Source organism: Calliopsis andreniformis, unplaced genomic scaffold (assembly GCF_051401765.1).
Source record: "Calliopsis andreniformis isolate RMS-2024a unplaced genomic scaffold, iyCalAndr_principal scaffold0014, whole genome shotgun sequence".
NCBI classification, from domain to species: domain Eukaryota; kingdom Metazoa; phylum Arthropoda; class Insecta; order Hymenoptera; family Andrenidae; genus Calliopsis; species Calliopsis andreniformis.
The window spans coordinates 11,247,502-12,400,934 of record NW_027480427.1 but is presented as its reverse complement, the minus strand read 5'-3'; positions in this window follow the sequence as shown (position 1 = coordinate 12,400,934).

Below are 1,153,433 nucleotides of genomic sequence, written 5' to 3'. Positions count from 1 at the left end.
AACTAGGCCCTTAGAAGTCAAAGCCAGAAGCATAAAATACAATATAAATGCAACAGTTTTTCCATCGTATAAAACGAACAATTGCAACCAGTATGAAACTTATGGTGTTTTCTACGTTCCGGGCAACATAGGCTTCACTCTATGGCGTTCATCCACCACATCGAATAGCTGCGGCCTCAGAAGTCAACGCCTGAAGCATAAAATACAATAAAAATACAACAGTCTTTCCATCCTATAACAGGAATAATTGCAACCCGTGTCAAAGTGATGGTCATTTGTACGTTCCAGGCAACCTAGGCGTCACTCTAGGTAGTTGTTCCACCAGATCGAATTGTTAGGGCCCAAGAAGTCAGCGCCAGAAGCATAAGATACATAATAAATATAACAGTTTTTCCATCGTATAGAACGAATAATAGCATCCAGTGTGAAAGTTATGGTCATTTCTACGTTCCGGGCAACCTAGGCTTCACTCTAGGGCGTTGCTCCACCAGATCAAACAGTTAGGGCCTTAGAATTCAACGCCCGAAGCATAAAATACAAAATAAACAGAACAGTTTTTCCATTGTATAAAACGAATAATTGCTACCAGTGTAAAAGTTATGGTCATTTCTACGTTCCGGGCAACCTAGGCTTCACTCTAGGGCGTTGTTCCACCAGATCGAACAGTTAGGGCCTAAGAAGGCAACTCCAGAAGCATAAAATACAATATAAGTATAACAGTTTTTCCATCGTATAAAAGGATTAATTGCAACCAGTTTGAAAGTGATGGTCATTTCTACGTTCCGGGCAACCTAGGCTTCACCCTAGGGCGTTGTTCCACCAGATGGAATAGTTAGGGCATAAGAAGTCAACGCCAGAAGCATAAAATACGGTATAAATACAACAGCTTTTCCATCGCATAAAACAAATAATAGCAACCAGTGTGAAAGTTGTGGGCATTTCTACGTTCCGGGCAACCTAGGCTTCACTCTACGGCGTTGTTCCACCAGATCGAATAGTTAGGGCCTAAGAAGTCAGCGCCAGAAGCATAAAATACGATATAAGTACAACGGTTTTTCCATCTTATAAAATGTATAATTGCAAACATTGCGAAAGTAATGGTCGTTTCTACATTCCGGGCAACCTAGGCGTCACTCTAGTGCGTTGCTCCACCACATCTAATAGCTACGGCCTTAGACGTCAACGACAGAAGCATAAAATACAATATAAATACAACAGCTTTTCCATCGCATAAAACGAATAATAGCAACCAGTGTGAACGTTATGGGCATTTCTACGTTCCGGGCAACCTAGGCTTCACCACAGGGCGTCGTTCCACCAGATCGAATAGTTAGGGCCTAAGAAGTGAACGCCAGCAGCATAAAATACAATATAAATACAACAGTTTTTCCATCATATAAAACGAATAATTGCAACCAGTATGAAAGTTATGGTCATTTCTACTTTCCGGGCAACCTAGGCTTCACCCTAGGGCATTGTTCCACCAGATGGAATAGTTAGGGCATAAGAAGTCAACGCCAGAAGCATAGAATACGGTATAAATACAACAGCTTTTCCATCGCATAAAACGAATAATTGCAACCAGTGTGAAAGTTATGGGCATTTCTACGTTCCGGGCAACCTAGGCTTCACTCTACGGCGTCGTTCCACCAGATCGAATAGTTAGGGCCTAAGAAGTCAGCGCCAGAAGCATAAAATACAATATAAATATAACAGTTTTTCCATCGTATAAAACGAATAATTGCAACCAGTGTGAAAGTTATGGTCATTCCTACGTTCCGGCAACCTAGGCTTCACCCTAGTTCGTTGCTCCAACAGATCGAATAGTTAGTGCCTTAGAAGTGAACGCCAGCAGCATAAAATACAATATAAATACAACAGTTTTTCCATCGTATAAAACGATTAATTGCAACCAGTTTGAAAGTGATGTTCATTTCTACGTTCCGGGCAACCTAGGCATCACTCTAGGGCGTTGCTCCACCAGATCGAATAACTAGGCCCTTAGAAGTCAAAGCCAGAAGCATAAAATACAATATAAATGCAACAGTTTTTCCATCGTATAAAACGAATAATTGCAACCAGTATGAAAGTTAACGTCATTTCTACTTTCCGGGCAACCTAGGCTTCACCCTAGGGCGTTGCTCCAACAGATTGAATAGTTAGGGCCTTAGAAGTCAACACCCGAAGCATAAAATACAAAATAAATAGAACAGTTTTTCCATCGTATAAAACGAGTAATTGCTACCGGTGTGAAAGTTATGGTCATTTTTACGTTCCGGGCAACCTAGGCTTCACCATAGGGCGTTGTTCCACCAGATGGAATAGCTAGGGCATAAGAAGTCAACGCCAGAAGCATAAAATACAATATAAATACAACAGTTTTTCAATCGTATAAAACGAGTAATTGCAACCAGTATGAAAGTTAACGTCATTTCTACCTTCCGGGCAACCTAGGCTTCACCCTAGGGCGTTGCTCCAACAGATTGAATAGGTAGGGCCTTAGAAGTCAACGCCCGAAGCATAAAATACAAAATAAATAGTACAGTTTTTCCATTGTATAAAACGTATAATTGCTACCGGTGTGAAAGTTATGGTCATTTCTACGTTCCGGGCAACCTAGGCTTCACTCTACGGCGTTGCTCCACCACATCGAATAGCTACGGCCTTAGAAGTCAACGCCAGAAGCATAAAATACAGTATAAATACAACAGATTTTCCATTGTATAGCATGACCAATTGCAACCAGTGCGAAAGTAACGATCATTTCGACGTTTCGGGCATCCTAGACTTAACTCTGAGGCGTTGCTCCGCCAGATCGAAGAGTTAGGGTCTAAGAAGTCAACACCGGAAGCTTAAAATACAATATAAAGACAACTGCTTTGCCATCGTAGATATCGAATAATTGCAACCTGTGTGAAGGTTATGGTCATATCTACGTTCCGGGCAACCTTGGCTTCACTGTAGGGTGTTGCTCCACCAGATCGAATAGGTAGGGCCTAAGAAGGCAACGCCAGATGCATAAAATACAATATAAATACAACAGTTTTTCCATCGTATAAAACGAATAATAGCAATGAGTGTGAAAGTTATGGTCATTTCTAAGTTCCGGGCAACCTAGGCTTCACCCTAGGGCGTCGCTCCAACAGATTGAATAGATAGGGCCTTAGAAGTCAACGCCCGACGCATAGAATGCAATAAAAATGCAACAGTTTTTCCATCGTATAAAAGGATTAATTGGAACCAGTTTGAAAGTGATGGTCATTTCTACGTTCCGGGCAACCTAGGCTTCACCCTAGGGCGTGGTTCCACGAGATGGAATAGTTAGGGCATAAGAAGTCAACGCCAGAAGCATAAAATACGGTATAAATACAACAGCTTTTCCATCGCATAAAACGAATAATAGCAACCAGTGTGAACGTTATGGGCATTTCTACGTTCCGGGCAACCTAGGCTTCACCACAGGGCGTTGTTCCACCAGATCGAATAGTTAGGGCCTAAGAAGTGAACGCCAGCAGCATAAAATACAATATAAATACAACAGTTTTTCCATCATATAAAACGAATAATTGCAACCAGTATGAAAGCTATGGTCATTTCTACTTTGCGGGCAACCTAGGCTACACCCTAGGCCGTTGCTGCTACAGATTGAATAGTTAGGGCCTTAGAAGTCAATGCCCGAAGCATAAAATGCAATAAAAATACAACAGTTTTTCCATCATATAACAGGAATATTTGCAACCAGTTTGAAAGTGATGGTCATTTCTACGTTCCGGGCAACCTAGGCATCACTCTAGGGCGTTGCTCCACCAGATCGAATAACTAGGCCCTTAGAAGTCAACGCCAGAAGCATAAAATACAATATAAATACAACAGTTTTTCCATCGTATAAAACGAATAATTGCAACCAGTATGAAGGTTATGGTCATTTCTACTTTCCGGGCAACCTAGGCTACGCCCCAGGGCGTTGCTTCAACAGATTGAATATTTAGGGCCTTAGAAGTCAACGCCCGAAGCATAAAATACAAAATAAATAGAACAGTTTTTCCATCGTATAACAGGAGTATTAGCAACCAGTTTGAAAGTGATGGTCACTTCTACGTTCCGGTCAACATAGGCATCACTCTAGGGCGGTGCTCCACCAGATCGAATAGCTATGGCCTTAGATGTCAACGCCCGAAGCATAAAATACAAAATAAATAGTACAGTTTTTCCATTGTATAAAACGTATAATTGCTACCGGTGTGAAAGTTATGGTCATTTCTACGTTCCGGGCAACCTAGGCTTCACCCTAGGTCGTTGTTCCACCAGATGGAATAGTTAGGGCCTTAGAAGTCAACGCCCGAAGTATAAAATACAAAATAAATGGAACAGTTTTTCCATCGTATAAAACTAATAATTTCACCCAGTGTGAAAGTAATGGGCATTTCTACGTTCCGGACAACCTAGGCTTCACTCTAGGGCGTTGCTCCAGCACATCGAATAGCTACGGCCTTAGAAGTCAACGCCAGAAGCATAAAATACAATAAATATACAAGAGTTTTTCCATCGTATATCAGGAATAATTGCAACCAGTGTGAAAGTGATGGTCATTTATACGTTCCGGGCAACGTATGCTTCACTCTAGGGCGTTGTTCCAACAGATCGAACACTTAGGGCCTAAGAAGGCACCGCCAGAAGCATAAAATACAATATAAATATAACAGTTTTTCCATCGTATAAAGCGAATAATAGCAATCAGTGTGAAAGTTATGGTCATGTCTAAGTTCCGGGCAACCTAGGCTTCACCCTAGGGCGCCGCTCCAACAGATTGAATAGTGAGGGCCTTAGAAGTCAACGCCCGACGCAAAAAATGCAATAAAAATGCAACTGTTTTTCCATCGTATAAAAGGATTAATTGCAACCAGTTTGAAAGTGATGGTAATTGCTACGTTCCGGGCAACTTAGGCTTCACTCTAGGGCGTTGCTCCACCAGATCGAATAGTTAGTGCCTTAGAAGTCAATGCCAGAAGCATAAAATACAATATAAATACAACAGTTTTTCCATCGTATAAAACGAATAAATGCAACCAGTATGAAAGATAACGTCATTTCTACTTTCCGGGCAACCTAGGCATCACCCTAGGTCGTTGCTCCAACAGATTGAATAGTTAGGGCCTTAGAAGTCAACGCCGGAAGCATAAAATGCAATAAAAATACAACAGTTTTTCCATTGTATAAAAGGATTAATTGCAACCAGTTTGAAAGTGATGGCCATTTCTACGTTCCGGGCAACCTAGGCTTCACTCTATGCTGTTCTTCCACCACATCGAATAGCTACGGCCTCAGAAGTCAATGCATGAAGCTTAAAATACAATAAAAATACAACAGTCTTTCCATCCTCTAACAGGAATAATTGCAACCCGTGTGGAAGTGATTGTCATTTGTACGTTCCAGGCAACCTAGGCTTCACTCTAGGGCGTTGCTCCACCAGATCGAAGAGTTAGGGTCTAAGAAGTCAACACCGGAAGCATAAAATACAATATAAAAACAACAGCTTTTCCATCGTAGAAAACGAATAATTGCAACCTGTGTGAAGGATATGGTCATATCTACGTTCCGGGCAACCTTGGCTTCACTGTAGGGTGTTGCTCCACCAGATCGAATAGGTAGGGCCATAGAAGTCTACGCCCGAAGCATAAAATACAATAAATATACAAGAGTTTTTCCATCGTATATCAGGAATAATTGCAACCAGTGTGAAAGTGATGGTCATTTCTACGTTCCGGGCAACGTAGGCTTCACTCTAGGGCGTTGTTCCACCAGATCGAACACTTAGGGCTTAAGAAGGCACCGCCAGAAGCATAAAATACAATATAAATATAACAGTTTTTCCATCGTATAAAACGAATAATTGCAACCCGTGTGAAAGTTATGGTCATTCCTACGTTCCGGCAACCTAGGCTTCACCCTAGGGCGTTGCTCCAACAGATCGAATAGTTAGTGCCTTAGAAGTGAACGCCAGCAGCATAAAATACAATATAAATACAACAGTTTTTCCGTCGTATAAAACGATTAATTGCAACCAGTTTGAAAGTGATGGTCATTTCTACGTTCCGGGCAACCTAGGCATCACTCTAGGGCGTTGCTCCACCAGATCGAATAACTAGGCCCTTAGAAGTCAAAGCCAGAAGCATAAAATACAATATAAATGCAACAGTTTTTCCATCGTATAAAACGAACAATTGCAACCAGTATGAAACTTATGGTGTTTTCTACGTTCCGGGCAACATAGGCTTCACTCTATGGCGTTCTTCCACCACATCGAATAGCTGCGGCCTCAGAAGTCAACGCCTGAAGCATAAAATACAATAAAAATACAACAGTCTTTCCATCCTATAACAGGAATAATTGCAACCCGTGTCAAAGTGATGGTCATTTGTACGTTCCAGGCAACCTAGGCGTCACTCTAGGTAGTTGTTCCACCAGATCGAATTGTTAGGGCCCAAGAAGTCAGCGCCAGAAGCATAAGATACATAATAAATATAACAGTTTTTCCATCGTATAGAACGAATAATAGCATCCAGTGTGAAAGTTATGGTCATTTCTACGTTCCGGGCAACCTAGGCTTCACTCTAGGGCGTTGCTCCACCAGATCAAACAGTTAGGGCCTTAGAATTCAACGCCCGAAGCATAAAATACAAAATAAACAGAACAGTTTTTCCATTGTATAAAACGAATAATTGCTACCAGTGTAAAAGTTATGGTCATTTCTACGTTCCGGGCAACCTAGGCTTCACTCTAGGGCGTTGTTCCACCAGATCGAACAGTTAGGGCCTAAGAAGGCAACTCCAGAAGCATAAAATACAATATAAGTATAACAGTTTTTCCATCGTATAAAAGGATTAATTGCAACCAGTTTGAAAGTGATGGTCATTTCTACGTTCCGGGCAACCTAGGCTTCACCCCAGGGCGTGGTTCCACGAGATGGAATAGTTAGGGCATAAGAAGTCAACGCCAGAAGCATAAAATACGGTATAAATACAACAGCTTTTCCATCGTATAGAACGAATAATAGCATCCAGTGTGAAAGTTGTGGTCATTTCTACGTTCCGGGCAGCCTAGGCTTCACTCTAGGGCGTTGCTCCACCAGATCAAACAGTTAGTTCCTTAGAAGTCAACGCCCGAAGCATAAAATACAAAATAAATAGAACAGTTTTTCCATCGTATAACAGGAGTATTAGCAACCAGTTTGAAAGTGATGGTCACTTCTACGTTCCGGTCAACATAGGCATCACTCTAGGGCGGTGCTCCACCAGATCGAATAGCTATGGCCTTAGAAGTCAACGCCCGAAGCATAAAATACAAAATAAATAGTACAGTTTTTCCATTGTATAAAACGTATAATTGCTACCGGTGTGAAAGTTATGGTCATTTCTACGTTCCGGGCAACCTAGGCTTCACCCTAGGTCGTTGTTCCACCAGATGGAATAGTTAGGGCCTTAGAAGTCAACGCCCGAAGTATAAAATACAAAATAAATGGAACAGTTTTTCCATCGTATAAAACTAATAATTTCACCCAGTGTGAAAGTAATGGGCATTTCTACGTTCCGGACAACCTAGGCTTCACTCTAGGGCGTTGCTCCAGCACATCGAATAGCTACGGCCTTAGAAGTCAACGCCAGAAGCATAAAATACAATAAATATACAAGAGTTTTTCCATCGTATATCAGGAATAATTGCAACCAGTGTGAAAGTGATGGTCATTTATACGTTCCGGGCAACGTATGCTTCACTCTAGGGCGTTGTTCCAACAGATCGAACACTTAGGGCCTAAGAAGGCACCGCCAGAAGCATAAAATACAATATAAATATAACAGTTTTTCCATCGTATAAAGCGAATAATAGCAATCAGTGTGAAAGTTATGGTCATGTCTAAGTTCCGGGCAACCTAGGCTTCACCCTAGGGCGCCGCTCCAACAGATTGAATAGTGAGGGCCTTAGAAGTCAACGCCCGACGCAAAAAATGCAATAAAAATGCAACTGTTTTTCCATCGTATAAAAGGATTAATTGCAACCAGTTTGAAAGTGATGGTAATTGCTACGTTCCGGGCAACTTAGGCTTCACTCTAGGGCGTTGCTCCACCAGATCGAATAGTTAGTGCCTTAGAAGTCAATGCCAGAAGCATAAAATACAATATAAATACAACAGTTTTTCCATCGTATAAAACGAATAATTGCAACCAGTATGAAAGATAACGTCATTTCTACTTTCCGGGCAACCTAGGCATCACCCTAGGTCGTTGCTCCAACAGATTGAATAGTTAGGGCCTTAGAAGTCAACGCCGGAAGCATAAAATGCAATAAAAATACAACAGTTTTTCCATTGTATAAAAGGATTAATTGCAACCAGTTTGAAAGTGATGGCCATTTCTACGTTCCGGGCAACCTAGGCTTCACTCTATGCTGTTCTTCCACCACATCGAATAGCTACGGCCTCAGAAGTCAATGCATGAAGCTTAAAATACAATAAAAATACAACAGTCTTTCCATCCTCTAACAGGAATAATTGCAACCCGTGTGGAAGTGATTGTCATTTGTACGTTCCAGGCAACCTAGGCTTCACTCTAGGGCGTTGCTCCACCAGATCGAAGAGTTAGGGTCTAAGAAGTCAACACCGGAAGCATAAAATACAATATAAAAACAACAGCTTTTCCATCGTAGAAAACGAATAATTGCAACCTGTGTGAAGGATATGGTCATATCTACGTTCCGGGCAACCTTGGCTTCACTGTAGGGTGTTGCTCCACGAGATCGAATAGGTAGGGCCATAGAAGTCTACGCCCGAAGCATAAAATACAATAAATATACAAGAGTTTTTCCATCGTATATCAGGAATAATTGCAACCAGTGTGAAAGTGATGGTCATTTCTACGTTCCGGGCAACGTAGGCTTCACTCTAGGGCGTTGTTCCACCAGATCGAACACTTAGGGCTTAAGAAGGCACCGCCAGAAGCATAAAATACAATATAAATATAACAGTTTTTCCATCGTATAAAACGAATAATAGCAACCAGTGTGAAAGTTATGGGCATTTCTACGTTCCGGGCAACCTAGGCTTCACTCTACGGCGTTGTTCCACCACATCGAATAGTTGGGGCCTAAGAAGTCAGCGCCAGAAGCATAAAATACAATATAAATATAACAGGTTTTCCATCGTATAAAACGAATAATAGCAACCAGTGTGAAAGTTATGGTCATTTCTACGTTTCGGGCAACCTAGGCTTCACCCTAGGGCGTTGCACCAACAGATCAAATAGTTAGGGCCTTAGAAGTCAATGCCCGAAGCATAAAATGCAATAAAAATACTACAGATTTTCCATCGTATATAATGTATATTTGCAAACCGTGTGAAAGTAATGGTCATTTCCACGTTCCGGGCAACCTAGACTTCACTCTAGGTTGTTGCTCCACCAGATCGAATAGTTAGGGCCTTAGAAGTCAACGCCCGAAGCATAAAATACAAAATAAATAAAACACTTTTTCCATCGTATAAAACGAATAATTGCTACCAGTGTGGAAGCTATGGTCATTTCTACGTTCCAGGCAACCTAGGCTTCACTCTAGGGCGTTGCACCAACAGATTGAATAGTTAGGGCCTTTGAAGTCAACGCGCGAAGCATAAAATACAAAATAAATAGAACAGTTTTTCCATCGTATAAAGCGAATAGTTGCTACCGGTGTGAAAGTTATGGTCATTTCTACGTTCTGGGCAACCTAGGCTTCACTCTAGGGCGTTGCTCCACCAGATCGAATAGTTGCGGCCTTAGAAGTCAATTCCAGGAGCATAAAATACAATAAAGAAGCAACAGTTTTTCCATCGTATAACAGGAACAATTGCAACCAGTGTGAAGGTAATGGTATGTTCTACGTCCCGGGCAAACTATGCTTCTCTCTAGGGCGATGCTCTACCAGATTAAATAGTTAGGGCGTAAGAAGTCAACGCCAGAACCATAAAATCCAATATAAATACAACAGCTTTTCCATCGTATATAATGTATATTTGCAAACAGTGTGAAAGTAATGGTCATTTCCATGTTCCGGGCAACCTAGGCTTCACCCTAGGGCGTTGTTCCACCAGTTCGAATACTTAGGGCCTAAGAAGTCAACGGCAGATGAATAAAATACAATATAAGTACAACAGTTTTTCCATCGTATAAAATGAATAATTGCAAACATTGTTAAAGTAATGGTCATTTCTACGTTCCGGGCAACCTAGGCGTCAGTGTAGGTCGCTGCTCCACCACATCTAATAGCTACGGCCTTAGAAGTCAACCCCAAATGAATAAAACACAATAAAGATGCAACAGCTTTTCCATCGTATAAAACGAATAATTGCAACCAGTGTGAAAGTTATGGTCATTTCTACTTTCCAGGCAACCTAGGCTTCACGATAGGGCGTTGCTCCAACAGATTGAATAGTTAGGGCCTTAGAAGTCAACGCCCGAAGCATAAAATGCAATAAAAATACAACAGTTTTTCCACCATATAACAGGAATAATTGCAAGCAGTTTGAAAGTGATGGTCATTTCTACGTTCCGGGCAACCTAGGCTTCACCCTAGGGCGTTGTTCCACTAGATCCAACAGTTAGGGCCTAAGACGTCAACGCCAGAAGCATAAAATACAATATAAATATAACAGTTCTTCTATCGTATAAAACGAATGATAGCAACCAGTGTAAAAGTTATGGTCATTTCTACGTTCCGGGCAACATAGGCTTCACTCTAGGGCGGTGCTCCACCAGATCAAATAGTTAGGGCCTAAGAAGTCAACGCCAGAAGCATAAAATACAACATAAATACAACAGATTTTCCATCGTATATAATGTATATTTGCAAACAGTGTGAAAGTACTGGTCATTTCTACGTTCCGGGTAACCTAGGCTTCACTCTAGGGCGTTGTTCCACCAGATCGAACAGTTAGGGTATAAGAAGGCAACGCCAGAAGCATAAAATACATTATAAATATAACAGTTTTTCCATCGTATGAAACGAATAATAGCAACCAGTGTGAAAGTTATGGACATTTCTACGTTCCGGGCAACCTAGGCATCACCCCAGGTCGTTGTTCCACCAGATCGAATAGTTAGGGCCTAAGACGTGAACGCCAGCAGCATAAAGTACAATATAAATACAATAGTTCTTCCATCATATAAAACGAATAATTGCAACCAGTATGAAAGTTATGGTCATTTCTACGTTCCGGGCTACCTAGGCTTCACGATAGGACGTTGCTCCAACAGATTGAATAGTTAGGGCCTTAGAAGTCAACGCCCGAAGCATAAAATGCAATAAAAATACAACAGTTTTTCCATCATATAACAGGAATAATTGCAAGCAGTTTGAAAGTGATGGTCATTTCTACGTACCGGGCACCCTAGGCTTCACTCTAGGTCCTTGCTCCACCAGATCTTATAGTTCGAGCCTTACAAGTCAACGCCAGAAGCATAAAATACAATATAAATGTAACAGTTTTTCCATCGTATAAAACGAATAATAGCAATCAGTGTGAAAGTTATGTTCATTTCTACGTTCCAGGCAACCTAGGCTTCACTCTAGGGCGTTGCACCAACAGATTGAATAGTTAGGGCCTTTGAAGTCAACGCGCGAAGCATAAAATACAAAATAAATACAACAGTTTTTCCATCGTATAAAGCGAATAGTTGCTACCGGTGTGAAAGTTATGGTCATTTCTACGTTCTGGGCAACCTAGGCTTCACTCTAGGGCGTTGCTCCACCAGATCGAATAGTTGGGGCCTTAGAAGTCTATGCCAGGAGCATAAAATACAATAAAGAAGCAACAGTTTTTCCATCGTATAACAGGAATAATTGCAACCAGTGTGAAGGTAATGGTATGTTCTACGTCCCGGGCAAACTATGCTTCTCTCTAGGGCGGTGCTCTACCAGATTAAATAGTTAGGGCGTAAGAAGTCAACGCCAGAAGCATAAAATACAATATAAATACAACAGCTTTTCCATCGTATATAATGTATATTTGCAAACAGTGTGAAAGTAATGGTCATTTCCATGTTCCGGGCAACCTAGGCTTCACCCTAGGGCGTTGTTCCACCAGTTCGAATACTTAGGGCCTAAGAAGTCAACGCCAGATGAATAAAATACAATATAAGTACAACAGCTTTTCCATCGTCTAAAACGAATAATAGCAACCAGTGTAAAAGTTATGGTCATTTCTACGTTCCGGGCAACATAGGCTTCACTCTAGGGCGGTGCTCCACCTGATCAAATAGTTAGGGCCTAAGAAGTCAACGCCAGAAGCATAAAATACAACATAAATACAACAGATTTTCCATCGTATATAATGTATATTTGCACACAGTGTGAAAGTAATGGTCATTTCCATGTTCGGGCAACCTAGACTTCACTCTAGGTTGTTGCCCACCAGATCGAATAGTTAGGGCCTCAGAACTCAATGCCCGAAGCATAAAATGCAATAAAAATACTACAGTTTTTCCACCGTATAGCAGGAATAATTTGTAACCAGTGTGATAGTAGTGGTCATTTCTACGTTCCGGGTAACATAGGTTTCACTCTAGCGCGTTGCTCCACCAGATCGAATAGCTAGGGACTTAGAATTCAACGCCATAAGAATAAAATACAATATAAGTTCAACAGTTTTTCCATCGTATAACACGAGTAATTGCAACCAGTGTGAAGGTTATGGTCATTTCAACGTTCCGGGCAATCTAGGCTTCACTCTAGGGCGTTGCTCCACCAGATCAATCAGTTACGGCCTTAGAAGTCAACGCCCGAAGCATAAAATGCAAACTAAATACAACAGTTTTTCCATTGTATAAAACGAATAATTGCTACCAGTGTAAAAGTTATTGTCATTTCTACGTTCCGGGCAACCTAGGCTTCACCCTAGGCCGTTGTTCTACCAGATCGAATAGTTAGGGCCTAAGAAGTGAACGCCAGAAGCATAAAATACAATATAAATACAACAGTTTTTCCATCATATAAAACGAATAATTGCAACCAGTATGAAAGTTATGGTCATTTCTACTTTCCAGGCAACCTAGGCTTCACGATAGGGCGTTGCTCCAACAGATTGAATAGTTAGGGCCTTAGAAGTCAACGCCCGAAGCATAAAATGCAATAAAAATACAACAGTTTTTCCATCATATAACAGGAATAATTGCAAGCAGTTTGAAAGTGATGGTCATTTCTACGTTCCGGGCAACCTAGGCTTCACCCTAGGGCGTTGTTCCACCAGATCCAACAGTTAGGGCCTAAGACGTCAACGCCAGAAGCATAAAATACAATATAAATATAACAGTTTTTCTATCGTATAAAACGAATGATAGCAACCAGTGTAAAAGTTATGGTCATTTCTACGTTCCGGGCAACATAGGCTTCACTCTAGGGCGGTGCTCCACCAGATCAAATAGTTAGGGCCTAAGAAGTCAACGCCAGAAGCATAAAATACAACATAAATACAACAGATTTTCCATCGTATATAATGTATATTTGCAAACAGTGTGAAAGTACTGGTCATTTCTACGTTCCGGGTAACCTAGGCTTCACTCTAGGGCGTTGTTCCACCAGATCGAACAGCTAGGGTATAAGAAGGCAACGCCAGAAGCATAAAATACATTATAAATATAACAGTTTTTCCATCGTATGAAACGAATAATAGCAACCAGTGTGAAAATTATGGTCATTTCTACGTTCCGGTCAACCTAGGCTTCACCATAGGGAGTTACTCCACCAGATCGAATAGTTAGGGCCTTAGATGTGAACCCCAGAAGCATAAAATACAATATAAATACAACAGTTTTTCCATCATACAAAACGAATAATTGCAACCAGTATGAAAGCTAGGGTCATTTCTACTTTACGGGCAACCTAGGCTACACCCTAGGGCGTTGCTCTTACAGATTGAATAGTTAGGGCCTTAGAAGTTAATGCCCGAAGCATAAAATGCAATAAAAATCCAACAGTTTTTCCATCGTATAAAAGGATTAATTGCAACCAGTTTGAAAGTGAAGGTCATTTCTACGTTCCGGGCAACCTAGCCTTCACTCTAGGGCGTTGCTCCACCAGATCGAATAGCTAGGGCCTTAGAAGTCAACGCCAGAAGCATAAAATACAATATAAATGTAACAGTTTTTCCATCGTATCAAACGAATAATAGCAATCAGTGTGAAAGTTATGTTCATTTCTACGTTCCAGGCAACCTAGGCTTCACTCTAGGGCGTTGCACCAACAGATTGAATAGTTAGGGCCTTTGAAGTCAACGCGCGAAGCATAAAATACAAAATAAATAGAACAGTTTTTCCATCGTATAAAGCGAATAGTTGCTACCGGTGTGAAAGTTATGGTCATTTCTACGTTCTGGGCAACCTAGGCTTCACTCTAGGGCGTTGCTCCACCAGATCGAATAGTTGGGGCCTTAGAAGTCAATGCCAGGAGCATAAAATACAATAAAGAAGCAACAGTTTTTCCATCGTATAACAGGAATAATTGCAACCAGTGTGAAGGTAATGGTATGTTCTACGTCCCGGGCAAACTATGCTTCTCTCTAGGGCGGTGCTCTACCAGATTAAATAGTTAGGGCGTAAGAAGTCAACGCCAGAAGCATAAAATACAATATAAATACAACAGCTTTTCCATCGTATATAATGTATATTTGCAAACAGTGTGAAAGTAATGGTCATTTCCATGTTCCGGGCAACCTAGGCTTCACCCTAGGGCGTTGTTCCACCAGTTCGAATACTTAGGGCCTAAGAAGTCAACGCCAGATGAATAAAATACAATATAAGTACAACAGCTTTTCCATCGTCTAAAACGAATAATAGCAACCAGTGTAAAAGTTATGGTCATTTCTACGTTCCGGGCAACATAGGCTTCACTCTAGGGCGGTGCTCCACCTGATCAAATAGTTAGGGCCTAAGAAGTCAACGCCAGAAGCATAAAATACAACATAAATACAACAGATTTTCCATCGTATATAATGTATATTTGCACACAGTGTGAAAGTAATGGTCATTTCCATGTTCGGGCAACCTAGACTTCACTCTAGGTTGTTGCCCACCAGATCGAATAGTTAGGGCCTTAGAACTCAATGCCCGAAGCATAAAATGCAATAAAAATACTACAGTTTTTCCACCGTATAGCAGGAATAATTTGTAACCAGTGTGATAGTAGTGGTCATTTCTACGTTCCGGGTAACATAGGTTTCACTCTAGCGCGTTGCTCCACCAGATCGAATAGCTAGGGACTTAGAATTCAACGCCATAAGAATAAAATACAATATAAGTACAACAGTTTTTCCATCGTATAACACGAGTAATTGCAACCAGTGTGAAGGTTATGGTCATTTCAACGTTCCGGGCAATCTAGGCTTCACTCTAGGGCGTTGCTCCACCAGATCAATCAGTTACGGCCTTAGAAGTCAACGCCCGAAGCATAAAATGCAAACTAAATACAACAGTTTTTCCATTGTATAAAACGAATAATTGCTACCAGTGTAAAAGTTATTGTCATTTCTACGTTCCGGGCAACCTAGGCTTCACCCTAGGCCGTTGTTCTACCAGATCGAATAGTTAGGGCCTAAGAAGTGAACGCCAGAAGCATAAAATACAATATAAATACAACAGTTTTTCCATCATATAAAACGAATAATTGCAACCAGTATGAAAGTTATGGTCATTTCTACTTTCCAGGCAACCTAGGCTTCACGATAGGGCGTTGCTCCAACAGATTGAATAGTTAGGGCCTTAGAAGTCAACGCCCGAAGCATAAAATGCAATAAAAATACAACAGTTTTTCCATCATATAACAGGAATAATTGCAAGCAGTTTGAAAGTGATGGTCATTTCTACGTTCCGGGCAACCTAGGCTTCACCCTAGGGCGTTGTTCCACCAGATCCAACAGTTAGGGCCTAAGACGTCAACGCCAGAAGCATAAAATACAATATAAATATAACAGTTTTTCTATCGTATAAAACGAATGATAGCAACCAGTGTAAAAGTTATGGTCATTTCTACGTTCCGGGCAACATAGGCTTCACTCTAGGGCGGTGCTCCACCAGATCAAATAGTTAGGGCCTAAGAAGTCAACGCCAGAAGCATAAAATACAACATAAATACAACAGATTTTCCATCGTATATAATGTATATTTGCAAACAGTGTGAAAGTACTGGTCATTTCTACGTTCCGGGTAACCTAGGCTTCACTCTAGGGCGTTGTTCCACCAGATCGAACAGTTAGGGTATAAGAAGGCAACGCCAGAAGCATAAAATACATTATAAATATAACAGTTTTTCCATCGTATGAAACGAATAATAGCAACCAGTGTGAAAATTATGGTCATTTCTACGTTCCGGTCAACCTAGGCTTCACCATAGGGAGTTACTCCACCAGATCGAATAGTTAGGGCCTTAGATGTGAACCCCAGAAGCATAAAATACAATATAAATACAACAGTTTTTCCATCATACAAAACGAATAATTGCAACCAGTATGAAAGCTAGGGTCATTTCTACTTTACGGGCAACCTAGGCTACACCCTAGGGCGTTGCTCTTACAGATTGAATAGTTAGGGCCTTAGAAGTTAATGCCCGAAGCATAGAATGCAATAAAAATCCAACAGTTTTTCCATCGTATAAAAGGATTAATTGCAACCAGTTTGAAAGTGAAGGTCATTTCTACGTTCCGGGCAACCTAGCCTTCACTCTAGGGCGTTGCTCCACCAGATCGAATAGCTAGGGCCTTAGAAGTCAACGCCCGAAGCATAAAATACAAAATAAATAGTACAGTTTTTCCATTGTATAGAACGTATAATTGCTACCGGTGTGAAAGTTATGGTCATTTCTACGTTCCGGGCAACCTAGGCTTCACCCTAGGTCGTTGTTCCACCAGATGGAATAGTAAGGGCCTTAGAAGTCAACGCCCGAAGTATAAAATACAAAATAAATAGAACAGTTTTTCCATCGTATAAAACTAATAATTTCAACCAGTGTGAAAGTAATGGGCATTTCTACGTTCCGGACAACCTAGGCTTCACTCTAGGGCGTTGCTCCACCACATCGAATAGCTACGGCCTTAGAAGTCAACGCCAAAAGCATAAAATATAATAAATATACAAGAGTTTTTCCATCGTATATCAGGAATAATTGCAACCAGTGTGAAAGTGATGGTCATTTCTACGTTCCGGGCAACGTAGGCTTCACTCTAGGGCGTTGTTCCAACAGATCGAACACTTAGGGCCTAAGAAGGCACCGCCAGAAGCATAAAATACAATATAAATATAACAGTTTTTCCATCGTATAAAACGAATAATAGCAATCAGTGTGAAAGTTATGGTCATTTCTAAGTTCCGGGCAACCTAGGCTTCACCCTAGGGCGTCGCTCCGACAGATTGAATAGTTATGGCCTTAGAAGTCAACGCCCGACGCATAAAATGCAATAAAAATGCAACAGTTTATCCATCGTATAAAAGGATTAATTGCAACCAGTTTGAAAGTGATGGTCATTTTTACGTTCCGGGCAACCTAGGCTTCACCCTAGGGCGTTGTTCCGCCAGATGGAGTAGTTAGGGCATAAGAAGTCAACCCCCGACGCATAAAATGCAATAAAAATGCAACAGTCTTTCCATCGTATAAAAGGATTAATTGCAACCAGTTTGAAAGTGATGGTCATTTCTACGTTCCGGGCCACCTAGGCTTCACCCTAGGGCGTTGTTCCACCAGATGGAATAGTTAGGGCATAAGAAGTCAGCGCCTGAAGCATAAAATACAATATAAATGTAACAGTTTTTCCATCGTATAAAACGAATAAAGCAGCCAGTGTGAAAGTTATGGTCATTTCTACGTTCCGGGCAACCTAGGCTTCCCCTAGAGCGTTGCTCCAACAGATCGAATAGTTAGTGCCTCAGAAGTCAACGACCGAAGCATAAAATACAAAATAAATAGAACAGTTTTTCCATTGTATAAAACGAATAATAGCAACCAGTGTGAAAGTTATGGTCATTTCTACGTTCGGGCAACCTGGGCTTCACTCTAGGGCATTGCTCCACCAGATCAAACAGCTGGGGCCTTAGAAGTCAACGCCCGAAGCATAAAATACAATATAAATATAACAGTTTTTCCATCGTATAGAACGAATAATAGCAACCAGTGTGAAAGTTAACGTCATTTCTACTTTCCGGGCAACCTAGGCTTCACCCTAGGGCGTTGATCCAACAGGTTGAATAGTTAGGGCCTTAGAAGTCAACGCCCGATGCATAAAATACAAAATAAATAGAACAGCTTTTCCATCGTGTAAAACGAATAATTGCTACCGGTGTGGAAACTATGGTCATTTCTACGTTCCGGTCAACCTAGGCTTCACCATAGGGCGTTACCCCACCAGATCGAATAGTTAGGGCCTAAGATGTGAACCCCAGAAGCATAAAATACAATATAAATACAACAGTTTTTCCATCATACAAAACGAATAATTGCAACCAGTATGAAAGCTAGGGTCATTTCTACTTTACGGGCAACCTAGGCTACACCCTAGGGCGTTGCTCTTACAGATTGAATAGTTAGGGCCTTAGAAGTTAATGCCCGAAGCATAAAATGCAATAAAAATACAACAGTTTTTCCATCGTATAAAAGGATTAATTGCAACCAGTTTGAAAGTGATGGTCATTTCTACGTTCCGGGCAACCTAGCCTTCACCCTAGGGCGTTGCTCCACCAGATCGAATAGCTAGGGCCTTAGAAATCAACGCCCGAAGCATAAAATACAAAATAAATAGTACAGTTTTTCCATCGTATAAAACGAATAATTGCTAGCGGTGTGAAAGTTATTTCTATTTCTACGTTCCGGGCAACCTAGGCTTCACGCTAGGGCGTTGCTTCAACAGATCGAATAGTTAGTGCCTTAGAAGTCAACGGCCGAAGCATAAAATACAAAATAAATAGAACTGTTTTTCCATCGTATAAAACGAATAATTGCTACCGGTGTGAAAGTTATTTCTATTTCTACGTTCCGGGTAACCTAGGCTTCACCCTAGGGCGTTGTTCCACCAGATGGAATAGTTAGGGCATAAGAAGTCAGCGCCTGAAGCATAAAATACAATATAAATGTAACAGTTTTTCCATCGTATAAAACGAATAATAGCAGCCAGTGTGAAAGTTATGGTCATTTCTACGTTCCGGGCAACCTAGGCTTCACCCTAGGGCGTTCCTCCAACAGATCGAATAGTTAGTGCCTCAGAAGTCAACGACCGAAGCATAAAATACAAAATAAATAGAACAGTTTTTCCATTGTATAAAACGAATAATAGCAACCAGTGTGAAAGTTATGGTCATTTCTACGTTCGGGCAACCTGGGCTTCACTCTAGGGCGTTGCTCCACCAGATCAAACAGCTGGGGCCTTAGAAGTCAACGCCCGAAGCATAAAATACAATTTAAATATAACAGTTTTTCCATCGTATAGAACGAATAATAGCAACCAGTGTGAAAGTTAACGTCATTTCTACTTTCCGGGCAACCTAGGCTTCACCCTAGGGCGTTGATCCAACAGATTGAAGAGTCAGGGCCTTAGAAGTCAACGCCCGATGCATAAAATACAAAATAAATAGTACAGTTTTTCCATTGTATAGAACGTATAATTGCTACCAGTTTGAAAGTGATGGTCATTTCTACGTTCCGGGCAACCTAGTCTTCACCCAAGGGCGTTGCTCCACCAGATCGAATAGCTAGGGCCTTAGAAGTCAACGCCCGAAGCATAAAATACAAAATAAATGGTACAGTTTTTCCATCGTATAAAACGAATAATTGCTACCGGTGTGAAAGTTATTTCTATTTCTACGTTCCGGGCAACCTAGGCTTCACCCTAGGGCGTTGCTCCACAAGATCGAATAGTTAGTGCCTCAGAAGTCAACGACCGAAGCATAAAATACAATATAAATATAACAGTTATTCCATCGTATAGAACGAATAATAGCAACCAGTGTGAAAGTTAACGTCATTTCTACGTTCCGGGCAACCTAGCCTTCACTCTAGGGCGTTGCTCCACCAGATCGAATAGCTAGGGCCTTAGAAGTCAACGCCCGAAGCATAAAATACAAAATAAATAGTACAGTTTTTCCATTGTATAGAACGTATAATTGCTACCAGTTTGAAAGTGATGGTCATTTCTACGTTCCGGGCAACCTAGGCTTCACTCTAGGGCGTTGCTCCACCAGATCGAATAGCTAGGGCCTTAGAAGTCAACGCCCGAAGCATAAGATACAAAATAAATAGTACAGTTTTTCCATTGTATAAAACGTATAATTGCTACCGGTGTGAAAGTTATGGTCATTACTACGTTCCGGGCAACCTAGGCTTCACCCTAGGTCGTTGTTCCACCAGATGGAATAGTTAGGGCCTTAGAAGTCAACGCCCGAAGTATAAAATACAAAATAAATAGAACAGTTTTTCCAGCGTATAGAACTAATAATTTCAACCAGTGTGAAAGTAATGGGCATTTCTACGTTCCGGACAACCTAGGCTTCACTCTATGGCGTTGCTCCACCACAACGAATAGCTACGGCCTTAGAAGTCAACGCCAGAAGCATAAAATACAATAAATATACAAGAGTTTTTCCATCGTATATCAGGAATAATTGCAACCAGTGTGAAAGTGATGGTCATTTCTACGTTCCGGGCAACGTAGGCTTCACTCTAGGGCGTTGTTCGAACAGATCGAACACTTAGGGCCTAAGAAGGCACCGCCAGAAGCATAAAATACAATATAAATATAACAGTTTTTCCTTCGTATAAAACGAATAATAGCAATCAGTGTGAAAGTTATGGTCATTTCTAAGTTCCGGGCAACCTAGGCTTCACCCTAGGGCGTCACTCCAACAGATTGAATAGTTAGGGCCTTAGAAGTCAACGCCCGACGCATAAAATGCAATAAAAATGCAACAGTTTTTCCATCGTATAAAAGGATTAATTGCAACCAGTTTGAAAGTGATGGTCATTTCTACGTTCCGGGCAACCTAGGCTTCACCCTAGGGCGTTGTTCCGCCAGATGGAGTAGTTAGGGCATAAGAAGTCAACCCCCGACGCATAAAATGCAATAAAAATGCAACCGTTTTTCCATCGTATGAAAGGATTAATTGCAACCAGTTTGAAAGTGATGGTCATTTCTACGTTCCGGGCAACCTAGGCTTCACCCTAGGGCGTTGTTCCACCAGATGGAATAGTTAGGGCATAAGAAGTCAACGCCAGAAGCATAAAATACGGTATAAATACAACAGCTTTTCCATCGTATAAAACGTATAATAGCAACCAGTGTGAAAGTTATGGGCATTTCTACGTTCCGAGCAACCTAGGCTTCACTCTACGGCGTTGTTCCACCGGATCGAATAGTTAGGGCCTAAGAAGTCAGCGCCAGAAGCATAAAATACAGTATAAATATAACAGTTTTTCCATCGTATAAAACGAATAATAGCAACCAGTGTGAAAGTTATGGTCATTTCTACGTTCCGGGCAACCTAGGCTTCACCCTAGGGCGTTGCTCCAACAGATCGAACAGTTAGTGCCTTAGAAGTCAACGGCCGAAGCATAAAATACAAAATAAATAGAACTGTTTTTCCATCGTATAAAACGAATAATTGCTACCGGTGTGAAAGTTATTTCCATTTCTACGTTCCGGACAACCTAGGCTTCACTTTAGGGCGTTGCTCCACCACATCGAATAGCTACGGCCTTAGAAGTCAACGCCAGAAGCATAAAATACAATAAATATACAAGAGTTTTTCCATCGTATATCAGGAATAATTGCAACCAGTGTGAAAGTGATGGTCATTTCTACGTTCCGGGAAACCTCGGCTTCACTCTACGGCGTTGCTCCGCCAGATCGAATAGTTAGTGCATTAGAAGTCAACGCCAGAAGCATAAAATACAATTTAAATACAACAGTTTTTCCATCGTATAAAACGAATAATTGCAACCAGTATGAAAGTTAACGTCATTTCTACTTTCCGGGCAACCTATTCTTCACCCTTGCGCGTTGCTCCAACAGATTGAATAGTTAGGGCCTTAGAAGTCAACGCCGGAAGCATAAAATGCAATAAAAATACAACAGCTTTTCCATCGTATAAAAGGATTAATTGCAACCAGTTTGAAAGTGATGGTCATTTCTACGTTCCGGGCAACCTAGGCTTCACTCTAGGGCGTTGATCCAACAGATTGAATAGTTAGGGCCTTAGGAGTCAACGCCCGAAGCATAAAATACAATATAAATATAACAGTTTTTCCATCATATAACAGGAATAATTGCAACCAGTTTGAAAGTGATGGTCATTTCTACGTTCCGGGCAACCTAGGCTTCACTCTAGGGCGTTGCTCCACGAGATCGAATAGTTAGTGCCTTAGAAGTCAACGCCAGAAGCATAAAATACAATATAAATACAACAGTTTTTCCATCGTATAAAACGAATAATTGCTACCAGTATGGAAGTGATGGTCATTTCTACGTTCCGGGCAACCTAGGCCTCACTCTAGGGCGTTGTTCCTCCAGATTGAATAGTTAGGGCCTAAGAAATCAACGGCAGAAGCATAAAATACAATATAAATATAACTGTTTTTCCATCGGGTAAAACGAATAATTTCAACCAGTGTGAATGTTATGGTCATTTCTACATTCCGAACAACCTAGGCTTCAATCTAGGTCGTTGATCCACCAGATAGAATAGTGAGGGCCTTAGAAGTCAACGCCAGAAGCATAAAATTCAATAAAGATGCAACAGTTTTTCCATGATATAAAACGAATAATTGCAACCAGTATGAAAGCTATGGTCATTTCTACTTTACGGGCAACCTAGGCTACACCCTAGGGCGTTGCTCCAACAGATTGAATAGTTAGGGCCTTAGAAGTCAACGCCGCAAGCATAAAATGCAATAATAATACATCAGTTTTTCCATCGTATAAAAGGATTAATTGCAAACAGTTTGAAAGTGATGGTCACTTCTACGTTCCGGGCAACCTAGGCTTCACCCTAGGGCGTTGCTCCAACAGATCGAATAGTTAGTGCCTCAGAAGTCAACGACCGAAGCATAAAATACAATATAAATATAACAGTTTTTCCATCGTATAGAACGAATAATAGCAACCAGTGTGAAAGTTAACGTCATTTCTACGTTCCGGGCAACCTAGCCTTCACTCTAGGGCGTTGCTCCACCAGATCGAATAGCTAGGGCCTTAGAAGTCAACGCCCGAAGCATAAAATACAAAATAAATAGTACAGTTTTTCCATTGTATAGAACGTATAATTGCTACCAGTTTGAAAGTGATGGTCATTTCTACGTTCCGGGCAACCTAGGCTTCACTCTAGGGCGCTGCTCCACCAGATCGAATAGCTAGGGCCTTAGAAGTCAACGCCCGAAGCATAAGATACAAAATAAATAGTACAGTTTTTCCATTGTATAAAACGTATAATTGCTACCGGTGTGAAAGTTATGGTCATTACTACGTTCCGGGCAACCTAGGCTTCACCCTAGGTCGTTGTTCCACCAGATGGAATAGTTAGGGCCTTAGAAGTCAACGCCCGAAGTATAAAATACAAAATAAATAGAACAGTTTTTCCAGCGTATAGAACTAATAATTTCAACCAGTGTGAAAGTAATGGGCATTTCTACGTTCCGGACAACCTAGGCTTCACTCTATGGCGTTGCTCCACCACAACGAATAGCTACGGCCTTAGAAGTCAACGCCAGAAGCATAAAATACAATAAATATACAAGAGTTTTTCCATCGTATATCAGGAATAATTGCAACCAGTGTGAAAGTGATGGTCATTTCTACGTTCCGGGCAACGTAGGCTTCACTCTAGGGCGTTGTTCGAACAGATCGAACACTTAGGGCCTAAGAAGGCACCGCCAGAAGCATAAAATACAATATAAATATAACAGTCTTTCCTTCGTATAAAACGAATAATAGCAATCAGTGTGAAAGTTATGGTCATTTCTAAGTTCCGGGCAACCTAGGCTTCACCCTAGGGCGTCACTCCAACAGATTGAATAGTTAGGGCCTTAGAAGTCAACGCCCGACGCATAAAATGCAATAAAAATGCAACAGTTTTTCCATCGTATAAAAGGATTAATTGCAACCAGTTTGAAAGTGATGGTCATTTCTACGTTCCGGGCAACCTAGGCTTCACCCTAGGGCGTTGTTCCGCCAGATGGAGTAGTTAGGGCATAAGAAGTCAACCCCCGACGCATAAAATGCAATATAAATGCAACCGTTTTTCCATCGTATGAAAGGATTAATTGCAACCAGTTTGAAAGTGATGGTCATTTCTACGTTCCGGGCAACCTAGGCTTCACCCTAGGGCGTTGTTCCACCAGATGGAATAGTTAGGGCATAAGAAGTCAACGCCAGAAGCATAAAATACGGTATAAATACAACAGCTTTTCCATCGTATAAAACGTATAATAGCAACCAGTGTGAAAGTTATGGGCATTTCTACGTTCCGAGCAACCTAGGCTTCACTCTACGGCGTTGTTCCACCGGATCGAATAGTTAGGGCCTAAGAAGTCAGCGCCAGAAGCATAAAATACAGTATAAATATAACAGTTTTTCCATCGTATAAAACGAATAATAGCAACCAGTGTGAAAGCTATGGTCATTTCTACGTTCCGGGCAACCTAGGCTTCACCCTAGGGCGTTGCTCCAACAGATCGAACAGTTAGTGCCTTAGAAGTCAACGGCCGAAGCATAAAATACAAAATAAATAGAACTGTTTTTCTATCGTATAAAACGAATAATTGCTACCGGTGTGAAAGTTATTTCCATTTCTACGTTCCGGACAACCTAGGCTTCACTTTATGGCGTTGCTCCACCACATCGAATAGCTACGGCCTTAGAAGTCAACGCCAGAAGCATAAAATACAATAAATATACAAGAGTTTTTCCATCGTATATCAGGAATAATTGCAACCAGTGTGAAAGTGATGGTCATTTCTACGTTCCGGGAAACCTCGGCTTCACTCTAGGGCGTTGCTCCGCCAGATCGAATAGTTAGTGCATTAGAAGTCAACGCCAGAAGCATAAAATACAATATAAATACAACAGTTTTTCCATCGTATAAAACGAATAATTGCAACCAGTATGAAAGTTAACGTCATTTGTACTTTCCGGGCAACCTATTCTTCACCCTTGCGCGTTGTTCCAACAGATTGAATAGTTAGGGCCTTAGAAGTCAACGCCGGAAGCATAAAATGCAATAAAAATACAACAGTTTTTCCATCGTATAAAAGGATTAATTGCAACCAGTTTGAAAGTGATGGTCATTTCTACGTTCCGGGCAACCTAGGCTTCACTCTAGGGCGTTGATCCAACAGATTGAATAGTTAGGGCCTTAGGAGTCAACGCCCGAAGCATAAAATACAATATAAATATAACAGTTTTTCCATCATATAACAGGAATAATTGCAACCAGTTTGAAAGTGATGGTCATTTCTACGTTCCGGGCAACCTAGGCTTCACTCTAGGGCGTTGCTCCACGAGATCGAATAGTTAGTGCCTTAGAAGTCAACGCCAGAAGCATAAAATACAATATAAATACAACAGTTTTTCCATCGTATAAAACGAATAATTGCTACCAGTTGGAAGTGATGGTCATTTCTACGTTCCGGGCAACCTAGGCCTCACTCTAGGGCGTTGTTCCTCCAGATTGAATAGTTAGGGCCTAAGAAATCAACGGCAGAAGCATAAAATACAATATAAATATAACTGCTTTTCCATCGGGTAAAACGAATAATTTCAACCAGTGTGAATGTTATGGTCATTTCTACATTCCGAACAACCTAGGCTTCAATCTAGGTCGTTGATCCACCAGATAGAATAGTGAGGGCCTTAGAAGTCAACGCCAGAAGCATAAAATTCAATAAAGATGCAACAGTTTTTCCATGATATAAAACGAATAATTGCAACCAGTATGAAAGCTATGGTCATTTCTACTTTACGGGCAACCTAGGCTACACCCTAGGGCGTTGCTCCAACAGATTGAATAGTTAGGGCCTTAGAAGTCAACGCCGGAAGCATAAAATGCAATAATAATACATCAGTTTTTCCATCGTATAAAAGGATTAATTGCAAACAGTTTGAAAGTGATGGTCACTTCTACGTTCCGGGCAACCTAGGCTTTACTCTAGGGCGTTGCTCCACCAGATCGAATAGTTAGTGCCTTAGAAGTCAACGCCAGAAGCATAAAATACAATATAAACACAACAGTTTTTCCATCGTATAAAACGAATAATTGCTACCAGTATGGAAGTGATGGTCATTTCTACGTTCCGGGCAACCTAGGACTCACTCTAGGGCGTTGTTCCGCCAGATTGAATAGTTAGGGCCTAAGAAATCAACGCCAGAAGCATAAAATACAATATAAATATAATAGTTTTTCCATCGTATAAAACGAATAATTTCAACCAGTGTGAATGTTATGGTCATTTCTACATTCCGAGCAACCTAGGCTACACTCTAGGGCGTTGGTCCACCAGAGACAATAGTTAGGGCCTTAGAAGTCAACGCCAGAAGCATAAAATTCAATAAAGATGCAACAGTTTTTCCATCGTATAGCAGGCATAATTGCAAACAGTGTGAAAGCACTGGTCATTTCTACGTTCCGGGTAACCTAGGCTTCACTCTAGGGCGTTGTTCCACCAGATCGAACAGTTAGGGCATAAGAAGGCAACGCCAGATGCATAAAATACAATATAAACACAACAGATTTTCCATCGTATAAAACGAATAATTGCTACCAGTATGGAAGTGATGGTCATTTCTTCGTTCCGGGCAACCTAGGCCTCACTCTAGGGCGTTGTTCCACCAGATTGAATAGTTAGGGCCTAAGAAATCAACGCCAGAAGCATAAAATACAATATAAATATAACAGTTTTTTCATCGTATAAAACGAATAATTTCAACCAGTGTGAATGTTATGGTCATTTCTACATTCCGAGCAACCTAGGCTACACTCTAGGGCGTTGGTCCACCAGAGAGAATAGTTAGGGCCTTAGAAATCAACGCCAGAAGCATAAAATTCAATAAAGATGCAACAGTTTTTCCATCGTATAGCAGGAATAATTGCAAACAGTGTGAAAGTACTGGTCATTTCTACGTTCCGGGTAAGCTAGGGTTCACTCTAGGGCGTTGTTCCACCAGATCGAACAGTTAGGGCATAAGAAGGCAACGCCAGAAGCATAAAATACAATATAAACACAACAGTTTTTCCATCGTATAAAACGAATAATTGCTACCAGTATGGAAGCGATGGTCATTTCTACGTTCCGGGCAACCTATGCCTCACTCTAGGGCGTTGTTCCACCAGATTGAATAGTTAGGGCCTAAGAAATCAACACCAGAAACATAAAATACAATATAAATATAACAGTTTTTCCATCGTATGAAACGTATAATTTCAACCAGTGTGAATGTTATGGTCATTTCTATATTCCGAGCAACCTAGGCTACACTCTAGGGCGTTGATCCACCAGAGAGAATAGTTAGGGCCTTAGAAGTCAACGCCAGAAGCATAAAATTCAATAAAGATGCAACAGTTTTTCCATCTTATAGCAGGAATAATAGCAACCAGTGTGAAAGTTATGGTCATTTCTACGTTCCGGCAACCTAGGCTTCACCCCAGGGCGTTGTTCCACCATATCGAATAGTTAGGGCGTAAGAAGTGAACGCCAGAAGCATAAAATAAAATATAAATACAACAGTTTTTCTATCATATAAAACGAGTAATTGCAACCAGTATGAAAGTTGTGGTCATTTCTACTTTCCGGGCAACCTAGGCTACACCCTAGGGCGTTGCACCAACAGATTGAATAGTTAGGGCCTTAGAAGTCAATGCCCGAAGCATAAAATGCAATAAAAATACAACAGTTTTTCCATCGTATAAAAGGATTAATTGCAACCAGTTTGAAAGTGATGGTCATTTCTACGTTCCGGGCAACCTAGACTTCACTCTAGGGCGTAGCTCCACCAGATCGAATAGTTAGGGCCTTAGAAGTCAACGCCAGAATCATAAAATACAATGAAGATGCAACAGCTTTTCCATCGTATAAAACGAATAATTGCAACCAGTATGAAAGTTATGGTCATTTCTACGTTCGGGGCAACCTAGGCTTCACTCTATGGCGTTCTTCCACTACATCGAATAGCAACGGCCTCAGAAGTCAACGCCTGAAGCATAAAATACAACAAAAATACAACAGTCTTTCCGTCCTATAACAGGAATAATTGCAACCCGTGTGAAAGTGATGGTCATTTGGACGTTCCAGGCAACCTAATCTTCACTCTAGGGCGTTGTTCCACCAGATCGAATTGTCAGGGCCTAAGAAGTCAACGCCAGAAGCATAAGATACAATATAAAGGTAACAGTTTTTCCATCGTATAGAACGAATAATAGCAACCAGTGTGAAAGTTATGGTCACTTCTACGTTCCGGGCAACCTAGGCTTCACTCTAGGGCGTTGCTCCACCAGATCAAACTGTTAGGGCCTTAGCAGTCAACGACCGAAGCATAAAATACAAAATAAATAGAACAGTTTTTCCATTGTATAAAACGAATAATAGCAACCACTGTGAAAGTTATGGTCATTTCTACGTTCGGGCAACCTGGGCTTCACTCTAGGGCGTTGCTCCAACAGATTGAATAGTTAGGGCCTTAGAAGTCAACGCCCGATGCATAAAATACAAAATAAATAGAACAGTTTTTCCATTGTATAAAACGTATAATTGCTACCGGTGTGAAAGTTATGGTCATTTCTACGTTCCGGGCAACCTAGGGTTCACCCTAGGTCGTTGATCCACCAGATGGAATAGTTAGGGCCTTAGAAGTCAACGCCCGAAGTATAAAATACAAAATAAATAGAACAGTTTTTCCATCGTATAAAACTAATAATTTCAACAAGTGTGAAAGTAATGGGCATTTCTAGGTTCCGGACAACCTAGGCTTCACGCTAGGACGTTGCTCCACCACATCGAATAGCTACGGCCTTAGAAGTCAACGCCAGAAGCATAAAATACAATAAATATACAAGAGTTTTTCCATCGTATATCAGGAGTAATTGCAACCAGTGTGAAAGTGATAGTCATTTCTACGTTCCTGGCAACGTAAGCTTCACTCTAGGGCATTGTTCCAACAGATCGAACACTTAGGGCCTAAGAAGGCACCGCCACAAGCATAAAATACAATATAAATATAACAGTTTTTCCATCGTATAAAACGAATAATAGCAATCAGTGTGAAAGTTATGGTCATTTCTAAGTTCCGGGCAACCTAGGCTTCACCCTAGGGCGTCGCTCCAACAGATTGAATAGTTAGGGGCTTAGAAGTCAACGCCGGAAGCATAAAATGCAATAAAAATACAACAGTTTTTCCATCGTATAAAAGGATTAATTGCAACCAGTTTGAAAGTGATGGTCATTTCTACGTTCCGGGCAGCCTAGGCTTCAGTCTAGGGCGTTGCTGCACCAGATCGAATAGTTGGGGCCTTAGAAGTCAATGCCAGAAGCATAAAATACAATAAAGATGCAACAGCTTTTCCATCGTATTAAACGAATAATTTCAACCAGTGTGAATGTTATTGTCATTTCTACATTCCGAGCAACCTAGGCTTCACTCTAGGGCGTTGCTCCACGAGATCGAATAGTTAGTGCCTTAGAAGTCAACGCCAGAAGCATAAAATACAATATAAATACAACAGTTTTTCCATCGTATAAAACGAATAATTGCGACCAGTATGGAAGTGATGCTCATTTCTACGTTCCGGGCAACCTAGGCCTCACTCTAGGGCGTTGTTCCTCCAGATTGAATAGTTAGGGCCTAAGAAATCAACGGCAGAAGCATAAAATACAATATAAATATACCTGTTTTTCCATCGTGTAAAACGAATAATTTCAACCAGTGTGAATGTTATGGTCATTTCTACATTCCGAGCAACCTAGGCTTCAATCTAGGTCGTTGATCCACCAGATAGAATAGTGAGGGCCTTAGAAGTCAACGCCAGAAGCATAAAATTCAATAAAGATGCAACAGTTTTTCCATCATATAAAACGAATAATTGCAACCAGTATGAAAGATATGGTCATTTCTACTTTACGGGCAACCTAGGCTACACCCTAGGGCGTTGCTCCTACAGATAGAATAGTTAGGGCCTTAGAAGTCAATTCCCGGAGCATCAAATGCAATAAAAATACAACAGTTTTTCCATCATATAACAGGAATATTTGCAACCAGTTTGAAAGTGATGGTCACTTGTACGTTCCGGGCAACCTAGGCTTCACTCTAGGGCGTTGCTCCACCAGATCGAATAGCTAGGGCCTTAGAAGTCAAAGCCCGAAGCATAAAATACAATATAAATATAACAGTTCTTCCATCATATAAAACGAATAATTGCAACCAGTATGAAAGTTATGGTCATTTCTACGTTCCGGGCAACCTAGGCTTCACTCTAGGGCGTTGATCCAACAGATTGAACAGTTAGGGCCTTAGGAGTGAACGCCCGAAGCATAAAATACAATATAAATATAACAGTTCTCCATCATATAACAGGAATAATTGCAACCAGTTTGAAAGTGATGGTCCTTTCTACGTTCCGGGCAACCTAGGCTTCACTCTAGGGCGTTGCTCCACGAGATCGAATAGTTAGTGCCTTAGAAGTCAACGCCAGAAGCATAAAATACAATATAAACACAACAGTTTTTCCATCGTATAAAACGAATAATTGCTACCAGTATGGAAGTGATGCTCATTTCTACGTTCCGGGCAACCTAGGCTTCACTCTAGGGCGTTGCTCCACCAGATCGAATAGATGGGGCCTTAGAAGTCAACGCCAGAAGCATAAAATACAATAAAGATGCAACAGCTTTTCCATCGTATTAAACGAATAATTTCAACCAGTGTGAATGTTATTGTCATTTCTACATTCCGAGCAACCTAGGCTTCACTCTAGGGCGTTGATCCAACAGATTGAACAGTTAGGGCCTTAGGAGTCAACGCCCGAAGCATAAAATACAATATAAATATAACAGTTCTCCATCATATAATAGGAATAATTGCAACCAGTTTGAAAGTGATGGTCATTTCTACGTTCCGGGCAACCTAGGCTTCACTCTAGGGCGTTGCTCCACCAGATCAAACAGTTAGTTCCTTAGAAGTCAACGCCCGAAGTATAAAATACAAAATAAATAGAACAGTTTTTCCATCGTATAAAACGAATAATAGCAACCAGTGTGATAGTTATGGTCATTTCTACGTTCCGGGCAACCTAGGCCTCACTCTAGGGCGTTGTGCCACCAGATCGAATAGTTAGGGCCTAAGAAGTGAACGCCAGTAGCATAAAATGCAATATAAATACAACAGTTTTTCCATCATATAAAAGGAATAACTGCAACCAGTATGAAAGTTATGGTCATTTCTACTTTCCGGGCAACCTAGGCTACACAATAGGACGTTACTCCAGCAGCTTGAATAGTTAGGGCCTTAGAAGTCAATGCCCGAAGCATAAAATGCAATAAAAATACAACAGTTTTTCCATCATATAACAGGAATAATTGCAACCAGTTTGAAAGTGATGGTCATTTCTACGTTCCGGGAAACCTCGGCTTCACTCTAGGGCGTTGCTCCGCCAGGTCGAATAGTTAGTGCATTAGAAGTCAACGCCAGAAGCATAAAATACAATAAAGGTGCAACAGCTTTTCCATCGTATTAAACGAATAATTTCAACCAGTGTGAATGTTATTGTCATTTCTACATTCCGAGCAACCTAGGCTTCACTCTAGGGCGTTGATCCAACAGATTGAACAGTTAGGGCCTTAGGAGTCAACGCCCGAAGCATAAAATACAATATAAATATAACAGTTCTCCATCATATAATAGGAATAATTGCAACCAGTATGAAAGTGATGGTCATTTCTACGTTCCGGGCAACCTAGGCTTCACTCTAGGGCGTTGCTCCACGAGATCGAATAGTTAGTGCCTTAGAAGTCAACGCCAGAAGCATAAAATACAATATAAATTCAACAGTTTTTCCATCGTATAAAACGAATAATTGCTACCAGTATGGAAGTGATGCTCATTTCTACGTTCCGGGCAACCTAGGCCTCACTCTAGGGCGTTGTTCCTCCAGATTGAATGGTTAGGGCCTAAGAAATCAACGGCAGAAGCATAAAATACAATATAAATATACCTGTTTTTCCATCGTGTAAAACGAATAATTTCAACCAGTGTGAATGTTATGGTCATTTCTACATTCCGAGCAACCTAGGCTTCACTCTAGGTCGTTGATCCACCAGATAGAATAGTGAGGGCCTTAGAAGTCAAGGCCAGAAGCATAAAATTCAATAAAGATGCAACAGTTTTTCCATAGTATAAAACGAATAATAGCAATCAGTGTGAAAGTTATGGTCATTTCTACGTTCCGGGCAACCTAGGCTTCACCCTAGGGCGTTGTTCCGCCAGATGGAGTAGTTAGGGCATAAGAAGTCAACCCCGACGCATAAAATGCAATAAAAATGCAACAGTTTTTCCATCGTATAAAAGGATTAATTGCAACCAGTTTGAAAGTGATGGTCATTTCTACGTTCCGGGCAGCCTAGGCTTCAGTCTAGGGCGTTGCTCCACCAGATCAAATAGTTGGGGCCTTAGAAGTCAATGCCAGAAGCATAAAATACAATAAAGATGCAACAGCTTTTCCATCGTATTAAACGAATAATTTCAACCAGTGTGAATGTTATTGTCATTTCTACATTCCGAGCAACCTAGGCTTCACTCTAGGGCGTTGATCCAACAGATTGAATAGTTAGGGCCTTAGGAGTCAACGCCCGAAGCATAAAATACAATATAAATATAACAGTCTTTCCATCATATAACAGAAATAATTGCAACCAGTTTGAAAGTGATGGTCATTTCTACGTTCCGGGCAACCTAGGCTTCACTCTAGGGCGTTGCTCCACGAAATCGAATAGTTAGTGCCTTAGAAGTCAACGCCAGAAGCATAAAATACAATATAAATATAACAGTTTTTCCATCGTATAAAACGAATAATTGCTACCAGTATGGAAGTGATGCTCATTTCTACGTTCCGGGCAACCTAGGCCTCACTCTAGGGCGTTGCTCCTCCAGATTGAATAGTTAGGGCCTAAGAAATCAACGGCAGAAGCATAAAATACAATATAAATATACCTGTTTTTCCATCGTGTAAAACGAATAATTTCAACCAGTGTGAATGTTATGGTCATTTCTACATTCCGAACAACCTAGGCTTCAATCTAGGTCGTTGATCCACCAGATAGAATAGTGCGGGCCTTAGAAGTCAACGCCAGAAGCATAAAATTCAATAAAGATGCAACAGTTTTTCCATCATATAAAACGAATAATTGCAACCAGTATGAAAGCTATGGTCATTTCTACTTTACGGGCAACCTAGGCTACACCCTAGGGCGTTGCTCCTACAGATAGAATAGTTAGGGCCTTAGAAGTCAATGCCCGAAGCATCAAATGCAATAAAAATACAACAGTTTTTCCATCATATAACAGGAATATTTGCAACGAGTTTGAAAGTGATGGTCACTTGTACGTTCCGGGCAACCTAGGCTTCACTCTAGGGCGTTGCTCCACCAGATCGAATAGCTAGGGCCTTAGAAGTCAAAGCCCGAAGCATAAAATACAAAATAAATAGTACAGTTTTTCCATTGTATAAAACGTATAATTGCTACCGGTGTGAAAGTTATGGTCATTTCTACGTCCCGGGCAACCTAGGTTTCACCCTAGGTCGTTGTTCCACCAGATGGAATAGTTAGGGCCTTAGAAGTGAACGCCAGCAGCATAAAATACAATATAAATACAACAGTTCTTCCATCATATAAAACGAATAATTGCAACCAGTATGAAAGTTATGGTCATTTCTACGTTCCGGGCAACCGAGGCTTCACTCTATGGCGTTCTTCCACCACATCGAATAGCTACGGCCTCAGAAGTCAACGCCTGAAGCATAAAATACGATAAAAATACAACAGTCTTTCCATCCTATAACAGGAATAATTGCAACCCGTGTGGAAGTGATGGTCATTTGTACGTTCCAGGCAACCTAGGCTTCACTCTAGGGCGTTGTTCCACCAGATCGGATTGTTAGGGCCTAAGAAGTCAACGCCAGAAGCATAAGATACAATATAAATATAACAGTTTTTCCATCGTATAGAACGAATAATAGCATCCAGTGTGAAAGTTGTGGTCATTTCTACGTTCCGGGCAGCCTAGGCTTCACTCTAGGGCGTTGCTCCACCAGATCAAACAGTTAGTTCCTTAGAAGTCAACGTCCGAAGCATAAAATACAAAATAAATAGAACAGTTTTTCCATCGTATAAAACGAATAATAGCAACCAGTGTGATAGTTATGGTCATTTCTACGTTCCGGGCATCCTAGGGTTCACCACAGGGCGTTGTGCCACCAGATCGAATAGTTAGGGCCTAAGAAGTGAACGCCAGCAGCATAAAATGCAATATAAATACAACAGTTTTTCCATCATATAAAAGGAATAATTGCATCCAGTATGAAAGTTATGGTCATTTCTACTTTCCGGGCAACCTAGGCTACACAATAGGGCGTTACTCCAGCAGCTTGAATAGTTAGGGCCTTAGAAGTCAATGCCCGAAGCATAAAATGCAATAAAAATACAACAGTTTTTCCATCATATAACAGGAATAATTGCAACCAGTTTGAAAGTGATGGTCATTTCTACGTTCCGGGAAACCTCGGCTTCACTCTAGGGCGTTGCTCCGCCAGGTCGAATAGTTAGTGCATTAGAAGTCAACGCCAGAAGCATAAAATACAGTATAAATACAACAGTTCTTCCATCGTATAAAACGAATAATTGCAACCAGTATGAAAGTTAACGTCATTTCTACTTTCCGGGCAACCTAGGCTTCACTCTAGGGCGTTGATCCAACAGATTGAACAGTTAGGGCCTTAGGAGTGAACGCCCGAAGCATAAAATACAATATAAATATAACAGTTCTCCATCATATAACAGGAATAATTGCAACCAGTTTGAAAGTGATGGTCCTTTCTACGTTCCGGGCAACCTAGGCTTCACTCTAGGGCGTTGCTCCACGAGATCGAATAGTTAGTGCCTTAGAAGTCAACGCCAGAAGCATAAAATACAATATAAATACAACAGTTTTTCCATCGTATAAAACGAATAATTGCTACCAGTATGGAAGTGATGCTCATTTCTACGTTCCGGGCAACCTAGGCCTCACTCTAGGGCGTTGTTCCTCCAGATTGAATAGTTAGGGCCTAAGAAATCAACGGCAGAAGCATAAAATACAATATAAATATACCTGTTTTTCCATCGTGTAAAACGAATAATTTCAACCAGTGTGAATGTTATGGTCATTTCTACATTCCGAGCAACCTAGGCTACACAATAGGACGTTACTCCAGCAGCTTGAATAGTTAGGGCCTTAGAAGTCAATGCCCGAAGCATAAAATGCAACAAAAATACAACAGTTTTTCCATCATATAAAAGGAATAACTGCAACCAGTATGAAAGTTATGGTCATTTCTACTTTCCGGGCAACCTATGCTACACAATAGGACGTTACTCCAGCAGCTTGAATAGTTAGGGCCTTAGAAGTCAATGCCCGAAGCATAAAATGCAATAAAAATACAACAGTTTTTCCATCATATAACAGGAATAATTGCAACCAGTTTGAAAGTGATGGTCATTTCTACGTTCCGGGAAACCTCGGCTTCACTCTAGGGCGTTGCTCCGCCAGGTCGAATAGTTAGTGCATTAGAAGTCAACGCCAGAAGCATAAAATACAATAAAGATGCAACAGCTTTTCCATCGTATTAAACGAATAATTTCAACCAGTGTGAATGTTATTGTCATTTCTACATTCCGAGCAACCTAGGCTTCACTCTAGGGCGTTGATCCAACAGATTGAACAGTTAGGGCCTTAGGAGTCAACGCCCGAAGCATAAAATACAATATAAATATAACAGTTCTCCATCATATAATAGGAATAATTGCAACCAGTATGAAAGTGATGGTCATTTCTACGTTCCGGGCAACCTAGGCTTCACTCTAGGGCGTTGCTCCACGAGATCGAATAGTTAGTGCCTTAGAAGTCAACGCCAGAAGCATAAAATACAATATAAATTCAACAGTTTTTCCATCGTATAAAACGAATAATTGCTACCAGTATGGAAGTGATGCTCATTTCTACGTTCCGGGCAACCTAGGCCTCACTCTAGGGCGTTGTTCCTCCAGATTGAATGGTTAGGGCCTAAGAAATCAACGGCAGAAGCATAAAATACAATATAAATATACCTGTTTTTCCATCGTGTAAAACGAATAATTTCAACCAGTGTGAATGTTATGGTCATTTCTACATTCCGAGCAACCTAGGCTTCACTCTAGGTCGCTGATCCACCAGATAGAATAGTGAGGGCCTTAGAAGTCAACGCCAGAAGCATAAAATTCAATAAAGATGCAACAGTTTTTCCATCGTATAAAACGAATAATAGCAATCAGTGTGAAAGTTATGGTCATTTCTACGTTCCGGGCAACCTAGGCTTCACCCTAGGGCGTTGTTCCGCCAGATGGAGTAGTTAGGGCATAAGAAGTCAACCCCGACGCATAAAATGCAATAAAAATGCAACAGTTTTTCCATCGTATAAAAGGATTAATTGCAACCAGTTTGAAAGTGATGGTCATTTCTACGTTCCGGGCAACCTAGGCTTCACCCTAGGGCGTTGCTCCAACAGATCGAATAGTTACTGCCTTAGAAGTCAACGGCCGAAGCATAAAATACAAAATAAATAGAACTGTTTTTCCATCGTATAAAACGAATAATTGCTACCGGTGTGAAAGTTATTTCCATTTCTACGTTCCGGGCAACCTAGGCTTCACCGTAGGGCGTTCTTCCACCAGATGGAATAGTTAGGGCATAAGAAGTCAACGCCAGAAGCATAAAAGACGATATAAGTACAACAGTTTTTCCATTGTCTAAAATGTATAATTGCATACATTGCGAAAGTAATGGTCATTTCTACGTTCCGGGCAACGTAGGCGTCACTCTAGTGCGTTGCTCCACCACATCTAATAGCTACTGCCTTAGACGTCAACGACAGAAGCATAAAATACAATATAAATACAACAGTTTTTCCATCATATAAAACGAATAATTGCAACCAGTATGAAAGTTAACGTCATTTCTGCTTTCCGGGCAACCTAGGCTTCACCCTTGCGCGTTGCTCCAACAGATTGAATAGTTAGGGCCTTAGAAGTCAACGCCGGAAGCATAAAATGCAATAAAAATACAACAGTTTTTCCATCGTATAAAAGGATTAATTGCAACCAGTTTGAAAGTGATGGCCATTTCTACGTTCCGGGCAGCCTAGGCTTCAGTCTAGGGCGTTGCTCCACCAGATCGAATAGTTGGGGCCTTAGAAGTCAATGCCAGAAGCATAAAATACAATAAAGATGCAACAGCTTTTCCATCGTATTAAACGAATAATTTCAACCAGTGTGAATGTTATTGTCATTTCTACATTCCGAGCAACCTAGGCTTCACTCTAGGGCGTTGATCCAACAGATTGAATAGTTAGGGCCTTAGGAGTCAACGCCCGAAGCATAAAATACAATATAAATATAACAGTCTTTCCATCATATAACAGAAATAATTGCAACCAGTTTGAAAGTGATGGTCATTTCTACGTTCCGGGCAACCTAGGCTTCACTCTAGGGCGTTGCTCCACGAGATCGAATAGTTAGTGCCTTAGAAGTCAACGCCAGAAGCATAAAATACAATATAAATATAACAGTTTTTCCATCGTATAAAACGAATAATTGCTACCAGTATGGAAGTGATGCTCATTTCTACGTTCCGGGCAACCTAGGCCTCACTCTAGGGCGTTGCTCCTCCAAATTGAATAGTTAGGGCCTAAGAAATCAACGGCAGAAGCATAAAATACAATATAAATATACCTGTTTTTCCATCGTGTAAAACGAATAATTTCAACCAGTGTGAATGTTATGGTCATTTCTACATTCCGAACAACCTAGGCTTCAATCTAGGTCGTTGATCCACCAGATAGAATAGTGAGGGCCTTAGAAGTCAACGCCAGAAGCATAAAATTCAATAAAGATGCAACAGTTTTTCCATCATATAAAACGAATAATTGCAACCAGTATGAAAGCTATGGTCATTTCTACTTTACGGGCAACCTAGGCTACACCCTAGGGCGTTGCTCCTACAGATAGAATAGTTAGGGCCTTAGAAGTCAATGCCCGAAGCATCAAATGCAATAAAAATACAACAGTTTTTCCATCATATAACAGGAATATTTGCAACGAGTTTGAAAGTGATGGTCACTTGTACGTTCCGGGCAACCTAGGCTTCACTCTAGGGCGTTGCTCCACCAGATCGAATAGCTAGGGCCTTAGAAGTCAAAGCCCGAAGCATAAAATACAAAATAAATAGTACAGTTTTTCCATTGTATAAAACGTATAATTGCTACCGGTGTGAAAGTTATGGTCATTTCTACGTCCCGGGCAACCTAGGTTTCACCCTAGGTCGTTGTTCCACCAGATGGATTAGTTAGGGCCTTAGAAGTGAACGCCAGCAGCATAAAATACAATATAAATACAACAGTTCTTCCATCATATAAAACGAATAATTGCAACCAGTATGAAAGTTATGGTCATTTCTACGTTCCGGGCAACCTAGGCTTCACTCTATGGCGTTCTTCCACCACATCGAATAGCTACGGCCTCAGAAGTCAACGCCTGAAGCATAAAATACGATAAAAATACAACAGTCTTTCCATCCTATAACAGGAATAATTGCAACCCGTGTGGAAGTGATGGTCATTTGTACGTTCCAGGCAACCTAGGCTTCACTCTAGGGCGTTGTTCCACCAGATCGGATTGTTAGGGCCTAAGAAGTCAACGCCAGAAGCATAAGATACAATATAAATATAACAGTTTTTCCATCGTATAGAACGAATAATAGCATCCAGTGTGAAAGTTGTGGTCATTTCTACGTTCCGGGCAGCCTAGGCTTCACTCTAGGGCGTTGCTCCACCAGATCAAACAGTTAGTTCCTGAGAAGTCAACGCCCGAAGCATAAAATACAAAATAAATAGAACAGTTTTTCCATCGTATAAAACGAATAATAGCAACCAGTGTGATAGTTATGGTCATTTCTACGTTCCGGGCATCCTAGGGTTCACCACAGGGCGTTGTGCCACCAGATCGAATAGTTAGGGCCTAAGAAGTGAACGCCAGCAGCATAAAATGCAATATAAATACAACAGTTTTTCCATCATATAAAAGGAATAATTGCATCCAGTATGAAAGTTATGGTCATTTCTACTTTCCGGGCAACCTAGGCTACACAATAGGGCGTTACTCCAGCAGCTTGAATAGTTAGGGCCTTAGAAGTCAATGCCCGAAGCATAAAATGCAATAAAAATACAACAGTTTTTCCATCATATAACAGGAATAATTGCAACCAGTTTGAAAGTGATGGTCATTTCTACGTTCCGGGAAACCTCGGCTTCACTCTAGGGCGTTGCTCCGCCAGGTCGAATAGTTAGTGCATTAGAAGTCAACGCCAGAAGCATAAAATACAGTATAAATACAACAGTTCTTCCATCGTATAAAACGAATAATTGCAACCAGTATGAAAGTTAACGTCATTTCTACTTTCCGGGCAACCTAGGCTTCACTCTAGGGCGTTGATCCAACAGATTGAACAGTTAGGGCCTTAGGAGTGAACGCCCGAAGCATAAAATACAATATAAATATAACAGTTCTCCATCATATAACAGGAATAATTGCAACCAGTTTGAAAGTGATGGTCCTTTCTACGTTCCGGGCAACCTAGGCTTCACTCTAGGGCGTTGCTCCACGAGATCGAATAGTTAGTGCCTTAGAAGTCAACGCCAGAAGCATAAAATACAATATAAATACAACAGTTTTTCCATCGTATAAAACGAATAATTGCGACCAGTATGGAAGTGATGCTCATTTCTACGTTCCGGGCAACCTAGGCCTCACTCTAGGGCGTTGTTCCTCCAGATTGAATAGTTAGGGCCTAAGAAATCAACGGCAGAAGCATAAAATACAATATAAATATACCTGTTTTTCCATCGTGTAAAACGAATAATTTCAACCAGTGTGAATGTTATGGTCATTTCTACATTCCGAGCAACCTAGGCTTCAATCTAGGTCGTTGATCCACCAGATAGAATAGTGAGGGCCTTAGAAGTCAACGCCAGAAGCATAAAATTCAATAAAGATGCAACAGTTTTTCCATCATATAAAACGAATAATTGCAACCAGTATGAAAGCTATGGTCATTTCTACTTTACGGGCAACCTAGGCTACACCCTAGGGCGTTGCTCCTACAGATAGAATAGTTAGGGCCTTAGAAGTCAATTCCCGGAGCATCAAATGCAATAAAAATACAACAGTTTTTCCATCATATAACAGGAATATTTGCAACCAGTTTGAAAGTGATGGTCACTTGTACGTTCCGGGCAACCTAGGCTTCACTCTAGGGCGTTGCTCCACCAGATCGAATAGCTAGGGCCTTAGAAGTCAAAGCCCGAAGCATAAAATACAAAATAAATAGTACAGTTTTTCCATTGTATAAAACGTATAATTGCTACCGGTGTGAAAGTTATGGTCATTTCTACGTCCCGGGCAACCTAGGTTTCACCCTAGGTCGTTGTTCCACCAGATGGAATAGTTAGGGCCTTAGAAGTGAACGCTAGCAGCATAAAATACAATATAAATATAACAGTTCTTCCATCATATAAAACGAATAATTGCAACCAGTATGAAAGTTATGGTCATTTCTACGTTCCGGGCAACCTAGGCTTCACTCTATGGCGTTCTTCCACCACAACGAATAGCTACGGCCTCAGAAGTCAACGCCTGAAGCATAAAATACGATAAAAATACAACAGTCTTTCCATCCTATAACAGGTATAATTGCAACCCGTGTGGAAGTGATGGTCATTTGTACGTTCCAGGCAACCTAGGCTTCACTCTAGGGCGTTGTTCCACCAGATCGGATTGTTAGGGCCTAAGAAGTCAACGCCAGAAGCATAAGATACAATATAAATATAACAGTTTTTCCATCGTATAGAACGAATAATAGCATCCAGTGTGAAAGTTGTGGTCATTTCTACGTTCCGGGCAGCCTAGGCTTCACTCTAGGGCGTTGCTCCACCAGATCAAACAGTTAGTTCCTTAGAAGTCAACGCCCGAAGCATAAAATACAAAATAAATAGAACAGTTTTTCCATCGTATAAAACGAATAATAGCAACCAGTGTGATAGTTATGGTCATTTCTACGTTCAGGGCATCCTAGGGTTCACCACAGGGCGTTGTGCCACCAGATCGAATAGTTAGGGCCTAAGAAGTGAACGCCAGCAGCATAAAATGCAATATAAATACAACAGTTTTTCCATCATATAAAAGGAATAATTGCAACCAGTATGAAAGTTATGGTCATTTCTACTTTCCGGGCAACCTAGGCTACACAATAGGACGTTACTCCAGCAGCTTGAATAGTTAGGGCCTTAGAAGTCAATGCCCGAAGCATAAAATGCAATAAAAATACAACAGTTTTTCCATCATATAACAGGAATAATTGCAACCAGTTTGAAAGTGATGGTCATTTCTACGTTCCGGGAAACCTCGGCTTCACTCTAGGGCGTTGCTCCGCCAGGTCGAATAGTTAGTGCATTAGAAGTCAACGCCAGAAGCATAAAATACAGTATAAATACAACAGTTCTTCCATCGTATAAAACGAATAATTGCAACCAGTATGAAAGTTAACGTCATTTCTACTTTCCGGGCAACCTAGGCTTCACTCTAGGGCGTTGATCCAACAGATTGAACAGTTAGGGCCTTAGGAGGCAACGCCCGAAGCATAAAATACAATATAAATATAACAGTTCTTCCATCATATAACAGGAATAATTGCAACCAGTTTGAAAGTGATGGTCATTTCTACGTTCCGGGCAACCTAGGCTTCACTCTAGGGCGTTGCTCCACGAGATCGAATAGTTAGTGCCTTAGGAGTCAACGCCAGAAGCATAAAATACAATATAAACACAACAGTTTTTCCATCGTATAAAACGAATAATTGCTACCAGTATGGAAGTGATGCTCATTTCTACGTTCCGGGCAACCTAGGCCTCACTCTAGGGCGTTGTTCCTCCAGATTGAATAGTTAGGGCCTAAGAAATCAACGGCAGAAGCATAAAATACAATATAAATATACCTGTTTTTCCATCGTGTAAAAGGAATAATTTCAACCAGTGTGAATGTTTTGGTCATTTCTGCATTCCGAGCAACCTAGGCTTCACTCTAGGTCGTTGATCCACCATATTGAATAGTTAGGGCCTTAGAAGTCAACGCCGGAAGCATAAAATGCATTAAAAATACAACAGTTTTTCCATCGTATAAAAGGATTAATTGCAACCAGTTTGAAAGTGATGGTCATTTCTACGTTCCGGGCAACCTAGGCTTCACTCTAGGGCGTTGCTCCACCAGATCGAATAGATGGGGCCTTAGAAGTCAACGCCAGAAGCATAAAATACAATAAAGATGCAACAGCTTTTCCATCGTATTAAACGAATAATTTCAACCAGTGTGAATGTTATTGTCATTTCTACATTCCGAGCAACCTAGGCTTCACTCTAGGGCGTTGATCCAACAGATTGAACAGTTAGGGCCTTAGGAGTCAACGCCCGAAGCATAAAATACAATATAAATATAACAGTTCTCCATCATATAATAGGAATAATTGCAACCAGTTTGAAAGTGATGGTCATTTCTACGTTCCGGGCAACCTAGGCTTCACTCTAGGGCCTTGCTCCACCAGATCAAACAGTTAGTTCCTTAGAAGTCAACGCCCGAAGCATAAAATACAAAATAAATAGAACAGTTTTTCCATCGTATAAAACGAATAATAGCAACCAGTGTGATAGTTATGGTCATTTCTACGTTCCGGGCAACCTAGGCCTCACTCTAGGGCGTTGTGCCACCAGATCGAATAGTTAGGGCCTAAGAAGTGAACGCCAGTAGCATAAAATGCAATATAAATACAACAGTTTTTCCATCATATAAAAGGAATAACTGCAACCAGTATGAAAGTTATGGTCATTTCTACTTTCCGGGCAACCTAGGCTACACAATAGGACGTTACTCCAGCAGCTTGAATAGTTAGGGCCTTAGAAGTCAATGCCCGAAGCATAAAATGCAATAAAAATACAACAGTTTTTCCATCATATAACAGGAATAATTGCAACCAGTTTGAAAGTGATGGTCATTTCTACGTTCCGGGAAACCTCGGCTTCACTCTAGGGCGTTGCTCCGCCAGGTCGAATAGTTAGTGCATTAGAAGTCAACGCCAGAAGCATAAAATACAATAAAGATGCAACAGCTTTTCCATCGTATTAAACGAATAATTTCAACCAGTGTGAATGTTATTGTCATTTCTACATTCCGAGCAACCTAGGCTTCACTCTAGGGCGTTGATCCAACAGATTGAACAGTTAGGGCCTTAGGAGTCATCGCCCGAAGCATAAAATACAATATAAATATAACAGTTCTCCATCATATAATAGGAATAATTGCAACCAGTATGAAAGTGATGGTCATTTCTACGTTCCGGGCAACCTAGGCTTCACTCTAGGGCGTTGCTCCACGAGATCGAATAGTTAGTGCCTTAGAAGTCAACGCCAGAAGCATAAAATACAATATAAATTCAACAGTTTTTCCATCGTATAAAACGAATAATTGCTACCAGTATGGAAGTGATGCTCATTTCTACGTTCCGGGCAACCTAGGCCTCACTCTAGGGCGTAGTTCCTCCAGATTGAATGGTTAGGGCCTAAGAAATCAACGGCAGAAGCATAAAATACAATATAAATATACCTGTTTTTCCATCGTGTAAAACGAATAATTTCAACCAGTGTGAATGTTATGGTCATTTCTACATTCCGAGCAACCTAGGCTTCACTCTAGGTCGTTGATCCACCAGATAGAATAGTGAGGGCCTTAGAAGTCAAGGCCAGAAGCATAAAATTCAATAAAGATGCAACAGTTTTTCCATGGTATAAAACGAATAATAGCAATCAGTGTGAAAGTTATGGTCATTTCTACGTTCCGGGCAACCTAGGCTTCACCCTAGGGCGTTGTTCCGCCAGATGGAGTAGTTAGGGCATAAGAAGTCAACCCCGACGCATAAAATGCAATAAAAATGCAACAGTTTTTCCATCGTATAAAAGGATTAATTGCAACCAGTTTGAAAGTGATGGTCATTTCTACGTTCCGGGCAACCTAGGCTTCACCCTAGGGCGTTGCTCCAACAGATCGAATAGTTACTGCCTTAGAAGTCAACGGCCGAAGCATAAAATACAAAATAAATAGAACTGTTTTTCCATCGTATAAAACGAATAATTGCTACCGGTGTGAAAGTTATTTCCATTTCTACGTTCCGGGCAACCTAGGCTTCACCGTAGGGCGTTCTTCCACCAGATGGAATAGTTAGGGCATAAGAAGTCAACGCCAGAAGCATAAAAGACGATATAAGTACAACAGTTTTTCCATTGTCTAAAATGTATAATTGCATACATTGCGAAAGTAATGGTCATTTCTACGTTCCGGGCAACGTAGGCGTCACTCTAGTGCGTTGCTCCACCACATCTAATAGCTACTGCCTTAGACGTCAACGACAGAAGCATAAAATACAATATAAATACAACAGTTTTTCCATCATATAAAACGAATAATTGCAACCAGTATGAAAGTTAACGTCATTTCTGCTTTCCGGGCAACCTAGGCTTCACCCTTGCGCGTTGCTCCAACAGATTGAATAGTTAGGGCCTTAGAAGTCAACGCCGGAAGCATAAAATGCAATAAAAATACAACAGTTTTTCCATCGTATAAAAGGATTAATTGCAACCAGTTTGAAAGTGATGGTCATTTCTACGTTCCGGGCAGCCTAGGCTTCAGTCTAGGGCGTTGCTCCACCAGATCAAATAGTTGGGGCCTTAGAAGTCAATGCCAGAAGCATAAAATACAATAAAGATGCAACAGCTTTTCCATCGTATTAAACGAATAATTTCAACCAGTGTGAATGTTATTGTCATTTCTACATTCCGAGCAACCTAGGCTTCACTCTAGGGCGTTGATCCAACAGATTGAATAGTTAGGGCCTTAGGAGTCAACGCCCGAAGCATAAAATACAATATAAATATAACAGTCTTTCCATCATATAACAGAAATAATTGCAACCAGTTTGAAAGTGATGGTCATTTCTACGTTCCGGGCAACCTAGGCTTCACTCTAGGGCGTTGCTCCACGAGATCGAATAGTTAGTGCCTTAGAAGTCAACGCCAGAAGCATAAAATACAATATAAATATAACAGTTTTTCCATCGTATAAAACGAATAATTGCTACCAGTATGGAAGTGATGCTCATTTCTACGTTCCGGGCAACCTAGGCCTCACTCTAGGGCGTTGCTCCTCCAGATTGAATAGTTAGGGCCTAAGAAATCAACGGCAGAAGCATAAAATACAATATAAATATACCTGTTTTTCCATCGTGTAAAACGAATAATTTCAACCAGTGTGAATGTTATGCTCATTTCTACATTCCGAACAACCTAGGCTTCAATCTAGGTCGTTGATCCACCAGATAGAATAGTGCGGGCCTTAGAAGTCAACGCCAGAAGCATAAAATTCAATAAAGATGCAACAGTTTTTCCATCATATAAAACGAATAATTGCAACCAGTATGAAAGCTATGGTCATTTCTACTTTACGGGCAACCTAGGCTACACCCTAGGGCGTTGCTCCTACAGATAGAATAGTTAGGGCCTTAGAAGTCAATGCCCGAAGCATCAAATGCAATAAAAATACAACAGTTTTTCCATCATATAACAGGAATATTTGCAACGAGTTTGAAAGTGATGGTCACTTGTACGTTCCGGGCAACCTAGGATTCACTCTAGGGCGTTGCTCCACCAGATCGAATAGCTAGGGCCTTAGAAGTCAAAGCCCGAAGCATAAAATACAAAATAAATAGTACAGTTTTTCCATTGTATAAAACGTATAATTGCTACCGGTGTGAAAGTTATGGTCATTTCTACGTCCCGGGCAACCTAGGTTTCACCCTAGGTCGTTGTTCCACCAGATGGAATAGTTAGGGCCTTAGAAGTGAACGCCAGCAGCATAAAATACAATATAAATACAACAGTTCTTCCATCATATAAAACGAATAATTGCAACCAGTATGAAAGTTATGGTCATTTCTACGTTCCGGGCAACCTAGGCTTCACTCTATGGCGTTCTTCCACCACATCGAATAGCTACGGCCTCAGAAGTCAACGCCTGAAGCATAAAATACGATAAAAATACAACAGTCTTTCCATCCTATAACAGGAATAATTGCAACCCGTGTGGAAGTGATGGTCATTTGTACGTTCCAGGCAACCTAGGCTTCACTCTAGGGCGTTGTTCCACCAGATCGAATTGTTAGGGCCTAAGAAGTCAACGCCAGAAGCATAAGATACAATATAAATATAACAGTTTTTCCATCGTATAGAACGAATAATAGCATCCAGTGTGAAAGTTGTGGTCATTTCTACGTTCCGGGCAGCCTAGGCTTCACTCTAGGGCGTTGTGCCACCAGATCGAATAGTTAGGGCCTAAGAAGTGAACGCCAGCAGCATAAAATGCAATATAAATACAACAGTTTTTCCATCATATAAAAGGAATAATTGCATCCAGTATGAAAGTTATGGTCATTTCTACTTTCCGGGCAACCTAGGCTACACAATAGGGCGTTACTCCAGCAGCTTGAATAGTTAGGGCCTTAGAAGTCAATGCCCGAAGCATAAAATGCAATAAAAATACAACAGTTTTTCCATCATATAACAGGAATAATTGCAACCAGTTTGAAAGTGATGGTCATTTCTACGTTCCGGGAAACCTCGGCTTCACTCTAGGGCGTTGCTCCGCCAGGTCGAATAGTTAGTGCATTAGAAGTCAACGCCAGAAGCATAAAATACAGTACAAATACAACAGTTCTTCCATCGTATAAAACGAATAATTGCAACCAGTATGAAAGTTAACGTCATTTCTACTTTCCGGGCAACCTAGGCTTCACTCTAGGGCGTTGATCCAACAGATTGAACAGTTAGGGCCTTAGGAGTGAACGCCCGAAGCATAAAATACAATATAAATATAACAGTTCTCCATCATATAACAGGAATAATTGCAACCAGTTTGAAAGTGATGGTCCTTTCTACGTTCCGGGCAACCAAGGCTTCACTCTAGGGCGTTGCTCCACGAGATCGAATAGTTAGTGCCTTAGAAGTCAACGCCAGAAGCATAAAATACAATATAAATACAACAGTTTTTCCATCGTATAAAACGAATAATTGCTACCAGTATGGAAGTGATGCTCATTTCTACGTTCCGGGCAACCTAGGCCTCACTCTAGGGCGTTGTTCCTCCAGATTGAATAGTTAGGGCCTAAGAAATCAACGGCAGAAGCATAAAATACAATATAAATATACCTGTTTTTCCATCGTGTAAAACGAATAATTTCAACCAGTGTGAATGTTATGGTCATTTCTACATTCCGAGCAACCTAGGCTACACAATAGGACGTTACTCCAGCAGCTTGAATAGTTAGGGCCTTAGAAGTCAATGCCCGAAGCATAAAATGCAACAAAAATACAACAGTTTTTCCATCATATAAAAGGAATAACTGCAACCAGTATGAAAGTTATGGTCATTTCTACTTTCCGGGCAACCTATGCTACACAATAGGACGTTACTCCAGCAGCTTGAATAGTTAGGGCCTTAGAAGTCAATGCCCGAAGCATAAAATGCAATAAAAATACAACAGTTTTTCCATCATATAACAGGAATAATTGCAACCAGTTTGAAAGTGATGGTCATTTCTACGTTCCGGGAAACCTCGGCTTCACTCTAGGGCGTTGCTCCGCCAGGTCGAATAGTTAGTGCATTAGAAGTCAACGCCAGAAGCATAAAATACAATAAAGATGCAACAGCTTTTCCATCGTATTAAACGAATAATTTCAACCAGTGTGAATGTTATTGTCATTTCTACATTCCGAGCAACCTAGGCTTCACTCTAGGGCGTTGATCCAACAGATTGAACAGTTAGGGCCTTAGGAGTCAACGCCCGAAGCATAAAATACAATATAAATATAACAGTTCTCCATCATATAATAGGAATAATTGCAACCAGTATGAAAGTGATGGTCATTTCTACGTTCCGGGCAACCTAGGCTTCACTCTAGGGCGTTGCTCCACGAGATCGAATAGTTAGTGCCTTAGAAGTCAACGCCAGAAGCATAAAATACAATATAAATTCAACAGTTTTTCCATCGTATAAAACGAATAATTGCTACCAGTATGGAAGTGATGCTCATTTCTACGTTCCGGGCAACCTAGGCCTCACTCTAGGGCGTTGTTCCTCCAGATTGAGTGGTTAGGGCCTAAGAAATCAACGGCAGAAGCATAAAATACAATATAAATATACCTGTTTTTCCATCGTGTAAAACGAATAATTTCAACCAGTGTGAATGTTATGGTCATTTCTACATTCCGAGCAACCTAGGCTTCACTCTAGGTCGTTGATCCACCAGATAGAATAGTGAGGGCCTTAGAAGTCAACGCCAGAAGCATAAAATTCAATAAAGATGCAACAGTTTTTCCATCGTATAAAACGAATAATAGCAATCAGTGTGAAAGTTATGGTCATTTCTACGTTCCGGGCAACCTAGGCTTCACCCTAGGGCGTTGTTCCGCCAGATGGAGTAGTTAGGGCATAAGAAGTCAACCCCGACGCATAAAATGCAATAAAAATGCAACAGTTTTTCCATCGTATAAAAGGATTAATTGCAACCAGTTTGAAAGTGATGGTCATTTCTACGTTCCGGGCAACCTAGGCTTCACCCTAGGGCGTTGCTCCAACAGATCGAATAGTTACTGCCTTAGAAGTCAACGGCCGAAGCATAAAATACAAAATAAATAGAACTGTTTTTCCATCGTATAAAACGAATAATTGCTACCGGTGTGAAAGTTATTTCCATTTCTACGTTCCGGGCAACCTAGGCTTCACCGTAGGGCGTTCTTCCACCAGATGGAATAGTTAGGGCATAAGAAGTCAACGCCAGAAGCATAAAAGACGATATAAGTACAACAGTTTTTCCATTGTCTAAAATGTATAATTGCATACATTGCGAAAGTAATGGTCATTTCTACGTTCCGGGCAACGTAGGCGTCACTCTAGTGCGTTGCTCCACCACATCTAATAGCTACTGCCTTAGACGTCAACGACAGAAGCATAAAATACAATATAAATACAACAGTTTTTCCATCATATAAAACGAATAATTGCAACCAGTATGAAAGTTAACGTCATTTCTGCTTTCCGGGCAACCTAGGCTTCACCCTTGCGCGTTGCTCCAACAGATTGAATAGTTAGGGCCTTAGAAGTCAACGCCGGAAGCATAAAATGCAATAAAAATACAACAGTTTTTCCATCGTATAAAAGGATTAATTGCAACCAGTTTGAAAGTGATGGTCCTTTCTACGTTCCGGGCAACCTAGGCTTCACTCTAGGGCGTTGCTCCACGAGATCGGATTGTTAGGGCCTAAGAAGTCAACGCCAGAAGCATAAGATACAATATAAATACAACAGTTTTTCCATCGTGTAAAACGAATAATTTCAACCAGTGTGAATGTTATGGTCATTTCTACATTCCGAGCAACCTAGGCTACACAATAGGACGTTACTCCAGCAGCTTGAATAGCTAGGGCCTTAGAAGTCAATGCCCGAAGCATAAAATGCAACAAAAATACAACAGTTTTTCCATCATATAAAAGGAATAACTGCAACCAGTATGAAAGTTATGGTCATTTCTACTTTCCGGGCAACCTATGCTACACAATAGGACGTTACTCCAGCAGCTTGAATAGTTAGGGCCTTAGAAGTCAATGCCCGAAGCATAAAATGCAATAAAAATACAACAGTTTTTCCATCATATAACAGGAATAATTGCAACCAGTTTGAAAGTGATGGTCATTTCTACGTTCCGGGAAACCTCGGCTTCACTCTAGGGCGTTGCTCCGCCAGGTCGAATAGTTAGTGCATTAGAAGTCAACGCCAGAAGCATAAAATACAATAAAGATGCAACAGCTTTTCCATCGTATTAAACGAATAATTTCAACCAGTGTGAATGTTATTGTCATTTCTACATTCCGAGCAACCTAGGCTTCACTCTAGGGCGTTGATCCAACAGATTGAACAGTTAGGGCCTTAGGAGTCAACGCCCGAAGCATAAAATACAATATAAATATAACAGTTCTCCATCATATAATAGGAATAATTGCAACCAGTATGAAAGTGATGGTCATTTCTACGTTCCGGGCAACCTAGGCTTCACTCTAGGGCGTTGCTCCACGAGATCGAATAGTTAGTGCCTTAGAAGTCAACGCCAGAAGCATAAAATACAATATAAATTCAACAGTTTTTCCATCGTATAAAACGAATAATTGCTACCAGTATGGAAGTGATGCTCATTTCTACGTTCCGGGCAACCTAGGCCTCACTCTAGGGCGTTGTTCCTCCAGATTGAGTGGTTAGGGCCTAAGAAATCAACGGCAGAAGCATAAAATACAATATAAATATACCTGTTTTTCCATCGTGTAAAACGAATAATTTCAACCAGTGTGAATGTTATGGTCATTTCTACATTCCGAGCAACCTAGGCTTCACTCTAGGTCGTTGATCCACCAGATAGAATAGTGAGGGCCTTAGAAGTCAACGCCAGAAGCATAAAATTCAATAAAGATGCAACAGTTTTTCCATCGTATAAAACGAATAATAGCAATCAGTGTGAAAGTTATGGTCATTTCTACGTTCCGGGCAACCTAGGCTTCACCCTAGGGCGTTGTTCCGCCAGATGGAGTAGTTAGGGCATAAGAAGTCAACCCCGACGCATAAAATGCAATAAAAATGCAACAGTTTTTCCATCGTATAAAAGGATTAATTGCAACCAGTTTGAAAGTGATGGTCATTTCTACGTTCCGGGCAACCTAGGCTTCACCCTAGGGCGTTGCTCCAACAGATCGAATAGTTACTGCCTTAGAAGTCAACGGCCGAAGCATAAAATACAAAATAAATAGAACTGTTTTTCCATCGTATAAAACGAATAATTGCTACCGGTGTGAAAGTTATTTCCATTTCTACGTTCCGGGCAACCTAGGCTTCACCGTAGGGCGTTCTTCCACCAGATGGAATAGTTAGGGCATAAGAAGTCAACGCCAGAAGCATAAAAGACGATATAAGTACAACAGTTTTTCCATTGTCTAAAATGTATAATTGCATACATTGCGAAAGTAATGGTCATTTCTACGTTCCGGGCAACGTAGGCGTCACTCTAGTGCGTTGCTCCACCACATCTAATAGCTACTGCCTTAGACGTCAACGACAGAAGCATAAAATACAATATAAATACAACAGTTTTTCCATCATATAAAACGAATAATTGCAACCAGTATGAAAGTTAACGTCATTTCTGCTTTCCGGGCAACCTAGGCTTCACCCTTGCGCGTTGCTCCAACAGATTGAATAGTTAGGGCCTTAGAAGTCAACGCCCGAAGCATAAAATACAATATAAATATAACAGTCTTTCCATCATATAACAGAAATAATTGCAACCAGTTTGAAAGTGATGGTCATTTCTACGTTCCGGGCAACCTAGGCTTCACTCTAGGGCGTTGCTCCACGAGATCGAATAGTTAGTGCCTTAGAAGTCAACGCCAGAAGCATAAAATACAATATAAATATAACAGTTTTTCCATCGTATAAAACGAATAATTGCTACCAGTATGGAAGTGATGCTCATTTCTACGTTCCGGGCAACCTAGGCCTCACTCTAGGGCGTTGCTCCTCCAAATTGAATAGTTAGGGCCTAAGAAATCAACGGCAGAAGCATAAAATACAATATAAATATACCTGTTTTTCCATCGTGTAAAACGAATAATTTCAACCAGTGTGAATGTTATGGTCATTTCTACATTCCGAACAACCTAGGCTTCAATCTAGGTCGTTGATCCACCAGATAGAATAGTGAGGGCCTTAGAAGTCAACGCCAGAAGCATAAAATTCAATAAAGATGCAACAGTTTTTCCATCATATAAAACGAATAATTGCAACCAGTATGAAAGCTATGGTCATTTCTACTTTACGGGCAACCTAGGCTACACCCTAGGGCGTTGCTCCTACAGATAGAATAGTTAGGGCCTTAGAAGTCAACGCCCGACGCATAAAATGCAATAAAAATGCAACAGTTTTTCCATCGTATAAAAGGATTAATTGCAACCAGTTTGAAAGTGATGGTCATTTCTACGTTCCGGGCAACCTAGGCTTCACCCTAGGGCGTTGTTCCGCCAGATGGAGTAGTTAGGGCATAAGAAGTCAACCCCGACGCGTAAAATGCAATAAAAATGCAACAGTTTTTCCATCGTATAAAAGGATTAATTGCAACCAGTTTGAAAGTGATGGTCATTTCTACGTTCCGGGCAACCTAGGCTTCACCCTAGGGCGTTGCTCCAACAGATCGAATAGTTACTGCCTTAGAAGTCAACGGCCGAAGCATAAAATACAAAATAAATAGAACTGTTTTTCCATCGTATAAAACGAATAATTGCTACCGGTGTGAAAGTTATTTCCATTTCTACGTTCCGGGCAACCTAGGCTTCACCGTAGGGCGTTCTTCCACCAGATGGAATAGTTAGGGCATAAGAAGTCAACGCCAGAAGCATAAAAGACGATATAAGTACAACAGTTTTTCCATCGTATAAAATGTATAATTGCAAACATTGCGAAAGTAATGGTCATTTCTACGTTCCGGGCAACGTAGGCGTCACTCTAGTGCGTTGCTCCACCACATCTAATAGCTACTGCCTTAGACGTCAACGACAGAAGCATAAAGTACAATATAAATACAACTGTTTTTCCATCATATAAAACGAATAATTGCAACCAGTATGAAAGATAACGTCATTTCTACTTTCCGGGCTAGCTAGGCATCACCTAGGGCGTTGCTCCAACAGATTGAATAGTTAGGGCCTTAGAAGTCAACGCCAGAAGCATAAAATACAATATAAATACAACAGTTTTTCAATCGTATAAAACGAGTAATTGCATCCAGTACGAAAGTTATGGTCATTTCTACTTTCCGGGCAACCTAGGCTACACCATAGGGCGTTGCTCCAGCAGTTTGAATAGTTAGGGCCTTAGAAGCCAATGCCTGAAGCATAAAATGCAATAAAAATACAACAGTTTTTCCATCATATAACAGGAATAATTGCAACCAGTTTGAAAGTGATGGTCATTTCTACGTTCCGGGCAACCTAGGCTTCACCGTAGGGCGTTCTTCCACCAGATGGAATAGTTAGAGCATAAGAAGTCAACGCCAGAAGCATAAAAGACGATATAAGTACAACAGTTTTTCCATCGTATAAAATGTATAATTGCAAACATTGCGAAAGTAATGGTCATTTCTACGTTCCGGGCAACGTAGGCGTCACTCTAGTGCGTTGCTCCACCACATCTAATAGCTACTGCCTTAGACGTCAACGACAGAAGCATAAAGTACAATATAAATACAACTGTTTTTCCATCATATAAAACGAATAATTGCAACCAGTATGAAAGATAACGTCATTTCTACTTTCCGGGCAAGCTAGGCATCACCTAGGGCGTTGCTCCAACAGATTGAATAGTTAGGGCCTTAGAAGTCAACGCCAGAAGCATAAAATACAATATAAATACAACAGTTTTTCAATCGTATAAAACGAGTAATTGCATCCAGTACGAAAGTTATGGTCATTTCTACTTTCCGGGCAACCTAGGCTACACCATAGGGCGTTGCTCCAGCAGTTTGAATAGTTAGGGCCTTAGAAGCCAATGCCTGAAGCATAAAATGCAATAAAAATACAACAGTTTTTCCATCATATAACAGGAATAATTGCAACCAGTTTGAAAGTGATGGTCATTTCTACGTTCCGGGAAACCTCGGCTTCACACTAGGGCGTTGCTCCGCCAGATCGAATAGTTAGTGCATTAGAAGTCAACGCCAGAAGCATAAAATACAATATAAATACAACAGTCTTTCCATCGTATAAAACGAATAATTGCAACCAGTATGAAAGTTAACGTCATTTCTACTTTCCGGGCAACCTAGGCTTCACCCTTGCTCCTTGCTCCAACAGATTGAATAGTTAGGGCCTTAGAAGTCAACGACGGAAGCATAAAATGCAATAAAAATACAACAGTTTTTCCATCGTATAAAAGGATTAATTGCAACCAGTTTGAAAGTGATGGTCATTTCTACGTTCCGGGCAACCTAGGCTTCACTCTAGGGCGTTGCTCCACCAGATCGAATAGTTGGGGCCTTAGAAGTCAACGCCAGAAGCATAAAATACAATATAAATACAACAGTTTTTCCATCGTATAAAATGTATAATTGCAAACATTGCGAAAGTAATGGTCATTTCTACGTTCCGGGCAACGTAGGCGTCACTCTAGTGCGTTGCTCCACCACATCTAATAGCTACTGCCTTAGACGTCAACGACAGAAGCATAAAGTACAATATAAATACAACTGTTTTTCCATCATATAAAACGAATAATTGCAACCAGTATGAAAGATAACGTCATTTCTACTTTCCGGGCAAGCTAGGCATCACCTAGGGCGTTGCTCCAACAGATTGAATAGTTAGGGCCTTAGAAGTCAACGCCAGAAGGATAAAATACAATATAAATACAACAGTTTTTCAATCGCATAAAACGAGTAATTGCATCCAGTACGAAAGTTATGGTCATTTCTACTTTCCGGGCAACCTAGGCTACACCATAGGGCGTTACTCCAGCAGTTTGAATAGTTAGGGCCTTAGAAGCCAATGCCTGAAGCATAAAATGCAATAAAAATACAACAGTTTTTCCATCATATAACAGGAATAATTGCAACCAGTTTGAAAGTGATGGTCATTTCTACGTTCCGGGAAACCTCGGCTTCACACTAGGGCGTTGCTCCGCCAGATCGAATAGTTAGTGCATTAGAAGTCAACGCCAGAAGCATAAAATACAATATAAATACAACAGTCTTTCCATCGTATAAAACGAATAATTGCAACCAGTATGAAAGTTAACGTCATTTCTACTTTCCGGGCAACATAGGCTTCACCCTTGCTCCTTGCTCCAACAGATTGAATAGTTAGGGCCTTAGAAGTCAACGACGGAAGCATAAAATGCAATAAAAATACAACAGTTTTTCCATCGTATAAAAGGATTAATTGCAACCAGTTTGAAAGTGATGGTCATTTCTACGTTCCGGGCAACCTAGGCTTCACTCTAGGGCGTTGCTCCACCAGATCGAATAGTTGGGGCCTTAGAAGTCAACGCCAGAAGCATAAAATACAATAAAGATGCAACAGCTTTTCCATCGTATTAAACGAATAATTTCAACCAGTGTGAATGTTATTGTCATTTCTACATTCCGAGCAACCTAGGCTTCACTCTAGGGCGTTGATCCCACAGATTGAATAGTTAGGGCCTTAGGAGGCAACGCCCTAAGCATAAAATACAAGATAAGTATAACAGTTTTTCCATCATATAACAGGAATAATTGCAACCAGTTTGAAAGTGATGGTCATTTCTACGTTCCGGGCAACCTAGGCTTCACTCTAGGGCGTTGCTCCACGAGATCGAATAGTTAGTGCCTTAGGAGTCAACGCCAGAAGCATAAAATACAATATAAATACAACAGTTTTTCCATCGTATAAAACGAATAATTGCTACCAGTATGGAAGTGATGGTCATTTCTACGTTCCGGGCAACCTAGGCCTCACTCTAGGGCGTTGTTCCTCCAGATTGAATAGTTAGGGCCTAAGAAATCAACGGCAGAAGCATAAAATACAATATAAATATGCCTGTTTTTCCATCGTGTAAAACGAATAATTTCAACCAGTGTGAAAGTTATGGTCATTTCTACATTCCGAACAACCTAGGCTTCAATCTAGGTCGTTGATCCACCAGATAGAATAGTGAGGGCCTTAGAAGTCAACGCCAGAAGCATAAAATTCAATAAAGATGCAACAGTTATTCCATCATATAAAACGAATAATTGCAACCAGTATGAAAGCTATGGTCATTTCTACTTTACGGGCAACCTAGGCTACACCCTAGGGCGTTGCTCCTACAGATAGAATAGTTAGGGCCTAAGATGTGAACCCCAGAAGCATAAAATACAATATAAATCCAACAGTTTTTCCATCATACAAAACGAATAATTGCAACCAGTATGAATGATAACGTCATTTCTACTTTCCGGGCAACCTAGGCATCACCCTAGGGCGTTGCTTCAACAGATTGAATATTTAGGGCCTTAGAAGTCAACGCCCGAAGCTTAAAATACAAAATAAATAGAACAGTTTTTCCAACGTATAAAACGAATAATTGCAACCAGTATGAAAGTTATGGTCATTTCTACGTTCGGGGCAACCTAGGCTTCACTCTATGGCGTTCTTCCACTACATCGAATAGCAACGGCCTCAGAAGTCAACGCCTGAAGCATAAAATACAATAAAAATACAACAGTCTTTCCGTCCTATAACAGGAATAATTGCAACCCGTGTGATAGTGATGGTCATTTGGACGTTCCAGGCAACCTAATCTTCACTCTAGGGCGTTGTTCCACCAGATCGAATTTTTAGGGCCTAAGAAGCCAACGCCAGAAGCATAAGATACAATATAAAGGTAACAGTTTTTCCATCGTATAGAACGAATAATAGCAACCAGTGTGAAAGTTATGGTCACTTCTACGTTCCGGGCAACCTAGGCTTCACTCTAGGGCGTTGCTGCACCAGATCAAACAGTTAGGGCCTTAGAAGTCAACGCCCGAAGCATAAAATACAATATAAATATAACAGTTTTTCCATCGTATAGATCGAATAATAGCAACCAGTGTGAAAGTTAACGTCATTTCTACTTTCCGGGCAACCTAGGCTTCACCCTAGGGCGTTGCTCCAACAGATTGAATAGTTAAGGCCTTAGAAGTCAACGCCCGATGCATAAAATACAAAATAAATAGAACAGTTTTTCCATCGTGTAAAACGAATAATTGCTACCGGTGTGAAAATTATGGTCATTTCTACGTTCCGGTCAACCTAGGCTTCACCATAGGGCGTTACTCCACCAGATCGAATAGTTAGGGCCTAAGATGTGAACCCCAGAAGCATAAAATACAATATAAATACAACAGTTTTTCCATCATACAAAACGAATAATTGCAACCAGTATGAATGCTAGGGTCATTTCTACTTTACGGGCAACCTAGGCTACACCCTAGGTCGTTGCTCTTACAGATTGAATAGTTAGGGCCTTAGAAGTTAATGCCCGAAGCATAAAATGCAATAAAAATACAACAGTTTTTCCATCGTATAAAAGGATTAATTGCAACCAGTTTGAAAGTGATGGTCATTTCTACGTTCCGGGCAACCTAGCCTTCACTCTAGGGCGTTGCTCCATCAGATCGAATAGCTAGGGCCTTAGAAGTCAACGGCCGAAGCATAAAATACAAAATAAATAGAACAGTTTTTCCATCGTATAAAACTAATAATTTCAACCAGTGTGAAAGTTATGGTCATTTCAACGATCCGGGCAACCTAGGCTTCACCCTAGGGCGTTGCTCCACCACATCGAATAGCTACGGCCTTAGAAGTCAACGCCAGAAGCATAAAATACAATAAATATACAACAGTTTTTCCATCGTATATCAGGAATAATTGCAACCAGTGTGAAGGTGATGGTCATTTCTACGTTCCGGGCAACGTAGGCTTCACTCTAGCGCGTTGTTCCAACAGATCGAACACTTAGGGCCTAAGAAGGCACCGCCAGAAGCATAAAATACAATATAAATATAACAGTTTTTCCATCGTATAAAACGAATAATAGCAATCAGTGTGAAAGTTATGGTCACTTCTAAGTTCCGGGCAACCTAGGCTTCACCCTAGGACGTCGCTCCAACAGATTGAATAGTTAGGGCCTTAGAAGTCAACGCCCGACGCATAAAATGCAATAAAAATGCAACAGTTTTTCCATCGTATAAAAGGATTAATTGCAACCAGTTTGAAAGTGATGGTCATTTCTACGTTCCGGGCAACCTAGGCTTCACCCTAGGGCGTTGTTCCGCCAGATGGAGTAGTTAGGGCATAAGAAGTCAACCCCCGACGCATAAAATGCAATAAAAATGCAACAGTTTTTCCATCGTATAAAAGGATTAATTGCAACCAGTTTGAAAGTGATGGTCATTTCTACGTTCCGGGCAACCTAGGCTTCACCTTAGGGCGTTGTACAACCAGATGGAATAGTTAGGGCCTTAGAAGTCAACGCCAGAAGCATAAAATACAATATAAATACAACAGTTTTTCAATCGTATAAAACGAGTAATTGCATCCAGTACGAAAGTTATGGTCATTTCTACTTTCCGGGCAACCTAGGCTACACCATAGGGCGTTGTTCCACCAGATCGAATAGTTAGGGCCTAAGAAGTCAGCGCCAGAAGCATAAAATACAATATAAATATAACAGATTTTCCATCGTATAAAACGAATAATAGCAGCCAGTGTGAAAGTTGTGGTCATTTCTACGTTCCGGGCAACCTAGGCTTAACCCTAGGGCGTTGCTCCAACAGATCGAATAGTTAGGGCCTTAGAAGTCAACGCCCGACGCATAAAATGCAATAAAAATGCAACAGTTTTTCCATCGTATAAAAGGATTAATTGCAACTTTTTGAAAGTGATGGTCATTTCTACGTTCCGGGCAACCTAGGCTTCACCCTAGGGCGTTGTTCCGCCAGATGGAGTAGTTAGGGCATAAGAAGTCAACCCCCGACGCATAAAATGCAATAAAAATGCAACAGTTTTTCCATCGTATAAAAGGATTAATTGCAACCAGTTTGAAAGTGATGGTCATTTCTACGTTCCGGGCAACCTAGGCTTCACCCTAGGGCGTTGTTCCACCAGATGGAATAGTTAGGGCATAAGAAGTCAACGCCCGAAGCATAAAATACAGTATAAATACAACAGCTTTTCCATCGTATAAAACGTATAATAGCAACCAGTGTGAAAGTTATGGGCATTTCTCCGTTCCGGGCAACCTAGGCTACACTCTATGGCGTTGTTCCACCAGATCGAATAGTTAGGGCCTAAGAAGTGAGCGCCAGAAGCATAAAATACAAGATAAATATAACAGTTTTTCCATCGTATAAAACGAATAATAGCAGCCAGTGTTAAAGTTAAGGTCATTCCTACGTTCCGGGCAACCTAGGCTTCACCCTAGGGCGTTGCTGCAACAGATCGAATAGTTAGTGCCTTAGAAGTCAACGGCCGAAGCATAAAATACAAAATAAATAGAACTGTTTTTCCATCGTATAAAACGAATAATTGCTACCGGTGTGAAAGTTATTTCCATTTCTACGTTACGGGCAGCCTAGACTTCACCCTAGGGCGTTGTTCCACTAGATGGAATAGTTAGGGCATAAGAAGTCAGCGCCAGAAGCATAAAATACAATATAAATATAACAGTTTTTCCATCGTATAAAACGAATAATAGCAGCCAGTGTGAAAGTTATGGTCATTTCTACGTTCCGGGCAACCTAGGCTTCACCCTAGGGCGTTGCTCCAACAGATCGAATAGTTAGTGCCTCAGAAGTCAACGACCGAAGCATAAAATACAAAATAAATAGAACAGTTTTTCCATTGTATAAAACGAATAATAGCAACCAGTGTGAAAGTTATGGTCATTTCTACGTTCGGGCAAGCTGGGCTTCACTCTAGGGCGTTGCTCCACCAGATCAAACAGCTAGGGTCTTAGAAGTCAACGCCCGAAGCATAAAATACAATATAAATTTAACAGTTTTTCCATCGTATAGAACGAATAATAGCAACCAGTGTGAAAGTTAACGTCATTTCTACTTTCCGGGCAACCTAGGCTTCACCCTAGGGCGTTGCTCCAACAGATTGAATAGTTAGGGCCTTAGAAGTCAACGCCCGATGCATAAAATACAAAATAAATAGAACAGCTTTTCCATCGTGTAAAACGAATAATTGCTACCGGTGTGAAAATTATGGTCATTTCTACGTTCCGGTCAACCTAGGCTTCACCATAGGGCGTTACTCCACCAGGTCAAACAGTTAGTTCCTTAGAAGTCAACGCCCGAAGCATAAAATACAAAATAAATAGAACAGTTTTTCCATCGTATAAAACGAATAGTAGCAACCAGTGTGAAAGTTATGGTCATTTCTACGTTCCGGCAACCTAGGCTTCACCCCAGGGCGTTGTACCACCAGATCGAATAGTTAGGGCGTAAGAAGTGAACGCCAGAAGCATAAAATAAAATATAAATACAACAGTTTTTCTATCATATAAAACGAGTAACTGCAACCAGTATGAAAGTTGTGGTCATTTCTACTTTCCGGGCAACCTATGTTACACCCTAGGGCGTTGCTCCAACAGATTGAATAGTTAGGGCCTTAGAAGTCAATGCCCGAAGCATAAAATGCAATAAAAATACAACAGTTTTTCCATCGTATAAAAGGATTAATTGCAACCAGTTTGAAAGTGATGGTCATTTCTACGTTCCGGGCAACCTAGGCTCACTCTAGGGCGTTGCTCCACCAGATCGAATAGTTAGGGCCTTAGAAGTCAACGCCAGAATCATAAAATACAATGAAGATGCAACAGCTTTTCCATCGTATTAAACGAATAATTTCAACAAGTGTGAATGTTATGGTCATTTCTACATTCCGAGCAACCTAGGCTTCACTGTAGGGCGTTGATCCAACAGATTGAATAGTTAGGGCCTTAGCAGTCAACGCCCGAAGCATAAAATACGGTATAAATACAACAGCTTTTCCATCGTATAAAACGTATAATAGCAACCAGTGTGAAAGTTATGGACATTTCTACATTCCGAGCAACCTGTGCTTCACTCTAGAGCGTTGCTCCACCAGATCGAATATTTAGGGACTTAGAAGTCAACGCCAGAAGCATAAAATACAATAAAGGTGCAACAGTTTTTCCATCGTATAACAGGAATAATTGCAACCAGTGTGAAAGTGATGGTCATTTCTACGTTCTGGGCAACCTAGGCTTCACCCTAGGGCGTTGCTCCAACAGATTGAATAGTTAAGGCCTTAGAAGTCAATGCCCGAAGCATAAAATGCAATAAAAATACAACAGTTTTTCCATCGTATAAAAGGATTAATTGCAACCAGTTTGAAAGTGATGGTCATTTCTACGTTCCGGGCAACCTAGCCTTCACTCTAGGGCGTTGCTCCACCAGATCGAATAGCTAGGGCCTTAGAAGTCAACGCCCGAAGCATAAAATACAAAATAAAGAGTACAGTTTTTCCATTGTATAAAACGTATAATTGCTACCGGTGTGAAAGTTATGGTCATTTCAACGTTCCGGGCAACCTAGGCTTCACCCTAGGTCGTTGTTCCACCAGATGGAATAGTTAGGGCCTTAGAAGTCAACGCCCGAAGAATAAAATACAAAATAAATAGAACAGTTTTTCCATCGTATAAAACTAATAATTTCAACCAGTGTGAAAGTAATGGGCATTTCTACGTTCCGGACAGCCTAGGCTTCACCCTAGGGCGTTGCTCCACCACATCGAATAGCTACGGCCTTAGAAGTCAACGCCAGAAGCATAAAATACAATAAATATACAAGAGTTTTTCCATCGTATATCAGGAATAATTGCAACCAGTGTGAAAGTGATGGTCATTTCTACGTTCCGGGCAACGTAGGCTTCACTCTAGGGCGTTGTTCCAACAGATCGAACACTTAGGGCCTAAGAAGGCACCGCCAGAAGCATAAAATACAATATAAATATAACAGTTTTTCCATCGTATAAAACGAATAATAGCAATCAGTGTGAAAGTTATGGTCACTTCTAAGTTCCGGGCAACCTAGGCTTCACCCTAGGGCGTCGCTCCAACAGATTCAATAGTTAGGGCCTTAGAAGTCAACGCCCGACGCATAAAATGCAATAAAAATGCAACAGTTTTTCCATCGTATAAAAGGATTAATTGCAACCAGTTTGAAAGTGATGGTCATTTCTACGTTCCGGGCAACCTAGGCTTCACCCTAGGGCGTTGTTCCGCCAGATGGAGTAGTTAGGGCATAAGAAGTCAACCCCCGACGCATAAAATGCAATAAAAATGCAACAGTTTTTCCATCGTATAAAAGGATTAATTGCAACCAGTTTGAAAGTGATGGTCATTTCTACGTTCCGGGCAACCTAGGCTTCACTCTAGGGCGTTGCTCCACGAGATCGAATAGTTAGTGCCTTAGGAGTCAACGCCAGAAGCATAAAATACAATATAAATACAACAGTTTTTCCATCGTATAAAACGAATAATTGCTACCAGTATGGAAGTGATGGTCATTTCTACGTTCCGGGCAACCTAGGCCTCACTCTAGGGCGTTGTTCCTCCAGATTGAATAGTTAGGGCCTAAGAAATCAACGGCAGAAGCATAAAATACAATATAAATATACCTGTTTTTCCATCGTGTAAAACGAATAATTTCAACCAGTGTGAATGTTATGGTCATTTCTACATTCCGAACAACCTAGGCTTCAATCTAGGTCGTTGATCCACCAGATAGAATAGTGAGGGCCTTAGAAGTCAACGCCAGAAGCATAAAATTCAATAAAGATGCAACAGTTTTTCCATCATATAAAACGAATAATTGCAACCAGTATGAAAGCTATGGTCATTTCTACTTTACGGGCAACCTAGGCTACACCCTAGGGCGTTGCTCCTACAGATAGAATAGTTAGGGCCTAAGATGTGAACCCCAGAAGCATAAAATACAATATAAATACAACAGTTTTTCCATCATACAAAACGAATAATTGCAACCAGTATGAAAGCTAGGGTCATTTCTACTTTACGGGCAACCTAGGCTACACCCTAGGTCATTGCTCTTACAGATTAAATAGTTAGGGCCTTAGAAGTCAACGCCCGAAGCATAAAATACAAAATAAATAGTACAGTTTTTCCATTGTATAAAACGAATAATAGCAATCAGTGTGAAAGTTATGGTCATTTCTAAGTTCCGGGCAACCTAGGCTTCACCCTAGGGCGTCGCTCCACCAGATCGAATAGTTAGTGCCTTAGAAGTCAACGCCAGAAGCATAAAATACAATATAAATACAACAGTTTTTCCAACGTATAAAACGAATAATTGCAACCAGTATGAAAGTTATGGTCATTTCTACGTTCGGGGCAACCTAGGCTTCACTCTATGGCGTTCTTCCACTACATCGAATAGCAACGGCCTCAGAAGTCAACGCCTGAAGCATAAAATACAATAAAAATACAACAGTCTTTCCGTCCTATAACAGGAATAATTGCAACCCGTGTGAAAGTGATGGTCATTTGGACGTTCCAGGCAACCTAATCTTCACTCTAGGGCGTTGTTCCACCAGATCGAATTTTTAGGGCCTAAGAAGTCAACGCCAGAAGCATAAGATACAATATAAAGGTAACAGTTTTTCCATCGTATAGAACGAATAATAGCAACCAGTGTGAAAGTTAACGTCATTTCTACTTTCCGGGCAACCTAGGCTTCACCCTAGGGCGTTGCTCCAACAGATTGAATAGTTAAGGCCTTAGAAGTCAACGCCCGATGCATAAAATACAAAATAAATAGAACAGTTTTTCCATCGTGTAAAACGAATAATTGCTACCGGTGTGAAAATTATGGTCATTTCTACGTTCCGGTCAACCTAGGCTTCACCATAGGGCGTTACTCCACCAGATCGAATAGCTAGGGCCTAAGATATGAACCCCAGAAGCATAAAATACAATACAAATACAACAGTTTTTCCATCATACAAAACGAATAATTGCAACCAGTATGAATGCTAGGGTCATTTCTACTTTACGGGCAACCTAGGCTACACCCTAGGTCGTTGCTCTTACAGATTGAATAGTTAGGGCCTTAGAAGTTAATGCCCGAAGCATAAAATACAATAAAAATACAACAGTCTTTCCGTTCTATAACAGGAATAATTGCAACCCGTGTGAAAGTGATGGTCATTTGGACGTTCCAGGCAACCTAATCTTCACTCTAGGGCGTTGTTCCACCAGATCGAATTTTTAGGGCCTAAGAAGTCAACGCCAGAAGCATAAGATACAATATAAAGGTAACAGTTTTTCCATCGTATAGAACGAATAATAGCAACCAGTGTGAAAGTTAACGTCATTTCTACTTTCCGGGCAACCTAGGCTTCACCCTAGGGCGTTGCTCCAACAGATTGAATAGTTAAGGCCTTAGAAGTCAACGCCCGATGCATAAAATACAAAATAAATAGAACAGTTTTTCCATCGTGTAAAACGAATAATTGCTACCGGTGTGAAAATTATGGTCATTTCTACGTTCCGGTCAACCTAGGCTTCACCATAGGGCGTTACTCCACCAGATCGAATAGCTAGGGCCTAAGATATGAACCCCAGAAGCATAAAATACAATACAAATACAACAGTTTTTCCATCATACAAAACGAATAATTGCAACCAGTATGAATGCTAGGGTCATTTCTACTTTACGGGCAACCTAGGCTACACCCTAGGTCGTTGCTCTTACAGATTGAATAGTTAGGGCCTTAGAAGTTAATGCCCGAAGCATAAAATGCAATAAAAATACAACAGTTTTTCCATCGTATAAAAGGATTAATTGCAACCAGTTTGAAAGTGATGGTCATTTCTACGTTCCGGGCAACCTAGCCTTCACTCTAGGGCGTTGCTCCATCAGATCGAATAGCTAGGGCCTTAGAAGTCAACGGCCGAAGCATAAAATACAAAATAAATAGAACAGTTTTTCCATCGTATAAAACTAATAATTTCAACCAGTGTGAAAGTTATGGTCATTTCAACGTTCCGGGCAACCTAGGCTTCACCCTAGGGCGTTGCTCCACCACATCGAATAGCTACGGCCTTAGAAGTCAACGCCAGAAGCATAAAATACAATAAATATACAACAGTTTTTCCATCGTATATCAGGAATAATTGCAACCAGTGTGAAAGTGATGGTCATTTCTACGTTCCGGGCAACCTAGGCTTCACCCTAGGGCGTTGTTCCGCCAGATGGAGTAGTTAGGGCATAAGAAGTCAACCCCCGACGCATAAAATGCAATAAAAATGCAACAGTTTTTCCATCGTATAAAAGGATTAATTGCAACCAGTTTGAAAGTGATGGTCATTTCTACGTTCCGGGCAACCTAGGCTTCACCCTAGGGCGTTGTACAACCAGATGGAATAGTTAGGGCATAAGAAGTCAACGCCAGAAGCATAAAATACGGTATAAATACAACAGCTTTTCCATCGTATAAAACGTATAATAGCAACCAGTGTGAAAGTGATGGTCATTTCTACGTTCCGGGCAACCTAGGCTACACTCTGCAGCGTTGTTCCACCAGATCGAATAGTTAGGGCCTAAGAAGTCAGCGCCAGAAGCATAAAATACAATATAAATATAACAGATTTTCCATCGTATAAAACGAATAATAGCAGCCAGTGTGAAAGTTGTGGTCATTTCTACGTTCCGGGCAACCTAGGCTTAACCCTAGGGCGTTGCTCCAACAGATCGAATAGTTAGGGCCTTAGAAGTCAACGCCCGACGCATAAAATGCAATAAAAATGCAACAGTTTTTCCATCGTATAAAAGGATTAATTGCAACTTTTTGAAAGTGATGGTCATTTCTACGTTCCGGGCAACCTAGGCTTCACCCTAGGGCGTTGTTCCGCCAGATGGAGTAGTTAGGGCATAAGAAGTCAACCCCCGACGCATAAAATGCAATAAAAATGCAACAGTTTTTCCATCGTATAAAAGGATTAATTGCAACCAGTTTGAAAGTGATGGTCATTTCTACGTTCCGGGCAACCTAGGCTTCACCCTAGGGCGTTGTTCCACCAGATGGAATAGTTAGGGCATAAGAAGTCAACGCCCGAAGCATAAAATACAGTATAAATACAACAGCTTTTCCATCGTATAAAACGTATAATAGCAACCAGTGTGAAAGTTATGGGCATTTCTCCGTTCCGGGCAACCTAGGCTACACTCTATGGCGTTGTTCCACCAGATCGAATAGTTAGGGCCTAAGAAGTCAGCGCCAGAAGCATAAAATACAAGATAAATATAACAGTTTTTCCATCGTATAAAACGAATAATAGCAGCCAGTGTTAAAGTTAAGGTCATTTCTACGTTCCGGGCAACCTAGGCTTCACCCTAGGGCGTTGCTGCAACAGATCGAATAGTTAGTGCCTTAGAAGTCAACGGCCGAAGCATAAAATACAAAATAAATAGAACTGTTTTTCCATCGTATAAAACGAATAATTGCTACCGGTGTGAAAGTTATTTCCATTTCTACGTTACGGGCAGCCTAGACTTCACCCTAGGGCGTTGTTCCACTAGATGGAATAGTTAGGGCATAAGAAGTCAGCGCCAGAAGCATAAAATACAATATAAATATAACAGTTTTTCCATCGTATAAAACGAATAATAGCAGCCAGTGTGAAAGTTATGGTCATTTCTACGTTCCGGGCAACCTAGGCTTCACCCTAGGGCGTTGCTCCAACAGATCGAATAGTTAGTGCCTCAGAAGTCAACGACCGAAGCATAAAATACAAAATAAATAGAACAGTTTTTCCATTGTATAAAACGAATAATAGCAACCAGTGTGAAAGTTATGGTCATTTCTACGTTCGGGCAAGCTGGGCTTCACTCTAGGGCGTTGCTCCACCAGATCAAACAGCTAGGGTCTTAGAAGTCAACGCCCGAAGCATAAAATACAATATAAATTTAACAGTTTTTCCATCGTATAGAACGAATAATAGCAACCAGTGTGAAAGTTAACGTCATTTCTACTTTCCGGGCAACCTAGGCTTCACCCTAGGGCGTTGCTCCAACAGATTGAATAGTTAGGGCCTTAGAAGTCAACGCCCGATGCATAAAATACAAAATAAATAGAACAGCTTTTCCATCGTGTAAAACGAATAATTGCTACCGGTGTGAAAATTATGGTCATTTCTACGTTCCGGTCAACCTAGGCTTCACCATAGGGCGTTACTCCACCAGGTCAAACAGTTAGTTCCTTAGAAGTCAACGCCCGAAGCATAAAATACAAAATAAATAGAACAGTTTTTCCATCGTATAAAACGAATAGTAGCAACCAGTGTGAAAGTTATGGTCATTTCTACGTTCCGGCAACCTAGGCTTCACCCCAGGGCGTTGTACCACCAGATCGAATAGTTAGGGCGTAAGAAGTGAACGCCAGAAGCATAAAATAAAATATAAATACAACAGTTTTTCTATCATATAAAACGAGTAACTGCAACCAGTATGAAAGTTGTGGTCATTTCTACTTTCCGGGCAACCTATGTTACACCCTAGGGCGTTGCTCCAACAGATTGAATAGTTAGGGCCTTAGAAGTCAATGCCCGAAGCATAAAATGCAATAAAAATACAACAGTTTTTCCATCGTATAAAAGGATTAATTGCAACCAGTTTGAAAGTGATGGTCATTTCTACGTTCCGGGCAACCTAGGCTCACTCTAGGGCGTTGCTCCACCAGATCGAATAGTTAGGGCCTTAGAAGTCAACGCCAGAATCATAAAATACAATGAAGATGCAACAGCTTTTCCATCGTATTAAACGAATAATTTCAACAAGTGTGAATGTTATGGTCATTTCTACATTCCGAGCAACCTAGGCTTCACTGTAGGGCGTTGATCCAACAGATTGAATAGTTAGGGCCTTAGCAGTCAACGCCCGAAGCATAAAATACGGTATAAATACAACAGCTTTTCCATCGTATAAAACGTATAATAGCAACCAGTGTGAAAGTTATGGACATTTCTACATTCCGAGCAACCTGTGCTTCACTCTAGAGCGTTGCTCCACCAGATCGAATATTTAGGGACTTAGAAGTCAACGCCAGAAGCATAAAATACAATAAAGGTGCAACAGTTTTTCCATCGTATAACAGGAATAATTGCAACCAGTGTGAAAGTGATGGTCATTTCTACGTTCTGGGCAACCTAGGCTTCACCCTAGGGCGTTGCTCCAACAGATTGAATAGTTAAGGCCTTAGAAGTCAATGCCCGAAGCATAAAATGCAATAAAAATACAACAGTTTTTCCATCGTATAAAAGGATTAATTGCAACCAGTTTGAAAGTGATGGTCATTTCTACGTTCCGGGCAACCTAGCCTTCACTCTAGGGCGTTGCTCCACCAGATCGAATAGCTAGGGCCTTAGAAGTCAACGCCCGAAGCATAAAATACAAAATAAAGAGTACAGTTTTTCCATTGTATAAAACGTATAATTGCTACCGGTGTGAAAGTTATGGTCATTTCAACGTTCCGGGCAACCTAGGCTTCACCCTAGGTCGTTGTTCCACCAGATGGAATAGTTTGGGCCTTAGAAGTCAACGCCCGAAGAATAAAATACAAAATAAATAGAACAGTTTTTCCATCGTATAAAACTAATAATTTCAACCAGTGTGAAAGTAATGGGCATTTCTACGTTCCGGACAGCCTAGGCTTCACCCTAGGGCGTTGCTCCACCACATCGAATAGCTACGGCCTTAGAAGTCAACGCCAGAAGCATAAAATACAATAAATATACAAGAGTTTTTCCATCGTATATCAGGAATAATTGCAACCAGTGTGAAAGTGATGGTCATTTCTACGTTCCGGGCAACGTAGGCTTCACTCTAGGGCGTTGTTCCAACAGATCGAACACTTAGGGCCTAAGAAGGCACCGCCAGAAGCATAAAATACAATATAAATATAACAGTTTTTCCATCGTATAAAACGAATAATAGCAATCAGTGTGAAAGTTATGGTCACTTCTAAGTTCCGGGCAACCTAGGCTTCACCCTAGGGCGTCGCTCCAACAGATTGAATAGTTAGGGCCTTAGAAGTCAACGCCCGAAGCATAAAATGCAATAAAAATGCAACAGTTTTTCCATCGTATAAAAGGATTAATTGCAACCAGTTTGAAAGTGATGGTCATTTCTACGTTCCGGGCAACCTAGGCTTCACCCTAGGGCGTTGTTCCGCCAGATGGAGTAGTTAGGGCATAAGAAGTCAACCCCCGACGCATAAAATGCAATAAAAATGCAACAGTTTTTCCATCGTATAAAAGGATTAATTGCAACCAGTTTGAAAGTGATGGTCATTTCTACGTTCCGGGCAACCTAGGCTTCACCCTAGGGCGTTGTTCCACCAGATGGAATAGTTAGGGCATAAGAAGTCAACGCCCGAAGCATAAAATACAGTATAAATACAACAGCTTTTCCATCGTATAAAACGTATAATAGCAACCAGTGTGAAAGTTATGGGCATTTCTCCGTTCCGGGCAACCTAGGCTACACTCTATGGCGTTGTTCCACCAGATCGAATAGTTAGGGCCTAAGAAGTCAGCGCCAGAAGCATAAAATACAAGATAAATATAACAGTTTTTCCATCGTATAAAACGAATAATAGCAGCCAGTGTTAAAGTTATGGTCATTTCTACGTTCCGGGCAACCTAGGCTTCACCCTAGGGCGTTGCTGCAACAGATCGAATAGTTAGTGCCTTAGAAGTCAACGGCAGAAGCATAAAATACAAAATAAATAGAACTGTTTTTCCATCGTATAAAACGAATAATTGCTACCGGTGTGAAAGTTATTTCCATTTCTACGTTACGGGCAGCCTAGACTTCACCCTAGGGCGTTGTTCCACTAGATGGAATAGTTAGGGCATAAGAAGTCAGCGCCAGAAGCATAAAATACAATATAAATATAACAGTTTTTCCATCGTATAAAACGAATAATAGCAGCCAGTGTGAAAGTTATGGTCATTTCTACGTTCCGGGCAACCTAGGCTTCACCCTAGGGCGTTGCTCCAACAGATCGAATAGTTAGTGCCTCAGAAGTCAACGACCGAAGCATAAAATACAAAATAAATAGAACAGTTTTTCCATTGTATAAAACGAATAATAGCAACCAGTGTGAAAGTTATGGTCATTTCTACGTTCGGGCAAGCTGGGCTTCACTCTAGGGCGTTGCTCCACCAGATCAAACAGCTAGGGTCTTAGAAGTCAACGCCCGAAGCATAAAATACAATATAAATTTAACAGTTTTTCCATCGTATAGAACGAATAATAGCAACCAGTGTGAAAGTTAACGTCATTTCTACTTTCCGGGCAACCTAGGCTTCACCCTAGGGCGTTGCTCCAACAGATTGAATAGTTAGGGCCTTAGAAGTCAACGCCCGATGCATAAAATACAAAATAAATAGAACAGCTTTTCCATCGTGTAAAACGAATAATTGCTACCGGTGTGAAAATTATGGTCATTTCTACGTTCCGGTCAACCTAGGCTTCACCATAGGGCGTTACTCCACCAGGTCAAACAGTTAGTTCCTTAGAAGTCAACGCCCGAAGCATAAAATACAAAATAAATAGAACAGTTTTTCCATCGTATAAAACGAATAGTAGCAACCAGTGTGAAAGTTATGGTCATTTCTACGTTCCGGCAACCTAGGCTTCACCCCAGGGCGTTGTACCACCAGATCGAATAGTTAGGGCGTAAGAAGTGAACGCCAGAAGCATAAAATAAAATATAAATACAACAGTTTTTCTATCATATAAAACGAGTAACTGCAACCAGTATGAAAGTTGTGGTCATTTCTACTTTCCGGGCAACCTATGTTACACCCTAGGGCGTTGCTCCAACAGATTGAATAGTTAGGGCCTTAGAAGTCAATGCCCGAAGCATAAAATGCAATAAAAATACAACAGTTTTTCCATCGTATAAAAGGATTAATTGCAACCAGTTTGAAAGTGATGGTCATTTCTACGTTCCGGGCAACCTAGGCTCACTCTAGGGCGTTGCTCCACCAGATCGAATAGTTAGGGCCTTAGAAGTCAACGCCAGAATCATAAAATACAATGAAGATGCAACAGCTTTTCCATCGTATTAAACGAATAATTTCAACAAGTGTGAATGTTATGGTCATTTCTACATTCCGAGCAACCTAGGCTTCACTGTAGGGCGTTGATCCAACAGATTGAATAGTTAGGGCCTTAGCAGTCAACGCCCGAAGCATAAAATACTGTATAAATACAACAGCTTTTCCATCGTATAAAACGTATAATAGCAACCAGTGTGAAAGTTATGGACATTTCTACATTCCGAGCAACCTGTGCTTCACTCTAGAGCGTTGCTCCACCAGATCGAATATTTAGGGACTTAGAAGTCAACGCCAGAAGCATAAAATACAATAAAGGTGCAACAGTTTTTCCATCGTATAACAGGAATAATTGCAACCAGTGTGAAAGTGATGGTCATTTCTACGTTCTGGGCAACCTAGGCTTCACCCTAGGGCGTTGCTCCAACAGATTGAATAGTTAAGGCCTTAGAAGTCAATGCCCGAAGCATAAAATGCAATAAAAATACAACAGTTTTTCCATCGTATAAAAGGATTAATTGCAACCAGTTTGAAAGTGATGGTCATTTCTACGTTCCGGGCAACCTAGCCTTCACTCTAGGGCGTTGCTCCACCAGATCGAATAGCTAGGGCCTTAGAAGTCAACGCCCGAAGCATAAAATACAAAATAAAGAGTACAGTTTTTCCATTGTATAAAACGTATAATTGCTACCGGTGTGAAAGTTATGGTCATTTCAACGTTCCGGGCAACCTAGGCTTCACCCTAGGTCGTTGTTCCACCAGATGGAATAGTTAGGGCCTTAGAAGTCAACGCCCGAAGCATAAAATACAAAATAAATAGAACAGTTTTTCCATCGTATAAAACTAATAATTTCAACCAGTCTGAAAGTAATGGGCATTTCTACGTTCCGGACAACCTAGGCTTCACCCTAGGGCGTTGCTCCACCACATCGAATAGCTACGGCCTTAGAAGTCAACGCCAGAAGCATAAAATACAATAAATATACAAGAGTTTTTCCATCGTATATCAGGAATAATTGCAACCAGTGTGAAAGTGATGGTCATTTCTACGTTCCGGGCAACGTAGGCTTCACTCTAGGGCGTTGTTCCAACAGATCGAACACTTAGGGCCTAAGAAGGCACCGCCAGAAGCATAAAATACAATATAAATATAACAGTTTTTCCATCGTATAAAACGAATAATAGCAATCAGTGTGAAAGTTATGGTCACTTCTAAGTTCCGGGCAACCTAGGCTTCACCCTAGGGCGTCGCTCCAACAGATGGAATAGTTAGGGCCTTAGAATTCAACGCCCGACGCATAAAATGCAATAAAAATGCAACAGTTTTTCCATCGTATAAAAGGATTAATTGCAACCAGTTTGAAAGTGATGGTCATTTCTACGTTCCGGGCAACCTAGGCTTCACCCTAGGGCGTTGTTCCGCCAGATGGAGTAGTTAGGGCATAAGAAGTCAACCCCCGACGCATAAAATGCAATAAAAATGCAACAGTTTTTCCATCGTATAAAAGGATTAATTGCAACCAGTTTGAAGGTGATGGTCATTTCTACGTTCCGGGCAACCTAGGCTTCACCCTAGGGCGTTGTACAACCAGATGGAATAGTTAGGGCCTAAGAAGTCAGCGCCAGAAGCATAAAATACAATATAAATATAACAGTTTTTCCATCGTATAAAACGAATAATAGCAGCCAGTGTGAAAGTTATGGTCATTTCGACGTTCCGGGCAACCTAGGCTTAACCCTAGGGCGTTGCACCAACAGATCGAATAGTTAGGGCCTTAGAAGTCAACGCCCGACGCATAAAATGCAATAAAAATGCAACAGTTTTTCCATCGTATAAAAGGATTAATTGCAACATTTTGAAAGTGATGGTCATTTCTACGTTCCGGGCAACCTAGGCTTCACCCTAGGGCGTTGTTCCGCCAGATGGAGTAGTTAGGGCATAAGAAGTCAACCCCCGACGCATAAAATGCAATAAAAATGCAACAGTTTTTCCATCGTATAAAAGGATTAATTGCAACCAGTTTGAAAGTGATGGTCATTTCTACGTTCCGGGCAACCTAGGCTTCACCCTAGGGCGTTGTTCCACCAGATGGAATAGTTAGGGCATAAGAAGTCAACGCCCGAAGCATAAAATACAGTATAAATACAACAGCTTTTCCATCGTATAAAACGTATAATAGCAACCAGTGTGAAAGTTATGGGCATTTCTCCGTTCCGGGCAACCTAGGCTTCACCCTAGGGCGTTGCTGCAACAGATCGAATAGTTAGTGCCTTAGAAGTCAACGGCCGAAGCATAAAATACAAAATAAATAGAACTGTTTTTCCATCGTATAAAACGAATAATTGCTACCGGTGTGAAAGTTATTTCCATTTCTACGTTACGGGCAGCCTAGACTTCACCCTAGGGCGTTGTTCCACTAGATGGAATAGTTAGGGCATAAGAAGTCAGCGCCAGAAGCATAAAATACAATATAAATATAACAGTTTCTCCATCGTATAAGACGAATAATAGCAACCAGTGTGAAAGTTAACGTCATTTCTACTTTCCGGGCAACCTAGGCTTCACCCTAGGGCGTTGCTCCAACAGATTGAATAGTTAGGGCCTTAGAAGTCAACGCCCGATGCATAAAATACAAAATAAATAGAACAGCTTTTCCATCGTGTAAAACGAATAATTGCTACCGGTGTGAAAATTATGGTCATTTCAACGTTCCGGTCAACCTAGGCTTCACCATAGGGCGTTACTCCACCAGGTCAAACAGTTAGTTCCTTAGAAGTCAACGCCCGAAGCATAAAATACAAAGTAAATAGAACAGTTTTTCCATCGTATAAAACGAATAGTAGCAACCAGTGTGAAAGTTATGGTCATTTCTACGTTCCGGCAACCTAGGCTTCACCCCAGGGCGTTGTACCACCAGATCGAATAGTTAGGGCGTAAGAAGTGAACGCCAGAAGCATAAAATAAAATATAAATACAACAGTTTTTCTATCATATAAAACGAGTAACTGCAACCAATATGAAAGTTGTGGTCATTTCTACTTTCCGGGCAACCTATGTTACACCCTAGGGCGTTGCTCCAACAGATTGAATAGTTAGGGCCTTAGAAGTCAATGCCCGAAGCATAAAATGCAATAAAAATACAACAGTTTTTCCATCGTATAAAAGGATTAATTGCAACCAGTTTGAAAGTGATGGTCATTTCTACGTTCCGGGCAACCTAGGCTCACTCTAGGGCGTTGCTCCACCAGATCGAATAGTTAGGGCCTTAGAAGTCAACGCCAGAATCATAAAATACAATGAAGATGCGACAGCTTTTCCATCGTATTAAACGAATAATTTCAACAAGTGTGAATGTTATGGTCATTTCTACATTCCGAGCAACCTAGGCTTCACTGTAGGGCGTTGATCCAACAGATTGAATAGTTAGGGCCTTAGCAGTCAACGCCCGAAGCATAAAATACGGTATAAATACAACAGCTTTTCCATCGTATAAAACGTATAATAGCAACCAGTGTGAAAGTTATGGACATTTCTACATTCCGAGCAACCTGTGCTTCACTCTAGAGCGTTGCTCCACCAGATCGAATATTTAGGGACTTAGAAGTCAACGCCAGAAGCATAAAATACAATAAAGGTGCAACAGTTTTTCCATCGTATAACAGGAATAATTGCAACCAGTGTGAAAGTGATGGTCATTTCTACGTTCTGGGCAACCTAGGCTTCACCCTAGGGCGTTGCTCCAACAGATTGAATAGTTAAGGCCTTAGAAGTCAATGCCCGAAGCATAAAATGCAATAAAAATACAACAGTTTTTCCATCGTATAAAAGGATTAATTGCAACCAGTTTGAAAGTGATGGTCATTTCTACGTTCCGGGCAACCTAGGCTCACTCTAGGGCGTTGCTCCTCTAGATCGAATAGTTAGGGCCTTATAAGTAAACGCCAGAATCATAAAATACAATGAAGATGCAACAGCTTTTCCATCGTATTAAACGAATAATTTCAACCAGTGTGAACGTTATGGTCATTTCTACATTCCGAGCAACCTAGGCTTCACTCTAGGGCGTTGATCCAACAGATTGAATAGTTAGGGCCTTAGCAGTCAACGCCCGAAGCATAAAATACAATATAAATACAACAGCTTTTCCATCGTATAACAGGAATAATTGCAACCAGTTTGAAAGTGATGGTCATTTCTACGTTCCGGGCTACCTAGGCTTCACTCTATGGCGTTGCTCCACCAGATCGAATAGTTAGTGCCTTAGAAGTCAACGCCAGAAGCATAAAATACAATATAAATACAACAGTTTTTCCAACGTATAAAACGAATAATTGCAACCAGTATGAAAGTTATGGTCATTTCTACGTTCGGGGCAACCTAGGCTTCACTCTATGGCGTTCTTCCACTACATCGAATAGCAACGGCCTCAGAAGTCAACGCCTGAAGCATAAAATACAATAAAAATACAACAGTCTTTCCGTCCTATAACAGGAATAATTGCAACCCGTGTGAAAGTGATGGTCATTTGGACGTTCCAGGCAACCTAATCTTCACTCTAGGGCGTTGTTCCACCAGATCGAATTTTTAGGGCCTAAGAAGTCAACGCCAGAAGCATAAGATACAATATAAAGGTAACAGTTTTTCCATCGTATAGAACGAATAATAGCAACCAGTGTGAAAGTTATGGTCACTTCTACGTTCCGGGCAACCTAGGCTTCACTCTAGGGCGTTGCTGCACCAGATCAAACAGTTAGGGCCTTAGCAGTCAACGACCGAAGCATAAAATACAAAATAAATAGAACAGTTTTTCCATTGTATATAACGAATAATAGCAACCAGTGTGAAAGTTATGGTCATTTCTACGTTCGGGCAACCTGGGCTTCACTCTAGGGCGTTGCTCCACCAGATCAAACAGCTAGGGCCTTAGAAGTCAACGCCCGAAGCATAAATTACAATATAAATATAACAGTTTTTCCATCGTATAGAACGAATAATAGCAACCAGTGTGAAAGTTAACGTCATTTCTACTTTCCGGGCAACCTAGGCTTCACCCTAGGGCGTTGCTCCAACAGATTGAATAGTTAAGGCCTTAGAAGTCAACGCCCGATGCATAAAATACAAAATAAATAGAACAGTTTTTCCATCGTGTAAAACGAATAATTGCTACCGGTGTGAAAATTATGGTCATTTCTACGTTCCGGTCAACCTAGGCTTCACCATAGGGCGTTACTCCACCAGATCGAATAGTTAGGGCCTAAGATATGAACCCCAGAAGCATAAAATACAATACAAATACAACAGTTTTTCCATCATACAAAACGAATAATTGCAACCAGTATGAATGATAACGTCATTTCTACTTTCCGGGCAACCTAGGCATCACCCTAGGGCGTTGCTTCAACAGATTGAATATTTAGGGCCTTAGAAGTCAACGCCCGAAGCTTAAAATACAAAATAAATAGAACAGTTTTTCCATCGTATAAAACGAATAATTGCTACCGGTGCGAAAGTTATGGTCATTTATACGTTCCGGGCAACCTAGGCTTTACAATAGGGCGTTGTTCCACCAGATGGAATAGTTAGGGCATAAGAAGTCAACGCCCGAAGCATAAAATACAATATAAATACAACAGCTTTTCATCGTATAACAGGAATAATTGCAACCAGTTTGAAAGTGATGGTCATTTCTACGTTCCGGGCTACCTAGGCTTCACTCTATGGCGTTGCTCCACCAGATCGAATAGTTAGTGTCTTAGAAGTCAACGCCAGAAGCATAAAATACAATATAAATACAACAGTTTTTCCAACGTATAAAACGAATAATTGCAAACAGTATGAAAGTTATGGTCATTTCTACGTTCGGGGCAACCTAGGCTTCACTCTATGGCGTTCTTCCACTACATCGAATAGCAACGGCCTCAGAAGTCAACGCCTGAAGCATAAAATACAATAAAAATACAACAGTCTTTCCGTCCTATAACAGGAATAATTGCAACCCGTGTGAAAGTGATGGTCATTTGGACGTTCCTGGCAACCTAATCTTCACTCTAGGGCGTTGTTCCACCAGATCGAATTTTTAGGGCCTAAGAAGTCAACGCCAGAAGCATAAGATACAATATAAAGGTAACAGTTTTTCCATCGTATAGAACGAATAATAGCAACCAGTGTGAAAGTTAACGTCATTTCTACTTTCCGGGCAACCTAGGCTTCACCCTAGGGCGTTGCTCCAACAGATTGAATAGTTAAGGCCTTAGAAGTGAACGCCCGATGCATAAAATACAAAATAAATAGAACAGTTTTTCCATCGTGTAAAACGAATAATTGCTACCGGTGTGAAAATTATGGTCATTTCTACGTTCCGGTCAACCTAGGCTTCACCATAGGGCGTTACTCCACCAGATCGAATAGTTAGGGCCTAAGATATGAACCCCAGAAGCATAAAATACAATACAAATACAACAGTTTTTCCATCATACAAAACGAATAATTGCAACCAGTATGAATGCTAGGGTCATTTCTACTTTACGGGCAACCTAGGCTACACCCTAGGTCGTTGCTCTTACAGATTGAATAGTTAGGGCCTTAGAAGTTAATGCCCGAAGAATAAAATGCAATAAAAATACAACAGTTTTTCCATCGTATAAAAGGATTAATTGCAACCAGTTTGAAAGTGATGGTCATTTCTACGTTCCGGGCAACCTAGCCTTCACTCTAGGGCGTTGCTCCATCAGATCGAATAGCTAGGGCCTTAGAAGTCAACGGCCGAAGCATAAAATACAAAATAAATAGAACAGTTTTTCCATCGTATAAAACTAATAATTTCAACCAGTGTGAAAGTTATGGTCATTTCAACGTTCCGGGCAACCTAGGCTTCACCCTAGGGCGTTGCTCCACCACATCGAATAGCTACGGCCTTAGAAGTCAACGCCAGAAGCATAAAATACAATAAATATACAACAGTTTTTCCATCGTATATCAGGAATAATTGCAACCAGTGTGAAAGTGATGGTCATTTCTACGTTCCGGGCAACGTAGGCTTCACTCTAGGGCGTTGTTCCAACAGATCGAACACTTAGGGCCTAAGAAGGCACCGCCAGAAGCATAAAATACAATATAAATATAACAGTTTTTCCATCGTATAAAACGAATAATAGCAATCAGTGTGAAAGTTATGGTCACTTCTAAGTTCCGGGCAACCTAGGCTTCACCCTAGGGCGTCGCTCCAACAGATTGAATAGTTAGGGCCTTAGAAGTCAACGCCCGACGCATAAAATGCAATAAAAATGCAACAGTTTTTCCATCGTATAAAAGGATTAATTGCAACCAGTTTGAAAGTGATGGTCATTTCTACGTTCCGGGCAACCTAGGCTTCACCCTAGGGCGTTGTTCCGCCAGATGGAGTAGTTAGGGCATAAGAAGTCAACCCCCGACGCATAAAATGCAATAAAAATGCAACAGTTTTTCCATCGTATAAAAGGATTAATTGCAACCAGTTTGAAAGTGATGGTCATTTCTACGTTCCGGGCAACCTAGGCTTCACCCTAGGGCGTTGTACAACCAGATGGAATAGTTAGGGCATAAGAAGTCAACGCCAGAAGCATAAAATACGGTATAAATACAACAGCTTTTCCATCGTATAAAACGTATAATAGCAACCAGTGTGAAAGTGATGGTCATTTCTACGTTCCGGGCAACCTAGGCTACACTCTGCGGCGTTGTTCCACCAGATCGAATAGTTAGGGCCTAAGAAGTCAGCGCCAGAAGCATAAAATACAATATAAATATAACAGTTTTTCCATCGTATAAAACGAATAATAGCAGCCAGTGTGAAAGTTATGGTCATTTCTACGTTCCGGGCAACCTAGGCTTAACCCTAGGGCGTTGCTCCAACAGATCGAATAGTTAGGGCCTTAGAAGTCAACGCCCGACGCATAAAATGCAATAAAAATGCAACAGTTTTTCCATCGTATAAAAGGATTAATTGCAACTTTTTGAAAGTGATGGTCATTTCTACGTTCCGGGCAACCTAGGCTTCACCCTAGGGCGTTGTTCCGCCAGATGGAGTAGTTAGGGCATAAGAAGTCAACCCCCGACGCATAAAATGCAATAAAAATGCAACAGTTTTTCCATCGTATAAAAGGATTAATTGCAACCAGTTTGAAAGTGATGGTCATTTCTACGTTCCGGGCAACCTAGGCTTCACCCTAGGGCGTTGTTCCACCAGATGGAATAGTTAGGGCATAAGAAGTCAACGCCAGAAGCATAAAATACTGTATAAAGACAACAGCTTTTCCATCGTATAAAACGTATAATAGCAACCAGTGTGAAAGTTATGGGCATTTCTCCGTTCCGGGCAACCTAGGCTACACTCTACGGCGTTGTTCCACCAGATCGAATAGTTAGGGCCTAAGAAGTCAGCGCCAGAAGCATAAAACACAAGATAAATACAACATTTTTTCCATCATATAAAACGAATAATTGCAACCAGTATGAAAGCTATGGTCATTTCTACTTTACGGGCAACCTAGGCTACACCCTAGGGCGTTGCCCCTACAGATTGAATAGTTAGGGCCTTAGAAGTCAATGCCCGAAGGATAAAATGCAATAAAAATACAACAGTTTTTCCATCATATAACAGGAGTATTTGCTACCAGTTTGAAAGTGATGGTACTTGCTACGTTCCGTGCAACTTAGGCTTCACTCTAGGGCGTTGCTCCACCAGATCGAATAGTTAGTGCCTTAGAAGTCAATTCCAGAAGCATAAAATACAATATAAATACAACAGTTTTTCCATCGTATAAAACGAATAATAGCAATCAGTGTGAAAGTTATGGTCACTTCTAAGTTCCGGGCAACCTAGGCTTCACCCTAGGGCGTCGCTCCAACAGATTGAATAGTTAGGGCCTTAGAAGTCAACGCCCGACGCATAAAATGCAATAAAAATGCAACAGTTTTTCCATCGTATAAAAGGACTAATTGCAACTTTTTGAAAGTGATGGTCATTTCTACGTTCCGGGCAACCTAGGCTTCACCCTAGGGCGTTCTTCCGCCAGATGGAGTAGTTAGGGCATAAGAAGTCAACCCCCGACGCATAAAACGGAATAAAAATGCAACAGTTTTTCCATCGTATAAAAGGATTAATTGCAACCAGTTTGAAAGTGATGGTCATTTCTACGTTCCGGGCAACCTAGGCTTCACCCTAGGGCGTTGTTCCACCAGATGGAATAGTTAGGCCATAAGAAGTCAACGCCAGAAGCATAAAATACGGTATAAATACAACACCTTTTCCATCGTATAAAACGTATAATAGCAACCAGTGTGAAAGTTATGGGCATTTCTCCGTTCCGGGCAACCTGGGCTACAATCTACGGCGTTGTTCCACCAGATCGAATAGTTAGGGCCTAAGAAGTCAGCGCCAGAAGCATAAAATACAAGAAAAATATAACAGTTTTTCCATCGTATAAAAGGACTAATTGCAACTTTTTGAAAGTGATGGTCATTTCTACGTTCCGGGCAACCTAGGCTTCACCCTAGGGCGTTCTTCCGCCAGATGGAGTAGTTAGGGCATAAGAAGTCAACCCCCGACGCATAAAACGGAATAAAAATGCAACAGTTTTTCCATCGTATAAAAGGATTAATTGCAACCAGTTTGAAAGTGATGGTCATTTCTACGTTCCGGGCAACCTAGGCTTCACCCTAGGGCGTTGTTCCACCAGATGGAATAGTTAGGCCATAAGAAGTCAACGCCAGAAGCATAAAATACGGTATAAATACAACACCTTTTCCATCGTATAAAACGTATAATAGCAACCAGTGTGAAAGTTATGGGCATTTCTCCGTTCCGGGCAACCTGGGCTACAATCTACGGCGTTGTTCCACCAGATCGAATAGTTAGGGCCTAAGAAGTCAGCGCCAGAAGCATAAAATACAAGAAAAATATAACAGTTTTTCCATCGTATAAAACGAATAATAGCAGCCAGTGTGAATGTTATGGTCATTTCTACGTTCCGGGCAACCTAGGCGTCACCCTAGGGCGTTGCTCCAACAGATCGAATAGTTAGTGCCTTAGAAGTCAACGGCCGAAGCATAAAATACAAAATAAATAGAACTGTTTTTCCATCGTATAAAACGAATAATTGCTACCGGTGTGAAAGTTATTTCCATTTCTACGTTCCGGGCAACCTAGGCTTCACCCTAGGGCGTCGTTCCACCAGATGGAATAGTTAGGGCATAAGAAGTCAGCGCCAGGAGCATAAAATACAATATAAATATAACAGTTTTTCCATCGTATAAAACGAATAATAGCAGCCAGTGTGAAAGTTATGGTCATTTGTACCTTCCGGGCTACCTAGGCTTCACCCTAGGGCGTTGCTCCAACAGATCGAATAGTTAGTGCCTCAGAAGTCAACGACCGAAGCATAAAATACAAAATAAATAGAACAGTTTTTCCATTGTATAAAACGAATAATAGCAACCAGTGTGAAAGTTATGGTCATTTCTACGTTCCGGGCAACCTAGCCTTCACTCTAGGGCGTTGCTCCACCAGATCGAATAGCTAGGGCCTTAGAAGTCAACGCCCGAAGCATAAAATACAAAATAAAGAGTACAGTTTTTCCATTGTATAAAACGTATAATTGCTACCGGTGTGAAAGTTATGGTCATTTCTACGTTCCCGGCAACCTAGGCTTAACCCTAGGGCGTTGCTCCAACAGATCGAATAGTTAGGGCCTTAGAAGTCAACGCCCGACGCATAAAATGCAATAAAAATGCAACAGTTTTTCCATCGTATAAAAGGATTAATTGCAACTTTTTGAAAGTGATGGTCATTTCTACGTTCCGGGCAACCTAGGCATCACCCTAGGGCGTTGTTCCGCCAGATGGAGTAGTTAGGGCATAAGAAGTCAACCCCCGACGCATAAAACGCAATAAAAATGCAACAGTTTTTCCATCTTATAAAAGGATTAATTGCGACCAGTTTGAAAGTGATGGTCATTTCTACGTTCCGGGCAACCTAGGCTTCACCCTAGGGCGTTGTTCCACCAGATGGAATAGTTAGGGCATAAGAAGTCAACGCCAGAAGCATAAAATACGGTATAAATACAACAGCTTTTCCATCGTATAAAACGTATAATAGCAACCAGTGTGAAAGTTATGGGCATTTCTCCGTTCCGGGCAACCTAGGCTACACTCTACGGCGTTGTTCCACCAGATCGAATAGTTAGGTCCTAAGAAGTCAGCGCCAGAAGCATAAAATACAAGATAAATATAACAGTTTTTCCATCGTATAAAACGAATAATAGCAGCCAGTGTGAAAGTTATGGTCATTTCTACGTTCCGGGCAACCTAGGCTTCACCTTAGGGCGTTGCTGCAACAGATCGAATAGTTAGTGCCTTAGAAGTCAACGGCCGAAGCATAAAATACAAAATAAATAGAACTGTTTTTCCATCGTATAAAACGAATAATTGCTACCGGTGTGAAAGTTATTTCCATTTCTACGTTCCGGGCAGCCTAGACTTCAACCTAGGGCGTTGTTCCACCAGATGGAATAGTTAGGGCATAAGAAGTCAGCGCCAGAAGCATAAAATACAATATAAATATAACAGTTTTTCCATCGTATAAAACGAATAATAGCAGCCAGTGTGAAAGTTATGGTCATTTCTACGTTCCGGGAAACCTAGGCTTCACCCTAGGGCGTTGCTCCAACAGATCGAATAGTTAGTGCCTCAGAAGTCAACGACCGAAGCATAAAATACAAAATAAATAGAACAGTTTTTCCATTGTATAAAACGAATAATAGCAACCAGTGTGAAAGTTATGGTCATTTCTACGTTCGGGCAAGCTGGGCTTCACTCTAGGGCGTTGCTCCACCAGATCAAACAGCTAGGGTCTTAGAAGTCAACGCCCGAAGCATAAAATACAATATAAATATAACAGTTTTTCCATCGTATAGAACGAATAATAGCAACCAGTGTGAAAGTTAACGTCATTTCTACTTTCCGGGCAACCTAGGCTTCACCCTAGGGCGTTGCTCCAACAGATTGAATAGTTAGGGCCTTAGAAGTCAACGCCCGATGCATAAAATACAAAATAAATAGAACAGCTTTTCCATCGTGTAAAACGAATAATTGCTAACGGTGTGAAAATTATGGTCATTCCTACGTTCCGGTCAACCTAGGCTTCACCATAGGGCGTTACTCCACCAGGTCAAACAGTTAGTTCCTTAGAAGTCAACGCCCGAAGCATAAAATACAAAATAAATAGAACAGTTTTTCCATCGTAAAAACGAATAGTAGCAAGCAGTGTGAAAGTTATGGTCATTTCTACGTTCCGGCAACCTAGGCTTCACCCCAGGCCGTTGTTCCACCAGATCGAATAGTTAGGGCGTAAGAAGTGAACGCCAGAAGCATAAAATAAAATATAAATACAACAGTTTTTCTATCATATAAAACGAGTAATTGCAACCAGTATGAAAGTTGTGGTCATTTCGACTTTCCGGGCAACCTAGGTTACACCCTAGGGCGTTGCTCCAACAGATTGAATAGTTAGGGCCTTAGAAGTCAATGCCCGAAGCAGAAAATGCAATAAAAATACAACAGTTTTTCCATCGTATAAAAGGATTAATTGCAACCAGTTTGAAAGTGACGGTCATTTCTACGTTCCGGGCAACCTAGGTTCACTCTAGGGCGTTGCTCCACCAGATCGAATAGTTAGGGCCTTAGAAGTCAACGCCAGAATCATAAAATACAATGAAGATGCAACAGCTTTTCCATCGTATTAAACGAATAATTTCAACCAGTGTGAATGTTATGGTCATTTCTACATTCCGAGCAACCTAGGCTTCACCCTAGGGCGTTGCTCCAACAGATTGAATAGTTAGGGCCTTAGAAGTCAACGCCGGAAGCATAAAATGCAATAAAAATACATCAGTTTTTATATCATATAAAAGGATTAATTGCAAACAGTTTGAAAGTGATGGTCACTTCTACGTTCCGGGCAACCTAGGCTTCACCATAGGGCGTTACTCCACCAGATCGAATAGTTAGGGCCTAAGATGTGAACCCCAGAAGCATAAAATACAATATAAATACAACAGTTTTTCCATCATACAAAACGAATAATTGCAACCAGTATGAAAGCTAGGGTCATTTCTACGTTCCGGGCAACCTAGCCTTCACTCTAGGGCGTTGCTCCACCAGATCGAATAGCTAGGGCCTTAGAAGTCAACGCCCGAAGCATAAAATACAAAATAAATAGTACAGTTTTTCCATTGTATAAAACGTATAATTGCTACCGGTGTGAAAGTTATGGTCATTTCTACGTTCCGGGCAACCTAGGCTTCACCCTAGGTCGTTGTTCCAACAGATGGAATAGTTAGGGCCTTAGAAGTCAACGCCCGAAGTATAAAATACAAAATAAATAGAACAGTTTTTCCATCGTATAAAACTAATAATTTCAACCAGTGTGAAAGTAATGGGCATTTCTACGTTCCGGACAACCTAGGCTTCACTCTAGGGCGTTGCTCCACCACATCGAATAGCTACGGCCTTAGAAGTCAACGCCAGAAGCATAAAATACAATAAATATACAAGAGTTTTTCCATCGTATATCAGGAATAATTGCAACCAGTGTGAAAGTGATGGTCATTTCTACGTTCCGGGCAACGTAGGCTTCACTCTAGGGCGTTGTTCCAACAGATCGAACACTTAGGGCCTAAGAAGGCACCGCCAGAAGCATAAAATACAATATAAATATAACAGTTTTTCCATCGTATAAAACGAATAATAGCAATCAGTGTGAAAGTTATGGTCATTTCTAATTTCCGGGCAACCTAGGCTTCACCCTAGGGCGTCGCTCCAACAGATTGAATAGTTAGGGCCTTAGAAGTCAACGCCCGACGCATAAAATGCAATAAAAATGCAACAGATTATCCATCGTATAAAAGGATTAATTGCAACCAGTTTGAAAGTGATGGTCATTTCTACGTTCCGGGCAACCTAGGCTTCACGCTAGGGCGTTGTTCCGCCAGATGGAGTAGTTAGGGCAGAAGAAGTCAACCCCCGACGCATAAAATACAATATAAATATAACAGTTTTTCCATCGTGTAAAACGAATAATTTCAACCAGTGTGAATGTTATGGTCATTTCTACATTCCGAGCAACCTAGGCTTCACTCTAGGTCGTTGATCCACCAGATAGAATGGTGAGGGCCTTAGAAGTCAACGCCCGAAGCATAAAATACAAAATAAATAGAACAGTTTTTCCATCGTATAAAACGAATAATTTCAACCAGTGTGAATGTTATGGTCATTTCTACATTCCGAGCAACCTAGGCTTCACTCTAGGGCGTTGATCCAACAGATTGAATAGTTAGGGCCTTAGCAGTCAACGCCCGAAGCATAAAATACAATATAAATACAACAGCTTTTCCATCGTATAACAGGAATAATTGCAACCAGTTTGAAAGTGATGGTCATTTCTACGTTCCGGGCTACCTAGGCTTCACTCTAGGGCGTTGCTCCACCAGATCGAATAGTTAGTGCCTTAGAAGTCAACGCCAGAAGCATAAAATACAATATAAATACAACAGTTTTTCCAACGTATAAAACGAATCATTGCAACCAGTATGAAAGTTATGGTCATTTCTACGTTCGGGGCAACCTAGGCTTCACTCTATGGCGTTCTTCCACTACATCGAATAGCAACGGCCTCAGAAGTCAACGCCTGAAGCATAAAATACAATAAAAATACAACAGTCTTTCCGTCCTATAACAGGAATAATTGCAACCCGTGTGAAAGTGATGGTCATTTGGACGTTCCAGGCAACCTAATCTTCACTCTAGGGCGTTGTTCCGCCAGATGGAGTAGTTAGGGCATAAGAAGTCAACCCCCGACGCATAAAATGCAATAAAAATGCAACAGTTTTTCCATCGTATAAAAGGATTAATTGCAACCAGTTTGAAAGTGATGGTCATTTCTATGTTCCGGGCAACCTAGGCTTCACCCTAGGGCGTTGTTCCACCAGATGGAATAGTTAGGCCATAAGAAGTCAACGCCAGAAGCATAAAATACGGTATAAATACAACAGCTTTTCCATCGTATAAAACGTATAATAGCAACCAGTGTGAAAGTTATGGGCATTTCTCCGTTCCGGGCAACCTGGGCTACACTCTACGGCGTTGTTCCACCAGATCGAATAGTTAGGGCCTAAGAAGTCAGCGCCTGAAGCATAAAATACAAGAAAAATATAACAGTTTTTCCATCGTATAAAACGAATAATAGCAGCCAGTGTGAAAGTTATGGTCATTTCTACGTTCCGGGCAACCTAGGCTTCACCCTAGGGCGTTGCTCCAACAGATCGAATAGTTAGTGCCTTAGAAGTCAACGGCCGAAGCATAAAATACAAAATAAATAGAACTGTTTTTCCATCGTATAAAACGAATAATTGCTACCGGTGTGACAGTTATTTCCATTTCTACGTTCCGGGCAACCTAGGCTTCACCCTAGGGCGTCGTTCCACCAGATGGAATAGTTAGGGCATAAGAAGTCAGCGCCAGAAGCATAAAATACAATATAAATATAACAGTTTTTCCATCGTATAAAACGAATAATAGCAGCCAGTGTGAAAGTTATGGTCATTTCTACGTTCCGGGCAACCTAGGCTTCACCCTAGGGCGTTGCTCCAACAGATCGAATAGTTAGTGCCTCAGAAGTCAACGACCGAAGCATAAAATACAAAATAAATAGAACAGTTTTTCCATTGTATAAAACGAATAATAGCAACCAGTGTGAAAGTTATGGTCATTTCTACGTTCCGGGCAACCTAGCCTTCACTCTAGGGCGTTGCTCCACCAGATCGAATAGCTACGGCCTTAGAAGTCAACGCCAGAAGCATAAAATACAATAAATATACAGGAGTTTTTCCATCGTATATCAGGAATAATTGCAACCAGTGTGAAAGTGATGGTCATTTCTACGTTCCGGGCAACGTAGGCTTCACTCTAGGGCGTTGTTCCAACAGATCGAACACTTAGGGCCTAAGAAGGCACCGCCAGAAGCATAAAATACAATATAGATATAACAGTTTTTCCATCGTATAAAACGAATAATAGCAATCAGTGTGAAAGTTATGGTCATTTCTAAGTTCCGGGCATCCTAGGCTTCACCCTAGGGCGTCGCTCCAACAGATTGAATAGTTAGGGTCTTAGAAGTCAACGCCCGACGCATAAAATGCAATAAAAATGCAACAGTTTTTCCATCGTATAAAAGGATTAATTGCAACCAGTTTGAAAGTGATGGTCATTTCTACGTTCCGGGCAACCTAGGCTTCACCCTAGGGCGTTGTTCCACCAGATGGAATAGTTAGGGCATAAGAAGTCAACGCCAGAAGCATAAAACACGGTATAAATACAACAGCTTTTCCATCGTATAAAACGTATAATAGAACCAGTGTGAAAGTTATGGGCATTTCTACGTTCCGGGCAACCTAGGCTACACTCTACGGCGTTGTTCCACCAGATCGAATAGTTAGGGCCTAAGAAGTCAGCGCCAGAAGCATAAAATACGATATAAATATAACAGTTTTTCCATCGTGTAAAACGAATAATTTCAACCAGTGTGAATGTTATGGTCATTTCTACATTCCGAGCAACCTAGGCTTCACTCTAGGTCGTTGATCCACCAGATAGAATAGTGAGGGCCTTAGAAATCAACGCCAGAAGCATAAAATTCAATAAAGATGCAACAGTTTTTCCATCATATAAAACGAATAATTGCAACCAGTATGAAAGCTATGGTCATTTCTAGTTTACGGGCAACCTAGGCTACACCCTAGGGCGTTGCTCCTACAGATTGAATAGTTAGGGCCTTAGAAGTCAATGCCCGAAGCATTAAATGCAATAAAAATACAACAGTTTTTCCATCATATAACAGGAATATTTGCAACCAGTTTGAAAGTGATGGTCACTTGTACGTTCCGGGCAACCTAGGCTTCACTCTAGGGCGTTGCTCCACCAGATCGAATAGCTAGGGCCTTAGAAGTCAACGCCCGAAGCATAAAATACAAAATAGATAGTACAGTTTTTCCATTGTATAAAACGTATAATTGCTACCGGTGTGAAAGATAACGTCATTTCTACTTTCCGGGCAACCTAGGTATCACCCCAGGTCGTTGTTCCACCAGATCGAATAGTTAGGGCCTAAGAGGTGAACGCCAGAAGCATAAAATACAATATAAATACAACAGTTTTTCCATCCTATGAAACGAATAATTGCGACCAGTACGAATGTTATGGTCATTTCAACTTTCCGGGCCACCTAGGCTTCTCGCAGGGCGTTGGCCCAACAGGTTGAATAGTTAGGGCCTTAGAAGTCGACGCCCGAAGCATAAAATACAAAACAAATAGAACAGTTTTTCCATCGTATAAAACGAATAATTGCTGCCGGTGTGAAAGTTATGGTCATTTCTACATTCCGGGCAACCCAGGCTTCACCCTAGGTCGTTGTTCCACCAGATGGAATAGTTAGGGCATAAGAAGTCAACGCCAGAGGCATAAAATACGGTATAAATACAACACCTTGTCTATCGTATAAAACAAATAATTGCAACCAGTATGAAAGGTATGGTCATTTCTACTTTCCGGGCAACCTAGGCTTCACCAGAGGGCGTTGCTCCAACAGATTGAATAGTTAGGGCCTTAGAAGTCAACGCCCGAAGCATAAAATACAAAATAAATAGAACAGTTTTTCCATCGTATAAAACGAATAATTGAAACCAGTGTAAAAGTAATGGTCATTTCTACGTTCCGGGCAACCTAGGCTTCACCCCAGGGCGCTGCTCCACCAGATCGTATAGTTAGTGCCCTAGAAGTCAGCGCCAGAAGCATTAAATACAATATAAATACAACAGTTTTTCCATCGTATAAAACGAATAATTGCAACCAGTATGAAAGTTGTGGTCATTTCTACGTTCGGGGCGACCTAGGCTTCACTCTATGGCGTTCTTCCACTACATCGAATAGCAACGGCCTCAGAAGTCAACGCCTGAAGCATAAAATACAATAAAAATACAAAAGTCTTTCCGTCCTACAACAGGAATAGTTGCAACCCGTGTGAAAGTGATGGTCATTTGGACGTTCCAGGCAACCTAATCTTCACTCTAGGGCGTTGTTCCACCAGATCGAATTTTTAGGGCCTAAGAAGTCAACGCCAGAAGCATAAGATACAATATAAAGGTAACAGTTTTTCCATCGTATAGAACGAATAATAGCAACCAGTGTGAAATTTATGGTCACTTCTACGTTCCGGGCAACCTGGGCTTCACTCTAGGGCGTTGCTCCACCAGATCAAACAGTTAGGGCCTTAGCAGTCAACGACCGAAGCATAAAATACAAAATAAATAGAACAGTTTTTCCATCGTATAAAACGAATAATAGCAACCAGTGTGAAAGTTATGGGCATTTCTACGTTCCGGGCAACCTAGGCTACACTCTACGGCGTTGTTCCACCAGATCGAATAGTTAGTGCCTCAGAAGTCAACGACCGAAGCATAAAATACAAAATAAATAGAACAGTTTTTCCATCGTATAGAACGAATAATAGCAACCAGTGTGAAAGTTAACGTCATTTCTACTTTCCGGGCAACCTAGGCTTCACCCTAGGGCGTTGCTCCAATAGATTGAATAGTTAGGGTCTTAGAAGTCAACGCCCGATGCATAGAATACAAAATAAATAGAACAGCTTTTCCATCGTGTAAAACGAATAATTGCTACCGGTGTGAAAATTATGGTCATTTCTACGTTCCGGTCAACCGAGGCTTCAGCATAGGGCGTTACTCCACCAGGTCAAACAGTTAGTTCCTTAGAAGTCAACGCCCGAAGCATAAAATACAAAATAAATAGAACAGTTTTTCCATCGTATAGAACGAGTAATAGCAACCAGTGTGAAAGTTAACGTCATTTCTACTTTCCGGGCAACCTAGGCTTCACCCTAGGGCGTTGCTCCAACAGATTGAATAGTTAGGGCCTTAGAAGTCAATGCCCGAAGCATAAAATACAATATAAATACAACAGCTTTTCCATCGTATAACAGGAATAATTGCAACCAGTTTGAAAGTGATGGTCATTTCTACGTTCCGGGCTACCTAGGCTTCACTCTAGGGCGTTGCTCCACCAGATCGAATAGTTAGTGCCTTAGAAGTCAACGCCAGAAGCATAAAATACAATATAAATACAACAGTTTTTCCAACGTATAAAACGAATAATTGCAACCAGTATGAAAGTTATGGTCATTTCTACGTTCGGGGCAACCTAGGCTTCACTCTATGGCGTTCTTCCACTACATCGAATAGCAACGGCCTCCGAAGTCAACGCCTGAAGCATAAAATACAATAAAAATACAACAGTCTTTCCGTCCTATAACAGGAATAATTGCAACCCGTGTGAAAGTGATGGTCATTTGGACGTTCCAGGCAACCTAATCTTCACTCTAGGGCGTTGTTCCCCCAGATGGAATAGTTAGGGCATAAGAAGTCAACGCCAGAGGCATAAAATACGGTATAAATACAACACCTTGTCTATCGTATAAAACAAATAATTGCAACCAGTATGAAAGGTATGGTCATTTCTACTTTCCGGGCAACCTAGGCTTCACCAGAGGGCGTTGCTCCAACAGATTGAATAGTTAGGGCCTTAGAAGTCAACGCCCGAAGCGTAAAATACAAAATAAATAGAACAGTTTTTCCATCGTATAAAACGAATAATTGAAACCAGTGTAAAAGTAATGGTCATTTCTACGTTCCGGGCAACCTAGGCTTCACCCCAGGGCGCTGCTCCACCAGATCGTATAGTTAGTGCCCTAGAAGTCAGCGCCAGAAGCATTAAATACAATATAAATACAACAGTTTTTCCATCGTATAAAACGAATAATTGCAACCAGTTTGAAAGTGATGGTCATTTCTACGTTCCGGGCAACCTAGGCTTCGCTCTAGGGCGTTGCTCCACCAGATCGAATAGTTAGTGCCTTAGAAGTCAACGCCAGTAGCATAAAATACAATATAAATACAACAGTTTTTCCAACGTATAAAACGAATAATTGCAACCAGTATGAAAGTTGTGGTCATTTCTACGTTCGGGGCGACCTAGGCTTCACTCTATGGCGTTCTTCCACTACATCGAATAGCAACGGCCTCAGAAGTCAACGCCTGAAGCATAAAATACAATAAAAATACAAAAGTCTTTCCGTCCTACAACAGGAATAGTTGCAACCCGTGTGAAAGTGATGGTCATTTGGACGTTCCAGGCAACCTAATCTTCACTCTAGGGCGTTGTTCCACCAGATCGAATTTTTAGGGCCTAAGAAGTCAACGCCAGAAGCATAAGATACAATATAAAGGTAACAGTTTTTCCATCGTATAGAACGAATAATAGCAACCAGTGTGAAATTTATGGTCACTTCTACGTTCCGGGCAACCTGGGCTTCACTCTAGGGCGTTGCTCCACCAGATCAAACAGTTAGGGCCTTAGCAGTCAACGACCGAAGCATAAAATACAAAATAAATAGAACAGTTTTTCCATCGTATAAAACGAATAATAGCAACCAGTGTGAAAGTTATGGGCATTTCTACGTTCCGGGCAACCTAGGCTACACTCTACGGCGTTGTTCCACCAGATCGAATAGTTAGTGCCTCAGAAGTCAACGACCGAAGCATAAAATACAAAATAAATAGAACAGTTTTTCCATCGTATAGAACGAATAATAGCAACCAGTGTGAAAGTTAACGTCATTTCTACTTTCCGGGCAACCTAGGCTTCACCCTAGGGCGTTGCTCCAATAGATTGAATAGTTAGGGTCTTAGAAGTCAACGCCCGATGCATAGAATACAAAATAAATAGAACAGCTTTTCCATCGTGTAAAACGAATAATTGCTACCGGTGTGAAAATTATGGTCATTTCTACGTTCCGGTCAACCGAGGCTTCAGCATAGGGCGTTACTCCACCAGGTCAAACAGTTAGTTCCTTAGAAGTCAACGCCCGAAGCATAAAATACAAAATAAATAGAACAGTTTTTCCATCGTATAGAACGAATAATAGCAACAAGTGTGAAAGTTAACGTCATTTCTACTTTCCGGGCAACCTAGGCTTCACCCTAGGGCGTTGCTCCAACAGATTGAATAGTTAGGGCCTTAGAAGTCAATGCCCGAAGCATAAAATGCAATAAAAATACAACAGTTTTTCCATCGTATAAAAGGATTAATTGCAACCAGTTTGAAAGTGATGGTCATTTCTACGTTCCGGGCAACCTAGGCTCACTCTAGGGCGTTGCTCCACCAGATCGAATAGTTAGGGCCTTAGAAGTAAACGCCAGAATCATAAAATACAATGAAGATGCAACAGCTTTTCCATCGTATTAAACGAATAATTTCAACCAGTGTGAATGTTATGGTCATTTCTACATTCCGAGCAACCTAGGCTTCACTCTAGGGCGTTGATCCAACAGATTGAATAGTTAGGGCCTTAGCAGTCAACGCCCGAAGCATAAAATACAATATAAATACAACAGCTTTTCCATCGTATAACAGGAATAATTGCAACCAGTTTGAAAGTGATGGTCATTTCTATGTTCCGGGCTACCTAGGCTTCACTCTAGGGCGTTGCTCCACCAGATCGAATAGTTAGTGCCTTAGAAGTCAACGCCAGAAGCATAAAATACAATATAAATACAACAGTTTTTCCAACGTATAAAACGAATAATTGCAACCAGTATGAAAGTTATGGTCATTTCTACGTTCGGGGAAACCTAGGCTTCACTCTATGGCGTTCTTCCACTACATCGAATAGCAACGGCCTCCGAAGTCAACGCCTGAAGCATAAAATACAATAAAAATACAACAGTCTTTCCGTCCTATAACAGGAATAATTGCAACCCGTGTGAAAGTGATGGTCATTTGGACGTTCCAGGCAACCTAATCTTCACTCTAGGGCGTTGTTCCGCCAGATGGAGTAGTTAGGGCATAAGAAGTCAACGCCAGAAGCATAAAATACGGTATAAATACAACAGCTTTTCCATCGTATAAAACGTATAATAGCAACCAGTGTGAAAGTTATGGGCATTTCTCCGTTCCGGGCAACCTGGGCTACACTCTACGGCGTTGTTCCACCAGATCGAATAGTTAGGGCCTAAGAAGTCAGCGCCTGAAGCGTAAAATACAAGAAAAATATAACAGTTTTTCCATCGTATAAAACGAATAATAGCAGCCAGTGTGAAAGTTATGGTCATTTCTACGTTCCGGCAACCTAGGCTTCACCCTAGGGCGTTGCTCCAACAGATCGAATAGTTAGTGCCTTAGAAGTCAACGGCCGAAGCATAAAATACAATAAAAATGCAACAGTTTTTCCATCGTATAAAAGGATTAATTGCAACCAGTTTGAAAGTGATGGTCATTTCTACGTTCCGGGCAACCTAGGCTTCACCCTAGGGCGTCGTTCCACCAGATGGAATAGTTAGGGCATAAGAAGTCAGCGCCAGAAGCATAAAATACAATATAAATATAACAGTTTTTCCATCGTATAAAACGAATAATAGCAGCCAGTGTGAAAGTTATGGACATTTCTACGTTCCGGGCAACCTAGGCTTCACCCTAGGGCGTTGCTCCAACAGATCGAATAGTTAGTGCCTCAGAAGTCAACGACCGAAGCATAAAATACAAAATAAATAGAACAGTTTTTCCATTGTATAAAACGAATAATAGCAACCAGTGTGAAAGTTATGGTCATTTCTACGTTCCGGGCAACCTAGCCTTCACTCTAGGGCGTTGCTCCACCAGATCGAATAGCTAGGGCCTTAGAAGTCAACGCCCGAAGCATAAAATACAAAATAAAGAGTACAGTTTTTCCATTGTATAAAACGTATAATTGCTACCGGTGTGAAAGTTATGGTCATTTCTACGTTCCCGGCAACCTAGGCTTCACCGTAGGTCCTTGTTCCACCAGATGGAATAGTTAGGGCCATAGAAGTCAACGCCCGAAGTATAAAATACAAAATAAATAGAACAGTTTTTCCATCGTATAAAACCAATAATTTCAACCAGTGTGAAAGTAATGGGCATTTCTACGTTCCGGACAACCTAGGCTTCACTCTAGGGCGTTGCTCCACCACATCGAATAGCTACGGCCTTAGAAGTCAACGCCAGAAGCATAAAATACAATAAATATACAAGAGTTTTTCCATCGTATATCAGGAATAATTGCAACCAGTGTGAAAGTGATGGTCATTTCTACGTTCCGGGCAACGTAGGCTTCACTCTAGGGCGTTGTTCCAACAGATCGAACACTTAGGGCCTAAGAAGGCACCGCCAGAAGCATAAAATACAATATAGATATAACAGTTTTTCCATCGCATAAAACGAATAATAGCAATCAGTGTGAAAGTTATGGTCATTTCTAAGTTCCGGGCATCCTAGGCTTCACCCTAGGGCGTTGCTCCAACAGATTGAATAGTTAGGGCCTATGAAGTCAACGCCCGAAGCATAAAATACGATATAAATACAACAGCTTTTCCATCATATTAAATGAATAATTGCAACCAGTGTGGAAGTTATGGTCACTTCTACGTTCCGGGCACCCTAGGCTTCACTTTAGGGCGTTGCTCCACCAGATCAAATAGTTAGGGCCAAAGAAGTCAACGCCAGAAGAATAAAATACAACATAAATACAACAGTTTTTCCATAGTATAAAAGGAATAATTGCAAACAGTGTGAAAGTAATGGTCATTTCTACGTTCCGGGCAACCTAGGCTTCACTCTACGGCGTTGTTCCACCAGATCGAATAGTTAGGGCCTAAGAAGTCAACACCAGAAGAATAAAATACAAAATAAACACAACAGCCTTTACACCGTATAAAACGAATAATTGCAACCTGTGTGAAGGTTATGGTCATATCTACGTTCCGGGCAACATAGGCTTCACTGTAGGGCGTTGCTCCACCAGGTCGAAATGTTAGGGCCTAAGAAGTCAACGCCCGAAACATAAAATACGATATAAATACAACAGCTTTTCCATCATATTAAATGTATAATTGCAGACAGTGTGAAAGAAGTGGGCATTTCTACGTTCCGAGCAACCTAGGCTTCACTCTAGGGCGGTTCTCCACCATATCGAATAGCTACGGCCTTAGAAGCCTACGCCTGAAGCACAAAATACAATAGAAGTACAACAGTTTTTTCATGGTATAACAGGAATAATTGCAACAAGCGTGAAAGTAATGATCATTTCTACGTTCCGGGCTACCTAGGCTTGACTGTAGGGTGTTGCTCCACCAGATCGAATAGCTATGGCCATAGAAGTCAACGCCCGAAGCATAAAATACAAAATAAATAGAACAGTTTTTCCATTGTATGAAACGAATAATTGCTACCAGTGTGAAAGTTATGTTCATTTTTACGTTCCGGGCAGCCTAGGCTTGACTGTAGGGCGTTGCTCCACCAGATCGAATAGGTAGGGCCATAGAAGTCAACGCCCGAAGCATAAAATACATTAAATATACAAGAGCTTTTCCATCGTATAACAGGAATAATTGCAACCAGTGTGAAAGTGATGGTCATTTCTACGTTCCGGGCAACCTAGGCTTCACTGTAGGGCGTTGCTCCACCAGATCGAACACTTAGGGCCTAAGAAGGCACCGCCCGAAGCATAAAATACGGTATAAATACAACAGCTTTTCCATCGTATAAAACGAATAATTGCTACCAGTATGAAAGCTATGGTCATTTCTAGTTTACGGGCAACCTAGGCTACACCCTAGGGCGTTGCTCCTACAGATTGAATAGTTAGGGCCTTAGAAGTCAATGCCCGAAGCATTAAATGCAATAAAAATACAACAGTTTTTCCATCATATAACAGGAATATTTGCAACCAGTTTGAAAGTGATGGTCACTTGTACGTTCCCAGCAACCTAGGCTTCACTCTAGGGCGTTGCTCCACCAGATCGAATAGCTAGGGCCTTAGAAGTCAACGCCCGAAGCATAAAATACAAAATAGATAGTACAGTTTTTCCATTGTATAAAACGTATAATTGCTACTGGTGTGAAAGATAACGTCATTTCTACTTTCCGGGCAACCTAGGCATCACCCCAGGTCGTTGTTCCACCAGATCGAATAGTTAGGGCCTAAGAAGTGAACGCCAGAAGCATAAAATACAATATAAATACAACAGTTTTTCCATCCTATGAAACGAATAATTGCGACCAGTACGAAAGTTATGGTCATTTCAACTTTCCGGGCCACCTAGGCTTCTCGCTAGGGCGTTGGCCCAACAGGTTGAATAGTTAGGGCCTTAGAAGTCAACGCCCAAAGCATAAAATGCAATAAAAATACAACAGCTTTTCCATCGTATAAAACGTATAATTGCAACCAGTGTGAAAGTTATGGACATTTCTACATTCCGAGCAACCTGTGCTTCACTCTAGAGCGTTGCTCCACCAGATCGAATATTTAGGGACTTAGAAGTCAACGCCAGAAGCATAAAATACAATAAAGGTGCAACAGTTTTTCCATCGTATAGCAGGAATAATTGCAACCAGTGTGAAAGTGATGGTCATTTCTACGTTCTGGGCAACCTAGGCTTCACTCTAGGGCGTCGCTCCACCAGATCGAATAGCTAGGGCCTAAGAAGTCAACGCCAGAAGCATAAAATACAATATAAATATAACACCTTTTCCATCGTATAAAACGAATAATTGCAACAAGTATGAAAGTTGTGGTTATTACTACTTTCCGGGCAACCTAGGCTTCACCCTAGGGCGTTGCTCCAACAGATTGAATAGTTAGGGCCTTAGAAGTCGACGCCCGAAGCATAAAATACAAAACAAATAGAACAGTTTTTCCATCGTATAAAACGAATAATTGCTGCCGGTGTGAAAGTTATGGTCATTTCTACGTTCCGGGCAACCCAGGCTTCACCCTAGGTCGTTGTTCCAGCAGATGGAATAGTTAGGGCATAAGAAGTCAACGCCAGAGGCATAAAATACGGTATAAATACAACACCTTGTCTATCGTATAAAACAAATAATTGCAACCAGTATGAAAGGTATGGTCATTTCTACTTTCCGGGCAACCTAGGCTTCACCAGAGGGCGTTGCTCCAACAGATTGAATAGTTAGGGCCTATGAAGTCAACGCCCGAAGCATAAAATACGATATAAATACAACAGCTTTTCCATCATATTAAATGAATAATTGCAACCAGTGTGGAAGTTATGGTCACTTCTACGTTCCGGGCACCCTAGGCTTCACTTTAGGGCGTTGCTCCACCAGATCAAATAGTTAGGGCCTAAGAAGTCAACGCCAGAAGAATAAAATACAACATAAATACAACAGTTTTTCCATAGTATAAAAGGAATAATTGCAAACAGTGTGAAAGTAATGGTCATTTCTACGTTCCGGGCAACCTAGGCTTCACTCTACGGCGTTGTTCCAGCAGATCGAATAGTTAGGGCCTAAGAAGTCAACACCAGAAGAATAAAATACAAAATAAACACAACAGCCTTTACACCGTATAAAACGAATAATTGCAACCTGTGTGAAGGTTATGGTCATATCTACGTTTCGGGCAACATAGGCTTCACTGTAGGGCGTTGCTCCACCAGATCGAAATGTTAGGGCCTAAGAAGTCAACGCCCGAAACATAAAATACGATATAAATACAACAGCTTTTCCATCATATTAAATGTATAATTGCAGACAGTGTGAAAGAAGTGGGCATTTCTACGTTCCGAGCAACCTAGGCTTCACTCTAGGGCGGTTCTCCACCATATCGAATAGCTACGGCCTTAGAAGCCTACGCCTGAAGCACAAAATACAATAGAAGTACAACAGTTTTTTCATGGTATAACAGGAATAATTGCAACAAGCGTGAAAGTAATGATCATTTCTACGTTCCGGGCTACCTAGGCTTGACTGTAGGGTGTTGCTCCACCAGATCGAATAGCTATGGCCATAGAAGTCAACGCCCGAAGCATAAAATACAAAATAAATAGAACAGTTTTTCCATTGTATGAAACGAATAATTGCTACCAGTGTGAAAGTTATGGTCATTTCTACTTTCCGGGCAACCTAGGCTTCACCCTAGGGCGTTGCTCCACCACATCGAATAGCTACGGCCTTAAAAGTCAACGCTAGAAGCATAGAATACAAAAAAATACAACAGTCTTTCCATCCTATAACTGGAATAATTGCAACCCGTGTGAAAGTGATGGTCATTTGTACGTTCCAGCAACCTAGGCTTCACTCTAGGGCGTTGTTCCACCAGATCGAATTGTTAGGGCCTAAGAAGTCAAGGCCAGAAGCATAAGATACAATATAAATATAACAGTTTTTCCATCGTATAGAACGAATAATAGCAACCAGTGTGAAAGTTATGGTCATTTCTACGTTCCGGGCAACCTAGGCTTCACTCTAGGGCGATGCTCCACCAGATCAAACAGTTAGGGCCTTAGATGTCAACGCCAGAAGCATAAAATACAATAAAGGTGCAACAGTTTTTCCATCGTATAACAGGAATAACTGCAACCAGTGTGAAAGTACTGGTCATTTCTACGTTCCGGGCAACCTAGGCTTCACTCTAGGGCGTTGCTCCACCACAACTAATTGCTACGGCCTTAGAAGTCAACGACAGAAGCATAAAATACAATACAAATACAACAGCTTTTCCATCGTATAACAGGAATAATTGCAAGCAGTGTGAAAGTAAAGGTCATTTCTACGTTCCCGGCAACCTAGGCTTGACTGTAGGGTGTTGCTCCACCAGATCGAATAGCTATGGACATAGAAGTCAACGCCCGAAGCATAAAATACAAAATAAATAGAACAGTTTTTCCATTGTATGAAACGAATAATTGCAACCTGTGTGAAGTTTATGGTCATATCTACGTTCCGGGCAACCTAGGCTTCACTGTAGGGTGTTGCTCCACCAGATCGAATAGGTAAGGCCATAGAAGTCTACGAACGAAGCATAAAATGCAATATAAATACAACAGTTTTTCCATCGTATAAAAGGATTAATTGCAACCAGTTTGAAAGTGATGATCATTTCTACGTTCCGGGCAACCTAGGCTTTACTCTAGGGCGTTGCTCCACCAGATCGAACACTTAGGGCCAAAGAAGGCACCGCCCGAAGCATAAAATGCAATATAAATACAACAGTTTTTCCATCGTCTAAAACGAATAATTGCTACCGGTGTGAAAGTTATGGTCATTTCTACGTTCCGGGCAACCTAGGCTTCTCTCTAGGGCGTTGCTCCACCAGATGGAATAGTTAGGGCCTTAGAAGTCAACGCCCGAAGCATAAAATACAATAAAGATGCAACAGTTTTTCCATCGTATAAAACGAATAATTGAAACCAGTGTAAAAGTAATGGTCATTTCTACGTTCCGGGCAACCTAGGCTTCACCCCAGGGCGCTGCTCCACGAGATCGTATAGTTAGTGCCCTAGAAGTCAGCGCCAGAAGCATAAAAGACAATATAAATACAACAGTTTCTCCATCGTATAAAACGAATAATTGCAACCAGTATGAAAGTTATGGTCATTTCTACGTTCGGGGCAACCTTGGCTTCACTCTAGGGCGTTGTTCCACCAGATAGAATAGTTAGGGCTTAAGAAGTCAACGTCAGAAGCATAAAATACAAAATAAATATAACAGGTTTTCCATCGTATAAAACGAATAATAGCAACCAGTGTGAAAGTTATGGTTGTTTCTCCGTTCCAGGCAACCTAGACTTCACTCTAGTGCGTTGCACCACCAGATCGAATAGCTAGGGGCTTAGAAGTCAACGCCCGAAGCATAAAATACAAAATAAATAGACCAGCTTTTCCATCGTATAAAATGAATAATTGCAAACAGTGTGAAAGTAATGGTCATTTCTACTTTCCGAGCACCCTAGGCGTCACTCTAGGGCGATGGTCCACCACACCTAATAGCTACGGCCTTAGAAGTCAACGCCAGATGGATAAAATACAATATAAGTACAACAGTTTTTCCATCGTATAAAACGAATAATTGCTACCAGTGTGAAAGTTATAGTCATTTCTACTTTCGGGGCAACCTAGGCTTCACTCTAGGGCGTTGCTCCCCCTGATCGAACAGTTAGGGCCTATGAAGTCAACGCCAGAAGCATAAAATACAATAAAGATGCAACAGTTTTTCCATCGTATATCAGGAATTATTGCAACCAGTGTGAATGTAATGGCATATCATTGTTCCGGGCAACCTAGGCTTCTCTCTAGGGCGTTGCTCCACCAGATGGAATAGTTAGGGCCTTAGAAGTCAACGCCCGAAGCATAAAATACAATAAAGATGCAACAGTTTTTCCATCGTATAAAACGTATAAGTGAAACCAGTGTAAAAGTAATGGTCATTTCTACGTTCCGGGCAACCTAGGCTTCACCCCAGGGCGCTGCTCCACCAGATCGTATAGCTAGTGCCCTAGAAGTCAGCGCCAGAAGCATAAAATACAATATAAATACAACAGTTTTTCCATCGTATAAAACGAATAATTGCAACCAGTATGAAAGTTATGGTCATTTCTACTTTCCGGGCAACCTAGGCTTCACCCTAGGGCGTTGCTCCACCACATCGAATAGCTACGGCCTTAAAAGTCAACGCTAGAAGCATAGAATACAAAAAAATACAACAGTCTTTCCATCCTATAACTGGAATAATTGCAACCCGTGTGAAAGTGATGGTCATTTGTACGTTCCAGCAACCTAGGCTTCACTCTAGGGCGTTGATCCACCAGATCGAATAGTTAGGGCCTTAGAAGTCAACGCCCGAAGCATAAAATACAATAAAAATACAACAGTCCTTCCATCCTATAACAGGAATAATTGCAACCCGTGTGAATGTGATGGTCATTTGTACGTTCCAGGCCACCTAGGCTTCACTCTATGGCGTTGTTCCACCAGATCGCATTGTTAGGTCCTAAGAAGTCAACGCCAGAAGCATAAGATACAATATAAATATAACAGTTTTTCCATCGTATAGAAGGAATAATAGCAACCAGTGTGAAAGTTATGGTCATTTCTACGTTCCGGGCAACCTAGGCTTGACTGTAGGGTGTTGCTCCACCAGATCGAATAGGTAGGGCCATAGAAGTCAACGCCCGAAGCATAAAATACAAAATAAATAGCACAGTTTTTCCATTGTATAAAACGAATAATTGCTACCAGTGTGAAAGTTATGTTCATTTCTACGTTCCGGGCAACCTAGGCTTGACTGTAGGGCGTTGCTCCACCAGATCGAATAGGTAGGGCCATAGAAGTCAACGCCCGAAGCATAAAATACATTAAATATACAAGAGCTTTTCCATCGTATAACAGGAATAATTGCAACCAGTGTGAAAGTGATGGTCATTTCTACGTTCCGGGCAACCTAGGCATCACTCTAGGGCGTTGTTGCACCAGATCGAACAGTTACGGCCTAAGAAGGCAACGCCAGAAGCATAAAGTACAATATAAATATAACAGTTTTTCCATCGTATAAAACGAATAATAGCAACCAGTGTGAAAGTTCTGGTCATTTCTACGTTCCCGGCAACCTATACTTCACCCCAGGGCGTTGTTCCACCAGATCGAATAGTTAGGGCCTAAGAAGTGAACGCCAGCAGCATAAAATACAATAAAAATGCAACAGTCTTTCCATCCTATAACAGGAATAATTGCAACCCGTGTGAAAGCGATGGTCATTTCTACGTTCCGTGCAACCTATGCTTCACTCTAGGGCGTTGCTCCACCAGATCGAGTAGTTAGGGCCTTAGAAGTCCACGGCCGAAGCATAAAATACAAAATAAATAGAACAGTTTTTCCATTGTATCAAGCGAATAATTGCTGCTAGTGTGAAAGTTATGTTTATTTCTACGTTCCGGGCAACCTAGGCTTAACTGTAGGGTGTTGCTCCAACAGATCGAATAGGTAGGGCCATAGAAGTCAACGCCCGGAGCATAAAATACAATAAATATACAAGAGTTTTTCCATCGTATAACAGGAATAATTGCAACCAGTGTGAAAGTGATGATCATTTCTACGTTCCGGGCAACCTAGGCTTCACTCTAGGGCGTTGCTCCACCAGATCGTATAGTTAGGGCCTTAGAAGTCAACGCCAGAAGCATAAAATGCAATAAATATACAAGAGTTTTTCCATCGTATAACAGGAATAATTGCAACCAGTGTGAATGTGGTGATCATTTCTACGTTCCGGGCAACCTAGGCTTCACTCTAGGGCGTTGTTCCACCAGATAGAATAGTTAGGGCTTAAGAAGTCATCGCCAGAAGCATCAAATACAATATAAATATAACAGGTTTTCCATCGTATAAAACGAATAATAGCAACCAGTGTGAAAGTTATGGTTATTTCTCCGTTCCAGGCAACCTAGGCTTCACTCTAGTGCGTTGCACCACCAGATCGAATAGTTAGGGGCTTAGAAGTCAACGCCCGAAGCATAAAATACAAAATAAATAGAACAGCTTTTCAATCGTATAAAATGATTAGTTGCAAACAGTGTGAAAGTAATGGTCATTTCTACGTTCCGAGCACCCTAGGCGTCACTCTAGGGCGATGCTCCACCACATCTAATAGCTACGGCCTTAGAAGTCAACGCCAGATGGATAAAATACAATATAAGTACAACAGTTTTTCCATCGTATAAAATGAATAATTGCAAACATTGTGAAAGTAATGGTCATTTCTACGTTTCCGGCAACCTAGGCTTCACTCTGGGGCGTTGCTCCACCAGATCGAATAGTTAGGGCCTAAGAAGTCAACACCAGAAGATTAAAATACAAAATAAACACAACAGCCTTTACACCGTATAAAACGACTAATTGCAACCTGTGTGAAGGTTATGGTCATATCCACGTTCCGGGCAACCTAGGCTTCACTCTAGGGCGTTGCTCCACCAGATCGAAATGTTAGGGCCTATGAAGTCAACGCCCGAAGCATAAAATACAATAAAAATACAACAGTCTTTCCATCCTATAACAGGAATAATTGCAACCCGTGTGAAAGTGATGGTCATTTGTACGTTCCAGGCAACCTAGGCTTCACTCTAGGGCGTTGTTCCACCAGATCGAATTGTTAGGGCCTAAGAAGTCAACGCCAGAAGCATAAAATACAGTATAAATACAACAATTTTTCCATTGTACAGCAAGACTAATTGCAACCAGTGCGAAAGTAACGATCATTTCGACGTTTCGGGCATCCTAGACTTAACTCTGAGGCGTTGCTCCACCAGATCGAAGAGATAGGGTCTAAGAAGTCAGCAACGGAAGCATAAAATACAAAATAAATAGAACAGTTTTTCCACTGTATAAAACGAATAATTGCTACCAGTGTGAAAGTTATATTCATTTCTACGTTTCTGACAACCTAGGCTTCACTGCAGGGTGTTGGTCCACCAAATCGAATAGGTAGGGCCATAGAAGTCAACGCCAGAAGCATAAAACACAATATAAATATAACAGCTTTTCCATCGTGAAAAACGAATAATTGCAACCAGTATGAAAGTTATGGTCATTTCTACGTTCCGGGCAAACTAGGTTTCACTCTAGGGCGCTGCTCCACCAGATCGCATAGCTAGGGACTTAGAATGCAACGCCATAAGAATAAAATACAATATAAGTACAACAGTTTTTCCATCGTATAAAATGAATAATTGGAAACATTGTGATAGTAATGGTCATTTCTACGTTCCAGGCAACGTAGATGTCACTCTAGGGCGTTACTCCACCACATCTAATAGCTACGGCCTTAGCAGTCAACGCTAGAAGCATAAAATACAATATAGATACAACACCTTTTCCATCGTATAAAATGAATAATAGCAAACAGTGTGAAAGTAATGATCATTTCTACGTTCCGGACAACCTAGGCTTCACTCTAGGGCGTCGCTCCACCACATCGAATAGCTACGGCCTTAGAAGTCAACGCTAGAAGCATAAATTACAATAAAAATGCAACAGTTTTTCCAACGTATAGCATGAGTAATTGCAACCGGTGTGAATGTTATGGTCATTTCTACGTTCCGGGCTACCTAGGCTTGACTGTAGGGTGTTGCTCCACCAGATCGAATAGGTCGGGCCATAGAAGTCAACGCCTGAAGCATAAGATACAAAATAAATAGAACAGTTTTTCCATTGTATAAAACGAATAATAGCAACCAGTGTGAAAGTTCTGGTTATTTCTCCGTTCCAGGCAACCTAGGCTTCACTCTAGTGCGTTGCACCACCAGATCGAATAGTTAGGGGCTTAGAAGTCAACGCCCGAAGCATAAAATACAAAATAAATAGAACAGCTTTTCAATCGTATAAAATGAATAATTGGAAACAGTGTGAAAGTAATGGTCATTTCTACGTTCCGAGCACCCTAGGCGTCACTCTAGGGCGATGCTCCACCACATCTAATAGCTACTGCCTTAGAAGTCAACGCCAGATGGATAAAATACAATATAAGTACAACAGTTTTTCCATCGTATAAAATGAATAATTGCAAACATTGTGAAAGTAATGGTCATTTCTACGTTTCCGGCAACCTAGCCTTCACTCTAGGGCGTTGCTCCACCAGATCGAATAGTTAGGGCCTAAGAAGTCAACACCAGAAGAATAAAATACAAAATAAACACAACAGCCTTTACACCGTATAAAACGAGTAATTGCAACCTGTGTGAAGGTTATGGTCATATCCACGTTCCGGGCAACCTAGGCTTCACAGTAGGGCGTTGCTCCACCAGATCGAAATGTTAGGGCCTATGAAGTCAACGCCCGAAGCATAAAATACGATATAAATACAACAGCTTTTCCATCATATTAAATGAATAATGGCAACCAGTGTGGAAGTTATGGTCACTTCTACGTTCCGGGCACCCTAGGCTTCACTTTAGGGCGTTGCTCCACCAGGCCAAATAGTTAGGGCCTAAGAAGTCAACGCCAGAAGAATAAAATACAACATAAATACAAGAGTTTTTCCATAGTATAAAAGGAATAATTGCAAACAGTGTGAAAGTAATGGTCATTTCTACGTTCCGGGCAACCTAGGCTTCACTCTACGGCGTTGTTCCACCAGATCGAATAGTTAGTGCCTAAGAAGTCAACACCAGAAGAATAAAATACAAAATAAACACAACAGCCTTTACACCGTATAAAACGAATAATTGCATCCTGTGTGAAGGTTATGGTCATATCTACGTTCCGAGCAACCTAGGCTTCACTCTAGGGCGGTTCTCCACCATATCGAATAGCTACGGCCTTAGAAGCCTACGCCTGAAGCACAAAATACAATAGAAGTACAACAGTTTTTTCATGGTATAACAGGAATAATTGCAACAAGCGTGAAGGTAATGATCATTTCGGCGTTTAGGGCATCCTAGACTTAACTCTGAGGCATTGCTCCACCAGATCGAATAGTTAGGGCCTAAGAAGTCAACGCCAGAAGCATAAAATACAATATAAATATAACAGTTTTTCCATCGTATAAGACGAATAATAGCAACCAGTGTGAAAGTTATGGTCATTTCTACGTTCCCGGCAACCTAGGCTTCACTCTAGGGCGATGCTCCACCAGATCAAACAGTTGGGGCCTTAGATGTCAACGCCAGAAGCATAAAATACAATAAAGGTGCAACAGTTTTTCCATCGTATAACAGGAATAACTGCAACCAGTGTGAAAGTACTGGTCATTTCTACGTCCCGGGCAACCTAGGCTTCACTCTAGGGCGTTGCTCCACCACAACTAATTGCTACGGCCTTAGAAGTCAACGACAGAAGCATAAAATACAATATAAATACAACAGCTTTTCCATCGTATAACAGGAATAATTGCAACCAGTGTGAAAGTAAAGGTCATTTCTACGTTCCGGGCAACCTAGGCTTGACTGTAAGGTGTTGCTCCACCAGATCGAATAGCTATGGCCATAGAAGTCAACACCCGAAGCATAAAATACAAAATAAATAGAACAGTTTTTCCATTGTATGAAACGAATAATTGCTACCAGTGTGAAAGTTATGTTCATTTCTACGTTCCGGGCAACCTAGGCTTCACAGTAGGGCGGTGCTCCACCAGATCGAAATGTTAGGGCCTATGAAGTCAACGCCCGAAGCATAAAATACGATATAAATACAACAGCTTTTCCATCATATTAAATGAATAATTGCAACCAGTGTGGAAGTTATGGTCACTTCTACGTTCCGGGCACCCTAGGCTTCACTTTAGGGCGTTGCTCCACCAGACCAAATAGTTAGGGCCTAAGAAGTCAACGCCAGAAGAATAAAATACAACATAAATACAATAGTTTTTCCATAGTATAAAAGGAATAATTGCAAACAGTGTGAAAGTAATGGTCATTTCTACGTTCCGGGCAACCTAGGCTTCACTCTACGGCGTTGTTCCACCAGATCGAATAGTTAGTGCCTAAGAAGTCAACACCAGAAGAATAAAATACAAAATAAACACAACAGCCTTTACACCGTATAAAACGAATAATTGCATTCTGTGTGAAGGTTATGGTCATATCTACGTTCCGGGCAACATAGGCTTCACTGTAGGGCGTTGCTCCACCAGATCGAAATGTTAGGGTCTAAGAAGTCAACGCCCGAAACATAAAATACGATATAAATACAACAGCTTTTCCATCATATTAAATGAATAATTGCAGACAGTGTGAAAGAAGTGGGCATTTCTACGTTCCGAGCAACCTAGGCTTCACTCTAGGGCGGTTCTCCACCATATCGAATAGCTACGGCCTTAGAAGCCTACGCCAGAAGCATAAAATACAATAAAGGTGCAACAGTTTTTCCATCGTATAACAGGAATAACTGCAACCAGTGTGAAAGTACTGGTCATTTCTACGTTCCGGGCAACCTGGGCTTCACTCTAGGGCGTTGCTCCACCACAACTAATTGCTACGGCCTTAGAAGTCAACGACAGAAGCATAAAATACAATATAAATACAACAGCTTTTCCATCGTATAACAGGAATAATTGCAACCAGTGTGAAAGTAAAGGTCATTTCTACGTTCCGGGCAACCTAGGCTTGACTGTAGGGTGTTGCTCCACCAGATCGAATAGCTATGGCCATAGAAGTCAACGCCCGAAGCATAAAATGCAAAATAAATAGAACAGTTTTTCCATTGTATAAAACGAATAATTGCTACCAGTGTAGAAGTTATGGCCATTTCTACGTTCCGGGCAACCTAGGCTTCACCCTAGGGCGTTGCTCCACCACATCGAATAGCTACGGCCTTAAAAGTCAACGCTAGAAGCATAAATTACAATAAAAATGCAACTGATTTTCCAACGTATAGCATTAATAATTGCAACCGGTGTGAAAGTTATGGTCATTTCTACGTTCCGGGCAACCTAGGCTTCACCCCAGGGCGCTGCTCCACCAGATCGTATAGTTAGTGCCCTAGAAGTCAGCGCCAGAAGCATAAAATACAATATAAATACAACAGTTTTTCCATCGTATAAAACGAATAATTGCAACCAGTATGAAAGTTATGGTCATTTCTACTTTCCGGGCAACCTAGGCTTCACCCTAGGGCGTTGCTCCACCACGTCGAAGAGATAGGGTCTAAGAAGTCAACACCGGAAGCATAAAATACAAAATAATTAGAACAGTTTTTCCATTGTATAAAACGAATAATTGCTACCAGTGTGAAAGTCATGTTCATTTCTACGTTTCTGACAACCTAGGCTTCACTGCAGTGTGTTGGTCCACCAAATCGAATAGGTAGGGCCATAGAAGTCAACGCCAGAAGCATAAAATACAATATAAATATAACAGCTTTTCCATCGTGAAAAACGAATAATTGCAACCAGTATGAAAGTTATGGTCATTTCTACGTTCCGGGCAACCTAGGTTTCACTCTAGGGCATTGATCCACCAGATCGAATAGTTAGGGCCTTAGAAGTCAACGCCCGAAGCATAAAATACAATAAAAATACAACAGTCTTTCCATCCTATAACAGGAATAATTGCAACCCGTGTGAATGTGATGGTCATTTGTACGTTCCAGGCCACCTAGGCTTCACTCTATGGCGTTGTTCCACCAGATCGAATTGTTAGGGCCTAAGAAGTCAACGCCAGAAGCATAAGATACAATATAAATATAACAGTTTTTCCATCGTATAGAACGAATAATAGCAACCAGTGTGAAAGTTATGGTCATTTCTACGTTCCGGGCAACCTAAGCTTGACTGTAGGGTGTTGCTCCACCAGATCGAATAGGTAGGGCCACAGAAGTCTACGGCCGAAGCATAATATGCAATATAAATACAACAGTTTTACCATCGTATAAAAGGATTAATTGCAACCAGTTTGAAAGTGATGATCATTTCTACGTTCCGGGCAACCTAGGCTTCACTCTAGGGCGTTGCTCCACCAGATCGAACACTTAGGGCCTAAGAAGTCAACACCAGAAGCATAAAATACAATATAAATATAACAGTTTTTCCATCGTATAAAACGAATAATAGCATCCAGTGTGAAAGTTCTGGTCATTTCTACGTTCCGGGTAACCTAGGCTTCACTCTAGGGCGTTGATCCACCAGATCGAATAGTTAGGGCCTATGAAGTCAACGCCCGACGCATAAAATACAATAAAAATACAACAGTCTTTCCATCCTATAACAGGAATAATTGCAACCCGTGTGAAAGTGATGGTCATTTGTACGTTCCAGGCAACCTAGGCTTCACTCTAGGGCGTTGTTCCACCAGATCGAATTGTTAGGGCCTAAGAAGTCAACGCCAGAAGCATAAAATACAGTATAAATACAACAATTTTTCCATTGTACAGCATGACTAATTGCAACCAGTGCGAAAGTAACGATCATTTCGACGTTTCGGGCATCCTAGACTTAACTCTGAGGCGTTGCTCCACCAGATCGAAGAGATAGGGTCTAAGAAGTCAACAACGGAAGCATAAAATACAAAATAAATAGAACAGTTTTTCCACTGTATAAAACGAATAATTGCTACCAGTGTGAAAGTTAAATTCATTTCTACGTTTCTGACAACCTAGGCTTCACTGCAGCGTGTTGGTCCACCAAATCGAATAGGCAGGGCCATAGAAGTCAACGCCAGAAGCATAAAATACAATATAAATATAACAGCTTTTCCATCGTGAAAAACGAATAATTGCAACCAGTATGAAAGTTATGGTCATTTCTACTTTCCGGGCAACCTAGGCTTCACCCTAGGGCGTTGTTCCAACAGATGGAATAGTTAGGGCCGTAGAAGTCAACGCCCGAAGCATGAAATACAAAATAAATAGAACAGTTGTTCCATCGTATAAAACGAATAATTCCTACCAGTGTGAAAGTTATGGTAATTTCTACGTTCCGGGCAACCTAGGTTTCACTCTAGGGCGTTGCTCCTCCAGATCGCATAGCTAGGGACTTAGAATTCAACGCCATAAGAATAAAATACAATATAAGTACAACAGTTTTTCCATCGTATAAAATGAATAATAGCAACCAGTGTGAAAGTTATGGTCATTTCTACGTTCCGGGCAACCTCGGCTTCACTCTAGGGCGTTGCTCCACCAGATCGAATAGTTAGCGCCTAAGAAGTGAACGCCAGAAGCATAAAATACAATAAAGGTGCAACAGTTTTTCCATCGTATAACAGGAATAACTGCAACCAGTGTGAAAGTACTGGTCATTTCTACGTTACGGGTAACCTAGGTTTCACTCTAGGGCGTTCCTCCACGAGGTCGAAAAGCTAGGGACTTAGAATTCAACGCCAGAAGAATAAAATACAATATAAATATAACAGTTTTTCCATCGTGTAAAACGAGTATTAGCAACTAGAGTGAAAGTTATGGTCATTTGAACGTTCCGGGCAATCTAGGCTTCACACTAGGGCGTTGTTCCACCAGATCGAATAGTTAGGACCTAAGAAGTGAACGCCAGAAGCATAAAATACAATATAAATACAACAGTTTATCCATCATATAAAACGAATAATTGCAACCAGTATGAACGTTATGGTCAATTCTACTTTCCGGGCAACCTAGGCTTCACTCTAGAGCGGTGCACCACCAGATTAAATAGTTAGGGTCTAAGAAGTCAACGCCCGAAGCGTAAAATACAACATAAATAGAACAGTTTTTCCATCGTAAAAACGAATAATTGCTGCCAGTGTGAAAGTTATGGTCATTTCTACTTTCCGGGCAACCTAGGCTCCACTCTAGGGCGTTGCTCCACCAAATGGAATAGTTAGGGCCTTAGAAGTCAACGCCAGAAGCATAAAACACAATAAAGATGCAAAAGTTTTTCCATCGTATAACAGGGATTACTGCAAACAGTATGAAAGTACTGGTCATTTCTACGTTCCGGGTAACCTAGGTTTCACTCTAGGCCGTTGCTCCACCAGATTGAATAGCTAGGGACTTAGAATTCAACGCCATAAGAATAAAATACAAAATAAACACAACAGCCTTTACACCGTATAAAACGAATAATTGCAACCTGTGTGAAGGTTATGGTCATATCTACGTTCCGGGCAACATAGGCTTCACTGTATGGCGTTGCTCCACCAGATCGAAATGTTAGGGCCTAAGAAGTCAACGCCCGAAACATAAAATACGATATAAATACAACAGCTTTTCCATCATATTAAATGAATAATTGCAGACAGTGTGAAAGAAGTGGGCATTTCTACGTTCCGAGCAACCTAGGCTTCACAGTAGGGCGTTGCTCCACCAGATCGAAATGTTAGGGCCTATGAAGTCAACGCCCGAAGCATAAAATACAATAAAAATACAACAGTCTTTCCATCCTATAACAGGAATAATTGCAACCCGTGTGAAAGTGATGGTCATTTCTACGTTCCGGGCAACCTAGGCTTCACAGTAGGGCGGTGCTCCACCAGATCGAAATGTTAGGGCCTATGAAGTCAACGCCCGAAGCATAAAATACGATATAAATACAACAGCTTTTCCATCATATTAAATGAATAATTGCAACCAGTGTGGAAGTTATGGTCACTTCTACGTTCCGGGCACCCTAGGCTTCACTTTAGGGCGTTGCTCCACCAGACCAAATAGTTAGGGCCTAAGAAGTCAACGCCAGAAGAATAAAATACAACATAAATACAATAGTTTTTCCATAGTATAAAAGGAATAATTGCAAACAGTGTGAAAGTAATGGTCATTTCTACGTTCCGGGCAACCTAGGCTTCACTCTACGGCGTTGTTCCACCAGATCGAATAGTTAGTGCCTAAGAAGTCAACACCAGAAGAATAAAATACAAAATAAACACAACAGCCTTTACACCGTATAAAACGAATAATTGCATTCTGTGTGAAGGTTATGGTCATATCTACGTTCCGGGCAACATAGGCTTCACTGTAGGGCGTTGCTCCACCAGATCGAAATGTTAGGGTCTAAGAAGTCAACGCCCGAAACATAAAATACGATATAAATACAACAGCTTTTCCATCATATTAAATGAATAATTGCAGACAGTGTGAAAGAAGTGGGCATTTCTACGTTCCGAGCAACCTAGGCTTCACTCTAGGGCGGTTCTCCACCATATCGAATAGCTACGGCCTTAGAAGCCTACGCCAGAAGCATAAAATACAATAAAGGTGCAACAGTTTTTCCATCGTATAACAGGAATAACTGCAACCAGTGTGAAAGTACTGGTCATTTCTACGTTCCGGGCAACCTGGGCTTCACTCTAGGGCGTTGCTCCACCACAACTAATTGCTACGGCCTTAGAAGTCAACGACAGAAGCATAAAATACAATATAAATACAACAGCTTTTCCATCGTATAACAGGAATAATTGCAACCAGTGTGAAAGTAAAGGTCATTTCTACGTTCCGGGCAACCTAGGCTTGACTGTAGGGTGTTGCTCCACCAGATCGAATAGCTATGGCCATAGAAGTCAACGCCAGAAGCATAAAATGCAAAATAAATAGAACAGTTTTTCCATTGTATAAAACGAATAATTGCTACCAGTGTAGAAGTTATGGCCATTTCTACGTTCCGGGCAACCTAGGCTTCACCCTAGGGCGTTGCTCCACCACATCGAATAGCTACGGCCTTAAAAGTCAACGCTAGAAGCATAAATTACAATAAAAATGCAACTGATTTTCCAACGTATAGCATTAATAATTGCAACCGGTGTGAAAGTTATGGTCATTTCTACGTTCCGGGCAACCTAGGCTTCACCCCAGGGCGCTGCTCCACCAGATCGTATAGTTAGTGCCCTAGAAGTCAGCGCCAGAAGCATAAAATACAATATAAATACAACAGTTTTTCCATCGTATAAAACGAATAATTGCAACCAGTATGAAAGTTATGGTCATTTCTACTTTCCGGGCAACCTAGGCTTCACCCTAGGGCGTTGCTCCACCACGTCGAAGAGATAGGGTCTAAGAAGTCAACACCGGAAGCATAAAATACAAAATAATTAGAACAGTTTTTCCATTGTATAAAACGAATAATTGCTACCAGTGTGAAAGTCATGTTCATTTCTACGTTTCTGACAACCTAGGCTTCACTGCAGTGTGTTGGTCCACCAAATCGAATAGGTAGGGCCATAGAAGTCAACGCCAGAAGCATAAAATACAATATAAATATAACAGCTTTTCCATCGTGAAAAACGAATAATTGCAACCAGTATGAAAGTTATGGTCATTTCTACGTTCCGGGCAACCTAGGTTTCACTCTAGGGCATTGATCCACCAGATCGAATAGTTAGGGCCTTAGAAGTCAACGCCCGAAGCATAAAATACAATAAAAATACAACAGTCTTTCCATCCTATAACAGGAATAATTGCAACCCGTGTGAATGTGATGGTCATTTGTACGTTCCAGGCCACCTAGGCTTCACTCTATGGCGTTGTTCCACCAGATCGAATTGTTAGGGCCTAAGAAGTCAACGCCAGAAGCATAAGATACAATATAAATATAACAGTTTTTCCATCGTATAGAACGAATAATAGCAACCAGTGTGAAAGTTATGGTCATTTCTACGTTCCGGGCAACCTAAGCTTGACTGTAGGGTGTTGCTCCACCAGATCGAATAGGTAGGGCCACAGAAGTCTACGGCCGAAGCATAATATGCAATATAAATACAACAGTTTTACCATCGTATAAAAGGATTAATTGCAACCAGTTTGAAAGTGATGATCATTTCTACGTTCCGGGCAACCTAGGCTTCACTCTAGGGCGTTGCTCCACCAGATCGAACACTTAGGGCCTAAGAAGTCAACACCAGAAGCATAAAATACAATATAAATATAACAGTTTTTCCATCGTATAAAACGAATAATAGCATCCAGTGTGAAAGTTCTGGTCATTTCTACGTTCCGGGTAACCTAGGCTTCACTCTAGGGCGTTGATCCACCAGATCGAATAGTTAGGGCCTATGAAGTCAACGCCCGACGCATAAAATACAATAAAAATACAACAGTCTTTCCATCCTATAACAGGAATAATTGCAACCCGTGTGAAAGTGATGGTCATTTGTACGTTCCAGGCAACCTAGGCTTCACTCTAGGGCGTTGTTCCACCAGATCGAATTGTTAGGGCCTAAGAAGTCAACGCCAGAAGCATAAAATACAGTATAAATACAACAATTTTTCCATTGTACAGCATGACTAATTGCAACCAGTGCGAAAGTAACGATCATTTCGACGTTTCGGGCATCCTAGACTTAACTCTGAGGCGTTGCTCCACCAGATCGAAGAGATAGGGTCTAAGAAGTCAACAACGGAAGCATAAAATACAAAATAAATAGAACAGTTTTTCCACTGTATAAAACGAATAATTGCTACCAGTGTGAAAGTTAAATTCATTTCTACGTTTCTGACAACCTAGGCTTCACTGCAGCGTGTTGGTCCACCAAATCGAATAGGCAGGGCCATAGAAGTCAACGCCAGAAGCATAAAATACAATATAAATATAACAGCTTTTCCATCGTGAAAAACGAATAATTGCAACCAGTATGAAAGTTATGGTCATTTCTACTTTCCGGGCAACCTAGGCTTCACCCTAGGGCGTTGTTCCAACAGATGGAATAGTTAGGGCCGTAGAAGTCAACGCCCGAAGCATGAAATACAAAATAAATAGAACAGTTGTTCCATCGTATAAAACGAATAATTCCTACCAGTGTGAAAGTTATGGTAATTTCTACGTTCCGGGCAACCTAGGTTTCACTCTAGGGCGTTGCTCCTCCAGATCGCATAGCTAGGGACTTAGAATTCAACGCCATAAGAATAAAATACAATATAAGTACAACAGTTTTTCCATCGTATAAAATGAATAATAGCAACCAGTGTGAAAGTTATGGTCATTTCTACGTTCCGGGCAACCTCGGCTTCACTCTAGGGCGTTGCTCCACCAGATCGAATAGTTAGCGCCTAAGAAGTGAACGCCAGAAGCATAAAATACAATAAAGGTGCAACAGTTTTTCCATCGTATAACAGGAATAACTGCAACCAGTGTGAAAGTACTGGTCATTTCTACGTTACGGGTAACCTAGGTTTCACTCTAGGGCGTTCCTCCACGTGGTCGAAAAGCTAGGGACTTAGAATTCAACGCCAGAAGAATAAAATACAATATAAATATAACAGTTTTTCCATCGTGTAAAACGAGTATTAGCAACTAGAGTGAAAGTTATGGTCATTTGAACGTTCCGGGCAATCTAGGCTTCACACTAGGGCGTTGTTCCACCAGATCGAATAGTTAGGACCTAAGAAGTGAACGCCAGAAGCATAAAATACAATATAAATACAACAGTTTATCCATCATATAAAACGAATAATTGCAACCAGTATGAACGTTATGGTCAATTCTACTTTCCGGGCAACCTAGGCTTCACTCTAGAGCGGTGCACCACCAGATTAAATAGTTAGGGTCTAAGAAGTCAACGCCCGAAGCGTAAAATACAACATAAATAGAACAGTTTTTCCATCGTAAAAACGAATAATTGCTGCCAGTGTGAAAGTTATGGTCATTTCTACTTTCCGGGCAACCTAGGCTCCACTCTAGGGCGTTGCTCCACCAAATGGAATAGTTAGGGCCTTAGAAGTCAACGCCAGAAGCATAAAACACAATAAAGATGCAAAAGTTTTTCCATCGTATAACAGGGATTACTGCAAACAGTATGAAAGTACTGGTCATTTCTACGTTCCGGGTAACCTAGGTTTCACTCTAGGCCGTTGCTCCACCAGATTGAATAGCTAGGGACTTAGAATTCAACGCCATAAGAATAAAATACAAAATAAACACAACAGCCTTTACACCGTATAAAACGAATAATTGCAACCTGTGTGAAGGTTATGGTCATATCTACGTTCCGGGCAACATAGGCTTCACTGTATGGCGTTGCTCCACCAGATCGAAATGTTAGGGCCTAAGAAGTCAACGCCCGAAACATAAAATACGATATAAATACAACAGCTTTTCCATCATATTAAATGAATAATTGCAGACAGTGTGAAAGAAGTGGGCATTTCTACGTTCCGAGCAACCTAGGCTTCACAGTAGGGCGTTGCTCCACCAGATCGAAATGTTAGGGCCTATGAAGTCAACGCCCGAAGCATAAAATACAATAAAAATACAACAGTCTTTCCATCCTATAACAGGAATAATTGCAACCCGTGTGAAAGTGATGGTCATTTGTACGTTCCAGGCAACCTAGGCTTCACTCTAGGGCGTTGTTCCACCAGATCGAACACTTAGGGCCTAAGAAGGCACCGCCCGAAGCATAAAATGCAATATAAATACAACAGTTTTTCCATCGTATAAAACGAATAATTGCTACCGGTGTGAAAGTTATGGTCATTTCTACGTTCCGGGCAACCTAGGCATCACCCTAGGGTGTTGTTCCACCAGATGGAATAGTTAGGGCATAAGAAGTCAACGCCAGAAGCATAAAATACGGTATAAATACAACAGCTTTTCCATCATATAAAACGAATAATTGCTACCAGTGTGAAAGTTATAGTCATTTCTACTTTCCGGGCATCGTAGGCTTCACTCTAGGGCGTTGCTCCACCAGATCGAATAGTTAGGGCCATAGAAGTCAACGCCAGAAGCATAAAATACAATATAAATATAACAGCTTTTCCATCGTGAAAAACGAATAATTGCAACCAGTATGAAAGTTATGGTCATTTCTACGTTCCGGGCAACCTAGGTTTCACTCTAGGGCGTTGCTCCACCGGATCGAATAGTTAGGGCCTTAGAAGTCAACGCCCGAAGCATAAAATACAATAAAAATACAACAGTCTTTCCATCCTATAACAGGAATAATTGCAACCCGTGTGAAAGTGATGGACATTTGTACGTTCCAGGCAACCTAGGCTTCACTCTAGGGCGTTGTTCCACCAGATCGAATTGTTAGGACCTAAGAAGTCAACGCCAGAAGCATAAAATACAGTATAAATACAACAATTTTTCCATTGTACAGCATGACTAATTGCAACCAGTGCGAAAGTAACGATCATTTCGACGTTTCGGGCATTCTAGACTTAACTCTGAGGCGTTGCTCCACCAGATCGAAGAGATAGGGTCTAAGAAGTCAACAACGGAAGCATAAAATACAAAATAAATAGAACAGTTTTTCCACTGTATAAAACGAATAATTGCTACCAGTGTGAAAGTTATATTCATTTCTACGTTTCTGACAACCTAGGCTTCACTGCAGGGTGTTGGTCCACCAAATCGAATAGGTAGGGCCATAGAAGTCAACGCCAGAAGCATAAAATACAATATAAATATAACAGCTTTTCCATCGTGAAGAACGAATAATTGCAACCAGTATGAAAGTTATGGTCATTTCTACTTTCCGGGCAACCTAGGCTTCACCCTAGGGCGTTGTTCCAACAGATGGAATAGTTAGGGCCGTAGAAGTCAACGCCCGAAGCATGAAATACAAAATAAATAGAACAGTTGTTCCATCGTATAAAACGAATAATTCCTACCAGTGTGAAAGTAATGGGCGTTTCTACGTTCCGGGAAACCTAGGCTTCACTCTAGGGCGTTGCTCCACCACATCGAATAGCTACGGCCTTAGAAGTCAACGCCAGAAGCATAAAATACAGTATAAATACAACAATTTTTCCATTGTATAGCATGACTAATTGCAACCAGTGCGAAAGTAACGATCGTTTCGACGTTTCGGGCATCCTAGACTTAACTCTGAGGCGTTGCTCCACCAGATCGAAGAGTTAGGGTCTAAGAAGTCAACACCGGAAGCAAAAAATACAATTTAAATACAACAGCTTTTCCATCGTAGAAAACGAATAATTGCAACCTGTGTGAAGGTTATGGTCATATCTACGTTCCGGGCAACCTAGGCTTCACTGTAGGGTGTTGCTCCACCAGATTGAATAGGTAGGGCCACAGAAGTCTACGCCCGAAGCAGAATATGCAATATAAATACAACAGTTTTTCCATCGTATAAAAGGATTAATTGCAACCAGATTGAAAGTGATGATCATTTCTACGTTCCGGGCAACCTAGGCTTCACTCTAGGGCGTTGCTCCACCAGATCGAACACTTAGGGCCTATGAAGTCAACACCAGAAGCATAAAATACAATAAAAATACAACAGTCTTTCCATCCTATAACAGGAATAATTGCAACCCGTGTGAATGTGATGGTCATTTGTACGTTCCAGGCCACCTAGGCTTCACTCTATGGCGTTGTTCCACCAGATCGAATTGTTAGGGCCTAAGAAGTCAACGCCAGAAGCATAAGATACAATATAAATATAACAGTTTTTCCATCGTATAGAACGAATAATAGCAACCAGTGTGAAAGTTATGGTCATTTCTACGTTCCGGGCAACCTAGGCTTGACTGTAGGGTGTTGCTCCACCAGATCGAATAGGTAGGGCCATAGAAGTCAACGCCCGAAGCATAAAATACAAAATAAATAGAACAGTTTTTCCATTGTATAAAACGAATAATTGCTACCAGTGTGAAAGTTATGTTCATTTCTACGTTCCGGGCAACCTAGGCTTTTCTGTAGGGCGTTGCTCCACCAGATCGAATAGGTAGGGCCATCGAAGTCAACGCCCGAAGCACAAAATACATTAAATATACAAGAGCTTTTCCATCGTATAACAGGAATAATTGCAACCAGTGTGAAAGTGATGGTCATTTCTACGTTTCGGGCAACCTAGGCTTCACTCTAGGGCGTTGTTCCACCAGATCGAATAGTTAGGGCCTAAGAAGTCGACATCAGAAGAATAAAATACAAAATAAACACAACAGCCTTTACACCGTATAAAACGAATAATTGCAACCAGTATGAAACTTATGGTCAATTCTACTTTCCGAGCAACCTAGGCTTCACCCTAGGGCGTTGCTCCAACAGATCGAATAGTTAGGGCCTTAGAAGTCAATGCCCGAAGCATAAAATGAAATAAAAATACAACAGCTTTTCCATTGTATAACAGGAGTAATTGCAACCAGTGTGAAAGTGATGGTCATTTCTACGATCCGGGTAACCCAGGTTTCACTCTAGGGCATTACTCCACCACATCGAATAACTACGGCCGTAGAAGACAACGACTGAAGCATAAAATGCAATAAAAGTACAACAGTTTTTTCATCGTAAAACAGGAATAATTGCAGCAAGCGTGAAGGTAATGGTCATTTCTACGTTCCGGGCACCCTAGGCATCACTCTTCGGCGTTGTTCCACCAGATAGGATAGTTGGGGCCTAAGAAGTCAACGCCAGAAGCATAAAATACGATATAAATACAACAGCTTTTCCATCGTATAAAACAAATAATTGCAACAAGTGTGAAAGTTATGGTCATTTCTATGTTCCGGGCAACCTAGGCTTCACCCTAGGGCGTTGCTCCAACAGATTGAATAGTTAGGGCCTTAGAAGTCAATGCCCGCAGCATAAAATGCAATAAAAATACAACAGTTTTTCCATCGTATAGCAGGAATAAGTTGCAGCCAGTGTGATAGTAGTGGTCATTTCTACATTCCGAGCAGCCAAGGCTTCACTCCAGGGCGTTGCTCCACCAGATCGAATAGTTAGGGCCTTAGAAGTCAATGCCCGAAGCATAAAATGCAATAAAAGTGCAACAGTTTTTCCATCGTATAGCAGGAATAATTTGCAACCAGTGTGATAGTAATGGTCATTCCTACGTTCCGGGCAACCCAGGCTTCACTCTACGCCGTTGTTCCACGAGATCGAATAGTTAGGGCCTAAGAAGTCAACGCCCGAAGCATAAAATACGATATAAATACAACAGCTTTTCCATCATATTAAATGAATAATTGCAACCAGTGTGGAAGTTATGGTCACTTCTACGTTCCGGGCACCCTAGGCTTCACTTTAGGGCGTTGCTCCACCAGATCAAATAGTTAGGGCCTAAGAAGTCAACGCCAGAAGAATAAAATACAACATAAATCCAACAGTTTTTCCATTGGATAAAAGGAATAATTGCAAACAGTGTGATAGTAATGGTCATTTCTACGTTCCGGGCAACCTAGGCTTCACTCTACGGCGCTGTTCCACGAGATCGAATAGTTAGGGCCTGAGAAGTCAACACCAGAAGAATAAAATACAAAATAAACACAACAGCCTTTACACCGTATAAAACGAGTAATTGCAACCTGTGTGAAGGTTATGGTCATATCTACGTTCCGGGCAACATAGGCTTCACTGTAGGGCGTTGCTCCACCAGATCGAAATGTTAGGGCCTAAGAAGTCTACGCCCGAAACATAAAATACGATATAAATACAACAGCTTTTCCATCATATTAAATGAATAATTGCAGACAGTGTGAAAGAAGTGGGCATTTCTACGTTCCGAGCAACCTAGGCTTCACTCTAGGGCGGTGCTCCACCATATCGAATAGCTACGGCCTTAGAAGCCTACGCCTGAAGCACAAAATACAATAGAAGTACAACAGTTTTTTCATGGTATAACAGGAATAATTGCAACAAGCGTGAAAGTAATGATCATTTCGGCGTTTCGGGCATCCTAGACTTAACTCTGAGGCATTGCTCCACCAGATCGAATAGTTAGGGCCTAAGAAGTCAACGCCAGAAGCATAAAATACAATATAAATATAACAGTTTTTCCATCGTATAAGACGAATAATAGCAACCAGTGTGAAAGTTATGGTCATTTCTAGGTTCCCGGCAACCTAGGCTTCACTCTAGAGCGATGCTCCACCAGATCAAACAGTTAGGGCCTTAGATGTCAACGCCAGAAGCATAAAATACAATAAAGGTGCAACAGTTTTTCCATCGTATAACAGGAATAACTACAACCAGTGTGAAAGTACTGGTCATTTCTACGTTCCGGGCAACCTAGGCTTCACTCTAGGGCGTTGCTCCACCACAACTAATTGCTACGGCCTTAGAAGTCAACGACAGAAGCATAAAATACAATATAAATACAACAGCTTTTCCATCGTATAACAGGAATAATTGCAACCAGTGTGAAAGTAAATGTCATTTCTACGTTCCGGGCAACCTATGCTTCACTCTAGGGCGTTGCTCCACCAGATCGAGTAGTTAGGGCCTTAGAAATTTCTACGTTCCGGGCAACCTAGGCTTAACTGTAGGGTGTTGTTCCAACAGATCGAATAGGTAGGGCCATAGAAGTCAACGCCCGGAGCATAAAATACAATAAATATACAAGAGTTTTTCCATCGTATAACAGGAATAATTGCAACCAGTGTCAAAGTGACGATCATTTCTACGTTCCGGGCAACCTAGGCTTCACTCTAGGGCATTGCTCCACCAGATCGTATAGTTAGGGCCTTAGAAGTCAACGCCAGAAGCATAAAATGCAATAAATATACAAGAGTTTTTCCATCGTATAACAGGAATAATTGCAACCAGTGTGAATGTGGTGGTCATTTCTACGTTCCGGGCAACCTAGGCTTCACTCTAGGGCGTTGTTCCACCAGATAGAATAGTTAGGGCTTAAGAAGTCAACGCCAGAAGCATAAAATACAATATGAATATAACAGGTTTTCCATCGTATAAAACGAATAATAGCAACCAGTGTGAAAGTTATGGTTGTTTGTCCGTTCCAGGCAACCTAGGCTTCACTCTAGTGCGTTGCACCACCAGATCGAATAGTTAGGCGCTTAGAAGTCAACGCCCGAAGCATAAAATACAAAATAAATAGACCAGCTTTTCCATTGTATAAAATGAATAATTGCAAACAGTGTGAAAGTAATGGTCATTTCTACGTTTCCGGCAACCTAGGCTTCACTCTAGGGCGTTGCTCCACCAGATCGAATAGTTAGGTCCTTAGAAGTCAACGCCTGGAGCATAAAATACGATATAAATAGAACAGTTTTTCCATCGTATAGAACGAATAATAGCAACCAGTGTGAAAGTTATGGTCATTTCTACGTTCCGGGCAACCTAGGCTTGACTGTAGGGTGTTGCACCTCCAGATCAAATAGTTAGGGCCTTAGAAGTCAACGCCCGAAGCATAAAATACAATAAAAATACAACAGTCTTTCCATCCTATAACAGGAATAATTGCAACCCGTGTGAATGTGATGGTCATTTGTACGTTCCAGGCCACCTAGGCTTCACTCTATGGCGTTGTTCCACCAGATCGAATTGTTAGGGCCTAAGAAGTCAACGCCAGAAGCATAAGATACAATATAAATATAACAGTTTTTCCATCGTATAGAACGAATAATAGCAACCAGTGTGAAAGTTATGGTCATTTCTACGTTCCGGGCAACCTAGGCTTGACTGTAGGGTGTTGCTCCACCAGATCGAATAGGTAGGGCCATAGAAGTCAACGCCCGAAGCATAAAATACAAAATAAATAGAACAGTTTTTCCATTGTGTAAAACGAATAATTGCTACCAGTGTGAAAGTTATGTTCATTTCTACGTTCCGGGCAACCTAGGCTTGACTCTAGGGCGTTGCTCCACCAGATCGAATAGGTAGGGCCATAGAAGTCAACGCCCGAAGCATAAAATACAAAATAAATAGAACAGTTTTTCCATTGTGTAAAACGAATAATTGCTACCAGTGTGAAAGTTATGTTCATTTCTACGTTCCGGGCAACCTAGGCTTGACTGTAGGGCGTTGCTCCACCAGATCGAATAGGTAGGGCCATAGAAGTCAACGCCCGAAGCATAAAATACAATATAAATATAACACCTTTTCCATCGTATAAAATGAATAATAGCAAACAGTGTGAAAGTAATGGTCATTTCTACGTTCCGGACAACCTAGGCTTCACTCTAGGGCGTCGCTCCACCAGATCGAATAGTTAGGGCCTTAGAAGTCAACGCCAGAAGCATAAAATACAATAAAGATGCAAAAGTTTTTCCATCGTATAACAGGGATAACTGCAAACAGTATGAAAGTACTGGTCATTTCTACGTTCCGGCTAACATAGGTTTCACTCTAGGGCGTTGCTCCACCAGATTGAATAGCTACGGCCTTAAAAGTCAACGCCAGAAGAATAAAATGCACTATAAATACAAGAGCTTTTACATCGTATAAAATGAATAATTGCAAACAGTGTGAAAGCAATGGTCTTTTGTACGTTCCGGGCAACCTAGGCATCACTCCAGGGCGTTGCTCCACCAGATCGAATAGTTCAGGGCCTTAGAAGTCAACGCCAGAAGCATAAAATACAATAAAGATGCAACAGTTTTTCCATCGTATAACAGGAATAACTGCAAACAGTGTGAAAGTACTGTTCATTTCTACGTTCCGGGTAACCTAGGTTTCGCTCTAGGGCGTTGCTCCACCAGATCGAATAGCTAGGGACTTAGTATTCAACGCCATAAGAATAAAATACAATATAAATATAACAGTTTTTCCATCGTATAAAACGAATATTAGCAACTAGAGTGAAAGTTATGGTCATTTGAACGTTCCGGGCAATCTAGGCTTCACACTAGGGCGTTGCTCCTCTAGATCAATCAGTTAGGGCCTTAGAAGTCAACGCCCGAAGCATAAAATGCAAAATAAATAGAACAGTTTTTCCATTGTATAAAACGAATAATTGCTACCAGTGTAAAAGTTATGGCCATTTCTACGTTCCGGGCAACATAGGCTTCACTGTATGGCGTTGCTCCACCAGATCGAAATGTTAGGGCCTAAGAAGTCAACGCCCGAAACATAAAATACGATATAAATACAACAGCTTTTCCATCATATTAAATGAATAATTGCAGACAGTGTGAAAGAAGTGGGCATTTCTACGTTCCGAGCAACCTAGGCTTCACAGTAGGGCGTTGCTCCACCAGATCGAAATGTTAGGGCCTATGAAGTCAACGCCCGAAGCATAAAATACAATAAAAATACAACAGTCTTTCCATCCTATAACAGGAATAATTGCAACCCGTGTGAAAGTGATGGTCATTTGTACGTTCCAGGCAACCTAGGCTTCACTCTAGGGCGTTGTTCCACCAGATCGAACACTTAGGGCCTAAGAAGGCACCGCCCGAAGCATAAAATGCAATATAAATACAACAGTTTTTCCATCGTATAAAACGAATAATTGCTACCGGTGTGAAAGTTATGGTCATTTCTACGTTCCGGGCAACCTAGGCATCACCCTAGGGTGTTGTTCCACCAGATGGAATAGTTAGGGCATAAGAAGTCAACGCCAGAAGCATAAAATACGGTATAAATACAACAGCTTTTCCATCATATAAAACGAATAATTGCTACCAGTGTGAAAGTTATAGTCATTTCTACTTTCCGGGCAACCTAGGCTTCACTCTAGGGCGTTGCTCCACCAGATCGAATAGTTAGGGCCATAGAAGTCAACGCCAGAAGCATAAAATACAATATAAATATAACAGCTTTTCCATCGTGAAAAACGAATAATTGCAACCAGTATGAAAGTTATGGTCATTTCTACGTTCCGGGCAACCTAGGTTTCACTCTAGGGCGTTGCTCCACCGGATCGAATAGTTAGGGCCTTAGAAGTCAACGCCCGAAGCATAAAATACAATAAAAATACAACAGTCTTTCCATCCTATAACAGGAATAATTGCAACCCGTGTGAAAGTGATGGACATTTGTACGTTCCAGGCAACCTAGGCTTCACTCTAGGGCGTTGTTCCACCAGATCGAATTGTTAGGACCTAAGAAGTCAACGCCAGAAGCATAAAATACAGTATAAATACAACAATTTTTCCATTGTACAGCATGACTAATTGCAACCAGTGCGAAAGTAACGATCATTTCGACGTTTCGGGCATTCTAGACTTAACTCTGAGGCGTTGCTCCACCAGATCGAAGAGATAGGGTCTAAGAAGTCAACAACGGAAGCATAAAATACAAAATAAATAGAACAGTTTTTCCACTGTATAAAACGAATAATTGCTACCAGTGTGAAAGTTATATTCATTTCTACGTTTCTGACAACCTAGGCTTCACTGCAGGGTGTTGGTCCACCAAATCGAATAGGTAGGGCCATAGAAGTCAACGCCAGAAGCATAAAATACAATATAAATATAACAGCTTTTCCATCGTGAAGAACGAATAATTGCAACCAGTATGAAAGTTATGGTCATTTCTACTTTCCGGGCAACCTAGGCTTCACCCTAGGGCGTTGTTCCAACAGATGGAATAGTTAGGGCCGTAGAAGTCAACGCCCGAAGCATGAAATACAAAATAAATAGAACAGTTTTTCCATTGTATAAAACGAATAATTGCTACCAGTGTGAAAGTTATGTTCATTTCTACGTTCCGGGCAACCTAGGCTTTTCTGTAGGGCGTTGCTCCACCAGATCGAATAGGTAGGGCCATCGAAGTCAACGCCCGAAGCATAAAATACATTAAATATACAAGAGCTTTTCCATCGTATAACAGGAATAATTGCAACCAGTGTGAAAGTGATGGTCATTTCTACGTTTCGGGCAACCTAGGCTTCACTCTAGGGCGTTGTTCCACCAGATCGAATAGTTAGGGCCTAAGAAGTCGACATCAGAAGAATAAAATACAAAATAAACACAACAGCCTTTACACCGTATAAAACGAATAATTGCAACCAGTATGAAACTTATGGTCATTTCTACTTTCCGAGCAACCTAGGCTTCACCCTAGGGCGTTGCTCCAACAGATCGAATAGTTAGGGCCTTAGAAGTCAATGCCCGAAGCATAAAATGAAATAAAAATACAACAGCTTTTCCATTGTATAACAGGAGTAATTGCAACCAGTGTGAAAGTGATGGTCATTTCTACGATCCGGGTAACCCAGGTTTCACTCTAGGGCATTACTCCACCACATCGAATAACTACGGCCGTAGAAGTCAACGACTGAAGCATAAAATGCAATAAAAGTACAACAGTTTTTTCATCGTAAAACAGGAATAATTGCAGCAAGCGTGAAGGTAATGGTCATTTCTACGTTCCGGGCACCCTAGGCATCACTCTTCGGCGTTGTTCCACCAGATAGGATAGTTGGGGCCTAAGAAGTCAACGCCAGAAGCATAAAATACGATATAAATACAACAGCTTTTCCATCGTATAAAACAAATAATTGCAACAAGTGTGAAAGTTATGGTCATTTCTATGTTCCGGGCAACCTATGCTTCACCCTAGGGCGTTGCTCCAACAGATTGAATAGTTAGGGCCTTAGAAGTCAATGCCCGAAGCATAAAATGCAATAAAAATACAACAGTTTTTCCATCGTATAGCAGGAATAAGTTGCAGCCAGTGTGATAGTAGTGGTCATTTCTACATTCCGAGCAGCCAAGGCTTCACTCCAGGGCGTTGCTCCACCAGATCGAATAGTTAGGGCCTTAGAAGTCAATGCCCGAAGCATAAAATGCAATAAAAGTGCAACAGTTTTTCCATCGTATAGCAGGAATAATTTGCAACCAGTGTGATAGTAATGGTCATTCCTACGTTCCGGGCAACCTAGGCTTCACTCTACGCCGTTGTTCCACGAGATCGAATAGTTAGGGCCTAAGAAGTCAACGCCCGAAGCATAAAATACGATATAAATACAACAGCTTTTCCATCATATTAAATGAATAATTGCAACCAGTGTGGAAGTTATGGTCACTTCTACGTTCCGGGCACCCTAGGCTTCACTTTAGGGCGTTGCTCCACCAGATCAAATAGTTAGGGCCTAAGAAGTCAACGCCAGAAGAATAAAATACAACATAAATCCAACAGTTTTTCCATTGGATAAAAGGAATAATTGCAAACAGTGTGATAGTAATGGTCATTTCTACGTTCCGGGCAACCTAGGCTTCACTCTACGGCGCTGTTCCACGAGATCGAATAGTTAGGGCCTGAGAAGTCAACACCAGAAGAATAAAATACAAAATAAACACAACAGCCTTTACACCGTATAAAACGAGTAATTGCAACCTGTGTGAAGGTTATGGTCATATCTACGTTCCGGGCAACATAGGCTTCACTGTAGGGCGTTGCTCCACCAGATCGAAATGTTAGGGCCTAAGAAGTCTACGCCCGAAACATAAAATACGATATAAATACAACAGCTTTTCCATCATATTAAATGAATAATTGCAGACAGTGTGAAAGAAGTGGGCATTTCTACGTTCCGAGCAACCTAGGCTTCACTCTAGGGCGGTGCTCCACCATATCGAATAGCTACGGCCTTAGAAGCCTACGCCTGAAGCACAAAATACAATAGAAGTACAACAGTTTTTTCATGGTATAACAGGAATAATTGCAACAAGCGTGAAAGTAATGATCATTTCGGCGTTTCGGGCATCCTAGACTTAACTCTGAGGCATTGCTCCACCAGATCGAATAGTTAGGGCCTAAGAAGTCAACGCCAGAAGCATAAAATACAATATAAATATAACAGTTTTTCCATCGTATAAGACGAATAATAGCAACCAGTGTGAAAGTTATGGTCATTTCTAGGTTCCCGGCAACCTAGGCTTCACTCTAGAGCGATGCTCCACCAGATCAAACAGTTAGGGCCTTAGATGTCAACGCCAGAAGCATAAAATACAATAAAGGTGCAACAGTTTTTCCATCGTATAACAGGAATAACTACAACCAGTGTGAAAGTACTGGTCATTTCTACGTTCCGGGCAACCTAGGCTTCACTCTAGGGCGTTGCTCCACCACAACTAATTGCTACGGCCTTAGAAGTCAACGACAGAAGCATAAAATACAATATAAATACAACAGCTTTTCCATCGTATAACAGGAATAATTGCAACCAGTGTGAAAGTAAAGGTCATTTCTACGTTCCGGGCAACCTATGCTTCACTCTAGGGCGTTGCTCCACCAGATCGAGTAGTTAGGGCCTTAGAAATTTCTACGTTCCGGGCAACCTAGGCTTAACTGTAGGGTGTTGTTCCAACAGATCGAATAGGTAGGGCCATAGAAGTCAACGCCCGGAGCATAAAATACAATAAATATACAAGAGTTTTTCCATCGTATAACAGGAATAATTGCAACCAGTGTCAAAGTGACGATCATTTCTACGTTCCGGGCAACCTAGGCTTCACTCTAGGGCATTGCTCCACCAGATCGTATAGTTAGGGCCTTAGAAGTCAACGCCAGAAGCATAAAATGCAATAAATATACAAGAGTTTTTCCATCGTATAACAGGAATAATTGCAACCAGTGTGAATGTGGTGGTCATTTCTACGTTCCGGGCAACCTAGGCTTCACTCTAGGGCGTTGTTCCACCAGATAGAATAGTTAGGGCTTAAGAAGTCAACGCCAGAAGCATAAAATACAATATGAATATAACAGGTTTTCCATCGTATAAAACGAATAATAGCAACCAGTGTGAAAGTTATGGTTGTTTGTCCGTTCCAGGCAACCTAGGCTTCACTCTAGTGCGTTGCACCACCAGATCGAATAGTTAGGGGCTTAGAAGTCAACGCCCGAAGCATAAAATACAAAATAAATAGACCAGCTTTTCCATTGTATAAAATGAATAATTGCAAACAGTGTGAAAGTAATGGTCATTTCTACGTTTCCGGCAACCTAGGCTTCACTCTAGGGCGTTGCTCCACCAGATCGAATAGTTAGGTCCTTAGAAGTCAACGCCTGGAGCATAAAATACGATATAAATAGAACAGTTTTTCCATCGTATAGAACGAATAATAGCAACCAGTGTGAAAGTTATGGTCATTTCTACGTTCCGGGCAACCTAGGCTTGACTGTAGGGTGTTGCACCTCCAGATCAAATAGTTAGGGCCTTAGAAGTCAACGCCCGAAGCATAAAATACAATAAAAATACAACAGTCTTTCCATCCTATAACAGGAATAATTGCAACCCGTGTGAATGTGATGGTCATTTGTACGTTCCAGGCCACCTAGGCTTCACTCTATGGCGTTGTTCCACCAGATCGAATTGTTAGGGCCTAAGAAGTCAACGCCAGAAGCATAAGATACAATATAAATATAACAGTTTTTCCATCGTATAGAACGAATAATAGCAACCAGTGTGAAAGTTATGGTCATTTCTACGTTCCGGGCAACCTAGGCTTGACTGTAGGGTGTTGCTCCACCAGATCGAATAGGTAGGGCCATAGAAGTCAACGCCCGAAGCATAAAATACAAAATAAATAGAACAGTTTTTCCATTGTGTAAAACGAATAATTGCTACCAGTGTGAAAGTTATGTTCATTTCTACGTTCCGGGCAACCTAGGCTTGACTCTAGGGCGTTGCTCCACCAGATCGAATAGGTAGGGCCATAGAAGTCAACGCCCGAAGCATAAAATACAAAATAAATAGAACAGTTTTTCCATTGTGTAAAACGAATAATTGCTACCAGTGTGAAAGTTACGTTCATTTCTACGTTCCGGGCAACCTAGGCTTGACTGTAGGGCGTTGCTCCACCAGATCGAATAGGTAGGGCCATAGAAGTCAACGCCCGAAGCATAAAATACAATATAAATATAACACCTTTTCCATCGTATAAAATGAATAATAGCAAACAGTGTGAAAGTAATGGTCATTTCTACGTTCCGGACAACCTAGGCTTCACTCTAGGGCGTCGCTCCACCAGATCGAATAGTTAGGGCCTTAGAAGTCAACGCCAGAAGCATAAAATACAATAAAGATGCAAAAGTTTTTCCATCGTATAACAGGGATAACTGCAAACAGTATGAAAGTACTGGTCATTTCTACGTTCCGGCTAACCTAGGTTTCACTCTAGGGCGTTGCTCCACCAGATTGAATAGCTACGGCCTTAAAAGTCAACGCCAGAAGAATAAAATGCACTAGAAATACAAGAGCTTTTACATCGTATAAAATGAATAATTGCAAACAGTGTGAAAGCAATGGTCTTTTGTACGTTCCGGGCAACCTAGGCATCACTCCAGGGCGTTGCTCCACCAGATCGAATAGTTCAGGGCCTTAGAAGTCAACGCCAGAAGCATAAAATACAATAAAGATGCAACAGTTTTTCCATCGTATAACAGGAATAACTGCAAACAGTGTGAAAGTACTGTTCATTTCTACGTTCCGGGTAACCTAGGTTTCGCATTAGGGCGTTGCTCCACCAGATCGAATAGCTAGGGACTTAGTATTCAACGCCATAAGAATAAAATACAATATAAATATAACAGCTTTTCCATCGTATAAAACGAATATTAGCAACTAGAGTGAAAGTTATGGTCATTTGAACGTTCCGGGCAATCTAGGCTTCACACTAGGGCGTTGCTCCTCTAGATCAATCAGTTAGGGCCTTAGAAGTCAACGCCCGAAGCATAAAATGCAAAATAAATAGAACAGTTTTTCCATTGTATAAAACGAATAATTGCTACCAGTGTAAAAGTTATGGCCATTTCTACGTTCCGGGCAACATAGGCTTCACTGTAGGGCGTTGCTCCACCAGATCGAAATGTTAGGGCCTAAGAAGTCAACGCCCGAAGCATAAAATACGATATAATTACAACAGCTTTTCCATCATATTAAATGAATAATTGCAGACAGTGTGAAAGAAATGGTCATTTCTACGTTCCGAGCAACCTAGGCTTCACTCTAGGGCGGTGCTCCACCATATCGAATAGCTACGGCCTTTGAAGCCTACGCCTGAAGCACAAAATACAATAGAAATACAACAGTCTTTTCATGGTATAACAGGAGTAATTGCAACAAATGTGAATGTAATGATCATTTCGGCGTTTCGGGCATCCTAGACTTAACTCTGAGGCATTGCTCCACCAGATCGAAGAGTTAGGGTCTAAGAAGTCAACACCGGAAGCAAAAAATGCAATTTAAATACAACAGCTTTTCCATCGTAGAAAACGAATAATTGCAACCTGTGTGAAGGTTATGGTCATATCTACGTTCCGGGCAACCTAGGCTTCACTGTAGGGTGTTGCTCCACCAGATCGAATAGGTAGGGCCACAGAAGTCTACGCCCGAAGCATAATATGCAATATAAATACAACAGTTTTTCCATCGTATAAAAGGATTAATTGCAACCAGTATGAAAGTGATGATCATTTCTACGTTCCGGGCAACCTAGGCTTCACTCTAGGGCGTTGCTCCACCAGATCGAACACTTAGGGCCTATGAAGTCAACACCAGAAGCATAAAATGCAATATAAATATAACAGTTTTTCCATCGTATAAAACGAATAATAGCAACCAGTGTGAAAGTTCTGGTCATTTCTACGTTCCGGGTAACCTAGGCTTCACTCTATGGCGTTGTTCCACCAGATCGAATTGTTAGGGCCTAAGAAGTCAACGCCAGAAGCATAAGATACAATATAAATATAACAGTTTTTCCATCGTATAGAACGAATAATAGCAACCAGTGTGAAAGTTATGGTCATTTCTACGTTCCGGACAACCTAGGCTTGACTGTAGGGTGTTGCTCCACCAGATCGAATAGGTAGGGCCATAGAAGTCAACGCCCGAAGCATAAAATACAAAATAAATAGAACAGCTTTTCCATTGTGTAAAACGAATAATTGCTACCAGTGTGAAAGTTATGTTCATTTCTACGTTCCGGGCAACCTAGGCTTGACTGTAGGGCGTTGCTCCACCAGATCGAATAGGTAGGGCCATAGAAGTCAACGCCCGAAGCATAAAATACAATATAAATATAACACCTTTTCCATCGTATAAAATGAATAATAGCAAACAGTGTGAAAGTAATGGTCATTTCTACGTTCCGGACAACCTAGGCTTCACTCTAGGGCGTCGCTCCACCAGATCGAATAGGTAGGGCCATAGAAGTCAACGCCCGAAGCATAAAATACATTAAATATACAAGAGCTTTTCCATCGTATAACAGGAATAATTGCAACCAGTGTGAAAGTGATGGTCATTTCTACGTTCCGGGCAACCTAGGCTTCACTCTAGGGCGTTGCTCCACCAGATCGAACACTTAGGGCCTAAGAAGGCACCGCCCGAAGCATAAAATGCAATATAAATACAACAGTTTTTCCATCGTATAAAACGAATAATTGCTACCTGTGTGAAAGTTATGGTCATTTCTACGTTCCGGGCAACCTAGGCATCACCCTAGTGTGTTGTTCCACCAGATGGAATAGTTAGGGCATAAGAAGTCAACGCTAGAAGCATAAAATACGGTATAAATACAACAGCTTTTCCATCGTATAAAACGAATAATTGCTACCAGTGTGAAAGTTATAGTCATTTCTACTTTCCGGGCAACCTAGGCTTCACTCTAGGGCGTTGCTCCACCAGATCGAATAGTTAGGGCCTATGAAGTCAACGCCAGAAGCATAAAATACAATGACGATGCAACAGTTTTTCCATCGTATAACAGGAATAACTGCAAACAGTGTGAAAGTACTGTTCATTTCTACGTTCCGGGAAACCTAGGTTTCGCTTTAGGGCGTTGCTCCACCAGATCGAATAGCTAGGGACTTAGTATTCAACGCCATAAGAATAAAATACAATATAAATATAACAGTTTTTCCATCGTATAAAACGAATATTAGCAACTAGAGTGAAAGTTATGGTCATTTGAACGTTCAGGGCAATCTAGGCTTCACACTAGGGCGTTGCTCCTCTAGATCAATCAGTTAGGGCCTTAGAAGTCAACGCCCGAAGTATAAAATGCAAAATAAATAGAACAGTTTTTCCATCGTAAAAACGAATAATTGCTACAAGTGTGAAAGTTATGGTCATTTCTTCTTTCCGGGCAACCTACGCTTCACCCTAGGGCGTTGTTCCACCAGATGGAATAGTTAGGGCCTAAGAAGTCAACGCCAGAAGCATAAAATACGATATAAATACAACAGCTTTTCCATCGTATATAATGTATATTTGCAAACAGTGTGAAAGTAATGGTCATTTCTACGTACCGGGCAACCTAGGCTCCACTCCAGGGCGTTGCTCCACCAAATGGAATAGTTAGGGCCTTAGAAGTCAACGGCAGAAGCATAAAATACAATAAAGATGCAAAAGTTTTTCCATCGTATAACAGGGATAACTGCAAACAGTATGAAAGTACTGGTCTTTTCTACGTTCCGGGTAACCTAGGTTTCACTCTAGGGCGTTGCTCCACCAGATTGAATAGCTAAGGACTTAGAATTCAACGCCATAAGAATAAAATACAGTATAAGTACAACAGTTTTTCCATCGTATATAATGTATATTTGCAAACAGTGTGAAAGTAATGGTCATTTCTACGTACCGGGCAAACCTAGGATCCACTCTAGGGCGTTGCTCCTCCAAATGGAATAGTTAGGGCCTTAGAAGTCAACGCCAGAAGCATAAAATACAATAAAGATGCAAAAGTTTTTCCATCGTATAACAGGGATAACTGCAAACAGTATGAAAGTACTGGTCATTTCTACGTTCCGGCTAACCTAGGTTTCACTCTAGGGCGTTGCTCCACCAGATTGAATAGCTACGGCCTTAAAAGTCAACGCCAGAAGAATAAAATGCACTATAAATACAAGAGCTTTTACATCGTATAAAATGAATAATTGCAAACAGTGTGAAAGCAATGGTCATTTGTACGTTCCGGGCAACCTAGGCATCACTCCAGGGCGTTGCTCCACCAGATCGAATAGTTCAGGGCCTTAGAAGTCAACGCCAGAAGCATAAAATACAATAAAGATGCAACAGTTTTTCCATCGTATAACAGGAATAACTGCAAACAGTGTGAAAGTACTGTTCATTTCTACGTTCCGGGTAACCTAGGTTTCGCTCTAGGGCGTTGCTCCACCAGATCGAATAGCTAGGGACTTAGTATTCAACGCCATAAGAATAAAATACAATATAAATATAACAGTTTTTCCATCGTATAAAACGAATATTAGCAACTAGAGTGAAAGTTATGGTCATTTGAACGTTCCGGGCAATCTAGGCTTCACACTAGGGCGTTGCTCCTCTAGATCAATCAGTTAGGGCCTTAGAAGTCAACGCCCGAAGCATAAAATGCAAAATAAATAGAACAGTTTTTCCATTGTATAAAACGAATAATTGCTACCAGTGTAAAAGTTATGGCCATTTCTACGTTCCGGGCAACATAGGCTTCTCTGTAGGGCGTTGCTCCACCAGATCGAAATGTTAGGGCCTAAGAAGTCAACGCCCGAAGCATAAAATACGATATAATTACAACAGCTTTTCCATCATATTAAATGAATAATTGCAGACAGTGTGAAAGAAATGGTCATTTCTACGTTCCGAGCAACCTAGGCTTCACTCTAGGGCGGTGCTCCACCATATCGAATAGCTACGGCCTTTGAAGCCTACGCCTGAAGCACAAAATACAATAGAAATACAACAGTCTTTTCATGGTATAACAGGAGTAATTGCAACAAATGTGAATGTAATGATCATTTCGGCGTTTCGGGCATCCTAGACTTAACTCTGAGGCATTGCTCCACCAGATCGAAGAGTTAGGGTCTAAGAAGTCAACACCGGAAGCAAAAAATGCAATTTAAATACAACAGCTTTTCCATCGTAGAAAACGAATAATTGCAACCTGTGTGAAGGTTATGGTCATATCTACGTTCCGGGCAACCTAGGCTTCACTGTAGGGTGTTGCTCCACCAGATCGAATAGGTAGGGCCACAGAAGTCTACGCCCGAAGCATAATATGCAATATAAATACAACAGTTTTTCCATCGTATAAAAGGATTAATTGCAACCAGTTTGAAAGTGATGATCATTTCTACGTTCCGGGCAACCTAGGCTTCACTCTAGGGCGTTGCTCCACCAGATCGAACACTTAGGGCCTATGAAGTCAACACCAGAAGCATAAAATGCAATATAAATATAACAGTTTTTCCATCGTATAAAACGAATAATAGCAACCAGTGTGAAAGTTATGGTCATTTCTACGTTCCGGGCAACCTTGGCTTGACTGTAGGGTGTTGCTCCACCAGATCGAATAGGTAGGGCCATAGAAGTCAACGCCCGAAGCATAAAATACAATATAAATATAACACCTTTTCCATCGTATAAAATGAATAATAGCAAACAGTGTGAAAGTAATGGTCATTTCTACGTTCCGGGCAACCTAGGCTTCACTCTAGGGCGTTGCTCCACCAGATCGAACACTTAGGGCCTAAGAAGGCACCGCCCGAAGCATAAAATGCAATATAAATACAACAGTTTTTCCATCGTATAAAACGAATAATTGCTACCGGTGTGAAAGTTATGGTCATTTCTACGTTCCGGGCAACCTAGGCATCACCCTAGGGTGTTGTTCCACCAGATGGAATAGTTAGGGCATAAGAAGTCAACGCCAGAAGCATAAAATACAATAAAGATGCAACAGTTTTTCCATCGAATATCAGGAATTATTGCAACCAGTGTGAAAGTAATGGCATATCATTGTTCCGGGCAACCTAATCTTCTCTCTAGGGCGTTGCTCCACCAGATGGAATAGTTAGGGCCTTAGAAGTCAACGCCCGAAACATAAAATACAATAAAAATACAACAGTCTTTTCATCGCATAACAGGAATAATTGCAACAAGCGTGAAAGTCATGATCATTTCGGCGTTTCGGGCATCCTAGACTTAACTCTGAGGCATTGCTCCACCAGATCGAATAATTAGGGCCTTAGAAGTCAACGCCAGAAGCATAAAATACAATATAAATACAACAGTTTTTCCATCGTATAAAACGAATAATTGCAACCAGTATGAAAGTTATGGTCATTTCTACTTTCCGGGCAACCTAGGCTTCACCCTAGGGCGTTGCTCCACCACATCGAAGAGATAGGGTCTAAGAAGTCAACACCGGAAGCATAAAATACAAAATAAATAGAACAGTTTTTCCATTGTATAAAACGAATAATTGCTACCAGTGTGAAGGTTATGTTCATTTCTACGTTTCTGACAACCTAGGCTTCACTGCAGGGTGTTGGTCCACCAAATCGAATAGGTAGGGCCATAGAAGTCAACGCCAGAAGCATAAAATACAATATAAAAATAACAGCTTTTCCACCGTGAAAAACGAATAATTGCAACCAGTAAGAAAGTTATGGTCATTTCTACGTTCCGGGCAACCTAGGTTTCACTCTAGGGCGTTGCTCCCCCGGATCGAATAGTTAGGGCCTTAGAAGTCAACGCCCGAAGCATAAAATACAATAAAAATACAACAGTCTTTCCATCCTATAACAGGAATAATTGCAACCCGTGTGAAAGTGATGGTCATTTGTACGTTCCAGGCAACCTAGGCTTCACTCTAGGGCGTTGTTCCACCAGATCGAATTGTTAGAGCCTAAGAAGTCAACGCCAGAAGCATAAAATACAGTATAAATACAACAATTTTTCCATTGTACAGCATGACTAATTGCAACCAGTGCGAAAGTAACGATCATTTCGACGTTTCGGGCATCCTAGACTTAACTCTGAGGCGTTGCTCCACCAGATCGAAGAGATAGGGTCTAAGAAGTCAACAACGGAAGCATAAAATACAAAATAAATAGAACAGTTTTTCCACTGTATAAAACGAATAATTGCTACCAGTGTGAAAGTTATATTCATTTCTACGTTTCTGACAACCTAGGCTTCACTGCAGGGTGTTGGTCCTCCAAATCGAATAGGTAGGGCCATAGAAGTCAACGCCAGAAGCATAAAATACAATATAAATATAACAGCTTTTCCATCGTGAAAAACGAATAATTGCCACCAGTATGAAAGTTATGGTCATTTCTACTTTCCGGGCAACCTAGGCTTCACCCTAGGGCGTTGTTCCAACAGATGGAATAGTTAGGGCCGTAGAAGTCAACGCCCGAAGCATGAAATACAAAATAAATAGAACAGTTGTTCCATTGTATAAAACGAATAATTCCTACCAGTGTGAAAGTTATGGTAATTTCTACGTTCCGGGCAACCTAGGTTTCACTCTAGGGCGTTGCTCCACCAGATCGCATAGCTAGGAACTTAGAATTCAACGCCATAAGAATAAAATACAATATAAGTACAACAGTTTTTCCATCGTATAAAATGAATAATTGGAAACATTGTGATAAGTAATGGTCATTTCTACGTTCCAGGCAACGTAGACGTCACTCTAGGGCGTTACTCCACCACATCGAATAGCTACGGCCTTAGAAGTCAACGCTAGGAGCATAAAATACAATATAGATACAACACCATTTCCATCGTATAAAACGAATAATTGCAACCAGTATGAAAGTTATGGTCATTTCTACGTTCCGGGCAACCTAGGCTTCACTCTAGGGCGTTGCTCCACCAGATCGAACACTTAGGGCCTATGAAGTCAACACCAGAAGCATAAAATACAATATAAATATAACAGTTTTTCCATCGTATAAAACGAATAATAGCAACCAGTGTGAAAGTTATGGTCATTTCTACGTTCCGGGTAACCTAGGCTTCACTCTAGGGCGTTGATCCACCAGATCGAATAGTTAGGGCCTTAGAAGTCAACGCCCGAAGCATAAAATACAATAAAAATACAACAGTCTTTCCATCCTATAACAGGAATAATTGCAACCCGTGTGAATGTGATGGTCATTTGTACGTTCCAGGCCACCTAGGCTTCACTCTATGGCGTTGTTCCACCAGATCGAATTGTTAGGGCCTAAGAAGTCAACGCCAGAAGCATAAGATACAATATAAATATAACAGTTTTTCCATCGTATAGGACGAATAATAGCAACCAGTGTGAAAGTTATGGTCATTTCTACGTTCCGGGCAACCTAGACTTGACTGTAGGGTGTTGCTCCACCAGATCGAATAGGTAGGGCCATAGAAGTCAACGCCCGAAGCATAAAATACAAAATAAATAGAACAGTTTTTCCATTGTATAAAACGAATAATTGCTACCAGTGTGAAAGTTATGGTCATTTCTATGTTCCGAGCAACCTAGGCTTCACCCTAGGGCGTTGCTCCAACAGATTGAATAGTTAGGGCCTTAGAAGTCAATGCCCGAAGCATAAAATGCAATAAAAATACAACAGTTTTTCCATCGTATTGCAGGAATAATTTGCAACGAGTGTGATAGTAGTGGTCATTTCTACATTCCGAGCAACCAAGGCTTCACTCCAGGGCGTTGCTCCACCAGATCGAATAGTTAGGGCCTTAGAAGTCAATGCCCGAAGCATAAAATGCAATAAAAGTGCAACAGTTTTTCCATCGTATAGCAGGAATAATTTGCAACCAGTGTGATAGTAATGGTCATTCCTACGTTCCGGGCAACCTAGGCTTCACTCTACGCCGTTGTTCCACGAGATCGAATAGTTAGGGCCTAAGAAGTCAACACCAGAAGAATAAAATACAAAATAAACACAACAGCCTTTACACCGTATAAAACGAGTAATTGCAACCTGTGTGAAGGTTATGGTCATATCCACGTTCCGGGCAACCTAGGCTTCACAGTAGGGCGTTGCTCCACCAGATCGAAATGTTAGGGCCTAAGAAGTCAACGCCCGAAGCATAAAATACGATATAAATACAACAGCTTTTCCATCATATTAAATGAATAATTGCAACCAGTGTGGAAGTTATGGTCACTTCTACGTTCCGGGCACCCTAGGCTTCACTTTAGGGCGTTGCTCCACCAGATCAAATAGTTAGGGCCTAAGAAGTCAACGCCAGAAGAATAAAATACAACATAAATGCAACAGTTTTTCCATTGGATAAAAGGAATAATTGCAAACAGTGTGATAGTAATAGTCATTTCTACGTTCCGGGCAACCTAGGCTTCACTCTACGGCGTTGTTCCACGAGATCGAATAGTTAGGGCCTGAGAAGTCAACACCAGAAGAATAAAATACAAAATAAACACAACAGCCTTTACACCGTATAAAACGAGTAATTGCAACCTGTGTGAAGGTTATGGTCATATCCACGTCCCGGGCAACCTAGGCTTCACAGTAGGGCGATGCTCCACCAGATCGAAATGTTAGGGCCTATGAAGTCAACGCCTGAAGCATAAAATACGATATAAATACAACAGCTTTTCCATCATATTAAATGAATAATTGCAACCAGTGTGGAAGTTATGGTCACTTCTACGTTCCGGGCACCCTAGGCTTCACTTTAGGGCGTTGCTCCACCAGATCAAATAGTTAGGGCCTAAGAAGTCAACGCCAGAAGAATAAAATACAACATAAATACAACAGTTTTTCCATAGTATAAAAGGAATAATTGCAAACAGTGTGAAAGTAATGGTCATTTCTACGTTCCGGTCAACCTAGGCTTCACTGTAGGGCGTTGCTCCACCAGATCGAAATGTTAGGGCCTAAGAAGTCAACGCCCGAAACATAAAATACGATATAAATACAACAGCTTTTCCATCATATTAAATGAATAATTGCAGACAGTGTGAAAGAAGTGGGCATTTCTACGTTCCGAGCAACCTAGGCTTCACTCTAGGGCGGTGCTCCACCATATCGAATAGCTACGGCCTTAGAAGCCTACGCCTGAAGCACAAAATACAATAGAAGTACAACAGTTTTTTCATGGTATAACAGGAATAATTGCAACAAGCGTGAAAGTAATGATCATTTCGGCGTTTCGGGCATCCTAGACTTAACTCTGAGGCATTGCTCCACCAGATCGAATAGTTAGGGCCTATGAAGTCAACGCCAGAGGCATAAAACACAATAAAGGTGCAACAGTCTTTCCATCGTGTAACAGGAATAATTGCAACCAGTGCGAAAGTTATGGTCATTTCTACTTCCCGGGCAACCTAGGCTTCACTCTAGGGCGTTGCTCCACCAGATCGAATAGTTAGGGCCTTAGAAGTCAGCGCCCGAAGCATAAAATGCAAAATAAATAGAACAGTTTTTCATTGTATAAAACGAATAACTGCAACCAGTGTGAAAGTACTGGTCATTACTACGTTCCGGGCAACGTAGGCTTCACTCTAGGGCGTTGCCCCACCAGATCGAATAGTTAGGGCCTTAGGAGTCAACGCCCGAAGCATAAAATGCAAAATAAATAGAACAGTTTTGCACTGTGTAAAACGAATAACTGCAACCAGTGTGAAAGTACTGGTCATTTGTACGTTCCGGGTAACCTAGGCTTCACTCTAGTGCGTTGCTCCACCAGATCGAATAGCTAGGGACTTAGAATTCAACGCCAGAAGGATAAAATACAATATAAGTACAACAGTTTTTCCATCGTATAAAATGAATAATTGCAGACATTGTGAAAGTAATGGTCATTTCTACGTTCCGGTCAACCTAGGCGTCACTCTAGGGCGTTGCTCCACCAGATCGAATAGTTACGGCCTTAGAAGTCAACGCCAGGAGCATAAAATACAATATAAATACAACAGCTTTTCCATCGTATAAAACGAATAATAGCAACCAGTGCGAAAGTTATGTTCACTTCTACGTTCCGGGCAACCTAGGCTTCACCATAGGGCGTTGCACCAACAGATTGAATAGTTAGGGCCTCAGAAGTCAACGCCCGAAGCATAAAATACAAAATAAATAGAACAGTTTTTCCATTGTATAAAACGAATAGTTGCTACCGGTATGAAAGTTATGGTCATTTCTACGTTCCGGGCAACCTATGCTTCACTCTGGGGCGGTGCTCCACCAGACCGAATAGCTAGGGACTTAGAAGTCAACGCCAGAAGCATAAAATACAATAAAGATGCAAAAGTTTTTCCATCGTATAACAGGAATAACTGCAGACAGTATGAAAGTACTGGTCATTTCTACGTTCCGGGTAACCTAGGTTTCACTCTAGGGCGTTGCTCCACCAGATCGAATAGCTAGGGACTTAGAATTCAACGCCATAAGAATAAAATACAATATGAGTACAACAGTATTTCCATCGTATAAAATGAATAATTGCAACCAGTGTGGAAGTTATGGTCATTTCTACGTTCCGGGCAACCTAGGCTTCACTCTAGAGCGGTGCTCCGCCAAATCGAATAGCTAGGGCCTTAGAAGTCAACGCCAGAAGCATAAAATACGATATAAATACAACAGCTTTTCCATCGTATAAAAGGAATAACTGCAAACAGTGTGAAAGTAATGGTCATTTCTACGTTCCGGGCAACCTAGGCTTTACTCTACGGCGTTGTTCCACCAGATCGAATAGCTAGGGACTTAGAAGTCAACGCCAGAAGCATAAAATACATTAAAGAAGCAGCAGTTTTTCCATCTATCTACGTTCGGGATAACCTAGGTTTCACTGTCGGGCGTTGCTCCACCAGATCGAAATGTTAGGGCCTAAGAAGTCAACGCACGAAGCGTAAAATGCAATAAAAATACAACAGTTTTTCCATCGTACAGCAGGAATAATTTGCAACCAGTGTGATAGTAGTGGTCATTTCTACGTTCCGTGCAAACCAGGTTTCACTCCAGGGCGTTGCTCCACCAGATCGAATAGTTACGGCCTAAGAAGTCAGCGCCAGAAGCATAAAATACGATAAAGATGCAACAGTTTTTCCTTCGTATAAAACGAATAATTGCAACCAGTGTGAAAGTTATGGTCATTTCTACGTTCCGCGCAATCTGGGCTTTACCCTAGGGCGCTGTTCCACCAGATGGAATAGTTAGGGCCTAAGAAGTCAACGCCAGAAGCATAAAGAACGATATAAATACAACAGCTTTTCCATCGTATAAAACGAATAATTGCAACCAGTGTGGAAGTTATGGTCATTTCTACGTTCCGGGCAACCTAGGCTTCACTCTAGGGCGGTGCTCCGCCAAATCGAATAGCTAGGGCCTTAGAAGTCAACGCCAGAAGCATAAAATACGATATAAATACAACAGCTTTTCCATCGTATAAAAGGAATAATTGCAAACAGTGTGAAAGTAATGGTCATTTCTACGTTCCGGGCAACCTCGGCTTCACTCTACGGCGTTGTTCCACCAGATCGAATAGTTAGGGCCTAAGAAGTCAACACCAGAAGAATAAAATACAAAATAAGTACAACAGCTTTTACACCGTATAAAACGAATAATTGCAACCTGTGTGAAGGTTATGGTCATATCTACGATCCGGGCAACCTATGCTTCATTGTCGGGCGTTGCTCCACCAGATCGAAATGTTAGGGCCTAAGAAGTCAACGCCCGAAGCATAAAATACGATATAAATACAACAGCATTTCCATCGTATTAAATGAATAATTGCAAACTGTGTGAAAGTAGTGGTCATTTCTACGTTCCGGGCAACCTAGGCTTCACTGTATGGCGTTCTTCCACCACATCCAATAGCTAGGGACTTAGAAGTCCACGCCTGAAGCATAAAATACGATAAAGATGCAACAGTTTTTCCTTCGTATAAAACGAATAATTGCAACCAGTGTGAAAGTTATGGTCATTTCTACGTTCCGCGCAATCTGGGCTTTACCCTAGGGCGCTGTTCCACCAGATGGAATAGTTAGGGCCTAAGAAGTCAACGCCAGAAGCATAAAGAACGATATAAATACAACAGCTTTTCCATCGTATAAAACGAATAATTGCAACCAGTGTGGAAGTTATGGTCATTTCTACGTTCCGGGCAACCTAGGCTTCACTCTAGGGCGGTGCTCCGCCAAATCGAATAGCTAGGGCCTTAGAAGTCAACGCCAGAAGCATAAAATACGATATAAATACAACAGCTTTTCCATCGTATAAAAGGAATAATTGCAAACAGTGTGAAAGTAATGGTCATTTCTACGTTCCGGGCAACCTCGGCTTCACTCTACGGCGTTGTTCCACCAGATCGAATAGTTAGGGCCTAAGAAGTCAACACCAGAAGAATAAAATACAAAATAAGTACAACAGCTTTTACACCGTATAAAACGAATAATTGCAACCTGTGTGAAGGTTATGGTCATATCTACGATCCGGGCAACCTAGGCTTCATTGTCGGGCGTTGCTCCACCAGATCGAAATGTTAGGGCCTAAGAAGTCAACGCCCGAAGCATAAAATACGATATAAATACAACAGCATTTCCATCGTATTAAATGAATAATTGCAAACTGTGTGAAAGTAGTGGTCATTTCTACGTTCCGGGCAACCTAGGCTTCACTGTATGGCGTTCTTCCACCACATCGTATATCTACGGCCTCAGAAGTCCACGCCTGAAGCATAAAATACAATAAAAATACAACAGTCTTTTCATCGCATAACAGGAATAATTGCAACAAGCGTGAAAGTCATCATCTTTTCGCCGTTTCGGGCATCCTAGACTTAACTCTGAGGCATTGCTCCACCAGATCGGCTAATTAGGGCCTAAGAAGTTAACGCCAGAAGCATAAAATGCAATAAAAATACAACAGTTTTTCCATCGTATAGCAGGAATAATTTGCAACCATTGTGATACTAGTGGTCATTTCTACGTTCCGTGCAAACCAGGTTTCACTCCAGGGCGTTGCTCCACCAGATCGAATAGTTAGGTCCTTAGAAGTCAACGCCAGAAGCATAAAATACGATATAAATGCAACAGCTTTTCCTTCGTATAAAAGGAATAATTGCAAACAGTGTGAAAGTAATGGTCATTTCTACGTTCCGGGCAACCTAGGCTTCACTCTACGGCGTTGTTCCACCATATCGAATAGTTAGGGCCTAAGAAGTCAACGCCAGAAGCATAAAATACAATATAAATACAACAGTTTTTCCATAGTATAAAACGAATAATTGCTACCAGTGTGAAAGTTATGGTCATTTCTACGTTCCACGCAACCTGGGCTTTACTCTAGGGCGTTGTTCCACCAGATGGAATAGTTAGGGCCTAAGAAGTCAACGCCAGAAGCATAAAATACGATATAAATACAACAGCTTTTCCATCGTATAAAACTAATAATTGCAACCAGTGTGAAAGTTATGGTCATTTCTACGTTCCGGGCTACCTAGGCTTCACCCTAGGCCGTTGTTCCACCAGATCGAATAGTTAGGGCCTAAGAAGTGAACGCCAGAAGCATAAAATGCAATAAAAATACAACAGCTTTTCCATCGTATAGCAGGAATAATTTGCAACCAGTGTGATAATAGTCGTCATTTCTACATTCCGGGCAACCCAGATATCACTCCAGGGCGTTGCTCCACCAGATCTAATAGATACGGCCTAAGAAGTCAACGCCAGAAGCATAAAATACGATAAAGATGCAACAGTTTTTCCATCGTATTGCAGGAATAATTTGCAACGAGTGTGATAGTAGTGGTCATTTCTACATTCCGAGCAACCAAGGCTTCACTCCAGGGCGTTGCTCCACCAGATCGAATAGGTAGGGCCATAGAAGTCAACGCCCGAAGCATAAAATACAAAATAAATAGAACAGTTTTTCCATTGTATAAAACGAATAATTGCTACCAGTGTGAAAGTTATGGTCATTTCTATGTTCCGAGCAACCTAGGCTTCACCCTAGGGCGTTGCTCCAACAGATTGAATAGTTAGGGCCTTAGAAGTCAATGCCCGAAGCATAAAATGCAATAAAAATACAACAGTTTTTCCATCGTATTGCAGGAATAATTTGCAACGAGTGTGATAGTAGTGGTCATTTCTACATTCCGAGCAACCAAGGCTTCACTCCAGGGCGTTGCTCCACCAGATCGAATAGTTAGGGCCTTAGAAGTCAATGCCCGAAGCATAAAATGCAATAAAAGTGCAACAGTTTTTCCATCGTATAGCAGGAATAATTTGCAACCAGTGTGATAGTAATGGTCATTCCTACGTTCCGGGCAACCTAGGCTTCACTCTACGCCGTTGTTCCACGAGATCGAATAGTTAGGGCCTAAGAAGTCAACACCAGAAGAATAAAATACAAAATAAACACAACAGCCTTTACACCGTATAAAACGAGTAATTGCAACCTGTGTGAAGGTTATGGTCATATCCACGTTCCGGGCAACCTAGGCTTCACAGTAGGGCGTTGCTCCACCAGATCGAAATGTTAGGGCCTAAGAAGTCAACGCCCGAAGCATAAAATACGATATAAATACAACAGCTTTTCCATCATATTAAATGAATAATTGCAACCAGTGTGGAAGTTATGGTCACTTCTACGTTCCGGGCACCCTAGGCTTCACTTTAGGGCGTTGCTCCACCAGATCAAATAGTTAGGGCCTAAGAAGTCAACGCCAGAAGAATAAAATACAACATAAATGCAACAGTTTTTCCATTGGATAAAAGGAATAATTGCAAACAGTGTGATAGTAATAGTCATTTCTACGTTCCGGGCAACCTAGGCTTCACTCTACGGCGTTGTTCCACGAGATCGAATAGTTAGGGCCTGAGAAGTCAACACCAGAAGAATAAAATACAAAATAAACACAACAGCCTTTACACCGTATAAAACGAGTAATTGCAACCTGTGTGAAGGTTATGGTCATATCCACGTCCCGGGCAACCTAGGCTTCACAGTAGGGCGATGCTCCACCAGATCGAAATGTTAGGGCCTATGAAGTCAACGCCTGAAGCATAAAATACGATATAAATACAACAGCTTTTCCATCATATTAAATGAATAATTGCAACCAGTGTGGAAGTTATGGTCACTTCTACGTTCCGGGCACCCTAGGCTTCACTTTAGGGCGTTGCTCCACCAGATCAAATAGTTAGGGCCTAAGAAGTCAACGCCAGAAGAATAAAATACAACATAAATACAACAGTTTTTCCATAGTATAAAAGGAATAATTGCAAACAGTGTGAAAGTAATGGTCATTTCTACGTTCCGGTCAACCTAGGCTTCACTCTACGGCGTTGTTCCACCAGATCGAATAGTTGGGGCCTAAGAAGTCAACACCAGAAGAATAAAATACAAAATAAACACAACAGCCTTTACACCGTATAAAACGAATAGTTGCAACCTGTGTGAAGGTTATGGTCATATCTACGTTCCGGGCAACATAGGCTTCACTGTAGGGCGTTGCTCCACCAGATCGAAATGTTAGGGCCTAAGAAGTCAACGCCCGAAACATAAAATACGATATAAATACAACAGCTTTTCCATCATATTAAATGAATAATTGCAGACAGTGTGAAAGAAGTGGGCATTTCTACGTTCCGAGCAACCTAGGCTTCACTCTAGGGCGGTGCTCCACCATATCGAATAGCTACGGCCTTAGAAGCCTACGCCTGAAGCACAAAATACAATAGAAGTACAACAGTTTTTTCATGGTATAAGAGGAATAATTGCAACAAGCGTGAAAGTAATGATCATTTCGGCGTTTCGGGCATCCTAGACTTAACTCTGAGGCATTGCTCCACCAGATCGAATAGTTAGGGCCTATGAAGTCAACGCCAGAGGCATAAAACACAATAAAGGTGCAACAGTCTTTCCATCGTGTAACAGGAATAATTGCAACCAGTGCGAAAGTTATGGTCATTTCTACTTCCCGGGCAACCTAGGCTTCACTCTAGGGCGTTGCTCCACCAGATCGAATAGTTAGGGCCTTAGAAGTCAGCGCCCGAAGCATAAAATGCAAAATAAATAGAACAGTTTTTCATTGTATAAAACGAATAACTGCAACCAGTGTGAAAGTACTGGTCATTACTACGTTCCGGGCAACGTAGGCTTCACTCTAGGGCGTTGCCCCACCAGATCGAATAGTTAGGGCCTTAGGAGTCAACGCCCGAAGCATAAAATGCAAAATAAATAGAACAGTTTTGCACTGTGTAAAACGAATAACTGCAACCAGTGTGAAAGTACTGGTCATTTGTACGTTCCGGGTAACCTAGGCTTCACTCTAGTGCGTTGCTCCACCAGATCGAATAGCTAGGGACTTAGAATTCAACGCCAGAAGGATAAAATACAATATAAGTACAACAGTTTTTCCATCGTATAAAATGAATAATTGCAGACATTGTGAAAGTAATGGTCATTTCTACGTTCCGGTCAACCTAGGCGTCACTCTAGGGCGTTGCTCCACCAGATCGAATAGTTAGGGCCTTAGAAGTCAGCGCCCGAAGCATAAAATGCAAAATAAATAGAACAGTTTTTCATTGTATAAAACGAATAACTGCAACCAGTGTGAAAGTACTGGTCATTACTACGTTCCGGGCAACGTAGGCTTCACTCTAGGGCGTTGCCCCACCAGATCGAATAGTTAGGGCCTTAGGAGTCAACGCCCGAAGCATAAAATGCAAAATAAATAGAACAGTTTTGCACTGTGTAAAACGAATAACTGCAACCAGTGTGAAAGTACTGGTCATTTGTACGTTCCGGGTAACCTAGGCTTCACTCTAGTGCGTTGCTCCACCAGATCGAATAGCTAGGGACTTAGAATTCAACGCCAGAAGGATAAAATACAATATAAGTACAACAGTTTTTCCATCGTATAAAATGAATAATTGCAGACATTGTGAAAGTAATGGTCATTTCTACGTTCCGGTCAACCTAGGCGTCACTCTAGGGCGTTGCTCCACCACATCTAATAGCTACGGCCTTAGAAGTCAACGCCAGGAGCATAAAATACAATATAAATACAACAGCTTTTCCATCGTATAAAACGAATAATAGCAACCAGTGCGAAAGTTATGTTCACTTCTACGTTCCGGGCAACCTAGGCTTCACCATAGGGCGTTGCACCAACAGATTGAATAGTTAGGGCCTCAGAAGTCAACGCCCGAAGCATAAAATACAAAATAAATAGAACAGTTTTTCCATTGTATAAAACGAATAGTTGCTACCGGTATGAAAGTTATGGTCATTTCTACGTTCCGGGCAACCTATGCTTCACTCTGGGGCGGTGCTCCACCAGACCGAACAGCTAGGGACTTAGAAGTCAACGCCAGAAGCATAAAATACAATAAAGATGCAAAAGTTTTTCCATCGTATAACAGGAATAACTGCAGACAGTATGAAAGTACTGGTCATTTCTACGTTCCGGGTAACCTAGGTTTCACTCTAGGGCGTTGCTCCACCAGATCGAATAGCTAGGGACTTAGAATTCAACGCCATAAGAATAAAATACAATATGAGTACAACAGTATTTCCATCGTATAAAATGAATAATTGCAACCAGTGTGGAAGTTATGGTCATTTCTACGTTCCGGGCAACCTAGGCTTCACTCTAGGGCGGTGCTCCGCCAAATCGAATAGCTAGGGCCTTAGAAGTCAACGCCAGAAGCATAAAATACGATATAAATACAACAGCTTTTCCATCGTATAAAAGGAATAACTGCAAACAGTGTGAAAGTAATGGTCATTTCTACGTTCCGGGCAACCTAGGCTTCACTCTACGGCGTTGTTCCACCAGATCGAATAGCTAGGGACTTAGAAGTCAACGCCAGAAGCATAAAATACAATAAAGAAGCAGCAGTTTTTCCATCTATCTACGTTCGGGATAACCTAGGTTTCACTGTCGGGCGTTGCTCCACCAGATCGAAATGTTAGGGCCTAAGAAGTCAACGCACGAAGCGTAAAATGCAATAAAAATACAACAGTTTTTCCATCGTACAGCAGGAATAATTTGCAACCAGCGTGATAGTAGTGGTCATTTCTACGTTCCGTGCAAACCAGGTTTCACTCCAGGGCGTTGCTCCACCAGATCGAATAGTTACGGCCTAAGAAGTCAACGCCAGAAGCATAAAATACGATAAAGATGCAACAGTTTTTCCTTCGTATAAAACGAATAATTGCAACCAGTGTGAAAGTTATGGTCATTTCTACGTTCCGCGCAATCTGGGCTTTACCCTAGGGCGCTGTTCCACCAGATGGAATAGTTAGGGCCTTAGAAGTCAACGCCAGAAGCATAAAATACGATATAAATACAACAGCTTTTCCATCGTATAAAAGGAATAATTGCAAACAGTGTGAAAGTAATGGTCATTTCTACGTTCCGGGCAACCTCGGCTTCACTCTACGGCGTTGTTCCACCAGATCGAATAGTTAGGGCCTAAGAAGTCAACACCAGAAGAATAAAATACAAAATAAGTACAACAGCTTTTACACCGTATAAAACGAATAATTGCAACCTGTGTGAAGGTTATGGTCATATCTACGATCCGGGCAACCTAGGCTTCATTGTCGGGCGTTGGTCCACCAGATCGAAATGTTAGGGCCTAAGAAGTCAACGCCCGAAGCATAAAATACGATATAAATACAACAGCATTTCCATCGTATTAAATGAATAATTGCAAACTGTGTGAAAGTAGTGGTCATTTCTACGTTCCGGGCAACCTAGGCTTCACTGTATGGCGTTCTTCCACCACATCCAATAGCTAGGGACTTAGAAGTAAACGCCAGAAGCATAACATACAATAAAGAAGCAGCAGTTTTTCCATCTATCAACGTTCGGGATAACCTAGGTTTCACTGTCGGGCGTTGCTCCAACAGATCGAATAGTTACGGCCTAAGAAGTCAACGCCAGAAGCATAAAATACGATAAAGATGCAACAGTTTTTCCTTCGTATAAAACGAATAATTGCAACCAGTGTGAAAGTTATGGTCATTTCTACGTTCCGCGCAATCTGGGCTTTACCCTAGGGCGCTGCTCCACCAGATGGAATAGTTAGGGCCTAAGAAGTCAACGCCAGAAGCATAAAGAACGATATAAATACAACAGCTTTTCCATCGTATAAAACGAATAATTGCAACCAGTGTGGAAGTTATGGTCATTTCTACGTTCCGGGCAACCTAGGCTTCACTCTAGGGCGGTGCTCCGCCAAATCGAATAGCTAGGGCCTTAGAAGTCAACGCCAGAAGCATAAAATACGATATAAATACTACAGCTTTTCCATCGTATAAAAGGAATAATTGCAAACAGTGTGAAAGTAATGGTCATTTCTACGTTCCGGGCAACCTCGGCTTCACTCTACGGCGTTGTTCCACCAGATCGAATAGTTAGGGCCTAAGAAGTCAACACCAGAAGAATAAAATACAAAATAAGTACAACAGCTTTTACACCGTATAAAACGAATAATTGCAACCTGTGTGAAGGTTATGGTCATATCTACGATCCGGGCAACCTAGGCTTCATTGTCGGGCGTTGCTCCACCAGATCGAAATGTTAGGGCCTAAGAAGTCAACGCCCGAAGCATAAAATACGATATAAATACAACAGCATTTCCATCGTATTAAATGAATAATTGCAAACTGTGTGAAAGTAGTGGTCATTTCTACGTTCCGGGCAACCTAGGCTTCACTGTATGGCGTTCTTCCACCACATCGAATATCTACGGCCTCAGAAGTCCACGCCTGAAGCATAAAATACAATAAAAATACAACAGTCTTTTCATCGCATAACAGGAATAATTGCAACAAGCGTGAAAGTCATCATCATTTCGCCGTTTCGGGCATCCTAGACTTAACTCTGAGGCATTGCTCCACCAGATCGACTAATTAGGGCCTAAGAAGTTAACGCCAGAAGCATAAAATGCAATAAAAATACAACAGTTTTTCCATCGTATAGCAGGAATAATTTGCAACCATTGTGATACTAGTGGTCATTTCTACGTTCCGTGCAAACCAGGTTTCACTCCAGGGCGTTGCTCCACCAGATCGAATAGTTAGGTCCTTAGAAGTCAACGCCAGAAGCATAAAATACGATATAAATGCAACAGCTTTTCCATCGTATAAAAGGAATAATTGCAAACAGTGTGAAAGTAATGGTCATTTCTACGTTCCGGGCAACCTAGGCTTCACTCTACGGCGTTGTTCCACCAAATCGAATAGTTAGGGCCTATGAAGTCAACGCCAGAAGCATAAAATACAATATAAATACAACAGTTTTTCCATAGTATAAAACGAATAATTGCTACCAGTGTGAAAGTTATGGTCATTTCTACGTTCCGGGCTACCTAGGCTTCACCCTAGGCCGTTGTTCCACCAGATCGAATAGTTAGGGCCTAAGAAGTGAACGCCAGAAGCATAAAATGCAATAAAAATACAACAGCTTTTCCATCGTATAGCAGGAATAATTTGCAACCAGTGTGATAATAGTCGTCATTTCTACGTTCCGGGCAACCCAGATATCACTCCAGGGCGTTGCTCCACCAGATCTAATAGATACGGCCTAAGAAGTCAACGCCAGAAGCATAAAATACGATAAAGATGCAACAGTTTTTCCATCGTATAAAACGAATAATTGCAACCCGTGTGAAAGTGATGGTCATTTCTACTTTCCGAGAAACCTAGGCTTCACCCTAGGGCGTTGCTCCAACAGATTCAATAGTTAGGGCCTTAGAAGTCAACGCCCGAAGCATAAAATACAAAATAAATAGAACGGTTTTACCATTGTATAAAACGAATAATTGCTACGAGTGTAAAAGCTATGGTCATTTCTACGTTCCGGGCAACCTAGGCTTCACCCTAGGGTTGATCCACCAGATCGAATAGTTACGGCCTAAGAAGTCAACGCCAGAAGCATAAAATACGATAAAGATGCAACAGTTTTTCCTTCGTATAAAACGAATAATTGCAACCAGTGTGAAAGTTATGGTCATTTCTACGTTCTGCGCAATCTGGGCTTTACCCTAGGGCGTTGTTCCACCAGATGGAATAGTTAGGGCCTAAGAAGTCAACGCCAGAAGCATAAAGAACGATATAAATACAACAGCTTTTCCATCGTATAAAACGAATAATTGCAACCAGTGTGGAAGTTATGGTCATTTCTACGTTCCGGGCAACCTAGGCTTCACTCTAGGGCGGTGCTCCGCCAAATCGAATAGCTAGGGCCTTAGAAGTCAACGCCAGAAGCATAAAATACGATATAAATACAACAGCTTTTCCATCGTATAAAAGGAATAATTGCAAACAGTGTGAACGTAATGGTCATTTCTACGTTCCGGGCAACCTAGGCTTCACTCTACGGCGTTGTTCCACCAGATCGAATAGTTAGGGCCTAAGAAGTCAACACCAGAAGAATAAAATACAAAATAAATACAACAGCCATTACACCGTATAAAACGCATAATTGCAACCTGTGTGAAGGTTATCGTCATATCTACGTTCCGGGCAACCTAGGCTTCACTGTCGGGCGTTGCTCCTCCAGATCGAAATGTTAGGGCCTAAGAAGTCAACGCCCGAAGCATAAAATACGATATCAATACAACAGCATTTCCATCGTATTAAATGAATAATTGCAAACAGTGTGAAAGTAGTGGTCATTTCTACGTTCCGGGCAACCTAGGCTTCACTCTATGGCGTTCTTCCACCACATCGAATAGCTACGGCCTCAGAAGTCAACGCCAGAAGCATAAAATACGATAAAGATGCAACAGGTTTTCCATCGTATAAAACGAATAATTGCAATCAGTGTGAAAGTTATGGTCATTTCTACATTCCGAGCAATCTAGGCTTCACTCTAGGGCGTTGCTCCACCAGATCGAATAGTTAGGTCCTTAGAAATCAACGCCAGAAGCATAAAATACGATATAAATACAACAGCTTTTCCATCGTATAAAACAAATAATTGCAACCAGTGTGAAACTTATGGTCATTTTATGTTCCGGGCAACCTAGGCTTCACTGTATGGCGTTCTTCCACCACATCGAATAGCTACGGCCTCAGAAGTCAACGCCTGAAGTATAAAATACAATAAAAATACAACAGTCTTTCCATCCTATAACAGGAATAATTGCAACCCTTGTGAAAGTGATGGTCATCTCTACGATCCGGGCAACCTACGCTTCACTGTATGGCGTTCTTCCACCACATCGAATATCTACGGCCTCAGAAGTCCACGCCTGAAGCATAAAATACAATAAAAATACAACAGCCTTTTCATCGCATAACAGGAATAATTGCAACAAGCGTGAAAGTCATGATCATTTCGGCGTTTCGGGCATCCTAGACTTAACTCTGAGGCATTGCTCCACCAGATCGAATAATTAGGGCCTTAGAAGTCAACGCCAGAAGCATAAAATACAATATAAATACAACAGTTTTTCCAACGTATAAAACGAATAATTGCAACCAGTATGAAACTTACGGTCATTTCTACTTTCCGAGCAACCTAGGCTTCACTCTAGGGCGTTGTTCCACCAGATGGAACAGTTAGGGCCTAAGAAGTCAACGCCAGAAGCATAAAATACGATATAAATACAACAGCTTTTCCATCCTATAAAACAAATAATTGCAACCAGTGTGAAAGTTATGGTCATTTCTACGTTCCGGGCTACCTAGGCTTCACCCTAGGCCGTTGTTCCACCAGATCGAATAGTTAGGGCCTAAGAAGTGAACGCCAGAAGCATAAAATGCAATAAAAATACAACAGCTTTTCCATCGTATAGCAGAAATAATTTGCAACCAGTGTGATAGTAGTCGTCATTTCTACGTTCCGGGCAACCCAGATATCACCCCAGGGCGTTGCTCCACCAGATCTAATAGTTACGGCCTAAGAAGTCAACGCCAGAAGCTTAAAATACGATAAAGATGCAACAGCTTTTCCATCCTATAAAACTAATAATTGCAACCAGTGTGAAAGTTATGGTCATTTCTACGTTCCGGGCTACCTAGGCTTCACCCTAGGCCGTTGTTCCACCAGATCGAATAGTTAGGGCCTAAGAAGTGAACGCCAGAAGCATAAAATGCAATAAAAATACAACAGCTTTTCCATCGTATAGCAGAAATAATTTGCAAACAGTGTGATAGTAGTCGTCATTTCTACGTTCCGGGCAACCCAGATATCACCCCAGGGCGTTGCTCCACCAGATCTAATAGTTACGGCCTAAGAAGTCAACGCCAGAAGCATAAAATACGATAAAGATGCAACAGTTTTTCCATCGTATAAAACGAATAATTGCAACCCGTGTGAAAGTGATGGTCATTTCTACGTTCCATGCAACCTAGGCTTCACTCGAGGGCGTTGTTCCAAAAGATCGAATAGTTAGGGCCTTAGTAGTCAACGCCAGAAGCATAAAATACAATATAAATAGAACAGTTTTTCGATTGTATAAAACGAATAATTGCTACCAGTGTGAAAGTTATGGTCATTTCTACGTTCCGCGCAACCTGTGCTTTACTCTAGGGCGTCGTTCCACCAGATGGAATAGTTAGGGCCTAAGAAGTCAACACCAGAAGCATAAAATACGATATAAATACAACAGCTTTTCCATCGTATAAAAGGAATAATTGCAAACAGTGTGAAAGTAATGGTCATTTCTACGTTCCGGGCAACCTCGGCTACACTCTACGGCGTTGTTCCACCAGATCGAATAGTTAGGGCCTAAGAAGTGAACGCCAGAAGCATAAAATGCAATAAAAATACAACAGCTTTTCCATCGTATAGCAGGAATAATTTGCAACCAGTGTGATAATAGTCGTCATTTCTACGTTCCGGGCAACCCAGATATCACTCCAGGGCGTTGCTCCACCAGATCTAATAGATACGGCCTAAGAAGTCAACGCCAGAAGCATAAAATACGATAAAGATGCAACAGTTTTTCCATCGTATAAAACGAATAATTGCAACCCGTGTGAAAGTGATGGTCATTTCTACTTTCCGAGCAACCTAGGCTTCACCCTAGGGCGTTGCTCCAACAGATTCAATAGTTAGGGCCTTAGAACTCAACGCCCGAAGCATAAAATACAAAATAAATAGAACGGTTTTACCATTGTATAAAACGAATAATTGTTACGAGTGTAAAAGCTATGGTCATTTCTACGTTCCGGGCAACCTAGGCTTCACCCTAGGGTTGATCCACCAGATCGAATAGTTAGGACCTAAGAAGTTAACCCCAGAAGCATAAAATGCAATAAAAATGCAACAGATTTTCCATCGTATAGCAGGAATAATTTGCAACCAGTGTGATAGTAGTGGACATTTCTACGTTCCGTGCAAACCAGGTTTCACTCCAGGGCGTTGCTCCACCAGATCGAATAGTTACGGCCTAAGAAGTCAACGCCAGAAGCATAAAATACGATAAAGATGCAACAGTTTTTCCTTCGTATAAAACGAATAATTGCAACCAGTGTGAAAGTTATGGTCATTTCTACGTTCTGCGCAATCTGGGCTTTACCCTAGGGCGTTGTTCCACCAGATGGAATAGTTAGGGCCTACGAAGTCAACGCCAGAAGCATAAAGAACGATATAAATACAACAGCTTTTCCATCGTATAAAACGAATAACTGCAACCAGTGTGGAAGTTATGGTCATTTCTACGTTCCGGGCAACCTAGGCTTCACTCTAGGGCGGTGCTCCGCCAAATCGAATAGCTAGGGCCTTAGAAGTCAACGCCAGAAGCATAAAATACGATATAAATACAACAGCTTTTCCATCGTATAAAAGGAATAATTGCAAACAGTGTGAACGTAATGGTCATTTCTACGTTCCGGGCAACCTAGGCTTCACTCTACGGCGTTGTTCCACCAGATCGAATAGTTAGGGCCTAAGAAGTCAACACCAGAAGAATAAAATACAAAATAAATACAACAGCCATTACACCGTATAAAACGCATAATTGCAACCTGTGTGAAGGTTATCGTCATATCTACGTTCCGGGCAACCTAGGCTTCACTGTCGGGCGTTGCTCCTCCAGATCGAAATGTTAGGGCCTAAGAAGTCAACGCCCGAAGCATAAAATACGATATAAATACAACAGCATTTCCATCGTATTAAATGAATAATTGCAAACAGTGTGAAAGTAGTGGTCATTTCTACGTTCCGGGCAACCTAGGCTTCACTCTATGGCGTTCTTCCACCACATCGAATAGCTACGGCCTCAGAAGTCAACGCCAGAAGCATAAAATACGATAAAGATGCAACAGGTTTTCCATCGTATAAAACGAATAATTGCAATCAGTGTGAAAGTTATGGTCATTTCTACATTCCGAGCAATCTAGGCTTCACTCTAGAGCGTTGCTCCACCAGATCGAATAGTTAGGTCCTTAGAAATCAACGCCAGAAGCATAAAATACGATATAAATACAACAGCTTTTCCATCGTATAAAACAAATAATTGCAACCAGTGTGAAACTTATGGTCATTTTATGTTCCGGGCAACCTAGGCTTCACTGTATGGCGTTCTTCCACCACATCGAATAGCTACGGCCTCAGAAGTCAACGCCTGAAGTATAAAATACAATAAAAATACAACAGTCTTTCCATCCTATAACAGGAATAATTGCAACCCTTGTGAAAGTGATGGTCATCTCTACGATCCGGGCAACCTACGCTTCACTGTATGGCGTTCTTCCACCACATCGAATATCTACGGCCTCAGAAGTCCACGCCTGAAGCATAAAATACAATAAAAATACAACAGCCTTTTCATCGCATAACAGGAATAATTGCAACAAGCGTGAAAGTCATGATCATTTCGGCGTTTCGGGCATCCTAGACTTAACTCTGAGGCATTGCTCCACCAGATCGAATAATTAGGGCCTTAGAAGTCAACGCCAGAAGCATAAAATACAATATAAATACAACAGTTTTTCCAACGTATAAAACGAATAATTGCGACCAGTATGAAACTTACGGTCATTTCTACTTTCCGAGCAACCTAGGCTTCACTCTAGGGCGTTGTTCCACCAGATGGAATAGTTAGGGCCTAAGAAGTCAACGCCAGAAGCATAAAATACGATATAAATACAACAGCTTTTCCATCCTATAAAACAAATAATTGCAACCAGTGTGAAAGTTATGGTCATTTCTACGTTCCGGGCTACCTAGGCTTCACCCTAGGCCGTTGTTCCACCAGATCGAATAGTTAGGGCCTAAGAAGTGAACGCCAGAAGCATAAAATGCAATAAAAATACAACAGCTTTTCCATCGTATAGCAGGAATAATTTGCAACCAGTGTGATAGTAGTCGTCATTTCTACGTTCCGGGCAACCCAGATATCACCCCAGGGCGTTGCTCCACCAGATCTAATAGTTACGGCCTAAGAAGTCAACGCCAGAAGCATAAAATACGATAAAGATGCAACAGTTTTTCCATCGTATAAAACGAATAATTGCAACCCGTGTGAAAGTGATGGTCATTTCTACGTTCCATGCAACCTAGGCTTCACTCGAGGGCGTTGTTCCAAAAGATCGAATAGTTAGGGCCTTAGTAGTCAACGCCAGAAGCATAAAATACAATATAAATAGAACAGTTTTTCGATTGTATAAAACGAATAATTGCTACCAGTGTGAAAGTTATGGTCATTTCTACGTTCCGCGCAACCTGTGCTTTACTCTAGGGCGTCGTTCCACCAGATGGAATAGTTAGGGCCTAAGAAGTCAACACCAGAAGCATAAAATACGATATAAATACAACAGCTTTTCCATCGTATAAAACAAATAATTGCAACCAGTGTGAAAGTTATGGTCATTTCTACGTTCCGGACAACCTAGGCTTCACCCTAGGCCGTTGTTCCACCGGATCCAATAGTTAGGGCCTAAGAAGTGTACGCCAGAAGCATAAAATTCAATAAAAATACAACAGTTTTTCCATCGTATAGCAGGAATAATTTGCAACCAGTGTGATAGTAGTGGTCATTTCTACGTTCCGGGCAGACCAGGTTTCACTCCAGGGCGTTGCTCCACCAGATCGAATAGTTACGGCCTAAGAAGTCATCGCCGGAAGCATAAAATACGATAAAGATGCAACAGTTTTTCCATCGTATAAAACGAATAATTGCAATCAGTGTGAAAGTTATGGTCATTTCTACATTCCGAGCAACCTAGGCTTCACTCTAGGGCGTTGCTCCACCAGATGGAATAGTTAGGTCCTTAGAAGTCAACGCCAGAAGCATAAAATACGATATAAATACAACAGCTTTTCCATTGTATAAAATGAATAATTGCAAACAGTGTGAAAGATATGGACATTTCTACATTCCGAGCAACCTAGGCTTCACTCTGGGGCGTTACTCCACCAGATCGAATAGTTAGGTCCTTAGAAATCAACGCCAGAAGCATAAAATACGATATAAATACAACAGCTGTTCCATCGTATAAAAGGAATAATTGCAAACAGTGTGAAAGTAATGGTCATTTCTACGTTCCGGGCAACCTAGGCTTCACTCTACGGCGTTGTTCCACCAGATCGAATAGTTAGGACCTAAGAAGTTAACGCCAGAAGAATAAAATACAATAAAAATACAACAGTCTTTCCATCCTATAAGAGGAATAATTGCAACCCGTGTGAAAGTGATGGTCATTTCTACGTTCCAGGCAACCTAGGCTTCACTCTAGGGCGTTGCTCCACCAGATCGAATAGCTAGCGACTTAGAATTCAACGCCATAAGACTAAAATACAATACAAGTACCACAGTTTTTCCATCGTATAAAATGAATAATTGCAACGAGTGTGAAAGTTATGGTCATTTCTGCATTTCGAGCAACCTAGGCTTCACTCTAGGGCGTTGCTCCACCTGATCGAATAGTTAGGGCCTTAGAAGTCAACGCCCGAAGCATTAAATACAATAAAAATACAACAGTCTAACCATCCTATAACAGGAATAATTGCAACCCGTGTGAAAGTGATGGTCATTTCTACGTACCAGGCAACCTAGGCTTCACTCTAGGGCGTTGCTCCACCAGATCAAACAGGTAGGGCCATAGAAGTCAACGCCAGAAGCATTAAATACAAAATAAATAGAACAGTTTTTCCATTTTCTAAAACGAATAATTGCGACCAGTGTGAAAGTTATGGTCATTTCTACGTTCCGCGCAACCTGGGCTTTACTCTAGGGCGTTGTTCCACCAGATGGAATAGTTAGGGCCTAAGAAGTCAACGCCAGAAGCATAAAATACGATATAAATACAACAGCTTTTCCATTGTATAAAATGAATAATTGCAAACAGTGTGAAAGATATGGACATTTCTACGTTCCGGGCTACCTAGGCTTCACTCTATGGCGTTCTTCCACCACATCGAATAGCTACGGCCTCAGAAGTCAACGCCTGAAGTATAAAGTACAATAAAAATACAACAGTCTTTCCATCCTATAACAGGAATAATTGCAACCCGTGTGAACGTGATGGTCATTTCTACGTTCCAGGCAACCTAGGCTTCACTCTAGGGCGTTGCTCCACCAGATCGAATAGTTATGGCCTAAGAAGTCAACGCCAGAAGCATAAAATACGATAAAGATGCAACAGTTCTTCCATCGTATAAAACGAATAATTGCAATCAGTGTGAAAGTTATGGTCATTTCTACATTCCGAGCAACCTAGGCTTCACTCTGGGGCGTTGCTCCACCAGATCGAATAGTTAGGTCCTTAGAAATCAACGCCAGAAGCATAAAATACGATATAAATACAACAGCTGTTCCATCGTATAAAAGGAATAATTGCAAACAGTGTGAAAGTAATGGTCATTTCTACGTTCCGGGCAACCTAGGCTTCACTCTACGGCGTTGTTCCACCAGATCGAATAGTTAGGACCTAAGAAGTTAACGCCAGAAGAATAAAATACAATAAAAATACAACAGTCTTTCCATCCTATAAGAGGAATAATTGCAACCCGTGTGAAAGTGATGGTCATTTCTACGTTCCAGGCAACCTAGGCTTCACTCTAGGGCGTTGCTCCACCAGATCGAATAGCTAGCGACTTAGAATTCAACGCCATAAGACTAAAATACAATACAAGTACCACAGTTTTTCCATCGTATAAAATGAATAATTGCAACGAGTGTGAAAGTTATGGTCATTTCTGCATTTCGAGCAACCTAGGCTTCACTCTAGGGCGTTGCTCCACCTGATCGAATAGTTAGGGCCTTAGAAGTCAACGCCCGAAGCATTAAATACAATAAAAATACAACAGTCTAACCATCCTATAACAGGAATAATTGCAACCCGTGTGAAAGTGATGGTCATTTCTACGTACCAGGCAACCTAGGCTTCACTCTAGGGCGTTGCTCCACCAGATCAAACAGGTAGGGCCATAGAAGTCAACGCCAGAAGCATTAAATACAAAATAAATAGAACAGTTTTTCCATTTTCTAAAACGAATAATTGCGACCAGTGTGAAAGTTATGGTCATTTCTACGTTCCGCGCAACCTGGGCTTTACTCTAGGGCGTTGTTCCACCAGATGGAATAGTTAGGGCCTAAGAAGTCAACGCCAGAAGCATAAAATACGATATAAATACAACACCTTTTCCATTGTATAAAATGAATAATTGCAAACAGTGTGAAAGATATGGACATTTCTACGTTCCGGGCTACCTAGGCTTCACTCTATGGCGTTCTTCCACCACATCGAATAGCTACGGCCTCAGAAGTCAACGCCTGAAGTATAAAGTACAATAAAAATACAACAGTCTTTCCATCCTATAACAGGAATAATTGCAACCCGTGTGAACGTGATGGTCATTTCTACGTTCCAGGCAACCTAGGCTTCACTCTAGGGCGTTGCTCCACCAGATCGAATAGTTATGGCCTAAGAAGTCAACGCCAGAAGCATAAAATACGATAAAGATGCAACAGTTCTTCCATCGTATAAAACGAATAATTGCAATCAGTGTGAAAGTTATGGTCATTTCTACATTCCGAGCAACCTAGGCTTCACTCTGGGGCGTTGCTCCACCAGATCGAATAGTTAGGTCCTTAGAAATCAACGCCAGAAGCATAAAATACGATATAAATACAACAGCTGTTCCATCGTATAAAAGGAATAATTGCAAACAGTGTGAAAGTAATGGTCATTTCTACGTTCCGGGCAACCTAGGCTTCACTCTACGGCGTTGTTCCACCAGATCGAATAGTTAGGACCTAAGAAGTTAACGCCAGAAGAATAAAATACAATAAAAATACAACAGTCTTTCCATCCTATAAGAGGAATAATTGCAACCCGTGTGAAAGTGATGGTCATTTCTACGTTCCAGGCAACCTAGGCTTCACTCTAGGGCATTGCTCCACCAGATCGAATAGCTAGCGACTTAGAATTCAACGCCATAAGAATAAAATACAATATAAGTAGCACAGTTTTTCAATCGTATAAAATGAATAATTGCAACGAGTGTGAAAGTTATGGTCATTTCTGCATTTCGAGCAACCTAGGCTTCACTCTAGGGCGTTGCTCCACCTGATCGAATAGTTAGGGCCTTAGAAGTCAACGCCCGAAGCATTAAATACAATAAAAATACAACAGTCTAACCATCCTATAACAGGAATAATTGCAACCCGTGTGAAAGTGATGGTCATTTCTACGTACCAGGCAACCTAGGCTTCACTCTAGGGCGTTGCTCCACCAGATCAAACAGGTAGGGCCATAGAAGTCAACGCCAGAAGCATTAAATACAAAATAAATAGAACAGTTTTTCCATTTTCTAAAACGAATAATTGCGACCAGTGTGAAAGTTATGGTCATTTCTACGTTCCGCGCAACCTGGGCTTTACTCTAGGGCGTTGTTCCACCAGATGGAATAGTTAGGGCCTAAGAAGTCAACGCCAGAAGCATAAAATACGATATAAATACAACACCTTTTCCATTGTATAAAATGAATAATTGCAAACAGTGTGAAAGATATGGACATTTCTACGTTCCGGGCTACCTAGGCTTCACTCTATGGCGTTCTTCCACCACATCGAATAGCTACGGCCTCAGAAGTCAACGCCTGAAGTATAAAGTACAATAAAAATACAACAGTCTTTCCATCCTATAACAGGAATAATTGCAACCCGTGTGAACGTGATGGTCATTTCTACGTTCCAGGCAACCTAGGCTTCACTCTAGGGCGTTGCTCCACCAGATCGAATAGTTATGGCCTAAGAAGTCAACGCCAGAAGCATAAAATACGATAAAGATGCAACAGTTCTTCCATCGTATAAAACGAATAATTGCAATCAGTGTGAAAGTTATGGTCATTTCTACATTCCGAGCAACCTAGGCTTCACTCTGGGGCGTTGCTCCACCAGATCGAATAGTTAGGTCCTTAGAAATCAACGCCAGAAGCATAAAATACGATATAAATACAACAGCTGTTCCATCGTATAAAAGGAATAATTGCAAACAGTGTGAAAGTAATGGTCATTTCTACGTTCCGGGCAACCTAGGCTTCACTCTACGGCGTTGTTCCACCAGATCGAATAGTTAGGACATAAGAAGTTAACGCCAGAAGAATAAAATACAATAAAAATACAACAGTCTTTCCATCCTATAAGAGGAATAATTGCAACCCGTGTGAAAGTGATGGTCATTTCTACGTTCCAGGCAACCTAGGCTTCACTCTAGGGCGTTGCTCCACCAGATCGAATAGCTAGCGACTTAGAATTCAACGCCATAAGAATAAAATACAATATAAGTAGCACAATTTTTCAATCGTATAAAATGAATAATTGCAACGAGTGTGAAAGTTATGGTCATTTCTGCATTTCGAGCAACCTAGGCTTCACTCTAGGGCGTTGCTCCACCTGATCGAATAGTTAGGGCCTTAGAAGTCAACGCCCGAAGCATTAAATACAATAAAAATACAACAGACTTTCCATCCTATAACAGGAATAATTGCAACCCGTGTGAAAGTGATGGTCATTTCTACGTTCCAGGCAACCTAGGCTTCACTCTAGGGCGTTGCACCACCAGATCAAACAGTTAGGGCCTTAGAAGTCAACGACAGAAGCATTAAATACAAAATAAATAGAACAGTTTTTCCATTGTATAAAACGAATAATTGCGACCAGTGTGAAAGTCATGATCATTTCTACGTTCCGCGCAACCTGGGCTTTACTCTAGGGCGTTGTTCCACCAGATGGAATAGTTAGGGCCTAAGAAGTCAACGCCAGAAGCATAAATTCGATATAAATACAACAGCTTTTCCATTGTATAAAACAAATAATTGCAACCAGTGTGAACGTTATGGTCATTTCTACGTTGCGGGCAACCTAGGCTTCACCCTAGGCCGTTGTTCCACCAGATCGAATAGTTAGGGCCTAAGAAGTGAACGAGAGAAGCATAAAATGCAATAAAAATGCAGCAGTTTTTCCATCGAATAGCAGGAATAACTTGCAAACAGTGTGATAGTAGTGGTCATTTCTACGTTCCGTGCAACCCAGGTTTCACTCCAGGGCGTTGCTCCACCAGATCGAATAGTTACGGCCTAAGAAGTCAACGCCAGAAGCATAAAATACGATAAAGATGCAACAGTTTTTCCATCGTGTAAAACGAATAATTGCAACCAGTGTGAAAGTTACGGTCATTTCTACATTCCGAGCAAACTAGGCCTCACTCTAGGGCGTTGCTCCACCAGATCGAATAGTTGGGTCCTTAGAAGTCAACGCCAGAAGCATAAAATACGATATAAATACAACAGCTTTTCCATCGTATAAAAGGAATAATAGCAACCAGTGTGAAAGTTATGGTCATTTCTACGTTCCGGAAAACCTAGGCTTCACTGTCGGGCGTTGCTCCACCAGATCGAGTAGTTACGGCCTGAGAAGTCAACGCCAGAAGCATAAAATACGATAAAGATGCAACAGTTCTTCCATCGTATAAAACGAATAATTGCAATCAGTGCGAAAGTTATGGTCATTTCTACATTCCGAGCAACCTACGCTTCACTCTAGGGCGTTGCTCCACCAGATCGAATAGTTAGGTCCTTAGAAATCAACGCCAGAAGCATAAAATACGATATAAATGCAACAGCTGTTCCATCGTATAAAAGGAATAATTGCAACCAGTGTGAAAGTAATGGTCATTTCTACGTTCCGGGCAACCTAGCCTTCACTCTACGGCGTTGTTCCACCAGATCGAATAGTTAGGGCCTAAGAAGTCAACACCAGAAGAATAAAATACAATAAAAATACAACAGTCTTTCCATCCTATAAGAGGAATAATTGCAACCCGTGTGAAAGTGATGGTCATTTCTACGTTCCGGGCAACCTAGGCTTCACCCTAGGGCGTTGCTCCAACAGATTGTATAGTTAGGGCCTTAAATGTCAATGCCAGAAGCATAAAATGCATTAAAATACAACAGTTTTCCATCGTATAACTGGAATAATTGCAACCAGTGTGAAAGTTATGGTCATTTCTACTTTCCCGGCAACCTAGGCTTCACCCTAGGGCGTTGTTCCACCAGATCGTATAGTTAGGGCCTAAGAAGTGAACGCCAGAAGCATAAAATACGATATAAATATAACAGCTTTTCCATCGTATAAAAGGAATAATTGACACCAGTACGAAACTTATGGCCATTTCTACGTTCCGGGCAATCTAGGCTTCACTGTATGGCGTTCTTCCACCACATCGAATAGCTAGGGCCTCAGAAGTCCACGCCTGAAGCATAAAATACAATATAAATATAACATTCTTTCCATCGTATAAAACGAAAGATAGCAACCAGTGTGAAAGTTATGGTCATTTCTACGTTCCGGGCAACCTAGGCTTCACTCTAGTGCGTTGCTCCACCAGATCGAATAGTTAGGGCCTCAGAAGTCAACGCCCGAAGCATAAAATACAAAATAAATAGAACAGTTTTTCCATCGTATAAAACGAATAATTGCTAACAGTGTGAAAGTTATGGTCATTTCTACGTTCCGCGCAACCTGCGCTTCACAGTAGGGCGTTGTTCCACCAGATGGAATAGCTAGGGACTTAGAATTCAACGCCATAAGAATAAAATACAATATAAGTACAACAGTTTTTCCATCGTATAAAATGAATAATTGCAACCAGTGTGAAAGTTATGGTCATTTCTACATTCCGCGGAACCTGGGCTTCACTCTAGGGCGTTGCTCCACCTGATCGAATAGTTAGGGCCTTAGAAGTCAACGCCAGAAGCAAAAAATGCAATAATGATGCAACAGTTTTTCCATCGTATAACAGGAATAACTGCAAACAGTGGGAAAGTACTGGCCATACCTACGTTCCGGGTAACCTAGCTTTCACACTAGGTCGTTGCTCCACCAGATCGAATAGCTAGGGACTTAAAATTCAACGCCATAAGAATAAAATACAATATAAATATAACAGTTTTTCCATCGTATAAAACGAATAATAGCAACCAGTGTGAAAGTTATGGTCATTTCAACGTTCCGGGCAATCTAGGCTTCACTCTAGGGCGTTGCTCCACCAGATCAATCAGTTAGGGCCTTAGAAGTCAACGCCCGAAGCATAAAATGCATAATAAATAGAACAGTTTTTCCATTGTATAAAACGAATAATTGCTACCAGTGTGAAAGTTATGGTCATTTCTACGTTCCGGGCAACCTAGGCTTCACCCTAGGGCGTTGTTCCACCAGATCGAATAGTTAGGGCCACAGAAGTCAACGCCAGAAGCATAAAATACGATATAAATACAGCAGCTTTTCCATCGTATAAAACGTATAATTGCAACCAGTGTGATAGTTATGCTCATTTCTACGTTCCGGGCAACCTAGGCTTCACCCTAGGGCGTCGCTCCAACAGATTGAATAGTTAGGGCCTTAAATGTCAATGCCAGAAGCATAAAATGCATTAAAATACAACAGTTTTTCCATCGTATAACAGGAATAATTGCAACCAGCGTGAAAGTAATGGTCATTTCTATGTTCCGGGCTACCTAGGTTTCACTGTATGGCGTTCTTCCACCACATCGAATAGCTACGGCCTCAGAAGTCAACGCCTGAAGTATAAAATACAATAAAAATACAACAGTCTCTCCATCCTATAACAGGAATAATTGCAACCCGTGTGAAAGTGATGGTCATTTCTACGTTCCAGGCAACCTAGGCTTCACTCTAGGGCGTTGTTCCACAAGATCGAATAGTTATGGCCTAAGAAGTCAACGCCAGAAGCATAAAATACAATATATATATAATAGTTTTTCCATCGTATAAAACGAATAATAGCAACCAGTGTGAAGGTTATGGTCATTTCTACGTTCCGGGCAACCCAGGCTTCACTCTAGGGCGTTGCTCCTCCAGATCAAACAGTTAGGGGCTTAGAAGTCGACGCCCGAAGCATTAAATACAAAATAAATACTACAGTTTTTCCATTGTATAAAACGAATAATTGCTACCAGTGGAATAGTTAGGGCCTAAGAAGTCAACGCCAGAAGCATAAAATACGATATAATTACAACAGCTTTTCCATCGTATAAAACGAATAATTGCAACCAGTGTGAAAGTTATGGTCATTTCTACATTTCGAGCAACCCAGGCTTCACTCTAGGGCGTTGCTCCACCTGATCGAATAGTTAGGGCCTTAGAAGTCAACGCCAGAAGCATAAAGAACGATATAAATACAACAGCTTTTCCATCGTATAATACGAATAATTGCAACCAGTGTGGAAGTTATGGTCATTTCTACGTTCCGGGCAACCTAGGCTTCACTCTAGGGCGGTGCTCCGCCAAATCGAATAGCTAGGGCCTTAGAAGTCAACGCCAGAAGCATAAAATACGATATAAATACAACAGCTTTTCCATCGTAGAAAAGGAATAATTGCAGGCAGTGTGAAAGTAATGGTCATTTCTACGTTCCGGGCAACCTAGATTTCACTCTACGGCGTTGTTCCACCAGATCGAATAGTTATGGCCTAAGAAGTCAACACCAGAAGAATAAAATACAAAATAGATACAACAGCCTTTACACCGTATAAAACGAATAATTGCAACCTGTGTGAAGGTTATCGTTATATCTACGTTCCGGGAAACCTAGACTTAACTCTGAGGCATTGCTCCACCAGATCGAATAGTTAGGGCCTAAGAAGTCAACGCCAGAAGCATAAAATAAAATATAAATACAACAGCTTTGCCATCGTATAAAATGAATAATTGCAAACAGTGTGAAAGATATGGACATTTCTACGTTCCGGGCTACCTAGGCTTCACTCTATGGCGTTCTTCCACCACATCGAATAGCTACGGCCTCAGAAGTCAACGCCTGAAGTATAAAGTACAATAAAAATACAACAGTCTTTCCATCCTATAACAGGAATAATTGCAACCCGTGTGAACGTGAAGGTCATTTCTACGTTCCAGGCAACCTAGGCTTCACTCTAGGGCGTTGCTCCACCAGATCGAATAGTTACGGCCTAAGAAGTCAACGCCAGAAGCATAAAATACGATAAAGATACAACAGTTCTTCCATCGTATAAAACGAATAATTGCAATCAGTGCGAAAGTTATGGTCATTTCTACATTCCGAGCAACCTAGGCTTCACTCTAGGGCGTTGCTCCACCAGATCGAATAGTTAGGTCCTTAGAAATCAACGCCAGAAGCATAAAATACGATATAAATACAACAGCTGTTCCATCGTATAAAAGGAATAATTGCAAACAGTGTGAAAGTAATGGTCATTTCTACGTTCCGGGCAACCTAGCCTTCACTCTACGGCGTTGTTCCACCAGATCGAATAGTTAGGGCCTAAGAAGTCAACACCAGAAGAATAAAATACAATAAAAATACAACAGTCTTTGCATCCTATAAGAGGAATAATTGCAACCCGTGTGAAAGTGATGGTCATTTCTACGTTCCAGGCAACCTAGGCTTCAGTCTAGGGCGTTGGTCCACCAGATCGAATAGCTAGCGACTTAGAATTCAACGCCATAAGAATAAAATACAATATAAGTACCACAGTTTTTCCATCGTATAAAATGAATAATTGCAACGAGTGTGAAAGTTATGGTCATTTCTGCATTTCGAGCAACCTAGGCTTCACTCTAGGGCGTTGCTCCACCAGATCGAATAGTTAGGTCCTTAGAAGTCAACGCCAGGAGCATAAAATACGATATAAATAAACAGCTTTTCCATCGTATAAAAGGAATAATTGCAAACATTGTGAAAGTAATGGTCATCTCTACGTTCCGCGCAATCTGGGCTTTACCCTAGGGCGTTGTTCCACCAGATGGAATAGTTAGGGCCTAAGAAGTCAACGCCAGAAGCATAAAAAACGATATAAATACAACAGCTTTTCCATCGTATAATACGGATAATTGCAACCAGTGTGGAAGTTATTGTCATTTCTACGTTCCGGGCTACCTAGGCTTCACTCCAGGGCGTTGCTCCACCAGATCAAACAGGTAGGGCCATAGAAGTCAACGCCAGAAGCATTAAATACAAAATAAATAGAACAGTTTTTCCATTTTCTAAAACGAATAATTGCGACCAGTGTGAAAGTTATGGTCATTTCTACGTTCCGCGCAACCTGGGCTTTACTCTAGGGCGTTGTTCCACCAGATGGAATAGTTAGGGCCTAAGAAGTCAACGCCAGAAGCATAAAATACGATATAAATACAACAGCTTTTCCATTGTATAAAATGAATAATTGCAAACAGTGTGAAAGATATGGACATTTCTACGTTCCGGGCTACCTAGGCTTCACTCTATGGCGTTCTTCCACCACATCGAATAGCTACGGCCTCAGAAGTCAACGCCTGAAGTATAAAGTACAATAAAAATACAACAGTCTTTCCATCCTATAACAGGAATAATTGCAACCCGTGTGAACGTGATGGTCATTTCTACGTTCCAGGCAACCTAGGCTTCACTCTAGGGCGTTGCTCCACCAGATCGAATAGTTATGGCCTAAGAAGTCAACGCCAGAAGCATAAAATACGATAAAGATGCAACAGTTCTTCCATCGTATAAAACGAATAATTGCAATCAGTGTGAAAGTTATGGTCATTTCTACATTCCGAGCAACCTAGGCTTCACTCTGGGGCGTTGCTCCACCAGATCGAATAGTTAGGTCCTTAGAAATCAACGCCAGAAGCATAAAATACGATATAAATACAACAGCTGTTCCATCGTATAAAAGGAATAATTGCAAACAGTGTGAAAGTAATGGTCATTTCTACGTTCCGGGCAACCTAGGCTTCACTCTACGGCGTTGTTCCACCAGATCGAATAGTTAGGACCTAAGAAGTTAACGCCAGAAGAATAAAATACAATAAAAATACAACAGTCTTTCCATCCTATAAGAGGAATAATTGCAACCCGTGTGAAAGTGATGGTCATTTCTACGTTCCAGGCAACCTAGGCTTCACTCTAGGGCGTTGCTCCACCAGATCGAATAGCTAGCGACTTAGAATTCAACGCCATAAGACTAAAATACAATACAAGTACCACAGTTTTTCCATCGTATAAAATGAATAATTGCAACGAGTGTGAAAGTTATGGTCATTTCTGCATTTCGAGCAACCTAGGCTTCACTCTAGGGCGTTGCTCCACCTGATCGAATAGTTAGGGCCTTAGAAGTCAACGCCCGAAGCATTAAATACAATAAAAATACAACAGTCTAACCATCCTATAACAGGAATAATTGCAACCCGTGTGAAAGTGATGGTCATTTCTACGTACCAGGCAACCTAGGCTTCACTCTAGGGCGTTGCTCCACCAGATCAAACAGGTAGGGCCATAGAAGTCAACGCCAGAAGCATTAAATACAAAATAAATAGAACAGTTTTTCCATTTTCTAAAACGAATAATTGCGACCAGTGTGAAAGTTATGGTCATTTCTACGTTCCGCGCAACCTGGGCTTTACTCTAGGGCGTTGTTCCACCAGATGGAATAGTTAGGGCCTAAGAAGTCAACGCCAGAAGCATAAAATACGATATAAATACAACACCTTTTCCATTGTATAAAATGAATAATTGCAAACAGTGTGAAAGATATGGACATTTCTACGTTCCGGGCTACCTAGGCTTCACTCTATGGCGTTCTTCCACCACATCGAATAGCTACGGCCTCAGAAGTCAACGCCTGAAGTATAAAGTACAATAAAAATACAACAGTCTTTCCATCCTATAACAGGAATAATTGCAACCCGTGTGAACGTGATGGTCATTTCTACGTTCCAGGCAACCTAGGCTTCACTCTAGGGCGTTGCTCCACCAGATCGAATAGTTATGGCCTAAGAAGTCAACGCCAGAAGCATAAAATACGATAAAGATGCAACAGTTCTTCCATCGTATAAAACGAATAATTGCAATCAGTGTGAAAGTTATGGTCATTTCTACATTCCGAGCAACCTAGGCTTCACTCTGGGGCGTTGCTCCACCAGATCGAATAGTTAGGTCCTTAGAAATCAACGCCAGAAGCATAAAATACGATATAAATACAACAGCTGTTCCATCGTATAAAAGGAATAATTGCAAACAGTGTGAAAGTAATGGTCATTTCTACGTTCCGGGCAACCTAGGCTTCACTCTACGGCGTTGTTCCACCAGATCGAATAGTTAGGACCTAAGAAGTTAACGCCAGAAGAATAAAATACAATAAAAATACAACAGTCTTTCCATCCTATAAGAGGAATAATTGCAACCCGTGTGAAAGTGATGGTCATTTCTACGTTCCAGGCAACCTAGGCTTCACTCTAGGGCATTGCTCCACCAGATCGAATAGCTAGCGACTTAGAATTCAACGCCATAAGAATAAAATACAATATAAGTAGCACAGTTTTTCAATCGTATAAAATGAATAATTGCAACGAGTGTGAAAGTTATGGTCATTTCTGCATTTCGAGCAACCTAGGCTTCACTCTAGGGCGTTGCTCCACCTGATCGAATAGTTAGGGCCTTAGAAGTCAACGCCCGAAGCATTAAATACAATAAAAATACAACAGTCTAACCATCCTATAACAGGAATAATTGCAACCCGTGTGAAAGTGATGGTCATTTCTACGTACCAGGCAACCTAGGCTTCACTCTAGGGCGTTGCTCCACCAGATCAAACAGGTAGGGCCATAGAAGTCAACGCCAGAAGCATTAAATACAAAATAAATAGAACAGTTTTTCCATTTTCTAAAACGAATAATTGCGACCAGTGTGAAAGTTATGGTCATTTCTACGTTCCGCGCAACCTGGGCTTTACTCTAGGGCGTTGTTCCACCAGATGGAATAGTTAGGGCCTAAGAAGTCAACGCCAGAAGCATAAAATACGATATAAATACAACACCTTTTCCATTGTATAAAATGAATAATTGCAAACAGTGTGAAAGATATGGACATTTCTACGTTCCGGGCTACCTAGGCTTCACTCTATGGCGTTCTTCCACCACATCGAATAGCTACGGCCTCAGAAGTCAACGCCTGAAGTATAAAGTACAATAAAAATACAACAGTCTTTCCATCCTATAACAGGAATAATTGCAACCCGTGTGAACGTGATGGTCATTTCTACGTTCCAGGCAACCTAGGCTTCACTCTAGGGCGTTGCTCCACCAGATCGAATAGTTATGGCCTAAGAAGTCAACGCCAGAAGCATAAAATACGATAAAGATGCAACAGTTCTTCCATCGTATAAAACGAATAATTGCAATCAGTGTGAAAGTTATGGTCATTTCTACATTCCGAGCAACCTAGGCTTCACTCTGGGGCGTTGCTCCACCAGATCGAATAGTTAGGTCCTTAGAAATCAACGCCAGAAGCATAAAATACGATATAAATACAACAGCCGTTCCATCGTATAAAAGGAATAATTGCAAACAGTGTGAAAGTAATGGTCATTTCTACGTTCCGGGCAACCTAGGCTTCACTCTACGGCGTTGTTCCACCAGATCGAATAGTTAGGACCTAAGAAGTTAACGCCAGAAGAATAAAATACAATAAAAATACAACAGTCTTTCCATCCTATAGGAGGAATAATTGCAACCCGTGTGAAAGTGATGGTCATTTCTACGTTCCAGGCAACCTAGGCTTCACTCTAGGGCGTTGCTCCACCAGATCGAATAGCTAGCGACTTAGAATTCAACGCCATAAGAATAAAATACAATATAAGTAGCACAATTTTTCAATCGTATAAAATGAATAATTGCAACGAGTGTGAAAGTTATGGTCATTTCTGCATTTCGAGCAACCTAGGCTTCACTCTAGGGCGTTGCTCCACCTGATCGAATAGTTAGGGCCTTAGAAGTCAACGCCCGAAGCATTAAATACAATAAAAATACAACAGACTTTCCATCCTATAACAGGAATAATTGCAACCCGTGTGAAAGTGATGGTCATTTCTACGTTCCAGGCAACCTAGGCTTCACTCTAGGGCGTTGCACCACCAGATCAAACAGTTAGGGCCTTAGAAGTCAACGACAGAAGCATTAAATACAAAATAAATAGAACAGTTTTTCCATTGTATAAAACGAATAATTGCGACCAGTGTGAAAGTCATGATCATTTCTACGTTCCGCGCAACCTGGGCTTTACTCTAGGGCGTTGTTCCACCAGATGGAATAGTTAGGGCCTAAGAAGTCAACGCCAGAAGCATAAATTCGATATAAATACAACAGCTTTTCCATTGTATAAAACAAATAATTGCAACCAGTGTGAACGTTATGGTCATTTCTACGTTGCGGGCAACCTAGGCTTCACCCTAGGCCGTTGTTCCACCAGATCGAATAGTTAGGGCCTAAGAAGTGAACGAGAGAAGCATAAAATGCAATAAAAATGCAGCAGTTTTTCCATCGAATAGCAGGAATAACTTGCAAACAGTGTGATAGTAGTGGTCATTTCTACGTTCCGTGCAACCCAGGTTTCACTCCAGGGCGTTGCTCCACCAGATCGAATAGTTACGGCCTAAGAAGTCAACGCCAGAAGCATAAAATACGATAAAGATGCAACAGTTTTTCCATCGTGTAAAACGAATAATTGCACCCAGTGTGAAAGTTACGGTCATTTCTACATTCCGAGCAAACTAGGCCTCACTCTAGGGCGTTGCTCCACCAGATCGAATAGTTGGGTCCTTAGAAGTCAACGCCAGAAGCATAAAATACGATATAAATACAACAGCTTTTCCATCGTATAAAAGGAATAATAGCAACCAGTGTGAAAGTTATGGTCATTTCTACGTTCCGGAAAACCTAGGCTTCACTGTCGGGCGTTGCTCCACCAGATCGAGTAGTTACGGCCTGAGAAGTCAACGCCAGAAGCATAAAATACGATAAAGATGCAACAGTTCTTCCATCGTATAAAACGAATAATTGCAATCAGTGCGAAAGTTATGGTCATTTCTACATTCCGAGCAACCTACGCTTCACTCTAGGGCGTTGCTCCACCAGATCGAATAGTTAGGTCCTTAGAAATCAACGCCAGAAGCATAAAATACGATATAAATGCAACAGCTGTTCCATCGTATAAAAGGAATAATTGCAACCAGTGTGAAAGTAATGGTCATTTCTACGTTCCGGGCAACCTAGCCTTCAGTCTACGGCGTTGTTCCACCAGATCGAATAGTTAGGGCCTAAGAAGTCAACACCAGAAGAATAAAATACAATAAAAATACAACAGTCTTTCCATCCTATAAGAGGAATAATTGCAACCCGTGTGAAAGTGATGGTCATTTCTACGTTCCGGGCAACCTAGGCTTCACCCTAGGGCGTTGCTCCAACAGATTGTATAGTTAGGGCCTTAAATGTCAATGCCAGAAGCATAAAATGCATTAAAATACAACAGTTTTCCATCGTATAACTGGAATAATTGCAACCAGTGTGAAAGTTATGGTCATTTCTACTTTCCCGGCAACCTAGGCTTCACCCTAGGGCGTTGTTCCACCAGATCGTATAGTTAGGGCCTAAGAAGTGAACGCCAGAAGCATAAAATACGATATAAATATAACAGCTTTTCCATCGTATAAAAGGAATAATTGACACCAGTACGAAACTTATGGCCATTTCTACGTTCCGGGCAATCTAGGCTTCACTGTATGGCGTTCTTCCACCACATCGAATAGCTAGGGCCTCAGAAGTCCACGCCTGAAGCATAAAATACAATATAAATATAACATTCTTTCCATCGTATAAAACGAAAGATAGCAACCAGTGTGAAAGTTATGGTCATTTCTACGTTCCGGGCAACCTAGGCTTCACTCTAGTGCGTTGCTCCACCAGATCGAATAGTTAGGGCCTCAGAAGTCAACGCCCGAAGCATAAAATACAAAATAAATAGAACAGTTTTTCCATCGTATAAAACGAATAATTGCTAACAGTGTGAAAGTTATGGTCATTTCTACGTTCCGCGCAACCTGCGCTTTACAGTAGGGCGTTGTTCCACCAGATGGAATAGCTAGGGACTTAGAATTCAACGCCATAAGAATAAAATACAATATAAGTACAACAGTTTTTCCATCGTATAAAATGAATAATTGCAACCAGTGTGAAAGTTATGGTCATTTCTACATTCCGCGGAACCTGGGCTTCACTCTAGGGCGTTGCTCCACCTGATCGAATAGTTAGGGCCTTAGAAGTCAACGCCAGAAGCAAAAAATGCAATAATGATGCAACAGTTTTTCCATCGTATAACAGGAATAACTGCAAACAGTGGGAAAGTACTGGCCATACCTACGTTCCGGGTAACCTAGCTTTCACTCTAGGTCGTTGCTCCACCAGATCGAATAGCTAGGGACTTAAAATTCAACGCCATAAGAATAAAATACAATATAAATATAACAGTTTTTCCATCGTATAAAACGAATAATAGCAACCAGTGTGAAAGTTATGGTCATTTCAACGTTCCGGGCAATCTAGGCTTCACTCTAGGGCGTTGCTCCACCAGATCAATCAGTTAGGGCCTTAGAAGTCAACGCCCGAAGCATAAAATGCATAATAAATAGAACAGTTTTTCCATTGTATAAAACGAATAATTGCTACCAGTGTGAAAGTTATGGTCATTTCTACGTTCCGGGCAACCTAGGCTTCACCCTAGGGCGTTGTTCCACCAGATCGAATAGTTAGGGCCACAGAAGTCAACGCCAGAAGCATAAAATACGATATAAATACAGCAGCTTTTCCATCGTATAAAACGTATAATTGCAACCAGTGTGATAGTTATGCTCATTTCTACGTTCCGGGCAACCTAGGCTTCACCCTAGGGCGTCGCTCCAACAGATTGAATAGTTAGGGCCTTAAATGTCAATGCCAGAAGCATAAAATGCATTAAAATACAACAGTTTTTCCATCGTATAACAGGAATAATTGCAACCAGCGTGAAAGTAATGGTCATTTCTATGTTCCGGGCTACCTAGGTTTCACTCCAGGGCGTGGCTCCACAAGATCGAATAGTTAGGTCATAAGAAGTCAACGCCAGAAGCATAAAATGCAATAAAAATGCAGCAGCTTTTCCATCGAATAGCAGGAATAACTTGCAAACAGTGTGATAGTAGTGGTCATTTCTACGTTCCGTGCAATCCAGGTTTCACTCCAGGGCGTTGCTCCACCAGATCGAATAGTTACGGCCTAAGAAGTCAACGCCAGAAGCATAAAATACGATAAAGATGCAACAGTTTTTCCATCGTGTAAAACGAATAATTGCAACCAGTGTGAAAGTTACGGTCATTTCTACATTCCGAGCAACCTAGGCCTCACTCTAGGGCGTTGCTCCACCAGACCTAATAGTTAGGTCCTTAGAAGTCAACGCCAGAAGCATAAAATACGATATAAATACAACAGGTTTTCCATCGTATAAAAGGAATAATTGCAAACAGTGTGAAAGTAATGGTCATTTCTACGTTCCGGGCAACCTAGGCTTCACTGTATGGCGTTCTTCCACCACATCGAATAGCTACGGCCTCAGAAGTCAACGCCTGAAGTATAAAATACAATAAAAATACAACAGTCTCTCCATCCTATAACAGGAATAATTGCAACCCGTGTGAAAGTGATGGTCATTTCTACGTTCCAGGCAACCTAGGCTTCACTCTAGGGCGTTGTTCCACAAGATCGAATAGTTATGGCCTAAGAAGTCAACGCCAGAAGCATAAAATACAATATATATATAATAGTTTTTCCATCGTATAAAACGAATAATAGCAACCAGTGTGAAGGTTATGGTCATTTCTACGTTCCGGGCAACCCAGGCTTCACTCTAGGGCGTTGCTCCTCCAGATCAAACAGTTAGGGGCTTAGAAGTCGACGCCCGAAGCATTAAATACAAAATAAATACTACAGTTTTTCCATTGTATAAAACGAATAATTGCTACCAGTGGAATAGTTAGGGCCTAAGAAGTCAACGCCAGAAGCATAAAATACGATATAATTACAACAGCTTTTCCATCGTATAAAACGAATAATTGCAACCAGTGTGAAAGTTATGGTCATTTCTACATTTCGAGCAACCCAGGCTTCACTCTAGGGCGTTGCTCCACCTGATCGAATAGTTAGGGCCTTAGAAGTCAACGCCAGAAGCATAAAGAACGATATAAATACAACAGCTTTTCCATCGTATAATACGAATAATTGCAACCAGTGTGGAAGTTATGGTCATTTCTACGTTCCGGGCAACCTAGGCTTCACTCTAGGGCGGTGCTCCGCCAAATCGAATAGCTAGGGCCTTAGAAGTCAACGCCAGAAGCATAAAATACGATATAAATACAACAGCTTTTCCATCGTAGAAAAGGAATAATTGCAGGCAGTGTGAAAGTAATGGTCATTTCTACGTTCCGGGCAACCTAGATTTCACTCTACGGCGTTGTTCCACCAGATCGAATAGTTATGGCCTAAGAAGTCAACACCAGAAGAATAAAATACAAAATAGATACAACAGCCTTTACACCGTATAAAACGAATAATTGCAACCTGTGTGAAGGTTATCGTTATATCTACGTTCCGGGAAACCTAGACTTAACTCTGAGGCATTGCTCCACCAGATCGAATAGTTAGGGCCTAAGAAGTCAACGCCAGAAGCATAAAATAAAATATAAATACAACAGCTTTGCCATCGTATAAAATGAATAATTGCAAACAGTGTGAAAGATATGGACATTTCTACGTTCCGGGCTACCTAGGCTTCACTCTATGGCGTTCTTCCACCACATCGAATAGCTACGGCCTCAGAAGTCAACGCCTGAAGTATAAAGTACAATAAAAATACAACAGTCTTTCCATCCTATAACAGGAATAATTGCAACCCGTGTGAACGTGAAGGTCATTTCTACGTTCCAGGCAACCTAGGCTTCACTCTAGGGCGTTGCTCCACCAGATCGAATAGTTACGGCCTAAGAAGTCAACGCCAGAAGCATAAAATACGATAAAGATACAACAGTTCTTCCATCGTATAAAACGAATAATTGCAATCAGTGCGAAAGTTATGGTCATTTCTACATTCCGAGCAACCTAGGCTTCACTCTAGGGCGTTGCTCCACCAGATCGAATAGTTAGGTCCTTAGAAATCAACGCCAGAAGCATAAAATACGATATAAATACAACAGCTGTTCCATCGTATAAAAGGAATAATTGCAAACAGTGTGAAAGTAATGGTCATTTCTACGTTCCGGGCAACCTAGCCTTCACTCTACGGCGTTGTTCCACCAGATCGAATAGTTAGGGCCTAAGAAGTCAACACCAGAAGAATAAAATACAATAAAAATACAACAGTCTTTGCATCCTATAAGAGGAATAATTGCAACCCGTGTGAAAGTGATGGTCATTTCTACGTTCCAGGCAACCTAGGCTTCAGTCTAGGGCGTTGGTCCACCAGATCGAATAGCTAGCGACTTAGAATTCAACGCCATAAGAATAAAATACAATATAAGTACCACAGTTTTTCCATCGTATAAAATGAATAATTGCAACGAGTGTGAAAGTTATGGTCATTTCTGCATTTCGAGCAACCTAGGCTTCACTCTAGGGCGTTGCTCCACCAGATCGAATAGTTAGGTCCTTAGAAGTCAACGCCAGGAGCATAAAATACGATATAAATAAACAGCTTTTCCATCGTATAAAAGGAATAATTGCAAACATTGTGAAAGTAATGGTCATCTCTACGTTCCGCGCAATCTGGGCTTTACCCTAGGGCGTTGTTCCACCAGATGGAATAGTTAGGGCCTAAGAAGTCAACGCCAGAAGCATAAAAAACGATATAAATACAACAGCTTTTCCATCGTATAATACGGATAATTGCAACCAGTGTGGAAGTTATTGTCATTTCTACGTTCCGGGCTACCTAGGCTTCACTCCAGGGCGGTGCTCCGCCAAATCGAATAGCTAGGGCCTTAGAGGTCAACGCCAGAAGCATAAAATACGATATAAATACAACAGCTTTTCCATCGTATAATAGGAATAATTGCAGACAGTGTGAAAGTAATGGTCATTTCTACGTTCCGCGCAACCTAGGCTTCACTCTACATCGTTGTTCCACCAGATCGAATAGTTAGGGCCTAAGAAGTCAACACCAGAAGAATAAAATACAAAATAAATACAACAGACTTTACACCGTATAAAACGAATAATTGCAACCTGTGTGAAGGTTATCGTCATATCTACGTTCCGGGCAACCTAGGCTTCACTGTCGGGCGTTGCTCCACCAGATCGAAATGTTAGGGCCTAAGAAGTCAACGCCCGAAGCATAAAATGCAATAAAAATACAACAGTTTTTCCATCGTAAAACAGGATTAATTGCAACCAGTTTGAAAGTGATGGTCATTTCTACGTTCCGGGCAACCTAGGCTTCACTCTAGGTCGTTGCTCCACTAGATCGAATAGCTAGGGACTTAGAATTCAACGCCATAAGAATAAAATACAATATAAATATAACAGTTTTTCCATCGTATAAAACGAATAATAGCAACCGGTGTGAAAGTTATGGTCATTTCAACGTTCCGGGGAATCTAGGATTCACTCTAGGGCGCTGCTCCACCAGATCAATCAGTTAGGGCCTTAGATGTCAACGCCCGAAGCATAAAATGCATAATAAATAGAACAGTTTTTCCATTGTATAAAACGAATAATTGCTACCAGTGTGAAAGTTATGGTCATTTCCACGTTCCGGGCAACCTAGGCTTCATCCTAGGGCGTTGTTCCACCAGATCGAATAGTTAGGGCCACAGAAGCCAACGCCAGAAGCATAAATTACGATATAAATACAGCAGCTTTTCCATCGTATAAAACGAATAATTGCAACCAGTGTGATAGTTATGCTCACTTCTACGTTCCGGGCAACCTAGGCTTCACCCTAGGGCGTTGCTCCAACAGATTGAATAGTTAGGGCCTTTAATGTCAATGCCAGAAGCATAAAATGCATTAAAATACAACAGTTTTCCATCGTATAACAGGAATAATTGCAACCAGTATGAAAGTTATGGTCATTTCTACTTTCCCGGCAACCTAGGCTTCACCCTAGGGCGTTGTTCCACCAGATCGAATAGTTAGGGCCTAAGAAGTGAACGCCAGAAGCATAAAATACGATATAAATACAACAGCTTTTCCATCGTATAAAACGAATAATTGCAACCAGTGTGAAAGTAATGGTCATTTCTACGTTCCGAGCAAGCTAGGCCTCACCCTAGGGCGTTGCTCCACCAGATCGAATAGCTAGGGACTTAGAATTCATCGCTAAAAGCATAAAATACAATTAAAATACAACAGTTTTTCCATCGCATAACAGGAATAATTGCAACCAGTGTGAAAGGAATGGTCATTTCTACGTTCCGGGCAACGTAGGTTTCACTCTAGGGCGTTGCTCCACCTGATCGAATAGTTAGGGCCTTAGAAGTCAACGCCAGAGGCATAAAATACAATATAAATACAACAGTTTTTCCATCGTATAACAGGAATAATTGCAACCAGTGTGAAAGTAATGGTCATTTCTACGTTCCGGGCTACCTAGGTTTCACTCCAGGGCGTTGCTCCACAAGATCGAATAGTTAGGTCATAAGAAGTCAACGCCAGAAGCATAAAATACGATATAAATACAACAGCTTTTCCATTGTATAAAATGAATAATTGCAAACAGTGTGAAAGATATGGACATTTCTACGTTCCGGGCTACCTAGGCTTCACTCTATGGCGTTCTTCCACCACGTCGAATAGCTACGGCCTCAGAAGTCAACGCCTGAAGTATAAAGTACAATAAAAATACAACAGTCTTTCCATCCTATAACAGGAGTAATTGCAACCCGTGTGAACGTGATGGTCATTTCTACGTTCCAGGCAACCTATGCTTCACTCTAGGGCGTTGCTACACGAGATCGAATAGCTAGCGACTTAGAATTCAACGCCATAAGAATAAAATACAATATAAGTACCACAGTTTTTCCATCGTATAAAATGAATAATTGCAACGAGTGTGAAAGTTATGGTCATTTCTGCATTTCGAGCAACCTAGGCTTCACTCTATGGCGTTGCTCCACCTGATCGAATAGTTAGGGCCTTAGAAGTCAACGCCCGAAGCATTAAATACAATAAAAATACAACAGTCTTTCCATCCTATAACAGGAATAATTGCAACCCGTGTGAAAGTGATGGTGATTTCTACGTTCCAGGCAACCTAGGCTCCACTCTAGGGCGTTGCTCCTCCAGATCAAACAGTTAGGGCCTAAGAAGTCAACGCCAGAAGCATAAAGAACGATATAAATACAACAGCTTTTCCATCGTATAATACGAATAATTGCAACCAGTGTGGAAGTTATGGTCATTTCTACGTTCCGGGCAACCTAGGCTTCACTCTAGGGCGGTGCTCCGCCAAATCGTATAGCTAGGGCCTTAGAAGTCAACGCCAGAAGCATAAAATACGATATAAATACAACAGCTTTTCCATCGTAGAAAAGGAATAATTGCAAGCAGTGTGAAAGTAATGGTCATTTCTACGTTCCGGGCAACCTAGATTTCACTCTACGGCGTTGTTCCACCAGATCGAATAGTTATGGCCTAAGAAGTCAACACCAGAAGAATAAAATACAAAATAGATACAACAGCCTTTACACCGTATAAAACGAATAATTGCAACCTGTGTGAAGGTTATCGTTATATCTACGTTCCGGGAAACCTAGGCTTCACTGTCGGGCGTTGCTCCACCAGATCGAAATGTTAGGGCCTAAGAAGTCAACGCCCGAAGCATAAAATACGATATAAATACAACAGCATTTCCAACGTATTAAATGAATAATTGCAAACAGTGTGAAAGTAGTGGTCATTTCTACGTTCCGGGCAACCTAGCCTTCACTCTACGGCGTTGTTCCACCAGATCGAATAGTTAGGGCCTAAGAAGTCAACACCAGAAGTATAAAATACAATAAAAATACAACAGTCTTTCCATCCTATAAGAGGAATAATTGCAACCCGTGTGAAAGTGATGGTCATTTCTACGTTCCAGGCAACCTAGGCTTCAGTCTAGGGCGTTGGTCCACCAGATCGAATAGCTAGCGACTTTGAATTCAACGCCATAAGAATAAAATACAATATAAGTACCAAGAGTTTTTCCATCGTATAAAATGAATAATTGCAACGAGTGTGAAAGTTATGGTCATTTCTGCATTTCGAGCAACCTAGGCTTCACTCTAGGGCGTTGCTCCACCAGATCGAATAGTTAGGTCCTTAGAAGTCAACGCCAGGAGCATAAAATACGATATAAATAAACAGCTTTTCCATCGTATAAAAGGAATAATTGCAAACAGTGTGAAAGTAATGGTCATTTCTACGTTCCGCGCAATCTGGGCTTTACCATAGGGCGTTGTTCCACCAGATGGAATAGTTAGGGCCTAAGAAGTCAACGCCAGAAGCATAAAGAACGATATAAATACAACAGCTTTTCCATCGTATAATACGGATAATTGCAACCAGTGTGGAAGTTATGGTCATTTCTACGTTCCGGGCTACCTAGGCTTCACTCTACGGCGATGCTCCACCAGATCAAACAGTTAGGGCCTTAGAAGTCATCGCCCGAAGCATAAAATACAAAATAAATAGAACGGTTTTTCCATAGTATAAAACGAATAATTGCTGCCAGTGTAAAAGTTATGGTCATTTCTACGTTCCGGGCAACCTAGGCTTCACCCTAGCGCGTTGTACCAGCAGATCGAATAGTTAGGGCCTAAGAAGTGAACGCCAGAAACATAAAATACAATATAAATACAACAGTTTTTCCATCGTATAAAACGAATAATTGCAACCAGTGTGAAAGTTGTGGTCATTTCTACATTTCGAGCAACCTAGGCTTCACTCTAGGGCGTTGCTCCACCTGATCGAATAGTTAGGGCCTTAGAAGTCAACGCCAGAAGCATAAAATACAATATAAATACAACAGTTTTTCCACCATATAAAACGAATAATTGCAACCAGTATGAAAGTTATGGTCATTTCTACGTTCCGCGCAATCTTGGCTTTACCCTAGGGCGTTGTTCCACCAGATGGAATAGTTAGGGCCTAAGAAGTCAACGCCAGAAGCATAAAATACGATAAAAATACAACAGCTTTTCCATCGTATAAAACGAATAATTGCAACCAATGTGAAAGTTATGGTCATTTCTACACTTCGAGCAACCTAGGCTGCACTCTAGGGCGTTGCTCCACCTGATCGAATAGTTAGGGCCTTAGAAGTCAACGCCCGAAGCATAAAATACAAAATAAATAGAACAGTTTTTCCATCGTATAAAACGAATAATTGCTACCAGTGTGAAAGTTATGGTCATTTCTACTTTCCGGGCAACCTACGCTTCCCCCTACGGCGTCGATCCACCAGATTGAATAGTCAGGGCCTAAGAAGTCAACGCCAGAAGCATAAAATACGATATAAATACAACAGTTTTTCCATCGTATAAAACGAATGATTGCAACCAGTGTGGAAGTTATGGTCATTTCTACATTTCGAGCAACCTAGGCTTCACTCTAGGGCGGTGCTCCGCCAAATCGTATAGCTAGGGCCTTAGAAGTCAACGCCAGAAGCATAAAATACGATATAAATACAACAGCTTTTCCATCGTAGAAAAGGAATAATTGCAAGCAGTGTGAAAGTAATGGTCATTTCTACGTTCCGGGCAACCTAGATTTCACTCTACGGCGTTGTTCCACCAGATCGAATAGTTATGGCCTAAGAAGTCAACACCAGAAGAATAAAATACAAAATAGATACAACAGCCTTTACACCGTATAAAACGAATAATTGCAACCTGTGTGAAGGTTATCGTTATATCTACGTTCCGGGAAACCTAGGCTTCACTGTCGGGCGTTGCTCCACCAGATCGAAATGTTAGGGCCTAAGAAGTCAACGCCCGAAGCATAAAATACGATATAAATACAACAGCATTTCCAACGTATTAAATGAATAATTGCAAACAGTGTGAAAGTAGTGGTCATTTCTACGTTCCGGGCAACCTAGCCTTCACTCTACGGCGTTGTTCCACCAGATCGAATAGTTAGGGCCTAAGAAGTCAACACCAGAAGTATAAAATACAATAAAAATACAACAGTCTTTCCATCCTATAAGAGGAATAATTGCAACCCGTGTGAAAGTGATGGTCATTTCTACGTTCCAGGCAACCTAGGCTTCAGTCTAGGGCGTTGGTCCACCAGATCGAATAGCTAGCGACTTTGAATTCAACGCCATAAGAATAAAATACAATATAAGTACCAAGAGTTTTTCCATCGTATAAAATGAATAATTGCAACGAGTGTGAAAGTTATGGTCATTTCTGCATTTCGAGCAACCTAGGCTTCACTCTAGGGCGTTGCTCCACCAGATCGAATAGTTAGGTCCTTAGAAGTCAACGCCAGGAGCATAAAATACGATATAAATAAACAGCTTTTCCATCGTATAAAAGGAATAATTGCAAACAGTGTGAAAGTAATGGTCATTTCTACGTTCCGCGCAATCTGGGCTTTACCATAGGGCGTTGTTCCACCAGATGGAATAGTTAGGGCCTAAGAAGTCAACGCCAGAAGCATAAAGAACGATATAAATACAACAGCTTTTCCATCGTATAATACGGATAATTGCAACCAGTGTGGAAGTTATGGTCATTTCTACGTTCCGGGCTACCTAGGCTTCACTCTACGGCGATGCTCCACCAGATCAAACAGTTAGGGCCTTAGAAGTCATCGCCCGAAGCATAAAATACAAAATAAATAGAACGGTTTTTCCATAGTATAAAACGAATAATTGCTGCCAGTGTAAAAGTTATGGTCATTTCTACGTTCCGGGCAACCTAGGCTTCACCCTAGCGCGTTGTACCAGCAGATCGAATAGTTAGGGCCTAAGAAGTGAACGCCAGAAACATAAAATACAATATAAATACAACAGTTTTTCCATCGTATAAAACGAATAATTGCAACCAGTGTGAAAGTTGTGGTCATTTCTACATTTCGAGCAACCTAGGCTTCACTCTAGGGCGTTGCTCCACCTGATCGAATAGTTAGGGCCTTAGAAGTCAACGCCAGAAGCATAAAATACAATATAAATACAACAGTTTTTCCACCATATAAAACGAATAATTGCAACCAGTATGAAAGTTATGGTCATTTCTACGTTCCGCGCAATCTTGGCTTTACCCTAGGGCGTTGTTCCACCAGATGGAATAGTTAGGGCCTAAGAAGTCAACGCCAGAAGCATAAAATACGATAAAAATACAACAGCTTTTCCATCGTATAAAACGAATAATTGCAACCAATGTGAAAGTTATGGTCATTTCTACACTTCGAGCAACCTAGGCTGCACTCTAGGGCGTTGCTCCACCTGATCGAATAGTTAGGGCCTTAGAAGTCAACGCCCGAAGCATAAAATACAAAATAAATAGAACAGTTTTTCCATCGTATAAAACGAATAATTGCTACCAGTGTGAAAGTTATGGTCATTTCTACTTTCCGGGCAACCTACGCTTCCCCCTACGGCGTCGATCCACCAGATTGAATAGTCAGGGCCTAAGAAGTCAACGCCAGAAGCATAAAATACGATATAAATACAACAGTTTTTCCATCGTATAAAACGAATGATTGCAACCAGTGTGGAAGTTATGGTCATTTCTACATTTCGAGCAACCTAGGCTTCACTCTAGGGCGTTGCTCCACTAGATCGAATAGCTAGAGCCTTAGAAGTCAACGCCAGAAGCATAAAATACGATATAAATACAACAGCTTTTCCATCGTATAAAAGGAATAATTGCAAACAGTGTGAAAGTAGTGGTCATTTCTACGTTCCGGGCAACCTAGGTTTCACTCCAGGGCGTTGCTCCACCACGTCGGATAGTTACGGCCTAAGAAGTCAACGCCAGAAGCATAAAATACGATAAAGATGCAACAGTTTTTCCATCGTATAAAACGAATAATTGCAACCAGTGTGAAAGTGATGGTCATTTCTACATTCCGAGCAACCTAGTCTTCACTCTAGGGCGTTGTTCCACCGGATCGAATAGTTAGGGCCTAAGAAGTGAACGCCAGAAGCATAAAATATGATATAAATACAACAGATTTTCCATCGTATAAAAGGAATAATTGCAAACAGTGTGAAAGTAGTGGTCATTTCTACGTGCCGGGCAACCTAGGCTTCACTCTAGGGCGTTGCTCCAGCAGATCAAACAGTTAGGGCCTTAGAAGTCAACGCCCGAAGCATAAAATACAAAATAAAAAGAACAGTTTTTCGATTGTATAAAACGAATAATTGCTACCAGTGTAAAAGTTATGGTCATTTCTACGTTCCGGGCAACCCAGGCTTCACCCTAGGGCGTTGTTCCACCAGATCGAATACTTAGGGCCTAAGAAGTGAACGCCAGAAGCATAAAATACAATATAAATACAACAGTTTTTCCATCGTATAAAACGAATAATTGCAACCAGTGTGAAAGTTATGGTCATTTCTACATTCCGAGCAACCTAGGCTTCACTCTAGGGCGTTGCTCCACCAGACCGAATAGTTAGGTCCTTAGAAGTCAACGCCCGAAGCATAAAATGCAATAAAAATACAACAGTTTTTCCATCGTATATCAGGATTAATTGCAACCAGTTTGAAAGTGATGGTCATTTCTACGTTCCGGGCAACCTAGGCTTCACTATAGGGCGTTGCTCCACTAGATCGAATAGCTAGAGCCTTAGAAGTCAACGCCAGAAGCATAAAATACGATATAAATACAACAGCTTTTCCATCGTATAAAAGGAATAATTGCAAACAATGTGAAAGTAGTGGTCATTTCTACGTTCCGGGCAACCTAGGTTTCACTCCAGGGCGTTGCTCCACCACGTCGGATAGTTACGGCCTAAGAAGTCAACGCCAGAAGCATAAAATACGATAAAGATGCAACAGTTTTTCCATCGTATAAAACGAATAATTGCAACCAGTGTGAAAGTGATGGTCATTTCTACATTCCGAGCAACCTAGTCTTCACTCTAGGGCGTTGTTCCACCGGATCGAATAGTTAGGGCCTAAGAAGTGAACGCCAGAAGCATAAAATACGATATAAATACAACAGATTTTCCATCGTATAAAAGGAATAATTGCAAACAGTGTGAAAGTAGTGGTCATTTCTACATTTCGAGCAACCTAGGCTTCACTCTAGGGCGTTGCTCCACTAAATCGAATAGCTAGAGCCTTAGAAGTCAACGCCAGCAGCATAAAATACGATATAAATACAACAGCTTTTCCATCGTATAAAAGGAATAATTGCAAGCAGTGTGAAAGTAGTGGTCATTTCTACGTTCCGGGCAACCTAGGTTTCACTCCAGGGCGTTGCTCCACCACGTCGGATAGTTACGGCCTAAGAAGTCAACGCCAGAAGCATAAAATACGATAAAGATGCAACAGTTTTTCCATCGTATAAAACGAATAATTGCAACCAGTGTGAAAGTGATGGTCATTTCTACATTCCGAGCAACCTAGTCTTCACTCTAGGGCGTTGTTCCACCGGATCGAATAGTTAGGGCCTAAGAAGTGAACGCCAGAAGCATAAAATACGATATAAATACAACAGATTTTCCATCGTATAAAAGGAATAATTGCAAACAGTGTGAAAGTAGTGGTCATTTCTACGTGCCGGGCAACCTAGGCTTCACTCTAGGGCGTTGCTCCAGCAGATCAAACAGTTAGGGCCTTAGAAGTCAACGCCCGAAGCATAAAATACAAAATAAAAAGAACAGTTTTTCGATTGTATAAAACGAATAATTGCTACCAGTGTAAAAGTTATGGTCATTTCTACGTTCCGGGCAACCCAGGCTTCACCCTAGGGCGTTGATCCACCAGATCGAATACTTAGGGCCTAAGAAGTGAACGCCAGAAGCATAAAATACAATATAAATACAACAGTTTTTCCATCGTATAAAACGAATAATTGCAACCAGTGTGAAAGTTATGGTCATTTCTACATTCCGAGCAACCTAGGCTTCACTCTAGGGCGTTGCTCCACCAGACCGAATAGTTAGGTCCTTAGAAGTCAACGCCAGAAGCATAAAATACGATATAAATACAGCAGCTTTTCCATCGTATAAAAGGAATAATTGCAAACAGTGTGAAAGTAATGGTCATTTCTACGTTCCGGGCAACCTAGGCTTCACTCTACGGCGTTGTTCCACCAGATCGAATAGTTAGGGCCTAAGAAATCAACACCAGAAGAATAAAATACAAAATAAGTATAACAGCCTTTACACCGTATAAAACGAATAATTGCAACCAGTATGAAAGTTATCGTCATTTCTACGTTCCGCGCAATCTTGGCTTTACCCTAGGGCGTTGTTCCACTAGATGGAATAGTTAGGGCCTAAGAAGTCAACGCCAGAAGCATAAAATACGATATAAATACAACAGTTTTTCCACCATATAAAACGAATAATTGCATCCAGTATGATAGTTACGGTCATTTCTACTTTCCGGGCAACCTAGGCTTCACCCTAGGGCGTTGCTCCAACAGAGTGAATAGTTAGGGCCTTAGAAGTCAATGCCCGAAGCATAAAATGCAATAAAAATACAACAGTTTTTCCATCATATAACAGGAATAATTGCAACCAGTTTGAAAGTGATGGTCATTTCTACGTACAGGGCAACCTAGGCTTCACTCTAGGGCGTTGCTCCAGCAGATCGAATAGTTAGGTCGTTAGAAGTCAACGCCCGAAGCATAAAATACAAAATAAATAGAACAGTTTTTCCATCGTATAAAACGAATAATTGCTACGAGTGTGAAAGTTATGGTCATTTCTACTTTCCGGGCAACCTACGCTTCCCCCTAGGGCATTGATCCACCAGATGGAATAGTTAGGGCCTAAGAAGTCAACGCCAGAAGCATAAAATACAATATAAATACAACAGTTTTTCCATCGTATAAAAGAATAATTGCAACCAGTGTGAAAGTTGTGGTCATTTCTACATTTCGAGCAACCTAGGCTTCACTCTAGGGCGTTGCTCCACCTGATCGAATAGTTAGGGCCTTAGAAGTCAACGCCAGAAGCATAAAATACAATATATATACAACAGTTTTTCCACCATATAAAACGAATAATTGCAACCAATGTGAAAGTTATGGTCATTTCTACACTTCGAGCAACCTAGGCTGCACTCTAGGGCGTTGCTCCACCTGATCGAATAGTTAGGGCCTTAGAAGTCAACGCCAGAATAATAAAATACAATATAAATACAACAGTTTTTCCACCATATAAAACGAATAATTGCAACCAGTATGAAAGTTACGGTCATTTCTACTTTCCGGGCAACCTTGGCTTTACTCTAGGGCGTTGCTCCAACAGGTTGAATAGTTAGGGCCTTAGAAGTCAACGCCCGAAGCATAAAATGCAATAAAAATACAACAGTTTTTCCATCGTATATCAGGATTAATTGCAACCAGTGTGAAAGTGATGGTCATTTCTACGTTCCGGGCAACCTAGGCTTCACTCTAGGGCGTTGCTCCACTAGATCGAATAGCTAGGGCCTTAGAAGTCAACGCCAGAAGCATAAAATACGATATAAATACAACAGCTTTTCCATCGTATAAAAGGAGTAATTGCAAACAGTGTGAAAGTAATGGTCATTTCTACGTTCCGGGCAACCTAGGCTTCACTCTAGGGCGTTGCTCCACTAGATCGAATAGCTAGGGCCTTAGAAGTCAACGCCAGAGGCATAAAATACAATATAAATACAACAGCTTTTCCATCGTAAAAAACGAATAATTGCAACCAGTGTGAAAGTTATGGTTATTTCTACAATCCGAGCAACCTAGGCTTCACTCTAGGGCATTGCTCCACCAGATCGAATAGTTAGGGCCTTAGAAGTCAACGCCAGAAGCATAAAATACGATATAAATACAACAGCTTTTGCATCGTATAAAAGGAATAATTGCAAACAGTGTGAAAGTAATTGTTATTTCTACGTTCCGGGCAACCTAGGCCTCACTCTAGGGCGTTGCTCCAACAGATCAAACAGTTAGGGCCTTAGAAGTCAACGCCCGAAGCATAAAATACAAAATAAAAAGAACAGTTTTTCGATTGTATAAAACGAATAATTGCTACCAGTGTAGAAGTTATGGTCATTTCTACGTTCCGGGCAACCCAGGCTTCACCCTAGGGCGTTGATCCACCAGATCGAATACTTAGGGCCTAAGAAGTGAACGCCAGAAGCATAAAATACAATATAAATACAACAGTTTTTCCATCGTATAAAACGAATAATTGCAACCAGTGTGAAAGTTATGGTCATTTCTACATTCCGAGCAACCTAGGCTTCACTCTAGGGCGTTGCTCCACCAGACCGAATAGTTAGGTCCTTAGAAGTCAACGCCAGAAGCATAAAATACGATATAAATACAGCAGCTTTTCCATCGTATAAAAGGAATAATTGCAAACAGTGTGAAAGTAATGGTCATTTCTACGTTCCGGGCAACCTAGGCTTCACTCTACGGCGTTGTTCCACCAGATCGAATAGTTAGGGCCTAAGAAATCAACACCAGAAGAATAAAATACAAATTAAGTACAACAGCCTTTACACCGTATAAAACGAATAATTGCAACCAGTATGAAAGTTATCGTCATTTCTACGTTCCGCGCAATCTTGGCTTTACCCTAGGGCGTTGTTCCACTAGATGGAATAGTTAGGGCCTAAGAAGTCAACGCCAGAAGCATAAAATACGATATAAATACAACAGTTTTTCCACCATATAAAACGAATAATTGCATCCAGTATGATAGTTACGGTCATTTCTACTTTCCGGGCAACCTAGGCTTCACCCTAGGGCGTTGCTCCAACAGAGTGAATAGTTAGGGCCTTAGAAGTCAATGCCCGAAGCATAAAATGCAATAAAAATACAACAGTTTTTCCATCATATAACAGGAATAATTGCAACCAGTTTGAAAGTGATGGTCATTTCTACGTACAGGGCAACCTAGGCTTCACTCTAGGGCGTTGCTCCAGCAGATCGAATAGTTAGGTCGTTAGAAGTCAACGCCCGAAGCATAAAATACAAAATAAATAGAACAGTTTTTCCATCGTATAAAACGAATAATTGCTACGAGTGTGAAAGTTATGGTCATTTCTACTTTCCGGGCAACCTACGCTTCCCCCTAGGGCATTGATCCACCAGATGGAATAGTTAGGGCCTAAGAAGTCAACGCCAGAAGCATAAAATACGATATAAATTCAACAGCTTTTCCATCGTATAAAACGAATAATTGCAACCAGTGTGAAAGTTATGGTCATATCTACGTTCCGGGCAACCTAGGCTTCCCCCTAGGGCGTTGCTCCAACAGATTGCATAGTCAGGGCCTTAGAAGTCAATGCCCGAAGCATAAAATGCAGTAAAAATACAACAGTTTTTCCATCGTATAACAGGAATAATTTGCAACCAGTGTGAAGGTTATGGTCGTATCTACGTTCCGGGTAACCTAGGCATCACTGTAGTGCGTTGCTCCACCAGATCGAATAGTTAGGTCCTTAGAAGTCAACGCCAGAAGCATAAAATACGATATAAATACAACAGCTTTTCCATCGTATAAAACGAATAATTGCTACCAGTGTGAAAGTTATGGTCATTTCTACTTTCCGGGCAACCTACGCTTCCCCCTAGGGCGTTGATCCACCAGATTGAATAGCTAGGGCCTAAGAAGTCAACGCCAGAAGCATAAAATACGATATAAATACAACACCTTTTCCATCGTATAAACCGAATAATTGCAACCAGTGTGAAAGTTATGGTCATTTCTACGTTCCGGGCAACCTAGGCTTCCCCCTAGGGCGTTGCTCCAACAGATTGCATAGTTAGGGCCTTAGAAGTCAATGCCCGAAGCATAACATGCAGTAAAAATACAACAGCTTTTCCATCGTATAGCAGGAATAATTTGCAACCAGTGTGAAGGTTATGGTCGTATCTACGTTCCGGGCAACCTAGGCATCACTCTAGGGCGTTGCTCCACCAGATCGAATAGTTTGGTCCTTAGAAGTCAACGCCAGAAGCATAAAATACGATATAAATACAACAGCTTTTCAATCGTATAAAAGGAATAATTGCAAACAGTGTGAAAGTAATGGTCATTCCTAAGTTCCGGGCAACATAGGCTTCTCTCTACGACGTTGTTCACCCTGATCGAATAGTTAGGGCCTAAGAAATCAACACCAGAGGAATAAAATACAAAATAAGTACAACAGCCTTTACACCGTATAAAACGAATAATTGCAACCTGTGTGAAGGTTATGGTCATATCTACGTTCCGGGCAACCTAGGCTTCACTGTAGGGCGTTGCCCTACCAGATCGAAATGTTAGGGCCTAAGAAGTCAACGCCCGAAGCATAAAATACGATATAAATACAACAGCTTTTCCATCGTATAAAATGAATAATTGCAAACAGTGTGAAAGTTATGGTCATTTCTACGTTCCGGGCAACCTAGGCTTCACCCTAGGGCGTTGTTCCACCAGATCGGATAGTTAGGGCCTAAGAAGTGAACGCCAGAAGCATAAAATACCATATAAATACAACAGTTTTTCCATCGTATAAAACGAATAATTGCAACCAGTGTGAAAGCAATGGTCATTTCTACATTCCGATCAACCTAGGCTTTACTCTAGGGCGTTGCTCCAACAGGTTGAATAGTTAGGGCCTTAGAAGTCAACGCCCGAAGCATAAAATGCAATAAAAATACAACAGTTCTTCCATCGTATATCAGGATTAATTGCAACCAGTTTGAAAGTGATGGTCATTTCTACGTTCCGAGCAACCTAGGCTTCACTGTAGGGCGTTGCTCCACTAGATCGAATAGCTAGGGCCTTTGAAGTCAACGCCAGAGGCATAAAATACAAAATAAATAGAACAGTTTTTCCATTGTATAAAACGAATAATTGCTACCAGTGTGAAAGTTATGGTCATTTCTACTTTCCGTGCAACCTACGGTTCCCCCTAGGGCGTTGATCCACCAGATCGAATAGTTTGTTCCTTAGAAGTCAATGCCAGAAGCATAAAATACGATATAAATACAACAGCTTTTCAATCGTATAAAAGGAATAATTGCAAACAGTGTGAAAGTAATGGTCATTCCTACGGTCCGGGCAACCTAGGCTTCTCTCTACGGCGTTGTTCACCCAGATCGAGTAGTTAGGGCCTAAGAAATCAACACCAGAAGAATAAAATACAAAATAAGTACAACAGCCATTACACCGTATAAAACGAATAATTGCAACCTGTGTGAAGGTTATGGTCATATCTACGTTCCGGGCAACCTAGGCTTCACTGTAGGGCGTTGCTCCACCAGATCGAAATGTTAGGGCCTAAGAAGTCAACGCCCGAAGCATAAAATACGATATAAATACAACAGCTTTTCCATCGTATAAAATGAATAATTGCAAACAGCGTGAAATTTATGGTCATTTCTTCGTTCCGGGCAACCTAGGCTTCACCATAGGGCGTTGTTCCACCAGATCGAATAGTTAGGGCCTAAGAAGTGAAGGCCAGAAGCATTAAATACCATATAAATGCAACAGTTTTTCCATCGTATAAAACGAATAATTGCAACCAGTGTGAAAGTTATGGTCATTTCTACATTCCGATCAACCTAGGCTTTACTCTAGGGCGTTGCTCCAACAGGTTGAATAGTTAGGGCCTTAGAAGTCAACGCCCGAAGCATAAAATGCAATAAAAATACAACAGTTTTTCCATCGTATATCAGGATTAATTGCAACCAGTGTGAAAGTGATGGTCATTTCTACGTTCCGGGCTACCTAGGCTTCACTCTAGGGCGTTGCTCCACTAGATCGAATAGCTAGGGCCTTAGAAGTCAACGCCAGAAGCATAAAATACGATATAAATACAACAGCTTTTCCATCGTATAAAAGGAATAATTGCAAACAGTGTGAAAGTAATGGTCATTTCTACGTTCCGGGCAACCTAGGCTTCACTCTAGGGCGTTGCTCCACTACATCGAATAGCTAGGGCCTTAGAAGTCAACGCCAGAGGCATAAAATACAATATAAATACAACAGCTTTTCCATCGTAAAAAACGAATAATTGCAACCAGTGTGAAAGTTATGGTTATTTCTACATTCCGAGCAACCTAGGCTTCACTCTAGGGCGTTGCTCCACCAGATCGAATAGTTAGGGCCTTAGAAGTCAACGCCAGAAGCATAAAATACGATATAAATACAACAGCATTTGCATCGTATAAAAGGAATAATTGCAAACAGTGTGAAAGTAATTGTTATTTCTACGTTCCGGGCAACCTAGGCCTCACTCTAGGGCGTTGCTCCAACAGATCAAACAGTTAGGGCCTTAGAAGTCAACGCCCGAAGCATAAAATACAAAATAAAAAGACCAGTTTTTCGATTGTATAAAACGAATAATTGCTACCAGTGTAAAAGTTATGGTCATTTCTACGTTCCGGGCAACCCAGGCTTCACCCTAGGGCGTTGTTCCACCAGATCGAATAGTTAGGGCCTAAGAAGTGAACTCCAGAAGCATAAAATACAATATAAATACAACAGTTTTTCCATCGTATAAAACGAATAATTGCAACCAGTGTGAAAGTTATGGTCATTTCTACATTCCGAGCAACCTAGGCTTCACTCTAGGGCGTTGCTCCACCAGACCGAATAGTTAGGTCCTTAGAAGTCAACGCCAGAAGCATAAAATGCAATAAAAATACAACAGTTTTTCCATCATATAACAGGAATAATTGCAACCAGTTTGAAAGTGATGGTCATTTCTACGTACCGGGCAACCTAGGCTTCACTCTAGGGCGTTGCTCCACCAGATCGAATAGTTAGGTCCTTAGAAGTCAACGCCCGAAGCATAAAATACAAAATAAATAGAACAGTTTTTCCATCGTATAAAACGAATAATTGCTACCAGTGTGAAAGTTATGGTCATTTCTACTTTCCGGGCAACCTACGCTTCCCCCTAGGGCATTGATCCACCAGATGGAATAGTTAGGGCCTAAGAAGTCAACGCCAGAAGCATAAAATACGATATAAATTCAACAGCTTTTCCATCGTATAAAACGAATAATTGCAACCAGTGTGAAAGTTATGGTCATTTCTACGTTCCGGGCAACCTAGGCTTCCCCCTAGGGCGTTGCTCCAACAGATTGCATAGTCAGGGCCTTAGAAGTCAATGCCCAAAGCATAAAATGCAGTAAAAATACAACAGTTTTTCCATCGTATAGCAGGAATAATTTGCAACCAGTGTGAAGGTTATGGTCGTATCTACGTTCCGGGCAACCTAGGCATCACTGTAGTGCGTTGCTCCACCAGATCGAATAGTTAGGTCCTTAGAAGTCAACTCCAGAAGCATAAAATACGATATAAATACAACAGCTTTTCCATCGTATAAAACGAATAATTGCTACCAGTGTGAAAGCTATGGTCATTTCTACTTTCCGGGCAACCTACGCTTCCCCATAGGGCGTTGATCCACCAGATTGAATAGCTAGGGCCTAAGAAGTCAACGCCAGAAGCATAAAATACGATATAAATACAACAGCTTTTCCATCGTATAAACCGAATAATTGCAACCAGTGTGAAAGTTATGGTCATTTCTACGTTCCGGGCAACCTAGGCTTCACTCTAGGGCGTTGCTCCACTAGATCGAATAGCTAGGGCCTTAGAAGTCAACGCCAGAAGCATAAAATACGATATAAATACAACAGCTTTTCCAACGTATAAAATGAATAATTGCAAACAGTGTGAAAGTTATGGTCATTTCTACGTTCCGGGCAACCTAGGCTTCACCCTAGGGCATTGTTCCACCAGATCGAATAGTTAGGGCCTAAGAAGTGAACTCCAGAAGCATAAAATACAATATAAATACAACAGTTTTTCCATCGTATAAAACGAATAATTGCAACCAGTGTGAAAGTTATGGTCATTTCTACATTCCGAGCAACCTAGGCTTCACTCTAGGGCGTTGCTCCACCAGACCGAATAGTTAGGTCCTTAGAAGTCAACGCCAGAAGCATAAAATGCAATAAAAATACAACAGTTTTTCCATCATATAACAGGAATAATTGCAACCAGTTTGAAAGTGATGGTCATTTCTACGTACCGGGCAACCTAGGCTTCACTCTAGGGCGTTGCTCCACCTGATCGAGTAGTTAGGGCCTTAGAAGTCAACGCCAGAAGCATAAAATACAATATAAATACAACAGTTTTTCCACCATATAAAACGAATAATTGCAACCAGTATGAAAGTTATGGTCATTTCTACGTTCCGCGCAATCTTGGCTTTACCCTAGGGCGTTGTTCCACCAGATGGAATAGTTAGGGCCTAAGAAGTCAACGCCAGAAGCATAAAATACGATATAAATACAACAGTTTTTCCACCATATAAAACGAATAATTGCATCCAGTATGATAGTAACGGTCATTTCTACTTTCCGCGCAACCTAGGCTTCACCCTAGGGCGTTGCTCCAACAGAGTGAATAGTTAGGGCCTTAGAAGTCAATGCCCGAAGCATAAAATGCAATAAAAATACAACAGTTTTTCCATCATATAACAGGAATAATTGCAACCAGTTTGAAAGTGATGGTCATTTCTACGTACAGGGCAACCTAGGCTTCACTCTAGGGCGTTGCTCCACCAGATCGAATAGTTAGGTCGTTAGAAGTCAACGCCCGAAGCATAAAATACAAAATAAATAGAACAGTTTTTCCATCGTATAAAACGAATAATTGCTACGAGTGTGAAAGTTATGGTCATTTCTACTTTCCGGGCAACCTACGCTTCCCCCTAGGGCATTGATCCACCAGATGGAATAGTTAGGGCCTAAGAAGTCAACGCCAGAAGCATAAAATACGATATAAATACAACAGCTTTTCCATCGTATAAACCGAATAATTGCAACCAGTGTGAAAGTTATGGTCATTTCTACGTTCCGGGCAACCTAGGCTTCACTCTAGGGCGTTGCTCCACTAGATCGAATAGCTAGGGCCTTAGAAGTCAACGCCAGAAGCATAAAATACGATATAAATACAACAGCTTTTCAATCGTATAAAAGGAATAATTGCAAACAGTGTGAAAGTAATGGTCATTCCTACGTTCCGGGCAACATAGGCTTCTCTCTACGGCGTTGTTCACCCAGATCGAATAGTTAGGGCCTAAGAAATCAACACCAGAAGAATAAAATACAAAATAAGTACAACAGCCTTTACACCGTATAAAACGAATAATTGCAACCTGTGTGAAGGTTATGGTCATATCTACGTTCCGGGCAACCTAGGCTTCACTGTAGGGCGTTGCTCCACCAGATCGAAATGTTAGGGCCTAAGAAGTCAACGCCCGAAGCATAAAATACGATATAAATACAACAGCTTTTCCATCGTATAAAATGAATAATTGCAAACAGTGTGAAAGTTATGGTCATTTCTACGTTCCGGGCAACCTAGGCTTCACCCTAGGGCGTTGTTCCACCAGATCGAATAGTTAGGGCCTAAGAAGTGCACGCCAGAAGCATAAAATACCATATAAATACAACAGTTTTTCCATCGTATAAAACGAATAATTGCAACCAGTGTGAAAGCAACGGTCATTTCTACATTCCGATCAACCTAGGCTTTACTCTAGGGCGTTGCTCCAACAGGTTGAATAGTTAGGGCCTTAGAAGTCAACGCCCGGAGCATAAAATGCAATAAAAATACAACAGTTTTTCCATCGTATATCAGGATTAATTGCAACCAGTTTGAAAGTGGTGGTCATTTCTACGTTCCGGGCAACCTAGGCTTCACTCTAGGGCGTTGCTCCACTAGATCGAATAGCTAGAGCCTTAGAAGTCAACGCCAGAAGCATAAAATACGATATAAATACAACAGCTTTTCCATCGTATAAAAGGAGTAATTGCAAACAGTGTGAAAGTAATGATCATTTCTACGTTCCGGGCAACCTAGGCTTCACTCTAGGGCGTTGCTCCACTAGTTCGAATAGCTAGGGCCTTAGAAGTCAACACCAGAAGCATAAAATACGATATAAATACAACAGCTTTTCCATCGTATCAAACGAATAATTGCAACCAGTGTGAAAGTTATGGTCATTTCTACATTCCGAGCAACCTAGGCTTCACTCTAGGGCGTTGCTCCAACAGATTGAATAGTTAGGGCCTTAGAAGTCACCGCCCGAAGCATAAAATGCAATAAAAATACAACAGTTTTTCCATCGTATAACAGGATTAATTGCAAACAGTTTGAAAGTGATGGTCATTTCTACGTTCCGAGCAACCTAGGCTTCACTCTAGGGCGTTGCTCCACTAGATCGAATAGCTAGGGCCTTAGAAGTCAACGCCAGAGGCATAAAATACAATATAAATACAACAGCTTTTCCATCGTAAAAAACGAATAATTGCAACCAGTGTGAAAGTTATGGTTATTTCTACATTTCGAGCAACCTAGGCTTCACTCTAGGGCGTTGCTCCACCAGATCGAATAGTTAGGGCCTTAGAAGTCAACGCCAGAAGCATAAAATACGATATAAATACAACAGCTTTTGCATCGTATAAAAGGAATAATTGCAAACAGTGTGAAAGTAATTGTTATTTCTACGTTCCGGGCAACCTAGGCCTCACTCTAGGGCGTTGCTCCAACAGATCAAACAGTTAGGGCCTTAGAAGTCAACGCCCGAAGCATAAAATACAAAATAAAAAGAACAGTTTTTCGATTGTATAAAACGAATAATTGCTACCAGTGTAAAAGTTATGGTCATTTCTACGTTCCGGGCAACCCAGGCTTCACCCTAGGGCGTTGTTCCACCAGACCGAATAGTTAGGGCCTAAGAAGTGAACGCCAGAAGCATAAAATACAATATAAATACAACAGTTTTTCCATCGTATAAAACGAATAATTGCAACCAGTGTGAAAGTTATGGTCATTTCTACATTCCGAGCAACCTAGGCTTCACTCTAGGGCGTTGCTCCACCAGACCGAATAGTTAGGCCCTTAGAAGTCAACGCCAGAAGCATAAAATACGATATAAATACAGCAGCTTTTCCACCGTATAAAAGGAATAATTGTAAACAGTGTGAAAGAAATGGTCATTTCTACGTTCCGGGCAACCTAGGCTTCACTCTACGGCGTTGTTCCACCAGATCGAATAGTTAGGGCCTAAGAAATCAACACCAGAAGAATAAAATACAAAATAAGTACAACAGCCTTTACACCGTATAAAACGAATAATTGCAACCTGTGTGAAGGTTATGGTCATATCTACGTTCCGGGCAACCTAGGCTTCACCCTAGGGCGTTGTACCACCAGATCGAATAGTTAGGGCCTAAGAAGTGAACGCCAGAAGCATAAAATACAATATAAATACAGCAGTTTTTCCATCGTATAAAACGAATAATTGCAACCAGTGTGAAAGATATGGTCATTTCTACATTTCGAGCAACCTAGGCTTCACTCTAGGGCGTTGCTCCACCTGATCGAATAGTTAGGGCCTTAGAAGTCAACGCCAGAAGCATAAAATACAATATAAATACAACAGTTTTTCCTCCATATAAAACGAATAATTGCAACCAGTATGAAAGTTATCGTCATTTCTACGTTCCGCGCAATCTTGGCTTTACCCTAGGGCGTTGTTCCACCAGATGGAATAGTTAGGGCCTAAGAAGTCAACGCCAGAAGCATAAAATACGATATAAATACAACAGTTTTTCCACCATATAAAACGAATAATTGCAACCACTATGAAAGTTACGGTCATTTCTACTTTCCGGGCAACCTAGGGTTCACCCTAGGGCGTTGCTCCAACAGAGTGAATAGTTAGGGCCTTAGAAGTCAATGCCCGAAGCATAAAATGCAATAAAAATACAACAGTTTTTCCATCATATAACAGGAATAATTGCAACCAGTTTGAAAGTGATGGTCATTTCTACGTACAGGGCAACCTAGGCTTCACTCTAGGGCGTTGCTCCACCAGATCGAATAGTTAGGGCGTTAGAAGTCAACGCCCGAAGCATAAAATACAAAATAAATAGAACAGTTTTTCCATCGTATAAAACGATTAATTGCTACGAGTGTGAAAGTTATGGTCATTTCTACTTTCCGGGCAACCTACGCTTCCCCCTAGGGCGTTGATCCACCAGATGGAATAGTTAGGGCCTAAGAAGTCAACGCCAGAAGCATAAAATACGATATAAATACATCAGCTTTTCCATCATGTAAAACGAATAATGGTAACCAGTGTGAAAGATATGGTCATTTCTACGTTCCGGGCAACCTAGGCTTCCCCCTAGGGCGTTGCTCCAACAGATTGCATAGTTAGGGCCTTAGAAGTCAATGCCCGAAGCATAAAATGCAGTAAAAATACCACAGTTTTTCCATCGTATAGCAGGAATAATTTGCAACCAGTGTGAAGGTTATGGTCGTATCTACGTTCCGGGCAACCTGGACATCACTGTAGGGCGTTGCTCCACCAGATCGAATAGTTAGGTCCTTAGAAGTCAACGCCAGAAGCATAAAATACGATATAAATACAACAGCTTTTCAATCGTATAAAAGGAATAATTGCAAACAGTGTGAAAGTAGTGGTCATTCCTACGTTCCGGGCAACATAGGTTTCTCTCTACGGCGTTGTTCACCCAGATCGAATAGTTAGGGCCTAAGAAATCAACACCAGAAGAATAAAATACAAAATAAGTACAACAGCCTTTACACCGTATAAAACGAATAATTGCAACCTGTGTGAAGGTTATGGTCATATCTACGTTCCGGGCAACCTAGGCTTCACTGTAGGGCGTTGCTCCACCAGATGGAATAGTTAGGGCCTAAGAAGTGAACGCCAGAAGCATAAAATACCATATAAATACAACAGTTTTTCCATCGTATAAAACGAATAATTGCAACCAGTGTGAAAGTTATGGTCATTTCTACATTCCGATCAACCTAGGCTTCACTCTAGGGCGTTGCTCCACCAGACCGAATAGTTAGGGCCTTAGAAGTCAACGCCCGAAGCATAAAATGCGATATAAATACAGCAGCTTTTCCACCGTATAAAAGGAATAATTGCAAACAGTGTGAAAGTAATGGTCATTTCTACGTTCCCGGCAACCTAGGCTTCACTCTACGGCGTTGTTCCACCAGATCGAATAGTTAGGGCCTAAGAAATCAACACCAGAAGAATAAAATACAAAATAAGTACAACAGCCTTTACACCGTATAAAACGAATAATTGCTACCTGTGTGAAGGTTATGGTCATATCTACGTTCCGGGCAACCTGGGCATCACTGTAGGGCGTTGCTCCACCAGATCGAATAGTTAGGTCCTTAGAAGTCAACGCCAGAAGCATAAAATACGATATAAATACAACAGCTTTTCAATCGTATAAAAGGAATAATTGCAAACAGTGTGAAAGTAGTGGTCATTCCTACGTTCCGGGCAACATAGGTTTCTCTCGACGGCGTTGTTCACCCAGATCGAATAGTTAGGGCCTAAGAAATCAACACCAGAAGAATAAAATACAAAATAAGTACAACAACCTTTACACCGTATAAATCGAATAATTGCAACCTGTGTGAAGGTTATGGTCATATCTACGTTCCGAGCAACCTAGGCTTCACTGTAGGGCGTTGCTCCACCAGATCGAAATTTTAGGGCCTAAGAAGTCAACGCCCGAAGCATAAAATACGATATAAATACAACAGCTTTTCCATCGTATAAAATGAATAATTGCAAACAGTGTGAAAGTTATGGTCATTTCTACGTTCCGGGCAACCTAGGCTTCACCCTAGGGCGTTGTTCCACCAGATCGAATAGTTAGGGCCTAAGAAGTGAACGCCAGAAGCATAAAATACCATATAAATACAACAGTTTTTCCATCGTATAAAACGAATAATTGCAACCAGTGTGAAAGTTATGGTCATTTCTACATTCCGATCAACCTAGGCTTTACTCTGGGGCGTTGCTCCAACAGGTTGAATAGTTAGGGCCTTAGAAGTCAACGCCCGAAGCATAAAATGCAATAAAAATACAACAGTTTTTCCATCGTATATCAGGATTAATTGCAACCAGTTTGAAAGTGATGGTCATTTCTACGTTCCGGGCAACCTAGGCTTCACTCTAGGGCGTTGCTCCACTAGATCGAATAGCTAGGGCCTTAGAAGTCAACGCCAGAAGCATAAAATACGATATAAATACAACAGCTTTTTCATCGTATAAAAGGAATAATTGCAAACAGTATGAAAGTAATGGCCATTTCTACGTTCCGGGCAACCTAGGCTTCACTCTTGGGCGTTGCTCCACTACATCGAATAGCTAGGGCCTTAGAAGTCAACGCCAGAAGCATAAAATACGATATTAATACAACAGCTTTTCCATCGTATCAAACGAATAATTGCAACCAGTGTGAAAGTTATGGTCATTTCTACATTCCGAGCAACCTAGGCTTCACTCTAGGGCGTTGCTCCAACAGATTGAATAGTTAGGGCCTTAGAAGTCAACGCCCGAAGCATAAAATGCAATAAAAATACAACAGTTTTTCCATCGTATAACAGGATTAATTGCAAACAGTTTGAAAGTGATGGTCATTTCTACGTTCCGAGCCACCTAGGCTTTACTCTATGGCGTTGCTCCAACAGGTTGAATAGTTAGGGCCTTAGAAGTCAATGCCAGAAGCATAAAATGCAATAAAAATACAACAGTTTATCCATCATATAACAGGAATAATTGCAACCAGTTTGAAAGTGATGGTCATTTCTACGTACAGGGCAACCTAGGCTTCACCCTAGGGCGTTGTTCCACCAGATGGAATAGTTAGGGCCTAAGAAGTGAACGCCAGAAGCATAAAATACCATATAAATACAACAGTTTTTCCATCGTATAAAACGAATAATTGCAACCTGTGTGAAGGTTATGGTCATATCTACGTTCCGGGCAACCTAGGCTTCACCCTAGGGCGTTGTACCACCAGATCGAATAGTTAGGGCCTAAGAAGTCAACGCCAGAAGCATAAAATACGATATAAATACATCAGCTTTTCCATCATATAAAACGAATAATGGTAACCAGTGTGAAAGTTGTGGTCATTTCTACGTTCCGGGCAACCTAGGCTTCCCCCTAGGGCGTTGCTCCAACAGATTGCATAGTTAGGGCCTTAGAAGTCAATGCCCGAAGCATAAAATGCAGTAAAAATACAACAGTTTTTCCATCGTATAGCAGGAATAATTTGCAACCAGTGTGAAGGTTATGGTCGTATCTACGTTCCGGGCAACCTGGGCATCACTGTAGGGCGTTGCTCCACCAGATCGAATAGTTAGGTCCTTAGAAGTCAACGCCAGAAGCATAAAATACGATATAAATACAACAGCTTTTCAATCGTGTAAAAGGAATAATTGCAAACAGTGTGAAAGTAGTGGTCATTCCTACGTTCCGGGCAACATAGGTTTCTCTCTACGGCGTTGTTCACCCAGATCGAATAGTTAGGGCCTAAGAAATCAACACCAGAAGAATAAAATACAAAATAAGTACAACAGCCTTTACACCGTATAAAACGAATAACTGCAACCTGTGTGAAGGTTATGGTCATATCTACGTTCCGGGCAACCTAGGCTTCACTGTAGGGCGTTGCTCCACCAGATCGAAATTTTAGGGCCTAAGAAGTCAACGCCCGAAGCATAAAATACGATATAAATACAACAGCTTTTCCATCGTATAAAATGAATAATTGCAAACAGTGTGAAAGTTATGGTCATTTCTACGTTCCGGGCAACCTAGGCTTCACCCTAGGGCGTTGTTCCACCAGATCGAATAGTTAGGGCCTAAGAAGTGAACGCCAGAAGCATAAAATACCATATAAATACAACAGTTTTTCCATCGTATAAAACGAATAATTGCAACCAGTGTGAAAGTTATGGTCATTTCTACATTCCGATCAACCTAGGCTTTACTCTAGGGCGTTGCTCCAACAGGTTGAATAGTTAGGGCCCTAGAAGTCAACGCCCGAAGCATAAAATGCAATAAAAATACAACAGTTTTTCCATCGTATATCAGGATTAATTGCAACCAGATTGAAAGTGATGGTCATTTCTACGTTCCGGGCAACCTAGGCTTCACTCTAGGGCGTTGCTCCACTAGATCGAACAGCTAGGGCCTTAGAAGTCAACGCCAGAAGCATAAAATACGATATAAATACAACAGCTTTTTCATCGTAAAAAAGGAATAATTGCAAACAGTATGAAAGTAATGGTCATTTCTACGTTCCGGGCAACCTAGGCTTCACTCTTGGGCGTTGCTCCACTAGATCGAATAGCTAGGGCCTTAGAAGTCAACGCCAGAAGCATAAAATACGATATTAATACAACAGCTTTTCCATCGTATCAAACGAATAATTGCAACCAGTGTGAAAGTTATGGTCATTTCTACATTCCGAGCAATCTAGGCTTCACTCTAGGGCGTTGCTCCAACAGATTGAATAGTTAGGGCCTTACAAGTCAACGCCCGAAGCATAAAATGCAATAAAAAGACAACAGTTTTTCCATCGTATAACAGGATTAATTGCAAACAGTTTGAAAGTGATGGTCATTTCTACGTTCCGAGCCACCTAGGCTTCGCTCTAGGGCGTTGCTCCACTAGATCGAATAGCTAGGGCCTTAGAAGTCAACGCCAGAGGCATAAAATACAATATAAATACAACAGCTTATCCATCGTAAAAAACGAATAATTGCAACCAGTGTGAAAGTTATGGTTATTTCTACATTCCGAGCAACCTAGGCTTCACTCTAGGGCGTTGCTCCACCAGATCGAATAGTTAGGGCCTTAGAAGTCAACGCCAGAAGCATAAAATACAATATAAATACAACAGTTTTTCCACCATATAAAACGAATAATTGCAACCAGTATGAAAGTTATCGTCATTTCTACGTTCCGCGCAATCTTGGCTTTACCCTAGGGCGTTGTTCCACCAGATGGAATAGTTAGGGCCTAAGAAGTCAACGCCAGAAGCATAAAATACGATATAAATACAACAGCTTTTCCACCATATAAAACGAATAATTGCAACCAGTATGAAAGTTTCGGTCATTTCTACTTTCCGGGCAACCTAGGCTTCACCCTAGGGCGCTGCTCCAACAGAGTGAATAGTTAGGGCCTTAGATGTCAATGCCAGAAGCATAAAATGCAATAAAAATACAACAGTTTTTCCATCATATAACAGGAATAATTGCAACCAGTTTGAAAGTGATGGTCATTTCTACGTACAGGGCAACCTAGGCTTCACTCTAGGGCGTTGCTCCACCAGATCGAATAGTTAGGGCGTTAGAAGTCAACGCCCGAAGCATAAAATACAATATAAGTACAACAGTTATTCCATCGTATAAAACGAATAGTTGCAAACATTTTAAAAGTAATGGTCACTTCTACGTTCCGGGCAACCTAGGCGTCACTATAGGGCGTTGCTCCACCACATCTAAGAGCTACGGCCTTAGAAGTCAACGCCAGAGGCATAAAATACAATATAAATACAACAGCTTTTCCATCGTACAAAATGAATAATAGCAAACAGTGTGAAAGTAATTGTCATTTCTACGTTCCGGGCAACCTAGGTTTCACTCTACGTCGTTGCTCCACCAGATGGAATAGTTAGGGCCTAAGAAGTCAACACCAGAAGCATAAAATAAAATATAAATACAACAGTTTTTCCATCGTATAAAACGAATAATTGCTACCAGTGTGAAAGTTATGGTCATTTCTACTTTCCGGGCAACCTACGCTTCCCCGTACGGCGTCGATCCACCAGATTGAATAGTCCGGGCCTAAGAAGTCAACGCCAGAAGCATAAAATACGATATAAATACAACAGTTTTTCCATCGTATAAAAGAATAATTGCAACCAGTGTTAAAGTTGTGGTCATTTCTACATTTCGAGCAACCTAGGCTTCACTCTAGGGCGTTGCTCCACCTGATCGAATAGTTAGGGCATTAGAAGTCAACGCCAGAAGCATAAAATACAATATAAATACAACAGTTTTTCCACCATATAAAACGAATAATTGCAAACAGTGTGAAAGTAGTGGTCATTCCTACGTTCCGGGCAACATAGGTTTCTCTCTACGGCGTTGTTCACCCAGATCGAATAGTTAGGGCCTAAGAAATCAACACCAGAAGAATAAAATACAAAATAAGTACAACAGCCTTTACACCGTATAAAACGAATAACTGCAACCTGTGTGAAGGTTATGGTCATATCTACGTTCCGGGCAACCTAGGCTTCACTGTAGGGCGTTGCTCCACCAGATCGAAATTTTAGGGCCTAAGAAGTCAACGCCCGAAGCATAAAATACGATATAAATACAACAGCTTTTCCATCGTATAAAATGAATAATTGCAAACAGTGTGAAAGTTATGGTCATTTCTACGTTCCGGGCAACCTAGGCTTCACCCTAGGGCGTTGTTCCACCAGATCGAATAGTTAGGGCCTAAGAAGTGAACGCCAGAAGCATAAAATACCATATAAATACAACAGTTTTTCCATCGTATAAAACGAATAATTGCAACCAGTGTGAAAGTTATGGTCATTTCTACATTCCGATCAACCTAGGCTTTACTCTAGGGCGTTGCTGCAACAGGTTGAATAGTTAGGGCCTTAGAAGTCAACGCCCGAAGCATAAAATGCAATAAAAATACAACAGTTTTTCCATCGTATATCAGGATTAATTGCAACCAGTTTGAAAGTGATGGTCATTTCTACGTTCCGGGCAACCTAGGCTTCACTCTAGGGCGTTGCTCCACTAGATCGAATAGCTAGGGCCTTAGAAGTCAACGCCAGAAGCATAAAATACGATATAAATACAACAGCTTTTCCATCGTATCAAACGAATAATTGCAACCAGTGTGAAAGTTATGGTCATTTCTACATTCCGAGCAACCTAGGCTTCACTCTAGGGCGTTGCTCCAACAAATTGAATAGTTAGGGCCTTAGAAGTCAACGCCCGAAGCATAAAATGCAATAAAAATACAACAGTTTTTCCATCATATAACAGGAATAATTGCCACCAGTGTGAAGGTTATGGTCGTATCTACGTTCCGGGCAACCTAGGCTTCACTCTACGGCGTTGTTCCACCAGATGGAATAGTTAGGGCCTAAGAAATCAACACCAGAAGAATAAAATACAAAATAAGTACAACAGCCTTTACACCGTATAAAACGAATAATTGCAACCAGTATGAAAGTTATCGTCATTTCTACGTTCCGCGCAATCTTGGCTTTACCCTAGGGCGTTGTTCCACCAGATGGAATAGTTAGGGCCTACGAAGTCAACGCCAGAAGCATAAAATACGATATAAATACAACAGTTTTTCCACCATATAAAACGAATAATTGCAACCAGTATGATAGTTACGGTCATTTCTACTTTCCGGGCAACCTAGGCTTCACCCTAGGGCGTTGCTCCAACAGAGTGAATAGTTAGGGCCTTAGAAGTCAATGCCCGAAGCATAAAATGCAATAAAAATAAAACAGTTTTTCCATCATATAACAGGAATAATTGCTACCAGTGTGAAAGTTATGGTCATTTCTACTTTCCGTGCAACCTACGCTTCCCCCTAGGGCGTTGCTCCAACAGAGTGAATAGTTAGGGCCTTAGAAGTCAATGCCAGAAGCATAAAATACGATATAAGTACAACAGTTTTTCCATCGTATAAAAGAATAATTGCAACCAGTGTGAAAGTTGTGGTCATTTCTACATTTCGAGCAACCTAGGCTTCACTCTAGGGCGTTGCTCCACCTGATCGAATAGCTAGGGCCTGAGAAGTCAACGCCAGAAGCATAAAATACGATATAAATACAACAGCTTTTCCATCGTATAAACCGAATAATTGCAACCAGTGTGAAAGTTATGGTCATTTCTACGTTCCGGGCAACCTAGGCTTCCCCCTAGGGCGTTGCTCCAACAGATTGCATAGTTAGGGCCTTAGAAGTCAATTCCCGAAGCATAAAATGCAGTAAAAATACAACAGTTTTTCCATCGTATAGCAGGAATAATTTGCAACCAGTGTGAAGGTTATGGTCGTATCTACGTTCCGGGCAACCTGGGCATCACTGTAGGGCGTTGCTCCACCAGATCGAATAGTTAGGTCCTTAGAAGTCAACGCCAGAAGCATAAAATAAGATATAAATACAACAGCTTTTCAATCGTATAAAAGGAATAATTGCAAACAGTGTGAAAGTAGTGGTCATTCCTACGTTCCGGGCAACATAGGTTTCTCTCTACGGCGTTGTTCACCCAGATCGAATAGTTAGGGCCTAAGAAATCAACACCAGAAGAATAAAATACAAAATAAGTACAACAGCCTTTACACCGTATAAAACGAATAATTGCAACCTGTGTGAAGGTTATGGTCATATCTACGTTCCGGGCAACCTAGGCTTCACTGTAGGGCGTTGCTCGACCAGATCGAAATTTTAGGGCCTAAGAAGTCAACGCCCGAAGCATAAAATACGATATAAATACAACAGCTTTTCCATCGTATAAAATGAATAATTGCAAATAGTGTGAAAGTTATGGTCATTTCTACGTTCCGGGCAACCTACGCTTCACCCTAGGGCGTTGTTCCACCAGATCGAATAGTTAGGGCCTAAGAAGTGAACGCCAGAAGCATAAAATACCATATATATACAACAGTTTTTCCATCGTATAAAGCGAATAATTGCAACCAGTGTGAAAGCAATGGTCATTTCTACATTCCGATCAACCTAGGCTTTACTCTAGGGCGTTGCTCCAACAGGTTGAATAGTTAGGGCCTTAGAAGTCAACGCCCGAAGCATAAAATGCAATAAAAATACAACAGTTTTTCCATCGTATATCAGGATTAATTGCAACCAGTTTGAAAGTGATGGTCATTTCTACGTTCCGGGCATCCTAGGCTTCACTCTAGGGCGTTGCTCCACTAGATCGAATAGCTAGAGCCTTAGAAGTCAACGCCAGAAGCATAAAATACGATATAAATACAACAGCTTTTCCATCGTATAAAAGGAATAATTGCAAACAGTGTGCAAGTAATGGTCATTTCTACGTTCCGGGCAACCTAGGCTTCACTCTAGGGCGTTGCTCCACTAGATCGAATAGCTAGGGCCTTAGAAGTCAACACCAGAAGCATAAAATACGATATAAATACAACAGCTTTTCCATCGTATCAAACGAATAATTGCAACCAGTGTGAAAGTTATGGTCATTTCTACATTCCGAGGAACCTAGGCTTCACTCTAGGGCGTTGCTCCAACAGATCGAATAGTTAGGGCCTTAGAAGTCAACGCCAGAAGCATAAAATACGATATAAATACAACAGCTTTTGCATCGTATAAAAGGAATAATTGCAAACAGTGTGAAAGTAATTGTTATTTCTACGTTCCGGGCAACCTAGGCCTCACTCTAGGGCGTTGCTCCAACAGATCAAACAGTTAGGGCCTTAGAAGTCAACGCCCGAAGCATAAAATACAAAATAAAAAGAACAGTTTTTCGATTGTATAAAACGAATAATTGCTACCAGTGTAAAAGTTATGGTCATTTCTACATTTCGAGCAACCTAGGCTTCACTCTAGGGCGTTGCTCCAACAGATCAAACAGTTAGGGCCTTAGAAGTCAACGCCCGAAGCATAAAATACAAAATAAGTACAACAGCCTTTACACTGTATAAAACGAATAATTGCAACCAGTATGAAAGTTATCGTCATTTCTACGTTCCGCGCAATCTTGGCTTTACCCTAGGGCGTTGTTCCACCAGATGGAATAGTTAGGGCCTTAGAAGTCAACGCCCGAAGCATAAAATACAAAATAAATAGAACAGTTTTTCCATCGTATAAAACGAATAATTGCTACCAGTGTGAAAGTTATGGTCATTTCTACTTTCCGGGCAACCTATGCTTCCCCCTAGGGCATTGATCCACCAGATTGAATAGTCCGGGCCTAAGAAGTCAACGCCAGAAGCATAAAATACGATATAAATACAACAGTTTTTCCATCGTATAAAAGAATAATTGCAACCAGTGTTAAAGTTGTGGTCATTTCTACATTTCGAGCAACCTAGGCTTCACTCTAGGGCGTTGCTCCACCTGATCGAATAGTTAGGGCATTAGAAGTCAACGCCAGAAGCATAAAATACAATATAAATACAACAGTTTTTCCACCATATAAAACGAATAATTGCAAACAGTGTGAAAGTAGTGGTCATTCCTACGTTCCGGGCAACATAGGTTTCTCTCTACGGCGTTGTTCACCCAGATCGAATAGTTAGGGCCTAAGAAATCAACACCAGAAGAATAAAATACAAAATAAGTACAACAGCCTTTACACCGTATAAAACGAATAACTGCAACCTGTGTGAAGGTTATGGTCATATCTACGTTCCGGGCAACCTAGGCTTCACTGTAGGGCGTTGCTCCACCAGATCGAAATTTTAGGGCCTAAGAAGTCAACGCCCGAAGCATAAAATACGATATAAATACAACAGCTTTTCCATCGTATAAAATGAATAATTGCAAACAGTGTGAAAGTTATGGCCATTTCTACGTTCCGGGCAACCTAGGCTTCACCCTAGGGCGTTGTTCCACCAGATCGAATAGTTAGGGCCTAAGAAGTGAACGCCAGAAGCATAAAATACCATATAAATACAACAGTTTTTCCATCGTATAAAACGAATAATTGCAACCAGTGTGAAAGTTATGGTCATTTCTACATTCCGATCAACCTAGGCTTTACTCTAGGGCGTTGCTGCAACAGGTTGAATAGTTAGGGCCTTAGAAGTCAACGCCCGAAGCATAAAATGCAATAAAAATACAACAGTTTTTCCATCGTATATCAGGATTAATTGCAACCAGTTTGAAAGTGATGGTCATTTCTACGTTCCGGGCAACCTAGGCTTCACTCTAGGGCGTTGCTCCACTAGATCGAATAGCTAGGGCCTTAGAAGTCAACGCCAGAAGCATAAAATACGATATAAATACAACAGCTTTTCCATCGTATCAAACGAATAATTGCAACCAGTGTGAAAGTTATGGTCATTTCTACATTCCGAGCAACCTAGGCTTCACTCTAGGGCGTTGCTCCAACAAATTGAATAGTTAGGGCCTTAGAAGTCAACGCCCGAAGCATAAAATGCAATAAAAATACAACAGTTTTTCCATCATATAACAGGAATAATTGCCACCAGTGTGAAGGTTATGGTCGTATCTACGTTCCGGGCAACCTAGGCTTCACTCTACGGCGTTGTTCCACCAGATGGAATAGTTAGGGCCTAAGAAATCAACACCAGAAGAATAAAATACAAAATAAGTACAACAGCCTTTACACCGTATAAAACGAATAATTGCAACCAGTATGAAAGTTATCGTCATTTCTACGTTCCGCGCAATCTTGGCTTTACCCTAGGGCGTTGTTCCACCAGATGGAATAGTTAGGGCCTACGAAGTCAACGCCAGAAGCATAAAATACGATATAAATACAACAGTTTTTCCACCATATAAAACGAATAATTGCAACCAGTATGATAGTTACGGTCATTTCTACTTTCCGGGCAACCTAGGCTTCACCCTAGGGCGTTGCTCCAACAGAGTGAATAGTTAGGGCCTTAGAAGTCAATGCCCGAAGCATAAAATGCAATAAAAATAAAACAGTTTTTCCATCATATAACAGGAATAATTGCTACCAGTGTGAAAGTTATGGTCATTTCTACTTTCCGTGCAACCTACGCTTCCCCCTAGGGCGTTGCTCCAACAGAGTGAATAGTTAGGGCCTTAGAAGTCAATGCCAGAAGCATAAAATACGATATAAGTACAACAGTTTTTCCATCGTATAAAAGAATAATTGCAACCAGTGTGAAAGTTGTGGTCATTTCTACATTTCGAGCAACCTAGGCTTCACTCTAGGGCGTTGCTCCACCTGATCGAATAGCTAGGGCCTGAGAAGTCAACGCCAGAAGCATAAAATACGATATAAATACAACAGCTTTTCCATCGTATAAACCGAATAATTGCAACCAGTGTGAAAGTTATGGTCATTTCTACGTTCCGGGCAACCTAGGCTTCCCCCTAGGGCGTTGCTCCAACAGATTGCATAGTTAGGGCCTTAGAAGTCAATTCCCGAAGCATAAAATGCAGTAAAAATACAACAGTTTTTCCATCGTATAGCAGGAATAATTTGCAACCAGTGTGAAGGTTATGGTCGTATCTACGTTCCGGGCAACCTGGGCATCACTGTAGGGCGTTGCTCCACCAGATCGAATAGTTAGGTCCTTAGAAGTCAACGCCAGAAGCATAAAATAAGATATAAATACAACAGCTTTTCAATCGTATAAAAGGAATAATTGCAAACAGTGTGAAAGTAGTGGTCATTCCTACGTTCCGGGCAACATAGGTTTCTCTCTACGGCGTTGTTCACCCAGATCGAATAGTTAGGGCCTAAGAAATCAACACCAGAAGAATAAAATACAAAATAAGTACAACAGCCTTTACACCGTATAAAACGAATAATTGCAACCTGTGTGAAGGTTATGGTCATATCTACGTTCCGGGCAACCTAGGCTTCACTGTAGGGCGTTGCTCGACCAGATCGAAATTTTAGGGCCTAAGAAGTCAACGCCCGAAGCATAAAATACGATATAAATACAACAGCTTTTCCATCGTATAAAATGAATAATTGCAAATAGTGTGAAAGTTATGGTCATTTCTACGTTCCGGGCAACCTACGCTTCACCCTAGGGCGTTGTTCCACCAGATCGAATAGTTAGGGCCTAAGAAGTGAACGCCAGAAGCATAAAATACCATATATATACAACAGTTTTTCCATCGTATAAAGCGAATAATTGCAACCAGTGTGAAAGCAATGGTCATTTCTACATTCCGATCAACCTAGGCTTTACTCTAGGGCGTTGCTCCAACAGGTTGAATAGTTAGGGCCTTAGAAGTCAACGCCCGAAGCATAAAATGCAATAAAAATACAACAGTTTTTCCATCGTATATCAGGATTAATTGCAACCAGTTTGAAAGTGATGGTCATTTCTACGTTCCGGGCATCCTAGGCTTCACTCTAGGGCGTTGCTCCACTAGATCGAATAGCTAGAGCCTTAGAAGTCAACGCCAGAAGCATAAAATACGATATAAATACAACAGCTTTTCCATCGTATAAAAGGAATAATTGCAAACAGTGTGCAAGTAATGGTCATTTCTACGTTCCGGGCAACCTAGGCTTCACTCTAGGGCGTTGCTCCACTAGATCGAATAGCTAGGGCCTTAGAAGTCAACACCAGAAGCATAAAATACGATATAAATACAACAGCTTTTCCATCGTATCAAACGAATAATTGCAACCAGTGTGAAAGTTATGGTCATTTCTACATTCCGAGGAACCTAGGCTTCACTCTAGGGCGTTGCTCCAACAGATCGAATAGTTAGGGCCTTAGAAGTCAACGCCAGAAGCATAAAATACGATATAAATACAACAGCTTTTGCATCGTATAAAAGGAATAATTGCAAACAGTGTGAAAGTAATTGTTATTTCTACGTTCCGGGCAACCTAGGCCTCACTCTAGGGCGTTGCTCCAACAGATCAAACAGTTAGGGCCTTAGAAGTCAACGCCCGAAGCATAAAATACAAAATAAAAAGAACAGTTTTTCGATTGTATAAAACGAATAATTGCTACCAGTGTAAAAGTTATGGTCATTTCTACATTTCGAGCAACCTAGGCTTCACTCTAGGGCGTTGCTCCAACAGATCAAACAGTTAGGGCCTTAGAAGTCAACGCCCGAAGCATAAAATACAAAATAAGTACAACAGCCTTTACACTGTATAAAACGAATAATTGCAACCAGTATGAAAGTTATCGTCATTTCTACGTTCCGCGCAATCTTGGCTTTACCCTAGGGCGTTGTTCCACCAGATGGAATAGTTAGGGCCTTAGAAGTCAACGCCCGAAGCATAAAATACAAAATAAATAGAACAGTTTTTCCATCGTATAAAACGAATAATTGCTACCAGTGTGAAAGTTATGGTCATTTCTACTTTCCGGGCAACCTATGCTTCCCCCTAGGGCATTGATCCACCAGATGGAATAGTTAGGGCCTAACAAGTCAACGCCAGAAGCATAAAATACGATATAAATTCAACAGCTTTTCCATCGTATAAAACGAATAATTGCAACCAGTGTGAAAGTTATGGTCATTTCTACGTTCCGGGCAACCTAGGCTTCCCCCTAGGGCGTTGCTCCAACAGATTGCATAGTCAGGGCCTTAGAAGTCAATGCCCGAAGCATAAAATGCAGTAAAAATACAACAGTTTTTCCATCGTATAGCAGGAATAATTTGCAACCAGTGTGAAGGTTATGGACGTATCTACGTTCCGGGCAACCTAGGCATCACTGTAGTGCGTTGCTCCACCAGATCGAATAGTTAGGTCCTTAGAAGTCAACGCCAGAAGCATAAAATACGATATAAATACAACAGCTTTTCCATCGTATAAAACGAATAATTGCAACCAGTGTGAAAGTTACGGTCATTTCTACATTCCGAGCAACCTAGGCTTCACTCTAGGGCGTTGCTCGAACAGATTGAATAGTTAGGGCCTTAGTAGTCAACGCCCGAAGCATAAAATGCAATAAAAATACAACAGTTTTTCCATCGTAAAAAACGAATAATTGCAACCAGTGTGAAAGTTATGGTTATTTCTACATTCCGGGCAACCTAGGCTTCACTCAAGGGCGTTGCTCCACTAGATCGAATAGCTAGGGCCTTAGAAGTCAACGCCAGAAGCATAAAATACGATATAAATACAACAGCTTTTTCATCGTATAAAAGGAATAATTGCAAACAGTATGAAAGTAATGGCCATTTCTACGTTCCGGGCAACCTAGGCTTCACTCTAGGGCGTTGCTCCACTAGATCGAATAGCTAGGGCCTTAGAAGTCAACGCCAGAAGCATAAAATACGATATAAATACAACAGCTTTTCCATCGTATCAAACGAATAATTGCAACCAGTGTGAAAGTTATGGTCATTTCTACATTCCGAGCAACCTAGGCTTCACTCTAGGGCGTTGCTCCAACAGATTGAATAGTTAGGGCCTTAGAAGTCAACGCCCGAAGCATAAAATGCAATAAAAATACAACAGTTTTTCCATCGTAAAAAACGAATAATTGCAACCAGTGTGAAAGTTATGGTTATTTCTACATTCCGAGCAACCTAGGCTTCACTCTAGGGCGCTGCTCCACCAGATCGAATAGTTAGGTCCTCAGAAGTCAACGCCAGAAGCATAAAATACGATATAAATACAACAGCTTTTGCATCGTATAAAAGGAATAATTGCAAACAGTGTGAAAGTAATTGTCATTTCTACGTTCCGGGCAACCTAGACTTCACTCTAGGGCGTTGCTCCACCAGATCAAACGGTTAGGGCCTTAGAAGTCAACGCCCAAAGCTTAAAATGCAAAATAAATACAACAGTTTTTCCATTGTATAAAACGAATAACTGCAACCAGTGTGAAAGTACTGGTCATTTCTACGTTCCGGGCAACCTAGGCTTCACCCTAGGGCGTCGTTCCACCAGATGGAATAGTTAGGGCCTAAGAAGTCAACGCCAGAAGCATAAAATACGATATAAATTCAACACCTTTTCCATCGTATAAAAGGAATAATTGCAAACAGTGTGAAAGTAATGGTCATTACTACGTTCCGGGCAACCTAGGCTTTACTCTACGGCGTTGTTCCACCAGATCGAATAGTTAGGGCCTAAGAAATCAACACCAGAAGAATAAAATACAAAATAAGTACAACAGCCTTTACACCGTATAAAACGAATAATTGCAACCTGTGTGAAGGTTATGGTCATATCTACGTTCCGGGCAACCTAGGCTTCACCCTATGGCGTTGTACCACCAGATCGAATAGTTAGGGCCTAAGAAGTGAACGCCAGAAGCATAAAATACAATATAAATACAACAGTTTTTCCATCGTATAAAACGAATAATTGCTACGAGTGTGAAAGTTATGGTCATTTCTACTTTCCGGGCTACCTACGCTTCCCCCTAGGGCGTTGCTCCACCAGATGGAATAGCTAGGGCCTAAGAAGTCAACGCCAGAGGCATAAAATACGATATAAATTCAACAGCTTTTCCATCGTATAAAACGAATAATTGCAACCAGTGTGAAAGTTATGGTCATTTCTACGTTCCGGGCAACCTAGGCTTCCCCCTAGGGCGTTGCTCCAACAGATTGCATAGTTAGGGCCTTAGGAGTCAATGCCCGAAGCATAAAATGCCGTAAATATACAACAGTTTTTCCATCGTATAGCAGCAATAATTTGCAACCAGTGTGAAGGTTATGGTCGTATCTATGTTCCGGGCAACCTAGGCATCACTGTAGAGCGTTGCTCCACCAGATCGAATAGTTAGGTCCTTAGAAGTCAACGCCAGAAGCATAAAATATGATATAAATACAACAACTTTTCCATCGTATAAAAGGAATAATTGCAAACAGTGTGAAAGTAATGGTCATTTCTACGTTCCGGGCAGCCTAGGCTTCACTCTACGGCGTTGTTCCACCAGATCGAATAGTTAGGGCCTAAGAAATCAACACCAGAAGAATAAAATACAAAATAAGTACAACAGCCTTTACACCGTATAAAACGAATAATTGCAACCTGTGTGAAGGTTATGGTCATATCTACGTTCCGGGCAACCTAGGCTTCACCCTATGGCGTTGTACCACCAGATCGAATAGCTAGGGCCTAAGAAGTGAACGCCAGAAGCATAAAATACGATATAAATACAACAGCTTTTCCATCGTATAAAACGAATAATTGCAACCAATGTGAATGTTATGGTCATTTCTACACGTCGAGCAACCTAGGCTTCACTCTAGGGCGTTGCTCCACCTGATCGAATAGTTGGGGCCTTAGAAGTCAACGCCAGAATAATAAAATACAATATAAATACAACTGTTTTTCCACCATATAAAACGAATAATAGCAACCAGTATGAAAGTTACGGTCATTTCTACTTTCCGGACAACCTAGGCTTCACCCTAGGGCGTTGCTCCAACAGAGTGAATAGTTAGGGCCTTAGAAGTCAATGCCCGAAGCATAAAATGCAATAAAAATACAACGGTTTTTCCATCATATAACAGGAATAATTGCAACCAGTTTGAAAGTGATGGTCATTTCTACGTACCGGGCAACCTAGGCTTCACTCTAGGGCGTTGCTCCACCAGATCGAATAGTTAGGGCCTTAGAAGTCAACGCCCGAAGCATAAAATACAAAATAAATAGAACAGTTTTTCTATTGTATAAAACGAATAATTGCTACCAGTGTAAAAGTTATGGTCATTTCTACGTTCCGGGCAACCTAGGCTTCACCCTAGGGCGTTGTTCCACCAGATCGAATAGTTAGGGCCTAAGAAGTGAACGCCAGAAGCATAAAATACGATATAAATACAACAGCTATTCCATCGTATAAAAGGAATAATTGCAAACAGTGTGAAAGTAATGGTCATTTCTACGTTCCGGGCAACCTAGGCTTCACTCTAGGGCGTTGCTCCACTAGATCGAATAGCTAGGGCCTTAGAAGTCAACACCAGAAGCATAAAATACGATATAAATACAACAGCTTTTCCATCGTATCAAACGAATAATTGCAACCAGTGTGAAAGTTATGGTCATTTCTACATTCCGAGGAACCTAGGCTTCACTCTAGGGCGTTGCTCCAACAGATCGAATAGTTAGGGCCTTAGAAGTCAACGCCAGAAGCATAAAATACGATATAAATACAACAGCTTTTGCATCGTATAAAAGGAATAATTGCAAACAGTGTGAAAGTAATTGTTATTTCTACGTTCCGGGCAACCTAGGCCTCACTCTAGGGCGTTGCTCCAACAGATCAAACAGTTAGGGCCTTAGAAGTCAACGCCCGAAGCATAAAATACAAAATAAAAAGAACAGTTTTTCGATTGTATAAAACGAATAATTGCTACCAGTGTACAAGTTATGGTCATTTCTACTTTCCGGGCAACCTATGCTTCCCCCTAGGGCATTGATCCACCAGATGGAATAGTTAGGGCCTAACAAGTCAACGCCAGAAGCATAAAATACGATATAAATTCAACAGCTTTTCCATCGTATAAAACGAATAATTGCAACCAGTGTGAAAGTTATGGTCATTTCTACGTTCCGGGCAACCTAGGCTTCCCCCTAGGGCGTTGCTCCAACAGATTGCATAGTCAGGGCCTTAGAAGTCAATGCCCGAAGCATAAAATGCAGTAAAAATACAACAGTTTTTCCATCGTATAGCAGGAATAATTTGCAACCAGTGTGAAGGTTATGGACGTATCTACGTTCCGGGCAACCTAGGCATCACTGTAGTGCGTTGCTCCACCAGATCGAATAGTTAGGTCCTTAGAAGTCAACGCCAGAAGCATAAAATACGATATAAATACAACAGCTTTTCCATCGTATAAAACGAATAATTGCAACCAGTGTGAAAGTTATGGTCATTTCTACATTCCGAGCAACCTAGGCTTCACTCTAGGGCGTTGCTCGAACAGATTGAATAGTTAGGGCCTTAGTAGTCAACGCCCGAAGCATAAAATGCAATAAAAATACAACAGTTTTTCCATCGTAAAAAACGAATAATTGCAACCAGTGTGAAAGTTATGGTTATTTCTACATTCCGGGCAACCTAGGCTTCACTCAAGGGCGTTGCTCCACTAGATCAAATAGCTAGGGCCTTAGAAGTCAACGCCAGAAGCATAAAATACGATATAAATACAACAGCTTTTTCATCGTATAAAAGGAATAATTGCAAACAGTATGAAAGTAATGGCCATTTCTACGTTCCGGGCAACCTAGGCTTCACTCTAGGGCGTTGCTCCACTAGATCGAATAGCTAGGGCCTTAGAAGTCAACGCCAGAAGCATAAAATACGATATAAATACAACAGCTTTTCCATCGTATCAAACGAATAATTGCAACCAGTGCGAAAGTTATGGTCATTTCTACATTCCGAGCAACCTAGGCTTCACTCTAGGGCGTTGCTCCAACAGATTGAATAGTTAGGGCCTTAGAAGTCAACGCCCGAAGCATAAAATGCAATAAAAATACAACAGTTTTTCCATCGTAAAAAACGAATAATTGCAACCAGTGTGAAAGTTATGGTTATTTCTACATTCCGAGCAACCTAGGCTTCACTCTAGGGCGCTGCTCCACCAGATCGAATAGTTAGGTCCTCAGAAGTCAACGCCAGAAGCATAAAATACGATATAAATACAACAGCTTTTGCATCGTATAAAAGGAATAATTGCAAACAGTGTGAAAGTAATTGTCATTTCTACGTTCCGGGCAACCTAGACTTCACTCTAGGGCGTTGCTCCACCAGATCAAACGGTTAGGGCCTTAGAAGTCAACGCCCAAAGCTTAAAATGCAAAATAAATAGAACAGCTTTTCCATTGTATAAAACGAATAACTGCAACCAGTGTGAAAGTACTGGTCATTTCTACGTTCCGGGCAACCTAGGCTTCACCCTAGGGCGTCGTTCCACCAGATGGAATAGTTAGGGCCTAAGAAGTCAACGCCAGAAGCATAAAATACGATATAAATTCAACACCTCTTCCATCGTATAAAAGGAATAATTGCAAACAGTGTGAAAGTAATGGTCATTACTACGTTCCGGGCAACCTAGGCTTTACTCTACGGCGTTGTTCCACCAGATCGAATAGTTAGGGCCTAAGAAATCAACACCAGAAGAATAAAATACAAAATAAGTACAACAGCCTTTACACCGTATAAAACGAATAATTGCAACCTGTGTGAAGGTTATGGTCATATCTACGTTCCGGGCAACCTAGGCTTCACCCTATGGCGTTGTACCACCAGATCGAATAGTTAGGGCCTAAGAAGTGAACGCCAGAAGCATAAAATACAATATAAATACAACAGTTTTTCCATCGTATAAAACGAATAATTGCTACGAGTGTGAAAGTTATGGTCATTTCTACTTTCCGGGCTACCTACGCTTCCCCCTAGGGCGTTGCTCCACCAGATGGAATAGCTAGGGCCTAAGAAGTCAACGCCAGAGGCATAAAATACGATATAAATTCAACAGCTTTTCCATCGTATAAAACGAATAATTGCAACCAGTGTGAAAGTTATGGTCATTTCTACGTTCCGGGCAACCTAGGCTTCCCCCTAGGGCGTTGCTCCAACAGATTGCATAGTTAGGGCCTTAGGAGTCAATGCCCGAAGCATAAAATGCCGTAAATATACAACAGTTTTTCCATCGTATAGCAGCAATAATTTGCAACCAGTGTGAAGGTTATGGTCGTATCTATGTTCCGGGCAACCTAGGCATCACTGTAGAGCGTTGCTCCACCAGATCGAATAGTTAGGTCCTTAGAAGTCAACGCCAGAAGCATAAAATATGATATAAATACAACAACTTTTCCATCGTATAAAAGGAATAATTGCAAACAGTGTGAAAGTAATGGTCATTTCTACGTTCCGGGCAGCCTAGGCTTCACTCTACGGCGTTGTTCCACCAGATCGAATAGTTAGGGCCTAAGAAATCAACACCAGAAGAATAAAATACAAAATAAGTACAACAGCCTTTACACCGTATAAAACGAATAATTGCAACCTGTGTGAAGGTTATGGTCATATCTACGTTCCGGGCAACCTAGGCTTCACCCTATGGCGTTGTACCACCAGATCGAATAGCTAGGGCCTAAGAAGTGAACGCCAGAAGCATAAAATACAATATAAATACAACAGTTTTTCCATCGTATAAAACGAATAATTGCAGCCAGTGTGAAAGTTATGGTCATTTCTACGTTCCGCGCAATCTTGGCTTTACCCTAGGGCGTTGTTCCACCAGATGGAATAGTTAGGGCCTAAGAAGTCAACGCCAGAAGCATAAAATACGATATAAATACAACAGCTTTTCCATCGTATAAAACGAATAATTGCAACCAATGTGAATGTTATGGTCATTTCTACACGTCGAGCAACCTAGGCTTCACTCTAGGGCGTTGCTCCACCTGATCGAATAGTTGGGGCCTTAGAAGTCAACGCCAGAATAATAAAATACAATATAAATACAACTGTTTTTCCACCATATAAAACGAATAATAGCAACCAGTATGAAAGTTACGGTCATTTCTACTTTCCGGACAACCTAGGCTTCACCCTAGGGCGTTGCTCCAACAGAGTGAATAGTTAGGGCCTTAGAAGTCAATGCCCGAAGCATAAAATGCAATAAAAATACAACGGTTTTTCCATCATATAACAGGAATAATTGCAACCAGTTTGAAAGTGATGGTCATTTCTACGTACCGGGCAACCTAGGCTTCACTCTAGGGCGTTGCTCCACCAGATCGAATAGTTAGGGCCTTAGAAGTCAACGCCCGAAGCATAAAATACAAAATAAATAGAACAGTTTTTCTATTGTATAAAACGAATAATTGCTACCAGTGTAAAAGTTATGGTCATTTCTACGTTCCGGGCAACCTAGGCTTCACCCTAGGGCGTTGTTCCACCAGATCGAATAGTTAGGGCCTAAGAAGTGAACGCCAGAAGCATAAAATACAATAAAAATACAACAGTTTTTCCATCGTATAAAACGAATAATTGCAACCAGTGTGAAAGTTATGGTCATTTCTACATTCCGAGCAACCTAGGCTTCACTCTAGGGCGTTGCTCCAACAGATTGAATAGTTAGGGCCTTAGAAGTCAACGCCCGAAGCATAAAATGCAATAAAAATACAACAGTTTTTCCATCGTAAAAAACGAATAATTGCAACCAGTGTGAAAGTTATGGTTATTTCTACATTCCGAGCAACCTAGGCTTCACTCTAGGGCGCTGCTCCACCAGATCGAATAGTTAGGTCCTCAGAAGTCAACGCCAGAAGCATAAAATACGATATAAATACAACAGCTTTTGCATCGTATAAAAGGAATAATTGCAAACAGTGTGAAAGTAATTGTCATTTCTACGTTCCGGGCAACCTAGACTTCACTCTAGGGCGTTGCTCCACCAGATCAAACGGTTAGGGCCTTAGAAGTCAACGCCCGAAGCATAAAATACAAAATAAAAAGAACAGTTTTTCCATTGTATAAAACGAATAATTGCTACCAGTGTAACAGTTATGGTCATTTCTACGTTCCGGGCAACCGAGGCTTCACCCTAGGGCGTTGTTCCACCAGATCGAATAGTTAGGGCCTAAGAAGTGAAGGCCAGAAGCATAAATTACAATATAAGTGCAACAGCTTTTCCATCGCATATAATGTATATTTGCAAACAGTGTGGAAGTAATGGTCATTTCTACGTTCCGGGCAACGTAGGCTTCACGCTATGGTGTTGCTCCACCAGATGGAACGGCTAGGGCCTTAGAAGTCAACGCCCAAAGCTTAAAATGCAAAATAAATAGAACTGTTTTTCCATTGTATAAAACGAATAACTGCAACCAGTGTGAAAGTACTGGTCATTTCTACGTTCCGGGCAACCTAGGCTTCACCCTAGGGCGTCGTTCCACCAGATGGAATAGTTAGGGCCTTAGAAGTCAACGCCAGAAGCATAAACTACAATATAAATACAACAGTCTTTCCATCGTATAAAACGAATAATTGCAACCTGTGTGATGGTTATGCACATATCTACGTTCCGGGCAATCTAGGCTTCACTGTAGGGCGTTGCTCCACCAAATCGAATAGTTAGGGCCTTAGAAGTCAACGCCCGAAGCATAAAATACAATATAAGTACAACAGTTTTTCCATCGTATAAAATGAATAATTGCAGACATTGTGAAAGTAATGGTCATTTCTACGTACAGGGCAACCTAGGCTTCACTCTAGGGCGTTGATCCACCAGATCGAATAGTTAGGGCGTTAGAAGTCAACGCCCGAAGCATAAAATACAAAATAAATAGAACAGTTTTTCCATTGTATAAAACGAATAATTGCTACGAGTGTGAAAGTTATGGTCATTTCTACTTTCCGGGCAACCTACGCTTCCCCCTAGGGCGTTGATCCACCAGATGGAATAGTTAGGGCCTAAGAAGTCAACGCCAGAAGCATAAAATAGGATATAAATTCAACAGCTTTTCCATCGTATAAAACGAATAATTGCAACCAGTGTGAAAGTTATGATCATTTCTACGTTCCGGGCAACCTAGGCTTCCCCCTAGGGCGTTGCTCCAACAGATTGCATAGTTAGGGCCTTAGAAGTCAATGCCCGAAGCATAAAATGCAGTAAAAATACAACAGTTTTTCCATCGCATAGCAGGAATAATTTGCAACCAGTGTGAAGGTTATGGTCGTATCTACGTTCCGGGCAAGCTAGGCATCACTGTAGGGCGTTGCTCCACCAGATCGAATAGTTAGGTCCTTAGAAGTCAACGCCAGAAGCATAAAATACGATATAAATACAACAGCTTTTCCATCGTATAAAAGGAATAATAGCAACCAGTGTGAAAGTTATGTTCATTTCAACGTTCCGGGCAACCTAGGCTTCACTCTAGGGCGTTGCTCCACCAGATCAAATAGTTAGGGCCTAAGAAGTCGACGCCAGAAGCATAAATTAAAATATAAGTACAACAGCTTTTCCATCGTATGTAATGTATATTTGCAAACAGTGTGGAAGTCATGGTCATTTCTACGTTCCGGGCAACCTAGGCTTCACGCTAGGGTGTTGCTCCACCAGATGGACTAGCTAGGGACTTAGAATTCAATGCCAGAAATATAATATGCAATATAAATATAACAGCTTTTCCATCGTATAAAAGGACTAATAGCAACCAGTGTGCAAGGTATGGTCATTTCAACGTTCCGGGCAACCTAGGCTTCACTCTAGGACGTTGCTCCACCAGATCAAATAGTTAGGGCATAAGAAGTCAACGCCAGAAGCATAAATTACAATATAAGTACAACAGCTTTCCCATCGTATGTTATGTATATTTGCAAACAGTGTGGAACTAATGGTCATTTCTACGTTCCGGTCAACCTAGGCTTCAGTCTAGGTCGTTGCACCACCAGATCGAATAGTTAGGGCCTTAGAAGTCAACGCCAGAAGCATAAACTACAAAATAAATACAACAGTCTTTCCATCGTATAAAACGAATAATTGCAACCTGTGTGATGGTTATGGACATATCTACGTTCCGGGCAATCTAGGCTTCACTGTAGTGCGTTGCTCCACCAAATCGAATAGTTAGGGCCTTAGAAGTCAACGCCCGAAGCATAAAATACAATATAAATACAACAGTTTTTCCATCGTATAAAACGAATAATTGCAGCCAGTGTGAAAATTATGGTCATTTCTACATTTCGAGCAACCTAGGCTTCACTCTAGGGCGCTGCTCCACCTGATCGAATAGTTAGGGCCTTAGAAGTCGACGCCAGAAGCATAAAATGCAATATAAATACAACAGTTTTTCCACCATATAAAACGAATAATTGCAACCTGTATGAAAGTTATGGTCATTTCTACGTTCCGCGCAATCTTGGCTTTACCCTAGGGCGTTGTTCCACCAGATGGAATAGTTAGGGCCTAAGAAGTCAACGCCAGAAGCATAAAATACGATATAAATACAACAGCTTTTCCATCGTATAAAACGAATAATTGCAACCAACGTGAATCTTATGGTCATTTCTACACGTCGAGCAACCTAGGCTTCACTCTATGTCGTTTCTCCACCTGATCGAATAGTTGGGGCCTTAGAAGTCAACGCCAGAATAATAAAATACAATATAAATACAACAGTTTTTCCACCATATAAGACGAATAATAGCAACCAGTATGAAAGTTACGGCCATTTCTACTTTCCGCACAACCTAGGCTTCACCCTAGGGCGTTGCTCCAACAGAGTGAATAGTTAGGGCCTTAAAAGTCAATGTCCGAAGCATAAAATGCAATAAAAATACAACGGTTTTTCCATCATATAACAGGAATAATTGCAACCAGTTTGAAAGTAATGGTCATTTCTACGTTCCGGGCAACCTAGGCTTCACTCTACGGCGTTGTTCCACCAGATCGAATAGTTAGGGCCTAAGAAATCAACGCCAGAAGCATAAAATACAATATAAATACAACAGTTTTTCCACCATATAAAACGAATATTTGCAACCAGTATGAAAGTTATGGTCATTTCTACGTTCCGCGCAATCTTGGCTTTACCCTAGTGCGTTGTTCCACCAGATGGAATAGTTAGGGCCTAAGAAGTCAACGCCAGAAGCATAAAATACGATATAAATACAACAGCTTTTCCATCGTATAAAACGAATAATTGCAACCAATGTGAAAGTTATGGTCATTTCTACACTTCGAGCAACCTAGGCTTCACTCTAGGGCGTTGCTCCACCTGATCGAATAGTTAGGGCCTTAGAAGTCAACGCCAGAAGCATAAAATACGATATAAATACAACAGCTTTTCCATCGTATACAAGGAATAATTGCAAACAGTGTGAAAGTAATGGTCATTTCTACGTTCCGGGCAACCTAGGCTTCACTCTACGGCGTTGTTCCACCAGATCGAATAGTTATGGCCTAAGAAATCAACACCAGAAGAATAAAATACAAAATAAGTACAACAGCCTTTACACCGTATGAAACGAATAATTGCAACCTGTGTGAAGGTTATGGTCATATCTACGTTCCGGGCAACCTAGGCTTCACCCTATGGCGTTGTACCACCAGATCGAATAGTTAGGGCCTAAGAAGTGAACGCCAGAAGCATAAAATACAATATAAATACAACAGTTTTACCATCGTATAAAACGAATAATTGCAACCAGTGTGAAAGTTATGATCATTTCTACATTTCGAGCAAGCTAGGCTTCACTCTAGGGCGGTGCTCCAGCAGATCAAATAGTTAGGGCCTAAGAAGTCAACGCCAGAAGCATAAATTACAATATAAGTACAACAGCTTTTCCATCGTATATAATGTATATTTGCAAACAGTGTGGAAGTAATGGTCACTTCTACGTTCCGGGCAACCTAGGCTTCACTCCAGGGTGTTGCTCCACCAGGTGGAATTGCTAGGGACTTAGAATTCAATGCCAGAAGCATAAAATGCAATATAAATTTAACAGCTTTTCCATCGTATAAAAGGAATAATAGCAACCAGTGTGAAAGTTATGTTCATTTCAACGTTCCGGGCAACCTAGGCTTCACTCTAGGGCGTTGCTCCACCAGATCAAATAGTTAGGGCCTGAGAAGTCAACGCCAGAAGCATAAATTAAAATATAAGTACAACAGCTTTTCCATCGTATGTAATGTATATTTGCAAACAGTGTGGAAGTCATGGTCATTTCTACGTTCCGGTCAACCTAGGCTTCAGTCTAGGACGTTGCACCACCAGATGGAATAGTTAGGGCCTTAGAAGTCAACGCCAGAAGCATAAACTACAAAATAAATACAACAGTCTTTCCATCGTATAAAACGAATAATTGCAACCTGTGTGATGGTTATGGACATATCTACGTTCCGGGCAATCTAGGCTTCACTGTAGGGCGTTGCTCCACCAAATCGAATAGTTAGGGCCTTAGAAGTCAACGCCCGAAGCATAAAATACAATATAAATACAACAGTTTTTCCATCGTATAAAACGAATAATTGCAGCCAGTGTGAAAATTATGGTCATTTCTACATTTCGAGCAACCTAGGCTTCACTCTAGGGCGCTGCTCCACCTGATCGAATAGTTAGGGCCTTAGAAGTCGACGCCAGAAGCATAAAATACAATATAAATACAACAGTTTTTCCACCATATAAAACGAATAATTGCAACCAGTATGAAAGTTATGGTCATTTCTACGTTCCGCGCAATCTTGGCTTTACCCTAGGGCGTTGTTCCACCAGATGGAATAGTTAGGGCCTAAGAAGTCAACGCCAGAAGCATAAAATACGATATAAATACAACAGCTTTTCCATCGTATAAAACGAATAATTGCAACCAACGTGAATGTTATGGTCATTTCTACACGTCGAGCAACCTAGGCTTCACTCTATGTCGTTGCTCCACCTGATCGAATAGTTGGGGCCTTAGAAGTCAACGCCAGAATAATAAAATACAATATAAATACAACAGTTTTTCCACCATATAAGACGAATAATAGCAACCAGTATGAAAGTTACGGCCATTTCTACTTTCCGCACAACCTAGGCTTCACCCTAGGGCGTTGCTCCAACAGAGTGAATAGTTAGGGCCTTAGAAGTCAATGTCCGAAGCATAAAATGCAATAAAAATACAACGGTTTTTCCATCATATAACAGGAATAATTGCAACCAGTTTGAAAGTGATGGTCATTTCTACGTACCGGGCAACCTAGGCTTCACTCTAGGGCGTTGCTCCACCAGATCGAATAGTTAGGGCCTTAGAAGTCAACGCCCGAAGCATAAAATGCAATAAAAATACAACAGTTTTTCCATCGCAAAAAACGAATAATTGCAACCAGTGTGAAAGTTATGGTTATTTCTACATTCCGAGCAACCTAGGCTTCACTCTAGGGCGCTGCTCCACCAGATCGAATAGTTAGGTCCTCAGAAGTCAACGCCAGAAGCATAAAATACAATATAAGTACAACAGCTTTTGCATCGTATAAAATGAATAATTGCAGACATTGTGAAAGTAATGGTCATTTCTACGTACAGGGCAACCTAGGCTTCACTCTAGGGCGTTGATCCACCAGATCGAATAGTTAGGGCGTTAGAAGTCAACGCCCGAAGCATAAAATACAAAATAAATAGAACAGTTTTTCCATCGTATAAAACGAATAATTGCTACGAGTGTGAAAGTTATGGTCATTTCTACTTTCCGGGCAACCTACGCTTCCCCCTAGGGCGTTGATCCACCAGATGGAATAGTTAGGGCCTAAGAAGTCAACGCCAGAAGCATAAAATAGGATATAAATTCAACAGCTTTTCCATCGTATAAAACGAATAATTGCTACGAGTGTGAAAGTTATGGTCATTTCTACTTTCCGGGCAACCTACGCTTCCCCCTAGGGCGTTGATCCACCAGATCGAATAGTTAGGTCCTTAGAAGTCAACGCCCGAAGCATAAAATACAAAATAAATAGAACAGTTTTTCCATCGTATAAAACGAATAATTGCTACGAGTGTGAAAGTTATGGTCATTTCTACTTTCCGGGCAACCTACGCTTCCCCCTAGGGCGTTGATCCACCAGATGGAATAGTTAGGGCCTAAGAAGTCAACGCCAGAAGCATAAAATAGGATATAAATTCAACAGCTTTTCCATCGTATAAAACGAATAATTGCTACGAGTGTGAAAGTTATGGTCATTTCTACTTTCCGGGCAACCTACGCTTCCCCCTAGGGCGTTGATCCACCAGATCGAATAGTTAGGTCCTTAGAAGTCATCGCCAGAAGCATAAAATACGATATAAATACAACAGCATTTCCATCGTATAAAAGGAATAATTGCAAACAGTGTGAAAGTAATGGGCATTTCTACGTTCCGGGCAACCTAGGCTTCACTCTACGGCGTTGTTCCACCAGATCGAATAGTTAGGGCCTAAGAAATCAACGCCAGAAGCATAAAATACAATATAAATACAACAGTTTTTCCACCATACAAAACGAATATTTGCAACCAGTATGAAAGTTATGGTCATTTCTACGTTCCGCGCAATCTTGGCTTTACCCTAGTGTGTTGTTCCACCAGATGGAATAGTTAGGGCCTAAGAAGTCAACGCCAGAAGCATAAAATACGATATAAATACAACAGCTTTTCCATCGTATAAAACGAATAATTGCAACCAATGTGAAAGTTATGGTCATTTCTACACTTCGAGCAACCTAGGCTTCACTCTAGGGCGTTGCTCCACCTGATCGAATAGTTAGGGCCTTAGAAGTCAACGCCAGAAGCATAAAATACGATATAAATACAACAGCTTTTCCATCGTATACAAGGAATAATTGCAAACAGTGTGAAAGTAATGGTCATTTCTACGTTCCGGGCAACCTAGGCTTCACTCTACGGCGTTGTTCCACCAGATCGAATAGTTAGGGCCTAAGAAATCAACACCAGAAGAATAAAATACAAAATAAGTACAACAGCCTTTACACCGTATGAAACGAATAATTGCAACCTGTGTGAAGGTTATGGTCATATCTACGTTCCGGGCAACCTAGGCTTCACCCTATGGCGTTGTACCACCAGATCGAATAGTTAGGGCCTAAGAAGTGAACGCCAGAAGCATAAAATACAATATAAATACAACAGTTTTACCATCGTATAAAACGAATAATTGCAACCAGTGTGAAAGTTATGGTCATTTCTACATTTCGAGCAAGCTAGGCTTCACTCTAGGGCGGTGCTCCAGCAGATCAAATAGTTAGGGCCTAAGAAGTCAACGCCAGAAGCATAAATTACAATATAAGTACAACAGCTTTTCCATCGTATATAATGTATATTTGCAAACAGTGTGGAAGTAATGGTCACTTCTACGTTCCGGGCAACCTAGGCTTCACTCCAGGGTGTTGCTCCACCAGGTGGAATTGCTAGGGACTTAGAATTCAATGCCAGAAGCATAAAATGCAATATAAATTTAACAGCTTTTCCATCGTATAAAAGGACTAATAGCAACCAGTGTGAAAGTTATGGTCATTTCAACGTTCCGGGCAACCTAGGCTTCACTCTAGTACGTTGCTCCACCAGATCAAATAGTTAGGGCATAAGAAGTCAACGCCAGAAGCAAAAATTACAATATAAGTACAACAGCTTTCCCATCGTATGTTATGTATATTTGCAAACAGTGTGGAACTAATGGTGATTTCTACGTTCCGGTCAACCTAGGCTTCAGTCTAGGACGTTGCACCACCAGATGGAATAGTTAGGGCCTTAGAAGTCAACGCCAGAAGCATAAACTACAAAATAAATACAACAGTCTTTCCATCGTATAAAACGAATAATTGCAACCTGTGTGATGGTTATGGACATATCTACGTTCCGGGCAATCTAGGCTTCACTGTAGGGCGTTGCTCCACCAAATCGAATAGTTAGGGCCTTAGAAGTCAACGCCCGAAGCATAAAATACAATATAAATACAACAGTTTTTCCATCGTATAAAACGAATAATTGCAGCCAGTGTGAAAATTATGGTCATTTCTACATTTCGAGCAACCTAGGCTTCACTCTAGGGCGCTGCTCCACCTGATCGAATAGTTAGGGCCTTAGAAGTCAACGCCAGAAGCATAAAACGCAATAAATGTACAACAGTTTTTCCATCGTATAGCAGGAATAATTTGCAACCAGTGTGATAGTAGTGGTCATTTCTGCGTTCCGGGCAACCTAGGGTTCTCTCCAGGGCGTTGCTCCCCCAGATCGAATAGTTACGGCCTAACAAGTCAACGCCAGAAGCATAAAATACGATAAAGATGCAACAGCTTTTCCATCGTATAAAACGAATAATTGCAACAAGTGTGAAAGTTATGGTCATTTCTACATTCCGGGCAACCTAGGCTTCACTCTAGGGCGTTGCTCCACCAGACCGAATAGTTAGGTCCTTAGAAGTCAACGCCCGAACCATAAAATACGATATAAATACAACAGCTTTTCCATCATATTAAATGAATAATTGTAAACAGTGTGAAAGAAGTGGTCATTTCTACGTTCCGAGCAACCTAGGCTTCACTCTAGGTCGGTGCTCCACCACATCGAATAGCTACGGCCTTAGAAGCCTACGCCTGAAGCACAAAATACAATAAAAATACAACAGTCTCTCCATCCTATAACAGGAATAATTGCAACCCGTGTGAAAGTGATGGTCATTTCTACGTTCCAGGCAACCTAGGCTTCACTCTAGGGTGTTGTTCCACCAGATCGAATAGTTAGGGCATAAGAAGTCAACGCCAGAAGCATAAAATACAATATAAATATAACAGTTTTTCCATTGTATAAAACGAATAAATGCTACCAGTGTAAAAGTTATGGTCTTTTCTACGTTCCGGGCAACCTAGGCTTCCCCCTAGGGCGTTGCTCCAACAGAGTGAATAGTTAGGGCCTTAGAAGTCAATGCCCGAAGCATAAAATGCAATAAAAATACAACGGTTTTTGCATCATATAACAGGAATAATTGCAACCAGTTTGAAAGTGATGGTCATTTCTACGTACCGGGCAACCTAGGCTTCACTCTAGGGCGTTGCTCCACCAGACCGAATAGTTAGGGCCTTAGAAGTCAACGCCCGATGCATAAAATAAAAATAAATAGAACAGTTTTTCTATTGTATAAAATGAATAATTGCTACCAGTGTAAAAGTTATGGTCATTTCTACGTTCCGGGCAACCTAGGCTTCACCCTAGGGGGTTGTTCCACCAGATCGAATAGTTAGGGCCTATGAAGTGAACGCCAGAAGCATAAAATACAATAAAAATACAACAGTTTTTCCATCGTATAAAACGAATAATTGCAACCAGTGTGAAAGTTATGGTCATTTCTACATTCCGAGCAACCTAGGCTTCACTCTAGGGCGTTGCTCCAACAGATTGAATAGTTAGGGCCTTAGAAGTCAACGCCCGAAGCATAAAATGCAATAAAAATACAACAGTTTTTCCATCGCAAAAAACGAATAATTGCAACCAGTGTGAAAGTTATGGTTATTTCTACATTCCGAGCAACCTAGGCTTCACTCTAGGGCGCTGCTCCACCAGATCGAATAGTTAGGTCCTCAGAAGTCAACGCCAGAAGCATAAAATACAATATAAGTACAACAGCTTTTGCATCGTATAAAATGAATAATTGCAGACATTGTGAAAGTAATGGTCATTTCTACGTACAGGGCAACCTAGGCTTCACTCTAGGGCGTTGATCCACCAGATCGAATAGTTAGGGCGTTAGAAGTCAACGCCCGAAGCATAAAATACAAATTAAATAGAACAGTTTTTCCATCGTATAAAACGAATAATTGCTACGAGTGTGAAAGTTATGGTCATTTCTACTTTCCGGGCAACCTACGCTTCCCCCTAGGGCGTTGATCCACCAGATGGAATAGTTAGGGCCTAAGAAGTCAACGCCAGAAGCATAAAATAGGATATAAATTCAACAGCTTTTCCATCGTATAAAACGAATAATTGCTACGAGTGTGAAAGTTATGGTCATTTCTACTTTCCGGGCAACCTACGCTTCCCCCTAGGGCGTTGATCCACCAGATCGAATAGTTAGGTCCTTAGAAGTCATCGCCAGAAGCATAAAATACGATATAAATACAACAGCTTTTCCATCGTATAAAAGGAATAATTGCAAACAGTGTGAAAGTAATGGTCATTTCTACGTTCCGGGCAACCTAGGCTTCACTCTACGGCGTTGTTCCACCAGATCGAATAGTTATGGCCTAAGAAATCAACACCAGAAGAATAAAATACAAAATAAGTACAACAGCCTTTACACCGTATGAAACGAATAATTGCAACCTGTGTGAAGGTTATGGTCATATCTACGTTCCGGGCAACCTAGGCTTCACCCTATGGCGTTGTACCACCAGATCGAATAGTTAGGGCCTAAGAAGTGAACGCCAGAAGCATAAAATACAATATAAATACAACAGTTTTACCATCGTATAAAACGAATAATTGCAACCAGTGTGAAAGTTATGATCATTTCTACATTTCGAGCAAGCTAGGCTTCACTCTAGGGCGGTGCTCCAGCAGATCAAATAGTTAGGGCCTAAGAAGTCAACGCCAGAAGCATAAATTACAATATAAGTACAACAGCTTTTCCATCGTATATAATGTATATTTGCAAACAGTGTGGAAGTAATGGTCACTTCTACGTTCCGGGCAACCTAGGCTTCACTCCAGGGTGTTGCTCCACCAGGTGGAATTGCTAGGGACTTAGAATTCAATGCCAGAAGCATAAAATGCAATATAAATTTAACAGCTTTTCCATCGTATAAAAGGAATAATAGCAACCAGTGTGAAAGTTATGTTCATTTCAACGTTCCGGGCAACCTAGGCTTCACTCTAGGGCGTTGCTCCACCAGATCAAATAGTTAGGGCCTGAGAAGTCAACGCCAGAAGCATAAATTAAAATATAAGTACAACAGCTTTTCCATCGTATGTAATGTATATTTGCAAACAGTGTGGAAGTCATGGTCATTTCTACGTTCCGGTCAACCTAGGCTTCAGTCTAGGACGTTGCACCACCAGATGGAATAGTTAGGGCCTTAGAAGTCAACGCCAGAAGCATAAACTACAAAATAAATACAACAGTCTTTCCATCGTATAAAACGAATAATTGCAACCTGTGTGATGGTTATGGACATATCTACGTTCCGGGCAATCTAGGCTTCACTGTAGGGCGTTGCTCCACCAAATCGAATAGTTAGGGCCTTAGAAGTCAACGCCCGAAGCATAAAATACAATATAAATACAACAGTTTTTCCATCGTATAAAACGAATAATTGCAGCCAGTGTGAAAATTATGGTCATTTCTACATTTCGAGCAACCTAGGCTTCACTCTAGGGCGCTGCTCCACCTGATCGAATAGTTAGGGCCTTAGAAGTCGACGCCAGAAGCATAAAATACAATATAAATACAACAGTTTTTCCACCATATAAAACGAATAATTGCAACCAGTATGAAAGTTATGGTCATTTCTACGTTCCGCGCAATCTTGGCTTTACCCTAGGGCGTTGTTCCACCAGATGGAATAGCTAGGGCCTAAGAAGTCAACGCCAGAAGCATAAAATACGATATAAATACAACAGCTTTTCCATCGTATAAAACGAATAATTGCAACCAACGTGAATGTTATGGTCATTTCTACACGTCGAGCAACCTAGGCTTCACTCTATGTCGTTGCTCCACCTGATCGAATAGTTGGGGCCTTAGAAGTCAACGCCAGAATAATAAAATACAATATAAATACAACAGTTTTTCCACCATATAAGACGAATAATAGCAACCAGTATGAAAGTTACGGCCATTTCTACTTTCCGCACAACCTAGGCTTCACCCTAGGGCGTTGCTCCAACAGAGTGAATAGTTAGGGCCTTAGAAGTCAATGTCCGAAGCATAAAATGCAATAAAAATACAACGGTTTTTCCATCATATAACAGGAATAATTGCAACCAGTTTGAAAGTGATGGTCATTTCTACGTACCGGGCAACCTAGGCTTCACTCTAGGGCGTTGCTCCACCAGATCGAATAGTTAGGGCCTTAGAAGTCAACGCCCGAAGCATAAAATGCAATAAAAATACAACAGTTTTTCCATCGCAAAAAACGAATAATTGCAACCAGTGTGAAAGTTATGGTTATTTCTACATTCCGAGCAACCTAGGCTTCACTCTAGGGCGCTGCTCCACCAGATCGAATAGTTAGGTCCTCAGAAGTCAACGCCAGAAGCATAAAATACAATATAAGTACAACAGCTTTTGCATCGTATAAAATGAATAATTGCAGACATTGTGAAAGTAATGGTCATTTCTACGTACTGGGCAACCTAGGCTTCACTCTAGGGCGTTGATCCACCAGATCGAATAGTTAGGGCGTTAGAAGTCAACGCCCGAAGCATAAAATACAAAATAAATAGAACAGTTTTTCCATCGTATAAAACGAATAATTGCTACGAGTGTGAAAGTTATGGACATTTCTACTTTCCGGGCAACCTACGCTTCCCCCTAGGGCGTTGATCCACCAGATGGAATAGTTAGGGCCTAAGAAGTCAACGCCAGAAGCATAAAATAGGATATAAATTCAACAGCTTTTCCATCGTATAAAACGAATAATTGCTACGAGTGTGAAAGTTATGGTCATTTCTACTTTCCGGGCAACCTACGCTTCCCCCTAGGGCGTTGATCCACCAGATCGAATAGTTAGGTCCTTAGAAGTCATCGCCAGAAGCATAAAATACGATATAAATACAACAGCTTTTCCATCGTATAAAAGGAATAATTGCAAACAGTGTGAAAGTAATGGGCATTTCTACGTTCCGGGCAACCTAGGCTTCACTCTACGGCGTTGTTCCACCAGATCGAATAGTTAGGGCCTAAGAAATCAACGCCAGAAGCATAAAATACAACATAAATACAACAGTTTTTCCACCATACAAAACGAATATTTGCAACCAGTATGAAAGTTATGGTCATTTCTACGTTCCGCGCAATCTTGGCTTTACCCTAGTGCGTTGTTCCACCAGATGGAATAGTTAGGGCCTAAGAAGTCAACGCCAGAAGCATAAAATACGATATAAATACAACAGCTTTTCCATCGTATAAAACGAATAATTGCAACCAATGTGAAAGTTATGGTCATTTCTACACTTCGAGCAACCTAGGCTTCACTCTAGGGCGTTGCTCCACCTGATCGAATAGTTAGGGCCTTAGAAGTCAACGCCAGAAGCATAAAATACGATATAAATACAACAGCTTTTCCATCGTATACAAGGAATAATTGCAAACAGTGTGAAAGTAATGGTCATTTCTACGTTCCGGGCAACCTAGGCTTCACTCTACGGCGTTGTTCCACCAGATCGAATAGTTAGGGCCTAAGAAATCAACACCAGAAGAATAAAATACAAAATAAGTACAACAGCCTTTACACCGTATGAAACGAATAATTGCAACCTGTGTGAAGGTTATGGTCATATCTACGTTCCGGGCAACCTAGGCTTCACCCTATGGCGTTGTACCACCAGATCGAATAGTTAGGGCCTAAGAAGTGAACGCCAGAAGCATAAAATACAATATAAATACAACAGTTTTACCATCGTATAAAACGAATAATTGCAACCAGTGTGAAAGTTATGGTCATTTCTACATTTCGAGCAAGCTAGGCTTCACTCTAGGGCGGTGCTCCAGCAGATCAAATAGTTAGGGCCTAAGAAGTCAACGCCAGAAGCATAAATTACAATATAAGTACAACAGCTTTTCCATCGTATATAATGTATATTTGCAAACAGTGTGGAAGTAATGGTCACTTCTACGTTCCGGGCAACCTAGGCTTCACTCCAGGGTGTTGCTCCACCAGGTGGAATTGCTAGGGACTTAGAATTCAATGCCAGAAGCATAAAATGCAATATAAATTTAACAGCTTTTCCATCGTATAAAAGGACTAATAGCAACCAGTGTGAAAGTTATGGTCATTTCAACGTTCCGGGCAACCTAGGCTTCACTCTAGGACGTTGCTCCACCAGATCAAATAGTTAGGGCATAAGAAGTCAACGCCAGAAGCAAAAATTACAATATAAGTACAACAGCTTTCCCATCGTATGTTATGTATATTTGCAAACAGTGTGGAACTAATGGTGATTTCTACGTTCCGGTCAACCTAGGCTTCAGTCTAGGACGTTGCACCACCAGATGGAATAGTTAGGGCCTTAGAAGTCAACGCCAGAAGCATAAACTACAAAATAAATACAACAGTCTTTCCATCGTATAAAACGAATAATTGCAACCTGTGTGATGGTTATGGACATATCTACGTTCCGGGCAATCTAGGCTTCACTGTAGGGCGTTGCTCCACCAAATCGAATAGTTAGGGCCTTAGAAGTCAACGCCCGAAGCATAAAATACAATATAAATACAACAGTTTTTCCATCGTATAAAACGAATAATTGCAGCCAGTGTGAAAATTATGGTCATTTCTACGTTCCGCGCAACCCAGGCTTCACGCTAAGGCGTTGTTCCACCAGATCGAATAGTTAGGGCCTAAGAAGTCAACACCAGAATAATAAAATACAAAATAAACACAACAGCCTTTACACTGTATAAAACGAGTAATTGCAACCTGTGTGAAGGTTATGGTCATATCTACGTTCCGGGCAACATAGGCTTCACTGTAGAGCGTTCCTCCACCAGATGGAAATGTTAGGGCCTAAGAAGTGAACGCCCGAAGCATAAAATACGATATAAATACAACAGCATTGCCATCGTATAAAATGAATAATTGCAAACAGTGTGAATGATATGGACATTTCTACGTTCCGGGCAACCTAGGCTTCACTCTATGGCGTTCATCCACCACATCGAATAGCTACGGCCTCCGAAGTCAACGCGTGAAGCATAAAATACTATAAAAATACAACAGTCTTTCCATCCTGTAACAGGAATAATTGCATCCCGTGTAAAAGTGATGGTCATTTCTACGTTCGAGGCAACCTTGGCTTCACTCTAGGGCGTTGCTCCACCAGATCGAATAGTTAGGGCCTTAGAAGTCAACGCCCGAAGCATAAAATATAAAATAAACAGAACAGTTTTTCTATCGTATAAAACGAATAATTGCTACCAGTGTGAAAGTTATGGTCATTTCTACTTTCGGGGCAACCTACGCTTCAGCCTAGGGCGTTGTTCCACCAGATGGAATAGTTAGGGCCTAAGAAGTCAACGCCAGAAGCATAAAATACGATATAAATACAACAGCTTTTCCATCGTATAAAACGAATGATTGCAATCAGTGTGAAAGTTATGGTCATTTCTCCGTTCCGGGCAACCTAGGCTTCACCCAAGGGCGTTGCTCCAACAGATTGAATAGTTAGGGCCTTAGAAGTCAATGCCCGAAGCATAAAACGCAATAAATGTACAACAGTTTTTCCATCGTATAGCAGGAATAATTTGCAACCAGTGTGATAGTAGTGGTCATTTCTGCGTTCCGGGCAACCTAGGGTTCTCTCCAGGGCGTTGCTACCCCAGATCGAATAGTTACGGCCTAAGAAGTCAACGCCAGAAGCATAAAATACGATAAAGATGCAGCAGTTTTTCCATCGTATAAAACGAATAATTGCAACAAGTGTGAAAGTTATGGTCATTTCTACATTCCGGGCAACCTAGGCTTCACTCTAGGGCGTTGCTCCACCAGACCGAATAGTTAGGTCCTTAGAAGTCAACGCCCGAACCATAAAATACGATATAAATACAACAGCTTTTCCATCATATTAAATGAATAACTGCAAACAGTGTGAAAGAAGTGGTCATTTCTACGTTCCGAGCAACCTAGGCTTCACTCTAGGTCGGTGCTCCACCACATCGAATAGCTACGGCCTTAGAAGCCTACGCCTGAAGCACAAAATACAATAAAAATACAACAGTCTTTCCATCCTATAACAGGAATAATTGCAACCCGTGTGAAAGTGATGGTCATTTCTACGTTCCAGGCAACCTAGGCTTCACTCTAGGGTGTTGTTCCACCAGATCGAATAGTTAGGGCATAAGAAGTCAACGCCAGAAGCATAAAATACAATATAAATATAACAGTTTTTCCATCGTATAAAACGAATAATAGCAACCAGTGTGAAAGTTATGGACATTTCTACGTTCCGGGCAACCTAGGCTTCACTCTAGTGCGTTGCTCCACCAGATCAAACAGTTAGGGCCTTAGATGTCAACGCCAGAAGCATAAAATACAATAAAGGTGCAACAGTTTTTCCATCCTATAACAGGAATAACTGCAACCAGTGTGAAAGTACTGGTCATTTCTACGTTCCGGGTAACCTATGTTTCACTCTAGGGCGTTGCTCCACGAGATCGAAGAGCTAGGGACTTAGAATTCAACGCCAGACGAATAAAATACAATATAAGTACAACAGTTTTTCCATCGTGTAAAATGAATATTTGCATACATTGTGAAAGTAATGGTCATTTCTACGTTCCGGGCAACCTATGCGACACTCTAGAGCGTTGCTCCACCACATCTAATAGCTACGGCCTTAAAAGTCATCGCCAGAAGAATAAAATGCAATATAAATACAACAGCTTTTCCATCGTATAAAATGAATAATTGCAAACAGTGTGAAAGTAATGGTCATTTGTACGTTCCGGGCAACCTAGGCTTCACTCTAGGGCGTTGCTCCACCAGATCGAATAGTTGAGGGCCTTAGAAGTCAACGCAAGAAGCATAAAGTACGATATAAATACAACAGCTTTTCCATCGTATAAAACGAATACTAGCAACCAGTGTGAAAGTTATGGTCATTTCTACGTTCCGGGCAACCTAGGCTTCACTCCAGGGCGTTGCTCCACCAGATCAAACAGTTAGGGCCTTAGAAGACAACGCACGAAGCATAAAATACAAAAGAAATAGAACGGTTTTTCCATTGTGTAAAACGAATAAATGCTACCAGTGTAAAAGTTATGGTCTTTTCTATGTTCCGGGCAACCTAGGCTTCACCCTAGGGCGTTGTTCCAACAGATGGAATAGTTAGGGCCTTAGAAGTCAACGCCCGAATCATAAAAGGCAATAAAAATACAACAGTTTTTCCATCGTATAACAGGATTAATTGCAACCAGTTTGAAAGTGATGGTCATTTCTACGTTCCGGGCAACCTATGTTTCACTCTAGGGCGTTGCTCCACGAGATCGAAAAGCTAGGGACTTAGCATTCAACGCCAGAAGAATAAAATACAATATAAGTACAACAGTTTTTCCATCGTATAAAATGAATATTTGCATACATTGTGAAAGTAATGGTCATTTCTACGTTCCGGGCAACCTATGCGACACTCTAGAGCGTTGCTCCACCACATCTAATAGCTACGGCCTTAAAAGTCATCGCCAGAAGAATAAAATGCAATATATATACAACAGCTTTTCCATCGTATAAAATGAATAATTGCAAACAGTGTGAAAGTAATGGTCATTTGTACGTTCCGGGCAACCTAGGATTCACTCTAGGGCGTTGCTCCACCAGATCGAATAGTTGAGGGCCTTAGAAGTCAACGCCAGAAGCATAAAGTACGATATAAATACAACAGCTTTTCCATCGTATAAAACGAATAATAGCAACCAGTGTGAAAGTTATGGTCATTTCTACGTTCCGGGCAACCTAGGCTTCACTACAGGGCGTTGCTCCACCAGATCAAACAGTTAGGGCCTTAGAAGTCAACGCCCGAAGCATAAAATACAAAAGAAATAGAACGGTTTTTCCATTGTATAAAACGAATAAATGCTACCAGTGTAAAAGTTATGGTCTTTTCTACGTTCCGGGCAACCTAGGCTTCACCCTAGGGCGTTGTTCCACCAGATCGAATAGTTAGGGCCTAAGAAGTGAACGCCAGAAGCATAAAATACAATATAAATACAACAGTTTTTCCATCGTATAAAACGAATAATTGCAACCAGTATGAAACTTATGGTCATTTCTACGTTCCGGGCAACCTAGGTTTCACTCTATGGCGTTCTGCCACCACATCGAATAGCTACGGCCGCAGAAGTCAATGCCTGAAGTATAAAATACAATAAAAATACAACATTCTTTCCATCCTATAACAGGAATAATTGCAACCCGTGTGAAAGTGATGGTCATATCTACGTGCCGGGCAACCTAGGCTTCACTCTAGGGCGTTGCTCCACCAGGTCGAATAGTTAGGGCCTTAGAAGTCAACGCCCGAAGCATAAAATACAAAATAAATAAAACAGTTTTTCCATCGTATAAAACGAATAATTGCTACCAGTGTGAAAGTTATGGTCATTTCTACGTTCCGCGCAACCTAGGCTTCACTCTAGGGCGTTGCTCCACCAGATCGAATAGTTAGGGCCTAAGAAGTCAACGCCCGAAGCATAAAATACAAAATAAATTGAACAGTTTTTCCATCGTATAAAACGAATAATTGCTACCAGTGTGAAAGTTATGGTCATTTCTACTTTCCGGGCAACCTACGCTTCACTCTAGGGCGTTGTTCCACCAGATGGAATAGTTAGGGCATAAGAAGTCAACGCCAGAAGCGTAAAATACGATATATATACAACAGCTTTTCCATCGTATAAAATGAATAATTGCAAACAGTGTGAAAGTAATGGTCATTTGTACGTTCCGGGCAACCTAGGATTCACTCTAGGGCGTTGCTCCACCAGATCGAATAGTTGAGGGCCTTAGAAGTCAACGCCAGAAGCATAAAGTACGATATAAATACAACAGCTTTTCCATCGTATAACAGGAATAACTGCAACCAGTGTGAAAGTACAGGTCATTTCTACGTTCCGGGTAACCTATGTTTCACTCTAGGGCGTTGCTCCACGAGATCGAAGAGCTAGGGACTTAGAATTCAACGCCAGAAGAATAAAATACAATATAAGTACAACAGTTTTCCCATCGTATAAAATGAATATTTGCATACATTGTGAAAGTAATGGTCATTTGTACGTTCCGGGCAACCTAGGCTTCACTCTAGGGCGTTGCTCCACCAGATCGAATAGTTGAGGGCCTTAGAAGTCAACGCCAGAAGCATAAAGTACGATATAAATACAACAGCTTTTCCATCGTATAAAACGAATACTAGCAACCAGTGTGAAGGTTATGGTCATTTTTACGTTCCGGGCAACCTAGGCTTCACTCCAGGGCGTTGCTCCACCAGATCAAACAGTTAGGGCCTTAGAAGACAACGCCCGAAGCATAAAATACAAAAGAAATAGAACGGTTTTTCCATTGTATAAAACGAATATATGCCACCAGTGTAAAAGTTATGGTCTTTTCTACGTTCCGGGCAACCTAGGCTTAACCCTAGGGCGTTGCTCCAACAGATGGATTAGTTAGGGCCTTAGAAGTCAACGCCCGAAGCATAAAAGGCAATAAAAATACAACAGTTTTTCCATCGTATAACAGGATTAATTGCAACCAGTTTGAAAGTGATGGTCATTTCTACGTTCCGGGCAACCTATGTTTCACTCTAGGGCGTTGCTCCACGAGATTGAAAAGCTAGGGACTTAGCATTCAACGCCAGAAGAATAAAATACAATATAAGTACAACAGTTTTTCCATCGTATAAAATGAATACTTGCATACATTGTGAAAGTAATGGTCATTTCTACGTTCCGGGCAACCTATGCGACACTCTAGAGCTTTGCTCCACCACATCTAATAGCTACGGCCTTAAAAGTCATCGCCAGAAGAATAAAATGCAATATAAATACAACAGCTTTTCCATCGTATAAAATGAATAATTGCAAACAGTGTGAAAGTAATGGTCATTTGTACGTTCCGGGCAACCTAGGCTTCACTCCAGGGCGTTGCTCCACCAGATCAAACAGTTAGGGCCTTGGAAGTCAACGCCCGAAGCATAAAATACAAAAGAAATAGAACGGTTTTTCCATTGTATAAAACGAATAAATGCTACCAGTGTGAAAGTTATGGTCTTTTCTACGTTCCGGGCAACCTAGGCTTCACCCTAGGGCATTGTTCCACCAGATCGAATAGTTAGGGCCTAAGAAGTGAACGCCAGAAGCATAAAATACAAATAAATACAACAGTTTTTCCATCGTATAAAACGAATAATTGCCACCAGTATGAAACTTATGGTCATTTCTACGTTCCGGGCAACCTAGGTTTCACTCTATGGCGTTCTGCGGCCACATCGAATAGCTACGGCCACAGAAGTCAATGCCTGAAGTATAAAATACAATAAAAATACAACAGTCTTTCCATCCTATAACAGGAATAATTGCAACCCGTGTGAAAGTGATGGTCATTTCTACGTTCCGGGAAACCTATGCTTCGCTCTATGGCGTTGCTCCTCCACATCGAATAGTTGAGGGCCTTAGAAGTCAACGCCAGAAGCATAAAATACGATATAAATACAACAGCTTTTGAATCGTATAAAACGAATAATAGCAACCAGTGTGAAAGTTATGGTCATTTCTGCGTTCCGGGCAACCTAGGCTTCAATCTAGGGCGTTGCTCCACCAGACCGAATAGTTAGGTCCTTAGAAGTCAACGCCCGAAGCATATAATACGATATAAATACAACAGCTTTTCCATCATATTAAATGAATAATTGCAAACAGTGTGAAAGAAGTGGTCATTTCTACTTTCCGAGCAACCTAGGCTTCACTCTAGGGCGGTGCTCCACCACATCGTATAGCTACGGCTTTAGAAGCCTACGCCTGAAGCACAAAATACAATAAAAATACAACAGTCTTTCCATCCTATAACAGGAATAATTGCAACCCGTGTGAAAGTAATGGTCATTTGTACGTTCCGGGCAACCTAGGCTTCACTCCAGGGCGTTGCTCCACCAGATCAAACAGTTAGGGCCTTAGAAGACAACGCACGAAGCATAAAATACAAAAGAAATAGAACGGTTTTTCCATTGTATAAAACGAATAAATGCTACCAGTGTAAAAGTTATGGTCTTTTCTATGTTCCGGGCAACCTAGGCTTCACCCTAGGGCGTTGTTCCAACAGATGGAATAGTTAGGGCCTTAGAAGTCAACGCCCGAATCATAAAAGGCAATAAAAATACAACAGTTTTTCCATCGTATAACAGGATTAATTGCAACCAGTTTGAAAGTGATGGTCTTTTCTACGTTCCGGGCAACCTATGTTTCACTCTAGGGCGTTGCTCCACGAGATCGAAAAGCTAGGGACTTAGCATTCAACGCCAGAAGAATAAAATACAATATAAGTACAACAGTTTTTCCATCGTATAAAATGAATATTTGCATACATTGTGAAAGTAATGGTCATTTCTACGTTCCGGGCAACCTATGCGACACTCTAGAGCGTTGCTCCACCACATCTAATAGCTACGGCCTTAAAAGTCATCGCCAGAAGCATAAAGTACGATATAAATACAACAGCTTTTCCATCGTATAAAACGAATAATAGCAACCAGTGTGAAAGTTATGGTCATTTCTACGTTCCGGGCAACCTAGGCTTCACTACAGGGCGTTGCTCCACCAGATCAAACAGTTAGGGCCTTAGAAGTCAACGCCCGAAGCATAAAATACAAAAGAAATAGAACGGTTTTTCCATTGTATAAAACGAATAAATGCTACCAGTGTAAAAGTTATGGTCTTTTCTACGTTCCGGGCAACCTAGGCTTCACCCTAGGGCGTTGTTCCACCAGATCGAATAGTTAGGGCCTAAGAAGTGAACGCCAGAAGCATAAAATACAATAAAAATACAACAGCTTTTCCATCGTATAAAACGAATAATTGCAACCAGTATGAAACTTATGGTCATTTCTACGTTCCGGGCAACCTAGGTTTCACTCTATGGCGTTCTGCCACCACATCGAATAGCTACGGCCGCAGAAGTCAATGCCTGAAGTATAAAATACAATAAAAATACAACATTCTTTCCATCCTATAACAGGAATAATTGCAACCCGTGTGAAAGTGATGGTCATATCTACGTGCCGGGCAACCTAGGCTTCACTCTAGGGCGTTGCTCCACCAGGTCGAATAGTTAGGGCCTTAGAAGTCAACGCCCGAAGCATAAAATACAAAATAAATAAAACAGTTTTTCCATCGTATAAAACGAATAATTGCTACCAGTGTGAAAGTTATGGTCATTTCTACGTTCCGCGCAACCTAGGCTTCACTCTAGGGCGTTGCTCCACCAGATCGAATAGTTAGGGCCTAAGAAGTCAACGCCCGAAGCATAAAATACAAAATAAATTGAACAGTTTTTCCATCGTATAAAACGAATAATTGCTACCAGTGTGAAAGTTATGGTCATTTCTACTTTCCGGGCAACCTACGCTTCACCCTAGGGCGTTGTTCCACCAGATGGAATAGTTAGGGCCTAAGAAGTCAACGCCAGAAGCGTAAAATACGATGTAAATACAACAGCTTTTCCATCGTATAAGACGAATAACTGCAGCCAGTGTGAAAGTTATGGTAATTTCTACGTTTCGGGCAACCTAGGCTTCACCCAAGGGCGTTGCTCCAACAGATTGAATAGTTAGGGCCTTAGAAGTCAATGCCCGAAGCATAAAATGCAATAAATATACAACAGTTTTTCCATCGTATAGCAGCAATAATTTGCAACCAGTGTGATAGTAGTGGTCATTTCTGCGTTCCGGGCAACCTAGGGTTCTCTCCAGGGCGTTGGTCCCCCAGATCGAATAGTTACGGCCTAAGAATTCAACGCCAGAAGCATAAAATACGATAAAGATGCAACAGTTTTTCCATCGTATAAAACGAATAATTGCAACAAGTGTGAAAGTTATGGTCATTTCTACATTCCGGGCAACCTAGGCTTCACTCTAGGGCGTTGCTCCACCAGACCGAATAGTTAGGTCCTTAGAAGTCAACGCCCGAAGCATAAAATACGATATAAATACAACAGCTTTTCCATCATATTAAATGAATAATTGCAAACAGTGTGAAAGAAGTGGTCATTTCTACGTTCCGAGCAACCTAGGCTTCACTCTAGGTCGGTGCTCCACCACATCGAATAGCTACGGCCTTAGAAGCCTACGCCTGAAGCACAAAATACAATAAAAATACAACAGTCTTTCCATCCTATAACTGGAATAATTGCAACCCGTGTGAAAGTGATGGTCATTTCTACGTTCCAGGCAACCTAGGCTTCACTCTAGGGTGTTGTTCCACCGGATGGAATAGTTAGGGCCTAAGAAGTCAACGCCAGAAGCATAAAATACGATACAAATACAACAGCTTTTCCATCGTAGAAAAGGAATAACTGCAACCAGTGTGAAAGTACTGGTCATTTCTACGTTCCGGGTAATCTAGGCTTCACTCAGTGCGTCGCTCCACCAGATCGAACAGTTAGGGCCTTAGATGTCAACGCCACATGCATAAAATAGAATGAAGGTGCAACAGTTTTTCCATCGTATAACAGAAATAACTGCAACCAGTGTGAAAGTACTGGTCATTTCTACGTTCCGGGTAACCTAGGTTTCACTCTAGGGCGTTGGTCCACCAGATAGAATAGCTAGGGACTTATAATTCAACGCCAGAAGAATAAAATACAATACAAGTACAACAGCTTTTCCATCGTATAAAACGAATAATGGCAACCAGTGTGAAAGTTATGGTCATTTCTACGTTCCAGTCAACCTAGGCTACACTCAAGGACGTTGCTCCACCAGATCGAATAGTTAGGGCCTATGAGGTCAACGCCAGAAGCATAAAATACAATAAAGATGCAACAGTTTTTCCATCGTACAACAGGAGTAACTGCAAACAGTGTGAAAGTACTGGTCATTTCTACGTTCCGGGTAACCTAGGTTTCACTCTAGGGCGTTGCTCTACCAGATCGAATAGCTAGGGCCTTAGAAGTCAACGCCCCAAGTATAAAATACAAAAAAATAGAACAGTTGTTCCATTGTATAAAACGAATAACTGCAACCAGTGTCAAAGTACTGGTCATTTCTACGTTCCGGGCAACCTAGGCTTCACTCTAGGGCGTTGCTCCACCAGATCGAATAGTTAGGGCCTTAGAAGTCAACGCCCGAAGCATAAAATGCAAAATAAATAGAACAGTTTTTCCACTGTATAAAACGAATAACTGCAACCTGTGTGAAAGTACTGGTCATTTCTACGTTCCGGGTAATCTAGGCTTCACTCTAGGGCGTTGCTCCACCAGATCGAATAGTTAGGGCCTTAGAAGTCAACGCCCGAAGCATAAAATGCAAAATAAATAGAACAGTTTTTCCACTGTATAAAACGAATAACTGCAACCGGCGTGAAAGTACTGGTCATTTCTACGTTCCGGGCAACCTAGGCTTCACTCAAGGTCGTTGCTCCACCAGATCGAATAGTTATGGCCTTAGAAGTCAACGCCAGAAGCATAAAATACAATAAAGATGCAACAGTTTTTCCGTCATACAACAGGAATAACTGCAAACAGTGTGAAAGTACTGGTCATTTCTACTTCCCGGGAAACCTAGGCTTCACTCTAGGGCGTTGCTCCACCAGATCGAATAGTTAGGGCCTTAGAAGTCAGCGCCCGAAGCATAAAATGCAAAATAAATAGAACAGTTTTTCATTGTATAAAACGAATAACTGCAACCGGTGTGAAAGTACTGGTCATTTCTACGTTCCGGGCAACCTAGGCTTCACTCAAGGGCGTTGCTCCACCAGATCGAATAGTTAGGGCCTTAGAAGTCAACGCCAGAAGCATAAAATACAATAAAGATGCAAGAGTTTTTCCATCGTACGACAGGAATAACTGCAAACAGTGTGAAAGTACTGGTCATTTCTACGTTCCGGGTAACCTAGGTTTCACTATTGGGCGTTGCTTCACCAGATCGAATAGCTAGGGCCTTAGAAGTTAAGGCCTGAAGCATAAAATACAGAAAAATAGAACAGTTTTTCCATGTGTAAAACGAATAATTGCTACCAGTGTGAACGTTATGGTCATTTCTACGTTCCGCGCAACCTACTCTTCACTCTAGGGCGTTGATCCACCAGATCGGATAGTTAGGGCCTTAGAAGTCAACGCCAGAAGCATAAAATACAATAAAGATGCAACAGTTTTTCCGTCATACAACAGGAATAACTGCAAACAGTGTGAAAGTACTGGTCATTTCTACTTCCCGGGAAACCTAGGCTTCACTCTAGGGCGTTGCTCCACCAGATCGAATAGTTAGGGCCTCAGAAGTCAGCGCCCGATGCATAAAATGCAAAATAAATAGAACAGTTTTTCATTGTATAAAACGATTAACTGCAACCAGTGTGAAAGTACTGGTCATTTCTACGTTCCGGGCAACCTAGGCTTCACTCTAGGGCCTTGCTCCACCAGATCGACAAGTTAGGGCCTTAGATGTCAACGCCACATGCATAAAATACAATGAAGGTGCAACAGTTTTTCCATCGTACAACAGGAATAACTGCAACCAGTGTGAAAGTACTGGACATTTCTACGTTCCGGGTAACTTAGGTTTCACTATAGGGCGTTGCTCCACCAGATTGAATAGCTAGGGCCTTAGAAGTTAACGCCCGAAGCATAAAATACAAAAAAATAGAACAGTTTTTCCATGTGTAAAACGAATAGTTGCTACCAGTGTGAACGTTATGGTCATTTCTACGTTCCGGGCAACCTAGGCTTGACCCTAGGGCGTTGTTCCACCAGATGGAATAGGTAGGGCCTAAGAAGTCAACGCCAGAAGCATAAAATACGATACAAATACAACAGCTTTTCCATCGTAGAAAACGAATAATAGTAAACAGTGTGAAAGTAATGGTCATTTCTACGTTCCGGGGAACCTAGGCGTCACTCTAGGGCGTTGCTCTACCATATCTAGTAGCTACGGCCTTAGGAGTCAACGCCAGAAGCACAAAATACAATAAAAATGCAGCAGTTTTTCCATCGTATAGCACGACTAATTGCAACCAGTGCGAAAGTAATGCTCATATCGTCATTTCGGGCATCCTAGACTTAACTCTGAGGCGTTGCTCCACCAGATCGAAGAGTTAGGCCCTTAGAAGTCAACGCCAGGAGCATAAACTACAAAATAAATACAACAGTCTTTCTATCGTATAAAACGAATAATTGCTACCTGTGTGATGGTTATGGACATATCCACGTTCCGGGCAACCTAGGCTTCACTGTAGGGCGTTGCTCCACCAAATCGAATAGTTAGGGCCTTAGAAGCCAACGCCCGAAGCATAAAATACAATATAAGTACAACAGTTTTTCCATCGTATAAAATGAATGATTGCGAACATTGTGAAAGTAATGGTCATTTCTACGTTCCGGGCAACCTAGGCTTGACCCTAGGGCGTTGTTCCACCGGATGGAATAGTTAGGGCCTAAGAAGTCAACGCCAGAAGCATAAAATACGATACAAATACAACAGCTTTTCCATCGTAGAAAAGGAATAACTGCAACCAGTGTGAAAGTACTGGTCATTTCTACGTTCCGGGTAATCTAGGCTTCACTCAGTGCGTCGCTCCACCAGATCGAACAGTTAGGGCCTTAGATGTCAACGCCACATGCATAAAATACAATGAAGGTGCAACAGTTTTTCCATCGTATAACAGAAATAACTGCAACCATGGTGAAAGTACTGGTCATTTCTACGTTCCGGGTAACCTAGGTTTCACTCTAGGGCGTTGGTCCACCAGATAGAATAGCTAGGGACTTATAATTCAACGCCAGAAGAATAAAATACAATACAAGTACAACAGCTTTTCCATCGTATAAAACGAATAATGGCAACCAGTGTGAAAGTTATGGTCATTTCTACGTTCCAGTCAACCTAGGCTACACTCAAGGACGTTGCTCCACCAGATCAAATAGTTAGGGCCTATGAGGTCAACGCCAGAAGCATAAAATACAATAAAGATGCAACAGTTTTTCCATCGTACAACAGGAGTAACTGCAAACAGTGTGAAAGTACTGGTCATTTCTACGTTCCGGGTAACCTAGGTTTCACTCTAGGGCGTTGCTCCACCAGATCGAATAGCTAGGGCCTTAGAAGTCAACGCCCCAAGTATAAAATACAAAAAAATAGAACAGTTGTTCCATTGTATAAAACGAATAACTGCAACCAGTGTCAAAGTACTGGTCATTTCTACGTTCCGGGCAACCTAGGCTTCACTCTAGGGCGTTGCTCCACCAGATCGAATAGTTAGGGCCTTAGAAGTCAGCGCCCGAAGCATAAAATGCAAAATAAATAGAACAGTTTTTCCACTGTATAAAACGAATAACTGCAACCTGTGTGAAAGTACTGGTCATTTCTACGTTCCGGGTAATCTAGGCTTCACTCTAGGGCGTTGCTCCACCAGATCGAATAGTTAGGGCCTTAGAAGTCAACGCCCGAAGCATAAAATGCAAAATAAATAGAACAGTTTTTCCACTGTATAAAACGAATAACTGCAACCGGCGTGAAAGTACTGGTCATTTCTACGTTCCGGGCAACCTAGGCTTCACTCAAGGTCGTTGCTCCACCAGATCGAATAGTTAGGGCCTTAGAAGTCAACGCCAGAAGCATAAAATACAATAAAGATGCAACAGTTTTTCCGTCATACAACAGGAATAACTGCAAACAGTGTGAAAGTACTGGTCATTTCTACTTCCCGGGAAACCTAGGCTTCACTCTAGGGCGTTGCTCCACCAGATCGAATAGTTAGGGCCTTAGAAGTCAGCGCCCGAAGCATAAAATGCAAAATAAATAGAACAGTTTTTCATTGTATAAAACGAATAACTGCAACCGGTGTGAAAGTACTGGTCATTTCTACGTTCCGGGCAACCTAGGCTTCACTCAAGGGCGTTGCTCCACCAGATCGAATAGTTAGGGCCTTAGAAGTCAACGCCAGAAGCATAAAATACAATAAAGATGCAAGAGTTTTTCCATCGTACGACAGGAATAACTGCAAACAGTGTGAAAGTACTGGTCATTTCTACGTTCCGGGTAACCTAGGTTTCACTATTGGGCGTTGCTCCACCAGATCGAATAGCTAGGGCCTTAGAAGTTAAGGCCTGAAGCATAAAATACAGAAAAATAGAACAGTTTTTCCATGTGTAAAACGAATAATTGCTACCAGTGTGAACGTTATGGTCATTTCTACGTTCCGGGCAACCTAGGCTTGACCCTAGGGCGTTGTTCCACCAGATGGAATAGTTAGGGCCTAAGAAGTCAACGCCAGAAGCATAAAATACGATACAAATACAACAGCTTTTCCATCGTAGAAAACGAATAATGGCAACCAGTGTGAAAGTTATGGTCATTTCTACGTTCCGAGCAACCTAGGCTTTACTCTAGGGCCTTGCTCCACCAGATCGGACAGTTAGGGCCTTAGATGTCAACGCCACATGCATAAAATACAATGAAGGTGCAACAGTTTTTCCATCGTATAACAGAAATAACTGCAACCAGTGTGAAAGTACTGGTCATTTCTACGTTCCGGGAAACCTAGGTTTCACTCTAGGGCGTTGGTCCACCAGATAGAATAGCTAGGGACTTATAATTCAACGCCAGAAGAATAAAATACAATACAAGTACAACAGTTTTTCCATCGTATAAAATGTATATTTGCAAAAATTGTGAAAGTAATGGTCATTTCTACGTTCCGGGCAACCTATGCGACACTCAAGGGCGTTGCTCCACCACATCTAATAGCTACGGCCCTAGGAGTCAATGCCAGATGCATAAAATACGATATAAATACAACAGCTTTTCCATCGTATAAAACGAATAAGGGCAACCAGTGTGAAAGTTATAGTCATTTCTACGTTCCAGTCAACCTAGGCTTCACTCAAGGACGTTGCTCCACCAGATCGAATAGTTAGGGCCTATGAGGTTAACGCCAGAAGCAAAAAATACAATAAAGGTGCAACAGTTTTTCCATCGTGTAACAGGAATAATTGCAACCAGTGTGATTGTTATGGTCATTTCTACTTCCCGGGCAACCTAGGCTTCACTCTAGGGCGTTGCTCCACCAGATCGAATAGTTAGGGCCTTAGAAGTCAGCGCCCGAAGCATAAAATGCAACATAAATAGAACAGTTTTTCCATTGTATAAAACGAATAACTGCAACCTGTGTGAAAGTACTGGTCATTTCTACGTTCCGGGCAATCTAGGCTTCACCCAAGGGCGTTGCTCCACCAGATCGAATAGTTAGGGCCTTAGAAGTCAGCGCCAGAAGCATAAAATACAATAAAGATGCAACAGTTTTTCCATCGTACAACAGGAATAACTGCAAACAGTGTGAAAGTACTGGACATTTCTACGTTCCGGGTAACTTAGGTTTCACTATAGGGCGTTGCTCCACCAGATCGAATAGCTAGGGCCTTAGAAGTTAATGCCCGAAGCATAAAATACAAAAAAATAGAACAGTTTTTCCTTTGTAAAACGAATAATTGCTACCAGTGTGAACGTTATGGTCATTTCTACGTTCCGGGCAACCTAGGCTTCACTCTAGGGCGTTGCTCCACCAGATCGAACAGTTAGGGCCTTAGAAGTCAACGCCAGAAGCATAAAATACAATAAAGATGCAACAGTTTTTCCGTCATACAACAGGAATAACTGCAAACAGTGTGAAAGTACTGGTCATTTCTACTTCCCGGGAAACCTAGGCTTCACTCTAGGGCGTTGCTCCACCAGATCGAATAGTTAGGGCCTTAGAAGTCAGCGCCCGAAGCATAAAATGCAAAATAAATAGAACAGTTTTTCATTGTATAAAACGAATGACTGCAACCAGTGTGAAAGTACAGGTCATTTCTACGTTCCGGGCAACCTAGGCTTCACTCTAGGGCGTTGCTCCACCAGATCGAATAGTTAGGGCTTTAGAAGTAAACGCCAGAAGCATAAAATACAATAAAGATGCAACAGTTTTTCCATCGTACAACAGGAATAACTGCAAACAGTGTGAAAGTACTGGTCATTTCTACGTTCCGGGTAACCTAGGTTTCACTCTAGGGCATTGCTCCACCAGATCGAATAGCTAGCGCCTTAGAAGTCAACGCCCCAAGTATAAAATACAAAAAAATACAACAGTTTTTCCATGTGTAAAACGAATAATTGCTACCAGTGTGAACGTTATGGTCATTTCTACGTTCCGGGCAACCTAGGCTTGACCCTAGGGCGTTGTTCCACCAGATGGAATAGTTAGGGCCTAAGAAGTCAACGCCAGAAGCATAAAATACGATACAAATACAACAGCTTTTCCATCGTAGAAAACGAATAATGGCAACCAGTGTGAAAGTTATGGTCATTTCTACGTTCCGAGCAACCTAGGCTTTACTCTAGGGCCTTGCTCCACCAGATCGAACAGTTAGGGCCTTAGATGTCAACGCCACATGCATAAAATACAATGAAGGTGCAACAGTTTTTCCATCGTATAACAGAAATAACTGCAACCAGTGTGAAAGTACTGGTCATTTCTACGTTCCGGGTAACCTAGGTTTCACTCTAGCGCGTTGGTCCACCAGATAGAATAGCTAGGGACTTATAATTCAACGCCAGAAGAATAAAATACAATACAAGTACAACAGTTTTTCCATCGTATAAAATGTATATTTGCAAAAATTGTGAAAGTAATGGTCATTTCTACGTTCCGGGCAACCTATGCGACACTCAAGGGCCTTGCTCCACCACTTCTAATAGCTACGGCCTTAGGAGTCAATGCCAGATGCATAAAATACGATATAAATACAACAGCTTTTCCATCGTATAAAACGAATAATGGCAACCAGTGTGAAAGTTATGGTCATTTCTATGTTCCAGTCAACCTAGGCTTCACTCAAGGACGTTGCTCCACCAGATCGAATAGTTAGGGCCTATGAGGTCAACGCCAGAAGCAAAAAATACAATAAAGGTGCAACAGTTTTTCCATCGCGTAACAGGAATAATGGCAACCAGTGTGATTGTTATGGTCATTTCTACTTCGCGGGCAACCTAGGCTTCACTCTAGGGCGTTGCTCCACCAGATCGAATAGTTAGGGCCTTAGAAGTCAGCGCCCGAAGCATAAAATGCAAAATAAATAGAACAGTTTTTCCATTGTATCAAACGAATAACTGCAACCAGTGTGAAAGTACTGGTCATTTCTACGTTCCGGGCAACCTAGGCTCCACTCTAGGGCGTTGCTCGACCAGATCGCATAGTTAGCGCCTTAGAAGTCAACGCCAGAAGCATAAAATACAATAAAGATGCAACAGTTTTTCCATCGTACAACAGGAATAACTGCAAACATTGTGAAAGTACTGGTCATTTCTACGTTCCGGGTAACCTAGGTTTCACTCTAGGGCATTGCTCCACCAGATCGAATAGCTAGCGCCTTAGAAGTCAACGCCCCAAGTATAAAATACAAAAAAATAGAACAGTTTTTCCATGTGTAAAACGAATAATTGCTACCAGTGTGAACGTTATGGTCATTTCTACGTTCCGGGCAACCTAGGCTTGACCCTAGGGCGTTGTTCCACCAGATGGAATAGTTAGGGCCTAAGAAGTCAACGCCAGAAGCATAAAATACGATACAAATACAACAGCTTTTCCATCGTAGAAAACGAATAATGGCAACCAGTGTGAAAGTTATGGTCATTTCTACGTTCCGAGCAACCTAGGCTTTACTCTAGGGCCTTGCTCCACCAGATCGAACAGTTAGGGCCTTAGATGTCAACGCCACATGCATAAAATACAATGAAGGTGCAACAGTTTTTCCATCGTATAACAGAAATAACTGCAACCAGTGTGAAAGTACTGGTCATTTCTACGTTCCGGGTAACCTAGGTTTCACTCTAGCGCGTTGGTCCACCAGATAGAATAGCTAGGGACTTATAATTCAACGCCAGAAGAATAAAATACAATACAAGTACAACAGTTTTTCCATCGTATAAAATGTATATTTGCAAAAATTGTGAAAGTAATGGTCATTTCTACGTTCCGGGCAACCTATGCGACACTCAAGGGCCTTGCTCCACCACTTCTAATAGCTACGGCCTTAGGAGTCAATGCCAGATGCATAAAATACGATATAAATACAACAGCTTTTCCATCGTATAAAACGAATAATGGCAACCAGTGTGAAAGTTATGGTCATTTCTATGTTCCAGTCAACCTAGGCTTCACTCAAGGACGTTGCTCCACCAGATCGAATAGTTAGGGCCTATGAGGTCAACGCCAGAAGCAAAAAATACAGTAAAGGTGCAACAGTTTTTCCATCGTGTAACAGGAATAATGGCAACCAGTGTGATTGTTATGGTCATTTCTACTTCGCGGGCAACCTAGGCTTCACTCTAGGGCGTTGCTCCACCAGATCGAATAGTTAGGGCCTTAGAAGTCAGCGCCCGAAGCATAAAATGCAAAATAAATAAAACAGTTTTTCCATTGTATCAAACGAATAACTGCAACCAGTGTGAAAGTACTGGTCATTTCTACGTTCCGGGCAACCTAGGCTCCACTCTAGGGCGTTGCTCGACCAGATCGAATAGTTAGCGCCTTAGAAGTCAACGCCAGAAGCATAAAATACAATAAAGATGCAACAGTTTTTCCATCGTACAACAGGAATAACTGCAAACAGTGTGAAAGTACTGGTCATTTCTACGTTCCGGGTAACCTAGGTTTCACTCTAGGGCATTGCTCCACCAGATCGAATAGCTAGCGCCTTAGAAGTCAACGCCCCAAGTATAAAATACAAAAAAATAGAACAGTTTTTCCATGTGTAAAACGAATAATTGCTACCAGTGTGAACGTTATTGTCATTTCTACGTTCCGGGCAACCTAGGCTTGACCCTAGGGCGTTGTTCCACCAGATGGAATAGTTAGGGCCTAAGAAGTCAACGCCAGAAGCATAAAATACGATACAAATACAACAGCTTTTCCATCGTAGAAAACGAATAATGGCAACCAGTGTGAAAGTTATGGTCATTTCTACGTTCCGAGCAACCTAGGCTTTACTCTAGGGCCTTGCTCCACCAGATCGAACAGTTAGGGCCTTAGATGTCAACGCCACATGCATAAAATACAATGAAGGTGCAACAGTTTTTCCATCGTATAACAGAAATAACTGCAACCAGTGTGAAAGTACTGGTCATTTCTACGTTCCGGGTAACCTAGGTTTCACTCTAGCGCGTTGGTCCACCAGATAGAATAGCTAGGGACTTATAATTCAACGCCAGAAGAATAAAATACAATACAAGTACAACAGTTTTTCCATCGTATAAAATGTATGTTTGCAAAAATTGTGAAAGTAATGGTCATTTCTACGTTCCGGGCAACCTATGCGACACTCAAGGGCCTTGCTCCACCACTTCTAATAGCTACGGCCTTAGGAGTCAATGCCAGATGCATAAAATACGATATAAATACAACAGCTTTTCCATCGTATAAAACGAATAATGGCAACCAGTGTGAAAGTTATGGTCATTTCTATGTTCCAGTCAACCTGGGCTTCACTCAAGGACGTTGCTCCACCAGATCGAATAGTTAGGGCCTATGAGGTCAACGCCAGAAGCAAAAAATACAATAAAGGTGCAACAGTTTTTCCATCGTGTAACAGGAATAATGGCAACCAGTGTGATTGTTATGGTCATTTCTACTTCGCGGGCAACCTAGGCTTCACTCTAGGGCGTTGCTCCACCAGATCGAATAGTTAGGGCCTTTGAAGTCAGCGCCCGAAGCATAAAATGCAAAATAAATAGAACAGTTTTTCCATTGTATCAAACGAATAACTGCAACCAGTGTGAAAGTACTGGTCATTTCTACGTTCCGGGCAACCTAGGCTCCACTCTAGGGCGTTGCTCGACCAGATCGAATAGTTAGCGCATTAGAAGTCAACGCCAGAAGCATAAAATACAATAAAGATGCAACAGTTTTTCCATCGTACAACAGGAATAACTGCAAACAGTGTGAAAGTACTGGTCATTTCTACGTTCCGGGTAACCTAGGTTTCACTCTAGGGCATTGCTCCACCAGATCGAATAGCTAGCGCCTTAGAAGTCAACGCCCCAAGTATAAAATACAAAAAAATAGAACAGTTTTTCCATGTGTAAAACGAATAATTGCTACCAGTGTGAACGTTATGGTCATCTCTACGTTCCGGGCAACCTAGGCTTGACCCTAGGGCGTTGTTCCACCAGATGGAATAGTTAGGGCCTAAGAAGTCAACGCCAGAAGCATAAAATACGATACAAATACAACAGCTTTTCCATCGTAGAAAACGAATAATGGCAACCAGTGTGAAAGTTATGGTCTTTTCTACGTTCCGAGCAACCTAGGCTTTACTCTAGGGCCTTGCTCCACCAGAACGAACAGTTAGGGCCTTAGATGTCAACGCCACATGCATAAAATACAATGAAGGTGCAACAGTTTTTCCATCGTATAACAGAAATAACTGCAACCAGTGTGAAAGTACTGGTCATTTCTACGTTCCGGGTAACCTAGGTTTCACTCTAGCGCGTTGGTCCACCAGATAGAATAGCTAGGGACTTATAATTCAACGCCAGAAGAATAAAATACAATACAAGTACAACAGTTTTTCCATCGTATAAAATGTATATTTGCAAAAATTGTGAAAGTAATGGTCATTTCTACGTTCCGGGCAACCAATGCGACACTCAAGGGCCTTGCTCCACCCCTTCTAATAGCTACGGCCTTAGGAGTCAATGCCAGATGCATAAAATACGATATAAATACAACAGCTTTTCCATCGTATAAAACGAATAATGGCAACCAGTGTGAAAGTTATGGTCATTTCTATGTTCCAGTCAACCTAGGCTTCACTCAAGGACGTTGCTCCACCAGATGGAATAGTTAGGGCCTATGAGGTCAACGCCAGAAGCAAAAAATACAGTAAAGGTGCAACAGTTTTTCCATCGTGTAACAGGAATAATGGCAACCAGTGTGATTGTTATGGTCATTTCTACTTCGCGGGCAACCTAGGCTTCACTCTAGGGCGTTGCTCCACCAGATCGAATAGTTAGGGCCTTAGAAGTCAGCGCCCGAAGCATAAAATGCAAAATAAATAGAACAGTTTTTCCATTGTATCAAACGAATAACTGCAACCAGTGTGAAAGTACTGGTCATTTCTACGTTCCGGGCAACCTAGGCTCCACTCTAGGGCGTTGCTCGACCAGATCGAATAGTTAGCGCCTTAGAAGTCAACGCCAGAAGCATAAAATACAATAAAGATGCAACAGTTTTTCCATCGTACAACAGGAATAACTGCAAACAGTGTGAAAGTACTGCTCATTTCTACGTTCCGGGTAACCTAGGTTTCACTCTAGGGCATTGCTCCACCAGATCGAATAGCTAGCGCCTTAGAAGTCAACGCCCCAAGTATAAAATACAAAAAAATAGAACAGTTTTTCCATGTGTAAAACGAATAATTGCTACCAGTGTGAACGTTATGGTCATTTCTACGTTCCGGGCAACCTAGGCTTGACCCTAGGGCGTTGTTCCACCAGATGGAATAGTTAGGGCCTAAGAAGTCAACGCCAGAAGCATAAAATACGATACAAATACAACAGCTTTTCCATCGTAGAAAACGAATAATGGCAACCAGTGTGAAAGTTATGGTCATTTCTACGTTCCGAGCACCCTAGGCTTTACTCTAGGGCCTTGCTCCACCAGATCGAACAGTTAGGGCCTTAGATGTCAACGCCACATCCATAAAATACAATGAAGGTGCAACAGTTTTTCCATCGTATAACAGAAATAACTGCAACCAGTGTGAAAGTACTGGTCATTTCTACGTTCCGGGTAACCTAGGTTTCACTCTAGCGCGTTGGTCCACCAGATAGAATAGCTAGGGACTTATAATTCAACGCCAGAAGAATAAAATACAATACAAGTACAACAGTTTTTCCATCGTATAAAATGTATATTTGCAAAAATTGTGAAAGTAATGGTCATTTCTACGTTCCGGGCAACCTATGCGACACTCAAGGGCCTTGCTCCACCACTTCTAATAGCTACGGCCTTAGGAGTCAATGCCAGATGCATAAAATACGATATAAATACAACAGCTTTTCCATCGTATAAAACGAATAATGGCAACCAGTGTGAAAGTTATGGTCATTTCTATGTTCCAGTCAACCTGGGCTTCACTCAAGGACGTTGCTCCACCAGATCGAATAGTTAGGGCCTATGAGGTCAACGCCAGAAGCAAAAAATACAATAAAGGTGCAACAGTTTTTCCATCGTGTAACAGGAATAATGGCAACCAGTGTGATTGTTATGGTCATTTCTACTTCGCGGGCAACCTAGGCTTCACTCTAGGGCGTTGCTCCACCAGATCGAATAGTTAGGGCCTTTGAAGTCAGCGCCCGAAGCATAAAATGCAAAATAAATAGAACAGTTTTTCCATTGTATCAAACGAATAACTGCAACCAGTGTGAAAGTACTGGTCATTTCTACGTTCCGGGCAACCTAGGCTCCACTCTAGGGCGTTGCTCGACCAGATCGAATAGTTAGCGCATTAGAAGTCAACGCCAGAAGCATAAAATACAATAAAGATGCAACAGTTTTTCCATCGTACAACAGGAATAACTGCAAACAGTGTGAAAGTACTGGTCATTTCTACGTTCCGGGTAACCTAGGTTTCACTCTAGGGCATTGCTCCACCAGATCGAATAGCTAGCGCCTTAGAAGTCAACGCCCCAAGTATAAAATACAAAAAAATAGAACAGTTTTTCCATGTGTAAAACGAATAATTGCTACCAGTGTGAACGTTATGGTCATTTCTACGTTCCGGGCAACCTAGGCTTGACCCTAGGGCGTTGTTCCACCAGATGGAATAGTTAGGGCCTAAGAAGTCAACGCCAGAAGCATAAAATACGATACAAATACAACAGCTTTTCCATCGTAGAAAACGAATAATGGCAACCAGTGTGAAAGTTATGGTCTTTTCTACGTTCCGAGCAACCTAGGCTTTACTCTAGGGCCTTGCTCCACCAGAACGAACAGTTAGGGCCTTAGATGTCAACGCCACATGCATAAAATACAATGAAGGTGCAACAGTTTTTCCATCGTATAACAGAAATAACTGCAACCAGTGTGAAAGTACTGGTCATTTCTACGTTCCGGGTAACCTAGGTTTCACTCTAGCGCGTTGGTCCACCAGATAGAATAGCTAGGGACTTATAATTCAACGCCAGAAGAATAAAATACAATACAAGTACAACAGTTTTTCCATCGTATAAAATGTATATTTGCAAAAATTGTGAAAGTAATGGTCATTTCTACGTTCCGGGCAACCTATGCGACACTCAAGGGCCTTGCTCCACCCCTTCTAATAGCTACGGCCTTAGGAGTCAATGCCAGATGCATAAAATACGATATAAATACAACAGCTTTTCCATCGTATAAAACGAATAATGGCAACCAGTGTGAAAGTTATGGTCATTTCTATGTTCCAGTCAACCTAGGCTTCACTCAAGGACGTTGCTCCACCAGATCGAATAGTTAGGGCCTATGAGGTCAACGCCAGAAGCAAAAAATACAATAAAGGTGCAACAGTTTTTCCATTGTGTAACAGGAATAATGGCAACCAGTGTGTTTGTTATGGTCATTTCTACTTCGCGGGCAACCTAGGCTTCACTCTAGGGCGTTGCTCCACCAGATCGAATAGTTAGGGCCTTAGAAGTCAGCGCCCGAAGCATAAAATGCAAAATAAATAGAACAGTTTTTCCATTGTATCAAACGAATAACTGCAACCAGTGTGAAAGTACTGGTCATTTCTACGTTCCGGGCAACCTAGGCTCCACTCTAGGGCGTTGCTCGACCAGATCGAATAGTTAGCGCCTTAGAAGTCAACGCCAGAAGCATAAAATACAATAAAGATGCAACAGTTTTTCCATCGTATAAAATGTATATTTGCAAAAATTGTGAAAGTAATGGTCATTTCTACGTTCCGGGCAACCTATGCGACACTCAAGGGCCTTGCTCCACCACTTCTAATAGCTACGGCCTTAGGAGTCAATGCCAGATGCATAAAATACGATATAAATACAACAGCTTTTCCATCGTATAAAACGAATAATGGCAACCAGTGTGAAAGTTATGGTCATTTCTATGTTCCAGTCAACCTAGGCTTCACTCAAGGACGTTGCTCCACCAGATCGAATAGTTAGGGCCTATGAGGTCAACGACAGAAGCAAAAAATACAATAAAGGTGCAACAGTTTTTCCATCGTGTAACAGGAATAATGGTAACCAGTGTGATTGTTATGGTCATTTCTACTTCGCGGGCAACCTAGGCTTCACTCTAGGGCATTGCTCCACCAGATCGAATAGTTAGGGCCTTAGAAGTCAGCGCCCGAAGCATAAAATGCAAAATAAATAGAACAGTTTTTCCATTGTATCAAACGAATAACTGCAACCAGTGTGAAAGTACTGGTCATTTCTACGTTCCGGGCAACCTAGGCTCCACTCTAGGGCGTTGCTCGACCAGATCGAATAGTTAGCGCCTTAGAAGTCAACGCCAGAAGCATAAAATACAATAAAGATGCAACAGTTTTTCCATCGTACAACAGGAATAACTGCAAACAGTGTGAAAGTACTGGTCATTTCTACGTTCCGGGTAACCTAGGTTTCACTCTAGGGCATTGCTCCACCAGATCGAATAGCTAGCGCCTTAGAAGTCAACGCCCCAAGTATAAAATACAAAAAAATAGAACAGTTTTTCCATGTGTAAAACGAATAATTGCTACCAGTGTGAACGTTATGGTCATTTCTACGTTCCGGGCAACCTAGGCTTGACCCTAGGGCGTTGTTCCACCAGATGGAATAGTTAGGGCCTAAGAAGTCAACGCCAGAAGCATAAAATACGATACAAATACAACAGCTTTTCCATCGTAGAAAACGAATAATGGCAACCAGTGTGAAAGTTATGGTCATTTCTTCGTTCCGAGCAACCTAGGCTTTACTCTAGGGCCTTGCTCCACCAGATCGAACAGTTAGGGCCTTAGATGTCAACGCCACATGCATAAAATACAATGAAGGTGCAACAGTTTTTCCATCGTATAACAGAAATAACTGCAACCAGTGTGAAAGTACTGGTCATTTCTACGTTCCGGGTAACCTAGGTTTCACTCTAGCGCGTTGGTCCACCAGATAGAATAGCTAGGGACTTATAATTCAACGCCAGAAGAATAAAATACAATACAAGTACAACAGTTTTTCCATCGTATAAAATGTATATTTGCAAAAATTGTGAAAGTAATGGTCATTTCTACGTTCCGGGCAACCTATGCGACACTCAAGGGCCTTGCTCCACCACTTCTAATAGCTACGGCCTTAGGAGTCAATGCCAGATGCATAAAATACGATATAAATACAACAGCTTTTCCATCGTATAAAACGAATAATGGCAACCAGTGTGAAAGTTATGGTCATTTCTATGTTCCAGTCAACCTAGGCTTCACTCAAGGACGTTGCTCCACCAGATCGAATAGTTAGGGCCTATGAGGTCAACGCCAGAAGCAAAAAATACAATAAAGGTGCAACAGTTTTTCCATCGTGTAACAGGAATAATGGCAACCAGTGTGATTGTTATGGTCATTTCTACTTCGCGGGCAACCTAGGCTTCACTCTAGGGCGTTGCTCCACCAGATCGAATAGTTAGGGCCTTAGAAGTCAGCGCCCGAAGCATAAAATGCAAAATAAATAGAACAGTTTTTCCATTGTATCAAACGAATAACTGCAACCAGTGTGAAAGTACTGGTCATTTCTACGTTCCGGGCAACCTAGGCTCCACTCTAGGGCGTTGCTCGACCAGATCGAATAGTTAGCGCCTTAGAAGTCAACGCCAGAAGCATAAAATACAATAAAGATGCAACAGTTTTTCCATCGTACAACAGGAATAACTGCAAACAGTGTGAAAGTACTGGTCATTTCTACGTTCCGGGTAACCTAGGTTTCACTCTAGGGCATTGCTCCACCAGATCGAATAGCTAGCGCCTTAGAAGTCAACGCCCCAAGTATAAAATACAAAAAAATAGAACAGTTTTTCCATGTGTAAAACGAATAATTGCTACCAGTGTGAACGTTATGGTCATTTCTACGTTCCGGGCAACCTAGGCTTGACCCTAGGGCGTTGTTCCACCAGATGGAATAGTTAGGGCCTAAGAAGTCAACGCCAGAAGCATAAAATACGATACAAATACAACAGCTTTTCCATCGTAGAAAACGAATAATGGCAACCAGTGTGAAAGTTATGGTCATTTCTACGTTCCGAGCAACCTAGGCTTTACTCTAGGGCCTTGCTCCACCAGATCGAACAGTTAGGGCCTTAGATGTCAACGCCACATGCATAAAATACAATGAAGGTGCAACAGTTTTTCCATCGTATAACAGAAATAACTGCAACCAGTGTGAAAGTACTGGTCATTTCTACGTTCCGGGTAACCTAGGTTTCACTCTAGCGCGTTGGTCCACCAGATAGAATAGCTAGGGACTTATAATTCAACGCCAGAAGAATAAAATACAATACAAGTACAACAGTTTTTCCATCGTATAAAATGTATATTTGCAAAAATTGTGAAAGTAATGGTCATTTCTACGTTCCGGGCAACCTATGCGACACTCAAGGGCCTTGCTCCACCACTTCTAATAGCTACGGCCTTAGGAGTCAATGCCAGATGCATAAAATACGATATAAATACAACAGCTTTTCCATCGTATAAAACGAATAATGGCAACCAGTGTGAAAGTTATGGTCATTTCTATGTTCCAGTCAACCTGGGCTTCACTCAAGGACGTTGCTCCACCAGATCGAATAGTTAGGGCCTATGAGGTCAACGCCAGAAGCAAAAAATACAATAAAGGTGCAACAGTTTTTCCATCGTGTAACAGGAATAATGGCAACCAGTGTGATTGTTATGGTCATTTCTACTTCGCGGGCAACCTAGGCTTCACTCTAGGGCGTTGCTCCACCAGATCGAATAGTTAGGGCCTTTGAAGTCAGCGCCCGAAGCATAAAATGCAAAATAAATAGAACAGTTTTTCCATTGTATCAAACGAATAACTGCAACCAGTGTGAAAGTACTGGTCATTTCTACGTTCCGGGCAACCTAGGCTCCACTCTAGGGCGTTGCTCGACCCGATCGAATAGTTAGCGCATTAGAAGTCAACGCCAGAAGCATAAAATACAATAAAGATGCAACAGTTTTTCCATCGTACAACAGGAATAACTGCAAACAGTGTGAAAGTACTGGTCATTTCTACGTTCCGGGTAACCTAGGTTTCACTCTAGGTCATTGCTCCACCAGATCGAATAGCTAGCGCCTTAGAAGTCAACGCCCCAAGTATAAAATACAAAAAAATAGAACAGTTTTTCCATGTGTAAAACGAATAATTGCTACCAGTGTGAACGTTATGGTCATTTCTACGTTCCGGGCAACCTAGGCTTGACCCTAGGGCGTTGTTCCACCAGATGGAATAGTTAGGGCCTAAGAAGTCAACGCCAGAAGCATAAAATACGATACAAATACAACAGCTTTTCCATCGTAGAAAACGAATAATGGCAACCAGTGTGAAAGTTATGGTCTTTTCTACGTTCCGAGCAACCTAGGCTTTACTCTAGGGCCTTGCTCCACCAGAACGAACAGTTAGGGCCTTAGATGTCAACGCCACATGCATAAAATACAATGAAGGTGCAACAGTTTTTCCATCGTATAACAGAAATAACTGCAACCAGTGTGAAAGTACTGGTCATTTCTACGTTCCGGGTAACCTAGGTTTCACTCTAGCGCGTTGGTCCACCAGATAGAATAGCTAGGGACTTATAATTCAACGCCAGAAGAATAAAATACAATACAAGTACAACAGTTTTTCCATCGTATAAAATGTATATTTGCAAAAATTGTGAAAGTAATGGTCATTTCTACGTTCCGGGCAACCTATGCGACACTCAAGGGCCTTGCTCCACCCCTTCTAATAGCTACGGCCTTAGGAGTCAATGCCAGATGCATAAAATACGATATAAATACAACAGCTTTTCCATCGTATAAATCGAATAATGGCAACCAGTGTGAAAGTTATGGTCATTTCTATGTTCCAGTCAACCTAGGCTTCACTCAAGGACGTTGCTCCACCAGATCGAATAGTTAGGGCCTATGAGGTCAACGCCAGAAGCAAAAAATACAATAAAGGTGCAACAGTTTTTCCATCGTGTAACAGGAATAATGGCAACCAGTGTGTTTGTTATGGTCATTTCTACTTCGCGGGCAACCTAGGCTTCACTCTAGGGCGTTGCTCCACCAGATCGAATAGTTAGGGCCTTAGAAGTCAGCGCCCGAAGCATAAAATGCAAAATAAATAGAACAGTTTTTCCATTGTATCAAACGAATAACTGCAACCAGTGTGAAAGTACTGGTCATTTCTACGTTCCGGGCAACCTAGGCTCCACTCTAGGGCGTTGCTCGACCAGATCGAATAGTTAGCGCCTTAGAAGTCAACGCCAGAAGCATAAAATACAATAAAGATGCAACAGTTTTTCCATCGTATAAAATGTATATTTGCAAAAATTGTGAAAGTAATGGTCATTTCTACGTTCCGGGCAACCTATGCGACACTCAAGGGCCTTGCTCCACCACTTCTAATAGCTACGGCCTTAGGAGTCAATGCCAGATGCATAAAATACGATATAAATACAACAGCTTTTCCATCGTATAAAACGAATAATGGCAACCAGTGTGAAAGTTATGGTCATTTCTATGTTCCAGTCAACCTAGGCTTCACTCAAGGACGTTGCTCCACCAGATCGAATAGTTAGGGCCTATGAGGTCAACGCCAGAAGCAAAAAATACAATAAAGGTGCAACAGTTTTTCCATCGTGTAACAGGAATAATGGCAACCAGTGTGATTGTTATGGTCATTTCTACTTCGCGGGCAACCTAGGCTTCACTCTAGGGCGTTGCTCCACCAGATCGAATAGTTAGGGCCTTAGAAGTCAGCGCCCGAAGCATAAAATGCAAAATAAATAGAACAGTTTTTCCATTGTATCAAACGAATAACTGCAACCAGTGTGAAAGTACTGGTCATTTCTACGTTCCGGGCAACCTAGGCTCCACTCTAGGGCGTTGCTCGACCAGATCGAATAGTTAGCGCCTTAGAAGTCAACGCCAGAAGCATAAAATACAATAAAGATGCAACAGTTTTTCCATCGTACAACAGGAATAACTGCAAACAGTGTGAAAGTACTGGTCATTTCTACGTTCCGGGTAACCTAGGTTTCACTCTAGGGCATTGCTCCACCAGATCGAATAGCTAGCGCCTTAGAAGTCAACGCCCCAAGTATAAAATACAAAAAAATAGAACAGTTTTTCCATGTGTAAAACGAATAATTGCTACCAGTGTGAACGTTATGGTCATTTCTACGTTCCGGGCAACCTAGGCTTGACCCTAGGGCGTTGTTCCACCAGATGGAATAGTTAGGGCCTAAGAAGTCAACGCCAGAAGCATAAAATACGATACAAATACAACAGCTTTTCCATCGTAGAAAACGAATAATGGCAACCAGTGTGAAAGTTATGGTCATTTCTACGTTCCGAGCAACCTAGGCTTGACCCTAGGGCGTTGTTCCACCAGATGGAATAGTTAGGGCCTAAGAAGTCAACGCCAGAAGCATAAAATACGATACAAATACAACAGCTTTTCCATCGTAGAAAACGAATAATGGCAACCAGTGTGAAAGTTATGGTCATTTCTATGTTCCAGTCAACCTAGGCTTCACTCAAGGACGTTGCTCCACCAGATCGAATAGTTAGGGCCTATGAGGTCAACGCCAGAAGCAAAAAATACAATAAAGGTGCAACAGTTTTTCCATCGTGTAACAGGAATAATGGCAACCAGTGTGTTTGTTATGGTCATTTCTACTTCGCGGGCAACCTAGGCTTCACTCTAGGGCGTTGCTCCACCAGATCGAATAGTTAGGGCCTTAGAAGTCAGCGCCCGAAGCATAAAATGCAAAATAAATAGAACAGTTTTTCCATTGTATCAAACGAATAACTGCAACCAGTGTGAAAGTACTGGTCATTTCTACGTTCCGGGCAACCTAGGCTCCACTCTAGGGCGTTGCTCGACCAGATCGAATAGTTAGCGCCTTAGAAGTCAACGCCAGAAGCATAAAATACAATAAAGATGCAACAGTTTTTCCATCGTATAAAATGTATATTTGCAAAAATTGTGAAAGTAATGGTCATTTCTACGTTCCGGGCAACCTATGCGACACTCAAGGGCCTTGCTCCACCACTTCTAATAGCTACGGCCTTAGGAGTCAATGCCAGATGCATAAAATACGATATAAATACAACAGCTTTTCCATCGTATAAAACGAATAATGGCAACCAGTGTGAAAGTTATGGTCATTTCTATGTTCCAGTCAACCTAGGCTTCACTCAAGGACGTTGCTCCACCAGATCGAATAGTTAGGGCCTATGAGGTCAACGCCAGAAGCAAAAAATACAATAAAGGTGCAACAGTTTTTCCATCGTGTAACAGGAATAATGGCAACCAGTGTGATTGTTATGGTCATTTCTACTTCGCGGGCAACCTAGGCTTCACTCTAGGGCGTTGCTCCACCAGATCGAATAGTTAGGGCCTTAGAAGTCAGCGCCCGAAGCATAAAATGCAAAATAAATAGAACAGTTTTTCCATTGTATCAAACGAATAACTGCAACCAGTGTGAAAGTACTGGTCATTTCTACGTTCCGGGCAACCTAGGCTCCACTCTAGGGCGTTGCTCGACCAGATCGAATAGTTAGCGCCTTAGAAGTCAACGCCAGAAGCATAAAATACAATAAAGATGCAACAGTTTTTCCATCGTACAACAGGAATAACTGCAAACAGTGTGAAAGTACTGGTCATTTCTACGTTCCGGGTAACCTAGGTTTCACTCTAGGGCATTGCTCCACCAGATCGAATAGCTAGCGCCTTAGAAGTCAACGCCCCAAGTATAAAATACAAAAAAATAGAACAGTTTTTCCATGTGTAAAACGAATAATTGCTACCAGTGTGAACGTTATGGTCATTTCTACGTTCCGGGCAACCTAGGCTTGACCCTAGGTCGTTGTTCCACCAGATGGAATAGTTAGGGCCTAAGAAGTCAACGCCAGAAGCATAAAATACGATACAAATACAACAGCTTTTCCATCGTAGAAAACGAATAATGGCAACCAGTGTGAAAGCTATGGTCATTTCTACGTTCCGAGCAACCTAGGCTTTACTCTAGGGCCTTGCTCCACCAGATCGAACAGTTAGGGCCTTAGATGTCAACGCCACATGCATAAAATACAATGAAGGTGCAACAGTTTTTCCATCGTATAACAGAAATAACTGCAACCAGTGTGAAAGTACTGGTCATTTCTACGTTCCGGGTAACCTAGGTTTCACTCTAGCGCGTTGGTCCACCAGATAGAATAGCTAGGGACTTATAATTCAACGCCAGAAGAATAAAATACAATACAAGTACAACAGTTTTTCCATCGTATAAAATGTATATTTGCAAAAATTGTGAAAGTAATGGTCATTTCTACGTTCCGGGCAACCTATGCGACACTCAAGGGCCTTGCTCCACCACTTCTAATAGCTACGGCCTTAGGAGTCAATGCCAGATGCATAAAATACGATATAAATACAACAGCTTTTCCATCGTATAAAACGAATAATGGCAACCAGTGTGAAAGTTATGGTCATTTCTATGTTCCAGTCAACCTAGGCTTCACTCAAGGACGTTGCTCCACCAGATCGAATAGTTAGGGCCTATGAGGTCAACGCCAGAAGCAAAAAATACAGTAAAGGTGCAACAGTTTTTCCATCGTGTAACAGGAATAATGGCAACCAGTGTGATTGTTATGGTCATTTCTACTTCGCGGGCAACCTAGGCTTCACTCTAGGGCGTTGCTCCACCAGATCGAATAGTTAGGGCCTTAGAAGTCAGCGCCCGAAGCATAAAATGCAAAATAAATAGAACAGTTTTTCCATTGTATCAAACGAATAACTGCAACCAGTGTGAAAGTACTGGTCATTTCTACGTTCCGGGCAACCTAGGCTCCACTCTAGGGCGTTGCTCGACCAGATCGAATAGTTAGCGCCTTAGAAGTCAACGCCAGAAGCATAAAATACAATAAAGATGCAACAGTTTTTCCATCGTACAACAGGAATAACTGCAAACAGTGTGAAAGTACTGGTCATTTCTACGTTCCGGGTAACCTAGGTTTCACTCTAGGGCATTGCTCCACCAGATCGAATAGCTAGCGCCTTAGAAGTCAACGCCCCAAGTATAAAATACAAAAAAATAGAACAGTTTTTCCATGTGTAAAACGAATAATTGCTACCAGTGTGAACGTTATGGTCATTTCTACGTTCCGGGCAACCTAGGCTTGACCCTAGGGCGTTGTTCCACCAGATGGAATAGTTAGGGCCTAAGAAGTCAACGCCAGAAGCATAAAATACGATACAAATACAACAGCTTTTCCATCGTAGAAAACGAATAATGGCAACCAGTGTGAAAGTTATGGTCATTTCTACGTTCCGAGCAACCTAGGCTTTACTCTAGGGCCTTGCTCCACCAGATCGAACAGTTAGGGCCTTAGATGTCAACGCCACATGCATAAAATACAATGAAGGTGCAACAGTTTTTCCATCGTATAACAGAAATAACTGCAACCAGTGTGAAAGTACTGGTCATTTCTACGTTCCGGGTAACCTAGGTTTCACTCTAGCGCGTTGGTCCACCAGATAGAATAGCTAGGGACTTATAATTCAACGCCAGAAGAATAAAATACAATACAAGTACAACAGTTTTTCCATCGTATAAAATGTATATTTGCAAAAATTGTGAAAGTAATGGTCATTTCTACGTTCCGGGCAACCTATGCGACACTCAAGGGCCTTGCTCCACCACTTCTAATAGCTACGGCCTTAGGAGTCAATGCCAGATGCATAAAATACGATATAAATACAACAGCTTTTCCATCGTATAAAACGAATAATGGCAACCAGTGTGAAAGTTATGGTCATTTCTATGTTCCAGTCAACCTGGGCTTCACTCAAGGACGTTGCTCCACCAGATCGAATAGTTAGGGCCTATGAGGTCAACGCCAGAAGCAAAAAATACAATAAAGGTGCAACAGTTTTTCCATCGTGTAACAGGAATAATGGCAACCAGTGTGATTGTTATGGTCATTTCTACTTCGCGGGCAACCTAGGCTTCACTCTAGGGCGTTGCTCCACCAGATCGAATAGTTAGGGCCTTTGAAGTCAGCGCCCGAAGCATAAAATGCAAAATAAATAGAACAGTTTTTCCATTGTATCAAACGAATAACTGCAACCAGTGTGAAAGTACTGGTCATTTCTACGTTCCGGGCAACCTAGGCTCCACTCTAGGGCGTTGCTCGACCCGATCGAATAGTTAGCGCATTAGAAGTCAACGCCAGAAGCATAAAATACAATAAAGATGCAACAGTTTTTCCATCGTACAACAGGAATAACTGCAAACAGTGTGAAAGTACTGGTCATTTCTACGTTCCGGGTAACCTAGGTTTCACTCTAGGTCATTGCTCCACCAGATCGAATAGCTAGCGCCTTAGAAGTCAACGCCCCAAGTATAAAATACAAAAAAATAGAACAGTTTTTCCATGTGTAAAACGAATAATTGCTACCAGTGTGAACGTTATGGTCATTTCTACGTTCCGGGCAACCTAGGCTTGACCCTAGGGCGTTGTTCCACCAGATGGAATAGTTAGGGCCTAAGAAGTCAACGCCAGAAGCATAAAATACGATACAAATACAACAGCTTTTCCATCGTAGAAAACGAATAATGGCAACCAGTGTGAAAGTTATGGTCTTTTCTACGTTCCGAGCAACCTAGGCTTTACTCTAGGGCCTTGCTCCACCAGAACGAACAGTTAGGGCCTTAGATGTCAACGCCACATGCATAAAATACAATGAAGGTGCAACAGTTTTTCCATCGTATAACAGAAATAACTGCAACCAGTGTGAAAGTACTGGTCATTTCTACGTTCCGGGTAACCTAGGTTTCACTCTAGCGCGTTGGTCCACCAGATAGAATAGCTAGGGACTTAGAAGTCAACGCCAGAAGCATAAAATACAATAAAGATGCAACAGTTTTTCCATCGTATAAAATGTATATTTGCAAAAATTGTGAAAGTAATGGTCATTTCTACGTTCCGGGCAACCTATGCGACACTCAAGGGCCTTGCTCCACCACTTCTAATAGCTACGGCCTTAGGAGTCAATGCCAGATGCATAAAATACGATATAAATACAACAGCTTTTCCATCGTATAAAACGAATAATGGCAACCAGTGTGAAAGTTATGGTCATTTCTATGTTCCAGTCAACCTAGGCTTCACTCAAGGACGTTGCTCCACCAGATCGAATAGTTAGGGCCTATGAGGTCAACGCCAGAAGCAAAAAATACAATAAAGGTGCAACAGTTTTTCCATCGTGTAACAGGAATAATGGCAACCAGTGTGATTGTTATGGTCATTTCTACTTCGCGGGCAACCTAGGCTTCACTCTAGGGCGTTGCTCCACCAGATCGAATAGCTAGGGCCTTAGAAGTCAGCGCCCGAAGCATAAAATGCAAAATAAATAGAACAGTTTTTCCATTGTATCAAACGAATAACTGCAACCAGTGTGAAAGTACTGGTCATTTCTACGTTCCGGGCAACCTAGGCTCCACTCTAGGGCGTTGCTCGACCAGATCGAATAGTTAGCGCCTTAGAAGTCAACGCCAGAAGCATAAAATACAATAAAGATGCAACAGTTTTTCCATCGTACAACAGGAATAACTGCAAACAGTGTGAAAGTACTGGTCATTTCTACGTTCCGGGTAACCTAGGTTTCACTCTAGGGCATTGCTCCACCAGATCGAATAGCTAGCGCCTTAGAAGTCAACGCCCCAAGTATAAAATACAAAAAAATAGAACAGTTTTTCCATGTGTAAAACGAATAATTGCTACCAGTGTGAACGTTATGGTCATTTCTACGTTCCGGGCAACCTAGGCTTGACCCTAGGGCGTTGTTCCACCAGATGGAATAGTTAGGGCCTAAGAAGTCAACGCCAGAAGCATAAAATACGATACAAATACAACAGCTTTTCCATCGTAGAAAACGAATAATGGCAACCAGTGTGAAAGCTATGGTCATTTCTACGTTCCGAGCAACCTAGGCTTTACTCTAGGGCCTTGCTCCACCAGATCGAACAGTTAGGGCCTTAGATGTCAACGCCACATGCATAAAATACAATGAAGGTGCAACAGTTTTTCCATCGTATAACAGAAATAACTGCAACCAGTGTGAAAGTACTGGTCATTTCTACGTTCCGGGTAACCTAGGTTTCACTCTAGCGCGTTGGTCCACCAGATAGAATAGCTAGGGACTTATAATTCAACGCCAGAAGAATAAAATACAATACAAGTACAACAGTTTTTCCATCGTATAAAATGTATATTTGCAAAAATTGTGAAAGTAATGGTCATTTCTACGTTCCGGGCAACCTATGCGACACTCAAGGGCCTTGCTCCACCACTTCTAATAGCTACGGCCTTAGGAGTCAATGCCAGATGCATAAAATACGATATAAATACAACAGCTTTTCCATCGTATAAAACGAATAATGGCAACCAGTGTGAAAGTTATGGTCATTTCTATGTTCCAGTCAACCTAGGCTTCACTCAAGGACGTTGCTCCACCAGATCGAATAGTTAGGGCCTATGAGGTCAACGCCAGAAGCAAAAAATACAGTAAAGGTGCAACAGTTTTTCCATCGTGTAACAGGAATAATGGCAACCAGTGTGATTGTTATGGTCATTTCTACTTCGCGGGCAACCTAGGCTTCACTCTAGGGCGTTGCTCCACCAGATCGAATAGTTAGGGCCTTAGAAGTCAGCGCCCGAAGCATAAAATGCAAAATAAATAGAACAGTTTTTCCATTGTATCAAACGAATAACTGCAACCAGTGTGAAAGTACTGGTCATTTCTACGTTCCGGGCAACCTAGGCTCCACTCTAGGGCGTTGCTCGACCAGATCGAATAGTTAGCGCCTTAGAAGTCAACGCCAGAAGCATAAAATACAATAAAGATGCAACAGTTTTTCCATCGTACAACAGGAATAACTGCAAACAGTGTGAAAGAACTGGTCATTTCTACGTTCCGGGTAACCTAGGTTTCACTCTAGGGCATTGCTCCACCAGATCGAATAGCTAGCGCCTTAGAAGTCAACGCCCCAAGTACAAAATACAAAAAAATAGAACAGTTTTTCCATGTGTAAAACGAATAATTGCTACCAGTGTGAACGTTATGGTCATTTCTACGTTCCGGGCAACCTAGGCTTGACCCTAGGGCGTTGTTCCACCAGATGGAATAGTTAGGGCCTAAGAAGTCAACGCCAGAAGCATAAAATACGATACAAATACAACAGCTTTTCCATCGTAGAAAACGAATAATGGCAACCAGTGTGAAAGTTATGGTCATTCCTACGTTCCGAGCAACCTAGGCTTTACTCTAGGGCCTTGCTCCACCAGATCGAACAGTTAGGGCCTTAGATGTCAACACCACATGCATAAAATACAATGAAGGTGCAACAGTTTTTCCATCGTATAACAGAAATAACTGCAACCAGTGTGAAAGTACTGGTCATTTCTACGTTCCGGGTAACCTAGGTTTCACTCTAGCGCGTTGGTCCACCAGATAGAATAGCTAGGGACTTATAATTCAACGCCAGAAGAATAAAATACAATACAAGTACAACAGTTTTTCCATCGTATAAAATGTATATTTGCAAAAATTGTGAAAGTAATGGTCATTTCTACGTTCCGGGCAACCTATGCGACACTCAAGGGCCTTGCTCCACCACTTCTAATAGCTACGGCCTTAGGAGTCAATGCCAGATGCATAAAATACGATATAAATACAACAGCTTTTCCATCGTATAAAACGAATAATGGCAACCAGTGTGAAAGTTATGGTCATTTCTATGTTCCAGTCAACCTAGGCTTCACTCAAGGACGTTGCTCCACCAGATCGAATAGTTAGGGCCTATGAGGTCAACGCCAGAAGCAAAAAATACAATAAAGGTGCAACAGTTTTTCCATCGTGTAACAGGAATAATGGCAACCAGTGTGTTTGTTATGGTCATTTCTACTTCGCGGGCAACCTAGGCTTCACTCTAGGGCGTTGCTCCACCAGATCGAATAGTTAGGGCCTTAGAAGTCAGCGCCCGAAGCATAAAATGCAAAATAAATAGAACAGTTTTCCATGTGTAAAACGAATAATTGCTACCAGTGTGAACGTTATGGTCATTTCTACGTTCCGGGCAACCTAGGCTTCACTCTAGGGCGTTGCTCCACCAGATCGAATAGTTAGGGCTTTAGAAGTCAACGCCAGAAGCATAAAATACAAAAAAATAGAACAGTTTTCCATGTGTAAAACGAATAATTGGTACCAGTGTGAACGTTATGGTCATTTCTACGTTCCGGGCAACCTAGGCTTCACTCTAGGGCGTTGCTCCACCAGATCGAACAGTTAGGGCCTTAGAAGTCAACGCCAGAAGCATAAAATACAATAAAGATGCAACAGTTTTTCCGTCATACAACAGGAATAACTGCAAACAGTGTGAGAGTACTGGTCATTTCTACTTCCCGGGAAACCTAGGCTTCACTCTAGGGCGTTGCTCCACCAGATCGAATAGTTAGGGCCTTAGAAGTCAGCGGCAGAAGCATAAAATACAATAAAGATGCAACAGTTTTTCCGTCATACAACAGGAATAACTGCAAACAGTGTGAAAGTACTGGTCATTTCTACTTCCCAGGAAACCTAGGCTTCACTCTAGGGCGTTGCTCCACCAGATCGAATAGTTAGGGCCTTAGAAGTCAGCGCCCGAAGCATAAAATGCAAAATAAATAGAACAGTTTTTCATTGTATAAAACGAATAACTGCAACCAGTGTGAAAGTAGTGGTCATTTCTACGTTCCGGGCAACCTAGGCTTCACTCTAGGGCGTTGCTCCACCAGACCGAATAGTTAGGGCTTTAGAAGTCAACGCCAGAAGCATAAAATACAATAAAGATGCAACAGTTTTTCCATCGTACAACAGGAATAACTGTAAACAGTGTGAAAGAACTGGTCATTTCTACGTTCCGGGTAACCTAGGTTTCACTCTAGGGCGTTGCTCCACCAGATCGAATAGTTAGGGCCTTAGAAGTCAGCTCCCGAAGCGTAAAATGCAAAATAAATACAACAGTTTTTCATTGTATAGAACGAATAACTGCAACCATTGTGAAAGTACTGGTCATTTCTACGTTCCGGGCAACCTAGGCTTCACCCGAGGGCGTTGCTCCACCAGATGGAATAGTTAGGGCCTTAGAAGTCAGCGGCAGAAGCATAAAATACAATAAAGATGCAACAGTTTTTCCATCGTACAACAGGAATAACTGCAAACAGTGTGAAAGTACTGGACATTTCTACGTTCCGGGTAACTTAGGTTTCACTATAGGGCGTTGCTCCACCAGATCGAATAGCTAGGGCCTTAGGAGTTAACGCCCGAAGCATAAAATACAAAAAAATAGAACAGTTTTTCCATGTGTAAAACGAATAATTGGTACCAGTGTGAACGTTATGGTCATTTCTACGTTCCGGGCAACCTAGGCTTCACTCTAGGGCGTTGCTCCACCAGATCGAACAGTTAGGGCCTTAGAAGTCAACGCCAGAAGCATAAAATACAATAAAGATGCAACAGTTTTTCCGTCATACAACAGGAATAACTGCAAACAGTGTGAGAGTACTGGTCATTTCTACTTCCCGGGAAACCTAGGCTTCACTCAAGGGCGTTGCTCCACCAGATCGAATAGCTAGCGCCTTAGAAGTCAACGCCCGAAGCATAAAATACAAAAAAATAGAACAGTTTTTCCATGTGTAAAACGAATAATTGCTACCAGTGTGAACGTTATGGTCATTTCTACGTTCTGGGCAACCTAGGCTTGACCCTAGGGCGTTGTTCCACCAGATGGAATAGTTAGGGCCTAAGAAGTCAACGCCAGAAGCATAAAATACGATACAAATACAACAGCTTTTCCATCGTAGAAAACGAATAATGGCAACCAGTGTGAAAGTTATGGTCATTGCTACGTTCCGAGCAACCTAGGCTTTACTCTAGGGCCTTGCTCCACCAGATCGAACAGTTAGGGCCTTAGATGTCAACGCCACATGCATAAAATACAATGAAGGTGCAACAGTTTTTCCATCGTATAACAGAAATAACTGCAACCAGTGTGAAAGTACTGGTCATTTCTACGTTCCGGGTAACCTAGGTTTCACTGTAGGGCGTTGGTCCACCAGATAGAATAGCTAGGGACTTATAATTCAACGCCAGAAGAATAAAATACAATACAAGTACAACATTTTTTCCATCGTATAAAATGTGTATTTGAAAAAATTGTGAAAGTAATGGTCATTTCTACGTTCCGGGCAACCTATGCGACACTCAAGGGCGTTGCTCCACCAGATCGAATAGCTAGCGCCTTAGAAGTCAACGCCCGAAGCATAAAATACAAAAAAATAGAACAGTTTTTCCATGTGTAAAACGAATAATTGCTACCAGTGTGAACGTTATGGTCACTTCTACGTTCCGGGCAACCTAGGCTTCACTCTAGGGTGTTGCTCCACCAGATGGGATTGCTAGGGACTTAGAACTCAATGCCAGAAGCATAAAATTCAATATAAATATAACAGCTTTTCCATCGTATAAAACGAATAATAGCAACCAGGTGTGAAAGTTATGGTCATTTCTTCTTCCCGGGCAACCTGGGCTTCACTCTAGGGCGTTGCTCCACCGGATCGAATAGTTAGGGAATTAGAAGTCAACGCCCGAAGCATAAAATGCAAAATAAATAGAACAGTTTTTCCATTGTATAAAACGAATAACTGCAACCAGTGTCAAAGTACTGGTCATTTCTACGTTCCGGGCAACCTAGGCTTCACTCTAGGTCGTTGCTCCACCAGATCGAATAGTTAGGGCCTTAGAAGTCAACGCCCGAAGCATAAAATGCAAAATAAATAGAACAGTTTTTCCACTGTATAAAACGAATAACTGCAACCAGTGTGAGAGTACTGGTCATTTCTACGTTCCGGGTAATCTAGGCTTCACTCTAGTGCGTTGCTCCACCAGATCGAATAGCTAGGGACTTAGAATTCAACGCCAGAAGTATAAAATACAATATAAGTACAACAGTTTTTCCATCGCATAAAATGAATAATTGCAGACATTGTGAAAGTAATGGCCATTTCTACGTTCCGGTCAACCTAGGCGTCACCCTAGGGCGTTGCTCCACCACATCTAATAGCTACGGCCTTAGAAGTCAACGCCAGGAGCATAAAATACAGTATAAATACAACATCTTTTCCATCGTATGGAATGAATAATTGCAAACAGTGTGAAAGTAATGGTCATTTCTACGTTCCGGAAAACCTAGGCGTCACTCTAGGGCGTTGCTGCACCATATCTAGTAGCTACGGCCTTAGAAGTCAACGCCAGAAGCACAAAATACAATAAAAATGCAACAGTCTTTCCATCGTATAGCATGACTAATTGCAACCAGTGCGAAAGTAATGCTCATATCGACATTTCGGGCATCCTAGACTTAACTCTGAGGCGTTGCTCCACCAGATCGAAGAGTTAGGGCCATAGAAGTCAACGCCAGGAGCATAAACTACAGAATAAATACAACTGTCTTTCCATCGTATAAAACGAATAATTGCAACCTTTGTGATGGTTATGGACATATCTACGTTCCGGGCAACCTAGGCTTCACTGTAGGGCGTTGCTCTACCAAATCTAATAGTTAGGGCCTTAGAAGTCAGCGCCCGAAGCATAAAATGCAAAATAAATAGAACAGTTGTTCCATTGTATAAAACGAATAACTGCAACCAGTGTGAAAGTACTGGTCATTTCTACGTCCCGGCAACCTAGGCTCCACCCTAGGGCGTTGTTCCACCAGATGGAATAGTTAGGGCCTAAGAAGTCAACGCCAGAAGCATAAAATACAATAAAGGTGCAACAGTTTTTCCATCGTGTAACAGGAGTAATTGCAACCAGTGTGATTGTTATGGTCATTTCTACTTCCCGGGCAACCTGGGCTTCACTCTAGGGCGTTGCTCCACCAGATCGAATGGTTAGGGCCTTAGAAGTCAACGCCCGAAGCATAAAATGCAAAATAAATAGAACAGTTGTTCCATTGTATAAAACGAATAACTGCAACCAGTGTGAAAGTACTGGTCATTTCTACGTTCCGGGCAACCTAGGCTTCACTCTAGGGCGTTGCTCGACCAGATCGAATAGTTAGGGCCTTAGAAGTCAACGCCAGAAGCATAAAATACTATAAAGATGCAACAGTTTTTCCATCGTACAACAGGAATAACTGCAAACAGTGTGAAAGTACAGGTCATTTCTACGTTCCGGGTAACCTAGGTTTCACTCTAGGGCATTGCTCCGCCAGATCGAATAGCTAGCGCCTTAGAAGTCAACGCCCCAGGTATAAAATACAAAAAAATAGAACAGTTTTTCCATGTGTAAAACGAATAATTGCTACCAGTGTGAACGTTATGGTCATTTCTACGTTCCGGGCAACCTAGGCTTGACCCTAGGGCGTTGTTCCACCAGATGGAATAGTTAGGGCCTAAGAAGTCAACGCCAGAAGCATAAAATACGATACAAATACAACAGCTTTTCCATCGTAGAAAACGAATAATGGCAACCAGTGTGAAAGTTATGGTCATTTCTACGTTCCGAGCAACCTAGGCTTCACTCTAGGGCCTTGCTCCACCAGATCGAACAGTTAGGGCCTTAGATGTCAACGCCACATGCATAAAATACAATAAAGGTGCAACAGTTTTTCCATCGTATAACAGGAATAACTGCAACCAGTGTGAAAGTACTGGTCATTTCTACGTTCCGGGTAGGCTAGGTTTCACTCTAGGACGTTGGTCCACCAGATAGAATAGCTAGGGACTTATAATTCAACGCCAGAAGAATAAAATACAATACAAGTACAACAGTTTTTCCATCGTATAAAATGTATATTTGCAAAAATTGTGAAAGTAATGGTCATTTCTACGTTCCGGGCAACCTATGCGACACTCAAGGGCGTTGCTCCACCACATCTAATAGCTACGGCCTTAGGAGTCAACGCCAGATGCATAAAATACGATATAAATACAACAGCTTTTCCATCGTATAAAACGAATAATGGTAACCAGTGTGAAAGTTATGGTCATTTCTACGTTCCAGTCAACCTAGGCTTCAGTCAAGGACGTTGATCCACCAGATCGAATAGTTAGGGCCTATGAGGTCAACGCCAGAAGCATAAAATACAATAAAGGTGCAACAGTTTTTCCATCGTGTAACAGGAGTAATTGCAACCAGTGTGATTGTTATGGTCATTTCTACTTCCCGGGCAACCTAGGCTTCACTCTAGGGCGTTGCTCCACCAGATTGAATAGTTAGGGCCTTAGAAGTCAGCGCCCGAAGCATAAAATACAAAAAAATAGAACAGTTTTTCCATCGTATAAAACGAATAACTGCAACCAGTGTGAAAGTACTGGTCATTTCTACGTTCCGGGTAACCTAGGCTTCACTCTAGGGCGTTGCTCCACCAGATCGAATAGTTAGGGCCTTAGAAGTCAGCTCCCGAAGCGTAAAATGCAAAATAAATAGAACAGTTTTTCATTGTATAGAACGAAAAACTGCAACCAGGGTGAAAGTACTGGTCATTTCTACGTTCCGGGCAACCTAGGCTTCACCCAAGGGCGTTGCTCCACCAGATCGAATAGTTAGGGCCTTAGAAGTCAGCGGCAGAAGCATAAAATACAATAAAGATGCAACAGTTTTTCCATCGTACAACAGGAATAAATGCAAACAGTGTGAAAGTACTGGACATTTCTACGTTCCGGGTAACTTAGGTTCCACTATAGGGCGTTGCTCCACCAGATCGAATAGCTAGGGCCTTAGAAGTTAACGCCCGAAGCGTAAAATACAAAAAAATAGAACAGTTTTTCCATGTGTAAAACGAATAATTGCTACCAGTGTGAACGTTATGGTCATTTCTACGTTCCGGGCAACCTAGGCTTCACTCTAGGGCGTTGCTCCACCAGATCGAACAGCTAGGGCCTTAGAAGTCAACGCCAGAAGCATAAAATACAATAAAGATGCAACAGTTTTTCCGTCATACAACAGGAATAAATGCAAACAGTGTGATAGTACTGGTCATTTCTACTTCCCGGGAAACCTAGGCTTCACTCTAGGGCGTTGCTCCACCAGATCGAATAGTTAGGGCCTTAGAAGTCAGCGCCCGAAGCATAAAATGCAAAATAAATAGAACAGTTTTTCATTGTGTAAAACGAATAACTGCAACCAGTGTGAAAGTACTGGTCATTTCTACGTTCCGGGCAACCTAGGCTTCACTCTAGGGCGTTGCTCCACCAGATCGAATAGTTAGGGCTTTAGAAGTCAACGCCAGAAGCATAAAATACAATAAAGATGCAACAGTTTTTCCATCGTACAACAGGAATAACTGTAAACAGTGTGAAAGTACTGGTCATTTCTACGTTCCGGGTAACCTAGGTTTCACTCTAGGGCGTTGCTCCACCAGATCGAATAGTTAGGGCCTTAGAAGTCAGCTCCCGAAGCGTAAAATGCAAAATAAATAGAACAGTTTTTCATTGTATAGAACGAATAACTGCAACCAGTGTGAAAGTACTGGTCATTTCTACGTTCCGGGCAACCTAGGCTTCACCCAAGGGCGTTGCTCCACCAGATCGAATAGTTAGGGCCTTAGAAGTCAGCGGCAGAAGCATAAAATACAATAAAGATGCAACAGTTTTTCCATCGTACAACAGGAATAACTGCAAACAGTGTGAAAGTACTGGACATTTCTACGTTCCGTGTAACTTAGGTTTCACTATAGGGCGTTGCTCCACCAGATCGAATAGCTAGGGCCTTAGAAGTTAACGCCCGAAGCATAAAATACAAAAAAATAGAACAGTTTTTCCATGTGTAAAACGAATAATTGCTACCAGTGTGAACGTTATGGTCGTTTCTACGTTCCGGGCAACCTAGGCTTCACTCTAGGGCGTTGCTCCACCAGATCGAACAGTTAGGGCCTTAGAAGTCAACGCCAGAAGCATAAAATACAATAAAGATGCAACAGTTTTTCCGTCATACAACAGGAATAACTGCAAACAGTGTGAGAGTACTGGTCATTTCTACTTCCCGGGAAACCTAGGCTTCACTCTAGGGCGTTGCTCCACCAGATCGAATAGCTAGCGCCTTAGAAGTCAACGCCCGAAGCATAAAATACAAAAAAATAGAACAGTTTTTCCATGTGTAAAACGAATAATTGCTACCAGTGTGAACGTTATGGTCATTTCTACGTTCCGGGCTACCTAGGCTTGACCCTAGGGCGTTGTTCCACCAGATGGAATAGTTAGGGCCTATGAAGTCAACGCCAGAAGCATAAAATACGATACAAATACAACAGCTTTTCCATCGTAGAAAACGAATAATGGCAACCAGTGTGAAAGTTATGGTCATTGCTACGTTCCGAGCAACCTAGGCTTTACTCTAGGGCCTTGCTCCACCAGATCGAACAGTTAGGGCCTTAGATGTCTACGCCACATGCATAAAATACAATGAAGGTGCAACAGTTTTTCCATCGTATAACAGAAATAACTGCAACCAGTGTGAAAGTACTGGTCATTTCTACGTTCCGGGTAACCTAGGTTTCACTCTAGGGCGTTGGTCCACCAGATAGAATAGCTAGGGACTTATAATTCAACGCCAGAAGAATAAAATACAATACAAGTACAACAGTTTTTCCATCGTATAAAATGTGTATTTGCAAAAATTGTGAAAGTAATGGTCATTTCTACGTTCCGGGCAACCTATGCGACACTCAAGGGCGTTTCTCCACCACATCTAATAGCTACGGCCTTAGGAGTCAATGCCAGATGCATAAAATACGATATAAATACAACAGCTTTTCCATCGTATAAAACGAATAATGGCAGCCAGTGTGAAAGTTATGGTCATTTCTACGTTCCAGTCAACCTAGGCTCCACTCAAGGACGTTGCTCCACCAGATCGAATAGTTAGGGCCTATGAGGTCAACGCCAGAAGCATAAAATACAATAAAGGTGCAACAGTTTTTCCATTGTGTAACAGGAATAATGGCAACCAGTGTGATTGTTATGGTCATTTCTACCTCGCGGGCAACCTAGGCTTCACTCTAGGGCGTTGCTCCACCAGATCGAATAGTTAGGGCCTTAGAAGTCAGCGCCCGAAGCATAAAATGCAAAATAAATAGAACAGTTTTTCCATTGTATCAAACGAATAACTGCAACCAGTGTGAAAGTACTGGTCATTTCTACGTTCCGGGCAACCTAGGCTTCACTCTAGGGCGTTGCTCCACCAGATCGAACAGTTAGGGCCTTAGAAGTCAACGCCAGAAGCATAAAATACAATAAAGATGCAACAGTTTTTCCGTCATACAACAGGAATAACTGCAAACAGTGTGAGAGTACTGGTCATTTCTACTTCCCGGGAAACCTAGGCTTCACTCTAGGGCGTTGCTCCACCAGATCGAATAGCTAGCGCCTTAGAAGTCAACGCCCGAAGCATAAAATACAAAAAAATAGAACAGTTTTTCCATGTGTAAAACGAATAATTGCTACCAGTGTGAACGTTATGGTCATTTCTACGTTCCGGGCTACCTAGGCTTGACCCTAGGGCGTTGTTCCACCAGATGGAATAGTTAGGGCCTATGAAGTCAACGCCAGAAGCATAAAATACGATACAAATACAACAGCTTTTCCATCGTAGAAAACGAATAATGGCAACCAGTGTGAAAGTTATGGTCATTGCTACGTTCCGAGCAACCTAGGCTTTACTCTAGGGCCTTGCTCCACCAGATCGAACAGTTAGGGCCTTAGATGTCTACGCCACATGCATAAAATACAATGAAGGTGCAACAGTTTTTCCATCGTATAACAGAAATAACTGCAACCAGTGTGAAAGTACTGGTCATTTCTACGTTCCGGGTAACCTAGGTTTCACTCTAGGGCGTTGGTCCACCAGATAGAATAGCTAGGGACTTATAATTCAACGCCAGAAGAATAAAATACAATACAAGTACAACAGTTTTTCCATCGTATAAAATGTGTATTTGCAAAAATTGTGAAAGTAATGGTCATTTCTACGTTCCGGGCAACCTATGCGACACTCAAGGGCGTTTCTCCACCACATCTAATAGCTACGGCCTTAGGAGTCAATGCCAGATGCATAAAATACGATATAAATACAACAGCTTTTCCATCGTATAAAACGAATAATGGCAGCCAGTGTGAAAGTTATGGTCATTTCTACGTTCCAGTCAACCTAGGCTCCACTCAAGGACGTTGCTCCACCAGATCGAATAGTTAGGGCCTATGAGGTCAACGCCAGAAGCATAAAATACAATAAAGGTGCAACAGTTTTTCCATTGTGTAACAGGAATAATGGCAACCAGTGTGATTGTTATGGTCATTTCTACCTCGCGGGCAACCTAGGCTTCACTCTAGGGCGTTGCTCCACCAGATCGAATAGTTAGGGCCTTAGAAGTCAGCGCCCGAAGCATAAAATGCAAAATAAATAGAACAGTTTTTCCATTGTATCAAACGAATAACTGCAACCAGTGTGAAAGTACTGGTCATTTCTACGTTCCGGGCAACCTAGGCTTCACTCTAGGGCGTTGCTCGACCAGATCGAATAGTTAGGGCCTTAGAAGTCAACGCCAGAAGCATAAAATACAATAAAGATGCAACAGTTTTTCCATCGTACAACAGGAATAACTGCAAACAGTGTGAAAGTACTGGTCGTTTCTACGTTCCGGGTAACCTAGGTTTCACTCTAGGGCATTGCTCCACCAGATCGAATAGCTAGCGCCTTAGAAGTCAACGCCCCAAGTATAAAATACAAAAAAATAGAACAGTTTTTCCATGTGTAAAACGAATAATTGCTACCAGTGTGAACGTTATGGTCATTTCTACGTTCCGGGCAACCTAGGCTTGACCCTAGGGCGTTGTTCCACCAGATGGAATAGTTAGGGCCTAAGAAGTCAACGCCAGAAGCATAAAATACGATACAAATACAACAGCTTTTCCATCGTAGAAAACGAATAATGGCAACCAGTGTGAAAGTTATGGTCATTTCTACGTTCCGAGCAACCTAGGCTTTACTCTAGGGCCTTGCTCTACCAGATCGAACAGTTAGGGCCTTAGATGTCAACGCCACATGCATAAAATACAATGAAGGTGCAACAGTTTTTCCATCGTATAACAGGAATAACTGCAACCAGTGTGAAAGTACTGGTCATTTCTACGTTCCGGGTAACCTAGGTTTCACTCCAGGGCGTTGGTCCACCAGATAGAATAGCTAGGGACTTATAATTCAACGCCAGAAGAATAAAATACAATACAAGTACAACAGTTTTTCCATCGTATAAAATGTATATTTGCAAAAATTGTGAAAGTAATGGTCATTGCAACGTTCCGGGCAACCTATGCGACACTCAAGGGCGTTGCTCCACCACATCTAATAGCTACGGCCTTAGGAGTCAACGCCAGATGCATAAAATACGATATAAATACAACAGCTTTTCCATCGTATAAAACGAATAATGGTAACCAGTGTGAAAGTTATGGTCATTTCTACGTTCCAGTCAACCTAGGCTTCAGTCAAGGACGTTGATCCACCAGATCGAATGGTTAGGACCTATGAGGTCAACGCCAGAAGCATAAAATACAATAAAGGTGCAACAGTTTTTCCATCGTGTAACAGGAATAATTGCAACCAGTGTGATTGTTATGGTCATTTCTACCTCGCGGGCAACCTAGGCTTCACTCTAGGGCGTTGCTCCACCAGATCGAATAGTTAGGGCCTTAGAAGTCAGCGCCCGAAGCATAAAATGCAACATAAATAGAACAGTTTTTCCATTGTATAAAACGAATAACTGCAACCAGTGTGAAAGTACTGGTCATTTCTACGTTCCGGGCAACCTAGGCTTCACCCAAGGGCGTTGTTCCACCAGATCGAATAGTTAGGTCCTTAGAAGTCAGCGCCAGAAGCATAAAATACATTAAAGATGCAACAGTTTTTCCATCGTACAACAGGAGTAACTGCAAACAGTGTGAAAGTACTGGACATTTCTACGTTCCGGGTAACTTAGGTTTCACTATAGGGCGTTGCTCCACCAGATCGAATAGTTAGGGCCTTAGAAGTTAACGCCCGAAGCATAAAATACAAAAAAATAGAACAGTTTTTCCTTTGTAAAACGAATAATTGCTACCAGTGTGAAAGTACTGGTCATTTCTACGTTCCGGGCAACCTAGGCTTCACTCTAGGGCGTTGCTCCACCAGATCGAACAGATAGGGCCTTAGAAGTCAACGCCAGAAGCATAAAATACAATAAAGATGCAACAGTTTTTCCGTCATACAACAGGAATAACTGCAAACAGTGTGAAAGTACTGGTCATTTCTACTTCCCGGGAAACCTAGGCTTCACTCTAGGGCGTTGCTCCACCAGATCGAATAGTTAGGGCCTTAGAAGTCAGCGCCCGAAGCATAAAATGCAAAATAAATGGAACAGTTTTTCATTGTATAAAACGAATAACTGCAACCAGTGTGAAAGTACTGGTCATTTCTACGTTCCGGGCAACCTAGGCTTCACTCTAGGGCGTTGCTCCACCAGATCGAATAGTTAGGGCTTTAGAAGTCAACGCCAGAAGCATAAAATACAATAAAGATGCAACAGTTTTTCCATCGTACAACAGGAATAACTGTAAACAGTGTGAAAGTACTGGTCATTTCTACGTTCCGGGTAACCTAGGTTTCACTCTAGGGCGTTGCTCCACCAGATCGAAGAGCTAGCGCCTTAGAAGTCAACGCCCGAAGCATAAAATACAAAAAAATAGAACAGTTTTTCCATGTGTAAAACGAATAATTGCTACCAGTGTGAACGTTATGGTCATTTCTACGTTCCGGGCTACCTAGGCTTGACCCTAGGGCGTTGTTCCACCAGATGGAATAGTTAGGGCCTATGAAGTCAACGCCAGAAGCATAAAATACGATACAAATACAACAGCTTTTCCATCGTAGAAAACGAATAATGGCAACCAGTGTGAAAGTTATGGTCATTGCTACGTTCCGAGCAACCTAGGCTTTACTCTAGGGCCTTGCTCCACCAGATCGAACAGTTAGGGCCTTAGATGTCTACGCCACATGCATAAAATACAATGAAGGTGCAACAGTTTTTCCATCGTATAACAGAAATAACTGCAACCAGTGTGAAAGTACTGGTCATTTCTACGTTCCGGGTAACCTAGGTTTCACTCTAGGGCGTTGGTCCACCAGATAGAATAGCTAGGGACTTATAATTCAACGCCAGAAGAATAAAATACAATACAAGTACAACAGTTTTTCCATCGTATAAAATGTGTATTTGCAAAAATTGTGAAAGTAATGGTCATTTCTACGTTCCGGGCAACCTATGCGACACTCAAGGGCGTTTCTCCACCACATCTAATAGCTACGGCCTTAGGAGTCAATGCCAGATGCATAAAATACGATATAAATACAACAGCTTTTCCATCGTATAAAACGAATAATGGCAGCCAGTGTGAAAGTTATGGTCATTTCTACGTTCCAGTCAACCTAGGCTCCACTCAAGGACGTTGCTCCACCAGATCGAATAGTTAGGGCCTATGAGGTCAACGCCAGAAGCATAAAATACAATAAAGGTGCAACAGTTTTTCCATTGTGTAACAGGAATAATGGCAACCAGTGTGATTGTTATGGTCATTTCTACCTCGCGGGCAACCTAGGCTTCACTCTAGGGCGTTGCTCCACCAGATCGAATAGTTAGGGCCTTAGAAGTCAGCGCCCGAAGCATAAAATGCAAAATAAATAGAACAGTTTTTCCATTGTATCAAACGAATAACTGCAACCAGTGTGAAAGTACTGGTCATTTCTACGTTCCGGGCAACCTAGGCTTCACTCTAGGGCGTTGCTCGACCAGATCGAATAGTTAGGGCCTTAGAAGTCAACGCCAGAAGCATAAAATACAATAAAGATGCAACAGTTTTTCCATCGTACAACAGGAATAACTGCAAACAGTGTGAAAGTACTGGTCGTTTCTACGTTCCGGGTAACCTAGGTTTCACTCTAGGGCATTGCTCCACCAGATCGAATAGCTAGCGCCTTAGAAGTCAACGCCCCAAGTATAAAATACAAAAAAATAGAACAGTTTTTCCATGTGTAAAACGAATAATTGCTACCAGTGTGAACGTTATGGTCATTTCTACGTTCCGGGCAACCTAGGCTTGACCCTAGGGCGTTGTTCCACCAGATGGAATAGTTAGGGCCTAAGAAGTCAACGCCAGAAGCATAAAATACGATACAAATACAACAGCTTTTCCATCGTAGAAAACGAATAATGGCAACCAGTGTGAAAGTTATGGTCATTTCTACGTTCCGAGCAACCTAGGCTTTACTCTAGGGCCTTGCTCTACCAGATCGAACAGTTAGGGCCTTAGATGTCAACGCCACATGCATAAAATACAATGAAGGTGCAACAGTTTTTCCATCGTATAACAGGAATAACTGCAACCAGTGTGAAAGTACTGGTCATTTCTACGTTCCGGGTAACCTAGGTTTCACTCCAGGGCGTTGGTCCACCAGATAGAATAGCTAGGGACTTATAATTCAACGCCAGAAGAATAAAATACAATACAAGTACAACAGTTTTTCCATCGTATAAAATGTATATTTGCAAAAATTGTGAAAGTAATGGTCATTGCAACGTTCCGGGCAACCTATGCGACACTCAAGGGCGTTGCTCCACCACATCTAATAGCTACGGCCTTAGGAGTCAACGCCAGATGCATAAAATACGATATAAATACAACAGCTTTTCCATCGTATAAAACGAATAATGGTAACCAGTGTGAAAGTTATGGTCATTTCTACGTTCCAGTCAACCTAGGCTTCAGTCAAGGACGTTGATCCACCAGATCGAATGGTTAGGACCTATGAGGTCAACGCCAGAAGCATAAAATACAATAAAGGTGCAACAGTTTTTCCATCGTGTAACAGGAATAATTGCAACCAGTGTGATTGTTATGGTCATTTCTACCTCGCGGGCAACCTAGGCTTCACTCTAGGGCGTTGCTCCACCAGATCGAATAGTTAGGGCCTTAGAAGTCAGCGCCCGAAGCATAAAATGCAACATAAATAGAACAGTTTTTCCATTGTATAAAACGAATAACTGCAACCAGTGTGAAAGTACTGGTCATTTCTACGTTCCGGGCAACCTAGGCTTCACCCAAGGGCGTTGTTCCACCAGATCGAATAGTTAGGTCCTTAGAAGTCAGCGCCAGAAGCATAAAATACATTAAAGATGCAACAGTTTTTCCATCGTACAACAGGAGTAACTGCAAACAGTGTGAAAGTACTGGACATTTCTACGTTCCGGGTAACTTAGGTTTCACTATAGGGCGTTGCTCCACCAGATCGAATAGTTAGGGCCTTAGAAGTTAACGCCCGAAGCATAAAATACAAAAAAATAGAACAGTTTTTCCTTTGTAAAACGAATAATTGCTACCAGTGTGAAAGTACTGGTCATTTCTACGTTCCGGGCAACCTAGGCTTCACTCTAGGGCGTTGCTCCACCAGATCGAACAGATAGGGCCTTAGAAGTCAACGCCAGAAGCATAAAATACAATAAAGATGCAACAGTTTTTCCGTCATACAACAGGAATAACTGCAAACAGTGTGAAAGTACTGGTCATTTCTACTTCCCGGGAAACCTAGGCTTCACTCTAGGGCGTTGCTCCACCAGATCGAATAGTTAGGGCCTTAGAAGTCAGCGCCCGAAGCATAAAATGCAAAATAAATGGAACAGTTTTTCATTGTATAAAACGAATAACTGCAACCAGTGTGAAAGTACTGGTCATTTCTACGTTCCGGGCAACCTAGGCTTCACTCTAGGGCGTTGCTCCACCAGATCGAATAGTTAGGGCTTTAGAAGTCAACGCCAGAAGCATAAAATACAATAAAGATGCAACAGTTTTTCCATCGTACAACAGGAATAACTGTAAACAGTGTGAAAGTACTGGTCATTTCTACGTTCCGGGTAACCTAGGTTTCACTCTAGGGCGTTGCTCCACCAGATCGAAGAGCTAGCGCCTTAGAAGTCAACGCCCGAAGCATAAAATACAAAAAAATAGAACAGTTTTTCCATGTGTAAAAGGAATAATTGCTACCAGTGTGAACGTTATGGTCATTTCTACGTTCCGGGCAACCTAGGCTTGACCCTAGGGCGTTGTTCCACCAGATGGAATAGTTAGGGCCTAAGAAGTCAACGCCAGAAGCATAAAATACGATACAAATACAACAGCTTTTCCATCGTAGAAAACGAATAATGGCAACCAGTGTGAAAGTTATGGTCATTTCTACGTTCCGAGCAACCTAGGCTTTACTCTAGGGCCTTGCTCCACGAGATCGAACAGTTAGGGCCTTAGATGTCAACGCCACATGCATAAAATACAATGAAGGTGCAACAGTTTTTCCATCGTATAACAGAAATAACTGCATCCAGTGTGAAAGTACTGGTCATTTCTACGTTCCGGGTAACCTAGGTTTCACTCTAGGGCGTTGGTCCACCAGATAGAATAGCTAGGGACTTATAATTCAACGCCAGAAGAATAAAATACAATACAAGTACAACAGTTTTTCCATCGTATAAAATGTATATTTGCAAGAATTGTGAAAGTAATGGTCATTTCTACGTTCCGGGCAACCTATGCGACACTCAAGGGCGTTGCTCCACCACATCTAATAGCTACGGCCTTAGGAGTCAATGCCAGATGCATAAAATACGATATAAATACAACAGCTTTTCCATCGTATAAAACGAATAATGGCAACCAGAGTGAAAGTTATGGTCATTTCTACGTTCCAGTCAACCTAGGCTTCACTCAAGGACGTTGCTCCACCAGATCGAATAGTTAGGGCCTATGAGGTCAACGCCAGAAGCAAAAAATACAATAAAGGTGCAACAGTTTTTCCATCGTGTAACAGGAATAATGGCAACCAGTGTGATTGTTATGGTCATTTCTACTTCGCGGGCAACCTAGGCTTCACACTAGGGCGTTGCTCCACCAGATCGAATAGTTAGGGCCTTAGAAGTCAGCGCCAGAAGCATAAAATGCAAAATAAATAGAACAGTTTTTCCATTGTATCAAACGAATAACTGCAACCAGTGTGAAAGTACTGGTCATTTCTACGTTCCGGGCAACCTAGGCTTCACTCTAGGGCGTTGCTCGACCAGATCGAATAGTTAGCGCCTTAGAAGTCAACGCCAGAAGCATAACATACAATAAAGATGCAACAGTTTTTCCATCGTACAACAGGAATAACTGCAAACAGTGTGAAAGTACTGGTCATTTCTACGTTCCGGGTAACCTAGGTTTCACTCTAGGGCGTTGCTCCACCAGATCGAATAGTTAGGGCCTTAGAAGTCAGCGCCCGAAGCATAAAATGCAAAATAAATAGAACAGTTTTTCCATTGTATCAAACGAATAACTGCAACCAGTGTAAAAGTACTGGTCATTTCTACGTTCCGGGCAACCTAGGCTTCACTCTAGGGCGTTGCTCGACCAGATCGAATAGTTAGGGCCTTAGAAGTCAACGCCAGAAGCATAAAATACAATAAAGATGCAACAGTTTTTCCATCGTACAACAGGAATAACTGCAAACAGTGTGAAAGTACTGGTCATTTCTACGTTCCGGGTAACCTAGGTTTCACTCTAGGGCATTGCTCCACCAGATCGAATAGCTAGCGCCTTAGAAGTCAACGCCCCAAGTATAAAATACAAAAAAATAGAACAGTTTTTCCATGTGTAAAACGAATAACTGCTACCAGTGTGAAAGTACTGGTCATTTCTACGTTCCGGGCAACCTAGGCTTCACTCTGGGGCGTTGGTCAACCAGATCGAATAGTTAGGGTCTTAGAAGTCAACGCCCGAAGCATAAAATACAAAAAAATAGAACAGTTTTTCCATCGTATAAAACGAATAATAGCAACCAGTGTGAAAGTTATGGTCATTTCTACTTCCCGGACAACCTGGGCTTCACTCTAGGGCGTTGCCCCACCAGATCGAATAGTTAGGGCCTTAGAAGTCAACGCCCGAAGCATAAAATGCAAAATAAATAGAACAGTTGTTCCATTGTATAAAACGAATAACTGCAACCAGTGTGAAAGTACTGGTCATTTCTACGTTCCGGGTAACCTAGGCTTCACTCTAGGGCGTTGCTCCACCAGATCGAATAGTTAGGGCCTTAGAAGTCAACGCACGAAGCATAAAATACAAAAAAATAGAACAGTTTTTCCATGTGTAAAAGGAATAATTGCTACCAGTGTGAACGTTATGGTCATTTCTACGTTCCGGGAAACCTAGGCTTCACTCTAGGGCGTTGCTCCACCAGATCGAATAGTTAGGGCCTTAGAAGTCAACGCCAGAAGCATAAAATACAATAAAGATGCAACAGTTTTTCCATCATACAACAGGAATAACTGCAAACAGTGTGAAAGTACTGGTCAGTTCTACTTCCAGGGAGACCTAGGCTTCACTCTAGGGCCTTGCTCCACCAGATCGAATAGTTAGGGCCTTAGAAGTCAGCGCCCGAAGCATAAAATGCAAAATAAATAGAACAGTTTTTCACTGTATAAAACGAATAACTGCAACCAGTGTGAAAGTACTGGTCATTTCTACATTCCGGGCAACCTAGGCTTCACTCTAGGGCGTTGCTCCACCAGATCGAATAGTTAGGGCCTTAGAAGTCAACGCCAGATGCATAAAATACAATAAAGATGCATAAGTTTTTCCATCGTACAACAGGACTAAGTGCAAACAGTGTGAAAGTACTGGTCATTTCTACGTTCCGGGTAACCTAGGTTTCACTCTAGGGCGTTGCTCCACCAGATAGAATAGCTAGGGACTTATAATTCAACGACAGAAGAATAAAATACAATACAAGTACAACAGTTTTTCCATCGTATAAAATGTATATTTGCAAAAATTGTGAGTGTAATGGTCATTTCTACTTTCCGGGCAACCTATGCGACACTCAAGGGCGTTGCTCCACCACATCTAATAGCTACGGCCTTAAAAGTCAACGCCAGATGCATAAAATACGATATAAATACAACAGCTTTTCCGTCGTATAAAACGAATAATGGTAACCAGTGTGAAAGTTATGTCCATTTCTACGTTCCAGTCAACCTAGGCTTCACTCTAGGACGTTGCTCCTCCAGATCGACTAGTTAGGGCCTATGAAGTCAACGCCAGAAGCATAAAATACAATAAAGGTGCAACAGTTTTTCCAGATTATAACAGGAATAATTGCAACCAGTGTGAAGGTAATGGTATGTTCTACGTTCCGGGCAACCTAGGCTTCACTCTAGGGCAGTGCTCCACCAGATCAAATAGTTAGGGCCTAAGAAGTCAACGCCAGTAGCATAAATTACAATATAAGTACAACAGATTTTCCATCGTTTATAATGTATATTTGCAAACAGTGTGGAAGTAATGGTCACTTCTACGTTCCGGGCAACCTAGGCTTCACTCTAGGGTGTTGCTCCACCAGATGGGATTGCTAGGGACTTAGAACTCAATGCCAGAAGCATAAAATTCAATATAAATATAACAGCTTCTCCATCGTATAAAACGAATAATAGCAACCAGGTGTGAAAGTTATGGTCATTTCTACTTCCCGGGCAACCTGGGCTTCACTCTAGGGCGTTGCTCCACCAGATCGAATAGTTAGGGAATTAGAAGTCAAGGCCCGAAGCATAAAATGCAAAATAAATAGAACAGTTTTTCCACTGTATAAAACGAATAACTGCAACCAGTGTGAGAGTACTGGTCATTTCTACGTTCCGGGTAATCTAGGCTTCACTCTAGGGCCTTGCTCCACCAGATCGAATAGTTAGGGCCTTAGAAGTCAGCGCCCGAAGCATAAAATGCAAAATAAATAGAACAGTTTTTCACTGTATAAAACGAATAACTGCAACCAGTGTGAAAGTACTGGTCATTTCTACATTCCGGGCAACCTAGGCTTCACTCTAGGGCGTTGCTCCACCAGATCGAATAGTTAGGGCCTTAGAAGTCAACGCCAGATGCATAAAATACAACATAAATACAACAGATTTTCCACCATATATAATGTATATTTGCAAACAGTGTGAAAGTAATGGTCATTTCTACGTACCGGGCAACCTAGGTTCCACTCTAGGGCGTTGCTCCACCAGATCGAATAGCTAGGGCCTTAGAAGTCAGCGCCCGAAGCATAAAATGCAAAATAAATAGAACAGTTGTTCCATTGTATAAAACGAATAATTGCTACCAGTGTGAACGTTATGGTCATTTCTACGTTCCGGGCAACCTAGGCTTGACCCTAGGGCGTTGCTCCACCAGATGGAATAGTTAGGGCCTAAGAAGTCAACGCCAGAAGCATAAAATACGATACAAATACAACAGCTTTTCCATCGTAGAAAACGAATAATGGCAACCAGTGTGAAAGTTATGGTCATTTCTACGTTCCGAGCAACGTAGGCTTCACTCTAGGGCCTTGCTCCACCAGATCGAACAGTTAGGGCCTTAGATGTCAACGCCACATGCATAAAATTCAATAAAGGTGCAACAGTCTTTCCATCGTATAACAGGAATAACTGCAACCAGTGTGAAAGTACTGGTCATTTCTACGTTCCGGGTAACCTAGGTTTCACTCTAGGGCGTTGCTCCACCAGATAGAATAGCTAGGGACTTATAATTCAACGCCAGAAGAATAAAATACAATACAAGTACAACAGTTTTTCCATCGTATAAAATGTATATTTGCAAAAATTGTGAGAGTAATGGTCGTTTCTACGTTCCGGGCAACCTATGCGACACTCAAGGGCGTTGCTCCATCACATCTAATAGCTACGGCCTTAAAAGTCAACGCCAGATGCATAAAATACGATATAAATACAACAGCTTTTCCATCGTATAAAACGAATAATGGCAACCAGTGTGAAAGTTGTGTCCATTTCTACGTTCCAGTCAACCTAGGCTTCACTCTAGGACGTTGCTCCTCCAGATCGACTAGTTAGGGCCTATGAAGTCAACGCCAGAAGCATAAAATACAATAAAGGTGCAACAGTTTTTCCATCGTATAACAGGAATAATTGCAACCAGTGTGAAGGTAATGGTATGTTCTACGTTCCGGGCAACCTAGGCTTCACTCTAGGGCAGTGCTCCACCAGATCAAATAGTTAGGGCCTAAGAAGTCAACGCCAGAAGCATAAAATACGATACAAATACAACAGCGTTTCCATCGTAGAAGACGGATAATGGCAACCAGTGTGAAAGTTATGGTCATTTCTACGTTCCGAGCAACCTAAGCTTTACTCTAGGCCGTTGCTCCACCAGATCGAATAGCTAGGGCCTTAGAAGTCAACGCCAGAAGCATAAAATACAATAAAGATGCAACAGTTTTTCCATCATACAACAGGAATAACTGCAAACAGTGTGAAAGTACTGGTCATTTCTACTTCCCGGGAAACCTAGGCTTCACTCTAGGGCGTTGCTCCACCAGATCGAATAGTTAGGGCCTCAGAAGTCAGCGCCCGATGCATAAAATGCAAAATAAATAGAACAGTTTTTCATTGTATAAAACGAATAACTGCAACCAGTGTGAAAGTACTGGTCATTTCTACGTTCCGGGCAACCTGGGCTTCACTCTAGGGCCTTGCTCCACCAGATCGACAAGTTAGGGCCTTAGATGTCAACGCCACATGCATAAAATACAATGAAGGTGCAACAGTTTTTCCATCGTACAACAGGAATAACTGCAACCAGTGTGAAAGTACTGGACATTTCTACGTTCCGGGTAACTTAGGTTTCACTATAGGGCGTTGCTCCACCAGATTGAATAGCTAGGGCCTTAGAAGTTAACGCCCGAAGCATAAAATACAAAAAAATAGAACAGTTTTTCCATGTGTAAAACGAATAGTTGCTACCAGTGTGAACGTTATGGTCATTTCTACGTTCCGGGCAACCTAGGCTTGACCCTAGGGCGTTGTTCCACCAGATGGAATAGTTAGGGCCTAAGAAGTCAACGCCAGAAGCATAAAATACGATACAAATACAACAGCTTTTCCATCGTAGAAAACGAATAATGGCAACCAGTGTGAAAGTTATGGTCATTTCTACGTTCCGAGCAACCTAGGCTTTACTCTAGGGCCTTGCTCCACCAGATCGAACAGTTAGGGCCTTAGATGTCAACGCCACATGCATAAAATACAATGAAGGTGCAACAGTTTTTCCATCGTATAACAGAAATAACTGCAACCAGTGTGAAAGTACTGGTCATTTCTACGTTCCGGGTAACCTAGGTTTCACTCTAGCGCGTTGGTCCACCAGATAGAATAGCTAGGGACTTATAATTCAACGCCAGAAGAATAAAATACAATACAAGTACAACAGTTTTTCCATCGTATAAAATGTATATTTGCAAAAATTGTGAAAGTAATGGTCATTTCTACGTTCCGGGCAACCTATGCGACACTCAAGGGCCTTGCTCCACCACTTCTAATAGCTACGGCCTTAGGAGTCAATGCCAGATGCATAAAATACGATATAAATACAACAGCTTTTCCATCGTATAAAACGAATAATGGCAACCAGTGTGAAAGTTATGGTCATTTCTATGTTCCAGTCAACCTAGGCTTCACTCAAGGACGTTGCTCCACCAGATCGAATAGTTAGGGCCTATGAGGTCAACGCCAGAAGCAAAAAATACAATAAAGGTGCAACAGTTTTTCCATCGTATAACAGGAATAATGGCAACCAGTGTGATTGTTATGGTCATTTCTACTTCGCGGGCAACCTAGGCTTCACTCTAGGGCGTTGCTCCACCAGATCGAATAGTTAGGGCCTTAGAAGTCAGCGCCCGAAGCATAAAATGCAACATAAATAGAACAGTTTTTCCATTGTATCAAACGAATAACTGCAACCAGTGTGAAAGTACTGGTCATTTCTACGTTCCGGGCAATCTAGGCTTCACCCAAGGGCGTTGCTCCACCAGATCGAATAGTTAGGGCCTTAGAAGTCAGCGCCAGAAGCATAAAATACAATAAAGATGCAACAGTTTTTCCATCGTACAACAGGAATAACTGCAAACAGTGTGAAAGTACTGGACATTTCTACGTTCCGGGTAACTTAGGTTTCACTATAGGGCGTTGCTCCACCAGATCGAATAGCTAGGGCCTTAGAAGTTAATGCCCGAAGCATAAAATACAAAAAAATAGAACAGTTTTTCCTTTGTAAAACGAATAATTGCTACCAGTGTGAACGTTATGGTCATTTCTACGTTCCGGGCAACCTAGGCTTCACTCTAGGGCGTTGCTCCACCAGATCGAACAGTTAGGGCCTTAGAAGTCAACGCCAGAAGCATAAAATACAATAAAGATGCAACAGTTTTTCCGTCATACAACAGGAATAACTGCAAACAGTGTGAAAGTACTGGTCATTTCTACTTCCCGGGAAACCTAGGCTTCACTCTAGGGCGTTGCTCCACCAGATCGAATAGTTAGGGCCTTAGAAGTCAGCGCCCGAAGCATAAAATGCAAAATAAATAGAACAGTTTTTCATTGTATAAAACGAATGACTGCAACCAGTGTGAAAGTACAGGTCATTTCTACGTTCCGGGCAACCTAGGCTTCACTCTAGGGCGTTGCTCCACCAGATCGAATAGTTAGGGCTTTAGAAGTAAACGCCAGAAGCATAAAATACAATAAAGATGCAACAGTTTTTCCATCGTACAACAGGAATAACTGCAAACAGTGTGAAAGTACTGGTCATTTCTACGTTCCGGGTAACCTAGGTTTCACTCTAGGGCATTGCTCCACCAGATCGAATAGCTAGCGCCTTAGAAGTCAACGCCCCAAGTATAAAATACAAAAAAATACAACAGTTTTTCCATGTGTAAAACGAATCATTGCTACCAGTGTGAACGTTATGGTCATTTCTACGTTCCGGGCAACCTAGGCTTGACCCTAGGGCGTTGTTCCACCAGATGGAATAGTTAGGGCCTAAGAAGTCAACGCCAGAAGCATAAAATACGATACAAATACAACAGCTTTTCCATCGTAGAAAACGAATAATGGCAACCAGTGTGAAAGTTATGGTCATTTCTACGTTCCGAGCAACCTAGGCTTTACTCTAGGGCCTTGCTCCACCAGATCGAACAGTTAGGGCCTTAGATGTCAACGCCACATGCATAAAATACAATGAAGGTGCAACAGTTTTTCCATCGTATAACAGAAATAACTGCAACCAGTGTGAAAGTACTGGTCATTTCTACGTTCCGGGTAACCTAGGTTTCACTCTAGCGCGTTGGTCCACCAGATAGAATAGCTAGGGACTTATAATTCAACGCCAGAAGAATAAAATACAATACAAGTACAACAGTTTTTCCATCGTATAAAATGTATATTTGCAAAAATTGTGAAAGTAATGGTCATTTCTACGTTCCGGGCAACCTATGCGACACTCAAGGGCCTTGCTCCACCACTTCTAATAGCTACGGCCTTAGGAGTCAATGCCAGATGCATAAAATACGATATAAATACAACAGCTTTTCCATCGTATAAAACGAATAATGGCAACCAGTGTGAAAGTTATGGTCATTTCTATGTTCCAGTCAACCTAGGCTTCACTCAAGGACGTTGCTCCACCAGATCGAATAGTTAGGGCCTATGAGGTCAACGCCAGAAGCAAAAAATACAATAAAGGTGCAACAGTTTTTCCATCGTGTAACAGGAATAATGGCAACCAGTGTGATTGTTATGGTCATTTCTACTTCGCGGGCAACCTAGGCTTCACTCTAGGGCGTTGCTCCACCAGATCGAATAGTTAGGGCCTTAGAAGTCAGCGCCCGAAGCATAAAATGCAAAATAAATAGAACAGTTTTTCCATTGTATCAAACGAATAACTGCAACCAGTGTGAAAGTACTGGTCATTTCTACGTTCCGGGCAACCTAGGCTCCACTCTAGGGCGTTGCTCGACCAGATCGCATAGTTAGCGCCTTAGAAGTCAACGCCAGAAGCATAAAATACAATAAAGATGCAACAGTTTTTCCATCGTACAACAGGAATAACTGCAAACAGTGTGAAAGTACTGGTCATTTCTACGTTCCGGGTAACCTAGGTTTCACTCTAGGGCATTGCTCCACCAGATCGAATAGCTAGCGCCTTAGAAGTCAACGCCCCAAGTATAAAATACAAAAAAATAGAACAGTTTTTCCATGTGTAAAACGAATAATTGCTACCAGTGTGAACGTTATGGTCATTTCTACGTTCCGGGCAACCTAGGCTTGACCCTAGGGCGTTGTTCCACCAGATGGAATAGTTAGGGCCTAAGAAGTCAACGCCAGAAGCATAAAATACGATACAAATACAACAGCTTTTCCATCGTAGAAAACGAATAATGGCAACCAGTGTGAAAGTTATGGTCATTTCTACGTTCCGAGCAACCTAGGCTTTACTCTAGGGCCTTGCTCCACCAGATCGAACAGTTAGGGCCTTAGATGTCAACGCCACATGCATAAAATACAATGAAGGTGCAACAGTTTTTCCATCGTATAACAGAAATAACTGCAACCAGTGTGAAAGTACTGGTCATTTCTACGTTCCGGGTAACCTAGGTTTCACTCTAGCGCGTTGGTCCACCAGATAGAATAGCTAGGGACTTATAATTCAACGCCAGAAGAATAAAATACAATACAAGTACAACAGTTTTTCCATCGTATAAAATGTATATTTGCAAAAATTGTGAAAGTAATGGTCATTTCTACGTTCCGGGCAACCTATGCGACACTCAAGGGCCTTGCTCCACCACTTCTAATAGCTACGGCCTTAGGAGTCAATGCCAGATGCATAAAATACGATATAAATACAACAGCTTTTCCATCGTATAAAACGAATAATGGCAACCAGTGTGAAAGTTATGGTCATTTCTATGTTCCAGTCAACCTAGGCTTCACTCAAGGACGTTGCTCCACCAGATCGAATAGTTAGGGCCTATGAGGTCAACGCCAGAAGCAAAAAATACAGTAAAGGTGCAACAGTTTTTCCATCGTGTAACAGGAATAATGGCAACCAGTGTGATTGTTATGGTCATTTCTACTTCGCGGGCAACCTAGGCTTCACTCTAGGGCGTTGCTCCACCAGATCGAATAGTTAGGGCCTTAGAAGTCAGCGCCCGAAGCATAAAATGCAAAATAAATAAAACAGTTTTTCCATTGTATCAAACGAATAACTGCAACCAGTGTGAAAGTACTGGTCATTTCTACGTTCCGGGCAACCTAGGCTCCACTCTAGGGCGTTGCTCGACCAGATCGAATAGTTAGCGCCTTAGAAGTCAACGCCAGAAGCATAAAATACAATAAAGATGCAACAGTTTTTCCATCGTACAACAGGAATAACTGCAAACAGTGTGAAAGTACTGGTCATTTCTACGTTCCGGGTAACCTAGGTTTCACTCTAGGGCATTGCTCCACCAGATCGAATAGCTAGCGCCTTAGAAGTCAACGCCCCAAGTATAAAATACAAAAAAATAGAACAGTTTTTCCATGTGTAAAACGAATAATTGCTACCAGTGTGAACGTTATGGTCATTTCTACGTTCCGGGCAACCTAGGCTTGACCCTAGGGCGTTGTTCCACCAGATGGAATAGTTAGGGCCTAAGAAGTCAACGCCAGAAGCATAAAATACGATACAAATACAACAGCTTTTCCATCGTAGAAAACGAATAATGGCAACCAGTGTGAAAGTTATGGTCATTTCTACGTTCCGAGCAACCTAGGCTTTACTCTAGGGCCTTGCTCCACCAGATCGAACAGTTAGGGCCTTAGATGTCAACGCCACATGCATAAAATACAATGAAGGTGCAACAGTTTTTCCATCGTATAACAGAAATAACTGCAACCAGTGTGAAAGTACTGGTCATTTCTACGTTCCGGGTAACCTAGGTTTCACTCTAGCGCGTTGGTCCACCAGATAGAATAGCTAGGGACTTATAATTCAACGCCAGAAGAATAAAATACAATACAAGTACAACAGTTTTTCCATCGTATAAAATGTATGTTTGCAAAAATTGTGAAAGTAATGGTCATTTCTACGTTCCGGGCAACCTATGCGACACTCAAGGGCCTTGCTCCACCACTTCTAATAGCTACGGCCTTAGGAGTCAATGCCAGATGCATAAAATACGATATAAATACAACAGCTTTTCCATCGTATAAAACGAATAATGGCAACCAGTGTGAAAGTTATGGTCATTTCTATGTTCCAGTCAACCTGGGCTTCACTCAAGGACGTTGCTCCACCAGATCGAATAGTTAGGGCCTATGAGGTCAACGCCAGAAGCAAAAAATACAATAAAGGTGCAACAGTTTTTCCATCGTGTAACAGGAATAATGGCAACCAGTGTGATTGTTATGGTCATTTCTACTTCGCGGGCAACCTAGGCTTCACTCTAGGGCGTTGCTCCACCAGATCGAATAGTTAGGGCCTTTGAAGTCAGCGCCCGAAGCATAAAATGCAAAATAAATAGAACAGTTTTTCCATTGTATCAAACGAATAACTGCAACCAGTGTGAAAGTACTGGTCATTTCTACGTTCCGGGCAACCTAGGCTCCACTCTAGGGCGTTGCTCGACCAGATCGAATAGTTAGCGCATTAGAAGTCAACGCCAGAAGCATAAAATACAATAAAGATGCAACAGTTTTTCCATCGTACAACAGGAATAACTGCAAACAGTGTGAAAGTACTGGTCATTTCTACGTTCCGGGTAACCTAGGTTTCACTCTAGGGCATTGCTCCACCAGATCAAATAGCTAGCGCCTTAGAAGTCAACGCCCCAAGTATAAAATACAAAAAAATAGAACAGTTTTTCCATGTGTAAAACGAATAATTGCTACCAGTGTGAACGTTATGGTCATTTCTACGTTCCGGGCAACCTAGGCTTGACCCTAGGGCGTTGTTCCACCAGATGGAATAGTTAGGGCCTAAGAAGTCAACGCCAGAAGCATAAAATACGATACAAATACAACAGCTTTTCCATCGTAGAAAACGAATAATGGCAACCAGTGTGAAAGTTATGGTCTTTTCTACGTTCCGAGCAACCTAGGCTTTACTCTAGGGCCTTGCTCCACCAGAACGAACAGTTAGGGCCTTAGATGTCAACGCCACATGCATAAAATACAATGAAGGTGCAACAGTTTTTCCATCGTATAACAGAAATAACTGCAACCAGTGTGAAAGTACTGGTCATTTCTACGTTCCGGGTAACCTAGGTTTCACTCTAGCGCGTTGGTCCACCAGATAGAATAGCTAGGGACTTATAATTCAACGCCAGAAGAATAAAATACAATACAAGTACAACAGTTTTTCCATCGTATAAAATGTATATTTGCAAAAATTGTGAAAGTAATGGTCATTTCTACGTTCCGGGCAACCTATGCGACACTCAAGGGCCTTGCTCCACCCCTTCTAATAGCTACGGCCTTAGGAGTCAATGCCAGATGCATAAAATACGATATAAATACAACAGCTTTTCCATCGTATAAAACGAATAATGGCAACCAGTGTGAAAGTTATGGTCATTTCTATGTTCCAGTCAACCTAGGCTTCACTCAAGGACGTTGCTCCACCAGATGGAATAGTTAGGGCCTATGAGGTCAACGCCAGAAGCAAAAAATACAGTAAAGGTGCAACAGTTTTTCCATCGTGTAACAGGAATAATGGCAACCAGTGTGATTGTTATGGTCATTTCTACTTCGCGGGCAACCTAGGCTTCACTCTAGGGCGTTGCTCCACCAGATCGAATAGTTAGGGCCTTAGAAGTCAGCGCCCGAAGCATAAAATGCAAAATAAATAGAACAGTTTTTCCATTGTATCAAACGAATAACTGCAACCAGTGTGAAAGTACTGGTCATTTCTACGTTCCGGGCAACCTAGGCTCCACTCTAGGGCGTTGCTCGACCAGATCGAATAGTTAGCGCCTTAGAAGTCAACGCCAGAAGCATAAAATACAATAAAGATGCAACAGTTTTTCCATCGTACAACAGGAATAACTGCAAACAGTGTGAAAGTACTGGTCATTTCTACGTTCCGGGTAACCTAGGTTTCACTCTAGGGCATTGCTCCACCAGATCGAATAGCTAGCGCCTTAGAAGTCAACGCCCCAAGTATAAAATACAAAAAAATAGAACAGTTTTTCCATGTGTAAAACGAATAATTGCTACCAGTGTGAACGTTATGGTCATTTCTACCTTCCGGGCAACCTAGGCTTGACCCTAGGGCGTTGTTCCACCAGATGGAATAGTTAGGGCCTAAGAAGTCAACGCCAGAAGCATAAAATACGATACAAATACAACAGCTTTTCCATCGTAGAAAACGAATAATGGCAACCAGTGTGAAAGTTATGGTCATTTCTACGTTCCGAGCAACCTAGGCTTTACTCTAGGGCCTTGCTCCACCAGATCGAACAGTTAGGGCCTTAGATGTCAACGCCACATGCATAAAATACAATGAAGGTGCAACAGTTTTTCCATCGTATAACAGAAATAACTGCAACCAGTGTGAAAGTACTGGTCATTTCTACGTTCCGGGTAACCTAGGTTTCACTCTAGCGCGTTGGTCCACCAGATAGAATAGCTAGGGACTTATAATTCAACGCCAGAAGAATAAAATACAATACAAGTACAACAGTTTTTCCATCGTATAAAATGTATATTTGCAAAAATTGTGAAAGTAATGGTCATTTCTACGTTCCGGGCAACCTATGCGACACTCAAGGGCCTTGCTCCACCACTTCTAATAGCTACGGCCTTAGGAGTCAATGCCAGATGCATAAAATACGATATAAATACAACAGCTTTTCCATCGTATAAAACGAATAATGGCAACCAGTGTGAAAGTTATGGTCATTTCTATGTTCCAGTCAACCTGGGCTTCACTCAAGGACGTTGCTCCACCAGATCGAATAGTTAGGGCCTATGAGGTCAACGCCAGAAGCAAAAAATACAATAAAGGTGCAACAGTTTTTCCATCGTGTAACAGGAATAATGGCAACCAGTGTGATTGTTATGGTCATTTCTACTTCGCGGGCAACCTAGGCTTCACTCTAGGGCGTTGCTCCACCAGATCGAATAGTTAGGGCCTTTGAAGTCAGCGCCCGAAGCATAAAATGCAAAATAAATAGAACAGTTTTTCCATTGTATCAAACGAATAACTGCAACCAGTGTGAAAGTACTGGTCATTTCTACGTTCCGGGCAACCTAGGCTCCACTCTAGGGCGTTGCTCGACCAGATCGAATAGTTAGCGCATTAGAAGTCAACGCCAGAAGCATAAAATACAATAAAGATGCAACAGTTTTTCCATCGTACAACAGGAATAACTGCAAACAGTGTGAAAGTACTGGTCATTTCTACGTTCCGGGTAACCTAGGTTTCACTCTAGGGCATTGCTCCACCAGATCGAATAGCTAGCGCCTTAGAAGTCAACGCCCCAAGTATAAAATACAAAAAAATAGAACAGTTTTTCCATGTGTAAAACGAATAATTGCTACCAGTGTGAACGTTATGGTCATTTCTACGTTCCGGGCAACCTAGGCTTGACCCTAGGGCGTTGTTCCACCAGATGGAATAGTTAGGGCCTAAGAAGTCAACGCCAGAAGCATAAAATACGATACAAATACAACAGCTTTTCCATCGTAGAAAACGAATAATGGCAACCAGTGTGAAAGTTATGGTCTTTTCTACGTTCCGAGCAACCTAGGCTTTACTCTAGGGCCTTGCTCCACCAGAACGAACAGTTAGGGCCTTAGATGTCAACGCCACATGCATCAAATACAATGAAGGTGCAACAGTTTTTCCATCGTATAACAGAAATAACTGCAACCAGTGTGAAAGTACTGGTCATTTCTACGTTCCGGGTAACCTAGGTTTCACTCTAGCGCGTTGGTCCACCAGATAGAATAGCTAGGGACTTATAATTCAACGCCAGAAGAATAAAATACAATACAAGTACAACAGTTTTTCCATCGTATAAAATGTATATTTGCAAAAATTGTGAAAGTAATGGTCATTTCTACGTTCCGGGCAACCTATGCGACACTCAAGGGCCTTGCTCCACCACTTCTAATAGCTACGGCCTTAGGAGTCAATGCCAGATGCATAAAATACGATATAAATACAACAGCTTTTCCATCGTATAAAACGAATAATGGCAACCAGTGTGAAAGTTATGGTCATTTCTATGTTCCAGTCAACCTAGGCTTCACTCAAGGACGTTGCTCCACCAGATCGAATAGTTAGGGCCTATGAGGTCAACGACAGAAGCAAAAAATACAATAAAGGTGCAACAGTTTTTCCATCGTGTAACAGGAATAATGGTAACCAGTGTGATTGTTATGGTCATTTCTACTTCGCGGGCAACCTAGGCTTCACTCTAGGGCATTGCTCCACCAGATCGAATAGTTAGGGCCTTAGAAGTCAGCGCCCGAAGCATAAAATGCAAAATAAATAGAACAGTTTTTCCATTGTATCAAACGAATAACTGCAACCAGTGTGAAAGTACTGGTCATTTCTACGTTCCGGGCAACCTAGGCTCCACTCTAGGGCGTTGCTCGACCAGATCGAATAGTTAGCGCCTTAGAAGTCAACGCCAGAAGCATAAAATACAATAAAGATGCAACAGTTTTTCCATCGTACAACAGGAATAACTGCAAACAGTGTGAAAGTACTGGTCATTTCTACGTTCCGGGTAACCTAGGTTTCACTCTAGGGCATTGCTCCACCAGATCGAATAGCTAGCGCCTTAGAAGTCAACGCCCCAAGTATAAAATACAAAAAAATAGAACAGTTTTTCCATGTGTAAAACGAATAATTGCTACCAGTGTGAACGTTATGGTCATTTCTACGTTCCGGGCAACCTAGGCTTGACCCTAGGGCGTTGTTCCACCAGATGGAATAGTTAGGGCCTAAGAAGTCAACGCCAGAAGCATAAAATACGATACAAATACAACAGCTTTTCCATCGTAGAAAACGAATAATGGCAACCAGTGTGAAAGTTATGGTCATTTCTACGTTCCGAGCAACCTAGGCTTTACTCTAGGGCCTTGCTCCACCAGATCGAACAGTTAGGGCCTTAGATGTCAACGCCACATGCATAAAATACAATGAAGGTGCAACAGTTTTTCCATCGTATAACAGAAATAACTGCAACCAGTGTGAAAGTACTGGTCATTTCTACGTTCCGGGTAACCTAGGTTTCACTCTAGCGCGTTGGTCCACCAGATAGAATAGCTAGGGACTTATAATTCAACGCCAGAAGAATAAAATACAATACAAGTACAACAGTTTTTCCATCGTATAAAATGTATATTTGCAAAAATTGTGAAAGTAATGGTCATTTCTACGTTCCGGGCAACCTATGCGACACTCAAGGGCCTTGCTCCACCACTTCTAATAGCTACGGCCTTAGGAGTCAATGCCAGATGCATAAAATACGATATAAATACAACAGCTTTTCCATCGTATAAAACGAATAATGGCAACCAGTGTGAAAGTTATGGTCATTTCTATGTTCCAGTCAACCTAGGCTTCACTCAAGGACGTTGCTCCACCAGATCGAATAGTTAGGGCCTATGAGGTCAACGCCAGAAGCAAAAAATACAATAAAGGTGCAACAGTTTTTCCATCGTGTAACAGGAATAATGGCAACCAGTGTGATTGTTATGGTCATTTCTACTTCGCGGGCAACCTAGGCTTCACTCTAGGGCGTTGCTCCACCAGATCGAATAGTTAGGGCCTTAGAAGTCAGCGCCCGAAGCATAAAATGCAAAATAAATAGAACAGTTTTTCCATTGTATCAAACGAATAACTGCAACCAGTGTGAAAGTACTGGTCATTTCTACGTTCCGGGCAACCTAGGCTCCACTCTAGGGCGTTGCTCGACCAGATCGAATAGTTAGCGCCTTAGAAGTCAACGCCAGAAGCATAAAATACAATAAAGATGCAACAGTTTTTCCATCGTACAACAGGAATAACTGCAAACAGTGTGAAAGTACTGGTCATTTCTACGTTCCGGGTAACCTAGGTTTCACTCTAGGGCATTGCTCCACCAGATCGAATAGCTAGCGCCTTAGAAGTCAACGCCCCAAGTATAAAATACAAAAAAATAGAACAGTTTTTCCATGTGTAAAACGAATAATTGCTACCAGTGTGAACGTTATGGTCATTTCTACGTTCCGGGCAACCTAGGCTTGACCCTAGGGCGTTGTTCCACCAGATGGAATAGTTAGGGCCTAAGAAGTCAACGCCAGAAGCATAAAATACGATACAAATACAACAGCTTTTCCATCGTAGAAAACGAATAATGGCAACCAGTGTGAAAGTTATGGTCATTTCTACGTTCCGAGCAACCTAGGCTTTACTCTAGGGCCTTGCTCCACCAGATCGAACAGTTAGGGCCTTAGATGTCAACGCCACATGCATAAAATACAATGAAGGTGCAACAGTTTTTCCATCGTATAACAGAAATAACTGCAACCAGTGTGAAAGTACTGGTCATTTCTACGTTCCGGGTAACCTAGGTTTCACTCTAGCGCGTTGGTCCACCAGATAGAATAGCTAGGGACTTATAATTCAACGCCAGAAGAATAAAATACAATACAAGTACAACAGTTTTTCCATCGTATAAAATGTATATTTGCAAAAATTGTGAAAGTAATGGTCATTTCTACGTTCCGGGCAACCTATGCGACACTCAAGGGCCTTGCTCCACCACTTCTAATAGCTACGGCCTTAGGAGTCAATGCCAGATGCATAAAATACGATATAAATACAACAGCTTTTCCATCGTATAAAACGAATAATGGCAACCAGTGTGAAAGTTATGGTCATTTCTATGTTCCAGTCAACCTAGGCTTCACTCAAGGACGTTGCTCCACCAGATCGAATAGTTAGGGCCTATGAGGTCAACGCCAGAAGCAAAAAATACAGTAAAGGTGCAACAGTTTTTCCATCGTGTAACAGGAATAATGGCAACCAGTGTGATTGTTATGGTCATTTCTACTTCGCGGGCAACCTAGGCTTCACTCTAGGGCGTTGCTCCACCAGATCGAATAGTTAGGGCCTTAGAAGTCAGCGCCCGAAGCATAAAATGCAAAATAAATAGAACAGTTTTTCCATTGTATCAAACGAATAACTGCAACCAGTGTGAAAGTACTGGTCATTTCTACGTTCCGGGCAACCTAGGCTCCACTCTAGGGCGTTGCTCGACCAGATCGAATAGTTAGCGCCTTAGAAGTCAACGCCAGAAGCATAAAATACAATAAAGATGCAACAGTTTTTCCATCGTACAACAGGAATAACTGCAAACAGTGTGAAAGTACTGGTCATTTCTACGTTCCGGGTAACCTAGGTTTCACTCTAGGGCATTGCTCCACCAGATCGAATAGCTAGCGCCTTAGAAGTCAACGCCCCAAGTATAAAATACAAAAAAATAGAACAGTTTTTCCATGTGTAAAACGAATAATTGCTACCAGTGTGAACGTTATGGTCATTTCTACGTTCCGGGCAACCTAGGCTTGACCCTAGGGCGTTGTTCCACCAGATGGAATAGTTAGGGCCTAAGAAGTCAACGCCAGAAGCATAAAATACGATACAAATACAACAGCTTTTCCATCGTAGAAAACGAATAATGGCAACCAGTGTGAAAGTTATGGTCATTTCTACGTTCCGAGCAACCTAGGCTTTACTCTAGGGCCTTGCTCCACCAGATCGAACAGTTAGGGCCTTAGATGTCAACGCCACATGCATAAAATACAATGAAGGTGCAACAGTTTTTCCATCGTATAACAGAAATAACTGCAACCAGTGTGAAAGTACTGGTCATTTCTACGTTCCGGGTAACCTAGGTTTCACTCTAGCGCGTTGGTCCACCAGATAGAATAGCTAGGGACTTATAATTCAACGCCAGAAGAATAAAATACAATACAAGTACAACAGTTTTTCCATCGTATAAAATGTATATTTGCAAAAATTGTGAAAGTAATGGTCATTTCTACGTTCCGGGCAACCTATGCGACACTCAAGGGCCTTGCTCCACCACTTCTAATAGCTACGGCCTTAGGAGTCAATGCCAGATGCATAAAATACGATATAAATACAACAGCTTTTCCATCGTATAAAACGAATAATGGCAACCAGTGTGAAAGTTATGGTCATTTCTATGTTCCAGTCAACCTGGGCTTCACTCAAGGACGTTGCTCCACCAGATCGAATAGTTAGGGCCTATGAGGTCAACGCCAGAAGCAAAAAATACAATAAAGGTGCAACAGTTTTTCCATCGTGTAACAGGAATAATGGCAACCAGTGTGATTGTTATGGTCATTTCTACTTCGCGGGCAACCTAGGCTTCACTCTAGGGCGTTGCTCCACCAGATCGAATAGTTAGGGCCTTTGAAGTCAGCGCCCGAAGCATAAAATGCAAAATAAATAGAACAGTTTTTCCATTGTATCAAACGAATAACTGCAACCAGTGTGAAAGTACTGGTCATTTCTACGTTCCGGGCAACCTAGGCTCCACTCTAGGGCGTTGCTCGACCCGATCGAATAGTTAGCGCATTAGAAGTCAACGCCAGAAGCATAAAATACAATAAAGATGCAACAGTTTTTCCATCGTACAACAGGAATAACTGCAAACAGTGTGAAAGTACTGGTCATTTCTACGTTCCGGGTAACCTAGGTTTCACTCTAGGTCATTGCTCCACCAGATCGAATAGCTAGCGCCTTAGAAGTCAACGCCCCAAGTATAAAATACAAAAAAATAGAACAGTTTTTCCATGTGTAAAACGAATAATTGCTACCAGTGTGAACGTTATGGTCATTTCTACGTTCCGGGCAACCTAGGCTTGACCCTAGGGCGTTGTTCCACCAGATGGAATAGTTAGGGCCTAAGAAGTCAACGCCAGAAGCATAAAATACGATACAAATACAACAGCTTTTCCATCGTAGAAAACGAATAATGGCAACCAGTGTGAAAGTTATGGTCTTTTCTACGTTCCGAGCAACCTAGGCTTTACTCTAGGGCCTTGCTCCACCAGAACGAACAGTTAGGGCCTTAGATGTCAACGCCACATGCATAAAATACAATGAAGGTGCAACAGTTTTTCCATCGTATAACAGAAATAACTGCAACCAGTGTGAAAGTACTGGTCATTTCTACGTTCCGGGTAACCTAGGTTTCACTCTAGCGCGTTGGTCCACCAGATAGAATAGCTAGGGACTTATAATTCAACGCCAGAAGAATAAAATACAATACAAGTACAACAGTTTTTCCATCGTATAAAATGTATATTTGCAAAAATTGTGAAAGTAATGGTCATTTCTACGTTCCGGGCAACCTATGCGACACTCAAGGGCCTTGCTCCACCCCTTCTAATAGCTACGGCCTTAGGAGTCAATGCCAGATGCATAAAATACGATATAAATACAACAGCTTTTCCATCGTATAAAACGAATAATGGCAACCAGTGTGAAAGTTATGGTCATTTCTATGTTCCAGTCAACCTAGGCTTCACTCAAGGACGTTGCTCCACCAGATCGAATAGTTAGGGCCTATGAGGTCAACGCCAGAAGCAAAAAATACAATAAAGGTGCAACAGTTTTTCCATCGTGTAACAGGAATAATGGCAACCAGTGTGTTTGTTATGGTCATTTCTACTTCGCGGGCAACCTAGGCTTCACTCTAGGGCGTTGCTCCACCAGATCGAATAGTTAGGGCCTTAGAAGTCAGCGCCCGAAGCATAAAATGCAAAATAAATAGAACAGTTTTTCCATTGTATCAAACGAATAACTGCAACCAGTGTGAAAGTACTGGTCATTTCTACGTTCCGGGCAACCTAGGCTCCACTCTAGGGCGTTGCTCGACCAGATCGAATAGTTAGCGCCTTAGAAGTCAACGCCAGAAGCATAAAATACAATAAAGATGCAACAGTTTTTCCATCGTATAAAATGTATATTTGCAAAAATTGTGAAAGTAATGGTCATTTCTACGTTCCGGGCAACCTATGCGACACTCAAGGGCCTTGCTCCACCACTTCTAATAGCTACGGCCTTAGGAGTCAATGCCAGATGCATAAAATACGATATAAATACAACAGCTTTTCCATCGTATAAAACGAATAATGGCAACCAGTGTGAAAGTTATGGTCATTTCTATGTTCCAGTCAACCTAGGCTTCACTCAAGGACGTTGCTCCACCAGATCGAATAGTTAGGGCCTATGAGGTCAACGCCAGAAGCAAAAAATACAATAAAGGTGCAACAGTTTTTCCATCGTGTAACAGGAATAATGGCAACCAGTGTGATTGTTATGGTCATTTCTACTTCGCGGGCAACCTAGGCTTCACTCTAGGGCGTTGCTCCACCAGATCGAATAGTTAGGGCCTTAGAAGTCAGCGCCCGAAGCATAAAATGCAAAATAAATAGAACAGTTTTTCCATTGTATCAAACGAATAACTGCAACCAGTGTGAAAGTACTGGTCATTTCTACGTTCCGGGCAACCTAGGCTCCACTCTAGGGCGTTGCTCGACCAGATCGAATAGTTAGCGCCTTAGAAGTCAACGCCAGAAGCATAAAATACAATAAAGATGCAACAGTTTTTCCATCGTACAACAGGAATAACTGCAAACAGTGTGAAAGTACTGGTCATTTCTACGTTCCGGGTAACCTAGGTTTCACTCTAGGGCATTGCTCCACCAGATCGAATAGCTAGCGCCTTAGAAGTCAACGCCCCAAGTATAAAATACAAAAAAATAGAACAGTTTTTCCATGTGTAAAACGAATAATTGCTACCAGTGTGAACGTTATGGTCATTTCTACGTTCCGGGCAACCTAGGCTTGACCCTAGGGCGTTGTTCCACCAGATGGAATAGTTAGGGCCTAAGAAGTCAACGCCAGAAGCATAAAATACGATACAAATACAACAGCTTTTCCATCGTAGAAAACGAATAATGGCAACCAGTGTGAAAGTTATGGTCATTTCTACGTTCCGAGCAACCTAGGCTTGACCCTAGGGCGTTGTTCCACCAGATGGAATAGTTAGGGCCTAAGAAGTCAACGCCAGAAGCATAAAATACGATACAAATACAACAGCTTTTCCATCGTAGAAAACGAATAATGGCAACCAGTGTGAAAGTTATGGTCATTTCTATGTTCCAGTCAACCTAGGCTTCACTCAAGGACGTTGCTCCACCAGATCGAATAGTTAGGGCCTATGAGGTCAACGCCAGAAGCAAAAAATACAATAAAGGTGCAACAGTTTTTCCATCGTGTAACAGGAATAATGGCAACCAGTGTGTTTGTTATGGTCATTTCTACTTCGCGGGCAACCTAGGCTTCACTCTAGGGCGTTGCTCCACCAGATCGAATAGTTAGGGCCTTAGAAGTCAGCGCCCGAAGCATAAAATGCAAAATAAATAGAACAGTTTTTCCATTGTATCAAACGAATAACTGCAACCAGTGTGAAAGTACTGGTCATTTCTACGTTCCGGGCAACCTAGGCTCCACTCTAGGGCGTTGCTCGACCAGATCGAATAGTTAGCGCCTTAGAAGTCAACGCCAGAAGCATAAAATACAATAAAGATGCAACAGTTTTTCCATCGTACAACAGGAATAACTGCAAACAGTGTGAAAGTACTGGTCATTTCTACGTTCCGGGTAACCTAGGTTTCACTCTAGGGCATTGCTCCACCAGATCGAATAGCTAGCGCCTTAGAAGTCAACGCCCCAAGTACAAAATACAAAAAAATAGAACAGTTTTTCCATGTGTAAAACGAATAATTGCTACCAGTGTGAACGTTATGGTCATTTCTACGTTCCGGGCAACCTAGGCTTGACCCTAGGGCGTTGTTCCACCAGATGGAATAGTTAGGGCCTAAGAAGTCAACGCCAGAAGCATAAAATACGATACAAATACAACAGCTTTTCCATCGTAGAAAACGAATACTGGCAACCAGTGTGAAAGTTATGGTCATTCCTACGTTCCGAGCAACCTAGGCTTTACTCTAGGGCCTTGCTCCACCAGATCGAACAGTTAGGGCCTTAGATGTCAACACCACATGCATAAAATACAATGAAGGTGCAACAGTTTTTCCATCGTATAACAGAAATAACTGCAACCAGTGTGAAAGTACTGGTCATTTCTACGTTCCGGGTAACCTAGGTTTCACTCTAGCGCGTTGGTCCACCAGATAGAATAGCTAGGGACTTATAATTCAACGCCAGAAGAATAAAATACAATACAAGTACAACAGTTTTTCCATCGTATAAAATGTATATTTGCAAAAATTGTGAAAGTAATGGTCATTTCTACGTTCCGGGCAACCTATGCGACACTCAAGGGCCTTGCTCCACCACTTCTAATAGCTACGGCCTTAGGAGTCAATGCCAGATGCATAAAATACGATATAAATACAACAGCTTTTCCATCGTATAAAACGAATAATGGCAACCAGTGTGAAAGTTATGGTCATTTCTATGTTCCAGTCAACCTAGGCTTCACTCAAGGACGTTGCTCCACCAGATCGAATAGTTAGGGCCTATGAGGTCAACGCCAGAAGCAAAAAATACAATAAAGGTGCAACAGTTTTTCCATCGTGTAACAGGAATAATGGCAACCAGTGTGTTTGTTATGGTCATTTCTACTTCGCGGGCAACCTAGGCTTCACTCTAGGGCGTTGCTCCACCAGATCGAATAGTTAGGGCCTTAGAAGTCAGCGCCCGAAGCATAAAATGCAAAATAAATAGAACAGTTTTCCATGTGTAAAACGAATAATTGCTACCAGTGTGAACGTTATGGTCATTTCTACGTTCCGGGCAACCTAGGCTTCACTCTAGGGCGTTGCTCCACCAGATCGAATAGTTAGGGCTTTAGAAGTCAACGCCAGAAGCATAAAATACAAAAAAATAGAACAGTTTTCCATGTGTAAAACGAATAATTGGTACCAGTGTGAACGTTATGGTCATTTCTACGTTCCGGGCAACCTAGGCTTCACTCTAGGGCGTTGCTCCACCAGATCGAACAGTTAGGGCCTTAGAAGTCAACGCCAGAAGCATAAAATACAATAAAGATGCAACAGTTTTTCCGTCATACAACAGGAATAACTGCAAACAGTGTGAGAGTACTGGTCATTTCTACTTCCCGGGAAACCTAGGCTTCACTCTAGGGCGTTGCTCCACCAGATCGAATAGTTAGGGCCTTAGAAGTCAGCGGCAGAAGCATAAAATACAATAAAGATGCAACAGTTTTTCCGTCATACAACAGGAATAACTGCAAACAGTGTGAAAGTACTGGTCATTTCTACTTCCCAGGAAACCTAGGCTTCACTCTAGGGCGTTGCTCCACCAGATCGAATAGTTAGGGCCTTAGAAGTCAGCGCCCGAAGCATAAAATGCAAAATAAATAGAACAGTTTTTCATTGTATAAAACGAATAACTGCAACCAGTGTGAAAGTAGTGGTCATTTCTACGTTCCGGGCAACCTAGGCTTCACTCTAGGGCGTTGCTCCACCAGACCGAATAGTTAGGGCTTTAGAAGTCAACGCCAGAAGCATAAAATACAATAAAGATGCAACAGTTTTTCCATCGTACAACAGGAATAACTGTAAACAGTGTGAAAGAACTGGTCATTTCTACGTTCCGGGTAACCTAGGTTTCACTCTAGGGCGTTGCTCCACCAGATCGAATAGTTAGGGCCTTAGAAGTCAGCTCCCGAAGCGTAAAATGCAAAATAAATACAACAGTTTTTCATTGTATAGAACGAATAACTGCAACCATTGTGAAAGTACTGGTCATTTCTACGTTCCGGGCAACCTAGGCTTCACCCGAGGGCGTTGCTCCACCAGATGGAATAGTTAGGGCCTTAGAAGTCAGCGGCAGAAGCATAAAATACAATAAAGATGCAACAGTTTTTCCATCGTACAACAGGAATAACTGCAAACAGTGTGAAAGTACTGGACATTTCTACGTTCCGGGTAACTTAGGTTTCACTATAGGGCGTTGCTCCACCAGATCGAATAGCTAGGGACTTATAATTCAACGCCAGAAGAATAAAATACAATACAAGTACAACAGCTTTTCCATCGTATAAAATGTGTATTTGAAAAAATTGTGAAAGTAATGGTCATTTCTACGTTCCGGGCAACCTATGCGACACTCAAGGGCGTTGCTCCACCAGATCGAATAGCTAGCGCCTTAGAAGTCAACGCCCGAAGCATAAAATACAAAAAAATAGAACAGTTTTTCCATGTGTAAAACGAATAATTGCTACCAGTGTGAACGTTATGGTCACTTCTACGTTCCGGGCAACCTAGGCTTCACTCTAGGGTGTTGCTCCACCAGATGGGATTGCTAGGGACTTAGAACTCAATGCCAGAAGCATAAAATTCAATATAAATATAACAGCTTTTCCATCGTATAAAACGAATAATAGCAACCAGGTGTGAAAGTTATGGTCATTTCTTCTTCCCGGGCAACCTGGGCTTCACTCTAGGGCGTTGCTCCACCAGATCGAATAGTTAGGGAATTAGAAGTCAACGCCCGAAGCATAAAATGCAAAATAAATAGAACAGTTTTTCCATTGTATAAAACGAATAACTGCAACCAGTGTCAAAGTACTGGTCATTTCTACGTTCCGGGCAACCTAGGCTTCACTCTAGGTCGTTGCTCCACCAGATCGAATAGTTAGGGCCTTAGAAGTCAACGCCCGAAGCATAAAATGCAAAATAAATAGAACAGTTTTTCCACTGTATAAAACGAATAACTGCAACCAGTGTGAGAGTACTGGTCATTTCTACGTTCCGGGTAATCTAGGCTTCACTCTAGTGCGTTGCTCCACCAGATCGAATAGCTAGGGACTTAGAATTCAACGCCAGAAGTATAAAATACAATATAAGTACAACAGTTTTTCCATCGCATAAAATGAATAATTGCAGACATTGTGAAAGTAATGGTCATTTCTACGTTCCGGTCAACCTAGGCGTCACCCTAGGGCGTTGCTCCACCACATCTAATAGCTACGGCCTTAGAAGTCAACGCCAGGAGCATAAAATACAGTATAAATACAACATCTTTTCCATCGTATGGAATGAATAATTGCAAACAGTGTGAAAGTAATGGTCATTTCTACGTTCCGGAAAACCTAGGCGTCACTCTAGGGCGTTGCTGCACCATATCTAGTAGCTACGGCCTTAGAAGTCAACGCCAGAAGCACAAAATACAATAAAAATGCAACAGTCTTTCCATCGTATAGCATGACTAATTGCAACCAGTGCGAAAGTAATGCTCATATCGACATTTCGGGCATCCTAGACTTAACTCTGAGGCGTTGCTCCACCAGATCGAAGAGTTAGGGCCATAGAAGTCAACGCCAGGAGCATAAACTACAGAATAAATACAACTGTCTTTCCATCGTATAAAACGAATAATTGCAACCTTTGTGATGGTTATGGACATATCTACGTTCCGGGCAACCTAGGCTTCACTGTAGGGCGTTGCTCTACCAAATCTAATAGTTAGGGCCTTAGAAGTCAGCGCCCGAAGCATAAAATGCAAAATAAATAGAACAGTTGTTCCATTGTATAAAACGAATAACTGCAACCAGTGTGAAAGTACTGGTCATTTCTACGTCCCGGCAACCTAGGCTCCACCCTAGGGCGTTGTTCCACCAGATGGAATAGTTAGGGCCTAAGAAGTCAACGCCAGAAGCATAAAATACGATACAAATACAACAGCTTTTCCATCGTAGAAAACGAATAATGGCAACCAGTGTGAAAGTTATGGTCATTTCTACGTTCCGAGCAACCTAGGCTTCACTCTAGGGCCTTGCTCCACCAGATCGAACAGTTAGGGCCTTAGATGTCAACGCCACATGCATAAAATACAATAAAGGTGCAACAGTTTTTCCATCGTATAACAGGAATAACTGCAACCAGTGTGAAAGTACTGGTCATTTCTACGTTCCGGGTAGCCTAGGTTTCACTCTAGGACGTTGGTCCACCAGATAGAATAGCTAGGGTCTTATAATTCAACGCCAGAAGAATAAAATACAATACAAGTACAACAGTTTTTCCATCGTATAAAATGTATATTTGCAAAAATTGTGAAAGTAATGGTCATTTCTACGTTCCGGGCAACCTATGCGACACTCAAGGGCGTTGCTCCACCACATCTCATAGCTACGGCCTTAGAAGTCAACGCCAGATGCATAAAATACGATATAAATACAACAGCTTTTCCATCGTATAAAACGAATAATGGTAACCAGTGTGAAAGTTATGGTCATTTCTACGTTCCAGTCAACCTAGGCTTCAGTCAAGGACGTTGATCCACCAGATCGAATAGTTAGGGCCTATGAGGTCAACGCCAGAAGCATAAAATACAATAAAGGTGCAACAGTTTTTCCATCGTGTAACAGGAGTAATTGCAACCAGTGTGATTGTTATGGTCATTTCTACTTCCCGGGCAACCTAGGCTTCACTCTAGGGCGTTGCTCCACCAGATTGAATAGTTAGGGCCTTAGAAGTCAGCGCCCGAAGCATAAAATGTAACATAAATAGAACAGTTTTTCCATTGTATAAAACGAATAACTGCAACCAGTGTGAAAGTACTGGTCATTTCTACGTTCCGGGCAACCTAGGCTTCACTCTGGGGCGTTGGTCAACCAGATCGAATAGTTAGGGCCTTAGAAGTCAACGCCCGAAGCATAAAATACAAAAAAATAGAACAGTTTTTCCATCGTATAAAACGAATAATAGCAACCAGTGTGAAAGTTATGGTCATTTCTACTTCCCGGGCAACCTGGGCTTCACTCTAGGGCGTTGCTCCACCAGATCGAATGGTTAGGGCCTTAGAAGTCAACGCCCGAAGCATAAAATGCAAAATAAATAGAACAGTTGTTCCATTGTATAAAACGAATAACTGCAACCAGTGTGAAAGTACTGGTCATTTCTACGTTCCGGGCAACCTAGGCTTCACTCTAGGGCGTTGCTCGACCAGATCGAATAGTTAGGGCCTTAGAAGTCAACGCCAGAAGCATAAAATACTATAAAGATGCAACAGTTTTTCCATCGTACAACAGGAATAACTGCAAACAGTGTGAAAGTACAGGTCATTTCTACGTTCCGGGTAACCTAGGTTTCACTCTAGGGCATTGCTCCGCCAGATCGAATAGCTAGCGCCTTAGAAGTCAACGCCCCAGGTATAAAATACAAAAAAATAGAACAGTTTTTCCATGTGTAAAACGAATAATTGCTACCAGTGTGAACGTTATGGTCATTTCTACGTTCCGGGCAACCTAGGCTTGACCCTAGGGCGTTGTTCCACCAGATGGAATAGTTAGGGCCTAAGAAGTCAACGCCAGAAGCATAAAATACGATACAAATACAACAGCTTTTCCATCGTAGATAACGAATAATGGCAACCAGTGTGAAAGTTATGGTCATTTCTACGTTCCGAGCAACCTAGGCTTCACTCTAGGGCCTTGCTCCACCAGATCGAACAGTTAGGGCCTTAGATGTCAACGCCACATGCATAAAATACAATAAAGGTGCAACAGTTTTTCCATCGTATAACAGGAATAACTGCAACCAGTGTGAAAGTACTGGTCATTTCTACGTTCCGGGTAGACTAGGTTTCACTCTAGGACGTTGGTCCACCAGATAGAATAGCTAGGGACTTATAATTCAACGCCAGAAGAATAAAATACAATACAAGTACAACAGTTTTTCCATCGTATAAAATGTATATTTGCAAAAATTGTGAAAGTAATGGTCATTTCTACGTTCCGGGCAACCTATGCGACACTCAAGGGCGTTGCTCCACCACATCTAATAGCTACGGCCTTAGGAGTCAACGCCAGATGCATAAAATACGATATAAATACAACAGCTTTTCCATCGTATAAAACGAATAATGGTAACCAGTGTGAAAGTTATGGTCATTTCTACGTTCCAGTCAACCTAGGCTTCAGTCAAGGACGTTGATCCACCAGATCGAATAGTTAGGGCCTATGAGGTCAACGCCAGAAGCATAAAATACAATAAAGGTGCAACAGTTTTTCCATCGTGTAACAGGAGTAATTGCAACCAGTGTGATTGTTATGGTCATTTCTACTTCCCGGGCAACCTAGGCTTCACTCTAGGGCGTTGCTCCACCAGATTGAATAGTTAGGGCCTTAGAAGTCAGCGCCCGAAGCATAAAATACAAAAAAATAGAACAGTTTTTCCATCGTATAAAACGAATAACTGCAACCAGTGTGAAAGTACTGGTCATTTCTACGTTCCGGGTAACCTAGGCTTCACTCTAGGGCGTTGCTCCACCAGATCGAATAGTTAGGGCCTTAGAAGTCAGCGCCCGAAGCATAAAATGCAAAATAAATAGAACAGTTTTTCACTGTATAAAACGAATAACTGCAACCAGTGTGAAAGTACTGGTCATTTCTACATTCCGGGCAACCTGGGCTTCACTCTAGGGCGTTGCTCCACCAGATCGAATAGTTAGGGCCTTAGAAGTCAACGCCAGATGCATAAAATACAATAAAGATGCAACAGTTTTTCCATCGTACAACAGGAATAACTGCAAACAGTGTGAAAGCACTGGTCATTTCTACGTTCCGGGTAACCTAGGTTTCACTCTAGGGCGTTGCTCCACCAGATCGAATAGCTAGGGCCTTACAAGTCAACGCCCGAAGCCTAAAATACAAAAAAATAGAGCAGTTTTTCCATGTGTAAAACGAATAATTGCTACCAGTGTGAACGTTATGGTCATTTCTACGTTCCGGGCAACCTAGGCTTGACCCTAGGGCGTTGTTCCACCAGATGGAATAGTTAGGGCCTAAGAAGTCAACGCCAGAAGCATAAAATACGATACAAATACAACAGCTTTTCCATCGTAGAAAACGAATAATGGCAACCAGTGTGAAAGTTATGGTCATTTCTACGTTCCGAGCAACGTAGGCTTCACTCTAGGGCCTTGCTCCACCAGATCGAACAGTTAGGGCCTTAGATGTCAACGCCAGAAGCATAAAATACAATAAAGATCCAACAGTTTTTCCATCATACAACAAGAATAACTGCAAACAGTGTGAAAGTACTGGACATTTCTACGTTCCGGGTAACTTAGGTTTCACTATAGGGCGTTGCTCCACCAGATCGAATAGCTAGGGCCTTAGAAGTTAACGCCCGTAGCATAAAATACAAAAAAATAGAACAGTTTTTCCATGTGTAAAACGAATAATTGCTACCAGTGTGAACGTTATGGTCATTTCTACGTTCCGGGCAACCTAGGCTTCACTCTAGGGCGTTGCTCCACCAGATCGAACAGTTAGGGCCTTAGAAGTCAACGCCAGAAGCATAAAATACAATAAAGATGCAACAGTTTTTCCGTCATACAACAGGAATAACTGCAAACAGTGTGAAAGTACTGGTCATTTCTACTTCCCGGGAAACCTAGGCTTCACTCTAGGGCGTTGCTCCACCAGATCGAATAGTTAGGGCCTTAGAAGTCAGCGCCCGAAGCATAAAATGCAAAATAAATAGAACAGTTTTTCATTGTATAAAACGAATAACTGCAACCAGTGTGAAAGTACTGGTCATTTCTACGTTCCGGGCAACCTAGGCTTCACTCTAGGGCGTTGCTCCACCAGATCGAATAGTTAGGGCTTTAGAAGTCAACGCCAGAAGCATAAAATACAATAAATATGCAACAGTTTTTCCATCGTACAACAGGAATAACTGTAACAGTGTGAAAGTACTGGTCATTTCTACGTTCCGGGTAACCTAGGTTTCACTCTAGGGCGTTGCTCCACCAGATCGAATAGTTAGGGCCTTAGAAGTCAGCTCCCGAAGCGTAAAATGCAAAATAAATAGAACAGTTTTTCATTGTATAGAACGAAAAACTGCAACCAGTGTGAAAGTACTGGTCATTTCTACGTTCCGGGCAACCTAGGCTTCACCCAAGGGCGTTGCTCCACCAGATCGAATAGTTAGGGCCTTAGAAGTCAGCGGCAGAAGCATAAAATACAATAAAGATGCAACAGTTTTTCCATCGTACAACAGGAATAAATGCAAACAGTGTGAAAGTACTGGACATTTCTACGTTCCGGGTAACTTAGGTTCCACTATAGGGCGTTGCTCCACCAGATCGAATAGCTAGGGCCTTAGAAGTTAACGCCCGAAGCGTAAAATACAAAAAAATAGAACAGTTTTTCCATGTGTAAAACGAATAATTGCTACCAGTGTGAACGTTATGGTCATTTCTACGTTCCGGGCAACCTAGGCTTCACTCTAGGGCGTTGCTCCACCAGATCGAACAGTTAGGGCCTTAGAAGTCAACGCCAGAAGCATAAAATACAATAAAGATGCAACAGTTTTTCCGTCATACAACAGGAATAAATGCAAACAGTGTGATAGTACTGGTCATTTCTACTTCCCGGGAAACCTAGGCTTCACTCTAGGGCGTTGCTCCACCAGATCGAATAGTTAGGGCCTTAGAAGTCAGCGCCCGAAGCATAAAATGCAAAAGAAATAGAACAGTTTTTCATTGTATAAAACGAATAACTGCAACCAGTGTGAAAGTACTGGTCATTTCTACGTTCCGGGCAACCTAGGCTTCACTCTAGGGCGTTGCTCCACCAGATCGAATAGTTAGGGCTTTAGAAGTCAACGCCAGAAGCATAAAATACAATAAAGATGCAACAGTTTTTCCATCGTACAACAGGAATAACTGTAAACAGTGTGAAAGTACTGGTCATTTCTACGTTCCGGGTAACCTAGGTTTCACTCTAGGGCGTTGCTCCACCAGATCGAATAGTTAGGGCCTTAGAAGTCAGCTCCCGAAGCGTAAAATGCAAAATAAATAGAACAGTTTTTCATTGTATAGAACGAATAACTGCAACCAGTGTGAAAGTACTGGTCATTTCTACGTTCCGGGCAACCTAGGCTTCACCCAAGGGCGTTGCTCCACCAGATCGAATAGTTAGGGCCTTAGAAGTCAGCGGCAGAAGCATAAAATACAATAAAGATGCAACAGTTTTTCCATCGTACAACAGGAATAACTGCAAACAGTGTGAAAGTACTGGACATTTCTACGTTCCGGGTAACTTAGGTTTCACTATAGGGCGTTGCTCCACCAGATCGAATAGCTAGGGCCTTAGAAGTTAACGCCCGAAGCATAAAATACAAAAAAATAGAACAGTTTTTCCATGTGTAAAACGAATAATTGCTACCAGTGTGAACGTTATGGTCGTTTCTACGTTCCGGGCAACCTAGGCTTCACTCTAGGGCGTTGCTCCACCAGATCGAACAGTTAGGGCCTTAGAAGTCAACGCCAGAAGCATAAAATACAATAAAGATGCAACAGTTTTTCCGTCATACAACAGGAATAACTGCAAACAGTGTGAGAGTACTGGTCATTTCTACTTCCCGGGAAACCTAGGCTTCACTCTAGGGCGTTGCTCCACCAGATCGAATAGCTAGCGCCTTAGAAGTCAACGCCCGAAGCATAAAATACAAAAAAATAGAACAGTTTTTCCATGTGTAAAACGAATAATTGCTACCAGTGTGAACGTTATGGTCATTTCTACGTTCCGGGCTACCTAGGCTTGACCCTAGGGCGTTGTTCCACCAGATGGAATAGTTAGGGCCTATGAAGTCAACGCCAGAAGCATAAAATACGATACAAATACAACAGCTTTTCCATCGTAGAAAACGAATAATGGCAACCAGTGTGAAAGTTATGGTCATTGCTACGTTCCGAGCAACCTAGGCTTTACTCTAGGGCCTTGCTCCACCAGATCGAACAGTTAGGGCCTTAGATGTCTACGCCACATGCATAAAATACAATGAAGGTGCAACAGTTTTTCCATCGTATAACAGAAATAACTGCAACCAGTGTGAAAGTACTGGTCATTTCTACGTTCCGGGTAACCTAGGTTTCACTCTAGGGCGTTGGTCCACCAGATAGAATAGCTAGGGACTTATAATTCAACGCCAGAAGAATAAAATACAATACAAGTACAACAGTTTTTCCATCGTATAAAATGTGTATTTGCAAAAATTGTGAAAGTAATGGTCATTTCTACGTTCCGGGCAACCTATGCGACACTCAAGGGCGTTTCTCCACCACATCTAATAGCTACGGCCTTAGGAGTCAATGCCAGATGCATAAAATACGATATAAATACAACAGCTTTTCCATCGTATAAAACGAATAATGGCAGCCAGTGTGAAAGTTATGGTCATTTCTACGTTCCAGTCAACCTAGGCTCCACTCAAGGACGTTGCTCCACCAGATCGAATAGTTAGGGCCTATGAGGTCAACGCCAGAAGCATAAAATACAATAAAGGTGCAACAGTTTTTCCATTGTGTAACAGGAATAATGGCAACCAGTGTGATTGTTATGGTCATTTCTACCTCGCGGGCAACCTAGGCTTCACTCTAGGGCGTTGCTCCACCAGATCGAATAGTTAGGGCCTTAGAAGTCAGCGCCCGAAGCATAAAATGCAAAATAAATAGAACAGTTTTTCCATTGTATCAAACGAATAACTGCAACCAGTGTGAAAGTACTGGTCATTTCTACGTTCCGGGCAACCTAGGCTTCACTCTAGGGCGTTGCTCGACCAGATCGAATAGTTAGGGCCTTAGAAGTCAACGCCAGAAGCATAAAATACAATAAAGATGCAACAGTTTTTCCATCGTACAACAGGAATAACTGCAAACAGTGTGAAAGTACTGGTCGTTTCTACGTTCCGGGTAACCTAGGTTTCACTCTAGGGCATTGCTCCACCAGATCGAATAGCTAGCGCCTTAGAAGTCAACGCCCCAAGTATAAAATACAAAAAAATAGAACAGTTTTTCCATGTGTAAAACGAATAATTGCTACCAGTGTGAACGTTATGGTCATTTCTACGTTCCGGGCAACCTAGGCTTGACCCTAGGGCGTTGTTCCACCAGATGGAATAGTTAGGGCCTAAGAAGTCAACGCCAGAAGCATAAAATACGATACAAATACAACAGCTTTTCCATCGTAGAAAACGAATAATGGCAACCAGTGTGAAAGTTATGGTCATTTCTACGTTCCGAGCAACCTAGGCTTTACTCTAGGGCCTTGCTCTACCAGATCGAACAGTTAGGGCCTTAGATGTCAACGCCACATGCATAAAATACAATGAAGGTGCAACAGTTTTTCCATCGTATAACAGGAATAACTGCAACCAGTGTGAAAGTACTGGTCATTTCTACGTTCCGGGTAACCTAGGTTTCACTCCAGGGCGTTGGTCCACCAGATAGAATAGCTAGGGACTTATAATTCAACGCCAGAAGAATAAAATACAATACAAGTACAACAGTTTTTCCATCGTATAAAATGTATATTTGCAAAAATTGTGAAAGTAATGGTCATTGCAACGTTCCGGGCAACCTATGCGACACTCAAGGGCGTTGCTCCACCACATCTAATAGCTACGGCCTTAGGAGTCAACGCCAGATGCATAAAATACGATATAAATACAACAGCTTTTCCATCGTATAAAACGAATAATGGTAACCAGTGTGAAAGTTATGGTCATTTCTACGTTCCAGTCAACCTAGGCTTCAGTCAAGGACGTTGATCCACCAGATCGAATAGTTAGGACCTATGAGGTCAACGCCAGAAGCATAAAATACAATAAAGGTGCAACAGTTTTTCCATCGTGTAACAGGAATAATTGCAACCAGTGTGATTGTTATGGTCATTTCTACCTCGCGGGCAACCTAGGCTTCACTCTAGGGCGTTGCTCCACCAGATCGAATAGTTAGGGCCTTAGAAGTCAGCGCCCGAAGCATAAAATGCAACATAAATAGAACAGTTTTTCCATTGTATAAAACGAATAACTGCAACCAGTGTGAAAGTACTGGTCATTTCTACGTTCCGGGCAACCTAGGCTTCACCCAAGGGCGTTGTTCCACCAGATCGAATAGTTAGGTCCTTAGAAGTCAGCGCCAGAAGCATAAAATACATTAAAGATGCAACAGTTTTTCCATCGTACAACAGGAGTAACTGCAAACAGTGTGAAAGTACTGGACATTTCTACGTTCCGGGTAACTTAGGTTTCACTATAGGGCGTTGCTCCACCAGATCGAATAGCTAGGGCCTTAGAAGTTAACGCCCGAAGCATAAAATACAAAAAAATAGAACAGTTTTTCCTTTGTAAAACGAATAATTGCTACCAGTGTGAAAGTACTGGTCATTTCTACGTTCCGGGCAACCTAGGCTTCACTCTAGGGCGTTGCTCCACCAGATCGAACAGTTAGGGCCTTAGAAGTCAACGCCAGAAGCATAAAATACAATAAAGATGCAACAGTTTTTCCGTCATACAACAGGAATAACTGCAAACAGTGTGAAAGTACTGGTCATTTCTACTTCCCGGGAAACCTAGGCTTCACTCTAGGGCGTTGCTCCACCAGATCGAATAGTTAGGGCCTTAGAAGTCAGCGCCCGAAGCATAAAATGCAAAATAAATGGAACAGTTTTTCATTGTATAAAACGAATAACTGCAACCAGTGTGAAAGTACTGGTCATTTCTACGTTCCGGGCAACCTAGGCTTCACTCTAGGGCGTTGCTCCACCAGATCGAATAGTTAGGGCTTTAGAAGTCAACGCCAGAAGCATAAAATACAATAAAGATGCAACAGTTTTTCCATCGTACAACAGGAATAACTGTAAACAGTGTGAAAGTACTGGTCATTTCTACGTTCCGGGTAACCTAGGTTTCACTCTAGGGCGTTGCTCCACCAGATCGAAGAGCTAGCGCCTTAGAAGTCAACGCCCGAAGCATAAAATACAAAAAAATAGAACAGTTTTTCCATGTGTAAAAGGAATAATTGCTACCAGTGTGAACGTTATGGTCATTTCTACGTTCCGGGCAACCTAGGCTTGACCCTAGGGCGTTGTTCCACCAGATGGAATAGTTAGGGCCTAAGAAGTCAACGCCAGAAGCATAAAATACGATACAAATACAACAGCTTTTCCATCGTAGAAAACGAATAATGGCAACCAGTGTGAAAGTTATGGTCATTTCTACGTTCCGAGCAACCTAGGCTTTACTCTAGGGCGTTGCTCCACCAGATCGAATAGTTAGGGCTTTAGAAGTCAACGCCAGAAGCATAAAATACAATAAAGATGCAACAGTTTTTCCATCATACAACAGGAATAACTGCAAACAGTGTGAAAGTACTGGTCAGTTCTACTTCCAGGGAGACCTAGGCTTCACTCTAGGGCCTTGCTCCACCAGATCGAATAGTTAGGGCCTTAGAAGTCAGCGCCCGAAGCATAAAATGCAAAATAAATAGAACAGTTTTTCACTGTATAAAACGAATAACTGCAACCAGTGTGAAAGTACTGGTCATTTCTACATTCCGGGCAACCTAGGCTTCACTCTAGGGCGTTGCTCCACCAGATCGAATAGTTAGGGCCTTAGAAGTCAACGCCAGATGCATAAAATACAATAAAGATGCATAAGTTTTTCCATCGTACAACAGGACTAAGTGCAAACAGTGTGAAAGTACTGGTCATTTCTACGTTCCGGGTAACCTAGGTTTCACTCTAGGGCGTTGCTCCACCAGATAGAATAGCTAGGGACTTATAATTCAACGACAGAAGAATAAAATACAATACAAGTACAACAGTTTTTCCATCGTATAAAATGTATATTTGCAAAAATTGTGAGTGTAATGGTCATTTCTACTTTCCGGGCAACCTATGCGACACTCAAGGGCGTTGCTCCACCACATCTAATAGCTACGGCCTTAAAAGTCAACGCCAGATGCATAAAATACGATATAAATACAACAGCTTTTCCATCGTATAAAACGAATAATGGCAACCAGAGTGAAAGTTATGGTCATTTCTACGTTCCAGTCAACCTAGGCTTCACTCAAGGACGTTGCTCCACCAGATCGAATAGTTAGGGCCTATGAGGTCAACGCCAGAAGCAAAAAATACAATAAAGGTGCAACAGTTTTTCCATCGTGTAACAGGAATAATGGCAACCAGTGTGATTGTTATGGTCATTTCTACTTCGCGGGCAACCTAGGCTTCACACTAGGGCGTTGCTCCACCAGATCGAATAGTTAGGGCCTTAGAAGTCAGCGCCAGAAGCATAAAATGCAAAATAAATAGAACAGTTTTTCCATTGTATCAAACGAATAACTGCAACCAGTGTGAAAGTACTGGTCATTTCTACGTTCCGGGCAACCTAGGCTTCACTCTAGGGCGTTGCTCGACCAGATCGAATAGTTAGCGCCTTAGAAGTCAACGCCAGAAGCATAAAATACAATAAAGATGCAACAGTTTTTCCATCGTACAACAGGAATAACTGCAAACAGTGTGAAAGTACTGGTCATTTCTACGTTCCGGGTAACCTAGGTTTCACTCTAGGGCGTTGCTCCACCAGATCGAATAGTTAGGGCCTTAGAAGTCAGCGCCCGAAGCATAAAATGCAAAATAAATAGAACAGTTTTTCCATTGTATCAAACGAATAACTGCAACCAGTGTAAAAGTACTGGTCATTTCTACGTTCCGGGCAACCTAGGCTTCACTCTAGGGCGTTGCTCGACCAGATCGAATAGTTAGGGCCTTAGAAGTCAACGCCAGAAGCATAAAATACAATAAAGATGCAACAGTTTTTCCATCGTACAACAGGAATAACTGCAAACAGTGTGAAAGTACTGGTCATTTCTACGTTCCGGGTAACCTAGGTTTCACTCTAGGGCATTGCTCCACCAGATCGAATAGCTAGCGCCTTAGAAGTCAACGCCCCAAGTATAAAATACAAAAAAATAGAACAGTTTTTCCATGTGTAAAACGAATAACTGCTACCAGTGTGAAAGTACTGGTCATTTCTACGTTCCGGGCAACCTAGGCTTCACTCTGGGGCGTTGGTCAACCAGATCGAATAGTTAGGGTCTTAGAAGTCAACGCCCGAAGCATAAAATACAAAAAAATAGAACAGTTTTTCCATCGTATAAAACGAATAATAGCAACCAGTGTGAAAGTTATGGTCATTTCTACTTCCCGGACAACCTGGGCTTCACTCTAGGGCGTTGCCCCACCAGATCGAATAGTTAGGGCCTTAGAAGTCAACGCCCGAAGCATAAAATGCAAAATAAATAGAACAGTTGTTCCATTGTATAAAACGAATAACTGCAACCAGTGTGAAAGTACTGGTCATTTCTACGTTCCGGGTAACCTAGGCTTCACTCTAGGGCGTTGCTCCACCAGATCGAATAGTTAGGGCCTTAGAAGTCAACGCACGAAGCATAAAATACAAAAAAATAGAACAGTTTTTCCATGTGTAAAAGGAATAATTGCTACCAGTGTGAACGTTATGGTCATTTCTACGTTCCGGGAAACCTAGGCTTCACTCTAGGGCGTTGCTCCACCAGATCGAATAGTTAGGGCCTTAGAAGTCAACGCCAGAAGCATAAAATACAATAAAGATGCAACAGTTTTTCCATCATACAACAGGAATAACTGCAAACAGTGTGAAAGTACTGGTCAGTTCTACTTCCAGGGAGACCTAGGCTTCACTCTAGGGCCTTGCTCCACCAGATCGAATAGTTAGGGCCTTAGAAGTCAGCGCCCGAAGCATAAAATGCAAAATAAATAGAACAGTTTTTCACTGTATAAAACGAATAACTGCAACCAGTGTGAAAGTACTGGTCATTTCTACATTCCGGGCAACCTAGGCTTCACTCTAGGGCGTTGCTCCACCAGATCGAATAGTTAGGGCCTTAGAAGTCAACGCCAGATGCATAAAATACAATAAAGATGCATAAGTTTTTCCATCGTACAACAGGACTAAGTGCAAACAGTGTGAAAGTACTGGTCATTTCTACGTTCCGGGTAACCTAGGTTTCACTCTAGGGCGTTGCTCCACCAGATAGAATAGCTAGGGACTTATAATTCAACGACAGAAGAATAAAATACAATACAAGTACAACAGTTTTTCCATCGTATAAAATGTATATTTGCAAAAATTGTGAGTGTAATGGTCATTTCTACTTTCCGGGCAACCTATGCGACACTCAAGGGCGTTGCTCCACCACATCTAATAGCTACGGCCTTAAAAGTCAACGCCAGATGCATAAAATACGATATAAATACAACAGCTTTTCCGTCGTATAAAACGAATAATGGTAACCAGTGTGAAAGTTATGTCCATTTCTACGTTCCAGTCAACCTAGGCTTCACTCTAGGACGTTGCTCCTCCAGATCGACTAGTTAGGGCCTATGAAGTCAACGCCAGAAGCATAAAATACAATAAAGGTGCAACAGTTTTTCCATCGTATAACAGGAATAATTGCAACCAGTGTGAAGGTAATGGTATGTTCTACGTTCCGGGCAACCTAGGCTTCACTCTAGGGCAGTGCTCCACCAGATCAAATAGTTAGGGCCTAAGAAGTCAACGCCAGAAGCATAAAATACGATACAAATACAACAGCGTTTCCATCGTAGAAGACGGATAATGGCAACCAGTGTGAAAGTTATGGTCATTTCTACGTTCCGAGCAACCTAAGCTTTACTCTAGGCCGTTGCTCCACCAGATCGAATAGCTAGGGCCTTAGAAGTCAACGCCAGAAGCATAAAATACAATAAAGATGCAACAGTTTTTCCATCATACAACAAGAATAACTGCAAACAGTGTGAAAGTACTGGACATTTCTACGTTCCGGGTAACTTAGGTTTCACTATAGGGCGTTGCTCCACTAGATCGAATAGCTAGGGCCTTAGAAGTTAACGCCCGAAGCATAAAATACAAAAAAATAGAACAGTTTTTCTATGTGTAAAACGAATAATTGCTACCAGTGTGAACGTTATGGTCATTTCTACGTTCCGGGCAACCTAGGCTTGACCCTAGGGCGTTGTTCCACCAGATGGAATAGTTAGGGCCTAAGAAGTCAATGCCAGAAGCATAAAATACGATACAAATACAACAGCTTTTCCATCGTAGAAAACGAATAATGGCAACCAGTGTGAAAGTTATGGTCATTTCTACGTTCCGAGCAACCTAGGCTTCACTCTAGGGCCTTGCTCCACCAGATCGAACAGTTAGGGCCTTAGATGTCAACGCCACATGCATAAAATACAATAAAGGTGCAACAGTTTTTCCATCGTATAACAGGAATAACTGCAACCAGTGTGAAAGTACTGGTCATTTCTACGTTCCGGGTAACCTAGGTTTCACTCCAGGGCGTTGGTCCACCAGATAGAATAGCTAGGGACTTATAATTCAACGCCAGAAGAATAAAATACAATACAAGTACAACAGTTTTTCCATCGTATAAAATGTATATTTGCAAAAATTGTGAAAGTAATGGTCATTTCTACGTTCCGGGCAACCTATGCGACACTCAAGGGCGTTGCTCCACCACATCTAATAGCTACGGCCTTAGGAGTCAACGCCAGATGCATAAAATACGATATAAATACAACAGCTTTTCCATCGTATAAAACGAATAATGGTAACCAGTGTGAAAGTTATGGTCATTTCTACGTTCCAGTCAACCTAGGCTTCAGTCAAGGACGTTGATCCACCAGATCGCATAGCTAGGGCCTATGAGGTCAACGCCAGAAGCATAAAATACAATAAAGGTGCAACAGTTTTTCCATCTTGTAACAGGAATAATTGCAACCAGTGTGATTGTTATGGTCATTTCTACTTCCCGGGCAACCTAGGCTTCACTCTAGGGCGTTGCTCCACCAGATCGAATAGTTAGGGCCTTAGAAGTCAGCGCCCGAAGCATAAAATGCAACGTAAATAGAACAGTTTTTCCATTGTATAAAACGAATAACTGCAACCAGTGTGAAAGTACTGGTCATTTCTACGTTCCGGGCAACCTAGGCTTCACCCAAGGGCGTTGCTCCACCAGATCGAATAGTTAGGGCCTTAGAAGTCAGCGCCAGAAGCATAAAATACAATAAAGATGCAACAGTTTTTCCATCGTACAACAGGAATAACTGCAAACAGTGTGAAAGTACTGGACATTTCTACGTTCCGGGTAACTTAGGTTTCACTATAGGGCGTTGCTCCACCAGATCGAATAGCTAGGGCCTTAGAAGTTAACGCCCGAAGCATAAAATACAAAAAAATAGAACAGTTTTTCCTTTGTAAAACGAATAATTGCTACCAGTGTGAAAGTACTGGTCATTTCTACGTTCCGGGCAACCTAGGCTTCACTCTGGGGCGTTGGTCAACCAGATCGAATAGTTAGGGTCTTAGAAGTCAACGCCCGAAGCATAAAATACAAAAAAATAGAACAGTTTTTCCATCGTATAAAACGAATAATAGCAACCAGTGTGAAAGTTATGGTCATTTCTACTTCCCGGGCAACCTGGGCTTCACTCTAGGGCGTTGCCCCACCAGATCGAATAGTTAGGGCCTTAGAAGTCAACGCCCGAAGCATAAAATGCAAAATAAATAGAACAGTTGTTCCATTGTATAAAACGAATAACTGCAACCAGTGTGAAAGTACTGGTCATTTCTACGTTCCGGGTAACCTAGGTTTCACTCTAGGGCGTTGCTCCACCAGATCGAATAGCTAGGGCCTTCGAAGTCAACGCCCGAAGCATAAAATGCAAAATAAATAGAACAGTTGTTCCATTGTATAAAACGAATAGCTGCAACCAGTGTGAAAGTACTGGTCATTTCTACGTTCCGGGCAACCTAGGCATCACTCTAGGGCGTTGTTCCACCAGATGGAATGGTTAGGGCCTAAGAAGTCAACGCCAGCAGCATAAAATACGATATAAATACAACAGCTTTTCCTTCGTATAAAATGAATAATTGCAAACAGTGTGAAGGTAATGGTCGTTTCTACGTTCCGAGCAACATAGGCTTCACTCTAGGGCGTTGCTCCACCAGATCGAATAGTTAGGGCCTTAGAAGTCAACGCCAGAAGCATAAAATACAATAAAGATGCAACAGTTTTTCCATCATACAACAAGAATAACTGCAAGCAGTGTGAAAGTACTGGTCATTTCTACGTTCCGGGTAACCTAGGTTTCACTCTAGGGCGTTGCTCCACCAGATCGAATAGCTAGGGCCTTAGAAGTCAACGCCCGATGCATAAAATACAAAAAAACAGAACAGTTTTTCCATGTGTAAAACGAATAATTGCTACCAGTGTGAAAGTTATGGTTATTTCTACGTTCCAGGCAACCTATGCGACACTCTAGGGCGTTGCTCCACCACATCTAATAGCTACGGCCTTAAAAGTCGACGGCAGAAGCATAAAATACGATATAAATACAACAGCTTTTCCATCGTATAAAACCAATAACTGTAACCAGTGTGAAAGTACTGGTCATTTCTACGTTCCGGTAACCTAGGTTTCACCCTAGGTCGTTGCTCCACCAGAACGAATAGCTAGGGACTTAGAATTCTACGCCAGAAGGATAAAATACAATATAAGTACAACAGTTTTTCCATCGTATAAAATGATTAATTGCAACCAGTGTGAAGGTAATGATATGTCCTACGTTCCGGGCAACCTAGGCTTCACTCTAGGGCGGTGCTCCACCAGATCAAATAGTTAGGTCCTAAGAAGTTAACGCCAGAAGCATGAATTACAATATAAGTGCAACAGCTGTTCCATTGTATGTAATGTATAATTGCAAATAGTGTGGAAGTAATGGTCATTTCTACGTTCCGGGCAACCTAGGCTTGATCCTCGGGCGTTGTTCCACCAGATGGATTAGTTAGGGCCAAAGTAGTCAACGCCAGAAGCATAAAATACGATACAAATACAACAGCTTTTCCATCGTAGAAAACGAATTATTGCAGACATTGTGAAAGTAATGGCCGTTTGTACGTTCCGAGCAACCTAGGCTTCACTGTAGGGCGTTGCTCCACCAAATCTAATAGTTAGGGACTTAGAAGTGAACGCCAGAAGCATAAAATACAATAAAGATGCAACAGTTTTTCCATCATACAACAGGAATAACTGCAAACAGTGTGACACTACTGGTCATTTCTACTTCCCGGGAAACCTAGACTTCACTCTAGGGCATTGCTCCACCAGATCGAATAGTTAGGGCCTTAGAAGTCAGCGCCCGAAGCATAAAATGCAAAATAAATAGAACAGTTTTTCATTGTATAAAACGAATAACTGCAACCAGTGTGAAAGTACTGGTCATTTCTACGTTCCGGGCAACCTAGGCGTCACTCTAGGGCGTTGCTCCACCAGATCGAATAGCTAGGGACTTAGAAGACAGCGCCAGAAGCATAAAATACAATAAAGATGCAACAGTTTTTCCATCGTTTAACAGGAATAACTGCAACCAGTGTAAATGTACTGGTCATTTCTACGTTCCGGATAACCTAGGTTTCACTCTAGGGCGTTGCTCCACCAGATCAAATAGCTAGCGACTTAGAATTAAACGGCAGAAGCATAGAATACAATAAAAATTCAACAGTTTTTCCATCGTATAACAGGAATAATTGCAACCAGTGTGAATGTAATGGTCATTTCTGCGTTCCGGGCACCCTAGGATTCACTCTAGGGCGTTGCTCCACCAGGTCGAGTAGTTAGGGCCTAAGAAGTCAACGCCAGAAGCATAAAATACGATATAAATACGGCAGCTTTTCCATCGTATAAAACGAATAATTGCAACCAGTGTGAAAGTTATGGACATTTCTCCATTCCGGCCAACCTAGGCTTCACCCTAGGGCGTTGCTCCACCAGATCGAATAGTTAGGGCCTTAGAAGTCAACGCCAGAAGCATAAAATACAATAAAGATGCAACAGTTTTTCCATTGTTTTACAGGAATAACTGCAACCAGTGTGAATGTACTGGTCATTTCTACGTTCCGGATGCCCTAGACTTCACTCCAGGGCGTTGTTCCACCAGATCGAACAGTTAGGGCCTAAGAAGTCAACGCCAGAATTATAAAATACCATGTAAATATAACAGTTTTTCCATCGTACAAATCGAATGATAGCAACCAGTGTGAAAGTTATGGTCATTTCTACGTCCCGAGCAAGCTAGGCGTCACTCTAGGGCGTTGCTCCACCAGATCGAATAGCTAGGGACTTAGTGATTTATCGCTAAAAGCATAAAATACAATTAAAATACAACAGTTTTTCCATTGTTTTACAGGAATGACTGCAACCAGTGTGAATGTACTGTTCATTTCTACGTTCCGGATAACCTAGGCTTCACTCTAGGGCGTTGTTCCACCAGATCGAACAGTTAGGGCCTATGAAGTCAACGCCAGAAGCATAAAATACAATATAAATATAACAGTTTTTCCATCGTATAAAACGAATGATAGCAACCAGTGTGAAAGTTATGGTCATTTCTACGTTCCGGGCAACCTAGGCGTCACTCTAGGGCGTTGCTCCACCGCATCTAATAGCTACGGCCTTAGAAGTCTACGCCAGAGGCATAAAAAACAATGTAAATACAACAGCTTTTCCATCGTACAAAATGAATAATACCAAACAGTGTGAAAGTAATTGTCATTTCTACGTTCCGGGCAACCTAGGCTTCACTCTAGGTCGTTGCTCCACCAGCTCGAATTGTTAGGGCCTAAGAAGTCAAAGCCAGAAGCATAAAATACGATATAAATACAACAGCTTTTCCATCGTATAAAACGAATAATTGCAACCAGTGTGAAAGTTGTGGTCATTTCTACGTTCCGGGCTACCTAGGCTTCACTCTAGGGCGTCGCTCCATCAGACCGAATAGTTAGAGCCTTAGAAGTCGACGCCAGAAGCATAAAATACGATAAAGATGCAACTGTTTTTCCATCGTATAACAGGAATAATTGCAACAAGCGTGAAGGTAATGGTCATTTCTACGTTCCGGGCAACCTAGGCTTCACCCTACGGCGTTGTTCCACCAGATCGAATAGTTAGGGCCTAAGAAGTGAACGCCAGAATCATAAAATACAATATAAATACAACAGTTTTTTCATCGTATAAAACGAATAATTGCAACCAGTATGAAAGTTATGGTCATTTCTACTTTCCGGGCAACCTAGGCTTCACCCTAGGGTGTAGCTCCCACAGAGTGAATAGTTAGGGCCTTAGAAGTCAATGCCCGAAGCATAAAATGCAATAAAAATACAACAGTTTTTCCATCGTATAACAGGAATAATTGCAACCAGTGTGAAAGTAATGGTCATTCCTACGTTCCGGGCAACCTAGGTTTCACTCCAGGGCGTTGCTGCACCAGATCGAATAGCTAGCGACTTAGAATTAAACGCCAGAAGCATAGAATACCATAAAAATACAACAGTTTTTCCATCGTATAACAGGAATAATTGCAACCAGTGTGAATGTAATGGTCATTTCTGCGTTCCGGGCAACCTAGGCTTCACCCTACGGCGTTGTTCCACCAGATCGAATAGTTAGGGCCTAAGAAGTGAACGCCAGAATCATAAAATACAATATAAATACAACAGTTTTTTCATCGTATAAAACGAATAATTGCAACCAGTATGAAAGTTATGGTCATTTCTACTTTCCGGGCAACCTAGGCTTCACCCTAGGGCGTAGCTCCCACAGATTGAATAGTTAGGGCCTTAGAAGTCAATGCCCGTAGCATAAAATGCAATAAAAATACAACAGTTTTTCCATCGTGTAACAGGAATAATTGCAACCAGTGTGAAAGTAATGGTCATTCCTACGTTCCGGGCAACCTAGGTTTCACTCCAGGGCGTTGCTCCACCAGATCGAATAGTTAGGTCATAAGAAGTCAACGCCAGAAGCATAAAATACGATATAAATACAATAGCTTTTCCATCGTATAAAACGAATAATTGCAACCAGTGTGAAAGTAATGGTCATTTCTACTTTCCGGGCAACCTAGGCTTCACCCTAGGGCGTAGCTCCCACAGATTGAATAGTTAGGGCCTTAGAAGTCAACGCCAGAAGCATAAAATGCAAAATAAATAAAACAGTTTTTCCATCGTATAAAACGAATAATTGCTACCAGTGTGAAAGTTATGGTCATTTCTACGTTCCGCGCAACCTGGGCTTTACCCTAGGGCGTTGTTCCACCAGATCGAATAGTTAGGGCCTAAGAAGTGAACGCCAGAAGCATAAAATACAATATAAATACAACAGTTTTTCCATCGTATAAAACGAATAATAGCAACCAGTGTGAAAGTTATGGTCAGTTCAACGTTCCGGGCAACCTAGGCTTCACCCTAGGGCGTTGTTCCACCAGAGCGAATAGTTAGGGCCTAAGAAGTCAACACCAGAAGAATAAAATACAATATAAGTACATCAGCTTTTCCATTGGATAAAATGGATAATTGCAAACATTGTGAAAGTAATGGTCATTTCTACGTTTAGGGCAACCTGGGCGTCACTCCAGGGCGTTGCTCCACCACATCTAACAGCTACGGCCTTAGAAGTCAACGCCAGAGGCATAAAATACAATATAAATACAACAGCTTTACCATCGTACAAAATGAATAATTGCAAACAGTGTGAAAGTAATGGCCATTTCTACGTTCCGGGCAACCTAGGTTTCACTCTAGGGCGTTCTTCCACCAGGTCGAATAGTTAGGGCCTAAGAAGTCAACGCCAGAAGCATAAAATACGAAATAAATACAACAGCTTTTACATCGTATAAAACGAATAATTGCAACCAGTGTGAGAGTTCTGGTCATTTCGACGTTCCGGGCAACCTAGGCTTCACTCCAGGGTGTTGCTCCACCAGATCGAATAGTTAGAGCCTTAGGAGTCAACGTCAGGAGCATAAGTTACAATAAAAATACAACAGGCTTTTCATCGTATTACAGGAATAATTGCAATAAGCGTGAATGTAATGATCATTTCGGCGTTTCGGGCATCCTAGACTTAACTCTGATGCATTGCTCCTCCAGATCGAATAGTTGGGGCCTAAGAAGTCAATGCCAGAAGCATAAAGTACAATATAAATACAACAGCTTTGGCATCGAATAAATTAATAATTGCAAACAGTGTGAAAGATATGGTCATTTCTACGTTCCGGGCAACCTAGGCTTCATTCTAGGGCGTTGGTCCAGCAGATCAAACAGTTAGGGCCTTAGAAGTCAACGCCCGAAACATAAAATACAAAATAAATCGAACAGGTTTTCCATTGTATAAAACGAATAATTGCTACCAGTGTGAAAGTTCTGGTCATTTCGACGTTCCGGGCAACCTAGGCTTCACTCCAGGGTGTTGCTCCACCAGATCGAATAGTTAGAGCCTCAGGAGTCAACGCCAGGAGCATAAGTTACAATAAAAATACAACAGGCTTTTCATCGTATTACAGGAATAATTGCAATAAGCGTGAATGTAATGATCATTTCGGCGTTTCGGGCATCCTAGACTTAACTCTGATGCATTGCTCCTCCAGATCGAATAGTTGGGGCCTAAGAAGTCGATGCCAGGAGCATAAAATACAATATAAATACAACAGCTTTGGCATCGAATAAATTAATAATTGCAAACAGTGTGAAAGATATGGTCATTTCTACGTTCCGGGCAACCTAGGCTTCATTCTAGGGCGTTGGTCCAGCAGATCAAACAGTTAGGGCCTTAGAAGTCAACGCCCGAAACATAAAATTCAAAATAAATCGAACAGGTTTTCCATTGTATAAAACGAATAATTGCTACCAGTGTGAAAGTTCTGGTCATTTCGACGTTCCGGGCAACCTAGGCTTCACTCCAGGGTGTTGCTCCACCAGATCGAATAGTTAGGGCCTTAGAAGTCAACGCCAGGAGCATAAGATACAATAAAAATACAACAGTCTTTTCATCGTATTACAGGAATAATTGCAATAAGCGTGAAAGTAATGATCATTTCGGCGTTTCGGGCATCCTAGACTTAACTCTGATGCATTGCTCCTCCAGATCGAATAGTTGGGGACTAAGAAGTCAATGCCAGAAGCATAAAATACAATATAAATACAACAGCTTTGGCATCGAATAAATTAATAACTGCAACCAGTCTGAATGTAATGGTCATTTCTACGTTCCGGGCAACCTAGATTTCACTCTAGGGCGTTGCTCCACCAGCTGGAATTGTTAGGGCCTAAGAAGTCAAAGCCAGAAGCATAAAATACAATAAAGATGCAACTGTTTTTCCATCGTATAACAGGAATAATTGCAACAAGCGTGACGGTAATGGTCATTTCTACGTTCCGGGCAACCTAGGCTTCACCCTACGGCGTTGTTCCACCAGATCGAATAGTTAGGGCCTAAGAAGTGAACGCCAGAATCATAAAATAGAATATAAATACAACAGTTTTTTCATCGTATAAAACGAATAATTGCAACCAGTATGAAAGTTATGGTCATTTCTACTTTCCGGGCAACCTAGGCTTCACCCTAGGGCGTAGCTCCCACAGATTGAATAGTTAGGGCCTTAGAAGTCAATGCCCGAAGCATAAAATGCAATAAAAATACAACAGTTTTTCCATCGTATAACAGGAATAATTGCAACCAGTGTGAAAGTAATGGTCATTCCTACGTTCCGGGCAACCTAGGTTTCACTCCAGGGCGTTGCTCCACCAGATCGAATAGTTAGGTCATAAGAAGTCAACGCCTGAAGCATAAAATACGATATAAATACAATAGCTTTTCCATCGTATAAAACGAATAATTGCAACCAGTGTGAAAGTAATGGTCATTTCTACGTTCCGAGCAACCTAGGCGTCACTCTAGGGCGTTGCTCCACCAGATCGAATAGCTAGGGACTTAGAATTCATCGCTAAAAGCATAAAATAGAATCAAAATACAACAGTTTTTCCATCGTATAACAGGAATAATTGCAACCAGTGTGAAAGTAATGGCCATTTCTACGTTCTGGCCAACCTAGGCTTCACTCTAGGGCGTTGCTCCACCAGATCGAATAGTTACGGCCTTAGAAGTCAGCGCCAGAAGCATAAAATACAATAAAGGTGCAACAGTTTTTCCATCGTTTAAGAGGAATAACTGCAACCAGTGTGAATGTACTGATCATTTCTACGTTCCGGATAACCTAGGTTTCACTCCAGGGCGTTGCTCTACCAGATCGAATAGCTAGGGACTTAGAATTCAACGCCAGAAGGATAAAATACAATATAAGTACAACAGTTATTCCATCGTATAAAATGTATAGTTGCAAACATTGTAAATGTAATGGTCATTTCTACGTTCCGGGCAACCTAGGCGTCACTCTAGGGCGTTGCTCCACCACATCTAATAGCTACGGCTTTAGAAGGCAACGCCAGAGGCATAAAATACAATATAAATACAACAGCTTTTCCATCGTACAACATGAATAATAGCAAACAGTGTGAAAGAAATTGTCATTTCTACGTTCCGGGCAACCTAGGCGTCACTCTAGGGCGTTGCTCCACCAGATCGAATAGCTAGGGACTTAGAATTCATCGCTAAAAGCATAAAATAGAATCAAAATACAGCAGTTTTTCCATCGTATAACAGGAATAATTGCAACCAGTGTGAAAGTAATGGCCATTTCTACGTTCCGGCCAACCTAGGCTTCACTCTAGGGCGTTGCTCCACCAGATCGAATAGTTACGGCCTTAGAAGTCAGCGCCAGAAGCATAAAATACAATAAAGGTGCAACAGTTTTTCCATCGTTTAAGAGGAATAACTGCAACCAGTGTGAATGTACTGATCATTTCTACGTTCCGGATAACCTAGGTTTCACTCTAGGGCGTTGCTCTACCAGATCGAATAGCTAGGGACTTAGAATTCAACGCCAGAAGGATAAAATACAATATAAGTACAACAGTTATTCCATCGTATAAAATGTATAGTTGCAAACATTGTAAATGTAATGGTCATTTCTACGTTCCGGGCAACCTAGGCGTCACTCTAGGGCGTTGCTCCACCACATCTAATAGCTACGGCCTTAGAAGGCAACGCCAGAGGCATAAAATACAATATAAATACAACAGCTTTTCCATCGTACAAAATGAATAATAGCAAACAGTGTGAAAGAAATTGTCATTTCTACGTTCCGGGCAACCTAGGCTTCACTCTAGGTCGTTGCTCCACCAGATCAAATAGCTAGCGACTTAGAATTAAACGCCAGAAGCATAGAATACAATAAAAGTACAACAGTTTTTACATCGTATAACAGGAATAATTGCAACCAGTGTGAATGTAATGGTCATTTCTGCGTTCCGGGCAACCTAGGCGTCACTCTATGGCGTTGCTCCACCACATCTAATAGCTACGGCCTTAGAAGGCAACGCCAGAGGCATAAAATACAATATAAATACAACAGCTTTTCCATCGTACAAAATGAATAATAGCAAACAGTGTGAAAGTAATTGTCATTTCTACGTTCCGGGCAACCTAGGCTTCTCTCTAGGTCGTTGCTCCACCAGATCAAATAGCTAGCGACTTAGAATTAAACGCCAGAAGCATAGAATACAATAAAAATACAACAGTTTTTACATCGTATAACAGGAATAATTGCAACCAGTGTGAATGTAATGGTCATTTCTGCGTTCCGGGCAACCTAGGTTTCACTCTAGGGCGTTGCTCCACCAGGTCGAGTAGTTAGGGCCTAAGAAGTCAACGCCAGAAGCATAAAATACGATATAAATACGGCAGCTTTTCCATCGTATAAAACGAATAATTGCAACCAGTGTGATAGTTATGCTCATTTCTACGTTCCGGGAAACCTAGTCTTCACCCTAGGACGTTGCTCCAACAGATTGAATAGTTAGGGCCTTAAAAGTCAATGCCCGAAGCATAAAATGCAATAAAAATACAACAGTTTTTCCATCGTATAACAGGAATAATTGCAACCAGTGTGAAAGTAATGGTCATTCCTACGTTGCGGGCAACCTAGGTTTCACTCCAGGGCGTTGCTCCACCAGATCGAATAGTTAAGTCATAAGAAGTCAACGCCAGAAGCATAAAATACGATACAAATACAACTGCTTTTCCATCGTATAAAACGAATAATTGCAACCAGTGTGAACGTAATGGTCATTTCTACGTTCCGAGCAACCTAGGCGTCACTCTAGGGCGTTGCTCCACCAGATCGAATAGCTAGGGACTTAGAACTCATCGCTAAAAGCATAAAATAGAATCAAAATACATCAGTTTTTCCATCGTATAACAGGAATAATTGCAACCAGTGTGAAAGGAATGGTCATTTCTACGTTCCGGGCAACGTAGGTTTCACTCTAGGTCGTTGATCCACCAGAGGGAATAGTTAGGGCCTATGAAGTCAACGCCAGAAGCATAAAATACAATATAAATACAACAGCTTTTCAATCGTATAAAACGAATAATTGCAACCAGTGTGAAAGGTATGGACATTTCTCCATTCCGGCCAACCTAGGCTTCACCCTAGGGCGTTGCTCCACCAGATCGAATACTTAGGGCCTTAGAAGTCAACGCCAGAAGCATAAAATACAATAAAGATGCAACAGTTTTTCCATCGTTTTACAGGAATAACTGCAACCAGTGTGAATGTACTGGTCATTTCTACGTTCCGGATGACCTAGACTTCACTCCAGGGCGTTGTTCCACCAGATCGAACAGTTAGGGCCTAAGAAGTCAACGCCAGAATTATAAAATAACATGTAAATATAACAGTTTTTCCATCGTACAAATCGAATGATAGCAACCAGTGTGAAAGTTATGGTCATTTCTACGTCCCGAGCAAGCTAGGCGTCACTCTAGGGCGTTGCTCCACCAGATCGAATAGCTAGGGACTTAGTGATTTATCGCTAAAAGCATAAAATACAATTAAAATACAACAGTTTTTCCATTGTTTTACAGGAGTAACTGCAACCAGTGTGAATGTACAGGTCATTCCTACGTTGCGGGCAACCTAGGTTTCACTCCAGGGCGTTGCTCCACCAGATCGAATAGTTAAGTCATAAGAAGTCAACGCCAGAAGCATAAAATACGATACAAATACAACAGCTTTTCCATCGTATAAAACGAATAATTGCAACCAGTGTGAACGTAATGGTCATTTCTACGTTCCGAGCAACCTAGGCGTCACTCTAGGGGTTGCTCCACCAGATCGAATAGCTAGGGACTTAGAACTCATCGCTAAAAGCATAAAATAGAATCAAAATACAACAGTTTTTCCATCGTATAACAGGAATAATTGCAACCAGTGTGAAAGGAATGGTCATTTCTACGTTCCGGGCAACGTAGGTTTCACTCTAGGTCGTTGATCCACCAGAGGGAATAGTTAGGGCCTAAGAAGTCAACGCCAGAAGCATAAAATACAATATAAATACAACAGCTTTTCAATCGTATAAAACGAATAATTGCAACCAGTGTGAAAGTTATGGACATTTCTCCATTCTGGCCAACCTAGGCTTCACCCTAGGGCGTTGCTCCACCAGATCGAATAGTTAGGGCCTTAGAAGTCAACGCCAGAAGCATAAAATACAATAAAGATGCAACAGTTTTTCCATCGTTTTACAGGAATAACTGCAACCAGTGTGAATGTACTGGTCATTTCTACGTTCCGGATGACCTAGACTTCACTCCAGGGCGTTGTTCCACCAGATCGAACAGTTAGGGCCTAAGAAGTCAACGCCAGAATTATAAAATACCATGTAAATATAACAGTTTTTCCATCGTACAAATAGAATGATAGCAACCAGTGTGAAAGTTATGGTCATTTCTACGTCCCGAGCAAGCTAGGCGTCACTCTAGGGCGTTGCTCCACCAGATCGAATAGCTAGGGACTTAGAATTCATCGCTAAAAGCATAAAATAGAATCAAAATACAACAGTTTTTCCATCGTATAACAGGAATAATTGAAACCAGTGTGAATGTAATGGTCATTTCTGCGTTCCGGGCAACCTAGGTTTCACTCTAGGGCGTTGCTCCACCAGATCGAATAGTTAGGGCCTTAGAAGTCAACGTCAGAAGCATAAAATACAATAAAGATGCAACAGTTTTTCCATCGTTTTACAGGAATAACTGCAACCAGTGTGAATGTACTGGTCGTTTCTACGTTCCGGATTACCTAGGCTTCAGTCTATTGCGTTGCTCCACCAGATAGAATAGTCAGGGCCTCAGAAGTCAACGACCGAAGCATAAAATGCAAAATAAATAAAACAGTTTTTTCATCGTATAAAACGAATAATTGCTACCAGTGTGAAAGTTATGGTCATTTCTACGTTCCGCGCAACCTGGGCTTTACCCTAGGGCGTTGTTCCACCAGATCGAATAGTTAGGGCCTAAGAAGTGAACGCCAGAAGCATAAAATACAATATAAATACAACAGTTTTTTCATCGTATAAAACGAATAATTGCAACCAGTATGAAAGTTATGGTCATTTCTACTTTCCGGGCAACCTAGGCTTCACCCTAGGGCGTAGCTCCTACAGTTTGACTAGTTAGGGCCTTAGAAGTCAATGCCCGAAGCATAACATGCAATAAAAGTACAACAGTTTTTCCATCATATAACAGGAATAATTGCAACCAGTTTGAAAGTGATGGTCATTTCTACGTTCCGGGCAACCTAGGCTTCACTCTAGGGCGTTGCCCCACCAGATCGAACAGATAGGGCCTTAGAAGTCAACGCCCGAAGCATAAAATACAAAATAAATAGTACAGTTTTTCAATCGTATAAAACGAATAATTTCTACCAGTGTGGAACTTATGGGCATTTCTACTTTCCGGGCAACCTAGGCTTCACCCTAGGGAGTTGTTCCAAAAGATGGAATAGTTAGGGCCTAAGAAGTCAACGCCAGAAGCATAAAACACGATATAAATACAACAGTTTTTCCATCGTATAAAACGAATAATTCCAACCAGTGTGAAAGTTATGGACATTTCCACATTCCGGCCAACCTAGGCTTCGCCCTAGGGCGTTGCTCCACCAGATCGAATAGTTAGGGCCTTAGAAGTCAGCGCCAGAAGCATAAAATACAATAAAGATGCAATAGTTTTTCCATCGTTTAAGAGGAATAACTGCAACCAGTGTGAATGTACTGATCATTTCTACGTTCCGGATAACCTAGGTTTCACTCTAGGGCGTTGCTCTACCAGATCGAATAGCTAGGGACTTAGAATTCAACGCCAGAAGGATAAAATACAATATAAGTACAACAGTTATTCCATCGTATAAAATGTATAGTTGCAAACATTGTAAATGTAATGGTCATTTCTACGTTCCGGGCAACCTAGGCGTCACTCTAGGGCGTTGCTCCACCACATCTAATAGCTACGGCCTTAGAAGGCAACGCCAGAGGCATAAAATACAATATAAATACAACAGCTTTTCCATCGTACAAAATGAATAATAGCAAACAGTGTGAAAGAAATTGTCATTTCTACGTTCCGGGCAACCTAGGCTTCACTCTAGGTCGTTGCTCCACCAGATCAAATAGCTAGCGACTTAGAATTAAACGCCAGAAGCATAGAATACAATAAAAGTACAACAGTTTTTACATCGTATAACAGGAATAATTGCAACCAGTGTGAATGTAATGGTCATTTCTGCGTTCCGGGCAACCTAGGTTTCACTCTAGGGCGTTGCTCCACCAGGTCGAGTAGTTAGGGCCTACGAAGTCAACGCCAGAAGCATAAAATACGATATAAATACGGCAGCTTTTCCATCGTATAAAACGAATAATTGCAACCAGTGTGATAGTTATGCTCATTTCTACGTTCCGGCAAACCTAGTCTTCACCCTAGGGCGTTGCTCCAACAGATTGAATAGTTAGGGCCTTAAAAGTCAATGCCCGAAGCATAAAATGCAATAAAAATACAACAGTTTTTCCATCGTATAACAGGAATAATTGCAACCAGTGTGAAAGTAATGGTCATTCCTACGTTGCGGGCAACCTAGGTTTCACTCCAGGGCGTTGCTCCACCAGATCGAATAGTTAAGTCATAAGAAGTCAACGCCAGAAGCATAAAATACGATATAAATACAACAGCTTTTCCATCGTATAAAACGAATAATTGCGACCAGTGTGAAAGTAATGGTCATTTCTACGTTCCGAGCAACCTAGGCGTCACTCTAGGGCCTTGCTCCACCACATCTAATAGCTACGGCCTTAGAAGGCAACGCCAGAGGCATAAAATACAATATAAATACAACAGCTTTTCCATCGTACAAAATGAATAATAGCAAACAGTGTGAAAGTAATTGTCATTTCTACGTTCCGGGCAACCTAGGCTTCTCTCTAGGTCGTTGCTCCACCAGATCAAATATCTAGCGACTTAGAATTAAACGCCAGAAGCATAGAATACAATAAAAATACAACAGTTTTTACATCGTATAACAGGAATAATTGCAACCAGTGTGAATGTAATGGTCATTTCTGCGTTCCGGGCAACCTAGGTTTCACTCTAGGGCGTTAATCCACCAGGTCGAGTAGTTAGGGCCTAAGAAGTCAACGCCAGAAGCATAAAATACGATATAAATACGGCAGCTTTTCCATCGTATAAAACGAATAATTGCAACCAGTGTGATAGTTATGCTCATTTCTACGTTCCGGGAAACCTAGTCTTCACCCTAGGGCGTTGCTCCAACAGATTGAATAGTTAGGGCCTTAAAAGTCAATGCCCGAAGCATAAAATGCAATAAAAATACAACAGTTTTTCCATCGTATAACAGGAATAATTGCAACCAGTGTGAAAGTAATGGTCATTCCTACGTTGCGGGCAACCTAGGTTTCACTCCAGGGCGTTGTTCCACCAGATCGAACAGTTAGGGCCTAAGAAGTCAACGCCAGAATTATAAAATACCATGTAAATATAACAGTTTTTCCATCGTACAAATAGAATGATAGCAACCAGTGTGAAAGTTATGGTCATTTCTACGTCCCGAGCAAGCTAGGCGTCACTCTAGGGCGTTGCTCCACCAGTTCGAATAGCTAGGGACTTAGAATTCATCGCTAAAAGCATAAAATAGAATCAAAATACAACAGTTTTTCCATCGTATAACAGGAATAATTGAAACCAGCGTGAATGTAATGGTCATTTCTGCGTTCCGGGCAACCTAGGTTTCACTCTAGGGCGTTGCTCCACCAGATCGAATAGTTAGTGCCTTAGAAGTCAACGTCAGAAGCATAAAATACAATAAAGATGCAACAGTTTTTCCATCGTTTTACAGGAATAACTGCAACCAGTGTGAATGTACTGGTCGTTTCTACGTTCCGGATTACCTAGGCTTCAGTCTATTGCGTTGCTCCACCAGATAAAATAGTCAGGGCCTCAGAAGTCAACGACCGAAGCATAAAATGCAAAATAAATAAAACAGTTTTTTCATCGTATAAAACGAATAATTGCTACCAGTGTGAAAGTTATGGTCATTTCTACGTTCCGCGCAACCTGGGCTTTACCCTAGGGCGTTGTTCCACCAGATCGAATAGTTAGGGCCTAAGAAGTGAACGCCAGAAGCATAAAATACAATATAAATACAACAGTTTTTTCATCGTATAAAACGAATAATTGCAACCAGTATGAAAGTTATGGTCATTTCTACTTTCCGGGCAACCTAGGCTTCACCCTAGGGCGTAGCTCCCACAGTTTGACTAGTTAGGGCCTTAGAAGTCAATGCCCGAAGCATAAAATGCAATAAAAGTACAACAGTTTTTCCATCATATAACAGGAATAATTGCAACCAGTTTGAAAGTGATGGTCATATCTACATTCCGGGCAACCTAGGCTTCACCCTAGGGAGTTGTTCCAAAAGATGGAATAGTTAGGGCCTAAGAAGTCAACGCCAGAAGCATAAAACACGATATAAATACAACAGTTTTTCCATCGTATAAAACGAATAATTCCAACCAGTGTGAAAGTTATGGACATTTCCACATTCCGGCCAACCTAGGCTTCGCCCTAGGGCGTTGCTCCACCAGATCGAATAGTTAGGGCCTTAGAAGTCAGCGCCAGAAGCATAAAATACAATAAAGATGCAATAGTTTTTCCATCGTTTAAGAGGAATAACTGCAACCAGTGTGAATGTACTGATCATTTCTACGTTCCGGATAACCTAGGTTTCACTCTAGGGCGTTGCTCTACCAGATCGAATAGCTAGGGACTTAGAATTCAACGCCAGAAGGATAAAATACAATATAAGTACAACAGTTATTCCATCGTATAAAATGTATAGTTGCAAACATTGTAAATGTAATGGTCATTTCTACGTTCCGGGCAACCTAGGCGTCACTCTAGGGCGTTGCTCCACCACATCTAATAGCTACGGCCTTAGAAGGCAACGCCAGAGGCATAAAATACAATATAAATACAACAGCTTTTCCATCGTACAAAATGAATAATAGCAAACAGTGTGAAAGAAATTGTCATTTCTACGTTCCGGGCAACCTAGGCTTCACTCTAGGTCGTTGCTCCACCAGATCAAATAGCTAGCGACTTAGAATTAAACGCCAGAAGCATAGAATACAATAAAAGTGCAACAGTTTTTACATCGTATAACAGGAATAATTGCAACCAGTGTGAATGTAATGGTCATTTCTGCGTTCCGGGCAACCTAGGTTTCACTCTAGGGCGTTGCTCCACCAGGTCGAGTAGTTAGGGCCTAAGAAGTCAACGCCAGAAGCATAAAATACGATATAAATACGGCAGCTTTTCCATCGTATAAAACGAATAATTGCAACCAGTGTGATAGTTATGCTCATTTCTACGTTCCGGCAAACCTAGTCTTCACCCTAGGGCGTTGCTCCAACAGATTGAATAATTAGGGCCTTAAAAGTCAATGCCCGAAGCATAAAATGCAATAAAAATACAACAGTTTTTCCATCGTATAACAGGAATAATTGCAACCAGTGTGAAAGTAATGGTCATTCCTACGTTGCGGGCAACCTAGGTTTCACTCCAGGGCGTTGCTCCACCAGATCGAATAGTTAAGTCATAAGAAGTCAACGCCAGAAGCATAAAATACGATATAAATACAACAGCTTTTCCATCGTATAAAACGAATAATTGCCACCAGTGTGAAAGTAATGGTCATTTCTACGTTCCGGGCAACCTAGGTTTCACTCTAGGGCGTTGCTCCACCAGGTCGAGTAGTTAGGGCCTAAGAAGTCAACGCCAGAAGCATAAAATACGATATAAATACGGCAGCTTTTCCATCGTATAAAACGAATAATTGCAACCAGTGTGATAGTTATGCTCATTTCTACGTTCCGGGAAACCTAGTCTTCACCCTAGGGCGTTGCTCCAACAGATTGAATAGTTAGGGCCTTAAAAGTCAATGCCCGAAGCATAAAATGCAATAAAAATACAACAGTTTTTCCATCGTATAACAGGAATAATTGCAACCAGTGTGAAAGTAATGGTCATTCCTACGTTGCGGGCAACCTAGGTTTCACTCCAGGGCGTTGCTCCACCAGATCGAATAGTTAAGTCATAAGAAGTCAACGCCAGAAGCATAAAATACGATACAAATACAACAGCTTTTCCATCGTATAAAACGAATAATTGCAACCAGTGTGAACGTAATGGTCATTTCTACGTTCCGAGCAACCTAGGCGTCACTCTAGGGCGTTGCTCCACCAGATCGAATAGCTAGGGACTTAGAACTCATCGCTAAAAGCATAAAATAGAATCAAAATACAACAGTTTTTCCATCGTATAACAGGAATAATTGCAACCAGTGTGAAAGGAATGGTCATTTCTACGTTCCGGGCAACGTAGGTTTCACTCTAGGTCGTTGATCCACCAGAGGGAATAGTTAGGGCCTAAGAAGTCAACGCCAGAAGCATAAAATACAATATAAATACAACAGCTTTTCAATCGTATAAAACGAATAATTGCAACCAGTGTGAAAGTTATGGACATTTCTCCATTCCGGCCAACCTAGGCTTCACCCTAGGGCGTTGCTCCACCAGATCGAATACTTAGGGCCTTAGAAGTCAACGCCAGAAGCATAAAATACAATAAAGATGCAACAGTTTTTCCATCGTTTTACAGGAATAACTGCAACCAGTGTGAATGTACTGGTCATTTCTACGTTCCGGATGACCTAGACTTCACTCCAGGGCGTTGTTCCACCAGATCGAACAGTTAGGGCCTAAGAAGTCAACGCCAGAATTATAAAATACCATGTAAATATAACAGTTTTTCCATCGTACAAATCGAATGATAGCAACCAGTGTGAAAGTTATGGTCATTTCTACGTCCCGAGCAAGCTAGGCGTCACTCTAGGGCGTTGCTCCACCAGATCGAATAGCTAGGGACTTAGTGATTTATCGCTAAAAGCATAAAATACAATTAAAATACAATAGTTTTTCCATTATTTTACAGGAATAACTGCAACCAATGTGAATGTACTGGTCATTCCTACGTTGCGGGCAACCTAGGTTTCACTCCAGGGCGTTGCTCCACCAGATCGAATAGTTAAGTCATAAGAAGTCAACGCCAGAAGCATAAAATACGATACAAATACAACAGCTTTTCCATCGTATAAAACGAATAATTGCAACCAGTGTGAACGTAATGGTCATTTCTACGTTCCGAGCAACCTAGGCGTCACTCTAGGGGTTGCTCCACCAGATCGAATAGCTAGGGACTTAGAACTCATCGCTAAAAGCATAAAATAGAATCAAAATACAACAGTTTTTCCATCGTATAACAGGAATAATTGCAACCAGTGTGAAAGGAATGGTCATTTCTACGTTCCGGGCAACGTAGGTTTCACTCTAGGTCGTAGATCCACCAGAGGGAATAGTTAGGGCCTAAGAAGTCAACGCCAGAAGCATAAAATACAATATAAATACAACAGCTTTTCAATCGTATAAAACGAATAATTGCAACCAGTGTGAAAGTTATGGACATTTCTCCATTCCGGCCAACCTAGGCTTCACCCTAGGGCGTTGCTCCACCAGATCGAATAGTTAGGGCCTTAGAAGTCAACGCCAGAAGCATAAAATACAATAAAGATGCAACAGTTTTTCCATCGTTTTACAGGAATAACTGCAACCAGTGTGAATGTACTGGTCATTTCTACGTTCCGGATGACCTAGACTTCACTCCAGGGCGTTGTTCCACCAGATCGAACAGTTAGGGCCTAAGAAGTCAACGCCAGAATTATAAAATACCATGTAAATATAACAGTTTTTCCATCGTACAAATCGAATGATAGGAACCAGTGTGAAAGTTATGGTCATTTCTACGTCCCGAGCAAGCTAGGCGTCACTCTAGGGCGTTGCTCCACCAGATCGAATAGCTAGGGACTTAGAATTCATCGCTAAAAGCATAAAATAGAATCAAAATACAACAGTTTTTCCATCGTATAACAGGAATAATTGAAACCAGTGTGAATGTAATGGTCATTTCTGCGTTCCGGGCAACCTAGGTTTCACTCTAGGGCGTTGCTCCACCAGATCGAATAGTTAGGGCCTTAGAAGTCTACGTCAGAAGCATAAAATACAATAAAGATGCAACAGTATTTCCATCGTTTTACAGGAATAACTGCAACCAGTGTGAATGTACTGGTCGTTTCTACGTTCCGGATTACCTAGGCTTCAGTCTATTGCGTTGCTCCACCAGATCGAATAGTCAGGGCCTCAGAAGTCAACGACCGAAGCATAAAATGCAAAATAAATAAAACAGTTTTTTCATCGTATAAAACGAATAATTGCTACCAGTGTGAAAGTTATGGTCATTTCTACGTTCCGCGCAACCTGGGCTTTACCCTAGGGCGTTGCTCCACCAGATCGAATAGTTAGGGCCTAAGAAGTGAACGCCAGAAGCATAAAATACAATATAAATACAACAGTTTTTCATCGTATAAAACGAATAATTGCAACCAGTATGAAAGTTATGGTCATTTCTAGTTTCCGGGCAACCTAGGCTTCACCCTAGGGCGTAGCTCCCACAGTTTGACTAGTTAGGGCCTTAGAAGTCAATGCCCGAAGCATAAAATGCAATAAAAGTACAACAGTTTTTCCATCATATAACAGGAATAATTGCAACCAGTTTGAAAGTGATGGTCATTTCTACGTTCCGGGCAACCTAGGCTTCACTCTAGGGCGTTGCCCCACCAGATCGAACAGATAGAGCCTTAGAAGTCAACGCCCGAAGCATAAAATACAAAATAAATAGTACAGTTTTTCAATCGTATAAAACGAATAATTTCTACCAGTGTGGAACTTATGGGCATTTCTACTATCCGGGCAACCTAGGCTTCACCCTAGGGAGTTGTTCCAAAAGATGGAATAGTTAGGGCCTAAGAAGTCAACGCCAGAAGCATAAAACACGATATAAATACAACAGTTTTTCCATCGTATAAAACGAATAATTCCAACCAGTGTGAAAGTTATGGACATTTCCACATACCGGCCAACCTAGGCTTCGCCCTAGGGCGTTGCTCCACCAGATCGAATAGTTAGGGCCTTAGAAGTCAGCGCCAGAAGCATAAAATACAATAAAGATGCAATAGTTTTTCCATCGTTTAAGAGGAATAACTGCAACCAGTGTGAATGTACTGATCATTTCTACGTTCCGGATAACCTAGGCTTCACTCTAGGTCGTTGCTCCACCATATCAAATAGCTAGCGACTTAGAATTAAACGCCAGAAGCATAGAATACAATAAAAGTACAACAGTTTTTACATCGTATAACAGGAATAATTGCAACCAGTGTGAATGTAATGGTCATTTCTGCGTTCCGGGCAACCTAGGTTTCACTCTAGGGCGTTGCTCCACCAGGTCGAGTAGTTAGGGCCTAAGAAGTCAACGCCAGAAGCATAAAATACGATATAAATACGGCAGCTTTTCCGTCGTATAAAACGAATAATTGCAACCAGTGTGATAGTTATGCTCATTTCTACGTTCCGGCAAACCTAGTCTTCACCCTAGGGCGTTGCTCCAACAGATTGAATAGTTAGGGCCTTAATAGTCAATGCCCGAAGCATAAAATGCAATAAAAATACAACAGTTTTTCCATCGTATAACAGGAATAATTGCAACCAGTGTGAAAGTAATGGTCATTCCTACGTTGCGGGCAACCTAGGTTTCACTCCAGGGCGTTGCTCCACCAGATCGAATAGTTAAGTCATAAGAAGTCAACGCCAGAAGCATAAAATACGATATAAATACAACAGCTTTTCCATCGTATAAAACGAATAATTGCAACCAGTGTGAAAGTAATGGTCATTTCTACGTTCCGAGCAACCTAGGCGTCACTCTAGGGCCTTGCTCCACCACATCTAATAGCTACGGCCTTAGAAGGCAACGCCAGAGGCATAAAATACAATATAAATACAACAGCTTTTCCATCGTACAAAATGAATAATAGCAAACAGTGTGAAAGTAATTGTCATTTCTACGTTCCGGGCAACCTAGGCTTCTCTCTAGGTCGTTGCTCCACCAGATCAAATAGCTAGCGACTTAGAATTAAACGCCAGAAACATAGAATACAATAAAAAGACAACAGTTTTTACATCGTATAACAGGAATAATTGCAACCAGTGTGAATGTAATGGTCATTTCTGCGTTCCGGGCAACCTAGGTTTCACTCTAGGGCGTTGCTCCACCAGGTCGAGTAGTTAGGGCCTAAGAAGTCAACGCCAGAAGCATAAAATACGATATAAATACGGCAGCTTTTCCATCGTATAAAACGAATAATTGCAACCAGTGTGATAGTTATGCTCATTTCTACGTTCCGGGAAACCTAGTCTTCACCCTAGGGCGTTGCTCCAACAGATTGAATAGTTAGGGCCTTAAAAGTCAATGCCCGAAGCATAAAATGCAATAAAAATACAACAGTTTTTCCATCGTATAACAGGAATAATTGCAACCAGTGTGAAAGTAATGGTCATTCCTACGTTGCGGGCAACCTAGGTTTCACTCCAGGGCGTTGCACCACCAGATCGAATAGTTAAGTCATAAGAAGGTTTCACTCTAGGTCGTTGATCCACCAGAGGGAATAGTCAGGGCCTAAGAAGTCAACGCCAGAAGCATAAAATACAATATAAATACAACAGCTTTTCAATCGTATAAAACGAATAATTGCAACCAGTGTGAAAGTTATGGACATTTCTGCATTCCGGCCGACCTAGGCTTCACCCTAGGGCGTTGCTCCACCAGATCGAATAGTTAGGGCCTTAGAAGTCAACGCCAGAAGCATAAAATACAATAAAGATGCAACAGTTTTTCCATCGTTTTACAGGAATAACTGCAACCAGTGTGAATGTACTGGTCATTTCTACGTTCCGGATGACCTAGACTTCACTCCAGGGCGTTGTTCCACCAGATCGAACAGTTAGGGCCTAAGAAGTCAACGCCAGAATTATAAAATACCATGTAAATATAACAGTTTTTCCATCGTACAAATCGAATGATAGCAACCAGTGTGAAAATTATGGTCATTTCTACGTTCCGCGCAACCTAGGCGTCACTCTAGGGCGTTGCTCCACCACATCTAATAGCTACGGCCTTAGAAGGCAACGCCAGAGGCATAAAATACAATATAAATACAACAGCTTTTCCATCGTACAAAATGAATAATAGCTAACAGTGTGAAAGAAATTGTCATTTCTACGTTCCGGGCAACCTAGGCTTCACTCTAGGTCGTTGCTCCACCAGATCAAATAGCTAGCGACTTAGAATTAAACGCCAGAAGCATAGAATACAATAAAAAGACAACAGTTTTTACATCGTATAACAGGAATAATTGCAACCAGTGTGAATGTAATGGTCATTTCTGCGTTCCGGGCAACCTAGGTTTCACTCTAGGGCGTTGCTCCACCAGGTCGAGTAGTTAGGGCCTAAGAAGTCAACGCCAGAAGCATAAAATACGATATAAATACGGCAGCTTTTCCATCGTATAAAACGAATAATTGCAACCAGTGTGATAGTTATGCTCATTTCTACGTTCCGGGAAACCTAGTCTTCACCCTAGGGCGTTGCTCCAACAGATTGAATAGTTAGGGCCTTAAAAGTCAATGCCCGAAGCATAAAATGCAATAAAAATACAACAGTTTTTCCATCGTATAACAGGAATAATTGCAACCAGTGTGAAAGTAATGGTCATTCCTACGTTGCGGGCAACCTAGGTTTCACTCCAGGGCGTTGCACCACCAGATCGAATAGTTAAGTCATAAGAAGTCAACGCCAGAAGCATAAAATACGATACAAATACAACAGCTTTTCCATCGTATAAAACGAATAATTGCAACCAGTGTGAACGTAATGGTCATTTCTACGTTCCGAGCAACCTAGGCGTCACTCTAGGGCGTTGCTCCACCAGATCGAATAGCTAGGGACTTAGAACTCATCGCTAAAAGCATAAAATAGAATCAAAATACAACAGTTTTTCCATCGTATAACAGGAATAATTGCAACCAGTGTGAAAGGAATGGTCATTTCTACGTTCCGGGCAACGTAGGTTTCACTCAAGGTTGTTGATCCACCAGAGGGAATAGTTAGGGCCTAAGAAGTCAACGCCAGAAGCATAAAATACAATATAAATACAACAGCTTTTCAATCGTATAAAACGAATAATTGCAACCAGTGTGAAAGTTATGGACATTTCTCCATTCCGGCCAACCTAGGCTTCACCCTAGGGCGTTGCTCCACCAGATCGAATACTTAGGGCCTTAGAAGTCAACGCCAGAAGCATAAAATACAATAAAGATGCAACAGTTTTTCCATCGTTTTACAGGAATAACTGCAACCAGTGTGAATGTACTGGTCATTTCTACGTTCCGGATGACCTAGACTTCACTCCAGGGCGTTGTTCCACCAGATCGAACAGTTAGGGCCTAAGAAGTCAACGCCAGAATTATAAAATACCATGTAAATATAACAGTTTTTCCATCGTACAAATCGAATGATAGCAACCAGTGTGAAAGTTATGGTCATTTCTACGTCCCGAGCAAGCTAGGCGTCACTCCAGGGCGTTGCTCCACCAGATCGAATAGCTAGGGACTTAGTGATTTATCGCTAAAAGCATAAAATACAATTAAAATACAACAGTTTTTCCATTGTTTTACAGGAATAACTGCAACCAGTGTGAATGTACTGGTCATTCCTACGTTGCGGGCAACCTAGGTTTCACTCTAGGGCGTTGCTCCACCAGATCGAATAGTTAGGGCCTTAGAAGTCAACGTCAGAAGCATAAAATACAATAAAGATGCAACAGTATTTCCATCGTTTTACAGGAATAACTGCAACCAGTGTGAATGTACTGGTCGTTTCTACGTTCCGGATTACCTAGGCTTCAGTCTATTGCGTTGCTCCACCAGATCGATTAGTCAGGGCCTCAGAAGTCAACGACCGAAGCATAAAATGCAAAATAAATAAAACAGTTTTTTCATCGTATAAAACGAATAATTGCTACCAGTGTGAAAATTATGGTCATTTCTACGTTCCGCGCAACCTGGATTTTACCCTAGGGCGTTGTTCCACCAGATCGAATAGTTAGGGCCTAAGAAGTGAACGCCAGAAGCATAAAATACAATATAAATACAACAGTTTTTTCATCGTATAAAACGAATAATTGCAACCAGTATGAAAGTTATGGTCATTTCTACTTTCCGGGCAACCTAGGCTTCACCCTAGGGCGTAGCTCCCACAGTTTGACTAGTTAGGGCCTTAGAAGTCAATGCCCGAAGCATAAAATGCAATAAAAGTACAACAGTTTTTCCATCATATAACAGGAATAATTGCAACCAGTTTGAAAGTGATGGTCATTTCTACGTTCCGGGCAACCTAGGCTTCACTCTAGGGCGTTGCCCCACCAGATCGAACAGATAGAGCCTTAGAAGTCAACGCCCGAAGCATAAAATACAAAATAAATAGTACAGTTTTTCAATCGTATAAAACGAATAATTTCTACCAGTGTGGAACTTATGGGCATTTCTACTTTCCGGGCAACCTAGGCTTCACCCTAGGGAGTTGTTCCAAAAGATGGAATAGTTAGGGCCTAAGAAGTCAACGCCAGAAGCATAAAACGCGATATAAATACAACAGTTTTTCCATCGTATAAAACGAATAATTCCAACCAGTGTGAAAGTTATGGACATTTCCACATTCCGGCCAACCTAGGCTTCGCCCTAGGGCGTTGCTCCACCAGATCGAACAGTTAGGGGCTTAGAAGTCAGCGCCAGAAGCATAAAATACAATAAAGATGCAATAGTTTTTCCATCGTTTAACAGGAATAACTGCAACCAGTGTGAATGTACTGGTCATTTCTACGTTCCGGATAACCTAGGTTTCACTCTAGGGCGTTGCTCTACCAGATCGAATAGCTAGGGACTTAGAATTCAACGCCAGAAGGATAAAATACAATAGAAGTACAACAGTTATTCCATCGTATAAAATGAATAGTTGCAAACATTGTAAAAGTAATGGTCGTTTCTACGTTCCGGGCAACCTAGGCGTCACTCTAGGGCGTTGCTCCACCACATCTAATAGCTACGGCCTTAGAAGTCAACGCCAGAGGCATAAAATACAATATAAATACAACAGCTTTTCCATCGTACAAAATGAATAATAGCAAACAGTGTGAAAGTAATTGTCATTTCTACGTCCGGGCAACCTAGGCTTCACTCTAGGTCGTTGCTCCACCAGATCAAATAGCTAGCGACGTAGAATTAAACGCCAGAAGCATAGAATACAATAAAAATACAACAGTTTTTCCATCGTATAACAGGAATAATTGCAACCAGTGTGAATGTAATGGTCATTTCTACGTTCCGGGCAACCTAGGTTTCACTCTAGGGCGTTGCTCCGCCAGGTCGTGTAGTTAGGGCCTAAGAATTCAACGCCAGAAGCATAAAATACGATATAAATACAACAGCTTTTCCATCGTATAAAAGGAATAATTACAAACAGCGTGAAAGTAATGGTCATTTCTACGTTCCGGGCCACCTAGGCTTCACTATACGGCGTTGTTCCACCAGATCGAATAGTTAGGGCCTAAGAAGTCAACAAGAGAAGAATAAAATACAAAATAAATACAACAGCCTTTACACCGTATAAAACGAATAATTGCAACCTGTGTGTAGGTTATGGTCATATCTACGTTCCGGGCAACCTAGGCTTCACTGTCGGGCGTTGCTCCACCAGATCGAAATGTTAGGGCCTAAGAAGTCTACGCCCGAAGCATAAGATACGATATAAATACAACAGCATTTCCATCGTATTAAATGAGTAATTGAAAACAGTGTGAAAGTAGTGGTCATTTCTACGTTCCGGGTAACCTAGGCTTCACAGTATGGCGTTCTTCCACCACATCGAATAGCTACGGCCTCAGAAGTCCACGCCTGAAGCATAAAATACAATAAAAATACAACAGTCTTTTCATCGCATAACAGGAATAATTGCAACAAGCGTGAAAGTATTGATCATTTCGTCGTTTCGGGCATCCTAGACATAACTCTGAGGCACTGCTCCACCAGATCGAATATTTAGGGCCTTAGAAGTCAACGCCAGAAGCATAAAATACTATATAAATACAACAGCTTTTCCATCGTATAAAACAAGTAATTGCAACCAGTGTGAAAGTTATGGTCATTTCTACGTTCCGGGCAACCTAGGCTTCACCTTAGGCCGTTGTTCCACCAGATCGAATAGTTAGGTCCTAAGAAGTGAACGCCAGAAGCATAAAATACGATATAAATACAACAGCTTTTCCATCGTATAAAAGGAATAATTTGCAACCAGTGTGATAGTAGTGGTCATTTCTACGTTCCGGGCAACCCAGGTTTCACTCCAGGGCGTCGCTCCACCAGATCGAATAGTTACGGCCTAAGAAGTCAACGCCAGAAGCATAAAATACGATGAAGATGCAACAGTTTTTCCATCGTATAAAACGAATAATTGCAATCAGTGTGAAAGTTATGGTCATTTCTACATTCCGAGGAACCTAGGCTTCACTCCAGGGCGTTGCTCCACCAGATCGAACATTTAGGTCCTTAGAAGTCAACACCAGAATTATAAAATACCATGTAAATATAACAGTTTTTCCATCGTACAAATCGAATGATAGCAACCAGTGTGAAAGTTATGGTCATTTCTACGTCCCAAGCAAGCTAGGCGTCACTCTAGGGCGTTGCTCCACCAGATCGAATAGCTAGGGACTTAGTGATTTATCGCTAAAAGCATAAAATACAATTAAAATACAACAGTTTTTCCATTGTTTTACAGGAATAACTGCAACCAGTGTGAATGTACTGGTCATTCCTACGTTGCGGGCAACCTAGGTTTCACTCCAGGGCGTTGCTCCACCAGATCGAATAGTTAAGTCATAAGAAGTCAACGCCAGAAGCATAAAATACGATACAAATACAACAGCTTTTCCATCGTATAAAACGAATAATTGCAACCAGTGTGAACGTAATGGTCATTTCTACGTTCCGAGCAACCTAGGCGTCACTCTAGGGCGTTGCTCCACCAGATCGAATAGTTAGGGCCTTAGAAGTCAACGCCAGGAGCATAAGATACAATAAAGATACAACAGTCTTTTCATCGTATTACAGGAATAATTGCAATAAGCGTGAAAGTAATGATCATTTCGGCGTTTCGGGCATCCTAGACTTAACTCTGATGCATTGCTCCTCCAGATCGAATAGTTGGGGCCTAAGAATTCAATGCCAGAAGCATAAAATACAATATAAATACAACAGTTTTTTCATCGTATAAAACGAATAATTGCAACCAGTATGAAAGTTATGGTCATTTCTACTTTCCGGGCAACCTAGGCTTCACCCTAGGGCGTAGCTCCCACAGATTGAATAGTGAGGGCCTTAGAAGTCAATGCCCGAAGCATAAAATGCAATAAAAACACAACAGTTTTTCCATCGTATAACAGGAATAATTGCAACCAGTGTGAAAGTAATGGTCATTCCTACGTTCCGGGCAACCTAGGTTTCACTCCAGGGCGTTGCTCCACCAGATCGAATAGTTAGGTCATAAGAAGTCAACGCCAGAAGCATAAAATACGATATAAATACAATAGCTTTTCCATCGTATGAAACGAATAATTGCAACCAGTGTGAAAGTAATGGCCATTTCTACGTTCCGAGCAACCTAGGCGTCACTCTAGGGCGTTGCTCCACCAGATCGAATAGCTAGGGACTTAGAATTCATCGCTAAAAGCATAAAATAGAATCAAAATGCAACAGTTTTTCCATCGTATAACAGGAATAATTGCAACCAGTGTGAAAGTAATGGCCATTTCTACGTTCCGGCCAACCTAGGCTTCACTCTAGGGCGTTGCTCCACCAGATCGAATAGTTACGGCCTTAGAAGTCAGCGCCAGAAGCATAAAATACAATAAAGGTGCAACAGTTTTTCCATCGTTTAAGAGGAATAACTGCAACCAGTGTGAATGTACTGATCATTTCTACGTTCCGGATAACCTAGGTTTCACTCTAGGGCGTTGCTCTGCCAGATCGAATAGCTAGGGACTTAGAATTCAACGCCAGAAGGATAAAATACAATATAAGTACAACAGCTTTTCCATCGTACAAAATGAATAATAGCAAACAGTGTGAAAGAAATTGTCATTTCTACGTTCCGGGCAACCTAGGCTTCACTCTAGGTCGTTGCTCCACCAGATCAAATAGCTAGCGACTTAGAATTAAACGCCAGAAGCATAGAATACAATAAAAGTACAACAGTTTTTCCATCATATAACAGGAACAATTGCAACCAGTTTGAAAGTGATGGTCATTTCTACGTTCCGGGCAACCTAGGCTTCACTCTAGGGCGTTGCCCCACCAGATCGAACAGATAGGGCCTTAGAAGTCAACGCCCGAAGCATAAAATACAAAATAAATAGTACAGTTTTTCAATCGTATAAAACGAATAATTTCTACCAGTGTGGAACTTATGGGCATTTCTACTTTCCGGGCAACCTAGGCTTCACCCTAGGGAGTTGTTCCAAAAGATGGAATAGTTAGGGCCTAAGAAGTCAACGCCAGAAGCATAAAACACGATATAAATACAACAGTTTTTCCATCGTATAAAACGAATAATTCCAACCAGTGTGAAAGTTATGGACATTTCCACATTCCGGCCAACCTAGGCTTCGCCCTAGGGCGTTGCTCCACCAGATCGAATAGTTAGGGCCTTAGAAGTCAGCGCCAGAAGCATAAAATACAATAAAGATGCAATAGTTTTTCCATCGTTTAACAGGAATAACTGCAACCAGTGTGAATGTACTGGTCATTTCTACGTTCCGGATAACCTAGGTTTCACTCTAGGGCGTTGCTCTACCAGATCGAATAGCTAGGGACTTAGAATTCAACGCCAGAAGGATAAAATACAATAGAAGTACAACAGTTATTCCATCGTATAAAATGAATAGTTGCAAACATTGTAAAAGTAATGGTCGTTTCTACGTTCCGGGCAACCTAGGCGTCACTCTAGGGCGTTGCTCCACCACATCTAATAGCTACGACCTTAGAAGTCAACGCCAGAGGCATAAAATACAATATAAATACAACAGCTTTTCCATCGTACAAAATGAATAATAGCAAACAGTGTGAAAGTAATTGTCATTTCTACGTCCGGGCAACCTAGGCTTCACTCTAGGTCGTTGCTCCACCAGATCAAATAGCTAGCGACTTAGAATTAAACGCCAGAAGCATAGAATACAATAAAAATACAACAGTTTTTCCATCGTATAACAGGAATAATTGCAACCAGTGTGAATGTAATGGTCATTTCTACGTTCCGGGCAACCTAGGCTTCACCCTAGGGCGTTGTTCCACCAGATGGAATACTTAGGGCCTAAGAAGTCAAGGCCAGAAGCATAACACACGATATAAATACAACAGCTTTGGCATCGAATAAATTAATAATTGCAAACAGTGTGAAAGATATGGTCATTTCTACGTTCCGGGCAACCTAGCCTTCATTCTAGGGCGTTGGTCCACCAGCTCAAAAGTTAGGGCCTTAGAAGTCAACGCCCGAAACATAAAATACAAAATAAATCGAACTGGTTTTCCATTGTATAAATGAATAATTGCTACCAGTGTGAAGGTTATGGTCATTTCTACGTTCCGGGCAACCTAGGCTTCACCCTAGGGCGTTGCTCCAACAGATCGAATAGCTGGGCCTTAGAAGTCAACGCCAGAAGCATAAAATACAATATAAATATAACAGCTTTTCCATCGTATAAAACGAATAATTGCAACCAGTGTGGAGGTTATGGTCATTTCTACGTTCCGGGCACCCTAGGCTTCACTCTATGGCGTTGCTCGACCAGATCGAATAGCTAGGGCCTTAGAAGTCAACGCACGAAGCATAAAATACAAAATAAATAGAACAGTTTTTCCATCGTATAAAACGAATAATTGCTACCAGTGTGAAGGTTATGGTCATTGCTACGTTCCGCGCAACCTAGGCTTCACCCTAGGGCGTTGCTCCAACAGATCGAATAGTTAGGGCCTAAGTAGTCAACGTCAGAAGCATACAATACAATATAAATAGAACAGTTTTTCCATTGTATAAAACGAATAATTGCTACCAGTGAGAAAGTTATGGTCATTTCTACGTTCCGCGCAACCTGGACTTTACCCTAGGGCGTTGTTCCACGAGATGGAATAGCTAGGGACTTAGAATTCAACGCCAAAAGAATAAAATACAATATAAACATAACAGTTTTTCCATCGTATAAAACGAATAATAGCAACCAGTGTGAAAGTTATGGTCAGTTCAACGTTCCGGGCAACCTAGGCTTCACCCTAGGGCGTTGTTCCACCAGATCGAATAGTTAGGGCCTAAGAAGTCAACACCAGAAGAATAAAATACAATATAAGTACATCAGCTTTTCCATTGGATAAAATGGATAATTGCAAACATTGTGAAAGTAATGGTCATTTCTACGTTCAGGGCAACATCGGCGTCACTCCAGGGCGTTGCTCCACCACATCTAACAGCTACGGCCTTAGAAGTCAACGCCAGAGGCATAAAATACAATATAAATACAACAGCTTTACCATCGTACAAAATGAATAATTGCAAACAGTGTGAAAGTAATGGCCATTTCTACGTTCCGGGCAACCTAGGCTTCACTCTGGGTCGTTGCTCCACCAGATCGAATAGCTAGCGACTTAGAATTTAACGCCAGAAGCATAAAATGCAATAAAGATGCAAATGTTTTTCCATCGTATAACAGGAATAATTGCAACAAGCGTGAAGGTAATGGTCATTTCTACGTTCCGGGCAACCTAGGCTTCACCCTACGGCGTTGGTCCACCAGATCGAACAGTTAGGGCCTATGAAGTCACCGCCAGAAGTATAAAATACAATGTAAATATAACAGTTTTTCCATCGTATAAATCGAATGATAGCAACCAGTGTGAAAGTTATGGTCATTTCTACGTTCCGGGCAACCTAGGCTTCACTCTAGGGCGTTGCTCCACCAGATCGAATAGTTAGGGCCTAAGAAGTCAACGCCAGAAACATAAAACACGATATAAATACAACAGTTTTTCCATCGTATAAAACGAGTAATTGCTAGCAGTGTGAAAGTTATGGTCATTTCTACGTTCCGCGCAACCTGGGCTTTACCCTAGGGCGTTGTTCCACGAGATGGAATAGCTAGGGACTTAGAATTCAACGCCATAAGAATTAAATACAATATAAACATAACAGTTTTTCCATCGTATAAAACGAATAATAGCAACCAGTGTGAAAGTTATGGTCAGTTCAACGTTCCGGGCAACCTAGGCTTCACCCTAGGGCGTTGTTCCACCAGATCGAATAGTTAGGGCCACAGAAGTGAACGCCAGAAGCATAAAATAAAATATAAATACAACAGTTTTTCCATCGTATAAAACGAATAATTGCAACCAGTATGAAACTTATGGTCATTTCTACGTTCCGGGCAACCTAGGCTTCACTCTATGGCGTTCTTCCACCACATCGAATAGCTAGGGACTTAGAATTCATCGCTAAAAGCATAAAATACAATTAAAATACAACAGTTTTTCCATTGTTTTACAGGAATAACTGCAACCAGTGTGAATGTACTGGTCATTTCTACGTTCCGGATAACCTAGGCTTCACTCTAGGGCGTTGTTCCACCAGATCGAACAGTTAGGGCCTAAGAAGTCAACGCCAGAAACATAAAACACGATATAAATACAACAGTTTTTCCATCGTATAAAACGAGTAATCGCAAGCAGTATGAAAGTTATGGTCATTTCCACTTTCCGAGCAACCTAGGCTTCACCCTAGGGAGTTGCACCACCGGATTGAATAGTTGGGGCCTTAAAAGTCAATGCCCGAAGCATAAAATGCAATAAAAATACAACAGTTGTTCCATCGTATAACAGGAGTAATTGCGACCAGTGTGAAAGTAATGGTCATTCCTACGTTCCGGGCAACCTAGGTTTCACTCCAGGGCGTTGCTCCACCAAATCGAATAGTTAGCTCATAAGAAGTCAACGCCAGAAGCATAAAATACGATATAAATACAACAGCTTTTCCATCGTATAAAACGAATAATTGCAACCAGTGTGAAAGTAATGGTCATTTCTACGTTCCGAGCAACCTAGGCGTCACTCTAGGGCGTTGCTCCACCAGATCGAATAGCTAGGGATTTAGAATTCATCGCTAAAAGCATAAAATAGAATCAAAATACAACAGTTTTTCCATCGTATAACAGGAATAATTGCAACCAGTGTGAAAGGAATGGTCATTTCCAAGTTCCGGGCAACGTAGGTTTCACTCTAGGGCGTTGATCCACCAGAGGGAATAGTTAGGGCCTAAGTAGTCAACGCCAGAAGCATAAAATACAATATAAATACAACAGCTTTTCAATCGTATAAAACGAATAATTGCAACCAGTATGAAACTTATGGTCATTTCTACGTTCCGGGCAACCTAGGCTTCACTCTATGGCGTTCTTTCACCTCATCGAATAGCTACGGCCTCAGAAGTCAACGCCTGAAGTATAAAATACAATAAAAATACAACAGTCTTTCCATCCTATAACAGGAATAATTGCAACCCGTGTGAAAGTTATGGTCATTTCTACGTTCCTGGCAACGTTGGCTTCACCCTAGGGCGTTGTTCCACCAGATGGAATAGTTAGGGCCTAAGAAGTCAACGCCAGAAGCATAAAATACAATATAAATATAACAGTTGTTCCATCCTATAAAACGAATGATAGCAACCAGTGTGAAAGTTATGGTCATTTCTACGTTCCGGGCAACCTAGGCGTCACTCCAGGGCGTTGCTCCACCGCATCTAATAGCTACGGTCTTAGAAGTCAACGCCAGAGGCATAAAAAACAATATAAATACAACAGTTTTTCCATCGTATAAAACGAATAATTGCAACCAGTATGAAACTTATGGTCATTTCTACGTTCCGGGCAGCCTAGGCTTCACCCTATGGCGTTCCTCCACCAGATCGAATAGTTAGGGCCTTAGAAGTCAACGCCCGAAGCATAAAATACAAAATAAATAAAACAGTTTTTCCATCGTATAAAACGAATAATTGCAACCAGTATGAAACTTATGGTCATTTCTACGTTCCGGGCAACCTAGGCTTCACTCTATGGCGTTCCTCCACCTCATCGAATAGCTACGGCCTCAGAAGTCAACGCCTGAAGTATAAAATACAATAAAAATACAACAGTCTTTCCATCCTATAACAGGAATAATTGCAACCCGTGTGAAGGTTATGGTCATTTCTACGTTCCTGGCAACGTTGGCTTCACCCTAGGGCGTTGTTCCACCAGATGGAATAGTTAGGGCCTAAGAAGTCAACGCCAGAAGCATAAAATACAATATAAATATAACAGTGTTTCCATCGTATGAAACGAATAATACAAACCAGTGTGAAGGTTATGGTCATTTCTACCTTCCGGGCAACCTAGGCTTCACCCTAGGGCGTTGCACCAACAGATTGAATAGTTAGGGCCTCAGAAGTCAACGCCCGAAGCATAAAATACAAAATAAATAGAACAGTTTTTCCATCGTATAAAACGAATAGTTGCTACCGGTGTGAGAGTTATGGTCATTTCTACGTTCCGGGCAACCTAGGTTTCACTCCAGGGCGTTGCTCCACCAGTTCGAATAGTTAGGTCATAAGAAGTCAAAGCCAGAAGCATAAAATACGATATAAATACAACAGCTTTTGCATCGTATAAAACGAATAATTGCAACCAGTGTGAAAGTAATGGTCATTTCTACGTTCCGAGCAAGCTAGGCGTCACTCTAGGGCGTTGCTCCACCAGATCGAATAGCTAGGGACTTAGAATTCATCGCTAAAAGCATAAAATACAATTAAAATACAACAGTTTTTCCATTGTTTTACAGGAATAACTGCAACCAGTGTGAATGTACTGGTCATTTCTACGTTCCGGATAACCTAGGCTTCACTCTAGGGCGTTGTTCCACCAGTTCGAACAGTTAGGGCCTAAGAAGTCAACGCCAGAAGCATAAAATACAATATAAATATAACAGTTTTTCCATCGTATAAAACGAACGATAGCCACCAGTGTGAAAGTAGTGGTCATTTCTACGTTCCGGGCAACCTAGGCTTCACTGTTTGGCGTTCTTCCACCACATCGAATAGCTACGGCCTCAGAAGTCCACGCTTGAAGCATAAAATACAATAAAAATACAACAGTCTTTTCATCGTATAACAGGAATAATTGCAACAAGCGTGAAAGTAATGATCATTTCGGCGTTTCGGGCATCCTAGACTTAACTCTGAGGCATTGCCCCACCAGATCGAATATTTAGGGCCTTAGAAGTCAACGCCAGCAGCATAAAATACAATATAAATACAACAGTTTTTCCATTGTATAAAACGAATAATTGCAACCAGTATGCAACTTAGGGTCATTTCTACATTCCGAGCAACCTAGGCTTCACTCTAGGGCGTTGCTCCACCAGATCGGATAGTTACGGCCTAAGAAGTCAACGCCAGAAGCATAAAATACAATATAAATACAACAGTTTTATCATCGTATAAAACGAATAATTGCAACCAGTATGAAAGTTATGGTTATTTCTACTTTCCGGGCAACCTAGGCTTCACCCTAGGGCATGGTTCCCACAGATAGAATAGTTAGGGCCTTAGAAGTCAATGCCCGAGGCATAAAATACAATATAGATACAACAGTTTTTTCATCTTATAAAACGAATAATTGCAACCAGTATGAAAGTTATGGTTATTTCTACTTTCCGGGCAACCTAGGCTTCACCCTAGGGCGTGGCTCCCACAGATTGAATAGTTAGGGCCTTAGAAGTCAATGCCAGAAGCATAAAACACGATATAAATACAATAGTTTTTCGACCGTATAAAACGAATAGTCGCAACCAGTGTGAAAGTTATGGCCATTTCTACGTTCCGGGCAACCTAGGCTTCACCCCAGGGCGTTGTTCCACCAGATTGAATAGTTAGGGCCTAAGAAGTGAACGCCAGAAGCATAAGATACAAAATAAATACAACAGTTCTTCCATCAAATAAAACGAATAATAGCATCCAGTGTGAAAGTTATGGTCATTTCTACGTTCCGGGCAACCACGGCTTCACTCTAGGGCGTTGCTCCACCAGATAAAACAGTTAGGGCCTTAGAAGTCAACGCCCGAGGCATAAAATACAAGATAAATAGAACAGTTTTTCCATCGTATGAAACGAATGATAGCATACAGTGTCAAAGTTATGGTCATTTCTACGTTCCGGGCAACCTAGGCTTCACCCCAGGGCGTTGTTCCACCAGATCGAATAGTTAGGGCCTAAGAAGTGACCGCTAGCAGCATAAAGTACAATATAAATACAACAGTTTTTCCATCATATAAAACGAGTAATTGCAACCAGTATGAAAGTTGTGGTCATTTCTACTTTCCGGGCAACCTAGGCTACACCCTAGGGCGTTGCTCCAAGAGATTGAGTAGTTAGGGCCTTAGAAGTCAATGCCCGAAGCATAAAATGCAATAAAAATACAACAGTTTTTCCATCATATAACCGGAATGATTGCAACCAGTTTGAAAGTGATGGTCATTTCTACGTTCCGGGCAACCTCGGCTTCACTCTAGGGCGTTCCTCCACCAGATCGAATAGTTAGGGCCTAAGAAGTCAACGCCAGAAGCATAAAATACAATATAAGTACAACAGCTTTTCAATCGTATAAAACGAATAATTGCAACCAGTGTGAAAGTTATGGACATTTCTACATTCCGCCCAACCTAGGCTTCACCCTAGGGCGTTGCTCCACCAGATCGAATAGTTAGGTCCTTAGAAGTCAACGCCCGAAGCATAAAATACAAAATAAATAAAACAGTTTTTCCATCGTATAAAACGAATAATTGCTACCAGTGTGAAAGTTATGGTCATTTCTACGTTCCGCGCAACCTGGGCTTTACCCTAGGGCGTTGTTCCACGAGATGGAATAGCTAGGAACTTAGAATTCATCGCTAAAAGCATAAAATACAATTAAAATACAACAGTTTTTCCATTGTTTTACAGGAATAACTGCAACCAGTGTGAATGTACTGGTCATTTCTACGTTCCGGATAACCTAGGCTTCACTCTAGGGCGTTGTTCCACCAGATCGAACAGTTAGGGCCTAAGAAGTCAACGCCAGAAGCATAAAATACAATATAAATATAACAGTTTTTCCATCGTATAAAACGAATGATAGCAACCAGTGTGAAAGTAGTGGTCATTTCTACGTTCCGGGCAACCTAGGCTTCACTGTATGGCGTTCTTCCACCACATCGAATAGCTACGGCCTCAGAAGTCCACGCTTGAAGCATAAAATACAATAAAAATACAACAGTCTTTTCATCGTATAACAGGAATAATTGCAACAAGCGTGAAAGTAATGATCATTTCGGCGTTTCGGGCATCCTAGACTTAACTCTGAGGCATTGCCCCACCAGATCGAATATTTAGGGCCTTAGAAGTCAACGCCAGCAGCATAAAATACGATATAAATACAACAGCTTTTGCATCGTATAAAACGAATAATTGCAACCAGTGTGAAAGTAATGGTCATTTCTACGTTCCGAGCAAGCTAGGCGTCACTCTAGGGCGTTGCTCCACCAGATCGAATAGCTAGGGACTTAGAATTCATCGCTAAAAGCATAAAATACAATTAAAATACAACAGTTTTTCCATTGTTTTACAGGAATAACTGCAACCAGTGTGAATGTACTGGTCATTTCTACGTTCCGGATAACCTAGGCTTCACTCTAGGGCGTTGTTCCACCAGATCGAACAGTTAGGGCCTAAGAAGTCAACGCCAGAAGCATAAAATACAATATAAATATAACAGTGTTTCCATCGTATAAAACGAATGATAGCCACCAGTGTGAAAGTAGTGGTCATTTCTACGTTCCGGGCAACCTAGGCTTCACTGTTTGGCGTTCTTCCACCACATCGAATAGCTACGGCCTCAGAAGTCCACGCTTGAAGCATAAAATACAATAAAAATACAACAGTCTTTTCATCGTATAACAGGAATAATTGCAACAAGCGTGAAAGTAATGATCATTTCGGCGTTTCGGGCATCCTAGACTTAACTCTGAGGCATTGCCCCACCAGATCGAATATTTAGGGCCTTAGAAGTCAACGCCAGCAGCATAAAATACAATATAAATACAACAGTTTTTCCATTGTATAAAACGAATAATTGCAACCAGTATGCAACTTAGGGTCATTTCTACATTCCGAGCAACCTAGGCTTCACTCTAGGGCGTTGCTCCACCAGATCGGATAGTTACGGCCTAAGAAGTCAACGCCAGAAGCATAAAATACAATATAAATACAACAGTTTTATCATCGTATAAAACGAATAATTGCAACCAGTATGAAAGTTATGGTTATTTCTACTTTCCGGGCAACCTAGGCTTCACCCTAGGGCATGGTTTCCACAGATAGAATAGTTAGGGCCTTAGAAGTCAATGCCCGAGGCATAAAATACAATATAGATACAACAGTTTTTTCATCTTATAAAACGAATAATTGCAACCAGTATGAAAGTTATGGATATTTCTACTTTCCGGGCAACCTAGGCTTCACCCTAGGGCGTGGCTGCCACAGATTGAATAGTTAGGGCCTTAGAAGTCAATGCCAGAAGCATAAAACACGATATAAATACAATAGTTTTTCGACCGTATAAAACGAATAGTCGCAACCAGTGTGAAAGTTATGGCCATTTCTACGTTCCGGACAACCTAGGCTTCACCCCAGGGCGTTGTTCCACCAGATTGAATAGTTAGGGCCTAAGAAGTGAACGCCAGAAGCATAAGATACAAAATAAATACAACAGTTCTTCCATCAAATAAAACGAATAATAGCATCCAGTGTGAAAGTTATGGTCATTTCTACGTTCCGGGCAACCACGGCTTCACTCTAGGGCGTTGCTCCACCAGATAAAACAGTTAGGGCCTTAGAAGTCAACGCCCGAGGCATAAAATACAAGATAAATAGAACAGTTTTTCCATCGTATGAAACGAATGATAGCAAACAGTGTCAAAGTTATGGTCATTTCTACGTTCCGGGCAACCTAGGCTTCACCCCAGGGCGTTGTTCCACCAGATCGAATAGTTAGGGCCTAAGAAGTGACCGCTAGCAGCATAAAATACAATATAAATACAACAGTTTTTCCATCATATAAAACGAGTAATTGCAACCAGTATGAAAGTTGTGGTCATTTCTACTTTCCGGGCAACCTAGGCTACACCCTAGGGCGTTGCTCCAGGAGATTGAGTAGTTAGGGCCTTAGAAGTCAATGCCCGAAGCATAAAATGCAATAAAAATACAACAGTTTTTCCATCATATAACCGGAATGATTGCAACCAGTTTGAAAGTGATGGTCATTTCTACGTTCCGGGCAACCTCGGCTTTACTCTAGGGCGTTCCTCCACCAGATCGAATAGTTAGGGCCTAAGAAGTCAACGCCAGAAGCATAAAATACAATATAAATACAACAGCTTTTCAATCGTATAAAACGAATAATTGCAACCAGTGTGAAAGTTATGGACATTTCTACATTCCGCCCAACCTAGGCTTCACCCTAGGGCGTTGCTCCACCAGATCGAATAGTTAGGGCCTTAGAAGTCAACGCCCGAAGCATAAAATACAAAATAAATAAAACAGTTTTTCCATCGTATAAAACGAATAATTGCTACCAGTGTGAAAGTTATGGTCATTTCTACGTTCCGCGCAACCTAGGCTTCACCCTAGGGCGTTGCTCCACCAGATCGAATAGTTAGGGCCTTAGAAGTCAATGCCCGAAGCATAAAATGCAATAAAAATACAACAGTTGTTCCATCGTATAACAGGAGTAATTGCGACCAGTGTGAAAGTAATGGTCATTCCTACGTTCCGGGCAACCTAGGTTTCACTCCAGGGCGTTGCTCCACCAAATCGAATAGTTAGCTCATAAGAAGTCAACGCCAGAAGCATAAAATACGATATAAATACAACAGCTTTTCCATCGTATAAAACGAATAATTGCAACCAGTGTGAAAGTAATGGTCATTTCTACGTTCCGAGCAACCTAGGCGTCACTCTAGGGCGTTGCTCCACCAGATCGAATAGCTAGGGATTTAGAATTCATCGCTAAAAGCATAAAATAGAATCAAAATACAACAGTTTTTCCATCGTATAACAGGAATAATTGCAACCAGTGTGAAAGGAATGGTCATTTCCAAGTTCCGGGCAACGTAGGTTTCACTCTAGGGCGTTGATCCACCAGAGGGAATAGTTAGGGCCTAAGTAGTCAACGCCAGAAGCATAAAATACAATATAAATACAACAGCTTTTCAATCGTATAAAACGAATAATTGCAACCAGTATGAAACTTATGGTCATTTCTACGTTCCGGGCAACCTAGGCTTCACTCTATGGCGTTCTTTCACCTCATCGAATAGCTACGGCCTCAGAAGTCAACGCCTGAAGTATAAAATACAATAAAAATACAACAGTCTTTCCATCCTATAACAGGAATAATTGCAACCCGTGTGAAAGTTATGGTCATTTCTACGTTCCTGGCAACGTTGGCTTCACCCTAGGGCGTTGTTCCACCAGATGGAATAGTTAGGGCCTAAGAAGTCAACGCCAGAAGCATAAAATACAATATAAATATAACAGTTGTTCCATCCTATAAAACGAATGATAGCAACCAGTGTGAAAGTTATGGTCATTTCTACGTTCCGGGCAACCTAGGCGTCACTCCAGGGCGTTGCTCCACCGCATCTAATAGCTACGGTCTTAGAAGTCAACGCCAGAGGCATAAAAAACAATATAAATACAACAGTTTTTCCATCGTATAAAACGAATAATTGCAACCAGTATGAAACTTATGGTCATTTCTACGTTCCGGGCAGCCTAGGCTTCACCCTATGGCGTTCCTCCACCAGATCGAATAGTTAGGGCCTTAGAAGTCAACGCCCGAAGCATAAAATACAAAATAAATAAAACAGTTTTTCCATCGTATAAAACGAATAATTGCAACCAGTATGAAACTTATGGTCATTTCTACGTTCCGGGCAACCTAGGCTTCACTCTATGGCGTTCCTCCACCTCATCGAATAGCTACGGCCTCAGAAGTCAACGCCTGAAGTATAAAATACAATAAAAATACAACAGTCTTTCCATCCTATAACAGGAATAATTGCAACCCGTGTGAAAGTTATGGTCATTTCTACGTTCCTGGCAACGTTGGCTTCACCCTAGGGCGTTGTTCCACCAGATGGAATAGTTAGGGCCTAAGAAGTCAACGCCAGAAGCATAAAATACAATATAAATATAACAGTGTTTCCATCGTATGAAACGAATAATACAAACCAGTGTGAAGGTTATGGTCATTTCTACCTTCCGGGCAACCTAGGCTTCACCCTAGGGCGTTGCACCAACAGATTGAATAGTTAGGTCCTCAGAAGTCAACGCCCGAAGCATAAAATACAAAATAAATAGAACAGTTTTTCCATCGTATAAAACGAATAGTTGCTACCGGTGTGAGAGTTATGGTCATTTCTACGTTCCGGGCAACCTAGGTTTCACTCCAGGGCGTTGCTCCACCAGTTCGAATAGTTAGGTCATAAGAAGTCAAAGCCAGAAGCATAAAATACGATATAAATACAACAGCTTTTGCATCGTATAAAACGAATAATTGCAACCAGTGTGAAAGTAATGGTCATTTCTACGTTCCGAGCAAGCTAGGCGTCACTCTAGGGCGTTGCTCCACCAGATCGAATACCTAGGGACTTAGAATTCATCGCTAAAAGCATAAAATACAATTAAAATACAACAGTTTTTCCATTGTTTTACAGGAATAACTGCAACCAGTGTGAATGTACTGGTCATTTCTACGTTCCGGATAACCTAGGCTTCACTCTAGGGCGTTGTTCCACCAGTTCGAACAGTTAGGGCCTAAGAAGTCAACGCCAGAAGCATAAAATACAATATAAATATAACAGTTTTTCCATCGTATAAAACGAATGATAGCCACCAGTGTGAAAGTAGTGGTCATTTCTACGTTCCGGGCAACCTAGGCTTCACTGTTTGGCGTTCTTCCACCACATCGAATAGCTACGGCCTCAGAAGTCCACGCTTGAAGCATAAAATACAATAAAAATACAACAGTCTTTTCATCGTATAACAGGAATAATTGCAACAAGCGTGAAAGTAATGATCATTTCGGCGTTTCGGGCATCCTAGACTTAACTCTGAGGCATTGCCCCACCAGATCGAATATTTAGGGCCTTAGAAGTGACCGCTAGCAGCATAAAATACAATATAAATACAACAGTTTTTCCATCATATAAAACGAGTAATTGCAACCAGTATGAAAGTTGTGGTCATTTCTACTTTCCGGGCAACCTAGGCTACACCCTAGGGCGTTGCTCCAGGAGATTGAGTAGTTAGGGCCTTAGAAGTCAATGCCCGAAGCATAAAATGCAATAAAAATACAACAGTTTTTCCATCATATAACCGGAATGATTGCAACCAGTTTGAAAGTGATGGTCATTTCTACGTTCCGGGCAACCTCGGCTTTACTCTAGGGCGTTCCTCCACCAGATCGAATAGTTAGGGCCTAAGAAGTCAACGCCAGAAGCATAAAATACAATATAAATACAACAGCTTTTCAATCGTATAAAACGAATAATTGCAACCAGTGTGAAAGTTATGGACATTTCTACATTCCGCCCAACCTAGGCTTCACCCTAGGGCGTTGCTCCACCAGATCGAATAGTTAGGGCCTTAGAAGTCAACGCCCGAAGCATAAAATACAAAATAAATAAAACAGTTTTTCCATCGTATAAAACGAATAATTGCTACCAGTGTGAAAGTTATGGTCATTTCTACGTTCCGCGCAACCTAGGCTTCACCCTAGGGCGTTGCTCCACCAGATCGAATAGTTAGGGCCTTAGAAGTCAATGCCCGAAGCATAAAATGCAATAAAAATACAACAGTTGTTCCATCGTATAACAGGAGTAATTGCGACCAGTGTGAAAGTAATGGTCATTCCTACGTTCCGGGCAACCTAGGTTTCACTCCAGGGCGTTGCTCCACCAAATCGAATAGTTAGCTCATAAGAAGTCAACGCCAGAAGCATAAAATACGATATAAATACAACAGCTTTTCCATCGTATAAAACGAATAATTGCAACCAGTGTGAAAGTAATGGTCATTTCTACGTTCCGAGCAACCTAGGCGTCACTCTAGGGCGTTGCTCCACCAGATCGAATAGCTAGGGATTTAGAATTCATCGCTAAAAGCATAAAATAGAATCAAAATACAACAGTTTTTCCATCGTATAACAGGAATAATTGCAACCAGTGTGAAAGGAATGGTCATTTCCAAGTTCCGGGCAACGTAGGTTTCACTCTAGGGCGTTGATCCACCAGAGGGAATAGTTAGGGCCTAAGTAGTCAACGCCAGAAGCATAAAATACAATATAAATACAACAGCTTTTCAATCGTATAAAACGAATAATTGCAACCAGTATGAAACTTATGGTCATTTCTACGTTCCGGGCAACCTAGGCTTCACTCTATGGCGTTCTTTCACCTCATCGAATAGCTACGGCCTCAGAAGTCAACGCCTGAAGTATAAAATACAATAAAAATACAACAGTCTTTCCATCCTATAACAGGAATAATTGCAACCCGTGTGAAAGTTATGGTCATTTCTACGTTCCTGGCAACGTTGGCTTCACCCTAGGGCGTTGTTCCACCAGATGGAATAGTTAGGGCCTAAGAAGTCAACGCCAGAAGCATAAAATACAATATAAATATAACAGTTGTTCCATCCTATAAAACGAATGATAGCAACCAGTGTGAAAGTTATGGTCATTTCTACGTTCCGGGCAACCTAGGCGTCACTCCAGGGCGTTGCTCCACCGCATCTAATAGCTACGGTCTTAGAAGTCAACGCCAGAGGCATAAAAAACAATATAAATACAACAGTTTTTCCATCGTATAAAACGAATAATTGCAACCAGTATGAAACTTATGGTCATTTCTACGTTCCGGGCAGCCTAGGCTTTACCCTATGGCGTTCCTCCACCAGATCGAATAGTTAGGGCCTTAGAAGTCAACGCCCGAAGCATAAAATACAAAATAAATAAAACAGTTTTTCCATCGTATAAAACGAATAATTGCAACCAGTATGAAACTTATGGTCATTTCTACGTTCCGGGCAACCTAGGCTTCACTCTATGGCGTTCCTCCACCTCATCGAATAGCTACGGCCTCAGAAGTCAACGCCTGAAGTATAAAATACAATAAAAATACAACAGTCTTTCCATCCTATAACAGGAATAATTGCAACCCGTGTGAAAGTTATGGTCATTTCTACGTTCCTGGCAACGTTGGCTTCACCCTAGGGCGTTGTTCCACCAGATGGAATAGTTAGGGCCTAAGAAGTCAACGCCAGAAGCATAAAATACAATATAAATATAACAGTGTTTCCATCGTATGAAACGAATAATACAAACCAGTGTGAAGGTTATGGTCATTTCTACCTTCCGGGCAACCTAGGCTTCACCCTAGGGCGTTGCACCAACAGATTGAATAGTTAGGTCCTCAGAAGTCAACGCCCGAAGCATAAAATACAAAATAAATAGAACAGTTTTTCCATCGTATAAAACGAATAGTTGCTACCGGTGTGAGAGTTATGGTCATTTCTACGTTCCGGGCAACCTAGGTTTCACTCCAGGGCGTTGCTCCACCAGTTCGAATAGTTAGGTCATAAGAAGTCAAAGCCAGAAGCATAAAATACGATATAAATACAACAGCTTTTGCATCGTATAAAACGAATAATTGCAACCAGTGTGAAAGTAATGGTCATTTCTACGTTCCGAGCAAGCTAGGCGTCACTCTAGGGCGTTGCTCCACCAGATCGAATACCTAGGGACTTAGAATTCATCGCTAAAAGCATAAAATACAATTAAAATACAACAGTTTTTCCATTGTTTTACAGGAATAACTGCAACCAGTGTGAATGTACTGGTCATTTCTACGTTCCGGATAACCTAGGCTTCACTCTAGGGCGTTGTTCCACCAGTTCGAACAGTTAGGGCCTAAGAAGTCAACGCCAGAAGCATAAAATACAATATAAATATAACAGTTTTTCCATCGTATAAAACGAATGATAGCCACCAGTGTGAAAGTAGTGGTCATTTCTACGTTCCGGGCAACCTAGGCTTCACTGTTTGGCGTTCTTCCACCACATCGAATAGCTACGGCCTCAGAAGTCCACGCTTGAAGCATAAAATACAATAAAAATACAACAGTCTTTTCATCGTATAACAGGAATAATTGCAACAAGCGTGAAAGTAATGATCATTTCGGCGTTTCGGGCATCCTAGACTTAACTCTGAGGCATTGCCCCACCAGATCGAATATTTAGGGCCTTAGAAGTCAACGCCAGCAGCATAAAATACAATATAAATACAACAGTTTTTCCATTGTATAAAACGAATAATTGCAACCAGTATGCAACTTAGGGTCATTTCTACATTCCGAGCAACCTAGGCTTCACTCTAGGGCGTTGCTCCACCAGATCGGATAGTTACGGCCTAAGAAGTCAACGCCAGAAGCATAAAATACAATATAAATACAACAGTTTTATCATCGTATAAAACGAATAATTGCAACCAGTATGAAAGTTATGGTTATTTCTACTTTCCGGGCAACCTAGGCTTCACCCTAGGGCATGGTTCCCACAGATAGAATAGTTAGGGCCTTAGAAGTCAATGCCCGAGGCATAAAATACAATATAGATACAACAGTTTTTTCATCTTATAAAACGAATAATTGCAACCAGTATGAAAGTTATGGTTATTTCTACTTTCCGGGCAACCTAGGCTTCACCCTAGGGCGTGGCTCCCACAGATTGAATAGTTAGGGCCTTAGAAGTCAATGTCAGAAGCATAAAACACGATATAAATACAATAGTTTTTCGACCGTATAAAACGAATAGTCGCAACCAGTGTGAAAGTTATGGCCATTTCTACGTTCCGGGCAACCTAGGCTTCACCCCAGGGCGTTGTTCCACCAGATTGAATAGTTAGGGCCTAAGAAGTGAACGCCAGAAGCATAAGATACAAAATAAATACAACAGTTCTTCCATCAAATAAAACGAATAATAGCATCCAGTGTGAAAGTTATGGTCATTTCTACGTTCCGGGCAACCACGGCTTCACTCTAGGGCGTTGCTCCACCAGATAAAACAGTTAGGGCCTTAGAAGTCAACGCCCGAGGCATAAAATACAAGATAAATAGAACAGTTTTTCCATCGTATGAAACGAATGATAGCATACAGTGTCAAAGTTATGGTCATTTCTACGTTCCGGGCAACCTAGGCTTCACCCCAGGGCGTTGTTCCACCAGATCGAATAGTTAGGGCCACAGAAGTGAACGCCAGAAGCATAAAATACAATATAAATACAACAGTTTTTCCATCGTATAAAACGAATAATTGCAACCAGTGTGAAAGTAATGGTCATTTCTACGTTCCGAGCAAGCTAGGCGTCACTCTAGGGCGTTGCTCCACCAGATCGAATAGCTAGGAACTCAGAATTCATCGCTAAAAGCATAAAATACAATTAAAATACAACAGTTTTTCCATTGTTTTACAGGAATAACTGCAACCAGTGTGAATGTACTGGTAATTTCTACGTTCCGGATAACCTAGGCTTCACTCTAGGGCGTTGTTCCACCAGATCGAACAGTTAGGGCCTAAGAAGTCAACGCCAGAAGCATAAAATACAATATAAATATAACAGTTTTTCCATCGTATAAAACGAATGATAGCAACCAGTGTGAAAGTAGTGGTCATTTCTACGTTCCGGGCAACCTAGGCTTCACTGTATGGCGTTCTTCCACCACATCGAATAGCTACGGCCTCAGAAGTCCACGCTTGAAGCATAAAATACAATAAAAATACAACAGTCTTTTCATCGTATAACAGGAATAATTGCAACAAGCGTGAAAGTAATGATCATTTCGGCGTTTCGGGCATCCTAGACTTAACTCTGAGGCATTGCCCCACCAGATCGAATATTTAGGGCCTTAGAAGTCAACGCCAGCAGCATAAAATACAATATAAATACAACAGTTTTTCCATTGTATAAAACGAATAATTGTAACCAGTACGCAACTTAGGGTCATTTCTACATTCCGAGCAACCTAGGCTTCACTCTAGGGCGTTGCTCCACCAGATCGGATAGTTACGGCCTAAGAAGTCAACGCCAGAAGCATAAAATACAATATAAATACAACAGTTTTTTCATCTTATAAAACGAATAATTGCAACCAGTATGAAAGTTATGGTTATTTCTACTTTCCGGGCAACCTAGGCTTCACCCTAGGGCATGGCTCCCACAGATAGAATAGTTAGGGCCTTAGAAGTCAATGCCAGAAGCATAAAACACGATATAAATACAATAGTTTTTCGACCGTATAAAACGAATAGTCGCAACCAGTGAGAAAGTTATGGCCATTTCTACGTTCCGGGCAACCTAGGCTTCACCCCAGGGCGTTGTTCCACCAGATTGAATAGTTAGGGCCTAAGAAGTGAACGCCAGAAGCATAAGATACAAAATAAATACAACAGTTCTTCAATCAAATAAAACGAATAAGAGCATCCAGTGTGAAAGTTATGGTCATTTCTACGTTCCGGGCAACCACGGCTTCACTCTAGGGCGTTGCTCCACCAGATAAAACAGTTAGGGCCTTAGAAGTCAACGCCCGAGGCATAAAATACAAGATAAATAGAACAGTTTTTCCATCGTATGAAACGAATGATAGCAAACAGTGTCAAAGTTATGGTCATTTCTACGTTCCGGGCAACCTAGGCTTCACCCCAGGGCGTTGTTCCACCAGATCGAATAGTTAGGGCCTAAGAAGTGACCGCTAGCAGCATAAAATACAATATAAATACAACAGTTTTTCCATCATATAAAACGAGTAATTGCAACCAGTATGAAAGTTGTGGTTATTTCTACTTTCCGGGCAACCTAGGCTACACCCTAGGGCGTTGCTCCAAGAGATTGAGTAGTTAGGGCCTTAGAAGTCAATGCCCGAAGCATAAAATGCAATAAAAATACAACAGTTTTTCCATCATATAACCGGAATGATTGCAACCAGTTTGAAAGTGATGGTCATTTCTACGTTCCGGGCAACCTCGGCTTCACTCTAGGGCGTTCCTCCACCAGATCGAATAGTTAGGGCCTAAGAAGTCAACGCCAGAAGCATAAAATACAATATAAATACAACAGCTTTTCAATCGTATAAAACGAATAATTGCAACCAGTGTGAAAGTTATGGACATTTCTACATTCCGCCCAACCTAGGCTTCACCCTAGGGCGTTGCTCCACCAGATCGAATAGTTAGGGCCTTAGAAGTCAACGCCCGAAGCATAAAATACAAAATAAATAAAACAGTTTTTCCATCGTATAAAACGAATAATTGCTACCAGTGTGAAAGTTATGGTCATTTCTACGTTCCGCGCAACCTGGGCTTTACCCTAGGGTGTTGTTCCACGAGATGGAATAGCTAGGGACTTAGAATTCAACGCCATAAGAATAAAATACAATATAAACATAACAGTTTTTCCATCGTATAAAACGAATAATAGCAACCAGTGTGAAAGTTATGGTCAGTTCAACGTTCCCGGCAACCTAGGCTTCACACTAGGGCGTTGTTCCACCAGATCGAATAGTTAGGGCCACAGAAGTGAACGCCAGAAGCATAAAATACAATATAAATACAACAGTTTTTCCATCGTATAAAACGAATAATTGCAACCAGTGTGAAAGTAATGTTCATTTCTACGTTCCGAGCAAGCTAGGCGTCACTCTAGGGCGTTGCTCCACCAGATCGAATAGCTAGGAACTTAGAATTCATCGCTAAAAGCATAAAATACAATTAAAATACAACAGTTTTTCCATTGTTTTACAGGAATAACTGCAACCAGTGTGAATGTACTGGTAATTTCAACGTTCCGGATAACCTAGGCTTCACTCTAGGGCGTTGTTCCACCAGATCGAACAGTTAGGGCCTAAGAAGTCAACGCCAGAAGCATAAAATACAATATAAATACAACAGTTTTTTCATCTTATAAAACGAATAATTGCAACCAGTATGAAAGTTATGGTTATTTCTACTTTCCGGGCAACATAGGCTTCACCCTAGGGCGTAGCTCCCACAGATTGAATAGTTAGGGCCTTAGAAGTCAATGCCCGAAGCATAAAAAACGATATCAATACAACAGTTTTTCCATCGTATAAAACGAATAATTGCAACAAGTATGAAAGTTGTGGTTATTTCTACGTTCCGGGCAACCTAGGTTTCACTCTAGGGCGATGCTCCACCAGATCGAATAGTGAGGGCTTTAGAAGTAAACGCCCGAGGCATAAAATACGATACAAAATACAACAGCTTTTCCATCGTATAAAACGAATAACTGGGACCAGTGTGAAAGTTAAAGTCATTTCTACATTCCGAGGAACCTAGGTTTCACTCTAGGGCGTTGCTCCACCAGATCGACTAGCTAGGGACTTGGAATTCAACGCCAGAAGAATAAAACACAATATAAGTACAACCGTTTTTCCATTGTATAAAATGAATAAGTGCAGACCTTGTGAAATTAATGGACATGTCTACGTACCGGGCAACCTAGGCGTCACTGTAGGGCGTTGCTCCACAACAGCTAATACCTACGGCCTTAGAAGTCAACGCCAGAAGCATAAAATACAATATCAATACAACAGCTTTTCCATCGTATAAAATGAATAATTGCAAACAGTGTGAAAGCACTGGTCATTTCTACGTTCCGGGTAACCTAGGCTTCACTCTAGGGCGTTGTTCCACCAGATCGAACAGTTAGGGCCTAAGAAGGCAACGCCAGAAGCATAAAATACAATATAAATATAACAGTTTTTCCGTCGTATAAAACGAATAATAGTAACCAGTGTGAAAGTTATGGTCATTTCTACGTTCCAGGCAACCTTGGCCTCACCCCAGGGCGTTTTTCCACCAGATCGAATAGTTAGGGCCTAAGAAGTGAACGCCAGCAGCATAAAATACAACATAAATACAACAGCTTTTCCATCGTATAAAACGAATAATTTCAACCAGTGTGAATGTTATGGTCATTTCTACATTCCGAGCAACCTAGGCTTCACTCTAGGGTGTTGATCCAACAGATTGAATAGTTAGGGCCTTAGAAGTCAACGCCCGAAGTATAAAATACAATATAAATACAACAGTTTTTCCATCGTATAAAACGAATAATTGCAAGCAGTATGAAAGTTATGGTCATTTCTACGTTCCGGGCAACCTAGGTTTCTCTCTAGGGCGTTGCTCCACCAGATCGAAAAGTGGGGGCCTTAGAAGTAAACGCCCGAAGCATAAAATACGATACAAAGTACAACAGCTTTTCCATCGTATAAAACGAATAATTGCTACCAGTTTGGAAGTTATGTTCATTTCTACGTTCCGTGCAACCTAGGCTTGACTGTAGGGCGTTGCTCCACCAGATCGACTAGCTAGGGACATGGAACTCAACGCCACAAGAATAAAACACAATATAAGTACAACCGTTTTTCCATTGTATAAAATGAATAATTGCAAACATTGTGAAATTAATGGTCATTTCTACGTTCCGGGCAATCTAGGCGTCACTGTAGGGCGTTGCTCCACCACAGCTAATAGCTACGGCCTTAGAAGTCAACGCCAGAAGCATAAAATACAATATCAATACAACAGCTTTTCCATCGTATAAAATGAATAATTGCAAACAGTGTGGAAGTACTGGTCACTTCTACGTTCCGGGCAACCTAGGCTTCACTCTATGGCGTTCTTCTACCACATCGAATAGATGCGGCCTCAGAAGTCAACGCCTGAAGCATAAAATACAATAAGAATACAACAGTCTTTCCATCCTATAACAGGAATAATTGCAACCCGTGTGAAAGTGATGGTCATTTGTACGTTCCAGGCAACCTAGGCTTCACTCTAGGGCGTTGTTCCACCAGATCGAATTGTTAGGGCCTAAGAAGTCAACGCCAGAAGCATAAGATACAATATAACTATAACCGTTTTTCCATCGTATAGAGCGTATAATAGCAACCAGTGTGAAAGTTATGGTCATTTCTACTTTCCGGGCAACCTAGGCTTCACTCTAGGGCGTTGCTCCACAAGATCAAACAGTTAGGGCCTTAGAAGTCAACGCCAGAAGCATAAAATACAATATAAATACAACAGTTTTTCCATCGTATAAAACGAATGATTGCTACCAGTATGGAAGTGATGGTCATTTCTACGTTCCGGGCAACCTAGGCCTCACTCTAGGGTGTTGTTCCACCAGATTGAATAGTTAGGGCCTAAGAAATCAACGTCAGAAGCATAAAATTCAATTTAAATATAACAGTTTTTCCATCGTATAAAACGAATAATTTCAACCAGTGTGAATGTTATGGTCATTTTTACATTCGGAGCAACCTAGTCTTCACTCTAGGGCGTTGATACACCAGATAGAATAGTTAGGGCCTTAGAAGTCAACGCCAGAAGCTTAAAATTCAATAAAGATGCAACAGTTTTTCCATCGTATAACAGGAGTCACTGCAAACAGTGTGAAAGTACTGGTCATTTCCACGTTCCGGGCAACATAGGCTTCACTCTAGGGCGTTGTTCCACCAGATCGAACAGCTAGGGCCTAAGAAGGCAACGCCAGAAGCATAAAATACAATATAAATATAACAGTTTCTCCATCGTATAAAACGAATAATAGCGACCAGTGTGAAAGTTATGGTCATTTCTACGTTCCCGGCAACCTAGGCTTCACCCCAGGGCGTTGTTCCACCAGATCGAATAGTTAGGGCCTAAGAAGTGAACGCCAGCAGCATAAAATACAACATAAATACAACAGCTTTTCCATCGTATAAAACGAATAATTTCAACCAGTGTGAATGTTATGGTCATTTCTACATTCCGAGCAACCTAGGCTTCACTCTAGGGTGTTGATCCAACAGATTGAATAGTTAGGGCCTTAGAAGTCAACGCCCGAAGTATAAAATACAATATAAATACAACAGTTTTTCCATCGTATAAAACGAATAATTGCAAGCAGTATGAAAGTTATGGTCATTTCTACGTTCCGGGCAACCTAGGTTTCTCTCTAGGGCGTTGCTCCACCAGATCGAATAGTGGGGGCCTTAGAAGTAAACGCCCGAAGCATAAAATACGATACAAAGTACAACAGCTTTTCCATCGTATAAAACGAATAATTGGGACCAGTGTGAAAGTTAAAGTCATTTCTACATTCCGAGGAACCTAGGTTTCACTCTAGGGCGTTGCTCCACCAGATCGACTAGCTAGGGACATGGAACTCAACGCCACAAGAATAAAACACAATATAAGTACAACCGTTTTTCCATTGTATAAAATGAATAATTGCAAACATTGTGAAATTAATGGTCATTTCTACGTTCCGGGCAATCTAGGCGTCACTGTAGGGCGTTGCTCCACCACAGCTAATAGCTACGGCCTTAGAAGTCAACGCCAGAAGCATAAAATACAATATCAATACAACAGCTTTTCCATCGTATAAAATGAATAATAGCAAACAGTGTGAAAGTAATGGTCATTTCTACGTTCCGGACAACCTAGGCTTCACTCTAGGGCGTTGCTCCACCACATCGAATAGCTACGGCCTTAGAAGTCAACGCTAGAACCAGAAAATACAATAAAAATGCAACAGTTTTTCCAACGTATAGCATGAATAATTGCAAACGGTGTGAATGTTATGGTCATTCCTACGTTCCGGGCAACCTAGGCTTGACTGTAGGGTGTTGCTCCACCAGATCGAATAGGTCGGGCCATAGAAGTCAACGCCCGAAGCATAAAATACAACATAAATAGAACAGTTTTTCCATTGTATAAAACGAATAATTGCTACCAGTTTGGAAGTTATGTTCATTTCTACGTTCCGTGCAACCTAGGCTTGACTGTAGGGCGTTGCTCCACCAGATCGAATAGGTAGGGCCATAGAAGTCAACGCCCGAAGCATAAAATACATTAAATATACAAGAGCTCTTCCATCGTATAACAGGAATAATTGCAACCAGTGTGAAAGTGATGGTCATTTCTACGTTCCGGGCAACCTAGGCATCACTCTAGGGCGGTGTTCCACCAGATCGAAAAGTTAAAGCCTAAGAAGTCAACGCCAGAAGCATAAAATACAATATCAATACAACAGCTTTTCCATCGTATAAAATGAATAATTGCAAACAGTGTGGAAGTACTGGTCACTTCTACGTTCCGGGCAACCTAGGCTTCACTCTATGGCGTTCTTCTACCACATCGAATAGATGCGGCCTCAGAAGTCAACGCCTGAAGCATAAAATACAATAAGAATACAACAGTCTTTCCATCCTATAACAGGAATAATTGCAACCCGTGTGAAAGTGATGGTCATTTGTACGTTCCAGGCAACCTAGGCTTCACTCTAGGGCGTTGTTCCACCAGATCGAATTGTTAGGGCCTAAGAAGTCAACGCCAGAAGCATAAGATACAATATAACTATAACCGTTTTTCCATCGTATAGAGCGTATAATAGCAACCAGTGTGAAAGTTATGGTCATTTCTACTTTCCGGGCAACCTAGGCTTCACTCTAGGGCGTTGCTCCACAAGATCAAACAGTTAGGGCCTTAGAAGTCAACGCCAGAAGCATAAAATACAATATAAATACAACAGTTTTTCCATCGTATAAAACGAATGATTGCTACCAGTATGGAAGTGATGGTCATTTCTACGTTCCGGGCAACCTAGGCCTCACTCTAGGGTGTTGTTCCACCAGATTGAATAGTTAGGGCCTAAGAAATCAACGTCAGAAGCATAAAATTCAATTTAAATATAACAGTTTTTCCATCGTATAAAACGAATAATTTCAACCAGTGTGAATGTTATGGTCATTTTTACATTCGGAGCAACCTAGTCTTCACTCTAGGGCGTTGATACACCAGATAGAATAGTTAGGGCCTTAGAAGTCAACGCCAGAAGCTTAAAATTCAATAAAGATGCAACAGTTTTTCCATCGTATAACAGGAGTCACTGCAAACAGTGTGAAAGTACTGGTCATTTCTACGTTCCGGGTAACCTAGGCTTCACGATAGGGCGTTGCTCCAACAGATCGAATAGTTAGGGCCTTAGAAGTCAACGGCCGAAGCATAAAATACAAAATAAATAGAACAGTTTTTCCATCGTATAAAACGAATAATTGCTACCGGTGTGAAAGTTCTTTCCATTTCTACGTTTCGGGCAACCTAGGCATCACCCTAGTGCGTTCTTCCACCAGATGGAATAGTTATGGCATAAGAAGTCAACGCCAGAAGCATAAAATACAATATAAGTACAACAGTTTTTCCATCGTATAAAATGAATAATTGCAAACATTGCGAAAGTAATGGTCATTTCTACGTTCCAGGCAACCCAGGCGTCACTCGAGTGCGTTGCTCCACCACATCTAATAGCTACGGCCTTAGACGTCAACGACAGAAGCATAAAATACAATAAAGATGCAACAGCTTTTCCATCGTATAAAACGAATAATTGCAGCCAGTGTGAAAGTTATTGTCATTTCTACTTTCCGGGCAACCTTTGCTTCACCCTAGGGCGTGGCTCCAACAGATTGAATACTTAGGACCTTAGAAGTCAATGCCCGAAGCATAAAATGCAATAAAAATACAACAGCCTTTCCATCATATAACAGGAATAATTGCAACCAGTTTGAAAGTGATGGTCATTTCCACGTTCCGGGCAACATAGGCTTCACTCTAGGGCGTTGTTCCACCAGATCGAACAGCTAGGGCCTAAGAAGGCAACGCCAGAAGCATAAAATACAATATAAATATAACAGTTTCTCCATCGTATAAAACGAATAATAGCGACCAGTGTGAAAGTTATGGTCATTTCTACGTTCCCGGCAACCTAGGCTTCACCCCAGGGCGTTGTTCCACCAGATCGAATAGTTCGGGCCTAAGAAGTGAACGCCAGCAGCATAAAATACAACATAAATACAACAGCTTTTCCATCGTATAAAACGAATAATTTCAACCAGTGTGAATGTTATGGTCATTTCTACATTCCGAGCAACCTAGGCTTCACTCTAGGGTGTTGATCCAACAGATTGAATAGTTAGGGCCTTAGAAGTCAACGCCCGAAGTATAAAATACAATATAAATACAACAGTTTTTCCATCGTATAAAACGAATAATTGCAAGCAGTATGAAAGTTATGGTCATTTCTACGTTCCGGGCAACCTAGGTTTCTCTCTAGGGCGTTGCTCCACCAGATCGAATAGTGGGGGCCTTAGAAGTAAACGCCCGAAGCATAAAATACGATACAAAGTACAACAGCTTTTCCATCGTATAAAACGAATAATTGGGACCAGTGTGAAAGTTAAAGTCATTTCTACATTCCGAGGAACCTAGGTTTCACTCTAGGGCGTTGCTCCACCAGATCGACAAGCTAGGGACATGGAACTCAACGCCACAAGAATAAAACACAATATAAGTACAACCGTTTTTCCATTGTATAAAATGAATAATTGCAAACATTGTGAAATTAATGGTCATTTCTACGTTCCGGGCAATCTAGGCGTCACTGTAGGGCGTTGCTCCACCACAGCTAATAGCTACGGCCTTAGAAGTCAACGCCAGAAGCATAAAATACAATATCAATACAACAGCTTTTCCATCGTATAAAATGAATAATAGCAAACAGTGTGAAAGTAATGGTCATTTCTACGTTCCGGACAACCTAGGCTTCACTCTAGGGCGTTGCTCCACCACATCGAATAGCTACGGCCTTAGAAGTCAACGCTAGAACCAGAAAATACAATAAAAATGCAACAGTTTTTCCAACGTATAGCATGAATAATTGCAAACGGTGTGAATGTTATGGTCATTCCTACGTTCCGGGCAACCTAGGCTTGACTGTAGGGTGTTGCTCCACCAGATCGAATAGGTCGGGCCATAGAAGTCAACGCCCGAAGCATAAAATACAACATAAATAGAACAGTTTTTCCATTGTATAAAACGAATAATTGCTACCAGTTTGGAAGTTATGTTCATTTCTACGTTCCGTGCAACCTAGGCTTGACTGTAGGGCGTTGCTCCACCAGATCGAATAGGTAGGGCCATAGAAGTCAACGCCCGAAGCATAAAATACATTAAATATACAAGAGCTCTTCCATCGTATAACAGGAATAATTGCAACCAGTGTGAAAGTGATGGTCATTTCTACGTTCCGGGCAACCTAGGCATCACTCTAGGGCGGTGTTCCACCAGATCGCAAAGTTAAAGCCTAAGAAGTCAACGCCAGAAGCATAAAATACAATATCAATACAACAGCTTTTCCATCGTATAAAATGAATAATTGCAAACAGTGTGGAAGTACTGGTCACTTCTACGTTCCGGGCAACCTAGGCTTCACTCTATGGCGTTCTTCTACCACATCGAATAGATGCGGCCTCAGAAGTCAACGCCTGAAGCATAAAATACAATAAGAATACAACAGTCTTTCCATCCTATAACAGGAATAATTGCAACCCGTGTGAAGGTGATGGTCATTTGTACGTTCCAGGCAACCTAGGCTTCACTCTAGGGCGTTGTTCCACCAGATCGAATTGTTAGGGCCTAAGAAGTCAACGCCAGAAGCATAAGATACAATATAACTATAACCGTTTTTCCATCGTATAGAGCGTATAATAGCAACCAGTGTGAAAGTTATGGTCATTTCTACTTTCCGGGCAACCTAGGCTTCACTCTAGGGCGTTGCTCCACAAGATCAAACAGTTAGGGCCTTAGAAGTCAACGCCAGAAGCATAAAATACAATATAAATACAACAGTTTTTCCATCGTATAAAACGAATGATTGCTACCAGTATGGAAGTGATGGTCATTTCTACGTTCCGGGCAACCTAGGCCTCACTCTAGGGTGTTGTTCCACCAGATTGAATAGTTAGGGCCTAAGAAATCAACGTCAGAAGCATAAAATTCAATTTAAATATAACAGTTTTTCCATCGTATAAAACGAATAATTTCAACCAGTGTGAATGTTATGGTCATTTTTACATTCGGAGCAACCTAGTCTTCACTCTAGGGCGTTGATATACCAGATAGAATAGTTAGGGCCTTAGAAGTCAACGCCAGAAGCTTAAAATTCAATAAAGATGCAACAGTTTTTCCATCGTATAACAGGAGTCACTGCAAACAGTGTGAAAGTACTGGTCATTTCTACGTTCCGGGTAACCTAGGCTTCACCATAGGGCGTTGCTCCAACAGATCGAATAGTTAGGGCCTTAGAAGTCAACGGCCGAAGCATAAAATACAAAATAAATAGAACAGTTTTTCCATCGTATAAAACGAATAATTGCTACCGGTGTGAAAGTTCTTTCCATTTCTACGTTTCGGGCAACCTAGGCATCACCCTAGTGCGTTCTTCCACCAGATGGAATAGTTATGGCATAAGAAGTCAACGCCAGAAGCATAAAATACAATATAAGTACAACAGTTTTTCCATCGCATAAAATGAATAATTGCAAACATTGCGAAAGTAATGGTCATTTCTACGTTCCAGGCAACCCAGGCGTCACTCGAGTGCGTTGCTCCACCACATCTAATAGCTACGGCCTTAGACGTCAACGACAGAAGCATAAAATACAATAAAGATGCAACAGCTTTTCCATCGTATAAAACGAATAATTGCAGCCAGTGTGAAAGTTATTGTCATTTCTACTTTCCGGGCAACCTTTGCTTCACCCTAGGGCGTGGCTCCAACAGATTGAATACTTAGGACCTTAGAAGTCAATGCCCGAAGCATAAAATGCAATAAAAATACAACAGCCTTTCCATCATATAACAGGAATAATTGCAACCAGTTTGAAAGTGATGGTCATTTCCACGTTCCGGGCAACATAGGCTTCACTCTAGGGCGTTGTTCCAAGAGATTGAGTAGTTAGGGCCTTAGAAGTCAATGCCCGAAGCATAAAATGCAATAAAAATACAACAGTTTTTCCATCATATAACCGGAATGATTGCAACCAGTTTGAAAGTGATGGTCATTTCTACGTTCCGGGCAACCTCGGCTTCACTCTAGGGCGTTCCTCCACCAGATCGAATAGTTAGGGCCTAAGAAGTCAACGCCAGAAGCATAAAATACAATATAAATACAACAGCTTTTCAATCGTATAAAACGAATAATTGCAACCAGTGTGAAAGTTATGGACATTTCTACATTCCGCCCAACCTAGGCTTCACCCTAGGGCGTTGCTCCACCAGATCGAATAGTTAGGGCCTTAGAAGTCAACGCCCGAAGCATAAAATACAAAATAAATAAAACAGTTTTTCCATCGTATAAAACGAATAATAGCAACCAGTGTGAAAGTTATGGTTATTTCTACTTTCCGGGCAACCTAGGCTTCACCCTAGGGCGTAGCTCCCACAGATTGAATAGTTAGGGCCTTAGAAGTCAATGCCCGAAGCATAAAAAACGATATCAATACAACAGTTTTTCCATCGTATAAAACGAATAATTGCAACAAGTATGAAAGTTGTGGTTATTTCTACGTTCCGGGCAACCTAGGTTTCACTCTAGGGCGATGCTCCACCAGATCGAATAGTGAGGGCCTTAGAAGTAAACGCCCGAGGCATAAAATACGATACAAAATACAACAGCTTTTCCATCGTATAAAACGAATAACTGGGACCAGTGTGAAAGTTAAAGTCATTTCTACATTCCGAGGAACCTAGGTTTCACTCTAGGGCGTTGCTCCACCAGATCGACTAGCTAGGGACTTGGAATTCAACGCCAGAAGAATAAAACACAATATAAGTACAACCGTTTTTCCATTGTATAAAATGAATAAGTGCAGACCTTGTGAAATTAATGGACATTTCTACGTACCGGGCAACCTAGGCGTCACTGTAGGGCGTTGCTCCACAACAGCTAATACCTACGGCCTTAGAAGTCAACGCCAGAAGCATAAAATACAATATCAATACAACAGCTTTTCCATCGTATAAAATGAATAATTGCAAACAGTGTGAAAGCACTGGTCATTTCTACGTTCCGGGTAACCTAGGCTTCACTCTAGGGCGTTGTTCCACCAGATCGAACAGTTAGGGCCTAAGAAGGCAACGCCAGAAGCATAAAATACAATATAAATATAACAGTTTTTCCGTCGTATAAAACGAATAATAGCAACCAGTGTGAAAGTTATGGTCATTTCTACGTTCCAGGCAACCTTGGCCTCACCCCAGGGCGTTTTTCCACCAGATCGAATAGTTAGGGCCTAAGAAGTGAACGCCAGAAGCATAAGATACAAAATAAATAGAACAGTTTTTCCATCGTATAAAACGAATAATAGCAACCAGTGTGAAAGTTATGGTCATTTCTACGTTCCGGGCAACCTAGGCTTCACCCCAGGGCGTTGGTCCACCAGATCGAATAGTTAGGGCCTAAGAAGTGTACGCCAGCAGCATAAAAGACAATATAAATACAACAGTTCTTCCATCATATAAAACGAATAATTGCAACCAGTATGAAAGTTATGGTCACTTCTACGTTCCGGGCAACCTAGGCTTCACTCTATGGCGTTCTTCTACCACATCGAATAGATGCGGCCTCAGAAGTCAACGCCTGAAGCATAAAATACAATAAGAATACAACAGTCTTTCCATCCTATAACAGGAATAATTGCAACCCGTGTGAAAGTGATGGTCATTTCCACGTTCCGGGCAAAATAGGCTTCACTCTAGGGCGTTGTTCCACCAGATCGAACAGCTAGGGCCTAAGAAGGCAACGCCAGAAGCATAAAATACAATATAAATATAACAGTTTCTCCATCGTATAAAACGAATAATAGCGACCAGTGTGAAAGTTATGGTCATTTCTACGTTCCCGGCAACCTAGGCTTCACCCCAGGGCGTTGTTCCACCAGATCGAATAGTTAGGGCCTAAGAAGTGAACGCCAGCAGCATAAAATACAACATAAATACAACAGCTTTTCCATCGTATAAAACGAATAATTTCAACCAGTGTGAATGTTATGGTCATTTCTACATTCCGAGCAACCTAGGCTTCACTCTAGGGTGTTGATCCAACAGATTGAATAGTTAGGGCCTTAGAAGTCAACGCCCGAAGTATAAAATACAATATAAATACAACAGTTTTTCCATCGTATAAAACGAATAATTGCAAGCAGTGTGAAAGTTATGGTCATTTCTACGTTCCGGGCAACCTAGGTTTCTCTCTAGGGCGTTGCTCCACCAGATCGAAAAGTGGGGGCCTTAGAAGTAAACGCCCGAAGCATAAAATACGATACAAAGTACAACAGCTTTTCCATCGTATAAAACGAATAATTGGGACCAGTGTGAAAGTTAAAGTCATTTCTACGTTCCGGGCAACCTAGGTTTCTCTCTAGGGCGTTGCTCCACCAGATCGAAAAGTGGGGGCCTTAGAAGTAAACGCCCGAAGCATAAAATACGATACAAAGTACAACAGCTTTTCCATCGTATAAAACGAATAATTGGGACCAGTGTGAAAGTTAAAGTCATCTGTACGTTCCAGGCAACCTAGGCTTCACTCTAGGGCGTTGTTCCACCAGATCGAATTGTTAGGGCCTAAGAAGTCAACTCCAGAAGCATAAGATACAATATAACTATAACCGTTTTTCCATCGTATAGAGCGTATAATAGCAACCAGTGTGAAAGTTATGGTCATTTCTACTTTCCGGGCAACCTAGGCTTCACTCTAGGGCGTTGCTCCACCAGATCAAACAGCTAGGGCCTTAGAAGTCAACGCCAGAAGCATAAAATACAATATAAATACAACAGTTTTTCCATCGTATAAAACGAATGATTGCTACCAGTATGGAAGTGATGGTCATTTCTACGTTCCGGGCAACCTAGGCCTCACTCTAGGGTGTTGTTCCACCAGATTGAATAGTTAGGGCCTAAGAAATCAACGTCAGAAGCATAAAATTCAATTTAAATATAACAGTTTTTCCATCGTATAAAACGAATAATTTCAACCAGTGTGAATGTTATGGTCATTTTTACATTCGGAGCAACCTAGTCTTCACTCTAGGGCGTTGATACACCAGATAGAATAGTTAGGGCCTTAGAAGTCAACGCCAGAAGCTTAAAATTCAATAAAGATGCAACAGTTTTTCCATCGTATAACAGGAGTCACTGCAAACAGTGTGAAAGTACTGGTCATTTCTACGTTCCGGATAACCTAGGCTTCACCATAGGGCGTTGCTCTAACAGATCGAATAGTTAGGGCCTTAGAAGTCAACGGCCGAAGCATAAAATACAAAATAAAGAGAACAGTTTTTCCATCGTATAAAACGAATAATTGCTACCGGTGTGAAAGTTCTTTCCATTTCTACGTTTCGGGCAACCTAGGCATCACCCTAGTGCGTTCTTCCACCAGATGGAATAGTTATGGCATAAGAAGTCAACGCCAGAAGCATAAAATACAATATAAGTACAACAGTTTTTCCATCGTATAAAATGAATAATTGCAAACATTGAGAAAGTAATGGTCATTTCTACGTTCCAGGCAACCCAGGCGTCACTCGAGTGCGTTGCTCCACCACATCTAATAGCTACGGCCTTAGACGTCAACGACAGAAGCATAAAATACAATAAAGATGCAACAGCTTTTCCATCGTATAAAACGAATAATTGCAGCCAGTGTGAAAGTTATTGTCATTTCTACTTTCCGGGCAACCTTTGCTTCACCCTAGGGCGTGGCTCCAACAGATTGAATACTTAGGACCTTAGAAGTCAATGCCCGAAGCATAAAATGCAATAAAAATACAACAGCCTTTCCATCATATAACAGGAATAATTGCAACCAGTTTGAAAGTGATGGTCATTTCCACGTTCCGGGCAACATAGACTTCACTCTAGGGCGTTGTTCCACCAGATCGAACAGCTAGGGCCTAAGAAGGCAACGCCAGAAGCATAAAATACAATATAAATATAACAGTTTCTCCATCGTATAAAACGAATAATAGCGACCAGTGTGAAAGTTATGGTCATTTCTACGTTCCCGGCAACCCAGGCTTCACCCCAGGGCGTTGTTCCACCAGATCGAATAGTTAGGGCCTAAGAAGTGAACGCCAGCAGCATAAAATACAACATAAATACAACAGCTTTTCCATCGTATAAAACGAATAATTTCAACCAGTGTGAATGTTATGGTCATTTCTACATTCCGAGCAACCTAGGCTTCACTCTAGGGTGTTGATCCAACAGATTGAATAGTTAGGGCCTTAGAAGTCAACGCCCGAAGTATAAAATACAATATAAATACAACAGTTTTTCCATCGTATAAAACGAATAATTGCAAGCAGTATGAAAGTTATGGTCATTTCTACGTTCCGGGAAACCTAGGTTTCTCTCTAGGGCGTTGCTCCACCAGATCGAAAAGTGGGGGCCTTAGAAGTAAACGCCCGAAGCATAAAATACGATACAAAGTACAACAGCTTTTCCATCGTATAAAACGAATAATTGGGACCAGTGTAAAAGTTAAAGTCATTTCTACATTCCGAGGAACCTAGGTTTCACTCTAGGGCGTTGCTCCACCAGATCGACTAGCTAGGGACATGGAACTCAACGCCACAAGAATAAAACACAATATAAGTACAACCGTTTTTCCATTGTATAAAATGAATAATTGCAAACATTGTGAAATTAATGGTCATTTCTACGTTCCGGGCAATCTAGGCGTCACTGTAGGGCGTTGCTCCACCACAGCTAATAGCTACGGCCTTAGAAGTCAACGCCAGAAGCATAAAATACAATATCAATACAACAGCTTTTCCATCGTATAAAATGAATAATAGCAAACAGTGTGAAAGTAATGGTCATTTCTACGTTCCGGACAACCTAGGCTTCACTCTAGGGCGTTGCTCCACCACATCGAATAGCTACGGCCTTAGAAGTCAACGCTAGAACCAGAAAATACAATAAAAATGCAACAGTTTTTCCAACGTATAGCATGAATAATTGCAAACGGTGTGAATGTTATGGTCATTCCTACGTTCCGGGCAACCTAGGCTTGACTGTAGGGTGTTGCTCCACCAGATCGAATAGGTCGGGCCATAGAAGTCAACGCCCGAAGCATAAAATACAACATAAATAGAACAGTTTTTCCATTGTATAAAACGAATAATTGCTACCAGTTTGGAAGTTATGTTCATTTCTACGTTCCGTGCAACCTAGGCTTGACTGTAGGGCGTTGCTCCACCAGATCGAATAGGTAGGGCCATAGAAGTCAACGCCCGAAGCATAAAATACATTAAATATACAAGAGCTCTTCCATCGTATAACAGGAATAATTGCAACCAGTGTGAAAGTGATGGTCATTTCTACGTTCCGGGCAACCTAGGCATCACTCTAGGGCGGTGTTCCACCAGATCGAAAAGTTAAAGCCTAAGAAGTCAACGCCAGAAGCATAAAATACAATATCAATACAACAGCTTTTCCATCGTATAAAATGAATAATTGCAAACAGTGTGGAAGTACTGGTCACTTCTACGTTCCCGGCAACCTAGGCTTCACTCTATGGCGTTCTTCTACCACATCGAATAGATGCGGCCTCAGAAGTCAACGCCTGAAGCATAAAATACAATAAGAATACAACAGTCTTTCCATCCTACAACAGGAATAATTGCAACCCGTGTGAAAGTGATGGTCATTTGTACGTTCCAGGCAACCTAGGCTTCACTCTAGGGCGTTGTTCCACCAGATCGAATTGTTAGGGCCTAAGAAGTCAACGCCTGAAGCATAAGATACAATATAACTATAACCGTTTTTCCATCGTATAGAGCGTATAATAGCAACCAGTGTGACAGTTATGGTCATTTCTACTTTCCGGGCAACCTAGGCTTCACTCTAGGGCGTTGCTCCACCAGATCAAACAGTTAGGGCCTTAGAAGTCAACGCCAGAATCATAAAATACAATATAAATACAACAGTTTTTCCATCGTATAAAACGAATGATTGCTACCAGTATGGAAGTGATGGTCATTTCTACGTTCCGGGCAACCTAGGCCTCACTCTAGGGTGTTGTTCCACCAGATTGAATAGTTAGGGCCTAAGAAATCAACGTCAGAAGCATAAGATACAATATAACTATAACCGTTTTTCCATCGTATAGAGCGTATAATAGCAACCAGTGTGAAAGTTATGGTCATTTCTACTTTCCGGGCAACCTAGGCTTCACTCTAGGGCGTTGCTCCACCAGATCAAACAGTTAGGGCCTTAGAAGTCAACGCCAGAAGCATAAAATACAATATAAATACAACAGTTTTTCCATCGTATAAAACGAATGATTGCTACCAGTATGGAAGTGATGGTCATTTCTACGTTCCGGGCAACCTAGGCCTCACTCTAGGGTGTTGTTCCACCAGATTGAATAGTTAGGGCCTAAGAAATCAACGTCAGAAGCATAAAATTCAATTTAAATATAACAGTTTTTCCATCGTATAAAACGAATAATTTCAACCAGTGTGAATGTTATGGTCATTTTTACATTCGGAGCAACCTAGTCTTCACTCTAGGGCGTTGATACACCAGATAGAATAGTTAGGGCCTTAGAAGTCAACGCCAGAAGCTTAAAATTCAATAAAGATGCAACAGTTTTTCCATCGTATAACAGGAGTCACTGCAAACAGTGTGAAAGTACTGGTCATTTCTACGTTCCGGATAACCTAGGCTTCACCATAGGGCGTTGCTCCAACAGATCGAATAGTTAGGGCCTTAGAAGTCAACGGCCGAAGCATAAAATACAAAATAAATAGAACAGTTTTTCCATCGTATAAAACGAATAATTGCTACCGGTGTGAAAGTTCTTTCCATTTCTACGTTTCGGGCAACCTAGGCATCACCCTAGTGCGTTCTTCCACCAGATGGAATAGTTATGGCATAAGAAGTCAACGCCAGAAGCATAAAATACAATATAAGTACAACAGTTTTTCCATCGTATAAAATGAATAATTGCAAACATTGAGAAAGTAATGGTCATTTCTACGTTCCAGGCAACCCAGGCGTCACTCGAGTGCGTTGCTCCACCACATCTAATAGCTACGGCCTTAGACGTCAACGACAGAAGCATAAAATACAATAAAGATGCAACAGCTTTTCCATCGTATAAAACGAATAATTGCAGCCAGTGTGAAAGTTATTGTCATTTCTACTTTCCGGGCAACCTTTGCTTCACCCTAGGGCGTGGCTCCAACAGATTGAATACTTAGGACCTTAGAAGTCAATGCCCGAAGCATAAAATGCAATAAAAATACAACAGCCTTTCCATCATATAACAGGAATAATTGCAACCAGTTTGAAAGTGATGGTCATTTCCACGTTCCGGGCAACATAGACTTCACTCTAGGGCGTTGTTCCACCAGATCGAACAGCTAGGGCCTAAGAAGGCAACGCCAGAAGCATAAAATACAATATAAATATAACAGTTTCTCCATCGTATAAAACGAATAATAGCGACCAGTGTGAAAGTTATGGTCATTTCTACGTTCCCGGCAACCCAGGCTTCACCCCAGGGCGTTGTTCCACCAGATCGAATAGTTAGGGCCTAAGAAGTGAACGCCAGCAGCATAAAATACAACATAAATACAACAGCTTTTCCATCGTATAAAACGAATAATTTCAACCAGTGTGAATGTTATGGTCATTTCTACATTCCGAGCAACCTAGGCTTCACTCTAGGGTGTTGATCCAACAGATTGAATAGTTAGGGCCTTAGAAGTCAACGCCCGAAGTATAAAATACAATATAAATACAACAGTTTTTCCATCGTATAAAACGAATAATTGCAAGCAGTATGAAAGTTATGGTCATTTCTACGTTCCGGGAAACCTAGGTTTCTCTCTAGGGCGTTGCTCCACCAGATCGAAAAGTGGGGGCCATAGAAGTAAACGCCCGAAGCATAAAATACGATACAAAGTACAACAGCTTTTCCATCGTATAAAACGAATAATTGGGACCAGTGTAAAAGTTAAAGTCATTTCTACATTCCGAGGAACCTAGGTTTCACTCTAGGGCGTTGCTCCACCAGATCGACTAGCTAGGGACATGGAACTCAACGCCACAAGAATAAAACACAATATAAGTACAACCGTTTTTCCATTGTATAAAATGAATAATTGCAAACATTGTGAAATTAATGGTCATTTCTACGTTCCGGGCAATCTAGGCGTCACTGTAGGGCGTTGCTCCACCACAGCTAATAGCTACGGCCTTAGAAGTCAACGCCAGAAGCATAAAATACAATATCAATACAACAGCTTTTCCATCGTATAAAATGAATAATAGCAAACAGTGTGAAAGTAATGGTCATTTCTACGTTCCGGACAACCTAGGCTTCACTCTAGGGCGTTGCTCCACCACATCGAATAGCTACGGCCTTAGAAGTCAACGCTAGAACCAGAAAATACAATAAAAATGCAACAGTTTTTCCAACGTATAGCATGAATAATTGCAAACGGTGTGAATGTTATGGTCATTCCTACGTTCCGGGCAACCTAGGCTTGACTGTAGGGTGTTGCTCCACCAGATCGAATAGGTCGGGCCATAGAAGTCAACGCCCGAAGCATAAAATACAACATAAATAGAACAGTTTTTCCATTGTATAAAACGAATAATTGCTACCAGTTTGGAAGTTATGTTCATTTCTACGTTCCGTGCAACCTAGGCTTGACTGTAGGGCGTTGCTCCACCAGATCGAATAGGTAGGGCCATAGAAGTCAACGCCCGAAGCATAAAATACATTAAATATACAAGAGCTCTTCCATCGTATAACAGGAATAATTGCAACCAGTGTGAAAGTGATGGTCATTTCTACGTTCCGGGCAACCTAGGCATCACTCTAGGGCGGTGTTCCACCAGATCGAAAAGTTAAAGCCTAAGAAGTCAACGCCAGAAGCATAAAATACAATACCAATACAACAGCTTTTCCATCGTATAAAATGAATAATTGCAAACAGTGTGGAAGTACTGGTCACTTCTACGTTCCCGGCAACCTAGGCTTCACTCTATGGCGTTCTTCTACCACATCGAATAGATGCGGCCTCAGAAGTCAACGCCTGAAGCATAAAATACAATAAGAATACAACAGTCTTTCCATCCTATAACAGGAATAATTGCAACCCGTGTGAAAGTGATGGTCATTTGTACGTTCCAGGCAACCTAGGCTTCACTCTAGGGCGTTGTTCCACCAGATCGAATTGTTAGGGCCTAAGAAGTCAACGCCTGAAGCATAAGATACAATATAACTATAACCGTTTTTCCATCGTATAGAGCGTATAATAGCAACCAGTGTGACAGTTATGGTCATTTCTACTTTCCGGGCAACCTAGGCTTCACTCTAGGGCGTTGCTCCACCAGATCAAACAGTTAGGGCCTTAGAAGTCAACGCCAGAATCATAAAATACAATATAAATACAACAGTTTTTCCATCGTATAAAACGAATGATTGCTACCAGTATGGAAGTGATGGTCATTTCTACGTTCCGGGCAACCTAGGCCTCACTCTAGGGTGTTGTTCCACCAGATTGAATAGTTAGGGCCTAAGAAATCAACGTCAGAAGCATAAAATTCAATTTAAATATAACAGTTTTTCCATCGTATAAAACGAATAATTTCAACCAGTGTGAATGTTATGGTCATTTTTACATTCGGAGCAACCTAGTCTTCACTCTAGGGCGTTGATACACCAGATAGAATAGTTAGGGCCTTAGAAGTCAACGCCAGAAGCTTAAAATTCAATAAAGATGCAACAGTTTTTCCATCGTATAACAGGAGTCACTGCAAACAGTGTGAAAGTACTGGTCATTTCTACGTTCCGGGTAACCTAGGCTTCACCATAGGGCGTTGCTCCAACAGATCTAATAGTTAGGGCCTTAGAAGTCAACGGCCGAAGCATAAAATACAAAATAAATAGAACAGTTTTTCCATCGTATAAAACGAATAATTGCTACCGGTGTGAAAGTTCTTTCCATTTCTACGTTTCGGGCAACCTAGGCATCACCCTAGTGCGTTCTTCCACCAGATGGAATAGTTATGGCATAAGAAGGCAACGCCAGAAGCATAAAATACAATATAAGTACAACAGTTTTTCCATCGTATAAAATGAATAATTGCAAACATTGCGAAAGTAATGGTCATTTCTACGTTCCAGGCAACCCAGGCGTCACTCGAGTGCGTTGCTCCACCACATCTAATAGCTACGGCCTTAGACGTCAACGACAGAAGCATAAAATACAATAAAGATGCAACAGCTTTTCCATCGTATAAAACGAATAATTGCAGCCAGTGTGAAAGTTATTGTCATTTCTACTTTCCGGGCAACCTTTGCTTCACCCTAGGGCGTGGCTCCAACAGATTGAATACTTAGGACCTTAGAAGTCAATGCCCGAAGCATAAAATGCAATAAAAATACAACAGCCTTTCCATCATATAACAGGAATAATTGCAACCAGTTTGAAAGTGATGGTCATTTCCACGTTCCGGGCAACATAGGCTTCACTCTAGGGCGTTGTTCCACCAGATCGAACAGCTAGGGCCTAAGAAGGCAACGCCAGAAGCATAAAATACAATATAAATATAACAGTTTCTCCATCGTATAAAACGAATAATAGCGACCAGTGTGAAAGTTATGGTCATTTCTACGTTCCCGGCAACCTAGGCTTCACCCCAGGGCGTTGTTCCACCAGATCGAATAGTTAGGGCCTAAGAAGTGAACGCCAGCAGCATAAAATACAACATAAATACAACAGCTTTTCCATCGTATAAAACGAATAATTTCAACCAGTGTGAATGTTATGGTCATTTCTACATTCCGAGCAACCTAGGCTTCACTCTAGGGTGTTGATCCAACAGATTGAATAGTTAGGGCCTTAGAAGTCAACGCCCGAAGTATAAAATACAATATAAATACAACAGTTTTTCCATCGTATAAAACGAATAATTGCAAGCAGTATGAAAGTTATGGTCATTTCTACGTTCCGGGCAACCTAGGTTTCTCTCTAGGGCGTTGCTCCACCAGATCGAAAAGTGGGGGCCTTAGAAGTAAACGCCCGAAGAATAAAATACGATACAAAGTACAACAGCTTTTCCATCGTATAAAACGAATAATTGGGACCAGTGTGAAAGTTAAAGTCATTTCTACATTCCGAGGAACCTAGGTTTCACTCTAGGGCGTTGCTCCACCAGATCGACTAGCTAGGGACATGGAACTCAACGCCACAAGAATAAAACACAATATAAGTACAACCGTTTTTCCATTGTATAAAATGAATAATTGCAAACATTGTGAAATTAATGGTCATTTCTACGTTCCGGGCAATCTAGGCGTCACTGTAGGGCGTTGCTCCACCACAGCTAATAGCTACGGCCTTAGAAGTCAACGCCAGAAGCATAAAATACAATATCAATACAACAGCTTTTCCATCGTATAAAATGAATAATAGCAAACAGTGTGAAAGTAATGGTCATTTCTACGTTCCGGACAACCTAGGCTTCACTCTAGGGCGTTGCTCCACCACATCGAATAGCTACGGCCTTAGAAGTCAACGCTAGAACCAGAAAATACAATAAAAATGCAACAGTTTTTCCAACGTATAGCATGAATAATTGCAAACGGTGTGAATGTTATGGTCATTCCTACGTTCCGGGCAACCTAGGCTTGACTGTAGGGTGTTGCTCCACCAGATCGAATAGGTCGGGCCATAGAAGTCAACGCCCGAAGCATAAAACACAACATAAATAGAACAGTTTTTCCATTGTCTAAAACGAATAATTGCTACCAGTTTGGAAGTTATGTTCATTTCTACGTTCCGTGCAACCTAGGCTTGACTGTAGGGCGTTGCTCCACCAGATCGAATAGGTAGGGCCATAGAAGTCAACGCCCGAAGCATAAAATACAATATCAATACAACAGCTTTTCCATCGTATAAAATGAATAATTGCAAACAGTGTGGAAGTACTGGTCACTTCTACGTTCCGGGCAACCTAGGCTTCACTCTATGGCGTTCTTCTACCACATCGAATAGATGCGGCCTCAGAAGCCAACGCCTGAAGCATAAAATACAATAAGAATACAACAGTCTTTCCATCCTATAACAGGAATAATTGCAACCCGTGTGAAAGTGATGGTCATTTGTACGTTCCAGGCAACCTAGGCTTCACTCTAGGGCGTTGTTCCACCAGATCGAATTGTTAGGGCCTAAGAAGTCAACGCCAGAAGCATAAGATACAATATAACTATAACCGTTTTTCCATCGTATAGAGCGTATAATAGCAACCAGTGTGAAAGTTATGGTCATTTCTACTTTCCGGGCAACCTAGGCTTCACTCTAGGGCGTTGCTCCACCAGATCAAACAGTTAGGGCCTTAGAAGTCAACGCCAGAAGCATAAAATACAATATAAATACAACAGTTTTTCCATCGTATAAAACGAATGATTGCTACCAGTATGGAAGTGATGGTCATTTCTACGTTCCGGGCAACCTAGGCCTCACTCTAGGGTGTTGTTCCACCAGATTGAATAGTTAGGGCCTAAGAAATCAACGTCAGAAGCATAAAATTCAATTTAAATATAACAGTTTTTCCATCGTATAAAACGAATAATTTCAACCAGTGTGAATGTTATGGTCATTTTTACATTCGGAGCAACCTAGTCTTCACTCTAGGGCGTTGATACACCAGATAGAATAGTTAGGGCCTTAGAAGTCAACGCCAGAAGCTTAAAATTCAATAAAGATGCAACAGTTTTTCCTTCGTATAACAGGAGTCACTGCAAACAGTGTGAAAGTACTGGTCATTTCTACGTTCCGGGTAACCTAGGCTTCACCATAGGGCGTTGCTCCAACAGATCGAATAGTTAGGGCCTTAGAAGTCAACGGCCGAAGCATAAAATACAAAATAAATAGAACAGTTTTTCCATCGTATAAAACGAATAATTGCTACCGGTGTGGAAGTTCTTTCCATTTCTACGTTTCGGGCAACCTAGGCATCACCCTAGTGCGTTCTTCCACCAGATGGAATAGTTATGGCATAAGAAGTCAACGCCAGAAGCATAAAATACAATATAAGTACAACAGTTTTTCCATCGTATAAAATGAATAATTGCAAACATTGCGAAAGTAATGGTCATTTCTACGTTCCAGGCAACCCAGGCGTCACTCGAGTGCGTTGCTCCACCACATCTAATAGCTACGGCCTTAGACGTCAACGACAGAAGCATAAAATACAATAAAGATGCAACAGCTTTTCCATCGTATAAAACGAATAATTGCAGCCAGTGTGAAAGTTATTGTCATTTCTACTTTCCGGGCAACCTTTGCTTCACCCTAGGGCGTGGCTCCAACAGATTGAATACTTAGGACCTTAGAAGTCAATGCCCGAAGCATAAAATGCAATAAAAATACAACAGCCTTTCCATCATATAACAGGAATAATTGCAACCAGTTTGAAAGTGATGGTCATTTCCACGTTCCGGGCAACATAGGCTTCACTCTAGGGCGTTGTTCCACCAGATCGAACAGCTAGGGCCTAAGAAGGCAACGCCAGAAGCATAAAATACAATATAAATATAACAGTTTCTCCATCGTATAAAACGAATAATAGCGACCAGTGTGAAAGTTATGGTCATTTCTACGTTCCCGGCAACCTAGGCTTCACCCCAGGGCGTTGTTCCACCAGATCGAATAGTTAGGGCCTAAGAAGTGAACGCCAGCAGCATAAAATACAACATAAATACAACAGCTTTTCCATCGTATAAAACGAATAATTTCAACCAGTGTGAATGTTATGGTCATTTCTACATTCCGAGCAACCTAGGCTTCACTCTAGGGTGTTGATCCAACAGATTGAATAGTTAGGGCCTTAGAAGTCAACGCCCGAAGTATAAAATACAATATAAATACAACAGTTTTTCCATCGTATAAAACGAATAATTGCAAGCAGTATGAAAGTTATGGTCATTTCTACGTTCCGGGAAACCTAGGTTTCTCTCTAGGGCGTTGCTCCACCAGATCGAAAAGTGGGGGCCTTAGAAGTAAACGCCCGAAGCATAAAATACGATACAAAGTACAACAGCTTTTCCATCGTATAAAACGAATAATTGGGACCAGTGTAAAAGTTAAAGTCATTTCTACATTCCGAGGAACCTAGGTTTCACTCTAGGGCGTTGCTCCACCAGATCGACTAGCTAGGGACATGGAACTCAACGCCACAATAATAAAACACAATATAAGTACAACCGTTTTTCCATTGTATAAAATGAATAATTGCAAACATTGTGAAATTAATGGTCATTTCTACGTTCCGGGCAATCTAGGCGTCACTGTAGGGCGTTGCTCCACCACAGCTAATAGCTACGGCCTTAGAAGTCAACGCCAGAAGCATAAAATACAATATCAATACAACAGCTTTTCCATCGTATAAAATGAATAATAGCAAACAGTGTGAAAGTAATGGTCATTTCTACGTTCCGGACAACCTAGGCTTCACTCTAGGGCGTTGCTCCACCACATCGAATAGCTACGGCCTTAGAAGTCAACGCTAGAACCAGAAAATACAATAAAAATGCAACAGTTTTTCCAACGTATAGCATGAATAATTGCAAACGGTGTGAATGTTATGGTCATTCCTACGTTCCGGGCAACCTAGGCTTGACTGTAGGGTGTTGCTCCACCAGATCGAATAGGTCGTGCCATAGAAGTCAACGCCCGAAGCATAAAATACAACATAAATAGAACAGTTTTTCCATTGTATAAAACGAATAATTGCTACCAGTTTGGAAGTTATGTTCATTTCTACGTTCCGTGCAACCTAGGCTTGACTGTGGGGCGTTGCTCCACCAGATCGAATAGGTAGGGCCATAGAAGTCAACGCCCGAAGCATAAAATACATTAAATATACAAGAGCTCTTCCATCGTATAACAGGAATAATTGCAACCAGTGTGAAAGTGATGGTCATTTCTACGTTCCGGGCAACCTAGGCATCACTCTAGGGCGGTGTTCCACCAGATCGAAAAGTTAAAGCCTAAGAAGTCAACGCCAGAAGCATAAAATACAATATCAATACAACAGCTTTTCCATCGTATAAAATGAATAATTGCAAACAGTGTGGAAGTACTGGTCACTTCTACGTTCCGGGCAACCTAGGCTTCACTCTATGGCGTTCTTCTACCACATCGAATAGATGCGGCCTCAGAAGTCAACGCCTGAAGCATAAAATACAATAAGAATACAACAGTCTTTCCATCCTATAACAGGAATAATTGCAACCCGTGTGAAAGTGATGGTCATTTGTACGTTCCAGGCAACCTAGGCTTCACTCTAGGGCGTTGTTCCACCAGATCGAATTGTTAGGGCCTAAGAAGTCAACGCCAGAAGCATAAGATACAATATAACTATAACCGTTTTTCCATCGTATAGAGCGTATAATAGCAACCAGTGTGAAAGTTATGGTCATTTCTACATTCCGAGCAACCTAGGCTTCACTCTAGGGTGTTGATCCAACAGATTGAATAGTTAGGGCCTTAGAAGTCAACGCCAGAAGCATAAAATACAATATAAATACAACAGTTTTTCCATCGTATAAAACGAATGATTGCTACCAGTATGGAAGTGATGGTCATTTCTACGTTCCGGGCAATCTAGGCGTCACTGTAGGGCGTTGCTCCACCACAGCTAATAGCTACGGCCTTAGAAGTCAACGCCAGAAGCATAAAATACAATATCAATACAACAGCTTTTCCATCGTATAAAATGAATAATAGCAAACAGTGTGAAAGTAATGGTCATTTCTACGTTCCGGACAACCTAGGCTTCACTCTAGGGCGTTGCTCCACCACATCGAATAGCTACGGCCTTAGAAGTCAACGCTAGAACCAGAAAATACAATAAAAATGCAACAGTTTTTCCAACGTATAGCATGAATAATTGCAAACGGTGTGAATGTTATGGTCATTCCTACGTTCCGGGCAACCTAGGCTTGACTGTAGGGTGTTGCTCCACCAGATCGAATAGGTCGTGCCATAGAAGTCAACGCCCGAAGCATAAAATACAACATAAATAGAACAGTTTTTCCATTGTATAAAACGAATAATTGCTACCAGTTTGGAAGTTATGTTCATTTCTACGTTCCGTGCAACCTAGGCTTGACTGTGGGGCGTTGCTCCACCAGATCGAATAGGTAGGGCCATAGAAGTCAACGCCCGAAGCATAAAATACATTAAATATACAAGAGCTCTTCCATCGTATAACAGGAATAATTGCAACCAGTGTGAAAGTGATGGTCATTTCTACGTTCCGGGCAACCTAGGCATCACTCTAGGGCGGTGTTCCACCAGATCGAAAAGTTAAAGCCTAAGAAGTCAACGCCAGAAGCATAAAATACAATATCAATACAACAGCTTTTCCATCGTATAAAATGAATAATTGCAAACAGTGTGGAAGTACTGGTCACTTCTACGTTCCGGGCAACCTAGGCTTCACTCTATGGCGTTCTTCTACCACATCGAATAGATGCGGCCTCAGAAGTCAACGCCTGAAGCATAAAATACAATAAGAATACAACAGTCTTTCCATCCTATAACAGGAATAATTGCAACCCGTGTGAAAGTGATGGTCATTTGTACGTTCCAGGCAACCTAGGCTTCACTCTAGGGCGTTGTTCCACCAGATCGAATTGTTAGGGCCTAAGAAGTCAACGCCAGAAGCATAAGATACAATATAACTATAACCGTTTTTCCATCGTATAGAGCGTATAATAGCAACCAGTGTGAAAGTTATGGTCATTTCTACATTCCGAGCAACCTAGGCTTCACTCTAGGGTGTTGATCCAACAGATTGAATAGTTAGGGCCTTAGAAGTCAACGCCAGAAGCATAAAATACAATATAAATACAACAGTTTTTCCATCGTATAAAACGAATGATTGCTACCAGTATGGAAGTGATGGTCATTTCTACGTTCCGGGCAACCTAGGCCTCACTCTAGGGTGTTGTTCCACCAGATTGAATAGTTAGGGCCTAAGAAATCAACGTCAGAAGCATAAAATTCAATTTAAATATAACAGTTTTTCCATCGTATAAAACGAATAATTTCAACCAGTGTGAATGTTATGGTCATTTTTACATTCGGAGCAACCTAGTCTTCACTCTAGGGCGTTGATACACCAGATAGAATAGTTAGGGCCTTAGAAGTCAACGCCAGAAGCTTAAAATTCAATAAAGATGCAACAGTTTTTCCATCGTATAACAGCAGTCACTGCAAACAGTGTGAAAGTACTGGTCATTTCTACGTTCCGGGTAACCTAGGCTTCACCATAGGGCGTTGCTCCAACAGATCGAATAGTTAGGGCCTTAGAAGTCAACGGCCGAAGCATAAAATACAAAATAAATAGAACAGTTTTTCCATCGTATAAAACGAATAATTGCTACCGGTGTGAAAGTTCTTTCCATTTCTACGTTTCGGGCAACCTAGGCATCACCCTAGTGCGTTCTTCCACCAGATGGAATAGTTATGGCATAAGAAGTCAACGCCAGAAGCATAAAATACAATATAAGTACAACAGTTTTTCCATCGTATAAAATGAATAATTGCAAACATTGCGAAAGTAATGGTCATTTCTACGTTCCAGGCAACCCAGGCGTCACTCGAGTGCGTTGCTCCACCACATCTAATAGCTACGGCCTTAGACGTCAACGACAGAAGCATAAAATACAATAAAGATGCAACAGCTTTTCCATCGTATAAAACGAATAATTGCAGCCAGTGTGAAAGTTATTGTCATTTCTACTTTCCGGGCAACCTTTGCTTCACCCTAGGGCGTGGCTCCAACAGATTGAATACTTAGGACCTTAGAAGTCAATGCGCGAAGCATAAAATGCAATAAAAATACAACAGCCTTTCCATCATATAACAGGAATAATTGCAACCAGTTTGAAAGTGATGGTCATTTCCACGTTCCGGGCAACATAGGCTTCACTCTAGGGCGTTGTTCCACCAGATCGAACAGCTAGGGCCTAAGAAGGCAACGCCAGAAGCATAAAATACAATATAAATATAACAGTTTCTCCATCGTATAAAACGAATAATAGCGACCAGTGTGAAAGTTATGGTCATTTCTACGTTCCCGGCAACCTAGGCTTCACCCCAGGTCGTTGTTCCACCAGATCGAATAGTTAGGGCCTAAGAAGTGAACGCCAGCAGCATAAAATACAACATAAATACAACAGCTTTTCCATCGTATAAAACGAATAATTTCAACCAGTGTGAATGTTATGGTCATTTCTACATTCCGAGCAACCTAGGCTTCACTCTAGGGTGTTGATCCAACAGATTGAATAGTTAGGGCCTTAGAAGTCAACGCCCGAAGTATAAAATACAATATAAATACAACAGTTTTTCCATCGTATAAAACGAATAATTGCAAGCAGTATGAAAGTTATGGTCATTTCTACGTTCCGGGCAACCTAGGTTTCTCTCTAGGGCGTTGCTCCACCAGATCGAAAAGTGGGGGCCTTAGAAGTAAACGCCCGAAGCATAAAATACGATACAAAGTACAACAGCTTTTCCATCGTATAAAACGAATAATTGGGACCAGTGTGAAAGTTAAAGTCATTTCTACATTCCGAGGAACCTAGGTTTCACTCTAGGGCGTTGCTCCACCAAATCGACTAGCTAGGGACATGGAACTCAACGCCACAAGAATAAAACACAATATACGTACAACCGTTTTTCCATTGTATAAAATGAATAATTGCAAACATTGTGAAATTAATGGTCATTTCTACGTTCCGGGCAATCTAGGCGTCACTGTAGGGCGTTGCTCCACCACAGCTAATAGCTACGGCCTTAGAAGTCAACGCCAGAAGTAGAAAATACAATATAAATACAACAGTTTTTCCATCGTATAAAACGAATAATTGCAAGCAGTATGAAAGTTATGGTCATTTCTACGTTCCGGGCAACCTAGGTTTCTCTCTAGGGCGTTGCTCCACCAGATCGAATAGTGGGGGCCTTAGAAGTAAACGCCCGAAGCATAAAATACGATACAAAGTACAACAGCTTTTCCATCGTATATAACGAATAATTGGGACCAGTGTGAAAGTTAAAGTCATTTCTACATTCCGAGGAACCTAGGTTTCACTCTAGGGCGTTGCTCCACCAGATCGACTAGCTAGGGACATGGAACTCAACGCCACAAGAATAAAACACAATATAAGTACAACCGTTTTTCCATTGTATAAAATGAATAATTGCAAACATTGTGAAATTAATGGTCATTTCTACGTTCCGGGCAATCTAGGCGTCACTGTAGGGCGTTGCTCCACCACAGCTAATAGCTACGGCCTTAGAAGTCAACGCCAGAAGCATAAAATACAATATCAATACAACAGCTTTTCCATCGTATAAAATGAATAATAGCAAACAGTGTGAAAGTAATGGTCATTTCTACGTTCCGGACAACCTAGGCTTCACTCTAGGGAGTTGCTCCACCACATAAAATAGCTACGGCCTTAGAAGTCAACGCTAGAACCAGAAAATACAATAAAAATGCAACAGTTTTTCCAACGTATAGCATGAATAATTGCAAACGGTGTGAATGTTATGGACCTTCCTACGTTCCGGGCAACCTAGGCTTGACTGTAGGGCGTTGCTCCACCAGATCGAATAGGTAGGGCCATAGAAGTCAACGCCCGAAGCATAAAATACATTAAATATACAAGAGCTCTTCCATCGTATAACAGGAATAATTGCAACCAGTGTGAAAGTGATGGTCATTTCTACGTTCCGGGCAACCTAGGCATCACTCTAGGGCGGTGTTCCACCAGATCGAAAAGTTAAAGCCTAAGAAGTCAACGCCAGAAGCATAAAATACAATATCAATACAACAGCTTTTCCATCGTATAAAATGAATAATTGCAAACAGTGTGGAAGTACTGGTCACTTCTACGTTCCGGGCAACCTAGGCTTCACTCTATGGCGTTCTTCTACCACATCGAATAGATGCGGCCTCAGAAGTCAACGCCTGAAGCATAAAATACAATAAGAATACAACAGTCTTTCCATCCTATAACAGGAATAATTGCAACCCGTGTGAAAGTGATGGTCATTTGTACGTTCCAGGCAACCTAGGCTTCACTCTAGGGCGTTGTTCCACCAGATCGAATTGTTAGGGCCTAAGAAGTCAACGCCAGAAGCATAAGATACAATATAACTATAACCGTTTTTCCATCGTATAGAGCGTATAATAGCAACCAGTGTGAAAGTTATGGTCATTTCTACTTTCCGGGCAACCTAGGCTTCACTCTAGGGCGTTGCTCCACCAGATCAAACAGTTAGGGCCTTAGAAGTCAACGCCAGAAGCATAAAATACAATATAAATACAACAGTTTTTCCATCGTATAAAACGAATGATTGCTACCAGTATGGAAGTGATGGTCATTTCTACGTTCCGGGCAACCTAGGCCTCACTCTAGGGTGTTGTTCCACCAGATTGAATAGTTAGGGCCTAAGAAATCAACGTCAGAAGCATAAAATTCAATTTAAATATAGCAGTTTTTCCATCGTATAAAACGAATAATTTCAACCAGTGTGAATGTTATGGTCATTTTTACATTCGGAGCAACCTAGTCTTCACTCTAGGGCGTTGATACACCAGATAGAATAGTTAGGGCCTTAGAAGTCAACGCCAGAAGCTTAAAATTCAATAAAGATGCAACAGTTTTTCCATCGTATAACAGGAGTCACTGCAAACAGTGTGAAAGTACTGGTCATTTCTACGTTCCGGGTAACCTAGGCTTCACCCTAGGGCGTTGCTCCAACAGATCGAATAGTTAGGGCCTTAGAAGTCAACGGCCGAAGCATAAAATACAAAATAAATAGAACAGTTTTTCCATCGTATAAAACGAATAATTGCTACCGGTGTGAAAGTTCTTTCCATTTCTACGTTTCGGGCAACCTAGGCTTCACCCTAGTGCGTTCTTCCACCAGATGGAATAGTTATGGCATAAGAAGTCAACGCCAGAAGCATAAAATACAATATAAGTACAACAGTTTTTCCATCGTATAAAATGAATAATTGCAAACATTGCGAAAGTAATGGTCATTTCTACGTTCCAGGCAACCCAGGCGTCACTCGAGTGCGTTGCTCCACCACATCTAATAGCTACGGCCTTAGACGTCAACGACAGAAGCATAAAATACAATAAAGATGCAACAGCTTTTCCATCGTATAAAACGAATAATTGCAGCCAGTGTGAAAGTTATTGTCATTTCTACTTTCCGGTCAACCTAGGCTTCACCCTAGGGCGTGGCTCCAACAGATTGAATACTTAGGACCTTAGAAGTCAATGCCCGAAGCATAAAATGCAATAAAAATACAACAGCCTTTCCATCATATAACAGGAATAATTGCAACCAGTTTGAAAGTGATGGTCATTTCCACGTTCCGGGCAACATAGGCTTCACTCTAGGGCGTTGTTCCACCAGATCGAACAGCTAGGGCTTAAGAAGTGAACGCCAGCAGCATAAAATACAACATAAATACAACAGCTTTTCCATCGTATAAAACGAATAATTTCAACCAGTGTGAATGTTATGGTCATTTCTACATTCCGAGCAACCTAGGCTTCACTCTAGGGTGTTGATCCTACAGATTGAATAGTTAGGGCCTTAGAAGTCAACGCCCCAAAGTATAAAATACAATATAAATACAACAGTTTTTCCATCGTATAAAACGAATAATTGCAAGCAGTATGAAAGTTATGGTCATTTCTACGTTCCGGGCAACCTAGGTTTCTCTCTAGGGCGTTGCTCCACCAGATCGAATAGTGGGGGCCTTAGAAGTAAACGCCCGAAGCATAAAATACGATACAAAGTACAACAGCTTTTCCATCGTATAAAACGAATAATTGGGACCAGTGTGAAAGTTAAAGTCATTTCTACATTCCGAGGAACCTAGGTTTCACTCTAGGGCGTTGCTCCACCAGATCGACTAGCTAGGGACATGGAACTCAACGCCACAAGAATAAAACACAATATAAGTACAACCGTTTTTCCATTGTATAAAATGAATAATTGCAAACATTGTGAAATTAATGGTCATTTCTACGTTCCGGGCAATCTAGGCGTCACTGTAGGGCGTTGCTCCACCACAGCTAATAGCTACGGCCTTAGAAGTCAACGCCAGAAGCATAAAATACAATATCAATACAACAGCTTTTCCATCGTATAAAATGAATAATAGCAAACAGTGTGAAAGTAATGGTCATTTCTACGTTCCGGACAACCTAGGCTTCACTCTAGGGCGTTGCTCCACCACATCGAATAGCTACGGCCTTAGAAGTCAACGCTAGAACCAGAAAATACAATAAAAATGCAACAGTTTTTCCAACGTATAGCATGAATAATTGCAAACGGTGTGAATGTTATGGTCATTCCTACGTTCCGGGCAACCTAGGCTTGACTGTAGGGTGTTGCTCCACCAGATCGAATAGGTCGGGCCATAGAAGTCAACGCCCGAAGCATAAAATACAACATAAATAGAACAGTTTTTCCATTGTATAAAACGAATAATTGCTACCAGTTTGGAAGTTGTGTTCATTTCTACGTTCCGTGCAACCTAGGCTTGACTGTAGGGCGTTGCTCCACCAGATCGAATAGGTAGGGCCATAGAAGTCAACGCCCGAAGCATAAAATACATTAAATATACAAGAGCTCTTCCATCGTATAACAGGAATAATTGCAACCAGTGTGAAAGTGATGGTCATTTCTACGTTCCGGGCAACCTAGGCATCACTCTAGGGCGGTGTTCCACCAGATCGAAAAGTTAAAGCCTAAGAAGTCAACGCCAGAAGCATAAAATACAATATCAATACAACAGCTTTTCCATCGTATAAAATGAATAATTGCAAACAGTGTGGAAGTACTGGTCATTTCTACGTTCCGGGTAACCTAGGCATCACTCTATGGCGTTCTTCTACCACATCGAATAGATGCGGCCTCAGAAGTCAACGCCTGAAGCATAAAATACAATAAGAATACAACAGTCTTTCCATCCTATAACAGGAATAATTGCAACCCGTGTGAAAGTGATGGTCATTTGTACGTTCCAGGCAACCTAGGCTTCACTCTAGGGCGTTGTTCCACCAGATCGAATTGTTAGGGCCTAAGAAGTCAACGCCAGAAGCATAAGATACAATATAACTATAACAGTTTTTCCATCGTATAGAGCGTATAATAGCAACCAGTGTGAAAGTTATGGTCATTTCTACTTTCCGGGCAACCTAGGCTTCACTCTAGGGCGTTGCTCCACCAGATCAAACAGTTAGGGCCTTAGAAGTCAACGCCAGAAGCATAAAATACAATATAAATACAACAGTTTTTCCATCGTATAAAACGAATGATTGCTACCAGTATGGAAGTGATGGTCATTTCTACGTTCCGGGCAACCTAGGCCTCACTCTAGGGTGTTGTTCCACCAGATTGAATAGTTAGGGCCTAAGAAATCAACGTCAGAAGCATAAAATTCAATTTAAATATAACAGTTTTTCCATCGTATAAAACGAATAATTTCAACCAGTGAGAATGTTATGGTCATTTTTACATTCGGAGCAACCTAGTCTTCACTCTAGGGCGTTGATTCACCAGATAGAATAGTTAGGGCCTTAGAAGTCAACGCCAGAAGCATAAAATTCAATAAAGATGCAACAGTTTTTCCATCGTATAACAGGAGTCACTGCAAACAGTGTGAAAGTACTGGTCATTTCTACGTTCCGGGTAACCTAGGCTTCACCCTAGGGCGTTGCTCCAACAGATCGAATAGTTAGGGCCTTAGAAGTCAACGGCCGAAGCATAAAATACAAAATAAATAGAACAGTTTTTCCATCGTATAAAACGAATAATTGCTACCGGTGTGAAAGTTCTTTCCATTTCTACGTTTCGGGCAACCTAGGCTTCACCCTAGTGCGTTCTTCCACCAGATGGAATAGTTATGGCATAAGAAGTCAACGCCAGAAGCATAAAATACAATATAAGTACAACAGTTTTTCCATCATATAACAGGAATAATTGCAACCAGTTTGAAAGTGATGGTCATTTCCACGTTCCGGGCAACATAGGCTTCACTCTAGGGCGTTGTACCACCAGATCGAACAGCTAGGGCCTAAGAAGGCAACGCCAGAAGCATAAAATACAATATAAATATAACAGTTTCTCCATCGTATAAAACGAATAATAGCGACCAGTGTGAAAGTTATGGTCATTTCTACGTTCCCGGCAACCTAGGCTTCACCCCAGGGCGTTGTTCCACCAGAACGAATAGTTAGGGCCTAAGAAGTGAACGCCAGCAGCATAAAATACAACATAAATACAACAGCTTTTCCATCGTATAAAACGGATAATTTCAACCAGTGTGAATGTTATGGTCATTTCTACATTCCGAGCAACCTAGGCTTCACTCTAGGGTGTTGATCCAACAGATTGAATAGTTAGCGCCTTAGAAGTCAACGCCCGAAGTATAAAATACAATATAAATACAACAGTTTTTCCATCGTATAAAACGAATAATTGCAAGCAGTATGAAAGTTATGGTCATTTCTACGTTCCGGGCAACCTAGGTTTCTCTCTAGGGCGTTGCTCCACCAGATCGAATAGTGGGGGCCTTAGAAGTAAACGCCCGAAGCATAAAATACGATACAAAGTACAACAGCTTTTCCATCGTATAAAACGAATAATTGGGACCAGTGTGAAAGTTAAAGTCATTTCTACATTCCGAGGAACCTAGGTTTCACTCTAGGGCGTTGCTCCACCAGATCGACTAGCTGGGGACATGGAACTCAACGCCACAAGAATAAAACACAATATAAGTACAACCGTTTTTCCATTGTATAAAATGAATAATTGCAAACATTGTGAAAGTAATGGTCATTTCTACGTTCCGGACAACCTAGGCTTCACTCTAGGGCGTTGCTCCACCACATCGAATAGCTACGGCCTTAGAAGTCAACGCTAGAACCAGAAAATACAATAAAAATGCAACAGTTTTTCCAACGTATAGCATGAATAATTGCAACCGGTGTGAATGTTATGGTCATTCCTACGTTCCGGGCAACCTAGGCTTGACTGTAGGGTGTTGCTCCACCAGATCGAATAGGTCGGGCCATAGAAGTCAACGCCCGAAGCATAAGATACAAAATAAATAGAACAGTTTTTCCATTGTATAAAACGAATAATTGCTACCAGTTTGGAAGTTATGTTCATTTCTACGTTCCGTGCAACCTAGGCTTGACTGTAGGGCGTTGCTCCACCAGATCGAATAGGTAGGGCCATAGAAGTCAACGCCCGAAGCATAAAATACATTAAATATACAAGAGCTCTTCCATCGTATAACAGGAATAATTGCAACCAGTGTGAAAGTGATGGTCATTTCTACGTTCCGGGCAACCTAGGCATCACTCTAGGGCGGTGTTCCACCAGATCGAAAAGTTAAAGCCTAAGAAGTCAACGCCAGAAGCATAAAATACAATATCAATACAACAGCTTTTCCATCGTATAAAATGAATAATTGCAAACAGTGTGGAAGTACTGGTCATTTCTACGTTCCGGGTAACCTAGGCATCACTCTAGGGCGTTGTTCCACCAGATCGAACAGTTAGGGCCTAAGAAGGCAAAGCCAGAAGCATAAAATACGATATAAATATAACAGTTTTTCCATCGTATAAAACGAATAATAGCAACCAGTGTGAAAGTTATGGTCATTTATACGTTCCGGGCAACCTAGGCTTCACCCCAGGGCGTTGCTCCACCAGATCGAATAGTTAGGGCCTAAGAAGTGAACGCCAGAAGCATAAGATACAAAATAAATACAACAATTCTCCCATCAAATAAAACGAATAATAGCATCCAGTGTGAAAGTTATGGTCATTTCTACGTTCCGGGAAACCTAGGCTTCACTCTAGGGCGATGCTCCACCAGATCAAACAGCTAGGGCCTTAGAAGTCAACGCCCGAGGCATAAAATACAAAATAAATAGAACAGTTTTTCCATCGTATAAAACGAATGATAGCAACCAGTGTCAAAGTTATGGTCATTTCTACGTTCCGGTCAACCTAGGCTTCACCCCAGGGCGTTGTTCCCTCAGATCGAATAGTTAGGGCCTAAGAAGTGACCGCTAGCAGCATAAAATACAATATAAATACAACAGTTTTTCCATCACATAAAACGCGTAATTGCAACCAGTATGAAAGATGTGGCCATTTCTACTTTCCGGGCAACCTAGGCTACACCCTAGGGCGTTGCTTAAACAGATTGAGTAGTTAGGGCCTTAGAAGTCAATGCCCGAAGCATAAAATGCAATAAAAATACAACAGTTTTTCCAACGTATAGCATGAATAATTGCAACCGGTGTGAATGTCATGGTCATTTCTACGTTCCGGGCAACCCAGGCTTGACTGTAGGGTGTTGCTCCACCAGATCGAATAGGGAGGGCCATAGAAGTCAACGCCCGAAGCATAAGATACAAAATAAATAGAACAGCTTTTCCATTGTATAAAACGAATAATTGCTACCAGTGTGAAAGTTATGTTCATTTCTACGTTCCGGGCAACCTAGGTTTGACTGTAGGGCGTTGCTCCACCAGATCGACTAGCTAGGAACGTGGAATTCAACGCCAGAAGAATAAAACACAATATAAGTACATCCGTTTTTCCATTGTATAAAATGAATAATTGCAAACATTGTGAAATTAATGGTCATTTCTACGTTCCGGGCAACCTAGGCGTCACTGTAGGGCGTTGCTCCACCACAGCTAATAGCTACGGCCTTAGAAGTCAACACCAGAAGCATAAAATACAATATCAATACAACAGCTTTTCCATCGTATAAAATGAATAATTGCAAACAGTGTGAAAGTACAGGTCATTTCTACGTTCCGGGTAACCTAGGCTCCACTCTAGGGCGTTGTTCCACCAGATCGAACAGTTAGGGCCTAAGAAGGCAAAGCCAGAAGCTTAAAATACAATATAAATATAACAGTTTTTCCATCATATAAAACGAGTAATTGCAACCAGTTTGAAAGTTGTGGTCATTTCTACTTTCCGGGCAACCTAGGCTACACCCTAGGGCGTTGCTCCAACAGATTGAATAGTTAGGGCCTTAGAAGTCAACGCCAGAAGGATAAAAAACGATATCAATACAACAGTTTTTCCATCGTATAAAACGAATAATTGCAACAAGTATGAAAGTTGTGGTTATTTCTACGTTCCGGGCAACCTAGGTTTCACTCTAGGGCGTTGCTCCACCAGATCGAATAGTGAGGGCCTTAGAAGTAAACGCCGGAGGCATAAAATACGATACAAAATACAACAGCTTTTCCATCGTATAAAACGAATAACTGGGACCAGTGTGAAAGTTAAAGTCATTTCTACATTCCGAGGAACCTAGGTTTCACTCTAGGGCGTTGCTCCACCAGATCGACTAGCTAGGGACTTGGAATTCAACGCCAGAAGAATAAAACACAATATAAGTACAACCGTTTTTCCATTGTATAAAATGAATAAGTGCAGACCTTGTGAAATTAATGGACATTTCTACGTACCGGGCAACCTAGGCGTCACTGTAGGGCGTTGCTCCACAACAGCTAATAGCTACGGCCTTAGAAGTCAACACCAGAAGCATAAAATACAATATCAATACAACAGCTTTTCCATCGTATAAAATGAATAATTGCGAATAGTGTGAAAGTACTGGTCATTTCTACGTTCCGGGTAACCTAGGCTCCACTCTAGGGCGTTGTTCCACCAGATCGAACAGTTAGGGCCTAAGAAGGCAAAGCCAGAAGCTTAAAATACAATATAAATATAACAGTTTTTCCATCGTATAGAACGAATAATAGCAACCAGTGTGAAAGTTATGGTCATTTCTACGTTCCGGGCAACCTAGGCTTCACCCCAGGGCGTTGTTCCACCAGACCGAATAGTTAGGGCATAAGAAGTGAACGACTGAAGCATAAGATACAAAATAAATAGAACAGTTTTTCCATCGTATAAAACGAATAATAGTAACCAGTGTCAAAGTTATGGTCATTTCTACGTTCCGGGCAACCTAGGCTTCACCCCAGGGCGTTGTTCCACCAGATCGAATAGTTAGGGCCTAAGAAGTGAACGCCAGCAGCATAAAATACAATATAAATACAACAGTTCTTCCATCATATAAAACGAATAATGGCATCCAGTGTGAAAGTTATGGTCATTTCTACGTTCCGGGCAACCTAGGCTTCACTCTAGGGCGTTGCTCCACCAGATCAAACAGTTAGGGCCTTAGAAGTCAACGCCCGAAGCATAAAATACAAAATAAATAGAACAGTTTTTCCATCGTATAAAGCGAATAATAGCAACCAGTGTCAAAGTTATGGTCATTTCTACGTTCCGGGCAACCTAGGCTTCACCCCAGGGCGTTGTTCCACCAGATCGTATGGTTAGGGCCTAAGAAGTGAACGCCAGGAGCATAAAATACAATATAAATGGAACAGTTTTTCCATCATATAAAACGAGTAATTGCAACCAGTATGAAAGTTGTGGTCATTTCTACTTTCCGGGCAACCTGGGCTACACCCTAGGGCGTTGCTCCAACAGATTGAATAGTTAGGGCCTTAGAAGTCAATGCCCGAAGCATAAAATGCAATAAAAGTACAACAGTTTTTCCATCATATAACCGGAATAATTGCAACCAGTTTGAAAGCGATGGTCATTTCTACGTTCGGGGCAACCTCGGCTTCACTCTAGGGCGTTGCTACACCAGATCGAATAGTTAGGGCCTAAGAAGTGAACGCCAGAAGCATAAAATACAATATAAATAAAACAGCTTTCCATCATATAAAACGAGTAATTGCAACCAGTTTGAAAGTTGTGGTCATTTCTACTTTCCGGGCAACCTAGGCTACACCCTAGGGCGTTGCTCCAACAGATTGAATAGTTAGGGCCTTAGAAGTCAACGCCAGAAGCATAAAAAACGATATCAATACAACAGTTTTTCCATCGTATAAAACGAATAATTGCAACAAGTATGAAAGTTGTGGTTATTTCTACGTTCCGGGCAACCTAGGTTTCACTCTAGGGCGTTGCTCCACCAGATCGAATAGTGAGGGCCTTAGAAGTAAACGCCCGAGGCATAAAATACGATACAAAATACAATAGCTTTTCCATCGTATAAAACGAATAACTGGGACCAGTGTGAAAGTTAAAGTCATTTCTACATTCCGAGGAACCTAGGTTTCACTCTAGGGCGTTGCTCCACCAGATCGACTAGCTAGGGACTTGGAATTCAACGGCAGAAGAATAAAACACAATATAAGTACAACCGTTTTTCCATTGTATAAAATGAATAAGTGCAGACCTTGTGAAATTAATGGACATTTCTACGTACCGGGCAACCTAGGCGTCACTGTAGGGCGTTGCTCCACAACAGCTAATAGCTATGGCCTTAGAAGTCAACGCCAGAAGCATAAAATAAAATATCAATACAACAGCTTTTCCATCGCATAGAATGAATAATTGCAAACAGTGTGAAAGCACTGGTCATTTCTACGTTCCGGGTAACCTAGGCTTCACTCTAGGGCGTTGTTCCACCAGATCGAACAGTTAGGGCCTAAGAAGGCAACCCCAGAAGCATAAAATACAATATAAATATAACAGTTTTTCCGTCGTATAAAACGAATAATAGCAACCAGTGTGAAAGTTGTGGTCATTTCTACTTTCCGGGCAACCTAGGCTACACCCTAGGGCGTTGCTCCAACAGATTGAATAGTTAGGGCCTTAGCAGTCAACGCCAGAAGCATAAAAAACGATATCAATACAACAGATTTTCCATCGTATAAAACGAATAATTGCAACAAGTATGAAAGTTGTGGTTATTTCTACGTTCCGGGCAACCTAGGTTTCACTCTAGGGCGTTGCTCCACCAGATCGAATAGTGAGGGCCTTAGAAGTAAACGCCCGAGGCATAAAATACGATACAAAATACAACAGCTTTTCCATCGTATAAAACGAATAACTGGGACCAGTGTGAAAGTTAAAGTCATTTCTACATTCCGAGGAACCTAGGTTTCACTCTAGGGCGTTGCTCCACCAGATCGACTAGCTAGGGACTTGGAATTCAACGCCAGAAGAATAAAACACAATATAAGTACAACCGTTTTTCCATTGTATAAAATGAATAAGTGCAGACCTTGTGAAATTAATGGACATTTCTACGTACCGGGCAACCTAGGCGTCACTGTAGGGCGTTGCTCCACAACAGCTAATAGCTACGGCCTTAGAAGTCAACGCCAGAAGCATAAAATACAATATCAATACAACAGCTTTTCCATCGTATAAAATGAATAATTGCAAACAGTGTGAAAGTACTGGTCATTTCTACGTTCCGGGTAACCTAGGCTCCACTCTAGGGCGTTGTTCCACCAGATCGAACAGTTAGGGCCTAAGAAGGCAAAGCCAGAAGCTTAAAATACAATATAAATATAACAGTTTTTCCATCGTATAGAACGAATAATAGCAACCAGTGTGAAAGTTATGGTCATTTCTACGTTCCGGGCAACCTAGGCTTCACCCCAGGGCGTTGTTCCACCAGACCGAATAGTTAGGGCATAAGAAGTGAACGACTGAAGCATAAGATACAAAATAAATAGAACAGTTTTTTCATCGTATAAAACGAATAATAGTAACCAGTGTCAAAGTTATGGTCATTTCTACGTTCCGGGCAACCTAGGCTTCACCCCAGGGCGTTGTTCCACCAGATCGAATAGTTAGGGCCTAAGAAGTGAACGCCAGCAGCATAAAATACAATATAAATACAACAGTTCTTCCATCATATAAAACGAATAATGGCATCCAGTGTGAAAGTTATGGTCATTTCTACGTTCCGGGCAACCTAGGCTTCACTCTAGGGCGTTGCTCCACCAGATCAAACAGTTAGGGCCTTAGAAGTCAACGCCCGAAGCATAAAATACAAAATAAATAGAACAGTTTTTCCATCGTATAAAGCGAATAATAGCAACCAGTGTCAAAGTTATGGTCATTTCTACGTTCCGGGCAACCTAGGCTTCACCCCAGGGCGTTGTTCCACCAGATCGTATGGTTAGGGCCTAAGAAGTGAACGCCAGGAGCATAAAATACAATATAAATGGAACAGTTTTTCCATCATATAAAACGAGTAATTGCAACCAGTATGAAAGTTGTGGTCATTTCTACTTTCCGGGCAACCTGGGCTACACCCTAGGGCGTTGCTCCAACAGATTGAATAGTTAGGGCCTTAGAAGTCAATGCCCGAAGCATAAAATGCAATAAAAATACAACAGTTTTTCCATCATATAACCGGAATAATTGCAACCAGTTTGAAAGCGATGGTCATTTCTACGTTCGGGGCAACCTCGGCTTCACTCTAGGGCGTTGCTACACCAGATCGAATAGTTAGGGCCTAAGAAGTGAACGCCAGAAGCATAAAATACAATATAAATAAAACAGCTTTCCATCATATAAAACGAGTAATTGCAACCAGTTTGAAAGTTGTGGTCATTTCTACTTTCCGGGCAACCTAGGCTACACCCTAGGGCGTTGCTCCAACAGATTGAATAGTTAGGGCCTTAGAAGTCAACGCCAGAAGCATAAAAAACGATATCAATACAACAGTTTTTCCATCGTATAAAACGAATAATTGCAACAAGTATGAAAGTTGTGGTTATTTCTACGTTCCGGGCAACCTAGGTTTCACTCTAGGGCGTTGCTCCACCAGATCGAATAGTGAGGGCCTTAGAAGTAAACGCCCGAGGCATAAAATACGATACAAAATACAATAGCTTTTCCATCGTATAAAACGAATAACTGGGACCAGTGTGAAAGTTAAAGTCATTTCTACATTCCGAGGAACCTAGGTTTCACTCTAGGGCGTTGCTCCACCAGATCGACTAGCTAGGGACTTGGAATTCAACGGCAGAAGAATAAAACACAATATAAGTACAACCGTTTTTCCATTGTATAAAATGAATAAGTGCAGACCTTGTGAAATTAATGGACATTTCTACGTACCGGGCAACCTAGGCGTCACTGTAGGGCGTTGCTCCACAACAGCTAATAGCTACGGCCTTAGAAGTCAACGCCAGAAGCATAAAATAAAATATCAATACAACAGCTTTTCCATCGCATAGAATGAATAATTGCAAACAGTGTGAAAGCACTGGTCATTTCTACGTTCCGGGTAACCTAGGCTTCACTCTAGGGCGTTGTTCCACCAGATCGAACAGTTAGGGCCTAAGAAGGCAACCCCAGAAGCATAAAATACAATATAAATATAACAGTTTTTCCGTCGTATAAAACGAATAATAGCAACCAGTGTGAAAGTTGTGGTCATTTCTACTTTCCGGGCAACCTAGGCTACACCCTAGGGCGTTGCTCCAACAGATTGAATAGTTAGGGCCTTAGCAGTCAACGCCAGAAGCATAAAAAACGATATCAATACAACAGATTTTCCATCGTATAAAACGAATAATTGCAACAAGTATGAAAGTTGTGGTTATTTCTACGTTCCGGGCAACCTAGGTTTCACTCTAGGGCGTTGCTCCACCAGATCGAATAGTGAGGGCCTTAGAAGTAAACGCCCGAGGCATAAAATACGATACAAAATACAACAGCTTTTCCATCGTATAAAACGAATAACTGGGACCAGTGTGAAAGTTAAAGTCATTTCTACATTCCGAGGAACCTAGGTTTCACTCTAGGGCGTTGCTCCACCAGATCGACTAGCTAGGGACTTGGAATTCAACGCCAGAAGAATAAAACACAATATAAGTACAACCGTTTTTCCATTGTATAAAATGAATAAGTGCAGACCTTGTGAAATTAATGGACATTTCTACGTACCGGGCAACCTAGGCGTCACTGTAGGGCGTTGCTCCACAACAGCTAATAGCTACGGCCTTAGAAGTCAACGCCAGAAGCATAAAATACAATATCAATACAACAGCTTTTCCATCGTATAAAATGAATAATTGCAAACAGTGTGAAAGTACTGGTCATTTCTACGTTCCGGGTAACCTAGGCTCCACTCTAGGGCGTTGTTCCACCAGATCGAACAGTTAGGGCCTAAGAAGGCAAAGCCAGAAGCTTAAAATACAATATAAATATAACAGTTTTTCCATCGTATAGAACGAATAATAGCAACCAGTGTGAAAGTTATGGTCATTTCTACGTTCCGGGCAACCTAGGCTTCACCCCAGGGCGTTGTTCCACCAGACCGAATAGTTAGGGCATAAGAAGTGAACGACTGAAGCATAAGATACAAAATAAATAGAACAGTTTTTCCATCGTATAAAACGAATAATAGTAACCAGTGTCAAAGTTATGGTCATTTCTACGTTCCGGGCAACCTAGGCTTCACCCCAGGGCGTTGTTCCACCAGATCGAATAGTTAGGGCCTAAGAAGTGAACGCCAGCAGCATAAAATACAATATAAATACAACAGTTCTTCCATCATATAAAACGAATAATGGCATCCAGTGTGAAAGTTATGGTCATTTCTACGTTCCGGGCAACCTAGGCTTCACTCTAGGGCGTTGCTCCACCAGATCAAACAGTTAGGGCCTTAGAAGTCAACGCCCGAAGCATAAAATACAAAATAAATAGAACAGTTTTTCCATCGTATAAAGCGAATAATAGCAACCAGTGTCAAAGTTATGGTCATTTCTACGTTCCGGGCAACCTAGGCTTCACCCCAGGGCGTTGTTCCACCAGATCGTATGGTTAGGGCCTAAGAAGTGAACGCCAGGAGCATAAAATACAATATAAATGGAACAGTTTTTCCATCATATAAAACGAGTAATTGCAACCAGTATGAAAGTTGTGGTCATTTCTACTTTCCGGGCAACCTAGGCTACACCCTAGGGCGTTGCTCCAACAGATTGAATAGTTAGGGCCTTAGAAGTCAATGCCCGAAGCATAAAATGCAATAAAAATACAACAGTTTTTCCATCATATAACCGGAATAATTGCAACCAGTTTGAAAGCGATGGTCATTTCTACGTTCGGGGCAACCTCGGCTTCACTCTAGGGCGTTGCTACACCAGATCGAATAGTTAGGGCCTAAGAAGTGAACGCCAGAAGCATAAAATACAATATAAATAAAACAGCTTTCCATCATATAAAACGAGTAATTGCAACCAGTTTGAAAGTTGTGGTCATTTCTACTTTCCGGGCAACCTAGGCTACACCCTAGGGCGTTGCTCCAACAGATTGAATAGTTAGGGCCTTAGAAGTCAACGCCAGAAGCATAAAAAACGATATCAATACAACAGTTTTTCCATCGTATAAAACGAATAATTGCAACAAGTATGAAAGTTGTGGTTATTTCTACGTTCCGGGCAACCTAGGTTTCACTCTAGGGCGTTGCTCCACCAGATCGAATAGTGAGGGCCTTAGAAGTAAACGCCCGAGGCATAAAATACGATACAAAATACAATAGCTTTTCCATCGTATAAAACGAATAACTGGGACCAGTGTGAAAGTTAAAGTCATTTCTACATTCCGGGGAACCTAGGTTTCACTCTAGGGCGTTGCTCCACCAGATCGACTAGCTAGGGACTTGGAATTCAACGGCAGAAGAATAAAACACAATATAAGTACAACCGTTTTTCCATTGTATAAAATGAATAAGTGCAGACCTTGTGAAATTAATGGACATTTCTACGTACCGGGCAACCTAGGCGTCACTGTAGGGCGTTGCTCCACAACAGCTAATAGCTACGGCCTTAGAAGTCAACGCCAGAAGCATAAAATACAATATCAATACAACAGCTTTTCCATAGCATAGAATGAATAATTGCAAACAGTGTGAAAGCACTGGTCATTTCTACGTTCCGGGTAACCTAGGCTTCACTCTAGGGCGTTGTTCCACCAGATCGAACAGTTAGGGCCTAAGAAGGCAACCCCAGAAGCATAAAATACAATATAAATATAACAGTTTTTCCGTCGTATAAAACGAATAATAGCAACCAGTGTGAAAGTTGTGGTCATTTCTACTTTCCGGGCAACCTAGGCTACACCCTAGGGCGTTGCTCCAACAGATTGAATAGTTAGGGCCTTAGCAGTCAACGCCAGAAGCATAAAAAACGATATCAATACAACAGATTTTCCATCGTATAAAACGAATAATTGCAACAAGTATGAAAGTTGTGGTTATTTCTACGTTCCGGGCAACCTAGGTTTCACTCTAGGGCGTTGCTCCACCAGATCGAATAGTGAGGGCCTTAGAAGTAAACGCCCGAGGCATAAAATACGATACAAAATACAACAGCTTTTCCATCGTATAAAACGAATAACTGGGACCAGTGTGAAAGTTAAAGTCATTTCTACATTCCGAGGAACCTAGGTTTCACTCTAGGGCGTTGCTCCACCAGATCGACTAGCTAGGGACTTGGAATTCAACGCCAGAAGAATAAAACACAATATAAGTACAACCGTTTTTCCATTGTATAAAATGAATAAGTGCAGACCTTGTGAAATTAATGGACATTTCTACGTACCGGGCAACCTAGGCGTCACTGTAGGGCGTTGCTCCACAACAGCTAATAGCTACGGCCTTAGAAGTCAACGCCAGAAGCATAAAATACAATATCAATACAACAGCTTTTCCATCGTATAAAATGAATAATTGCAAACAGTGTGAAAGTACTGGTCATTTCTACGTTCCGGGTAACCTAGGCTCCACTCTAGGGCGTTGTTCCACCAGATCGAACAGTTAGGGCCTAAGAAGGCAAAGCCAGAAGCTTAAAATACAATATAAATATAACAGTTTTTCCATCGTATAGAACGAATAATAGCAACCAGTGTGAAAGTTATGGTCATTTCTACGTTCCGGGCAACCTAGGCTTCACCCCAGGGCGTTGTTCCACCAGACCGAATAGTTAGGGCATAAGAAGTGAACGACTGAAGCATAAGATACAAAATAAATAGAACAGTTTTTCCATCGTATAAAAGGAATAATAGTAACCAGTGTCAAAGTTATGGTCATTTCTACGTTCCGGGCAACCTAGGCTACATCCTAGGGCGTGGCTCCAACAGATTGAATAGTTAGGGCCTTAGAAGTCAACGCCAGAAGCATAAAAAACAGTATAAATACAACAGTTTTTCCATCGTATAAAACGAATAATTGCAACAAGTATGAAAGTTGAGGTTATTTCTACGTTCCGGGCAACCTAGGTTTCACTCTAGGGCGTTGCTCCACCAGATCGAATGGTGATGGCCTTAGAAGTAAACGCCCGAAGCATAAAACACGATACAAAATACAACAGCTTTTCCATCGTATAAAACGAATAATTGGGACCTGTGTGAAAGTTAAAGTCATTTCTACATTCCGAGGAACCTAGGTTTCTCTCTAGGGCGTTGCTCCACCAGATCGACTAGCTAGGGACGTGGAATTCAACGCCAGAAGAATAAAACACAATATAAGTACAACCGTTTTTCCATTGTATAAAATGAATAATTGCAAACATTGTGAAATTAATGGTCATTTCTACGTTCCGGGCAACCTAGGCGTCACTGTAGGGCGTTGCTCCACCAGATCAAACAGTTAGGGCCTTTGAAGTCAACGCCCGAAGCATTAAATACAAAATAAATAGAACAGTTTTTCCATTGTATAAAACGTATAACTGCTACCAGTGTAAAAGTTATGGTCATTTCTACGTTCCGGGCAACCTAGGCTTCACTGTATGGCGTTCTTCCAGCACATCGAATAGCTACGGCCTCAGAAGTCAACGCCTGAAGTATAAAATACAATAAAAATACTACAGTGTTTCCATTCTATAACAGGAATCATTGCAACCCGTGTGAAAGTGATGGTCATTTCTACGTTCGAGGCAACCTAGGCTTTACCCTAGGGCGTTGTTCCACAAGATCGAATAGTTAGGGCCTAAGAAGTCAACGCCAGAAGCATAAAACACGATACAAATACAACAGCTTTTCCATCGTAGAAAACAAATAATGGCAACCAGTGTGAAAGTTATGGTCATTTCTACGTTCCGCGCAACCTAGGCTTCACTCTAGGGCGTTGCTCCACCAGATCGAATAGTTAGGGCCTAAGAAGTCAACACCAGAAGCATAAAATACAATAAAGGTGCAACAGTTTTTCCATTGTATAACAGGAATAACTGCAACCAGTGTGAAAGTACTGGTCATTTCTACGTTCCGGGTAACCTAGGTTTCACTCTAGAGCGTTGCTCCACCAGATAGAATAGCTAGGGACATATAATTCAACGCCAGAATGCTAAAATACTATATAAGTACAACAGTTTTTCCATCGTATAAAATGTATATTTGCAAAAATTGTGAAAGTACTGGTCATTTCTACGTTCCGGGCAACCTATGCGACACTTAAGGGCGTTGCTCCACCACATCTAATAGCTACGGCCTTAAAAGTCAACGCCAGAAGCATAAAATACGATATAAATACAACAGCTTTTCCATCGTATAAAACGAATAATGGTAACCAGTATGAAAGTTATGGTCATTTCTACGTTCCAGTCAACCTAGGCTTCACTCTAGGATGTTGCTCCACCAGATCGAATAGTTAGGGCCTATGAAGTCAACGCCAGAAGCATAAAATACAATAAAGGTGCAACAGTTTTTCCATCGTATGACAGGAATAATTGCAACCAGTGTGAAGGTAATGGTATGTTCTACGTTCCGGGCAACCTAGGCTTCACTCCAGGGCGTTGTTCCACCAGATGGAATAGTTAGGGCCTAAGAAGTCAACGCCAGAAGCATAAAATACGATATAAATACTACAGCTTTTCCATCGTATAAAACGAATAATTGCTACCAGTGTGAAAGTTTTGGTCATTTCTACGTTCCGCGCAACCTAGGCTTCACTCTAGGGCGTTGCTCCACCAGATCGAATAGTTAGGGCCTAAGAAGTCAACACCAGAAGCATAAAATACAATAAAGGTGCAACAGTTTTTCCATCGTATAACAGGAATAATTGCAACCAGTGTGAAGGTAATGGTCATTTCTACGTTTCGGGCAACCTAGGCTTCACTCTAGGGCGTTGTTCCACCAGATCGAATGGTTAGTGCCTAAGAAGCCAACGCCAGAAGCATAAATTACAATATAAGTACAACAGCTTTTCCATCATATGTAATGTATATATGCAATCAGTGTGGAAGTAATGGTTATTTCTACGTTCCGGGCAACCTAGGCTTCACACTAGGGTGTTGCTCCACCAGATGGAATAGCTAGGGAGTTAGAATTCAATGCCAGAAGCATAAATTGCAATATAAATACTACAGCTTTTCCATCGTATAAAACGAATAATTGCTACCAGTGTGAAAGTTTTGGTCATTTCTACGTTCCGCGCAACCTAGGCTTCACTCTAGGGCGTTGCTCCACCAGATCGAATAGCTAGGGCCTAAGAAGTCAACACCAGAAGCATAAAATACAATAAAGATGCAACAGTTTTTCCATCGTATAACAGGAATAATTGCAACCAGTGTGAAAGTAATGGTCATTTCTACGGTCCGAGCAACCTAGGCGTCACTCTAGGGCGTTGCTCCCCCACAGCTAATAGCTACGGCCTTAGAAGTCAACGCCAGAAGCATAAAATACAATAAGAATGCAACAGTTTTTCCATCGTATAGCATGACTTATTGCAACCAGTGCGAAAGTAATGATCATTTCGACGTTTCGGGCATCCTAGGCTTAACTCTGAGGCGTTGCTCCACCAGATCGAGGAGCTATGGCCTTAGTAGTCAACGCCAGAAGCATAAACTACAAAATAAATACAACAGTCTTTCCATCGTACAAAACGGATAATTGCAACCTGTGTGAAGGTTATGGTCATTTCTACGTTCCGGGCAACCTAGGCTTCACTCCAGGGCGTTGTTCCACCAGATGGAATAGTTAGGGCCTAAGAAGTCAACGCCAGAAGCATAAAATACGATATAAATACTACAGCTGTTCCATCGTATAAAAGGAATAATTGCAAACAGTGTGAAAGTAATGGTCATTTCTACGTTCCGGGCATCCTAGTCTTCACTCTACAGCGTTGTTCCACCAGATCGAATAGTTAGGGCCTAAGAAGTGAACGCCAGAAGCATAAAATGCAATAAAAATACAACAGTTTTTCCATCGTATAGCAGGAATAATTTGCAACCAGTGTGATAGTAGTGGTCATTTCTACGTTCCGGGCAACCTAGGCTTCACTGTATGGCGTTCTTCCAGCACATCGAATAGCTACGGCCTCAGAAGTCAACGCCTGAAGTATAAAATACAATAAAAATACTACAGTGTTTACATTCTATAACAGGAATAATTGCAAGCCGTGTGAAAGTGATGGTCATTTCTACGTTCGAGGCAACCTAGGCTTTACCCTAGGGCGTTGTTCCACAAGATCGAATAGTTAGGGCCTAAGAAGTCAACGCCAGAAGCATAAAATACAATATAAATATAACATTTTTTCCATCGTATAAAACGAATAATAGCTACCAGTGTGAAAGTTATGGTCTATTCTACGTTCCGGGCAACCTAGGCTTCACTCTAGGGCGTTGCTCCACCAGATCAAACAGTTAGGGCCTTTGAAGTCAACGCGCGAAGCATTAAATACAAAATAAATAGAACAGTTTTTCCATTGTATAAAACGTATAACTGCTACCAGTGTAAAAGTTATGGTCATTTCTACGTTCCGGGCAACCTAGGCTTCACTCTAGGGCGTTGCTCCACCAGATCAAACAGTTAGGGCCTTTGAAGTCAACGCGCGAAGCATTAAATACAAAATAAATAGAACAGTTTTTCCATTGTATAAAACGTATAACTGCTACCAGTGTAAAAGTTATGGTCATTTCTACGTTCCGGGCAACCTAGGCTTCACTGTATGGCGTTCTTCCAGCACATCGAATAGCTACGGCCTCAGAAGTCAACGCCTGAAGTATAAAATACAATAAAAATACTACAGTGTTTCCATTCTATAACAGGAATAATTGCAACCCGTGTGAAAGTGATGGTCATTTCTAAGTTCGAGGCAACCTAGGCTTTACCCTAGGGCGTTGTTCCACAAGATCGAATAGTTAGGGCCTAAGAAGTCAACGCCAGAAGCATAAAATACGATACAAATACAACAGCTTTTCCATCGTAGAAAACAAATAATGGCAACCAGTCTGAAAGTTATGGTCATTTCTACGTTCCGCGCAACCTAGGCTTCACTCTAGGGCGTTGCTCCACCAGATCGAATAGTTAGGGCCTAAGAAGTCAACACCAGAAGCATAAAATACAATAAAGGTGCAACAGTTTTTCCATTGTATAACAGGAATAACTGCAACCAGTGTGAAAGTTATGGTCATTTCAACGTTCCGAGCAACCTAGTCTTCACTCTAGGGCATTGCTCCACCAGATCGAATAGTTAGGGCCTTAGATGTCAACGCCAGATGCATAAAATACAATAAAGGTGCAACAGTTTTTCCATTGTATAACAGGAATAACTGCAACCAGTGTGAAAGTACTGGTCATTTCTACGTTCCGGGTAACCTAGGCTTCACTCTAGGGCGTTGCTCCACCAGATCGAATAGTTAGGGCCTTAGAAGTCAGCGCCCGAAGCATAAAATGCAAAATAAATAGAACAGGCTTTCATTCTATAAAACGAACAACTGCAACCACTGTGAATGTACTGGTCATTTCTATGTTCCGGACAAACCTAGGCTTCACTCTAGGGCCTTGCTCCACCAGATCGAATAGTTAGGGCCTTAGATGTCAACGCCAGATGCAGAAAATACAATAAAGGTGCAACTGTTTTCCCGTCGTATAAAACGAATAATTGCAAACAGTGTGAAAGTAATGGTCATTTCTACGTTCCGGGTAACCTAGGCGTCACTCTAGGGCGTTACTCCACCAGATGGAATAGTTAGGGCCTTAGAAGTCAACGCCAGAAGCATGAAATACAAAATAAATAGAACAGTTTTTCCATGTATAAAACGAATAATTGCTACCAGTGTGAAAGTTATGGTCATTTCTACGTTCCGGGCAACCTAGGCTGCACTCCAGGGCGTTGTTCCACCAGATGGAATAGTTAGGGCCTAAGAAGTCAACACCAGAAGCATAAAATACAATAAAGATGCAACAGTTTTTCCATCGTATAACAGGAATAATTGCAACCAGTGTGAAGGTAATGGTCATTTCTACGTTCCGGGCAACCTAGGCTTCACTCTAGGGCGTTGTTCCACCAGATCGAATGGTTAGTGCCTAAGAAGCCAACGCCAGAAGCATAAATTACAATATAAGTACAACAGCTTTTCCATCATATGTAATGTATATATGCAACCAGTGCGAAAGTAATGATCATTTCGACGTTTCGGGCATCCTAGGCTTAACTCTGAGGCGTTGCTCCACCAGATCGAGGAGCTATGGCCTTAGTAGTCAACGCCAGAAGCATAAACTACAAAATAAATACAACAGTCTTTCCATCGTACAAAACGGATAATTGCAACCTGTGTGAAGGTTATGGTCATATCTACGTACCGGGCAACCTAAGCTTCAGTGTAGGGTGTTGCTCCACCAGATCGAATAGGTAGTTCAGTAGAAGTCAACGCCGGAAGCATAAAATACAAGATAAATAGAACAGTTTTTCCATGTATAAAACGAATAATTGCTACCAGTGTGAAAGTTATGGTCATTTCTACGTTCCGGGCAACCTAGGCTTCACTCCAGGGCGTTGTTCCACCAGATGGAATAGTTAGGGCCTAAGAAGTCAACGCCAGAAGCATAAAATACGATATAAATACTACAGCTTTTCCATCGTATAAAACGAATAATTGCTACCAGTGAGAAAGTTTTGGTCATTTCTACGTTCCGGGCAACCTAGGCTTCACTCTTGGGCGTTGCTCCACCAGATCGAATAGTTAGGGCCTAAGAAGTCAACACCAGAAGCATAAAATACAATAAAGGTGCAACAGTTTCTCCATTGTATAACAGGAATAATTGCAACCAGTGTGATAGTAGTGGTCATTTCTACGTTCCGGGCAACCCAGGTTTCACTCCAGGTCGTTGCTCCACCAGATCGAATAGTTACGGCCTAAGAAGTCAACGCCAGAAGCATAAAATACGATAAAGATGCAACAGTTTTTCCATCGTATAAAACGAATAATTGCAATCAGTGTGAAAGTTATGGTCACTTCTACATTCCGAGCAACCTAGGCTTCACTCTAGGGCGTTGCTCCACCAGATCGAATAGTTAGGTCCTTAGAAGTCAACGCCAGAAGCATAAAATACGAAATAAATACAACAGCTGTTCCACCGTATAACAGGAATAATTGCAAACAGTGTGAAAGTAATGGTCAATTCTACGTTCCGGAAAACCTAGGCTTCACTCTACGGCGTTGTTCCACCAGATCGAATAGTTAGGGCCTAAGAAGTCAACGCCAGAAGAATAAAATACAATAAAAATACAACAGTCTTTCCATCCTATAACAGGAATAATTGCAACCCGTGTGAAAGTGATGGTCATTTCTACGTTCCAGGCAACCTAGGCTTCACTCTAGGGCGTTGTTCCACAAGATCGAATAGTTAGGGCCTAAGAAGTTAACGCCAGAAGCATAAAATACAATATAAATACAACAGTTTTTCCATTGTAAAGAACGAATAATTGCTACCAGTGTGAAGGTTATGGTCATTTCTACGTTCCGCGCAAGCTGGGCTTTACTCTAGGGCGTTGTTCCACCAGGTGGAATAGTTAGGGCCTAAGAAGTCAACGCCAGAAGCATAATATACGACATAAATACAACAGCTGTTCCACCGTATAAAAGGGATAATTGCAAACAGTGTGAAAGTGATGGTCATTTCTACGTTCCGGTCAACCTAGGCTTCACTCTACGGCGTTGTTCCACCAGATCGAATAGTTAGGGCCTAAGAAGTGAACTCCAGAAGCAAAAAATGCAATAAAAATACAACAGTTTTTCCATCGTATAGCAGGACTAATTTGCAACCAGTGTGATAGTAGTGGTCACTTCTACGTTCCGGGCAACCCAGGTTTCACTCCAGGGCGTTGCTCCACCAGATCGAATAGTTACGGCCTAAGAAGTCAACGCCAGAAGCATAAAATACGATAAAGATGCAACAGTTTTTCCATCGTATAAAACGAATAATTGCAACCCGTGTGAAAGTGATGGTCATTTCTACGTTCCAGGCAACCTAGGCTTAACTCTAGGGCGTTGTTCCACAAGATCGAATAGTTAGGGCCTAAGAAGTTAACGCCAGAAGCATAAAATACAATATAAATACAACAGTTTTTCCATTGTAAAGAACGAATAATTGCTACCAGTGTGAAGGTTATGGTCATTTCTACGTTCCGCGCAAGCTGGGCTTTACTCTAGGGCGTTGTTCCACCAGGTGGAATAGTTAGGGCCTAAGAAGTCAACGGCAGAAGCATAAAATACGATGTAAATACAACAGCTGTTCCATCGTATGAAAGGAATAATTGCAAACAGTGTGAAAGTAATGGTCATTTCTACGTTCCGGGCAACCTAGGCTTCACTCTACGGCGTTGTTCCACCAGATCGAATAGTTAGGGCCTAAGAAGTCAACGCCAGAAGCATAAAATGCAATAAAAATACAACAGTTTTTCCATCGTATAGCAGGAATAATTTGCAACCAGTGTGATAGTAGTGGTCATTTCTACGTTCCGGGCAACCCAGGTTTCACTCCAGCGCGTTGCTCCACCAGATCGAATAGTAACGGCCTAAGAAGTCAACGCCAGAAGCATAAAATACGATAAAGATTCAACAGTTTTTCCATCGTATAAAACGAATAATTGCAATCAGTGTGAAAGTTATGGTCACTTCTACATTCCGAGCAACCTAGGCTTCACTCTAGGGCGTTGCTCCACCAGATCGAATAGTTAGGTCCTTAGAAGTCAACGCCAGGAGCATAAAATACGATATATATACAACAGCTTTTCCATCGTATAAAAGGAATAATTGCAAACAGTGTGAAAGTAATGGTCATTTCTACGTTCCGGGCAACCTAGGCTTCACTCTGCGGCGTTGTTCCACCAGGTCGAATAGTTAGGGCCTAAGAAGTCGTAACCAGAAGAATAAAATACAATAAAAATATAAGTCGTTCCATCCTATAACAGGAATAATTGCAACCCGTGTGAAAGTGATGGTCATTTCAACGTTCCAGGCAACCTAGGCTACACTCTACGGCGTTGTTCCACCAGATCGAATAGTTAGGGCCTAAGAAGTCAACACAAGAAGAATAAAATACAAAATAAATACAACAGCCTTTACACCGTATAAAACGAATAATTGCAACCTGTGTGAAGGTTATGGTCATATCTACGTTCCGGGCAACCTAGGCTTCACTGTCGGGCGCTGCTCCACCAGATCGAAATGTTAGGGCCTAAGAAGTCAACGTCCGAAGCATAAAATACGATATAAATAGAACAGCATTTCCATCGTATTAAATGAATAATTGCAAACAGTGTGAAAGTAGTGGTCATTTCTACGTTCCGGGCAACCTAGGCTTCACTGTATGGCGTTTTTCCACCACATCGAATAGCTGCGGCCTCAGAAGTCCACGCCTGAAGCATAAAATACAATAAAAATACAACTGTCTTTTCATCGTATAACAGGAATAATTGCAACAAGCGTGAAAGTAATGAACATTTCGGCCTTTCGGGCATCCTAGACTTAACTCTGAGGCATTGCTCCACCAAATCGAATAATTAGGGCCTTAGAAGTCAACGCCAGAAGCATAAAATACAATATAAATACAATAGTTTTTCCATCGTATAAAACGAATAATTGCAACCAGTATGAAACTTATGGTCATTTCTACTTTCCGAGCAACGTAGGATTCACCCTAGGGCGTTGCTCCAACAGATAGAATAGTTAGGGCCTTAGAAGTCAACGCGCGAAGCATAAAATACAACATAAATAGAACGGTTTTTCCATTCTATAAAACGAATAATTGCTACCAGTGTAAAAGCTATGGTCATTTCTACGTTCCGGACAACCTAGGCTTCACCCTAGGGCGTTGTTCCACCAGATCGAATAGATAGGGCCTAAGAAGTGAACGCCAGAAGCATAAAATACAATATAAATACAACAGTTTTTCCATCGTATAAACCGAATAATTGCCACCAGTATGAAACTTATGGCCATTTCTACGTTCCGGGCAACCTAGGCTTCACTGTATGGCGTTCCTCCACCATATCGAATAGCTACGGCCTCAGAAGTCAACGCCTGAGGTATAAAATACAATAAAAATACTACAGTGTTTCCATTCTATAACAGGAATATTTGCAACCCGTGTGAAAGTGATTGTCATTTCTACTTTCCAGGCAACCTAGGCTTCACTTTATGGCGTTGCTCCACCAGATCAAACGGTTAGGGCCTTAGAAGTCAACGCCCGAAGCATTAAATACAAAATAAATAGAACAGTTTTTCCATTGTATAAAACGAGTAATTGCTACCAGTGTAAAAGTTACGGTCATTTCTACGTTCCGGGCAACCTAGGCTTCACTCTAGGGCGGTGCTCCACCTGATCGAATAGTTAGGGCCTTAGAAGTCAACCCCAGATGAATAAAATACATTAATGATGCAACAGCTTTTCCATCGTATAAAACAATTAATTGCAACCAGTGTGACAGTAGTGGTCATTTCTACGTTCCGGGCAACCCAGGTTTCACTCCACGGCGTTGCTCCACCAGATCGAATAGTTACGGCCTAAGAAGTCAACGCCAGAAGCATAAAATACGATAAAGAGGCAAGAGTTTTTCCATTGTATAAAATGAATAATTGCAAACAGTGAAAGGTATGGACATTTCTACGTTCCGGGCTACCTAGGCTTCACTCTATGGCGTTCTTCCACCACATCGAATAGCAACGGCCTCAGAAGTCAACGCTAGAAGCATAAAATACAATATAAATATAACAGCTTTTCCATCGTATAAAACGAATAATTGCTACCAGTGTAAAAGTTATGGTCATTTGTACGTTCCGGGCAACCTAGGCTTCACTGTATGGCGTTCCTCCACCACATCGAATAGCTACGGCCTCAGAAGTCAACGCCTGAGGTATAAAATACAATAAAAATACTACAGTGTTTCCATTCTATAACAGGAATATTTGCAACCCGTGTGAAAGTGACGGTCATTTCAACGTTCGAGGCAACCTAGGCTTTACCCTAGGGCGTTGTTCCACAAGATCGAATAGTTAGGGCCTAAGAAGTCAACGCCGGTCAGCAGAAAATACAATATAAATATGACAGTTTTTCCATCGTATAAAACGAATAATAGCAACCAGTGTGAAAGTTATGGTCTATTCTACGTTCCGGGCAACCTAGGCTTCACTCTATGGCGTTCTTCCACCACATCGAATAGCTACGGCCTCAGAAGTCAACGCCTGAAACATAAAATACAATAAAAATACAACAGTCTTTCCATCCTATAACAGGAATAATTGCAACCCGTGTGAAAGTGATGGTCATTTGTACGTTCACGGCAACCTAGGCTTCACCCTAGGCCGTTGTTCCGCCAGATCGAATAGTTAGGGCCTATGAAGTGAACGCCAGAAGCATAAAATGCAATAAAAATACAACAGTTTTTCCATCGTATAGCAGGAATAATTTGCAACCAGTGTGATAGTAGTGGTCATTTCTACGTTCCGGGCAACCTAGGTTTCACTCCAGGGCGTTGCTCCACCAGATCGAATAGATACGGCCTAAGAAGTCAACGCCAGAAGCATAAAATACGGTAAAGAGGCAACAGTTTTTCCATCGTATAAAATGAATAATTGCAAACAGTGGAAGATATGGACATTTCTACGATCTGGGCTACCTAGGCTTCACCCTATGGCGTTCTTCCACCACATCCAATAGCAACGGCCTCAGAAGTCAACGCTAGAAGCATAAAATACAATATAAATATAACAGCTTTTCCATCGTATAAAACGAATAATTGCTACCAGTGTAAAGGTTATGGTCATTTGTACGTTCCGGGCAACCTAGGCTTCACTGTGTGGCGTTCTTCCACTACATCGACTAGCTACGGCCTCAGAAGTCAACGCCTGAAGTATAAAATACAATAAAAATACAACAGTCTTTCCATCCTATAACAGGAATAATAGCAACCCGTGTGAAAGTGATTGTCATTTCTACTTTCCAGGCAACCTAGGCTTCACTCCAGGGCGTTGCTACACCAGATCAAACAGTTAGGGCCTTAGAAGTCAACGCCCGAAGCATTAAATATAAAATAAATAGAACAGTTTTTCCTTTGTATAAAACGAATAATTGCTACCAGTGTAAAAGTTATGGTCATTTCTACGTCCCGGGCAACCTAGGCTGCACTCTAGGGCGTTGCTCCACCAGATGGAATAGTTAGGGCCTTAGAAGTCAACGCCCGAAGCATAAAATACAAAATAAATAGAACGGTTTTTCCATTGTATAAAACGAATAATTGCTACCAGTGTGGAAGTTATGGTCATTTCTACGTTCCGCGCAACCTGGGCTTTACGCTAGCTCGTTGTTCCACCAGATGGAATAGTTAGGGCCTAAGAATTCAACGCCAGAAGCATAAAATACGATATAAATACAACAGCTCTTCCATCGTATAAAACAAATAATTGTAACCAGTGTGAAAGTTATGGTCATTTGTACGTTCCGGGCAACCTAGGCTTCACTGTATGGCGTTCCTCCACCACATCGAATAGCTACGGCCTCAGAAGTCAACGCCTGAGGTATAAAATACAATAAAAATACTACAGTGTTTCCATTCTATAACAGGAATATTTGCAACCCGTGTGAAAGTGATGGTCATTTCAACGTTCGAGGCAACCTAGGCTTTACCCTAGGGCGTTGTTCCACAAGATCGAATAGTTAGGGCCTAAGAAGTCAACGCCGGTCAGCAGAAAATACAATATAAATATGACAGTTTTTCCATCGTATAAAACGAATAATAGCAACCAGTGTGAAAGTTATGGTCTATTCTACGTTCCGGGCAACCTAGGCTTCACTCTATGGCGTTCTTCCACCACATCGAATAGCTACGGCCTCAGAAGTCAACGCCTGAAACATAAAATACAATAAAAATACAACAGTCTTTCCATCCTATAACAGGAATAATTGCAACCCGTGTGAAAGTGATGGTCATTTGTACGTTCACGGCAACCTAGGCTTCACCCTAGGCCGTTGTTCCGCCAGATCGAATAGTTAGGGCCTATGAAGTGAACGCCAGAAGCATAAAATGCAATAAAAATACAACAGTTTTTCCATCGTATAGCAGGAATAATTTGCAACCAGTGTGATAGTAGTGGTCATTTCTACGTTCCGGGCAACCTAGGTTTCACTCCAGGGCGTTGCTCCACCAGATCGAATAGATACGGCCTAAGAAGTCAACGCCAGAAGCATAAAATACGGTAAAGAGGCAACAGTTTTTCCATCGTATAAAATGAATAATTGCAAACAGTGGAAGATATGGTCATTTCTACGATCTGGGCTACCTAGGCTTCACCCTATGGCGTTCTTCCACCACATCCAATAGCAACGGCCTCAGAAGTCAACGCTAGAAGCATAAAATACAATATAAATATAACAGCTTTTCCATCGTATAAAACGAATAATTGCTACCAGTGTAAAGGTTATGGTCATTTGTACGTTCCGGGCAACCTAGGCTTCACTGTGTGGCGTTCTTCCACTACATCGACTAGCTACGGCCTCAGAAGTCAACGCCTGAAGTATAAAATACAATAAAAATACAACAGTCTTTCCATCCTATAACAGGAATAATAGCAACCCGTGTGAAAGTGATTGTCATTTCTACTTTCCAGGCAACCTAGGCTTCACTCCAGGGCGTTGCTACACCAGATCAAACAGTTAGGGCCTTAGAAGTCAACGCCCGAAGCATTAAATATAAAATAAATAGAACAGTTTTTCCTTTGTATAAAACGAATAATTGCTACCAGTGTAAAAGTTATGGTCATTTCTACGTCCCGGGCAACCTAGGCTGCACTCTAGGGCGTTGCTCCACCAGATGGAATAGTTAGGGCCTTAGAAGTCAACGCCCGAAGCATAAAATACAAAATAAATAGAACGGTTTTTCCATTGTATAAAACGAATAATTGCTACCAGTGTGGAAGTTATGGTCATTTCTACGTTCCGCGCAACCTGGGCTTTACGCTAGCTCGTTGTTCCACCAGATGGAATAGTTAGGGCCTAAGAATTCAACGCCAGAAGCATAAAATACGATATAAATACAACAGCTCTTCCATCGTATAAAACAAATAATTGTAACCAGTGTGAAAGTTATGGTCATTTCTACGTTTCGGGCAACCTAGGCTTCACCCTAGGCCGTTGTTCCACCAGATCGAATAGTTAGGGCCTAAGAAGTGAACGCCAGAAGCATAAAATGCAATAAAAATACAACAGTTTTTCCATCGTATAGCAGGAATAATTTGCAACCAGTGTGATAGTAGTGGTCATTTCTACGTTCCGGGCAACCCAGGTTTCACTCCAGGGCGTTGCTCCACCAGATCGAATAGTTACGGCATAAGAAGTCATCGCCAGAAGCATAAAATACGATAAAGATGCAACAGTCTTTCCATCGTATAAAACGAATAATTGCAATCAGTGTGAAAGTTATGGTCATTTCTACATTCCGAGCAACCTAGGCTTCACTCTAGGGCGTTGCTCCACCAAATCGAATAATTAGGGCCTTAGAAGTCAACGCCAGAAGCTTAAAATACAATATAAATACAATAGTTTTTCCATCGTATAAAACGAATAATTGCAACCAGTATGAACCTTATGGTCATTTCTACTTTCCGAGCAACCTAGGCTGCACCCTATGGCGTTGCTCCAACAGATTGAATATTTAGGGCCTTAGAAGTCAACGCCCGTAGCATAAAATACAGAATAAGTAGAACTGTTTTTCCATTCTATAAAACGAATAATTGCTACCAGTGTAAAAGCTATGGTCATTTCTACGTTCCGGGCAACCTAGGCTTCACTCCAGGGCGTTGTTCCACAAGATCGCATAGTTAGGGCCTAAGAAGTCAACGCCAGAAGCATAAAATACGATATAAATACAACAGCTTTTCCATCGTATAAAAGGAATAATTGACACCAGTACGATACTTATGGACATTTCTACGTTCCGAGCAATCTAGGCTTCACTGTATGGCGTTCTTCCACCACATCGAATAGCTAGGGCCTCAGAAGTCCACGCCAGAAGCTTAAATACAATATAAATATAACAGTTTTTCCATCGTATAAAACGAATAATAGCAACCAGTGTGAAAGTTATGGTCATTTCTACGTTCCGGGCAACCTAGGCTTCACTCTACGGCGATGCTCCACCAGATCGAATAGTTAGGGCCTAAGATGTGAACGCCAGAAGCATAAAATACGATGAAGATGCAACAGTTTTTCCATCGTATAAAACGAATAATTGCAACCAGTGTGGAAGTTATGGTCATTTCTACGTTCCGGGCAACCTAGGCTTCCCTCTAGGGCGTTGCTCCACCAGATCGAATAGTTAGGGCCTAAGATGTGAACGCCAGAAGCATAAAATACGATATAAATACAACAGCTTTTCCATCGTATAAAAGGAATAATTGACACCAGTACGAAACTTATGGTCATTTCTACGTTCCGGGCAATCTAGGCTTCACCCTATGGCGTTGCTCCATCATATCGAATAGTTAGGGCCTTAGAAGTCAACGCCCGAAGCATAAAATACAAAATAAATAAAACAGTTTTTCCATCGTATAAAATGAATAATTGCTACCAGTGTGAAAGTTATGGTCATTTCTACGTTCCGCGCAACCTGGGCTTTACCCTAGGGCGTTGTTCCACCAGATGGAATAGTTAGGGCCTAAGAAGTCAACGCCAGAAGCATAAAATACGATATAAATACAACAACTTTTCCATCGTATAAAACAAATAATTGTAACCAGTGTGAAAGTTATGGTCATTTCTACGTCCCGGGCAACCTAGGCTTCACCCTAGGCCGTTGTTCCACCAGATCGAATAGTTAGGGCCTAAGAAGTGAACGCCAGAAGCATAAAATGCACTAAAAATACAACAGTTTTTCCATCGCGTAGCAGGAATAATATGCAACCAGTGTGATAGTAGTGGTCATTTCTACGTTCCGGGCAACCTAGCATTCACTCCAGGGCGTTGCTCCACCAGTTCGAATAGTTACGTCCTAAGAAGTCAACGCCATAAGCATAAAATACGATGAAGATGCAACAGTTTTTCCATCGTATAAAACGAATAATTGCAACCAGTGTGGAAGTTATGGTCATTTCTACGTTCCGGGCAACCTAAACTTCCCTCTAGGGCGTTCCTCCACCAGATCGAATAGTTAGGGCCTAAGAAGTGAACGCCAGGAGCATAAAATACGATATAAATACAACAGCTTTTCCATCGTATAAAAGGAATAATTGACACCAGTACGAAACTTATGGTCATTTCTACGTTCCGGGCAATCTATGCTTCACTGTATGGCGTTCTCCCACCACATCGAATAGCTAGGGCCTCAGAAGTCCACGCCTGAAGCATAAAATACAATAAAAATACAACAGTCTTGCCATCCTATAACAGGAATGATTGCAACCCGTGTGAAAGTGATGGTCATTTCTACGTTCCAGGCAACCTAGGCTTCACTCCAGGGCGTTGTTCCACAAGATCGAATAGTTAGGGCCTAAGAAGTCAACGCCAGAAGCATAAAATACGATATAAATACAACAGCTTTTCCATCGTATAAAAGGAATAATTGCTACCAGTGTGAAGGTTATGGTCATTTCTACGTTCTGCGCAACCTGGGCTTTACCCTAGGCCGTTGTTCCACCAGATGGAATAGTTAGGGCCTAAGAAGTCAGCGCCAGAAGCATAAAATACGATATAAATACAACAACTTTTCCATCGTATAAAACAAATAATTGTAACCAGTGTGAAAGTTATGGTCATTTCTACGTTCCGGGAAACCTAGGCTTCACGCTAGGGCGTTGCTCCACCAGATCAAACAGATAGAGCCTTAGAAGCCAACGCCCGAAGCATTAAGTACAAAATAAATAGAACAGATTTTCCATTGTATAAAACGAATAATTGCTACCAGTGTAAAAGTTATGGTCATTTCTACGTTCCGGGCAACCTAGGCTTCACCCTAGGCCGTTGTTCCACCAGATCGAATAGTTGGGGCCTAAGAAGTCAACGCCAGAAGCATAAAATACGATATAAATACAACAGCTTTTCCATCGTATAAAAGGAATAATTGACACCAGTACGAAACTTATGGTCATTTCTACGTTCCGGGCAATCTAGGCTTCACTGTATGGCGTTCTCCCACCACATCGAATAGCTAGGGCCTCAGAAGTCCACGCCTGAAGCATAAAATACAATAAAAATACAACAGTCTTGCCATCCTATAACAGGAATGATTGCAACCCGTGTGAAAGTGATGGTCATTTCTACGTTCCAGGCAACCTAGGCTTCACTCCAGGGCGTTGTTCCACAAGATCGAATAGTTAGGGCCTAAGAAGTCAACGCCAGAAGCATAAAATACGATATAAATACAACAGCTTTTCCATCGTATAAAAGGAATAATTGCTACCAGTGTGAAGGTTATGGTCATTTCTACGTTCTGCGCAACCTGGGCTTTACCCTAGGCCGTTGTTCCACCAGATGGAATAGTTAGGGCCTAAGAAGTCAGCGCCAGAAGCATAAAATACGATATAAATACAACAACTTTTCCATCGTATAAAAGAAATAATTGTAACCAGTGTGAAAGTTATGGTCATTTCTACGTTCCGGGAAACCTAGGCTTCACGCTAGGGCGTTGCTCCACCAGATCAAACAGATAGGGCCTTAGAAGCCAACGCCCGAAGCATTAAGTACAAAATAAATAGAACAGATTTTCCATTGTATAAAACGAATAATTGCTACCAGTGTAAAAGTTATGGTCATTTCTACGTTCCGGGCAACCTAGGCTTCACCCTAGGCCGTTGTTCCACCAGATCGAATAGTTACGGCCTAAGAAGTCAACGCCAGAAGCATAAAATACGATAAAGATGCAACAGTTTTTCCATCGTATAAAATGAATAATTGCAAACAGTGAAAGATATGGACATTTCTACGTTCCGGGCTACCTAGGCAACTATATGGCGTTCTCCCACCACATCGAATAGCAACGGCCTCAGAAGTCAACGCCAGAAGCATAAAATACAATATAATTATAACAGCTTTTCCATCGTATAAAACGAATAATTGCTACCAGTGTAAAAATTATGGTCATTTGTACGTTCCGGGCAACCTAGGCTTCACTCTATGGCGTTCTTCCACCACATCGAATAGCTACGGCCTCAGAAGCCAACGCCTGAAGTATAAAGTACAATAAAAATACAACAGTCTTTCCATGCTATAACAGGAATAATTGCAACCCGTGAGAAAGCGATGGTCATTTCTACGTTCCAGGCAACCTAGGCTTCACTCCAGGGCGTTGCTCCACCAGATCAAACAGTTAGGGCCTTAGAAGTCAACGCCAGAAGCATTAAATACAAAATAAATAGAACAGATTTTCCATTGTATAAAACAAATAATTGCTACCAGTGTAAAAGTTATGGTCATTTCTACGTTCCGGGCAACCTAGGCTGCACTCTAGGGCGTTGCTCCACCATATCGAATAGCTAGGGCCTTAGAAGTCAACGCCCGAAGCATAAAATACAAAATAAATAAAACAGTTTTTCCATCGTATAAAACGAATAATTACAACCAGTATAAAAGTTAACGTCATTTCTACTTTCCGGGCAACATAGGCTTCACCCTTGGGCGTTGCACCAACAGATTGAATAGTTAGGGCCTTAGAAGTCAACTCCCGAAGCATAAAATACAAAATAAATAGAACAGTTCTTCCATCGTATAAAACGAATAATTGCTACCGGTGTGAAAGTTATGGTCATTTCTCCGTTCCGGGCAACCTAGGCTTCACTCTAGGGCGTTGCTCCACCAGATCGAATAGTTAGGGCCTTAGAAGTCAACGCCAGAAGCATAAAATACGATATAAATACAACAGCTTTTCCATCGTATAAAACGGATAATTGCAACCAGTGTGAACGTTATGGTCATTTCTACGTTCCGGGCAACCTAGGCTTCACTCTAGGGCGTTGCTCCACCAGATCGAATGGTTAGGTCCTTAGAAGTCAACGCCAGAAGCATAAAATACGATATAAATACAACAGCTTTTCCATCGTATAAAACGAATAATTGCAACCAGTGTGGAAGTTATGGTCATTTCTACGTTCCGGGCAACCTAGGCTTCGCCTCTAGGGCGCTGCTCGAACAGAACGAATAGCCAGGGCCTTAGAAGTCAACGCCAGAAGCATAAAATACGATATAAATAGAACAGCTTTTCCATCCTATAAAACGAATAATTGCAACCAGTGTGGAAGTTATGGTCATGTCTACGTTCCGGGCAACCTAGGCTTCACTCTAGGGCGTTGCTCGACCAGATCGAATAGCTAGGGCCTTAGAAGTCAACGCCTGAAGTATAAAATACAATAAAAATACAACAGCCTTTCCATCCTATAACAGGAATAATTGCAACCCGTGTGAAAGTGATGGTCATTTCTACGTTCCAGGCAACCTAGGCTTCACCCTAGGGCGTTGTTCCACCAGATGGAATAGTTAGGGCCTAAGAAGTCAACGCCAGAAGCATAAAACACTATATAAATACAACAGTTTTTCCATCATATAAAACGAATGATAGCAACCAGTGTGAAAGTTATGGTCATTTCTACGTTCCGGGCAACATAGGCTTCACTCTAGGGCGTCGCGCCACCTGATCGAATAGTTAGGGCCTTAGAAGTCAACGCCAGAAGCATAAAATACAAAATAAATAAAACAGTTTTTCCATCGTATAAAACGAATAATTGCTACCAGTGTGAAAGTTATGGTCATTTCTACGTTACGCGCAACCTAGGCTTCACCCGAGGGCGTTGTTCCACCAGATGGAATAGTTAGGGCCTAAGAGTTCAACGCCAGAATCATAAAATACGATATAAATACAACAGCTTTTCCATCGTATAAAACGAATAATTGCAACCAGTGTGGAAGTTATGGTCATTTCTACGTTCCGGGCAACCTAGGCTTCACTCTAGGGCGTTGTTCCACCAGATGCAATAGTTAGGGCCTAAGAAGTCAACGCCAGAAGCATAAAACACTATATAAATACAACAGTTTTTCCATCATATAAAACGAATAATTGCAACCAGGATGAAAGTTATTGTCATTTCTACTTTCCGGGCAACCTAGGCATCACCCTAGGGCGTTGCGCCACCAGATCGAATAGTTAGGGCCTTAGAAGTCAACGCCCGAAGCATAAAATACAAAATAAATAAAACAGTTTTTCCATCGTATAAAACGAATAATTGCAACCAGTATGATAGTTAACGTCATTTCTACTTTCCGGGCAACATAGGCTTCACCCTTGGGCGTTGCACCAACAGATTGAATAGTTAGGCCCTTAGAAGTCAACGCCAGAAGCATAAAATACGATATAAATAGAACAGCTTTTCCATCGTATAAAACGAATAATTGCAACCAGTGTGGGAGTTATGGTCATGTCTACGTTCCGGGCAACCTAGGCTTCACTCTAGGGCGTTGCTCGACCAGATCGAATAGCTAGGGCCTTAGAAGTCAACGCCTGAAGTATAAAATACAATAAAAATACAACAGCCTTTCCATCCTATAACAGGAATAATTGCAACCCGTGTGAAAGTGATGGTCATTTCTACGTTCCAGGCAACCTAGGCTTCACCCTAGGGCGTTGTTCCACCAGATGGAATAGTTAGGGCCTAAGAAGTCAACGCCAGAAGCATAAAACACTATATAAATACAACAGTTTTTCCATCATATAAAACGAATAATTGCAACCAGGATGAAAGTTAACGTCATTTCTACCTTCCGGGCAACATGGGCTTCACCCTTGGGCGTTGCACCAACAGATTGAATAGTTAGGGCCTTAGAAGTCAACGCCCGAAGCATAAAATACAAAATGAATAGAACAGTTTTTCCATCGTATAAAACGAATAATTGCAACTAGTGTGAAGGTAATAGTCATTTCTACGTTCCAGGCAACTTAGGCGTCACCCTAGGGCGTTGCTACACCACATCTAATAGCAACGGCCTTAGAAGTCAGCCCCAGATGAATAAAATACATAAAAGATGCCGCAGCTTTTCCATCGTATAAAACGAATAATTGCAACCAGTGTGAAAGTTATGGTCATTTCTACGTTCCGGGCAACATAGGCTTCACTCTAGGGCGAGGCGCCACCAGATCGAATGGTTAGGGCCTTAGAAGTCAACGCCAGAAGCATAAAGTACGATATAAATACAACAGCTTTTCCATCGTATAAAACGAATAATTGCAACCTGTGTGGAAGTTATGGTCATCTCTACGTTCCGGGCAACCTAGGCTTCACCCTAGGGCGTTGTTCCACCAGATGGAATAGCTAGGGCCTAAGAAGTCAACGCCAGAAGCATAAAACACTATATAAATACAACAGTTTTTCCATCATATAAAACGAATGATAGCAACCAGTGTGAAAGTTATGGTCATTTCTACGTTCCGGGCAACATAGGCTTCACTCTAGGGCGTCGCGCCACCAGATCGAATAGTTAGGGCCTTAGAAGTCAACGCCCGAAGCATAAAATACAAAATACATAAAACAGCTTTTCCATCGTATAAAACGAATAATTGCAACCAGTATGAAAGTTAACGTCATTTCTACTTTCCGGGCAACATAGGCTTCACCCTTGGGCGTTGCACCAACAGATTGAATAGTTAGGGCCTTAGCAATCAACGCCCGAAGCATAAAATACAAAATAAATAGATCAGTTTTTCGATCGTATAAAAAGAAGAATTGCTACCGGTGTGAAAGTTATGGTCATTTCTCCGTTCCGGGCAACCTAGGCTTCACTCTAGGGCGTTGCTCCACCGGATCGAATGGTTAGGGCCTTAGAAGTCAACGCCAGAAGCATAAAATACGATATAAATAGAACAGCTTTTCCATCCTATAAAACGAATAATTGCAACCAGTGTGGAAGTTATGGTCATGTCTACGTTCCGGGCAACCTAGGCTTCACTCTAGGGCGTTGCTCGACCAGATCGAATAGCTAGGGCCTTAGAAGTCAACGCCTGAAGTATAAAATACAATAAAAATACAACAGCCTTTCCATCCTATAACAGGAATAATTGCAACCCGTGTGAAAGTGATGGTCATTTCTACGTTCCAGGCAACCTAGGCTTCACCCTAGGGCGTTGTTCCACCAGATGGAATAGTTAGGGCCTAAGAAGTCAACGCCAGAAGCATAAAACACTATATAAATACAACAGTTTTTCCATCATATAAAACGAATGATAGCAACCAGTGTGAAAGTTATGGTCATTTCTACGTTCCGGGCAACATAGGCTTCACTCTAGGGCGTCGCGCCACCTGATCGAATAGTTAGGGCCTTAGAAGTCATCGCCAGAAGCATAAAATACAAAATAAATACAACAGCTTTTCCATCGTATAAAACGAATAATTGCAACCAGTGTGGAAGTTATGGTCATTTCTACGTTCCGGGCAACCTAGGCTTCACTCTAGGGCGTTGTTCCACCAGATGCAATAGTTAGGGCCTAAGAAGTCAACGCCAGAAGCATAAAACACTATATAAATACAACAGTTTTTCCATCATATAAAACGAATAATTGCAACCAGGATGAAAGTTATTGTCATTTCTACTTTCCGGGCAACCTAGGCATCACCCTAGGGCGTTGCGCCACCAGATCGAATAGTTAGGGCCTTAGAAGTCAACGCCCGAAGCATAAAATACAAAATAAATAAAACAGTTTTTCCATCGTATAAAACGAATAATTGCAACCAGTATGATAGTTAACGTCATTTCTACTTTCCGGGCAACATAGGCTTCACCCTTGGGCGTTGCACCAACAGATTGAATAGTTAGGCCCTTAGAAGTCAACGCCAGAAGCATAAAATACGATATAAATAGAACAGCTTTTCCATCGTATAAAACGAATAATTGCAACCAGTGTGGAAGTTATGGTCATGTCTACGTTCCGGGCAACCTAGGCTTCACTCTAGGGCGTTGCTCGACCAGATCGAATAGCTAGGGCCTTAGAAGTCAACGCCTGAAGTATAAAATACAATAAAAATACAACAGCCTTTCCATCCTATAACAGGAATAATTGCAACCCGTGTGAAAGTGATGGTCATTTCTACGTTCCAGGCAACCTAGGCTTCACCCTAGGGCGTTGTTCCACCAGATGGAATAGCTAGGCCCTAAGAAGTCAACGCCAGAAGCATAAAACACTATATAAATACAACAGTTTTTCCATCATATAAAACGAATAATTGCAACCAGGATGAAAGTTATTGTCATTTCTACTTTCCGGGCATACCTAGTCTTGACCCTAGGGCGTTGCTCCAACAGATTGAGTAGCTAGGGCCTTAGAAGTCAATGCCCGAAGCATAAAATACAATATAAATACAACAGTTTTTCCATCGTATAAAACGAATAATTGAAACCAGTATGAAAGTTAACGTCATTTCTACTTTCCGGGCTACCTAGGCTTCACCCTAGGGCGTTGCACCAACAGATTGAATAGTGAGGGCCTTAGAAGTCAACGCCAGAAGCATAAAGTACAATAAAGATGCAAAAGTTTTTCCATCGCATAACAGGAATAACTGCAAACAGTGTGAAAGTTATGGTCATTTCTACGTTCCGGGCAACCTCGGCTTCACTCTAGGGCGTTGCGGCACCAGATCGAATAGTTAGGGCCTTAGAAATCAACGCCCGAAGCATAGAATACAAAATAAATAATACAGTTTTTCCATCGTATAAAACGAATAATTACAACCAGTGTGGAAGTTATGGTCATTTCTACGTTCCGGGCAACCTAGGCTTCACTCTAGGGCGTTGCTCCACCAGATCGAATAGTTAGGGCCTTAGAAGTCAACGCCCGAAGCATATAATACAAAATAAATAAAACAGTTTATCCATCGTATAAAACGAATAATTGCAACCAGTATGAAAGTTAACGTCGTTTCTACCTTCCGGGCAACATAGGCTTCACCCTTGGGCGTTGCACCAACAGATTGAATAGTTAGGCCCTTAGAAGTCAACGCCAGAAGCATAAAATACAAAATAAATAGAACAGTTTTTCCATCGCATAAAACGAGTAATTGCAACCAGTGTGAAGGTAATGGTCATTTCTACGTTCCGGGCAACTTAGGCGTCACCCTAGGGCGTTGCTCCACCACATCTAATAGCAACGGCCTTAGAAGTCAACCCCAGATGAATAAAATACATAAAAGATGCCACAGCTTTTCCATCGTATAAAACGAATAATTGCAACCAGTGTGAAAGTTATGGTCATTTCTACGTTCCGGGCAACCTAGGCTTCACTCTAGGGCGTTGCGCCAACAGATCGAATAGTTAGGGCCTTAGAAGTCAACGCCAGAAGCATAAAATACGATATAAATACAACAGCTTTTCCATCGTATAAAACGAATAATTGCAACCAGTGTGGAAGTTATGGCCATTTCTACGTTCCGGGCAACCTAGGCTTCACTCCAGGGCGTTGTTCCACCAGATGGAATAGTTAGGGCCTATGAAGTCAACGCCGGAAGCATAAAACTCTATATAAATACAACAGTTTTTCCATCGTATAAAACGAATAATTGCAACCAGTGTGAAGGTAATGGTTTTTTCTACGTTCCGCGCAACCTAGGCTTCAATCTAGGGCGGTGCTCCACCAGATCAAATAGTTAGGTCCTAAGAAGTCAACGCCAGAAGCATAAAATACAATAAAGATGCAAAGGTGTTTCCATCGTATAACAGGAATAACTGCAAAGAGTGTTAAAGTAATGGTCATTTCCATGTTCCGGGCAACCAAGTCTTCACTCTAGGGCGTTGTTCCACCAGATCGAATAGTTAGGGCCTAAGAAGTCAACGCCAGAAGAATAAAATACAATATAAGTACAAAAGCTTTTCCATCGAATAAAATGAATAATTGCAAACACTGTGAAAGTAATGGTCATTTCTACGTTCCGGCCAACCAAGGCGTCACTCTAGGGCGTTGCTCCAGCACATCTAATAGCTACGGCCTTAGAAATCAACCGCAGATGAATAAAATACAATAAAGGTGCCACAGCTTTTCAATCGTATAAAACGAATAATTGCAACCAGTGTGAAAGTTATGGTCATTTCTACTTTCCGGGCATTCTAGGCTTCACCCTAGGGAGTTGTTCCACCAGATCGAACAGTTAGGGCCTAAGAAGCCAACGCCAGATGCATAAAATACAATATAAATATAACAGTTTTTCCATCGTATAAAACGAATGATAGCAACCAGTGTGAAAGTTATGGTCATTTCTACGTTCCGGGCAACCTAGGCTTCACTCTAGTGCGTTATGCCACCAGATCGAATAGTTAGGGCCTTAGAAGTCAACTCCCGAAGCATAAAACACAAAATAAATAAAACAGTTTTTCCATCGTATAAAACGAATAATTACAACCAGTATAAAAGTTAACGTCATTTCTACTTTCCGGGCAACATAGGCTTCACCCTTGGGCGTTGCACCAACAGATTGAATAGTTAGGGCCTTAGAAGTCAACTCCCGAAGCATAAAATACAAAATAAATAGAACAGTTCTTCCATCGTATAAAACGAATAATTGCTACCGGTGTGAAAGTTATGGTCATTTCTCCGTTCCGGGCAACCTAGGCTTCACTCTAGGGCGTTGCTCCACCAGATCGAATAGTTAGGGCCTTAGAAGTCAACGCCAGAAGCATAAAATACGATATAAATACAACAGCTTTTCCATCGTATAAAACGAATAATTGCAACCAGTGTGAACGTTATGGTCATTTCTACGTTCCGGGCAACCTAGGCTTCACTCTAGGGCGTTGCTCCACCAGATCGAATGGTTAGGTCCTTAGAAGTCAACGCCAGAAGCATAAAATACGATATAAATACAACAGCTTTTCCATCGTATAAAACGAATAATTGCAACCAGTGTGGAAGTTATGGTCATTTCTACGTTCCGGGCAACCTAGGCTTCGCCTCTAGGGCGCTGCTCGAACAGAACGAATAGCCAGGGCCTTAGAAGTCAACGCCAGAAGCATAAAATACGATATAAATAGAACAGCTTTTCCATCCTATAAAACGAATAATTGCAACCAGTGTGGAAGTTATGGTCATGTCTACGTTCCGGGCAACCTAGGCTTCACTCTAGGGCGTTGCTCGACCAGATCGAATAGCTAGGGCCTTAGAAGTCAACGCCTGAAGTATAAAATACAATAAAAATACAACAGCCTTTCCATCCTATAACAGGAATAATTGCAACCCGTGTGAAAGTGATGGTCATTTCTACGTTCCAGGCAACCTAGGCTTCACCCTAGGGCGTTGTTCCACCAGATGGAATAGTTAGGGCCTAAGAAGTCAACGCCAGAAGCATAAAACACTATATAAATACAACAGTTTTTCCATCATATAAAACGAATGATAGCAACCAGTGTGAAAGTTATGGTCATTTCTACGTTCCGGGCAACATAGGCTTCACTCTAGGGCGTCGCGCCACCTGATCGAATAGTTAGGGCCTTAGAAGTCAACGCCAGAAGCATAAAATACAAAATAAATAAAACAGTTTTTCCATCGTATAAAACGAATAATTGCTACCAGTGTGAAAGTTATGGTCATTTCTACGTTACGCGCAACCTAGGCTTCACCCGAGGGCGTTGTTCCACCAGATGGAATAGTTAGGGCCTAAGAGTTCAACGCCAGAATCATAAAATACGATATAAATACAACAGCTTTTCCATCGTATAAAACGAATAATTGCAACCAGTGTGGAAGTTATGGTCATTTCTACGTTCCGGGCAACCTAGGCTTCACTCTAGGGCGTTGTTCCACCAGATGCAATAGTTAGGGCCTAAGAAGTCAACGCCAGAAGCATAAAACACTATATAAATACAACAGTGTTTCCATCATATAAAACGAATAATTGCAACCAGGATGAAAGTTATTGTCATTTCTACTTTCCGGGCAACCTAGGCATCACCCTAGGGCGTTGCGCCACCAGATCGAATAGTTAGGGCCTTAGAAGTCAACGCCCGAAGCATAAAATACAAAATAAATAAAACAGTTTTTCCATCGTATAAAACGAATAATTGCAACCAGTATGATAGTTAACGTCATTTCTACTTTCCGGGCAACATAGGCTTCACCCTTGGGCGTTGCACCAACAGATTGAATAGTTAGGCCCTTAGAAGTCAACGCCAGAAGCATAAAATACGATATAAATAGAACAGCTTTTCCATCGTATAAAACGAATAATTGCAACCAGTGTGGGAGTTATGGTCATGTCTACGTTCCGGGCAACCTAGGCTTCACTCTAGGGCGTTGCTCGACCAGATCGAATAGCTAGGGCCTTAGAAGTCAACGCCTGAAGTATAAAATACAATAAAAATACAACAGTTTTTCCATCATATAAAACGAATGATAGCAACCAGTGTGAAAGTTATGGTCATTTCTACGTTCCGGGCAACATAGGCTTCACCCTAGGGCGTTGTTCCACCAGATGGAATAGTTAGGGCCTAAGAAGTCAACGCCAGAAGCATAAAACACTATATAAATACAACAGTTTTTCCATCATATAAAACGAATAATTGCAACCAGGATGAAAGTTAACGTCATTTCTACCTTCCGGGCAACATGGGCTTCACCCTTGGGCGTTGCACCAACAGATTGAATAGTTAGGGCCTTAGAAGTCAACGCCCGAAGCATAAAATACAAAATGAATAGAACAGTTTTTCCATCGTATAAAACGAATAATTGCAACTAGTGTGAAGGTAATAGTCATTTCTACGTTCCAGGCAACTTAGGCGTCACCCTAGGGCGTTGCTCCACCACATCTAATAGCAACGGCCTTAGAAGTCAGCCCCAGATGAATAAAATACATAAAAGATGCCGCAGCTTTTCCATCGTATAAAACGAATAATTGCAACCAGTGTGAAAGTTATGGTCATTTCTACGTTCCGGGCAACATAGGCTTCACTCTAGGGCGAGGCGCCACCAGATCGAATGGTTAGGGCCTTAGAAGTCAACGCCAGAAGCATAAAGTACGATATAAATACAACAGCTTTTCCATCGTATAAAACGAATAATTGCAACCTGTGTGGAAGTTATGGTCATCTCTACGTTCCGGGCAACCTAGGCTTCACCCTAGGGCGTTGTTCCACCAGATGGAATAGCTAGGGCCTAAGAAGTCAACGCCAGAAGCATAAAACACTATATAAATACAACAGTTTTTCCATCATATAAAACGAATGATAGCAACCAGTGTGAAAGTTATGGTCATTTCTACGTTCCGGGCAACATAGGCTTCACTCTAGGGCGTCGCGCCACCAGATCGAATAGTTAGGGCCTTAGAAGTCAACGCCCGAAGCATAAAATACAAAATACATAAAACAGCTTTTCCATCGTATAAAACGAATAATTGCAACCAGTATGAAAGTTAACGTCATTTCTACTTTCCGGGCAACATAGGCTTCACCCTTGGGCGTTGCACCAACAGATTGAATAGTTAGGGCCTTAGCAATCAACGCCCGAAGCATAAAATACAAAATAAATAGAACAGTTTTTCGATCGTATAAAAAGAAGAATTGCTACCGGTGTGAAAGTTATGGTCATTTCTCCGTTCCGGGCAACCTAGGCTTCACTCTAGGGCGTTGCTCCACCGGATCGAATGGTTAGGGCCTTAGAAGTCAACGCCAGAAGCATAAAATACGATATAAATAGAACAGCTTTTCCATCCTATAAAACGAATAATTGCAACCAGTGTGGAAGTTATGGTCATGTCTACGTTCCGGGCAACCTAGGCTTCACTCTAGGGCGTTGCTCGACCAGATCGAATAGCTAGGGCCTTAGAAGTCAACGCCTGAAGTATAAAATACAATAAAAATACAACAGCCTTTCCATCCTATAACAGGAATAATTGCAACCCGTGTGAAAGTGATGGTCATTTCTACGTTCCAGGCAACCTAGGCTTCACCCTAGGGCGTTGTTCCACCAGATGGAATAGTTAGGGCCTAAGAAGTCAACGCCAGAAGCATAAAACACTATATAAATACAACAGTTTTTCCATCATATAAAACGAATGATAGCAACCAGTGTGAAAGTTATGGTCATTTCTACGTTCCGGGCAACATAGGCTTCACTCTAGGGCGTCGCGCCACCTGATCGAATAGTTAGGGCCTTAGAAGTCATCGCCAGAAGCATAAAATACAAAATAAATAAAACAGTTTTTCCATCGTATAAAACGAATAATTGCTACCAGTGTGAAAGTTATGGTCATTTCTACGTTACGCGCAACCTAGGCTTCACCCGAGGGCGTTGTTCCACCAGATGGAATAGTTAGGGCCTAAGAGTTCAACGCCAGAATCAAAAAATACGATATAAATACAACAGCTTTTCCATCGTATAAAACGAATAATTGCAACCAGTGTGGAAGTTATGGTCATTTCTACGTTCCGGGCAACCTAGGCTTCACTCTAGGGCGTTGTTCCACCAGATGCAATAGTTAGGGCCTAAGAAGTCAACGCCAGAAGCATAAAACACTATATAAATACAACAGTTTTTCCATCATATAAAACGAATAATTGCAACCAGGATGAAAGTTATTGTCATTTCTACTTTCCGGGCAACCTAGGCATCACCCTAGGGCGTTGCGCCACCAGATCGAATAGTTAGGGCCTTAGAAGTCAACGCCCGAAGCATAAAATACAAAATAAATAAAACAGTTTTTCCATCGTATAAAACGAATAATTGCAACCAGTATGATAGTTAACGTCATTTCTACTTTCCGGGCAACATAGGCTTCACCCTTGGGCGTTGCACCAACAGATTGAATAGTTAGGCCCTTAGAAGTCAACGCCAGAAGCATAAAATACGATATAAGTAGAACAGCTTTTCCATCGTATAAAACGAATAATTGCAACCAGTGTGGAAGTTATGGTCATGTCTACGTTCCGGGCAACCTAGGCTTCACTCTAGGGCGTTGCTCGACCAGATCGAATAGCTAGGGCCTTAGAAGTCAACGCCTGAAGTATAAAATACAATAAAAATACAACAGCCTTTCCATCCTATAACAGGAATAATTGCAACCCGTGTGAAAGTGATGGTCATTTCTACGTTCCAGGCAACCTAGGCTTCACCCTAGGGCGTTGTTCCACCAGATGGAATAGTTAGGGCCTAAGAAGTCAACGCCAGAAGCATAAAACACTATATAAATACAACAGTTTTTCCATCATATAAAACGAATAATTGCAACCAGGATGAAAGTTAACGTCATTTCTACCTTCCGGGCAACATGGGCTTCACCCTTGGGCGTTGCACCAACAGATTGAATAGTTAGGGCCTTAGAAGTCAACGCCCGAAGCATAAAATACAAAATGAATAGAACAGTTTTTCCATCGTATAAAACGAATAATTGCAACTAGTGTGAAGGTAATAGTCATTTCTACGTTCCAGGCAACTTAGGCGTCACCCTAGGGCGTTGCTCCACCACATCTAATAGCAACGGCCTTAGAAGTCAGCCCCAGATGAATAAAATACAAAAAAGATGCCGCAGCTTTTCCATCGTATAAAACGAATAATTGCAACCAGTGTGAAAGTTATGGTCATTTCTACGTTCCGGGCAACATAGGCTTCACTCTAGGGCGAGGCGCCACCAGATCGAATGGTTAGGGCCTTAGAAGTCAACGCCAGAAGCATAAAGTACGATATAAATACAACAGCTTTTCCATCGTATAAAACGAATAATTGCAACCTGTGTGGAAGTTATGGTCATCTCTACGTTCCGGGCAACCTAGGCTTCACCCTAGGGCGTTGTTCCACCAGATGGAATAGCTAGGGCCTAAGAAGTCAACGCCAGAAGCATAAAACACTATATAAATACAACAGTTTTTCCATCATATAAAACGAATGATAGCAACCAGTGTGAAAGTTATGGTCATTTCTACGTTCCGGGCAACATAGGCTTCACTCTAGGGCGTCGCGCCACCAGATCGAATAGTTAGGGCCTTAGAAGTCAACGCCCGAAGCATAAAATACAAAATACATAAAACAGCTTTTCCATCGTATAAAACGAATAATTGCAACCAGTATGAAAGTTAACGTCATTTCTACTTTCCGGGCAACATAGGCTTCACCCTTGGGCGTTGCACCAACAGATTGAATAGTTAGGGCCTTAGCAATCAACGCCCGAAGCATAAAATACAAAATAAATAGAACAGTTTTTCCATCGTATAAAAAGAATAATTGCTACCGGTGTGAAAGTTATGGTCATTTCTCCGTTCCGGGCAACCTAGGCTTCACTCTAGGGCGTTGCTCCACCGGATCGAATGGTTAGGGACTTAGAAGTCAACGCCAGAAGCATAAAATACAAAATAAATAAAACAGTTTTTCCATCGTATAAAGCGAATAATTGCTGCCAGTGTGAAAGTTATGGTCATTTCTACGTTACGCGCAACCTAGGCTTCACCCGAGGGCGTTGCTCCACCAGATCGAATAGTTAGGGCCTTAGAAGTCAACGCCCGAAGCATAAAATACAAAATAAATAAAACAGTTTTTCCATCGTATAAAACGAATAATTGCAACCAGTATGAAAGTTAACGTCATTTCTACTTTCGGGACAACATAGGCTTCACCCTTGGGCGTTGCACCAACAGATTGAATAGTTAGGCCCCTAGAAGTCAACGCCAGAAGCATAAAATACGATATAAATAGAACAGCTTTTCCATCCTATAAAACGAATAATTGCAACCAGTGTGGAAGTTATGGTCATGTCTACGTTCCGGGCAACCTAGGCTTCACTCTAGGGCGTTGCTCGACCAGATCGAATAGCTAGGGCCTTAGAAGTCAACGCCTGAAGTATAAAATACAATAAAAATACAACAGTCTTTCCAGCCTATAACAGGAATAATTGCAACCCGTGTGAAAGTGATGGTCATTTCTACGTTCCAGGCAACCTAGACTTCACCCTAGGGCGTTGTTCCACCAGATGGAATAGCTAGGCCCTAAGAAGTCAACGCCAGAAGCATAAAACACTATATAAATACAACAGTTTTTCCATCATATAAAACGAATGATAGCAACCAGTGTGAAAGTTATGGTCATTTCTACGTTCCGGGCAACATAGGCTTCACTCTAGGGCGTCGCGCCACCTGATCGAATAGTTAGGGCCTTAGAAGTCAACGCCCAAAGCATAAAATACAAAATAAATAAAACAGCTTTTCCATCGTATAAAACGAATAATTGCAACCAGTATGAAAGTTAACGTCATTTCTACTTTCCGGGCAACATAGGCTTCACACTTGGGCGTTGCACCAACAGATTGAATAGTTAGGGCCTTAGCAGTCAACGCCCGAAGCATAAAATACAAAATAAATAGAACAGTTTTTCCATCGTATAAAACGAATAATTGCTACCTGTGTGAAAGTTATGGTCATTTCTACGTTACGCGCAACCTAGGGTTCACTCGAGGGCGTTGTTCCACCAGATGGAATAGTTAGGGCCTAAGAAGTCAACGCCAGAAGCATAAAACACTATATAAATACAACAGTTTTTCCATCATATAAAACGAATAATTGCAACCAGGATGAAATTTATGGTCATTTCTACTTTCCGGGCAACCTAGGCTTCACTCTAGGGCGTTGCCCCACCAGATCGAATAGCTAGGGCCTTAGAAGTCAACGCGCGAAGCATAAAACACAAAATAAATAAAACAGCTTTTCCATCGCATAAAACGAATAATTGCAACCAGTATGAAAGTTAACGTCATTTCTACCTTCCGGGCAACATAGGCTTCACCTTGGGCGTTGCACCAACAGATTTAATAGTTAGGGCCTTAGAAGTCAACGCCCGAAGCATGAAATACAAAATAAATAGAACAGTTTTTCCATCGTATAAGACGAATAATTGCAAGCAGTGTGAAGGTAGTGGTCATTTCTACGTTCCGGGGAACTTAGGCGTCACCCTAGGGCGTTGCTCCACCACATCTAATAGCAACGGCCTTAGAAGTCAACCCCAGATGAATAAAATACATAAAAGATGCCACAGCGTTTCCATCCTATAAAACTAATAATTGCAACCAGTGTGAAAGTTATGGTCATTTCTACGTTCCGGGCAACCTAGGCTTCACTCTAGGGCGTTGCACCAACAGATTGAATAGTTAGGGCCTTAGAAGTCAACGCCCGAAGCATAAATTACAAAATAAATAGAACAGTTTTTCCATCGTATAAAACGAATAATTGCTACCGGTGTGAAAGTTATGGTCATTTCTCCGTTCCGGGCAACCCAGACTTCACTCTAGGGCGTTGCTCCACCAGATCGAATAGTTAGGGCCTTAGAAGTAAACGCCAGAAGCATAAAATACAGAATAAATAAAACAGTTTTTCCATCGTACAAAACGAATAATTGCTACCAGTGTGAACGTTATGGTCATTTCTACGTTCCGCGCAACCTAGGCTTCACTCTAGGGCGTTGCTCCACCAGATCGAATGGTTAGGTCCTTAGAAGTCAACGCCAGAAGCATAAAATACGATATAAATACAACAGCTTTCCCATCGTATAAAACGAATAATTGCAACCAGTGTGGAAGTTATGGTCATTTCTACGTTCCCGGCAACCTAGGCTTCACTCTAGGGCGTTGCTCGACCAGATCGAATAGCTAGGGCCTTAGAAGTCAACGCCTGAAGTATAAAATACAATAAAAATGCAAGAGTCTTTCCATCCTATAACAGGAATAACTGCAACCCGTGTGAAAGTGATGGTCATTTCTACGTTCCAGGCAACCTAGGATTCACCCTAGGGCGTAGTTCCACCAGATAGAATTGTTAGGGCCTAAGAAGTCAACGCCAGAAGCTTAAATCGCTATATAAATACAACAGCTTTTCCAACATATAAAACGGATAATTGCAACCAGGATGAAAGTAATGGTCATTTCTACTTTCCGGGCAACCTAGGTTTCACCTTGGGGCGTTGCTCCAACAGATTGAATAGTTAGGGCCTTAGAAGTCAACGCCCGAAGCATAAAATACAAAATAAATAAAACAGTTTTTCCATCGTATAAAACGAATAATTGCAACCAGTATGAAAGTTAACGTCATTTCTACTTTCCGGGCAACATAGGCTTCACCCTTGGGCGTTGCACCAACAGATTGAATAGTTAGGGCCTTAGCAATCAACGCCCGAAGCATAAAATACAAAATAAATAGAACAGTTTTTCCATCGTATAAAAAGAATAATTGCTACCGGTGTGAAAGTTATGGTCATTTCTCCGTTCCGGGCAACCTAGGCTTCACTCTAGGGCGTTGCTCCACCGGATCGAATGGTTAGGGACTTAGAAGTCAACGCCAGAAGCATAAAATACAAAATAAATAAAACAGTTTTTCCATCGTATAAAGCGAATAATTGCTGCCAGTGTGAAAGTTATGGTCATTTCTACGTTACGCGCAACCTAGGCTTCACCCGAGGGCGTTGCTCCACCAGATCGAATAGTTAGGGCCTTAGAAGTCAACGCCCGAAGCATAAAATACAAAATAAATAAAACAGTTTTTCCATCGTATAAAACGAATAATTGCAACCAGTATGAAAGTTAACGTCATTTCTACTTTCGGGGCAACATAGGCTTCACCCTTGGGCGTTGCACCAACAGATTGAATAGTTAGGCCCCTAGAAGTCAACGCCAGAAGCATAAAATACGATATAAATAGAACAGCTTTTCCATCCTATAAAACGAATAATTGCAACCAGTGTGGAAGTTATGGTCATGTCTACGTTCCGGGCAACCTAGGCTTCACTCTAGGGCGTTGCTCGACCAGATCGAATAGCTAGGGCCTTAGAAGTCAACGCCTGAAGTATAAAATACAATAAAAATACAACAGTCTTTCCATCCTATAACAGGAATAATTGCAACCCGTGTGAAAGTGATGGTCATTTCTACGTTCCAGGCAACCTAGGCTTCACCCTAGGGCGTTGTTCCACCAGATGGAATAGTTAGGGCCTAAGAAGTCAACGCCAGAAGCATAAAACACTATATAAATACAACAGTTTTTCCATCATATAAAACGAATGATAGCAACCAGTGTGAAAGTTATGGTCATTTCTACGTTCCGGGCAACATAGGCTTCACTCTAGGGCGTCGCGCCACCTGATCGAATAGTTAGGGCCTTAGAAGTCAACGCCCAAAGCATAAAATACAAAATAAATAAAACAGCTTTTCCATCGTATAAAACGAATAATTGCAACCAGTATGAAAGTTAACGTCATTTCTACTTTCCGGGCAACATAGGCTTCACACTTGGGCGTTGCACCAACAGATTGAATAGTTAGGGCCTTAGCAGTCAACGCCCGAAGCATAAAATACAAAATAAATAGAACAGTTTTTCCATCGTATAAAACGAATAATTGCTACCTGTGTGAAAGTTATGGTCATTTCTACGTTACGCGCAACCTAGGGTTCACTCGAGGGCGTTGTTCCACCAGATGGAAAAGTTAGGGCCTAAGAAGTCAACGCCAGAAGCATAAAACACTATATAAATACAACAGTTTTTCCATCATATAAAACGAATAATTGCAACCAGGATGAAATTTATGGTCATTTCTACTTTCCGGGCAACCTAGGCTTCACTCTAGGGCGTTGCCCCACCAGATCGAATAGTTAGGGCCTTAGAAGTCAACGCGCGAAGCATAAAACACAAAATAAATAAAACAGCTTTTCCATCGCATAAAACGAATAATTGCAACCAGTATGAAAGTTAACGTCATTTCTACCTTCCGGGCAACATAGGCTTCACCTTGGGCGTTGCACCAACAGATTTAATAGTTAGGGCCTTAGAAGTCAACGCCCGAAGCATGAAATACAAAATAAATAGAACAGTTTTTCCATCGTATAAAACGAATAATTGCAAGCAGTGTGAAGGTAGTGGTCATTTCTACGTTCCGGGGAACTTAGGCGTCACCCTAGGGCGTTGCTCCACCACATCTAATAGCAACGGCCTTAGAAGTCAACCCCAGATGAATAAAATACATAAAAGATGCCACAGCTTTTCCATCCTATAAAACTAATAATTGCAACCAGTGTGAAAGTTATGGTCATTTCTACGTTCCGGGCAACCTAGGCTTCACTCTAGGGCGTTGCACCAACAGATTGAATAGTTAGGGCCTTAGAAGTCAACGCCCGAAGCATAAATTACAAAATAAATAGAACAGTTTTTCCATCGTATAAAACGAATAATTGCTACCGGTGTGAATGTTATGGTCATTTCTCCGTTCCGGGCAACCCAGACTTCACTCTAGGGCGTTGCTCCACCAGATCGAATAGTTAGGGCCTTAGAAGTTAACGCCAGAAGCATAAAATACAGAATAAATAAAACAGTTTTTCCATCGTACAAAACGAATAATTGCTACCAGTGTGAACGTTATGGTCATTTCTACGTTCCGCGCAACCTAGGCTTCACTCTAGGGCGTTGCTCCACCAGATCGAATGGTTAGGTCCTTAGAAGTCAACGCCAGAAGCATAAAATACGATATAAATACAACAGCTTTCCCATCGTATAAAACGAATAATTGCAACCAGTGTGGAAGTTATGGTCATTTCTACGTTCCCGGCAACCTAGGCTTCACTCTAGGGCGTTGCTCGATCAGATCGAATAGCTAGGGCCTTAGAAGTCAACGCCTGAAGTATAAAATTCAATAAAAATGCAACAGTCTTTCCATCCTATAACAGGAATAACTGCAACCCGTGTGAAAGTGATGGTCATTTCTACGTTCCAGGCAACCTAGGATTCACCCTAGGGCGTAGTTCCACCAGATAGAATTGTTAGGGCCTAAGAAGTCAACGCCAGAAGCTTAAATCGCTATATAAATACAACAGCTTTTCCAACATATAAAACGGATAATTGCAACCAGGATGAAAGTAATGGACATTTCTACTTTCCGGGCAACCTAGGTTTCACCTTGGGGCGTTGCTCCAACAGATTGAATAGTTAGGGCCTTAGAAGTCAACGCCCGAAGCATAAAATACAAAATAAATAGAACAGATTTTCCATCGTATAAAACGAATAATTGCTACCAGTGTGAAAGTTATGGTCATTGCTACGTTCCCCGCAACCTAGGCTTCACCCAAGGGCGTTGTTCCACCAGATGGAATAGTTAGGGCCTAAGAAGTCAACGCCAGAAGCATAAAATACGATATAAATACAACAGTTTTTCCATCGTATAAAACGAATGATTGTAACCAGTGTGAAAGTTATGGTCATTTCTACGTTCCGGGCAACCTAGGCTTCACTCTAGGGCGTTGCACCAACAGATTGAATAGTTAGGGCCTTAGAAGTCAACGCCTGAAGTATAAAATACAATAAAAATGCAACAGTCTTTCCATCCTATAACAGGAATAACTGCAACCCGTGTGAAAGTGATGGTCATTTCTACGTTCCAGGCAACCTAGGATTCACCCTAGGGCGTAGTTCCACCAGATAGGATTGTTAGGGCCTAAGAAGTCAACGCCAGAAGCTTAAATCGCTATATAAATACAACAGCCTTTCCAACATATAAAACGGATAATTGCAACCAGGATGAAAGTAATGGTCATTTCAACTTTCCGGGCAACCTAGGTTTCACCTTGGGGCGTTGCTCCAACAGATTGAATAGTTAGGGCCTTAGAAGTCAACGCCAGAAGCATAAAACACTATATAAATACAACAGTTTTTCCATCATATAAAACGAATAATTGCAACCAGGATGAAATTTATGGTCATTTCTACTTTCCGGGCAACCTAGGCTTCACTCTAGGGCGTTGCCCCACCAGATCGAATAGTTAGGGCCTTAGAAGTCAACGCGCGAAGCATAAAACACAAAATAAATAAAACAGCTTTTCCATCGCATAAAACGAATAATTGCAACCAGTATGAAAGTTAACGTCATTTCTACCTTCCGGGCAACATAGGCTTCACCTTGGGCGTTGCACCAACAGATTTAATAGTTAGGGCCTTAGAAGTCAACGCCCGAAGCATGAAATACAAAATAAATAGAACAGTTTTTCCATCGTATAAAACGAATAATTGCAAGCAGTGTGAAGGTAGTGGTCATTTCTACGTTCCGGGGAACTTAGGCGTCACCCTAGGGCGTTGCTCCACCACATCTAATAGCAACGGCCTTAGAAGTCAACCCCAGATGAATAAAATACATAAAAGATGCCACAGCTTTTCCATCCTATAAAACTAATAATTGCAACCAGTGTGAAAGTTATGGTCATTTCTACGTTCCGGGCAACCTAGGCTTCACTCTAGGGCGTTGCACCAACAGATTGAATAGTTAGGGCCTTAGAAGTCAACGCCCGAAGCATAAATTACAAAATAAATAGAACAGTTTTTCCATCGTATAAAACGAATAATTGCTACCGGTGTGAATGTTATGGTCATTTCTCCGTTCCGGGCAACCCAGACTTCACTCTAGGGCGTTGCTCCACCAGATCGAATAGTTAGGGCCTTAGAAGTTAACGCCAGAAGCATAAAATACAGAATAAATAAAACAGTTTTTCCATCGTACAAAACGAATAATTGCTACCAGTGTGAACGTTATGGTCATTTCTACGTTCCGCGCAACCTAGGCTTCACTCTAGGGCGTTGCTCCACCAGATCGAATGGTTAGGTCCTTAGAAGTCAACGCCAGAAGCATAAAATACGATATAAATACAACAGCTTTCCCATCGTATAAAACGAATAATTGCAACCAGTGTGGAAGTTATGGTCATTTCTACGTTCCCGGCAACCTAGGCTTCACTCTAGGGCGTTGCTCGATCAGATCGAATAGCTAGGGCCTTAGAAGTCAACGCCTGAAGTATAAAATTCAATAAAAATGCAACAGTCTTTCCATCCTATAACAGGAATAACTGCAACCCGTGTGAAAGTGATGGTCATTTCTACGTTCCAGGCAACCTAGGATTCACCCTAGGGCGTAGTTCCACCAGATAGAATTGTTAGGGCCTAAGAAGTCAACGCCAGAAGCTTAAATCGCTATATAAATACAACAGCTTTTCCAACATATAAAACGGATAATTGCAACCAGGATGAAAGTAATGGACATTTCTACTTTCCGGGCAACCTAGGTTTCACCTTGGGGCGTTGCTCCAACAGATTGAATAGTTAGGGCCTTAGAAGTCAACGCCCGAAGCATAAAATACAAAATAAATAGAACAGATTTTCCATCGTATAAAACGAATAATTGCTACCAGTGTGAAAGTTATGGTCATTGCTACGTTCCCCGCAACCTAGGCTTCACCCAAGGGCGTTGTTCCACCAGATGGAATAGTTAGGGCCTAAGAAGTCAACGCCAGAAGCATAAAATACGATATAAATACAACAGTTTTTCCATCGTATAAAACGAATGATTGTAACCAGTGTGAAAGTTATGGTCATTTCTACGTTCCGGGCAACCTAGGCTTCACTCTAGGGCGTTGCACCAACAGATTGAATAGTTAGGGCCTTAGAAGTCAACGCCTGAAGTATAAAATACAATAAAAATGCAACAGTCTTTCCATCCTATAACAGGAATAACTGCAACCCGTGTGAAAGTGATGGTCATTTCTACGTTCCAGGCAACCTAGGATTCACCCTAGGGCGTAGTTCCACCAGATAGGATTGTTAGGGCCTAAGAAGTCAACGCCAGAAGCTTAAATCGCTATATAAATACAACAGCCTTTCCAACATATAAAACGGATAATTGCAACCAGGATGAAAGTAATGGTCATTTCAACTTTCCGGGCAACCTAGGTTTCACCTTGGGGCGTTGCTCCAACAGATTGAATAGTTAGGGCCTTAGAAGTCAACGCCCGAAGCATAAAATACAAAATAAATAGAACAGATTTTCCATCGTATAAAACGAATAATTGCTACCAGTGTGAAAGTTATGGTCATTGCTACGTTCCCCGCAACCTAGGCTTCACCCAAGGGGGTCGTTCCACCAGATGGAATAGTTAGGGCCTAAGAAGTCAACGCCAGAAGCATAAAATACGATATAAATACAACAGTTTTTCCATCGTATAAAACGAATGATTGTAACCAGTGTGAAAGTTATGGTCATTTCTACGTTCCGGGCAACCTAGGCTTCACTCTAGGGCGTTGCACCAACAGATTGAATAGTTAGGGCCTTAGAAGTCAACGCCCGAAGCATAAAATACAAAATAAATAGAACAGTTTTTCCATCGTATAAAACGAATAATTGCTACCGGTGTGAAAGTTATGGTCATTTCTCCGTTCCGGGCAACCCAGGCTTCACTCTAGGGCGTTGCCCCACCAGATCGAATAGTTAGGGCCTTAGAAGTCAACGCCCGAAGCATAAAACACAAAATAAATAAAACAGCTTATCCATCGCATAAAACGAATAATTGCAACCAGTATGAAAGTTAACGTCATTTCTACGTTCCGGGAAACCAAGTCTTCACTCTAGGGCGTTGTTCGACCAGATCGAATAGTTAGGGCACAAGAAGTCAACGCCTGAAGTATAAAATACAATAAAAATACAACAGCCTTTCCATCCTATAACAGGAATAATTGCAACCCGTGTGAAAGTGATGGTCATTTCTACGTTCCAGGCAACCTAGGCTTCACCCTAGGGCGTTGTTCCACCAGATGGAATAGTTAGGGCCTAAGAAGTCAACGCCAGAAGCATAAAACACTATATAAATACAACAGTTTTTGCATCATATAAAACGAATGATAGCAACCAGTGTGAAAGTTATGGTCATTTCTACGTTCCGGGCAACATAGGCTTCACTCTAGGGCGTCGCGCCACCTGATCGAATAGTTAGGGCCTTAGAAGTCAACGCCAGAAGCATAAAATACAAAATAAATAAAACAGTTTTTCCATCGTATAAAACGAATAATTGCTACCAGTGTGAAAGTTATGGTCATTTCTACGTTACGCGCAACCTAGGCTTCACCCGAGGGCGTTGTTCCACCAGATGGAATAGTTAGGGCCTAAGAGTTCAACGCCAGAATCATAAAATACGATATAAATACAACAGCTTTTCCATCGTATAAAACGAATAATTGCAACCAGTGTGGAAGTTATGATCATTTCTACGTTCCGGGCAACCTAGGCTTCACTCTAGGGCGTTGTTCCACCAGATGCAATAGTTAGGGCCTAAGAAGTCAACGCCAGAAGCTTAAATCGCTATATAAATACAACAGCTTTTCCAACATATAAAACGGATAATTGCAACCAGGATGAAAGTAATGGTCATTTCAACTTTCCGGGCAACCTAGGTTTCACCTTGGGGCGTTGCTCCAACAGATTGAATAGTTAGGGCCTTAGAAGTCAACGCCCGAAGCATAAAATACAAAATAAATAGAACAGATTTTCCATCGTATAAAACGAATAATTGCTACCAGTGTGAAAGTTATGGTCATTGCTACGTTCCCCGCAACCTAGGCTTCACCCAAGGGGGTTGTTCCACCAGATGGAATAGTTAGGGCCTAAGAAGTCAACGCCAGAAGCATAAAATACGATATAAATACAACAGTTTTTCCATCGTATAAAACGAATGATTGTAACCAGTGTGAAAGTTATGGTCATTTCTACGTTCCGGGCAACCTAGGCTTCACTCTAGGGCGTTGCACCAACAGATTGAATAGTTAGGGCCTTAGAAGTCAACGCCCGAAGCATAAAATACAAAATAAATAGAACAGTTTTTCCATCGTATAAAACGAATAATTGCTACCGGTGTGAAAGTTATGGTCATTTCTCCGTTCCGGGCAACCCAGGCTTCACTCTAGGGCGTCGCGCCACCAGATCGAATAGTTAGGGCCTTAGAAGTCAACGCCCGAAGCATAAAATACAAAATACATAAAACAGCTTTTCCATCGTATAAAACGAATAATTGCAACCAGTATGAAAGTTAACGTCATTTCTACTTTCCGGGCAACATAGGCTTCACCCTTGGGCGTTGCACCAACAGATTGAATAGTTAGGGCCTTAGCAATCAACGCCCGAAGCATAAAATACAAAATAAATAGAACAGTTTTTCCATCGTATAAAGCGAATAATTGCTGCCAGTGTGAAAGTTATGGTCATTTCTACGTTACGCGCAACCTAGGCTTCACCCGAGGGCGTTGCTCCACCAGATCGAATAGTTAGGGCCTTAGAAGTCAACGCCCGAAGCATAAAATACAAAATAAATAAAACAGTTTTTCCATCGTATAAAACGAATAATTGCAACCAGTATGAAAGTTAACGTCATTTCTACGTTCCGGGAAACCAAGTCTTCACTCTAGGGCGTTGTTCGACCAGATCGAATAGTTAGGGCACAAGAAGTCAACGCCAGAAGAATAAAATACAATATAAGTACAAAAGCTTTTCCACCATATAAAACGAATAATTGCAACCAGGATGAAAGTTATTGTCATTTCTACTTTCCGGGCAACCTAGGCTTCACCCTAGGGCGTTGCTACAATAGATTGAATTGCTAGGGCCTTAGAAGTCAACGCCAGAAGCATACAATACGATATAAATAGAACAGCTTTTCCATCCTATAAAACGAATAATTGCAACCAGTGTGGAAGTTATGGTCATGTCTACGTTCCGGGCAACCTAGGCTTCACTCTAGGGCGTTGCTCGACCAGATCGAATAGCTAGGGCCTTAGAAGTCAACGCCTGAAGTATAAAATACAATAAAAATACAACAGCCTTTCCATCCTATAACAGGAATAATTGCAACCCGTGTGAAAGTGATGGTCATTTCTACGTTCCAGGCAACCTAGGCTTCACCCTAGGGCGTTGTTCCACCAGATGGAATAGTTAGGGCCTAAGAAGTCAACGCCAGAAGCATAAAACACTATATAAATACAACAGTTTTTCCATCATATAAAACGAATGATAGCAACCAGTGTGAAAGTTATGGTCATTTCTACGTTCCGGGCAACATAGGCTTCACTCTAGGGCGTCGCGCCACCTGATCGAATAGTTAGGGCCTTAGAAGTCAACGCCCAAAGCATAAAATACAAAATAAATAAAACAGCTTTTCCAACGTATAAAACGAATAATTGCAACCAGTATGAAAGTTAACGTCATTTCTACTTTCCGGGCAACATAGGCTTCACACTTGGGCGTTGCACCAACAGATTGAATAGTTAGGGCCTTAGCAGTCAACGCCCGAAGCATAAAATACAAAATAAATAGAACAGTTTTTCCATCGTATAAAACGAATAATTGCTACCTGTGTGAAAGTTATGGTCATTTGTACGTTACGCGCAACCTAGGGTTCACTCGAGGGCGTTGTTCCACCAGATGGAATAGTTAGGGCCTAAGAAGTCAACGCCAGAAGCATAAAACACTATATAAATGCAACAGTTTTTCCATCATATAAAACGAATAATTGCAACCAGGATGAAATTTATGGTCATTTCTACTTTCCGGGCAACCTAGGCTTCACTCTAGGGCGTTGCCCCACCAGATCGAATAGTTAGGGCCTTAGAAGTCAACGCGCGAAGCATAAAACACAAAATAAATAAAACAGCTTTTCCATCGCATAAAACGAATAATTGCAACCAGTATGAAAGTTAACATCATTTCTACCTTCCGGGCAACATAGGCTTCACCTTGGGCGTTGCACCAACAGATTTAATAGTTAGGGCCTTAGAACTCAACGCCCGAAGCATGAAATACAAAATAAATAGAACAGTTTTTCCATCGTATAAAACGAATAATTGCAAGCAGTGTGAAGGTAGTGGTCATTTCTACGTTCCGGGGAACTTAGGCGTCACCCTAGGGCGTTGCTCCACCACATCTAATAGCAACGGCCTTAGAAGTCAACCCCAGATGAATAAAATACATAAAAGATGCCACAGCTTTTCCATCCTATAAAACTAATAATTGCAACCAGTGTGAAAGTTATGGTCATTTCTACGTTCCGGGCAACCTAGGCTTCACTCTAGGGCGTTGCACCAACAGATTGAATAGTTAGGTCCTTAGAAGTCAACGCCCGAAGCATAAATTACAAAATAAATAAAACAGTTTTTCCATCGTATAAAACGAATAATTGCTACCGGTGTGAAAGTTATGGTCATTTCTCCGTTCCGGGCAATCCAGACTTCACTCTAGGGCGTTGCTCCACCAGATCGAATAGTTAGGGCCTTAGAAGTCAACGCCAGAAGCATAAAATACAGAATAAATAAAACAGTTTTTCCATCGTACAAAACGAATAATTGCTACCAGTGTGAACGTTATGGTCATTTCTACGTTCCGCGCAACCTAGGCTTCACTCTAGGGCGTTGCTCCACCAGATCGAATGGTTAGGTCCTTAGAAGTCAACGCCAGAAGCATAAAATACGATATAAATACAACAGCTTTCCCATCGTATAAAACGAATAATTGCAACCAGTGTGGAAGTTATGGTCATTTCTACGTTCCCGGCAACCTAGGCTTCACTCTAGGGCGTTGCTCGACCAGATCGAATAGTTAGGGCCTTAGAAGTCAACGCCCGAAGCATAAAATACAAAATAAATAGAACAGTTTTTCCATCGTATAAAACGAATAATTGCTACCGGTGTGAAAGTTATGGTCATTTCTCCGTTCCGGGCAACCCAGGCTTCACTCTAGGGCGTTGCCCCACCATATCGAATAGTTAGGGCCTTAGAAGTCAACGCCCGAAGCATAAAACACAAAATAAATAAAACAGCTTATCCATCGCATAAAACGAATAATTGCAACCAGTATGAAAGTTAACGTCATTTCTACGTTCCGGGAAACCAAGTCTTCACTCTAGGGCGTTGTTCGACCAGATCGAATAGTTAGGGCACAAGAAGTCAACGCCTGAAGTATAAAATACAATAAAAATACAACAGCCTTTCCATCCTATAACAGGAATAATTGCAACCCGTGTGAAAGTGATGGTCATTTCTACGTTCCAGGCAACCTAGGCTTCACCCTAGGGCGTTGTTCCACCAGATGGAATAGTTAGGGCCTAAGAAGTCAACGCCAGAAGCATAAAACACTATATAAATACAACAGTTTTTCCATCATATAAAACGAATGATAGCAACCAGTGTGAAAGTTATGGTCATTTCTACGTTCCGGGCAACATAGGCTTCACTCTAGGGCGTCGCGCCACCTGATCGAATAGTTAGGGCCTTAGAAGTCAACGCCAGAAGCATAAAATACAAAATAAATAAAACAGTTTTTCCATCGTATAAAACGAATAATTGCTACCAGTGTGAAAGTTATGGTCATTTCTACGTTACGCGCAACCTAGGCTTCACCCGAGGGCGTTGTTCCACCAGATGGAATAGTTAGGGCCTAAGAGTTCAACGCCAGAATCATAAAATACGATATAAATACAACAGCTTTTCCATCGTATAAAACGAATAATTGCAACCAGTGTGGAAGTTATGGTCATTTCTACGTTCCGGGCAACCTAGGCTTCACTCTAGGGCGTTGTTCCACCAGATGCAATAGTTAGGGCCTAAGAAGTCAACGCCAGAAGCATAAAACACTATATAAATACAACAGTTTTTCCATCATATAAAACGAATAATTGCAACCAGGATGAAAGTTATTGTCATTTCTACTTTCCGGGCAACCTAGGCATCACCCTAGGGCGTTGCGCCACCAGATCGAATAGTTAGGGCCTTAGAAGTCAACGCCCGAAGCATAAAATACAAAATAAATAAAACAGTTTTTCCATCGTATAAAACGAATAATTGCAACCAGTATGATAGTTAACGTCATTTCTACTTTCCGGGCAACATAGGCTTCACCCTTGGGCGTTGCACCAACAGATTGAATAGTTAGGCCCTTAGAAGTCAACGCCAGAAGCATAAAATACGATATAAATAGAACAGCTTTTCCATCGTATAAAACGAATAATTACATCCAGTGTGGAAGTTATGGTCATGTCTACGTTCCGGGCAACCTAGGCTTCACTCTAGGGCGTTGCTCGACCAGATCGAATAGCTAGGGCCTTAGAAGTCAACGCCTGAAGTATAAAATACAATAAAAATACAACAGCCTTTCCATCCTATAACAGGAATAATTGCAACCCGTGTGAAAGTGATGGTCATTTCTACGTTCCAGGCAACCTAGGCTTCACCCTAGGGCGTTGTTCCACCAGATGGAATAGTTAGGGCCTAAGAAGTCAACGCCTGAAGCATAAAACACTATATAAATACAACAGTTTTTCCATCATATAAAACGAATAATTGCAACCAGGATGAAAGTTAACGTCATTTCTACCTTCCGGGCAACATGGGCTTCACCCTTGGGCGTTGCACCAACAGATTGAATAGTTAGGGCCTTAGAAGTCAACGCCCGAAGCATAAAATACAAAATGAATAGAACAGTTTTTCCATCGTATAAAACGAATAATTGCAACTAGTGTGAAGGTAATAGTCATTTCTACGTTCCAGGCAACTTAGGCGTCACCCTAGGGCGTTGCTCCACCACATCTAATAGCAACGGCCTTAGAAGTCAGCCCCAGATGAATAAAATACATAAAAGATGCCACAGCTTTTCCATCGTATAAAACGAATAATTGCAACCAGTGTGAAAGTTATGGTCATTTCTACGTTCCGGGCAACATAGGCTTCACTCTAGGGCGAGGCGCCACCAGATCGAATAGTTAGGGCCTTAGAAGTCAACGCCAGAAGCATAAAGTACGATATAAATACAACAGCTTTTCCATCGTATAAAACGAATAATTGCAACCTGTGTGGAAGTTATGGTCATTTCTACGTTCCGGGCAACCTAGGCTTCACTCTAGGGCGTTGTTCCATCAGATGGAATAGCTAGGGCCTAAGAAGTCAACGCCAGAAGCATAAAACACTATATAAATACAACAGTTTTTCCACCATATAAAACGAATGATAGCAACCAGTGTGAAAGTTATGGTCATTTCTACGTTCCGGGCAACATAGGCTTCACTCTAGGGCGTCGCGCCACCAGATCGAATAGTTAGGGCCTTAGAAGTCAACGCCCGAAGCATAAAATACAAAATACATAAAACAGCTTTTCCATCGTATAAAACGAATAATTGCAACCAGTATGAAAGTTAACGTCATTTCTACTTTCCGGGCAACATAGGCTTCACCCTTGGGCGTTGCACCAACAGATTGAATAGTTAGGGCCGTAGCAATCAACGCCCGAAGCATAAAATACAAAATAAATAGAACAGTTTTTCCATCGTATAAAAAGAATAATTGCTACCGGTGTGAAAGTTATGGTCATTTCTCCGTTCCGGGCAACCTAGGCTTCACTCTAGGGCGTTGCTCCACCGGACCGAATGGTTAGGGACTTAGAAGTCAACGCCAGAAGCATAAAATACAAAATAAATAAAACAGTTTTTCCATCGTATAAAGCGAATAATTGCTGCCAGTGTGAAAGTTATGGTCATTTCTACGTTACGCGCAACCTAGGCTTCACCCGAGGGCGTTGCTCCACCAGATCGAATAGTTAGGGCCTTAGAAGTCAACGCCCGAAGCATAAAATACAAAATAAATAAAACAGTTTTTCCATCGTATAAAACGAATAATTGCAACCAGTATGAAAGTTAACGTCATTTCTACTTTCGGGGCAACATAGGCTTCACCCTTGGGCGTTGCACCAACAGATTGAATTGCTAGGGCGTTAGAAGTCAACGCCAGAAGCATACAATACGATATAAATACAACAGCTTTTCCATCCTATAAAACGAATAATTGCAACCAGTGTGGAAGTTATGGTCATGTCTACGTTCCGGGCAACCTAGGCTTCACTCTAGGGCGTTGCTCGACCAGATCGAATAGCTAGGGCCTTAGAAGTCAACGCCTGAAGTATAAAATACAATAAAAATACAACAGCCTTTCCATCCTATAACAGGAATAATTGCAACCCGTGTGAAAGTGATGGTCATTTCTACGTTCCAGGCAACCTAGGCTTCACCCTAGGGCGTTGTTCCACCAGATGGAATAGTTAGGGCCTAAGAAGTCAACGCCAGAAGCATAAAACACTATATAAATACAACAGTTTTTCCATCATATAAAACGAATGATAGCAACCAGTGTGAAAGTTATGATCATTTCTACGTTCCGGGCAACATAGGCTTCACTCTAGGGCGTCGCGCCACCTGATCGAATAGTTAGGGCCTTAGAAGTCAACGCCCAAAGCATAAAATACAAAATAAATAAAACAGCTTTTCCATCGTATAAAACGAATAATTGCAACCAGTATGAAAGTTAACGTCATTTCTACTTTCCGGGCAACATAGGCTTCACACTTGGGCGTTGCACCAACAGATTGAATAGTTAGGGCCTTAGCAGTCAACGCCCGAAGCATAAAATACAAAATAAATAGAACAGTTTTTCCATCGTATAAAACGAATAATTGCTACCGGTGTGAAAGCTATGGTCATTTCTCCGTTCCGGGCAACCTAGGCTTCACTCTAGGGCGTTGCTCCACCAGATCAAATAGTTAGGGCCTTAGAAGTCAACGCCAGAAGCATAAAATACAGAATAAATAAAACAGTTTTTCCATCGTATAAAACGAATAATTGCAACCAGTGTGGAAGTTATGGTCATTTCTACGTTCCGGGCAACCTAGGCTTCACTCTAAGGCGTTGCTCGACCAGATCGAATAGCTTGGGCCTTAGAAGTCAACGCCTGAAGTATAAAATACAATAAAAATACAACAGTTTTTCATAGTATAAAACAAATAATTGCAACCAGTATGAAACCTATGGTCATTTCTACTTTCCGGGCAACCTAGGCTTCACTCTAGGTCGTTGCACCAACAGATTGAATAGTTAGGGCCTTAGAAGTCAACGCCAGAAGCATAAAATACAGAATAAATAAAACAGTTTTTCCATCGTACAAAACGAATAATTGCTACCAGTGTGAACGTTATGGTCATTTCTACGTTCCGCGCAACCTAGGCTTCACTCTAGGGCGTTGCTCCACCAGATCGAATGGTTAGGTCCTTAGAAGTCAACGCCAGAAGCTTAAAACACTATATAAATACAACAGTTTTTCCATCATATAAAACGAATAATTGCAACCAGGATGAAAGTTATTGTCATTTCTACTTTCCGGGCAACCTAGGCTTCACCCTAGGGCGTTGCTCCAACAGATTGAGTAGCTAGGGCCTTAGAAGTCAATGCCCGAAGCATAAAATACAATATAAATACAACAGTTTTTCCATCGTATAAAACGAATAATTGAAACCAGTATGAAAGTTAACGTCATTTCTACTTTCCGGGCTACCTAGGCTTCACCCTAGAGCGTTGCACCAACAGATTGAATAGTTAGGGCCTTAGAAGCCAACGCCAGAAGCATAAAGTACAATAAAGATGCAAAAGTTTTTCCTTCGTATAAAACGAATAATTGCAACCAGTGTGAAGGTAATGGTCATTTCTACGTTCCGGGCAACTTAGGCGTCACCCTAGGGCGTTGCTCCACCACATCTAATAGCAACGGTCTTAGAAGTCAGCCCCAGATGAATAAAATACATAAAAGATGCCACAGCTTTTCCATCGTATAAAACGAATAATTACAACCAGTATAAAAGTTAAAGTCATTTCTACTTTCCGGGCAACATAGGCTTCACCCTTGGGCGTTGCACCAACAGATTGAATAGTTAGGGCCTTAGAAGTCAACGCCCGAAGCATAAAATACAAAATAAATAGAACAGTTTTTCCATCGTATAAAACGAATAATTGCTACCGGTGTGAAAGCTATGGTCATTTCTCCCTTCCGGGCAACCTAGGCTTCACACTAGGGCGTTGCTCCACCAGATCGAATAGTTAGGGCCTTAGAAGTCAACGCCAGAAGCATAAAATACGATATAAATACAACAGCTTTTCAATCGTATAAAACGGATAATTGCAACCAGTGTGGAAGTTATGGTCATTTCTACGTTCCGGGCAACCTAGGCTTCACCCGAGGGCGTTGTTGCACCAGATGGAATAGCTAGGGCCTTAGAAGTCAACGCCAGAAGCATAAAATACAGAATAAATAAAACAGTTTTTCCATCGTACAAAACGAATAATTGCTACCAGTGTGAACGTTATGGTCATTTCTACGTTCCGCGCAACCTAGGCTTCACTCTAGGGCGTTGCTCCACCAGATCGAAAGGTTAGGTCCTTAGAAGTCAACGACAGAAGCTTAAAACACTATATAAATACAACAGTTTTTCCATCATATAAAACGAATAATTGCAACCAGGATGAAAGTTATTGTCATTTCTACTTTCCGGGCAACCTAGGCTTCACCCTAGGGCGTTGCTCCAACAGATTGAGTATCTAGGGCCTTAGAAGTCAATGCCCGATGCATAAAATACAATATAAATACAACAGTTTTTCCATCGTATAAAACGAATAATTGAAACCAGTATGAAAGTTAACGTCATTTCTACTTTCCGGGCTACCTAGGCTTCACCCTAGAGCGTTGCACCAACAGATTGAATAGTTAGGGCCTTAGAAGCCAACGCCAGAAGCATAAAGTACAATAAAGATGCAAACGTTTTTCCTTCGTATAAAACGAATAATTGCAACCAGTGTGAAGGTAATGGTCATTTCTACGTTCCGGGCAACTTAGGCGTCACCCTAGGGCGTTGCTCCACCACATCTAATAGCAACGGTCTTAGAAGTCAGCCCCAGATGAATAAAATACATAAAAGATGCCACAGCTTTTCCATCGTATAAAACGAATAATTGCAACCAGTGTGAAAGTTATGGTCATTTCTACGTTCCGGGCAACATAGGCTTCACTCTAGGGCGTTGTGCCACCAGATCGAATAGTTAGGGCCTTAGAAGTCAACGCCAGAAGCATAAAATACGATATAAATACAACAGCTTTTCAATCGTATAAAACGGATAATTGCAACCAGTGTGGAAGTTATGGTCATTTCTACGTTCCGGGCAACCTAGGCTTCACTCTAGGGCGTTGTTCCACCAGATGGAATAGTTAGGGCCTAAGAAGTCAACGCCAGAAGCATAAAACACTATATAAATACAACAGTTTTTCCATCATATAAAAAGGAATGATAGCAACCAGTGTGGAAGTTATGGTCATTTCTATGTTCCGGGTAACCTAGGCTTCACCCGAGGGCGTTGTTGCACCAGATGGAATAGTTAGGGCCTAAGAGTTCAACGCCAGAATCATAAAATACGATATAAACACAACAGCTTTTCCATCGTATAAAACGAACAATTGCAACCAGTGTGGAAGTTATGGTCATTTCTACGTTCCGGGCAACCTAGGCTTCACTCTAGGGCGTTGTTCCACCACATGCAATAGTTAGGGCCTAAGAAGTCAACGCCAGAAGCATAAAACACTATATAAATACAACAGTTTTTCCATCATATAAAACGAATAATTGCAACCAGGATGAAAGTTATTGTCATTTCTACTTTCCGGGCAACCTAGGCTTCACCCTAGGGCGTTGCTCCAACAGATTGAATAGCTAAGGCCTTAGAAGTCAATGCCCGAAGCATAAAATACAATAAAGATGCAAAAGTTTTTCCATCGTATAACAGGAATAACTGCAAACAGTGTGAAAGTTATGGTCATTTCTACGTTCCGGGCAACCTCGGCTTCACTCTAGGGCGTTGCGGCACCAGATCGAATAGTTAGGGCCTTAGAAATCAACGCCCGAAGCATAAAATACAAAATAAATAGAACAGTTTTTCCATCGTATAAAACGAATAATTGCAACCAGTGTGGAAGTTATGGTCATTTCTACGTTCCGGGCAACCTAGTCTTCCCTCTAGGGCGTTGCTCCACCAGATCGAATAGTTAGGGCCTTAGAAGTCAACGCCCGAAGCATAAAATACAAAATAAATAAAACAGTTTTTCCATCGTATAAAACGAATAATTGCTACCAGTGTGAAAGTTATGGTCATTTCTACGTTACGCGCAACCTAGGCTTCACCCGAGGGCGTTGTTCCACCAGATGGAATAGTTAGGGCCTAAGAGTTCAACGCCAGAATCATAAAATACGATATAAATACAACAGCTTTTCCATCGTATAAAACGAATAATTGCAACCAGTGTGGAAGTTATGGTCATTTCTACGTTCCGGGCAACCTAGGCTTCACTCTAGGGCGTTGTTCCACCAGATGCAATAGTTAGGGCCTAAGAAGTCAACGCCAGAAGCATAAAACACTAAATAAATACAACAGTTTTTCCATCATATAAAACGAATAATTGCAACCAGGATGAAAGTTATTGTCATTTCTACTTTCCGGGCAACCTAGGCATCACCCTAGGGCGTTGCGCCACCAGATCGAATAGTTAGGGCCTTAGAAGTCAACGCCCGAAGCATAAAATACAAGATAAATAAAACAGTTTTTCCATCGTATAAAACGAATAATTGCAACCAGTATGATAGTTAACGTCATTTCTACTTTCCGGGCAACATAGGCTTCACCCTTGGGCGTTGCACCAACAGATTGAATAGTTAGGCCCTTAGAAGTCAACGCCAGAAGCACAAAATACGATATAAATAGAACAGCTTTTCCATCGTATAAAACGAATAATTACATCCAGTGTGGAAGTTATGGTCATGTCTACGTTCCGGGCAACCTAGGCTTCACTCTAGGGCGTTGCTCGACCAGATCGAATAGCTAGGGCCTTAGAAGTCAACGCCTGAAGTATAAAATACAATAAAAATACAACAGCCTTTCCATCCTATAACAGGAATAATTGCAACCCGTGTGAAAGTGATGGTCATTTCTACGTTCCAGGCAACCTAGGCTTCACCCTAGGGCGTTGTTCCACCAGATGGAATAGTTAGGGCCTAAGAAGTCAACGCCAGAAGCATAAAACACTATATAAATACAACAGTTTTTCCATCATATAAAACGAATAATTGCAACCAGGATGAAAGTTAACGTCACTTCTACCTTCCGGGCAACATGGGCTTCACCCTTGGGCGTTGCACCAACAGATTGAATAGTTAGGGCCTTAGAAGTCAACGCCCGAAGCATAAAATACAAAATGAATAGAACAGTTTTTCCATCGTATAAAACGAATAATTGCAACTAGTGTGAAGGTAATAGTCATTTCTACGTTCCAGGCAACTTAGGCGTCACCCTAGGGCGTTGCTCCACCACATCTAATAGCAACGGCCTTAGAAGTCAGCCCCAGATGAATAAAATACATAAAAGATGCCACAGCTTTTCCATCGTATAAAACGAATAATTGCAACCAGTGTGAAAGTTATGGTCATTTCTACGTTCCGGGCAACATAGGCTTCACTCTAGGGCGAGGCGCCACCAGATCGAATAGTTAGGGCCTTAGAAGTCAACGCCCGAAGCATAAAATACAAAATAAATAGAACAGTTTTTCCATCGTATAAAACGAATAATTGCTACCGGTGTGAAAGCTGTGGTCATTTCTCCGTTCCGGGCAACCTAGGCTTCACTCTAGGGCGTTGCTCCACCAGATCGAATAGTTAGGGCCTTAGAAGTCAACGCCAGAAGCATAAAATACGATATAAATACAACAGCTTTTCAATCGTATAAAACGGATAATTGCAACCAGTGTGGAAGTTATGGTCATTTCTACGTTCCGGGCAACCTAGGCTTCACCCGAGGGCGTTGTTGCACCAGATGGAATAGTTAGGGCCTAAGAGTTCAACGCCAGAATCATAAAATACCATATAAATACAACAGCTTTTCCATCGTATAAAACGAATAATTGCAACCAGTGTGGAAGTTATGGTCATTTCTACGTTCCGGGCAACCTAGGCTTCACTCTAGGGCGTTGTTCCACCAGATGCAATAGTTAGGGCCTAACAAGTCAACGCCAGAAGCATAAAACACTATATAAATACAACAGTTTTTCCATCATATAAAACGAATAATTGCAACCAGGATGAAAGTTATTGTCATTTCTACTTTCCGGGCAGCCTAGGCTTCACCCTAGGGCGTTGCTCCAACAGATTGAATAGCTAGGGCCTTAGAAGTCAATGCCCGAAGCATAAAATACAATAAAGATGCAAAAGTTTTTCCATCGTATAACAGGAATAACTGCAAACAGTGTGAAAGTTATGGTCATTTCTACGTTCCGGGCAACCTCGGCTTCACTCTAGGGCGTTGCGGCACCAGATCGAATAGTTAGGGCCTTAGAAATCAATGCCCGAAACATAAAATACAAAATAAATAGAACAGTTTTTCCATCGTATAAAACGAATAATTGCAACCAGTGTGGAAGTTATGGTCATTTCTACGTTCCGGGCAACCTAGTCTTCACTCTAGGGCGTTGCTCCACCAGATGGAATAGTTAGGGCCTTAGAAGTCAACGCCAGAAGCATAAAATACAATATAAATACAACAGTTTTTCATAGTATAAAACAAATAATTGCAACCAGTATGAAACCTATGGTCATTTCTACTTTCCGGGCAACCTAGGCTTCACTCTAGGGCGTTGCACCAACAGATTGAATAGTTAGGGCCTTAGAAGTCAACGCCAGAAGCATAAAATACAGAATAAATAAAACAGTTTTTCCATCGTACAAAACGAATAATTGCTACCAGTGTGAACGTTATGGTCATTTCTACGTTCCGCGCAACCTAGGCTTCACTCTAGGGCGTTGCTCCACCAGATCGAATGGTTAGGTCCTTAGAAGTCAACGACAGAAGCTTAAAACACTATATAAATACAACAGTTTTTCCATCATATAAAACGAATAATTGCAACCAGGATGACAGTTATTGTCATTTCTACTTTCCGGGCAACCTAGGCTTCACCCTAGGGCGTTGCTCCAACAGATTGAGTATCTAGGGCCTTAGAAGTCAATGCCCGAAGCATAAAATACAATATAAATACAACAGTTTTTCCATCGTATAAAACGAATAATTGAAACCAGTATGAAAGTTAACGTCATTTCTACTTTCCGGGCTACCTAGGCTTCATCCTAGAGCGTTGCACCAACAGATTGAATAGTTAGGGCCTTAGAAGCCAACGCCAGAAGCATAAAGTACAATAAAGACGCAAACGTTTTTCCTTCGTATAAAACGAATAATTGCAACCAGTGTGAAGGTAATGGTCATTTCTACGTTCCGGGCAACTTAGGCGTCACCCTAGGGCGTTGCTCCACCACATCTAATAGCAACGGTCTTAGAAGTCAGCCCCAGATGAATAAAATACATAAAAGATGCCACAGCTTTTCCATCGTATAAAACGAATAATTGCAACCAGTGTGAAAGTTATGGTCATTTCTACGTTCCGGGCAACATAGGCTTCACTCTAGGGCGTTGCGCCACCAGATCGAATAGTTAGGGCCTTAGAAGTCAACGCCAGAAGCATAAAATACGATATAAATACAACAGCTTTTCAATCGTATAAAACGGATAATTGCAACCAGTGTGGAAGTTATGGTCATTTCTACGTTCCGGGCAACCTAGGCTTCACTCTAGGGCGTTGTTCCACCAGATGGAATAGTTAGGGCCTAAGAAGTCAACGCCAGAAGCATAAAACACTATATAAATACAACAGTTTTTCCATCATATAAAGAGGAATGATAGCAACCAGTGTGGAAGTTATGGTCATTTCTATGTTCCGGGTAACCTAGGCTTCACCCGAGGGCGTTGTTGCACCAGATGGAATAGTTAGGGCCTAAGAGTTCAACGCCAGAATCATAAAATACGAAATAAATACAACAGCTTTTCCATCGTATAAAACGAATAATTGCAACCAGTGTGGAAGTTATGGTCATTTCTACGTTCCGGGCAACCTAGGCTTCACTCTAGGGCGTTGTTCCACCAGATGCAATAGTTAGGGCCTAAGAAGTCAACGCCAGAAGCATAAAACACTATATAAATACAACAGTTTTTCCATCATATAAAACGAATAATTGCAACCAGGATGAAAGTTATTGTCATTTCTACTTTCCGGGCAACCTAGGCTTCACCCTAGGGCGTTGCTCCAACAGATTGAATAGCTAGGGCCTTAGAAGTCAATGCCCGAAGCATAACATACAATAAAGATGCAAAAGTTTTTCCATCGTATAACAGGAATAACTGCAAACAGTGTGAAAGTTATGCTCATTTCTACGTTCCGGGAAACCTAGGCTTCACTCTAACGCGTTGCTCGACCAGATCGAATAGCTAGGGCCTTAGAAGTCAACGCCTGAAGTATAAAATACAATAAAAATGCAACTGTCTTTCCATCCTATAACAGGAATAACTGCAACCCGTGTGAAAGTGATGGTCATTTCTACGTTCCAGGCAACCTAGGATTCACCCTAGGGCGTTGTTCCACCAGATGGAATAGTTAGGGCCTAAGAAGTCAACGCCAGAAGCATAAAACACTATATAAATACAACAGCTTTTCCAACATATAAAACGGATAATTGCAACCAGGATGAAAGTTATGGTCATTTCTACTTTCCGGGCAACCTAGGTTTCACACTGGGGCGTTGCTCTAACAGATTGAATAGTTAGGGCCTTAGAAGTCAACGCCCGAAGCATAAAATACAAAATAAACAGAACAGTTTTTCCATCGTATAAAACGAATAATTGCTACCGCTGTGAAAGTTATGGTGATTTCTCCGTTCCGGGCAGCCTAGGCTTCACTCTAGGGCATTGCTCCACCAGATCGAATAGTTCGGGCCTTAGAAGTCAACGCCAGAAGCATAAAATACAAAATGAATAAAACAGTTTTTCCATCGTATAAAACGAATAATTGCTACCAGTGTGAAATTTATGGTCATTTCTACGTTCCGTGCTACCTAGGCTTGACTGTCGGGCGTTGCACGACCAGATCGAATAGCTAGGGCCTTAGAAGTCAACGCCAGAAGCATAAAATACGATATAAATACAACAGCTTTTCAATCGTATAAAACGGATAATTGCAACCAGTGTGGAAGTTATGGTCATTTCTACGTTCCGGGCAACCTAGGCTTCACTCTAGGGCGTTGTTCCACCAGATGGAATAGTTAGGGCCTTAGAAGTCAACGCCCGAAGCATAAAATACAAAATAAATAAAACAGTTTTTCCATCGTATAAAACGAATAATTGCAACCAGTATGAAAGCTAACGTCATTTCTACTTTCCGGGCAAGATTGGCTTCACCCTTGGGCGTTGCACCAACAGATTGAATAGTTAGGGCCTTAGAAGTCAACGCCAGAAGCATAAAATACAAAATAAATAAAACAGTTTTTCCATCGTATAAAACGAATAATTGCTACCACTGTGAAAGTTATGGTCATTTCTACGTTGCGCGCAACCTAGGCTTCACCCGAGGGCGTTGTTCCACCAGATGGAATAGTTAGGGCCTAAGAGTTCAACGCCAGAATCATAAAATACGATATAAATACAACAGCTTTTCCATCGTATAAAACGAATAATTGCAACCAGTGTGGAAGTTATGGTCATTTCTACGTTCCGGGCAACCTAGGCTTCACTCTAGGGCGTTGTTCCACCAGATGCAATAGTTAGGGCCTAAGAAGTCAACGCCAGAAGCATAAAATACAAAATAAATAAAACTGTTTTTCCATCGTATAAAACGAATAATTGCAACCAGTATGAAAGTTAACGTCATTTCTACTTTCGGGGCAACATAGGCTTCACCCTTGGGCGTTGCACCAACAGATTGAATAGTTAGGCCCTTAGAAGTCAGCGCCCGAAGCATAAAATACAAAATGAATAGAACAGTTTTTCCATCGTATAAAACGAATAATTGCAACCAGTGTGAAGGTATGGTTTTTTCTACGTTCCGGGCAACCTAGGCTTCAATCTAGGGCGGTGCTCCACCAGATCAAATAGTTAGGGCCTAAGAGGTCAACGCCAGAAGCATAAAATACAATAAAGATGCAAAGGTTTTTCCATCGTATAACAGGAATAACTGCAAACAGTGTTAAAGTAATGGTCATTTCCATGTTCCGGGCAACCAAGACATCACTCTAGGGCGTTGTTCCACCAGATCGAATAGTTAGGGCCTAAGAAGTCAACCGCAGAAGTATAAAATACAATATAAGTACAAAAGCTTTTCCATCGTATAAAATGAATAATTGCAAACATTGTGAAAGTAATGGTCATTTCTACGTTCCGGTCAACCTAGGCGTCACTCTAGGGCGTTGATCCACCACATCTAATAGCTACGGCCTTAGAAGTCAACCGCAGATGAATAAAATACAATAAAGGTGCCACAGCTTTTCCATCGTATAAAACGAATAATTGCAGCCAGTGTGAAAGTTATGGTCATTTCTACTTTCCGGGCATCCTAGGCTTCACCCTAGGGAGTTGTTCCACCAGATCGAACAGTTAGGGCCTAAGAAGTCAACGCCAGAAGCATAAAATACAATATAAATATAACAGTTTTTCCATCGTATAAAACGAATGATAGCAACCAGTGTGAAAGTTATGGTCATTTCTACGTTCCGGGCAACCTAGGCTTCACTCTAGGGCGTTATGCCACCAGATCGAATAGTTAGGGCCTTAGAAGTCAATGCCCGAAGCATAAAATACAAAATAAATAAAACAGTTTTTCCATCGTATGAAACGAATAATTACAACCAGTATAAAAGTTAAAGTCATTTCTACTTTCCGGGCAACATAGGCTTCACCCTTGGGCGTTGCACCAACAGATTGAATAGTTAGGGCCTTAGAAGTCAACGCCCGAAGCATAAAATACAAAATAAATAGAACAGTTTTTCCATCGTATAAAACGAATAATTACAACCAGTGTGGAAGTTATGGTCATTTCTACGTTACGGGAAACCTAGGCTTCACTCTAACGCGTTGCTCGACCAGATCGAATAGCTAGGGCCCTAGAAGTCAACGCCTGAGGTATAAAATACAATAAAAATGCAACTGTCTTTCCATCCTATAACAGGAATAACTGCAACCCGTGTGAAAGTGATTGTCATTTCTACGTTCCAGGCAACCTAGGATTCACCCTAGGGCGTTGTTCCACCAGATGGAATAGTTAGGGCCTAAGAAGTCAACGCCAGAAGCATAAAACACTATATAAATACAACAGCTTTTCCAACATATAAAACGGATAATTGCAACCAGGATGAAAGTTATGGTCATTTCTACTTTCCGGGCAACCTAGGTTTCACACTGGGGCGTTGCTCCAACAGATTGAATAGTTAGGGCCTTAGAAATCAATGCCCGAAGCATAAAATACAAAATAAATAAAACAGTTTTTCCATCGTATGAAACGAATAATTACAACCAGTATAAAAGTTAAAGTCATTTCTACTTTCCGGGCAACATAGGCTTCACCCTTGGGCGTTGCACCAACAGATTGAATAGTTAGGGCCTTAGAAGTCAACGCCCGAAGCATAAAATACAAAATAAATAGAACAGTTTTTCCATCGTATAAAACGAATAATTACAACCAGTGTGGAAGTTATGGTCATTTCTACGTTACGGGAAACCTAGGCTTCACTCTAACGCGTTGCTCGACCAGATCGAATAGCTAGGGCCCTAGAAGTCAACGCCTGAGGTATAAAATACAATAAAAATGCAACTGTCTTTCCATCCTATAACAGGAATAACTGCAACCCGTGTGAAAGTGATTGTCATTTCTACGTTCCAGGCAACCTAGGATTCACCCTAGGGCGTTGTTCCACCAGATGGAATAGTTAGGGCCTAAGAAGTCAACGCCAGAAGCATAAAACACTATATAAATACAACAGCTTTTCCAACATATAAAACGGATAATTGCAACCAGGATGAAAGTTATGGTCATTTCTACTTTCCGGGCAACCTAGGTTTCACACTGGGGCGTTGCTCCAACAGATTGAATAGTTAGGGCCTTAGAAATCAATGCCCGAAGCATAAAATACAATATAAATACAACAGTTTTTCCATCGTATAAAACGAATAATTGCAACCAGTATGAAAGTTAACGTCATTTCTACTTTCCGGGCAACCTAGGCTTCACCCTAGGGCGTTCCACCAACAGATTGAATAGTTAGGGCCTTAGAAGTCAACGCCCGAAGCATAAAATACAAAATAAACAGAACAGTTTTTCCATCGTATAAAACGAATAATTGCTACCGGTGTGAAAGTTATGGTGATTTCACCGTTCCGGGCAGCCTAGGCTTCACTCTAGGGCATTGCTCCACCAGATCGAATAGTTCGGGCCTTAGAAGTCAACGCCAGAAGCATAAAATACAAAATGAATAAAACAGTTTTTCCATCGTATAAAACGAATAATTGCTACCAGTGTGAAGTTTATGGTCATTTCTACGTTCCGTGCAACCTAGGCTTGACTGTAGGGCGTTGCACGACCAGATCGAATAGCTAGGGCCTTAGATGTCAACGCCCGAAGCATAAAATACAAAATAAATAGAACACATTTTCCATCGTATAAAACGAATAATTGCTACCAGTGTGAAAGTTATGGTCATTGCTACGTTCCGCACAACCTAGGCTTCACCCAAGGGCGTTGTTCCACCAGATGGAATAGTTAGGGCCTAAGAAGTCAACGCCAGAAGCATAAAATACGATATAAATACAACAGTTTTTCCATCGTATAAAACGAATGATAGTAACCAGTGTGAAAGTTATGGCCATTTCTACGTTCCGGGCATCCTAGGCTTCACTCTAGGGCGTTGCCCCACCAGATCGAATAGTTAGGGCCTTAGAAGTCAAAGCCCGAATCATAAAACACAAAATAAATAAAACAGTTTTTCCATCGCATAAAACGGATAATTGCAACCAGTATGAAAGTTAACGTCATTTCTACCTTCCGGGCAACATAGGCTTCACCCTTGGGCGTTGCACCAACAGATTGAATAGTTAGGGCCTTAGAAGTCAACGCCAGAAGCATAAAATACAAAATAAATAAAACAGTTTTTCCATCGTATAAAACGAATAATTGCTACCACTGTGAAAGTTATGGTCATTTCTACGTTGCGCGCAACCTAGGCTTCACCCGAGGGCGTTGTTCCACCAGATGGAATAGTTAGGGCCTAAGAGTTCAACGCCAGAATCATAAAATACGATATAAATACAACAGCTTTTCCATCGTATAAAACGAATAATTGCAACCAGTGTGGAAGTTATGGTCATTTCTACGTTCCGGGCAACCTAGGCTTCACTCTAGGGCGTTGTTCCACCAGATGCAATAGTTAGGGCCTAAGAAGTCAACGCCAGAAGCATAAAATACAAAATAAATAAAACTGTTTTTCCATCGTATAAAACGAATAATTGCAACCAGTATGAAAGTTAACGTCATTTCTACTTTCGGGGCAACATAGGCTTCACCCTAGGGCGTTCCACCAACAGATTGAATAGTTAGGGCCTTAGAAGTCAACGCCCGAAGCATAAAATACAAAATAAACAGAACAGTTTTTCCATCGTATAAAACGAATAATTGCTACCGGTGTGAAAGTTATGGTGATTTCACCGTTCCGGGCAGCCTAGGCTTCACTCTAGGGCATTGCTCCACCAGATCGAATAGTTCGGGCCTTAGAAGTCAACGCCAGAAACATAAAATACAAAATGAATAAAACAGTTTTTCCATCGTATAAAACGAATAATTGCTACCAGTGTGAAATTTATGGTCATTTCTACGTTCCGTGCAACCTAGGCTTGACTGTAGGGCGTTGCACGACCAGATCGAATAGCTAGGGCCTTAGAAGTCAACGCCCGAAGCATAAAATACAAAATAAATAGAACACATTTTCCATCGTATAAAACGAATAATTGCTACCAGTGTGAAAGTTATGGTCATTGCTACGTTCCGCACAACCTAGGCTTCACCCAAGGGCGTTGTTCCACCAGATGGAATAGTTAGGGCCTAAGAAGTCAACGCCAGAAGCATAAAATACGATATAAATACAACAGTTTTTCCATCGTATAAAACGAATGATAGTAACCAGTGTGAAAGTTATGGCCATTTCTACGTTCCGGGCATCCTAGGCTTCACTCTAGGGCGTTGCTCCAACGGATTGCATAGTTAGGGCCTTAGAAGTCAACGCCCGAACCATAAAATGCAAACAAAATACAACAGTGTTTCCATCATATAACAGGAATAATTGCAACCAGTTTGAAAATGATGGCCAATTCTACGTTCCGGGCAACCTAGGCTTCGCTCTAGGGCGTTGCTCCACCAGATCGAAAAGATAGTGCCTTAGAAGTCAACGCCAGAAGCATAAAATGCGATATAAATACAACAGTTTTTCCATCGTATAAAACGAATAATTGCATCCAGTATGAAACTTATGGTCATTTCTACTTTCCGAGCAAGCTAGGCTTCACCCTAGGGCGTTGCTCCAACAGATTGAATAGTTAGGGCCTTAGAAGTCAACGCCCGAAACATAAAATGCAAAAAAAATACAACAGTGTTTCCATCATATAACAGGAATAATTGCAACCAGTTTGAAAGTGATGGCCAATTCTACGTTCCGGGCAACCTAGACTTCACTCTACGGCGTTGCTCCACTAGATCGAACAGCTAGGGCCTTAGAAGTCAACGCCAGAAGTATAAAATACAATATATATACAACAGTTTTTCCATCGTATAAAACGAATAATTGCAACCAGTATGAAACCAATGTCATTTGTACTTTCCGAGCAACCTAGGCTTCACCCTAGGGCGTTGCTCCAACAGATTGAGTAGTTAGGGCCTTAGATGTCAACGCCCGAAGCATAAAATGCAATAAAAATACAACTGTGTTTCCATCATATAACAGGAATAATTGCAACCAGTTTGAAAGTGATGGCCAATTCTACGTTCCGGGCAACCTAGGTTTCACACCAGGGCGTTGCTCCTCCAGACCGAATAGTTACGGCCTAAGAAGTCAACGCCGGAAGCATAAAATACGATATAAATACAACAGCTTTTCCATCGTATAAAACGAATAATTGCAACCAGTGTGAAAGTAATGGTCATTTCTACGTTCCGAACACCCTAGGCGTCACTCTAGTGCGTTGCTCCACCACATCCAATAGCTACGGCCTTGGAAGTCAACGCCAGAAGCATAAGATACAATATAAATACAACAATTTTTCCATCGTATAAAACGAATAATTGCAACCAGTATGAAACTTATGGTCATTTCTACGTTCCGAGCAACCTAGGCTTCACCCTAGGGCGTTGCTCCAACAGACTGAATAGTTAGGGCCTTAGAAGTCAACGCCCGAAGCATAAAATGCAATAAAAATACAACAGTGTTTCCATCGTATAAAACGAATAATTGCAACCAGTATGAAACTTATGGTCATTTCAACTTTCCGAGCAAGCTAGGCTTCACCCTAGGGCGTTGCTCCAACAGATTCAATAGTTAGGACCTTAGAACTGAACGCCCGAAACATAAAATGCAAAAAAAATACAACAGTGTTTCCATCATATAACAGGAATAATTGCAACCAGTTTGAACGTGATGGTCATTTCTCCTTTCCGGGCAACCTAGGCTTCACTGTAGGGCGTTGCTCCTCTAGATCGAACAGCTAGGGCCTAGGAAGTCAACGCCAGAAGCATAAAATACGATATAAATACAACAGCTTTTCCATCGTATAAAACGAATAATTGCAACCAGTGTGAAAGTTATGGCCATTTCTACATTCCGAGCAACCTAGGATCCACTCTAGGGCGTTGCTCCACCAGATCGAATAGTTAGGTCCTTAGAAGTAAACGCCAGAAGCATAAAATACGATATAAATGCAACAGCGTTTGCATCGTATAAAACGAATAATTGCAACCAGTATGAAACTTATGGTCATTTCTACTTTCCGAGCAAGCCAGGCTTCACCCTAGGGCGTTGCTCCAACAGATTGAATAGTTAGGACCTTAGAAGTCAACGCCCGAACCATAAAATGCAAAAAAAATACAACAGTGTTTCCATCATATAACAGGAATAATTGCAACCAGTTTGAAAGTGATGGCCAATTCTACGTTCCGGGCAACCTAGGTTTCACTCCAGGGCGTTGCTCCACCAGACCGAATAGTTACGGCCCAAGAAGTCAACGCCAGAAGCATAAAATACGATATAAATACAACAGCTTTTCCATCGTATAAAACGAATAATTGCAACCAGTATGAAACTTATGGTCATTTCTACTTTCCGAGCAACCTATGCTTCACCCTAGGGCGTTGCTCCAACGGATTGAATAGTTAGGGCCTTAGAAGTCAACGCCCGAACCATAAAATGCAAAAAAAATACAACAGTGTTTCCATCATATAACAGGAATAATTGCAACCAGTTTGAAAGTGATGGCCAATTCTACGTTCCGGGCAACCTAGGTTTCACTCCAGGGCGTTGCTCCACCAGATCGAATAGTTCGTGCCTTAGAAGTCAACGCCAGAAGCATAAAATACAATATAAATACAACAGTTTTTCATAGTATAAAACAAATAATTGCAACCAGTATGAAACCTATGGTCATTTCCACTTTCCGAGCAACCTAGGCTTCACCCTAGGGCGTTGCTCCAACGGATTGAATAGTTAGAGCCTTAGAAGTCAACGCCCGAACCATAAAATGCAAAAAAAATACAACTGTGGTTCCATCATATGACAGGAATAATTGCAACCAGTTTGAAAGTGATGGCCAATTCTACGTTCCGGGCAACCTAGGTTTCACTCCAGGGCGTTGCTCCACCAGATCGAATAGTTAGTGCCTTAGAAGTCAACGCCAGAAGCATAAAATACAATATAAATACAACAGTTTTTCATAGTATAAAACAAATAATTGCAACCAGTTTGAAAGTGATGGCCAATTCTACCTTCCGGGCAACCTAGGCTTCACTCTACGGCGTTGCTCCACTAGATCGAACAGCTAGGGCCTTAGAAGTCAACGCCAGAAGTATAAAATACAATATAAATACAACAGTTTTTCCATCGTATAAAACGAATAATTGCAACCAGTATGAAACTTATGGTCATTTGTACTTTCCGAGCAACCTAGGCTTCACCCTAGGGCGTTGCTCCAACAGATTGAGTAGTTAGGGCCTTAGATGTCAACGCCCGAAGCATAAAATGCAATAAAAATACAACTGTGTTTCCATCATATAACAGGAATAATTGCAACCAGTTTGAAAGTGATGGCCAATTCTACGTTCCGGGCAACCTAGACTTCACTCTACGGCGTTGCTCCACCAGATCGAATAGTTAGTGCCTTAGAAGTCAACGCCAGAAGCATAAAATACAATATAAATACAACAGCTTCTCCATCGTATAAAACGATTAATTGCAACCAGTATGAAACTTATGGTCATTTCTACTTTCCGAGCAACCTAGGCTTCACCCTAGGGCGTTGCTCCAGCAGATTGAATAGTTAGGGCCTTAAAAGTCAACGCCCGAACCATAAAATGCAAAAAAAATACAACAGTGTTTCCATCATATAACAGGAATAATTGCAACCAGTTTGAAAGTGATGGCCAATTCTACGTTCCGGGCAACCCAGGTTTCACTCCAGGGCGTTGGACCACCAGACCGAATAGTTAGTGCCTTAGAAGTCAACGCCAGAAGCATAAAATACAATATAAATACATCAGTTTTTCCATAGTATAAAACAAATAATTGCAACCAGTTTGAAACTTATGGTCATTTCTACTTTCCGAGCAACCTAGGCTTCACCCTAGGGCGTTGCTCCAACGGATTGCATAGTTAGGGCCTTAGAAGTCAACGCCCGAACCATAAAATGCAAAAAAAATACAACAGTGTTTCCATCATATAACAGGAATAATTGCAACCAGTATGAAAATGATGGCCAATTCTACGTTCCGGGCAACCTAGGCTTCGCTCTAGGGCGTTGCTCCACAAGATCGAAAAGATAGTGCCTTAGAAGTCAACGCCAGAAGCATAAAATGCGATATAAATACAACAGTTTTTCCATCGTATAAAACGAATAATTGCATCCAGTATGAAACTTATGGTCATTTCTACTTTCCGAGCAAGCTAGGCTTCACCCTAGGGCGTTGCTCCAACACATTGAATAGTTAGGGCCTTAGAAGTCAACGCCCGAAACATAAAATGCAAAAAAAATACAACAGTGTTTCCATCATATAACAGGAATAATTGCAACCAGTTTGAAAGTGATGGCCAATTCTACGTTCCGGGCAACCTAGGCTTCACTCTAGGGCGTTGCTCCACCAGATCGAATAGTTAGTGCCTTAGAAGTCAACGCCAGAAGCATAAAATACAATATAAATACAACAGTTTTTCCATCGTATAAAACGAATAATTGCAACCAGTTTGAAAGTGATGGCCAATTCTACCTTCCGGTCAACCTAGGCTTCACTCTACGGCGTTGCTCCACTAGATCGAACAGCTAGGGCCTTAGAAGTCAACGCCAGAAGTATAAAATACAATATAAATACAACAGTTTTTCCATCGTATAAAACGAATAATTGCAACCAGTATGAAACTTATGGTCATTTGTACTTTCCGAGCAACCTTGGCTTCACCCTAGGGCGTTGCTCCAACGGATTGCATAGTTAGGGCCTTACAAGTCAACGCCCGAGCCATAAAATGCAAAAAAAATACAACAGTGTTTCCATCATATAACAGGAATAATTGCAACCAGTTTGAAAGTGATGGCCAATTCTACGTTCCGGGCAACCTAGGTTTCACTCCAGGGCGCTGCTCCACCAGACCGAATAGTTACGGCCCATGAAGTCAACGCCAGAAGCATAAAATACGATATAAATACAACAGCTTTTCCATCGTATAAAACGAATAATTGCAACCAGTATGAAACTTATGGTCATTTCTACTTTCCGAGCAAGCTAGGCTTCACCCTAGGGCGTTGCTCCAACAGATTGAATAGTTAGGGCCTTAGAAGTCAACACCCGAAGCATAAAATGCAGTTAAAATACAACAGTGTTTCCATCATATAACAGGAATAATTGCAACCAGTTTGAAAGTGATGGCCAATTCTATGTTCCGGGCAACCCAGGTTTCACTCCAGGGCGTTGGTCCACCAGACCGAATAGTTAGTGCCTTAGAAGTCAACGCCAGAAGCATAAAATACAATATAAATACAACAGTTTTTCCATAGTATAAAACAAATAATTGCAACCAGTTTGAAACTTATGGTCATTTCTACTTTCCGAGAAACCTAGGCTTCACCCTAGGGCGTTGCTCCAACGGATTGAATAGTTAGGGCCTTAGAAGTCAACGCCCGAACCATAAAATGCAAAAAAAATACAACAGTGTTTCCATCATATAACAGGAATAATTGCATCCAGTTTGAAAGTGATGGCCAATTCTACGTTCCGGGCAACCTAGGCTTCGCTCTAGGGCGTTGCTCCACCAGATCGAAAAGATAGTGCCTTAGAAGTCAACGCCAGAAGCATAAAATGCGATATAAATACAACAGTTTTTCCATCGTATAAAACGAATAATTGCATCCAGTATGAAACTTATGGTCACTTCTACTTTCCGAGCAACCTAGGCTTCACCCTAGGGCGTTGCTCCTCCAGACCGAATAGTTACGGCCTAAGAAGTCAACGCCAGAAGCATAAAATACGATATAAATACAACAGCTTTTCCATCGTATAAAACGAATAATTGCAACCAGTGTGAAAGTAATGGTCATTTGTACTTTCCGAGCAACCTAGGCTTCACCCTAGGGCGTTGCTCCAACAGATTGAGTAGTTAGGGCCTTAGATGTCAACGCCCGAAGCATAAAATGCAATAAAAATACAACTGTGTTTCCATCATATAACAGGAATAATTGCAACCAGTTTGAAAGTGATGGCCAATTCTACGTTCCGGGCAACCTAGACTTCACTCTACGGCGTTGCTCCACCAGATCGAATAGTTAGTGCCTTAGAAGTCAACGCCAGAAGCATAAAATACAATATAAATACAACAGCTTCTCCATCGTATAAAACGATTAATTGCAACCAGTATGAAACTTATGGTCATTTCTACTTTCCGAGCAACCTAGGCTTCACCCTAGGGCGTTGCTCCAGCAGATTGAATAGTTAGGGCCTTAAAAGTCAACGGCCGAACCATAAAATGCAAAAAAAATACAACAGTGTTTCCATCATATAATAGGAATAATTGCAACCAGTTTGAAAGTGATGGCCAATTCTACGTTCCGGGCAACCCAGGTTTCACTCCAGGGCGTTGGAACACCAGACCGAATAGTTAGTGCCTTAGAAGTCAACGCCAGAAGCATAAAATACAATATAAATACATCAGTTTTTCCATAGTATAAAACAAATAATTGCAACCAGTTTGAAACTTATGGTCATTTCTACTTTCCGAGCAACCTAGGCTTCACCCTAGGGCGTTGCTCCAACGGATTGCATAGTTAGGGCCTTAGAAGTCAACGCCCGAACCATAAAATGCAAAAAAAATACAACAGTGTTTCCATCATATAACAGGAATAATTGCAACCAGTTTGAAAATGATGGCCAATTCTACGTTCCGGGCAACCTAGGCTTCGCTCTAGGGCGTTGCTCCACCAGATCGAAAAGATAGTGCCTTAGAAGTCAACGCCAGAAGCATAAAATGCGATATAAATACAACAGTTTTTCCATCGTATAAAACGAATAATTGCATCCAGTATGAAACTTATGGTCATTTCTACATTCCGAGCAAGCTAGGCTTCACCCTAGGGCGTTGCTCCAACAGATTGAATAGTTAGGGCCTTAGAAGTCAACGCCCGAAACATAAAATGCAAAAAAAATACAACAGTGTTTCCATCATATAACAGGAATAATTGCAACCAGTTTGAAAGTGATGGCCAATTCTACGTTCCGGGCAACCTAGGCTTCACTCTAGGGCGTTGCTCCACCAGATCGAATAGTTAGTGCCTTAGAAGTCAACGCCAGAAGCATAAAATACAATATAAATACAACAGTTTTTCCATCGTATAAAACGAATAATTGCAACCAGTTTGAAAGTGATGGCCAATTCTACCTTCCGGTCAACCTAGGCTTCACTCTACGGCGTTGCTCCACTAGATCGAACAGCTAGGGCCTTAGAAGTCAACGCCAGAAGTATAAAATACAATATAAATACAACAGTTTTTCCATCGTATAAAACGAATAATTGCAACCAGTATGAAACTTATGGTCATTTGTACTTTCCGAGCAACCTTGGCTTCACCCTAGGGCGTTGCTCCAACAGATTGAGTAGTTAGGGCCTTAGATGTCAACGCCCGAAGCATAAAATGCAATAAAAATACAACTGTGTTTCCATCATATAACAGGAATAATTGCAACCAGTTTGAAAGTGATGGCCAATTCTACGTTCCGGGCAACCTAGACTTCACTCTACGACGTTGCTCCACCAGATCGAATAGTTAGTGCCTTAGAAGTCAACGCCAGAAGCATAAAATACAATATAAATACAACAGCTTCTCCATCGTATAAAACGATTAATTGCAACCAGTATGAAACTTATGGTCATTTCTACTTTCCGAGCAACCTAGGCTTCACCCTAGGGCGTTGCTCCAGCAGATTGAATAGTTAGGGCCTTAAAAGTCAACGCCCGAACCATAAAATGCAAAAAAAATACAACAGTGTTTCCATCATATAACAGGAATAATTGCAACCAGTTTGAAAGTGATGGCCAATTCTACGTTCCGGGCAACCCAGGTTTCACTCCAGGGCGTTGGTCCACCAGACCGAATAGTTAGTGCCTTAGAAGTCAACGCCAGAAGCGTAAAATACAATATAAATACATCAGTTTTTCCATAGTATAAAACAAATAATTGCAACCAGTTTGAAACTTATGGTCATTTCTACTTTCCGAGCAACCTAGGCTTCACCCTAGGGCGTTGCTCCAACGGATTGCATAGTTAGGGCCTTACAAGTCAACGCCCGAGCCATAAAATGCAAAAAAAATACAACAGTGTTTCCATCATATAACAGGAATAATTGCAACCAGTTTGAAAGTGATGGCCAATTCTACGTTCCGGGCAACCTAGGTTTCACTCCAGGGCGTTGCTCCACCAGACCGAATAGTTACGGCCCATGAAGTCAACGCCAGAAGCATAAAATACGATATAAATACAACAGCTTTTCCATCGTATAAAACGAATAATTGCAACCAGTATGAAACTTATGGTCATTTCTACTTTCCGAGCAAGCTAGGCTTCACCCTAGGGCGTTGCTCCAACAGATTGAATAGTTAGGGCCTTAGAAGTCAACGCCAGAAGCATAAAATACAATATAAATACAACAGCTTCTCCATCGTATAAAACGATTAATTGCAACCAGTATGAAACTTATGGTCATTTCTACTTTCCGAGCAACCTAGGCTTCACCCTAGGGCGTTGCTCCAGCAGATTGAATAGTTAGGGCCTTAAAAGTCAACGCCCGAACCATAAAATGCAAAAAAAATACAACAGTGTTTCCATCATATAACAGGAATAATTGCAAACAGTTTGAAAGTGATGGCCAATTCTACGTTCCGGGCTACCCAGGTTTCACCCCAGGGCGTTGGTCCACCAGACCGACTAGTTAGTGCCTTAGAAGTCAACGCCAGAAGCATAAAATACAATATAAATACAACAGTTTTTCATAGTATAAAACAAATAATTGCAACCAGTATGAAACCTATGGTCATTTCTACTTTCCGAGCACCCTAGGCTTCACCCTAGGGCGTTGCTCCAACGGATTGAATAGTTAGGGCCTTAGAAGTCAACGCCGGAACCATAAAATGCAAAAAAAACACAACAGAGTTTCAATCATATAACAGGAATAATTGCAACCAGTTTGAAAGTGATGGACAATTCTACGTTCCGGGCAACCTAGGTTTCACTCCAGGGCGTTGCTCCACCAGACCGAATAGTTACGGCCCATGAAGTCAACGCTAGAAGCATAAAATACGATATAAATACAACAGCTTTTCCATCGTATAAAACGAATAATTGCAACCAGTATGAAACTTATGGTCATTTCTACTTTCCGAGCAACCTTGGCTTCACCCTAGGGCGTTGCTCCAACAGATTGAGTAGTTAGGGCCTTAGATGTCAACGCCCGAAGCATAAAATGCAATAAAAATACAACTGTGTTTCCATCATATAACAGGAATAATTGCAACCAGTTTGAAAGTGATGGCCAATTCTACGTTCCGGGCAACCTAGACTTCACTCTACGGCGTTGCTCCACCAGATCGAATAGTTAGTGCCTTAGAAGTCAACGCCAGAAGCATAAAATACAATATAAATACAACAGCTTCTCCATCGTATAAAACGATTAATTGCAACCAGTATGAAACTTATGGTCATTTCTACTTTCCGAGCAACCTAGGCTTCACCCTAGGGCGTTGCTCCAGCAGATTGAATAGTTAGGGCCTTAAAAGTCAACGCCCGAACCATAAAATGCAAAAAAAATACAACAGTGTTTCCATCATATAACAGGAATAATTGCAACCAGTTTGAAAGTGATGGCCAATTCTACGTTCCGGGCAACCCAGGTTTCACTCCAGGGCGTTGGTCCACCAGACCGAATAGTTAGTGCCTTAGAAGTCAACGCCAGAAGCGTAAAATACAATATAAATACATCAGTTTTTCCATAGTATAAAACAAATAATTGCAACCAGTTTGAAACTTATGGTCATTTCTACTTTCCGAGCAACCTAGGCTTCACCCTAGGGCGTTGCTCCAACGGATTGCATAGTTAGGGCCTTACAAGTCAACGCCCGAGCCATAAAATGCAAAAAAAATACAACAGTGTTTCCATCATATAACAGGAATAATTGCAACCAGTTTGAAAGTGATGGCCAATTCTACGTTCCGGGCAACCTAGGTTTCACGCCAGGGCGTTGCTCCACCAGACCGAATAGTTACGGCCCATGAAGTCAACGCCAGAAGCATAAAATACGATATAAATACAACAGCTTTTCCATCGTATAAAACGAATAATTGCAACCAGTATGAAACTTATGGTCATTTCTACTTTCCGAGCAAGCTAGGCTTCACCCTAGGGCGTTGCTCCAACAGATTGAATAGTTAGGGCCTTAGAAGTCAACACCCGAAGCATAAAATGCAGTTAAAATACAACAGTGTTTCCATCATATAACAGGAATAATTGCAACCAGTTTGAAAGTGACGGCCAATTCAACGTTCCGGGCAACCAAGGCTTCGCTTTAGGGCGTTGCTCCACCAGATCGAAAAGATAGTGCCTTAGAAGTCAACGCCAGAAGCATAAAATGCGATATAAATACAACAGTTTTTCCGTCGTATAAAACGAATAATTGCAACCAGTGTGAACCTTATGGACATTTCTACTTTCCGAGCAACCTAGGCTTCACCCTAGGGCGTTGCTCCAACAGTTTGAATAGTTAGGGCCTTAGAAGTCAACGCCCGAACCATAAAATGCAAAAAAAATACAACAGTGTTTCCATCATACAACAGGAATAATTGCAACCAGTTTGAAAGTGATGGCCCATTCTACGTTCCGTGCAACCTAGGTTTCACTCCAGGGCGTTGCTCCACCAGACCGAATAGTTACGGCCCAAGAAGTCAACGCCAGAAGCATAAAATACAATATAAATACAACAGTTTTTCCATAGTATAAATCAAATAATTGCAACCAGTTTGAAACTTATGGTCATTTCTACTTTCCGAGCAACCTAGGCTTCACCCTAGGGCGTTGCTCCAACGGATTGAATAGTTAGAGCCTTAGAAGTCAACGCCCGAACCATAAAATACAAAAAAAATACAACTGTGGTTCCATCATATGACAGGAATAATTGCAACCAGTTTGAAAGTGATGGCCAATTCTACGTTCGGGCAACCTAGGTTTCACTCCAGGGCGTTGCTCCACCAGACCGAATAGTTACGGCCCATGAAGTCAACGCCAGAAGCATAAAATACGATATAAATACAACAGCTTTTCCATCGTATAAAACGAATAATTGCAACCAGTATGAAACTTATGGTCATTTCTACTTTCCGAGCACACTAGGCTTCACCCTAGGGCGTTGCTCCAACAGATTGAATAGTTAGGGCCTTAGAAGTCAACACCCGAAGCATAAAATGCAGTTAAAATACAACAGTGTTTCCATCATATAACAGGAATAATTGCAACCAGTTTGAAAATGATGGCCAATTCTACGTTCCGGGCGACCTAGGCTTCACTCTAGGGCGTTGCGCCACCAGATCGAATTGTTAGTGCCTTAGAAGTCAACGCCAGAAGCATAAAATACAATATAAATACAACAGTTTTTCCATAGTATAAAACAAATAATTGCAACCAGTATGAAACTTATGGTCATTTCTACTTTCCGAGCAACCTAGGCTTCACCCTAGGGCGTTGCTCCAACGGATTGAATAGTTAGGGCCTTAGAAGTCAACGCCGGAACCATAAAATGCAAAAAAAATACAACAGTGTTTCCATCATATAACAGGAATAATTGCAACCAGTTTGAAAGTGATGGCCAATTCTACGTTCCGGGCAACCCAGGTTTCACTCCAGGGCGTTGGTTCACCAGACCGAATAGTTAGTGCCTTAGAAATCAACGCCAGAAGCATAAAATACAATATAAATACAACAGTTTTTCCATAGTATAAAACAAATAATTGCAACCAGTTTGAAACTTATGGTCATTTCTACTTTCCAAGCAACCTAGGCTTCACCCTACGGCGTTGCTCCAACGGATTGAATAGTTAGCGCCTTAGAAGTCAACGCCCGAACCATAAAATGCAATATAAATACAACAGTTTTTCCATCGTATAAAACGAACAATTGCAACCAGTTTGAAAGTGATGGCCAATTCTACCTTCCGGGCAACCTAGGCTTCACTCTACGGCGTTGCTCCTCTAGATCGAACAGCTAGGGCCTTAGAAGTCAACGCCAGAAGTATAAAATACAATATAAATACAACAGTTTTTCCATCGTATAAAACGAATAATTGCAACCAGTATGAAACCTATGGTCATTTGTACTTTCCGAGCAACCTAGGCTTCACCCTAGGGCGTTGCTCCAACAGATTGAGTAGTTAGGGCCTTAGATGTCAACGCCCGAAGCATAAAATGCAATAAAAATACAACTGTGTTTCCATCATATAACAGGAATAATTGCAACCAGTTTGAAAGTGATGGCCAATTCTACGTTCCGGGCAACCTAGACTTCACTCTACGGCGTTGCTCCACCAGATCGAATAGTTAGTGCCTTAGAAGTCAACGCCAGAAGCATAAAATACAATATAAATACAACAGCTTCTCCATCGTATAAAACGATTAATTGCAACCAGTATGAAACTTATGGTCATTTCTACTTTCCGAGCAACCTAGGCTTCACCCTAGGGCGTTGCTCCAGCAGATTGAATAGTTAGGGCCTTAAAAGTCAACGCCCGAACCATAAAATGCAAAAAAAATACAACAGTGTTTCCATCATATAACAGGAATAATTGCAAACAGTTTGAAAGTGATGGCCAATTCTACGTTCCGGGCTACCCAGGTTTCACCCCAGGGCGTTGGTCCACCAGACCGACTAGTTAGTGCCTTAGAAGTCAACGCCAGAAGCATAAAATACAATATAAATACAACAGTTTTTCATAGTATAAAACAAATAATTGCAACCAGTATGAAACCTATGGTCATTTCTACTTTCCGAGCACCCTAGGCATCACCCTAGGGCGTTGCTCCAACGGATTGAATAGTTAGGGCCTTAGAAGTCAACGCCGGAACCATAAAATGCAAAAAAAACACAACAGAGTTTCAATCATATAACAGGAATAATTGCAACCAGTTTGAAAGTGATGGACAATTCTACGTTCCGGGCAACCTAGGTTTCACTCCAGGGCGTTGCTCCACCAGACCGAATAGTTACGGCCCATGAAGTCAACGCTAGAAGCATAAAATACGATATAAATACAACAGCTTTTCCATCGTATAAAACGAATAATTGCAACCAGTATGAAACTTATGGTCATTTCTACTTTCCGAGCAACCTTGGCTTCACCCTAGGGCGTTGCTCCAACAGATTGAGTAGTTAGGGCCTTAGATGTCAACGCCCGAAGCATAAAATGCAATAAAAATACAACTGTGTTTCCATCATATAACAGGAATAATTGCAACCAGTTTGAAAGTGATGGCCAATTCTACGTTCCGGGCAACCTAGACTTCACTCTACGGCGTTGCTCCACCAGATCGAATAGTTAGTGCCTTAGAAGTCAACGCCAGAAGCATAAAATACAATATAAATACAACAGCTTCTCCATCGTATAAAACGATTAATTGCAACCAGTATGAAACTTATGGTCATTTCTACTTTCCGAGCAACCTAGGCTTCACCCTAGGGCGTTGCTCCAGCAGATTGAATAGTTAGGGCCTTAAAAGTCAACGCCCGAACCATAAAATGCAAAAAAAATACAACAGTGTTTCCATCATATAACAGGAATAATTGCAACCAGTTTGAAAGTGATGGCCAATTCTACGTTCCGGGCAACCCAGGTTTCACTCCAGGGCGTTGGTCCACCAGACCGAATAGTTAGTGCCTTAGAAGTCAACGCCAGAAGCGTAAAATACAATATAAATACATCAGTTTTTCCATAGTATAAAACAAATAATTGCAACCAGTTTGAAACTTATGGTCATTTCTACTTTCCGAGCAACCTAGGCTTCACCCTAGGGCGTTGCTCCAACGGATTGCATAGTTAGGGCCTTACAAGTCAACGCCCGAGCCATAAAATGCAAAAAAAATACAACAGTGTTTCCATCATATAACAGGAATAATTGCAACCAGTTTGAAAGTGATGGCCAATTCTACGTTCCGGGCAACCTAGGTTTCACTCCAGGGCGTTGCTCCACCAGACCGAATAGTTACGGCCCATGAAGTCAACGCCAGAAGCATAAAATACGATATAAATACAACAGCTTTTCCATCGTATAAAACGAATAATTGCAACCAGTATGAAACTTATGGTCATTTCTACTTTCCGAGCAAGCTAGGCTTCACCCTAGGGCGTTGCTCCAACAGATTGAATAGTTAGGGCCTTAGAAGTCAACACCCGAAGCATAAAATGCAGTTAAAATACAACAGTGTTTCCATCATATAACAGGAATAATTGCAACCAGTTTGAAAGTGACGGCCAATTCAACGTTCCGGGCAACCAAGGCTTCGCTTTAGGGCGTTGCTCCACCAGATCGAAAAGATAGTGCCTTAGAAGTCAACGCCAGAAGCATAAAATGCGATATAAATACAACAGTTTTTCCGTCGTATAAAACGAATAATTGCAACCAGTGTGAACCTTATGGACATTTCTACTTTCCGAGCAACCTAGGCTTCACCCTAGGGCGTTGCTCCAACAGTTTGAATAGTTAGGGCCTTAGAAGTCAACGCCCGAACCATAAAATGCAAAAAAAATACAACAGTGTTTCCATCATACAACAGGAATAATTGCAACCAGTTTGAAAGTGATGGCCCATTCTACGTTCCGTGCAACCTAGGTTTCACTCCAGGGCGTTGCTCCACCAGACCGAATAGTTACGGCCCAAGAAGTCAACGCCAGAAGCATAAAATACAATATAAATACAACAGTTTTTCCATAGTATAAATCAAATAATTGCAACCAGTTTGAAACTTATGGTCATTTCTACTTTCCGAGCAACCTAGGCTTCACCCTAGGGCGTTGCTCCAACGGATTGAATAGTTAGAGCCTTAGAAGTCAACGCCCGAACCATAAAATGCAAAAAAAATACAACTGTGGTTCCATCATATGACAGGAATAATTGCAACCAGTTTGAAAGTGATGGCCAATTCTACGTTCGGGCAACCTAGGTTTCACTCCAGGGCGTTGCTCCACCAGACCGAATAGTTACGGCCCATGAAGTCAACGCCAGAAGCATAAAATACGATATAAATACAACAGCTTTTCCATCGTATAAAACGAATAATTGCAACCAGTATGAAACTTATGGTCATTTCTACTTTCCGAGCACACTAGGCTTCACCCTAGGGCGTTCCTCCAACAGATTGAATAGTTAGGGCCTTAGAAGTCAACACCCGAAGCATAAAATGCAGTTAAAATACAACAGTGTTTCCATCATATAACAGGAATAATTGCAACCAGTTTGAAAATGATGGCCAATTCTACGTTCCGGGCGACCTAGGCTTCACTCTAGGGCGTTGCGCCACCAGATCGAATTGTTAGTGCCTTAGAAGTCAACGCCAGAAGCATAAAATACAATATAAATACAACAGTTTTTCCATAGTATAAAACAAATAATTGCAACCAGTATGAAACTTATGGTCATTTCTACTTTCCGAGCAACCTAGGCTTCACCCTAGGGCGTTGCTCCAACGGATTGAATAGTTAGGGCCTTAGAAGTCAACGCCGGAACCATAAAATGCAAAAAAAATACAACAGTGTTTCCATCATATAACAGGAATAATTGCAACCAGTTTGAAAGTGATGGCCAATTCTACGTTCCGGGCAACCCAGGTTTCACTCCAGGGCGTTGGTTCACCAGACCGAATAGTTAGTGCCTTAGAAATCAACGCCAGAAGCATAAAATACAATATAAATACAACAGTTTTTCCATAGTATAAAACAAATAATTGCAACCAGTTTGAAACTTATGGTCATTTCTACTTTCCAAGCAACCTAGGCTTCACCCTACGGCGTTGCTCCAACGGATTGAATAGTTAGCGCCTTAGAAGTCAACGCCCGAACCATAAAATGCAATATAAATACAACAGTTTTTCCATCGTATAAAACGAACAATTGCAACCAGTTTGAAAGTGATGGCCAATTCTACCTTCCGGGCAACCTAGGCTTCACTCTACGGCGTTGCTCCTCTAGATCGAACAGCTAGGGCCTTAGAAGTCAACGCCAGAAGTATAAAATACAATATAAATACAACAGTTTTTCCATCGTATAAAACGAATAAATGCAACCAGTATGAAACCTATGGTCATTTGTACTTTCCGAGCAACCTAGGCTTCACCCTAGGGCGTTGCTCCAACAGATTGAGTAGTTAGGGCCTTAGATGTCAACGCCCGAAGCATAAAATGCAATAAAAATACAACTGTGTTTCCATCATATAACAGGAATAATTGCAACCAGTTTGAAAGTGATGGCCAATTCTACGTTCCGGGCAACCTAGACTTCACTCTACGGCGTTGCTCCACCAGATCGAATAGTTAGTGCCTTAGAAGTCAACGCCAGAAGCATAAAATACAATATAAATACAACAGCTTCTCCATCGTATAAAACGATTAATTGCAACCAGTATGAAACTTATGGTCATTTCTACTTTCCGAGCAACCTAGGCTTCACCCTAGGGCGTTGCTCCAGCAGATTGAATAGTTAGGGCCTTAAAAGTCAACGCCCGAACCATAAAATGCAAAAAAAATACAACAGTGTTTCCATCATATAACAGGAATAATTGCAAACAGTTTGAAAGTGATGGCCAATTCTACGTTCCGGGCTACCCAGGTTTCACCCCAGGGCGTTGGTCCACCAGACCGACTAGTTAGTGCCTTAGAAGTCAACGCCAGAAGCATAAAATACAATATAAATACAACAGTTTTTCATAGTATAAAACAAATAATTGCAACCAGTATGAAACCTATGGTCATTTCTACTTTCCGAGCACCCTAGGCTTCACCCTAGGGCGTTGCTCCAACGGATTGAATAGTTAGGGCCTTAGAAGTCAACGCCGGAACCATAAAATGCAAAAAAAACACAACAGAGTTTCAATCATATAACAGGAATAATTGCAACCAGTTTGAAAGTGATGGACAATTCTACGTTCCGGGCAACCTAGGTTTCACTCCAGGGCGTTGCTCCACCAGACCGAATAGTTACGGCCCATGAAGTCAACGCTAGAAGCATAAAATACGATATAAATACAACAGCTTTTCCATCGTATAAAACGAATAATTGCAACCAGTATGAAACTTATGGTCATTTCTACTTTCCGAGCAAGCTAGGCTTCACGCTAGGGCGTTGCTCCAACCGATTGAATAGTTAGGGCCTTAGAAGTCAACACCCGAAGCATAAAATGCAGTTAAAATACAACAGTGTTTCCATCATATAACAGGAATAATTGCAACCAGTTTGAAAGTGATGGCCAATTGTACGTTCCGGGCAACCTAGGCTTCACTCTAGGGCGTTGCTCCACCAGATCGAATTGTTAGTGCCTTAGAAGTCAACGCCAGAAGCATAAAATACAATATAAATACAACAGTTTTTCCATAGTATAAAACAAATAAATGCAACCAGTATGAAACTTATGGTCATTTCTACTTTCCGAGCAACCTAGGCTTCACCATAGGGCGTTGCTCCAACGGATTGAATAGGTAGGGCCTTAGAAGACAACGCCGGAACCATAAAATGCAAAAAAAGAAAACAGTGTTTCCATCATAGAACAGGAATAATTGCAACCAGTTTGAAAGTGATGGCCAATTCTATGTTCCGGGCAACCCAGGTTTCACTCCAGGGCGTTGGTCCACCAGACCGAATAGTTAGTGCCTTAGAAGTCAACGCCAGAAGCATAAAATACAATATAAATACAACAGTTTTTCCATAGTATAAAACAAATAATTGCAACCAGTTTGAAACTTATGGTCATTTCTACTTTCCAAGAAACCTAGGCTTCACCCTAGGGCGTTGCTCCAACGGATTGAATAGTTAGGGCCTTAGAAGTCAACGCCCGAACCATAAAATGCAAAAAAAATACAACAGTGTTTCCATCATATAACAGGAATAATTGCATCCAGTTTGAAAGTGATGGCCAATTCTACGTTCCGGGCAACCTAGGCTTCGCTCTAGGGCGTTGCTCCACCAGATCGAAAAGATAGTGCCTTAGAAGTCAACGCCAGAAGCATAAAATGCGATATAAATACAACAGTTTTTCCATCGTATAAAACGAATAGTTGCATCCAGTATGAAACTTATGGTCACTTCTACTTTCCGAGCAACCTAGGCTTCACCCTAGAGCGTTGCTCCAACAGATTGAATAGTTAGGGCCTTAGAAGTCAACGCTCGAAGCATAAAATGCAATAAAAATACAACTGTGTTTCCATCATATAACAGGAATAATTGCAACCAGTTTGAAAGTGATGGCCAATTCTACGTTCCGGGCAACCTAGGTTTCACACCAGGGCGTTGCTCCTCCAGACCGAATAGTTACGGCCTAAGAAGTCAACGCCAGAAGCATAAAATACGATATAAATACAACAGCTTTTCCATCGTATAAAACGAATAATTGCAACCAGTGTGAAAGTAATGGTCATTTCTACTTTCCCAGCAACCTAGGCTTCACCCTAGGGCGTTGCTCCAACAGATTGAATAGTTAGGGCCTTAGAAGTCAACGCCCGAAGCATATAATGCAATAAAAATACAACAGTGTTTCCATAATGTAACAGGAATAATTGCAACCAATTTGGAAGGTAATGGCCAATTCTACGTTCCGGGCAACCTAGGTTTCACTCCAGGGCGTTGCTCCACCAGACCGAATAGTTACGGCCCAAGAAGTCAACGCCAGAAGCATAAAATACGATATAAATACAACAGCTTTTCCATCGTATAAAACGAATAATTGCAACCAGTATGAAACTTATGTTCATTTCTACTTTCCGAGCAAGCTAGGCTTCACCCTAGGGCGTTGCTCCAACAGATTGAATAGTTAGGGCCTTAGAAGTCAACGCCCAAAGCATAAAATGCAATTAAAATACAACAGTGTTTCCATCATATAACAGGAATAATTGCAACCAGTTTGAAAGTGATGGCCAATTCTACGTTCCGGGCCACCTAGGCTTCACTCTAGGGCGTTGCTCCACCAGATCGAATAGTTAGTGCCTTAGAAGTCAACGCCAGAAGCATAAAATACGATATAAATACAACAGCTTTTCCATCGTATAAAAGGATTAGTTGCAACCAGTTTGAACGTGATGGTCATTTCTCCTTTCCGGGCAACCTAGGCTTCACTCTAGGGCGTTGCTCCACTAGATCGAATAGTTAGTGCCGTAGAAGTCAACGCCAGAAGCATAAAATACAATATAAATACAACAGTTTTTCCATCGTATGAAACAAATAATTGCAATTAGTATGAAACTTATGGTCATTTCTACGTTCCGAGCAACCTAGGCTTCACCCTAGGGCGTTGCTCCAACGGATTGAATAGTTAGGGGCTTAGACGTCAGTGCCCGAACCATAAAATGCAAAAAAAATACAACAGTGTTTCCATTATATAACAGGAATAATTGCAACCAGTTTGAAAGTGATGGCCAATTCTACGTTCCGGGCAACCTAGGTTTCACTCCAGGGCGTTGCTCCACCAGACCGAATAGTTACGGCCTAAGAAGTCAACGCCAGAAGCATAAAATACGATATAAATACAACAGCTTTTCCATCGTATAAAACGAATAATTGCAACCAGTGTGAAAGTAATGGTCATTTCTACGTTCCGAGCACCCTAGGCGTCACTCTAGGGCGTTGCTCCACCACATCCAATAGCTACGGCCTTAGAAGTCAACGCCAGAAGCATAAGATACAATATAAATACAACAGTTTTTCCATCGTATAAAACGAATAATTGCAACCAGTATGAAACTTATGGTCATTTCTACGTTCCGAGCAACCTAGGCTTCACCCTAGGGCGTTGCTCCAACAGACTGAATAGTTAGGGCCTTAGAAGTCAACGCCCGAAGCATAAAATGCAACAAAAATACAACAGTGTTTCCATCGTATAAAACGAATAATTGCAACCAGTATGAAACTTATGGTCATTTCTACTTTCCGAGCAAGCTAGGCTTCACCCGAGGGCGTTGCTCCAACAGATTCAATAGTTAGGACCTTAGAACTGAACGCCCGAACCATTAAATGCAAAAAAAATACAACAGTGTTTCCATCATATAACAGGAATAATTGCAACCAGTTTGAACGTGAAGGTCATTTCTCCTTTCCGGGCAACCTAGGCTTCACTCTAGGGCGTGGCTCCACTAGATCGAACAGCTAGGGCCTAAGAAGTCAACGCCAGAAGCATAAAATACGATATTAATACAACAGCTTTTCCATCGTATAAAACGAATAATTGCAGCCAGTGTGAAAGTTATGGTCATTTCTACATTCCGAGCACCCTAGGATTCTCTCTAGGGCGTTGCTCCACCAGATCGAATAGTTAGGTCCTTAGAAGTAAACGCCAGAAGCATAAAATACGATATAAATCCAACAGCTTTTCCATTGTATAAAAGGAATAATTGCAAACAGTGTGAAGGTAATGGTCATTTCTACGTTCCGGGCAAGCTAGGCTTCACCCTAGGCCGTTGTTCCACCAGAACGAATAGTTAGGGCCTAAGAAGTGAACACCAGAAGCATAAAATGTAATAAAAATACAACAGTTTTTGCAATGTATAACAGAATTAATTGCAACCAGTTTGAAAGTGATGGTCATTTCTCCATTCCGGGCAACCTAGGCTTCTCTCCATGGCGTTGCTCCACCAGACCGAATAGTTACGGCCTAAGAAGCCAACGCCAGAAGCATAAAATACGATATAAATACAACAGCTTTTCCATCGTATAAAACGAATAATTGCAACCATTATGAAACTGATGGTCATTTCTACTATCCGAGCAACCTAGGCTTATCCCTAGGGCGTTGCTCCAACAGATTGAATAGTTAGGGCCTTAGAAGTCAACGCCCGAAGCATAAAATGCAATAAAAATACAACAGTGTTTCCATCGTATAAAACGAATAATTGCAACCAGTATGAAACTTATGGTCATTTCTACTTTCCGAGCAAGCTAGGCTTCACCCTAGGGCGTTGCTCCAACAGATTCAATAGTTAGGACCTTAGAACTGAACGCCCGAAACATAAAATGCAAAAAAAATACAACAGTGTTTCCATCATATAACAGGAATAATTGCAACCAGTTTGAACGTGATGGTCATTTCTCCTTTCGGGCAACCTAGGCTTCACTGTAGGGCGTTGCTCCTCTAGATCGAACAGCTAGGGCCTAGGAAGTCAACGCCAGAAGCATAAAATACGATATAAATACAACAGCTTTTCCATCGTATAAAACGAATAATTGCAACCAGTGTGAAAGTTATGGCCATTTCTACATTCCGAGCAACCTAGGATCCACTCTAGGGCGTTGCTCCACCAGATCGAATAGTTAGGTCCTTAGAAGTAAACGCCAGAAGCATAAAATACGATATAAATGCAACAGCGTTTGCATCGTATAAAACGAATAATTGCAACCAGTATGAAACTTATGGTCATTTCTACTTTCCGAGCAAGCCAGGCTTCACCCTAGGGCGTTGCTCCAACAGATTGAATAGTTAGGACCTTAGAAGTCAACGCCCGAACCATAAAATGCAAAAAAAATACAACAGTGTTTCCATCATATAACAGGAATAATTGCAACCAGTTTGAAAGTGATGGCCAATTCTACGTTCCGGGCAACCTAGGTTTCACTCCAGGGCGTTGCTCCACCAGACCGAATAGTTACGGCACAAGAAGTCAACGCCAGAAGCATAAAATACGATATAAATACAACAGCTTTTCCATCGTATAAAACGAATAATTGCAACCAGTATGAAACTTATGGTCATTTCTACTTTCGGTGCAAGCTAGGCTTCACCCTAGGGCGTTGCTCCAACAGATTGAATAGTTAGGGCCTTAGAAGTCAACGCCCGAAGCATAAAATGCAATAAAAATACAACAGTGTTTCCATCATATATCAGGAATAATTGCAACCAGTTTGAAAGTGATGGCCAATTCTACGTTCCGGGCAACCTAGACTTCACTCTACGGCGTTGCTCCACCAGATCGAATAGTTAGTGCCTTAGAAGTCAACGCCAGAAGCATAAAATACAATATAAATACAACAGCTTCTCCATCGTATAAAACGAATAATTGCAACCAGTATGAAACTTATGGTCATTTCTACTTTCCGAGCAACCTAGGCTTCACCCTAGGGCGTTGCTCCAGCCGATTGAATAGTTAGGACCTTAAAAGTCAACGCCCGAACCATAAAATGCAAAAAAAATAGAACAGTGCTTCCATCATATAACAGGAATAATTGCAACCAGTTTCAAAGTGATGGCCAATTCTACGTTCCGGGCAACCTAGGCTTCACTCTAGGGCGTTGCTCCACCAGATCGAATAGTTAGTGCCTTAGAAGTCAACGCCTGAAGCATAATATACAATATAAATACAACAGTTTTTCCATCGTATAAAACAAATAATTGCAACCAGGAGGAAACTTATGGTCATTTCTACTTTCCGAGCAACCTAGGCTTCACCCTAGGGCGTTGCTCCAACGGATTGAATAGTTATTGCCTTAGAAGTCAACGCCCGAACCATAAAATACAAAAAAAATACAACAGTGTTTCCATCATATAACAGGAATAATTGCAACCACTTTGAAAGTGATAGCCAATTCTACGTTCCGGGCAACCTAGGTTTCACTCCAGGGCGTTGCTCCACCAGACCGAATAGTTACGGCCCAAGAAGTCAACGCCAGAAGCATAAAATACGATATAAATGCAACAGCTTTTCCATCGTATAAAACGAGTAATTGCAACCAGTATGAAACTTATGGTCATTTCTACTTTCCGAGCAACCTAGGCTTCACCCTATGGCGTTGATCCAACGGATTGAATAGTTAGGGCCTTAGAAGTCAACGCCCGAACCATAAAATGCAAAAAAAATACAACAGCGTTTCCATCATATAACAGGAATAACTGCAACCAGTTTGAAAGTGATGGCCAATTCTACGTTCCGGGCAACCTAGGCTTCACTCCAGGGCGTTGCTCCACCAGATCGAATAGTTAGTGCCTTAGAAGTCAACGCCAGAAGCATAAAATACAATATAAATACAACAGTTTTTCCATAGTATAAAACAAATAATTGCAACCAGTATGAAACCTATGGTCATTTTACTTTCCGAGCAACCTAGGCTTCACCCTAGGGCGTTGCTCCAACGGATTAAATAGTTAGGGCCTTAGAAGTCAACACCGGAACCATAAAATGCAAAAAAAATACAACAGAGTTTCCATCATATAACAGGAATAATTGCAACCAGTTTGATAGTGATGGCCAATTCTACGTTCCGGGCAACCTAGGCTTCACTCTAGTGCGTTGCTCCGCCAGATCGAATAGCTAGTGCCTTAGAAGTCAACGCCAGAAGCATAAAATACAATATAAATACAACAGTTTTTCCATCGTATAAAACGAATAATTGCAACCAGTTTGAAAGTGATGGCCAATTCTACCTTCCGGGCAACCTAGGCTTCACTCTACGGCGTTGCTCCACTAGATCGAACAGCTAGGGCCTTAGAAGTCAACGCCAGAAGTATAAAATACAGTATAAATACAACAGTTTTTCCATCGTATAAAACGAATAATTGCATCCAGTATGAAACTTATGGTCATTTCTACTTTCCGAGCAACCTAGGCTTCACCCTAGGGCGTTGCTCCAACAGATTGAATAGTTAGGGCCTTAGAAGTCAACGCCCGAAGCATAAAATGCAATAAAAATACAACTGTGTTTCCATCATATAACAGGAGTAATTGCAACCAGTTTGAAAGTGATGGCCAATTCTACGTTCCGGGCAACCTAGGTTTCACTCCAGGGCGTTGCTCCTCCAGACCGAATAGTTACGGCCTAAGAAGTCAACGCCAGAGGCATAAAATACAATATAAATACAACAGCTTTTCCATCGTATAAAACGAATAAGTGCAACCAGTATGAAACTTATGGTCATTTCTACTTTCCGAGCAACCTAGGCTTCACCCTAGGGCGTTGCTCCAGCGGATTGAATAGTTAGGGCCTTAGAAGTCAACGCCCGAACCATAAAATGCAAAAAAAATACAACAGTGTTTCCATCATATAACAGGAATAATTGCAACCAGTTTGAAAGTGATGGCCAATTCTACGTTCCGGGCAACCTAGGTTTCACTCCAGGGCGTTGCTCCACCAGATCGAATAGTTAGTGCCTTAGAAGTCAACGCCAGAAGCATAAAATACAATATAAATACAACAGTTTTTCATAGTATAAAACAAATAATTGCAACCAGTATGAAACCTATGGTCATTTCTACTTTCCGAGCAACCTAGGCTTCACCCTAGGGCGTTGCTCCAACGGATTGAATAGTTAGAGCCTTAGAAGTCAACGCCGGAACCATAAAATGCAAAAAAAATACAACAGAGTTTCCATCATATAACAGGAATAATTGCAACCAGTTTGAAAGTGATGGCCAATTCAACGTTCCGGGCAACCTAGGTTTCACTCCATGGCGTTGCTCCACCAGACCGAATAGTTACGGCACAAGAAGTCAACGCCAGAAGCATAAAATACGATATAAATTCAACAGCTTTTCCATCGTATAAAACGAATAATTGCAACCAGTATGAAACTTATGGTCATTTCTACTTTCGGTGCAAGCTAGGCTTCACCCTAGGGCGTTGCTCCAACAGATTGAATAGTTAGGGCCTTAGAAGTCAACGCCCGAAGCATAAAATGCAATAAAAATACAACAGTGTTTCCATCATATATCAGGAATAATTGCAACCAGTTTGAAAGTGATGGCCAATTCTACGTTCCGGGCAACCTAGACTTCACTCTACGGCGTTGCTCCACCAGATCGAATAGTTAGTGCCTTAGAAGTCAACGCCAGAAGCATAAAATACAATATAAATACAACAGCTTCTCCATCGTATAAAACGAATAATTGCAACCAGTATGAAACTTATGGTCATTTCTACTTTCCGAGCAACCTAGGCTTCACCCTAGGGCGTTGCTCCAGCCGATTGAATAGTTAGGACCTTAAAAGTCAACGCCCGAACCATAAAATGCAAAAAAAATAGAACAGTGCTTCCATCATATAACAGGAATAATTGCAACCAGTTTCAAAGTGATGGCCAATTCTACGTTCCGGGCAACCTAGGCTTCACTCTAGGGCGTTGCTCCACCAGATCGAATAGTTAGTGCCTTAGAAGTCAACGCCTGAAGCATAATATACAATATAAATACAACAGTTTTTCCATCGTATAAAACAAATAATTGCAACCAGGAGGAAACTTATGGTCATTTCTACTTTCCGAGCAACCTAGGCTTCACCCTAGGGCGTTGCTCCAACGGATTGAATAGTTATTGCCTTAGAAGTCAACGCCCGAACCATAAAATGCAAAAAAAATACAACAGTGTTTCCATCATATAACAGGAATAATTGCAACCACTTTGAAAGTGATAGCCAATTCTACGTTCCGGGCAACCTAGGTTTCACTCCAGGGCGTTGCTCCACCAGACCGAATAGTTACGGCCCAAGAAGTCAACGCCAGAAGCATAAAATACGATATAAATGCAACAGCTTTTCCATCGTATAAAACGAGTAATTGCAACCAGTATGAAACTTATGGTCATTTCTACTTTCCGAGCAACCTAGGCTTCACCCTATGGCGTTGATCCAACGGATTGAATAGTTAGGGCCTTAGAAGTCAACGCCCGAACCATAAAATGCAAAAAAAATACAACAGCGTTTCCATCATATAACAGGAATAACTGCAACCAGTTTGAAAGTGATGGCCAATTCTACGTTCCGGGCAACCTAGGCTTCACTCCAGGGCGTTGCTCCACCAGATCGAATAGTTAGTGCCTTAGAAGTCAACGCCAGAAGCATAAAATACAATATAAATACAACAGTTTTTCCATAGTATAAAACAAATAATTGCAACCAGTATGAAACCTATGGTCATTTTACTTTCCGAGCAACCTAGGCTTCACCCTAGGGCGTTGCTCCAACGGATTAAATAGTTAGGGCCTTAGAAGTCAACACCGGAACCATAAAATGCAAAAAAAATACAACAGAGTTTCCATCATATAACAGGAATAATTGCAACCAGTTTGATAGTGATGGCCAATTCTACGTTCCGGGCAACCTAGGCTTCACTCTAGTGCGTTGCTCCGCCAGATCGAATAGCTAGTGCCTTAGAAGTCAACGCCAGAAGCATAAAATACAATATAAATACAACAGTTTTTCCATCGTATAAAACGAATAATTGCAACCAGTTTGAAAGTGATGGCCAATTCTACCTTCCGGGCAACCTAGGCTTCACTCTACGGCGTTGCTCCACTAGATCGAACAGCTAGGGCCTTAGAAGTCAACGCCAGAAGTATAAAATACAGTATAAATACAACAGTTTTTCCATCGTATAAAACGAATAATTGCATCCAGTATGAAACTTATGGTCATTTCTACTTTCCGAGCAACCTAGGCTTCACCCTAGGGCGTTGCTCCAACAGATTGAATAGTTAGGGCCTTAGAAGTCAACGCCCGAAGCATAAAATGCAATAAAAATACAACTGTGTTTCCATCATATAACAGGAGTAATTGCAACCAGTTTGAAAGTGATGGCCAATTCTACGTTCCGGGCAACCTAGGTTTCACTCCAGGGCGTTGCTCCTCCAGACCGAATAGTTACGGCCTAAGAAGTCAACGCCAGAAGCATAAAATACAATATAAATACAACAGCTTTTCCATCGTATAAAACGAATAAGTGCAACCAGTATGAAACTTATGGTCATTTCTACTTTCCGAGCAACCTAGGCTTCACCCTAGGGCGTTGCTCCAGCGGATTGAATAGTTAGGGCCTTAGAAGTCAACGCCCGAACCATAAAATGCAAAAAAAATACAACAGTGTTTCCATCATATAACAGGAATAATTGCAACCAGTTTGAAAGTGATGGCCAATTCTACGTTCCGGGCAACCTAGGTTTCACTCCAGGGCGTTGCTCCACCAGATCGAATAGTTAGTGCCTTAGAAGTCAACGCCAGAAGCATAAAATACAATATAAATACAACAGTTTTTCATAGTATAAAACAAATAATTGCAACCAGTATGAAACCTATGGTCATTTCTACTTTCCGAGCAACCTAGGCTTCACCCTAGGGCGTTGCTCCAACGGATTGAATAGTTAGAGCCTTAGAAGTCAACGCCGGAACCATAAAATGCAAAAAAAATACAACAGAGTTTCCATCATATAACAGGAATAATTGCAACCAGTTTGAAAGTGATGGCCAATTCAACGTTCCGGGCAACCTAGGTTTCACTCCATGGCGTTGCTCCACCAGACCGAATAGTTACGGCCCATGAAGTCAACGCCAGAAGCATAAAATACGATATAAATATAACAGCTTTTCCATCGTATAAAACGAATAATTGCAACCAGTATGAAACTTATGGTCATTTCTACTTTCCGAGCACACTAGGCTTCACCCTAGGGCGTTGCTCCAGCAGATTGAATAGTTAGGGCCTTAAAAGTCAACGCCCGAACCATAAAATGCAAAAAAAATACAACAGTGTTTCCATCATATAACAGGAATAATTGCAACCAGTTTGAAAGTGATGGCCAATTCTACGTTCCGGGCAACCCAGGTTTCACTCCAGGGCGTTGGTCCACCAGACCGAATAGTTAGTGCCTTAGAAGTCAACGCCAGAAGCATAAAATACAATATAAATACATCAGTTTTTCCATAGTATAAAACAAATAATTGCAACCAGTATGAAACTTATGGTCATTTCTACTTTCCGAGCAACCTAGGCTTCACCCTAGGGCGTTGCTCCAACGGATTGCATAGTTAGGGCCTTAGAAGTCAACGCCCGAACCATAAAATGCAAAAAAAATACAACAGTGTTTCCATCATATAACAGGAATAATTGCAACCAGTTTGAAAGTGATGGCCAATTCTACGTTCCGGGCAACCTAGGTTTCACTCCAGGGCGTTGCTCCACCAGACCGAATAGTTACGGCACAAGAAGTCAACGCCAGAAGCATAAAATGCGATATAAATACAACAGTTTTTCATAGTATAAAACAAATAATTGCAACCAGTATGAAACCTATGGTCATTTCTCCTTTCCGGGCAACCTAGGCTTCACTCTATGGCGTTGCTCCACTAGATCGAATAGCTAGTGCCGTAGAAGTCAACGCCAGAAGCATAAAATACAATATAAATACAACAGTTTTTCCATCGTATGAAACAAATAATTGCAATCAGTATGAAACTTATGGTCATTTCTACGTTCCGAGCTACCTAGGCTTCTCCCTAGGGCGTTGCTCCAACGGATTGAATAGTTAGGGCCTTAGAAGTCAATGCCCGAACCATAAAATGCAAAAAAAATACAACAGTGTTTACATCATATAACAGGAATAATTGCAACCAGTTTGAAAGTGATGGCCAATTCTACGTTCCGGGCAACCTAGGTTTCACTCCAGGGCGTTGCTCCACCAGACCGAATAGTTACGGCCTAAGAAGTCAACGCCAGAAGCATAAAATACGATATAAATACAACAGCTTTTCCATCGTATAAAACGAATAATTGCAACCAGTGTGAAAGTAATGGTCATTTCTACTATCCGAGCAACCTAGGCTTCACCCTAGGGCGTTGCTCCAACAGACTGAATAGTTAGGGCCTTAGAAGTCAACGCCCGAAGCATAAAATGCAACAAAAATACAACAGTGTTTCCATCGTATAAAACGAATAATTGCAACCAGTATGAAACTTATGGTCATTTCTACTTTCCGAGCAAGCTAGGCTTCACCCGAGGGCGTTGCTTCAACAGATTCAATAGTCAGGACCTTAGAACTGAACGCCCGAACCATAAAATGCAAAAAAAATACAACAGTGTTTCCATCACATAACAGGAATAATTGCAACCAGTTTGAACCTGATGGTCATTTCTCCTTTCCGGGCAACCTAGGCTTCACTCTAGGGCGTTGCTCCACTAGATCGAACAGCTAGGGCCTAAGAAGTCAACGCCAGAAGCATAAAATACGATATAAATACAACAGATTTTCCATCGTATAAAACGAATAATTGCAACCAGTGTGAAAGTTATGGTCATTTCTACATTCCGAGCACCCTAGGATTCTCTCTAGGGCGTTGCTCCACCAGATCGAATAGTTAGGTCCTTAGAAGTAAACGCTAGAAGCATAAAATACGATATAAATCCAACAGCTTTTCCATTGTATAAAAGGAATAATTGCAAACAGTGTGAAGGTAATGGTCATTTCTACGTTCCGGGCAAGCTAGGCTCCACCCTAGGCCGTTGTTCCACCAGAACGAATAGTTAGGGCCTAAGAAGTGAACACCAGAAGCATAAAATGCAATAAAAATACAACAGTTTTTGCAATGTATAACATAATTAATTGCAACCAGTTTGAAAGTGATGGTCATTTCTCCATTCCGGGCAACCTAGGCTTCACTCTAGGGCGTTGGTCCACTAGATCGAATAGCTAGGGCCTTAGAAGTCAACGCCAGAAGCATAAAATACAATATAAATACAACAGTTTTTCCATCGTATAAAACGAATAATTGCAACCATTATGAAACTGATGGTCATTTCTACTATCCGAGCAACCTAGGCTTATCCCTAGGGCGTTGCCCCAACAGATTGAATAGTTAGGGCCTTAGAAGTCAACGCCCGAAGCATAAAATGCAATAAAAATACAACAGTGTTTCCATCGTATAAAACGAATAATTGCAACCAGTATGAAACTTATGGTCATTTCTACCTTCCGAGCAAGCTAGGCTTCACCCTAGGGCGTTGCTCCAACAGATTCAATAGTTAGGACCTTAGTACTGAACGCCCGTAACATAAAATGCAAAAAAAATACAACAGTGTTTCCGTCATATAACAGGAATAATTGCAACCACTTTGAACGTGATGGTCATTTCTCCTTTCCGGGCAAACTAGGCTTCACTCTAGGGCGTTGCTCCTCTAGATCGAACAGCTAGGGCCTAGGAAGTCAACGCCAGAAGCATAAAATACGATATAAATACAACAGCTTTTCCATCGTATAAAACGAATAATTGCAACCAGTGTGAAAGTTATGGCCATTTCTACATTCCGAGCAACCTAGGATTCACTCTAGGGCGTTGCTCCACCAGATCGAATAGTTAGGTCCTTAGAAGTAAACGCCAGAAGCATAAAATACGATATAAATACAACAGCGTTTGCATCGTATAAAACGAATAATTGCAACCAGTGTGAAAGTTATGGTCATTTCTACATTCCGAGCAACCTAGGATCCACTCTAGGGCGTTGCTCCACCAGATCGAATAGTTAGGTCCTTAGAAGTAAACGCCAGAAGCATAAAATACGATATAAATACAACAGCGTTTGCATCGTATAAAACGAATAATTGCAACCAGTGTGAAAGTCATGGTCATTTCTACATTCCGAGCAACCTAGGATTCACTCTAGGGCGATGCTCCACCAGATCGAATAGTTAGGTCCTTAGAAGTCAACGCCCGAAGCATAAAATGCAATAAAAATACAACAGTGTTTCCATCATATAACAGGAGTAATTGCAACCAGTTTGAACGTGATGGTCATTTCTCCTTTCCGGGCAAACTAGGCTTCACTCTAGGGCGTTGCTCCTCTAGATCGAACAGCTAGGGCCTAGGAAGTCAACGCCAGAAGCATAAAATACGATATAAATGCAACAGCGTTTGCATCGTATAAAACGAATAATTGCAACCAGTGTGAAAGTTATGGTCATTTCTACATTCCGAGCAACCTAGGATTCACTCTAGGGCGTTGCTCCACCAGATCGAATAGTTAGGTCCTTAGAAGTAAACGCCAGAAGCATAAAATGCAATATAAATACAACAGCGTTTCCATCGTATAAAACGAATAATTGCAACCAGTGTGAAAGTTATGGTCATTTCTACATTCCGAGCAACCTAGGATCCACTCTAGGGCGTTGCTCCACCAGATCGAATAGTTAGGTCCTTAGAAGTAAACGCCAGAAGCATAAAATACGATATAAATACAACAGCGTTTGCATCGTATAAAACGAATAATTGCAACCAGTGTGAAAGTTATGGTCATTTCTACATTCCGAGCAACCTAGGATTCACTCTAGGGCGATGCTCCACCAGATCGAATAGTTAGGTCCTTAGAAGTCAACGCCCGAAGCATAAAATGCAATAAAAATACAACAGTGGTTCCATCGTATAAAACGAATAATTGCAACCAGTATGAAACTTATGGTCATTTCTACTTTCCGAGCAAGCTAGGCTTCACCCTAGGGCGTTGCTCCAACAGATTCAATAGTTAGGACCTTAGAACTGAACGCCCGAAACATTAAATGCAAAAAAAATACAACAGTGTTTCCATCATATAACAGGAATAATTGCAACCAGTTTTAACGTGATGGTCATTTCTCCTTTCCGGGCAACCTAGGCTTCACTCTAGGGCGTTGCTCCTCTAGATCGAACAGCTAGGGCCTAGGAAGTCAAGGCCAGAAGCATAAAATACGATATAAATACAACAGCTTTTCCATCGTATAAAACGAATAATTGCAACCAGTGTGAAAGTTATGGCCACTTCTACATTCCGAGCAACCTAGGATCCACTCTAGGGCGTTGCTCCACCAGATCGAATAGTTAGGTCCTTAGAAGAAAACGCCAGAAGCATAAAATACGATATAAATGCAACAGCGTTTGCATCGTATAAAACGAATAATTGCAACCAGTGTGAAAGTTATGGTCATTTCTACATTCCGAGCAACCTAGGATTCACTCTAGGGCGTTGCTCCACCAGATCGAATAGTTAGGTCCTTAGAAGTCAACGCCCGAAGCATAAAATGCAATAAAAATACAACAGTGGTTCCATCGTATAAAACGAATAATTGCAAGCAGTATGAAACTTATGGTCATTTCTACTTTCCGAGCAAGCTAGGCTTCACCCTAGGGCGTTGCTCCAACAGATTCAATAGTTAAAACCTTAGAAGTGAACGCGCGAACCATAAAATGCAAAAGAAATACAACAGTGTTTCCATCATATAACAGGAATAATTGCAACCAGTTTGAAAGTGATGGCCAATTCTACGTTCCGGGCAACCTAGGCTTCTCTCCATGGCGTTGCACCACCAGACCGAATAGTTACGGCCTAAGAAGCCAACGCCAGAGGCATAAAATACGATATAAATACAACAGCTTTTCCATCGTATAAAACGAATAATTGCAACCAGTATGAAACTTATGGTCATTTCTACTTTCCGAGCAAGCTAGGCTTCACCCTAGGGCATTGCTCCAACAGATTGAACAGTTAGGGCCTTAGAAGTCACCGTCCGAAGCATAAAATGCAATAAATATACAACAGTGTTTCCATCATATAACAGGAATAATTGCAACCAGTTTGAAAGTGATGACCAATTCTACGTTCCGGGCAACATAGGCTTCACTCTAGGGCGTTGCTCCACCAGATCGAACAGTTAGTGCCTTAGAAGTCAACGCCAGAAGCATAAAATACAATATATATACTACAGTTTTTCCATCGTATAAAACGAATAATTGCAACCAGTTTGAAAGTGATGGCCAATTCTACCTTCCGTGCAACCTAGGCTTCACTCTAGGGCGTTGCTCCACCAGATCGAATAGTTAGTGCCTTAGAAGTCAACGCCAGAAGCATAAAATACGATATAAATACAACAGCGTTTGCATCGTATAAAACGAATAATTGCAACCAGTGTGAAAGTTATGGTCATTTCTACATTCCGAGTAACCTTGGATCCACTCTAGGGCGCTGCTCCACCAGATCGAATAGTTAGGTCCATAGAAGTATACGCCAGAAGCATAAAATACGATATAAATACAACAGCGTTTGCATCGTATAAAACGAATAATTGCAACCAGTTTGAACGTGATGGTCATTTCTCCTTTCCGGGCAACCTAGGCTTCACTCTAGGGCGTTGCTCCACTAGATCGAAAAGTTAGTGCCGTAGAAGTCAACGCCAGAAGCATAAAATACAATATAAATACAACAGTTTTTCCATCGTATGAAACAAATAATTGCAATCAGTATGAAACTTATGGTCATTTCTACGTTCCGAGCAACCTAGGCTTCACCCTAGGGCGTTGCTCCAACGGATTGAATAGTTAGGGCCTTAGAAGTCAATGCCCGAACCATAAAATGCAAAAAAAATACAACAGTCTTTCCATTATATAACAGGAATAATTGCAACCAGTTTGAAAGTGATGGCCAATTCTACGTTCCGGGCAACTTAGGTTTCACTCCAGGGCGTTGCTCCACCCGACCGAATAGTTACGGCCTAACAAGTCAACGCCAGAAGCATAAAATACGATATAAATACAACAGCTTTTCCATTGTATAAAACGAATAATTGCAACCAGTGTGAAAGTAAGGGTGATTTCTACGTTCCGAGCACCCTAGGCGTCACTCTAGGGCGTTGCTCCACCACATCTAATAGCTACGGCCTTAGAAGTAAACGCCAGAGGCATAAAGTACAATATAAATACAACAGCGTTTCCATCGTATAAAACGAATAATTGCAACCAGTGTGAAAGTTATGGTCATTTCCACATTCCGAGCAACCTAGGCTTCACTCTAGGGCGTTGCTCCACCAGATCGAATAGTTAGGTCCTCAGAAGTAAACGACAGAAGCATAAAATACGATATAAATACAACAGCCTTTCCATCGTATAAAAGGATTAATTGCAACCAGTTTGAACGTGATGGTCATTTCTCCTTTCCGGGCAACCTAGGCTTCACTCTAGGGCGTTGCTCCACTAGGTCGAACAGCTAGGGCCTTAGAAGTCAACGCCAGAAGCATAAGATACAATATAAATACAACAGTTTTTCCATCGTATAAAACGAATAATTGCAACCAGTATGAAACTTATGGTCATTTCTACTTTCCGAGCAACCTAGGCTTCACCCTAGGGCGTTGCTCCAGCAGATTGTATAGTTAGGGCCTTAGAAGTCAACGCCCGAAGCATAAAATGCAATTAAAGTACAACAGTGTTTCCATCATATAACAGGAATAATTGCAACCAGTTTGAAAGTGATGGCCAATTCTACGTTCCGGGCAACCTAGGTTTCACTCCAGGGCGTTGCTCCACCAGACCGAATAGTTACGGCCTAAGAAGTCAACGCCAGAAGCATAAAATACGATATAAATACAACAGCTTTTCCATCGTATAAAACGAATAATTGCAACCAGTGTGAAAGTAATGGTCATTTCTACTATCCGAGCAACCTAGGCTTCACCCTAGGGCGTTGCTCCAACAGACTGAATAGTTAGGGCCTTAGAAGTCAACGCCCGAAGCATAAAATGCAACAAAAATACAACAGTGTTTCCATCGTATAAAACGAATAATTGCAACCAGTATGAAACTTATGGTCATTTCTACTTTCCGAGCAAGCTAGGCTTCACCCGAGGGCGTTGCTCCAACAGATTCAATAGTTAGGACCTTAGAACTGAACGCCCGAACCATAAAATGCAAAAAAAATACAACAGTGTTTCCATCATATAACAGGAATAATTGCAACCAGTTTGAACGTGATGGTCATTTCTCCTTTCCGGGCAACCTAGGCTTCACTCTAGGGCGTTGCTCCACTAGATCGAACAGCTAGGGCCTAAGAAGTCAACGCCAGAAGCATAAAATACGATATAAATACAACAGCTTTTCCATCCCTATAAAACGAATAATTGCAACCAGTGTGAAAGTTATGGTCATTTCTACATTCCGAGCAACCTAGGATCCACTCTAGGGCGTTGCTCCACCAGATCGAATGGTTAGGTCCTTAGAAGTAAACGCCAGAAGCATAAAATACGATATAAATACAACAGCGTTTGCATCGTATAAAACGAATAATTGCAGCCAGTGTGAAAGTTATGGTCATTTCTACATTCCGAGCACCCTAGGATTCTCTCTAGGGCGTTGCTCCACCAGATCGAATAGTTAGGTCCTTAGAAGTAAACGCCAGAAGCATAAAATACGATATAAATCCAACAGCTTTTCCATTGTATAAAAGGAATAATTGCAAACAGTGTGAAGGTAATGGTCATTTCTACGTTCCGGGCAAGCTAGGCTTCACCCTAGGCCGTTGTTCCACCAGAACGAATAGTTAGGGCCTAAGAAGTGAACACCAGAAGCATAAAATGCAATAAAAATACAACAGCTTTTGCAATGTATAACAGAATTAATTGCAACCAGTTTGAAAGTGATGGTCATTTCTCCATTCCGGGCAACCTAGGCTTCACTCTAGGGCGTTGGTCCACTAGATCGAATAGCTAGGGCCTTAGAAGTCAACGCCAGAAGCATAAAATACAATATAAATACAACAGTTTTTCCATCGTATAAAACGAATAATTGCAACCATTATGAAACTGATGGTCATTTCTACTATCCGAGCAACCTAGGCTTATCCCTAGGGCGTTGCCCCAACAGATTGAATAGTTAGGGCCTTAGAAGTCAACGCCCGAAGCATAAAATGCAATAAAAATACAACAGTGTTTCCATCGTATAAAACGAATAATTGCAACCAGTATGAAACTTATGGTCATTTCTACTTTCCGAGCAAGCTAGGCTTCACCCTAGGGCGTTTCTCCAACAGATTCAATAGTTAGGACCTTAGAACTGAACGCCCGAAACATAAAATGCAAAAAAAATACAACAGTGTTTCCATCATATAACAGGAATAATTGCAACCAGTTTGAACGTGATGGTCATTTCTCCTTTCCGCGCAACCTAGGCTTCACTCTAGGGCGTTGCTCCTCTAGATCGAACAGCTAGGGCCTAGGAAGTCAACGCCAGAAGCATAAAATACGATATAAATACAACAGCTTTTCCATCGTATAAAACGAATAATTGCAACCAGTGTGAAAGTTATGGCCATTTCTACATTCCGAGCTACCTAGGATCCACTCTAGGGCGTTGCTCCACCAGATCGAATAGTTAGGTCCTTAGAAGTAAACGCCAGAAGCATAAAATACGATATAAATGCAACAGCGTTTGCATCGTATAAAACGAATAATTGCAACCAGTGTGAAAGTTATGGTCATTTCTACATTCAGAGCAACCTAGGATTCACTCTAGGGCGTTGCTCCACCAGATCGAATAGTTAGGCCCTTAGAAGTAAACGCCAGAAGCATAAAATGCAATATAAATACAACAGCGTTTCCATCGTATAAAACGAATAATTGCAACCAGTGTGAAAGTTATGGTCATTTCTACATTCCGAGCAACCTAGGATCCACTCTAGGGCGTTGCTCCACCAGATCGAATATTTAGGTCCTTAGAAGTAAACGCCAGAATCATAAAATACGATATAAATACAACAGCGTTTGCATCGTATAAAACGAGTAATTGCAACCAGTGTGAAAGTTATGGTCATTTCTACATTCCGAGTAACCTAGGATTCACTCTAGGGCGTTGCTCCACCAGATCGAATCGTTAGGTCCTTAGAAGTCAACGCCCGAAGCATAAAATGCAATAAAAATACAACAGTGGTTCCATCGTATAAAACGAATAATTGCAAGCAGTATGAAACTTATGGTCATTTCTACTTTCCGAGCAAGCTAGGCTTCACCCTAGGGCGTTGCTCCAACAGATTCAATAGTTAGAACCTTAGAAGTGAACGCCCGAACCATAAAATGCAAAAAAAATACAACAGTGTTTCCATCATATAACAGGAATAATTGCAACCAGTTTGAAAGTGATGGCCAATTCTACGTTCCGGGCAACCTAGGCTTCTCTCCATGGCGTTGCTCCACCAGACCGAATAGTTACGGCCTAAGAAGCCAACGCCAGAGGCATAAAATACGATATAAATACAACAGCTTTTCCATCGTATAAAACGAATAATTGCAACCAGTATGAAACTTATGGTCATTTCTACTTTCCGAGCAAGCTAGGCTTCACCCTAGGGCATTGCTCCAACAGATTGAACAGTTAGGGCCTTAGAAGTCAACGTCCGAAGCATAAAATGCAATAAATATACAACAGTGTTTCCATCATATAACAGGAATAATTGCAACCAATTTGAAAGTGATGACCAATTCTACGTTCCGGGCAACCTAGGCTTCACTCTAGGGCGTTGCTCCACCAGATCGAATAGTTAGTGCCTTAGAAGTCAACGCCAGAAGCATAAAATACAACATAAATACAACAGTTTTTCCATCGTATAAAACGAATAATTGCAACCAGTTTGAAAGTGATGGCCAATTCTACCTTCCGGGCAACCTAGGCTTCACTCTAGGGCGTTGCACCACCAGATCGAATAGTTAGTGCCTTAGAAGTCAACGCCAGAAGCATAAAATACAACATAAATACAACAGTTTTTCCATCGTATAAAACGAATAATTGCAACCAGTTTGAAAGTGATGGCCAATTCTACCTTCCGGGCAACCTAGGCTTCACTCTTGGGCGTTGCACCACCAGATCGAATAGTTAGTGCCTTAGAAGTCAACGCCAGAAGCATAAAGTACAATATAAATACAACAGTTTTTCCATCGTATAAAACGAATAATTGCAACCAGTATGTAACTTATGGTCATTTCTAGTTTCCAAGCAACCTAGGCTTCACCCTGGGGCGTTGCTCCAACAGATTCAATAGTTAGGGCCTTAGAAGTCAACGCCCGAACCATAAAATACAAAAAAAATACAACAGTGTTTCCGTCATATAACAGCAATATTTGCAACCAGTTTGAAAGTGATGGCCAATTCTACGTTCCGGGCAACCTAGGTTTCACTCCAGGGCGTTGCTCCACCAGACCGAATAGTTACGGCCTAAGAAGTCAACGCCAGAAGCATAAAATATGATATAAATACAACAGCTTTTCCATCGTATAAAACGAATAATTGTAACCAGTGTGAAAGTAATGGTCATTTCTACGTTCCGAGCACCCTAGGCGTCTCTCTAGGGCGTTGCTCCACCGCATCTAATAGCTACGGCCTTAGAAGTCAACGCCAGAGGCATAAAATACAATATAAATACAACAGCTTTTCCATCGTATAAAACGAATAATTACAACCAGTATGAAACTTATGGTCATTTCTGCTTTCCGAGCAACCTAGGCTTCACCCTAGGGCGTTGCTCCCACAGATTGAATAGTTAGGGCCTTAGAAGTCTACGCCCGAACCATAAAATGCAAAAAATATACAACAGTGTTTCCATCATATAACAGGAATAATTGCAACCAGTTTGAAAGTGATGACCAATTCTACGTTCCGGGCAACATAGGCTTCACTCTAGGGCGTTGCTCCACCAGATCGAATAGTTAGTGCCTTAGAAGTCAACGCCAGAAGCATAAAATACAGTATATATACTACAGTTTTTCCATCGTATAAAACGAATAATTGCAACCAGTTTGAAAGTGATGGCCAATTCTACCTTCCGGGCAACCTAGGCTTCACTCTAGGGCGTTGCTCCACCAGATCGAATAGTTAGTGCCTTAGAAGTCAACGCCAGAAGCATAAAATACAATATAAATACAACAGCTTTTCCATCGTATAAAACGAATAATTGCAACCAGTATGAAACTTATGGTCATTTCTATTTTCCGAGCAACCTAGGCTTCACCCTAGGGCGTTGCTCCCACAGATTGAATAGTTATGGCCTTAGAAGTCTACGCCCGAACCATAAAATGCCAAAAAAATACAACAGTGTTTCCATCATATAACAGGAATAATTGCGACCAGTTTGAAGGTGATGGGCAATTCTACATTCCGAGCCACCTAGGATCCACTCTAGGGCGTTGCTCCACCAGACCGAATGGTTAGGTCCTTAGAAGTAAACGCCAGAAGCATAAAATACGATATAAATACAACAGCGTTTCCATCGTATAAAACGAATAATTGCAACCACTGTGAAACTTATGGTCATTTCTACATTCCGAGCTACCTAGGATCCACTCTAGGGCGTTGCTCCACCAGATCGAATAGTTAGGTCCTTAGAAGTAAACGCCAGAAGCATAAAATACGATATAAATACAACAGCGTTTGCATCGTATAAAACGAATATTTGCAACCAGTGTGAAAGTTATGGTCATTTCTACATTCCGAGCAGCCTAGGTTTCACTCCAGGGCGTTGCTCCACCAGACCGAATAGTTACGGCCTAAGAAGTCAACGCCAGAAGCATCAAATACGATATAAATACAACAGCTTTTCCATCGTATAAAACGAATAATTGCAACCAGTATGAAACTTATGGTCATTTCTACGTTCCGGGCAAGCTAGGCTTCACCCTATGCCGTTGTTCCACCAGATCGAATAGTTAGGACCTAAGAAGTCAACGCCAGAATCATAAAATGCAATATTAATACAACAGTTTTTCCATCGTATAAAACGAATAATTGCTACCGGTGTGAAAGTTATGGTCATTTCTACGTTCCGGGCAACCTAGGCTTCACCCTAGGGCGCTGCTCCACCAGATCGAATAGTTAGTGCCCTAGAAGTCAGCGCGCGAAGCATAAAATACAAAATAAATAGAACAGTTTTTCCATCGAATAAAACGAATAATTGCTACCGGTGTGGAGGTTATGGTCATTTCTACGTTCCGGGCAGCCTAGGCTTCACCCTAGGGCGTTGTTCCACCAGATGGAATAGTTAGGGCATAAGAAGTCAACGCCAGAAGCATAAAATACGGTATAAATACAACAGCTTTTCCATCGTATAAAACGAATAATTGCAACCTGTATGAAAGGTATGGTCATTTCTACGCTCCGGGCAAGCTAGGCTTCACCCTAGGCCGTTGTTCCACCAGATCGAATAGTTAGGGCCTAAGAAGTGAACGCCAGAAGCATAAAATGCAATAAAAATGCAACAGTTTTTCCAATGTATAACAGGATTAATTGCAACCAGTTTGAAAGTGATGGTCATTTCTCCTTTCCGGGCAACCTAGGCTTCACTATAGGGCGTTGCTCCACCAGATCGAATAGTTAGGGCCTTCGAAGTCAACGCCAGAAGCACAAAATACATTAAAGATGCAACAGTTTTTCCATCGTATATCAGGAATAATTGCAACCAGTGTGAAGGTGATGGCATATCATTGTTCCGGGAAACCTAGGCTTCACTCTAGGGCGTTGCTACAACAGATTGAATAGTTAGGGCCTTATAAGTCAATGCCCGAAGCATAAAATGCAATAAAAATACAACAGCTTTTCCATCATATAACAGCAATAATTGCAACCAGTTTGAAAGTGATGGTCATTTCTACGTTCCGGGCGACCTGGGCTTCACCCTAGGGCGTTGTTAAACCAGATGGAATAGTTACGGCATAAGAAGTCAACGCCAGAAGCATAAAATACGGTATAAATACAACAGTTTTACCATCGTATAAAACGAATAATTGCAACCAGTATGAAAGTTATGGTCATTCCTACTTTCCGGGCAACCTAGGCTTCACCCTAGGGCGTTGCTCCCACAGATTGAATAGTTAGGGCCTTAGAAGTCAACGCTCGAAGCATAAAATACAAAATAAATAGAACAGTTTTTCCATCGAATAAAACGAATAATTGCTACCGGTGTGGAGGTTATGGTCATTTCTACGTTCCGGGCAGCCTAGGCTTCACCCTAGGGCGTTGCTCCACCAGATGGAATAGTTAGGGCATAAGAAGTCAACGCCAGAAGCATAAAATACGGTATAAATACAACAGCTTTTCCATCGTATAAAACGAATAATTGCAACCTGTATGAAAGGTATGGTCATTTCTACTTTCCGGGCAACCTAGGTTTCACCCTAGGGCGTTGCTCCAACAGATTGAATAGTTAGGGCCTTAGAAGTCAACGCCCGAAGCATAAAATACAAAATAAATAGAACAGTTTTTCCACCGTATAAAACTAATAATTGCAACCAGTGTGAAAGTAATGGGCATTTCTACGTTTCGGGCAACCTAGACTTCACCCTAGGGCGTTGCTCCAACAGATTGAATAGTTAGGGCCTTAGAAGACAACGCCCGAAGCTAAAAATGCAATAAAAATGCAACAGTGTTTCCATCGTATAAAACGAATAATTGCAAGCAGTATGAAACATATGATCATTTCTACTTTCCGAGCAAGCTAGGCTTCACCCTAGGACGTTGCTCCAACAGATTCAATAGTTGGGACCTTAGAAGTGAACGCCCGAACCATAAAATGCAAAAAAAATACAACAGTGTTTCCATCATAGAACAGGAGTAATTGCAACCAGTTTGAAAGTGATGGCCAATTCTACGTTCCGGGCAACCTAGGCTTCTCTCCATGGCGTTGCTCCACCAGACCGAATAGTTACGGCCTAAGAAGTCAACGCCAGAAGCATAAAATACGGTATAAATACAACAGCTTTTCCATCGTATAAAACGAATAATTGCAACCTGTATGAAAGGTATGGTCATTTCTACTTTCCGGGCAACCTAGGCTTCACCCTAGGGCGTTGCTCCAACAGATTGAATAGTTAGGGCCTTAGAAGTCAACGCCCGAAGCATAAAATACAAAATAAATAGAACAGTTTTTCCACCGTATAAAACTAATAATTGCAACCAGTGTGAAAGTAATGGGCACTTCTACGTTCCGGGCAACCTAGGCTTCACTCTAGGGCGTTGCTCCACCAAATCGAATAGCTACGGCCTTAGAAGTCAACGCGAGAAGCATAAAATACGATATAAATACAACAGCGTTTGCATCGTATAAAACGAATATTTGCAACCAGTGTGAAAGTTATGGTCATTTCTACATTCCGAGCAGCCTAGGATTCACTCTAGGTCGTTGCTCCACCAGATCGAATAGTTAGGTCTTTAGAAGTAAACGCCAGAAGCATAAAATATGATATAAATACAACAGCTTTTCCATCGTATAAAAGGAATAATTGCAAACAGTGTGAAGGTAATGGTCATTTCTACGTTCCGGGCAAGCTAGGCTTCACCCTATGCCGTTGTTCCACCAGATCGACTAGTTAGGGCCTAAGAAGTGAACGCCAGAAGCATAAAATGCAATAAAAATACAACAGTTTTTCCAATCTATAACAGGATTAATTGCAACCAGTTTGAAAGTGATGGTCATTTCTCCTTTCCGGGCAACCTAGGCTTCACCCTAGGGCGTTGCTCCAACAGATTGAATAGTTACGGCCTTAGAAGTCAACGCCCGAAGCATAAAATGCAATAAAAATACAACAGTGTTTCCATCATATAACAGGAATAATTGCAACCAGTGTGAAGGTTATGGTCATTTCTACTTTCCGGGCAACCTAGGCGTCACTCAAGGGCGTTGCTCCACCAGATCGAATAGTTAGGGCCTTCGAAGTCAACGCCAGAAGCATAAAATACATTAAAGATGCAACAGTTTTTCCATCGTATGTCAGGAATAATTGCAACCAGTGTGAAGGTAATGGCATATCATTGTTCCGGGCAACCTAGGCTTCACTCTAGGGCGTTGCTACAACAGATTGAATAGTTAGGGCCTTATAAGTCAATGCCCGAAGCATAAAATGCAATAAAAATACAACAGCTTTTCCATCATATAACAGCAATAATTGCAACCAGTTTGAAAGTGATGGTCATTTCTACGTTCCGGGCGACCTGGGCTTCACTCTAGGGCGTTGTTAAACCAGATGGAATAGTTACGGCATAAGAAGTCAACGCCAGAAGCATAAAATACGGTATTAATACAACAGTTTTACCATCGTATAAAACGAATAATTGCAACCAGTATGAAAGTTATTGTCATTCCTACTTTCCGGGCAACCTAGGCTTCACCCTAGGACGTTGCTCCCACAGATTGAATAGTTACGGCCTAAGAAGTCAACGCCAGAAGCATAAAATACGGTATAAATACAACAGCTTTTCCATCGTATAAAACGAATAATTGCAACCTGTATGAAAGGTATGGTCACTTCTACTTTCCGGGCAACCTAGGCTTCACCCTAGGGCGTTGCTCCAACAGATTGAATAGTTAGGGCCTTAGAAGTCAACGCCCGAAGCATAAAATACAAAATAAATAGAACAGTTTTTCCACCGTATAAAACTAATAATTGCAACCAGTGTGAAAGTAATGGGCACTTCTACGTTCCGGGCAACCTAGGCTTCACTCTAGGGCGTTGCTCCACCAAATCGAATAGCTACGGCCTTAGAAGTCAACGCCAGGAGCATAAAATACAGTATAAATACAACAGTTTTTCCATTGTATAGCATGACTAATTACAAGCAGTGCGAAAGTAACGATCATTTCGACGTTTCGGGCATCCTATACTTACCTCTGAGGTGTTGCTCCACCAGATCGAAGAGTTAGGGTCTAAGAAGTCAACACCGGAAGCATAAAGTACAATATAAATGCAACAGCTTTTCCATCGTAGAAGACGAATAATTGCAACCTGTGTGAAGGTTATGGTCATATCTACGTTCCGGGCAACCTTGGGTTCACTGTAGGGTGTTGCTCCACCAGATCGAATAGGTAGGGCCATAGAAGCCTACGCCCGAAGCATAAAATACAATAAATATACGAGAGTTTTTCCATCCTATATCAGGAATAATTGCAACCAGTGTGAAAGTGATGGTCATTTCTACGTTCGGGGCAACGTAGGCTTCACTCCAGGGCGTTGTTCCGCCAGATCGAACACTTAGGGCCTAAGAAGGCACCGCCAGAAGCATAAAATACAATATAAATATAACAGTTTTTCCATCGCATAAAACGAATAATAGCAATCAGTGTGAAAGTTATGGTCATTTCTAAGTTCCGGGCAACCTAGACTTCACCCTAGGGCGTGGCTCCAACAGATTGAATAGTTAGGGCCTTAGAAGACAACGCCCGAAGCATAAAATGCAACAAAAATACAACAGTGTTTCCATCGTATAAAACGAATAATTGCAACCAGTATGAAACTTATGGTCATTTCTACTTTCCGAGCAAGCTAGGCTTCACCCTAGGGCGTTGCACCAACAGATTCAATAGTTAGGACCTTAGAACTGAACGCCCGTAACATAAAATGCAAAAAAAATACAACAGTGTTTCCATCATATAACAGGAATAATTGCAACCAGTTTGAACGTGATGGTCATTTCTCCTTTCCGGGCAAACTAGGCTTCACTCTAGGGCGTTGCTCCTCTAGATCGAACAGCTAGGGCCTAGGAAGTCAACGCCAGAAGCATAAAATACGATATAAATACAACAGCTTTTCCATCGTATAAAACGAATAATTGCAACCAGTGTGAAAGTTATGGCCATTTCTACATTCCGAGCAACCTAGGATCCACTCTAGGGCGTTGCTCCAGCAGATTGAATAGTTAGGGCCTTAAAAGTCAACGCCCGAAGCATAAAATGCAATAAAAATGCAACAGTTTTTCCATCGTATAAAAGGATTAATTGCAACCAGTTTGAAAGTGATGGTCATTTCTACGTTCCGGGCAACCTAGGCTTCACTCTAGGGCGTTGCTCCACCAGATCGAATAGCTAGGCCCTTAGAAGTCAACGCCAGAAGCATGAAATACAATATAAATACAACAGTTTTTCCATCGTATAAAACGAATAATTGCTACCGTCGTGAAAGTTATGGTCATTTCTACGTTCCGGGCAACCTAGGCGTCACTCTAGTGCGTTGCTCCACCACATCTAATAGCTACTGTCTTAGACGTCAACGACAGAAGCATAAAATACAATAAAAATACAACAGTCTTTCCATCCTATAACAGGAATAATTGCAACCCGTGTGAAAGTGATGGTCATTTCTACGTTCCGGGCAACCTAGGCTACACCCTAGGGCGTTGCTCCACCAGATCGAATAGTTAGTGCCTTAGAAGTCAACGCCAGAAGCACAAAATACAATATAAATACAACAGTTTTTCCATCATATAAAACGAATAATTGCAACAAGTAGGAAAGTTATGGTCACTTCTACTTTACGGGCAACCTAGGCTACACCCTAGGGCGTTGCTACGACAGATTGAATAGTTAGGGCCTTATAAGTCAATGCCCGAAGCATAAAATGCAATAAAAATACAACAGCTTTTCCATCATATAACAGCAATAATTGCAACCAGTTTGAAAGTGATGGCCATTTCTACGTTCCGGGCAAGCTAGGCTTCACCCTATGCCGTTGTTCCACCAGATCGAATAGTTAGAGCCTAAGAAGTGAACGCCAGAAGCATAAAATGCAATAAAAATACAACAGTTTTTCCAATCTATAACAGGATTAATTGCAACCAGTTTGAAAGTGATGGTCATTTCTCCTTTCCGGGCAACCTAGGCTTCACCCTAGGGCGTTGCTCCAACAGATTGAATAGTTACGGCCTTAGAAGTCAACGCCCGAAGCATAAAATGCAATAAAAATACAACAGTGTTTCCATCATATGACAGGTATAATTGCAACCAGTGTGAAAGTTATGGTCATTTCTACTTTCCGGGCAACCTAGGCGTCACTCAAGGGCGTTGCTCCACCATATCGAATAGTTAGGGCCTTCGAAGTCAACGCCAGAAGCATAAAATGAATTAAAGATGCAACAGTTTTTCCATCGTATATCAGGAATAATTGCAACCAGTGTGAAGGTAATGGCATATCATTGTTCCGGGCAACCTAGGCTTCACTCTAGGGCGTTGCTACAACAGATTGAATAGTTAGGGCCTTATAAGTCAATGCCCGAAGCATAAAATGCAATAAAAATACAACAGCTTTTCCATCACATAACAGCAATAATTGCAACCAGTTTGAAAGTGATGGTCATTTCTACGTTCCGGGCAACCTGGTCTTCACTCTAGGGCGTTGTTAAACCAGATGGAATAGTTACGGCATAAGAAGTCAACGCCAGAAGCATAAAATACGGTATAAATACAACAGTTTTACCATCGTATAAAACGAATAATTGCAGCCAGTATGAAAGTTATGGTCATTTCTACTTTCCGGGCAACCTAGGCTTCACCGTAGGGCGTTGCTCCAACAGATTGAATAGTTAGGGCCTTAGAAGTCAACGCCCGAAGCATAAAATACAAAATAAATAGAACAGTTTTTCCATCGAATAAAACGAATAATTGCTACCGATGTGAAGGTTATGGTCATTTCTACGTTCGGGCAGCCTACGCTTCACCCTAGGGCGTTGCACCACCACATCGAATAGCTACGGCCTTAGAAGTCAACGCCAGAAGCATAAAATACAGTATAAATACAACAGTTCTTCCATTGTATAGCATGACTAATTGCAACCAGTGCGAAAGTAACGATCATTTCGACGTTTGGGGCACCCTAGACTTACCTCTGAGGTGTTGCTCCACCAGATCGAAGAGTTAGAGTCTAAGAAGTCAACACCGGAAGCATAAAGTACAATATAAATGCAACAGCTTTTCCATCGTAGAAAACGAATAATTGCAACCTGTGTGAAGGTTATGGTCATATCTACGTTCCGGGCAACCTTGGCTTCACTGTAGGGTGTTGCTCCACCAGATCGAATAGGTAGGGCCATAGAAGCCTACGCCCGAAGCATAAAATACAATAAATATACGAGAGTTTTTCCATCCTATATCAGGAATAATTGCAACCAGTGTGAAAGTGATGGTCATTTCTACGTTCCGGGCAACGTAGGCTTCACTCCAGGGCGTTGTTCCACCAGATCGAACACTTAGGGCCTAAGAAGGCACCGCCAGAAGCATAAAATACAATATAAATATAACAGTTTTTCCATCGTATAAAACGAATAATAGCAATCAGTGTAAAAGTTATGGTCATTTCTAAGTTCCGGGCAACCTAGACTTCACCCTAGGGCGTTGCTCCAACAGATTGAATAGTTAGGGCCTAAGAAGTGAACGCCAGAAGCATAAAATGCAATAAAAATACAACAGTTTTTCCAATCTATAACAGGATTAATTGCAACCAGTTTGAAAGTGATGGTCATTTCTCCTTTCCGAGCAAGCTACGCTTCGCGCTAGGGCGTTGCTCCAACAGATTGAATAGTTAGGGCCTTAGAAGTCAACTCCCGAAGCATAAAATGCAATAAAAAAAGAACAGTGTTTCCATCATATAACAGGAATAATTGCAACCAGTGTGAAAGTTATGGTCATTTCTACTTTCCGGGCAACCTAGGCCTCACTCAAGGGCGTTGCTCCACCAGATCGAATAGTTAGGGCCTTCGAAGTCAACGCCAGAAGCATAAAATACATTAAAGATGCAACAGTTTTTCCATCGTATATCAGGAATAATTGCAACCAGTGTGAAGGTAATGGCATATCATTGTTCCGGGCAACCTAGGCTTCACTCTAGTGCGTTGCTACAACAGATTGAATAGTTAGGGCCTTATAAGTCAATGCCCGAAGCATAAAATGCAATAAAGATACAATAGCTTTTCCATCATATAACAGCAATATTTGCAACCAGTTTGAAAGTGATGGTCATTTCTACGTTCCGGGCGACCTGGGCTTCACTCTAGGGCGTTGTTAAACCAGATGGAATAGTTACGGCATAAGAAGTCAACGCCAGAAGCATAAAATACGGTATAAATACAACAGTTTTACCATCGTATAAAACGAATAATTGCAACCAGTATGAAAGTTATGGTCATTCCTACTTTCCGGGCAACCTAGGCTTCACCCTAGGGCGTTGCTCCAACAGATTGAATAGTTAGGGCCTTAGAAGTCAACGCCCGAAGCATAAAATGCAAAATAAATAGAACAGTTTTTCCACCGTATAAAACTAATAATTGCAACCAGTGTGAAAGTAATGGGCACTTCTACGTTCCGGGCAACCTAGGCTTCACTCTAGGGCGTTGCTCCACCAAATCGAATAGCTACGGCCTTAGAAGTCAACGCGAGAAGCATAAAATACGATATAAATACAACAGCGTTTGCATCGTATAAAACGAATATTTGCAACCAGTGTGAAAGTTATGGTCATTTCTACATTCCGAGCAGCCTAGGATTCACTCTAGGTCGTTGCTCCACCAGATCGAATAGTTAGGTCTTTAGAAGTAAACGCCAGAAGCATAAAATATGATATAAATACAACAGCTTTTCCATCGTATAAAAGGAATAATTGCAAACAGTGTGAAGGTAATGGTCATTTCTACGTTCCGGGCAAGCTAGGCTTCACCCTATGCCGTTGTTCCACCAGATCGAATAGTTAGGGCCTAAGAAGTGAACGCCAGAAGCATAAAATGCAATAAAAATACAACAGTTTTTCCAATCTATAACAGGATTAATTGCAACCAGTTTGAAAGTGATGGTCATTTCTCCTTTCCGGGCAACCTAGGCTTCACCCTAGGGCGTTGCTCCAACAGATTGAATAGTTACGGCCTTAGAAGTCAACGCCCGAAGCATAAAATGCAATAAAAATACAACAGTGTTTCCATCATATAACAGGAATAATTGCAACCAGTGTGAAAGTTATGGTCATTTCTACTTTCCGGGCAACCTAGGCGTCACTCAAGGGCGTTGCTCCACCAGATCGAATAGTTAGGGCCTTCGAAGTCAACGCCAGAAGCATAAAATACATTAAAGATGCAACAGTTTTTCCATCGTATATCAGGAATAATTGCAACCAGTGTGAAGGTAATGGCATATCATTGTTCCGGGCAAACTAGGCTTCACTCTAGGGCGTTGCTACAACAGATTGAATAGTTAGGGCCTTATAAGTCAATGCCCGAAGCATAAAATGCAATAAAAATACAACAGCTTTTCCATCATATAACAGCAATAATTGCAACCAGTTTGAAAGTGATGGTCATTTCTACGTTCCGCGCGACCTGGGCTTCACTCTAGGGCGTTGTTAAACCAGATGGAATAGTTACGGCATAAGAAGTCAACGCCAGAAGCATAAAATACGGTATTAATACAACAGTTTTACCATCGTATAAAACGAATAATTGCAACCAGTATGAAAGTTATGGTCATTCCTACTTTCCGGGCAACCTAGGCTTCACCCTAGGACGTTGCTCCCACAGATTGAATAGTTACGGCCTAAGAAGTCAACGCCAGAAGCATAAAATACGGTATAAATACAACAGCTTTTCCATCGTATAAAACGAATAATTGCAACCTGTATGAAAGGTATGGTCACTTCTACTTTCCGGGCAACCTAGGCTTCACCCTAGGGCGTTGCTCCAACAGATTGAATAGTTAGGGCCTTAGAAGTCAACGCCCGAAGCATAAAATACAAAATAAATAGAACAGTTTTTCCACCGTATAAAACTAATAATTGCAACCAGTGTGAAAGTAATGGGCACTTCTACGTTCCGGGCAACCTAGGCTTCACTCTAGGGCGTTGCTCCACCAAATCGAATAGCTACGGCCTTAGAAGTCAACGCCAGAAGCATAAAATACAGTATAAATACAACAGTTTTTCCATTGTATAGCATGACTAATTACAAGCAGTGCGAAAGTAACGATCATTTCGACGTTTCGGGCATCCTATACTTACCTCTGAGGTGTTGCTCCACCAGATCGAAGAGTTAGGGTCTAAGAAGTCAACACCGGAAGCATAAAGTACAATATAAATGCAACAGCTTTTCCATCGTAGAAGACGAATAATTGCAACCTGTGTGAAGGTTATGGTCATATCTACGTTCCGGGCAACCTTGGCTTCACTGTAGGGTGTTGCTCCACCAGATCGAATAGGTAGGGCCATAGAAGCCTACGCCCGAAGCATAAAATACAATAAATATACGAGAGTTTTTCCATCCTATATCAGGAATAATTGCAACCAGTGTGAAAGTGATGGTCATTTCTACGTTCGGGGCAACGTAGGCTTCACTCCAGGGCGTTGTTCCGCCAGATCGAACACTTAGGGCCTAAGAAGGCACCGCCAGAAGCATAAAATACAATATAAATATAACAGTTTTTCCATCGCATAAAACGAATAATAGCAATCAGTGTGAAAGTTATGGTCATTTCTAAGTTCCGGGCAACCTAGACTTCACCCTAGGGCGTGGCTCCAACAGATTGAATAGTTAGGGCCTTAGAAGACAACGCCCGAAGCATAAAATGCAACAAAAATACAACAGTGTTTCCATCGTATAAAACGAATAATTGCAACCAGTATGAAACTTATGGTCATTTCTACTTTCCGAGCAAGCTAGGCTTCACCCTAGGGCGTTGCACCAACAGATTCAATAGTTAGGACCTTAGAACTGAACGCCCGTAACATAAAATGCAAAAAAAATACAACAGTGTTTCCATCATATAACAGGAATAATTGCAACCAGTTTGAACGTGATGGTCATTTCTCCTTTCCGGGCAAACTAGGCTTCACTCTAGGGCGTTGCTCCTCTAGATCGAACAGCTAGGGCCTAGGAAGTCAACGCCAGAAGCATAAAATACGATATAAATACAACAGCTTTTCCATCGTATAAAACGAATAATTGCAACCAGTGTGAAAGTTATGGCCATTTCTACATTCCGAGCAACCTAGGATCCACTCTAGGGCGTTGCTCCAGCAGATTGAATAGTTAGGGCCTTAAAAGTCAACGCCCGAAGCATAAAATGCAATAAAAATGCAACAGTTTTTCCATCGTATAAAAGGATTAATTGCAACCAGTTTGAAAGTGATGGTCATTTCTACGTTCCGGGCAACCTAGGCTTCACTCTAGGGCGTTGCTCCACCAGATCGAATAGCTACGCCCTTAGAAGTCAACGCCAGAAGCATGAAATACAATATAAATACAACAGTTTTTCCATCGTATAAAACGAATAATTGCTACCGTCGTGAAAGTTATGGTCATTTCTACGTTCCGGGCAACCTAGGCGTCACTCTAGTGCGTTGCTCCACCACATCTAATAGCTACGGTCTTAGACGTCAACGACAGAAGCATAAAATACAATAAAAATACAGCAGTCTTTCCATCCTATAACAGGAATAATTGCAACCCGTGTGAAAGTGATGGTCATTTCTACGTTCCGGGCAACCTAGGCTACACCCTAGGGCGTTGCTCCACCAGATCGAATAGTTAGTGCCTTAGAAGTCAACGCCAGAAGCACAAAATACAATATAAATACAACAGTTTTTCCATCATATAAAACGAATAATTGCAACAAGTAGGAAAGTTATGGTCACTTCTACTTTACGGGCAACCTAGGCTACACCCTAGGGCGTTGCTACGACAGATTGAATAGTTAGGGCCTTATAAGTCAATGCCCGAAGCATAAAATGCAATAAAAATACAACAGCTTTTCCATCATATAACAGCAATAATTGCAACCAGTTTGAAAGTGATAGCCATTTCTACGTTCCGGGCAAGCTAGGCTTCACCCTATGCCGTTGTTCCACCAGATCGAATAGTTAGGGCCTAAGAAGTGAACGCCAGAAGCATAAAATGCAATAAAAATACAACAGTTTTTCCAATCTATAACAGGATTAATTGCAACCAGTTTGAAAGTGATGGTCATTTCTCCTTTCCGGGCAACCTAGGCTTCACCCTAGGGCGTTGCTCCAACAGATTGAATAGTTACGGCCTTAGAAGTCAACGCCCGAAGCATAAAATGCAATAAAAATACAACAGTGTTTCCATCATATAACAGGAATAATTGCAACCAGTGTGAAAGTTATGGTCATTTCTACTTTCCGGGCAACCTAGGCGTCACTCAAGGGCGTTGCTCCACCAGATCGAATAGTTAGGGCCTTCGAAGTCAACGCCAGAAGCATAAAATACATTAAAGATGCAACAGTTTTTCCATCGTATATCAGGAATAATTGCAACGAGTGTGAAGGTAATGGCATATCATTGTTCCGGGCAAACTAGGCTTCACTCTAGGGCGTTGCTACAACAGATTGAATAGTTAGGGCCTTATAAGTCAATGCCCGAAGCATAAAATGCAATAAAAATACAACAGCTTTTCCATCATATAACAGCAATAATTGCAACCAGTTTGAAAGTGATGGTCATTTCTACGTTCCGGGCGACCTGGGCTTCACTCTAGGGCGTTGTTAAACCAGATGGAATAGTTACGGCATAAGAAGTCAACGCCAGAAGCATAAAATACGGTATTAATACAACAGTTTTACCATCGTATAAAACGAATAATTGCAACCAGTATGAAAGTTATGGTCATTCCTACTTTCCGGGCAACCTAGGCTTCACCCTAGGACGTTGCTCCCACAGATTGAATAGTTACGGCCTAAGAAGTCAACGCCAGAAGCATAAAATACGGTATAAATACAACAGCTTTTCCATCGTATAAAACGAATAATTGCAACCTGTATGAAAGGTATGGTCACTTCTACTTTCCGGGCAACCTAGGCTTCACCCTAGGGCGTTGCTCCAACAGATTGAATAGTTAGGGCCTTAGAAGTCAACGCCCGAAGCATAAAATACAAAATAAATAGAACAGTTTTTCCACCGTATAAAACTAATAATTGCAACCAGTGTGAAAGTAATGGGCACTTCTACGTTCCGGGCAACCTAGGCTTCACTCTAGGGCGTTGCTCCACCAAATCGAATAGCTACGGCCTTAGAAGTCAACGCCAGAAGCATAAAATACAGTATAAATACAACAGTTTTTCCATTGTATAGCATGACTAATTACAAGCAGTGCGAAAGTAACGATCATTTCGACGTTTCGGGCATCCTATACTTACCTCTGAGGTGTTGCTCCACCAGATCGAAGAGTTAGGGTCTAAGAAGTCAACACCGGAAGCATAAAGTACAATATAAATGCAACAGCTTTTCCATCGTAGAAGACGAATAATTGCAACCTGTGTGAAGGTTATGGTCATATCTACGTTCCGGGCAACCTTGGCTTCACTGTAGGGTGTTGCTCCACCAGATCGAATAGGTAGGGCCATAGAAGCCTACGCCCGAAGCATAAAATACAATAAATATACGAGAGTTTTTCCATCCTATATCAGGAATAATTGCAACCAGTGTGAAAGTGATGGTCATTTCTACGTTCCGGGCAACGTAGGCTTCACTCCAGGGCGTTGTTCCACCAGATCGAACACTTAGGGCCTAAGAAGGCACCGCCAGAAGCATAAAATACAATATAAATATAACAGTTTTTCCATCGCATAAAACGAATAATAGCAATCAGTGTGAAAGTTATGGTCATTTCTAAGTTCCGGGCAACCTAGGCTTCACCCTAGGGCGTGGCTCCAACAGATTGAATAGTTAGGGCCTTAGAAGACAACGCCCGAAGCATAAAATGCAATAAAAATGCAACAGTTTTTCCATCGTATAAAAGGATTAATTGCAACCAGTTTGAAAGTGATGGTCATTTCTACGTTCCGGGCAACCTAGGCTTCACTCTAGGGCGTTGCTCCACCAGATCGAATAGCTAGGCCCTTAGAAGTCAACGCCAGAAGCATGAAATACAATATAAATACAACAGTTTTTCCATCGTATAAAACGAATAATTGCTACCGATGTGAAGGTTATGGTCATTTCTACGTTCCGGGCAGCCTACGCTTCACCCTAGGGCGTTGCTCCACCACATCGAATAGCTACGGCCTTAGAAGTCAACGCCAGAAGCATAAAATACAGTATAAATACAACAGTTCTTCCATTGTATAGCATGACTAATTGCAACCAGTGCGAAAGTAACGATCATTTCGACGTTTGGGGCACCCTAGACTTACCTCTGAGGTGTTGCTCCACCAGATCGAAGAGTTAGGGTCTAAGAAGTCAACACCGGAAGCATAAAGTACAATATAAATGCAACAGCCTTTCCATCGTAGAAAACGAATAATTGCAACCTGTGTGAAGGTTATGGTCATATCTACGTTCCGGGCAACCTTGGCTTCACTGTAGGGTGTTGCTCCACCAGATCGAATAGGTAGGGCCATAGAAGCCTACGCCCGAAGCATAAAATACTATAAATATACGAGAGTTTTTCCATCCTATATCAGGAATAATTGCAACCAGTGTGAAAGTGATGGCATATCATTGTTCCGGGCAACCTAGGCTTCACCCTAGGGGCGTTGCTCCAACAGATTGAATAGTTAGGGCCTAAGAAGTGAACGCCAGAAGCATAAAATACAAAATAAATAGAACAGTTTTTCCATTGTATAAAACGAATAATTGCTACCAGTGTGAAAGTTATGTTCATTTCTACGTTTCTGACAACCTAGGCTTCACTGTAGGGTGTTGCTCAACGAAATCGAATAGTTAGGGCCTAAGAAGTCAACGCCAGAAGCATAAAATATCATATAAAAATAACAGTTTTTCCATCGAATAAAACGAATAATTGCAACAAGTATGAAAGTTGTGGTTATTTCTACTTTCCGGGCAACCTAGGCTTCACCCTAGGGCGTTGCTCCAACAGATTGAATAGTTAGGGCCTTAGAAGTCAACGCCCGAAGCATAAAATACAAAATACATAGAACAGTTTTTCCATCGTATAAAACGAATAATTGCAACCGGTGTGAAAGTTATGGTCATTTCTACGTTCCGGGCAACCCAGGCTTCACCCTATGGCGTTGTTCCACCAGATGGAATAGTTAGGGCATAAGAAGTCAACGCCAGAAGCATAAAATACGGTATAAATACAACAGCTTTTCCATCGTATAGAACAAATAATGGCAACCAGTATGAAAGGTATGGTCATTTCTACTTTCCGGGCAACCTAGGCTTCACCTTAGGGCGTTGCTCCAACAGATTCAATAGTTAGGGCCTTAGAAGTCAACGCCAGAAGCATAAAATACAAAATAAATAGAACAGTTTTTCCATCGTATAAAACTAATAATTGCAACCATTGTGAAAGTAATGGGCATTTCTACGTTCCGGGCAACCTAGGCTTCAGTCTAGGCCGTAGCTCCACCACATCGAATAGCTACGGCCTTAGAAGTCAACGCCAGAAGCATAAAATACAGTATAAATGCAACAGTTTTTCCATTGTATAGCATGACTAATTGCAACCAGTGCGAAAGTAACGATCATTTCGACGTTTCGGGCATCCTAGACTTAACTCTGAGGCGTTGCTCCACCAGATCGAAGAGTTAGGGTCTAAGAAGTCAACACCGGAAGCATAAAATACAATATAAATACAACAGATTTTCCATCGTATATCAGGAATTATTGCAACCAGTGTGAAAGTAATGGCATATCATTGTTCCGGGCAACCTAGGCTTCACCCTAGGTCGCTGCTCCACCAGATCGAATAGTTAGTGTCCTAGAAGTCAGCGCCAGAAGCATAAAATACTCTATAAATAAAACAGTTTTTCCATCGTATAAAACGAATAATTCCTACCAGTGTGAAAGTTATGGTAATTTCTACGTTCCGGGCAACCTAGGTTTCACTCTAGCACGTTGCTCCACCAGATCGCATAGCTAGGGACTTAGAATTCAACGCCATAAGAATAAAATACAATATAAGTACAACAGTTTTTCCATCGTATAAAATGAATAATTGGAAACATTGTGAAAGTAATGGTTATTTCTACGTTCCAGGCAATCTAGGCGTCACTCTAGGGCGTTACTCCACCACATCTAATAGCTACGGCCTTAGCAGTCAACGCTAGAAGCATAAATTACAATAAAAATGCAACAGTCTTTCCACCGTATAGCATGAATAATTGCAACCGGTGTGAATGTTATGGTCATTTCTACGTTCCGGGCAACCTAGGCTTGACTGTAGGGTGTTGCTCCACCAGATCGAATAGTTAGGGCCTTAGAAGTCAATGCCCGAAGCATAAAATGCAAAATAAATAGAACAGTTTTTCCATCGTATAAAACTAATAATTGCAACCATTATGAAAGTAATGGGCATTTCTACGTTCCGGGCAACCTAGGCTTCACTCTAGGGCGTTGCTCCACCAGATCGCATACCTAGGGACTTAGAATTCAACGCCATAAGAATAAAATACAACATAAGTACAACAGTTTTTCCATCGTATAAAACGAATAATTGCAACCAGTATGAAAGTTATGGCCATTTCTTCTTTCCGGGCAACCTAGGATCCACCCTAGGGCGTTGCTCCACCAGATCCAACAGTTAGGGCCTTAGAAGTCAACGCCCGAAGCATAAAATACAAAATAAATAGAACAGCTTTTCCATTGTATAAAACGAATAATTGCTACCAGTGTAAAAGTTATGGTCATTTCTACGTTCCGGGCAACCTAGGCTTCACCCTAGGGCGTTGTTCCACCAGATCTAATAGTTAGGGCCTAAGAAGTCAACGCCAGAAGCATATAATACAATATAAATATAACAGTTTTTCCATCGTATAAAACGAATAATAGCAACCAGTGTGAAAGATCTGGTCATTTCTACGTTCCGGGCAGCCTAGGCTTCACTCTAGTGCGTTGCTCCACCAGATCGAATAGTTAGGGCCTTAGAAGTCAACGACCGAAGCATAAAATACAAAATAAATAGAACAGTTTTTCCATTGTATAAAGCGAATAATTGCTACCAGTGTGAAAGTTATATTCATTTCTACGTTTCTGACAACCTAGGCTTCACTGTAGGGTGTTGCTCCCCCAAATCGAATAGGTAGGGCCATAGAAGTCAACGCCAGAAGCATAAAATACAATATAAATATAACAGTTTTTCCATCGTATAAAACGGATAATAGCAACCAGTGTGAAAGTTCTGGTCATTTCTACGTTCCGGGCAACCTAGGCTTCACCCTAGGGGCGTTGCTCCACCATATCGAATAGTTAGGGCATTAGAAGTCAACGCCCGAAGCATAAAATACGATATAAATACAACAGCTTTTCCATCGTATAAAAGGAATAATTGCAAACAGTGTGAAGGTAATGGTCATTTCTACGCTCCGGGCAAGCTAGGCTTCACCCTAGGCCGTTGTTCCACCAGATCGAATAGTTAGGGCCTAAGAAGTGAACGCCAGAAGCATAAAATGCAATAAAAATGTAACAGTTTTTCCAATGTATAACAGGATTAATTGCAACCAGTTTGAAAGTGATGGTCATTTCTCCTTTCCGGGCAACCTAGGCTTCACTATAGGGCGTTGCTCCAACAGATCGAATAGTTAGGGCCTTCGAAGTCAACGCCAGAAGCATAAAATACATTAAAGATGCAACAGTTTTTCCATCGTATATCAGGAATAATTGCAACCAGTGTGAAGGTAATGGCATATCATTGTTCCGGGCAACCTAGGCTTCACTCTAGGGCGTTGCTACAACAGATTGAATAGTTAGGGCCTTATAAGTCAATGCCCGAAGCATAAAATGCAATAAAAATACAACAGCTTTTCCATCATATAACAGCAATAATTGCAATCAGTTTGAAAGTGATGGTCATTTCTACGTTCCGGGCGACCTGGGCTTCACTCTAGGGCGTTGTTAAACCAGATGGAATAGTTACGGCATAAGAAGTCAACGCCAGAAGCATAAAATACGGTATAAATACAACAGCTTTTCCATCGTATAAAACGAATAATTGCAACCTGTATGAAAGGTATGGTCATTTCGACTTTCCGGGCAACCTAGGTTTCACCCTAGGGCGTTGCTCCAACAGATTGAATAGTTAGGGCCTTAGAAGTCAACGCCCGAAGCATAAAATACAAAATAAATAGAACAGTTTTTCCACCGTATAAAACTAATAATTGCAACCAGTGTGAAAGTAATGGGCATTTCTACGTTCCGGGCAACCTAGACTTCACCCTAGGGCGTTGCTCCAACAGATTGAATAGTTAGGGCCTTAGAAGACAACGCCCGAAGCTAAAAATGCAATAAAAATGCAACAGTGTTTCCATCGTATAAAACGAATAATTGCAAGCAGTATGAAACATATGATCATTTCTACTTTCCGAGCAAGCTAGGCTTCACCCTAGGGCGTTGCTCTAACAGATTCAATAGTTGGGACCTTAGAAGTGAACGCCCGAACCATAAAATGCAAAAAAAATACAACAGTGTTTCCATCATAGAACAGGAGTAATTGCAACCAGTTTGAAAGTGATGGCCAATTCTACGTTCCGGGCAACCTAGGCCTCTCCATGGCGTTGCTCCACCAGACCGAATAGTTACGGCCTAAGAAGTCAACGCCAGAAGCATAAAATACGGTATAAATACAACAGCTTTTCCATCGTATAAAACGAATAATTGCAACCTGTATGAAAGGTATGGTCATTTCTACTTTCCGAGCTACCTAGGCTTCACCCTAGGGCGTTGTTCCAACAGATTGAATAGTTAGGGCCTTAGAAGTCAACGCCCGAACCATAAAATGCAAAAAAAATACAACAGTGTTTCCATCATCTATCAGGAATAATTGCATCCAGTTTGAAAGTGATGGCCAATTCTACGTTCCGGGCAACCTAGGCTTCACCCTAAGCCGTTGTTCCACCAGATCGAATAGTTAGGGCCTAAGAAGTGAACGCCAGAAGCATAAAATGCAATAAAAATACAACAGCTTTTCCATCGCATAACTGGATTAATTGCAACCAGCTTGAAAGTGATGGTCATTTCTCCTTTCCGGGCAACCTGTTCTACACTCTAGGGCGTTGCTCCACCAGATCAAATAGCTAGGGCCTTAGAAGTTAACGCCTGAAGCATAAAATACAAAAAAATAGAACAGTTTTTCCATGTGTAAAACGAATAATTGCAACCAGTATGAAACTTATGGTCATTTCTACTTTCCGAGCAACCTAGGCTTCACCCTAGGGCGTTGCTCCAACAGATTGAATTGTTAGGGCCTTAGAAGTCAACGCCCGAAGCATAAAATGCAATAAAAATACAACAGTGTTTCCATCATATAACAGGAATAATTGCAACCAGTTTGAAAGTGATGGCCAATTCTACGCTCCGGGCAACCTAGGATTCACTTTAGGGCGTTGCTCCACCAGATCAAACAGTTAGGGCCTTAGAAGTCAACGCCCGAAGCATAAAATACAAAATAAATAGAACAGTTTTTCCATTGTATAAAACGAATAATTGCTACCAGTGTAAAAGTTATGGTCATTTCTACGTTCCGGGCAACCTAGGCTTCACTCTATGGCGTTCTTCCACCACATCGAATAGCTACTGCCTCAGAAGTCAACGCCTGAAGTATAAAATACAATAAAAATACAACAGTGTTTCCATCATATAACAGGAATAATTGCAACCAGTTTGAAAGTGATGGCCAATTCTACGTTCCGGGCAACCTAGGCTTCACTCTAGGGCGTTGCTCCACCAGATCGAATAGTTAGTGCCTTAGAAGACAACGCCAGAAGCATAAAATACAATATAAATACAACAGTTTTTCCATCGTATAAAACGAATAATTGCAACCAGTATGAAACTTATGGTCATTTCTACTTTCCGAGCTACCTAGGCTTCACCCTAGGGCGTTGCTCCAACAGATTGAATAGTTAGGGCCTTAGGTGTCAACGCCCGAACCATAAAATGCAAAAAAAATACAACAGTGTTTCCATCATCTATCAGGAATAATTGCCACCAGTTTGAAAGTGATGGCCAATTCTTCGTTCCGGGCAACCTAGGTTTCACTCCAGGGCGTTGCTCCACCAGACCGAATAGTTACGGCCTAAGAAGTCAACGCCTGAAATATAAAATACAATAAAAATACAACAGTCTTTCCATCCTATAACCGGAATAATTGCAACCCGTGTGAAAGTGATGGTCATTTCTACGTTCCAGGCAACCTAGGCTTCACTCTAGGGCGTTGCTCCACCAGATCAAACAGTTAGGGCCTTAGAAGCCAACGCCCGAAGCATTAAATACCAAATAAATAGAACAGTTTTTCCATTGTATGAAACGAATAATTGCTACCAGTGTAAAAGTTATGGCCATTTCTACGTTCCGGGCAACCTAGGCTTCACCCTAAGCCGTTGTTCCACCAGATCGAATAGTTAGAGCCTAAGAAGTGAACGCCAGAAGCATAAAATAAAATAAAAATACAACAGTTTTTCCATCGTATAACTGGATTAATTGCAACCAGTTTGAAAGTGATGGCCAATTCTACGTTCCGGGCAACCTAGGATTCACTCTAGGGCGTTGCTCCACCAGATCGAATAGTTAGTGCCTTAGAAGTCAACGCCAGAAGCATAAAATACAATATAAATACAACAGATTTTCCATCGTATAAAACGAATAATTGCAACCAGTATGAAACTTATGGTCATTTCTACTTTCCGAGCAACCTAGGCTTCACCCTAGGGCGTTGCTCCAACAGATTGAATAGTTAGTGCCTTAGAAGCCAACGCCCGAACCATAAAATGCAAAAAAAATACAACAGTGTTTCCATCATATAACAGGAATAATTGCACCCAGTTTGAAAGTGATGGCCAATTCTACGTTCCGGGCAACCTAGGTTTCACTCCAGGGCGTTGCTCCACCAGACCGAATAGTTACGGCCTAAGCAGTCAACGCCAGAAGCATAAAATACGATATAAATGCAACAGCTTTTCCATCGTATAAAACGAATAATTGCAACAAGTGTGAAAGTAATGGTCATTTCTACGTTCCGAGCACCCTAGGCGTCTCTCTAGGGCGTTGCTCCACCACATCTAATAGCTACGGCCTTAGAAGTCAACGCCAGAGGCATAAAATACAATCTAAATACAACAGTGTTTCCATCATATAACAGGAATAATTGCAACCAGTTTGAAAGTGATGGCCATTTCTACGTTCCGGGCAACCTAGACTTCACTCTATGGCGTTCTTCCACCACATCGAATAGCTACGGCCTCAGAAGTCAACGCCTGAAGTATAAAATACAATTAAAATACAACAGTCTTTCCATCCTATAACAGGAATAATTGCAACCCGTGTGAAAGTAATGGTCATTTCTACGTTCCAGGCAACCTAGGCTTCACTCTAGGGCGTTGTTCCACCAGATCGAATAGTTAGGGCCTAAGAAGTCACGACAGAAGCATAAAATACAATATAAACATATCAGTTTTTCCATCGTATAAATGAATAATAGCAGCCAGTGTGAAAGTTATGGTCATTTCTACATTCCGGGCAACCTAGGCTTCACTCTAGGGCGTTGCTCCACCAGATCAAACAGTTAGGGCCTTAGAAGCCAACGCTCGAAGCATTAAATACCAAATAAATAGAACAGTTTTTCCATTGTATAAAACGAATAATTGCTACCAGTGTAAATGTTATGGTCATTTCTACGTTCCGGGCAACCTAGGCTTGACCCTAAGCCGTTGTTCCACCACATCGAATAGTTAGGGCCTAAGAAGTGAACGCCAGAAGCATAAAATGCAATAAAAATACAACAGTTTTTCCATCGTATAACTGGATTAATTGCAACCAGTTTGAAAGTGATGGTCATTTCTCCTTTCCGGGCAACCTAGGCTACACTCTAGGGCGTTGCTCTACTAGATCGAACAGCTACGGCCTAAGAAGTCAACGCCAGAAGCATAAAGTACAATATAAATATATCAGTTTTTCCATCGTATAAAACGAATAATAGCAGCCAGTGTGAAAGTTGTGGTCATTTCTTCGTTCCGGGCAACCTAGGCTTCACTCTAGGGCGTTGCTCCACCAGATCAAACAGTTAGGGCCTTAGAAGCCAACGCCCGAAGCATTAAATACCAAATAAATAGAACAGTTTTTCCATTGTATAAAACGAATAATTGCTACCAGTGTAAAAGTTATGGTCATTTCTACGTTCCGGGCAACCTAGGCTTCACCCTAAGCCGTTGTTCCACCAGATCGAATAGTTAGGGCCTTAGAAGCCAACGCCGAACCATAAAATGCAAAAAAAATACAACAGTGTTTCCATCATACAACAGGAATAATTGCAACCAGTTTGAAAGTGATGGCCAATTCTACGTTCCGGGCAACCTAGGTTTCACCCCAGGGCGTTGTTCCGCAAGATCGCATAGTTAGTGCCATAGAAGTCAACGCCAGAAGCATAAAATACAATATTAATACAACAGATTTGCCATCGTATAAAACGAATAATTGCAACTAGTATGAAACTTATGGTCATTTCTACTTTCCGAGCAACCTAGGCTTCACACTAGGGCGTTGCTCCAACACATTGAATAGTTAGGGCCTTAGAAGCCAACGCCGAACCATAAAATGCAAAGAAAATACAACAGTGTTTCCATCATACAACAGGAATAATTGCAACCAGTTTGAAAGTGATGGCCAATTCTACGTTCCGGGCAACCTAGGTTTCACCCTAGGGCGTTGCTCCAACAGATTGAATAGTTACGGCCTTAGAAGTCAACGCCCGAACCATAAAATGCAAAAAAAATACAACAGTGTTTCCATCATCTATCAGGAATAATTGCAACCAGTTTGAAAGTCATGGCCAATTCTACGTTCCGGGCAACCTAGGTTTCACCCCAGGGCGTTGTTCCGCAAGATCGCATAGTTAGTGCCTTAGAAGTCAACGCCAGGAGCATATAATACAATATAAATACAACAGTTTTTCCAACGTATAAAACGAATAATTGCAACCAGTATGAAACTTATGGTCATTTCTACGTTCCGGGCAACCTAGGCTTCACTCCATGGCGTTCTTCCACCACATCGAATAGCTACGGCCTCAGAAGTTAACGCCTGAAGTATAAAATACAATAAAAATACAACAGTCTTTCCATCGTCTAAAACGAATAATTGCAAGCAGTATGAAACTTATGGTCATTTCTACTTTCGGGGAAACTTAGCCTTCACCCTAGGGCGTTGCTCCAACAGATTGAATAGTTAGGGCCTTAGATGTCAATGCCCGCAGCATAAAATACAAAATAAATAGAACAGTTTTTCCATTGTATAAAACGAATAATTGCTACCAGTGTAAAAGTTATGGTCATTTCTACGTTCCGGGCAACCTAGGCTTCACTCTATGGCGTTCTTCCACCACATCGAATAGCTACGGCCTTAGAAGTCAACGCCTGAAGAATAAAATACAATAAAAATACAACAGTCTTTCCATCCTATAACCGGAATAATTGCAACCCGTGTGAAAGTGATGGTCATTTCTACGTTCCGGGAAACCTAGGCTTCACTCTAGGGCGTTGCTCCACTAGATCGAGTAGCTAGGGCCTTAGAAGTCAACGCCAGAAGCATAAAATACAATATAAATACAACAGTTTTTCCATCGTATAAAACGAATAATAGCAGCCAGTGTGAAAGTTATGGTCATTTCTTCGTTCCGGGCAACCTAGGCTTCACTCTAGGGCGTTGCTCCACCAGATCAAACAGTTAGGCTCTTAGAAGCCAACGCCCGAAGCATTAAATACCAAATAAATAGAACAGTTTTTCCATTGTGTAAAACGAATAATTGCTACCAGTTTGAAAGTGATAGCCAATTCTACGTTCCGGGCAACCTAGGCTTCACTCTAGGGCGTTGCTCCACCAGATCAAACAGGTAGGGCCTTAGAAGTCAACGCCCGAAGCATAAAATACAATATAAATGGAACAGTTTTTCCATTGTATAAAACGAATAATTGCTACCAGTGTAAAAGTTATGGCCATTTCTACGTTCCGGGCAACCTAGGCTTCACTCCATGGCGTTCTTCCACCACATCGAATAGCTACGGTCTCAGAAGTCAACGCCTAAAGTATAAAATACAATAAAAATACAGCAGTCTTTCCATCCTATAACCGGAATAATTGCAACCCGTGTGAAAGTGATGGTCATTTCTACGTTCCAGGCAACCTAGGCTTCACTCTAGGGCGTTGTTCCACCAGATCGAATAGTTACGGCCTAAGAAGTCAACGACAGAAGCATAATATACTATATAAATATATCAGTTTTTCCATCGTATAAAACGAATAATAACAGCCAGTGTGAAAGTTATGGTCATTTCTTCGTTCCGGGCAACCTAGGCTTCACTCTAGGGCGTTGCTCCACCAGATCAAACAGTTAGGGCCTTAGAAGCCAACGCCGAACCATAAAATGCAAAAAAAATACAACAGTGTTTCCATCATACAACAGGAATAATTGCAACCAGTTTGAAAGTGATGGCCAATTCTACGTTCCGGGCAACCTAGGTTTCACCCCAGGGCGTTGTTCCGCAAGATCGCATAGTTAGTGCCTTAGAAGTCAACGCCAGAAGCATAAAATACAATATTAATACAACAGATTTTCCATCGTATAAAACGAATAATTGCAACCAGTATGAAACTTATGGTCATTTCTACTTTCCGAGCAACCTAGGCTTCACCCTATGGCGTTGCTCCAACAGATTGAATAGTTAGGGCCTTAGAAGCCAACGCCGAACCATAAAATGCAAAAAAAATACAACAGTGTTTCCATCATACAACAGGAATAATTGCAACCAGTTTGAAAGTGATGGCCAATTCTACGTTCCGGGCAACCTAGGTTTCACCCCAAGGCGTTGCTCCACCAGACCGAATAGTTACGGCCTAAGAAGTCAACGCCAGAAGCACAAAATACGATATAAATGCAACAGCTTTTCCACCGTATAAAACGAATAATTGCAACCAGTGTGGAAGTTATGGTCATTTCTACGTTCCGGGCAACCTAGGCTTCACTCTAGGGCGGTGCTCCATCAGATCAAATAGTTAGGGCCTAAGAAGTCAACGCCAGAAGCATAAAATACAACATAAATACAACAGATTTTCCATCGTATATAATGTATATTTGCAAAGAGTGTGAAAGTAATGGTCATTTCTGCGTACCGGGCAACCTGGGCTCCACTCTACGGCGTTGCTCCACCAAACCGAATAGCTAGGACATTAGAAGTCAACGCCAGAAGCATAAAATACAATAAAGATGCAAAAGTTTTTCCATCGTATAACAGGAATAACTGCAAACAGTATGAAAGTACTGGTCATTTCTACGTTCCGGGTAACCTTGGTTTCACTCTAGGGCGTTGCTCCACCAGATCGAATAATTAGGGCCTTAGAAGTCAGCGCCAGAAGCATAAAATACAATATAAACACAACGGCTTTTACGTCGCATAGAAGGAATAATTGCAACCAGTGTTAAAGTTGAGGTCATTTCTATGTTCCGAGCAACCTATGATTCACTCTAGGGCGTTGGTCCACCAGACCGAATAGTTAGGGCCTTAGAAAGCAACGCCAGAAGCATAAAATACAATATAAATACAACAGTTGTTCCATCGTGTAACAGGAACATTTGCAACCACTGTGAAAGTAATGGCCATTTCAACATTCCGGGAAACATAGGCTTCACTCTAGGGCGTTGGTCCACCAGATCCAATGGCTAGGGCCTAAGAAGTCAACGCTAAAAGCATGAAATACAATAAAAATACAACAGTTTTTCCATCGTATAAAACGAATAATTGCAACCACTGTGAAAGTAATGGCCATTTCAACATTCCGGGAAACCTAGGCTTCACCATAGGGCGTTGGTCCACCAGATCCAATAGCTAGGGCCTAAGAAGTTAACGCTAGAAGCATAAAATACAATGAAAATAAAACATATTTTTCATCGTATAACAGGAATAATTGTAACCAGTGTGAAAGTAATGGTCATATCCACGTTCCGAGCAACCTAGGCTTCACTCTAGGGCGTTGCTCCACCAGGTCGAATAATCAGGGCCTTAGAAGTCAGCGCCAGAAGCATAAAATACAATATGAACACAACGGCTTTTACGTCGTATAGAAGGAACAATTCCAACCAGTGTTAAAGTTGTGGTCATTTCTACGTTCCGAGCAACCTATGATTCACTCTAGGGCGTTGGTCCACCAGACCGAATAGTTAGGGCCTTAGAAAGCAACGACAGAAGCATAAAATACAATATAAATACAACAGTTGTTCCATCGTGTAACAGGAACATTTGCAACCAGTGTGAACGATATGGTCATTTCTACGGTCCGGGCAACCTAGGCTTCGCTCTAGGGCGTTGTTCCACCAGATCAAACAGTCAGGGCCTTAGAAGTCAACGCCCGAAGCATAAAACACAAAATAAAGAGAACGGTTTTTCAATTGAATAAAACGAATAATTGCTACCAGTGTTAAAGTTATGGTCATTGCTACGTTCCGCGCAACCTAGGTTTCACTCCAGGGCGTTGTTCCACCAGATCGAATAGTTACGGCCTAAGAAGTCAACGCCAGAAGCATAAAATACGATAAGGATGCAACAGTTTTTCCATCGTATAAAACGAATAATTGCAACCAGTGTGAAAGTTATGGTCATTTCTACATTCCGAGCAACCTAGGCTTCACTCTAGGGCGTTGCTCCACCAGATCGAATAGTTAGGTCCTTAGAAGTCAACGCCAGAAGCATAAAATACGATATACATACAACAGCATTTCCACCGTATTAAATGAATAATTGCAAACAGTGTGAAAGTAGTGGTCACTTCTACGTTCCGAGCAACCTAGGCTTCACTCTAGGGCGGTGCTCCAACATATCGAATAGCTACAGCCTTAGAAGTCTACGACTCAAGCATAAAATACAATAAAAATACAACAGTCTTTTCATCGTATAACAGGAATAATTGCAACAAGCGTGATAGTAATGATCATTTCGGCGTTTCGGGCATCCTAGACTTATCTCTGAGGCATTGCTCGACCAGATCGAATAGTTAGGGCCTAAGAAGTCAACGCCAGAAGCATAAAATACAATATAAATACAACAGCTTTGCCATCGTATAAAATGAATAATTGCAAACAGTGCGAAAGATATGGACATTTCTACGTTCCGGGCTACCTAGGCTTCACTCTATGGCGTTCTTCCACCACATCGAATAGCAACGGCCTCAGAAGTCAACGCCAGAAGCATAAAATACAATATAAATATAACAGTTTTTCCATCGTATAAAACGAATAATAGCAACCAGTGTGAAAGTTATGGTCATTTCTACGTTCCGGGCAACCTAGGCTTCACTCTAGGGCGTTGTTGCACCAGATCAAACTGTTAGGGCTTTAGAAGTCAACGCCCGAAGCATAAAACACAAAATAAATAGAACTGTTTTTCCATTGCATAAAACGAATAATTGCTACCAGTGTAAAAGTTATGGTCATTTCTACGTTCCGGGCAACCTAGGCTTCACTGTATGGCGTTCTTCCACCACATCGAACAGCTACGGCCTCAGAAGTCAACGCCTGAAGTATAAAATGCAATAAAAATACAACAGTCTTTCCATCCTATAACAGGAATAATTGCAACCCGTGTGAAAGTGATGGTCATTTCTACGTTCCAGGCAACCTAGGCTTCACTCTAGGGCGTTGCTACACAAGGTCGAATAGTTAGGGCCTAAGAAGGCAACGCCAGAGGCATAAAATACAATATAAATATAACAGTTTTTCCACCGTCTAAAACGAATAATGGCAACCACTGTGAAAGTTATGGTCATTTCTACGTTCCGGCCAACATAGGCTTCACTCTAGAGCTTTGCTGCACTAGATCAAACAGTTAGGGCCTTAGAAGTCAACGCCCGAAGCATTAAATACAAAATAAATAGAACAGCTTTTCCATCGTATAAGACGAATAATTGCAAGCAGTGTGAATGTAATGGTCATTTCTACGTTCCCGGCAACCTGGGCTTCACTCTAGGGCGTTGCTCCTCCAGATCGAGTAGTTAGGGCCTTAGAAGTCAACGCCAGAAGCATAAAATACAATAAAGATGCAAAAGCTTTTCCATCGTATAACAGGAATAACTGTAAACAGTGTGAAAGTAATGGTCATTATTACGTTCCAGGCAACCTATGCGTCACTCTAGGGCGGTGCTCTACCAGATTAAATAGTTAGGGCCTAAGAAGTCAACGCCAGAAGCGTAAAACACAATATAAATAAAACAGCTTTTCCATCGTATAGAATGTATATTTGCATACAGTGTGAAAGTAATGGTCATTTCCATGTTGCGGGCAACCTAGTCTTCACTCTAGGGCGTTGTTCCACCAGATCGAATAGTTAGGGCCTGAGAAGTCAACGCCAGAAGAATAAAATACAATATAAGTACAAAAGTGTTTCCATCGTATAAAATGAATAATTGCAAACATTGTGAAAGTAATGGTCATTTCTACGTTCCGGGCAACCTAGGCGTCACTCTAGGGCGTTGCTCCACCACACCTAATAGCTACCGCCTTAGAAGGCAACCCCAGATGAATAAAATACAAAAAATGCCACTGCTTTTCGATCGTATAAAACGAATAATTGCAACCAGTGTGAAAGTTATGGTCATTTCTACGTTCCGGGCAACCTAGGCGTCACTCTAGGGCGTTGCTCCACCACACCTAATAGCTACCGCCTTAGAAGTCAACCCCAGATGAATAAAATACAATAAAATGCCACAGCTTTTCGATCGTATAAAACGAATAAGTGCAACCAGTGTGAAAGTTATGGTCATTTCCATGTTCCGGGCAACCTAGTCTTCACTCCAGGGCGTTGCTCCACCAGATCGAATAGTTAGGCCCTAAGAAGTCAACGCCAGAAGAATAAAATACAATATAAGTACAAAAGTTTTTCCATCGTATAAAATGAGTAATAGCAAACATTGTGAAAGTATTGGTCATTTCTACGTTCCGGGCAACCTAGGCGTCACGCTAGGGCGTTGCCCCACCACACCTAATAGCTACGGCCTTAGAAGTCAACCCCAGATGAATAAAATACAATAAAGGTGCCACAGCTTTTCCATCGTATAAAACGAATAATTGCAACCAGTGTGAAAGTTACGGTCATTTCTACTTTCCGGGCAACCCAGGCTTCACCCTAGGGCGTTGCTCCAACAGATTGAATAGTTAGGGCCTTAGAAGTCAATGCCGGAAGCATAAATTTCAAAATAAATAGAACAGTTTTTCCATCGTATAAAACGAATAATTGCTACCAGTGTGAAAGTAATGGTCGTTTCTACGTTCCGAGCAACCTAGGCGTTACTCTAGGCCGTTGCTCCACCAGATCAAATAGCTAGCGACTTAGAATTAAACGCCAGAAGCACAGAATACAATAAAAATACAACAGTTTTGCCATCGTATAAAAGGAATAATAGCAAACAGTGTGAAAGTAATGGACATTTCTACGTACCGGGCAACCTAGGTTCCACTCTAGGGCGTTGCTCCACCAAACCGAATAGCTAGGGCCTTAGAAGTCACCGCCAGAAGCATAAAATACAATAAAGATGCAAAAGCTTTTCCATCGTATAACAGGAATAACTGCAAACAGTATGAAAGTACTGGTCATTTCTCCGTTACGGGTAACCTAGGCTTCACTCTAGGGTGTTGCTCCACCACATCGAATAGCTAGGTACTTAGAATTCAACGCCATAAGAATAAAATACAAAATAAGTACAACAGTTTTTCCATCGTATAAAATGAATAATTGCAACCAGTGTGAAAGTTATGGTCATTGCTACGTTCCGCGCAACCTAGGTTTCACTCCAGGGCGTTGCTCCACCTGATCGAATAGTTACGGCCTAAGAAGTCAACGCCAGAAGCATAAAATACAATATAAAGACAACAGCTTTGCCATCGTATAAAATGAATAATTGCAAACAGTGCGAAAGATATGGACATTTCTACGTTCCGGGCTACCCAGGCTTCACTCTATGGCGTTCTTCCACCATATCGAATAGCAACGGCCCCAGAAGTCAACGCCAGAAGCATAAAATACAATATAAATATAACAGTTTTTCCATTGTATAAAACGAATAATAGCAACCAGTGTGAAAGTTATGGTCATTTCTACGTTCCGGGCAACCTAGGCTTCGCTCTAGGGCGTTGTTCCACCAGATCAAACAGTTAGGGCCTTAGAAGTCAACGCCAGAAGCATAAAACACAAAATAAAGGGAACGGTTTTTCCATTGTATAAAACGAATAATTGCTACCAGTGTTAAAGTTATGGTCATTTCTACGTTCCAGGCAACCTAGGCTTCACTCTAGGGCGTTGCTCCACAAGATCGAATAGTTAGGGCCTAAGAAGGCAACGCCAGAAGCATAAAATGCAATATAAATGTAACAGTTTTTCCATTGTCTAAAACGAATAATAGCAACCAGTGTGAAAGTCATGGTCATTTCTACGTTACGGGCAACATAGGCTTCACCCTAGGGCGTTGCTCCACCAGATCAAACAGTTAGGGCCTTAGAAGTCAACGCCCGAACCATTAAATACAAAATAAATAGAACAGTTTTTCCTGTGTATAAAACGAATAATTGCTACCAGTGTGAAAGTTATGGTCATTTCTACTTTCCGGGCAACCTAGGCTTCACCCTAGGGCGTTGATCCACCAGATTGAATAGTTAGGACCTAAGAAGTCAACCCCAGAAGCATAAAATACGATATAAATAAAGCAGCTTTTCCATCGTATAAAACGAATAATTGCAACCAGTGTGATAGTTATGCTCATTTCTACGTTCCGGGCAACCTAGGCTTCACCCTAGGGCGTTGCTCCAACAGATTGAATAGATAGGGCCTTAAAAGTCAATGCCCGAAGCATAAAATGCAATAAAAATACAACAGTTTTTCCATCGTATAACAGGAATAATTGCAACCAGTGTGAAAGTAATGGTCATTTCTGCGTTCCGAGCAACCTAGGCTTCACCCTAGGGCGTTCTTCCACTATATCGAACAGTTAGGGCCAAAGAAGTCAACGCCAGAGGCATAAAATACAATATAAATACAACAGCTTTTCCATCGTACAAAATGAATAATAGCAACCAGTGTGGAGGTAATGGTATGTTCCACGTTCCGGGCAACCTATGCTTCACTCTAGGGCGGTGCTCTACCAGATTAAATAGTTAGCGCCTAGGAAGTCAACGCCAGAAGCATAAAACACAATATAAATACAACAGCTTTTCCATCGCATATAATGTATATTTGCAAACAGTGTGAAAGTAATGGTCATTTCCATGGTCCGGGCAACCTAGTCTTCACTCTAGGGCGTTGTTCCACCAGATCGAATAGTTAGGGCCTAAGATGTCAACGCCAGAAGAATAAAATACAATATAAGTACAATAGTTTTTCCATCGCATAAAATGAATAATTGCAAACATTGTGAAAGTAATGGTCATTTCTACGTTCCGGGCAACCTAGGCGTCACTATAGGGCGTTGCTCCACCACACCTAATATCTACGGCCTTAGAAGTCAACCCCAGACGAATAAAATACAATAAAGGTGCCACAGCATTTCCATCGTATAAAACGAATAATTGCAACCAGTTTGAAAGTGATGGTCATTTCTACGTACCGGGCAACCTAGGCTTCACCCTAGGGCGTTGTTCCACATGATGAAATAGTTAGGGCCTAAGAAGTCAACGCCAGATGCATAAAATACGATATAAATACAACAGCTTTTCCATCGTATAAAACGAATAATTGCAACCAGATTGAAAGTGATGGTCATTTCTACGTACCGGGCAACCTAGGCTTCACTATAGGGCGTTGCACCACCAGATCAAACAGTAGGTGCGTTAGAAGTCAGCGCCCGAAGCATAAAATACAAAATAAATAGAACAGTTTTTCCATTGTATAAAACGAATAATTGCTACCAGTGAAAAAGTTATGTTCATTTCTACGTTCCGGGCAACCTAGGCTTCACCCTAGGGCGCTGTTCCACCAGATCGAATAGTTCTGGCCTAAGAAGTGATCGACAGATGCATAAAATACAATATAAATACAACAGTTTTTCCATCATATAAAACGAATAATTGCCACCAGTATGAAAGCTATGGTCATTTCTACTTTCCGGGCAACCTAGGCTTCACCCTAGGGCGTTGCTCCAACAGATTGAATAGTTAGGTCCTTAGAAGTCAATGCCCGAAGCATAAAATACAATATAAATATAACAGTTTTTCCATCGTATAAAACGAATAATTGCAACCAGTATGAAGCTTATGGTCATTTCTACGTTCAGGGCAACCTAGGCTTCACTGTATGGCGTACTTCCACCACATCGAATAGCTACGGCCTCAGAAGTCAACGCCTGAAGTATAAAATGCAATAAAAATACAACAGACTTTCCATCCTATAACAGGAATAATTGCAACCCGTGTGAAAGTGATGGTCATTTCTGCGTTCCAGGCAACCTAGGCTTCACTCTAGGGCGTTGCACCACCAGATCGAATGGTTAGGGCCTAAGAAGTGAACGCCAGAAGCATAAAATACAATAGAAATACAACAGTTTTTTCATCGTATAAAACGAATAATTGCAACCAGTATGAAAGATATGGTCATTTCTACTTTCCGGGCAACCTAGACTTCACCCTAGGGCGTTGCTCCAACAGATTGAATAGTTAGGGCCTTAGAAGTCAATGCCTGAAGCATAAATTGCAAAATAAATAGAACAGTTTTTTCATCGTATAAAACGAATAATTGCTACCAGTGTGAAAGCAATGGTCATTTCTACGTTCCGACCAACCTAGGCGTCACTCTAGGGCGTTGCTCCACCAGATCGAATAGCTAGGGACTTATAACTCATCGCTAAAAGCATAAAATACAATAAAAATACAACAGTTTTTCCATCTTATAACAGGAATAATTGCAACCAGTGTGAAAGTAATGGTCATTTCTACCTTCCGGGCAACCTAGGTTTCACTCCAGGGCGTTGCTCCACTAGATCGAATAGTTATGTCCTAAGAAGTCAACGCCAGAAGCATAAAATACGATATAAATACAACAGCTTTACCATCGTATAAAACGAATAATTGCAACCAGTGTGAAAGTAATGGTCATTTCTACGTTCCGAGCAACCTAGGCGTCACTCTAGGGCGTTGCTCCACTAGATCGAAAAGCTAGGGCCGTAGAAGTCAACGCCAGAAGCATAAAATACAAAATAAGTACAACAGTTTTTCCAACGTATAAAACGAATAATTGCAACCAGTATGAAACTTATCGTCATTTCTACTTTCCGAGCAACCTAGGCTTCACCCTAGGGCGTTGCTCCAACAGATTGAATAGTTAGGGACTTGGAAGTCAACGCCCCAACCATAAAATGCAAAAAAAAATACAACAGTGTTTCCATCATATAACAGGAATAATTGCAACCAGTTTGAAAGTGATGGTCATTTCTACGTTCCGAGCACCCTAGGCGTCACTCTAGGGCGTTGCTCCTTCAGATCGAATAGTTACGGCCTTAGAAGTCAACGCCAGAAGCATAAAATACGATATAAATACAACAGCTTTTCCATCGTATAAAACGAATAATTGCTACCAGTGTGAAAGTTATGGTCATTTCTACTTTCCGGGCAACTTAGGCTTCACCCTAGGGCGTTGTTCCAACAGATTGAATAGATAGGGCCTTAAAAGTCAATGCCCGAAGCATAAAATGCAATAAAAATACAACAGTTTTTCCATCGTATAACAGGAATAATTGCAACCAGTGTGAAAGTAATGGTCATTTCTGCGTTCCGAGCAACCTAGGCGTCACTCTAGGGCGTTGCTCCACCAAATCGAATAGCTAGGGACTTATAATTCATCGCTAAAAGCATAAAATACAATTAAAATACAACAGTCCTTCCATCGTATAACAGGAATAATTGCAACCAGTGTGAAAGTAATGGTCATTTCTACGTTCCGAGCAACCTAGGCGTCACTCTAGGGCGTTGCTCCACCAAATCGAATAGCTAGGGACTTATAATTCATCGCTAAAAGCATAAAATACAATTAAAATACAACAGTCCTTCCATCGTATAACAGGAATAATTGCAACCAGTGTGAAAGTTATGGTCATTGCTACGTTCCGCGCAACCTAGGTTTCACTCCAGGGCGTTGCTCCACCTGATCGAATAGTTACGGCCTAAGAAGTCAACGCCAGAAGCATAAAATACAATATAAAGACAACAGCTTTGCCATCGTATAAAATGAATAATTGCAAACAGTGCGAAAGATATGGACATTTCTACGTTCCGGGCTACCCAGGCTTCACTCTATGGCGTTCTTCCACCATATCGAATAGCAACGGCCCCAGAAGTCAACGCCAGAAGCATAAAATACAATATAAATATAACAGTTTTTCCATTGTATAAAACGAATAATAGCAACCAGTGTGAAAGTTATGGTCATTTCTACGTTCCGGGCAACCTAGGCTTCGCTCTAGGGCGTTGTTCCACCAGATCAAACAGTTAGGGCCTTAGAAGTCAACGCCAGAAGCATAAAACACAAAATAAAGGGAACGGTTTTTCCATTGTATAAAACGAATAATTGCTACCAGTGTTAAAGTTATGGTCATTTCTACGTTCCAGGCAACCTAGGCTTCACTCTAGGGCGTTGCTCCACAAGATCGAATAGTTAGGGCCTAAGAAGGCAACGCCAGAAGCATAAAATGCAATATAAATGTAACAGTTTTTCCATTGTCTAAAACGAATAATAGCAACCAGTGTGAAAGTCATGGTCATTTCTACGTTACGGGCAACATAGGCTTCACCCTAGGGCGTTGCTCCACCAGATCAAACAGTTAGGGCCTTAGAAGTCAACGCCCGAACCATTAAATACAAAATAAATAGAACAGTTTTTCCTGTGTATAAAACGAATAATTGCTACCAGTGTGAAAGTTATGGTCATTGCTACGTTCCGCGCAACCTAGGTTTCACTCCAGGGCGTTGCTCCACCAGATTGAATAGTTAGGACCTAAGAAGTCAACGCCAGAAGCATAAAATACAATATAAAGACAACAGCTTTGCCATCGTATAAAATGAATAATTGCAAACAGTGCGAAAGATATGGACATTTCTACGTTCCGGGCTACCCAGGCTTCACTCTATGGCGTTCTTCCACCATATCGAATAGCAACGGCCCCAGAAGTCAACGCCAGAAGCATAAAATACAATATAAATATAACAGTTTTTCCATTGTATAAAACGAATAATAGCAACCAGTGTGAAAGTTATGGTCATTTCTACGTTCCGGGCAACCTAGGCTTCGCTCTAGGGCGTTGTTCCACCAGATCAAACAGTTAGGGCCTTAGAAGTCAACGCCAGAAGCATAAAACACAAAATAAAGGGAACGGTTTTTCCATTGTATAAAACGAATAATTGCTACCAGTGTTAAAGTTATGGTCATTTCTACGTTCCAGGCAACCTAGGCTTCACTCTAGGGCGTTGCTCCACAAGATCGAATAGTTAGGGCCTAAGAAGGCAACGCCAGAAGCATAAAATGCAATATAAATGTAACAGTTTTTCCATTGTCTAAAACGAATAATAGCAACCAGTGTGAAAGTCATGGTCATTTCTACGTTACGGGCAACATAGGCTTCACCCTAGGGCGTTGCTCCACCAGATCAAACAGTTAGGGCCTTAGAAGTCAACGCCCGAACCATTAAATACAAAATAAATAGAACAGTTTTTCCTGTGTATAAAACGAATAATTGCTACCAGTGTGAAAGTTATGGTCATTTCTACTTTCCGGGCAACCTAGGCTTCACCCTAGGGCGTTGATCCACCAGATTGAATAGTTAGGACCTAAGAAGTCAACCCCAGAAGCATAAAATACGATATAAATAAAGCAGCTTTTCCATCGTATAAAACGAATAATTGCAACCAGTGTGATAGTTATGCTCATTTCTACGTTCCGGGCAACCTAGGCTTCACCCTAGGGCGTTGCTCCAACAGATTGAATAGATAGGGCCTTAAAAGTCAATGCCCGAAGCATAAAATGCAATAAAAATACAACAGTTTTTCCATCGTATAACAGGAATAATTGCAACCAGTGTGAAAGTAATGGTCATTTCTGCGTTCCGAGCAACCTAGGCGTCACTCTAGGGCGTTGCTCCACCAAATCGAATAGCTAGGGACTTATAATTCATCGCTAAAAGCATACAATACAAATAAAATACAACAGTTTTTCCATCGTATAACAGGAATAATTGCAACCAGTGTCAAAGTTGTGGTCATTTCTTCGTTCCGGGCAACCTAGGCTTCACTCTAGGGCGTTCTTCCACTATATCGAACAGTTAGGGCCAAAGAAGTCAACGCCAGAAGCATAAAATACAACATAAATACAACAGATTTTCCACCATATATAATGTATATTTGCAAACAGTGTGAATGTACTGGACATTTCCACGTTCCGGATAACCTAGGTTTCACTCTAGGGCGTTGCTCTACCAGATCGAGTAGCTAGGGACTTAGAATTCAACGCCTGAACGATAAAACACAACATAAGTACAACAGTTATTCCATCGTTTAAAATGAGTAGTTGCAAACATTGTGAAAGTAATGGTCATTTCTACGTTCCGGGCAACCTAGGCGTCACTCTAGGGCGTTGCTCCACCACATCTAATAGCTACGGCCATAGAAGTCAACGCCAGAGGCATAAAATACAATATAAATACAACAGCTTTTCCATCGTACAAAATGAATAATAGCAAACAGTGTGAAAGTAATGGTCATTTCTACGTTCCGGGCAACCTAGGCTTCACTCTAGGGCGTTGCTCCCCCAGATCGAATAGTTAGGGCCTTAGAAGTCAACGCCAGAAGCAAAAATACAATAAAGATGCAACAGTTTTTCCATCGTATAACAGGAATAATTGCAACCAGTGTGGAGGTAATGGTATGTTCCACGTTCCGGGCAACCTATGCTTCACTCTAGGGCGGTGCTCTACCAGATTAAATAGTTAGCGCCTAGGAAGTCAACGCCAGAAGCATAAAACACAATATAAATACAACAGCTTTTCCATCGTATATAATGTATATTTGCAAACAGTGTGAAAGTAATGGTCATTTCCATGGTCCGGGCAACCTAGTCTTCACTCTAGGGCGTTGTTCCACCAGATCGAATAGTTAGGGCCTAAGATGTCAACGCCAGAAGAATAAAATACAATATAAGTACAATAGTTTTTCCATCGCATAAAATGAATAATTGCAAACATTGTGAAAGTAATGGTCATTTCTACGTTCCGGGCAACCTAGGCGTCACTATAGGGCGTTGCTCCACCACACCTAATATCTACGGCCTTAGAAGTCAACCCCAGACGAATAAAATACAATAAAGGTGCCACAGCATTTCCATCGTATAAAACGAATAATTGCAACCAGTTTGAAAGTGATGGTCATTTCTACGTACCGGGCAACCTAGGCTTCACCCTAGGGCGTTGTTCCACATGATGAAATAGTTAGGGCCTAAGAAGTCAACGCCAGATGCATAAAATACGATATAAATACAACAGCTTTTCCATCGTATAAAACGAATAATTGCAACCAGATTGAAAGTGATGGTCATTTCTACGTACCGGGCAACCTAGGCTTCACTATAGGGCGTTGCACCACCAGATCAAACAGTAGGTGCGTTAGAAGTCAGCGCCCGAAGCATAAAATACAAAATAAATAGAACAGTTTTTCCATTGTATAAAACGAATAATTGCTACCAGTGAAAAAGTTATGTTCATTTCTACGTTCCGGGCAACCTAGGCTTCACCCTAGGGCGCTGTTCCACCAGATCGAATAGTTCTGGCCTAAGAAGTGATCGACAGATGCATAAAATACAATATAAATACAACAGTTTTTCCATCATATAAAACGAATAATTGCCACCAGTATGAAAGCTATGGTCATTTCTACTTTCCGGGCAACCTAGGCTTCACCCTAGGGCGTTGCTCCAACAGATTGAATAGTTAGGTCCTTAGAAGTCAATGCCCGAAGCATAAAATACAATATAAATATAACAGTTTTTCCATCGTATAAAACGAATAATTGCAACCAGTATGAAGCTTATGGTCATTTCTACGTTCAGGGCAACCTAGGCTTCACTGTATGGCGTACTTCCACCACATCGAATAGCTACGGCCTCAGAAGTCAACGCCTGAAGTATAAAATGCAATAAAAATACAACAGACTTTCCATCCTATAACAGGAATAATTGCAACCCGTGTGAAAGTGATGGTCATTTCTGCGTTCCAGGCAACCTAGGCTTCACTCTAGGGCGTTGCACCACCAGATCGAATGGTTAGGGCCTAAGAAGTGAACGCCAGAAGCATAAAATACGATATAAATACAACAGCTTTTCCATCGTATAAAACGAATAATTGCTACCAGTGTGAAAGTTATGGTCATTTCTACTTTCGGGGCAACTTAGGCTTCACCCTAGGGCGTTGTTCCACCTGATGGGATAGTTAGGGCCCAAGAAGTCAACGCCAGAAGCATAGAATACGATATAAATACAACAGCTTTTCCATCGTATAAAACGAATAATTGCAACCAGTTTGAAAGTGATGGTCATTTCTACGTACCGGGCAACCTATGCTTCACTATAGGTCGTTGCTCCACCAGGTCAAACAGTTAGGGCCTTAGAAGCCAACGCCCGAAGCATTAAATACAAAATAAATAGAACAGTTTTTCCATAGTATAAAACGAATAATTGCTACCAGTGTAAAAGTTACGGTCATTTCTACGTTCCGGGCGATATAGGCTTCACCCTAGGCCGTTGTTCCACCAGATCGAATAGTTAGGGCCTAAGAAGTGAACGCCAGAAGCATAAAATACAGAATAAATAGAACAGTTTTTCCATTGTATAAAACGAATAATCGCTACCAGTGTGAAAGTTGTGGTCATTTCTACTTTCCGGGCAACCTAGGCTTCACCCTAGGGCGTTGCTCCAACAGATTGAATAGTTAGGTCCTTAGAAGTCAATGCCCGAAGCATAAAATACAATATAAATATAACAGTTTTTCCATCGTATAAAACGAATAATAGCAACCAGTGTGAAAGTTATGGTCATTTCTACGTTCCGGGCAACCTAGGTTTCACTCTTTGGCGTTGCTCCACCAGTTCAAACAGTTAGGGCCTTAGAAGCCAACGCCCGGAGCATTAAATACAAAATAAATAGAACAGTTTTTCCATTGTATAAAACGAATAATTGCTACCAGTGTAAAAGTTATGGTCATTTCGACGTTCCGGGCGACATAGGCTTCACACTAGGCCGTTGTTCCACCAGATCGAATAGTTAGGGCCTAAGAAGTGAACGCCAGAAGCATAAAATACAATATAAATACAACAGCTTTTCCATCGTATAAAACGAATAATTGCAACCAGTATGAAGCTTATGGTCATTTCTACGTTCAGGGCAACCTAGGCTTCACTGTATGGCGTACTTCCACCACATCGAATAGCTACGGCCTCAGATGTCAACGCCTGAAGTATAAAATGCAATAAAAATACAACAGACTTTCCATCCTATAACAGGAATAATTGCAACCCGTGTGAAAGTGATGGTCATTTCTGCGTTCCAGGCAACCTAGGCTTCACTCTAGGGCGTTGCACCACCAGATCGAATGGTTAGGGCCTAAGAAGTGAACGCCAGAAGCATAAAATACAATAGAAATACAACAGTTTTTTCATCGTATAAAACGAATAATTGCAACCAGTATGAAAGATATGGTCATTTCTACTTTCCGGGCAACCTAGACTTCACCCTAGGGCGTTGCTCCAACAGATTGAATAGTTAGGGCCTTAGAAGTCAATGCCTGAAGCATAAATTGCAAAATAAATAGAACAGTTTTTCCATCGTATAAAACGAATAATTGCTACCAGTGTGAAAGCAATGGTCATTTCTACGTTCCGACCAACCTAGGCGTCACTCTAGGGCGTTGCTCCACCAGATCGAATAGCTAGGGACTTATAACTCATCGCTAAAAGCATAAAATACAATAAAAATACAACAGTTTTTCCATCTTATAACAGGAATAATTGCAACCAGTGTGAAAGTAATGGTCATTTCTACGTTCCGGGTAACCTAGGTTTCACTCTAGGGCGTTGCACCACCAGATCGAATAGTGAGGGACTTAGCATTCAACACCATAAGAATAAAATACAATATAAGTACAACAGTTTTTCCACCGTATAAAATGAATAAGTGCAACCAGTGTGAAACTTATGGTCATTTCTACATTCCGAGCAACATAGGCTTCACTCTAGGGCGTTGCTCCACCAGATCGAATTGTTAGGGCCTTAGAAGTCAACGCCCGAAGCATAAAATACAAAATAAAGGCAACAGTTTTTCCATCGTATAAAACGAATAATTGCTACCAGTGTGAAAGTTATCGTCATTTGTACTTTGCGGGCAACCTACGCTTCACCCTAGGGCGTTGTTCCACCAGATGGAATAGTTGGGGCCTAAGAAGTCAACGCCCGAAGCATAAAATACAAAATAAAGACAACAGTTTTTCCATCGTATAAAACGAATAATTGCTACCAGTGTGAAAGTTATCGTCATTTGTACCTTGCGGGCAACCTACGCTTCACCCTAGGGCGTTGTTCCACCAGATGGAATAGTTAGGGCCTAAGAAGTCAACGCCAGAAACATAAAATACGATATAAATGCAACAGCTTTTCCATCGTACAAAACGAATAATTGCAACCAGTGTGAAAGTTATGGTCATTTCTGCGTTCCGGGCAACCTAGGCTTCACCCTAGGGCGTTGCTCCACCAGATCGAATAGTTAGGTCCTTAGAAGTCAACGCCAGAAGCATAAAATACGATATAAATACAACAGCTTTTCCATCGCATAAAAGGCATAATTGCAAACAGTGTGAAAGTAATGGTCATTTCTACGTTCCGGGCAACCTAGGCTTCACTCTACGGCGTTGTTCCACCAGATCGAATAGTTAGGGCCTAAGAAGTCAACACCAAAAGAATAAAATACAAAATAAATACAACAGTTTTTCTATCCTATAACGGGAATAATTGCAACCCGTGTGCAAGTGATGGTCATTTCTACGTTCCAGGCAACCTAGGCTTCACTCTAGGGCGTTGCACCACCAGATCGAATGGTTAGGGCCTAAGAAGTGAACGCCAGAAGCATAAAATACAATAGAAATACAACAGTTTTTTCATCGTATAAAACGAATAATTGCAACCAGTATGAAAGATATGGTCATTTCTACTTTCCGGGCAACCTAGACTTCACCCTAGGGCGTTGCTCCAACAGATTGAATAGTTAGGGCCTTAGAAGTCAATGCCTGAAGCATAAATTGCAAAATAAATAGAACAGTTTTTCCATCGTATAAAACGAATAATTGCTACCAGTGTGAAAGCAATGGTCATTTCTACGTTCCGACCAACCTAGGCGTTACTCTAGGGCGTTGCTCCACCAGATCGAATAGCTAGGGACTTATAACTCATCGCTAAAAGCATAAAATACAATAAAAATACAACAGTTTTTCCATCTTATAACAGGAATAATTGCAACCAGTGTGAAGGTAATGGTCATTTCTACCTTCCGGGCAACCTAGGTTTCACTCCAGGGCGTTGCTCCACCAGATCGAATAGTTATGTCCTAAGAAGTCAACGCCAGAAGCATAAAATACGATATAAATACAACAGCTTTACCATCGTATAAAACGAATAATTGCAACCAGTGTGAAAGTAATGGTCATTTCTACGTTCCGAGCAACCTAGGCGTCACTCTAGGGCGTTGCTCCACTAGATCGAAAAGCTAGGGCCTTAGAAGTCAACGCCAGAAGCATAAAATACAAAATAAGTACAACTGTTTTTCCAACGTATAAAACGAATAATTGCAACCAGTATGAAACTTATCGTCATTTCTACTTTCCGAGCAACCTAGGCTTCACCCTAGGGCGTTGCTCCAACAGATTGAATAGTTAGGGACTTGGAAGTCAACGCCCCAACCATAAAATGCAAAAAAAAATACAACAGTGTTTCCATCATATAACAGGAATAATTGCAACCAGTGTGAAAGTAATGGTCATTTCTACCTTCCGGGCAACCTAGGTTTCACTCCAGGGCGTTGCTCCACCAGATCGAATAGTTATGTCCTAAGAAGTCAACGCCAGAAGCATAAAATACGATATAAATACAACAGCTTTACCATCGTATAAAACGAATAATTGCAACCAGTGTGAAAGTAATGGTCATTTCTACGTTCCGAGCAACCTAGGCGTCACTCTAGGGCGTTGCTCCACTAGATCGAAAAGCTAGGGCCTTAGAAGTCAACGCCAGAAGCATAAAATACAAAATAAGTACAACAGTTTTTCCAACGTATAAAACGAATAATTGCAACCAGTATGAAACTTATCGTCATTTCTACTTTCCGAGCAACCTAGGCTTCACCCTAGGGCGTTGCTCCAACAGATTGAATAGTTAGGGACTTGGAAGTCAACGCCCCAACCATAAAATGCAAAAAAAAATACAACAGTGTTTCCATCATATAACAGGAATAATTGCAACCAGTTTGAAAGTGATGGTCATTTCTACGTTCCGAGCACCCTAGGCGTCACTCTAGGGCGTTGCTCCATCAGATCGAATAGTTACGGCCTTAGAAGTCAACGCCAGAAGCATAAAATACGATATAAATACAACAGCTTTTCCATCGTATAAAACGAATAATTGCTGCCAGTGTGAAAGTTATGGTCATTTCTACTTTCCGGGCAACTTAGGCTTCACCCTAGGGCGTTGTTCCACCTGATGGGATAGTTAGGGCCCAAGAAGTCAACGCCAGAAGCATAGAATACGATATAAATACAACAGCTTTTCCATCGTATAAAACGAATAATTGCAACCAGTTTGAAAGTGATGGTCATTTCTACGTACCGGGCAACCTATGCTTCACTATAGGTCGTTGCTCCACCAGGTCAAACAGTTAGGGCCTTAGAAGCCAACGCCCGAAGCATTAAATACAAAATAAATAGAACAGTTTTTCCATAGTATAAAACGAATAATTGCTACCAGTGTAAAAGTTACGGTCATTTCTACGTTCCGGGCGATATAGGCTTCACCCTAGGCCGTTGTTAAACCAGATCGAATAGTTAGGGCCTAAGAAGTGAACGCCAGAAGCATAAAATACAGAATAAATAGAACAGTTTTTCCATTGTATAAAACGAATAATCGCTACCAGTGTGAAAGTTGTGGTCATTTCTACTTTCCGGGCAACCTAGGCTTCACCCTAGGGCGTTGCTCCAACAGATTGAATAGTTAGGTCCTTAGAAGTCAATGCCCGAAGCATAAAATACATTATAAATATAACAGTTTTTCCATCGTATAAAACGAATAATAGCAACCAGTGTGAAAGTTATGGTCATTTCTACGTTCCGGGCAACCTAGGTTTCACTCTTTGGCGTTGCTCCACCAGTTCAAACAGTTAGGGCCTTAGAAGCCAACGCCCGGAGCATTAAATACAAAATAAATAGAACAGTTTTTCCATTGTATAAAACGAATAATTGCTACCAGTGTAAAAGTTATGGTCATTTCGACGTTCCGGGCGACATAGGCTTCACACTAGGCCGTTGTTCCACCAGATCGAATAGTTAGGGCCTAAGAAGTGAACGCCAGAAGCATAAAATACAATATAAATACAACAGCTTTTCCATCGTGTAAAACGAATAATTGCAACCAGTATGAAGCTTATGGTCATTTCTACGTTCAGGGCAACCTAGGCTTCACTGTATGGCGTACTTCCACCACATCGAATAGCTACGGCCTCAGAAGTCAACGCCTGAAGTATAAAATACAAGAAAAATACAACAGACTTTCCATCCTATAACATGAATAATTGCAACCCGTGTGAAAGTGATGGTCATTTCTGCGTTCCAGGCAACCTAGGCTTCACTCTAGGGCGTTGCACCACCAGATCGAATGGTTAGGGACTAAGAAGTGAACGCCAGAAGCATAAAATACAATATAAATACAACAGTTTTTTCATCGTATAAAACGAATAATTGCAACCAGTATGAAAGATATGGTCATTTCTACTTTCCGGGCAACCTAGACTTCACCCTAGGGCGTTGCTCCAACAGATTGAATGGTTAGGGCCTTAGAAGTCAATGCCTGAAGCATAAATTGCAAAATAAATAGAACAGTTTTTCCATCGTATAAAACGAATAATTGCTACCAGTGTGAAAGCAATGGTCATTTCTACGTTCCGACCAACCTAGGCGTCACTCTAGGGCGTTGCTCCACCAGATCGAATAGCTAGGGACTTATAACTCATCGCTAAAAGCATAAAATACAATTAAAATACAACAGTTTTTCCATCTTATAACAGGAATAATTGCAACCAGTGTGAAAGTAATGGTCATTTCTACCTTCCGGGCAACCTAGGTTTCACTCCAGGGCGTTGCTCCACCAGATCGAATAGTTATGTCCTAAGAAGTCAACGCCAGAAGCATAAAATACGATATAAATACAACAGCTTTACCATCGTATAAATGAATAATTGCAACCAGTGTGAAAGTAATGGTCATTTCTACGTTCCGAGCAACCTAGGCGTCACTCTAGGGCGTTGCTCCACTAGATCGAAAAGCTAGGGCCTTAGAAGTCAACGCCAGAAGCATAAAATACAATATAAATACAACAGTTTTTCCATCATATAAAACGAATAATTGCAACCAGTATGAAAGTTATGGTCAGTTCTACTTTCCGGGCAACCTAGGCTTCACCCTAGGGCGCTGCTCCAACAGATTGTATAGTTAGGGACTTAGAAGTCAACGCCCCAACCATAAAATGCAAAAAAAATACAACAGTGTTTCCATCATATAACAGGAATAATTGCAACCAGTTTGAAAGTGATGGTCATTTCTACGTTCCGAGCACCCTAGGCGTCACTCTAGGGCGTTGCTCCATCAGATCGAATAGTTACGGCCTTAGAAGTCAACGCCAGAAGCATAAAATACGATATAAATACAACAGCTTTTCCATCGTATAAAACGAATAATTGCTACCAGTGTGAAAGTTATGGTCATTTCTACTTTCCGGGCAACTTAGGCTTCACCCTAGGGCGTTGGTCCACCAGATCGAATAGTTAGGGCCTTAGAAGTCAACGCCCGAAGCATAAAATACAGAATAAATAGAACAGTTTTTCTATTGTATAAAACGAATAATTGCTACCAGTGTGAAAGTTATGGTCATTTCTACTTGCCGGGCAACCTAGGCTTCACCCTAGGGCGTTGTTCCACCTGATGGAATAGTTAGCGCCTTAGAAGTCAACGCCCGAAGCATAAAATACAAAATAAATAGAACAGTTTTTCCATTGTATAAAACGAATAATTGCTACCAGTGTAAAATCTATGGTCAATTCTACGTTCCGGGCAACCTAGGCTTCACCCTAGGGCGTTGTTCTACCAGATCGAATAGTTCGGGCCTAAGAAGTGAACGCCAGAAGAGTAAAATACAATTTAAATATAACAGTTTTTCCATCGTATAAAACGAATAATAGCAACCAGTGTGAAAGTTGTGGTCATTTCTACGTTCCGGGCAACCTAGGTTTCACTCTAGGGCGTCGCTCCACCAGATCAAACAGTTAGGGCCTTACAAGCCAACGCCCGAAGCATTAAATACAAAATAAATAGAACAGTTTTTCCATTGTATAAAACGAATAATTGCTACCAGTGTAAAAGTTATGGTCATGTCTACGTTCCGGGCAACCTAGGCTTCACCCTAGGCCGTTGTTCCACCAGGTCGAATAGTTGGGGCCTAAGAAGTGAACGCCTGAAGCATAAAATACAATATAAATACAACAGTTTTCCATCATATAAAACGAATAATTGGAACCAGTATGAAAGTTATGGTCATTTCTACGTTCCGAGCACCCTAGGCGTCACTCTAGGGCGTTGCTCCACCAGATCGAATAGTTATGGCCTTAGAAGTCAACGCCAGAAGCATAAAATGCGATATAAATACAACAGCTTTTCCATCGTATAAAACGAATAATTGCTACCAGTGTGAAAGTTATGGTCATTTCTACTTTCCGGGCAACCTAGGCTTCACCCTAGGGCGCTGTTCCACCAGATGGAATAGTTAGGGCCCAAGAAGTCAACGCCAGAAGCATAAAATACGAAATAAATACAACAGCTTTTCCATCGTATAAAACGAATAATTGCAACCAGTTTGAAAGTGATGGTCATTTCTACGTACCGGGCAACCTAGGCTTCACTATAGGGCGTTGCTCCACCAGGTCAAACAGTTAGGGCCTTAGAAGCCAACGCCCGAAGCATTAAATACAAAATAAATCGAACAGTTTTTCCATTGTTTAAAACGAATAATTGCTACCAGTGTAAAAGTTATGGTCATTTCTACGCTCCGGGCGACCTAGGCTTCACCCTAGGCCGTTGTTCCACCAGATCGAATAGTTAGGGCCTAAGAAGTGAACGCCAGAAGCATAAAATACAATATAAATACAACAGTTTTTCCATCATATAAAACGAATAATTGCAACCAGTATGAAAGTTATGGTCATTTCTACTTTCCGGGCAGCCTAGGCTTCACCCTAGGGCGCTGCTCCAACAGATTGTATAGTTAGGGCCTTAGAAGTCAATGCCCGAAGCATAAAATGCAATAAAAATACAACAGTTTTTCCATCATATAACAGGAATAATTGCAACCAATTAGAAAGTGATGGTCATTTATACGTACCGGGCAACCTAGGCTTCACTCGAGGGCGTTGCTCCACCAGATCGAATAGTTAGGGCCTTAGAAGTCAACGCCCGAAGCATAAAATACAGAATAAATAGAACAGTTTTCCCATTGTATAAAACGAATAATTGCTACCAGTGTGAAAGTTATGGTCATTTCTACTTTCCGGGCAACCTAGGCTTCACCCTCGGGCGTTGCTCCAACAGATTGAATAGTTAGGGCCTTAGAAGTCAATGCCCGAAGCATAAAATACAATATAAATACAACAGTTCTTCCATCATATAAAACGAATAATTGCAACCAGTATGAAGGTTATGGTCATTTCTACTTGCCGGGCAACTAAGGCTCCACCCTAGGGCGTTGCTCCAACAGATTGCGTAGTTAGGGCCTTAGAAGTCAATGCCCGAGGCATAAAATACAATAAAAATACAACAGTTTTTCCATCGTATAACACGATTGATTGCAACCAGTTTGAAAGTTATGGTCATTTCTACGTTCCGGGCAACCCAGGCTTCACACTAGGGCGTTGCTCCACTAGATCGAATAGCTAGGGCCTTAGAAGTGAACGCCAGAAGCATAAAATACAATATAAATACGACACTTTTTCCATCGTATAAAACGAATAATTGCAACCAGTATGAAACTTACGGTCACTTCTATTTTCCGAGCAACCTACACTTCACCCTAGGACGATGCTCCAACAGATTGAATAGTTAGGGCCTTAGAAGTCAACGCCCGAAGCATAAAATGCAATAAAAATACAACAGTGTTTCCATCATATAACAGGAATAATTGCAACCAGTTTGAAAGTGATGGCCAATTCTACGTTCCGGGCAACCTAGGCTTCACTCTAGGGCGTTGCTCCACCAGGTCGGATAGTTAGGGCCTTAGAAGTCAACGCCCGAAGCATAAAATACAGAATAAATAGAACAGTTTTTCCATCGTATAAAACGAATAATTGCAACCAGTATGAAACTTATGGCCATTTCTACTTTCCGAGCAACCTACACTTCACCCTAGGGCGATGCTCCAACAGATTGAATAGTTAGGGCCTTAGAAGTCAACCCCCGAAGCATAAAATGCAATAATAGTTCAACAGTGTTTCCATCATATAACAGGAATAATTGCAACCAGTTTGAAAGTGATGGTCATTTCTACGTACCGGGCAACCTACGCTTCACTCGAGGGCGTTGCTCCACCAGATCGAATAGTTAGGGCCTTAGATGTCAATGCCCGAAGCATAAAATGCAATATAAATACAACAGCTTTTCCATCGTATAAAACGAATAATTGCAACCAATGTGAAAGTTATGGTCATTTCTACATTCCGAGCAGCCTAGGCTTCACTCCAGGGCGTTGCTCCACCAGATCGAATAGTTACGGCCTTAGAAGTCAACGCCAGAAGCATAAAATACGATATAAATACAACAGCTTTTCCATCGTATAAAACGAATAATTGCTACCAGTGTGAAAGTTATGGTCATTTCTACTTTCCGGGCAACTTAGGCTTCACCCTAGGGCGTTGGTCCACCAGATCGAATAGTTAGGGCCTTAGAAGTCAACGCCCGAAGCATAAAATACAGAATAAATAGAACAGTTTTTCTATTGTATAAAACGAATAATTGCTACCAGTGTGAAAGTTATGGTCATTTCTACTTGCCGGGCAACCTAGGCTTCACCCTAGGGCGTTGTTCCACCTGATGGAATAGTTAGCGCCTTAGAAGTCAACGCCCGAAGCATAAAATACAAAATAAATAGAACAGTTTTTCCATTGTATAAAACGAATAATTGCTACCAGTGTAAAATCTATGGTCAATTCTACGTTCCGGGCAACCTAGGCTTCACCCTAGGGCGTTGTTCTACCAGATCGAATAGTTCGGGCCTAAGAAGTGAACGCCAGAAGAGTAAAATACAATTTAAATATAACAGTTTTTCCATCGTATAAAACGAATAATAGCAACCAGTGTGAAAGTTGTGGTCATTTCTACGTTCCGGGCAACCTAGGTTTCACTCTAGGGCGTCGCTCCACCAGATCAAACAGTTAGGGCCTTAGAAGCCAACGCCCGAAGCATTAAATACAAAATAAATAGAACAGTTTTTCCATTGTATAAAACGAATAATTGCTACCAGTGTAAAAGTTATGGTCATGTCTACGTTCCGGGCAACCTAGGCTTCACCCTAGGCCGTTGTTCCACCAGGTCGAATAGTTGGGGCCTAAGAAGTGAACGCCAGAAGCATAAAATACAATATAAATACAACAGTTTTCCATCATATAAAACGAATAATTGGAACCAGTATGAAAGTTATGGTCATTTCTACGTTCCGAGCACCCTAGGCGTCACTCTAGGGCGTTGCTCCACCAGATCGAATAGTTATGGCCTTAGAAGTCAACGCCAGAAGCATAAAATGCGATATAAATACAACAGCTTTTCCATCGTATAAAACGAATAATTGCTACCAGTGTGAAAGTTATGGTCATTTCTACTTTCCGGGCAACCTAGGCTTCACCCTAGGGCGCTGTTCCACCAGATGGAATAGTTAGGGCCCAAGAAGTCAACGCCAGAAGCATAAAATACGAAATAAATACAACAGCTTTTCCATCGTATAAAACGAATAATTGCAACCAGTTTGAAAGTGATGGTCATTTCTACGTACCGGGCAACCTAGGCTTCACTATAGGGCGTTGCTCCACCAGGTCAAACAGTTAGGGCCTTAGAAGCCAACGCCCGAAGCATTAAATACAAAATAAATCGAACAGTTTTTCCATTGTTTAAAACGAATAATTGCTACCAGTGTAAAAGTTATGGTCATTTCTACGCTCCGGGCGACCTAGGCTTCACCCTAGGCCGTTGTTCCACCAGATCGAATAGTTAGGGCCTAAGAAGTGAACGCCAGAAGCATAAAATACAATATAAATACAACAGTTTTTCCATCATATAAAACGAATAATTGCAACCAGTATGAAAGTTATGGTCATTTCTACTTTCCGGGCAGCCTAGGCTTCACCCTAGGGCGCTGCTCCAACAGATTGTATAGTTAGGGCCTTAGAAGTCAATGCCCGAAGCATAAAATGCAATAAAAATACAACAGTTTTTCCATCATATAACAGGAATAATTGCAACCAATTAGAAAGTGATGGTCATTTCTACGTTCCGGGCAACCCAGGCTTCACACTAGGGCGTTGCTCCACTAGATCGAATAGCTAGGGCCTTAGAAGTCAACGCCAGAAGCATAAAATACAATATAAATACGACACTTTTTCCATCGTATAAAACGAATAATTGCAACCAGTATGAAACTTACGGTCACTTCTATTTTCCGAGCAACCTACACTTCACCCTAGGACGATGCTCCAACAGATTGAATAGTTAGGGCCTTAGAAGTCAACGCCCGAAGCATAAAATGCAATAAAAATACAACAGTGTTTCCATCATATAACAGGAATAATTGCAACCAGTTTGAAAGTGATGGCCAATTCTACGTTCCGGGCAACCTAGGCTTCACTCTAGGGCGTTGCTCCACCAGGTCGGATAGTTAGGGCCTTAGAAGTCAACGCCCGAAGCATAAAATACAGAATAAATAGAACAGTTTTTCCATCGTATAAAACGAATAATTGCAACCAGTATGAAACTTATGGCCATTTCTACTTTCCGAGCAACCTACACTTCACCCTAGGGCGATGCTCCAACAGATTGAATAGTTAGGGCCTTAGAAGTCAACCCCCGAAGCATAAAATGCAATAATAGTTCAACAGTGTTTCCATCATATAACAGGAATAATTGCAACCAGTTTGAAAGTGATGGTCATTTCTACGTACCGGGCAACCTACGCTTCACTCGAGGGCGTTGCTCCACCAGATCGAATAGTTAGGGCCTTAGATGTCAATGCCCGAAGCATAAAATGCAATATAAATACAACAGCTTTTCCATCGTATAAAACGAATAATTGCAACCAATGTGAAAGTTATGGTCATTTCTACATTCCGAGCAGCCTAGGCTTCACTCCAGGGCGTTGCTCCACCAGATCGAATAGTTAGGTCCTTAGAAGGCAACGCCAGAAGCATAAAATACGATATAAATACAACAGCTTTTCCATCGTATAAAAGGAATAATTGCAAACAGTGTGAAAGTAATGGTCATTTCTACGTTCCGGGTAACCTAGGCTTCACTCTACGGCGTTGTTCCACCAGATCGGATAGTTAGGGCCTAAGAAGTCAACACCAGAAGAATAAAGTTCAAAATAAATACAACAGCCTTTACACCGTATAAAACGAATAATTGCAACCAGTGTGAAAGTTATGGTCATTTCTACGTTCCGGGCAACCTAGGTTTCACTCTAGGGCGTTGCTCCACCAGATCAGACAGTTAGGGCCTTAGAAGTCAACACCAGAAGTCTAAAATACAATAAAAATACAACAGTCTTTCCATCCTATAACAGGAATAATTGCATCCCGTGTGAAGGTGATGGTCATATCTGCGTTCCAGGCAACCTACGCTTCACGCTAGGGCGTTGTTCCACCAGATCGAATAGTTAGGGCCTAAGAAGACAACGCCAGAAGCATAAAGTACAATATAAATATAACAGTTTTTCCATCGTATAAAACAAATAATAGCAACCAGTGTGAGAGTTATGGTCATTTCTACGTTCCGGGCAACCTAGGCTTCACCCAAGGACGTTGTTCCACCAGATGGAATTGTTAGGGCCTAGGAAGTCAACGCCAGAAGCATAAAATACGATATAAATACAACAGTTTTTCCATCGTATAAAACGAGTAATTGCAATCAGTGTGAAAGTTACGGTCATTCCTACGTTCCGGGTAACCTAGGTTTAACTCTAGGGCGTTGCTCCACCAGATCGAACAGCTAGGGACTAAGAAATCAACGCCAGAAGAATAAAATATAATACAAGTACAACAGTTTTTCCATCGTATAAAATGAATAATTGCAAACATTGTGAAAGTAATGGTCATTTCTACGTTCCGGGCAACCTACGTTTCACTTTATGGCGTTGCTCCACCGGATCGAATAGTTATGGCCTAAGAAGCCAACGCCAGAAGCACCAAATACATAATAAATACAACAGTTTTTCCATCGTATAACAGGAATAATTGCAACCAGTGTGAAGGTAATGTTCATTTCTACGTTCCGGGCAACCAAGACTTCACTCTAGGGCGCTGCTCCACCAGATCGAATAGTTAGGGCCTAAGAAGTCAACGGCAGAGTCATAAAATACAATATAAATAGAACAGTTTTTCCAATGCGTAAAGCGAATAATGCAAGCAGTGTGAAAGTTATGGTCATTTCTACGTTCCGTGCAACCTAGGCTTCACTCTAGGGCGTTTGTCCACCAGACCGTATAGTCTGGACCTAAGAAGTCGACGACAGAAGCATAAAATACAATATAAATACAACAGTTTTTCCATCCTATAAAGCGAATAATTGCAACCAGTGGAAAGTTATTGTCATTTCTACGATCCGGGCAAACTAGGCTTCACTCTAGTGCGTTGTGCAACCAGATCGAATAGTTAGGGCCTAAGAAGTCAACGCCAGAAGCACAAAGTACGATATAAGTACAACATTTTTTCCATCGTATAAAACGAATAATTGCAACCAGATTGAAAGTAATGGCCATTTCTACGTTCCGTGCAACCTAGTATTCACTCTAGGGCGTTGGGCCACCAGACGGAATTGTTTGGATCTAAGGAGTCAACGCCAAGAAGCATAAAATACTGTAAAAATACAACAGTCCTTCCATCGTATAATAGGAATAATAGCAACCAGTGTGAAAGTAATGGACATTTCTACGTTCCGGGCAACCTAGGCTTCACTCTGGGGCGTTGCTCCACAAGATCGAATAGCTAGGGCCTTAGAAGTCAACGTCCGAAACATAAAATACAATAAAAATACAACAGTTTTTCCATCGTATAACGGGAGTAATTGCAACCAGTGTGAAAGTTATGGTCATTTCTGCATTCCGGGCAAACTAGGCTTCACTCTAGTGCGTTGTGCCACTAGATCGAATAGTTAGGTCCTAAGAAGTCAACGCCAGAAGCATAAAATACAATATAAATACAACAGTTTATCCAACGTATGAAACAAATAATTGCCACCAGTATGAACGTTATGGTCATTTCTACGTTCCGAGCAAACTAGGATTCACCCTAGGTCGTTGCTCCACTAGATCGAATAGTTAGGGCGTTAGAAGTCAACGCCCGAAGTATAAAATACAATATAATTTCAACAGTTTTTCCATCGTATAAAACGAATAATTGCAACCAGTGTGAAAGTTATGGCCATTTCTACGCTCCTTGCAACATAGGCTTCACTCTAGGGCGATGCTCCACCAGATAGAATAGCTGCAGCCTTAGAAGTCAACGCTAGAAGCATAAAATACAATATAAATACAACAGTTTTTCATTGTATAGCATGGATAATGGCGAATAGTGTGAAAGTAATGATCATTTCGGCGTTTTGGGCATCCTAGACTTAACCCTGAGGCGTTGCTCCACCAGACCGAATAGGTAGGGCCATAGAAGTCAATGCCCGAAGCATAAAATACAATATAAATACAACAGTTTTTCCAACGTATAACAGGAATAATTGCAACCAGTGTGAAAGTGATGGTCATTTCTACGATCCGGGCAACCCTGGTTTCACTCTAGGGCGTTACTCCACCACGTCGAAAAGCTACGGCCGTAGAAGTCAACGCCAGAAGCATACAATACAATACAAATTCAACAGTTTTTCCATCGTATAGAACGAATAATTGCAACCAGTGTGAAAGTAATGGACATTTCTACGTTCTGGGCATCCTACACTTAACACTGAGGCATTGCACCACCAGATCGAATAGCTAGGGCCTTAGAGGTCAACGCCAGAAGCATAAAATACAATAAAAATACAACAGTTTTTCCATCGTATAATAGGAATAAATGCAACCAGTGTGAATGTAATGGCCATTTCTATGTTCCGTGCAACCTAGGCTTCACTCTAGGGCGTGGCTCCACCACATCGAATAGCTAGGGCATTAGAAAACAACGACAGAAGCACAAAATACAATAAAAATACAACAGTTCTTCCATCGTATAACAGGAATAATTGCAACCATTGTGAAAGTGAAGGTCATTTCTACATTCCGGGCTACCTACGCTTCATTCTAGGGCGTTGCTCCACCAGATCGAATAGTTAGGGCCCAAGAAATCAGCGCCAGAAGCATCAAATACAATATAAATACAATAGTTTTTCAATCGTATAAAGCGAATAATTGCAACCCGTGGGATAGTTATGGTCATTTCTACGTTCCGCGCAACCTAGGCTTCACTCTAGTGCGTTGTGCAACCAGATCGAATAGCTAGGGCCTAAGAAGTCAACGCGAGAAGCATAAAATAGTATAAAAATACAAAAGTTTTTCCATCGTATAAAAAGAATAATTGCAACGAGTGTGAAAGTAAAGGTCATTTCTACGTTCCGGGTAACCTTGGCTTCTCTCTAGGGCGTTGATCCACCAGATCGAATAGTTAGTGCCTTAGAAAACAACTCCAGACGCATAAAATACAATAAAAATACAACAGTTTTTCCATCGTATAAAAAGAATAATTGTAACCAGTGTGAAAGTAATGGTCATTTCTACGCTCCTGGCAACATACCCTTCACTCTTGGACGCTGCCCCACGAGATCGAATAGCTAGGACCTTAGAAGTCAACGCCTGAAACATAAAATACAATAAAAATACAACAGTTTTTCCATCGTATAACGGGAATAATTGAACCATTGTGAAAGTAATGGTCATTTCTACGCTACGGGCAACCTAGGCTTCACTCTAGGGCATTGCTCCACCAGATGGAATAGCTACGGCCTTAGAATTCAGCGTCAGAAACATAAAATACAATATAAATACAACAGTTTTTCCATCGTATAAATCGAATAAATGCAACCAGTATGAAAGTTATGGTCATTTCTACTTTCCCGGCAACCTAGACTTCACTCTAGGGCGTTGCTCCACCACATCTAATTGTTACGGACTTAGAAGTCAACGCCAGAAGCATAAAATACAATATAAATACAACAGCTTTTCCATCGTATAACAGCAATAATTGCAAACAGAGTGAAAGTAATGGTCATAACAGGAATAATTGCAACCAGTGTGAATGTAATGGTCATTTCTACGTTCCGGGCAACCCACGTTTCACTCTATGACGCTGCTCCACCAGATCGGATAGTTAGGGCATAAGAAGTCAACGCCAGAAGCACCAAATACAAACTAAATACAACAGTTTTCCATCGTATAAAACGAATAATTGCAACCAGTGTGAAAGTAGTGGTCATTTCTACGTTCAGGGCAACGTAGGCTTCACCCTAGGGTGTTGTTCCACCAGATGGAATAGTTAGGGCCTAAGAAGTCAACGCCAGAAGCATAAAATACGATACAAATACAACAGCTTTTCCATCGCATAACAGGAATAATTGCAACCAGTGTGAAAGTGATGGTCATTTCTACGTTCCAGGCAACCTAGGCTTCACTCTAGGGCAATGCTCCACCAGATCGGATAATTAGGGCCTTAGACGTCAACGCCAGAAGCATAAAATACAGTAAAGATGCAACAGTTTTTCCATCGTATAGAACGAATAATTGCAACCAGTGTGGAAGTAGTGGTCATTTCTACGTTCAGGGCAACGTAGGCTTCACCCTAGGGCGTTGTTCCACCAGATGGAATAGTGAGGGCCTAAGAAGTCAACGCCAGAAGCATAAAATACGATATAAATACAACAGCTTTTCCATCGTATAAAACGTATAACTGAAACCAATGTGAAAGTAATGATCATTTCGGCGTTTCGTGCATCCTAGACTTAACTCTGAGTCCTTGCACCACCAGGTCGAAGAGTTAGGGCCTTAGAAGTCAACGCCAGAAGCTTAAATACAAAATAAATAGAACAGTTTTTCCATTGTATATAACGAATAATTGCTACCAGTATGAAAGTTATGGTCATTTCTACGTTCCGGGCAACCCAGGCTTCACTCTAGGGCGTTGCTCCACCAGATCGAATAATTAGGGCCTTAGAAGTCAACACCAGAAGCATAAAATACAGTATAAATATAACAGTTCTTCCATTGCATAAAACGAATAATTGCTACCAGTGTGAAAGTTATGGTCATTTCTACGTTCCGGGCAACCTAGGCTTCACCCTAGGGCGTTGTTCCACCAGATGGAATAGTGAGGGCCTAAGAAGTCAACGCCAGAAGCATAAAATACGATATAAATACAACAGCTTTTCCATCGTATAAAACGTATAATTGCAACCAATGTGAAAGTAATGATCATTTTCGCGTTTCGTGCATCCTAGACTTAACTCTGAGACCATGCTCCACCAGATCGAAGAGTTAAGGCCTTAGAAGTCAACGCCAGAAGCATAAAATACAAAATAAATAGAACAGTTTTTCCATTGTATATAACGAATAATTGCTACCAGTATGAAAGTTATGGTCATTTCTACGTTCCGGGCAACCTAGGCTTCACTCTAGGGCGTTGCTCCACCAGATCGAATAATTAGGGCCTTAGACGTCAACGCCAGAAGCATAAAATACAGTAAAGATGCAACAGTTTTTCCATCGTATAGAACGAATAATTGCAACCAGTGTGAAAGTGATGGTCATTTCTAGGTTCCGGGCAACCTAGGCTTCACTCTAGGGCGTTGCTCCACCACATCGAATAGCTACGGCCTTAAAATACAACGTCAGAAGCATAAAATACGTGATAAATACAACAGTTTTTCCATCGTATAAAACGAATAATTGCAACCAGTGTGAAAATAATGTTCATTTCTACTTTCCGGGCACCCTAGGCTTCACTCTATGGCGTTGCTCCAGCAGATCGAACAGTTAGGGCCTTAGTAGTCAACGCCAGAAGCATAAAATACAATAAAGATGCAACAGTTTTTCCATCGTATAACAGGAATAACTGCAAACAGTGTGAAAGTACTGGTCATTTCTGTGTTTCGGGTAACCTAGGTTTAACTCTAGGGCGTTGCTCCACCAGATCGAATAGCTAGGGACTTAGAAATCATTGCCTGAAGGATAAAATACAATATAAGTACAACAGTTTTACCATCGTATAAAATGAATAATTGCAAACATTGTGAAAGTAATGGTCATTTCTACGTTCCGGGCAACCTAGGCGTCACAGTAGGGCGTCGCTCCACCACATCTAATAGCTACGGCCTTAGAAGTCAACGCCAGAAGCATAAAAGACAATATAAATGCAACAGCTTCTCCATCGTATAAAATGAGTAATTGAAAACAGTGTGAAAGTAATGGTCATTTCTACGTTCCGGGCAACCTGGGCTTCACTATAGGGCGTTGTTCCACCAGATCGCTTAGCTAGGGACTTAGAATGCAACGCCAGAAGCATAAAACACAATAAAAATAAAACAGTTTTTCCATCGTATAAGAGGAATAATTGCAACTAGTGTGAATATAATGGTCATTTCTACCATCCGGGCAACCTACGTTTCACTCTATGGCGTTGCTCCACCAGACGGAATAGTTATGGCCTAAGAAGTCAACGCTAGAAGCACCAAATACATAATAAATACAACAGTTTTTCCATCGTATAAAACGAATAATTGCAACCAGTGTGAAAGTAATGGTCATTTCTACTCTCCGGGCAACCTAGGCTTCACTCTATGGCGCTGCTGCAACAGATCGAATAGTTAAGGCCTAAGAAGTCAACGCCAGAAGCACCAAATACACAATAAATATAACAGTTTTTCCATCGTATAAAACGAATAATTGCAACCAGTGTGAAAGTAATGGTCATTTCTACGTTCTGGGCAACCTAGGCTTCACTCTAGGGCGTTGTTCCACCAGATGGAATAGTTAGGGCCTAAGAAGTCAACGCCAGAAGCATAAAATACAATACAAATACAATAGTTTTTCCATCGAATAAAACGAATAATAGCAACCAATATGAAAGTTATGGTCATTTCTACTTTCCGGGCAACCTAGGTTTCACCCTAGGGCGTTGCTCCAACAGATTGAGTAGTTAGGGCCTTAGAAGTCAACGCCCGAAGCATAAAACGCAATAAAAATACAACAGTTTTTCCATCGTATAACAGGATTAATTGCTACCAGTTTGAAAGTGATGGTCATTTCTACGTTCCGGGCAACATAGGCTTCACTCTAGGGCGTTGTTACACCAGATCGAATAGTTAGGGATTAAGAAGTGAACGCCAGAAGCATAAAATACAATATAAATATAACAGTTTTTCCATCGTATAAAACGAATAATTGCAAAAAGTATGAAAGTTATGGTCATTTCTACTTTCCGGGCAACCTAGGCTTCACTCTATGGTGTTGCTCCACCACATCGAATAGCTAGGGACTTAGAATTCAACGCCAGAAGCATAAAATACAATAAAAATACAACAGTTTTTCCATCGTTTAACAGGAATAATTGCAACCAGTGTGAATGTAATGGTCATTTCTATGTTCCCGGCAACATACGTTTCACTCTATGGCGTTCCTCCACCAGATCGAATAGTTACGGCCTGAGAAGTCAACGCCAGAAGCACCAAATACAAAATAAGTACTACAGTTTTTCCATCGTATTAAACGAATAATTGCAACCAGTGTGAAAGTAATGGTCTTTTCTACGTTCCGGGCAACCTACGCATCACTCTAGGGCGTTGCTCCACCACATCGAATAGGTACGGCCTTAGAATTCAAAGCCAGAAGCGTAAAATACAACATAAATACAACAGTTTTTCCATCGTATAAAACGAATAATTGCAACCAGTATGAAAGTTATGGTCATTTCTACTTTCCGGGCAACCTAGGCTTCACTCTATGGTGTTGCTCCACCACATCGAATAGCTAGGGACTTAGAATTCAACGCCAGAAGCATAAAATACAATAAAAATACAACAGTTTTTCCATCGTTTAACAGGAATAATTGCAACCAGTGTGAATGTAATGGTCATTTCTATGTTCCCGGCAACATACGTTTCACTCTATGGCGTTGCTCCACCAGATCGAATAGTTACGGCCTGAGAAGTCAACGCCAGAAGCACCAAATACAAAATAAGTACTACAGTTTTTCCATCGTATTAAACGAATAATTGCAACCAGTGTGAAAGTAATGGTCTTTTCTACGTTCCGGGCAACCTACGCATCACTCTAGGGCGTTGCTCCACCACATCGAATAGGTACGGCCTTAGAATTCAAAGCCAGAAGCGTAAAATACAACATAAATACAACAGTTTTTCCATCGTATAAAACGAATAATTGCAACCAGTATGAAAGTTATGGTCATTTCTACTTTCCGGGCAACCTAGGTTTCACCCTAGGGCGCTGCTCCAACAGATTGAGTAGTTAGGGCCTTAGAAGTCAACGCCCGAAGCATAAAATGCAATAAAAATACAACAGTTTTTCCACCGTATAACAGGATTAATTGCAACCAGTTTGAAAGTGATGGTCATTTGTACGTTCCGGGCAACCTAGGCTTCTCTCTATTGCGTTGCTCCACCAGATCGAATAGTTAGGGCCTTAGAAGTCAACGCCAGAAGCATAAAATCCAATATAAATACAACAGTTTTTCCGTCGTATAAAACCAATAATTGCAACCAGTATGAAAGTTATGGTCATTTCTTCTTTCCGGGAAACCTAGGCTTCACCTTAGGGTGCTGTTCCACCAGATCGAATAGTTAGTGCCTTAGAATTCAACGCCAGAAGCATAAAATACAATATATATACAACAGTTTTTTCATCGTATAAAACGAATAATTGCAACCAGTATGAAAGTTATGGTCATTTCTATTGTCCGGGCAACCTAGGTTTCACCCTACGGCGTTGCTCCAACAGATTGAATAGTTAGGGCCTTAGAAGTCAACGCCAGAAGCACAAAACACATTATAAATACAACAGTTTTTCCATTGTATAGCATGGATCACTGCAACCAGTGCGAAGGTAATGATCATTTCGGCGTTTCGGGCATCCAAAACTTAACTCTGACGCGTCGCTACACCAGATCGAAGAGTTAGGGCCTTAAAAGTCAACGCCAGAGGCGTAAACTACAAAATAAATACAACAGTCTTTCCATCGCATAAACCGAATAATTGCAACCTGTGTGAAGGTTATGGTCATTTCCACGTTCCGGGCAACCTAGGTTTAACTCTAGGGGGTTGCTCCACCAGATCGAATAGCTAGGGACTTAGAAATCAACGCCAGAAGAATAAAATACAATATATGTACAACAATTTTTCCATCGTATAATATGAATAATTGCAAACATTGTGAAAGTAATCGTCATTTCTACGTTCCGGGCAACCTAGGCGTCACACTAGGGCGTCGCTCCACCACATCTGATATCTACGGCCTTAGAAGTCAACGCCAGAAGCATAAAATACAATATAAATACAACAGTTTTTCCATCGTATAAAACGAATAATTGCAACCAGTGTGAATGTTATGGTCATTTCTAGGTTCCGGGCAACCTACGTTTCACTCTATGGCGTTGCTCCACCAGATGGAATAGTTGTGGCCTAAGAAGCCAAAGCCAGAAGCACCAAATACATAATAAATACAACAGTTTTTCCATCGTATAAAACGAATAATTGCAAGCAGTGTGAAAGTAATGGTCATTTCTACGTTCCGGTCAACCTAGGCTTCACTCTAGGGCCTTGCTCCACCAGATCGAATAGTTAGGGCCTTAGAAGTCAACACCAGAAGCATAAAATACAGTATAAATGTAACAGTTTTTCCATCGTATAAAACGAATAATTGCAACCAGTATGAAAGTTATGGTCATTTCTACTTTCCGGGCAACCTAGGCTTCACTCTATGGTGTTGCTCCACCACATCGAATAGCTAGGGACTTAGAATTCAACGCCAGAAGCATAAAATACAATAAAAATACAACAGTTTTTCCATCGTTTAACAGGAATAATTGCAACCAGTGTGAATGTAATGGTCATTTCTATGTTCCCGGCAACATACGTTTCACTCTATGGCGTTGCTCCACCAGATCGAATAGTTACGGCCTGAGAAGTCAACGCCAGAAGCACCAAATACGAAATAAGTACTACAGTTTTTCCATCGTATTAAACGAATAATTGCAACCAGTGTGAAAGTAATGGTCTTTTCTACGTTCCGGGCAACCTACGCATCACTCTAGGGCGTTGCTCCACCACATCGAATAGGTACGGCCTTAGAATTCAAAGCCAGAAGCGTAAAATACAACATAAATACAACAGTTTTTCCATCGTATAAAACGAATAATTGCAACCAGTATGAAAGTTATTGTCATTTCTACTTTCCGGGCAACCTAGGTTTCACCCTAGGGCGCTGCTCCAACAGATTGAGTAGTTAGGGCCTTAGAAGTCAACGCCCGAAGCATAAAATGCAATAAAAATACAACAGTTTTTCCACCGTATAACAGGATTAATTGCAACCAGTTTGAAAGTGATGGTCATTTGTACGTTCCGGGCAACCTAGGCTTCTCTCTATTGCGTTGCTCCACCAGATCGAATAGTTAGGGCCTTAGAAGTCAACGCCAGAAGCATAAAATCCAATATAAATACAACAGTTTTTCCGTCGTATAAAACCAATAATTGCAACCAGTATGAAAGTTATGGTCATTTCTTCTTTCCGGGAAACCTAGGCTTCACCTTAGGGTGCTGTTCCACCAGATCGAATAGTTAGTGCCTTAGAATTCAACGCCAGAAGCATAAAATACAATATATATACAACAGTTTTTTCATCGTATAAAACGAATAATTGCAACCAGTATGAAAGTTATGGTCATTTCTATTGTCCGGGCAACCTAGGTTTCACCCTACGGCGTTGCTCCAACAGATTGAATAGTTAGGGCCTTAGAAGTCAACGCCAGAAGCACAAAACACATTATAAATACAACAGTTTTTCCATTGTATAGCATGGATCACTGCAACCAGTGCGAAGGTAATGATCATTTCGGCGCTTCGGGCATCCAAAACTTAACTCTGACGCGTCGCTACACCAGATCGAAGAGTTAGGGCCTTAAAAGTCAACGCCAGAGGCATAAACTACAAAATAAATACAACAGTCTTTCCATCGCATAAACCGAATAATTGCAACCTGTGTGAAGGTTATGGTCATTTCCACGTTCCGGGCAACCTAGGTTTAACTCTAGGGGGTTGCTCCACCAGATCGAATAGCTAGGGACTTAGAAATCAACGCCAGAAGAATAAAATACAATATAAGTACAACAATTTTTCCATCGTATAATATGAATAATTGCAAACATTGTGAAAGTAATCGTCATTTTTACGTTCCGGGCAACCTAGGCGTCACACTAGGGCGTCGCTCCACCACATCTGATATCTACGGCCTTAGAAGTCAACGCCAGAAGCATAAAATACAATATAAATACAACAGCTTTTCCATCGTATAAAACGAATAATTGCAACCAGTGTGAAAGTAATGGTCATTTCTAGGTTCCGGGCAACCTAGGTTTCACTCTAGGGCGTTGCTCCACCACATCGAATAGCTACGGCCTTAAAATACAACGTCAGAAGCATAAAATACATAATAAATACAACAGTTTTTCCATCGTATAGAACGAATAATTGCAACCAGTGTGAAAATAATGTTCATTTCTACTTTCCGGGCACCCTAGGCTTCACTCTATGGCGCTGGTCCACCAGATCGAATAGTTAAGGCCTAAGAAGTCAACGCCAGAAGCACCAAATACAAAATAAATTCAACAGCTTTTCCATCGTATAACAGGAATAATTGCAGCCAGTGTGAAAGTGATGGTCATTTCTACGTTGCCTGCAACCTAGGCGTCACTCTATGGCGTTGCTCCACCACATCTAATAGCTACGGCCTTAGAAGTCATCGCCAGAAGCATAAAATACAATATAAATACAACAGCTTTTCCATCGTATAAAATGAATAATTGCACACAGTGTGAATGTAGTGGTCATTTCTATGTTCCGGGCATCCTGGGCTTCACTATAGGGCGTTGCTCCACCAGATCGAATTGCTAGGGCCTTAGAAGTCAACGCCAGAACCATAAAATACAATATAAATACAACAGCTTTTCCATCGTATAAAATGAATGATTGCAACCTGTGCGAAGGTTATGATCATATCTACGTTCCGGGCAACCTAGGCTTCACTCTAGGGCGTTGCTCCACCAGATCGAATAGTTAGGGCCCTAGAAGTCAACGCCAGAAGCATATTATACAATATAAATACAACAGTTTTTCCATCGTATGAAACGAATAATTGCAACCAGTATAAAAGTTATGGACACTTCAACACTCCGAGCAACCTAGGCTTCACTCTAGGGCGTTGCTCCACCATATCGAACAGCTAGGGCCTTAGAAGTCAACGCCAGAAGCATAAAACACAATATAAATACAACAGCTTTTCCATCGTATAAAATGAATAATTGCACACAGTGTGAATGTAGTGGTCATATCTACGTTCCGGGCAACCTGGGCTTCACTATAGGGCGTTGCTCCACCAGATCGAATAGCTAGGCACTTAGAATTCAACGCCAGAAGAATAAAATACAATATAAATACAACAGCTTTTCCATCGTATATAATGTATATTTGCAAACAGTGTGATCGTAATGGTCAGTGCTACGTTCCGGGCAACCTAGGCTTCACTCTAGGGCATTGTTCCACCAGATCGAATAGTTAGGGCCTAAGAAGTCAACGCCAGAAGAATAAAATACAATATAAGTACAACAGCTTTTCCATCGTATAAAATGAATAATTGCAAACATTGTGAAAGTACTGGTCATTTCTACGTTCCGGGTAACCTAGGTTTAACTCTAGGGCGTTGCTCCGCCAGATCGAATAGCTAGGGCCTTAGAAATCAACGCCAGAAGAATAAAATACAATATAAGTACTACAGTTTTTCCATCGTATAAAATGAAAAATTGCAAACATTGTGAAAGTAATCGTCATTTCTACGTCCCGGTCAACCTAGGCGTCACACTCGGGCGTCGCTCCACCACATCTAATAGGTACGTCCTTAGAAGTCAACTTCAGAAGCATAAAATACAATATAAATACAACAGTTTTTCCATCGTATAAAACGAATAATTGCAACCAGTGTGAAAGTAATGGTCATTTCTAGGTTCCGGGCAATCTAGGCTTCACTCTAGGGCGTTGCTCCACCACATCGAATAGCTACGGCCTTAAAATACAACGGCAGAAGCATAAAATACATAATAAATACAACAGTTTTTCCATGGTATAAAATGAATAATTGCTAACATTGTGAAAGTAATGGTCATTTCTACGTTCCGGGGAACCTAGGCGTCACTCTAGGGCGTTGTTCCACCAGATCGAATAATTATGGCCTTAGAAGTCAACGCCAGAAGCATAAAATGCAATAAAGATGCAACAGTTTTTCCATCGTATAAAACGAATAATTGCAACCAGTGTGAAAGTTATGGACATTTCAACATTCCGAGCAACCTAGGCTTCACTCGATGGCGTTGCTCCACCAGATCGAACAGCTTGGACCTTAGAAGTCAACGCCAGAAGCATAAAACACAATAATGATGCAACAGTTTTTAGATCGTATAACATGAATAACTGCTAACAGTTTGAAAGTACTGGTCATTTCTACGTTCCGGGTAACCTAGGTTTTACTCTAGGGCGTTGCTTCATCAGATCGAATAGCAAGGGACTTAGAAATCAACGCCAGAAGAATAAAATACAATAAAAATACAACAGTTTTTCCATCATATAAAATGAATAATTGCAAACATTGTGAACGTAATGGTCATTTCTACGTTCCGAGCAACCTAGGCGTCACACTAGGGCGTTGCTCCACTACATCTAATAGCTACGGCCTTAGAAGTCAACGCCAGAAGCATAAAAGACAATATAAATACAACAGCTTTTCCATCGTATAAAATGAATAATTGAAAACAGTGTCCAAGTAATGGTCATTTCTACGTTCCGGGCAACCTGGGCTTCACTATAGGGCGTTGCTCCACCAGATCGAATAGCTAGGGACTTTGAATTCAACGCCAGAAGCATAAAATACAATAAAAATAAAACAGTTTTTCCATCGTATAACAGGAATAATTGCAACTAGTGTGAATATAATGGTCATTTCTACGATCCGGGCAACCTACGTTTCACTCTATGGCGTTGCTCCACCAGACGGAATAGTTATGGCCTAAGAAGTCAACGCTAGGAGCACCAAATACATAATAAATACAACAGTTTTTCCATCGTATAAAACGAATAGTTGCAACCAGTGTGAAAGTAATGATCATTTCGGCGTTTCGGGCATCCTAGACTTTACTCTGAGGCATTGCTCCACCAGATCGAATAGTGAGGACCTAAGAAGTCAACGCCTGAGCCATAAAATACAATACAAATACAACAGCTTTTCCATCCTATAAAACGAATAATTGCAACCAGTGTGAATGTTGTGGTCATTTCTACGTTCCGGGCAACCTAGGCTTCACTCTAGGACGTTGCTCCACCAGATAGAATAGTTAGGGTCTTAGAAGTCAGCGCCCGAGGCATAAAATACAAAATAAGTAGAACAGTTTTTCCATTGTATATAACGAATAATTGCTACCAGTGTGAAAGTAATGGTCATTTCTATGTTCCGAGCAACCTAGGCTTCACTCTAGGGCGTTGCACCACCAGATCGAATAGCTAGGGACTTAGAAATCAACGCCAGAAGAATAAAATACAATATAAGTACAACAGTTTTTCCATCGTATAAAATGAATAATTGGGAACATTGTGAAAGTAATCGTCATTTCTACGTTCCGGGCAACCTAGGCGTCACACTAGGGCGTCGCTCCACCACATCTAATAGCTACGGCCTTAGAAGTCAACGCCAGAAGCATAAAATACAATATAAATACAACAGCTTTTCCATCGTTTAAAACAAATAATTGCAACCAGTGTAAAGTAATGGTCATTTCTAGGTTCCGGGCAACCTAGGCTTCACTCTAGGGCGTTGCTCCACCACATCGAATAGCAACGGCCTTAAAATACAATGTCCGAAGCATAAAATACATAATAAATCCAACAGTTTTTCCATCGTATAAAACGACTAATTGCAACCAGTGTGAAAATAATGTTCATTTCTACTTTCCGGGCACCCTAGGCTTCACTCTATGGCGCTGCTCCACCAGATCGAATAGTTAAGGCCTAAGAAGTCATCGCCAGAAGCACCAAATACAAAATATATACAACAGTTTTTCCATCGTATAAAACGAATAATTGCAACCAGTGTGAAAGTAATGGTCATTTCTACGTTCCGTGCAACCTAGGCTTCACCATAGGTCGTTGTTCCACCAGATGGAATAGTTAGGGCCTAAGAAGTCAACGCCAGAAGCATAAAATACGATATAAATACAACAGCTTTTCCAACGTATAACAGGAATAATTGCAACCAGTGTGAAAGTGATGGTCATTTCTACGTTCCGGGCAACCTAGGCGTCACTCTGCGGCGTTGCTCCACCACGTCTAATAGCTACGGCCTTAGAAGTCATCGCCAGAAACATAAAATACAATATAAATACAACAGCTTTTCCATCGTATAAAATGAATAATTGCACATAGTGTGAATGTAGTGGTCATTTCTACGTTCCGGGCAACCTGGGCTTCACTATAGGGCGTTGTTCCACCAGATCTAATAGCGAGGCACTTAGAACTCAACGCCAGAAGAATAAAATACAATATAAATACAACAGCTTTTCATCGTATATAATGTATATTTGCAAACAGTGTGATCGTAATGGTCAGTGCTACGTTCCGGGCAACTTAGGCTTCACTCTAGGGCGTTGTTCCACCAGATCGAATAGTTAGGGCCTAAGAAGTCAACGCCAGAAGAATAAAATACAATATAAGTACAACAGCTTTTCCATCGTATAAAATGAATAATTGCAAACATTGTGAAAGTACTGGTCATTTCTACGTTCCGGGTAACCTAGGTTTAACTCTAGGGCGTTGCTCCAACAGATTGAATAGTTAGGGCCTTAGAAGTCAATGCCCGAAGCATAAAATGCAATAAAAATACAACAGCTTTTCCATCGTATAGCAGGAATAATTTGCAACCAGTGTGATAGTAGTGATCATTTCTACGTTCCGGGCAACCTAGGTTTCACTCCAGGGCGGTGCTCCACCAGATCGAATAGTTGCGGCCTAAGAAGTCAACGCCAGAAGCACAAAATACGATAAAGATGCAACAGTTTTTCCATCGTATAAAACGAAAAATTGCAAACAGTGTGAAAGATATGGACATTTCTACGATCCGGGCTACCTAGGCTTCACTCTATGGCGTTCTTCCACCACATCGAATAGCAACGGCCTCATAAGTCAACGCCAGAAGCTTAAATACAATATAAATATAACAGTTATTCCATCGTATAAAACGAATAATAGCAACCAGTGTGAAAGTTATGGTCATTTCTACGTTCCGGGCAACCTAGGCTTCACTCTACGGCCATGCTCCACCAGATCAAACAGTTAGGGCCTTAGAAGTCAACGCCCGAAGCATAAAATACAAAATAAAGAGAACGGTTTTTCCATTGTATAGAACGAATAATTGCTGCCAGTGTAAAAGCTATGGTCATTTCTACGTTCCGGGCAACGTAGGTCTCACTCTAGCGTGTTGATCCACCAGAGGGAATAGTTAGGGCCTAAGAAGTCAACGCCAGAAGCATAAAATACAATATAAATACAACAGCTTTTCAATCGTATAAAACGTATAATTGCAACCAGTGTGAAAGTTATGGGCATTTCTTCATTTCGGCCAACCTAGGCTTCACCCTAGGGCGTCACTCCACCAGATCGAATAGTTAGGGCCTTAGAAGTCGACGCCAGAAGCGTAAAATACAATAAAGATGCAACAGTTTTTCCATTGTTTTACAGGAATAACTGCAACCAGTGTGAATGTACTGGTCATTTCTACGTTCCGGATAACCTAGGCTTCACTCTAGGGCATTGTTCCACCAGATCGAACAGTTAGGGCCTAAGAAGTCAACGCCAGAAGCATAAAATACAATATAAATTGCGACGTGACCGCCCAGCCGAGCCGTATTCGGCTTAGGACGGGCGTGCAGATCTGGCCACGACGCGTCCCACGCCTTGAATTTTCCGGGGGCGCCAGGTATCTTTCGATACCGGCGTGGAACGCGTCTCCTGTTTTCCGAAATCCGCGGCCCGGGCCAGCTCTTCGCGCGGAGAGGGGCGAGGTCCTTTCGAGCGCAGGGTGAGGAACGCTTCGGGATTTCGGGTTCTTACGGCGAGAACGCCAGCCAAAACTCGGTTTTCTCTGGTAATAAATGATGTATTTAAGCGAGAAACTTACAGGGCTTGGTCGAGTTCTTACACGCGCGGTCCCGCGACACGTGGCCGCGGGAAGTTACCCGTTCCCCGCTAATATGATCGCGTTACAAGGTTTCGAGCGACGACGAGGTTGAAACGCACGTTCGGCACGCGAGAGAACCGCCCGCGTGGCTGCTGTTGCACCGAAGTTACACCAGCAAGCCGAAGATGTATCCGCACGTTACAACCGTGAGCGAACGCACCGTTAAGCCGCAGACTCGCCGTTTGGCCGAGTCCGCAGGCTTCGAGAAACCCGCGTGCGAAGGCTTTCTTCCTGTTACAAGGCCTGTGCGCCCACCAGGAGTCGGCCCTCTCGAGATTCCGATTGCGAACGATCTAGTCCGAGTCAACCGGGGAGAACAATGGAGGAAGACTTACCACCTGTGGACCGGTCGGCGTCCCGTACAAGAAGAAGGCCGAGATCGCTGCGTACGGCAGGATCTCGGCACGTGACGCTTCCCCCACTGTGCCCCGATTGGCTCGCTCAGTTCGCGCGGTCTCGCGACCAATTATTCGTCGCGCCGTTCGAAGATTGATTGATGATTGGCAGGTCCTCCTTGAGTCCCCCTGGGGCTCTTCCTGCGGCGTGGATCCGAGGCGCAGTAGTAGACTTCGCTCTTCCGGAGTCCGCTGCCATCGTCTGCCCGCGAGATGGCCCCCGTGGCTTCGTCCCTGCGCCTCTCCGTGGAGGATCTCTCCCCGGAACGCGGGGTGAGGTGACCAACCTCGCCCGCGTCGGCTGGTCCCCATGTACCGGTGCGTCCTATCACATCCGTGGGGCAGCCCTCCCATCGTGTGTCCTCCCTGAGTGGCACGATGGGTTCCGACAGCCTCCCAATTTCGGCGTCGTGTCACTCGCCGGGTGAAGTGACTCTGGAGCGGCGGGTACCCTGGCCGCTCCCCGATCCCGAAGATCCGCCGCAGGAGACCGTATCGGTGGTGTCGAGACGGTCTCGCACCTGACGCCTGCCGATGCCACCATCTAGGCCGCTGAGATATCCCGAGAGCTACGGCGCAAAATAGATGTTAGAAATACGTTGGACTCTCTCTGGTGCGCACTAAAGGCTCCTCTTGCTCCGGGGAGGGTTCGGCTTTGTGACTGGCACTTGTGCCACGTCACAAAATATAACAGTTTTTCCATCGTATAAAACGAATGATAGCAACCAGTGTGAAAGTTATGGTCATTTCTAGGTTCCGGGCAACCTAGGCGTCACTCTAGGGCGTTGCTCCACCGCATCTAATAGCTACGGCCTTAGAAGTCAACGCCAGAGACATAAAATACAATATAAATACAACAGCTTTTCCATCGTACAAAATGAATAATACCAAACAGTGTGAAAGTAAATGTCATTTCTACTTCCCGAGCAACCTAGGCTTCACCCTAGGGCTTTGCTCCAACAGATTGAATAGTTAGGGCCTTAGAAGTCAACGCCCGAAGCATAAAATACAAAATAAATAGAACGGTTTTTTCATTGTATACAACGAATAATTGCTACGAGTGTAAAAGCTATGGTCATTTCTACGTTCCGGGCAACCTAGGCTTCACCCTAGGGCGTTGTTCCACCAGATCGAATAGTTAGGGCCTAAGAAGTGAACGCCAGAAGCATAAAATGCAATAAAAATAGAACAGTTTTTCCATCGTATAGCAGGAATAAATTGCAACCAGTGTGATAGTAGTGGTCATTTCTACGTTCCTGGCAACCCAGGTTTCACTCCAGGGCGTTGCTCCACCAGATCGGACAGTTACGGCCTAAGAAGTCAACGCGAGAAGCATAAAATACGATAAAGATGCAACAGTTTTTCCATCGTATAAAACGAGTAATTGCAAACAGTGTGAAAGTAATGGTCATTTCTACGTTCCGGGCAACCTAGGCTACACTCTACGGCGTTGTTCCACCAGATCGAATTGTTAGGGCCTAAGAAGTCAACGCCAGAAGCATAAAATACGATATAAATACAACAGCTTTTCCATCGTATAAATGGAATAATTGCAAACAGTGTGAAAGTAATGGTCATTTCTACGTTCCGGGCAACCTAGGCTTCACTGTATGGCGTTCTTTCACCAAATCGAATAGCTACGGCCTCAGAAGTCCACGCCTGAAGTATAAAATACGATAAAAATACAACAGTCTTTCCATCCTATAACAGGAATAATTGCAACAAGCGTGAACGTAATGATCATTTCGGCGTTTCGGGCATCCTAGGCTTAACTCTGAGGCATTGCTCCACCAGATCGAAGATTTAGGGCCTTAGAAGTCAACGCCAGAAGCTTAAAATACAATATAAATACAACAGTTTTTCCAGTGTATAAAACGAATAATTGCAACCAGTATGCAACTTATGGTCATTTCTACATTCCGAGCAACCTAGGCTTCACTTTAGGGCGTTGCTCCACCAGATCGAATAGTTAGGTCCTAAGAAGCGAACGCCAGAAACATAAAATACAATATAAATATAACAGTCTTTCTATCGTATAAAACGGAAGATAGCAACCAGTGTGAAAGTTATGGTCATTTCTACGTTCCGGGCAACCCAGGTTTCACTCCAGGGCGTTGCTCCACCAGATCGAATAGTTAGGGCCTCAGAAGTCAACGCCCGAAGCATAAGATACAAAATAAATAAAACAGTTTTTCCATCGTATAAAACGAATAATTGCTACCAGTGTGAAAGTTATGGTCATTTCTACGTTCCGCGCAACCTGGGCTTTACCCTAGGGCGTTGTTCCACCAAATGGAATAGCTAGGGACTTAGAATTCAACGCCATAAGAATAAAATACAATATAAGTTCAACAGCTTTTCCATCGTACAAAATGAATAATAGCAAACAGTGTGAAAGTAATTGTCATTTCTACGTTCCGGGCAACCTAGGTTTCACTCTAGGGCGTTGTTCCACCAGATCGCACAGTTAGGGCCTAAGAAGTCAACGCCAGAAGCATAGAATACAATAAAAATACAACAGTTTTTCCATCGTATAAAACGAATAATTGCAACCAGTATGAAACTTATGGTCATTTCTACTTTCCGAGCAACCTAGGCTTCACCCTAGGGCGTTGCTCCAACGGATTGAATAGTTAGGGCCTTAGAAGTCAACGCCCGAACCACAAAATGCAAAAAAAATACAGCAGTGTTTCCATCATATAACATGTATAATTGCAACCAGTTTGAAATTAATGGCCAATTCTACGTTCCGGGCAACCTAGGCATCACTCTATTGCGTTGCTCCACCAGATGGAATAGTTAGTGCCTTAGAAGTCAACGCCAGAAGCATAAAATACAATATAAATACAACAGTTTTTCCATCGTATAAAACGAATAATTGCAAGGAGTATGAAACTTATAGAGATTTATACATTCCGAGCAACCTAGGCTTCACCCTAGGGCGTTCCTCCAACAGATTGAATAGTTAGGGCCTTAGAAGTCAACGCCCGAACCATAAAATGCAAAAAAAAATACAACAGTGTTTCCATCATATATCAGGAGTAATTGCAACCAGTTTGAAAGTGATGGTCAATTCTACGCTCCGGGCAACCAAGGTTTCACTCCAGGGCGTTGCTCCACCAGACCGAATAGTTACGGCCTAAGAAGTCAACGCCAGAAGCATAAAATACGATATAAATACAACAGCTTTTCCATCGTATAAAACGAATAATTGCAACCAGTATGAAACTTATGGTCATTTCTACTTTCCGTGCAAGCTAGGCTTCACCCTAGGGCGTTGCTCCAACAGATTGGATAGTTAGGGCCTTAGAAGTTATCGCCCGAAGCATAAAATGCAATAAAAACACAACAGTGTATCCATCATATAACAGGAATAATTGCAACCAGTGTGAAAGCTATGGTCATTTCTACTTTACGGGCAACCTAGGCTACACCCTAGGGCGTTGCTCCACCAGATCAAATAGTGAGTGCCTTAGAAGTCAACGCCAGAAGCATAAAATACAATAAAAATACAGCAGTTTTCCATCGTATAAAACGAATAATTGCAACCAGTATGAAACTTATGGTCATTTCTACGTTCCGGGCAACCTAGGCATCACTCTATTGCGTTGCTCCACCAGATCGAATAGTTAGTGCCTTAGAAGTCAACGCCAGAAGCATAAAATACAATATAAATACAACAGTTTTTCCATCGTATAAAACGAATAATTGCAAGGAGTATGAAACTTATAGAGATTTATACTTTCCGAGCAACCTAGGCTTCACCCTAGGGCGTTGCTCCAACAGATTGAATAGTTAGGGCCTTAGAAGTCAACGCCCGAACCATAAAATGCAAAAAAAAATACAACAGTGTTTCCATCATATATCAGGAGTAATTGCAACCAGTTTAAAAGTGATGGTCAATTCTACGCTCCGGGCAACCAAGGTTTCACTCCAGGGCGTTGCTCCACCAGACCGAATAGTTGCGGCCTAAGAAGTCAACGCCAGAAGCATAAAATACGATATAAATACAACAGCTTTTCCATCGTATAAAACGAATAATTGCAACCAGTATGAAACTTATGGTCATTTCTACTTTCCGAGCAAGCTAGGCTTCACCCTAGGGCGTTGCTCCAACAGATTGGATAGTTAGGGCCTTAGAAGTTAACGCCCGAAGCATAAAATGCAATAAAAACACAACAGTGTATCCATCATATAACAGGAATAATTGCAACCAGTGTGAAAGCTATGGTCATTTCTACTTTACGGGCAACCTAGGCTACACCCTAGGGCGTTGCTCCACCAGATCAAATAGTGAGTGCCTTAGAAGTCAACGCCAGAAGCATAAAATACAATAAAAATACAGCAGTTTTCCATCGTATAAAACGAATAATTGCAACCAGTATGAAACTTATGGTCATTTCTACTTTCGGAGCAACCTAGGCTTCACCCTAGGGCGTTGCTCCAACGGATTGAATAGTTAGGGCCTTAGAAGTCAACGCCCGAACCATAAAATGCAAAAAAAATACAGCAGTATTTCCATCATATAACAGGAATAATTGCAACCAGTTTGAAAGTGATGGCCAATTCTACGTTCCGGGCAACCTAGGCTTCACTCTAGGGCGTTGTTCCACCAGATCGAGTAGTTAGTGCCTTAGAAGTCAACGCCAGATGCATAAAATACAATATAAATACAACAGCTTTTCCATCGTATAAAACGAATAATTGCAACCAGTATGAAACTTATGGTCATTTCTACTTTCCGAGCAACCTAGGCTTCACTCTAGGGCGTTGCTCCTCTAGATCGAATAGCTAGGGCCTTAGAAGTCAACGCCAGAAGCATAAAATAGGATATAAATAAAACAGCTTTTCCACCGTATGAAAGGAATAATTGCAAACAGTGTGAAAGTAATGGTCATTTCTACTTTCCGAGCAACCTAGGCATCACCCTAGGGCGCTGCTCCAACAGATTGAATAGTTAGGGCCTTAGAAGTCAACGCCCGAACCATAAAATGCAAAAAAAATACAACAGTGTTTCCATCATATATCAGGAGTAATTGCAACCAGTTTGAAAGTGATGGCCAATTCTACGTTCCGGGCAACCTAGGTTTCACTCCAGGGCGTTGCTCCGCCAGACCGAATAGCTACGGCCTAAGAAGTCAACGCCAGAAGCATAAAATACAATATAAATACAACAGTTTTTCCATCGTATAAAACGAGTAATTGCAACCAGTATGAAACTCATGGACATTTCTACTTTCCGAGCAAGCTAGGCTTCACCCTAGGGCGTTGCTCCAACAGATTGAATAGTTAGGGCCATAGAAGTCAACGCCCGAAGCATAAAATGCAATAAAAATACAACAGTGTTTCCATCATATAAAAGGAATAATTGCAACCAGTTTGAAAGTGATGGCCAATTCTACGTTCCGGGCAACCTAGGCTTCGCTCTAGGGCGTTGCTGCACCAGATCGAATAGATAGTGCCTTAGAAGTCAACGCCAGAAGCATAAAATACGATATAAATACAACAGTTTTTCCATCGTGTAAAACGAATAATTGCAACCAGTATGAAACTTATGGTCATTTCTACTTTCCGAGCAACCTAGGCTTCACCCTAGGGCGTTGCTCCAACAGATTGAATAGTTAGGGCCTTAGAAGTCAAAGCCCGAACCATAAAATGCAAAAAAAATACAGCAGTGTTTCCATCATATAACAGGTATAATTGCAACCTGTTTGAAATTGATGGCCAATTCTACGTTCCGGGCAACGTAGGCATCACTCTATTGCGTTGCTCAACCAGATCGAAAAGTTAGTGCCTTAGAAGTCAACGCCAGAAGCATAAAATACAATATAAATACAACAGTTTTTCCATCGTATAAAACGAATAATTGCAACCAGTATGAAACTTATGGACATTTCTACTTTCCGAGCAACCTAGGCTACACCCTAGGGCGCTGCTCCAACAGATTGAATAGTTAGGGCCTTAGAAGTCAACACCCGAACCATAAAATGCAAAAAAAATACAACAGTGTTTCCATCATATATCAGGAATAATTGCAACCAGTTTGAAAGTGATGGCCAATTCTACGTTCCGGGCAACCTGGGTTTCACTCCAGGGCGTTCCTCCACCAGACCGAATGGTTACGGCCTAAGAAGTCAACGCCAGAAGCATAAAATACGATATAAATGCAACAGCTTTTCCATCGTATAAAACGAATAATTGCAACCAGTATGAAACTTATGGTCATTTCTACTTTGCGAGCAAGCTAGGCTTCACCCTGGGGCGTTGCTCCAACAGATTGAATAGTTAGGGCCTTAGAAGTCATCGCCCGAACCATAAAATGCAAAAAAAATACAACAGTGTTTCCATCATATATCAGGAATAATTGCAATCAGTTTGAAAGTGATGGCCAATTCTACGTTCCAGGCAACCTAGGCTTCACTCTAGGGCGTTGTTCCACCAGATCGAATAGTTAGGGCCTAAGAAGTCAACGCCAGAAGCATAAAATACAATATAAATATAACAGTTTTTCCATCGTATAAAACGAATAATAGCAACCAGTGTGAAAGCTATGGTCATTTCTACGTTCCGTGCAACCTAGGTTTCACTCTAGGGCGTTGCTCCACCAGATCAAACAGTTGGGGCCTTAGAAGCCAACGCCCGAAGCATTAAATACAAAATAAATAGAACAGTTTTTCCATAGTATAAGACGAATAATTGCTACCAGTGTAAAAGTTATGGTTATTTCTACGTTCCGGGCAACCTAGGCTTCACCATAGGCCGTTGTTCCACCAGATCGAATAGTTAGGGCCTAAGAAGGGAACGCCAGAAGCATAAAATACAATATAAATACAACAGTTCTTCCATCATATAAAACGAATAATTGCAACCAGTATGAAAGTTATGGTCATTTCTACTTTCCGGGCAACCTAGGCTTCGCCCTAGGGCGTTGCTCCAACAGATTGAATAGTTAGGGCCTTAGAAGTCAATGCCCGAAGCATAAAATGCAACAAAAATCCAACAGTTTTTCCATCATATAACAGGAATAATTGCAACCAGTTTGAAAGTGATGGTCATTTCTACGTTCCGGGCATCATAGGCTTCACTCGAGGGCGTTGCTCCACTAGATCGAATAGCTAGGGCCTTAGAAGTCAACGCCAGAAGCATAAAATACAATATAAATACAACAGTTTTTCCATCGTATAAAACGAATAATTGCAACCAGTATGAAACTTATGGACATTTCTACTTTCCGAGCAACCTAGGCTTCACCCTAGGGCGTTGCTCCAACAGATTGAATAGTTAGGGCCTTAGAAGTCAAAGCCCGAACCATAAAATGCAAAAAAAATACAGCAGTGTTTCCATCGTATAACAGGTATAATTGCAACCAGTTCGAAATTGATGGCCAATTCTACGTTCCGGGCAACCTAGGCATCACTCTATTGTGTTGCTCCACCAGATCGAATAGTTAGTGCCTCAGAAGTCAACGCCCGAACCATAAAATGCAAAACAAATACAACAGTGTTTCCATCATATATCAGGAATAATTGCAACCAGTTTGAAAGTGATGGCCAATTCTACGTTCCGGGCAACCTAGGCTTCACTCTAGGGCGTTGCTCCACCAGATCGAATAGTTAGTGCCTTAGAAGTCAACGCCAGAAGCATAAAATACAATATAAATACAACAGTTTTTCCATCGTATAAAACGAATAATTGCAACCAGTATGAAACTTATGGTCATTTCCACTTTCCGAGCAACCTAGGCTTCACCCTAGGGCGTTGCTACAACGGATTGAATAGTTAGTGCCTTAGTACTCAACGCCCGAACCATAAAATGCAAAAAAAATACAGCAGTGTTTCCATCATATAACAGGTATAATTGCAACCAGTTTGAAATTGATGGCCAATTCTACGTTCCGGGCAACCTAGGCATCACTCTATTGCGTTGCTCCACCAGATCGAATAGTTAGTGCCTTAGAAGTCAACGCCAGAAGCATAAAATACAATATAAATACAACAGTTTTTCCATCGTATAAAACGAATAATTGCAACCAGTATGAAACTTATGGACATTTCTACTTTCCGAGCAACATAGGCTTCACCCTAGGGCGTTGCTCCAACAGATTGAATAGTTAAGGCCTTAGAAGTCAACACCCGAACCATAAAATGCAAAAAAAATACAACAGTGTTTCCATCATATAACAGGAATAATTGCAACCAGTTTGAAAGTGATGGCCAATTCTACGTTCCGGGCAACCTAGGTTTCACTCCAGGGCGTTGCTCCGCCAGACCGAATAGCTACGGCCTAAGAAGTCAACGCCAGAAGCATAAAATACAATATAAATACAACAGTTTTTCCATCGTATAAAACGAATAATTGCAACCAGTATGAAACTCATGGACATTTCTACTTTCCGAGCAAGCTAGGCTTCACCCTAGGGCGTTGCTCCCACAGATTGAATAGTTAGGGCCATAGAAGTCAACGCCCGAAGCATAAAATGCAATAAAAATACAACAGTGTTTCCATCATATAACAGGAATAATTGCAACCAGTTTGAAAGTGGTGGCCAATCCTACGTTCCGGGCAACCTAGGCTTCACTCTAGGGCGTCGCTCCACCAGATCGAATAGTTAGTGCCTTAGAAGTCAACGTCAGAAGCATAAAATACAATATAAATACAACAGTTTTTCCATCGTATAAAACGAATAATGCAACCAGTATGAAACTTATGGTCATTTCTACTTACCGAGCAACCTAGGCTTCACCCTAGGGCGTTGCTCCAACAGATTGAATAGTTAGGACCTTAGAAGTCAACGCCCGAACCATAAAATGCAAAAAAATACAACAGTGTTTCCATCATATATCAGGAATAATTGCAATCAGTTTGAAAGTGATGGCCAATTCTACGTTCCAGGCAACCTAGGCTTCACTCTAGGGCGTTGTTCCACCAGATCGAATAGTTAGGGCCTAAGAAGTCAACGCCAGAAGCATAAAATACAATATAAATATAACAGTTTTTCCATCGTATAAAACGAATAATAGCAACCAGTGTGAAAGCTATGGTCATTTCTACGTTCCGTGCAACCTAGGTTTCACTCTAGGGCGTTGCTCCACCAGATCAAACAGTTGGGGCCTTAGAAGCCAACGCCCGAAGCATTAAATACAAAATAAATAGAACAGTTTTTCCATAGTATAAGACGAATAATTGCTACCAGTGTAAAAGTTATGGTTATTTCTACGTTCCGGGCAACCTAGGCTTCACCATAGGCCGTTGTTCCACCAGATAGAATAGTTAGGGCCTAAGAAGGGAACGCCAGAAGCATAAAATACAATATAAATACAACAGCTTTTCCATCATATAAAACGAATAATTGCAACCAGTATGAAAGTTATGGTCATTTCTACTTTCCGGGCAACCTAGGCTTCGCCCTAGGGCGTTGCTCCAACAGATTGAATAGTTAGGGCCTTAGAAGTCAATGCCCGAAGCATAAAATGCAACAAAAATACAACAGTTTTTCCATCATATAACAGGAATAATTGCAACCAGTTTGAAAGTGATGGTCATTTCTACGTTCCGGGCATCATAGGCTTCACTCGAGGGCGTTGCTCCACTAGATCGAATAGCTAGGGCCTTAGAAGTCAACGCCAGAAGCATAAAATACAATATAAATACAACAGTTTTTCCATCGTATAAAACGAATAATTGCAACCAGTATGAAACTTATGGACATTTCTACTTTCCGAGCAACCTAGGCTTCACCCTAGGGCGTTGCTCCAACAGATTGAATAGTTAGGGCCTTAGAAGTCAAAGCCCGAACCATAAAATGCAAAAAAAATACAGCAGTGTTTCCATCGTATAACAGGTATAATTGCAACCAGTTCGAAATTGATGGCCAATTCTACGTTCCGGGCAACCTAGGCATCACTCTATTGCGTTGCTCCACCAGATCGAATAGTTAGTGCCTCAGAAGTCAACGCCCGAACCATAAAATGCAAAACAAATACAACAGTGTTTCCATCATATATCAGGAATAATTGCAACCAGTTTGAAAGTGATGGCCAATTCTACGTTCCGGGCAACCTAGGCTTCACTCTAGGGCGTTGCTCCACCAGATCGAATAGTTAGTGCCTTAGAAGTCAACGCCAGAAGCATAAAATACAATATAAATACAACAGTTTTTCCATCGTATAAAACGAATAATTGCAACCAGTATGAAACTTATGGTCATTTCCACTTTCCGAGCAACCTAGGCTTCACCCTAGGGCGTTGCTACAACGGATTGAATAGTTAGTGCCTTAGTACTCAACGCCCGAACCATAAAATGCAAAAAAAATACAGCAGTGTTTCCATCATATAACAGGTATAATTGCAACCAGTTTGAAATTGATGGCCAATTCTACGTTCCGGGCAACCTAGGCATCACTCTATTGCGTTGCTCCACCAGATCGAATAGTTAGTGCCTTAGAAGTCAACGCCAGAAGCATAAAATACAATATAAATACAACAGTTTTTCCATCGTATAAAACGAATAATTGCAACCAGTATGAAACTTATGGACATTTCTACTTTCCGAGCAACATAGGCTTCACCCTAGGGCGTTGCTCCAACAGATTGAATAGTTAAGGCCTTAGAAGTCAACACCCGAACCATAAAATGCAAAAAAAATACAACAGTGTTTCCATCATATATCAGGAATAATTGCAACCAGTTTGAAAGTGATGGCCAATTCTACGTTCCGGGCAACCTAGGTTTCACTCCAGGGCGTTCCTCCACCAGACCGAATGGTTACGGCCTAAGAAGTCAACGCCAGAAGCATAAAATACGATATAAATGCAACAGCTTTTCCATCGTATAAAACGAATAATTGCAACCGGTATGAAACTTATGGTCATTTCTACTTTCCGAGCAAGCTAGGCTTCACCCTAGGGCGTTGGTCCAACAAATTGAATAGTTAGGGCCTTAGAAGGCAACGCCCGAACCATAAAATGCAAAAAAAATACAACAGTGTTTCCATCATATAACAGGAATAATTGCAACCAGTTTGAAAGTGATGGCCAATTCTACGTCCCGGGCAACCTAGGTTTCACTCCAGGGCGTTGCTCCACCAGACCGAATAGCTACGGCCTAAGAAGTCAACGCCAGAAGCATAAAAAACGATATAATTACAACAGCTTTTCCATCGTATAAAACGAATAATTGCAACCAGTGTGAAAGTAATGGTCATTTCTACGTTCCGATCACCCTAGGCGTCACTCTAGGGCGTTGCTCCACCACATCTAATAGCTACGGCCTTATAAGTCAACGCCAGAGGCGTAAAATACAATATAAATACAACAGCGTTTCCATCGTATAAAACGAATAATTGCAAGCAGTGTGATAGCTGTTGTCCTTTCTACATTCCGAGCAACCTAGGCTTCACTCTAGGGCGTTGCTCCACCAGATCGAATAGTTACGTCCTTAGAAGTAAACGCCGGAAGCATAAAATACGATATAAATACAACAGCTTTTCCATCGTATAAAAGGATCAATTGCAACCAGTTTGAAAGTGATGGTCATTTCTCCTTTCCGGGCAACCTCGGCTTCACTCTAGGGCGTTGCTCCACTAGATCGAACAGCTAGGGCCTTAGAAGTCAACGCCAGAAGCATAAAATACAATATAAATACAACAGTTATTCCATCGTATAAAACGAATAATTGTAACCAGTATGAAACTTATGGTCACTTCTACTTTCCGAGCAACCTAGGCTTCACCCTAGGGCGTTGCTGCAACAGATTGAATAGTTAGTGCCTTAGAAGTCAACGCCAGAAGCATAAAATACAATATAAATACAACAGTTATTCCATCGTATAAAACGAATAATTGTAACCAGTATGAAACATATGGTCATTTCTACTTTCCGAGCAACCTAGGCTTCAGCCTAGGGCGTTGCTCCAACAGATTGAATAGTTAGGGCCTTAGAAGTCAAAGCCCGAACCATAAAATGCAAAAAAAATACAGCTGTGTTTCCATCATATAACAGGTATAATTGCAACCAGTTTGAAATTGATGGCCAATTCTACGTTCCGGGCAACCTAGGCATCACTCTATTGCGTTGCTCCACCAGATCGAATAGTTAGTTCCTTAGAAGTCAACGCCAGAAGCATAAAATACAATATAAATACAACAGTTCTTCCATCGTATAAAACGAATAATTGCAACCAGTATGAAACTTATGGACATTTCTACTTTCCGAGCAACCTAGGCTACACCCTAGGGCGTTGCTCCAACAGATTGAATAGTTAGGGCCTTAGAAGTCAACGCCCGAACCATAAAATGCAAAAAAAATACAACAGTGTTTCCATCATATATCAGGAATAATTGCAACCAGTTTGAAAGTGATGGCCAATTCTACTTTCCGAGCAACCTAGGCTTCACCCTAGGGCGTTGCTGCAACAGATTGAATAGTTAGTGCCTTAGAAGTCAACGCCAGAAGCATAAAATACAATATAAATACAACAGCTTTTCCATCGTATAAAACGAATAATTGCAACCAGTATGAAACATATGGTCATTTCTACTTTCCGAGCAACCTAGGCTTCACCCTAGGGCGTTGCTCCAACAGATTGAATAGTTAGGGCCTTAGAAGTCAAAGCCCGAACCATAAAATGCAAAAAAAATACAGCAGTGTTTCCATCATATAACAGGTATAATTGCAACCAGTTTGAAATTGATGGCCAATTCTACGTTCCGGGCAACCTAGGCATCACTCTATGGCGTTGCTCCACCAGATCGAATAGTTAGTGCCTTAGAAGTCAACGCCAGAAGCAGAAAATGCCATATAAATACAACAGTTTTTCCATCGTATAAAACGAATAATTGCAACCAGTATGAAACTTATGGTCATTTCTACTTTCCGAGCAAGCTAGCCTTCACCCTAGGGCGTTGGTCCAACAGATTGAATAGTTAGGGCCTTAGAAGTCAACGCCAGAAGCATAAAATACAATATAAATACAACAGCTTTTCCATCGTATAAAACGAATAATTGCAACCAGTATGAAACATATGGTCATTTCTACTTTCCGAGCAACCTAGGCTTCACCCTAGGGCGTTGCTCCAACAGATTGAATAGTTAGGGCCTTAGAAGTCAAAGCCCGAACCATAAAATGCAAAAACAATACAGCAGTGTTTCCATCATATAACAGGAATAATTGCAACCAGTTTGAAAGTGATGGCCAATTCTACGTTCCGGGCAACCTAGGTTTCACTCCAGGGCGTTGCTCCACCAGATCGAATAGTTACGTCCTTAGAAGTAAACGCCGGAAGCATAAAATACGATATAAATACAACAGCTTTTCCATCGTATAAAAGGATCAATTGCAACCAGTTTGAAAGTGATGGTCATTTCTCCTTTCCGGGCAACCTCGGCTTCACTCTGGGGCGTTGCTCCACTAGATCGAACAGCTAGGGCCTTAGAAGTCAACGCCAGAAGCATAAAATACAATATAAATACAACAGTTATTCCATCCTATAAAACGAATAATTGTAACCAGCATGAAACTTATGGTCACTTCTACTTTCCGAGCAACCTAGGCTTCACCCTAGGGCGTTGCTGCAACAGATTGAATAGTTAGTGCCTTAGAAGTCAACGCCAGAAGCATAAAATACAATATAAATACAACAGCTTTTCCATCGTATAAAACGAATAATTGCAACCAGTATGAAACATATGGTCATTTCTACTTTCCGAGCAACCTAGGCTTCACCCTAGGGCGTTGCTCCAACGGATTGAATAGTTAGGGCCTCAGAAGTCAAAGCCCGAACCATAAAATGCAAAAAAAATACAGCAGTGTTTCCATCATATACCAGGTATAATTGCAACCAGTTTGAAAGTGATGGCCAATTCTACGTTCCGGGCAACCTAGGCTTCACTCTAGGGCGTTGCTCCACCAGATCGAATAGTTAGTGCCTTAGAAGTCAACGCCAGAAGCATAAAATACAATATAAATACAACAGTTTTTCCATCGTATAAAACGAATAATTGCAACCAGTATGAAACTTATGGTCATTTCCACTCTCCGAGCAACCTAGGCTTCACCGTAGGGCGTTGCTCCAACGGATTGAATAGTTAGTGCCTTAGTACTCAACGCCCGAACCATAAAACGCAAAAAAAATACAGCAGTGTTTCCATCATATAACAGGTATAATTGCAACCAGTTTGAAATTGATGGCCAATTCTACGTTCCGGGCAACCTAGGCATCACTCTATTGCGTTGCTCCACCAGATCGAATAGTTAGTGCCTTAGAAGTCAACGCCAGAAGCATAAAATACAATATAAATACAACAGTTTTTCCATCGTATAAAACGAATAATTGCAACCAGTATGAAACTTATGGACATTTCTACCTTCCGAGCAACATAGGCTTCACCCTAGGGCGTTGCTCCAACAGATTGAATAGTTAAGGCCTTAGAAGTCAACACCCGGACCATAAAATGCAAAAAAAATACAACAGTGTTTCCATCATATATCAGGAATAATTTGCAACCAGTTTGAAAGTGATGGCCTATTCTACGTTCCGGGCAACCTGGGTTTCACTCCAGGGCGTTCCTCCACCAGACCGAATGGTTACGGCATAAGAAGTCAACGCCAGAAGCATAAAATACGATATAAATGCAACAGCTTTTCCATCGTATAAAACGAATAATAGCAACCAGTGTGAAAGCTATGGTCATTTCTACGTCCCGGGCAACCTAGGTTTCACTCTAGGGCGTTGCTCCACCAGATCAAACAGTTAGGGCCTTAGAAGCCAACGCCCGAAGCATTAAATACAAAACGAATAGAACAGTTTTTCCATAGTATAAAACGAATAATTGCTACCAGTGTAAAAGTTATGGTTATTTCTACGTTCCGGGCAACCTAGGCTTCACCATAGGCCGTTGTTCCACCAGATCGAATAGTTAGGGCCTAAGAAGGGAACGCCATAAGCATAAAATACAATATAAATACAACAGCTTTTCCATCGTATAAAACGAATAATTGCAACCAGTATGAAACTTATGGTCATTTCTACTTTCCCAGCAACCTAGGCTACACCCTAGGGCGCTGCTCCAACAGATTGAATAGTTAGGGCCTTAGAAGTCAACGCCAGAAGCATAAAATACAATATAAATACAACAGTTATTCCATCCTATAAAACGAATAATTGTAACCAGCATGAAACTTATGGTCACTTCTACTTTCCGAGCAACCTAGGCTTCACCCTAGGGCGTTGCTGCAACAGATTGAATAGTTAGTGCCTTAGAAGTCAACGCCAGAAGCATAAAATACAATATAAATACAACAGCTTTTCCATCGTATGAAACGAATAATTGCAAACAGTATGAAACATATGGTCATTTCTACTTTCCGAGAAAGCTAGGCTTCACCCTAGGGCGTTGGTCCAACAGATTGAATAGTTAGGGCCTTAGAAGTCAACGCCCGAAGCATAAAATGCAATAAAAATACAACAGTGTATCCATCATATAACAGGAATAATTGCAACCAGTTTGAAAGTGATGGCCAATTCTACGTTCCGGGCAGCCTAGGCTTCGCTCTAGGGCGTTGCTCCACCAGATCGAATAGTTAGTTCCTCAGAAGTCAACGCCAAAAGCATAAAATACAATATAAATACAACAGCTTTTCCATCGTATAAAACGAATAATTGCAACCAGTATGAAACTTATGGTCATTTCTACATTCCCAGCAACCTAGGCTTCACCCTAGGGCGTTGCTGCAACAGATTGAATAGTTAGTGCCTTAGAAGTCAACGCCAGAAGCATAAAATACAATATAAATACAACAGTTATTCCATCGTATAAAACGAATAATTGTAACCAGCATGAAACTTATGGTCACTTCTACTTTCCGAGCAACCTAGGCTTCACCCTAGGGCGTTGCTGCAACAGATTGAATAGTTAGTGCCTTAGAAGTCAACGCCAGAAGCATAAAATACAATATAAATACAACAGCTTTTCCATCGTATAAAACTAATAATTGCAACCAGTATGAAACATATGGTCATTTCTACTTTCCGAGCAACCTAGGCTTCACCCTAGGGCGTTGCTCCAACGGATTGAATAGTTAGGGCCTCAGAAGTCAAAGCCCGAACCATAAAATGCAAAAAAAATACAGCAGTGTTTCCATCATATACCAGGTATAATTGCAACCAGTTTGAAAGTGATGGCCAATTCTACGTTCCGGGCAACCTAGGCTTCACTCTAGGGCGTTGCTCCACCAGATCGAATAGTTAGTGCCTTGGAAGTCAACGCCAGAAGCATAAAATACAATATAAATACAACAGTTTTTCCATCGTATAAAACGAATAATTGCAACCAGTATGAAACTTATGGTCATTTCCACTCTCCGAGCAACCTAGGCTTCACCGTAGGGCGTTGCTCCAACGGATTGAATAGTTAGTGCCTTAGTACTCAACGCCCGAACCATAAAACGCAAAAAAAATACAGCAGTGTTTCCATCATATAACAGGTATAATTGCAGCCAGTTTGAAATTGATGGCCAATTCTACGTTCCGGGCAACCTAGGCATCACTCTATTGCGTTGCTCCACCAGATCGAATAGTTAGTGCCTTAGAAGTCAACGCCAGAAGCATAAAATACAATATAAATACAACAGTTTTTCCATCGTATAAAACGAATAATTGCAACCAGTATGAAACTTATGGACATTTCTACCTTCCGAGCAACATAGGCTTCACCCTAGGGCGTTGCTCCAACAGATTGAATAGTTAAGGCCTTAGAAGTCAACACCCGGACCATAAAATGCAAAAAAAATACAACAGTGTTTCCATCATATATCAGGAATAATTTGCAACCAGTTTGAAAGTGATGGCCTATTCTACGTTCCGGGCAACCTGGGTTTCACTCCAGGGCGTTCCTCCACCAGACCGAATGGTTACGGCATAAGAAGTCAACGCCAGAAGCATAAAATACGATATAAATGCAACAGCTTTTCCATCGTATAAAACGAATAATAGCAACCAGTGTGAAAGCTATGGTCATTTCTACGTCCCGGGCAACCTAGGTTTCACTCTAGGGCGTTGCTCCACCAGATCAAACAGTTAGGGCCTTAGAAGCCAACGCCCGAAGCATTAAATACAAAATGAATAGAACAGTTTTTCCATAGTATAAAACGAATAATTGCTACCAGTGTAAAAGTTATGGTTATTTCTACGTTCCGGGCAACCTAGGCTTCACCATAGGCCGTTGTTCCACCAGATCGAATAGTTAGGGCCTAAGAAGGGAACGCCATAAGCATAAAATACAATATAAATACAACAGTTTTTCCATCATATAAAACGAATAATTGCAACCAGTCTGAAAGTTATGGTCATTTCTACTTTCCGGGCAACCTAGGCTTCACCCTAGGGCGTTGCTCCAACAGATTGAATAGTTAGGGCCTTAGAAGTCAATGCCCGAAGCATAAAATGCAACAAAAATACAACAGTTTTTCCATCACATAACAGGAATAATTGCAACCAGTTTGAAAGTGATGGTCATTTCTACGTTCCGGGCATCATAGGCTTCACTCGAGGGCGTTGCTCCACTAGATCGAATAGCTAGGGCCTTAGAAGTCAACGCCAGAAGCATAAAATACAATATAAATACAACAGTTTTTCCATCGTATAAAACGAATAATTGCAACCAGTATGAAACTTATGGTCATTTCTACTTTCCGAGCAAACTAGGCTTCACACTAGGGCGTTGCTCCAACAGATTGAATAGTTAGTGCCTTAGAAGTCAACGCCAGAAGCATAACATACAATATAAATACAACAGCTTTTCCATCGTGTGAAACGAATAATTGCAAACAGTATGAAACATATGGTCATTTCTACTTTCCGAGAAAGCTAGGCTTCACCCTAGGGCGTTGGTCCAACAGATTGAATAGTTAGGGCCTTAGAAGTCAACGCCCGAAGCATAAAATGCAATAAAAATACAACAGTGTATCCATCATATAACAGGAATAATTGCAACCAGTTTGAAAGTGATGGCCAATCCTACGTTCCGGGCAACCTAGGCTTCGCTCTAGGGCGTTGCTCCACCAGATCGAATAGTTAGTGCCTCAGAAGTCAACGCCAAAAGCATAAAATACAATATAAATACAACAGCTTTTCCATCGTATAAAACGAATAATTGTAACCAGTATGAAACTTATGGTCATTTCTACTTTCCCAGCAACCTAGGCTTCACCCTAGGGCGTTGCTCCAACAGATTGAATAGTTAGGGCCTTAGAAGTCAACGCCCGAAGCATAAAATGCAATAAAAACACAACAGTGTTTCCATCATATAACAGGAATAATTGCAACTAGTTTGAAAGTGATGGCCAATTCTACGTTCCGGGCAACCTAGGCTTCACTCTAGGGCGTTGCTCCACCAGATCGAATAGTTAGTGCCTTAGAAGTCAACGCCAGAAGCATAAAATACAATATAAATACAACAGTTTTTCCATCGTATAAAACGAATAATTGCAACCAGTTTGAAAGTGATGGCCAATTCTACCTTCCGGGCAACCTAGGCTTCACTCTAGGGCGTTGTTCCACCGGATCGAATAGTTAGTGCCTTAGAAGTCAACGCCAGAAGCATAAAATACAATATAAATACAACAGTTTTTCCATCGTATAAAACGAATAATTGCAACCAGTATGAAACTTATGGTCATTTCTACTTTCCGAGCAACCTAGGCTTCACACTAGGGCGTTGCTCCAACTGATTGAATAGTTAGGGCCTTAGAAGTCAACGCCCGAACCATAAAATGCAAAAAAAATACAACAGTATTTCCATCATATATCAGGAATAATTGCAACCACTTTGAAAGTGATGGCCAATTCTACGTTCCGGGCAACCTAGGTTTCACACCAGGGCGTTGCTCCACCAGACCGAATAGTTACGGCCTAAGATGTCAACGCCAGAAGCATAAAATACGGTATAAATACAACAGCTTTTCCATCGTATAAAACGAATATTTGCAACCAGTATGAAACTTATGGTCATTTCTACTTGCCGAGCAACCTAGGCTTCACCCTAGGGCGTTGCTCCAACAGATTGAGTAGTTTGGACCTTAGAAGTCAACGCCCGAACCATAAAATCCAAAAAAAAATACAACAGTGTTTCCATCATATAACAGGAATGATTGCAACCAGTTTGAAAGTGATGGCCAATTCTACGTTCCGGGCAACCTAGGCTTCGCTCTAGGGCGTTGCTCCACCAGATCGAATAGTTAGTGCCTCAGAAGTCAACGCCAAAAGCATAAAATACAATATAAATACAACAGCTTTTCCATCGTATAAAACGAATAATTGCAACCAGTGTGAAAGCTATGGTCATTTCTACGTCCGGGGCAACCTAGGTTTCACTCTAGGGCGTTGCTCCACCAGATCAAACAGTTAGGGCCTTAGAAGCCAACGCCCGAAGCATTAAATACAAAATAAATAGAACAGTTTTTCCATAGTATAAAACGAATAATTGCTACCAGTCTGAAAGTTATGGTCATTTCTACTTTCCGGGCAACCTAGGCTTCACCCTAGGGCGTTGCTCCAACAGATTGAATAGTTCGGGCCTTAGAAGTCAATGCCCGAAGCATAAAATGCAACAAAAATACAACAGTTTTTCCATCATATAACAGGAATAATTGCAACCAGTTTGAAAGTGATGGTCAATCCTACGTTCCGGGCAACCTAGGCTTCACTCTAGGGCGTCGCTCCACCAGATCGAATAGTTAGTGCCTTAGAAGTCAACGCCAGAAGCATAAAATACGATATAAATCCAACAGTTTTTCCATCGTATAAAACGAATAATTGCAACCAGTATGAAACCTATGGTCACTTCTACTTTCCGAGCAACCTAGGCTTCGCTCTAGGGCGTTGCTCCACCAGATCGAATAGTTACGTCCTTAGAAGTAAACGCCGGAAGCATAAAATACGATATAAATACAACAGCTTTTCCATCGTCTAAAAGGATCAATTGCAACCAGTTTGAAAGTGATGGTCATTTCTCCTTTCCGGGCAACCTCGGCTTCACTCTAGGGCGTTGCTCCACTAGATCGAACAGCTAGGGCCTTAGAAGTCAACGCCAGAAGCATAAAATACAATATAAATACAACAGTTATTCCATCGTATAAAACGAATAATTGCAACCAGTATGAAACCTATGGTCACTTCTACTTTCCGAGCAACCTAGGCTTCACCCTAGGGCGTTGCTGCAACAGATTGAATAGTTAGTGCCCTAGAAGTCAACGCCAGAAGCATAAAATACAATATAAATACAACAGCTTTTCCATCGTATAAAACGAATAATTGCAACCAGTATGAAACATATGGTCATTTCTACTTTCCGAGCAACCTAGGCTTCACCCTAGGGCGTTGCTCCAACAGATTGAATAGTTAGGGCCTTAGAAGTCAAAGCCCGAACCATAAAATGCAAAAAAAATACAGCAGTGTTTCCATCATGTAACAGGTATAATTGCAACCAGTATGAAACTTATGGACATTTCTACATTCCGAGCAACCTAGGCTTCACCCTAGGGCGTTGCTCCAACAGATTGAATAGTTAGGGCCTTAGAATTCCACGCCCGAACCATAAAATGCAAGAATAATACAACAGTGTTTCCATCATATATCAGGAATAATTGCAACCAGTTTGAAAGCGATGTCCAATTCTACGTTCCGGGCAACCTAGGTTTCTCTCCAGGGCGTTGCTCCACCAGACCGAATAGTTACGGCCTAAGAAGTCAACGCCAGAAGCATAAAATACGATATAAAAACAACAGCTTTTCCATCGTATAAAACGAATAATTGCAACCAGTATGAAACTTATGGTCATTTCTACTTTCCGAGCAAGCTAGGCTCCACCCTAGGGCGTTGTTCCACCAGATGGAATAGTTAGGTCCTTAGAAGTAAACGCCAGAAGCATAAAATACGATATAAATACAACAGCGTTTGCATCGTATAAAACGAATAATTGCAACCAGTGGAAAGTTATGGTCATTTCTACATTCCGAGCAACCTAGGCTTCACTCTAGGGCGTTGCTCCACCAGATCGAGTAGTTAGTGCATTAAAAGTCAACGCCAGAAGCATAAAATACAATATAAATACAACAGTTTTTCCATCGTATAAAACGAATAATTGCAACCAGTATGAAAGTTAACGTCATTTCTTCTTTCCGGGCAACCTAGGCTTCACCCTTGGGCATTGCTCGAACAGATTGAATGGTTAGGGCCTTAGAAGTCAACGCCGGAAGCATAAAATGCAATAAAAATACAACAGTTTTTCCATCGTATAAAAGGATTAACTGCAACCAGTTTGAAAGTGATGGTCATTTCTACGTTCCGGGCAACCTAGGCATCACTCTAGGGCGTTGCTCCACCAGATCGAATTGTTAGGGCCTAAGAACTGAACGCCAGCAGCATAAAATACAATATAAATACAACAGTTTTTCCATCATATAAAACGAGTAATTGCAACCAGTATGAAAGTTGTGGTCATTTCTACTTTCCGGGCAACCTAGGCTACACCCTAGGGCGTTGCTCCAACGGATTGAATAGTTTGGGCCTTGGAAGTGAATGCCCGAAGCATAAAATGCAATAAAAATACAACAGTTTTTCCATCATATAACCGGAATAATTGCAACCAGTTTGAAAGTGATGGTCATTTGTACGTTCCAGGCAACCTAGGCTTCACTCTAGGGCGTTGTTCCACCAGATCGAATTGTTAGGGCATAAGCAGTCAACGCCAGAAGCATAAGGTACAATATAAATATAACAGTTTTTCCATCGTATAGAACGAATAATAGCAACCAGTGTGAAAGTTATGGTCATTTCTACGTACCGGGCAACATAGGCTTCACTCTAGGGCGTTGTTCCACCAGATCGAATTGTTAGGGCCTAAGAAGTCAACGCCAGAAGCATAAGGTACAATATAAATATAACAGTTTCTCCATCGTATAGAACGAATAATAGCAACCAGTGTGAAAGTTATGGTCATTTCTACGTTCCGGGCAACCTAGGCTTCACTCTAGGGCGTTGCTCCACTAGATCGAACAGTTAGGGCCTTAGAAGTCAACGCCCGAAGCATAAAATACAAAATAAACAGAACAGTTTTTCCATTGTATAAAACGAATAATTGCTACCAGTGTGAAAGTAATGGTCATTTCTACGTTCCGGGCAAGCTAGGCTTCACCCTAGGCCGTTGTTCCACCAGATCGAATAGTTAGAGCCTAAGAAGTGAACGCCAGAAGCATAAAATGCAATAAAAATACAACAGTTTTTCCATCGTATAACAGGATTAATTGCAACCAGTTTGAAAGTGATGGTCATTTCTCCTTTCCGGGCAACCTAGGCTTCACTCTAGGGCGTTGCCCCACTAGATCGAATAGCTAGGGCCTTAGAAGTCAACGCCAGAAGCATAAAATACACTATAAATACAACAGTTTTTCCATTGTATAAAACGAATAATTGCAACCAGTATGAAACTGATGGTCATTTCTACTTTCCGAGCAACCTAGGCTTCACCCTAGGGCGTTGCTCCAACAGATTGAATAGTTAGGTCCTAAGAAGTCAACGCCCGAAGCATAAAATGCAATAAAAATACAACAGTGTTTCCATCGTATAATACGAATAATTGCAAGCAGTATGAAACTTATGGTCATTTCTACTTTCCGAGCAAGCTAGGCTTCACCCTTGGGCCTTGCTCCAACAGATTGAATAGTTAGGACCTTAGAAGTAAACGCCAGAAGCATAAAATACGATATAAATACAACAGCGTTTGCATCGTATAAAACGAATAATTGCAACCAGTGTGAAAGTTATTGTCATTTCTACGTTCCGGGCAACCTAGGCTTCACTCTAGGGCGTTGCTCCACCAGATCAAACAGCTAGGGCCTTAGAAGTCAACGCCCGAAGCATAAAATACAAAATAAATAGAACAGTTTTTCCATTGTATAAAACGAATAATTGCTACCAGTGTAAAAGTTATGGTCAGTTCTACGTTCCGGGCAACCTAGGCTTCACCATAGGGCGTTGTTCCACCAGATCGAATAGCTAGGGCCTAAGAAGTGAACGCCAGAAGCATAAAATACAATATAAATATAACAGTTTTTCAATCGTATAAAGCGAATAATAGCAACCAGTGTGAAAGTTATGGTCATTTCTACGTTCCGGGCAACCTAGGCTTCACCACAGGGCGTTGTTCCACCAGATCGAATAGTTAGGGCCTAAGAAGTGAATGCCAGCAGCATAAAATACAATATGTATACAACAGTTTTTCCATGATATAAAACGAATAATTGCAACCAGTATGAAAGTTATGGTCGTTTCTACTTTCCGGGCAACCTAGGCTACACCCTAGGGCGTTGCTCCAACAGATTGAATAGCTAGGGCCTTAGAAGTCAATGCCCGAAGCATAAAATGCATTAAAAATACAACAGTTTTTCCATCACATAACAGGAATAATTGCAACCAGTTTGAAAGTGATGGTCATTTCTACGTTCCGGGAAACCTCGGCTTCACTCTAGGGCGTTGCTCCGCCAGATCGAGTAGTTAGTGCATTAAAAGTCAACGCCAGAAGCATAAAATACAATATAAATACAACAGTTTTTCCATCGTATAAAACGAATAATTGCAACCAGTATGAATGTTAACGTCATTTCTTCTTTCCGGGCAACCTAGGCTTCACCCTTGGGCGTTGCTCCACAGATTGAATAGTTAGGGCCTTAGAAGTCAACGCCAGAAGCATAAAATGCAATAAAAATACAACAGTTTTTCCATCGTATAAAAGGATTAACTGCAACCAGTTTGAAAGTGATGGTCATTTCTACGTTCCGGGCAACCTGGGCATCACTCTAGGGCGTTGCTCCACCAGATCGAATTGTTAGGGCCTAAGAAGTGAACGCCAGCAGCGTAAAATACAATATAAATACAACAGTTTTTCCATCATGTAAAACGAGTAATTGCAACCAGTATGAAAGTTGTGGTCATTTCTACTTTCCGGGCAACCTAGGCTACACCCTAGGGCGTTGCTCCAACAGATTGAATAGTTTGGGCCTTAGAAGTGAATGCCCGAAGCATAAAATGCAATAAAGATACAACAGTTTTTCCATCATATAACCGGAATAATTGCAACCAGTTTGAAAGTTATGGTCATTTCTACGTACCGGGCAACCTAGGCTTCACTCTAGGGCGTTGCTCCACCAGATCAAACGGTTAGGGCCTTAGAAGTCAACGCCCGAAGCATAAAATACAAAATAAGCAGAACTGTTTTTCCATTGTATAAAACGAATAATTGCTACCAGTGTGAAAGTTATGGTCATTTCTACGTTCCCGGCAACCTAGGCCTCACTCTAGGGTTATGTTCCACCAGATTGAATAGTTATGGCCTAAGAAGTCAACGCCAGAATCATAAGATACAATATAAATATAACAGTTTTTCCATCGTATAGAACGAATAATAGCAACCAGTGTGAATGTTATGGTCATTTTTACATTCCGAGCAACCTAGGGTTCACTCTAGGGCGTTGCTCCACCAGATCGAATAGTTAGTGCCTTAGAAGTCAACGCCAGAAGCTTAAAATACAATATAAATACAACAGTTTTTCCATCGTATAGAACGAATAATAGCAACCAGTGTGAAAGTTATGGTCATTTCTACGTTCCGGGCAACCTAGGCTTCACCATAGGGCGTTGTTCCACCAGATCGAATAGCTAGGGCCTAAGAAGTGAACGCCAGAAGCATAAAATACAATATAAATATAACTGTTTTGCCATCATATAAAACGAATAATTGCAACCAGTTTGAAAGTGATGGTCATTTCTACGGTACGGGAAACCTCGGCTTCACACTAGGGTGTTGCTCCGCCAGATCGAATAGTTAGTGCATTAAAAGTCAACGCCAGAAGCATATAATACAATATAAATACAACAGTTTTTCCTTCGTATAAAACGAATAATAGCAACCAGTGTGAAAGTGATGGTCATTTCTACGTTCCGGGCAACCTAGGCTTCACCCTAGGCCGCTCTTCCACCAGATCGAATAGTTAGGGCCTAAGAAGTGAACGCCAGAAGCATAAAATGCAATAAAAATACAACAGTTTTTCCATCGTATGGCAGGAATAATTTGCACCCAGTGTGATAGTAGTGGTCATTTCTACGTTCCGGGCTACCTAGGCTTCACTCTATGTCGTTCTTCCACCACATCGAATAGCAACGGCCTCAGAAGTCAACGCCAGAAGCATAAAATGCAATAAAAATACAACAGTGTTTCCATCGTATAAAACGAATAATTGCAACCAGTATGAAACTTATGGTCATTTCTACTTTCCGAGCAACCTAGGCTTCACTCTAGGGCGTTGCTCCACCAGATCAAACAGTTAGGTCCTTGGAAGTCAACGCCCGAAGCATTAAATACCAAATAAATAGAACAGTTTTTCCATTGTATAAAACGAATAATTGCTACCAGTGTAAAAGTTATGGTCATTTCTACGTTCCGGGCAACCTAGGCTTCACCCTAGGCCGTTGTTCCACCAGATCGAATAGTTAGGGCCTAAGAAGTGAACGCCAGAAGCATAAAATACAATATAAATACAACAGTTTTTCCATCATATAAAACGAATGATAGCAACCAGTGTGAAAATTATGGTCATTTCTTCTTTCCGGGCAACCTAGGCTTCACCCTTGGGCGTTGCTCCACAGATTGAATAGTTAGGGCCTTAGAAGTCAACGCCAGAAGCATAAAATGCAATAAAAATACAACAGTTTTTCCATCGTATAAAAGGATTAACTGCAACCAGTTTGAAAGTGATGGTCATTTCTACGTTCCGGGCAACCTGGGCATCACTCTAGGGCGTTGCTCCACCAGATCGAATTGTTAGGGCCTAAGAAGTGAACGCCAGCAGCGTAAAATACAATATAAATACAACAGTTTTTCCATCATATAAAACGAGTAATTGCAACCAGTATGAAAGTTGTGATCATTTCTACTTTCCGGGCAACCTAGGCTACACCCTAGGGCGTTGCTCCAACAGATTGAATAGTTTGGGCCTTAGAAGTGAATGCCCGAAGCATAAAATGCAATAAAGATACAACAGTTTTTCCATCATATAACCGGAATAATTGCAACCAGTTTGAAAGTTATGGTCATTTCTACGTACCGGGCAACCTAGGCTTCACTCTAGGGCGTTGCTCCACCAGATCAAACGGTTAGGGCCTTAGAAGTCAACGCCCGAAGCATAAAATACAAAATAAGCAGAACAGTTTTTCCATTGTATAAAACGAATAATTGCTACCAGTGTGAAAGTTATGGTCATTTCTACGTTCCCGGCAACCTAGGCCTCACTCTAGGGTGATGTTCCACCAGATTGAATAGTTATGGCCTAAGAAGTCAACGCCAGAAGCATAAGATACAATATAAATATAACAGTTTTTCCATCGTATAGAACGAATAATAGCAACCAGTGTGAATGTTATGGTCATTTTTACATTCCGAGCAACCTAGGGTTCACTGTAGGGCGTTGCTCCACCAGATCGAATAGTTAGTGCCTTAGAAGTCAACGCCAGAAGCTTAAAATACAATATAAATACAACAGTTTTTCCATCGTATAGAACGAATAATAGCAACCAGTGTGAAAGTTATGGTCATTTCTACGTTCCGGGCAACCTAGGCTTCACCATAGGGCGTTGTTCCACCAGATCGAATAGCTAGGGCCTAAGAAGTGAACGCCACAAGCATAAAATACAATATAAATATAACTGTTTTGCCATCATATAAAACGAATAATTGCAACCAGTTTGAAAGTGATGGTCATTTCTACGGTACGGGAAACCTCGGCTTCACACTAGGGTGTTGCTCCGCCAGATCGAATAGTTAGTGCATTAAAAGTCAACGCCAGAAGCATATAATACAATATAAATACAACAGTTTTTCCTTCGTATAAAACGAATAATAGCAACCAGTTTGAAAGTGATGGTCATTTCTACGTTCCGGGCAACCTAGGCTTCACCCTAGGCCGCTCTTCCACCAGATCGAATAGTTAGGGCCTAAGAAGTGAACGCCAGAAGCATAAAATGCAATAAAAATACAACAGTTTTTCCATCGTATGGCAGGAATAATTTGCACCCAGTGTGATAGTAGTGGTCATTTCTACGTTCCGGGCTACCTAGGCTTCACTCTATGTCGTTCTTCCACCACATCGAATAGCAACGGCCTCAGAAGTCAACGCCAGAAGCATAAAATGCAATAAAAATACAACAGTGTTTCCATCGTATAAAACGAATAATTGCAACCAGTATGAAACTTATGGTCATTTCTACTTTCCGAGCAACCTAGGCTTCACTCTAGGGCGTTGCTCCACCAGATCAAACAGTTAGGTCCTTGGAAGTCAACGCCCGAAGCATTAAATACCAAATAAATAGAACAGTTTTTCCATTGTATAAAACGAATAATTGCTACCAGTGTAAAAGTTATGGTCATTTCTACGTTCCGGGCAACCTAGGCTTCACCCTAGGCCGTTGTTCCACCAGATCGAATAGTTAGGGCCTAAGAAGTGAACGCCAGAAGCATAAAATACAATATAAATACAACAGTTTTTCCATCATATAAAACGAATGATAGCAACCAGTGTGAAAATTATGGTCATTTCTTCTTTCCGGGCAACCTAGGCTTCACCCTTGGGCGTTGCTCCACAGATTGAATAGTTAGGGCCTTAGAAGTCAACGCCAGAAGCATAAAATGCAATAAAAATACAACAGTTTTTCCATCGTATAAAAGGATTAACTGCAACCAGTTTGAAAGTGATGGTCATTTCTACGTTCCGGGCTACCTAGGCTTCACTCTATGTCGTTCTTCCACCACATCGAATAGCAACGGCCTCAGAAGTCAACGCCCGAAGCATAAAATGCAATAAAAATACAAAAGTGTATCCATCATATAACAGGAATAATTGCAACCAGTTTGAAATTGATGGCCAATTCTACGTTCCGGGCAACCTAGGCTTCGCTCTAGGGCGTTGCTCCACCAGATCGAACAGTTAGTGCCTCAGAAGTCAACGCCAAAAGCATAAAATACAATATAAATACAACAGCTTTTCCATCGTATAAAACGAATAATTGCAACCAGTATGAAACTTATGGACATTTCTACTTTCCGAGCAAGCTAGGCTTCACCCTAGGGCGTTGCTCCAACAGATTGAATTGTTAGGGCCATAGAAGTCAACGCCCGAAGCATAAAATGCCATAAAAATACAACAGTGTTTCCATCATATAACAGGAATAATTGCAACCAGTTTGAAAGTGATGGCCAATCCTACGTTCCGGGCAACCTAGGCTTCACTCTAGGGCGTCGCTGCACCAGATCGAATAGTTAGTGCCTTAGAAGTCAACGTCAGAAGCATATAATACAATATAAATACAACAGTTTTTCCATCGTATAAAACGAATAATTGCAACCAGTTTGAAAGTGATGGCCAATTCTACCTTCCGGGCAACCTAGGCTTCACTCTAGGGCGTTGCTCCACCAGATCGAATAGTTAGTGCCTTAGAAGTCGACGCCAGAAGCATAAAATACCATATAAATACAACAGTTTTTCCATCGTATAAAACGAATAATTGCAACCAGTATGAAACTTATTGTCATCTCTACTTTCCGAGCAACCTAGGCTACACCCTAGGGCGCTGCTCCAACAGATGGAATAGTTAGGGCCTTAGAAGGCAACGCCCGAACCATAAAATGCAAAAAAAATACAACAGTGTTTCCATCATATAACAGGAATAATTGCAACCAGTTTGAAAGTGATGGCCAATTCTACGTTCCGGGCAACCTAGGTTTCACTCCAGGGCGTTGCTCCACCAGACCGAATAGCTACGGCCTTAGAAGTCAACGCCAGATGCGTAAAATACAATATAAATACAACAGCGTTTCCATCGTATAAAACGAATATTTGCAAGCAGTATGATAGCTGTTGTCCTTTCTACATTCCGAGCAACCTAGGCTTCACTCTAGGGCGTTGCTCCACCAGATCGAATAGTTACGTCCTTAGACGTAAACGCCGGAAGCATAAAATACGATATAAATACAACAGCTTTTCCATCGTATAAAAGGATCAATTGCAACCAGTTTGAAAGTGATGGTCATTTCTCCTTTCCGGGCAACCTCGGCTTCACTCTGGGGCGTTGCTCCACTAGATCGAACAGCTAGGGCCTTAGAAGTCAACGCCAGAAACATAAAATAGAATATAAATACAACAGTTATTCCATCGTATAAAACGAATAATTGTAACCAGTATGAAACTTATGGTCACTTCTACTTTCCGAGCAACCTAGGCTTCACCCTAGGGCGTTGCTGCAACAGATTGAATAGTTAGTGCCTTAGAAGTCAAAGCCAGAAGCATAAAATACAATATAAATACAACAGCTTTTCCATCGTATAAAACGAATAATTGCAACCAGTATGAAACATATGGTCATTTCTACTTTCCGAGCAACCTAGGCTTCACCCTAGGGCGTTGCTCCAACAGATTGAATAGTTAGGGCCTCAGAAGTCAAAGACCGAACCATAAAATGCAAAAAAAATACAGCAGTGTTTCCATCATATAACAGGTATAATTGCAACCAGTTTGAAATTGATGGCCAATTCAACGTTCCGGGCAACCTAGGCATCACTCTATTGCGTTGCTCCACCAGATCGAATAGTTAGTGCCTTAGAAGTCAACGCCAGAAGCATAAAATACAATATAAATACAACAGTTTTTCCATCGTATAAAACGAATAATTGCAACCAGTATGAAACTTATGGACATTTCTACTTTCCGAGCAACCTAGGCTACACCCTAGGGCGTTGCTCCAACAGATTGAATAGTTAGGGCCTTAGAAGTCAACGCCCGAACCATAAAATGCAAAAAAAATACAACAGTGTTTCCATCATATATCAGGAATAATTGCAACCAGTTTGAAAGTGATGGCCAATTCTACGTTCCGGGCAACCTAGGCTTCACTCTAGGGCGTTGCTCCACCAGATCGAATAGTTAGTGCCTTAGAAGTCAACGCCAGAAGCATAAAATACAATATAAATACAACAGTTTTTCCATCGTATAAAACGAATAATTGCAACCAGTATGAAACTTATGGTCATTTCCACTTTCCGAGCAACCTAGGCTTCACCGTAGGGCGTTGCTCCAACGGATTGAATAGTTAGTGCCTTAGTACTCAACGCCCGAACCATAAAATGCAAAAAAAATACAGCAGTGTTTCCATCATATAACAGGTATAATTGCAACCAGTTTGAAATTGATGGCCAATTCTACGTTCCGGGCAACCTAGGCATCACTCTATTGCGTTGCTCCACCAGATCGAATAGTTAGTGCCTTAGAAGTCAACGCCAGAAGCATAAAATACAATATAAATACAACAGTTTTTCCATCGTATAAAACGAATAATTGCAACCAGTATGAAACTTATGGACATTTCTACTTTCCGAGCAACATAGGCTTCACCCTAGGGCGTTGCTCCAACAGATTGAATAGTTAAGGCCTTAGAAGTCAACACCCGGACCATAAAATGCAAAAAAAATACAACAGTGTTTCCATCATGTATCAGGAATAATTTGCAACCAGTTTGAAAGTGATGGCCAATTCTACGTTCCGGGCAACCTAGGTTTCACTCCAGGGCGTTCCTCCACCAGACCGAATGGTTACGGCCTAAGAAGTCAACGCCAGAAGCATAAAATACGATATAAATGCAACAGCTTTTCCATCGTATAAAACGAATAATAGCAACCAGTGTAAAAGCTATGGTCATTTCTACGTCCCGGGCAACCTAGGTTTCACTCTAGGGCGTTGCTCCACCAGATCAAACAGTTAGGGCCTTAGAAGCCAACGCCCGAAGCATTAAATACAAATTGAATAGAACAGTTTTTCCATAGTATAAAACGAATAATTGCTACCAGTGTAAAAGTTATGGTTATTTCTACGTTCCGGGCAACCTAGGCTTCACCATAGGCCGCTGTTCCACCAGATCGAATAGTTAGGGCCTAAGAAGGGAACGCCATAAGCATAAAATACAATATAAATACAACAGTTTTTCCATCATATAAAACGAATAATTGCAACCAGTCTGAAAGCTATGGTCATTTCTACTTTCCGGGCAACCTAGGCTTCACGCTAGGGCGTTGCTCCAACAGATTGAATAGTTAGGGCCGTAGAAGTCAATGCCCGAAGCATAAAATGCAACAAAAATACAACAGTTTTTCAATCATATAACAGGAATAATTGCAACCAGTTTGAAAGTGATGGTCATTTCTACGTTCCGGGCATCATAGGCTTCACTCGAGGGCGTTGCTCCACTAGATCGAATAGCTAGGGCCTTAGAAGTCAACGCCAGAAGCATAAAATACAATATAAATACAACAGTTTTTCCATCGTATAAAACGAATAATTGCAACCAGGATGAAACTTATGGTCATTTCTACTTTCCGAGCAACCTAGGCTTCACACTAGGGCGTTGCTCCAACAGATTGAATAGTTAGGGCCTTAGAAGTCAACGCCCGAAGCATAAAATGCAATAAAAACACAACAGTGTTTCCATCATATAACAGGAATAATTGCAACTAGTTTGAAAGTGATGGCCAATTCTACGTTCCGGGCAACCTAGGCTTCACTCTAGGGCGTTGCTCCACCAGATCGAATAGTTAGTGCCTTAGAAGTCAACGCCAGAAGCATAAAATACAATATAAATACAACAGTTTTTCCATCGTATAAAACGAATAATTGCAACCAGTTTGAAAGTGATGGCCAATTCTACCTTCCGGGCAACCTAGGCTTCACTCTAGGGCGTTGCTCCACCGGATCGAATAGTTAGTGCCTTAGAAGTCAACGCCAGAAGCATAAAATACAATATAAATACAACAGTTTTTCCATCGTATAAAACGAATAATTGCAACCAGTATGAAACTTATGGTCATTTCTACTTTCCGAGCAACCTAGGCTTCACACTAGGGCGTTGCTCCAACAGATTGAATAGTTAGGGCCTTAGAAGTCAACGCCCGAACCATAAAATGCAAAAAAAATACAACAGTGTTTCCATCATATATCAGGAATAATTGCAACCAGTTTGAAAGTGATGGCCAATTCTACGTTCCGGGCAACCTAGGTTTCACTCCAGGGCGTTGCTCCACCAGACCGAATAGTTACGGCCTAAGATGTCAACGCCAGAAGCATAAAATACGGTATAAATACAACAGCTTTTCCATCGTATAAAACGAATATTTGCAACCAGTATGAAACTTATGGTCATTTCTACTTTCCGAGCAACCTAGGCTTCACCCTAGGGCGTTGCTCCAACAGATTGAGTAGTTTGGACCTTAGAAGTCAACGCCCGAACCATAAAATCCAAAAAAAAATACAACAGTGTTTCCATCATATAACAGGAATGATTGCAACCAGTTTGAAAGTGATGGCCAATTCTACGTTCCGGGCAACCTAGGCTTCGCTCTAGGGCGTTGCTCCACCAGATCGAATAGTTACGTCCTTAGAAGTAAACGCCGGAAGCATAAAATACGATATAAATACAACAGCTTTTCCATCGTATAAAAGGATCAATTGCAACCAGTATGAAACATATGGTCATTTCTACTTTCCGAGCAACCTAGGCTTCACCCTAGGGCGTTGCTCCAACAGATTGAATAGTTAGGGCCTTAGAAGTCAAAGCCCGAACCATAAAATGCAAAAAAAATACAGCAGTGTTTCCATCATATAACAGGTATAATTGCAACCAGTTTGAAATTGATGGCCAATTCTACGTTCCGGGCAACCTAGGCATCACTCTATTGCGTTGCTCCACCAGATCGATTAGTTAGTGCCTTAGAAGTCAACGCCAGAAGCATAAAATACAATATAAGTACAACAGTTTTTCCATCGTATAAAACGAATAATTGCAACCAGTATGAAACTTATGGACATTTCTACTTTCCGAGCAACCTAGGCTACACCCTAGGGCGTTGCTCCAACAGATTGAATAGTTAGGGCCTTAGAAGTCAACGCCCGAACCATAAAATGCAAAAAAAATACAACAGTGTTTCCTTCATATATCAGGAATAATTGCAACCAGTTTGAAAGTGATGGCCAATTCTACGTTCCGGGCTACCTAGGCTTCCCTCTAGGGCGTTGCTCCACCAGATCGAATAGTTAGTGCCTTAGAAGTCAACGCCAGAAGCATAAAATACAGTATAAATACAACAGTTTTTCCATCGTATAAAACGAATAATTGCAACCAGTATGAAACTTATGGACATTTCTACTTTCCGAGCAACATAGGCTTCACCCTAGGGCGTTGCTCCAACAGATTGAATAGTTAAGGCCTTAGAAGTCAACACCCGGACCATAAAATGCAAAAAAAATACAACAGTGTTTCCATCATATATCAGGAATAATTTGCAACCAGTTTGAAAGTGATGGCCAATTCTACGTTCCGGGCAACCTAGGTTTCACTCCAGGGCGTTCCTCCACCAGACCGAATGGTTACGGCCTAAGAAGTCAACGCCAGAAGCATAAAATACAATATAAATACAACAGCTTTTCCATCGTATAAAACGAATAATTGCAACCAGTATGAAACATATGGTCATTTCTACTTTCCGAGAAACTAGGCTTCACCCTAGGGCGTTGGTCCAACAGATTGAATAGTTAGGGCCTTAGAAGTCAACGCCCGAAGCATAGAATGCAATAAAAATACAACAGTGTATCCATCATATAACAGGTATAATTGCAACCAGTTTGAAATTGATGGCTAATTCTACGTTCCGGGCAACCTAGGCATCACTCTATTGCGTTGCTCCACCAGATCGATTAGTTAGTGCCTTAGAAGTCAACGCCAGAAGCATAAAATACAATATAAATACAACAGTTTTTCCATCGTATAAAACGAATAATTGCAACCAGTATGAAACTTATGGACATTTCTACTTTCCGAGCAACCTAGGCTACACCCTAGGGCGTTGCTCCAACAGATTGAATAGTTAGGGCCTTAGAAGTCATCGCCCGAACCATAAAATGCAAAAAAAATACAACAGTGTTTCCATCATATATCAGGAATAATTGCAATCAGTTTGAAAGTGATGGCCAATTCTACGTTCCAGGCAACCTAGGCTTCACTCTAGGGCGTTGTTCCACCAGATCGAATAGTTAGGGCCTAAGAAGTCAACGCCAGAAGCATAAAATACAATATAAATATAACAGTTTTTCCATCGTATAAAACGAATAATAGCAACCAGTGTGAAAGCTATGGTCATTTCTACGTTCCGGGCAACCTAGGTTTCACTCTAGGGCGTTGCACCACCAGATCAAACAGTTAGGGCCTTAGAAGCCAACGCCCGAAGCATTAAATACAAAATATATAGAACAGTTTTTCCATTGTATAAAACGAATAATTGCTACCAGTGTAAAAGTTATGGCTATTTCTACGTTCCGGGCAACCTAGGCTTCACCATAGGCCGTTGCTCCACTAGATCGAATAGCTAGGGCCTTAGAAGTCAACGCCAGAAGCATAAAATACAATATAAATACAACAGTTTTTCCATCGTATAAAACGAATAATTGCAACCAGTATGAAACTTATGGACATTTCTACTTTCCGAGCAAGCTAGGCTTCACCCTAGGGCGTTGCTCCAACAGATTGAATAGTTAGGGCCATAGAAGTCAACGCCCGAAGCATAAAATGCCATAAAAATACAACAGTGTTTCCATCATATAACAGGAATAATTGCAACCAGTTTGAAAGTGATGGCCAATCCTACGTTCCGGGCAACCTAGGCTTCACTCTAGGGCGTTGCTCCACCAGATCGAATAGTTAGTGCCTTAGAAGTCGACGCCAGAAGCATAAAATACCATATAAATACAACAGTTTTTCCATCGTATAAAACGAATAATTGCAACCAGTATGAAACCTATTGTCATCTCTACTTTCCGAGCAACCTAGGCTACACCCTAGGGCGCTGCTCCAACAGATGGAATAGTTAGGGCCTTAGAAGGCAACGCCCGAACCATAAAATGCAAAAAAAATACAACAGTGTTTCCATCATATAACAGGAATAATTGCAACCAGTTTGAAAGTGATGGCCAATTCTACGTTCCGGGCAACCTAGGCTTCACCCTAGGGCGTTGCTCCAACAGATTGAATAGTAAGGGCCTTAGAAGTCAATGCCCGAAGCATAAAATGCAACAAAAATACAACAGTTTTTCAATCATATAACAGGAGTAATTGCAACCAGTTTGAAAGTGATGGTCATTTCTACGTTCCGGGCATCATAGGCTTCACTCGAGGGCGTTGCTCCACTAGATCGAATAGCTAGGGCCTTAGAAGTCAACGCCAGAAGCATAAAATACAATATAAATACAACAGTTTTTCCATCGTATAAAACGAATAATTGCAACCAGGATGAAAGTGATGGCCAATTCTACCTTCCGGGCAACCTAGGCTTCACTCTAGGGCGTTGCTCCACCGGATCGAATAGTTAGTGCCTTAGAAGTCAACGCCAGAAGCATAAAATACAATATAAATACAACAGTTTTTCCATCGTATAAAACGAATAATTGCAACCAGTATGAAACTTATGGTCATTTCTACTTTCCGAGCAACCTAGGCTTCACACTAGGGCGTTGCTCCAACAGATTGAATAGTTAGGGCCTTAGAAGTCAACGCCCGAACCATAAAATACAAAAAAAATACAACAGTGTTTCCATCATATATCAGGAATAATTGCAACCAGTTTGAAAGTGATGGCCAATTCTACGTTCCGGGCAACCTAGGTTTCACTCCAGGGCGTTGCTCCACCAGACCGAATAGTTACGGCCTAAGATGTCAACGCCAGAAGCATAAAATACGGTATAAATACAACAGCTTTTCCATCGTATAAAACGAATATTTGCAACCAGTATGAAACTTATGGTCATTTCTACTTTCCGAGCATCCCAGGCTTCACCCTAGGGCGTTGCTCCAACAGATTGAGTAGTTTGGACCTTAGAAGTCAACGCCCGAACCATAAAATCCAAAAAAAAATACAACAGTGTTTCCATCATATTACAGGAATGATTGCAACCAGTTTGAAAGTGATGGCCAATTCTACGTTCCGGGCAACCTAGGCTTCGCTCTAGGGCGTTGCTCCACCAGATCGAATAGTTACGTCCTTAGAAGTAAACGCCGGAAGCATAAAATACGATATAAATACAACAGCTTTTCCGTCGTATAAAAGGATCAATTGCAACCAGTTTGAAAGTGATGGTCATTTCTCCTTTCCGGGCAACCTCGGCCTCACTGTAGGGCGTTGCTCCACTAGATCGAACAGCTAGGGCCTTAGAAGTCAACGCCAGAAGCATAAAATACAATATAAATACAACAGTTATTCCATCGTATAAAACGAATAATTGCAACCAGTATGAAACCTATGGTAACTTCTACTTTCCGAGCAACCTAGGCTTCACCCTAGGGCGTTGCTCCAACAGATTGAATAGTTAGTGCCCTAGAAGTCAACGCCAGAAGCATAAAATACAATATAAATACAACAGCTTTTCCATCGTATAAAACGAATAATTGCAACCAGTATGAAACATGTGGTCATTTCTACTTTCCGAGCAACCTAGGCTTCACCCTAGGGCGTTGCTCCAACAGATTGAATAGTTAGGGCCTTAGAAGTCAAAGCCCGAACCATAAAATGCAAAAAAAATACAGCAGTGTTTCCATCATATAACAGGTATAATTGCAACCAGTTTGAAATTGATGGCCAATTCTACGTTCCGGGCAACCTAGGCATCACTCTATTGCGTTGCTCCACCAGATCGATTAGTTAGTGCCTTAGAAGTCAACGCCAGAAGCATAAAATACAATATAAATACAACAGTTTTTCCATCGTATAAAACGAATAATTGCAACCAGTATGAAACTTATTGACATTTCTACTTTCCGAGCAACCTAGGCTACACCCTAGGGCATTGCTCCAACAGATTGAATAGTTAGGGCCTTGGAAGTCAACGCCCGAACCATAAAATGCAAAAAAAATACAACAGTGTTTCCATCATATATCAGGAATAATTGCAACCAGTTTGAAAGTGATGGCCAATTCTACGTTCCGGGCAACCTAGGCTACCCTCTAGGGCGTTCCTCCACCAGACCGAATGGTTACGGCCTAAGAAGTCAACGCCAGAAGCGTAAAATACGATATAAATGCAACAGCTTTTCCATCGTATAAAACGAATAATAGCAACCAGTGTGAAAGCTATGGTCATTTCTACGTCCGGGGCAACCTAGGTTTCACTCTAGGGCGTTGCTCCACCAGATCAAACAGTTAGGGCCTTAGAAGCCAACGCCCGAAGCATTAAATACAAAATAAATAGAACAGTTTTTCCATAGTATAAAACGAATAATTGCTACCAGTCTGAAAGTTATGGTCATTTCTACTTTCCGGGCAACCTAGGCTTCACCCTAGGGCGTTGCTCCAACAGATTGAATAGTTAGGGCCTAAGAAGTCAATGCCCGAAGCATAAAATGCAACAAAAATACAACAGTTTTTCCATCATATAACAGGAATAATTGCAACCAGTTTGAAAGTGATGGCCAATCCTACGTTCCGGGCAACCTAGGCTACACTCTAGGGCGTCGCTCCACCAGATCGAATAGTTAGTGCCTTAGAAGTCAACGCCAGAAGCATAAAATACGATATAAATCCAACAGTTTTTCCATCGTATAAAACGAATAATTGCAACCAGTATGAAACTTATGGTCATTTCTACTTTCCGAGCAACCTAGGCTTCACCCTAGGGCGTTACTCCAACAGATTGAATAGTTAGGGCCTTAGAAGTCAACGCCCGAACCATAAAATTCAAAAAAAATACAACAGTGTTTCCATCATATATCAGGAATAATTGCAACCAGTTTGAAAGTGATGGCCAATTCTACGTTCCGGGCAACCTAGCTTTCACTCCAGGGCGTTGCTCCACCAGACCGAACAGTTACGGCCTAAGAAGTCAACGCCAGAAGCATAAAATACGATATAAATACAACAGCTTTTCCATCGTATAAAACGAATAATTGCAACCAGTATGAAACTTATGGTCACTTCTACTTTCCGAGCAAGCTAGGCTTCACCTTAGGTCGTTGGGCCAACAGATTGAATAGTTAGGGCCTTGGAAGTCAACGCCCGAAGCATAAAATGCAATAAAAATACAACAGTGTATCCATCATATAACAGGAATAATTGCAACCAGTTTGAAAGTGATGGCCAATTCTACGTTCCGGGCAACCTAGGCTTCGCTCTAGGGCGTTGCTCCACCAGATCGAATACTTACGTCCTTAGAAGTAAACGCCGGAAGCATAAAATACGATATAAATACAACAGCTTTTCCATCGTATAAAAGGATCAATTGCAACCAGTTTGAAAGTGATGGTCATTTCTCCTTTCCGGGCAACCTCGGCTTCACTCTAGGGCGTTGCTCCACTAGATCGAACAGCTAGGGCCTTAGAAGTCAACGCCAGAAGCATAAAATACAATATAAATACAACAGTTATTCCATCGTATAAAACGAATAATTGCAACCAGTATGAAACCTATGGTCACTTCTACTTTACGAGCAACCTAGGCTTCACCCTAGGGCGTTGCTGCAACAGATTGAATAGTTAGTGCCCTAGAAGTCAACGCCAGAAGCATAAAATACAATATAAATACAACAGCTTTTCCATCGTATAAAACGAATAATTGCAACCAGTATGAAACATATGGTCATTTCTACTTTCCGAGCAACCTAGGCTTCACCCTAGGGCGTTGCTCCAACAGATTGAATAGTTAGGGCCTTAGAAGTCAAAGCCCGAACCATAAAATGCAAAAAAAATACAGCAGTGTTTCCATCATATAACAGGTATAATTGCAACCAGTATGAAACTTATGGACATTTCTACATTCCGAGCAACCTAGGCTTCACCCTAGGGCGTTGCTCCAACAGATTGAATAGTTAGGGCCTTAGAATTCCACGCCCGAACCATAAAATGCAAGAAAAATACAACAGTGTTTCCATCATATATCAGGAATAATTGCAACCAGTTTGAAAGCGATGGCCAATTCTACGTTCCGGGCAACCTAGGTTTCTCTCCAGGGCGTTGCTCCACCAGACCGAATAGTTACGGCCTAAGAAGTCAACGCCAGAAGCATAAAATACGATATAAAAACAACAGCTTTTCCATCGTATAAAACGAATAATTGCAACCAGTATGAAACTTATGGTCATTTCTACTTTCCGAGCAAGCTAGGCTCCACCCTAGGGCGTTGGTCCAACAGATTGAATAGGTAGGGCCTTAGAACTCAACGCCCGAAGCATAAAATTCAATAAAAATACAACAGTGTATCCATCATATAACAGGAATAATTGCAACCAGTTTGAAAGTGATGGCCAATTCTACGTTCCGGGCAACCTAGGCTTCACTCTAGGGCGTTGCTCCATCAGATCGAATAGTTAGTGCCTTAGAAGTCAACGCCAGAAGCATAAAATACAATATAAATACAACAGTTATTCCATCGTATAAAACGAATAATTGCAACCAGTATGAAACCTATGGTCACTTCTACTTTCCGAGCAACCTAGGCTTCACCCTAGGGCGTTGCTGCAACAGATTGAATAGTTAGTGCCCTAGAAGTCAACGCCAGAAGCATAAAATACAATATAAATACAACAGCTTTTCCATCGTATAAAACGAATAATTGCAACCAGTATGAAACATATGGTCATTTCTACTTTCCGAGCAACCTAGGCTTCACCCTAGGGCGTTGCTCCAACAGATTGAATAGTTAGGGCCTTAGAAGTCAAAGCCCGAACCATAAAATGCAAAAAAAATACAGCAGTGTTTCCATCATATAACAGGTATAATTGCAACCAGTATGAAACTTATGGACATTTCTACATTCCGAGCAACCTAGGCTTCACCCTAGGGCGTTGCTCCAACAGATTGAATAGTTAGGGCCTTAGAATTCCACGCCCGAACCATAAAATGCAAGAAAAATACAACAGTGTTTCCATCATATATCAGGAATAATTGCAACCAGTTTGAAAGCGATGGCCAATTCTACGTTCCGGGCAACCTAGGTTTCTCTCCAGGGCGATGCTCCACCAGACCGAATAGTTACGGCCTAAGAGGTCAACGCCAGAAGCATAAAATACGATATAAAAACAACAGCTTTTCCATCGTATAAAACGAATAATTGCAACCAGTATGAAACTTATGGTCATTTCTACTTTCCGAGCAAGCTAGGCTCCACCCTAGGGCGTTGGTCCAACAGATTGAATAGGTAGGGCCTTAGAAGTCAACGCCCGAAGCATAAAATGCAATAAAAATACAACAGTGTATCCATCATATAACAGGAATAATTGCAACCAGTTTGAAAGCGATGGCCAATTCTACGTTCCGGGCAACCTAGGCTTCACTCTAGGGCGTTGCTCCATCAGATCGAATAGTTAGTGCCTTAGAAGTCAACGCCAGAAGCATAAAATACAATATAAATACAACAGTTTTTCCATTGTATAAAACGAATAATTGCAACCAGTATGAAACTTATGGTCATTTCTACTTTCCGAGCAACCTAGGCTTCACCCTAGGGCGTTACTCCAACAGATTGAATAGTTAGGGCCTTAGAAGTCAACGCCCGAACCATAAAATGCAAAAAAAATACAACAGTGTTTCCAATATATATCAGGAATAATTGCAACCAGTTTGAAAGTGATGGCCAATTCTACGTTCCGAGCAACCTAGGCTTCACTCTAGGGCGTTGCTGCACCAGATCGAATAGTTAGTGCCTCAGAAGTCAACGCCAGAAGCATAAAATACAATATAAATACAACAGCTTTTCCATCGTATAAAACGAATAATTGCAACCAGTATGAAACTTATGGTCATTTCTACTTTCCAAGCAACCTAGGCTTCACCCTAGGGCGTTGCTCCAACAGATTGAATAGTTAGGACCTTAGAAGTCAACGCCCGAAGCATAAAATGCAATAAAAATACAACAGTGTATCCATCATATAACAGGAATAATTGCAACCAGTTTGAAAGCGATGGTCAATTCTACGTTCCGGGCAACCTAGGCTACACTCTAGGGCGTTGCTCCACCAGATCGAATAGTTAGTGCCTTAGAAGTCAACGCCAGAAGCATAAAATACAATATAAATACAACAGTTTTTCCATCGTATAAAACGAATAATTGCAACCAGTATGAAACTTATGGTCATTTCTACTTTCCAAGCAACCTAGGCATCACCCTAGGGCGTTGCTCCAACAGATTGAATAGTTAGGGCCTTTGAAGTCTACGACCGAACCATAAAATGCAAAAAAAATACAACAGTGTTTCAATCATATAACAGGAATAATTGCGACCAGTTTGAAAGTGATGGCCAATTCTACGTTCCGGGCAACCTCGGCTTCACTCTAGGGCGTTGCTCCACCAGATCGAATAGTTAGTGCCTTAGAAGTCAACGCCAGAAGCATAAAATACAATATAAATACAACAGTTTTTCCATCGTATGAAACAAATAATTGCTACCAGTATGAAACTTATGGTCATTTCTACTTTCCGAGCAACCTGGGCTTCACCGTATGGCGTTGCTCCAACGGATTGAATAGTTAGGGCCTTGGAAGTCAACGCCCGAACCATAAAATGCAAAAAAAATACAACAGTGTTTCCCTCATATAACAGGAATAATTGCAACCAGTTTGAAAGTGATGGCCAATTCTACGTTCCGGGCAACCTAGGTTTCACTCCAGGGCGTTGCTCCACCAGACCGAATAGTTACGGCCTAAGAAGTCAAGGCCAGAAGCATAAAATACTATATAAATACAACAGTTTTTCCATCGTATAGAACGAATAATAGCAACCAGTGTGAAAGTTATGGTCATTTCTACGTTCCGGGCAACCTAGGCTTCACTCTAGGGCGTTGCTCCAACAGATTGAATAGTTAGTGCCCTAGAAGTCAACGCCAGAAGCATAAAATACAATATAAATACAACAGCTTTTCCATCGTATAAAACGAATAATTGCAACCAGTATGAAACATATGGTCATTTCTACTTTCCGAGCAACCTAGGCTTCACCCTAGGGCGTTGCTCCAACAGATTGAATAGTTAGGGCCTTAGAAGTCAAAGCCCGAACCATAAAATGCAAAAAAAATACAGCAGTGTTTCCATCATATAACACGTATAATTGCAACCAATTTGAAATTGATGGCCAATTCTACGTTCCGGGCAACCTAGGCATCACTCTATTGCGTTGCTCCACCAGATCGATTAGTTAGTGCCTTAGAAGTCAACGCCAGAAGCATAAAATACAATATAAATACAACAGTTTTTCCATCGTATAAAACGAATAATTGCAACCAGTATGAAACTTATGGACATTTCTACTTTCCGAGCAACCTAGGCTACACCCTAGGGCATTGCTCCAACAGATTGAATAGTTAGGGCCTTAGAAGTCAACGCCCGAACCATAAAATGCAAAAAAAATACAACAGTGTTTCCATCATATATCAGGAATAATTGCAACCAGTTTGAAAGCGATGGCCAATTCTACGTTCCGGGCAACCTAGGTTTCTCTCCAGGGCGTTGCTCCACCAGACCGAATAGTTACGGCCTAAGAAGTCAACGCCAGAAGCATAAAATACGATATAAAAACAACAGCTTTTCCATCGTATAAAACGAATAATTGCAACCAGTATGAAACTTATGGTCATTTCTACTTTCCGAGCAAGCTAGGCTCCACCCTAGGGCGTTGGTCCAACAGATTGAATAGGTAGGGCCTTAGAAGTCAACGCCCGAAGCATAAAATGCAATAAAAATACAACAGTGTATCCATCATATAACAGGAATAATTGCAACCAGTTTGAAAGCGATGGCCAATTCTACGTTCCGGGCAACCTAGGCTTCACTCTAGGGCGTTGCTCCATCAGATCGAATAGTTAGTGCCTTAGAAGTCAACGCCAGAAGCATAAAATACAATATAAATACAACAGTTTTTCCATTGTATAAAACGAATAATTGCAACCAGTATGAAACTTATGGTCATTTCTACTTTCCGAGCAACCTAGGCTTCACCCTAGGGCGTTACTCCAACAGATTGAATAGTTAGGGCCTTAGAAGTCAACGCCCGAACCATAAAATGCAAAAAAAATACAACAGTGTTTCCAATATATATCAGGAATAATTGCAACCAGTTTGAAAGTGATGGCCAATTCTACGTTCCGAGCAACCTAGGCTTCACTCTAGGGCGTTGCTGCACCAGATCGAATAGTTAGTGCCTCAGAAGTCAACGCCAGAAGCATAAAATACAATATAAATACAACAGCTTTTCCATCGTATAAAACGAATAATTGCAACCAGTATGAAACCTATGGTCACTTCTACTTTCCGAGCAACCTAGGCTTCACCCTAGGGCGTTGCTGCAACAGATTGAATAGTTAGTGCCCTAGAAGTCAACGCCAGAAGCATAAAATACAATATAAATACAACAGCTTTTCCATCGTATAAAACGAATAATTGCAACCAGTATGAAACATATGGTCATTTCTACTTTCCGAGCAACCTAGGCTTCACCCTAGGGCGTTGCTCCAACAGATTGAATAGTTAGGGCCTTAGAAGTCAAAGCCCGAACCATAAAATGCAAAAAAAATACAGCAGTGTTTCCATCATATAACAGGTATAATTGCAACCAGTATGAAACTTATGGACATTTCTACATTCCGAGCAACCTAGGCTTCACCCTAGGGCGTTGCTCCAACAGATTGAATAGTTAGGGCCTTAGAATTCCACGCCCGAACCATAAAATGCAAGAAAAATACAACAGTGTTTCCATCATATATCAGGAATAATTGCAACCAGTTTGAAAGCGATGGCCAATTCTACGTTCCGGGCAACCTAGGTTTCTCTCCAGGGCGATGCTCCACCAGACCGAATAGTTACGGCCTAAGAAGTCAACGCCAGAAGCATAAAATACGATATAAAAACAACAGCTTTTCCATCGTATAAAACGAATAATTGCAACCAGTATGAAACTTATGGTCATTTCTACTTTCCGAGCAAGCTAGGCTCCACCCTAGGGCGTTGGTCCAACAGATTGAATAGGTAGGGCCTTAGAAGTCAACGCCCGAAGCATAAAATGCAATAAAAATACAACAGTGTATCCATCATATAACAGGAATAATTGCAACCAGTTTGAAAGCGATGGCCAATTCTACGTTCCGGGCAACCTAGGCTTCACTCTAGGGCGTTGCTCCATCAGATCGAATAGTTAGTGCCTTAGAAGTCAACGCCAGAAGCATAAAATACAATATAAATACAACAGTTTTTCCATTGTATAAAACGAATAATTGCAACCAGTATGAAACTTATGGTCATTTCTACTTTCCGAGCAACCTAGGCTTCACCCTAGGGCGTTACTCCAACAGATTGAATGGTTAGGGCCTTAGAAGTCAACGCCCGAACCATAAAATGCAAAAAAAATACAACAGTGTTTCCAATATATATCAGGAATAATTGCAACCAGTTTGAAAGTGATGGCCAATTCTACGTTCCGAGCAACCTAGCCTTCACTCTAGGGCGTTGCTGCACCAGATCGAATAGTTAGTGCCTCAGAAGTCAACGCCAGAAGCATAAAATACAATATAAATACAACAGCTTTTCCATCGTATAAAACGAATAATTGCAACCAGTATGAAACTTATGGTCATTTCTACTTTCCAAGCAACCTAGGCTTCACCCTAGGGCGTTGCTCCAACAGATTGAATAGTTAGGACCTTAGAAGTCAACGCCCGAAGCATAAAATGCAATAAAAATACAACAGTGTATCCATCATATAACAGGAATAATTGCAACCAGTTTGAAAGCGATGGTCAATTCTACGTTCCGGGCAACCTAGGCTACACTCTAGGGCGTTGCTCCACCAGATCGAATAGTTAGTGCCTTAGAAGTCAACGCCAGAATCATAAAATACAATATAAATACAACAGTTTTTCCATCGTATAAAACGAATAATTGCAACCAGTATGAAACTTATGGTCATTTCTACTTTCCAAGCAACCTAGGCATCACCCTAGGGCGTTGCTCCAACAGATTGAATAGTTAGGGCCTTTGAAGTCTACGACCGAACCATAAAATGCAAAAAAAATACAACAGTGTTTCAATCATATAACAGGAATAATTGCGACCAGTTTGAAAGTGATGGCCAATTCTACGTTCCGGGCAACCTCGGCTTCACTCTAGGGCGTTGCTCCACCAGATCGAATAGTTAGTGCCTTAGAAGTCAACGCCAGAAGCATAAAATACAATATAAATACAACAGTTTTTCCATCGTATGAAACAAATAATTGCTACCAGTATGAAACTTATGGTCATTTCTACTTTCCGAGCAACCTGGGCTTCACCGTATGGCGTTGCTCCAACGGATTGAATAGTTAGGGCCTTGGAAGTCAACGCCCGAACCATAAAATGCAAAAAAAATACAACAGTGTTTCCCTCATATAACAGGAATAATTGCAACCAGTTTGAAAGTGATGGCCAATTCTACGTTCCGGGCAACCTAGGTTTCACTCCAGGGCGTTGCTCCACCAGACCGAATAGTTACGGCCTCAGAAGTCAAGGCCAGAAGCATAAAATACTATATAAATACAACAGTTTTTCCATCGTATAGAACGAATAATAGCAACCAGTGTGAAAGTTATGGTCATTTCTACGTTCCGGGCAACCTAGGTTTCTCTCCAGGGCGTTGCTCCACCAGACCGAATAGTTACGGCCTAAGAAGTCAACGCCAGAAGCATAAAATACGATATAAAAACAACAGCTTTTCCATCGTATAAAACGAATAATTGCAACCAGTATGAAACTTATGGTCATTTCTACTTTCCGAGCAAGCTAGGCTCCACCCTAGGGCGTTGGTCCAACAGATTGAATAGGTAGGGCCTTAGAAGTCAACGCCCGACGCATAAAATGCAATAAAAATACAACAGTGTATCCATCATATAACAGGAATAATTGCAACCAGTTTGAAAGCGATGGCCAATTCTACGTTCCGGGCAACCTAGGCTTCACTCTAGGGCGTTGCTCCATCAGATCGAATAGTTAGTGCCTTAGAAGTCAACGCCAGAAGCATAAAATACAATATAAATACAACAGTTTTTCCATTGTATAAAACGAATAATTGCAACCAGTATGAAACTTATGGTCATTTCTACTTTCCGAGCAACCTAGGCTTCACCCTAGGGCGTTACTCCAACAGATTGAATAGTTAGGGCCTTAGAAGTCAACGCCCGAACCATAAAATGCAAAAAAAATACAACAGTGTTTCCAATATATATCAGGAATAATTGCAACCAGTTTGAAAGTGATGGCCAATTCTACGTTCCGAGTAACCTAGGCTTCACTCTAGGGCGTTGCTGCACCAGATCGAATAGTTAGTGCCTCAGAAGTCAACGCCAGAAGCATAAAATACAATATAAATACAACAGCTTTTCCATCGTATAAAACGAATAATTGCAACCAGTATGAAACTTATGGTCATTTCTACTTTCCAAGCAACCTAGGCTTCACCCTAGGGCGTTGCTCCAACAGATTGAATAGTTAGGACCTTAGAAGTCAACGCCCGAAGCATAAAATGCAATAAAAATACAACAGTGTATCCATCATATAACAGGAATAATTGCAACCAGTTTGAAAGCGATGGTCAATTCTACGTTCCGGGCAACCTAGGCTACACTCTAGGGCGTTGCTCCACCAGATCGAATAGTTAGTGCCTTAGAAGTCAACGCCAGAAGCATAAAATACAATATAAATACAACAGTTTTTCCATCGTATAAAACGAATAATTGCAACCAGTATGAAACTTATGGTCATTTCTACTTTCCAAGCAACCTAGGCATCACCCTAGGGCGTTGCTCCAACAGATTGAATAGTTAGGGCCTTTGAAGTCTACGACCGAACCATAAAATGCAAAAAAAATACAACAGTGTTTCAATCATATAACAGGAATAATTGCGACCAGTTTGAAAGTGATGGCCAATTCTACGTTCCGGGCAACCTCGGCTTCACTCTAGGGCGTTGCTCCACCAGATCGAATAGTTAGTGCCTTAGAAGTCAACGCCAGAAGCATAAAATACAATATAAATACAACAGTTTTTCCATCGTATGAAACAAATAATTGCTACCAGTATGAAACTTATGGTCATTTCTACTTTCCGAGCAACCTGGGCTTCACCGTATGGCGTTGCTCCAACGGATTGAATAGTTAGGGCCTTGGAAGTCAACGCCCGAACCATAAAATGCAAAAAAAATACAACAGTGTTTCCCTCATATAACAGGAATAATTGCAACCAGTTTGAAAGTGATGGCCAATTCTACGTTCCGGGCAACCTAGGTTTCACTCCAGGGCGTTGCTCCACCAGACCGAATAGTTACGGCCTAAGAAGTCAAGGCCAGAAGCATAAAATACTATATAAATACAACAGTTTTTCCATCGTATAGAACGAATAATAGCAACCAGTGTGAAAGTTATGGTCATTTCTACGTTCCGGGCAACCTAGGCTTCACTCTAGGGCGTTGCTCCAACAGATTGAATAGTTAGTGCCCTAGAAGTCAACGCCAGAAGCATAAAATACAATATAAATACAACAGCTTTTCCATCGTATAAAACGAATAATTGCAACCAGTATGAAACATATGGTCATTTCTACTTTCCGAGCAACCTAGGCTTCACCCTAGGGCGTTGCTCCAACAGATTGAATAGTTAGGGCCTTAGAAGTCAAAGCCCGAACCATAAAATGCAAAAAAAATACAGCAGTGTTTCCATCATATAACAGGTATAATTGCAACCAATTTGAAATTGATGGCCAATTCTACGTTCCGGGCAACCTAGGCATCACTCTATTGCGTTGCTCCACCAGATCGATTAGTTAGTGCCTTAGAAGTCAACGCCAGAAGCATAAAATACAATATAAATACAACAGTTTTTCCATCGTATAAAACGAATAATTGCAACCAGTATGAAACTTATGGACATTTCTACTTTCCGAGCAACCTAGGCTACACCCTAGGGCATTGCTCCAACAGATTGAATAGTTAGGGCCTTAGAAGTCAACGCCCGAACCATAAAATGCAAAAAAAATACAACAGTGTTTCCATCATATATCAGGAATAATTGCAACCAGTTTGAAAGTGATGGCCAATTCTACGTTCCGGGCAACCTAGGCTTCCCTCTAGGGCGTTGCTCCACCAGATCGAATAGTTAGTGCCTTAGAAGTCAACGCCAGCAGCATAAAGTACAATATAAATACAACAGTTTTTCCATCGTAGAAAACGAATAATTGCAACAAGTATGAAACTTATGGTCATTTCTACTTTCCGAGCAACCTAGGCTTCACCCTGGGGCGTTGCTCCAACGTATTGAATAGTTAGTGCCTTAGTACTCAACGCCCGAACCATAAAATGCAACAAAATACAGCAGTGTTTCCATCATATAACAGGTATAATTGCAACCAGTTTGAAATTGATGGCCAATTCTACGTTCCGGGCAACCTAGGCATCACTCTATTGCGTTGCTCCACCAGATCGAATAGTTAGTGCCTTAGAAGTCAACGCCAGAAGCATAAAATACAATATAAATACAACAGTTTTTCCATCGTATAAAACGAATAATTGCAACCAGTATGAAACTTATGGACATTTCTACTTTCCGAGCAACATAGGCTTCACCCTAGGGCGTTGCTCCAACAGATTGAATAGTTAGGGCCTTAGAAGTCAACACTCGAACCATAAAATGCAAAAAAAATACAACAGTGTTTCCATCATATATCAGGAATAATTGCAACCAGTTTGAAAGTGATGGCCAATTCTGCGTTCCGGGCAACCTAGGTTTCACTCCAGGGCGTTCCTCCACCAGACCGAATGGTTACGGCCTAAGAAGTCGACGCCAGAAGCGTAAAATACGATATAAATGCAACAGCTTTTCCATCGTATAAAACGAATAATAGCAACCAGTGTGAAAGCTATGGTCATTTCTACGTCCGGGGCAACCTAGGTTTCACTCTAGGGCGTTGCTCCACCAGATCAAACAGTTAGGGCCTTAGAAGCCAACGCCCGAAGCATTAAATACAAAATAAATAGAACAGTTTTTCCATAGTATAAAACGAATAATTGCTACCAGTCTGAAAGTTATGGTTATTTCTACTTTCCGGGCAACCTAGGCTTCACCCTAGGGCGTTGCTCCAACAGATTGAATAGTTAGGGCCTAAGAAGTCAATGCCCGAAGCATAAAATGCAACAAAAATACAACAGTTTTTCCATCATATAACAGGAATAATTGCAACCAGTTTGAAAGTGATGGCCAATCCTACGTTCCGGGCAACCTAGGCTACACTCTAGGGCGTCGCTCCACCAGATCGAATAGTTAGTGCCTTAGAAGTCAACGCCAGAAGCATAAAATACGATATAAATCCAACAGTTTTTCCATCGTATAAAACGAATAATTGCAACCAGTATGAAACTTATGGTCATTTCTACTTTCCGAGCAACCTAGGCTTCACCCTAGGGCGTTGCTCCAACAGATTGAATAGTTAGGGCCTTAGAAGTCAACGCCCGAACCATAAAATTCAAAAAAAATACAACAGTGTTTCCATCATATATCAGGAATAATTGCAACCAGTTTGAAAGTGATGGCCAATTCTACGTTCCGGGCAACCTAGCTTTCACTCCAGGGCGTTGCTCCACCAGACCGAACAGTTACGGCCTAAGAAGTCAACGCCAGAAGCATAAAATACGATATAAATACAACAGCTTTTCCATCGTATAAAACGAATAATTGCAACCAGTATGAAACTTATGGTCACTTCTACTTTCCGAGCAAGCTAGGCTTCACCTTAGGTCGTTGGGCCAACAGATTGAATAGTTAGGGCCTTGGAAGTCAACGCCCGAAGCATAAAATGCAATAAAAATACTACAGTGTATCCATCATATAACAGGAATAATTGCAACCAGTTTGGAAGTGATGGCCAATTCTACGTTCCGGGCAACCTAGGCTTCGCTCTAGGGCGTTGCTCCACCAGATCGAATACTTACGTCCTTAGAAGTAAACGCCGGAAGCATAAAATACGATATAAATACAACAGCTTTTCCATCGTATAAAAGGATCAATTGCAACCAGTTTGAATGTGATGGTCATTTCTCCTTTCCGGGCAACCTCGGCTTCACTCTAGGGCGTTGCTCCACTAGATCGAACAGCTAGGGCCTTACAAGTCAACGCCAGAAGCATAAAATACAATATAAATACAACAGTTATTCCATCGTATAAAACGAATAATTGCAACCAGTATGAAACCTATGGTCACTTCTACTTTCCGAGCAACCTAGGCTTCACCCTAGGGCGTTGCTGCAACAGATTGAATAGTTAGTGCCCTAGAAGTCAACGCCAGAAGCATAAAATACAATATAAATACAACAGCTTTTCCATCGTATAAAACGAATAATTGCAACCAGTATGAAACATATGGTCATTTCTACTTTCCGAGCAACCTAGACTTCACCCTAGGGCGTTGCTCCAACAGATTGAATAGTTAGGGCCTTAGAAGTCAAAGCCCGAACCATAAAATGCAAAAAAAATACAGCAGTGTTTCCATCATATAACAGGTATAATTGCAACCAGTATGAAACTTATGGACATTTCTACATTCCGAGCAACCTAGGCTTCACCCTAGGGCGTTGCTCCAACAGATTGAATAGTTAGGGCCATAGAATTCCACGCCCGAACCATAAAATGCAAGAAAAATACAACAGTGTTTCCATCATATATCAGGAATAATTGCAACCAGTTTGAAAGCGATGGCCAATTCTACGTTCCGGGCAACCTAGGTTTCTCTCCAGGGCGTTGCTCCACCAGACCGAATAGTTACGGCCTAAGAAGTCAACGCCAGAAGCATAAAATACGATATAAAAACAACAGCTTTTCCATCGTATAAAACGAATAATTGCAACCAGTATGAAACTTATGGTCATTTCTACTTTCCGAGCAAGCTAGGCTCCACCCTAGGGCGTTGGTCCAACAGATTGAATAGGTAGGGCCTTAGAAGTCAACGCCCGAAGCATAAAATGCAATAAAAATACAACAGTGTATCCATCATATAACAGGAATAATTGCAACCAGTTTGAAAGCGATGGCCAATTCTACGTTCCGGGCAACCTAGGCTTCACTCTAGGGCGTTGCTCCATCAGATCGAATAGTTAGTGCCTTAGAAGTCAACGCCAGAAGCATAAAATACAATATAAATACAACAGTTTTTCCATTGTATAAAACGAATAATTGCAACCAGTATGAAACTTATGGTCATTTCTACTTTCCGAGCAACCTAGGCTTCACCCTAGGGCGTTACTCCAACAGATTGAATAGTTAGGGCCTTAGAAGTCAACGCCCGAACCATAAAATGCAAAAAAAATACAACAGTGTTTCCAATATATATCAGGAATAATTGCAACCAGTTTGAAAGTGATGGCCAATTCTACGTTCCGAGCAACCTAGGCTTCACTCTAGGGCGTTGCTGCACCAGATCGAATAGTTAGTGCCTCAGAAGTCAACGCCAGAAGCATAAAATACAATATAAATACAACAGCTTTTCCATCGTATAAAACGAATAATTGCAACCAGTATGAAACTTATGGTCATTTCTACTTTCCAAGCAACCTAGGCTTCACCCTAGGGCGTTGCTCCAAGAGATTGAATAGTTAGGACCTTAGAAGTCAACGCCCGAAGCATAAAATGCAATAAAAATACAACAGTGTATCCATCATATAACAGGAATAATTGCAACCAGTTTGAAAGCGATGGTCAATTCTACGTTCCGGGCAACCTAGGCTACACTCTAGGGCGTTGCTCCACCAGATCGAATAGTTAGTGCCTTAGAAGTCAACGCCAGAAGCATAAAATACAATATAAATACAACAGTTTTTCCATCGTATAAAACGAATAATTGCAACCAGTATGAAACTTATGGTCATTTCTACTTTCCAAGCAACCTAGGCTTCACCCTAGGGCGTTGCTCCAACAGATTGAATAGTTAGGACCTTAGAAGTCAACGCCCGAACCATAACATGCAAAAAAAATACCACAGTGTTTCCATCATATAACAGGAATAATTGCAACCAGTTTGAAAGTGATGGCCAATTCTACGTTCCGGGCAACCTAGGCTTCGCTCTAGGGCGTTGCTCCACCAGATCGAATAAATAGTGCCTTAGAAGTCAACGCTAGAAGCATAAAATACGATATAAATACAACAGCTTTTCCATCGTATAAAAGGATTAATTGCAACCAGTTTGAACGTGATGGTCATTTCTCCTTTCCGGGCAACCTAGGCTTCACTCTAGGGCGTTGCTCCACTAGATCGAACAGCTAGGGCGTTAGAAGTCAACGCCAGAAGCATAAAATACAATATAAATACAACAGTTTTTCCATCGTATAAAACGAATAATTGCAACCAGTATGAAACTTATGGTCGTTTCTACTTTCCGAGCAACCTAGGCATCACCCTAGGGCGTTGCTCCAACAGATTGAATAGTTAGGGCCTTAGAAGTCATCGCCCGAAGCATAAAATGCAATAAAAATACAACAGTGTTTCCATAATATAACAGGAATAGTTGCAACCGGTTTGAAAGTGATGGCCAATTCTACGTCCCGGGCAACCTAGGCTTCACTCTAGGGCGTTGCTCCACCAGATCGAATAGTTAGTGCCTCAGAAGTCAACGCCAGAAGCATAAAATACAATATAAATACAACAGCTTTTCCATCGTATAAAACGAATAATTGCAACCAGTATGAAACTTATGGTCATTTCTACTTTCCGAGCAACCTAGGCATCACCCTAGGGCGTTGCTCCAACAGATTGAATAGTTAGGGCCTTAGAAGTCAACGCCGGAAGCATAAAATGCAATAAAAATACAACAGTTTTTCCATCGTATAAAAGGATTAACTGCAACCAGTTTGAAAGTGATGGTCATTTCTACGTTCCGGGCAACCTAGGCATCACTCTAGGGCGTTGCTCCACCAGATCGAATTGTTAGGGCCTAAGAAGTGAACGCCAGCAGCATAAAATACAATATAAATACAACAGTATTTCCATCATATAAAACGAGTAATTGCAACCAGTATGAAAGTTGCGGTCATTTCTACTTTCCGGGTAACCTAGGCTACACCCTAGGGCGTTGCTCCAACAGATTGAATAGTTTGGGCCTTAGAAGTGAATGCCCGAAGCATAAAATGCAATAAAGATACAACAGTTTTTCCATCATATAACCGGAATAATTGCAACCAGTTTGAAAGTTATGGTCATTTCTACGTACCGGGCAACCTAGGCTTCACTCTAGGGCGTTGATCCACCAGATCAAACGGTTAGGGCCTTAGAAGTCAACGCCCGAAGCATAAAATACAAAATAAGCAGAACAGTTTTTCCATTGTATAAAACGAATAATTGCTACCAGTGTGAAAGTTATGGTCATTTCTACGTTCCCGGCAACCTCGGCCTCACTCTAGGGTGTTGTTCCACCAGATTGAATAGTTAGGGCCTAAGAAGTCAACGCCAGAAGCATAAGATACAATATACATATAACAGTTTTTCCATCGTATAGAACGAATAATAGCAACCAGTGTGAATGTTATGGTCATTTTTACATTCCGAGCAACCTAGGGTTCACTCTAGGGCGTTGCTCCACCAGATCGAATAGTTAGTGCCTTAGAAGTCAACGCCAGAAGCTTAAAATGCAATATAAATACAACAGTTTTTCCATCGTATAGAACGAATAATAGCAACCAGTGTGAAGGTTATGGTCATTTCTACGTTCCGGGCAACCTAGGCTTCACCATAGGGCGTTGTTCCACCAGATCGAATAGCTAGGGCCTAAGAAGTGAACGCCAGAAGCATAAAATACAATATAAATATAACAGTTTTGCCATCATATAAAACGAATAATTGCAACCAGTTTGAAAGTGATGGTCATTTCTACGTTCCGGGAAACCTCGGCTTCACACTAGGGTGTTGCTCCGCCAGATCGAATAGTTAGTGCATTAAAAGTCAACGCCAGAAGCATATAATACAATATAAATACAACAGTTTTTCCTTCGTATAAAACGAATAATAGCAACCAGTGTGAAAGTGATGGTCATTTCTACGTTCCGGGCAACCTAGGCTTCACCCTAGGCCGCTCTTCCACCAGATCGAATAGTTAGGGCCTAAGAAGTGAACGCCAGAAGCATAAAATGCAATAAAAATACAACAGTTTTTCCATCGTATGGCAGGAATAATTTGCAACCAGTGTGATAGTAGTGGTCATTTCTACGTTCCGGGCTACCTAGGCTTCACTCTATGTCGTTCTTCCACCACATCGAATAGCAACGGCCTCAGAAGTCAACGCCAGAAGCATAAAGTACAATATAAATATAACAGCTTTTCCATCGCATAAAACGAATAATTGCTACCAATGTAAAAGTTATGGTCATTTGTACGTTCCGGGCAACCTAGGCTTCACTGTATGGCGTTCTTCCACCACATCGAATAGCTACGGCCTCACAAGTCAACGCCTGAAGTATAAAATACAATAAAAATACAACAGTCTTCCCATCCTATAACAGGAATAATTGCAACCCGTGTGAAAGTGATGGTCATTTCTACGTTCCAGGCAACCTAGGCTTCACTCCAGGGCGTTGCTCCACCAGATCAAACAGTTAGGGCCTTAGAAGTCAACGCCCGAAGCATTAAATACAAAATAAATAGAACAGTTTTTCCATCGTATAAAACGAAAAATTGCTACCAGTGTGAAAGTTATGGTCATTTCTACGTTCAGCGCAATCTGGGCTTTACCCTAGGGCGTTGTTCCACCAGATGGAATAGTTAGGGCCTAAGAAGTCAACGCCAGAAGCATAAAAAACGATATAAATACAACAGCTTTTCCATTGTATAAAACGAATAATTGCAACCAGTGTGGAAGTTATGGTCATTTCTACCTTCCGGGCAACCTAGGCTTCACTCTAGGGCGTTGTTCCACCAGATCGAATTGTTAGGGCCTAAGAAGTCAACGCCAGAAGCATAAGGTACAATATAAATATAACAGTTTTTCCATCGTATAAAACGAATAATTGCAACCAGTGTGAATTTATGGTCATTTCTACGTTCCGGGCAACCTAGGCTTCACTCTAGGGCGTTGCTCCACCAGATCAAACAGCTAGGGCCTTAGAAGTCAACGCCAGAAGCTTAAAATACAATATAAATACAACAGTTTTTCCATCGTATAGAACGAATAATAGCAACCAGTGTGAAAGTTATGGTCATTTCTACGTTCCGGGCAACCTAGGCTTCACCATAGGGCGTTGTTCCACCAGATCGAATAGCTAGGGCCTAAGAAGTGAACGCCAGAAGCATAAAATACAATATAAATATAACAGTTTTGCCATCATATAAAACGAATAATTGCAACCAGTTTGAAAGTGATGGTCATTTCTACGTTCCGGGAAACCTCGGCTTCACACTAGGGTGTTGCTCTGCCAGATCGAATAGTTAGTGCATTAAAAGTCAACGCCAGAAGCATATAATACAATATAAATACAACAGTTTTTCCTTCGTATAAAACGAATAATAGCAACCAGTGTGAAAGTGATGTTCATTTCTACGTTCCGGGCAACCTAGGCTTCACCCTAGGCCGCTCTTCCACCAGATCGAATAGTTAGGGCCTAAGAAGGGAACGCCAGAAGCATAAAATGCAATAAAAATACAATACTTTTTCCATCGTATGGCAGGAATAATTTGCAACCAGTGTGATAGTAGTGGTCATTTCTACGTTCCGGGCTACCTAGGCTTCACTCTATGTCGTTCTTTCACCACATCGAATAGCAACGGCCTCAGAAGTCAACGCCAGAAGCATAAAATGCAATAAAAATACAACAGTGTTTCCATCGTATAAAACGAATAATTGCAACCAGTATGAAACTTATGGTCATTTCTACTTTCCGAGCAAGCTAGGCTTCACCCTTGGGCCTTGCTCCAACAGATTGAATAGTTAGGACCTTAGAAGTAAACGCCAGAAGCATAAAATACGATATAAATACAACAGCGTTTGCATCGTATAAAACGAATAATTGCAACCAGTGTGAAAGTTATGGTCATTTCTACGTTCCGGGCAACCTAGGCTTCACTCTAGGGCGTTGCTCCACCAGATCAAACAGCTAGGGCCTTAGAAGTCAACGCCAGAAGCATAAGATACAATATAAATATAACAGTTCTTCCATCGTATAGAACGAATAATAGCAACCAGTGTGAATGTTATGGTCATTTTTACATTCCGAGCAACCTAGGGTTCACTCTAGGGCGTTGCTCCACCAGATCGAATAGTTAGTGCCTTAGAAGTCAACGCCAGAAGCTTAAAATACAATATAAATACAACAGTTTTTCCATCGTATAGAACGAATAATAGCAACCAGTGTGAAAGTTATGGTCATTTCTACGTTCCGGGCAACCTAGGCTCCACCATAGGGCGTTGTTCCACCAGATCGAATAGCTAGGGCCTAAGAAGTGAACGCCAGAAGCATAAAATACAATATAAATATAACAGTTTTTCAATCGTATAAAACGAATAATTGCAACCAGTATGAAACTTATGGTCATTTCTACTTTCCGAGCAAGCTAGGCTCCACCCTAGGGCGTTGGTCCAACAGATTGAATAGGTAGGGCCTTAGAAGTCAACGCCCGAAGCATAAAATGCAATAAAAATACAACAGTGTATCCATCATATAACAGGAATAATTGCAACCAGTTTGAAAGCGATGGCCAATTCTACGTTCCGGGCAACCTAGGCTTCACTCTAGGGCGTTGCTCCATCAGATCGAATAGTTAGTGCCTTAGAAGTCAACGCCAGAAGCATAAAATACAATATAAATACAACAGTTTTTCCATTGTATAAAACGAATAATTGCAACCAGTATGAAACTTATGGTCATTTCTACTTTCCGAGCAACCTAGGCTTCACCCTAGGGCGTTACTCCAACAGATTGAATAGTTAGGGCCTTAGAAGTCAACGCCCGAACCATAAAATGCAAAAAAAATACAACAGTGTTTCCAATATATATCAGGAATAATTGCAACCAGTTTGAAAGTGATGGCCAATTCTACGTTCCGAGCAACCTAGGCTTCACTCTAGGGCGTTGCTGCACCAGATCGAATAGTTAGTGCCTCAGAAGTCAACGCCAGAAGCATAAAATACAATATAAATACAACAGCTTTTCCATCGTATAAAACGAATAATTGCAACCAGTATGAAACTTATGGTCATTTCTACTTTCCAAGCAACCTAGGCTTCACCCTAGGGCGTTGCTCCAACAGATTGAATAGTTAGGACCTTAGAAGTCAACGCCCGAAGCATAAAATGCAATAAAAATACAACAGTGTATCCATCATATAACAGGAATAATTGCAACCAGTTTGAAAGCGATGGTCAATTCTACGTTCCGGGCAACCTAGGCTACACTCTAGGGCGTTGCTCCACCAGATCGAATAGTTAGTGCCTTAGAAGTCAACGCCAGAAGCATAAAATACAATATAAATACAACAGTTTTTCCATCGTATAAAACGAATAATTGCAACCAGTATGAAACTTATGGTCATTTCTACTTTCCAAGCAACCTAGGCTTCACCCTAGGGCGTTGCTCCAACAGATTGAATAGTTAGGACCTTAGAAGTCAACGCCCGAACCATAACATGCAAAAAAAATACCACAGTGTTTCCATCATATAACAGGAATAATTGCAACCAGTTTGAAAGTGATGGCCAATTCTACGTTCCGGGCAACCTAGGCTTCGCTCTAGGGCGTTGCTCCACCAGATCGAATAAATAGTGCCTTAGAAGTCAACGCTAGAAGCATAAAATACGATATAAATACAACAGCTTTTCCATCCTATAAAAGGATTAATTGCAACCAGTTTGAACGTGATGGTCATTTCTCCTTTCCGGGCAACCTAGGCTTCACTCTAGGGCGTTGCTCCACTAGATCGAACAGCTAGGGCGTTAGAAGTCAACGCCAGAAGCATAAAATACAATATAAATACAACAGTTTTTCCATCGTATAAAACGAATAATTGCAACCAGTATGAAACTTATGGTCGTTTCTACTTTCCGAGCAACCTAGGCATCACCCTAGGGCGTTGCTCCAACAGATTGAATAGTTAGGGCCTTAGAAGTCATCGCCCGAAGCATAAAATGCAATAAAAATACAACAGTGTTTCCATAATATAACAGGAATAGTTGCAACCGGTTTGAAAGTGATGGCCAATTCTACGTCCCGGGCAACCTAGGCTTCACTCTAGGGCGTTGCTCCACCAGATCGAATAGTTAGTGCCTCAGAAGTCAACGCCAGAAGCATAAAATACAATATAAATACAACAGCTTTTCCATCGTATAAAACGAATAATTGCAACCAGTATGAAACTTATGGTCATTTCTACTTTCCGAGCAACCTAGGCATCACCCTAGGGCGTTGCTCCAACAGATTGAATAGTTAGGGCCTTAGAAGTCAACGCCGGAAGCATAAAATGCAATAAAAATACAACAGTTTTTCCATCGTATAAAAGGATTAACTGCAACCAGTTTGAAAGTGATGGTCATTTCTACGTTCCGGGCAACCTAGGCATCACTCTAGGGCGTTGCTCCACCAGATCGAATTGTTAGGGCCTAAGAAGTGAACGCCAGCAGCATAAAATACAATATAAATACAACAGTATTTCCATCATATAAAACGAGTAATTGCAACCAGTATGAAAGTTGCGGTCATTTCTACTTTCCGGGTAACCTAGGCTACACCCTAGGGCGTTGCTCCAACAGATTGAATAGTTTGGGCCTTAGAAGTGAATGCCCGAAGCATAAAATGCAATAAAGATACAACAGTTTTTCCATCATATAACCGGAATAATTGCAACCAGTTTGAAAGTTATGGTCATTTCTACGTACCGGGCAACCTAGGCTTCACTCTAGGGCGTTGATCCACCAGATCAAACGGTTAGGGCCTTAGAAGTCAACGCCCGAAGCATAAAATACAAAATAAGCAGAACAGTTTTTCCATTGTATAAAACGAATAATTGCTACCAGTGTGAAAGTTATGGTCATTTCTACGTTCCCGGCAACCTCGGCCTCACTCTAGGGTGTTGTTCCACCAGATTGAATAGTTAGGGCCTAAGAAGTCAACGCCAGAAGCATAAGATACAATATACATATAACAGTTTTTCCATCGTATAGAACGAATAATAGCAACCAGTGTGAATGTTATGGTCATTTTTACATTCCGAGCAACCTAGGGTTCACTCTAGGGCGTTGCTCCACCAGATCGAATAGTTAGTGCCTTAGAAGTCAACGCCAGAAGCTTAAAATGCAATATAAATACAACAGTTTTTCCATCGTATAGAACGAATAATAGCAACCAGTGTGAAGGTTATGGTCATTTCTACGTTCCGGGCAACCTAGGCTTCACCATAGGGCGTTGTTCCACCAGATCGAATAGCTAGGGCCTAAGAAGTGAACGCCAGAAGCATAAAATACAATATAAATATAACAGTTTTGCCATCATATAAAACGAATAATTGCAACCAGTTTGAAAGTGATGGTCATTTCTACGTTCCGGGAAACCTCGGCTTCACACTAGGGTGTTGCTCCGCCAGATCGAATAGTTAGTGCATTAAAAGTCAACGCCAGAAACATATAATACAATATAAATACAACAGTTTTTCCTTCGTATAAAACGAATAATAGCAACCAGTGTGAAAGTGATGGTCATTTCTACGTTCCGGGCAACCTAGGCTTCACCCTAGGCCGCTCTTCCACCAGATCGAATAGTTAGGGCCTAAGAAGTGAACGCCAGAAGCATAAAATGCAATAAAAATACAACAGTTTTTCCATCGTATGGCAGGAATAATTTGCAACCAGTGTGATAGTAGTGGTCATTTCTACGTTCCGGGCTACCTAGGCTTCACTCTATGTCGTTCTTCCACCACATCGAATAGCAACGGCCTCAGAAGTCAACGCCAGAAGCATAAAGTACAATATAAATATAACAGCTTTTCCATCGCATAAAACGAATAATTGCTACCAATGTAAAAGTTATGGTCATTTGTACGTTCCGGGCAACCTAGGCTTCACTGTATGGCGTTCTTCCACCACATCGAATAGCTACGGCCTCACAAGTCAACGCCTGAAGTATAAAATACAATAAAAATACAACAGTCTTCCCATCCTATAACAGGAATAATTGCAACCCGTGTGAAAGTGATGGTCATTTCTACGTTCCAGGCAACCTAGGCTTCACTCCAGGGCGTTGCTCCACCAGATCAAACAGTTAGGGCCTTAGAAGTCAACGCCCGAAGCATTAAATACAAAATAAATAGAACAGTTTTTCCATCGTATAAAACGAAAAATTGCTACCAGTGTGAAAGTTATGGTCATTTCTACGTTCAGCGCAATCTGGGCTTTACCCTAGGGCGTTGTTCCACCAGATGGAATAGTTAGGGCCTAAGAAGTCAACGCCAGAAGCATAAAAAACGATATAAATACAACAGCTTTTCCATTGTATAAAACGAATAATTGCAACCAGTGTGGAAGTTATGGTCATTTCTACCTTCCGGGCAACCTAGGCTTCACTCTAGGGCGTTGTTCCACCAGATCGAATTGTTAGGGCCTAAGAAGTCAACGCCAGAAGCATAAGGTACAATATAAATATAACAGTTTTTCCATCGTATAAAACGAATAATTGCAACCAGTGTGAATTTATGGTCATTTCTACGTTCCGGGCAACCTAGGCTTCACTCTAGGGCGTTGCTCCACCAGATCAAACAGCTAGGGCCTTAGAAGTCAACGCCAGAAGCTTAAAATACAATATAAATACAACAGTTTTTCCATCGTATAGAACGAATAATAGCAACCAGTGTGAAAGTTATGGTCATTTCTACGTTCCGGGCAACCTAGGCTTCACCATAGGGCGTTGTTCCACCAGATCGAATAGCTAGGGCCTAAGAAGTGAACGCCAGAAGCATAAAATACAATATAAATATAACAGTTTTGCCATCATATAAAACGAATAATTGCAACCAGTTTGAAAGTGATGGTCATTTCTACGTTCCGGGAAACCTCGGCTTCACACTAGGGTGTTGCTCTGCCAGATCGAATAGTTAGTGCATTAAAAGTCAACGCCAGAAGCATATAATACAATATAAATACAACAGTTTTTCCTTCGTATAAAACGAATAATAGCAACCAGTGTGAAAGTGATGTTCATTTCTACGTTCCGGGCAACCTAGGCTTCACCCTAGGCCGCTCTTCCACCAGATCGAATAGTTAGGGCCTAAGAAGGGAACGCCAGAAGCATAAAATGCAATAAAAATACAATACTTTTTCCATCGTATGGCAGGAATAATTTGCAACCAGTGTGATAGTAGTGGTCATTTCTACGTTCCGGGCTACCTAGGCTTCACTCTATGTCGTTCTTTCACCACATCGAATAGCAACGGCCTCAGAAGTCAACGCCAGAAGCATAAAATGCAATAAAAATACAACAGTGTTTCCATCGTATAAAACGAATAATTGCAACCAGTATGAAACTTATGGTCATTTCTACTTTCCGAGCAAGCTAGGCTTCACCCTTGGGCCTTGCTCCAACAGATTGAATAGTTAGGACCTTAGTAGTAAACGCCAGAAGCATAAAATACGATATAAATACAACAGCGTTTGCATCGTATAAAACGAATAATTGCAACCAGTGTGAAAGTTATGGTCATTTCTACGTTCCGGGCAACCTAGGCTTCACTCTAGGGCGTTGCTCCACCAGATCAAACAGCTAGGGCCTTAGAAGTCAACGCCAGAAGCATAAGATACAATATAAATATAACAGTTCTTCCATCGTATAGAACGAATAATAGCAACCAGTGTGAATGTTATGGTCATTTTTACATTCCGAGCAACCTAGGGTTCACTCTAGGGCGTTGCTCCACCAGATCGAATAGTTAGTGCCTTAGAAGTCAACGCCAGAAGCTTAAAATACAATATAAATACAACAGTTTTTCCATCGTATAGAACGAATAATAGCAACCAGTGTGAAAGTTATGGTCATTTCTACGTTCCGGGCAACCTAGGCTCCACCATAGGGCGTTGTTCCACCAGATCGAATAGCTAGGGCCTAAGAAGTGAACGCCAGAAGCATAAAATACAATATAAATATAACAGTTTTTCAATCGTATAAAGCGAATAATAGCAACCAGTGTGAAAGTTATGGTCATTTCTACGTTCCGGGCAACCTAGGCTTCACCACAGGGCGTTGTTCCACCAGATCGAATAGTTAGGGCCTAAGAAGTGAATGCCAGCAGCATAAAATACAATATGTATACAACAGTTTTTCCATGATATAAAACGAATAATTGCAACCAGTATGAAAGTTATGGTCGTTTCTACTTTCCGGGCAACCTAGTCTACTCCCTAGGGCGTTGCTCCAACAGATTGAATAGTTAGGGCCTTAGAAGTCAATGCCCGAAGCATAAAATGCATTAAAAATACAACAGTTTTTCCATCACATAACAGGAATAATTGCAACCAGTTTGAAAGTGATGGTCATTTCTACGTTCCGGGAAACCTCGGCTTCACTCTAGGGCGTCGCTCCGCCAGATCGAGTAGTTAGTGCATTAAAAGTCAACGCCAGAAGCATAAAATACAATATAAATACAACAGTTTTTCCATCGTATAAAACGAATAATTGCAACCAGTATGAAAGTTAACGTCATTTCTTCTTTCCGGGCAACCTAGGCTTCACCCTTGGGCGTTGCTCCACAGATTGAATAGTTAGGGCCTTAGAAGACAACGCCGGAAGCATAAAATGCAATAAAAATACAACAGTTTTTCCATCGTATAAAAGGATTAACTGCAACCAGTTTGAAAGTGATGGTCATTTCTACGTTCCGGGCAACCTAGGCATCACTCTAGGGCGTTGCTCCACCAGATCGAATTGTTAGGGCCTAAGAAGTGAACGCCAGCAGCATAAAATACAATATAAATACAACAGTTTTTCCATCATATAAAACGAGTAATTGCAACCAGTATGAAAGTTGTGGTCATTTCTACTTTCCGGGTAACCTAGGCTACACCCTAGGGCGTTGCTCCAACAGATTGAATAGTTTGGGCCTTAGAAGTGAATGCCCGAAGCATAAAATGCAATAAAGATACAACAGTTTTTCCATCATATAACCGGAATAATTGCAACCAGTTTGAAAGTTATGGTCATTTCTACGTACCGGGCAACCTAGGCTTCACTCTAGGGCGTTGATCCACAAGATCAAACGGTTAGGGCCTTAGAAGTCAACGCCCGAAGCATAAAATACAAAATAAGCAGAACAGTTTTTCCATTGTATAAAACGAATAATTGCTACCAGTGTGAAAGTTATGGTCATTTCTACGTTCCCGGCAACCTAGGCCTCACTCTAGGGTGTTGTTCCACCAGATTGAATAGTTAGGGCCTAAGAAGTCAACGCCAGAAGCATAAGATACAATATACATATAACAGTTTTTCCATCGTATAGAACGAATAATAGCAACCAGTGTGAATGTTATGGTCATTTTTACATTCCGAGCAACCTAGGGTTCACTCTAGGGCGTTGCTCCACCAGATCGAATAGTTAGTGCCTTAGAAGTCAACGCCAGAAGCTTAAAATGCAATATAAATACAACAGTTTTTCCATCGTATAGAACGAATAATAGCAACCAGTGTGAAAGTTATGGTCATTTCTACGTTCCGGGCAACCTAGGCTTCACCATAGGGCGTTGTTCCACCAGATTGAATAGCTAGGGCCTAAGAAGTGAACGCCAGAAGCATAAAATACAATATAAATATAACAGTTTTGCCATCATATAAAACGAATAATTGCAACCAGTTTGAAAGTGATGGTCATTTCTACGTTCCGGGAAACCTCGGCTTCACACTAGGGTGTTGCTCCGCCAGATCGAATAGTTAGTGCATTAAAAGTCAACGCCAGAAGCATATAATACAATATAAATACAACAGTTTTTCCTTCGTATAAAACGAATAATAGCAACCAGTGTGAAAGTGATGGTCATTTCTACGTTCCGGGCAACCTAGGCTTCACCCTAGGCCGCTCTTCCACCAGATCGAATAGTTAGGGCCTAAGAAGTGAACGCCAGAAGCATAAAATGCAATAAAAATACAACAGTTTTTCCATCGTATGGCAGGAATGATTTGCAACCAGTGTGATAGTAGTGGTCATTTCTACGTTCCGGGCTACCTAGGCTTCACTCTATGTCGTTCTTCCACCACATCGAATAGCAACGGCCTCAGAAGTCAACGCCAGAAGCATAAAGTACAATATAAATATAACAGCTTTTCCATCGCATAAAACGAATAATTGCTACCAATGTAAAAGTTATGGTCATTTGTACGTTCCGCGCAACCTAGGCTTCACTGTATGGCGTTCTTCCACCACATCGAATAGCTACGGCCTCACAAGTCAACGCCTGAAGTATAAAATACAATAAAAATACAACAGTCTTTCCATCCTATAACAGGAATAATTGCAACCCGTGTGAAAGTGATGGTCATTTCTACGTTCCAGGCAACCTAGGCTTCACTCTAGGGCGTTGTTCCACCAGATCGAATTGTTAGGGCCTAAGAAGTCAACGCCAGAAGCATAAGGTACAATATAAATATAACAGTTTTTCCATCGTATAGAACGAATAATAGCAACCAGTGTGAATGTTATGGTCATTTCTACGTTCCGGGCAACCTAGGCTTCACTCCAGGGCGTTGCTCCACCAGATCGAATAGTTAGTGCCTTAGAAGTCAACGCCAGAAGCATAAAATACAATATAGATACAACAGCTTTTCCATCGTATGAAACAAATAATTGCAACCAGTATGAAACTTATGGTCATTTCTACTTTCCGAGCAACCTAGGCTTCACCGTATGGCGTTGCTCCAACGGATTGAATAGTTAGGGCCTTGGAAGTCAACGACCGAACCATAAAATGCAAAAAAAATACAACAGTGTTTCCCTCATATAACAGGAATAATTGCAACCAGTTTGAAAGTGATGGCCAATTCTACGTTCCGGGCAACCTAGGTTTAACTCCAGGGCGTTGCTCCACCAGACCGAATAGTTACGGCCTAAGAAGTCAAGGCCAGAAGCATAAAATACGATATAAATACAACAGCGTTTCCATCGTATAAAACGAATAATTGCAACCAGTGTGAAAGTTATGGTCATTTCTACATTCCGAGCAACCTAGGAATCACCCTAGGGCGTTGCTCCAACAGATTGAATAGTTAGGGCCTTAGAAGTCAACGCCCGAACCATAAAATGCAAAAAAAAATACAACAGTGTTTCCATCATATATCAGGAGTAATTGCAACCAGTTTGAAAGTGATGGTCAATTCTACGCTCCGGGCAACCAAGGTTTCACTCCATGGCGTTGCTCCACCAGACCGAATAGTTACGGCCTAAGAAGTCAACGCCAGAAGCATAAAATACGATATAAATACAACAGCTTTTCCATCGTATAAAACGAATAATTGCAACCAGTATGAAACTTATGGTCATTTCTACTTTCCGAGCAAGCTAGGCTTCACCCTAGGGCGTTGCTCCAACAGATTGAATAGTTAGGGCCTTAGAAGTTAACGCCCGAAGCATAAAATGCAATAAAAACACAACAGTGTATCCATCATATAACAGGAATAATTGCAACCAGTTTGAAAGTGATGGCCAATCCTACGTTCCGGGCAACCTAGGCTTCACTCTAGGGCGTCGCTCCACCAGATCGAATAGTTAGTGCCTTAGAAGTCGCGTCAGAAGCATAAAATACAATATAAATACAACAGTTTTTCCATCGTATAAAACGAATAATTGCAACCAGTTTGAAAGTGATGGCCAATTCTACCTTCCGGGCAACCTAGGCTTCACTCTAGGGCGTTGCTCCACCAGATCGAATAGTTAGGTCCTTAGAAGTAAACGCCAGAAGCATAAAATACGAAATAAATACAACAGCGTTTGCATCGTATAAAACGAATAACTGCAACCAGTGTGAAAGTTATGGTCATTTCTACATTCCGAGCAACCTAGGCTTCACTCTAGGGCGTTGCTCCACCAGATCGAGTAGTTAGTGCATTAAAAGTCAACGCCAGAAGCATAAAATACAATATAAATACAACAGTTTTTCCATCGTATAAAACGAATAATTGCAACCAGTATGAAAGTTAACGTCATTTCTTCTTTCCGGGCAACCTAGGCTTCACCCTTGGGCATTGCTCGAACAGATTGAATGGTTAGGGCCTTAGAAGTCAACGCAGGAAGCATAAAATGCAATAAAAATACAACAGTTTTTCCATCGTATAAAAGGATTAACTGCAACCAGTTTGAAAGTGATGGTCATTTCTACGTTCCGGGCAACCTAGGCATCACTCTAGGGCGTTGCTCCACCAGATCGAATTGTTAGGGCCTAAGAACTGAACGCCAGCAGCATAAAATACAATATAAATACAATAGTTTTTCCATCATATAAAACGAGTAATTGCAACCAGTATGAAAGTTGTGGTCATTTCTACTTTCCGGGCAACCTAGGATACACCCTAGGGCGTTGCTCCAACAGATTGAATAGTTTGGGCCTTAGAAGTGAATGCCCGAAGCATAAAATGCAATAAAAATACAACAGTTTTTCCATCATATAACCGGAATAATTGCAACCAGTTTGAAAGTGATGGTCATTTGTACGTTCCAGGCAACCTAGGCTTCACTCTAGGGCGTTGTTCCACCAGATCGAATTGTTAGGGCATAAGAAGTCAACGCCAGAAGCATAAGGTACAATATAAATATAACAGTTTTTCCATCGTATAGAACGAATAATAGCAACCAGTGTGAAAGTTATGGTCATTTCTACGTACCGGGCAACATAGGCTTCACTCTAGGGCGTAGTTCCACCAGATCGAATTGTTAGGGCCTAAGAAGTCAACGCCAGAAGCATAAGGTACAATATAAATATAACAGTTTTTCCATCGGATAAAACGAATGATAGCAACCAGTGTGAAAGTTATGGTCATTTCTAGGTTCCGGGCAACCTAGGCGTCACTCTAGGGCGTTGCTCCACCGCATCTAATAGCTACGGCCTTAGAAGTCAACGCCAGAGACATAAAATACAATATAAATACAACAGCTTTTCCATCGTACAAAATGAATAATACCAAACAGTGTGAAAGTAAATGTCATTTCTACTTCCCGAGCAACCTAGGCTTCACCCTAGGGCGTTGCTCCAACAGATTGAATAGTTAGGGCCCTAGAAGTCAACGCCCGAAGCATAAAATACAAAATAAATAGAACGGTTTTTTCATTGTATACAACGAATAATTGCTACGAGTGTAAAAGCTATGGTCATTTCTACGTTCCGGACAACCTAGGCTTCACCCTAGGGCGTTGTTCCACCAGATCGAATAGTTAGGGCCTAAGAAGTGAACGCCAGAAGCATAAAATGCAATAAAAATAGAACAGTTTTTCCATCGTATAGCAGGAATAAATTGCAACCAGTGTGATAGTAGTGGTCATTTCTACGTTCCTGGCAACCCAGGTTTCATTCCAGGGCGTTGCTCCACCAGATCGGATAGTTACGGCCTAAGAAGTCAACGCCAGAAGCATAAAATACGATAAAGATGCAACAGTTTTTCCATCGTATAAAACGAGTAATTGCAAACAGTGTGAAAGTAATGGTCATTTCTACGTTCCGGGCAACCTAGGCTTCACTCTACGGCGTTGTTCCACCAGATCGAATTGTTAGGGCCTAAGAAGTCAACGCCAGAAGCATAAAATACGATATAAATACAACAGCTTTTCCATCGTATAAATGGAATAATTGCAAACAGTGTGAAAGTAATGGTCATTTCTACGTTCCGGGCAACCTAGGCTTCACTGTATGGCGTTCTTTCACCAAATCGAATAGCTACGGCCTCAGAAGTCCACGCCTGAAGTAAAAAATACGATAAAAATACAACAGTCTTTCCATCCTATAACAGGAATAATTGCAACAAGCGTGAAAGTAATGATCATTTCGGCGTTTCGGGCATCCTAGGCTTAACTCTGAGGCATTGCTCCACCAGATCGAAGATTTAGGGCCTTAGAAGTCAACGCCAGAAGCTTAAAATACAATATAAATACAACAGTTTTTCCAGTGTATAAAACGAATAATTGCAACCAGTATGCAACTTATGGTCATTTCTACATTCCGAGCAACCTAGGCTTCACTTTAGGGCGTTGCTCCACCAGATCGAATAGTTAGGTCCTTAGAAGTCAACGCCAGAAGCATAAAATACGATATAAATACAACAGCTGTTCCACCGTATAAAAGGAATAATTGCAAACAGTGTGCGAGTAATGGTCATTTCTACGTTCCGGGCAACCTAGGCTTCACTCTACGGCGATGTTCCACCAGATCGAATAGTTAGGTCCTAAGAAGTGAACGCCAGAAACATAAAATACAATATAAATATAACAGTCTTTCCATCGTATAAAACGGAAGATAGCAACCAGTGTGAAAGTTATGGTCATTTCTACGTTCCGGGCAACCCAGGTTTCACTCCAGGGCGTTACTCCACCAGATCGAATAGTTAGGGCCTCAGAAGTCAACGCCCGAAGCATAAGATACAAAATAAATAAAACAGTTTTTCCATCGTATAAAACGAATAATTGCTACCAGTGTGAAAGTTATGGTCATTTCTACGTTCCGCGCAACCTGGGCTTTACCCTAGGGCGTTATTCCACCAGATGGAATAGCTAGGGACTTAGAATTCAACGCCATAAGAATAAAATACAATATAAGTTCAACAGCTTTTCCATCGTACAAAATGAATAATAGCAAACTGTGTGAAAGTAATTGTCATTTCTACGTTCCGGGCAACCTAGGTTTCACTCTAGGGCGTTGTTCCACCAGATCGCACAGTTAGGGCCTAAGAAGTCAACGCCAGAAGCATAAAATACAATAAAAATACAACAGTTTTTCCATCGTATAAAACGAATAATTGCAACCAGTATGAACCTTATCGTCATTTCTACTTTCCGAGCAACCTAGGCTTCACCCTAGGGCGTTGCTCCAACGGATTGAATAGTTAGGGCCTTAGAAGTCAACGCCCGAACCACAAAATGCAAAAAAAATACAGCAGTGTTTCCATCATATAACATGTATAATTGCAACCAGTTTGAAATTGATGGCCAATTCTACGTTCCGGGCAACCTAGGCATCACTCTATTGCGTTGCTCCACCAGATCGAATAGTTAGTGCCTTAGAAGTCAACGCCAGAAGCATAAAATACAATATAAATACAACAGTTTTTCCATCGTATAAAACGAATAATTGCAAGGAGTATGAAACTTATAGACATTTATACTTTCCGAGCAACCTAGGCTTCACCCTAGGGCGTTGCTCCAACAGATTGAATAGTTAGGGCCTTAGAAGTCAACGCCCGAACCATAAAATGCAAAAAAAAATACAACAGTGTTTCCATCATATATCAGGAGTAATTGCAACCAGTTTGAAAGTGATGGTCAATTCTACGCTCCGGGCAACCAAGGTTTCACTCCATGGCGTTGCTCCACCAGACCGAATAGTTACGGCCTAAGAAGTCAACGCCAGAAGCATAAAATACGATATAAATACAACAGCTTTTCCATCGTATAAAACGAATAATTGCAACCAGTATGAAACTTATGGTCATTTCTACTTTCCGAGCAAGCTAGGCTTCACCCTAGGGCGTTGGTCCAACAGATTGAATAGTTAGGGCCTTAGAAGTCAACGCCCGAAGCATAAAATGCATTAAAAATACAACAGTGTATCCATCATATAACAGGAATAATTGCAACCAGTTTGAAAGTGATGGCCAATTCTACGTTCCGGGCAACCTAGGCTTCGCTCTAGGGCGTTGCTCCACCAGATCGAACAGTTAGTGCCTCAGAAGTCAACGCCAAAAGCATAAAATACAATATAAATACAACAGCTTTTCCATCGTATAAAACGAATAATTGCAACCAGTATGAAACTTATGGTCATTTCTACTTTCCCAGCAACCTAGGCTTCACCCTAGGGCGTTGCTCCAACAGATTGAATAGTTAGGGCCTTAGAAGTCAACGCCCGAAGCATAAAATGCAATAAAAACACAACAGTGTTTCCATCATATAACAGGAATAATTGCAACTAGTTTGAAAGTGATGGCCAATTCTACGTTCCGGGCAACCTAGGCTTCACTCTAGGGCGTTGCTCCACCAGATCGAATAGTTAGTGCCTTAGAAGTCAACGCCAGAAGCATAAAATACAATATAAATACAACAGTTTTTCCATCGTATAAAACGAATAATTGCAACCAGTTTGAAAGTGATGGCCAATTCTACCTTCCGGGCAACCTAGGCTTCACTCTAGGGCGTTGCTCCACCGGATCGAATAGTTAGTGCCTTAGAAGTCAACGCCAGAAGCATAAAATACAATATAAATACAACAGTTTTTCCATCGTATAAAACGAATAATTGCATCCAGTATGAAACTTATGGTCATTTCTACTTTCCGAGCAACCTAGGCTTCACACTAGGGCGTTGCTCCAACAGATTGAATAGTTAGGGCCTTAGAAGTCAACGCCCGAACCATAAAATGCAAAAAAAATACAACAGTGTTTCCATCATATATCAGGAATAATTGCAACCAGTTTGAAAGTGATGGCCAATTCTACGTTCCGGGCAACCTAGGTTTCACTCCAGGGCGTTGCTCCACCAGACCGAATAGTTACGGCCTAAGATGTCAACGCCAGAAGCATAAAATACGGTATAAATACAACAGCTTTTCCATCGTATAAAACGAATATTTGCAACCAGTATGAAACTTATGGTCATTTCTACTTTCCGAGCAACCTAGGCTTCACCCTAGGGCGTTGCTCCAACAGATTGAGTAGTTTGGACCTTAGAAGTCAACGCCCGAACCATAAAATCCAAAAAAAAATACAACAGTGTTTCCATCATATAACAGGAATGATTGCAACCAGTTTGAAAGTGATGGCCAATTCTACGTTCCGGGCAACCTAGGCTTCGCTCTAGGGCGTTGCTCCACCAGATCGAATAGTTAGTGCCTCAGAAGTCAACGCCAAAAGCATAAAATACAATATAAATACAACAGATTTTCCATCGTATAAAACGAATAATTGCAACCAGTATGAAACTTATGGTCATTTCTACTTTCCGAGCAACCTAGGCTTCACCCTAGGGCGTTGCTCCAACAGATTGAGTAGTTTGGACCTTAGAAGTCAACGCCCGAACCATAAAATCCAAAAAAAAGTACAACAGTGTTTCCATCATATAACAGGAATGATTGCAACCAGTTTGAAAGTGACGGCCAATTCTACGTTCCGGGCAACCTAGGTTTCACTCCAGGGCGTTGCTCCACCAGACCGAATAGTTACGGCCTAAGATGTCAACGCCAGAAGCATAAAATACGGTATAAATACAACAGCTTTTCCATCGTATAAAACGAATATTTGCAACCAGTATGAAACTTATGGTCATTTCTACTTTCCGAGCAACCTAGGCTTCACCCTAGGGCGTTGCTCCAACAGATTGAGTAGTTTGGACCTTAGAAGTCAACGCCCGAACCATAAAATCCAAAAAAAAATACAACAGTGTTTCCATCATATAACAGGAATGATTGCAACCAGTTTGAAAGTGATGGCCAATTCTACGTTCCGGGCAACCTAGGCTTCGCTCTAGGGCGTTGCTCCACCAGATCGAATAGTTAGTGCCTCAGAAGTCAACGCCAAAAGCGTAAAATACAATATAAATACAACAGATTTTCCATCGTATAAAACGAATAATTGCAACCAGTATGAAACTTATGGTCATTTCTACTTTCCGAGCAACCTAGGCTTCACCCTAGGGCGTTGCTCCAACAGATTGAGTAGTTTGGACCTTAGAAGTCAACGCCCGAACCATAAAATCCAAAAAAAAATACAACAGTGTTTCCATCATATAACAGGAATGATTGCAACCAGTTTGAAAGTGATGGCCAATTCTACGTTCCGGGCAACCTAGGCTTCGCTCTAGGGCGTTGCTCCACCAGATCGAATAGTTACGTCCTTAGAAGTAAACGCCGGAAGCATAAAATACGATATAAATACAACAGCTTTTCCATCGTATAAAAGGATCAATTGCAACCAGTTTGAAAGTGATGGTCATTTCTCCTTTCCGGGCAACCTCGGCCTCACTCTAGGGCGTTGCTCCACTAGATCGAACAGCTAGGGCCTTAGAAGTCAACGCCAGAAGCATAAAATACAATATAAATACAACAGTTATTCCATCGTATAAAACGAATAATTGCAACCAGTATGAAACCTATGGTCACTTCTACTTTCCGAGCAACCTAGGCTTCACCCTAGGGCGTTGCTCCAACAGATTGAATAGTTAGTGCCCTAGAAGTCAACGCCAGAAGCATAAAATACAATATAAATACAACAGCTTTTCCATCGTATAAAACGAATAATTGCAACCAGTATGAAACATATGGTCATTTCTACTTTCCGAGCAACCTAGGCTTCACCCTAGGGCGTTGCTCCAACAGATTGAATAGTTAGGGCCTTAGAAGTCAAAGCCCGAACCATAAAATGCAAAAAAAATACAGCAGTGTTTCCATCATATAACAGGTATAATTGCAACCAGTTTGAAATTGATGGCCAATTCTACGTTCGGGGCAACCTAGGCTTCCCTCTAGGGCGTTGCTCCACCAGATCGAATAGTTAGTGCCTTAGAAGTCAACGCCAGAAGCATAAAATACAATATAAATACAACAGTTTTTCCATCGTATAAAACGAATAATTGCAACCAGTATGAAACTTATGGACATTTCTACTTTCCGAGCAACATAGGCTTCACCCTAGGGCGTTGCTCCAACAGATTGAATAGTTAAGGCCTTAGAAGTCAACACCCGGACCATAAAATGCAAAAAAAATACAACAGTGTTTCCATCATATATCAGGAATAATTTGCAACCAGGTTGAAAGTGATGGCCAATTCTACGTTCCGGGCAACCTAGGTTTCACTCCAGGGCGTTCCTCCACCAGACCGAATGGTTACGGCCTAAGAAGTCAACGCCAGAAGCATAAAATACAATATAAATACAACAGCTTTTCCATCGTATAAAACGAATAATTGCAACCAGTATGAAACATATGGTCATTTCTACTTTCCGAGCAACCTAGGCTTCACCCTAGGGCGTTGGTCCAACAGATTGAATAGTTAGGGCCTTAGAAGTCAACGCCCGAAGCATAAAATGCAATAAAAATACAACAGTGTATCCATCATATAACAGGTATAATTGCAACCAGTTTGAAATTGATGGCCAATTCTACGTTCCGGGCAACCTAGGCATCACTCTATTGCGTTGCTCCACCAGATCGATTAGTTAGTGCCTTAGAAGTCAACGCCAGAAGCATAAAATACAATATAAATACAACAGTTTTTCCATCGTATAAAACGAATAATTGCAACCAGTATGAAACTTATGGACATTTCTACTTTCCGAGCAACCTAGGCTACACCCTAGGGCGTTGCTCCAACAGATTAAATAGTTAGGGCCTTAGAAGTCAACGCCCGAACCATAAAATGCAAAAAAAATACAACAGTGTTTCCATCATATATCAGGAATAATTGCAGCCAGTTTGAAAGTGATGGCCAATTCTACGTTCCGGGCAACCTAGGCTTCCCTCTAGGGCGTTACTCCACCAGATCGAATAGTTAGTGCCTTAGAAGTCAACGCCAGAAGCATAAAATACAATATAAATACAACAGTTTTTCCATCGTATAAATGAATAATTGCAACCAGTATGAAACTTATGGACATTTCTACTTTCCGAGCAACATAGGCTTCACCCTAGGGCGTTGCTCCAACAGATTGAATAGTTAGGGCCTTAGAAGTTAACGCCCGAAGCATAAAATGCAATAAAAACACAACAGTGTATCCATCATATAACAGGAATAATTGCGACCAGTGTGAAAGCTATGGTCATTTCTACTTTACGGGCAACCTAGGCTACACCCTAGGGCGTTGCTCCACCGGATCGAATAGTGAGTGCCTTAGAAGTCAACGCCAGAAGCATAAAATACAATAAAAATACAGCAGTTTTCCATCGTATAAAACGAATAATTGCAACCAGTATGAAACTTATGGTCATTTCTACTTTCCGAGCAACCTAGGCTTCACCCTAGGGCGTTGCTCCAACGGATTGAATAGTTAGGGCCTTAGAAGTCAACGCCCGAACCATAAAATGCAAAAAAAATACAGCAGTGTTTCCATCATATAACAGGAATAATTGCAACCAGTTTGAAAGTGATGGCCAATTCTACGTTCCGGGCAACCTAGGCTACACTCTAGGGCGTTGTTCCACCAGATCGAGTAGTTAGTGCCTTAGAAGTCAACGCCAGATGCATAAAATACAATATAAATACAACAGCTTTTCCATCGTATAAAACGAATAATTGCAACCAGTATGAAACTTATGGTCATTTCTACTTTCCGAGCAACCTAGGCTTCACTCTAGGGCGTTGCTCCTCTAGATCGAATAGCTAGGGCCTTAGAAGTCAACGCCAGAAGCATAAAATACGATATAAATAAAACAGCTTTTCCACCGTATGAAAGGAATAATTGCAAACAGTGTGAAAGTAATGGTCATTTCTACTTTCCGAGCAACCTAGGCATCACCCTAGGGCGCTGCTCCAACAGATTGAATAGTTAGGGCCTTAGAAGTCAACGCCCGAACCATAAAATGCAAAAAAAATACAACAGTGTTTCCATCATATAACAGGAATAATTGCAACCAGTTTGAAAGTGATGGCCAATTCTACGTTCCGGGCAACCTAGGTTTCACTCCAGGGCGTTGCTCCACCAGATCAAACAGTTAGGGCCTTAGAAGCCAACGCCCGAAGCATTAAATACAAAATGAATAGAACAGTTTTTCCATAGTATAAAACGAATAATTGCTACCAGTGTAAAAGTTATGGTTATTTCTACGTTCCGGGCAACCTAGGCTTCACCATAGGCCGTTGTTCCACCAGATCGAATAGTTAGGGCCTAAGAAGGGAACGCCATAAGCATAAAATACAATATAAATACAACAGTTTTTCCATCATATAAAACGAATAATTGCAACCAGTCTGAAAGTTATGGTCATTTCTACTTTCCGGGCAACCTAGGCTTCACCCTAGGGCGTTGCTCCAACAGATTGAATAGTTAGGGCCTTAGAAGTCAATGCCCGAAGCATAAAATGCAACAAAAATACAACAGTTTTTCAATCATATAACAGGAATAATTGCAACCAGTTTGAAAGTGATGGTCATTTCTACGTTCCGGGCATCATAGGCTTCACTCGAGGGCGTTGCTCCACTAGATCGAATAGCTAGGGCCTTTGAAGTCAACGCCAGAAGCATAAAATACAATATAAATACAACTGTTTTTCCATCGTATAAAACGAATAATTGCAACCAGTATGAAACTTATGGTCATTTCTACTTTCCGAGCAACCTAGGCTTCACACTAGGGCGTTGCTCCAACAGATTGAATAGTTAGTGCCTTAGAAGTCAACGCCAGAAGCATAAAATGCATTAAAAATACAACAGTGTATCCATCATATAACAGGAATAATTGCAACCAGTTTGAAAGTGATGGCCAATTCTACGTTCCGGGCAACCTAGGCTTCGCTCTAGGGCGTTGCTCCACCAGATCGAATAGTTAGTGCCTTAGAAGTCAACGCCAGAAGCATAAAATACAATATAAATACAACAGTTTTTCCATCGTATAAAACGAATAATTGCAACCAGTTTGAAAGTGATGGCCAATTCTACCTTCCGGGCAACCTAGGCTTCACTCTAGGGCGTTGCTCCACCGGATCGAATAGTTAGTGCCTTAGAAGTCAACGCCAGAAGCATAAAATACAATATAAATACAACAGTTTTTCCATCGTATAAAACGAATAATTGCAACCAGTATGAAACTTATGGTCATTTCTACTTTCCGAGCAACCTAGGCTTCACACTAGGGCGTTGCTCCAACAGATTGAATAGTTAGGGCCTTAGAAGTCAACGCCCGAACCATAAAATGCAAAAAAAATACAACAGTGTTTCCATCATATATCAGGAATAATTGCAACCAGTTTGAAAGTGATGGCCAATTCTACGTTCCGGGCAACCTAGGTTTCACTCCAGGGCGTTGCTCCACCAGACCGAATAGTTACGGCCTAAGATGTCAACGCCAGAAGCATAAAATACGGTATAAATACAACAGCTTTTCCATCGTATAAAACGAATATTTGCAACCAGTATGAAACTTATGGTCATTTCTACTTTCCGAGCAACCTAGGCTTCACCCTAGGGCGTTGCTCCAACAGATTGAGTAGTTTGGACCTTAGAAGTCAACGCCCGAACCATAAAATCCAAAAAAAAATACAACAGTGTTTCCATCATATAACAGGAATGATTGCAACCAGTTTGAAAGTGATGGCCAATTCTACGTTCCGGGCAACCTAGGCTTCGCTCTAGGGCGTTGCTCCACCAGATCGAATAGTTAGTGCCTCAGAAGTCAACGCCAAAAGCATAAAATACAATATAAATACAACAGATTTTCCATCGTATAAAACGAATAATTGCAACCAGTATGAAACTTATGGTCATTTCTACTTTCCGAGCAACCTAGGCTTCACCCTAGGGCGTTGCTCCAACAGATTGAGTAGTTTGGACCTTAGAAGTCAACGCCCGAACCATAAAATCCAAAAAAAAATACAACAGTGTTTCCATCATATAACAGGAATGATTGCAACCAGTTTGAAAGTGATGGCCAATTCTACGTTCCGGGCAACCTAGGCTTCGCTCTAGGGCGTTGCTCCACCAGATCGAATAGTTAGTGCCTCAGAAGTCAACGCCAAAAGCGTAAAATACAATATAAATACAACAGATTTTCCATCGTATAAAACGAATAATTGCAACCAGTATGAAACTTATGGTCATTTCTACTTTCCGAGCAACCTAGGCTTCACCCTAGGGCGTTGCTCCAACAGATTGAGTAGTTTGGACCTTAGAAGTCAACGCCCGAACCATAAAATCCAAAAAAAAATACAACAGTGTTTCCATCATATAACAGGAATGATTGCAACCAGTTTGAAAGTGATGGCCAATTCTACGTTCCGGGCAACCTAGGCTTCGCTCTAGGGCGTTGCTCCACCAGATCGAATAGTTACGTCCTTAGAAGTAAACGCCGGAAGCATAAAATACGATATAAATACAACAGCTTTTCCATCGTATAAAAGGATCAATTGCAACCAGTTTGAAAGTGATGGTCATTTCTCCTTTCCGGGCAACCTCGGCCTCACTCTAGGGCGTTGCTCCACTAGATCGAACAGCTAGGGCCTTAGAAGTCAACGCCAGAAGCATAAAATACAATATAAATACAACAGTTATTCCATCGTATAAAACGAATAATTGCAACCAGTATGAAACCTATGGTCACTTCTACTTTCCGAGCAACCTAGGCTTCACCCTAGGGCGTTGCTCCAACAGATTGAATAGTTAGTGCCCTAGAAGTCAACGCCAGAAGCATAAAATACAATATAAATACAACAGCTTTTCCATCGTATAAAACGAATAATTGCAACCAGTATGAAACATATGGTCATTTCTACTTTCCGAGCAACCTAGGCTTCACCCTAGGGCGTTGCTCCAACAGATTGAATAGTTAGGGCCTTAGAAGTCAAAGCCCGAACCATAAAATGCAAAAAAAATACAGCAGTGTTTCCATCATATAACAGGTATAATTGCAACCAGTTTGAAATTGATGGCCAATTCTACGTTCCGGGCAACCTAGGCATCACTCTATTGCGTTGCTCCACCAGATCGATTAGTTAGTGCCTTAGAAGTCAACGCCAGAAGCATAAAATACAATATAAATACAACAGTTTTTCCATCGTATAAAACGAATAATTGCAACCAGTATGAAACTTATGGACATTTCTACTTTCCGAGCAACCTAGGCTACACCCTAGGGCGTTGCTCCAAGAGATTGAATAGTTAGGGCCTTAGAAGTCAACGCCCGAACCATAAAATGCAAAAAAAATACAACAGTGTTTCCATCATATATCAGGAATAATTGCAACCAGTTTGAAAGTGATGGCCAATTCTACGTTCCGGGCAACCTAGGCTTCCCTCTAGGGCGTTGCTCCACCAGATCGAATAGTTAGTGCCTTAGAAGTCAACGCCAGAAGCATAAAATACAATATAAATACAACAGTTTTTCCATCGTATAAAACGAATAATTGCAACCAGTATGAAACTTATGGACATTTCTACTTTCCGAGCAACATAGGCTTCACCCTAGGGCGTTGCTCCAACAGATTGAATAGTTAAGGCCTTAGAAGTCAACACCCGGACCATAAAATGCAAAAAAAATACAACAGTGTTTCCATCATATATCAGGAATAATTTGCAACCAGTTTGAAAGTGATGGCCAATTCTACGTTCCGGGCAACCTAGGTTTCACTCCAGGGCGTTCCTCCACCAGACCGAATGGTTACGGCCTAAGAAGTCAACGCCAGAAGCATAAAATACAATATAAATACAACAGCTTTTCCATCGTATAAAACGAATAATTGCAACCAGTATGAAACATATGGTCATTTCTACTTTCCGAGCAACCTAGGCTTCACCCTAGGGCGTTGGTCCAACAGATTGAATAGTTAGGGCCTTAGAAGTCAACGCCCGAAGCATAAAATGCAATAAAAATACAACAGTGTATCCATCATATAACAGGTATAATTGCAACCAGTTTGAAATTGATGGCCAATTCTACGTTCCGGGCAACCTAGGCATCACTCTATTGCGTTGCTCCACCAGATCGATTAGTTAGTGCCTTAGAAGTCAACGCCAGAAGCATAAAATACAATATAAATACAACAGTTTTTCCATCGTATAAAACGAATAATTGCAACCAGTATGAAACTTATGGACATTTCTACTTTCCGAGCAACCTAGGCTACACCCTAGGGCGTTGCTCCAACAGATTAAATAGTTAGGGCCTTAGAAGTCAACGCCCGAACCATAAAATGCAAAAAAAATACAACAGTGTTTCCATCATATATCAGGAATAATTGCAACCAGTTTGAAAGTGATGGCCAATTCTACGTTCCGGGCAACCTAGGCTTCGCTCTAGGGCGTTGCTCCACCAGATCGAACAGTTAGTGCCTCAGAAGTCAACGCCAAAAGCATAAAATACAATATAAATACAACAGCTTTTCCATCGTATAAAACGAATAATTGCAACCAGTATGAAACTTATGGTCATTTCTACTTTCCCAGCAACCTAGGCTTCACCCTAGGGCGTTGCTCCAACAGATTGAATAGTTAGGGCCTTAGAAGTCAACGCCCGAAGCATAAAATGCAATAAAAACACAACAGTGTTTCCATCATATAACAGGAATAATTGCAACTAGTTTGAAAGTGATGGCCAATTCTACGTTCCGGGCAACCTAGGCTTCCCTCTAGGGCGTTGCTCCACCAGATCGAATAGTTAGTGCCTTAGAAGTCAACGCCAGAAGCATAAAATACAATATAAATACAACAGTTTTTCCATCGTATAAAACGAATAATTGCAACCAGTATGAAACTTATGGACATTTCTACTTTCCGAGCAACATAGGCTTCACCCTAGGGCGTTGCTCCAACAGATTGAATAGTTAAGGCCTTAGAAGTCAACACCCGGACCATAAAATGCAAAAAAAATACAACAGTGTTTCCATCATATATCAGGAATAATTTGCAACCAGTTTGAAAGTGATGGCCAATTCTACGTTCCGGGCAACCTAGGTTTCACTCCAGGGCGTTCCTCCACCAGACCGAATGGTTACGGCCTAAGAAGTCAACGCCAGAAGCATAAAATACAATATAAATACAACAGCTTTTCCATCGTATAAAACGAATAATTGCAACCAGTATGAAACATATGGTCATTTCTACTTTCCGAGCAACCTAGGCTTCACCCTAGGGCGTTGGTCCAACAGATTGAATAGTTAGGGCCTTAGAAGTCAACGCCCGAAGCATAAAATGCAATAAAAATACAACAGTGTATCCATCATATAACAGGTATAATTGCAACCAGTTTGAAATTGATGGCCAATTCTACGTTCCGGGCAACCTAGGCATCACTCTGTTGCGTTGCTCCACCAGATCGATTAGTTAGTGCCTTAGAAGTCAACGCCAGAAGCATAAAATACAATATAAATACAACAGTTTTTCCATCGTATAAAACGAATAATTGCAACCAGTATGAAACTTATGGACATTTCTACTTTCCGAGCAACCTAGGCTACACCCTAGGGCGTTGCTCCAACAGATTGAATAGTTAGGGCCTTAGAAGTCAACGCCCGAACCATAAAATGCAAAAAAAATACAACAGTGTTTCCATCATATATCAGGAATAATTGCAACCAGTTTGAAAGTGATGGCCAATTCTACGTTCCGGGCAACCTAGGCTTCCCTCTAGGGCGTTGCTCCACCAGATCGAATAGTTAGTGCCTAAGAAGTCAACGCCATAAGCATAAAATACAATATAAATACAACAGTTTTTCCATCATATAAAACGAATAATTGCAACCAGTTTGATAGTGATGGCCAATTCTACCTTCCGGGCAACCTAGGCTTCACTCTAGGGCGTTGCTCCACCGGATCGAATAGTTAGTGCCTTAGAAGTCAACGCCAGAAGCATAAAATACAATATAAATACAACAGTTTTTCCATCGTATAAAACGAATAATTGCAACCAGTATGAAACTTATGGTCATTTCTACTTTCCGAGCAACCTAGGCTTCACACTAGGGCGTTGCTCCAACAGATTGAATAGTTAGGGCCTTAGAAGTCAACGCCCGAACCATAAAATGCAAAAAAAATACAACAGTGTTTCCATCATATATCAGGAATAATTGCAACCAGTTTGAAAGTGATGGCCAATTCTACGTTCCGGGCAACCTAGGTTTCACTCCAGGGCGTTGCTCCACCAGACCGAATAGTTACGGCCTAAGATGTCAACGCCAGAAGCATAAAATACGGTATAAATACAACAGCTTTTCCATCGTATAAAACGAATATTTGCAACCAGTATGAAACTTATGGTCATTTCTACTTTCCGAGCAACCTAGGCTTCACCCTAGGGCGTTGCTCCAACAGATTGAGTAGTTTGGACCTTAGAAGTCAACGCCCGAACCATAAAATCCAAAAAAAAATACAACAGTGTTTCCATCATATAACAGGAATGATTGCAACCAGTTTGAAAGTGATGGCCAATTCTACGTTCCGGGCAACCTAGGCTTCGCTCTAGGGCGTTGCTCCACCAGATCGAATAGTTAGTGCCTCAGAAGTCAACGCCAAAAGCATAAAATACAATATAAATACAACAGATTTTCCATCGTATAAAACGAATAATTGCAACCAGTATGAAACTTATGGTCATTTCTACTTTCCGAGCAACCTAGGCTTCACCCTAGGGCGTTGCTCCAACAGATTGAGTAGTTTGGACCTTAGAAGTCAACGCCCGAACCATAAAATCCAAAAAAAAATACAACAGTGTTTCCATCATATAACAGGAATGATTGCAACCAGTTTGAAAGTGATGGCCAATTCTACGTTCCGGGCAACCTAGGTTTCACTCCAGGGCGTTGCTCCACCAGACCGAATAGTTACGGCCTAAGATGTCAACGCCAGAAGCATAAAATACGGTATAAATACAACAGCTTTTCCATCGTATAAAACGAATATTTGCAACCAGTATGAAACTTATGGTCATTTCTACTTTCCGAGCAACCTAGGCTTCACCCTAGGGAGTTGCTCCAACAGATTGAGTAGTTTGGACCTTAGAAGTCAACGCCCGAACCATAAAATCCAAAAAAAAATACAACAGTGTTTCCATCATATAACAGGAATGATTGCAACCAGTTTGAAAGTGATGGCCAATTCAACGTTCCGGGCAACCTAGGCTTCGCTCTAGGGCGTTGCTCCACCAGATCGAATAGTTAGTGCCTCAGAAGTCAACGCCAAAAGCGTAAAATACAATATAAATACAACAGATTTTCCATCGTATAAAACGAATAATTGCAACCAGTATGAAACTTATGGTCATTTCTACTTTCCGAGCAACCTAGGCTTGACCCTAGGGCGTTGCTCCAACAGATTGAGTAGTTTGGACCTTAGAAGTCAACGCCCGAACCATAAAATCCAAAAAAAAATACAACAGTGTTTCCATCATATAACAGGAATGATTGCAACCAGTTTGAAAGTGATGGCCAATTCTACGTTCCGGGCAACCTAGGCTTCGCTCTAGGGCGTTGCTCCACCAGATCGAAAGTTACGTCCTTAGAAGTAAACGCCGGAAGCATAAAATACGATATAAATACAACAGCTTTTCCATCGTATAAAAGGATCAATTGCAACCAGTTTGAAGGTGATGGTCATTTCTCCTTTCCGGGCAACCTCGGCCTCACTCTAGGGCGTTGCTCCACTAGATCGAACAGCTAGGGCCTTAGAAGTCAACGCCAGAAGCATAAAATACAATATAAATACAACAGTTATTCCATCGTATAAAACGAATAATTGCAACCAGTATGAAACCTATGGTCACTTCTACTTTCCGAGCAACCTAGGCTTCACCCTAGGGCGTTGCTCCAACAGATTGAATAGTTAGTGCCCTAGAAGTCAACGCCAGAAGCATAAAATACAATATAAATACAACAGCTTTTCCATCGTATAAAACGAATAATTGCAACCAGTATGAAACATATGGTCATTTCTACTTTCCGAGCAACCTAGGCTTCACCCTAGGGCGTTGCTCCAACAGATTGAATAGTTAGGGCCTTAGAAGTCAAAGCCCGAACCATAAAATGCAAAAAAAATACAGCAGTGTTTCCATCATATAACAGGTATAATTGCAACCAGTTTGAAATTGATGGCCAATTCTACGTTCCGGGCAACCTAGGCATCACTCTATTGCGTTGCTCCACCAGATCGATTAGTTAGTGCCTTAGAAGTCAACGCCAGAAGCATAAAATACAATATAAATACAACAGTTTTTCCATCGTATATAACGAATAATTGCAACCAGTATGAAACTTATGGACATTTCTACTTTCCGAGCAACCTAGGCTACACCCTAGGGCGTTGCTCCAAGAGATTGAATAGTTAGGGCCTTAGAAGTCAACGCCCGAACCATAAAATGCAAAAAAAATACAACAGTGTTTCCATCATATATCAGGAATAATTGCAACCAGTTTGAAAGTGATGGCCAATTCTACGTTCCGGGCAACCTAGGCTTCCCTCTAGGGCGTTGCTCCACCAGATCGAATAGTTAGTGCCTTAGAAGTCAACGCCAGAAGCATAAAATACAATATAAATACAACAGTTTTTCCATCGTATAAAACGAATAATTGCAACCAGTATGAAACTTATGGACATTTCTACTTTCCGAGCAACATAGGCTTCACCCTAGGGCGTTGCTCCAACAGATTGAATAGTTAAGGCCTTAGAAGTCAACACCCGGACCATAAAATGCAAAAAAAATACAACAGTGTTTCCATCATATATCAGGAATAAATTGCAACCAGTTTGAAAGTGATGGCCAATTCTACGTTCCGGGCAACCTAGGTTTCACTCCAGGGCGTTCCTCCACCAGACCGAATGGTTACGGCCTAAGAAGTCAACGCCAGAAGCATAAAATACAATATAAATACAACAGCTTTTCCATCGTATAAAACGAATAATTGCAACCAGTATGAAACATATGGTCATTTCTACTTTCCGAGCAACCTAGGCTTCACCCTAGGGCGTTGGTCCAACAGATTGAATAGTTAGGGCCTTAGAAGTCAACGCCCGAAGCATAAAATGCAATAAAAATACAACAGTGTATCCATCATATAACAGGTATAATTGCAACCAGTTTGAAATTGATGGCCAATTCTACGTTCCGGGCAACCTACGCATCACTCTATTGCGTTGCTCCACCAGATCGATTAGTTAGTGCCTTAGAAGTCAACGCCAGAAGCATAAAATACAATATAAATACAACAGTTTTTCCATCGTATAAAACGAATAATTGCAACCAGTATGAAACTTATGGACATTTCTACTTTCCGAGCAACCTAGGCTACACCCTAGGGCGTTGCTCCAACAGATTAAATAGTTAGGGCCCTAGAAGTCAACGCCCGAACCATAAAATGCAAAAAAAATACAACAGTGTTTCCATCATATATCAGGAATAATTGCAACCAGTTTGAAAGTGATGGCCAATTCTACGTTCCGGGCAACCTAGGCTTCCCTCTAGGGCGTTGCTCCACCAGACCGAATAGTTAGTGCCTTAGAAGTCAACGCCAGAAGCATAAAATACAATATAAATACAACAGTTTTTCCATCGTATAAAACGAATAATTGCAAGCAGTATGAAACTTATGGACATTTCTACTTTCCGAGCAACATAGGCTTCACCCTAGGGCGTTGCTCCAACAGATTGAATAGTTAAGGCCTTAGAAGTCAACACCCGTACCATAAAATGCAAAAAAAATACCACAGTGTTTCCATCATATAACAGGAATAATTGCAACCAGTTTGAAAGTGATGGCCAATCCTACGTTCCGGGCCACCTAGGCTTCGCTCTAGGGCGTTGCTCCACCAGATCGAATAAATAGTGCCTTAGAAGTCAACGCTAGAAGCATAAAATACGATATAAATACAACAGCTTTTCCATCGTATAAAAGGATTAATTGCAACCAGTTTGAACGTGATGGTCATTTCTCCTTTCCGGGCAACCTAGGCTTCACTCTAGGGCGTTGCTCCACCAGATCGAATAGTTAGTGCCTTAGAAGTCAACGCCAGAAGCATATAATACCATATAAATACAACAGTTTTTCCATCGTATAAAACGAATGATTGCAACCAGTTTGAAAGTGATGGCCAATTCTACGTTCCGGGCAACCTAGGTTTCACTCCAGGGCGTTGCTCCACCAGACCGAATAGCTACGGCCTTAGAAGTCAACGCCAGATGCGTAAAATACAATATAAATACAACAGCGTTTCCATCGTATAAAACGAATAATTGCAAGCAGTATGATAGCTGTTGTCCTTTCTACATTCCGAGCAACCTAGGCTTCACTCTAGGGCGTTGCTCCACCAGATCGAATAGTTACGTCCTTAGAAGTAAACGCCGGAAGCATAAAATACGATATAAATACAACAGCTTTTCCATCGTATAAAAGGATCAATTGCAACCAGTTTGAAAGTGATGGTCATTTCTCCTTTCCGGGCAACCTCGGCTTCACTCTGGGGCGTTGCTCCACTAGATCGAACAGCTAGGGCCTTAGAAGTCAACGCCAGAAGCATAAAATACAATATAAATACAACAGTTATTCCATCGTATAAAACGAATAATTGTAACCAGTATGAAACTTATGGTCACTTCTACTTTCCGAGCAACCTAGGCTTCACCCTAGGGCGTTGCTGCAACAGATTGAATAGTTAGTGCCTTAGAAGTCAACGCCAGAAGCATAAAATACAATATAAATACAACAGCTTTTCCATCGTATAAAACGAATAATTGCAACCAGTATGAAACATATGGTCATTTCTACTTTCCGAGCAACCTAGGCTTCACCCTAGGGCGTTGCTCCAACAGATTGAATAGTTAGGGCCTCAGAAGTCAAAGCCCGAACCATAAAATGCAAAAAAAATACAGCAGTGTTTCCATCATATAACAGGTATAATTGCAACCAGTTTGAAATTGATGGCCAATTCTACGTTCCGGGCAACCTAGGCATCACTCTATTGCGTTGCTCCACCAGATCGAATAGTTAGTGCCTTAGAAGTCAACGCCAGAAGCATAAAATACAATATAAATACAACAGTTTTTCCATCGTATAAAACGAATAATTGCAACCAGTATGAAACTTATGGACATTTCTACTTTCCGAGCAACCTAGGCTACACCCTAGGTCGTTGCTCCAACAGATTGAATAGTTAGGGCCTTAGAAGTCAACGCCCGAACCATAAAATGCAAAAAAAATACAACAGTGTTTCCATCATATATCAGGAATAATTGCAACCAGTTTGAAAGTGATGGCCAATTCTACGTTCCGGGCAACCTAGGCTTCACTCTAGGGCGTTGCTCCACCAGATCGAATAGTTAGTGCCTTAGAAGTCAACGCCAGAAGCATAAAATACAATATAAATACAACAGTTTTTCCATCGTATAAAACGAATAATTGCAACCAGTATGAAACTTATGGTCATTTCCACTTTCCGAGCAACCTAGGCTTCACCGTAGGGCGTTGCTCCAACGGATTGAATAGTTAGTGCCTTAGTACTCAACGCCCGAACCATAAAATGCAAAAGAAATACAGCAGTGTTTCCATCATATAACAGGTATAATTACAACCAGTTTGAAATTGATGGCCAATTCTACGTTCCGGGCAACCTAGGCATCACTCTATTGCGTTGCTCCACCAGATCGATTAGTTAGTGCCTTAGAAGTCAACGCCAGAAGCATAAAATACAATATAAATACAACAGTTTTTCCATCGTATAAAACGAATAATTGCAACCAGTATGAAACTTATGGTCATTTCTACTTTCCGAGCAACCTAGGCTTCACACTAGGGCGTTGCTCCAACAGATTGAATAGTTAGTGCCTTAGAAGTCAACGCCAGAAGCATAACATACAATATAAATACAACAGCTTTTCCATCGTATGAAACGAATAATTGCAAACAGTATGAAACATATGGTCATTTCTACTTTCCGAGAACGCTAGGCTTCACCCTAGGGCGTTGGTCCAACAGATTGAATAGTTAGGGCCTTAGAAGTCAACGCCCGAAGCATAAAATGCAATAAAAATACAACAGTGTATCCATCATATAACAGGAATAATTGCAACCAGTTTGAAAGTGATGGCCAATTCTACGCTCCGGGCAACCTAGGCTTCGCTCTAGGGCGTTGCTCCACCAGATCGAACAGTTAGTGCCTCAGAAGTCAACGCCAAAAGCATAAAATACAATATAAATACAACAGCTTTTCCATCGTATAAAACGAATAATTGCAACCAGTATGAAACTTATGGTCATTTCTACTTTCCCAGCAACCTAGGCTCCACCCTAGGGCGTTGCTCCAACAGATTGAATAGTTAGGGCCTTAGAAGTCAGCGCCCGAAGCATAAAATGCAATAAAAACACAACAGTGTTTCCATCATATAACAGGAATAATTGCAACTAGTTTGAAAGTGATGGCCAATTCTACGTTCCGGGCAACCTAGGCTTCACTCTAGGGCGTTGCTCCACCAGATCGAATAGTTAGTGCCGTAGAAGTCAACGCCAGAAGCATAAAATACAATATAAATACAACAGTTTTTCCATCGTATAAAACGAATAATTGCAACCAGTTTGAAAGTGATGGCCAATTTTACGTTCCGGGCAACCTAGGCTTCCCTCTAGGGCGTTGCTCCACCAGATCGAATAGTTAGTGCCTTAGAAGTCAACGCCAGAAGCATAAAATACAATATAAATACAACAGTTTTTCCATCGTATAAAACGAATAATTGCAACCAGTATGAAACTTATGGTCATTTCTACTTTCCAAGCAACCTAGGCTTCACCCTAGGGCGTTGCTCCAACAGATTGAATAGTTAGGACCTTAGAAGTCAACGCCCGAACCATGACATGCAAAAAAAAATACCACAGTGTTTCCATCATATAACAGGAATAATTGCAACCAGTTTGAAAGTGATGGCCAATTCTACGTTCCGGGCCACCTAGGCTTCGCTCTAGGGCGTTGCTCCACCAGATCGAATAAATAGTGCCTTAGAAGTCAACGCTAGAAGCATAAAATACGATATAAATACAACAGCTTTTCCATCGTATAAAAGGATTAATTGCAACCAGTTTGAACGTGATGGTCATTTCTCCTTTCCGGGCAACCTAGGCTTCACTCTAGGGCGTTGCTCCACTAGATCGAACAGCTAGGGCGTTAGAAGTCAACGCCAGAAGCATAAAATACAATATAAATACAACAGTTTTTCCATCGTATAAAACGAATAATTGCAACCAGTATGAAACTTATGGTCGTTTCTACTTTCCGAGCAACCTAGGCATCACCCTAGGGCGTTGGTCCAACAGATTGAATAGTTAGGGCCATAGAAGTCAACGCCCGAAGCATAAAATGCCATAAAAATACAACAGTGTTTCCATCATATAACAGGAATAATTGCAACCAGTTTAAAAGTGATGGCCAATCCTACGTTCCGGGCAACCTAGGCTTCACTCTAGGGCGTCGCTGCACCAGATCGAATAGTTAGTGCCTTAGAAGTCAACGTCAGAAGCATATAATACAATATAAATACAACAGTTTTTCCATCGTATAAAACGAATAATTGCAACCAGTTTGAAAGTGATGGCCAATTCTACCTTCCGGGCAACCTAGGCTTCACTCTAGGGCGTTGCTCCACCAGATCGAATAGTTAGTGCCTTAGAAGTCGACGCCAGAAGCATAAAATACCATATAAATACATCAGTTTTTCCATCGTATAAAACGAATAATTGCATCCAGTATGAAACTTATTGTCATCTCTACTTTCCGAGCAACCTAGGCTACACCCTAGGGCGCTGCTCCAACAGATGGAATAGTTAGGGCCTTAGAAGGCAACACCCGGACCATAAAATGCAAAAAAAATACAACAGTGTTTCCATCATGTATCAGGAATAATTTGCAACCAGTTTGAAAGTGATGGCCAATTCTACGTTTCGGGCAACCTAGGTTTCACTCCAGGGCGTTCCTCCACCAGACCGAATGGTTACGGCCTAAGAAGTCAACGCCAGAAGCATAAAATACGATATAAATGCAACAGCTTTTCCATCGTATAAAACGAATAATAGCAACCAGTGTAAAAGCTATGGTCATTTCTACGTCCCGGGCAACCTAGGTTTCACTCTAGGGCGTTGCTCCACCAGATCAAACAGTTAGGGCCTTAGAAGCCAACGCCCGAAGCATTAAATACAAAATGAATAGAACAGTTTTTCCATAGTATAAAACGAATAATTGCTACCAGTGTAAAAGTTATGGTTATTTCTACGTTCCGGGCAACCTAGGCTTCACCATAGGCCGTTGTTCCACCAGATCGAATAGTTAGGGCCTAAGAAGGGAACGCCATAAGCATAAAATACAATATAAATACAACAGTTTTTCCATCATATAAAACGAATAATTGCAACCAGTCTGAAAGTTATGGTCATTTCTACTTTCCGGGCAACCTAGGCTTCACCCTAGGGCGTTGCTCCAACAGATTGAATAGTTAGGGCCTTAGAAGTCAATGCCCGAAGCATAAAATGCAACAAAAATACAACAGTTTTTCAATCATATAACAGGAATAATTGCAACCAGTTTGAAAGTGATGGTCATTTCTACGTTCCGGGCATCATAGGCTTCACTCGAGGGCGTTGCTCCACTAGATCGAATAGCTAGGGCCTTAGAAGTCAACGCCAGAAGCATAAAATACAATATAAATACAACAGTTTTTCCATCGTATAAAACGAATAATTGCAACCAGTATGAAACTTATGGTCATTTCTACTTTCCGAGCAACCTAGGCTTCACACTAGGGCGTTGCTCCAACAGATTGAATAGTTAGTGCCTTAGAAGTCAACGCCAGAAGCATAACATACAATATAAATACAACAGCTTTTCCATCGTATGAAACGAATAATTGCAAACAGTATGAAACATATGGTCATTTCTACTTTCCGAGAAAGCTAGGCTTCACCCTAGGGCGTTGGTCCAACAGATTGAATAGTTAGGGCCTTAGAAGTCAACGCCCGAAGCATAAAATGCAATAAAAATACAACAGTGTATCCATCATATAACAGGAATAATTGCAACCAGTTTGAAAGTGATGGCCAATTCTACGTTCCGGGCAACCTAGGCTTCGCTCTAGGGCGTTGCTCCACCAGATCGAACAGTTAGTGCCTCAGAAGTCAACGCCAAAAGCATAAAATACAATATAAATACAACAGCTTTTCCATCGTATAAAACGAATAATTGCAACCAGTATGAAACTTATGGTCATTTCTACTTTCCCAGCAACCTAGGCTTCACCCTAGGGCGTTGCTCCAACAGATTGAATAGTTAGGGCCTTAGAAGTCAACGCCCGAAGCATAAAATGCAATAAAAACACAACAGTGTTTCCATCATATAACAGGAATAATTGCAACTAGTTTGAAAGTGATGGCCAATTCTACGTTCCGGGCAACCTAGGCTTCACTCTAGGGCGTTGCTCCACCAGATCGAATAGTTAGTGCCTTAGAAGTCAACGCCAGAAGCATAAAATACAATATAAATACAACAGTTTTTCCATCGTATAAAACGAATAATTGCAACCAGTTTGAAAGTGATGGCCAATTCTACGTTCCGGGCAACCTAGGCATCACTCTATTGCGTTGCTCCACCAGATCGATTAGTTAGTGCCTTAGAAGTCAACGCCAGAAGCATAAAATGCAATATAAATACAACAGTTTTTCCATCGTATAAAACGAATAATTGCAACCAGTATGAAACTTATGGTCATTTCTACTTTCCGAGCAACCTAGGCTTCACACTAGGGCGTTGCTCCAACAGATTGGATAGTTAGGGCCTTAGAAGTCAACGCCCGAACCATAAAATGCAAAAAAAATACAACAGTGTTTCCATCATATATCAGGAATAATTGCAACCAGTTTGAAAGTGATGGCCAATTCTACGTTCCGGGCAACCTAGGTTTCACTCCAGGGCGTTGCTCCACCAGACCGAATAGTTACGGCCTAAGATGTCAACGCCAGAAGCATAAAATACGGTATAAATACAACAGCTTTTCCATCGTATAAAACGAATATTTGCAACCAGTATGAAACTTATGGTCATTTCTACTTTCCGAGCAACCTAGGCTTCACCCTAGGGCGTTGCTCCAACAGATTGAGTAGTTTGGACCTTAGAAGTCAACGCCCGAACCATAAAATCCAAAAAAAAATACAACAGTGTTTCCATCATATAACAGGAATGATTGCAACCAGTTTGAAAGTGATGGCCAATTCTACGTTCCGGGCAACCTAGGCTTCGCTCTAGGGCGTTGCTCCACCAGATCGAATAGTTAGTGCCTCAGAAGTCAACGCCAAAAGCATAAAATACAATATAAATACAACAGATTTTCCATTGTATAAAACGAATAATTGCAACCAGTATGAAACTTATGGTCATTTCCACTTTCCGAGCAACCTAGGCTTCACCGTAGGGCGTTGCTCCAACGGATTGAATAGTTAGTGCCTTAGTACTCAACGCCCGAACCATAAAATGCAAAAGAAATACAGCAGTGTTTCCATCATATAACAGGTATAATTGCAACCAGTTTGAAATTGATGGCCAATTCTACGTTCCGGGCAACCTAGGCATCACTCTATTGCGTTGCTCCACCAGATCGAATAGTTAGTGCCTTAGAAGTCAACGCCAGAAGCATAAAATACAATATAAATACAACAGTTTTTCCATCGTATAAAACGAATAATTGCAACCAGTATGAAACTTATGAACATTTCTACTTTCCGAGCAACATAGGCTTCACCCTAGGGAGTTGCTCCAACAGATTGAATAGTTAAGGCCTTAGAAGTCAACACCCGGACCATAAAATGCAAAAAAATACAACAGTGTTTCCATCATGTATCAGGAATAATTTGCAACCAGTTTGAAAGTGATGGCCAATTCTACGTTTCGGGCAACCTAGGTTTCACTCCAGGGCGTTCCTCCACCAGACCGGATGGTTACGGCCTAAGAAGTCAACGCCAGAAGCATAAAATACGATATAAATGCAACAGCTTTTCCATCGTATAAAACGAATAATAGCAACCAGTGTAAAAGCTATGGTCATTTCTACGTCCCGGGCAACCTAGGTTTCACTCTAGGGCGTTGCTCCACCAGATCAAACAGTTAGGGCCTTAGAAGCCAACGCCCGAAGCATTAAATACAAAATGAATAGAACAGTTTTTCCATAGTATAAAACGAATAATTGCTACCAGTGTAAAAGTTATGGTTATTTCTACGTTCCGGGCAACCTAGGCTTCACCATAGGCCGTTGTTCCACCAGATCGAATAGTTAGGGCCTAAGAAGGGAACGCCATAAGCATAAAATACAATATAAATACAACAGTTTTTCCATCATATAAAACGAATAATTGCAACCAGTCTGAAAGTTATGGTCATTTCTACTTTCCGGGCAACCTAGGCTTCACCCTAGGGCGTTGCTCCAACAGATTGAATAGTTAGGGCCTTAGAAGTCAATGCCCGAAGCATAAAATGCAACAAAAATACAACAGTTTTTCAATCATATAACAGGAATAATTGCAACCAGTTTGAAAGTGATGGTCATTTCTACGTTCCGGGCATCATAGGCTTCACTCGAGGGCGTTGCTCCACTAGATCGAATAGCTAGGGCCTTAGAAGTCAACGCCAGAAGCATAAAATACAATATAAATACAACAGTTTTTCCATCGTATAAAACGAATAATTGCAACCAGTATGAAACTTATGGTCATTTCTACTTTCCGAGCAACCTAGGCTTCACACTAGGGCGTTGCTCCAACAGATTGAATAGTTAGTGCCTTAGAAGTCAACGCCAGAAGCATAACATACAATATAAATACAACAGCTTTTCCATCGTATGAAACGAATAATTGCAAACAGTATGAAACATATGGTCATTTCTACTTTCCGAGAAAGCTAGGCTTCACCCTAGGGCGTTGGTCCAACAGATTGAATAGTTAGGGCCTTAGAAGTCAACGCCCGAAGCATAAAATGCAATAAAAATACAACAGTGTATCCATCATATAACAGGAATAATTGCAACCAGTTTGAAAGTGATGGCCAATTCTACGTTCCGGGCAACCTAGGCTTCGCTCTAGGGCGTTGCTCCACCAGATCGAACAGTTAGTGCCTCAGAAGTCAACGCCAAAAGCATAAAATACAATATAAATACAACAGCTTTTCCATCGTATAAAACGAATATTTGCAACCAGTATGAAACTTATGGTCATTTCTACTTTCCCAGCAACCTAGGCTTCACCCTAGGGCGTTGCTCCAACAGATTGAATAGTTAGGGCCTTAGAAGTCAACGCCCGAAGCATAAAATGCAATAAAAACACAACAGTGTTTCCATCATATAACAGGAATAATTGCAACTAGTTTGAAAGTGATGGCCAATTCTACGTTCCGGGCAACCTAGGCTTCACTCTAGGGCGTCGCTCCACCAGATCGAATAGTTAGTGCCTTAGAAGTCAACGCCAGAAGCATAAAATACAATATAAATACAACAGTTTTTCCATCGTATAAAACGAATAATTGCAACCAGTTTGAAAGTGATGGCCAATTCTACCTTCCGGGCAACCTAGGCTTCACTCTAGGGCGTTGATCCACCGGATCGAATAGTTAGTGCCTTAGAAGTCAACGCCAGAAGCATAAAATACAATATAAATACAACAGTTTTTCCATCGTATAAAACGAATAATTGCAACCAGTATGAAACTTATGGTCATTTCTACTTTCCGAGCAACCTAGGCTTCACACTAGGGCGTTGCTCCAACAGATTGAATAGTTAGGGCCTTAGAAGTCAACGCCCGAACCATAAAATGCAAAAAAAATACAACAGTGTTTCCATCATATATCAGGAATAATTGCAACCAGTTTGAAAGTGATGGCCAATTCTACGTTCCGGGCAACCTAGGTTTCACTCCAGGGCGTTGCTCCACCAGACCGAATAGTTACGGCCTAAGATGTCAACGCCAGAAGCATAAAATACGGTATAAATACAACAGCTTTTCCATCGTATAAAACGAATATTTGCAACCAGTATGAAACTTATGGTCATTTCTACTTTCCGAGCAACCTAGGCTTCACCCTAGGGCGTTGCTCCAACAGATTGAGTAGTTTGGACCTTAGAAGTCAACGCCCGAACCATAAAATCCAAAAAAAAATACAACAGTGTTTCCATCATATAACAGGAATGATTGCAACCAGTTTGAAAGTGATGGCCAATTCTACGTTCCGGGCAACCTAGGCTTCGCTCTAGGGCGTTGCTCCACCAGATCGAATAGTTAGTGCCTCAGAAGTCAACGCCAAAAGCATAAAATACAATATAAATACAACAGATTTTCCATCGTATAAAACGAATAATTGCAACCAGTATGAAACTTATGGTCATTTCTACTTTCCGAGCAACCTAGGCTTCACCCTAGGGCGTTGCTCCAACAGATTGAGTAGTTTGGACCTTAGAAGTCAACGCCCGAACCATAAAATCCAAAAAAAAATACAACAGTGTTTCCATCATATAACAGGAATGATTGCAACCAGTTTGAAAGTGATGGCCAATTCTACGTTCCGGGCAACCTAGGCTTCGCTCTAGGGCGTTGCTCCACCAGATCGAATAGTTAGTGCCTCAGAAGTCAACGCCAAAAGCATAAAATACAATATAAATACAACAGTTTTTCCATCGTATAAAACGAATAATTGCAACCAGTATGAAACTTATGGTCATTTCCACTTTCCGAGCAACCTAGGCTTCACCGTAGGGCGTTGCTCCAACGGATTGAATAGTTAGTGCCTTAGTACTCAACGCCCGAACCATAAAATGCAAAAGAAATACAGCAGTGTTTCCATCATATAACAGGTATAATTGCAACCAGTTTGAAATTGATGGCCAATTCTACGTTCCGGGCAACCTAGGCATCACTCTATTGCGTTGCTCCACCAGATCGAATAGTTAGTGCCTTAGAAGTCAACGCCAGAAGCATAAAATACAATATAAATACAACAGTTTTTCCATCGTATAAAACGAATAATTGCAACCAGTATGAAACTTATGAACATTTCTACTTTCCGAGCAACATAGGCTTCACCCTAGGGAGTTGCTCCAACAGATTGAATAGTTAAGGCCTTAGAAGTCAACACCCGGACCATAAAATGCAAAAAAATACAACAGTGTTTCCATCATGTATCAGGAATAATTTGCAACCAGTTTGAAAGTGATGGCCAATTCTACGTTTCGGGCAACCTAGGTTTCACTCCAGGGCGTTCCTCCACCAGACCGGATGGTTACGGCCTAAGAAGTCAACGCCAGAAGCATAAAATACGATATAAATGCAACAGCTTTTCCATCGTATAAAACGAATAATAGCAACCAGTGTAAAAGCTATGGTCATTTCTACGTCCCGGGCAACCTAGGTTTCACTCTAGGGCGTTGCTCCACCAGATCAAACAGTTAGGGCCTTAGAAGCCAACGCCCGAAGCATTAAATACAAAATGAATAGAACAGTTTTTCCATAGTATAAAACGAATAATTGCTACCAGTGTAAAAGTTATGGTTATTTCTACGTTCCGGGCAACCTAGGCTTCACCATAGGCCGTTGTTCCACCAGATCGAATAGTTAGGGCCTAAGAAGGGAACGCCATAAGCATAAAATACAATATAAATACAACAGTTTTTCCATCATATAAAACGAATAATTGCAACCAGTCTGAAAGTTATGGTCATTTCTACTTTCCGGGCAACCTAGGCTTCACCCTAGGGCGTTGCTCCAACAGATTGAATAGTTAGGGCCTTAGAAGTCAATGCCCGAAGCATAAAATGCAACAAAAATACAACAGTTTTTCAATCATATAACAGGAATAATTGCAACCAGTTTGAAAGTGATGGTCATTTCTACGTTCCGGGCATCATAGGCTTCACTCGAGGGCGTTGCTCCACTAGATCGAATAGCTAGGGCCTTAGAAGTCAACGCCAGAAGCATAAAATACAATATAAATACAACAGTTTTTCCATCGTATAAAACGAATAATTGCAACCAGTATGAAACTTATGGTCATTTCTACTTTCCGAGCAACCTAGGCTTCACACTAGGGCGTTGCTCCAACAGATTGAATAGTTAGTGCCTTAGAAGTCAACGCCAGAAGCATAACATACAATATAAATACAACAGCTTTTCCATCGTATGAAACGAATAATTGCAAACAGTATGAAACATATGGTCATTTCTACTTTCCGAGAAAGCTAGGCTTCACCCTAGGGCGTTGGTCCAACAGATTGAATAGTTAGGGCCTTAGAAGTCAACGCCCGAAGCATAAAATGCAATAAAAATACAACAGTGTATCCATCATATAACAGGAATAATTGCAACCAGTTTGAAAGTGATGGCCAATTCTACGTTCCGGGCAACCTAGGCTTCGCTCTAGGGCGTTGCTCCACCAGATCGAACAGTTAGTGCCTCAGAAGTCAACGCCAAAAGCATAAAATACAATATAAATACAACAGCTTTTCCATCGTATAAAACGAATATTTGCAACCAGTATGAAACTTATGGTCATTTCTACTTTCCCAGCAACCTAGGCTTCACCCTAGGGCGTTGCTCCAACAGATTGAATAGTTAGGGCCTTAGAAGTCAACGCCCGAAGCATAAAATGCAATAAAAACACAACAGTGTTTCCATCATATAACAGGAATAATTGCAACTAGTTTGAAAGTGATGGCCAATTCTACGTTCCGGGCAACCTAGGCTTCACTCTAGGGCGTCGCTCCACCAGATCGAATAGTTAGTGCCTTAGAAGTCAACGCCAGAAGCATAAAATACAATATAAATACAACAGTTTTTCCATCGTATAAAACGAATAATTGCAACCAGTTTGAAAGTGATGGCCAATTCTACCTTCCGGGCAACCTAGGCTTCACTCTAGGGCGTTGATCCACCGGATCGAATAGTTAGTGCCTTAGAAGTCAACGCCAGAAGCATAAAATACAATATAAATACAACAGTTTTTCCATCGTATAAAACGAATAATTGCAACCAGTATGAAACTTATGGTCATTTCTACTTTCCGAGCAACCTAGGCTTCACACTAGGGCGTTGCTCCAACAGATTGAATAGTTAGGGCCTTAGAAGTCAACGCCCGAACCATAAAATGCAAAAAAAATACAACAGTGTTTCCATCATATATCAGGAATAATTGCAACCAGTTTGAAAGTGATGGCCAATTCTACGTTCCGGGCAACCTAGGTTTCACTCCAGGGCGTTGCTCCACCAGACCGAATAGTTACGGCCTAAGATGTCAACGCCAGAAGCATAAAATACGGTATAAATACAACAGCTTTTCCATCGTATAAAACGAATATTTGCAACCAGTATGAAACTTATGGTCATTTCTACTTTCCGAGCAACCTAGGCTTCACCCTAGGGCGTTGCTCCAACAGATTGAGTAGTTTGGACCTTAGAAGTCAACGCCCGAACCATAAAATCCAAAAAAAAATACAACAGTGTTTCCATCATATAACAGGAATGATTGCAACCAGTTTGAAAGTGATGGCCAATTCTACGTTCCGGGCAACCTAGGCTTCGCTCTAGGGCGTTGCTCCACCAGATCGAATAGTTAGTGCCTCAGAAGTCAACGCCAAAAGCATAAAATACAATATAAATACAACAGATTTTCCATCGTATAAAACGAATAATTGCAACCAGTATGAAACTTATGGTCATTTCTACTTTCCGAGCAACCTAGGCTTCACCCTAGGGCGTTGCTCCAACAGATTGAGTAGTTTGGACCTTAGAAGTCAACGCCCGAACCATAAAATCCAAAAAAAAATACAACAGTGTTTCCATCATATAACAGGAATGATTGCAACCAGTTTGAAAGTGATGGCCAATTCTACGTTCCGGGCAACCTAGGCTTCGCTCTAGGGCGTTGCTCCACCAGATCGAATAGTTAGTGCCTCAGAAGTCAACGCCAAAAGCATAAAATACAATATAAATACAACAGATTTTCCATCGTATAAAACGAATAATTGCAACCAGTATGAAACTTATGGTCATTTCTACTTTCCGAGCAACCTAGGCTTCACCCTAGGGCGTTGCTCCAACAGATTGAGTAGTTTGGACCTTAGAAGTCAACGCCCGAACCATAAAATCCAAAAAAAAATACAACAGTGTTTCCATCATATAACAGGAATGATTGCAACCAGTTTGAAAGTGATGGCCAATTCTACGTTCCGGGCAACCTAGGCTTCGCTCTAGGGCGTTGCTCCACCAGATCGAATAGTTACGTCCTTAGAAGTAAACGCCGGAAGCATAAAATACGATATAAATACAACAGCTTTTCCATCGTATAAAAGGATCAATTGCAACCAGTTTGAAAGTGATGGTCATTTCTCCTTCCCGGGCAACCTCGGCCTCACTCTAGGGCGTTGCTCCACTAGATCGAACAGCTAGGGCCTTAGAAGTCAACGCCAGAAGCATAAAATACAATATAAATACAACAGTTATTCCATCGTATAAAACGAATAATTGCAACCAGTATGAAACCTATGGTCACTTCTACTTTCCGAGCAACCTAGGCTTCACCCTAGGGCGTTGCTCCAACAGATTGAATAGTTAGTGCCCTAGAAGTCAACGCCAGAAGCATAAAATACAATATAAATACAACAGCTTTTCCATCGTATAAAACGAATAATTGCAACCAGTATGAAACATATGGTCATTTCTACTTTCCGAGCAACCTAGGCTTCACCCTAGGGCGTTGCTCCTACAGATTGAATAGTTAGGGCCTTAGAAGTCAAAGCCCGAACCATAAAATGCAAAAAAAATACAGCAGTGTTTCCATCATATAACAGGTATAATTGCAACCAGTTTGAAATTGATGGCCAATTCTACGTTCCGGGCAACCTAGGCATCACTCTATTGCGTTGCTCCACCAGATCGATTAGTTAGTGCCTTAGAAGTCAACGCCAGAAGCATAAAATGCAATATAAATACAACAGTTTTTCCATCGTATAAAACGAATAATTGCAACCAGTATGAAACTTATGGACATTTCTACTTTCCGAGCAACCTAGGCTACACCCTAGGGCGTTGCTCCAACAGATTGAATAGTTAGGGCCTTAGAAGTCAACGCCCGAACCATAAAATGCAAAAAAAATACAACAGTGTTTCCTTCATATATCAGGAATAATTGCAACCAGTTTGAAAGTGATGGCCAATTCTACGTTCCGGGCAACCTAGGCTTCCCTCTAGGGCGTTGCTCCACCAGATCGAATAGTTAGTGCCTTAGAAGTCAACGCCAGAAGCATAAAATACAATATAAATACAACAGTTTTTCCATCGTATAAAACGAATAATTGCAACCAGTATGAAACTTATGGACATTTCTACTTTCCGAGCAACATAGGCTTCACCCTAGGGCGTTGCTCCAACAGATTGAATAGTTAAGGCCTTAGAAGTCAACACCCGGACCATAAAATGCAAAAAAAATACAACAGTGTTTCCATCATATATCAGGAATAATTTGCAACCAGTTTGAAAGTGATGGCCAATTCTACGTTCCGGGCAACCTAGGTTTCACTCCAGGGCGTTCCTCCACCAGACCGAATGGTTACGGCCTAAGAAGTCAACGCCAGAAGCATAAAATACAATATAAATACAACAGATTTTCCATCGTATAAAACGAATAATTGCAACCAGTATGAAACTTATGGTCATTTCTACTTTCCGAGCAACCTAGGCTTCACCCTAGGGCGTTGCTCCAACAGATTGAGTAGTTTGGACCTTAGAAGTCAACGCCCGAACCATAAAATCCAAAAAAAAATACAACAGTGTTTCCATCATATAACAGGAATGATTGCAACCAGTTTGAAAGTGATGGCCAATTCTACGTTCCGGGCAACCTAGGCTTCGCTCTAGGGCGTTGCTCCACCAGATCGAATAGTTACGTCCTTAGAAGTAAACGCCGGAAGCATAAAATACGATATAAATACAACAGCTTTTCCATCGTATAAAAGGATCAATTGCAACCAGTTTGAAAGTGATGGTCATTTCTCCTTCCCGGGCAACCTCGGCCTCACTCTAGGGCGTTGCTCCACTAGATCGAACAGCTAGGGCCTTAGAAGTCAACGCCAGAAGCATAAAATACAATATAAATACAACAGTTATTCCATCGTATAAAACGAATAATTGCAACCAGTATGAAACCTATGGTCACTTCTACTTTCCGAGCAACCTAGGCTTCACCCTAGGGCGTTGCTCCAACAGATTGAATAGTTAGTGCCCTAGAAGTCAACGCCAGAAGCATAAAATACAATATAAATACAACAGCTTTTCCATCGTATAAAACGAATAATTGCAACCAGTATGAAACATATGGTCATTTCTACTTTCCGAGCAACCTAGGCTTCACCCTAGGGCGTTGCTCCTACAGATTGAATAGTTAGGGCCTTAGAAGTCAAAGCCCGAACCATAAAATGCAAAAAAAATACAGCAGTGTTTCCATCATATAACAGGTATAATTGCAACCAGTTTGAAATTGATGGCCAATTCTACGTTCCGGGCAACCTAGGCATCACTCTATTGCGTTGCTCCACCAGATCGATTAGTTAGTGCCTTAGAAGTCAACGCCAGAAGCATAAAATGCAATATAAATACAACAGTTTTTCCATCGTATAAAACGAATAATTGCAACCAGTATGAAACTTATGGACATTTCTACTTTCCGAGCAACCTAGGCTACACCCTAGGGCGTTGCTCCAACAGATTGAATAGTTAGGGCCTTAGAAGTCAACGCCCGAACCATAAAATGCAAAAAAAATACAACAGTGTTTCCTTCATATATCAGGAATAATTGCAACCAGTTTGAAAGTGATGGCCAATTCTACGTTCCGGGCAACCTAGGCTTCCCTCTAGGGCGTTGCTCCACCAGATCGAATAGTTAGTGCCTTAGAAGTCAACGCCAGAAGCATAAAATACAATATAAATACAACAGTTTTTCCATCGTATAAAACGAATAATTGCAACCAGTATGAAACTTATGGACATTTCTACTTTCCGAGCAACATAGGCTTCACCCTAGGGCGTTGCTCCAACAGATTGAATAGTTAAGGCCTTAGAAGTCAACACCCGGACCATAAAATGCAAAAAAAATACAACAGTGTTTCCATCATATATCAGGAATAATTTGCAACCAGTTTGAAAGTGATGGCCAATTCTACGTTCCGGGCAACCTAGGTTTCACTCCAGGGCGTTCCTCCACCAGACCGAATGGTTACGGCCTAAGAAGTCAACGCCAGAAGCATAAAATACAATATAAATACAACAGCTTTTCCATCGTATAAAACGAATAATTGCAACCAGTATGAAACATATGGTCATTTCTACTTTCCGAGCAACCTAGGCTTCACCCTAGGGCGTTGGTCCAACAGATTGAATAGTTAGGGCCTTAGAAGTCAACGCCCGAAGCATAAAGTGCAATAAAAATACAACAGTGTATCCATCATATAACAGGTATAATTGCAACCAGTTTGAAATTGATGGCCAATTCTACGTTCCGGGCAACCTAGGCATCACTCTGTTGCGTTGCTCTACCAGATCGATTAGTTAGTGCCTTAGAAGTCAACGCCAGAAGCATAAAATACAATATAAATACAACAGTTTTTCCATGGTATAAAACGAATAATTGCAACCAGTATGAAACTTATGGTCATTTCTACTTTCCAAGCAACCTAGGCTTCACCCTAGGGCGTTGCTCCAACAGATTGAATAGTTAGGACCTTAGAAGTCAACGCCCGAACCATGACATGCAAAAAAAATACCACAGTGTTTCCATCATATAACAGGAATAATTGCAACCAGTTTGAAAGTGATGGCCAATTCTACGTTCCGGGCAACCTAGGCTTCGCTCTAGGGCGTTGCTCCACCAGATCGAATAAATAGTGCCTTAGAAGTCAACGCTAGAAGCATAAAATACGATATAAATACAACAGCTTTTCCATCGTATAAAAGGATTAATTGCAACCAGTTTGAACGTGATGGTCATTTCTCCTTGCCGGGCAACCTCGGCCTCACTCTAGGGCGTTGCTCCACTAGATCGAACAGCTAGGGCCTTAGAAGTCAACGCCAGAAGCATAAAATACAATATAAATACAACAGTTATTCCATCGTATAAAACGAATAATTGCAACCAGTATGAAACCTATGGTCACTTCTACTTTTCGAGCAACCTAGGCTTCACCCTAGGGCGTTGCTCCAACAGATTGAATAGTTAGTGCCCTAGAAGTCAACGCCAGAAGCATAAAATACAATATAAATACAACAGCTTTTCCATCGTATAAAACGAATAATTGCAACCAGTATGAAACATATGGTCATTTCTACTTTCCGAGCGACCTAGGCTTCACCCTAGGGCGTTCCTCCAACAGATTGAATAGTTAGGGCCTTAGAAGTCAAAGCCCGAACCATAAAATGCAAAAAAAATACAGCAGTGTTTCCATCATATAACAGGTATAATTGCAACCAGTTTGAAATTGATGGCCAATTCTACGTTCCGGGCAACCTAGGCATCACTCTATTGCGTTGCTCCACCAGATCGATTAGTTAGTGCCTTAGAAGTCAACGCCAGAAGCATAAAATACAATATAAATACAACAGTTTTTCCATCGTATAAAACGAATAATTGCAACCAGTATGAAACTTATGGACATTTCTACTTTCCGAGCAACCTAGGCTACACCCTAGGGCGTTGCTCCAACAGATTGAATAGTTAGGGCCTTAGAAGTCAACGCCCGAACCATAAAATGCAAAAAAAATACAACAGTGTTTCTATCATATATCAGGAATAATTGCAACCAGTTTGAAAGTGATGGCCAATTCTACGTTCCGGGCAACCTAGGCTTCCCTCTAGGGCGTTGCTCCACCAGATCGAATAGTTAGTGCCTTAGAAGTCAACGCCAGAAGCATAAAATACAATATAAATACAACAGTTTTTCCATCGTATAAAACGAATAATTGCAACCAGTATGAAACTTATGGTCATTTCTACTTTCCAAGCAACCTAGGCTTCACCCTAGGGCGTTGCTCCAACAGATTGAATAGTTAGGACCTTAGAAGTCAACGCCCGAACCATAACATGCAAAAAAAATACCACAGTGTTTCCATCATATAACAGGAATGATTGCAACCAGTTTGAAAGTGATGGCCAATTCTACGTTCCGGGCAACCTAGGCTTCGCTCTAGGACGTTGCTCCACCAGATCGAATAGTTACGTCCTTAGAAGTAAACGCCGGAAGCATAAAATACGATATAAATACAACAGCTTTTCCATCGTATAAAAGGATCAATTGCAACGAGTTTGAAAGTGATGGTCATTTCTCCTTTCCGGGCAACCTCGGCCTCACTCTAGGGCGTTGCTCCACTAGATCGAACAGCTAGGGCCTTAGAAGTCAACGCCAGAAGCATAAAATACAATATAAATACAACAGTTATTCCATCGTATAAAACGAATAATTGCAACCAGTATGAAACCTATGGTCACTTCTACTTTCCGAGCAACCTAGGCTTCACCCTAGGGCGTTGCTCCAACAGATTGAATAGTTAGTGCCCTAGAAGTCAACGCCAGAAGCATAAAATACAATATAAATACAACAGCTTTTCCATCGTATAAAACGAATAATTGCAACCAGTATGAAACATATGGTCATTTCTACTTTCCGAGCGACCTAGGCTTCACCCTAGGGCGTTGCTCCAACAGATTGAATAGTTAGGGCCTTAGAAGTCAAAGCCCGAACCATAAAATGCAAAAAAAATACAGCAGTGTTTCCATCATATAACAGGTATAATTGCAACCAGTTTGAAATTGATGGCCAATTCTACGTTCCGGGCAACCTAGGCATCACTCTATTGCGTTGCTCCACCAGATCGATTAGTTAGTGCCTTAGAAGTCAACGCCAGAAGCATAAAATACAATATAAATACAACAGTTTTTCCATCGTATAAAACGAATAATTGCAACCAGTATGAAACTTATGGACATTTCTACTTTCCGAGCAACCTAGGCTACACCCTAGGGCGTTGCTCCAACAGATTGAATAGTTAGGGCCTTAGAAGTCAACGCCCGAACCATAAAATGCAAAAAAAATACAACAGTGTTTCCATCATATATCAGGAATAATTGCAACCAGTTTGAAAGTGATGGCCAATTCTACGTTCCGGGCAACCTAGGCTTCCCTCTAGGGCGTTGCTCCACCAGATCGAATAGTTAGTGCCTTAGAAGTCAACGCCAGAAGCATAAAATACAATATAAATACAACAGTTTTTCCATCGTATAAAACGAATAATTGCAACCAGTATGAAACTTATGGTCATTTCTACTTTCCAAGCAACCTAGGCTTCACCCTAGGGCGTTGCTCCAACAGATTGAATAGTTAGGACCTTAGAAGTCAACGCCCGAACCATAACATGCAAAAAAAATACCACAGTGTTTCCATCATATAACAGGAATAATTGCAACCAGTTTGAAAGTGATGGCCAATTCTACGTTCCGGGCAACCTAGGCTTCGCTCTAGGGCGTTGCTCCACCAGATCGAATAAATAGTGCCTTAGAAGTCAACGCTAGAAGCATAAAATACGATATAAATACAACAGCTTTTCCATCGTATAAAAGGATTAATTGCAACCAGTTTGAACGTGATGGTCATTTCTCCTTTCCGGGCAACCTAGGCTTCACTCTAGGGCGTTGCTCCACTAGATCGAACAGCTAGGGCGTTAGAAGTCAACGCCAGAAGCATAAAATACAATATAAATACAACAGTTTTTCCATCGTATAAAACGAATAATTGCAACCAGTATGAAACTTATGGTCGTTTCTACTTTCCGAGCAACCTAGGCATCACCCTAGGGTGTTGCTCCAACAGATTGAATAGTTAGGGCCTTAGAAGTCATCGCCCGAAGCATAAAATGCAATAAAAATACAACAGTGTCTCCATAATATAACAGGAATAGTTGCAACCAGTTTGAAAGTGATGGCCAATTCTACGTCCCGGGCAACCTAGGCTTCACTCTAGGGCGTTGCTCCACCAGATCGAATAGTTAGTGCCTCAGAAGTCAACGCCAGAAGCATAAAATACAATATAAATACAACAGCTTTTCCATCGTATAAAACGAATAATTGCAACCAGTATGAAACTTATGGTCATTTCTACTTTCCGAGTAACCTAGGCATCACCCTAGGGCGTTGCTCCAACAGATTGAATAGTTAGGGCCTTTGAAGTCTACGACCGAACCATAAAATGCAAAAAAAATACAACAGTGTTTCAATCATATAACAGGAATAATTGCGACCAGTTTGAAAGTGATATCCAATTCTACGTTCCGGGCAACCTCGGCTTCACTCTAGGGCGTTGCTCCACCAGATCGAATAGTTAGTGCCTTAGAAGTCAACGCCAGAAGCATAAAATACAATATAAATACAACAGTTTTTCCGTCGTATGAAACAAATAATTGCAACCAGTATGAAACTTATGGTCATTTCTACTTTCCGAGCAACCTAGGCTTCACCGTATGGCGTTTCTCCAACGGATTGAATAGTTAGGGCCTTGGAAGTCAACGCCCGAACCATAAAATGCAAAAAAAATACGACAGTGTTTCCCTCATATAACAGGAATAATTGCAACCAGTTTGAATGTGATGGCCAATTCTACGTTCCGGGCAACCTAGGTTTCACTCCAGGGCGTTGCTCCACCAGACCGGGTAGTTACGGCCTAAGAAGTCAAGGCCAGAAGCATAAAATACGATATAAATACAACAGCGTTTCCATCGTATAGAACGAATAATAGCAACCAGTTTGAAAGTGATGGTCATTTCTACGTTCCGGGCAACGTAGGCATCACTCTAGGGCGTTGCTCCACCAGATCGAATTGTTAGGGCCTAAGAAGTGAACGCCAGCAGCATAAAATACAATATAAATACAACAGTTTTTCCATCATATAAAACGAGTAATTGCAACCAGTATGAAAGTTGTGGTTATTTCTACTTTCCGGGCAACCTAGGCTACACCCTAGGGCGTTGCTCCAACAGATTGAATAGTTTGGGCCTTAGAAGTGAATGCCCGAAGCATAAAATGCAATAAAGATACAACAGTTTTTCCATCATATAACCGGAATAATTGCAACCAGTTTGAAAGTTGTGGTCATTTCTACGTACCGGGCAACCTAGGCTTCACTCTAGGGCGTTGCTCCACCAGATCAAACGGTTAGGGCCTTAGAAGTCAACGCCCGAAGCATAAAATACAAAACAAGCAGAACAGTTTTTCCATTGTATAAAACGAATAATTGCTACCAGTGTGAAAGTTATGGTCATTTCTACGTTCCCGGCAACCTAGGCCTCACTCTAGGGTGATGTTCCACCAGATTGAATAGTTAGGGCCTAAGAAGTCAACGCCAGAAGCATAAGATACAATATAAATATAACAGTTTTTCCATCGTATAGAACGAATAATAGCAACCAGTGTGAATGTTATGGTCATTTTTACATTCCGAGCAACCTAGGCTTCACCGTATGGCGTTGCTCCAACGGATTGAATAGTTAGGGCTATGTAAGTCAACGCTCGAACCATAAAATGCAAAAAAAATACAACAGTGTTTCCCTCATATAACAGGAATAATTGCAACCAGTTTGAAAGTGAGGGCCAATTCTACGTTCCGGGCAACCTAGGTTTCACTCCAGGGCGTTGCTCGACCAGACCTAATAGTTACGGCCTAAGAAGTCAAGGCCAGAAGCATAAAATACGATATAAATACAACAGCGTTTCCATCGTATAAAACGAATAATTGCAACCAGTGTGAAAGTTATGGTCATTTCTACATTCCGAGCAACCTAGGAATCACTCTAGGGCGTTCCTCCACCAGATCGAATAGTTAGGTCCTTAGAAGTAAACGCCAGAATCATAAAATACTATATAAATACAACAGCTTTTCCATCGTATAACAGGATTAATTTCAACCAGTTTGAAAGTGATGGTCATTTCTCCTTTCCGGGCAACCTAGGCTTCACTCTAGGGCGTTGCTCCACTAGATCGAATAGCTAGGGCCTAAGAAGTCAACGCCAGAAGCATAAGATACAATATAAATATAACAGTTTTTCCATCGTATAGAACGAATAATAGCAACCAGTGTGAATGTTATGGTCATTTTTACATTCCGAGCAACCTAGGGTTCACTCTAGGGCGTTGCTCCACCAGATCGAATAGTTAGTGCCTTAGAAGTCAACGCCAGAAGCTTAAAATACAATATAAATACAACAGTTTTTCCATCGTATAGAACGAATAATAGCAACCAGTGTGAAAGTTATGGTCAGTTCTACGTTCCGGGCAACCTAGGCTTCACCATAGGGCGTTGTTCCACCAGATCGAATAGCTAGGGCCTAAGAAGTGAACGCCAGAAGCATAAAATACAATATAAATATAACAGTTTTTCCATCACATAACAGGAATAATTGCAACCAGTTTGAAAGTGATGGTCATTTCTACGTTCCGGGAAACCTCGGCTTCACCATAGGGCGTTGTGCCACCAGATCGAATAGCTAGGGCCTAAGAAGTGAACGCCAGAAGCATAAAATACAATATAAATATAACAGTTTTTCCATCACATAACAGGAATAATTGCAACCAGTTTGAAAGTGATGGTCATTTCTACGTTCCGGGAAACCTCGGCTTCACTCTAGGGCGTTGCTCCGCCAGATAGAGTAGTTAGTGCATTAAAAGTCAACGCCAGAGGCATAAAATACAATATAAATACAACAGTTTTTCCATCGTATAAAACGAATAATTGCAACCAGTATGAAAGTTAACGTCATTTCTTCTTTCCGGGCAACCTAGGCTTCACCCTTGGGCGTCGCTCCAACAGATTGAACAGTTAGGGCCTTAGAAGTCAACGCCGGAAGCATAAAATGCAATAAAAATACAACAGTTTTTCCATCGTATAAAAGGATTAACTGCAACCAGTTTGAAAGTGATGGTCATTTCTACGTTCCGGGCGACCTAGGCATCACTCTAGGGCGTTGCTCCACCAGATCGAATTGTTAGGGCATAAGAAGTGAACGCCAGCAGCATAAAATACAATATAAATACAACAGTTTTTCCATCATATAAAACGAGTAATTGCAACCAGTATGAAAGTTGTGGTCATTTCTACGTTCCCGGCAGCCTAGGCCTCACTCTAGGGTGTTGTTCCACCAGATTGAATAGTTAGGGCCTAAGAAGTCAACGCCAGAAGCATAAGATACAATATAAATATAACAGTTTTTCCATCGTATAGAACGAATAATAGCAACCAGTGTGAATGTTATGGTCATTTTTACATTCCGAGCAACCTAGGATTCACTCTAGGGCGTTGCTCCACCAGATCGAATAGTTAGTGCCTTAGAAGTCAACGCCAGAAGCATATAATACAATATAAATACAACAGTTTTTCCTTCGTATAAAACGAATAATAGCAACCAGTGTGAAAGTGATGGTCATTTCTACGTTCCGGGCAACCTAGGCTTCACCCTAGGCCGCTGTTCCACCAGATCGAATAGTTAGGGCCTAAGAAGTGAACGCCAGAAGCATAAAATGCAATAAAAATACAACAGTTTTTCCATCGTATAGCAGGAATAATTTGCAACCAGTATGATAGTAGTGGTCATTTCTACGTTCCGGTCAACCTAGGCTTCACTGTATGGCGTTCTTCCACCACATCGAATAGCTACGGCCTCACAAGTCAACGCCTGAAGTATAAAATACAATAAAAATACAACAGTCTTTCCATCCTATAACAGGAATAATTGCAACCCGTGTGAAAGTGATGGTCATTTCTACGTTCCAGGCAACCTAGGCTTCACTCTAGGGCGTTGTTCCACCAGATCGAATTGTTAGGGCCTAAGAAGTCAACGCCAGAAGCATAAGGTACAATATAAATATAACAGTTTTTCCATCGTATAGAACGAATAATAGCAACCAGTGTGAATGTTATGGTCATTTCTACGTTCCGGGCAACCTAGGCTTCACTCTAGGGCGTTGCTCCACCAGATCAAACAGTTAGGGCCTTAGAAGTCAACGCCCGAAGCATAAAATACAAAATAAATAGAACAGTTTTTCCATCGTATAAAACGAAAAATTGCTACCAGTGTGAAAGTTATGGTCATTTCTACGTTCCGGGCAACCTAGGCTTCATTCCAGGGCGTTGCTCCACCAGATCGAATAGTTAGTGCCTTAGAAGTCAACGCCAGAAGCATAAAATACAATATAGATACAACAGCTTTTCCATCGTATGAAACAAATAATTGCAACCAGTATGAAACTTCTGGTCATTTCTACTTTCCGAGCAACCTAGGCTTCACCGTATGGCGTTGCTCCAACGGATTGAATAGTTAGGGCCTTGGAAGTCAACGCCCGAACCATAAAATGGAAAAAAAATACAACAGTGTTTCCCTCATATAACAGGAATAATTGCAACCAGTTTGAAAGTGATGGCCAATTCTACGTTCCGGGCAACCTAGGTTTCACTCCAGGGCGTTGCTCCACCAGACCGAATAGTTACGGCCTAAGAAGTCAAGGCCAGAAGCATAAAATACGATATAAATACAACAGCGTTTCCATCGTATAAAACGAATAATTGCAACCAGTGTGAAAGTTATGGTCATTTCTACATTCCGAGCAACCTAGGATTCACTCTAGGGCGTTGCTCCACCAGATCGAATAGTTAGGTCCTTAGAAGTAAACGCCAGAATCATAAAATACTATATAAATACAACAGCTTTTCCATCGTATAACAGGATTAATTGCAACCAGTTTGAAAGTGATGGTCATTTCTCCTTTCCGGGCAACCTAGGCTTCACTCTAGGGCGTTGCTCCACTAGATCGAATAGCTAGGGCCTTAGAAGTCAACGCCAGAAGCATAAAATACACTATAAATACAACAGTTTTTCCATCGTATAAAAGGATTAACTGCAACCAGTTTGAAAGTGATGGTCATTTCTACGTTCCGGGCAACCTAGGCATCACTCTAGGGCGTTGCTCCACCAGATCGAATTGTTAGGGCATAAGAAGTGAACGCCAGCAGCATAAAATACAATATAAATACAACAGTTTTTCCATCATATAAAACGAGTAATTGCAACCAGTATGAAAGTTGTGGTCATTTCTACGTTCCCGGCAACCTAGGCCTCACTCTAGGGTGTTGTTCCACCAGATTGAATAGTTAGGGCCTAAGAAGTCAACGCCAGAAGCATAAGATACAATATAAATATAACAGTTTTTCTATCGTATAGAACGAATAATAGCAACCAGTGTGAATGTTATGGTCATTTTTACATTCCGAGCAACCTAGGATTCACTCTAGGGCGTTGCTCCACCAGATCGAATAGTTAGTGCCTTAGAAGTCAACGCCAGAAGCATATAATACAATATAAATACAACAGTTTTTCCTTCGTATAAAACGAATAATAGCAACCAGTGTGAAAGTGATGGTCATTTCTACGTTCCGGGCAACCTAGGCTTCACCCTAGGCCGCTGTTCCACCACATCGAATAGCAACGGCCTCAGAAGTCAACGCCAGAAGCATAAAGTACAATATAAATATAACAGCTTTTCCATCGTATAAAACGAATAATTGCTACCAATGTAAAAGTTATGGTCATTTGTACGTTCCGGGCAACCTAGGCTTCACTGTATGGCGTTCTTCCACCACATCGAATAGCTACGGCCTCACAAGTCAACGCCTGAAGTATAAAATACAATAAAAATACAACAGTCTTTCCATCCTATAACAGGAATAATTGCAACCCGTTTGAAAGTGATGGTCATTTCTACGTTCCAGGCAACCTAGGCTTCACTCCAGGGCGTTGCTCCACCAGATCAAACAGTTAGGGCCTTAAAAGTTAACGCCCGAAGCATTAAATACGAAATAAATAGAAAAGTTTTTCCATCGTATAAAACGAAAAATTGCTACCAGTGTGAAAGTTATGGTCATTTCTACGTTCAGCGCAATCTGGGCTTTACCCAAGGGCGTTGTTCCACCAGATGGAATAGTTAGGGCCTAAGAAGTCAACGCCAGAATTATAAAAAACGATATAAATACAACAGCTTTTCCATCGTATAAAACGAGTAATTGCAACCAGTGTGGAAGTTATGGTCATTTCTACCTTCCGGGCAACCTAGGCTTCACTCTAGGGCGTTGTACCACCAGATCGAATTGTTAGGGCCTAAGAAGTCAACGCCAGAAGCATAAGGTACAATATAAATATAACAGTTTTTCCATCGTATAGAACGAATAATAGCAACCAGTGTGAATGTTATGGTCATTTCTATGTTCCGGGCAACCTAGGCTTCACTCTAGGGCGTTGCTCCACCAGATCAAACAGTTAGGGCCTTAGAAGTCAACGCCCGAAGCATAAAATACAAAATAAATAGAACAGTTTTTCCATCGTATAAAACGAAAAATTGCTACCAGTGTGAAAGTTATGGTCATTTCTACGTTCAGCGCAATCTGGGCTTTACCCTAGGGCGTTGTTCCACCAGATGGAATAGTTAGGGCCTAAGAAGTCAACGCCAGAAGCATAAAAAACGATATAAATACAACAGCTTTTCCATCGTATAAAACGAATAATTGCAACCAGTGTGGAAGTTATGGTCATTTCTACCTTCTGGGCAACCTAGGCTTCACTCTAGGGCGTTGTTCCACCAGATCGAATTGTTAGGGCCTAAGAAGTCAACGCCAGAAGCATAAGGTACAATATAAATATAACAGTTTTTCCACTGTGTAAAACGAATAATTGCTACCAGTGTGAAAGTTATGGTCTTTTCTACGTTCCGGGCAACCTAGGACTCACTCTAGGGTGTTGCTCCACCAGATCGAACAGTTAGGGCCTAAGAAGGCAACGCCAGAAGCATAAAATACAATATAAATATAACAGTTTTTCAATCGTATAATGCGAATAATAGCAACCAGTGTGAAAGTTATGGTCATTTCTACGTTCCGGGCAACCTAGTCTTCACCACAGGGCGTTGTTCCACCAGATCGAATAGTTAGGGCCTAAGAAGTGAACGCCAGCAGCATAAAATACAATATAAATACAACAGTTCTTCCATCATATAAAACGAATAATTGCAACCAGTATGAAAGTTATGGTCATTTCTACGTTCCGCGCAACCTAGCCTTCACTCTATGGCGTTCTTCCACCACATCGAATAGCTGCGGCCTCAGAAGTCAACGCCTGCAGCATAAAATACAATAAAAGTACAACAGTCTTTCCATCCTATAACAGGAATAATTGCAACCCTTGTGAATGTGATGGTCATTTGTACGTTCCAGGCAACCTAGGCTTCACTATACGGCGTTGTTACACCAGATCGAATTGTTAGGGCCTAAGAAGTCAACGCCAGAAGCATAAGATACAATATAAATATAACAGTTTTTCCATCGTATAGAACGAATAATAGCAACCAGTGTAAAAGTTATGGTCATTTCTACGTTCCGGGCAACCTAGACTTCACTCTGGGGCGTTGCTCCACCAGATCAAACAGATAGGGCATTAGCAGTCAACGCCCGAAGCATAAAATACAAAATAAATAGAACAGTTTTTCCATCGTATAAAACGAATAATAGCAACCAGTGTGAAAGTTATGGTCATTTCTACTTTCCGGCAACCTAGGCTTCACCCCAGGGCGTTGTTCCACCAGATCGAATAGTTAGGGCCTAAGAAGTGAACGCCAGCAGCATAAAATACAGTATAAATACAACAGTTTTTCCATCATATAAAACGAGTTGTGGTCATTTCTACTTTCCGGGCAACCTAGGCTACACCCTAGGGCGTCGCTCCAACAGATTGAATAGTTTGGTCCTTAGAAGTGAATGCCCGAAGCATAAAATGCAATAAAAATACAACAGTTTTTCCATCATATAACCGGAATAATTGCAACCAGTTTGAAAGTGATGGTCATTTGTACGTTCCAGGCAACCTAGGCTTCACTCTAGGGCGTTGTTCCACCAGATCGAATTGTTAGGGCCTAAGAAGTCAACGCCAGAAGCATAAGGTACAATATAAATATAACAGTTTTTCCATCGTATAGAACGAATAATAGCAACCAGTGTGAAAGTTATGGTCATTTCTACGTTCCGGGCAACCTAGGCTTCACTCTAGGGCGTTGCTCCACTAGATCAAACAGTTAGGGCCTTAGAAGTCAACGCCCGAAACATAAAATACAAAATAAACAGAACAGTTTTTCCATTGTATAAAACGAATAATTGCTACCAGTGTGAAAGTTATGGTCATTTCTACGTTCCCGGCAACCTAGGCCTCACTCTAGGGTGTTGTTCCACCAGATTGAATAGTTAGGGCCTAAGAAATCAACGCCAGAAGCATAAAATACAATATAAATATAACAGTTTTCCCATCGTATAAAACGAATAATTACAACCAGTGTGAATGTTATGGTCATTTTTACATTCCGAGCAACCCAGGCTTCACTCTAGGGCGTTGATCCACCAGATAGAATAGTTAGGGCCTTAGAAGTCAACGCCAGAAGCTTAAAATTCAATAAAGATGCAACAGTTTTTCCATCGTATAACAGGAGTAACTGCAAATAGTGTGAAAGTACTGGTCATTTCTATGTTCCGGGCAACCTAGGCTTCACTCTAGGGCGTTGCTCCACCAGATCAAACAGTTAGGGCCTTAGAAGTCAACGCCCGAAGCATAAAATACAAAATAAATAGAACAGTTTTTCCATCGTATAAAACGAAAAATTGCTACCAGTGTGAAAGTTATGGTCATTTCTACGTTCAGCGCAATCTGGGCTTTACCCTAGGGCGTTGTTCCACCAGATGGAATAGTTAGGGCCTAAGAAGTCAACGCCAGAAGCATAAAAAACGATATAAATACAACAGCTTTTCCATCGTATAAAACGAATAATTGCAACCAGTGTGGAAGTTATGGTCATTTCTACCTTCTGGGCAACCTAGGCTTCACTCTAGGGCGTTGTTCCACCAGATCGAATTGTTAGGGCCTAAGAAGTCAACGCCAGAAGCATAAGGTACAATATAAATATAACAGTTTTTCCACTGTGTAAAACGAATAATTGCTACCAGTGTGAAAGTTATGGTCTTTTCTACGTTCCGGGCAACCTAGGACTCACTCTAGGGTGTTGCTCCACCAGATCGAACAGTTAGGGCCTAAGAAGGCAACGCCAGAAGCATAAAATACAATATAAATATAACAGTTTTTCAATCGTATAATGCGAATAATAGCAACCAGTGTGAAAGTTATGGTCATTTCTACGTTCCGGGCAACCTAGTCTTCACCACAGGGCGTTGTTCCACCAGATCGAATAGTTAGGGCCTAAGAAGTGAACGCCAGCAGCATAAAATACAATATAAATACAACAGTTCTTCCATCATATAAAACGAATAATTGCAACCAGTATGAAAGTTATGGTCATTTCTACGTTCCGCGCAACCTAGCCTTCACTCTATGGCGTTCTTCCACCACATCGAATAGCTGCGGCCTCAGAAGTCAACGCCTGCAGCATAAAATACAATAAAAGTACAACAGTCTTTCCATCCTATAACAGGAATAATTGCAACCCTTGTGAATGTGATGGTCATTTGTACGTTCCAGGCAACCTAGGCTTCACTATACGGCGTTGTTACACCAGATCGAATTGTTAGGGCCTAAGAAGTCAACGCCAGAAGCATAAGATACAATATAAATATAACAGTTTTTCCATCGTATAGAACGAATAATAGCAACCAGTGTAAAAGTTATGGTCATTTCTACGTTCCGGGCAACCTAGACTTCACTCTGGGGCGTTGCTCCACCAGATCAAACAGATAGGGCATTAGCAGTCAACGCCCGAAGCATAAAATACAAAATAAATAGAACAGTTTTTCCATCGTATAAAACGAATAATAGCAACCAGTGTGAAAGTTATGGTCATTTCTACTTTCCGGCAACCTAGGCTTCACCCCAGGGCGTTGTTCCACCAGATCGAATAGTTAGGGCCTAAGAAGTGAACGCCAGCAGCATAAAATACAGTATAAATACAACAGTTTTTCCATCATATAAAACGAGTTGTGGTCATTTCTACTTTCCGGGCAACCTAGGCTACACCCTAGGGCGTCGCTCCAACAGATTGAATAGTTTGGTCCTTAGAAGTGAATGCCCGAAGCATAAAATGCAATAAAAATACAACAGTTTTTCCATCATATAACCGGAATAATTGCAACCAGTTTGAAAGTGATGGTCATTTGTACGTTCCAGGCAACCTAGGCTTCACTCTAGGGCGTTGTTCCACCAGATCGAATTGTTAGGGCCTAAGAAGTCAACGCCAGAAGCATAAGGTACAATATAAATATAACAGTTTTTCCATCGTATAGAACGAATAATAGCAACCAGTGTGAAAGTTATGGTCATTTCTACGTTCCGGGCAACCTAGGCTTCACTCTAGGGCGTTGCTCCACTAGATCAAACAGTTAGGGCCTTAGAAGTCAACGCCCGAAACATAAAATACAAAATAAACAGAACAGTTTTTCCATTGTATAAAACGAATAATTGCTACCAGTGTGAAAGTTATGGTCATTTCTACGTTCCCGGCAACCTAGGCCTCACTCTAGGGTGTTGTTCCACCAGATTGAATAGTTAGGGCCTAAGAAATCAACGCCAGAAGCATAAAATACAATATAAATATAACAGTTTTCCCATCGTATAAAACGAATAATTACAACCAGTGTGAATGTTATGGTCATTTTTACATTCCGAGCAACCCAGGCTTCACTCTAGGGCGTTGATCCACCAGATAGAATAGTTAGGGCCTTAGAAGTCAACGCCAGAAGCTTAAAATTCAATAAAGATGCAACAGTTTTTCCATCGTATAACAGGAGTAACTGCAAATAGTGTGAAAGTACTGGTCATTTCTACGGTCCGGGTAACCTTGGCTTCACTCTAGGGCGTTGTTCCATCAGATCGAACAGTTAGTGCCTAAGAAGGCAGCGCCAGAAGCATAAAATACAATATAAATATAACGGTTTTTCAATCGTATAAAGCGAATAATAGCAACCAGTGTGAAAGTTATGGTCATTTCTACGTTCCGGGCAACCTAGGCTTCACCACAGGGCGTTGTTCCACCAGATCGAATAGTTAGGGCCTAAGAAGTGAATGCCAGCAGCATAAAATACAATATGTATACAACAGTTTTTCCATGATATAAAACGAATAATTGCAACCAGTATGATCGTTATGGTCATTTCTACTTTCCGGGGAACCTAGGCTACACCCTAGGGCGTTGCTCCAACAGATTGAATAGTTAGGGCCTTAGAAGTCAATGCCCGAAGCATAAAATGCATTAAAAATACAACAGTTTTTCCATCACATAACAGGAATAATTGCAACCAGTTTGAAAGTGATGGTCATTTCTACGTTCCGGGAAACCTCGGATTCACTCTAGGGCGTTTCTCCGCCAGATCGAGTAGTTAGTGCATTAAAAGTCAACGCCAGAAGCATAAAATACAATATAAATACAACAGTTTTTCCATCGTATAAAACGAATAATTGCAACCAGTATGAAAGTTAACGCCATTTCTTCTTTCCGGGCAACCTAGGCTTCACCCTGGGGCGTTGCTCCAACAGATTGAATAGTTAGGGCCTTAGAAGTCAACGCCGGAAGCATAAAATGCAATAAAAATACAACAGTTTTTCCATCGTATAAAAGGATTAACTGCAACCAGTTTGAAAGTGATGGTCATTTCTACTTTCTGGGCAACCTAGGCTACACCATAGGGCGTTGCTCCAACAGATTGAATAGTTTGGGCCTTAGAAGTGAATGCCCGCAGCATAAAATGCAATAAAGATACAACAGTTTTTCCATCATATAACCGGAATAATTGCAACCAGTTTGAAAGTTATGGTCATTTCTACGTACCGGGCAACCTAGGCTTCACTCTAGGGCGTTGCTCCACCAGATCAAACGGTTAGGGCCTTAGAAGTTAACGCCCGAAGCATAAAATACAAAATAAGCAGAACAGTTTTTCCATTGTATAAAACGAATAATTGCTACCAGTGTGAAAGTTATGGTCATTTCTACGTTCCCGGCAACCTAGGCCTCACTCTAGGGTGTTGTTCCACCAGATTGAATAGTTAGGGCCTAAGAAGTCAACGCCAGAAGCATATAATACAATATAAATACAACAGTTTTTCCTTCGTATAAAACGAATAATAGCAACCAGTATGATCGTTATGGTCATTTCTACTTTCCGGGGAACCTAGGCTACACCCTAGGGCGTTGCTCCAACAGATTGAATAGTTAGGGCCTTAGAAGTCAATGCCCGAAGCATAAAATGCATTAAAAATACAACAGTTTTTCCATCACATAACAGGAATAATTGCAACCAGTTTGAAAGTGATGGTCATTTCTACGTTCCGGGAAACCTCGGATTCACTCTAGGGCGTTTCTCCGCCAGATCGAGTAGTTAGTGCATTAAAAGTCAACGCCAGAAGCATAAAATACAATATAAATACAACAGTTTTTCCATCGTATAAAACGAATAATTGCAACCAGTATGAAAGTTAACGCCATTTCTTCTTTCCGGGCAACCTAGGCTTCACCCTTGGGCGTTGCTCCAACAGATTGAATAGTTAGGGCCTTAGAAGTCAACGCCGGAAGCATAAAATGCAATAAAAATACAACAGTTTTTCCATCGTATAAAAGGATTAACTGCAACCAGTTTGAAAGTGATGGTCATTTCTACTTTCTGGGCAACCTAGGCTACACCCTAGGGCGTTGCTCCAACAGATTGAATAGTTTGGGCCTTAGAAGTGAATGCCCGCAGCATAAAATGCAATAAAGATACAACAGTTTTTCCATCATATAACCGGAATAATTGCAACCAGTTTGAAAGTTATGGTCATTTCTACGTACCGGGCAACCTAGGCTTCACTCTAGGGCGTTGCTCCACCAGATCAAACGGTTAGGGCCTTAGAAGTTAACGCCCGAAGCATAAAATACAAAATAAGCAGAACAGTTTTTCCATTGTATAAAACGAATAATTGCTACCAGTGTGAAAGTTATGGTCATTTCTACGTTCCCGGCAACCTAGGCCTCACTGTAGGGTGTTGTTCCACCAGATTGAATAGTTAGGGCCTAAGAAGTCAACGCCAGAAGCATATAATACAATATAAATACAACAGTTTTTCCTTCGTATAAAACGAATAATAGCAACCAGTGTGAAAGTGATGGTCATTTCTACGTTCCGGGCAACCTAGGCTTCACCCTAGGCCGCTGTTCCACCAGATCGAATAGTTAGGGCCTAAGAAGTGAACGCCAGAAGCATAAAATGCAATAAAAATACAACAGTTTTTCCATCGTATAGCAGGAATAATTTGCAACCAGTGTGATAGTAGTGGTCATTTCTACGTTCCGGGCTACCTAGGCTTCACTCTATGGCGTTCTTCCACCAGATCGAATTGTTAGGGCCTAAGAAGTCAACGCCAGAAGCATAAAATACGAAATAAGCAGAACAGTTTTTCCATTGTATAAAACGTATAATTGCTACCAGTGTGAAAGTTATGTTCATTTCTACGTTCCCGGCAACCTAGGCCTCACTCTAGGGTGTTGTTCCACCAGATTGAATAGTTAGGGCCTAAGAAATCAAGCCAGAAGCATAAAATACAATATAAATATAACAGTTTTCCCATCGTATAAAACGAATAATTACAACCAGTGTGAATGTTATGGTCATTTTTACATTCCGAGCAACCTAGGCTTCACTCTAGGGCGTTGATCCACCAGATAGAATAGTTAGGGCCTTAGAAGTCAACGCCAGAAGCATAAAATTCAATAAAGATGCAACAGTTTTTCAATCGTATAACAGGAGTAACTGCAAATAGTGTGAAAGTACTGGTCATTTCTACGTTCCGGGTAACCTTGGCTTCACTCTAGGGCGTTGTTCCACCAGATCGAACAGTTAGGACCTAAGAAGGCAACGCCAGAAGCATAAAATACAATATAAATATAACAGTTTTTCAATCGTATAAAGCGAGTAATAGCAACCAGTGTGAAAGTTATGGTCATTTCTACGTTCCGGGCAACCTAGGCTTCACTCTATGGCGTTCTTCCACCACATCGAATAGTTGCGGCCTCAGAAGTCAACGCCTGAAGCATAAAATACAATAAAAATACAACAGTCTTTCCATCCTATAACAGGAATAATTGGAACCCGTGTGAAAGTGATGGTCATTTGTACGATCCAGGCAACCTAGGCTTCACTCTAGGGCGTTGTTCGACCAGACCGAATTGTTAGGGCCTAAGAAGTCAACGCCAGAAGCATAAGATACAATATAAATATAACAGTTTTTCCATCGTATAGAACGAATAATAGCAACCTGTGTGAAAGTTATGGTCATTTCTACGTTCCGGGCAACCTAGGTTTCATTCTAGGGCGTTGCTCCACCAGATCGAATAGCTAGGGACTTGGAATTCAACGCCAGAAGAATAAAACACAAAATAAGTCCAACCGTTTTTCCATTGTATAAAATGAATAATTGCAAACATTGTGAAATTAATGGTCATTTCTACGTTCCGGGCAACCTAGGCGTCACTGTAGGGTGTTGCTCCACCACAGCTAATAGCTACGGCCTTAGAAGTCAACGCCAGAAGCATAAAATACAATATCAATACAACAGCTTTTCCATCGTATAAAATGAATAATTGCAAACAGTGTGACAGTACTGGTCATTTCTATGTTCCGGGTAACCTAGGCTTCACTCTAGGGCGTTGTTGCACCAGATCGAACAGTTAGGGCCTAAGAAGGCAACGCCAGAAGCATAAAATACAATATAAATATAACAGTTTTTCCATCGTATAAAACGAATAATAGCAACCAGTGTGAAAGTTATGGTCATTTCTACGTTCCGGGCAACCTAGGCTTCACCCCAGGTCGTTGTTCCACCAGATCGAATAGTTAGGGCCTAAGAAGTGAACGCCAGCAGCATAAAATACAATATAAATACAACAGTTCTTCCATCATAAAAACGAATAATTGCAACCAGTATGAAAGTTATGGTCATCTCTACGTTCCGGGCAACCTAGGCTTCACTCTGTGGCGTTCTTCCACCACATGGAATAGCTACGGCCTCAGAAGTCAACGCCTGAAGCATAAAATACAATAAAAGTACAACAGTCTTTCCATCCTATAACAGGAATAGTTGCAACCCGTCTGAAAGTGATGGTCATTTGTACTTTCCAGGCAACCTAGGCTTCACTCTAGGGCGTTGTTCCACCAGATCGAATTGTTAGGGCCTAAGAAGTCAACGCCAGGAGCATAAGATACAATATAAATATAACAGTCTTTCCATCGTATAGAACGAATAATAGCAACCAGTGTGAAAGTTATGTTCATTTCTACGTTCCGGGCAACCTAGGCTTCACTCTAGAGCGTTGCTCCACCAGATCCAACAGTTAGGGCCTTAGAAGCCAACGCCCGAAGCATAAAATACAAAATAAATAGAACAGTTTTTCCATTGTATAAAACGAATAATTGCTACCAGTGTAAAAGTTATGGTCATTTCTACGTTCAGGGCAACCTAGGCTTCACCCCAGGGCGTTGTTCCACCAGATCGAGTAGCTAGGGCCTAAGAAGTGTACGCCAGCAGCATAAAATACAATATAAATACAACAGTTCTTCCATCATAAAAACGAATAATTGCAACCAGTATGAAAGTTATGGTCATCTCTACGTTCCGGGCAACCTAGGCTTCACTCTGTGGCGTTCTTCCACCACATGGAATAGCTACGGCCTCAGAAGTCAACGCCTGAAGCATAAAACACAATAAAAGTACAACAGTCTTTCCATCCTATAACAGGAATAATTGCAACCCGTGTGAAAGTGATGGTCATTTGTACTTTCCAGGCAACCTAGGCTTCACTCTAGGGCGTTGTTCCACCAGATCCAATTGTTAGGGCCTAAGAAGTCAACGCCAGGAGCATAAGATACAATATAAATATAACAGTCTTTCCATCGTATAGAACGAATAATAGCATCCAGTGTGAAAGTTATGGTCATTTCTACGTTCCGGGCAACCTAGGCTTCACTGTAGGGCGTTGTTCCTCCAGATCGAATTGTTAAGGCCTAAGAAGTCAACGCCAGAAGCATGAGATACAATATAAATATAACAGTTTTTCCATCGTATAGAACGAATGATAGCAACCAGTGTGAAAGTTATGGTCATTTCTACGTTCCGGGCAACCTAGGCTTCACTCTAGAGCGTTGCTCCACCAGATCCAACAGTTAAGGCCTTAGAAGCCAACGCCCGAAGCATAAAATACAAAATAAATAGAACAGTTTTTACATTGTATAAAACGAATAATTGCTACCAGTGTAAAAGTTATGGTCATTTCTACGTTCCGGGCAACCTAGGCTTCACCCCAGGGCGTTGTTCCACCAGATCGAGTAGCTAGGGCCTAAGAAGTGAACGCCAGCAGCATAAAATACAATATAAATACAACAGTTCTTCCATCATATAAAACGAATAATTGCAACCAGTATGAAAGTTATGGTCATTTCTACGTTCCGGGCAACCTAGGCTTCACTCTATGGCGTTCTTCCACCACATCGAATAGCTGCGGCCTCAGAAGTGAACGCCTGAAGCATAAAATACAACAAAAATGCAACAGTCTTTCCATCCTATAACAGGAATAATTGCAACCCGTGTGAAAGTGATGGTCATTTGTACGTTCCAGGCAACCTAGGCTTCACTCTAGGGCGTTGTTCCACCAGATCGAATTGTTAGGGCCTAAGAACTCAACGCCAGAAGCATAAGATACAATATAAATATAACAGTTTTTCCATCGTATAGAACGAATAATAGCATCCAGTGTGAAAGTTATGGTCATTTCTACGTTGCGGGCAACCTAGGCTTCACTCTAGGGCGTTGCTCCACCAGATCAAACAGTTAGGGCCTTGGAAGTCAACGCCCGAAGCATAAAATACAAAATAAATAGAGCAGTTTTTCCATCGTATAAAACGAATAATTGCTACCAGTGTAAAAGTTATGGTCATTTCTACCTTCCGGGCAACCTCGGCTTCACTCTAGGGCGTTGCTCCACCAGATCGAATAGTTAGGGCCTAAGAAGTGAACGCCAGAAGCATAAAATACAATATAAATACAACAGTTTTTCCATCATATAAAACGAGTAATTGCAACCAGTATGAAAGTTGTGGTCATTTCTACTTTCCGGGCAACCTAGGCTACACCCTAGGCCGTTGCTCCAACAGATTGAATAGTTAGGGCCTTAGAAGTCAACGCCAGAAGCATAAAAAACAATATAAATACAACAGTTTTTCCATCGTATAAAACGAATAATTGCAACAAGTATGAAAGTTGTGGTTATTTCTACGTTCCGGGCAAGCTAGGTTTCACTCTTGGGCGATGCTCCACCAGATCGAATAGTGAGGGCCTTGGAAGTAAACGCCCGAAGCATAAAATACGATACAAAATACAACAGCTTTTCCATCGTATAAAACGAATAATTGGGACCAGTGTGAAAGTTAAAGTCATTTCTAAATTCCGAGCAACCTAGGTTTCACTCTAGGGCGTTGCTCCACCAGATCGAATAGCTAGGGACTTGGAATTCAACGCCAGAAGAATAAAACACAATATAAGTACAACCGTTTTTCCATTGTATAAAATGGATAATTGCAGACATTGTGAAATTAATGGTCATTTCTACGTTCCGGGCAACCTAGGCTTCACCCCAGGTCGTTGTTCCACCAGATCGAATAGTTAGGGCCTAAGAAGTGAACGCCAGCAGCACAAAATACAATATAAATACAACAGTTCCTCCATCATATAAAACGAATAATTGCAACCCGTGTGAAAGTGATGGTCATTTGTACGTTCCAGGCAACCTAGGCTTCACTCTAGGGCATTGTTCCACCAGACCGAATTGTTAGGGCCTAAGAAGTCAACGCCAGAAGCATAAGATACAATATAAATATAACAGTTTTTCCATCGTATAGAACGAATAATAGCAACCAGTGTGAAAGTTATGGTCATTTCTACGTTCCGGGCAACCTAGGTTTCACTCTAGGGCGCTGCTCCACCAGATCGAATAGCTAGGGACTTGGAATTCAACGCCAGAAGAATAAAACACAATATAAGTACAACGGTTTTTCCATGGTATAAAATTAATAATTGCAAACATTGTGTAATCTATGGTCATTTCTACGTTCCGGGCAACCTAGGCGTCACTGTAGGGCGTTGTTCCACCACAGCTAATAGCTACGGCCTTAGAAGTCAACGCCAGAAGCATAAAATACAATATCAATACAACAGCTTTTCCATCGTATAAAATGAATAATTGCAAACAGTGTGAAAGTACTGGTCATTTCTACGTTCCGGGTAACCTAGGCTTCACTCTAGGGCGTTGTTGCACCAGATCGAACAGTTAGGGCCTAAAAAGGCAACGCCAGAAGCATAAAATACAATATAAATATAACAGTTTTTCCATCGTATAAAACGAATAATAGCAACCAGTGTGAAAGTTATGGTCATTTCTACGTTCCGGGCAACCTAGGCTTCACCCCAAGGTCGTTGTTCCACCAGATCGAATAGTTAGGGCCTAAGAAGTGAACGCCAGCAGCATAAAATACAATATAAATACAACAGTTCTTCCATCATAAAAACGAATAATTGCAACCAGTATGAAAGTTATGGTCATCTCTACGTTCCGGGCAACCTAGGCTTCACTCTGTGGCGTTCTTCCACCACATGGAATAGCTACGGCCTCAGAAGTCAACGCCTGAAGCATAAAATACAATAAAAGTACAACAGTCTTTCCATCCTATAACAGGAATAATTGCAACCCGTCTGAAAGTGATGGTCATTTGTACTTTCCAGGCAACCTAGGCTTCACTCTAGGGCGTTGTTCCACCAGATCGAATTGTTAGGGCCTAAGAAGTCAACGCCAGGAGCATAAGATAGAATATAAATATAACAGTCTTTCCATCGTATAGAACGAATAATAGCATCCAGTGTGAAAGTTATGGTCATTTCTACGTTCCGGGCAACCTAGGCTTCACTGTAGGGCGTTGTTCCTCCAGATCGAATTGTTAAGGCCTAAGAAGTCAACGCCAGAAGCATGAGATACAATATAAATATAACAGTTTTTCCATCGTATAGAACGAATGATAGCAACCAGTGTGAGAGTTATGGTCATTTCTACGTTCCGGGCAACCTAGGCTTCACTCTAGAGCGTTGCTCCACCAGATCCAACAGTTAGGGCCTTAGAAGCCAACGCCCGGAGCATAAAATACAAAATAAATAGAACAGTTTTTCCATTGTATAAAACGAATAATTGCTACCAGTGTAAAAGTTATGGTCATTTCTACGTTCCGGGCAACCTAGGCTTCACCCCAGGGCGTTGTTCCACCAGATCGAGTAGCTAGGGCCTAAGAAGTGAACGCCAGCAGCATAAAATACAATATAAATACAACAGTTCTTCCATCATAAAAACGAATAATTGCAACCAGTATGAAAGTTATGGTCATTTCTACGTTCCGGGCAACCTAGGCTTCACTCTATGGCGTTCTTCCACCACATCGAATAGCTACGGCCTCAGAAGTCAACGCCTGAAGCATAAAATACAATAAAAATACAACAGTCTTTGTATCCTATAACAGGAATAATTGCAACCCGTGTGAAAGTGATGGTCATTTGTACGTTCCAGGCAACCTAGGCTTCACTCTAGGGCGTTGTTCCACCAGATCGAATTGTTAGGGCCTAAGAAGTCAACGCCAGGAGCATAAGATAGAATATAAATATAACAGTCTTTCCATCGTATAGAACGAATAATAGCATCCAGTGTGAAAGTTATGGTCATTTCTACGTTCCGGGCAACCTAGGCTTCACTGTAGGGCGTTGTTCCTCCAGATCGAATTGTTAAGGCCTAAGAAGTCAACGCCAGAAGCATGAGATACAATATAAATATAACAGTTTTTCCATCGTATAGAACGAATGATAGCATCCAGTGTGAAAGTTATGGTCATTTCTACGTTCCGGGCAACCTCGGCTTCACTCTAGGGCGTTGCTCCACCAGATCGAATAGTTAGGGCCTAAGAAGTGAACGACAGAAGCATAAAATACAATATAAATACCACAGTTTTTCCATCATATAAAACGAGTAATTGCAACAAGTATGAAAGTTGTGGTTATTTCTACGTTCCGGGCAACCTAGGTTTCACTCTTGGGCGTTGCTCCACCAGACCGAATAGTGAGGGCCTTTGAAGTAAACGCCCGAAGCATAAAAAGCGATAAAAAATACAACAGCTTTTCCATCGTATAAAACGAATAATTGGGACTAGTGTGAAAGTTAAAGTCATTTCTACATTCCGAGCAACCTAGGTTTCACTCTAGGGCGTTGCTCCACCAGATCGAATAGCTAGGGACTTGGAATTCAACGCCAGAAGAATAAAACACAATATAAGTACAAGCGTTTTTCCATTGTATAAAATGAATAATCGCAAACATTTGAAATTAATGGTTTTTTCTACGTTCCGGGCAACCTAGGCTACACCCTAGGGCGTTGCTCCAACAGATTGAATAGTTGGGGGCATAGAAGTCAACGCCAGAAGCATAAAATACAAAATAAATAGAGCAGTTTTTCCATCGTATAAAACGAATAATTGCTACCAGTGTAAAAGTTATGGTCATTTCTACGTTCCGGGCAACCTCGGCTTCACTCTAGGGCGTTGCTCCACCAGATCGAATAGTTAGGGCCTTAGAAGTGAACGACAGAAGCATAAAATACAATATAAATACAACAGTTTTTTGATCATATAAAACGAATAATTGCAACAAGTATGAAAGTTGTGGTTATTTCTACGTTCCGGGCAACCTACGTTTCACTCTTGGGCGTTGCTCCACCAGATCGAATAGTGAGGGCCTTTGAAGTAAACGCCCGAAGCATAAAAAGCGATAAAAAATACAACAGCTTTTCCATCGTATAAAACGAATAATTGGGACCAGTGTGAAAGTTAAAGTCATTTCTACATTCCGGGCAACCTAGGTTTCACTCTAGGGCGTTGTTCCACCAGATCGAATAGCTAGGGACTTGGAATTCAACGCCAGAAGAATAAAACACAATATAAGTACAACCGTTTTTCCATTGTATAAAATGAATAAATGCAAACATTTGAAATTAATGGTCATTTCTACGTTCCGGGCAACCTAGGCTTCACCACAGGTCGTTGTTCCACCAGATCGAATAGTTAGGGCCTATGAAGTGAACACCAGCAGCACAAAATACAATATAAATACAACAGATCTTCCATGATATAAAACGAATAATTGCAACCCGTGTGAAAGTGATGGTCATTTGTACGTTCCAGGCAACCTAGGCTTCACTCTAGGGCGTTGTTCCACCAGATCGAATTGTTAGGGCCTAAGAAGTCAACGCCAGGAGCATAAGATACAATATAAATATAACAGTTTTCCCATCGTATAGAACGAATAATAGCATCCACTGTGAAAGTTATGGTCATTTCTACGTTCCGGGCAAACTAGGCTTCACTCTAGGGCGTTGCTACACCAGATCAAACAGTTAGGGCCTTAGAAGTCAACGCCCGAAGCATAAAATACAAAATAAATAGAACAGTTTTTCCATAGTATAAAACGAATAATAGCAACCAGTGTCAAAGTTATAGTCATTTCTACGTTCCGGGCAACCTAGGCTTCACCCCAGGGCGTTGTTCCACCGGAACGAATAGTTAGGGCCTAAGAAGTGAATGCCAGCAGCACAAAATACAATATAAATACAACAGATCTTCCATGATATAAAACGAATAATTGCAACCCGTGTGAAAGTGATGGTCATTTGTACGTTCCAGGCAACCTAGGCTTCACTCTAGGGCGTTGTTCCACCAGATCGAATTGTTAGGGCCTAAGAAGTCAACGCCAGGAGCATAAGATAGAATATAAATATAACAGTCTTTCCATCGTATAGAACGAATAATAGCATCCAGTGTGAAAGTTATGGTCATTTCTACGTTCCGGGCAACCTAGGCTTCACTGTAGGGCGTTGTTCCTCCAGATCGAATTGTTAAGGCCTAAGAAGTCAACGCCAGAAGCATGAGATACAATATAAATATAACAGTTTTTCCATCGTATAGAACGAATGATAGCAACCAGTGTGAGAGTTATGGTCATTTCTACGTTCCGGGCAACCTAGGCTTCACTCTAGAGCGTTGCTCCACCAGATCCAACAGTTAGGGCCTTAGAAGCCAACGCCCGGAGCATAAAATACAAAATAAATAGAACAGTTTTTCCATTGTATAAAACGAATAATTGCTACCAGTGTAAAAGTTATGGTCATTTCTACGTTCCGGGCAACCTAGGCTTCACTCTGTGGCGTTGTTCCACCACATCGAATAGTTGCGGCCTCAGAAGTCAACGCCTGAAGCATAAAATACAATAAAAATACAACAGTCTTTCCATCCTATAACAGGAATAATTGGAACCCGTGTGAAAGTGATGGTCATTTGTACGATCCAGGCAACCTAGGCTTCACTCTAGGGCGTTGTTCGACCAGACCGAATTGTTAGGGCCTAAGAAGTCAACGCCAGAAGCATAAGATACAATATAAATATAACAGTTTTTCCATCGTATAGAACGAATAATAGCAACCTGTGTGAAAGTTATGGTCATTTCTACGTTCCGGGCAACCTAGGTTTCACTCTAGGGCGTTGCTCCACCAGATCGAATAGCTAGGGACTTGGAATTCAACGCCAGAAGAATAAAACACAAAATAAGTCCAACCGTTTTTCCATTGTATAAAATGAATAATTGCAAACATTGTGAAATTAATGGTCATTTCTACGTTCCGGGCAACCTAGGCGTCACTGTAGGGTGTTGCTCCACCACAGCTAATAGCTACGGCCTTAGAAGTCAACGCCAGAAGCATAAAATACAATATCAATACAACAGCTTTTCCATCGTATAAAATGAATAATTGCAAACAGTGTGAAAGTACTGGTCATTTCTACGTTCCGGGTAACCTAGGCTTCACTCTTGGGCGTTGTTGCACCAGATCGAACAGTTAGGGCCTAAGAAGGCAACGCCAGAAGCATAAAATACAATATAAATATAACAGTCTTTCCATCGTATAAAACGAATAATAGCAACCAGTGTGAAAGTTATGGTCATTTCTACGTTCCGGGCAACCCAGGCTTCACCCCAGGGCGTTGTTCCACCAGATCGACTAGTTAGGGCCTAAGAAGTGAACGCCAGCAGCATAAAATACAATATAAATACAACAGTTCTTCCATCATATAAAACGAGTAATTGCAACCAGTATGAAGGTTATGGTCATTTCTACGTTCCGGGCAACCTAGGCTTCACTCTATGGCGTTCTTCCACCACATCGAATAGCTACGGCCTCAGAAGTCAACGCCTGAAGCATAAAATACAATAAAAATACAACAGTCTTTCCATCCTATAACAGGAATAATTGCAACCCGTGTGAAAGTGATGGTCATTTGTACGTTCCAGGCAACCTAGGCTTCACTCTAGGGCGTTGTTCCACCAGATCGAGTAGCTAGGGCCTAAGAAGTGAACGCCAGCAGCATAAAATACAATATAAATACAACAGTTCTTCCATCATAAAAACGAATAATTGCAACCAGTATGAAAGTTATGGTCATTTCTACGTTCCGGGCAACCTAGGCTTCACTCTATGGCGTTCTTCCACCACATCGAATAGCTACGGCCTCAGAAGTCAACGCCTGAAGCATAAAATACAATAAAAATGCAACAGTCTTTCCATCCTATAACAGGAATAATTGCAACCCGTGTGAAAGTGATGGTCATTTGTACGTTCCAGGCAACCTAGGCTTCACTCTAGGGCGTTGTTCCACCAGATCGGATTGTTAGGGCCTAAGAACTCAACGCCAGAAGCATAAGATACAATATAAATATAACAGTTTTTCCAGCGTATAGAACGAATAATAGCATCCAGTGTGAAAGTTATGGTCATTTCTACGTTGCGGGCAACCTAGGCTTCACTCTAGGGCGTTGCTCCACCAGATCAAGCAGTTAGGGCCTTAGAAGTCAACGCCCGAAGCATAAAATACAAAATAAATAGAGCAGTTTTTCCATCGTATAAAACGAATAATTGCTACCAGTGTAAAAGTTATGGTCAGTTCTACCTTCCGGGCAACCTCGGCTTCACTCTAGGGCGTTGCTCCACCAGATCGAATAGTTAGGGCCTAAGAAGTGAACGCCAGAAGCATAAAATACAATATAAATACAACAGTTTTTCCATCATATAAAACGAGTAATTGCAACCAGTATGAAAGTTGTGGTCATTTCTACTTTCCGGGCAACCTAGGCTACACACTAGGCCGTTGCTCCAACAGATTGAATAGTTAGGGCCTTAGAAGTCAACGCCAGAAGCATAAAAAACAATATAAATACAACAGTTTTTCCATCGTATAAAACGAATAATTGCAACAAGTATGAAAGTTGTGGTTATTTCTACGTTCCGGGCAAGCCAGGTTTCACTCTTGGGCGATGCTCCACCAGATCGAATAGTGAGGGCCTTGGAAGTAAACGCCCGAAGCATAAAATACGATACAAAATACAACAGCTTTTCCATCGTATAAAACGAATAATAGGGACCAGTGTGAAAGTTAAAGTCATTTCTACATTCCGAGCAACCTAGGTTTCACTCTAGGGCGTTGCTCCACCAGATCGAATAGCTAGGGACTTGGAATTCAACGCCAGAAGAATAAAACACAATATAAGTACAACCGTTTTTCCATTGTATAAAATGTATAATTGCAGACATTGTGAAATTAATGGTCATTTCTACGTTCCGGGCAACCTAGGCTTCACCCCAGGTCGTTGTTCCACCAGATCGAATAGTTAGGGCCTAAGAAGTGAACGCCAGCAGCACAAAATACAATATAAATACATCAGTTCTTCCATCATATAAAACGAATAATTGCAACACGTGTGAAAGTGATGGTCATTTGTACGTTCCAGGCAACCTAGGCTTCACTCTAGGGCATTGTTCCACCAGACCGAATTGTTAGAGCCTAAGAAGTCAACGCCAGAAGCATAAGATACAATATAAATATAACAGTTTTTCCATCGTATAGAACGAATAATAGCAACCAGTGTGAAAGTTATGGTCATTTCTACGTTCCGGGCAACCTAGGTTTCACTCTAGGGCGCTGCTCCACCAGATCGAATAGCTAGGGACTTGGAATTCAACGCCAGAAGAATAAAACACAATATAAGTACAACCGTTTTTCCATGGTATAAAATGAATAATTGCAAACAGTGTGAAAGTACTGGTCATTTCTACGTTCCGGGTAACCTAGGCTTCACTCTAGGGCGTTGTTGCACCAGATCGAACAGTTAGGGCCTAAGAAGGCAACGCCAGAAGCATAAAATACAATATAAATATAACAGTCTTTCCATCGTATAAAACGAATAATAGCAACCAGTGTGAAAGTTATGGTCATTTCTACGTTCCGGGCAACCCAGGCTTCACCCCAGGGCGTTGTTCCACCAGATCGACTAGTTAGGGCCTAAGAAGTGAACGCCAGCAGCATAAAATACAATATAAATACAACAGTTCTTCCATCATATAAAACGAGTAATTGCAACCAGTATGAAGGTTATGGTCATTTCTACGTTCCGGGCAACCTAGGCTTCACTCTATGGCGTTCTTCCACCACATCGAATAGCTACGGCCTCAGAAGTCAACGCCTGAAGCATAAAATACAATAAAAATACAACAGTCTTTCCATCCTATAACAGGAATAATTGCAACCCGTGTGAAAGTGATGGTCATTTGTACGTTCCAGGCAACCTAGGCTTCACTCTAGGGCGTTGTTCCACCAGATCGAGTAGCTAGGGCCTAAGAAGTGAACGCCAGCAGCATAAAATACAATATAAATACAACAGTTCTTCCATCATAAAAACGAATAATTGCAACCAGTATGAAAGTTATGGTCATTTCTACGTTCCGGGCAACCTAGGCTTCACTCTATGGCGTTCTTCCACCACATCGAATAGCTACGGCCTCAGAAGTCAACGCCTGAAGCATAAAATACAATAAAAATACAACAGTCTTTGTATCCTATAACAGGAATAATTGCAACCCGTGTGAAAGTGATGGTCATTTGTACGTTCCAGGCAACCTAGGCTTCACTCTAGGGCGTTGTTCCACCAGATCGAATTGTTAGGGCCTAAGAAGGCAACGCCAGAAGCATAAAATACAATATAAATATAACAGTCTTTCCATCGTATAAAACGAATAATAGCAACCAGTGTGAAAGTTATGGTCATTTCTACGTTCCGGGCAACCCAGGCTTCACCCCAGGGCGTTGTTCCACCAGATCGACTAGTTAGGGCCTAAGAAGTGAACGCCAGCAGCATAAAATACAATATAAATACAACAGTTCTTCCATCATATAAAACGAGTAATTGCAACCAGTATGAAGGTTATGGTCATTTCTACGTTCCGGGCAACCTAGGCTTCACTCTATGGCGTTCTTCCACCACATCGAATAGCTACGGCCTCAGAAGTCAACGCCTGAAGCATAAAATACAATAAAAATACAACAGTCTTTCCATCCTATAACAGGAATAATTGCAACCCGTGTGAAAGTGATGGTCATTTGTACGTTCCAGGCAACCTAGGCTTCACTCTAGGGCGTTGTTCCACCAGATCGAGTAGCTAGGGCCTAAGAAGTGAACGCCAGCAGCATAAAATACAATATAAATACAACAGTTCTTCCATCATAAAAACGAATAATTGCAACCAGTATGAAAGTTATGGTCATTTCTACGTTCCGGGCAACCTAGGCTTCACTCTATGGCGTTCTTCCACCACATCGAATAGCTACGGCCTCAGAAGTCAACGCCTGAAGCATAAAATACAATAAAAATACAACAGTCTTTGTATCCTATAGCAGGAATAATTGCAACCCGTGTGAAAGTGATGGTCATTTGTACGTTCCAGGCAACCTAGGCTTCACTCTAGGGCGTTGTTCCACCAGATCGAATTGTTAGGGCCTAAGAAGTCAACGCCAGGAGCATAAGATAGAATATAAATATAACAGTCTTTCCATCGTATAGAACGAATAATAGCATCCAGTGTGAAAGTTATGGTCATTTCTACGTTCCGGGCAACCTAGGCTTCACTGTAGGGCGTTGTTCCTCCAGATCGAATTGTTAAGGCCTAAGAAGTCAACGCCAGAAGCATGAGATACAATATAAATATAACAGTTTTTCCATCGTATAGAACGAATGATAGCATCCAGTGTGAAAGTTATGGTCATTTCTACGTTGCGGGCAACCTAGGCTTCACTCTAGAGCGTTGCTCCAACAGATTGAATAGTTAGGGGCTTAGAAGTCAACGCCAGAAGCATAAAATACAAAATAAATAGAGCAGTTTTTCCATCGTATAAAACGAATAATTGCTACCAGTGTAAAAGTTATGGTCATTTCTACGTTCCGGGCAACCTCGGCTTCACTCTAGGGCGTTGCTCCACCAGATCGAATAGTTAGGGCCTAAGAAGTGAACGACAGAAGCATAAAATACAATATAAATACCACAGTTTTTCCATCATATAAAACGAGTAATTGCAACAAGTATGAAAGTTGTGGTTATTTCTACGTTCCGGGCAACCTAGGTTTCACTCTTGGGCGTTGCTCCACCAGACCGAATAGTGAGGGCCTTTGAAGTAAACGCCCGAAGCATAAAAAGCGATAAAAAATACAACAGCTTTTCCATCGTATAAAACGAATAATTGGGACTAGTGTGAAAGTTAAAGTCATTTCTACATTCCGAGCAACCTAGGTTTCACTCTAGGGCGTTGCTCCACCAGATCGAATAGCTAGGGACTTGGAATTCAACGCCAGAAGAATAAAACACAATATAAGTACAAGCGTTTTTCCATTGTATAAAATGAATAATTGCAAACATTTGAAATTAATGGTTTTTTCTACGTTCCGGGCAACCTAGGCTACACCCTAGGGCGTTGCTCCAACAGATTGAATAGTTAGGGGCATAGAAGTCAACGCCAGAAGCATAAAATACAAAATAAATAGAGCAGTTTTTCCATCGTATAAAACGAATAATTGCTACCAGTGTAAAAGTTATGGTCATTTCTACGTTCCGGGCAACCTCGGCTTCACTCTAGGGCGTTGCTCCACCAGATCGAATAGTTAGGGCCTTAGAAGTGAACGACAGAAGCATAAAATACAATATAAATACAACAGTTTTTTGATCATATAAAACGAATAATTGCAACAAGTATGAAAGTTGTGGTTATTTCTACGTTCCGGGCAACCTACGTTTCACTCTTGGGCGTTGCTCCACCAGATCGAATAGTGAGGGCCTTTGAAGTAAACGCCCGAAGCATAAAAAGCGATAAAAAATACAACAGCTTTTCCATCGTATAAAACGAATAATTGGGACCAGTGTGAAAGTTAAAGTCATTTCTACATTCCGGGCAACCTAGGTTTCACTCTAGGGCGTTGTTCCACCAGATCGAATAGCTAGGGACTTGGAATTCAACGCCAGAAGAATAAAACACAATATAAGTACAACCGTTTTTCCATTGTATAAAATGAATAAATGCAAACATTTGAAATTAATGGTCATTTCTACGTTCCGGGCAACCTAGGCTTCACCACAGGTCGTTGTTCCACCAGATCGAATAGTTAGGGCCTATGAAGTGAACACCAGCAGCACAAAATACAATATAAATACAACAGATCTTCCATGATATAAAACGAATAATTGCAACCCGTGTGAAAGTGATGGTCATTTGTACGTTCCAGGCAACCTAGGCTTCACTCTAGGGCGTTGTTCCACCAGATCGAATTGTTAGGGCCTAAGAAGTCAACGCCAGGAGCATAAGATACAATATAAATATAACAGTTTTCCCATCGTATAGAACGAATAATAGCATCCACTGTGAAAGTTATGGTCATTTCTACGTTCCGGGCAAACTAGGCTTCACTCTAGGGCGTTGCTACACCAGATCAAACAGTTAGGGCCTTAGAAGTCAACGCCCGAAGCATAAAATACAAAATAAATAGAACAGTTTTTCCATAGTATAAAACGAATAATAGCAACCAGTGTCAAAGTTATAGTCATTTCTACGTTCCGGGCAACCTAGGCTTCACCCCAGGGCGTTGTTCCACCGGAACGAATAGTTAGGGCCTAAGAAGTGAACGCCAGCAGCATAAAATACAATATAAATACAACAGTTCTTCCATCATATAAAACGAATAATTGCAACCAGTATGAAAGTTATGGTCATTTCTACGTTCCGGGCAACCTAGGCTTCACTCTGTGGCGTTCTTCCACCACATCGAATAGTTGCGGCCTCAGAAGTCAACGCCTGAAGCATAAAATACAATAAAAATACAACAGTCTTTCCATCCTATAACAGGAATAATTGGAACCCGTGTGAAAGTGATGGTCATTTGTACGATCCAGGCAACCTAGGCTTCACTCTAGGGCGTTGTTCGACCAGACCGAATTGTTAGGGCCTAAGAAGTCAACGCCAGAAGCATAAGATACAATATAAATATAACAGTTTTTCCATCGTATAGAACGAATAATAGCAACCTGTGTGAAAGTTATGGTCATTTCTACGTTCCGGGCAACCTAGGTTTCACTCTAGGGCGTTGCTCCACCAGATCGAATAGCTAGGGACTTGGAATTCAACGCCAGAAGAATAAAACGCAAAATAAGTCCAACCGTTTTTCCATTGTATAAAATGAATAATTGCAAACATTGTGAAATTAATGGTCATTTCTACGTTCCGGGCAACCTAGGCGTCACTGTAGGGTGTTGCTCCACCACAGCTAATAGCTACGGCCTTAGAAGTCAACGCCAGAAGCATAAAATACAATATCAATACAACAGCTTTTCCATCGTATAAAACGAATAATTGCAAACAGTGTGAAAGTACTGGTCATTTCTACGTTCCGGGTAACCTAGGCTTCACTCTAGGGCGTTGTTGCACCAGATCGAACAGTTAGGGCCTAAGAAGGCAACGCCAGAAGCATAAAATACAATATAAATATAACAGTTTTTCCATCGTATAAAACGAATAATAGCAACCAGTGTGAAAGTTATGGTCATTTCTACGTTCCGGGCAACCTAGGCTTCACCCCAGGTCGTTGTTCCACCAGACCGAATAGTTAGGGCCTAAGAAGTGAACGCCAGCAGCACAAAATACAATATAAATACAACAGTTCTTCCATCATATAAAACGAATAATTGCAACCAGTTTGAAAGTTATGGTCATTTCTACGTTCCGGGCAACCTAGGCTTCACTCTATGGCGTTCTTCCACCACATCGAATAGCTGCGGCCTCAGAAGTGAACGCCTGAAGCATAAAATACAATAAAAATGCAACAGTCTTTCCATCCTATAACAGGAATAATTGCAACCCGTGTGAAAGTGATGGTCATTTGTACGTTCCAGGCAACCTAGGCTTCACTCTAGGGCGTTGTTCCACCAGATCGAATTGTTAGGGCCTAAGAACTCAACGCCAGAAGCATAAGATACAAAATAAATATAACAGTTTTTCCATCGTATAGAACGAATAATAGCATCCAAAGTGAAAGTTATGGTCATTTTTTCGTTGCGGGCAACCTAGGCTTCACTCTAGGGCGTTGCTCCACCAGATCAAACAGTTAGGGCCTTAGAAGTCAACGCCCGAAGCATAAAATACAATATAAATATAACAGTTTTTCCATCGTATAGAACGAATAATAGCATCCAGTGTGAAAGTTATGGTCATTTCTACGTTGCGGGCAACCTAGGCTACACCCTAGGGCGTTGTTCCAACAGATTGAATAGCTAGGGGCTTAGAAGTCAACGCCAGAAGCATAAAATACAAAATAAATAGAGCAGTTTTTCCATCGTATAAAACGAATAATTGCTACCAGTGTAAAAGTTGTGGTCATTTCTACGTTCCGGGCAACCTCGGCTTCACTCTAGGGCGTTGCTCCACCAGATCGAATAGTTAGGGCCTAAGAAGTGAACGACAGAAGCATAAAATACAATATAAATACAACAGTTTTTTGATCATATAAAACGAATAATTGCAACAAGTATGAAAGTTGTGGTTATTTCTACGTTCCGGGCAACCTACGTTTCACTCTTGGGCGTTGCTCCACCAGATCGAATAGTGAGGGCCTTTGAAGTAAACGCCCGAAGCATAAAAAGCGATAAAAAATACAAGAGCTTTTCCATCGTATAAAACGAATAATTGGGACCAGTGTGAAAGTTAAAGTCATTTCTACATTCCGAGCAACCTAGGTTTCACTCTAGGGCGTTGTTCCACCAGATCGAATAGCTAGGGACTTGGAATTCAACGCCAGAAGAATAAAACACAATATAAGTACAACCGTTTTTCCATTGTATAAAATGAATAAATGCAAACATTTGAAATTAATGGTCATTTCTACGTTCCGGGCAACCTAGGCTTCACCCCAGGTCGTTGTTCCACCAGATCGAATAGTTAGGGCCTAAGAAGTGAACACCAGCAGCACAAAATACAATATAAATACAACAGATCTTCCATGATATAAAACGAATAATTGCAACCCGTGTGAAAGTGATGGTCAATTGTACGTTCCAGGCAACCTAGGCTTCACTCTAGGGCGTTGTTCCACCAGATCGAATTGCTAGGGCCTAAGAAGTCAACGCCAGGAGCATAAGATACAATATAAATATAACAGTTTTCCCATCGTATAGAACGAATAATAGCATCCACTGTGAAAGTTATGGTCATTTCTACGTTCCGGGCAAACTAGGCTTCACTCTAGGGTGTTGCTACACCAGATCAAACAGCTAGGGCCTTAGAAGTCAACGCCCGAAGCATAAAATACAAAATAAATAGAACAGTTCTTCCATCATATAAAACGAATAATTGCAACCAGTATGAAAGTTATGGTCATTTCTACGTTCCGGGCAACCTAGGCTTCACTCTGTGGCGTTCTTCCACCACATCGAATAGTTGCGGCCTCAGAAGTCAACGCCTGAAGCATAAAATACAATAAAAATACAACAGTCTTTCCATCCTATAACAGGAATAATTGGAACCCGTGTGAAAGTGATGGTCATTTGTACGATCCAGGCAACCTAGGCTTCACTCTAGGGCGTTGTTCGACCAGACCGAATTGTTAGGGCCTAAGAAGTCAACGCCAGAAGCATAAGATACAATATAAATATAACAGTTTTTCCATCGTATAGAACGAATAATAGCAACCTGTGTGAAAGTTATGGTCATTTCTACGTTCCGGGCAACCTAGGTTTCACTCTAGGGCGTTGCTCCACCAGATCGAATAGCTAGGGACTTGGAATTCAACGCCAGAAGAATAAAACACAATATAAGTACAACCGTTTTTCCATTGTATAAAATGTATAATTGCAGACATTGTGAAATTAATGGTCATTTCTACGTTCCGGGCAACCTAGGCTTCACCCCAGGTCGTTGTTCCACCAGATCGAATAGTTAGGGCCTAAGAAGTGAACGCCAGCAGCACAAAATACAATATAAATACATCAGTTCTTCCATCATATAAAACGAATAATTGCAACACGTGTGAAAGTGATGGTCATTTGTACGTTCCAGGCAACCTAGGCTTCACTCTAGGGCATTGTTCCACCAGACCGAATTGTTAGAGCCTAAGAAGTCAACGCCAGAAGCATAAGATACAATATAAATATAACAGTTTTTCCATCGTATAGAACGAATAATAGCAACCAGTGTGAAAGTTATGGTCATTTCTACGTTCCGGGCAACCTAGGTTTCACTCTAGGGCGCTGCTCCACCAGATCGAATAGCTAGGGACTTGGAATTCAACGCCAGAAGAATAAAACACAATATAAGTACAACCGTTTTTCCATGGTATAAAATGAATAATTGCAAACAGTGTGAAAGTACTGGTCATTTCTACGTTCCGGGTAACCTAGGCTTCACTCTAGGGCGTTGTTGCACCAGATCGAACAGTTAGGGCCTAAGAAGGCAACGCCAGAAGCATAAAATACAATATAAATATAACAGTCTTTCCATCGTATAAAACGAATAATAGCAACCAGTGTGAAAGTTATGGTCATTTCTACGTTCCGGGCAACCCAGGCTTCACCCCAGGGCGTTGTTCCACCAGATCGACTAGTTAGGGCCTAAGAAGTGAACGCCAGCAGCATAAAATACAATATAAATACAACAGTTCTTCCATCATATAAAACGAGTAATTGCAACCAGTATGAAGGTTATGGTCATTTCTACGTTCCGGGCAACCTAGGCTTCACTCTATGGCGTTCTTCCACCACATCGAATAGCTACGGCCTCAGAAGTCAACGCCTGAAGCATAAAATACAATAAAAATACAACAGTCTTTCCATCCTATAACAGGAATAATTGCAACCCGTGTGAAAGTGATGGTCATTTGTACGTTCCAGGCAACCTAGGCTTCACTCTAGGGCGTTGTTCCACCAGATCGAATTGTTAGGGCCTAAGAACTCAACGCCAGAAGCATAAGATACAAAATAAATATAACCGTTTTTCCATCGTATAGAACGAATAATAGCATCCAGTGTGAAAGTTATGGTCATTTTTTCGTTGCGGGCAACCTAGGCTTCACTCTAGGGCGTTGCTCCACCAGATCAAACAGTTAGGGCCTTAGAAGTCAACGCCCGAAGCATAAAATACAAAATAAATAGAGCAGTTTTTCCATCGTATAAAACGAATAATTGCTACCAGTGTAAAAGTTATGGTCATTTCTACGTTCCGGGAAACCTCGGCTTCACTCTAGGGCGTTGCTCCACCAGATCTAATAGTTAGGGCCTAAGAAGTGAACGCCAGAAGCATAAAATACAATATAAATACAACAGTTTTTGCATCATATAAAACGAGTAATTGCAACCAGTATGAAAGTTGTGGTCATTTCTACTTTCCGGGCAACCTAGGCTACACCCTAGGGCGTTGCACCAACAGATTGAATAGTTAGGATCTTAGAAGTCAACGCCAGAAGGATAAAAAACAATATAAATACAACAGTTTTTCCATCGTATAAAACGAATAATTGCAACAAGTATGAAAGTTGTGGTTATTTCTACGTTGCGGGCAACCTAGGCTTCACCATAGGGCGTTGTTCCACCAGATCGAATAGTTAGGGCCTAAGAAGTGAACGCCAGAATCATAAAGTACAATATAAATACAACAGTTTTTCCATCATATAAAACGACTAATTGCAACCAGTATGAAAGTTGTGGTCACTTCTACTTTCCGGGCAACCTAGGCTACACCCTAGGGCGTTGCTCCAACAGATTGAATAGTTAGGGCCTTAGAAGTCAATGCCCGAAGCATAAAATGCAATAAAAATACAACAGTCTTTCCATCATATAACCGGAATAATTGCAACCAGTTTGAAAGTGATGGTCATTTCTACGTTCCGGGCAACCTCGGCTTCACCCTAGGGCGTTGCTCCACCAGATCGAATAGTTAGTGCCTTAGAAGTCAACGCCAGAAGCATAAAATACAATATCAATACAACAGTTTTTCCATCGTATAAAAAGAATAATTGCAACCCGTATGAAAGTTATGGTCATTTCTACTTTCCGGGCAACCTAGGATCCACCCTAGGGCGTTGCTGCAACCGATTGAATAGTTAGGGCCTTAGAAGTCAACGCCCGAAGCATAAAATACAAAAGAAATAGAACAGTTTTTCCATCGTATAAAACGAATAATTGAAACCAGTGTAAAAGTAATGGTCATTTCTACGTTCCGCGCAACCTAGGCTTCACCATAGGGCGCTGCTCCACCAGATCGAATAGTTAGTGCCCTAGAAGTCAGCGCCAGAAGCATAAAATACAATATAAATACAACAGTTTTTCCATCGTTTAAAACGAATAATTGCAACCAGTATGAAAGTTATGGTAATTTCTACGTTCCGGGCAACCTAGGTTTCACTCTAGGGCCTTGCTCCACCAGATCGCATAGCTAGGGACTTAGAATTCAACGCCATAAGAATAAAATTCAATATAAGTACAACAGTTTTTCCATCGTATAAAATGAATAATTGGAAACATAGTGAAAGTAATGGTCATTTCTACGTTCCAGGCAACCTAGGCGTTACTCTAGGGCGTTACTCCACCACATATAATAGCTACGGCCTTAGAAGTCAACGCTAGAAGCATAAAATACAATATAAATACAACACCTTTTCCAACGTATAGAAAGAATAATTGCAAACAGTGTGAAAGTAATGGTCATTTCTACGTTCCGGACAACCTAGGCTTCACTCTAGGGCGTTGCTCCACCACATCGAATAGCTACTGCCTTAGAAGTCAACGCTAGAAGCATAAAATACAATAAAAATGCAACAGTTTTTCCAACGTATAGCATGAATAATTGCAACCGGTGTGAATGTCATGGTCATTTCTACGTTCCGGGCAACCTAGGCTTGACTGTAGGGCGTTGCTCCACCAGATCGAATAGGTAGGGCCATAGAAGTCAACGCCCGAAGCATAAAATACAAAAGAAATAGAACAGTTTTTAAATCGTATAAAACGAATAATTGAAACCAGTGTAAAAGTAATGGTCATTACTACGTTCCGGGCAACCTAGGCTTCACCACAGGGCGCTGCTCCACCAGATCGAATAGTTAGTGCCCTAGAAGTCAGCGCCAGAAGCATAAAATACAATATAAATACAACAGTTTTTCCATCGTTTAAAACGAATAAATGCAACCAGTATGAAAGTTATGGTCATTTCTACTTTCCGGGCAACCTAGGCTTCACCCTAGGACGTTGTTCCAACAGATTGAATAGTTAGGGCCTTAGAAGTCAACGCCCGAAGCATGAAATACAAAATAAATAGAACAGTTGTTCCATCGTATAAAACGAATAATTCCTACGAGTGTGAAAGTTATGGTAATTTCTACGTTCCGGGCAACCTAGGTTTCACTCTAGGGCCTTGCTCCACCAGATCGAATAGTTAGGGCCTAAGAAGTGACCGCCAGCAGCATAAAATACAGTATAAATACAACAGTTCTTCCATCATATAAAACGAATAATTGCAACCAGTATGAAAGTTATGGTCATTTCTACGTTCCGAGCAACCTAGGCTTCACTCTATGGCGTTCTTCTACCACATCGAATAGCTTCGGCCTCAGAAGTCAACGCCAGAAGCATAAAATACAATATAAATACAACAGTTTTTCCATCATATAAAACGAGTAATTGCAACCAGTATGAAAGTTGTGGTCATTTCTACATCCCGGGCAACCTAGGCTACACCCTCGGGCGTTGCTCCAACAGATTGAATAGTTAGGGCCTTAGAAGTCAACGCCCGAAGCATAAAATACAATACAAATACAACAGTTTTTCCATCGTATAAAATGAATAATTGCAAACATTGCGAAAGTAATGGCCATTTCTACGTTCTGGGCAACCTAGGCGTCACTCTAGTGCGTTGCTCCACCACATCTAATAGCTACGGCCTTAGACGTCAACGACAGAAGCATAAAATACAATAAAGATGCAACAGCTTTTCCATCGTATAAAGCGAATAATTGCAACCAGTGTGAAAGTTATTGTCATTACTACTTTCCGGGCAATCTAGGATCCACCCTAGGGCGTTGCTGCAACCGATTGAATAGTTAGGGCCTTAGAAGTCAACGCCCGAAGCATGAAATACAAAATAAATAGAACAGTTGTTCCATCGTATAAAACGAATAATTCCTACGAGTGTGAAAGTTATGGTAATTTCTACGTTCCGGGCAACCTAGGTTTCACTCTAGGGCCTTGCTCCACCAGATCGAATAGTTAGGGCCTAAGAAGTGACCGCCAGCAGCATAAAATACAGTATAAATACAACAGTTCTTCCATCATATAAAACGAATAATTGCAACCAGTATGAAAGTTATGGTCATTTCTACGTTCCGGGCAACCTAGGCTTCACTCTATGGCGTTCTTCCACCACATCGAATAGCTTCGGCCTCAGAAGTCAACGCCAGAAGCATAAAATACAATATAAATACAACAGTTTTTCCATCATATAAAACGAGTAATTGCAACCAGTATGAAAGTTGTGGTCATTTCTACATCCCGGGCAACCTAGGCTTCACCCTAGGGCGTTGCTCCAACAGATTGAATAGTTAGGACCTTAGAAGTCAATGCCCGAAGCATAAAATGCAATAAAAATGCAACAGTTTTTCCATCATATAACAGGAATAATTGCAACCAGTTTGAAAGTGATGGTCATTTCTACGTTCCGGGCAACATAAGCTTCACTGTAGGGCATTGCTTGACCAGATCGAATAGTTTATGCCTTAGAAGTCAACGCCAGAAGCATAAAATACAATATAAATACAACAGTTTTTCCATCGTATAAGACGAATGATTGCTACCAGTATGGAAGTGATGGTCATTTCTACGTTCCGGGCAAGCTAGGCCTCACTCTAGGGTGTTGTTCCACCAGATTGAATAGTTAGGGCCTAAGAAATCAACGCCAGAAGCATAAAGTACAATTTAAATATAACAGTTTTGCCATCGTATAAGACGAGTAATTTCAACCAGTGTGAATGTTATGGTCATTTTTACATTCCGAGCAACCTAGGCTTCACTCTAGGGCGTTGATACACCAGATAGCATAGTTAGGGCCTTAGAAGTCAACGCCAGAAGCATAAAATTCAATAAAGATGCAACAGTTTTTCCATCGTATAAAAGGATTAATTGCTACCATTTTGGAAGTGATGGTCATTTCTACTTTCCGGGCTACCTAGGACTCACTCTAGGTCGTTGTTCCAGCAGATCGAATTGTTAGGGCCTAAGAAGTCAACGCCAGAAGCATAAGATACAATATAAATATAACAGTTTTTCCATCGTATAGAACGAATAATAGCAACCAGTGTGAAAGTAATGGTCAATTCTACGTTCCGGGCAACCTAGGCTTCACTCTAGGGCGTTGCTCCACCAGATGAAACAGCTAGGGCCTTAGAAGTCAACGACCGAAGCATAAAATACAAAATAAATAGAACAGCTTTTCCATTGTATAAAACGAATAATTGCTACCGGTGTGAAAGTTGTGGTCATTTCTACGTTCCGGGCAACCTAGGCTTCACCCTAGGGCGTTCTTCCAACAGATTGAATAGTTAGGGCCTTAGAAGTCAACGCCCGAAGCACGAAATACAAAATAAATAGAACAGTTGTTCCATCGTATAAAACGAATAATTGCTATCAGTGTGGAAGTTATGGTAATTTCTATGTTCCGGGCAACCTAGGTTTCACTCTAGGGCGTTGCTCCACCAGATCGCATAGCTAGGTTATTAGAATTCAACGCCATAAGAATAAAATACGATATAAGTACAACAGTTTTTCCATCGTATAAAATGAATAATTGGAAACATTGTGAAAGTAATGGTCATTTCTACGTTCCAGGCAACCTATGCGTCACTCTAGGGCGTTGCTCCACCACACCGAATAGCTACGGCCTTAGACGTCAACGACAGAAGCATAAAATACAATAAAGATGCAACAGCTTTTCCATCGTAAAAAACGAATAATTGCAACCAGTGTGAAAGTTATTGTCTTTTCCACTTTCCGGGCAACCTAGGCTTCACCCTAGGGCGTTGCTCCAACAGATTGAATAGTTAGGACCTTAGAAGTCAATGCCCGAAGCATAAAATGCAATAAAAATACAACAGTTTTTCCATCATATAACAGGAATAATTGCAACCAGTGTGAAGGTAATGGTATGTCCTACGTTCCGAGCAAGCTTGGCTTCACCCTAGGGTGTGCTAAACCAGATCGAATAGTTAGGGCCTTAGAAGACAACGCTCGAAGCATAAAATACAAAATAAATAGAACAGTTTTTCCATTGTATAAAGCGAATAATAGCTACCAGTGTGAAAGTTATGGTCATTCCTACGTTCCGGGCAACCTAGGCCTCACTCTAGGGAGTTGCACCACCAGATCGAATAGTTAGGGCCTTAGAAGTCAACGCCCGAAGCATAAACTACAAAATAAATACAACAGATTTTCCATTGTATATAACTAATAATTGCTACCAGTGTGAAAGTTATGGTCATTTCTACGTGCCGGGCAACCTAGGCTTCACCCTAGGGCGTTGCTCCACCACATCGAATAGATACGGCATTAGAAGTCAACGCCAGAAGCATAAAATACAATATAGATACAACAGTTTTTCCATTGTATAAAAAGAGTAATTGCAACCAGTGTGAAAGTTATGGTCATTTCTACGTTCCGGGCAACATAGGCTTCACTCTTTGACGTTGGCCCACCAGATCCAATAGCTACGGCCTTAGAAGTCAACGCCCGAAGCATAAAATACATTAAATATACAAGAGCTTTTCCATCGTATAACAGGAATAATTGCAACCAGTGTGAAAGTGATGGTCATTTCTACGTTCCGGGCAACCTAGGCTTCACTCTAGGGCGTTGTTCCACCAGATCGAAAAATTAGGGCCTAAGAAGTCAACGCCAGAAGCATAAAATACAATATAAATATAACAGTTTTTCCATCGGATAAAACGAATAATAGCAACCTGTGTGAAAGTTCTGGTCATTTCTACGTTCCGGACAACCTAGGCTTCACTCTAGGGCGTTGCTCCACCAGATCGAACAGTTAGGGCCTTAGAAGTCAACGCCCGAAGCATAAAATTCAAAATAAATAGAACAGTTTTTCCATTGTATAAAACGAATAATTGCTACCAGTGTGAAAGTTATGTTCATTTCTACGTTTCTGACAACTTAGGCTTCACTGTAGGGTGTTGCTCCACCAAATCGAATAGGTAGGGCCATAGAAGTCAACGCCCGAAGCATAAAATACAATAAATATACAAGAGTATTTCCATCGTCTAACAGGAATAATTGCTACCGGTGTGAAAGTTGTGGTCATTTCTACGTTCCGGGCAACCTAGGCTTCACCCTAGGGCGTTCTTCCAACAGATTGAATAGTTAGGGCCTTAGAAGTCAACGCCCGAAGCACGAAATACAAAATAAATAGAACAGTTGTTCCATCGTATAAAACGAATAATTGCTATCAGTGTGGAAGTTATGGTAATTTCTATGTTCCGGGCAACCTAGGTTTCACTCTAGGGCGTTGCTCCACCAGATCGCATAGCTAGGGTATTAGAATTCAACGCCATAAGAATAAAATACGATATAAGTACAACAGTTTTTCCATCGTATAAAATGAATAATTGGAAACATTGTGAAAGTAATGGTCATTTCTACGTTCCAGGCAACCTATGCGTCACTCTAGGGCGTTGCTCCACCACACCGAATAGCTACGGCCTTAGACGTCAACGACAGAAACATAAAATACAATAAAGATGCAACAGCTTTTCCATCGTATAAAACGAATAATTGCAACCAGTGTGAAAGTTATTGTCTTTTCCACTTTCCGGGCAACCTAGGCTTCACCCTAGGGCGTTGCTCCAACAGATTGAATAGTCAGGACCTTAGAAGTCAATGCCCGAAGCATAAAATGCAATAAAAATACAACAGTTTTTCCATCATATAACAGGAATAATTGCAACCAGTGTGAAGGTAATGGTATGTCCTACGTTCAGAGCAAGCTTGGCTTCACCCTAGGGTGTGCTAAACCAGATCGAATAGTTAGGGCCTTAGAAGACAACGCTCGAAGCATAAAATACAAAATAAATAGAACAGTTTTTCCATTGTATAAAACGAATAATAGCAACCAGTGTGAAAGTTATGGTCATTCCTACGTTCCGGGCAACCTAGGCCTCACTCTAGGGAGTTGCACCACCAGATCGAATAGTTAGGGCCTTAGAAGTCAACGCCCGAAGCATAAAATACATTAAATATACAAGAGCTTTTCCATCGTATAACAGGAATAATTGCAACCCGTGTGAAAGTTATGGTAATTTCTACGTTCCGGGCAACCTAGGTTTCACTCTAGGGCCTTGCTCCACCAGATCGAATAGTTAGGGCCTAAGAAGTGACCGCCAGCAGCATAAAATACAGTATAAATACAACAGTTCTTCCATCATATAAAACGAATAATTGCAACCAGTATGAAAGTTATGGTCATTTCTACGTTCCGGGCAACCTAGGCTTCACTCTATGGCGTTCTTCCACCACATCGAATAGCTTCGGCCTCAGAAGTCAACGCCAGATGCATAAAATACAATATAAATACAACAGTTTTTCCACCATATAAAACGAGTAATTGCAACCAGTATGAAAGTTGTGGTCATTTCTACATCCCGGGCAACCTAGGCTTCACCCTAGGGCGTTGCTCCAACAGATTGAATAGTTAGGACCTTAGAAGTCAATGCCCGAAGCATAAAATGCAATAAAAATGCAACAGTTTTTCCATCATATAACAGGAATAATTGCAACCAGTTTGAAAGTGATGGTCATTTCTACGTTCCGGGCAACATAAGCTTCACTCTAGGGCGTTGATACACCAGATAGCATAGTTAGGGCCTTAGAAGTCAACGCCAGAAGCATAAAATTCAATAAAGATGCAACAGTTTTTCCATCGTATAAAAGGATTAATTGCTACCATTTTGGAAGTGATGGTCATTTCTACTTTCCGGGCTACCTAGGACTCACTCTAGGTCGTTGTTCCAGCAGATCGAATTGTTAGGGCCTAAGAAGTCAACGCCAGAAGCATAAGATACAATATAAATATAACAGTTTTTCCATCGTATAGAACGAATAATAGCAACCAGTGTGAAAGTAATGGTCAATTCTACGTTCCGGGCAACCTAGGCTTCACTCTAGGGCGTTGCTCCACCAGATCAAACAGCTAGGGCCTTAGAAGTCAACGCCCGAAGCATAAAATACAAAATAAATAGAACAGCTTTTCCATTGTATAAAACGAATAATTGCTACCAGTGTAAAAGGTATGGTCAGTTCTACGTTCCGGGCAACCTAGGCCTCACTCTAGGTCGTTGTTCAACCAGATCGAATTGTTAGGGCCTAAGACGTCAACGCCAGAAGCATAAGATACAATATAAATATAACAGTTTTTCCATCCTATAGAACGGATAATAGCAACCAGTGTGAAAGTTAACGTCATTTCTACTTTCCGGGCAACCTAGGCTTCACCCTAGGGCGTTGCTCCACCAGATCGAATAGCTAGGACCTTAGAAGTCGAAGCCAGAAGCATAAAATGCAATATTAATACAACAGTTTTTCTATCGCATAAAACGAATAATTGCTACCGGTGTGAAAGTTGTGGTCATTTCTACGTTCCGGGCAACCTAGGCTTCACCCTAGGGCGTTCTTCCAACAGATTGAATAGTTAGGGCCTTAGAAGTCAACGCCCGAAGCACGAAATACAAAATAAATAGAACAGTTGTTCCATCGTATAAAACGAATAATTGCTATCAGTGTGGAAGTTATGGTAATTTCTATGTTCCGGGCAACCTAGGTTTCACTCTAGGGCGTTGCTCCACCAGATCGCATAGCTAGGGTATTAGAATTCAACGCCATAAGAATAAAATACGATATAAGTACAACAGTTTTTCCATCGTATAAAATGAATAATTGGAAACATTGTGAAAGTAATGGTCATTTCTACGTTCCAGGCAACCTATGCGTCACTCTAGGGCGTTGCTCCACCACACCGAATAGCTACGGCCTTAGACGTCAACGACAGAAGCATAAAATACAATAAAGGTGCAACAGCTTTTCCATCGTATAAAACGAATAATTGCAACCAGTGTGAAAGTTATTGTCTTTTCCACTTTCCGGGCAACCTAGGCTTCACCCTAGGGCGTTGCTCCAACAGATTGAATAGTTAGGACCTTAGAAGTCAATGCCCGAAGCATAAAATGCAATAAAAATACAACAGTTTTTCCATCATATAACAGGAATAATTGCAACCAGTGTGAAGGTAATGGTATGTCCTACGTTCCGAGCAAGCTTGGCTTCACCCTAGGGTGTGCTAAACCAGATCGAATAGTTAGGGCCTTAGAAGACAACGCTCGAAGCATAAAATACAAAATAAATAGAACAGTTTTTCCATTGTATAAAACGAATAATAGCAACCAGTGTGAAAGTTATGGTCATTCCTACGTTCCGGGCAACCTAGGCCTCACTCTAGGTAGTTGCACCACCAGATCGAATAGTTAGGGCCTTAGAAGTCAACGCCCGAAGCATAAACTACAAAATAAATACAACAGATTTTCCATTGTATATAACTAATAATTGCTACCAGTGTGAAAGTTATGGTCATTTCTACGTGCCGGGCAACCTAGGCTTCACCCTAGGGCGTTGCTCCACCACATCGAATAGATACGGCATTAGAAGTCAACGCCAGAAGCATAAAATACAATATAGATACAACAGTTTTTCCATTGTATAAAAAGAGTAATTGCAACCAGTGTGAAAGTTATGGTCATTTCTACGTTCCGGGCAACATAGGCTTCACTCTTTGACGTTGGCCCACCAGATCCAATAGCTACGGCCTTAGAAGTCAACGCCCGAAGCATAAAATACATTAAATATACAAGTGCTTTTCCATCGTATAAAACGAATAATTGGGACCAGTGTGAAAGTTATGGTCATTTCTACATTCCGAGCAACCTAGGTTTCACTCTAGGGCGTTGCTCCACCACATCGAATAGCTACGGCCTTAGAAGTCAGCGCCCGAAGCATAAAATACATTAAATATACAAGAGCTTTTCCATCGTATAACAGGAATAATTGCAACCAGTGTGAAAGTGATGGTCATTTCTACGTTCCGGGCAACCTAGGCTTCACTCTAGGGCGTTGTTCCACCAGATCGAAAAGTTAGGGCCTAAGAAATCAACGCCAGAAGCATAAAATACAATATAAATATAACAGTTTTTCCATCGTATAAAACGAATAATAGCAAACAGTGTGAAAGTTCTGGTCATTTCTACGTTCCGGGCAACCTAGGCTTCACTCTAGGGCGTTGCTCCACCAGATCGAAGAGTTAGGGCCTTAGAAGTCAACGCCAGAATTATAAAATACAATATAGATACAACAGTTTTTCCATCGTATAAGGGGAATAGTTGAAACCAGTGTGAAAGTAATGGTCATTTCCACGTTCTGGGCAACCTACGTTTCACTCTATGGCATTGCACCACCAGATCGAATAGTTAGGGCCTAAGAAGTCAACGCCAGAGACATAAAATACGATATGAATACAACAGCTGTTCCATCGTATAAAAGGAATAATTGGCAACCAGTTTGAATGATATGGTCATTTCTACGCTCCGGCCAACCTAGGCTTCAATCTAGGGCGTTGCTCCACCACATCGAATAGCTACGGCCTTAGAAGTCAACGCCAGAATTATAAAATACAATATAGATACAACAGTTTTTCCATTGTATAAAAAGAGTAATTGCAACCAGTGTGAAAGTTATGGTCATTTCTACGTTCCGGGCAACATAGGCTTCACTCTTGGACGTTGGCCCACCAGATCGAATAGCTACGGCCTTAGAAGTCAACGCCAGAAGCATAAAATACAATATAGATACAACAGTTTTTACATCGTATAAAACGAATAATAGCAGCCAGTATGAAAGTTATGGTCATTTCTACTTTCCGGGCAACCTAGGCTACACCCTAGGGCGTTGCTCCAACAGATTGAATAGTTAGGGCCTTAGAAGTCAATGCCCGAAGCATAAAATGGAAGAAAAATACAACAGTTTTTCCATCGTATAAAACGAATAATTGCTACCAGTGTGAAAGTTATGGTCATTTCTACTTTCCGGGCAACCTACGCTTCACCCTAGGGCGTTGTGCCCCCAGATGGAATAGTTAGGGCATAAGAAGTCAACGCCAGAAGCGTAAAATACGATATAAACAACAGCTTTTCCATCGTATAAAACGAATAATTGCAACCAGTGTGAAAGTTATGGTCATTTCTACGTTCCGGGCAACCTAGGCTTCACCCTAGGGCGTTGCTCCAACAGATTGAATAGTTAGGGCCTTAGAAGTCAATGCCCGAAGCATAAAATGCAATGAAACTACAACAGTTTTTCCACCGTATAAAAGGATTAATTGCAACCAGTTTGAAAGTGATGGTCATTTCTACGTTCCGGGCAATCTAGGCTTCACCCTTGGGCGCTGCTCCACCAGATCGAATAGTTAGTGCTCTAGAAGTCAGCGCCAGAACCATACAATACAATATAAATACAACAGTTGTTCCATCGTATAAAACGAATAATTGCAACCAGTATGAAAGTTATGGTCAACTCTACATTCCGGGCAACCTAGGATCCACCCTAGGGCGTTGCTGCAACCGATTGAATAGTTAGGGCCTTAGAAGTCAATGCCCGAAGCATAAAATACAAAATAAATAGAACAGTTTTTCCATCGTATAAAACGAATAATTGCTACCGATGTGATAGTTATGGTCATTTCTACGTTCCGGGCAACCTAGGCTTCACCCTAGGGCGCTGCTCCACCAGATCGAAGAGTTAGAACCTTAGAAGTCAACGCCAGAAGCATAAAGTACAATAAAGATGCAACAGCTTTTCCATCGTATAACAGGAATAATTGCAACCAGTGTGAAGGTAATGGTATGTCCTACGATCCGGGCAACCTAGGCTTCACCCTAGGGCGTTGCTCCAACAGCTTGAATAGTTAGGGCCTTAGAAGTCAACGCCCGAAGCATAAAATACAAAATAAATAGAACAGTTTTTCCATCGTATAAAACGAATAATTGCTACCGATGTGAAAGTTATGGTCATTTCTACGTTCCGGGCAACCTAGGCTTCACCATAGGGCGCTGCTCCACCAGATCGAAGAGTTAGGGCCTTAGAAGTCAACGCTAGAAGCATAAAGTACAATAAAGATGCAACAGCTTTTCCATCGTATAACAGGAATAATTGCAACCAGTGTGAAGGTAATGGATTGTCCTACGTTCCGGGCAACCTAGGCTTCACCCTAGGGCGTTGCTCCAACAGCTTGAATAGTTAGGGTCTTAGAAGTCAACGCCCGAAGCATGAAATACAAAATAAATAGAACAGTTGTTCCATCGTATAAAACGAATAATTGCTACCAGTGTGAAAGTTATGGTACTTTCTACATTCCGGGCAACCTAGGTTTCACTCTAGGGCGTTGCTCCACCAGATCGAATAGGTAGGGCCATAGAAGTCAACGCCCGAAGCATAAAATACATTAAATATACAAGAGCTTTTCCATCGTATAACAGGAATAATTGCAACCAGTGTGAAAGTGATGGTCATTTCAATGTTCCGGGCAACCTAGGCATCACTCTAGGGCGTTGTTCCACCAGATCGAAAAGTTAGGTCCTAACAAGTCAACGCCAGAAGCATAAAATACAATATAAATATAACAGCTTTTCCATCGTATAAAACGAATAATAGCAACCAGTGTGAAAGTTCTGGTCATTTCTACGTTCCGGGCAACCTAGGCTTCACTCTAGGGCGTTGCTCCACCAGATCGAATAGCTAGGGCCTAAGAAGTCAACGCCAGATGCATAAAATACGATATAAATACAACAGCTTTTCCATCGTATAAAACGAATAATTGCATCCAGTGTGAAAGTTATGGTCATTTCTACATTCCGAGCAACCTAGGCTTCACTCTAGGGCGTTGCTCCACCAGATGGAATAGTTAGGGCCTTGGAAGTCAACGCCAGAAGCATAAAATACAATAAAGATGCAACAGTTTTTCCATCGTATAACAGGAGTAACTGCAAACAGTGTTAAAGTACTGGTCATTTCTACGTTCCGGGTAACCTAGGTTTCACTCTAGGGCGTTGCTCCACCAGATCGAATAGCTAGGGACTTAGAATTCAACGCCATAAGAATAAAATACAATATAAATATAAGAGTTTTTCCATCGTATAAAACGAATATTAGCAACCAGAGTGAAAGTTATGGTCATTTCAACGTTCCGGGCAATCTAGGTTTCTCTCCAGGGAGTTACTCCACCAGATCGAATAGTTACGGCCTAAGAAGTCAACGTCAGAAGCACAAAATACGATAAAGATGCAACAGTTTTTCCATCGTATAAAACGAATAATTGCAACCAGTGTGAAAGTTATGGTCATTTCTACATTCCGAGCAACCTAGGCTTCACTCTAGGGCGTTGATCCACCAGACCGAATAGTTAGGTCCTTAGAATTCAACGCCTGAAGTATAAAGTACTATAAAAATACAACGGTCTTTCCATCCTATAACAGGAATAATTGCAACCCGTGTGAAAGTGATGGTCATTTCTACGTTCCGGGCAACCTAGGCTTCACCCTAGGCCGTTGTTCCACCAGATCGAATAGTTAGGCCCTAAGAAGTGAACGCCAGAAGCATAAAATACAATATAAATACAACAGTTTTTCCATCATATAAAACGAATGATAGCAACCAGTGTGAAAGTTATGGTCATTTCTACGTTCCGGGCAACCTAGGCCTCACTCTAAGGCGTTGCTCCGCCAGATCGAATATTTAGGGCCTTGGAAGTCAACGCCAGAAGCATAAAATACAATAAAGATGCAACAGTTTTTCCAATGTATAACAGGAGTAACTGCAAACAGTGTTAAAGTACTGGTCATTTCTACGTTCCGGGTAACCTAGGTTTCACTCTAGGGCGTTGCTCCACCAGATCGAAGAGCTAGGGACTTAGAATTCAACGCCATATGAATAAAATACAATATAAATATAACAGTTTTTCCATCGTATAAAACGAATATTAGCTACCAGAGTGAAAGTTATGGTCATTTCAGCGTTCCGGGCAATCTAGGCTTCACCCTAGGGCGTTGTTCCAACAGACTGAATAGTTAGGGCCTAAGAACTCAACGCCAGAAGCATAAAATACGATATAAATACAACAGCTTTTCCATCGTATAAAACGAATAATTGCAACCTGTGTGAAAGTTATGGTCATTTCTACGTTCCGGGCAACCTAGGCTTCACCCTAGGGCGTTGCTCCAACAGATTGAATAGTTAGGGCCTTAGAAGTCAATGCCCGAAGCATAAAATGCAATAAAAATACAACAGTTTTTCCATCGTATAGCAGGAATAATTTGCAACCAGTGTGATAGTAGTGGTCATTTCTACGTTCCGGGCAACCTAGGTTTCACTCCAGGGCGTTGCTCCACCAGATCGTGTAGTTACGGCCTAAGAAGTCAACGCCAGAAGCATAAAATACGATAGAGATGCAACAGTTTTTCCATCCTATAAAACGAATAATTGCAACCAGTGTGAAAGTTATGGTCATTTCTACATTCCGAGCAACATTGGCTTCACTCCAGGGCGTTGCTCCACCAGATGGAATAGTTAGGTCCTTAGAAGTCAACGCCAGAAGCATAAAATACATTAAAGGTGCAACAGTTTTTCCATCGTATAACAGGAATAACTGCAACCAGTGTGAAAGTACTGGTCATTTCTGCGTTCCGGGTAACCTAGGTTTCACTCTAGGGCGTTGCTCCACGAGATCGAAAAGCTAGGGACTTAGAATTCAACGCCAGAAGAATAAAATACAATATAAGTACAACAGTTTTTCCATCGTATAAAATGAATATTTGCAAACATTGTGAAAGTAATGGTGATTTCTACGTTCCGGGCAACTTATGCGACACTCTAGGGCGTTGCTCCACCACATCTAATAGCTACGGCCTTAAAAGTCAACGCCAGAAGAATAAAATGCAATATAAATACAACAGCTTTTCCATCGTATAAAACGAATGATTGCTATCAGTGTGAAATTAATGGTCATTTCTACGTTCCGGGCAACCTAGGCTTCACTCTAGGGCGGTGCTCCACCAGATCAAATAGTTAGGGCCTAAGAAGTGAACGCCAGAAGCATAAAATACAATATAAATACAACAGTTTTTCCATCTTATAAACCGAATAATTGCAACCAGTATGAAACTTATGGTCAATTCTACGTTCCGGGCAACCTAGGCTTCACTGTATGGCGTTCTTCCTCCACATGGAACAGCTACGGCCTCAGAAGTCATCGCCTGAAGTATAAAATACAATAAAAATACAACAGTCTTTCCATTCTATAACAGGAATAATTGCAACCCGTGTGAAAGTGATGGTCATTTCTACGTTCGAGGCAACCTAGGCTTCACTCTAGGGCGTTGTTCCACAAGATCTAATAGATAGGGCCTAAGAAGTCAACGCCAGAAGCATAAAATACAATAAAAATATAACAGTTTTTCCATCGTATAAAACGAATAATAGCAACCAGTGTGAAAGTTATGGTCTATTCTACGTTCCGGGCAACCTAGGCTTCACTGTATGGCGTTCTTCCACCACATCGAATAGCTACGGCCTAAGAAGTCCACGCCTGAAGCATAAAATACAATAAAAATACAACAATCTTTTCAATCGTATAACTGGAATAATTGCAACAAGCGTGAAGGTAATGATCATTTCGGCGTTTCGGGCATCCTAGACTTGACTCTGAGGCATTGCTCCACCGGATCGAATAATTAGGTCCTGAGAAATCACCGCCAGAAGCATAAAATACAAAATAAATAGAACAGCTTTTCCATCGTATAAAACAAATAATTGCAACCAGTGTGAAAGTTATGGTCATTTCTACGTTCCGAGCAACCTAGGCTTCACCCTAGGCCGTTGTTCCACCAGATCGAGTAGTTAGGGCCTAAGAAGTCAACACCAGAAGAATAAAATACAATAAAAATACAACACCCTTTCCATCCTATAACAGGTATAATTGCAACCCGTGTGAAAGTGATGGTCATTTCTACGTTCCAGGCAACCTAGGCTTCACTCTAGGGCGTTGTTCCACAAGAACGAATAGTTAGGGCCTAAGTAGTCAACGCCAGAAGCATAAAATACGATATAAATAGAACAGTTTTTCCATTGTATAAAACGAATAATTGCAAACAGTGTGAAAGTAGTGGTCATTTCTACGTTCCGGGCAACCTAGGCTTCACTGTATGGCGTTCTTCCACCAGATCGAATAGCTGCGGCCTCAGAAGTCCACGCCTGAAGCATAAAATACAATAAAAATACAACAGTCCTTTCATCGCATAACAGGAATAATTGCAACAAGCGTGAAAGTAAAGATCGTTTCGGCGTTTCGGGCATCCTAGACTTAACTCTGAGGCATTGATCCACCAGATCGAATAATTAGGGCCTGAGAAGTCAACGCCAGAAGCATAAAATACAATATAAATACAACGGTTTTTCCATCGTATAAAACAAATGATAGCAACCAGTGTGAAAGTTATGGTCATTTCTACGTTCGGGCAATCTAGGCTTCACCCTAGGGCGTTGCTACAACAGATTGAATAGTTAAGGCCTTAGAAGTCAATGCCCGAAGCATAAAATGCAATAAAAATACAACAGCTTTTCCATCGTACAGCAGGAATAATTTATAACCAGTGTGATAGTAGTGGTCATTCCTACGTTCTGGGCAACCTAGGTTTCACTCCAGGGCGGTGCTCCACCAGATCGAATAGTTACGGCTTAAGAAGTCAACGCCAGAAGCACAAAATACGATAAAGATGCAACAGTTTTTCCATCGTATAAAACGAATAATTGCAACCAGTGTGAAAGTTATCGTCATTTCTACGTTCCGGGCAACCTAGGCTTCACTGTATGGCGTTCTTCCACCACATCGAATAGCTACGGCCTCAGAAGTCAACGCCTGAAGTATAAAGTACTATAAAAATACAACAGTCTTTCCATCCTATAACAGGAATAATTGCAACCCGTGTGAAAGTGATGGTCATTTCTACGTTCCGGGCAACCTAGGCTTCACCCTAGGCCGTTGTTCCACCAGATCGAATAGTTAGGGCCTAAGAAGTGAACGCCAGAAGCATAAAATACAATATAAATACAACAGTTTTTCCATCATATAAAACGAATGATAGCAACCAGTGTGAAAGTTATGGTCATCTCTACGTTCCGGGCAAGCTAGGCTGCACTCTACGGCGTTGCTCCACCAGATCGAATAGTTAGGGCCTTAGAAGTCAACGCCCGAAGCATAAAATACAAAATAAATAAAACAGTTTTTCCATCGTACAAAACGAAAAATTGCAAACAGTGTGAAAGATATGGACATTTCTACGATCCGGGCTACCTAGGCTTCACTCTAGGGCGTTTCTCCACCAGACCGAATAGTTAGGTCCTTAGAAGTCAACGCCAGAAGCATAAAATACGATATAAATACAACAGCTTTTCCATCGTATAAAAGGAATAATTGCAAACAGTGCGAAAGTAATGGTCATTTCTACGTTCCGGGCAACCTAGGCTTCACTGTATGGCGTTCTTCCACCACATCGAATAGCTACGGCCTCAGAAGTCAACGCCTGAAGTATAAAGTACTATAAAAATACAACAGTCTTTCCATCCTATAACAGGAATAATTGCAACCCGTGTGAAAGTGATGGTCATTTCTACGTTCCGGGCAACCTAGGCTTCACCCTAGGCCGTTGTTCCACCAGATCGAATAGTTAGGGCCTAAGAAGTGAACGCCAGAAGCATAAAATACAATATAAATACAACAGTTTTTCCATCATATAAAACGAATGATAGCAACCAGTGTGAAAGTTATGGTCATTTCTACGTTCCGGGCAAGCTAGGCTGCACTCTACGGCGTTCTTCCACCACATCGAACAGCATCGGCCTCAGAAATCAACTCCAGAAGCTTAAATACAATATAAATATAACAGTTTTTCCATCGTATAAAACTAATAATGGCAACCAGTGTGAAAGTTATGGTCATTTCTACGTTCCGGGCAAGCTAGGCTGCACTCTACGGCGTTGCTCCACCAGATCGAATAGTTAGGGCCTTAGAAGTCAACGCCCGAAGCATAAAATACAAAATAAATAAAACAGTTTTTCCATCGTACAAAACGAAAAATTGCAAACAGTGTGAAAGATATGGACATTTCTACGATCCGGGCTACCTAGGCTTCACTCTATGGCGTTCCTCCACCACGTCGAATAGCAACGGCCACAGAAGTCAACGCCAGAAGCTTAAATACGATATAAATATAACAGTTTTTCCATCGTATTAAACGAGTAATACCAACCAGTGTGAAAGTTATGGTCATTTCTACGTTGCGGGCAACCTAGACTTCACTCTAGGGCGATGCTCCACCAGATCAAACAGTTAGGGCCTTAGCAGTCAACGCCCGAAGCATTAAATACAAAATAAATAGAACAGTTTTTCCATTGTATAAAACGAACAATTGCTACCAGTCTAAAAGTTATGGTCATTTCTACGTTCCGGGCAACCTAGGCTTCACCCTAGGCCGTTGTTCCACCAGATCGAATTGTTAGGGCCTAAGAAGTCAATGCCCGAAGCATAAAATGCAATAAAAATACAACAGCTTTTCCATCGTATAGCAGGAATAATTTGCAACCAGTGTGATAGTAGTGGTCATTTCTACGTTCCGGGCAACCTAGGTTTCACTCCAGGGCGGTGCTCCACCAGATCGAATAGTTACGGCCTAAGAAGTCAACGCCAGAAGCACAAAATACGATAAAGATGCAACAGTTTTTCCATCGTATAAAACGAATAATAGCAACCAGTGTGTAAGTTATGGTCATTTCTACATTCCGAGCAACCTAGGCTTCACTCTAGCGCGTTGCACCACCAGACCGAATAGTTAGGTCCTTAGAAGTCAACGCCAGAAGCATTAAATACGATATAAATACAACAGCTTTTCCATCGTATAAAACAAATAATTGCAACCAGTGTGAAAGTTATGGTCATTTCTACGTTCCGGGCAACCTAGGCTTCACTGTATGGCGTTCTTCCACCACATCGAATAGCTACGGCCTAAGAAGTCCACGCCTGAAGCATAAAATACAATAAAAATACAACAACCTTTTCAATCGTATAACTGGAATAATTGCAACAAGCGTGAAGGTAATGATCATTTCGGCGTTTCGGGCATCCTAGACTTAACTCTGAGGCATTGCTCCACCAGATCGAATAATTAGGTCCTGAGAAATCACCGCCAGAAGCATAAAATACAAAATAAATAGAACAGCTTTTCCATCGTATTAAACAAATAATTGCAACCAGTGTGAAAGTTATGGTCATTTCTACGTTCCGAGCAACCTAGGCTTCACCCTAGGCCGTTGTTCCACCAGATCGAGTAGTTAGGGCCTAAGAAGTCAACACCAGAAGAATAAAATACAATAAAAATACAACACCCTTTCCATCCTATAACAGGTATAATTGCAACCCGTGTGAAAGTGATGGTCATTTCTACGTTCCAGGCAACCTAGGCTTCACTCTAGGGCGTTGTTCCACAAGAACGAATAGTTAGGGCCTAAGTAGTCAACGCCAGAAGCATAAAATACGATATAAATAGAACAGTTTTTCCATTGTATAAAACGAATAATTGCAAACAGTGTGAAAGTAGTGGTCATTTCTACGTTCCGGGCAACCTAGGCTTCACTGTATGACGTTCTTCCACCAGATCGAATAGCTGCGGCCTCAGAAGTCCACGCCTGAAGCATAAAATACAATAAAAATACAACAGTCCTTTCATCGCATAACAGGAATAATTGCAACAAGCGTGAAAGTAAAGATCGTTTCGGCGTTTCGGGCATCCTAGACTTAACTCTGAGGCATTGATCCACCAGATCGAATAATTAGGGCCTGAGAAGTCAACGCCAGAAGCATAAAATACAATATAAATACAACGGTTTTTCCATCGTATAAAACAAATGATAGCAACCAGTGTGAAAGTTATGGTCATTTCTACGTTCGGGCAATCTAGGCTTCACCCTAGGGCGTTGCTACAACAGATTGAATAGTTAAGGCCTTAGAAGTCAATGCCCGAAGCATAAAATGCAATAAAAATACAACAGCTTTTCCATCGTACAGCAGGAATAATTTATAACCAGTGTGATAGTAGTGGTCATTCCTACGTTCTGGGCAACCTAGGTTTCACTCCAGGGCGGTGCTCCACCAGATCGAATAGTTACGGCCTAAGAAGTCAACGCCAGAAGCACAAAATACGATAAAGATGCAACAGTTTTTCCATCGTATAAAACGAATAATTGCAACCAGTGTGAAAGTTATGGTCATTTCTACATTCCGAGCAACCTAGGCTTCACTCTAGGGCGTTTCTCCACCAGACCGAATAGTTAGGTCCTTAGAAGTCAACGCCAGAAGCATAAAATACGATATAAATACAACAGCTTTTCCATCGTATAAAAGGAATAATTGCAAACAGTGCGAAAGTAATGGTCATTTCTACGTTCCGGGCAACCTAGGCTTCACTGTATGGCGTTCTTCCACCACATCGAATAGCTACGGCCTCAGAAGTCAACGCCTGAAGTATAAAGTACTATAAAAATACAACAGTCTTTCCATCCTATAACAGGAATAATTGCAACCCGTGTGAAAGTGATGGTCATTTCTACGTTCCGGGCAACCTAGGCTTCACCCTAGGCCGTTGTTCCACCAGATCGAATAGTTAGGGCCTAAGAAGTGAACGCCAGAAGCATAAAATACAATATAAATACAACAGTTTTTCCATCATATAAAACGAATGATAGCAACCAGTGTGAAAGTTATGGTCATTTCTACGTTCCGGGCAAGCTAGGCTGCACTCTACGGCGTTCTTCCACCACATCGAACAGCATCGGCCTCAGAAATCAACTCCAGAAGCTTAAATACAATATAAATATAACAGTTTTTCCATCGTATAAAACTAATAATGGCAACCAGTGTGAAAGTTATGGTCATTTCTACGTTGCGGGCAACCTAGGCTTCACTCTACGGCGATGCTCCACCAGATCAAACAGTTAGGGCCTTAGAAGTCAACGCCCGAAGCATAAAATACAAAATAAATAGAACGGTTTTTCCATTGTATAAAACGAATAATTGCTGCCAGTGTAAAAGTTATGGTCATTTCTACGTTCCGGGCAACCTAGGCTTCACCCTAGGACGTTGTACCACCAGATCGAATAGTTAGGGCCTAAGAAGTGAACGCCAGAAGCATATAATACAATTTAAATACAACAGTTTTTCCATCGTATAAAACGAATAATTGCAACCAGTATGAAACTTATGGTCATTTCTACGTACCGGGCAACCTAGGCTTCACTATAGGGCGTTCCTCCAGCAGACCGAATAGTTAGGACCTTAGAAGTCAACGCCAGAAGCATAAAATACGATATAAATACAACAGCTTTTCCATCGTATAAAAGGAATAATTGCAAACAGTGTGAAAGTAATGGTCATTTCTACGTTCCGGGCAACCTAGGCTTCACTGTATGGCGTACTTCCACCACATCGAATAGCTACGGCCTCAGAAGTCAACGCCTGAAGTATAAAATACAATAAAAATACAACAGTCTTTCCATCCTATAGCAGTAATAATTGCAACCCGTGTGAAAGTGATGGTCATTTCTACGTTCCGGGCAACCTAGGCTTCACCCTAGGCCGTTGTTCCACCAGATCGAAATGTTAGGGCCTAGGAAGTCAACGCCCGAAGCATAAAATACAAAATAAATAGAACAGTTTTTCCATCGTATAAAACGAATAATTGCAACCAGTATGAAAGTTATGGTCATCTCTACTTTCCGGGCAATCTAGGATCCACCCTAGGGCGTTGCTGCAACCGATTGAATAGTTAGGGCCTTAGAAGTCAACGCCCGAAGCATAAAATACAAAATAAATAGAACAGTTTTTCCATCGTATAAAACGAATAATTGCTACCGATGTGAAAGTTATGGTCATTTCTACGTTCCGGGCAACCTAGGCTTCACCATAGGGCGCTGCTCCACCAGATCGAATAGTTAGGTCCTTAGAAGTCAACGCCAGATGCATAAAATACGATATAAATACAGCAGCTTTCCATCATATTAAATGAATAATTGCAAACAGTGTGAAAGAAGTGGTCATTTCTACGTTCTGAGCATCCTCGGCTTCACTCTAGGGCGGTGCTCCACCATATCGAATAGCTACGGTCTTAGAAGCCTACGCCTGAAGCACAAAATACAATAAAAATACAACAGTCTTTTCATGGTATAACAGGAATAATTGTTACCCGTGTAAAAGTTATGGTCATTTCTACGTTCCGGGCAACCTAGGCTTCACCCTAGGCCGTTGTTCCACCAGATCGAATAGTTAGGCCCTAAGAAGTGAACGCCAGAAGCATAAAATACAATATAAATACAACAGTTTTTCCATCATATAAAACGAATGATAGCAACCAGTGTGAAAGTTATGGTCATTTCTACGTTCCGGGCAACCTAGGCCTCACTCTAAGGCGTTGCTCCGCCAGATCGAATATTTAGGGCCTTGGAAGTCAACGCCAGAAGCATAAAATAAAATAAAGATGCAACAGTTTTTCCATCGTATAACAGGAGTAACTGCAAACAGTGTTAAAGTACTGGTCATTTCTACGTTCCGGGTAACCTAGGTTTCACTCTAGGGCGTTGCTCCACCAGATCGAATAGCTAGGGACTTAGAATTCAACGCCATATGAATAAAATACAATATAAATATAACAGTTTTTCCATCGTATAAAACGAATATTAGCAACCAGAGTGAAAGTTATGGTCATTTCAGCGTTCCGGGCAATCTAGACTTCACCCTAGGGCGTTGTTCCAACAGACTGAATAGTTAGGGCCTAAGAACTCAACGCCAGAAGCATAAAATACGATATAAATACAACAGCTTTTCCATCGTATAAAACGAATAATTGCAACCTGTGTGAAAGTTATGGTCATTTCTACGTTCCGGGCAACCTAGGCTTCACCCTAGGGCGTTGCTCCAACAGATTGAATAGTTAGGGCCTTAGAAGTCAATGCCCGAAGCATAAAATGCAATAAAAATACAACAGTTTTTCCATCGTATAGCAGGAATAATTTGCAACCAGTGTGATAGTAGTGGTCATTTCTACGTTCCGGGGAACCTAGGTTTCACTCCAGGGCGTTGCTCCACCAGATCGTATAGTTACGGCCTAAGAAGTCAACGCCAGAAGCATAAAATACGATAGAGATGCAACAGTTTTTCCATCCTATAAAACGAATAATTGCAACCAGTGTGAAAGTTATGGTCATTTCTACATTCCGAGCAACATAGGCTTCACTCTAGGGCGTTGCTCCACCAGATGGAATAGTTAGGTCCTTAGAAGTCAACGCCAGAAGCATAAAATACATTAAAGGTGCAACAGTTTTTCCATCGTATAACAGGAATAACTGCAACCAGTGTGAAAGTACTGGTCATTTCTACGTTCCGGGTAACCTAGGTTTCACTCTAGGGCGTTGCTCCACGAGATCGAAAAGCTAGGGACTTAGAATTCAACGCCAGAAGAATAAAATACAATATAAGTACAACAGTTTTTCCATTGTATAAAATGAATATTTGCAAACATTGTGAAAGTAATGGTGATTTCTACGTTCCGGGCAACTTATGCGACACTCTAGGGCGTTGCTCCACCACATCTAACAGCTACGGCCTTAAAAGTCAACGCCAGAAGAATAAAATGCAATACAAATACAACAGCTTTTCCATCGTATAAAACGAATAATTGCTATCAGTGTGAAATTAATGGTCATTTCTACGTTCCGGGCAACCTAGGCTTCACTCTAGGGCGGTGCTCCACCAGATCAAATAGTTAGGGCCTAAGAAGTGAACGCCAGAAGCATAAAATACAATATAAATACAACAGTTTTTCCATCTTATAAACCGAATAATTGCAACCAGTATGAAACTTATGGTCAATTCTACGTTCCGGGCAACCTAGGCTTCACTGTATGGCGTTCTTCCACCACATCGAACAGCTACGGCCTCAGAAGTCATCGCCTGAAGTATAAAATACAATAAAAATACAACAGTCTTTCCATTCTATAACAGGAATAATTGCAACCCGTGTGAAAGTGATGGTCATTTCTACGTTCGAGGCAACCTAGGCTTCACTCTAGGGCGTTGTTCCACAAGATCTAATAGATAGGGCCTAAGAAGTCAACGCCAGAAGCATAAAATACAATAAAAATATAACAGTTTTTCCATCGTATAAAACGAATAATAGCAACCAGTGTGAAAGTTATGGTCTATTCTACGTTCCAGGCAACCTAGGCTTCACTGTATGGCGTTCTTCCACCACATCGAATAGCTACGGCCTAAGAAGTCCACGCCTGAAGCATAAAATACAATAAAAATACAACAATCTTTTCAATCGTATAACTGGAATAATTGCAACAAGCGTGAAGGTAATGATCATTTCGGCGTTTCGGGCATCCTAGACTTAACTCTGAGGCATTGCTCCACCAGATCGAATAATTAGGTCCTGAGAAGTCAACGCCAGAAGCATAAAATACAAAATAAATAGAACGGCTTTTCCATTGTATAAAACGAATAATTGCTACGAGTATAAAAGCTATGGTCATTTCTACGTTCCGGGCAACCCAGGTTTCACTCCTGGGTGTTGCTCCACCAGATCGGATAGTTACGGCCTAAGAAGTCAACGCCAGAAGCATAAAATACGATAAAGATGCAACAGATTTTCCATTGTATAAAACGAATAATTGCAAGCAGTGTGAAAGTAATGGTCATTTCTACGTTCCGGGCAACCTAGGCTTCAGTCTACGGCGTTGTTCCACCAGATGGAATAGTTAGGGCCTAAGAAGTCAGCGCCAGAAGCATAAAATACGATATAAATACAACAGCTTTTCCATCGTATAAAACAAATAATTGCAACCAGTGTGAAAGTTATGGTCATTTCTACGTTCGGGCAATCTAGGCTTCACCCTAGGGCGTTGCTACAACAGATTGAATAGTTAAGGCCTTAGAAGTCAATGCCCGAAGCATAAAATGCAATAAAAATACAACAGCTTTTCCATCGTACAGCAGGAATAATTTATAACCAGTGTGATAGTAGTGGTCATTCCTACGTTCTGGGCAACCTAGGTTTCACTCCAGGGCGGTGCTCCACCAGATCGAATAGTTACGGCCTAAGAAGTCAACGCCACAAGCGCAAAATACGATAAAGATGCAACAGTTTTTCCATCGTATAAAACGAATAATTGCAACCAGTGTGAAAGTTATGGTCATTTCTACATTCCGAGCAACCTAGGCTTCACTCTAGGGCGTTTCTCCACCAGACCGAATAGTTAGGTCCTTAGAAGTCAACGCCAGAAGCATAAAATACGATATAAATACAACAGCTTTTCCATCGTATAAAAGGAATAATTGCAAACAGTGTGAAAGTAATGGTCATTTCTACGTTCCGGGCAACCTAGGCTTCACTGTATGGCGTTCTTCCACCACATCGAATAGCTGCGGCCTCAGAAGTCAACGCCTGAAGTATAAAGTTCTATAAAAATACAACAGTCTTTCCATCCTATAACAGGAATAATTGCAACCCGTGTGAAAGTGATGGTCATTTCTACGTTCCGGGCAACCTAGGCTTCACCCTAGGCCGTTGTTCCACCAGATCGAATAGTTAGGGCCTAAGAAGTGAACGCCGGAAGCATAAAATACAATATAAATACAACAGTTTTTCCATCATATAAAACGAATGATAGCAACCAGTGTGAAAGTTATGGTCATTTCTACGTTCCGGGCAAGCTAGGCTGCACTCTACGGCGTTGCTCCACCAGATCGAATAGTTAGGGCCTGAGAAATCACCGCCAGAAGCATAAAATACAAAATAAATAGAACAGCTTTTCCATCGTATAAAACAAATAATTGCAACCAGTGTGAAAGTTATGGTCATTTCTACGTTCCGAGCAACCTAGGCTTCACCCTAGGCCGTTGTTCCACCAGATCGAGTAGTTAGGGCCTAAGAAGTCAACACCAGAAGAATAAAATATAATAAAAATACAACACTCTTTCCATCCTATAACAGGTATAATTGCAACCCGTGTGAAAGTGATGGTCATTTCTACGTTCCAGGCAACCTAGGCTTCACTCTAGGGCGTTGTTCTACAAGAACGAATAGTTAGGGCCTAAGTAGTCAACGCCAGAAGCATAAAATACGATATAAATAGAACAGTTTTTCCATTGTATAAAACGAATAATTGCAAACAGTGTGAAAGTAGTGGTCATTTCTACGTTCCGGGCAACCTAGGCTTCACTGTATGGCGTTCTTCCACCAGATCGAATAGCTGCGGCCTCAGAAGTCCACGCCTGAAGCATAAAATACAATAAAAATACAACAGTCTTTTCATCGCATAACAGGAATAATTGCAACAAGCGTGAAAGTAAAGATCGTTTCGGCGTTTCGGGCATCCTAGACTTAACTCTGAGGCATTGCTCCACCAGATCGAATAATTAGGGCCTGTGAAGTCAACGCCAGAAGCATAAAATACAATATAAATACAACGGTTTTTCCATCGGATAAAACAAATGATAGCAACCAGTGTGAAAGTTATGGTCATTTCTACGTTCGGGCAATCTAGGCTTCACTCTAGGGCGTTGCTCCACCAGATCGAATAGTTAGGTCCTTAGAACTCAACGCCAGAAGCATAAAATACGATATAAATACAACAGCTATTCCATCGTATAAAAGGAATAATTGCAAACAGTGTGAAAGTAATGGTCATTTCTACGTTCTGGGCAACCTAGGCTTCACCCTAGGCCGTTGTTCCACCAGATCCAATAGTTAGGGCCTAAGAAGTGAACGCCAGAAGCATAAAATTCAATATAAATACAACAGTTTTTCCATCATATAAAACGAATGATAGCAACCATTGTGAAAGTTATGGTCATTTCTACGTTCGGGCAATCTAGGCTTCACTCTAGGGCGTTGCTCCACCAGATCGAATAGTTAGGTCCTTAGAACTCAACGCCAGAAGCATAAAATACGATATAAATACAACAGCTATTCCATCGTATAAAAGGAATAATTGCAAACAGTGTGAAAGTAATGGTCATTTCTACGTTCCGGGCAACCTAGGCTTCACTCTACGGCGTTGTTCCACCAGATCGAATAGTTAGGGCCTAAGAAGTCAACACCAGACGAATAAAATACAAAATAAACACAACAGCCTTTATACCGTATAAAAGTGAATAATTGCAACGTGCGTGAAGGTTATGGTCATATCTACGTTCCGGGCAACATAGGCTTCACTGTAGGCCCTTGCTCTACCAGATCGAAATGTTAGGGCCTAGGAAGTTAACGCCCGAAGCATAAAATACAAAATAAATAGAACAGTTTTTCCATCGTATACAACGAATAATTGCAACCAGTATGAAAGTTATGGTCATCTCTACTTTCCGGGCAATCTAGGATCCACCCTAGGGCGTTGCTGCAACCGATTGAATAGTTAGGGCCTTAGAAGTCAACGCCCGAAGCATAAAATACAAAATAAATAAAACAGTTTTTCCATCGTATAAAACGAATAATTGCTACCGATGTGAAAGTTATCGTCATTTCTACGTTCCGGGCAACCTAGGCTTCACCATAGGGCGCTGCTCCACCAGATCGAAGAGTTAGGGCCTTAGAAGTCAACGCTAGAAGCATAAAGTACAATAAAGATGCAACAGCTTTTCCATCGTATAACAGGAATAATTGCAACCAGTGTGAAGGTAATGGATTGTCCTACGTTCCGGGCAACCTAGGCTTCACCCTAGGGCGTTGCTCCAACAGCTTGAATAGTTAGGGTCTTAGAAGTCAACGCCCGAAGCATGAAATACAAAATAAATAGAACAGTTGTTCCATCGTATAAAACGAATAATTGCTATCAGTGTGAAAGTTATGGTACTTTCTACATTCTGGGCAACCTAGGTTTCACTCTAGGGCGTTGCTCCACCAGATCGAATAGGTAGGGCCATAGAAGTCAACGCCCGAAGCATAAAATACATTAAATATACAAGAGCTTTTCCATCGTATAACAGGAATAATTGCAACCAGTGTGAAAGTGATGGTCATTTCAATGTTCCGGGCAACCTAGGCATCACTCTAGGGCGTTGTTCCACCAGATCGAAAAGTTAGGTCCTAAGAAGTCAACGCCAGAAGCATAAAATACAATATAAATATAACAGCTTTTCCATCGTATAAAACGAATAATAGCAACCAGTGTGAAAGTTCTGGTCTTTTCTACGTTCCGGGCAACCTAGGCTTCACTCTAGGGCGTTGCTCCACCAGATCGAATAGCTAGGGCCTTAGAAGTCAATGCCCGAAGCATAAAATGCAATAAAAATACAACAGTTTTTCCATCGTATAGCAGGAATAATTTGCAACCAGTGTGATAGTAGTGGTCATTTCTACGTTCCGGGCAACCTAGGTTTCACTCCAGGGCGTTGCTCCACCAGATCGTATAGTTACGGCCTAAGAAGTCAACGCCAGAAGCATAAAATACGATAGAGATGCAACAGTTTTTCCATCCTATAAAACGAATAATTGCAACCAGTGTGAAAGTTGTGGTCATTTCTACATTCCGAGCAACATAGGCTTCACTCTAGGGCGTTGCTCCACCAGATGGAATAGTTAGGTCCTTAGAAGTCAACGCCAGAAGCATAAAATACATTAAAGGTGCAACAGTTTTTCCATCGTATAACAGGAATAACTGCAACCAGTGTGAAAGTACTGGTCATTTCTACGTTCCGGGTAACCTAGGTTTCACTCTAGGGCGTTGCTCCACGAGATCGAAAAGCTAGGGACTTAGAACTCAACGCCAGAAGAATAAAATACAATATAAGTACAACAGTTTTTCCATCGTATAAAATGAATATTTGCAAACATTGTGAAAGTAATGGTGATTTCTACGTTCCGGGCAACTTATGCGACACTCTAGGGCGTTGCTCCACCACATCTAATAGCTACGGCCTTAAAAGTCAACGCCAGAAGAATAAAATGCAATATAAATACAACAGCTTTTCCATCGTATAAAACGAATAATTGCTATCAGTGTGAAAGTAATGGTCATTTCTACGTTCCGGGCAACCTAGGCTTCACCCTAGGCCGTTGTTCCACCAGATCGAATAGTTAGGGCCTAAGAAGTGAACGCCAGAAGCATAAAATTCAATATAAATACAACAGTTTTTCCATCATATAAAACGAATGATAGCAACCAGTGTGAAAGTTATGGTCATTTCTACATTCCGAGCAACCTAGGCTTCACTCTAGGGCGTTGCTCCACCAGATCGAATAGTTAGGTCCTTAGAACTCAACGCCAGAAGCATAAAATACGATATAAATACAACAGCTATTCCATCGTATAAAAGGAATAATTGCAAACAGTGTGAAAGTAATGGTCATTTCTACGTTCCGGGCAACCTAGGCTTCACTCTACGGCGTTGTTCCACCAGATCGAATAGTTAGGGCCTAAGAAGTCAACACCAGACGAATAAAATACTAAATAAACACAACAGCCTTTATACCGTATAAAAGTGAATAATTGCAACCTGCGTGAAGGTTATGGTCATATCTACGTTCCGGGCAACATAGGCTTCACTGTAGGCCCTTGCTCCACCAGATCGAAATGTTAGGGCCTAGGAAGTTAACGCCCGAAGCATAAAATACAAAATAAATAGAACAGTTTTTCCATCGTATAAAACGAATAATTGCAACCAGTATGAAAGTTATGGTCATCTCTACTTTCCGGGCAATCTAGGATCCACCCTAGGGCGTTGCTGCAACCGATTGAATAGTTAGGGCCTTAGAAGTCAACGCCCGAAGCATAAAATACAAAATAAATAGAACAGTTTTTCCATCGTATAAAACGAATAATTGCTACCGATGTGAAAGTTATGGTCATTTCTACGTTCCGGGCAACCTAGGCTTCACCATAGGGCGCTGCTCCACCAGATCGAAGAGTTAGGGCCTTAGAAGTCAACGCTAGAAGCATAAAGTACAATAAAGATGCAACAGCTTTTCCATCGTATAACAGGAATAATTGCAACCAGTGTGAAGGTAATGGATTGTCCTACGTTCCGGGCAACCTAGGCTTCACCCTAGGGCGTTGCTCCAACAGCTTGAATAGTTAGGGTCTTAGAAGTCAACGCCCGAAGCATGAAATACAAAATAAATAGAACAGTTGTTCCATCGTATAAAACGAATAATTGCTACCAGTGTGAAAGTTATGGTACTTTCTACATTCTGGGCAACCTAGGTTTCACTCTAGGGCGTTGCTCCACCAGATCGAATAGGTAGGGCCATAGAAGTCAACGCCCGAAGCATAAAATACATTAAATATACAAGAGCTTTTCCATCGTATAACAGGAATAATTGCAACCAGTGTGAAAGTGATGGTCATTTCAATGTTCCGGGCAACCTAGGCATCACTCTAGGGCGTTGTTCCACCAGATCGAAAAGTTAGGTCCTAAGAAGTCAACGCCAGAAGCATAAAATACAATATAAATATAACAGCTTTTCCATCGTATAAAACGAATAATAGCAACCAGTGTGAAAGTTCTGGTCTTTTCTACGTTCCGGGCAACCTAGGCTTCACTCTAGGGCGTTGCTCCACCAGATCGAATAGCTAGGGCCTAAGAAGTCAACGCCAGATGCATAAAATACGATATAAATACAACAGCTTTTCCATCGTATAAAACGAATAATTGCATCCAGTGTGAAAGTTATGGTCATTTCTACATACCGAGCAACCTAGGCTTCACTCTAGGGCGTTGCTCCACCAGATGGAATAGTTAGGGCCTTGGAAGTCAACGCCAGAAGCATAAAATACAATAAAGATGCAACAGTTTTTCCATCGTATAACAGGAGTAACTGCAAACAGTGTTAAAGTACTGGTCATTTCTACGTTCCGGGTAACCTAGGTTTCACTCTAGGGCGTTGCTCCACCAGATCGAATAGCTAGGGACTTAGAATTCAACGCCATAAGAATAAAATACAATTTAAATATAACAGTTTTTCCATCGTATAAAACGAATATTAGCAACCAGAGTGAAAGTTATGGTCATTTCAACGTTCCGGGCAACCTAGGTTTCTCTCCAGGGAGTTGCTCCACCAGATCGAATAGTTACGGCCTAAGAAGTCAACGCCAGGAGCATAAAATACGATAAAGATGCAACTGTTTTTCCTTCGTATAAAACGAATAATTGCATCCAGTGTGAAAGTTATGGTCATTTCTACATTCCGAGCAACCTAGGCTTCACTCTAGGGCGTTGCTCCACCAGATCGAATAGTTAGGTCCTTAGAAGTCAACGCCAGATGCATAAAATACGATATAAATACAGCAGCTTTCCATCATATTAAATGAATAATTGCAAACAGTGTGAAAGAAGTGGTCATTTCTACGTTCTGAGCATCCTAGGCTTCACTCTAGGGCGGTGCTCCACCATATCGAATAGCTACGGTCTTAGAAGCCTACGCCTGAAGCACAAAATACAATAAAAATACAACAGTCTTTTCATGGTATAACAGGAATAATTGTTACCCGTGTAAAAGTTATGGTCATTTCTACGTTCCGGGCAACCTAGGCTTCACCCTAGGCCGTTGTTCCACCAGATCGAATAGTTAGGCCCTAAGAAGTGAACGCCAGAAGCATAAAATACAATATAAATACAACAGTTTTTCCATCATATAAAACGAATGATAGCAACCAGTGTGAAAGTTATGGTCATTTCTACGTTCCGGGCAACCTAGGCCTCACTCTAAGGCGTTGCTCCGCCAGATCGAATATTTAGGGCCTTGGAAGTCAACGCCAGAAGCATAAAATACAATAAAGATGCAACAGTTTTTCCATCGTATAACAGGAGTAACTGCAAACAGTGTTAAAGTACTGGTCATTTCTACGTTCCGGGTAACCTAGGTTTCACTCTAGGGCGTTGCTCCACCAGATCGAATAGCTAGGGACTTAGAATTCAACGCCATATGAATAAAATACAATATAAATATAACAGTTTTTCCATCGTATAAAACGAATATTAGCAACCAGAGTGAAAGTTATGGTCATTTCAGCGTTCCGGGCAATCTAGGCTTCACCCTAGGGCGTTGTTCCAACAGACTGAATAGTTAGGGCCTAAGAACTCAACGCCAGAAGCATAAAATACGATATAAATACAACAGCTTTTCCATCGTATAAAACGAATAATTGCAACCTGTGTGAAAGTTATGGTCATTTCTACGTTCCGGGCAACCTAGGCTTCACCCTAGGGCGTTGCTCCAACAGATTGAATAGTTAGGGCCTTAGAAGTCAATGCCCGAAGCATAAAATGCAATAAAAATACAACAGTTTTTCCATCGTATAGCAGGAATAATTTGCAACCAGTGTGATAGTAGTGGTCATTTCTACGTTCCGGGCAACCTAGGTTTCACTCCAGGGCGTTGCTCCACCAGATCGTATAGTTACGGCCTAAGAAGTCAACGCCAGAAGCATAAAATACGATAGAGATGCAACAGTTTTTCCATCCTATAAAACGAATAATTGCAACCAGTGTGAAAGTTATGGTCATTTCTACATTCCGAGCAACATAGGCTTCACTCTAGGGCGTTGCTCCACCAGATGGAATAGTTAGGTCCTTAGAAGTCAACGCCAGAAGCATAAAATACATTAAAGGTGCAACAGTTTTTCCATCGTATAACAGGAATAACTGCAACCAGTGTGAAAGTACTGGTCATTTCTACGTTCCGGGTAACCTAGGTTTCACTCTAGGGCGTTGCTCCACGAGATCGAAAAGCTAGGGACTTAGAACTCAACGCCAGAAGAATAAAATACAATATAAGTACAACAGTTTTTCCATCGTATAAAATGAATATTTGCAAACATTGTGAAAGTAATGGTGATTTCTACGTTCCGGGCAACTTATGCGACACTCTAGGGCGTTGCTCCACCACATCTAATAGCTACGGCCTTAAAAGTCAACGCCAGAAGAATAAAATGCAATATAAATACAACAGCTTTTCCATCGTATAAAACGAATAATTGCTATCAGTGTGAAATTAATGGTCATTTCTACGTTCCGGGCAACCTAGGCTTCACTCTAGGGCGGTGCTCCACCAGATCAAATAGTTAGGGCCTCAGAAGTGAACGCCAGAAGCATAAAATACAATATAAATACAACAGTTTTTCCATCTTATAAACCGAATAATTGCAACCAGTATGAAACTTATGGTCAATTCTACGTTCCGGGCAACCTAGGCTTCACTGTATGGCGTTCTTCCACCACATCGAACAGCTACGGCCTCAGAAGTCATCGCCTGAATTATAAAATACAATAAAAATACAACAGTCTTTCCATTCTATAACAGGAATAATTGCAACCCGTGTGAAAGTGATGGTCATTTCTACGTTCGAGGCAACCTAGGCTTCACTCTAGGGCGTTGTTCCACAAGATCTAATAGATAGGGCCTAAGAAGTCAACGCCAGAAGCATAAAATACAATAAAAATATAACAGTTTTTCCATCGTATAAAACGAATAATAGCAACCAGTGTGAAAGTTATGGTCTATTCTACGTTCCGGGCAACCTAGGCTTCACTGTATGGCGTTCTACCACCACATCGAATAGCTACGCCCTAAGAAGTCCACGCCTGAAGCATAAAATACAATAAAAATACAACAATCTTTTCAATCGTATAACTGGAATAATTGCAACAAGCGTGAAGGTAATGATCATTTCGGCGTTTCGGGCATCCTAGACTTAACTCTGAGGCATTGCTCCACCAGATCGAATAATTAGGTCCTGAGAAGTCAACGCCAGAAGCATAAAATACAAAATAAATAGAACGGTTTTTCCATTGTATAAAACGAATAATTGCTACGAGTATAAAAGCTATGGTCATTTCTACGTTCCGGGCAACCCAGGTTTCACTCCTGGGTGTTGCTCCACCAGATCGGATAGTTACGGCCTAAGAAGTCAACGCCAGAAGCATAAAATACGATAAAGATGCAACAGATTTTCCATTGTATAAAACGAATAATTGCAAGCAGTGTGAAAGTAATGGTCATTTCTACGTTCCGGGCAACCTAGGCTTCACTCTACGGCGTTGTTCCACCAGATGGAATAGTTAGGGCCTAAGAAGTCAGCGCCAGAAGCATAAAATACGATATAAATACAACAGCTTTTCCATCGTATAAAACAAATAATTGCAACCAGTGTGAAAGTTATGGTCATTTCTACGTTCGGGCAATCTAGGCTTCACCCTAGGGCGTTGCTACAACAGATTGAATAGTTAAGGCCTTAGAAGTCAATGCCCGAAGCATAAAATGCAATAAAAATACAACAGCTTTTCCATCGTACAGCAGGAATAATTTATAACCAGTGTGATAGTAGTGGTCATTCCTACGTTCTGGGCAACCTAGGTTTCACTCCAGGGCGGTGCTCCACCAGATCGAATAGTTACGGCCTAAGAAGTCAACGCCAGAAGCACAAAATACGATAAAGATGCAACAGTTTTTCCATCGTATAAAACGAATAATTGCAACCAGTGTGAAAGTTATGGTCATTTCTACATTCCGAGCAACCTAGGCTTCACTCTAGGGCGTTTCTCCACCAGACCGAATAGTTAGGTCCTTAGAAGTCAACGCCAGAAGCATAAAATACGATATAAATACAACAGCTTTTCCATCGTATAAAAGGAATAATTGCAAACAGTGTGAAAGTAATGGTCATTTCTACGTTCCGGGCAACCTAGGCTTCACTGTATGGCGTTCTTCCACCACATCGAATAGCTACGGCCTCAGAAGTCAACGCCTGAAGTATAAAGTACTATAAAAATACAACAGTCTTTCCATCCTATAACAGGAATAATTGCAACCCGTGTGAAAGTGATGGTCATTTCTACGTTCCGGGCAACCTAGGCTTCACCCTAGGCCGTTGTTGCACCAGATCGAATAGTTAGGGCCTAAGAAGTGAACGCCGGAAGCATAAAATACAATATAAATACAACAGTTTTTCCATCATATAAAACGAATGATAGCAACCAGTGTGAAAGTTATGGTCATTTCTACGTTCCGGGCAAGCTAGGCTGCACTCTACGGCGTTCTTCCACCACATCGAACAGCATCGGCCTCAGAAGTCAACTCCAGAAGCTTAAATACAATATAAATATAACAGTTTTTCCATCGTATAAAACGAATAATGGCAACCAGTGTGAAAGTTATGGTCATTTCTACGTTGCGGGCAACCTAGGCTTCACTCTACGGCGATGCTCCACCAGATCAAACAGTTAGGGCCTTAGAAGTCAACGCCCGAAGCATAAAATACAAAATAAATAGAACGGTTTTTCCATTGTATAAAACGAATAATTGCTGCCAGTGTAAAAGTTATGGTCATTTCTACGTTCCGGGCAACTTAGGCTTCACCCTAGGGCGTTGTACCACCAGATCGAATAGTTAGGGCCTAAGAAGTGAACGCCAGAAGCATATAATACAATTTAAATACAACAGTTTTTCCATCGTATAAAACGAATAATTGCAACCAGTATGAAACTTATGGTCATTTCTACGTACCGGGCAACCTAGGCTTCACTATAGGGCGTTGCTCCAGCAGACCGAATAGTTAGGACCTTAGAAGTCAACGCCAGAAGCATAAAATACGATATAAATACAACAGCTTTTCCATCGTATAAAAGGAATAATTGCAAACAGTGTGAAAGTAATGGTCATTTCTACGTTCCGGGCAACCTAGGCTTCACTGTATGGCGTACTTCCACCACATCGAATAGCTACGGCCTCAGAAGTCAACGCCTGAAGTATAAAATACAATAAAAATACAACAGTCTTTCCATCCTATAGCAGGAATAATTGCAACCCGTGTGAAAGTGATGGTCATTTCTACGTTCCGGGCAACCTAGGCTTCACCCTAGGCCGTTGTTCCACCAGATCGAATAGTTAGGGCCTAAGAAGTGAACGCCAGAAGCATAAAATTCAATATAAATACAACAGTTTTTCCATCATATAAAACGAATGATAGCAACCAGTGTGAAAGTTATGGTCATTTCTACATTCCGAGCAACCTAGGCTTCACTCTAGGGCGTTGCTCCACCAGATCGAATAGTTACGGCCTAAGAAGTCAACGCCAGAAGCACAAAATACGATAAAGATGCAACAGTTTTTCCATCGTATAAAACGAATAATAGTAACCAGTGTGTAAGTTATGGTCATTTCTACATTCCGAGCAACCTAGGCTTCACTCTAGCGCGTTGCACCACCAGACCGAATAGTTAGGTCCTTAGAAGTCAACGCCAGAAGCATTAAATACGATATAAATACAACAGCTTTTCCATCGTATAAAACAAATAATTGCAACCAGTGTGAAAGTTATGGTCATTTCTACGTTCCGGGCAACCTAGGCTTCACTGTATGGCGTTCTTCCACCACATCGAATAGCTACGGCCTAAGAAGTCCACGCCTGAAGCATAAAATACAATAAAAATACAACAATCTTTTCAATCGTATAACTGGAATAATTGCAACAACGTGAAGGTAATGATCATTTCGGCGTTTCGGGCATCCTAGACTTAACTCTGAGGCATTGCTCCACCAGATCGAATAATTAGGTCCTGAGAAATCACCGCCAGAAGCATTAAATACAAAATAAATAGAACAGCTTTTCCATCGTATAAAACAAATAATTGCAACCAGTGTGAAAGTTATGGTCATTTCTACGTTCCGAGCAACCTAGGCTTCACCCTAGGCCGTTGTTCCACCAGATCGAGTAGTTAGGGCCTAAGAAGTCAACACCAGAAGAATAAAATATAATAAAAATACAACACTCTTTCCATCCTATAACAGGTATAATTGCAACCCGTGTGAAAGTGATGGTCATTTCTACGTTCCAGGCAACCTAGGCTTCACTCTAGGGCGTTGTTCCACAAGAACGAATAGTTAGGGCCTAAGTAGTCAACGCCAGAAGCATAAAATACGATATAAATAGAACAGTTTTTCCATTGTATAAAACGAATAATTGCAAACAGTGTGAAAGTAGTGGTCATTTCTACGTTCCGGGCAACCTAGGCTTCACTGTATGGCGTTCTTCCACCAGATCGAATAGCTGCGGCCTCAGAAGTCCACGCCTGAAGCATAAAATACAATAAAAATACAACAGTCTTTTCATCGCATAACAGGAATAATTGCAACAAGCGTGAAAGTAAAGATCGTTTGGGCGTTTCGGGCATCCTAGACTTAACTCTGAGGCATTGCTCCACCAGATCGAATAATTAGGGCCTGAGAAGTCAACGCCAGAAGCATAAAATACAATATAAATACAACGGTTTTTCCATCGTATAAAACAAATGATAGCAACCAGTGTGAAAGTTATGGTCATTTCTACGTTCGGGCAATCTAGGCTTCACCCTAGGGCGTTGCTACAACAGATTGAATAGTTAAGGCCTTAGAAGTCAATGCCCGAAGCATAAAATGCAATAAAAATACAACAGCTTTTCCATCGTACAGCAGGAATAATTTATAACCAGTGTGATAGTAGTGGTCATTCCTACGTTCTGGGCAACCTAGGTTTCACTCCAGGGCGGTGCTCCACCAGATCGAATAGTTACGGCCTAAGAAGTCAACGCCAGAAGCACAAAATACGATAAAGATGCAACAGTTTTTCCATCGTATAAAACGAATAATTGCAACCAGTGTGAAAGTTATGGTCATTTCTACATTCCGAGCAACCTAGGCTTCACTCTAGGGCGTTGCTCCACCAGACCGAATAGTTAGGTCCTTAGAAGTCAACGCCAGAAGCATAAAATACGATATAAATACAACAGCTTTTCCATCGTATAAAAGGAATAATTGCAAACAGTGTGAAAGTAATGGTCATTTCTACGTTCCGGGCAACCTAGGCTTCACTGTATGGCGTTCTTCCACCACATCGAATGGCTACGGCCTCAGAAGTCAACGCCTGAAGTATAAAGTACTATAAAAATACAACAGTCTTTCCATCCTATAACAGGAATAATTGCAACCCGTGTGAAAGCGATGGTCATTTCTACGTTCCGGGCAACCTAGGCTTCATCCTAGGCCGTCGTTCCACCAGATCGAATAGTTAGGGCCTAAGAAGTGAACGCCGGAAGCATAAAATACAATATAAATGCAACAGTTTTTCCATCATATAAAACGAATGATAGCAACCAGTGTGAAAGTTATGGTCATTTCTACGTTCCGGGCAAGCTAGGCTGCACTCTACGGCGTTCTTCCACCACATCGAACAGCATCGGCCTCAGAAGTCAACTCCAGAAGCTTAAATACAATATAAATATAACAGTTTTTCCATCGTATAAAACGAATAATGGCAACCAGTGTGAAAGTTATGGTCATTTCTACGTTGCGGGCAACCTAGGCTTCACTCTACGGCGATGCTCCACCAGATCAAACAGTTAGGGCCTTAGAAGTCAACGCCCGAAGCATAAAATACAAAATAAATAGAACGGTTTTTCCATTGTATAAAACGAATAATTGCTGCCAGTGTAAAAGTTATGGTCATTTCTACGTTCCGGGCAACTTAGGCTTCACCCTAGGGCGTTGTACCACCAGATCGAATAGTTAGGGCCTAAGAAGTGAACGCCAGAAGCATATAATACAATTTAAATACAACAGATTTTCCATCGTATAAAACGAATAATTGCAACCAGTATGAAACTTATGGTCATTTCTACGTACCGGGCAACCTAGGCTTCACTATAGGGCGTTGCTCCAGCAGACCGAATAGTTAGGACCTTAGAAGTCAACGCCAGAAGCATAAAATACGATATAAATACAACAGCTTTTCCATCGTATAAAAGGAATAATTGCAAAAAGTGTGAAAGTAATGGTCATTTCTACGTTCCGGGCAACCTAGGCTTCACTGTATGGCGTACTTCCACCACATCGAATAGCTACGGCCTCAGAAGTCAACGCCTGAAGTATAAAATACAATAAAAATACAACAGTCTTTCCATCCTATAGCAGGAATAATTGCAACCCGTGTGAATGTGATGGTCATTTCTACGTTCCGGGCAACCTAGGCTTCACCCTAGGCCGTTGTTCCACCAGATCGAATAGTTAGGGCCTAAGAAGTGAACGCCAGAAGCATAAAATTCAATATAAATACAACAGTTTTTCCATCATATAAAACGAATGATAGCAACCAGTGTGAAAGTTATGGTCATTTCTACATTCCGAGCAACCTAGGCTTCACTCTAGGGCGTTGCTCCACCAGATCGAATAGTTACGGCCTAAGAAGTCAACGCCAGAAGCACAAAATACGATAAAGATGCAACAGTTTTTCCATCGTATAAAACGAATAATAGTAACCAGTGTGTAAGTTATGGTCATTTCTACATTCCGAGCAACCTAGGCTTCACTCTAGCGCGTTGCACCACCAGACCGAATAGTTAGGTCCTTAGAAGTCAACGCCAGAAGCATTAAATACGATATAAATACAACAGCTTTTCCATCGTATAAAACAAATAATTGCAACCAGTGTGAAAGTTATGGTCATTTCTACGTTCCGGGCAACCTAGGCTTCACTGTATGGCGTTCTTCCACCACATCGAATAGCTACGGCCTAAGAAGTCCACGCCTGAAGCATAAAATACAATAAAAATACAACAATCTTTTCAATCGTATAACTGGAATAATTGCAACAACGTGAAGGTAATGATCATTTCGGCGTTTCGGGCATCCTAGACTTAACTCTGAGGCATTGCTCCACCAGATCGAATAATTAGGTCCTGAGAAATCACCGCCAGAAGCATTAAATACAAAATAAATAGAACAGCTTTTCCATCGTATAAAACAAATAATTGCAACCAGTGTGAAAGTTATGGTCATTTCTACGTTCCGAGCAACCTAGGCTTCACCCTAGGCCGTTGTTCCACCAGATCGAGTAGTTAGGGCCTAAGAAGTCAACACCAGAAGAATAAAATATAATAAAAATACAACACTCTTTCCATCCTATAACAGGTATAATTGCAACCCGTGTGAAAGTGATGGTCATTTCTACGTTCCAGGCAACCTAGGCTTCACTCTAGGGCGTTGTTCCACAAGAACGAATAGTTAGGGCCTAAGTAGTCAACGCCAGAAGCATAAAATACGATATAAATAGAACAGTTTTTCCATTGTATAAAACGAATAATTGCAAACAGTGTGAAAGTAGTGGTCATTTCTACGTTCCGGGCAACCTAGGCTTCACTGTATGGCGTTCTTCCACCAGATCGAATAGCTGCGGCCTCAGAAGTCCACGCCTGAAGCATAAAATACAATAAAAATACAACAGTCTTTTCATCGCATAACAGGAATAATTGCAACAAGCGTGAAAGTAAAGATCGTTTGGGCGTTTCGGGCATCCTAGACTTAACTCTGAGGCATTGCTCCACCAGATCGAATAATTAGGGCCTGAGAAGTCAACGCCAGAAGCATAAAATACAATATAAATACAACGGTTTTTCCATCGTATAAAACAAATGATTGCAACCAGTGTGAAAGTTATGGTCATTTCTACGTTCGGGCAATCTAGGCTTCACCCTAGGGCGTTGCTACAACAGATTGAATAGTTAAGGCCTTAGAAGTCAATGCCCGAAGCATAAAATGCAATAAAAATACAACAGCTTTTCCATCGTACAGCAGGAATAATTTATAACCAGTGTGATAGTAGTGGTCATTCCTACGTTCTGGGCAACCTAGGTTTCACTCCAGGGCGGTGCTCCACCAGATCGAATAGTTACGGCCTAAGAAGTCAACGCCAGAAGCACAAAATACGATAAAGATGCAACAGTTTTTCCATCGTATAAAACGAATAATTGCAACCAGTGTGAAAGTTATGGTCATTTCTACATTCCGAGCAACCTAGGCTTCACTCTAGGGCGTTGCTCCACCAGACCGAATAGTTAGGTCCTTAGAAGTCAACGCCAGAAGCATAAAATACGATATAAATTAAACAGCTTTTCCATCGTATAAAAGGAATAATTGCAAACAGTGTGAAAGTAATGGTCATTTCTACGTTCCGGGCAACCTAGGCTTCACTGTATGGCGTTCTTCCACCACATCGAATGGCTACGGCCTCAGAAGTCAACGCCTGAAGTATAAAGTACTATAAAAATACAACAGTCTTTCCATCCTATAACAGGAATAATTGCAACCCGTGTGAAAGCGATGGTCATTTCTACGTTCCGGGCAACCTAGGCTTCAGCCTAGGCCGTTGTTCCACCAGATCGAATAGTTAGGGCCTAAGAAGTGAACGCCGGAAGCATAAAATACAATATAAATGCAACAGTTTTTCCATCATATAAAACGAATGATAGCAACCAGTGTGAAAGTTATGGTCATTTCTACGTTCCGGGCAAGCTAGGCTGCACTCTACGGCGTTCTTCCACCACATCGAACAGCATCGGCCTCAGAAGTCAACTCCAGAAGCTTAAATACAATATAAATATAACAGTTTTTCCATCGTATAAAACGAATAATGGCAACCAGTGTGAAAGTTATGGTCATTTCTACGTTGCGGGCAACCTAGGCTTCACTCTACGGCGATGCTCCACCAGATCAAACAGTTAGGGCCTTAGAAGTCAACGCCCGAAGCATAAAATACAAAATAAATAGAACGGTTTTTCCATTGTATAAAACGAATAATTGCTGCCAGTGTAAAAGTTATGGTCATTTCTACGTTCCGGGCAACTTAGGCTTCACCCTAGGGCGTTGTACCACCAGATCGAATAGTTAGGGCCTAAGAAGTGAACGCCAGAAGCATATAATACAATTTAAATACAACAGTTTTTCCATCGTATAAAACGAATAATTGCAACCAGTATGAAACTTATGGTCATTTCTACGTACCGGGCAACCTAGGCTTCACTATAGGGCGTTGCTCCAGCAGACCGAATAGTTAGGACCTTAGAAGTCAACGCCAGAAGCATAAAATACGATATAAATACAACAGCTTTTCCATCGTATAAAAGGAATAATTGCAAACAGTGTGAAAGTAATGGTCATTTCTACGTTCCGGGCAACCTAGGCTTCACTGTATGGCGTACTTCCACCACATCGAATAGCTACGGCCTCAGAAGTCAACGCCTGAAGTATAAAATACAATAAAAATACAACAGTCTTTCCATCCTATAGCAGGAATAATTGCAACCCGTGTGAAAGTGATGGTCATTTCTACGTTCCGGGCAACCTAGGCTTCACCCTAGGCCGTTGTTCCACCAGATCGAATAGTTAGGGCCTAAGAAGTGAACGCCAGAAGCATAAAATTCAATATAAATACAACAGTTTTTCCATCATATAAAACGAATGATAGCAACCAGTGTGAAAGTTATGGTCATTTCTACATTCCGAGCAACCTAGGCTTCACTCTAGGGCGTTGCTCCACCAGATCGAATAGTTAGGTCCTTAGAACTCAACGCCAGAAGCATAAAATACGATATAAATACAACAGCTATTCCATCGTATAAAAGGAATAATTGCAAACAGTGTGAAAGTAATGGTCATTTCTACGTTCCGGGCAACCTAGGCTTCACTCTACGGCGTTGTTCCACCAGATCGAATAGTTAGGGCCTAAGAAGTCAACACCAGACGAATAAAATACAAAATAAACACAACAGCCTTTATACCGTATAAAAGTGAATAATTGCAACCTGTGTGAAGGTTATGGTCATATCTACGTTCCGGGCAACATAGGCTTCACTGTAGGCCCTTGCTCCACCAGATCGAAATGTTAGGGCCTAGGAAGTCAACGCCCGAAGCATAAAATACAAAATAAATAGAACAGTTTTTCCATTGTATAAAACGAATAATTGCAACCAGTATGAAAGTTATGGTCATCTCTACTTTCCGGGCAATCTAGGATCCACCCTAGGGCGTTGCTGCAACCGATTGAATAGTTAGGGCCTTAGAAGTCAACGCCCGAAGCATAAAATACAAAATAAATAGAACAGTTTTTCCATCGTATAAAACGAATAATTGCTACCGATGTGAAAGTTATGGTCATTTCTACGTTCCGGGCAACCTAGGCTTCACCATAGGGCGCTGCTCCACCAGATCGAAGAGTTAGGGCATTAGAAGTCAACGCTAGAAGCATAAAGTACAATAAAGATGCAACAGCTTTTCCATCGTATAACAGGAATAATTGCAACCAGTGTGAAGGTAATGGATTGTCCTACGTTCCGGGCAACCTAGGCTTCACCCTAGGGCGTTGCTCCAACAGCTTGAATAGTTAGGGTCTTAGAAGTCAACGCCCGAAGCATGAAATACAAAATAAATAGAACAGTTGTTCCATCGTATAAAACGAATAATTGCTACCAGTGTGAAAGTTATGGTACTTTCTACATTCTGGGCAACCTAGGTTTCACTCTAGGGCGTTGCTCCACCAGATCGAATAGGTAGGGCCATAGAAGTCAACGCCCGAAGCATAAAATACATTAAATATACAAGAGCTTTTCCATCGTATAACAGGAATAATTGCAACCAGTGTGAAAGTGATGGTCATTTCAATGTTCCGGGCAACCTAGGCATCACTCTAGGGCGTTGTTCCACCAGATCGAAAAGTTAGGTCCTAAGAAGTCAACGCCAGAAGCATAAAATACAATATAAATATAACAGCTTTTCCATCGTATAAAACGAATAATAGCAACCAGTGTGAAAGTTCTGGTCTTTTCTACGTTCCGGGCAACCTAGGCTTCACTCTAGGGCGTTGCTCCACCAGATCGAATAGCTAGGGCCTAAGAAGTCAACGCCAGATGCATAAAATACGATATAAATACAACAGCTTTTCCATCGTATAAAACGAATAATTGCATCCAGTGTGAAAGTTATGGTCATTTCTACATTCCGAGCAACCTAGGCTTCACTCTAGGGCGTTGCTCCACCAGATGGAATAGTTAGGGCCTTGGAAGTCAACGCCAGAAGCATAAAATACAATAAAGATGCAACAGTTTTTCCATCGTATAACAGGAGTAACTGCAAACAGTGTTAAAGTACTGGTCATTTCTACGTTCCGGGTAACCTAGGTTTCACTCTAGGGCGTTGCTCCACCAGATCGAATAGTTAGGGCCTAAGAAGTCAACACCAGACGAATAAAATACAAAATAAACACAACAGCCTTTATACCGTATAAAAGTGAATAATTGCAACCTGTGTGAAGGTTATGGTCATATCTACGTTCCGGGCAACATAGGCTTCACTGTAGGCGCTTGCTCCACCAGATCGAAATGTTAGGGCCTAGGAAGTCAACGCCCGAAGCATAAAATACAAAATAAATAGAACAGTTTTTCCATCGTATAAAACGAATAATTGCAACCAGTATGAAAGTTATAGTCATCTCTACTTTCCGGGCAATCTAGGATCCACCCTAGGGCGTTGCTGCAACCGATTGAATAGTTAGGGCCTTAGAAGTCAACGCCCGAAGCATAAAATACAAAATAAATAGAACAGTTTTTCCATCGTATAAAACGAATAATTGCTACCGATGTGAAAGTTATGGTCATTTCTACGTTCCGGGCAACCTAGGCTTCACCATAGGGCGCTGCTCCACCAGATCGAAGAGTTAGGGCCTTAGAAGTCAACGCTAGAAGCATAAAGTACAATAAAGATGCAACAGCTTTTCCATCGTATAACAGGAATAATTGCAACCAGTGTGAAGGTAATGGATTGTCCTACGTTCCGGGCAACCTAGGCTTCACCCTAGGGCGTTGCTCCAACAGCTTGAATAGTTAGGGTCTTAGAAGTCAACGCCCGAAGCATGAAATACAAAATAAATAGAACAGTTGTTCCATCGTATAAAACGAATAATTGCTACCAGTGTGAAAGTTATGGTACTTTCTACATTCTGGGCAACCTAGGTTTCACTCTAGGGCGTTGCTCCACCAGATCGAATAGGTAGGGCCATAGAAGTCAACGCCCGAAGCATAAAATACATTAAATATACAAGAGCTTTTCCATCGTATAACAGGAATAATTGCAACCAGTGTGAAAGTGATGGTCATTTCAATGTTCCGGGCAACCTAGGCATCACTCTAGGGCGTTGTTCCACCAGATCGAAAAGTTAGGTCCTAAGAAGTCAACGCCAGAAGCATAAAATACAATATAAATATAACAGCTTTTCCATCGTATAAAACGAATAATAGCAACCAGTGTGAAAGTTCTGGTCTTTTCTACGTTCCGGGCAACCTAGGCTTCACTCTAGGGCGTTGCTCCGCCAGATCGAATAGCTAGGGCCTAAGAAGTCAACGCCAGATGCATAAAATACAATAAAGATGCAACAGTTTTTCCATCGTATAACAGGAGTAACTGCAAACAGTGTTAAAGTACTGGTCATTTCTACGTTCCGGGTAACCTAGGTTTCACTCTAGGGCGTTGCTCCACCAGATCGAATAGCTAGGGACTTAGAATTCAACGCCATAAGAATAAAATACAATATAAATATAACAGTTTTTCCATCGTATAAAACGAATATTAGCAACCAGAGTGAAAGTTATGGTCATTTCAACGTTCCGGGCAACCTAGGTTTCTCTCCAGGGAGTTGCTCCTCCAGATCGAATAGTTACGGCCTAAGAAGTCAACGCCAGGAGCATAAAATACGATAAAGATGCAACTGTTTTTCCTTCGTATAAAACGAATAATTGCATCCAGTGTGAAAGTTATGGTCATTTCTACATTCCGAGCAACCTAGGCTTCACTCTAGGGCGTTGCTCCACCAGATCGAATAGTTAGGTCCTTAGAAGTCAACGCCAGATGCATAAAATACGATATAAATACAGCAGCTTTCCATCATATTAAATGAATAGTTGCAAACAGTGTGAAAGAAGTGGTCATTTCTACGTTCTGAGCATCCTAGGCTTCACTCTAGGGCGGTGCTCCACCATATCGAATAGCTACGGTCTTAGAAGCCTACGCCTGAAGCACAAAATACAATAAAAATACAACAGTCTTTTCATGGTATAACAGGAATAATTGTTACCCGTGTAAAAGTTATGGTCATTTCTACGTTCCGGGCAACCTAGGCTTCACCCTAGGCCGTTGTTCCACCAGATCGAATAGTTAGGCCCTAAGAAGTGAACGCCAGAAGCATAAAATACAATATAAATACAACAGTTTTTCCATCATATAAAACGAATGATAGCAACCAGTGTGAAAGTTATGGTCATTTCTACGTTCCGGGCAACCTAGGCCTCACTCTAAGGCGTTGCTCCGCCAGATCGAATATTTAGGGCCTTGGAAGTCAACGCCAGAAACATAAAATACAATAAAGATGCAACAGTTTTTCCATCGTATAACAGGAGTAACTGCAAACAGTGTTAAAGTACTGGTCATTTCTACGTTCCGGGTAACCTAGGTTTCACTCTAGGGCGTTGCTCCACCAGATGGAATAGCTAGGGACTTAGAATTCAACGCCATATGAATAAAATACAATATAAATATAACAGTTTTTCCATCGTATAAAACGAATATTAGCAACCAGAGTGAAAGTTATGGTCATTTCAGCGTTCCGGGCAATCTAGGCTTCACCCTAGGGCGTTGTTCCAACAGACTGAATAGTTAGGGCCTAAGGACTCAACGCCAGAAGCATAAAATACGATATAAATACAACAGCTTTTCCATCGTATAAAACGAATAATTGCAACCTGTGTGAAAGTTATGGTAATTTCTACGTTCCGGGCAACCTAGGCTTCACCCTAGGGCGTTGCTCCAACAGATTGAATAGTTAGGGCCTTAGAAGTCAATGCCCGAAGCATAAAATGCAATAAAAATACAACAGTTTTTCCATCGTATAGCAGGAATAATTTGCAACCAGTGTGATAGTAGTGGTCATTTCTACGTTCCGGGCAACCTAGGTTTCACTCCAGGGCGTTGCTCCACCAGATCGTATAGTTACGGCCTAAGAAGTCAACGCCAGAAGCATAAAATACGATAGAGATGCAACAGTTTTTCCATCCTATAAAACGAATAATTGCAACCAGTGTGAAAGTTATGGTCATTTCTACATTCCGAGCAACATAGGCTTCACTCTAGGGCGTTGCTCCACCAGATGGAATAGTTAGGTCCTTAGAAGTCAACGCCAGAAGCATAAAATACATTAAAGGTGCAACAGTTTTTCCATCGTATAACAGGAATAACTGCAACCAGTGTGAAAGTACTGGTCATTTCTACGTTCCGGGTAACCTAGGTTTCACTCTAGGGCGTTGCTCCACGAGATCGAAAAGCTAGGGACTTAGAATTCAACGCCAGAAGAACAAAATACAATATAAGTACAACAGTTTTTCCATCGTATAAAATGAATATTTGCAAACATTGTGAAAGTAATGGTGATTTCTACGTTCCGGGCAACTTATGCGACACTCTAGGGCGTTGCTCCACCACATCTAATAGCTACGGCCTTAAAAGTCAACGCCAGAAGAATAAAATGCAATATAAATACAACAGCTTTTCCATCGTATAAAACGAATAATTGCTATCAGTGTGAAATTAATGGTCATTTCTACGTTCCGGGCAACCTAGGCTTCACTCTAGGGCGGTGCTCCACCAGATCAAATAGTTAGGGCCTAAGAAGTGAACGCCAGAAGCATAAAATACAATATAAATACAACAGTTTTTCCATCTTATAAACCGAATAATTGCAACCAGTATGAAACTTATGGTCAATTCTACGTTCCGGGCAACCTAGGCTTCACTGTATGGCGTTCTTCCACCACATCGAACAGCTACGGCCTCAGAAGTCATCGCCTGAAGTATAAAATACAATAAAAATACAACAGTCTTTCCATTCTATAACAGGAATAATTGCAACCCGTGTGAAAGTGATGGTCATTTCTACGTTCGAAGCAACCTAGGCTTCACTCTAGGGCGTTGTTCCACAAGATCTAATAGATAGGGCCTAAGAAGTCAACGCCAGAAGCATAAAATACAATAAAAATACAACAATCTTTTCAATCGTATAACTGGAATAATTGCACCAAGCGTGAAGGTAATGATCATTTCGGCGTTTCGGGCATCCTAGACTTAACTCTGAGGCATTGCTCCACCAGATCGAATAATTAGGTCCTGAGAAGTCAACGCCAGAAGCATAAAATACAAAATAAATAGAACGGTTTTTCCATTGTATAAAACGAATAATTGCTACGAGTATAAAAGCTATGGTCATTTCTACGTTCCGGGCAACCCAGGTTTCACTCCTGGGTGTTGCTCCACCAGATCGGATAGTTACGGCCTAAGAAGTCAACGCCAGAAGCATAAAATACGATAAAGATGCAACAGATTTTCCATTGTATAAAACGAATAATTGCAAGCAGTGTGAAAGTAATGGTCATTTCTACGTTCCGGGCAACCTAGGCTTCACTCTACGGCGTTGTTCCACCAGATGGAATAGTTAGGGCCTAAGAAGTCAGCGCCAGAAGCATAAAATACGATATAAATACAACAGCTTTTCCATCGTATAAAACAAATAATTGCAACCAGTGTGAAAGTTATGGTCATTTCTACGTTCCGAGCAACCTAGGCTTCACTGTATGGCGTTCTTCCACCACATCGAATAGCTACGGCCTCAGAAGTCAACGCCTGAAGTATAAAATACAATAAAAATACAACAGTCTTTCCATCCTATAACAGGAATAATTGCAACCCGTGTGAAAGTGATGGTCATTTCTACGTTCCAGACAACCTAGGCTTCACCCTAGGCCGTTGTTCCACCAGATCGAATAGTTAGGGCCTAAGAAGTGAACGCCAGAAGCATAAAATACAATATAAATACAACAGATTTTCCATCATATAAAACGTATGATAGCAACCAGTGTGAAAGTTATGGTCATTTCTACGTTCCGGGCAACCTAGGCTGCACTCTAGGGCGTTGCTCCACTAGATCGAATTGTTAGGGCCTTAGAAGTCAACGCCCGATGCATAAAATACAAAATAAATAAAACAGTTTTTCCATCGTATAGCAGGAATAATTTGCAACCAGTGTGATAGTAGTGGTCATTTCTACGTTCCGGGCAACCTAGGTTTCACTCCAGGGCGTTCCTCCACCAGATCGAGTTGTTACGGCCTAAGAAGTCAACGCCAGAAGCATAAAATACGATAAAGATGCAACAGCTTTTGCATCGTATAAAATGAATAATTGCAAACAGTGAAAGATATGGACATTTCTGCGTTCCGGGCTACCTAGGCTTCACTCTATGGCGTTCTTCCACCACGTCGAATAGCAACGGCCTCAGAAGTCAACGCCAGAAGCATCAAATACAATATAAATATAACAGCTTTTCCATCGTATAAAACGAATAATTGCAACCAGTGTGAAAGTAATGGTCATTTCTACGTTCCGAGCAAGCTAGGCCTCACTCTAGGGCGTTGCTCCACCAGATCGAATAGCTAGGGACTTAGAATTCATCGCTAAAAGCATAAAATACAATTAAAATACAACAGTTTTTCCATCGTATAACAGGAATAATTGCAACCAGTGTGAAAGGAATGGTCATTTCTACGTTCCGGGCAACGTAGGTTTCACTCTAGCGTGTTGATCAACCAGAGGGAATAGTTAGGGCCTAAGAAGTCAATGCCAGAAGCATAAAATACAATATAAATACAACAGCTTTTCAATCGTATAAAACGAATAATTGCAACCAGTGTGAAAGTTATGGAAATTTCTACATTCCGGCCAACCTAGGCTTCACCCTTGGGCGTTGCGCCACCAGATCGAATAGTTAGGGCCTTAGAAGTCAACGCCAGAAGCATAAAATACAATAAAGATGCAACAGTTTTTCCATCATATAACAGGAATAATTGCTACCATTTTGAAAGTGATGGTCATTTCTACGTACCGGGCAACGTAGGCTTCACTCTAGGGCGTTGTTCCACCAGATCGAATTGTTAGGGCCTAAGAAGTCAACTCCAGAAGCATAAGATACAATATAAATATAACAGTTTTTCCATCGTATAGAACGAATAATAGCAACCAGTGTGAAAGTTATGGTCATTTCTACGTCCCGGGCAACCTAGGCTTCACTCTAGGGCGTTGCTCCACCAGATCGAATAGCTAGGGCCTTAGAAGTCAACGCCAGAAGCATGAAATACAGTATAAATACAACAGCTTTTCCATCGTATAAAACGAATAATTGCAACCAGTGTGAAATTTATGGTCATTTCTACGTTCCGGGCAACCTAGGCTTCACCATAGGGCGTTGTTCCACCAGATCGAATAGTTAGGGCCTAAGAAGTGAACGCCAGCGGCATAAAATACAATATAAATACAACAGTTATTCCATCGTATAAAACGAATAATTGCTACCGGTGTGAAAGTTATGGACATTTCTACGTTCCGGGAAATCTAGGCTTCACCCTAGGGCGTTGTTCCACCAGATGGAATAGATAGGGCATAAGAAGTCAACGCCAGACGCATAAAATGCAATAAAAATACAACAGTTTTTCCATCATATAACAGCAATAATTGCAACCAGTTTGGAAGTGATTGTCATTTCTACGTTCCAGGCAACCTAGGCTTCACTCTAGGGCGTTGTTCCACCAGATGGAATAGTTACGGCATAAGAAGTCAACGCCAGAAGCATAAAATACGGTATAAATACAACAGTTTTACCATCGTATAAAACGAATAATTGCAACCCGTGTGAAAGTGATGGCCATTTCTACGTTATAGGCAACCTAGGCTTCACTCTGGGGCGTTGTGCCACCAGATCGAATAGTTAGGGGCTAAGAAGTCAACGCCAGAAGCATAAAATACAATATAAATATAACAGTTTTTCCATCGTATAAAACGAATAATAGCAGCCAGTGTGAAAGTTATGGTCATTTCTACGTTCCGGGCAACCTAGGCTTCACTCTAGGGCGTTGCTCCACCAGATCAAACAGTTAGGGCCTTAGAAGCCAACGCCCGAAGCATTAAATACAAAATAAATAGAACAGTTTTTCCATAGTATAAAACGAATATTTGCTACCAGTGTAAAGTTATGGTCATTTCTACGTTCCGAGAAACCTGGGCTTCACCCTAGGCCGTTGTTCTACCAGATCGAATAGTTAGGGCCTAAGAAGTGAACGTCAGAAGCATAAAATGCAATAAAAATACAACAGTTTTTCCATCGTATAACAGGATTAATTGCAACCAGTTTGAAAGTGATGGTCATTTCTCTTCTCCGGGCAACCTAGGCTTCACTCTAGCGCGATGCTACACCAGATCAAACAGTTAGGGCCTTAGAAGTCAACGCCCGAAGCATAAAATACAAAATAAATAGAACGGTTTTTCCATTGTATAAAACGAATAATTGCTGCCAGTGTAAAAGTTATGATCATTTCTACGTTCCGGGCAACCTAGGCTTCACTGTATGGCGTTCTTCCACCACATCGAATAGCTACGGCCTCAGAAGTCAACGCCTGAAGTATAAAATATAATAAAAATACAACAGTCTTTCCATCCTATAACAGGAATAATTGCAACCCGTGTGAAAGTGATGGTCATTCCTACGTTCCAGGCAACATAGGCTTCACTCTAGGGCGTTGCTCCACCAGATCAAACAGTTGGGGCCTTAGAAGTCAACGACCGAAGCATTAAATACAATATAAATACAACAGCTTTTCAATCGTATAAAACGAATAATTGCAACCAGTGTGAAAGTTATGGAAATTTCTACATTCCGGCCAACCTAGGCTTCACCCTTGGGCGTTGCGCCACCAGATCGAATAGTTAGGGCCTTAGAAGTCAACGCCAGAAGCATAAAATACAATAAAGATGCAACAGTTTTTCCATCATATAACAGGAATAATTGCTACCATTTTGAAAGTGATGGTCATTTCTACGTACCGGGCAACGTAGGCTTCACTCTAGGGCGTTGTTCCACCAGATCGAATTGTTAGGGCCTAAGAAGTCAACTCCAGAAGCATAAGATACAATATAAATATAACAGTTTTTCCATCGTATAGAACGAATAATAGCAACCAGTGTGAAAGTTATGGTCATTTCTACGTCCCGGGCAACCTAGGCTTCACTCTAGGGCGTTGCTCCACCAGATCGAATAGCTAGGGCCTTAGAAGTCAACGCCAGAAGCATGAAATACAATATAAATACAACAGCTTTTCCATCGTATAAAACGAATAATTGCAACCAGTGTGAAATTTATGGTCATTTCTACGTTCCGGGCAACCTAGGCTTCACCATAGGGCGTTGTTCCACCAGATCGAATAGTTAGGGCCTAAGAAGTGAACGCCAGCAGCATAAAATACAATATAAATACAACAGTTATTCCATCGTATAAAACGAATAATTGCTACCGGTGTGAAAGTTATGGACATTTCTACGTTCCGGGAAATCTAGGCTTCACCCTAGGGCGTTGTTCCACCAGATGGAATAGATATTGCATAAGAAGTCAACGCCAGACGCATAAAATACGGTATAAATACAACAGCTTTTCCATCGTATAAAACGAATAATTGCAACCAGTGTGAAAGTTATGGTGATTTCTACTTTCCGGGCAACCTAGGCTTCACTCTAGGGTGTTGCTCCACCAGATCGAATAGTTAGGGCCTTAGAAGTCGACCCCAGAAGCATAAAATACGTTAAAGATGCAACAGTTTTTCCATCGTATATCAGGAATAATTGCAACCAGTGTGAAAGTAATGGCATATCATTGTTCCGGGCAACCTAGGCTTCACTCTAGGGCATTGCTCCACCAGATCAAGCAGTTAGGTCCTTAGAAGTCAACGCCAGAAGCATAAAATACAATATAAATACAACAGTCTTTCCATCGTATAAAACGAATAATTGCAACCAGTATGAAAGTAATCATCATTTCTACGTTCCGGGCAACCTAGGCTTCACCCCAGGGCGTTGTTCAACCAGATCGAATAGTTAGGGCCTAATAAGTGAACGCCAGAAGCATAAAATACAATATAAATACAACAGCATTTCCATCATATAAAACGAATAATTGCAACCAGTATGAAAGGTATGGTCATTTCTACTTTACGGGCAACCTAGGCTACACCCTAGGGCGTTGCTACAACAGATTGAATAGTTAGGGCCTTATAAGTCAATGCCCGAAGCATAAAATGCAATAAAAATACAACAGCTTTTCCATCATATAACAGCAATAATTGCAACCAGTTTGGAAGTGATTGTCATTTCTACGTTCCAGGCAACCTAGGCTTCACTCTAGGGCGTTGTTCCACCAGATGGAATAGTTACGGCATAAGAAGTCAACGCCAGAAGCATAAAATACGGTATAAATACAACAGTTTTACCATCGTATAAAACGAATAATTGCAACCCGTGTGAAAGTGATGGTCATTTCTACGTTATAGGCAACCTAGGCTTCACTCTGGGGCGTTGTGCCACCAGATCGAATAGTTAGGGGCTAAGAAGTCAACGCCAGAAGCATAAAATACAATATAAATATAACAGTTTTTCCATCGTATAAAACGAATAATAGCAGCCAGTGTGAAAGTTATGGTCATTTCTACGTTCCGGGCAACCTAGGCTTCACTCTAGGGCGTTGCTCCACCAGATCAAACAGTTAGGGCCTTAGAAGCCAACGCCCGAAGCATTAAATACAAAATAAATAGAACAGTTTTTCCATAGTATAAAACGAATATTTGCTACCAGTGTAAAGTTATGGTCATTTCTACGTTCCGAGAAACCTGGGCTTCACCCTAGGCCGTTGTTCTACCAGATCGAATAGTTAGGGCCTAAGAAGTGAACGTCAGAAGCATAAAATGCAATAAAAATACAACAGTTTTTCCATCGTATAACAGGATTAATTGCAACCAGTTTGAAAGTGATGGTCATTTCTCTTCTCCGGGCAACCTAGGCTTCACTCTAGCGCGATGCTACACCAGATCAAACAGTTAGGGCCTTAGAAGTCAACGCCCGAAGCATAAAATACAAAATAAATAGAACGGTTTTTCCATTGTATAAAACGAATAATTGCTGCCAGTGTAAAAGTTATGATCATTTCTACGTTCCGGGCAACCTAGGCTTCACTGTATGGCGTTCTTCCACCACATCGAATAGCTACGGCCTCAGAAGTCAACGCCTGAAGTATAAAATATAATAAAAATACAACAGTCTTTCCATCCTATAACAGGAATAATTGCAACCCGTGTGAAAGTGATGGTCATTCCTACGTTCCAGGCAACATAGGCTTCACTCTAGGGCGTTGCTCCACCAGATCAAACAGTTGGGGCCTTAGAAGTCAACGACCGAAGCATTAAATACAAAATAAATAGAACAGTTTTTCCATTGTATAAAATGAATAATTGCTACCAGTGTAAAAGTTATAGTCATTTCTACGTTCTGGGCAACAAAGGCTTCACCCTAGGCCGTTGTTCCACCAGATCGAATAGTTAGGGCCTAAGAAGTTAACGCCAGAAGTATAAAATACGATATAAATACAACAGATTTTCGATCGTATAAAACGAATAATTGCAACCAGTGTGAAACTAATGGTCATTTCTACGTTCCGAGCAAGCTAGGCGTCACTCTATGGCGTTGCTCCACCAGATCGAATAGCTAGGGACTTAGAATTCATCGCTACAAGCATAAAATACAATTAAAATACAACAGTTTTTCCATCGTATAAGAGGAATAATTGCAACCAGTGTGAAAGGAATGGTCATTTCTACGTTCCGGGCAACGTAGGTTTCACTCTAGCGTGTTGATCAACCAGAGGGACTAGTTAGGGCCTAAGAAGTCAATTCCAGAAGCATAAAATACAATATAAATACAACAGCTTTTCAATCGTATAAAACGAATAATTGCAACCAGTGTGAAAGTTATGGAAATTTCTACATTCCGGCCAACCTAGGCTTCACCCTTGGGCGTTGCGCCACCAGATCGAATAGTTAGAGCCTTAGAAGTCAACGCCAGAAGCATAAAATACAATAAAGATGCAACAGTTTTTCCATCATATAACAGGAATAATTGCAACCATTTTGAAAGTGATGGTCATTTCTACGTACCGGGCAACGTAGGCATCACTCTAGGGCGTTGTTCCACCAGATCGAATTGTTAGGGCCTAAGAAGTCAACTCCAGAAGCATAAGATACAATATAAATATAACAGTTTTTCCATCGTATAGAACGAATAATAGCAACCAGTGTGAAAGTTATGGTCATTTCTACGTCCCGGGCAACCTAGGCTTCACTCTAGGGCGTTGCTCCACCAGATCGAATAGCTAGGGTCTTAGAAGTCAACGCCAGAAGCATGAAATACAATATAAATACAACAGCTTTTCCATCGTATAAAACGAATAATTGCAACCAGTGTGAAATTTATGGTCATTTCTACGTTCCGGGCAACCTAGGCTTCACCATAGGGCGTTGTTCCACCAGATCGAATAGTTAGGGCCTAAGAAGTGAACGCCAGCAGCATAAAATACAATATAAATACAACAGTTATTCCATCGTATAAAACGAATAATTGCTACCGGTGTGAAAGTTATGGACATTTCTACGTTCCGGGCAATCTAGGCTTCACCCTAGGGCGTTGTTCCACCAGATGGAATAGTTAGGGCATAAGAAGTCAACGCCAGACGCATAAAATACGGTATAAATACAACAGCTTTTCCATCGTATAAAACGAATAATTGCAACCAGTGTGAAAGTTATGGTCATTTCTACTTTCCGGGCAACCTAGGCTTCGCTCTAGGGCGTTGCTCCACCAGATTGAATAGTTAGGGCCTTAGAAGTCGACCCCAGAAGCATAAAATTCATTAAAGATGCAACAGTTTTTCCATCGTATATCAGGAATAATTGCAACTAGTGTGAAAGTAATGGTCATTTCTACGTTCCAGACAACATAGGCTTCACTCTAGGGCGTTGCTCCACCAGATCGAATAGCTAGGGACTTAGAATTCATCGCTAAAAGCATAAAATACAATTAAAATACAACAGTTTTTCCATCGTATAACAGGAATAATTGCAACCAGTGTGAAAGGAATGGTCATTTCTACGTTCCGGGCAACGTAGGTTTCACTCTAGCGTGTTGATCAACCAGAGGGAATAGTTAGGGCCTAAGAAGTCAATTCCAGAAGCATAAAATACAATATAAATACAACAGCTTTTCAATCGTATAAAACGAATAATTGCAACCAGTGTGAAAGTTATGGAAATTTCTACATTCCGGCCAACCTAGGCTTCACCCTTGGGCGTTGCGCCACCAGATCGAATAGTTAGGGCCTTAGAAGTCAACGCCAGAAGCATAAAATACAATAAAGATGCAACAGTTTTTCCATCATATAACAGGAATAATTGCAACCATTTTGAAAGTGATGGTCATTTCTACGTACCGGGCAACGTAGGCTTCACTCTAGGGCGTTGTTCCACCAGATCGAATTGTTAGGGCCTAAGAAGTCAACTCCAGAAGCATAAGATACAATATAAATATAACAGTTTTTCCATCGTATAGAACGAATAATAGCAACCAGTGTGAAAGTTATGGTCATTTCTACGTCCCGGGCAACCTAGGCTTCACTCTAGGGCGTTGCTCCACCAGATCGAATAGCTAGGGCCTTAGAAGTCAACGCCAGAAGCATGAAATACAATATAAATACAACAGCTTTTCCATCGTATAAAACGAATAATTGCAACCAGTGTGAAATTTATGGTCATTTCTACGTTCCGGGCAACCTAGGCTTCACCATAGGGCGTTGTTCCACCAGATCGAATAGTTAGGGCCTAAGAAGTGAACGCCAGCAGCATAAAATGCAATATAAATACAACAGTTATTCCATCGTATAAAACGAATAATTGCTACCGGTGTGAAAGTTATGGACATTTCTACGTTCCGGGCAACCTAGGCTTCACTCTAGGGCGTTGCTCCACCAGATCAAACAGTTAGGGCCTTAGAAGCCAACGCCCGAAGCATTACATACAAAATAAATAGAACAGTTTTTCCATTGTATAAAACGAATATTTGCTACCAGTGTAAAGTTATGGTCATTTCTACGTTCCGGGAAACCTGGGCTTCACCCTAGGCCGTTGTTCTACCAGATCGAATAGTTAGGGCCTAAGAAGTGAACGCCAGAAGCATAAAATGCAATAAAAATACAACAGTTTTTCCATCGTATAACAGGATTAATTGCAACCAGTTTGAAAGTGATGGTCATTTCTCTTCTCCGGGCAACCTAGGCTTCACTCTAGGGCGTTGCTCCACTAGATCTAATAGCTAGGGCCTTAGAAGTCAACGCCAGAAGCATAAAATACAATATAAATACAACAGTTTTTCCATTGCATAAAACGAATAATTGCAACCAGTATGAAACTTATGGTCATTTCTACTTTCCGAGCAACCTAGGCTTCACCCTAGGCCGTTGCTCCAACAGATTGAATAGTTAGGGACTTAGAAGACAACGCCCGAAGCATAAAATGCAATAAAAATACAACAGTGTTTCCATCATATAATAGGAATAATTGCAACCAGTTTGAAAGTGATAGCCAATTCTACGTTCCGCGCAACCTAGGCTTCACTCCAGGGCGTTGCTCCACCAGATCGAATAGTTACGGCCTAAGAAGTCAACGCCAGAAGCATAAAATACGATATAAATACAACAGCTTTTCCATCGTATAAAACGAATAATTGCAACCAGTGTGAAAGTAATGGAAATTTCTACGTTCCGGCCAACCTAGGCTTCACCCTTGGGCGTTGCGCCACCAGATCGAATAGTTAGGGCCTTAGAAGTCAACGCCAGAAGCATAAAATACAATAAAGATGCAACAGTTTTTCCATCATATAACAGGAATAATTGCAACCATTTTGAAAGTGATGGTCATTTCTACGTACCGGGCAACGTAGGCTTCACTCTAGGGCGTTGTTCCACCAGATCGAATTGTTAGGGCCTAAGAAGTCAACTCCAGAAGCATAAGATACAATATAAATATAACAGTTTTTCCATCGTATAGAACGAATAATAGCAACCAGTGTGAAAGTTATGGTCATTTCTACGTCCCGGGCAACCTAGGCTTCACTCTAGGGCGTTGCTCCACAAGATCGAATAGCTAGGGCCTTAGAAGTCAACGCCAGAAGCATGAAATACAATATAAATACAACAGCTTTTCCATCGTATAAAACGAATAATTGCAACCAGTGTGAAATTTATGGTCATTTCTACGTTCCGGGCAACCTAGGCTTCACCATAGGGCGTTGTTCCACCAGATCGAATAGTTAGGGCCTAAGAAGTGAACGCCAGCAGCATAAAATGCAATATAAATACAACAGTTATTCCATCGTATAAAACGAATAATTGCTACCGGTGTGAAAGTTATGGACATTTCTACGTTCCGGGCAATCTAGGCTTCACCGTAGGGCGTTGTTCCACCAGATGGAATAGTTAGGGCATAAGAAGTCAACGCCAGACGCATAAAATACGGTATAAATACAACAGCTTTTCCATCGTATAAAACGAATAATTGCAACCAGTGTGAAAGTTATGGTCATTTCTACTTTCCGGGCAACCTAGGCTTCGCTCTAGGGCGTTGCTCCACCAGATCGAATAGTTAGGGCCTTAGAAGTCGACCCCAGAAGCATAAAATACATTAAAGATGCAACAGTTTTTCCATCGTATATCAGGAATAATTGCAACCAGTGTGAAAGTAATGGCATATCATTGTTCCGGGCAACCTAGGCTTCACTCTAGGGCGTTGCTCCACCAGATCAAACAGTTAGGTCCTTAGAAGTCAACGCCAGAAGCATAAAATACAATATAAATACAACAGTTTTCCATCGTATAAAACGAATAATTGCAACCAGTATGAAAGTAATCGTCATTTCTACGTTCCGGGCAACCTAGGCTTCACCCCAGGGCGTTGTTCAACCAGATCGAATAGTTAGGGCCTAATAAGTCAACGCCAGAAGCATAAAATACAATATAAATACAACAGTCTTTCCATCGTATAAAACGAATAATTGCAACCAGTATGAAAGTAATCGTCATTTCAACGTTCCGGGCAACCTAGGCTTCACCCCAGGGCGTTGTTCAATCAGATCGAATAGTTAGGGCCTAATAAGTGAACGCCAGAAGCATAAAATACAATATAAATACAACAGCATTTCCATCATATAAAACGAATAATTGCAACCAGTATGAAAGGTATGGTCATTTCTACTTTACGGGCAACCTAGGCTTCACTCTAGGGCGTTGCTCCACCAGATCGAATAGCTAGGGCCTTAGAAGCCAACGCCCGAAGCATTAAATACAAAATAAATAGAACAGTTTTTCCATTGTATAAAACGAATATTTGCTACCAGTGGAAAGTTATGGTCATTTCTACGTTCCGGGAAACCTGGGCTTCACCCTAGGCCGTTGTTCTACCAGATCGAATAGTTAGGGCCTAAGAAGTGAACGTCAGAAGCATAAAATGCAATAAAAATACAACAGTTCTTCCATCGTATAACAGGATTAATTGCAACCAGTTTGAAAGTGATGGTCATTTCTCTTCTCCGGGCAACCTAGGCTTCACTCTAGGGCGATGCTCCACCAGATCAAACAGTTAGGGCCTTAGAAGTCAACGCCCGAAGCATAAAATACAAAATAAATAGAACGGTTTTTCCATTGTATAAAACGAATAATTGCTGCCAGTGTAAAAGTTATGATCATTTCTACGTTCCGGGCAACCTAGGCTTCACTGTATGGCGTTCTTCCACCACATCGAATAGCTACGGCCTCAGAAGTCAACGCCTGAAGTATAAAATACAATAAAAATACAACAGTCTTTCCATCCTATAACAGGAATAATTGCAACCCGTGTGAAAGTGATGGTCATTTCTACGTTCCAGACAACATAGGCTTCACTCTAGGGCGTTGCTCCACCAGATCAAACAGTTGGGGCCTTAGAAGTCAACGCCCGAAGCATTAAATACAAAATAAATAGAACAGTTTTTCCATTATATAAAATGAATAATTGCTACCAGTGTAAAAGTTATAGTCATTTCTACGTTCTGGGCAACCAAGGCTTCACCCTAGGCCGTTGTTCCACCAGATCGAATAGTTAGGGCCTAAGAAGTTAACGCCAGAAGTATAAAATACGATATAAATACATCAGATTTTCCATCGTATAAAACGAATAATTGCAACCAGTGTGAAAGTAATGGTCATTTCTACGTTCCGAGCAAGCTAGGCGTCACTCTATGGCGTTGCTCCACCAGATCGAATAGCTAGGGACTTAGAATTCATCGCTAAAAGCATAAAATACAATTAAAATACAACAGCTTTTCCATCGTATAACAGGAATAATTGCAACCAGTGTGAAAGGAATGGTCATTTCTACGTTCCGGGCAACGTAGGTTTCACTCTAGCGTGTTGATCAACCAGAGGGAATAGTTAGGGCCTAAGAAGTCAATGCCAGAAGCATAAAATACAATATAAATACAACAGCTTTTCAGTCGTATAAAACGAATAATTGCAACCAGTGTGAAAGTTATGGAAATTTCTACATTCCGGCCAACCTAGGCTTCACCCTTGGGCGTTGCGCCACCAGATCGAATAGTTAGGGCCTTAGAAGTCAACGCCAGAAGCATAAAATACAATAAAGATGCAACAGTTTTTCCATCATATAACAGGAATAATTGCAACCATTTTGAAAGTGATGGTCATTTCTACGTACCGGGCAACGTAGGCTTCACTCTAGGGCGTTGTTCCACCAGATCGAATTGTTAGGGCCTAAGAAGTCAACTCCAGAAGCATAAGATACAATATAAATATAACAGTTTTTCCATCGTATAGAACGAATAATAGCAACCAGTGTGAAAGTTATGGTCATTTCTACGTCCCGGGCAACCTAGGCTTCACTCTAGGGCGTTGCTCCACCAGATCGAATAGCTAGGGCCTTAGAAGTCAACGCCAGAAGCATGAAATACAATATAAATACAACAGCTTTTCCATCGTATAAAACGAATAATTGCAACCAGTGTGAAATTTATGGTCATTTCTACGTTCCGGGCAACCTAGGCTTCACCATAGGGCGTTGTTCCACCAGATCGAATAGTTAGGGCCTAAGAAGTGAACGCCAGCAGCATAAAATACAATGTAAATACAACAGTTTTTCCATGGTATAAAACGAATAATTGCTACCAGTATGGAAGTGATGGTCATGTCTACGTTCCGGGCAACCCAGGCCTCACTCTAGGGCGTTGCTCCAACAGATTGAATAGTTAGGGCCTTAGAAGTCAACGCCCGAAGCATAAAATGCAATAAAAATGCAACAGTTTTTCCATCGTATAAAAGGATTAATTGCAACCAGTTTGAAAGTGATGGTCATTTGTACGTTCCGGGCAACCTAGGCTTCACTCTAGGGCGTTGCTCCACCACATCGAATAGCTACGGCCTTAGAAGTCAACGCTAGAAGCATAAAATACAGTATAAATACAACAGTTTTTCCATTGTATAGCATGACTATTTGCAACCAGTGCGAAAGTAACGATCATTTCGACGTTTCGGGCATCCTAGACTTACCTCTGAGGCGTTGCTCCACCAGATCGAAGAGTTAGGGTCTAAGAAGTCAACACCGGAAGCACAAAATACAATATAAATGCAACAGCTTTTCCATCGTAGAAAACGAATAATTGCAACCTGTGTGAAGGTTATGGTCATTTCTACGTTCCGGGCAACCTCGGCTTCACTCTAGGGTGTTGCTCCACCACATCTAATAGCTACGGCCTTAGACGTCAACGACAGAAGCATATAATACAATAAAGATGCAACAGCTTTTCCATCGTATTAAACGAATAATTGCACCCAGTGTGAAGGTTATTGTCATTTCTACTTTCCGCGCAACCTAGGCTTCACCCTAGGGCGTTGCTCCAACAGATTGTATAGTTAGGACCTTGGAAGTCAATGCCCGAAGCATAAAATGCAATAAAAATACAACAGTTTTTCCATCGTATAAAATGAATAATTGCAACCAGTATGAAACTTATGGTCATTTATACTTTCCAAGCAACCTAGGCTTCACCCTGGGGCGTTGCTCCACCAGATCGAATAGTTACGGCCTAAGAAGTCAACGCCAGAAGCATAAAATACGATATAAATACAACAGCTTTTCCATCGCATAAAACGAATAATTGCAACCAGTGTGAAAGTTATGGTCATTTCTACGTTCCGGGCAACCTAGGCTTCACTCTAGAGCGTTGCTCCACCAGATCGAATAGTTAGTGCCTTAGAAGTCAACGCCAGAAGCATAAAATACAATATAAATACAACAGTTTTTCCATTGTATAAAACGAATAATAGCAACCAGTGTGAAAGTTAACGTCATTTCTACTTTACGGGGAGCCTAGGCTACAAGCTAGGGCGTTGCTCTTACAGATTGAATAGTTAGGGCCTTAGAAGTTAATGCCCGAAGCATAAAATGCAATAAAAATACAATAGTTTTCCATCATATAACAGGAATATTTGCAACCGGTTTGAAAGTGATGGTAATTGCTACGTTCCGGGCAACTTAGGCTTCACTATAGAGCGTTGCTCCACCAGATCGAATAGTTAGTGCCTTAGAAGTCAACGCCAGAAGCATAAAGTAGAATATAAATACAACAGCTTTTCCATCGTAGAAAACGAATAATTTCAACCAGTGTAAAATGTTATGGTCATTTCTACATTCCGAGCAACCTAGGCTTCACACTAGGGCGTTGATCCACCAGATAGAATAGGTAGGGCCATAGAAGTCTACGCCTGAAGCATAAAATACAATAAATATACAAGAGTTTTTCCATCGTCTATCAGGAATAATTGCAACCAGTGTGAAAGTGATGGTCATTTCTACGTTCCGGGCAACGTAGGCTTCACTCCAGGGCGTTGTTCCACCAGATCGAACACTTAGGGCTTAAGAAGGCACCGCCAGAAGCATAAAATACAATATAAATATAACAGTTTTTCCATCGTATAAAACGAATAATTGCAACCAGTGTGAAAGTGATGGTCATTTCTACGTTCCGGGCACTGTAGGCTTCACGCTAGGCCGTTGCTCCACCAGATCGAATAGCTAGGGCCTTAGAAGTCAACGCCAGAAGCATGAAATACAATATAAATACAACAGTTTTTCCATCGTGTAAAACGAATAATTGCTACCGGTGTGAAAGTTATGGTCTTTTCTACGTTCTGGACAACCTAGGCTCCACTCTAGGGGTCGATCCACCAGATCGAATAGTTAGTGCCTTAGAAGTCAACGCCAGAAGCATAAAATACAATGTAAATACAACAGTTTTTCCATCGTATAAAACGAATAATTGCTACCAGTATGGAAGTGATGGTCATGTCTACGTTCCGGGCAACCTAGGCCTCACTCTAGGGCGTTGCTCCAACAGATTGAATAGTTAGGGCCTTAGAAGTCAACGCCCGAAGCATAAAATGCAATAAAAATGCAACAGTTTTTCCATCGTATAAAAGGATTAATTGCAACCAGTTTGAAAGTGATGGTCATTTCTACGTTACGGGCAACCTAGGCTTCACTCTAGGGCGTTGCTCCACCAGATCGAATAGCTAGGGCCTTAGGAGTCAACGCCAGAAGCATGAAATACAATATAAATACAACAGTTTTTACATCGTATAAAACGAATAATTGCTACCGGTGTGAAAGTTATGGTCATTTCTACGTTCCGGGCAACCTAGAATACACCCTAGGGCGTTGCTCCAACAGATCGAATAGTTAGTGCCTTAGAAGTCCACGGCCGAAGCATAAAATACAAAATAAATAGAACTGTTTTTCCATAGTATAAAACGAATAATTGCAACCAGTATGAAAGTTAGCGTCATTTCCACGTCCCGGGCAACCTAGGCTTCACTCTAGGGCGTGGCTCCACCAGATCGAATAGTTAGGGCCTTAGAAGTCAACGCCAGAATCATAAAATACAATATAGATGCAACAGCTTTTCCATCGTATTAAACGAATATTTTCAACCAGTGTGAATGTCATGGTCATATCTACATTGCGAGCAACCTAGGCTTCACTCTAGGGCGTTGATTCATCAGATTGAATAGTTAGGGCCTTAGCAGACAACGCCCGAAGCATAAAATACAATATAAATACAACAGTTTTTCCATCATATAACAGGAATAATTGCAACCAGTTTGACAGTGATGGTCATTTCTACGTTCCGGGCAACCTAGGCTTCACTCTATGGCGTTCATCCACTACATCGAATAGCAACGGCCTCAGAAGTCAACGCCTGAAGTATAAAATACAATAAAAATACAACAGTCTTTCCGTCCTATAACAGGAATAATTGCAACCCGTGTGAAAGTGATGGTCATTTGTACGTTCCAGGCAACCTAGGCTTCACTCTAGGGCGTTGTTCCACCAGATCGAATTGTTAGGGCCTAAGAAGTCAACGCCAGAAGCATAAGATACAATATAAATATAACAGTCTTTCCATCGTATAGAACGAATAATAGCAACCAGTGTGAAAGTTATGGTCACTTCTACGTTCCGGGCAACCTAGGCTTCACTCTAGGGCGTTGCTCCACCAGATCAAACAGTTAGGGCCTTAGAAGTCAACGTCCAAAACATAAAATATAAAATAAATAAAACAGTTTTTCCATTGTATAAAACGAATAATAGCAACCAGCGTGAAAGTTATGGCCATTTCTACGTTCCGGGCAACCTAGGCTTCACTCTAGGGCGTTGCTCCACCAGATCAAACAGCTAGGGCCTTAGAAGTCAACGCCCGAAGCATAAAATACAATATAAATATAACAGTTTTTCCATCGTATAGAACGAATAATTGCAACCAGTATGAAAGCTATGGTCATTTCTACTGTACGGGCAACCTAGGCTACAAGCTAGGGCGTTGCTCTTACCGATTGAATAGTTAGGGCCTTAGAAGTTACTGCCCGAAGCATAAAATACAATAAAAATACCACAGTTTTTCCATCATATAACAGGAATATTTGCAACCAGTTTGAAAGTGATGGTAATTGCTACGTTCCGGGCAACTTAGGCTTCACTCTAGGGCGTTGCTCCACCAGATCGAATAGTTAGTGCCTTAGAAGTCAACGCCAGAAGCATAAAATACAATATAAATACAACAGTTTTTCCATCGTATAAAACGAATAATTGCAACCAGTATGAAAGTTAACGTCATTTCTACTTTCCGGGCAACCTAGGCTTCACACTAGGGCGTTGATCCAACAGATTGAATAGTTAGGGCCTTAGCAGTCAACGCCCGAAGCATAAAATACAATATAAATACAACAGTTTTTCCATCATATAACAGGAATAATTGCAACCAGTTTGAAGGTGATGGTCATTTCTACGTTCCGGACAACCTTGGCTTCACTCTATGGCGTTGCACCACCAGATCGAATAGTTAGTGCCTTAGAAGTCAACGCCAGAAGCATAAAATACAATATAAATACAACAGTTTTTCCATCATATAACAGGAATAATTGCAACCAGTTTGAAGGTGATGGTCATTTCTACGTTCCGGACAACCTTGGCTTCACTCTATGGCGTTGCTCCACCAGATCGAATAGTTAGTGCCTTAGAAGTCAACGCCAGAAGCATAAAATACAATATAAATACAACAGTTTTTCCATCATATAACAGGAATAATTGCAACCAGTTTGAAGGTGATGATCATTTCTACGTTCCGGGCAACCTCGGCTTCACTCTAGGGCGTTGCTCCACCACATCTAATAGCTACGGCCTTAGACGTCAACGACAGAAGCATATAATACAATAAAGATGCAACAGCTTTTCCATCGTATTAAACGAATAATTGCACCCAGTGTGAAAGTTATTGTCATTTCTACTTTCCGCGCAACCTAGGCTTCACCCTAGGGCGTTGCTCCAACAGATTGTATAGTTCGGACCTTGGAAGTCAATGCCCGAAGAATAAAATACAATATAAATATAACAGCTTTTCCATCGTATAAAATGAATAATTGCAACCAGTATGAAACTTATGGTCATTTATACTTTCCGAGCAACCTAGGCTTCACCCTAGGGCGTTGCTCCACCAGATCGAATAGTTACGGCCTAAGAAGTCAACGCCAGAAGCATAAAATACGATATAAATACAACAGCTTTTCCATCCTATAAAACGAATAATTGCAACCAGTATGGAAGTGATGGTCATTTCTACGTTCCGGGCAACCTAGGCCTCACTCTAGGGCGTTCATCCGCCAGATCGAACAGTTAGGGCCTAAGAAGGCAACGCCAGAAGCATAAAATACAATATAAATATAACAGCTTTTCCATCGTATTAAACGAATAATTTCAACCAGTGTGAATGTTATGGTCATTTCTACATCCCGAGCAACCGAGGCTTCACTCTAGGACGTTGATCCAACAGATTGAATAGTTAGGGCCTTAGCAGTCAACACCCGAAGCATAAAATACAATATAAATACAACAGTTTTTCCATCATATAACAGGAATAATTGCAACCAGTTTGAAAGTGATGGTCATTTCTACGTTCCGGGCAACCTATGCTTCACTCTAGAGCGTTGCTCCACCAGATCGAATAGTTAGTGCCTTAGAAGTCAACGCCAGAAGCATAAAATACAATATAAATACAACAGTTTTTCCATCGTATAAAACGAATAATTGCAACCAGTATGAAAGTTATGGTCATTACTACGTTCCGGGCAACCTAGGCTTCACTCTATGGCGTTCATCCACTACATCGAATAGCAACGACCTCAGAACTCAACGCCTGAAGCATAAAATACAATAAAAATACAACTGTCTTTCCGTCCTATAACAGGAATAATTGCAACCCGAGTGAAAGTGATGGTCATTTGTACGTTCCAGGCAACCTAGGCTTCACTCTAGGGCGTTGTTCCACCAGATCGAATTGTTAGGGCCTAAGAAGTCAACGCGAGAAGCATAAGATACAATATAAATATAACAGTCTTTCCATCGTATAGAACGAATAATAGCAACCAGTGTGAAAGTTATGGTCACTTCTACGTTCCGGGCAACCTAGGCTTCACTCTAGAGCGTTGCTCCACCAGATCAAACAGTTTGGGCCTTAGAAGTCAACGCCCGAAACATAAAATATAAAATAAATAAAACAGTTTTTCCATTGTATAAAACGAATAATAGCAACCAGTGTGAAAGTTATGGTCATTTCTACGTTCCGGGCAACCTAGGCTTCACTTTAGGGCGTTGCTCCACCAGATCAAACAGCTAGGGCCTTAGAAGTCAACGCCCGAAGCATAAAATAGAATATAAATATAACAGTTTTTCCATCGTATAGAACGAATAATAGCAACCAGTGTGAAAGTTAACGTCATTTCTACTTTACGGGGAGCCTAGGCTACAAGCTAGGGCGTTGCTCTTACAGATTGAATAGTTAGGGCCTTAGAAGTTAATGCCCGAAGCATAAAATGCAATAAAAATACAACAGTTTTTCCATCATATAACAGGAATATTTGCAACCAGTTTGAAAGTGATGGTAATTGCTACGTTCCGGGCAACTTAGGCTTCACTATAGAGCGTTGCTCCACCAGATCGAATAGTTAGTGCCTTAGAAGTCAACGCCAGAAGCATAAAGTAGAATATAAATACAACAGCTTTTCCATCGTAGAAAACGAATAATTTCAACCAGTGTAAAATGTTATGGTCATTTCTACATTCCGAGCAACCTACGCTTCACACTAGGGCGTTGATCCACCAGATAGAATAGGTAGGGCCATAGAAGTCTACGCCCGAAGCATAAAATACAATAAATATACAAGAGTTTTTCCATCGTCTATCAGGAATAATTGCAACCAGTGTGAAAGTGATGGTCATTTCTACGTTCCGGGCAACGTAGGCCTCACTCTAGGGCGTTGTTCCACCAGATTGAATAGTTAGGGCCTAAGAAATCAACGCCAGAAGAATAAAATACAATATAAATATAACAGTTTTTCCATCGTATAAAACGAATAATTTCAACCACTGTGAATGTTATGGTCATTTCTACATTCCGAGCAACCTAGGCTTCACTCTAGGGCGTTCATCCACCAGATCGAACAGTTAGGGCCTAAGAAGGCAACGCCAGAAGCATAAAATACAATATAAATATAACAGCTTTTCCATCGTATTAAACGAATAATTTCAACCAGTGTGAATGTTATGGTCATTTCTACATCCCGAGCAACCGAGGCTTCACTCTAGGACGTTGATCCAACAGATTGAATAGTTAGGGCCTTAGCAGTCAACACCCGAAGCATAAAATACAATATAAATACAACAGTTTTTCCATCATATAACAGGAATAATTGCAACCAGTTTGAAAGTGATGGTCATTTCTACGTTCCGGGCAACCTATGCTTCACTCTAGAGCGTTGCTCCACCAGATCGAATAGTTAGTGCCTTAGAAGTCAACGCCAGAAGCATAAAATACAATATAAATACAACAGTTTTTCCATCGTATAAAACGAATAATTGCAACCAGTATGAAAGTTATGGTCATTTCTACGTTCCGGGCAACCTAGGCTTCACTCTATGGCGTTCATCCACTACATCGAATAGCAACGACCTCAGAAGTCAACGCCTGAAGCATAAAATACAATAAAAATACAACTGTCTTTCCGTCCTATAACAGGAATAATTGCAACCCGTGTGAAAGTGATGGTCATTTGTACGTTCCAGGCAACCTAGGCTTCACTCTAGGGCGTTGTTCCACCAGATCGAATTGTTAGGGCCTAAGAAGTCAACGCGAGAAGCATAAGATACAATATAAATATAACAGTCTTTCCATCGTATAGAACGAATAATAGCAACCAGTGTGAAAGTTATGGTCACTTCTACGTTCCGGGCAACCTAGGCTTCACTCTAGAGCGTTGCTCCACCAGATCAAACAGTTTGGGCCTTAGAAGTCAACGCCCGAAACATAAAATATAAAATAAATAAAACAGTTTTTCCATTGTATAAAACGAATAATAGCAACCAGTGTGAAAGTTATGGTCATTTCTACGTTCCGGGCAACCTAGGCTTCACTTTAGGGCGTTGCTCCACCAGATCAAACAGCTAGGGCCTTAGAAGTCAACGCCCGAAGCATAAAATAGAATATAAATATAACAGTTTTTCCATCGTATAGAACGAATAATAGCAACCAGTGTGAAAGTTAACGTCATTTCTACTTTACGGGGAGCCTAGGCTACAAGCTAGGGCGTTGCTCTTACAGATTGAATAGTTAGGGCCTTAGAAGTTAATGCCCGAAGCATAAAATACAATAAATATACAAGAGTTTTTCCATCGTCTATCAGGAATAATTGCAACCAGTGTGAAAGTGATGGTCATTTCTACGTTCCGGGCAACGTAGGCTTCACTCTAGGGCGTTGTTCCACCAGATCGAACACTTAGGGCCTAAGAAGGCACCGCCAGAAGCATAAAATACAATATAAATATAACAGTTTTTCCATCGTATAAAACGAATAATTGCAACCAGTGTGAAAGTGATGGTCATTTCTACGTTCCGGGCACTGTAGGCTTCACGCTAGGCCGTTGCTCCACCAGATCGAATAGCTAGGGCCTTAGAAGTCAACGCCAGAAGCATGAAATACAATATAAATACAACAGTTTTTCCATCGTGTAAAACGAATAATTGCTACCGGTGTGAAAGTTATGGTCTTTTCTACGTTCTGGACAACCTAGGCTCCACTCTAGGGGTCGATCCACCAGATCGAATAGTTAGTGCCTTAGAAGTCAACGCCAGAAGCATAAAATACAATGTAAATACAACAGTTTTTCCATCGTATAAAACGAATAATTGCTACCAGTATGGAAGTGATGGTCATGTCTACGTTCCGCGCAACCTAGGCCTCACTCTAGGGCGTTGCTCCAACAGATTGAATAGTTAGGGCCTTAGAAGTCAACGCCCGAAGCATAAAATGCAATAAAAATGCAACAGTTTTTCCATCGTATAAAAGGATTAATTGCAACCAGTTTGAAAGTGATGGTCATTTCTACGTTACGGGCAACCTAGGCTTCACTCTAGGGCGTTGCTCCACCAGATCGAATAGCTAGGGCCTTAGGAGTCAACGCCAGAAGCATGAAATACAATATAAATACAACAGCTTTTCCATCGTATAAAACGAATAATTGCTACCGGTGTGAAAGTTATGGTCATTTCTACGTTCCGGGCAACCTAGGCTTCACACTAGGGCGTTGCTCCACCAGATCGAATAGCTAGGGCCTTAGAAGTCAACGCCCGAAGCATAAAATGCAATAAAAATGCAACAGTTTTTCCATCGTATAAAAGGATTAATTGCAACCAGTTTGAAAGTGATGGTCATTTCTACGTTACGGGCAACCTAGGCTTCACTCTAGGGCGTTGCTCCACCAGATCGAATAGCTAGGGCCTTAGGAGTCAACGCCAGAAGCATGAAATACAATATAAATACAACAGTTTTTCCATCGTATAAAACGAATAATTGCTACCGGTGTGAAAGTTATGGTCATTTCTACGTTCCGGGCAACCTAGGCTTCACCCTAGGGCGTTGTTCCACCAGATGGAATAGTTAGGGCATAAGAATTCAACGCCAGAAACATAAAATACGGTATAAATACAACAGCTTTTCCATCGTATAAAACGAATAATTGCAACCAGTATGAAAGTTAACGTCATTTCTACGGTCCGGGCAACCTAGGCTTCACCCTAGGGCGTTGCTCCAACAGATTGAATAGTTAGGGCCTTAGAAGTCAACGCCGGAAGCATAAAATGCAATAAAAATACAACAGTTTTTCCATCGTATAAAAGGATTAATTGCAACCAGTTTGAAAGTGATGGTCACTTCTACGTTCCGGGCAACCTAGGCTTCACTCTAGGGCGTTGCTCCAACAGATCGAATAGCTAGGGCCTTAGAAGTCAACGCCAGAAGCATAAAATACAGTATAAATACAACAGTTTTTCCATTGTATAGCATGACTAATTGCAACCAGTGCGAAAGTAACGATCATTTCGACGTTTCGGGCATCCTAGACTTAACTCTGAGGCGTTGCTCCACCACATCGAAGAGTTAGGGTCTAAGAAGTCAACACCGGAAGCATTAAATACAATATAGTTGCAACAGCTTTTCATCGTAGAAAACGAATAATTGCAACCAGTGTGAAAGTGATGGTCATTTCTACGTTCCGGGCAACGTAGGCATCACTCCAGGGCGTTGTTCCACCAGATCGAACACTTAGGGCCTAAGAAGGCACCGCCAGGAGCATAAAATACAATATAAATATAACAGTTTTTCCATCGTATAAAACGAATAATAACAATCAGTGTGAAAGTTATGGTCATATCTACGTTCCGGGCAACCTAGGCTTCACCCTAGGGTGTTGCTCCACCAGATCGAATAGTTAGTGCCTTAGAAGTCAACGCCAGAAGCACCAAATACTATATAACTACAACAGTTTTTCCATCATATAAAACGAATAATTGCAACCAGTATGAAAGTTATGGTCTCTTCTACTTTACGGGCAACCTAGGCTACACCCTAGGGCGTTGCTACAACAGATTGAATAGTTAGGGCCTTATAAGTCAATGCCCGAAGCATAAAATGCAATAAAAATACAACAGCTTTTCCATCATATAACAGCAATAATAACAACCAGTTTGAAAGTGATGGTCATTTCTACGTTCCGGGAAACCTAGGCTTCACTCTAGGGCGTTGTTCCACCAGATGGAATAGTCACGGCATAAGAAGTCAACGCCAGAAGCATAAAATACGGTATAAATACAACAGTTTTTCCATCGTATAAAACGAATAATTGCAACCAGTATGAAAGTTATGGTCATTTCTTCTTTCTGGGCAACCTAGGCTTCACCCTTGGGTTTTGCACCAACAGATTGAATAGTTAAGGCCTTAGAAGTCAACGCCCGATGCATAAAATACAAAATAAATAGAACAGTTTTTCCACCGTATAAAACTAATAATTGCAACCAGTGTGAAAGTAATGGGCATTTCTATGTTCCGGACAACCTAGGCTTCACTCTAGGGCGTTGCTCCACCACACCGAATAGCTACGGCCTTAGAAGTCAACGCCAGAAGCATAAAATACGGTATAAATACAACAGTTTTTCCATTGTATAGCATGACTAATTGCAACCAGTGCGAAAGTAACTATAATTTCGACGTTTCGGGCATCCTAGACTTAACTGTGAGGCATTACTCCACCAGATCGAGTAGTTAGGACCTAAGAAGTCAACGCCAGAAGCATAAAATGCAATATTAATACAACAGTTTTTCCATCGTATAAAACGAATAATTGCAACCAGTATGAAAGTTATGGTCATTTCTACTTTCCCGGCAACCTAGGCTTTACCCTTGGGCGTTGCACCAACAGATTGAATAGTTAGGGCCTTAGAGGTCAACGCCCGAAGCATAAAATACAAAATAAATAGAACAGTTTTTCCACCGTATAAAACTAGTAATTGCAACCAGTGTGAAAGTAATGGGCATTTCTATGTTCCGGGCAACCTAGGCTTCACTCTAGGGCGTTGCTCCACCACACCGAATAGCCACGGCCTTAGAAGTCAACGCCAGAAGCATAAAATACAGTATAAATACAACAGTCTTTCCATTGTATAGCATGACTAATTGCAACCAGTGCGAAAGTAACTATAATTTCGGCGTTTCGGGCATCCTAGACTTAACTGTGAGGCATTACTCCATCAGATCGAGTAGTTAGGACCTAAGAAGTCAACGCCAGAAGCATAAAATGCAATATTAATACAACAGTTTTTCCATCGTATAAAACGAATAATTGCGACCGGCGTGAAACTTATGGTCATTTCTACGTTCCGGGCAACCTAGGCTTCACCCTAGGGCGCTGCTCCACCAGATCGAATAGGTAGGGCCATAGAAGTCAACGCCCGAAGCATAAAATACACTAAATATACAAGAGCTTTTCCGTCGTATAACAGGAATAATTGCAACCAGTGCGAAAGTGATGGTCATTTCTACGTTCCGGGCAACCTAGGCTTCACTCTAGGGCGTTGTTCCACCAGATCGAGAAGTTAGGGCTTAAGAAGTCAACGCCAGAAGCATAAAATACAATATAAATAAAACAGTTTTTCCATCGTATAAAACGAATAATAGCAACCAGTGTGAAAGTTCTGGTCATTTCTACGTTCCGGGCAACCTAGGTTTCACCCTAGGGTGCTGCTCCACCAGATCGAATAGGTAGGGCCATAGAAGTCAACGCCCGAAGCATAAAATACAAAATAAATAGAACAGCTTTTCCATCGTATAAAATGAATAATAGCACACAGTGTGAAGGTAATGGTCATTTCTACGTTCCAGGCAACCTAGGCGTCACTCTAGGGCTTTACTACACCACATCTAATAGCTACGGCCTTGGAAGTCAACGCTAGAAGCATAAAATACAATAAAAATGTAACAGTTTTTCCATCGTGTAGCATGAATAATTGCAACGGGTGTGAATGTTATGGTCATTTCTACGTTCCGGGCAACCTAGGCTTCACTCTAGGGCGTTGTTCCACCAGATCGAGAAGTTAGGGCCTAAGAAGTCAACGCCAGAAGCATAAAATACAATATAAATAAAACAGTTTTTCCATCGTATAAAACGAATAATAGCAACCAGTGTGAAAGTTCTGGTCATTTCTACGTTCCGGGCAACCTAGGTTTCACCCTAGGGTGCTGCTCCACGAGATCGAATAGGTAGGGCCATAGAAGTCAACGCCCGAAGCATAAAATACAAAATAGATATAACAGTTTTTCCATTGTATAAATCGAATAACTGCAACCAGTGTGAAAGTGATGGTCATTTCTACGTTCTGGGCAACCTAGGCTTCACTCTAGGGCGTCGTTCCACTAGATCGAACAGTTAGGGCCTAAGAAGTCAACGCCAGGAGCATAAAATACAATATGAATATAACAGTTTTTCCATCGTATAAAACGAATAATTGCAGCAAGTATGAAAGTTGAGGTTATTTCTACTTTCCGGGCAACCTAGGCTTCACCCTAGGGCGTTGCTCCAACAGATTGAATAGTTAGGGCCTTAGAAGTCAACGCCCGAAGCATAAAATACAAAATAAATAGAACAGCTTTTCCATCGAATAAAACGAATAATTGCTACCGGTGTGAAAGTTATGGTCATTCCTACGTTCCGGGCAACCCAGGCTTCTCCCTAGCGCGTTGTTCCACCAGATCGAATAGGTAGGGCCATAGAAGTCAACGCCCGAAGCATAAAATACAAAATAAATAGAACAGCTTTTCCATTGTATAAAACGAATAATTGCTACCAGTGTGAAAGTTATGTTCATTTCTACGTTCCGGGAAACCTAGGCTTCACTGTAGGGTGTTGCTCCACCAAATCGAATAGGTAGGGCCATGGAAGTCAACGCCCGAAGCATAAAATACAATAAATATACAAGAGTTTTTCCATCGTATAACAGGAATAATTGCAACCAGTGTGAAAGTGATGGTCATTTCTACGTTCCGGGCAACCTAGGCTTCACCCTAGGGCGTTGCTCCAACAGATTGAATAGTTAGGGCCTTAGAAGTCAACGCCCGAAGCATAAAATACAAAATAAATACAACAGTTTTTCCATCGTATAAAACGAATAATTACTACCGGTGTGAAAGTTATGGTGATTTCTACGTTCCGGGCAACCTAGGTTTCACTCGAGGACGTTGTTCCACCAGATCGCATAGCTAGGGACTTCGAATTCAACGCCATAAGAATAAAATACAATATAAGTACAACAGTTTTTCCATCATATAAAACTAATAATTGCAACCAGTGTGAAAGTAATGGGCATTTCTACGTTCCGGGCAACCTAGGCTTCACTCTAGGGCGTTGCTCCACCACATCGATTAGCTACGGCCTTAGAAGTCAACGCCAGAAGCATAAAATACACTATAAATACAACAGTTTTTCCATTATATAGCATGACTAATTGCAACCAGTACGAAAGTAACGATCATTTCGACGTTTGAGGCATCCTAGACTTAACTCTGAGGCGTTGCTCCACCAGATCGAAGAGTAAGGGTCTAAGAAGTCAACACGGCAAGCATAAAATACAATATAAATACAACAGCTGTTCCGTCGTAGAAAACGAATAATTGCAACCCGTGTGAAGGTTATGGTCATATCTACGTTCCGGGCAACCTAGGCTTCACCCTAGGGTGTTGCTCCACCGGATCGAATAGTTAGTGCCTTAGAAGTCAACGCCAGAAGCACAAAATACAATATAAATACAACAGTTTTTCCATCATATAAAGAGAATAATTGCAACCAGTATGAAAGTTATGGTCTCTTCTACATTACGGGCAACCTAGGCTACACCCTAGGGTGCTACTCCACCAGATAGAATAGGTAGGGCCATAGAAGTCAACGCCCGAAGCATAAAATACAAAATAAATAGAACAGTTTTTCCATTGTATAAATCGAATAATTGCTACCAGTGTGAAAGTTATGTTCATTTCTACGTTCTGGGCAACCTAGGCTTGACTGTAGGGTGTTGCTCCACCAGATCGAATAGGTAGGGCCATAGAAGTCAACGCCCGACGCATAAAATACACTAAATATACAAGAGCTTTTCCGTCGTATAACAGGAATAATTGCAACCAGTGTGAAAGTGATGGTCATTTCTACGTTCCGGGCAACCTAGGCTTCACTCTAGGGCGTTGTTCCACCGGATCGAGAAGTTAGGGCCTAAGAAGTCAACGCCAGAAGCATAAAATACAATATAAATGTAACAGTTTTTCCATCGTATAAAACGAATAATAGCAACCAGTGTGAAAGTTCTGGTCATTTCTACGTTCCGGGCAACCTAGGTTTCACCCTAGGGTGCTGCTCCACGAGATGGAATAGGTAGGGCCATAGAAGTCAACGCCCGAAGCATAAAATACAAAATAGATAGAACAGTTTTTCCATTGTATAAATCGAATAACTGCAACCAGTGTGAAAGTGATGGTCATTTCTACGTTCTGGGCAACCTAGGCTTCACTCTAGGGCGTCGTTCCAACAGATTGAATAGTAAGGGCCTTAGAAGTCAACGCTCGAAGCATGAAATACAAAATAAATCGAACAGTTGTTCCATCGTATAAAACGAATAATTGCTACCAGTGTGAAAGTTATGGTAATTTCTACGTTCCGGGCAACCTAGGTTTCACTCTAGGACGTTGTTCCACCAGATCGCATAGCTAGGGACTTAGAATTCAACGCCATAAGAATAAAATACAATATAAGTACAACAGTTTTTCCATCGTATAAAATGAATAATTGGAAAAATTGTGAAAGTAATGGTCATTTCTACGTTCCAGGCAACGTAGGCGTCACTCTAGGGCGTTACTCCACCACATCTAATAGCTACGGCCTTAGCAGTCAACGCTAGAAGCATAAATTACAATAAAAATGCAACAGTTTTTCCAACGTATAGCATGAATAATTGCAACCGGTGTGAATGTTATGGTCATTTCTACGTTCCGGGCAACCTAGGCTTGACTGTAGGGTGTTGCTCCACCAGATCGAATAGGTCGGGCCATAGAAGTCAACGCCCGAAGCATAAAATACAAAATAAATAGGACAGTTTTCCCATTGTATAAAACGAATAATTGCTACCATTGTGAAAGTTATGTTCATTTCTACGTTCCGGGCAACCTAGGCTTGACTGTAGGGCGTTGCTCCACCAGATCGAATAGGTAGGGCCATAGAAGTCAACGCCCGAAGCATAAAATACATTAAATATACAAGAGCTTTTACATCGTATAACAGGAATAATTGCAACCAGTGTGAAAGTGATGGTCATTTCTACGTTCCGGGCAACCTAGGCTTCACTCTAGGGCGTTGTTCCACCAGATCGAAAAGTTAGGGCCTAAGAAGTCAACGCCAGAAGCATAAAATACAATATAAATATAACAGTTTTTCCATCGTGTAAAATGAATAATAGCAACCAGTGTGAAAGTTCTGCTCATTTCTACGTTCCGGGCAACCTAGGCTTCACTCTAGGGCGTTGCTCCACCATATCGAATAGTTAGGGACTTAGAAGTCAACGCCCGAAGCATAAAATACAAAATAAATAGAACAGTTTATCCATGGTATAAAACGAATAATAGCAACCAGTGCCAAACTTATGGTCATTTCTACTTTCCGGGCAACCTAGGATCCACCCTAGGGCGTTGCTGCAACCGATTGAATAGTTAGGGCCTTAGAAGTCAACGCCCGAAGCATAAAATACAAAAGAAATAGAACAGTTTTTCTATCGTATAAAACGAATAATTGAAACCAGTGTAAAAGTAATGGTCATTTCTACGTTCCGGGCACCCTAGGCTTCACCCTAGGGCGCTGCTCCACCAGATCGAATAGTTAGTGCCCTAGAAGTCAGCGCCAGAAGCATAAAATACAATATAAATATAACAGTTTTTCCATCGTATAGAACGAATAATAGCATCCAGTGTGAAAGTTATGGTCATTTCTAAGTTCCGGGCAACCTAGGCTTCACTCTAGGGCGTTGCTCCACCAGATCAAACAGTTAGGGCCTTAGAAGTCAACGCCCGAAGCATGAAATACAAAATAAATAGAACAGTTTTTCCATCGTATAAAACGAATAATTCCTACGAGTGTGAAAGTTATGGTAATTTCTACGTTCCGTGCAACCTAGGTTTCACTCTAGGGCGTTGCTCCATCAGATCGCATAGCTAGGGACTTAGAATTCAACGCCATAAGAATAAAATACAATATAAGTACAACAGTTTTTCCATCGTATAAAATGAATAATTGGAAACATTGTGAAAGTAAAGGTCATTTCTACGTTCCAGGCAACCTAGGCGTCACTCTAGGGCGTTACTCCACCACATCTAATAGCTACGGCCATAGAAGTCAACGCCAGAAGCATAAAATACAGTATAAATACAACAGTTTTTTCATTATATAGCATGACTAATTGCAACCAGTGCGAAAGTAACGATCATTTCGACGTTTCGGGCATCCTAGACTTAACTCTGAGGCGTTGCTCCACCAGATCGAAGAGTTAGGGTCTAAGAAGTCAACACGGGAAGCATAAAATACAATATAAATACAACAGCTGTTCCATCGTAGAAAACGAATAATTGCAACCCGTGTGAAGGTTATGGTCATATCTACGTTCCGGGCAACCTAGGCTTCACCCTAGGGTGTTGCTCCACCAGATCGAATAGTTAGTGCCTTAGAAGTCAACGCCAGAAGCACAAAATACAATATAAATACAACAGTTTTTCCATCATATAAAACGAATAATTGCAACCAGTATGAAAGTTATGGTCTCTTGTACTTTACGAGCAACCTAGGCTACACCCTAGGGTGTTACTCCACCAGATAGAATAGGTAGGGCCATAGAAGTCAACGCCCGAAGCATAAAATACAAAATAAATAGAACAGTTTTTCCATTGTATAAAACGAATAATTGAAACCAGTGTAAAAGTAATGGTCATTTCTACGTTCCGGGCAACCTAGGCTTCACCCTAGGGCGCTGCTCCACCAGATCGAACAGTTAGTGCCCTAGAAGTCAGCGCCAGAAGCATAAAATACAATATAAATAAAACAGTTTTTCCATCGTTTAAAACGAATAATTGCAACCAGTATGAAAGTTATGGTCATTTCTACTTTCCGGGCAACCTAGGCTTCACCCTAGGGCGTTGCTCCAACAGACTGAATAGTTAGGGCCTTAGAAGTCAACGCCCGAAGCATGAAATACAAAATAAATAGAACAGTTGTTCCATCGTATAAAACGAATAATTCCTACGAGTGTGAAAGTTATGGTAATTTCTACGTTCCGTGCAACCTAGGTTTCACTCTAGGGCGTTGCTCCACCAGATCGGATAGCTAGGGACTTAGAATTCAACGCCATAAGAATAAAATACAATATAAGTACAACAGTTTTTCCATCGTATAAAAAGAATAATTGGAAACATTGTGAAAGTAATGGTCATTTCTACGTTCTAGGCAACCTAGGCGTCACTCTAGGGCGTTACTCCACGACACCTAATAGCTACGGCCTTAGAAGTCAACGCTAGAAGCATAAAATACAATGTAAATACAACAACATTTCCAACGTATAAAAAGAATAATTGCAACCAATGTGAAAGTGATGGTCATTTCTACGTCCCGGGCAGCCTAGGCTTCACTCTATGGCGTTCTTCCACCACATCGAATAGCTACGGCCTCAGAAGTCAACGCCTGAAGCATAAAATACAATAAACATACAACAGTCTTTCCATCCTATAACAGGAATAGTTGCAACCCGTGTGAAAGTGATGGTCATTTGTACGTTCCAGGCAACCTAGGCTTCACTCTAGGGCGTTGTTCCAGCAGATCGAATTGTTAGGGCCTAAGAAGTCAACGCCAGGAGCATAAGATACAATATAAATGTAACAATTTTTCCATCGTATAGAACGAATAATAGCATCCAGTGTGAAAGTTATGGTCATTTCTACGTTCCGGGCAACGTAGGCTTCACTCTAGGGCGTTGATCCACCAGATCAAACAGTTAGGGCCTTAGAAGTCAACGCCCGAAGCATAAAATACAAAATAAATATAACAGTTTTTCCATCATATAAAACGAATAATAGCAACCAGTGTGAAAGTTGTGGTCATTTCTACTTTCCGGGCAACCTAGGCTTCACCCCAGGGCGTTGCTCCAATAGATTGAATAGTTAGGGCCTTAGAAGTCAACGCCAGAAGCATAAAAAACAATATAAATACAACAGTTTTTCCATCGTATAAAACGAATAATTGCAACAAGTACGAAAGTTGTGGTTATTTCTACGTTCCGGGCAACCTAGGTTTCACTCTAGGGCGTTGCTCCACCAGATCGAATAGTTAGGGCCTAAGAAGTGAACGCCAGAAGCATAAAACACAATATAAATACAACAGTTTTTCCATCATATGAAACGAGTAATTGCAACCAGTATGAAAGTTGTGGTCATTTCTACTTTCCGCGCAACCTAGGCTACACCCTAGGGCGTTGCTCCAACAGATTGAATAGTTAGGGCCTTAGAAGTCAATGCCCGAAGCATAAAATACAATATAAATATAACAGTTTTCCATCGTATAAAACGAATAATAGCAACCAGTGTGAAAGTAATGGGCATTTCTACGTTCCGGGAAACCTAGGCTTCACTCTAGGGCGTTGCTCCACCACATCGAATAGCTACGGCCTTAGAAGTCAACGCCAGAAGCATAAAATAAAGTATAAATACAACAGTTTTTCCATTATATAGCATGACTAATTGCAACCAGTGCGAAAGTAACGATCATTTCGACGTTTCGGGCATCCTAGACTTAACTCTGAGGCGTTGCTCCACCAGATCGAAGAGTTAGGGTCTAAGAAGTCAACACGGGAAGCATAAAATACAAAATAAATAGAGCAGTTTTTCCATCGTAGAAAACGAATAATTGCAACCTGTGTGAAGGTTATGGTCATATCTACGTTCCGGGCAACCTAGGCTTCACCCTAGGTTGTTGCTCCACCAGATCGAATAGTTAGTACCTTAGAAGTCAACGCCAGAAGCACAAAATACAATATAAATACAACAGTTTTTCCATCATATAAAACGAATAATTGCAACCAGTAGGAAAGTTATGGTCTCTTCTACTTTACGGGCAACCTAGGCTACACCCTAGGGCGTTGCTACAACAGATTGAATAGTTAGGGCCTTATAAGTCAATGACCGAGGCATAAAATGCAATAAAAATACAACAGCTTTTCCATCATATAACTGCAATAATTGCAACCAGTTTGGAAGTGATGGTCATTTCTACGTTCCGGGCAACCTAGGCTTCACTCTAGGGCGTTGTTCCACCGGATGGAATAGTTACGGCATAAGAAGTCAACGCCAGAAGCATAAAATACGGTATAAATACAACAGTTTTTCCATCGTATAAAACGAATAATTGCAACCAGTATGAAAGTTATGGTCATTTCTACTTTCCGGGCAACCTAGGCTTCACCCTTTGTTTTTGCACCAACAGATTGAATAGTTAGGGCCTTAGAAGTCAACGCCCGAAGCATAAAATACAAAATAAATAGAACAGTTTTTCCACCGTATAAAACTAATAATTGCAACCAGTGTGAAAGTAATGGGCATTTCTATGTTCCGGGCAACCTAGGCTTCCCTCTAGGGCGTTGCTCCACCACACCGAATAGCTACGGCCTTAGAAGTCAACGCCAGAAGCATAAAATGCAATATTAATACAAAAGTTTTTCCATCGTATAAAACGAATAAGTGCTACCGACGTGAAAGTAATGGTCATTTCTACGTTCCGGGCAACCTAGGCTTCACGCTAGGGCGCTGCTCAACCAGATCGAATAGTTAGTGCCCTAGGAGTCAGCGCCAGAAGCATAAAATACAATATAAACACAACAGTTTTTCCATCGTATAAAACGAATAATTGCAACCAGTATGAAAGTTAGAGCAATTTCTACGTTCCGGGCAACCTAGGTTTCACTCTAGGGCGTTGCTCCACCAGATCGCATAGCTAGGGACTTAGAATTCAACGCCATAAGAATAAAATACAATATAAGTACAACAGTTTTTCCATCGTATAAAATGAATAATTGGAAACATTGTGAGAGTAATGGTCATTTCTACGTTCCAGGCAACCTAGGCTTCACCCTAGGGCGTTGCTCCAACAGATTAAATAGTTAGGTCCTTAGAAGTCAACGCCCGAAGCATAAAATACAAAATAAATAGAACAGCTTTTCCATCGTATAAAACGAATAATTGCTACCAGTGTGAAAGTTATGTTCATTTCTACGTTCCGGGCAACCTAGGCTTGACTGTAGGGCGTTGCTCCACCAGATCGAATAGGTAGGGCCATAGAAGTCAACGCCCGAAGCATAAAATACATTAAATATACAAGAGCTTTTACATCGTATAACAGGAATAATTGCAACCAGTGTGAAAGTGATGGCCATTTCTACGTTCCGGGCAACCTAGGCTTCACTCTAGGGCGATGCTCCACCAGATCCAACAGTTAGGGCCTTAGAAGTCAACGCCCGAAGCATAAAATACAAAATAAGTAGAACAGTTTTTCCATTGTATAAAACGAATAACTGCTACCAGTGTAAAAGTTATGGTCATTTCTACGTCCGGGGCAACCTAGGCTTCACCCCAGGGCGTTGTTCCACCAGATCGAATAGTTAGGGCCTAAGAAGTGAACGCCAGAAGCATAAAATACAATATAAATACAACAGTTTTTCCATCATCTAAAACGAGTAATTGCAACCAGTATGAAAGTTGTGGTCATTTCTACTTTCCGGGCAACCTAGACTACACCCTAGGGCGTTGCTCCAACAGATTGAATAGTTAGGGCCTTAGAAGTCAACGCCAGAAGCATAAAATACAATATCAATACAACAGTTTTTCCATCGTATAAAACGAATAATTCCTACGAGTGTGAAAGTTATGGTAATTTCTACGTTCCGTGCAACCTAGGTTTCACTCTAGGGCGTTGCTCCACCAGATCGCATAGCTAGGGACTTAGAATTCAACGCCATAAGAATAAAATACAATATAAGTACAACAGTTTTTCCATCGTATGAAATGAATAATAGGAAACATTGTGAAAGTAATGGTCATTTCTACGTTCCAGGCAACCTAGGCGTCACTCTAGGTCGTTACTCCACCACATCTAATAGCTACGGCCTTAGAAGTCAACGCTAGAAGCACAAAATACAATATAAATACAACACCTTTTCCAACGTATGAAAAGAATAATTGCAAACAGTGTGAAAGTAATGGTCATTTCTACGTTCCCGACAACCTAGGCTTCACTCTAGGGCGTTGCTCCACCACATCGAATAGCTACTGCCTTAGAAGTCAACGCTAGAAGCATAAAATACAATAAAAATGCAACAGTTTTTCCAACGTATAGCATGAATAATTGCAACCGGTGTGAATGTCATGGTCATTTCTACGTTCCGGGCAACCTAGGCTTGACTGTAGGGTGTTGCTCCACCAGATCGAATAGGCATGGCCATACAAGTCAACGCCCGAAGCATAAAATACAAAATAAATAGAACAGTTTTTCCATTGTATAAAACGAATAATAGCTACCAGTCTGGAAGTTATGTTCATTTCTACGTTCCGGGCAACCTAGGCTTGACTGTAGGGTGTTACTCCACCAGATCGAATAGGTAGGGCCATAGAAGTCCACGCCCGAAGCATAAAATACAAAATAAATAGAACAGTTTTTCCATTGTATAAATCGAATAATTGCTACCAGTGTGAAAGTTATGTTCATTTCTATGTTCTGGGCAACCTAGGCTTGACTGTAGGGTGTTGCTCCACCAGATCGAATAGGTAGGGCCATAGAAGTCAACGCCCGAAGCATAAAATACACTAAATATACAAGAGCTTTTCCGTCGTATAACAGGAATAATTGCAACCAGTGTGAAAGTGATGGTCATTTCTACGTTCCGGGTAACCTAGGCTTCACCCTAGGGCGTTGCTCCAACAGATTGAATAGTTAGGACCTAAGAAGTCAACGCCAGAAGCATAAAATGCAATATTAATACAACAGTTTTTCCATCGTATAAAACGAATAATTGCTACCGACGTGAAAGTAATGGTCATTTCTACGTTCCGGGCAACCTAGGCTTCACTCTAGGGCGTTGCTCCACGAGATCGAATGGTTAGGGCCTTAGAAGTCAACGCCCGAAGCATAAAATACAAAATAAATAGAACAGTTTTTCCATCGTATAAAACTAATAATTGCAACCAGTGTGAAAGTAATGGGCATTTCTACGTTCCGGGAAACCTAGGCTTCACTCTAGGGCGTTGCTCCACCACATCGAATAGCTACGGCCTTAGAAGTCAACGCCAGAAGCATAAAATAAAGTATAAATACAACAGTTTTTCCATTATATAGCATGACTAATTGCAACCAGTGCGAAAGTAACGATCATTTCGACGTTTCGGGCATCCTAGACTTAACTCTGAGGCGTTGCTCCACCAGATCGAAGAGTTAGGGTCTAAGAAGTCAACACGGGAAGCATAAAATACAATATAAATACAACAGCTTCTCCATCGTAGAAAACGAATAATTGCAACCTGTGTGAAGGTTATGGTCATATCTACGTTCCGGGCAACCTAGGCTTCACCCTAGGGTGTTGCTCCACCAGATCGAATAGTTAGTGCCTTAGAAGTCAACGCCAGAAGCACAAAATACAATATAAATACAACAGTTTTTCCATCATATAGAACGAATAATTGCAACCAGTAGGAAAGTTATGGTCTCTTCTACTTTACGGGCCACCTAGGCTACACCCTAGGGCGTTGCTACAACAGATTGAATAGTTAGGGCCTTATAAGTCAATGCCCGAGGCATAAAATGCAATAAAAATACAACAGCTTTTCCATCATATAACAGCAATAATTGCAACCAGTTTGAAAGTGATGGTCATTTCTACGTTCCGGGCAACCTAGGCTTCACTCTAGGGCGTTGTTCCACCAGATGGAATAGTTACGGCATAAGAAGTCAACGCCAGAAGCATAAAATACGGTATAAATACAACAGTTTTTCCATCGTATAAAACGAATAATTGCAACCAGTATGAAAGTTATGGTCATTTCTACTTTCCGGGCAACCTAGGCTTCACCCTTGGGTTTTGCACCAACAGATTGAATAGTTAGAGCCTTAGAAGTCAACGCCCGAAGCATAAAATACAAAATAAATAGAACAGTTTTTCCACCGTATAAAACTAATAATTGCAACCAGTTTGAAAGTGATGGTCATTTCTACGTTCCGGGCAACCTCGGCTTCACTCTAGGGCGTTGCTCCACCAGATCGAATAGTTAGGGCCTAAGAAGTGAACGCCAGAAGCATAAAATACAATATAAATACAACAGTTTTTCCATCATATAAAACGAGTAATTGCAACCAGTATGAAAGTTGTGGTCATTTCTACTTTCCGGGCAACCTAGGCTACACCCTAGGGCGTTGCTCCAATAGATTGAATAGTTAGGGCCTTAGAAGTCAACGCCAGAAGCATAAAAAACAATATAAATACAACAGTTTTTCCATCGTATAAAACGAATAATTGCAACAAGTACGAAAGTTGTGGTTATTTCTACGTTCCGGGCAACCTAGGTTTCACTCTAGGGCGTTGCTCCACCAGATCGAATACTGAGGGCCTTAGAAGTAAACGCCCGAAGCATAAAATACGATACAAAATACAACAGCTTTTCCATCGTATAAAACGAATAATTGGGACCAGTGTGAAAGTTAAAGTCATTTCTACATTCCGAGCAACCTAGGTTTCACTCTAGGGCGTTGCTCCACCAGATCGAATAGCTAGGGACTTGGAATTCAACGCCAGAAGAATAAAACACAATATAAGTACAACCGTTTTTCCATTGTATAAAATGAATAATTGCAAACATTGTGGAATTAATGGTCATTTCTACGTTCCGGGCAACCTAGGCGTCACTGTAGGGCGTTGCTCCACCACAGCTAATAGCTACGGCCTTAGAAGTCAACGCCTGAAGCATAAAATACAATTAAAATAGAACAGTCTTTCCATCCTATAACAGGAATAATTGCAACCCGTTTGAAAGTGATGGTCATTTGTACGTTCCAGGCAACCTAGGCTTCACTCTAGGGCCTTGTTCCACCAGATCGTATTGCTGGGGCCTAAGAAGTCAACGCCAGAAGCATAAGATGCAATATAAATATAACAGTTTTTCCATCGTATAGAACGAATAATAGCAACCAGTGTGAAAGTTATGGTCATTTCTACGTTCCGGGCAACCTAGGCTTCACTCTAGGGCGTTGCTCCACCAGATCAAACAGTTTAGGCCTTAGAAGTCAACGCCCGTAGCATAAAATACAACATAAATACAACAGTTTTTCCATCATATAAAACGAGTAATTGCAACCAGTATGAAAGTTGTGGTCATTTCTACTTTCCGGGCAACCTAGGCTACACCCTAGGCCGTTGCTCCAACAGATTGAATAGTTAGGGCCTTAGAAGTCAATGCCCGAAGCATAAAATGCAATAAAAATACAACAGTTTTTCCATCATATAACCGGAATAATTGCAACTAGTTTGAAAGTGATTGTCATTTCTACGTTCCGGGCAAGCTCGGCTTCACTCTAGGGCGTTGCTCCACAAGATCGAATAGTTAGTGCCTTAGAAGTCAACGCCAGAAGCATAAAAAACAATATAAATACAACAGTTTTTCCATCGTATAAAACGAATAATTGCAGCCAGTATGAAAGTTAACGTCATTTCTACTTTCCGGGCAACGGTGGCTTCACCCTAGGGCGTTGCTCCGACAGATTGAATAGTTAGGGCCTTAGAAGTCAACGCCAGAAGCATAAAAAACAATGTAAATACAACAGTTTTTCCATCGTATAAAACGAATAATTGCAACCAGTATGAAAGTTATGGTCATTTCTACTTTCCGGCAACCTAGGCTTCACCCTAGGGCGTTGCTCCAACAGATCGAATAGTTAGGGCCTTAGAAGTCAACGGCCGAAGCATAAAACACAAAATAAATAGAACTGTTTTTCCATCGTATAAAACGAATAATTGCTACCGGTGTGAAAGTTATTTCCATTTCTACGTTCCGGACAATCTAGACTTCACCCTAGGGCGTTGTTCCACCAGATGGAGTAGTTATGGCATAAGAGGTCAACGCCAGAAGCATAAAATACAATATAAGTACAGCAGTTTTTCCAACGTATAAAATGAATAAATGCAAACATTGCGATAGTAATGGTCATTTCTACGTTCCGGCAACCTAGGCGTCACTCTAGTGCGTTGCTTCACCACAGCTAATAGCTACGGCCTTAGAAGTCAACGCCAGAAGCATAAAATACAATATCAATACAACAGCTTTTCCATCGTATAAAATGAATAATTGCAAACAGTGTGAAAGTACTGGTCATTTCAACGTTCCGGGTAACCTAGGCTTCACTCTAGGGCGTTGTTGCACCAGATCGAACAGTTAGGGCCTAAGAAGATAACGCCAGAAGCATAAAATACAATATAAATATAACCGTTTTTCCATCGTATAAAACGAGTAATAGCAACCAGTGTGAAAGTAATGGTCATTTCTCCGTTCCGGGCAACCTAGGCTTCACTCTATGGCGTTCTTCCACCACATCGAATAGCTACGGCCTCAGAAGTCAACGCCTGAAGCATAAAATACAATAAAAATACAACAGTCTTTCCATCCTATAACAGGAATAATTGCAACACGTGTGAAAGTGATGGTCATTTCTACGTTCCGGGCAACCTAGGCTTCACTCTAGGGCGTTGCTCCACCAGATCAAACAGTTTAGGCCTTAGAAGTCAACGCCCGTAGCATAAAATACAACATAAATACAACAGTTTTTCCATCATATAAAACGAGTAATTGCAACCAGTATGAAAGTTGTGGTCATTTCTACTTTCCGGGCAACCTAGGCTACACCCTAGGCCGTTGCTCCAACAGATTGAATAGTTAGGGCCTTAGAAGTCAATGCCCGAAGCATAAAATGCAATAAAAATACAACAGTTTTTCCATCATATAACCGGAATAATTGCAACTAGTTTGAAAGTGATTGTCATTTCTACGTTCCGGGCAAGCTCGGCTTCACTCTAGGGCGTTGCTCCACAAGATCGAATAGTTAGTGCCTTAGAAGTCAACGCCAGAAGCATAAAAAACAATATAAATACAACAGTTTTTCCATCGTATAAAACGAATAATTGCAGCCAGTATGAAAGTTAACGTCATTTCTACTTTCCGGGCAACGGTGGCTTCACCCTAGGGCGTTGCTCCGACAGATTGAATAGTTAGGGCCTTAGAAGTCAACGCCAGAAGCATAAAAAACAATGTAAATACAACAGTTTTTCCATCGTATAAAACGAATAATTGCAACCAGTATGAAAGTTATGGTCATTTCTACTTTCCGGCAACCTAGGCTTCACCCTAGGGCGTTGCTCCAACAGATCGAATAGTTAGGGCCTTAGAAGTCAACGGCCGAAGCATAAAACACAAAATAAATAGAACTGTTTTTCCATCGTATAAAACGAATAATTGCTACCGGTGTGAAAGTTATTTCCATTTCTACGTTCCGGACAATCTAGACTTCACCCTAGGGCGTTGTTCCACCAGATGGAGTAGTTATGGCATAAGAGGTCAACGCCAGAAGCATAAAATACAATATAAGTACAGCAGTTTTTCCAACGTATAAAATGAATAAATGCAAACATTGCGATAGTAATGGTCATTTCTACGTTCCGGCAACCTAGGCGTCACTCTAGTGCGTTGCTTCACCACAGCTAATAGCTACGGCCTTAGAAGTCAACGCCAGAAGCATAAAATACAATATCAATACAACAGCTTTTCCATCGTATAAAATGAATAATTGCAAACAGTGTGAAAGTACTGGTCATTTCAACGTTCCGGGTAACCTAGGCTTCACTCTAGGGCGTTGTTGCACCAGATCGAACAGTTAGGGCCTAAGAAGATAACGCCAGAAGCATAAAATACAATATAAATATAACCGTTTTTCCATCGTATAAAACGAGTAATAGCAACCAGTGTGAAAGTAATGGTCATTTCTCCGTTCCGGGCAACCTAGGCTTCACTCTATGGCGTTCTTCCACCACATCGAATAGCTACGGCCTCAGAAGTCAACGCCTGAAGCATAAAATACAATAAAAATACAACAGTCTTTCCATCCTATAACAGGAATAATTGCAACACGTGTGAAAGTGATGGTCATTTGTACGTTCCAGGCAACCTAGGCTTCACTCTAGGGCGTTGTTCCACCAGATCGAATTGTTAGGGCCTAAGAAGTCAATGCCCGAAGCATAAAATGCAATAAAAATACAACAGTTTTTCCATCATATAACAGGAATAATTGCAACCAGTTTGAAAGTGATGGTCATTTCTACGTTCCGGGCAACATAGGCTTCACTCTAGGGCATTGCTCGACCAGATCGAATAGTTTGTGCCTTAGAAGTCAACGCCAGAAGCATAAAATACAATATAAATACAACAGTTTTTCCATCGTGTAAAACGAATGATTGCTACCAGTGTAAAAGTTATGGTCATTTATACGTTCCGGGCAACCTAGGCTTCACCCTAGGGCGTTGTTCCACCAGATCGAATAGTTAGGGCCTAAGAAGTGATCGCCAGAAGCATAAAATACAATATAAATATAACAGTTTTTCCATCATATAAAACGAGTAATTGCAACCAGTATGAAAGTTGTGGTCATTTCTACTTTCCGGGCAACCTAGGCTACACCCTAGGGCGTTGCTCCAACGGATTGAATTGTTAGGGCCTTAGAAGTCAAAGCCCGAAGCATAAAATGCAATAAAAATACAACAGTTTTTCCATCATACAACCGGAATAATTGCAACCAGTTTGAAAGTGATGGTCATTTCTACGTTCCGGGCAACCTCGGCTTCACTCTAGGGCGTTGCTCCAATAGATTGAATAGTTAGGGCCTTAGAAGTCAACGCCAGAAGCATAAAAAACAATGTAAATACAACAGTTTTTCCATCGTATAAAACGAGTAATTGCAACCAGTATGAAAGTTGTGGTCATTTCTACTTTCCGGGCAACCTAGGATACACCCTACGGCGTTGCTCCAACAGATTGAATTGTTAGGGCCTTAGAAGTCATAGCCCGAAGCATAAAATGCAATAAAAATACAACAGTTTTTCCATCATATAACCGGAATAATTGCAACCAGTTTGAAAGTGATGGTCATTTCTACGTTCCGGGCAACCTCGGCTTCACTCTAGGGCGTTGCTCCACCAGATCGAATAGTTAGGGCCTAAGAAGTGAACGCCAGAAGCATAAAATACAATATAAATACAACAGTTTTTCCATCATATAAAACGAGTAATTGCAACCAGTATGAAAGTTGTGGTCATTTCTACTTTCCGGGCAACCTAGGGTACACCCTAGGGCGTTGGTGCAATAGATTGAATAGTTAGGGCCTTAGAAGTCAACGCCAGAAGCATAAAAAACAATGTAAATACAACAGCTTTTCCATCGTATAAAATGAGTAATTGCAACCAGTATGAAAGTTGTGGTCATTCCTACGTTCCGGGCAACCCAGGCTTCTCCCTAGGGCGTTGTTCCACCAGATCGAATAGGTAGGGCCAAAGAAGTCAACGCCCGAAGCATAAAATACAAAATAAATAGAACAGTTTTTCCATCGTATAAAACGAATAATTACTACCGGTGTGAAACTTATGGTGATTTCTACGTTCCGGGCAACCTAGGTTTCACTCTAGGACGTTGTTCCACCAGATCGCATAGCTAGGGACTTAGAATTCAACGCCATAAGAATAAAATACAATATAAGTACAACAGTTTTTCCATCATATAAAACGAATAATTGCAACCAGTATGAAAGTTATGGGCATTTCTACGTTCCGGGCAACCTAGGCTTCACTCTAGGGCGTTGCTCCACCACATCGAATAGCTACGGCCTTAGAAGTCAACGCTAGAAGCATAAAATACAATAAAAATGCAACAGTTTTTCCATCGTGTAGCATGAATAATTGCAACGGGTGTGAATGTTATGGTCATTTCTACGTTCCGGGCAACCTAGGCGTCACTCTAGGGCGTTACTCCACCACATCTAATAGCTACGGCCTTAGAAGTCAACGCTAGAAGCATAAAATACAATATAAATACAACACCATTTCCAACGTATAAAAAGAATGATTGCAAACAGTGTCAAAGTAATGGTCATTTCTACGTTCCGGACGACCTAGGCTTCACTCTAGGGCGTTGCTCCACGACATCGAATAGCTACTGCCTTAGAAGTTAACGCCTGAAGCATAAAATACAATAAAAATACAACAGTCTTTCCATCCTATAACAGGAATAATTGGAACCCGTGTGAATGTGATGGTCATTTGTACGTTCCGGGCAACCTCGGCTTCACTCTAGGGCGTTGCTCCACCAGATCGAATAGTTAGTGCCTTAGAAGTCAACGCCAGAAGCATAAAAAACGATATAAATACAATAGCTTTCCCATCGTATAAAACGAATAATTGGTACCAGTGTGAAGGTTAAAGTCATTTCTACATTCCGAGTAACCTAGGTTTCACTCTAGGGCGTTGCTCCACCAGATCGAATAGCTAGGGACTTGGAATTCAACGCCAGAAGAATAAAACACAATATAAGTACAACCGTTTTTCCATTGTATAAAATGAATAATTGCAAACATTGGAAATTAATGGTCATTTCTGCGTTCCGGGCAACCTAGGCGTCACTGTAGGGCATTGCTCCACCACATCTAATAGCTACGGCCTTAGACGTCAACGACAGAAGCATAAAATACAATAAAGATGCAACAGCTTTTCCATCGTATAAAACGAATAATTGCAACCAGTGTGAAAGTTATTGTCATTTCTACTTTCCGGGCAACCTACGCTTCACCCTAGAGCGTTGCTCCAACAGATTGAATAGTTAGGACCTTAGAAGTCAATGCTCGAAGCATAAAATGCATTAAAAATACAACAGTTTTTCCATCATATAACAGGAATAATTGCAACCAGTTTGAAAGTGATGGTCATTTCTACGTTCCGGGCTACATAGGCTTCACTCTAGGGCATTGCTCGACCAGATCGAATAGTTTGTGCCTTAGAAGTCAACGCCAGAAGCATAAAATACAGTATAAATACAACAGTTTTTCCATCGTATAAAACGAATGATTGCTACCAGTGTAAAAGTTATGGTCATTTATACGTTCCGGGCAACCTAGGCTTCACCCTAGGGCGTTGTTCCACCAGATCGAATAGTTAGGGACTTTGACTTCAACGCCAGAAGAATAAAACACAATATAAGTACAACCGTTTTTCCATTGTATAAAATGAATAATTGCAAACATTGTGGAATTAATGGTCATTTCTACGTTCCGGGCAACCTAGGCGTCACTGTAGGGCGTTGCTCCACCACAGCTAATAGCTACGGCCTTAGAAGTCAACGCCTGAAGCATAAAATACAATTAAAATAGAACAGTCTTTCCATCCTATAACAGGAATAATTGCAACCCGTTTGAAAGTCATGGTCATTTGTACGTTCCAGGCAACCTAGGCTTCACTCTAGGGCGTTGTTCCACCAGATCGTATTGCTGGGGCCTAAGAAGACAACGCCAGAAGCATAAGATGCAATATAAATATAACAGTTTTTCCATCGTATAGAACGAATAATAGCAACCAGTGTGAAAGTTATGGTCATTTCTACGTTCCGGGCAACCTAGGCTTCACTCTAGGGCGTTGCTCCACCAGATCAAACAGTTTAGGCCTTAGAAGTCAACGCCCGAAGCATAAAATACAAAATAAATACAACAGTTTTTCCATCATATAAAACGAGTAATTGCAACCAGTATGAAAGTTGTGGTCATTTCTACTTTCCGGGCAACCTAGGCTACACCCTAGGGCGTTGCTCCAACAGATTGAATAGTTAGGGCCTTAGAAGTCAATGCCCGAAGCATAAAATGCAATAAAAATACAACAGTTTTTCCATCATATAACCGGAATAATTGCAACTAGTTTGAAAGTGATTGTCATTTCTACGTTCCGGGCAAGCTCGGCTTCACTCTAGGGCGTTGCTCCACAAGATCGAATAGTTAGTGCCTTAGAAGTCAACGCCAGAAGCATAAAAAACAATATAAATACAACAGTTTTTCCATCGTATAAAACGAATAATTGCAGCCAGTATGAAAGTTAACGTCATTTCTACTTTCCGGGCAACGGTGGCTTCACCCTAGGGCGTTGCTCCAACAGATTGAATAGTTAGGGCCTTAGAAGTCAACGCCCGAAGCATAAAATACAATATAAATACAACAGTTTTTCCATCGTATAAAACGAATAATTGCAACCAGTATGAAAGTTATGGTCATTTCTACTTTCCGGCAACCTAGACTTCACCCTAGGGCGTTGCTCCAACAGATCGAATAGTTAGGGCCTTAGAAGTCAACGGCCGAAGCATAAAATACAAAATAAATACAACTGTTTTTCCATCGTATAAAACGAATAATTGCTACCGGTGTGAAAGTTATTTCCATTTCTACGTTCCGGGCAATCTAGACTTCACCCTAGGGCGTTGTTCCACCAGATGGAGTAGTTATGGCATAAGAGGTCAACGCCAGAAGCATAAAATACAATATAAGTACAGCAGTTTTTCCAACGTATAAAATGAATAAATGCAAACATTGCGATAGTAATGGTCATTTCTACGTTCCGGCAACCTAGGCGTCACTCTGGTGCGTTGCTCCACCACAGCTAATAGCTACGGCCTTAGAAGTCAACGCCAGAAGCATAAAATACAATATCAATACAACAGCTTTTCCATCGTATAAAATGAATAATTGCAAACAGTGTGAAAGTACTGGTCATTTCAACGTTCTGGGTAACCTAGGCTTCACTCTAGGGCGTTGTTGCACCAGATCGAACAGTTAGGGCCTAAGAAGGCAACGCCAGAAGCATAAAATACAATATAAATATAACAGTTTTTCCATCGTATAAAACGAATAATAGCAACCAGTGTGAAAGTTATGGTCATTTCTACGTTCCGGGCAACCTAGGCTTCACTCTATGGCGTTCTTCCACCACATCGAATAGCTACGGCCTCAGAAGTCAACGCCTGAAGCATAAAATACAATAAAAATACAACAGTCTTTCCATCCTATAACAGGAATAATTGCAGCACGTGTGAAAGTGATGGTCATTTGTACGTTCCAGGCAACCTAGGCTTCACTCTAGGGCGTTGTTCCACCAGATTGAATAGTTAGGGCCTTAGAAGTCAACGCCCGACGCATAAAATGCAATAAAAATGCAACAGTTTTTCCATCGTATAAAAGGATTAATTGCAACCAGTTTGAAAGTGATGGTCATTTCTACGTTCCGGGCAACCTAGGCTTCACCCTAGGGCGTTGTTCCACCAGATGGAATAGTTAGGGCATAAGAAGTCAACGCCAGAAGCATAAAATACGGTATAAATACAACAGCTTTTCCATCGTATAGAACGAATAATAGCAACCAGTGTGAAAGTTATGGTCATTTCTACGTTCCGGGCAACCTAGGCTTCACTCTACGGCGTTGTTCCACCAGATCGAATAGTTAGGGCCTAAGAAGTCATCGCCAGAAGCATAAAATACAATATAAATATAACAGTCTTTCCATCGTATAAAACGAGTAATTGCAACCAGTATGAAAGTTGTGGTCATTTCTACTTTCCGGGCAACGGTGGCTTCACCCTAGGGCGTTGCTCCAACAGATTGAATTGTTAGGGCCTTAGAAGTCAAAGCCCGAAGCATAAAATGCAATAAATATACAACAGTTTTTCCATCATATAACCGGAATAATTGCAACCAGTTTGAAAGTGATGGTCATTTCTACGTTCCGGGCAACCTCGGCTTCGCTCTAGGGCGTTGCTCCACCAGATCGAATAGTTAGGGCCTAAGAAGTGAACGCCAGAAGCATAAAATACAATATGAATACAACAGTTTTTCCATCATATAAAACGAGTAATTGCAACCAGTATGAAAGTTGTGGTCATTTCTACTTTCCGGGCAACCTAGGCTACACCCTAGGGCGTTGGTCCATTAGATTGAATAGTTAGGGCCTTAGAAGTCAACGCCAGAAGCATAAAAAACAATGTAAATACAACAGTTTTTCCATCGTATAAAACGAGTAATTGCAACCAGTATGAAAGTTGTGGTCATTTCTACTTTCCGGGCAACCTAGGCTACACCCTAGGGCGTTGCTCCAACAGATTGAATAGTTAGGGCCTTAGAAGTCAACTGCCGAAGCATAAAATACAAAATAAATAGAACTGTTTTTCCATCGTATAAAACGAATAATTGCTACCGGTGTGAAAGTTATTTCCATCTCTACGTTCCGGGCAATCTAGACTTCACCCTAGGGCGTTGTTCCACCAGATGGAGTAGTTATGGCATAAGAGGTCAACGCCAGAAGCATAAAATACAATATAAGTACAGCAGTTTTTCCAACGTATAAAATGAACAAATGCAAACATTGCGATAGTAATGGTCATTTCTACGTTCCGGCAACCTAGGCGTCACTCTAGTGCGTTGCTCCACCACATCTGATAGCTACGGCCTTAGACGTCAACGACAGAAGCATAAAATACAATAAAGATGCAACAGCTTTTCCATCGTATAAAACGAATAATTGCAACCAGTGTGAAAGTAATGGTAATTTCTAAGTTCCGTGCAACCTAGGCTTCACTCTAGGGCGTTGCTCCACCAGATCGCATAGCTAGGGACTTAGAATTCAACGTCATAAGAATAAAATACAATATAAGAGCAACAGTTTTTCCATCGTATAAAATGAATAATTGGAAACATTGTGAAAGTAATGGTCATTTCTACGTTCCAGGCAACCTAGGCGTCACTCTAGTGCGTTGCTCCACCACAGCTAATAGCTACGGCCTTAGAAGTCAACGCCAGAAGCATAAAATACAATATCAATACAACAGCTTTTCCATCGTATAAAATGAATAATTGCAAACAGTGTGAAAGTACTGGTCATTTCAACGTTCCGGGTAACCTAGGCTTCACTCTAGGGCGTTGTTGCACCAGATCGAACAGTTAGGGCCTAAGAAGGCAACGCCAGAAGCATAAAATACAATATAAATATAACAGTTTTTCCATCGTATAAAACGAATAATAGCAACCAGTGTGAAAGTTATGGTCATTTCTACGTTCCGGGCAACCTAGGCTTCACTCTATGGCGTTCTTCCACCACATCGAATAGCTACGGCCTCAGAAGTCAACGCCTGAAGCATAAAATACAATAAAAATACAACAGTCTTTCCATCCTATAACAGGAATAATTGCAACACGTGTGAAAGTGATGGTCATTTGTACGTTCCAGGCAACCTAGGCTTCACTCTAGGGCGTTGTTCCACCAGATTGAATAGTTAGGGCCTTAGAAGTCAACGCCCGACGCATAAAATGCAATAAAAATGCAACAGTTTTTCCATCGTATAAAAGGATTAATTGCAACCAGATTGAAAGTGATGGTCATTTCTACGTTCCGGGCAACCTAGGCTTCACCCTAGGGCGTTGTTCCACCAGATGGAATAGTTAGGGCATAAGAAGTCGACGCCCGAAGCATAAAAAACAATGTAAATACAACAGTTTTTCCATCGTATAAAACGAGTAATTGCAACCAGTATGAAAGTTGTGGTCATTTCTACTTGCCGGGCAACCTAGGCTACACCCTAGGGCGTTGCTCCAACAGATTGAATTGTTAGGGCCTTAGAAGTCAAAGCCCGAAGCATAAAATGCAATAAAAATACAACAGTTTTTCCATCATATAACCGGAATAATTGCAACCAGTTTGAAAGTGATGGTCATTTCTACGTTCCGGGCAACCTCGGCTTCACTCTAGGGCGTTGCTCCACCAGATCGAATAGTTAGGGCCTAAGAAGTGAACGCCAGAAGCATAAAATACAATATGAATACAACAGTTTTTCCATCATATAAAACGAGTAATTGCAACCAGTATGAAAGTTGTGGTCATTTCTACTTTCCGGGCAACCTAGGCTACACCCTAGGGCGTTGGTCCATTAGATTGAATAGTTAGGGCCTTAGAAGTCAACTCCAGAAGCATAAAAAACAATGTAAATACAACAGTTTTTCCATCGTATAAAACGAGTAATTGCAACCAGTATGAAAGTTGTGGTCATTTCTACTTTCCGGGCAACCTAGGCTACACCCTAGGGCGTTGCTCCAACAGATTGAATAGTTAGGGCCTTAGAAGTCAATGCCCGAAGCATAAAATGCAATAAAAATACAACAGTTTTTCCATCATATAACCGGAATAATTGCAACCAGTTTGAAAGTGATTGTCATTTCTACGTTCCGGGTAACCTCGGCTTCACTCTAGGGCGTTGCTCCACAAGATCGAATAGTTAGTGCCTTAGAAGTCAACGCCAGAAGCATAAAAAACAATATAAATACAACAGTTTTTCCATCGTATAAAACGAATAATTGCAGCCAGTATGAAGGTTAACGTCATTTCTACTTTCCGGGCAACGGTGGCTTCACCCTAGGGCGTTGCTCCAACAGATTGAATAGTTAGGGCCTTAGAAGTCAACGCCAGAAGCATAAAATACAATTTAAATACAACAGTTTTTCCATCGTATAAAACGAATAATTGCAACCAGTATGAAAGTTATGGTCAGTTCTACTTTCCGGCAACCTAGGCTTCACCCTAGGGCGTTGCTCCAACAGATCGAATAGTTAGGGCCTTAGATGTCAACGGCCGAAGCATGAAATACAAAATAAATAGAACTGTTTTTCCATCGTATAAAACGAATAATTGCTACCGGTGTGAAAGTTATTTCCATCTCTACGTTCCGGGCAATCTAGACTTCACCCTAGGGCGTTGTTCCACCAGATGGAGTAGTTATGGCATAAGAGGTCAACGCCAGAAGCATAAAATACAATATAAGTACAGCAGTTTTTCCAACGTATAAAATGAACAAATGCAAACATTGCGATAGTAATGGTCATTTCTACGTTCCGGCAACCTAGGCGTCACTCTAGTGCGTTGCTCCACCACATCTGATAGCTACGGCCTTGGACGTCAACGACAGAAGCATAAAATACAATAAAGATGCAACAGCTTTTCCATCGTATAAAACGAATAATTGCAACCAGTGTGAAAGTAATGGTAATTTCTAAGTTCCGTGCAACCTAGGCTTCACTCTAGGGCGTTGCTCCACCAGATCGCATAGCTAGGGACTTAGAATTCAACGTCATAAGAATAAAATACAATATAAGAGCAACAGTTTTTCCATCGTATAAAATGAATAATTGGAAACATTGTGAAAGTAATGGTCATTTCTACGTTCCAGGCAACCTAGGCGTCACTCTAGTGCGTTGCTCCACCACATCTAATAGCTACGGCCTTAGACGTCAACGACAGAAGCATAAAATACAATATAAATACAACACCATTTCCAACGTATAAAAAGAATGATTGCAAACAGTATCAAAGTAATGGTCATTTCTACGTTCCGGACAACCTAGGCTTCACTCTAGGGCGTTGCTCCACGACATCGAATAGCTACTGCCTTAGAAGTCAACGCCAGAAGCATAAACTACAATAAAAATGCAACAGCTTGTCCATCCTATAACAGGAATAATTGCAACCCGTGTGAAAGTGATGGTCATTTGTACGTTCCGGGCAACCTAGGCTTCACTCTAGGGCGTTGCTCCACCAGATCAGACAGTTAGGGCCTTAGAAGTCAACGCCCGAAGCATAAAATACAAAATAAATAGAAGAGTTTTTCCATCGTATAAAACGAATAATAGCAACCAGTGTCAAAGTTATGGTCATTTCTACGTTGCGGGCAACCTAGGCTTCACCCCAGGGCGTTGTTCCACCAGATCGAATAGTTAGGGCCTAAGAAGTGAACGCCAGCAGCATAAAATACAATATAAATACATCAGTTCTTCCATCATATAAAACGAATGATTGCAACCAGTATGAAAGTTATGGTCATTTCTACGTTCCGGGCAACCTAGGCTTCACTCTATGGCGTTCTTCCACCACATCGAATAGCTGCGGCCTCAGAAGTCAACGCCTGAAGCATAAAATACAATAAAAATACGACAGTCTTTCCATCCTATTACAGGAATAATTGGAACCCGTGTGAATGTGATGGTCATTTGTACGTTCCAGGCAACCTAGGCTTCACTCTAGGGCGTTGTTCCACCAGACCGAATTGTTAGGGCCTAAGAAGTCAACGCCAGAAGCATAAGATACAATATAAATATAACAGTTTTTCCATCGTATAGAACGAATAATAGCAACCAGTGTGAAAGTTATGGTCATTTCTACGTTCCGGGCAACCTAGGTTTCACTCTAGGGCGTTGCTCCACCAGATCGAATAGCTAGAGACTTGGAATTCAACGCCAGAAGAATAAAACACAATATAAGTACAACCGTTTTTCCATTGTATAAAATGAATAATTGCAAACATTGTGAAATTAATGGTCATTTCTACGTTCCGGGCACCCTAGGCGTCACTGTAGGGCGTTGCTCCACCACAGCTAATAGCTACGGCCTTAGAAGTCAACGCCAGAAGCATAAAATACAATATCAATACAACAGCTTTTCCATCGTATAAAATGAATAATTGCAAACAGTGTGAAAGTACTGGTCATTTCAACGTTCCGGGTAACCTAGGCTTCACTCTAGGGCGTTGTTGCACCAGATCGAACAGTTAGGGCCTAAGAAGGCAACGCCAGAAGCATAAAATACAATATAAATATAACAGTTTTTCCATCGTATAAAACGAATAATAGCAACCAGTGTGAAAGTTATGGTCATTTCTACGTTCCGGGCAACCTAGGCTTCACTCTATGGCGTTCTTCCACCACATCGAATAGCTACGGCCTCAGAAGTCAACGCCTGAAGCATAAAATACAATAAAAATACAACAGTCTTTCCATCCTATAACAGGAATAATAGCAACCCGTGTGAAAGAGATGGTCATTTGTACGTTCCAGGCAACCTAGGCTTCACTCTAGGGCGTTGTTCCACCAGATCGAATTTTTAGGGCCTAAGAAGTCAACGCCAGATGCATAAGATACAATATAAATACAACAGTTTTTCCATCGTATAAAACGAATAATTGCAGCCAGTATGAAGGTTAACGTCATTTCTACTTTCCGGGCAACGGTGGCTTCACCCTAGGGCGTTGCTCCAACAGATTGAATAGTTAGGGCCTTAGAAGTCAACGCCAGAAGCATAAAATACAATTTAAATACAACAGTTTTTCCATCGTATAAAACGAATAATTGCAACCAGTATGAAAGTTATGGTCAGTTCTACTTTCCGGCAACCTAGGCTTCACCCTAGGGCGTTGCTCCAACAGATCGAATAGTTAGGGCCTTAGATGTCAACGGCCGAAGCATAAAATACAAAATAAATAGAACTGTTTTTCCATCGTATAAAACGAATAATTGCTACCGGTGTGAAAGTTATTTCCATCTCTACGTTCCGGGCAATCTAGACTTCACCCTAGGGCGTTGTTCCACCAGATGGAGTAGTTATGGCATAAGAGGTCAACGCCAGAAGCATAAAATACAATATAAGTACAGCAGTTTTTCCAACGTATAAAATGAACAAATGCAAACATTGCGATAGTAATGGTCATTTCTACGTTCCGGCAACCTAGGCGTCACTCTAGTGCGTTGCTCCACCACATCTGATAGCTACGGCCTTAGACGTCAACGACAGAAGCATAAAATACAATAAAGATGCAACAGCTTTTCCATCGTATAAAACGAATAATTGCAACCAGTGTGAAAGTTATGGTAATTTCTAAGTTCCGTGCAACCTAGGCTTCACTCTAGGGCGTTGCTCCACCAGATCGCATAGCTAGGGACTTAGAATTCAACGTCATAAGAATAAAATACAATATAAGAGCAACAGTTTTTCCATCGTATAAAATGAATAATTGGAAACATTGTGAAAGTAATGGTCATTTCTACGTTCCAGGCAACCTAGGCGTCACTCTAGTGCGTTGCTCCACCACATCTGATAGCTACGGCCTAAGACGTCAACGACAGAAGCATAAAATACAATATAAATACAACACCATTTCCAACGTATAAAAGGAATGATTGCAAACAGTGTCAAAGTAATGGTCATTTCTACGTTCCGGACAACCTAGGCTTCACTCTAGGGCGTTGCTCCACGACATCGAATAGCTACTGCCTTAGAAGTCAACGCCAGAAGCATAAACTACAATAAAAATGCAACAGCTTCTCCATCCTATAACAGGAATAATTGCAAACCGTGTGAAAGTGATGGTCATTTGTACGTTCCGGGCAACCTAGGCTTCACTCTAGGGCGTTGCTCCACCAGATCAGACAGTTAGGGCCTTAGAAGTCAACGCCCGAAGCATAAAATACAAAATAAATAGAAGAGTTTTTCCATCGTATAAAACGAATAATAGCAACCAGTGTCAAAGTTATGGTCATTTCTACGTTGCGGGCAACCTAGGCTTCACCCCAGGGCGTTGTTCCACCAGATCGAATAGTTAGGGCCTAAGAAGTGAACGCCAGCAGCATAAAATACAATATAAATACATCAGTTCTTCCATCATATAAAACGAATGATTGCAACCAGTATGAAAGTTATGGTCATTTCTACGTTCCGGGCAACCTAGGCTTCACTCTATGGCGTTCTTCCACCACATCGAATAGCTGCGGCCTCAGAAGTCAACGCCTGAAGCATAAAATACAATAAAAATACGACAGTCTTTCCATCCTATTACAGGAATAATTGGAACCCGTGTGAATGTGATGGTCATTTGTACGTTCCAGGCAACCTAGGCTTCACTCTAGGGCGTTGTTCCACCAGACCGAATTGTTAGGGCCTAAGAAGTCAACGCCAGAAGCATAAGATACAATATAAATATAACAGTTTTTCCATCGTATAGAACGAATAATAGCAACCAGTGTGAAAGTTATGGTCATTTCTACGTTCCGGGCAACCTAGGTTTCACTCTAGGGCGTTGCTCCACCAGATCGAATAGCTAGAGACTTGGAATTCAACGCCAGAAGAATAAAACACAATATAAGTACAACCGTTTTTCCATTGTATAAAATGAATAATTGCAAACATTGTGAAATTAATGGTCATTTCTACGTTCCGGGCACCCTAGGCGTCACTGTAGGGCGTTGCTCCACCACAGCTAATAGCTACGGCCTTAGAAGTCAACGCCAGAAGCATAAAATACAATATCAATACAACAGCTTTTCCATCGTATAAAATGAATAATTGCAAACAGTGTGAAAGTACTGGTCATTTCAACGTTCCGGGTAACCTAGGCTTCACTCTAGGGCGTTGTTGCACCAGATCGAACAGTTAGGGCCTAAGAAGGCAACGCCAGAAGCATAAAATACAATATAAATATAACAGTTTTTCCATCGTATAAAACGAATAATAGCAACCAGTGTGAAAGTTATGGTCATTTCTACGTTCCGGGCAACCTAGGCTTCACTCTATGGCGTTCTTCCACCACATCGAATAGCTACGGCCTCAGAAGTCAACGCCTGAAGCATAAAATACAATAAAAATACAACAGTCTTTCCATCCTATAACAGGAATAATAGCAACCCGTGTGAAAGAGATGGTCATTTGTACGTTCCAGGCAACCTAGGCTTCACTCTAGGGCGTTGTTCCACCAGATCGAATTTTTAGGGCCTAAGAAGTCAACGCCAGATGCATAAGATACAATATAAATACAACAGTTTTTCCATCGTATAAAACGAATAATTGCAGCCAGTATGAAGGTTAACGTCATTTCTACTTTCCGGGCAACGGTGGCTTCACCCTAGGGCGTTGCTCCAACAGATTGAATAGTTAGGGCCTTAGAAGTCAACGCCAGAAGCATAAAATACAATTTAAATACAACAGTTTTTCCATCGTATAAAACGAATAATTGCAACCAGTATGAAAGTTATGGTCAGTTCTACTTTCCGGCAACCTAGGCTTCACCCTAGGGCGTTGCTCCAACAGATCGAATAGTTAGGGCCTTAGATGTCAACGGCCGAAGCATAAAATACAAAATAAATAGAACTGTTTTTCCATCGTATAAAACGAATAATTGCTACCGGTGTGAAAGTTATTTCCATCTCTACGTTCCGGGCAATCTAGACTTCACCCTAGGGCGTTGTTCCACCAGATGGAGTAGTTATGGCATAAGAGGTCAACGCCAGAAGCATAAAATACAATATAAGTACAGCAGTTTTTCCAACGTATAAAATGAACAAATGCAAACATTGCGATAGTAATGGTCATTTCTACGTTCCGGCAACCTAGGCGTCACTCTAGTGCGTTGCTCCACCACATCTGATAGCTACGGCCTTAGACGTCAACGACAGAAGCATAAAATACAATAAAGATGCAACAGCTTTTCCATCGTATAAAACGAATAATTGCAACCAGTGTGAAAGTTATGGTAATTTCTAAGTTCCGTGCAACCTAGGCTTCACTCTAGGGCGTTGCTCCACCAGATCGCATAGCTAGGGACTTAGAATTCAACGTCATAAGAATAAAATACAATATAAGAGCAACAGTTTTTCCATCGTATAAAATGAATAATTGGAAACATTGTGAAAGTAATGGTCATTTCTACGTTCCAGGCAACCTAGGCGTCACTCTAGTGCGTTGCTCCACCACATCTGATAGCTACGGCCTAAGACGTCAACGACAGAAGCATAAAATACAATATAAATACAACACCATTTCCAACGTATAAAAGGAATGATTGCAAACAGTGTCAAAGTAATGGTCATTTCTACGTTCCGGACAACCTAGGCTTCACTCTAGGGCGTTGCTCCACGACATCGAATAGCTACTGCCTTAGAAGTCAACGCCAGAAGCATAAACTACAATAAAAATGCAACAGCTTCTCCATCCTATAACAGGAATAATTGCAAACCGTGTGAAAGTGATGGTCATTTGTACGTTCCGGGCAACCTAGGCTTCACTCTAGGGCGTTGCTCCACCAGATCAGACAGTTAGGGCCTTAGAAGTCAACGCCCGAAGCATAAAATACAAAATAAATAGAAGAGTTTTTCCATCGTATAAAACGAATAATAGCAACCAGTGTCAAAGTTATGGTCATTTCTACGTTGCGGGCAACCTAGGCTTCACCCCAGGGCGTTGTTCCACCAGATCGAATAGTTAGGGCCTAAGAAGTGAACGCCAGCAGCATAAAATACAATATAAATACATCAGTTCTTCCATCATATAAAACGAATGATTGCAACCAGTATGAAAGTTATGGTCATTTCTACGTTCCGGGCAACCTAGGCTTCACTCTATGGCGTTCTTCCACCACATCGAATAGCTGCGGCCTCAGAAGTCAACGCCTGAAGCATAAAATACAATAAAAATACGACAGTCTTTCCATCCTATTACAGGAATAATTGGAACCCGTGTGAATGTGATGGTCATTTGTACGTTCCAGGCAACCTAGGCTTCACTCTAGGGCGTTGTTCCACCAGACCGAATTGTTAGGGCCTAAGAAGTCAACGCCAGAAGCATAAGATACAATATAAATATAACAGTTTTTCCATCGTATAGAACGAATAATAGCAACCAGTGTGAAAGTTATGGTCATTTCTACGTTCCGGGCAACCTAGGTTTCACTCTAGGGCGTTGCTCCACCAGATCGAATAGCTAGAGACTTGGAATTCAACGCCAGAAGAATAAAACACAATATAAGTACAACCGTTTTTCCATTGTATAAAATGAATAATTGCAAACATTGTGAAATTAATGGTCATTTCTACGTTCCGGGCACCCTAGGCGTCACTGTAGGGCGTTGCTCCACCACAGCTAATAGCTACGGCCTTAGAAGTCAACGCCAGAAGCATAAAATACAATATCAATACAACAGCTTTTCCATCGTATAAAATGAATAATTGCAAACAGTGTGAAAGTACTGGTCATTTCAACGTTCCGGGTAACCTAGGCTTCACTCTAGGGCGTTGTTGCACCAGATCGAACAGTTAGGGCCTAAGAAGGCAACGCCAGAAGCATAAAATACAATATAAATATAACAGTTTTTCCATCGTATAAAACGAATAATAGCAACCAGTGTGAAAGTTATGGTCATTTCTACGTTCCGGGCAACCTAGGCTTCACTCTATGGCGTTCTTCCACCACATCGAATAGCTACGGCCTCAGAAGTCAACGCCTGAAGCATAAAATACAATAAAAATACAACAGTCTTTCCATCCTATAACAGGAATAATAGCAACCCGTGTGAAAGAGATGGTCATTTGTACGTTCCAGGCAACCTAGGCTTCACTCTAGGGCGTTGTTCCACCAGATCGAATTTTTAGGGCCTAAGAAGTCAACGCCAGATGCATAAGATACAATATAAATACAACAGTTTTTCCATCGTATAAAACGAATAATTGCAGCCAGTATGAAGGTTAACGTCATTTCTACTTTCCGGGCAACGGTGGCTTCACCCTAGGGCGTTGCTCCAACAGATTGAATAGTTAGGGCCTTAGAAGTCAACGCCAGAAGCATAAAATACAATTTAAATACAACAGTTTTTCCATCGTATAAAACGAATAATTGCAACCAGTATGAAAGTTATGGTCAGTTCTACTTTCCGGCAACCTAGGCTTCACCCTAGGGCGTTGCTCCAACAGATCGAATAGTTAGGGCCTTAGATGTCAACGGCCGAAGCATAAAATACAAAATAAATAGAACTGTTTTTCCATCGTATAAAACGAATAATTGCTACCGGTGTGAAAGTTATTTCCATCTCTACGTTCCGGGCAATCTAGACTTCACCCTAGGGCGTTGTTCCACCAGATGGAGTAGTTATGGCATAAGAGGTCAACGCCAGAAGCATAAAATACAATATAAGTACAGCAGTTTTTCCAACGTATAAAATGAACAAATGCAAACATTGCGATAGTAATGGTCATTTCTACGTTCCGGCAACCTAGGCGTCACTCTAGTGCGTTGCTCCACCACATCTGATAGCTACGGCCTTAGACGTCAACGACAGAAGCATAAAATACAATAAAGATGCAACAGCTTTTCCATCGTATAAAACGAATAATTGCAACCAGTGTGAAAGTTATGGTAATTTCTAAGTTCCGTGCAACCTAGGCTTCACTCTAGGGCGTTGCTCCACCAGATCGCATAGCTAGGGACTTAGAATTCAACGTCATAAGAATAAAATACAATATAAGAGCAACAGTTTTTCCATCGTATAAAATGAATAATTGGAAACATTGTGAAAGTAATGGTCATTTCTACGTTCCAGGCAACCTAAGCGTCACTCTAGTGCGTTGCTCCACCACATCTGATAGCTACGGCCTAAGACGTCAACGACAGAAGCATAAAATACAATATAAATACAACACCATTTCCAACGTATAAAAGGAATGATTGCAAACAGTGTCAAAGTAATGGTCATTTCTACGTTCCGGACAACCTAGGCTTCACTCTAGGGCGTTGCTCCACGACATCGAATAGCTACTGCCTTAGAAGTCAACGCCAGAAGCATAAACTACAATAAAAATGCAACAGCTTCTCCATCCTATAACAGGAATAATTGCAAACCGTGTGAAAGTGATGGTCATTTGTACGTTCCGGGCAACCTAGGCTTCACTCTAGGGCGTTGCTCCACCAGATCAGACAGTTAGGGCCTTAGAAGTCAACGCCCGAAGCATAAAATACAAAATAAATAGAAGAGTTTTTCCATCGTATAAAACGAATAATAGCAACCAGTGTCAAAGTTATGGTCATTTCTACGTTGCGGGCAACCTAGGCTTCACCCCAGGGCGTTGTTCCACCAGATCGAATAGTTAGGGCCTAAGAAGTGAACGCCAGCAGCATAAAATACAATATAAAAACATCAGTTCTTCCATCATATAAAACGAATGATTGCAACCAGTATGAAAGTTATGGTCATTTCTACGTTCCGGGCAACCTAGGCTTCACTCTATGGCGTTCTTCCACCACATCGAATAGCTGCGGCCTCAGAAGTCAACGCCTGAAGCATAAAATACAATAAAAATACGACAGTCTTTCCATCCTATTACAGGAATAATTGGAACCCGTGTGAATGTGATGGTCATTTGTACGTTCCAGGCAACCTAGGCTTCACTCTAGGGCGTTGTTCCACCAGACCGAATTGTTAGGGCCTAAGAAGTCAACGCCAGAAGCATAAGATACAATATAAATATAACAGTTTTTCCATCGTATAGAACGAATAATAGCAACCAGTGTGAAAGTTATGGTCATTTCTACGTTCCGGGCAACCTAGGTTTCACTCTAGGGCGTTGCTCCACCAGATCGAATAGCTAGAGACTTGGAATTCAACGCCAGAAGAATAAAACACAATATAAGTACAACCGTTTTTCCATTGTATAAAATGAATAATTGCAAACATTGTGAAATTAATGGTCATTTCTACGTTCCGGGCAACCTAGGCGTCACTGTAGGGCGTTGCTCCACCACAGCTAATAGCTACGGCCTTAGAAGTCAACGCCATAAGCATAAAATACAATATCAATACAACAGCTTTTCCATCGTATAAAATGAACAATTGCAAACAGTGTGAAAGTACTGGTCATTTCAACGTTCCGGGTAACCTAGGCTTCACTCTAGGGCGTTGTTGCACCAGATCGAACAGTTAGGGCCTACGAAGGCAACGCCAGAAGCATAAAATACAATATAAATATAACAGTTTTTCCATCGTATAAAACGAATAATAGCAACCAGTGTGAGAGTTATGGTCATTTCTACGTTCCGGGCAACCTACGCTTCACTCTATGGCGTTCTTCCACCACATCGAATAGCTGCGGCCTCAGAAGTCAACGCCTGAAGCATAAAATACATTAAAAATACAACAGTCTTTCCATCCTATAACAGGAATAATTGCAACCCGTGTGAAAGTGATGGTCATTTGTACGTTCCAGGCAACCTAGGCTTCACTCTAGGGCGTTGTTCCACCAGATCGAATTGTTAGGGCCTAAGAAGTCAACGCCAGAAGCATAAGATACAATATAAATATAACAGGTTTTCCATCGTATAGAACGAATAATAGCAACCAGTGTGAAAGTTATGGTCATTTCTATGTTCCGGCCAACCTAGGCTTCACTCTGGGGCGTTGCTCCACCAGATCAAACAGTTAGGGCCTTAGAAGTCAACGCCCGAAGCATAAAATACAAAATAAATAGAACAGTTTTTCCATTGTATAAAACGAATAATTGCTACCAGTGTAGAGGTTATGGTCATTTCTACGTTCCGGGCAAACTCGGCTTCACTCTAGGGCGTTGCTCCACCAGATCGAATAGTTAGTGCCTTAGAAGTCAGCGCCAGAAGCATAAAAAGCAATATAAATACAACATTTTTTCCATCGTATAAAACGAATAATTGCAACCAGTATGAAAGTTAACGTCATTTCTACTTTCCGGGCAACCTAGGCTTCACCCTAGGGCGTTGCTCCAACAGATTGAACAGTTAGGGCCTTAGAAGTCAACGCGGGAAGCATAAAATGCAATAAAAATACAACAGTTTTTCCATCGTATAAAAGGATTAATTGCAACCAGTTTGAAAGTGATGGTCATTTGTACGTTCCAGGCAACCTAGGCTTCACTCTAGGGCGATGTTCCACCAGATCGAATTGTTAGGGCCTAAGAAGTCAACGCCAGAAGCATAAGGTACAATATAAATATAACAGTTTTTCCATCGTATAAAACGAATAATAGCAACCAGTGTCAAAGTTATGGTCATTTCTACGTTCCGGGCAACCTAGGCTTCACCCCAGGGCGTTGCTCCACCAGATCGAATAGTTAGGGCCTAAGAAGTGAACACCAGCAGCATAAAATACAATATAAATACAACAGTTCTTCCATTATATAAAACGAATAATTGCAACCAGTATGAAAGTTATGGTTATTTCTACGTTCCGGGCAACCTCCGCTTCACTCTATGGCGTTCTTCCACCACATCGAATAGCTGCGGCCTCAGAAGTCAACGCCTGAAGCATAAAATACATTAAAAATACAACAGTCTTTCCATCCTATAACAGGAATAATTGCAACCCGTGTGAAAGTGATGGTCATTTGTACGTTCCAGGAAACCTAGGCTTCACTCTAGGGCGTTGTTCCACCAGATCGAATTGTTAGGGCCTAAGAAGTCAACGCCAGATGCATAAGATACAATATAAATATAACAGTTTTTCCATCGTATAGAACGAATAATAGCATCCAGTGTGAAAGTTATGGTCATTTCTTCGTTCCGGGCAACCTAGGCTTCACTCTAGAGCGTTGCTCCACCAGATCAAACAGTTAGGGCCTTAGAAGCCAACGCCCGAAGCATAAAATACAAAATTAATGGAACAGTTTTTCCATCGTATAAAACGAATAATTGCAACCAGTGTGAAAGTTATGGTCATTTCTAAATTCCGAGCAACCTAGGATTCACTCTAGGGCGTTGCTCCACCAGATCGAATAGTTAGGTCCTTAGAAGTAAACGCCAGAATCATAAAATACTATATAAATACAACAGCTTTTCCATCGTATAAAAGGAGTAATTGCAACCAGTGTGAAAGTTATGGTCATTTCTACGTTCCGGCCAACCTAGGCTTCACTCTGGGGCGTTGCTCCACCAGATCAAACAGTTAGGGCCTTAGAAGTCAACGCCCGAAGCATAAAATACAAAATAAATAGAACAGTTTTTCCATTGTATAAAACGAATAATTGCTACCAGTGTAGAGGTTATGGTCATTTCTACGTTCCGGGCAACCTATGCTTCACCCTAGGGCGTTGTTCCACCAGATCGAATAGTTAGGGCCTAAGAAGTGAACGCCAGAGGCATAAAATACAATATAAATACAACAGTTTTTCCATCTAATAAAACGAGTAAATGCAACCAGTATGAAAGTTGTGGTCATTTCTACTTTCCGGGCAACCTAGGCTACACCCTAGGGCGTTGCTCCAACAGATTGAATAGTTAGGGCCTTAGAAGTCAATGCCCGAAGCATAAAATGCAATAAAAATACAACAGTTTTTCACCATATAACCGTAATAATTGCAACCAGTTTGAAAGTGATTGTCATTTCTACGTTCCGGGCAAACTCGGCTTCACTCTAGGGCGTTGCTCCACCAGATCGAATAGTTAGTGCCTTAGAAGTCAGCGCCAGAAGCATAAAAAGCAATATAAATACAACATTTTTTCCATCGTATAAAACGAATAATTGCAACCAGTATGAAAGTTAACGTCATTTCTACTTTGCGGGCAACCTAGGCTTCACCCTAGGGCGTTGCTCCAACAGATTGAACAGTTAGGGCCTTAGAAGTCAACGCGGGAAGCATAAAATGCAATAAAAATACAACAGTTTTTCCATCGTATAAAAGGATTAATTGCAACCAGTTTGAAAGTGATGGTCATTTGTACGTTCCAGGCAACCTAGGCTTCACTCTAGGGCGATGTTCCACCAGATCGAATTGTTAGGGCCTAAGAAGTCAACGCCAGAAGCATAAGGTACAATATAAATATAACAGTTTTTCCATCGTATAGAACGAATAATAGCATCAAGTGTGAAAGTTATGGTCATTTCTTCGTTCCGGGCAACCTAGGCTTCTCTCTAGGGCGTTGCTCCACCAGATCAAACAGTTAGGGCCTCAGAAGTCAACGCCCGAAGCATAAAATACAAAATTAATAGAACAGTTTTTCCATCGTATAAAACAAATAATAGCAACCAGTGTCAAAGTTATGGTCATTTCTACGTTCCGGGCAACCTAGGCTTCACCCCAGGGCGTTGTTCCACCAGATCGAATAGTTAGGGCCTAAGAAGTGAACGCCAGCAGCATAAAATACAATATAAATACAACAGTTCTTCCATCATATAAAACGAATAATTGCAACCAGTATGAAAGTTAACGTCATTTCTACTTTCCGGGCAACCTAGGCTTCACCCTAGGGCGTTGCTCCAACAGATTGAATAGTTAGGGCCTTAGAAGTCAACGCCGGAAGCATAAAATGCAATAAAAATACAACAGTTTTTCCATCGTATAAAAGGATTAATTGCAACCAGTTTGAAAGTGATGGTCATTTCTACGTTCCGGGCAACCTAGGCTTCACTCTAGGGCGTTGCTCCACCAGATCGAATAGCTAGGGACTTGGAATTCAACGCCAGAAGAATAAAACACAATATAAGTACAACAGTTTTTCCATTGTATAAAATGAATAATTGCAAACATTGGAAATTAATGGTCATTTCTACGTTCCGGGCAACCTAGGCGTCACTGTAGGGCGTTGCTCCACCACAGCTAATAGCTACGGCCTTAGAAGACAACGCCAGAAACTTAAAATACAATATCAATACAACAGCTTTTCCATCGTATAAAATGTATAATTGCAAACAGTGTAAGTGCTGGTCATTTCTACGTTCCGGGTAACCTGGGCTTCACTCTAGGGCGTTGTTCCACCAGATCGAACAGCTAGGGCCTAAGAAGGCAACGCCAGAAGCATAAAATACAATATAAATACAACAGTTCTTCCATCATATAAAACGAATAATTGCAACCAGTATGAAAGTTATGGTCATTTCTACGTTCCGGGCAACCTAGGCTTCACTCTATGGCGTTCTTCCACCACATTGAATAGCTACGGCCTCAGAAGTCAACGCCTGAAGCATAAAATACAATAAAAATACAACAGTCTTTCCATCCCATAACAGGAACAATAGCAACCCGTGTGAAAGAGATGGTCATTTGTACGTTCCAGGCAACCTAGGCTTCACTCTAGGGCGTTGTTCCACCAGATCGAATTTTTAGGGCCTAAGAAGTCAACGCCAGATGCATAAGATACAATATAAATATAACAGCTTTTCTATCGTATAGAACGAATAATAGCATCCAGTGTGAAAGTTATGGCCATTTCTTCGTTCCGGGCAACCTAGGCTTCACTCTAGAGCGTTGCTCCACCAGATCAAACAGTTAGGGCCTTAGAAGCCAACGCCCGAGGCATAAAATACAAAATTAATGGAACAGTTTTTCCATCGTATAAAACGAATAATAGCATCCAGTGTGAAAGTTATGGTCATTTCTACGTTCCGGGCAACCTAGGCTTCACCCCAGGGCGTTGTTCCACCAGATCGAATAGTTAGGGCCTAAGAAGTGAACGCCAGCAGCATAAAATACAATATAAATACAACAGTTCTTCCATCATATAAAACGAATAATTGCAACCAGTATGAAAGTTATGGTCATTTCTACGTTCCGGGCAACCTACGCTTCACTCTATGGCGTTCTTCCACCACATCGAATAGCTGCTGCCTCAGAAGTCAACGCCTGAAGCATAAAATACATTAAAAATACAACAGTCTTTCCATCCTATAACAGGAATAATTGCAACCCGTGTGAAAGTGATGGTCATTTGTACGTTCCAGGCAACCTAGACTTCACTCTACGGCGTTGTTCCACCAGATCGAATAGTTAGGGCCTAAGAAGTCAACGCCAGAAGCATAAGATACAATATAAATATAACAGTCTTTCCATCGTATAGAACGAATAATAGCATCCAGTGTGAAAGTTATGGTCATTTCTTCGTTCCGGGCAACCTAGGCTTCACTCTAGAGCGTTGCTCCACCAGATCAAACAGTTAGGGCCTTAGCAGTCAACGCCCGAAGCATAAAATACAAAATCAATAGAACAGATTTTCCATGGTATAAAACGAATAATAGCAACCAGTGTCAAATTTATGGTCATTTCTACGTTCCGTACAACCTAGGCTTCACCCCAGGGCGTTGTTCCACCAGATGGAATAGTTAGGGCCTAAGAAGTGAACGCCAGCAGCATAAAATACAATATAAATACAACAGTTCTTCCATCATACCAAACGAATAATTGCAACCAGTATGAAAGTTATGGTCATTTCTACGTTCCGGGCAACCTACGCTTCACTCTATGGCGTTCTTCCACCACATCGAATAGCCGCGGCCTCAGAAGTCAACGCCTGAAGCATAAAATACAATAAAAATACAACAGTCTTTCCACCCTATAACAGGAATAATTGCAACCCGTGTGAAAGTGATGGTCAATTGTACGTTCCAGGCAACCTAGGCTTCACTCTAGGGCGTTGTTCCACCAGATCGAATAGTTAGGGCCTAAGAAGTGAACGCCAGAGGCATAAAATACAATATAAATACAACAGTTTTTCCATCATATAAAACGAGTAATTGCAACCAGTATGAAAGTTGTGGTCATTTCTACTTTCCGGGCAACCTAGGCTACACCCTAGGGCGTTGCTCCAACAGATTGAATAGTTAGGGCCTTAGAAGTCAATGCCCGAAGCATAAAATGCAATAAAAATACAACAGTTTTTCCACCATATAACCGTAATAATTGCAACCAGTTTGAAAGTGATTGTCATTTCTACGTTCCGGGCAAACTCGGCTTCACTCTAGGGCGTTGCTCCACCAGATCGAATAGTTAGTGCCTTAGAAGTCAGCGCCAGAAGCATAAAAAGCAATATAAATACAACAGTTTTTCCATCGTATAAAACGAATAATTGCAACCAGTATGAAAGTTAACGTCATTTCTACTTTCCGGGCAACCTAGGCTTCACCCTAGGGCGTTGCTCCAACAGATTGAACAGTTAGGGCCTTAGAAGTCAACGCGGGAAGCATAAAATGCAATAAAAATACAACAGTTTTTCCATCGTATAAAAGGATTAATTGCAACCAGTTTGAAAGTGATGGTCATTTGTACGTTCCAGGCAACCTAGGCTTCACTCTAGGGCGATGTTCCACCAGATCGAATTGTTAGGGCCTAAGAAGTCAACGCCAGAAGCATAAGGTACAATATAAATATAACAGATTTTCCATGGTATAAAACGAATAATAGCAACCAGTGTCAAATTTATGGTCATTTCTTCGTTCCGGGCAACCTAGGCTTCACTCTAGAGCGTTGCTCCACCAGATCAAACAGTTAGGGCCTTAGAAGCCAACGCCCGAAGCATAAAATACAAAATTAATGGAACAGTTTTTCCATCGTATAAAACGAATAATTGCAACCAGTGTGAAAGTTATGGTCATTTCTAAATTCCGAGCAACCTAGGATTCACTCTAGGGCGTTGCTCCACCAGATCGAATAGTTAGGTCCTTAGAAGTAAACGCCAGAATCATAAAATACTATATAAATACAACAGCTTTTCCATCGTATAAAAGGAGTAATTGCAACCAGTGTGAAAGTTATGGTCATTTCTACGTTCCGGCCAACCTAGGCTTCACTCTGGGGCGTTGCTCCACCAGATCAAACAGTTAGGGCCTTAGAAGTCAACGCCCGAAGCATAAAATACAAAATAAATAGAACAGTTTTTCCATTGTATAAAACGAATAATTGCTACCAGTGTAGAGGTTATGGTCATTTCTACGTTCCGGGCAACCTATGCTTCACCCTAGGGCGTTGTTCCACCAGATCGAATAGTTAGGGCCTAAGAAGTGAACGCCAGAGGCATAAAATACAATATAAATACAACAGTTTTTCCATCTAATAAAACGAGTAAATGCAACCAGTATGAAAGTTGTGGTCATTTCTACTTTCCGGGCAACCTAGGCTACACCCTAGGGCGTTGCTCCAACAGATTGAATAGTTAGGGCCTTAGAAGTCAATGCCCGAAGCATAAAATGCAATAAAAATACAACAGTTTTTCACCATATAACCGTAATAATTGCAACCAGTTTGAAAGTGATTGTCATTTCTACGTTCCGGGCAAACTCGGCTTCACTCTAGGGCGTTGCTCCACCAGATCGAATAGTTAGTGCCTTAGAAGTCAGCGCCAGAAGCATAAAAAGCAATATAAATACAACATTTTTTCCATCGTATAAAACGAATAATTGCAACCAGTATGAAAGTTAACGTCATTTCTACTTTGCGGGCAACCTAGGCTTCACCCTAGGGCGTTGCTCCAACAGATTGAACAGTTAGGGCCTTAGAAGTCAACGCGGGAAGCATAAAATGCAATAAAAATACAACAGTTTTTCCATCGTATAAAAGGATTAATTGCAACCAGTTTGAAAGTGATGGTCATTTGTACGTTCCAGGCAACCTAGGCTTCACTCTAGGGCGATGTTCCACCAGATCGAATTGTTAGGGCCTAAGAAGTCAACGCCAGAAGCATAAGGTACAATATAAATATAACAGTTTTTCCATCGTATAGAACGAATAATAGCATCAAGTGTGAAAGTTATGGTCATTTCTTCGTTCCGGGCAACCTAGGCTTCTCTCTAGGGCGTTGCTCCACCAGATCAAACAGTTAGGGCCTCAGAAGTCAACGCCCGAAGCATAAAATACAAAATTAATAGAACAGTTTTTCCATCGTATAAAACAAATAATAGCAACCAGTGTCAAAGTTATGGTCATTTCTACGTTCCGGGCAACCTAGGCTTCACCCCAGGGCGTTGTTCCACCAGATCGAATAGTTAGGGCCTAAGAAGTGAACGCCAGCAGCATAAAATACAATATAAATACAACAGTTCTTCCATCATATAAAACGAATAATTGCAACCAGTATGAAAGTTAACGTCATTTCTACTTTCCGGGCAACCTAGGCTTCACCCTAGGGCGTTGCTCCAACAGATTGAATAGTTAGGGCCTTAGAAGTCAACGCCGGAAGCATAAAATGCAATAAAAATACAACAGTTTTTCCATCGTATAAAAGGATTAATTGCAACCAGTTTGAAAGTGATGGTCATTTCTACGTTCCGGGCAACCTAGGCTTCACTCTAGGGCGTTGCTCCACCAGATCGAATAGCTAGGGACTTGGAATTCAACGCCAGAAGAATAAAACACAATATAAGTACAACAGTTTTTCCATTGTATAAAATGAATAATTGCAAACATTGGAAATTAATGGTCATTTCTACGTTCCGGGCAACCTAGGCGTCACTGTAGGGCGTTGCTCCACCACAGCTAATAGCTACGGCCTTAGAAGACAACGCCAGAAACTTAAAATACAATATCAATACAACAGCTTTTCCATCGTATAAAATGTATAATTGCAAACAGTGTAAGTGCTGGTCATTTCTACGTTCCGGGTAACCTGGGCTTCACTCTAGGGCGTTGTTCCACCAGATCGCACAGCTAGGGCCTAAGAAGGCAACGCCAGAAGCATAAAATACAATATAAATACAACAGTTCTTCCATCATATAAAACGAATAATTGCAACCAGTATGAAAGTTATGGTCATTTCTACGTTCCGCGCAACCTAGGCTTCACTCTATGGCGTTCTTCCACCACATTGAATAGCTACGGCCTCAGAAGTCAACGCCTGAAGCATAAAATACAATAAAAATACAACAGTCTTTCCATCCCATAACAGGAATAATAGCAACCCGTGTGAAAGAGATGGTCATTTGTACGTTCCAGGCAACCTAGGCTTCACTCTAGGGCGTTGTTCCACCAGATCGAATTTTTAGGGCCTAAGAAGTCAACGCCAGATGCATAAGATACAATATAAATATAACAGCTTTTCTATCGTATAGAACGAATAATAGCATCCAGTGTGAAAGTTATGGCCATTTCTTCGTTCCGGGCAACCTAGGCTTCACTCTAGAGCGTTGCTCCACCAGATCAAACAGTTAGGGCCTTAGAAGCCAACGCCCGAGGCATAAAATACAAAATTAATGGAACAGTTTTTCCATCGTATAAAACGAATAATAGCATCCAGTGTGAAAGTTATGGTCATTTCTACGTTCCGGGCAACCTAGGCTTCACCCCAGGGCGTTGTTCCACCAGATCGAATAGTTAGGGCCTAAGAAGTGAACGCCAGCAGCATAAAATACAATATAAATACAACAGTTCTTCCATCATATAAAACGAATAATTGCAACCAGTATGAAAGTTATGGTCATTTCTACGTTCCGGGCAACCTACGCTTCACTCTATGGCGTTCTTCCACCACATCGAATAGCTGCTGCCTCAGAAGTCAACGCCTGAAGCATAAAATACATTAAAAATACAACAGTCTTTCCATCCTATAACAGGAATAATTGCAACCCGTGTGAAAGTGATGGTCATTTGTACGTTCCAGGCAACCTAGACTTCACTCTACGGCGTTGTTCCACCAGATCGAATAGTTAGGGCCTAAGAAGTCAACGCCAGAAGCATAAGATACAATATAAATATAACAGTCTTTCCATCGTATAGAACGAATAATAGCATCCAGTGTGAAAGTTATGGTCATTTCTTCGTTCCGGGCAACCTAGGCTTCACTCTAGAGCGTTGCTCCACCAGATCAAACAGTTAGGGCCTTAGCAGTCAACGCCCGAAGCATAAAATACAAAATCAATAGAACAGATTTTCCATGGTATAAAACGAATAATAGCAACCAGTGTCAAATTTATGGTCATTTCTACGTTCCGTACAACCTAGGCTTCACCCCAGGGCGTTGTTCCACCAGATGGAATAGTTAGGGCCTAAGAAGTGAACGCCAGCAGCATAAAATACAATATAAATACAACAGTTCTTCCATCATACCAAACGAATAATTGCAACCAGTATGAAAGTTATGGTCATTTCTACGTTCCGGGCAACCTACGCTTCACTCTATGGCGTTCTTCCACCACATCGAATAGCCGCGGCCTCAGAAGTCAACGCCTGAAGCATAAAATACAATAAAAATACAACAGTCTTTCCACCCTATAACAGGAATAATTGCAACCCGTGTGAAAGTGATGGTCAATTGTACGTTCCAGGCAACCTAGGCTTCACTCTAGGGCGTTGTTCCACCAGATCGAATAGTTAGGGCCTAAGAAGTGAACGCCAGAGGCATAAAATACAATATAAATACAACAGTTTTTCCATCATATAAAACGAGTAATTGCAACCAGTATGAAAGTTGTGGTCATTTCTACTTTCCGGGCAACCTAGGCTACACCCTAGGGCGTTGCTCCAACAGATTGAATAGTTAGGGCCTTAGAAGTCAATGCCCGAAGCATAAAATGCAATAAAAATACAACAGTTTTTCCACCATATAACCGTAATAATTGCAACCAGTTTGAAAGTGATTGTCATTTCTACGTTCCGGGCAAACTCGGCTTCACTCTAGGGCGTTGCTCCACCAGATCGAATAGTTAGTGCCTTAGAAGTCAGCGCCAGAAGCATAAAAAGCAATATAAATACAACAGTTTTTCCATCGTATAAAACGAATAATTGCAACCAGTATGAAAGTTAACGTCATTTCTACTTTCCGGGCAACCTAGGCTTCACCCTAGGGCGTTGCTCCAACAGATTGAACAGTTAGGGCCTTAGAAGTCAACGCGGGAAGCATAAAATGCAATAAAAATACAACAGTTTTTCCATCGTATAAAAGGATTAATTGCAACCAGTTTGAAAGTGATGGTCATTTGTACGTTCCAGGCAACCTAGGCTTCACTCTAGGGCGATGTTCCACCAGATCGAATTGTTAGGGCCTAAGAAGTCAACGCCAGAAGCATAAGGTACAATATAAATATAACAGTTTTTCCATCGTATAGAACGAATAATAGCATCAAGTGTGAAAGTTATGGTCATTTCTTCGTTCCGGGCAACCTAGGCTTCTCTCTAGGGCGTTGCTCCACCAGATCAAACAGTTAGGGCCTCAGAAGTCAACGCCCGAAGCATAAAATACAAAATTAATAGAACAGTTTTTCCATCGTATAAAACAAATAATAGCAACCAGTGTCAAAGTTATGGTCATTTCTACGTTCCGGGCAACCTAGGCTTCACCCCAGGGCGTTGTTCCACCAGATCGAATAGTTAGGGCCTAAGAAGTGAACGCCAGCAGCATAAAATACAATATAAATACAACAGTTCTTCCATCATACCAAACGAATAATTGCAACCAGTATGAAAGTTATGGTCATTTCTACATCCGGGCAACCTACGCTTCACTCTATGGCGTTCTTCCACCACATCGAATAGCCGCGGCCTCAGAAGTCAACGCCTGAAGCATAAAATACAATGAAAATACAACAGTCTTTCCATCCTGTAACAGGAATAATTGCAACCCGTGTGAAAGTGATGGTCAATTGTACGTTCCAGGCAACCTAGGCTTCACTCTCTGGCGTTGTTCCACCAGATCGAATTGTTAGGGCCTAAGAAGTCAACGCCAGAAGCATAAGATACAATATAAATATAACAGGTTTTCCATCGTATAGAACGAATAATAGCAACCAGTGTGAAAGTTATGGTCATTTCTACGTTCCGGCCAACCTAGGCTTCACTCTGGGGCGTTGCTCCACCAGATCAAACAGTTAGGGCCTTAGAAGTCAACGCCCGAAGCATAAAATACAAAATAAGTAGAACAGTTATTCCATTGTATAAAACGAATAATTGCTATCAGTGTAAAGGTTATGGTCATTTCTACGTTCCGGGCAACCTATGCTTCACCCTAGGGCGTTGTTCCACCAGATCGAATAGTTAGGGCCTAAGAAGTGAACGCCAGAGGCATAAAATACAATATAAATACAACAGTTTTTCCATCATATAAAACGAGTAATTGCAACCAGTATGAAAGTTGTGGTCATTTCTACTTTCCGGGCAACCTAGGCTACACCCTAGGGCGTTGCTCCAACAGATTGAATAGTTAGGGCCTTAGAAGTCAATGCCCGAAGCATAAAATGCAATAAAAATACAACAGTTTTTCCACCATATAACCGTAATAATTGCAACCAGTTTGAAAGTGATTGTCATTTCTACGTTCCGGGCAAACTCGGCTTCAGTCTAGGGCGTTGCTCCACCAGATCGAATAGTTAGTGCCTTAGAAGTCAGCGCCAGAAGCACAAAAAGCAATATAAATACAACAGTTTTTCCATCGTATAAAACGAATAATTGCAACCAGTATGAAAGTTAACGTCATTTCTACTTTCCGGGCAACCTAGGCTTCACCCTAGGGCGTTGCTCCAACAGATTGAATAGTTAGGGCCTTAGAAGTCAACGCGGGAAGCATAAAATGCAATAAAAATACAACAGTTTTTCCATCGTATAAAAGGATTAATTGCAACCAGTTTGAAAGTGATGGTCATTTCTACGTTCCGGGCAACCTAGGCTTCACTCTAGCGCGTTGCTCCACCAGATCAAACAGTTAGGGCCTTAGAAGCCAACGCCCGAAGCATAAAATACAAAATTAATGGAACAGTTTTTCCATCGTATAAAACGAATAATAGCAACCAGTGTCAAAGTTATGGTCATTTCTACGTTCCGGGCAACCTAGGCTTCACCCCAGGGCGTTGCTCCACCAGATCGAATAGTTAGGGCCTAAGAAGTGAACACCAGCAGCATAAAATACAATATAAATACAACAGTTCTTCCATTATATAAAACGAATAATTGCAACCAGTATGAAAGTTATGGTCATTTCTACGTTCCGGGCAACCTACGCTTCACTCTATGGCGTTCTTCCACCACATCGAATAGCTGCGGCCTCAGAAGTCAACGCCTGAAGCATAAAATACATTAAAAATACAACAGTCTTTCCATCCTATAACAGGAATAATTGCAACCCGTGTGAAAGTGATGGTCATTTGTACGTTCCAGGCAACCTAGGCTTCACTCTAGGGCGTTGTTCCACCAGATCGAATTGTTAGGGCCTAAGAAGTCAACGCCAGAAGCATAAGATACAATATAAATATAACAGTCTTTCCATCGTATAGAACGAATAATAGCATCCAGTGTGAAAGTTATGGTCATTTCTTCGTTCCGGGCAACCTAGGCTTCACTCTAGAGCGTTGCTCCACCAGATCAAACAGTTAGGGCCTTAGCAGTCAACGCCCGAAGCATAAAATACAAAATCAATAGAACAGATTTTCCATGGTATAAAACGAATAATAGCAACCAGTGTCAAATTTATGGTCATTTCTACGTTCCGTACAACCTAGGCTTCACCCCAGGGCGTTGTTCCACCAGATGGAATAGTTAGGGCCTAAGAAGTGAACGCCAGCAGCATAAAATACAATATAAATACAACAGTTCTTCCATCATACCAAACGAATAATTGCAACCAGTATGAAAGTTATGGTCATTTCTACGTTCCGGGCAACCTACGCTTCACTCTATGGCGTTCTTCCACCACATCGAATAGCCGCGGCCTCAGAAGTCAACGCCTGAAGCATAAAATACAATAAAAATACAACAGTCTTTCCACCCTATAACAGGAATAATTGCAACCCGTGTGAAAGTGATGGTCAATTGTACGTTCCAGGCAACCTAGGCTTCACTCTAGGGCGTTGTTCCACCAGATCGAATAGTTAGGGCCTAAGAAGTGAACGCCAGAGGCATAAAATACAATATAAATACAACAGTTTTTCCATCATATAAAACGAGTAATTGCAACCAGTATGAAAGTTGTGGTCATTTCTACTTTCCGGGCAACCTAGGCTACACCCTAGGGCGTTGCTCCAACAGATTGAATAGTTAGGGCCTTAGAAGTCAATGCCCGAAGCATAAAATGCAATAAAAATACAACAGTTTTTCCACCATATAACCGTAATAATTGCAACCAGTTTGAAAGTGATTGTCATTTCTACGTTCCGGGCAAACTCGGCTTCACTCTAGGGCGTTGCTCCACCAGATCGAATAGTTAGTGCCTTAGAAGTCAGCGCCAGAAGCATAAAAAGCAATATAAATACAACAGTTTTTCCATCGTATAAAACGAATAATTGCAACCAGTATGAAAGTTAACGTCATTTCTACTTTCCGGGCAACCTAGGCTTCACCCTAGGGCGTTGCTCCAACAGATTGAACAGTTAGGGCCTTAGAAGTCAACGCGGGAAGCATAAAATGCAATAAAAATACAACAGTTTTTCCATCGTATAAAAGGATTAATTGCAACCAGTTTGAAAGTGATGGTCATTTGTACGTTCCAGGCAACCTAGGCTTCACTCTAGGGCGATGTTCCACCAGATCGAATTGTTAGGGCCTAAGAAGTCAACGCCAGAAGCATAAGGTACAATATAAATATAACAGTTTTTCCATCGTATAGAACGAATAATAGCATCAAGTGTGAAAGTTATGGTCATTTCTTCGTTCCGGGCAACCTAGGCTTCTCTCTAGGGCGTTGCTCCACCAGATCAAACAGTTAGGGCCTCAGAAGTCAACGCCCGAAGCATAAAATACAAAATTAATAGAACAGTTTTTCCATCGTATAAAACAAATAATAGCAACCAGTGTCAAAGTTATGGTCATTTCTACGTTCCGGGCAACCTAGGCTTCACCCCAGGGCGTTGTTCCACCAGATCGAATAGTTAGGGCCTAAGAAGTGAACGCCAGCAGCATAAAATACAATATAAATACAACAGTTCTTCCATCATACCAAACGAATAATTGCAACCAGTATGAAAGTTATGGTTATTTCTACGTTCCGGGCAACCTCCGCTTCACTCTATGGCGTTCTTCCACCACATCGAATAGCTGCGGCCTCAGAAGTCAACGCCTGAAGCATAAAATACATTAAAAATACAACAGTCTTTCCATCCTATAACAGGAATAATTGCAACCCGTGTGAAAGTGATGGTCATTTGTACGTTCCAGGAAACCTAGGCTTCACTCTAGGGCGTTGTTCCACCAGATCGAATTGTTAGGGCCTAAGAAGTCAACGCCAGATGCATAAGATACAATATAAATATAACAGTTTTTCCATCGTATAGAACGAATAATAGCATCCAGTGTGAAAGTTATGGTCATTTCTTCGTTCCGGGCAACCTAGGCTTCACTCTAGAGCGTTGCTCCACCAGATCAAACAGTTAGGGCCTTAGAAGCCAACGCCCGAAGCATAAAATACAAAATTAATGGAACAGTTTTTCCATCGTATAAAACGAATAATTGCAACCAGTGTGAAAGTTATGGTCATTTCTAAATTCCGAGCAACCTAGGATTCACTCTAGGGCGTTGCTCCACCAGATCGAATAGTTAGGTCCTTAGAAGTAAACGCCAGAATCATAAAATACTATATAAATACAACAGCTTTTCCATCGTATAAAAGGAGTAATTGCAACCAGTGTGAAAGTTATGGTCATTTCTACGTTCCGGCCAACCTAGGCTTCACTCTGGGGCGTTGCTCCACCAGATCAAACAGTTAGGGCCTTAGAAGTCAACGCCCGAAGCATAAAATACAAAATAAATAGAACAGTTTTTCCATTGTATAAAACGAATAATTGCTACCAGTGTAGAGGTTATGGTCATTTCTACGTTCCGGGCAACCTATGCTTCACCCTAGGGCGTTGTTCCACCAGATCGAATAGTTAGGGCCTAAGAAGTGAACGCCAGAGGCATAAAATACAATATAAATACAACAGTTTTTCCATCTAATAAAACGAGTAAATGCAACCAGTATGAAAGTTGTGGTCATTTCTACTTTCCGGGCAACCTAGGCTACACCCTAGGGCGTTGCTCCAACAGATTGAATAGTTAGGGCCTTAGAAGTCAATGCCCGAAGCATAAAATGCAATAAAAATACAACAGTTTTTCACCATATAACCGTAATAATTGCAACCAGTTTGAAAGTGATTGTCATTTCTACGTTCCGGGCAAACTCGGCTTCACTCTAGGGCGTTGCTCCACCAGATCGAATAGTTAGTGCCTTAGAAGTCAGCGCCAGAAGCATAAAAAGCAATATAAATACAACATTTTTTCCATCGTATAAAACGAATAATTGCAACCAGTATGAAAGTTAACGTCATTTCTACTTTGCGGGCAACCTAGGCTTCACCCTAGGGCGTTGCTCCAACAGATTGAACAGTTAGGGCCTTAGAAGTCAACGCGGGAAGCATAAAATGCAATAAAAATACAACAGTTTTTCCATCGTATAAAAGGATTAATTGCAACCAGTTTGAAAGTGATGGTCATTTGTACGTTCCAGGCAACCTAGGCTTCACTCTAGGGCGATGTTCCACCAGATCGAATTGTTAGGGCCTAAGAAGTCAACGCCAGAAGCATAAGGTACAATATAAATATAACAGTTTTTCCATCGTATAGAACGAATAATAGCATCAAGTGTGAAAGTTATGGTCATTTCTTCGTTCCGGGCAACCTAGGCTTCTCTCTAGGGCGTTGCTCCACCAGATCAAACAGTTAGGGCCTCAGAAGTCAACGCCCGAAGCATAAAATACAAAATTAATAGAACAGTTTTTCCATCGTATAAAACAAATAATAGCAACCAGTGTCAAAGTTATGGTCATTTCTACGTTCCGGGCAACCTAGGCTTCACCCCAGGGCGTTGTTCCACCAGATCGAATAGTTAGGGCCTAAGAAGTGAACGCCAGCAGCATAAAATACAATATAAATACAACAGTTCTTCCATCATATAAAACGAATAATTGCAACCAGTATGAAAGTTAACGTCATTTCTACTTTCCGGGCAACCTAGGCTTCACCCTAGGGCGTTGCTCCAACAGATTGAATAGTTAGGGCCTTAGAAGTCAACGCCGGAAGCATAAAATGCAATAAAAATACAACAGTTTTTCCATCGTATAAAAGGATTAATTGCAACCAGTTTGAAAGTGATGGTCATTTCTACGTTCCGGGCAACCTAGGCTTCACTCTAGGGCGTTGCTCCACCAGATCGAATAGCTAGGGACTTGGAATTCAACGCCAGAAGAATAAAACACAATATAAGTACAACAGTTTTTCCATTGTATAAAATGAATAATTGCAAACATTGGAAATTAATGGTCATTTCTACGTTCCGGGCAACCTAGGCGTCACTGTAGGGCGTTGCTCCACCACAGCTAATAGCTACGGCCTTAGAAGACAACGCCAGAAACTTAAAATACAATATCAATACAACAGCTTTTCCATCGTATAAAATGTATAATTGCAAACAGTGTAAGTGCTGGTCATTTCTACGTTCCGGGTAACCTGGGCTTCACTCTAGGGCGTTGTTCCACCAGATCGAACAGCTAGGGCCTAAGAAGGCAACGCCAGAAGCATAAAATACAATATAAATACAACAGTTCTTCCATCATATAAAACGAATAATTGCAACCAGTATGAAAGTTATGGTCATTTCTACGTTCCGGGCAACCTAGGCTTCACTCTATGGCGTTCTTCCACCACATTGAATAGCTACGGCCTCAGAAGTCAACGCCTGAAGCATAAAATACAATAAAAATACAACAGTCTTTCCATCCCATAACAGGAACAATAGCAACCCGTGTGAAAGAGATGGTCATTTGTACGTTCCAGGCAACCTAGGCTTCACTCTAGGGCGTTGTTCCACCAGATCGAATTTTTAGGGCCTAAGAAGTCAACGCCAGATGCATAAGATACAATATAAATATAACAGCTTTTCTATCGTATAGAACGAATAATAGCATCCAGTGTGAAAGTTATGGCCATTTCTTCGTTCCGGGCAACCTAGGCTTCACTCTAGAGCGTTGCTCCACCAGATCAAACAGTTAGGGCCTTAGAAGCCAACGCCCGAGGCATAAAATACAAAATTAATGGAACAGTTTTTCCATCGTATAAAACGAATAATAGCATCCAGTGTGAAAGTTATGGTCATTTCTACGTTCCGGGCAACCTAGGCTTCACCCCAGGGCGTTGTTCCACCAGATCGAATAGTTAGGGCCTAAGAAGTGAACGCCAGCAGCATAAAATACAATATAAATACAACAGTTCTTCCATCATATAAAACGAATAATTGCAACCAGTATGAAAGTTATGGTCATTTCTACGTTCCGGGCAACCTACGCTTCACTCTATGGCGTTCTTCCACCACATCGAATAGCTGCTGCCTCAGAAGTCAACGCCTGAAGCATAAAATACATTAAAAATACAACAGTCTTTCCATCCTATAACAGGAATAATTGCAACCCGTGTGAAAGTGATGGTCATTTGTACGTTCCAGGCAACCTAGACTTCACTCTACGGCGTTGTTCCACCAGATCGAATAGTTAGGGCCTAAGAAGTCAACGCCAGAAGCATAAGATACAATATAAATATAACAGTCTTTCCATCGTATAGAACGAATAATAGCATCCAGTGTGAAAGTTATGGTCATTTCTTCGTTCCGGGCAACCTAGGCTTCACTCTAGAGCGTTGCTCCACCAGATCAAACAGTTAGGGCCTTAGCAGTCAACGCCCGAAGCATAAAATACAAAATCAATAGAACAGATTTTCCATGGTATAAAACGAATAATAGCAACCAGTGTCAAATTTATGGTCATTTCTACGTTCCGTACAACCTAGGCTTCACCCCAGGGCGTTGTTCCACCAGATGGAATAGTTAGGGCCTAAGAAGTGAACGCCAGCAGCATAAAATACAATATAAATACAACAGTTCTTCCATCATACCAAACGAATAATTGCAACCAGTATGAAAGTTATGGTCATTTCTACGTTCCGGGCAACCTACGCTTCACTCTATGGCGTTCTTCCACCACATCGAATAGCCGCGGCCTCAGAAGTCAACGCCTGAAGCATAAAATACAATAAAAATACAACAGTCTTTCCACCCTATAACAGGAATAATTGCAACCCGTGTGAAAGTGATGGTCAATTGTACGTTCCAGGCAACCTAGGCTTCACTCTAGGGCGTTGTTCCACCAGATCGAATAGTTAGGGCCTAAGAAGTGAACGCCAGAGGCATAAAATACAATATAAATACAACAGTTTTTCCATCATATAAAACGAGTAATTGCAACCAGTATGAAAGTTGTGGTCATTTCTACTTTCCGGGCAACCTAGGCTACACCCTAGGGCGTTGCTCCAACAGATTGAATAGTTAGGGCCTTAGAAGTCAATGCCCGAAGCATAAAATGCAATAAAAATACAACAGTTTTTCCACCATATAACCGTAATAATTGCAACCAGTTTGAAAGTGATTGTCATTTCTACGTTCCGGGCAAACTCGGCTTCACTCTAGGGCGTTGCTCCACCAGATCGAATAGTTAGTGCCTTAGAAGTCAGCGCCAGAAGCATAAAAAGCAATATAAATACAACAGTTTTTCCATCGTATAAAACGAATAATTGCAACCAGTATGAAAGTTAACGTCATTTCTACTTTCCGGGCAACCTAGGCTTCACCCTAGGGCGTTGCTCCAACAGATTGAACAGTTAGGGCCTTAGAAGTCAACGCGGGAAGCATAAAATGCAATAAAAATACAACAGTTTTTCCATCGTATAAAAGGATTAATTGCAACCAGTTTGAAAGTGATGGTCATTTGTACGTTCCAGGCAACCTAGGCTTCACTCTAGGGCGATGTTCCACCAGATCGAATTGTTAGGGCCTAAGAAGTCAACGCCAGAAGCATAAGGTACAATATAAATATAACAGTTTTTCCATCGTATAGAACGAATAATAGCATCAAGTGTGAAAGTTATGGTCATTTCTTCGTTCCGGGCAACCTAGGCTTCTCTCTAGGGCGTTGCTCCACCAGATCAAACAGTTAGGGCCTCAGAAGTCAACGCCCGAAGCATAAAATACAAAATTAATAGAACAGTTTTTCCATCGTATAAAACAAATAATAGCAACCAGTGTCAAAGTTATGGTCATTTCTACGTTCCGGGCAACCTAGGCTTCACCCCAGGGCGTTGTTCCACCAGATCGAATAGTTAGGGCCTAAGAAGTGAACGCCAGCAGCATAAAATACAATATAAATACAACAGTTCTTCCATCATACCAAACGAATAATTGCAACCAGTATGAAAGTTATGGTCATTTCTACATCCGGGCAACCTACGCTTCACTCTATGGCGTTCTTCCACCACATCGAATAGCCGCGGCCTCAGAAGTCAACGCCTGAAGCATAAAATACAATGAAAATACAACAGTCTTTCCATCCTGTAACAGGAATAATTGCAACCCGTGTGAAAGTGATGGTCAATTGTACGTTCCAGGCAACCTAGGCTTCACTCTCTGGCGTTGTTCCACCAGATCGAATTGTTAGGGCCTAAGAAGTCAACGCCAGAAGCATAAGATACAATATAAATATAACAGGTTTTCCATCGTATAGAACGAATAATAGCAACCAGTGTGAAAGTTATGGTCATTTCTACGTTCCGGCCAACCTAGGCTTCACTCTGGGGCGTTGCTCCACCAGATCAAACAGTTAGGGCCTTAGAAGTCAACGCCCGAAGCATAAAATACAAAATAAGTAGAACAGTTATTCCATTGTATAAAACGAATAATTGCTATCAGTGTAAAGGTTATGGTCATTTCTACGTTCCGGGCAACCTATGCTTCACCCTAGGGCGTTGTTCCACCAGATCGAATAGTTAGGGCCTAAGAAGTGAACGCCAGAGGCATAAAATACAATATAAATACAACAGTTTTTCCATCATATAAAACGAGTAATTGCAACCAGTATGAAAGTTGTGGTCATTTCTACTTTCCGGGCAACCTAGGCTACACCCTAGGGCGTTGCTCCAACAGATTGAATAGTTAGGGCCTTAGAAGTCAATGCCCGAAGCATAAAATGCAATAAAAATACAACAGTTTTTCCACCATATAACCGTAATAATTGCAACCAGTTTGAAAGTGATTGTCATTTCTACGTTCCGGGCAAACTCGGCTTCAGTCTAGGGCGTTGCTCCACCAGATCGAATAGTTAGTGCCTTAGAAGTCAGCGCCAGAAGCACAAAAAGCAATATAAATACAACAGTTTTTCCATCGTATAAAACGAATAATTGCAACCAGTATGAAAGTTAACGTCATTTCTACTTTCCGGGCAACCTAGGCTTCACCCTAGGGCGTTGCTCCAACAGATTGAATAGTTAGGGCCTTAGAAGTCAACGCGGGAAGCATAAAATGCAATAAAAATACAACAGTTTTTCCATCGTATAAAAGGATTAATTGCAACCAGTTTGAAAGTGATGGTCATTTCTACGTTCCGGGCAACCTAGGCTTCACTCTAGCGCGTTGCTCCACCAGATCAAACAGTTAGGGCCTTAGAAGCCAACGCCCGAAGCATAAAATACAAAATTAATGGAACAGTTTTTCCATCGTATAAAACGAATAATAGCAACCAGTGTCAAAGTTATGGTCATTTCTACGTTCCGGGCAACCTAGGCTTCACCCCAGGGCGTTGCTCCACCAGATCGAATAGTTAGGGCCTAAGAAGTGAACACCAGCAGCATAAAATACAATATAAATACAACAGTTCTTCCATTATATAAAACGAATAATTGCAACCAGTATGAAAGTTATGGTCATTTCTACGTTCCGGGCAACCTACGCTTCACTCTATGGCGTTCTTCCACCACATCGAATAGCTGCGGCCTCAGAAGTCAACGCCTGAAGCATAAAATACATTAAAAATACAACAGTCTTTCCATCCTATAACAGGAATAATTGCAACCCGTGTGAAAGTGATGGTCATTTGTACGTTCCAGGCAACCTAGGCTTCACTCTAGGGCGTTGTTCCACCAGATCGAATTGTTAGGGCCTAAGAAGTCAACGCCAGAAGCATAAGATACAATATAAATATAACAGTCTTTCCATCGTATAGAACGAATAATAGCATCCAGTGTGAAAGTTATGGTCATTTCTTCGTTCCGGGCAACCTAGGCTTCACTCTAGAGCGTTGCTCCACCAGATCAAACAGTTAGGGCCTTAGCAGTCAACGCCCGAAGCATAAAATACAAAATCAATAGAACAGATTTTCCATGGTATAAAACGAATAATAGCAACCAGTGTCAAATTTATGGTCATTTCTACGTTCCGTACAACCTAGGCTTCACCCCAGGGCGTTGTTCCACCAGATGGAATAGTTAGGGCCTAAGAAGTGAACGCCAGCAGCATAAAATACAATATAAATACAACAGTTCTTCCATCATACCAAACGAATAATTGCAACCAGTATGAAAGTTATGGTCATTTCTACGTTCCGGGCAACCTACGCTTCACTCTATGGCGTTCTTCCACCACATCGAATAGCCGCGGCCTCAGAAGTCAACGCCTGAAGCATAAAATACAATAAAAATACAACAGTCTTTCCACCCTATAACAGGAATAATTGCAACCCGTGTGAAAGTGATGGTCAATTGTACGTTCCAGGCAACCTAGGCTTCACTCTAGGGCGTTGTTCCACCAGATCGAATAGTTAGGGCCTAAGAAGTGAACGCCAGAGGCATAAAATACAATATAAATACAACAGTTTTTCCATCATATAAAACGAGTAATTGCAACCAGTATGAAAGTTGTGGTCATTTCTACTTTCCGGGCAACCTAGGCTACACCCTAGGGCGTTGCTCCAACAGATTGAATAGTTAGGGCCTTAGAAGTCAATGCCCGAAGCATAAAATGCAATAAAAATACAACAGTTTTTCCACCATATAACCGTAATAATTGCAACCAGTTTGAAAGTGATTGTCATTTCTACGTTCCGGGCAAACTCGGCTTCACTCTAGGGCGTTGCTCCACCAGATCGAATAGTTAGTGCCTTAGAAGTCAGCGCCAGAAGCATAAAAAGCAATATAAATACAACAGTTTTTCCATCGTATAAAACGAATAATTGCAACCAGTATGAAAGTTAACGTCATTTCTACTTTCCGGGCAACCTAGGCTTCACCCTAGGGCGTTGCTCCAACAGATTGAACAGTTAGGGCCTTAGAAGTCAACGCGGGAAGCATAAAATGCAATAAAAATACAACAGTTTTTCCATCGTATAAAAGGATTAATTGCAACCAGTTTGAAAGTGATGGTCATTTGTACGTTCCAGGCAACCTAGGCTTCACTCTAGGGCGATGTTCCACCAGATCGAATTGTTAGGGCCTAAGAAGTCAACGCCAGAAGCATAAGGTACAATATAAATATAACAGTTTTTCCATCGTATAGAACGAATAATAGCATCAAGTGTGAAAGTTATGGTCATTTCTTCGTTCCGGGCAACCTAGGCTTCTCTCTAGGGCGTTGCTCCACCAGATCAAACAGTTAGGGCCTCAGAAGTCAACGCCCGAAGCATAAAATACAAAATTAATAGAACAGTTTTTCCATCGTATAAAACAAATAATAGCAACCAGTGTCAAAGTTATGGTCATTTCTACGTTCCGGGCAACCTAGGCTTCACCCCAGGGCGTTGTTCCACCAGATCGAATAGTTAGGGCCTAAGAAGTGAACGCCAGCAGCATAAAATACAATATAAATACAACAGTTCTTCCATCATACCAAACGAATAATTGCAACCAGTATGAAAGTTATGGTCATTTCTACATCCGGGCAACCTACGCTTCACTCTATGGCGTTCTTCCACCACATCGAATAGCCGCGGCCTCAGAAGTCAACGCCTGAAGCATAAAATACAATGAAAATACAACAGTCTTTCCATCCTGTAACAGGAATAATTGCAACCCGTGTGAAAGTGATGGTCAATTGTACGTTCCAGGCAACCTAGGCTTCACTCTCTGGCGTTGTTCCACCAGATCGAATTGTTAGGGCCTAAGAAGTCAACGCCAGAAGCATAAGATACAATATAAATATAACAGGTTTTCCATCGTATAGAACGAATAATAGCAACCAGTGTGAAAGTTATGGTCATTTCTACGTTCCGGCCAACCTAGGCTTCACTCTGGGGCGTTGCTCCACCAGATCAAACAGTTAGGGCCTTAGAAGTCAACGCCCGAAGCATAAAATACAAAATAAGTAGAACAGTTATTCCATTGTATAAAACGAATAATTGCTATCAGTGTAAAGGTTATGGTCATTTCTACGTTCCGGGCAACCTATGCTTCACCCTAGGGCGTTGTTCCACCAGATCGAATAGTTAGGGCCTAAGAAGTGAACGCCAGAGGCATAAAATACAATATAAATACAACAGTTTTTCCATCATATAAAACGAGTAATTGCAACCAGTATGAAAGTTGTGGTCATTTCTACTTTCCGGGCAACCTAGGCTACACCCTAGGGCGTTGCTCCAACAGATTGAATAGTTAGGGCCTTAGAAGTCAATGCCCGAAGCATAAAATGCAATAAAAATACAACAGTTTTTCCACCATATAACCGTAATAATTGCAACCAGTTTGAAAGTGATTGTCATTTCTACGTTCCGGGCAAACTCGGCTTCAGTCTAGGGCGTTGCTCCACCAGATCGAATAGTTAGTGCCTTAGAAGTCAGCGCCAGAAGCACAAAAAGCAATATAAATACAACAGTTTTTCCATCGTATAAAACGAATAATTGCAACCAGTATGAAAGTTAACGTCATTTCTACTTTCCGGGCAACCTAGGCTTCACCCTAGGGCGTTGCTCCAACAGATTGAATAGTTAGGGCCTTAGAAGTCAACGCGGGAAGCATAAAATGCAATAAAAATACAACAGTTTTTCCATCGTATAAAAGGATTAATTGCAACCAGTTTGAAAGTGATGGTCATTTCTACGTTCCGGGCAACCTAGGCTTCACTCTAGCGCGTTGCTCCACCAGATCAAACAGTTAGGGCCTTAGAAGCCAACGCCCGAAGCATAAAATACAAAATTAATGGAACAGTTTTTCCATCGTATAAAACGAATAATAGCAACCAGTGTCAAAGTTATGGTCATTTCTACGTTCCGGGCAACCTAGGCTTCACCCCAGGGCGTTGCTCCACCAGATCGAATAGTTAGGGCCTAAGAAGTGAACACCAGCAGCATAAAATACAATATAAATACAACAGTTCTTCCATTATATAAAACGAATAATTGCAACCAGTATGAAAGTTATGGTCATTTCTACGTTCCGGGCAACCTACGCTTCACTCTATGGCGTTCTTCCACCACATCGAATAGCTGCGGCCTCAGAAGTCAACGCCTGAAGCATAAAATACATTAAAAATACAACAGTCTTTCCATCCTATAACAGGAATAATTGCAACCCGTGTGAAAGTGATGGTCATTTGTACGTTCCAGGCAACCTAGGCTTCACTCTAGGGCGTTGTTCCACCAGATCGAATTGTTAGGGCCTAAGAAGTCAACGCCAGAAGCATAAGATACAATATAAATATAACAGGTTTTCCATCGTATAGAACGAATAATAGCAACCAGTGTGAAAGTTATGGTCATTTCTACGTTCCGGCCAACCTAGGCTTCACTCTGGGGCGTTGCTCCACCAGATCAAACAGTTAGGGCCTTAGAAGTCAACGCCCGAAGCATAAAATACAAAATAAATAGAACAGTTTTTCCATTGTATAAAACGAATAATTGCTACCAGTGTAGAGGTTATGGTCATTTCTACGTTCCGGGCAACCTATGCTTCACCCTAGGGCGTTGTTCCACCAGATCGAATAGTTAGGGCCTAAGAAGTGAACGCCAGAGGCATAAAATACAATATAAATACAACAGTTTTTCCATCTAATAAAACGAGTAAATGCAACCAGTATGAAAGTTGTGGTCATTTCTACTTTCCGGGCAACCTAGGCTACACCCTAGGGCGTTGCTCCAACAGATTGAATAGTTAGGGCCTTAGAAGTCAATGCCCGAAGCATAAAATGCAATAAAAATACAACAGTTTTTCACCATATAACCGTAATAATTGCAACCAGTTTGAAAGTGATTGTCATTTCTACGTTCCGGGCAAACTCGGCTTCACTCTAGGGCGTTGCTCCACCAGATCGAATAGTTAGTGCCTTAGAAGTCAGCGCCAGAAGCATAAAAAGCAATATAAATACAACATTTTTTCCATCGTATAAAACGAATAATTGCAACCAGTATGAAAGTTAACGTCATTTCTACTTTCCGGGCAACCTAGGCTTCACCCTAGGGCGTTGCTCCAACAGATTGAACAGTTAGGGCCTTAGAAGTCAACGCGGGAAGCATAAAATGCAATAAAAATACAACAGTTTTTCCATCGTATAAAAGGATTAATTGCAACCAGTTTGAAAGTGATGGTCATTTGTACGTTCCAGGCAACCTAGGCTTCACTCTAGGGCGATGTTCCACCAGATCGAATTGTTAGGGCCTAAGAAGTCAACGCCAGAAGCATAAGGTACAATATAAATATAACAGTTTTTCCATCGTATAGAACGAATAATAGCATCAAGTGTGAAAGTTATGGTCATTTCTTCGTTCCGGTCAACCTAGGCTTCTCTCTAGGGCGTTGCTCCACCAGATCAAACAGTTAGGGCCTCAGAAGTCAACGCCCGAAGCATAAAATACAAAATTAATAGAACAGTTTTTCCATCGTATAAAACAAATAATAGCAACCAGTGTCAAAGTTATGGTCATTTCTACGTTCCGGGCAACCTAGGCTTCACCCCAGGGCGTTGTTCCACCAGATCGAATAGTTAGGGCCTAAGAAGTGAACGCCAGCAGCATAAAATACAATATAAATACAACAGTTCTTCCATCATATAAAACGAATAATTGCAACCAGTATGAAAGTTAACGTCATTTCTACTTTCCGGGCAACCTAGGCTTCACCCTAGGGCGTTGCTCCAACAGATTGAATAGTTAGGGCCTTAGAAGTCAACGCCGGAAGCATAAAATGCAATAAAAATACAACAGTTTTTCCATCGTATAAAAGGATTAATTGCAACCAGTTTGAAAGTGATGGTCATTTCTACGTTCCGGGCAACCTAGGCTTCACTCTAGGGCGTTGCTCCACCAGATCGAATAGCTAGGGACTTGGAATTCAACGCCAGAAGAATAAAACACAATATAAGTACAACCGTTTTTCCATTGTATAAAATGAATAATTGCAAACATTGGAAATTAATGGTCATTTCTACGTTCCGGGCAACCTAGGCGTCACTGTAGGGCGTTGCTCCACCACAGCTAATAGCTACGGCCTTAGAAGACAACGCCAGAAACTTAAAATACAATATCAATACAACAGCTTTTCCATCGTATAAAATGTATAATTGCAAACAGTGTAAGTGCTGGTCATTTCTACGTTCCGGGTAACCTGGGCTTCACTCTAGGGCGTTGTTCCACCAGATCGAACAGCTAGGGCCTAAGAAGGCAACGCCAGAAGCATAAAATACAATATAAATACAACAGTTCTTCCATCATATAAAACGAATAATTGCAACCAGTATGAAAGTTATGGTCATTTCTACGTTCCGGGCAACCTAGGCTTCACTCTATGGCGTTCTTCCACCACATTGAATAGCTACGGCCTCAGAAGTCAACGCCTGAAGCATAAAATACAATAAAAATACAACAGTCTTTCCATCCTATAACAGGAATAATAGCAACCCGTGTGAAAGAGATGGTCATTTGTACGTTCCAGGCAACCTAGGCTTCACTCTAGGGCGTTGTTCCACCAGATCGAATTTTTAGGGCCTAAGAAGTCAACGCCAGATGCATAAGATACAATATAAATATAACAGCTTTTCTATCGTATAGAACGAATAATAGCATCCAGTGTGAAAGTTATGGTCATTTCTTCGTTCCGGGCAACCTAGGCTTCACTCTAGAGCGTTGCTCCACCAGATCAAACAGTTAGGGCCTTAGAAGCCAACGCCCGAAGCATAAAATACAAAATTAATGGAACAGTTTTTCCATCGTATAAAACGAATAATAGCATCCAGTGTGAAAGTTATGGTCATTTCTACGTTCCGGGCAACCTAGGCTTCACCCCAGGGCGTTGTTCCACCAGATCGAATAGTTAGGGCCTAAGAAGTGAACGCCAGCAGCATAAAATACAATATAAATACAACAGTTCTTCCATCATATAAAACGAATAATTGCAACCAGTATGAAAGTTATGGTCATTTCTACGTTCCGGGCAACCTACGCTTCACTCTATGGCGTTCTTTCACCACATCGAATAGCTGCTGCCTCAGAAGTCAACGCCTGGAGCATAAAATACATTAAAAATACAACAGTCTTTCCATCCTATAACAGGAATAATTGCAACCCGTGTGAAAGTGATGGTCATTTGTACGTTCCAGGCAACCTAGACTTCACTCTACGGCGTTGTTCCACCAGATCGAATAGTTAGGGCCTAAGAAGTCAACGCCAGAAGAATAAGATACAATATAAATATAACAGTCTTTCCATCGTATAGAACGAATAATAGCATCCAGTGTGAAAGTTATGGTCATTTCTTCGTTCCGGGCAACCTAGGCTTCACTCTAGAGCGTTGCTCCACCAGATCAAACAGTTAGGGCCTTAGCAGTCAACGCCCGAAGCATAAAATACAAAATCAATAGAACAGATTTTCCATGGTATAAAACGAATAATAGCAACCAGTGTCAAATTTATGGTCATTTCTACGTTCCGTACAACCTAGGCTTCACCCCAGGGCGTTGTTCCACCAGATGGAATAGTTAGGGCCTAAGAAGTGAACGCCAGCAGCATAAAATACAATATAAATACAACAGTTCTTCCATCATACCAAACGAATAATTGCAACCAGTATGAAAGTTATGGTCATTTCTACGTTCCGGGCAACCTACGCTTCACTCTATGGCGTTCTTCCACCACATCGAATAGCCGCGGCCTCAGAAGTCAACGCCTGAAGCATAAAATACAATAAAAATACAACAGTCTTTCCACCCTATAACAGGAATAATTGCAACCCGTGTGAAAGTGATGGTCAATTGTACGTTCCAGGCAACCTAGGCTTCACTCTAGGGCGTTGTTCCACCAGATCGAATAGTTAGGGCCTAAGAAGTGAACGCCAGAGGCATAAAATACAATATAAATACAACAGTTTTTCCATCATATAAAACGAGTAATTGCAACCAGTATGAAAGTTGTGGTCATTTCTACTTTCCGGGCAACCTAGGCTACACCCTAGGGCGTTGCTCCACCAGATCAAACAGTTAGGGCCTTAGAAGTCAACGCGGGAAGCATAAAATGCAATAAAAATACAACAGTTTTTCCATCGTATAAAAGGATTAATTGCAACCAGTTTGAAAGTGATGGTCATTTGTACGTTCCAGGCAACCTAGGCTTCACTCTAGGGCGATGTTCCACCAGATCGAATTGTTAGGGCCTAAGAAGTCAACGCCAGAAGCATAAGGTACAATATAAATATAACAGTTTTTCCATCGTATAGAACGAATAATAGCATCAAGTGTGAAAGTTATGGTCATTTCTTCGTTCCGGGCAACCTAGGCTTCTCTCTAGGGCGTTGCTCCACCAGATCAAACAGTTAGGGCCTCAGAAGTCAACGCCCGAAGCATAAAATACAAAATTAATAGAACAGTTTTTCCATCGTATAAAACAAATAATAGCAACCAGTGTCAAAGTTATGGTCATTTCTACGTTCCGGGCAACCTAGGCTTCACCCCAGGGCGTTGTTCCACCAGATCGAATAGTTAGGGCCTAAGAAGTGAACGCCAGCAGCATAAAATACAATATAAATACAACAGTTCTTCCATCATACCAAACGAATAATTGCAACCAGTATGAAAGTTATGGTCATTTCTACATCCGGGCAACCTACGCTTCACTCTATGGCGTTCTTCCACCACATCGAATAGCCGCGGCCTCAGAAGTCAACGCCTGAAGCATAAAATACAATGAAAATACAACAGTCTTTCCATCCTGTAACAGGAATAATTGCAACCCGTGTGAAAGTGATGGTCAATTGTACGTTCCAGGCAACCTAGGCTTCACTCTCTGGCGTTGTTCCACCAGATCGAATTGTTAGGGCCTAAGAAGTCAACGCCAGAAGCATAAGATACAATATAAATATAACAGGTTTTCCATCGTATAGAACGAATAATAGCAACCAGTGTGAAAGTTATGGTCATTTCTACGTTCCGGCCAACCTAGGCTTCACTCTGGGGCGTTGCTCCACCAGATCAAACAGTTAGGGCCTTAGAAGTCAACGCCCGAAGCATAAAATACAAAATAAATAGAACAGTTATTCCATTGTATAAAACGAATAATTGCTATCAGTGTAAAGGTTATGGTCATTTCTACGTTCCGGGCAACCTATGCTTCACCCTAGGGCGTTGCTCCACCAGATCGAATAGTTAGTGCCTTAGAAGTCAGCGCCAGAAGCACAAAAAGCAATATAAATACAACAGTTTTTCCATCGTATAAAACGAATAATTGCAACCAGTATGAAAGTTAACGTCATTTCTACTTTCCGGGCAACCTAGGCTTCACCCTAGGGCGTTGCTCCAACAGATTGAATAGTTAGGGCCTTAGAAGTCAACGCGGGAAGCATAAAATGCAATAAAAATACAACAGTTTTTCCATCGTATAAAAGGATTAATTGCAACCAGTTTGAAAGTGATGGTCATTTCTACGTTCCGGGCAACCTAGGCTTCACTCTAGCGCGTTGCTCCACCAGATCGAATAGTTAGGGCCTAAGATGGCAACGCCAGAAGCATAAAATACAATATAAATATAACAGTTTTTCCATCGTCTAAAACGAATAATAGCAACCAGTGTGAAAGTTCTGGTCATTTCTACGTTCAGGGGAACCTAGGCTTCACCCCAGGGCGTTGTTCCACCAGATCGAATAGTTAGGGTCTAAGAAGTGAACGCCAGCAGCATAAAATACAGTATAAATGCAACAGTTCTTCCATCATATAAAACGAATAATTGCAACCAGTATGAAAGTTATGGTCATTTCTACGTTCCGGGCAACCTAGGCTTCACTCTATGGCGTTCTTCCGACACATCGAATAGCTACGGCCTCAGAAGTCAACGCCTGAAGCATAAAATACAATATAAACACAACAGTTTTTCCATCGTATAAAACGAATAGTTGCAACCAGTATCAAAGTTAGAGCAATTTCTACGTTCCGGGCAACCTAGGTTTCACTCTAGGGCGTTGCTCCACCAGATCGCATAGCTAGGGACTTAGAATTCAACGCCATAAGAATAAAATACAATATAAGTACAACAGTTTTTCCAACCTCTAATAGGAATAATTGCAACCCGTGTGAAAGTGATGGTCATTTGTACGTTCCAGGCAACCTAGGCATCACTCTAGGGCGATGTTCCACCAGATCGAATTGTTAGGGCCTAAGAAGTCAACGCCAGAAGCATAAGGTACAATATAAATATAACAGTTTTTCCATCGTACAGAACGAATAATAGCATCAAGTGTGAAAGTTATGGTCATTTCTTCGTTCCGGGCAACCTAGGCTTCTCTCTAGGGCGTTGCTCCACCAGATCAAACAGTTAGGGCCTCAGAAGTCAACGCCCGAAGCATAAAATACAAAATTAATGGAACAGTTTTTCCATCGTATAAAACGAATAATAGCATCCAGTGTGAAAGTTATGGTCATTTCTACGTTCCGGGCAACCTAGGCTTCACCCCAGGGCGTTGTTCCACCAGATCGAATAGTTAGGGCCTAAGAAGTGAACGCCAGCAGCATAAAATACAATATAAATACAACAGTTCTTCCATCATATAAAACGAATAATTGCAACCAGTATGAAAGTTATGGTCATTTCTACGTTCCGGGCAACCTACGCTTCACTCTATGGCGTTCTTCCACCACATCGAATAGCTGCTGCCTCAGAAGTCAACGCCTGAAGCATAAAATACATTAAAAATACAACAGTCTTTCCATCCTATAACAGGAATAATTGCAACCCGTGTGAAAGTGATGGTCATTTGTACGTTCCAGGCAACCTAGACTTCACTCTACGGCGTTGTTCCACCAGATCGAATAGTTAGGGCCTAAGAAGTCAACGCCAGAAGCATAAGATACAATATAAATATAACAGTCTTTCCATCGTATAGAACGAATAATAGCATCCAGTGTGAAAGTTATGGTCATTTCTTCGTTCCGGGCAGCCTAGGCTTCACTCTAGAGCGTTGCTCCACCAGATCAAACAGTTAGGGCCTTAGCAGTCAACGCCCGAAGCATAAAATACAAAATCAATAGAACAGATTTTCCATCGTATAAAACGAATAATAGCAACCAGTGTCAAATTTATGGTCATTTCTACGTTCCGTACAACCTAGGCTTCACCCCAGGGCGTTGTTCCACCAGATGGAATAGTTAGGGCCTAAGAAGTGAACGCCAGCAGCATAAAATACAATATAAATACAACAGTTCTTCCATCATACCAAACGAATAATTGCAACCAGTATGAAAGTTATGGTCATTTCTACGTTCCGGGCAACCTACGCTTCACTCTATGGCGTTCTTCCACCACATCGAATAGCCGCGGCCTCAGAAGTCAACGCCTGAAGCATAAAATACAATAAAAATACAACAGTCTTTCCATCCTATAACAGGAATAATTGCAACCCGTGTGAAAGTGATGGTCAATTGTACGTTCCAGGCAACCTAGGCTTCACTCTAGGGCGTTGTTCCACCAGATCGAATAGTTAGGGCCTAAGAAGTGAACGCCAGAGGCATAAAATACAATATAAATACAACAGTTTTTCCATCATATAAAACGAGTAATTGCAACCAGTATGAAAGTTGTGGTCATTTCTACTTTCCGGGCAACCTAGGCTACACCCTAGGGCGTTGCTCCAACAGATTGAATAGTTAGGGCCTTAGAAGTCAATGCCCGAAGCATAAAATGCAATAAAAATACAACAGTTTTTCCACCATATAACCGTAATAATTGCAACCAGTTTGAAAGTGATTGTCATTTCTACGTTCCGGGCAAACTCGGCTTCACTCTAGGGCGTTGCTCCACCAGATCGAATAGTTAGTGCCTTAGAAGTCAGCGCCAGAAGCATAAAAAGCAATATAAATACAACAGTTTTTCCATCGTATAAAACGAATAATTGCAACCAGTATGAAAGTTAACGTCATTTCTACTTTCCGGGCAACCTAGGCTTCACCCTAGGGCGTTGCTCCAACAGATTGAACAGTTAGGGCCTTAGAAGTCAACGCGGGAAGCATAAAATGCAATAAAAATACAACAGTTTTTCCATCGTATAAAAGGATTAATTGCAACCAGTTTGAAAGTGATGGTCATTTGTACGTTCCAGGCAACCTAGGCTTCACTCTAGGGCGATGTTCCACCAGATCGAATTGTTAGGGCCTAAGAAGTCAACGCCAGAAGCATAAGGTACAATATAAATATAACAGTTTTTCCATCGTATAGAACGAATAATAGCATCAAGTGTGAAAGTTATGGTCATTTCTTCGTTCCGGGCAACCTAGGCTTCTCTCTAGGGCGTTGCTCCACCAGATCAAACAGTTAGGGCCTCAGAAGTCAACGCCCGAAGCATAAAATACAATATTAATAGAACAGTTTTTCCATCGCATAAAACAAATAATAGCAACCAGTGTCAAAGTTATGGTCATTTCTACGTTCCGGGCAACCTAGGCTTCACCCCAGGGCGTTGTTCCACCAGATCGAATGGTTAGGGCCTAAGAAGTGAACGCCAGCAGCATAAAATACAATATAAATACAACAGTTCTTCCATCATACCAAACGAATAATTGCAACCAGTATGAAAGTTATGGTCATTTCTACATCCGGGCAACCTACGCTTCACTCTATGGCGTTCTTCCACCACATCGAATAGCCGCGGCCTCAGAAGTCAACGCCTGAAGCATAAAATACAATGAAAATACAACAGTCTTTCCATCCTGTAACAGGAATAATTGCAACCCGTGTGAAAGTGATGGTCAATTGTACGTTCCAGGCAACCTAGGCTTCACTCTCTGGCGTTGTTCCACCAGATCGAATTGTTAGGGCCTAAGAAGTCAACGCCAGAAGCATAAGATACAATATAAATATAACAGGTTTTCCATCGTATAGAACGAATAATAGCAACCAGTGTGAAAGTTATGGTCATTTCTACGTTCCGGCCAACCTAGGCTTCACTCTGGGGCGTTGCTCCACCAGATCAAACAGTTAGGGCCTTAGAAGTCAACGCCCGAAGCATAAAATACAAAATAAATAGAACAGTTATTCCATTGTATAAAACGAATAATTGCTATCAGTGTAAAGGTTATGGTCATTTCTACGTTCCGGGCAACCTATGCTTCACCCTAGGGCGTTGTTCCACCAGATCGAATAGTTAGGGCCTAAGAAGTGAACGCCAGAGGCATAAAATACAATATAAATACAACAGTTTTTCCATCATATAAAACGAGTAATTGCAACCAGTATGAAAGTTGTGGTCATTTCTACTTTCCGGGCAACCTAGGCTACACCCTAGGGCGTTGCTCCAACAGATTGAATAGTTAGGGCCTTAGAAGTCAATGCCCGAAGCATAAAATGCAATAAAAATACAACAGTTTTTCCACCATATAACCGTAATAATTGCAACCAGTTTGGAAGTGATTGTCATTTCTACGTTCCGGGCAAACTCGGCTTCAGTCTAGGGCGTTGCTCCACCAGATCGAATAGTTAGTGCCTTAGAAGTCAGCGCCAGAAGCACAAAAAGCAATATAAATACAACAGTTTTTCCATCGTATAAAACGAATAATTGCAACCAGTATGAAAGTTAACGTCATTTCTACTTTCCGGGCAACCTAGGCTTCACCCTAGGGCGTTGCTCCAACAGATTGAATAGTTAGGGCCTTAGAAGTCAACGCGGGAAGCATAAAATGCAATAAAAAGACAACAGTCTTTCCATCGTATAAAAGGATTAATTGCAACCAGTTTGAAAGTGATGGTCATTTCTACGTTCCGGGCAACCTAGGCCTCACTCTAGCGCGTTGCTCCACCAGATCGAATAGTTAGGGCCTAAGATGGCAACGCCAGAAGCATAAAATACAATATAAATATAACAGTTTTTCCATCGTCTAAAACGAATAATAGCAACCAGTGTGAACGTTCTGGTCATTTCTACGTTCCGGGCAACCTAGGCTTCACCCCAGGGCGTTGTTCCACCAGATCGAATAGTTAGGGTCTAAGAAGTGAACGCCAGCAGCATAAAATACAGTATAAATGCAACAGTTCTTCCATCATATAAAACGAATAATTGCAACCAGTATGAAAGTTATGGTCATTTCTACGTTCCGGGCAACTTAGGCTTCACTCTATGGCGTTCTTCCGACACATCGAATAGCTACGGCCTCAGAAGTCAACGCCTGAAGCATAAAATACAATATAAACACAACAGCTTTTCCATCGTATAAAACGAATAGTTGCAACCAGTATCAAAGTTAGAGCAATTTCTACGTTCCGGGCAACCTAGGTTTCACTCTAGGGCGTTGCTCCACCAGATCGCATAGCTAGGGACTTAGAATTCAACGCCATAAGAATAAAATACAATATAAGTACAACAGTTTTTCCAACCTCTAATAGGAATAATTGCAACCCGTGTGAAAGTGATGGTCATTTGTACGTTCCAGGCAACCTAGGCATCACTCTAGGGCGATGTTCCACCAGATCGAATTGTTAGGGCCTAAGAAGTCAACGCCAGAAGCATAAGGTACAATATAAATATAACAGTTTTTCCATCGTACAGAACGAATAATAGCATCAAGTGTGAAAGTTATGGTCATTTCTTCGTTCCGGGCAACCTAGGCTTCTCTCTATGGCGTTGCTCCACCAGATCAAACAGTTAGGGCCTCAGAAGTCAACGCCCGAAGCATAAAATACAAAATTAATAGAACAGTTTTTCCATCGTATAAAACAAATAATAGCAACCAGTGTCAAAGTTATGGTCATTTCTACGTTCCGGGCAACCTAGGCTTCACCCCAGGGCGTTGTTCCACCAGATCGAATAGTTAGGGCCTAAGAAGTGAACGCCAGCAGCATAAAATACAATATAAATACAACAGTTCTTCCATCATATAAAACGAATAATTGCAACCAGTATGAAAGTTAACGTCATTTCTACTTTCCGAGCAACCTAGGCTTCACACTAGGGCGTTGCTCCAACAGATTGAATAGTTAGGGCCTTAGAAGTCAACGCCGGAAGCATAAAATGCAATAAAAATACAACAGTTTTTCCATCGTATAAAAGGATTAATTGCAACCAGTTTGAAAGTGATGGTCATTTCTACGTTCCGGGCAACCTAGGCTTCACTCTAGGGCGTTGCTCCACCAGATCGAATAGCTAGGGACTTGGAATTCAACGCCAGAAGAATAAAACACAATATAAGTACAACCGTTTTTCCTTTGTATAAAATGAATAATTGCAAACATTGGAAATTAATGGTTATTTCTACGTTCCGGGCAACCTAGGCGTCACTGTAGGGCGTTGCTCCACCACAGCTAATAGCTACGGCCTTAGAAGTCAACGCCAGAAGCTTAAAATACAATATCAATACAACAGCTTTTCCATCGTATAAAATGTATAATTGCAAACAGTGTGAAAGTGCTGGTCATTTCTACGTTCCGGGTAACCTGGGCTTCACTCTAGGGCGTTGTTCCACCAGATCGAACCGCTAGGGCCTAAGAAGGCAACGCCAGAAGCATAATATACAATATAAATACAACAGTTCTTCCATCATATAAAACGAATAATTGCAACCAGTATGAAAGTTATGGTCATTTCTACGTTCCGGGCAACCTAGGCTTCACTCTATGGCGTTCTTCCACCACATTGAATAGCTACGGCCTCAGAAGTCAACGACTGAAGCATAAAATACAATAAAAATACAACAGTCTTTCCATCCTATAACAGGAATAATAGCAACCCGTGTGAAAGAGATGGTCATTTGTACGTTCCAGGCAACCGAGGCTTCACTCTAGGGCGTTGCTCCACCAGATCGAATAGCTGGGGACTTGGAATTCAACGCCAGAAGTATAAAACACAATACAAGTCCAACCGTTTTTCCATTGTATAAAATGAATAATTGCAAACATTGTGAAATTTATGGTCATTTCTACGTTCCGGGCAACCTAGGCGTCACTGTAGGGCGTTGCTCCACTACAGCTAATAGCTACGGCCTTAGAAGTCAGCGCCAGAAGCGTAAAATACTATATCAATACAACAGCTTTTCCATCGTATAAAATTAATAATTGCAAACAGTGTGAAAGTACTGGTCATTTCTGCGTTCCGGGTAACCTAGGCCTCACTCTAGGGCGTTGTTCCACCAGATCGAACAGTTAGGGCCTAAGATGGCAACGCCAGAAGCATAAAATACAAAATTAATAGTACAGATTTTCCATCGTATAAAACGAATAATAGCAACCAGTGTGAAAGTTATGGTCATTTCTTCGTTCCGGGCAACCTAGGCTTCACTCTAGGGCGTTGCTCCACCAGATCAAACAGTTAGGGCCTTAGAAGTCAACGCCCGAAGCATAAAATACAAAATTAATAGAACAGATTTTCCATCGTATAAAACGAATAATAGCAACCAGTGTCAAATTTATGGTCATTTCTACGTTCCGGACAACCTAGGCTTCACCCCAGGGCGTTGTTCCACCAGATCGAATAGTTACGGCCTAAGAAGTGAACGCCAGCAGCATAAAATGCAATATAAATACAACAGTTCTTCCATCATACCAAACGAATAATTGCAACCAGTGTGAAAGTTATGGTCATTTCTACGTTCCGGGCAACCTACGCTGCACTCTATGGCGTTCTTCCATCACATCGAATAGCCGCGGCCTCAGAAGTCAACGCCTGAAGCATAAAATACAATAAAAATACAACAGTCTTTCCAACCTATAACAGGAATAATTGCAACCCGTGTGAAAGTGATGGTCATTTGTACGTTCCACGCAACCTAGGCTTCACTCTAGGGCGTTGTTCCACCAGATCGAATTGTTAGGGCCTAAGAAGTCAACGCCAGATGCATAAGGTACAATATAAATATAACAGGTTTTCCATCCAATAGAACGAATAATAGCATCCAGTGTGAAAGTTATGGTCATTTCTTCGTTCCGGGCAACCTAGGCTTCACTCTAGAGCGTTGCTCCACCAGATCAAACAGTTACGGCCTTAGAAGCCAACGCCCGAAGCATAAAATACAAAATTAATGGAACAGTTTTTCCATTGTATAAAACGAATAATAGCAACCAGTGTCAATGTTATGGTCATTTCTACGTTCCGGGCAACCTAGGCTTCACTCTATGGCGTTCTTCCACCACATTGAATAGCTACGGCCTCAGAAGTCAACGCCTGAAGCATAAAATACAATAAAAATACAACAGTCTTTCCATCCTATAACAGGAATAATTGCAACCCGTGTGAATGTACTGGTCATTTCTACCTTCCGGGTAACCTAGACTTCACTCTACGGCGTTGTTCCACCAGATCGAATAGTTAGGGCCTAAGAAGTCAACGCCAGAAGCATAAGATACAATATAAATGTAACAGTCTTTCCATCGTATAGAACGAATAATAGCATCCAGTGTGAAAGTTATGGTCATTTCTACGTTCCGGGCAACCTAGGCTTCACCCCAGGGCGTTGTTCCACCAGATCGAATAGTTAGGGCCTAAGAAGTGAACGCCAGCAGCATAAAATACAATATAAATGCAACAGTTCTTCCATCATATAAAACGAATAATTGCAACCAGTATGAAAGTTATGGTCATTTCTACGTTCCGGGCAACCTACGCTTCACTCTATGGCGTTCTTCCACCACATCGAATAGCTGCGGCCTCAGAAGTCAACGCCTGAAGCATAAAATACATTAAAAATACAACAGTCTTTCCATCCTATAACAGGAATAATTGCAACCCGTGTGAAAGTGATGGTCATTTGTACGTTCCAGGCAACCTAGGCTTCACTCTAGGGCGTTGTTCCACCAGATCGAATTGTTAGGGCCTAAGAAGTCAACTCCAGAAGCATAAGATACAATATAAATATAACAGTTTTTCCATCGTATAGAACGAATAATAGCATCCAGTGTGAAAGTTATGGTCATTTCTTCGTTCCGGGCAACCTAGGCTTCACTCTAGGGCGTTGCTCCACCAGATCAAACAGTTAGGGCCTTAGAAGTCAACGCCCGAAGCATAAAATACAAAATTAATAGAACAGATTGTCCATCGTATAAAACGAATAATAGCAACCAGTGTCAAATTTATGGTCATTTCTACGTTCCGGACAACCTAGGCTTCACCCCAGGGCGTTGTTCCACCAGATCGAATAGTTAGGGCCTAAGAAGTGAACGCCAGCAGCATAAAATACAATATAAATACAACAGTTCTTCCATCATATAAAACGAATAATTGCAACCAGTATGAAAGTTAACGTCATTTCTACTTTCCGGGCAACCTAGGCTTCACCCTAGGGCGTTGCTCCAACAGATTGAATAGTTAGGGCCTTAGAAGTCAACGCCGGAAGCATAAAATGCTATAAAAATACAACAGTTTTTCCATCGTATAAAAGGATTAATTGCAACCAGTTTGAAAGTGATGGTGATTTCTACGTTCCGGGCAACCTAGGCTTCACTCTAGGGCGTTGCTCCACCAGATCGAATAGCTAGGGACTTGGAATTCAACGCCAGAAGAATAAAACACAATATAAGTACAACCGTTTTTCCATTGTATAAAATGAATAATTGCAAACATTGGAAATTAATGGTCATATCTACGTTCCGGGCAACCTAGGCGTCACTGTAGGGCGTTGCTCCACCACAGCTAATGGCTACGGCCTTAGAAGACAACGCCAGAAGCTTAAAATACAATATCAATACAACAGCTTTTCCATCGTATAAAATGTATAATTGCAAACAGTGTGAAAGTGCTGGTCATTTCTACGTTCCGGGTAACCTGGGCTTCACTCTAGGGCGTTGTTCCACCAGATCGAACAGCTAGGGCCTAAGAAGGCAACGCCAGAAGCATAAAATACAATATAAATACAACAGTTCTTCCATCATATAAAACGAATAATTGCAACCAGTATGAAAGTTATGGTCATTTCTACGTTCCGGGCAACCTAGGCTTCACTCTATGGCGTTCTTCCACCACATTGAATAGCTACGGCCTCAGAAGTCAACGACTGAAGCATAAAATACAATAAAAATACAACAGTCTTTCCATCCTATAACAGGAATAATAGCAACCCGTGTGAAAGAGATGGTCATTTGTACGTTCCAGGCAACCTAGGCTTCACTCTAGGGCGTTGCTCCACCAGATCGAATAGCTGGGGACTTGGAATTCAACGCCAGAAGTATAAAACACAATACAAGTCCAACCGTTTTTCCATTGTATAAAATGAATAATTGCAAACATTGTGAAATTTATGGTCATTTCTACGTTCCGGGCAACCTAGGCGTCACTGTAGGGCGTTGCTCCACTACAGCTAATAGCTACGGCCTTAGAAGTCAACGCCAGAAGCGTAAAATACTATATCAATACAACAGCTTTTCCATCGTATAAAATTAATAATTGCAAACAGTGTGAAAGTACTGGTCATTTCTGCGTTCCGGGTAACCTAGGCCTCACTCTAGGGCGTTGTTCCACCAGATCGAACAGTTAGGGCCTAAGATGGCAACGCCAGAAGAATAAAATACAAAATTAATAGAACAGATTTTCCATCGTATAAAACGAATAATAGCAACCAGTGTGAAAGTTATGGTCATTTCTTCGTTCCGGGCAACCTAGGCTTCACTCTAGGGCGTTGCTCCACCAGATCAAACAGTTAGGGCCTTAGAAGTCAACGCCCGAAGCATAAAATACAAAATTAATAGAACAGATTTTCCATCGTATAAAACGAATAATAGCAACCAGTGTCAAATTTATGGTCATTTCTACGTTCCGGACAACCTAGGCTTCACCCCAGGGCGTTGTTCCACCAGATCGAATAGTTAGGGCCTAAGAAGTGAACGCCAGCAGCATAAAATGCAATATAAATACAACAGTTCTTCCATCATACCAAACGAATAATTGCAACCAGTATGAAAGTTATGGTCATTTCTACGTTCCGGGCAACCTACGCTGCACTCTATGGCGTTCTTCCATCACATCGAATAGCCGCGGCCTCAGAAGTCAACGCCTGAAGCATAAAATACAATAAAAATACAACAGTCTTTCCATCCTATAACAGGAATAATTGCAACCCGTGTGAAAGTGATGGTCATTTGTACGTTCCACGCAACCTAGGCTTCACTCTAGGGCGTTGTTCCACCAGATCGAATTGTTAGGGCCTAAGAAGTCAACGCCAGAAGCATAAGGTACAATATAAATATAACAGGTTTTCCATCGTATAGAACGAATAATAGCATCCAGTGTGAAAGTTATGGTCATTTCTTCGTTCCGGGCAACCTAGGCTTCACTCTAGAGCGTTGCTCCACCAGATCAAACAGTTACGGCCTTAGAAGCCAACGCCCGAAGCATAAAATACAAAATTAATGGAACAGTTTTTCCATCGTATAAAACGAATAATAGCAACCAGTGTCAAAGTTATGGTCATTTCTACGTTCCGGGCAACCTAGGCTTCACTCTATGGCGTTCTTCCACCACATTGAATAGCTACGGCCTCAGAAGTCAACGCCTGAAGCATAAAATACAATAAAAATACAACAGTCTTTCCATCCTATAACAGGAATAATTGCAACCCGTGTGAAAGTACTGGTCATTTCTACCTTCCGGGTAACCTAGACTTCACTCTACGGCGTTGTTCCACCAGATCGAATAGTTAGGGCCTAAGAAGTCAACGCCAGAAGCATAAGATACAATATAAATGTAACAGTCTTTCCATCGTATAGAACGAATAATAGCATCCAGTGTGAAAGTTATGGTCATTTCTACGTTCCGGGCAACCTAGGCTTCACCCCAGGGCGTTGTTCCACCAGATCGAATAGTTAGGGCCTAAGAAGTGAACGCCAGCAGCATAAAATACAATATAAATACAACAGTTCTTCCATCATATAAAACGAATAATTGCAACCAGTATGAAAGTTATGGTCATTTCTACGTTCCGGGCAACCTACGCTTCACACTATGGCGTTCTTCCACCACATCGAATAGCTGCGGCCTCAGAAGTCAACGCCTGAAGCATAAAATACATTAAAAATACAACAGTCTTTCCATCCTATAACAGGAATAATTGCAACCCGTGTGAAAGTGATGGTCATTTGTACGTTCCAGGCAACCTAGGCTTCACTCTAGGGCGTTGTTCCACCAGATCGAATTGTTAGGGCCTAAGAAGTCAACTCCAGAAGCATAAGATACAATATAAATATAACAGTTTTTCCATCGTATAGAACGAATAATAGCATCCAGTGTGAAAGTTATGGTCATTTCTTCGTTCCGGGCAACCTAGGCTTCACTCTAGGGCGTTGCTCCACCAGATCAAACAGTTAGGGCCTTAGAAGTCAACGCCCGAAGCATAAAATACAAAATTAATAGAACAGATTTTCCATCGTATAAAACGAATAATAGCAACCAGTGTCAAATTTATGGTCATTTCTACGTTCCGGACAACCTAGGCTTCACCCCAGGGCGTTGTTCCACCAGATCGAATAGTTAGGTCCTAAGAAGTGAACGCCAGCAGCATAAAATACAATATAAATACAACAGTTCTTCCATCATATAAAACGAATAATTGCAACCAGTATGAAAGTTAACGTCATTTCTACTTTCCGGGCAACCTAGGCTTCACCCTAGGGCGTTGCTCCAACAGATTGAATAGTTAGGGCCTTAGAAGTCAACGCCGGGAGCATAAAATGCAATAAAAATACAACAGTTTTTCCATCGTATAAAAGGATTAATTGCAACCAGTTTGAAAGTGATGGTCATTTCTACGTTCCGGGCAACCTAGGCTTCACTCTAGGGCGTTGCTCCACCAGATCAAACAGTTAGGGCCTTAGAAGTCAACGCCCGAAGCATAAAATACAAAATCAATAGAACAGATTTTCCATCGTATAAAACGAATAATAGCAACCAGTGTCAAATTTATGGTCATTTCTACGTTCCGGGCAACCTAGGCTTCACCCCAGGGCGTTGTTCCACCAGATCGAATAGTTAGGGCCTAAGAAGTGAACGCCAGCAGCATAAAATACAATATAAATACAACAGTTCTTCCATCATACCAAACGAATAATTGCAACCAGTATGAAAGTTATGGTCATTTCTACGTTCCGGGCAACCTACGCTTCACTCTATGGCGTTCTTCCACCACATCGAATAGCCGCGGCCTCAGAAGTCAACGCCTGAAGCATAAAATACAATAAAAATACAACAGTCTTTCCATCCTATAACAGGAATAATTGCAACCCGTGTGAAAGTGATGGTCAATTGTACGTTCCAGGCAACCTAGGCTTCACTCTAGGGCGTTGTTCCACCAGATCGAATTGTTAGGGCCTAAGAAGTCAACGCCAGAAGCATAAGATACAATATAAATATAACAGGTTTTCCATCGTATAGAACGAATAATAGCAACCAGTGTGAAAGTTATGGTCATTTCTACGTTCCGGCCAACCTAGGCTTCACTCTGGGGCGTTGCTCCACCAGATCAAACAGTTAGGGCCTTAGAAGTCAACGCCCGAAGCATAAAATACAAAATAAATAGAACAGTTTTTCCATTGTATAAAACGAATAATTGCTACCAGTGTAAAGGTTATGGTCATTTCTACGTTCCGGGCAACCTATGCTTCACCCTAGGGCGTTGTTCCACCAGATCGAATAGTTAGGGCCTAAGAAGTGAACGCCAGAGGCATAAAATACAATATAAATACAACAGTTTTTCCATCATATAAAACGTGTAATTGCAACCAGTATGAAAGTTGTGGTAATTTCTACTTTCCGGGCAACCTAGGCTACACCCTAGGGCGTTGCTCCAACAGATTGAATAGTTAGGGCCTTAGAAGTCAATGCCCAAAGCATAAAATGCAATAAAAATACAACAGTTTTTCCATCGTATAAAAGGATTAATTGCAACCAGTTTGAAAGTGATGGTCATTTCTACGTTCCGGGCAACCTAGGCTTCACTCTAGGGCGTTGCTCCACCAGATCGAATAGTTAGGGCCTTAGGAGTCAACGCCAGAAGCATAAAATACAATAAAGATGCAACAGCTTTTCCATCGTATAAAACGAATAATTTCAACCAGTGTGAATGTCATGGTCATTTCTACATTCCGAGCAACCTAGGCTTCACTCTAGGGCGTTGACCCAACGGCTTGAATAGTTAGGGCCTAAGAAGTGAACGCCAGCAGCATAAAATACAATATAAATACACCAGTTCTTCTATCATATAAAACGAATAATTGCAACCAGTATGAAGGTTATGGTAACTTCTACGTTCCGGGCAACCTAGGCTACACCCTAGGGCGTTGCTCCAACAGATTGAATAGTTAGAGCCTTAGAAGTCAATTCCCGAAGCACAAAATGCAATAAAAATACAACAGTTTTTCCATCATATAACAGGAATAATTGCAACCAGTTTGAAAGTGATGGTCATTTCTACGCTCCGGGCAACCTCGGCTTCACTCTAGGGCATTTCTCCACCAGATCGAATAGTTTGAGCCTTAGAAGTCAACGCCAGAAGCATAAAATACAATACAAACACAACAGTTTTTCCATCGTATAAAACGAATGATTGCTACCAGTATGGAAGTGATGGTCATTTCTACGTTCCGGGCAACCTAGGCCTCACTCTAGGGTGTTGTTCCACCAGATTGAATAGTTAGGGCCTAAGAAATCAACGCCAGAAGCATAAAATACAATTTAAATATAACAGTTTTTCCATCGTATAAAACGAATAATTTCAACCAGTGTGAATGTTATGGTCATTTTTACATTCCGAGCAACCTAGGCTTCACTCTAGGGCGTTGATACACCAGATAGAATAGTTAGGGCCATAGAAGTCAACGGCCGAAGCATAAAATACAAAATAAATAGAACTGTTTTTCGTATAAAAAACGATGCTCCGCCAGGTCGAATAGTTAGGGCCTAAGAAGTCAACGCCAGAAGCATAAAATACGATATAAATACTACAGCTTTTCCATCGTATAAAACGAATAATTGCTACCAGTGTGAAAGTTATTGTCATTTCTACGTTCCGGGCAACCGAGGCTTCACCCTAGGGCGTTGTTTCACCAGATGGAATAGTTAGGGCCTAAGAAGTCAGTGCCAGAAGCATAAAATACGATATAAATACAACAGCTTTTCCATCGTATAAAACGAATAATGGTAACCAGTGTGAAAGTTATGGTCATTTGTACGTTCCGGGCAACCTAGGCTTCACCCTAGGGCGTTGTTCCACCAGATGGAATAGTTAGGGCCTAAGAAGTCAGCGCCAGAAGCATAAAATACGATATAAATACAACAGCTTTTCCATCGTATAAAACGAATAATGGTAACCAGTGTGAAAGCTATGATCATTTCTACGTTCCGGGCAAACTAGGCTTCACTCCAAGACGATGATCCACCAGATCGAATTGTTAGGGCCTAAGAAGTCAACGCCAGAAGCATAAAATACGATATAAATACATCAGCTTTTCCATCATATAAAACGAATAATTGCAACCAGTATGAAACTTATGGTCATTTATACTTTCCGAGCAACCTAGGCTTCACCCTAGGGCGTTGCTGCAACAGATTGAATAGTTAGGGCCTTAGAAGTCAACGCCCGAACCATAAAATGCAAAAAAAATACAACAGTGTTTCCATCATATATTAGGAATAATTGCAACCAGTTTGAAAGTGATGGCCAATTCTACGTTCCGGGCAACCTAGGTTTCACTCCAGGGCGTTGCTCCACCAGACCGAATAGTTACGGCCTAAGAAGTCAACGCCAGAAGCATAAAATACGACATAAATACAACAGCTTTTCCATCGTATAAAACGAATAATTGCAACCAGTGTGAAAGTTATGATCATTTCTACGTTCCGGGCTACCTAGGCTTCATCCTAGGGCGTTGCTCCAACAGATTGAATAGCTAGGGCCTTAGAAGTCAACGCCCGAACCATAAAATGCAAAAAAAATACAACAGTGTTTCCATCATATATCAGGAATAATTGCAACCAGTTTGAAAGTGATGGCCAATTCTACGTTCCAGGCAACCTAGGTTTCACTCCAGGGCGTTGCTCCACCAGACCGAATAGTTACGGCCTAAGAAGTCAACGCCAGAAGCATAAAATACGATATAAATACAACAGCTTTTCCATCGTATAAAACGAATAATTGCCACCAGTGTGAAAGTTATGATCATTTCTACGTTCCGGGCAACCTAGGCTTCACTGTAGGGTGTTGCTCCACCAGATCGAATAGGTAGGGCCATAGAAGTCAACGACCGATGCATAAAATACATAATAAATAGAACAGCTGTTCCATGTATAAAATGAATAATTGTTTCCAGTGTGAAAGTTATTGTCATTTCTACGTTCCGGGCAACCGAGGCTTCACTCTAGGCCGTTGCTCCACCAGATCGAATAGTTAGGGCCTTAGAAGTCAACGGCAGAAGAATAAAATGCAATATAAGTACAACAGTTCTTCCAACGTATAAAATGAATAATTGCATACATTGTGAAAGTAATGGTCATTTCTACGTTCCAGGCAACCTAGGCGTCACTCTAGGACGTTGCTTCACCACATCGAATAGCTACGATCTTAGAAGTCAACGCCTGAAGCAAAAAATGCAATAAAAATACAACAGTTTTTTCATCGTATAACAGGAATAATTGCAACAAGCGTGAAGGTAATGATCATTTCTACGTTCCGGGCATCGCAGGCTTCACTCTATGGCGTTGTTCCACCAGATCGAATAGTTAGGGCCTAAGAAATCAACGCCAGAAGCATAAAATGCAATATAAATATAACAGTTTTTTCATCGTATAAAACGAATAATAGCAACCAGTGTGAAGTTATGGTCATTTCTACGTTCCGGGCAACCTAGGCTTCACTCGAGGTCGTTGCTCCACCAGACCGAATAGTTACGGCCTAAGAAGTCAACGCCAGAAGCATAAAATACGATATAAATACAACAGCTTTTCCATCGTATAAAACGAATAATTGCCACCAGTGTGAAAGTTATGATCATTTCTACGTTCCGGGCAACCTAGGCTTCACTCTAGGACGTTGCTCCACCAGATCGAATAGTTAGGGCCTAAGAAGTCAACGCCAGAAGCATAAAATACAATCTAAGTACAACAGTTTTTCCACCGAATAAAATGAATAATTGCATACATTGTGAAAGTAATGGTAATTTCTACGTTCCGGGCAACCTAGGCTTCACTCTAGGGTGTTGCTCCACCAGATCGAATAGCTAGGGACTTAGAATTCAATGCCAGAAGCATAAAATGCAATTAATATATAACAGCTTTTCCATGTATAAAACGAATAATTGCTACCAGTGTGAAAGAGTTAGTCATTTCTACGTTCCGGGCAACCTAGGCTTCACCCTAGGGCGTTGTTCCACCAGATGGAATAGTTAGGGCCTAAGAAGTCAGCGCCAGAAACATAAAATACAATAAACATGCAACAGTTTTTCCATCGTATAACAGGAATAATTGCAACCAGTGTGAAGGTAATGGTACGTTCTATGTTCCGGGCAACCTAGGCTTCACTCTAGGGCGGTGCTCCACCAGGTTAAATAGTTTGGGCCTAAGAAGTCAACGCCAGAAGCATAAAATACAATATAAATACAATAGCCTTTCCATCGTATATAATGTATATTTGCAAACAGTGTGAAAGTAATGGTCATTTCTACGTTCCTGGTAAACTAGGCTTCACTCTAGGGCGTTGCTCCACCAGATCGAATAGTTAGGGCCTAAGAAGTCAACGCCAGAAAAGTAAAATGCATTATAAGTACAACAGTTTACCATCGTATAAAATGAATAATTGCAAACATTGTGAAAGTAATGGTCATTTCTACGTGCCGGGCAACCTAGGCTTCACTGTAGGGTGTTGCTCCGCCAGATCGAACAGGTAGGGCCTTAGAAGTCAACGCCAGAAGCATAAAATACAAATAAGTAGAACAGTTTTTCCATGTATAAAACGAATAATTGCTACCAGTGTGAAAGTTATGGTCATTTCTACGTTCCGGGCAACCGAGGCTTCACCCTAGGGCGTTGCTCCTCCAGATGGAATAGTTAGGGCCTAAGAAGTCAGCGCCAGAAGCATAAAATACGATATGAATACAACAGCTTTTCCATCGTATAAAACGAATAATGGTAACCAGTGTGAAAGTTATGGTCATTTGTACGTTCCGGGCAACCTAGGCTTCACTCTAGGACGTTGCTCCACCAGATCGAATAGTTGGGGCCTAAGAAGTCAACGCCAGAAGCATAAAATACAATAAAGATGCAACAGCTTTTCCATCGTATAACAGGAATAATTGCAAACAGTGTGAAAGTAATGCTCGTTTCTACGTTCCGAGCAACATAGGCTTCACTGTAGGGTGTTGCTCCGCCAGATCGAACAGGTAGGGCCTTAGAAGTCAACGCCAGAAGCATAAAATACAAATAAGTAGAACAGTTTTTCCATGTATAAAACGAATAATTGCTACCAGTGTGAAAGTTATGGTCATTTCTACGTTCCGGGCAACCTAGGCTTCGCTCCAGGGCGTTGTTCCACCAGATCGAATAGTTAGGGCCTTAGAAGTCATCGCCTGAAGCATACAATACAATAAAAATACAACAGTTTTACCATCGTATAACAGGAATAATTGCAACCAGTGTGAAAGTGATGGTCATTTCTACGTTCCGGGCAACCTAGGCATCACTCTTAGGCGTTGCTCCACCAGATCGGATAGTTAGGGCCTTAGAAGTCAACGCCAGAAGCATAAAATACAATATAAATACAACAGTTGTTCCATCGCATAACAGGAATAATAGCAACCAGTGTGAAAGCTATGGTCATTTCTACGTTCCGGGCAACCTAGGCTTCACTCTAGGCCGTTGCTCGACCAATCGAATACTTAGGGCCTTAGAAGTCAACGCCCGAAGCATAAAATACAAAATAAATAGAACAGCTGTTCCATGTATAAAATCAATAATTGTTTCCAGTGTGAAAGTTATGATCATTTTTACGTTCCGGGCAACCTAGGCTTCACCATAGGGCGTTGTTCCACCAGATGGAATAGTTGGGGCCTAAGATGTCAACGCCAGAAGCATAAAATACGATATAAATACAACAGCTTTTCAATCGTATAAAACGAATAATGGCAAACAGTGTGAAAGTTATGGTCATTTCTACGTTCCGGGCAACCTAGGCTTCGCTCCAGGGCGTTGTTCCACCAGATCGAATAGTTTGGGCCTTTGAAGTCATCGCCTGAAGCATACAATACAATAAAAATACAACAGTTTTACCATCGTATAACAGGAGTAATTGCAACCAGTGTGAAAGTGATGGTCATTTCTACGATGCGGATAACCCAGGTTTCACTCTAGGGCGTTAATCCGCCACATCGAATAGCTACGGCCGTAGAAGTCAACGCCTGAAGCATAAAATGCAATAAAAATACAACAGTTTTTTCATCGTATAACAGGAATAATTGCAGCAAGCGTGAAGGGAATGGTCATTTCTACGTTCCGGGCAACCTAGGCATCACTCTTGGGCGTTGCTCCACCAGATCGGATAGTAAGGGCCTTAGAAGTCAACGCCTGAAGCATAAAATACAATAAAAATGCAACAGTTCTTCAATCGTATTGCATGAATAATTGCAACCAGTGTGAATGTAACGATCATTTCGACGTTTCGGGCATACTAGACTTAACTCTGAGGCATTGCTCCACCAGGTCGAAGTGTTAGGGCCTTGGAATTCAACGCCAGAAGCATAAACTACAAAATAAATACAACAGACTTTCAATCGTATAAAACGAATAATTGCAACCTGTGTGAAGGTTATGGTCATATCTACGTTCCGGGCAAACTAGGCTTCACTGTAGGGTGTTGCTCCACCAGATCAAATAGGTAGGGCCATAGAAGTCAACGACCGATGCATAAAATACAAAATAAATAGAACAGCTGTTCCATGTATAAAATGAATAACTGTTTCCAGTGTGAAAGTTATTGTCATTTCTACGTTCCGGGCAACCGAGGCTTCACTCTAGGCCGTTGCTCCACCAGATCGAATAGTTAGGGCCTTAGAAGTCAACGGCAGAAGAATAAAATGCAATATAAGTACAACAGTTGTTCCATCGTATAAAATGAATAATTGCATACATTGTGAAAGTAATGGTCATTTCTACGTTCCAGGCAACCTAGGCGTCACTCTAGGACGTTGCTTCACCACATCGAATAGCTACGATCTTAGATGTCAACGCCTGAAGCAAAAAATGCAATAAAAATACAACAGTTTTTTCATCGTATAACAGGAATAATTGCAACAAGCGTGAAGGTAATGATCATTTCTACGTTCCGGGCATCGCAGGCTTCACTCTATGGCGTTGTTCCACCAGATCGAATAGTTAGGGCCTAAGAAATCAACGCCAGAAGCATAAAATGCAATATAAATATAACAGTTTTTTCATCGTATAAAACGAATAATAGCAACCAGTGTGAAGTTATGGTCATTTCTACGTTCCGGGCAACCTAGGCTTCACTCGAGGTCGTTGCTCCGCCAGATCGGATAGGTAGGGCCTTAGAAGTCAACGCCAGAAGCATAAAATACAAAATAAATAGAACAGTTTTTCCATGTATAAAACGAATAATTGCTACCAGTGTGAAAGTTATGGTCGTTTCTACGTTCCGGGCAACCTAGGCTTCACTCCAGGGCGTTGTTCCACCAGATGGAATAGTTAGGGCCTAAGAGGTCAACGCCAGAAGCATAAAATACAATAAAGATGCAACAGTTTTTCCATCGTATAACAGGAATAATTGCAACCAGTGTGAAGGTAATGGTACGTTCTACGTTCCGGGCAGCCTAGGCTTCACTCTAGGGCGGTGCTCCACCAGGTTACATAGTTTGGGCCTAAGAAGTCAACGCCAGAAGCATAAAATACAATATAAATACAATAGCCTTTCCATCGTATATAATGTATATTTGCAAACAGTGTGAAAGTAATGGTCATTTCTACGTTCCAGGTAAACTAGGCTTCACTCTAGGGCGTTGTTCCACCAGATCGAATAGTTAGGGCCTAAGAAGTCAACGCCAGAAGAGTAAAATGCATTATAAGTACAACAGTTTACCATCGTATAAAATGAATAATTGCAAACATTGTGAAAGTAATGGTCATTTCTACGTGCCGGGCAACCTAGGCGTCACTCTAGGGCGTTGCTCCGCCACAGCTAAAAGCTACGGCCTTAGAAGTCAACGCCAGAAGCATAAAATGCAATAAATATGCAACTGATTTTCCATCGTATAGCATGACTAATTGCAACCAGCGCGAAAGTAATGACCATTTCGACGTTTCGGGCATCCTAGGCTTATCTCTGTGGCGTTGCTCCACCAAATCGAAGAGATAGGGCCTTAGAAGTCAACGCCAGAAGCATAAAATACAATATAAATACAACAGCTTTGCCATCGTATAAAATGAATTATTGCAAACAGTGTGAAGGTAATGGTCATTTCTACGTTCCGAGCAACCTAGGCTTCACTGTAGGGTGTTGCTCCGCCAGATCGAATAGGTAGGGCCTTAGAAGTCAACGCCAGAAGCATAAAATACAAAATAAATAGAACAGCTTTTCCATGTATAAAACGAATAATTGCTACCAGTGTGAAAGTTATGGACATTTCTACGTTCCGGGCTACCTAGGCTTCACTCCAGGGCGTTGTTCCACCAGATTGAATAGTTAGGGCCTAAGAAGTCAACGCCAGAAGCATAAAATACGATATAAATACTACAGCTTTTCCATCGTATAAAACGAATAATTGCTACCAGTGTGAAAGTTATGGTCATTTCTACGTTCCGGGCAACCGAGGCTTCACCCTAGGGCGTTGTTCCACCAGATGGAATAGTTAGGGCCTAAGAAGTCAACGCCAGAAGCATAAAATACGATATAAATACAACAGCTTTTCCATCGTATAAAACGAATAATTGCTTCCAGTGTGAAAGTTATGGTCATTTCTACGTCCCGGGCAACCTAGGCTTCACCATAGGGCGTTGTTCCACCAGATGGAATAGTTGTGGCCTAAGAAGTCGACGCCAGAGGCATAAAATACGATATAAATACAACAGCTTTTCCATCGTATAGAACGAATAATGGCAACCAGTGTGAAAGTTATGGTCATTTCTACGTTCCCGGCAAGCTAGGCTTCACTCTAGGCCGTTGCTCCGCCAGATCGAATAGCTAGGGCATTAGAAGTCAACGCCCGAAGCATAAATTACAATATAAGTGCACAGCTTTTCCATCGTATATACTGTATATTTGCAAACAGTGTGAAAGTAATGGTAATTTCTACGTTCCGAGCAACCTAGGCTTCATTCTAGGGCGTTGTGCCACCACAGTTAATAGCTACGGCCTTAGAAGTCAACGCCAGGAGCATAAAATACAATAAAAATGCAACTGTTTTTCCATCGTATAGCATGACGAATTGCAACCCGTGCGAAAGTAATGATCATATCGACGTTTGGGGCATCCTAGGCTTAACTCTGAGGCGTTGCTCCACCGGATCGAAGAGTTAGGGCCTTAGACGTCAACGCCATAAGCATAAACTACAAAATAAATACAACAGTCTTTCCATCGTATAAAACGTATAATTGCTAACAGTGTGAAAGTTATGGTCATTTCTACGTTCCGGGCAACCTAGGCTTCACCCTAGGGCGTTGTCCCACCAGATGGAATAGTTAGGGCCTTAGATGTCAACGCCCGAAGCATAAAATGCAAAATAAATAGAACAGCTTTTCCATCGTATAAAACGAATAATGGTAACCAGTGTGAAAGTTATGGTCATTTCTACGTTCCGGGCAACCTAGGCTTCACTCTAGGGCCTTGCTCCACCAGATCGAATGGTTAGGTCCTAAGAAGTCAACGCCAGAAGCATAAAATACAATAAAGATGCAACAGTTTTTCCAGCGTATAACAGGAATAATTGCAACCAGTGTGAAGGTAATGGTACGTTCGACGTTCCGGGCAACCTAGGCGTCACTGTAGGGCGTTGCTCCACCAGACCAAATAGTTAGGGCCTAAGAAGTCAACGCCAGAAGCATAAAATACAATATAAATGCAACAGCGTTTCCATCGTATATAATGTATATTTGCAAACAGTGTGAAAGTAAAGGTCATTTCTACGTTCCGGGCAACCTAGACATCATTCTGGGGCGCTGTTCCACCACATCGAACAGACAGGGCCTAAGAAGTCAACGGCAGAAGAATAAAATACTATATAAGTACAACGGTTTTTCCATTGTATAAAGTGAATAATTGCAAACATTGTGAAAGTAATTGTCATTTCTACGTTCCGGGCAACCTAGACGTCACTCTAGGTCGTTGCTCCACCACATCGAATAGCTACGGCCTTAGAAGTCAACGCCTGAAGGAAAAAATGCAATAAAAATACAACAGTTTTTTCATCGTATAACAGGAATAATTGCAACAAGCGTGAAGGTAATGATCATTTCTACGTTCCGGGCATCGCAGGCTTCACTCTAGGGCGTTGTTCCACCAGATCGAATAGTTAGGGCCTAAGAAGTCAACGCCAGAAGCATAAAATGCAATATAAATATAACAGTTTTTTCATCGTATAAAACGAATAATAGCAACCAGTGTGAAGTTATGATCATTTCAACGTTCCGGGCAACCTAGGCTTCACTCGAGGGCGTTGCTCCGCCAGATCGGATAGGTAGGGCCTTAGAAGTCAACGCCGAAAGCATAAAATACAAAATAAATAGAACAGTTTTTCCATGTATAAAACGAATAATTGCTACCAGTGTGAAAGTTATGGTCATTTCTACGTTCCGGGCAACATAGGCTTCACTCCAGGGCGTTGTTCCACGAGATGGAATAGTTAGGGCCTAAGAGGTCAACGCCAGAAGCATAAAATACGATGTAAATACTACAGCTTTTCCATCGTATAAAACGAATAATTGCTACCAGTGTGAAAGTTATGGTCATTTCTACGTTTCGGGCAACCTAGGCTTCACCCTAGGGCGTTGCTCCAACAGATTGAATAGTTAGGGCATAAGAAGTCAACGCCAGCAGCATAAAATACGATATAAATACAACAGCTTTTCCATCGTATAAAACGAATAATTGCAACCAGTGTGAAATTTATGGTCATTTCTACGTTCCGGGCAACATAGGCTTCACTCTTGGACGTTGCCCCACGAGATCGAGTAGCTCGGACCTTAGAAGTCAGCGCCAGAAGCATAAAATACAATAAAAATACAACAGGTCTTCCATCGTATAGCATGAATAATTGCTGCCAGTGTGAAAGTTATGGTCATTTCTACGTTCCGGGCAACGGAGGCTTCACTCTAGGCTGTTGCTCCAACAGATCGAATAGTTAGGGCCTTAGAAGTCAACGCCCGAAGCATAACATACAAAATAAATAGAACAGCTTTTCCATGTATAAAACGAATAATTGTTTCCAGTGTGAAAGTTATGGTCATTTCTACGTCCCGGGCAACCTAGGCTTCACCATAGGGCGTTGCTCCACCAGATGTAATAGTTGGGCCCTAGGAAGTCGACGCCAGAAGCATAAAATACGATATAAATACAACAGCTTTTCCATCGTATAAAACGAATAATGGCAACCAGTGTGAAAGTTACGGTCATTTCTACGTTCCGTGCAACCTAGGCTTCACTCTAGGCTGTTGCTCCACCAGATCGAATAGCTAGGGCCTTAGAAGTCAACGCCCGAAGCATAAAATACAAAATAAATAGAACAGCTTTTCCATGTGTAAAACGAATAATTGCTACCAGTGTGAAAGTTATGGACATTTCTACGTTCCGGGCAACCTAGGCTTCACCATAGGGCGTTGTTCCACCAGATGGAATAGTTGTGGCCTAAGAAGTCGACGCCAGAGGCATAAAATACGATATAAATACAACAGCTTTTCCATCGTATAGAACGAATAATGGCAACCAGTGTGAAAGTTATGGTCATTTCTACGTTCCCGGCAACCTAGGCTTTACTCTAGGCCGTTGCTCCGCCAGATCGAATAGCTAGGGCCTTAGAAGTCAACGCCCGAAGCATAAATTACAATATAAGTGCAACAGCTTTTCCATCGTATATACTGTATATTTGCAAACAGTGTGAAAGTAATGGTCATTTCTACGTTCCCGGCAACCTAGGCTTCATTCTAGGGCGTTGTGCCACCAAAGTTAATAGCTACGGCCTTAGAAGTCAACGCCAGGAGCATAAAATACAATAAAAATGCAACAGTTTTTCCATCGTATAGCATGACTAATTGCAACCAGTGCGAAAGTAATGATCATATCGACGTTTGGGGCATCCTAGGCTTAACTCTGAGGCGTTGCTCCACGGGATCGAAGAGTTAGGGCCTTAGACGTCAACGCCATAAGCATAAACTACAAAATAAATACAACAGTCTTTCCATCGTATAAAACGTATAATTGCTAACAGTGTGAAAGTTATGGTCATTTCTACGTTCCGGGCAACCTAGGCCTCACCCTAGGGCGTTGTCCCACCAGATGGAATAGTTAGGGCCTTAGATGTCAACGCCCGAAGCATAAAATGCAGAATAAATAGAACAGCTTTTCCATCGTATAAAACGAATAATGGTAACCAGTGTGAAAGTTATGGTCATTTCTACGTTCCGGGCAACCTAGGCTTCACTCTAGGGCCTTGCTCCACCAGATCGAATGGTTAGGTCCTAAGAAGTCAACGCCAGAAGCATAAAATACAATAAAGATGCAACAGTTTTTCCAGCGTATAACAGGAATAATTGCAACCGGTGTGAAGGTAATGGTACGTTCGACGTTCCGGGCAACCTAGGCGTCACTCTAGGGCGTTGCTCCACCAGACCAAATAGTTAGGGCCTAAGAAGTCAACGCCAGAAGCATAAAATACAATATAAATGCAACAGCGTTTCCATCGTATATAATGTATATTTGCAAACAGTGTGAAAGTAAAGGTCATTTCTACGTTCCGGGCAACCTAGACTTCATTCTGGGGCGCTGTTCCACCACATCGAACAGACAGGGCCTAAGAAGTCAACGGCAGAAGAATAAAATACTATATAAGTACAACGGTTTTTCCATTGTATAAAGTGAATAATTGCAAACATTGTGAAAGAAATGGTCATTTCTACGTTCCGGGCAACCTAGACGTCACTCTATGTCGTTGCTCCACCACATCGAATAGCTACGGCCTTAGAAGTCAACGCCTGAAGGAAAAAATGCAATAAAAATACAACAGTTTTTTCATCGTATAACAGGAATAATTGCAACAAGCGTGAAGGTAATGATCATTTCTACGTTCCGGGCATCGCAGGCTTCACTCTAGGGCGTTGTTCCACCAGATCGAATAGTTAGGGCCTAAGAAGTCAACGCCAGAAGCATAAAATGCAATATAAATATAACAGTTTTTTCATCGTATAAAACGAATAATAGCAACCAGTGTGAAGTTATGATCATTTCAACGTTCCGGGCAACCTAGGCTTCACTCGAGGGCGTTGCTCCGCCAGATCGGATAGGTAGGGCCTTAGAAGTCAACGCCGAAAGCTTAAAATACAAAATAAATAGAACAGATTTTCCATGTATAAAACGAATAATTGCTACCAGTGTGAAAGTTATGGTCATTTCTACGTTCCGGGCAACATAGGCTTCACTCCAGGGCGTTGTTCCACCAGATGGAATAGTTAGGGCCTAAGAGGTCAACGCCAGAAGCATAAAATACGATGTAAATACTACAGCTTTTCCATCGTATAAAACGAATAATTGCTACCAGTGTGAAAGTTATGGTCATTTCTACGTTTCGGGCAACCTAGGCTTCACCCTAGGGCGTTGTTCCACCAGATGGAATAGTTAGGGCCTAAGAAGTCAACGCCAGAAGCATAAAACACATTAAAGATGCAACAGTTTTTCCATCGTATAACAGGAATAATTGCAACCAGTGTGAAGGTAATGGTATGTTCTACGTTCCGGGCAACCTACTCTTCACTCTAGGGCGGTGCTCCACCAGGTTAAATAGTTAGTGCCTAAGAAGTCAACGCCAGAAACATAAAATACAATATAAATACAACAGCCTTTCCATCGTATATAATGTATATTAGCAAACAGTGTGAAAGTAATGGTCATTTCTACGTTCCTGGCAACCTAGGCTTCACTCTAGAGCGTTGTTCCACGAGATCGAATAGTTAGGGCCTAAGAAGTCAACGCCAGAAGAATAAAATGCAATATAAGTACAACAGATTACCATCGTATAAAATGAATAATTGCAAACATTGTGAAAGTAATGGTCATTTCTACGTGCCGGGCAACCAAGGCGTCACTCTACGGCGTTGCTCCACCACAGCTAAAAGCTACAGCCTTAGAAGCTAACGCCCGAAGCATAAAATACAATAAAAATGCAACTGATTTTCCATCGTATAGCATGACTAATTGCAACCAGTGCGAAAGTAATGACCATTTCGACGTTTCGGGCATCCTAGGCTTAACTCTAAGGCGTTGCTCCACCAAATCGAAGAGATAGGGCCTTAGAAGTCAACGCCAGAAGCATAAAATACAATATAAATAGAACGGTTTTTCCATTGTATAAAACGAATAATAGCAACCAGTGTGAAAGTTATGACCGTTTCTACATTCCGGGCAACCTAGGCCTCACTCTAGGGCGTTGCTCCACCAGATCAAACAGTTAGGGCCCTAGAAGTCAACGCCCGAAGCATTAAATACAAAATAAATAGAACAGTTTTTCCATTGTATAAAACGAATAATTGCTACCAGTGTAAAGGTTATGGTCATTTCTACGTTCCGGGCAACCTAGGCTTCACTCTAGGGCGGTGCTCCACCTGATCGAATAGTTAGGGCCTTAGAAGTCAACCCCAGATGAATAAAATACATTAATGATGCAACAGCTTTTCCATCATATAAAACGAATAATTGCAACCAGTATGAAAGTTATGGTCATGTCTACTTTCCGGGCAACCTAGGCTTCACCCTAGGGCGTTGCTCCAACAGATTGAATAGTTAGGGCCTTAGAAGTCAATGCCCGACGCATAAAATGCAATATAAATATAACAGTTCTTCCATCGTATAAAACGAATAATTGCTACCAGTGTGAAAGTTATGGTCATTTCTACGTTCCGGGCAACCTAGGCTTCACTCTAGGGCGGTGCTCCACCAGATCGAATAGTTAGGGCCTTAGAAGTCAACGCCCCAAGCATAAAATACAAAATAAATAAAACAGTTTTTCATCGTATAAAACGAAAAATTGCAAACAGTGTGAATGATATGGACATTTCTACGATCCGGACTACCTAGGCTTCACTCTATGGCGTTCTTCCACCACATCGAATAGCAACGGCCTCATAGGTCAACGCCAGAAGCTTAAATACAATATAAATAGAACGGTTTTTCCATTGTATAAAACGAATAATAGCAACCAGTGTGAAAGTTATGACCGTTTCTACATTCCGGGCAACCTAGGCCTCACTCTAGGGCGTTGCTCCACCAGATCAAACAGTTAGGGCCCTAGAAGTCAACGCCCGAAGCATTAAATACAAAATAAATAGAACAGTTTTTCCATTGTATAAAACGAATAATTGCTACCAGTGTAAAGGTTATGGTCATTTCTACGTTCCGGGCAACCTAGGCTTCACTCTAGGGCGGTGCTCCACCTGATCGAATAGTTAGGGCCTTAGAAGTCAACCCCAGATGAATAAAATACATTAATGATGCAACAGCTTTTCCATCATATAAAACGAATAATGGCAACCAGTGTGAAAGTTACGGTCATTTCTACGTTCCGTGCAACCTAGGCTTCACTCTAGGCTGTTGCTCCACCAGATCGAATAGCTAGGGCCTTAGAAGTCAACGCCCGAAGCATAAAATACAAAATAAATAGAACAGCTTTTCCATGTGTAAAACGAATAATTGCTACCAGTGTGAAAGTTATGGACATTTCTACGTTCCGGGCAACCTAGGCTTCACCATAGGGCGTTGTTCCACCAGATGGAATAGTTGTGGCCTAAGAAGTCGACGCCAGAGGCATAAAATACGATATAAATACAACAGCTTTTCCATCGTATAGAACGAATAATGGCAACCAGTGTGAAAGTTATGGTCATTTCTACGTTCCCGGCAACCTAGGCTTTACTCTAGGCCGTTGCTCCGCCAGATCGAATAGCTAGGGCCTTAGAAGTCAACGCCCGAAGCATAAATTACAATATAAGTGCAACAGCTTTTCCATCGTATATACTGTATATTTGCAAACAGTGTGAAAGTAATGGTCATTTCTACGTTCCCGGCAACCTAGGCTTCATTCTAGGGCGTTGTGCCACCAAAGTTAATAGCTACGGCCTTAGAAGTCAACGCCAGGAGCATAAAATACAATAAAAGTGCAACAGTTTTTCCATCGTATAGCATGACTAATTGCAACCAGTGCGAAAGTAATGATCATATCGACGTTTGGGGCATCCTAGGCTTAACTCTGAGGCGTTGCTCCACCGGATCGAAGAGTTAGGGCCTTAGACGTCAACGCCATAAGCATAAACTACAAAATAAATACAACAGTCTTTCCATCGTATAAAACGTATAATTGCTAACAGTGTGAAAGTTATGGTCATTTCTACGTTCCGGGCAACCTAGGCCTCACCCTAGGGCGTTGTCCCACCAGATGGAATAGTTAGGGCCTTAGATGTCAACGCCCGAAGCATAAAATGCAGAATAAATAGAACAGCTTTTCCATCGTATAAAACGAATAATGGTAACCAGTGTGAAAGTTATGGTCATTTCTACGTTCCGGGCAACCTAGGCTTCACTCTAGGGCCTTGCTCCACCAGATCGAATGGTTAGGTCCTAAGAAGTCAACGCCAGAAGCATAAAATACAATAAAGATGCAACAGTTTTTCCAGCGTATAACAGGAATAATTGCAACCGGTGTGAAGGTAATGGTACGTTCGACGTTCCGGGCAACCTAGGCGTCACTCTAGGGCGTTGCTCCACCAGACCAAATAGTTAGGGCCTAAGAAGTCAACGCCAGAAGCATAAAATACAATATAAATGCAACAGCGTTTCCATCGTATATAATGTATATTTGCAAACAGTGTGAAAGTAAAGGTCATTTCTACGTTCCGGGCAACCTAGACTTCATTCTGGGGCGCTGTTCCACCACATCGAACAGACAGGGCCTAAGAAGTCAACGGCAGAAGAATAAAATACTATATAAGTACAACGGTTTTTCCATTGTATAAAGTGAATAATTGCAAACATTGTGAAAGAAATGGTCATTTCTACGTTCCGGGCAACCTAGACGTCACTCTATGTCGTTGCTCCACCACATCGAATAGCTACGGCCTTAGAAGTCAACGCCTGAAGGAAAAAATGCAATAAAAATACAACAGTTTTTTCATCGTATAACAGGAATAATTGCAACAAGCGTGAAGGTAATGATCATTTCTACGTTCCGGGCATCGCAGGCTTCACTCTAGGGCGTTGTTCCACCAGATCGAATAGTTAGGGCCTAAGAAGTCAACGCCAGAAGCATAAAATGCAATATAAATATAACAGTTTTTTCATCGTATAAAACGAATAATAGCAACCAGTGTGAAGTTATGATCATTTCAACGTTCCGGGCAACCTAGGCTTCACTCGAGGGCGTTGCTCCGCCAGATCGGATAGGTAGGGCCTTAGAAGTCAACGCCGAAAGCTTAAAATACAAAATAAATAGAACAGATTTTCCATGTATAAAACGAATAATTGCTACCAGTGTGAAAGTTATGGTCATTTCTACGTTCCGGGCAACATAGGCTTCACTCCAGGGCGTTGTTCCACCAGATGGAATAGTTAGGGCCTAAGAGGTCAACGCCAGAAGCATAAAATACGATGTAAATACTACAGCTTTTCCATCGTATAAAACGAATAATTGCTACCAGTGTGAAAGTTATGGTCATTTCTACGTTTCGGGCAACCTAGGCTTCACCCTAGGGCGTTGTTCCACCAGATGGAATAGTTAGGGCCTAAGAAGTCAACGCCAGAAGCATAAAACACATTAAAGATGCAACAGTTTTTCCATCGTATAACAGGAATAATTGCAACCAGTGTGAAGGTAATGGTATGTTCTACGTTCCGGGCAACCTACTCTTCACTCTAGGGCGGTGCTCCACCAGGTTAAATAGTTAGTGCCTAAGAAGTCAACGCCAGAAACATAAAATACAATATAAATACAACAGCCTTTCCATCGTATATAATGTATATTAGCAAACAGTGTGAAAGTAATGGTCATTTCTACGTTCCTGGCAACCTAGGCTTCACTCTAGAGCGTTGTTCCACGAGATCGAATAGTTAGGGCCTAAGAAGTCAACGCCAGAAGAATAAAATGCAATATAAGTACAACAGATTACCATCGTATAAAATGAATAATTGCAAACATTGTGAAAGTAATGGTCATTTCTACGTGCCGGGCAACCAAGGCGTCACTCTACGGCGTTGCTCCACCACAGCTAAAAGCTACAGCCTTAGAAGCTAACGCCCGAAGCATAAAATACAATAAAAATGCAACTGATTTTCCATCGTATAGCATGACTAATTGCAACCAGTGCGAAAGTAATGACCATTTCGACGTTTCGGGCATCCTAGGCTTAACTCTAAGGCGTTGCTCCACCAAATCGAAGAGATAGGGCCTTAGAAGTCAACGCCAGAAGCATAAAATACAATATAAATAGAACGGTTTTTCCATTGTATAAAACGAATAATAGCAACCAGTGTGAAAGTTATGACCGTTTCTACATTCCGGGCAACCTAGGCCTCACTCTAGGGCGTTGCTCCACCAGATCAAACAGTTAGGGCCCTAGAAGTCAACGCCCGAAGCATTAAATACAAAATAAATAGAACAGTTTTTCCATTGTATAAAACGAATAATTGCTACCAGTGTAAAGGTTATGGTCATTTCTACGTTCCGGGCAACCTAGGCTTCACTCTAGGGCGGTGCTCCACCTGATCGAATAGTTAGGGCCTTAGAAGTCAACCCCAGATGAATAAAATACATTAATGATGCAACAGCTTTTCCATCATATAAAACGAATAATTGCAACCAGTATGAAAGTTATGGTCATGTCTACTTTCCGGGCAACCTAGGCTTCACCCTAGGGCGTTGCTCCAACAGATTGAATAGTTAGGGCCTTAGAAGTCAATGCCCGAAGCATAAAATGCAATATAAATATAACAGTTCTTCCATCGTATAAAACGAATAATTGCTACCAGTGTGAAAGTTATGGTCATTTCTACGTTCCGGGCAACCTAGGCTTCACTCTAGGGCGGTGCTCCACCAGATCGAATAGTTAGGGCCTTAGAAGTCAACGCCCCAAGCATAAAATACAAAATAAATAAAACAGTTTTTCATCGTATAAAACGAAAAATTGCAAACAGTGTGAAAGATATGGACATTTCTACGATCCGGACTACCTAGGCTTCACTCTATGGCGTTCTTCCACCACATCGAATAGCAACGGCCTCATAGGTCAACGCCAGAAGCTTAAATACAATATAAATATAACAGTTTTTCCATCGTATAAAACGAATAATAGCAGCCAGTGTGAATGTAATGGTCATTTCTACGTTCCGGGCAACCTAGGTTTCACTCTAGGGCGTTGCTCCACCAGGTCGAATAGTTAGGGCCTAAGAAGTCAACGCCAGAAGCATAAAATACTATATAAATACAACAGCTTTTACATCGTATAAAACGAATAATTGCAACCAGTGTGAGAGTTCTGGTCATTTCCACGTTCCGGGCAACCTAGGCTTCACTCCAGGGTATTGCTCCACCAGATCGAATAGTTATGGCCTTAGAAGTCAACGCCAGGAGCATAAGATACAATAAAAATACAACAGTCTTTTCATCGCATTACAGGAATAATTGCAATAAGCGTGAAAGTAATGATCATTTCGGCGTTTCGGGCTTCCTAGACTTAACTCTGAGGCATTGCTCTTCCAGATCGAATAGTTGGGGCCTAAGAAGTCAATGCCAGAAGCATAAAATACAATATAAATTCAACAGCTTTGGCATCGAATAAATTAATAATTGCAAACAGCGTGAAAGATATGGTCATTTCTACGTTCCGGGCAACCTAGGCTGCACTCTAGGGCGTTGTTCCACCAGATCGAATAGTTATGGCCTTAGAAGTCAATGCCCGAAGCATAAAATACGATATAAATACAACAGCTTTTCCATCGTATAAAAGGAATAATTGCAAACAGTGTGAAAGTAATGGTTATTCCTACGTTCCGGGCAACCTAGGCTTCACTCTACGGCGATGTTCAACCAGATCGAATAATTAGGGCCTAAGAAATCAACACCAGAAGAATAAAATACAAATTAAGTACAACAGCCTTTACACCGTATAAAACGAATAATTGCAACCTGTGTGAAGGTTATGGTCATATCTACGTTCCGGGCAACCTAGGCTTCACTGTAGGGCGTTGCTCCCCCAGATCGAATAGTTAGGGCCTCAGAAGTCAACGCCCGAAGCATAAAATACAAAATAAATAAAACAGTTTTTCCATCGTATAAAACGAATATTTGCTACCAGTGTGAAAGTTATGGTCATTTCTACGTTCCGCGCAACCTGGGCTTTACCCTAGGGCGTTGTTCCACCAGATGGAATAGCTAGGGACTTAGTATTCAACGCCATAAGAATAAAATACAATATAAGTACAACAGCTTTTCCATCGTACAAAATGAATAATAGCAAACAGTGTGAAAGTAATTGTCATTTCTACGTTCCGTGCAACCTAGGCTTCAACCTAGGGCGTTGTTCCACCAGATCGAATAGTTAGGGCCTAAGAAGTGAACGCCAGAAGCATAAAATACAATATAAATATAACAGTCTTTCCATCGTATAAAACGAAAGATAGCAACCTGTGTGAAAGTTATGGTCATTTCTATGTTCCGGGCAACCCATGTTTCACTCCAGGGCGTTGCTCCACCAGATCGAATAGTTAGGGCCTCAGAAGTCAACGCCCGAAGCATAAAATACAAAATAAATAAAACAGTTTTTCCATCGTATAAAACGAATATTTGCTACCAGTGTGAAAGTTATGGTCATTACTACGTTCCGCGCAACCTGGGCTTTACCCTAGGGCGTTGTTCCACCAGATGGAATTGCTAGGGACTTAGTATTCAACGCCATAAGAATAAAATACAATATAAGTACAACAGCTTTTCCATCGTACAAAATGAATAATAGCAAACAGTGTGAAAGTAATTGTCATTTCTACGTTCCGGGCAACCTAGGCTTCACTCTAGGTCGTTGCTCCACCTGATCAAATAGCTCGCGACTTAGAATTAAACGCCAGAAGCATAGAATCCAATAAAAATACAACAGTTTTTCCATCGTATAACAGGAATAATTGCAACCAGTGTGAATGTAATGGTCATTTCTACGTTCAGGGCAACCTAGGTTTCACTCTAGGGCGTTGTTCCACCAGATCGAACAGTTAGGGCCTAAGAAGTCAACGCCAGAAGCATAAAGTACAATATAAATATAACAGTTTTTCCATCGTATAAAACGAATAATTGCTACCGGTGTAAAAGTTATGATCATTTCTACGTTCCGGGCAACCTAGGCTTCAACCTAGGGCGTTGTTCCACCAGATCGAATAGTTAGTACTTTAGAAGTCAACGCCAGATGTATAAAATACAATATAAATACAACAGTTTTTCCATCGTATAAAACGAATAATTGCAACCAGTATGAAACTTATGGTCATTTCTACTTTCCGAGCAACCTAGGCTTCACCCTAGGGCTTTGCTCCAACAGATTGAATTGTTAGGGCCTTAGAAGTCAATGCCCGAAGCATAAAATGCAATAAAAATACAACAGTTTTTCCATCATATAACAGGAATAATTGCAACCATTTTGAAAGTGATGGTCATTTATACGTTCCGGGCAACATAAGCTTCACTCTAGGGCGTTGCTCCACTAGATCGAATAGTTAGTACTTTAGAAGTCAACGCCAGATGTATAAAATACAATATAAATACAACAGTTTTTCCATCGTATAAAACGAATAATTGCAACCAGTATGAAACTTAGGGTCATTTCTACTTTCCGAGCAACCTAGGCTTCACCCTAGGGCGTTGCTTCAACGGATTGAATAGTTAGGGCCTTAGCAGTCAACGCCCGAACCATAAAATGCAAAAAAAATACAGCAGTGTTTCCATCATATAACAGGTATAATTGCAACCAGTTTGAAATTGATGGCCAATTCTACGTTCCGGACAACCTAGGCATCACTCTATTGCGTTGCTCCACCAGATCGAACAGTTAGTGCCTTAGAAGTCAACGCCAGAAGCATAAAATACAATATAAATACAACAGTTTTTCCATCCTATAAAACGAATAATTGCAACCAGTATGAAACTTATGGTCATTTCTACTTTCCGAGCAACCTAGGCTTCACCCTAGGGCTTTGCTCCAACAGATTGAATTGTTAGGGCCTTAGAAGTCAATGCCCGAAGCATAAAATGCAATAAAAATACAACAGTTTTTCCATCATATAACAGGAATAATTGCAACCATTTTGAAAGTGATGGTCATTTATACGTTCCGGGCAACATAAGCTTCACTCTAGGGCGTTGCTCCACTAGATCGAATAGTTAGTACTTTAGAAGTCAACGCCAGATGTATAAAATACAATATAAATACAACAGTTTTTCCATCGTATAAAACGAATAATTGCAACCAGTATGAAACTTAGGGTCATTTCTACTTTCCGAGCAACCTAGGCTTCACCCTAGGGCGTTGCTTCAACGGATTGAATAGTTAGGGCCTTAGCAGTCAACGCCCGAACCATAAAATGCAAAAAAAATACAGCAGTGTTTCCATCATATAACAGGTATAATTGCAACCAGTTTGAAATTGATGGCCAATTCTACGTTCCGGACAACCTAGGCATCACTCTATTGCGTTGCTCCACCAGATCGAACAGTTAGTGCCTTAGAAGTCAACGCCAGAAGCATAAAATTCAATATAAATACAACAGTTTTTCCATCCTATAAAACGAATAATTGCAACCAGTATGAAACTTATGGACATTTCTACTTTCCGAGCAACCTAGGCTTCACCCTAGGGCGTTGCTCCAACAGATTGAATAGTTAGGGCCTTAGAAGTCAACGCCCGAACCATAAAATGCAAAAAAAATACAACAGTGTTTCCATCATATATCAGGAATAATTGCAACCAGTTTGAAAGTGATGGCCAATTCTACGTTCCGGACAACCTAGGCTTCACACTAGGGCGTTGCTCCACTAGATCGAATAGTTAGTACTTTAGAAGTCAACGCCAGAAGCATAAAATACAATATAAATACAACAGTTTTTCCATCCTATAAAACGAATAATTGCAACCAGTATGAAACTTATGGACATTTCTACTTTCCCAGCAACCTAGGCTTCACCCTAGGGCGTTGCTCCAACGGATTGAATACTTAGGGCCTTAGCAGTCAACGCCCGGAGCATAAAATGCAATAAAAATACAACCGTGTTTCCATCATATAACAGGAATAATTGCAACCAGTTTGAAAGTGATGGCCAATCCTACGTTCCGGGCAACCTAGGCTTCACTCTAGGGCGTCGCTCCACCAGATCGAATAGTTAGTGCCTTAGAAGACAACGTCAGAAGCATAAAATACAATATAAATACAACAGTTTTTCCATCGTATAAAACGAATAATTGCAACCAGTTTGAAAGTGATGGCCAATTCTACCTTCCGGGCAACCTAGGCTTCACTCTAGGGCATTGCTCCACCAGATCGAATAGTTAGTGCCTTAGAAGTCAACGCCAGAATCATAAAATACCATATAAATACAACAGTTTTTCGATCGTATAAAACGAATAATTGCAACCAGTATGAAACTGATGGTCATTTCTACTTTCCGAGCAACCTAGGCTTCACCCTAGGGCGCTGCTCCAACAGATTGAATAGCTAGTGCCTTAGAAGTCAACGCCAGAAGCATAAAATACAATATAAATACAACAGTTTTTCCATCATATAAAACGAATAATTGCAACCAGTATGAAAGTTATGGTCATTTCTACTTTCCGAGCAACCTAGGCTTCACCCTAGGGCGTTGCTCCAACAGATTGAATAGTTAGGGCCTTAGAAGTCAATGCCCGAAGCATAAAATGCAACAAAAATACAATAGTTTTTCCATCATATAACAGGAATAATTGCAACCAGTTTGAAAGTGATGGTCATTTCTACGTTCCGGGCATCATAGGCTTCACTCTAGGGCGTTGCTACACTAGATCGAATAGCTAGGGCCTTAGAAGTCAACGCCAGAAGCATAAAATACAATATAAATACAACAGTTTTTCCATCGTATAAAACGAATAATTGCAACCAGTATGAAACTTATGGACATTTCTACTTTCCGAGCAAGCTAGGCTTCACCCTAGGGCGTTGCTCCAACAGATTGAATAGTTAGGGCCATAGAAGTCAACGCCCGAAGCATAAAATGCAATAAAAATACAACAGTGTTTCCATCATATAACAGGAATAATTGCAACCAGTTTGAAAGTGATGACCAATCCTACGTTCCGGGCAACCTAGGCTTCACTCTAGGGCGTCGCTCCACCAGATCGAATAGTTAGTGCCTTAGAAGTCAACGCCAGAAGCATAAAATACCATATAAATACAACAGTTTTTCCATCGCATAAAACGAATAATTGCAACCAGTATGAAACTTATTGTCATCTCTACTTTCCGAGCAACCTAGGCTTCACCCTAGGGCGCTGCTCCAACAGATTGAATAGTTAGGGCCTTAGAAGTCAACGCCAGAAGCATAAAAAACGATATAATTACAACAGCTTCTCCATCGTATAAAACGAATAATTGCAACCAGTGTGAAAGTAATGGACATTTCTACGTTCCGATCACCCTAGGCGTCACTCTAGGGCGTTGCTCCACCACATCTAATAGCTACGGCCTTAGGCGTCAACGCCAGAGGCGTAAAATACAATACAAATACAACAGCGTTTCCATCGTATAAGACGAATAATTGCAAGCAGCGTGATAGCTGTTGTCATTTCTACATTCGGAGCAACCTAGGCTTCACTCTAGGGCGTTGCTCCACCAGATCGAATAGTTACGTCCTTAGAAGTAAACGCCAGAAGCATAAAATACGATATAAATACAACAGCTTTTCCATCGTATAAAAGGATCAATTGCAACCAGTTTGAAAGTGATGGTCATTTCTCCTTTCCGGGCAACCTCGGCTTCACTCTAGGGCGTTGCTCCACCAGATCGAATAGTTAGTGCCTTAGAAGTCAACGCCAGAAGCATAAAATACAATATAAATACAACAGTTTTTCCATCGTATAAAACGAATAATTGCAACCAGTATGAAACTTATGGTCATTTCTACTTTCTGAGCAACCTAGGCTTCACCCTAGGGCGTTGCTCCAACAGATTGAATAGTTAGGACCTTAGAAGTCAACGCCCGAACCATAAGATGCAAAAAAAATACAACAGTGTTTCCATCATATAACAGGAATAATTGCAACCAGTTTGAAAGTGATGGCCAATTCTACGTTCCGGGCAACCTAGGCTTCACTGTAGGGCGTTGCTCCACCAGATCGAATAGTTAGTGCCTTAGAAGTCAACGCCAGAAGCATAAAATACAATATAAATACAACAGTTTTTCCATCGTATAAAACGAATAATTGCAACCAGTATGAAACTTATGGTCATTTCTACTTTCCGAGCAACCTAGGCTTCACCCTAGGGCGTTGCTCCAACAGATTGAATAGTTAGGGCCTTAGAAGTCAACGCCCGAACCATAAAATGCAAAAAAAATACAACAGTGTTTCCATCATATATCAGGAATAATTGCAACCAGTTTGAAAGTGATGGCCAATTCTACTTTCCGGGCAACCTAGGTTTCACTCCAGGGCGCTGCTCCACCAGACCGAATAGTTACGGCCTAAGAAGTCAACGCCAGAAGCATAAAATACGATATAAATACAACAGCTTTTCCATCGTGTAAAACGAATAATTGCAACCAGAATGAATCTTATGGTCATTTCTACTTTCCGAGCAAGCTAGGCTTCACCCTAGGGTGTTGGTCCAACAGATTGAATAGTTAGAGCCTTAGAAGTCAACGCCCGAAGCATAAAATGCAATAAAAATACAACAGTGTATCCATCATATAACAGGAATAATTGCAACGAGTTTGAAAGTGATGGCCAATTCTACGTTCCGGGCAACCTAGGCTTCACTGTAGGGCGTTGCTCCACCAGATCGAATAGTTAGTGCCTTAGAAGTCAACGCCAGAAGCATAAAATACAATATAAATACAACAGTTTTTCCATCGTATAAAACGAATAATTGCAACCAGTATGAAACTTATGGCCATTTCTACTTTCCGAGCAACCTAGGCTTCACCCTAGGGCGTTGCTCCAACAGATTGAGTAGTTAGGGCCTTAGAAGTCAACGCCCGAACCATAAAATGCAAAAAAAATACAACAGTGTTTCCATCATATATCAGGAATAATTGCAACCAGTTTGAAAGTGATGGCCAATTCTACTTTCCGGGCAACCTAGGTTTCACTCCAGGGCGTTGCTCCACCAGACCGAATAGTTACGGCCTAAGAAGTCAACGCCAGAAGCATAAAATACAATATAAATATAACAGTTGTTCCATCGTATAAAACGAATAATAGCAACCAGTGTGAAAGTTATGGTCATTTCTACGTTCCGGGAAACCTAGGTTTCACTCTAGGGCGTTGCTCCACCAGATCAAACAGTTAGGGCCTTAGAAGCCAACGCCCGAAGCATTAAATACAAAATAAATAGAACAGTTTTTCCATAGTATAAAACGAATAATTGCTACCGGTGTAAAAGTTATGGTTATTTCCACGTTCCCGGCAACCTAGGCTTCACCATAGGCCGTTGTTCCACCATATCGAATAGCTAGGGCCTAAGAAGGGAAAGCCAGAAGCATAAAATACAATATAAATACAACAGTTTTTCCATCATATAAAACGAATAATTGCAACCAGTATGAAAGTTATGGTCATTTCTACTTTCCGGGCAACCTAGGCTACACCCTAGGGCGTTGCTCCAACAGATTGAATAGTTAGGGCCTTAGAAGTCAATGCCCGAAGCATAAAATGCAACAAAAATACAAAAGTTTTTCCATCATATAACAGGAATAATTGCAACCAGTTTGAAAGTGATGGTCATTTCTACGTTCCGGGCATCATAGGCTTCACTCTAGGGCGTTGCTCCACTAGATCGTGTAGCTAGGGCCTTAGAAGTCAACGCTAGAAGCATAAAATACAATATAAATACAACAGTTTTTCCATCGTATAAAACGAATAATTGCAACCAGTATGAAACTTATGGACATTTCTACTTTCCGAGCAAGCTAGGCTTCACCCTAGGGCGTTGCTCCAACAGATTGAATAGTTAGGGCCTTAGAAGTCAACGCCCGAACCATAAAATGCAAATAAAATACAACAGTGTTTCCATCATACATCAGGAATAATTGCATCCAGTTTGAAAGTGAAGGCCAATTCTAAGTTCCGGGCAACCTTGGCTTCACTCTATTGCGTTGCTCCACCAGATCGAATAGTTAGTGCCTTAGAAGTCAACGCCAGAAGCATAAAATACAATATAAATACAACAGCTTTCCATCGTATAAAACGAATAATTGCAACCAGTATGAAACTTATGGACATTTCTACTTTCCGAGCAACCTAGGCTTCACCCTAGGGCGTTGCTCCAACAGATTGAATAGTTTGGGCCTTAGAAGTCAACGCCCGAACCATAAAATGCAAAAAAAATACAACAGTGTTTCCATCATATAACAGGAGTAATTGCAACCAGTTTGAAAGTGATGACCAATTCTACGTCCCGGGCAACCTAGGCTTCGCTCTAGGGCGTTGCTCCACCAGATCGAATAGATAGTGCCTTAGAAGTCAACGCCAGAAGCATAAAATACAATATAATTACAACAGTTTTTCCATCGTATAAAACGAATAATTGCAACCAGTATGAAACTTATGGTCATTTCTACTTTCCGAGCAACCTAGGCTTCACACTAGGGCGTTGCTCCAACAGATTGAATAGTTAGGGCCTTAGAAGTCAACGCCCGAACCCTAAAATGCAAAAAAAATACAACAGTGTTTGCATCATATATCAGGAATAATTGCAACCAGTTTGAAAGTGATGGCCAATTCTACGTTCCGGGCAACCTAGGCTTCACACTAGGGCGTTGCTCCAACAGATTGAATAGTTAGGGCCTTAGAAGTCAACGCCCGAACCCTAAAATGCAAAAAAAATACAACAGTGTTTGCATCATATATCAGGAATAATTGCAACCAGTTTGAAAGTGATGGCCAATTCTACGTTCCGGGCAACCTAGGTTTCACTCCAGGGCGTTGCTCCACCAGACCGAATAATTACGGCCTAAGAAGTCAACGCCAGAAGCATAAAATACGATATAAATACAACAGCTTTTCCATCGTGTAAAACGAATAATTGCAACCAGAATGAATCTTATGGTCATTTCTACTTTCCGAGCATGCTAGGCTTCACCCTAGGGTGTTGGTCAAACAGATTGAATAGTTAGGGCCTTAGAAGTCAACGCCCGAAGCATAAAATGCAATAAAAATACAACAGTGTATCCATCATATAACAGGAATAATTGCAACGAGTTTGAAAGTGATGGCCAATTCTACGTTCCGGGCAACCTAGGCTTCACTGTAGGGCGTTGCTCCACCAGATCGAATAGTTAGTGCCTTAGAAGTCAACGCCAGAAGCATAAAATACAATATAAATACAACAGTTTTTCCATCGTATAAAACGAATAATTGCAACCAGTATGAAACTTATGGTCATTTCTACTTTCCGAGCAACCTAGGCTTCACCCTAGGGCGTTGCTCCAACAGATTGAATAGTTAGGGCCTTAGAAGTCAACGCCCGAACCATAAAATGCAAAAAAAATACAACAGTGTTTCCATCATATATCAGGAATAATTGCAACCAGTTTGAAAGTGATGGCCAATTCTACTTTCCGGGCAACCTAGGTTTCACTCCAGGGCGTTGCTCCACCAGACCGAATAGTTACGGCCTAAGAAGTCAACGCCAGAAGCATAAAATACGATATAAATACAACAGCTTTTCCATCGTGTAAAACGAATAATTGCAACCAGAATGAATCTTATGGTCATTTCTACTTTCCGAGCAAGCTAGGCTTCACCCTAGGGTGTTGGTCCAACAGATTGAATAGTTAGGGCCTTAGAAGTCAACGCCCGAAGCATAAAATGCAATAAAAATACAACAGTGTATCCATCATATAACAGGAATAATAGCAACGAGTTTGAAAGTGATGGCCAATTCTACGTTCCGGGCAACCTAGGCTTCACTGTAGGGCGTTGCTCCACCAGGTCGAATAGTTAGTGCCTTAGATGTCAACGGCAGAAGCATAAAATACAATATAAATACAACAGTTTTTCCATCGTATAAAACGAATAATTGCAACCAGAATGAAACTTATGGTCATTTCTACTTTCCGAGCAACCTAGGCTTCACCCTAGGGCGTTGTTCCAACAGATTTAATAGTTAGGGCCTTAGAAGTCAACGCCCGAACCATAAAATGCAAAAAAAATACAACAGTGTTTCCATCATATATCAGGAATAATTGCAACCAGTTTGAAAGTGATGGCCAATTCTACGTTCCGGGCAACCTAGGTTTCACGCCAGGGCGTTGCTCCACCAGACCGAATAGTTACGGCCTAAGAAGTCAACGCCAGAAGCATAAAATACGATATAAATACAACAGCTTTTCCATCGTATAAAACGAATAATTGCAACCAGTATGAAACTTATGGTCATTTCTACTTTCCGAGCAAGCTAGGCTTCACCCTAGGGCGTTGCTCCAACAGATTGAATAGTTAGGACATTAGAAGTCAACGCCCGAACCATAAAATGCAAAAAAAATACAACAGTGTTTCCATCATACATCAGGAATAATTGCATCCAGTTTGAAAGTGAGGGCCAATTCTAAGTTCCGGGCAACCTTGGCTTCACTCTATTGCGTTGCTCCACCAGATCGAATAGTTAGTGCCTTAGAAGTCAACGCCAGAAGCATAAAATACAATATAAATACAACAGCTTGCCATCGTATAAAACGAATAATTGCAACCAGTATGAAACTTATGGACATTTCTACTTTCCGAGCAACCTAGGCTTCACCCTAGGGCGTTGCTCCAACAGATTGAATAGTTAGGGCCTTAGAAGTCAACGCCCGAACCATAAAATGCAAAAAAAATACAACAGTGTTTCCATCATATAACAGGTGTAATTGCAACCAGTTTGAAAGTGATGGCCAATTCTACGTTCCGGGCAACCTAGGCTTCGCTCTAGGGCGTTGCTCCACCAGATCGAATAGATAGTGCCTTAGAAGTCAACGCCAGAAGCATAAAATACAATATAAATATAACAGTTTTTCCATCGTATAAAACGAATAATAGCAAACAGTGTGAAAGGTATGGTCATTTCTACGTTCCGGGCAACCTAGGCTTCATTCTAGGTCGTTGGTCCACCAGATCAAACAGTTAGGGCCTTAGAAGTCAACGCCCGAAACATAAAATACAAAATGAATCGAACAGGATTTCCATTGTATAAAACGAATAATTGCAACCAGTGTGAAAGTTATGGTCATTTCTACATTACGAGCAACCTAGGCTTCACCCTAGGGTGTTGGTCCAACAGATTGAATAGTTAGGGCCTTAGAAGTCAACGCCAGAAGCATAAAATAGGATGTAAATACAACAGCTTTTCTACCGTATAAAAGCATTAATTGCAACCAGTTTGAAAGTGATGGTCATTTCTCCTTTCCGGGCAACCTCAGCTTCACTCTAGGGCCATGCTCCACTAGATCGAACAGCTAGGGCCTTAGAAGTCAACGCCAGAAGCATAAAATACAATATAAATACAACAGTTTTTCCATCGTATAAAACGAATGATTGCAACCAGTATGAAACTTATGGTCATTTCTACTTTCCGAGCATCCTAGGCTTCACCCTAGGGCGTTGCTCCAACAGATTGAATAGTTAGGGCCTTAGAAGTCAACGCCCGAACCACAAAATGCAAAAAAAATACAGCAGTGTATCCATCGTATAACAGGTATAATTGCAACCAGTTTGAAATTGATGGCCAATTCTACGTTCCGGGCAACCTAGGCATCACTCTATTGCGTTGCTCCACCAGATCGAATAGTTAGTGCCTTAGAAGTCAACGCCAGAAGCATAAAATACAATATAAATACAACAGTTTTTCCATCGTATAAAACGAATAACTGCAACCAGTATGAAACTTATGGTCATTTCTACTTTCCGAGCAACCTAGGCTTCACTCTAGGGCGTTGCTCCGCTAGATCGAATAGCTAGGGCCTTAGAAGTCAACACCAGAAGCATAAAATACGATATAAATACAACAGCTTTTCCATTGTATGAAAGGAATAATTGCAAACAGTGTGAAAGTAATGGTCATTTCTACGTTCCGGGCAACCTAGGCTTCACTCTAGGGCGTTGCTCCACCAGATCAAACAGTTAGAGCCTTAGAAGTCAACGCCCGAAGAGTAAAATACAAAATAAATAGAACAGTTTTTCCATTGTATAAAACGAATAATAGCAACCAGAGTGAAAGTTATGGTCATTTCAACGTTCTGAGCAAGCTAGGCGACACTCTAGGGTGTTGCTCCACCAGACCGAATAGTTACGGCCTAAGAAGTCAACGCCAGAAGCATAAAATACGATATAAATACAACAGCTTTTCCATCGTGTAAAACGAATAATTGCAACCAGAATGAATCTTATGGTCATTTCTACTTTCCGAGCAACCTAGGCTTCACCCTAGGGTGTTGGTCCAACAGATTGAATAGTTAGGGCCTTAGAAGTCAACGCCCGAACCATAAAATGCAAAAAAAATACAACAGTGTTTCCATCATATATCAGGAATAATTGCAACCAGTTTGAAAGTGATGGCCAATTCTACGTTCCGGGCAACCTAGGTTTCACTCCAGGGCGTTGCTCCACCAGACCGAATAGTTACGGCCTAAGAAGTCAACGCCAGAAGCATAAAATACGATATAAATACAACAGCTTTTCCATCGTATAAAACGAATAATTGCAACCAGTATGAAACTTATGGTCATTTCTACTTTCCGAGCAAGCTAGGCTTCACCCTAGGGCGTTGCTCCAACAGATTGAATAGTTAGGACCTTAGAAGTGAACGCCCGAACCATAAAATGCAAAAAAAATACAACAGTGTTTCCATCATATAACAGGAATAATTGCAACCAGTTTGAAAGTGATGGCCAATTCTACGTTCCGGGCAACCTAGGCTTCGCTCTAGGGCGTTTCTCCGCCAGATCGAATAGATAGTGCCTTAGAAGTCAACGCCAGAAGCATAAAATACGATATAAATACAACAGCTTTTCCATCGTATAAAACGAGTAATTGCAACCAGAATGAAACTTATGGTCATTTCTACTTTTCGAGCAACCTAGGCTTCACCCTAGGGCGTTGCTCCAACAGATTGAATAGTTAGGGCCTTAGAAGTCAACGCCCGAACCATAAAATGCAAAAAAAATACAACAGTGTTTCCATCATATATCAGGAATAATTGCAACGAGTTTGAAAGTGATGGCCAATTCTACGTTCCGGGCAACCTAGGCTTCACTGTAGGGCGTTGCTCCACCAGATCGAATAGTTAGTGCCTTAGATGTCAACGCCAGAAGCATAAAAAACAATATAAATACAACAGTTTTTCCATCGTATAAAACGAATAATTGCAACCACAATGAAACTTATGGTCATTTCTACTTTCCGAGCAACCTAGGCTTCACCCTAGGGCGTTGTTCCAACAGATTTAATAGTTAGGGCCTTAGAAGTCAACGCCCGAACCATAAAATGCAAAAAAAATACAACAGTGTTTCCATCATATAACAGGTGTAATTGCAACCAGTTTGAAAGTGATGGCCAATTCTACGTTCCGGGCAACCTAGGCTTCGCTCTAGGGCGTTGCTCCACCAGATCGAATAGATAGTGCCTTAGAAGTCAACGCCAGAAGCATAAAATACAATATAAATATAACAGTTTTTCCATCGTATAAAACGAATAATAGCAAACAGTGTGAAAGGTATGGTCATTTCTACGTTACGGGCAACCTAGGCTTCATTCTAGGTCGTTGGTCCACCAGATCAAACAGTTAGGGCCTTAGAAGTCAACGCCCGAAACATAAAATACAAAATGAATCGAACAGGATTTCCATTGTATAAAACGAATAATTGCAACCAGTGTGTAAGTTATGGCCATTTCTACATTACGAGCAACCTAGGCTTCACTCTAGGGCGTTGCTCCACCAGATCGAATAGCTAGGTCCTTAGAAGTAAACGCCAGAAGCATAAAATAGGATGTAAATACAACAGCTTTTCTACCGTATAAAAGCATTAATTGCAACCAGTTTGAAAGTGATGGTCATTTCTCCTTTCCGGGCAACCTCAGCTTCACTCTAGGGCCATGCTCCACTAGAACGAACAGCTAGGGCCTTAGAAGTCAACGCCAGAAGCATAAAATACAATATAAATACAACAGTTTTTCCATCGTATAAAACGAATAACTGCAACCAGTATGAAACTTATGGTCATTTCTACTTTCCGAGCAACCTAGGCTTCACTCTAGGGCGTTGCTCCGCTAGATCGAATAGCTAGGGCCTTAGAAGTCAACACCAGAAGCATAAAATACGATATAAATACAACAGCTTTTCCATTGTATGAAAGGAATAATTGCAAACAGTGTGAAAGTAATGGTCATTTCTACGTTCCGGGCAACCTAGGCTTCACTCTAGGGCGTTGCTCCACCAGATCAAACAGTTAGAGCCTTAGAAGTCAACGCCCGAAGAGTAAAATACAAAATAAATAGAACAGTTTTTCCATTGTATAAAACGAATAATAGCAACCAGTGTGAAAGTTATGGTCATTTCAACGTTCCGAGCAAGCTAGGCGTCACTCTAGGGTGTTGCTCCACCAGACCGAATAGGTAGGGACTTAGAATTCATCGCTAAAAGCATAAAATACAATTAAAATACAACAGTTTTTCCATCATATAACAGGAATAATTGCAACCAGTTTGAAAGTGATGGTCATTTATACGTTCCGGGCAACATAGGCTTCACTCTAGGGCGTTGCTCCAACAGATTGAATAGTTAGGGCCTTAGAAGTCAACGCCCGAACCATAAAATGCAAAAAAAATACAACAGTGTTTCCATCATACATCAGGAATAATTGCATCCAGTTTGAAAGTGAGGGCCAATTCTAAGTTCCGGGCAACCTTGGCTTCACTCTATTGCGTTGCTCCACCAGATCGAATAGTTAGTGCCTTAGAAGTCAACGCCAGAAGCATAAAATACAATATAAATACAACAGCTTGCCATCGTATAAAACGAATAATTGCTACCAGTATGAAACTTATGGACATTTCTACTTTCCGAGCAACCTAGGCTTCACCCTAGGGCGTTGCTCCAACAGATTGAATAGTTAGGGCCTTAGAAGTCAACGCCCGAACCATAAAATGCAAAAAAAATACAACAGTGTTTCCATCATATAACAGGTGTAATTGCAACCAGTTTGAAAGTGATGGCCAATTCTACGTTCCGGGCAACCTAGGCTTCGCTCTAGGGCGTTGCTCCACCAGATCGAATAGATAGTGCCTTAGAAGTCAACGCCAGAAGCATAAAATACAATATAAATATAACAGTTTTTCCATCGTATAAAACGAATAATAGCAAACAGTGTGAAAGGTATGGTCATTTCTACGTTACGGGCAACCTAGGCTTCATTCTAGGTCGTTGGTCCACCAGATCAAACAGTTAGGGCCTTAGAAGTCAACGCCCGAAACATAAAATACAAAATGAATCGAACAGGATTTCCATTGTATAAAACGAATAATTGCAACCAGTGTGTAAGTTATGGCCATTTCTACATTACGAGCAACCTAGGCTTCACTCTAGGGCGTTGCTCCACCAGATCGAATAGCTAGGTCCTTAGAAGTAAACGCCAGAAGCATAAAATAGGATGTAAATACAACAGCTTTTCTACCGTATAAAAGCATTAATTGCAACCAGTTTGAAAGTGATGGTCATTTCTCCTTTCCGGGCAACCTCAGCTTCACTCTAGGGCCATGCTCCACTAGAACGAACAGCTAGGGCCTTAGAAGTCAACGCCAGAAGCATAAAATACAATATAAATACAACAGTTTTTCCATCGTATAAAACGAATGATTGCAACCAGTATGAAACTTATGGTCATTTCTACTTTCCGAGCATCCTAGGCTTCACCCTAGGGCGTTGCTCCAACAGATTGAATAGTTAGGGCCTTAGAAGTCAACGCCCGAACCACAAAATGCAAAAAAAATACAGCAGTGTATCCATCGTATAACAGGTATAATTGCAACCAGTTTGAAATTGATGGCCAATTCTACGTTCCGGGCAACCTAGGCATCACTCTATTGCGTTGCTCCACCAGATCGAATAGTTAGTGCCTTAGAAGTCAACGCCAGAAGCATAAAATACAATATAAATACAACAGTTTTTCCATCGTATAAAACGAATAACTGCAACCAGTATGAAACTTATGGTCATTTCTACTTTCCGAGCAACCTAGGCTTCACTCTAGGGCGTTGCTCCGCTAGATCGAATAGCTAGGGCCTTAGAAGTCAACACCAGAAGCATAAAATACGATATAAATACAACAGCTTTTCCATTGTATGAAAGGAATAATTGCAAACAGTGTGAAAGTAATGGTCATTTCTACGTTCCGGGCAACCTAGGCTTCACTCTAGGGCGTTGCTCCACCAGATCAAACAGTTAGAGCCTTAGAAGTCAACGCCCGAAGAGTAAAATACAAAATAAATAGAACAGTTTTTCCATTGTATAAAACGAATAATAGCAACCAGTGTGAAAGTTATGGTCATTTCAACGTTCCGAGCAAGCTAGGCGTCACTCTAGGGTGTTGCTCCACCAGACCGAATAGGTAGGGACTTAGAATTCATCGCTAAAAGCATAAAATACAATTAAAATACAACAGTTTTTCCATCATATAACAGGAATAATTGCAACCAGTTTGAAAGTGATGGTCATTTATACGTTCCGGGCAACATAGGCTTCACTCTAGGGCGTTGCTCCACTAGATCGAATAGTTAGTACTTTAGAAGTCAACGCCAGATGTATAAAGTACAATATAAGTACAACAGTTTTTCCATCGTATAAAACGAATAATTGCAACCAGTATGAAACTTATGGTCATTTCTACTTTCCGAGCAACCTAGGCTTCACCCTAGGGCGTTGCTCCACCAGACCGAATAGTCACGGCCTAAGAAGTCAACGCCAGAAGCATAAAATACGATATAAATACAACAGCTTTTCCATCGCATAAAACGAATAATTGCAACCAGTATGAAACTTATTGTCATTTCTACTTTCCGAGCAAGCTAGGCGTCACCCTAGGGCGTTGGTCCAACAGGTTGAATAGTTAGGGCCTTAGAAGTCAACGCCCGAACCATAAAATGCAAAAAAAATACAACAGTGTTTACATCATATATCAGGAATAATTGCAACCAGTTTGAATGTGATGGCCAATTCTACGTTCCGGGCAACCTAGGCTTCACTCTAGGGCGTTGCTCCACCAGATCGAATAGTTAGCGCCTTAGAAGTCAACGCCAGAAGCATAAAATACAATATAAATACAACAGTTTTTCCATCGTATAAAGCGAATAATTGCAACCAGTATGAAACTTATGGTCATTTCTACTTTCCGAGCAACCTAGGCTTCACCCTAGGGCGTTGCTCCAACAGATTGAATAGTTAGGGCCTTAGAACTCAACGCCCGAACCATAACATGCAAAAAAAATACAACAGTGTATCCATCATATAACAGGAATAATTGCAACGAGTTTGAAAGTGATGGCCAATTCTACGTTCCGGGCAACCTAGGCTTCACTGTAGGGCGTTGCTCCACCAGATCGAATAGTTAGTGCCTTAGAAGTCAACGCCAGAAGCATAAAATACAATATAAATACAACAGTTTTTCCATCGTATAAAACGAATAATTGCAACCAGAATGAAACTTATGGTTATTTGTACTTTCCGAGCAACCTAGGCTTCACCCTAGGGCGTTGCTCCAACAGATTTAATAGTTAGGGCCTTAGAAGTCAACGCCCGAACCATAAAATGCAAAAAAAATACAACAGTGTTTCCATCATATATGAGGAATAATTGCAACCAGTTTGAAAGTGATGGCCAATTCTACGTTCCGGGCAACCTAGGTTTCACTCCAGGGCGTTGCTCCACCAGACCGAATAGTTACGGCCTAAGAAGTCAACGCCAGAAGCATAAAATACAATATAAATACAACAGCTTTTCCATCGTATAAAACGAATAATTGCAACCAGTATGAAACTTATGGTCATTTCTACTTTCCGAGCAAGCTAGGCTTCACCCTAGGGCGTTGCTCCAACAGATTGAATAGTTAGGGCCTTAGAAGTCAACGCCCGAACCATAAAATGCAAAAAAAATACAACAGTGTTTCCATCATATATCAGGAATAATTGCAACCAGTCTCAAAGTGATGGCCAATTCTACGTTCCGGGCAACCTATGTTTCACTGCAGGGCGTTGCTCCACCAGACCGAATAGTTACGGCCTAAGAAGTCAACGCCAAAAGCATAAAATACGATATAAACACAACTGCTTTTCCATCGTATAAAACGAATAATTGCAACCAGTATGAAACTTATGGTCATTTCTACTTTCCGAGCAAGCTAGGCTTCACCCTAGGGCGTTGCTCCAACAGATTGAATAGTTAGGGCCTTAGAAGTCAACGCCCGAACATTAAAATGCAAAAAAAATACAACAGTGTTTCCATCATACATCAGGAATAATTGCATCCAGTTTGAAAGTGAGGGCCAATTCTAAGTTCCGGGCAACCTAGGCTTCACTCTAGGGCGTTGCTCCAACAGATCGAATAGTTAGCCCCTTAGAAGTCAACGCCAGAAGCATAAAATACAATATAAATACAACAGTTTTTCCATCGTATAAAGCGAATAATTGCAACCAGTATGAAACTTATGGTCATTTATACTTTCCGAGCAACCTAGGCTTCACCCTAGGGCGTTGCTCCAACAGATTGAATAGTTAGGGCCTTAGAACTCAACGCCCGAACCATAAAATGCAAAAAAAATACAACAGTGATTCCATCATATAACAGGAATAATTGCAACCAGTTTGAAAGTGATGGCCAATTCTACGTTCCGGGCAACCTAGGCTTCGCTCCAGGGCGTTGCTCCACCAGATCGGACACATAGTGCCTTAGAAGTCAACGCCAGAAGCATAAAATACGATATAAATACAACAGCTTTTCCATCGTATAAAACGAATAATTGCAACCAGTATGAAACTTATGGTCATTTCTACTTTCCGAGCAACCTAGGCTTCACGCTAGGGCGTTGCTCCAACAGATTGAATAGTTAGGGCCTTAGAAGTCAACGCCCGAACCATAAAATGCAAAAAAAGTACAACAGTGTTTCCATCATATATCAGGAATAATTGCAACCAGTTTGAAAGTGATGGCCAATTCTACGTTCCGGGCAACCTAGGCTTCACTCTAGGGCGCTGCTTCACCAGATCGACTAGTTAGTGCCTTAGAAGTCAACGCCAGAAGCATAAAATACAATATAAATGCAACAGTTTTTCCATCATATAAAACGAATAATTGCAACCAGTATGAAAGTTATGGTCATTTCTACTTTCCGGGCAACCTAGGCTTCACCCTAGGGCGTTGCTCCACCAGACCGAATAGTCACGGCCTAAGAAGTCAACGCCAGAAGCATAAAATACGATATAAATACAACAGCTTTTCCATCGCATAAAACGAATAATTGCAACCAGTATGAAACTTATGGTCATTTCTACTTTCCGAGCAGGCTAGGCGTCACCCTAGGGCTTTGCTCCAACAGATTGAATTGTTAGGGCCTTAGAAGTCAATGCCCGAAGCTTAAAATGCAATAAAAATACAACAGTTTTTCCATCATATAACAGGAATAATTGCAACCAGTTTGAAAGTGATGGGCATTTATACGTTCCGGGCAACATAGGCTTCACTCTAGGGCGTTGCTCCACTAGATCGAATAGTTAGTACCTTAGAAGTCAACGCCAGATGTATAAAATACAATATAAATACAACAGTTTTTCCATCGTATAAAGCGAATAATTGCAACCAGTATGAAACTTATGGTCATTTCTACTTTCCGAGCAACCTAGGCTTCACCCTAGGGCGTTGCTCCAACAGATTGAATAGTTAGGGCCTTAGAACTCAACGCCCGAACCATAAAATGCAAAAAAAATACAACAGTGATTCCATCATATAACAGGAATAATTGCAACCAGTTTGAAAGTGATGGCCAATTCTACGTTCCGGGCAACCTAGGCTTCGCTCTAGGGCGTTGCTCCACCAGATCGGATACATAGTGCCTTAGAAGTCAACGCCAGAAGCATAAAATACGATATAAATACAACAGCTTTTCCATCGTATAAAACGAATAATTGCAACCAGTATGAAACTTATGGTCGTTTCTACTTTCCGAGCAACCTAGGCTTCACCCTAGGGCGTTGCTCCAACAGATTGAATAGTTAGGGCCTTAGAAGTCAACGCCCGAACCATAAAATGCAAAAAAAGTACAACAGTGTTTCCATCATATATCAGGAATAATTGCAACCAGTTTGAAAGTGATGGCCAATTCTACGTTCCGGGCAACCTAGGCTTCACTCTAGGGCGCTGCTCCACCAGATCGACTAGTTAGTGCCTTAGAAGTCAACGCCAGAAGCATAAAATACAATATAAATGCAACAGTTTTTCCATCATATAAAACGAATAATTGCAACCAGTATGAAAGTTATGGTCATTTCTACTTTCCGGGCAACCTAGGCTTCACCCTAGGGCGTTGCTCCACCAGACCGAATAGTCACGGCCTAAGAAGTCAACGCCAGAAGCATAAAATACGATATAAATACAACAGCTTTTCCATCGCATAAAACGAATAATTGCAACCAGTATGAAACTTATGGTCGTTTCTACTTTCCGAGCAACCTAGGCTTCACCCTAGGGCGTTGCTCCAACAGATTGAATAGTTAGGGCCTTAGAAGTCAACGCCCGAACCACAAAATGCAAAAAAAATACAGCAGTGTATCCATCGTATAACAGGTATAATTGCAACCAGTTTGAAATTGATGGCCAATTCTACGTTCCGGGCAACCTAGGCATCACTCTATTGCGTTGCTCCACCAGATCGAATAGTTAGTGCCTTAGAAGTCAACGCCAGAAGCATAAAATACAATATAAATACAACAGTTTTTCCATCGTATAAAACGAATAACTGCAACCAGTATGAAACTTATGGTCATTTCTACTTTCCGAGCAACCTAGGCTTCACTCTAGGGCGTTGCTCCGCTAGATCGAATAGCTAGGGCCTTAGAAGTCAACACCAGAAGCATAAAATACGATATAAATACAACAGCTTTTCCATTGTATGAAAGGAATAATTGCAAACAGTGTGAAAGTAATGGTCATTTCTACGTTCCGGGCAACCTAGGCTTCACTCTAGGGCGTTGCTCCACCAGATCAAACAGTTAGAGCCTTAGAAGTCAACGCCCGAAGAGTAAAATACAAAATAAATAGAACAGTTTTTCCATTGTATAAAACGAATAATAGCAACCAGTGTGAAAGTTATGGTCATTTCAACGTTCCGAGCAAGCTAGGCGTCACTCTAGGGTGTTGCTCCACCAGACCGAATAGGTAGGGACTTAGAATTCATCGCTAAAAGCATAAAATACAATTAAAATACAACAGTTTTTCCATCATATAACAGGAATAATTGCAACCAGTTTGAAAGTGATGGTCATTTATACGTTCCGGGCAACATAGGCTTCACTCTAGGGCGTTGCTCCACTAGATCGAATAGTTAGTACTTTAGAAGTCAACGCCAGATGTATAAAGTACAATATAAGTACAACAGTTTTTCCATCGTATAAAACGAATAATTGCAACCAGTATGAAACTTATGGTCATTTCTACTTTCCGAGCAACCTAGGCTTCACCCTAGGGCGTTGCTCCACCAGACCGAATAGTCACGGCCTAAGAAGTCAACGCCAGAAGCATAAAATACGATATAAATACAACAGCTTTTCCATCGCATAAAACGAATAATTGCAACCAGTATGAAACTTATTGTCATTTCTACTTTCCGAGCAAGCTAGGCGTCACCCTAGGGCGTTGGTCCAACAGGTTGAATAGTTAGGGCCTTAGAAGTCAACGCCCGAACCATAAAATGCAAAAAAAATACAACAGTGTTTACATCATATATCAGGAATAATTGCAACCAGTTTGAATGTGATGGCCAATTCTACGTTCCGGGCAACCTAGGCTTCACTCTAGGGCGTTGCTCCACCAGATCGAATAGTTAGCGCCTTAGAAGTCAACGCCAGAAGCATAAAATACAATATAAATACAACAGTTTTTCCATCGTATAAAGCGAATAATTGCAACCAGTATGAAACTTATGGTCATTTCTACTTTCCGAGCAACCTAGGCTTCACCCTAGGGCGTTGCTCCAACAGATTGAATAGTTAGGGCCTTAGAACTCAACGCCCGAACCATAACATGCAAAAAAAATACAACAGTGTATCCATCATATAACAGGAATAATTGCAACGAGTTTGAAAGTGATGGCCAATTCTACGTTCCGGGCAACCTAGGCTTCACTGTAGGGCGTTGCTCCACCAGATCGAATAGTTAGTGCCTTAGAAGTCAACGCCAGAAGCATAAAATACAATATAAATACAACAGTTTTTCCATCGTATAAAACGAATAATTGCAACCAGAATGAAACTTATGGTTATTTGTACTTTCCGAGCAACCTAGGCTTCACCCTAGGGCGTTGCTCCAACAGATTTAATAGTTAGGGCCTTAGAAGTCAACGCCCGAACCATAAAATGCAAAAAAAATACAACAGTGTTTCCATCATATATGAGGAATAATTGCAACCAGTTTGAAAGTGATGGCCAATTCTACGTTCCGGGCAACCTAGGTTTCACTCCAGGGCGTTGCTCCACCAGACCGAATAGTTACGGCCTAAGAAGTCAACGCCAGAAGCATAAAATACAATATAAATACAACAGCTTTTCCATCGTATAAAACGAATAATTGCAACCAGTATGAAACTTATGGTCATTTCTACTTTCCGAGCAAGCTAGGCTTCACCCTAGGGCGTTGCTCCAACAGATTGAATAGTTAGGGCCTTAGAAGTCAACGCCCGAACCATAAAATGCAAAAAAAATACAACAGTGTTTCCATCATATATCAGGAATAATTGCAACCAGTCTCAAAGTGATGGCCAATTCTACGTTCCGGGCAACCTATGTTTCACTGCAGGGCGTTGCTCCACCAGACCGAATAGTTACGGCCTAAGAAGTCAACGCCAAAAGCATAAAATACGATATAAATACAACTGCTTTTCCATCGTATAAAACGAATAATTGCAACCAGTATGAAACTTATGGTCATTTCTACTTTCCGAGCAAGCTAGGCTTCACCCTAGGGCGTTGCTCCAACAGATTGAATAGTTAGGGCCTTAGAAGTCAACGCCCGAACATTAAAATGCAAAAAAAATACAACAGTGTTTCCATCATACATCAGGAATAATTGCATCCAGTTTGAAAGTGAGGGCCAATTCTAAGTTCCGGGCAACCTAGGCTTCACTCTAGGGCGTTGCTCCAACAGATCGAATAGTTAGCCCCTTAGAAGTCAACGCCAGAAGCATAAAATACAATATAAATACAACAGTTTTTCCATCGTATAAAGCGAATAATTGCAACCAGTATGAAACTTATGGTCATTTATACTTTCCGAGCAACCTAGGCTTCACCCTAGGGCGTTGCTCCAACAGATTGAATAGTTAGGGCCTTAGAACTCAACGCCCGAACCATAAAATGCAAAAAAAATACAACAGTGATTCCATCATATAACAGGAATAATTGCAACCAGTTTGAAAGTGATGGCCAATTCTACGTTCCGGGCAACCTAGGCTTCGCTCCAGGGCGTTGCTCCACCAGATCGGACACATAGTGCCTTAGAAGTCAACGCCAGAAGCATAAAATACGATATAAATACAACAGCTTTTCCATCGTATAAAACGAATAATTGCAACCAGTATGAAACTTATGGTCATTTCTACTTTCCGAGCAACCTAGGCTTCACGCTAGGGCGTTGCTCCAACAGATTGAATAGTTAGGGCCTTAGAAGTCAACGCCCGAACCATAAAATGCAAAAAAAGTACAACAGTGTTTCCATCATATATCAGGAATAATTGCAACCAGTTTGAAAGTGATGGCCAATTCTACGTTCCGGGCAACCTAGGCTTCACTCTAGGGCGCTGCTTCACCAGATCGACTAGTTAGTGCCTTAGAAGTCAACGCCAGAAGCATAAAATACAATATAAATGCAACAGTTTTTCCATCATATAAAACGAATAATTGCAACCAGTATGAAAGTTATGGTCATTTCTACTTTCCGGGCAACCTAGGCTTCACCCTAGGGCGTTGCTCCACCAGACCGAATAGTCACGGCCTAAGAAGTCAACGCCAGAAGCATAAAATACGATATAAATACAACAGCTTTTCCATCGCATAAAACGAATAATTGCAACCAGTATGAAACTTATGGTCATTTCTACTTTCCGAGCAGGCTAGGCGTCACCCTAGGGCTTTGCTCCAACAGATTGAATTGTTAGGGCATTAGAAGTCAATGCCCGAAGCTTAAAATGCAATAAAAATACAACAGTTTTTCCATCATATAACAGGAATAATTGCAACCAGTTTGAAAGTGATGGGCATTTATACGTTCCGGGCAACATAGGCTTCACTCTAGGGCGTTGCTCCACTAGATCGAATAGTTAGTACCTTAGAAGTCAACGCCAGATGTATAAAATACAATATAAATACAACAGTTTTTCCATCGTATAAAGCGAATAATTGCAACCAGTATGAAACTTATGGTCATTTCTACTTTCCGAGCAACCTAGGCTTCACCCTAGGGCGTTGCTCCAACAGATTGAATAGTTAGGGCCTTAGAACTCAACGCCCGAACCATAAAATGCAAAAAAAATACAACAGTGATTCCATCATATAACAGGAATAATTGCAACCAGTTTGAAAGTGATGGCCAATTCTACGTTCCGGGCAACCTAGGCTTCGCTCTAGGGCGTTGCTCCACCAGATCGGATACATAGTGCCTTAGAAGTCAACGCCAGAAGCATAAAATACGATATAAATACAACAGCTTTTCCATCGTATAAAACGAATAATTGCAACCAGTATGAAACTTATGGTCGTTTCTACTTTCCGAGCAACCTAGGCTTCACCCTAGGGCGTTGCTCCAACAGATTGAATAGTTAGGGCCTTAGAAGTCAACGCCCGAACCATAAAATGCAAAAAAAGTACAACAGTGTTTCCATCATATATCAGGAATAATTGCAACCAGTTTGAAAGTGATGGCCAATTCTACGTTCCGGGCAACCTAGGCTTCACTCTAGGGCGCTGCTCCACCAGATCGACTAGTTAGTGCCTTAGAAGTCAACGCCAGAAGCATAAAATACAATATAAATGCAACAGTTTTTCCACCATATAAAACGAATAATTGCAACCAGTATGAAAGTTATGGTCATTTCTACTTTCCGGGCAACCTAGGCTTCACCCTAGGGCGTTGCTCCACCAGACCGAATAGTCACGGCCTAAGAAGTCAACGCCAGAAGCATAAAATACGATATAAATACAACAGCTTTTCCATCGCATAAAACGAATAATTGCAACCAGTATGAAACTTATGGTCATTTCTACTTTCCGAGCAGGCTAGGCGTCACCCTAGGGCTTTGCTCCAACAGATTGAATTGTTAGGGCCTTAGAAGTCAATGCCCGAAGCTTAAAATGCAATAAAAATACAACAGTTTTTCCATCATATAACAGGAATAATTGCAACCAGTTTGAAAGTGATGGGCATTTATACGTTCCGGGCAACATAGGCTTCACTCTAGGGCGTTGCTCCACTAGATCGAATAGTTAGTACCTTAGAAGTCAACGCCAGACGTATAAAATACAATATAAATACAACAGTTTTTCCATCGTATAAAACGAGTAATCGCAACCAGTATGAAACTTAGGGTCATTTCTACTTTCCGAGCAAGCTAGGCTTGACCCTAGGGCGTTGGTCCAACAGGTTGAATAGTTAGGGCCTTAGAAGTCAACGCCCGAACCATAAAATGCAAAAAAAATACAACAGTGTTTACATCATATATCAGGAATAATTGCAACCAGTTTGAAAGTGATGGCCAATTCTACGTTCCGGGCAACCTAGGCTTCACTCTAGGGCGTTGCTCCACCAGATCGAATAGTTAGCGCCTTAGAAGTCAACGCCAGAAGCATAAAATACAATATAAATACAACAGTTTTTCCATCGTATAAAGCGAATAATTGCAACCAGTATGAAACTTATGGTCATTTCTACTTTCCGAGCAACCTAGGCTTCACCCTAGGGCGTTGCTCCAACAGATTGAATAGTTAGGGCCTTAGAACTCAACGCCCGAACCATAAAATGCAAAAAAAATACAACAGTGATTCCATCATATAACAGGAATAATTGCAACCAGTTTGAAAGTGATGGCCAATTCTACGTTCCGGGCAACCTAGGCTTCGCTCTAGGGCGTTGCTCCACCAGATCGGATACATAGTGCCTTAGAAGTCAACGCCAGAAGCATAAAATACGATATAAATACAACAGCTTTTCCATCGTATAAAACGAATAATTGCAACCAGTATGAAACTTATGGTCATTTCTACTTTCCGAGCAACCTAGGCTTCACCCTAGGGCGTTGCTCCAACAGATTGAATAGTTAGGGCCTTAGAAGTCAACGCCCGAACCATAAAATGCAAAAAAAGTACAACAGTGTTTCCATCATATATCAGGAATAATTGCAACCAGTTTGAAAGTGATGGCCAATTCTACGTTCCGGGCAACCTAGGCTTCACTCTAGGGCGCTGCTCCACCAGATCGACTAGTTAGTGCCTTAGAAGTCAACGCCAGAAGCATAAAATACAATATAAATGCAACAGTTTTTCCATCATATAAAACGAATAATTGCAACCAGTATGAAAGTTATGGTCATTTCTACTTTCCGGGCAACCTAGGCTTCACCCTAGGGCGTTGCTCCTCCAGACCGAATAGTTACGGCCTAAGAAGTCAACGCCAGAAGCATAAAATACGATATAAATACAACAGCTTTTCCATCGTATAAAACGAATAATTGCAACCAGTATGAAACTTATGGTCATTTCTACTTTCCGAGCAAGCTAGGCTTCACCCTAGGGCGTTGCTCCAACAGATTGAATAGTTAGGGCCTTAGAAGTCAACGCCAGAAGCATAAAATACAATATAAATATAACAGTTTTTCCATCGTATAAAACGAATAATAGCAACCAGTGTGAAAGTTATGGTCATTTCTACGTTCCGGGCAACCTAGGCTTCACTCTAGGGCGGTGCTCCACCAGATCGAATAGTTAGTGCCTTAGAAGTCAACGCCAGATGCATAAAATAGAATATAAATACAACAGCTTTTCCATCGTATAAAACGAATAATTGCAACCAGTATGAAACTTATGGTCATTTCTACTTTCCGAGAAGCCTAGGCTTCACCCTAGGGCGTTGCTCCAACGGATTGAATAGTTAGGGCCTTAGAAGTCAAAGCCCAAACCATAAAATGCAAAAAAATACAGCAGTGTTTCCATCATATAACAGGTATATTTGCAACCAGTTTGAAATTGATGGCCAATTCTACGTTCCGGGCAACCTAGGCATCACTCTATTGCGTTGCTCCACCAGATCGAATAGTTTGTGCCTTAGAAGTCAACGCCAGAAGCATAAAATACAATATAAATATAACAGCTTTTCCATCGTATAAAACGAATAATTGCAACCAGTATGAAACTTATGGTCATTTCTACTTTCCGAGAAGCCTAGGCTTCACCCTAGGGCGTTGCTCCAACGGATTGAATAGTTAGGGCCTTAGAAGTCAAAGCCCAAACCATAAAATGCAAAAAAATACAGCAGTGTTTCCATCATATAACAGGTATATTTGCAACCAGTTTGAAATTGATGGCCAATTCTACGTTCCGGGCAACCTAGGCATCACTCTATTGCGTTGCTCCACCAGATCGAATAGTTTGTGCCTTAGAAGTCAACGCCAGAAGCATAAAATACAATATAAATACAACAGCTTTTCCATAGTATAAAACGAATAATTGCTAACAGTGTAAAAGTTATGGTTATTTCTACGTTCCGGGCAACCTAGGCTTCACCATAGGCCGCTGTTCCACCAGATCGAATTGTTAGGGCCTAAGAAGGGAACGCCAGAAGCATAAAATACAATATAAATACAACAGTTTTTCCATCATATAAAACGAATAATTGCAACCAGTATGAAAGTTATGGTCATTCCTACTTTCCGGGCAACCTAGGCTTCACTCTAGGGCGTTGCTCCACTAGATCGAATAGCTAGGGCCTTAGAAGTCAACGCCAGAAGCATAAAATACAATATAAATACAACAGTTTTTCCATCGTATAAAACGAATAATTGCAACCAGTATGAAACTTATGGACATTACTACTCACCGAGCAAGCTAGGCTTCACCCTAGGGCGTTGCTCCAACAGATTGAATAGTTAGGGCCATAGAAGTCAACGCCCGAAGCATAAAATACCATATAAATACAACAGTTTTTCCATCATATAAAACGAATAATTGCAACCAGTATGAAAGTTATGGACATTTCTACTTTCCGAGCAACCTAGGCTTCACCCTAGGGCGTTGCTCCAACAGATTGAATAGTTAGGGCCTTAGCAGTCAACGCCCGGAGCATAAAATGCAATCAAAATACAACCGTGTTTCCATCATATAACAGGAATAATTGCAACCAGTTTGAAAGTGATGGCCAATCCTACGTTCCGGGCAACCTAGGCTTCACTCTAGGGCGTTGGTCCACCAGATCGAATAGTTAGGTCCTTAGAAGTAAACGCCAGAAGCATAAAATACGATATAAATACAACAGCTTTTCCATCGTATAAAAGGATCAATTGCAACCAGTTTGAAAGTGATGGTCATTTCTCCTTTCCGGGCAACCTCGGCTTCACTCTAGGGCGTTGCTACACTAGATCGAATAGTTACGGCCTAAGAAGTTAACGCCAGAAGCATAAAATTCAATATAAATACAACAGTTTTTCCATCGTATAAAACGAATAATTGCAACCAGTATGAAACTTATGGACATTTCTACTTTCCGAGCAACCTAGGCTTCACCATAGGGCGCTGCTCCAACAGATAGAATAGTTAGGGCCTTAGAAGTCAACGCCCGAACCATAAAATGCAAAAAAAATACAACAGTGTTTCCATCATATATCAGGAATAATTGCAACCAGTTTGAAAGTGATGGCCAATTCAACGTTCCGGGCAACCTAGGCTTCACTCTAGGTCGTTGCCCCACCAGATCGAATTGTTAGGGCCTAAGAAGGGAACGCCAGAAGCATAAAATACAATATAAATACAACAGTTTTTCCATCATATAAAACGAATAATTGCAACCAGTATGAAAGTTATGGTCATTCCTACTTTCCGGGCAACCTAGGCTTCACTCTAGGGCGTTGCTCCACTAGATCGAATAGCTAGGGCCTTAGAAGTCAACGCCAGAAGCATAAAATACAATATAAATACAACAGTTTTTCCATCGTATAAAACGAATAATTGCAACCAGTATGAAACTTATGGACATTTCTACTCACCGAGCAAGCTAGGCTTCACCCTAGGGCGTTGCTCCAACAGATTGAATAGTTAGGGCCATAGAAGTCAACGCCCGAAGCATAAAATACCATATAAATACAACAGTTTTTCCACCGTATAAAACGAATAATTGCAACCAGTATGAAACTTATTGTCATCTCTACTTTCCGAGCAACCTAGGCTTCACCCTAGGGCGCTGCTCCAACAGATTGAATAGTTAGGGCCTTAGAAGTCAACGCCCGAACCATAAAATGCAAAAAAAATACAACAGTGTATCCATCATATAACAGGAATAATTGCAACCAGTTTGAAAGTGATGGCCAATTCTACGTTCCGGGCAACCTAGGCTTCGCTCTAGGGCGTTGCTCCACCAGATCGAATATATAGTGCCTTAGAAGTCAACGTCAGAAGCATAAAATACAATATAAATACAACAGTTTTTCCATCGTATAAAACGAATAATTGCAACCAGTATGAAACATATGGTCATTTCTACTTTCCGAGCAAGCTAGGCTTCACCCTAGGGCGTTGATCCAACAGATTGAATAGTTAGGGCCTTAGAAGTCAACGCCCGGAGCATAAAATGCAATAAAAATACAACTGTGTATCCATCATATAACAGGAATAATTGCAACCAGTTTGAATGTGATGGCCAATTCTACGTTCCGGGCAACCTAGGCTTCACTCTAGGGCGTTGCTCCACTAGCTCGAATAGTTAGTACTTTAGAAGTCAACGCCAGATGTATAAAATACAATATAAATACACAAGTTTTTCCATCGTATAAAACGAATAATTGCAACCAGTATGAAACTTATGGTCATGTCTACTTTCCGAGCAACCTAGGCTTCACCCTAGGGCGTTGCTTCAACGGATTGAATAGTTAGGGCCATAGAAGTCAACGCCCGAACCATAAAATGCAAAAAAAATACAGCAGTGTTTCCATCATATAACAGGTATAATTGCAACCAGTTTGAAATTGATGGCCAATTCTACGTTCCGGGCAACCTAGGCATCACTCTATTGCGTTGCTCCACCAGATCGAATAGTTAGTGCCTTAGAATTCAACGCCAGAAGCATAAAATACAATATAAATACAACAGTTTTTCCATCGTATAAAACGAATAATTGCAACCAGTATGAAACTTATGGACATTTCTACTTTCCGAGCAACCTAGGCTTCACCCTAGGGCGTTGCTCCAACAGATTGAATAGTTAGGGCCTTAGAAGTCAACGCCCGAACCATAAAATGCAAAAAAAATACAACAGTGTTTCCTCATATATCAGGAATAATTGCAACCAGTTTGAAAGTGATGGCCAATTCAATGTTCCGGGCAACCTAGGCTTCACTCTAGGGCGTTGCTCCACCAGATCGAATAGTTAGTGCCTTAGAAGTCAACGTCAGAAGCATAAAATACAATATAAATACAACAGTTTTTCCATCGTATAAAACGAATAATTGCAACCAGTATGAAACTTATGGTCATTTCTACTTTCCGAGCAAGCTAGGCTTCACCCTAGGGCGTTGATCCAACAGATTGAATAGTTAGGGCCTTAGAAGTCAACGCCCGGAGCATAAAATGCAATAAAAATACAACTGTGTATCCATCATATAACAGGAATAATTGCAACCAGTTTGAATGTGATGGCCAATTCTACGTTCCGGGCAACCTAGGCTTCACTCTAGGGCGTTGCTCCACTAGCTCGAATAGTTAGTACTTTAGAAGTCAACGCCAGATGTATAAAATACAATATAAATACACAAGTTTTTCCATCGTATAAAACGAATAATTGCAACCAGTATGAAACTTATGGTCATGTCTACTTTCCGAGCAACCTAGGCTTCACCCTAGGGCGTTGCTTCAACGGATTGAATAGTTAGGGCCATAGAAGTCAACGCCCGAACCATAAAATGCAAAAAAAATACAGCAGTGTTTCCATCATATAACAGGTATAATTGCAACCAGTTTGAAATTGATGGCCAATTCTACGTTCCGGGCAACCTAGGCATCACTCTATTGCGTTGCTCCACCAGATCGAATAGTTAGTGCCTTAGAATTCAACGCCAGAAGCATAAAATACAATATAAATACAACAGTTTTTCCATCGTATAAAACGAATAATTGCAACCAGTATGAAACTTATGGACATTTCTACTTTCCGAGCAACCTAGGCTTCACCCTAGGGCGTTGCTCCAACAGATTGAATAGTTAGGGCCTTAGAAGTCAACGCCCGAACCATAAAATGCAAAAAAAATACAACAGTGTTTCCTCATATATCAGGAATAATTGCAACCAGTTTGAAAGTGATGGCCAATTCAATGTTCCGGGCAACCTAGGCTTCACTCTAGGGCGTTGCTCCACCAGATCGAATAGTTAGTGCCTTAGAAGTCAACGTCAGAAGCATAAAATACAATATAAATACAACAGTTTTTCCATCGTATAAAACGAATAATTGCAACCAGTATGAAACTTATGGTCATTTCTACTTTCCGAGCAAGCTAGGCTTCACCCTAGGGCGTTGATCCAACAGATTGAATAGTTAGGGCCTTAGAAGTCAACGCCCGGAGCATAAAATGCAATAAAAATACAACTGTGTATCCATCATATAACAGGAATAATTGCAACCAGTTTGAATGTGATGGCCAATTCTACGTTCCGGGCAACCTAGGCTTCACTCTAGGGCGTTGCTCCACTAGCTCGAATAGTTAGTACTTTAGAAGTCAACGCCAGATGTATAAAATACAATATAAATACACAAGTTTTTCCATCGTATAAAACGAATAATTGCAACCAGTATGAAACTTATGGTCATGTCTACTTTCCGAGCAACCTAGGCTTCACCCTAGGGCGTTGCTTCAACGGATTGAATAGTTAGGGCCATAGAAGTCAACGCCCGAACCATAAAATGCAAAAAAAATACAGCAGTGTTTCCATCATATAACAGGTATAATTGCAACCAGTTTGAAATTGATGGCCAATTCTACGTTCCGGGCAACCTAGGCATCACTCTATTGCGTTGCTCCACCAGATCGAATAGTTAGTGCCTTAGAATTCAACGCCAGAAGCATAAAATACAATATAAATACAACAGTTTTTCCATCGTATAAAACGAATAATTGCAACCAGTATGAAACTTATGGACATTTCTACTTTCCGAGCAACCTAGGCTTCACCCTAGGGCGTTGCTCCAACAGATTGAATAGTTAGGGCCTTAGAAGTCAACGCCCGAACCATAAAATGCAAAAAAAATACAACAGTGTTTCCTCATATATCAGGAATAATTGCAACCAGTTTGAAAGTGATGGCCAATTCAATGTTCCGGGCAACCTAGGCTTCACTCTAGGGCGTTGCTCCACCAGATCGAATAGTTAGTGCCTTAGAAGTCAACGTCAGAAGCATAAAATACAATATAAATACAACAGTTTTTCCATCGTATAAAACGAATAATTGCAACCAGTATGAAACTTATGGTCATTTCTACTTTCCGAGCAAGCTAGGCTTCACCCTAGGGCGTTGATCCAACAGATTGAATAGTTAGGGCCTTAGAAGTCAACGCCCGGAGCATAAAATGCAGTAAAAATACAACTGTGTATCCATCATATAACAGGAATAATTGCAACCAGTTTGAAAGTGATGGCCAATTCTACGTTCCGGGCAACCTAGGCTTCGCTCTAGGGCGTTGCTCCACCAGATCGGATACATAGTGCCTTAGAAGTCAACGCCAGAAGCATAAAATACGATATAAATACAACAGCTTTTCCATCGTATAAAACGAATAATTGCAACCAGTATGAAACTTATGGTCATTTCTACTTTCCGAGCAACCTAGGCTTCACCCTAGGGCGTTGCTCCAACAGATTGAATAGTTAGGGCCTTAGAAGTCAACGCCCGAACCATAAAATGCAAATAAAGTACAACAGTGTTTCCATCATATATCAGGAATAATTGCAACCAGTTTGAAAGTGATGGCCAATTCTACGTTCCGGGCAACCTAGGCTTCACTCTAGGGCGCTGCTCCACCAGATCGACTAGTTAGTGCCTTAGAAGTCAACGCCAGAAGCATAAAATACAATATAAATGCAACAGTTTTTCCATCATATAAAACGAATAATTGCAACCAGTGTGAAAGTTATGGTCATTTCTACGTTCCGGGCAACCTAGGCTTCACTCTAGGGCGGTGCTCCACCAGATCGAATAGTTAGTGCCTTAGAAGTCAACGCCAGATGCATAAAATAGAATATAAATACAACAGCTTTTCCATCGTATAAAACGAATAATTGCAACCAGTATGAAACTTATGGTCATTTCTACTTTCCGAGAAGCCTAGGCTTCACCCTAGGGCGTTGCTCCAACGGATTGAATAGTTAGGGCCTTAGAAGTCAAAGCCCAAACCATAAAATGCAAAAAAATACAGCAGTGTTTCCATCATATAACAGGTATATTTGCAACCAGTTTGAAATTGATGGCCAATTCTACGTTCCGGGCAACCTAGGCATCACTCTATTGCGTTGCTCCACCAGATCGAATAGTATGTGCCTTAGAAGTCAACGCCAGAAGCATAAAATACAATATAAATACAACAGCTTTTCCATCGTATAAAACGAATAATTGCAACCAGTATGAAACTTATGGTCATTTCTACTTTCCGAGAAGCCTAGGCTTCACCCTAGGGCGTTGCTCCAACGGATTGAATAGTTAGGGCCTTAGAAGTCAAAGCCCAAACCATAAAATGCAAAAAAATACAGCAGTGTTTCCATCATATAACAGGTATATTTGCAACCAGTTTGAAATTGATGGCCAATTCTACGTTCCGGGCAACCTAGGCATCACTCTATTGCGTTGCTCCACCAGATCGAATAGTTTGTGCCTTAGAAGTCAACGCCAGAAGCATAAAATACAATATAAATACAACAGCTTTTCCATAGTATAAAACGAATAATTGCTAACAGTGTAAAAGTTATGGTTATTTCTACGTTCCGGGCAACCTAGGCTTCACCATAGGCCGCTGTTCCACCAGACCGAATTGTTAGGGCCTAAGAAGGGAACGCCAGAAGCATAAAATACAATATAAATACAACAGTTTTTCCATCATATAAAACGAATAATTGCAACCAGTATGAAAGTTATGGTCATTCCTACTTTCCGGGCAACCTAGGCTTCACTCTAGGGCGTTGCTCCACTAGATCGAATAGCTAGGGCCTTAGAAGTCAACGCCAGAAGCATAAAATACAATATAAATACAACAGTTTTTCCATCGTATAAAACGAATAATTGCAACCAGTATGAAACTTATGGACATTTCTACTCACCGAGCAAGCTAGGCTTCACCCTAGGGCGTTGCTCCAACAGATTGAATAGTTAGGGCCATAGAAGTCAACGCCCGAAGCATAAAATACCATATAAATACAACAGTTTTTCCATCATATAAAACGAATAATTGCAACCAGTATGAAAGTTATGGACATTTCTACTTTCCGAGCAACCTAGGCTTCACCCTAGGGCGTTGCTCCAACAGATTGAATAGTTAGGGCCTTAGCAGTCAACGCCCGGAGCATAAAATGCAATCAAAATACAACCGTGTTTCCATCATATAACAGGAATAATTGCAACCAGTTTGAAAGTGATGGCCAATCCTACGTTCCGGGCAACCTAGGCTTCACTCTAGGGCGTTGGTCCACCAGATCGAATAGTTAGGTCCTTAGAAGTAAACGCCAGAAGCATAAAATACGATATAAATACAACAGCTTTTCCATCGTATAAAAGGATCAATTGCAACCAGTTTGAAAGTGATGGTCATTTCTCCTTTCCGGGCAACCTCGGCTTCACTCTAGGGCGTTGCTACACTAGATCGAATAGTTACGGCCTAAGAAGTTAACGCCAGAAGCATAAAATTCAATATAAATACAACAGTTTTTCCATCGTATAAAACGAATAATTGCAACCAGTATGAAACTTATGGACATTTCTACTTTCCGAGCAACCTAGGCTTCACCATAGGGCGCTGCTCCAACAGATAGAATTGTTAGGGCCTTAGAAGTCAACGCCCGAACCATAAAATGCAAAAAAAATACAACAGTGTTTCCATCATATATCAGGAATAATTGCAACCAGTTTGAAAGTGATGGCCAATTCAACGTTCCGGGCAACCTAGGCTTCACTCTAGGGCGTTGCCCCACCAGATCGAATTGTTAGGGCCTAAGAAGGGAACGCCAGAAGCATAAAATACAATATAAATACAACAGTTTTTCCATCATATAAAACGAATAATTGCAACCAGTATGAAAGTTATGGTCATTCCTACTTTCCGGGCAACCTAGGCTTCACTCTAGGGCGTTGCTCCACTAGATCGAATAGCTAGGGCCTTAGAAGTCAACGCCAGAAGCATAAAATACAATATAAATACAACAGTTTTTCCATCGTATAAAACGAATAATTGCAACCAGTATGAAACTTATGGACATTTCTACTCACCGAGCAAGCTAGGCTTCACCCTAGGGCGTTGCTCCAACAGATTGAATAGTTAGGGCCATAGAAGTCAACGCCCGAAGCATAAAATACCATATAAATACAACAGTTTTTCCACCGTATAAAACGAATAATTGCAACCAGTATGAAACTTATTGTCATCTCTACTTTCCGAGCAACCTAGGCTTCACCCTAGGGCGCTGCTCCAACAGATTGAATAGTTAGGGCCTTAGAAGTCAACGCCCGAACCATAAAATGCAAAAAAAATACAACAGTGTATCCATCATATAACAGGAATAATTGCAACCAGTTTGAAAGTGATGGCCAATTCTACGTTCCGGGCAACCTAGGCTTCGCTCTAGGGCGTTGCTCCACCAGATCGAATATATAGTGCCTTAGAAGTCAACGTCAGAAGCATAAAATACAATATAAATACAACAGTTTTTCCATCGTATAAAACGAATAACTGCAACCAGTATGAAACATATGGTCATTTCTACTTTCCGAGCAAGCTAGGCTTCACCCTAGGGCGTTGATCCAACAGATTGAATAGTTAGGGCCTTAGAAGTCAACGCCCGGAGCATAAAATGCAATAAAAATACAACTGTGTATCCATCATATAACAGGAATAATTGCAACCAGTTTGAATGTGATGGCCAATTCTACGTTCCGGGCAACCTAGGCTTCACTCTAGGGCGTTGCTCCACTAGCTCGAATAGTTAGTACTTTAGAAGTCAACGCCAGATGTATAAAATACAATATAAATACACAAGTTTTTCCATCGTATAAAACGAATAATTGCAACCAGTATGAAACTTATGGTCATGTCTACTTTCCGAGCAACCTAGGCTTCACCCTAGGGCGTTGCTTCAACGGATTGAATAGTTAGGGCCATAGAAGTCAACGCCCGAACCATAAAATGCAAAAAAAATACAGCAGTGTTTCCATCATATAACAGGTATAATTGCAACCAGTTTGAAATTGATGGCCAATTCTACGTTCCGGGCAACCTAGGCATCACTCTATTGCGTTGCTCCACCAGATCGAATAGTTAGTGCCTTAGAATTCAACGCCAGAAGCATAAAATACAATATAAATACAACAGTTTTTCCATCGTATAAAACGAATAATTGCAACCAGTATGAAACTTATGGACATTTCTACTTTCCGAGCAACCTAGGCTTCACCCTAGGGCGTTGCTCCAACAGATTGAATAGTTAGGGCCTTAGAAGTCAACGCCCGAACCATAAAATGCAAAAAAAATACAACAGTGTTTCCTCATATATCAGGAATAATTGCAACCAGTTTGAAAGTGATGGCCAATTCAATGTTCCGGGCAACCTAGGCTTCACTCTAGGGCGTTGCTCCACCAGATCGAATAGTTAGTGCCTTAGAAGTCAACGTCAGAAGCATAAAATACAATATAAATACAACAGTTTTTCCATCGTATAAAACGAATAATTGCAACCAGTATGAAACTTATGGTCATTTCTACTTTCCGAGCAAGCTAGGCTTCACCCTAGGGCGTTGATCCAACAGATTGAATAGTTAGGGCCTTAGAAGTCAACGCCCGGAGCATAAAATGCAATAAAAATACAACTGTGTATCCATCATATAACAGGAATAATTGCAACCAGTTTGAATGTGATGGCCAATTCTACGTTCCGGGCAACCTAGGCTTCACTCTAGGGCGTTGCTCCACTAGCTCGAATAGTTAGTACTTTAGAAGTCAACGCCAGATGTATAAAATACAATATAAATACACAAGTTTTTCCATCGTATAAAACGAATAATTGCAACCAGTATGAAACTTATGGTCATGTCTACTTTCCGAGCAACCTAGGCTTCACCCTAGGGCGTTGCTTCAACGGATTGAATAGTTAGGGCCATAGAAGTCAACGCCCGAACCATAAAATGCAAAAAAAATACAGCAGTGTTTCCATCATATAACAGGTATAATTGCAACCAGTTTGAAATTGATGGCCAATTCTACGTTCCGGGCAACCTAGGCATCACTCTATTGCGTTGCTCCACCAGATCGAATAGTTAGTGCCTTAGAATTCAACGCCAGAAGCATAAAATACAATATAAATACAACAGTTTTTCCATCGTATAAAACGAATAATTGCAACCAGTATGAAACTTATGGACATTTCTACTTTCCGAGCAACCTAGGCTTCACCCTAGGGCGTTGCTCCAACAGATTGAATAGTTAGGGCCTTAGAAGTCAACGCCCGAACCATAAAATGCAAAAAAAATACAACAGTGTTTCCTCATATATCAGGAATAATTGCAACCAGTTTGAAAGTGATGGCCAATTCAATGTTCCGGGCAACCTAGGCTTCACTCTAGGGCGTTGCTCCACCAGATCGAATAGTTAGTGCCTTAGAAGTCAACGTCAGAAGCATAAAATACAATATAAATACAACAGTTTTTCCATCGTATAAAACGAATAATTGCAACCAGTATGAAACTTATGGTCACTTCTACTTTCCGAGCAAGCTAGGCTTCACCCTAGGGCGTTGATCCAACAGATTGAATAGTTAGGGCCTTAGAAGTCAACGCCCGGAGCATAAAATGCAGTAAAAATACAACTGTGTATCCATCATATAACAGGAATAATTGCAACCAGTTTGAATGTGATGGCCAATTCTACGTTCCGGGCAACCTAGGCTTCACTCTAGGGCGTTGCTCCACTAGCTCGAATAGTTAGTACTTTAGAAGTCAACGCCAGATGTATAAAATACAATATAAATACACAAGTTTTTCCATCGTATAAAACGAATAATTGCAACCAGTATGAAACTTATGGTCATGTCTACTTTCCGAGCAACCTAGGCTTCACCCTAGGGCGTTGCTTCAACGGATTGAATAGTTAGGGCCATAGAAGTCAACGCCCGAACCATAAAATGCAAAAAAAATACAGCAGTGTTTCCATCATATAACAGGTATAATTGCAACCAGTTTGAAATTGATGGCCAATTCTACGTTCCGGGCAACCTAGGCATCACTCTATTGCGTTGCTCCACCAGATCGAATAGTTAGTGCCTTAGAATTCAACGCCAGAAGCATAAAATACAATATAAATACAACAGTTTTTCCATCGTATAAAACGAATAATTGCAACCAGTATGAAACTTATGGACATTTCTACTTTCCGAGCAACCTAGGCTTCACCCTAGGGCGTTGCTCCAACAGATTGAATAGTTAGGGCCTTAGAAGTCAACGCCCGAACCATAAAATGCAAAAAAAATACAACAGTGTTTCCTCATATATCAGGAATAATTGCAACCAGTTTGAAAGTGATGGCCAATTCAATGTTCCGGGCAACCTAGGCTTCACTCTAGGGCGTTGCTCCACCAGATCGAATAGTTAGTGCCTTAGAAGTCAAAGCCAGAAGCATAAAATACAATATAAATACAACAGTTTTTCCATCATGTAAAACGAATAATTGCAACCAGTATGAAAGTTATGGTCATTTCTACTTTCCCGGCAACCTAGGCTTCACCCTAGGGCGTTGCTCCAACAGATTGAATAGTTAGGGCCTTAGAAGTCAATGCCCGAAGCATAAAATGCAACAAAAATACAACAGTTTTTCCATCATATAACAGGGATAATTGCAACCAGTTTGAAAGTTATCGTCATGTCTACGTTCCGGGCATCATAGGCTTCACTCTAGGGCGTTGCTACACTAGATCGAATAGCTAGGGCCTTAGAAGTCAACGCCAGAAGCATAAAATACAATATAAATACAACAGTCTTTCCATCGAATAAAACGAATAATTGCAACCAGTATGAAACTTATGGACATTTCTACTTTCCGAGCAACCTAGGCTTCACCCTAGGGCGTTGCTCCAACAGATTGAATAGTTAGGGCCTTAGCAGTCAACGCCCGGAGCATAAAATGCAATCAAAATACAACCGTGTTTCCATCATATAACAGGAATAATTGCAACCAGTTTGAAAGTGATGGCCAATCCTACGTTCCGGGCAACCTAGGCTTCACTCTAGGGCGTCGCTCCACCAGATCGAATAGTTAGTGCCTTAGAAGTCAACGTCAGAAGCATAAAATACAATATAAATACAACAGTTTTTCCATCGTTTAAAACGAATAATTGCAACCAGTTTGAAAGTGATGGCCAATTCTACCTTCCGGGCAACCTAGGCATCACTCTAGGGCGTTGCTCCACCAGATCGAATAGTTAGTGCCTTAGAAGTCAACGCCAGAATCATAAAATACCATATAAATACAACAGTTTTTCGATCGTATAAAACGAATAATTGCAACCAGTATGAAACTTATGGTCAGTTCTACTTTCCGAGCAACCTAGGCTTCACCCTAGGGCGCTGCTCCAACAGATTGAATAGTTAGGGCCTTAGAAGTAAACGCCCGAACCATAAAATGCAAAAAAAATACAACAGTGCTTCCATCATATAACAGGAATAATTGCAACCAGTTTGAAAGTGATGGCCAATTCTACGTTCCGGGCAACCTAGGTTTCACTCCAGGGCGTTGCTCCACCAGACCGAATAGTTATGGCCTAAGAAGTCAACGCCAGAAGCATAAAATACGATATAATTACAACAGCTTTTCCATCGTATAAAACGAATAATTGCAACCAGTGTGAAAGTAATGGTCATTTCTACGTTCCGAGCACCCTAGGCGTCACTCTAGGGCGGTGCTCCACCACATCTAATAGCTACAGCCTTAGAAGTAAACGCCAGAGGCATAAAATACAATATAAATACAACAGCGTTTCCATCGTATAAAACGAATAATTGCAAGCAGTGTGAAAGTTATGGTCATTTCTACATTCCGAGCAACCTAGGCTTCACTCTAGGGCGTTGGTCCACCAGATCGAATAGTTAGGTCCTTAGAAGTAAACGCCAGAAGCATAAAATACGATATAAATACAACAGCTTTTCCATCGTATAAAAGGATCAATTGCAACCAGTTTGAAAGTGATGGTCATTTCTCCTATCCGGGCAACCTCGGCTTCACTCTAGGGCGTTGCTCCACTAGATCGAATAGTTACGGCCTAAGAAGTTAACGCCAGAAGCATAAAATTCAATATAAATACAACAGTTTTTCCATCGTATAAAACGAATAATTGCAACCAGTATGAAACATATGGACATTTCTACTTTCCGAGCAACCTAGGCTTCACCCTAGGGCGCAGCTCCAACAGATAGAATAGTTAGGGCCTTAGAAGTCAACGCCCGAACCATAAAATGCAAAAAAAATACAACAGTGTTTCCATCATATATCAGGAATAATTGCAACCAGTTTGAAAGTGATGGCCAATTCAACGTTCCGGGCAACCTAGGCTTCACTCTAGGGCGTTGCCCCACCAGATCGAATAGTTAGTGCCTTAGAAGTCAACGCCAGAAGCATAAAATACAATATAAATACAACAGTTTTTCCATCATATAAAACGAATAATTGCAACCAGTATGAAAGTTATGGTCATTTCTACTTTCCGGGCAACCTAGGCTTCACACTAGGGCGTTGCTCCAACAGAGTGAATAGTTAGGGCCTTAGCAGTCAACGCCCGGAGCATAAAATGCAATCAAAATACAACCGTGTTTCCATCATATAACAGGAATAATTGCAACCAGTTTGAAAGTGATGGCCAATCCTACGTTCCGGGCAACCTAGGCTTCACTCTAGGGCGTCGCTCCACCAGATCGAATAGTTAGTGCCTTAGAAGTCAACGTCAGAAGCATAAAATACAATATAAATACAACAGTTTTTCCATCGTATAAAACGAATAATTGCAACCAGTTTGAAAGTGATGGCCAATTCTACCTTCCGGGCAACCTAGGCATCACTCTAGGGCGTTGCTCCACCAGATCGAATAGTTAGTGCCTTAGAAGTGAACGCCAGAATCATAAAATACCATATAAATACAACAGTTTTTCGATCGTATAAAACGAATAATTGCAACCAGTATGAAACTTATGGTCAGTTCTACTTTCCGAGCAACCTAGGCTTCACCCTAGGGCGCTGCTCCAACAGATTGAATAGTTAGGGCCTTAGAAGTAAACGCCCGAACCATAAAATGCAAAAAAAATACAACAGTGCTTCCATCATATAACAGGAATAATTGCAACCAGTTTGAAAGTGATGGCCAATTCTACGTTCTGGGCAACCTAGGTTTCACTCCAGGGCGTTGCTCCACCAGACCGAATAGTTATGGCCTAAGAAGTCAACGCCAGAAGCATAAAATACGATATAATTACAACAGCTTTTCCATCGTATGAAACGAATAATTGCAACCAGTGTGAAAGTAATGGTCATTTCTACGTTCCGAGCACCCTAGGCGTCACACTAGGGCGGTGCACCACCACATCTAATAGCTACAGCCTTAGAAGTAAACGCCAGAGGCATAAAATACAATACAAATACAACAGCGTTTCCATCGTATAAAACGAATAATTGCAAGCAGTGTGAAATTTATGGTCATTTCTACATTCCGAGCAACCTAGGCTTCACTCTAGGGCGTTGGTCCACCAGATCGAATAGTTAGGTCCTTAGAAGTAAACGCCAGAAGCATAAAATACGATATAAATACAACAGCTTTTCCATCGTATAAAAGGATCAATTGCAACCAGTTTGAAAGTGATGGTCATTTCTCCTTTCCGGGCAACCTCGGCTTCACTCTAGGGCGTTGCTCCACTAGATCGAATAGTTACGGCCTAAGAAGGCAACGCCAGAAGCATAAAATTCAATATAAATACAACAGTTTTTCCATCGTATAAAACGAATAATTGCAACCAGTATGAAACTTATGGACATTTCTACTTTCCGAGCAACCTAGGCTTCACCCTAGGGCGCTGCTCCAACAGATAGAATAGTTAGGGCCTTAGAAGTCAACGCCCGAACCATAAAATGCAAAAAAAATACAACAGTGTTTCCATCATATATCAGGAATAATTGCAACCAGTTTGAAAGTGATGGCCAATTCAACGTTCCGGGCAACCTAGGCTTCACTCTAGGGCGTTGCCCCACCAGATCGAATAGTTAGTGCCTTAGAAGTCAACGCCAGAAGCATAAAATACAATATAAATACAACAGTTTTTCCATCATATAAAACGAATAATTGCAACCAGTGTGAAAGTTATGGTCATTTCTACTTTCCGGGCAACCTAGGCTTCACACTAGGGCGTTGCTCCAACAGACTGAATAGTTAGGGCCTTAGAAGTCAATGCCCGAAACATAAAATGCAACAAAAATACAACAGTTTTTCCATCAGATAACAGGGATAATTGCGACCAGTTTGAAAGTTATGGTCATTTCTACGTTCCGGGCATCATAGGCTTCACTCTAGGGCGTTGCTCCAGTAGATCGAATAGCTAGGGCCTTAGAAGTCAACGCCAGAAACATAAAATACAATATAAATACAACAGTCTTTCCATCGTATAAAACGAATAATTGCAACCAGTATGAAACTTATGGACATTTCTACTTTCCGAGCAAGCTAGGCTTCACCCTAGGGCGTTGCTCCAACAGATTGAATAGTTAGGGCCTTAGCAGTCAACGCCCGGAGCATAAAATGCAATCAAAATACAACCGTGTTTCCATCATATAACAGGAATAATTGCAACCAGTTTGAAAGTGATGGCCAATCCAACGTTCCGGGCAACCTAGGCTTCACTCTAGGGCGTCGCTCCACCAGATCGAATAGTTAGAGCCTTAGAAGTCAACGCCAGAATCATAAAATACCATATAAATACAACAGTTTTTCGATCGTATAAAACGAATAATTGCAACCAGTTTGAAAGTGATGGCCAATTCTACCTTCCGGGCAACCTAGGCATCACTCTAGGGCGTTGCTCCAACAGATTGAATAGTTAGGGCCTTAGAAGTCAACGCCCGAACCATAAAATGCAAAAAAAATACAACAGCGTTTCCGTCATATATCAGGAATAATTGCAACCAGTTTGAAAGTGATGGCCAATTCTACTTTCCGGGCAACCTAGGTTTCACTCCAGGGCGTTGCTCCGCCAGACCGAATAGTTACGGCCTAAGAAGTCAACGCCAGAAGCATAAAATACGATATAAATACAACAGTTTTTCCATCGTATAAAACGAATAATTGCAACCAGTATGAAACTTATGGTCATTTCTACTTTCCGAGCAACCTAGGCTTCACCCTAGGGCGTTGGTCCAACAGATTGAATAGTCAGGGCCTTAGAAGTCAACGCCCGAACCATAAAATGCAAAAAAAATACAACAGTGTTTCCATCATATATCAGGAATGATTGCAACCAGTTTGAAAGTGATGGCCAATTCTACGTTCCGGGCAACCTAGGTTTCACTCCAGGGCGTTGCTCCACCAGACCGAATAGTTACGGCCTAAGAAGTCAACGCCAGAAGCATAAAATACGATATAAATACAACAGCTTTTCCATCGTGTAAAACGAATAATTGCAACCAGAATGAATCTTATGGTCATTTCTACTTTCCGAGCAAGCCAGGCTTCACCCTAGGGTGTTGGTCCAACAGATTGAATAGTTAGGGCCTTAGAAGTCAACGCCCGAAGCATAAAATGCAATAAAAATACAACAGTGTATCCATCATATAACAGGAATAATTGCAACGAGTTTGAAAGTGATGGCCATTTCTACTTTCCGAGCAACCTAGGCTTCACCCTAGGGCGTTGCACCAATAGATTGAATAGTTAGGGCCTTAGAAGTCAACGCCCGAACCATAAAATGCAAAAAAAATGCAACAGTGTTTCCATCATATATCAGGAATAATTGCAACCAGTTTGAAAGTGATGGCCAATTCTACTTTCCGGGCAACCTAGGTTTCACTCCAGGGCGTTGCTCCACCAGACCGAATAGTTACGGCCTAAGAAGTCAACGCCAGAAGCATAAAATACGATATAAATACAACAGCTTTTCCATCGTATAAAACGAATAATTGCAACCAGTATGAAACTTATGGTCATTTCTACTTTCCGAGCAAGCTAGGCTTCACCCTAGGGCGTTGGTCCAACAGATTGAATAGTTAGGGCCTTAGAAGTCAACGCCCGAAGCATAAAATGCAATAAAAATACAACAGTGTATCCATCATATAACAGGAGTAATTGCAACCAGTTTGAAAGTGATGGCCAATTCTACGTTCCGGGCAACCTAGGCTTCGCTCTAGGGCGTTGCTCCACCAGATCGAATAGATAGTGCCATAGAAGTCAACGCCAGAAGCATAAAATACAATATAATTACAACAGTTTTTCCATCGTATAAAACGAATAATTGCAACCAGTATGAAACTTATGGTCATTTCTACTTTCCGAGCAACCTAGGCTTCACACTAGGGCGTTGCTCCAACAGATTGAATAGTTAGGGCCTTAGAAGTCAACGCCCGAACCATAAAATGCAAAAAAAATACAACAGTGTTTCCATCATATATCAGGAATAATTGCAACCAGTTTGAAAGTGATGGCCAATTCTACGTTCCGGGCAACCTAGGTTTCACTCCAGAGCGTTGCTCCACCAGACCGAATAGTTACGGCCTAAGAAGTCAACGCCAGAAGCATAAAATACGATATAAATACAACAGCTTTTCCATCGTGTAAAACGAATAATTGCAACCAGAATGAATCTTATGGTCATTTCTACTTTCCGACCAAGCTAGGCTTCACCCTAGGGTGTTGGTCCAACAGATTGAATAGTTAGGGCCTTAGAAGTCAACGCCCGAAGCATAAAATGCAATAAAAATACAACAGTGTATCCATCATATAACAGGAATAATTGCAACGAGTTTGAAAGTGACGGCCAATTCTACGTTCCGGGCAACCTAGGCTTCACTGTAGGGCGTTGCTCCACCAGACCGAATAGTTACGGCCTAAGAAGTCAACGCCAGAAGCATAAAATACGATAAAGATGCAACAGCTTTTCCTACGTATAAAACGAATAATTGCAACCAGTATGAAACTTATGGTCCTTTCTACTTTCCGAGCAAGCTAGGCTTCACCCTAGGGCGTTGCTCCAACAGATTGAATAGTTAGGACCTTAGAAGTCAACGCCCGAACCATAAAATGCAAAAAAAATACAACAGTGTTTCCATCATATAACAGGAATAATTGCAACCAGTTTGAAAGTGATGGCCAATTCTACGTTCCGGGCAACCTAGGCTTCGCTCTAGGGCGTTTCTCCTCCAGATCGAATAGATAGTGCCTTAGAGGTCAACGCCAGAAGCATAAAATACGGTATAAATACAACAGCTTTTCCATCGTATAAAACGAATAATTGCAACCAGAATGAAAGTTATGGTCATTTCTACTTTTCGAGCAACCTAGGCTTCACGCTAGGGCGTTGCTCCAACAGATTGAATAGTTAGGGCCTTAGAAGTCAACGCCCGAACCATAAAATGCAAAAAAAATACAACAGTGTTTCCATCATATATTAGGAATAATTGCAACCAGTCTCAAAGTGATGGCCAATTCTACGTTCCGGGCAACCTATGTTTCACTCCAGGGCGTTGCTCCACCAGACCGAATAGTTACGGCCTAAGAAGTCAACGCCAAAAGCATAAAATACGATATAAATACAACTGCTTTTACATCGTACAAAACGAATAATTGCAACCAGTATGAAACTTATGGTCATTTCTACTTTCCGAGCAAGCTAGGCTTCACCCTAGGGCGTTGCTCCAACAGATTGAATAGTTAGGGCCTTACAAGTCAACGCCCGAACCATAAAATGCAAAAAAAATACAACAGTGTTTCCATCATACATCAGGAATAATTGCATCCACTTTGAAAGTGAGGGCCAATTCTAAGTTCCGGGCAACCTTGGCTTCACTCTATTGCGTTGCTCCACCAGATCGAATAGTTAGTGCCTTAGAAGTCAACGCCAGAAGCATAAAATACAATATAAATACAACAGTTTTTCCATCGTATAAAACGAATAATTGCAACCAGTGTGAAACTTATGGTCATTTCTACTTTCCGAGCAACCTAGGCTTCACCCTAGGGCGTTGCTCCAACAGATTGAATAGTTAGGGCCTTAGAAGTCAACGCCCGAACCATAAAATGCAAAAAAAATACAACAGTGTTTCCATCATATATCAGGAATAATTGCAACCAGTTTGAAAGTGATGGCCAATTCTACGTTCCGGGCAACCTAGGTTTCACTCCAGGGCGTTGCTCCACCAGACCGAATAGTTACGGCCTAAGAAGTCAACGCCAGAAGCATAAAATACGACATAATTACAACAGCTTTTCCATCGTATAAAACGAATAATTGCAACCAGTATGAAACTTATGGTCATTTCTACTTTCCCAGCAAGCTAGGCTTCACCCTAGGGCGTTGGTCCAACAGATTGAATAGTTAGGGCCTTAGAAGTCAACGCCCGAAACATAAAATGCAATAAAAATACAACAGTGTATCCATCATACAACAGGAATAATTGCAACCAGTTTGAAAGTGATGGCCAATTCTACGTTCCGGGCAACCTAGGCTTCACTCTAGGGCGTTGCTCCACCAGATCGAATAGTTAGTGCCTTAGAAGTCAACGCCAGAAGCATAAAATACAATATAAATACAACAGTTTTTCCATCGTATAAAACGAATAATTGCAACCAGTGTGAAACTTATGGTCATTTCTACTTTCCGAGCAACCTAGGCTTCAAACTGGGGCGTTGCCCCAACGGATTGAATAGTTAGGGCCTTAGAAGACAACGCCCGAACCATAAAATGCAAAAAAAACACCACAGTGTTTCCATCATATAACAGGAATAATTGCAACCAGTTTGAAAGTGATGGCCAATTCTACGTTCCGGGCAACCTAGGCTTCACTCTATTGCGTTGCTCCACCAGATCGAATAAATAGTGCCTTAGAAGTCAACGCCAGAAGCATAAAATACGATATAAATGCAACAGTTTTTCCATCGTATAAAACGAATAATTGCAACCAGTATGAAACTTACGGTCATTTCTACTTTCCGAGCAACCTAGACTTCACCCTAGGGCGTTGCTCAAACAGATTGTATAGTTAGGGCCTTAGAATTCCAGGCCCGAACCATAAAATGCAAGAAAAATACAACAGTGTTTCCATCATATATCAGGAATAATTGCAACCAGTTTGAAAGTGATGGCCAATTCTACGTTCCGGGCAACCTAGGTTTCACTCCAGGGCGTTGCTCCACCAGACCGAATAGTTACGGCCTAAGAAGTCAACGCCAGAAGCATAAAATACGATATAAAAACAACAGCTTTTCCATCGAATAAAACGAATAATTGCAACCAGTATGAAACTTATGGTCATTTATACTTTCCGAGCAAGCTAGGCTCCACCCTAGGGCGTTGGTCCAACAGATTGAATAGGTAGGGCCTTAGAAGTCAACGCCCGAAGCATAAAATGCAATAAAAATACAACAGTGTATCCATCATATAACAGGAATAATTGCAACCAGTTTGAAAGCGATGGCCAATTCTACGTTCCGGGCAACCTAGGCAACGCTCTACGGCGTTGCTCCACCAGATCGAATAGATAGTGCCTTTGAAGTCAACGCCAGAAGCATAAAATACGATATAAATACAACAGTTTTTCCAACGTATAAAACGAATAATTGCAACCAGTATGAAACTTATGGTCATTCCTACTTTCCGACCAACCTCGGCTTCACCCTAGGGCGTTGCTCCAACAGATTGAATAGTTAGGGCCTTAGAAGTCAACGCCCGAACCATAAAATGCAAAAAAAATACAACAGTGTTTCCATCATATATCAGGAATAATTGCAACCAGTTTGAAAGTCATGGCCAATTCTACGTTCCGGGCAACCTAGGCTTCACTGTAGGGCGTTGCTCCACCAGATCGAATAGTTAGTGCCTTAGAAGTCAACGCAAGAAGCATAAAATACAATATAAATACAACAGTTTTTCCATCGTATAAAACGAATAATTGCAACCAGTATGAAACTTATGGTCATTTCTACTTTCCGAGCAACCTAGGCTTCACCCTAGGGCGTTGCTCCAACAGATTGAATAGTTAGGGCCTTAGAAGTCAACGCCCGAACCATAAAATGCAAAAAAAATACAACAGTGTTTCCATCATATATCAGGAATAATTGCAACCAGTTTGAAAGTGATGGCCAATTCTACGTTCCGGGCAACCTAGGTTTCACTCCAGGGCGTTGCTCCACCAGACCGAATAGTTACGGCCTAAGAAGTCAACGCCAGAAGCATAAAATACGACATAATTACAACAGCTTTTCCATCGTATAAAACGAATAGTTGCAACCAGTATGAAACTTATGGTCATTTCTACTTTCCCAGCAAGCTAGGCTTCACCCTAGGGCGTTGGTCCAACAGATTGAATAGTTAGGGCCTTAGAAGTCAACGCCCGAAACATAAAATGCAATAAAAATACAACAGTGTATCCATCATACAACAGGAATAATTGCAACCAGTTTGAAAGTGATGGCCAATTCTACGTTCCGGGCAACCTAGGCTTCACTCTAGGGCGTTGCTCCACCAGATCGAATAGTTAGTGCCTTAGAAGTCAACGCCAGAAGCATAAAATACAATATAAATACAACAGTTTTTCCATCGTATAAAACGAATAATTGCAACCAGTGTGAAACTTATGGTCATTTCTACTTTCCGAGCAACCTAGGCTTCAAACTGGGGCGTTGCCCCAACGGATTGAATAGTTAGGGCCTTAGAAGACAACGCCCGAACCATAACATGCAAAAAAAACACCACAGTGTTTCCATCATATAACAGGAATAATTGCAACCAGTTTGAAAGTGATGGCCAATTCTACGTTCCGGGCAACCTAGGCTTCACTCTATTGCGTTGCTCCACCAGATCGAATAAATAGTGCCTTAGAAGTCAACGCCAGAAGCATAAAATACGATATAAATGCAACAGTTTTTCCATCGTATAAAACGAATAATTGCAACCAGTATGAAACTTATGGTCATTTCTACTTTCCGAGCAACCTAGGCTTCACCCTAGGGCGTTGCTCAAACAGATTGTATAGTTAGGGCCTTAGAATTCCAGGCCCGAACCATAAAATGCAAGAAAAATACAACAGTGTTTCCATCATATATCAGGAATAATTGCAACCAGTTTGAAAGTGATGGCCAATTCTACGTTCCGGGCAACCTAGGTTTCACTCCAGGGCGTTGCTCCACCAGACCGAATAGTTACGGCCTAAGAAGTCAACGCCAGAAGCATAAAATACGATATAAAAACAACAGCTTTTCCATCGAATAAAACGAATAATTGCAACCAGTATGAAACTTATGGTCATTTATACTTTCCGAGCAAGCTAGGCTCCACCCTAGGGCGTTGGTCCAACAGATTGAATAGGTAGGGCCTTAGAAGTCAACGCCCGAAGCATAAAATGCAATAAAAATACAACAGTGTATCCATCATATAACAGGAATAATTGCAACCAGTTTGAAAGCGATGGCCAATTCTACGTTCCGGGCAACCTAGGCATCGCTCTACGGCGTTGCTCCACCAGATCGAATAGATAGTGCCTTTGAAGTCAACGCCAGAAGCATAAAATACGATATAAATACAACAGTTTTTCCAACGTATAAAACGAATAATTGCAACCAGTATGAAACTTATGGTCATTCCTACTTTCCGACCAACCTCGGCTTCACCCTAGGGCGTTGCTCCAACAGATTGAATAGTTAGGGCCTTAGAAGTCAACGCCCGAACCATAAAATGCAAAAAAAATACAACAGTGTTTCCATCATATATCAGGAATAATTGCAACCAGTTTGAAAGTGATGGCCAATTCTACGTTCCGGGCAACCTAGGTTTCACTCCAGGGCGTTGCTCCACCAGACCGAATAGTTACGGCCTAAGAAGTCAACGCCAAAAGCATAAAATACGATATAAATACAACAGCTTTCCATCGTATAAAACGAATAATTTCAACCAGTATGAAACTTATGGTCATTTCTACTTTCCGAGCAACCTAGGCTTCAAACTAGGGCGCTGCCCCAACAGATTGAATAGTTAGGGCCTTAGAAGTCAACGCCCGAACCATAAAGTGCAAAAAAAATTACCACAGTGTTTCCATCATATAACACGAATAATTGCAACCAGTTTGAAAGTGATGGCCAATTCTACGTTCCGGGCAACCTAGGGTTCACTCTATTGCGTTGCTCCACCAGATCGAATAGTTAGTGCCTTAGAGGTCAACGCCAGAAGCATAAAATACAATATATATACAACAGTTTTTCCATCGTATAAAACCAATAATTGCAACCAGTATGAAACTTATGGACATTTCTACTTCCCGAGCAACCTAGGCTTCACCCTAGGGCGTTGCTCCAACAGATTGTATAGTTAGGGCCTTAGAATTCCACGCCCGAACCATAAAATGCAAGTAAAATACAACGGTGTTTCCATCATATATCAGGAATAATTGCAACCAGTTTGAAAGTGATGGCCAATTCTACGTTCCGGGCAACCTAGGTTTCACTCCAGGGCGTTACTCCACCAGACCGAATAGTTACGGCCTAAGAAGTCAACGCCAGAAGCATAAAATACGATATAAAAACAACAGCTTTTCCATCGTATAAAACGAATAATTGCAACCAGTATGAAACTTATGGTCATTTCTACTTTCCGAGCAACCTAGGCTTCACCCTAGGGCGTTGCTCCAACAGATTGAATGGTTAGGGCCTTAGAAGTCAACGCCCGAACCATAAAATGCAAAAAAAATACAACAGTGTTTCCATCATATAACAGGAATAATTGCAACCAGTGTGAAAGTGATGGCCAATTCTACGTTCCGGGCAACCTAGGCTTCACTCTATTGCGTTGCTCCACCAGATCGAATAGTTAGTGCCTTAGAAGTCAACGCCAGAAGCATAAAATACAATATAAATACAACAGTTTTTCCATCGTATAAAACGAATAATTGCAACCAGTATGAAACTTATGGTCATTTCTACTTTCCGAGCAACCTAGGCTTCACCCTAGGGCGTTGCTCCAACAGATTGAATAGTTAGGGCCTTAGAAGTCAACGCCCGAACCATAAAATGCAAAAAAAATACAACAGTGTTTCCATCATACATCAGGAATAATTGCATCCAGTTTGAAAGTGATGGCCAATTCTAAGTTCCGGGCAACCTTGGCTTCACTCTATTGCGTTGCTCCAGCAGATCGAATAGTTAGTGCCTTAGAAGTCAACGCCAGAAGCATAAAATACAATATAAATACAACAGCTTTCCATCGTATAAAACGAATAATTGCAACCAGTATGAAACTTATGGACATTTCTAGTTTCCGAGCAATCTAGGCTTCACCCTAGGGCGTTGCTCCAACAGATTGAATAGTTAGGGCCTTAGAAGTCAACGCCCAAACCATAAAATGCAAAAAAAATACAACAGTGTTTCCATCATATAACAGGAGTAATTGCAACCAGTTTGAAAGTGATGGCCAATTCTACGTTCCGGGCAACCTATGTTTCACTCCAGGGCGTTGCTCCACCAGACCGAATAGTTACGGCCTAAGAAGTCAACGCCAAAAGCATAAAATACGATATAAATACAACTGCTTTTCCATCGTATAAAACGAATAATTGCAACCAGTATGAAACTTATGGTCATTTCTACTTTCCCAGCAAGCTAGGCTTCACCCTAGGGCGTTGGTCCAACAGATTGAATAGTTAGGGCCTTAGAAGTCAACGCCCGAACCATAAAATGCAAAAAAAATACAACAGTGTTTCCATTATATATCAGGAATAATTGCAACCAGTTTGAAAGTGATGGCCAATTCTACGTTCCGGGCAACCTAGGTTTCACTCCAGGGCGTTGCTCCACCTGACCGAATAGTTACGGCCTAAGAAGTCAACGCCAGAAGCATAAAATACGATATAAATACAACAGCTTTTCCATCGTATAAAACGAATAATTGCAACCAGTATGAAACTTATTGTCATTTCTACTTTCCGAGCAACCTAGGCTTCAAACCGGGGCGTTGCCCCAACAGATTGAATAGTTAGGGCCTTAGAAGTCAACGCCCGAACCATAAAATGCAAAAAAAATACCACAGTGTTTCCATCATATAACAGGAATAATTGCAACCAGTGTGAAAGTGATGGCCAATTCTACGTTCCGGGCAACCTAGGCTTCACTCTATTGCGTTGCTCCACCAGATCGAATAGTTAGTGCCTTAGAAGTCAACGCCAGAAGCATAAAATACAATATATATACAACAGTTTTTCCATCGTATAAAACGAATAATTGCAACCAGTATGAAACTTATGGACATTTCTACTTTCCGAGCAACCTAGGCTTCACCCTAGGGCGTTGCTCCAACAGATTGAATAGTTAGGGCCTTAGAATTCCACGCCAGAACCATAAAATGCAAGAAAAATACAACAGTGTTTCCATCATATATCAGGAATAATTGCAACCAGTTTGAAAGTGATGGCCAATTCTACGTTCCGGGCAACCTAGGTTTCACTCCAGGGCGTTGCTCCACCAGACCGAATAGTTACGGCCTAAGAAGTCAACGCCAGAAGCATAAAATACGATATAAAAACAACAGCTTTTCCATCGAATAAAACGAATAATTGCAACCAGTATGAAACTTATGGTCATTTCTACTTTCCGAGCAAGCTAGGCTCCATCATAGGGCGTTGGTCCAACAGATTGAATAGGTAGGGCCTTAGAAGTCAACGCCCGAAGCATAAAATGCAATAAAAATACAACAGTGTATCCATCATATAACAGGAATAATTGCAACCAGTTTGAAAGCGATGGCCAATTCTACGTTCCGGGCAACCTAGGCTTCACTCTAGGGCGTTGCTCCACCAGAACGTATAGTTAGTGCCTTAGAAGTCAACGCCAGATGCATAAAATACGATATAAATACAACAGCTTTTCCATCGTATAAAACGAATAATTGCAACCAGTATGAAACTTATGGTCATTTCTACGTTCCGAGCAACCTAGGCTTCACCCTAGGGCGTTGCTCCAACAGATTGAATAGTTAGGGCCTTAGAAGTCAACGCCCGAACCATAAAATGCAAAAAAAATACAACAGTGTTTCCATCATATAACAGGAATAATTGCAACCAGTTTGAAAGTGATGGCCAATTCTACGTTCCGGGCAACCTAGGCTTCGCTCTAGGGCGTTTCTCCACCAGATCGAATAGATAGTGCCTTAGAAGTCAACGCCAGAAGCATAAAATACGATATAAATACAACAGCTTTTCCATCGTATAAAACGAATAATTGCAACCAGTATGAAACTTATGGTCATTTCTACGTTCCGAGCAACCTAGGCTTCACCCTAGGGCGTTGCTCCAACAGATTGAATAGTTAGGGCCTTAGAAGTCAACGCCCGAACCATAAAATGCAAAAAAAATACAACAGTGTTTCCATCATATATCAGGAATAATTGCAACCAGTTTGAAAGTGATGGCCAATTCTACGTTCCGGGCAACCTAGGTTTCACTCCAGGGCGTTGCTCCACCAGACCGAATAGTTACGGCCTAAGAAGTCAACGCCAGAAGCATAAAATACGATATAAAAACAACAGCTTTTCCATCGAATAAAACGAATAATTGCAACCAGTATGAAACTTATGGTCATTTCTACTTTCCGAGCAAGCTAGGCTCCATCATAGGGCGTTGGTCCAACAGATTGAATAGGTAGGGCCTTAGAAGTCAACGCCCGAAGCATAAAATGCAATAAAAATACAACAGTGTATCCATCATATAACAGGAATAATTGCAACCAGTTTGAAAGCGATGGCCAATTCTACGTTCCGGGCAACCTAGGCTTCACTCTAGGGCGTTGCTCCACCAGAACGTATAGTTAGTGCCTTAGAAGTCAACGCCAGATGCATAAAATACGATATAAATACAACAGCTTTTCCATCGTATAAAACGAATAATTGCAACCAGTATGAAACTTATGGTCATTTCTACGTTCCGAGCAACCTAGGCTTCACCCTAGGGCGTTGCTCCAACAGATTGAATAGTTAGGGCCTTAGAAGTCAACGCCCGAACCATAAAATGCAAAAAAAATACAACAGTGTTTCCATCATATAACAGGAATAATTGCAACCAGTTTGAAAGTGATGGCCAATTCTACGTTCCGGGCAACCTAGGCTTCGCTCTAGGGCGTTTCTCCACCAGATCGAATAGATAGTGCCTTAGAAGTCAACGCCAGAAGCATAAAATACGATATAAATACAACAGCTTTTCCATCGTATAAAACGAATAATTGCAACCAGTATGAAACTTATGGTCATTTCTACTTTTCGAGCAACCTAGGCTTCACCCTGGGGCGTTGCTCCAACAGATTGAATAGTTAGGGCCTTAGAAGTCAACGCCCGAACCATCAAATGCAAAAAAAATACAACAGTGTTTCCATCATATATCAGGAATAATTGCAACCAGTCTCAAAGTGATGGCCAATTCTACGTTCCGGGCAACCTATGTTTCACTCCAGGGCGTTGCTCCACCTGACCCAATAGTTACGGCCTAAGAAGTCAACGCCAGAAGCATAAAATACGATATAAATACAACAGCTTTTCCATCGTATAAAACGAATAATTGCAACCAGTATGAAACTTATGGTCATTTCTACTTTCCGAGCAACCTAGGCTTCAAACCGGGGCGTTGCCCCAACAGATTGAATAGTTAGGGCCTTAGAAGTCAACGCCCGAACCATAAAATGCAAAAAAAATACCACAGTGTTTCCATCATATAACAGGAATAATTGCTCCAGTTTGAAAGTGATGGCCAATTCTACGTTCCGCGCAACCTAGGCTTCACTCTATTGCGTTGCTCCACCAGATCGAATAGTTAGTGCCTTAGAAGTCAACGCCAGAAGCATAAAATACAATATAAATACAACAGTTTTTCCATCGTATAAAACGAATAATTGCAACCAGTATGAAACCTATGGTCATTTCTACTTTCCGAGCAACCTAGGATTCACACTAGGGCGTTGCTCCAACAGATTGAATAGTGAGGGCCTTAGAAGTCAACGCCCGAACCATAAAATGCAAAAAAAATACAACTGTGTTTCCATCATATATCAGGAATAATTGCTACCAGTTTGAAAGTGATGGCCAATTCTACGTTCCGGGCAACCTAGGTTTCACTCCAGGGCGTTGCTCCACCAGACCGAATAGTTACGGCCTAAGAAGTCAACGCCAGAAGTATAAACACGATATAAATACAACTGCTTTTCCATCGTATAAAACGAATAATTGCAACCAGTATGAAACTTATGGTCATTTCTACTTTCCGAGCAAGCTAGGCTTCACCCTAGGGCGTTGCTCCAACAGATTGAATAGTTAGGGCCTTAGAAGTCAACGCCCGAACCATAAAATGCAAAAAAAATACAACAGTGTTTCCATCATACATCAGGAATAATTGCATCCAGTTTGAAAGTGATGGCCAATTCTAAGTTCCGGGCAACCTTGGCTTCACTCTATTGCGTTGCTCCACCAGATCGAATAGTTAGTGCCTTAGAAGTCAACGCCAGAAGCATAAAATACAATATAAATACAACAGCTTTCCATCGTATAAAACGAATAATTGCAACCAGTATGAAACTTATGGTCATTTCTACTTTCCGAAAAACCTCGGCTTCACCCTAGGGCGTTGGTCCAACAGATTGAATAGTTAGGGCCTTAGAAGTCAACGCCCGAACCATAAAATGCAAAAAAAATACAACAGTGTTTCCATCATATATCAGGAATAATTGCAACCAGTTTGAAAGCGATGGCCAATTCTACGTTCCGGGCAACCTAGGTTTCACTCCAGGGCGTTGCTCCACCTGACCGAATAGTTACGGCCTAAGAAGTCAACGCCAGAAGCATAAAATACGATATAAATACAACAGCTTTTCCATCGTATAAAACGAATAATTGCAACCAGTATGAAACTTATTGTCATTTCTACTTTCCGAGCAACCTAGGCTTCAAACCGGGGCGTTGCCCCAACAGATTGAATAGTTAGGGCCTTAGAAGTCAACGCCCGAACCATAAAATGCAAAAAAAATACCACAGTGTTTCCATCATATAACAGGAATAATTGCAACCAGTGTGAAAGTGATGGCCAATTCTACGTTCCGGGCAACCTAGGCTTCACTCTATTGCGTTGCTCCACCAGATCGAATAGTTAGTGCCTTAGAAGTCAACGCCAGAAGCATAAAATACAATATATATACAACAGTTTTTCCATCGTATAAAACGAATAATTGCAACCAGTATGAAACTTATGGACATTTCTACTTTCCGAGCAACCTAGGCTTCACCCTAGGGCGTTGCTCCAACAGATTGAATAGTTAGGGCCTTAGAATTCCACGCCCGAACCATAAAATGCAAGAAAAATACAACAGTGTTTCCATCATATATCAGGAATAATTGCAACCAGTTTGAAAGTGATGGCCAATTCTACGTTCCGGGCAACCTAGGTTTCACTCCAGGGCGTTGCTCCACCAGACCGAATAGTTACGGCCTAAGAAGTCAACGCCAGAAGCATAAAATACGATATAAAAACAACAGCTTTTCCATCGAATAAAACGAATAATTGCAACCAGTATGAAACTTATGGTCATTTCTACTTTCCGAGCAAGCTAGGCTCCACCATAGGGCGTTGGTCCAACAGATTGAATAGGTAGGGCCTTAGAAGTCAACGCCCGAAGCATAAAATGCAATAAAAATACAACAGTGTATCCATCATATAACAGGAATAATTGCAACCAGTTTGAAAGCGATGGCCAATTCTACGTTCCGGGCAACCTAGGCTTCACTCTAGGGCGTTGCTCCACCAGAACGTATAGTTAGTGCCTTAGAAGTCAACGCCAGAAGCATAAAATACGATATAAATACAACAGCTTTTCCATCGTATAAAACGAATAATTGCAACCAGTATGAAACTTATGGTCATTTCTACATTACGAGCAACCTAGGCTTCACCCTAGGGCGTTGCTCCAACAGATTGAATAGTTAGGACCTTAGAAGTCAACGCCCGAACCATAAAATGCAAAGAAAATACCACAGTGTTTCCATCATATAACAGGAATAATTGCAACCAGTTTGAAAGTGATGGCCAATTCTACGTTCCGGGCAACCTAGGCTTCGCTCTAGGGCGTTGCTCCACCAGATCGAATAAATAGTGCCTTAGAAGTCAACGCCAGAAGCATAAAATACGAAATAAATACAACAGTTTTTCCATCGTATAAAACGAATAATTGCAACCAGTATGAAACTTATGGTCATTTCTACTTTCCGAGCAACCTAGGCTTCACCCTAGGGCGTTGCTCCAACAGATTGAATAGTTAGGGCCTTAGAAGTCAACGCCCGAACCATAAAATGCAAAAAAAATACAACAGTGTTTCCATCATATAACAGGAATAATTGCAACCAGTTTGAAAGTGATGGCCAATTCTACGTTTCGGGCAACCTAGGCTTCGCTCTAGGGCGTTTCTCCACCAGATCGAATAGTTAGGGCCTTAGAAGTCAACGCCCGAACCATAAAATGCAAAAAAAATACAACAGTGTTTCCATCATATATCAGGAATAATTGCAACCAGTCTCAAAGTGATGGCCAATTCTACGTTCCGGGCAACCTATGTTTCACTCCAGGGAGTTGCTCCACCAGACCGAATAGTTACGGCCTAAGAAGTCAACGCCAAAAGCATAAAATAGGATATAAATACAACTGCTTTTCCATCGTATAAAACGAATAATTGCAACCAGTATGAAACTTATGGTCATTTCTACTTTCCGAGCAAGCTAGGCTTCACCCTAGGGCGTTGCTCCAACAGATTGAATAGTTAGGGCCTTAGAAGTCAACGCCCGAACCATAAAATGCAAAAAAAATACAACAGTGTTTCCAACATACATCAGGAATAATTGCATCCAGTTTGAAAGTGATGGCCAATTCTAAGTTCCGGGCAACCTTGGCTTCACTCTATTGCGTTGCTCCACCAGATCGAGAAGTTAGTGCCTTAGAAGTCAACGCCAGAAGCATACAATACAATATAAATACAACAGCTTTCCATCGTATAAAACGAATAATTGCAACCAGTATGAAACTTATGGACATTTCTACTTTCCGAGCAATCTAGGCTTCACCCTAGGGCGTTGCTCCAACAGATTGAATAGTTAGGGCCTTAGAAGTCAACGCCCACACCATAAAATGCAAAAAAAATACAACAGTGTTTCCATCATATAACAGGAGTAATTGCAACCAGTTTGAAAGTGATGGCCAATTCTACGTTCCGGGCAACCTATGTTTCACTCCAGGGCGTTGCTCCACCAGACCGAATAGTTACGGCCTAAGAAGTCAACGACAAAAGCATAAAATACGATATAAATACAACTGCTTTTCCATCGTATAAAACGAATAATTGCAACCAGTATGAAACTTATGGTCATTTCTACTTTCCGAGCAAGCTAGGCTTCACCCTAGGGCGTTGCTCCAACAGATTGAATAGTTAGGGCCTTAGAAGTCAACGCCAGAAGCATAAAATACGATATAAATACAACAGTTTTTCCATCGTATAAAACGAATAATTGCAACCAGTATGAAACTTATGGTCATTTCTACTTTCCGAAAAACCTCGGCTTCACCCTAGGGCGTTGGTCCAACAGATTGAATAGTTAGGGCCTTAGAAGTCAACGCCCGAACCATAAAATGCAAAAAAAATACAACTGTGTTTCCATCATATATCAGGAATAATTGCAACCAGTTTGAAAGTGATGGCCAATTCTACGTTCCGGGCAACCTAGGTTTCACTCCAGGGCGTTGCTCCACCTGACCGAATAGTTACGGCCTAAGAAGTCAACGCCAGAAGCATAAAATACGATATAAATACAACAGCTTTTCCATCGTATAAAACGAATAATTGCAACCAGTATGAAACTGATGGTCATTTCTACTTTCCGAACAACCTAGGCTTCAAACCGGGGCGTTGCCCCAACAGATTGAATAGTTAGGGCCTTAGAAGTCAACGCCCGAACCATAAAATGCAAAAAAAATACCACAGTGTTTCCATCATATAACAGGAATAATTGCAACCAGTGTGAAAGTGATGGCCAATTCTACGTTCCGGGCAACCTAGGCTTCACTCTATTGCGTTGCTCCACCAGATTGAATAGTTAGTGCCTTAGAAGTCAACGCCAGAAGCATAAAATACAATATATATACAACAGTTTTTCCATCGTATAAAACGAATAATTGCAACCAGTATGAAACTTAGGGACATTTCTACTTTCCGAGCAACCTAGGCTTCACCCTAGGGCGTTGCTCCAACAGATTGAATAGTTAGGGCCTTAGAATTCCACGCCCGAACCATAAAATGCAAGAAAAATACAACAGTGTTTCCATCATATATCAGGAATAATTGCAACCAGTTTGAAAGTGATGGCCAATTCTACGTTCCGGGCAACCTAGGTTTCACTCCAGGGCGTTGCTCCACCAGACCGAATAGTTACGGCCTAAGAAGTCAACGCGAGAAGCATAAAATACGATATAAAAACAACAGCTTTTCCATCGAATAAAACGAATAATTGCAACCAGTATGAAACTTATGGTCATTTCTACTTTCCGAGCAAGCTAGGCTCCACCCTAGGGCGTTGGTCCAACAGATTGAATAGGTAGGGCCTTAGAAGTCAACGCCCGAAGCATAAAATGCAATAAAAATACAACAGTGTATCCATCATATAACAGGAATAATTGCAACCAGTTTGAAAGCGATGGCCAATTCTACGTTCCGGGCAACCTAGGCTTCACTCTAGGGCGTTGCTCCACCAGAACGTATAGTTAGTGCCTTAGAAGTCAACGCCAGAAGCATAAAATACGATATAAATACAACAGCTTTTCCATCGTATAAAACGAATAATTGCAACCAGTATGAAACATATGGTCATTTCTACTTTTCGAGCAACCTAGGCTTCACCCTGGGGCGTTGCTCCAACAGATTGAATAGTTAGGGCCTTAGAAGTCAACGCCCGAACCATCAAATGCAAAGAAAATACAACAGTGTTTCCATCATATATCAGGAATAATTGCAACCAGTCTCAAAGTGATGGCCAATTCTACGTTCCGGGCAACCTAGGTTTCACTCCAGGGCGTTGCTCCACCTGACCGAATAGTTACGGCCTAAGAAGTCAACGCCAGAAGCATAAAATACGATATAAATACAACAGCTTTTCCATCGTATAAAACGAATAATTGCAACCAGTATGAAACTGATGGTCATTTCTACTTTCCGAACAACCTAGGCTTCAAACCGGGGCGTTGCCCCAACAGATTGAATAGTTAGGGCCTTAGAAGTCAACGCCCGAACCATAAAATGCAAAAAAAATACCACAGTGTTTCCATCATATAACAGGAATAATTGCAACCAGTGTGAAAGTGATGGCCAATTCTACGTTCCGGGCAACCTAGGCTTCACTCTATTGCGTTGCTCCACCAGATTGAATAGTTAGTGCCTTAGAAGTCAACGCCAGAAGCATAAAATACAATATATATACAACAGTTTTTCCATCGTATAAAACGAATAATTGCAACCAGTATGAAACTTAGGGACATTTCTACTTTCCGAGCAACCTAGGCTTCACCCTAGGGCGTTGCTCCAACAGATTGAATAGTTAGGGCCTTAGAATTCCACGCCCGAACCATAAAATGCAAGAAAAATACAACAGTGTTTCCATCATATATCAGGAATAATTGCAACCAGTTTGAAAGTGATGGCCAATTCTACGTTCCGGGCAACCTAGGTTTCACTCCAGGGCGTTGCTCCACCAGACCGAATAGTTACGGCCTAAGAAGTCAACGCGAGAAGCATAAAATACGATATAAAAACAACAGCTTTTCCATCGAATAAAACGAATAATTGCAACCAGTATGAAACTTATGGTCATTTCTACTTTCCGAGCAAGCTAGGCTCCACCCTAGGGCGTTGGTCCAACAGATTGAATAGGTAGGGCCTTAGAAGTCAACGCCCGAAGCATAAAATGCAATAAAAATACAACAGTGTATCCATCATATAACAGGAATAATTGCAACCAGTTTGAAAGCGATGGCCAATTCTACGTTCCGGGCAACCTAGGCTTCACTCTAGGGCGTTGCTCCACCAGAACGTATAGTTAGTGCCTTAGAAGTCAACGCCAGAAGCATAAAATACGATATAAATACAACAGCTTTTCCATCGTATAAAACGAATAAGTGCAACCAGTATGAAATTTATGGTCATTTCTACGTTCCGAGCAACCTAGGCTTCACCCTAGGGCGTTGCTCCAACAGATTGAATAGCTAGGGCCTTAGAAGTCAACGCCCGAACCATAAAATGCAAAAAAAATACAACAGTGTTTCCATCATATAACAGGAGTAATTGCAACCAGTTTGAAAGTGATGGCCAATTCTACGTTCCGGGCAACCTGGGCTTCGCTCTAGGGCGTTTCTCCACCAGATCGAATAGATAGTGCCTTAGAAGTCAACGCCAGAAGCATAAAATACGATATAAATACAACAGCTTTTCCATCGTATAAAACGAATAATTGCAACCAGTATGAAACATATGGTCATTTCTACTTTTCGAGCAACCTAGGCTTCACCCTGGGGCGTTGCTCCAACAGATTGAATAGTTAGGGCCTTAGAAGTCAACGCCCGAACCATCAAATGCAAAAAAAATACAACAGTGTTTCCATCATATATCAGGAATAATTGCAACCAGTCTCAAAGTGATGGCCAATTCTACGTTCCGGGCAACCTATGTTTCACTCCAGGGCGTTGCTCCACCTGACCCAATAGTTACGGCCTAAGAAGTCAACGCCAGAAGCATAAAATACGATATAAATACAACAGCTTTTCCATCGTATAAAACGAATAATTGCAACCAGTATGAAACTTATGGTCATTTCTACTTTCCGAGCAACCTAGGCTTCAAACCGGGGCGTTGCCCCAACAGATTAAATAGTTAGGGCCTTAGAAGTCAACGACCGAACCATAAAACGCAAAAAAAATACCACAGTGTTTCCATCATATAACAGGAATAATTGCAACCAGTTTGAAAGTGATGGCCAATTCTACGTTCCGGGCAACCTAGGCTTCACTCTATTGCGTTGCTCCACCAGATCGAATAGTTAGTGCCTTAGAAGTCAACGCCAGAAGCATAAACACGATATAAATACAACAGCTTTTCCATCGTGTAAAATGAATAAATGCAACCAGTATGAAAGTTATGGTCATTTCGACTTTCCGAGCAACCTAGGCTTCACCCTAGGGCGTTGCTCCAACAGATTGAGTAGTTAGGACATTAGAAGTCAACGCCCGAACCATAAAATCCAAAAAAAAATACAACAGTGTTTCCATCATATAACAGGAATGACTGCAACCAGTCTGAAAGCGATGGCCAATTCTACGTTCCGGGCAATCTAGGCTACGCTATAGGGCGTTGCTCCACCAGATCGAATAGATAGTGCCTTAGAAGTCAACGCCAGAAGCATAAAATAGGATATAAATACAACAGTCTTTCCATCGTATAAAACGAATAATTGCAACCAGTATGAAACTTATGGTCATTTCTACTTTCCGAGCAACCTAGGCTTCACCCTAGGGCGTTGCTCCAACTGATTGAATAGTTAGGGCCTTAGAAGTCAACGCCCGAACCATAAAATGCAAAAAAAATACAACAGTGTATCCATCATATAACAGGAATAATTGCAACCAGTTTGAAAGTGATGGCCAATTCTGCGTTCCGGGCAACCTAGGCTTCGCTTTAGGGCGTTGCTCCACCAGATCGAATAGTTAGTGCCTTAGAAGTCAACGCCAGAAGCATAAAATACAATATAAATACAACAGCTTTCCATCGTATAAAACGAATAATTGCAACCAGTATGAAACTTATGGACATTTCTACTTTCCGAGCAATCTAGGCTTCACCCTAGGGCGTTGCTCCAACAGATTGAATAGTTAGGGCCTTAGAAGTCAACGCCCAAACCATAAAATGCAAAAAAAATACAACAGTGTTTCCATCATATAACAGGAGTAATTGCAACCAGTTTGAAAGTGATGGCCAATTCTACGTTCCGCGCAACCTATGTTTCACTCCAGGGCGTTGCTCCACCAGACCGAATAGTTACGGCCTAAGAAGTCAACGCCAAAAGCATAAAATACGATATAAATACAACTGCTTTTCCATCGTATAAAACGAATAATTGCAACCAGTATGAAACTTATGGTCATTTCTACTTTCCGAGCAAGCTAGGCTTCACCCTAGGGCGTTGCTCCAACAGGTTGAATAGTTAGGGCCTTAGAAGTCAACGCCAGAAGCATAAAATACGATATAAATACAACAGTTTTTCCATCGTATAAAACGAATAATTGCAACCAGTATGAAACTTATGGTCATTTCTACTTTCCAAAAACCTCGGCTTCACCCTAGGGCGTTGGTCCAACAGATTGAATAGTTAGGGCCTTAGAAGTCAACGCCCGAACCATAAAATGCAAAAAAAATACAACAGTGTTTCCATCATATAACAGGAATAATTGCAACCAGTTTGAAAGTGATGGCCAATTCTACGTTTCGGGCAACCTAGGCTTCGCTCTAGGGCGTTTCTCCACCAGATCGAATAGTTAGGGCCTTAGAAGTCAACGCCCGAACCATAAAATGCAAAAAAAATACAACAGTGTTTCCATCATATATCAGGAATAATTGCAACCAGTCTCAAAGTGATGGCCAATTCTACGTTCCGGGCAACCTATGTTTCACTCCAGGGAGTTGCTCCACCAGACCGAATAGTTACGGCCTAAGAAGTCAACGCCAAAAGCATAAAATAGGATATAAATACAACTGCTTTTCCATCGTATAAAACGAATAATTGCAACCAGTATGAAACTTATGGTCATTTCTACTTTCCGAGCAAGCTAGGCTTCACCCTAGGGCGTTGCTCCAACAGATTGAATAGTTAGGGCCTTAGAAGTCAACGCCCGAACCATAAAATGCAAAAAAAATACAACAGTGTTTCCATCATACATCAGGAATAATTGCATCCAGTTTGAAAGTGATGGCCAATTCTAAGTTCCGGGCAACCTTGGCTTCACTCTATTGCGTTGCTCCACCAGATCGAGAAGTTAGTGCCTTAGAAGTCAACGCCAGAAGCATACAATACAATATAAATACAACAGCTTTCCATCGTATAAAACGAATAATTGCAACCAGTATGAAACTTATGGACATTTCTACTTTCCGAGCAATCTAGGCTTCACCCTAGGGCGTTGCTCCAACAGATTGAATAGTTAGGGCCTTAGAAGTCAACGCCCACACCATAAAATGCAAAAAAAATACAACAGTGTTTCCATCATATAACAGGAGTAATTGCAACCAGTTTGAAAGTGATGGCCAATTCTACGTTCCGGGCAACCTATGTTTCACTCCAGGGCGTTGCTCCACCAGACCGAATAGTTACGGCCTAAGAAGTCAACGACAAAAGCATAAAATACGATATAAATACAACTGCTTTTCCATCGTATAAAACGAATAATTGCAACCAGTATGAAACTTATGGTCATTTCTACTTTCCGAGCAAGCTAGGCTTCACCCTAGGGCGTTGCTCCAACAGATTGAATAGTTAGGGCCTTAGAAGTCAACGCCAGAAGCATAAAATACGATATAAATACAACAGTTTTTCCATCGTATAAAACGAATAATTGCAACCAGTATGAAACTTATGGTCATTTCTACTTTCCGAAAAACCTCGGCTTCACCCTAGGGCGTTGGTCCAACAGATTGAATAGTTAGGGCCTTAGAAGTCAACGCCCGAACCATAAAATGCAAAAAAAATACAACAGTGTTTCCATCATATATCAGGAATAATTGCAACCAGTTTGAAAGTGATGGCCAATTCTACGTTCCGGGCAACCTAGGTTTCACTCCAGGGCGTTGCTCCACCTGACCGAATAGTTACGGCCTAAGAAGTCAACGCCAGAAGCATAAAATACGATATAAATACAACAGCTTTTCCATCGTATAAAACGAATAATTGCAACCAGTATGAAACTGATGGTCATTTCTACTTTCCGAACAACCTAGGCTTCAAACCGGGGCGTTGCCCCAACAGATTGAATAGTTAGGGCCTTAGAAGTCAACGCCCGAACCATAAAATGCAAAAAAAATACCACAGTGTTTCCATCATATAACAGGAATAATTGCAACCAGTGTGAAAGTGATGGCCAATTCTACGTTCCGGGCAACCTAGGCTTCACTCTATTGCGTTGCTCCACCAGATTGAATAGTTAGTGCCTTAGAAGTCAACGCCAGAAGCATAAAATACAATATATATACAACAGTTTTTCCATCGTATAAAACGAATAATTGCAACCAGTATGAAACTTAGGGACATTTCTACTTTCCGAGCAACCTAGGCTTCACCCTAGGGCGTTGCTCCAACAGATTGAATAGTTAGGGCCTTAGAATTCCACGCCCGAACCATAAAATGCAAGAAAAATACAACAGTGTTTCCATCATATATCAGGAATAATTGCAACCAGTTTGAAAGTGATGGCCAATTCTACGTTCCGGGCAACCTAGGTTTCACTCCAGGGCGTTGCTCCACCAGACCGAATAGTTACGGCCTAAGAAGTCAACGCGAGAAGCATAAAATACGATATAAAAACAACAGCTTTTCCATCGAATAAAACGAATAATTGCAACCAGTATGAAACTTATGGTCATTTCTACTTTCCGAGCAAGCTAGGCTCCACCCTAGGGCGTTGGTCCAACAGATTGAATAGGTAGGGCCTTAGAAGTCAACGCCCGAAGCATAAAATGCAATAAAAATACAACAGTGTATCCATCATATAACAGGAATAATTGCAACCAGTTTGAAAGCGATGGCCAATTCTACGTTCCGGGCAACCTAGGCTTCACTCTAGGGCGTTGCTCCACCAGAACGTATAGTTAGTGCCTTAGAAGTCAACGCCAGAAGCATAAAATACGATATAAATACAACAGCTTTTCCATCGTATAAAACGAATAATTGCAACCAGTATGAAACATATGGTCATTTCTACTTTTCGAGCAACCTAGGCTTCACCCTGGGGCGTTGCTCCAACAGATTGAATAGTTAGGGCCTTAGAAGTCAACGCCCGAACCATCAAATCCAAAAAAAATACAACAGTGTTTCCATCATATATCAGGAATAATTGCAACCAGTCTCAAAGTGATGGCCAATTCTACGTTCCGGGCAACCTAGGTTTCACTCCAGGGCGTTGCTCCACCTGACCGAATAGTTACGGCCTAAGAAGTCAACGCCAGAAGCATAAAATACGATATAAATACAACAGCTTTTCCATCGTATAAAACGAATAATTGCAACCAGTATGAAACTGATGGTCATTTCTACTTTCCGAACAACCTAGGCTTCAAACCGGGGCGTTGCCCCAACAGATTGAATAGTTAGGGCCTTAGAAGTCAACGCCCGAACCATAAAATGCAAAAAAAATACCACAGTGTTTCCATCATATAACAGGAATAATTGCAACCAGTGTGAAAGTGATGGCCAATTCTACGTTCCGGGCAACCTAGGCTTCACTCTATTGCGTTGCTCCACCAGATTGAATAGTTAGTGCCTTAGAAGTCAACGCCAGAAGCATAAAATACAATATATATACAACAGTTTTTCCATCGTATAAAACGAATAATTGCAACCAGTATGAAACTTAGGGACATTTCTACTTTCCGAGCAACCTAGGCTTCACCCTAGGGCGTTGCTCCAACAGATTGAATAGTTAGGGCCTTAGAATTCCACGCCCGAACCATAAAATGCAAGAAAAATACAACAGTGTTTCCATCATATATCAGGAATAATTGCAACCAGTTTGAAAGTGATGGCCAATTCTACGTTCCGGGCAACCTAGGTTTCACTCCAGGGCGTTGCTCCACCAGACCGAATAGTTACGGCCTAAGAAGTCAACGCGAGAAGCATAAAATACGATTTAAAAACAACAGCTTTTCCATCGAATAAAACGAATAATTGCAACCAGTATGAAACTTATGGTCATTTCTACTTTCCGAGCAAGCTAGGCTCCACCCTAGGGCGTTGGTCCAACAGATTGAATAGGTAGGGCCTTAGAAGTCAACGCCCGAAGCATAAAATGCAATAAAAATACAACAGTGTATCCATCATATAACAGGAATAATTGCAACCAGTTTGAAAGCGATGGCCAATTCTACGTTCCGGGCAACCTAGGCTTCACTCTAGGGCGTTGCTCCACCAGAACGTATAGTTAGTGCCTTAGAAGTCAACGCCAGAAGCATAAAATACGATATAAATACAACAGCTTTTCCATCGTATAAAACGAATAAGTGCAACCAGTATGAAATTTATGGTCATTTCTACGTTCCGAGCAACCTAGGCTTCACCCTAGGGCGTTGCTCCAACAGATTGAATAGCTAGGGCCTTAGAAGTCAACGCCCGAACCATAAAATGCAAAAAAAATACAACAGTGTTTCCATCATATAACAGGAGTAATTGCAACCAGTTTGAAAGTGATGGCCAATTCTACGTTCCGGGCAACCTAGGCTTCGCTCTAGGGCGTTTCTCCACCAGATCGAATAGATAGTGCCTTAGAAGTCAACGCCAGAAGCATAAAATACGATATAAATACAACAGCTTTTCCATCGTATAAAACGAATAATTGCAACCAGTATGAAACATATGGTCATTTCTACTTTTCGAGCAACCTAGGCTTCACCCTGGGGCGTTGCTCCAACAGATTGGATAGTTAGGGCCTTAGAAGTCAACGCCCGAACCATCAAATGCAAAAAAAATACAACAGTGTTTCCATCATATATCAGGAATAATTGCAACCAGTCTCAAAGTGATGGCCAATTCTACGTTCCGGGCAACCTATGTTTCACTCCAGGGCGTTGCTCCACCTGACCCAATAGTTACGGCCTAAGAAGTCAACGCCAGAAGCATAAAATACGATATAAATACAACAGCTTTTCCATCGTATAAAACGAATAATTGCAACCAGTATGAAACTTATGGTCATTTCTACTTTCCGAGCAACCTAGGCTTCAAACCGGGGCGTTGCCCCAACAGATTAAATAGTTAGGGCCTTAGAAGTCAACGACCGAACCATAAAACGCAAAAAAAATACCACAGTGTTTCCATCATATAACAGGAATAATTGCAACCAGTTTGAAAGTGATGGCCAATTCTACGTTCCGGGCAACCTAGGCTTCACTCTATTGCGTTGCTCCACCAGATCGAATAGTTAGTGCCTTAGAAGTCAACGCCAGAAGCATAAACACGATATAAATACAACAGCTTTTCCATCGTGTAAAATGAATAAATGCAACCAGTATGAAAGTTATGGTCATTTCGACTTTCCGAGCAACCTAGGCTTCACCCTAGGGCGTTGCTCCAACAGATTGAGTAGTTAGGACATTAGAAGTCAACGCCCGAACCATAAAATCCAAAAAAAAATACAACAGTGTTTCCATCATATAACAGGAATGACTGCAACCAGTTTGAAAGCGATGGCCAATTCTACGTTCCGGGCAATCTAGGCTACGCTATAGGGCGTTGCTCCACCAGATCGAATAGATAGTGCCTTAGAAGTCAACGCCAGAAGCATAAAATAGGATATAAATACAACAGTCTTTCCATCGTATAAAACGAATAATTGCAACCAGTATGAAACTTATGGTCATTTCTACTTTCCGAGCAACCTAGGCTTCACCCTAGGGCGTTGCTCCAACTGATTGAATAGTTAGGGCCTTAGAAGTCAACGCCCGAACCATAAAATGCAAAAAAAATACAACAGTGTATCCATCATATAACAGGAATAATTGCAACCAGTTTGAAAGCGATGGCCAATTCTACGTTCCGGGCAACCTAGGCTTCACTCTAGGGCGTTGCTCCACCAGAACGTATAGTTAGTGCCTTAGAAGTCAACGCCAGAAGCATAAAATACGATATAAATACAACAGCTTTTCCATCGTATAAAACGAATAAGTGCAACCAGTATGAAATTTATGGTCATTTCTACGTTCCGAGCAACCTAGGCTTCACCCTAGGGCGTTGCTCCAACAGATTGAATAGCTAGGGCCTTAGAAGTCAACGCCCGAACCATAAAATGCAAAAAAAATACAACAGTGTTTCCATCATATAACAGGAGTAATTGCAACCAGTTTGAAAGTGATGGCCAATTCTACGTTCCGGGCAACCTAGGCTTCGCTCTAGGGCGTTTCTCCACCAGATCGAATAGATAGTGCCTTAGAAGTCAACGCCAGAAGCATAAAATACGATATAAATACAACAGCTTTTCCATCGTATAAAACGAATAATTGCAACCAGTATGAAACATATGGTCATTTCTACTTTTCGAGCAACCTAGGCTTCACCCTGGGGCGTTGCTCCAACAGATTGGATAGTTAGGGCCTTAGAAGTCAACGCCCGAACCATCAAATGCAAAAAAAATACAACAGTGTTTCCATCATATATCAGGAATAATTGCAACCAGTCTCAAAGTGATGGCCAATTCTACGTTCCGGGCAACCTATGTTTCACTCCAGGGCGTTGCTCCACCTGACCCAATAGTTACGGCCTAAGAAGTCAACGCCAGAAGCATAAAATACGATATAAATACAACAGCTTTTCCATCGTATAAAACGAATAATTGCAACCAGTATGAAACTTATGGTCATTTCTACTTTCCGAGCAACCTAGGCTTCAAACCGGGGCGTTGCCCCAACAGATTAAATAGTTAGGGCCTTAGAAGTCAACGACCGAACCATAAAACGCAAAAAAAATACCACAGTGTTTCCATCATATAACAGGAATAATTGCAACCAGTTTGAAAGTGATGGCCAATTCTACGTTCCGGGCAACCTAGGCTTCACTCTATTGCGTTGCTCCACCAGATCGAATAGTTAGTGCCTTAGAAGTCAACGCCAGAAGCATAAACACGATATAAATACAACAGCTTTTCCATCGTGTAAAATGAATAAATGCAACCAGTATGAAAGTTATGGTCATTTCGACTTTCCGAGCAACCTAGGCTTCACCCTAGGGCGTTGCTCCAACAGATTGAGTAGTTAGGACATTAGAAGTCAACGCCCGAACCATAAAATCCAAAAAAAAATACAACAGTGTTTCCATCATATAACAGGAATGACTGCAACCAGTTTGAAAGCGATGGCCAATTCTACGTTCCGGGCAATCTAGGCTACGCTATAGGGCGTTGCTCCACCAGATCGAATAGATAGTGCCTTAGAAGTCAACGCCAGAAGCATAAAATAGGATATAAATACAACAGTCTTTCCATCGTATAAAACGAATAATTGCAACCAGTATGAAACTTATGGTCATTTCTACTTTCCGAGCAACCTAGGCTTCACCCTAGGGCGTTGCTCCAACTGATTGAATAGTTAGGGCCTTAGAAGTCAACGCCCGAACCATAAAATGCAAAAAAAATACAACAGTGTATCCATCATATAACAGGAATAATTGCAACCAGTTTGAAAGTGATGGCCAATTCTGCGTTCCGGGCAACCTAGGCTTCGCTTTAGGGCGTTGCTCCACCAGATCGAATAGTTAGTGCCTTAGAAGTCAACGCCAGAAGCATAAAATACAATATAAATACAACAGCTTTCCATCGTATAAAACGAATAATTGCAACCAGTATGAAACTTATGGACATTTCTACTTTCCGAGCAATCTAGGCTTCACCCTAGGGCGTTGCTCCAACAGATTGAATAGTTAGGGCCTTAGAAGTCAACGCCCAAACCATAAAATGCAAAAAAAATACAACAGTGTTTCCATCATATAACAGGAGTAATTGCAACCAGTTTGAAAGTGATGGCCAATTCTACGTTCCGCGCAACCTATGTTTCACTCCAGGGCGTTGCTCCACCAGACCGAATAGTTACGGCCTAAGAAGTCAACGCCAAAAGCATAAAATACGATATAAATACAACTGCTTTTCCATCGTATAAAACGAATAATTGCAACCAGTATGAAACTTATGGTCATTTCTACTTTCCGAGCAAGCTAGGCTTCACCCTAGGGCGTTGCTCCAACAGGTTGAATAGTTAGGGCCTTAGAAGTCAACGCCAGAAGCATAAAATACGATATAAATACAACAGTTTTTCCATCGTATAAAACGAATAATTGCAACCAGTATGAAACTTATGGTCATTTCTACTTTCCAAAAACCTCGGCTTCACCCTAGGGCGTTGGTCCAACAGATTGAATAGTTAGGGCCTTAGAAGTCAACGCCCGAACCATAAAATGCAAAAAAAATACAACAGTGTTTCCATCATATATCAGGAATAATTGCAACCAGTTTGAAATTGATGGCCAATTCTACGTTCCGGGCAACCTAGGTTTCACTCCAGGGCGTTGCTCCACCTGACCGAATAGTTACGGCCTAAGAAGTCAACGCCAGAAGCATAAAATACGATATAAATACAACAGCTTTTCCATCGTATAAAACGAATAATTGCAACCAGTATGAAACTTATGGTCATTTCTACTTTCCGAGCAACCTAGGCTTCAAACCGGGGCGTTGCCCCAACAGATTGAATAGTTAGGGCCTTAGAAGTCAACGCCCGAACCATAAAATGCAAAAAAAATACCACAGTGTTTCCATCATATAACAGGAATAATTGCAACCAGTGTGAAAGTGATGGCCAATTCTACGTTCCGGGCAACCTAGGCTTCACTCTATTGCGTTGCTCCACCAGATCGAATAGTTAGTGCCTTAGAAGTCAACGCCAGAAGCATAAAATACGATATAAATACAACAGTTTTTCCATCGTATAAAACGAATAATTGCAACCAGTATGAAACTTATGGTCATTTCTACTTTCCGAGCAATCTAGGCTTCACCCTAGGGCGTTGGTCCAACAGATCGAATAGTTAGTGCCTTAGAAGTCAACGCCAGAAGCATAAAATACAATATAAATACAACAGCTTTCCATCGTATAAAACGAATAATTGCAACCAGTATGAAACTTATGGACATTTCTACTTTCCGAGCAATCTAGGCTTCACCCTAGGGCGTTGCTCCAACAGATTGAATAGTTAGGGCCTTAGAAGTCAACGCCCAAACCATAAAATGCAAAAAAAATACAACAGTGTTTCCATCATATAACAGGAGTAATTGCAACCAGTTTGAAAGTGATGGCCAATTCTACGTTCCGCGCAACCTATGTTTCACTCCAGGGCGTTGCTCCACCAGACCGAATAGTTACGGCCTAAGAAGTCAACGCCAAAAGCATAAAATACGATATAAATACAACTGCTTTTCCATCGTATAAAACGAATAATTGCAACCAGTATGAAACTTATGGTCATTTCTACTTTCCGAGCAAGCTAGGCTTCACCCTAGGGCGTTGCTCCAACAGGTTGAATAGTTAGGGCCTTAGAAGTCAACGCCAGAAGCATAAAATACGATATAAATACAACAGTTTTTCCATCGTATAAAACGAATAATTGCAACCAGTATGAAACTTATGGTCATTTCTACTTTCCAAAAACCTCGGCTTCACCCTAGGGCGTTGGTCCAACAGATTGAATAGTTAGGGCCTTAGAAGTCAACGCCCGAACCATAAAATGCAAAAAAAATACAACAGTGTTTCCATCATATATCAGGAATAATTGCAACCAGTTTGAAATTGATGGCCAATTCTACGTTCCGGGCAACCTAGGTTTCACTCCAGGGCGTTGCTCCACCTGACCGAATAGTTACGGCCTAAGAAGTCAACGCCAGAAGCATAAAATACGATATAAATACAACAGCTTTTCCATCGTATAAAACGAATAATTGCAACCAGTATGAAACTTATGGTCATTTCTACTTTCCGAGCAACCTAGGCTTCAAACCGGGGCGTTGCCCCAACAGATTGAATAGTTAGGGCCTTAGAAGTCAACGCCCGAACCATAAAATGCAAAAAAAATACCACAGTGTTTCCATCATATAACAGGAATAATTGCAACCAGTGTGAAAGTGATGGCCAATTCTACGTTCCGGGCAACCTAGGCTTCACTCTATTGCGTTGCTCCACCAGATCGAATAGTTAGTGCCTTAGAAGTCAACGCCAGAAGCATAAAATACGATATAAATACAACAGTTTTTCCATCGTATAAAACGAATAATTGCAACCAGTATGAAACTTATGGTCATTTCTACTTTCCGAGCAATCTAGGCTTCACCCTAGGGCGTTGCTCCAACAGATTGAATAGTTAGGGCCTTAGAAGTCAACGCCCGAACCATAAAATGCAAAAAAAATACAACAGTGTTACCATCATATATCAGGAATAATTGCAACCAGTTTGAAAGTGATGGCCAATTCTACGTTCCGGGCAACCTAGGTTTCACTCCAGGGCGTTGCTCCACCAGACCGAATAGTTACGGCCTAAGAAGTCAACGCCAGAAGCATAAAATACGACATAAATACAACAGCTTTTCCATCGTATAAAACGAATAATTGCAACCAGTATGAAACTTATGGTCATTTCTACTTTCCGAGCAAGCTAGGCTTCACCCTAGGGCGTTGGTCCAACAGATTGAATAGTTAGTGCCTTAGAAGTCAACGCCAGAAGCATAAAATACAATATATATACAACAGTTTTTCCACCGTATAAAACGAATAATAGCAACCAGTATGAAACTTATGGACATTTCTACTTTCCGAGCAACCTAGGCTTCACCCTAGGGCGTTGCTCCAACAGATTGTATAGTTAGGGCCTTAGAATTCCAGGCCCGAACCATAAAATGCAAGAAAAATACAACAGTGTTTCCATCATATATCAGGAATAATTGCAACCGGTTTGAAAGTGATGGCCAATTCTACATTCCGGGCAACCTAGGTTTCACTCCAGGGCGTTGCTCCACCAGACCGAATAGTTACGGCCTAAGAAGTAAACGCCAGAAGCATAAAATACGATATAAAAACAACAGCTTTTCCATCGAATAAAACGAATAATTGCAACCAGTATGAAACTTATGGTCATTTCTACTTTCCGAGCAAGCTAGGCTCCACCCTAGGGCGTTGGTCCAACAGATTGAATAGGTAGGGCCTTAGAAGTCAACGCCCGAAGCATAAAATGCAATAAAAATACAATAGTGTATCCATCATATAACAGGAACAATTGCAACCAGTTTGAAAGCGATGGCCAATTCTACGTTCCGGGCAACCTAGGCATCGCTCTACGGCGTTGCTCCACCAGATCGAATAGATAGTGCCTTTGAAGTCAACGCCAGAAGCATAAAATACGATATAAATACAACAGTTTTTCCATTGTATAAAACGAATAATTGCAACCAGTATGAAACTTATGGTCATTTCTACTTTCCGAGCAACCTAGGCTTCAAACTAGGGCGTTGCCCCAACAGATTGAATAGTTAGGGCCTTAGAAGTCAACGCCCGAACCATAAAATGCAAAAAAAATACCACAGTGTTTCCATCATATAACAGGAATAATTGCAACCAGTTTGAAAGTGATGGCCAATTCTACGTTCCGGGCAACCTAGGCTTCACTCTATTGCGTTGCTCCACCAGATCGAATAGTTAGTGCCTTAGAAGTCAACGCCAGAAGCATAAAATACAATATATATACAACAGTTTTTCCATCGTATAAAACCAATAATTGCAACCAGTATGAAACTTATGGACATTTCCACTTTCCGAGCAACCTAGGCTTCACCCTAGGGCGTTGCTCCAACAGATTGTATAGTTAGGGCCTTAGAATTCCACGCCCGAACCATAAAATGCAAGTAAAATACACCGGTGTTTCCATCATATATCAGGAATAATTTCAACCAGTTTGAAAGTGATTGCCAATTCTACGTTCCGGGCAACCTAGGTTTCACTCCAGGGCGTTGCTCCACCTGACCCAATAGTTACGGCCTAAGAAGTCAACGCCAAATGCATAAAATACGATATAAATACAACAGCTTTTCCATCGTATAAAACGAATAATTGCAACCAGTATGAAGCTTATGGTCATTTCTACTTTCCGAGCAACCTAGGCTTCACCATAGGGCGTCGCTCCAACAGATTGAATAGTTAGGTCCTTAGAAGTCAACGCCCGAACCATAAAATGCAAAAAAAATACAACAGTGTTTCCATCATATAACAGGAATGATTGCAACCAGTTTGAAAGTGATGGCCAATTCTACGTTCAGGGCAACCTAGGCTTCACTCTAGGGCGTTGCTCCACCAGATCGAATAGTTAGTGCCTTAGAAGTCAACGCCAGAAGCATAAAATACAATATAAATACAAAAGTTTTTCCATCGTATAAAACGAATAATTGCAACCAGTTTGAAAGTGATGGCCAATTCTACCTTCCGGGCAACCTAGGCTTCACTCTAGGGCGTTGCTCCACCGGATCGAATAGTTAGTGCCTTAGAAGTCAACGCCAGAAGCATAAAATACAATATAAATACAACAGTTTTTCCATCGTATAAAACGAATAATTGCAACCAGTATGAAACTTATGGTCGTTTCTACTTTCCGAGCAACCTAGGCTTCACACTAGGGCGTTGCTCCAACAGATTGAATAGTGAGGGCCTTAGAAGTCAACGCCCGAACCATAAAATGCAAAAAAAATACAACAGTGTTTCCATCATATATCAGGAATAATTGCAACCAGTTTGAAAGTGATGGCCAATTCTACGTTCCGGGCAACCTAGGTTTCACTCCAGTGCGTTGCTCCACCAGACCGAATAGTTGCGGCCTAAGAAGTCAACGCCAGAAGCATAAACACGATATAAATACAACAGCTTTTCCATCGTGTAAAATGAATAAATGCAACCAGTATGAAGCTTATGGTCATTTCTACTTTCCGAGCAACCTAGGCTTCACCATAGGGCGTCGCTCCAACAGATTGAATAGTTAGGTCCTTAGAAGTCAACGCCCGAACCATAAAATGCAAAAAAAATACAACAGTGTTTCCATCATATAACAGGAATGATTGCAACCAGTTTGAAAGTGATGGCCAATTCTACGTTCCGGGCAACCTAGGCTTCACTCTAGGGCGTTGCTCCACCAGATCGAATAGTTAGTGCCTTAGAAGTCAACGCCAGAAGCATAAAATACAATATAAATACAAAAGTTTTTCCATCGTATAAAACGAATAATTGCAACCAGTTTGAAAGTGATGGCCAATTCTACCTTCCGGGCAACCTAGGCTTCACTCTAGGGCGTTGCTCCACCGGATCGAATAGTTAGTGCCTTAGAAGTCAACGCCAGAAGCATAAAATACAATATAAATACAACAGTTTTTCCATCGTATAAAACGAATAATTGCAACCAGTATGAAACTTATGGTCGTTTCTACTTTCCGAGCAACCTAGGCTTCACACTAGGGCGTTGCTCCAACAGATTGAATAGTGAGGGCCTTAGAAGTCAACGCCCGAACCATAAAATGCAAAAAAAATACAACAGTGTTTCCATCATATATCAGGAATAATTGCAACCATTTTGAAAGTGATGGCCAATTCTACGTTCCGGGCAACCTAGGTTTCACTCCAGTGCGTTGCTCCACCAGACCGAATAGTTGCGGCCTAAGAAGTCGACGCCAGAAGCATAAACACGATATAAATACAACAGCTTTTCCATCGTGTAAAATGAATAAATGCAACCAGTATGAAACTTATGGTCATTTCTACTTTCCGAGTAAGCTAGGCTTCACCCTAGGGCGTTGGTCCAACAGATTGAATAGTTAGGGCCTTAGAAGTCAACGCCCGAAGCATAAAATGCAACAAAAATACAACAGTGTATCCATCATATAACAGGAATAATTGCAACCAGTTTGAAAGTGATGGCCAATTCTACGTTCCGGGCAACCTAGGCTTCGCTCTAGGGCGTTGCTCCACCAGATCGAATAGATAGTGCCTTAGAAGTCAACGCCAGAAGCATAAAATAGGATATAAATACAACAGTTTTTCCATCGTATAAAACGAAGAATTGCAACCAGTATGAAACTTATGGTCATTTCTACTTTCCGAGCAACCTAGGCTTCACCCTAGGGCGTTGCTCCAACAGATTGAATAGTTAGGGCCTTAGAAGTCAACGCCCGAACCATAAAATGCAAAAAAAATACAACAGTGTATCCATCATATAACAGGAATAATTGCAACCAGTTTGAAAGTGATGGCCGATTCTACGTTCCGGGCAACCTAGGCTTCGCTCTAGGGCGTTGCTCCACCAGGTCGAATAGTTAGTGCCTTTGAAGTCAACGCCAGAAGCATAAAATACAATCTAAATACAACAGTTTTTCCATCGTATAAAACGAATAATTGCAACCAGTATGAAACTTATGGTCATTTCTACTTTCCGAGCAACCTAGGCTTCACCCTAGGGCGTTGGTCCAACAGATTGAATAGTTAGGGCCTTAGAAGTCAACGCCCGAACCATAAAATGCAAAAAAAATACAACAGTGTTTCCATCATATATCAGGAATAATTGCAACCAGTTTGAAAGTGATGGCCAATTCTACGTTCCGGGCAACCTAGGTTTCACTCCAGGGCGTTGCTCCACCAGACCGAATAGTTACGGCCTAAGAAGTCAACGCCAGAAGCATAAAATACGGTATAAATACAACAGCTTTTCCATCGTATAAAACGAATATTTGCAACCAGTATGAAACTTATGGTCATTTCTACTTTCCGAGCAAGCTAGGCTTCACCCTAGGGCGTTGGTCCAACAGATTGAATAGTTAGGGCCTTAGAAGTCAACGCCCGAAGCATAAAATGCAGCAAAAATACAACAGTGTATCCATCATATAACAGGAATAATTGCAACCAGTGTGAAAGTGATGGCCAATTCTACGTTCCGGGCAACCTAGGCTTCACTCTATTGCGTTGCTCCACCAGATCGAATAGTTAGTGCCTTAGAAGTCAACGCCAGAAGCATAAAATACAATATAAATACAACAGTTTTTCCATCGTATAAAACGAATAATTGCAACCAGTATGAAACTTATGGTCATTTCTACTTTCCGAGCAATCTAGGCTTCACCCTAGGGCGTTGCTCCAACAGATTGAATAGTTAGGGCCTTAGAAGTCAACGCCCGAACCATAAAATGCAAAAAAAATACAACAGTGTTTCCATCATATATCAGGAATAATTGCAACCAGTTTGAAAGTGATGGCCAATTCTACGTTCCGGGCAACCTAGGTTTCACTCCAGGGCGTTGCTCCACCAGACCGAATAGTTACGGCCTAAGAAGTCAACGCCAGAAGCATAAAATACGACATAAATACAACAGCTTTTCCATCGTATAAAACGAATAATTGCAACCAGTATGAAACTTATGGTCATTTCTACTTTCCGAGCAAGCTAGGCTTCACCCTAGGGCGTTGGTCCAACAGATTGAATAGTTAGTGCCTTAGAAGTCAACGCCAGAAGCATAAAATACAATATATATACAACAGTTTTTCCACCGTATAAAACGAATAATAGCAACCACTATGAAACTTATGGACATTTCTACTTTCCGAGCAACCTAGGCTTCACCCTAGGGCGTTGCTCCAACAGATTGTATAGTTAGGGCCTTAGAATTCCAGGCCCGAACCATAAAATGCAAGAAAAATACAACAGTGTTTCCATCATATATCAGGAATAATTGCAACCGGTTTGAAAGTGATGGCCAATTCTACGTTCCGGGCAACCTAGGTTTCACTCCAGGGCGTTGCTCCACCAGACCGAATAGTTACGGCCTAAGAAGTCAACGCCAGAAGCATAAAATACGATATAAATATAACAGCTTTTCCATCGAATAAAACGAATAATTGCAACCAGTATGAAACTTATGGTCATTTCTACTTTCCGAGCAAGCTAGGCTCCACCCTAGGGCGTTGGTCCAACAGATTGAATAGGTAGGGCCTTAGAAGTCAACGCCCGAAGCATAAAATGCAATAAAAATACAATAGTGTATCCATCATATAACAGGAATAATTGCAACCAGTTTGAAAGCGATGGCCAATTCTACGTTCCGGGCAACCTAGGCATCGCTCTACGGCGTTGCTCCACCAGATCGAATAGATAGTGCCTTTGAAGTCAACGCCAGAAGCATAAAATACGATATAAATACAACAGTTTTTCCATTGTATAAAACGAATAATTGCAACCAGTATGAAACTTATGGTCATTTCTACTTTCCGACCAACCTCGGCTTCACCCTAGGGCGTTGCTCCAACAGATTGAATAGTTAGGGCCTTAGAAGTCATCGCCCGAACCATAAAATGCAAAAAAAATACAACAGTGTTTCCATCATATATCAGGAATAATTGCAACCAGTTTGAAAGTGATGGCCAATTCTACGTTCCGGGCAACCTAGGTTTCACTCCAGGGCGTTGCTCCACCAGACCGAATAGTTACGGCCTAAGAAGTCAACGCCAGAAGCATAAAATACGGTATAAATACAACAGCTTTTCCATCGTATAAAACGAATATTTGCAACCAGTATGAAACTTATGGTCATTTCTACTTTCCGAGCAAGCTAGGCTTCACCCTAGGGCGTTGGTCCAACAGATTGAATAGTTAGGGCCTTAGAAGTCAACGCCCGAAGCATAAGATGCAGCAAAAATACAACAGTGTATCCATCATATAACAGGAATAATTGCAACCAGTGTGAAAGTGATGGCCAATTCTACGTTCCGGGCAACCTAGGCTTCACTCTATTGCGTTGCTCCACCAGATCGAATAGTTAGTGCCTTAGAAGTCAACGCCAGAAGCATAAAATACAATATAAATACAACAGTTTTTCCATCGTATAAAACGAATAATTGCAACCAGTATGAAACTTATGGTCATTTCTACTTTCCGAGCAATCTAGGCTTCACCCTAGGGCGTTGCTCCAACAGATTGAATAGTTAGGGCCTTAGAAGTCAACGCCCGAACCATAAAATGCAAAAAAAATACAACAGTGTTTCCATCATATATCAGGAATAATTGCAACCAGTTTGAAAGTGATGGCCAATTCTACGTTCCGGGCAACCTAGGTTTCACTCCAGGGCGTTGCTCCACCAGACCGAATAGTTACGGCCTAAGAAGTCAACGCCAGAAGCATAAAATACGACATAAATACAACAGCTTTTCCATCGTATAAAACGAATAATTGCAACCAGTATGAAACTTATGGTCATTTCTACTTTCCGAGCAAGCTAGGCTTCACCCTAGGGCGTTGGTCCAACAGATTGAATAGTTAGTGCCTTAGAAGTCAACGCCAGAAGCATAAAATACAATATATATACAACAGTTTTTCCACCGTATAAAACGAATAATAGCAACCACTATGAAACTTATGGACATTTCTACTTTCCGAGCAACCTAGGCTTCACCCTAGGGCGTTGCTCCAACAGATTGTATAGTTAGGGCCTTAGAATTCCAGGCCCGAACCATAAAATGCAAGAAAAATACAACAGTGTTTCCATCATATATCAGGAATAATTGCAACCGGTTTGAAAGTGATGGCCAATTCTACGTTCCGGGCAACCTAGGTTTCACTCCAGGGCGTTGCTCCACCAGACCGAATAGTTACGGCCTAAGAAGTCAACGCCAGAAGCATAAAATACGATATAAATATAACAGTTTTTCCATCGTATAAAACCAATAATTGCAACCAGTATGAAACTTATGGACATTTCCACTTTCCGAGCAACCTAGGCTTCACCCTAGGGCGTTGCTCCAACAGATTGTATAGTTAGGGCCTTAGAATTCCACGCCCGAACCATAAAATGCAAGTAAAATACACCGGTGTTTCCATCATATATCAGGAATAATTGCAACCAGTTTGAAAGTGATTGCCAATTCTACGTTCCGGGCAACCTAGGATTCACTCCAGGGCGTTGCTCCACCAGACCGAATAGTTACGGCCTAAGAAGTCAACGCCAGAAGCATAAAATACGATATAAAAACAACAGCTTTTCCATCGTATAAAACGAATAATTGCAACCAGTATGAAACTTATGGTCATTTCTACTTTTCGAGCAACCTAGGCTTCACCCTGGGGCGTTGCTCCAACAGATTGAATAGTTAGGGCCTTAGAAGTCAACGCCCGAACCATCAAATGCAAAAAAAATACAACAGTGTTTCCATCATATATCAGGAATAATTGCAACCAGTCTCAAAGTGATGGCCAATTCTACGTTCCGGGCAACCTATGTTTCACTCCAGGGCGTTGCTCCACCTGACCCAATAGTTACGGCCTAAGAAGTCAACGCCAGAAGCATAAAATACGATATAAATACAACAGCTTTTCCATCGTATAAAACGAATAATTGCAACCAGTATGAAACTTATGGTCATTTCTACTTTCCGAGCAACCTAGGCTTCAAACCGGGGCGTTGCCCCAACAGATTGAATAGTTAGGGCCTTAGAAGTCAACGCCCGAACCATAAAATGCAAAAAAAATAGCACAGTGTTTCCATCATATAACAGGAATAATTGCAACCAGTTTGAAAGTGATGGCCAATTCTACGTTCCGGGCAACCTAGGTTTCACTCCAGGGCGTTGCTCCACCAGACCGAATAGTTACGGCCTAAGAAGTCAACGCCAGAAGCATAAAATACGATATAAAAACAACAGCTTTTCCATCGAATAAAACGAATAATTGTAACCAGTATGAAACTTATGGTCATTTCTACTTTCCGAGCAAGCTAGGCTCCACCGTAGGGCGTTGGTCCAACAGATTGAATAGGTAGGGCCTTAGAAGTCAACGCCCGAAGCATAAAATGCAATAAAAATACAACAGTGTATCCATCATATAACAGGAATAATTGCAACCAGTTTGAAAGCGATGGCCAATTCTACGTTCCGGGCAACCTAGGCTTCCCTCTAGGGCGTTGCTCCACCAGAACGTATAGTTAGTGCCTTAGAAGTCAACGCCAGAAGCATAAAATACAATATAAATACAACAGCTTTTCCATCGTATAAAACGAATATTTGCAACCAGTATGAAACTTATGGTCATTTCTACTTTCCGAGTAAGCTAGGCTTCACCCTAGGGCGTTGGTCCAACAGATTGAATAGTTAGGGGCTTAGAAGTCAACGCCCGAAGCATAAAATGCAACAAAAATACAACAGTGTATCAATCATGTAACAGGAATAATTGCAACCAGTTTGAAAGTGATGGCCAATTCTGCGTTCCGGGCAACCTAGGCTTCGCTTTAGGGCGTTGCTCCACCAGATCGAATAGTTAGTGCCTTAGAAGTCAACGCCAGAAGCATAAAATACAATATAAATACAACAGTTTTTCCATCGTATAAAACGAATAATTGCAACCAGTATGAAACTTATGGTCATTTCTACTTTCCGAGCAACCTAGGCTTCACCATAGGGCGTCGCTCCAACAGATTGAATAGTTAGGTCCTTAGAAGTCAACGCCCGAACCATAAAATGCAAAAAAAATACCACAGTGTTTCCATCATATAACAGGAATAATTGCAACCAGTTTGAAAGTGATGGCCAATTCTACGTTCCGGGCAACCTAGGCTTCGCTCTAGGGCGTTGCTCCAACAGATCGAATAGATAGTGCCTTAGAAGTCAACGCCAGAAGCATAAAATAGGATATAAATACAACAGTTTTTCCATCGTATAAAACGAATAATTGCAACCAGTATGAAACTTATGGTCATTTCTACTTTCCGAGCAACCTAGGCTTCACCCTAGGGCGTTGCTCCAACAGATTGAATAGTTAGGGCCTTAGAAGTCAACGCCCGAACCATCAAATGCAAAAAAAATACAACAGTGTTTCCATCATATATCAGGAATAATTGCAACCAGTCTCAAAGTGATGGCCAATTCTACGTTCCGGGCAACCTATGTTTCACTCCAGGGCGTTGCTCCACCTGACCCAATAGTTACGGCCTAAGAAGTCAACGCCAGAAGCATAAAATACGATATAAATACAACAGCTTTTCCATCGTATAAAACGAATAATTGCAACCAGTATGAAACTTATGGTCATTTCTACTTTCCGAGCAACCTAGGCTTCAAACCGGGGCGTTGCCCCAACAGATTGAATAGTTAGGGCCTTAGAAGTCAACGCCCGAACCATAAAATGCAAAAAAAATAGCACAGTGTTTCCATCATATAACAGGAATAATTGCAACCAGTTTGAAAGTGATGGCCAATTCTACGTTCCGGGCAACCTAGGTTTCACTCCAGGGCGTTGCTCCACCAGACCGAATAGTTACGGCCTAAGAAGTCAACGCCAGAAGCATAAAATACGATATAAAAACAACAGCTTTTCCATCGAATAAAACGAATAATTGTAACCAGTATGAAACTTATGGTCATTTCTACTTTCCGAGCAAGCTAGGCTCCACCCTAGGGCGTTGGTCCAACAGATTGAATAGGTAGGGCCTTAGAAGTCAACGCCCGAAGCATAAAATGCAATAAAAATACAACAGTGTATCCATCATATAACAGGAATAATTGCAACCAGTTTGAAAGCGATGGCCAATTCTACGTTCCGGGCAACCTAGGCTTCCCTCTAGGGCGTTGCTCCACCAGAACGTATAGTTAGTGCCTTAGAAGTCAACGCCAGAAGCATAAAATACGATATAAATACAACAGCTTTTCCATCGTATAAAACGAATATTTGCAACCAGTATGAAACTTATGGTCATTTCTACTTTCCGAGTAAGCTAGGCTTCACCCTAGGGCGTTGGTCCAACAGATTGAATAGTTAGGGGCTTAGAAGTCAACGCCCGAAGCATAAAATGCAACAAAAATACAACAGTGTATCAATCATGTAACAGGAATAATTGCAACCAGTTTGAAAGTGATGGCCAATTCTGCGTTCCGGGCAACCTAGGCTTCGCTTTAGGGCGTTGCTCCACCAGATCGAATAGTTAGTGCCTTAGAAGTCAACGCCAGAAGCATAAAATACAATATAAATACAACAGTTTTTCCATCGTATAAAACGAATAATTGCAACCAGTATGAAACTTATGGTCATTTCTACTTTCCGAGCAACCTAGGCTTCACCATAGGGCGTCGCTCCAACAGATTGAATAGTTAGGTCCTTAGAAGTCAACGCCCGAACCATAAAATGCAAAAAAAATACCACAGTGTTTCCATCATATAACAGGAATAATTGCAACCAGTTTGAAAGTGATGGCCAATTCTACGTTCCGGGCAACCTAGGCTTCGCTCTAGGGCGTTGCTCCACCAGATCGAATAGATAGTGCCTTAGAAGTCAACGCCAGAAGCATAAAATAGGATATAAATACAACAGTTTTTCCATCGTATAAAACGAATAATTGCAACCAGTATGAAACTTATGGTCATTTCTACTTTCCGAGCAACCTAGGCTTCACCCTAGGGCGTTGCTCCAACAGATTGAATAGTTAGGGCCTTAGAAGTCAACGCCCGAACCATAAAATGCAAAAAAAATACAACAGTGTATCCATCATATAACAGGAATAATTGCAACCAGTTTGAAAGTGATGGCCAATTCTACGTTCCGGGCAACCTAGGCTTCGCTCTAGGGCGTTGCTCCACCAGATCGAATAGTTAGTGCCTTAGAAGTCAACGCCAGAAGCATAAAATACAATATAAATACAACAGTTTTTCCATCGTATAAAACGAATAATAGCAACCAGTATGAAACTTATGGTCATTTCTACTTTCCGAGCAACCTAGGCTTCACCCTAGGGCATTGCTCCAACAGATTGAATAGTTAGGGCCTTAGAAGTCAACGCCCGAACCATAAAATGCAAAAAAAATACAACAGTGTTTCCATCATATATCAGGAATAATTGCAACCAGTTTGAAAGTGATGGCCAATTCTACGTTCCGGGCAACCTAGGTTTCACTCCAGGGCGTTGCTCCACCAGACCGAATAGTTACGGCCTAAGAAGTCAACGCCAGAAGCATAAAATACGTTATAAATGCAAGAGCTTTACCATCGTATAAAACGAATAATTGCAACCAGTATGAAACTTATGGTCATTTCTACTTTCCGAGCAACCTAGGCTTCACCCTAGGGCGTTGCTCCAACAGATTGAATAGTTACGACCTTAGAAGTCAACGCCCGAACCATAAAATGCAAAAAAAATACCACAGTGTTTCCATCATATAACAGGAATAATTGCAACCAGTTTGAAAGTGATGGCCAATTCTATGTTCCGGGCAACCTAGGCTTCGCTCTAGGGCGTTGCTCCACCAGATCGAATAAATAGTGCCTTAGAAGTCAACGCCAGAAGCATAAAATACGATATAAATGCAACAGTTTTTCCATCGTATAAAACGAATAATTGCAACCAGTATGAAACTTATGGTCATTTCTACTTTCCGAGCAACGTAGGCTTCACCCTAGGGTGTTGCTCCAACAGATTGAATAGTTAGGGCCTTAGAAGTCAACGCCCGAACCATAAAATGCAAAAAAAATACAACAGTGTTTCCATCATATATCAGGAATAATTGCAACCAGTTTGAAAGTGATGGCCAATTCTACGTTCCGAGCAACCTAGGCTTCACTCTAGGGCGTTGCTCCACCAGATCGAATAGTTAGTGCCTGAGAAGTCAACGCCAGAAGCATAAAATACAATATAAATACAACAGCTTTTCCATCGTATAATACGAATAATTGCAACCAGTATGAAACTTATGGTCATTTCTACTTTCCGAGCAATCTAGGCTTCACCCTAGGGCGTTGCTCCAACAGATTGAATAGTTAGGGCCTTAGAAGTCAACGCCCGAAGCATAAAATGCAATAAAAATACAACAGTGTTTCCATCATATAACAGGAATGATTGCAACCAGTTTGAAAGTGATGGCCAATTCTACGTTCCGGGCAACCTAGGCTTCACTCTAGAGCGTTGCTCCACCAGATCGAATAGTTAGTGCCTTAGAAGTCAACGCCAGAAGCATAAAATACAATATAAATACAAAAGTTTTTCCATCGTATAAAACGAATAATTGCAACCAGTTTGAAAGTGATGGCCAATTCTACCTTCCGGGCAACCTAGGCTTCACTCTAGGGCGTTGCTCCACCGGATCGAATAGTTAGTGCCTTAGAAGTCAACGCCAGAAGCATAAAATACAATATAAATACAACAGTTTTTCCATCGTATAAAACGAATAATTGCAACCAGTATGAAACTTATGGTCGTTTCTACTTTCCGAGCAACCTAGGCTTCACACTAGGGCGTTGCTCCAACAGATTGAATAGTGAGGGCCTTAGAAGTCAACGCCCGAACCATAAAATGCAAAAAAAATATAACAGTGTTTCCATCATATATCAGGAATAATTGCAACCAGTTTGAAAGTGATGGCCAATTCTACGTTCCGGGCAACCTAGGTTTCACTCCAGTGCGTTGCTCCACCAGATCGAATAGATAGTGCCTTAGAAGTCAACGCCAGAAGCATAAAATAGGATATAAATACAACAGTTTTTCCATCGTATAAAACGAATAATTGCAACCAGTATGAAACTTATGGTCATTTCTACTTTCCGAGCAACCTAGGCTTCACCCTAGGGCGTTGCTCCAACAGATTGAATAGTTAGGGCCTTAGAAGTCAACGCCCGAACCATAAAATGCAAAAAAAATACAACAGTGTATCCATCATATAACAGGAATAATTGCAACCAGTTTGAAAGTGATGGCCAATTCTACGTTCCGGGCAACCTAGGCTTCGCTCTAGGGCGTTGCTCCACCAGATCGAATAGTTAGTGCCTTAGAAGTCAACGCCAGAAGCATAAAATACAATATAAATACAACAGTTTTTCCATCGTATAAAACGAATAATAGCAACCAGTATGAAACTTATGGTCATTTCTACTTTCCGAGCAACCTAGGCTTCACCCTAGGGCGTTGCTCCAACAGATTGAATAGTTAGGGCCTTAGAAGTCAACGCCCGAACCATAAAATGCAAAAAAAATACAACAGTGTTTCCATCATATATGAGGAATAATTGCAACCAGTTTGAAAGTGATGGCCAATTCTACGTTCCGGGCAACCTAGGTTTCACTCCAGGGCGTTGCTCCACCAGACCGAATAGTTACGGCCTAAGAAGTCAACGCCAGAAGCATAAAATACGTTATAAATGCAAGAGCTTTACCATCGTATAAAACGAATAATTGCAACCAGTATGAAACTTATGGTCATTTCTACTTTCCGAGCAACCTAGGCTTCACCCTAGGGCGTTGCTCCAACAGATTGAATAGTTACGACCTTAGAAGTCAACGCCCGAACCATAAAATGCAAAAAAAATACCACAGTGTTTCCATCATATAACAGGAATAATTGCAACCAGTTTGAAAGTGATGGCCAATTCTATGTTCCGGGCAACCTAGGCTTCGCTCTAGGGCGTTGCTCCACCAGATCGAATAAATAGTGCCTTAGAAGTCAACGCCAGAAGCATAAAATACGATATAAATGCAACAGTTTTTCCATCGTATAAAACGAATAATTGCAACCAGTATGAAACTTATGGTCATTTCTACTTTCCGAGCAACGTAGGCTTCACCCTAGGGTGTTGCTCCAACAGATTGAATAGTTAGGGCCTTAGAAGTCAACGCCCGAACCATAAAATGCAAAAAAAATACAACAGTGTTTCCATCATATATCAGGAATAATTGCAACCAGTTTGAAAGTGATGGCCAATTCTACGTTCCGAGCAACCTAGGCTTCACTCTAGGGCGTTGCTCCACCAGATCGAATAGTTAGTGCCTCAGAAGTCAACGCCAGAAGCATAAAATACAATATAAATACAACAGCTTTTCCATCGTATAATACGAATAATTGCAACCAGTATGAAACTTATGGTCATTTCTACTTTCCGAGCAATCTAGGCTTCACCCTAGGGCGTTGCTCCAACAGATTGAATAGTTAGGGCCTTAGAAGTCAACGCCCGAAGCATAAAATGCAATAAAAATACAACAGTGTTTCCATCATATAACAGGAATGATTGCAACCAGTTTGAAAGTGATGGCCAATTCTACGTTCCGGGCAACCTAGGCTTCACTCTAGGGCGTTGCTCCACCAGATCGAATAGTTAGTGCCTTAGAAGTCAACGCCAGAAGCATAAAATACAATATAAATACAAAAGTTTTTCCATCGTATAAAACGAATAATTGCAACCAGTTTGAAAGTGATGGCCAATTCTACCTTCCGGGCAACCTAGGCTTCACTCTAGGGCGTTGCTCCACCGGATCGAATAGTTAGTGCCTTAGAAGTCAACGCCAGAAGCATAAAATACAATATAAATACAACAGTTTTTCCATCGTATAAAACGAATAATTGCAACCAGTATGAAACTTATGGTCGTTTCTACTTTCCGAGCAACCTAGGCTTCACACTAGGGCGTTGCTCCAACAGATTGAATAGTGAGGGCCTTAGAAGTCAACGCCCGAACCATAAAATGCAAAAAAAATACAACAGTGTTTCCATCATATATCAGGAATAATTGCAACCAGTTTGAAAGTGATGGCCAATTCTACGTTCCGGGCAACCTAGGTTTCACTCCAGTGCGTTGCTCCACCAGACCGAATAGTTACGGCCTAAGAAGTCAACGCCAGAAGCATAAACACGATATAAATACAACAGCTTTTCCATCGTGTAAAATGAATAAATGCAACCAGTATGAAACTTATGGTCATTTCGACTTTCCGAGCAACCTAGGCTTCACCCTAGGGCGTTGCTCCAACAGATTGAGTAGTTAGGACCTTAGAAGTCAACGCCCGAACCATAAAATCCAAAAAAAATACCACAGTGTTTCCATCATATAACAGGAATAATTGCAACCAGTTTGAAAATGATGGCCAATTCTATGTTCCGGGCAACCTAGGCTTCGCTCTAGGGCGTTGCTCCACCAGATCGAATAGCTAGTGCCTTAGAAGTCAACGCCAGAAGCATAAAATACAATATAAATACAACAGTTTTTCCATCGTATAAAACGAATAATTGCAACCAGTATGAAACTTATGGTCATTTCTACTTTCCGAGCAACCTAGGCTTCACCCTAGGGCGTTGCTCCAACAGATTGAATAGTTAGGGCCTTAGAAGTCAACGCCCGAACCATAAAATGCAAAAAAAATACAACAGTGTTTCCATCATATATCAGGAATAATTGCAACCAGTTTGAAAGTGATGGCCAATTCTACGTTCCGGGCAACCTAGGTATCACTCCAGGGCGTTGCTCCACCAGACCGAATAGTTACGGCCTAAGAAGTCAACGCCAGAAGCATTAAATACGGTATAAATGCAACAGCTTTTCCATCGTATAAAACGAATATTTGCAACCAGTATGAAACTTATGGTCATTTCTACTTTCCGAGCAAGCTAGGCTCCACCCTAGGGCGTTGGTCCAACAGATTGAATAGGTAGGGCCTTAGAAGTCAACGCCCGAAGCATAAAATGCAATAAAAATACAACAGTGTATCCATCATATAACAGGAATAATTGCAACCAGTTTGAAAGCGATGGCCAATTCTACGTTCCGGGCAACCTAGGCTTCACTCTAGGGCGTTGCTCCACCAGAACGTATAGTTAGTGCCTTAGAAGTCAACGCCAGAAGCATAAAATACGATATAAATACAACAGCTTTTCCATCGTATAAAACGAATATTTGCAACCAGTATGAAACTTATGGTCATTTCTACTTTCCGAGTAAGCTAGGCTTCACCCTAGGGCGTTGGTCCAACAGATTGAATAGTTAGGGGCTTAGAAGTCAACGCCCGAAGCATAAAATGCAACAAAAATACAACAGTGTATCAATCATGTAACAGGAATAATTGCAACCAGTTTGAAAGTGATGGCCAATTCTGCGTTCCGGGCAACCTAGGCTTCGCTTTAGGGCGTTTCTCCACCAGATCGAATAGTTAGTGCCTTAGAAGTCAACGCCAGAAGCATAAAATACAATATAAATACAACAGTTTTTCCATCGTATAAAACGAATAATTGCAACCAGTATGAAACTTATGGTCATTTCTACTTTCCGAGCAACCTAGGCTTCACCATAGGGCGTCGCTCCAACAGATTGAATAGTTAGGTCCTTAGAAGTCAACGCCCGAACCATAAAATGCAAAAAAAATACAACAGTGTTTCCATCATATATCAGGAATAATTGCAACCAGTTTGAAAGTGATGGCCAATTCTACGTTCCGGGCAACCTAGGTTTCACTCCAGGGCGTTGCTCCACCAGACCGAATAGTTACGGCCTAAGAAGTCAACGCCAGAAGCATAAAATACGGTATAAATGCAACAGCTTTTCCATCGTATAAAACGAATATTTGCAACCAGTATGAAACTTATGGTCATTTCTACTTTCCGAGTAAGCTAGGCTTCACCCTAGGGCGTTGGTCCAACAGATTGAATAGTTAGGGCCTTAGAAGTCAACGCCCGAACCATAAAATGCAAAAAAAATACAACAATGTTTCCATCATATATCAGGAATAATTGCAACCAGTTTGAAAGTGATGGCCAATTCTACGTTCCGGGCAACCTAGGTTTCACTCCAGGTCGTTGCTCCACCAGACCGAATAGTTACGGCCTAAGAAGTCAACGCCAGAAGCATAAAATACGGTATAAATGCAACAGCTTTTCCATCGTATAAAACGAATAATTGCAACCAGTATGAAACTTATGGTCATTTCTACTTTCCGAGCAAGCTAGACTCCACCCTAGGCCGTTGGTGCAACAGATTGAATAGGTAGGGCCTTAGAAGTCAACGCCCGAAGCATAAAATGCAATACAAATACAACAGTGTATCCATCATATAACAGGAATAATTGCAACCAGTTTGAAAGCGATGGCCAATTCTACGTTCCGGGCAACCTAGGCTTCACTCTAGGGCGTTGCTCCACCAGATCGAATAGTTAGTGCCTTAGAAGTCAACGCCAGAAGCATAAAATACAATATAAATACAACAGTTTTTCCATCGTATAAAACGAATAATTGCAACCAGTATGAAACTTATGGTCATTTCTACTTTTTGAGCAACCTAGGCTTCACCCTAGGGCGTTGCTCCAACAGATAGAATAGTTAGGACCTTAGAAGTCAACGCCCGAACCATAAAATGCAAAAAAAATACCACAGTGTTTCCATCATATAACAGGAATAATTGCAACCAGTTTGAAAGTGATGGCCAATTCTACGTTCCGGGCAACCTAGGCTTCGCTCTAGGGCGTTGCTCCACCAGATCGAATAAATGGTGCCTTAGAAGTCAACGCCAGAAGCATAAAATACGATATAAATACAACAGTTTTTCCATCGTATAAAACGAATAATTGCAACCAGTATGAAACTTATGGTCATTTCTACTTTCCGAGCAAGCTAGGCTTCACCCTAGGGCGTTGCTCCACCAGACCGAATAGTTACGGCCTAAGAAGTCAACGCCAGAAGCATAAAATACGATATAAATACAACAGCTTTTCCATCGTATAAAACGAATATTTGCAACCAGTATGAAACTTATGGTCATTTCTACTTTCCGAGCAAGCTAGGCTTCACCCTAGGGCGTTGGTCCAACAGATTGAATAGTTAGGGCCCTAGAAGTCAACGCCCGAACCATAAAATGCAACAAAAATACAACAGTGTATCCATCATATAACAGGAATAATTGCAACCAGTTTGAAAGTGATGGCCAATTCTACGTTCCGGGCAACCTAGGCTTCGCTCTAGGGCGTTGCTCCACCAGATCGAATAGATAGTGCCTTAGAAGTCAACGCCAGAAGCATAAAATAGGATATAAATACAACAGTTTTTCCATCGTATAAAACGAATAATTGCAACCAGTATGAAACTTATGGTCATTTCTACTTTCCGAGCAACCTAGGCTTCACCCTAGGGCGTTGCTCCAACAGATTGAATAGTTAGGGCCTTAGAAGTCAACGCCCGAACCATAAAATGCAAAAAAAATACAACAGTGTATCCATCATATAACAGGAATAATTGCAACCAGTTTGAAAGTGATGGCCACTTCTACGTTCCGGGCAACCTAGGCTTCGCTCTAGGGCGTTGCTCCACCAGATCGAATAGTTAGTGCCTTAGAAGTCAACGCCAGAAGCATAAAATACAATATAAATACAACAGTTTTTCCATCGTATAAAACGAATAATAGCAACCAGTATGAAACTTATGGTCATTTCTACTTTCCGAGCAACCTAGGCTTCACCCTAGGGCGTTGCTCCAACAGATTGAATAGTTAGGGCCTTAGAAGTCAACGCCCGAACCATAAAATGCAAAAAAAATACAACAGTGTTTCCATCATATATCAGGAATAATTGCAACCAGTTTGAAAGTGATGGCCAATTCTACGTTCCGGGCAACCTAGGTTTCACTCCAGGGCGTTGCTCCACCAGACCGAATAGTTACGGCCTAAGAAGTCAACGCCAGAAGCATAAAATACGTTATAAATGCAAGAGCTTTTCCATCGTATAAAACGAATAATTGCAACCAGTATGAAACTTATGGTCATTTCTACTTTCCGAGCAACCTAGGCTTCACCCTAGGGCGTTGCTCCAACAGATTGAATAGTTACGACCTTAGAAGTCAACGCCCGAACCATAAAATGCAAAAAAAATACCACAGTGTTTCCATCATATAACAGGAATAATTGCAACCAGTTTGAAAGTGATGGCCAATTCTATGTTCCGGGCAACCTAGGCTTCGCTCTAGGGCGTTGCTCCACCAGATCGAATAAATAGTGCCTTAGAAGTCAACGCCAGAAGCATAAAATACGATATAAATGCAACAGTTTTTCCATCGTATAAAACGAATAATTGCAACCAGTATGAAACTTATGGTCATTTCTACTTTCCGAGCAACGTAGGCTTCACCCTAGGGTGTTGCTCCAACAGATTGAATAGTTAGGGCCTTAGAAGTCAACGCCCGAACCATAAAATGCAAAAAAAATACAACAGTGTTTCCATCATATATCAGGAATAATTGCAACCAGTTTGAAAGTGATGGCCAATTCTACGTTCCGAGCAACCTAGGCTTCACTCTAGGGCGTTGCTCCACCAGATCGAATAGTTAGTGCCTCAGAAGTCAACGCCAGAAGCATAAAATACAATATAAATACAACAGCTTTTCCATCGTATAATACGAATAATTGCAACCAGTATGAAACTTATGGTCATTTCTACTTTCCGAGCAATCTAGGCTTCACCCTAGGGCGTTGCTCCAACAGATTGAATAGTTAGGGCCTTAGAAGTCAACGCCCGAAGCATAAAATGCAATAAAAATACAACAGTGTTTCCATCATATAACAGGAATGATTGCAACCAGTTTGAAAGTGATGGCCAATTCTACGTTCCGGGCAACCTAGGCTTCACTCTAGGGCGTTGCTCCACCAGATCGAATAGTTAGTGCCTTAGAAGTCAACGCCAGAAGCATAAAATACAATATAAATACAACAGTTTTTCCATCGTATAAAACGAATAATTGCAACCAGTATGAAACTTATGGTCATTTCTACTTTCTGAGCAACCTAGGCTTCACCCTAGGGCGTTGCTCCAACAGATAGAATAGTTAGGACCTTAGAAGTCAACGCCCGAACCATAAAATGCAAAAAAAATACCACAGTGTTTCCATCATATAACAGGAATAATTGCAACCAGTTTGAAAGTGATGGCCAATTCTACGTTCCGGGCAACCTAGGCTTCGCTCTAGGGCGTTGCTCCACCAGATCGAATAAATGGTGCCTTAGAAGTCAACGCCAGAAGCATAAAATACGATATAAATACAACAGTTTTTCCATCGTATAAAACGAATAATTGCAACCAGTATGAAACTTATGGTCATTTCTACTTTCCGAGCAAGCTAGGCTTCACCCTAGGGCGTTGCTCCACCAGACCGAATAGTTACGGCCTAAGAAGTCAACGCCAGAAGCATAAAATACGATATAAATACAACAGCTTTTCCATCGTATAAAACGAATATTTGCAACCAGTATGAAACTTATGGTCATTTCTACTTTCCGAGCAAGCTAGGCTTCACCCTAGGGCGTTGGTCCAACAGATTGAATAGTTAGGGCCTTAGAAGTCAACGCCCGAACCATAAAATGCAACAAAAATACAACAGTGTATCCATCATATAACAGGAATAATTGCAACCAGTTTGAAAGTGATGGCCAATTCTACGTTCCGGGCAACCTAGGCTTCGCTCTAGGGCGTTGCTCCACCAGATCGAATAGATAGTGCCTTAGAAGTCAACGCCAGAAGCATAAAATAGGATATAAATACAACAGTTTTTCCATCGTATAAAACGAATAATTGCAACCAGTATGAAACTTATGGTCATTTCTACTTTCCGAGCAACCTAGGCTTCACCCTAGGGCGTTGCTCCAACAGATTGAATAGTTAGGGCCTTAGAAGTCAACGCCCGAACCATAAAATGCAAAAAAAATACAACAGTGTATCCATCATATAACAGGAATAATTGCAACCAGTTTGAAAGTGATGGCCAATTCTACGTTCCGGGCAACCTAGGCTTCGCTCTAGGGCGTTGCTCCACCAGATCGAATAGTTAGTGCCTTAGAAGTCAACGCCAGAAGCATAAAATACAATATAAATACAACAGTTTTTCCATCGTATAAAACGAATAATAGCAACCAGTATGAAACTTATGGTCATTTCTACTTTCCGAGCAACCTAGGCTTCACCCTAGGGCGTTGCTCCAACAGATTGAATAGTTAGGGCCTTAGAAGTCAACGCCCGAACCATAAAATGCAAAAAAAATACAACAGTGTTTCCATCATATATCAGGAATAATTGCAACCAGTTTGAAAGTGATGGCCAATTCTACGTTCCGGGCAACCTAGGTTTCACTCCAGGGCGTTGCTCCACCAGACCGAATAGTTACGGCCTAAGAAGTCAACGCCAGAAGCATAAAATACGTTATAAATGCAAGAGCTTTTCCATCGTATAAAACGAATAATTGCAACCAGTATGAAACTTATGGTCATTTCTACTTTCCGAGCAACCTAGGCTTCACCCTAGGGCGTTGCTCCAACAGATTGAATAGTCACGACCTTAGAAGTCAACGCCCGAACCATAAAATGCAAAAAAAATACCACAGTGTTTCCATCATATAACAGGAATAATTGCAACCAGTTTGAAAGTGATGGCCAATTCTATGTTCCGGGCAACCTAGGCTTCGCTCTAGGGCGTTGCTCCACCAGATCGAATAAATAGTGCCTTAGAAGTCAACGCCAGAAGCATAAAATACGATATAAATGCAACAGTTTTTCCATCGTATAAAACGAATAATTGCAACCAGTATGAAACTTATGGTCATTTCTACTTTCCGAGCAACGTAGGCTTCACCCTAGGGTGTTGCTCCAACAGATTGAATAGTTAGGGCCTTAGAAGTCAACGCCCGAACCATAAAATGCAAAAAAAATACAACAGTGTTTCCATCATATATCAGGAATAATTGCAACCAGTTTGAAAGTGATGGCCAATTCTACGTTCCGAGCAACCTAGGCTTCACTCTAGGGCGTTGCTCCACCAGATCGAATAGTTAGTGCCTCAGAAGTCAACGCCAGAAGCATAAAATACAATATAAATACAACAGCTTTTCCATCGTATAATACGAATAATTGCAACCAGTATGAAACTTATGGTCATTTCTACTTTCCGAGCAATCTAGGCTTCACCCTAGGGCGTTGCTCCAACAGATTGAATAGTTAGGGCCTTAGAAGTCAACGCCCGAAGCATAAAATGCAATAAAAATACAACAGTGTTTCCATCATATAACAGGAATGATTGCAACCAGTTTGAAAGTGATGGCCAATTCTACGTTCCGGGCAACCTAGGCTTCACTCTAGGGCGTTGCTCCACCAGATCGAATAGTTAGTGCCTTAGAAGTCAACGCCAGAAGCATAAAATAGGATATAAATACAACAGTTTTTCCATCGTATAAAACGAAGAATTGCAACCAGTATGAAACTTATGGTCATTTCTACTTTCCGAGCAACCTAGGCTTCACCCTAGGGCGTTGCTCCAACAGATTGAATAGTTAGGGCCTTAGAAGTCAACGCCCGAACCATAAAATGCAAAAAAAATACAACAGTGTATCCATCATATAACAGGAATAATTGCAACCAGTTTGAAAGTGATGGCCAATTCTACGTTCCGGGCAACCTAGGCTTCGCTCTAGAGCGTTGCTCCACCAGATCGAATAGTTAGTGCCTTAGAAGTCAACGCCAGAAGCATAAAATACAATCTAAATACAACAGTTTTTCCATCGTATAAAACGAATAATTGCAACCAGTATGAAACTTATGGTCATTTCTACTTTCCGAGCAACCTAGGTTTCACCCTAGGGCGTTGGTCCAACAGATTGAATAGTTAGGGCCTTAGAAGTCAACGCCCGAACCATAAAATGCAAAAAAAATACAACAGTGTTTCCATCATATATCAGGAATAATTGCAACCAGTTTGAAAGTGATGGCCAATTCTATGTTCCGGGCAACCTAGGCTTCGCTCTAGGGCGTTGCTCCACCAGATCGAATAAATAGTGCCTTAGAAGTCAACGCCAGAAGCATAAAATACGATATAAATGCAACAGTTTTTCCATCGTATAAAACGAATAATTGCAACCAGTATGAAACTTATGGTCATTTCTACTTTCCGAGCAACGTAGGCTTCACCCTAGGGTGTTGCTCCAACAGATTGAATAGTTAGGGCCTTAGAAGTCAACGCCCGAACCATAAAATGCAAAAAAAATACAACAGTGTTTCCATCATATATCAGGAATAATTGCAACCAGTTTGAAAGTGATGGCCAATTCTACGTTCCGAGCAACCTAGGCTTCGCTCTAGGGCGTTGCTCCACCAGATCGAATAGTTAGTGCCTTAGAAGTCAACGCCAGAAGCATAAAATACAATATAAATACAACAGTTTTTCCATCGTATAAAACGAATAATAGCAACCAGTATGAAACTTATGGTCATTTCTACTTTCCGAGCAACCTAGGCTTCACCCTAGGGCGTTGCTCCAACAGATTGAATAGTTAGGGCCTTAGAAGTCAACGCCCGAACCATAAAATGCAAAAAAAATACAACAGTGTTTCCATCATATATCAGGAATAATTGCAACCAGTTTGAAAGTGATGGCCAATTCTACGTTCCGGGCAACCTAGGTTTCACTCCAGGGCGTTGCTCCACCAGACCGAATAGTTACGGCCTAAGAAGTCAACGCCAGAAGCATAAAATACGTTATAAATGCAAGAGCTTTTCCATCGTATAAAACGAATAATTGCAACCAGTATGAAACTTATGGTCATTTCTACTTTCCGAGCAACCTAGGCTTCACCCTAGGGCGTTGCTCCAACAGATTGAATAGTTACGACCTTAGAAGTCAACGCCCGAACCATAAAATGCAAAAAAAATACCACAGTGTTTCCATCATATAACAGGAATAATTGCAACCAGTTTGAAAGTGATGGCCAATTCTATGTTCCGGGCAACCTAGGCTTCGCTCTAGGGCGTTGCTCCACCAGATCGAATAAATAGTGCCTTAGAAGTCAACGCCAGAAGCATAAAATACGATATAAATGCAACAGTTTTTCCATCGTATAAAACGAATAATTGCAACCAGTATGAAACTTATGGTCATTTCTACTTTCCGAGCAACCTAGGCTTCACCCTAGGGCGTTGCTCCAACAGATTGAATAGTTAGGGCCTTAGAAGTCAACGCCCGAACCATAAAATGCAAAAAAAATACAACAGTGTTTCCATCATATATCAGGAATAATTGCAACCAGTTTGAAAGTGATGGCCAATTCTACGTTCCGGGCAACCTAGGTTTCACTCCAGGGCGTTGCTCCACCAGACCGAATAGTTACGGCCTAAGAAGTCAACGCCAGAAGCATAAAATACGTTATAAATGCAAGAGCTTTTCCATCGTATAAAACGAATAATTGCAACCAGTATGAAACTTATGGTCATTTCTACTTTCCGAGCAACCTAGGCTTCACCCTAGGGCGTTGCTCCAACAGATTGAATAGTTACGACCTTAGAAGTCAACGCCCGAACCATAAAATGCAAAAAAAATACCACAGTGTTTCCATCATATAACAGGAATAATTGCAACCAGTTTGAAAGTGATGGCCAATTCTATGTTCCGGGCAACCTAGGCTTCGCTCTAGGGCGTTGCTCCACCAGATCGAATAAATAGTGCCTTAGAAGTCAACGCCAGAAGCATAAAATACGATATAAATGCAACAGTTTTTCCATCGTATAAAACGAATAATTGCAACCAGTATGAAACTTATGGTCATTTCTACTTTCCGAGCAACGTAGGCTTCACCGTAGGGTGTTGCTCCAACAGATTGAATAGTTAGGGCCTTAGAAGTCAACGCCCGAACCATAAAATGCAAAAAAAATACAACAGTGTTTCCATCATATATCAGGAATAATTGCAACCAGTTTGAAAGTGATGGCCAATTCTACGTTCCGAGCAACCTAGGCTTCACTCTAGGGCGTTGCTCCACCAGATCGAATAGTTAGTGCCTCAGAAGTCAACGCCAGAAGCATAAAATACAATATAAATACAACAGCTTTTCCATCGTATAATACGAATAATTGCAACCAGTATGAAACTTATGGTCATTTCTACTTTCCGAGCAATCTAGGCTTCACCCTAGGGCGTTGCTCCAACAGATTGAATAGTTAGGGCCTTAGAAGTCAACGCCCGAAGCATAAAATGCAATAAAAATACAACAGTGTTTCCATCATATAACAGGAATGATTGCAACCAGTTTGAAAGTGATGGCCAATTCTACGTTCCGGGCAACCTAGGCTTCACTCTAGGGCGTTGCTCCACCAGATTGAATAGTTAGTGCCTTAGAAGTCAACGCCAGAAGCATAAAATAGGATATAAATACAACAGTTTTTCCATCGTATAAAACGAAGAATTGCAACCAGTATGAAACTTATGGTCATTTCTACTTTCCGAGCAACCTAGGCTTCACCCTAGGGCGTTGCTCCAACAGATTGAATAGTTAGGGCCTTAGAAGTCAACGCCCGAACCATAAAATGCAAAAAAAATACAACAGTGTATCCATCATATAACAGGAATAATTGCAACCAGTTTGAAAGTGATGGCCAATTCTACGTTCCGGGCAACCTAGGCTTCGCTCTAGGGCGTTGCTCCACCAGATCGAATAGTTAGTGCCTTAGAAGTCAACGCCAGAAGCATAAAATACAATCTAAATACAACAGTTTTTCCATCGTATAAAACGAATAATTGCAACCAGTATGAAACTTATGGTCATTTCTACTTTCCGAGCAACCTAGGCTTCACCCTAGGGCGTTGGTCCAACAGATTGAATAGTTAGGGCCTTAGAAGTCAACGCCCGAACCATAAAATGCAAAAAAAATACAACAGTGTTTCCATCATATATCAGGAATAATTGCAACCAGTTTGAAAGTGATGGCCAATTCTATGTTCCGGGCAACCTAGGCTTCGCTCTAGGGCGTTGCTCCACCAGATCGAATAAATAGTGCCTTAGAAGTCAACGCCAGAAGCATAAAATACGATATAAATGCAACAGTTTTTCCATCGTATAAAACGAATAATTGCAACCAGTATGAAACTTATGGTCATTTCTACTTTCCGAGCAACGTAGGCTTCACCCTAGGGTGTTGCTCCAACAGATTGAATAGTTAGGGCCTTAGAAGTCAACGCCCGAACCATAAAATGCAAAAAAAATACAACAGTGTTTCCATCATATATCAGGAATAATTGCAACCAGTTTGAAAGTGATGGCCAATTCTACGTTCCGAGCAACCTAGGCTTCACTCTAGGGCGTTGCTCCACCAGATCGAATAGTTAGTGCCTCAGAAGTCAACGCCAGAAGCATAAAATACAATATAAATACAACAGCTTTTCCATCGTATAATACGAATAATTGCAACCAGTATGAAACTTATGGTCATTTCTACTTTCCGAGCAATCTAGGCTTCACCCTAGGGCGTTGCTCCAACAGATTGAATAGTTAGGGCCTTAGAAGTCAACGCCCGAAGCATAAAATGCAATAAAAATACAACAGTGTTTCCATCATATAACAGGAATGATTGCAACCAGTTTGAAAGTGATGGCCAATTCTACGTTCCGGGCAACCTAGGCTTCACTCTAGGGCGTTGCTCCACCAGATCGAATAGTTAGTGCCTTAGAAGTCAACGCCAGAAGCATAAAATACAATATAAATACAAAAGTTTTTCCATCGTATAAAACGAATAATTGCAACCAGTTTGAAAATGATGGCTAATTCTACCTTCCGGGCAACCTAGGCTTCACTCTAGGGCGTTGCTCCACCGGATCGAATAGTTAGTGCCTTAGAAGTCAACGCCAGAAGCATAAAATACAATATAAATACAACAGTTTTTCCATCGTATAAAACGAATAATTGCAACCAGTATGAAACTTATGGTCGTTTCTACTTTCCGAGCAACCTAGGCTTCACACTAGGGCGTTGCTCCAACAGATTGAATAGTGAGGGCCTTAGAAGTCAACGCCAGAACCATAAAATGCAAAAAAAATACAACAGTGTTTCCATCATATATCAGGAATAATTGCAACCAGTATGAAAGTGATGGCCAATTCTACGTTCCGGGCAACCTAGGTTTCACTCCAGTGCGTTGCTCCACCAGACCGAATAGTTACGGCCTAAGAAGTCAACGCCAGAAGCATAAACACGATATAAATACAACAGCTTTTCCATCGTGTAAAATGAATAAATGCAACCAGTATGAAACTTATGGTCATTTCGACTTTCCGAGCAACCTAGGCTTCACCCTAGGGCGTTGCTCCAACAGATTGAGTAGTTAGGACCTTAGAAGTCAACGCCCGAACCATAAAATCCAAAAAAAATACCACAGTGTTTCCATCATATAACAGGAATAATTGCAACCAGTTTGAAAATGATGGCCAATTCTATGTTCCGGGCAACCTAGGCTTCGCTCTAGGGCGTTGCTCCACCAGATCGAATAGCTAGTGCCTTAGAAGTCAACGGTAGAAGCATAAAATACAATATAAATACAACAGTTTTTCCATCGTATAAAACGAATAATTGCAACCAGTATGAAACTTATGGTCATTTCTACTTTCCGAGCAACCTAGGCTTCACCCTAGGGCGTTGCTCCAACAGATTGAATAGTTAGGGCCTTAGAAGTCAACGCCCGAACCATAAAATGCAAAAAAAATACAACAGTGTTTCCATCATATATCAGGAATAATTGCAACCAGTTTGAAAGTGATGGCCAATTCTACGTTCCGGGCAACCTAGGTATCACTCCAGGGCGTTGCTCCACCAGACCGAATAGTTACGGCCTAAGAAGTCAACGCCAGAAGCATAAAATACGGTATAAATGCAACAGCTTTTCCATCGTATAAAACGAATATTTGCAACCAGTATGAAACTTATGGTCATTTCTACTTTCCGAGTAAGCTAGGCTTCACCCTAGGGCGTTGGTCCAACTGATTGAATAGTTAGGGCCTTAGAAGTCAACGCCCGAAGCATAAAATGCAACAAAAATACAAAAGTGTATCCATCATATAACAGGAATAATTGCAACCAGTTTGAAAGTGATGGCCAATTCTACGTTCCGGGCAACCTAGGCTTCGCTCTAGGGCGTTGCTCCACCAGATCGAATAGATAGTGCCTTAGAAGTCAACGCCAGAAGCATAAAATAGGATATAAATACAACAGTTTTTCCATCGTATAAAACGAAGAATTGCAACCAGTATGAAACTTATGGTCATTTCTACTTTCCGAGCAACCTAGGCTTCACCCTAGGGCGTTGCTCCAACAGATTGAATAGTTAGGGCCTTAGAAGTCAACGCCCGAACCATAAAATGCAAAAAAAATACAACAGTGTATCCATCATATAACAGGAATAATTGCAACCAGTTTGAAAGTGATGGCCAATTCTACGTTCCGAGCAACCTAGGCTTCGCTCTAGGGCGTTGCTCCACCAGATCGAATAGTTAGTGCCTTAGAAGTCAACGCCAGAAGCATAAAATACAATCTAAATACAACAGTTTTTCCATCGTATAAAACGAATAATTGCAACCAGTATGAAACTTATGGTCATTTCTACTTTCCGAGCAACCTTGGCTTCACCCTAGGGCGTTGCTCCAACAGATTGAATAGTTACGACCTTAGAAGTCAACGCCCGAACCATAAAATGCAAAAAAAATACCACAGTGTTTCCATCATATAACAGGAATAATTGCAACCAGTTTGAAAGTGATGGCCAATTCTATGTTCCGGGCAACCTAGGCTTCGCTCTAGGGCGTTGCTCCACCAGATCGAATAAATAGTGCCTTAGAAGTCAACGCCAGAAGCATAAAATACGATATAAATGCAACAGTTTTTCCATCGTATAAAACGAATAATTGCAACCAGTATGAAACTTATGGTCATTTCTACTTTCCGAGCAACGTAGGCTTCACCGTAGGGTGTTGCTCCAACAGATTGAATAGTTAGGGCCTTAGAAGTCAACGCCCGAACCATAAAATGCAAAAAAAATACAACAGTGTTTCCATCATATATCAGGAATAATTGCAACCAGTTTGAAAGTGATGGCCAATTCTACGTTCCGAGCAACCTAGGCTTCACTCTAGGGCGTTGCTCCACCAGATCGAATAGTTAGTGCCTCAGAAGTCAACGCCAGAAGCATAAAATACAATATAAATACAAAAGTTTTTCCATCGTATAAAACGAATAATTGCAACCAGTTTGAAAATGATGGCCAATTCTACCTTCCGGGCAACCTAGGCTTCACTCTAGGGCGTTGCTCCACCGGATCGAATAGTTAGTGCCTTAGAAGTCAACGCCAGAAGCATAAAATACAATATAAATACAACAGTTTTTCCATCGTATAAAACGAATAATTGCAACCAGTATGAAACTTATGGTCGTTTCTACTTTCCGAGCAACCTAGGCTTCACACTAGGGCGTTGCTCCAACAGATTGAATAGTGAGGGCCTTAGAAGTCAACGCCCGAACCATAAAATGCAAAAAAAATACAACAGTGTTTCCATCATATATCAGGAATAATTGCAACCAGTATGAAAGTGATGGCCAATTCTACGTTCCGGGCAACCTAGGTTTCACTCCAGTGCGTTGCTCCACCAGACCGAATAGTTACGGCCTAAGAAGTCAACGCCAGAAGCATAAACACGATATAAATACAACAGCTTTTCCATCGTGTAAAATGAATAAATGCAACCAGTATGAAACTTATGGTCATTTCGACTTTCCGAGCAACCTAGGCTTCTCCCTAGGGCGTTGCTCCAACAGATTGAGTAGTTAGGACCTTAGAAGTCAACGCCCGAACCATAAAATCCAAAAAAAATACCACAGTGTTTCCATCATATAACAGGAATAATTGCAACCAGTTTGAAAATGATGGCCAATTCTATGTTCCGGGCAACCTAGGCTTCGCTCTAGGGCGTTGCTCCACCAGATCGAATAGCTAGTGCCTTAGAAGTCAACGGTAGAAGCATAAAATACAATATAAATACAACAGTTTTTCCATCGTATAAAACGAATAATTGCAACCAGTATGAAACTTATGGTCATTTCTACTTTCCGAGCAACCTAGGCTTCACCCTAGGGCGTTGCTCCAACAGATTGAATAGTTAGGGCCTTAGAAGTCAACGCCCGAACCATAAAATGCAAAAAAAATACAACAGTGTTTCCATCATATATCAGGAATAATTGCAACCAGTTTGAAAGTGATGGCCAATTCTACGTTCCGGGCAACCTAGGTATCACTCCAGGGCGTTGCTCCACCAGACCGAATAGTTACGGCCTAAGAAGTCAACGCCAGATGCATAAAATACGGTATAAATGCAACAGCTTTTCCATCGTATAAAACGAATATTTGCAACCAGTATGAAACTTATGGTCATTTCTACTTTCCGAGTAAGCTAGGCTTCACCCTAGGGCGTTGGTCCAACTGATTGAATAGTTAGGGCCTTAGAAGTCAACGCCCGAAGCATAAAATGCAAGAAAAATACAAAAGTGTATCCATCATATAACAGGAATAATTGCAACCAGTTTGAAAGTGATGGCCAATTCTACGTTCCGGGCAACCTAGGCTTCGCTCTAGGGCGTTGCTCCACCAGATCGAATAGATAGTGCCTTAGAAGTCAACGCCAGAAGCATAAAATAGGATATAAATACAACAGTTTTTCCATCGTATAAAACGAAGAATTGCAACCAGTATGAAACTTATGGTCATTTCTACTTTCCGAGCAACCTAGGCTTCACCCTAGGGCGTTGCTCCAACAGATTGAATAGTTAGGGCCTTAGAAGTCAACGCCCGAACCATAAAATGCAAAAAAAATACAACAGTGTATCCATCATATAACAGGAATAATTGCAACCAGTTTGAAAGTGATGGCCAATTCTACGTTCCGGGCAACCTAGGCTTCGCTCTAGGGCGTTGCTCCACCAGATCGAATAGTTAGTGCCTTAGAAGTCAACGCCAGAAGCATAAAATACAATCTAAATAAAACAGTTTTTCCATCGTATAAAACGAATAATTGCAACCAGTATGAAACTTATGGTCATTTCTACTTTCCGAGCAACCTAGGCTTCACCCTAGGGCGTTGCTCCAACAGATTGAATAGTTACGACCTTAGAAGTCAACGCCCGAACCATAAAATGCAAAAAAAATACCACAGTGTTTCCATCATATAACAGGAATAATTGCAACCAGTTTGAAAGTGATGGCCAATTCTATGTTCCGGGCAACCTAGGCTTCGCTCTAGGGCGTTGCTCCACCAGATCGAATAAATAGTGCCTTAGAAGTCAACGCCAGAAGCATAAAGTACGATATAAATGCAACAGTTTTTCCATCGTATAAAACGAATAATTGCAACCAGTATGAAACTTATGGTCATTTCTACTTTCCGAGCAACGTAGGCTTCACCCTAGGGTGTTGCTCCAACAGATTGAATAGTTAGGGCCTTAGAAGTCAACGCCCGAACCATAAAATGCAAAAAAAATACAACAGTGTTTCCATCATATATCAGGAATAATTGCAACCAGTTTGAAAGTGATGGCCAATTCTACGTTCCGAGCAACCTAGGCTTCACTCTAGGGCGTTGCTCCACCAGATCGAATAGTTAGTGCCTCAGAAGTCAACGCCAGAAGCATAAAATACAATATAAATACAACAGCTTTTCAATCGTATAATACGAATAATTGCAACCAGTATGAAACTTATGGTCATTTCTACTTTCCGAGCAATCTAGGCTTCACCCTAGGGCGTTGCTCCAACAGATTGAATAGTTAGGGCCTTAGAAGTCAACGCCCGAAGCATAAAATGCAATAAAAATACAACAGTGTTTCCATCATATAACAGGAATGATTGCAACCAGTTTGAAAGTGATGGCCAATTCTACGTTCCGGGCAACCTAGGCTTCACTCTAGGGCGTTGCTCCACCAGATCGAATAGTTAGTGCCTTAGAAGTCAACGCCAGAAGCATAAAATACAATATAAATACAAAAGTTTTTCCATCGTATAAAACGAATAATTGCAACCAGTTTGAAAATGATGGCCAATTCTACCTTCCGGGCAACCTAGGCTTCACTCTAGGGCGTTGCTCCACCGGATCGAATAGTTAGTGCCTTAGAAGTCAACGCCAGAAGCATAAAATACAATATAAATACAACAGTTTTTCCATCGTATAAAACGAATAATTGCAACCAGTATGAAACTTATGGTCGTTTCTACTTTCCGAGCAACCTAGGCTTCACACTAGGGCGTTGCTCCAACAGATTGAATAGTGAGGGCCTTAGAAGTCAACGCCCGAACCATAAAATGCAAAAAAAATACAACAGTGTTTCCATCATATATCAGGAATAATTGCAACCAGTTTGAAAGTGATGGCCAATTCTACGTTCCGGGCAACCTAGGTTTCACTCCAGTGCGTTGCTCCACCAGACCGAATAGTTACGGCCTAAGAAGTCAACGCCAGAAGCATAAACACGATATAAATACAACAGCTTTTCCATCGTGTAAAATGAATAAATGCAACCAGTATGAAACTTATGGTCATTTCGACTTTCCGAGCAACCTAGGCTTCACCCTAGGGCGTTGCTCCAACAGGTTGAGTAGTTAGGACCTTAGAAGTCAACGCCCGAACCATAAAATCCAAAAAAAATACCACAGTGTTTCCATCATATAACAGGAATAATTGCAACCAGTTTGAAAATGATGGCCAATTCTATGTTCCGGGCAACCTAGGCTTCGCTCTAGGGCGTTGCGCCACCAGATCGAATAGCTAGTGCCTTAGAAGTCAACGCCAGGAGCATAAACTACAATATAAATACAACAGTTTTTCCATCGTATAAAACGAATAATTGCAACCAGTATGAAACTTATGGTCATTTCTACTTTCCGAGCAACCTAGGCTTCACCCTAGGGCGTTGCTCCAACAGATTGAATAGTTAGGGCCTTAGAAGTCAACGCCCGAACCATAAAATGCAAAAAAAATACAACAGTGTATCCATCATATAACAGGAATAATTGCAACCAGTTTGAAAGTGATGGCCAATTCTACGTTCCGGGCAACCTAGGCTTCGCTCTAGGGCGTTGCTCCACCAGATCGAATAGTTAGTGCCTTAGAAGTCAACGCCAGAAGCATAAAATACAATCTAAATAAAACAGTTTTTCCATCGTATAAAACGAATAATTGCAACCAGTATGAAACTTATGGTCATTTCTACTTTCCGAGCAACCTAGGCTTCACCCTAGGGCGTTGCTCCAACAGATTGAATAGTTACGACCTTAGAAGTCAACGCCCGAACCATAAAATGCAAAAAAAATACCACAGTGTTTCCATCATATAACAGGAATAATTGCAACCAGTTTGAAAGTGATGGCCAATTCTATGTTCCGGGCAACCTAGGCTTCGCTCTAGGGCGTTGCTCCACCAGATCGAATAAATAGTGCCTTAGAAGTCAACGCCAGAAGCATAAAGTACGATATAAATGCAACAGTTTTTCCATCGTATAAAACGAATAATTGCAACCAGTATGAAACTTATGGTCATTTCTACTTTCCGAGCAACGTAGGCTTCACCCTAGGGTGTTGCTCCAACAGATTGAATAGTTAGGGCCTTAGAAGTCAACGCCCGAACCATAAAATGCAAAAAAAATACAACAGTGTTTCCATCATATATCAGGAATAATTGCAACCAGTTTGAAAGTGATGGCCAATTCTACGTTCCGAGCAACCTAGGCTTCACTCTAGGGCGTTGCTCCACCAGATCGAATAGTTAGTGCCTCAGAAGTCAACGCCAGAAGCATAAAATACAATATAAATACAACAGCTTTTCAATCGTATAATACGAATAATTGCAACCAGTATGAAACTTATGGTCATTTCTACTTTCCGAGCAATCTAGGCTTCACCCTAGGGCGTTGCTCCAACAGATTGAATAGTTAGGGCCTTAGAAGTCAACGCCCGAAGCATAAAATGCAATAAAAATACAACAGTGTTTCCATCATATAACAGGAATGATTGCAACCAGTTTGAAAGTGATGGCCAATTCTACGTTCCGGGCAACCTAGGCTTCACTCTAGGGCGTTGCTCCACCAGATCGAATAGTTAGTGCCTTAGAAGTCAACGCCAGAAGCATAAAATACAATATAAATACAAAAGTTTTTCCATCGTATAAAACGAATAATTGCAACCAGTTTGAAAATGATGGCCAATTCTACCTTCCGGGCAACCTAGGCTTCACTCTAGGGCGTTGCTCCACCGGATCGAATAGTTAGTGCCTTAGAAGTCAACGCCAGAAGCATAAAATACAATATAAATACAACAGTTTTTCCATCGTATAAAACGAATAATTGCAACCAGTATGAAACTTATGGTCGTTTCTACTTTCCGAGCAACCTAGGCTTCACACTAGGGCGTTGCTCCAACAGATTGAATAGTGAGGGCCTTAGAAGTCAACGCCCGAACCATAAAATGCAAAAAAAATACAACAGTGTTTCCATCATATATCAGGAATAATTGCAACCAGTTTGAAAGTGATGGCCAATTCTACGTTCCGGGCAACCTAGGTTTCACTCCAGTGCGTTGCTCCACCAGACCGAATAGTTACGGCCTAAGAAGTCAACGCCAGAAGCATAAACACGATATAAATACAACAGCTTTTCCATCGTGTAAAATGAATAAATGCAACCAGTATGAAACTTATGGTCATTTCGACTTTCCGAGCAACCTAGGCTTCACCCTAGGGCGTTGCTCCAACAGGTTGAGTAGTTAGGACCTTAGAAGTCAACGCCCGAACCATAAAATCCAAAAAAAATACCACAGTGTTTCCATCATATAACAGGAATAATTGCAACCAGTTTGAAAATGATGGCCAATTCTATGTTCCGGGCAACCTAGGCTTCGCTCTAGGGCGTTGCGCCACCAGATCGAATAGCTAGTGCCTTAGAAGTCAACGCCAGGAGCATAAACTACAATATAAATACAACAGTTTTTCCATCGTATAAAACGAATAATTGCAACCAGTATGAAACTTATGGTCATTTCTACTTTCCGAGCAACCTAGGCTTCACCCTAGGGCGTTGCTCCAACAGATTGAATAGTTAGGGCCTTAGAAGTCAACGCCCGAACCATAAAATGCAAAAAAAATACAACAGTGTTTCCATCATATATCAGGAATAATTGCAACCAGTTTGAAAGTGATGGCCAATTCTACATTTCGGGCAACCTAGGTTTCACTCCAGGGCGTTGCTCCACCAGACCGAATAGTTACGGCCTAAGAAGTCAACGCCAGAAGCATAAAATACGGTATAAATACAACAGCTTTTCCATCGTATAAAACGAATAATTGCAACCAGTATGAAACTTATGGTCATTTCTACTTTCCGACCAACCTCGGCTTCACCCTAGGGCGTTGCTCCAACAGATTGAATAGATAGGGCCTTAGAAGTCAACTTAGAAGGCAACCTAGGTTTCACTCCAGGGCGTTCCTCCACCAGACCGAATAGTTACGGCCTAAGAAGTCAACGCCAGAAGCATAAAATACGATATAAAAACAACAGCTTTTCCATCGTATAAAACGAATAATTGCAACCAGTATGAAACTTATGGTCATTTCTACTTTCCGAGCAAGCTAGACTCCACCCTAGGCCGTTGCTCCAACAGATTGAATAGTTAGGGCCTTAGAAGTCAACGCCCGAAGCATAAAATGCAATAAAAATACAACAGCGTTTCCATAGAATAACAGGAATAATTGCAACCAGTGTGAAAGTAATGGTCATTACTACGTTCCGAGCACCCTAGGCGTCACTCTAGGGCGTTGCTCCACCACATCTAATAGCTACGGCCTTAGAAGTCAACGCCAGAAGCATAAAATGCACTATAAATACAACAGTTTTTCCATCGTATAAAACGAATAATTGCAACCAGTATGAAACTGATGGTCATTTCTACTTTCCGAGCAACCTAGACTTCACCCTAGGGCGTTGCTCCAACAGATTGAATAGTTAGGGCCTAAGAAGTCAACGCCCGAAGCATAAAATACGGTATAAATACAACAGCTTTTCCATCGTATAAAACGAATATTTGCAACCAGTATGAAACTTATGGTCATTTCTACTTTCCGAGCAAGCTAGGCTTCACCCTAGGGCGTTGGTCCAACAGATTGAATAGTTAGGGCCTTAGAAGTCAACGCCCGAACCATAAAATGCAACAAAAATACAACAGTGTATCCATCATATAACAGGAATAATTGCAACCAGTTCGAAAGTGATGGCCAATTCTACGTTCCGGGCAACCTAGGCTTCGCTCTAGGGCGTTGCTCCACCAGATCGAATAGATAGTGCCTTAGAAGTCAACGCCAGGAGCATAAACTACAATATAAATACAACAGTTTTTCCATCGTATAAAACGAATAATTGCAACCAGTATGAAACTTATGGTCATTTCTACTTTCCGAGCAACCTAGGCTTCACCCTAGGGCGTTGCTCCAACAGATTGAATAGTTAGGGCCTTAGAAGTCAACGCCCGAACCATAAAATGCAAAAAAAATACAACAGTGTATCCATCATATAACAGGAATAATTGCAACCAGTTTGAAAGTGATGGCCAATTCTACGTTCCGGGCAACCTAGGCTTCGCTCTAGGGCGTTGCTCCACCAGATCGAATAGTTAGTGCCTTAGAAGTCAACGCCAGAAGCATAAAATACAATATAAATACAACAGTTTTTCCATCGTATAAAACGAATAATTGCAACCAGTATGAAACTTATGGTCATTTCTACTTTCCGAGTAAGCTAGGCTTCACCCTAGGGCGTTGGTCCAACAGATTGAATAGTTAGGGCCTTAGAAGTCAACGCCCGAAGCATAAAATGCAACAACAATACAACAGTGTATCCATCATATAACAGGAATAATTGCAACCAGTTTGAAAGTGATGGCCAATTCTACGATCCGGGCAACCTAGGCTTCGCTCTAGGGCGTTGCTCCACCAGATCGAATAGATAGTGCCTTAGAAGTCAACGCCAGAAGAATAAAATAGGATATAAATACAACAGTTTTTCCATCGTATAAAACGAATAATTGCAACCAGTATGAAACTTATGGTCATTTCTACTTTCCGAGCAACCTAGGCTTCACCCTAGGGCGTTGCTCCAACAGATTGAATAGTTAGGGCCTTAGAAGTCAACGCCCGAACCATAAAATGCAAAAAAAATACAACAGTGTATCCATCATATAACAGGAATAATTGCAACCAGTTTGAAAGTGATGGCCAATTCTACGTTCCGGGCAACCTAGGCTTCGCTCTAGGGCATTGCTCGACCAGATCGAATAGTTAGTGCCTTAGAAGTCAACGCCAGAAGCATAAAATACAATATAAATACAACAGTTTTTCCATCGTATAAAACGAATAATAGCAACCAGTATGAAACTTATGGTCATTTCTACCTTCCGAGCAACCTAGGCTTCACCCTAGGGCGTTGCTCCAACAGATTGAATAGTTAGGGCCTTAGAAGTCAACGCCCGAACCATAAAATACGATATAAAAACAACAGCTTTTCCATCGTATAAAACGAATAATTGCAACCAGTATGAAACTTGTGGTCATTTCTACTTTCCGAGCAAGCTAGACACCACCCTAGGCCGTTCCTCCAACAGATTGAATAGTTAGGGCCTTAGAAGTCGACGCCCGAAGCATAAAATGCAATAAAAATACAACAGCGTTTCCATAATATAACAGGAATAATTGCAACCAGTGTGAAAGTAATGGTCATTACTACGTTCCGAGCACCCTAGGCGTCACTCTAGGGCGTTGCTCCACCACATCTAATAGCTACGGCCTTAGAAGTCAACGCCAGAATCATAAAATACTATATAAATACAACAGCTTTTCCATCGTATAAAAGGAGTAATTGCAAACAGTGTGAAAGTAATGGTCATTTCTACGTTCCGGGCAAGCTAGGCTCCACCCTAGGCCGTTGTTCCACCAGATCGAATAGTTAGAGCCTAAGAAGTGAACGCCAGAAGCATAAAATGCAATAAAAATACAACAGTTTTTCCATCGTATAACAGGATTAATTGCAACCAGTTTGAAAGTGATGGTCATTTCTCCTTTCCGGGAAACCTAGGCTTCACCCTAGGGCGTTGCTCCAACAGATTGAATAGTTAGGGCCTTAGAAGTCAACGCCCGAACCATAAAATGCAAAAAAAATACAACAGTGTATCCATCATATAACAGGAATAATTGCAACCAGTTTGAAAGTGATGGCCAATTCTACGTTCCGGGCAACCTAGGCTTCGCTCTAGGGCGTTGCTCGACCAGATCGAATAGTTAGTGCCTTAGAAGTCAACGCCAGAAGCATAAAATACAATATAAATACAACAGTTTTTCCATCGTATAAAACGAATAATTGCAACCAGTATGAAACTTATGGTCATTTCTACCTTCCGAGCAACCTAGGCTTCACCCTAGGGCGTTGCTCCAACAGATTGAATAGTTAGGGCCTTAGAAGTCAACGCCCGAACCATAAAATGCAAAAAAAATACAACAGTGTTTCCATCATATATCAGGAATAATTGCAACCAGTTTGAAAGTGATGGCCAATTCTACATTTCGGGCAACCTAGGTTTCACTCCAGGGCGTTGCTCCACCAGACCGAATAGTTAGGGCCTAAGAAGTCAACGCCAGAAGCATAAAATACGGTATAAATACAACAGCTTTTCCATTCTATAAAACGAATAATTGCAACCAGTATGAAACTTATGGTCATTGCTACTTTCCGACCAACCTCGGCTTCACCCTAGGGCGTTGCTCCAACAGATTGAATAGTTAGGGCCTTAGAAGTCAACTTAGAAGGCAACCTAGGTTTCACTCCAGGGCGTACCTCCACCAGACCGAATAGTTACGGCCTAAGAAGTCAACGCCAGAAGCATAAAATACGATATAAAAACAACAGCTTTTCCATCGTATAAAACGAATAATTGCAACCAGTATGAAACTTATGGTCATTTCTACTTTCCGAGCAAGCTAGACACCACCCTAGGCCGTTGCTCCAACAGATTGAATAGTTAGGGCCTTAGAAGTCGACGCCCGAAGCATAAAATGCAATAAAAATACAACAGCGTTTCCATAATATAACAGGAATAATTGCAACCAGTGTGAAAGTAATGGTCATTACTACGTTCCGAGCACCCTAGGCGTCACTCTAGGGCGTTGCTCCACCACATCTAATAGCTACGGCCTTAGAAGTCAACGCCAGAGGCTTAAAGTACAATATAAATACAACAGCGTTTCCATTGTATAAAACGAATAATTGCAACCAGTGTGAAAGTTATGGTCATTTCTAAATTCCGAGCAACCTAGGATTCACTCTAGGGCGTTGCTCCACCAGATCGAATAGTTAGGTCCTTAGAAGTAAACGCCAGAATCATAAAATACTATATAAATACTACAGCTTTTCCATCGTATAAAAGGAGTAATTGCAAACAGTGTGAAAGTAATGGTCATTTCTACGTTCCGGGCAAGCTAGGCTTCACCCTAGGCCGTTGTTCCACCAGATCGAATAGTTAGAGCCTAAGAAGTGAACGCCAGAAGCATAAAATGCAATAAAAATACAACAGTTTTTCCATCGTATAACAGGATTAATTGCAACCAGTTTGAAAGTGATGGTCATTTCTCCTTTCCGGGAAACCTAGGCTTCACTCTAGGGCGTTGCTCCACTAGATCGAATAGCTAGGGCCTTAGAAGTCAACGCCAGAAGCATAAAATACACTATAAATACAACAGTTTTTCCATCGTATAAAACGAATAATTGCAACCAGTATGAAACTGATGGTCCTTTCTACTTTCCGAGCAACCTAGGCTTCACCCTAGGGCGTTGCTCCAACAGATTGAATAGTTAGGGCCTAAGAAGTCAACGCCCGAAGCATAAAATACGGTATAAATACAACAGCTTTTCCATCGTATAAAACGAATATTTGCAACCAGTATGAAACTTATGGTCATTTCTACTTTCCGAGCAAGCTAGGCTCCACCCTAGGGCGTTGCTCCAACAGATTGAATAGTTAGGGCCTTAGAAGTCAACGCCCGAACCATAAAATGCAAAAAAAATACAACAGTGTATCCATCATATAACAGGAATAATTGCAACCAGTTTGAAAGTGATGGCCAATTCTACGTTCCGGGCAACCTAGGTTTCGCTCTAGGGCGTTGCTCCACCAGATCGAATAGCTAGTGCCTTAGAAGTCAACGCCAGAAGCATAAAATACTATGGTCATTTCTACTTTCCGAGTAAGCTAGGCTTCACCCTAGGGCGTTGGTCCAACAGATTGAATAGTTAGGGCCTTAGAAGTCAACGCCCGAAGCATAAAATGCAACAAAAATACAACAGTGTATCCATCATATAACAGGAATAATTGCAACCAGTTTGAAAGTGATGGCCAATTCTACGTTCCGGGCAACCTAGGCTTCGCTCTAGGGCGTTGCTCCACCAGATCGAATAAATGGTGCCTTAGAAGTCAACGCCAGAAGCATAAAATACGATATAAATACAACAGTTTTTCCATCGTATAAAACGAATAATTGCAACCAGTATGAAACTTATGGTCATTTCTACTTTCCGAGCAAGCTAGGCTTCACCCTAGGGCGTTGCTCCACCAGACCGAATAGTTACGGCCTAAGAAGTCAACGCCAGAAGCATAAAATACGATATAAATACAACAGCTTTTCCATCGTATAAAACGAATATTTGCAACCAGTATGAACCTTATGGTCATTTCTACTTTCCGAGCAAGCTAGGCTTCACCCTAGGGCGTTGGTCCAACAGATTGAATAGTTAGGGCCTTAGAAGTCAACGCCCGAACCATAAAATGCAACAAAAATACAACAGTGTATCCATCATATAACAGGAATAATTGCAACCAGTTTGAAAGTGATGGCCAATTCTACGTTCCGGGCAACCTAGGCTTCGCTCTAGGGCGTTGCTCCACCAGATCGAATAGATAGTGCCTTAGAAGTCAACGCCAGAAGCATAAAATAGGATATAAATACAACAGTTTTTCCATCGTATAAAACGAATAATTGCAACCAGTATGAAACTTATGGTCATTTCTACTTTCCGAGCAACCTAGGCTTCACCCTAGGGCGTTGCTCCAACAGATTGAATAGTTAGGGCCTTAGAAGTCAACGCCCGAACCATAAAATGCAAAAAAAATACAACAGTGTATCCATCATATAACAGGAATAATTGCAACCAGTTTGAAAGTGATGGCCAATTCTACGTTCCGGGCAACCTAGGCTTCGCTCTAGGGCGTTGCTCCACCAGATCGAATAGTTAGTGCCTTAGAAGTCAACGCCAGAAGCATAAAATACAATATAAATACAACAGTTTTTCCATCGTATAAAACGAATAATAGCAACCAGTATGAAACTTATGGTCATTTCTACTTTCCGAGCAACCTAGGCTTCACCCTAGGGCGTTGCTCCAACAGATTGAATAGTTAGGGCCTTAGAAGTCAACGCCCGAACCATAAAATGCAAAAAAAATACAACAGTGTTTCCATCATATATCAGGAATAATTGCAACCAGTTTGAAAGTGATGGCCAATTCTACGTTCCGGGCAACCTAGGTTTCACTCCAGGGCGTTGCTCCACCAGACCGAATAGTTACGGCCTAAGAAGTCAACGCCAGAAGCATAAAATACGTTATAAATGCAAGAGCTTTTCCATCGTATAAAACGAATAATTGTAACCAGTATGAAACTTATGGTCATTTCTACTTTCCGAGCAACCTAGGCTTCACCCTAGGACGTTGCTCCAACAGATTGAATAGTTACGACCTTAGAAGTCAACGCCCGAACCATAAAATGCAAAAAAAATACCACAGTGTTTCCATCATATAACAGGAATAATTGCAACCAGTTTGAAAGTGATGGCCAATTCTATGTTCCGGGCAACCTAGGCTTCGCTCTAGGGCGTTGCTCCACCAGATCGAATAAATAGTGCCTTAGAAGTCAACGCCAGAAGCATAAAATACGATATAAATGCAACAGTTTTTCCATCGTATAAAACGAATAATTGCAACCAGTATGAAACTTATGGTCATTTCTACTTTCCGAGCAACGTAGGCTTCACCCTAGGGTGTTGCTCCAACAGATTGAATAGTTAGGGCCTTAGAAGTCAACGCCCGAACCATAAAATGCAAAAAAAATACAACAGTGTTTCCATCATATATCAGGAATAATTGCAACCAGTTTGAAAGTGATGGCCAATTCTACGTTCCGAGCAACCTAGGCTTCACTCTAGGGCGTTGCTCCACCAGATCGAATAGTTAGTGCCTCAGAAGTCAACGCCAGAAGCATAAAATACAATATAAATACAACAGCTTTTCCATCGTATAATACGAATAATTGCAACCAGTATGAAACTTATGGTCATTTCTACTTTCCGAGCAATCTAGGCTTCACCCTAGGGCGTTGCTCCAACAGATTGAATAGTTAGGGCCTTAGAAGTCAACGCCCGAAGCATAAAATGCAATAAAAATACAACAGTGTTTCCATCATATAACAGGAATGATTGCAACCAGTTTGAAAGTGATGGCCAATTCTACGTTCCGGGCAACCTAGGCTTCACTCTAGGGCGTTGCTCCACCAGATCGAATAGTTAGTGCCTTAGAAGTCAACGCCAGAAGCATAAAATACAATATAAATACAACAGTTTTTCCATCGTATAAAACGAATAATTGCAACCAGTATGAAACTTATGGTCATTTCTACTTTCTGAGCAACCTAGGCTTCACCCTAGGGCGTTGCTCCAACAGATAGAATAGTTAGGACCTTAGAAGTCAACGCCCGAACCATAAAATGCAAAAAAAATACCACAGTGTTTCCATCATATAACAGGAATAATTGCAACCAGTTTGAAAGTGATGGCCAATTCTACGTTCCGGGCAACCTAGGCTTCGCTCTAGGGCGTTGCTCCAACAGATCGAATAAATGGTGCCTTAGAAGTCAACGCCAGAAGCATAAAATACGATATAAATACAACAGTTTTTCCATCGTATAAAACGAATAATTGCAACCTGTATGAAACTTATGGTCATTTCTACTTTCCGAGCAAGCTAGGCTTCACCCTAGGGCGTTGCTCCACCAGACCGAATAGTTACGGCCTAAGAAGTCAACGCCAGAAGCATAAAATACGATATAAATACAACAGCTTTTCCATCGTATAAAACGAATATTTGCAACCAGTATGAACCTTATGGTCATTTCTACTTTCCGAGCAAGCTAGGCTTCACCCTAGGGCGTTGGTCCAACAGATTGAATAGTTAGGGCCTTAGAAGTCAACGCCCGAACCATAAAATGCAACAAAAATACAACAGTGTATCCATCATATAACAGGAATAATTGCAACCAGTTTGAAAGTGATGGCTAATTCTACGTTCCGGGCAACCTAGGCTTCGCTCTAGGGCGTTGCTCCACCAGATCGAATAGATAGTGCCTTAGAAGTCAACGCCAGAAGCATAAAATAGGATATAAATACAACAGTTTTTCCATCGTATAAAACGAATAATTGCAACCAGTATGAAACTTATGGTCATTTCTACTTTCCGAGCAACCTAGGCTTCACCCTAGGGCGTTGCTCCAACAGATTGAATAGTTAGGGCCTTAGAAGTCAACGCCCGAACCATAAAATGCAAAAAAAATACAACAGTGTATCCATCATATAACAGGAATAATTGCAACCAGTTTGAAAGTGATGGCCAATTCTACGTTCCGGGCAACCTAGGCTTCGCTCTAGGGCGTTGCTCCACCAGATCGAATAGTTAGTGCCTTAGAAGTCAACGCCAGAAGCATAAAATACAATATAAATACAACAGTTTTTCCATCGTATAAAACGAATAATAGCAACCAGTATGAAACTTATGGTCATTTCTACTTTCCGAGCAACCTAGGCTTCACCCTAGGGCGTTGCTCCAACAGATTGAATAGTTAGGGCCTTAGAAGTCAACGCCCGAACCATAAAATGCAAAAAAAATACAACAGTGTTTCCATCATATATCAGGAATAATTGCAACCAGTTTGAAAGTGATGGCCAATTCTACGTTCCGGGCAACCTAGGTTTCACTCCAGGGCGTTGCTCCACCAGACCGAATAGTTACGGCCTAAGAAGTCAACGCCAGAAGCATAAAATACGTTATAAATGCAAGAGCTTTTCCATCGTATAAAACGAATAATTGCAACCAGTATGAAACTTATGGTCATTTCTACTTTCCGAGCAACCTAGGCTTCACCCTAGGGCGTTGCTCCAACAGATTGAATAGTTACGACCTTAGAAGTCAACGCCCGAACCATAAAATGCAAAAAAAATACCACAGTGTTTCCATCATATAACAGGAATAATTGCAACCAGTTTGAAAGTGATGGCCAATTCTATGTTCCGGGCAACCTAGGCTTCGCTCTAGGGCGTTGCTCCACCAGATCGAATAAATAGTGCCTTAGAAGTCAACGCCAGAAGCATAAAATACGATATAAATGCAACAGTTTTTCCATCGTATAAAACGAATAATTGCAACCAGTATGAAACTTATGGTCATTTCTACTTTCCGAGCAACGTAGGCTTCACCCTAGGGTGTTGCTCCAACAGATTGAATAGTTAGGGCCTTAGAAGTCAACGCCCGAACCATAAAATGCAAAAAAAATACAACAGTGTTTCCATCATATATCAGGAATAATTGCAACCAGTTTGAAAGTGATGGCCAATTCTACGTTCCGAGCAACCTAGGCTTCACTCTAGGGCGTTGCTCCACCAGATCGAATAGTTAGTGCCTCAGAAGTCAACGCCAGAAGCATAAAATACAATATAAATACAACAGCTTTTCCATCGTATAATACGAATAATTGCAACCAGTATGAAACTTATGGTCATTTCTACTTTCCGAGCAATCTAGGCTTCACCCTAGGGCGTTGCTCCAACAGATTGAATAGTTAGGGCCTTAGAAGTCAACGCCCGAAGCATAAAATGCAATAAAAATACAACAGTGTTTCCATCATATAACAGGAATGATTGCAACCAGTTTGAAAGTGATGGCCAATTCTACGTTCCGGGCAACCTAGGCTTCACTCTAGGGCGTTGCTCCACCAGATCGAATAGTTAGTGCCTTAGAAGTCAACGCCAGAAGCATAAAATAGGATATAAATACAACAGTTTTTCCATCGTATAAAACGAAGAATTGCAACCAGTATGAAACTTATGGTCATTTCTACTTTCCGAGCAACCTAGGCTTCACCCTAGGGCGTTGCTCCAACAGATTGAATAGTTAGGGCCTTAGAAGTCAACGCCCGAACCATAAAATGCAAAAAAAATACAACAGTGTATCCATCATATAACAGGAATAATTGCAACCAGTTTGAAAGTGATGGCCAATTCTACGTTCCGGGCAACCTAGGCTTCGCTCTAGAGCGTTGCTCCACCAGATCGAATAGTTAGTGCCTTAGAAGTCAACGCCAGAAGCATAAAATACAATCTAAATACAACAGTTTTTCCATCGTATAAAACGAATAATTGCAACCAGTATGAAACTTATGGTCATTTCTACTTTCCGAGCAACCTAGGCTTCACCCTAGGGCGTTGGTCCAACAGATTGAATAGTTAGGGCCTTAGAAGTCAACGCCCGAACCATAAAATGCAAAAAAAATACAACAGTGTTTCCATCATATATCAGGAATAATTGCAACCAGTTTGAAAGTGATGGCCAATTCTATGTTCCGGGCAACCTAGGCTTCGCTCTAGGGCGTTGCTCCACCAGATCGAATAAATAGTGCCTTAGAAGTCAACGCCAGAAGCATAAAATACGATATAAATGCAACAGTTTTTCCATCGTATAAAACGAATAATTGCAACCAGTATGAAACTTATGGTCATTTCTACTTTCCGAGCAACGTAGGCTTCACCCTAGGGTGTTGCTCCAACAGATTGAATAGTTAGGGCCTTAGAAGTCAACGCCCGAACCATAAAATGCAAGAAAAATACAACAGTGTTTCCATCATATATCAGGAATAATTGCAACCAGTTTGAAAGTGATGGCCAATTCTACGTTCCGAGCAACCTAGGCTTCGCTCTAGGGCGTTGCTCCACCAGATCGAATAGTTAGTGCCTTAGAAGTCAACGCCAGAAGCATAAAATACAATATAAATACAACAGTTTTTCCATCGTATAAAACGAATAATAGCAACCAGTATGAAACTTATGGTCATTTCTACTTTCCGAGCAACCTAGGCTTCACCCTAGGGCGTTGCTCCAACAGATTGAATAGTTAGGGCCTTAGAAGTCAACGCCCGAACCATAAAATGCAAAAAAAATACAACAGTGTATCCATCATATAACAGGAATAATTGCAACCAGTTTGAAAGTGATGGCCAATTCTACGTTCCGGGCAACCTAGGCTTCGCTCTAGAGCGTTGCTCCACCAGATCGAATAGTTAGTGCCTTAGAAGTCAACGCCAGAAGCATAAAATACAATCTAAATACAACAGTTTTTCCATCGTATAAAACGAATAATTGCAACCAGTATGAAACTTATGGTCATTTCTACTTTCCGAGCAACCTAGGCTTCACCCTAGGGCGTTGGTCCAACAGATTGAATAGTTAGGGCCTTAGAAGTCAACGCCCGAACCATAAAATGCAAAAAAAATACAACAGTGTTTCCATCATATATCAGGAATAATTGCAACCAGTTTGAAAGTGATGGCCAATTCTATGTTCCGGGCAACCTAGGCTTCGCTCTAGGGCGTTGCTCCACCAGATCGAATAAATAGTGCCTTAGAAGTCAACGCCAGAAGCATAAAATACGATATAAATGCAACAGTTTTTCCATCGTATAAAACGAATAATTGCAACCAGTATGAAACTTATGGTCATTTCTACTTTCCGAGCAACGTAGGCTTCACCCTAGGGTGTTGCTCCAACAGATTGAATAGTTAGGGCCTTAGAAGTCAACGCCCGAACCATAAAATGCAAAAAAAATACAACAGTGTTTCCATCATATATCAGGAATAATTGCAACCAGTTTGAAAGTGATGGCCAATTCTACGTTCCGAGCAACCTAGGCTTCGCTCTAGGGCGTTGCTCCACCAGATCGAATAGTTAGTGCCTTAGAAGTCAACGCCAGAAGCATAAAATACAATATAAATACAACAGTTTTTCCATCGTATAAAACGAATAATAGCAACCAGTATGAAACTTATGGTCATTTCTACTTTCCGAGCAACCTAGGCTTCACCCTAGGGCGTTGCTCCAACAGATTGAATAGTTAGGGCCTTAGAAGTCAACGCCCGAACCATAAAATGCAAAAAAAATACAACAGTGTTTCAATCATATATCAGGAATAATTGCAACCAGTTTGAAAGTGATGGCCAATTCTACGTTCCGGGCAACCTAGGTTTCACTCCAGGGCGTTGCTCCACCAGACCGAATAGTTACGGCCTAAGAAGTCAACGCCAGAAGCATAAAATACGTTATAAATGCAAGAGCTTTTCCATCGTATAAAACGAATAATTGCAACCAGTATGAAACTTATGGTCATTTCTACTTTCCGAGCAACCTAGGCTTCACCCTAGGGCGTTGCTCCAACAGATTGAATAGTTACGACCTTAGAAGTCAACGCCCGAACCATAAAATGCAAAAAAAATACCACAGTGTTTCCATCATATAACAGGAATAATTGCAACCAGTTTGAAAGTGATGGCCAATTCTATGTTCCGGGCAACCTAGGCTTCGCTCTAGGGCGTTGCTCCACCAGATCGAATAAATAGTGCCTTAGAAGTCAACGCCAGAAGCATAAAATACGATATAAATGCAACAGTTTTTCCATCGTATAAAACGAATAATTGCAACCAGTATGAAACTTATGGTCATTTCTACTTTCCGAGCAACGTAGGCTTCACCCTAGGGTGTTGCTCCAACAGATTGAATAGTTAGGGCCTTAGAAGTCAACGCCCGAACCATAAAATGCAAAAAAAATACAACAGTGTTTCCATCATATATCAGGAATAATTGCAACCAGTTTGAAAGTGATGGCCAATTCTACGTTCCGAGCAACCTAGGCTTCACTCTAGGGCGTTGCTCCACCAGATCGAATAGTTAGTGCCTCAGAAGTCAACGCCAGAAGCATAAAATACAATATAAATACAACAGCTTTTCCATCGTATAATACGAATAATTGCAACCAGTATGAAACTTATGGTCATTTCTACTTTCCGAGCAATCTAGGCTTCACCCTAGGGCGTTGCTCCAACAGATTGAATAGTTAGGGCCTTAGAAGTCAACGCCCGAAGCATAAAATGCAATAAAAATACAACAGTGTTTCCATCATATAACAGGAATGATTGCAACCAGTTTGAAAGTGATGGCCAATTCTACGTTCCGGGCAACCTAGGCTTCACTCTAGGGCGTTGCTCCACCAGATTGAATAGTTAGTGCCTTAGAAGTCAACGCCAGAAGCATAAAATAGGATATAAATACAACAGTTTTTCCATCGTATAAAACGAAGAATTGCAACCCGTATGAAACTTATGGTCATTTCTACTTTCCGAGCAACCTAGGCTTCACCCTAGGGCGTTGCTCCAACAGATTGAATAGTTAGGGCCTTAGAAGTCAACGCCCGAACCATAAAATGCAAAAAAAATACAACAGTGTATCCATCATATAACAGGAATAATTGCAACCAGTTTGAAAGTGATGGCCAATTCTACGTTCCGGGCAACCTAGGCTTCGCTCTAGGGCGTTGCTCCACCAGATCGAATAGTTAGTGCCTTAGAAGTCAACGCCAGAAGCATAAAATACAATCTAAATACAACAGTTTTTCCATCGTATAAAACGAATAATTGCAACCAGTATGAAACTTATGGTCATTTCTACTTTCCGAGCAACCTAGGCTTCACCCTAGGGCGTTGGTCCAACAGATTGAATAGTTAGGGCCTTAGAAGTCAACGCCCGAACCATAAAATGCAAAAAAAATACAACAGTGTTTCCATCATATATCAGGAATAATTGCAACCAGTTTGAAAGTGATGGCCAATTCTATGTTCCGGGCAACCTAGGCTTCGCTCTAGGGCGTTGCTCCACCAGATCGAATAAATAGTGCCTTAGAAGTCAACGCCAGAAGCATAAAATACGATATAAATGCAACAGTTTTTCCATCGTATAAAACGAATAATTGCAACCAGTATGAAACTTATGGTCATTTCTACTTTCCGAGCAACGTAGGCTTCACCCTAGGGTGTTGCTCCAACAGATTGAATAGTTAGGGCCTTAGAAGTCAACGCCCGAACCATAAAATGCAAAAAAAATACAACAGTGTTTCCATCATATATCAGGAATAATTGCAACCAGTTTGAAAGTGATGGCCAATTCTACGTTCCGAGCAACCTAGGCTTCACTCTAGGGCGTTGCTCCACCAGATCGAATAGTTAGTGCCTCAGAAGTCAACGCCAGAAGCATAAAATACAATATAAATACAACAGCTTTTCCATCGTATAATACGAATAATTGCAACCAGTATGAAACTTATGGTCATTTCTACTTTCCGAGCAATCTAGGCTTCACCCTAGGGCGTTGCTCCAACAGATTGAATAGTTAGGGCCTTAGAAGTCAACGCCCGAAGCATAAAATGCAATAAAAATACAACAGTGTTTCCATCATATAACAGGAATGATTGCAACCAGTTTGAAAGTGATGGCCAATTCTACGTTCCGGGCAACCTAGGCTTCACTCTAGGGCGTTGCTCCACCAGATCGAATAGTTAGTGCCTTAGAAGTCAACGCCAGAAGCATAAAATACAATATAAATACAAAAGTTTTTCCATCGTATAAAACGAATAATTGCAACCAGTTTGAAAATGATGGCCAATTCTACCTTCCGGGCAACCTAGGCTTCACTCTAGGGCGTTGCTCCACCGGATCGAATAGTTAGTGCCTTAGAAGTCAACGCCAGAAGCATAAAATACAATATAAATACAACAGTTTTTCCATCGTATAAAACGAATAATTGCAACCAGTATGAAACTTATGGTCGTTTCTACTTTCCGAGCAACCTAGGCTTCACACTAGGGCGTTGCTCCAACAGATTGAATAGTGAGGGCCTTAGAAGTCAACGCCCGAACCATAAAATGCAAAAAAAATACAACAGTGTTTCCATCATATATCAGGAATAATTGCAACCAGTATGAAAGTGATGGCCAATTCTACGTTCCGGGCAACCTAGGTTTCACTCCAGTGCGTTGCTCCACCAGACCGAATAGTTACGGCCTAAGAAGTCAACGCCAGAAGCATAAACACGATATAAATACAACAGCTTTTCCATCGTGTAAAATGAATAAATGCAACCAGTATGAAACTTATGGTCATTTCGACTTTCCGAGCAACCTAGGCTTCACCCTAGGGCGTTGCTCCAACAGATTGAGTAGTTAGGACCTTAGAAGTCAACGCCCGAACCATAAAATCCAAAAAAAATACCACAGTGTTTCCATCATATAACAGGAATAATTGCAACCAGTTTGAAAATGATGGCCAATTCTATGTTCCGGGCAACCTAGGCTTCGCTCTAGGGCGTTGCTCCACCAGATCGAATAGCTAGTGCCTTAGAAGTCAACGGTAGAAGCATAAAATACAATATAAATACAACAGTTTTTCCATCGTATAAAACGAATAATTGCAACCAGTATGAAACTTATGGTCATTTCTACTTTCCGAGCAACCTAGGCTTCACCCTAGGGCGTTGCTCCAACAGATTGAATAGTTAGGGCCTTAGAAGTCAACGCCCGAACCATAAAATGCAAAAAAAATACAACAGTGTTTCCATCATATATCAGGAATAATTGCAACCAGTTTGAAAGTGATGGCCAATTCTACGTTCCGGGCAACCTAGGTATCACTCCAGGGCGTTGCTCCACCAGACCGAATAGTTACGGCCTAAGAAGTCAACGCCAGAAGCATAAAATACGGTATAAATGCAACAGCTTTTCCATCGTATAAAACGAATATTTGCAACCAGTATGAAACTTATGGTCATTTCTACTTTCCGAGTAAGCTAGGCTTCACCCTAGGGCGTTGGTCCAACTGATTGAATAGTTAGGGCCTTAGAAGTCAACGCCCGAAGCATAAAATGCAACAAAAATACAAAAGTGTATCCATCATATAACAGGAATAATTGCAACCAGTTTGAAAGTGATGGCCAATTCTACGTTCCGGGCAACCTAGGCTTCGCTCTAGGGCGTTGCTCCACCAGATCGAATAGATAGTGCCTTAGAAGTCAACGCCAGAAGCATAAAATAGGATATAAATACAACAGTTTTTCCATCGTATAAAACGAAGAATTGCAACCAGTATGAAACTTATGGTCATTTCTACTTTCCGAGCAACCTAGGCTTCACCCTAGGGCGTTGCTCCAACAGATTGAATAGTTAGGGCCTTAGAAGTCAACGCCCGAACCATAAAATGCAAAAAAAATACAACAGTGTATCCATCATATAACAGGAATAATTGCAACCAGTTTGAAAGTGATGGCCAATTCTACGTTCCGGGCAACCTAGGCTTCGCTCTAGGGCGTTGCTCCACCAGATCGAATAAATAGTGCCTTAGAAGTCAACGCCAGAAGCATAAAATACGATATAAATGCAACAGTTTTTCCATCGTATAAAACGAATAATTGCAACCAGTATGAAACTTATGGTCATTTCTACTTTCCGAGCAACGTAGGCTTCACCCTAGGGTGTTGCTCCAACAGATTGAATAGTTAGGGCCTTAGAAGTCAACGCCCGAACCATAAAATGCAAAAAAAATACAACAGTGTTTCCATCATATATCAGGAATAATTGCAACCAGTTTGAAAGTGATGGCCAATTCTACGTTCCGAGCAACCTAGGCTTCACTCTAGGGCGTTGCTCCACCAGATCGAATAGTTAGTGCCTCAGAAGTCAACGCCAGAAGCATAAAATACAATATAAATACAAAAGTTTTTCCATCGTATAAAACGAATAATTGCAACCAGTTTGAAAATGATGGCCAATTCTACCTTCCGGGCAACCTAGGCTTCACTCTAGGGCGTTGCTCCACCGGATCGAATAGTTAGTGCCTTAGAAGTCAACGCCAGAAGCATAAAATACAATATAAATACAACAGTTTTTCCATCGTATAAAACGAATAATTGCAACCAGTATGAAACTTATGGTCGTTTCTACTTTCCGAGCAACCTAGGCTTCACACTAGGGCGTTGCTCCAACAGATTGAATAGTGAGGGCCTTAGAAGTCAACGCCCGAACCATAAAATGCAAAAAAAATACAACAGTGTTTCCATCATATATCAGGAATAATTGCAACCAGTATGAAAGTGATGGCCAATTCTACGTTCCGGGCAACCTAGGTTTCACTCCAGTGCGTTGCTCCACCAGACCGAATAGTTACGGCCTAAGAAGTCAACGCCAGAAGCATAAACACGATATAAATACAACAGCTTTTCCATCGTGTAAAATGAATAAATGCAACCAGTATGAAACTTATGGTCATTTCGACTTTCCGAGCAACCTAGGCTTCTCCCTAGGGCGTTGCTCCAACAGATTGAGTAGTTAGGACCTTAGAAGTCAACGCCCGAACCATAAAATCCAAAAAAAATACCACAGTGTTTCCATCATATAACAGGAATAATTGCAACCAGTTTGAAAATGATGGCCAATTCTATGTTCCGGGCAACCTAGGCTTCGCTCTAGGGCGTTGCTCCACCAGATCGAATAGCTAGTGCCTTAGAAGTCAACGGTAGAAGCATAAAATACAATATAAATACAACAGTTTTTCCATCGTATAAAACGAATAATTGCAACCAGTATGAAACTTATGGTCATTTCTACTTTCCGAGCAACCTAGGCTTCACCCTAGGGCGTTGCTCCAACAGATTGAATAGTTAGGGCCTTAGAAGTCAACGCCCGAACCATAAAATGCAAAAAAAATACAACAGTGTTTCCATCATATATCAGGAATAATTGCAACCAGTTTGAAAGTGATGGCCAATTCTACGTTCCGGGCAACCTAGGTATCACTCCAGGGCGTTGCTCCACCAGACCGAATAGTTACGGCCTAAGAAGTCAACGCCAGATGCATAAAATACGGTATAAATGCAACAGCTTTTCCATCGTATAAAACGAATATTTGCAACCAGTATGAAACTTATGGTCATTTCTACTTTCCGAGTAAGCTAGGCTTCACCCTAGGGCGTTGGTCCAACTGATTGAATAGTTAGGGCCTTAGAAGTCAACGCCCGAAGCATAAAATGCAACAAAAATACAAAAGTGTATCCATCATATAACAGGAATAATTGCAACCAGTTTGAAAGTGATGGCCAATTCTACGTTCCGGGCAACCTAGGCTTCGCTCTAGGGCGTTGCTCCACCAGATCGAATAGATAGTGCCTTAGAAGTCAACGCCAGAAGCATAAAATAGGATATAAATACAACAGTTTTTCCATCGTATAAAACGAAGAATTGCAACCAGTATGAAACTTATGGTCATTTCTACTTTCCGAGCAACCTAGGCTTCACCCTAGGGCGTTGCTCCAACAGATTGAATAGTTAGGGCCTTAGAAGTCAACGCCCGAACCATAAAATGCAAAAAAAAGACAACAGTGTATCCATCATATAACAGGAATAATTGCAACTAGTTTGAAAGTGATGGCCAATTCTACGTTCCGGGCAACCTAGGCTTCGCTCTAGGGCGTTGCTCCACCAGATCGAATAGTTAGTGCCTTAGAAGTCAACGCCAGAAGCATAAAATACAATCTAAATACAACAGTTTTTCCATCGTATAAAACGAATAATTGCAACCAGTATGAAACTTATGGTCACTTCTACTTTCCGAGCAACCTAGGCTTCACCCTAGGGCGTTGCTCCAACAGATTGAATAGTTACGACCTTAGAAGTCAACGCCCGAACCATAAAATGCAAAAAAAATACCACAGTGTTTCCATGATATAACAGGAATAATTGCAACCAGTTTGAAAGTGATGGCCAATTCTATGTTCCGGGCAACCTAGGCTTCGCTCTAGGGCGTTGCTCCACCAGATCGAATAAATAGTGCCTTAGAAGTCAACGCCAGAAGCATAAAATACGATATAAATGCAACAGTTTTTCCATCGTATAAAACGAATAATTGCAACCAGTATGAAACTTATGGTCATTTCTACTTTCCGAGCAACGTAGGCTTCACCCTAGGGTGTTGCTCCAACAGATTGAATAGTTAGGGCCTTAGAAGTCAACGCCCGAACCATAAAATGCAAAAAAAATACAACAGTGTTTCCATCATATATCAGGAATAATTGCAACCAGTTTGAAAGTGATGGCCAATTCTACATTTCGGGCAACCTAGGTTTCACTCCAGGGCGTTGCTCCACCAGACCGAATAGTTACGGCCTAAGAAGTCAACGCCAGAAGCATAAAATACGGTATAAATACAACAGCTTTTCCATCGTATAAAACGAATAATTGCAACCAGTATGAAACTTATGGTCATTTCTACTTTCCGACCAACCTCGGCTTCACCCTAGGGCGTTGCTCCAACAGATTGAATAGTTAGGGCCTTAGAAGTCAACTTAGAAGGCAACCTAGGTTTCACTCCAGGGCGTTCCTCCACCAGACCGAATAGTTACGGCCTAAGAAGTCAACGCCAGAAGCATAAAATACGATATAAAAACAACAGCTTTTCCATCGTATAAAACGAATAATTGCAACCAGTATGAAACTTATGGTCATTTCTACTTTCCGAGCAAGCTAGACTCCACCCTAGGCCGTTGCTCCAACAGATTGAATAGTTAGGGCCTTAGAAGTCAACGCCCGAAGCATAAAATGCAATAAAAATACAACAGCGTTTCCATAGAATAACAGGAATAATTGCAACCAGTGTGAAAGTAATGGTCATTACTACGTTCCGAGCACCCTAGGCGTCACTCTAGGGCGTTGCTCCACCACATCTAATAGCTACGGCCTTACAGGTCAACGCCAGAAGCATAAAATGCACTATAAATACAACAGTTTTTCCATCGTATAAAACGAATAATTGCAACCAGTATGAAACTGATGGTCATTTCTACTTTCCGAGCAACCTAGACTTCACCCTAGGGCGTTGCTCCAACAGATTGAATAGTTAGGGCCTAAGAAGTCAACGCCCGAAGCATAAAATACGGTATAAATACAACAGCTTTTCCATCGTATAAAACGAATATTTGCAACCAGTATGAAACTTATGGTCATTTCTACTTTCCGAGCAAGCTAGGCTTCACCCTAGGGCGTTGGTCCAACAGATTGAATAGTTAGGGCCTTAGAAGTCAACGCCCGAACCATAAAATGCAACAAAAATACAACAGTGTATCCATCATATAACAGGAATAATTGCAACCAGTTCGAAAGTGATGGCCAATTCTACGTTCCGGGCAACCTAGGCTTCGCTCTAGGGCGTTGCTCCACCAGATCGAATAGATAGTGCCTTAGAAGTCAACGCCAGGAGCATAAACTACAATATAAATACAACAGTTTTTCCATCGTATAAAACGAATAATTGCAACCAGTATGAAACTTATGGTCATTTCTACTTTCCGAGCAACCTAGGCTTCACCCTAGGGCGTTGCTCCAACAGATTGAATAGTTAGGGCCTTAGAAGTCAACGCCCGAACCATAAAATGCAAAAAAAATACAACAGTGTATCCATCATATAACAGGAATAATTGCAACCAGTTTGAAAGTGATGGCCAATTCTACGTTCCGGGCAACCTAGGCTTCGCTCTAGGGCGTTGCTCCACCAGATCGAATAGTTAGTGCCTTAGAAGTCAACGCCAGAAGCATAAAATACAATATAAATACAACAGTTTTTCCATCGTATAAAACGAATAATTGCAACCAGTATGAAACTTATGGTCATTTCTACTTTCCGAGTAAGCTAGGCTTCACCCTAGGGCGTTGGTCCAACAGATTGAATAGTTAGGGCCTTAGAAGTCAACGCCCGAAGCATAAAATGCAACAACAATACAACAGTGTATCCATCATATAACAGGAATAATTGCAACCAGTTTGAAAGTGATGGCCAATTCTACGATCCGGGCAACCTAGGCTTCGCTCTAGGGCGTTGCTCCACCAGATCGAATAGATAGTGCCTTAGAAGTCAACGCCAGAAGCATAAAATAGGATATAAATACAACAGTTTTTCCATCGTATAAAACGAATAATTGCAACCAGTATGAAACTTATGGTCATTTCTACTTTCCGAGCAACCTAGGCTTCACCCTAGGGCGTTGCTCCAACAGATTGAATAGTTAGGGCCTTAGAAGTCAACGCCCGAACCATAAAATGCAAAAAAAATACAACAGTGTATCCATCATATAACAGGAATAATTGCAACCAGTTTGAAAGTGATGGCCAATTCTACGTTCCGGGCAACCTAGGCTTCGCTCTAGGGCATTGCTCGACCAGATCGAATAGTTAGTGCCTTAGAAGTCAACGCCAGAAGCATAAAATACAATATAAATACAACAGTTTTTCCATCGTATAAAACGAATAATTGCAACCAGTATGAAACTTATGGTCATTTCTACCTTCCGGGCAACCTAGGCTTCACCCTAGGGCGTTGCTCCAACAGATTGAATAGTTAGGGCCTTAGAAGTCAACGCCCGAACCATAAAATGCAAAAAAAATACAACAGTGTTTCCATCATATATCAGGAATAATTGCAACCAGTTTGAAAGTGATGGCCAATTCTACATTTCGGGCAACCTAGGTTTCACTCCAGGGCGTTCCTCCACCAGACCGAATAGTTACGGCCTAAGAAGTCAACGCCAGAAGCATAAAATACGATATAAAAACAACAGCTTTTCCATCGTATAAAACGAATAATTGCAACCAGTATGAAACTTGTGGTCATTTCTACTTTCCGAGCAAGCTAGACACCACCCTAGGCCGTTCCTCCAACAGATTGAATAGTTAGGGCCTTAGAAGTCGACGCCCGAAGCATAAAATGCAATAAAAATACAACAGCGTTTCCATAATATAACAGGAATAATTGCAACCAGTGTGAAAGTAATGGTCATTACTACGTTCCGAGCACCCTAGGCGTCACTCTAGGGCGTTGCTCCACCACATCTAATAGCTACGGCCTTAGAAGTCAACGCCAGAGGCTTAAAGTACAATATAAATACAACAGCGTTTCCATTGTATAAAACGAATAATTGCAACCAGTGTGAAAGTTATGGTCATTTCTAAATTCCCAGCAACCTAGGATTCACTCTAGGGCGTTGCTCCACCAGATCGAATAGTTAGGTCCTTAGAAGTAAACGCCAGAATCATAAAATACTATATAAATACAACAGCTTTTCCATCGTATAAAAGGAGTAATTGCAAACAGTGTGAAAGTAATGGTCATTTCTACGTTCCGGGCAAGCTAGGCTCCACCCTAGGCCGTTGTTCCACCAGATCGAATAGTTAGAGCCTAAGAAGTGAACGCCAGAAGCATAAAATGCAATAAAAATACAACAGTTTTTCCATCGTATAACAGGATTAATTGCAACCAGTTTGAAAGTGATGGTCATTTCTCCTTTCCGGGAAACCTAGGCTTCACCCTAGGGCGTTGCTCCAACAGATTGAATAGTTAGGGCCTTAGAAGTCAACGCCCGAACCATAAAATGCAAAAAAAATACAACAGTGTATCCATCATATAACAGGAATAATTGCAACCAGTTTGAAAGTGATGGCCAATTCTACGTTCCGGGCAACCTAGGCTTCGCTCTAGGGCGTTGCTCGACCAGATCGAATAGTTAGTGCCTTAGAAGTCAACGCCAGAAGCATAAAATACAATATAAATACAACAGTTTTTCCATCGTATAAAACGAATAATTGCAACCAGTATGAAACTTATGGTCATTTCTACCTTCCGAGCAACCTAGGCTTCACCCTAGGGCGTTGCTCCAACAGATTGAATAGTTAGGGCCTTAGAAGTCAACGCCCGAACCATAAAATGCAAAAAAAATACAACAGTGTTTCCATCATATATCAGGAATAATTGCAACCAGTTTGAAAGTGATGGCCAATTCTACATTTCGGGCAACCTAGGTTTCACTCCAGGGCGTTGCTCCACCAGACCGAATAGTTAGGGCCTAAGAAGTCAACGCCAGAAGCATAAAATACGGTATAAATACAACAGCTTTTCCATTCTATAAAACGAATAATTGCAACCAGTATGAAACTTATGGTCATTGCTACTTTCCGACCAACCTCGGCTTCACCCTAGGGCGTTGCTCCAACAGATTGAATAGTTAGGGCCTTAGAAGTCAACTTAGAAGGCAACCTAGGTTTCACTCCAGGGCGTACCTCCACCAGGCCGAATAGTTACGGCCTAAGAAGTCAACGCCAGAAGCATAAAATACGATATAAAAACAACAGCTTTTCCATCGTATAAAACGAATAATTGCAACCAGTATGAAACTTATGGTCATTTCTACTTTCCGAGCAAGCTAGACACCACCCTAGGCCGTTGCTCCAACAGATTGAATAGTTAGGGCCTTAGAAGTCGACGCCCGAAGCATAAAATGCAATAAAAATACAACAGCGTTTCCATAATATAACAGGAATAATTGCAACCAGTGTGAAAGTAATGGTCATTACTACGTTCCGAGCACCCTAGGCGTCACTCTAGGGCGTTGCTCCACCACATCTAATAGCTACGGCCTTAGAAGTCAACGCCAGAGGCTTAAAGTACAATATAAATACAACAGCGTTTCCATTGTATAAAACGAATAATTGCAACCAGTGTGAAAGTTATGGTCATTTCTAAATTCCGAGCAACCTAGGATTCACTCTAGGGCGTTGCTCCACCAGATCGAATAGTTAGGTCCTTAGAAGTAAACGCCAGAATCATAAAATACTATATAAATACTACAGCTTTTCCATCGTATAAAAGGAGTAATTGCAAACAGTGTGAAAGTAATGGTCATTTCTACGTTCCGGGCAAGCTAGGCTTCACCCTAGGCCGTTGTTCCACCAGATCGAATAGTTAGAGCCTAAGAAGTGAACGCCAGAAGCATAAAATGCAATAAAAATACAACAGTTTTTCCATCGTATAACAGGATTAATTGCAACCAGTTTGAAAGTGATGGTCATTTCTCCTTTCCGGGAAACCTAGGCTTCACTCTAGGGCGTTGCTCCACTAGATCGAATAGCTAGGGCCTTAGAAGTCAACGCCAGAAGCATAAAATACACTATAAATGCAACAGTTTTTCCATCGTATAAAACGAATAATTGCAACCAGTATGAAACTTATGGTCATTTCTACTTTCCGAGTAAGCTAGGCTTCACCCTAGGGCGTTGGTCCAACAGATTGAATAGTTAGGGCCTTAGAAGTCAACGCCCGAAGCATAAAATGCAACAACAATACAACAGTGTATCCATCATATAACAGGAATAATTGCAACCAGTTTGAAAGTGATGGCCAATTCTACGATCCGGGCAACCTAGGCTTCGCTCTAGGGCGTTGCTCCACCAGATCGAATAGATAGTGCCTTAGAAGTCAACGCCAGAAGCATAAAATAGGATATAAATACAACAGTTTTTCCATCGTATAAAACGAATAATTGCAACCAGTATGAAACTTATGGTCATTTCTACTTTCCGAGCAACCTAGGCTTCACCCTAGGGCGTTGCTCCAACAGATTGAATAGTTAGGGCCTTAGAAGTCAACGCCCGAACCATAAAATGCAAAAAAAATACAACAGTGTATCCATCATATAACAGGAATAATTGCAACCAGTTTGAAAGTGATGGCCAATTCTACGTTCCGGGCAACCTAGGCTTCGCTCTAGGGCATTGCTCGACCAGATCGAATAGTTAGTGCCTTAGAAGTCAACGCCAGAAGCATAAAATACAATATAAATACAACAGTTTTTCCATCGTATAAAACGAATAATTGCAACCAGTATGAAACTTATGGTCATTTCTACCTTCCGAGCAACCTAGGCTTCACCCTAGGGCGTTGCTCCAACAGATTGAATAGTTAGGGCCTTAGAAGTCAACGCCCGAACCATAAAATGCAAAAAAAATACAACAGTGTTTCCATCATATATCAGGAATAATTGCAACCAGTTTGAAAGTGATGGCCAATTCTACATTTCGGGCAACCTAGGTTTCACTCCAGGGCGTTCCTCCACCAGACCGAATAGTTACGGCCTAAGAAGTCAACGCCAGAAGCATAAAATACGATATAAAAACAACAGCTTTTCCATCGTATAAAACGAATAATTGCAACCAGTATGAAACTTGTGGTCATTTCTACTTTCCGAGCAAGCTAGACACCACCCTAGGCCGTTCCTCCAACAGATTGAATAGTTAGGGCCTTAGAAGTCGACGCCCGAAGCATAAAATGCAATAAAAATACAACAGCGTTTCCATAATATAACAGGAATAATTGCAACCAGTGTGAAAGTAATGGTCATTACTACGTTCCGAGCACCCTAGGCGTCACTCTAGGGCGTTGCTCCACCACATCTAATAGCTACGGCCTTAGAAGTCAACGCCAGAGGCTTAAAGTACAATATAAATACAACAGCGTTTCCATTGTATAAAACGAATAATTGCAACCAGTGTGAAAGTTATGGTCATTTCTAAATTCCCAGCAACCTAGGATTCACTCTAGGGCGTTGCTCCACCAGATCGAATAGTTAGGTCCTTAGAAGTAAACGCCAGAATCATAAAATACTATATAAATACAACAGCTTTTCCATCGTATAAAAGGAGTAATTGCAAACAGTGTGAAAGTAATGGTCATTTCTACGTTCCGAGCAAGCTAGGCTCCACCCTAGGCCGTTGTTCCACCAGATCGAATAGTTAGAGCCTAAGAAGTGAACGCCAGAAGCATAAAATGCAATAAAAATACAACAGTTTTTCCATCGTATAACAGGATTAATTGCAACCAGTTTGAAAGTGATGGTCATTTCTCCTTTCCGGGAAACCTAGGCTTCACCCTAGGGCGTTGCTCCAACAGATTGAATAGTTAGGGCCTTAGAAGTCAACGCCCGAACCATAAAATGCAAAAAAAATACAACAGTGTATCCATCATATAACAGGAATAATTGCAACCAGTTTGAAAGTGATGGCCAATTCTACGTTCCGGGCAACCTAGGCTTCGCTCTAGGGCGTTGCTCGACCAGATCGAATAGTTAGTGCCTTAGAAGTCAACGCCAGAAGCATAAAATACAATATAAATACAACAGTTTTTCCATCGTATAAAACGAATAATTGCAACCAGTATGAAACTTATGGTCATTTCTACTTTCCGAGCAAGCTAGACACCACCCTAGGCCGTTGCTCCAACAGATTGAATAGTTAGGGCCTTAGAAGTCGACGCCCGAAGCATAAAATGCAATAAAAATACAACAGCGTTTCCATAATATAACAGGAATAATTGCAACCAGTGTGAAAGTAATGGTCATTACTACGTTCCGAGCACCCTAGGCGTCACTCTAGGGCGTTGCTCCACCACATCTAATAGCTACGGCCTTAGAAGTCAACGCCAGAGGCTTAAAGTACAATATAAATACAACAGCGTTTCCATTGTATAAAACGAATAATTGCAACCAGTGTGAAAGTTATGGTCATTTCTAAATTCCGAGCAACCTAGGATTCACTCTAGGGCGTTGCTCCACCAGATCGAATAGTTAGGTCCTTAGAAGTAAACGCCAGAATCATAAAATACTATATAAATACTACAGCTTTTCCATCGTATAAAAGGAGTAATTGCAAACAGTGTGAAAGTAATGGTCATTTCTACGTTCCGGGCAAGCTAGGCTTCACCCTAGGCCGTTGTTCCACCAGATCGAATAGTTAGAGCCTAAGAAGTGAACGCCAGAAGCATAAAATGCAATAAAAATACAACAGTTTTTCCATCGTATAACAGGATTAATTGCAACCAGTTTGAAAGTGATGGTCATTTCTCCTTTCCGGGAAACCTAGGCTTCACTCTAGGGCGTTGCTCCACTAGATCGAATAGCTAGGGCCTTAGAAGTCAACGACAGAAGCATAAAATACACTATAAATACAACAGTTTTTCCATCGTATAAAACGAATAATTGCAACCAGTATGAAACTGATGGTCCTTTCTACTTTCCGAGCAACCTAGGCTTCACCCTAGGGCGTTGCTCCAACAGATTGAATAGTTAGGGCCTAAGAAGTCAACGCCCGAAGCATAAAATACGGTATAAATACAACAGCTTTTCCATCGTATAAAACGAATATTTGCAACCAGTATGAAACTTATGGTCATTTCTAAATTCCGAGCAACCTAGGATTCACTCTAGGGCGTTGCTCCACCAGATCGAATAGTTAGGTCCTTAGAAGTAAACGCCAGAATCATAAAATACTATATAAATACTACAGCTTTTCCATCGTATAAAAGGAGTAATTGCAAACAGTGTGAAAGTAATGGTCATTTCTACGTTCCGGGCAAGCTAGGCTTCACCCTAGGGCGTTGCTCCAACAGATTGAATAGTTAGGGCCTTAGAAGTCAACGCCCGAACCATAAAATGCAAAAAAAATACAACAGTGTATCCATCATATAACAGGAATAATTGCAACCAGTTTGAAAGTGATGGCCAATTCTACGTTCCGGGCAACCTAGGCTTCGCTCTAGGGCGTTGCTCGACCAGATCGAATAGTTAGTGCCTTAGAAGTCAACGCCAGAAGCATAAAATACAATATAAATACAACAGTTTTTCCATCGTATAAAACGAATAATTGCAACCAGTATGAAACTTATGGTCATTTCTACCTTCCGAGCAACCTAGGCTTCACCCTAGGGCGTTGCTCCAACAGATTGAATAGTTAGGGCCTTAGAAGTCAACGCCCGAACCATAAAATGCAAAAAAAATACAACAGTGTTTCCATCATATATCAGGAATAATTGCAACCAGTTTGAAAGTGATGGCCAATTCTACATTTCGGGCAACCTAGGTTTCACTCCAGGGCGTTGCTCCACCAGACCGAATAGTTAGGGCCTAAGAAGTCAACGCCAGAAGCATAAAATACGGTATAAATACAACAGCTTTTCCATTCTATAAAACGAATAATTGCAACCAGTATGAAACTTGTGGTCATTTCTACTTTCCGACCAACCTCGGCTTCACCCTAGGGCGTTGCTCCAACAGATTGAATAGTTAGGGCCTTAGAAGTCAACTTAGAAGGCAACCTAGGTTTCACTCCAGGGCGTACCTCCACCAGACCGAATAGTTACGGCCTAAGAAGTCAACGCCAGAAGCATAAAATACGATATAAAAACAACAGCTTTTCCATCGTATAAAACGAATAATTGCAACCAGTATGAAACTTATGGTCATTTCTACTTTCCGAGCAAGCTAGACACCACCCTAGGCCGTTGCTCCAACAGATTGAATAGTTAGGGCCTTAGAAGTCGACGCCCGAAGCATAAAATGCAATAAAAATACAACAGCGTTTCCATAATATAACAGGAATAATTGCAACCAGTGTGAAAGTAATGGTCATTACTACGTTCCGAGCACCCTAGGCGTCACTCTAGGGCGTTGCTCCACCACATCTAATAGCTACGGCCTTAGAAGTCAACGCCAGAGGCTTAAAGTACAATATAAATACAACAGCGCTTCCATTGTATAAAACGAATAATTGCAACCAGTGTGAAAGTTATGGTCATTTCTAAATTCCGAGCAACCTAGGATTCACTCTAGGGCGTTGCTCCACCAGATCGAATAGTTAGGTCCTTAGAAGTAAACGCCAGAATCATAAAATACTATATAAATACTACAGCTTTTCCATCGTATAAAAGGAGTAATTGCAAACAGTGTGAAAGTAATGGTCATTTCTACGTTCCGGGCAAGCTAGGCTTCACCCTAGGCCGTTGTTCCACCAGATCGAATAGTTAGAGCCTAAGAAGTGAACGCCAGAAGCATAAAATGCAATAAAAATACAACAGTTTTTCCATCGTATAACAGGATTAATTGCAACCAGTTTGAAAGTGATGGTCATTTCTCCTTTCCGGGAAACCTAGGCTTCACTCTAGGGCGTTGCTCCACTAGATCGAATAGCTAGGGCCTTAGAAGTCAACGCCAGAAGCATAAAATACACTATAAATACAACAGTTTTTCCATCGTATAAAACGAATAATTGCAACCAGTATGAAACTGATGGTCCTTTCTACTTTCCGAGCAACCTAGGCTTCACCCTAGGGCGTTGCTCCAACAGATTGAATAGTTAGGGCCTAAGAAGTCAACGCCCGAAGCATAAAATACGGTATAAATACAACAGCTTTTCCATCGTATAAAACGAATATTTGCAACCAGTATGAAACTTATGGTCATTTCTACTTTCCGAGCAAGCTAGGCTCCACCCTAGGGCGTTGCTCCAACAGATTGAATAGTTAGGGCCTTAGAAGTCAACGCCCGAACCATAAAATGCAAAAAAAATACAACAGTGTATCCATCATATAACAGGAATAATTGCAACCAGTTTGAAAGTGATGGCCAATTCTACGTTCCGGGCAACCTAGGCTTCGCTCTAGGGCGTTGCTCCACCAGATCGAATAGCTAGTGCCTTAGAAGTCAACGCCAGAAGCATAAAATACTATGGTCATTTCTACTTTCCGAGTAAGCTAGGCTTCACCCTAGGGCGTTGGTCCAACAGATTGAATAGTTAGGGCCTTAGAAGTCAACGCCCGAAGCATAAAATGCAACAAAAATACAACAGTGTATCCATCATATAACAGGAATAATTGCAACCAGTTTGAAAGTGATGGCCAATTCTACGTTCCGGGCAACCTAGGCTTCGCTCTAGGGCGTTGCTCCACCAGATCGAATAGATAGTGCCTTAGAAGTCAATGCCAGAAGCATAAAATAGGATATAAATACAACAGTTTTTCCATCGTATAAAACGAAGAATTGCAACCAGTATGAAACTTATGGTCATTTCTACTTTCCGAGCAACCTAGGCTTCACCCTAGGGCGTTGCTCCAACAGATTGAATAGTTAGGGCCTTAGAAGTCAACGCCCGAACCATAAAATGCAAAAAAAATACAACAGTGTATCCATCATATAACAGGAATAATTGCAACCAGTTTGAAAGTGATGGCCAATTCTACGTTCCGGGCAACCTAGGCTTCGCTCTAGGGCGTTGCTCCAACAGATTGAATAGTTAGGGCCTTAGAAGTCAACTTAGAAGGCAACCTAGGTTTCACTCCAGGGCGTTCCTCCACCAGACCGAATAGTTACGGCCTAAGAAGTCAACGCCAGAAGCATAAAATACGATATAAAAACAACAGCTTTTCCATCGTATAAAACGAATAATTGCAACCAGTATGAAACTTGTGGTCATTTCTACTTTCCGAGCAAGCTAGACACCACCCTAGGCCGTTGCTCCAACAGATTGAATAGTTAGGGCCTTAGAAGTCGACGCCCGAAGCATAAAATGCAATAAAAATACAACAGCGTTTCCATAATATAACAGGAATAATTGCAACCAGTGTGAAAGTAATGGTCATTACTACGTTCCGAGCACCCTAGGCGTCACTCTAGGGCGTTGCTCCACCACATCTAATAGCTACGGCCTTAGAAGTCAACGCCAGAGGCTTAAAGTACAATATAAATACAACAGCGTTTCCATTGTATAAAACGAATAATTGCAACCAGTGTGAAAGTTATGGTTATTTCTAAATTCCGAGCAACCTAGGATTCACTCTAGGGCGTTGCTCCACCAGATCGAATAGTTAGGTCCTTAGAAGTAAACGCCAGAATCATAAAATACTATATAAATACAACAGCTTTTCCATCGTATAAAAGGAGTAATTGCAAACAGTGTGAAAGTAATGGTCATTTCTACGTTCCGGGCAAGCTAGGCTCCACCCTAGGCCGTTGTTCCACCAGATCGAATAGTTAGAGCCTAAGAAGTGAACGCCAGAAGCATAAAATGCAATAAACATACAACAGTTTTTCCATCGTATAACAGGATTAATTGCAACCAGTTTGAAAGTGATGGTCATTTCTCCTTTCCGGGAAACCTAGGCTTCACCCTAGGGCGTTGCTCCAACAGATTGAATAGTTAGGGCCTTAGAAGTCAACGCCCGAACCATAAAATGCAAAAAAAATACAACAGTGTATCCATCATATAACAGGAATAATTGCAACCAGTTTGAAAGTGATGGCCAATTCTACGTTCCGGGCAACCTAGGCTTCGCTCTAGGGCGTTGCTCGACCAGATCGAATAGTTAGTGCCTTAGAAGTCAACGCCAGAAGCATAAAATACAATATAAATACAACAGTTTTTCCATCGTATAAAACGAATAATTGCAACCAGTATGAAACTTATGGTCATTTCTACCTTCCGAGCAACCTAGGCTTCACCCTAGGGCGTTGCTCCAACAGATTGAATAGTTAGGGCCTTAGAAGTCAACGCCCGAACCATAAAATGCAAAAAAAATACAACAGTGTTTCCATCATATATCAGGAATAATTACAACCAGTTTGAAAGTGATGGCCAATTCTACATTTCGGGCAACCTAGGTTTCACTCCAGGGCGTTGCTCCACCAGACCGAATAGTTAGGGCCTAAGAAGTCAACGCCAGAAGCATAAAATACGGTATAAATACAACAGCTTTTCCATTCTATAAAACGAATAATTGCAACCAGTATGAAACTTATGGTCATTTCTACTTTCCGACCAACCTCGGCTTCACCCTAGGGCGTTGCTCCAACAGATTGAATAGTTAGGGCCTTAGAAGTCAACTTAGAAGGCAACCTAGGTTTCACTCCAGGGCGTACCTCCACCAGACCGAATAGTTACGGCCTAAGAAGTCAACGCCAGAAGCATAAAATACGATATAAAAACAACAGCTTTTCCATCGTATAAAACGAATAATTGCAACCAGTATGAAACTTATGGTCATTTCTACGTTCCGAGCAAGCTAGACACCACCCTAGGCCGTTGCTCCAACAGATTGAATAGTTAGGGCCTTAGAAGTCGACGCCCGAAGCATAAAATGCAATAAAAATACAACAGCGTTTCCATAATATAACAGGAATAATTGCAACCAGTGTGAAAGTAATGGTCATTACTACGTTCCGAGCACCCTAGGCGTCACTCTAGGGCGTTGCTCCACCACATCTAATAGCTACGGCCTTAGAAGTCAACGCCAGAGGCTTAAAGTACAATATAAATACAACAGCGTTTCCATTGTATAAAACGAATAATTGCAAACAGTGTGAAAGTGATGGTCATTTCTCCTTTCCGGGAAACCTAGGCTTCACTCTAGGGCGTTGCTCCACTAGATCGAATAGCTAGGGCCTAAGAAGTCAACGCCCGAAGCATAAAATACGGTATAAATACAACAGCTTTTCCATCGTATAAAACGAATATTTGCAACCAGTATGAAACTTATGGTCATTTCTACTTTCCGAGCAAGCTAGGCTCCACCCTAGGGCGTTGCTCCAACAGATTGAATAGTTAGGGCCTTAGAAGTCAACGCCCGAACCATAAAATGCAAAAAAAATACAACAGTGTAACCATCATATAACAGGAATAATTGCAACCAGTTTGAAAGTGATGGCCAATTCTACGTTCCGGGCAACCTAGGCTTCGCTCTAGGGCGTTGCTCGACCAGATCGAATAGTTAGTGCCTTAGAAGTCAACGCCAGAAGCATAAAATACAATATAAATACAACAGTTTTTCCATCGTATAAAACGAATAATTGCAACCAGTATGAAACTTATGGTCATTTCTACCTTCCGAGCAACCTAGGCTTCACCCTAGGGCGTTGCTCCAACAGATCGAATAGTTAGGGCCCTAGAAGTCAACGCCAGAAGCATAAAATACAATATAAATACAACAGTTTATCCATCGTATAAAACGAATAATTGCAACCAGTATGAAACTTATGGTCATTTCTACTTTCCGAGTAAGCTAGGCTTCACCCTAGGGCGTTGGTCCAACAGATTGAATAGTTAGGGCCTTAGAAGTCAACGCCCGAAGCATAAAATGCAACAAAAATACAACAGTGTATCCATCATATAACAGGAATAATTGCAACCAGTTTGAAAGTGATGGCCAATTCTACGATCCGGGCAACCTAGGCTTCGCTCTAGGGCGTTGCTCCACCAGATCGAATAGATAGTGCCTTAGAAGTCAACGCCAGAAGCATAAAATAGGATATAAATACAACAGTTTTTCCATCGTATAAAACGAATAATTGCAACCAGTATGAAACTTATGGTCATTTCTACTTTCCGAGCAACCTAGGCTTCACCCTAGGGCGTTGCTCCAACAGATTGAATAGTTAGGGCCTTAGAAGTCAACGCCCGAACCATAAAATGCAAAAAAAATACAACAGTGTATCCATCATATAACAGGAATAATTGCAACCAGTTTGAAAGTGATGGCCAATTCTACGTTCCGGGCAACCTAGGCTTCGCTCTAGGGCGTTGCTCGACCAGATCGAATAGTTAGTGCCTTAGAAGTCAACGCCAGAAGCATAAAATACAATATAAATACAACAGTTTTTCCATCGTATAAAACGAATAATTGCAACCAGTATGAAACTTATGGTCATTTCTACCTTCCGAGCAACCTAGGCTTCACCCTAGGGCGTTGCTCCAACAGATTGAATAGTTAGGGCCTTAGATGTCAACGCCCGAACCATAAAATGCAAAAAAAATACAACAGTGTTTCCATCATATATCAGGAATAATTGCAACCAGTTTGAAAGTGATGGCCAATTCTACGTTCCGGGCAACCTAGGTTTCACTCCAGGGCGTTGCTCCACCAGACCGAATAGTTACGGCCTATGAAGTCAACGCCAGAAGCATAAAATACGGTATAAATACAACAGCTTTTCCATCGTATAAAACGAATATTTGCAACCAGTATGAAACTTATGGTCATTTCTACTTTCCGAGCAAGCTAGGCTCCACCCTAGGGCGTTGGTCCAACAGATTGAATAGGTAGGGCCTTAGAAGTCAACGCCCGAAGCATAAAATGCAACAAAAATACAACAGTGTATCCATCATATAACAGGAATAATTGCAACCAGTTTGAAAGTGATGGCCAATTCTACATTTCGGGCAACCTAGGTTTCACTCCAGGGCGTTGCTCCACCAGACCGAATAGTTAGGGCCTAAGAAGTCAACGCCAGAAGCATAAATTACAATATAAATACAACAGCTTTTCCATTCTATAAAACGAATAATTGCAACCAATATGAAACTTATGGTCATTTCTACTTTCCGACCAACCTCGGCTTCACCCTAAGGCGTTGCTCCAACAGATTGAATAGTTAGGGCCTTAGAAGTCAACTTAGAAGGCAACCTAGGTTTCACTCAAGGGCGTTCCTCGACCAGACCGACTAGTTACGGCCTAAGAAGTCAACGCCAGAAGCATAAAATACGATATAAAAACAACAGCTTTTCCATCGTATAAAACGAATAATTGCAACCAGTATGAAACTTATGGTCATTTCTACTTTCCGAGCAAGCTAGACACCACCCTAGGCCGTTGCTCCAACAGATTGAATAGTTAGGGCCTTAGAAGTCGACGCCCGAAGCATAAAATGCAATAAAAATACAACAGCGTTTCCATAATATAACAGGAATAATTGCAACCAGTGTGAAAGTAATGGTCATTACTACGTTTCGAGCACCCTAGGCGTCACTCTAGGGCGTTGCTCCACCACATCTAATAGCTACGGCCTTAGAAGTCAACGCCAGAGGCTTAAAGTACAATATAAATACAACAGCGTTTCCATTGTATAAAACGAATAATTGCAACCAGTGTGAAAGTTATGGTCATTTCTAAATTCCGAGCAACCTAGGATTCACTCTAGGGCGTTGCTCCACCAGATCGAATAGTTAGGTCCTTAGAAGTAAACGCCAGAATCATAAAATACTATATAAATACAACAGCTTTTCCATCGTATAAAAGGAGTAATTGCAAACAGTGTGAAAGTAATGGTCATTTCTACGTTCCGGGCAAGCTAGGCTTCACCCTAGGCCGTTGTTCCACCAGATCGAATAGTTAGAGCCTAAGAAGTGAACGCCAGAAGCATAAAATGCAATAAAAATACAACAGTTTTTCCATCGTATAACAGGATTAATTGCAACCAGTTTGAAAGTGATGGTCATTTCTCCTTTCCGGGAAACCTAGGCTTCACTCTAGGGCGTTGCTCCACTAGATCGAATAGCTAGGGCCTTAGAAGTCAACGCCAGAAGCATAAAATACACTATAAATACAACAGTTTTTCCATCGTATAAAACGAATAATTGCAACCAGTATGAAACTGATGGTCCTTTCTACTTTCCGAGCAACCTAGGCTTCACCCTAGGGCGTTGCTCCAACAGATTGAATAGTTAGGGCCTAAGAAGTCAACGCCCGAAGCATAAAATACGGTATAAATACAACAGCTTTTCCATCGTATAAAACGAATATTTGCAACCAGTATGAAACTTATGGTCATTTCTACTTTCCGAGCAAGCTAGGCTCCACCCTAGGGCGTTGCTCCAACAGATTGAATAGTTAGGGCCTTAGAAGTCAACGCCCGAACCATAAAATGGAAAAAAAATACAACAGTGTATCCATCATATAACAGGAATAGTTGCAACCAGTTTGAAAGTGATGGCCAATTCTACGTTCCGGGCAACCTAGGCTTCGCTCTAGGGCGTTGCTCCACCAGATCGAATAGCTAGTGCCTTAGAAGTCAACGCCAGAAGCATAAAATACAATATAAATACAACAGTTTTTCCATCGTATAAAACGAATAATTGCAACCAGTATGAAACTTATGGTCATTTCGACTTTCCGAGCAACCTAGGCTTCACCCTAGGGCGTTGCTCCAACAGATTGAATAGTTAGGGCCTTAGAAGTCAACGCCCGAACCATAAAATGCAAAAAAAATACAACAGTGTTTCCATCATATATCAGGAATAATTGCAACCAGTTTGAAAGTGATGGCCAATTCTACGTTCCGGGCAACCTAGGTTTCACTCCAGGGCGTTGCTCCACCAGACCGAATAGTTACGGCCTATGAAGTCAACGCCAGAAGCATAAAATACGGTATAAATACAACAGCTTTTCCATCGTATAAAACGAATATTTGCAACCAGTATGAAACTTATGGTCATTTCTACTTTCCGAGCAAGCTAGGCTCCACCCTAGGGCGTTGGTCCAACAGATTGAATAGGTAGGGCCTTAGAAGTCAACGCCCGAAGCATAAAATGCAACAAAAATACAACAGTGTATCCATCATATAACAGGAATAATTGCAACCAGTTTGAAAGTGATGGCCAATTCTACATTTCGAGCAACCTAGGTTTCACTCCAGGGCGTTGCTCCACCAGACCGAATAGTTAGGGCCTAAGAAGTCAACGGCAGAAGCATAAAATACAATATAAATACAACAGCTTTTCCATTCTATAAAACGAATAATTGCAACCAGTATGAAACTTATGGTCATTTCTACTTTCCGATCAACCTCGGCTTCACCCTAGGGCGTTGCTCCAACAGATTGAATAGTTAGTGCCTTAGAAGTCAACTTAGAAGGCAACCTAGGTTTCACTAAAGGGCGTTCCTCGACCAGACCGACTAGTTACGGCCTAAGAAGTCAACGCCAGAAGCATAAAATACGATATAAAAACAACAGCTTTTCCATCGTATAAAACGAATAATTGCAACCAGTATGAAACTTATGGTCATTTCTACTTTCCGAGCAAGCTAGACACCACCCTAGGCCGTTGCTCCAACAGATTGAATAGTTAGGGCCTTAGAAGTCGACGCCCGAAGCATAAAATGCAATAAAAATACAACAGCGTTTCCATAATATAACAGGAATAATTGCAACCAGTGTGAAAGTAATGGTCATTACTACGTTCCGAGCACCCTAGGCGTCACTCTAGGGCGTTGCTCCACCACATCTAATAGCTACGGCCTTAGAAGTCAACGCCAGAGGCTTAAAGTACAATATAAATACAACAGCGTTTCCATTGTATAAAACGAATAATTGCAACCAGTGTGAAAGTTATGGTCATTTCTAAATTCCGAGCAACCTAGGATTCACTCTAGGGCGTTGCTCCACCAGATCGAATAGTTAGGTCCTTAGAAGTAAACGCCAGAATCATAAAATACTATATAAATACAACAGCTTTTCCATCGTATAAAAGGAGTAATTGCAAACAGTGTGAAAGTAATGGTCATTTCTACGTTCCGGGCAAGCTAGGCTTCGCTCTAGGGCGTTGCTCCACCAGATCGAATAGCTAGTGCCTTAGAAGTCAACGCCAGAGGCATAAAATACAATATAAATACAACAGTTTTTCCATCGTATAAAACGAATAATTGCAACCAGTATGAAACTTATGGTCATTTCGACTTTCCGAGCAACCTAGGCTTCACCCTAGGGCGTTGCTCCAACAGATTGAATAGTTAGGGCCTTAGAAGTCAACGCCCGAACCATAAAATGCAAAAAAGATACAACAGTGTTTCCATCATATATAAGGAATAATTGCAACCAGTTTGAAAGTGATGGCCAATTCTACGTTCCGGGCAACCTAGGTTTCACTCCAGGGCGTTGCTCCACCAGACCGAATAGTTACGGCCTATGAAGTCAACGCCAGAAGCATAAAATACGGTATAAATACAACAGCTTTTCCATCGTATAAAACGAATATTTGCAACCAGTATGAAACTTATGGTCATTTCTACTTTCCGAGCAAGCTAGGCTCCACCCTAGGGCGTTGGTCCAACAGATTGAATAGGTAGGGCCTTAGAAGTCAACGCCCGAAGCATAAAATGCAACAAAAATACAACAGTGTATCCATCATATAACAGGAATAATTGCAACCAGTTTGAAAGTGATGGCCAATTCTACGTTCCGGGCAACCTAGGCTTCACTCTATTGCGTTGCACCACCAGATCGAATAGTTAGTGCCTTAGAAGTCAACGCCAGAAGCATAAAATACAATATAAATACAACAGTTTTTCCATCGTATAAAACGAATAATTGCAGCCAGTATGAAACTTATGGACATTTCTACTTTCTGAGCAACCTAGGCTTCACCCTAGGGCGTTGCTCCAACAGATTGAATAGTTTGGGCCTTAGAATTCCACGCCCGAACCATAAAATGCAAGTAAAATACAACAGTGTTTCCATCATATATCAGGAATAATTGCAACCAGTTTGAAAGTGATGGCCAATTCTACGTTCCGGGCAACCTAGGCTTCGCTCTAGGGCGTTGCTCCACCAGATCGAATAGATAGTGCCTTAGAAGTCAACGCCAGAAGCATAAAATAGGATATAAATACAACAGTTTTTCCATCGTATAAAACGAATAATTGCAACCAGTATGAAACTTATGGTCATTTCTACTTTCCGAGCAACCTAGGCTTCACCCTAGGGCGTTGCTCCAACAGATTGAATAGTTAGGGCCTTAGAAGTCAACGCCCGAACCATAAAATGCAAAAAAAATACAACAGTGTTTCCATCATATATCAGGAATAATTGCAACCAGTTTGAAAGTGATGGCCAATTCTACGTTCCGGGCAACCTAGGTTTCACTCCAGGGCGTTGCTCCACCAGACCGAATAGTTACGGCCTATGAAGTCAACGCCAGAAGCATAAAATACGGTATAAATACAACAGCTTTTCCATCGTATAAAACGAATATTTGCAACCAGTATGAAACTTATGGTCATTTCTACTTTCCGAGCAACCTAGGCTTCACCCTAGGGCGTTGCTCCAACAGATTGAATAGTTAGGGCCTTAGAAGTCAACGCCCGAACCATAAAATGCAAAAAAAATACAACAGTGTTTCCATCATATATCAGGAATAATTGCAACCAGTTTGAAAGTGATGGCCAATTCTACGTTCCGGGCAACCTAGGTTTCACTCCAGGGCGTTGCTCCACCAGACCGAATAGTTACGGCCTAAGAAGTCAACGCCAGAAGCATAAAATACTGTATAAATACAACAGCTTTCCATCGTATAAAACGAATATTTGCAACCAGTATGAAACTTAGGGTCATTTCTACTTTCCGAGCAAGCTAGGCTCCACCCTAGGGCGTTGGTCCAACAGATTGAATAGGTAGGGCCTTAGAAGTCAACGCCCGAAGCATAAAATGCAACAAAAATACAACAGTGTATCCATCATATAACAGGAATAATTGCAACCAGTTTGAAAGTGATGGCCAATTCTACGATCCGGGCAACCTAGGCTTCGCTCTAGGGCGTTGCTCCACCAGATCGAATAGATAGTGCCTTAGAAGTCAACGCCAGAAGCATAAAATAGGATTTAAATACAACAGTTTTTCCATCGTATAAAACGAATAATTGCAACCAGTATGAAACTTATGGTCATTTCTACTTTCCGAGCAAGCTAGGCTCCACCCTAGGGCGTTGGTCCAACAGATTGAATAGGTAGGGCCTTAGAAGTCAACGCCCGAAGCATAAAATGCAACAAAAATACAACAGTGTATCCATCATATAATAGGAATAATTGCAACCAGTTTGAAAGTGATGGCCAATTCTACGTTCCGGGCAACCTAGGCTTCACTCTATTGCGTTGCACCACCAGATCGAATAGTTAGTGCCTTAGAAGTCAACGCCAGAAGCATAAAATACAATATAAATACAACAGTTTTTCCATCGTATAAAACGAATAATTGCAGCCAGTATGAAACTTATGGACATTTCTACTTTCTGAGCAACCTAGGCTTCACCCTAGGGCGTTGCTCCAACAGATTGAATAGTTTGGGCCTTAGAATTCCACGCCCGAACCATAAAATGCAAGTAAAATACAACAGTGTTTCCATCATATATCAGGAATAATTGCAACCAGTTTGAAAGTGATGGCCAATTCTACGTTCCGGGCAACCTAGGCTTCGCTCTAGGGCGTTGCTCCACCAGATCGAATAGATAGTGCCTTAGAAGTCAACGCCAGAAGCATAAAATAGGATATAAATACAACAGTTTTTCCATCGTATAAAACGAATAATTGCAACCAGTATGAAACTTATGGTCATTTCTACTTTCCGAGCAACCTAGGCTTCACCCTAGGGCGTTGCTCCAACAGATTGAATAGTTAGGGCCTTAGAAGTCAACGCCCGAACCATAAAATGCAAAAAAAATACAACAGTGTTTCCATCATATATCAGGAATAATTGCAACCAGTTTGAAAGTGATGGCCAATTCTACGTTCCGGGCAACCTAGGTTTCACTCCAGGGCGTTGCTCCACCAGACCGAATAGTTACGGCCTATGAAGTCAACGCCAGAAGCATAAAATACGGTATAAATACAACAGCTTTTCCATCGTATAAAACGAATATTTGCAACCAGTATGAAACTTATGGTCATTTCTACTTTCCGAGCAACCTAGGCTTCACCCTAGGGCGTTGCTCCAACAGATTGAATAGTTAGGGCCTTAGAAGTCAACGCCCGAACCATAAAATGCAAAAAAAATACAACAGTGTTTCCATCATATATCAGGAATAATTGCAACCAGTTTGAAAGTGATGGCCAATTCTACGTTCCGGGCAACCTAGGTTTCACTCCAGGGCGTTGCTCCACCAGACCGAATAGTTACGGCCTAAGAAGTCAACGCCAGAAGCATAAAATACTGTATAAATACAACAGCTTTCCATCGTATAAAACGAATATTTGCAACCAGTATGAAACTTAGGGTCATTTCTACTTTCCGAGCAAGCTAGGCTCCACCCTAGGGCGTTGGTCCAACAGATTGAATAGGTAGGGCCTTAGAAGTCAACGCCCGAAGCATAAAATGCAACAAAAATACAACAGTGTATCCATCATATAACAGGAATAATTGCAACCAGTTTGAAAGTGATGGCCAATTCTACGTTCCGGGCAACCTAGGCTTCGCTCTAGGGCGTTGCTCCACCAGATCGAATAGATAGTGCCTTAGAAGTCAACGCCAGAAGCATAAAATAGGATATAAATACAACAGTTTTTCCATCGTATAAAACGAATAATTGCAACCAGTATGAAACTTATGGTCATTTCTACTTTCCGAGCAAGCTAGGCTCCACCCTAGGGCGTTGGTCCAACAGATTGAATAGGTAGGGCCTTTGAAGTCAACGCCCGAAGCATAAAATGCAACAAAAATACAACAGTGTATCCATCATATAACAGGAATAATTGCAACCAGTTTGAAAGTGATGGCCAATTCTACGTTCCGGGCAACCTAGGCTTCGCTCTAGGGCGTTGCTCCACCAGATCGAATAGATAGTGCCTTAGAAGTCAACGCCAGAAGCATAAAGTACAATATAAATACAACAGTTTTTCCATCGTATAAAACGAATAATTGCAGCCAGTATGAAACTTATGGACATTTCTACTTTCTGAGCAACCTAGGCTTCACCCTAGGGCGTTGCTCCAACAGATTGAATAGTTAGGGCCTTATCATTCCACGCCCGAACCATAAAATGCAAGTAAAATACAACAGTGTTTCCATCATATATCAGGAATAATTGCAACCAGTTTGAAAGTGATGGCCAATTCTACGTTCCGGGCAACCTAGGTTTCACTCCAGGGCGTTGCTCCACCAGACCGAATAGTTACGGCGTAAGAAGTCAACGCCAGAAGCATAAAATAGGATATAAAAACAACAGCTTTTCCATCGTATAAAACGAATAATTGCAACCAGTATGAAACTTATGGTCATTTCTACTTTCCGAGCAAGCTAGACTCCTCCCTAGGCCGTTGCTCCAACAGATTGAATAGTTAGGGCCTTAGAAGTCAACGCCCGAAGCATAAAATGCAATAAAAATACAACAGCGTTTCCATAATATAACAGGAATAATTGCAACCCGTGTGAAAGTAATGGTCATTACTACGTTCCGAGCACCCTAGGCGTCACTCTAGGGCGTTGCTCCACCACATCTAATAGCTACGGCCTTAGAAGTCAACGCCAGAGGCTTAAAGTACAATATAAATACAACAGCGTTTCCATTGTATAAAACGAATAATTGCAACCAGTGTGAAAGTTATGGTCATTTCTAAATTCCGAGCAACCTAGGATTCACTCTAGCGCGTTGCTCCACCAAATCGAATAGTTAGGTCCTTAGAAGTAAACGCCAGAATCATAAAATACTATATAAATACAACAGCTTTTCCATCGTATAAAAGGAGTAATTGCAACCAGTTTGAAAGTGATGGTCATTTCTCCTTTCCGGGCAACCTAGGCTTCACTCTAGGGCGTTGCTCCACTAGATCGAATAGCTAGGGCCTTAGAAGTCAACGCCAGAAGCATAAAATACAGTGTAAATGCAACAGTTTTTCCATCGTATAAAACGAATAATTGCAACCAGTATGAAACTGATGGTCATTTCTACTTTCCGAGCAACCTAGGCTTCACCCTAGGGCGTTGCTCCAACAGATTGAATAGTTAGGGCCTAAGAAGTCAACGCCCGAAGCATAAAATGCAATAAAAATACAACAGTGTTTCCATCGTACAAAACGAATAATTGCAACCAGTATGAAACTTATGGTCATTTCTACTTTCCGAGCAAGCTAGGCTTCACCCTTGGGCCTTGCTCCAACAGATTGAAAAGTCAGGACCTTAGAAGTGTACGCCCGAAACATAAAATGCAAAAAAAATACAACAGTGTTTCCATCATATATCAGGAATAATTGCAACCAGTTTCAAAGTTATGGCCAATTCTACGTTCCGGGCAACCCAGGTTTCAGTCCAGGGCGTTGCTCCACCAGACCGAATAGTTACGGCCTAAGAAGTCAACGCCAGAAGCATAAAATACGATATAAACTCAACAGCTTTTCCATCGTATAAAACGAATAATTGCAACCAGTGTGAAAGTAATGGTCATTTCTACGTTCCGAGCACCCTAGGCGTCACTCTAGGGCGTTGCTCCACCACATCTAATAGCTACGGCCTTAGAAGTCAACGCCAGAGGCATAAAATACGATATAAATACAACAGCTTTTCCATCGTATAAAAGGAATAATTGCAAACAGTGTGAAAGTCATGGTCATTTCTACGTTCCGGGCAACCTAGGCTTCACTGTATGGCGTTCTTCCACCACATCGAATAGCTACGGCCTCAGAAGTCAACGCCTGAAGTATAAAATACAATAAAAATATAACAGTATTTCCATTCTATAACAGGAATAATTGCAACCCGTGTGAAAGTGATGGTCATTTCTACGTTCCGGGCAACCTAGGCTTCAGCGTAGGCCGCTGTTCCACCAGATCGAATAGTTAGGGCCTAAGAAGTGAACGCCAGAAGCATAAAATACAATATAAATATAACAGTTTTTCAATCGTATAAAGCGAATAATAGCAACCCGTGTGAAAGTGATGGTCATTTCTACGTTCCGGGAAACCTAGGCTTCACCCTAGGCCGCTGTTCCACCAGATCGAATAGTTAGGGCCTAAGAAGTGAACGCCAGAAGCATAAAATGCAATAAAAATACAACAGTTTTTCCATGGTATAGCAGGAATAATTTGCAACCAGTGTGATAGTAGTGGTCATTTCTACGTTCCGGGCTACCTAGGCTTCACTCTATGGCGTTCTTCCACCACATCGAATAGCAACGGCCTCAGAAGTCAACGCCAGAAGCATAAAGCACAATATAAATATAACAGCTTTTCCATCGTATAAAACGAATAATTGCTACCAGTGTAAAAGTTGTGGTCATTCGTACGTTCCGGGCAACCTAGGCTTCACTGTATGGCGTTCTTCCACCACATCGAATAGCTACGGCGGCAGAAGTCAACGCCTGAAGTATAAAATAAAATAAAAATACAACAGTCTTTCCATCGTATAGAACGAATAATTGCAACCAGTGTGATAGTTATGGTCATTTCTACGTTCCGGGAAACCTCGGCTTCACTCGAGGACGTTGCTCCGCCAGATCGAGTAGTTAGTGCATTAAAAGCCAACGCCAGAAGCATAAAATACGATATAAATACAACAGCTTTTCCATCGTATAAAAGGAATAAATGCAAACAGTGTGAAAGTAATGGTCATTTCTACGTTCCGGGCAAGCTAGGCTTCACCCTATGCCGTTGTTCCACCAGATCGAATAGTTAGGGCCTAAGAAGTGAGCGCCAGAAGCATAAAATGCAATAAAAGAATAACAGTTTTTCCACCGTATAACAGGATTAATTGCAACCAGTTTGAAAGTGATGGTCATTTCTCCTTTCCGGGCAACCTAGGCTTTACTCTAGGGCGTTGCTCCACCAGATCGAATAGCTAGGGCCTTAGAAGTCAACGCCAGAAGCATAAAATACAATATAAATACAACAGTTTTTCCATCGTATAAAACGAATAAATGCAACCAGTATGAAACTGATGGTCATTTCTACTTTCCGAGCAACCTAGGCTTCACCCTAGGGCGTTGCTCCAACAGATTGAATAGTTAGGGCCTTAGAAGTCAACGCCCGAACCATAAAATGCAAAAAAAATACAACAGTGTTTCCATCATATATCAGGAATAATTGCAACCAGTTTGAAAGTGATGGCCAATTCTACGTTCCGGGCAACCTAGGCTTCGCTCTAGGGCGTTGCTCGACCAGATCGAATAGTTAGTGCCTTAGAAGTCAACGCCAGAAGCATAAAATACAATATAAATACAACAGCTTTTCCATCGTATAAAACGAATAATTGCAACCAGTATGAAACTTATGGTCATTTCTACCTTCCGAGCAACCTAGGCTTCACCCTAGGGCGTTGCTCCAACAGATTGAATAGTTAGGGCCTTAGAAGTCAACGCCCGAACCATAAAATGCAACAAAAATACAACAGTGTATCCATCATATAACAGGAATAATTGCAACCAGTTTGAAAGTGATGGCCAATTCTACGTTCCGGGCAACCTAGGCTTCGCTCTAGGGCGTTGCTCCACCAGATCGAATAGATAGTGCCTTAGAAGTCAACGCCAGAAGCATAAAATAGGATATAAATACAACAGTTTTTCCATCGTATAAAACGAATAATTGCAACCAGTATGAAACTTATGGTCATTTCTACTTTCCGAGCAAGCTAGGCTCCACCCTAGGGCGTTGGTCCAACAGATTGAATAGGTAGGGCCTTAGAAGTCAACGCCCGAAGCATAAAATGCAACAAAAATACAACAGTTTATCCATCATATAACAGGAATAATTGCAACCAGTTTGAAAGTGATGGCCAATTCTACGTTCCGGGCAACCTAGGCTTCGCTCTAGGGCGTTGCTCCACCAGATCGAATAGATAGTGCCTTAGAAGTCAACGCCAGAAGCATAAAGTACAATATAAATACAACAGTTTTTCCATCGTATAAAACGAATAATTGCAGCCAGTATGAAACTTATGGACATTTCTACTTTCTGAGCAACCTAGGCTTCACCCTAGGGCGTTGCTCCAACAGATTGAATAGTTAGGGCCTTATCATTCCACGCCCGAACCATAAAATGCAAGTAAAATACAACAGTGTTTCCATCATATATCAGGAATAATTGCAACCAGTTTGAAAGTGATGGCCAATTCTACGTTCCGGGCAACCTAGGTTTCACTCCAGGGCGTTGCTCCACCAGACCGAATAGTTACGGCCTATGAAGTCAACGCCAGAAGCATAAAATACGGTATAAATACAACAGCTTTTCCATCGTATAAAACGAATATTTGCAACCAGTATGAAACTTATGGTCATTTCTACTTTCCGAGCAACCTAGGCTTCACCCTAGGGCGTTGCTCCAACAGATTGAATAGTTAGGGCCTTAGAAGTCAACGCCCGAACCATAAAATGCAAAAAAAATACAACAGTGTTTCCATCATATATCAGGAATAATTGCAACCAGTTTGAAAGTGATGGCCAATTCTACGTTCCGGGCAACCTAGGTTTCACTCCAGGGCGTTGCTCCACCAGACCGAATAGTTACGGCCTAAGAAGTCAACGCCAGAAGCATAAAATAGGATATAAATACAACAGTTTTTCCATCGTATAAAACGAATAATTGCAACCAGTATGAAACTTATGGTCATTTCTACTTTCCGAGCAACCTAGGCTTCACCCTAGGGCGTTGATCCAACAGATTGAATAGTTAGGGCCTTAGAAGTCAACACCCGAACCATAAAATGCAAAAAAAATACAACAGTGTATCCATCATATAACAGGAATAATTGCAACCAGTTTGAAAGTGATGGCCAATTCTACGTTCCGGGCAACCTAGGCTTCGCTCTAGGGCGTTGCTCGACCAGATCGAATAGTTAGTGCCTTAGAAGTCAACGCCAGAAGCATAAAATACAATATAAATACAACAGTTTTTCCATCGTATAAAACGAATAATTGCAGCCAGTATGAAACTTATGGACATTTCTACTTTCTGAGCAACCTAGGCTTCACCCTAGGGCGTTGCTCCAACAGATTGAATAGTTAGGGCCTTAGAATTCCACGCCCGAACCATAAAATGCAAAAAAAATACAACAGTGTTTCCATCATATATCAGGAATAATTGCAACCAGTTTGAAAGTGATGGCCAATTCTACGTTCCGGGCAACCTAGGTTTCACTCCAGGGCGTTGCTCCACCAGACCGAATAGTTACGGCCTAAGAAGTCAACGCCAGAAGCATAAAATAGGATATAAATACAACAGTTTTTCCATCGTATAAAACGAATAATTGCAACCAGTATGAAACTTATGGTCATTTCTACTTTCCGAGCAACCTAGGCTTCACCCTAGGGCGTTGATCCAACAGATTGAATAGTTAGGGCCTTAGAAGTCAACACCCGAACCATAAAATGCAAAAAAAATACAACAGTGTATCCATCATATAACAGGAATAATTGCAACCAGTTTGAAAGTGATTGCCAATTCTACGTTCCGGGCAACCTAGGCTTCGCTCTAGGGCGTTGCTCGACCAGATCGAATAGTTAGTGCCTTAGAAGTCAACGCCAGAAGCATAAAATACAATATAAATACAACAGTTTTTCCATCGTATAAAACGAATAATTGCAACCAGTATGAAACTTATGGTCATTTCTACCTTCCGAGCAACCTAGGCTTCACCCTAGGGCGTTGCTCCAACAGATTGAATAGTTAGGGCCTTAGAAGTCAACGCCCGAACAATAAAATGCAAAGAAAATACAACAGTGTGTCCATCATATATCAGGAATAATTGCAACCAGTTTGAAAGTGATGGCCAATTCTACATTTCGGGCAACCTAGGTTTCACTCCAGGGCGTTGCTCCACCAGACCGAATAGTTAGGGCCTAAGAAGTCAACGCCAGAAGCATAAAATACGGTATAAATACAACAGCTTTTCCATCGTATAAAACGAATAATTGCAACCAGTATGAAACTTATGGTCATTTCTACTTTCCGACCAACCTCGGCTTCACCCTAGGGCGTTGCTCCAACAGATTGAATAGTTAGGGCCTAAGAAGTCAACGCCCGAAGCATAAAATACGGTATAAATACAACAGATTTTCCATCGTATAAAACGAATATTTGCAACCAGTATGAAACTTATGGTCATTTCTACTTTCCGAGCAAGCTGGGCTTCACCCTAGGGCGTTGGTCCAACAGATTGAATAGTTAGGGCCTTAGAAGTCAACGCCCGAACCATAAAATGCAACAAAAATACAACAGTGTATCCATCATATAACAGGAATAATTGCAACCAGTTTGAAAGTGATGGCCAATTCTACGTTCCGGGCAACCTAGGCTTCGCTCTAGGGCGTTGCTCCACCAGGTCGAATAGATAGTGCCTTAGAAGTCAACGCCAGAAGCATAAAATAGGATATAAATACAACAGTTTTTCCTTCGTATAAAACGAATAATTGCAACCAGTATGAAACTTATGGTCATTTCTACTTTCCGAGCAAGCTAGGCTCCACCCTAGGGCGTTGGTCCAACAGATTGAATAGGTAGGGCCTTAGAAGTCAACGCCCGAAGCATAAAATGCAACAAAAATACAACAGTGTATCCATCATATAACAGGAATAATTGCAACCAGTTTGAAAGTGATGGCCAATTCTACGTTCCGGGCAACCTAGGCTTCGCTCTAGGGCGTTGCTCCACCAGATCGAATAGATAGAGCGTTAGAAGTCAACGCCAGAAGCATAAAGTACAATATAAATACAACAGTTTTTCCATCGTATAAAACGAATAATTGCAGCCAGTATGAAACTTATGGACATTTCTACTTTCTGAGCAACCTAGGCTTCACCCTAGGGCGTTGCTCCAACAGATTGAATAGTTAGGGCCTTAGAATTCCACGCCCGAACCATAAAATGCAAGTAAAATACAACAGTGTTTCCATCATATATCAGGAATAATTGCAACCAGTTTGAAAGTAATGGCCAATTCTACGTTCCGGGCAACCTAGGTTTCACTCCAGGGCGTTGCTCCACCAGACCGAATAGTTACGGCCTAAGAAGTCAACGCCAGAAGCATAAAATAGGATATAAAAACAACAGCTTTTCCATCGTATAAAACGAATAATTGCAACCAGTATGAAACTTATGGTCATTTCTACTTTCCGAGCAAGCTAGACTCCACCCTAGGCCGTTGCTCCAACAGATTGAATAGTTAGGGCCTTAGAAGTCAACGCCCGAAGCATAAAATGCAATAAAAATACAACAGCGTTTCCATAATATAACAGGAATAATTGCAACCCGTGTGAAAGTAATGGTCATTACTACGTTCCGAGCACCCTAGGCGTCACTCTAGGGCGTTGCTCCACCACATCTAATAGCTACGGCCTTAGAAGTCAACGCCAGAGGCTTAAAGTACAATATAAATACAACAGCGTTTCCATTGTATAAAACGAATAATTGCAACCAGTGTGAAAGTTATGGTCATTTCTAAATTCCGAGCAACCTAGGATTCACTCTAGGGCGTTGCTCCACCAGATCGACTAGTTAGGTCCTTAGAAGTAAACGCCAGAATCATAAAATACTATATAAATACAACAGCTTTTCCATCGTATAAAAGGAGTAATTGCAACCAGTTTGAAAGTGATGGTCATTTCTCCTTTCCGGGCAACCTAGGCTTCACTCTAGGGCGTTGCTCCACTAGATCGAATAGCTAGGGCCTTAGAAGTCAACGCCAGAAGCATAAAATACACTGTAAATACAACAGTTTTTCCATCGTATAAAACGAATAATTGCAACCAGTATGAAACTGATGGTCATTTCTACTTTCCGAGCAACCTAGGCTTCACCCTAGGGCGTTGCTCCAACAGATTGAATAGTTAGGGCCTAAGAAGTCAACGCCCGAAGCATAAAATGCAATAAAAATACAACAGTGTTTCCATCGTACAAAACGAATAATTGCAACCAGTATGAAACTTATGGTCATTTCTACTTTCCGAGCAAGCTAGGCTTCACCCTTGGACCTTGCTCCAACAGATTGAAAAGTCAGGACCTTAGAAGTGTACGCCCGAAACATAAAATGCAAAAAAAATACAACAGTGTTTCCATCATATATCAGGAATAATTGCAACCAGTTTGAAAGTGATGGCCAATTCTATGTTCCGGGCAACCTAGCTTTCACTCCAGGGCGATGCTCCACCAGACCGAATAGTTACGGCCTAAGAAGTCATCGCCAGAAGCATAAAATACGATATAAATACAACAGCTTTTCCATCGTATAAGACGAATAATTGCAACCAGTATGAAACTTATGGTCAGTTCTACATTCCGAGCAACCTAGGATTCACTCTAGGGAGTTGCTGCACCAGATCGAATAGTTAGGTCCTTAGAAGTAAACGCCAGAAGCATAAAATACGATATAAATACAACAGCGTTTGCATCGTATAAAACGAATAATTGCAACCAGTGTGAAAGTTATGGTCATTTCTACATTCCGAGCAACCTAGGATTCACTCTAGGGCGTTGCTCCACCAGATCGAATAGTTAGGTCCTTAGAAGTAAACGCCAGAAGCATAAAATACGATATAAATGCAACAGCTTTTCCATCGTATAAAAGGAATAATTGCAAACAGTGTGAAAGTAATGGTCATTTCTACGTTCCGGGCAAGCTAGGCTTCACCCTAGGCCGTTGTTCCACCAGATCGAATAGTTAGGGCCTAAGAAGTGAACGCCAGAAGCATAAAATGCAATAAAAGTATAACAGTTTTTCCATCGTATAACAGGATTAATTGCAACCAGTTTGAAAGTGATCGTCATTTCTCCTTTCCGGGCAACCTAGGCTTCACTCTAGGGCGTTGCTCCACCAGATCGAATAGCTAGGGCCTTAGAAGTCAACGCCAGAGGCTTAAAGTACAATATAAATACAACAGCGTTTCCATCGTATAAAACGAATAATTGCAACCAGTGTGAAAGTTATGGTCATTTCTACATTCCGAGCAACCTAGGATTCACTCTAGGGCGTTGCTCCACCAGATCGAATAGTTAGGTCCTTAAAAGTAAACGCCAGAAGCATAAAATACAATATAAATACAACAGTTTTTCCATCGTATAAAACGAATAATTGTAACCAGTATGAAACTGATGGTCATTTCTACTTTCCGAGCAACCTAGGCTTCTCCCTAGGGTGTTGCTCCAACAGATTGAATAGTTAGGGCCTTAGAAGCCAACGCCAGAGGCTTAAAGTACAATATAAATGCAACAGCGTTTCCATCGTATAAGACGAATAATTGCAACCAGTGTGAAAGTTATGGTCATTTCTACTTTTCGAGCAACCTAGGATTCACTCTAGGGCGTTGCTTCACCAGATCGAATAGTTAGGTCCATAGAAGTAAACGCCAGAAGCATAAAATACGATATAAATACAACAGCGTTTCCATCGTATAAAACGAATAATTGCAACCAGTGTGAAAGTTGTGGTCATTTCTACATTCCGAGCAACCTAGGATTCACTCTAGGGCTTTGCTCCACCAGATCGAATAGTAAGGTCCTTAGAAGTAAACGCCAGAAGCATAAAATACGATATAAATACAACAGCGTTTCCATCCTATAAAATGAATAATTGCAACCAGTGTGAAAGTTATGGTCATTTCTACATTCCGAGCAACCTAGGATTCACTCGAGGGCGTTGCTCCACCAGATCGAATAGATAGTGCCTTAGAAGTCAACGCCAGAAGCATAAAATACAATATAAATGCAACAGCTTTTCCATCGTATAAAACGAATAATTGCAACCAGTATGAAACTTATGGTCATTTCAACTTTCCGAGCAACCTAGGCTTCACCCTAGGGCGCTGCTCCAACGGATTGAATAGTTAGGGCCATAGAAGTCAATGCCCGAACCATAAAATGCAAAAAAAATACAACAGTGTTTCCATCATATAACAGGAATAATTGTAACCAGTTTGAAAGTGATGGCCAATTCTACGTTCCGGGCAACCCAGGTTTCACTCCAGGGCGTTGCTCCACCAGACCGAATAGTTACGGCCTAAGAAGTCAACGCCAGAAGCATAAAATACGATATAAACTCAACAGCTTTTCCATCGTATAAAACGAATAATTGCAACCAGTGTGAAAGTAATGGTCATTTCTACGTTCCGAGCACCCTAGGCGTCACTCTAGGGCGTTGCTCCACCACATCTAATAGCTACGGCCTTAGAAGTCAACGCCAGAGGCATAAAATACGATATAAATACAACAGCTTTTCCATCGTATAAAAGGAATGATTGCAAACAGTGTGAAAGTCATGGTCATTTCTACGTTCCGGGCAACCTAGGCTTCACTGTATGGCGTTCTTCCACCACATCGAATAGCTACGGCCTCAGAAGTCAACGCCTGAAGTATAAAATACAATAAAAATACAACAGTATTTCCATTCTATAACAGGAATAATTGCAACCCGTGTGAAAGTGATGGTCATTTCTACGTTCCGGGCAACCTAGGCTTCACCCTAGGCCGCTGTTCCACCAGATCGAATAGTTAGGGCCTAAGAAGTGAACGCCAGAAGCATAAAATGCAATAAAAATACAACAGTTTTTCCATGGTATAGCAGGAATAATTTGCAACCAGTGTGATAGTAGTGGTCATTCCTACGTTCCGGGCTACCTAGGCATCACTCTATGGCGTTCTTCCACCACATCGAATAGCAACGGCCTCAGAAGTCAACGCCAGAAGCATAAAGTACAATATAAATATAACAGCTTTTCCATCGTATAAAACGAATAATTGCTACCAGTGTAAAAGTTGTGGTCATTTGTACGTTCCGGGCAACCTAGGCTTCACTGTATGGCGTTCTTCCACCACATCGAACAGCTACGGCCTCAGAAGTCAACGCCTGAAGTATAAAATACAATAAAAATACAACAGTCTTTCCATCGTATAGAACGAATAATAGCAACCAGTGTGAAAGTTATGGTCATTTTTACATTCCGAGCAACCCAGGCTTCACTCTAGGGCGTTGATCCACCAGATAGAATAGTTAGGGCCTTAGAAGTCAACGCCAGAAGCAGAAAATTCAATAAAGATGCAACAGTTTTTCCATCGTATAACAGGAGTAACTGCAAATAGTGTGAAAGTACTGGTCATTTCTACGTTCCGTGTAACCTTGGCTTCACTCTAGGGCGTTGTTCCATCAGATCGAACAGTTAGGGCCTAAGAAGGCAACGCCAGAAGCATAAAATACAATATAAATATAACAGTTTTTCAATCGTATAAAGCGAATAATAGCAACCCGTGTGAAAGTGATGGTCATTTCTACGTTCCGGGAAACCTAGGCTTCACCCTAGGCCGCTGTTCCACCAGATCGAATAGTTAGGGCCTAAGAAGTGAACGCCAGAAGCATAAAATGCAATAAAAATACAACAGTTTTTCCATGGTATAGCAGGAATAATTTGCAACCAGTGTGATAGTAGTGGTCATTTCTACGTTCCGGGCTACCTAGGCTTCACTCTATGGCGTTCTTCCACCACATCGAATAGCAACGGCCTCAGAAGTCAACGCCAGAAGCATAAAGCACAATATAAATATAACAGCTTTTCCATCGTATAAAACGAATAATTGCTACAGTGTAAAAGTTGTGGTCATTCGTACGTTCCGGGCAACCTAGGCTTCACTGTATGGCGTTCTTCCACCACATCGAATAGCTACGGCGGCAGAAGTCAACGCCTGAAGTAGAAAATAAAATAAAAATACAACAGTCTTTCCATCGTATAGAACGAATAATTGCAACCAGTGTGAAAGTTATGGTCATTTCTACGTTCCGGGAAACCTCGGCTTCACTCGAGGACGTTGCTCCGCCAGATCCAGTAGTTAGTGCATTAAAAGCCAACGCCAGAAGCATAAAATACGATATAAATACAACAGCTTTTCCATCGTATAAAAGGAATAAATGCAAACAGTGTGAAAGTAATGGTCATTTCTACGTTCCGGGCAAGCTAGGCTTCACCCTAGGACGTTGTTCCACCAGATCGAATAGTTAGGGCCTAAGAAGTGAGCGCCAGAAGCATAAAATGCAATAAAAGAATAACAGTTTTTCCATCGTATAACAGGATTAATTGCAACCAGTTTGAAAGTGATGGTCATTTCTCCTTTCCGGGCAACCTAGGCTTCACTCTAGGGCGTTGCTCCACCAGATCGAATAGCTAGGGCCTTAGAAGTCAACGCCGGAAGCATAAAATACAATACAAGTACAACAGTTTTTCCATCGTATAAAATGAATAATTGCAAACATTGCGAAGGTAATGGTCATTCCACGTTCCGGGCAACCTAGGCGTCACTCTAGTGCGTTGCTCCACCACATCTAATTGCTACGGACTTAGACGTCAACGACAGAAGCATAAAATACAATAAAGATTCAACAGCTTTTCCATCGTATAAAACGAATAATTGCACCCAGTGTGAAAGTTATTGTCATTTCTACTTTCCGCGCAACCTAGGCTTCACCCTAGGGCGTTGCTCCAACAGATTGAATAGTTAGGCCCTTAGAAGTCAACGCGAGAAGCATAAAATACAATATTAATAAAAGAGTTTTTCCATCGTATGAAACGAATAATTGCTACCAGTATGGAAGTGATGGTCGTTTCTACGTTCCGGGCTACCTAGGCCTCACTCTAGGTCGTTGTTCTACCAGATCGAATTGTTAGGGCCTAACAAGTCAACGCCAGAAGCATAAAATACAAAATAAATAGAACAGTTTTTCCATTGTATAAAACGAATAATTGCTACCAGTGTAAAAGTTATGGTCAGTTCTACGTTCCGGGCAACCTAGGCTTCACTCTATTGCGTTGGTCCACCAGATCGAATAGTTAGTGCCTTAGAAGTCAACGCCAGAAGCATAAAATGCAAAATAAACACAACAGTTTTTCCATTGTATAAAACGAATAATTGCTACCAGTGTAAAAGTTATGGTCAGTTCTACGTTCCGGGCAACCTAGGCTTCACTCTATTGCGTTGGTCCACCAGATCGAATAGTTAGTGCCTTAGAAGTCAACGCCAGAAGCATAAAATGCAAAATAAACACAACAGTTTTTCCATTGTATAAAACGAATAATTGCTACCAGTGTAAAAGTTATGGTCAGTACTACGTTCCGGGCAACCTAGGCTTCGCCATAGGGCGTTGTTCCACCAGTTCGAATAGCTAGGGCCTAAGAAGTGAACGCCAGAAGCATAAAATACAATATAAATATAACAGTTTTGCCATCATATAAAACGAATAATTGCAACCAGTATGAAAGCTATGGTCATTTCTACTTTCCGGGCAACCTAGGCTTCACTCTAGGGCGTTACCTCCACTAGATCGAACAGATAGGGCCTTAGAAGTCAACGCCAGAAGCATAAAATACTATATAAGTACAACAGCTTTTCCATCGTATAGAACGAATAATTGCAACCAGTATGAAACTTATGGTCATTTCTACTTTCCGAGCAACCTAGGCTCCACCCTAGGGCGTTGCTCCAACAGATTGAATAGATAGGGCATTAGAAGTCACCGCCCGAAGCATAAAATGCAATAAAAATACAACAGTGTTTCCATAATATAACAGGAATAATTGCAACCAGTTTGAAAGTGATGGTCATTTCTACGTTCCGGGAAACCTCGGCTTCACTCTAGGGCGTTGCTCCGCCAGATCGAATAGTTAGTGCATTAAAAGTCAACGCCAGAAGCATATAATACAATATAAATACAACAGCTTTTCCATCGTATAAAACGAATAATAGCAACCAGTGTGAAAGCTATGCTCATTTCTACGTTCCGGCAACCTAGGCTTCACCCCAGGGCGTTGTTCCACCAGATCGAATAGTTAGGGCCTTAGAAGTCAACGACCGAAGCATAAAATACAAAATAAATAGAACAGTTTTTCCATCGTATAAAACGAATAATAGCAACCAGTGTGAAAGTTATGGTCATTTCTACGTTCCGGCAACCTAGGCTTCGCCCCAGGGCGTTGTTCCACCAGATCGAATAGTTAGGGAATTAGAAGTCAACGCCCGAAGCATAAAATACAAAATAAATAGAACAGTTTTTCCATCGTATAACCGGAATAATTGCAACCAGTTTGAAAGTGATGGTCATTTGTACGTTCCAGGCAACCTAGGCTTCACTCTAGGCCGTTGTTCCATCAGATCGAATTGTTAGGGCATAAGAAGCCAACGCCAGAAGCACAAGGTACAATATAAATATAACAGTTTTTCCATCGTATAGAACGAATAATAGCAACCAGTGTGAAAGTTATGGTCATTTCTACGTTCCGGGCAACCTAGGCTTCACTCTAGGGCGTTGCTCCACCAGATCAAACAGTTAGGGCCTTAGAAGTCAACGCGCAAAGCATAAAATACAAAATAAACAAAACAGTTTTTCCATTGTATAAAACGAATAATTGCTACCAGTGTGAAAGTTATGGTCATTTCTACGTTCCCGGCAACCTAGGCCTCACTCTAGGGTGTTGCTCCACCACATCTAATAGCTACGGTCTTAGACGCCAACGACAGAAGCATAAAATACAATAAAGATGCAACAGCTTTTCCTACGTATAAAACGAATAATTGCAACCAGTGTGAAAGGTATTGTCATTTCTACTTTCCGGGCAACCTAGGCTTCACCCTAGGGCGTTGCTCCAACAGACTGAATAGCTAGGACCTTAGAAGTCAATGCCCGTAGCATAAAATGCAACAAAAATACAACAGCTTTTCCATCATATAACAGGAATAATTGCAACCAGTTTGAAAGTGATGGCCAATTCTACGTTCCGGGCAACCTAGGCTTCACTCTATTGCGTTGCTCCACCAGATCGAAAAGTTAGTGCCTTAGAAGTCAACGCCAGAAGCATAAAATACAATATAAATACAACAGTTTTTCCATCGTATAAAACGAATAATTGCTACCGTCGTGAAAGTTATGGTCATTTCTACGTTCCGGGCAACATAGGCTTCACTCTTGGACGTTGCCCCGCCTGATCGAATAGCTAGGACCTTAGAAGTCGAAGCCAGAAACAGAAAATAAAACAGGAATGCAGCAGTTTTTCCATCGTATAGCATGAATAATTGCAACCAGTGTGAAAGTAATGATCATTTCGGCGTTTCGGGCATCTTAGACCTAACTGTGAGGCATTACTCCACCAGATCGAGTAGTTAGGACCTAAGAAGTCAACGCCAGAAGCATAAAATGCAATATTAATACAACAGTTTTTCCATCGTATAAAACGAATAATTGCTACCGGTGTGAAAGTTATGGTCATTTCTACTTTCCGGGCAACCTAGGCTTCACCCTAGGGCGCTGCTCCACCAGATCGAATAGTTAGTACCCTAGAAGTCAGCGCCAGAAGCATAAAATACAATATAAATACAACAGTCTTTCCATCCTATAACAGGAATAATTGGAACCCGTGTGAAAGTGATGGTCATTTGTACGATCCAGGCAACCTGGGCTTCACTCTAGGGCGTTGTTCCACCAGACCGAATTGTTAGGGCCTAAGAAGTCAACGCCAGAAGCATAAGATACAATTTAAATATAACAGTTTTTCCATCGTATAGAACGAATAATAGCAACCAGTGTGAAAGTTATGGTCATTTCTACGTTCCGGGCAACCTAGGTTTCACTCTAGGGCGTTGCTCCACCAGATCGAATAGCTAGGGACTTGGAATTCAACGCCGGAAGAATAAAACACAATATAAGTACAACCGTTTTTCCATTGTATAAAACGAAAAATTGCAACCAGTATGAAAGTTAACGTCATTTCTACTTTCCGGGCAACCTAGGCTTCACCCTAGGGCGTTGCTCCAACAGATTGAATAGTTAGGGCCTCAGAAGTCAACGCCTGAAGCATAAAATACAATAAAAATACAACAGTCTTTCCATCCTGCAACAGGAATAATTGCATCCCGTGTGAAGGTGATGGTCAATTGTACGTTCCAGGCAACCTAGGCTTCACTCTAGGGCGTTCTTCCACCAGTTCGAATAGATAGGGCCTAAGAAGTGAACGCCAGAAGCATAAAATACAATATAAATACAACAGCTTTTCAATCGTATAAAACGAGTAATTGCAACCAGTATGAAAGTTAACGTCATTTCTACGTTCCGGGCAACCTAGGCTACACCCTAGGGCGTTGCTCCAACAGATTGAATAGTTAGGGCCTTAGAAGTCAACGCCGGAAGCATAAAATGCAATAAAAATACAACATTTTTTCCACCGTATAAAAGGATTAATTGCTACCAGTATGGAAGTGATGGTCATTTCTACGTTCCGGGCTACCTAGGCCTCACTCTAGGTCGTTGTTCCACCAGATCGAATTGTTAGGGCCTAAGAAGTCAACGCCAGATGCATAAGATACAATATAAATATAACAGTTTTTCCATCGTATAGAACGAATAATAGCAACCAGTGTGAAAGTTATGGTCAATTCTACGTTCCGGGCAACCTAGGCTTCATTCTAGGGCGTTGCTCCACCAGATCAAACAGCTAGGGCCTTAGAAGTCAACGCCTGAAGCATAAAATACAAAATAAATAGAACAGTTTTTCCATTGTATAAAACGAATAATTGCTACCAGTGTAAAAGGTATGGTCAGTTCTACGTTCCGGGCAACCTAGGCCTCACTCTAGGTCGTTGTTCCACCAGATCGAATTGTTAGGGCCTAAGAAGTCAGCGCCAGAAGCATAAGATACAATATAAATATAACAGTTTTTCCATCGTATAGAACGGATAATAGCAACCAGTGTGAAAGTTAACGTCATTGCTACTTTCCGGGCAACCTAGGCTTCACTCTAGGGCGTTGCTCCACCAGATCAAACAGCTAGGGCCTTAGAAGTCAACGCCTGAAGCATAAAATACAAAATAAATAGAACAGTTTTTCCATTGTATAAAACGAATAATTGCTACCAGTGTAAAAGGTATGGTCAGTTCTACGTTCCGGGCAACCTAGGCCTCACTCTAGGGCGTTGCTCCAACAGATTGAATAGTTAGAGCCTTAGAAGTCAACGCCAGAAGCATAAAATACAATATAAATTCAACAGTTTTTGCATCGTATAAAACGAATAATTGCAACCAGTATGAAAGTTATGGTAATTTCTACTTTCCGGGCAACCTAGGCTTCACCCTAGGGCGTTGCTTCAACAGATTGAATAGTTAGGGCCTTAGCAGTCAACGCCCGAAGCATAAAATACAAAATAAATAGAACAGTTTTTCCATCGTATAAAACTAATAATTGCTACCGGTGTGAAAGTTATGGTCATTTCTACGTTCCGGGCAACCTAGGCTTCACCATAGGGCGTTGTTCCCCCAGATGGAATAATTAGGGCATAAGAAGTCAACGCCAGAAGCATAAAATACAATATAAATACAACAGCTTTTCTATTGTATAAATCGAGTAATTGCAACCAGTATGAAAGTTAACGACATTTCTACGTTCCGGGCAACCTAGGCTCCACCCTAGGGCGTTGCTCCAACAGATGGAATAGTTAGGGCATAAGAAGTCAACGCCAGAAGCATAAAATACAATATAAATACAACAGCTTTTCAATCGTATAAAACGAATAATTGCTACCAGTATGGAAGTGATGGTCATTTCTACGTTCCGGGCTACCTAGGCCTCACTCTAGGTCGTTGTTCCACCAGATCGAATTGTTAGGGCCTAAGAAGTCAACGCCAGAAGCATAAGATACAATATAAATATAACAGTTTTTCCATCGTATAGAACGAATAATAGCAACCAGTGTGAAGGTTATGGTCATTTCTACGTTCCGGGCAACCTAGGCTTCACACTAGGACGTTGCTCCACCAGATCGAATAGTTAGTGCCTTAGAAGTCAACGCCAGAAGCATAAGATCCAAAATAAATGGAACAGCTTTTCCATCGTGTAAGACGAATAATTGCTACCGGTGTGAAAGTTATGGTCATTTCTACGTTCCGGTCAACCTAGGCTTCGCCATAGGGCGTACTTCCACCAGATCGATTAGTCACGGCCTAAGAAGTGAGCGCCAGAAGCATAAAATACAATATAAATACAACAGTTTTTCCATCGTATAAAACGAATAATTGCAACCAGTATGAAAGTTAACGTCATTTCTACTTTCCGGGCAACCTAGGCTTGGCCCTAGGTCGTTGCTCCAACAGATTGAATAGCTAGGGCCTTAGAAGTCAACGCCAGAAGCATAAAATACAATATAAATACAACAGTTTTTCCATCGTATAAAACGAATAATTGCTACCAGTGTGAAAGTTATGTTCATTTCTACGTTCCTGACAGCCTAGGCTTCACTGTAGGGTGTTGCTCCACCAAATCGAATAGGTAGGGCCATAGAAGTCAACGCCCGAAGCATAAAATACAATAAATATACAAGAGTTTTTCCACCGTATAACAGGAATAATTGCCACCAGTGTGAAAGTGATGGTCATTTCTACGTTCTGGGCAACCTAGGTTTCACTCTAGGGCGTTGCTCCACCAGATCGAATAGCTAGGGCCTAAGAAGTCAACGCCAGAGGCATAAAATACGATATGAATACAACAGCTGTTCCATCGTATAAAAGGAATAATTGCAACCAGTTTGAATGATATGGTCATTTCTACGTTCCGGTCAACCTAGGCTTCAATCTAGGGCGTTGCTCCACCACATCGAATAGCTACGGCCTTAGAAGTCAACGCCAGAAGCATAAAATACAATATAGATACAACAGTTTTTCCATTGTATAAAAAGAGTTATTGCAACCAGTGTGAAAGTTATGGTCATTTCTACGTTCCGGGCAACATAGGCTTCACACTTGGACGTTGGCCCACCAGATCCAATAGCTAGGACCTTAGAAGTCAACGCCCGAAGCACGAAATACAAAATAAATAGAACAGTCGTTCCATCGTATAAAACGAATAATTGCTATCAGTGTGAATGTTATGGTAATTTCTACGTTCCGGGCAACCTAGGTTTCACTCTAGGGCGTTGCTCCACCTGATCGCATAGCTGGGGACTTAGAATTCAACGCCATAAGAATAAAATACAATATAAGTACAACAGTTTTTCCATCGTATAAAATGAATAATTGGAAACATTGTGAAAGTAATGGTCATTTCTACGTTCCAGGCAACCTAGGCATCACTCTAGGGCGTTGCTCCACCACATCGAATAGCTACGGCCTTAGAAGTCAACGCCCGAAGCATAAAATACATTAAATATACAAGAGCTTTTCCATCGTATAACAGGAATAATTGCAACCAGTGTGAAAGTGATGGTCATTTCTACGTTCAGGGCAACCTAGGCTTCACTCTAGGGCGTTGTTCCACCAGACCGAAAAGTTAGGGCCTAAGAAATCAACGCCAGAAGCATAAAATACAATATAAATATAACAGTTTTTCCATCGTATAAAACGAATAATTAAAACCAGTGGAAATGTAATGGTCATTTCTACGTTCCGGGCAACCTAGGCTTCACCCTAGGGCGCTGCTCCACCAGATCGAATAGTTAGTGCCCTAGAAGTCAGCGCCAGAAGCATAAAATACAATATAAATACAACAGTTTTTCCATCGTATAAAACGAATAATTGCAACAAGTATGAAAGTTATGGTCATTTCTACTTTCCGGGCAACCTAGGCTTCGCCATAGGGCGTTGTTCCAACAGATTGAATAGTTAGGGCCTTAGAAGTCAACGCCCGAAGCATGAAATGCAATAAATATACAACAGTATTTCCATCGTATAGCAGGAATAATTGCAACCAGTGTGAAAGTGATGGTCATTTCTACGTTCTGGGCAACCTAGGCTTCACTCTAGGGCGTCGTTCCTACAGATCGAATAGTTAGGGCCTAAGAAGTCAACGCCAGAAGCATAAAATACAATATAAAAAGAACAGTTTTTCCATCGTATAAATCGAATATTTGCAACCAGTGTGAAAGTAATGGGCATTTCTACGTTCCGGGCAACCAAGGCTTCACTCTAGGGCGTTGCTTCACCACATCGAATAGCTACGGCCTTAGAAGTCGACGCCAGAAGCATAGAATACAATATAAATATAACAGTTTTTCCATCGTATAAAACGAATAATAGCAACCAGTGTGAAAGTTCTGGTCATTTCTACGTTCCCGGCAACCTATGCTTCACTCTAGGGCGTTGTTCCACCAGATCGAATAGTTAGGGCCTTAGAAGTCAACGCCCGAAGCATAAAATACAAAATAAATAGAACAGTTTTTCCATTGTATAAAACGAAAAATTGCAACCAGTGTGAAAGTTATGGTCATTTCTGCGTTCCGGGCATCATACGCTTCACTCTTGGACGTTGCCCCACCACAGCTAATAGCTACGACCTTAGAAGTCAAAGCCAGAAGCAGAAAATACAATAAAAATGCAACAGTTTTTCCATCGTATAGCCTGACTAATTGCAACCAGTGCGAAAGTAATGATCGTTTCGACGTTTCGGGCATCCTAGAATTAACTCTGAGGCGTGGCTCCACCAGATCGTATAGTTAGGAGCTTAGAAGTCAACGCCCGAAGCATAAACTACAAAATAGATAGGACAGTTTTTCCATCGTATAAAACGAATAATTGCTACCGATGTGAAAGTTATGGTCATTTCTACGTTCCGGGCAACCTAGGCTTCACCCTAGGGCGCTGCTCCTCCAGATCGAAGAGTTTGGGCCAAAGAAGTGAACGCCAGAAGCATAAAATACAATATAGATACAACAGTATTTCCATCGTATAAAACGAATAATTGCAACCAGTGTGAAGGTAATGGATTGTCCAACGTTCCGGGCAACCTAGGCTTCACCCTAGGGCGTTGCTCCAACAGCTTGAATAGTTAGGGTCTTAGAAGTCAACGCCCGAAGCATGAAATACAAAATAAATAGAACAGTTGTTCCATCGTATAAAACGAATAATTGCTACCAGTTTGAAAGTGATGGTCCTTTCTACGTTCCGGGCAACCTAGGCTTCACCCTAGGGCGCTGCTCCACCAGATCGAATAGTTAGGGCCTTAGATGTCAACGCCCGAAGCATAGAATGCAATAAAAATACAACAGTTTTTCCATCGTATAACAGGAATAATAGCAACCAGTGTGAAAGATATGGTCATTTCTACGTTCCGGGTAACCTAGGATTCACTCTAGGGCGTTGCTCCACCAGATCGAAGAGTTAGGGCCTTAGAAGTCAACGCCGAAAGCATAAAATGCAATAAAACTACAACAGTTTTTCCACCGTATAAAAGGATTAATTGCAACCAGTTTGAAAGTGATGGTCATTTCTACGTTCCGGGCAACCTAGGCTTCACCCTAGGGCGCTGCTCCACCAGATCGAATAGTTAGTGCCCTAGAAGTCAGCGATAGAAGCATAAAACACAATATAAATACAACAGTTTTTCCATCGTATAAAACGGATAATTACAACCAGTATGAAGGTTATGGTCATCTCTACTTTCCGGGCAACCTAGGATCCACCCTAGGGCGTTGCTGCAACCGATTGAATAGTTAGGGCCTTAGAAGTCAACGCCCGAAGCATAAAATACAAAATAAATAGAACAGTTTTTCCATCGTATAAAACGAATAATTGCTACCGATGTGAAAGTTATGGTCATTTCTACGTTCCGGGCAACCTAGGCTTCACCCTAGGGCGCTGCTACACCAGATCGAAGAGTTAGGGCCTTAGAAGTCAACGCTAGAAGCATAAAGTACAATAAAGATGCAACAGCTTTTCCATCGTATAACAGGAATAATTGCAACCAGTGTGAAGGTAATGGATTGTCCTACGTTCCGGGCAACCTAGGCTTCACCCTAGGGCGTTGCTCCAACAGCTTGAATAGTTAGGGTCTTAGAAGTCAACGCCCGAAGCATGAAATACAAAATAAATAGAACAGTTGTTCCATCGTATAAAACGAATAATTGCTACCAGTTTGAAAGTGATGGTCCTTTCTATGTTCCGGGCAACCTAGGCTTCACCCTAGGGCGCTGCTCCACCAGATCGAATAGTTAGTGCCCTAGAAGTCAGCGCCAGAACCATAAAACACAATATAAATACAACAGTTTTTCCATCGTATAAAACGGATAATTGCAACCAGTATGAAGGTTATGGTCATCTCTACTTTCCGGGCAACCTAGGATCCACCCTAGGGCGTTGCTGCAACCGATAGAATAGTTAGGGCCTTAGAAGTCAACGCCAGAAGCATAAGATACAAAATAAATGGAACAGCTTTTCCATCGTGTAAGACGAATAATTGCTACCGGTGTGAAAGTTATGGTCATTTCTACGTTCCGGTCAACCTAGGCTTCCCCATAGGGCGTTCTTCCACCAGATCGATTAGTCACGGCCTAAGAAGTGAGCGCCAGAAGCATAAAATACAAAATAAATAGAACAGTCGTTCCATCGTATAAAACGAATAATTGCTATCAGTGTGAAAGTTATGGTAATTTCTACGTTCCGGGCAACCTAGGTTTCACTCTAGGGCGTTGCTCCACCAGATCGCATAGCTGGGGACTTAGAATTCAACGCCATAAGAATAAAATACAATATAAGTACAACAGTTTTTCCATCGTATAAAATGAATAATTGGAAACATTGTGAAAGTAATGGTCATTTCTACGTTCCAGGCAACCTAGGCGTCACTCTAGGGCGTTGCTCCACCACATCGAATAGCTACGGCCTTAGAAGTCAACGCCCGAAGCATAAAATACAATAAATATACAAGAGTATTTCCATCGTATAACAGGAATAATTGCAACCAGTGTGAAAGTGATGCTCATTTCTACGTTCTGGGCCACCTAGGCTACACTCTAGGGCGTCCTTCCACCAGATCGAATAGTTAGGGCCTAAGAAGTCAACGCCAGAAGCATAAAATACAATATAAATATAACAGTTTTTCCATCGTATAAATCGAGTATTTGCAACAAGTATGAAAGTTGTGGTTATTTCTGCTTTCCGGGCAACCTAGGCTTCCCCCTAGGGCGTTGCTCCAACAGATAGAATAGTTAGGGCCTTAGATGTCAACGCCCGAAGCATAAAATACAATATAGATACAACAGTTTTTACAACGTATAAAACGAATAATAGCAGCCAGTATGAAAGTTATGGTCATTTCTACTTTCCGGGCAACCTAGGCTTCCCCCTAGGGCGTTGCTCCAACAGATAGAATAGTTAGGGCCTTAGATGTCAACGCCCGAAGCATAGAATGCAATAAAAATACAACAGTTTTTCCATCGTATAACAGGAATAATAGCAACCAGTGTGAAAGATATGGTCATTTCTACGTTCCGGGCAACCTAGGATTCACTCTAGGGCGTTGCTCCACCAGATCGAAGAGTTAGGGCCTTAGAAGTCAACGCCGAAAGCATAAAATGCAATAAAACTACAACAGTTTTTCCACCGTATAAAAGGATTAATTGCAACCAGTTTGAAAGTGATGGTCATTTCTACGTTCCGGGCAACCTAGGCTTCACCCTAGGGCGCTGCTCCACCAGATCGAATAGTTAGTGCCCTAGAAGTCAGCGATAGAAGAATAAAACACAATATAAAAACAACAGTTTTTCCATCGTATAAAACGGATAATTACAACCAGTATGAAGGTTATGGTCATCTCTACTTTCCGGGCAACCTAGGATCCACCCTAGGGCGTTGCTGCAACCGATTGAATAGTTAGGGCCTTAGAAGTCAACGCCAGAAGCATAAGATACAAAATAAATGGAACAGCTTTTCCATCGTGTAAGACGAATAATTGCTACCGGTGTGAAAGTTATGGTCATTTCTACGTTCCGGTCAACCTAGGCTTCCCCATAGGGCGTTCTTCCACCAGATCGATTAGTCACGGCCTAAGAAGTGAGCGCCAGAAGCATAAAATACAAAATAAATAGAACAGTCGTTCCATCGTATAAAACGAATAATTGCTACCAGTGTGAAAGTTATGTTCATTTCTACGTTTTTGACAACTTAGGCTTCACTGTAGGGTGTTGCTCCACCAAGTCGAATAGGTAGGGCCATAGAAGTCAACGCCCGAAGCATAAAATACAATAAATATACAAGAGTATTTCCATCGTATAACAGGAATAATTGCAACCAGTGTGAAAGTGATGGTCATTTCTACGTTCTGGGCCACCTAGGCAACACTCTAGGGCGTCCTTCCACCAGATCGAATAGTTAGGGCCTAAGAAGTGAACGCCAGCAGCATAAAATACAATATAAGTACAACAGTTCTTCCATCGTATAAAACGAATAATTGCAACCAGTATGAAAGTTATGGTCATCTCTACGTTCCGGGCAACCTAGGCTTCACTCTATGGCGTTCTTCCACCACATCGAATAGCTACGGCCTCAGAAGTCAACGCCTGAATCATAAAATACAATAAAAATACAACAGTCTTTCCATCCTATAACAGGAATAATTGGAACCCGTGTGAAAGTGATGGTCATTTGTACGATCCAGGCAACCTAGGCTTCACTCTAGGGCGTTGTTCCACCAGACCGAATTGTTAGGGCCTAAGAAGTCAACGCCAGAAGCATAAGATACAATATAAATATAACAGTTTTTCCATCGTATAGAACGAATAATAGCAACCAGTGTGAAAGTTATGGTCATTTCTACGTTCCGGGCAACCTAGGCTTCACTCTAGGGCGTTGCTCCACCAGATCGAATAGCTAGGGACTTGGAATTCAACGCCAGAAGAATAAAACACAATATAAGTACAACCGTTTTTCCATTGTATAAAACGAAAAATTGCAACCAGTATGAAAGTTAACGTCATTTCTACTTTCCGGGCAACCTAGGCTTCACCCTAGGGCGTTGCTCCAACAGAATGAATAGTTAGGGCCTCAGAAGTCAACGCCTGAAGCATAAAATACAATAAAAATACAACAGTCTTTCCATCCTGCAACAGGAATAATTGCATCCCGTGTGAAGGTGATGGTCAATTGTACGCTCCAGGCAACCTAGGCTTCACTCTAGGGCGTTCTTCCACCAGTTCGAATAGTTAGGGCCTAAGAAGTGAACGCCAGAAGCATAAAATACAATATAAATACAACAGCTTTTCAATCGTATAAAACGAGTAATTGCAAACAGTATGAAAGTTAACGTCATTTCTACGTTCCGGGCAACCTAGGCTTCACCCTAGGGCGTTGCTCCAACAGATTGAATAGTTAGGGCCTTAGAAGTCAACGCCGGAAGCATAAAATGCAATAAAAATACAACATTTTTTCCACCGTATAAAAGGATTAATTGCTACCAGTATGGAAGTGATGGTCATTTCTACGTTCCTGGCTACCTAGGCCTCACTCTAGGTCGTTGTTCCACCAGATCGAATTGTTAGGGCCTAAGAAGTCAACGCCAGATGCATAAGATACAATATGAATATAACAGTTTTTCCATCGTATAGAACGAATAATAGCAACCAGTGTGAAAGTTATGGTCAATTCTACGTTCCGGGCAACCTAGGCTTCACTCTAGGGCGTTGCTCCACCAGATCAAACAGCTAGGGCCTTAGAAGTCAACGCCTGAAGCATAAAATACAAAATAAATAGAACAGTTTTTCCATTGTATAAAACGAATAATTGCTACCAGTGTAAAAGGTATGGTCAGTTCTACGTTCCGGGCAACCTAGGCCTCACTCTAGGTCGTTGTTCCACCAGATCGAATTGTTAGGGCCTAAGAAGTCAGCGCCAGAAGCATAAGATACAATATAAATATAACAGTTTTTCCATCGTATAGAACGGATAATAGCAACCAGTGTGAAAGTTAACGTAATTTCTACTTTCCGGGCAACCTAGGCTTCACCATAGGGCGTTGTTCCACCAGATCGAATAGTCACGGCCTAAGAAGTGAGCGCCAGAAGCATAAAATACAATATAAATACAACAGTTTTACCATCGTATAAAACGAATAATTGCAACCAGTATGAAAGCTAACGTCATTTCTACTTTCCGGGCAACCTAGGCTTGGCCCTAGGGCGTTGCTCCAACAGATTGAATAGTTAGGGCCTTAGAAGTCAACGCCAGAAGCATAAAATACAATATAAATACAACAGTTTTTCCATCGTATAAAACGAATAATTGCAACCAGTATGAAAGTTATGGTCATTTCTACTTTCCGGGCAACCTAGGCTTCACCCTAGGGCGTTGCTTCAACAGATTGAATAGTTAGGGCCTTAGCAGTCAACGCCCGAAGCATAAAATACAAAATAAATAGAACAGTTTTTCCATCGTATAAAACTAATAATTGCTACCGGTGTGAAAGTTATGGTCATTTCTACGTTCCGGGCAACCTAGGCTTCACCATAGGGCGTTGTTCCCCCAGATGGAATAATTAGGGCATAAGAAGTCAACGCCAGAAGCATAAAATACAATATAAATACAACAGCCTTTCAATTGTATAAAACGAGTAATTGCAACCAGTATGAAAGTTAACGTCATTTCTACGTTCCGGGCAACCTTGGCTTCACCCTAGGGCGTTGCTCCAACAGATGGAATAGTTAGGGCATAAGAAGTCAACGCCAGAAGCATAAAATACAATATAAATACAACAGCTTTTCAATCGTATAAAACGAATAATTGCTACCAGTATGGAAGTGATCGTCATTTCTACGTTCCGGGCTACCTAGGCCTCACTCTAGGTCGTTGTTCCACCAGATCGAATGGTTAGGGCCTAAGAAGTGAACGCCAGAAGCATAAGATACAATATAAATATAACAGTTTTTCCATCGTATAGAACGAATAATAGCAACCAGTGTGAAGGTTATGGTCATTTCTACGTTCCGGGCAACCTAGGCTTCACACTAGGACGTTGCTCCACCAGATCGAATAGTTAGTGCCTTAGGAGTCAACGCCAGAAGCATAAAATACAATATAAATACAACAGCTTTTTCATTCTATAAAACGAACAATTGCTACAAGTGTAAAAGTTATGGTCAGTTCTACGTTCCGGGCAACCTAGGCCTCACTCTAGGTCGTTGTTCCACCAGATCGAATTGTTAGGGCCTAAGAAGTCAACGCCAGAAGCATAAGATACAATATAAATATAACAGTCTTTCCATCGTGTAAAACGAATAATTGCTACCGGTGTGAAAGTTAACGTCATTTCTACTTTCCGGGCAACCTAGGCTTCACCCTAGGGCGTTGTTCCACCAGACCGAATTGTTAGGGCCTAAGACGTCAACGCCAGAAGCATAAGATACAATATAAATATAACAGTTTTTCCATCGTATAGAACGAATAATAGCGACCAGTGTGAAAGTTATGGTCATTTCTACGTTCCCGGCAACCTAGGCTTCACCCTAGGGCGTTGCTCCAACAGCTTGAATAGTTAGGGTCTTAGAAGTCAACGCCCGAAGCATGAAATACAAAATAAATAGAACAGTTGTTCCATCGTATAAAACGAATAATTGCTACCAGTTTGAAAGTGATGGTCCTTTCTACGTTCCGGGCAACCTAGGCTTCACCCTAGGGCGCTGCTCCACCAGATCGAATAGTTAGGGCCTTAGATGTCAACGCCCGAAGCATAGAATGCAATAAAAATACAACAGTTTTTCCATCGTATAACAGGAATAATAGCAACCAGTGTGAAAGATATGGTCATTTCTACGTTCCGGGCAACCTAGGATTCACTCTAGGGCGTTGCTCCACCAGATCGAAGAGTTAGGGCCTTAGAAGTCAACGCCGAAAGCATAAAATGCAATAAAACTACAACAGTTTTTCCACCGTATAAAAGGATTAATTGCAACCAGTTTGAAAGTTATGGTCATTTCTACGTTCCGGGCAACCTAGGCTTCACCCTAGGGCGCTGCTCCACCAGATCGAAGAGTTAGGGCCTTAGAAGTCAACGCTAGAAGCATAAAGTACAATAAAGATGCAACAGCTTTTCCATCGTATAACAGGAATAATTGCAACCAGTGTGAAGGTAATGGATTGTCCTACGTTCCGGGCAACCTAGGATCCACCCTAGGGCGTTGCTGCAACCGATAGAATAGTTAGGGCCTTAGAAGTCAACGCCAGAAGCATAAGATACAAAATAAATGGAACAGCTTTTCCATCGTGTAAGACGAATAATTGCTACCGGTGTGAAAGTTATGGTCATTTCTACGTTCCGGTCAACCTAGGCTTCCCCATAGGGCGTTCTTCCACCAGATCGATTAGTCACGGCCTAAGAAGTGAGCGCCAGAAGCATAAAATACAAAATAAATAGAACAGTCGTTCCATCGTATAAAACGAATAATTGCTATCAGTGTGAAAGTTATGGTAATTTCTACGTTGCGGGCAACCTAGGTTTCACTCTAGGGCGTTGCTCCACCAGATCGCATAGCTGGGGACTTAGAATTCAACGCCATAAGAATAAAATACAATATAAGTACAACAGTTTTTCCATCGTATAAAATGAATAATTGGAAACATTGTGAAAGTAATGGTCATTTCTACGTTCCAGGCAACCTAGGCGTCACTCTAGGGCGTTGCTCCACCACATCGAATAGCTACGGCCTTAGAAGTCAACGCCCGAAGAATAAAATACATTAAATATACAAGAGCTTTTCCATCGTATAGCAGGAATAATTGCAACCAGTGTGAAAGTGATGGTCATTTCTACGTTACGGGCAACCTAGGCTTCACTCTATGGCGTTGTTCCACCAGATCGAAAAGTTAGGGCCTAAGAAATCAACGCCAGAAGCATAAAATACAATATAAATATAACAGTTTTTCCATCGTATAAAACGAATAATAGCAAACAGTGTGAAAGTTCTGGTCATTTCTACGTTCCGGGCAACCTAGGCTTCACTCTAGGGCGTTGTTCCACCAGATCGAAAAGTTAGGGCCTAAGAAGTCAACGCCAGAAGCATAAAATACAATATAAATATAAACGTTTTTCCATCGTATAAAACGAATAATAGCAACCAGTGTGAAAGTTCTGGTTATTTCTACGTTCCGGGCAACCTAGGCTTCACTCTAGGGCGTTGCTCCACCAGATCGAACAGTTAGGGCCTTAGAAGTCAACGCCCGAAGCATAAAATACAAAATAAATAGAACAGTTTTTCCATTGTATAAAACGAATAATTGCTACCAGTGTGAAAGTTATGTTCATTTCTATGTTTCTGACAACTTAGGCTTCACTGTAGGGTGTTGCTCCACCAAGTCGAATAGGTAGGGCCATAGAAGTCAACGCCCGAAGCATAAAATACAATAAATATACAAGAGTATTTCCATCGTATAACAGGAATAATTGCAACCAGTGTGAAAGTGATGCTCATTTCTACGTTCTGGGCCACCTAGGCTACACTCTAGGGCGTCCTTCCACCAGATCGAATAGTTAGGGCCTAAGAAGTCAACGCCAGAAGCATAAAATACAATATAAATATAACAGTTTTTCCATCGTATAAATCGAGTATTTGCAACAAGTATGAAAGTTGTGGTTATTTCTACTTTCCGGGCAACCTAGGCTTCACCCTAGGGCGTTGCTCCAACAGACTGAATAGTTAGGGCCTTAGAAGTCAACGCCCGAAGCATAAAATACAAAATAAATAGAACAGTTTTTCCATCGTATAAAACTAATAATTGCAACCAGTGCGAAAGTAACGATCATTTCGACGTTTCGGGCATCCTAGACTTAACTCTAGGGCGTTGTTCCACCAGATCGAAAAGTTAGGGCCTAAGAAGTCAACGCCAGAAGCATAGAATGCAATATAAATATAACAGTTTTTCCATCGTATAAGACGAATAATAGCAACCAGTGTGAAAGTTCTGGTCATTTCCACGTTCCCGGCAACCTAGGCTTCACTCTAGGGCGTTGCTCCACCAGATCAAATAGCTACGGCCTTAGAAGTCAACGCCAGAAGCATAAAATACAATATAGATACAACAGCTTTTACATCGTATAAAACGAATAATAGCAGCCAGTATGAAAGTTATGGTCATTTCTACTTTCCGGGCAACCTAGGCTTCCCCCTAGGGCGTTGCTCCAACAGATAGGATAGTTAGGGCCTTAGATGTCAACGCCCGAAGCATAAAATACAATATAAATACAACAGCTTTTCCATCGTATAAAACAAATAATTGCAACCAGTTTGATAGTGATGGTCATTTCTACGTACCGGGCAACCTAGGCTTCACTCTAGGGCGTTGCTCCACCAGACCGAATAGTTAGGTCCTTAGAAGTCAACGCCAGAAGAATAAAATACGATATAAATACAACAGCTTTTCCATCGTATAAAAGGAATAATTGCAAACAGTGTGAAAGTAATGGTCATTTCTACGTTCCGGGCAATCTAGGCTGCACTCTAGGGCGTTGCTGCACCAGATCGAATAGTTAGGGCCTAAGAAGTGAACGCCAGAAGCATAAAATACAATATAAATACAACAGTTTTTCCATCATATAGAACGAATAATTGCAACCAGTATGAAAGCTATGGTCATTTCTACTTTACGGGCAACCTAGGCTACACCCTAGGGCGTTGCTCCTACAGATTGAATAGTTATGGCCTTAGAAGTCATTGCCCGAAGCATAAAATGCAATAAAAATACAACAGTTTTTCCATCATATAACAGGAATATTTGCAAGCAGATTAAGTGATGGGATTTTCTACGTTCCGGGCAACTTAGGCTTCACTCTAGGGCATAGCTCCACCAGATCGAATAGTTAGTGCCTTAGAAGTCAACGCCAGAAGCATAAGATACAAAATAAATGGAACAGCTTTTCCATCCTGTAAGACGAATAATTGCTACCGGTGTGAAAGTTATGGTCATTTCTACGTTCCGGTCAACCTAGGCTTCGCCATAGGGCGTACTTCCACCAGATCGATTAGTCACGGCCTAAGAAGTGACCGCCAGAAGCATAAAATACAATATAAATACAACAGTTTTTCCATCGTATAAAACGAATAATTGCAACCAGTATGAAAGTTAACGTCATTTCTACTTTCCGGGCAACCTAGGCTTGGCCCTAGGTCGTTGCTCCAACAGATTGAATAGTTAGGTCCTTAGAAGTCAACGCCAGAAGCATAAAATACAATATAAATACAACAGTTTTTCCATCGTATAAAACGAATAATTGCTACCAGTGTGAATGTTATGTTCATTTCTACGTTCCGGGCAACCTAGGCTTCACTCTAGGGCGTTGCTCCACCAGATCGAAGAGTTAGGGCCTTAGAAGTCAACGCTAGAAGCATAAAGTACAATAAAGATGCAACAGCTTTTCCATCGTATAACAGGAATAATTGCAACCAGTGTGAAGGTAATGGATTGTCCTACGATCCGGGCAACCTAGGCTTCACCCTAGGGCGTTGCTCCAACAGCTTGAATAGTTAGGGTCTTAGAAGTCAACGCCCGAAGCATGAAATACAAAATAAATAGAACAGTTGTTCCATCGTATAAAACGAATAATTGCTACCAGTTTGAAAGTGATGGTCCTTTCTACGTTCCGGGCAACCTAGGCTTCACCCTAGGGCGCTGCTCCACCAGATCGAATAGTTAGGGCCTTAGATGTCAACGCCCGAAGCATAGAATTCAATAAAAATACAACAGTTTTTCCATCGTATAACAGGAATAATAGCAACCAGTGTGAAAGATATGGTCATTTCTACGTTCCGGGCAGCCTAGGATTCACTCTAGGGCGTTGCTCCACCAGATCGAAGAGTTAGGGCCTTAGAAGTCAACGCCGAAAGCATAAAATGCAATAAAACTACAACAGTTTTTCCACCGTATAAAAGGATTAATTGCAACCAGTTTGAAAGTGATGGTCATTTCTACGTTCCGGGCAACCTAGGCTTCACCCTAGGGCGTTGCTGCAACCGATTGAATAGTTAGGGCCTTAGAAGTCAACGCCCGAAGCATAAAATACAAAATAAATAGAACAGTTTTTCCATCGTATAAAACGAATAATTGCTACCGATATGAAAGTTATGGTCATTTCTACGTTCCGGGCAACCTAGGCTTCACCCTAGGGCGCTGCTCCACCAGATCGAATGGTTAGTGCCCTAGAAGTCAGCGCCAGAAGCATAAAACACAATATAAATACAACAGTTTTTCCATCGCATAGAACGGATAATAGCAACCAGTGTGAAAGTTAACGTAATTTCTACTTTCCGGGCAACCTAGGCTTCACCATAGGGCGTTGTTCCACCAGATCGAATAGTCACGGCCTAAGAAGTGAGCGCCAGAAGCATAAAATACAATATAAATACAACAGTTTTATCATCGTATAAAACGAATAATTGCAACCAGTATGAAAGCTAACGTCATTTCTACTTTCCGGGCAACCTAGGTTTGGCCCTAGGGCGTTGCTCCAACAGATTGAATAGTTAGGGCCTTAGAAGTCAACGCCAGAAGCATAAAATACAATATAGATACAACAGTTTTTCCATCGTATAAAACGAATAATTGCAACCAGTATGAAAGTTATGGTCATTTCTACTTTCCGGGCAACCTAGGCTTCACCCTAGGGCGTTGCTTCAACAGATTGAATAGTTAGGGCCTTAGCAGTCAACGCCCGAAGCATAAAATACAAAATAAATAGAACAGTTTTTCCATCGTATAAAACTAATAATTGCTACCGGTGTGAAAGTTATGGTCATTTCTACGTTCCGGGCAACCTAGGCTTCACCATAGGGCGTTGTTCCCCCAGATGGAATAATTAGGGCATAAGAAGTCAACGCCAGAAGCATAAAATACGATATAAATACAACAGCCTTTCAATTGTATAAAACGAGTAATTGCAACCAGTATGAAAGTTAACGTCATTTCTACGTTCCGGGCAACCTTGGCTTCACCCTAGGGCGTTGCTCCAACAGATGGAATAGTTAGGGCATAAGAAGTCAACGCCAGAAGCATAAAATACAATATAAATACAACAGTTTTTCCATCGTATAAAACGAATAATTGCTACCAGTGTGAATGTTATGTTCATTTCTACGTTCCGGGCAACCTAGGCTTCACTCTAGGGCGTTGCTCCACCAGATCGAGAAGTTAGGGCCTAAGAAGTCAACGCCAGAAGCATAAAATGCAAAATAAATATAACAGTTTTTCCATCGTATAAAACGAATAATAGCAACCAGTGTGAAAGTTCTGCATCATTTCTACGTTCCGGGCAACCTACGCTTCACTCTAGGGCGTTGCTCCACCAGATCGAATAGTTAGGGCCTTAGAAGTCAACGCCCGAAGCAAAAAATACAAAATAAATAGAACAGTTTTTCCATTGTATAAAACGAATAATTGCTACCAGCGTGAAAGTTATGTTCATTTCTACGTTCCTGACAACCTAGGCTTCACTGTAGGGTGTTGCTCCACCAAATCGAATAGGTAGGGCCATAGAAGTCAACGCCCGAAGCATAAAATACAATAAATATACAAGAGTTTTTCCACCGTATAACAGGAATAATTGCCACCAGTGTGAAAGTGATGGTCATTTCTACGTTCTGGGCAACCTAGGTTTCACTCTAGGGCGTTGCTCCACCAGATCGCATAGCTAGGGACTTAGAATTCAACGCCATAAGAATAAAATACAATATAAGTACAACAGTTTTTCCATCGTATAAAATGAATAATTGGAAACATTGTGAAAGTAATGGTCGTTTCTACGTTCCAGGCAACCTAGGCGTCACTCTATGGCGTTACTCCACCACATCTAATAGCTACGGCCTTAGAAGTCAACGCCAGAAGCATAAAATACAGTATAAATACAACACCTTTTCCATCGTATAAAATGAATAATAGCAAACAGTGTGAAAGTAATGGTCATTTCTACGTTCCGGACGACCTAGGCTTCACTCTAGGTCGTTGCTCCACCACATCGAATAGCTACGGCCTTAGAAGTCAACGCTGGAAGCATAAAATACAATACAAATGCAACAGCTTTTCCATCGTATAGCATGAATAATTGCAACCGGTGTGCATGTTATGGTCATTTCTACGTTCCGGGCAACCTAGGCCTGACTGTAGGGTGTTGCTCCACTAGATCGAATAGGTAGTGCCATAGAAGTCAACGCCCGAAGCATAAAATACAAAATAAATAGAACGGTTTTTCCATTGTATAAAACGAATAATTGCTACCAGTGTGAAAGTTATCTTCATTTATACGTTCCGGGCAACCTAGGCTTCACTCTAGGGCGTTGCTCCACCAGATCGAACAGTTAGGGCCTTAGAAGTCAACGCCCGAAGCATAAAATACAAAATAAATAGAACAGTTTTTCCATTGTATAAAACGAATAATTGCTACCAGTGTGAAAGTTATGTTCATATCTACGTTTCTGACAACTTAGGCTTCACTGTAGGGTGTTGGTCCACCAAATCGAATAGGTAGGGCCATAGAAGTCAACGCCCGAAGCATAAAATGCAATAAATATACAACAGTATTTCCATCGTATAGCAGGAATAATTGCAACCAGTGTGAAAGTGATGGTCATTTCTACGTTCTGGGCAACCTAGGCTTCACTCTAGGGCGTCGTTCCAACAGATCGAATAGTTAGGGCCTAAGAAGTCAACGCCAGAAGCATAAAATACAATATAAAAAGAACAGTTTTTCCATCGTATAAATCGAATATTTGCAACCAGTGTGAAAGTAATGGGCATTTTTACGTTCCGGGCAACCTAGGCTTCACTCTAGGGCGTTGTTCCACCAGATCGAATAGTTAGGGCCTTAGAAGTCAACGCCCGAAGCATAAAATACAAAATAAATAGAACAGTTTTTCCATTGTATAAAACGGAAAATTGCAACCAGTGTGAAAGTTATGGTCATTTCTGCGTTCCGGGCATCATACGCTTCACTCTTGGACGTTGCCCCACCACAGCTAATAGCTATGACCTTAGAAGTCAAAGCCAGAAGCAGAAAATACAATAAAAATGCAACAGTTTTTCCATCGTATAGCCTGACTAATTGCAACCAGTGCGAAAGTAATGATCATTTCGACGTTTCGGGCATCCTAGAATTAACTCTGAGGCGTTGCTCCACCAGATCGTATAGTTAGGAGCTTAGAAGTCAACGCCCGAAGCATAAACTACAAAATAGATAGAACAGTTTTTCCATCGTATAAAACGAATAATTGCTACCGATGTGCAAGTTATGGTCATTTCTACGTTCCGGGCAACCTAGGCTTCACCCTAGGGCGCTGCTCCACCAGATCGAAGAGTTTGGGCCAAAGAAGTGAACGCCAGAAGCATAAAATACAATATAGATACAACAGTATTTCCATCGTATAAAACGAATAATTGCAACCACTATGAAAGTTATGGTCATCTCTACTTTCCGGGCAACCTAGGATCCACCCTAGGGCGTTGCTGCAACCGATTGAATAGTTAGGGCCTTAGAAGTCAACGCCCGAAGCATAAAATACAAAATAAATAGAACAGTTTTTCCATCGTATAAAACGAATAATTGCTACCGATGTGAAAGTTATGGTCATTTCTACGTTCCGGGCAACCTAGGCTTCACCCTAGGGCGCTGCTCCACCAGATCGAAGAGTTAGGGCCTTAGAAGTCAACGCTAGAAGCATAAAGTACAATAAAGATGCAACAGCTTTTCCATCGTATAACAGGAATAATTGCAACCAGTGTGAAGGTAATGGATTGTCCTACGTTCCGGGCAACCTAGGCTTCACCCTAGGGCGTTGCTCCAACAGCTTGAATAGTTAGGGTCTTAGAAGTCAACGCCCGAAGCATGAAATACAAAATAAATAGAACAGTTGTTCCATCGTATAAAACGAATAATTGCTACCAGTGTGAAAGTTATGGTATTTTCTACGTTCCGGGCAACCTAGGTTTCACTCTAGCGCGTTGCTCCACCAGATCGCATAGCTAAGGACTTAGAATTCAACGCCATAAGAATAAAATACAATATAAGTACAACAGTTTTTCCATCGTATAGAATGAATAATTGGAAACATTGTGAAAGTAATGGTCATTTCTACGTGCCGGGCAACCTAGACTTCACTATAGGGCGTTGCTCCACCAGATCGAATAGTTAGGGCCTTGGAAGTCAACGCCAGAGGCATAAAATACAATAAAGATGCAACAGTTTTTCCATCGTATAAAACGAATAATTAAAACCAGTGGAAATGTAATGGTCATTTCTACGTTCCGGGCAACCTAGGCTTCACCCTAGGGCGCTGCTCCACCAGATCGAATAGTTAGTGCCCTAGAAGTCAGCGCCAGAAGCATAAAATACAATATAAATACAACAGTTTTTCCATCGTATAAAACGAATAATTGCAACAAGTATATAAGTTATGGTCATTTCTACTTTCCGGGCAACCTAGGCTTCGCCCTAGGGCGTTGTTCCAACAGGTTGAATAGTTAGGGCCTTAGAAGTCAACGCCCGAAGCATGAAATACAAAATAAATAGAACAGTTGTTCCATCGTATAAAACGAATAATTGGTACCAGTGTGAAAGATATGGTAATTTCTACGTTCCGGGCAACCTAGGTTTCACTCTAGTGCGTTGCTCCACCAGATCGCATAGCTAGGGACTTAGAATTCAACGCCATAAGAATAAAATACAGTATAAGTACAACAGTTTTTCCATCGTATAAAATGAATAATTGGAAACATTGTGAAAGTAATGGTCATTTCTACGTTCCGGACGACCTAGGCTTCACTCTAGGTCGTTGCTCCACCACATCGAATAGCTACGGCATTAGAAGTCAACGCTGGAAGCATAAAATACAATAAAAATGCAACAGCTTTTCCATCGTATAGCATGAATAATTGCAACCGGTGTGAATGTTATGGTCATTTCTACGTTCCGGGCAACCCACGCCTGACTGTAGGGTGTTGCTCCACTAGATCGAATAGGTAGGGCCATAGAAGTCAACGCCCGAAGCATAAAATACAAAATAAATAGAACGGTTTTTCCATTGTATAAAACGAATAATTGCTACCAGTGTGAAAGTTATGTTCATTTCTACGTTCCGGGCAACCTAGGCTTCACTCTAGGGCGTTGCTCCACCAGATCGAACAGTTAGGGCCTTAGAAGTCAACGCCCGAAGCATAAAATACAAAATAAATAGAACAGTTTTTCCATTGTATAAAACGAATAATTGCTACCAGTGTGAAAGTTATGTTCATATCTACGTTTCTGACAACTTAGGCTTCACTGTAGGGTGTTGCTCCACCAAATCGAATAGGTAGGGCCATAGAAGTCAACTGCCGAAGCATAAAATGCAATAAATATACAACAGTATTTCCATCGTATAGCAGGAATAATTGCAACCAGTGTGAAAGTGATGGTCATTTCTACGTTCCGGGCAACCTAGGCTTCACCCTAGGGCGCTGCTCCACCAGATCGAAGAGTTAGGGCCTTAGAAGTCAACGCTAGAAGCATAAAGTACAATAAAGATGCAACAGCTTTTCCATCGTATAACAGGAATAATTGCAACCAGTGTGAAGGTAATGGATTGTCCTACGTTCCGGGCAACCTAGGCTTCACCCTAGGGCGTTGCTGCAACAGCTTGAATAGTTAGGGTCTTAGAAGTCAACGCCCGTAGCATGAAATACAAAATAAATAGAACAGTTGTTCCATCGTATAAAACGAATAATTGCTACCAGTGTGAAAGTTATGGCCATTTCTACGTTCCGGGCAACCTAGGCCTCACTCTAGGGCGTTGCACCACCAGATCGAACAGTTAGGGCATTAGAAGTCAACGCTAGAAGCATAAAGTACAATAAAGATGCAACAGCTTTTCCATCGTATAACAGGAATACTTGCAACCAGTGTGAAGGTAATGGTCATTTCTGTGTTCCGGGCAACCTAGGCATCACTCTAGGGCGTTGTTCCACAATTTCGAAAAGTTAGGTCCTAAGAAGTCAACGCCAGAAGCATAAAATACAATATAAATATAACAGTTATTCCATCGTATAAAACGAATAATAGCAACCAGTGTGAAAGATATGGTCATTTCTACGTTCCGGGCAACCTAGGATTCACTCTAGGGCGTTGCTCCACCAGATCGAAGAGTTAGGGCCTTAGAAGTCAACGCCGAAAGCATAAAATGCAATAAAACTACAACAGTTTTTCCACCGTATAAAAGGATTAATTGCAACCAGTTTGAAAGTGATGGTCATTTCTACGTTCCGGGCAACCTAGGCTTCACCCTAGGGCGCTGCTCCACCAGATCGAATAGTTAGTGCCCTAGAAGTCAGCGCCAGAAGCATAAAACACAATATAAATACAACAGTTTTTCCATCGTATAAAACGGATAATTGCAACCAGTATGAAGGTTATGGTCATCTCTACTTTCCGGGCAACCTAGGATCCACCCTAGGGCGTTGCTGCAACCGATTGAATAGTTAGGGCCTTAGAAGTCAACGCCCGAAGCATAAAATACACAATAAATAGAACAGTTTTTCCATCGTATAAAACGAATAATTGCCACCAGTGTGAAAGTTATGTTCATTTCTACGTTTCTGACAACTTAGGCTTCACTGTAGGGTGTTGCTCCACCAAATCGAATAGGTAGGGCCATAGAAGTCAACGCCCGAAGCATAAAATACAATAAATATACAACAGTATTTCCATCGTATAGCAGGAATAATTGCAACCAGTGTGAAAGCTATGGTCATTTCTACGTTCCGGGAAACCTAGGCTTCACCCTAGGGCGCTGCTCCACCAGATCGAATAGTTAGGGCCTTAGATGTCAACGCCCGAAGCATAAACTACAAAATAAATAGAACAGTTTTTCCATTGTATAAAACGAATAATTGCTACCAGTGTGAAAGTTATGGTCATTTCTACGTGCCGGGCAACCTAAACTTCACTCTAGGGCGTTGCTCCACCAGATCGAATAGTTAGGGCCTTGGAAGTCAACGCAGGAGGCATAAAATACAATAAAGATGCAACAGTTTTTCTATCGTATAAAACGAATAATTAAAACCAGTGGAAATTTAATGGTCATTTCTACGTTCCGGGCAACCTAGGCTTCACCCTAGGGCGCTGCTCCACCAGATCGAATAGTTAGTGCCCTAGAAGTCAGCGCCAGAAGCATAAAATACAATATAAATACAACAGTTTTTCCATCGTATAAAACGAATAATTGCAACAAGTATGAAAGTTAACGTCATTTCTACTTTCCGGGCAACCGAGGCTTCACCCTAGGGCGTTGCTCCAACAGATTGAATAGTTAGGGCCTTAGAAGTCAACGCCCGAAGCATAAAAGGCAATAAAAATACAACAGTTTTTCCATCGTATAACAGGATTAATTGCAACCAGTTTGAAAGTGATGGTCATTTCTACGTTCCGGGCAACCTAGGCTTTACTCTAGGTCGTTGCTCCACCAGATCGAATAGTTACGGCCTAAGAAGTCAACGCCAGAAGCATAAAATACGATGAAGATGCAACAGTTTTTCCATCGTATAAAACGAATAATTGCAATGAGTGCGAAAGTTATGGTCATTGCTACGTTCCGCGCAGCCTACCCTTCACCCTAGGGCGTTGCTCCACCAGATCGAATAGTTACGGCCTAAGAAGTCAACGCCAGAAGCATAACATACGATATAAATACAACAGCTTTTCCATCGTATAAAACGAATAATGGTAACCAGTGTGAAAGTTGTGGTCATTTCTACGTTACGGGTAACCTAGGTTTCACTCTAGGGCGTTGCTCCACCAAATCGAATAGCTAGGGGCTTAGAATTCAACGCAAGAAGGATAAAATACAATATAAGTACAACAGTTTTTCCATCGTATAAAATGAATAATTGCAGACATTGTGAACGTAATGGTCATTTCTACGTTCCGGGCAACCTAGGCTTCACTCTAGGGCGGTGCTCAACCAGATCAAATAGTTAGGGCCTAAGAAGTCAACGCCAGAAGCATAAATTACAATATAAGTACAACAGCTTTTCCATCGTATATAATGTATATTTGCAAACAGTGTGGAAGTAACGGTCACTTCTACGTTCCGGGCAACCTAGGCTTCGCTCTAGGGTGCTGCTCCACCAAATCGAATAGCTAGGGGCTTAGAATTCAACGCCAGAAGGATAAAATACAATATAAGTACAACAGCTTTTCCATCGTATAAAAGGAATAATAGCAACCAGTGTGAAAGTTATGGTCATTTCAACGTTCCGGGAAACCTAGGCGTCACGCTAGGGTGTTGCTCCACCAGATGGAATAGCTAGGGACTTAGAATTCAATGCCAGAAGCATAATATGCAATATAAATATAACAGTTTTTCCATCGTATGAAACGAATAACTGCAACCAGTGTGAAAGTACTGGTCATTTCTACGTTCCGGGTAACCTATGTTACACTCTAGGGCGTTGCTCCACCAGATCGAAAAGCTAGGGACTTAGAATTTAGCGCCAGAAGGATAAAATACAATATAAGTACAACAGTTTTTCCATCGTATAAAATCAATAATTGCAGACATTGTGAAAGTAATGGTCATTTCTACGTTCCGGTCAACCTAGGCGTCACTCTAGGGCGTTGCTCCACCACGTCTAGTAGCTACGGCCTTAGAAGTCAACGCCAGGAGCATAAAATACAATATAAATACAACAGCTTTTCCATCGTATAAAATGTATAACTGCAAACACTGTGCAAGTAATGGTCATTTCTACGTTCCGGGTAACCTAGGTTTCACTCTAGGGCGTTGCTCCACCAAATCGAATAGCTAGGGGCTTAGAATTCAACGCCAGAAGGATAAAATACAATATAAGTACAACAGTTTTTCCATCGTATATAATGTAAATTTGCAAACAGTGTGGAAGTAATGGTCACTTCAACGTTCCGGGCAACCTGGGCTTCACTCTAGGGTGTTGCTCCACCAGATGGAATTGCTAGGGACTGAGAATTCAATGCCAGAAGCATAAAATGCAATATAAATTTAACAGCTTTTCCATCGTATAAAAGGAATAATAGCAACCAGTGTGAAAGTTATGGTCATTTCAACGTTCCTGGCAACCTAGGCATCACGCTAGGGTGTTGCTCCACCAGACGGAATAGCTAGGGACTTAGAATTCAATGCCAGAAGCATAATATGCAATATAAATATAACAGCTTTTCCATCGTATAAAACGAATAATAGCAACCAGTGTGAAAGTTATGGTCATTTCTACGTTCCGGGCAACCTAGGCTTCAGCCTAGGGCCTTGCTCCACCAGATAGAATAGTTAGGGCCTTAGAAGTCAGCGCCAGAAGCATAAAATACGATAAAGATGCAACAGCTTTCCATCGTATAACAGGAGTAACTGCAAACAGTGTGATAGTACTGGTCATTACTACGTTCCGGGTAATCTAGGCTTCACTCTAGGGCGTTGCTGCACCAGATCGAATAGTTAGTGCCTTAGAAGTCAATGCCAGAAGCATAAAATACAATATAAATACAACAGTTTTTCCATCGTATAAAACGAATAATTGCTACCCGTATGGAAGTGATGGTCATTTCTACGTTCCGGGCAACCTAGGCCTCACTCTAGGGTGTTGTTCCACCAGATTGAATAGTTAGGGCCTAAGAAATCAACGCCAGAAGCATAAAATACAATATAAATATAACAGTTTTTCCATCGTATAAAACGAATAATAGCAACCAGCGTGAAAGTTATGGTCATTTATACGTTTCAGGCAACCTAGGCTTCACCCCAGGGCGTTGTTCCACCAGATCGAATAGTTAGGGCCTAAGAAGTGAACGCCAGCAGCATAAAATACAATATAAATACAACAGTTTTTCCATCATATAAAACGAATAATTGCAACCAGTATGAAAGTTCTGGTCACTTCTACGTTCCGGGCAACCTAGGCTTCACTCTATGGCGTTCTTCCACCACATCGAATAGCTACGGCCTCAGAGGTCAACGCCTGAAGCATAAAATACAATAAAAGTACAACAGTCTTTCCATCCTATAACAGGAATAATTGCAACCCGTGTGTAAGTGATGGTCATTTCTACGTTCCGGGCAACCAAGGCTTCACCCCAGGGCGTTGTTCCACCAGATTGAATAGTTAGGGCCTAAGAAGTGAACGCCAGCAGCATAAAATACAATATAAATACAACAGTTCTTCCATCATATAAAACGAATGATTGCAACCAGTATGAAAGTTATGTTCATTTCTTCGTTCCGCGCAACCTAGGCTTCACTCTATGGCGTTCATCCACCACTTCGAATAGCTACGGCCTCAGAAGTCAACGCCCGAAGCATAAAATGCAATAAAAGTACAACAGTGTTTCCATCATATAACAGGAATAATTGCAACCAGTTTGAAAGTGATGGCCGATTCTACTTTCCGAGCAACCTAGGCTTCACCCTAGGGCGTTGCTCCAACAGATTGAATAGTTAGGGCCTTAGAAGTCAACGCCCGTACCATAAAATGCAAAAAAAATACAACAGTGTTTCCATCGTATAACAGGAATAATTGCAACTAGTTTGAAAGTGATGGCCAATTCTACGTTCCGGGCAACCTAGGTATCACTCCAGGGCGTTGCTCCACCAGATCGAATAGTTACGGCCTAAGAAGACAACGCCAGAAGCATAAAATACGATATAAATACAACAGCTTTTCCATCGTAGAAAACGATTAATGGCAACCAGTGTGTCTGTTATGGTCATTTCTACGTTCCGGGCAACCTAGGCTTCAGTCTAGGGCCCTCCTCCACCAGATCGAATAGTTAGGGCCTTAGAAGTCAACGCCCGAAGCATAAAATACAAAATAAATAGAACAGTTTTTCCACCGTATAAAACGAATAATAGCAACCAGTGTGAAAGCTTTGGTCATTTCTGCGTTCCGGGCAACCTAGGCTTCACTCTAGGGCGTTGCTCCACCAGATCGAATAGTTAGTGCCTTAGAAGTCAACGCCAGAAGCATAAAATACAATATAAACACAACAGTTATTCCATCGTATAAAATGAGTAGTTGCAAACATTACGAAAGTAATGGTCATTTCTACGTTCCGAGCCACCTAGGCTTCACTCTAGGGCGTTGCTCCACCAGAGCGAATAGTTAGGGCCTAAGAAGACAACGCCAGAAGCATAAAATACGATATAAGTACAACAGCTTTTCCATCGTAGAAAACGATTAATGCAACCAGTGTGAATGTTATGGCCATTTCTACGTTCCGGGCAACCTAGGCGTCACTCTAGTGCGTTGCTCCACCACATCTAATAGCTACGGCCTTAGACGACAACGACAGAAGCATAAAATACAATAAAGATGCAACAGCTTTTCCATCGTATAAAACGAATAATTGCAACCAGTGTGAAAGTTATTGTCATTTCTACGTTCCGGTCAACCTAGGTGTCACTCTAGGGCGTTGCTCCACCACATCTAATAGCTACAGCCTTACAAGTCAACGCCAGAAGCATAAAATACGATATAAATGCAACAGCTTTTCCATCGTATAAAACGAATAATTGCAACCAGTGTGAAAGTAATGGTCATTTCTACGTTCCGGGTAACCTAGCTGTCACCCTAGGGCGTTGCTCTACCATATCTAATAGCTACGGCCTTAGAAGTCCACGCCCGAAGCATAAAATACGATAAAGATGCAACAGCTTTTCCATTGTATAAAACGAATTATTGCTACCAGTGTAAAAGTTATGGTCATTTCTACGTTCCGGGCAACCTAGGCTTCACTCTAGGGCGTTGCTCCACCAGACCGAATAGTTAGGGCCTTAGAAGTCAACGCCAGAAGCATAAAATACAAAATAAATAAAACAGTTTTTCCATCGTATAAAACGAATAATTGCTACCAGTGTGAAAGTTATGGTCATTTCTACGTTCCGGGCAACCTAGGCTACACAATAGGGCGTTGTTTCACCAGTTCGAATAGTTAGGGCCTAAGAAGTGAACGCCAGTAGCATAAAATACAATATAAATACAACAGTTTTTCCATCATATAACAGGAATAATTGCAACCAGTTTGAAAGTGAAGGTCATTTCTACGTTCCGGGCAACCTAGGCTTCACTCTAGGGCGTTGCTCCACCAGATGGAACAGCTAGGGCCCTAGAAGTCAACGCCCGAAACATGAAATACAAAATAAATAGTACAGCTTTCCATCGTATAAAACGAATAATTGCTACCAGTGTGGAAGTTATGGTCATTTCTACTTTCCGGGCAACCTAGGCTTCACCCTAGGGTGTTGCACCACCAGATCGAATGGTTAGGTCCTAAGAAGTCAACGCCAGAAGCATAAAATACGATATAAATACAACAGCTTTTGCATCGTATAAAACGAATAATTGCAACCAGTGTGAAAGTAATGGTCATTTCTACGTTCCGGCAACGTAGGTTTCACTCTACGGCGTTGATCCACCAGAGGGAATAGTCAGGGCCTAAGAATTCAACGCCAGAAGGATAAAATACAATATAAGTACAACAGTTATTCCATCGTATAAAATGAGTAGTTGCAAACATTGTGAAAGTAATGGTCATTTCTACGTTCCGGGCAACCTAGGCGTCACTCTAGGGCGTTGCTCCACCTGATCGAATAGTTAGGGCCTTAGAAGTCAACGCCAGAAGCATAAAATGCAATAAAGATGCAACAGTTTTTCCATCGTATAACAGGAATAACTGCAAACAGTGTGAAAGTAATGGTCATTACTACGTTCCGGGCAACGAAGGTTTCACTCTACGGCGTTGAACCACCAGAGGGAATAGTTAGGGCCTAAGAAGTCAACGCCAGAAGAATAAAATCAATATAAGTACAACAGTTTTTCCATCGTATAAAATGAATAATTGCAAACATTGTGAAAGTAATGGTCATTTCTACGTTCCGCGCAACCTAGGCGTCACTCTAGGGCGTTGTTCCACCACATCTAATAGCTACGGCCTTAGAAGTCAACGCCAGAAGAATAAAATACAATAAAGGTGCAACAGCTTTTCCATCGTATAAAACGAATAATTGCGACCAGTGTGAAAGTTATGGTCATTTCTGCTTTCCCGGCAACCTAGGCTTCACCCTAGGGCGTTGCTCCAACAGATTGAATAGATAGAACCTTAGAGGTCAATGCCCGAAGCATAAAATGCAATAAAAATGCAACAGTTTTTCCATCATATAACAGGAATAATTGCAACCAGTTTGAAAGTGATGGTCATTTCTTCGTTCCCGGCAACTTAGGCTTTACTCTAGGGCGTTGTTCCCCCATATGGAACAGTTAGGGCCAAAGAAGTCAACGCCAGAAGCATAAAATACAATATAAATATGACAGTTTTTCCATTGTATAAAACGAAGAATAGCAACCAGTGTGAAAGTTATGGTCATTTCTTCGTTCCGGGCAACCTAGGCTTCACACTAGGGCGTTGTTCAACCAGATGGAATAGTTAGGGCCTAAGAAGTCAACGCCAGAAGCATAAAATACGATATAAATACTGCAGCTTTTCCACCGTATAAAACGAATAATTGCAACCAGTGTGAAGGTAATGGTCATTTCTACGTTCCGGGCAACGTAGGTTTCACTCTAGGGCGTTGATCCACCAGAGGGAATAGTTAGGGCCTAAGAAGTCAACGCCAGAAGCATAAAATACAATATAAATACAACAGCTTTTCAATCGTATAAAACGAATAATTGCAACCAGTGTAAAAGTTATGGTCATTTCTACGTTCCGGGCATCCTAGGCTTCACTCTAGGGAGTTGCTCCACCAGATCGAATAGTTAGGGCCTAAGAAGTCCACGCCCGAAGCATAAAATACGATAAGGATGCAACAGTTTTTCCATCGTATAAAACGAATGATTGCAACCAGTGTGAAATTTATGGTCATTCCTACATTCCGAGCAACCTAGGCTTCACTCTAGAGCGTTGCCCCACAAGATCGAATAGTTAGGTCCTTAGACGTCTACGCCAGAAGCATAAAATACGATATAAATACAACAGTTTGTCCATCGTAGAACAGGAATTATAGCAACCAGTGTGAAAGTTATGGTCATTTCTACGTTCCGGGCAACCTAGGCTTCACTCTAGGCCGTTGCTCCACCAGATCAAACAGTTAGGGCCTTAGAAGTCAACGCCCGAAGCATAAAATACAAAATAAATGGAACAGTTTTTCCAATGTATAAAACGAATAATTGCTACCAGTGTGAAAGTTATGGTCATTTCTACGTTCCGGTCAACCTAGGTGTCACTCTAGGGCGTTGCTCCACCACATCTAATAGCTACAGCCTTACAAGTCAACGCCAGAAGCATAAAATACGATATAAATGCAACAGCTTTTCCATCGTATAAAACGAATAATTGCAACCAGTGTGAAAGTAATGGTCATTTCTACGTTCCGGGTAACCTAGCTGTCACCCTAGGGCGTTGCTCTACCATATCTAATAGCTACGGCCTTAGAAGTCCACGCCCGAAGCATAAAATACGATAAAGATGCAACAGCTTTTCCATTGTATAAAACGAATTATTGCTACCAGTGTAAAAGTTATGGTCATTTCTACGTTCCGGGCAACCTAGGCTTCACTCTAGGGCGTTGCTCCACCAGACCGAATAGTTAGGGCCTTAGAAGTCAACGCCAGAAGCATAAAATACAAAATAAATAAAACAGTTTTTCCATCGTATAAAACGAATAATTGCTACCAGTGTGAAAGTTATGGTCATTTCTACGTTCCGGGCAACCTAGGCTACACAATAGGGCGTTGTTTCACCAGTTCGAATAGTTAGGGCCTAAGAAGTGAACGCCAGTAGCATAAAATACAATATAAATACAACAGTTTTTCCATCATATAACAGGAATAATTGCAACCAGTTCGAAAGTGAAGGTCATTTCTACGTTCCGGGCAACCTAGGCTTCACTCTAGGGCGTTGCTCCACCAGATGGAACAGCTAGGGCCCTAGAAGTCAACGCCCGAAACATGAAATACAAAATAAATAGTACAGCTTTCCATCGTATAAAACGAATAATTGCTACCAGTGTGGAAGTTATGGTCATTTCTACTTTCCGGGCAACCTAGGCTTCACCCTAGGGTGTTGCACCACCAGATCGAATGGTTAGGTCCTAAGAAGTCAACGCCAGAAGCATAAAATACGATATAAATACAACAGCTTTTGCATCGTATAAAACGAATAATTGCAACCAGTGTGAAAGTAATGGTCATTTCTACGTTCCGGCAACGTAGGTTTCACTCTACGGCGTTGATCCACCAGAGGGAATAGTCAGGGCCTAAGAATTCAACGCCAGAAGGATAAAATACAATATAAGTACAACAGTTATTCCATCGTATAAAATGAGTAGTTGCAAACATTGTGAAAGTAATGGTCATTTCTACGTTCCGGGCAACCTAGGCGTCACTCTAGGGCGTTGCTCCACCTGATCGAATAGTTAGGGCCTTAGAAGTCAACGCCAGAAGCATAAAATGCAATAAAGATGCAACAGTTTTTCCATCGTATAACAGGAATAACTGCAAACAGTGTGAAAGTAATGGTCATTACTACGTTCCGGGCAACGAAGGTTTCACTCTACGGCGTTGAACCACCAGAGGGGATAGTTAGGGCCTAAGAAGTCAACGCCAGAAGAATAAAATCAATATAAGTACAACAGTTTTTCCATCGTATAAAATGAATAATTGCAAACATTGTGAAAGTAATGGTCATTTCTACGTTCCGCGCAACCTAGGCGTCACTCTAGGGCGTTGTTCCACCACATCTAATAGCTACGGCCTTAGAAGTCAACGCCAGAAGAATAAAATACAATAAAGGTGCAACAGCTTTTCCATCGTATAAAACGAATAATTGCGACCAGTGTGAAAGTTATGGTCATTTCTGCTTTCCCGGCAACCTAGGCTTCACCCTAGGGCGTTGCTCCAACAGATTGAATAGATAGAACCTTAGAGGTCAATGCCCGAAGCATAAAATGCAATAAAAATGCAACAGTTTTTCCATCATATAACAGGAATAATTGCAACCAGTTTGAAAGTGATGGTCATTTCTTCGTTCCCGGCAACTTAGGCTTTACTCTAGGGCGTTGTTCCCCCATATGGAACAGTTAGGGCCAAAGAAGTCAACGCCAGAAGCATAAAATACAATATAAATATGACAGTTTTTCCATTGTATAAAACGAAGAATAGCAACCAGTGTGAAAGTTATGGTCATTTCTTCGTTCCGGGCAACCTAGGCTTCACACTAGGGCGTTGTTCAACCAGATGGAATAGTTAGGGCCTAAGAAGTCAACGCCAGAAGCATAAAATACGATATAAATACTGCAGCTTTTCCACCGTATAAAACGAATAATTGCAACCAGTGTGAAGGTAATGGTCATTTCTACGTTCCGGGCAACGTAGGTTTCACTCTAGGGCGTTGATCCACCAGAGGGAATAGTTAGGGCCTAAGAAGTCAACGCCAGAAGCATAAAATACAATATAAATACAACAGCTTTTCAATCGTATAAAACGAATAATTGCAACCAGTGTAAAAGTTATGGTCATTTCTACGTTCCGGGCATCCTAGGCTTCACTCTAGGGAGTTGCTCCACCAGATCGAATAGTTAGGGCCTAAGAAGTCCACGCCCGAAGCATAAAATACGATAAGGATGCAACAGTTTTTCCATCGTATAAAACGAATGATTGCAACCAGTGTGAAATTTATGGTCATTCCTACATTCCGAGCAACCTAGGCTTCACTCTAGAGCGTTGCCCCACAAGATCGAATAGTTAGGTCCTTAGACGTCTACGCCAGAAGCATAAAATACGATATAAATACAACAGTTTGTCCATCGTAGAACAGGAATTATAGCAACCAGTGTGAAAGTTATGGTCATTTCTACGTTCCGGGCAACCTAGGCTTCACTCTAGGCCGTTGCTCCACCAGATCAAACAGTTAGGGCCTTAGAAGTCAACGCCCGAAGCATAAAATACAAAATAAATGGAACAGTTTTTCCAATGTATAAAACGAATAATTGCTACCAGTGTGAAAGTTATGGTCATTTCTACGCTCCGGGCAACCTAGGCTTCACCCTGGGGCGTTGTTTCACCAGTTCGAATAGTTAGGGCCTAAGAAGTGAACGCCAGAAGCATAAAATAAAATATAAATACAACAGTTTTTTCATCGTATAAAACGAATAATTGCAGCCAGTATGAAAGTTATGGTCACTTCTACTTTCCGGGCAACCTAGGCTTCACCCTAGGGCGTTGCTCCAACAGATTGAATAGTTAGGGCCTTAGAAGTCAATGCCCGAAGCATAAAATGCAATAAAAATAGAACAGTTCTTCCATCGTATAAAACGAATAATTGCTACCAGTTTAAAAGTTATGGTCATTTCTACGTTCCGGGCAACCTAGGCTTCACTCTAGGGCGTTGCTCCACCAGATCGAATAGTTAGGTCCTTAGAAGTCCACGCCAGAAGCATAAAATACGATAAAGATGCAACAGTTTTTCCATCGTATAAAACGAATAATTGCAACCCGTGTGAAATTTATGGTCATTCCTACATTCCGAGCAACCTAGACTTCACTCTAGAGCGTTGCTCCACCAGATCGAATAGTTAGGTCCTTAGAAGTCAACGCCAGAAGCATAAAATGCGATATAAATACAACAGTTTGTCCATCGTAGAACAGGAATAATTGCAACCAGTGTGAAAGTTATGGTCATCTCTGCGTTCCGGGCAACCTAGGCCTCACTCTAGGTCGCTGCTCCACCAGATCAAACAGTTAGGGCCTTAGAAGCAAACGCCCGAAGCATAAAATACAAAATAAATGGAACAGTTTTTCCATAGTATAAAACGAATAATTGCTACCAGTGTGAAAGTTGTAGTCATTTCTCCGTTCCGGGCAACCTAGACTTCACTCTAGGGCGTTGTTCCACCAGATCGAATAGTTAGGGCCTAAGAACTCAACGCCAGAAGAAAAAAACCAATATAAGTACAACAGTTTTTCCATCGTATAAAATGAGTAATTGCAAACATTGTGAAAGTAATGGTCATTTCTACGGTCCGGGGAACCTAGGTGTCACTCTAGGGCGTTGCTCCACCACATCTAATAGCTATGGCCTTAGAAGTCAACGCCAGAAGAATAAAATACAATAAAGATGCAACAGCTTTTCCATAGTATAAAACGAATAATTGCAACCAGTGTGAAAGTTATGGTCATTTCTACTTTCCGGGCAACCTAGGCTTCACCCTAGGGCGTTGCTCCAACAGATTGAATAGTTAGGACCTTAGAAGTCAACGCCAGAAGCATAAAATACAAAATAAATAGAACAGTTTTTCCATCGTATAAAACGAATAATTGCTACCGGTGTGAAAGTTATGGTCATTTCTACGTTCCGCGCAGCCTAGGCTTCACACTAGGGCGTTTCTCCACCAGATCGAATAGTTAGGTCCTTAGAAGTCAACGCCAGAAGCATAAAATACGATATAAATACAACAGCTTTTCCATCGTATAAAACGAATAATTGCAACCAGGATGAAAGTTATGGTCATTCCTACTTTCCGGGCAACCTAGGCTTCACTCTAGGGCGTTGCTCCACCAGATCGAATAGTTAGGGCCTTAGAAGTCAACGCCAGAAGCGTAAAATACAAAATAAATAAAACAGTTTTTCCATCGTATAAAACGAATAATTGCAACCAGTGTGGAAGTTATGGTCATTTCTACGTTCCGGGCAACCTAGGCTTCACTCTAGGGCGTTGCTCGACAAGATAAAATAGCTAGGGCCTTAGAAGTCAACGCCCGAAGCATAAGATACAAAATAAATAGAACAGTTTTTCCATCGTATAAAACGAATTATTGCTACCAGTGTGAAAGTTATGGTCATTGCTACGTTCCGCGCAACCTAGGCTTCACCCAAGGGCGTTGTTCCACCAGATGGAATAGTTAGGGCCTAAGAAGTCAACGCCAGAAGCATAAAATACGATATAAATACAACAGCTTTTCCATCGTATAAGACGAATAATTGCAACCAGTGTGGAAGTTATGGTCATTTCTACGTTCCGGGCAACCTAGGCTTCACTCTAGGGCGTTGCTCGACCAGATGGAATAGTTATGGCCTAAGAAGTCAACGCCAGAAGCATAAAATACGATATAAATACAACAGCTTTTCCATTATATAAAACGAATAATTGCAACCAGTGTGGAAGTTATGGTCATTTCTACGTTCCGTGCAACCTAGGCTTCACTCTAGGGCGTTGCTCCACCAGATCGAATAATTAGGGCCTTAGAAATCAACGCCAGAAGCATAAAATACAATAAAGATGCAACAGTTTTTCCATCGTAAAACAGGAATAATTGCAACCAGTGTGAATGTAATGGTCTTTTCTACGTTCCGGGCAACATAAGCTTCACTCTAGGGCGGTGCACCACCAGATCAAATAGTTAGGGCCTAAGAAGTCAACGCCAGAAGCATAAAATACAACATAAATACAACAGATTTTCCGTCGTATATAATGTATATTTGCAAACAGTGAGAAAGTAATGGTCATTTCTACGTACCGGGCAACCTAGGCTCCACTCTCGGGCGTTGCTCCACCAAATCGTGTAGCTAGGGCCTTAGAAGTCAACGCCAGAAGAATAAAATACAAAATAAGTACAAAAGCTTTTCCATCGTATAAAATGAATAATTGCAAACATTGTGAAAGTAATGGTCATTTCTACGTTCCGGCCAACCTAGGCGTCACTCTAGGGCGTTGCTCCACCACATCTAAGAGCTACGGCCTTCGAAGTCAACCGCAGATGAATAAAATACAATAAAGGTGCCACAGCTTTTCCATCGTATAAAACGAATAATTGCAACCAGTGTGAAAGTTATGGTCATTTCTACTTTCCGGGCAACCTAGGCTTCACCCTAGGGCGTTGTTCCACCAGATCGAACAGTTAGGGCCTAAGAAGTCAACGCCAGAAGCATCCAATACAATATAAATATAACAGTTTTTCCATCGTCTAAAACGAATAATAGCAACCAGTGTGAAAGTTATGGTCATTTCTACGTTCCGGGCAACATAGGCTTCACTCTAGGGCGTTGCTCCACCTGATCAAACAGGTAGGGTCTTAGATGTCAACGCCAGAAGCATAAAATACAAAATAAATAAAACAGTTTTTCCATCGTATAAAACGAATAATTGCTACCGGTGTGAAAGTTATGGTCATTTCTACGTTCCGCGCAGCCTAGGATTCACCCGAAGGCGTTTCTCCACCAGATCGAATAGTTGGGTCCTTAGAAGTCAACGCCAGAAGCATAAAATACGATATAAATACAACAGCTTTTCCATCGTATAAAACGAATAATTGCAACCAGTGTGGAAGTTATGGTCATTTCTACGTTCCGGGCATCCTAGGCTTCGCTCTAGGGCGTTGTTCGACCAGATCGAATAGCTAGGGCCTTGGAAGTCAACGCCTGAAGTATAAAATACAATAAAAATACAACAGTCTTTCCATCCTATAACAGGAATAATTGCAACCCGTGTGAAAGTGATGGTCATTTCTACGTTCCAGGCAACCTAGGCTTCACCCTAGGGCGTTGTTCCACCAGATGGAATAGTTAGGGACTAGGAAGTCAACGCCAGAAGCATAAAACACTATATAAATACAACAGTTTTTCCATCATATAAAACGAATAATTGCAACCAGGATGAAAGTTAAGGTCATTTCTACTTTCCGGGCAACCTAGGCTTCACTCTAGGGCGTTGCTCCACCAGATCGAATAGTTAGGTCCTCAGAAGTCAACGCCAGAAGCATAAAATACAAAATAAATAAAACAGTTTTTCCATCGTATAAAACGAATAATTGCAACCAGTGTGAAAGTTATGGTCATTTCTACTTTCCGGGCAACCTAGGCTTCACCCTAGGGCGTTGTTCCACCAGATCGAACAGTTAGGGCCTAAGAAGTCAACGCCAGAAGCATCCAATACAATATAAATATAACAGTTTTTCCATCGTCTAAAACGAATAATAGCAACCAGTGTGAAAGTTATGGTCATTTCTACGTTCCGGGCAACATAGGCTTCACTCTAGGGCGTTGCTCCACCTGATCAAACAGGTAGGGTCTTAGATGTCAACGCCAGAAGCATAAAATACAAAATAAATAAAACAGTTTTTCCATCGTATAAAACGAATAATTGCTACCGGTGTGAAAGTTATGGTCATTTCTACGTTCCGCGCAGCCTAGGCTTCACACTAAGGCGTTTCTCCACCAGATCGAATAGTTGGGTCCTTAGAAGTCAACGCCAGAAGCATAAAATACGATATAAATACAACAGCTTTTCCATCGTATAAAACGAATAATTGCAACCAGTGTGGAAGTTATGGTCATTTCTACGTTCCGGGCATCCTAGGCTTCACTCTAGGGCGTTGTTCGACCAGATCGAATAGCTAGGGCCTTAGAAGTCAACGCCTGAAGTATAAAATACAATAAAAATACAACAGTCTTTCCATCCTATAACAGGAATAATTGCAACCCGTGTGAAAGTGATGGTCATTTCTACGTTCCAGGCAACCTAGGCTTCACCCTAGGGCGTTGTTCCACCAGATGGAATAGTTAGGGACTAAGAAGTCAACGCCAGAAGCATAAAACACTATATAAATACAACAGTTTTTCCATCATATAAAACGAATATTTGCAACCAGGATGAAAGTTATTTTCATTTCTACTTTCCGGGCAACCTAGGCTTCACTCTAGGGCGTTGCTCCACCAGATCGAATAGTTAGGGCCTTAGAAGTCAACGCCAGAAGCATAAAATACAAAATAAACAAAACAATTTTTCCATCGTATAAAACGAATAATTGCTACCAGTGTGAAAGTTATGGTCATTTCTACGTTCCGCGCAACCTAGGCTTCACCCTAGGGCGTTGTTCCACCAGATGGAATAGTTATGGCCTAAGAAGTCAACGCCAGAAGCATAAAATACGATATAAATACAACAGCTTTTCCATTATATAAAACGAATAATTGCAACCAGTGTGGAAGTTATGGTCATTTCTACGTTCCGTGCAACCTAGGCTTCACTCTAGGGCGTTGCTCGACCAGATAAAATAGCTAGGGCCTTAGAAGTCAACGCCCGAAGCATAAAATACAAAATAAATAGAACAGTTTTTCCATCGTATAAGACGAATAATTGCAACCAGTGTGAATGTAATGGTCATTTCTACGTTCCGGGCAACCTAGGCTTCACTCTAGGGCGTTGCTCCACCAGATCGAATAATTAGGGCCTTAGAAATCAACGCCAGAAGCATAAAATACAATAAAGATGCAACAGTTTTTCCATCGTAAAACAGGAATGATTGCAACCAGTGTGAATGTAATGGTCTTTTCTACGTTCCGGGCAACATAAGCTTCACTCTAGGGCGGTGCACCACCAGATCAAATAGTTAGGGCCTAAGAAGTCAACGCCAGAAGCATAAAATACAACATAAATACAACAGATTTTCCGTCGTATATAATGTATATTTGCAAACAGTGAGAAAGTAATGGTCATTTCTACGTACCGGGCAACCTAGGCTCCACTCTCGGGCGTTGCTCCACCAAATCGAGTAGCTAGGGCCTTAGAAGTCAACGGCAGAAGAATAAAATACAAAATAAGTACAAAAGCTTTTCCATCGTATAAAATGAATAATTGCAAACATTGTGAAAGTAATGGTCATTTCTACGTTCCGGCCAACCTAGGCGTCACTCTAGGGCGTTGCTCCACCACATCTAAGAGCTACAGCCTTCGAAGTCAACCGCAGATGAATAAAATACAATAAAGGTGCCACAGCTTTTCCATCGTATAAAACGAATAATTGCAACCAGTGTGAAAGTTATGGTCATTTCTACTTTCCGGGAAACCTAGGCTTCACCCTAGGGCGTTGTTCCACCAGATCGAACAGTTAGGGCCTAAGAAGTCAACGCCAGAAGCATCCAATACAATATAAATATAACAGTTTTTCCATCGTCTAAAACGAATAATAGCAACCAGTGTGAAAGTTATGGTCATTTCTACGTTCCGGGCAACCTAGGCTTCACCCTAGGGCGTTGTTTCACCAGTTCGAATAGTTAGGGCCTAAGAAGTGAACGCCAGAAGCATAAAATAAAATATAAATACAACAGTTTTTTCATCGTATAAAACGAATAATTGCAGCCAGTATGAAAGTTATGGTCACTTCTACTTTCCGGGCAACCTAGGCTTCACCCTAGGGCGTTGCTCCAACAGATTGAATAGTTAGGGCCTTAGAAGTCAATGCCCGAAGCATAAAATGCAATAAAAATAGAACAGTTCTTCCATCGTATAAAACGAATAATTGCTACCAGTTTAAAAGTTATGGTCATTTCTACGTTCCGGGCAACCTAGGCTTCACTCTAGGGCGTTGCTCCACCAGATCGAATAGTTAGGTCCTTAGAAGTCCACGCCAGAAGCATAAAATACGATAAAGATGCAACAGTTTTTCCATCGTATAAAACGAATAATTGCAACCAGTGTGAAATTTATGGTCATTCCTACATTCCGAGCAACCTAGACTTCACTCTAGAGCGTTGCTCCACCAGATCGAATAGTTAGGTCCTTAGAAGTCAACGCCAGAAGCATAAAATGCGATATAAATACAACAGTTTGTCCATCGTAGAACAGGAATAATTGCAACCAGTGTGAAAGTTATGGTCATCTCTGCGTTCCGGGCAACCTAGGCCTCACTCTAGGTCGCTGCTCCACCAGATCAAGCAGTTAGGGCCTTAGAAGTAAACGCCCGAAGCATAAAATACAAAATAAATGGAACAGTTTTTCCATAGTATAAAACGAATAATTGCTACCAGTGTGAAAGTTGTAGTCATTTCTCCGTTCCGGGCAACCTAGACTTCACTCTAGGGTGTTGTTCCACCAGATCGAATAGTTAGGGCCTAAGAACTCAACGCCAGAAGAAAAAAACCAATATAAGTACAACAGTTTTTCCATCGTATAAAATGAGTAATTGCATACATTGTGAAAGTAATGGGCATTTCTACGGTCCGGGCAACCTAGGTGTCACTCTAGGGCGTTGCTCCACCACATCTAATAGCTACGGCCTTAGAAGTCAACGCCAGAAGAATAAAATACAATAAAGATGCAACAGCTTTTCCATAGTATAAAACGAATAATTGCAACCAGTGTGAAAGTTATGGTCATTTCTACGTTCCGGGCATCCTAGGCTTCACTCTAGGGCGTTGTTCGACCAGATCGAATAGCTAGGGCCTTAGAAGTCAACGCCTGAAGTATAAAATACAATAAAAATACAACAGTCTTTCCATCCTATAACAGGAATAATTGCAACCCGTGTGAAAGTGATGGTCATTTCTACGTTCCAGGCAACCTAGGCTTCACCCTAGGGCGTTGTTCCACCAGATGGAATAGTTAGGGACTAAGAAGTCAACGCCAGAAGCATAAAACACTATATAAATACAACAGTTTTTCCATCATATAAAACGAATAATTGCAACCAGGATGAAAGTTATGGTCATTTCTACTTTCCGGGCAACCTAGGCTTCACTCTAGGGCGTTGCTCCACCAGACTGAATAGTTAGGGCCTTAGAAGTCAACGCCAGAAACATAAAATACAAAATAAATAAAACAGTTTTTCCATCGTATAAAACGAATAAATGCTACCAGTGTGAAAGTTATGGTCACTTCTACGTTCCGCGCAACCTAGGCTTCACCCTAGGGCGTTGTTCCACCAGATGGAATAGTTAGGGCCTAAGAAGTCAAAGCCAGAAGCATAAAATACAATATAAATACAACAGCTTTTCCATCGTATAAAACGAATAATTGCAACCAGTGTGGAAGTTATGGTCATTTCTACGTTCCGGGCAACCTAGGCTTCACTCTAGGGCGTTGCTCGACAAGATAAAATAGCTAGGGCCTTAGAAGTCAACGCCCGAAGCATAAGATACAAAATAAATAGAACAGTTTTTCCATCGTATAAAACGAATTATTGCTACCAGTGTGAAAGTTATGGTCATTGCTACGTTCCGCGCAACCTAGGCTTCACCCAAGGGCGTTGTTCCACCAGATGGAATAGTTAGGGCCTAAGAAGTCAACGCCAGAAGCATAAAATACGATATAAATACAACAGCTTTTCCATCGTATAAGACGAATAATTGCAACCAGTGTGGAAGTTATGGTCATTTCTACGTTCCGGGCAACCTAGGCTTCACTCTAGGGCGTTGCTCGACCAGATCGAATAGCTAGGGCCTTAGAAGTCAACGCCTGAAGTATAAAATACAATAAAAATACAACAGTCTTTCCATCCTATAACAGGGATAATTGCAACCCGTGTGAAAGTGATGGTCATTTCTACGTTCCAGGCAACCTAGGCTTCACCCTAGGGCGTTGTTCCACCAGATGGAATAGTTAGGGACTAAGAAGTCAACGCCAGAAGCATAAAACACTATATAAATACAACAGTTTTTCCATCATATAAAACGAATATTTGCAACCAGGATGAAAGTTATGGTCATTTCTACTTTCCGGGCAACCTAGGCTTCACTCTAGGGCGTTGCTCCACCAGATCGAATAGTTAGGGCCTTAGAAGTCAACGCCAGAAGCATAAAATACAAAATAAACAAAACAATTTTTCCAACGTATAAAACGAATAATTGCTACCAGTGTGAAAGTTATGGTCATTTCTACGTACCGCGAAACCTAGGCTTCACCCTAGGGCGTTGTTCCACCAGATGGAATAGTTATGGCCTAAGAAGTCAACGCCAGAAGCATAAAATACGATATAAATACAACAGCTTTTCCATTATATAAAACGAATAATTGCAACCAGTGTGGAAGTTATGGTCATTTCTACGTTCCGTGCAACCTAGGCTTCACTCTAGGGCGTTGCTCCACCAGATCGAATAATTAGGGCCTTAGAAATCAACGCCAGAAGCATAAAATACAATAAAGATGCAACAGTTTTTCCATCGTAAAACAGGAATAATTGCAACCAGTGTGAATGTAATGGTCTTTTCTACGTTCCGGGCAACATAAGCTTCACTCTAGGGCGGTGCACCACCAGATCAAATAGTTAGGGCCTAAGAAGTCAACGCCAGAAGCATAAAATACAACATAAATACAACAGATTTTCCGTCGTATATAATGTATATTTGCAAACAGTGAGAAAGTAATGGTCATTTCTACGTACCGGGCAACCTAGGCTTCACCCTAGGGCGTTGTTCCACCAGATCGAACAGTTAGGGCCTAAGAAGTCAACGCCAGAAGCATAAAATACAAAATAAATAAAACAGTTTTTCCATCGTATAAAACGAATAATTGCTACCGGTGTGAAAGTTATGGTCATTTCTACGTTCCGCGCAGCCTAGGATTCACCCGAAGGCGTTTCTCCACCAGATCGAATAGTTGGGTCCTTAGAAGTCAACGCCAGAAGCATAAAATACGATATAAATACAACAGCTTTTCCATCGTATAAAACGAATAATTGCAACCAGTGTGGAAGTTATGGTCATTTCTACGTTCCGGGCATCCTAGGCTTCACTCTAGGGCGTTGTTCGACCAGATCGAATAGCTAGGGCCTTGGAAGTCAACGCCTGAAGTATAAAATACAATAAAAATACAACAGTCTTTCCATCCTATAACAGGAATAATTGCAACCCGTGTGAAAGTGATGGTCATTTCTACGTTCCAGGCAACCTAGGCTTCACCCTAGGGCGTTGTTCCACCAGATGGAATAGTTAGGGACTAGGAAGTCAACGCCAGAAGCATAAAACACTATATAAATACAACAGTTTTTCCATCATATAAAACGAATAATTGCAACCAGGATGAAAGTTAAGGTCATTTCTACTTTCCGGGCAACCTAGGCTTCACTCTAGGGCGTTGCTCCACCAGATCGAATAGTTAGGTCCTCAGAAGTCAACGCCAGAAGCATAAAATACAAAATAAATAAAACAGTTTTTCCATCGTATAAAACGAATAATTGCAACCAGTGTGAAAGTTATGGTCATTTCTACTTTCCGGGCAACCTAGGCTTCACCCTAGGGCGTTGTTCCACCAGATCGAACAGTTAGGGCCTAAGAAGTCAACGCCAGAAGCATAAAATACGATATAAATACAACAGCTTTTCCATCGTATAAAACGAATAATTGCAACCAGTGTGGAAGTTATGGTCATGTCTACGTTCCGGGCATCCTAGTATTCACACTAGGGCGTTGTTCGACCAGAGCGAATAGCTAGGGCCTTAGAAGTCAACGCCTGAAGTATAAAATACAATAAAAATACAACAGTCTTTCCATCCTATAACAGGAATAATTGCAACCCGTGTGAAAGTGATGGTCATTTCTACGTTCCAGGCAACCTAGGCTTCACCCTAGGGCGTTGTTCCACCAGATGGAATAGTTAGGGACTAAGAAGTCAACGCCAGAAGCAAAAAACACTATATAAATACAACAGTTTTTCCATCATATAAAACGAATAATTGCAACCAGGATGAAAGTTATGGTCATTTCTACTTTCCGTGCAACCTAGGCTTCACTCTAGGGCGTTGCTCCACCAGATCGAATAGTTAGGGCCTTAGAAGTCAACGCCAGAAGCATAAAATACAAAATAAATAAAACAGTTTTTCCATCGTATAAAACGAATAATTGCTACCAGTGTGAAAGTTATGGTCATTTCTACGTTCCGCGCAACCTAGGCTTCACCCTAGGGCATTGTTCCACCAGATAGAATAGCTAGGGCCGTAGAAGTCAACGCCTGAAGCATAAAATACAAAATAAATAGAACAGTTTTTCCATCGTATAAAACGAATAATTGCTACCAGTGTGAAAGTTATGGTCATTGCTACGTTCCGCGCAACCTAGGCTTCACCCAAGGGCGTTGTTCCACCAGATGGAATAGTTAGGGCCTAAGAAGTCAACGCCAGAAGCATAAAATACGATATAAATACAACAGCTTTTCCATCGTATAAGACGAATAATTGCAACCAGTGTAAATGTAATGGTCATTTCTACGTTCCGGGCAACCTAGGCTTCACTCTAGGGCGTTGCTCCTCCAGATCGAATAATTAGGGCCTTAGAAATCAACGCCAGAAGCATAAAATACAATAAAGATGCAAAAGTTTTTCCATCGTATAACAGAAATAACTGCAGACAGTGTGAAAGTAATGGTCATTTCCATGTTCCGGGCAACGAAGTCTTCACGATAGGGCGTTGTTCCACCAGATCGAATAGTTAGGGCCTAAGAAGTCAACGCCAGAAGAATAAAATACAACATAAATACAACAGATTTTCCATCGTATATAATGTATATTTGCAAACAGTGTGAAAGTAATGGTCATTTCTACGTTCCGGGCAACCTAGGCTTCACTCTAGGGCGTTGCTCCACCAGATCGATTAATTAGGGCCTTAGAAATCAACGCCAGAAGCATAAAATACAATAAAGATGCAACAGTTTTTCCATCGTAAAACAGGAATAATTGCATCCAGTGTGAATGTAATGGTCTTTTCTACGTTCCGGGCAACATAGGCTTCACTCTAGGGCGGTGCACCACCAGATCAAATAGTTAGGGCCTAAGAAGTCAACGCCAGAAGCATAAAATACAACATAAGTACAACAGATTTTCCGTCGTATATAATGTATATTTGCAAACAGTGTGAAAGTAATGGTCATTTCTACGTACCGGGCAACCTAGGCTCCACTCTCGGGCGTTGCTCCACCAAATCGAGTAGCTAGGGGCTTAGAAGTCAACGCCAGAAGAATAAAATACAAAATAAGTACAAAAGCTTTTCCATCGTATAAAATGAATAATTGCAAACATTGTGAAAGTAATGGTCATTTCTACGTTCCGGCCAACCTAGGCGTCACTCTAGGGCGTTGCTCCACCACATCTAAGAGCTACGGCCTTCGAGGTCAACCGCAGATGAATAAAATACAATAAAGGTGCCACAGCTTTTCCATCGTATAAAACGAATAATTGCAACCAGTGTGAAAGTTATGGTTATTTCTACTTTCCGGGCAACCTAGGCTTCACCCTAGGGCGTTGTTCCACCAGATCGAACAGTTAGGGCCTAAGAAGTCAACGCCAGAAGCATCCAATACAATATAAATATAACAGTTTTTCCATCGTCTAAAACGAATAATAGCAACCAGTGTGAAAGTTATGGTCATTTCTACGTTCCGGGCAACATAGGCTTCACTCTAGGGCGTTGCTCCACCTGATCAAACAGGTAGGGTCTTAGATGTCAACGCCAGAAGCATAAAATACAAAATAAATAAAACAGTTTTTCCATCGTATAAAGCGAATAATTGCTACCGGTGTGAAAGTTATGGTCATTTCTACGTTCCGCGCAGCCTAGGCTTCACTATAGGGCGTTGCCCCACCACATCGAATAGCTACGGCCTTAGAAGCCAACGTCAGAAGCATAAAATACAATATAAATACAACAGCTTTTCCAGCGTATAAATTGAATAATTGCAAACAGTGTGAAAGTAACGTTCATTACTACGTTCCGGGCAACTTAGGCTTGACTCTAGGGCGTTGCTCCACCAGATCGTATAGTTAGGGCTTTGGAAGTCAGAGCCGGAAGCATAAAATACAATACAAATACAACAGTTTTTCCATCGTATAAAACGAACAATAGCATCCTATGTGAAAGTAATGGCCATTTCTACGTTCCGGGCAACCTAGGCTTCACTCTATGGCGTTGTGCCACCAGATCGAATTGTTAGGGCCCTTGAAGTCAACGCCCGAAGCATAAAATACAATAAAAATACAACGGCTTTTCCATCGCATAAAACGAATAATTGCAACCACTGTTAAGGTAATGGTCTTTTCTACGTTCCGGGCAACCTAGGCTTCAATCAGGTCGGTGTTCCACCAGATCGAACATTTAGGGCCTAAGAAGTCAACGCAAGAAGCATAAAATACAATTTAAATACAACAGTTTGTCCATCGTATAAAACGGATTATTGTATCCAGTGTGAAGGTTATGGTCATTTCTACGTTCCGTGCAACCTAGGCTCCACTCTAGGGCGTTGCTCCACCAGATCGAATAGTTAGGGCCTAAGAAGTCAACGCCCGAAGCATAAAATACAATAAAAATACAACGGTTTTTCCATCATATAAAACGAATAATTGCAACCACTGTGAAAGTTATGGTCATTGCTGCGTTCCGGGCATCCTAGGTTTCACTATAGGGCGTTGGTCCAACAGATCGAATAGTTAGGGCCTAAGAAGTCAACGCCCGAAGCATAAAATACAATAAAAATACAACGGTTTTTCCATCATATAAAACGAATAATTGCAACCACTGTGAAAGTTATGGTCATTTCTACGTTCCGCGCAGCCTAGGCTTCACACTAAGGCGTTTCTCCACCAGATCGAATAGCTAGGTCCTTAGAAGTCAACGGCAGAAGCATAAAATACGATATAAATACAACAGCTTTTCCATCGTATAAAACGAATAATTGCAACCAGTGTGGAAGTTGTGGTCATTTCTACGTTCCGGGCATCCTAGGCTTCACTCTAGGGCGTTGTTCGACCAGATCGAATAGCTAGGGCCTTAGAAGTCAACGCCTGAAGTATAAAATACAATAAAAATACAACAGTCTTTCCATCCTATAACAGGAATAATTGCAACCCGTGTGAAAGTGATGGTCATTTCTACGTTCCAGGCAACCTAGGCTTCACCCTAGGGCGTTGTTCCACCAGATGGAATAGTTAGGGACTAGGAAGTCAACGCCAGAAGCATAAAACACTATATAAATACAACAGTTTTTCCATCATATAAAACGAATAATTGCAACCAGGATGAAAGTTAAGGTCATTTCTACTTTCCGGGCAACATAGGCTTCACTCTAGGGCGTTGCTCCACCAGATCGAATAGTTAGGGCCTTAGAAGTCAACGCCAGAAGCATAAAATACAAAATAAATAAAACAGTTTTTCCATCGTATAAAACGAATAATTGCAACCAGGATGAAAGTTAAGGTCATTTCTACTTTCCGTGCAACCTAGGCTTCACTCTAGGGCGTTGTTCGACCAGATCGAATAGCTAGGGCCTTAGAAGTCAACGCCAGAAGCATAAAATACAAAATAAATAAAACAGTTTTTCCATCGTATAAAACGAATAATTGCAACCAGGATGAAAGTTAAGGTCATTTCTACTTTCCGTGCAACCTAGGCTTCACTCTAGGGCGTTGTTCGACCAGATCGAATAGCTAGGGCCTTAGAAGTCAACGCCTGAAGTATAAAATACAATAAAAATACAACAGTCTTTCCATCCTATAACAGGAATAATTGCAACCCGTGTGAAAGTGATGGTCATTTCTACGTTCAGGGCAACCTTGGCTTCACTCTAGGGCGTCGCTCCACCAGATCGAATAGTTAGGGCCTTGGAAGTCAACGCCCGAAGCATAAAATAAAATAAAAATACACAATGTTTCAATCGTATAACAGGGATAATTGCAACAAGTGTGACGGTAATGGTCATTTCTACGTTCCGGGCAATCTAGGCTTCACTCTGGGGCGTTACACCACCCCGTCGAATAGCTACGACCTTAGAAGACAACGCCTGAAGCATAAAATACAATAAAAATACAACAGTTTTTCCATCGTATAACAGGAATAATTGCAACCAGTGTGAAAGATATGGTCATTTCTACGTTTCGGGCTACCTAGGCTTCACTCTAGGGCGTTGCTACACCAGATCGATAAGTTACGGCCTTAGAAGTCAACGCCAGAAGCATAAAATACAATATAAGTACAACAGTTTTTCCACTGTATAAAATGAATATTTGCAAACAGTGTGAAAGTAATGGTCATTTTTACATTCCGGGCAATCTAGGCTTCACTCTGGGGCGTTGCACTACCCCGTCGAATAGCTACGACCTTAGAAGACAACGCCTGAAGCATAAAATACAATGAAAATACAACAGTTTTTCCATCGTATAACAGGAATAATTGCAACCAGTGTGAAAGATATGGTCATTTCTACGTTTCGGGCTACCTAGGCTTCACTCTAGGGCGTTGCTACACCAGACCGAATAGTTAGTGCCTAAGAAGTCATCGCCAGAAGCATATAATACAATATAAATACAACAGTTTTTCCATCGTATAAAACAAATAATTGCAACCAGTATGACAGCTAAGGTCATTTCTACGTTCCAGGCAACCTAGGCCTCACTCTAGGGCGTTGTTCCACCAGACCGAATAGTTAGGGCCTTAGAAGTCAACGCCCGAAGCATAAAATACAATAAAAATCCATTCGTTTTTCCATCTTATAACAGGAATAATTGCAACCAGAGTGAAAGTAATGGTCATTTCTAGGTTTCGGGCAACCTAGGCTTCACTCTAGGGCGTTGCTCCACCAGATCCAATAGCTAGGGCCCTTGAAGCCAAATCCAGAAGCATAAAATAAAATAAAAATACACAATGTTTCAATGGTATAACAGGAATAATTGCAACAAGTGTGACGGTAATGGTCATTTCTACGTTCCGGGCAACCTAGGCTTCAACCTAGGTCGGTGCGCCACCACAGCGAATAGCTATGGCCTTAGAAGTCATCGCCAGAAACATAAAATACGATATAAATACAACAGCTTTTCCATCGTATAAAACGAATAATTGCAACCAGTGTGGAAGTTATGGTCATGTCTACGTTCCGGGCATCCTAGGCTTCACACTAGGGCGTTGTTCGACCAGAGCGAATAGCTAGGGCCTTAGAAGTCAACGCCTGAAGTATAAAATACAATAAAAATACAACAGTCTTTCCATCCTATAACAGGAATAATTGCAACCCGTGTGAAAGTGATGGTCATTTGTACGTTCCAGGCAACCTAGGCTTCACCCTAGGGCGTTGTTCCACCAGATGGAATAGTTAGGGACTAAGAAGTCAACGCCAGAAGCATAAAACACTATATAAATACAACAGGTTTTCCATCATATAAAACGAATATTTGCAACCAGTATGAAAGTTATGGTCATTTCTACTTTCCGGGCAACCTAGGCCTCACTCTAGGTCGCTGCTCCACCAGATTAAACAGTTAGGGCCTTAGAAGTAAACGCCCGAAGCATAATATACAAAATAAATAGAACAGTTTTTCCATCGTATAAAACGAATTATTGCTACCAGTGTGAAAGTTATGGTCATTGCCACGTTCCGCGCAACCTAGGCTTCACCCAAGGGCGTTGTTCCACCAGATGGAATAGTTAGGGCCTAAGAAGTCAACGCCAGAAGCATAAAATACGATATAAATACAACAGCTTTTCCATCGTATAAGACGAGTAATTGCAACCAGTGTGAATGTAATGGTCATTTCTACGTTCCGGGCAACCTAGGCTTCACTCTAGGGCGTTGCTCCACCAGATCGAATAATTAGGGCCTTAGAAATCAACGCCAGAAGCATAAAATACAATAAAGATGCAACAGTTTTTCCATCGTAAAACAGGAATAATTGCAACCAGTGTGAATGTAATGGTCTTTTCTACGTTCCGGGCAACCTAGGCTTCACTCTAGGGCGGTGCACCACCAGATCAAATAGTTAGGGCCTAAGAAGTCAACGACAGAAGCATAAAATACAACAGAAATACAACAGATTTTCCATCGTATATAATGTATATTTGCAAACAGTGTGAAAGTAATGGTCATTTCTACGTACCGGGCAACCTAGGCTCCACTCTCGGGCGTTGCTCCACCAAATCGAATAGCTAGGGCCTTAGAAGTCAACGCCAGAAGAATAAAATACAAAATAAGTACAAAAGCTTTTCCATCGTATAAAATGAATAATTGCAAACATTGTGAAAGTAATGGTCATTTCTACGTTCCGGCCAACCTAGGGGTCACTCTACGGCGTTGCTCCACCACATCTAAGAGCTACGGCCTTAGAAGTCAACCGCAGATGAATAAAATACAATAAAGGTGCCACAGCTTTTCCATCGTATAAAACGAATAATTGCAACCAGTGTGAAAGTTATGGTCATTTCTACTTTCCGGGCAACCTAGGCTTCACCCTAGGGCGTTGTTCCACCAGATCGAACAGTTAGGGCCTAAGAAGTCAACGCCAGAAGCATCCAATACAATATAAATATAACAGTTTTTCCATCGTCTAAAACGAATAATAGCAACCAGTGTGAAAGTTATGGTCATTTCTACGTTCCGGGCAACATAGGCTTCACTCTAGGGCGTTGCTCCACCTGATCAAACAGTTAGGGCCTTAGATGTCAACGCCAGAAGCATAAAATACAATATAAATAAAACAGTTTTTCCAACGTATAAAACGAATAATTGCTACCGGTGTGAAAGTTAAGGTCATTTCTACGTTCCGCGCAGCCTAGGCTTCACACTAGGGCGTTTCTCCACCAGACCGAATAGTTAGGTCCTTAGAAGTCAACGCCAGAAGCATAAAATACGATATAAATACAACAGCTTTTCCATCGTATAAAACGAATAATTGCAACCAGTGTGGAAGTTATGGTCATGTCTACGTTCCGGGCATCCTAGTATTCACACTAGGGCGTTGTTCGACCAGAGCGAATAATTAGGGCCTTAGAAGTCAACGCCTGAAGTATAAAATACAATAAAAATACAACAGTCTTTCCATCCTATAACAGGAATAATTGCAACCCGTGTGAAAGTGATGGTCATTTCTACGTTCCAGGCAACCTAGGCTTCACCCTAGGGCGTTGTTCCACCAGATGGAATAGTTAGGGACTAAGAAGTCAACGCCAGAAGCATAAAACACTATATAAATACAACAGTTTTTCCATCATATAAAACGAATAATTGCAACCAGGATGAAAGTTATGGTCATTTCTACTTTCCGTGCAACCTAGGCTTCACTCTAGGGCGTTGCTCCACCAGATCGAATAGTTAGGGCCTTAGAAGTCAACGCCAGAAGCATAAAATACAAAATAAATAAAACAGTTTTTCCATCGTATAAAACGAATAATTGCTACCAGTGTGAAAGTTATGGTCATTTCTACGTTCCGCGCAACCTAGGCTTCACCCTAGGGCATTGTTCCACCAGATAGAATAGCTAGGGCCGTAGAAGTCAACGCCTGAAGCATAAAATACAAAATAAATAGAACAGTTTTTCCATCGTATAAAACGAATAATTGCTACCAGTGTGAAAGTTATGGTCATTGCTACGTTCCGCGCAACCTAGGCTTCACCCAAGGGCGTTGTTCCACCAGATGGAATAGTTAGGGCCTAAGAAGTCAACGCCAGAAGCATAAAATACGATATAAATACAACAGCTTTTCCATCGTATAAGACGAATAATTGCAACCAGTGTAAATGTAATGGTCATTTCTACGTTCCGGGCAACCTAGGCTTCACTCTAGGGCGTTGCTCCTCCAGATCGAATAATCAGGGCCTTAGAAATCAACGCCAGAAGCATAAAATACAATAAAGATGCAAAAGTTTTTCCATCGTATAACAGGAATAACTGCAAACAGTGTGAAAGTAATGGTCATTTCCATGTTCCGGGCAACGAAGTCTTCACGATAGGGCGTTGTTCCACCAGATCGAATAGTTAGGGCCTAAGAAGTCAACGCCAGAAGAATAAAATACAACATAAATACAACAGATTTTCCATCGTATATAATGTATATTTGCAAACAGTGTGAAAGTAATGGTCATTTCTACGTTCCGGGCAACCTATGCTTCACTCTAGGTCGTTGCTCCACCAGATCGATTAATTAGGGCCTTAGAAATCAACGCCAGAAGCATAAAATACAATAAAGATGCAACAGTTTTTCCATCGTAAAACAGGAATAATTGCATCCAGTGTGAATGTAATGGTCTTTTCTACGTTCCGGGCAACATAGGCTTCACTCTAGGGCGGTGCACCACCAGATCAAATAGTTAGGGCCTAAGAAGTCAACGCCAGAAGCATAAAATACAACATAAATACAACAGATTTTCCGTCGTATATAATGTATATTTGCAAACAGTGTGAAAGTAATGGTCATTTCTACGTACCGGGCAACCTAGGCTCCACTCTCGGGCGTTGCTCCACCAAATCGAGTAGCTAGGGGCTTAGAAGTCAACGCCAGAAGAATAAAATACAAAATAAGTACAAAAGCTTTTCCATCGTATAAAATGAATAATTAAAAACATTGTGAAAGTAATGGTCATTTCTACGTTCCGGCCAACCTAGGCGTCACTCTAGGGCGTTGCTCCACCACATCTAAGAGCTACGGCCTTCGAGGTCAACCGCAGATGAATAAAATACAATAAAGGTGCCACAGCTTTTCCATCGTATAAAACGAATAATTGCAACCAGTGTGAAAGTTATGGTCATTTCTACTTTCCGGGCAACCTAGGCTTCACCCTAGGGCGTTGTTCCACCAGATCGAACAGTTAGGGCCTAAGATGTCAACGCCAGAAGCATCCAATACAATATAAATATAACAGTTTTTCCATCGTCTAAAACGAATAATAGCAACCAGTGTGAAAGTTATGGTCATTTCTACGTTCCGGGCAACATAGGCTTCACTCTAGGGCGTTGCTCCACCTGATCAAACAGGTAGGGTCTTAGATGTCAACGCCAGAAGCATAAAATACAAAATAAATAAAACAGTTTTTCCATCGTATAAAACGAATAATTGCTACCGGTGTGAAAGTTATGGTCATTTCTACGTTCCGCGCAGCCTAGGCTTCACACTAAGGCGTTTCTCCACCAGATCGAATAGCTAGGTCCTTAGAAGTCAACGGCAGAAGCATAAAATACGATATAAATACAACAGCTTTTCCATCGTATAAAACGAATAATTGCAACCAGTGTGGAAGTTGTGGTCATTTCTACGTTCCGGGCATCCTAGGCTTCACTCTAGGGCGTTGTTCGACCAGATCGAATAGCTAGGGCCTTAGAAGTCAACGCCTGAAGTATAAAATACAATAAAAATACAACAGTCTTTCCATCCTATAACAGGAATAATTGCAACCCGTGTGAAGGTGATGGTCATTTCTACGTTCCAGGCAACCTAGGCTTCACCCTAGGGCGTTGTTCCACCAGATGGAATAGTTATGGACTAGGAACAAAACGCCAGAAGCATAAAACACTATATAAATACAACAGTTTTTCCATCATATAAAACGAATAATTGCAACCAGGATGAAAGTTAAGGTCATTTCTACTTTCCGGGCAACATAGGCTTCACTCTAGGGCGTTGCTCCACCAGATCGAATAGTTAGGGCCTTAGAAGGCAACGCCAGAAGCATAAAATACAAAATAAATAAAACAGTTTTTCCATCGTATAAAACGAATAATTGCAACCAGGATGAAAGTTAAGGTCATTTCTACTTTCCGTGCAACCTAGGCTTCACTCTAGGGCGTTGTTCGACCAGATCGAATAGCTAGGGCCTTAGAAGTCAACGCCAGAAGCATAAAATACAAAATAAATAAAACAGTTTTTCCATCGTATAAAACGAATAATTGCAACCAGGATGAAAGTTAAGGTCATTCCTACTTTCCGTGCAACCTAGGCTTCACTCTAGGGCGTTGTTCGACCAGATCGAATAGCTAGGGCCTTAGAAGTCAACGCCTGAAGTATAAAATACAATAAAAATACAACAGTCTTTCCATCCTATAACAGGAATAATTGCAACCCGTGTGAAAGTGATGGTTATTTCTACGTTCAGGGCAACCTTGGCTTCACTCTAGGGCGTCGCTCCACCAGATCGAATAGTTAGGGCCTTGGAAGTCAACGCCCGAAGCATAAAATAAAATAAAAATACACAATGTTTCAATCGTATAACAGGGATAATTGCAACAAGTGTGACGGTAATGGTCATTTCTACGTTCCGGGCAATCTAGGCTTCACTCTGGGGCGTTACACCACCCCGTCGAATAGCTACGACCTTAGAAGACAACGCCTGAAGCATAAAATACAATAAAAATACAACAGTTTTTCCATCGTATAACAGGAATAATTGCAACCAGTGTGAAAGATATGGTCATTTCTACGTTTCGGGCTACCTAGGCTTCACTCTAGGGCGTTGCTACACCAGATCGATAAGTTACGGCCTTAGAAGTCAACGCCAGAAGCATAAAATACAATATAAGTACAACAGTTTTTCCACTGTATAAAATGAATATTTGCAAACAGTGTGAAAGTAATGGTCATTTTTACATTCCGGGCAATCTAGGCTTCACTCTGGGGCGTTGCACTACCCCGTCGAATAGCTACGACCTTAGAAGACAACGCCTGAAGCATAAAATACAATGAAAATACAACAGTTTTTCCATCGTATAACAGGAATAATTGCAACCAGTGTGAAAGATATGGTCATTTCTACGTTTCGGGCTACCTAGGCTTCACTCTAGGGCGTTGCTACACCAGACCGAATAGTTAGTGCCTAAGAAGTCATCGCCAGAAGCATATAATACAATATAAATACAACAGTTTTTCCATCGTATAAAACAAATAATTGCAACCAGTATGACAGCTAAGGTCATTTCTACGTTCCAGGCAACCTAGGCCTCACTCTAGGGCGTTGTTCCACCAGACCGAATAGTTAGGGCCTTAGAAGTCAACGCCCGAAGCATAAAATACAATAAAAATCCATTCGTTTTTCCATCTTATAACAGGAATAATTGCAACCAGAGTGAAAGTAATGGTCATTTCTAGGTTTCGGGCAACCTAGGCTTCACTCTAGGGCGTTGCTCCACCAGATCCAATAGCTAGGGCCCTTGAAGCCAAATCCAGAAGCATAAAATAAAATAAAAATACACAATGTTTCAATGGCATAACAGGAATAATTGCAACAAGTGTGACGGTAATGGTCATTTCTACGTTCCGGGCAACCTAGGCTTCAACCTAGGTCGGTGCGCCACCACAGCGAATAGCTATGGCCTTAGAAGTCATCGCCAGAAACATAAAATACGATATAAATACAACAGCTTTTCCATCGTATAAAACGAATAATTGCAACCAGTGTGGAAGTTATGGTCATGTCTACGTTCCGGGCATCCTAGGCTTCACACTAGGGCGTTGTTCGACCAGAGCGAATAGCTAGGGCCTTAGAAGTCAACGCCTGAAGTATAAAATACAATAAAAATACAACAGTCTTTCCATCCTATAACAGGAATAATTGCAACCCGTGTGAAAGTGATGGTCATTTGTACGTTCCAGGCAACCTAGGCTTCACCCTAGGGCGTTGTTCCACCAGATGGAATAGTTAGGGACTAAGAAGTCAACGCCAGAAGCATAAAACACTATATAAATACAACAGTCTTTCCATCATATAAAACGAATAATTGCAACCAGGATGAAAGTTATGGTCATTTCTACTTTCCGTGCAACCTAGGCTTCACTCTAGGGCGTTGCTCCACCAGATCGAATAGTTAGGGCCTAAGAAGTCAACGCCAGAAGCATAAAATACAATAAAAATACAACGGTTTTTCCATCATATAAAACGAATAATTGCAACCAGTGTGAAAGTTATGGTCATTGCTGCGTTCCGGGCATCCTAGGTTTCACTATAGGGCGTTGGTCCGACAGATCGAATAGTTAGGGCCTTAGAAGTCAACGCCCGAAGCATAAAATACAATAAAGATACAACAGATTTTCAATCGTATAACAGGAGTAATTGCAGCCAGCGTGAAGGTTATGGTCATTTCTACGTTCCGGGCAACCTAGGCTTCAATATAGGGAGTTGTTCCACCAGACCGAATAGCTACGGAGTTGGAAGTCAACGCCAGAAGCATAAAATTCAATATAAATACAACAGTTTATCCATCGTATAAAACGAATAATTGCATCCGATGTGAAAGTAATGGCCATTTCTACGTTCCGGGTAACCTAGGCTTCACTCTAGGGCGTTGCTCCACCAGATCGAATAGTTAGGGCCTTAGAAGTCAGCGCACAAAGCATAAAATACAATAAAGATACAACAGTTTTTCCATCGTATAACTGGAATAATTCCAACCAGTGTGAATGTGATAGTCGGTTCCACGTTCCGGGCAGCCTGCGCATCAATCTAGGTCGTTCTTCCACCAGATCGAATGGTTTGGGCCTTAGAAGTCAACGCCAGAAGCATACAATACAATAAAAATACAACAGTTTTTCATCGTATAACGGGAATAATTGCAAGCAGCGTGAAAGTAATGGTTACTTCTACCTTCCGTGCAACCTAGGCTCCACTCTAGGGCGTTGCTCCACCAGATCGAATACTTAGGGAGTTAGAAGTCAACGCACAAAGCATAAAATACAATAAAGGTACAACAGTTTTTCCATCGTATAACTGGAATAATTCCAACCAGTGTGAATGTGATAGTCGTTTTCACGTTCCGGGCAGCCTAGGCTTCAATCTAGGTCGTTCTTCCACCAGATCGAATAGTTAGGGCCTAAGAAGTCAACGCCAGAAGCATAAAATACAATATAAATACAACAGCTTTTCCATCGTATAAAACGAATAATTGCATGCAGTGTGAAAGCAATGGCCATTTCTACGTTCCGGGCAACCTAGGCGTCACTCTAGTGCGTTGCTCCAACAGATCGAATAGTTAGGGCCTTGGAAGTCAACGCCCGAAGCATGAAATACAATAAAGATACAACAGTTTTTCCATCGTATAACAGGAGTAATTGCAACCAGTGTGAAAGGGATGGTCATTTCTACGCTCCGGGCAACCTAGGCTTCACTCTATGGCGTTGTGCCACCAGATCGAATTGTTAGGGCCTTTGAAGTCAACGCCAGAAGCATAAAATACAATAAAAATACAACGGTTTTTCCATCGTATAAAACGAATAATTGCAACCAGTGTGAAAGTAATGGCCATTTCTTCGTTCCGATCAACCTAGGCTTCACACTAGGGCCTTGCTCCAACAGGTCGAATAGTTAGGGCCTTAGAAGTCAACGCCCGAAGCATGAAATACAATAAAGATACTGCAGATTTTCAATCGTATGACAGGAGTAATTGCAGCCAGCGTGAAGGTTATGGTCATTTCTACGTTCCGGGCAACCTAGGCTTTAATATAGGGAGTTGTTCCACCAGACCGAATAGCTACGGAGTTAGAAGTCTACGCCAGAAGCATAAAATACAATATAAATACAACAACTTTTCCATCGTATAAAATGAATAATTGCAACCAGTGTGAAGGTAATGGTCTTTTCTACGTTCCGGGCAACCTAGGCTTCACTCTAGGACGTTCCTCCACCGGATCGAGTAGTTAGGGCCCAAGAGGTCAACGCCAGAAGCATAAAATACACTAAAAATACAACAGTTTTTCCATCGTGTAAAACGAATAATTTCATCCAGTGTGAAAGCAATGGCCATTTCTACGTTCCGGGCAACCTAGGCGTCACACTAGTGCGTTGCTCCAACAGATCGAATAGTTAGGGCATTAGAAGTCAACGCCCGAAGCATACAATACAATAAAGATACAACAGTTTTTCCATCGTATAACAGGAGTAATTGCAACCAGTGTGAAAGGGATGGTCATTTCTACGTCCTGGGCAACCTAGGCTTCACTCTATGGCATTGTGCCACCAGATCGAATTGTTAGGGCCTTTGAAGTCAACGCCAGAAATATAAAATACAAAACAAATACAACAGTATTTCCACCGTATAAAACGAATAATTTCAAACAGTGTGGAAGTTATGGTCATTTCTATTTTCTGGGCAACCTAGGCTTCACTATAGGGCGTTGCTCCACCACATCGTATAGCTACGGCCTGAGAAGGCAACGTCAGAAGCATAAAATACAATATAAATACAACAGCTTTTCCAGCGTACAAATTGAATAATTGCAAACAGTGTGAAAGTAACGTTAATTTCTACGTTCCGGGCAACTTAGGCTTGACTCTAGGGCGTTGTCCCACCAGATCGAATAGTTAGGGCTTTAGAAGTCAGCGCCGGAAGCATAAAATACAATATAGATACAACAGTTTTTCCATCCTATAAAACGAATAATTGCATCCAATGTGAAAGTAAAGGCCATTTCTACGTTCCGGGCAGCCTAGGCTTCACTCTAGGTCGTTGCTCCACCAGATCGAATAGTTAGGGCCTTAGAAGTCCACGCCCGAAGCATAAAATACAATAAAGATACAACCGATTTTCAATCGTATAACAGGAGTAATTGCAGCCAGCGTGAAGGTTATGGTCATTTCTACGTTCCGGGCAACCTAGGCTTTCATATAGAGAGTTGTTCCACCAGACCGAATAGCTACGGAGTTAGAAGTCAACGCCATAAGCATAAAATACAATATAAATACAACAACCTTTCCATGGTATAAAATGAATAATTGCAAACAGTGTGAAAGTAATGGTCATTTCTATTTTCCGGGCAACCTAGGCTTCACTATAGGGCGTTGCTCCATCACATCGAATAGCTACGGCCTTAGAAGCCAACGTCAGAACCACAAAATACAATATAAATACAACAGCTTTTCCAGCGTGTAAATTGAATAATTGCATCCAGTGTGACAGTAATGGCCATTTCTACGTTCCGGGCAACCTAGGCTTCACTCTAGGGCGTTGCTCCAACAGATTGAATAGTTAGGACCTAAGAAGTCAACGCCAGAAGCATAAAATACAATAAAAATACAACGGTTTTTCCATCGTATACAACGAATAATTGCAACCAGTGTGAAAGATATGGTCATTTCTACGTTTCGGGCTACCTAGGCTTCACTCTAGGGCGTTGCTACACCAGGCCGAATAGTTAGTGCCTAAGAAGTCATCGCCAGAAGCATATAATACAATATAAATACAACAGTTTTTCCATCGTATAAAACAAATAATTGCAACCAGTATGACAGCTAAGGTCATTTCTACGTTCCAGGCAACCTAGGCCTCACTCTAGGGCGTTGTTCCACCAGACCGAATAGTTAGGGCCTTAGAAGTCAACGCCCGAAGCATAAAATACAATAAAAATCCATTCGTTTTTCCATCTTATAACAGGAATAATTGCAACCAGAGTGAAAGTAATGGTCATTTCTAGGTTTCGGGCAACCTAGGCTTCACTCTAGGGCGTTGCTCCACCAGATCCAATAGCTAGGGCCCTTGAAGCCAAATCCAGAAGCATAATATAAAATAAAAATACACAATGTTTCAATGGTATAACAGGAATAATTGCAACAAGTGTGACGGTAATGGTCATTTCTACGTTCCGGGCAACCTAGGCTTCAACCAAGGTCGGTGCGCCACCACAGCGAATAGCTATGGCCTTAGAAGTCATCGCCAGAAACATAAAATACGATATAAATACAACAGCTTTTCCATCGTATAAAACGAATAATTGCAACCAGTGTGGAAGTTATGGTCATGTCTACGTTCCGGGCATCCTAGGCTTCACACTAGGGCGTTGTTCGACCAGAGCGAATAGCTAGGGCCTTAGAAGTCAACGCCTGAAGTATAAAATACAATAAAAATACAACAGTCTTTCCATCCTATAACAGGAATAATTGCAACCCGTGTGAAAGTGATGGTCATTTGTACGTTCCAGGCAACCTAGGCTTCACCCTAGGGCGTTGTTCCACCAGATGGAATAGTTAGGGACTAAGAAGTCAACGCCAGAAGCATAAAACACTATATAAATACAACAGTCTTTCCATCATATAAAACGAATAATTGCAACCAGGATGAAAGTTATGGTCATTTCCACTTTCCGTGCAACCTAGGCTTCACTCTAGGGCGTTGCTCCACCAGATCGAATAGTTAGGGCCTAAGAAGTCAACGCCAGAAGCATAAAATACAATAAAAATACAACGGTTTTTCCATCATATAAAACGAATAATTGCAACCAGTGTGAAAGTTATGGTCATTGCTGCGTTCCGGGCATCCTAGGTTTCACTATAGGGCGTTGGTCCGACAGATCGAATAGTTAGGGCCTTAGAAGTCAACGCCCGAAGCATAAAATACAATAAAGATACAACAGATTTTCAATCGTATAACAGGAGTAATTGCAGCCAGCGTGAAGGTTATGGTCATTTCTACGTTCCGGGCAACCTAGGCTTCAATATAGGGAGTTGTTCCACCAGACCGAATAGCTACGGAGTTGGAAGTCAACGCCAGAAGCATAAAATTCAATATAAATACAACAGTTTATCCATCGTATAAAACGAATAATTGCATCCGATGTGAAAGTAATGGCCATTTCTACGTTCCGGGTAACCTAGGCTTCACTCTAGGGCGTTGCTCCACCAGATCGAATAGTTAGGGCCTTAGAAGTCAGCGCACAAAGCATAAAATACAATAAAGATACAACAGTTTTTCCATCGTATAACTGGAATAATTCCAACCAGTGTGAATGTGATAGTCGGTTCCACGTTCCGGGCAGCCTGGGCTTCAATCTAGGTCGTTCTTCCACCAGATCGAATGGTTAGGGCCTTAGAAGTCAACGCCAGAAGCATACAATACAATAAAAATACAACAGTTTTTCATCGTATAACGGGAATAATTGCAAGCAGCGTGAAAGTAATGGCTACTTCTACCTTCCGTGCAACCTAGGCTCCACTCTAGGGCGTTGCTCCACCAGATCGAATACTTAGGGAGTTAGAAGTCAACGCACAAAGCATAAAATACAATAAAGGTACAACAGTTTTTCCATCGTATAACTGGAATAATTCCAACCAGTGTGAATGTGATAGTCGTTTTCACGTTCCGGGCAGCCTAGGCTTCAATCTAGGTCGTTCTTCCACCAGATCGAATAGTTAGGGCCTAAGAAGTCAACGCCAGAAGCATAAAATACAATAAAAATACAACAGCTTTTCCATCGTATAGCAGGAATAATTGCAACCACTGTGAAGGTAATGGTCATTTCTACGTTCCGAGCAACGGAGGCCTCACTCTAGGACGTTGCTCCACCAGATCGAATAGTTAGGGCCTTTGAAGTCAACGCCAGAAGCATAAAATACATAAAAATACAACAGCTTTTCATCGTAATACAGGAATAATAGCAACCAGCGTGAAAGTAATGGTCACTTCTACGTTCCGTGCAACCTAGGCTCCATTCTAGGGCGTTGCTCCACAAGATACAATAGTCAGGGCCTTAGAACTCAACGCCGGAAGCATAAAATACAATAAAGATACAACAGTTTTTCCATCGTATAACAGGAGTAATTGCAGCCAGCGTCAAAGTTATGGTCATTTCTACATTCCGTGCAACCTAGGGTCCACTCTGGGGCGTTGCTCCACCAGATAGAATTGTTAGGGCCTAAGAAGTCAACGCCAGAAGCATAAAATACAATAAAAATACAACAGTTTTTCCACCGTATAACAGGAATAATTGCAACCACTGTGAAGGTAATGGTCATTTCTACGTTCCGGGCAACCTAGGCTTCACTCTAGGGCGTTAGTCCACCAGATTGAATAGATAGGGCCTAAGAAGTCAACGCCAGAAGCATAAAATACTTAATAAGTACAAGAGTTTTTCCATCGTATAAAATGGATAATTGCAGCCAGTGAGAAAGTAATGATCACCTCTACGTTCCGTGCAACCTAGGCTCCGCTCTAGGGCGTTGCTCCACAAGATCGAATAGTTAGGGCCTTAGAAGTCAACGCCGGAAGCATAAAATACAATAAAGATACAACAGTTTTTCCATCGTATAACAGGAGTAATTGCAGCCAGCGTCAAAGTTATGGTCATTTCTACATTCCGTGCCACCTAGGGTCCACTCTAGGGCGTTGCTCCACCACATCGAATAGTTAGGGCCTTAGAAGTCAATGCACGAAGCATAAAATACAATAAAGATACAACAGTTTTTCCATCGTATAGCTGGAATAATTCCAACCAGTGTGAATGTGATAGTCGCTTCCACGTTCCGGGCAACCTAGGCTTCAATCTAGGTCGTTGTTCCACCAGGTCGAATAGTTAGGGCCTAAGAAGTCAACGCCAGAAGCATAAAATACAATATATATACAACAGTTTTTCCATAACATCAAACGAATAATTGCATCCAGTATGAAAGTAACGTTCATTTATACGTTCCGGGCAGCTTGGGCTTCACTCTAGGACGTTGTTCCACCAGATCGAATAGTTAGGGCCCAAGAAGTCAACGCCAGAAGCATAAAATACACTAAAAATACAACAGTTTTTCCATCGTATAACAGGAATAATTGCAACCAGTGTGAATGTAATGGTCATTTCTACGTTCCGGGCAACCTAGGCTTCACTCTAGGGCGTTGCTCCACCAGATCGAATACCTAGGGACTTAGAAGTCAACGCCAGAAGCATACAATACAATAAAAATACAACAGTTTTTCATCGCATAACGGGAATAATTGCAAGCAGCGTGAAAGTAATGGTTACTTCTACCTTCCGTGCAACCTAGGCTCCACTCTAGGGCGCTGCTCCACCAGATCGAATAGGTAGGGCCTAAGAAGTCAACGCCAGAAGCATAAAATACAATAAAAATACAACAGCTTTTCCATCGTATAACAGGAATAATTGTAACCACTGTGAAGGTAATGGTCATTTCTACGTTCCGAGCAACCGAGGCCTCACTCTAGGACGTTGCTCCACCAGATCGAATAGTTAGGGCCTTTGAAGTCAACGCCAGAAGCATAAAATACAAAAAAATACAACAGTTTTTCCACCGTATAACAGGAATAATTGCAACCACTGTGAAGGTAATGGTCATTTCTACGTTCCGGGCAACCTAGGCTTCACTCTAGGGCGTTAGTCCACCAGATTGAATAGATAGGGCCTAAAAAGTCAACGCCAGAAGCATAAAATACTTAATAAGTACAAGAGTTTTTCCATCGTATAAAATGGATAATTGCAGCCAGTGAGAAAGTAATGATCACCTCTACGTTCCGTGCAACCTAGGCTCCACTCTAGGGCGTTGCTCCACAAGATCGAATAGTTAGGGCCTTAGAAGTCAACGCCGGAAGCATAAAATACAATAAAGATACAACAGTTTTTCCATCGTATAACAGGAGTACTTGCAGCCAGCGTGAAAGTAATGGTTACTTCTACCTTCCGTGCAACCTAGGCTCCACTCTAGGGCGTTGCTCCACCAGATCGAATACTTAGGGAGTTAGAAGTCAACGCACAAAGCATAAAATACAATAAAGGTACAACAGTTTTTCCATCGTATAACTGGAATAATTCCAACCAGTGTGAATGTGATAGTCGTTTCCACGTCCCGGGCAGCCTAGGCTTCAATCTAGGTCGTTCTTCCACCAGATCGAATAGTTAGGGCCTAAGAAGTCAACACCAGAAGCATAAAATACAATAAAGATTCAACAGTTTTTCCATCGTATAACAGGAGTAATTGCAGCCAGCGTGAAAGTTATGGTCATTTCTACGTTCCCGCAACCTAGGCTACACTCTAGGGAGTTGTTGCACTAGATTGAATAGATACGGAGTTAGAAGTCAACACCAGAAGCATAAAATACAATAAAAATACAACAGTTTTTCCACCGTATAACAGGAATAATTGCAACCACTGTGAAGGTAATGGTCATTTCTACGTTCCGCGCAACCTAGGCTCCACTCTAGGGCGTTGCTCCACCAGATCGAATAGTTAGGGCCTTAGAAGTCAACGCACAAAGCATAAAATACATTAAAGATACAACAGTTTTTCCATCGTATAACTGGAATAATTTCAACCAGTGTGAATGTGATAGTCGTTTCCACGTTCCGTGCAGCCTAGGCTTCAATCTAGGTCGTTCTTCCACCAGATCGAATAGTTTGGGCCTAAGAAGTCAACGCCAGAAGCATAAAATACAATAAAGGTTCAACAGTTTTTCCATCGTATAACAGGAGTAATTCCAGCCAGCGTGAAGGTTATGGTCATTTCTACGTTCCCGGCAACCTATGCTACACTCTAGGGAGTTCTTTCACCCGATCGAATAGATACAGAGTTAGAAGTCAACGCCAGAAGCATAAAATACAATATAAATACAATAACTTTTCCATCGTATAAAATGAATAATTGCAAACAGTGTGAAAGTAATGGTCATTTCTACATTCCGTGCAACCTAGGCTCCACTCTAGGGCGCTGCTCCACCAGATCGAATAGTTAGGGCCTTTGAAGTCAACGCCTGAAGCATAAAATACAATAAAGGTACAACAGTTTTACATCGTATAACAGGAATAACTGCATCCAGTGTGAAAGTGATGGTCATTTCTACGTTCCGGGCAACCTAGGCTTAACTCTGAGGCACTGCTCCTCCAGATCGAATAGTTAGGGCCTAAGAAGCCAACGCCCGAAGCATAAAATACAATATAAATACAACGGCTTTTCCATCGTTTAACAGGATTAATTGCAACCAGTGTGAAGGTGATGGTCATTACTACGTTCCGGGCAACCTAGGCTTCACACTAGGGCGTTGCTCCACCAGATCGAATACCTAGGGACTTAGAAGTCAACGCCCGAAGCATAAAATACAATAAAGATACAACAGTTTTTCCATCGTATAACAGGAGTAATTGCAACCAGTGTGAAAGGGATGGTCATTTCTACGTTCCGGGAAACCTAGGCTTCACTCTATGGCGTTGTGCCACCAGATCGAATTGTTAGGCCCTTTGAAGTCAACGCCAGAAATATGAAATACAAAACAAATACAACAGTTTTTCCATCGCATAAAACGAATCATTGCAAGCAATGTGGAAGTTATGGTCATTTCTTTTTTCCGGGCAACCTTGGCCTCACTATAGGGCGTTGCTCCACCACATCGAATAGCTACGGCCTTAGAAGCCAACGTCAGAAGCATAAAATACAATATAAATACAACAGCTTTTCCAGCGTAGAAATTGAATAATTGCAAACAGTGTGAAAGTAACGTTCATTTCTACGGTCCGGGAAACTTAGGCTTGACTCTAGGGCGTTGCTCCACCAGATCGAATAGTTAGAGCTTCAGAAGTCAACGCCAGAAGCATAAAATACAATATAAATACAACAGTTTATCCACCGTATAAAACGAATAATTGCATCCGACGTGAAATTAATGGCCATTTCTACGTTCCGGGCAACCTAGGCTTCACTCTAGGGCGTTGCTCCACCAGATCGAATAGTTAGGGCCTAAGACGTCAACGCCAGAAGCATAAAATACAATATAAATACAACAGTTTTTCCTTCGTATAAAACGAATAACTGCATCCAGTGTGAAAGCAATGGCCATTTCTACGTTCCGGGCAACCTAGGCGTCACTCTAGTGCGTTGCTCCAACAGATCGAATAGTTAGGGCCTTAGAAGTCACCGCCCGAAGCATGAAATACAATAAAGATACAACAGTTTTTCCATCGTATAACAGGAGTAATTGCAACCAGTGTGAAGGGGATGGTCATTTCTACGTTCCGGGTAACCTAGGCTTCACTCTATGGCGCTGTGCCACCAGATCGAATTGTTAGGGCCTTTGAAGTCAACGCCAGAAATATAAAATACAAAACAAATACAACAGTTTTTCCATTGTATAAAACGAATAATTGCAAACAGTGTGAAAGTTATGGTCATTTCTATTTTCCGGGCAGCCTAGGCTTCAATATAGGGAGTTGTTCCACAAGACCGAATAGCTACGGAGTTAGAAGTCAACGCCCGAAGCATACAATACAATAAAGATACAACAGTTTTTCCACCGTATAACAGGAGTAATTGCAACCAGTGTGAAAGGGATGGTCATTTCTACGTCCCGAGCAACCTAGGCTTCACTCTATGGCGTTGTGCCACCAGATCGGATTGTTAGGGCCTTTGCAGTCACCGCCAGAAATATAAAATACAAAACAAATACAACAGTATTTCCATCGTATAAAACGAATAATTTCAAACAGTGTGGAAGTTATGGTCATTTCTATTTTCTGGGCAACCTAGGCTTCACTAGAGGGCGTTGCTCCACCACATCGAATAGCTACGGCCTGAGAAGGCAACGTCAGAAGCATAAAATACAATATAAATACAACAGCTTTTCCAGCGTACAAATTGAATAATCGCAAACAGTGTGAAAGTTATGGCCATTTCTACGTTCCGGGCAACCTAGGCTTCACTCTAAGCCGTTGCTCCACCAGATCGAATAGCCAGGGCCTTAAAAGTCTATGCCCGGAGCATAAAATACAATAAAAGTACAACAGTTTTTCCATCGTATAAAATGAATAATTGCAACCAGTGTGATGGTAATGGTCATTTCTACGTTCTGTGAATCCTAGGCTTCGCTCTAGAGCGCTGCTCCACCAGATCGTATAGCTAGGGTCTTAGAAGTCAACGCCAGAAGCATAAAGGACAATATAAATACAACAGCTTTTCCATTGTATAAAACGAATAATTGCAACCAGTGTGAAAGTTATGGTCGTTTCCACGTTCCGGGCAGCCTAGGCTTCAATCTAGGTCGTTCTTCCACCAGATCGAATAGTTAGGGCCTAAGAAGTCAACGCCAGAAGCATAAAATACAATAAAGATTCAACAGTTTTTCCATCGTATAACAGGAATAATTGCAGCCAGCGTGAACGTTATGGTCATTTCTACGTTCCCGCAACCTAGGCTACACTCTAGGGAGTTGTTGCACTAGATCGAATAGATACGGAGTTAGAAGTCAACACCAGAATCATAAAATACAATATAAATACAACAACTTTTCCATCGTATAAAATGAATAATTGCAAACAGTGTGAAAGTAATGGTCATTTCTACATTCCGTGCAACCTTGGGTCCACTCTAGGGCGTTGCTGCACCAGATCGAATAGTTAGGACCTAAGAAGTCAACGCCAGAAGCATAAAATACAATAAAAATACAACAGCTTTTCCATCGTATAACAGGAATAATTGTAACCACTGTGAAGGTAATGGTCATTTCTACGTTCCGAGCAACCGAGGCCTCACTCTAGGACGTTGCTCCACCAGATCGAATAGTTAGGGCCTTTGAAGTCAACGCCAGAAGCATAAAATACAATAAAAATACAACAGTTTTTCCACCGTATAACAGGAATAATTGCAACCACTGTGAAGGTAATGGTCATTTCTACGTTCCGGGCAACCTAGGCTTCACTCTAGGGCGTTAGTCCACCAGATTGAATAGATAGGGCCTAAGAAGTCAACGCCAGAAGCATAAAATACTTAATAAGTACAAGAGTTTTTCCATCGTATAAAATGGATAATTGCAGCCAGTGAGAAAGTAATGATCACCTCTACGTTCCGTGCAACCTAGGCTCCACTCTAGGGCGTTGCTCCACAAGATCGAATAGTTAGGGCCTTAGAAGTCAACGCCGGAAGCATAAAATACAATAAAGATACAACAGTTTTTCCATCGTATAACAGGAGTAATTGCAGCCAGCGTGAAAGTAATGGTTACTTCTACCTTCCGTGCAACCTAGGCTCCACTCTAGGGCGTTGCTCCACCAGATCGAATACTTAGGGAGTTAGAAGTCAACGCACAAAGCATAAAATACAATAAAGGTACAACAGTTTTTCCATCGTATAACTGGAATAATTCCAACCAGTGTGAATGTGATAGCCGTTTCCACGTTCCGGGCAGCCTAGGCTTCAATCTAGGTCGTTCTTCCACCAGATCGAATAGTTAGGGCCTAAGAAGTCAACGCCAGAAGCATAAAATACAATAAAGATTCAACAGTTTTTCCATCGTATAACAGGAGTAATTGCAGCTAGCGTGAAAGTTATGGTCATTTCTACGTTCCCGCAACCTAGGCTACACTCTAGGGAGTTGTTGCACTAGATTGAATAGATACGGAGTTAGAAGTCACCGCCCGAAGCATGAAATACAATAAAGATACAACAGTTTTTCCATCGTATAACAGGAGTAATTGCAGCCAGCGTGAAGGTTATGGTCATTTCTACGTTCCGGGCAACTTAGGCTTCAATATAGGGAGTTGTTCCACCAGACCGAATAGCTACGGAGTTAGAAGTCAACGCCAGAAGCATAAAATACAATATAAATACAACAGTTTTTCCTTCGTATAAAACGAATAACTGCATCCAGTGTGAAAGCAATGGCCATTTCTACGTTCCGGGCAACCTAGGCGTCACTCTAGTGCGTTGCTCCAACAGATCGAATAGTTAGGGCCTTAGAAGTCACCGCCCGAAGCATGAAATACAATAAAGATACAACAGTTTTTCCATCGTATAACAGGAGTAATTGCAACCAGTGTGAAGGGGATGGTCATTTCTACGTTCCGGGTAACCTAGGCTTCACTCTATGGCGCTGTGCCACCAGATCGAATTGTTAGGGCCTTTGAAGTCAGCGCCAGAAATATAAAATACAAAACAAATACAACAGTTTTTCCATTGTATAAAACGAATAATTGCAAACAGTGTGAAAGTTATGGTCATTTCTATTTTCCGGGCAGCCTAGGCTTCACTATAGGGCGCTGCTCCACCACATCGAATAGCTACGGCCTTAGAAGCCAACGTCAGAAGCATAAAATACAATATAAATACAACAGCTTTTCTAGCGTATAAATTCAATAATTGCATCCAGTGTGAAAGTAATGGCCATTTCTACGTTCCGGGCAACCTAGGCGTCACTCTAGTGCGTTGCTCCAACAGATCGAATAGTTAGGGCCTTAGAAGTCACCGCCCGAAGCATGAAATACAATAAAGATACAACAGTTTTTCCATCGTATAACAGGAGTAATTGCAGCCAGCGTGAAGGTTATGGTCATTTCTACGTTCCGGGCAACTTAGGCTTCAATATAGGGAGTTGTTCCACCAGACCGAATAGCTACGGAGTTAGAAGTCAACGCCAGAAGCATAAAATACAATATAAATACAACAACATTTCCATCGTGTAAAATGAATAATTGCAAACAGTGTGAAAGTAATGGTCATTTCTACATTCCGTGTAACCTAGGCACCACTCTAGGGCGTTGCTCCACCAGATCGAATAGTTAGGGCCTAAGAAGTCAACGCCAGAAGCATAAAATACAATAAAAATACAACGGTTTTTCCATCGTATAAAACGAATAATTGCAACCAGTGTGAAGGTAATGGGGTTTTCTACGTTCCGGGCAACCTAGGCTTCAATCTACGTCGTTGTTCCACCAGATCGAACAGTTAGGGCCTAAGAAGTCAACGCAAGAAGCATAAAATACAATATAAATACAACAGTTTGTCCATCGTATAAAACGAATAATTGCATCCAGTGTGAAAGCAATGGCCATTTCTACGTTCCGGGCAACCTAGGCGTCACTCTGGTGCGTTGCTCCAACAGATCGAATAGTTAGGGCCTTAGAAGTCAACGCCCGAAGCATAACATATAATAAAGATACAACAGTTTTTCCATCGTATAACAGGAGTAATTGCAACCAGTGTGAAAGGGATGGTCATTTCTACGTACCGGGCAACCTAGGCTTCACTCTATGGCGTTGTGCCACCAGATCGAATTGTTAGGGCCTTTGATGTCAACGCCAGAAATATAAAATAGAAAACAAATACAACAGTTTTACCATCGTATAAAACGAATAATTGCAAACAGTGTGAAAGTTATGGTCATTTCTATTTTCCGGGCAGCCTATGCTTCACTATAGGGCGTTGCTCCACCACATCGAATAGCTACGGCCTTAGAAACCAACGTCAGAAGCATAAAGTACAATAAAGATACAACAGATTTTCAATCGTATAACAGGAGTAATTGCAGCCAGCGTGAAGGTTATGGTCATTTCTACGTTCCGGGCAACCTAGGCTTCAATATAGGGAGTTGTTCGACCAGACCGAATAGCTACGGAGTTGGAAGTCAACGCCAGAAGCATAAAATACCCTAAAAATACAACAGTTTTTCCATCGTATAAAACGAATAATTGCATCCAGTGTGAAAGCAATGGCCATTTCTACGTTCTGGGCAACCTAGGCTTCACTCTATGGCGTTGTGCCACCAGGTCGAATTGTTAGGGCCTTTGAAGTCAACGCCAGAAATATAAAATACAAAACAAATACAACAGTTTTTCCATCGTATAAAACGAATAATTTCAACCACTGTGAAAGTTATGGTCATTTCTACGTTCCGGTCACCCTAGGTTTCACTCTAGGGCGTTGGTCCAACAGATCGAATAGTTAGGGCCTTAGAAGTCCACGCCCGAAGCATAAAATACAGTAAAGTTACAACCGATTTTCAATCGTATAACAGGAGTAATTGCAGCCAGCGTGAAGGTTATGTTCATTTCTACGTTCCGGGCAACCTAGGCTTTCATATAGAGAGTTGTTCGACCAGAGCGAATAGCTACGGAGTTAGAAGTCAACGCCAGAAGCATAAAATACAATATAAATACAACAACTTTTCCATCGTATAAAATGAATAATTGCAAGCAGTGTGAAAGTAATGGTCATTTCTATTTTCCGGGCAACCTAGGCTTCACTATGGGGCGTTGCTCCATCACATCGAATAGCTACGGCCTGAGAAGCCAACGTCAGAAGCATAAAATACAATATAAATACAACAGCTTTTCCAGCGTATAAATTGAATAATTGCATCCAGTGTGAAAGTAATGGCCATTTCTTCGTTCCGGGCAACCTAGGCTTCACTCTAGGGCGTTGCTCCAACAGATCGAATAGTTAGGGCCTTTGAAGTCAACGCCCGAAGCATAAAATACAATAAAGATACAACAGATTTTCAATCGTATGACTGGAGTAATTGCAGCCAGCGTGAAGGTTATGGTCATTTCTACGTTCCGGGCAACCTAGGCTTCAATATAGGGAGTTGTTCCACCAGACCGAATAGCTACGGAGTTAGAAGTCAACGCCAGAAGCATAAAATACAATATAAATACAACAACTTTTCCATCGTGTAAAATGAGTAATTGCAAATAGTGTGAAAGTAATGGTCATTTCTACATTCCGTGTAACCTAGGCTTCACTCTAGGACGTTGCTCCACCGGATCGGATAGTTAGGGCCCAAGAAGTCAACGCCAGAAGCATAAAATACCCTAAAAATACAACAGTTTTTCCATCGTATAAAACGAATAATTGCATCCAGTGTGAAAGCAATGGCCATTTCTACGCTCTGGGCAACCTAGGCTTCACTCTATGGCGTTGTGCCACCAGGTCGAATTGTTAGGGCCTTTGAAGTCAACGCCAGAAATATAAAATACAAAACAAATACAACAGTTTTTCCATCGTATAAAACGAATAATTTCAACGACTGTGAAAGTTATGGTCATTTCTACGTTCCGGTCACCCTAGGTTTCACTCTAGGGCGTTGGTCCAACAGATCGAATAGTTAGGGCCTTAGAAGTCAACGCCCGAAGCATAAAATACATAACAAATACAACAGCTTTTTCATCGTATAGCTGGAATAATTCCCACCAGTGTGAATGTGATAGTCATTTCTACGTTCCGGGCAAGCTAGGCTTCAATCTAGGGCGCTGATCTACCAGATCGAATAGTTAGGGCCTAAGAAGTCAACGCCAGAAGCATAAAATACAATGTAAATGCCACAGTTTTTTTATCGTATAAAACGAATAATTGCAACCAGTGTTAAGGTAATGGTCTTTTCTACGTTCCGGGCAACCTAGGCTTCAATCTAGGTCGGTGTTCCACAAGACCGAACATTTAGGGCCTAAGAAGTCAACGCAAGAAGCATAAAATACAATTTAAATACAACAGTTTGTCCATCGTATAAAACGGATTATTGCATCCAGAGTGATTGTTATGGTCATTTCTACGTTCCGTGCAACCTAGGCTCCACTCTAGGGCGTTGCTCCACCAGATCGAATAGTTAGGGCCTAAGAAGTCAACGCCAGAAGCATAAAATACAATAAAAATACAACGGTTTTTCCATCATATAAAACGAATAATTGCAACCAGTGTGAAAGTTATGGTCATTGCTGCGTTCCGGGCATCCTAGGTTTCACTATAGGGCGTTGGTCCAACAGATCGAATAGTTAGGGCCTTAGAAGTCAACGCCCGAAGCATAAAATACAATAAAGGTACAACAGTTTTTCCATCGTATAACTGGAATAATTCCAACCAGTGTGAATGTGATAGTCGTTTTCACGTTCCGGGCAGCCTAGGCTTCAATCTAGGTCGTTCTTCCACCAGATCGAATAGTTAGGGCCTAAGAAGTCAACGCCAGAAGCATAAAATACAATAAAAATACAACAGCTTTTCCATCGTATAACAGGAATAATTGCAACCACTGTGAAGGTAATGGTCATTTCTACGTTCCGAGCAACCGAGGCCTCACTCTAGGACGTTGCTCCACCAGATCGAATAGTTAGGGCCTTTGAAGTCAACGCCAGAAGCATAAAATACATAAAAATACAACAGCTTTTCATCGTAATACAGGAATAATAGCAACCAGCGTGAAAGTAATGGTCACTTCTACGTTCCGTGCAACCTAGGCTCCATTCTAGGGCGTTGCTCCACAAGATACAATAGTCAGGGCATTAGAACTCAACGCCGGAAGCATAAAATACAATAGAGATACAACAGTTTTTCCATCGTATAACAGGAGTAATTGCAGCCAGCGTCAAAGTTATGGTCATTTCTACATTCCGTGCAACCTAGGGTCCACTCTGGGGCGTTGCTCCACCAGATAGAATTGTTAGGGCCTAAGAAGTCAACGCCAGAAGCATAAAATACAATAAAAATACAACAGTTTTTCCACCGTATAACAGGAATAATTGCAACCACTGTGAAGGTAATGGTCATTTCTACGTTCCGGGCAACCTAGGCTTCACTCTAGGGCGTTAGTCCACCAGATTGAATAGATAGGGCCTAAGAAGTCAACGCCAGAAGCATAAAATACTTAATAAGTACAAGAGTTTTTCCATCGTATAAAATGGATAATTGCAGCCAGTGAGAAAGTAATGATCACCTCTACGTTCCGTGCAACCTAGGCTCCACTCTAGGGCGTTGCTCCACAAGATCGAATCGTTAGGGCCTTAGAAGTCAACGCCGGAAGCATAAAATACAATAAAGATACAACAGTTTTTCAATCGTATAACAGGAGTAATTGCAGCCAGCGTCAAAGTTATGGTCATTTCTACATTCCGTGCCACCTAGCGTCCACTCTAGGGCGTTGCTCCACCACATCGAATAGTTAGGGCCTTAGAAGTCAATGCACGAAGCATAAAATACAATAAAGATACAACAGTTTTTCCATCGTATAGCTGGAATAATTCCAACCAGTGTGAATGTGATAGTCGCTTCCACGTTCCGGGCAACCTAGGCTTCAATCTAGGTCGTTGTTCCACCAGGTCGAATAGTTAGGGCCTAAGAAGTCAACGCCAGAAGCATAAAATACAATATATATACAACAGTTTTTCCATCGCATCAAACGAATAATTGCATCCAGTATGAAAGTAACGTTCATTTATACGTTCCGGGCAGCTTGGGCTTCACTCTAGGACGTTGTTCCACCAGATGGAATAGTTAGGGCCCAAGAAGTCAACGCCAGAAGCATAAAATACACTAAAAATACAACAGTTTTTCCATCGTATAACAGGAATAATTGAAACCAGTGTGAAGGTAATGGTCATTTCTACGTTCCGGGCAACCTAGGCTTCACTCTAGGGCGTTGCTCCACCAGATCGAATAGTTAGGGCCTATGAAGTCAACGCCAGAAGCATAAAATACAATAAAGATTCAACAGTTTTTCCATCGTATAACAGGAGTAATTGCAGCCAGCGTGAAAGTTATGGTCATTTCAACGTTCCCGCAACCTAGGCTACACTCTAGGGAGTTGTTGCACTAGATTGAATAGATACGGAGTTAGAAGTCAACACCAGAAGCATAAAATACAATAAAAATACAACAGTTTTTCCACCGTATAACAGGAATAATTGCAACCACTGTGAAGGTAATGGTCATATCTACGTTCCGGGCAACCTAGGCTCCACTCTAGGGCGTTGCTCCACCAGATCGAATAGTTAGGGCCTTAGAAGTCAACGCACAAAGCATAAAATACAATAAAGATACAACAGTTTTTCCATCGTATAACTGGAATAATTTCAACCAGTGTGAATGTGATAGTCGTTTCCACGTTCCGTGCAGCCTAGGCTTCAATCTAGGCCGTTCTTCCACCAGATCGAATAGTTTGGGCCTAAGAAGTCAACGCCAGAAGCATAAAATACAATAAAGGTTCAACAGTTTTTCCATCGTATAACAGGAGTAATTGCAGCCAGCGTGAAGGTTATGGTCATATCTACGTTCCCGGCAACCTAGGCTACACTCTAGGGAGTTGTTTCACCAGACCGAATAGATACGGAGTTAGAAGTCAACATCAGAAGCATAAAATACAATATAAATACAACAACTTTTCCATCGTATAAAATGAATAATTGCAAACAGTGTGAAAGTAATGGTCATTTCTACATTCCGTGCAACCTTGGGTCCACTCTAGGGCGTTGCTCCACCAGATCGAATAGTTAGGACCTAAGAAATCAACGCCAGAAGCATAAAATACAATAAAGATACGACAGGTTTTCCATCGTGTAAAACGAATAATCGCATCCAGTGTGAAAGTAATGGCCATTTCTACGTTCCGTGCAACCTAGGCTCCACTCTAGGGCGTTGCTCCACAAGATCCAATAGTTAGGGCCTTAGGAGTCAACGCCGGAAGCATAAAATACAATAAAGGTACAACAGTTTTACCATCGTATAACAGGAGTAATTGCAGCCAGCGTCAAGGTTATGGTCATTTCTACATTCCGTGCAACCTAGGGTCCACTCTATGGCGTTGCTCCACCAGATAGAATTGTTACGGCCTTAGAAGTCAACGCCAGAAGCATAAAACACAATAAAAATACAACAGTTTTTCCATCGTATAGATGGAATAATTCCAACCAGGGTGAATGTGATAGTCGTTTCCACGTTCCGGGCAACCTAGGCTTCACCCTATGGCGTTCTTCCACCAGATAGAATTGTTAGGGCCTTAGAAGTTAACGCCAGAGGCATAAAATACAAAATAAATACAACAGTTTTACCATAGTATAAAACGAATAATTGCAGCCAGTGTGATGGTGATGATCGCTTCTACGTTCCGTGCAAACTAGGCTCCACTCTAGGGCGTTGCTCCACCACATCGAATAGTTAGGGCCTTAGAAGTCAATGCACGAAGCATAAAATACAATAAAGATACAACAGTTTTTCCATCGTATAGCTGGAATAATTCCAACCAGTGTGAATGTGATAGTCGTTTCCACGTTCCGGGCAACCTAGGCTTCAATCTGGGTCGTAGTTCCACCAGATCGAATAGTTAGGGCCTGAGAAGTCAACGCCAGAAGCATAAAATACAATATAAATACAACAGTTTTTCCACCGTATCAGACGAATAATTGCATCCAGTGTGAAAGTAATGGTGATTTCTACGTTCCGGGCAACCTAGGCTTCACTCTAGGACCTTGCTCCACCAGATCGAATAGTTAGGGCCTAAGAAGTCAACGCCAGAAGCATAAAATACAATAAAAATACAACGGTTTTTCCATCGTATAAAACGAATAATTGCAACCAGTGTGAAGGTAATGGTCTTTTCTACGTACCGGGCAACCTAGGCATCACTCTAGGGCGTTGCTCCATCACATCGAATAGCTACGGCCTTAGAAGCCAACGTCAGAAGCACAAATTACAATATACATACAACAGCTTTTCCAGCGTACAAATTGAATAATTGCAAACAGTGTGAAAGTAACGTTCATTTCTACGTTCCGGACAACTTAGGCTTGACTCTAGGGCGTTGTCCCACCAGACCGAATAGTTAGGGCTTTAGAAGTCAGCGCCGGAAGCATAAAATACAATATAGATACAACAGTTTTTCCATCCTATAAAACGAATAATTGCATCCAATGAGAAAGTAATGGCCATTTCTACGTTCCGGGCACACTAGGCTTCACTCTACGGCGTTGCTCCACCAGATCGAACAGTTAGGGCCTAAGAAGTCAACGCAAAAAGCATAAAACACAATATAAATACAACAGTTTGTCCATCGTATAAAACGAATAATTGCATCCAGTGTGAAAGTAATGGCCATTTCTTCGTTCCGGGCAACCTAGGCTTCACTCTAGGGCGTTGCTCCAACAGATCGAATAGTTAGGGCCTTAGAAGTCAATGCCCGAAGCATAAAATACAATAAAGATACAACGGTCTTTCCATCGTATAAAACGAATAATTGCAACCAGTGTGAAGGTAATGGTCTTTTCTACGTTCCGGGCAACCTAGGCTTCAACCTAGGTCGTTTTTCCACCAGATCGAACAGTTAGGGCCTAAGAAGTCAACGCAAGAAGCATAAAACACAATATAAATACAACAGTTTGTCCATCGTATAAAACGAATAATTGCATCCAGTGTGAAAGTAATAGCCATTTCTTCGTTCCGGGCAACCTAGGCGTCACTCTAGTGCGTTGCTCCAACAGATCGAATAGTTAGGGCATTAGAAGTCAATGCCCGAAGCATAAAATACAATATATATACAACAGTTTTTCCATCGCATCAAACGAATAATTGCATCCAGTATGAAAGTAACGTTCATTTATACGTTCCGGGCAGCTTGGGCTTCACTCTAGGACGTTGTTCCACCAGATCGAATAGTTAGGGCCCAAGAAGTCAACGCCAGAAGCAAAAAATACACTAAAAATACAACAGTTTTTCCATCGTATAACAGGAATAATTGCAACCAGTGTGAAGGTAATGGTCATTTCTACGTTCCGGGCAACCTAGGCTTCACTCTAGGGCGTTGCTCCACCAGATCGAATACCTAGGGACTTAGAAGTCAACGCCAGAAGCATACAATACAATAAAAATACAACAGTTTTTCATCGCATAACGGGAATAATTGCAAGCAGCGTGAAAGTAATGGTTACTTCTACCTTCCGTGCAACCTAGGCTCCACTCTAGGGCGTTGCTCCACCAGATCGAATACTTAGGGAGTTAGAAGTCAACGCACAAAGCATAAAATACAATAAAGGTACAACAGTTTTTCCATCGTATAACTGGAATAATTCCAACCAGTATGAATGTGATAGTCGTTTCCACGTTCCGGGCAGCCTAGGCTTCAATCTAGGTCGTTCTTCCACCAGATCGAATAGTTAGGGCCTATGAAGTCAACGCCAGAAGCATAAAATACAATAAAGATTCAACAGTTTTTCCATCGTATAACAGGAGTAATTGCAGCCAGCGTGAAAGTTATGGTCATTTCTACGTTCCCGCAACCTAGGCTACACTCTAGGGAGTTGTTGCACTAGATTGAATAGATACGGAGTTAGAAGTCAACACCAGAAGCATAAAATACAATAAAAATACAACAGTTTTTCCACCGTATAACAGGAATAATTGCAACCACTGTGAAGGTAATGGTCATATCTACGTTCCGGGCAACCTAGGCTCCACTCTAGGGCGTTGCTCCACCAGATCGAATAGTTAGGGCCTTAGAAGTCAACGCACAAAGCATAAAATACAATAAAGATACAACAGTTTTTCCATCGTATAACTGGAATAATTTCAACCAGTGTGAATGTGATAGTCGTTTGCACGTTCCGTGCAGCCTAGGCTTCAATCTAGGCCGTTCTTCCACCAGATCGAATAGTTTGGGCCTAAGAAGTCAACGCCAGAAGCATAAAATACAATAAAGGTTCAACAGTTTTTCCATCGTATAACAGGAGTAATTGCAGCCAGCGTGAAGGTTATGGTCATATCTACGTTCCCGGCAACCTAGGCTACACTCTAGGGAGTTGTTTCACCAGATCGAATAGTTACGGAGTTAGAAGTCAACGCCAGAAGCATAAAATACAATATAAATACAACAACTTTTCCATCGTATAAAATGAATAATTGCAAACAGTGTGAAAGTAATGGTCATTTCTACATTCCGTGCAACCTTGGGTCCACTCTAGGGCGTTGCTCCACCAGATCGAATAGTTAGGACCTAAGAAATCAACGCCAGAAGCATAAAATACAATAAAGATACGACAGGTTTTCCATCGTACAACAGGAATCATGCCAACCACTGTGAAATTAATGGCCATTTCTACGTTCCGGGCAACCTAGGCTTCACTCTAGGGCGTTGCTCCAACACATCGAATAGTTAGGGCCTTGGAAGTCAACGCCCGAAGCATGAAATACAATAAAGATACAACAGTTTTTCCATCGTATAACAGGAGTAATTGCAACCAGTGTGAAAGCGATGGTCATTTCTACGTCCCGGGCAACCTAGGCTTCACTCTATGGCATTGTGCCACCAGATCGAATTGTTAGGGCCTTTGAAGTCAACGCCAGAAATATAAAATACAAAACAAATACAACAGTTTTTCCATCGTATAAAACGAATAATTGCAAACAGTGTGAAAGTTATGGTCATTTCTATTTTCCGGGCAGCCTAGGCTTCACTATAGGGCGCCGCTCCAACACATCGAATAGCTACGGCCTTAGAAGCCAACGTCAGAAGCATAAAATACAATATAAATACAACAGCTTTTCCAGCGTATAAATTGAATAATTGCATCCAGTGTGAAAGTAATGGCCATTTCTTCGTTCCGATCAACCTAGGCTTCACTCTAGGGCGTTGCTCCAACAGATCGAATAGTTAGGGCCTTAGAAGTCATCGCCCGAAGCATGAAATACAATAAAGATACTGCAGATTTCCAATCGTATGACAGGAGTAATTGCAGCCAGCGTGAAGGTTATGGTCATTTCTACGTTCCGGGCAACCTAGGCTTTAATATAGGGAGTTGTTCCACCAGACCGAATAGCTACGGAGTTAGAAGTCAACGCCAGAAGCATAAAATACAATATAAATACAACAACTTTTCCATGGTATAAAATGAATAATTGCAAACAGTGTGAAAGTAATGGTCATTTCTACATTTCGTGCAACCTAGGCTCCACTCTAGGGCGCTGCTCCACCAGATCGAATAGTTAGGGCCTCAGAAGTCAACGCCAGAAGCATAAAATACAATAAAAATACAACGGTTTTTCCATCGTATAAAACGAATAATTGCAACCAGTGTAAAGGTAATGGTCTTTTCTACGTTGCGGGCAACCTAGGCTTCACTCTAGGACGTTGCTCCACCAGATCGAATAGTTAGGGCCTAAGAAGTCAACGCCAGAAGCATAAAATACAATAAAAATACAACGGTTTTTCCATCGTATAAAACGAATAATTGCAACCAGTGTGAAGGTAATGGTCTTTTCTACGTACCGGGCAACCTAGGCATCACTCTAGGGCGTTGCTCCATCACATCGAATAGCTACGGCCTTAGAAGCCAACGTCAGAAGCACAAAATACAATATAAATACAACAGCTTTTCCAGCGTACAAATTGAATAATTGCAAACAGTGTGAAAGTAACGTTCATTTCTACGTTCCGGACAACTTAGGCTTGACTCTAGGGCGTTGTCCCACCAGGCCGAATAGTTAGGGCTTTAGAAGTCAGCGCCGGAAGCATAAAATACCATATAGATACAACAGTTTTTCCATCCTATAAAACGAATAATTGCATCCAATGTGAAAGTAATGGCCATTTCTACGTTCCGGGCACACTAGGCTTCACTCTAGGGCGTTGCCCCACCAGATCGAACAGTTAGGGCCTAAGAAGTCAACGCAAGAAGCATAAAACACAATATAAATACAACAGTTTGTCCATCGTATAAAACGAATAATTGCATCCAGTGTGAAAGTAATGGCCATTTCTTCGTTCCGGGCAACCTAGGCTTCACTCTAGGGCGTTGCTCCAACAGATCGAATAGTTAGGGCCTTAGAAGTCAATGCCCGAAGCATAAAATACAATAAAGATACAACGGTCTTTCCATCGTATAAAACGAATAATTGCAACCAGTGTGAAGGTAATGGTCTTTTCTACGTTCCGGGCAACCTAGGCTTCAACCTAGGTCGTTTTTCCACCAGATCGAACAGTTAGGGCCTAAGAAGTCAACGCAAGAAGCATAAAACACAATATAAATACAACAGTTTGTCGATCGTATAAAACGAATAATTGCATCCAGTGTGAAAGTAATAGCCATTTCTTCGTTCCGGGCAACCTAGGCGTCACTCTAGTGCGTTGCTCCAACAGATCGAATAGTTAGGGCATTAGAAGTCAACGCCCGAAGCATACAATACAATAAAGATACAACAGTTTTTCCATCGTATAACAGGAGTAATTGCAACCAGTGTGAAAGGGATGGTCATTTCTACGTCCCGAGCAACCTAGGCTTCACTCTATGGCGTTGTGCCACCAGATCGGATTGTTAGGGCCTTTGCAGTCACCGCCAGAAATATAAAATACAAAACAAATACAACAGTATTTCCATCGTATAAAACGAATAATTTCAAACAGTGTGGAAGTTATGGTCATTTCTATTTTCTGGGCAACCTAGGCTTCACTAGAGGGCGTTGCTCCACCACATCGAATAGCTACGGCCTGAGATGGCAACGTCAGAAGCATAAAATACAATATAAATACAACAGCTTTTCCAGCGTACAAATTGAATAATCGCAAACAGTGTGAAAGTAACCTTAATTTCTACGTTCCGGGCAACTTAGGCTTGATTCTAGGGCGTTGTCCCACCAGATCGAATAGTTAGGGCTTTAGAAGTCAGCGCCGGAAGCATAAAATACAATATACATACAACAGTTTTTCCATCCTATAAAACGAATAATTGCATCCAATGTGAAAGTAATGGCCATTTCTACGTTCCGGGCAACCGAGGCTTTACTCTAGGCCGTTGCTCCACCAGATCGAATAGTTAGGGCCTTAGAAGTCCACGCACGAAGCATAAAATACAATAAAGATACAACCGATTTTCAATCGTATAACAGGAGTAATTGCAGCCAGCGTGAAGGTTATGGTCATTTCTACGTTCCGGGCAACCTAGGCTTTCATATAGAGAGTTGTTCCACCAGACCGAATAGCTACGGAGTTAGAAGTCAACGCCAGAAGCATAAAATACAATATAAATACAACAACTTTTCCATCGTATAAAATGAATAATTGCAAACAGTGTGACAGTAATGGTCATTTCTATTTTCCGGGCAACCTAGGCTTCACTATGGGGCGTTGCTCCATCACATCGAATAGCTACGGCCTGAGAAGCCAACGTCAGAAGCATAAAATACAATATAAATACAACAGCTTTCCAGCGTATAAATTGAATAATTGCATCCAGTGTGAAAGTAATGGCCATTTCTTCGTTCCGGGCAACCTAGGCTTCACTCTAGGGCGTTGCTCCAACAGATCGAATAGTTAGGGCCTTTGAAGTCAACGCCCGAAGCATAAAATACAATAAAGATACAACAGATTTTCAATCGTATGACTGGAGTAATTGCAGCCAGCGTGAAGGTTATGGTCATTTCTACGTTCCGGGCAACCTAGGCTTCAATATAGGGAGTTGTTCCACCAGACCGAATAGCTACGGAGTTAGAAGTCAACGCCAGAAGCATAAAATACAATATAAATACAACAACTTTTCCATCGTGTAAAATGAATAATTGCAAACAGTGTGAAAGTAATGGTCATTTCTACATTCCGTGTAACCTAGGCTTCACTCTAGGACGTTGCTCCACCGGATCGAATAGTTAGGGCCCAAGAAGTCAACGCCAGAAGCATAAAATACACTAAAAATACAGCAGTTTTTCCATCGTATAAAACGAATAATTGCATCCCGTGTGAAAGCAATGGCCATTTCTACGTTCCGGGCAACCTAGGCGTCACTCTAGTGCGTTGCTCCAACAGATCAAATAGTTAGGGCATTAGAAGTCAACGCCCGAAGCATACAATACAATAAAGACACAACAGTTTTTCCATCGTATAACAGGAGTAATTGCAACCAGTGTGAAAGGGATGGTCATTTCTACGTCCCGAGCAACCTAGGCTTCACACTATGGCGTTGTGCCACCAGATCGGATTGTTAGGGCCTTTGCAGTAACCGCCAGAAATATAAAATATAAAACAAATACAACAGTATTTCCATCGTATAAAACGAATAATTTCAAACAGTGTGGAAGTTATGGTCATTTCTATTTTCTGGGCAACCTAGGCTTCACTACAGGGCGTTGCTCCACCACATCGAATAGCTACGGCCTGAGAAGGCAACGTCAGAAGCATAAAATACAATATAAATACAACAGCTTTTCCAGCGTACAAATTGAATAATCGCAAACAGTGTGAAAGTAACCTTAATTTCTACGTTCCGGGCAACTTAGGCTTGATTCTAGGGCGTTGTCCCACCAGATGGAATAGTTAGGGCTTTAGAAGTCAGCGCCGGAAGCATAAAATACAATATAGATACAACAGTTTTTCCATCCTATAAAACGAATAATTGCATCCAATGTGAAAGTAATGGCCATTTCTACGTTCCGGGCAACCTAGGCTTTACTCTAGGCCGTTGCTCCACCAGATCGAATAGTTAGGGCCTTAGAAGTCCACGCATGAAGCATAAAATACAATAAAGATACAACCGATTTTCAATCGTATAACAGGAGTAATTGCAGCCAGCGTGAAGGTTATGGTCATTTCTACGTTCCGGGCAACCTAGGCTTCAATATAGGGAGTTGTTCCACCAGACCGAATAGCTACGGAGTTAGAAGTCAACGCCAGAAGCATAAAATACAATATAAATACAACAACTTTTCCATCGTGTAAAATGAATAATTGCAAACAGTGTGAAAGTAATGGTCATTTCTACATTCCGTGTAACCTAGGCTTCACTCTAGGACGTTGCTCCACCGGATCGAATAGTTAGGGCCCAAGAAGTCAACGCCAGAAGCATAAAATACACTAAAAATACAGCAGTTTTTCCATCGTATAAAACGAATAATTGCATCCCGTGTGAAAGCAATGGCCATTTCTACGTTCCGGGCAACCTAGGCTTTACTCTAGGCCGTTGCTCCACCAGATCGAATAGTTAGGGCCTTAGAAGTCCACGCCCGAAGCATAAAATACAATAAAGATACAACCGATTTTCAGTCGTATAACAGGGGTAATTGCAGCCAGCGTGAAGGTTATGGACATTTCTACGTTCCGGGCAACCTAGGCTTTCATATAGAGAGTTGTTCCACCAGACCGAATAGCTACGGAGTTAGAAGTCAACGCCAGAAGCATAAAATACAATATAAATACAACAACTTTTCCATCGTATAAAATGAATAATTGCAAACAGTGTGAAAGTAATGGTCATTTCTATTTTCCGGGCAACCTAGGCTTCACTATGGGGCGTTGCTCCATCACATCGAATAGCTACGGCCTGAGAAGCCAACGTCAGAAGCATAAAACACAATATAAATACAACAGCTTTCCAGCGTATAAATTGAATAATTGCATCCAGTGTGAAAGTAATGGCCATTTCTTCATTCCGGGCAACCTAGGCTTCACTCTAGGGCGTTGCTCCAACAGATCGAATAGTTAGGGCCTTTGAAGTCAACGCCCGAAGCATAAAATACAATAAAGATACAACAGATTTTCAATCGTATGACTGGAGTAATTGCAGCCAGCGTGAAGGTTATGGTCATTTCTACGTTCCGGGCAACCTAGGCTTCAATATAGGGAGTTGTTCCACCAGACCGAATAGCTACGGAGTTAGAAGTCAACGCCAGAAGCATAAAATACAATATAAATACAACAACTTTTCCATCGTGTAAAATGAATAATTGCAAACAGTGTGAAAGTAATGGTCATTTCTACATTCCGTGTAACCTAGCCTTCACTCTAGGACGTTGCTCCACCGGATCGAATAGTTAGGGCCCAAGAAGTCAACGCCAGAAGCATAAAATACACTAAAAATACAGCAGTTTTTCCATCGTATAAAACGAATAATTGCATCCCGTGTGAAAGCAATGGCCATTTCTACGTTCCGGGCAACCTAGGCGTCACTCTAGTGCGTTGCTCCAACACATCAAATAGTTAGGGCATTAGAAGTCGACGCCCGAAGCATAAAATACAATAAACATACAACAGTTTTTCCATCGTATAACAGGAGTAATTGCAACCAGTGTGAAAGGGATGGTCATTGCTACGTTCCGGGCAATCTAGGCTTCACTCTATGGCGTTGCGCCACCAGATCGAATTGTTAGGGCCTTTGAAGTCAACGCCAGAAATATAAAATACAAAACAAATACAACAGTTTTTCCATCGTATAAAACGAATAATTGCAAACAGTGTGAAAGTTATGGTCCTTTCTACGTTCCGGGCAACCTAGGCTTCATTATAGGGCGTTGCTCCACCACATCGAATAGCTACGGCCTTAGAAGCCAGCGTCAGAAGCATAAAATACAATATAAATACAACAGCTATTCCAGCGAATAAATTGAATCATTGCAAACAGTGTGAAAGTAACGTTCATTTCTACGGTCCGGGGATCTTAGGCTTGACTCTAGGGCGTTGCTCCACCAGATCGAATAGTTAGAGCTTTAGAAGTCAACGCCAGAAGCATAAAATACACTAAAAATACAACAGTTTTTCCATCGTATAAAACGAATAATTGCATCCAGTGTGAAAGCAATAGCCATTTCTACCTTCCGGGCAACCTAGGCGTCACTCTAGTGCGTTGCTCCAACAGGTCGAATAGTTAGCGCCTTAGAAGTCAACGCCCGAAGTATAAAATACAATAAAGATACAACAGTTTTTCCATCGTATAACAGGAGTAATTGAAACCAGTGTGAAAGGGATGGCCATCTCTACGTTCTGGGCAACCTAGGCTTCACTCTATGGCGTTGTGCCACCAGGTCGAATTGTTATGGCCTTTGAAGTCAACGCCAGAAATATAAAATACAAAACAAATACAACAGTTTTTCTATCGTATAAAACGAATAATTTCAACCAGTGTGAAAGTTATGGTCATTTCTACGTTCCGGGTACCCTAGGCTTCACTCTAGGGCGTTGGTCCAACAGATCGAATAGTTAGGGCTTTAGAAGTCAACGCCAGAAGCATAAAATTCAATATAAATACAACAGTTTATCCATCGTATAAAACGAATAATTGCATCCGATGTGAAAGTAATGGCCATTTCTACGTTCCGGGTAACCTAGGCTTCACTCTAGGGCGTTGCTCCACCAGATCGAATAGTTAGGGCCTAAGAAGTCAACGCCAGAAGCATAAAATACAATAAAAATACATCGGCTTTTCCATCGTATAAAACGAATAATTACAACCAGTGTGAAGGTAATGGTCTTTTCTACGTTCCGGGCAACCTAGGCTTCAATCTAGGTCTTTGTTCCACCAGATCGAACATTCAGGGCCTAAGAAGTAAACGCAAGAAGCATAAAATACAATATAAATACAACAGTTTGTCCATCGTATAAAACGAATAATTGCATCCAGTGTGAAAGTTGTGGTCATTTCTACGTTCCGGGCAACCTAGGTTTCACTATAGGGCGTTAGTCCACCAGGTCGAATCGTTAGGGCCTAAGAAGTCAGCGCCAGAAGCATAAAATACATAATAAATACAAGAGTGTTTCCATCGTATAAAACGAATAATTGCAACTAGTGTGAAAGTTATGGTCATTTCTACGTTCCGGGATACCTAGGCTTGACTCTAGGGCGTTGCTCCACCGGATCGAATAGTTAGGGCCGTTGAAGTCAACGCCTGAAGCATAAAATACAATAAAGGTACAACAGTTTTTCCATCGTATAACAGGAATAACTGCATCCAGTGTGAAAGTGATGGTCATTTCTACGTTCCGGGCAACCTAGGCTTCACCATATGGCGTTGTTCCACCAGATAGAATTGTTAGGGCCTTAGAAGTCAATGCACGAAGCATAAAATACAATAAAGATACGACAGTTTTTCCATCGTATAGCTGGAATAATTCCAACCAGTGTGAATGTGATAGTCGTTTCCACGTTCCGGGCAACCTAGGCTTCAATCTAGGTCGTAGTTCCACCAGATCGAATAGTTAGGGCCTAAGAAGTCAACGCCAGAAGCATAAAATACATTATAAATACAACAGTTTTTCCATCGTATCAAACGAATAATTGCATCCAGTGTGAAAGCAATGGTGATTTCTACGTTCCGGGCAACCTAGACTTCACTCTAGGACCTTGCTCCACCATATCGAGTAGTTAGGGCCTTTGAAGTCAACGCTAGAAGCATAAAATACAATGTATATACAACAGTTTTTCCATTGTATCAAACGAATAATTGCAACCAGTGTGAAGGTAATGGTCTTTTCTACGCTCCGGGCAACCTAGGCTACACTCTAGGGCGGTGCTCCACCAGATCAGATAGTTAGGGCCTAAGAAGTCAACGCCAGAGGCATGAAATACAATATAAATACAACAGTTTTTCCATCGTATAAAACGAATAAATGCAACCGATGTTAAAGTTACGGTTATTTCTACGTTCCGGGAAACCTAGGCTTCACTCTAGGGCGTTGCTCCACCAGATCGAATACTTAGGGCCTAAGAAGTCAACGCCAGAAGCATAAAATACAATAAAAATACAACAGTTTTTCCATCGTACAACAGAAATCATGGCAACCACTGTGAAGGTAATGGTCATTTCTACGTTCCGTGCAACCTAGGCTTCACTCCAGGGCGTTAGTCCACCAGGTCGAATCGTTAGCGCCTAAGAAGTCAGCGCCAGAAGCATAAAATACATAATAAATACAAGAGTGTTTCCATCGTATAAAACGAATAATTGCAACCAGTGTGAAAGTTATGGTTATTTCTACGTTCCGGGCAACCTAGGCTTGACTCTAGGGCGTTGCTCCACCGGATCGAATAGCTAGGGCCCAAGAAGTCAACGCCAGAAGCATAAAATACACTACAAATACAAGAGTGTTTCCATCGTATAAAACGAATAATTGCAACCAGTGTGAAAGTAATGGCCATTTCTTCATTCCGGGCAACCTAGGCTTCACTCTAGGGCGTTGCTCCAACAGATCGAATAGTTAGGGCCTTTGAAGTCAACGCCAGAAGCATAAAATACAATAAAGATACAACAGATTTTCAATCGTATGACTGGAGTAATAGCAGCCAGCGTGAAGGTTATGGTCATTTCTACGTTCCGGGCAACCTAGGCTTCAATATAGGGAGTTGTTCCACCAGACCGAATAGCTACGGAGTTAGAAGTCAACGCCAGAAGCATAAAATACAATATAAATACAACAACTTTTCCATCGTGTAAAATGAATAATTGCAAACAGTGTGAAAGTAATGGTCATTTCTACATTCCGTGTAACCTAGCCTTCACTCTAGGACGTTGCTCCACCGGATCGAATAGTTAGGGCCCAAGAAGTCAACGCCAGAAGCATAAAATACACTAAAAATACAGCAGTTTTTCCATCGTATAAAACGAATAATTGCATCCCGTGTGAAAGCAATGGCCATTTCTACGTTCCGGGCAACCTAGGCGTCACTCTAGTGCGTTGCTGCAACAGATCAAATAGTTAGGGCATTAGAAGTCGACGCCCGAAGCATAAAATACAATAAACATACAACAGTTTTTCCATCGTATAACAGGAGTAATTGCAACCAGTGTGAAAGGGATGGTCATTGCTACGTTCCGGGCAAGCTAGGCTTCACTCTATGGCGTTGCGCCACCAGATCGAATTGTTAGGGCCTTTGAAGTCAACGCCAGAAATATAAAATACAAAACAAATACAACAGTTTTTCCATCGTCTAAAACGAATAATTGCAAACAGTGTGAAAGTTATGGTCCTTTCTACGTTCCGGGCAACCTAGGCTTCATTATAGGGCGTTGCTCCACCACATCGAATAGCTACGGCCTTAGAAGCCAGCGTCAGAAGCATAAAATACAATATAAATATAACAGCTATTCCAGCGAATAAATTGAATCATTGCAAACAGTGTGAAAGTAACGTTCATTTCTACGGTCCGGGGATCTTAGGCTTGACTCTAGGGCGTTGCTCCACCAGATCGAATAGTTAGAGCTTTAGAAGTCAACGCCAGAAGCATAAAATACACTAAAAATACAACAGTTTTTCCATCGTATAAAACGAATAATTGCATCCAGTGTGAAAGCAATAGCCATTTCTACCTTCCGGGCAACCTAGGCGTCACTCTAGTGCGTTGCTCCAACAGGTCGAATAGTTAGCGCCTTAGAAGTCAACGCCCGAAGTATAAAATACAATAAAGATACAACAGTTTTTCCATCGTATAACAGGAGTAATTGAAACCAGTGTGAAAGGGATGGCCATCTCTACGTTCTGGGCAACCTAGGCTTCACTCTATGGCGTTGTGCCACCAGGTCGAATTGTTATGGCCTTTGAAGTCAACGCCAGAAATATAAAATACAAAACAAATACAACAGTTTTTCTATCGTATAAAACGAATAATTTCAACCAGTGTGAAAGTTATGGTCATTTCTACGTTCCGGGCACCCTAGGCTTCACTCTAGGGCGTTGGTCCAACAGATCGAATAGTTAGGGCTTTAGAAGTCAACGCCAGAAGCATAAAATTCAATATAAATACAACAGTTTATCCATCGTATAAAACGAATAATTGCATCCGATGTGAAAGTAATGGCCATTTCTACGTTCCGGGTAACCTAGGCTTCACTCTAGGGCGTTGCTCCACCAGATCGAATAGTTAGGGCCTAAGAAGTCAACGCCAGAAGCATAAAATACAATAAAAATACATCGGCTTTTCCATCGTATAAAACGAATAATTACAACCAGTGTGAAGGTAATGGTCTTTTCTACGTTCCGGGCAACCTAGGCTTCAATCTAGGTCTTTGTTCCACCAGATCGAACATTCAGGGCCTAAGAAGTCAACGCAAGAAGCATAAAATACAATATAAATACAACAGTTTGTCCATCGTATAAAACGAATAATTGCATCCAGTGTGAAAGTTGTGGTCATTTCT